A 991791-nucleotide genomic window follows, 5' to 3' on the forward strand; every position below is an offset into this window, starting at 1 on the left:
AAATCGTTTTCTCCATTTTCTTATAAATTCTTTCAAGGACATGGTCCTTAATGTTGTATAATATCCTAGTATGTGCATCTAATACATGGGAGAAGAGATTCATTACAAGGGGACACGAAGGCATTGCGAGAGTAATGGAAATGTTCTTTTTCTGGATTGTGGTGCTTGTCACAGAACCTTATACATTAGTCAAAATTCATTGAACTGTGTACTTTAAGGGGGTAAATTTTAATGTATACAAATTATATCTCAATAAACCCGACTCAAAGGGGGAAAACACTTAGCTAAAGAATCACTTCATAGGGATCCCTGGGTGGTGCAGCGGTTTAGCGCCTGCCTTTGGCCCAGGGCGCGATCCTGGAGACCCGGGATCGAATCCCACGTCGGGCTCCCGGTGCATGGAGCCTGCTTCTCCCTCTGCCTGTGTCTCTGCCTCTCTCTCTCTCTCTCTCTCAATGTGTGTGTGACTATCATAAATAAATAAAAATTAAAAAAAAAAAAGAATCACTTCATAATACAACCCAGTGCTGCCCAGATCTTGATCCACTATTTAATTTCTCAAGCTTGACAGCACATGGAAATCACCTGGGCGTGTTTAATAAAATAAGATGCCAGGGTTGAGGGGGAGGAGACACAGAGACTCTGATTTAATTGGCCATGGGGTCAGGCCAAGACATCATATTTTCTAAAAGCTCCCACGGTGATTCTAAAATGTGCAGCCAGGGTTGAGAACCACTGATTTGTGCTGTAAGTCATTTGGACCAAGGAGATAGGAAGTGATAAAATGGGATGTGTACATTTCAGAATCATAAAAGAGTTTTATAAATTTTGCAAACTAAACATTTATTAGTCCACTGATTTTTTGTCCTGTTTCCCCCTTGAGATATTTGTATGAGATAGTCATATAAATATTTTTATTGCAACATAATTCACATAACATAGAATTCATCCTTTTAATGGGACTCTACAATTTAGTGGTTCTTCATGTATTCACAAGCTTGAATAGCCATCACTATTACTTAATTTGAGAGCATGTTTTTCAATCTAAGGACAAACCCCACACCCATTAATAGTACCTTCTGATTTCCACCTCCCCCAGTCTGTGAAAACCACTGATCTACTTGCTGTCTGTATGAATTTGCTTTTTCTGGACATTTCATATAATCGGATTTGTTGTATGGAATCATACAACATGTGACCTTTTGTGACTGGTTTCTTTCACATAACACAGTTTAAGATTCCTCCGTGTTGTAACATGTACTTCATTCCTTTCCATGGCCAAATAATATTTTATCAAATGGATATACCACATTTTGCTTATCCATTCATCCATAGTTGGAAACTTGATTGTTTCTACCTTTTGTCTATTATAAGTGTTGCTGCTATGAGCATTGGTGTACAAGTTTTTCCGTGGATATACATTTTCATTTCTCTTGGTATTCACCTAAGAGTGGAATTGGTTGCTGGGCTGTGTGGTAACTTTATGTTTAGCTATATTCCCATCAGCAATGTATAAGTGATCCAATTTCTCCATGTCTTCTCCAACACTAGTTGTTGTCTGACTTTTTTTATCACAGTCATCCTAGTGGGTGTGAAGTAGTAATCTTGAGATTTTGATTTGTACTTCATTAATGATTAATGATGTTGAGCTCCTTTTCATGTGCTTATTGGCCATTGGTATATCTTCTTTGGAGAAATGTCTATTCAAATCCTTTGTTCTTTATAATTGGGTTATTTATACTCTTATTGTTGAGCTGTAAGTGTTCTTTACACATTCTGTAAATTAAACTCTTTAACATGATTTGCAAATATTTTTCTCACTCTTTGGATTTTATTTTCACGTTCATGAAAGCATCCTTTGAAGCATAAAAATTTTTAATTTCTTTTTTTTAAAGATTTTATTTATTTATTCATGAGAGACACACAGAGAGAGGCAGAGAAACAGGCAGGGGGAGAAGCAGGCTCCATGCAGGAAGCCTGATGCGGGACTCGACCCTGGCACTCCAGGATCATTCCCTGAACTGAAGGCAGACGTTCAACGACTGAGCCACCCAGGCGTCCCATAAAATTTTTTAATTTCGATGTAATCAAATTTATTTTTTTTCTTTTGCTGCTTGTGCTTGAGGTGTCCTATATAAGAAACTATTTACTACTCCAAGGTCACAAGACTTAAAAGTTTCTTTCTAAGTTTTTAATAGTTTTAGGAGTTACATTTAGATCAATGATTTATTTTGAGTTTATCTTGGTAAATGGTGTGAGGTAAGGGTTCAACTCCATTCTTTTGCATGTGGATATCCCGTTGTCCTAGCACCATCTATTAGAAAGACTCTTCTTTTCCTCATTGAGTAGTCCTGGCACCCTTGTTGAATATCATAGGTATTCTTTAAATACCTATGATAGTTCCAGCTCAGCTGGAAGAAATTTTACTCAGCTGATTAGGAGCTTAAGTCCAATTTGCCATAGGTCCAGTGTCTAATAGTTATCACTGTTAAGTGTCAGTTCCTAATACTGGGTCCTTAACAAATACTTTTTGATAAGTTAATCTCAAGGTCAATCAATTTAACATTGCATAAATGATTTCTGATAAAATTGATTGGTCTGATTCAAGTAGATCTCGCTGACCAGCCAAAAGGACCAAACTGACCTGTATGTGGTCAGAATTGTAGAAGAATCCTGGAGTGACAGTTGTCTGCTAACCAAGACCACAATTCTGTCTGGGTGTTTACCTCTCTCCTATTTGACTTATAGTTAAATCCTGATTTATTCTAAACCAATCATAGTAATTCCAGTCTCTTCAACGTGGTTTGATTTAGGAAAGAATATTTGACACACTGTTGTCAAATGTGTCTCCTGGAAAAATTTTCTTATTTTAGAAGAGTTGGTCCTTCTCTATCCAATGGCTGTTTCTATGCCTGCCTGGAATATGACAGCCATATTATAACCATGACGGGAGCTAAATAGGACAAATAATGATAGAGCAGAAATACAGGAGGATTCTGGGTCCTTAATGAGATTCTTGAACCCCTGAATTAACTAACCTTGTTGCCTTCCTACCTTAGGACTTCTCATTATCTGAGATAACATATTTCTTCATTATTTAAGCCAATTGGGTTAGAGTGCTTTGTTACTTATACTCATATTATCCTAAACAATACAGGCATCCTGACAATGCCCTTCAGACTGAGAAACATTGAGGGGACTCTAAGACTGAGCACAGTAACCCAAAGATTTGAAATCCTACAAGGAGATTTTCCAAACTTATCCTGGGAGGAAGCTTCCCTGAGATCTCTAAGAAGACCTGCTCTCAAGGCTGATAATGATGGAAAAGGCATGGTACATAAATTGACTTCCATCACCAACACTAACTCCCTGGCTTCTTCAGAGAGGACAACTCATCTGTATTACTTTTCTTAAAAAAGGAATTTAATTTTGGTACTAATGTGTTTCATATATTCTTATCCTCTAGAAATATTTGACTATGAAGAAACAGCTTTCACATTTAAAGTGGAATGATATAATCTCAACATCTTTGGATTAAGAGGGGGCTGGAAGAGGCCACAGATGTAGGAGTCTCCTCCATGATACTAGTCACCTTCCCTATGGTTGAGACCTCCAGCCAGAGATGCCCATCACTCTAGTAGGAAGGAAGTTTCAGTTGTATGTTTAAGCCAACATGTATGGATTTCAGGGGGGCAATTATCTGCATCTCTCCCTAACTCTTCCCAGCCCCACACTCAGTGATGTCACATGGGTAGCTTTTTTTTTTTTTTTTTTTTTTTTTTTCTACATGGGTAGCTTAAAAATCAGTCATTGTGAGAGTAGAAGTCAGGAAATCAAGAAAGTGCTTTTTCTCTCTGGAGAGCCAGCTATTAAATGTTACTGGAGATTCCTCTTTTGGTCATTCTTATACAATCAAGGTATCATGACATCCCCCAAATTTCATGGCTATAAATCAAAGAGAAGAAAGACCCCACTGTCCTTCCCTGAAGATGACTAACTGCTAAAAACTGATAGGAAAATACAATACTTTTCTTTGCAAACTGAGTCACAGCCTCCCATCTCAAATGTTCCTCCTAAAGCCAGGCTGTCCAGGCTTTTATTTCTTGTTAAAAAAAAAAAAAAAAAAAGTAAGAAAGAAAGACAACTTTGATTCTCCCTAATACTTTAACTGCCAACATTTGGGGTTTTGGTGGTTTTTTTTTTTTTTTAATTGTTGTTTTCTCAGAGTGTAGGGTTACGGCAAGGCTGCTGTGTGGTAACTCTTCCATTGCATGCAAGGGCAAAGCCACAGTAATGACAAGGTCTTACTGTGGAACTGCTGAGGTTACCCATTTGAGACCATCTATGGTATCTGGGAGATGAGTCTATGGGTGGCTCCCTGAGTGGCTGAGGGGCAGGGCTTCCATCACGTACCTCTGCAGACTGATGTCCCTCTGGCCATCTGTCCTCTCATCTCCTTCCACCTCTATTATCCCATATCCCATAGCCAGCCTGGCTTTATCAGTTCTTTCTCCCACTCCCTCTTGCCAATTGCAGGCCTGGGAAAAATTATGGAATATTTCAGATATATAAAAAGGCATAGCGAAGACTATTATAAACACTATTGAATCTCTACCCAGGTTAGGAGGTAAAATATAATTAACACTATTAATGTCCCTGCATATGCCTCTCTGATCCTGTTCCCTTTTCTTCAAGGGAGAAACACTTTCCTGAAATTAGGGCTATTATTCCAGTGCATGTCTTTACACCTTTACTATGTATGTCTATATATAAGCCTAAGCAGTATACAGAGTTGTTTTTGAAGGCTTTTAAGTTTTATGTAAATGGTATATATATTGTATGTCTCTTATTCCATCTTGCTTTATTTCTATCAATATGTTTTCATTAATGTTTGTATTAGTTTTCTATCACCTCGTAACAACCACCGATGCAGTGGTTTAAAATGACACACATCAGGGATCCCTGGGTGGCGCAGCGGTTTGGCGCCTGCCTTTGGCCCAGGGCGCGATCCTGGAGACCCGGGATCGAATCCCACATCGGGCTCCCGGTGCATGGAGCCTGCTTCTCCCTCTGCCTGTGTCTCTGCGCCTCTCTCTCTCTCTCTCTCTCTCTGTGACTATCATAAATAAATAAAAATTAAAAAAAAAACTTTAAATAAAAAGACACACATTTATTATCCCAAAATTTCTGTGGATCAGGAATCCAGGTGTGACTTAATTGGGTCCTTTGTTCATGGTCTCACAGGCTGCAATCAAAACACTGATCAGATCCCATTCTCATCTGGAGGCCTGTCCAGGGAAGAATCTGCTTCCAAGCTCATTCAGGCTATTGGGATAATTCATTTCCTTGAATCTGTAAGCCTGAGAGCCCAAGCTCCTAGAGGACACCCATTCCCCTGCCCTGTAGCCCTCTCCCTAAGTGGTTCACATCATAGCAGCTTGCTTCTGTAAGGCCAGCAGAATCTCACATTCTAGTCCACTAAAATGAGGTTATATGATATATAAGATTTATCTCATCGATTTTGAGTGTCCCTGCACTCAAGGGAGACAATTTCACAAAGGTAATGATACCAGTAGACGGGAATTATTGGGATCTGTCGGTCTGCCTGGGATCTATCTGCCACAATGTTGATACATGTTACTTTAGTCCACTTATTTTTGTTGTTATGTATTATTATATTGTGCAATATACCACAAAGTCTACCCATTTTGCTGTTAATGATTGTATTAGTTTGATTCCAATATCTCCTATTATAAACAATCTCATGCTTAATGATCTTTACAAATCTTTTCTGTTACCTGCGAGGAAACTTCTAGGCCTTCAGCACACCAAAAGTCATCAGCTCTCCTAGATGTGGTTAAATTACTCTCCAGAGCAGTTATGGCTTACTCTCATTCCACTAGCAAGTGTGTGACTTCCTTACGATTCCACATAGTTTCCTACTCTTGAAATTGACAGAATTATTTTAATATTTTTATATTATGGGCGATCGGAGAACTATGAAATGGTATCTCCTGGTTCTTATTTTTATTTCTGGAGTTACCAATGAGGTTGGTAAAAGGTAATGAGTATCTTTTCATATGTTATTTTTGTTTCACTTTCTGGGAATTGTCCTGGACTGTTTGTAGCTCTCTGTTTGTCTGTATTTTTCTTATCTATTTATAGTTCTTTATGTGTCCTGGTTCCTAATTCTTTGTATTATTGCATTACAGATATTTTCTTCTTGTGTTTATCTATTAACCTTTTTTCTGACATTTTTATATGCAGAACTTTTAAATTTTAATTTGGTCAAATTTATCAGTCTTTCTCTTTATGATTTATTTCATGACTTAAAAAATATTTTTCTATCCTGAGGCCCAAAACACAGTCACTTATATTTTTCTGTAGAGGTTTTAAAGTGTTGCTTTAACACATTTAGGTTTATAATATACCTGGCATTTATTTTTGTCCACAGTATAAAGAAAACATCCAATTTTATTTTATATTTCTATATGGGTATCAAGTTTATTAGCACTGTTATCGAATGAGCCATATTTATCCCTCTAATATGCCATGTCATCTGTCATTTATCAAGTTTTCATATATGTGTGGTTTTGCTTCCAGGGTCTCTTCTGTGTTCTCTTGATCTATTTGCTTATTCCTATACCAATAACACTCTGCCTTAATTATTACAACTTTACAGTAAGATTCAATATGCAAACAGGCATACCCTACCATCTCATTCTTTTCTCAAAAGTGTTTAGTTTATATTTGACCTTTGCTCTTTCACATAAACTCAGATTCAGTTTATTAAATTCTATGAACAACCTTCCTAGAATTTGATGGGGGTAGTCCTTAATTTGTAGATTAATTTAGGGAATGTTATGAGCTGAATAGTGTATCCTCCAAACTTAGGTGTTGAAATCCTTATACCCAGTACCTCAGAATCACCAAGAGGATGCTTCTACTGTTTCAAGGATGTACACGTTTCTTAAAGGTTTTGCCACCTCGCTGTCTGCCCTGAACCCTGTGTCTTGAAAATAAAGTGAATTAATGTGGTGATTTACCCATGAGGGCTGATTGGTGATCAGATGGCACATTCACATGTTAGGACAAAAGTCTAGCCCAAAGGAATAAATGTGACTGTTGTGGCTCAAGCGTGATCATTTCTTCAGATCCCAACAGTAATGGAAAACATCCGCAAGGCTTTTTACAGCTCCCTCTTAAAAATAGCACTGCTGGCATTTGATATCTGAGTGTTCAGATCAGACTAGCTCAGAAGGAACCAGGAGAAATTCCAAAGGATGGGGACTTGATATGTCTCCTTATTTTCATCAAACCACCTAGGTTTGCACCACATACTTATATGGCCTTGGGCAAGGTGCTTCTACTCTCCTGTTTCAGTTGCCTGACATGTCAAATAAGGACTATAGTAGCACCTACTCATGAGTAGGATTAAGTGAATCATTCATATAACTCATTGGGAACAGTGCCTGGCACACAATAAACACCTGATAAACATTAGTTAAGCCAATGGAATGGCCACCTTTGCACTGTCCTTCAGTTACTTAGTGGGTTTTTACATTTATTTTTCCTTAAAATCTCAGAATACGCTATTTAAATGTTACTCTATCCTCCATATGTTCTACCCAGTGGCCTGGCACAGAATACTGCTCTAGTTCATTTGTGCAAGTTTATCCAACCCTGCCTGTCGACAATCACATTACTACTCATCTTGCTTTTTTTCTCCTCTTGAGGGTTGGATGCCACTGGCTTCCAGGCCAGCCAGTGTTCCACAATGAATGGAATGCTGAGCAAGAAGCAAGTGATCTTGAAAGGATCAGCTGAGCCTGGCCATAGGTATGCCGGAATGCTGGAGGGAATCCCTGGTTCACAGTCCCATCTCCTAAAAAATCCAGTGCTATTCTGGAGGCTCAGCAGGCCTGGTGAGCTTGAAGACATTCACGCCAGGGTCATAGGAAGTAGGGTGGGAAGAGTGAATGACTGGCCTCATTTCTTCTCAGTAATGTCCATCAAGCGATGAGATTTCTAGGCTGTGATTTATGGAAGGACAGAGAGCTGTTGCTCCTGTTCAACATGTAATCCCAATACCCAGCACTATGCGGGGTCTTCATACTAGGCAGTCAGCAAACAGACATAAGTTTATCATAACTTTCCCTGGTACCCAACCCTAGTAAGACCTAATGTGGGCTCTGGACACACAATAGATAGCTGTTAATGAATATAGATGGGTGCCCATCAATATTCACTATGGTCGTTGTGGTCATCGTGCTGCAAAATCGGTGTTGGCCTCAGGGAACTGAGTCCCTCTTTTTACCTGTATTGTGATACTCTTCTGTTATATTTGTGTAAGTGCACACATCCTCAATAAATGCTGCAGAGGAGAAACCACTCAACAAACTACAGCTCTGTCTATTAAATAAGATGTTTTGCCTACAGTGATGAAGTATTGGGGGATACCACTGTTCTCAGCAACAGCAAACATGTGCCAAGGAATCAAGCCAGGCTAGGCACTGTGCAGATGAGAAGGCAAAAAGACTCACAGGCCAGGCTTTGGCCAGGAAAATAGAAGCACTGACATAGAAGGTGACAGGATAGGTGGGACAGAAGAGCAAAGGCTGGCTCTCAGGTTTGTCTCTACCTTTCAGAAAATCAGGTGCTTCCAGAGCTGACATAAACCACTACTGATGATCCCAGCTGCCTCAAGCACCAAGGTAAGAAATTTCCAGCCACACATGTGCCTCCACAGCCAGAGAAGCAATAAAAACACTTCTGCCTCTCTTTCTCATTCCATATTTCAGGCAAATGCCTTTCTTTGGTGGACTCTAACTGGGAATGCTGCCAGCAAAGAATGCTGGGAAGTGTTGTTCTCAGGTTTCAACCCCTAAATAAGGGTGGAATATAGAAGGGATAGAATGATGTTCAGTTATCAACAGACAGTTCAGCATGAAAAGCTTCTAAGTGTAAATTTAGAAAAACAACATTCAAAGGCAGTTAACCTCTGCTACGGATCTGAGAAGCAACACAATCTGTGCTTGAAGACAAGCATTGCCATGAGAGTTGGAGCCTTTGAAGAAGGCTTTGGATAGAGTCATACCCTAAGACAAGACTTTGCCAAACAGATCATGGAAAAGAGGAAGAGCACCTGGAGGTGAGTGCACATACATTTATTCACTCACTCTTGCGTTTAGTCATCTATTCAGCAAACATTTATTGCTAAGCAGTAAGACAGGCACTTGGGCTCCTAGACTGTGAGAACCTACCATTGCTTTTCATAAGGGAAATAATACAATGAGATTTTTAGCAAGGGGAGATCACTTTGGAAATGCAGGTGTGCATAGACAAACTGAAAGGACATGTGCCTCAGTGTAAACAGTGCTTGTCTCTGGCTGGTGAGGCTGTGAATAAAGGTTATTTTCCTTTCTAAATCTTTCAGTGTTTTCCAAATATCCCGCAATGAATGTTTGTTACTTTTTATCAGACAAAAAACAGATTTTCAAAAATAAGAGATTAAGCAGGTAACTGTGGAGGAAATTCATGACACATTTGTCAGGTGATCTTTTTCTGAGTAGGATACCCTTCCTTTCCCCTCACCTTTTTCCCCTTCACTTAGTTGCCTCCTGTTCATTCATCAGTTTTCTTTTTTTTTTTTCTTAAGATTTTATTTATTTACTCATGAGAAATACAGAGAGAGATAGAGACACAGATAGAGGGAGAAGCAGGCTCCCTATGGGGAGCCCTGACGCAGGACTCCATCCCAGGACCTGTGATCACGCCCTGAGCCAAAGGCAGGTGCTCAACCACTAAGCCATCCAGGTGCCCCCATTTATGTTTTCAGTTGAGATTTTCCTTCACTGAAAAAACTTGTCTGAGCCCCAGGGTTAGGTTATGTCTCCACGCTCGACAATCTCAGCCCGTTGGGGTTCTCCCACCACTGGTCATAGCTACAAGTATGGGTTTGATGTCTGTCTTCCTCACCAGAATGCAAATCCCATAGGGCAGGTATCATGTCTGCCTTGTTCACTCCTGTCTCCCAAGCACTTTTGCCACTTCATCAATCCTGGTGAAATGAATCAACCATGGCTTTAAAGGATGTTAAGACTGAAGACAGGCAGACTAATAAGGAAGGAATTAGGATAGTCTGGACAAAGGAGGGAGAGTACCTAGGAAAAGGGTAAAGTGATAAAGGGGAGATGTTATGGTATCAAATCTGTAGAACCTAATGACTTCTTGGATACATTTAACAAGAAGTAAGGGTTGGGGGGATATTTTGGAGGTAAAGCTAGTGGGACTTGCTGATGGACGAAATGTGGGAATGATGGAAAGGGAGCTGCCAAGAAGGCTTTGAGAGTTTTTCTCTTGGGCAGGTAGACATATGATGACACAATTTCCTGAGATGGAGGAGGCATTTGTTGGGGGTGGGATCAAGAGTTCTAATTTGGGGGAAAAAAGAGTTCTAATTTGGGGTGAGAAGTAAAGATGAGGGTGAAATGCAGGGTGAATCTCAGATTTTGGCTTTGGGGTCATTCTCTTAGGCAGAAAATACAGAAGGTGAACCAAACTTGAGAAGAAATACGAATTCAGTTTTAGACATGTTAAGTTTGAGGTGTCCACTGACATATCCAAGTTATCCAATGAGATTATATGGGTCTAGAGAGAAATTCCTAAACAGAGACAGAGATATGAACTTAGTGGTGGTAGTTGAAACCTCAGGTGAATAAGAACATGTATCAGTAAGAAGGGCAGAAAGACACCAACATCCAAACCCTTGGAAAGTTGATATTTATGGTGGAAGAGGTGCCCTAAAAGGAGACTGGGAGAGAATTGTCAAAGGAGTAAGAAAATCAAATTATATGAAATAAGGAGTACCATTATGATCAAAGCAAGAGCTCAAAGAAGGGCATAGTACATTGAGGTAGTAAGAGCCATATTTTGGGGGTCCTTGAATGCAAGGCAAAGAAACTGACACTTGATCCTTGGCCTTCGTGATTCGTGGTGATGACAAATATGTATGTACTGACTGTACCTGGCTGAGCCTCCCACCCCTGTAGGTGAACTAAAAAAACACTATGGGTCAAGAGCCCAAACGATGATTTCTATGGTCAAGAATTGGAAATAGAAAGTATAGAGTGGCCTATTAAAAATATATTTCTCAAAAAAAAATACGTTGTCTAACCCAAGTCGCTACTGACTTAAGGAAGTTGGAGAGTAAAACCCAGAATTTCAAAAGCCATCATTATTTTTGCTTGGTTCTCATAGCCAGCCCCTCAGCAACAACAAAGGACCAGAAAACATCCCCTGGGATTCCTTCTGGTTTAGCCAACTCTAAAACCAACTACAGCTCATCCAACAACCTCTCTGATGAGTCTCAGCTACAGAGCTTCGGCGCCACATGGGCCATGTGTTAGTTTATACTCCAAAAGGAGCCATCAGACAAGTGCAGAAAAATGTCTGTCCTCCTTTCCATTACAGAGTTCCAGAAGAAGAAAATGGCCTGAGGCAAGGGGAAGACAGACTTTATGACTCTTAAACTCTGGCAGACTTACCTACCACCATACCACTGTGGTTTGAAGAGAGGTTTAAAGCTAAGCTTCAAAAACAATTAAAAATGAATAATCTGGCTAAACATGAGCACAGAGAGAGATGGAGATGAGCTGGGTCTTTGAAGAAGGCATCAGGGTGCACAGTGAGTTTGTAAACCTGAATGCCCAGTAAGGCACCTCATCGGATGCCTTGGTGGCTGGCATGTATTAGGGAGCACGCATGTCACAGAAGGAGGAGCCTTTCTGGGTGGACTGGAAAGATGAAAAGCCATTTAGACTGTTGAAAAGGGTGCCAGGGATGGGACACCTGATTGGCTTAGTCAGTGGAGCATGCAACTCTTGATCCTGGAGTTGTGGGTTCAAGCCCCATGTTGGGTGTAGAGATTATTTTTAAAAATCTTTAAAAAATAAGAGTACTAGGTATGGTTGATAACTGGCAGTGTGTTTATGGATGTCTGCATGAGATTGCACTTGGCATAAACACTCTGCAGATACACATTGTGTAGTTACTTTCAGAAAGCCCTAAGCTTCCAGCCAATGATAGAAGCCAGAAGCTGCAGAGACTCAACTGGGAGATGAGTTGGACAAGTTTGCTGCCCTCAGGGAAAATGAGAACTCTGCTCAGGAGTCTGGCTGGGGAGAATAGGGAAAGAAAGAAAGAACAAGGTAAACCCAATTGCACATGACGTTCTTTGATCTAAGCTTTGGCCAACCCTACCCTTAGCCCCCAGTTTCACTCCATATCAAGCTTCTCTTTTGGTGAAAGGTGAGTGAATAGGCAGAGAGAGGCCACCTCTGGAGGATGCAAAAGCCAGAATTTAAGTAGCTAATGACCTGAAGCACAAGAATCCTATGGTTGATCCCTCTAACTTTCCTCAAGACGCACTTTGTTAGACAATACAGACCCCTTCTTTTTCTTGGCTCAGTGGTAAGAGATTCCAATGCATCCAGTGGAATCAAGGAGGCAAAACAATTTTTTAAAAGCCAGAGATATAGTCACAGGTAAAGAGGGACCAAGTAGAGGTCAAAGATTATAATTGGACTTAAAAGGGAGGTCTGAGGGTAACGTATGACATCAAAGCAAAGGAGTGGAGAGGAAGATACACACCAAAGAGGCAACCTCTGCTCATTCCATCCAGTCCTGTCCTGCCCAACAAGCATACCTGCTCAGTGCTACAAATGCCAAAAAAGACAAGGTTCCTGCATTCATGAAGCGCACAGTTTTCTAGGCAACCAGGCCATTAGAAGTCTGTTAACATGATGAATGCTGGGGGTATGGGGTGCAGAGGAGTAGCCCTACCTCTCCCTGGGGTCCCAGGGAAAGCTCCCTGAAGAAAAGGGGTATAGGTGCTCTGAGGGCAGAAACAATATTGTGTGTGCGTGCACATGTGTGCATGTACTATATGTCCCCCCCCCACAGTCCTGTATGGTATTTTGAATATGGCAGATACATATTAAAGATTGTTGAGTAAATACAAGAATTAATCACTTTTTCTATTTGTATCTCTCTAACCATTCCTCTGCTTTCTTCCTAAATCTTACTCTTTTTCTTTTCCTTTGTGGAAAATGCCCAGATGATTTTCATTCTGGGGTAAGGTCCAGCACATTGGATGCCAATCAGATATAGTAATTGCCATTTCATGACATGAGTAATATTGGAGGAAAGAGTACCTATGGCCTAGAGTGAGAAGGAAAATCATCATCATCTTAATCCATCAGAGAGGGTTTATTGAACACATACTGTGTGTCAGTTGCTGTTTAAAGAGCTTTAAAGTATGGAGCATGCTAAATCATTTTATCCTCACAATACCCCAATGAGGTGGGTATTATTACAGGTGAGAAGTTCACAATGCACAGAGACATCATATAACTTGCTCAGCTTCCCAGAACTAAGACATGATGAAGCCAACACTGTCTGGCTCCATAGCCTGCAACTCCCACTGCATCCCACCCTTGGGATGGAACACTGAGGGCAAAAGCTTCTTGGGTTTACACCCCAGTGTACAGGCCAGAAACCACTAATTGTTTCAAAATTTTTTAGTTACATAATATCCACCAGTTCATTTTCCCCTAATGCCCTCTGTTTCCCTGTAGGGATTGGCAGGACCTAAATTCAAAGGACTTTATAGATGATCACTTTTGTCTGGGCTTTTATTCCAGTGGTAAGAAACATAAGCCATAAAAAACATGATAATATTGTAATCACGGAGCACATCATTTTCTCCATCGGATGGTAGCAACCGGTCAAGATCCTACTGCTTTCTGACAATATGAAGCCAGGGTAAAAGATGGTCATGGCAGGACTGGCCTGCTTGGCATCAGGTCAATGTCCATGCTTTGGTCTCACAATCTGAAAAGTGGGATCCCTGGGTGGCGCAGCGGTTTGGTGCCTGCCTTTAGCCCAGGGCGCGATCCTGGAGACCCGGGATCGAATCCCAAGTCGGGCTCCCGGTGCATGGAGCCTGCTTCTCCCTCTGCCTATGTCTCTGCCTCTCTCTCTCTGTGACTATCATAAATAATAAATAAAAGAAAAAAATAAAAAAAAAACAATCTGAAAAGTGGAGCAAATGATCTTTTAGCCTTGCAAGAGCCCTGCAAAATTAACAAACCCTTGTCTATATTTGAGAAGTCTGGGTGTTCTTGGAAGAAACAATGATCACCAAGATTTATTATTCCAAATAAAAGCATCATAAATGACTTTTTTTTTTTTTTTGCCAAGCCTCCAATCTTTCCGCAGTATGAAAATCAACACTAGTCAGAAACCAACCTATTAGCACAGAAGGGTGAAGGATAACTAAATGAAACAAAAGGGCGAAAGAACCCTGTCAAAGATCTCTGTGGTCACAATGGACATCCCACACAGATGAATGTATTCTGCAGTGAAGTACTCACACATGTGGGCCTCTTCTCTTGTCATTGTTACATCAGCTTTTTCAACTGGGTTGCCATTCCCCCTCATAACTGCAAATACTTCACATCTCCCAGAAGCAGACCACTGATGCTTGTCAAAAGCTCTAGGTTAAAGTTTTTTACAGAATCCCAGATCAAATCAGAGTGAGAAACATTTGACCTAACATCAAATTGCGAGGACAGACTTGAAATGTGAGGGCAAGTCTAATCTCTACTTTGCTGATTACCACAATCTGCAAGGTTATACAGAATATAACCTGAACTCCATCCATTCGAATACTTATTGAATGTATACTATGTGCCAGACACTGCTCTGTGAGATAGGGATATAGAGTTGGACAAAACAGCCTAATTATCATTGGCATCATCACCAATGCCTCCTGGAGTTTACATATCTAGAGGGAAAGACAGACTAGCATTCCCTGTAGTAGAAGGGAACTAATATTAATGAAGTATTGCCCTGTAGTTCTATGAAAGAAGTAAATGAATTAATGGTAGTTTGTATTCTTCATGTATCTTTCAAGGGCTACACATGAGATCTCCCCGTGCTGTACAGGATACTAACAACGCTATGGCTTGCATTCTGTGGGGATGTAGTGACTTAGGTAGCTACCATTGCACTTTTTCCCCCTTTTCTCTTCCTTGAGCAGAGAAGTTGAGGGTGCTTGTACACGTGAATTAGATCCAAGGAAGGAAAGAAAACAAAATCCCAAATGGATCCCTGAAAGCAGATGTCCAGCAAACCAAGCTCAATCCAGTAACTTAATTACCTGATGAAACGATGTTTACTGAGGACTGAATGTCCACTGTGTGTTGTATGTTGCGAGAAATCCAGGGACGTGCTGTGACCTGAGTCCTACGCTCAGATATAGGACACAAAGCAATTAGTGAATAACACAAAAGAGTGTATTAGCTATGTATGATAGCAAAGAGTAGAGGATGAAAAAAAAAACTAAGAACACAAATTTAATTTCCTTTTCTACAATAAATTGGGACAAAATTTGAATCCACCTGGTTTGACTGACAACTAATAAACTCAGCAGGAGACAAGGCATATCCAGGAGCATTTTTCTTTGACATAAGTTAAGCCTGGTGGCTGGCAGCTGGGAACTGGTAGATATAGGGCTTGGGGTGGGAGGGAGCCAATAGGGTAGAACTCAGGGATCCTTGTGACTCTGGGAGAAAGCCATTGAGAAGAGTCTTGGATAGACATGGAATGAGTGTGCTTTCCTCTCGCTCCTTCAGAAGGGACTATGGACAAAAAGACAGGATATACATTCCTGCTGTGCCCAGGCTGCTGGGTGGCCTGCAGGGTCACCTGACTGTGTGTCTTCTCCAGAAAAGCCCACTGCTGCCTTGTGTTGGCACCGTGAGGACCCACCCTGTGGCTCTGCAGACATTTTCTACCTTTGAATCCCATTAACTTCTGGCTCTTTGATATTTTCGTCCCCATAGCTACTGAAAGCCATGTACTCCCGTTAAATGCTAACATTTTTCCTTTTCACTAGGGTTGGGAATTGACAAAAACTGGGGAGAGGAGGAAGAAAAAATAAAAAGGAGAAAAGATGTCAAGGAAAGAAGAAGTTTCTTTCCTATCAACTGTTTATTTCCCCAAATGAAAATCTATGAAGGACATTGCAACAGAAAACGGGTGTGATCTCATCCCTGAAACCACACAAAACATTTTGTTTCAGGCTGGGCCACAAGCAGCTGGAGGAGAGGGCCTGGGACAGCACTGAGTTGGATCCAAACCCTCAGAATAAGTGTAGGCTTCCCTCTGGTATGAGGGGAGGGGGGCACCCACACAGCTGCAGGGGCAGGAGTAAGCAACAGAATCAGCTTGACAACCAAGAGGACCATGGCCTTGGGCACAGAGCCCATGGGCACAGAGTGCTGTGGCTCCCTGGAACTGCTGGGGCAGAGGTCTGGAAACCAGGAAGGTCAGGTAGCCCTGGGGGTCTGTGTCTCTCTGGGGAACAGGCAAGGCTTTCTTGGGCATTCCCGGGGAGGGCAGAGTGACCACATCTGCTTGGGTTTCAGCCAGATAAAGAAGTATGGTCATCATCATCCAGGGTTTGTTGGGTCTGTCTGTGTGCAGGGCAGCATACTTGATCCTAGGAATACAGAGGCCGAGACTCATCTCTGTCCTCATGGACTTTACTTTCTTTCCATGCCTTATGACTGTGTTTCAAAGAGGTCCATGAAGCCCTGCACTCCCTCAGCATCTTCTTGGGGCCACTCTGGGACCTCTCCTCTGGAAAAGACAAAATTGCTTAGACTATTCCCATCAGCGCTGTGAGTATAGTCTTTGCCATGCCTGGGAATAGAGTGACAGAAGGGCAGTTTTTTTTTTCCCTAAAATACTTGACCAGCAGGTTGCATCCATAGAGGCTGGTCTTTGAAAAGCCCATGAGCAATGAAGAGAGAATTTTGTGCCTAAGCCCTTTACTGTTCAGACTGGCAGTGTCTGGTTAGGACGTGGTCAAAGGTAAAAGTCTGAATGATTGAAATCCAATAAATATTTATGCTACTACATATACCTGAAACTGCTGAGAACTTGGGTACTAAGTTGAAAACAACACATTGCCTTAAGGAATTTGCAAATGAGTTGAGGAAATTAATACAAATAATCTATATATGATTATATACTTATAATAAATATAATATATATAATACAGAATAATAAAATATGCATATAACTCTATATATTTTTTAGCAGCATGGGGAACGTATCAGACAAGCACAACATTAAGAAGGTAGAGGTGAATACATCAGCCCCCCGCCCCGACTTTGACTTACTTTCCCCGTGAGAATTCTGATAAATATGTACTTGCCTTTATATATCTCTTTAGAAAGGAGATGGCCACGTCTTGAGACACAAATTATGAGTCACTCCTGATGGAGTCAAGTAGGAAACGAAGAAGTTGGAGGCAAGAAGAGGAAAAGGAGGTGAAGAAGTAGGGGTGCTGGCATGGGAGTCTCAATAACATGAAAGCAGATGAGGGTGGTGGGTTGCAGAAAGTTTCCCGCCAATTCATATCCTTCCACAGCCTCAGACTGTGACTGCACTTGAAAGCGTAGTATTTGCAGATGTCATTGTTAAGGACTGAAATGAAGTCACACTGGTTTAGGATGGCCTAAATGCAAATGAGAGTGCTCTTCTAAGAGTCCAAACACAAAGACACAGGAAAGAAAGGCAGGGAAAGACCAAGGCAGAAATTGGAATGTGCTGCCACTACAAGCCAAGAATGCCAAGAGCCACCAGAAGCTGGAAGAGGCAAGGAAGGATCTGTCCCTAGAGCCTCTGGGGGGAAAGTGACACTGCCAACACCTCGATTCTGGACTGCTGGCCTCCAGAGCTGTGAGACAACACATTTCTGTTGTTTTCTATCACTCACAGGTAATGAAGATAATGAGGAAGAGCAAACAAGGCCCTTGAACTTGGAATTAGCCTTGGAGGAAGGGTGTAGGGTAGCAAAGATGGAAAGAGGAGTTGATGGCACTGGCCTCTGAGCACAGATACTGTTACAAACGATTGTGGGTCCCTTTCCTTGGTGAGTTACAAACAGACTACCCCAGGTGGAGCCTGCCTCACGAAGTTATCCTTATTTGCAGCAAATGAGAACATGGGGAGTAGGGGAGCAGCCTTGAAAGCCGGGACCCATTCCCCACAAACAGGTGAGTAGGCTCCCTTTGTTAGCATTTCAGATGGATATTCAGAAGACGAGCCCTTGATCATGGCATGTAAAGTGCAGGAATGAAGTTCCACCTGCACCCTCAGAAGCACACCTATTCATATGTTGTATGTTATGTGGATGAAGCTTATGTCCCTCCCAGAGCAGAGATTTTAACATTTTCATGAAGCTGAGGGAACTATCAGGCATGTTACAATTCATCTAGGCAGGCATCGTCCTAGGGGTCATACTCAAAATGTTTCTTTTTCTGCCCCAGCAATTCATTAGCTAGTTTCTAAAAGATAACATTGATAGGTAGGCAGAGGCTTCTAGAAGTTTCCTAAGTTTAGGGGGTCTGGCGGATGACAATATCAAGACCATGTCTGAGACTATGAACCTTGGGAGCTGGATAGAAGGGTTGAGAATTATCTACAGAGCTGTGCCTCATTGATAAATAGATGATCCTAAAACCATTTCTATCTTAAGCACCAATTTACTTGATGTCTCTGAATCATAGAATAGTAATGCAGCTGTGAGCCAGGGAGCCGGGCCTGGCAGAAAGAGTGGGTCCACCCACCTCATCACTGGCTCCTTGCCCCCCTGGATGGCGGAAATGACTATGTGCCTGGTGTTCAGTTATGCATTTGATAAACTAAATTGAACTGAATGGAGAGGTGGTCTGAAATAAAGGCTTCACAAGGAAAAACTACCACGGGGGAGGTCCCCTTGTAAGATGGTGAATCCAACATGGCTAGAAGTGCTTGGCAGGGATGGGAAATGGTGCTACAGAAGTCTGGTACACTCACGGGTATCAAGATAAGGTGTTTGGGCTTTATTCTGCAGGCAATGGGGAGCTACCAAAAATGAGTAGTTGCAGTGGTTTAGAAAGTTCACTCTGGCAGCAGAAAAGAGGGGATGTGAGGAAAGTGATAGGTTAAGTAAAAGGAGGGGAGTAGGAAGGAGTGCCTGGCTGGCTCAGTTGGAAGAGTGTGTGATTCTTGATCTTAGGTTTGTGAATTTGAGCCCCATGTTGGGTATAGAGATTACTTGCCTGGGACACCTGGGTGGCTCAGTAGTTGAGCGTCTGCCTTTGGCTCAGGTCGTGATCTTGGGGTCCTAGGATCAAGTCCTGCATCAGGCTCCCTGAGGGGAGCCTGCTTCTTCCTCTGCCTGTGTCTCTGCCTCTCATGAATAAATAAAATCTTTTTAAAAAAAGAGAGATTATTTGCCTACTTACTTACTAGATAGATAGATAAAAGGAGAGTAGGGAAAAAGAGCAATTAGGAAACCATTTGATACTAATTCGGGCAAGAGATGAAGAAGGTCTGACCTAAAGGAGCCAGAATAGGGATGGAAAAGATTAAAAATACAGAAATAGAAGCAACAAGAGTTGGATGACCTGTTTAGATGGGATATTGTTGTCTTAGCCTGAACTCACCTGCTACTCCCCCAACATCCCCAAAGCAGAATCCAAAACAGAGGTTTCCCTGCAAGTAGTAGTTGTGGATAGCCAGCCTGGGGAGCAGGAGAGAGGGATCAGAGCAGGGAAATGAGCAGGAGGGAAAGTGAATCCCAGGATGTGCCCTTATGTTCATGACTGGAGCTCTACCTCTCTGAGCCTGTGAAGTCACAGGACAAGGAGTCACAGGATAGGTTTCCTCCATAGGCTTCCATTCCGCATTGGTTCAGATGTCTCTACGGGTGTCCACAGCCCTGCACTTGGTAGCCCTGTCTATGGGAGTGCAAAGCAGGCCCCTGGTTCCTTAGGTGTTGTGTGTTGACCCCAGAGAAGCCGCAGGACAATCAGCAAGAGGTGCCTGAGGTACGCTTGAGGTGTTGTCCCATTGATCCTGAGCTCAGCCTTATATTTTACTTCCTTTAACAGCACCCTTTTCCTGCTTTTTGAACAAGGAGCCCCAAATTTTCATTTTGCACTGGGCCCTACCAATCATGTAGTCTATCTTGCCTGTGATGCCTACAAAACAGACAAACATCATTGAACACACGGGTCCTGGGAGGTGAGTGGGAAGATGGGGTAACTGGGTGACAGGCATTAAGGAGGGCACTTGATGTAATGAGCACTGGGTGTTATATGCAACTAATGAGTCACTGAATTCTATCCCTGGAATTAATAACACACTATATATTAATTTATTTTATTTTTTTTTTATTTTTTTTTTTTAAATTTTTTTTTTAATTTTTATTTATTTATGATAGTTACAGAGAGAGAGAGAGGCAGAGACACAGGCAGAGGGAGAAGCAGGCTCCATGCACCGGGAGCCCGATGTGGGATTCGATCCCGGGTCTCCAGAATCGCGCCCTGGGCCAAAGGCAGGCGCCAAACCGCTGCGCCACCCAGGGATCCCTATTAATTTATTTTAAATAAAATTTTTTTAAAAAAGAAAACACAATCCTATCTGAACATATGCTGTCATCATTTTATCTGAAGGATAGAGGTGGGTGCGCACGGGGGCAGGGGGGTCACTCCTTTCCAGTTTGCATCAGACCCTGGGTGTAGGAACAGGGAGAGGATGGCCTGGAGGGCATGCGAGCTCAGATGTGGTATTACTGCCACCTTGTGTTCAATCAATGCACAGCATGTGGCTCCAGGAGGAGACTCCCAGGTAGGGACCATTGCCACTGCTTCCACAGCTAAGTGCTAAGGCCACCCACTGTCCACAGCCAAGCTGGTACACTGATAGGGTTACTATTCAGTAATCAAGAGGTTTACTACTGATGGTGCTTAATGAAGGTAGATGACCTATACACACCACTCCAGAGCCAGGGCTGAAGATGCTTGGGTGTGCACATGATGTGTGTGCATCCCTGTGCCTTTCTCTTTCTACATCATCTTTTCCTTCACTCCTGCTTCCCTCTTCTTTTCTCCCCTCTCATAGCTGTCCCCACACAAAGATCACCAAAAGCCCAAGAAGTTTGTTTCTTTTGAGTTAAACCAAGTCCAACTTCCCATATGTGGACAGCCTGGCCCTCAAGTCCTTTCTGGAGAACACCTGGGTCTTGAAGTACTTCAGGGGTGAGGCAGGGAGGGTGTTTGGGTTCTGGGAAGCTGCTCACTCAGATTCGTGAGTCAGCCTAGACTTCTGGGCCAGACAGAGTCCCTAGGGACAGGCACACACCAAGGAAATATTCTTGCTCTGTGATTCCAAGGGCTGCAGCCAAGGAGTCTTGGTATTTACCATTTACAAAATGATGAAAAAGAATAATTAATCCTCCCCCCAAAATAGAAAGGTTAAGGAAATGATCAGTCCTGTATTAGCTATAGACTAGACACTGAAGGAACTACTTCTTTGATGGTAGACACAGAGGAGCCAGAGAAATGAAGCCCAAAGGGAGAGTGAATGATTTAGCACTATTTATGAATGAAGCGAGCATCCCTGATTTCACTTCCTCCAGCTTTGTCCAGGGTCCTGACTGCAAGTGTCCCCACCAATTAGCAGAGGATATTGACTGGAACCAGAGCATGACCCCTTCCTTCGTGTCTTTGGAGAAACACACGTTTTGGATATTTTGGGTAAAATAATAAAGACATAAAGAGAGAAGGGCAGGGGCACCTGGGTGGCTCAGTGGGTTAAGCACCTGCCTTCAGCCAGGTCATGATCTCAGCGTCCTGGGATAGAGCCCTGCATCATGGAACTCCCTTGCTCCTCAGGGAGTCTGCTTCTTCCTCTCCCTCTACCTGCCACTCCCCCTGCTTGTGTGTGCTCTGTCAAGTAAATAAATAAAATCTTTTTTTTTTTAAAAAAAAGGACAGATTAATATATTTAAGTCAAGGTCAACATTTTTGTGATTCTAAAAGTAAAATATAAATTATAGGGAAATTGAAAAAATTCTAAAAATATAATCAGTAATCTGGTCACTCACCTATTACTCCGTATTTGAGTTACTTCCTTCCTAATCTTTAAAAAAAAAAAAAGATTTTACTTATTTATTTATTTGAGAGAGAGAGAACACAAGCATGGAGGAGGGTCCAAGGGAGAGGGAGAAGGAGCCCCCCCCCAAGGGGCTTGACCTCAGGACCCCTTGATCATGACCTGAGCCACCCAGGTGCCCCCTTTCTAATCTTTTTCTACCTACCTATCTACCTTCCCATAACTATATCTGTATCTTTAAACATATATTTTTTGAAATTTGGAACCCATCATATGTAAACTAGAATTACAACATGTTGTTTCTTTTTTAAAAAAAATTATTTATTCATTAGAGACAGAGTGAGACGGAGACACAGGCAGAGGGAGAAACAGCTCTATGCAGGAGCCTGATGTGGGACTCGATCCCGGGTTCCCAGGATCACGCCCTGAGCTGAAGGCAGCACTAAACCGCTGAGCCACCTGGGCTGCCCAACATGTTGTTTCTTAATTCACTTAACTCTCTGTCTACTGTTAGACTGTTATTTATTCATTCTTATTCTAAATAATCCCTTGGCACACGTCCTTATAAATAAATTTTAGTTTCTCAGTATTCCCTTGGAATAGATTCCTAAAAGTGGTGTAACAGGGTCAATAGATAAAAATTTTAGAGTCTTGTCAAAGTATTTCGAGGACAAGTGATGCCAATTTATATTGCTACTGCTAGGATAGGAAATTACCTGTTTCCCCACACTCAAAATAACACCAAACTTTCTTTTAACCTTTGTTAATTTGCTAGATGAAATCGTCACTGTTTTAATTTGCATTCTCTTGGAAACTAGTGAGGCTGAATATTTGTCATCTTATTAGACATTTGAGGATTGTCTACTGGGTTTTAAGTCTAAAAAGATATTCATCTATGTTTTCTTCTTCTTTTTTTTAAAGCTTTGTTAGCATTTAACTCCTTAATCTACATAAAGCAAGCAAAGATATAATTAAAGCTTGCTTTCCTGGGGTACCTGGCTGGCTCAGTCGATAGAGCACGTGACTTTTGATCTTGGGTTCATGAGTTTGAGCCCCATGCTGGGTGTAGAGATGACTTAAACAAAAATAAAATCTTTAAAGAAACAAATATTTCCTGAATCTTTAACTAGTTGTTCTACTACCATTTGCTCAATGACTGTTACACTTCCGTTAATATATAACCAAATTGTAATTACACTGGGATTTTTTTTTTTTTTTTTGGCCTACCTGGTTTTAGTTCCTTTACTTGTCTGTTGACTTTGGCCCTAGTCCCACACTAGTTTAATCACTATGGCTTTATATATATAGCATTGTAATATCTAGTACAGCAAGGAAGGCTCTTTGTTATTTTCCTTTTCAAAAATTGCATAGCCTTCTACCTCATTCCCGAGTTATTCTTTTACACATATTTAAGAATTATTTTGTTAAGAAAAAAAAATGCATTGGAAGTCCCCCCACCCCATTGGAAGTTTTGATTGAAATAACATGAAATCTGTACATTAACCAATTGATATGTTTTACAAGTAAGGATTCCATAACAGCAGTCAGGCCTTTGTCCTTGAGCTGGTGCTCCTCCAGAGGACAGTGTGGCATGAGGATTAAGACCCCTGGGTCTGGGGCCTAGCTCTGTGAGCTTAGCATGTCACCTAACCTCTCTGTGCCTCAATTTCATCATCCATACGATGGTTCTTGTTATTAGTCCTAGAATCAACATCATGACTAGAATACTTTCTCACAGTCAAATCTCAAAATACTTAATTAAATTTTTATCTATCCATCTAAAAAGTACCTCCTAGGGATGCCTGGGTGGCTCCGTAGTTGAGCGTGTGCTCCCTGAAGGGAGCCTGCTTCTCCCTCTGCCTATGTCTCTGCCTCTCTCTCTGTGTTTCTCATGAATAAAAAAATAGAATCTTTTAAAAAATTAAATAAAAAGTACCTTCTAGCCTCTAAAAGAAAGACTATACAGAAAAAGCAAAAGCTATATAACTAACAATTGTGATTATCTCCACCAATATCTAAATTTGGAATTTCCAGTTGAAGGAAATTCCTTCCATCAGAAGGTCAGGATTTTCTTCTGTTACCCCACCTCACATACACATACACATAACAATACACAATAAGGGTACATAATAGGCACTTCATATATACTTACTGAATGAATAAATGAGTGAATGGTGATGGTTCTTCTGATCCTAGAATTCCAGAGCAGTAAGGCCAACAGCCTCCCCCATATTCTGTCAAATGGCCACAGAGAATCATAGACTTCTTAGGAAAACTCAAGGTTAAGTGAGCTTTCTTTAGCCTTGCAAAGCTGCCAGACACACTAATGGAGGAAGGGGCATTGGAGGAAAAATCTTAGGCTGTTTTACAAAACCAAGACTATCAATTAAAGAAAACCCTGGAGTCTCCTTTTACTGAAAGCTGCCTATCTTACTAGCCATGAAATTGCTTTAACTCTTCTTAAAGTGAAGAATGGGGACGCCTGAGTGGCTCAGTGATTGAGCGGCTCCCTTCAGCCCTGGGAATGATCCTGGAGTCCTGGGATCGAGTCCCACGTCGGGCTCCCTGCATGGAGCCTGCTTCTCCCTCTGCCTGTGTCTCTGCCTCTCTCTCTGTGTCTCTCATGGATAAAGAAATAAAATCTTTAGAAAAAAAATATTAAAAAAAAAGTTTAAAAGAAAAAAGAACAGTCTGATAAGATACAAATGCTATATAAGATATTTGTACATACATGTTCATAGTAGCATTATTCACATATCCAATGTGTGGAAGCAAAGCAAATGTCCATCAGCAAACAGATGACTGGAGAAACAAAATGGGGTCTATCCTTACAATGAAGTATTATTCAGCTATAAAAGGTAATGAAGTACAGGCACATGCTACAACATCGATGAAACTTGACATTCTCTTAAGTGAAAGAAGCCAGTCACGAAAGGACAACTGTATGCTTCCACTTACATGAGGTAGGTTGAGTAGTCAAATTTGTAGAGACAAAAGCAGAATAGTGGTTGCCAGGGGATGGCAGTGGGGGAAGATAGAAAGTTATTGTTTAATGGGTACAGGGTTTCCGGTTGGGAGGGTGAAAAAGTTCTAGAGATGAATGGCGGTGGTAGTTGCATAACAATGTGAATGGACTTAATACCACTGAACTGGACTAAATAAATAAATAAATAAATAAATAAATAAATTTAAATACCGCTTAAAGATTAAATGGGGAATTTTATATTGTATATATTCTACTACAATTTCTTTTAAAGTTACCGATGTGGCTTAAGGATGCTTTCAGAACTCTTGTTACAGAAAGGAAGCAAAAGGCCACTGTACACAAAACTGGCTCACTCGTTTTGTGAGCTGACTACAGATGACTCTCAGTTGTGGGGAGAGAAAGGCATCCCATGGGCTAACAGTAGGAATCCACGCTTACCTGACACGGTCAGGGATTTTCTGATGACATGGTCAGGGATTTTCTGATTCTACGGTGACAGGGAGTCATGTTTTTTGCTGCCAGTTGGCCTCAGTCAGTTCCTCCCCTGTCCATTAACTATGTTCCAAAAAACCTGAACCTTTAAAGCAGGGAGTCGACATTCCGCTTCCTTCCCAGAAGATGTAAATAGCACATGGGGATCTCCTTCCTCCATCAGCACATCTAAGATACAGGTGTTTGCCAAGGTACTACATACAACACGCCTTGGTACTCTCCTGCCAGAACTGTGGGTAGGGGGTACCAGCCTTACTCCCAAAGGTAAGGACCCCCTCAAAGTGTTCATTCCAGACCAAGGACATCTGCTGTGAAGATGACATAAAAGTTCCCCGTATTACAGTCTGAAAACAGCCTTTTAAAAAATTTTTATTCAAGTAAAACATGGGGCTGAAACTCATGACCCTGAGATCAAAAATCGCGTGGTCTCCTGAGTCAGCCAGGCGCCCCTGCAAAAGCAGTTTTTAAATGACAACAATCTGGGTGCCTGGGTGGCTCAGTGGTTGAGCGTCTGCCTTCTGCCAGGGGCACGGAATCGAGTCCCACTTCGGGTTCTCCGCAGGGAGCCTGCTTCTCCCTCTGCCTGTGTCTCTGCCTCTTTCTCTGTGTCTCTCACAAATAAATAAAATCTTTAAAAAAAATAAAATAAATGACAACAAGCCCCCCCCCCCCCGCAAAAAAAAGTGTTTTAATGTATATAAAAATCCCAGACATATAAACTGGAACTGTCTTTATCATTGCCATTATCTATACAATCATTATCTCCATTATAGTGGACGGAAAGGATTTGCAAAGTCTAAGGAGGAATTACAGAGGAGGAGGAGTTGGCAAGAATTCTAGGTTCGTGGGAAATAGCATCCTAAACTGGATGGAGGACATAGGAGGAGGAGCAGGCTCAGCGAGACCGAGAACCAGGAGAAGAGAACTTGGTGACGAAGGTAGGTCTGGGGAGCCGAGGAAAGGAGGTAGGTAGGGGCAAAGATACTTGAAAAGTATCGAAAAGCTGAAGAAAAAACAGCAGCACGCGAGGACAGCCGGCGGCACCATCAGCATCAAAGCCGCGCTCCGGGGTTTGTAATTGGCTCACGTTTCGTGAAATACCGCGAGAACGCAAAGCCAATAAGTGAGCCTTCCCGCCATAGGCTAACGCCCCGCCCTGCGCCCCGCCCCCTGCGCTCCGGGCCCCGCCCCTCGCGTCCTCGCCGTAAAGAGCCGTCAATAAATATTCCTGCGCTTCGGCGTTTGCGGCAGACAACATGGCGGCCTCCGTGCTGGGCTCTCTGCTGCGGACCGTCCGGCAGGTCAGGCGCGCGCCCTTAGCCCCGTGCCCCGCCCTCCCTACTGAATCCCCAAACCCGCGGGTCCCCTCCTACTACTCTGCCGCCCGTAGGGTCCAGTGCGGAGTCGTCCCAGGGGAGGTCTCCGAGCCGCGCAGATGCAAATTTGGTGTTCGTAAGCCCGTAACGCACCGGCGCTGAAAGCTGCGGATTGCCGCCGACTTATAAGTGAGAGCAGGCGGAGAAGAGAAGGTGGGGGTTGGGGGGTGTCGGTGGACTGTGACCCCCAGGGACTCCAGCGTTCCGAGGAGAGCAAAGGAGACCTGACGAGAGTCGAGCGAGGGAGAGGGAAAGCCCGGAGACCGGTGGCCCAGAACCAGGCGAGGACAGCGTGGCAGGGAGCAGGGTCTGTGCGCAAAGTTGACAGGCCAGTTACAGGGGGCTGAGACCTGGCTGTCGGATTTAGCAGCGTGAGAGTCGTTGGAGCCCTCATCACAGCAGTTTCGGTGTGTTCGAGAGAGAGGACGAGAGGAAAGAAATGGGAGAGGCTACGAGTATAGACAAATCTTTGCAGATGTTTTGCTGCCAGGGGAGCAGAAAAATGGGTCAGTAGCTACGGGAAGGAGAGGTGGGTTAAGAGTGGGTGTTTTGTGTGCATGTTTTTCCACGTGTCGGAAGTAACTGCCTGTCTTTGTGTTAACCGGCAAGATCCTGTAAGCGGGGGGCGGGGAAAATTGCTGGACCTGTACCCTTGTGCAGGTGACAGGTGGTGAGTCTCAAGTTACACTGTTTGGTCTTAGGAACATGGGCAGGTCATCATCTGTGGTAGTGTTGTCCAACAGGAATATAATGCCAGCTCTATATGTAATTTAAAATACTCTAGTAGCTATGTTAAAGTAAAAAGAAACTTGAAATTAATTTGAATAAAATATTTTGAAGCCAGTATATCCAAAATATTACTTCAGTATGTAACCTATGAAAATGACTTATGAGATATTTACATTGTTTTGTCATACTAGATTTTCAGAATCCAGTTGGGAGTTTTCCTTACAGCACATCTCCGTTTGAATGCTACATTTTCCACCATGAAGATGGAAAATGTAGTCCTACCAAGACAGTAAAGTTGCTTGACGTTTACAACTGCTTCAGTTTAAATTTTTAATGAATTAAAATTAAATAAAATTATGAATTACATTCCCCATCTGCACTGGTTACATTTCAGGGGTTCAGAAGCAGTATGGGGTTAGCGGCTGCTATATCAGAGTGGAGGGAGTTGGGATTGTATGAGATACAACATTGTATTTACACACTGTGGAATTTTTTTTTTAATTTATTTTTTATTGGTGTTCAATTTACTAACATACAGAATAACCCCCAGTGCCCGTCACCCATTCACACTGTGGAATTTAGGCTGGGTAAGGGGGAAACAGGAAATCAAAAGCTGAGAGTGAAAAGGTGGTACAATTAATGAATTAAAAACCTCATAGGGCTTGGTATTGGAGTGTTTGAAGGAGCAAGCCAGACAGAAGTGATAGAGAATGAGACACACAAAACTGAGGTAATGGAAAGTTTCCACTTACTGGTAGTAAAAAACCCAGGGCATGGAAGGGAGTATCAAAAATCACTGGAGGAGAGGAGTTCGAGGAAATTATCAGGAGATAATTTCGTGTATACTGAGATCACCAGGAATTAGGACAAGAATATTGGAGAGTGACAGTGAGCCAGGATCTAGATTCAGTGAAAATGAAAGGGAAGGGCTGTGGTAGATGAGTGCAGGAGTTGAGGGGTGGTGAAAGGTACAAACCAAAAGCAAGAGTCAGAGCTTGCTTTCAGGAAGAAAAGTTTGGGAGCTTCCCTGAAGAGCAAGGAATACATTTCTCCCACCTCCATGGCCATTCACGGGAGAAAAAAACTACAGGGAAAGCCAGCAGGAGGGATTCAGGATTCAGCTAGAGCAAAACTCTGAAGATGTTAAGGGAAGTTGAGGATTTAGATGATTTTGATGACTGTAGAGCACGAATTGAGGGCCCACTGAAAGCATTTTGGGAGTTAAAGACAGATTGGGGGGCAGAAGAGGATGTGTACAGAATAGAATACAATCTTAATGTATATAGCAGTGTTTGAAACCGACAAAATATTGATACTATAAATGTAGGCAAAGGACGTAAAACATTCTCAGAAGAAATAATATAATAGACCAATAAATGTTTTAAGAGTATTTCTTTAAGAGTATTTAAGAGCTAGCCAGAAAAAAAAAAGTTATAAAAAAAAAAAAAAGAAAGAAAGACGTTTAAAAATAGATAGAAACCTGTTCAGAGATGGTAGAGAGGTTGATTAGGAATAGTTTGGAAAAGAAAGAAAATGTTTAATTTTGTTTTCTAAGTTTCCTTAACTTTCAGTTTGATTTGAACCTTGAGTTGCCCTTCAACACAAATTGTTTCTTTCAGCCAGAATGATCTCCCCTGATCTTAGGAGTCTATCTTGTTTATTTTCCTGTTTGGGTTGAACAAACTTCAGCTTCTCTCCCACTGTCCCGTTCCCCAACCCACCCACCCGCCCCCGCAGCTATGTCAAAAATCCGGTCAGTCCTTTCAAAGCTTTGCTAAAGCCCCTTTTTCCATGATAGTTGTTTCCAGCCCCAGTAACCATGGTATTCATTTAACTTAGTCATGTGTTAAATCAATATTGGAATTCCACTGTGCTTGTTTCATTTCCAAGGGTGATTGTAGAATTGTCTTACCCGTTAGCATTGAATGCATTCAGTTTATCTTTTATTAATAGATTGAAAAAATGTTGGTGTTCTAGTAATTTCATTTTCAATTTATATTCTGTATAATGCTGTACGTATATTCTATAAAGAGCTTTTATTGGAAATCATCATTTCCATAGTTAAAATTTTTTTTAAGATTGATTTCTTTCTTGTAGAAAGGAGAGAGTGTGAGTTCGAAGGGGAGGGGCAAAGGGAGAGAATCCCAAGCAGATTCTACACTGAGTGAGGAGCCCGATTTCCAGGCTTGATCTCACCACCCTGAAGATTACAACCTGAGTCCAAACCAAGGATTGGATGCTTAACCAGCTGTGTCACCCAGGTGTCCCTTCATAGCTGAAATTTAATTAACATGTAATGTTTGCTCTGGTTTGGGAGAGACTTGAATTTTGGTGGCCTATGTAATCTATGCCTGAACTAAATTAAGAAAAAATCGGACTGAGTAAATTTGAAGATCTAGTTGGTTTTATTAATTGATGTTGGAATCAGGAACCCTCCCATCTAGCAAGTAGAGGGGAGCTCTCAGGAACTGTACAAAATGGAGGTTTTTATAGGAAAGAGGGTGGGGCAAGAAAGTTATTAGCAAAAGAAAAGGATTGTTCCAGGCAATATCACTTCCCCTTAGAGGGAATGAACAGTGATCTTCTCATGCAGACTACTTCATCTTCCTTTGGGGGATGGAGGACCTGTGGGGCACTTATTGGTGCCCATTAGAAAATTCCTGACTGACCAGTGAAGACTGAAGACTGCTTTTTCTGGGGGAGGTTGAAACCAGGGGTAGATTAGGTATTAAACTTTGGCCTGAGGGCTTGGCCTAAATGATGCCATTTTGGGCCTGTGGTTTTCTCTTATAATTACCACCTTCTGGTCAGACTTTCAGCTTGACAGAAATGTGATAAGAATTGAAGGCACTAGGGGCGCCTGGGTGGCATCTGCCTTTGGCTCAGGGCATGGTCCCGGGGTCCTGGGATCTCAACCTGCATCGGGCTCCCTGTAGGGAGCCTGCTTCTCCCACTGCTTATATCTCTGCCTCTCTCTGTGTGTCTCTTATGAATAACAAATAAAATTAAAAAAAAAAAAAAAAGAATTGAAGGCATTAGCATCACCCAGTAACCAACTTCAAGTTCTAGCAGTTTTTGTTATTCTTCTGTGTGTGATTTCTGTAGGTCGTGATGTTTGGCTTAACCTCTGGGATATTCACAGATCATGGCTTTAGGTTCAGTTTTTTAAGTTGGTCATTTTCTTTGTTCCTTAGATGTTTCAATTTTTTTCCTAATTTAAAAAATTTTTAAAGTTATCTCTATGCCTGACATGGGACTCAAACTTACAACCCTAAGATCGAGTTGCATGTTCTACCGACTGAGCCAGCCAGGCGCCCCCAGATGTTTCAGGTCTTAGGGAGATCATTTGCTTGGTGGTTAGCAGCCGTGAACATGCATTAATAACTTTTGAGAGAATACAACGCATGAGGGGAGCTGTTATGATTACTATAAGCAAGATAATTCCTGATATATGGAATATGTTAAAGAGCTATGGTCCCCAAGAGCCAAATGAATCAAAATTAAATAAGTCAAAGAAAGACCCTGGGAAGGAGCTGCCTTTTTAAGCCAAATGACTTGTTCTGTGATTTTATGTAATTGAGTTTCATCTTCCTCAGAAGTGTTAATCCAGGCACAGCAGGTGGTGGTGGCCATAAGGACTGACACCTTGTTCAGATAAAAGATAATCGAGAGCTAATTTATTATCAAGGACAACTTTGGCTAGGGAGTCTCAGGATCTTTATTGGGCTGTTACTGCTTTAGTAACTTATTTTGCAATAATTTTAAGAATTAAGGAGCAGTTCTTGATCATAGCCTCATTTATGTTTATCCCAATCAGAGAAATATGGGCCTGTCAAATAAATCTGAGTCATGAAAGCCTCCTGGTAGGTCCTTTTTAACTCAACGATGTGAATTCAGGGAAATTGACCAATAAGATGTCTTATTTTGCTTATGAAAAGTCAAGAGCACAGTTAGATTTTCTCCTAGGCTGAAATAAGAGTTACCCCCTCTTCACAAGGGCCTGGGACGTTAATGAGGACATTAATCTTTCCAGGGGGTACCAGATTAAAGGAAAGGAAAAGGAGAGCTGGTTTTATGTTTATTGTATGAAGTCTTGATCTGTCATCTTGAGTGGAAGTAGTCTGTTGCAATGTCAGTTACTTCTCTTTGTCAATTTGATTTAGAAGTCTGAAGCATGGGGATCCCTGGGTGGCGCAGCGGTTTGGCGCCTGCCTTTGGCCCAGGGCGTGATCCTGGAGACCCGGGATCGAATCCCACGTCGGGCTCCCGGTGCATGGGGCCTGCTTCTCCCTCTGCCTGTGTCTCTGCCTCTCTCTCTCTCTGTGTGTGTGTGTGTGTGACTATCATAAATAAATAAATAAATATTAAAAAAAAAAAAAAAGAAGTCTGAAGCATCTGTATAGGCCAGGTGTCAGGTGGAGTGGTTTTTCTGGCTGTGTGTATCCATGGCCTAATATCTTTTGGTTTTGCAGCACTGTTAGTGGTCAGGAGCACTTGGGTAAGGTCTTTACCAGTGGGGCTCGAGAACTATTTTTCTCTGATGATGTTTTCAAAATGCCCAATTCTCAGCTTCCAGACTGTAACCAGTAGGATCCTTTGAACTGGGGTTCAGAGAAAGCTTTATGTACATATTGATTATAGAGTTTAGCTTAAGGTATTAAAGATTTATAGTAGCTCGCCATACTAGCATAAGACAACAAGAGATCAGCAGAATGTCATATGTAGATAGAATTCCAAAATGTGGGCAACCTGGGTGGCTCGGCGGTTTGGCGCTGCCTTTGGCCCAGGGCATGATCATGGAGTCCCAGGATCAAGTCCCACCATGGAGCCTGCTTCTCCCTCTGCCTGTGTCTCTGCCCCCCTCTCTCTCTCTCTCTCATTAATAAATGAATAAAATCTTTAAAAAAAATTCCAAAACGTTTGCAAGGTTTTTTGTTAATGTTTGTATGATTTACCTAGTGAAAGGGGTGCACTTTGGTCCTTGGAGATCATGGAAACACACTTCTAACCATTTCTTTGCTGTTGTGGGAGGGCATCAGCTTTGCAGTCAGGGAAAGCTTCAGTCCAATCAGAAAACACTTAAAATAACAGGAACATATTGATTGCCCATGCTAAGTGGCAGTTAAATGAAATCAGCTGCAAGTGCTCAACAGAAGGAGGTTTGAAGCCTCTGGGAGCACAAACAGGATTTTTCCAGGATTGTGGCCTACACAGATTGGACATTACTAGTAGACGGTTTTTGTAATTTGAAAGAAGTCTCCACATTAATGTCTGTCCATAGTTCGAATCATCTTAAATGTATCATGGAGGGTGAAGGAATGCAAAAACTGAAAATCAGGGTTTGACAGCAGAGAAGAGCCACATGGCTGTTTTGGGTTTCCTGTAGTCCTATTTGTGGGCAGCGGTTTTTGAGCCATCTTAATATCTCCAATGTAAGAGCCAACTGTTGTCATGTTACAAGGACACACAAATGGCAGGTTTGGTAGTGAGAGTCCATTTTTGCAGAAGCCGAATGGACTTCAGGCACATGTGCCACAATCTTACAAATACAATATAAAGACTTAGTATTACTTCCTTGACAGTGCTTCTCATGTAATTTACATATTTTTTCTTGTCTCCTTTTTTTTTTTTTATTTTTATTTTTTTTATTTTTTTTTATTTATTTATGACAGTCACAGAGGGAGAGAGAGAGAGGCAGAGACACAGGCAGAGGGAGAAGCAGGCTCCATGCACCGGGAGCCTGACGTGGGATTCGATCCCGGGTCTCCAGGATCGCGCCCTGGGCCAAAGGCAGGCGCCAAACCGCTGCGCCACCCAGGGATCCCTCCTTTTTTTTTTTCTAATTTACATTTTAATTAACCAATCTTTTAGGATATTCCAGGCCAAAGGCTTCATCTAAATTTGATTTTGGGAAGTTTATTAAAAATCTCCAAAAGCAGTTGCCTAAATAGGATCACAGATCATTATGAAACTTAAAAGGTAAAAAAAAAATTGTCAGTATTAATCAAAAGCAGGTTGAAAGTCCAAGAAAACTGTCCTTTTAGCAGAGGGAAAACCAGATCCTCATTTTGTACCACCAGCCTTTTCTTTTCTTTTCTTTTCTTTCTTTTCTTTTCTTTTCTTTTCTTTTCTTTTCTTTTCTTTTCTTTTCTTTTCTTTTCTTTCTTTTCTTTTTTCTTTTCTTTCTTTTTTTTTTTTTAAGATTTACTTGTTCATTTGAGAGAGAGAGAGAATCTGAAGCAAACTCCCCACTGAGCATTAAGCCCCACACAGAACTCAGTCTCAGGACCCTGAGATCATAACCTGAGCCGAAAGCAAGCCTGACGCTTAAGCAATTGAGTCACCCAAGTGCCCCGGTACCAGCTTTTGATATTAAAACTCTTTCCTGGGGGCACTTGGGTGGTTCAGTCAGTTCAATGCCTGCCTTTAGCTCAGGTCATGATCCCAGAGTCCTGAGATCGAGTCCTGCATCAGGCTCTTAAACTTTTACTAAGTTAAATGATGAGTTAAGTTAAATTCATTAAATACATAGAATAAGACAAAACACTAAAACATTACTAAACATAGGTTTATCTATTTTGGATTCCTACTACAAAGAAACTAAAAGAGATTTATATGTGTTAATACTACAAGAAAAAAATTTTAAAAGGGACACATATGCTTCTACATAATATGAAATGTATTTATAACTTGGCAAAATTAAGGAATGGTGGTTAACACTCCATTCACAATTGCTTCTTAGTTTTCTTTTTTTAATTTATTTTTTTAAAGGTTTTTAATTTATTTATTAGAGACAGAGAGAGACAGGCAGAGGGAGAAGCAGGCTCCATGCAGGAAGCCCGACATGGGACTCAATCCCTGGTCTCCAGGATCATGCCCTGGGCTGAAGGCGGTGCTAAACCGCTAAGCCACTGGGGCTGCCCGCTTCTTAGTTTTTAGTATGAATTACAGTTTCTAAGGTAAAACGTTTGAATGTATGTAATTAAAACTACTAAAAAAGGAAACATTTCCATATGTCAAGAAAATAGGATGTTTTCAGGAAAGTATGAGAAATAGAGATGAATTTTTTGTTAAAGGGAAAAAAATTAATTTTGTCCTAAAATGAGACTGGTTGTTTAAAGAAAGAAAAAGGACAAAACTGGAATACAGAGGAAAAAAAGAGCAATAGAGGGTTTGTGGAAAAGGAATCTTTGAAAAGGAATTTTAATATGTGGTCAAGCTGGTTAAGATTAAAATGTATTTGGTTTTTAAAGATTTTATTTATTCACGAAAGACCCACAGAGAAGCAGAGACACAGGCAAAGGGAGAAGCAGGTTCCCCGCAAGGAGCCCAGTGCAGGACTCCATCCCAGACCCCAGGATCATGCCCTGAGCCCAAGGCAGACACTCAACCACTGAGCATCCCTAAAATGAATTTGTTTTAAAAAATGAGTTTTGGGGGCACGTGGCAGTCAGTTGAGCATCTGACCCTTGGTTTTGGCTCAGGTTGTGATCTCAGGGTTGTGGATTTGAGCCCTGTGCTGGGCTCCACACTGTGTGGAGTCTGCTTAAAACTCTTTCCCCCATTCCACTCCCCTCTGCAAAAATAAATAAATCTTTAAATCTAAAATAAATACATAAGAACAGGAGATCTTAAGCAGATGGCCTCATCTTCCTTTGGGGGACTGGCCTATGTGGTACTTACTGGCACCCATCAGAAAGTTCTTGACTAGTCAGATAAGACTACTTTTCTGAGGGAGGTTGAAACTGTGAGTAGATTAGGTATTAAACTCTTGTTTGAGGACCCGACCTAAGTGATGCCATTTTGGCCATGTGGTTTTATTTTTTAGCAAGTAAACATGTGACAGTGAGAAATGTATTGTCTTATTACAGAACAACTTGTGCTAAAAATATTAGCTCAGTGATAATTTCAAAGTGCCCTTTACCCTAGCATTCTGCTTCCAAGAATGTATCTTGCTGATCTAAAGGGATGAATGTAAAATAATATATGTAGGAGGTTATTCAGTGCATTCAGTGCATTGTTTTGAATGATAAATGATGAGATGTGATCTAGATGTCCACGAGGAGGTCACAGACTGATTAAATGATGCATCTGTGAGGAGGAGAAAATTTCCTTCTGTTCTTCTATGTTTTCAGCTGGGACTCCTGTAACGAAAGACATGAACAGGAGAAAAGCATACAAATATGTAAGTTTTACATGACAGTGAGCCTTCATAAGGCAATGATGACTGGAAGAAGTGGTTTAACCTGAGTATTTATGCTAAGTCTGGTGAAGTGCTAAGTTTTGGGGAAATGTGATAAGAGAAAATATGAGCTGAGTGTGGTAAACTCAGGGATTGCCAAGGCCTGTTCCTTCACATTCCTCTTGGCATCCCTCCATCTTCAATGGTAAGGCTGACCAACACCCCCCACCCCCCACCCCCTGCCGTAAGCCCCTTTAAGTGTAGGGAGGCACGTCTCACCTGAGGGTCTTACCACCTGCTTCAGGGGGAGGTCAGAAAGTCTTTACTGTACCTGTTGTGTTTCAGATTCCTTTTGCCTGAAATGTATATCAAGGTGCCATATTTTGAGGTAGTGTGCCCTGAACCTTGTCAAGTCCACTGCATGGACAGTGGAATATGTAGCCCAAAGAAAATGGAGAAATTTTTTACATGTGGATATGAAAGCTCTCCAAAATATATTGTTAAATGAAGAAAAAGGGAGGAGGACATGAAACCTGGGAAATAGAGTGTGTGTGTGTGTGTGTGTGTGTGTGTGTGTGTGTGTGTGTGTGTGTGTGTGTAGGTATCTGGAAGGATACACAAGATCTAGTAACAGTGGTACCATTGAAGGTAGAGCAGTGGTCATTGGGTAAGGGATAAGGTGGGAGAGAGTCTGCATGGTTTTTCTTTTTTATATACTTTTTTGGTTTTTGAACCATGTAACTATTAGCCTAAGTAAAGATCCAACAGAATTATATTAAAAATCTAACAAGGGAGGGATCCCTGGGTGGCGCAGCGGTTTAGCGCCTGCCTTTGGCCCAGGGCGCGATCCTGGAGACCCGGGATCAAATCCCATCTCGGGCTCCCGGTGCATGGAGCCTGCTTCTCCCTCTGCCTATGTCTCTGCCTCTCTCTCTCTCTCTCTCTCTCTCTCTCTCTCTCTCTCTGTGACTATCATAAATAAATAAAAAATTTAAAAAAAAAAGAACTATTAACATTTGCAACAATGTGGTTGGAACTAGAGGGTATTCTGCTAAGTGGAGTAAGTCAATCAGACAGTTATAATTTCACTCGTGGAATTTAAGAAACAACACAGAGGATCATAGGGGAAGGGAGGGAAAAATAAAATAAGATGAAATCAGAGGAATATGAACCATAAGAGACTATAGAAAACAGAGAGTCACTGAAGGGGGGGGAGGAAGTGAGGTGAGTGGGTGATGGGCATTAAGGAGGGCACGTGTTGTAATAATGAGCACTGGGTGTTATATGCAACTAATGAATCACTGAACTCTACCTCTGAAACTAATAATACACTGTATGTTAATTGAATTTAAATAAATTTTTTAAAAAATTTCTCCAACACACCTTTTTGGCATTATTAATTACCACCATTTGGATTAATGTACTTTTGTGGAAGTAATTTATTTTGAGTTGTCCACTAGTTTACATTATTAAAGTGATCCAGGGGCACCTGGGAATCTCAGTTAAGTTTCTGCCATGATCCTGGGATCAAGCCCTGCTTTAGGCTCCCTGCTCAGTGAGGAGTCTGCTGCTGCTTCTCCTTCTGCTGTTCCCCCTGCTTGTGCTCTGCAAATACATAAAAAAAAAATAAAATCTTGGGCAGCCCCGGTGGCGCAGCGGTTTAGCGCCACCTTCAGCCCTGGGTGGGGTCCTGGAGACCCGGGATTGAGGCCCACGTCGGGCTCCCTGCGTGGAGCCTGCTTCTCTCTCTGCCTCTCTCTCTCTGTGTCTCATGCATAAATAAATAAAATCTTAAAAAAATAAAATAAAATCTTTAAAGTGATCCAAAATGATTAGAAAAAAAAGTATTAGGTCATAGTCAATAAAAGGGATCACAGGATGAGAGACACTGGCAAAGCCTGGATCTCACTATCCTTCACCTTGTTCCTTGTTATTTAGATGGTTCCTTCATCAGCTTCAGGCCAAGTTCGAGGTTATTATGTGGACTGGAAAATGTTGCGTGATGTGAAGAGACGAAAAATGGCCTATGAATATGCAGATGAGAGGCTACGGATCAATTCACTCAGAAAGAATACCATCTTGCCAAAAGATCTTCAGGTGAGCCTATTAGGATGAGCCCCTTTCTGCCACAAGATCATTCTCAAATCAGAGTACTGTTGAAACTGTTGTGACTTAGTGACAATATAATTTCTGGAGAATATCAAATTCTTGTTAACATAAATTAATACCCTTGAAGTGATTTTGGTGAGTTTCAGATTAAAGAGAATATTCATTCCTAACTCACCTTTTAACTGTTTCATTAGATGACCCTTAGAATCTACTGGTAAGCACACAGATTGGGCAGTTATTTTGACCTAAGATCTCTCTCCCTACTTCCAACTCTTTGAACTGTCAAGGCATTGGGAGGTTTTGCTGATGCTTGAGGGAGGCCATCTGCCTCCTGCCTGGCCTAACCTGTTCCTCTCCTAGGGCAGCTCCTAGCCTATCTCTCTGAACTCCTTTGCCCACCTCTGTGTGCTGAAGCGGCTTCCCATCTAGGTTTACTTTCTTCTACTCTTAACTTGAATAAGAGGATGTCAACCCTATTTGACTTCCTGAAGCATAAGAGCATAAGGTCCTGTGCCTAACTGGTGACATAAAATACCTGCATTCAGGAGTCTTATTGGGGCACCTGGGTGGCTCTAATTAAGTGTTGGACTCCTGACGTCAGCTCAGGTCATGATTTCAGATCTCTACATCCTTGCCAGCATTTGATTTTACCCATTCTGAAAGTTGTAAGGTGATACCTCATTGTGGTTTTGGTTTTCATTTCCCTGATCATTAGTGATGTTGAGCATCTTTTCTGTGTCTGTTGGCCATCTATAATCTTTATGTCTTCTTTGAAAAAATGTCTATTCAAGTCCTCTGCCTATTTTTTAATTGGATTATTTGCCTTTTTGGTATTGAGTTGTATAAGTTCTTTATATACTTTGAATGTTAGCCCTTTATCAGATGTATTGTTTGTACAGGTCTTCTCCCATTCAGTAGGTTGCCTTTTTGTGTTTGATATCCAAGAGATTACTGCCTTTGTTTTCTAGGAGTAATCTGGTTGCAAGTCTTACATTTAGGTCTTTAATCCATATTAAGTTTATTTTTGTATATGGTATAAGTAAGTGGTTCAGTTTCATTCCTTTGCAGGTAGCTGTCCAGTTTACCCAACACCATTTACTGAAAAGACTGTCTTTTCCTCACTGTGCGTTCTTGCATCCTTTCTCATAGATTAATTGACCATTTAAACGTGGATTCATTTTTGGGCTTCCAGTTGTGTCTGATTTTGTGCCAGTACCATCCTGTTTTGATTATTAGAGCTTTGTAGTATATCCTGTTTCTCAGGATTGCTTTGGCTCTTCAGGGTCTTCTGTGGTTCCAAACAAATTTTAGTATTATTTGTTCTCGTTCTATGAAAAATGCTGTTGGTATTTTGATAGGGATGGCACTGAATCTGTAGATTGTTTTGGGTAATATGGACATGTTAATAATATTAATTCTTCCAATCCATGACCATGGGATATCTTTCCATTTTTTGTGTTGTCTTCAGTATCTTTCATCAGTGTCTTAGAGTTTTCAGAATATAGAATTTTTCACCTCCTTGGTTAAATTGGCAGACATAATAAAGGTAGTAAATTGATTACTTATAAAGCCAATATGGAGGTTAAAACATAAAAACTTAAAAAAAAAAAACATAAAAACTTAGGTAGTAAAATCAGTTTTACCAATGAAAGTTAGTCTAAGGATACACAAAATAAGAAGATGTAAAACATGACATCATATCTATAAAACATGGAGGGTAGGAATTTACTGCTTTTAGTTCGAACTTAAGCTACAATCAATATAATATAAACTGTTATACACATGAGATGTTATATATAACCCAAGAGTAACTACAAATGAAGAAGTTGAAGTAGATACATAAAAAATAAAGCTAAAGAAATTCAAGCATAAGACTAAATATCAAACCCCAAGGGAAGAGAGCAAAAGAAGAAAAAAACCAAACACAATAAGGACACAATTAACAAACTGGTAGTAAGTCTGTGCCTATCAATAATTACTTAAATGTGAATGGACTGATGCTCCAATCAAAAGACATAGAGTGACTGAATGGATAAAAAAAATAAGACCCATCTACATGCTGTTTACCCAAGACTCACTTCAAGACGTAAAGGTATATACAGACTGAAAGTGGAAAAACGTAAACCCTGCAAATAGGAGTGAAAAAAAAAAAAAAAGCCAGGCTAATACTTGAGGTGTGTTTTCTGCACTCTGGGAATGGCAGTAGAAGAGGGTCATCAAGGTTTCATTTTCAAGATGGAAAGCCCATCCGACTCAGCTGTGATTTTAGCTAGCACTCCTCAGGACTATGCCAATCCACTGTCTCCCATATGGGGAGTAGTTCAAGAAAACAAGCTATGAGTGCAGCCCTTAGAGAATGCTTAAGGAAAACTAGATCTTCATTTAATTCCTGTTACAGTGTGGTAAAACGCTTGACATAGAGAATGAAGAAAATGATGAGATGTTTTCAGAGAAACCAGCATATTCGATAGAAGAAAACTGTTTGGTATTTCGAGAAAATTTTAAACACACAGATAGTGAATTTGAAGAAATTTATTTGAAAAATACCTTCAAGAATGTCATTGCAGGGCCTAGGTAGCTCAGTTGATAGACCATGCGACTCTTGATGTCAAGGTTGAAAGTTTGAGTCCCACATTGGGCATAGAGATTACTTAGAAATAAAAAAAAGTCAAAAAAAAAAAAAAAAAAGAAAAGAAAATCAGTGCATGTGAAACTGAATCACTTGATACTGAGGCTTGCAGTGATCTTCAAAGTGACATTGTAAATGATCTTCCCAAACGAGGATTAAGTGAAGAAAAAGCAAAGTTGGACAAGCAGATTGAGGAGAAAGAACACCTTCTTCAGAGGCTAAAACTGGTAAAAATTTACAGCTCAAAGATTGTCCTGTCTGTTATAGTTGTTAATAAAGAAGTAGAGAAGCTGGAGCCACCTATTGCTTTATGAGTTGTATCAGCTATGTTTGAGGAGAAGAAATCCAGCCTTACTCAGTTGATAGACCACTATGGGTTAGATGATAAATTGCTACACTATAACAGAAATGAAGATGAATTTATAGGTGTTTAATTCATAATTTTTTTTCTCTGCTATTTCTGAGAATGACAACTTAAAACAATACATTTTAAAAGGAAGGTAGAAACCATTAGGGCTTAGATATCTTGATGAACATCAATTTAGGGCACTCTTATATAACTATAAAATAAGTTTTACAGTGAAAATTTAGTATTTTGGATAAATTTGCCACAAAGAAAACTTGACATTTAAAGAAATGTGAAAAGAAACTTAGGTTAAAGAAAAAAAAGATGGCCATTTCTGGAAGTCAGGTTTTTTTTTGTTTTTACAGTTTTACTTATTTAAGTAATCTTTATACCCAGTGTGGGGCTTGAATGCACGACCTGGATATCAAGAAACACATACTCCATTGACTGAGCCAGCCAGGCACCTCTGGAAGTCCATTTTAATATATGGTTTTGCTTATTGTGGTAAAAAAAAAAAAAAAATCTTCTAAATATTCAAAAATTGTCTGGTAAATGTCTAAACCTAAAATGGTCTAAAGATGCATGCCTGTTTCCTAAGTTTATGAACCTTGTTTTCATCCATTTCCCATGTATTTCCATCTGGATGGTGTAGCAGGTAATTAAACTTGTTCGTATGTCCAAGCAAACAAACAAACAAAAGACTTTAGAACAAAGACTGTAGCAAGAGACCAAGAAGGGCATTATGTAATAATAAATGGATCGATCCAATAAGAGGATATAACAATTGCAAATCTCTGTACCCAACATAGGACCACCTAAATACATAAAGCAAATATTAATAGATATAAAGAGAGAGATTGACAGTAAAACAAAACTATTAATAGATATAAAGAGAGAGATTGACAGTAAAATGTAGATCATCCAGACAGAAAATCAATAAGGAAACTGCATCTTTGAATGATACATTAGACCAGATCTAACAGATATATACAGAACATTCCATCCAAAAACAGCAGAATACACATTCTTTTCAAGTACATAGGGAACATTCTCTAGGATAGATCACACGTAAGGTCATAAAACAAAGTCTCAAAAAGCTTAAGATGATCGAACTCATATCATACATCGTTTCTGATCACAACAGTATGAACCTAGAAATAATTGTAAGAAGAAAAAACCCACAAACTCTTGGAGGATAAACAACATGACACTAAGCAACAAATGAATCAGGATGAAATCAGAAAATTAATAAAGACATGGAGCCAAATGAAAATAGTGTAGGCTAAAATCTTCAGGACACAGCAAAAGTATTTCTAGGAGGGAAGTTTAGAGTCATACAGGCCTACCTTAAGAATTAAGAAAAATCTCAAATAACTGACCTAACCTAACACTTAAAGGAGCCAGAAAACAACTAACAAATCTCCAAGCTAGTAGATGGAAGGAAATAATAATGATCAGAACAGAAATAAACGAAATAGACATGGAAAAAAAGAACAGAGAAGAACAATGATAGAAAGCTGGTTCTTTGGAAAGATAAACAAAATTAATAAACAGCCAGGCTTATCAAGAAGAAGTAAGGAATAAAATAAATAAAGGAGAGGAAATAACCGATACCACAGAAATATAATTGATTATAAGAGAATATTTGGAAAATTATATACCAGCAAATTGGACAGCCTAGAAGAAATAGGTGAATTCCTAGCAATCTGCAATTTTCCAAAACCAAATCAGGAAGAAATAGAAAATCTGAACAGACGTATTACTAGCAATGAAATTGAATTGGTAATAAAGCTCCCAACAAACAAAATCCAGGATCAGATGTATTCACAGGTGAATTCTCCCACACATTTAAAGAAGAGCTAATATCTATTGTTTTCAAACTACTTCAGTAAATAAAAGAGGAAGGAAAACTTTCAGATTCATTCACATGTCCCCCATTACCCAATACCAAAAGCAGACAGGGACACTACAAAAAAAGAAAACCACAGGCCAAAACCTCTGATGATCATAGGTAAAAAAAAAAATCCTAAAAAAAGCAAAGCCATTTCAAAGGATCATTCTCCACAATCAAAGAGATTTATTTCAGGGATGCAAGGGTAGTTCACTTTTGGCAAATCAGACTACCCACAAAGAATAAAACCCATATGATCATCTCAGTAGATGTATTTGACAAAATACAACAGCCATTCATGATGAAACTCAAACTGGATTTAAGGGGAACATACCTCAACTTAATGAGAAGGTCATTTATATAATGTAAATGAAGGTCATTTACAGCTAATGTAATACTAATGGTGAAAAATTGAAAGCTTTTCCGGTAAATTTGGAAATAAGACAAAAATGTCCACTTTCACTACTTTTATTCAGTATGGTACTGGAACTCTTAACTGTAGCAGTCACACAAGGAAAAGAAAAGTCATCAAAATTGGTAAAGTAAAATTGTCATTGTTTGCAGATGACCTAATACTATACATAGAAAACCCTGGGGCACCTGGGTGGCACAGTTGGTTAAGAACCCCTCTTGGTTTCAGCTCAAGTCATGATCTCAGGGAGTGAGATTGAGCCCTGCGTCAGGTTCCACACTTGGCAAGGGATCTACTTGAGAGATTCTCTGTCTCCTTCTCCCTGCCCTTCTTCTCCCTCCACTCATTTGTGTGCGCATGCTTTCTCTCTCTCTCTCTAAAATAAATAAAATATTCTTAAAAACCCAAATGACTCCACCAAAGAACTATTAGAACTGATAAATGATTTTAATAAAGGTGCAAGATATAAAATTAATATACAGAATCTGTTCTAATTCCAAACATTAATAATGAAGTAGGAAAAAGAGAAATTAAGAAAACAGTCCCATTTACAATTATACCAAAAAGAATATAATACCTAGGGCATACTTTTTTTTTTTTTACATTTGTTTTTATTTGTTTGATTTGCCAACACCCAGTGCTCATCCCATCAAGTGCCCTCCTCAGTGCCCATCACCAGTTACCCCAGTCCCCCGCCCACCTCCCTTCCACAACCCTTTGTGGAGTCTCTCATGGTTTGTCTCCCTCTCTAATTTTTCCCATTCAGTTCCCTTCCTTTCCCTTATAATCCCTTTCACTATGTCTTACATTCTACATATGAGTGAAACCATATGATGATTGTCCTTTTCCGATTGAGGAAATACTCTTTAATGCTTAATAGTTTGAGTTAATATAGTGGCTTTCATATACATTATCTTATTTAATTTATGTACTATGTTAGAGTAATTAATGTGCTTTCTCACAGTCTGGTGGAGGGTCAGTCATACTTGTCATATTTGAGTGAATATAATCACACACATTAATATGCACATATATAAGAAAAAATCTCTGCTGAGAAATCCTTAATGCAAGCTTCTGCAGTAATCTCTTTTTCCTCCATCTCAACCACTTTTGTCCTTACTAGATTCATTCTCTATATTGCAAGTGATCTTTTAAAAATGTAAATCTCATCTGATCTCTCATCTTCACTTCTCCAGCAGTCAGAATCTTTACCATAGGTGTCAGAGCTCTGTCACCCTTCTGCAGCCTCCTCTCAAATCACATTTGATCTGTATCCCAGAGGTTTCACGTTTTCATGACTGGTAAGTCAAATGGGAAATAACCTAAATTTATATCTTTTTAAAAATATTTTATTTATTTATTCATAGAGATACAGAGGGGGGGGGGGCGGCAGAGGGAGAAGCAGGCTCCACGCAGAGAGCCTGACGTGGGACTGGATCCCGGGGCTTCAGGATCACGCCCAGGGCTGCAGGCGGCGCTAAACCGCTGCGCCACCAGGGCTGCCCCCCTAACTTTATATCTTAAGGAACTAGAAAAAAGAAGAGCAAAGTAAGTAAGCCCAAGTTAGCAAAAGAAAGGAAATAACAGGGGCACCTGGCTGGCTCAGTTGGTAGAACATGCAACTCATGAATTCAAGGCCCACATTGGGCATAGAGCTTACTTAAAGAAAAAGGGAAAGAAAAGAAATAACAAAGAATAAAAGCAGAAATAAATGGAGACTAGAAAAATACTAAGGATCAGTGAAACTAAGCTGATGTTTTGAAAAGATAGACAAAATTGACAAATCGTTAGCTAAACAACTCAAAATCAGAAATGAAAAAGGAAACATTACAGCTGTTATTACAGAAATACAAATAAACTGATATGAGCCATTATATGCCAACAAATTGGATAACCCAAAAGAAATGGATAAATTCCTAGAAATATACAGCCTAAAAAGACTAAATGGAGGAGAAATAGAAAATCTGAACTGACCAATAATGAATAATGCTATTGAATTAGTAATCAGAAACTTTTCAGTGAAGAAAAGCCCAGGACCATATGGCTTCATGAGTGAGTTCCATGAAACATTTAAAGGTGTAATACTAGGGTGCCTCAGTGTCTCAATTGGTTAAGTGTCTGTCTCTTGATTTCCAGCTTGGGTCATGATCTAAAGGTTATGTGATCAAGCTCCATCCCAGGCTCCTTGCTGGACATGGAGCCTGCTTGGGAGTCTCTTTCTCCTTCTCCTTCTCCTTCTCCTTCTCCTTCTCCTTCTCCTTCTCCTTCTCCTTCTCCTTCTCCCCCCTCCAAATTTTTTTTAAATCATTAAAGAAAAAGGTAGATTAATACAATACTTCTTAAACTCTTCCAAAAACTTGAAGGCAAGGGAACATTTCTAAATTTATTTTATCAAGCCAGTATAACCCTGTTACCAGGGCAGCCCCGGTGGCCCAGCGGTTTAGCGCCGCCTTCAGCCCAGGTCATGATCCTGGAGCCCCGGGATCGAGTCCCACGTCGGGCTCCCTGTGTGGAGCCTGCTTCTCCCTCTGCCTGTGTCTCTGCCTCTCTCTCTCTCTCTATCTCATGCATGCATAAATAAAAATCTTTAAAAAAAAAACAACAACAGCAAATAAACAACCCTGTTATCAAAGCCAAATAAAGACACGATAAGAAAAGAAACTAAAGGAGTGCCTGGGTGGCTAACTCTTGATTTCAGCTCAGATCATGACCTCAGGATTGTGAGATCAAGCCCCCTGCATGGCGCTCTCCTGGGTGATGAGCCTGCTTAAGATTCTCTCTCTCTCTCTCTCTCTCCCCCCACCCTCTCTCTGTCTTTCTCTCCTCCCCTCCCTGCCTCCCCCCTCAACTTCCCACTCAAAGAAAAGAAACTACAGACCAATATCCCTGAAGAATGTAGATGCAAAAATTTTTAAAATACTAGCAAATCCTATCCAATACCATATTAACAGTATCATCCATTATTATCAAATGGGATTTATCCCTAGGATGCAAAGATGGTTCAACATATGCAAATCAATAAATATGATACACCACATTAATAGAATGAAATACAGAAATCATATAGTCATCTCAACAGATGTAGACAAAGCATTTGACAAAATAACAAGATTTTTTTATAAAAGCTTTCTAGAAATTGGGTGTAGAAGAAACATGTAACAAAATAATAAGCCCATAGGTAACATTACACTTAGTGGTAAGAGGTTGAACGCTTTTTGCCTAAAGTCAGGAACAAGAAAAAGATGTCCACTCATGGCTCTTCTATTCAGCCCAGTACTGGAAGTCCCAGCCAGAGTACTCAGGCAAGAAAATTTTTTAAAAAGGTTGGCTCAGTGGTTGATCCTGTGTTTATGGATCAGAAGGATTAATATTGTTAAAATGTCCATATGTGGGGCACTCTTGATTTAAACTTGGGTCATGACCTCAGGGTTGTGAGATCTAGCCCTGTGTTGGGCTCTGTGCTCAGTGGGGAGTCTGCTGGGGATTCTTACTTTCCCTCTCCCCCTGTCCCTTCTCCCTCTCTCTATCTCTCTCTAAAATAAATAAATAAGTCTTTAGGGCAGCCCGGGTGGCTCAGGGGTTTAGCACCACCTTCAGCCCAGGGCGTGATTCTGGGAACCCAGGATTGAGTCCTGCGTTGGGCTCCCTGCATGGAGTCTGTTTCTCCCTCTGCCTTTGTCTCTGCCTCTCCCTGTGTGTGGGTCTCTCACGAATAAACAAATTAAATAAATAAATGAATAAATAAGTCTTTAAAAGAAAAGAAAATGTCCTTATTATACACGAATCCATGTATAGACTTTTTGCAAGCCCTATCAAAATTCCAATGGCATTTTCCCCAGAAAGTAAAAAAAAAAAAAAAAAAAAGCCTAAAATTCATATGGAATCACAAAAGAGCCCTGAATAGCCAAAGCAATCCTGAAAAAGAACAAAGTGGAGACAACACACTTCCTAATTTAAAGCTTTATTATAGGGGCTCCTGACTGGCTGTCAGTGGAGTGTGTGACTCTTGATCTCAGGGTTGTGAGTTCCAGCCCCACACTGGGTATCAAAATTACTTAAAAATAAAATAACCATTTTATTACAGAATTGTAATACTCAAAATAGTATGATACTGCATGAAAACAGACACTAAGAACAGTGGAAGAGAACCAAGAGCCCAGTAATAAACCCATTCCTATACGGTCAACAAATATTCAACAAAGGAACCAAAACTATGCAACACAGAGAGAATAGTTGCTTTAATAAATGGTGTCAAGGAAACTAGATGTTTAGGTGCAAAAGAATGAAATTGGACATCTGTCTTATTACACCACTTACAATAGTTAACTCGAAATGAATGAAAACTTATCTGAACTGTAAAACTAGAAGAAAACATGAGGGAAAAGCTCCTTGACATTTGGTCTTGGCAGTGATTTTTTTTTTTTTTTTTTTTTAAGATATGACACCAAAAGCACAAGCAACGAAAGCAAAAATAAGTGGGACTACATAAAAGTAAATAACTCTGCACAGCCAAAAGCCTGATAAAGGGTTAATATCCAAAATATATAAGAAACTCTTCTAGTTCAATAGCAAAAGAAACCCCAAAAACACTTTAGTTGAAAAATGAACAGAGAACCTAAATAGATGTTTTTTTCAAAGATGTACAAATGTCCCCTACAGGTACATGAAAAGATGCTCAGCATCACTTATGATCAGGGAAATGCAAACCCAAAACCACAATGAGATGTTAGAATAACTATTATCAAAAAGACAAAGTGAATAACTGTTAGAATAACTATTATCAAAAAGACAAACTGGGGACGCCTGGGTGGCTCAGTGGTTTAGCGCCTGCCTTTGGCCCAGGGCATGATCCTGGAGTCCCAGGATCGAGTCCCATGTCAGTCTTCCTGCATGGAGCCTGCTTCTCCCTTGGCCTGTGTCTCTGCCTCTCTCTCTCTCTCTCTCTCTGTCTCTCAAGAATAAATAAATAAAATCTTTAAAAACAAAACAAAACAAAAAAACAAAGGGTAACTTTTGGCAAAGATGTGCAGAAAAGGATACTTTTGTGCACTATTGGGGATGTAAATTGGTGCACTAATTATTGAAAACTGTGTGGAGCTTCCTCAAATAGTTAAAAATAGAACTACCCTATGACCCAGTAGTTCTGCTTCTGCATATCTGAAGAAAATTAAAATAGTAATTTGAGAAGATACCTGCACTCCCATGTTCATAGCAGCATTATTCACAATAGCCAAGATAGGGAGGCAACCTAAGTGCCAGCAAATGAATGTGATATTTATTAAAAGAAAATGTGGTGTACATACACACATATACAACATACAATAGTATTTTACCTTTTGCAGTAAGATAAATGTACCTGGGGAGCATTACGTTAAGTAAGTCAGAGAAAGACAAATACTTTTTGGTTTCACTTACATATGGAATGTGGAGTAAGTTGAACTCCTAGGAACAGATTAGAATGGTGGTTACCAGTGGCTGGGAGGTAGGGGAAAATGGGGAGATCTTGGGCAATCTACAAACTTCTATTTATAAGGTGAGTAAGTTCTGAGTCTAACATATCAAATGGTAATTATAGACAATAAAGTATTATATGCTTGAAAGTTACTAAGAGAGGAAATGTTAAATGTTCTCATCACCAAAAAAGGGGGGGGAGGGTAATTATTTGGGATGATGGAGGTGTTCACTAGGCCTTTATTGTAATTATTTTGCAGTGTATGCATATATCAGATCATCATAGTGTGTTACACAGTTAAATCTCAAAATGGGAAAAACCTATGAGGAGACAACAGAAATATGTTCATGTATTTTCCAAATGATTTAAACAAGAATGTGTGGTATTAGGTGAAAAACTAAGGAAGACAAGAATACAAAATTAATATACAGAAATTGATGACATTTCTATACACTAATGATAAAGTAGCAGACAGAGAAATTAAGAAAACAGTCTTGTTTACAACTGCGCCAAAAACAAAATAGCTAGGAGTTAACCAAGGAGGTAAATAAAAGACCTGTACTCTGAAAACTATAAAACACTGATGAAATTGAAGACAAGGGCAGCCCTGGTGGCTCAGCGGTTTAGCCGTCGCCTTCAGCCCAGGGTGTGATCCTGGAGACCCAGGATCAAGTCCTGCGTCGGGCTCCCTGCATGGAGCTTGCTTCTGCCTGTGTCTCTGCCTCTCTCTCTGTGTCTCTCATGAATAAATAAATAAAAATTTTTTTAAAAATTGAAGACAATACAAACAAATGGAGAGCTATTCCATGGTCATGGGTTGGAAGGATTAATATTGTTAAAATGTCCGTACTACCCAAAGAACTCTATAAATTCAGTCCAATTCCTATCAAAATACCGACAGTACTTTTCACAGAACTAGAACAAATAATATATTTTTTAAAGATTTTATTTATTTATTCATGAGAGACACACAGAAGGAAGCAGAGACATAGGAAGAGGGAAGAGAAGCAGGCTGCATGCAGAGAGCCCGATGTTTGACTCGATCCTGGGACGCTCTGAGCCAAAGGCAGACGTTCAACCGCTGAGCCACCCAGGAGTCCCTAGAACAAATAATATTAAAAATTTTATGGAACCATGTAAGAGCTCAGATACCAAAGTAATCTTGAAAAAGAACAAAGCTGGAGGTATCCCAATCCTAGATTTCAAGATATACTACAAAGTGGGGCAGCCCTGGTGGCTCAGCGGTTTAGCGCCGCCTTCAGCCCAGGGCATGATCCTGGGGACCCGGGATCGAGTCGCATGTCGGGCTCCCTGCATGGAGCCTGCCTCTCCCTCTGCCTGTGTCTCCGCCTCTCTCTCTCTCTCTCTCTCTCTCTCTCTCTCTCTCTGTCTCTGTCTCTGTCTCTCATGAATAAATAAATAAATCTTAAAAAAAGAAAAGATATACTACAAAGCAATAATAATCAAAACAATGTAGCACTGGCACAGAAATAGATATATAGATCACTGGAACAAAATAGGACAGAAATAAACTCGCTTAATCTATGACAAAGGACAACTACATGCAAAAGAATGAAATTAGACCATGTACTTATACCTACATAAAAGAAAACTCAAAATGGATTAAAGACCTAAATGTGAGATGTGAAACCATAAATCTCCTAGAAGAAAATATAGGCAGTAATTTCTTTGACATCATCTGTAGCACCATTTTTCTAGATATATGTCTCCTCAGGCAAGGGAACCAAGTATAAATAAACTTTTGGGAATAACACCACAATAAAAGCTTTTGCACATCAAAGGAAACCATCAATAAAGTAGAAAGCCTATTGCATAGGAGAAGATATTTGCAAATGATATGTTGCAAATGATTATAGAGGTTAGTACCCACAATCTATAAAGACCTTCTACAACTTGGGGCTCCTGGGTGGCTCAGTCAGTTAAGCATCTGCCTTTGGCTCAGGTCATGATCCTGGGGTCTTGGGATAGAGCCCTGCTTTGGGCTCCTTGCTCTGCTGCGAGCCTGGTTTTCTCTCTCCCTTTGCCTGCCACTTCTGCTTGTGCTCACTCTCTGTCAGATGGATGAATAAAATCTTAAAAACAAAAACACTTATACAACTCAACACCCAAAAAAGCAAATATTTAAAAATAGAGGACCTGAATAGATACTTTCCTGAAGAAGACATCCAGATGGCCAACAGACACATGAAAAGATGTTCCATATCACTCATCACCAGGGAAATGCCAATCAAAACTACAATGAGATGTCGCCTCACACCTGTCAGAATAGTTAGAAGTAAAAAGAAATACGTGTAGGCAAGGATGTAGATTCAAGAGAAACTTTGTGTGTGTGTTGGTGGGAATATAAATTGGTACAGACACTGTGGAAAACAGCATGGAAGCTGCTCAAAAAATTAAACATAGAACTACCGTATAATTCAGTAATTCCCCTCCTGGATACTTGCCCATGGAAAACAAAAACACTAATTCAGAGATCCATACACCCCTGTGTTACTGAAGCATTGTTTATAGTAGCTGAGATAGGGAAGCAACCCAAGTGTCCATCAAAAGGAAAATGGGTAAAGAAGGAGTGTGTGTGTGTGTATACACTTATGTATATACAGTGGAATATTATTCGACCATAAAAAATGAGATTTTGTCATTTGTAACAACATGGATGGACCTAGAAAGTATTATGCTAAGTGGAAGAAAAACAAATGCCATGAGAATTCACTTATATTTGGAATCGAAAACAAATACAAAAGCAGACCCATAAATCCAGAGAACAAACTAATGGTTGCCAGGGTTGGAGGAGAGAGATGGGCACAGGAAGTGAAAGGAAGTGGGAGGTATAGGCTTCCTGTTTATACTGAGTCATGGGATGAAATGTACAGCATAGGAATATGGTCACTGGTGTGATGGTGTGGTGTGGTGACAGAAGGTAGCTACACGTGTGGTAAGCACAGCATAAGTATAGATTTGTCGAATCACTGTCGTACACCTGAAACTGTGTGTCAAGTATACTTCAATAGAAATAAAATAAGATCCAAGAAAAATTTAGGTAGCTGCCCTATTCGTAATAGCTCAAAACTAGAAACTACCCAGATGTCCATCAGTTATAGAATGGATAAAGGAATTATGATATGTTCACACAAAGAAAATCACCACCAGTGAGGATGAATCAATCCCAACACATGCAACAAACAGCAGGGATGAATCTCACAAGCATATTATTGAATAAAAAAGCCAAAGAGAAATGAATAAAAAAAGAATGCCTACTGTATGGCTATGTTTATATAAAATCTAAATAAGAATTCATCATTGGTGTTAGTAATCAGGTGAGCTGCTGGCTACAGTGCCTGTGTTCAGTGTCTGAAAGGAGGCACAGGTGGGGCCCGGGCTGCTACTGCCGTTTGGTTACATCTCTGGTTGCTTGTTACAGAGATGTTAAGTTACTGAGCTTTACACTTAATGGTTTGTGGATTCTTGAGTGTCTATGTTAAATTTCTATAAAATTCTTAAAAATTGTTTTGGGAGCATGCCAAACATTTCTGTCATTTTCCTGGTCTATTTGTTTCTACCTACCCAGAGGTTAAGGTTCACTACTGTGTCTGAGGTTCTTTGGCAGACTGGCTACATCAGTGAATCTAGCCCTCTGTTCCGACTTAAGCATCTAGAATAACTGTGCATGTGATCTGGGTAGTAATGTTGTGACTCCCTTAGGAAGTGGCTGATGGAGAAATTGCCGCCCTTCCCCGGGATAGCTGTCCTGTCAGAATCCGAAACCGGTGTGTTATGACATCCCGTCCACGTGGTGTAAAGCGGCGCTGGAGGCTTAGTCGTATTGTCTTCCGTCACTTAGCAGACCACGGGCAGCTGTCCGGGGTCCAGCGAGCAGTATGGTAACCGGCTTCTGAACCTTCTGAGCAGGGAAACCAGTTCTGGCAAGAAGAGACCTCTCTGCTCGGGGAAAACCTAGTTTCACAGGGGTGCAGCATGGGAGTCTGCTCTGCCTGATGCTGCCTACGGTTAAAGTACTTTTTAACTTCAAATGAAGAAATTTGGATGTTTCATTCTGTCCGTGAATTCCAGCTATCTGAGAATTATCTTTTCTCTTGGACTTAAAAATGAAACACACTGTTTCCATGCATGGTACAAGGAGTAGAGTAATAAAAAATATTCTGTGAAAAAAAAATATTCTGTGAAAATATTCTCTGTATGCCTGCCTTTTCCTTCACACTTAAAACTTTTAGCAACGTATGAGGGTTCCTGTATTTTTAAGGGCATTGTTTGATAAAGCAGTGTCATCTAATAGTTAATGCAACTCATGGACAAGTAGCTCATTTGTGGCAATTTGTCCTCATGGCCTGGCTTCCCTACGCTGCACAGCACACTCTACTGTTAGGGCAACAAGGTAGAGCTTATGCTCTCAGTTATCTAATTCATGCTCGACTTCTCTGTGTGGTAGTTGGACCCGAGGCAGAAGCACTACATGTTTTCTTGTTCCATCTTCAACAGCCTTTAGAACAAATGTCTCTTTAAGCCCCTGAAAATCTATCCAAACAGGAAAAAATTGTTGGAATAGTTTACATTTTCTGTATTCTTGTTTATTTTGTCTGTAACAGAAATGGGTAAAGGTAGCAAAGGATTGTCTTGTTCAGGGCAGCCCGGGTGGCTCAGCGGTTTAGCACCGCCTTCAGCCCAAGGCATGATACTGGAGACCCGGGATCAAGTCCCACGTCGGGCTCCCTGCATGGAGCCTGTTTCTCCCTCTGCCTGTGTCTCTGCCTCTCTTTCTCTCTCTCTCTCTCTCTCTCTCTCTCTCTCTCTGAATAAATAATATTATATTATATTATATTATAATATTATTATAATATTATAAATAATATATTATATTATTATATTATATTATATTATAATATTATATTATAATATTAATATTATTCTCATGAATAAATAAAATCTTTAAAAAAGGGATCCCTGGGTGGCGCAGCGGTTTAGTGCCTGCCTTTGGCCCAGGGCGCGATTCTGGAGTCCCAGGATCGAGTCCCACATCGGGCTCCCTGCATGGAGCCTGCTTCTCCCTCTGCCTGTGTTTCTGCCTCTCTCTCCCCCTATGTCTATCATGAATAAATAAAATCTTTAAAAAAAAAAAATCTTTAAAAAAAATTCTTTCAAAAAAAAAATAGATCGTCTTGTTCAGTAACTCAGCAGTGATCTGCTTCAGTGATAGAAATGTCCAGGGTGTAGTAGGCAAGCACCTATGTAACGTCAGCAAAATATTCCCAGAGCTGACGTCTGAACTTAAGAGGCAAGGGATGAAATTTTGGCAAGGGGAACCGTGGAAGCAGAGGCGCGAAGGCATCAGAGTGGGACAGCAGTCCCTTCACTGGGTGAGAAACATGAAACACGAGACAAAGGCCATCTCACGGAAGATACCACATTCTGGGAAGGTAAGCCTTCAGTGAAATACCAGCTATTGAAAGTTTTGAGCAGAGGATTGATAATCACCAGTTGCCCTACAGACAACAAACAATGGTGTGGTAGATCTAAACCAGTTAGCAGGGTGTCACAATTGTTCTGGAAGACCACGGCCTGAACTAAGGGAGTGGAGGCAAGCAAGAGGATAGATTTTAAGAAGTCTTACTTAGAAAATCAGGCAAGACTTAGAGACTCATTATATTGAAGAGGTAAAGGGGCCTGTGGATTCCTGGTAAGGGGGATTGAATGGATGGTAGAAGGCAACCCCAAGATAGGAAACACAGGAAGAAAAGAATTGGTTTGGAGGAAAAGGGGCAGGTGGGTTGGGCTGAGGTTTCATTCGTGCTGTTTGAGATGCCTGTCTTCCCAGTGGAGAAGTCTGGTGTGCCGCTGCAGAGCAGAGTCTGGAATTTTGGTGGAGGTGAAGCTGTGAGAGAATGATCACAAACTTTGGATTCATGTTTCCCAAGTTTATGTTATAGCTTACGAGCTGGAATGCTCTAGCTAATATCCCGACTAGTAACCCATCAGATCATAACTAGAAGACCACATGTGTTGATTTCTGGCGTTATCAATGGTAGGACACCTGCTTTTCATTTGTTTTCATTTTCCATTGTTTGAATCGGGGATCCCAGTATGATCCATCGACCTTACTTGGTGGCTCATTCTAACGTTTTCAGGTCACTCATTTGTTGGAGGAGCCAGGTCATTTGTCCTGTAGAAGGGTCAACATTTGGCTATTCACGTGTCCTTTATTGCTCCATCCCTAAAACCTAGTTACAGAGACAACTAGATTCAGGCTCAATTTTTAGGAATGCATTTTCACAAGTGAGCTGTGTACTACTTCCAGTCACATCAGAAGGCACCTTTCTGGTTGTCCTCCCATTGGTGGGTCCTGTATCTTGTTGACTTGATGAACGATATTTGGTATTTCCTCATTTTTTGTCATAATGTAATGCAGGCTTACCTTTGTTATTTTCAGACATTTTTTCAAGAATCCCTGATCCTTTTAGTAGGGACGTTTAGAGACCACATATGAGCACTAAGGGTACTGCTGTTTGCTACTGAATTCTGAATTGTTCTTGCCCTTCTGGTGGGTGTTGCTAAGAAATGTGCATTTTAAAAAATAATGGTAAATTTATATTGATTCTGTACTTGTCCAAGTATAAGCTCCTAATGACTTGTTCATTACCTTTATCATGTAATACATATAAATTGCTTCAACGTAAACTGATTTCACTAATTGATCGTAGTGTTAAGACTTCTGTGGGTGTCCCATCTCACTTGCTATGTTAGGTTTCCAAATGTGAGGATTACTTTTTATTTAGCTTTTAAATGTTAAATTTAAAATGGTTCTAAAGTTGAAACTAGACAAAAGTGCACTCACAAGTACCATTCTCATCCCACCTCATTCTTTCCCCTATGTTACCCCCCCTTTTTTTTGTTTTTGGGTTATTCTAGTTTTTGAAGTACTTGTATGTCTGTGTATTCACACATCTCACCCTTTTAGACACTAGGGTAAGTTTACCATAAACAATTTTCTGTACTTGCTTTTCCTATATCCTGGTGATCAATCTTTATCAGTATCTAGAAAGTCATTTCTTCTTGTGACTGTAAGGACCTCCTATGTAGATAGGTTTATTCAGCTAGTCCTGTTAACATTTGGGTATTCCAATTTTTTTCATTTATCATTCCAAATTTTTGCCAGTGTTAGCTGTGAGGTAAGAGGCTAGAAGTAGAATTGTCAAAGGATAAATGCAAATATAATTCTGGTGGGTATTAACAACAGTTTTAACCTTCACCTTTATTCCATTCCCATATTAGGTATTTCCCCATACTCTCAACAGATTAAACTTTTGGGAATTTTTCCAGTAAAAGTGTTTTTGTCTTCTGAACAAGGTGAGGATCTTTTGCATATATTGAAGTCATTTATATTGCTTTTTCTATGAAGCTGGTTTGGGAATCCTCAGTATGTCCTGTTTTGGGTACTACTGTGGAGTCTTTGCCATGTGAACATTATGTAGTTAAAATCGTCCAGATTTAGCTTTGACTTCTAGATTTGAAATCACATAGTATAGTCTTGGAGCTCTGTCCGTGTGTCTTAAGTATTCATAAGGCTTCATTTTGACATTGAGAACTTTGATCTGTTTGGCTGTTATGTCAAATGCTCAGCTCTCTTGCAGTTTTGAAATGCTGTTACTGTTACTATATTCTAAAAGTTACCTATGTGTTAATTTAAAACCCTACTGCTTTTACCAAATTCTCTTAATTGTAGTTAGATGTGTTTAATTGCTTTCTTTTTATCTAATTGTATTGGCAAATACAATGTAGTAATGAAGATCACAAGGCATCTTCTGATTTTTTGGAGTAAACTCTAAAATCCTCCCTTTTAAAAGCCTTTTTTTTTTTTTTTAAGACTTTATTCATTTATTCATGAGAGACACAGAGAGGCAGAGACACAGGCAAAAGGAGAAGCAGGCTCCATGTAGGGAGCCCGACGTGGGATTCGATCCTGGGTCTCCAGCATCAGGCCCTGGGCCGAAGGTGGCGCTAAACCGCTGAGCTACCCCGGCTGCCCTTAAAAGCCTTTCTTAACATACTCCTGGACAGAACTATTCCATTGAACAAAACCTAATCAACTACTGAACATAGAATAGATGGATTTTTATTTTTAGATTTAGTTTTATTTCTGAACATTTAAATCTAGAGGAAAACGTCTGATTGGTTTAGTAGGGCATGGTTAATGTGTGGTATATAAAGCTGCTCAGAGAAAAAACTATTGCAATCTTGAAACACAGATACAAATTCTCATTTTATGCAAAAATTCAGGTTTTATTTTTACTTATTCTTACATTGGTGGGAGCTGATTATCAAGAACTTATAGGCAAACAATAACTTTTCTACCTCTTAGCAGAACAAAAATACACACAATGTGGCATTATCATTAGGCAAGACTTGCTTTTTTTTACATTTCACACAAGAATACAATATTATCCTTTTTTGAACAAATGCCCAGATTACTAAGGAAACCATCTTTGGAGGAAGTGTTTTAATAAGCATATTTTATTTAAATAAATCCTCCAGGAGGAAATGGGAGAGTTCACTGCCTTTACTTAGAAGAAGGCTATGTAAGTAGTTATCTGTCAGATTTATCTGTGCAGCTCACCAACATTTCCTCATTGGAAACATCAATATTTCCACATCACAGTTCCCAAAATGACTTTTAAAGTCTTAAAATTCTGTGTCTCCTTTGGCTTGCTTCTCTCTTGATTCCACCCAGGCTTTATTAATGGTTCGCTTCATATCATCATCTCCATCTTCATAAATTTTCTTTAGCACATTCATCAATCCCTCACTGGGATCTGTTTCAGTGTCATAGGAGGGCTTTCTGTAAGAAAAAGAAAACAATCAGTAATGGAGATAGATATCTATCTAAATGATCCCATTTACTGATATGATATGGTACTTAATATAATTAGTGCCTCTGGCTCTATGTCCAGGAAGGACTAATTAACTTTACATTTTTCACTTCTCTCGTTAAGGGCCAGCTCGCATAACTAGGTACTGAGGATGCAACAAGAGAAAAACATGGTCCTGTACACAGGCAATTTGTTCTAGATTTAAGTCAATTCAGATACATATAGTTCCTAACCCTAGCCAACCAAGTGCACCAGGCTACAGGGGAGGAGTGAAAGAAACAAGTTAATGTAGGACATCACCGCTGCAGTACATTCAAGCAGAGGAACAGGTTGACCTAGAATGGAAGTATCTTTAAATAAACACTTTTTAGAATAGCCATTAAGTAGGATAAAAATAGTCTTTTTTACTCTATGCCAGTGAGAGTGAAACTAATTACATATGAGAAACTTTTGTGGAATTCAAAAAGTGTATCTAGGTATCTGGGACTAATGAAATGGAACCTCTGGGAATGGACACACAAGCTACATAGAAGCACAACTGGCCGGGCTCCTGGATGGCTTATTTGGTTATGTGTCTGACTCTTGGTTTCAGCTCAGGTCATCATCTCAGAGTCGAGAGATGGAGAGCCCTGTGTCAGGCTCTGTACTGGGTGTGGAGCCCTTTAAGATTCTCTCTCCCTTGGCTGCGCCGCATTCCCCGCCCCCCCAAATCTGCTCACACATGATCCCTCTCTTAAAAGCCCAGGGTTAAGAACCAATACAAAAGACCCAATCAAAACTAAGTCCACTGTAAAAAGCAACTTCCTGGACATGTGCCCTCCTTAGATAAGTGGACAGAAAGATGTAAGATGCTTGGGTTACTCAGAGAACATTAAGAGGTAAATGGTCAAATCACATACAACTCTTATCCACAATGGCAAAGTGTTAAAAATCTACAATCCCAGCAAAGAATACATTAAAATTCTTAAAGAAATGAAAGTAAACTCACTCTTTCTCTTTGCATTCTTTTTCAACCTGAGTCAGGTAGTCCCACCGTGTGTTTTCTGCTTTCTTTCTACATAAGATAAGAACTGTATCTGTCTTGACCTGGAAGAAAACAAGTACAACTTACAGCATGTGGCGATAAACATGGTTATTTGGAAAACATTTACTCAATCAAGTTACTATTATGTTAAGACAAAAACCAAGACAAAGAAGGTGTTAATGGGGTTTGAGGGAAGAACTTCATTAGGAAAGGCCTCTGTGAGGTGAAATCTGAGCTGTGACCCAAGATCCAGAAGGGCACAGCAAGATAGGCTATAAAACAGGATGATTTTGGTGGGTCTGATAAAAAAAAAAAAAGAGTGTGTGTGGTGGGATTTTGGTGATTGAAGGAGAGTGATAGAGTAAGAGGGATCAGAGATAGGCACAAAGCAAAATCATATAATTTCAACTGTTTCAACAACAATCCATGTAATTCCCAGGATTCTTTTGAGTATTTATTCAACTATGAGATTAATGGATGAAGGAGGAAGCACGGAGACACAAGCTAATTAATAAATTATATTCTAATACTGCCTTTAAGCTGCTACATAATTATGTAAACACAGATGGCAGAATGGCACATTTATGTGCCAGCTGCATTAAACCTTATTTAACTTAAATAGAAAAGAGATTATCTGAATTAGTGAAAAGTGTAGTAGTTTAAAAGGCTATTTATTTTTATAGATTTTACTAATTCTAGTTAGGCTAAGTCCTTAGCCTAACTTAGCTTAATTAAGTCTTTTTATGTATCAAAAATTTAGGTATGGTGCTTCTAATAATAGCTACCATTAATTTAACCATTTTATATGTATTTCATTTCAGTATATAATTTCAGCTTTGTAAAATAAATTATTCCCATTGTACAAATGAGGAAACTGAGGCACAGAATGATTGAGCTGCCAGAAAGTCACAACTAGTAAGTGGCAAAACTGACATTAAAATTCTTTTTATTTTTTTGACATTAATATTCAAGCTCACTCTTAATCAATTTAGAAGCTTATTCCCCTCCTGATTTATTTTTTTCCCCTCCTGATTTAAATGCAATATTCTTATAATGATCTATTCTAGAGGCAAGAGTTGACAAAGGGCCAGATAGTTAATATTTTAGGCTTCTGGCGCAGCTACTTAATTATGCCATTATAACATAATCAGCGCCAGAGAACACACAAACAAGAGAATAGGGGGGCCTGTTCCAATAACATAGCCATCAGGCTGTAGTTGCTGATCCATTACAGAAAAATTCTAGTTTTTCTCAATTCTAAATTAACCTGGTTCAATTTAATGAGGTTTCACAATAAAATAAAAGCAAACTTACCTTTTTTGAACTGCCTTCCACAGAGATGGGTTTTAAGAGATTGTTCACAATCATGGAGTAACTCTTCCCATTTAGATTCTTTACCAAAAGATCAAATGACCTACAATACAATAGTGAATACATGATCTTTCTGGTTATATGAGAGGTGCTCTATAGCTCTTGTGGAAAAAAGCCATAAGTTTTATTTTAGGATGTGCATTTGTCCATCCTTGGTGATATTAACCTCTTCAAAGTAGGTGGAAAGGAGAATTCTAAATTTAAACAGTTTTAGAAACTGACAAGAAAAGGAGTAATAAGGCAATCTCTGACTTAATGATCATTATACTTCCCATTTGTGAGAACTCACCTCTCTGTGAAATGCACCTGCACATTCTCGGTGGGGACCTGATGAACTCCAGTTAAAGTAATGTAGATTTTCACAAATTTATCTGACTGATCCCATCCTAGTAATAACAAAAAAGGGACATGAATAAAGTCAGTAACTATCTCTAGAACAGCAAATGCATATGGCTCCTAAAACTGTTGGAAACTAAATTCTAGTATTAGAAACATGGGAAATATTAAAAATATAAGAAATTTTCTAGATGGAGAAATTGAGCTTGTAACAAAGCTACAAAATCTACCCAAAATTAGGCATCTAGCTAGTGGCAGAACTTCTAAAATCCAGGTTTTTTTAAACACAGAGCTCCCCCTTTTTTAATTCATTAGAATAAGGAATATGATCATTTAACACATTCTTTAAGAATAGTTCATTTTTCTACCACCACACACAAAAATAAACTTAAAATAGACAAGGACCAAAATGTGAGACATGAAACCCTAAGCTTCTAGAAGAGAACACGGACAATAGTGGCTTTGGCATTGGCCAGAGCAACATTTTTCTAGATGTGGCTCTTGAGGCACAAAACAAAAGCAAAAACAGTTATGTCCACACTAAAATAAATAGCTTTTGTATATAAAAGAACTATCAATGAAATGAAAAGGCCACCTACTGAATGGGATAAGATATCTGCAAGTAATCTGATTAGGGGTTAATATATAAAATAAAGAACTTGCATATAATTCAACACCAAAACCCCTCAAACAATCCAATTAAAATATGGGCAGAGGACCTGAATAAATGTTTTCCCAAAGGACATACAGTTAGCCAAGACACATGAAAAGATGTACAACATCACTAATCATAGGAAATACCAATCAAAACTACAATGAGATGTTACCTTACATCTGGTCAGAATGTCTAGAATTTAAAAGAAAAAAAAAATCATGAAATAACAAATGTGAGTGTGGATATGGAGAAAAAGGAACCCTTGTACACTGTGGGAATATAAATTGGTACAGCCAAAGTAGAAAACAGTTATGGAGCTTAATCAGTTAATTCAAAATAGGAATACCATTATGATTCAGTAAATTTACTATGGGGTATTTACTTGTGGAAAACAAAAACACTACTTTGAAAAGATACATGAGGGATCCCTGGGTGGCGCAGCGGGGTTTGGCGCCTGCCTTTGGCCCAGGGCACGATCCTGGAGACCCGGGATCGAATCCCACGTCGGGCTCCCGGTGCATGGAGCCTGCTTCTCCCTCTGCCTGTGTCTCTGCCTCTCTCTCTCTCTCTCTCTCTATCATAAATAAATAAAAATTTAAAAAAAAAAAAAAAAAAGAAAAGATACATGAAAAAAAAAAAAAAAAGATACATGCACCCCTATGTTTACTGCAACATTATTTACAATAGCCAAAAGAGGGAAGCGACCTAAGTGTCTGTAAACAGATGAATGGATAAAGATGTGGTACATAGGACAATGGAATTACTACTACTCAGCCATAAAAAAGGAGATTTTGCTATTCACAACATGGATGGCTCTAGAGAGTATTATGCTAAGTCAAATACTGTATGATTTCATTTATATGTTGAATCTGAAAAACCAAGCAAAATCAAAAATAAATCCCTAAGTACTGAGAACAAACCAATGGTTGCCTGGGTTAAGGGGAAGAAATAGGCACAGTGGTAAAGGGGTGTAGGAGATACAGGCTTCTAGTTATGGGATGAATAAATTGGGGAGAATATAAGGCACAGCATAATATAGATGACACTATAATAGCATTGTACAGTGACAAATGGGTAGTTACACTTGTGAGCACAACATTAACAGAGAGGTGCTGAATCACTATGCTGTACACCCGAAACTAATGTCTCATTGTGGGTCACCTATACTCAAATTTAAAAAGCAGTTTCTTTTTGTGGAAATTTTGTCCTGTACCTAAGGATCCATAATTCTCTATTAAACTAATGGCTAAATATTAGTATTACCTAATTTCATAATCATTTGTTTCTCTAAACAGTTCAAAGGCAATCATAGCTTTTTCAATTCCCTTCCCTGACACAGTAAAATATAGGTCCGATTCATCCAAATCTAATTTGACTAACCTACCAATATACCTACTAAATGCCATTTCAGTATATATTATCAAACTATTCATATTAGTCTCTAACCTACATGAATTCTGTCAACAAAAAAATAAAACTTCACATAAAAATGTTTACAAATTTATTATGTATATATAGGTTGTGTGTATTAGATGAATTCTGTCAACAAAAAAATACAAACTTCACATAAAAACGTTTACAAATTTATTGTATATATATAGGTTGTGTGTGTGTGTATATATATATCCTTGACTGTCCCTTGCTTAGTCCTATAGAATAGAAATGTAGTGTTAATCAAAAGACATTCTAAAGGGTTTCTGAAGACCTACATCTAGTTTCTTCCCATTCATTTGATCCATCTTCCACATTGAGTTCCACATTGAGAAGTTTCTCCCTTAACGCAAATCAAGGTTGCTGGGTATATGCCGTAATCCTATAAGCTTAAACCAGTTTCTTATAGTCAAGTACAAAGCATACCTCACTATACTATACTACAGCTCTTAAGCACAGCACAGTTTTCCATTATGACAATATGGAAAATACATGCTGCCTCTCATGGCTCTATGCGTGTTCTCTGCTCACACAATCCCCTTCCTTTTCTTACACTTGCCAAATTCAACCTTCAACCTCAAATGTCTCTTCTAAGTCTCCATTCCCTACCTCCTTCAGATTACATCAGCTGTATTCCCACAAAACTTCACAACCTTTGTTTCATTTGAGCAAATATTAAGTAATATTTGTCCTAGACATTGCGAGCACAAAGAAAAATGACTATCCCAAAATGATCTGAGGGAAAATGGTATCATTTACATGTTATGGTGTTAGTTGTATGTCTGTGTCCTAATCACACCACAAGCAAGGATTGGGTCTTGGTCACTATTGTGCATCTACAGGCCCAAGCACAAGAGTGACATAGATCAGGCACTCAAAACTGTTTCTTGAATTTACCTACATTCCTTTCTTTAGATAATACTGCTCATTGTTTAGCAAAATAAAATGCAAAACAGGATTAAAACAAAACAACTGTGTTCCTTAAATGCTGAACATATTTCAGAATAGGTTCATTCTCATTGCCACTCACTATATATATCATCTTGCTCTTGCTGACAGCTTTTAAATCTGTTCTTTCCCTTTTCATCTCTTCCAGAGATCTTAATAAAATGGGTCTTGTCTTTCAAACCACCAAAAACAGACTATTTTAAAAATTAGTGGGTCTAATTTAGTGGGTTACTACTGAGAAATAAGTTGCTGGAAGGCAGAAAGAGCTGGATGTAGGGTAGTGAGTCATACCGTAATTACTGATTTTTACTGTATATCCTGTTGTAATGGGAGCAACCACAGCGGCTGGCTTCTCATTGTCAAGAAGTTCTGCTTTTCTCTGTGATTTCTGTTGCATCTTGTTCTTGATTTCTGTCTCGATCTTGGATTTTTCAACTGTAAGGGCATCACGTACTCTTTTTCTATTGGCCTTTTCCAGAAGCACCTTCACCTCTTCTAGATCTTTCTGTAGCTGTGTTAAAATAGAAGGTAAGTTAGCTATGACAAATATAATAATAGCTGGATATTGTGCCTACTAGTCATTTCAGCTTACTGAAAAGCCAAGAATTGAGAGATTCATTGAAATTTTCTAGGGTTGGGCTGCAACCTGAGATTCTTTTCTCCAGCCTATTGAGCTGTAAATAACTAAAGCTTCCGAAAACTTAAAGTAACAATAATGAATCAAACCTATATTTCCCAGTTTGGTAGCTGTTATCTGCCTTTGTTTTGGAACATTTTATTTACAAGATACTGTGATTCATAAAAGTTGAATGAAGCAATGTTATATTTATGTATTTCCTTAAAACATGTTTAGTCATCGTATTAGGAATTTTAAAAATCTTAAAAAAGATAAGTGAATACACAATGAACATGGTGAAATGCTACAGCAACTTTACTGAGTGAGGTAGTCTACTTTCTGTGACTGGTTCTTACCCCAACTACTAGACATTAAAAATTTTCTATTTTTAAGAAATAAAAAAATAAAGACATTATGATGCTTTTAAGAAAAAATCTTGGGACGTCTGGGTGGCTCAGTGGGTGAACATCTGCCTTTAGCTCAGGTCGTGGTCCTGGGGTCCTGGGATTGAGTCCCGCATCAGGCTCCCCAGAGGGAGCCTGCTTCTCCCTCTGCCCATGTCTCTGCTTTTCTACATCTCTCGTGAATACATAAAATCTTAAAAAAAGAAAAGAAAAGGTCTTGTTCTGAATCTCCTGGTTAATGTAGTCAAAAGTCTGGGTCTTAGTTGCCCCATAGAGGAGAAGTACCTAGGCAAAATATCCAAACTGCGACACACTCCTGGATCACTGAAAAACCACCTGTTCTTTTCTCTGCGTGCCAATACATCGCCTACCAGTGTTTATTTCTACTTTCTAGAGAGAGGGCCAATATTTTATGAAGTTCTATAGTTGAAGACACTCTTTGATAATTAATCAGCTTAAAACCTTTTCCCCAATTATCCTCTGATATACTACAAATGCAAAAGATCCTTGCAAACAAGGATTTCATTTTTCTTAAAATAACTACATTCTGGCTTAATAGCAATCTGACCTTGTACACTTTAGCCTGAAATCATATTTTAAAAATGCAATATAAAAGTCTTTAAATGCAGGGATCCCTGGGTGGCTCAGCAGTTTAGTGCCTGCCTTCGGCCCAGGGCGTGATCCTGGAGTCCCAGGATCGAGTCCGGCGTCGGGCTCCTTGCATGGAGCCTGCTTCTCCCTCTGCCTGTGTCTCTGCCTCTAATGAATTAAAAAAACAAAACAAAACAAAACAAAAACTTTAAATGCTTGATAACTCAGTATAATGTCCAAGTAGAGTTTTAAAGTCTTTGTTTTCTAAGTCTTACAAAATGAAGAGAAAAACAAATGCTTTCTACCCCTTAGTCTTTTATCATCTCATTTAACTCTGATGCTCTCACTTCACTTACCGTTAACTACTAGGATGGTAAATAAAAAGTCCAACTGTGGCAGTTCTCCTGTCCTTATTTATCTACTCGCCTCCCCCCAAAAACTCATATTACTAAGACAATACTGCAATTTCATCTTTTTAAGCACAGATCCAAGATGCTTTTGTTCGAAGCAATATTTCATTATGGTGATCTAAAAAATTCACATGGATTCTAACACCAATATGATAAAAATTTTGAAATGTAAAATCAGTGTATTTGTTCCCAAGTAAGGATTCAGGTAATAACAACAACAAAATAGAAAATATATCAAGTCTAAACAAGATGTTTTATTTTTTTGACTGGATAGATACCCTTTTTTCTAGCAGACTTAACTCTGAGAATTAGGGATTCTCAGGCCCTCTTTACAGCCAGTTTTGACTCACATACTATAAAAAAAAGGGAGCCACTCTAATTCTGAGGCGACTTTCCAACAGGCCTATTTTTAATTCCTCAGTTCTGTTATTTGCAGACCTGAAACCAGTAACATTGATCCCTTTGGTACTTTTTCTGCACACATACTTATGACATAGATACAGCAGTTTCTCATCTAATTTACCTCAGCATTCGTGTTCCTTATGCAAAATCACACATTCCTTTTACCGCCACCCATAAACATATTCAAGCTTTATCTTATCTATTTCCGATTTCTTCAACAAGAAGCATTAAAACCAAAGGGTCTCAAAATAAGCAAAGGAGTTTGAATACAGCCATCACATCAAGCACATGAAAAAAGATGCTCAACATCTTTAATCATTTAGGAAATGTGCATCAAAATCACAATAGGATGCCACTTCCCACCCCCAGGGTGGCCAATATCAACAAAAATCCCCCCCCCCCCCCATAACAAGTCTTACAAGGGTAGGTGGAAACTGATGCCTTCATACAGTTTGTGGTAATGTGGTACAGCCACTTTGAAAAAAAGAATTCACGAGCTCCTGCAATTCCACTCTTAGATACACACCTCACAGAATTGGAAACACGTCCACATAAAAAGCTGTACACAATATTCACAGCAGCACAGTTCACAATGGCCAAAAATCATCCAAATGTCCATCAACCGATAAAGAAGAAACAAAATGTGGCATATCCATATAATGGAATATTATTCAGCCATAAAAAAGGAAAACCCGCCACACCACGGAGGAGCTAGAGATTATGTTAAGTGAAAAAAGCCAAAAAGCAAAAGGCCACATACCGTAAGATTCCATTTATATGAAATGTCCACAATAGGCAAATCCACAGAGACAAAGCAATTAGTGGTTGTGGAGGGACAATCGTAAGGGATGGCCTAATACGCTTAATAGGTTTCTCTTGGTGATGACGTGAATGTTGTGGAATTATAAAGAAGTGACAGCTGTGCAACACTGAATGTACTAAACAGCAATGGACAACACACTTTAAAATGATTGAACAGTGAATTTTATATCAAACAAAAACAACCCCAGAAACCTGAGTGTATTTTTAACTACCTCAACTGAGGAAAAATCCCTGATTTTGAAGAGGGCTAATACGGAGCTATCCATAAAGTGTGCCCGTAAAGCCACTGCAGAGGTGGTTTCCCCAGGGCACTCGGGCAGCCAAGGCCTATCTGTGACAGAACATAGACCCGGGGCAAGGGATCCAGTATAATACGTACCCACGCACACACGCATTTTCTTCATCTACAGCAGATTCTAAGGACTTCCAAGTCAGGTATGAGATTTCTCAAACTTGTTCATATTGAGGGAAAGATTTCCAGAGAACAAATCTAGTTAACACTCAGCAGTATCATGTATGGAGAACCACCTTGGGCCAGGAAAAGGGCAATGCAAGTACGGTTTATTCCCATTTTGAAAGTGCGCGAACTAAGTCTTCAAAAAAAAGTTAAACCGTTCCTGTTCAGACTTCACAGAGCTTACAAGAGAAAATGGCTATTTCCCACCGCTAGTAACACTTAACCGTCCAATTTACTTAGTTTTAAAGCCCACATAGCACGCTACAGTTTGCCAGGCAGGGTTTTCAACATTTAATAGTAGTGCCTGGCCTTTCTAACTCGGAAATGGACACTGCTGTGGGGCCGAGAAGCGCACAACTCGCCCCGATGCACACAGCCACTAAAGCGCGCTGAGAAAACGCGACTGGAAGCCGAGCGCCGGCAGCCTCACCCGGCGGAGTGCACCTCGGTTTCTGCAGCCAGCGTTTACGTAAAGCAGCCTCGCGTCCTCGGGCTCGGCCGGCGGGAGCGGCGGGGCCTGAGGGGAACGTGAAGGTGACCAGCCCGCCCCGCTCCCCGGGGGCACCACTTCAGCGGAGGCCGGAGGCCGGAAGCCGGCAGGGGCCGCTGCAGGTGGGCGGCGGGTCGGCCGAGGCAGAGCTCGGGGAGCCGACGACGCAGGAAGGAGCCAGGGAGGCGGCCGCCGGCTCCTCCGCTAGGTACGCGGGGCGGGGGACGGGCGCGAGCGCCGGCGCTCGAAGCCCCGCACGGCCGCGTGAGGAAGATGAAGCCAGACCCTTACCTCTTCCAAAGCTGAAGCCATGGTCGGGCTGATCAGGCAAGGCCCGAGCTGCAGCCGCGCAGGGGAGGGAACAGGAAACACCGCACGGAACGCGCTCGCCCGGACGCAGGCCCCACCCGCACGGCTCGCAGCGCCCCAAGCCTGCGCGCACACCCGACCCGGCGCGAGACCCGGCCCGCCTCCCGCACGCGGCGCCTCTGGAACCTTCGCGAGTCCGTCGCCGGCGCACCCCCCCCAACCCCTCACTCCGCGCGCGCGCCGCCCGCCTCGCCTAGCCCCGCCCAGCCCCGCCCCGCCGACCCTGGCCCCGCCCCTCCCGCCGAGCCTCCTAGCAACGCTCAACTCTCGCGAGCAAACCAGCAGCTCGAGAACAGTAACGCCTCTTCCTCCCCGCCCGGGAAACTGTACGTGTTCTACTTTGACCTCGCGTGTCCCCGCTGCGCAGTCGCAGCTCAGAACCGCTGTCATGACGCGCCTTAACCCAACCCCGGAAATAACGTACTGGTTTTTGGGGTCCAAACCGGAAGTTGGTTAGAGTCGGCTGGTTTCGTCCCCTGGAGGGCTGCCATCTTGTCTAAAGCTAGTTTATGAGCGTTTGCGAGAAACGGACCCCAGGGGGGAGAAGAGGCAGCCTTTTTATGTTAAAACGGAAAAGACTGACAGTTAGTGTCCTGAAGGGAACAGTTCGGTGTTCCGTGGGGTCCGACGCCCTCGAGAGGTCACCACGGTTTAGCGTCTACGATATGTTTGCGTCATCACGGAGCGCCACGGGAAGGGGTGGGGGTTGCGCTGGCCACGTGACAGGGCCCAGTGGAGCCGCCTGGGGTTGCGGCGGCTGACCCCGGCTCTCGCGGTGCCCGGCCGCAGTGGGGCGCCGCCTTTCCCCGTTGACTGGGTTGCTGCTCTGGTACCTTCGTCCCCTTCAGCGAACATTCTGTGACTCAGGCTTGAATTGGATTTAACTGAGCCTGTTAACCAGAGAAAACGTAGGCTGAGTTTTCCTGGGATTACATCATCATCCTCTTTTTCAGATAATTCTAGCCTTTGGCCGCCGCAAAACGTCGGCAACACGATTGTGAACACCTAGTGACCTCTGGAAAACCAGTCCGCCCTCACCCCGCTGTACATATGGCCCAAGGTAGCGACTAGAGTCAGCGAGGTGAGGAGGGTGAAAGCTGCCTGAAGGGTGCGGGCTGACCACTGCGCGGTGGAGGACTGGAGTGCGCCAGGGAAGTGGACCCACCAGGGCTGCTTAGTAAGCTTGCGACTCGGACGTGACCTTAGGGGAAGGAGCCAGAAGCGCTCCTGTCGTTTGGTTTTATTTAAACGAAGGCTAAGGCCAGCAAAAGTCATTAGGGTGTTTAAAATCAGGCTGGTCTTCCCTTGGATGGGGAGGACAATGACCGCCATCAGGAGGCTTTGAGGTTCAGATAAAGTCCTGTTTCTTGATTTGGATGTTGGTTACAGGTGTGTTCACTTTGTAGAAATTTCATGCAACTGTAAACTTAAGTGCAATTTTTTTGTATGGAATACTTAGCTAGGAGTTCTATTTAAGTACGTCCAGGAGGCCGTTTTCCTGAGAAGGTGAAATGTTAAGCTCAAACATCACCGTTGTCAAAATTGATGGAATGAACTCCGAAGATACGTGCGTTTTGCTTTATAATAACTTCCTGTTTTTAAAAAAGTGTCCAGCTAAAAGCCTGGGATTATTTGCACTTAAATAGGAACAAATAAGCCATTGCACTGCGTGAAAGCTTGACGTAAGGCAGTGGTTTTCTTTTCTTTTTTTAGGCAGTGGTTTTCTAATTTGCTTGACGATGGACGTGGGGCAACTCCCTCTACCACCAGGTAGTCTAAAGTTAGGTGATTTATTTTATTACTCGTCTTTTTTTTTTCTTTTAAATTCAAGTTCATTAACATTTAGCATAGTACTAGTTTCAGGAGTAAAATTTAGTGATTCATCAGTTACGTATAACACCCAGGGCTCATCTCAACAAGTGCCCTCGTAATGCCCGTTAGCCATCTTATCTCCTCCAGTAACCCTTGGTTTATTCTCTATAGTTAAGAGTCTCTTATGGTTTGCTTTCCTCTCTCTTTTTTATTTTATTTTATTTTATTTTTATTTATTTATTTTAAAAAAAATTTTTTTTTAATTTTTATTTATTTATGATAGTCACACAGAGCGAGAGAGAGAGAGAGGCAGAGACACAGGCAGAGGGAGAAGCAGGCTCCATGCACCGGGAGCCTGATGTGGGATTCGATCCCGGGTCTCCAGGATCGTGCCCTGGGCCAGAGGCAGGCGCTAAACCGCTGCGCCACCCAGGGATCTCTCTCTCTCTCTCTCTCTCTCTCCCTCTCTCCCTCTCTCCCTCTCTCCCTCTCTCCCTCTCTCCCTCTCTCCCTCTCTCCTCTCTCCCTCTCTCCCTCTCTCCCTCTCTCCCTCTCTCCCTCTCTCCCTCTCTCCCTCTCTCCCTCTCTCCCTCTCTCCCTCTCTCCCTCTCTCCCTCTCTCCCTCTCTCCCTCTCCCTCTCCCTCTCTCCCTCTCCCTCTCTCTCTCTCTCTCTCTCTCTCTCTTTTTTTAAGATTTTATTTATTCATGAGAGACACACAAAGAGAAAGAGGCAGAGACCCAGGCAGAGGGAGAAGCAGGCTCCATGCAGGGAGTGCAACGTGGGACTCGATCTCGGGTCTCCAGTATCAGACCCTGGGCTGAGGGTGGCGCCAAACCACTGAGCCAGCCGAGCTGCCCTCCCTCTCTGTTACTTTATTTTTCTTTCCCTTCCCCTGTGTTCATGTTGTTTCTTAAATTCTACATATGAGTGAAATTATTATGGTGTTTGTCTTTCTCTGACTTATGTGGCTTAGTGTAATATACTCTAATTCCATCCACATTGTTGCAAATGGCAAGATTTCATTCTTTTGATGGCTAATAAATACACACACACACACATCTTTATCCATTCATCTGTCAACAGACATCTGGGTTCTTTCCACAATTTGGCTATTGTGGACATTGTTGCTATAGACATTGGGGTGCAGGTGTCCCTTCAAATCAGCATTTTTGTATCTTTTGGGTAAATATCTAGTAGTGCAATTGCTGGGTAATAGGGTAGTTTGATTTTTAAGTAAAGTTAGAAGATTTTAAATACCATCTGTTATCCAGTGAGTCCTAAATCGGTGTCTTCAGCAACACCTCTCCTTGAGCTCCACATTCTGTCTCTGCTTGGATGTCTGAGAAGTACATCAAATTTAGCTTATCTTAACAACAACAATAACAATCTCCTCCCAATCATCTTCGCACCCCAAATCAGTTTCTACAGTTATTCTACAGCTCTGTGAATGGTTACCTCCTGCTCCTATTTGCTCAGGCCAGTGAGTCATGCTTAAGTCTTCAATCTCAGGTTCTGCTTCCTATCCTGCAGCAAGACTTACTGGCCTTATGCACAGAATACGTGGATAATCATAATCACTTTTCACAACCTCCATTTCTACTACTGAACACCAAGCCATAATTGTTTTATCTGGATTTTTAGGCTCATAACTGATGACTGTGCCTTTACAGTTAGTTTTCCAAAAAGCAGCCAGAGTAATCTTTTCAAATCATATTCCTTTGGTTAACAACCTCTCAATAGTTTGCTGTTAGGCTTAGAGTAAGTGCAAACTTATTAACATGACCTAGCATATACTGCATGATCTTATCTCACCTTTGTATTACGTCTCATCTCACAGCTCCCCCGTCTCCCTGGTTTAAGCATGCATGTTGTTCTTGAATCCACGGAGTTTGCACTCACCTCAAAGTCTACTCTGTATTTTTCTCTATAGGATGCTTTTTCTCCATTCCCTCACATAGATCATTTCTTCACTTTACTCAGGCCTCTAAGTAAACCGTAGGGCTGCTCTTCCTGGCTGTATTAGTTAGGTTTCAATCAGAGAAGCAGAATCAGTAGCAGATACTTATTCCAAGGAGCTAATTTACACAATTGTGGGAACTGGCTAAGCAAGTCCAAAATCTGTAGGCCAGACAAGCAAGAATGGATTATAGGCAGGCTGGGCCCCATGAGAACAGGTTGAAACTTTCATCCACAGAAGTCAGAGAGGGAAGAACTCCAGTCTTCTCTCAAGGAAATCTCAGCCCTGCATTAAAGCCTTCCACCAGATTCAATTAGGCCCACCCAGATTATCCCAGATAATCTCCCTTACTCAAAGCTAACTGATTAAGAGCTTTAATTACTATGTGCAGAAGATTTACATAGCAACACTTAGTATTTGGCTGAATCACTGGAGAGTGTAGGCTAGCCAAGTTCACATATTAAAAACCATCCTTACCAATCTCCTCCCCATCACTCACCATTTCTCTCAACCCTCTTACCCTGTTTTTATCTTCACAGTACTTATTACTACCTGCAATTTATTAGTCTTCCATACTGCAACAGTCATTCTCCATTGGGGAGCAGTTGTGGACATTTTGGGTACTCCCTCCCCCTCAGACATTTGGCAATGTCTGGAGAAATTCTTGGTTGTCACAACTGGGGAAATTCTACTAATATGTAGTGGAGAGAGACCAGGGATGTGACTAAGTATCCTATAATATGCAGGACAGCCCCTGCAAGAAAGAACCCTTTGGCCCAATATGTCAGTAGTTTTCTCTGAGGTTGAGAAAAATTCTGTGCTAGAGTTTAAGCTTTACAGAGGCGGGATCTGTTTGTTCACCTCACTTCTAGCACTTTGAGCAGAGATGGGTATAGTAGGCAGTCAGTAAATTTGCTTGAATTAATTTAATAGACCTGGTGGTCTGCATTTTATTTTTGTTATTTAAATAATTCCTATTTGGTGAGCCTGTGCTAAAGCCTGAAATTCTTGCAAATTTACCATGCAGGTAAACTTTTAAAAGATTTTGTTCTGTCTCCAGTAGTCAGTAATCAAAAGTTTTGTTACAATAGAATTTCAAAAAGGTGAAATCTAGAATCCCATGCAAACATAAAAGGAACATGTGACAAATATTCAGTGCAGTTAATGAGGGAACCAGTCATATGTTAAAACTGTTATCAAAGCGCCTTTGCATAATGGATCCTTAGAGACAATTTATTTTTACTTTTTTAAAGAATTTATTAAAAATAATAATTTATTTGAGAGAGTAGTGGGTGGGGCGAGGCACAGAGGGAGAGAATCTGAAGCAGACTCCACACTCAGCATGGAGCCTGATACGGGGTTTGATCCCTGAGATCAATGACCTGAGGTCATGACCTGAGCCAAAACCAAGAGTCAAATGCCCAACCAACTGAACCACCCAGGCACCTCAAGTTCAATTGATAATAGAATGTTAGTGTAAGGTTGCAGAGTTAGATACAAACTGGCTAATGTCCTACCAAGGTAATAAGCCGTATATAACCTTTGGAGTTATCCATTCCACTGAAAAGTTAAATCTACAATTTAACATGTAACTTCACTGTATTGGCCTTTAATCAGTAGTGAACAGTGAATTTCATTTACTCTTCTTGTCGAGAACACCCATGACTTTTTTTTAAGACTATTTCAGAGAGAGAGAATGAGCATGAGCCAGGGGGTGGGACAGAGGGAGAGGGAGAAACAGACTCCCTGCTCAGCAGAGAGTGTGACGTGGGACTGGATTCCAGGACTCTGGGATCAGGACCTGAGCCTAAGGCAGGCACCTAGCCAACTGAGCCACCCACGCGCTCAAGAGCACTCATGACTTCTAACTACCAAATTCAGTAGATATTTTTTGAATATTTTTGCTGTTTTACTTTTTATGTAAAATTTCTCATTTTTTAAAATACCACATGGGCCGGAGTATGTGACTCTTGATCTTGAGATAGTGAGTTTGAGCCCCATATTGGTGTAGAGATTACTAAAAAAAATTAAACAAAATACCACATGGGCCAAACAACAGAGGTCTGTGGTCTGGGTTTGGACCACAAACTGTAGTCCTACAATCTCTGGTTAATGTTCTGAATACATGTGGAATTCTAAGAGAGCTGACTAATCTCTTGGATTTCACTTAGGTTCCATGAACTCCCAGAACAAAATGCAAATTGGGATTCTCTGCACTTTGCCTCCACTTCAGAGAACTGCTCTGGAGTTCGGCTTGAATTATAATATCACCCACTGTGCTGTGTGTTGAAAGGCTTGCAGCAGTGACCTCATCCAGTATTAGCCAATTTGGTTTTTGGGAGACTTTGGAACTGGACTAAGGGTACAAGGGTACGTTAGTCCATCTCTGCTGGTGACTTGAAGAGAAAACGTGAACTTGAGATGGTTGTGCACTTGGAAGCAAGAAAACTTATTTTCAGAGGGAGAAGCAGCAGCAGGTAAGCATGACCTGGCAAGATGGCAGAGGCCTGATTAGGAAAACGGTTGCTGAAGTTCCTGATGGCATTCCTGTCCTTGTCCAACACCTCTTCAGGCCCAAATATTTGGCCTTTAGGAGATGAATACACCTGTTCCTTTTAGTTAATTGCCTTATTCTTATTAAACTAGCTGTGAGTGTCTGGGTACTAGCAACAGGGTAGTCTCCGTAGAGAGAGAACAGGGCTGTAGGCACTGGCGGTGCTGCGGCACAGTATCATTCTGCAGGGGATAGCCTGGAGCCAACTCCCAGCAGTTTCTGCAGTCAATGTAGTCCAGTGTCAGTTAAGAAGTGTTACATAAACATTGGGCTCAGATGATTTAGAATAAAGTCAACTAGAAACAAATCAAAAAGACTATTGGGACTTCAGAATATTACTGCTTAATGGGGCCAAAGGGGCAACAGAAATCATTGAAAACATCACTGACTCACAAAAACAGTCACCTTGTTACCTTCTTGCTTGAATTTGTTTATTTCACAAGGCTTCATTCACACAGGAAAACAAGATACTAATCCAAGTTCATAACTGTTATAAAAGTAAACATTTGTTGGGACAATGTACAATAAATTGCACTTTTCTTAACAAGCATTACATTTACACCAATAGCATGTACTATACATAATACATGGAATTATGGAAACATCTAATTGGTCAGTGTTTACAGAGGCTGCTCCCTCATGTTTCTCTCTTCAGTTAGCACTATTTGGGCCAATCAACTCCTTTATTCTAGAACCTGTTTTCATTAGAGAGGTCATGGACAAAATCATAGAATTCATAAAAATAAACAGTACAGACTTCCTACTACCTCCTAAGCAAGGGAAAGGTAGGAATGATGCTGATTAAGACATTTTCCTTCATTTGAACTGAGGATCCATACATTATGCAAAATACCAAAAATGGGAGAAATTGATGCAAAATGCTATTGGGTCATCTTGGATTCTGGGACCATCTCCAGCTTTATTCTTGTGCTTTCATGACACCAGAGTCTTGATGCATTTATATACTTATAATTAAGTCTCCTATATTTTATTCCATATATAATATATAGTTATTAAAAGTTACATTTTAATGGAAAAAATTTTACGTGTTAACTTATTGCCAGTGAAAAAGGAAAGTAACTTAAAATGTTTATTTTCTACTCAATGATTTTTTTTTTTAAAGTTTTCAGAATACTACTATGATAAACCAAGGATTGAGGTGGGGAGAATGAGACATGTTGATGAAGATGTTTTTGTAACAGGTAACAAATTCATTTGGGGATATGCTTGACATGTAGCCTTTTAGATGGAAGCCAGGAAGGTAACATCTGACAGCTGACTGTAGTCACTAAGCCACTTGTAAACATCCACTTTCCTCATTACAAACTCATGAACATCCTCTCAAATAGAAGGATTCATTTTGAAAACTTTGGAAAGATAAGGAAATTCCTAAGATAAAGGGCTTTACCTGTGTTACATGGAAGTCACTGTAAGAGAGGAAGGATGTTCTAGAGCAATTCGAGTTCAGTGTGACATGAGCATGGCAACCAGAGGGAAAGACAGTTTTATATCTGGTTGTAGGACACACAGGCCACTGAACTCGTTTGGCCTTCTGTAGTTGATTGCCATGTGTGTATTTAGTCACATGGTACCTGGCTGTACAAAAGAGGCAATGATCCTCTTCGTAAAATTCTATCAGTCACACACACGTACAAATCGAAGTGTTCACATCAAACAACAGCGTTTGTCCATTCTCTCATCTATTTGTAATTGAAGCAAGAAAATCAGAGCTATTTAAGAGTGGCTCTTTTTTAAAGAGTAAGTTATACAACTGAATCCTCTTGCTAAGTAATTAAAAGTGTTCATTCCCAGAGAGAGAAAACAAATAAGGTATTTAATTTTTTAAAAGCTCCTTTTCCCTTCAAAGGATCCTGAAATCAGACAACCGCCTTAGAATAGTTAGCGGGCTGATTGCAGGTAAAGAAAACTCAATCCCTTACGTTAGTGCGGGCTTCCTCCTCAGTAACTGATCAGCTCCTTTAAGGATCTCTCATCTCATGCCCTGAACTGTGCATTCTCTTGTTTTTCTCACTTTCACTGGGAAATAAAGCCACTAGTTATTAATTGGAAAATATTTTTTAAAAATGGAGTAGGGGGTTGAGAAAAATCTTAAAACACGGTATAAAAGAATGAAATTTTGAAAAAAAAAGAAACAAGTCTTCATTATCCCAACATCAGTACAAAGATTGCTTTTGTACTTTGGAAATTTAAGAAAAGCCAATGAAGAAATTATGAATTTAATAGCTGGAAAGGTAAAGAGAAAGAGACAGAGAGTGGTTGTATGGAAAGAGAGGCCAGAGGCCTATATGACATTCCTATTAGTGTTTCTATTAGGCACTCATACACAGAGCATTAGGGAACTGAGAATTTCTTTGCATTAAATTATATGTAACTAAATATAATCAAATTGCACCATGGCTCAGGATGTGAAGATAGCAAACATATGCACTGCAAAATTCAGCTGGGTTTTTTTCAGCTTTAAAGAAAGTGTTAAACAAGAATCTCAAGATATAAAAGCTAATGAACTAAATTACCAAATTGAAATGCATTCCCTTAACTTATTCAGCAGAATTTAATGAGAAGAGAAATCATCACTTTTTAGAATGCTACAAGTCTTGGATTTTTGGAGGAATGTTTTATACAGCATATCCTAGGAAAAGATGAAGAACACTCTAGAATACTTGGAAATTTCCTAGCTATCTGGGCTGGTTGATGTTTTTCTAAAAGAAATTCAAGAGAAGAGTACCAATTTTCAAAATAAGTGAAATTAAAGGTAACAATTACTTAATACTAGGATGCATGAGTTTTCAAAAAATACATTCAGTATTTTTTGGGGAAGGATATGTGGTTTGGGGCAATGCTAACATAATGAATAATCATTATCATATACCAAATTTTGAATTTTCTTTCTAATATTGCAACTGACCCAAAGACCCTGCAGTGAGGAACAGTTTAGACTTATGGTACCAATACGCATACCTAATAAGTATGATATGGAACTGAAGAAGAAGGAAAAATCTATAGGTTGCCATTAAAATCGTTTGAAAGAGTTAAGAGAAAATGCAAAAGACAGATTACACATTTGGAATGTATGTACCTGGTGATTTTATTTAAAGAAAAAAAAATATAAGGGGCTCTGGAACTGAGCCAGGTGTATAGGTGAGGACTGAACCTACAGCCATACTATTTCTCCCTCAACTACCATGTAAGGAAAATTATGCACTTTAGGCATTCTGTGGAATGTGCTGATTTTTGGAAGTTAAAAAGAGCTCTGTACAGTAAAACTATAAGATTCACAAAACAGAAAACAACATCTTTAATTTAGCTGGCCATTGGATAAGGCAACTTGTACAAGGCTTCTTGGAATCAAAGCATAAAGTACCAGCAAAGCTAAAAAATTATACTAAATGATTTACAGAAACAAGTACCAAGATGCAATTTTCCAGCCATTATATTAAAAAAACAAAAAACAAAAAACAAAAAACAAAACCTTTTCTAAATCACCAAATAGGGACTATCAAAGTCAACATAGACACTCAGAATGCTGGATTTTTTTTCCTTTTGGGTACAAGGAAATGAATATTATAATGGTAAATGGGAGGACAAAACACAAAGAATTCTGTAAGAAAAGTATTATTTGATGAGTGTAACAAAGGCTACCATCCATATTAGTTTTATGGGTTGTAAAGGATATAATAACTCAATGATAGGGACTTAACTTTTTAGAGTTTAATGATCATTTTGGAGGAAAGGATCTACCATGAGCAACTTAACACATGCTCCTGGAGTTGAGATAGTTCTTATTTAATTTTTACTTCCAAGAACGTATTGCTTTTAATTGCAACATATGGCACAGATGAAAATCACTCTGGCGCTACAAGAGTTTAAGATTTGTTGCAAGAGTATGTTCAACAATGAAGCCAAGGATGAGTATCAATAAGTGTTATTATACATAGCCAACAGTAGTTTGGTTGGCGTAAAAGGGCCAAAGCCTCTGAATGAGCTTAGAAAATGGGAAAATTAGTTTTGCTGTTACCAAAGGATTTCCAGCAAGGACTATTTAAATAGACCTGTTAAATATAATTGAAAAAAACTATTTCCACCAACTTTTAAACAATAGCTTTAACGTTCCATGAGATATGCATTTCTATAAAGATTTTATATTCAATCAAAAATGTTACCAATACATTTGCATCTCTTTATCTGGGGTGCCAAGGACACATTTTTTAGGGAGATACAGACATCAGTAAAAGTTATCTAACAGTAAACTAAGATGATGTGAAGCTGACCTTTATTCCCCATTCCAGAACTTTGAAAAGGTATAGTATATTAGTGTTTCCTTAGCAAATCTATGTCAACATTAAATGAAATACTCTGTCCCTGGTTCTCTATTTCATATGAAGCACGGTGGCCAAACTGGGCCTTTCTAGGCTTCTCTGGTAAAGGTTCCCTAATGCTACAGCTCGCAATAGCACTTCTGACTTAGCGCTTGCTGGAAGTCGTAACTGTGTTCATACTTAGGAATCTGCAATTCCTGTGTAGAGTTTCTCAAAAAGACCTGTTAGGATACTAGGGCCAAATGATTTCTCTTATCCTGCGTTTATCAAAATCTCAGTTCCTTTCATCTAGTGTGTTTTTTCAATAGTCTATCTTATTCCATGGTTCTTGGCACTTCATTTCCAGATATACCCAACAGAAAATGAAAAGAAATTAATTCTTTTTGGGGACTGTTCAATCCCCGGTTTATTCTTTGGACAGGATAATCGTTTTCCAGGGAGTCACTTTCAGAGAGAAACCTCACAGTTGTCATGAACGGCCCCACAGTGTGCTTTAATCTGAATAAATCCTGAAACGTTAAGACGTTTAGATTTCAATTTCTTTCTTTCTTTCTTTCTTTCTTTCTTTCTTTCTTTCTTTCTTTCTTTCTTTCTCTTTCTTTCTTTTCTTTTTCTGTGACAAATATCATCTTTTCACTTTAACCTTGGAATAAAAGACATCTCCATTTTTATGTAAGATGAAAGTAATTATTAATAATTAGTTCTAAATAAAAATCATTTAGTTCTGAATTACTTATTTCCAACTAAACATCAGGCATATAAAATAGTGTGTAATACTATGATGGAACTGAACATGGCCTTCCATGAAGAGGTTCGAAAGCAGGTATTCAATAAAACTCAGGTCAGTTTAAATAACATCCCTTTGCAAAGTGTCAAACAAGAAAGAGTGAGGGCTACTGAGAGATCCTGGCTTGCTTTCTGGCCTCCTTTACTTTCCAGTAAAGGGATACTGGGAGACTCCTCCTGGGTGTCTGTCACTTTGATCGTTGTGCTCTTGTGCTTGGGTGAGGCTGGAACTATGTGCTCTCCTTGGGTGGCTGGGTGGCCGGCGGTGGCTGCAGTGGCTGGGTGCCTGTGGCCGTTTTGATAGAGTTCAGGGTTTTGCTAAACCAAGAGTTTTTTGCAGCTTGGATTTCATTCATAAGGGCTCCTCTCTGGTGTTCAAGTTCCTAATTAAAAAAAGAAAATCACCTGAGTTATATAAATGTTTTCTCTCTGCCAAAAAAATCAGAGTATAGCTTTTTGGAATCCCTAGGTGTGTATGCATAGCCCTAGCTTTCCTCCCACAAAACCCAGGGGGGTGGGGAGATTTAATTGGCTTCTTAATACAAGAAAATGGTATAGAGCTAAAAGAGTTACCACTGAAAGTCAGAATCTGGCTTTCTCTGAACAGTGAAATGAAACCTCATTGTATCTTTTCTTCCTTCTGCATTTTTGGTCCAAATTTAGATTCAGATTGCAACATGTTTAAAACACAAATAGACATATGGATGGATGGAACTTTTACTGATGACGTAAGCATGAATGAGTTCCAGTTTCAAACCCATGGCCTTTTCCCCTGAGAACTTACCAGGGCCAGCCCAGAAACAGTTAAGGACCACTAGTGCGGCCCACATCATTGCCAGGGCAGGTGATGGTGGTGCGTAAGGACTTTGGGAAAAAGAAAATGGGGAACAGTCCATTGGAAGCCAGGACTATTTTTCTAATTAGGTTATCTTCCAATATGGACAGAGATTTTGGGGAAAGGGACTTGGTAAAGTTAGGTAAAGATGAAGGAGAAAATGCTCCAAAGCCAAGAATGGGTGCCAGCCAATGTTCAACTATTCGGGGAAGGACAATAGGGAAGGTTTGGCCTTTCATTTTCAGGATCAGCCCCACAGTGGCTAACGTTCAATGAGAAAGGACCTTGCCTACAAAAATTTCGGGGTAAAAATGAAAAAGTATACGCTTAAGTTCTCACAGGATATCATTTTAATTACTGCATTTTCATTTAAAGCTGTGTTTATGTCACTGTTTAAAAATAATGACGTAAAAATGTGACTATGGAGGACATATCATTGGGCAAGAAATGTATTCATCATATGTGGAAACATCTTAGGATGCTGAGCTAGGTGTATTCCAAAGTATGAGAATGTGTCCTAGAGCACCGATTGCTTCTTTTTTCTTGTTGATCTTTTATCAGTCCCCAACCTGGATTTTGCACTTGGCCTCCACCAGCTGCAGTTTGGTTTGTGCCAACTCCAGCTCCATCTCCCTCAGCTGCTTCTTCAGGGAATCCTTCTCATCATCCAGTTCCAGCCCCTGCTCCTCCCTGCTTACGGCTGCGAGCTTCAGAGTGCCCTCTTTGCTGAAAATGTCGCTGCAGTGTTTACAAGCCATCATTTTACCCTGAAAGAGTCAAAAGAGATAACCAACATCAAACAATTTCATAGCATATATCACTTCCTGAAACAACTGGGTATGATTTTCATCTAGACACTGCTTGTTGTCATCAAATGCAGGTCCACTTCTGAAGGTAATTATTTTTCTTGAGCTGCAACCAAAGTGCTCAGTCAGCACCAAACCCAACTATGCAAGTTAGGTGCTCCCTTTTTCTTAAAGTATCTCTAGGGAGACCCTGGAAATGGAAAATATTATAGCACCTCTTTGAAACTTGTTCTAGAAGTTTTGTGCTGCCATGAGGCCTTTCTAGAACCCCATGCCATTGCTCTCCATGCAGAGTTTTGTGAATCCTAGAGTTACTATATGACCAGGTACTATTATCCACCCCCCCCCCTTTTTATTAGTGAAGAAACTCAGTTTAAGTAACAAGAGCCTACAGCAGACTGAGAAAGTCACTAAACCTATGCTTGCAACAAATAAAGTTTATGTCCTTTTGTTCAGCTTTCAGCGAAGATGATCATTATTGTTCTAGGTGATGAAAGTAACTCTGCCTCATGCCCAGACTGCCAACCAGGCACATGGCACTGAACAACAGCAACTCTTCAAGTCAATGGTGCTACTGTTTTCTTAAAATATCTCCAAAAATAGCTTAGAGGTAAAACATATTACAGAATATTTCTGTTTTAATGCACTACTACATATTATAATATCTTCATAACCAAAACTATATTCCTCTCTTCACTCACACACACAGACACACACACATAGAGCAACTCTCCCCACATTTCTGTGTCATCATGCCTTTCTCCACCATTTAGGCCTGAACACTGGGGTCATCTTTTCTTTACCTTCTCCTTCTTTCCATATTTAGCTGGTCATCAAATTATTTCTCTAACATGTCTAAGCTCTCCTCATCCCAGGCCTGAATCCCTAGAAGTCGCTTTCTCAGACCCCACTGATTGCTTTCTTATCTCATCCTTAATGCACTCTTCAGATTCCTACCTGATTAATATTCATCAGACACTTAAAGGATATCTTGCAATTCTTTTAAAACCCTAGAAGAATAATTAGTCCACTGCTAGCACTAAATAGGCATGCAGCAAGTATTTGTTTATATACATTTACTGTTAACTAAATAAAACGTTAAGGTGCTAGCTTTTGTTCTGGGTCTTAAATGATTAAAAGTTCACCAAGCTGGGTAAGCAGTTTTATTAGGCTGAGCCTAAGCAGGAATAGACTCACTGAGGGAGGAGAACATTTCAGCGGGGAGAACACTGTGTGCAAAGACACGGGCTCTTCAGAGGGCGGCAGGGAGCCTGAGCAGAGAGTACATGGCACAACAGTGAGAGGCAGGAAGTGGGAAGGGTTCTCCGTGCCTCATTTTGAAGGTTCTTAAATGTAACGCTATTGAATCCTGATTTCGTCCTATAGAAAATTCATTTACCATATCGTGTACTGCATGTTGGAGAGGGAACAATGAGCTTCATGAAGCTGCAGTCTGGCAGGTGTGCTGAAGAACAGAGGTGTGGCAGAGGCTGCAGATTCCCACCCAGGATCCATCTCCCCTCTTCCTTACTAACGGAACTCCTATGTTATTAGGGCTGGCAGTCTGCCATTTCCCAGACTTCCCTGAAGCTTAAGTGTGGCCATGAAATTCAGTTCTGATATGTAAGCAAAGTGTGGTGTGGAGCTTTAAGGAGGCCACTTAGAGCTCCCCTGGTTGGAGGTAGGCCCTTGTACCCTTGCATCTCCTAAGGCCTAAAATTCTATCCTAGAATGTGGCTGTGATGGAGGCAACTCCAGTTGACAGGCTTGACCTTTAGGTCACCTAGAGGATGGGAGCCCCTGCTGAGGATGTGGCTCACCAATAACTGGTGAGTCTGGATTGCTGATGAAGCCAAGGATCTAAAAAAAAAAAAAGAAAGAAACCAAGGATCTTTCCAGCCCTGGAATTTTTTTTTTTTTTTTTTTTACATGAGATAAACATTTTCTGTGTTTAAACCATTGTTATTATGGGTTTCCTATATGTGGCCAAACTAGTTCTAAACTGATACACAGAATGACAGAGTCAAATTTACGCTAGGGAATGTTCATTCTAATTCTAGTATAGAGGAGGAATACCTGAAAGGGGAATGGTGTTGTGGGAGGATGGAAAAATCAAAAGCTATAGCATTGCACCAAACCAGAGATGAAAAGGAAATAGCACTGGAGAAAGAGGATGTAGTATGGTTATCACCACTAAGGGAAATGGAGAAGAGAGTCTAACTCCCTGGGTTCAAATCCTGTCTTTACTGCTTCCCAGCTATGTGACCTTGAGATCATGAATTACCTGTTTTGGTAATCATCATCAATAAAAATAAGATCTAATAAATCATTAAAAAGATATAATAGTGTCTACCTTCTCAGGAAGTTGTGAGGGTTAAATTGGATAATCCTTAGAACAATATACACAGTAAGTATTTATTCAGATAAAACAAGTTCAAGTTCCTCTTCCTGAATATATGTATGGCCTTTCATTAGACACCCCTACCTCCTTATCCAGTAGTTCCTCTATTCCTTAATATACACTCTTAAGTATATGAGTCTCCTTAATGAGACTCATTCTGATTTCTGGGTCTTCACTCACAGTTTCTTCCAGAATGTCCTTTTTAAATCCTAACAGAATTCTCACCCAACCTCCTCAGTTCAGCCTCCTCCACAAAGTCATCTTTGGTCTGTAGTTCTTAGGATTTTGCTTTCTCTACAATCCAGCCTGTCAGTGTCATCCAACTCAGCACTGACTTACATGCTTTTGAACTATTATACCCTACATATTTCACATGCATATGTAGATCTTACTCCTGCAGGAAAATTCTAAACTTTTTGTTATGTATCCTTTCTGTAAAACAACATAAGTCTAATAGCTGTGGCCACGGTTAGATGCTCAACAAAACCTTGAGTTATCCACATAAATCAATTTCATTTCTATTTCCACAAAGGATAGTTAATATGCAAGGCACCTCATTAACTGAATGTTGGTCAGTGTTTAAAAAAGGATAATAAAGGCATATAAGTCAGAAGAAAGTAAAAGGAAACCAGAGAGGGAAGATACAAACCCAAAACTTTAGCAGGCTTGGGCAGGGAGATGACCAAGATCATAGTCACTAATAATAGATTGTTTTTGAACATGAAATAAGAAAAAAACACTTGGAATATAAAGTCAGAATAAGGTTCATATTTTCAATTCTCCTGTCTCAGATTTTCAGGTCATAAACTTACAAAAATACATATTATTATGTGCCAAATACTAAGCTAAGCACTTTATATACATAATCTTATTTAATCTTCAAAATCACTCACTGAGGGCAGCCCAGGTGGCTCAGCGGTTTAACGCCACCTTCAGCCCAGGGCATGATCCTGGAGACCCTGGATTGAGTCCCGCGTCAGGCTCTCTGCATGGAGCCTGCTTCTCCCTCTGCCTGTGTCTCTGCCTCTCTGTTTCTCTCGGTGTCTCTCATGAATAAATAAATAAAATCTTTAAAAAAAAATCACTCACTGAAGCAGGTAATATTGTCTCTATTGTACAGGATACAAAATAAAGATTAGAGGTAAAGAACTTGTCCACAAGTTGTTATATTATATGCCAACGTGCCTAGAATGCACTTCATCACTAGCATTAACCCTGGATATATTCAAAGAGAAATATGTCAGGTTTCTGAACCTCAGGTCACAAGAGTTGGCTGTGCCAACACTGCTTCTCAAGAACACCAATTTATTTGGCTTCCTGTTGTTTCTATGGAATAAAGCAATGGCTTTTCTTACTTAAGCAACAAAAGTTTTACCACCAGGGGGCAGCATATAAATAAATGCTACAGTTTTCTTTAAAAATAACCCTCTAAAAAATGGTGGAGAGCAATGGGATGATGCTCCCAGAATGCTCACCAAGGGTTGCACACTGAAGCCATATTTATGCAGGCACAGTCGGGATGCAGGCTGCACTCCTACCACCTGCCTCAGACAATCCCTAAAATTTATGGGAACACCATCCTTCTGCTGGCAGGAAAGAGGATCACACCCGGGTCAGAGGCAGACACTGTTCTCCACAGATCCTAAAGTCTTTCAAACAATGGGAGGGGCAGGGTGGATGTGATGTCTGTAAACTGTCCTGCCTGTGGCTCGTCCTCATGCACTGGGATATCCCCCCAGGTACTGACTTAAGACCGTGTGAATCTGGAAGAAACCATCACAGCAGATCTAGCTCATTCTTCCTCACCTTTACCACTTCCAGCTCCTCCTTGCTGGCTGCTTGCTGCGTCTCCAGTCTGGTACTTAATTGGGAACAGATCTGAAGGAAAGAAAAGAATTTCTTTACTAGAAAACAGAACAACGCTAGTAGCAGGTGCATATATCTTTATCAACTCATATATTACTCTGGCTTCTCTGATGCTAGAAGAAATTTTGCAAAAGAACAGCCCTGCAAATGCAATGCACAGCAGGAAGCCCGAGAGAGTTCCATGCCTAAACCATATTTTAATCTTAATTAGTAGAAACATGGGATAATTTGATTTCTTCCTATCACTAGCCTTTGTGACTAGTTCCAGTGAATTCCTCTCCTATTTTGGAATCAATCTATAAAATCTTTGCTGAATATCCACTTTGTACAAGGTACCATTGTGGAAACCTGATAAAAAGAATTCTGGACTAGAAACTTCTGTGTACAGCCACAGAGAGAGTATCTGTTTTCAATTACCTGAACTTTCCTTAAGAAGTGCCAGAAGGCATAAAACAGAGTTAAAATGATCAGAAATTAATAAAGACTAAACTTCTGATCAAGTGGTTTGGCAACATGGTATGAAATGACAAGCCTGAGGTCCAGCTCTAGTACTTTACAGCAGTGTGTCCCTTGGGCAAATTCACTAGTCTTTCTAAGCTTCGGTTCCCTCATATAGTTCTGTGCTATGATAAGCAAAAGAAAAAGAAATCTATGTGAAGGATTCAATATAGTATTTGGCCTATAATAAATGCTCATTAAAGAAAAATCTCATTATTATTGACTCTGAAATAAGGTGCTAACAACAAGTACTAGAAGGAAGTAGAAATAAGTGCTTTCAAAGTCAATATCAACCAACAAAACAAAAGCATTTGCTTAAAAAAAGTACTGGAAGTTCAAATTGTTTGAATGACATACAAATCTTTTATTTTTGAAAAATGGAATAAAAAAAGGTACGAGATGTCCAATTTTAAAATGCAATTTGAAAAAAATAAAATAAAATGCAATTTGAAGTAAAAACATAAAGATCTACCTCTATTATCAAAATAGACATAAAAATATTTTATAATTTTGGGGGGAGGGAGGCAGGGGCTGGGGAGGGAGGAGCAGAGGGAGAGGGAGAAGCAGACTCCCCTCTGGGCAGGGAGTTCTGGGGAAGAGGGGAGGGTCTCTACAGGGATGGGGGTCTCAATCCCAGGATCCTGGGATCATGACCTGAACTGAAGGTAGACACTTAACCAACTGAGCCACCCAAGTGCCTCTGGGATTTAAAAAAAAAAAAAATTTTAGCATTTATTTATTTATTTATTTATTTATTTATTTATTTACTTATTTAATTAATTAATTCATTCATTCATTCATGAAAGACAGAGAGAGAGAGAGAGAGAGAGAGAGAGAGAGAGAGGCAGAGACATAGGCAGAGGGAGAGGCAGGCTCCATGCAGGAAGCCTGATGTGGGACTCGATCCTGGGTCTCCAGGATCACACCCTGGGCTGAAGGTAACACTCAGCTGCTGAGCCACCCAGGTGTCCCCCCTGGGATTTTTTAAATGTCTGTTTTGAGAGGCATCCGCCTTCAGCTCACATCATGATCCCAGGGTCCTGGGATCAAGCCCCACTTAGAGCTCCCTGCTCAGTAGGGAGTCTGCTTCTCCCTCTCCCTCCGCCTCTCCCACCACTCATAGCTCTCAACTAAAAGAGAAAAAAAATCCCAGTCTACTAAAAAATGGCTCTAGAGACAAAGGTCTGCTTATAGAGTTGTTGCCAGTGTCTCCAGATCCAAGCCTGGAAACAATAAATAGGACTGTACTGGCTAATGTGAGAAAGAAGTTATCTCCCTAGTAATTTTGGCAAAACAAATACCCTTTCAAATAACCCCAAAGATTACAAAATAAAGCCAATCATAGCCAATTCCAACTATAGAATGCATTGGGATTATGTTTTATATCCTAATTATCTTCCAACAGATGGGTCTGTTGCCTTTTACATTACTGGTAGTGCCTGCCAGATAATATTCAAGAACAGTCCTGAGGATTACTATTTTGAAGAGTGCTGCATATGGCGGCCAACCATGGCCTAATGTGGTGATGAAAAAACCCATTTGCAGTGATGGCAAGTTTCACAGCACATGGTTTTTAATGTTCCTTGGATTGGTTAATGTCTAACCATCCCTTCTCCTAGTTACCCAAAGTGACAGTCTTGGATCACCTTGTGTTTTCCCTTGTCTAGCAAAAAAATGACTGTATTTGTGTCTTCCTCTTCTCCATTTTCACTACTAATTTTAGTTCAGGGCCCTGTATTTTCTCACCTGGACTCTGCCGTTAGCCTCTTACTGGTCTGTATCTTTGCCTGTGGGTCTCCATTTGGTTCCACATTTCTCACTGGCACAGATTAGTGCCAACAGTATGTCTCTGATCATTCCACTTTCTTGCTCATATATTCCTACTGTAAACAGAATAAAATCCAAACTCCTCTGCCTAACCTGAAGACCCTTCTTGAACTGGGACCCAACTCACCTTTGCTTCTTTACTGTACTCGAAACTCTTGACAAACAAAACTGTTTGTGTTCACTAATCTACCTCCGTGCCTTTGCATGCTTTTCTCTGTCCCTCGTTTCTATCATCCTCCTCTGCCTCCACGTACCTAAATCGCACTTCATCTCACCTTTGAAGCACAGCTCACATTACCCCTCCTCCAGAAAGGGTTTCATTTTCCATGGGCAATAAGTTCCCTTTCCTCTTATCTGTGCACAGATATTACCTCCCCATTACAAGATCTGCTTCTGAAGGAGAGAAATTGAATTAATCTTTTTTACTCCCCTTAAGGAATCAAGGGTTTCAGATAGCAGGTATTAAATAAACATATATTGATTATCATAAAGTAAGACAGCTCTGAAGCCTTATTTCTAAGCAATTTCCCGTGAAAGAGAAAAATCCTTCTGAAAAAATGTTCATTATATATGAAGTGAACCAGTTGCAAAAAATTAACACAAACAATATAAATGACATTTTTATGTATACAGCAACAATGCAAGCAAATTCAGTGTATTACAGTGATTATTTCTAGTTGGCAAGGTTAAGCGGGGGTGGGGGGGTTAGTGTTTTCTTTGTGCTTTTCTACACTTTCTCAATTTTCCATGAGGAACATACATTTTATTTTTAAGCCGTAAAACACATTTTAAAAAAGAATAGGAATCAGACTTCCAACTCCTACATGAGGCAGGAGACCCCAGGGAAGTTCTCAGGAAAAGCAGGTGATACATGGTGCCTTGATTAACTCTGGAAACATGGAACCTTCGCAGTCCATGCAAAGGTTTCTCAGAAGGTGGAGTCCTTGCCGTGGCCCAGCATGAGCAGCAGAGGTAAGACAGTACTACTCTATCTGGAATGAGGGCTTTCTGGGAGCACTGATGTTGGGGCCAGGAGTCCTCATGAAGAGGAAGCCCTCCACTAAGAGACCAAAGGATCAAAGGTTCTAGCAGAAGGTTTTCTGCTAGTGTTGGCCATCGTTGGGTAAGGCCACATAGCCATGTGACAGCAAAGGACATACTGATTGGATACAATCACCAAACTTTAGTCCTTGGCAGAGAGGCAAATGTTAGCAGTGAGGTCTACTGGAAATCCGCTTCTGAGTAGGGCAGAGACAGGATCCCAATGGTCACAATCAACTTTCCTGTTCCTTTGAAGCTACCCAACATTGTAAATAGCCAGCAGACTGTTTTGCCCAGTTACGCCTCCCACATTATCAGCAAGCACGTCCAATCACTGCTTATTTCAGAGCAGAGAGTAAGCCACCAAATTTAATGAGTCACTGTTCTGGAAACTCCCAAGACAAAAATGTTTTTTCTCCCCCAAAGAGAAACAATAGTCACTTTTATGGCAACACAGACTGCAGTGGCACGATACCTGCTTATACTCAGCAATGATAGCTGTGGTCTTCTTGATCTCGTACTCTGCCTTCTCCAGCTGTTTCCGGAAGACTTCTTTTAGCTAGAAGGACAGAGAATGAGAAACACCAAGCCTCAGTCAAAACCCTAATGAGTTTCAACAAACACATATGTCAGGCCGGCCTGATCCGGTCAAGGCTGACATTAGCAACTACAACTGTATAAATTCTCCTCACTGAAGCTCTATCTTGAGCGTTCGAAAAGCCTGATCCTCTCCAGGGATACGGACATCTCTTTCTTTCCTGTAATGTATAAGATGTATGAACAACCCCATTATACAACTGCTTATCCTTACCACTTATTTTATATAGGTTAAATAAGTGTCCATTAAGAAGTCATCTTTTTTTTTTTTCTTAGATTTAATTTTTAAGTGATCTCCACACATAGGGTGGGACTTGAGCTCACAGTCCGGAGATCGAGAGTCTCCTGCTCCACCGATTGAGCCAGCTGGACGCCCCGAAGCCATCTTTATTCTTATGAGGGTCTAAAAAAAACCATGAAGTCAATGTTGTGTCTTCTCCTAATGCTGTATAATCAATGACTGAAGAAGCATTTTCGGCATTTCCATCCAGAGCTCCTCCTGTCACTGCTGGTACCTCTGAAGGTGGGAACAGGAAGCTTTTGAGCCTGGGGCCAGCAAGAGCAGGAGGCAGGTCTAGACCTTCTGAGGTCAGGAGATTTGGGGACTGAACAGAGGCTTTCGAAGGAGCCAGCATGCCACACAGTGCAGGTACTTGCTATAGTCAGAGAAGTGCTAAACCATGATCGCTTATTTCAGTAGCCCAGCAACTCGGGAATTCCAGGTAGCAAGCAAAGTAGGGCAGTCACAAAGCTCAGGTGCCACCAGAGAAGGAAAGAATTCGATTCTTTCAAGTTGTTGACCAAACAAACACAAAACAACTCTGGTTAATCTTTAAGTACATCACCAGAGTAAATTGAATTCTCCTTTGCAGCATCCCACATTATAAATGGGTAGACTCTGTATTCGCTAATTCATAATTATTGCAATTTATGATTGGACTCCTTATCAAGCTAGAATCCTTTCAAATTTCTTTCTATTTGTTGTGTCCTTGAATTCTTTTTATTTATTTTTTTAAAGATTTTCTTTATTCATGAGGGACAGAGAGAGAGAGGCAGAGACATAGACAGAGGGAGAAGCAGGCTCCCTGTGGGGAGCCTGATGCAGAACTTGATCCCAGGACCCTGGGATCATGACCTGGGCAAAATGCAGACACTCAACCACTGAGCCACCCAGGTGCCCCTGTTTTTTATATTCTTTTTTAAAATTTTTATTTATTTATTCATGAGAGACACAAAGAGAGGCAGAGACATAGGCAGAGGGAGAAGCAGGCTCCCTGTGGGGAGAGCCTGATGTGAGAGTTGATCCCAGGACCCCAGGATAAGGACCTGAGCTGAAGGCAGATCCTCAACCACTGAGCCACCCAGGTGCTCCATAAATCCTAAAATCAATTTATAAGTTCTATTGATTCAAAGTTATTTATTTATATTAGTCTCTATTCTCTGCCATGTAACTTAAGGATGCCAATCACACCTCTCCACCCTCCCACGAGAAGGCCCCACAGACCTCAGGGCAGACTTAGAAAGCTCACAGGCTTTGAGTTAGTGTCATTTAGTTTCTCTAAACCATGATTTCCTTATCTGGCAAATGAAGGGAGATCCCTCCCCTCACAAAGGTACCATAACAATTAAAACAGGATATACACACATATGCAAATACACATGTGCACATGCACAAAGGGAGGGAAGAAACATGGGTTAAATTAATTTGCTAATAATAAAATTTATTATTTTGTAATATAAAATATAATAATAATAAATAATAAATTAATAATTTGCTTCATTCTTTACCTAAAGAATGGGCCCAAGAAAGACAGGAGGTAAAGAAAAACAAAACCCCTCAAAAAAGCTCAGATCAAACTGGTTAAACAGCTCCTGAAAAATTCTATGTTTAAAAAAAAATCTTGGTCCACACTAAATGCCAAGAGTCATCATCATTTTCCAATTAAAAATGTGGGGGGGGGGGGGGGGCGGGATCCCTGGGTGGCTCAGCGATTTGAGTGCCTGTCTTCGGCCCAGGGCATGATCCTGGAGTCCCGGGATCGAGTCCTGCATCAGGCTTCCTGCATGGAGTCTGCTTCTATCTCTGCCTCTGTCTCTCTGTGTCTCTCATGAATAAATAAAATCTGTTTTAAAAACGGGGGCGGAGGGGGGGGCGGATTTGTCAGTCCCGGAGGGTGCTAAATGATACATGCCTTCCTGAGTAACTTCAGTGGACTTTTTTCTGCTTGGATACAGGTTTTTGAAATGCTTTGTGTTCTGTTTTATATTTAGTATTATTGGTGTCCTGGTGTCATTAAAATAAGTGAGTGACTCATGCCTGGCTGGGACTGGCAGAGATGGAGAACATCAGTGAAGAACATCGGCCTGCTCTTCTCAGGAAGACCAGAAGTCTCAACTCCTAGGGTAGAGAGGCCCCTCCTGTCTTTCATCCAGATGGTGTCATCCAGCCCATCATCCTCATAATGCACGTGAAGACCGGAGGGTGCCAACCTCAAGGCTAGTTCCCAAAGGGCTGCCTTTCTCATTCTCCCAGGGAGTTAAGGGTTGAGAGCTCTGGCAGGAATGCCGACACTCCTTCCAAGGCATGAATCAGGAAAACCGAGCAACTCCCAGCTGAGATTTCTGCAGGCTTCCTGCTCCCTGGGCCTCTCAAACTACCGCTGAAGTCAATTACCTTGGAGACGGGACACAAACTGCAGATTTGCCAAAGCTCTTGGATCATAATTCCAAATTGCTAAACTTAGAGAAAACCTAACCCTCTTGCTAGATATCTGAGTAAAGGCGTATTCCTAAAAGCTGTTCAAGGGTAGAAATCAGGTCTTGCCTCTACTTCTAACCCCCTCCAAATGAAATGGCAAGACCCAACACTACTCACATGTCCTGCTTCAACATTGCCCTTGATTTAGAATAAGTTTAATTTTACTTGATGCTTAGAGTATTAACTCCACGCGCCGACACACCTGTGCAAAGAAAAGCCCACCTATGCCTCTTACCTGGGCAGTCTCTTCCTCCTGTTTCCTCTTCTCCTCTTCGGTTTCCACCAGCCTCTGTTTGGTCAAGAGGAGCTCCTTATTCAGCACATCTGCCTTGTCTTCCGCCTGCACATCAGAGAACATCACAATCATCAAGGTGAAGAAAGAAAGCGTGTGCTTTCTCTAGTTATGATTGCTGCATCACTACCAAAACCCACTTCCTCCTCCTGGCTCACCCAGAGGGCAGCTGTTTTATCGAATGCCAAGTATACAGCCGGCACTTGGCACACATTATCTCTCATCCTCACAACAGTAATTATTTTACAGATAATGAGAGTGAAGTTTGGAGAGATGAATTAATGTGACTAGGGCACACATCTAAGATCAGAGCCATGATCTGACTTCAGACGTGAATGACATGATCTTTCTAAATACTTCTTACATGTTGTCAGACATCACAACAGCACTCACTCTGAGACTGTGTAGATGGACTGGATGAATGGGTGGAGCCTCACATGGAAGCTTCTAGCTGTTAGTGCATGGTGGGGGCGGGGGATGAGGATGGATTCAGAGAGGAGACAAGCTGATCCATGGACAACAGGTGAGAAAATTCAAAGACCAGCAGAGGTAAAACAGCTCACGAAGGTCCTCACACAGGACAGGGAGTACGGCAAGGAGAAATTAAGACCAAAAACCCATGGAAGAGATAGCCTTGGGGAAAACTGAAGTATGGAACAGGAGTCCAAACAGAAAAGACCATGTTTCTAGAAAGGCCGAGACAAAGCTCAGAGAGAATACAGAATAGATCTTGGATATAGAATCCAATTAGATAGGAAAGCACTGTGTGTATATTTATATTTAACTTAGTGAACACATGCCCATTACACACTCTAGACCCTGACCTCACCCTGGAGGTCTGTTTCAAGTCCACATGCGCAGTGAAGTGACCCTGAACCCTGTCCCACTCACCCTTACCTAAATCAGTTGCTCACCCCCATCTACATGAGTTCCTCTGCTGACCTCTCTCTTATTTCCTTTGATAGCACTTAGCATAATCTGTAACAACAGATTACATGTGTTACTTACTTATCTCGCCTGTTAGACTTTCCTGCTTTGGGAGGAAGGAACCATAGCTCTTTTGCTCATCCCTCTCTCCCCAGCACCGAGGCCAGCATGGGAGCATCAGGTCCTCCACAAGCACTTGGGGAGTGAATGGATGTGGCTCTCCTAGTGCACCGTGTGGAGTGCAGGTGGCAGAGGGCCACAGGATGAGTTCAGTAGAGAGAGCCACAGACACAGAGGAGAGGCAGCTATTTGGAGAAGCTTTCCTTGGCTGACGACAGTGAAAAATTATCCAAGTAATCGTAAAAACTGGCCAGGTGGCCTGTGTTTCACCATATCTCCCACATGTCCAGATGGCCAGGCCAGCGCAGTCCGCAGGGAAACTGCACTCTGGCTTCTCTGTTCTGTCCTAGAGTTCCTGATGTCCCATATTCTAGTGGCTATCGCTCTGTTTTCAGATAATTTGGAACTATTGTGGAGTTAAGATGAAAAAGTCCCTTTTAAAGACTCTAAAATTTGTTCTGGTATGTTAGATTTTGCAGGGGGAAATCTACATAGCAAAAAAATATCCTAAAATTAGAGGTAGGTAAAATATATGTTGCAAGTGAAGTTTTCATGAATTGTAAGATATCTGATACAGATTATAGAAACTCAAAACAGTGAATTCTGGAGCTAGTCAGGTGACTGCAGTCAAAGCAGGGAGGGGCTCCCCAAAAGTCTCTGATGGAAGGTGATAGGGTAGAGAATCCAATAACTATATGGATCATTTCAGTGCTCTTGAAAATCTAACCAAATGTAGCTCCCTATAACTGGTTCTACCCCAGAATTATTTGAGCAACAGCCCTCCTAGTAAAGAAAAGTACAATTTAATATTCTCTTCTAGTACTCGCAGAAGTTTCCATTTTGTGAAGAGAAGAGTCCTTTCTCTTCATGCCACTCTGAAGTGAATGAATGTTCTCTAAGTTTGGTTTCTTTTTCTTTTTCTTTTTCTTTTTTTTAAGATTTATTTATTTATTTACGATAGACACACACAGAGAGAGAAAGAGAGAGGCAGAGACACAGGAGGAGGGAGAAGCAGGCTCCATGCCAGAAGCCCGATGCGGGACTTGATCCTGGACTCCAGGATTGCGCCCTGGGCCAAAGGCAGGCGCCAAACCGCTGAGCCACCCAGGGATCCCCTAAGTTTGGTTTCTTAAAGAGACCCCATATTTTAAGCCTTTTGTAAATTTTTGCTACCTGGACATTTAAGCTTCTTAAGTTGTGTACCACATCTAGACATGTTATTTCATAGTTATGGAACACTAAAGAAACATTTCCAACACCTGCAAAAATTGCTGTGGGTCCCATGTGGGAGGAGCATCAGAATTTTCTAGAAGCTTCATCCAGAGTCTCTCCTTTATGCTAAACAGTTAAGTTGGAGTGATTCTGCTGTTGATCAAGACAGGACCAGATCTGAAAAACTTGGTTCTCCTTCTAAAAATAGTCTTCTCGGTCTTTGTACACCCAATTTCTATAACTTACTTAATTAGAAATCATCTTTCATGTTAAATGAATCCCTAGGAACATAGTACTACACATAAAGATACTCATATTCCATCTTTGAACTCAAACTATAAAATCTTCACCGTAATTTGTTAAGATCATTGTCATTATTAATTCTAATCACATCTTTTTTTTTTTAAAGTTTTATCTATTTGAGAGAGAGAGAAAGCGAGTGAGCGAGCAGGGGAGGGGCAGAGGGAAAGGGAGGAGGAGAGAGAGAATCTCAAGCAGACTCCCTGCTGAGCGAGAAGCCCGATGTGGGGCTCAATCTCAGGACTCTGAGACCATGACCTGGCCTAAAAGAGTCCACCACCCAACTGAATGAGCCACCCCATCAGTTACCAATATCTTATAACACCTTATTGATACGGAGACTTGTAATTGCTACCTAAAGCTCCTATGACAAACACATAAGAGGAAAAAGCACTGCCTTTTGTGATTCCATCATGAATCAACCGATAACCTGATCAAAGGATTCAGCTCTCACATCAGGGATGAGGATCTGTCAGAAATGGTTTCTCAAAGAACTAGAAGAACTAGCCAAGCCAGTTCAATTTAAAACCAAACTGAAGACTCTGTCACTCATTACATGGAGTTTCTGCTCTAACGCAGAACTTGCTATGGTTAGGACCAGGCAGCGTCATTAGTGGGAAAGTACTGGTTGTGTTTCTTCTGTTTGTTCCTTGGAAACAAGAAAGGACCAGAAAGGCTAGAAGGTAGCTAGCTACAGAAACTGAAATGGAGATGTTGTATCTTTTTACATTGTTAATCACTGCAAAGTCCTTATTTTAAGAGTCTGAGGGAGGGCGAGTTGTCAAAGCAGAAGGCTCTGTCAAAGAGAATAATTAAGAGCCTCTGGTGCCCAGGAAGCCCGAAGCCAGCAGTCACATGATGAGGGTAAGGAATAATTCATTTTGAAAGAGTACCTAATTACCTAATTAGTTCTTGTTTGCTTTAAATATTGTCTTGAATACAATCTGCTTTCACGTTTGTTTAATGTTTGCCAAAGTTTTGCTGTTTTAATTAAGAGATCTGATTTTGATAGAAGTGGCAATGGAAAAGTACAGGGTGGACTGGGTGAAGGCAGGCAGAGCTGGAACTTTCTTGGTGCCCTTCCTGGCTGGCTGGGGGGCATGATGCCCAAAGCACAGGGACAGCTTCTTTATAGGCAAACAAACCTCAGTCAGGCAGAAACTGCAAAATCAGATGTTCAGAGGAGATATGCAAGAAATAGATAATTTTATTCTTTGACCTAGATAATAAGCTTCAAAAGGCAGGGGCCAGGTCTTTCTTACTTTTTAAAAAAGAGAGGTATAAAGGGAGGAAATAAGAGAAAGAGGCAAAAATGAAAGAATGAAGGAATCTTTTCTTCAGGGACTAGTACCTAGAATCTCCATGAGCTGTCTACCCAGGTAGTCAATAATCAATTATTTCAGGAGTACTCATGCAGCAGTCTTTCCAGATTGATCCAGAAAATGGATTTTCTTGGTGGCACAACATTTTAAAAATAGTTTTTCTGATTATTAAAATGGTATAATACATATTATTACTAAACCAAGAGCGGTTAAGAATTTGTGGTCTCCTTATAAAAGACAGAATAATTGAAAAAAATGTATAAAAATGAACCAAAAAATTAGATTTGACTCTCGTCGCCCAGAGATATCTAGTATTAATATTTTGATGGATTTCCTTGTAGGCTTTTTTTATTTTAAAGTACATTTCAGCGTCCTTTCCTACATAATGGCCCTTTGCCAGCCATATCCCTTGCAATTTATATGTAAGAATTATATACAGATAAATTTATAGGTTTTACAAAAATATTATTATAACATCATCTTCCCATTGTTTCTAAAAATGATTCCAAAAAGACATTTTACAGATATTCTTTTATTCTCCCCTTCTATTGGGCATATACATTATTTCTACTTTTTATTCTTCTAAGTAACACAATCTTGTGCACATTATTTTTGTAGTAAACAATCTTGTACACGTATTTACTACTTCTAAGCAGTAAATAATCTTGCATACATATTCTTGACCAGATTTCTACTTTTGTTAGAATAGCTTCCAAGTCAGAGTATATATGTCATTTTCCTCATTTATTAAATGTAAGATTAAAATAATACTTGCTTGGTGGAATCATGAGCAAGATTAAATGAGATGATGCTTATAAAATTGCTAAATATAGTCTTTGGTGCATAGTAGGTATTCAGTAGACATTCCATCTCTTTATTTTTTAATCCTTTGAAAGGCTTTGATCAGTAACACCAAGTACATTCCCTGTACAACTGCAATGTATGACTCTCTCTAGGGAACTTCACCGAATCCCCCTGCAGGGTCCAGCTGCTTAAAACTCCTTCTCATTTAGTTATCCATCTTAAGAAAACTATTAGTGGATAAAAGATTTGAAATAACAGAATCAAATGCAAGTCAGACCATTAGGAGAGCTAACATGAAAACAAGATTTTCCTTACAGGGAAGAAAAAGAAAAAAGATTTTCCTTAAAGTACTGACTCCCCACCATAGTCTCATTAATACAGATTCAACAGTTTAAGTCTCATTTTTTTCTGACCCTGGCACCATTTGTTGGGAATATTCACTTGTTAACTCAGAAAAGAGAGATAATTTAAATCCACCCAAGACTCTTTCCATATTGCCAACTATCTTTTAAAACACAGAAAATAGGAAGTCCTAAAGCTGTCTGTACTGTTGGAAAGAACCAGGGAAGTTGAACAATTTCAGGTCTTCCTAGCAACAGCTAACATTTATTGAACACACACTGTTGAAAGGCTTTACCCAATTTAACACATATAGGCAGGTTAAGAACTGCCCAGGGTCACGTGCTGAGCAGACTGTAATGCCAGGATTCACACCTTGGCAATCTTGGCTCTTAGCCACTAGAATGCCTGTCTATCCAACAGTACATATATCTTAATGTACATACTGCATCTAAAATCTTCACATTTATTGTGGATGCAAATTCTCTCTGGAACTGAAAGTAAACTGCCTCCCGCTGTTAGAGTGGCATGAGTAGAGTCTTGGTGATTGATCTTCCCAGGTAATTATGCTGGCAGCCCTTGGCTTAGGAAAAGTACAGATGAAGAGAAGAGACACCCGAGAAGTTTAGAGGTATAAAAAAATATGTCACACATGCTGTTTGGAAATAACCCAAATCATTTGCAAAGGCTTGAGCCTTCCACCCTCTCGATTCAGTCCAAAAGCTGTCCCCTCTCGCCCACTGCCTGCCCATTCATCCAGCCAAGTCAGTGTCCAATACAGCGGGACTGCAGTGAGAGCCACTTGGCCCTTGCCCTTGAGGAGGTCATCATGGTTTGGTTTCCACCCAGCAAATGACAAGTTTACCTGATCCAAGTCATTTCGCAGAGCAATTTTGCTGGTGACTAGTTCATGGGCGAGGTCATCATTCTCTTGTTCCAGCCTCATGCTGGCTTCCTGGAGTCTCCGGTTCTCCCTCTGCAGGAAGAGAGCGACAGCCAGAGGGGGGCGTTAGTGCGGAGACAAACCAGCAGAAGCAAAGGGGACCGGTGAGGGGAACAAGCAACAACAACAAAGTGAACTTTTGAAGGTGTAAAAAGGAGAAGGCGCAAGTGGCACAGGAAGGCAGGACTGCTGTCTGGGAAACAATAGTGAGTTAAGCCAGCGGTGCGGGTGCGGTTCTCTAGACCCAGTGAAACTTAAAACTGTCCCCCACAGGCTGCACTTAAAAGGCTTCTTTTTTTAAAAAAAAAAGGTGCCACAAAAGGAAAAATTTCCAACATCTCCCCCATCCTGTGGCATTTTCACCTAGAACACAGACATGGGCCACCCTTTGTTTGAAACACGCACAACAATCCCACTCTGAACCTCCAGGGGAACTGCACTACATAGACGGCATGAAATGGGGGGAAGCCACTAGACATCTCTTCAAATTGTTTTTCCAGTATCAGAGTTCAAATTAATTGAATCTATTTAATTAAGAGCACTAAGCCAAGAATCAGGATAATGTGGGTTCGTGACTTTTGCTATCAATGGACATTTTCATTCTTGGGGTAAAAATACTTTTCTGAACACCAATTTTTGTATTAGTAAGAGCAACAATCCTTCTGACATGTTTGCTTGTTTTTTTTTTTTTTTTTTTTTAACAAAAACAAATTAAAAGAAATTACTGAGCTGGTTTTTTCCTCCTGAACGTCCAGGAAAAATCTGAAACAAAGTCTTACGGTGAAAGAACCAAGTCACATTCTTAGGAAGAAAGGCCCCCTTTGAACTAAACATTATGAACTGTGTACATTCACATTGATTTTCAGAATAGCAATTTACTGTCTTCCATTACAAAGTATCAAAAGTACTTTTTTTCTTTTTTCTTTTTTTTTTTGCTACTGTTAGCAGTGATAGATTCAAAGAGAGCTGACAGGAAAGACTTCAACATGATGAGGCCTTCCTGTTTTTCAGATTTACATTCCTAACAGTGTGTTCTGCAAGGCTGGCAGAAACTCAGACGAAGCAGTGCTACACAACCAGAAGACAAATCTATGCCCTGGAAGATAGTATATCACAGTGTAACGTGTGGGGTGAAAGGACTTTTATCTTTTTTATCTTCCATAAAACAACCTAGGGTTGCTTATGTGGGAAAAAAAAAAAAAAAAAGGCCTAAGTTCTTCTTTTTTTTTTTTTTTTCTTTTTGTTTTTTAAAGAAGGGCTAAGAAACCAATGGTAAGGACAGAGCCTAAGACTTTCACGGAGGCAGAGGCTCCCCTAACAGAAGCCAAAGGTTGAACCTGTGCTTTGACCAGAACCAGCCAACAGAGTCTATTTCTGTCTTCTCTTCTGGAAGAGAAAGACTGGGACAGTTGGGGAATGCCAAAACATTTTTGAAAAAGAAATCTACTGGGGATCCCTGGGTGGCTCAGCGGTTTAGCGCCTGCCTTCGGCTGGGGTGTGATCCTGGAGTCCCGGGATCGAGTCCCGTGTCAGGTTCCCTGCATGGAGCCTGCTTCTCCCTCTGCCTCTCTCTCTCTGTGTCTCTCATGAAGAAATAAATAAAATATTTTTTTAAAAAAAAGAAATCTACTGAAAAAGAAAAAAAAGGTTCAAAATCTCTTAAATACTTTTAAATAAATTCACGATAGAATTCCATGCAGTGTTAAAATATAAGTGAAAAATATCTAACGATCAAAGAAATGCTTCAGCCACTTCATAGAGAAAAAAAAAAAAAGACAAGTAACTAGAAAGTCTCGTTTTCATAACAAATAACATGAATAGCAGGCAGTGGGTGATTTTTATTGTTGTCTTTGTACTTTCAAAGTGTTTCTAAGTTTTCAACAATAAATACAGAATACGTGTTTAAAATGTTTAAAAAAATTAAAAGCCATTCAATTCCATTGAAAAGGATAAAACGCCAACGTTGAAGCTTTTTCTTAAAATCACTCCTTTTAGAAGCTCATATTCTACCCGAAATCAGGCTGAACCTTCATACTATGTAACCCCTCAAGGGGTGGTCTTGCCAGGAACTCTTTCCCAGATGTTCCTGAAAAGACACTGTCCATACTTGGAGGGGCACGCCGCTCCCCATCGGGCTGTCTGTCCCCTCAATCTGCGGACGTGCCGACCTCCCACAGGAGTATCCTAACAGCAGGCGCCCAGATACATGCATGTGTCTACGCCAAACAGCCAGGGCCCCAAGCTAAATCTCTCATCTTTGCTGGAGCAACCCAAACTCTAGCCGGGGCAAGAGAGTCGGTCTTTTATTACTCCTTCTCGTGCAACAACTTACATACTTGTTGAAAACTAGAAATATATATAAAAAGAAAGTTTCACAAACGTTTCCAATCTCCTCCTCCCGGCCGGGAACCAGGCGCAGCACCCGGCTCGGCTCCAGCACACGCGGTTCACGCGCAGGCTGCTTGGGCAGGGAAGCGATTAGCCTCCCTCGCGCCGAATCCTTTCACAGGGGCCCATGGGGACGCTCCTCCAGCCCCTGCTCCTGAATCATGTGTCCGAGTCCTCCGGAAACTCCTTGCGGGACTCCAAGGTACAGTCCCCTCAGCCATTACTTAGTCATTTAGCACAAGTGACAATGTCGCAGCTACCGGGTTTTCAGGTGACAGTGACACACACTTGCCAGGGAGTTAAAATAACCTACAGGCGAAGTACACGTGAAAAGCACTTTGTTCCGAGTCCTTTAAAGATGCACCAGGTGGCTACTTCACTGTTGCCGGGAGATAAACGCCTGGTGGGTGACAGCATCTAAGGAAGAGACGTGAGCTCGGCTGACGTGCTGACTGGAAACGTGCCGTTACCACGCCGGTGGCACCTGGAACCCTTCCCTATGGACACGCGGCCGAGGGGGTGCAGGGTGGGCAGGGAAGATCTGGGAGATACTGGGGGGGGGGTGTCTAAGCATCCCTCAAAAGCAAACTCGCCTATGGGAGCGCCCCTACTGCCTTGGCTTTAGCAAGAAGCTTCGGTTGGGTGTGTGCACAGCAAGCAGCACGGTGGGAGTGTGACCCGGCTCTGCACTCACAGACACGTGGGAAAGCAAGCTGTGAGGCCGAAAATGCAGTATCGTCCTCCAAAGTCCGAACCTGGGGCGGGAGGCGTGCTCAGCCGTCCTCCCTGGCCCTGAGCCGGCAGCCGGGGCGCCGCTGTCCACCCCGGGGTGGGGGGTCCTGCGAGGGAAGCTGCCCCCACTTGCTAAGGGTTCGAGTGAGGATTCTTACTGGGTTGGCTTTTGCAGCCTTTCCCGGAGGAGCCAAAACTGACCCCTGCACTTCCCCCACCGAACTGACCGATGCAAGAAAAAGTTCACCTTTCTACTAGAACAGAGAAGAAAGTTCCATCTGGATGGGCTTATTAGCCTCACTCTGAAAGGTCAGCCCGCCAGCCTGTGCGTGCAGAGGCAGCCGCGTGCCACGGTTTGCACACGCAGGTGTGCCCGGCTGCTCCGAGCCTGCCAACACCAGGCAGCCGGCCTCCCGCCCCTCTCCGAAAGGACCGCAGGAGACGCTGCTTCCATCGCCCCCAAGGCGCCCACTGCGCCGGGCCAAGCACCCTTCATCTCACACAGCCGACAGCCCTGGACGAAGAGCAGAGTCCCTTTCCCCAGAGTCCCTCCCGCTGGCACAGGAGCTGCGCGCCCCGAGAGCTGGGTTAGCAACTTTTGGGAGGAGGATACTGCATTTTTTTTCAGACAGACAGACGCCGGTATCACAGACAGACACAGATGAATAACTTACCTCCTCAAAAGTCATAGACCAACTACCGTTTTCAATCATAGGTACAAAGACAATTGAAAAAAAAAAACAAAACAGAATATCCAATGAAATCGCACACCTACTAATACAGTCATGAAACAATAACCAAAGCAGACGCTTGTTACTGCTGTTTTGCTATTTGGTTTTTCCTAGAGTGTCATTCACTCTTAAGTTCTCTCCATGTCGGCAAACATTCTCTGGAAGAAAGTATACTTGAGGCAGCCAGGGAGCAAGTCTCAACTCAGGAAGACTAGTTAACACTTAAACTCCTCCCTCTCCACACTGCCCTTTGCAGTCTGCGTGGCTGATGGAAATGCTGTACGTGAACTATTAGCAACTACGGTGTGAGTTGTTTACACTGTTGTTATGTCAGCTGGGGGGGAAGGGACTTCCTTATATGACGAGGTCGGAAATCTTGCAAAACAGTTCATTTTTAGGCAACAGAATGAAAATTGCTGGGCAGGGGAATGCTTCCAGCTGTCCTGTGCGTCTGAGGGCTGGAGTGTGGGTGAAGCAGTACAAGGGATGACAAACGTCATTTACTCCATGATGAGAAACCAGAGAAATGTGAACTGGCATTCAGAAGAATATATGCCAAAAAGGAAAAAAATGATGAGGGGAGGAGGCAGCTTCAGAAACTCTAGCTCAGCCTTTGGGGTGTGTCGTCTACAGCTATAATGAATTCTTGGCACATGGTTTTTAAAGACATTTAAGGGTCAGGAGAAAATGTTTTCCTAAAAGACCCAGTACTGTTTTATTAGCGACAACACACTCATCTGTCGCATATTTTCGTTTGGGTAATTCTTTTAAGAGAGTTGATAATTATCATCAAATTTCAGCAAACAGTTTTCTGACATTCAAAGACAAATGCCTACAGATGAAATGTTTAAATGTCTACATTGTCTGCAAATGAAGATTTGAGAGAGAAAAATCTGGATATTTGAAATTACTTTAAGCTCTTCCTTTACCCAACATATCCAATTTTATCTTTCTGGTAGAAATTTTTTAAAATTTAAATGTCAAACTAAAAACAAACTCTTGTCAGTAATAACTAACTGGCAGTTGGCAAACCAGACTGCAGTTCTTCTAGCATTTAAAAAATAGTCTTAGATTATTTTCTAGCACAGGGGTCAACAAACTTTAAAAGTAAATGGCCAGACACTGAGTATTTTAGGCTTTGCAGACCATACGGTCTTTGTTGGGACTACTCAAACTCTGCCACTGTTGTGCAAAAGCAGTCCTAGGTGATGATAAGTAAACAATGGTTGTGGCTGTGTTCCAATAAAACTTTATTTACAAAAACAGGCAGTGCAACGATTTGTCCCACATGCCGTAGTTTGCAGGTCCCTGCTCTAGTATACAAATCAACTTTTAAGAAAGCAAACGGGTTACAGATAATGTCAAAACATGTTAGTGTGACATAATTTCCCAGTAATACTACTGGGAAATACTACAGGAAGCAAAACTTACAAAAAAATGGAATAAACTTCTTGGAGAATTCTGAAGATCATCAATAAACTAACTTAGAAATTCTTAATATGCGTAACATGTACACCTCTCTCAAACGTTAAGTATAACTCAATCAGTGAACAGGCATCTTCAGAAACCACCTGCCCCTTAGCAAATTTGCTCAAGATTCCTCAATATTGCTGAGGCTTGCAATTTCCACCATCCTACAAACAGTGAATGCTTTGGATTATTCATGCTCAAAAAGAGTGGCAGCCTTCTGAAGTCTATCACAAAGTTATCACAGGCAGATAGAAACCATGTTCTTGACTATTACAATTCATTAAAAGCACATTATTTCATAAACATAAATACTTCCAAAAACCAATGACAGTCTCCATGATGAGGAAAATTAATAAAATGTAAGTTTCTTTTCATTGGTAGAAAAACACTTTTCAAAGATAGATTCACTTATCTTGACTTCCTGAGTATGGAAAGGCACCACACAGTAAGAAAAAATGGAAGTCTTTTTTTTTTTTTTTCCAGGTAAGAAGTTTAGCAAAATTTAAACTTCTTTCCCTTGACAAGTTAGAAACAAAATGTGATAACTGGTCTAAGTTATTTCATTAGCTATGGAAGGACGGCAAATAATACAAGTCCAATTAAGCTTTACTTCAAATATTTTTTATTGTTTTTGGTATGTCTAATTAAATAGCTTAATTTTAAATTATGTGCAGGAACAACTAACTGCTCTACAAAAATTAGTATGTAGAAGACAAACTTTTTGTAAACTTAGAGTAATTATTTCTTCCTGTTTGAATTACACTTTGATAAGAGAATTCCTATTTCTAGCCTCATGGAAGAAATTAAACATTCTAAATTTAATTATACTAAACATTGATAAGATACTTCAATTAGAAATGATGTATAATGCTGTCTGTGTCACAAACTCAAGAGAGTTTAAGCATTCCTGATTCTTTCTAGGATTTGCCCATCTAGAACAGGTAATAACATAATCTTCATTATGCTTTGGAAGACTCACTAAATTAATTTAATTAGGTGTGCTTTTTAAGGCTTACCCCACATCTGTGCAAATAGGTTTTTTTTTTTTTAAGATTTTATTTATTTCTTCATGAGAGACACAGAGAGAGAGGCAGAGACACAGGCAGAGAGCAAAGCAGGCTCCCCACAGGGAGCCTGATTCAGGACTCCACCCCGGGACCCTGGGATCACACCCTGAGCCCAAGGCAGACCACTGAGCCACCCAGGGATCCCCCTTCCCAAGTAATTCTTAAGAATTTACACAACTGGCTTCCCAGTCCAAAATCTATGAATTATAAAGTGCTCATTCCAGGAACATAGATCTTATTCTTGACAGGATTAGATTTAGAAGAGGCTAAAAGGCTAAAAAGGTATTTCTTAGAACACTCTCCTACTTTAAGGTAATTATAATTAGCTTCTTAAACTGGATGTTGAATATCTGAAAGAACAAATCTATTGATGGCTGAAAACCATGTTGTCAACTGTCACCTTGAAAATGTAATTATAATTTGAGAACCATAACTTCACCAAGTATATCGCCAATATAAATATCTAAATGTTATTAAAAGGGTATAGAAATATTAGATGTATTGACAAGCTATTATGATAACACAAAATATAAATATAATAGCCACCTGGGTGGCTCAGCGGTTGGGCGTTTGCCTTCCACTTGGGGTGTGATCCTGGGATTCGGGACCAAGGGGCTCCCAGTGGGAGGCCTGCTTCTCCCTCTGCCTATGTCTCTGCCTCTCTCTCTCTGTGTCTCGTGAATAAATAAATAAATTAAACTTTAATAATAATAATAATACAAAAGAAAGAGTTATAGAGAATATCATAAGTTAAAAGTAGTATCTGCTTTCAGAATAAAAAAAAAGTTTAATTCTAGTTTGGTCTCTCAGTAAAATGTGCACACACTGAAAGTCTTGCGTGTGATAAGTACTCTTTAAAAAATAATATACACTGCACTGTTTATACATATCTACTTTGATACGAAAAGGATTTAAGAAACAGTATGAAGCTCAGTCCCAGACTGATTTTAAATATGCAATTTTAGTCTTTCGTTTCCTTCTCTTCTGTTTTTAAAGCACTCTTCCCAGATTTATTTGTAATGATGGCAACTAAGAAAATTACAATGATAGTATAAGCAGTAGGAGGGCTTCATTTTAAATCCTTTTTTTTTTTTTTTTTTCATTTTAAATCCTTAAAAATATTTTATGGGATCCCTGGGTGGCGCAGTGGTTTAGCGCCTGCCTTTGGCCCAGGGCACAATCCTGGAGACCTGGGATCGAATCCCACGTCGGGCTCCCGGTGCATGGAGCCTGCTTCTCCCTCTGCCTATGTCTCTGCCTCTCTCTCTCTCTCTGTGTGTGACTATCATAAATAAATTTTTTTAAAAAATTAAAAAAAAATTTTATAATGACTGCTTCAAGCCTTTCTAAAGCAGCATGCTATGTAAGCTACATTAAAATTAGTTTTATTGAGGGGTGGTGGTGGTGGAAATCAGCTTCAAACCTTATTCTGTGAGTAGTTTATGGGTTAATGTTACCTACCACAGCAGTATGTGGGATCTTACTGTCAGTCCTTTAGCCAGTTCTATAAACACAGGGAGAAACATACTGATGTCGGATTATCGGGAAGCAATGCTTGGGAGATATATGGAGAAGATAAGCAAGGGACTGGGAGTACAGATTCATGTGAGGGGATATTACTTTAGTAATATCGGGGTACTTGGAGGCAGTAGGTCTAATAAGGCTAATAACAACCAATTACTGAACACCAACTATGTGCTAGGTACTACCACACAACATCCCTCATCTTTGCAAAAGTCCTTCAAGGAAATGTGTATGCTACTATGTGTTTCACAGATGAGGAAGAGGTTCAATAACTAGCCAAGATGCTGAACAATGGGATAGGTATTAAAACCCCTCAATGTGGATAACAAATTCTGTGTTTTTTTTTCTTGGAAAGCCAGTATTTGAACTCAGTTCTGACTACAAAATCCATGTACTCCTGCCATGCCCCTCTGGGAGCCTCCCATGTCACTCAGCTCAGCAACAGAGACAAGAGGTACTGTGGCTACAGCGGCCCTTGTTGATTTCTCTGACCACATAAAGGCAACTACAGTTACAAAAGTGGAAGTCTGCCCACTGTGGGTGATTAAATTAATAATGGCGCCCCAGTACTTTTTTTTGGCAGCATATTTTGGCATTGGTGGTGCTCAGTGTGAAAATTACAATACTCTGTAATCCCAGTGTTACTGACATGAAAAGGGAGGGAACCATTACCCATCTGTAGGAATCTGAGGAATTAAAACATGTTCAAGAGAGACAATATGTCAGCTGGAAAACAGTAAGTTTGAAATCAGTGTTTCCCCAACATTGCTTCATGGGAATAGTGTTGCTAATTACCATTGAAGAGCTCTATCGATGAGAGGGGCCCAATTTTTAAAAAATACTACAACTAACTAAGATATTCAACTGAAGTCAGCCTTGATTCTGGGACTGTACTATAATGAGATGTCACTGTTACTCAGATTTGTGGAAATAAATGTTGCGACAAACACCATTACTGTGCTCCATTAACCTTTGTGGGTTTTATTTTTCCTTCCAAATGAGTTTGTATTTTTGACAGTTGCTACAGACAGAGGAAAGTCTGAAACATTCTCGTGCCAAGCTGGGAACAATTCACCTTCTAAAAGTCTTTGTGGATGTGACCATGCACAGCTAACACAGTACTGTGCCACTTGTTTTCTCATTTTTGAAAGTAGTCGATAGCCACTTTCTCTCTTTCTTTTTCCCTCTCTTTCTCTCAGCTTCTTATGAAGATTCCAAGTATAAATGCAACAGGTGGAGTTACCTACAAATATACAAACTGAAAGAAAAGAAATATTATGGTTGGCTACTCAAGAGTTTCCTGAAATGAAAACATACCTGGACATTTATCATGGCCAGAGTGCGTCTAAATCAAGAAGGAACAGAGGGAGGGGAACTTGCCACTACTCCTACTTTAGGGAAGAAGGCACTCTGCTCTCATGGGTGACCCAGGCCTCTCATACCTTGTATCTATCCATTGGGTCTTCCTGCTGCAGCTGACTCTCTCGCATTGTCTGGTATTCTTTCTCATATTTCTTCAGTTTCTTGGTTGGTACCTACAGGGATTAGAAGAAAAGCATGTCAGATAAGGACATGATGTAGGAAAACATTTCCTTTAAAAAAAAAAAAGATTTCATTTATTTATTCATGAGACACACACATACACAGAGGCAGAGACACAGGCAGAGGGAGAAGGAAGCTCCATGCAAGAAGCCCGATGTGGGACTCGATTCTGGAACGCCAGGATCACACCCTGGGCCGAAGGCAAGTACTAAACCACTGAGCCACCCAGGCACCCCAGGAAAACATTTCCTGGTATGTTTCCTAATTTAAGTCTCTGGTATTCTAATGGCACACACCCAACTCAAAGTAGGGGCGGGGGGCAGTATAGATCCAAGAGCATAGGTCTGGAAACTTTTTCTGTCAAAGCCTCGACAGTACATTTTAGGCTGGGCCACATGGTCTAGGTCACAACCACTCCACTCTGTTGTCATTGCAGAAACACTGCTGTAAGTAATACATAAGCAAGCGAGAGTGGCTGTGTTGTAAATAAACAAAACTTTATTTGCAAATGTCCATTTCTGTTCTGCAACATTGTTATGTCATAACTGTTCCTTGTAAATGTATTTGCCAGTGGTTAATTCTAACCACTTTTTGGTAAAATTCATTCGTAGCCTCTACCATGTTGAAAAGGAAAATTATTTTATAAAAATAAAAAAAGTGAGTAACATGAAATATTTCTAAATAGTTAATATATTGCATCAGGGAGAATAAGGTCTGTCACTGAAAACTCCCAATAAATAACAGAATCGTTGTGCTGTATGAGATAATAGAAAATCATCTAAACAACTCATCTATTTCTTACTAAATTGTGTCATCTTTCAAAGACAGTAGTCTACTGTTTTCTGAAAAAAGACTAGGACTTATAATACTAAAAATAAACACATAAGCATAACACAGAATACAGGTCATTTTATTTGGCCCTAGATAGACCAGGGTCTGAATGCCTACTATTTTTTCTTTTATTATTAATTATGAAACCTCTTAGCAATCAGTATTTAACTTCTCTTAGCCTGAGTTTTGTCATCTATATAGCAACAGGCAAACAAATTTCTGCTTCGTAACGGCTGTCAGGAAAATTAAACGCTGTAATGCAGGCCAAGTATCTAAAATATTACCTGGTTCCTGGAAAATTTTTTTAAAGTATTCAATAAAATTAATATGCTTTCATCTATGTTCCATATAACAGATTAAGCCTACTTTTAGGCCTTCCTTGGCCAATCAAAATTATATAATTCCTTTCAACATCAAAATCTTTATTTAATGTTCAGGTGCTAGAATAAGTGACTTGAAACAAGGGAAAAAATTATCTAATTTTAAAAAAGACAACAGATGTGTTATTTTGCTGGATTCTCAGGGACTGGAAGGCGAAGATGATGTGTTGATGATGCTCCTTAGTAACTGTCGTCACGATAAGTCGTTGGCCCACAGGAGGCTCACAGCAGATGGTTTCTTGTCGAGTTCAAGATACGGTATTTAGAAAACATGCAATATATGTTAGAATCTGGCCAGAGAACTTGTTAAATAAAAAGCAAAGATGCCATGGGTCCTGCCCCTCTGTATTCTAATCCCTCTGCTCTTACATCCAGGAGCACTCCCAAGTACTGGAATTACCTGTTTCTCACCACAACCTGGAGGTTTCACAAACTCAGTCCAAACTTGAGACAGTAAAAATCATTCAACAACCACAGAGTGACAATATCCTTCTGGCTGATGGGGGAGTTTCCCCAGTGAAACAAGAAGTTAAGGACATTTTTCAGGGTGGAACTGAATTGCAAAACCACTGCTGAATACTGTCATGAGAAACTCATTTTTTCTTACTTCATCTCCAGAGACCTTCAAGAGTACACCGTGCTGAGCCAGAATGCAAACAGCAGGAAAGCACCAACTCCTGACTTTTGGCCTCAAAATCATCAGATAAACCAGGAAAATATATGTGATCATGTACCAACAAAATAGCAGCAACATTATTTCTTCTAGACTTTATTTTTTTTTAATTCTTAAAAAATATTTTATTTATTTATTTGCGAGAGACACAGCACAAGCAGGGGGAGCAGCAGAGGGAGAGCTGAGCAGGGGGCTCAAGGGCTCAAGCCCCAGACCTGGGATCATAACCTGAGCTGAAGGCAGACGCTTAACCGACTGAGCCACCCTGGTGCCCCCTCTTCTGAGCTTTAATAGGGGGCCTCAATTTCCTCTAGCTGCTTTTTTTTCTGTATGTATTACTATACTCCAAAAACCAAAAGGCTCTTAAGATGAAGTAGCAAGTCCTTGGCACCGAAGTAGCCCTGGAGCTGAGGAAAAGGGGAAGAAGTCTCAGTTTTCAGCAGGGACAGGTGTTTCTAAGGCATCCTAGGAGCAGGATCAAGGGGGGGTGGGATGGGGGGCCTCCTCCTGCAGCCATTTACCCACAAGATGAGAAGTACGTCCGTATTTCTGCACCTGAACACAGGAACTAGTGGGGACCAGTCTGAACATCAGTCCCATGTGGAAGTATTTCTACATGGTTTCTAAAATGGACCTATTCACCCACCAATGGCTGAATTACACATTGTAGGCTTGCTTCTAGAGAATATCTTCTAAAATCATATTTTAAAAATTCAAAGTATTATAGAATTTTTTTCATGTAAAAAGTGTCCTTTTAAAAGTCAATCTTGCTACTTATGTTAAGAGGTTCATTTTAATGTGAAATTTTAAAAGAATGCATTAAACACCCTCAATAAGCTAATCCTTTCCCATCTGGCTGAGATTCTAGGATGTTTGGCTTCATCTTGTTCAGGGAAACAGAGCAGGTTCCCAGAACAATATGTTGCTAGGAAACCTTCCAAGCTTATTTATCTTGTGCTGTGGGGTGATATTGAGCATCCACCTGTGATTGGCACAAAGTGAAAGGGGGGGAGGGGGGAAGGAGAAAGGTGAGCTGATATGAAACTGCTATTTATGAGATAATCAAAGAACATAGACTATCACAGTTTTTAAAACTGTATTTCAGGACAAAATTGATTTTATTTTGGGGAATGTATTATTGAGCTTAAAATTTTTCTTAGCACAGAAAGGAATAAAATATTTCTTTAATATGTAGTTTTAATTAAAAGAACAGAAAGTCATTAAGAATTACTAGAATTGAAACAACTTATTATCTCAAAGTACTACAGACATCTCTCCCCTTAAGTTAAACATTTTTAATAGAAGTGTGCACTTGGAAAATCACCAATCCTTTCAAATGTTGACCTAATTTGGGAGACTTCTTCCACCCACCATCCATCTTCTACCTGTCCGATACCCCCTATTTGGCTAAATTCAGCAAACATCCTCAAAGAATCCATAATTGTTTGATAAGTGCAACTGATAATGAGCATTCACCAGTTCAAAAAGGTGTTTTTTAAAAACAACCCCAATAGAGAAACTCTGGGAGGACAATCCCCAATAAGTATAATAGCAATCGTTTAAATAATTAGCCAAGGCCTGACATTTTGGACTTGACAACTACATTTGGGGAAGCAAGCATTTCAAATAGAAGCAGTGTTTTAGGGGATCCCTGGGTGGCTCAGGGGTTTGGTGCCTGCCTTTGGCCCAGGGCGCGATCCTGGAGTCTCAGGATCGAGTCCCACGTTGGGCTCCTGGCATGGAGCCTGCTTCTCCTTCCTCCTTTGTCTCTGCCTCTCTCTCTCTATCATAAATAAATAAATAAATAAATAAATAAATAAATAAATAAATAAATAAATCTTTAAAAAAAAGAAAAAAAGAAGCAGTGTTTTAATGTTTTAAATATTATATGGTATTTTGGTTATTTCACAATATGCTTAACCCTGACATTTAAATTCATAATATAACCATTTATGTAGGACCTTTGGAGACCGTCTTTCTGGTACAATCCCTGTCTTCAAGATGAGGAAAGTGAACCCACATGCTAAGAACATTGGACTGAGCCAGCTGGTTGTGGCAGAATGATCTGGAATATGGGTTGGACCACTGTTTCTCTGGCTTGTACTCTGGGCTGTCAGGACCTGTGTATTTCCCAATATTCTTTAAGTCATGTGAGTGCTATTTTCATTATTTTTGCCATATCCAAATACTTTTTATCGATGATTTTTTTCCTTAAATCAATTGACTTTCTTACACAAATTTATTTTACAAGAAAAATATTTTGGAAGCAAGAGTCAATATACACAATTATGGTAGACAAAAAATGCCCCCTCCCCACCAAAGATGTCTGCATCCTAATGCCCAGAACTTATGAACATGCTAACTTCCAAGGCAAGTTGTATTCTGTAGATGTGATTGAGGTTAAGGACATTGAGATGGGGAAGTGATCTTGGACTTCCTAGGTAGGCCCAATGAAATCCTACGAGTCATAAAAAGAGGAGACCTTTTCCAGACTTCAGTCAGAGGAGATGTGACTGTTGCAGAAAAGCCAAATAAATTTTATGTTGCTGACTTTGAAGACAGAGGAAGAAGGGAATGTGGGCAGCCTCTAGAATCTAAAAAAGACAAGGAGAGCCTTCCAGAAAGGAATGCAGCCCTGCTGACGCCTTGATTTTAGCCTAATGAAACCCATGTTAGACTTCTCACCTACAGAACTGTAAAATAATAAATTTATCAAAGTCTTTAAAGCCTCTAAATTTGGGCACCTGGGTGTCTCAGTGGTTGAGCGTCTGCCTTTGGCTCGGGTCCTGATCCTGGAGTCCTGGGGTAGAGTCTCACCTCAGGCTTCCTGGGGGCAGCCTGCTTCTCCCTCTCCCTATATGTCTCTGCCTCTCGGTGTCTCTCATGAATAAATAAATAAAATATTTTTTTAAAAAGCCTCTAAATTTATAGTTTTGTGTTGTGGTAACAGTAAGAAACTAGTCCAACAACATATTATAAATCATAACTATCAACTGAACTACCAAGTGTTTACAAACAAAACTCACTGAAAGTCTTAAAAGCTCTTGCTGAAAGAGTAACCGCATTTTACAACCAATCGCAAATTACATCAATATAAAATAAACTGTATACTGTCAGTTCTTACGTTACAAATATCAGAATAGCAGTAAGCAGTAGATAAAAACAACTCCACCCCAGCCAATGTGTAGATTCATTGAGTCCCTTCCTGCCTTCTCCTCCTTACCACCAATGGCAACCAGTTGTGGCATTTCTTAAACTGAACTATTTTTGCTAAGGATCTGTATGATGTCTCCTGATATTTTCTCTTGCATTTTATCATATTCCATTTTTAAAATGCCTGTTCAGATCTAAAATGACTCCACGAGCAGCAGTTTGAAGGACATGACTAAATCAAGGGGGCTTTTTCATCTATTACCCTGACACTCATCCTCACTGGGCTATAATACTAAATCACTGGGGAGGCTCTATTAACTCCTGTCCTGGTCACCAGTGCAGTCACTTGCCATTTACTGATGAAAGTGGGTCCTATTCAGCTGTTAACAGGAAATACATAGAAAAGAGCTTTATGAACTTAAGGGCAAGGGGGCGGTGGGAGAGTGACCTTGAAAGGAGAAAGTGCAATAGTTGCTTATTTGCTTTATTATTTCTCTCACCTGTCATCATGCCATCATACCAGCCTCAGCTGGAGAAGTGGGAGAGGAAGACTGAAGAATATGCTCAACTTTCTTTTCCTATGCTCTCCCTCTTCTTTCTTTTCTGTTTTTTTCTTAAAGATTTTATTTATTTATTTGACAGAGAGAGTGCAAGGAGGGGGAGGGGCAAAAGTAAAGGGAAAGGCAGGTTCCCCCTGAGCAGGGAGCCCAATGTGGGGCTCAATCCCAGACCTCATGACCTGAACTGAAGGCAGATGCTTAACCGACTGAGCCACCCAGGCACCCCTCTCTTCTTTTCATCTAAAGCATACATGTCTTGTTTTTACATATGACTCTGATAGAATGAAAATACGTTTGTGTATATACATAATTTTTGTTGTATATCAATTTTAGATTAATTTAACCATCTTTATCTCACTAGCGACACCTAGTTTTACTGCCTCGCTTTTACTTTTATTACATTGAGTAGTCCTTGCTAATACTTGAATTTCATGTGTGTTAGTTATTTTTAATAAAACATACTTCTCTTACATACATGATGTGGTTAGGATTCCTGATTATCATATGTGATTCTTTATACATGAAGGCGTTTAAGGTGTCTTTTCAAACAGCACAGATCTTAAGCTCTGGATTGTAACTAATGGAATAACAGAACTAATTCTGAATTAACAAATGGGAAGCTTGCCCATTCTATTAACAAGGGAAATATATACACAGAAAGAGGGGAGTGGCACAGAGAGTTGAATAGATGTGTGCAGGATTTTCAACCTGGTCTGTACTCTGCAGCGTATACGGCAGGATTCTTGGCATATGTTGGTCTTATGGAAGAGTGCATCAATGTTGTGAAAAGTGGATTCGAAATTAACTAGAGAAAAGAATCTAGGAGCGACTAGTGTTTCTCAAGGTAGGGGTATTACTGGCATTCTGGGTGGAATGATCTGGGGTTGCATTAGGGTCTACTTCCCATTTCTGAGCCCCTAGTATCCTTTGCCCATTTATGACAGCGCCTACTAAATGTTGGTTGTGCCCTCCAGTCACCGTTACGGTTTGGATGCCCACACAACACAAATAGGGAGGAAGGGGAAGGCATTAAGGGATGAAGGGTAGACACTCGAGAAAAAGTGGGATTTGTGCTGAAAACCTCTGAGCTGTGCTGTCAGTACAGGCACTGGAGGTTTTCAGCACTGCATTCATATATTATGATGTCCTCTTCCTTCTGTTCTGTTTTGGATCAGCAGTAATTGGCACAAAGAGAAACACGAAGTGCCTGCATGTCAAAGAATTCCCTAACACTTCTAAGGCTATAATTTAGAAAATTATATATTTAAGCCTCTCAACAACTCTGCGAGGTATTATTTGGATTTTACAAATAAGAAAACCTCCTTGAAGAGAGGCAACTTTCCCAAGATCATACAGCTGGTAAACAGAGTCAGAAATGGGATCTAGGCCACCATCTCCCTCTATCTTCTGTCCTCTTTGACCACTTTGCTCTACCGCCTGGGACCAATTAAGGCAAAGCTCCTGAGGAAGCCGACAACCTAGATGTAGTGCCAAATATGCGTCTAATTACCATATAGTTTCATATGTGCAATAAAAGGCTATCAGTACATATTTTCATAAAAGGTGCAAGAAGAAATTTGCTGGGGGACGGGGAGGAGCACCTCCATGGGAGAATTTTCATTAAGACTGGCGTATGTAAGCTTTCTTGCCCAATTAAAAAATCGCATTTCTCCTGTGCTAAATTTTAACAATGGGCTAGTCACTTGTCAGAGCTATTATTTAAAACTTGATGAGTCTGCTTCTCTATTTCAAAAATAAAAGATACAAAAATATTTATTAATGGATGCAAATGCTGGCAAAGTAAATCACTATTAAAAAAAAAAAAAAAAAAGGCTGCCGAGATCTATTTAAAATTTTCCTGATGGCCAGGAGTCTGAGTGCCCAAAAAATTAATAAGCCAAAGGTTCTAGAAATTATGTACTGTTCTTGCTCACTTCAAATAATTTTTTTTGCTTCAAATAATTTCTTAGGATGAATATAGATGATCCCATTTAATCATTAGAGAAGAAACAGACAACTATGGTATGACATTTCTTGGTGATCTGGGGTTGTAGGCTTCACTTAATCTTCTTCACAGTGTTCAGCAAAAGAAGTTACTTTGACTCTTTCTAAGCTTTTAGCACTAGGAGGAGGCGGAACATAGTCAATGATATTTTACCCCATGAGATTAGGGGGGAAAAAACTTCAGAGACCATAAGAACCTATAAATGATGATTAATTGTATTCTTTTTTATTGAGGCATAGGTGACATATAACCTTATATTAGCTTCACGTGTATGATATGATTCAGTATTTGTATACATTGCAAAATGATCATCTCAAATAAGTCTAGTTAAGTTAGAGAAAGTATTTTTGTAACTCATAAGATCTACTCTCTTAGCAAGTTTCAAATGTGCAATGCAGCATTATTAACTACAGCCACCATGCTGTACATTATTTCCCTAAGGACTTATTTATTTTATAACTTTAAGTTTGTACCCTGTGACCCCCTTTACCTATTTCACCCATCTTCTACCCCCCACCTCTGGCAAGTTGTATTCTAGTAAGGAATGGTTTAAGGGCATGGGGACAAGGAAAGTACTTCTCTCTTGTAGGCTTATAGACATCAAATGACTAGGTGTTCTCTTCCTGAATTCATCTCATCTGGCATGTTCAGCTTTCCAATTACTCAAGCCTAATGGTGCACACACCCATGACAGGTTCCTGGACTCATTAATGAATAATTGTATGATGTGAGTCACTTTCCAATATTCATGGCTCACTCCTGAATGTGGTATGCTTATCAAAATATCTATGAAAGTTTATGAAATATCTATTTCAACTTTCTTTACCACATTCTAATATATGCTGTCTGTTCCTAATGCTGTAGCAAATTTAAGAAACTGTGGCATTTGACAGAAACTGCTTATCTGTTCATTTCTAATTCCTCATTTCCAGTCCTATGAATCTAATCTTGTATACTTTTCTTTTTTAGAACTCCTTGGTATTGTGCTTGGGCTTTCCTACCAATAAATAATATCTGGAGGTGGAGTAATTTCTTTACTATCTATATCTTGACAATTCCTATTTTACAATTTCCAGCCCAGGACTTCTACTGAGCTCAACCTACCTATTCACCTGTTAACCTGATATCATCTTTTAGATATTTCACATAGGAGACATTTTAAATTTGGACTCATCACCCACTGCCTAACTCCAGCCAGTTCTCCCACTGTTCATTTTCCATCCAGATGCTCAAGTGAGAAACCCACAGGTGACTCCTACCCCCACCGAGGACCATGAAATCATTCATGTCTCCTTGCTTGTCTTCTTTTGAATCCTGTTGACCCCAACCAAATTTAAGCCATAATCCCCTCCCATCACTGCAATAAGCTCCAAAATGATCTCTCTGTATCTGTCCTTGCTCTACTCCAAAACTTTTTTTCCATAGGGCAATGTTTTTTCAGAATGCAAATCTCTTATCATTCCTCTTCCTAAATTTTTCAATTGCTTCCTGTTGCATTTAGGATAGAGAGAGAAATACTTGACATAACTCTGCTTGTCCTATCGGATCTGGTCTCTATCTACTATTCCTCCCTCATTCTCTATGCCTCCATTTTGTAAAAATGGGGTTCACCCATCCCAAGAAGTACACGAAAGGATCCAAATAGATGCAAAAGGCAATTATCAGAATTTCTAGTTTTTAAAAATATTTTATTTATTTATTTGAGAGACAAAGAGTATAAGCACAAGGGAAAGGGGAAGGGCAGAGAGAAAAGCAGACTCATCCCTGAGAAAGGAGCCTGATGCAGGGCTAGATCCCAGGACCCTGAGATCATGGCCTGAGCCAAAATCAAGAATTGGGTGCTTATTAACTCACTGAGCCACCTGGGTACCCCTCTAGTTCTATTTTTTAACCTTATCTTTTTCAAATGTCTATTTTTGTGTGTATTTTATTAAAGTATACATTAATGTATTTAAAAATGAAAGTACATATATTGGAAGTATGTGCTTAAATTGCTTTTACTGATAGGAATGCATAATGAAAAGAGTTTAGGGCTCACTAGGTTCTTTTTCTTTTTAAAGATTTATTTATTTATTCATGAGAGACATAGAGAGAGAGAGGCAGACACACAAGCAGCAGGCTCCTTGCAGGGAGCCCGATGGAGGACTCAATCTGGGATCCCAGGATCACACCCTGGGCTGAAGGCAGATGCTCAACCGCTGAGCCACCCGGGCGTCCCAGGCTCACCAGGTTCTACCATAGCCATAGCCATCCTGGACTTCTTTTACTTCCTTCTGCACATATTCTGACTTATCTCAGGATGGGCGCGCTATTCCTTCTGCTGGGATGGAGTCAGCATATTCACCTCAGGATTCTAATTGAAAGGTCTAAGGTATGATCAGGCACCTCTAATTTTACAAAGCTTAGGCAATTCTGCTATACTGTATTGTCTGTTTAAAAACCACTGAATTAAAACATCAAGTGCTAAGGGAGTGGGGCGCAGGCTGAAGAGGCTTTTAATGGACTGGCCTAAGAATATAATCACCAGTTTCTAAGGGAATATCCATTCTGTGTTTCAAACAACCAACTTATAAATAAACTTTAGGGGAGAATAAATTTGTAAGATCAGGAAGGACTATTTTTAATGTTCCAGAATATCTCAAGAATCTATTATATAAACAGTTTGGCTGTAAGGACACAATCAAGTTGTAAAAAGGGAAAAATTGGGGTGCCTGGGTGGCTCAGTTGGTTAAGAGTCTGATTCTTGATCTCAGTTCAGGTCTTGATCTCAGGGTCGTGGGTTCAAGTTTCACGTTGGCCTCCACACCCAGTATGGAGCCCACTTTAAATAGATAGACAGATAGATGATAGATAGATAGATAAGGAAAAATCATTTGCTTCAAGAATATTTAAGCAATCGAGTTTCTCTTCAATATTATATTTAGGGTAGCTTAGGGCTAAATAAGCTTGCATTTGAGGTTCTTCTCTGGTAAATACTAGCTACATAATTTTAGAAGCAAATCACTTAAACCTCTTACTCAGAGCTTTAATTATTTATTTTTTTAAAATGGGGTTAACACAAATCACAACCACTGTGACCACCTCCTTTTATTGAGCACACAATGCATGTCATTGTACTAGGTTAAGCACTTAACATATTTTTTATTACTCAAGCCTCACAAAGTTGAGTTGGGTTTACTTTACCCATTCTATAAAATTAAGTATACTGAGGAAGACAAAGTAACATGAAAAGGGACCATAATAGGGCAGCCCCAGTGGCTTAGCGGTTTACCGCCGCTGTAGGCCTGGGGTGTGGTCTTGGGAGACCTGGGATCAAGTCCCACATCGGGCTCCCTGAATGGAGCCTGCTTCTCCCTCTCCCTGTGTCTCTGCCTCTCTCTCTCTCTCTCTGTGTGTCTCTCATGAATAAATAAATAAAATCTTAAAAAAAAAAAAAAAAAAGGAAAAGGGACCATAATAATGACTGGCCCAACAGGCTTTCTGACATCAAAATCAATGGGTTACATGCCTGTCCTCTACACTGCCTGTCACCTGTCCAGCACACACAGCTCTCAAACCCGGGGTCCTTCTCATCAGCCGCTGGCTGCAATGCACCAAGCTAATCAACTGCAGGATGGTGGAGATACTATTTTAACTCCTGACTAGGAGATAACAAACCTAAGATATCTGCTGTATCACCAACTATCAGGTTGGAACTCAAAAAAGTATAAACACCATCACCCTGAAACTTCTGGCAAGCCAGAAAAAAGAGAAGGTCAAACAGACTCTGGGGTGGTTGAACCAGGAATTTAACTCTGGGAGAAGCCTGTATAGAATTTCATAAAGTCTCAAGAAGAGGCAGATTGAAATCATATATTTTCCTTCTTTCCTAGCCCTCTGAAGACAAGTATTGAGGCATTAATACCATTGATACCAGGAGATTTACAGTGTAAAGCCAATTACCTTAAGGTACTGGAATCAGGCAGCTCTTAGATGGAACATTTTGTGAGCCCTATAGTTTCACTGAAAATGCCTTTCTTCTCTGTGTATGATTTTCTAGATTTCCTTCTGTTCTTATTGCTTCACATCCTGATTTGTACAAAAAATGTTGGGTACTTTTCTGCAGCCATATGCAACTGTAAACGCTGCAGCTGGTTTACTAGCACTCATTCTACTGGTTTTTAAATCTATTTTTCTCAGATTCTTTGCAATGGAAGGAGAGAGAAAAAAGACATTTTGCTTGTTTATCTCCTAAGTAGTAAGAGTAATCTCATCTCACTATATCCTCAACTTTAGATTGAATTATGAAAATTTTGTTATTTTTCTCTTTGTAAAAATTAAGAAGCAATAATATCTTAAGCTGGCATAATAAACGGATGTTTGTTATTTATTTTATTTTAGGGCAAGATGCTCAACATCCACTGTAATATGGCAAGTGAAATTCTATTTCTGAATAAGTTTTTGGGGGGATCCCTGGGTGGCTCAGTGGCTTAGCACCTGCCTTCGGCCCAGGGCGTCATCCTGGAGTCCCGGGATCAAGTCCCACATCGGGCTCCCTGCATGGAGCCTGCTTTTCCCTCTGCCTGTGTCTTTGCCTCTCTCTCTCTCTCTCTCATGAATAACTACAATCTTTTAAAAAACTGAATAAGTTTTTGGTTAGAAATTTACCACTTAACATTTTTATTATAGTGTTTAGAAAATAACAGAATGACTACCAAGTGCTAAAAATTAAGGCTGTAAGATGGTATGTAATACACTAAATCTAGTTACATGTTGGATGGTGTTGGTCTGATTCCAGGGAGTAGATTAACCAGATGTAGTCCCAAAACTGGGCCGCAGAAAGCTGATACAGCTATGCATTCAAAAGCGAGCTAATTAAGCTTATTTAAAACTAGACAATGATACAGGAGAGAAAGAATGACAGGGGAACCAAGGAGGACACTGTTTTTTATTATCATCAAATGTTATGTTCTTTATAATAACGTTGACCTTTGCAGCATGGAATGCTAAGAAATCTAAAAGAGTACTTTTATGTCAGTTGTCCCTGGCACTTAAGCGAAAGTAAAGATATATCTCTTGCTAAAAGTCCTCATAACAGGCAGAAGGCTGTAGACATTTATGCTGTAGGACATTTAATTCAAGACTAATATGCTAAGACAATCTGAGTTAATTCTGTCTTTAGAAAGATTCAATTTTATCATACCAGATAGAGAAGGACAAAAGAGTGGGAAAGAGAAATGGAGCTTTTCCTGTATTCATCTACCTTTAAAGACAGGAAGTAAAACTGTTTATTTCGCATCAGCAGAAGATCATGCTGCATGATGGCTGCATTGCCATTTTTACATCACTCTTTTAACATGACAAGGAAAATGTTTTTTGTTTTTTTTTAAGATTTTATTTATTTATTTATGAGAGACACACAGAGAGAGGCAGAGACACAGGCAGAGGGAGAGAAGCAGGCTCCCTACAGGGAACACAATGCGGAATTTGATCCCAGGGACTTGGGACCATGACCTGAGCCAAAGGCAGATGCTCAATCATTGAGCCACCCAGGCACCCCATGAGAAGGAAAACTTACCCTTACTTCGCATTTTAAAGAATCATCCATTTATTCAGTCAAATATTTACTGACTACCTACTACGCAGCAGGTATAGCCATCTAGCCATCAGACCATTCATGGTCTGTCTCCTAAAGGAGCTCACAGTCTGATGGGGAGAGAGTCTTTAAAAGAAATAATCACACAGTCTAAATCAATACTGACCTTACAAAGTAAGGTGAATGCTGTGAGGGCAAAGTAAAGGTGGAGAGATTGTCACACATGTGGCTCTAATTGTGATGACATCTCTGAGGAATGACAATTAAGCTGAGGAGTCAGTTAGCCAGTGAAGAGTTGGGAGAAAGAGCGTTCCCAGCACAGGGGGAATAAGGAGCACAGGGTGGGGAAGAGCGAGACTGGCTACGTACTTTGCCAGGACAAGTAAAAATTAAAATTTTAAACCCCTTGTTTAAAAAGCGGTAATTTCAAGATGGCGGAACATGCAACCAAGTGTGGGGACCTGTGTAATTGGACAAGCCACATGCCCATGAAGCTGGCTCTGGGAAAGACAGCCAGTGTGAGGGGCCAAAGGCCAGTAGAAGCATCATTGGGAGAGAAAAGGCTAGTTGAGGCTGAAAAAATATGGGAGGTAAACAGGCCCAAACCCCAGGAATAGGGCCTCCAGGGACCAACCTCAGGGACCAACCTGCTCTGTCTCCTTTACAGTTCCCAAAATAGTTATTAAAGAGCTATTGTATAAGCCAAGCTGTTATGTAAGCACTCTTCTGGGTGCTAAGAGGAAGACAAAGAAGAGTCTTTGCTTTTAAGAAGCTTACAAATAATTCTGTAATTTAAGGCAGAATATGGTTTCACATGAAAGTGTAGGCACCAATTTGTGAGAGATTCAAGGCATGAAGATTATTCACTTGACATAAACAGACTGAAATTAGCCTTCTTCTGACTTTAGGGCCATGATTTGGCCATTTCACTATAGAAATAGCAAACATACCTGGTACTTCCTACATGCCAGGTACCAAATGCTATATGCTTTAGATGTATTAATCTATTTTAGCCTCATATTTATGAGGTAGGTGCTATTACTATTATTTTTTAAAGATTTATTTATTTTAGAGACAGCATGCATGCAAACAGGCACATGAGCATGGTGAGGGGGACAGGAGGAAAGAGGGGGAAGCAGACTCCTTGCTGAACAAGGAGGGTCTGATATGGGGCTGATCCCATGACCTGGAGATCACAATCCGAGCCAGCTGAAATAATTGGATGCTCAACTGACTGAGCCACCCAGGAACCCCATGGTAGGTGCTATTATTTTCACTTTAAGGAGAAGAAAACAGATACCCAGAGAGAAATAACTTACTTGCCCAAAGTCACACAGCTAGCAAGGTAGGGATTCATTCCAATCCAGGCAGCCAAGGTCCAAAGCCCTTGCTACAAACTACTATGCTATACTACCATCTAACTAACATTGTTTCATTTTGCTTTGCTTTAAAAGTCTATATGCTATATTTATGCGCTTTTCATTTTTTTTCTCCCTGGTCTTCTGCTGTCACTATATCCTTCTTACCTACTTGGTTTGCCATATATCCTGCCTCAAAGTGGCTAAGAGATACACAAGAAAAATAATTTTCCTGGGATCCCTGGGTGGCGCAGCGGTTTAGCGCCTGCCTTTGGCCCAGGGCGCGATCCTGGAGACCCAGGATCGAATCCCACGTCAGGCTCCCGGTGCATGGAGCCTGCTTCTCCCTCTGCCTGTGTCTCTGCCTCTCTCTCTCTCTCTCTGTGACTATCATAAATAAATAAAAATTTAAAAAAAAAAAAAAAAAAAAAAAAAAAAAAAAAAAAGAAAAATAATTTTCCTAAAATTTTTCCATTGTTAGGGTCAGAATTGGCAGGAAATATATTTAGGTATGAATTTTTGAAAGGAAATGACATAGACGGTGCTGCCTTCCTTTGCTGTTGATGACAGTCCTATGTATCTTTTTGGATGGATGACTAACTAGAGCTGGTACAGTTATGGACAGCTACTACTGACTCCAGGAACTGTGAACACCTAATTACTAGTGCTCTGGAACCCATATGAGTTCTCGGTGTCCCCATAACCCAATGCCAGATCTGTTCCTTACAGAAGTGAGAAGTGCATACATGTGCTCATTAATTCCACATATACCTACTTTGTGCAAGACACCATGCCAAATGCCTTCTGGGACACAAAGATAGCTAGAATACAACCCCTTAACCAAAAAATTCACAATAAACTTTAAAATTTGATCAATGTCATTCTGGTAATAGAAGCCTTATGCTCTTAAGGTTTAGAGGAGAATGTTTTCATAAACTCACCAGGAAATTTAGGACAGACTTTAAGGAGGAGCTAGCCTATAAGCATTGTCCTGGGGGGAGCTTTTGCTATTGACTATTCACAAGTGTCAGGATCTTTCTTACCATTCTTTTCCTTCCTTCCCTCTCTCCTTCTTCCTTTTTTTTTTTTTTTTTTTTGTATTAGTGGCCTCCAAAGATTGGGCAATAGCAAGGCCACAAGTTTCCCTGCCACTGCCTTTCTATAAGGTAGGAAGAAGCATTTGTTAGGTGGCAAACAAGCCCAGAGTGCTCTGCCTCAGATGCCATTCTGCAGGTGTTACAATGCCTCATTTGCCAGTCTTACAGGCGATCCATGCAATGCTGGAGGGGCCTAAATAGTATTTCTAGCCAATTCAATTTAAAATTACTTGACACCCTTTAGGCTAATTAGAAAACCCTCTGTTGTAGATTTAAATATAAGTAGGATAAATTCACGGTAGTTATCTCCTGATTATAGTTTTTTCCAATGCAACCAACTAACCCTAGACTGTATTCCCATATCATGTGCTTCAAATATTAATCAAGTCCAAAGTACAGACTAAAACTAATGCACAGTTTATCACACTGTTGGTTAGAGTATTTTAACACACGTTTTATCACATTGTGTTGATAGAAGTATTTTAATGTAAATTGCTGAGAGTATATAACAAACAGGTAGGACTATAATAGGTACAGAGAGGAGTAAGATAAAGAAAAAACCAGCTCATTATTGCTTATTTTTTTCCTCATTCCATACAGGAAAGGAGAAGGAAACTGCTGTAAGCAAAGGCATGGAGCTTAAAAGTGTGGGCCTGCTAACCCTGCTAAGCAATTGTTTGTCTGAGTGAGGAGCTAGAGCCCCTGGTGCTTGGCAACTGCAGAGAACGCTGCAAAGGTGGCACTGAGGCCAGTTCATCAGATCTAGGTCATCACCAGTTGATGAAAGCATGAACCTATTTTGGTAGTAGCTAGTTCAGTGACCATATTTTCTGAAAGAAAAATCAGGCACATGGTCTTAACAGATGTTCGGGTCCATTCTGGATGTGAGAAGCAATTTGGAAGATGAAAGAGAACCTAAAATGCTAAAAATGTTTTGATTGTTTTGGTAGCTTATAGGGCTTAGGAAACAGAATCTCTGACGTTAGAGCTATCTTTGAAATAAGTCTTGTTCCTGTAATGGTAAGAGGTCACTGAGGTGTTGAGGGGATAGAAGCCAGTGAGAATGTTCATCTGGAAATGGTGTATCTATGCTAAATTAGGGGACAGGGTCAAGATGAAGAGGAAGGTGGCAACTGAAAGGGTATTTAGGAAGTTTTAAAAACAGGTCAGGAGAAAAGGCCTTTGTGAAGAAGGTGACAAGAGAAGTGGAAAGGAAGGCCCGTGAGAAGCAGAAGAGAAGTCTCTAAAGGAAGTCTCTCCTGTCATTTCAGGTAGGCCCAATGATCCCTTCTCTCCTTAAACTCCTTTAGAATTTGCCTCTACCACTCATTTAATAATCACATATGGGTATAAAGAGCTTTTCCTGGGGTATGAATTTTCCTGATTAGGATATGTTAAGGCAAAAAAAAACAGAAAACCAAAACCAAAACCAAAACCCTTATTTAAACTTGGTATCATCACTGGCTTCAACTTAACACAAAGCTGAATACTTAGGAGAAGCCTAAATCGATCCTTGCAGTTAAAGCATACTCTTAATGTCTTGAGGTTCAAGTGGATTTTGTTAATTAAAGTATTAGAATAAGAAAGACAGATGAAGACTATGCCCATATATTTTCTTTGAGTATGGGTATTACAGGAGGTATGTGATGACATAGAGCTGATAAATGGAAAGACATAGAAATCCACTTAACATAGGATATTTTTGTTACCTAAATGAGAAGATTGTGATAACCAATTAAAAATGGCAGTTTTCCTTGATATGTTTGACAGAGCCAATAATTACCTCTGCTCTGTGGGGCAATTTCTGAAATGGTGCATACGAATGAGACTATTTGGGAGACTTCTTATGCTATACAGTTGGATGCTCTTCCGTAAATTGAAATTCATTTCTTTAATTTTGGGCAGGGGGTGGAGGGAAGACATAAGAAAAAAGTAAAAACATCACACACAGTGAATGCCTAACACTTGAAAAATAGATATATATCTGACAATCATAAGAGAATTCTCATTTTGGAAAAATGGTAATATCAAACTAACTTTCTAAAAATTAACTGAATCATCTTTAATGCTCAGAGTAGATCAAATGAGAATAATTTGAAATTAGACTTGGCCACACACAGGTAAAGGAAAGACCATAAAATTAGCTTTTTTTGTATGCTTGTTTCAGGTCCCTCTACTGCTGTTTACACATGAATGATTGCTCTCCAAAGCTTGGGGTGGAGTGGCATTTATGTTCCCATTTCCATGGCAACTGTGAGGAGGCCAGAAAAATAAGGTATGGGGAAATATGCATTTCAACCCTCACTTCCCTTCCACCCATCCAGCCCTCCTCATTTCCATGGGAACAGGAATTGAAAGACCTCCAGCAGCCGAAAGTGAAAGCTCACTCATAGATTGCAGCTGTTTGAATGTCAGCTGAGAGCTGCAAATGACAATATATTGCAGTTGTTAAAATTTTTAAATGATACTTTTCCTAATAAATTCCCCCTGTAATAATTTACAAGGGGGAGGGGCACTTAGGTGGCTCAGTGATGAGATTCTTGGTTTTGGCTTGGATCATGATCTCAGGGTCCTGAAATTGAGCCCCTCTCCCCCAGAGTAGGAGTAGGCTTAGGCTCGGGATTCTTTCTCTCTTCCTCTCCCTCCCCCTCTGCCCTCAGCCTTAGATATAAAATATAAATAAATAAGATATTAAAAAAATAATTTACAAGGAGAAGCTAGAGGAAGAAGAACACTCTTTGGATTTAGTATTTTGGTATCTTTTACAATTGCAGTATCATATATCATTTTTTAAAAGTAATCTCTACACGAAACAGGGCTCAAACCCACAATACCAACATCAAGAGCCACATGCTCTACAGAATGACCCAGCCAGATGCCCACATAACACATATCATTTTATTTTATTTTCACACAAAGGGAGAGAGAGAGAGAAAGGGAGAGCATGCCTCTGTAGGGCAGTGGGGAGGGAGAGGGAAAGAGCATCCTAAGCAGACTCTGTGCCCAGCGTGGGAGACCCATGTGGGGCTCGATCTCACCACCACCCTAAGATCACAACCTGGGCAGAAATCAAGAGTCAGATGTCTAACGGACTAAGCCACCCAGATGCCCCTTGTTTATTATTTTAAACAAATGGCTATGGGCAAGAAATGCAGTGAAATGAAGAGCAGTCCTCATCAAGTCACTGTGATGTCAAAAACCTCCTCCAAATGGTGGACGTGGAAAAAGTATGGAGGAACTAATTAAACTGAGGGAGGAAAGAGAAAAGAGAGGGGAAGGAGGGATCTAATTTAACTTTAAAAAACTACTTAATCAGTGGTGCCTGGGTGGCTCAGTCAGTTAAGCATCTGATTTGTGATTTCGGCTCAGGTCATGATCTCAGGGTGCGAAGATCGAGCCCCGTGTGGGACTGTGCACTGGGCACAGTGCCTGCTTAAGATTTTCTCCCTCTCTCTCTCTCTCTGCCCCTCCCTTCCTCCACCCTCATGTTCATGTGCTTTCTCTAGAAAAAAAATCAAAAACACTATATTGTATTTTATTACAAGAAACTATGTGAAGATTGTCAGCTCTATCTAGAGTGTGAGCACGGAGTCTGATGAACCTGCTGAGGAACCTAGACTTTTGCAAAAAAAAAAAAAAAATTCTACAAATTTTACATTATAGCAATTTGCAAAAAATTTCATAAACATGGAGAATTGCTACAAAATGAGAAAGAAAACACATTTATGGAGTATTGGAAAGTGCCAGAACTTATCAATTACTTGGTTTCATATTTGTAGACTCACCTTGGGCCCCAGAAGTCACTTTCATTTTTTTCTAACTATTGATCTGCACCTTATAGCTTAATTTCTATGTTACATTGTAAGTGACACTTGGAAAGTCTCAAGACAGTCCTCATGTACATCAAGGTTTCTAGCAGTGAGGGATGGGGAAGGAGAGTTGTCATATTTTTTTATAAGATTAATTATAAAATAATGATAGTTCATTTTTAAAAAGTTATCTGGTAGTTAGAGACTTTTTTTCATAAACATATTACCAGTGCCTGGTACAAGATGACAGGTAGGTCCTCAATATTGCTTCTTGATGTAAACAGTTAGATTTTACTCGAATCCACACTGAAAAATGAATATCCTAATTTGGAGCTCCTCTGTAGTTTATTCTCCTAATCTTGATTTGGAAGTATTACCTTGGAGACTGTGGTAAGAAAAAACCCATATAGACCCCACAGGTCCATTCCTCCTTATCTTGTTGGCTAATGCTCTTGACACCATTCTGTTGAATTGTATTAGATTATGTTCAGGTTTTGAAATTTGTATTAGATTATGTTCAAGTATTCAAATCTCCTTGGCTCCTGAGTTCAAATAGAGGTTGAAACCCATGTTTCTTTAGCTACTGTCATTAAAAGGACAGGCCAGAACTTGCCTAAGATTGCCCATTTCCATTCTACATACAAGGAAAGGCTTTAGAACACATATGTAGGATGTTTTGTTTTATTTTTTTTTTAATATTTTATTTACTTATCCATGAGAGACACAGAGAGAGGCAGAGACACAGGCAGAGGGAGAAGCAGGCTCCATGCAGGGAGCCCAATGTGGGACTTGATCCCAGAACTCCAGGATCACACCCTGGGCTGAAGGCAGATGCTTAACCACTGAGCCACCCAGGCGTCCCTACAGGATGCTTTATAGATGGAAATACGTGTTATAAGCTTTAAACTCACAGAGAAATATCCTCATTAATAACAGAAATGAATGCCATCCTTTTAAACATATGTGAAGGCTAAAAAAGAAAGAGGAATATTTGTTTTACATGTCCATAACTTAATTCTATCTCAGGGGTACTTTCTCACTCTTTTTGGAGGGGTTGTTATTCCAAATTGTTCACTGTAACTTGGCTTCTACTTACATTGCCTCAGGCAAATACAAAACCTCAACATAATCTAATACAATTCAACAGAATGGTGTCAAGAGCATTAGCCAACAAGATAAGGAGGAATGAACCTGTGGGGCCTATGTGAGTTTCTTCTTACCACAGTCTCCAAGGTAATACTTCCAAATCAAGATTAGGATAATAGGGCAGCCCCAGTGGCGCAGTGGTTTAGCGCCGCCTGCAGCCCAGGGTGTGATCCTGGAGACCCGGGATCCAGTCCCACATCCGGCTCCCGGTGTGGTGCCTGCTTCTCCCTCTTCCTTGTGTCTCTGCCTCTCTCTATTCTCTCTCTGTCTTTGTGAATAAATAAATTTTTTTAAAAATCTAAAAAAAAAAAAAAAAAGATTAGGAGAATATTTAGGTCAATATTGAGGACCTACCTGTCATCTTGTACCAGGCACTGGTAATATGTTTATGAAAAAAAGTTTCTAACTACCAGATAACTTTTTAAAAATGAACTATTATTTTATAATTAATCTTATAAAAAATTATGGCAACTTTCTTCCCCATCCCTCACTGCTAGAAACCTTGATGTACATGAGGACTGTCTTGAGACTTTCCAAGTGTCACTTATAATGTAACATAGAAATTAAGCTATAAGGTGCAGATCAATAGAGAAAAATGAAAGTGACTTCTGGGGCCCAAGGTGAGTCCACAAATATGAAACCAAGTAATTGATAAGTTCTGGCACTTTCCAATACTCCATAAATGTGTTTTCTTTCTCTTTTTGTAAGCAAATTTTCCCTGGCTACAATAATTAAAATAGTTTTATGAAGCACTTTGTTGTCTCTATAAAGTATACAGTGATTTAGGTATATAACACAGAAAGTATTATGAAATCTGACAAGTTAAAGCATGCTTTTAACTTAATCTAAAATTACTCTTTTCTTGCTGAAAAACCATAATTTCCTTGGCCTTTGTGTTCTCATCAATTCTACCATCAGCACTAATGATTGGCTTTCTTTTTGGAGACATTTTCCACCCAGAAGCAAAGTTAAGTTGAAATCTAAATACTAAAAAAGACAACTGGTCTCATAAGACTTGTTCCTTACCCAGACTTACAGGGCATATACTGACAACTAGTACTTTTGCAAAATTACAAAATGTTACAGTGTTATGGCTCTTAGGAGAATCTCATCAAAGTGTTGAAATCACAAATGATAAATTCATAAATTTAAAAATCTATTATCATAAATTTTGGAGTACTAAGTTTCTCAAACTTCCTTTTTCAATGCTAACAATTTCCTGCTGAGGTACTTTTTCAAGGGATTATTTACAAATAAAAATATATAAGGACCAGACAAAATTAAGCCAAAGTCCATATTAAGTGATTTATTTCATCTCCTAGACTTTGTAAATTTGAGTGGGTATGTATTATATATCTGTTATTTCTAGTCCAAAAAAAAGTCAAAGGTATCACACCTAGATACTTCCGAAACTGTTATTCATAGGCACTCAGAATAGAGAACCAGAAATATTTACAAAAATTTCATGAAGAACAGTAACAAAGCCCTTCTTTGACAACAGAGAACATGAAAAACCAGAAATATCATTTACTCTTTAAGAAGGGAAATCAGCTTTACTTCAAGGGAACTCTAATTTGAATTGAAAATATTTTTAAATCCAGGAACCATGTCAAAATTAGCCTTTTCTGCTGATCAAAAAGCTAAATGATAAAGAATATATCTGGTCCGGAATCTAAATTAAAAAACAGATTTCTTAGCTAGTCTGTTGAGGTGAAGGCCGCAGTACTGAACTGACTATATTTATTCTCTAGTATAAATACATTTTTTTTGCTTATGCTTCCATGTCATTAGAAAAAAAAAAAGATTTTCTTGTCAAATTATTTTACTACAGAATCTATCTTATTCACTTGAAATGTAAACCTCCACGTCTATAGAAGTCAAATTTGTGAGGCACATATATTTAACATTCTAGATCATGTTAAGGACTTTATTTCTCCCCCAGCTTTATTGAGATATAATTGACATATAACATGTTCAAGTTTTTTTTTTTTTTAAGAGTTTATTTATGAGAGGGATAGAGAGAGAGAGAGAGAGAGAGAGAGAGAACACATGGGCAGGGGCAGGCGCAGGAAATGTAGGCTCCCCACTGAGCAGGGAGCCTGACACAGGGCTTGATCCCAGAACCCTGATCATGACCTGAGCTGAAGACAGATGCTTAATCAACTAAGCCACCCAAGTGCCCCTAACACTGTTTAAGCCGTATAACATGTTGATTTGGTGTATGAATATACTGTAATATACAGTAATATGATAAACCACCACTTTATTTGCTCACAACACCATCATGTCACAGAATTACCATTTTTTTTGGTAGTGAGAACATTTAATATCTACTCTCTTAGTTTTCACATATACAATACTACTAACTGTAGTCACCATGTTGTATATTAGATTCCCAGACTTATTCATATTACAAGTCTGAAGCCTTTGAACAATATCTCTCCATTCCTCCCCACTCCCATGTCCCTGGTAACTGCCAATCTACTCTCTGCTTCTATGAATTTGGCTTTCTTAGATTTCAGATATAAGTGAGTACAGAATGTGTTTTTCTGACTTACTTTGTTTAGCATAACGTCCCCCAAGGTCATCCAAGTTTTTCTGCAAATGGCAGGATTTCCTGCTTTCTCATGGCTAAATAATATTCCATTATATGTAGCACATCTTTTTTATTCATCCATTGATGGACACTTAAATTGTTTTCAGATTTTAGCTATTGTGAATAATGCTACAATAAACATGGGAGTACAGATACTTCCTTGAGAAGTATTCATTCCTTTTGAATGTACATCCACAAGTGGGAGTGCTAGATTATATGGTAGTTCTATTTTTAAGTTTTTGAGGAACTTCCATACTTTTCTTCTGCAGTGGCTGCACCAATTTACAATCCCACCAACAATGCACAAGGGTTGTGCCCCATATTTTTGATAAGTGAAGAAAACATACCCAATATGAGACTAACAGCTCATTAATTTACATTCTTACATCATATGTGAGCTTAAGATAAACAAAAACTGTACAACCTCTGTTGCTCTGATATTGCTGTTACCATTTCTGATTTCTGCTTTAACTGTTTCTGTTAGGCTTTAATAAAAAGGTCTCTAAGCTAAAAAGACAAAATTGAATTCTCCTACAAGTTCATAATTTTCCCTGGAGGATTGGGCTTTTCAAAGCTGGCAAATTGAACTGAATATTCCAGTCTGACCCAGACAAAAGATCAAAATGCTGAGATGTCGGGATCCCTGGGTGGCACAGCGGTTTGGCGCCTGCCTTTGGCCCAGGGCACGATCCTGGAGACCCAGGATCGAGTCCCACGTCGGGCTCCCAGTGCATGGAGCCTGCTTCTCCCTCTGCCTATGTCTCTGCCTCTCTCTCTCTCTCTCTCTCTGTGTGACTATCATAAATAAATTTAAAAAAAATTAAAAAAAAAATGCTGAGATGTCTCCAAAATCCTAAAAATGGTCCTCAGGCACACATGACAATCAGGGAATCTTCATTATGCAACAGATAGCCTGGATGTAGAGTGGGATGCTAAAAAGAGCCTTTATCTCTCCCTAGGACAATGGGTCTCAAACACCAGTGTTCCCACAAAATTCTTACCAGCTGCAAAGAGGAATAGAGCAACTTTGCATGAAGAACCTATAAGGAATCACCCTATTCTAAATATCAAAGTGAGTATCACCAGTAATAAAACAACTCAAAATCATGCTCCATTTGATAGAATAGATACAATGGGAAAAATACAGCATCATCTCTATGATAAATTCTGGTCAAAAATGTATACCCTAAATCTACTCATGAGGAACCATCAGGACCATCAGATAAACTCAAATTGAGAGACAGTCTATTAAATAACTAGCTTGCAATTTTCAAAAGTATCAAGCTTATAAATGTCAAGAAAGACTGAAAAACTGTTCCAGACCGAAGGTGGTGGCTCAAGAGAAAATTGAATATAGCATGTGGCTCAAGGTTTCATTGTAAAATGAACAAATATTCCTCTTTGAAATTTTGCTGAAAAGGACTGACTTTTTGGAGTGGTTTTGGTATCATCCTACATGGAAAAGAAATCATCCTACCAGATGATTTCTCTGGGTCCTTTCTGGTTCACCAATTCTACCTATTTACTATCTACCTGCCTATCTCTCATTCAGCGTGCACTTAACAGAATTTGAGCATATATAGCTCAGAACTTCACCAGACAGGAAAATAACCATATGCTTAAAAAAAAAAAAAGTGATGATGAGTCTAAAGAAAGCTGTTTTATACTATAAATCTTATTTTAATAGTAAGAAGGCAAGTCTTAAAAATCTACACCTGTACACAATGGGGGTCACACAATGTCTTCAACTAAAGGGGCTAGCATGGACAGTCTTCTACATGGTCTTTCTGTCACATGATTTAGCCTCAACCAGGAAGTAATAAGGAACAATAGGTTTAAATGTTTTTTTTTAAGTTAAATATTAACGAAGCCTTCCAGGGTAAAATAGGAGTCATTTCTTTGCTTCTTAGTAGAGTGATGACAAGTAGTAAATGTACATCTAAAGTAAAGGACAGAACTGAGATATATATGTTCTATAGACACAAACACTCTTCTGTCTTCCTCCACCCCTCATAAATCTCCAATTGGCTGAGACAACCAATGGTTCAGTATAGCTGAGTGAAACGCATGACAATAGCTGTCTTCCCTAATCTCTTTTTTAGAAAGCATTTAAGTCTTGCCAGGGTCGAAGCAAGCTTTGATTTGGCTCAAAGCACTGACTCCTGGTAAGTCTGAAAAGCCTCCCAAAGAAAATCCCTGAAAGAGGATCAGTGAATAAAGTATTATCTATTAGAAGCCATAAGAAATGACTTCCATATTCTAAGAATTCAAAGGTAGGCTTAGAATTAGAGTATTAGATTATCAATCTTACTATTAGCACTAGAGATTCTGAATTTTATTCGTAAAACATAACACAAAAGACATTCTATCAACTTCCTTTTTTAAAAGAAATGGGAAATATTCACCTATGTAAGAAAAGACCAAGTTTCAGTGGACATGCATATTCATTCCAACCATTCAGAGCCCAGTCCAGAGGAGGCACAAGTATATTGTGAAGTAGCAAACAAGGAGAAAAAACAAAAGTATGCATTAAAAGCAGCCACATTATTATTAGTCATTGTTTTTATTTAGTTAGTTATTTAAAGATTTTATTTATTCATTCATGAGAGACACAGAGAGAGAGAGGGGCAGAGACACAGGCAGAGGAAGAAGCTCCAGACAGGGAGCCCAATGCGGAACTTGATCCTGGGACTCCAGGATCACACCCTGGGCCAAAGGCAGGCGCTAACCCGCGGAGCCACCCAGGGTTCCCCTTATCATTGTTTTAAAATAGGGTGCAATGATTTTTAAATGTTTCCAGTTAAAATAAAAACAAAACACCAAGAAACTTCAGAGTTTAAAGAAAACCAAACTATTTCCCACTTGGCAAATCGGAACCCGATAAATTCCTTTAGTTAGATTTTGGTTGTTACATATTCATCTGAATTTTTAAAAATGTACCATTAGATTATTGTTATTTTAGTAGGTATGATATCATTATTACGGTAATATTCTTAAAGTCCTTATCTGTTAAGATATATAACTTAAGTTCTTATGAGTGAAATGGTATATCTTAAATTTTATTTAATATTTCAGCAAAAAAAATTAGAGGAGAAATGGCACAAGGAAAGCAAGAGGCTGATGGTTATTGAAGATAGGTGATGAGAACATGGAAATTCATGGCACTGCTCTACTTTTGTATGTGTTTCATAATTTCCATGAAAAAAAAGGGGTTTTAATGCATCTATTATTAAAACCTTTGGTTATAATTATGGCAGTACCACAATGAATTTTTATTTGGATTTAAGTCTTATTTAAAACACTGGTTTAGGGTGTCTGATGGCTCAGTCAGTTAAGTGTCTGCCTTTGGATCAGGTCATGATCCCAGGGTCCAGGGATTGAGTCCACATGGGGTTCGGGGCTCCTTGCTCAGAAGGGAGTCTGCTTCTTCCTCTCTCTCTGTTCTTCCTTCCTGCTCAGGCTTGCTCACTCTATCAAATAAGTAAGTAAGTAAATAAATAAGTAAATTAAGTAAGGAGGTAAGTAAGTAAATAAATAAATGATCAAATCACTGGTTTAGAAACGTAATTCTATCCTTTATGCTCTAATCACCTAAGACAACAATTTATTTATTATTTATTATTTTTAAAAAGATTTTGTTTATTCATGAGAGGCACACACATGGGGGGGCGGGGGGGGGGGCGGGGGCAGAGACACAGGCAGAGGGAGAAGCAGCTTCCATGCAGGGAGCCTGATGTGGGACTTGATTCCAGGACTCCAGGACCATGCCCTGGGCCAAAGGCAGGCGCTAAGCCGCTGAGCCACCCAGGGATCCCCTACAATCATATTTAATAGTTACTGTCATCCTCACACATAACATAATCAATTTTCACTCACGTTCTGATATACCATGAGGCAAACATTTAATAGAAGTTAGATATAGGCTTATATAGTAAGTTGGTCCTATTTCCGAATGCCCATACTATAAACAATCCATTATAAATGTATTACATTACATTTCAATTTCTAGATCACAGTTTTCTGAGACACATTTTTCCTTATCTCCTTCTCAACACAGAAAATGAAGACAGTAAAGTACCAAGTAGATCACTCAGCAAAGACAAAATCAAGCTCATTGAATTTTGCTTTAAAATCAGTAGGAATTGGGCAGCCCCGGTGGCGCAGCAGTTTAGCGCCGCCTGCAGCCCAGAATGTGATCCTGGAGACCCGGGATCGAGTCCCACATCGGGCTCCCTGCATGGAGCCTGCTTCTTCCTCTGCCTGTGTCTATGCATCTCTCTCTCTCTCTCTCTCTGTCTCTCATGAATAAATAATAAATAAAATCTTAAAAAAAAAGAGTGCCCTTAGGCTCAAACTTTAAAAAAAAAATAAATAAAATCAGTAGGAATTAACACATCTTAAATTTCTAATTTCTAATCTAACCAAGGCACAAAAGCCTAGTCATTTTTTTTTTTGTTTTGTTTTTTTTTGTTTTTTGTTTTTTTTTGTCAGTTTGAGGAAGGGAATCCTTCTTCAACACAGTAGCTGGGAATAAGGAAGAGAAGGTGATAGATAAAATAGGAGACAATCTCTTTCAGCACCTCATCCTCAATCACTCCCACTTACTCTCCTGTTCACCAAACAAACTGTCAAGGCATATTATAAAAACCTTAAGGAGGATGAAATACACTTAGGACACTGTACTATAAAAAAAAAATCTGCATAGAAATGGACCCACACAGTTCAAACCTGTGTTGTTTAAGGGTCAACTGTAGTTTTAACACTTGCACTGGGCATGTACCAGCAGGTACAAGTATTTATTGACCAGATGCATGAATGAATTTAAAAGAAAACAAAATCTCCAAAAAATGGAGAGGGAAACAGCAAAAAGCTCTGTATAGAAAGATAGAAAGACAGGGGAGCCTGGGTGGCTCAGTTGGTTAAGGGTCTACCTTCTGCTCAGGTCATGATCCCAGGGTCCTGGGATGGAGCCTCACATCAGGCTCCCTGCTCAGCCAAGAGCCTTCTCCTTCCTCTGCCTCTCCACCCCACTTGTGTTCTCTCTCTCTCTCTCTCTCAAATAAAATCTTAAAATAAAACAAAACAAAACAAGACAGAAAATAGCAACAAAGTCATAAAACACTGCAGATTAAAAAAAAAAAAGTCTGTTTCAATCATAAACATTTTTGGAGTTCCCAGAGGCTCCACTCAGGGTTCAAGGTAGATAATGAAAAAAAAAAAATGGAAAAAAAAAAAAAAAAAAAAAGGTAGATAATGAAATTAACACTTGTTACAGCTGAATCTTTTTTTTTTTTTTAAGATTTTATTTGTTTATTCATGAGAGACACACACAGAGAGAGAGAGAGGCAGAGACACAGGTAGAGGGAGAAGCAGGCTCCATGCAGGGAGCCTGACGTGGGACTTGATCCCAGGACTCCAGGATCATGCCCTGGGCCGAAGACAGGCGCTCAACCACTGAGCCACCTAGGGATCCCCCCAACTGAATCTTTATAGGCTTTTTGGTTATATTATTTTCCTTCTGAAATAACCCTTCTCCTTTATCTCAATTATTGCCTGTTTGTTTGTTCCTTGTTCATCCACCTACCCCTTAATATATATACTGAATACCTCCACTGTGCTGGGGATACAATGATGAATAAAATAACTAGTCATTACCTTTAAGTCTAGTCTAGTAGGGGAGATAAATATATAAGTGAATAAAGACCATAAAAGGTCAAAAGATTAAGTTCTGTATGGAATAGAATGGAGTACAAAGATTAAATGGTCTACTCTATCTGGGAGTCAGGACATGTATCAGAGAGGCAGGTAAGTGAGTAGATGGATGGACAAAGGGAGGCCGAGAAAGCTCTGCTCCCCCCCACCCAGTAACTGATTCTCAGAGGAATGGGTAGGAAGCCGGGTGTAAGGGGCCTAATGGCTGGAGAAGAGACAGTGCCTGCACAGCCTTCTTAGGGCATAGCAAGGAGCTCAGACTTCTAGATACTATGAATTAGGGAGTCACTGAAGGATTTTAAACAAAGGAATTTCATCTCTGGCAGGAATGTGGAGAATGATTAAGCAACCAGGAAAGGATTAAGAGGTGAGGACAAATGTTAAGAAGCAGAAAATGGACAGGACCTGGTCATTGAGTAGATGAGAGCAGTGCCTAGACGAGCTTCTAAGTTTTCTAGCTGGCTGGTACTATTCTTTAAAAATGAGAAGTGACAAAGAGGAGTAGGTTTGGAGGATACAGTTAGTTGGTCAGTTTTACAGTTTGGATTTTGAACTACGTTATTCTACTATTTAAAATATTATTATGTAAGAAAAAATATTCCTGGAATTCACATATTAAAGGAGAAAAATCATAAAATCATCTAAACAGATGCACAAATGCAGTCGACAAAATTAACACCCATTAATAATTCATTTTAAAAACTCAGCATAAAAAAATAAAAAAATAAAAACTCACCATATTGGTAAATAAAAAAGACTTTTAAACTCAACAAAAGCTATCCATCTAAAACCTGGAGTAAATATTTAATGGTGAAACGTTAACAACATTCCCTTGAAAGCCAGGAACGTGACAAATGCTTGTTATTATGGGTCAATAGTTATAGTTGAAGTTCTCATTGATGAAATAGATGAGAGAAAATAATAAATAGAAAGTTTAAAAATTAGAGAGGAAGGCAAAAAACCCTTGTCATTTATAGATGATTAATAGTTTATTTAGAGACACCTAATCTATGGGTAAAGGAATAAAACCATTTAGAGCCTTTTACAAGTTTGTTAAATACAAGGTCAATTTACAAAATCAATAGATGGCTATACACTAGCAACAACCAATTAAAAAATGTAAATAAAAATGAAGCCCATTCCTTCTTGCCACAAAAACTATCAGGTTTCTGGAAAAAAATCTGACAAAAAGCCTCTTGAGAAAAAGATTTTAGTTTTGCTCAAGAATGTAAACGAAGACCTAAATAAAAAAGATGGAAAGACTCCCAATAGCATTGATAACATCAATTCTTCTAAGATTCATTTATAAATTCAATACAATTCCATTCAATATCCCAAAGGATTTGTTCATAGAAGCCTCGATAAGTTAATCTACATACATTCTGATCTACATTCATACTGAAGAGTAAAGGACCAAGAACAGTCAAACAAATTTTAAACAAATATAAAAGAAGAGGCATTTGTCCTCCTAAATATCAAAGATTTATAGTAAGTTTTGCTAACTGAAACTGTCATAGCAGCTCAGGGACAGACATACAGACCAACAGAATAGAATTAATGAGCCCAGAGACCGGCCCATGTATATATGGAACTTGGTACCAAACTAAGGTAGTGTTATTACAAATTAATATGGAAAGGATGGCTTATTTAATAAATGGAGAAGAGACAACTGGCTATCAAAAAGAGGAAAAGAATTAGGTCCCCTCACACTATAAAAGAAATAGTTCGCATAAATGAACTAAATATCTAAATGAGAAAAACAAGTATTTTGAAAATTTTATATATAGAACACTAATCTCTGTGAAAATCTATAAAAATTGGTTTATTTAATTTTTTAAAGATTTTATTTATTTATTGAGAGATAGAGAGAAAGAGAGGCATAGAGAGAGGCAGAGACACAGGCAGAGGGAGAAGCAGGCTCCACGCAGGGAACACGATATGGGACTCGATCCCGGGTCTCCAGGATCACACCCCGGGCTGCAGGCGGCACCAAACTGCTGCGCCACCAGGGCTACCCCAAAAATTGGTTTTTAAAAAGTGCCTGGCACTCAGTAAATAATTCATTAATATTAACCTTTATCTTCATCTTCATCATCATCTAAGATCTCTGAGTAAGGAAGAAATCTAAAATGAGACCAAAAGCACTAATCATAAAATAAAAATAGAAACCAAATGCCATGGCCTACCAGGCCCTGCTCCATGTGGCTCTCTCTTCTCCAGTGGTTTCCTCTGTGGTCTCCTCTAGCTTACCATGATTCTCTCCCCTCCAAGACCTGAGTCTCGGCTATTCTCCAGCGTACCAGACGTTTTCCTGCCCCAGCCCTTCCAAAGGCTGTCTCCTCCCCCTGCAACACTTTCTTCTATAGAGCCACGTGGATCACTCCCTTGCCCCAGTCAAGTCTTTGCTCAAATGCACCTTTTTAGTGAAATCCACCCTAACCAACGCACTTAATTAACATTGTGCCCCTCCCAGTATGACTGATCGTCCTGACCCTGTTCTATTTTTTTCCACATTACCTACCATCTTCTAATATACTAAATAGTTTTACTGAGTGCATTTACTTCCTGTCTTCAAGTAAATGTAAGTTCTTTGAGAGCAGGGACTTTGGCTTCTTTTACTCACTATCGTTTTCCCAAGTATAACGGTGCCTGGCAGAGTACCAATACATATTTATTGAACCAATGAGTGAATGAAGATTGATAAACCTAACTCATTAACATTAGAAATTTTGGCATACAGAAACACATCATAAACAAAGTTCATAAGTAAGAAAAACTGAAAGATATGTCTAACAGATACAATCAGTAAATGATTAATATATAAAGACCTATATAAAACAGTAGAAAGAAGACAATCCATAGTGAAAATGAGTCAATTAGTTGAGGGCCTTCAGGGTAAGGACTTAGGCTTCCCAAAAGAGAAATAATTCTCAAAACTGCAATGTAAGAAATCCTGGTTCAAGTTTTTAGCCCCTCGCCCTTCAGGATTGACTCAAGACTGCAACATTAACTCTGGCCTCAATTTTCAACAGGCCAGTCTGTCCTACAGATTTCAGACTTGCCAGCCTCAACAATCGTGTGAGCAAATTCCTTAAAATAAGAAATCTCGTGGGGCACCTGGCTGGCTCAGTTGGTGGAGCATGCAACTCCTGATCTTGGGGTTGTGAGTTTGAGCCCCACATTGGGTGCAGAGATTGCTTAAAAATAAAATCTTTAAGACAAAAACAAAAACACACAAACAAAAATAAATCTTTCTCTTGCTTTCTCTATATATCCGATCGGTTTTATTTCTCTGGAGAACCCTAATACAATATACGCCAAGTGCTTAGAACAGTGTCCAGTACATAGTTAAGTGCCACAGAACTGGTAGCTTTGCAAAATATTAATATTTATTAATTTGTTCACAATACACGGGTGTTTATTCTATAATTCTGCTTTTGAAATAGTTCATAAAGAAAAATAAGAATTTTTTTAAGTTTGCAGAAGAAGTTGAGACAAGTATAAGCTCTTCATTTGTAGAGTTTGTCTTCAAGGGGAAGGGGAGAAAGAGAGAGATGGTACCAGTCTGAGAGGGCCCAAGAGCTTCCTGACCAGTTTTTTTTTTAATTTAAGAAAGACAATGTGAGTCAGCAGAAGAATAGCTGAAACTGTTGTGCCAACAGAGATTACCCATTGGTGCATGGCCCTGGATCAGACTGGGAGCAAGCTTGAAAGAATTAATGTTAAACAACAGGGGAACAAATATTCTTCTAAGCCTGGAGAAAATAAAGTATGTTAGGAGTAGAAAAATGTACCCAAGCAGCATCTGATTACCCTACATTTTCTGGGAAGTAGGAAACAAAGTTGTCCTTTAGAGTTCCCCATAAATGCCACCCCCTTTTTTTCATAAAGCCCTACCTCCTGATTCTGCAATGAGAAATACTCTTTCTCTCCTTTCCAGAGTCCCATAGTATTTTGTACCTTTCTTATGAAACTAACTGCAAAGTCCTGTAGTTTCAAAGTGAACCTCTTATAAGCCTGAGGTACATCAGACCTGGGTGTGATAGCTCAGCCACGTTTGCAACTCCCAGTGAAACCACTTGGCAATGTAAGTTTTGACTAAATACTCTTTTCTTTTTTTGCAAAGATTTTTCTTTTAAAGTAATCTCTACACTCAATGTGGGGTTTGAACCTATAACCCTAAGATCAGGAGTCTCATGCTCCAGCCAACTGGGCCAACCAGGCACTCCTTTGACTAAATACTTTTCTGATTAAACCTTAAAGGTGACAAAGTGTACAACTATGCAGCAGACTTCTAAAGTTTTGTTTATGTAGAATATACTCAAATGACTAACATATTATGTAAGTTGACTTCATATCATTTATCCAGACATGGGATAAAGAGCACAGCTCTTGCTTACTGGGAAGGTTCTGGAACCTTGGAATCATGCAGAGAAAATAGTCACCTATTCAATATAGGCTCCATAGGCACTTCACATATCTTTAACCATTACCTGATAAACATTCAGTGACTACCTACTGTGCTTTACTCCAATCCATCAGCCTTAAAGATGATTTGGGCTGTTTTAGTAAAAATAACGGCTAGCGTCTGCGTCATCTTTCCTGTGTGCCATGTGCTGTTGACCCAAATAACATGCTTTACCTTATTTTGTTCTTGTAACTCTACATTGTCTGTTACTGCCCACATTTTACAGAACAGGAAACTGAAGTACCACAAGGTTAAGATGATTTGCCACACAGCTGGTAAGGGGGGCACAGACAGGATCTGAGCCCAGAGAGAGCCCACACTTCTCCACTACAATGGATTTCTTTACCAACTTTTAAAATGAAAAGTTAAAAAAAATAAAAAATAAAATGGGAAGTTTTACTATACCGGAGACATGAATAACATGCATATGTTCTGGTTTTAGGGATAATGTTGTCATTGGCTTTTTTAGCTGGAGGAGCCCAAGAATATCTCACAAAGTGATCAACTGCCTGGTCCTTAGAAATATTTTCTCCCAACATGTGCGTAGGTTATGCTCTTCAACTCCCTAGTGAAAAAGCAGTGCTGGGAGAGAATACTGCTGTCACTGAAGGGCATGTCAGGATAGAAATAGTTTTTAAAATTGAAGGACAGAGTAACATTACTCTGGATTACTCTGAAATAATCTTAATTAAACCTTGTCCTTTGCAGAAAATAATGCCCTTAGGAGCTACTGATGCTTATATCTCAAAAAAGGGGAAAACTCCAATTTTATCTTATAGGTAAGGCATGCCTGAGAGAAGGTATTTTTACCTTGAGGAATTCTACATCTTGGGAATCCCTGGGTGGCTCAGTGGTTTAGTGCCTGCCTTTGGCCCAGGGGTGATCCTGGGGTCCCGGGATCAAGTCCCACATCAGGCTTCCTGCATGGAGCCTGCTTCTTTCACTTTCTCTGGGTCTCTCATGAATAAATAAATAAATTCTTAAAAAAAAAAAAAGAATTCTACGTCTTTATTATATTCCTCAGCAAGTGATAATGAGGAGATAGAATTTGTAGATTCATATAAAAACAGATGAAAATAAAAAAAAACAGATGAAAATAATATAAGTATAGAAGAAATACGTTATTATGGATTTTGTTGACAGTATCTCTAAGGGACAGGACTTCCGAAAGACAGCCTGAAAGGAGGCTGATAAAAACACATCACCACAAGATGAAAATCTGTAACTATGTGTGGTGACGAATGTTAACTAAACACATTGTGGTGATCATTTCACAATACATACATAGATTAAATCATTATTTGGTACTGTACCTAAAATGGACAGTGTTATATACCAAAAATATCTCAATTTTAAAAAGGACAGAGTAACAAATTAAAAAAATGACAAAAACACATATTAATATAGTATCATTAGTAGTAATATTAGTCTTCAAAGGGCTGCCATAACAAAATACCATAGACTAGGTGGCTTAAACAACAGATATTTATTTATCATAGTTCTGAAGGCTAGAAGTCTGAGATCAAGGTGTCAGTAGGGTAGTTTCTTTTAAGGCCTCACTCCTTGGCCTATAGATGGCCATCTTCTCGTGGTCTTCACCCCAGGCCTGTGTCCGTGTCCTAATCTGCACTTCTTTTAAGAAGATCTATCATATCAGGGCACCTGGGTGGCACAATTGGTTAAGCTTCCAACTTAGTTCCTGCTCAGGTCGTGATCTCAGGGTCTTGAGATCGAGCCCTGAAATGGCCCTATGCTCAGCATGAAGTCTGCTTGAGTTTCTCTCTTCCTCTGCCCCTCCCCATCCCCATCTCGTGCTTGCAACAACTCTATCTCTCTCAAATAAGTCTTAAAACAAAACAAAACAAAACAACACCTATCCTGTCAGATTAGGGCCCATTTTCCAATTATCCCTGTCTCCAAATACTGCCATATTCTGAGGCACCAGAGGTTAGGACTTCAACATGTGAACTGGGTAGGGAGAACACAATTCAGCCCATAACAGTTAAGGCCACAAATTTTGGAGTTAGATCTGTTTTGAGTCACAGGCTCAACCACTTATCAGCATTACCTGGACAAGTTGCTTAACCTCACTAAGCCTTGGTTTCTGCTTAAGATTGCTGTAAAGGATAAGTGAGATAATCTTTAAAAGTATTTGTGAAACAACACCTACTCTGTAGTATACACTCAAGAATTACAGTTTTAGTGTTCTGGTAGCCTCAAGTAAACTTTTCTAACTCCACTTACTTGATACTTAACATTTTTCATGTATTTGGTTTTAAAAATAATTCTTAAACTTTTTATTCCACTAAAATACTTCCATCATTTCATAAGATAAAACCTTGCTGTGGGAATACGTTAGCTCTTGGTGCCCTGAGCTGTCATGTAAGACAGCCAGGTCACCATGCTATGAGGAAACCCAAATGATATTGAGACTCCAAAGCAAGCACTTTATTCAGCAATCCCAGGTGAGGCCTATTTTTAATACATTCCATTACAGGCACCTGACACAAAAGTGAAGAACCTTCATATAATTCTGGCCTGTGGTCTTTCAAGGCACCTGGGCTGCTGAGTCTTTCTGATAAGGCTCCAGAAAGAGCAGAGATAAGCCATGCCCACTAAGCCCTGTCTGAATTCTTCACATACAGAATCTGTGAACATAACGGTCGTTGTTTTAAGATACTATGTTTTAGAGGGATTGGCATCGATACACTACAGCTATGGATTATAGAAAATCAAAACCACAGAATCACAAAGACTACAGAGAATATATAATATACAGTATATTGCATACATAATATATACATCATAGATATCAAGAGCTAGAAAAGCACAGAAGCAAAGAAGCCTGTAGAAAGCATATAATCTACCTCCTCATTTTATTTTATTTTTTTACGTCCTCATTTTAAAGGTGAAGAAACTGAGGCCAGTCCAGTTACCTGATGAGTGACAAATCTGGGACACACACTTAAGTCTCTTCACTTTCAGTCCTGGGCTCTTTCAAAAGCACAATTACCTCATAATACAGCTTATATTATAAAAGCCTCCTACCATCTCTTGCTATTATTCAAACTTCTACATTTCAGGGTATCCTACATGTTCTCTAAGGCCAAACATAATTATATTTCTGGATACAGACAATTTACCCTACTATCTCTGGCACATGACAGATACTCAATAATCGTTTTGTTTTTTAAGTAAAGAGTTACCAAAATAAGACAGCTAAAAAAACTGTAAAATGATGCAGCTTAGATCTTCAGTGGTTGTCTTTGAAAAACAGAAACAGCATTTTTCATTTCAGAGCAAAATTTTTTAAGACATAAGACATGAGTGCTTACAACCACCACTAATAATTAATTTCTGGTAATCTCACAAAGGGCAACCTTCACAATCCCCAAACAGTGCCTCAAATGTAGCTGCTCAATGCTCATCTTCTGAGATGTACATAAATATAACTATACATATTAGAAATATAATTGCAGGTGTCACCTGCTAAGTGCCACTAACTATGCATTTTCCTCTTTTGTTTTACTAATACATTTTTAAGCCAGGTGCATGCCTCCAAATAGAGGCAAATTCTGCTTCCTAGCCTCCTTTTGCATTTAGATTGGCCAGTGACAAGTTTTGGCACTTGATATGTTAAACTTCCTTCAAAGAAAGGGGTATGCTTTCCTTTTCCAATTTTCAATCTTCTCTCCAATTAGAATATAGAATTAGAAAATATGGTAGTGAGTATATTTGACCATGAACATGAGGGCAACATCCCTAAAGATGGTAGAGCAACAAGACAGGAATCCTGAGTCTGGTTTCCTGACCTCAGTATAGCCATTACAGCCAATCTGGACTGCATATACGCAAACTGATATTGAAGAAGAAAATGAAGATTTTCCTTGTTCAAGCCACTATCTGTTTAGACTCTTTGTTAACCTGTACTGTAATATAACAAATAGTACGTTTTTGTGACTGTAATTTGTTTTTCACTTTTGGTCTTTTTGCCTTCTGGACTTCTATCTGGGCCTATGAATATAAAAGTTTAGCTCCTGTATCACAATTTTCAGTGATGCTTAAGTGTTATTACGAGGTCATTTCAGGTCCCATAATTAACTAGACTGCATGACAAAGCAAGAAGGTAAGTTCAGATATATTGCTGTGAAAGTCTTAAAAATCTAGCCAGGTGGGGATCCCTGGGTGGATCAGCAGTTTGGCGCCTGCCTTCAGCCCAGGGTGTGATCCTAGAGTCCTGGGATCGAGTCCCACATCAGGCTTCCTGCATGGAGCCTGCTTCTCCTCTGTGTCTCTGCCTCTGTGTGTGTGTGTGTGTGTGTCTCTCATGAATAAATAAATAAAATCTTTAAAAAAAATCTAGCCAGGTGAGGACAGTTATACAGATCAATGTACAAGATTGAGAGTCCAGAAATAAATCCTTATATTTATGATCATTTTTTACAAGATGCCAAGTATATTTAACAATACTTTCAATAAATGGTGCCAAGATAATTGGATATTGCTATGCAAAAATGAATGTACATCATAGGGGGGAAAAGGATCACAGACCCTAAATGTAAAAGCTAAAACTAAAAAATGTTTAGAAGAAAGCCTAGAAGAAAATCACTGTGACTTGGATTAGGCAAGGATTTCTTAGCTAGGACATCAAAAGCATAATATTTAGATGAAAAATAAAACTGGTAAATTAAAAACTTTTACTCTTTAAAAGACATCATTAATTCTATGAATGGGTCTGCATTCAATTACAGAAACATTCAGAAAAAAAGAAAGGACATCATTAAGAAAGCAAAAAAGAAAAGCCATGGATAGTGAGAAAGCATTGATGAATCAGTTATCGGATAAAGGATTTGTACCCAGAACATAATAAAGAACTATCATGACTCAACAAGAAGACAAATAACACAATTTAAAAATGGGCAAAAACTTTGAACAGACATTTTACCAAAGATATACCAATGGCTAATAAGTACCTGAAAAGGTGTTCAACATCATTAGGAAAATGTAAATAAGAACTTCAAATGAGATACTACTATATACCCACTAGAATGGGGATGATGAAAAAGACTAGTATCATCCAGGGTTGTTGAGAAGATGGACAAATGAGAATCCTCTATACTGCTGGTGGGAATGTAAAATGTTAGAGCCACCTCGGAAAAATTTGGCAGTTTCTTAAAAAATTAAACATACGCTTACTATACAACTCAGCAATTCTACTCCTAGGCATCCACCCAAGAAAAATGAAAACGTATGTTCACACAAAAACTTGTATGGGAATGTTCATAGAAATATTATTCATGGCAGCTAAACACTGGAAACGAGTAAAAAAAAAAATCCACCAACTAGTGAACAGATATGCAGAGTGTGTGGCATCCACACAGGGCATGATAGTACTATGCAAAATAAAGGAACAAAGAGCCAAGACATGTAATGGCAGAGATGGGACCTCAAAATCCTCATGCACAGTGAAAGAAGCCAGGTAACAAAAAACTATTCATTATATGACTTCACGTATATTAAACTTCCAGAGGATGCAAATGTATAAAAACAAAAAGTGGCTTACAGGTGACAGGGTCTGGGGATAGGATGGGGACTGAGTACAGATGAGGATGGGGGAATTTCTTGGATGTAACAGAAACGCCCTAAAGCTGGCTATGGTAATGGATGCACAACTCTATAAATACTTATTCTTCCTGAATCTCAACGGGCTCCAGGATACCCATCTAAGGACCTTTCCCTGCCTTCCCTGCAGCTCGGTGGGGACACATGACTAAGTCTGGATACAAGCGAAGGTGATGTATACTACTTTGTACCAGTGCCCTTAAAAGGGAAGGGGTGTGTCCTCCCCTTTCTTTTTCCCACTGCAGGGAGAAGGCAAGAGCTCTAACAACTCCTTGGACCCATAGATGGAAACAGCTTGGCATGTTTCCAAACAGCATGGCAGAGCTGTCCTACTGACCTCAGACCTTTCAACCCTGGACTATATGTGACAAAACCACTGGATTTTAGGATAATACAATTACATTATAGAAAATGAAGAATGCAGTTCACCACTCAACATTTGTTAACTGTAAAGAATCCTAAGCAGCAGCTATCTTTATGAACTGTTTGCAGACCAGCAGTAAGAATGTTCTTATCTAATTACAGAAAAAATTATGCAACAACTTCTGTTAGTTTTCAATATTTAAGATCTGTTGTAGACAATATACTGGGAAATCTATCCTGGACACTAGTGTATATCTGAAGTGTTTGTATTGAAAGAATATTCCAGAAGTTACTGAAGCTTTGTAAGTTGCTTCTTCAGGTGTCAAGACTTACTTTCTGAAACAATGAATTGCCAGTATTTTTCATTTCATACAACCACTGGCATTAAAATAGTGCTAAGTTAAATCTGTTCTTTTTGTTTTCCTAGTTCTGAATTGAAACTTTAATAGTTAAACAGTATAAAAACGCTTTTTTGGAGAGCTCATTTATATAAAGAAGGTAGTTATTTACTTATCTGCCATCTGACTTAAAAATATAACTGTGACAGTGCTGAAAAATCAAGACAGTGCACTTTTCTCCATTTTAAAAGTTCCAGAGTTAGGCTTTGTAAAATTTCCACCAAGTAAGGGTTTGGGTAAACATATCTACCTTATCAGGAAGATTGTATCACAAAAACAAGTATGTTGTTCTACAGGAAAGACAAGAGAAACTCCCTGTCCTAATTGATAGTCCACGAGGACAAACCTTCTACCTCTAGAAACACAAGGCTTAGTGGTTACTTACTCATATGGCAATGATGCGTAAGTCAAAATTTCTGGGGGAAACAATACAAATCCTCATAGTTATATGGTTTTATCTTATAAAAGTAGAGTGGACTATGAATGGGGACCTCTACTTAGAGACAACAGTCTGTATCTTATATAATAGAGATGTAAGTTTTCACACAATGCTGGGCAATAATCAAACTGAGTGATTGTACTGCTTACTGCGTATACCAGATGACACTGGAAATGACAGCATTAAAATGGCACCTATGTCAATTATTTTCACTGTTTTCTAGGTTAAAAAACCTGAAAATAAACAGTCTATAAACACCTGAAATAAGTTTTACTGTTAAATGAATCTTTTTATGAAAATATAGTAGATGCCAGAATTCACAGGTAATTTCAACTAGCTAGCAGGCCTCATCTCTCAAATTGATATGTATTTTCCATAAGAAATAAACTTATCTGATTAGACACAGTTGGCACTGTCCCAAACAGATTCAGTTTGCATCCTCTCATCTGCACTTGTTTTTAACTCACTTTTAAGTCATAAGGTATTTCTAGGTGTGGGTGTGTTCTTTTCTGATAATACTGAAACTTCTTGTGATCAAGGAGCACATATTGGCTTTTGTGATATCTCTTATTGTAAGCCATGGTACACCCTTGCCACTTATAAATGCATAGTTTCAGCTTAAACAGGGATGAAACAAGTATCTTATCCTTTGGGCGTATCTTTGAGTTACTTTTCCAGGAAAATGGATGTAAGCTGATCTGTCCATATTCTTTTGCCTGGTCCCTTCTGGGAGATAAACTTGAGAGGCCATTGGCAGAGAAAAGTAGTAAAATCTACTGAACAGAATATAATCATCTGTCTCATGTGGATATTGAACATATGGCTAGTATTTCATTAACACTTGCCAGCCATGGACATTCCATTGACCAATTTTTTATGTTTTTTATTTTATCAAACAATGAGTTTATAAAGCATAAATACTTACTCAACTTGATTTATACTTTAATTTTCCAAGGGTAAAAATTAAATCTTACCTATTTACTCATCTGACCTACAAAGTAAAAACAAGACTGCCAAGGGTAGGAGCTACTGTGAATAGTAATGCCAGAAACATAGCAATAAGAGGAAGTTTTCCAACTAAGCAGGGCTTTTTGTATTACTCCAAGCCTAGTCAGCAAATCACAGAAACTTTAAGGAGAAAACTAGGGTATTTGGAATAAAACATGACCTGACCCTCTGAGTAGCTTAAAACCCACTGTCTCCAGGGTCATCTGTATCTTTATTCTACACCATCAAGGCAAGCACAGCCTGACCTCTGGAAAAAGTAAGGATCTCTTAGTGCTCAGGTATGTGTCTCTATAACAAGATTACGAGAATCAAAAGGCAAATTTTATGTCCTATATATTTTATCACAATAAAAAATACCTTAAAAAAACCCAGCATGAAGTACCTACCATTTCACATCCACAAGGATGGCCAGAATTAAAAAACAAAACAAAAAACCCCAGAAAATAACAAGTGTTGGTAAGGATGTGGAGAAATTGGAACGCTCATTCATTGCTCTTGGTGATATAAAATGTTCAATTGTAGAAAAGTTTGGGAGTTCCTCAAAAAGTTAAGCATAGAGGGATCCCTGAGTGGCGCAGCGGTTTGGCGCCTGCCTTTGGCCCAGGGCGCGATCCTGGAGACCCGGGATCGAATCCCACATCGGGCTCCCGGTGCATGGAGCCTGCTTCTCCCTCTGCCTGTGTCTCTGCCTCTCTCTCTCTGTGACTATCATAAATAATAAAAAAAAAAAGTTAAAAAAAAAAAAAAAGTTAAGCATAGAATGATCTATGTTTATGATCGTATGACTGTATGATCCCGTAATTCAACTCCTATGTATATAGCAAAAAAGAAAGAAAAACAGGCACTCATACATGTACAAGCATGTTCACATCAGCACTATTCACAAAGGCTGAAAGGTAGAAACAGCCAAATGTCTAATAAGAAATAAACAGATAAACTATGGTGTATGCACACAGTGGAATATTATTAGGCCATAAAAAGGAACAAGTACTGATTTGTACTACAATGTGGACAAACCTCTGAAATACTATGGTAAATGAAAGGAGCAAAATACAAAAGGTCATACGTTATATGATTCTATTTATATGAAATATCCAGAATAGATAAATCCACAGAGACAGAAGGCAGATTTGGTGGTTGCCAGAAGACGGAAAAAAAAGGAGAATGGGGAGAAACTGCTTAATAAATAAGGGGTTTTACTTTGGAGTGATGGAAATGTTTTGGAACTAGACAAGGTGATGGTTGCACAACGTTGTGACTGTATTAAATATCACTGATTTGTTCACTTTAAAATGGTCAATTCTACAGAGTAGAATGATTACCAGGGGCTGCAGGAAATGGGAAAATGGAAATGGTCAAAGAATGCAAAATACCAGTTATATGATGCTTAAGTTTAGAGACCTAATTAACGTACAGCACAGTGACTATAGTTATAATAATATATACTTGAAATTTGCTAAGATAGTAGATCTCAAAGTGTTCTTATACCCCCACAAAACGACAGGTAACTATGAGAGGTGATGGATATGTCAAGTCAAGATATCAAGCAGCTTAAATGGCTTTTCTTTTTCATACAGGTATTAAATTATCATTCAGATCAATTATGGTATTCATCAAAACATGCAGTGAATTAAGATTCCAAAATAAAACTCTCAATTATATGGAGTCAAAGTTCATATAATTTAACTTTCTGTCTGATGCTCAGATTGCCCCAGTAATATCCCTAAGTGAGGGCAGCCTGGGGGGCTTAGCAGTTTAGCGCCTACCTTCCGCCCAGAGCCCAGAGTGTGATCCTGGAGTCCCGGGATCAAGTCCCACATCAGGCTCCCTGCATGGAGCCTCCTCCTCCCTCTGCCTGTGTCTCTGCCCATCCCCCCCCCCCCCCCCCCCGTCTCTCAAGAATAAATAAATAAAAACTTAAAAAAAAAATCCCTAAAGTGACTACATATGGCATAAACATATGTAGTAATTTACTGGAATACCTAAAGCATTCAGAGGAATTCACTAATTTTCTGGTGAACAGCTCTAATTGTTAGTTTAGTTTTCCCCAATACTGAGGTAAAATGCCTATCTCTAGCAGCCTCTTACTCATTAACACAATTCTGCCTCCTGCTTCCAACTTCCACAAATAATCCTTTTCAGGAATCTGAAAGACTGTTTCTGTACCTCCAATATTCCACTCCCCCAATAAGCACTATTTCCCTTGTGGTTAGTTTTGTCAGCCGGAACCCTCCAGTCAGCTATATTCCGAGAGTTTTAGGATCATGGGGTCCATGATCATGATCTCCTTCTTGTTCATATTCTACATTTAAATTTTCTTCCGTAGTACATATCTACAGTTTATTTATGATAACAAAATGACTTTAAAAAAAAGAATACAGATTTTGTCATGAAACATATTTTAGTGTTATAGGGAAAGTACTCTAATGACTCCTACGATATAGTTGTTTTTTTTTTTTTTTTTTTAAGATTTCAATTATTTATTCATGAGAGACACAGAGAAAGAGAGAGGCAGAAATAGGCAGAGGGAGAAGCAGGCTCCCTGCAGGGAGCCCGATGTGGGACTCAATCCCAGGACCCTGGGATCACACCCCGAGTCAAAGGCAGATGCTCAACCCCTGAGCCACCCAGGCGTCCCACTTTTTTCTAGGATTCTTAAACTCACATTAATGATCTTTGATCTGCAAAGGCTAATCCAAGTCTCCTGCTTAAAGACAGATTTAGAACTAGAAAGGTCAAAGGAATTGCCAAATTTAAATCACAGCCTAGTGTTGCCCTTTGCATAAAGCCCAATTTCCTTAAATGACTAGTAATACTCATCATGGTCTGGTTCCTGCTATCTTCCCCAGGCTAATGTCAGGCTTGTCCCTGCTCCCCTCACCTGCATTCTTTCCACCACTTACTGAAATTCTTCTTTTGCCCACCTCTAAGACTTAGAATATTCTTTCTCTTCTTCCCACTACACTTTCCTCCTTACCCTCACTCTCTTCAGCAAACTGAATCCTATTTGTCTTTTAGCTCTTCTCTGAATCCTAACTTGAATTTGTTCCCATAGAACCTATGACCCCTAATTTATATTAGGTTTCCCTACGTGTCCCCAGAGGACTCAGGATTTCCTCTCGAAAAACTCATTAACCTTTTTTGGGGATTATTTGTTTAATATTAATCTTGCCTGCTAGACCATAAACCCTGTGAAGGTAGAGACCACACTTATTTTGGTCTCTTCTGTAGCCTTAACACAAACACATTACTGAGCACAAACTATACAATAAATATTCAGTTTTGCAAAGGCTTAAAATTGCTTGTAATTGCTAAAAGTTTCTATGGGGGCACTTGACAGGATGAGCACTGGGTGTTATATTATATGTTGGCAAATTGAAATCCCATAAAAAAATACAAAAAAAATAAAAAAATAAAATCCCATTAACTCAGCCCAGGTGGCTCGGTGGATTAGCACAGCCTTCAGCCCAGGGAGTGACCGTGGAGACTTGGGATCGAGTCCCCCATTGGGCTCCCTGAATGGAGCCTGCTTCTCACTCTGCCTGTGTCTCTGCTTCTCTCTCTGTGTCTCTAATGAATAAATAAAAATCTTTTAAAAATAATAAAAATAATTTAAAAAATAAAATGCCATTAACTTTCTACACTATGCAGAATTCTTTTGGACTTGAATCTCATATATTACCCTTAGCCTTATTGTGTTTCATGGATGCACTATTCTAGTCAGATATCTCAGGATCCTCATTCTGCCAACGAATATTCTAGCTATCCATGTTAGTTATCTATAAATTTGATAAAAATGCTACAAAAAACATATATTGCCTTTATATAATTGTTCTTCCTTTAAGAAACTGTCCAAAGATAATTTTTAATATAAGACACCTTTTTATGTGTCTGATCTTCTTCTAAACTACCACTTTCTGAACTATCAAAGTAGTTTTTTCCCCCATTAAACCAATATGCGCTCTTAGCTTTGCTCACAGACATATTTGAATTAAAAGACTGCAAAAAAAAAAAAAAAAAGACTGCAAAGTGAGATTCAAGTCAGATGGCAACAATTCTACATTTGAACAATAACTTCCATTGCCGTATGTCCTCTCCACAGTTAGGGGAATTCAAAATAGAAGGAACTGTTAACGGGTTTACTTATTCATTATCAGTACGTTTGTTATAGAACAAGGCTTGCTTTCTATGGATAGGGCACAAAGTCAAACATGGAACTTTTGGAATTTAGACAAGCATATTTACCTTACTATTCAAATCCCTAAAAGCAAGGGAATAGAATCTGGTGACAGTACTGATCACTGTTAGAGCAGTCATTCACCTTCAGGTTCATGCTTCAAAAATGAAGAAAGCTCTAATTATAGTGTTAATGTCTAACTAATCACCTTCCTCAGAAATTGCTGAAGTGTATAAGATTTCAGGCTTCTGATGATCAAAGAGATCTATAATCAAAGGAATATTGGGGATAATAATGGAGTACAAAGCCCAATGCCATGAGTCTTGCGTAGTGATTAAGAGCACTGCCCTAGAGCCAGAAGCCAGCACTTCACAGTGTGTCCCTGAGCTGGTCATTTAGTCTGTGCTTCAGTTTGATCATCTGCAAATCAGCCTCAAATCTGTACTTACCTGCTAGAGTCATTGTGATGATGAAGTGAGTTAAAAAAGAATAATGTGTTAAAGAAATCAAATGTAAAAATAATGATGTGTCATTCTTTTTCTTCTGTGTTTATTTTAGTAGCATTAAGAGGAAACCCATGCTCTAACCCTTCGGATTTGTTGACCCCTGCCCTTTATTAGGTTAATTCTCTGTTATCTCAATTTGTGAGTAGATTGATTTCCTATTCCTACTCCAAGTCTCCTTAATTTGAAGTCAGTGCAGAATTTAGAAAGGAAATTCTTTCTTTTTGTACAAAGGGGTACCAAACTCACTAAAGGCAAGTACGTCATATTCTTAATATGGGAAATTCTCCAAAAGCAGAAGACTGATGATCTACATGAGCAGATGGGCCACACAGCACTGTGAGCAAGGTGGACCAGCACATTGCCAGCCATGCTGTCCTCATGCAGTACAGTCCTCATCACATGATCCTGGCACAGGGGGGGCCCAGGCCCTGAAACCAGAAGACAGCTGAGTCCTATGGGTTTGGTCTACACAGCTCACAGGTGAGGGACACCTGGTGTGGCTCAGTCAGTTAAGTGTCTGCCTTCAGCTCAGGTCCTGAAGGACCTGATCTCAGGGTCCTGGGACAGAGCCCCATGTCAGGCTCCCTGCTCAGTAGGGAGTCGGCTTCTCCCTCACTCTCTGCCTCTTCCCCTGCTTGTGCTCTCTCTCTCAAATAAATAAATAAAATCTTAAAAACAAAACAAAACAAAACAAAATAGGTCCCAGGTGGTGAAATCTTTCAGTATGAATTCGTAATGATTTTACATAATGTTCAAATATATTGAACATACAAACTGCTAACTACACAAGTTAAAGTACTGAGTTTCCATTTTACCCTCGATGGATTGAGTACTTTTGTTTCGCTGCATTTTCATTTCTGTTTTTTCCTTAAAGATTTTTTCTATTTTTTTTTTTTATTTATTTATGATAGTCAGAGAGGCAGAGACAGAAGCAGGCTCCATGCACCAGGAGCTCGACATGGGATTCGATCCTGGGTCTCCAGGATCGCGCCCTGGGCCAAAGGCAGGCGCTAAACCGCTGCGCCACCCAGGGATCCCTCCTTAAAGATTATTTAAGGGAGGAGACAAGTAGCTCTTTATTCTGGAACACTAATATCGCTTCAAGGTTATTTCTACAATCTAAGTTTTTTCAATACTTTATTCTCAAGTCTGCTGAGATTTACACATAGCTTCTATTATTTCCGATTAACAGAAAGAACTTTCATTCAATTACTCCATTTACATATTTAACCCATTTTGGTAGAGAATATCTATCATGTTTTAATCTGAGAAGGGTTGAGAAAAAGCCTTCATCTCTCGGCTAGTGTTTGTTAACAAATGACCTCTCTTCTCCCTTGAGTCCAGTTTCAACACCCTCTCTCCCCAAATGTGGTGTGCTAAGCTCCACTTCCATCAATGATTATAAAGAGTGTTGCCTTCTTGACGTAATATGTCAAAGTTCTTCTTAGGAGAAAAATGAACTTGTGAGTCCAGTCAACTCAGTCATACCCTTAGTTACATGAAATATATTCCCACCTATTCCAGCCCTCTTTCTTACCCTCCTCTCTGTACCTTTTCATCACTGGGAAGGCTGGTCACTGAAAACATTTACTTCTTGTGTGACAATCTTTGGTGCTAAGTTACACCTTGTTTTTCAAATCTTCCTCAAACAGTTCAAGTCAATGAGAAATTAGATTCCACATTTACAGATGACATTAATACTTTAAATGGGAAGATACATTTCCTGTCTCTTTAATAAGAAGACTGAGCAGCTTACACCCAAGAGGGAAAGCAATTTGCACCTTTCAGGCAGGAGTAATAAAAATGATTGTTTTACATGAAGGAATCAAATTAATGTAAGCGTGATTGTTAGGTTGGAGGATACTGCAGAGCTTTTGGGCTTCTAACCAAAGGTCAGATTTTAACTATTAAGGTAATTTACGCTGATTCTAGCATTAAATACGTATGATTTTAATACTACTTTGGATATACTGACTCCCAAATCATCAAAATTGTTAAAATCTATCAGCTTGTACTACTTTAACGGATAGACCAGTAAATGCCCCTGGGACCCTCCTCCCCTCCCCTTTAAAACTCTTAGGATGTAATTAGGGAAGGAAAACATTTATTTCAAGATATCTTTTTTTTTTTTCATTCCAGAAATTTTTTTTAATCCTTTTATTACTCTTTTTTATTTTTTTATTTTTTATTTTTATTTTTTTCATATTTCAAGATATCTTAATGCACTTGTGAAGCAATAGGATAGATGTGTTCAAACAGAGCATTAGTGCCTTAGGGATTATTTTTCAAATCCTATACACAAGGAACAGCTTGAAAAGGATCTGCCACAAACTCTTCCAACAGGCTCTACAAGTAGAACACTGCACTATTAGGATTACTCCACAAAAAGACTTCTGAGTATGAACAGTGGAGTCCAGTTTTCTGAAACATACCATCCTTTTACACATTTTTTTATGGCTGATAATTGAGATCCTGATTAGAGAAGTACCTGCCAGCAAAATATCACAAAGAGGGGACGCCTGGGTGGCTCAGCGGTTGAGCACCTGCCCCTGGCTCAGGGCGTGATCCGTGGTCTCAGGATGGAGTCCCACATCAGCCTCCCTGCCTGGAGCCTGCTTCTCCCTCTGCCTTTCTCTCTCTGTGTCTTTCATGAATAAATAAATAATATCTTTTAAAAAAAAGAAATATCACAAAGAGGAAAAGCAGCACATGTAATGGATATCTATCGAAAAGGTTTGTAGTAAGGTCCTTAAAGAAAAACAAATAAAATGGTTATGTCCCTAAAAGACACCCATATGTTTAAGGTAAGGTTGCACTGTATAACCCTACGTTGACAATTATGCTGGGATTTATTTTATTTATTTTTTTCGTGATTTATTTAATTTATTTATTTATTATTTTCTTCCTGGAAGAAATTATAAGACTTCTAACAAGTGGCTGTCTTTGGAAACCATTTGGTCTGTATTTTCTAACCTGGTACATAATATTGATATTCTTTGACTGTTTTAAGAATAACAGGAGTTATTTGGATATGGAAAAATCTCAGAGTGGTAAAATTATGAATAATTGTTGTTTTCTTTGTGTTTTAGTTTTTATTTGTATGGATTTTCCCAAACCTTGCATATCAACATACTATTTTAGTCATTAATGAGGGAAAAAAACTTTAAGTTGCAAAAAAGTTTTTAGGGAATAGACCTATTTGGCAACTTTCACTTTAAATAAATAGATATAAACATTTATTCTATAGTATGTGCTAATCATCCTCATTACATCACATCCTTACTCAAAACCTCCACCTATGGAATTAAAAATATCAGTTTCTTAGAATTATACTCAAAACCATTCATGACCAACTCTTACTATCCTACCACCTCCTGGCCTTGCTCCCATATTCCAGCCAGACGGAACAAGCTGAAATTTCCAGACACGGTACTTCTCTTGCTCCTGTGTGCCTCTGAAAATACTATTCCTTCTCTATGGAACATCTTTTCCTTCTACCTGGCCACCTGAAATATTCCTATTTTTTTCCTTAGAATTCTACCCCAAAGTTTCCACTTTTGAATGGGCACAGTTTTATACACTGTTGTTGGAGAAAATGATATATCCTTTAAAGAGAGCAATTTGATCCTATCAAAATTGCAAATGCACTTACTCTTCAACCCAGCAATTTCACTCCTAGGAATTTAATCTATAGATATCCTCACACATTTGTGAAACAATGATATATAAGATTATTCACTGCACCATGGTTTACAGCAGCAAAATATTGGAAACAAACTTATATATGCATATACTGGGCATTGACTAAATACATGGAAATCCATATAGTAAAACACTATGCAGCTGTCAGATAAACGAGGAGTCCTTGATGTACTGACGAAAATCCCCAACACATACTGTTAAATGAGAAAAGCATAGAATAGGACACCATTCTGCAAAATTTCTGTAAAAAGAGAGTGAAAGAATGCATACAAATTTGCTTGTATGTATTTACACATAAAATATTTCGGGAAGGATAGTTCTAAAAAACTATTTACACCACAGAGCAACAGGAATGTGTAGGGAACTTCATTAGATGCCATTTTATATTTTTTAAAATTTTGAAATCATGTGAATGTACTTACTCAAAAAGTAAAACTGTAAAAGCTTAAAAACCAAAATGCTACCAAAAAAAAGTGTCCACATCTTTATGAAAGTATCTCTATTTCCCACACTCTTCTGATCATCCCTTTATTCTAGGTTCATTAGAAACTTTACTGACTACAGATACTACATACCAGGTGCTGTGGTACATAGAGAGGGAAAGTAAAAACAACCTGCAGGGAAAATGAACCTCAATGTACAACTCAAAAAGCAGATAAAGTATCTCAGGGTGCCCAGAGTGCAGAGTGTCACAGATACAGAGGCAGGCATCTCTTACTTCTCTAATAGCACTCTTATCCCTGGCCCATAGAAACTATTTACATGGCTGTCTCTTCAACTATTTGCCATCTCTTTGAAGATCTCTCAGAGGTTAACACAGTGCTATGCACCTATGAGATATGCATGTTAAATGAACCACTGAATAAGATGTAACAGAAACAAGCACTGCACTTTTTAACAATTAGGAAGTAATAATTAAGTACTTAGCTAGACTCTACACTGATTCTATAATCAGTTTTATAAGAATTTACTATAAAGGTCTAAGGATAAAAAAAAAAAAAAGGCTGGGAGGGGAGGGGAGGGGTGGAGGGAGAGGGAGAGAATCTCAAGCAGGCTCCATGCCCAGTGCTTGAACCAGACATGGGGCTTGATCTCACATCCTTGAGATTACGACCTGAGCCAAAATCAAGAGTCCTATGCTTAAATGAGCCACCCTGGCACCCCAGGATAAAAAATTTTAAAAAATTAAATTACTGTCTTATGTGTACAGATACTTATGAATATATTCAACTGCCACAAACATCATCTACTGTAGACCAATGATTATACTTATGTGGTGCTTCATTTTCTCCCAATACCATCAATTAAATATGTACAGAGAGAACAATGCACCAGGCACAATGCTGGGCTGGTGATACAACGGTAAACAGAAATAGACACAGCCCTGCTCTCATGGATGTTATGAGTAAAAGATTAATCAAATAATCATACAAGTTTTTCAAGTATTTTTCTATATCTTCAAGGAGAAGACAGAATGCTAGGAATGGCCAAGATTTCTCCTAGCCAGGCATAATGAAAGGAAAGTTACCTAAAACTTTTGTGTCTCAGAGAATATAAATGTTAAGTTAGGAGACTGTAGAGAGAGTTCAATGTTCTTGAGCTTGATGGAGAAAATATCTTTATTTTCCTGAACCTTTGAAACTATCAGCTATAGATATTAGACATTTTCATTCACATTACAGTTATTGCATATACCTCAAAATATTATTTATATTTATCACTAATTATGGTAGTTATTCTACTTGATACCATATCTTGTTATTTAATGTATTAATAAAGAAGCACAGGGATCCCTGTGTGGCGCAGCAGTTTGGCGCCTGCCTTTGGCCCAGGGCGCGATCCTGGAGACCCGGGATCGAATCCCACGTCGGGCTGCCGGTGCATGGAGCCTGCTTCTCCCTCTGCCTGTGTCTCTGCCTCTCTCTCACTCTCTCTCTGTGACTATCATAAATAAAAAAAAAAAAAAAAAAAAAAGAAGCACATAGTACTCTATCATAAATCTGATTTTGGAGAGTCGAGGATGGGCAAAATGGGTGAAGGTGCTCAAAAGGTACAAACTTCCAGCTATAAAGGTCCTGAGTATGAAATGTATGATATGATGACTATAATTAATAATACTACATTGCCGTGGTAGTGGGTGTGGGTGGGTAAAATAGGCAAAGGGGACTAAAAGATATAAACTTCTAGGGCATGGGGATGCAAATGTACAGCATAGGGAATATGGTTAATAATATTGTAACAAATTTGTATGAGGACAGATGGTAGCCAGATTTATCGTGGTAATCACTTTACAATGCATATAGCCTTAAATCACTAGGCTATACACCTGAAATTAACATAATGTTGTATGGCAACTACAGGTCAATAAAAAATAATATTCTATCGTGTATTCGAAAGTTGCTGAGAGTAGATCTTAAAAATTCTTTTCACAGGACCAAGAATGCCTGAAGCACTGTAGGGGAGATGAAGTGGAGGTGGACACCAGATTTCTCAAGGGTGCTAGGCCCTACATGGACCCAGATGAGACAGGAGGCAGCACCTGGCTCCTGATGAACTTGGCAGCCAATGAAAAGGCAGGCCATGAAGCCTTTTAAAAATGATTTTATAGATCTCTTTGCTGCTGATGACATCCAGGAAAATACTGCCCAGCAGTGCATGTGGTCAAGACCTTTGTTAGGTAGCTGTGGAGTGGATGTCCTCAAAGGATCAATTTCAAATGGTTCTGAAGAACTTGTAGACATTACTTGAAACTAGGAGATGGGGATCCCTGGGTGGCACAGCGGTTTTGCAAGTCTGCCTTTGGCCCAGGGCGCGATCCTGGAGTCCCGGGATCGAGTCCCATGTTGGGCTCCCGGCATGGGCCTGCTTATCCCTCCTCCTGTGTCTCTGCCCCCTCTCTCTCTCTCTCTGTGTCTATCATGAACAAATAAATCTTAAAAAAAAAAATTAAAAAAAAAAAAAAGAAACTAGGAGATGGTTAAACAAGAAAGAGAAGTATGGTTTTAACCATCTGCATGAGGCCTGTTAATCTCTGAAACGTGAGCAACTTTCATCCTTCAATTTAAAAGAAAGTGATGACAAAAAAAAATTTCTCATCAAAGAAAAAATCGTAATGTGTGGTGCTGAATGTTAGCTAGACTTATTGTGATCATTTTGCAATGTATACATATGTGAAATCATGTTGTACATCTGAAACTAATGTCTACAAGTCAATTATATCTCAATTTTTAAATATGATTTTTCTGTTTTGATAACTATATTTCAATATAATTTGTTTTTATATTGTGTATAGTTGGTATTTATAATTGTGTAATTTTATTTTATGCATTTAAAAATAGTTATCTGATAAGGGTCCCATGCATTCAATCAAACTGCCAAGAGTCCATAACCCCCGAATTGTTAAAAATCCCTGGGCCAGGTAGCCCAGGTGGCTCAGCCGTTTAGTGCCGCCTTCGGCCCAGGGTGTGATCCTAGAGATCCAGGATGGAATCCCACGTTAGGCTCCCTGCATGGAGCCTGCTTCTCCCTCTGCCTCTGTCTGTGCCTCTCTTTCTGTGTCTCTCATGAATAAATAAATACAAATCTTTAAAAAAAAAATCCCTGGGCTATCAACATGGTTCAGGTTGGAATAACAAAGTTGGCATACCATACATAGCATGTTACTGGAGAAGAAATTTCTGTTTTTAATAACCTTTGGGATAGATGGGAAAGAAGAATGCCAATTCACTTTAAAGTTCCAATTAAAATGAAAAAGTATAATAGAGTATTTGGTGAATTCAAATTTATAGTCAAGTTTTATTATATTTTTTGAGTATATGTCATTTTCTGATGACAAATCTGTGGGTATACAGTTTGTATAAATATAAACAATATAGGTTATTGAGGAACACAGTATTTACATATTTTAGACAGCTAACCTAACCATGATGATCACATGAAAGGTCAATTATTACATATGCGGTAGGTGACTGTTCAGCAAATAGTCACTTCCCCCTCCTCGAACCTCCTTGGTGATGTATACTTTCCTGATTCACCATGTTGGTAGTGACTTTCTGATTTGCTTTGGCCAATGGAACATGCTAGCTCTGAGACCAGGTCTTTAAGAGGCATCTAATGTTTCCATTGATCCTTCTGGGAATTTCTAAACTCTTGTCCTGAGAAGGACACATTCCAGATAGCCTACTGATTACAAAAGAACGGGAAGTATGGAACAGATCTAACCACATCAGGGTCCTGAAGCTAAGTAAACTCAGCTATAGTCAACTGTACCAGCCAAGATCAGCCAAACCCTAGCTATCCAAAGACTCATAAGACAAAAATAAATGCTTACTGTTATTTGCCACAAGATTTATGGTTGGTTGTTGCGCAGCAATATCTGACTAAGTATGGTAAGAATGCTCTTTAAAAACTTTGCCTGGAAAAAATAAATAAATAAATAAAAATAAAAATAAAAATAAAAATAAAAATAAATAAAAAAAATAAAAAAAATAAAAACTTTGCCTGGGATGCCTGAGTGGCTCAGTGGTTGAGTGCCTGCCTTCAGCCCAGGGTGTGATCCCGGAGTCCCTGGATCGAGTCCCACATCGGGCTTCCTGCATGGAGCCTGCTTCTCCCTCTGTCTGTGTCTCTGCCTCTCTCTCTGTCTCTCATGAATAAATAAATAAAATCTTTTAAAAATAAAAATAAAACCTTTGCCTGATTAACTAATACCATTCTCTAGTCCCTCTATGAAGAAATTGGGTACCCTGGGCATGTTTACCTCTCGTGGTGACTAGGCCACAACATAGTTTATTCTTAAAAACAAGTTAATTGCATTTGTTCCCAAAATGTTTATGTTCAAAATAAGATGGATGTGGAAAAAAAAAAAAAAAAAAACTGAATTGCTGTTCTTATAAAAACTAATTTGAGCAATTTGGAAAGACTTTCCAAAAGCTGAATGGTGAAATAGAAAAGTCATAGTCACATTAAATCATTATAATGCTAATATCAAATATGTAAAAAGTTTTTTTTAAAACAAAAACAAAAGCAAAAACTTGGGGGTACCTGGGTGGCTCAGTGGCTGAGTATCTGCCTTTGGCTCAGGGCATGATCCTGGGGTCCTACATCAGGCTCCCTACGTCTCTGCCTCTCTCTCTGTCTCTCATGAATGAATATTTGAAATGTATATCCAATGAAGACTTAGAAATAACTATTGATTTCATTGTTTTCCCCATCTCTAGCACATGGAATAGCTCTGAATTTTTTTTACATGAATAAATAAAATCTTAAAAAAAAAACACTGCAAAGTTTGCATTAGATTGCTTCATAAGTTTATATTTAATTTGCTGCCCTCTTAAGGAAACAAACTAGAAAGTATTATGTATTTCAGAATTCCTATTCTAAGAAAGGGCATTAAGGTTCCTGTAAAGAAAATTGATAATGAATATATGTAATATATGAATATTACAAAAGAATGGGAGGTATGGAACAGATCTAACCACATCAGGGTCCTGAAGCTAAGTAAACTCACCTACAGTCAACTGTACCAGCCAAACCCTAACCATCCATAAATAAATGTCTAAATAAATGTTTAAAGTTAGTATGTACTTTTATTTTAATGCTTCATGCCCTAAGCCAACTTTTTCTATTAACCAACTACAGTCCTGACTATGTCAGGTAAAAGGGCTTCTTCAGTATTTCAGCCTGCCAGAAATCCTATTGTGGGCATTACAATGATCTGGGTTCCAGTGTTATTTTTGCTTTGTTTGGTTGCAAATCCTTTTTATAAGCCAGCTTGTAGTCCTGGCATTGAGTTTGAATGTTACAATTTCATTTCATATTGAGTTTGAGCACTGTGGTGAGTTTTTGATAGAATACTAGCTTCTCCAATAATCTAATCATTGGTTTAAATTTCTGTTAACCATTCTAAAATACGATCCATTAGGTTTTTAAAACACAAGGACATCAAATAAAGAATAAAGTCTGAACTCCTCCTTCTGGTTTAGAAAGCCCTACATCATAACCTGGTTCCCAACTTCTTCCTGACACATTTCTTACCACTGTCTGCTCCTGGCGCTTACTCCACATTATGACCCCACACTGACCCTCCTGTTTTGCTAATATATCAATTTGTTGTTACCACTCTGGGACCTTTCAGAGCTTTTTCCTCTGCCTGAGCTATTCTTTTTCTGATTTTTCCCATGGATGTCATTCAGCTCTCAACTGATACCACTGAGGCTCCCACTGGTTGCCCAAAAGAAAGCTTCCAATTAATCCCTTTTGATGATGTAACTCCATTTTAAGTCTCTGCATAATACTTATCACTAGGTGATAAGTAGTATCACTAGCTAATATTTCTATCTGACTTCGTCCCAAAAGAGGATAAGATTCACAATTGATATGTCTTTCGGGATGCCTGGGGGCTCCCTGCAGGGAGCCTGCTTCTCCCTCTGCCTATGTCTGTGCCCCTCATGAATAAATAAATAAAATCTTTAAAAAAAAAATTGACATGTCTTTCATGTTTACACCTCACTCCCAGGGCTAAATATAGCATAGCACAAAGTAGATCAATGAATATTTTTCATTAGTAAATTGAATACAAAAATGGATGCTAAAACAAAACAAAAACCTAGGATAAGATTTTTTTCAACCACTGTGGGTAAGTTAGGATTTAAAAGCAGAAAGAAAAAATTGGATGTGCTATACGTTTTATACCAACTGTTTCTATAACCTCTTACCCCCCAAAATATTTTGAAATGACTTACAAATCAATATCACTCCCAGTATCAAGTATAGAAAGATGATTTCTAAAATCTAAAACAGGATTAAATAAAGAAAAGTTCTAACTATTGTTACAGAAGCCGGTTCAATGATGTCATACTTATTAGGAAAACAATCTAAATAATTTTTGGATGATGAATTTCTTCATAAAGTCAGCTTAAAGTTATTCTCATTTTATTTCAAGATTTTTATAAAGAGAAATCAGTTTGGAATAATACCAACTAATACTCCTATGCTTCTTGCTATGTGTTTAAATGCCTTACTTGCATTAACTGATTTAATTCTTACAAAATCCGGTAAGATGCTTCTAATATGGCTGCATTTTTACAGATGAAAAAAATGAAGCTCCGAGAGGTCAAGTAATCTGCCAAAAGTCATTGAGCTAGCTGGAGGTGAGGTGGGATCTGACCCAGACAGTTTGTCTCCTGAGCCCCTGCCTATAGGCTCTACTCTATACTATGTCACCTCACCTGACACTACTCAGCCAGATTCTTCCTGAGGAATCTGGAGTCGTGATTTAGGGGAAGCAACTTAACCCTCTGCACATGACAGAACTGTAAATCTGGATGCTATATGGCAGCCATATTCCTCAGGAATGAAGAAGCAGAAAACTTGGGTAAAGAGAGATAAATAAAGAAGAGGCCAAGAGAGAAGTTAATTAGATGGCAAGAGACAGGAAGAACGCTTGCCAGCATCAGTGCAGTACCAGCCCTGCTGCCTGGCTGAACTTCTGCCCTGGTGTTTAAAGGGACACACCCTGATGTCTCTATGGTAAGTTCCCTTTCTTGTTTAAGATAGCTCAAGATTGTATGACTTGCAACTCTAAGAACCTTAACTCATTATCAGAACTAATCAACCAAATGAGGGAAGATTTGGCTTCTGATACTAAACCGAAATTGATGGAATACTGCCAGAATGTGTACATGTTAAATAAAAATTAATAATAAAAAATGTTCAGATAATAACATTTTTTTAAAAATATGGACATATCAATTAGTCTTATGTTTTATTCTAATCAATATATGAAATGTGTATCCAGTGAAGATTTAGAAATAACTATTGATTTCATTGTTTCCCCCATCTCTAGCACATGGAATTGCTCTGAATTTTTTTTTTCTAATTTGGCATGCTAGATTACATCAGTGTGCCAACCCAATAAGGAGGAAGTAAATTCAGAATGCTCATCTCCCACTGATAGAACTGATAAACTGTAGCTCCCTGAAAGAGCTCCCTTCCTTTGCTGGCACAGTGCTGCTATTTTGGTTTCTGTAAGTAAAGAACAAATATCTAGTGGCAATAAGGCCTATACATGTGTTAGCCTGGGTAAACAGCTTTTGTTAATGAACAGTGTTCTAGCCATTGAACATCAAGTCTTTATGATATGGGACCTAGAATTTCTAGATGTGGAACATGGTAAAGCCAGGCTACCTTTTCTTCATTACATTCTTTAAAAAAAAAAAAAAAGATATATTTTTATTTTGAGAGACACAGAACTTGCATGCCGTGGGAGGGGCAGAGGGAGAGAATCTCAAGCAGAGTCCCTGCTGAGCAAGGAGCCCCATGCAGGGGTTGATCCCACAACACTGAGATTACCACCCAAGCTGAAATTAAGAGTCAGATGCCCAACCCACTGAGCCACCCAGGTGCCCCTCCATTACTTCTTGATATCTAACTTTCCGATTCAAGTTGTCACAATAATCGTTCAAATTATATAAGGTGGGAAGCTTATAGTAATTTTCAATTTATCTCAATAATTTACTTTTCTCATATAAATCAGCTGCTGCTTCTTCCTATGCAGTATTATTGTATCTATCTATTGCAAGAATTAACCAACATGCGTGGACTAATTTATCACACTGCCATTGTCAAGTGTCTAAGACCAGATACTTACAACTTTTCACCTGCACTGTTACAATGTCCATTAAAAATTTTTCCATGGGCAATGTAGCCCCTGTCAGTTCATTACTTCCAGATTATTGCTACAACAATTGATATATTTACTCAGCAGATATTTTGGCCATATAAATCCTTCCTATTGATTCTCCATTACCTTCCCACCTTCCTGAGGCTCAAACCTAAGACCCTCCGTACCATCTTCAGGGCAAAAAGCTTCCAAGTTTCCTATAGGACAGATATCCTGATAGTGATTCCCTGATCAAGAAAGTGATTCACCAGGGTAACTCAATGAGCCCATGTTCTCCTTTTGTCAACCTCCCTCCTTCTTCCACATCACTATGGTGCCTTATCTACTCGACCCACTCCTTCCTTTATGCGTTCTCCAGTTTGAATAGCTCTTTCCTTGTTAGAAGAGAGACAATTAGTAAGGGCATTCGCTGTGCTAAGTACTGTACAAATGCTCTCATTTAATCCTTATAGCAATCTAATGAGATAGTACTACTATGTCCCTCATTTTTCAGATGAGGAAACTGAAATTTAGAGAATGTAGGTAACTTACACCAATAAGTAGCAGATGTAAGGCTTGAACCGGACACTATAACTTAAAAAGCCCCCAAAGCAGTTAACGTCTTGGCCGTTGCACAAGCTGCTCCCCCTGCTCAGAAAGGTCCTACCCTCCTGTACTAGTTGGCAAGCACCTGGTCAGCCTTCAAAATCACCCCCTTTGGAAGGCTTCTTCTACACTGCTCAATCAGTGGTAATTATCTCCACCTTGATCTACCCTATCACAGCCAAGTATCACTGCCATAAACATTTGTTTCTTTTACTTGTCTGTGAGGTCACTGAAGGAAGGGATATTCTATTAATAATATTTATTTATATTCTATATTTATTTATATTTAACCCAAAAATGTTCATAATGTTACATGCTGCCCTAACATACGTCAGAACACAATGTTCCCTCTGTAACCACTTTATAGATTAAAGAATTGAAATAATTCAGCAGAATATAAATTAACATTTAACCTGAGATATTCAAGCTTGACAGTGATTATGCATTGGTTATTAGGCTTGTTAGCTGTTTAAATCATACATTTTAAATTTAAATACATATTCAAGGCTTCCTTTGGAATGCATAATAAATGTAACAGATGTGATCTTTTCCCTTTATTTATACTAGTCAGCTATAGAAATAACTGGAAATGGTGGAGGAGGTAGAGAGGAATGCTGGCCATTCCTCTCTGACACAGAAGGCCATGACTCAGGACAACTTCAGAGACTGCTTCTTTCACTTGTTTATTACTCCTTGTGTGAGCACCTCAGGCCAGATTTAAAGATACATATTTTGTTGGGGCAGGGGGATAGAACTTTGTCTCAAAATGCAAGCCAGTTAATTTCAGCTGGTGAACAACCAAAGAAAAGGTAATCTGTTAGATTTAAAGGAAAGCCAGAATACTGTGTTCAGTGAGGCACCTTCCTACATGTTTCTGGAGCCATTCTGACTCTGCTGGATTTTCACCTTTCACACCAACTTATTTATGCTGTAATTAAAAAGTTCTTATAAGAGTTTTGCTAGTGGTGACTCTAAGCTTTTGTTTAGTTTGCCTTAGTAAATACAATACTGGCCTAAGTGATTTCTTTTAAGTAATCTCTACATCCAATATGGGATTTGAACTCAAGAGCCTGATATCAAGAGTCAAAAGCTCTAGGTAATTAATTTCTTGGGTGTAGGGAGAGGGGGAAGAGAGAGAGAGAGAGAGAATGAAAAAGAAAGAGATCTGGAACATAAGAGGAGTTATGTTTGGCTTCCCTACCCTTTTTTCTTGCCATGATTGCCTAAAGGGACCTGTATAAAGGGATTTGTGATTTTATTGCATTATTATTCAAAGGATCAATAGGATATAGCTGTATTTTTCAAAGTGTGGCATGAGACATTTCTGAAATCAATTTAGTGGAACATAACCAGCCTATAAACAAAACAAAAAAAATTGAATACATCACATGTAGCAACCAAAGTATTGTTTAGTTAAATTTTCTTTTAGTCCTAGGTGCATAAATGGGGCTTGTATTTTTTTTACCATGTGTCTCCACCAGAAATGTCAGAAAGCCACGGGAACAAGAAAAGATTCAATGTCCACAACAAAACTACTGTTCCTAACGGGGTTTTTACCATTTGAGGAATCAAGATACCTTCCATTATGAAACAAAGCCCAGTTACTGAAAGATATTTAATTAACCCTGCACCAAGAAAGCTTCTAAATACCTTTTGTAATAATCGACCTAAACCCAAAGGATTTTATATGTTAGCAAGAATGTAATTTGCTTCACAGTGCAGTAATAAATCAGACTGAGAAGTAATTTATTTTATATGGTAGAAAATATGAGTATTTATCTCTTTCATACAATTTAAAGGGTTCATCTCAGACACAGCAAAAAATTTAACATGGAATAAAAAGCAAATGATAAATATTTCATCTTAGCACAAATTTAGGATAACTTTTCCACATGAACCAAACCAAGTATCATCTTCAAAAAACTGTACCAGTCAATTCTTTTAAAATTTCATATAAAGAAAACTATCTTCAGAAAGTTGTATAATCAAATTCAACACCCCAACATCTATATTATTTAAACGTTTCGTATACAGAACAATATTTTGTATCTTTATCATACATCTGAGACTTTCCATATTGGTGACCAAATTTCATATCAAACTTGCTCCAGGGTTAGGAGAAGTGTGCTTTGGGGGAGCTGAAGTTGTATCAAGACACAACATAAAAAAAAAAAAAAAAAAAAAAAGACACAACATATATCAACATATTCAATGTTCATATAATATACAAATGGAAGTATTTCCTGATAAGCACATTAATATTAATTCATGGATTCATTTCCTCTGTCTTCATGTCTCCTGTACAAGTGCATGTGACCACACATGCACACCACACAATGTCCTACACTTGATGAGTGTAAGATGTTCCCTATGACTCGGTCATTGCCTACCTCCTCAGTTTCCTATGTCCTCTATATCATGCCCCTTTATATCTATTGTTTCTTCTCCCCTTCAGCCTGGAAAATTCCTTCAAGTGTTTGAAGACTCAGCTCAGATCCCTTAAGAGGATCTTGACAGGACTATCAAAAAGAAATAAAATTATGAATTCCTTGGATAAATTTTCATGTCAGAATATAGTGAAACTAATGGCTAAAATGAATTAAAGGATTATCCACAATAACTGATGGACTATCCTGACAGTAAAATATTGTAGTTAACTAAGGGTTGGTAATAATATCCATGTAATACATATAATTATAAAAATAGAAAAAATATGACATATATACATATTAAATAGGATAAGAAGGCAAAAGGCTAGATGTTTCTGCATTAATGAACACTTATAGAAGTATATTATATTTATTTGGCTTTTATTATTTTTTTGGACCAGCTGACTCTTTTAAACTGCATCTATAAAACACCTACAGAGGTGCCTGGCTGGCTCAGTCAGTAGAGTATGTGACTTCTCAGGGTCATGAGTTCAAGAACATATGTTGGACATGGAGTTTACCTAAAAAAAAAAAACAAACCCAAAAACCTACAAAAGTGAGGTATAATGAATCCCTATGTACTCATATCTCAATTTCAACAATTATCAACATATAGTCATCTAGCTTCATCCACACCACCAACCCCTCTAGTGAATCACAAATATTTTTGAATCTTTGCAGACATTTCATTAATTATCTTAATATATATCTATAAATAATCATTTTTAACATAATTATAATATCACTATTGCATAAAAATGAATAATCCTCTTAGCAGCATTAAATATCTAATTAGTGGTCATTATCTTATAGATGTTTTTTATAGTTTGTTCAGATCAGCATCTAAGCAATGGCAATAGACTACATTTAGTTAATATAGTCCTTAAGTCTTTTGAAATCAATCATGAAATCCCCTTTATGTTGTTCATTGTAATTTATTGACGAAATTGCCATAGTATGTTTTTAAGGTTTTTAGGCCTTAAAATAGAGAATCAGCGTTTCATATTAGCAAGATAACTTTTATGATATAGTCTTTCATTCTACTGCTTACCATGAGTACTATCAAATATAATGAGTAAGAGGTTACTATGGCAATGGTTAGGAGAGTTAGTTTAAAAAGTATGGCTCACTGCTATCTTAAACTCGATAGCCATTATAAGAATGACATCTACAGAAAAGAAACAACAAACATTTTGCAAGAACTTCATTTTTCTATTATGTAAGGACATGCACATGGAGAATGGTTAAAAAACATTAAATCCATATGGGAATTATACTAGAAGTTATTTTCATAATAGTTCCTAGTAATACTGTAAACATTGAGTTATCTGACTTTTAGATAGTTCGATTCTCAGTGCTGAAGCTATCACCCACTGGTTAAAAAAAAAAAAATGTTCTGCTTCAAAAAGATGGAATCGTATGTGTTTAAATGTAGGTAACCTTCACCTAATAATCATATACATACATTAAGACAAGCACATGGGACAAACTGCTATCTGCCACTATAACACTCCTCTTACCCTCACTACATATTCAAAGTATTAACCTACGTTTTGCTCCTAAAACCCTCCAAAATGCACTACTCACATATAATAGTGTTTAGTGATGTAAATAAATCATTAAAAACCTATAGACATCTTGTAGCCTGAACACAAAGCCAAAAGCAATACTTCTATTTTAACTATCAGGAAGTTTTTCTCAGTTGCTAGAGGAGTCCAGCTGTCACATCCGAAAAGAAAAAACAGCCCCAGAGTAGTGTGCGAGGCACCACCTACCATAGACCTAGGCTTGCTGATGGCCACCAGACTAGTGAGGAAGTCTTCATCGTGCAGCTGGCTGAAAACATGGGCGTCGTAGGCCACCATAATGGAGATTTCTTCCATCATCTTGCCAGCTGGCCTTTCCACAGCTCAGCTGCTACCCCGGCTCCAGACCAGACTATCCAAGGAAAAATCCTACTGCAGCTCAGTGCCAATGCCCACACCCACCTGAGTTTGAGGGGGCGGAGTATCAAAAATCCAGAAGGAAAAAAAAAAGCAGCTGCTATCACAGGCTTGTCTGGCAATTCACCCCCCAGTAGAAAACTAAGGGAGGTCTCTTATCTGTGGAGGAAGTATATACTATAAACACCTTCTGCATTCTTAACACAGCAGCTGGAAAGTTCAGTTTGGGGAAATCTTCTTTAAGCTTCACAAAAGAGAAATAAATGAAAGTTTTCTAACTGGAAATATCCTATAGCAAAAACAGAACAAAAGTCCCCAAGCTGATTTAGGTTATGTTCTTGGTAATTAGAAACTTCTATAGTTTTATCTTCTTACTTCAGTATTATTTATATCAAGATTCTTCTTCTTGGAGAAGTGGATTTTCTTACGGCTTATTTTTTTCACATTCATGGAAAAGAGATAGATGGCAACCTTTAGTTTTTCAGAACTTAGAGAATTCTTGCTGAAGTTAAAAATTATCTCCTGAAGTATGAAAAAAAAAGAGATTCTTTTTCACCTCTGATTTTTTCTGTTAAAAAAAAGTACCAAAATATAAAAAATGAAACAGTGCAATATCTGCAATATCAATTATTTATCATTTCCCCTTCTCCGACTAAAAACAGACAAAATTTTTTTTAAATAAAATTCTTGATTTGGGGGACTTTGTTTTTTGTAGTTACTCAGAAAGCAACACAAAGGTCTCATTTCTAAACTTCTGGTTTTTCTCCCATAGATAAAAGTTCTCCTTTTTTTTTTTAAGCTTAGAGGTTTAATTACCCATATTAGCAGATGAACTGGTATGGTATTAGCCATGAACTGGTATCTTAGCCACCAGAAGTGTTTTGTAGTTGGAAACCATAAATGAATCTCAATATGCCCTGGTGAAAAATTTGAAAGCTGCCCCATAATTATCATTACAAGGTTGCCTAATTGCCAGGAAATATAATGTATGCTAATTCCATGGAAAAAGTATTAAGCAAATAAAAAAGGGGAGAACAAATGAAGCTCCTCTGAAAGTTGTTTTTCCAAAATTTCTAATTAAGCTATTATCTTCTCTGCTTTTTATAGATTATGACATTGCAGTACCACGAGAAATATGATTTGTTAGAATTAGAAATCAATTTGGCAATGTTTGTTTATAATCAAATAGAGATACTGGTCAGAATTTTTAGCCCTAATTATCAATAGTATTGTTAGGTTGTTTAATTGTTTGCTTTTCAGAAGACAAAACTTAGAATGAGATTCATGGTGTCTATTTTCCCTTATTTTCCTGAAGTATCTTCACTTAAATTAACATGATTACTTAAATAGCACCTTCTTCCATTTAAATATGATTAGGAGAGTTTTGCAATTGCTATAGCATTCTAGATTAAACACAACACGGAAGGAAAAAAACACCTTATTGCTAGGAAACAAGCAATGTCTAATAGGCTTATTTTGACAGAAAATGCAATACTTTCAATAAATCTTTAAGATTAAAACAGCTTCAAACTGTGCTTAACCCTTGTCGGGGCCAGTAAAGTATTTCTACTTAATTTTTTTTTCTACAATGCGGTTTTGTCTTTAAGCTTTATTTTGGTTAAAAAGTTCCCAGTGTATTTATCGTAACGCTGACTAACCCGGTAAAAATTAAATGATCATCAAAAGAAAAGGTTTCATAAAGCATCCAGGCAGTTCATACCTTTTAAATTCCTTTTTATCTTTTCAGAAGTACTGTAAAAGATACTGTGAACCTCTTCATGCATTCACTAGCACCAGAAGGTTTCAGGCTTATCTTGCGGCACCATTCTCTAGATGTGAAAGCAATTCCTCTTGCTTTCATATTTTTCTTTGCTACTGTGACTCAGTGCTTCCACAATGATACCTGAATAAGGTGTACTGACAAAGACACCTGTTGTGGAAGGTAAAGAAACTACTTCCCATAATGCCTTACTCCCTGCTGGCAACTGCCCAGGGGCAAACAAGAAGTACAAACCACATTGGAGCAGTTGCCTATGCACCCCGGAGAGCAATTCAGTGTAACAAGGGGTAATCTTCTTGGTTAAGAATACTCATAATGCAAGAAAAAAAAAAAGGACCAGAAAAACATTATCAAATAGCTAAACTGCGGTGTATTAAACTCATAAAATATTTAGGCATCAGGGCTCTAAGAGTACAAAACGTTGTTAGAAACAATCAAAGGCTGTGAAGATACTTTTAAAATTACATAAACAGAAGCTACCGACTTTACATGATTCAATCCTTTTAGAATTCCACACAGGTTCTCAGGTAAATAATTAGGTAATTTTTAAAGCTTCTGATTTATTACCTTCAAAAGACTGTTCTAATTAGCCACAGCCACTCGAATTATGAATAACATAAATCGAAGAGGTCCTCTACCAAAGCCACAATGCATGCATATTCTAGAGCAAGGGCTCCCTAAGTTAGACTTGCACCTTTCATTTTTGTCACCGTTAAAATGGTCCTCCATATATGACTTTGAGCCCGGGCAGGAAAAATTCCAAGGTTTATTTTCTCTTGCAATTAAATGTATACTTGTGGTCCCAACAAAATAACATGCTTTTTGAAAACCCATGATCTATTTAAAAACCTGTCTTTGAACTGGCCTTTTAAGACATTGTCTCCAGTCTCAGAAGTAGCAGCTACCATGCCCTCCCCAAACTTCAGGAATCAGGCACGTTATAGTCCTATTTACCAACAACCCTCCACTCCCTTGCAAGATCCTTTTTGCCTTTTCCCCCATGAACTGATCCCACGGATCTCCCAGGATTGTTTCCACCTGCGTCTGCAGTCCTCTACTTCCCACCATGCAGCAACACCATAAAAAGGCGTGGGGGTGGGGAATTACCTGAGACCAAGGGGTGCAGCAGCAGCATTTGCTGCTAAAATTTACCAGGAGAGGACTGTATATCCAACCGGCAGCAGCAAACAAGGCGTCAGTGGTAACCAATAGGCAGTCGCCAGTTCAAGCAGGAACTAGCTGGCTGTCTGTCCCAGGGCAAGTCATTCAACCTCCTTAGGTTTCAATTTCCTCATGGTCATGTAAATTGAGAGGGATGGACTAGATCAGAGGTTTTCACGTGCGCTCAGAAATAGTCCAAAGCTAAGTATCCAATTTCCCTTCATTAAATAGGCTTATTGGGGGATGTGAAGGTGGAAACCTTTTTAATCTCTATCAGGATAAAAAACAAAGGGTAACATTAATCCCAGAGGTTAAGAAAGACCCTCTTCCCCGGCTTGCTGTAATGTGTCCCCACCGATGCAGTCTACCTTGTACCCTACTTTGGATTCTCTCACGTCAACTCTTTTGCCTATGAAGAGGATTCAATGACAGCTGTGATACTTTTTATTAGTTATTCTTCACAGTCTTTCAATTTAGAGGTCATACTGGCTACAAAATAATTTTTAAAAGCCTCTCCGGGGCAGCCCGGGTGGCTCAGCAGTTTAGCGCCGACTGCAGCCCAGGGCCTGATCCCGGAGACCCGGGATCCGGTCCCACATCAGGCTCCCTGTGTGGAGCCTGCTTCTCCCCCTGCCTCTCTCTCTCTTTCTCTCTCTGTCTCATGAATAAATAAATAAATAATCTTAAAAAAAAAAAAAAAAAGCCTCTCCAGATCTCAATAAAATAAGAAAAATTTTAGAGACCAAACTATCTTTAGTGAGGGGCATCTGGGTGGCTCAGTCAGTTGAGCATCTGCCTTTGGTTCAGGTCATGATCTCCCAGTCCTGGGGTGGAGCCCCACATCGGGCTCCCTGCTCAGCGGGGAGTCTACTTCTCTCTCTCCCTCTTATTCTTATGTTCTCTTCTTCTTTCTCTCTCAAATGAATAAATAAAATCTTTAAACATATATATCTTTAATGATTTTTAAGTGCTGTTTTAACATCTTACATTGACAGATTTTACTCTGGTAGCTGATTTTGCTCCAACAATCATTCTTCTAGGATTATTCCTTTTAAACAAAAACCATACCTGGGTCATCCTGAGTGAGTACGAATCTAATGAACCATTCGTGACCGTCGGAGAACATCTATTCTCATGTGTCCAAATTTAGGTACAGCCAAAACAAGTCAAGAAAAGCCTGAATAAGAGGTGAACATTTTCTAATTTCTGTGTTCTCCCTAAATGCAGCAAAGCAAAGTAGCTTTATGATAGTAGAATTCAAATGAGAGGAGCAAATATGTTAAAAAATAGATTGCATGTCTTTAAAAAGAGCCACAGAGTGGCTGTAAAGACCTTTTTCCCAGGCCTTCAGCTCTACTCGTTGAACATTCTCATTACAACAGCCATACAATCAGGATAAGATGGAAAGCAGGAGAAAAGCACCATGGCAGAAATGTGTTATCAAGGGCAGAGGGTGTTTTTAGAGGGATCCCTGGGTGGCGCAGTGGTTTAGCGCCTGCCTTTGGCCCAGGGCGCGATCCTGGAGACCCGGGATCGAATCCCACGTCAGGCTCCCGGTGCATGGAGCCTGCTTCTCCCTCTGCCTGTGTCTCTGCCTGTGTCTCTGCCTCTCTCTCTCTGTGTGACTATCATAAGTAAATAAAAATTAAAAAAAAAAAGGGCAGAGGGTCTTCTATACACTCCACATGCACAGGTGGAACCCTACAGATGTTCTTCTTCCCTCCCCAGCGGCGCTTGTCTAATTGTTGCTAAATCATTCAACATAAACATTCATGAAGTGTACATGAATGTACACAGTTCTAAAAGATCTCCACAAAATATTCATGGTATTGGCATAAACCACTGTAAGAAAGCAAAATTCTACAAGTACTTTCTTAATCACAAAACCCCAATATTCCAAGTAGGTTTCACACTTAGGAGTGTACCTTATAAAACTCAAGTGAGAACAAAAGAGTAAAGAAGAATGAGAAGTCATAGAAGTATCAATAGAAGAAAGCTTTTGAGAGTATTTTGGATTTCAGAATGGTCCAGTAACACACACTGCGCTTTTACAAAGGGAAAAGAACAAAAAGTAAAAGATAAATAAGCTAAATCCTAGCTTTCTTTAAAAATCATGCAAAGGTAAATAAAGAAAAACCATTATTCTTGTGTCAAATTCCAGCCATTCAGCTCATTATCTTTCCTATCTCTCCTAGCAATGGCTAGGCAAATTCAAAACCTCAGAAAACACAGATTCTTAAGGGGGAGAAAATGCCCAGCGTTAAAGAAAAGAAAAACCAGTGGGGCCTAAATACTTGCCTACTAGCTATACTGGGTATCTTACTTCCTCATTCGAATCTCAATACAAAGAATGTGGGTGAGGTAGAGCCCAGACTGTGAGAGTCTGCAACTCTCTAACCATCAGCTTTTTACCTCATTTGTAACTGTAAAATCCACAGCCAACTGTTAAAAACAAGAAAACAAGCCCCAAATGGAGTCACTTATGTAAAGCCCCATGTCACCAAACAGAGACTTCATTACAGTTGCATTCCAGATTCCATTCCTAGAAATGGAATCTTAAACCAGGCACTCAGAAATTGCCCAATCAGCACTACTTGGGTAACTTGCCCAACAGACCCCTTTAAAATCATGAATCTGCTTTTTTGTCGACTATAACTTTCTTTGTTCCTGCTCCCTTCTGTCTATGAAAGTCTTTTCTTTTGTACAACTCCTCAGAGCTCCTTCCTATCTGCTAGAATGGATGCTGCTCAAGTCATAAATCATTGGATAAAGCCAATAAGATCTTTAAAATTTACTCGGTTGAGTATTGTTTTTTAACACAACACATTCACTTAAATTTTACCTAAACAAAAATAAGTGCTTCTAGTGCTTGTAAGCGTTCACTGATATTTGCTGAGGATGATTTCAGACATATCTAAAAATAGGAGCAATGCTTCATCTTGTCTCATTTTGAGCAGCATGCACAACTGAACTGTATTTACGAATAACTTCACCTTAGTTTTTAAAGCATTCAAATAATGCTTTAAAACATTTCTTTAAATTTTAAAAAAGTTGTACTAACAACGAAATCAAACCATTGCACAGGATGTTTTAGAGTCTCTCTCTCTCTCTCTTTCTCTCTCTCTCTCTCTCTTTAACCAAGATCAGAAAATGGTTTTAGGGAACAGCAAAAAATTATTTACGTCTTCATTTATCTCAAGTTCCTCCAGCAGGGCTGGTGACTCCAGCCTGGATAAGTCTCTTCCAACAGGCTCTCAGGTCCCTGCAGCAGGTCACATACAGACACCTTGCAGTGGTGGACTTGACTTAAATCCTACAGTTAAAACCTGATGCATTTGCAACCACACAAAGGGGAAGAAAAAGGGAGAAAGAGAGAGAGACAGACAGACAGAGACAGAGGTGCCAATCAGAAACAGAAGCTTAACTCTAGAGAACACACAGATGGTTACCAGGGGGAGGTGGGTGTGGGTAGAAGGTGACATAGGTGATGGGGATTAAGGAGGCACTTGTGATGAGCACAGGTGATGGATGAAGTGTTGAAGCACTATATTGTACACCTGAAAGTAATATTACACTGTTAACTAGAATTTTAAAACTGCAAAACAAATAAAAAACCCCACCAACTTGATGAATTTGATGCTATGTGAATTATATCTCAATTTAAAAAACCCAACAGGGATCCCTGGGTGGCGCAGTGGTTTAGCGCCTGCCTTTGGCCCAGGGCGCGATCCTGGAGACCCGGGATCAAGTCCCACATCGGGCTCCCGGTGCATGGAGCCTGCTTCTCCCTCTGCCTGTGTCTCTGCCTCTCTCTCTCTCTGTGTGTGACTATCATAAATAAATACAAATTTAAAAAATAATAATAAATAAAAATAAATAAAAAATAAATAAAAAACCCAACAGCATTTGCTAAATGCTTGTAATGTGCATGGGAGTTGGGGGGCTTACTATATTAAAAATTTTAATATAGTAACATACAATTTACTTATAATAATGACTAATAGGGGCGCCTGGGTAGCTCAGTGGGTTAAGCATCCGACTCTCAGGTCAGGGCTTGATCTCAGGGTCATGAGTTCAAGCCCCTGCTCCATACCCAGTGTGGAGCCTACTTAAAAGAAACACAAAGACACACAAAAATAACTAATATATCCTAAAAAAATCTTTTATAATAATAATAGCAATTAACATGTAGTAAGCATTTACTGTGTCTTAGACATAAAATCTAATTTAATTTTCACAGTAAGTCAATGAAGTAGGAACTATAATTATTCCTGCTTCTCCACTAAAGTGTGGAGAAGTTGAATGATTTGACTCAATTATTACAATCAGAAATGGAGCTGATACTATTCATAAACAAATGTGTCTGGCTTCAAGGTATGTGCCCTTCATCATTAAAGGTCAATAAGGGAAATAAGCAAACATAAACTGAGAATCAGCCATGGGCCAGAAATTACTGCTTTTCAAACACTGGTATCTCCTCCCGGCACCACCCCCACCCTAGAATACAATATGCTATGTTTATCAAGTAATGCAATCGTAAGTGACTTTAGGATAGTAATAGTATGAATTCTATCTGCATACAGGACTGTCATTCATGGAAAAGACAGATTGGATTTAGATAAGTAATGTGAAATAATTTTTTGATAAGGAAAGTAAGCCTGGTCAGAGAGGTAAACTGATATTGGTGGGGTACAACAGGGAATAAGGTTTCAAAGGCAAATTTGAATTGGCCTGTGATAGGTTTCAAATATCAGGTCAATAAATTTGGAAAACATGGTGTATAAGCCAATGGCAGTCACTGAAGACCATGAAGTTTCTGCCTTTCTGGCTTCCATTTTTGTCATTAGAGGAAGGATCGATAGTAGAATGGTTAACATATGGGCTTCGGAGTTCAGAATAATATCGGATTCTGCAACATACTAGTTCTGTGACCATATGCAAATTACATAGGCTGTCTTACCCTTGGTTTTCACATTCATGTAATGAGAAAATAATAACAATGCTGTTACCATGCGGGATAATAAGATAATGCACGTAAAATCCCTTAGTTAGCTGCCTGGCTCCAGAAAGTGTTTGGTTAATGTTGCTGCTATTTGCTGTTATTATCAATTTTAATAAAAATGACATCTGTAGGGACAAGACCATTTGGTAAACACTGAAGAGAAGATAGAATTGTAACTTTCAGAACTGAGGTGGGTCGGGTGGTATGCTCAGTATCCGAGAACACAATGTCTCCGTTTTCTATTTCCTTATCTGATTAATAAAAATCCCGGAGAAAGAGATGATGTCACACAACCCCAATTCTCCACGAGTTTTTCCTAAGCAATGAAATGTTTTTAGATGTTGCATTATTTGGGAGCAAATTTACGCATGTCCTTCTGTCAGAAATCATGCGGACAGGTTAGAGGACATGAAAGCTTGATGGTGTGTGTGTGGGGGGGTGTGGTCTCCTGTACTTTAGCCACCCTCCTCAGTTTCCTGACAACAATGCAGAGTTTAATCAATTACCTCTTATTAAATTAAGCAATTGTGATGAGAACAGGGAACAAAGAGAGCACTTGTTGTATACCGATATTCATCTGTTGTAACCTGATCAACAAAACACTGTTACTATGGGCTAATATGTGGAAATACATAATCCTTCTTTATAACTGTATTATAACAAGATTTTCCATTGTTCATCAGTATCTCAGAGTCAAAAGAAATATCCTATACAATGGTTTAGAGTAACAGCTTATGTCGAAGCTTATAACTGACCAATAAAACTGTTATTCCATTTCATTTCAAAGATATCAACTGAGTTTGATGAGGAGTGAAGGGGGAGGGAGGAGAGAACACATATTTAACATCTACTGTGCCAGGATAGAGCTTTAACTACACTCTTTTTTTTTTTCTTTAATTATTTATTTATGATAGTCACACACAGAGAGAGAGAGAGGCAGAGACACAGGCAGAGGGGAGAAGCAGGCTCCATGCACCAGGAGCCCGACGTGGGATTCGATCCCGGGTCTCCAGGATCGCGCCCTGGGCCAAAGGCAGGTGCTAAACTGCTGCGCCACCGAGGGATCCCCTAACTACACTCTTTTAGTTTTTACAACAATACTCTGAAGCTGGTTTTATTATTCTCATTTTACAGAAGAGTAAATCACTGCCCTATGAGCTTAAGTAATTTAAGAATATACCACTAGTAAATCAGAGCCATGATTAAAACTGAAATATGTGATTAGAAAGGTTGTGTGTCTCCCCAACCCCCAACAGGTTCATCATAAGATGAATTCAAGAGAGAAGAAAGTAAACTCAACTTGGAGATCTTGAAATAGAAGCTTTACAGTTTCCAAAGCTGGACTTTGTATCTCTCTTCTATTAGTATTTTGCTTTTAAATTTTTTTTTTTTAAGCAAGCTCTATGTCCAACATGGGGCTCAAACTCAGGACCCCAACCAATGGTTGCATGTTCCACTGACTGAGGCAGCCAGGCATTCCCCTCTTAGTACTTTGCTTTTAACATGATATTAATACACACTGAAAATATGAACTAAAAACTCATTTTGCATCTAACAGTATTATTTATATAAGGCATTTGCAAATATAAAGAAAACAGAGGCCAAATACTGACAAGTATAATGCACATATTATTGGTCTGCTAGAATAGAAAATATCACGTGTGCTGAAGCAGCATTCCTTGAATGACCTGTTAACAACAGCTTCTCCGTTGTTAAAAATTGGTTTTTTGTTTGTTTGCAATAGTAAATTGCTTAATGTGCTAATAGAATAGTAATAAAAAGGTCTTCATATTTTTTTAACAGTGGTTTTAGTAGGAATGGTGGCAAGTTCATTCATTTCAACAAGAACTTATTTTACTTTTAATTTTTTAAAAGATTTTATTTTTAAGTAATCTCTACACCCACTGTGGGGGTTGAATTTATAATACTGAGATCAAGAGTCATATGCTCTACCTAACAAGCCAGCCAGGCAACCCAATAATTTATTTTTCATGTTCAACGTAAAATATATTCCCCAAAAGTTGTCATTTCAAGCCTAAGAACTGTCAGAAAGTATCGCTGCAAAGAATCTCTTTCCAGTATCATGATTTTTATTTTTCAGCTAAAAATAGCTAACATCCTTAGGTGTTACTCATCAAAGACAGCAGGAAGTTAAGAGACAATATTATTGCCTTCATAGCTGCCAAAGGGTTTACTTTCACTTACAAATTCTAAGGACCACCTTTAGGCCACAGGACATCCATAGTCTATGATGCATCCTTATTGAAAAGTGGCTCCTTGGTGGCTCAGTCCATTGAGCATTCCACTCTTAGTTTAGCTCAGGTCATGATCTCAAATCTCAGGGTCATGAGACTGAGTCTTGGGCCAGGCCGTGTGGAGTCTGCTGGAGAGTCTGTCCCTCTCCCTCCTTCTCTGCTCTTCCCCCTATGCAGGCTTGCCTGCATGCTCAGTTGCTGCTCTGTCAGACAAGACAAGACAAGACAAGACAAGACAAGACAAGACAAGACAAGACAAGAGAAAAGAAAAGAAAAGAAAAGAAAAGAAAAGAAAAGAAAAGAAAAGAGAAAAAAGAGACAGAGAGACAGAGGGAAAGGAAAGGAAAGGAGAAAGAAAGAAAAGAAAAGAAAAGAAAAGAAAAGAAAAGAAAAGAAAAGAAAAGAAAAGAAAAGAAAGAAAAGAAAAGAAAAGAAAAAATATCTCTTTGAGGGGCTCCTGGCTGGCTCAGTTGGAGGCGTGTGCGACTCTTGATTTTGAGGTTGTGAGTTTGAGCCTTCCATTGGGTGTTGATACTACTTTAAAATCTTAAAAAAATTAAAAATTAAAAATATCCATTTGGGACAACTTAGCATGCATTTATGGGGAATTTTTAAGTATGCAACATAATATGAGATTATGATTTATAATACTAAATGATCAACATTTAATTATTGTTGAAATGATGGTGTAACAAGCTGAGACTAGAGGAATGTATATATGCTAGCAAACCTGTATAAATGATCAGACTGTAAAACTGAACACAAATATGTATTAAATATTGATTTGTGAGGAATTTCAATTTATGTAAATTATAACGCCTTTTGCTTCTCCTAATAGCCACCTAGTTGTTTGACACTTTACTACTTACTAGTATCTGTACTCCAAAGAGTACAAAAATAGGAAATGAAAGAAACATTCTAATTAGTGACTAACTGGTGGATGTTATTTCTAATCATCTCTGTCAAATGACTACACTAGAAAAACAAGTTAAAACTAAGAGCTAAGGAAGGGGGCAAGATGGCAGAAGAGTAGTAGTCCTCAACTCGCTTGGTCCTACCAACTTACCTAGATAACTTTCAAAACATCCTGAACACCTATGAATTTGACCTGAGATTTAAAGAGAGAACAGCTGGAGTGCTACAGAGAGAAAAGTTTTCACTTCTAGCAAGCTCTTCAAGCCCAGGGCGTGATCCTGAATAAATAAATATGTTATGAATAAATAAATAAGTTAAATCTTTAGGAAAAAATATAAATAAATAAAAAGATTTTATTTATTTATTCATGAGAGACACAGAAACAGAAGCAGAGACAGAGGCAGAGATAGAAGCAGACTCCATGCAGGAAGCCTGATGTGGGACTTGATCCTGGAACTCCAGGATCATGCCCTGGGCTGAAGGCAGGCACTTTACCACTGAGCCACCAAGGCATTCCCTAACATACAGAACTTAATACACTAAGAACCAAGAGGATCACCCTCTAGGACCCCTCAGGTAGACTACATTCTCTCGCCACTACAACTTCTTCACCACCACCATCTCCCAGTCCCCTCCTTTTGTTTCTTCTTTTTCTCTTTTTCCTCTTTACTTTTTTTTTTTCCCCTTCTTCTTCTTTGAGATTTTGGGCCTTTTATTTTTTACTACTTTGTTTTAAAAATTTTCACTTTAGTGGTCCTTTTATTTTGTTCTGTTCTTTTTCTTTTATTTTCTGGTCTCTGACCTCATCAGAATCATCTAGGGTGAAATTTACTTAGGTTGTGGTTAATATTCTTGACTCAGCCCATTCATACAGCCACTCTGCATTGAACAAAATGACTAGAAGGAAGAATTCACCACAAAAGAAAGAATCAGAAACAGTACTCTCTGCCACAGAGTTACAGATTATGGATTACAATTTTATGTCAGAAAGCCAATTCAGAAGCACAATTATAAAGCTACCGGTGGCTCTGGAAAAAAGCATAAAGGACTCTAGAGACTTCATTGCTGCAGAATTTAGATCAGGCCGAAATTAAAAATAAATTAAATAAGATGCAATCCAAACGGGATATCCTAACAGCTAGGGTTAATGGGGTGGAATAAAGAGTGAGCGACATAGAAGACAAATTGACGGTAAGGAAAGAAGCTGAGGAAAAAAGAGATAAACAATTAAGAAACCAGGAGGAAAGGCTAAGAGAAATAAATGATAACCTGAGAAGGAAGAATCTACATATAATTGGGGTTCCCAGAAGACGCTGAGAGGGAGAGAGGGCCAGAAAGTATATCTGAACAAATCATAGCTGAGAACTTCCCTAATTTGGGGAGGGAAACAGGCATTTAGATCCAGGAGATAGAAAGGTTCCCCCTCTGAAATCAATAAAAACCATTCAAAACCTCAACATTTAATAGTGAAACTCACAAATTCCAAAGATAAAGAGAAAATCCTTAAAGCAGCAAGAGACAAGAGATTCTTAACTTATATGAGGAGAAATCTTAGATTAATAGCAAACCTCTCCACAGAGATCTGGCAGGCCAGAAAGGGCTGGCATGATATATCCAGGATACCGAAGGAGAAGAACACACAGCCAAGAATACTTTATCCAGCAAGGCTCTCATTCAGAATACAAGGAGAGATAAAGAGCTTCCAAGATAGGCAGAAACCGAAAAAATATGTGACCACCAAAACCAGCTCTGCAAGAAATATTAAGAGGGACTTGTAAAAGAAAGAGGGAGCCCAAAGAAATAATCCACAAAACCAGGGACTGAATAGGTAATACGATAACACTAAATTCATATCTTTCAACAGTTACTCTGAATGTGAACGGGCTAAATGATCCTCTCAAAAGACGTAGGGTTTCAGACTGGATAAAAAAGCAAGACCCATCTATTTTCTGTCTACAAGAGACTCATTTTAGACGTAAGGACACCTCCAGCCTAAAAATGAAAGGGTGGAGAACCATTTGCCATTCAAATGGTCCTCAAAAGAAAGCTGGGATAGCAATCCTCATACAGATAAAGTTTATCCCAAAGACTGTAGTAAGAGATGATGAGGGACACTATATCATACTTAAAGGGTCTATCCAACAAGAAGACCTGACAATCATGAATATTTATGCCCCTAATGTGGGAGCTGCCAAGTATATCAATCAATTAATAACCAAAGTAAAGACATCCTTAGATAATAATATATTAAAAGTAGGAGACTTCAACATGGCACTTTCTGCAAATGACAGATATTCTAAGCACAACATCACCAAAAAACAAGAGCTTTAAATGATACACTGGACCAGATGGATTTCACAGATATAAACAGAATTTTCCATCTGAATGCAACTGAATACACATTCTTCTCAAGTGCATATGGAACTTTCTCCAGAATAGACCACATACTGGGTCATAAATCAGAACTCAACTGATACCAAAAGATTGGGATTGTCCCCTGCATATTTTCAGACCAGAATGCTTTGAAACTAGAACTCAATCACAGAAGTAATTTGGAAGAAACTTAAACACAAAAAGAAAAAAAGAAAGAAAGAAAGAAAGAAAGAAAAAGAAAGAAAGAAAGAAAGAAAGAAAGAAAGAAAGAAAGAAAGAAAGAAAGAAAGAAAGAAAGAAACTCAAACATGTGGAGGTTAAAGAACATCCTGCTAAAAGATGAATAGGTCAATCAGGAAATTAGAGAAGAATTAAAAACATTCAGGGAGGGAACCCTGGGTGGCGCAGCGGTTTGGTGCCTGCCTTTGGCCCAGGGCGCGATCCTGGAGACCCGGGATCGAATCCCACGTTGGGCTCCCGGTGCATGGAGCCTGCTTCTCCCTCTGCCTGTGTCTCTGCCTCTCTCTCTCTCTCACTCTGTGTGACTATCATAAATAAATAAAAACTAAAAAAAAAAACATTCAGGGAAACTAATGAAAATGAAGATACAACCATTCAAATTCAAACCCCTTGGGATACAGTGAAAGCAATCCTTTTCTTTCTTTTAAAGATTTCATTTATTTATTCATGAAAGACATAGAGAGAGAGGCAGAAACACAGGCAGAGGGAGAAGCAGGCTCAATGCAGGGAGCCTGACGTGGGACTCCAGGATCACGCCCTGGACTGAAGGCAAGCGCTAAACCACTGAGCCACCCAGGGATTCCCAACAAAAGCAGTCTTAAGAGGGAAATACATCGCAATACAAGCATCCCTCAAAAAATTGGAAAAAATTCAAATACACAAGCTAACCTTGCACCTAAAGGAACTGGAGAAAGAACAGCAAATAAAACCTACACCAAGCAGAAGAAGAGAGATAATAAAGATTCAAGCAGAACTCAATGAAATAGAGACCAGAGGAAATGTAGAACAGATTAACAAAACCAGGAGTTGGTTCTTTAAAAGAATTAATTAGATAAACCATTAGCCAGCCTTATTAAAGACAAAGACTCAAATTAATAAAATCATGAAGGAAAAAGGAGAGATCACAACCAATACCAAGGAAATACAAACGATTTTAAAAGCGTATTATGAAAAAAATAAAATAAAAGCGTATTATGAGCAGCTATATGCCAATAAATTGGGCAATCTAGAAGAATTGACACATTTCTGGAAAACGACAAACTACCAAAACTGGAACAGGAAGAAATAGAAAACCTGAACAGGTCAATAACTAGGGAGGAAACTGAAGCAGTCATCAAAAACCTCCCAAGACACAAAAGTCCAGGGCCAAAATGAGTGGGAAATATCAGAAAGGGAGGCAGAACATGAGAGACTCCTACCTCTGGGAAACGAACAAGGGGTGGTGGAAAGGGAAGGGGGGGTGGAGGTGACTGGTGACGGGCACTGAGGGGGGCACTTGATGGGATGAGCACTGGGTGTTATGCTATATTGTTGGCAAATTGAACTCCAATTAAAAAAAAAAAAAAAAAGTCCAGGGCCAGATGGATTCCCAGGGGAATTCTATCAAACTTTTAAGGAAGAAATAATACCTATTCTACTAAAGCTGTTCCAAAAGATAGAAAGGGACAGAATACTTTCAAACTTGTTTTATGAGGCATCACCTTGATTCCAAAACCAGACCAGACAAAGACTCCACAAAGACCCCACCAAAAAGAATTATAGACCAATATCCCTGATGAACACAGATGCAAAAATTCTCAACAAGATACTAGCCAATAGGATCCAACTAGTACATTAAGAAGACTATTCACCATGACCAAGTGGGATTTATCCCTGGGATGCAAGGTTGGTTCAACACTCGTAAAAGAGTCAACGTGATAGATCACATCAACAAGAGAAAAAACAAGAACCATATCATCTTCTCAATAGATGCAAAGAAAGCTTTTGACAAAATACAGCATCCATTCCTGATCAAAACTCTTCAGAGTGTAGGAACAGAGGGAACATTCCTCAGTATCTTAAAAGCCATCTAAGAGAAGCCCACAGCAAATATCATTCTCAATGGGGAAACACTGAGAGCCTTTCCTCTAAGATCAGGAAACAACAGGGATGTCCACCCTCACCACTGCTATTCAACATAGTATTAGAAGTCCTAGCCTCAGCAATCAGACAACAAAAAGGAATAAAAGGCATTCAAATTGGCAAAGAAGAAGTCAAACTCCCTCTTCGCAGATGACATGATACTGTACATAGAAAACCCAAAAGACTCCACCCCAAGATTGCCAGAATTCATACAGCAATTCAGCAATGTGGCAGGATACAAAATCAATGCCCAGAAATCAGTGGCATTTCTATACACTAACAATGAGACTGAAGAAAGAAATTAAGGAGTTAGTCCCATTTACAATTGCACCCAAAAGCATAAGATACCTAGGAATAAACCTAACCAAAGAGGTAAAGGATCTATACCCTAAAAACTACAGAACACTTCTGAAAGAAATTGAGGAAGACACAAAGAGAGGGAAAAATATTCCTTACTCATGGATTGGAAGAATTAATATTGTGAAAATGTCAATGCTGCCCAGGGAAATTTACACATTCAATGCAATCCCTATCAAAATACCATGGACTTTCTTCAGAGAGTTGGAACAAATAATATTAAGATTTGTGTGGAATCAGAAAAAACTCCGAATAGCCAGGGGAATATTGAAAAAGAAAACCAGAGCCAGGTGTATCACAATGCCGGATTTCAAGTTGTACTACAAAGCTGTGATCATCAAGACAGTGTGGTACTGGCACAAAAACAGACACATAGATCAATGGAACAGAATAGAGAACCCAGAAATGGGCCCTCGACTCTATGGTCAACTAATATTCGACAAAGCAGGAAAGACTATCCACTGGAAAAAGGACAGTCTCTTCAATAAATGGTGCTGGGAAAATGGACAGCCACGTGTGGAAGAATGAAACTAGACCATTGTCTTACACCAGACACAAAGATAAACTCAGAATGGATGAAAGTTCTAAATGTGAGACATTTAATCCATCAATATCCTAGAGGAGAACACAGGCAACACCCTTTTTGAACTTGGCCACAGCAACCTCTTGCAAGATACATCTATGAAGGCAAGGGAAACAAAAGCAAAAATGAATTACTGGGACTTAAAATTAAAAGTTTCTGCACAGCAAAAGAAACAGACAACAAAAGTAAGTAACAACCTACAGAATGGGAGCAGATATTTGCAAATGACATATCAGATAAAGGGCCAGTATCCAAGTTCTATAAAGAACTTATTAAACTCAATACCCAAGAAACAGGGCAGCCCTGGTGGCGCAGCAGTTTAGCGCTGCCTGCAGCCCAGGGTGTGATCCTGGAGACCCGGGATCGAGTCCCGCGTCAGGCTCCCTGCATGGAGCCTGCTTCTCCCTCTGCCTGTGTCTCTGCCTCTCTCTCTGTGTATGTCTCTCATGAATAAATAAATAAAATCTTAAAAAAAAAATACCCAAGAAAAAAACAATCCAATCATGAAATGGGCAAAAGACATGAACAGAAATTTCACCAAAGAAGACATAGACATGGCCAACAAGCACATGAGAAAATGCTCCGCATCACTTGCCATCAGGGAAATACAAATCAAAACCACAATGAGATACCACCTCACACCAGTGAGAATGGTGAAAATTAACAAGACAAGAAACAACAAATTTTGGAGAGGATGTGGACAAAGGGGAACCCTCTTGCACTGTTGGTGGGAATGTGAACTGGTACAGCCACTCTGGAAAACTGTGTGGAATGTCCTCAAAGAGTTAAAAATAGAACTTCCCTATGACCCAGCAATTGCACCACTTGGGATTTACCCCAAAGATACAGATGCAGTGAACGGCAGGACACCTGCACCCCAACGTTTATAGCAGCAATGCCCACAATAGCCAAACTGTGGAAGGAGCTGTGATGTCTACTGACAGATGAATGGAAAAAGATGTGAATATATATATATGTATATTGATGGGATGAGCCCTGGGTGTTATGCTATATGTTGGCAAATTGAACTCCAATTTAAAAAAAAAAAACCTTTTATATATATATATATATATATATATATATATATATATATATATATATAAAAATGGAATATCACTCAGCCATTAGAAAGGACGAATACCCACCATTTACTGCAATGTGGATAGGGTTGGAGGGTATTATGCTGAGTGAAGTAAGTCAGTTTGAGGACAATCGTTATATGATTTCACTCATACAGGGAACATAAAAAATAGTGAAAGGGATTATAGGGAAAAGGAGGGAAAATGAGTGGGAAAAATCAGAGAGGATGACAAAACATGAGAGACTCCTAACTCTGGGAAATGAAGACAGGTAGTGGGAGGGGAGGCGGGTGGGGGGATGGGGTGACTGGGCACTGAGAAGGGCAGTTGATGGGATGAGCACTGGGTACTATACTATATGCTGGCAAATCAAACTTCAATAAATAAGTAAATAAAAATATACATATACATACGTATATACATATACATACACACATATATATAAAGAAACCTATCAAACAGCAGCACCAAAAAAATTAAGAGCTAAAATAAATAAAAGTTTCATTATTTGAATATTTCTTTATTTGAAAGTTAACTGTTTTATCCATACTTTCTATTTTCTATTCCCATGTATAGAGGAGAGCTGTCTAAAGGACTATAGTAGGGGGACGCCTTCTATAGTAGAAGTAGGTGGCTCAGTGGTTGAGCATCTGCCTTCAGCACAGGGCATGATCCAGGGATACAGGATGGAGTCCTACACCAAGGCTCCCTGCGGGGAGCCTACTTCTCCCTCTGCCTATGTCTCTGCCTCTCCCTCTGTGTTTCTCATGAATAAAGAACTAATTTTTTTAAAATAAAGGACTATCATAGGAAAACTGCCCCATGAAGTTAACTAAATAAAAAGTTAACATTATGTATTAAACTGATATTAAATTTTATAAGGAATAAAATGAATTTTTCATTATCTGCACTTGGAACACAGAATGGAAGCATTAGTAACTGGCTGCTTTTATTAACTATTTTATTCACTATTAACCAAACTTGAGAGTTTCTTTTTACTTTTAAGCAAGTCTTTAAATTTCAACAGTAATATTTTTTTCTTTCCCTTCTCTCAACTCTTCCTCCCATTATCTGTCTCTCTTATACACATCTCTTTTTAAAAGATTATTTTTGTCCTAAACTATCTGATTCTGTAGCACATCATGTAATTATATCAAATAATTTACTAACTATACACTTTTATATACACTCTTTTTTTTTTTAAAGATTTTATTTATTTATTCATGAGAGACACAGACAGAGGCAGAGACACAGACAGAGGGAGAAGCAGGCTCCATGCAGCGAGCCCGATGTGGGACTCGATCCCAGGTTTCCAGGATCACGCCCTGGGCTGAAGGTGGCGCTAAACTGCTGAGCCACCTGGGCTGCCCTTATATACACTCTTAAACTTAACTCCAGTTATTCTACATTGTTCTCTCTATATTAGGTTTGACAATATAAATCAGAGATGAACACAGTACATGACCTTACAGATACTTCAAAGATGAGTCCTATATTAGCCAACTGTAGATAGTTATTCTATTAAAGTTACTGCATCTATTAGTAATTCAATATTGCTTAAAAAAAAAACCTTTATTTTATGTTAGGGTAATATCTTTTTTTTTTTTTTTAGATTTTATTTATTTATTCATGATAGAGAGAGAGAGAGAGGCAGAGACACAGGCAGAGGGAGAAGCAGGCCCCATGTAGGGAGCCCGACCCGGGACTCTATCCCAGGACTCCAGGATCACGCCCTGGGCCAAAGGCAGGCACCAAACCATTGAGCCACCCAGGGATCCCCTGTTAGGGTAATATATTAATGAAGATATTCCATTTAAAAAATCCCAGTAATATTTGTAGGGTAATTAACCATTGTGCAAGATGATATCCCATGAGTTTTTCCTCTGAAAGAAAATAGCTATGAATTTGTCCAAAGCTTCCATAAGAAACAATGGTAAAATAGCCATTTTGTAAAGGAGCTTCATTCCAAGACAAAATTCTCTTTGAAATCACATACAGTTTCTCTTTAATGAAGACTGCCTTAACAGTATTAATATAAATTTCCTGTGTTTTTTTTTTTTAAGATTTTATTTAGTTATTCCTGAGAAACAGAGAGAGAGGCAGAGGGAGAAGCAGGCTCCATACAGGGAGCCCGATGTGGGACTCGATCCTGGGATCAGGCCCTGCATGAAAGGCAGATGCTCAACCACTGAGCCACCCAGGGGTCCCTCCTGTGTTCTTTTTATTATTGATATATTTATAAGAGTAGTCTTTAATTGACAACACCACAGAACACAAAGGAAATAAACAAATTTACTGGTATTTTGTCTTCACCCCAGGGCAGCTGAACAGAAGCAAAGGGAAGAAAATAGGTCTGAGATTGGGATAATAATAAAACTCTCTATGTCATAATGGGAAGACCTAAACCTCTGGAAAGTGAACATAGCAAGCAAGGTTAAGTGACAGGAGTCTGACAGGACCTTGCAATGTGACAGCACCCCTTTCCACCCCAGAAGCCCTCAGTTTACATGACTCTTCTGAGATACTTCTGGGTCAAATAACTAAAAAATAAAACCATTATAGGTTTTTTTATATCAACCATTTCAATTTTATCTTTATTTCCCTTTCCTAAAGCCTTAATATATTTCCTCTAACAAGAAAATAGCTTCTTAACATTAAAAGACAATCTTGTAGAATTCTGTATCCAGTGATTAGAAAACATTTATCTAGCATATATCACTGATAGGGTATTATGTTGAAAAGTAACTAAAGCACGTGATGAAAATACGACATTATGAAAAGCTTGGAGGGAGAAAAATATTTATATTAAATTTATTGTTTTGTTTTGTTTTTGCTACAAAAAGCCCATGTATAAATTAACAAAAAAGATGCAGAAATCCGAAGAAACTCAAAGTGAAACAACTTGCTCTTGGTTTTAATGGTCAATAAAGAAATATATAAATATAAAATAAGTCTTTTAAGCCTTTACTAGATACAGGCTTATTAGTTATTTTGGTAGTTGCTAAGCAACATTTTCTTCTCTAGGGCTGAAGTACATGCAATTAGCAGGTTTTCAGAAAAAGATAAATTAAATGCAAAATTAGGGAATAGTATTTGAAAAGCAAAAAGGAAAAAGAACTTGCTAATCAGATTGTAACAGAGGTTTAGTGACTTCTGCAATAATGGCTAAACATTTTGTTTTCCACTGGCATCAAATGAGATGTTACTTTAATACATTAACATTTTAACTTTATTTAAATGGTGATCATTATACTCACGTCTACACTCAACAGCCTAATTATTTTGGATATCTCAAATTAAATCAGATCGGTATGCTCTGATTACTACTACTAACAGTGATCTCTATAGATCGCTTCTGCCTTGAGGAATTTTCCTCAAATTCCCACTTTCAGGGTAGTCACACCTGGTTTTTTATTTTTAGAAAAATTTATCTTACAGTGACATGAAATTATTAAAGCTACAGCTTCTTGATGCTACTTAAGCTACTAGGTCGCTGAAAAACTTGTTTTTTAATGTGCACATTTTGTTTTAATTTGAAGTAGGCTCAACTTAACTTTAAGTAGTCCCAATGTGGGACTCGAACAAACAATCCTAAGATGAAGTATCGAATGTTTGAGGCACCTGGGTGGCGCAGTTGGTTAAGCATCTGACTCTTGGTTTCAGCTCAGGTCCTGATCTCAGGGTTGTAAGATGCTCCACTCTCAGCTCAAAGTCTGCTTCAGGTTCTCTCCTTCTGCCCCTCTTGCTCATGCTCTGTGATCTCTCTCTCTCTCTCTCTCTCAAGAAAAAAAAAAAAAAGAGTTGCATGCTTTACTACCCACTGAGCCAGCCAGGCACCCCTAATGTGCACATTTTCTAATAACTTTTTTTAATAGATCTTACTATATCGGGATCCCTGGGTGGCGCAGCGGTTTGGCGCCTGCCTTTGGCCCAGGGCGCGATCCTGGAGACCCAGGATCGAATCCCACATCAGGCTCCCGGTGCATGGAGCCTGCTTCTCCCTCTGCCTGTGTCTCTGCCTCTCTCTCTCTCTCTCTGTGACTATCATAAATAAATAAAAATTAAAAAAGAAAAAAAAAAAAAGATCTTACTATATCAACTCACTGACTAAAGAGAAATACCCTTTATTCCATTGGGTATAACAACGGAAATTTTTTTAAAAAGGAAAAAGGCAAATAACTGATGGAATAACCTTATTCCATTGGGTATAACAATGGAAACTTTTTTTAAAAAGGAAAAAGGCAAATAACTATAGAATTTCACCTGTTGTGATGGAAAGAAAAGACAGGAAATGGGATGTAATTCTATCATTCTGAGGATTCAAGGGAAAATTTCTCTTCCTGTTCCTGTACTTTCCCCCTTCCTCATTTTTATTTCTATTTTATTAAGATTTTATTTATTTATTCATGAGAGACAGATAATATAGAGAGAAGCAGAGACACAGACAGAGGAGAAGCAGGCTCCATGCAGGGAGCCCGATGTGGGACTCGATCCTGGGTCTCCAGAATCATGCCCTGGGCCGAAGGCAGGTGCCAAACCGCTGAGCCATCCAGGGATTCCACCCCCCTTCCTCATTTTTAATATTATGTTGCAAGTTATATACGTGCCAATCCCCTTGTCCACAAAATCAACTTCTCCCTGAAATTTCTTAGTCTACACTGAGCAAAGCTTGATGCAGAGGCTAATGAGAGTCCATTTTAATAAAGAAGCTAAGAAAAAGAACTTACAGAGGTAATGGAAGTGCATAGTGTCTGGGTTGCAATCATGCCTTATATTGGTTCTACACCCAAACACCCATGAGCTTTGAAAGGCAGCTTTTCATTTTATTTTAAAAGAAAAGCACTGGACTAAACGGTAGAGTCTACTTCAGTTTAACATCCATAGCTCAAACTTGAAGCATCCTATGATAAAGAATTATAATCTATTAAATAATTACCTCATCTTTAAACTTGCTGGGACGGGACACTTAATACCAGTTAGTAATATCTTTTGAGTGCTTTCTCTCTTTGTTTTCCATAGTTTGCCTCAGACCAAACTCAAGAATCCACTGCAAAAATCTAAGGGTCCAGATAAGAGTAAAAGGCCAAGAAAAATGCCAAAAGTCAGCAAGCAGTTTGTAATGAAATGCATGACTAAGACGTGAGTTTTAATGACCTCTATTTAGTTTTCAATGGCTACCAGAATTAAACATGAGCACACACTCCAAACTGTAGAACTCTCTATTGAGTCATATAGAAAAAATTCTTAAACCTGGCACCACAAGCATTTGAGGATGAATAATTTTTTCTTTTAGAAAGCTGTCCTATGAATTTTAAGATGTTTTGCACCATCATGGGCCTCCACACCGAGATATTAGAAGTATACCCAGCCCCCAAGGCTATGGCAGCTCTGTATTTTTTAGATCTTGCCAAATGTCCCCTGGGAGGAGAAACTACCCTGGGTTGAGAACTATGAATATAGATCTATACCTACAAACTAAAATTACAGAAAGGGGTTATTTTTAAATCCCACACTGACCTCCAACCATGAGACTTTTTAAAATAAGTTCTAAGATTTCAGGCCCTACTGAGCTGGTATCAAACCTACTGAAAATTACCAATAAATGAGTTATTCATTAATATCTGTGAAGAACTTTCTTTCACCTTGACTTGAGGTTTTTGCCTCATGAATTACAACCAGAACATTTATATATTCTAGCTTTTTTAGTTTTATTGAAGCCTCACCAGCACCAGCTGTAGATCTTGGTCCCTGGGATTCACACAGAACAAGAACTAGAGATGTAATGAATGCATTCCTATCAAGGGGCAGGTGCTACTGGAGGAGACCTGCAGGGAGCAGGTGACCATAGGCAGACATAACCTCCCTGACAGTGGTGGACAGAACCAACTAGCTTCTAGACTGATGTTTTATAGCACTTGATTAAAGCTTGATTTCCTGTTAAATGGTCCCCACATGAAGGGTGGGTGTGTTGAGTATGTTTTAAACCTTTATATATTTGGAACGTTTTTCTTGGGCTTATCCTGGGACTTTTAATCTAAAGGCCTAACTACAAATATAATAAATAAAACAGAAATAAAAAGGCAGATCCAGTTAAACATGGTAGTTCGCCTCTGGCTGCTTCTATACAAGTTTTAAATTGTATTTTAAATTTGTCCAGATGTTCCAGTGTGTAACTGGTCAGTTTTAGCTGAAATCATGTGAATAGGAATAGGACTTTGTAATATTTTAAAATAAAGAGCACAAAATCTTCTCTTTTAAACTGGCTGTTTAGGGACACCTGGGTGGTTCAGCGGTTACGCTCCTGCCTTTGACTCAGGGCATGATCCTGGAGTCCCAGGATCGAGTCCAACATTGGGCTCCCTGTATGGAGCCTGCTTCTCTCTCTGCCTATGTCTCTGCCTCTCTCTCTCTCTGTGTCTCTCATGAATAAATAAAATCTTTTGAAAATAAATAAATAAACTGGCCAATTAATGAAAACTGCTTAGTACAAATAAAAAAGGGCTGTTGCACAAACATCCATCCATTATTAAAAATAAACTTAGAAACAGTTCAGATACAAAAAGGTAGTTGATATAACTTCACTTTTTCAAGTGAAGTTTAAGAGAATATATAGTTACTATGTGTCTCCTATTTACAGAGCAGAGTGCTAAACATCTGGAGTATCAGACTGAAAAATCCAAGAAACCCGGATTTTTATCAGTAGGCTGTAGAAGAAAATGAAAGAAATTTCTACACATAATGAGAGTAAATATATTAATCCCTCCCCATAAAAACACAAATAATAACCTCAGTCCATTTAAAAATGTCTTTTGGGATCCCTGGGTGGCGCAGCGGTTTGGCGCCTGCCTTTGGCCCAGGGCGCGATCCTGGAGACCCGGGATGGATTCCCACGTCGGGCTCCCGGTGCATGGAGCCTGCTTCTCCCTCTGCCTGTGTCTCTGCCTCTCTCTCTCTCTCTCACTGTGTGCCTATCATAAATAATAAATAAAAATTAAAAAAATAAAATAAAAATGTCTTTGATTTAAGCCTTTCTTTTCACTGCTTTTAGGAGTCCCTCTTTCTCAGGAGCCTTTCTTTGCTCAACAGGTATAGAAAACAGGGTCCATAGAAGGGGAATGTAATACTTGCTTCAGGATTCTATGAAACCATAGGTGGAATTTAGACTCATGATGTAAGAGTTGCTCAGGCCTTCGGGGGTTCTCTAACTCAATTGTTTATGTCAAGGGCCCCAACTAGAGCTATTATTCAGAGGCAAAGTTAAGATGGGAATCAGCCCTTGTAAGTAAGGCCTCTAATGGAAGCCAAAGCTTACCTTCCCTTTGGTGTATGTCTAGGACATAGCTATCCCCACAGAGCATGGCTAAGCCACCAGGGTTTTGGGGAAATACACTTCCTCCAGCACCATTTAGACTAGAAAAGCTCTAGGCCTGAATAGGGTCATCAGAGTGGTCCACGGTGGCCACCCTGATTTTGACTTGCTACAGACCCCCCAAACAACACCAGAAATGGGTTAGTTTCTACCACTAAAACATATGACCTAGACTCAATGGTAATTTTATATTCCATACTTAATATAAAATCAAGCTTTCCTCAAAGTATGATTTTAGATGATTTATTCCCTTTATTGAGAATATCAGACCTTTAAAAGGTTTGGGATAGGAGAGGAGGAGGGAACATTTTTAAAAAAACATTAAAAAATGCATTTATATTGAGTATTATAGTCAGAATTTTTAATAGGCAAGAAGTTTTATTTCAAATTCACTGGTGGAATCTATAAATATATCGGCTCATTTCCTGGTTGCTTAGGCCATTAAGGGTCTAATCCATTTCCTGAGCTGAAACTAGCTAATGGAAAAATATTTAGAATAGTAATCATCTAGTGAGATGGGAAGTTGGCATCTATTCACCCAAAACATATCCTTGGTCATAATTCCCTTCAGTAATTTATATTGTTTCTAAAGGAATAATCTCACTTCTACCCCTGTTTTATGAATAAGGGCACCCATCTATGCCATTCTTCAGCCTCAACACATATGTAACTTGTATTAAGTTACAGGAAGTGTATTACTTGCTCTCCAACCACGTAATTCATTCATGAAGTCAGTGAACAAAAAATAGAAAAAAAAACCCAACCCCATGAAGTCAATATTGTTATTATAATAAAACCAATTTTTTAATCTACAAGATGTACATCTGTTTAATGAGCTCACTACACACTGCCTATTTGCACTACTACCCCAAAGCCACAGAGATCCAAATTACTGACAGCAAACTGTGGTATGCTGCTGCTGGATTTGCCATGGGCAGCCCACAATGTGACATTCATTAACATTCTTAGAGTTTCAGGCTCAGAAGTTTGTTTCTCTTTTGTGGCCACCACATCATTGTTGATTATCAACATATTTTTTTTTTTTTATGATAGTTACAGAGAGAGAGAGAGGGAGGCAGAGACACAGGCAGAGGGAGAAGCAGGCTCCATGCACCGGGAGCCCGATGTGGGATTCGATCCCGGGTCTCCAGGATCGCGCCCTGGGCCAAAGGCAGGCGCCAAACCGCTGCGCCACCCAGGGATCCCTCAACATATTTCTGACACATCCTTTATCAGGTGGAGGGTTCATTTGGAAAACTAACTTTTTATATTTAGTCTCTGAGAAGCATTATTCATAGGGTAAACAGGCCAAAGGGAAACCCCAAATGTAGGAAAAAGCCCAGTATGACTTTAGGGCAATCTCTAATCATTCTTCCCTTCTTTCAGCAAAGTTAAGAGTCTCTGAAAATAATCTACCACAGCCAGGTTTGGGCTCTGGAGCAAAGCTAGCCTTTGAGTTGAGACCTGGGAGTGTGCTACTTATGAGTTACACACAATTCTGAAATCTGAGCCCACCAGAGATTTCTTTTAAATCAGTATCTGTAAAGATACAGAGGCGTCTGAACTTCTATATAGAGAAGATAAAGCTCAGTATATGTATTTGATTAGATAAAAATATTCCTGGACTTTAATAAAAATGCCTGCTCTCTTTTTCAAACAGCGTACCTTACCATGATTCAGACACCAGTAATAAAGCCATTTTATATATTTTGGCACAGAGTATTAATATAATTATTGCTGCTGTAAATGTCTCAAACCACTACAGAATTAGTAATACAGTTGTGTTCCTTTTGGAAACCTTTCCTAAAAAAAATAAATAAATAAATAAAAAATTTAACTTCATTCCATAGATAAGTAACTGCTAATGAGGACTAATATTCTTTAAAGAAATATGATTATCAAAGCAAAATGGAAACCCTTTGTTCTGTCTGCTAGTCATACAATCTAGAATCATCAACATCAGTTGTTAAAATTTTTCCGTGTAGGTTTCACATCTACCTTAGATAAATCTTTTTATAACATATTGCTCAGTGAGTTTTTGTTATTTCCTGACTTCAACAGGTTGAAAATGAGCCCCTAGAATTGTCCAGGAAAAGAAAATTGGACAATGTTAACTCACCAAAAGAAAATGCATCAAAACTCAGTATCAGAGATTGATATGTGATTTTGTACCTGCTGGTGCTGGTTGGGCACCAGCATAGTTGGGCTTGTGACACTGACTTGCTTGCAACTCTCCTGTGCTTTTCTATTCAGAATTTGAAGTGATAGAGGACCACAGAAGCAATTCTCCACATTCTGGAATCTTCCTATGCCCTCTAAAGATCTAACAGATAAATACACTTCTTTTCCGTAGTTCTCAGAGTTAACATTTCCAGGTAAGAGTTTACAAAGGTGCAGTCAATTAAATAAAAATTAGGGATCCCTGGGTGGCAGCAGCGGTTTGGCGCCTGCCTTTGGCCCAGGGCGTGATCCTGGAGACCCGGGATCGAATCCCACGTCGGGCTCCCGGTGCATGGAGCCTGCTTCTCCCTCTGCCTGTGTCTCTGCCTCTCTCTCTCTCTCTCTGTGACTATCATAAATAAATAAAAAAATTAAAAAAAATGAAATTAAAATAAATAAATAAAAATTAAATATTTGATTCTCATATCACTAAACTCAAATACTTAATTGAAAGATAAGTTCTAGTGTCTGACAAATTTAAGGCAAACTTTCTTTACTTGGTCTTGGAGAAAACTGGCATTGGAACAAAACTGGAACAACTCAAGTTAAAGTAGGGACACCTGGGTGGCTCAGTGGTTGATCATCTGCCTTCGGCTCAGGGCATGATTCCAGGGCCTAGGGATTGAGCCCGGCACTCGGCTCCCCAAGGGGAGCCTGCTTCTCCCTCTGCCTATGTCTCTGTCTCTCTCTGTGTCTCTCATGACTAAATAAAACTAAAATCATTTAAAAAAAAGAAAAACAAAAGTAGTCAAAGAATTATAGTGTCATTTTGGTGTGCTATCATGATAAAAAAAATTGTTCAGATGACAAATTTAAAATAGATCACATAAACCCACAAAGTTTTACAAAGGTAGGAGTTAATTTGCTAAGGCATCCAAAGGAAAAAGTAATTCAACTTCTTCACTCAAAACAGAGAAGACTGTTTAAAACAAAATGCCAAAAAAAAAAAATTATTTCAATACTATAATTTGAACAAGAAAAAATTATTTCAATACTATAATTTGAACAAGAAAAAAAAGACAGGTATAAAAAATGTATTCTCTCATTAAGGTAATAAAATTGGACTTTTACACAATTGGTGAAAATACAGTGAAGAATTTTGTACTTAATGAGAAACATGCAGCCCCTGATTAGACACAAGGCCCCTTTGCCACTGGCTCCAAGGCTGATTTGCACCATCCCAGCACACCCAGACTGCAGAGAAGATGGCTTCCATAAAGCCCCATGTGTATGGAAGATTGATTGATCGATTGATTTTTGTAAGTAGGCTCCATGCTCAACGTAGGGTTGAACTCACAACCTTGTGGTCAAGAGTTGCATGTTCTACCAACTGAGCCACCCAGCCCTGTATGGAGGCTTTAAAATGTAATTTTACTGTTAGTTTTCTGTTGCTGTATAACAAATTATCATAAACTTAATGGCTGCAAGCAACACCCATCGTTGCAGTCAGGACACAACTCTGCAGTCAGAGGAGTCCAGGTAGGCCTTGCTAGTTTGCTCAGGCTCTCACAGGCTGAAATCAAGATGCCTGGCAGGCGGTCTGGGCTCTTATCCAAAGGCTCTGGGGAAGAACCAGCTTTCTGGCTGTTGGCAGGAGGTAGTTCCTTGCAGTTGTGGGAATGAAGTCCTGTTTCCTTTCCAGCTGCCACCTGGGGCTGCCCTCAGCTCTTCAGAACCAACTGCATTCCTTCCCCTATGATCCCTTCCATCTTCATCACAACTGCACATGAATACCTTCTCCTCCTTCCTATTTCCTCAACTGCCTTCTGCCAGCAGCCATAAGAAGCTCTCTGCTTTTAAGGCCCATATGATTAGGTCAGGCTCACTCAGATAATCCAGATAATCTCCCTATTTTAAGGTCAACTATGATATAGAACATAACTTTTTTTTTTTTTTTAAAGATTTTATTTATTTATTCATGATAGTCACACAGACACACAGGAGAGAGAGAGAGAGAGGCAGAGACACAGGCAGAGGGAGAAACAGGCTCCATGCAGGGAGCCCGACGTGGGATTCGATCCCGGGTCTCCAGGATTGCGCCCTGGGCCAAAGGCAGGCGCCAAACTGCTGCGCCACCCAGGGATCCCTAGAACATAACTTAATCACAGAAGTCAGATCTCATCAAATTCACAGGTTCTAGGATTAGGGTGGGACATCTGTAAGGGGGCCATTTAAACATTTTTGCCTACCAAAAAAATGAAAGTAAACAAAACAAGACAACAAAAGCTAGATGGCTTTATGAACTTATCCAAATGTGCAACAAAGATATTCTAAATTTTTCACACTTAGATAAGCAATATATGCATATGGCATAAAAGAGAATGACATGAAAGATAAATAGTAAAAAGTAAGACTTGCTTCTAATACTGTCCCTTAGCCCCAGCTCCATTCCCTAGGAACAACTGTTTACTAGTTTATGTCTCTTTTCAGAGATATCCTTATTTATTAAAGCACATATATTTGGGAAGATTGATATTATTTGACCTGAAAAACTGATAGAAGTCCCCTGTTAAATCACCTGGGCCTCGCCCAGGAGGGGTTGGGGTGGACAGTGCTATTCTGTGATAGTTTAGATTTTCTAATTATCTGAGATCAGTATCGATCATTTCTATTTTCCTTGAAAATCATCCTTTCTTCCTGGCTTTCAAATTAATTTGCACAGGATTGAGCAAAAGAGTTTACGATTCTCTTATTCTTTTCTGTTTTATCATCTCCCCATGATCATTTCTCATTTATGCTCTCTTCCCTACTCTTTAATTTTATTAGGTTAGCTAAAGATTTATCTATTTTTTTTTTTTAAAGAACCAGGTCTTTTATTTATCTGATCGATTTTCCTTTTCCTAGCTCATTAATTTTTATCTTTATTTCTATCTTCTGGTGTTTGAGGTTTGTTTTGTTGATCATTTTTCTAACTTTCTGAGTTAGATATTTAATTGAGTCAGTTTCTTTCTTCAGTAAGAGAGGTGCTTCTGAATTCTGCTTTAGCTCGGTCCCATAGAATCCAATAGGAAGTGTTTTCATTGTGCTTTTTCCCCTAGATTTTCCATAACTTCTTTGGTTTCCTCTAGCTCTTTAAATAACAAATTTTATTTTATTTTTAATTTTTAATTTTTAAAGATTTTGTTTATTTATTCATGACAGAGAGAGGCAGAGAGACACAGGCAGAGGGAGAAGCAGGCTCCATGCAGGGAGCCCGACGCAGAACTCAATCTCAGGCCTCCAGGATCAGGCCCTGGGCCAAAGGCAGGTGCTAACCTGCTGAGCCATACTGGCGTCCCTAAATAACAAATTTTAAATGCGCAAATTAGAAGTTAAAAAATTATTTCCTTCATTTTTTGTCTAATTGCAAAAAGATGAGAGAACGCTACATATGTATTCCTTTCAACTTTTGAAATTCATTGAATTTCCTTTACGGTGGATTTCTGTAAATTTCAGCATTTAAAAAGGTCTATTAGCTTTCAGAATACAAAGTGACAAATACCAAACAATTGCTCCAGTTATTATTTATGTGGGTGTTCTTTTTCTTATTTCTTGTCTACCTCATCTCCTGAACTAAGAGATGTGAATTAATGTTCCCTAGGTCGTGTAACTATTTCTCTTCATATTTCCTGCAGTTTTTGCTTTATAGATGGTAGTGGTATATTGCTATTATGAATCATCCTTCTTTGCCTTATTTAAAGCTTTTTCTTCCAATTCAATCATATCTTATATTAAAGATGCAATCCTATCTTATTGTTTGTGTTTTCCCAGTATGCTTTTGCCCATGTTTTCAATCTTGTCTGTGTGATTCTCCATTCAGCCCATTACCCTGTTTCCTCTTTCTGCCTAATCAGGGCCAAGGAAGCTCTTGCTGCCAGCCCACACACCCATTCCCATTAGTCTAAACTGGGCCTTATTGGTTTGTCTGAGACCTGTAGCTGTGGATATCTTTCTTCGACTGCATTTGTCTCTTTCTCATTGCACACTGTGGTTTGGGGTTGCCTGTCTCCCTAGTTTCTTTAAAAATGGGGTTCATGTTTCTTCTTTTTGTTCTTCTAGGGCAGTTGGATGATTTGTCAGAGAGAAGGGAGAGAACGCCACCATATATGCTCTGCCATTTTATTTTTATTGTATTTTATTAAGATTTTTATTTATTTATTCATGAAAGAGAGAGAGAGAGGCAGAAACATAAGCAGAGGGAGAAGCAGGCTCCATGCAGGGAGCCCAAGGTGGGACTCGATCCCGGGACTCCAGGATCACGCCCTGGGCTGAAGGCAGCGCTAAACTGCTGAGCCACCCAGGCGTCCCATATGCTCCGCCAATTTAAAACTAGAATCTAGAATTTGTTTTTGTCAGTTCTCCTCCAATACCCATTCCCTACCCTCATGCTCTCTGGCCAAAGCCTATGCTGTACTATACCCTGTAGATGTTCCCAATAACCGTTTGTTTCGGTCCTTAGTACCCTGAGGGAGGAAGGCAGTTTCTTATCTGGCTCTCTGAAATTTGCTCATGTAGTTTCTAGGCTATTTTTGCACTGTCTATATCTACCTCCCCCAGAAGCTTCTGGAAATCCTACTTTTGTCTCTGACTCATGTCTCTCTCTTCAGTTTACAGTTTAGTCTGCCTAAAAGTCTTTATTTTTTTTACCAGCCAATTCAAAGCTGATACTAAATAAAACAAACTAATGGCTGGGCCACATAATATTATCAATTTAGCATTCTACCTACTTATGGTGCAAAGCCCCTTCCTGGGCAATGGTGAGGCATACCAGATGAATGCGTGCAGAATTCATAATTTAGCATAGACAAAAGAAAAAATACTGTTCTTGTGTTTTATTTTCTAAATGCTAGTTTCCTCAAATGTCATGTTATATCATCAGATTCTCCATCTTTCTCTGGGTCCTCCCTGTATCACGTCAGCTTTCTTAAACAATTAAAGGTAAACTGCCTTTCCTGTTCAAAGCCTGTATACTCTTGCTATGGGCATAAAGCTGCTACTGTTCATCAGTCCTTGCCTCGGCTACAGCCCAAACAGTAAGAGTTGAACTCATAGGGCAGTTGCATAAATTAGGATCCTTTGTCTACAAAGAACAGAGATTCACTCAGGTTATTTCCAGTAACTGTGTGTGGTTGTGTGTGTGGAAAGAGGAGAATCAGAGGGGGCATTATTATAGGCTTTACAAGGTATGCCATGTAGGTAGGCCTGAGGGTAATCCATGGAAAGCAGCTTAACTAGGCCTCATGCGAAGTACAGGAACATAGGCTGAGAATTTCAAGTTGCGATTTCAAGTTGCCAGGATTCAAGTTGTCCAGGATTAGACAGATGTGTAAAAATCTGGTTAGTTCATTATGCCTTTGGCAGCACTAATTTGTTGATCATCCTCTTCCTCTGCAGATATAGAAGTAAAATCTCTGCAGCCCCACGCACACTTTTTGAAAATATCATGACTTAGCTCTTCCTTATTTATCACTCTTGCTTACTCATGGCTTCTAGTGACTCATGTCATCTTTGTCTACTTTTTTTCTGGCCAAGTATTTGACTTCTGTTCCTATCAAATAATTCTCTCTAGCTCAAATTTAAAATTTCCTAAAAGAGAGGATCCAATCAGTCCACTATGTCACCATGATGAAATGGATATATAAAGTACTTGTGCCAGGTCATTTAATGGGTCAGACTCCCAAAAACCTGATTGCTTTAGGTCAAATGCAGATGATAAGGTCAAGCAATACAGAACACGGCCACCTAGAGTTGTGCCTTGAGGTGATCCTCAGGAAGGTGCTATAGGTAGATCCCTTAGAAAAAAAGACTCTGGATATACAGATATTCCTAGATTTGGCCTGACTAGTACACTGGTTAAGTTTCTTTCTTTCTTTATTTTTTTTTAGATTATTTATTTATTTATTTATTTATTTATTTATTTATTTATTTATAAATTTATTTATGATAGTCACATAGAGAGAGAGAGAGAGGCAGAGACATAGGCAGAGGGAGAAGCAGGCTCCATGCACCGGGAGCCTGACGTGGGATTCAATCCGGGGTCTCCAGGATCGCGCCCTGGGCCAAAGGCAGGCGCCAAACCGCTGCGCCACCCAGGGATCCCGATTATTTATTTATTTATTCATTAGAGACACACAGAGAGAGGCAGAGACACAGGCAGAGGGAGAAGCAGGCTCCCTTAGGGAGCCTGACGTGGGACTCGATCCCTGAACTCCAAGATCAGGCCTTGAGCTGAAAGCAGAGCCTAACCGCGGAGCCATCCAGGCATCCCAGGTTTCTTCATTTCTGATGGCCAAACATTATGCATTCTATCCCAGGTTCTCAGTGACTTCCAAGATAGATATGCTTATTTTATTGCATTACAAGCTTTTCCTGTATATATTTTTTTCTTTTCCTGTATATTTAAATGTAATCACTACCAAGATAAAAGTCCATATGCTATGCCACCAGAGGTAAATTTAGTCTATCCAGCTAGAAATTCCTTGCAAAAAGTTATATCAAATAGCACCTACTGCTAGTTTTCCAAGGGATCAAATGACTGATATAACTACTTCTATAAAGTAGCCATCTATTCACCATGGTTAGGCAATGGTGTGTGTAGAAGAAATTGGGTCTTAATTATAATTACACTTCTGCCACCTAAGGCCACATAGACAAAAAGCTTTTTTAATTTAACCTATGACACTTTAGAACTTAATTTCACTTTGCTTATCACAATCCCTGTGAGAATAAATTTTACTATCATCTTATAAATTGGAAGAGAAAATAATTCTACAAGCCAACAGTATCACATTTGAGATTAGAGGTACACCAGATTCAGAGAATAAACTCCTGTGGCTTTAAAATTTCAACAGCACAGTTGTAAACATCAGCCTGGCCTAGCACCTGAACTGAGACAATAAATGCCTGATTAGGTCCAGACATCTGTTTGCCCTAGCCTAGCCATATGCTACTGGATTTAAGAGGAGGCAGTCATCCACAGAGCCAGAATGTATTCCTTTAAAGCTCGTGCAGGGGGAGGGTGGTCTGTCCAAACTGTTCCTGTGTGTGTGCAATTTGCTCAATTACTGCAAAATTATAAACTCTACCAATCACAAGAATAATCTAATAGTTTTGTTTAGGGTATACAACTGAAGATATATTCATCAAACCAAGAGGATATAAATTTAGATAAATTCCTTATACAACAAACATTATCATAATAATGTTTTTCATAAAAATACTTTCAATTGCAGATAATGATCTATATCTTAAAGGCACATTACTGGGGATCCCTGGGTGGCTCAGCGATTTAGCGCCTGCCTTTGGCCTGGGGCATGGTCCCGGAGTCCCGCGATGGAGTCCCACATCAGGCTCCCTGTATGGAGCCTGCTTCTCCCTCTGCCTGTGTCTCTGCCTCTCTCTCTCCCTCTCTCTGTATCTCTCATGAATGAATAAATAAAATCTTTTTTTAAAAAGGCACATTACTGATGGTGATGAAAAGAAAGAATACAGAAGATGCATACTACAAGGAACACTTTTCACATCAGTCAGACACATATCATACTACTTTAAGCAATCATTTGGTTTTCAATCAAGAAGTTCTAAGCACTAACAGCACCAATGTACCAGATATTCACTATAGGGAAGTGAATTTACCTTCTACCTTCCCTCAAAGGAAGGAATCATGAAGGTCCAGCAAGCAAACAGACTGAGAAGTAAGTAATAAGAAAACAGCACAAGAATCTCTCTCTCTCTCGAAGATTTTATTTGACAGAGAGAGAGCATAAGCAGAGGGAATGGCAGGCAGAAGAAGAGGGAGAAGCAGGCTCCCTGCTCAGCAGCTCGATCTCAGGTCTCTGGGATCATGACCTGAGCTGAAGGCAGATGCTTAACTGACTTAGCCACCCAGGTGCCCCATCAGAGTATCTATGATTAATCTATTGGTCAAAGATTCCAATAGGTATGTTTTGTTTATGTCTTATCAGAGATGGGCATTTTTTTTAAAAAAGATTTTATTTAGGGATCCCTGGGTGGCGCAGCGGTTTAGCACCTGCCTTTGGCCCAGGGTGCGATCCTGGAGACCTGGGATCGAGTCCCAAGTCGGGCTCCCGGTGCATGGAGCCTGCTTCTCCCTCTGCCTGTGTCTCTGCCTCTCTCTATCTCACTGTGTGCCTATCATAAATAAATAAATAAAGATTAAAAAAAAAGATTTATTTATTCATGAGAGACACAGAGAGAGGCAGAGATATAGGCAGAGGGAGAAGTAGACTTCCTGCAGGAAGCCTGATGTAGGACTGGATCCCAGGAACTGGGATCACGGCCTGAGCCAAAGGCAGATGCTCAATCACTGAGCCACCCCAGGTGCCCCAGGGATAAGAACTTCTGACAACATTTTGCATCTCTCATAAAACTGTTTATCATGAGAGATCCCCCAACATCTATTATCAGATCCATAAAAAATAAGAAATATTTCTCAGTTTTAATGTTATGGTTAGTTTTCATCCCAGGGTATAAGTTTGATTATATATAAACATTAAATTAGGCAAGGAAGGGAATGGCGATCAAGGTCTTCACCGACTTGCTTTGCAATGAAGATGCCATTAGCAGATGGAAAGCAGCAGCTTGCAGGAGGAGTGTGAATCTTTGAAATGGCTGGGCCAGAGAGAAGGGGAGTGATGGTTATCTCTCACACAGAGAATACGAAGCAATTATATCCTTGAAATCCTCTCTCCTACTTCAAACATCTTCAACCCCCTTCACTCCTTTACAAACCTCCAAACACCCTAATCTATTCAAATTGCCTGGTCATTTATGGCAGCAAACATACATGGAAGAAAAATGAGAAGAGAAATGAATGTGAATCAAATTAGGTTCTTGGTATTACCTTGAAAGAAGATTAACATCTTCTTTTAATGTGATGTGAGCTGCTGAAATAGTTAAATCACAGTATCTTGGTAATTTAAAATAACAGAAGTTCATTTTTTGATCACGCAAAGTTCAGGTAGCAGGAGGGTGGGGTTGGGGCTTTCTTTAATATGTAATCATTTAGGAACTCTGAGGGAGATTTTATTATCTTCAACATGTGGTTTCCATGGTCCCTTTGGATGCCAGTATTCAGTTGGCACAGGGGGTAGAGAGAGCAGGGAGGCTATATGGGAGATTTCTCTTTAAATAGCTAGACCAAAGGAAGAAACGTACATCACTTTTACTCTCCTTCCTTTTCCCAGACACAGCTACGTAGCTACATCTAACTGCAGAGGAAGCTGGGAAATGTAGTCCAAGCTGTATCAGCAGAAAGAAAGGAAAACTGGTTTGGTGAACAATAATCCAATCTCTGCTAGTGTCTTTTCCAGATTATTATATTTCATCTGCAAATACACCCAGCTCTTGCATCCTAGGGATGTGAATTTAAATGGTGTATTTATTACAATGAAATTCTACTACTTAACAAGTTTCCCTCCTGATGAAACTTACCATTAAAATGAATTGCTTGTAAAAGGTAAATTTTCATTATAAATTCAACTATACAAAGATATTTTAAAGTTTCTTCATTTATATCAAATAGTGGTACTGTCTCTACTTGGATTTCTTATTTGTCAAACTGAATATTTCCAAAACTCTATATTCCTGAAACCAAATATGTGATCTTCCCCTCCATCTTTACTCTGGAAATGTCTTTGTCATTTTAGAAAAAGACCTCTGGACAGCCAATTATTCAGGCCAGATCCTGGGAAATAACCCTTTTGAGCTTCCTCCAAAATCTCCATCCAATTTATCAACAGGTTTTACTTTCAAAGTATATCTTGGATTCCTTATTTTCTTTCAATTTCCCTAATCCAAGTCAATCCACTTGTCACCTGGATTACTGCCATAGTTTAATCTCTACCTCTACCTTTAAAGCAGCTCCCTACTTATACATTTTCTTAATCTGTTCTTTCTCACATAAGTCCGATAATCTTTTGAAAATCCTTCAAAAGATTTTTATGGTACTCACAATAAAACCCCAAAGAAAGGCTTTGAGGCCCTGCAAAAATCTGGTCCCTGGCTTCATCTCCAACCTCATTTGGAGCAAATACATGCCAGCATGTATTTTGCTCAATCTATACCAGCCTTTCAGTTCCTTGAAAAGGGCAAATGCCTTTCTGCCTAAGAGCTTTATCACTAGTATTTCCCCTGCCCAGGAAACAAACAAACAAACAAACAAACAAAAACCACAAAAAAATAACACAAAAAACTTTTTTAAAACCATAATGTCTATTTTCTTTTTATCATGAAATAGATTTTCATATAAAAGAATACATTGATGCATCTGACTCCCATTTAGTCAAGTATCAAGGCCAAGACAGGCAATTAACCCAACTCTTTCACTCTGGAAAGAAGAGGTATAGGGAGAGGATGATGGGTTTTCCCCCTAGTCCCCCTATCAACAGAGAAGCTTTTGTCTTCTGCATGAGGCCTGTTAAAGCCCAATATCTAGGCTGCCAGGGATTGGCGAATGCCTAAAGAACAAAATATAAGTTTAGAATTTGCTATTATCTGAAGATTCCAGTTTTCACATTAATTTCTCGGTTCCTAAAGTTTTTTCTTATTTTTCCATTAACTCAGCTACACATTAAAAAATATATTTGAATTATTTTATCCAGAAGTTTTAGATGTTCTGTATCAGAAGGTTTTTTTTTTTTTAAGATTTATTTATTTATTCACGATAGACACAGAGAGAGAAAGAGAGGCAGATACACAGGCAGAGGGAGAAGCAGGCTCCATGCAGGGAGCCCAATGTGGGACTCGATCCCAGGTCTCCAGGATCACGCCCTGGGCCAAAGGCAGGTGCTAAACCGCTGCGTCACCCAGGGATCCCTCTCTCTCTCTCTTTTTTTTTTTAAGATTTTATTTATTCATGAGAGACACACAAAGAGAAAGAGGCAGAGACCCAGGCAGAGGGAGAAGCAGGCTCCACGCAGGGAGTGCAACGTGGGACTCGATCTCGGGTCTCCAGGATCAGACCCTGGGCTGAGGGCGGCGCTAAACCACTGAGCCAGCCGAGCTGCCTTCCCTCTCTGTTATTTTATTTTTCTTTCCCTTCCCCTGTGTTCATGTTGTTTCTTAAATTCCACATATGAGTGAAATCATTATGGTGTGTGTCTTTCTCTGACTTATGTCGCTTAGTGTAATATACTCTAATTCCATCCACATTGTTGCAAATGGCAAGATTTCATTCTTCTGATGGCCCGATACGGGACCCGTTCTTGGGACTCCAGGATCACGCCCTGGGCCAAAGGCAGGCGCCAAACTGCTGAGGCACCCAGGGATCCCTGTATCAGAAGGGTTTAAACTGACATCTGGTCTGCTATTTTGCCAGAAACAAAAGATCTTCTATGGCATATTTTACTAGTCCTCTTCAGCTGGCTAGCTCCTATTAAGCTTTTAGAGCTTCAGCTCAAAATGTCGCTTCCTCTGAAAAATTTTCCTTGATCCTCATTCCCCATTCCAAATTAGCTTCTTACTATTTTCTCTCTTGTAACAAACTTCTCTTTCCCTTTGTAACCTTTACTGCAATTTTTGATTATATGTTATTTTGTGTCATCTGCCCCTTTCCATCATCTTGTAAGCTCCAGGAGGACTGGAATCTTGTCTGATGTGATTATTACTGAATAAAATGCCTAGTTGGATACTAGGACACATTAGGTGTCCTACCCAACAAACCTAAGCAAAAGAATGAATAGATGCAATTTAATGTAATCATATTGAGTCAGAGTAGTCTTAAACCTGTAAGTGACTGATAAATATGGGCAATATTTATCAACTTATAAATATTGATTGCCTTCAAAAACTAGTGGTATAGTAAAAGATTAATACAAAAAATAGTATAAGAGAGGTAGTAAAGTACAGACTCCAGAACCAGGCTGCCTGGATTCAGATTTTGGCTTAGTTGCTTATTAGCCAAGTGGCCCCTGTTATAGACTTAAACGTTTTGTGTCTGCTTTCTACTTTATACAATCAGGTCAATAGGGTATTTCATTATGTTAAAATAACGAGTAAGTGATAAATATGCCAGGCATCTATGGAAGCAAGATATAATTGTTGTGGCTGTCGTCATTATGAATTTAATATTAACCAGTGGTGCCTTCACACAAAAGTGACAAGTTTTATAGAATCAGAAGGGAGAAACACACAAGAACAGCAAGCTGTAGAAGGCACTTGGGCTACAAATGCATGAGCAAGAGGGAGGAGTACACAGAGACATCCATGAGGGAGACAAGGAGGAACTGGCTGAATGAGTGCCCACTGCCAGCCCACAGACATTATTGACACAGCGGTGAGGAGAGGAGAGCCTGGGATGGGCCTGCCATCTCTTTTTGCAACATGCTCATAGCAGTTAGCTCACATGATCCATCACCAACTCTCTGTGGGGAGGATGTCTTTGGATCTGATTTTGGGCTCAAATTATCAAAAATATGTGTGAATATCAGCCAAAGATTAAGATTGCAAGATTAACTTCTGCTCCTTTTGACAGTAGCACATATCTCTGGGCATTAAAGGCAAATTCTGTCTAATGCAGCAGTTTTCCCAACAAATGCAATACTCTACTCATGGATCCTATTTTTCAAAAAACAAAATACTAGATCTTTCCCATTTTTTTTTTTTTGGTCTTTTTTCCAATTGCATTTTCTCTAAATACTGAAAATATATTACACAATTATCTTCTTTTGCATCCATTCTCTGCCCCCTACCCCCTAGATCCTGGATCCATTAAAAAATAAAATCATTAGAATATGGATCTTATGATATTATGCTGACTATAGGTCTGATTATTTTATAAGAAACTTTTATTACCCTTTTCTTTAGATATAAACTAGTTCTTTTTAGTCATCCTGAGACCACCATCTACCCATGACCCTCCATGAAAAATTTACATTAAGATGAGTTTAACTACATTACCCATATTAAGAGTCTAAAGTTGTATCTGTTGGGATAAAATAACTACAGCTGAACCCTGAGATAAATTAGAACAAAAATAGAATTAACTAGGTCCAAGGAGTTTACTGCCTCTGTTTTCTTCCAGGAATTTTAAGGTTTCAGTCTTATGTTCAAGTCTTTAATCAATTTTGAGTTAATCTTTGTGTATAGTATAAGACAGTGGTGGATTTTCATTCTTTTGCATGCAGTTGTACAGTCTTCTTATCACCATTTATTGAAGAGATTGTCCTTTCTTGTAGTTTTCAATATATAGGTCTTTCACCTCCTTGGTTAAATTTATTCCAGGATATTTTATTCTTTTTGATGCAATTATAAGTGAGATTGTTTTACTTTTTTTTAAAGATTTTTTATTTATTTCTTCATGAGAGACACAAAGAGAGAGAAGGCAGACACATAGGCAGAGGGAGAAGTAGGCTCCATGCAGGGAGTCCAATGTGGGACTTGATCCTAGGGCTCCGGGATCACGCCCTGGGCCGAAGGCAGGTACCCAAACACTGAGCCACCCAGGTGTCCCGAAATTGTTTTCTTAAATTCTCTTTTTGATAATTCATTATTAATGTGTAGAACCACACATATTTGTGTGAATTGCTTTTTTATATTGCAACTTTACTGAATTTATTAGTTTTAAGTTTTTGACAGTCTTTAAGTTTTTCTATATATAATATCATGTCATCTAGAAACACTGACAGTTTTACATCTCCTTTCCGGTTTGGATGCCTTTTATTTCTTTTTTTCTTGCTTAACTGCTCTGACTAAGACTTCTAATACTATGTTGGATGAAAGAGGCAAGAATGGGTATCCTTGCCTTATTCCTGATTTTAGAGGAAATGCCTTTAGCCTTTCACCATTGAGTATGCAATAATGTAAGAACACTTAAAAATTTTAAAACTTCCTCTGAACTCCCTGCTGAATGATGAAATCAGTATCACAGGCTGGATTTTGAGTTTCTTTTGTATTATTTTTTATTGGAGTTCGATTTGCCAACATACGGTATAACACCCAGTGCTCATCCCATCAAGTGCCTCCCTCAGTGCCCATCACCCAGTCACCCCATCTCCCTGCCCACCTCCCCTTCCACTACCCCTTGTCTGTTTCCCAGAATGGATTTTCTTTGTAATCAGAGTATCCCTACTTAAGTTTTATTAACCTTTTATAACCAACTTTTGCTTCTGCTTTACTCACTTTTATTGTGGAAACAAGTTTTTTTAAATTGAAAATATAACATCAGCTCATAATTTTAAAAGGATATTATTAAATAAAAATTATTACTAAATATTCCTAAATATTATTAAAATGTCAAGGTAGTATCCTTTCCACACCAAATTCTCAGAAATGAAGTTAATTTTTTTTTTAAAGATTTTACTTATTTATTCATGAGAGTCACAGAGAAAGAGAGAAGCAGAGACATAGGCAGAGGGAGAAGCAGGCTCCATGCAGGGAGCCTGATGTGGTACTCAATCCCCAAATGGCGGGATCACGCCCTGAGCCAAAGGCAGACGCTCAACCACTGTGCCACCCAGGCATCCCTATAATTAATTTATATATATATGTAACATAAATTTACCATGTGCATGTGTGGTAGATTGTTAGAGGACTGGTTCCCAATCAATTATGTTCCCTGGTATCCACTTTCCATGGGTAGTCTCCTCTAACATTGACTCTCCATGTGATTTGTTTCAGTCAACATAACCTGACAAATATGACACAAATAGAAGTTTCATTTATGCTTGTGCATAATACCGTGAAGAAGCCAATGAGAAAACATATGGAAAGAGAGATCCTACCCTTAGATGTCCCACCTGCTGAATGCTTTCACATTAATTAATCCAGAGATAACAGTAGAAGAAACACCTAGCAAACTCACAGAATCATGAGAAGTCTTGTTATAAAACAGTAAGTTTTGGGATTGTCTGTTACGCAGCAATAGATAAATGACACAATGTGTAAGTATAAATATGCAGATCTACTATTGACATTCCTTGGATTTAGTTTATGAAGAATAAAATAAAATTGGTAATTATGAAACACATGAAGAAAATACAAAATATGATTACAATTTCATACATAAATAAGGAACACTTTGCCATTTGAGATCAATATTAGCAGTCTTGATTATAAACTATTAATTTGACATTTTTCCCTGTTTAAAAAGGCTGTGGCATACACATACTAGCCTCAGTTCTTTCAAATAGTTATTTTTATTATAGACAACTAATAAATTAATGCAAATGAGACTAGATGAAACTCAAAAAAATTTTATTTTTTTCCTTTAAAAAAAAGATTACTTATTTGAGAGAGCAAGAGATTGTTCCTGCATTGAGCAGGAGGGGTAGAGGCAGAGGGAGAGAGAATCTTAAGCAGACTCCATGCTGAGTGCAGAGCTCAACATGGGGCTCAATCTCATGACCCTAAGATTATGATCTGAGTCAAAACCAAGAGTCAGATGCCCAACCAACTGTACCACCCAGGTGCTCCAAAACCTTTAGTATTCTAAAAATCATTTAATTATGATCTGGAAAATCTAATAGTTGAAGATATGAGAGGGCACCTGGTTACCAGAGCATCAAAGAAAAAAACTGACCTTCTATCCAAGTCTTAAAGGTCTACAAGGGTAGAAGATTCACAAAGTCATATTTCTTGATTCCTGTGGTTTATATAGTATGATAAACACCTTCTGAAAAAAAAGATTTTATTTAGAGACAGAGACAAAGTACAAGCAGAGGTAGGGGCAGAGGGAGAAGGAAAATCTCAAGCAGACTCCATGCAGAGCATGGAGTCCAGGTGGAGCTCGATCTCATGACCTCGAGATCCTGACCTGAGCTGAAATCAAGAGTCAGATGCTTAACCTACTGAGCCACCCAGGTGCCCCAGACACACACCTACCTACCTACCTTCCTTCCTTCCTTCCTTTTTAAGATTTTATTTATTTGAGAGAGAGAGAGAGAGAGAGAGGAGAGAGGAAGGGCAGAGGGAGTGGGACAAGCAGACTCCTGCACTGAGAGTGGGGCTCAATGTAGGGCTCTATCCCATGACTCTGAGATCATGACCTGAGCTGGAACCAAGAGTCCAACACTCAACCAACTAAGCTATATCCAGGAACTCAGACACCTTTCTTAAAAGCAAAATTCAGACCAATAAACTCAGCTATTTCATTTTTCTGTAGGAAGAAACCTGGAATACTATTCAGTGTAATACATGAGAATTTTTCTGTTTATTTCCAGTATTTTCAAAGAAGATTTAAAGACCAATATTCTTCATCTTAAATGAACAGGATTTGCTAACTAAATAACTATTTAACGAGGGACTTCTTTGACTCAGCTAGGCCTTCTTTGATCCTAGCATAGGCTAGGCATTGGATCAGACATAAGGCATCTAGAGAAGAGCAAGGTAGAGTCAAGGCCTTGAGGATCTCACAATAAGAGAAAATGATTCAAAATGAATATAGTGATAATGGCTAACATTTTTTGTATACTAACTATGCACAGCCTTGTGCTAAATTTCTTACACGGTTGACCCTTAAGCAATGCAGGGGGTTAGAGGCACTGATCCCCACCGCCACCACGGAGTCAAAAATCCACATGTAACTTTTGGCTTTTCCCAAACTTAACTACTAATAGCCAACTGTTGACTTGGAAATTTCATCAGTAACACAGAGGTGGACCAACTCATACTGATCACCTCTATGTTGTATAGGATACATGTGACATAGAATGTCACATGTAACATATGCTGTATTCTTACAATAAAGTAAGCTAGAGCAAAAGAGAGTTATTAAGAAAATCATAAGGAAGAGAAAATATTATCTACAGTACGGCAAAAAAAAAATCCACGTATAAGTAGATCCACGCAGTTCAAATCTGTGTTGTTCAAGGGTCAAGTGTATATATTATCCCACTTAATCCTCACAGTAATCCTATTACATAGATAATATTATCCTTATTTTACAGGACAGCTGAGGTATAGGGAGTATAAGTAACTTGCCAGAGATCACAGAGGTAATACATAGAGAAGTCAAGATTTGAACTCCAACAACATGGCTTCAGAAAAACCACAGTCTAAACTACATAGCATTTCTCTAGTGAAGGAATGACCAGAGTTAGAATAAATAACAGCCTAGGCTCTCAGAGGAGGTGATGTCTCATCTGGGTCTTAAAGGGTAAAAAGGGTTTGCTTAATCCCATAACTGCAAGAGGAATTGATAAATAATTTAGCAGTGAGTCACACATATGCTTGGCTTTAATAATTCTTATAAGATCCTCATGCAGTATGTATTAGCCTCATTCATGATAAGAAGACTACTCAAGGAGATTGAGTAAATTTCTCAGGATCACTCAGTAAAACTGGAGTCAGAATTCAAAACTAGACTTGTCTGCTTCGAAAGCCCCTGCCTTTTCCAGGCACTCCACAGAGGGAAACGATTCCAGGCGGAAGGGACAAGATGTGACAAGGCCAGGAAGGGGCATGGAATATTGGTGTGAAAGAAGGGGCTCTCTGCCAAGCTGAGGGGTGTGTGTGGGTTTATCCTGCAGGTAAAAGGGAGCCAACAGTGTTCTTTGAAGTGAGGAGCAACAAGAAGAAGCTGATTTTCCAGGCAGACAACTCTGGTGGTGGTAGTGAGTACAGAAAACTGGAGAAGACAAAAACTAAAGCCAGAGAGACCAGTTAGTTTGTGGTGACTGTAACAGTCCAGACCGGCAAAGTCAGGGCCTGAAACTATGAATTCTCAAAGGTCTAAGAAGCTACTGCTGTGCCAGACAATTTTCTTCACAATACTTCCCCCATAAGGCAATGTCTCCAATCTGTCTTCTTAAACAATGGCCATCTTAAGACTTGATGAAGTGTCTTAGAATAAAAAATTTTATGTGAATGATTTTAGAAAAGACACTAAGTTTCTATGTACTTTGTAGTATTCATATTCTGTTGTTGCTTAAAATATCCATTCTATTAGAATAGAATATAGACTTTCTTCTATCACTGGACACCCTGCTAAGATGTAACTTATTTACTTGCTCAACTGACTGCCTCTTTTTAGGAAAGGAAAAGAAACAGGGAGGTTGTGGTTTATATAGGATATGATACAATGTAAAGGTGGGACTATAAGGAAGTTAATGCAGTAAGACCATACCAGAACAAGTGTATACAACATAAATTAGAACTTCCCACAAGCTAACATGCATGTCAGAAGACATATCTGACCAACCAAGTGGGCTGATGGAAGTGGAGGGTGGAACTGTAAAATCTTTTCAATAATCTGAGATGTGAGGATAAAACAGGAGAATGTGGGTGTGCTGACAAACATGGGAAAGTGTCATGTATTATCAGATGTTGGAGGCCACTTCAGGGTCACCAAAATGACCTTCAGAGTCATTCATGTTGAGAAGGAAGTATTTTCAGAGAAACTGGGAAGAAACTGGAATTTTGTTGACTGTGAAAAAGACATTATTAAAAAAAAAAAAAAAGACATTATTATGGGCTGAATTGTGGTGTCCCCCAAATTCCTATGTTGAAGTGCTAACTCCCAGTACTGGTATCCTTACGAGAAGAGAAGATTAGGACCCAAACAGCCCGAGGGATGACCATGCGAGGACACGTGAGAGGATGACCCACTGCAAGATGAGGAGAGAGGCCTCAGGAGAAACCAAACCTGCCGCCCCCGATCTTGGATTTCTTGCCTCCAAACAGTGAGAAAATAAACTTCTGCTGCTTAAGCCACACAGCCTGTGGGGTTTCACAACGGCAGCCCTAGCAATTACCACAGACATGACACTGCGGCCTGACATGAAAGCCGGAAAATATGTAGTCTATTTAGCAACCAATCCAGTAAGAAACTCCAGCATGAAGCAAGAGCCAGGGGGAAGTACAGCAATCCTGAGGGCAAGGGAGAAGGGAGGATAGGCCAGGCATGGAAAGGGAAGGAATGCAACACTGCATACAACAAACACACCAGTAGAGGTGCTGAACCCGTGCCACACTGGGTGCCATAGCTTCTCACTGGAACCACCTATCACTGAGCTTTACCATTTACCACCTCCTCATGTGGTTTGTACTCCAAGATCGTCTCACAGAATGAGAACAACAATAGCAGCAGCAACAGAAGAAGTAGTCAACGAGTATAAATAATGGTGTCTCGAAGAGACCATGTGGGCTGCATAGTGTAGTCACTGGGGTGGGACAGGGTGCACGCCTGGAGCGTCCTCCGATACTCTGGACTAAAGCAAGTGTTCCCTCTCTCATGGGTGGGAGTGATAAAAAATCCCCTGGCCAGAGGGACTGACAATGAGGAAGTATTTCACATTTAATCACAACTATCAGCTATAGCAAAGAATATAATTTTCCCCTCAGCAGTCTGGTTGCCTGTAAGTGGAGCTTCAGAAAGCGTGACAACAGTTGGAGACATGTGAATAATAACACTTAACATTTTTCACTATCTTTTTTGGGTTGCTATTCTCATTTACGTGTTACTTCCACCACCTTATAAGAATTTTTTTGCCAGGAGCTAAAGAAAAGGGGAGAAAAATAGTAAAAGAAGTAGGTCTTCCAGAGCATTAATTCGGTCAGGTTAGTTGCCAGCTAAATGCTAAATGGGTCCATGTGTTGGTGAAGCAAGAATATAATAACTAAGTAAATACAATGTAATTTTACCTTATACCTCCCAGAGTAAAGGCACTGGCATCTTTTTTTTTCTTTTTTTAAGATGTAAATTCAATTAATTAACATATAATGTGCTACTCATTTCAGAAGTAGAGGTCAGTGATTCATCATTCTTACAGAGGCACTGGCATCTGAAACAGCTGTGGTTGAAAGGTTTTGAACACTAAGCCCCCAGGATCCAATGGCCCAGCTATCTTGACCTATCTTAAACACCTCCAACATTTAAATTTATTTTTATTGTCACCTTAAAAAAATTGAATTATTTCTTGTTGTGAGCAGCAACAAGGGCACAAAACACCATATATATTTTCTTGTCTATATCAGATTCCCACACACAAACTGTGAAGCACACTTTAAATATAATCTTAATATGTATTCAAAAAGGGATCCCTGGGTGGCACAGTGGTTTGGCGCCTACCTTTGGCCCCGGGCGATCCTGGAGACCCGGGATCGAGTCCCACATTGGGCTCCCGGTGCATGGAGCCTGCTTCTCCCTCTGCCTGTGTCTCTGGCTCTCTCTCTCTCTCTATCATAAATAACTAAAAAAAAAAAAAAAAAAAGTAAAAAAAAAAGAGGGGGGTGCCTGGGTGGCTCCATTGTTTAAGTGTCCAACTCTTGATCTCTGCTCAGGTCATGACCTCAGGGTCATGAGATGGAGCCCTGTGTGTCAGCTCTGCACAGGGAGTGAAGTCCTGCTTAAAATTCTCTGCCCTTCGCCTTGTGCGTGCATGCTCTTTCTCTCTCTCAAACACACACACACACACACACACACACACACACACACAAAACTAGGAAAGGTAGATCTCAGTGTAAGTAGTTGTGGGAAAATTATCTATTACCAATGTTTCCAAAAAGTCAGGATGGATTTTAACTTTATTTGCCAACACAGATAAATACAAATTGTAGCAGACAGAAAGGGCAAAGCACTGTAGAAAGGTATATAAAGTATGAAAACTCCCATTTAAAAGCATAACCATTAATCTTACTAAGTCTTTGGAAGATTGCTGAGAGTGAATTAGTTGCAGGGGAGAAAAAGATACTTAAGGTCTGAAGGAAAAGAAACTGCTAGTTGAAATAGCAGTTTTGAAGTATTCTTTTTTTGTTGTTAATTCTATGTGGAAAGCTCTGCATGAGGCCACTGTACGAAGTCTGGAATGCACATAAGGGTATAATGCTTTATTCCTATGATTTATTGTTTCCCTTAGTAAAAAGAGAGAAACCCATAGAAAAATCAATTTTTATATCCATTTATCTTATTTTTCTTTGGTGTAGGACGACCTAATGATTTATACAGATTAGCTCATGATACAATACCCACGTTCACCCATGAGGCTAATTTTTAAATATCTATATGGCTTTCTCCTTAATAAACTGAAAGAAAATGATTGGCAGACATAGGGATAACGGTAGAATAAAATGGCAGAAGTAAATAAAGGGGACAAATGTATTCCAGCTGATTAGTAACAGCCAGAAAAGCTGAATTTTCTAAACATGGAGGGTGCCTGATGCCTGGGCTCTGGGAGCTATGGCCCATTTTCTCCACCTGTTATCAACTGTTTCAGAGTGCGTCCAACATTTACATGTTCCCTGCTCATTCCCACAGTATACAATTGTGAGAAGCAAGATCCAATTGCATTAATTTGGGGGAAAAACAAAACAATGCCCCAAATCTGCATCGCAGTGAGGATTACAAATATTAACAGAAGCCTCAAAGGAGGGGCACCTGGGTGACTCACTCTAGTTAAGCATCAACCTCTTGATTTCAGCTCAGGTCATGATCTCAGGGTCATGAGATTGAGCCCCAAGTCGGGCTCCATGCTCAGTGCAGAGTCTGCTTGGGATTCTCTCTCCCTCTGCCTATCTCATGCATGTTCCCACATGCACCACACTCTCTCTTTCACATTAAATAAATAAATAAAATCTTTAAAAAAGAAGCCTCAAAGGAAAAAAGAGGTAAATGTTTTCATATAGAAACTGCCTCGTTATTACTTTGTTATTTATCACATCTCTGTAGCCTATAACATAACACTTCCCCAGCAGAAGATTATGACCCTTTAAACCAAATATTCCCAATGGTGGTGGTCAACATAGAAGTCTTTATAGGAAAGGAACACTAAGTGTGGTTCCATTAAAAATGACCCCTTTTGGGATGCCTGGGTGGCTCAGCAGTTGGGCGTCTGCCTTTGGCTCAGGGCATGATCCCCGAGACCCAGAATCAAGTCCCACATCAGGCTCCCCTAAGGGAGCCTGGTTCTCCCTCTGCCTATGTCTCTGCCTCTCTCTTTCTGTGTTTTTATAAATAAATAAAATCTTTAAAAAAATGAACTCTTTCCATAGTGCGTGTAAGGGCACACATTTTAGATCCATGGAGTTGACAGAAGTTTCTATGTGGCCTCATTGCTAATTCAAAGAAAGCCCTTGTTTGGGAGATTTTGTTCTTGTTTACACACAGCAACAAAAGTCAGAAATAAATAGCAAACAGCATGAAGAAACTAGACGTAAATTGCTTTTAATATAAATGTTCTTTACAGTTTTGCTCTAGTATGAAAATTATTTTTCAAACAGTTAAATTCAAATCCATAGTTACACATGTGGAGGTCTTAAAGGGAAAAAATGTTATATTTCTAGACAAACAAATTTACTATATTCCATTACAAACATGATTTGTGGTTGGCTAGATCAAATTATATCAATCCACTCTGGGAAAGTAGATAATTGTCCATCTCGGTAAAAGGGTAACTGAGGGGAGTAGAGCTTAGAATTTTCTGAGGCAAGCAGTTACCACAGTAATCCCTTTGTCATGGGTGGCTACTTCTCCTGCATGGGGGAGGAAGGCAATTTTAATGTGTGAGGAATACACCAGGGCAGAACTTTGTTTTTAGCCACGATGGGCCCTCCTCATTTCTCTTGCTCCTGTTGCCTCTCCCATCTCTGTTTATTCTGCCTCAATGCATTTCAAATGTCTCTGATCACAGGAAGACGGGAGAGAGGGCAGCACTGTTGCTAAGAAGGGAGGCAGGTCAGAGGAGCTGCCCATAGATGGCAAAATAGCGATTGGCATGGCTCTGCTGCCATTAATTAACCTGAGCTAACAACTGAAAACCTTTAAGTCCAAGTCAGCATCATCCTCCAGTGTCACTAAACTGTCTTTCAAATAGAAGAGTTTTTGGAGGAAAGGAAATCTCATAATTTCAGGGAGCATATCTACCTTATATTCCCTGGGCCTAGCACAGTGCCAGGAATATAGTAGGTACTCAATGAAGAAACTGATTCATTGAAGTTTTTTAGCATTTAAAGACCCGTCTCAACCTCACGTCTTCTTATCTCTCTTGTACTTATTCTCTGGCTTGCTGGCTGTCTCTTCCATCCCCCATCTTCTTTGCATTCTAACCTTTTTAGAAGAGTAGTTTTATCTTTCTTTCTCCATTTCCTCCCCTCCTATTTATTCCTTGAATCATTGGAGTTTATGCTTCATCACTCCACTGAAACTGCTCTCACTAAGGCCATTAAGGACATCTTTATCATTAACTATTGCACAATGTCTGCTTTTCACTCCTCATTACCTTATATGACCTTTAAGCATTCCTGACATTTATTCAACTTCTTCCTTCTTGAAAACAAATATCCTTTCCCTTAGTGGTCACACTTCACTTCTCTTCTGGGTTTCTTCCTGCCTTCTCGGTCTCACCAGCTTCTACTTCTCAGCCCATTTTTTACATGTTAATGTACCTATCTTTAACACTTCTCTCTGCTCCCTTAGGAGAATTCACCCACTCTCATGGTTTTGATATTGATGACATCCAAATACCTACTTTCAGCTCAGATCTTACTTCCATATCCACCTACTTCCTTGGTATTTCTATATATTTGGATATGAGATTGTGGATATACACTGCAAACTTAACATGTCCAACACATCACTCATTATCTTCCATCCTTGTAATTTGTTCTCCTTTGTTTGTTCCTTTGCAGTGTGATTACTATCATGTTGCCTATGTAAGAATTCTGGATGTCATCCCTGGCTCTCTTTCCCTGTCCTAATGCTCAGATTTACTAAGATCTGTTGATTCTATCTCTTGAATATCTTTGGAATCTGTTGATATCTCTCTAGTCCATAATAGATAGTCTGGTCACTTCTCACCTGGATTACTGTAACCATCCCTGAATTGGTCTGTCACCAATATCTAATCTTACCCCTTTCAACCCATCCTCCACACAGCAGCTAGAAAGACCTTTCTAAAAACAAACAGCTGATTATTTCTGCCTCCTAGTTAAAAACCCCACAGTGCTTCCCATTGCTCCCAGGATAAACTCCAAATTGCTTACCATGGCTTACATGGCTCTGCACCAGTGTCTGGCTCCTGCTTACTTTGTCTTGTTTCTATTTACTCTCCTAATTCCCTATTGTCTAGTCATCAACTGTGATTAGGGCTTGGACAATGCCACATTTTCTTACCTCTGGGCATATCCCCCTGCCTAAGATACTCCTTAACTCCTGCTAACACTTCAGGTCTCATCTTAACTCTTACTTCCTCTCAGAAGTTCTCTTGCATAGTTTCTGGCACCCCAAAGGCACTTAATAAATGAACTTCCTTTCCTAGCTACCTTTAGTTTAACATCAAATTTTGAAGTTTTAATTTTGCTCAAATTATTTCACTAATAAAATCAAATGAAATAGGTTGATTTCTATTTTTAAATATTCTCTTATGAAGATCTACCAACAGAATATTTTGAGCGATGTGATGAACTTTGCTACTAATGAGATGCATCACAAATGTGGAATTTGGAACAGTATTCTAAATAAAAATGAACCGGAAAAAAAAGAAAGAGGGAGGAAGGGAAGGAGGGAGGAAGGGCAAGATGCAATGAAGACAGGCAGGAAGGGAGGGAAGGGAAGGAGGGAGAGAGAGAGAGAAAGACAGAGAAGGAAGGAAGGAAGGAAGGAAGGAAGGAAGGAAGGAAGGAAGGACGGATGGACAAGACCTGCTTCCCAGGGTTTGGAAAATGATTTTCAGGAAAACTTTACATGTCCATAGAACTAAGGTATACACAGTACTCTAAGTCCAACTGCAGGTGTTTTACTCCTCTAGTTTATCCTTTTGTTCTTATCAGAGCAATGCCAGCGAAATGAATTCCATTATAATTAAAAGACTCAAATTTTTAATATTTCATCATCTATATATACATAGCATTGAATCATGGAGAGACATGAAATACTGAATTAAATCATATATGATGTCTAATATCTTACATTTTTGACCAACAAGAATGGTAATTTTATCAATTCAACCTAATACAATACAAATGATGTTGAACAAAATTATGTAGAAAAACAGACAGATCAAGAATAATTATAAAGGTTATATGTATAAGCACTTGAATATCTATAGATATCCCACCCATAAATGCTTATGCTTTATAGAAATATCAATCAGAAAAAAATTTTTTGAGCTACTGAATCTAATGAAAGCTATAGATTCTTTTACCAGGAAAATCAAAATGCTCATATGCTTGTGTTATAAAATTCAAATTTCTACTGATTTAGAGTCCATGAAGCCAAGATTCAAGTTTAAGAAGGTCTACAGCAGTGGAATTTTTAACTATAAGTAACAATTGAATAATGATATTCAAGAAAACCTGAGGAAGTATATGATATTCACGTATTAAAGCAAGCAAATGACTTTTCAAATCAAATCTAATGGGTCAGCCTATTTCTGATTTTACCCTGGCTGAAGTCATAAATACAGGGAGATATCAGAAAAATTTTAAATTATGTTAGTTAAATCAGAAAAAATAAACACAAAGACATTTTTGAAATTTAATATTATACCGGTTTTAGAAGAATAAAGTTTATTACTTTTAATAGAATTCCTTTTTTTTTTTTTTAGAATTCTATCTTTAATCTCAAGGCTGTAGATAAGAAATTGTGAGTGCAACTGTTTTGCCTAGGCCATACCTGGAGTCACCTTTGTCTGTGAATGCTTTGCCTAACACATAGCTTTGGTCTATAAATCCATCGTTTCCTAAAATTTGCAGTTGCCCACATATTATGCTATAATGACGGCATGCCAACTCACATCTTTACCACACCCCTACTTCCTTTATTCATTGCTACACCTAAAACTCCACAACTTCTCACAAGTTGCAGCATATCAGAATGGGGAAGGGGGAGGTGATGTGAATGGTATGATAGGCCTCTGAACAGCAAGCTTTTGTGAAATTGATTTACTGAGTTATGACTATCTTTCTGGTTTGCAAATTTTTCTTGAAGAAGTTTAAATGACACAGAATACACACACACGTACTTATATATCTGAAGAAATACCCTTATAAGTACGTGTGTGTGTGTGTGTGTATGTGTGTGTGTGTGTCTGTCTTTGGTCAGGGTTTTGATGTAAAATCTATTTTAAGATGTAAGTCTGTTTAAAAACCACTTTAAACCTTTAAGATGGAAACCTATACTGCAGTTCCAGCACGATCCTTGGATGTTATAGAACTTCTGTCTTCCTTCTCTGAGTTTTACCTCATATCTGCCTCATAATCACATTATAAATTAAAGTACTATCCTGTGATATAAAATCAATATATGAAACTCTGTTGTACTTCTATACATGCATAGAAGTATCTCTTTCTATCATAAAGAGAAATTATTCTATGTTCATGGATTAGAATTAATAATTGTTAAAATGTCCATACACCCAAAGCAATCTACAGATTTGATGCAATCCCTATCATGATTCCAATGGCATCTTCCACAGAAATGGAACAAACAATTTTAAAATTTATATAGAACCATAAAAGATACCAAGTACCCAAAGCAATCTTTAGAAAGAAGACCAAAGCTGGAAGCATCATCCTCTCTGACTTCAACTGTATTACAAATGCAAAGCAATCAAAACAATATGGTAGGAGCATAAAAAAAGACACACAGATCAATGGAACGCAACAGAGAAGCCAGCAGAAAAAGAGAAATACCATGTGATCTCACTTATATGCAGAATCTAAAAGAACTAAACAAAAATACCAAGTTCAAGGATACAGAGAACAGACTGATTGCCTGAGACAGATGGTAGGAGTGGGCAAAATGGGTGAAGGAGGTCAAAAGGTACAAATTTCATTATAAAATAATGACATTATTCATTATAAAAATAAATAAGTCATGGGGATATACTATACAGCATGGTGACTGTAGTTAATAATACTACACTGTATTGTCTGTTTGAAAGTAGCTAGGAGAATGATCTTGAAAGTTCTTATGAGAAGAAAGAAAATATTTTGTTAAGTATGTATGGTGACAGAAGTTAACTGAACTTATTGCAGTGATCATTTCACAATTTTGCAACTGATATTAATATAACGTTATGTCATTTATACCTTAATAAAGATGATGTCCTGTGAGAACTATTTCATATATCTAAGAAAATGTTACTTTCCTTATATAATGCAAAAGCAAAAAACAAAGCTGAAAACAAGACCTAAAAACAAAATCTAATAATCCATTATTATTTAAAATAAAAACTCAAAAAAAATAAAATAACAACTCATGTCTATCTACTCATGTTCACATAAATCATTCTGGTTGCACATGTTCATTCCATAAACAGTCCACTCATACCACATTTTGAACTTACTTTCCAACATTTTAAGTTTCTGCATCTGTCAGGTCCCATGTTTCTGGTTTGACAATTGATTGTTAATTGCCTCCATCCTTTGAGGAGCATTATAAATTATACTGGGAAAAAGTCTTTCCCTGCACATCTCACAATTCTGGATTGTTTGCCTGGGTTTTCCATTCTCTGTGATTGTCCACTGCTACCAAATTTCCCTTGAAGACATTTAACTTTCTATCTTACCTGTACCTCCTAACACTCATCTCATTCTTAGAAATAAATGTTTTATTTTTAACAGATTCCTATAGCACTGTTCGAGTTACAGTACTTTTCTCTGACAGCTCTGGAGAGACTGAAGCCTATCTTTCAAACACACCACCTACAAAATTCAATCAAAGCTACCATGACCACTGAAATGTATTTTCAAAGTCTACAGACAAATGTGGCTCAAGCTTATTCATTTGGCCCACCTAAATTAAAATAATCAGTCTGGAAGGCTTTACAAGTTTGCATTTCAGGATGAAGATTCAGAAGTCTGTTTTGCTTAATATCTTTGGAAAATGATTTTTTGAATATAGAATTCATTTGAAAGACAATTTATTTTTTCTGCCCAGTTATTTACTTTAAGCACTGAATTGTAATTTTGACATTTAGGATTTACTTTAACATAAGTTAAAATTAAAAACAAGAGTGTTACACAAAAAATGGTTAGAGTGGGTATGATGCTTAAAGAAGTCTGTGTCAAAGTATGTTTTAAATAATGAGCTTAATAATTCAATGGCAACTCTATCTTCTAATTGCCTAATCCAAAATCTATGGAGTCATCTTGACTCCTTATTTCCTCTCATACTCATGTGTAATATATCGTGAAATCCTTTTGGTTCTCTTTCAAAATATACTCAGGTTCCAACCACCTCCATCTCCATCTTATCTCATTATTATCACTCTGGTAAACTCTATCATTATTTCTCAACAGGATTACTGCAAAAACCCCATCTCTTCTCTCTACTTCCACCCTTACCTTCCTGTAGTCTGTTCCCAACACAGTAAGCATTGTGATCCTCTAAAACCTCAAATAGATCATATCACTCTTCCACTCAAAACCCTGCAAGAACTACCCACTTCACTCAGAGCAAAGCCTGAATCCTTACAATGACCTACATTTTCTGGCTCCTTGTAAGTTCTCTAACTTCCTATTCCATTGCTCTCATTTTCATTCACTTCACTCTGAGTACACTTGCCTTTTTGCTGTTCTTCAAACCCACCAGGCATGAGCCAGCCTCAGGGCCTTTGAACTAGCTGTTGCCTCTGATGGAATGCTCTTCCTCTAGATATCTCCACAACTAACCCATCTTCTTCACCTCCTTAATGAGGTCTACCTACTCTGACTACCTAGAAACTACTGTAACCTTCCCTCTCCTCCCCAATTGGGTCTTGCTTCTCCTTTTTTCATACCTATTTGTCACCTTCTAGCATATTAAATATTTATTATGTTAGACATTTATTGTCTGTTCCCTTCTGCAAGAACATAAGGTCTGTAAGACATGGGATCTTTGTCTCTTTGTTCAGAAGGGAAATTTATACTTATGTCATAGTTAGGTAAGAAGATTCCCTATATATTCTAGAGGTATGGGAATTAACATCAGTATATTGGTTCCAAATCTTTAAAAAATGTGCTTTCTCATCTTGATACCATCAGTTTCTGGATAGAAATTTCCATATCAAATTACTTTATAAAACTTGTTTAGTTTTATTAGGCATATGATAAGGAACAATAATACATCCATGGCCATTTTGCAGATGTGGGGTAGGAATGGGCAGACCAAGACTCAAAGCTTTCCAAGTCCCTTAGAGAAAAGAAAGCACTGCCTAAGCAGGCTTTTCTTGCTTTGTCGTAAATAATCCTAAAACAGATGGCCAAAAGCTAAATACTAAGTCTGCTGCCATGGAAACCACTATCACAGCAGTCCATTCTAGAGCCCTACCTATAAGATAAATGTTTGTCTCCCTATTGTTAGTTACAATCTGAACCTACTAAAACTTTCACTCAAAGTCCTACTAGAAGGTATGATACACATACCAGCCTCACAAAAATTTCTGGGAGAGATTAGTTGATACACAATATCACCTTAAATACAGTCAAAATCCAGCAACATATAGAGAAAGGGTTTTACATAATTGGCCACATTCTCTCTGCATTCAAGTTCTGTCTGTATTATATATAAATCCATGTACCTTACCTTAATATTGCAAGCCTGCTCCATCAATCTTCTGGCATTTTCCTCCGCCCTGTATCTCTTTGGAAGCTGAACTCTGAAAAACTTTAAAGCACCTTCAAAATCAGCCTGCAGAAGATCTTCCTTTGAGGTCTGCAAAATAATCCCAAGAATCATCATTACATTTTAGCCTGCATTCAGGACAAATAATTTGAAAAAAAGAGTTTCTATTTTCCCAAATGCATGTTGGTAGCTAAGATCTAGCTTAGTTCCACAAGTTTTTCGGAAGAGATTTTTCTAACCTCTTTACCATAAGCTGAAATAAATCACCATAAATCCTAGATACAGTATAAGAATCAATTAAGAGGCTAACATATTTAATTTACATAACCTGAAGATTAGAATGACAGATCCCAGCAAAGTTAACCAAGTTACAGCTCTGAGGAAAGAAAAATGCCAGAAAAGCAAAAAATTTTAACTCTGGGTTTAATCTATGACTTTAGCTTGCTGGGTGGGTATTTTAAGGGTATTATTAGAACCCCAGTTGAAGCCACAATGTAATCAAAGCATATTAGAGTTACATAATGAACACCAAATAGGAATAGGGCTTTTCAACTAATGATAACAGTGGTTCAAAAAAGTAAGAAATGGATCCCCCCACCTTAAAGAATGCTATGAAAAAATAAATGAAGCAAATCACTTAACTAGTGAACAGCTGATGAAAACTACTGTTTGCAAAATTTACTTCTTCAAGAAATAACCACTTAGAAATAAATATATGCATGCATAGAAAAAAGAATGAAAGGAAATAAAAAGTTTCTCTGGATAGTGGGATCGTGGGGGGGGGTTCTCTTATATTTTGCTGCATTGTCTGCAGTAAAGATTGTGTAATAAGAAAGACAATGAGGGGCGCCTGGCTGGCTCAGTGGGGAGAGCTTGTGTGTCTTGATCTTGGGGTTGTGAGTTCAAGCCCCAGGTTGAGTGTGGAGCCTACTTAAAAAAAAAAAGAAAGAAAGAAAAGAAAGAAAAAGTATTTTAATCAACAAATATAAGCAGTTTTTGGCAAACACCATGATACAAATTACAGGTTAAGCAGACTGAGTACACAGAAGTAAGCCAAAGAAAAATGAGATATGTTTTTTAAGAGTCAGAAATTATCAAAAACTTCAGGAATAAAATGAAAAAACAAAACAAGCTAGGATGGCTAGAAATCATAGAACTATGTGCTAATTCAAAATATTACTTTATTTAAACTCAAATGTAGAGCTGATTAACCTTAAAAGGCTGTACTGAAAGAGTATAAGGAAGTCAGAGAAATTCCTGATCTTAACTGGCCTGAGTTGTCTTCACGACCCTGGTCCCCAAACTAGTGGACATGTCATCTTAGGTGAGTGCCTGCAGTAACCCACTAACTGGTCTCCCCGTTTCCACCTTTGCTCCCCACAGTATGCTCTCCTTATTGCAGTCAGGTGATACCCTTTCACATCATGTGGTTCTTCTGGGTAAAGCCCTTCAGTGGATCATACTGTGCTCAGAGTAAAATCCGAAACTGTTACCATTGCCCACAAGACCCTCACAATCTGGAGCCCCTGCCTGCCCCTCCAACCTCGTCTTGAACCACATCTCCTGCTGTTCCAAGCTCCAGGCACACTGGCCTTGTTTCTGTTTTTTGCACACATCGAGTTCATTCCTGGCTGAAGGCAGCTGCCCCTGCTGCCCCTTCTGCTGAGACAGTCTTCTCCCAAATCTTCATGAGCATAGCCACTTGTTGTCATTAAGATTTTAGCTCAAATGTAAGATCTGAGTGAGGGCTTTTCTGAGCACTTAAATTCTCCCCCACCCCCAGCCCATCAAGTCATTTTCCACCAACTCATTTTCCCGTTTTACATCTGTTTCCTCCTAAGGAAAGGGGCCTTGTCTATCTTGTCTGTTGCTGTATCCACCGTGACAAGGCTAATAACCAGAATATAGGAGGTACTCAATTAAAATTTACTGGATGAATTTTACTTTCATCTCCCCTCCCTTTTAAGCAGAAATATGTAAAATAAAAATAATGTATTAATTCATATGTCAGCATTTCCACAGGGGCACCAGGTTGCCTCAGCTTTAGATCCATAAATTAGTAATCAGAAAGTAGAGCTAGGCTAATAGCAGCAGTGGAAAAACAAGCCTCAGTATATCTCACACTGACTTCCTCCTCATGGATACTTAGACACGATGGTGATAAGTGGTAGAGAGAATGTATGGCATGGACAGAGTTCTATCAACTCACCTTAACTTAGTTGGAAAAGACAGTTATGAGAAACTTCAGCCTAAAAGAGGGCTTTTCTGCCCAAAATAGCAACTGCTGAATTACTGGGAAAGCATCCAGCTACCAGATATACCAGACAACTATATCCCCTATCTTCTTTTCTCACCTGTGATACTGGGTTTGATGATCAGCTCCCTACTAACTGTGGGGAAAACTCAAGACACCCTGCTTATGGAATTTGTGGGGAAGCAGGATGAGCAGCTATCCTCCCTACTCCAAAGCCTCTGAGGGCACCACTTCTATTTTCAACTAAGCTCTAGTGACTTGGTAACAGATGTCTCAAAATGGTGGTATAGTTCCTTGCCTGAAGGCAGTAGCATGATTGGTAGTCATGGTAATTAGCTAATTTTCTAATACTGCCCAAGGCCTGATTTCAAGTCTAGATTCTCAGTTCATGCAAAAGTAGAAAGGTAAAGATTAGAGATGAGGAATCATATAGCCTGTGACATGTGACCTGTGGTCAGTTCAGGAATAGCCACTTAAAAAAGATGCGGTTTGAAGGAGGCTATATGCTCAGGAGAGGTGCAGCAAGAAGCTCCCCACCTGGGTGGGGCTGAAGTTCAACCTGGGTTGGTCTCTGGAAACCAGAATTCAGAGTGCCCTGTGACTGTCCTTTCCAAGACACTGCTTGTGTTAATGATGCTTCAGATCCCATGGCCAACTCAGTTATGCCCTGTACGACAGGAGCTCTTAACAATCACAGAGCAGAAGGACTCAGGTAGACACACATGTGGAAACTGCATGTTATTTGATCCCCTAATTTCATACTTTAGAAAGTAGTTGGCGGGCAGCCCGGGTGGCTCAGTGGTTTAGCGCCGCCTTCAGCCCAGGGCCTGATCCTGGAGACATGAGATCGAGTCCCACATCGGGTGCCCTGCATGGAGCCTGCTTCTCCCTCTGCCTGTGCCTCTGCCTCTCTCTCTCTCTCATGAATAAATAAATAAAATCTTTAAAAAAAAAGTAGCTGGCAATTAAAGATACTTAAATAAGGCTGCAAAGGATGAAGTAAATTCATTCTGATCCCAACTTTAGCTAACTTGAGGTGTTGCCTATATCTCTACTGTTCTACCTCAATAAGGGAGTATCTTCAACCTCAAGTATTAGAGAAAGAAATAAGTCATATGTACACCTTGTGAACCCCAAAACAAACATAAGGGATGACAATTTGGAAAGTTGTCTCTGTGCTGTTTGAGTATCCTCAAGTACTGATATTTTAGTAGTTACAAATAATACAAATAATACCTGCTCTCACTGACATTTTTAATTACATAAAACAAGCAATCTTAAGAATTTATATTCCTGTCAATGGATTGAAATAAAGCTAATTTCATTGTGAATTAGAAAAAAATACACCAGAAGACAATGCCATGGGCCAAAAAAACATGCCAATAAGCAAAAAGTACATTAACAAAAACCTTGTTTGCCATTGGTCCAGAAGATAATCTACAGTCCTACCTTAATTCTGATGGGTTTTTTCCTCCAATTTTCTATCTTTAAAAGATTTCCATAGTCATTAAGTATCATTTCCATATACCTTTTTATGCCATAGTAGATCACAAATTTATAGGGATAACTCTCCATTTCTCATAACTGTATCTGAGAGGTTTATCTTCTACAATTGAGGGATAGATGCCTCTTGGTCTGCAAAAATCTGGATGCTTCACTAAGAATTTATCAGGAAGTTGTTGGGTTTTTTAAATATGTTGTAAAAATCATACTTTGTATATATATGTGTGTCTGCATTTCTACATAATGAGAGTTATACATTTTTTATTGATTACATATTCACTTTCTCCAAAATTGAAAATATTTTTTAAAAGCCTAAAAGATTTTACTACCCAGAGATAAACATAATTAACATTTTGTTACATTGCTTATCATTTTTTCCCTATCCCTACACACACATATTTAAGACAATTTGGATCAAAAAAAAAAAGAAAAAGAAAATTTGGATCATATTGTACATATCAGCTTGTTAAATATATATGCTTCACAACTATGAAGCATTAATATAATAGTATTAGTCCAAAATATATGTAGCAGTGCTTTCTATGAAACTAAAATATGACTTCACACAGTTTATTAATAAACTGACTATGGAGATGTAAACTTATTTAATGGTTGTAATTAAGTTTACAATTGTATGTATAAGTGCTACCTGTCTACACTGAACACATGATCTCTTGTGATAAGACCCAAGCTTTAAAAATGCACCCCAACAGGCAGACTAACATTTCAAGAACCACACCAAGTACCCAAAGGAGGAGAGACCAGCTTCCGGCTATCCTTATCCATCCATCTCACTACAACACAACTCGGTCAGGCTAAAAGACCTCACTTAAGCTGGAAAGGCAATTCTTCAACTGGGAAGTTCTTAAGAGTTTTTCTATATTGCCTCCAGAATGATCATGAGGAAAGAGTATCATAATGAAAATGCAATTACTTTCCTGACATTATTTGCTAAGTAATATTAGCCAGAAGGTAACACAGACAAGAGTAGGGAAATTTGAATAAGCAAAGACATGTTTTCTTCCCTTGCAAAATAGAGAACTCTATCAGCTTTTTTTTTCTATCAGCTTTTAAATAAGAATAAATGATAACTTTTAAAAATTAGTGGTTCCATTAACACTCATTTTTTGCTCCCCAAACTTGCTGTCAAATCATTTTAAGTGACAACATGGAACATGTTATCAATTACACCTCCAAAGGGAACATTACTTTTTACTTCATTTGAATAAAATTGTATATAAAGATTACTTGGACAATTAAAAACATTTCAACCAGTCCTCCTTCTGCTTCCTTTCAAATAGGTAAAGAGAAATATCCAGAAGGAAAAGGTAAGTAGAATTTTTTAAAAGTAGGATGTTAATTTAGGTATCCTTCTCACTTCCCCACTAAAATGAATTAAGCCAATTGCCAGGCACATAATAGACACCAACATAAATTTGTTCTGTAAATTCATGAAAGCTCCACTTCAAGCACATCCAGTATTAAAAAGTCACAATTAATAAGTTGTAAATTAGAAAGTAGATTTAGGACTTATTTTAATATAAAAATAGATTTTTATATTTTGAAGGGCATCAGAGGTATGCATGGCAACTTCCTATTTTGAGGTCTTTAAATTTGAAGAGTTGCAACCTCTCTTCAATGAGCAATCCTTATAGCAGTTAAGACAGTAGTAAGAATGGGAGGTATACTTATTTTTCATTTTAATATCAATCCTCCTTTGGATTTACTGTGCACAGAGCCCACAGTATCAGTACTGAAACTATAGCCAACACTGACATTAATATATAATGATCTGATAATAACTTTCCACACCATATAATAGCAAATAAAATCTAAATGGAGAAAAGGGAGATTTTGAACATAAGTAGAATAAAAGTTTTCCCTTTTTCCTAAAATCTCACACACTTACAGAGTATGGACTCTGGCTATGTGTCATTGCGGATACCATTTTGAGTGTGTTTTTCCCACTGAAAAATTCAGTGCAAGAGTATCACATTTTAAAGTGATTTTTTTTTTTTAAAGAGGCAGGGTGGGTGGAAAGGAACAGCTCTAACATTTGGGTGTTAGCTCTAGATGCTTCTATTCTGAACCTCTCACGACTCTTGAATGATCAATCTTTCTTCAAGGGCCTCTGATAAGCAGCAAATTCTAGGTTTGATTATCTTAAGGAATTATTATTATTATTTTTAAATCTAGGAATGGTTCTCTTTCTCACCTTCACTATTTCTACCACAAATGGCTTTTTCTTTCTTTATAGTGTCTAACAGGATTTCTCTTAGTAGAGACCTATTTTTGGAAATCTGAGAATCATTTGGAAGCACAGACTTTAGAAGAGGGAAACATTACTGAGCTGGTATCTAGGATACCTGTATCTCTTGCTTTGGTATTTTAATTTCACCAAAGAAACGTATGTTTGGTGAGTCTGCACATAGAATTTATGCCTTATGGTAATACCTAAAACGAAGTACTTGTACTTGATTTGTTAAAGGAAAATTATTCTTTACTAGGTGTACCTTTGAAGGACAAGAAGCAAAAATTTCAAATGTCTAATTTAAATAAAAACTTAAAAAATGTTTTTCAAATGTGCTTGGTGTTCTAGTAGTTTCATGGTCCTTCTGTGAATCAGGGGACAATGAATAAGTCTCAAAGTCCGAATCTACAACACTGTCTTGGTAAATCTTCATTTATTTGATCAGTTCATTAAGAAAGTTAACTTACATGAAAAAAAAAACCTACCAAGATCTTTAAAGTAAAATAACATATTTACATGGGTTTAATAACGTACATGTATTCATGTTTAAAACATATCTGAAAACCAAAACTTCAGTGCCTGCCCTTTTGAATGGTAATGGGAAGGTTGCAATATCATATGTGGCAGGATTCCTCCTAGGACCACCCAGTGCAGATCAGCCATCGATCTCACATCATTAGCCAGTCCAATAACACAAGGTTGAACAACTGTACTTCTTCCTGGTACACATGCTAAACTTTAAGCAGTAACTCACTGAATAGGTGATCTCACTTCACAGCCATATTGCTAATTAAAGGGTATGTGATTTCCCAAATTGTAGAGCACCCTAGTTCTATCAATAATCTTATAAATACGATACTGTAAGACAGAGTCAGAGATTGCCAAATGACCCTCTAGACACCTCAGTATATACTTTTACACGTAATACAAATGGCACCATTACCTAAACTCTGAATGTAAGAGCCCCAAACAACCTGAGGGATACCTTGGATACCTAATTGGGCAACCAAGTCAACTTTATATGGTTGCAACATACAGATACACATGACCTCCAAAAGATCTGAAGCTTATGAGCCCAACTCCTTGTGAATTTTATTCCTGATAATTTGTTTTAAACTATAGGCAGTTTAAATTCAACCCTAATGCATATTTAAGTATGAGAGACAGTTATCACTTCATGTTTTCCTTCAAAGCACTGAAAATATAAAGTGCCAAAGAAACGCAGTACCAGAGTACTGGAAAGTTATAGTGGAAGCCCTGGAGTCACAAAAGTTAAGTAGTCTCTAAGAAAAGGAAAATATATTAGGCCTAAAAATGACTCTTCAAAGAGATGTAGATAATTTGTTGAAATATATTTTAGCACTTAATAGTGTCAAAGCTCCTGAATAAAATGCTTTTTATTTCACTTAAAAGAAAAAAAATCCTACTAGATTTCTACTAGAAACATAAACCTTCAGTTTTCTCTTTTATTAAGAAAAATGTGACTCAGGGAAACAAAATTCAAGTGAGCACTGTGGGCATTAAAACATATGTATTGAACTCTTTTTCTTTCTTAAATGACAAAGAAACTGTATTTCTCAAAAACACTCCCCAATAATTGTACACTGGTCATTGCTTCTAACTTCATCTTGTAACAATAAACAGACTTTTTTTCATGGCGAAAAATCCCTCATGCATACAGCTACCTAAAAATGTTGTTGTGACTATACAAGGGGGATGATATTTGCATGCGAATACATGAGTACTGAATTGGTAACTGCAAAGATAATATAACCAGAGATGGCTAGACTGAAGAGAGAGATATGTAAGAGAAAAGTGTTAAATCCAGTTAACATTGTACTTCTGAAAAGACTCAAATATGACATAACCATAATGAAAACCAGTCTGGAATGGTATTAAACTCCATTGTATAAAATAGACAAAGCTTATTATTCTTGTTCAATTACCAAATAATAGTATAGGACTACTGTAGGCCAATTACGTTATAGAACAGTTGCTAGGTATAGTTCTCAAACCACTAAAAAGAAACCCTGCACCAGTGATTGTGGGTATTTAATTTTAACCCTTGGTAGGAAGTGAGGAAGAGTGATTTTCCTCTTGTTCAGGAAATAAAAAAAACAAGCAAGGCAGACTTCCCAGATTCAGGGCACAAACCCAACAGCTTTAAGCTGCTTCATAGATACATAGTTAAAACATTCCAGGGGAGAGATTTTCAATTTCCTACCCAAGGAATTTTAGGGGGTAAAATTCCCCATCCAAAAAAAAAAAAAAAATCAAGTTGGCAATCAAATGGTGAGGTTAGAACGCAAACCACAGTAGTCTAGATAAGTAGCAATGATGCCTGTTGTGAAATTTAACCCTTTGGAGACGTAATAACAGAATGTCTAAATCAAGCACTTGGGCATTCTGCTTTATTGCTGAGTCTAGGCAGCCAGAAAAAAAAATTTTTTTCCCTGCCACAGAGATAATGCCCCTAATGTGGCCCTGGGCTCTTAGAGAAGAGCCATATCTCCTCTGGCCAATTAAGGAGTGGCATGGACCTGGCTCAGCTAGAGCCCCAGGGCAGTGACCACTCAGCACTTCCTTCCTGGTAGTGTGGGGAAGAGGAGAAGAAAACAGGAGACTGCAAGCCTCTTTTAGGGATACAGGAATTCTCACAGAGGGTGGCAGATTCCCTACAAATGAAGTTCAATGAAAAACAGTCTCACCGCCAGAAGCCGAGGCACAAACAGACGATGCCCCATCCCCAGAAGTTCCAGCACTCGACATGCATACTCATTCACCAGCTTGCTTCTCTCGTCGTGCATGTCCTGGGACTTTTTGACAGGAGGTGTGAGCTTAGCAGCTGGGGCTGGGCAGGGCACCCCTTCTTCCATGAGCAGTAAGTAGGTATCCAGAATGAGAAAGCTGGATCTCTTATCCACAATTTTGAGAACTGCAGTGGGAGGGGAGCCAGGCTTAGGTTTCCCCAGGAGCACGCACAAGCCAGTCTGTGGTGGGAATTGTCAGCTAACGTCTCCACAGGAAGAACATTTTGGCTAAATTATCCACTGTGCAAGAGCCCCAAAGTAGACTGGAAAATGAAATCAAATCCTGATCTAAATAAAAAAACGGCAAAAGCAATCGAATGCAAGAAAATGGCCAAGAGTGATGCAGGAGAGTTCAGATACATGTGTTAAAATGTACAAGCAGCTTAGAAGGGTCTAGCGTGTAAGAGAGAGTGTGTGTGTGTGCGTGCGTGCGTGTGTGTGTATGTGTGTGTGTGCGCGTGAGTGTGTGTCTGCGTGTAAGCAGACAGCAGCAGCAGTAGCCAGGAAGCCAGGGCAGTTGTGAAGCTGCAAGGAGAAAAGGATGAGCTCATTGCAATCCTTGATTCGTGACAAGCAGCGCTGCTGCCGCCGCCACTGCTGCTGCCGCTGCCGCCTCTTGCTGTGAATCAGTAATGAAGGGGTAGGGAAGGAAGGGGAGGGCAGAGGAGGAGGTAGGTGAATGAGCATGCAGAGCGTGTCTCGGGGGAGAATGCTGTAATAGGAAACCAATGGCGAGTCGTTGGACAGATGTGCTTCCCCTCCTGGCCCACCTTCAGCGTTAGTCTGACAGCTTATGCTGTTGAATCCTAAAACCAAAGACAGATGAACTAGCTTCTCTTAACATGTAATGCTCACAGAAAAACCCGACAGCCTGCCAGCTAAAAGGCTGACCTTTCTTCACTCTTGCTTTCTAATAACCGTAACAGATAAAAGTCTGATTTTATCCTGCGTATTTAAAGTGGGATGCTCCAATCCTTGTTACATTACTGAAATCTCTACAGAAGAGAGGTTTAGGGTGACATGATACAGGATGAACAGAGAGCAAAGACAGAGCTTCCAAGAAACGACACACCCTCAAGTTGCAGTGTTTATGCAATAATAATGACTTTTTGCAATGCTAGAATGTGAAGTATTTCAGCATTCTGGGAAGCCATAATTAAAAGTAGGATTTTTATAAACATACAGTATGATAAAACAAAAACCTACAATATAATGACAGTGTACATCTAAGGAATCACTAAAGTTGAGATTCTCAAAGCAGTAATAACTTTCTTAAGCTACACTCAGTTAATAGTTCAAAACATTATTTTAATACTCTCTGGTCAAATTAATCCTTCCCTACTAATAATGTAACTGAGGGATATCCATGGTTTAAAATTTTACAGTCTTAGTCCATGCTACATTAACTTCCTTGGAGTGAATAATCATTTACAGCCAAATGAGGGCAAAAAGACAAGATCACCTTTAGGAACAGTTTCTAAACTTTAGCTAACAAATAACTAATTATATTCAGAATCTTGGTGCTGCAATTCTTTAGTAAGTACCAGATCAGTTTCTCCATGTGAGTTGTAGCATGATATGGAGTAACAGGACTAAGAGAGCCAGACCTAGCTCCTTCTGAGGCTTAGTCTGTTGCTCTGACAATTAAGAGTTATAGATCTCTGCAAGAATAGAAATAGAAACATATTTATCAGCATATCTCTGTGATCTTTGTTAAAGAAATAGATTGATACAGAATTGGGGTTAAAGGGAAATAAATATTTCCTGCTTTAACAGAATATTGAGTTCCTCTTTCCAAAATTCAATAAAACATTTTTTTGTTAAACATTTCGAGTATTAACAAAATCTTAAATAAGATATTTATATATTGTTGTAAAGCTTATTTCTTCAAACATGATTTTTTCCAAAAATAATTTTTCTTCTTCGTTCTTTCTCTTTCTTTTCCTTCCTTCCTTTCTTCCTTCCTTCCTTCCTTCCTTCCTTCCTTCCTTCCTTCCTTCCTTCCTTCCTTCCTTCTTTTTTTCTCTTTCTTTCATTCTTTCTTTCTTTTCCATTTTTTTTTAGAAAGAGAAAGAGCCTGTGTATGCTGGGGGGAGGGGGAGAAGGAGAGAGAGAATCTAAAGCAGGCCCCATGCTTACTTACCACTGTCCCGTCCTGGGGCCTATCTCACAACTCTGAGATTATGACTTGAGTCAAAATCAAGAGTCAGACACTTAACCAACTGAGCCACCCAGGTGCCCCTCCAAATATAATTTCTTAAAAAAAAATAGAGATTTTAATGTAAGACGATCAAAACCATAAGAATATGAGAATATGATATATATTTCAGATCCCTAAGGTTTTGGAAGAAATGAGGAAATATCTGATGGGCTACCCAGGGAGGGGCTGGTTCAGCTAGAAGGGGGAGACTATAAGGTTGAGGCCAGAGGTTCTGGGCCTTTCATAGCCTACCCCTACACACACACACACACACACACACACACACACACACACAAAGACTCGAAGGGAACAGCTCCATTTTTATCTTGTTTACATACTGGAGTTCTGCATGAAATTCTGTTTGAAAAGACTGTGCTACTGCTATGTAAGTGTGAAAAGCACTGCCATGGAAGCTTCCTGTTTAAGAACAAGGGGACGTTTTTACTTGCAAAGGAAGGGAGAATTCAGTGAGTCCTTTGCTTATAGGACTTTTTTTTGCATATATATATATATATATTTAAAGATAGGGGAAATGTTTCCATGCAACTGATTTGGTTTCAAAGAACTCTGGTAAAAGCATCTATTTTTTATTACATAAACCAGAAACAAAGAATTTCTTGCCCAAATGCATCCAGGTAAGAAGTCAAAATTAATCAAAAGACTTCAGAACTATAGTTTGGCTCACAAAAGAAGCTCTATCAAATATAATAACCAAAGTGTGATATTTTAATGATATTTAATGAATAAACCAACTTAAAACATAGGTACATTTAAGAAATGCTATGTAAAAGCCATTATAAATTAGTAAGTGGTTCTGTATTTCAGTTTTCCTAATCCCTCCATCATCTTCCCCCTCAAAAATGCATTATCCTTGAGGAAGTCAAGGTATGGGTTCAGCCCAGGCTCTGAGTGGCCCCTGCTGGGAGGGCAGCTGTGGCTTTATGGGGAGGTAGCATGGGTCCCGAGCGCACCTTCCAGCCAGTCTGAGGAACTGGAGCCACACCAGAGTCCTGCAGAAGGCATGGGGATTAGAGCCAGAGGAGGAACAGGAGGAAGGAAGAAGTGGGAGCAGGCCCAGCTGTCTACTCCTACCAGCCCCCGAACCAAGATGCCAAACCAGAAGAGGCAGAGCTGGCCAAGTGGGGGATGGAGAAGATGTAGCTGCTGACATGCAGAATTGGATCCAGGTCCTAGGGCTTCATAGGCCAGACTGGCAGTTAAGAGCAAGGATGAAGATGAAATGGGAACAAAAGCATGGAGCAACTATAACTCTGTCCCCATGGACCGAGAACATGTGTTGAGCTGGTGAAAAGGGCAAAGGCTGAAGGTAAATAATTCCCAGTGGGAAATATGGTATAGAAAGCCCTCCAGGCCCAGAAAGTATCTCCTGCCTAGAAATGGCAGGAGATACTGAGACCTGTCTCATCTCCCTGCACTCCAGGCCAGTATACACATAGGAACGAACATACGCAGGTTGTAATGCCCATCCCCATCCTCTCCTCTTCCTTCCCACATCAAGGTGAACCAGATTTCTCAGAAACCTACCTATTCACTTCTGTCTATATGGGGACATTAGCCTAAGCCCAACCCGTCTCGGCATATCATACTATGGAGAATAAAGTACCCTTTATAAACAGCCCCAGCCCCCGTCCCCTAAAGTATCATCCTTGCTTTCAAAATCTCCATAATTTTTTCAGGTTGTCTTGGAGAATAAGCCATTGATCAATATCAGGTAAAATAACTCTTGTATAGAACAACTTGGTGAAATAGAACAATGGATGCCAGGCATTTTTGAAGCCCTAGAAGAGTGACTCATCTTGGTGAGCATTTTTTCTTCTCCATCCCCAACTCCCCATAGATAAAGTAATTTATTTACTGTTGATGAGATTCAGTACAGTACACTTCTGATAAATAAAATTTTGAGTTATAAAGTAGTCCAAAGATGAAACTAAGGATAGAAAAAAAAAAACCTCTTCTAAATTAACCAGTTAAAGACACATGATTTCTCAAATTCCTTACACTATCATGAAGATTTTTTTTTTAATCTGTAAAGGAAGTTCAACAGCAGGTTGAAGATAAGATGGGAAATTTGGATGAATCATGCAATGAAGCAGAGTGAGAAAAAAGTAAAGAGGACTAGGCAAATGGTCCTTAAGCCATGGTCTAAAAAAATAGAAGACTTGCTCTCTGGAGTGCTGGAATCAGGTGGACGGTGGCATAGTCCTAATTAGAACCTGGTGCTTGAGTGCTCTCCCTGAGCCACTCCACTGTGTCATGATTGCTGGACATGCACAAGACATAAATAGACTCCCATTGTAAACTGAAAAGCATATCTGATTTAATTTATTGCACTGTAATTAAGAACACTGAGTGCAAAGAAACAATTACTTATTCCAGGGATTACAAAGGTGAAGAAGGAAACATTCTCCAATCTGCAAGAATTTAAAACTGGAGAAACATTCAAACAAAGACAAAGCAGGATGCAGACATCATAAAAGGAGGAACAACACCGTATTATGATCTAGTTACATCTTTGTTATTCACAATGGATGCAGACAAAAGTAGGCTTATGCTAGTGGGACTGGCCTGGACCTAAATCCAAGAATAATGAGAATTAAACATACCTTTAGGAGCAAAACAGGACACTGCTTTTTACATTATCTTTTAGTCACTTTTACTTGTAGGACATGGGTAAATTACTTAATATTCTTTGAATCTCTATAAAATGCTAATGTCATGTACTTAGCCAAGTTGCTCTAAAAACTTAGTAATTTAGTGCATAGGGTGGATGCTAGTCTTTTCAGTAAGTCATATAGAAGAGGAAAGCAATTGTAAAATGCATTGTGTTCACCTGGCTTAGGCTTTAGAGAGACAAAAATGACTCTGAATGCATTCACATTAGAAAGAGGATTGACCAAATACCAATAAAAGAAATTCCAGTGAGTCCAACTGCCCCTAATCTTGAAGATTTAAACACGTAGTAATAAGTAGGAAAGGACCTATACTCTTCTAAACTTGGAAAGGTAAAAGGGCAAAAACTGAATTATCTAGTTATTTCTTTTTTGTTGAATAGACTTTTTATTTTTTTATTTTGATTTTTTTTAAGATTTTATTTGAGAGAGAGAGTGCATGAGAGAGAGCACAAGCAAGAGGGCAGGGCAGAGGGAGAGGGAGAAGCAGGCTTCCCACTGAGCAGGGAGCCCAATGTAGAACTGGATGTGGGCTAGATCCAAAGACTCTGGGATCAGGACCTGAGCCCAAGGCAGATGCTTAACCAATGGGGCCATTCAGGTGCCCCTGGATAGATAACTTTTTAAAAGATGAATCCTCAATAATTTGACAAGTTCCTAAGATCCAACAAATAGGTCAAATAAAGATGACACAGTAAGTAGTACTGTATCTTGGCATACATGTAACCTATACAACACACACACTACCATTCAAGTCTTTATTCTGCTTGCATTCTGCTACATGCTTCTGGAGGTAGAAAGATACACCAGATGCTGCTTTTAACTTTATATATTATTCACATTATTTGAAGAAGAGGCTAAAATGAAATATAGTAAGACTGAGCATACAAGTTATATCACAGGGAAATGAGTCTCATTATTTTATAGCTGGAATCATACACTGAAGAATTGGAGTATAAAATAAAATACTTAATTAACTAACATCGTGGTGGATGGTCAGGTAACAAATTTATAGGAATTCAAAGGGAAAAAAAAGATTCCTGTAAAATGTTATAGACTAATCTACTGTTTAAGAATGGTCTGACCTCTCATTAAGACTTAAGGCATAACCATCTTAAAGGAGGGTTGTTTTTTTTTAATAGAAGAGATAACTTTGTCCCACCAACAATAATTTAATAACATGCTGCACAGTCATGGTAGCATCACTACGACCTTATCACACATTCTTGTATAGCTAGATTCTAGCATAAACCTTTATTAATGCAGGAACTTCTACAGTCTGCAAGAAATGGTCATTTTACCTCTACTTCCTTATCTTTCTTGACAATTATAAAGGTTGCCTATTTTATTATTGGACATTTATTTTTTAGAGAATACTACTTACAGTAAGCCAGAAATGCAAAACTTCCAGTCATTGGATTGGGTTATACAGTTTATAACAACATAGAATAAGTCTATTTTTTTATGTGACATTAATTAAAATATTTGAAGGCAGTCTTAATTACCTTTTCTCCAAGCTAACCATCCCTGCTGCTAACTGGACCTCCTATAAGCTGGTTTCTGGATACTCTAGGTATGACAGCAAAATCATAAAATAATGTGGCTTTGTTAGACCCTAGAAAGCATCAAAGTCTAACACGTTTATCCTATTGATGGTAAGATTGAGGCAGCAGATAAGTGCCTGTTTAGGATCATAAAACTTGCTTGAGGCAGAGCCTGGAAGCCAAGATCCCAGGGCCCAGTTGCACAGCAGGGAACCTTGCATTTCTGGCACTGTAACTTGTTGTCTCTCAATTAATGTAGCCCATTTAAAAACAAAAAACTGTCTTATTAGGAAAACTGTACTTTACCATTTTACTTCATATGAAATTGATCTGGAGCCTGTGCCTGCTATGTGGTATGAAAGAATCTAAGATTCATAGATTTGAGTTGAGAGGGGCATCCAAAAGCCTGCCTTGAGAATAATATCTTCTGAACACACATTTATGATAATAAAGCACATCTGCCTTCTCAATTTTTAACCAAGGAGCACTCTCTTCTTCAATCAGTTAGAGAGGCTATATCCTTGGCAGCTCAGCCACTGTCTACTTAAGAGTAGCTTTCTCAAAGCCATGTTAGTGATGTAGGCTTGAAAATGGAATGCTGTCTCAGTTCATTCATTCCTTTCCCTGGGCAGTTGATATAAGGCTTACATTTATTTTCAAGGTAAGCAGAAGTGTAAATAAATATTAGCAGGGCCTGTTTATGTTAAACTGATCAGATTAGAATAATGATCTATAAAATCAAGATTGTTCCTCAATTCTCTCATGCTGGATCAGCATTTTACTTTTTGTTTTTATGTGTGTGTATGAGTGTATGTTTGTATTGTTTGTCATGGTTGTTAAAAATAATGAGGTGCTTTATTCATCTTGATAAGTTATGAATTGCCTCTACCTTCTTCCCATGGTCTACCTCCAGTGCTCTATTAAATTTGCTATCTCTGGCATCTTCACATTACATAGAATGCTAAGTGTAGTTTAATAGCTGTCACTTTGAAAAATAATATTTTCAGCAGAGTAGTTATATGAGTCAGCCCATGTATTAGCAAGTGAATTTATTTCCATAAAATGAATATATCAAGATGGGGACATTCATGTTTGTTTGTGTTTTTTTGTTTTGTTTTGTTTTTTTGCTTAGACAAGTCCATGTTCTGCAATAATAATGGTAATAGCCATATAGCCATACTAGTTCTTTGCCCCTCCCCCTTCCCTCACAACTTTAAATGGATTCAGTAGAATTTCAGAGGTTGCAAAATGGTGAGAATGGAGGTGATTTTTCCTCTATTTTCACTGGGGGTGAACTCCCCTGGGAGTTCAATTCCTATATACTCAGTATTGCTACAGGCTGTCCTACATGATGGCAGAAGAACACATATACAGGGGGCTTTCCTGCTTGGTAGGCTCCTTTACCTATCTCATACTCATATTTGTTCTAAGCAGGGCCTAACAAAGCAACTTATACATCACAAACTCTGGTAGATATGTGAGTCACTCTAAGTATGAATAATAGTGGTTATTATTCATTTAGTATCTATAAAGGCTATGAACCATGTAAGTCCTAAGAGTATGCATTACTGCATTTAATCTTAACCAATTATGACTTTTTCACATTGGAGGCACCTGAGCTTAGAAGAGTTAAGTGACTTGCCCAATATCATATTGCTAGTAAGTGGTAACTGCAACTATAGTTTTTTGATAACTACCAAATGTTTAAAATCTAATTTATTAAATAGTGAAGGAAGTAGACTTAAATAGGTTATATCCTAGAGACTAACCAAATTAGTCCAGTGCAAACAACAGGATTTGCACAGTCATGTCACTATGAATATACTGAGGGACTAGTGTGTTGTGGGTGCTAAAAGAAATGACAGAAACAAAAACAGAGTAAAAACTTATGCCCAAGGAGTAACAGGTGTTACAGGGTGGACCTGGTGACCCTATCCACACCCTCTTGTTAAACACTACTGAACAACACAGCCACGGAATCAGCCCTCTCTCCAGAGTTCCCAACGTGTATATCTACCTCCAAACATATGTATGACTACATATACAAAGAGTTCAGGAAATAGGTTATGTGTAGCCTAACCTGTAACCTCATCTCAGTAAAGTCACCATTTCTTCCCCAGCACAGATCCTCCTCTTACATTTCCTATCCTAGCTAATGGGTTCCCCTCCTGACCAGTTTGGCACCTGGGTGTCATCCCAAAGTCCTCCTTTTTACCCCCCTCTACCTCTAACCCATCATTCAAGTCTAGTGGATTCAACCTTCTCACTGTCTCTCAAAACTATCCCCTCTCCTCAACTCCCATCTCTTTTGATTTGAGATCAGCCCTTAGTATGACATGCTTTTTCCTTTTCTTAAATAGTGTTTCCCCATCTAATTCACTTGCCCTTTATTAATCTGTCAAAATTCAACTGATATCACTTCCTGCAGGAACCACCCTTCAATCCACAGTTGGAACACCTGGCCCACTATTTGCTCCCCCATTTTTCCACCTCTGCTGTCTCTCTCACAGCACTTGCAGGCTTATACCTGAATGAGTTGCATGAAAATCAGGGGTTAGGGTCCCTCTCCCCTGCTAAGGCAGTTAGAGATAGGTATCATGCACTGTCCTTCTTTGTGTCCTAAAAATCCAGCAGAGGCAGTTACTTAACACATAATAGGTACCCCATAATTATTTATCAAAATGATTCAGCATTCAAAATAGACAAAATATGTGTAGGAGAATGACAGACAAGCATTTCTCTGATCAGAGATATTGGTGCTTTATTATTTCTGAGCCTTTTAAGATGCTCTTCCCTCTTTCTGGAATGTTTTTTATTTATTTATTTATTTATTTTTTATTTATGATAGTCACAGAGAGAGAGAGAGAGAGAGAGAGGCAGAGACACAGGCAGAGGGAGAAGCAGGCTCCATGCACCGGGAGCCCGACGTGGGATTCGATCCAGGGTCTCCAGGATCACGCCCTGGGCCAAAGGCAGGCGCCAAACCGCTGCGCCACCCAGGGATCCCTCTGGAATGTTTTTTGTCCATCATTTTTTTCTTTGAAAATGTTAACAAACCTTCAAAATGTTAGAGAAAACAAAAACTGAGATTTTTTTTTAATTTTTATTTATTTATGATAGTCACCAAGAGAGAGGGAGAGAGGCAGAGACACAGGCAGAGGGAGAAGCAGGCTCCATGCACCGGGAGCCCGACGTGGGATTCGATCCCGGGTCTCCAGGATCGCGCCCTGGGCCAAAGGCAGGCGCCAAACCGCTGCGCCACCCAGGGATCCCAAAAACTGAGATGTTAAACAGACCTGGATTTATTTATTTATTTTAAAGATTTTATTTTATTTTATTTATTCATGAGACACAGAGAGAGACAGAGACAGAGAGACAGAGAGAGGCAGAGACACAGGCAGAGGGAGAAGCAGGCTCCATGCAGGGAGCCCGACATGGGACTCGATCCCCGGTCTCTAGGATCACACCCCGGGCTGCAGACAGTGCTAAACCGCTGCCCAAGACCTGGATTTAAAGCCAACATTCGATGTCTAGTAACTGTGTGACTTCAGGAAAGTTAACCTCTTTGAGTTTAATTTTCCTTAAGGAAATGAGGTGTTTAAAACAGTAATCTTAAGAAGTTGCTAACATTATTAATGACTATGACATTTCTAGGTTGGTAAACTGGGATGATAGTACAGAGAATAACTGAGAGAAAAAGCACTGGGTCAGATTGGGTGGAGGATGAATGGAGTTGGTAAGAAATATGTGGCAACCTGTTGGAGATGTTCCATAGGCCATAGGAAAGATGGATATGGAGCCAACAGATGGTTTTAGAAATCATTGGTGAAGTATGGGAATGAATGAGGTAAACTAGGGAAAATATTGAAAGCCATGAAGAGATGTTCTCATATTATGTCATGATATTCTTCTCAATTATGCCAAGTGTGATTTAATAATGAGTCATATATATTATCAGGGAAATAACTGACCCCACCAGACAGAATGCTCCTTAAGAAAACATTTTACATTTGCTTCATTCACCAACATGTTTCCAGCACCCAATAGAGTGACTACATATGGAAAGAGTTCAGGAAATAATTACTGAGTTGATGAATGATTGAATCTCATATAATATTCACTGATGGACTTTCTAGTCATTTGCTTGAAATTTGGTGACCTAAATAATTAGTAACATGACAATATAAATTTCTAATAAAAATGTGCTAAAGTGGAGGCAAGAATAAAAATTTCACAAGTGCCTGTTGTGAAGGCCAGGCATTGTGCCATGTACTTCCATGCACAGTCTTATTCCATTTCTATAATATGTTGTAATGAGGTCAGTGCTAAAAGAAATGATTTGTTCATGTTTTGCAAGTCAGTTTTTTTTAAGTTTTTATTTTAAGTAATCTCTACACCCAACATCAGGCTCAAACTCACAATCGTGAGACCAAGAGTTGCATGGTCTTCTGACAGAGCCAGCCAGTGTCTCTTTTGCAAAACCAGTCTGCTTGATTTCTACAACATCCTTGATTTCCCACTTTCTCTCAGCCTTCCAAGTCTTTTTTTTTTTTTTTTTAAGATTTTACTTATTTATTCATGAGAGACACAGAAGGAAAGGCAGAGACACAGGCAGAGGGAGAAGCAGGCTCCATGCAAGGAGCCCAATGTAGGACTCGATCTGGGAATCCGGGATCAGGCCCTGAGCCAAAGGCAGATACTCAATCGCTGAGCCACCCAGGTGTCCCTCAGCTTTTCAAGTCTAATTTATCTACAAGTCCTGTCAGCTCTATATACAAAATTATCTGAATCTGTCTTCTTTTTCCATCTTCACTGTCACCACCTTAATCCAAGCTATCATCATGTCCTGCTTGGCCTTCTAAAACAGCATCTGACTCGTCCCCATTCTTGCTTCTTTTCAACTTACATTCCATACGCCAGGATTAATCAATCCAAATGTCTTAAAACCACAAATCAGATACAATTTCTCCCTGCTAAAACTTATATTGGCTTCCCCTTAAACCCAAATGCTAACATTTCACTACCTTTTCCATGTCTCTACTGACCTGGGCCCTGCCTAGCTCCCTGACTGCATCTCCTTCTTCACTACTTGCTCACTCACTCATGGTGCTCTGCTCATACTGGCCCCTCCTCTGTTCTGAACATACAAAACTTCTCCTGCTTGAGGGCCTTTGTACTTGCTGTTGCCTCTGAGCTTCATAAGGCTAAGTCCACTACATCATTCAACTCAAATGTTATTTTGCTCACAGAGGACTTCTCTTATCATTTTATCTAAAGGAGAGCACTAACACATCAGACTTTCTTGTATTCTTTCTTTCATGACATTCATTATTACTACTTGGAACTGTTTACTTCTTTCTCATTTGTTACCTCTTTCTCCTACTAGAAAGTATCAGGGCAAGGCTCATGGGGGAGAGGAGGGAGAGTTTTTTTCTTTTTTAAAGTTTTTATTTATTAGAGAGAGTGAGCGAGCATGAGCAAGGGGAGTGACAGAGGAAGAAGGAGAAGCAGAGGGAGCAGGGAGCCCAATGCAGGACTCAATTCCAGGACCCTGGGATCATGGGTCTGAAGGCAGACATTTAACTGACTGAGCCATCCAGGCACCCTGAGGAGGGAGAGTTTTAAATAATCTTTCCTAACAAGTTATTAGAGAAAAACATAAGTGTAAAATAAGTTTCCGGATTCAGCTTCTTTCTTTCTTTCTTTCTTTTTCTTTCTTTCTTTCTTTCATTCATTCATTCATTCATTCATTCATTCATTTTTACTTTAAAAGGTTATTACTCTACAGAGCCTTCTGAATCTCTCTTTTCTATAGCAACCAGAAGGCAATGAAAGTGATCCTTTGACATTTATAGATTCAATATTTATCATTTTAGCTCTCCCTGAGAGACCCTACAAGGCCATAACATAACACAGCAACTTGTGGGTTTGCTGAGGAATGAATTTAGTTACTTTCATGCAGCAGATGGTAAGTGAGCTTACCTTATAGTCTCTGGTTATTCTATGTTCTTATGACAAGGCAGTTATTTTATCTCAATTTTATAAAAAAAGACACTGAATAAAAATATCATAGTGGTATTAAAACATTTAAAAGCATTGTAGAATATACCATTCATGAGTGTCAACTTTTCTCCCCCCTGAACTTATGTCTTATACACATTTTTGTACAAAAAGGTCTACCTGGTTAACTGTAATAATGAATGCTATGATTAATACTAAATGTTATGCTTCTAAAAGGGCTACTATGAATCTATAACTATCATAAAGACTAGCCACCTAAAATTGCAGAAACCATTTTAGACATGCAAGTAGCTGAGTCATTGTGGTTTTTGATAGAGAGAGGTTTCTATATTTAAAAACAAAGATATCATAATATTGGTTTTAAAGTCCTGAAGACTTTGTATAATATATGCTATAAAACTGTCAACTACTTTAGGAAGGAGAAAGAAATTAACACAGAAAAGCAGAAACACCCCTTAAACCAAGTAGGAAGAAAGAGGACTAAACAAGTCCAGGGGCAAAAGGTGAAAGACAAAATATTCAATTCTCTATATATACATCATGAGCTCAGAGTGTGCTTGGTGCTAGTGGAATATAAAACTAGTGAATATGGTCTCTATCCTAAATGGCATTATGGACTTATAGCAGAAACAAGACCCATGACTGGGACATTAGGGGATCCACATGACAGTATATAAAAATGTGCCCACTAGGTACATCTGAGGTCAGATTATGATGAAAGCAGAATGCCAGAGTGAATAGACAGGTGAATAATACAATGAAGACAATCTTTAGAAAGATGAATTCTGGAAGCAGAACGCAAGAGAGTTTAAGAGAAGAGACTGAAGGTAGACGAGTCATAAAGTGCTTGCAGTGAGCCAAATGTGAGAAGAGGAAAGCCTGGACCGTTGTGGTTGCCATGGACACAGAACAATGCTTAAATTTGAGATGCATCATAAAGGAAAAATAGCTCTTCGTTTTATTTGTATAACTTTCCAAGTACATGTGGCTTATTACGGCCTCTTTTATAGAACTCATTGATACAAAATTGCCAGAGATAATATTCTTTACCAAATCAGGGAAAGACACACCACAGAGGAAGTGAAATGCCCCCTGACGTATGAATCCTCCCTCAAAGTTGCTAATTTTGAGGCACTAAATTGGGCTAAAAGATCAATTGGTTTGGACCCTTTCTCTGCGAGGCTAATTATTAATGGAGTACGAACCCTAGTGCTTTAGGCTGAACCAGGTGCAAGTTGATCTGTTAGCACTACTCAACTGCAGGGACACAGTGGTTATCACTGAATGAGCAGTAAGTGAGAATATGTATGGTCTAATAAGCTGCCTTCCCTACAAAAAACATTTTATATGCAGCTCCTTTCCTTAAAATTAAAGAGAGGACAGGACTGGAAAGTTGTTAAGAAGACAAGAGAGAGAGAGAAATAAAGGAGAGAATAGCAATGAGAATAGCAATGACTTAGCATTTATCACTGAGCACATCTAATTGTTCCCATGTCTCCCTGATGGCACCTGGGAAATGCTGTCAGCATCCCCCATGCCCTTTCCATCTCAACTGTCACAGACTTGGTTCAAAAAGCCTTCATGATTTCTCTTCTGGACCATCCTCATAGTCTAACTACTCTCTATATTTATTACTTGTCTCTTCACTTTTCCCTTGATCTCTCATGGTCTTCAAAATTTTCTTCTTAAAACACCACATTTAACTACATAACTGTTTGAAGGTAGCCTCTGGCCCACAGATTCAAAGGTTAGCACACAACCTTAACCATAAGACACCCTTCAGACAATCGAGACCTCTCCTGCCTTTCCAATTACATCTGTCACCTTGACACCTTAAGCTCACTGTTCTCATGAAGCTTCTCCCCCAACATGCTGTATTTTGTATTTTCTGGTTCTCACATATGCTGTTCTCATTGCCTAAAATATTCCTTGTCTTCCCTTGCTAATCTTTTTAAGTTTAATTTAAGTAATCTCTACACCCAATGTAGAGCTTGAATTCATGACCCCTAGAGCAAGTCAGATGCTCTTCTGACTGAGCCAGCCAGGTGACCCCCTTGCTAATCAAGACTCAAATGTCAATTTCTCTTCCAAGTCATCCCTATCATTACCTGCCTCCTCTGTCTTTGCACCCTGTCCTGTTTCTTCACTGACCACACAGTAACAACCAATCTGTGGCAATTATTTGCATACCTGTCTTTCCTAATTTATTTGTGAAGTCCTTGACTCAACTACAACATATTCATCTTGGCATTTCCACTACCCAACAGCTCTTGGTCACGGTGGTTGCAGATTATTTAAATAAATATTGAGTAAATAAATGAATAACTGATGCTCAAATGAAGAAGTTAGTTATAAATGGAATTAAAATAGGAGCTTAAGGGCAGCCCCCGTGGCGCAGCGGTTTAGTGCCGCCTGCAGCCCAGGGCGTGATCCTGGAGACCCTGGATCGAGTCCCACATCAGGCTCTCTGCGTGGTGCCTGCTTCTCCCTCTACCTGTGTCTCTGCCTCTCTCTGTGTCTCTATGAATAAATAAATAAAATCTTTAAAAAAAATAGGAGCTTAATTTTTAAAAAGACCTTTATTACACTAGGGGATTGTAAGTATCTCTTTTATTTAATATCTGAATTAGTAAAAAGAAAGGTCAAAAAGAAAGCAAGTGCAGTATCTATGGATTTCTAAAAGAAGAGAGGGAAAATGCTAACACATAGTAAAACAGTGTAAAAGCCATAAGAAAATAAATAAAACTCAAATTATTTAGCAATATGCTATGACTCAGTAGTTCCTTCAGAAACAAATAAATTTGACTTGGGGAGTGTGGCGGCTCTCATCATTAGACAGGTTAGTTCTCTGGAGGTAGATCAATGGACAAATGGATAGACACTTTGGAAGTCCATTTGGAAGGACACAAACCGAAGCCCAGAAGTCATTGTTTTAGTCTGGACTTTAGTACATAAAATACATTGAGGAGGGGAGTGTTAAATTAAAAAATATCTTCCATTTCACATGGAAACAAAATGTAAGTGTTGATGGAAGTAGTAACTTACTTGGCTATAAGTAATCAGTATTGCAAAATCCAATCATTAAAGTTCTCAAACAAAGGTTTCTAAACAATGCTGACATGTGCCCAAAGTTACATTAACATAAAATACACCTTTAAGAAAACATCTGATTGGCAAGTTGATTTGTCCAAGAGGGCAATACTCAAAATTTACTAATAACAGGACTGAAAGCACAATCAAGAAAATGACAAGGAAATCACCATGGCAGATAGAAGACACTTCCACATGTCCCCCTATAACTATTACATTTAGATAAGATAAAAACTGCAAGTAAATGGGTAAGATGTTTGAAATGAAATTAGCCAGGCTAGATAAATTAAGCAAAGAATTGCATTCCCGTTTGTTTTATATTTACATATGGTTTTTCTTTCTTCCTTTCCTATGAATGAAAGTTGATACATCTAGCCAAACATCAAGAACTTAAAGTCTAATATGTAAGTATTTCACTGTATATAAGACAATGGGGCCTGAGAGCAGGTGTCACCACTACAAGGCTTACAGTCTGCACATAATAGTGGAGAAGCAGTATAGTCTGTATGGTCAGCACTTGAATAAACGTGTTCAAGAGCTTCCCCAGGCCCTGAATGGTCTTGTGCTTAAAGGAGGCATTATTCCTTTAGCTCATTAAATACCAATGTCAGCTTTGTTGTCTTTGCTCTGAAATGAGAACACATTATTTTCCAATAGGAATATGCCAACTATAACTGTGCTCAGCAGGAATTTCTTTGATTTCTTCTATTTACATAAAATTGCCTAAACCTAGCATAAAATGCCAAGTCATGATAACTACAATTTACATATACATATGTATATTTTTATATTTACTGAAATTGCCTATTTTATTAAAATGGTAGCTGAGTTAAAAACTAACTTTAATCTAAAAGTAAGACTTAAAAAAATAAATAAATAAAAGTAAGACTTAATTCTCTGTTTTAAAATCACTTATCTGTTAACAGTATATTTTTTGAAATACTGCAGTATGTTCTCTACAAAAAGGAAGAAGAAGAAAAACTTTCTAATAGCCTCTTAAATATCACCAAGAACAAAATGGGTCCTATTTGAAATACGCCATCTTCCATTATTTTATAATTAAGGAGGAGGCATTTATAATTTAATAATTAAGAATAGATTTTTTTAAAAAAAGAATAGATTGACTGGTAACCTCCTTTCCAAGGCTGATCATTTAAAATGGAGCTGGCTCAAGCACCTAAGAGCTTGCAGAACACGTAAAAGCCCAGTTGCATATAAGCATCTACTCGACTCCCCACTACCTCACTGCCCCCCACCTGCTCCCTACCTTCTTCCATCTCCAGACTGCCCTCTTTACACTTATTTTCATTTGCTTTCTTGACAGTTCTGTCTATTCTTGGCTTTGTACTCAGGTTCTTCAAACTCATCCTAGGCCAGCCTTACTGGATGGCCCATGCCCATCTTGGTGATGCCCTTCAGTTCATCTGCTCAACTCTCAAACTTTATGAGTGTATTACCATCTCAGATAGATAACTCACTACCAGTCCCACACCTGCTGGAATCAGCCTCTCCCACTTCCTGCCACAAGAGGGAGAGATCTCAGACTAGTAATGTCAAAGAAAGAAATCTGAGATAAGGTACATATAACAAATTGATGAAGAAAGCTAAAGAGAAAGGATAAGATAGTAAAAGTAGTCAAGTCTGTAATTATTCAAATAAATGAGAAAAAATACCAAAGATGCAAAGATGTGCATCTCACACTCAATTTATCAACAGAAAATGGTGGCACTAAATTTCAAACTGAGAATTAACAGATTTGAATGTCTATTGTAATTCTATTTAAATGTCTCGTGTATCAGGAATAAACGAATTTAATGATGTCACTAAAGTTATTCAGTGAATAACTGACTCAGGAAGAGCCAGCAATGTGTTTAGATTCCTTATCTGGTATTCCCTCACACCCCCACTCCAATATACTATACCTGCAAAAAGTCTAATCTTTCCTATAATGCAAAGTGCCACCCACACAGAGTTGCAGAGCAGACCCAGCGCACAGTAACAAATGAACAAATTAGTTTCAAAGAACTTCCCTTAAATTCTTTACGTAGCACTTAAGTAAAATAAAGCAGATATTTAAAAGCACTTACTTTAGCATGTAAGCTGTAACACATCAGTATTTTCCTGAGAGATATCCCTATTGAAGACTGTAACACAGGAAGGTAAATGATGACCAGAGGTTAGGTGTGAGCTGGACTTGAAAACATATGTAGACTTAGAAAGGCTGAAAGGCTATTTCCATACAGAAAGCAGACAAGCCCAAGGTGTGCATGGCTAATCTTGAGTTCACTTCCAGTTCAGCTGGAGTAGAGGAGTAGAGATTCATGATGAAGTTAGAATCATCCATGTGAATATAGTATGGACAATTTCCAGGAAAAGACTAAGGCATGTGAATTCTATTCCAAATCTTTAGGAGTTAGTAAAGTTCTATTAAATACAGAAGAAAAGGGATGGAAACAGTGTCTAAAACTGTACTAAACACTGGTAATTTTAACTGAGGGAAATTTTTTTCCATGCACAATTTTTTTAAAAAGATTTTATTTATTTATTCATGAGAGACACACAGAGGCAGAGACACAGGCAGAGGGATAAGCAGGCTCCCTACAGACAGCCTGATCAAAACTCGATCCCAGGACTCCAGGATCATGATCTGAGCCAAAGGCAGACACTCAACCACTGAGCCACGCAGGTGCCGCCTTTCCATTCATGATTATTTAAATTGAAAAAAAAAATAATTTAAGAAAATGGGACTTTTGTACTCAAAGGAGTTTTTGGCATACATAATCAATGTGAAAAGACCTGCATTTACTATATAAACGATTTAACAAATATTAATCTAAAGAAGCAAGGATTAGTGTGGTTTCTTTCTCTCCAATATAAAACATGAAAACAAGGATAGATCATTAGGGAAAAATCAAAACTACTTCAAGTATTGCTTAAGATGAAGTGCAATCTACTTATATACAACAACTAGAAAAAGGATGAGGTTAATCCTTTGGCCTTTTGCTACTCTGTGCATCAATCCTGGAATTAGGGACGACTGCTGAACATGCAGAAATGCACTTGCCACTCTGGCAGATAAAAAGAAAGCTTCATACTGTCTTTAAGAAATAATCTAATGGGAGAATGCAGGACATACCTATATGAAAGCTCTTAATAAAATGAAACACAGTATGTTAGTGACAAAGTGAATGATACACTTTGTAATTGCAGCAGATGTTCATTCATGTTCAGGCAGAAGGAGTCAGGAACCATCCTTTAAAGGGGGTAGGGTTTGAGCCATAAGTACATGGGGGCTAGGAAGACTGTATAAAGAAAGAAAAGGAGGCATGATATATAGAATTAAGTTGCTTTCAGAATATAGTGCTAGGGTTTAGCTCAGAGACTTTAATGGGAGAATGAAAAAAGTTAAGATAGTGTAATCATCAAGAACATGATGTACAGATATGCAGATCACTGTCTCTGTAAATGACACCCCTATGAAGCTGTGCTGTACGATACATAAGCTGCCTTATCCACACATCAATAGTGACAATAAAAAAAGAAATATCAAAGGCCACTGAAGATTTTATATAGGGTGGCTGAAAAAATAAAATTGGAACTTGAGCTAGAACAAAATTTAGGAATTATTTTCTTTGGAAAGTGAATTCACACAATGCAAAAATGCAAAAGGCCCAAAGACCATCCACTGCTAAAACCTGAGAAGGAAGAGGAACCTATCAAAAGGATGGGCAGAAAAGCAAGGAACCTCAAGAATCCATAACTGTGGAAGAACAGAGGGGTACATATTACAGAATACTAACTAGAGAATTTTGACTAGATGGGGGTAAATTGTGAAAACATCTTTTCTTCTATTAATCTTACGCTGTTTTTCTCAGCAGCTTCTATGTCTTAAGATACAAGACATACCGCTTTGTTCAAATGTTAGAACTTAGTACCCCTATGACCATGATTCTAGTTCCTCTAGTTAATGAGTTTCAAGTTGCAAAATAAAATGTATTGTGAAAAGAGTACTCTTTAACAGATAAAGTGCTAATCAGATGATCTCGGTCTTCTTGAAGTGAGCTTTGACAGTTTGTGGTTTTCAGATTTGTCCATTTCATCCAAGTCATCAAATTTATTGCCATAAAGCTGTTCAGAATGTTCTCTTATTATCCTTTGTAATGTTTGTAGAATCTGTTGTTAGTAATATGCATCTTCTCTCTTGCTTTCCTGGTCTGCTTAGAAGTCTTATTGTGTACATATATGTTTATCATCTTGTATTGTTTATTTGTTTGACCTACTCTTTTCTCTTTTTTCCTTTTTTTCTCCTTTCAGGTTGAATTTTTTTTTTTTTTTTTTAGTTTTTTTTTTCAGGTTGAATTTTTTTATGGTTCTATTTTACTTCCTTTGTTGGCTTATCAGCTATAACTCTGTTTTGCTATTTTAGTGGTTGCATTAGTGTTGCTTTAACTTATCACAGTTTGCCTTCAAGTGGTATTACACATTTCACATTTAGCTTAAGTGCCTTACAATGAATGGCATACTACCGTATCTTCCCTCTTGCCTTATATTTTATTGCTGTCACACATTTCTAGTTTATATATGCTATACACTCCATAACACATTGTTATTATTTTTGTTTAAATAATGAATTATATATTTTAGAGATATTTAAACAAAAAGAAAAAAGTCTTATCCATTTACCCATATAGTTACCATTTGCAGTGTTCTATATTTGTGTAGAACACATTCCTGTTTCTATCAAGTATCATTTTCCTTCAGCCATAGGCTTTCCTTTAACATTTTCAGTAATTCTTATCTGCTAGAAATGAATTCCTTCAAGTTTTACATGTCTGTAAAACTATTTTGTCTTACTTTTGTAAAGACATTTGTGTTTTTCAATTTTTTTTTTCTGTTCTACTGCCTTTAAAAAAAAAAGATTTTATTTATTTATTTGAGAAAGAGCTGGGGGGGGCGGTGGAGAGCGCGCACAGAGGCAAGGGACAGAGGAAAAGGGAGAAGCAGACTCCCTGCTGAGCAGGAGTCTGACCTGGGGCTCCATCTCAGGACCCTGGAATCATGACCTGATCCAAAGGAAAACATTTAATTAACTGAGCCACCCTGGTGCCCTGCTGTCCTAATACCTTATTGCTTGTATTGTTTTTAAGGAGAAATCTGCTATAATACTCTGTTCTGCTATAGATACTGTGTCTTTTTTGCTTTGACCACTTTTAAGATTTTCTTTTCATAACAGGTTTTGAACAGTTTGATTATAATATGCCTCAGTGTAGTTTTCTTCATATGTCTTTTGCTTGGAATTTATTGAACTTTTGGGATCTATGCATTTATAGTTTTCATCAAATTTGGGAAAACATCAGCTACTATTTCTCCAAATGGTTTTTCTGCCCTTTTGCCCTTGCCTCTTCTTCAAGGACCCCAATTACATATGCAGGAGGCCTTCTGAAATATCATAAAACTAGTTAGTCCTTTCTTTTTTAAAATTCTTTTTTCTCAGGACACCTGGGTGGCTCAGTGGTTGGACGCCTGCCTTCAGCCCAGGGCGTCATCCTGGAGTCCTGGGATCTAGTCCCACATAGGGCTCCCTGCATGGAGCCTACTTCTTTCTCTGTCTGTGTGTCTATGCCCCCTTCTCTCTGTGTCTCTCATGAATATATAAATAAAATCTTAAAATTTTTTTTTCTCTTTGCATTTAAATTTGAATGGTTTCAGTTGGTGTGTCTGCAAGTTTGCTAATCTTCTGCAATGTCTTATCTGCCATTAATCCCATTCACTATATTTCAGTTTTTTGATCAATGGTATTTCTTTTCTTATTTTTATTATTTTTCATCATAGTAAGTGTACTCTTTAAACCCCATTCCTTATTTCATTCATTCCCCCACTCACCTCTCCTCTGGTAACCATCAGGCTGTTCTCTATATAGTTAACAGTCTGTTTCTTGGTTTGTCTATCTGTCTCTCTCTCTTTCTCTTTCTTTCCCCTTGCTCCTTTGTTTCTTAAATTCCACATATGAGTAAAATCACACGGTATTTGTCTTTCTATGAGTGACTTATTTCACTTAGTATTATACTCTCTAATACCATCTGTGTTGTTGCCAATGGCAAGATTTCATTCTTTTTATGGCTGAATAATATTCCATTTTATGAATATATATATATATTCATATATATATATATATTCCACATCTTTATCCATTCATCAATTGATGGAACACTTGGCTTGCTTCCGTATCTGAGTTATTGTAAATAATGCTGCAATAAATGTTAGGGTGCATGTATCTCTTTGAATTAGTGTTTTGGTATTCTTTGGATAAATACCCAGTAGTATGATTGATGGGTCATAAAGTAGTTCTATTTTCAACATTTTCAAGGACCTCCATATTGTTTTCCACAGTGGCTGCAGTAGTTTGCTTTCCCACTGATAGTGTAAGAGAGTTCCTTTTTCTTCACATCCTTGCTGATAGTTGTTTTTGTTGTTAATTTAGCCATTCTGATAGGTATAAGGTAAATCTCATTATAGTTTTCACTTGCATTTCCCTTTTTAAATTAATTATTTATTTATTTTTAATTTTTTTTTTTTTACTTGCATTTCCCTTACGATAAGTGATGATGAGGATCTTCTCATGTGTCTCTTGGCCACCTGTATTTTTTTTTTTTTTAAGATATCCTTTATTTTAGAGAGAGAGAGAGAACATGTGCACTCCACAGTGGGTGAGGGGCAGAGGGAGAAAATCTCAAGTAGACTGTTGCTGAGCATGGAGCCCAAGGGTCTCATAACCCTGAGATCTCACAACCCTGAGATCACGACTTGAGCTGAAATCAAGAATCAGACACTCAATCGAAGAGTCACCCAGGCATCCCCATCTATATGTCTTCTTTGGAGAAACGTCTGTTCATGTCTTCTGCCCTTTTTAAATTAGATTGTTTTCTGGGTATTGACTTTTATAAGTTCTTTAGTTATTTTGGATACTAACCCTTTATTGGATATGTCACCAGCAAATATCTTCTCCCATTCAGCAGGTTGCTTTTTAGTTTTGTTGATTGTTTCCTTTGCTGTGCAGAAACTTTTTATTTTGATGTAATCCCAATAGTTTAGGATTAAAAACATTTTTTTAAAGATTCTATTTATTTATTTGAGAGAGACAGTGAAAATAAAAGAGAGCATGAGCAGGGGGAGGAGCAGAGGGAGAAGCAGACTCCTTGCTGAGCAAAAAGACTGACACAAGGCTCAATCCCAAGATCATGACCCAAGCTGAAGGCATATGCTTACCTGACTGAGCCATCTAGGTACTCCCTAATAGTTTACTTTTGCTTTTATTTCTCTTGCCTCAGGAGACATATCTAGAAAAATGTTGCTACAGACCATGTCAGAGACATTATTATCTGTGTTCTCTTTGAGGATTTTTGTGGTTTCAGGTGTCACATTTAGATCTTTGATCCATTTTATGGAAGAAAGTGGTTGAGTTTCATTCTTTTGCATATATGTATTTCCCCAATACCATTTGTTGAAGAAACTATTTTTCCATTGGATATTCTTTCTTACTTTGTCAAAGATTAATTCACCATGTAATTGTGGGCTTATTTTGGGGTTTCCTATTCTGTTCCATTGACCTATGTGTCTATTTTTGTTCCAGTACCATACTGTTTGAATCACTACAGCTTTGTAATATAACTTGAAATCTAGAATTATGATACCACTAGTTTTGTTTTTCTTTTTCAAGATTGCTTTGGATATTTGAGATCTTTTGTGTTTCCATATAAATTTTAGGATTGTTTGTTCTAGTTCTGTGAAAAATGCTATTGGTATTTTATAGTAATTGCATTAAATCTGTAGAATGCTTTTGGTAATATAGATATTTTAACAATATTTGTTCTTCTAACCCATTTCTTTGTGTCATCTTGAATTTCTTTCATAAGTGTTCTATAATTTTTAGAGTGCAAGTCTTTTACTTCTTTATGTTTATTTCTATATATTTTATTGTTTTTGGTGCAATTGTAAATGGGACTGATTCCTTAATTTCACTTTCTGCTGCTTCATTACTAGTGTATAGGAATGCAACAGATTTCTGTACATTGATTTTGTATCCTGTGACTTTACTGTATTCATTTCTCAGTTCTAGTAGTTTTTTTGGTGGAGTCTTTAGGGTTTTTTATATAGAGTACCATGTTATCTGCAAATAGTGAGAGTTCTACTTCTTCCTTACCAATTTAAATGCTTTTTATTTCTTTATGATGTCTAATGTCTTTATGCTATGGTGAGAACTCCAGCACTATGTTGATAAAAGTAGTAAGAGTGGACATCTTTGTCTTTTTCCTGACCTTAGGGGAAAAGCTTTCAGATTCATCATTGAGTATGATGCTGGCTGTGGGTTTTTCATATAAGGCCTTTATTATGTTAAGGTATGTTTCCTCTATACCTATTTTGCATAGGATTTTTATCATGAATGGATGTTGTACTTTGTCAAATGCTTTTTATGCATGTATTGAAATGATTATATGGTTTTTATCCTTTCTCTTATTGATGTGACATATCATGTTGATTGTCTTGTGAATACTGAACCACTCTTGCATCCTGGAATACATTCCACGTGATCATGGTATGTGTTTTTTTTTTAATGTATTCTAGATTCAGTTTGATAATATTTTTTTCATTTATACTCATGAGAGATATTGGCCTGTAGTTCTCTCCTTTTTGTGGTATCTTTTTTTAAAGGTTATTTATTTTTTTAATAATCTCTATAACCAACAAGGAGTATAAACTCACAACCCTAGATGAAGAGTCACACATGCTCTTCTGACTGAGCCAGCCAGGCACTCCTGTGGTGTCTTTATTTGGTTTTATTAACAGGATGATACTGACCTCCCAGAATTAATTTGGGAGTTTTTCTTCTTCCTGTATTTTCCGGAATAGTTGAAGAAGAATAGGTAATAATTCTTTAAATGTTTGGTAGAATTTACCTGTGAAGCCATCTGGTCCTGGATTTTGTCTTTTTGTGAGTTTTTTTTATTACTAATTCAATTTCATTGCTGGTGTTTGGTTTGTTCAAATTTTTTATTTCTTCCTCCTCTAGTTTTGGTAGGTTATATGTTTCTAGGAATTTATCCATTTCTTCTAAGTTGCCCAATTTGTTGGTAAACAGGTTTTCATAGCATTCTGTTATAAATGTTTTTATTTCTGCAGTGTTATTGTTATTTCTCCTCTTTCATTAGTGACTTTATTTATCTGTGTCCTCTCTGCTTTTGAGTCTGGCTATAAACTTCAGTTAGGCTATAAACTTCTCTTTTATAACCACTTTTGTTGCATCCCAAAGGTTTGCATCAAGTTTTCTTTTCTTTTTTTTTTTAAGATTTTATTTATTTATTCATGAGAGACACAGAGAGAGAGAGAGGCAGAGACACAGGCAGAGGGAGAAGCAGGATCCATGGGGGGAGCCCAACGCGGGACTCGATCCCAGGTCTCCAGGATCAGGCCCTGGGCTGAAGGCGGCACTAAACCGCTGAGCCACCTGGGCTGCCCCTGGACCACCGTGTTTTCATTTTCATTTGTTTCCATGTACTTTTGATTTCTTCTTTGATTTCTTATTTGACTCATTCATTCTGTAGTAGCATGTTATTTAACCTCCATGTATATGTGCTCTTTCTAGATTTTTTTCTTGCATGTGATTCCTAGTGTCAGAGTTGTTGTGGTCAGAAAAGCTGCATGGTATAACTTCCTATTTTTTTTTAATTTGTTAAGATTTGTTTTCTGGCCTAATATGTGATTTCTTTGGAGGATGTTCTATCTGAACCTGAAAAGAATGTGTATTGTGCTCTTTTAGGATGGACTGTTATGAGTATGTCTGTTAAATCCATTGGTCCAGTGTGTCATTCAAAGCCACTGTTTCTTGTTGATTTTCTCTTTGAATGATCTGTCCAATGATATAAGTGGGGTAATTAAAGTCCTCTATTATTTCCTTTATGTTTATTATTAATTGCTTTATTTTTGGGAGCTCCCATGTTGGGTGCATAAATATTTATAATTGTTACAACTTCTTACTGGATTGTCACCTGTATTATTATACAGTGTCCTTCTTTATCTCTTGTTACAGTCTTTGTTTTAAAATCTAGTTTGTCTGATATAAGTATTGCTGCCTCAGCTTTCTTTTGACATCCATTTGCATGATAAATGTTTCTCTATCCCCTCACTTTCAATCTGCAGGTGTCTTTTGGTCTAAAATGAGTCTCTTGTAGGGAGCATACAGATGGGTCTTGTTTTTTGTTTGTTTGTTTGTTTTTTTAATGTGTTCTGTCACCCTATGTCTTTTGATTAGAGCATTTAGTTCATTTACATTAAATTAAATTACTTTAATTACATTAAAGTAACTACTGATAGATATGTATTTATTGACATTTTGTTACTTTTTTTGTGGTTGTTTCTGTAGATTTTTCTCTCTCTTCTCTTGCTCACTTTCATGGTTTGTTGGCTTTCTTTAGTGATATACTTGGATTCCTTTCTCTTTATTCTTTGCATATCTATTATTGGTTTTTGATTTGTGGTTACCATTAGGTATGTAAGTAACATCTTCTGCATATAGCAGTCTATATGAAGTTGATGGTCACTTAAGTTTAAACCCATTTTTTACTCCTCTTCCCCACCACATTGTAGGTATATGGTGTCATATTTTATGAATCTTTTTACTTTATGAATCTCTTGACTGGTTTTATTAAAATATTTTATTTATTTGAGAGAAAGATAGCAAGAGAGAGCACAAGCAGTGCGGAGGGGAAAGAGAGAGGGAGAAGCAGGCTCTGTGCTGAGCAGCCCACATGGAGCTGGATCCCAGGACCCTGGCATCATGACCCAAGCCAAAGGTAGATGCTTAACTGACTAAGCCACCCAGGCACCCCTCCTTGACTAATTTTTATAGATGTATTAAATTTCTACTTTTTTGTGTGTTTTTTACTTTTCATAGTTTCCTTATGGTTTTTCCTTTCTTTTTATGTTTTAAACTTTTTAAAAATATTTTATTTATTTAATCCTGAGAGAGAGAGAGAGACAGGCAGAGGGAGAAGCAGGCTCCATGCAGGGAGCACGACGTGGGACTCAATGCCGGGTCTCCAGGATTACGCCCTGGCCTGAAGACGGCGCTAAACTGCTGAGCCACCCGGGCCACCCTAAACTTTTTTTTTTTTTTTTTTAAAGATTTTTTTAATTTATTTATTCATGATAGTTACACAGAGAGAGACAGAGAGGCAGAGACACAGGCAGAGGGAGAAGCAGGCTCCATGCAGGGAGCCCGACGTGGGATTCGATCCCGGGTCTCCAGGATCGCGCCCCGGGCCAAAGGCAGGTGCCAAACCGCTGTGCCACCCAGGGATCCCTAAACTTTTTTTTTTTTTTAAGATTTTATTTATTTATTCATGAGAGAGACAGAGACATAGGCAGAGGGAGAAGCAGGCTCCATGCAGGAAGCCCGACATGGGACTCGATCCCAGGACTCCGGAATCATGCCCTGAGCCAAAGGCAGATGCTCAACTGCTGAGCCATCCAGGTGTCCCTGGTTTTTCCTTTCTATTCAAAGGGTCTCTAATATTACTTGTAGGGCTGGTTTAGTGGTCATGAACTTGTTAATTTTTGTTGGTCTGGGAAATACTTTATCTCTCTTTCTATTATGAATGATTTCCTTGATGATACAGCTTTTTCCCATTCAGCACTTTGAATATATCATGCCATTCTCTTCTGGCCTACATAGTTTCTGCTGAAAATCCACTGAGAACCTTATGGGGTTTCCCTTGTATATAACTGTCTTTTCTTGCACTGTTTAAAAATTTTTTTATCACTAATTTTTGCCATTTTAATGACTATATGTCTTGAAGTGGATCTCCATGGGTTGAATTTTTTGGGGGAATCTCTGTACTTCCTGGATCTGGATATCTGTTTCCTTCCCCAGATTAGGGAAGTTTTCAGTTATTATATCCTCAAATAAATTTTCTGTCTCCTTTTCTCCCTCTTCTTCTTCTGAGATTCCTATAATTCCAGTGTTATTATACTTGATGAGTTCTGTGAGACTAATCTCTATTTGTATAATTTTCTTTTCTGAACCTTGCTTAGGCTGGTTACTTTTCACTACTTTGTCTTCCTGGTTGTTAATTTGTTCCCCTGATCCATTTAACTTGCTATTTACTCCATCAAGTGTATTTTAAATTTCATTTATTGTGTTCTGGATCTCTGATTGGTTTATTTTTATCTCTGTGTTAAGGATCTCACTGATGTCTTCTACTCTTTCTCAGGTCCAGTATCTTTATGATCATTGCTTATTTATTTATTTTTATTTTTTAATGTCTACACGCAATGTGGGGCTCAAACTCAAAACCCCAAGATCAAGAGTCACATGCTCTTCTACTGAGCCAGCCAAGTACCCCTAGGATCATTATTTTAAATTTTTTATCAGACATATTACTTATGTCTTTTTTGCCTAGGTCTCTTGCTGTGGTTTGGTCCTGTTCTTTCATTTGGGATATATTTCTCTGTCTTCCTATTTTGCCTAACTCTCTGTGTCTGTTTCCATGTATTAGCAAAGTCAGCTACTTCCCCTGCTCTTAAGGACAATAAATAGCTTTATGATGAAGAGGTCCTGTAGTGCCTGGTAGTGTAGTGTTCCCAGGGCCTGGCACTTCAGGGAGTATCTCCTTTGTGTGTTGCATGTTCTGGGCTGTTGGATCTTGGTCTATTTTTCTTTCAGTCCAGTTGTCTGCAGAGCCTCTCTTTGACTATTATGGGCAGTATTTGGTCCCCAGGAGGAGTAGGGTACTTTTTAAAAAGGCACACGGTAGTTTGCTTGTGAAATGAGACCTGTTTCCTCCACTGTTGGAAATGAGGTCAGGAGATATGGTGTTGGCAGGATTTGTAGCAGTCTGCAGGAGGGGGCCTGCAGTGCCAAGAGCATGACTTGGAAGGGCAGATTGCTGAAGTGTGGAGGTGTGTGGTGGGGGGTATAGATGGAGAGGCTTGGTGCAAGCAAGTTAGGTAATGAGTGCTACTGGCTCCCACAGGTAGCCATTGTTTATGCTGGGGAGCAGCAGAGGGAAATGGCACCTACCAGCTCCTTTGTTCCTGGAGGGGTCTCCCAATGATCCCTATCTCTCTACGCCATGCTCTGAGATGAACAAATCACTCTCCCTCCAGTCTACTGCTGGTGCTATGCTGTACGTGCATGGGCTTTTTGTCTTGCTGTCTTTTGAAGGGCAGAGACTCCCTTCCTGATGCCTTCAGGGCTCTCCCAGAGCTGAACCTGCTGGTTTTTAAAATTCCAGGTTTTAAGTCTCACTGGTTATAAGAACTCATGAAATTTGGCCCCTTTTGCTTTCAAAGACAAATGTTATGGCGATTCATCCTCCTTATTCATAGGTTCGCTGTTGTGAAATTCTGTTTTTTACATGACTAGCTCCCTCCTTACCTCATTGAATGGCCACAGTCCATTTCGCTCCCAAACTGTGTCTTCACCCTGCTTACTTTCTTTGATATGGCCTCTTCTCTACCTTTAGTTGTGGGGTTTGTTCTACTAGTCTTCAGATCATCATCCACATTATTTACGCTGATATGAGTGTTATCTAGTTATATTGGTGGGATGACGCAAGCTTAGGGTCCTCCTATTCTGCTGTCTTCCCAGCCAACCTCCATGTAACATATTTCTTAGTTCTATCAAACATTGTAATTTTATCTCTTTAACTTCAGTTTGGGTCTTTTTTACATCTTCCATATCTTAACTTTTTGAACATATGGAATAAAGTTATAATTACTATATTAATGTCATTGCTAATTATAGCATCTGAGACTGTTTGGATTGGTTGGTTTTTCTCTCCAGTATGGATCAAAATCTGCTTTGACCACATATATGAAGATGATTCCAAGAGATTATAAGGCAATGTTTCACAACCAGGAGTGATATTGCCTCCCAGGGGACATCTGGTAAGTCTGGAGACATTTTTGTTGGTCTTAACTAGTTAAGTGCTATTGACATCCAGTATATAGAGGCCAGAAATACTGCTAAACATCCTATACTGCACAGGGTAACCATCCACAACAAACCATTAGCTGGCCCCAATACATCAATAGTACTGAGTCTGAGGGTCACCTGGGTGGTTCACTCAGTTGAGCAACTGCCTTCAGCTCAGGTCATGGTCCAGGGGTCCTGGGATCAAGCCCTGAGTCGGGCTCCCTGCTTCACGGGATGTCTGCTTATCCCTCTCCTCTGCCCCTCACCCCCGCTTGTGCTCTCTCCCTCTCTTTCTCATTCTCTCTTTCTCTCAAATAAATAAATAAAATGTTTTAAAAAATAATACTGAGTTTGAGAAACCCTCAAGTAGAATAACAGAATGAAAGGAACTTGGTTCTCTGGATGATCTCATGGTGCTGAGCTGCATACTGAACTTGACCACAGGCCTATCCTCAGTCTGTCACAAAAAAGAAAAAAAAAAAGTCTTTCTTGTTTAAGGCACTGTATTTGGCATTGGTATGGCAATTTAGCCTATAATACAGAAACTGGTACTTAGAAGTAAGATGCTAGCAAAATTCAAAATTAAAACTTAAAATAAATTTCTTAGCTTTGTGGTTGAGTGAAAGATACGGCAAGAAAACAGATACTACAGACTGGAAAATTGGTGAACCTTTTAATGTCACAATAAAGGTGAAAGTGTAATAACTAAAAGGTAGAGTGAATGTGTCTATGATACCTGTCACTGTAGAGGAAGTGGCTGTTAAGTGGTCTATAATTTAAACTGATCAAGTACCTTGATTTTGAGGCCTCAGAGTTAGAAAATCTTTTTTTTAAAAGATTATTTATTTATTTATTAATGAGACACACAGAGAGAGGCAGAGACACAGGCAGAGAGAGAGAAGCAGGCTCCATGCAGGGAGCCCAACGTGGGACTCGATCCCAGGTCTCCAGGATCACACCCCGGCCAAACCACTGAGCCACCCAGGTGTCCCGGAGTTAGAAAATCTAAATTGTCCTCCAAATGGTAGGATAAATAGGCTCTTTATTTTTTCTTAAGAATCTCTCATTAAATCTCATTTAATCAATCTCATTAAATCTTCTCAGCCAAAATATAGATCGAGCCAAAAGTTAAAGACCAATTTAAGGGTGCTGCTTTCCTACCCAAGCTTGTGGTTTTAGCTGGCCTCAGGGTAACATCTATTAAAATGGAAGAAGAAGAGAATGGGCCACTAAAAGCAAACAGACAACAAGAAGACTTAAGAACTATGTCTAGAAAAAAAATTTTGGATCTGTTTATTCACAACAAACTAACTAGAAGCAAAAGACCAAAAGTTCACAAAAATATTAATTAATTAATTCCCTAAACAGAGCAAAAGGCTGACTTAAAAAAAAAAAAAAAGCTTCTATTTGTTTGATCACTAAAACAACTCCAAGGCTTCCAAATCTCCACAAATAGGAAGCACACTTTGAAAACTGTAGAGTTTCCAAGAAGGGCATACTTACTCTCTTATACTAACTTCAGATGTCATCACAGAGGACAATGGATAATGAAATACTCCTAGAGATAAGAAAAAAAAAAAAAAAAGAAAGAAAAAAAAAGAACAAGGGGGCTGCCAAATGGGCTAAACAAGAACATTCCTCTACCACTAGAGCAGTAAATTCCGACAGACTGGTGATTATGGTATGTTTCCTATTCTTCCCTTTCCAAATGAGAACTTCTGTTGAAGTTACACTTTTCCCTACAACTTCTGTGCACTGTATGAGAGATGAGCAGATATTTTGTCACTGGACTTCAAGGAAACATTCCATATCTGAGAGAAAGGACTATGCCTCATCTAGAATCCCTTGACTTTAAGCAGATGAAATAACTGAATGGGCTTTTTGAATGTCTCCCTTGGGAGGAAGATAGTGTTTATATGTAAGAATAAAGGTAATCATAGATATGGTGAATGGCCAGAGGAGCAAACTGTGACAGACTTCTAATTGTTCTCTAAAAAAATTTCCCCCTTCTTCCATAGACATAAGAATTTAACAGGTCACATGGCTGCTGAACTAGACTGTATTTCCTAGTTCCCCTGCCCTAAGTGTGGCCATGAATAAAACATATGTCAATGGAATGTTAGCAAAAGTAACATATTCAACTTCCTTACTATTGCTTAAAAGAAAATTGCTTGTCTTCTACTTTTGCTTAAAATTTCCCTCTTTCTCTGAATTGGAACTTGGATGAGACATTGATTTAATTTTAACTACCTATATGAGGCCAACATCTTAGGAACTGGTGGAGTAAAAACATAGGGAACTTAAGTCCTTGAGTGATCTCATGGAGCTGACCTGTCTGCCTTTTTGGACCAGTACTCCTCTTTCTGGAATGGTATGTGTGAAAGAAATAAACCATCTCATTTAAACCACTGTATGTTTTATGGTTCCTCTTTCATGTACTCTTTCTCTTTTTAAACAGCAGCTTAGCTTATACTCTAATTAATTAAGGTTACATTTGTCACAAATAAAAGATTCTGTTCTATATTCACTTGGCTTTGCCAAAATCAAATTTCCTTAGTCAAAGGAAAACAACAAAGGAAGGGGAAAAAGACCAAGCCTATGAGGGTTTTGGTTATTGTATTTCCAGTAAAAGCATATTTCAACCTTTTCTCAACCTGCATAAACCAACTATCAAATAAATTTTTATATGCTTCAGTGAATTTCCTCTAACTGGTTATATTATTGTGATAATATCAATTGATTCCTACAGTGAGTCATCAACTCTGTCAGCACTTTAATGAACAAAATTAGTCTATTTCATGCTGAAAAGCAATACTAGCAACTCTTGCAGATAAAAAAAGGTCATAAAAACTTATTGGGCAGGGACATCCTCTGACAAAAGTCTCCTGATACTATCTCCCTAAGATCAGCTCATACACAGTGATTGGTCAGAGTGAAAAGAGTTTGAATAGGGCGTTAAACAGGATTCGGGATGACTTCATACATCTTAAAAGCTATGAAAGAAGAAATGGATAGCAGAACTCAGAAACCAAATATTATTCTAGTCAGTCAAGAGAAGAGAATATTTTAATTTCATGATCATTCTTGATAGTGAGTTTGTTTTCATTAGCCTAAATTCAGTTATTTCTTAATATAACAATGGCTCCTAATTGCTCTGGCTCTGCTTTTGCCCTGTTCAACCAGTGACATTTAAAAACTGGGACAACTATCTTTGAGCATACAGTTGATGAAGTATGGAACACACTATTTCCAAATATGGGACCTCAGCATATTGAATATTTTAAGCTGAAAAAGCTCGAGAAAACAACAGAAGCAGGAAGGTTTCTCTGATCTTCCCCAGCAATTCTCCCCTGAAGGTCATAATATCCTCATGTGAGAAGTGCCCTCCACAAACCTGGAGGAAAGGAACATCCTTACCTCCAAGACAGAAGGATAAGAGAAGAATCCAAACAAGAAGGCAGAGTGAAATTTCTCCATCTATTACATTTAGCTCCTACTCCCTTTGTCCTATATATTTCTCTACAACTGTTCACTCTTCTCAAACCACGCATAAAAATACTCAAGTTTAACCAGTTCTTAGGGTCTTTATTTCCTTATAAAGGCTTCCATGTCATGTGAAACTTGTTAAATGAATTTGTATGCTTCTCTTCTGTTAATTTTGTTTTTGCCAGTTTAATTTTCAGATCTAGCCAGAGACATTAAGAAGGTTGAGGAAATTTTCTTCCTCTCCTATACAATCTTCAAACAGCTTAGATAAAAAACTTCCTTTTCATTCATTTACGATGTTAACATGTATTTTTAAAATGGAATTTGAGGGTGTCTGACTACATAAAATGTAAATGCCGGAATTCTGAGTAAGAGCTCTGGGACTGAGTGTCAAGTAGGAATAATAATCTCTTATTGACAGGGTAACTGGAGGGCTTAAAACATACACACCTGCCAAAGTTTAGTAGTTAAGAACACTTGGTAAGACAGGCCCAGTTCTAGGTCTGATGCATCATTCACCTAACTGAATGACTTTAGCCAAGTTATTTACCTTCTGAAAGCCTTTGTTTCCTCATCTGTAAAATGGAGACATTAACTGACACCAACCAGTTCATAAATTAGGGAACTGTCTTTAAACTCAAATGCTTGAGGATACAAATCACTGAGTCTTGGGACACCTGGGTGGCTTAGTGTTTGAGCATCTGCCTTTGGCGCAGGGCATGATCCCGGGGTCCTGGGATCGAGTACCACATCGGGCTCCCTGCATGGAGCCTGCTTCTCCCTCTGCCTATCTCTCTGCCTCTCTGTGTGTCTCATGAAATAACAGATAAAATCTTTAAAAGAAAATCACTGAGTCTTGGGTAATACCTTGAGCAGAATAGGTACAAAATATTATGTTTACTGACTGCAATGTTTAAAGATTCAAGACACCTTTCTCCTCTTGATGAGAAAATTTTCTTTTCAGATGTTTGGAAAAAGTCACTAGTGACTCGATTCTATTAACTTGCAAAGCATGCAAGCCATGCACTGTCCTTTTTGAAAGGCACTGGGGAAAAAAAGGCTAATCCAAGTTAGGAGTATTTGATTTAAGAATTTTTGAGGAAATTGAAGACTTTGTGCTACAGGGGCACCTGGGTGGCTCAGTGGGTTAATCATTCTACTCTTGATTTCAGCTCAGGTCATAATCTCAGGGTCAATAGATCAAGCCCTGAATTGTGTTCCACACTGGGTGTAGAGCCTGCTTAGGATTCTTTCTCCTTCTCCCCTCCCGGACTCCACTAGCACATGCTCACTTAAAAAAAAAAAAAAAGTGTTATAAGTGTTATAATCACCAAACTTTGCCTGTGTTATATAAAGATTTTTGGTTGTCACAGCATCTTTGTTTTGTTCAGTTTATACCTTGCTCCTACCAAGTATCCTAGTTTCTTTATGATCTTTAAAGTTAAAGGTCATACATTATGCTAAGTGACATGAGCCAGTTACAAAAGGGCAAATACTATATGATTTTACTTATATGAGGTTCCTAAAACAGTTGAATTCATAGAAAGAAAGTAGAATGGCGGTTGCTAAGGGCTGGGGGCGAGGGCAAATGGGGCATAATTGTTTAATGGGCTCAGAGTTACAGTGTGAAAAAACTCTGGAGATGGATGTTAGTGAAGATTGCACAACAATGTGGAGGCACTTAATGTCACTGAACTATGCTTAGAAACAGCTAAAATGGTAATTTTTATGTTATGCATATTTTACTGTAATTTAAAAGAAAAAATTTTAAAGGTCATGAAGATTAGTTTAAAAGTGTTTATTAGCACAGCACCAGGCACACTTTAAGTGCTCAAGAAGCGACAGGTGTATTGCTATTATTTATTAATTATTTTTGAAATGCATTTGAGTTTATCACAAATGGTAAATGTTATATAGTTAAATAGTTATTGGTTTTAGTTGCCAGGTTTTTTTTTTTATATGAATCCAACATATTACTTGGATATCCGGAAAGAGCTGGTGAGAATAATGGTAGTACAGAGGGTATATACACTATACACACATCCTCACACACACACAAATACACACATGCACACTAATATTTCACTAATTTAGAACCAAAAAGTTGTCAAGGATTGTGCTAAAGGGGTTTTTAAGTGGGGCTGAAGACAATTTGCTGGCATTCATTTAGAACTATAATAGATTGATTATTCTTTTCCTCCAAATTTAATTATATTGATCTGCAAACTTTTTGGTAAAAGAAACAAAGATAAACTTCAGTCAAACATTTAAATAATAATTGTGCTAATTATTAGATGATTCTTATCTATTCATAAAGGACCAAGATGGTCGTAGATAGCATATACAGTGTATGTACATAATACATACATATACACATATAAATGCATACATACATGTGGCATAGATTGGTAGTCAACAAGACACTAATTTAGAGCCTTAGAAATCATATTTTCCTGTCCCTCTATTTCATAAATGAAGAAATTAAGGATTAGAGAGTTAGATGATTTGATGCAAATCCCATAGTAAGTTGGTGGCAAAAATGTAATTAAAACCCCTTAAGAATCTCTTTCCATACACTGCCCTCAAATGGAAGATAGCAAAGGACTTGATCATTCCTCCTCCTGCCTCTTCTACATGCTATTCACTCTACCTGTAATGCCCTCCTCTAAGTTTAGTTGCCACCTTTGGAAAATCTTTCCTGGTTTTCCTAGAATGGATTTGACATCCAGCCTTTGGGTGCCTGGAGCCCCCTTTAAAGACCCCAGAGCAGTCACACCAAATTGTAACTGTCTACTTGTTTGCTTCCTCCATTAGACTCACAACTGGAGGATCCAGACCGTCAACTCTGCAAGCTGCCACACCTGACCTATGACTCACCAATAATAGGCCTTCAGGGACTGCTGAATGTCTGTGGGATAAAAGAACTAACCAACCATCACGGGCTTCTCTAAAAGGAGTCAAGAAAGTTGGGATCAAGGACCAAGATGGGAAATTAGCCTTGAAATGAAGGCAGCACAAACCTTCATTAAAGATAGGAGCACAGGGATCCCTGGGTGGCGCAGCGGTTTGGCGCCTGCCTTTGGCCCAGGGCGCGATCCTGGAGACCCGGGATCGAATCCCACATCGGGCTCCTGGTGCATGGAGCCTGCTTCTCCCTCTGCCTTTGTTTCTGGCTCTCTCTGTCTCTCAGTCTTTCATGAATGAATAAATAAATAAAATCTTTAAAATAAAAAAAAAATAAAAAATAAAGATAGGAGCACAGCAGAGGAGGATGCAAATGAAGATAATTTTTTTTGTTTTTAAAGATTTTATTTATTTATTCATGAGAGACACACAGAGAGAGGTAGAAACATAGGCAGAGGGAGAGGCAGGCTCCCTACAGGGTGCTTGATGTAGGATTCAATCCCAGAACCCCAGGATCATGACCTGAGCCAAAGGCAGATGCTCAACCACTGAGCCACCCAGGTGTCCCGAAGAGAAATTTTAAGTAAAAGAGAAAAAAGCTTGAATGAGTTTAAGCTAAAATTACTTAGTTTTCTCAAAGAACTAGAACAAGTGGGACACTAGATTCTATTGTCCTTATCTCTGTCAAGTGACCTTGTATTTTTTTAGGGTATGTTAAGTGTAAATGAATTACTGACCATGTGGGCATGGCATGATAGTCAACTATCCTTCTTCCCTAGCATTTTTCCCCCCTAACATTTTGGATTATCTCATGAGAAATAATGAGAAATCACTTTAACAAATTTAAAGTTTTATGTAATACATGCATGTTACTGTGATGATATACTTCTTTTTTCTGATATAGATCCCTAGTCCATAAAATGCATTATTTCTGGAACTTTAAAATTTGAGTATCTTGCGCCCCTGATTATGTAGGTTGTAGCATTTATTAGATAGTGCCCTAACACTAGAGTATCATCTAGCTGAGGATAAACTAGAGAAAAGCTAAAAAGGAAACCAAACATTTAAACAAATTATGTTGGAAGGGGAAACCAATATAAAGGAATGAATGTTAATGGGAACCAGGAATACTTGGAAGTGCCAGACTCTTTGCTTCTATTTCCACAGGAGTAATGTTTTACTGCCGCCAACAGGACAATAGGCATTCCTTCATGAAGATTAGAAAACTAATTGAATGTGCAAAAATCACTGCAATCTCAAAGCTTTATAGCTGCTTCATTTTTCCCAGGGCTTTAGACTTCTGATTTTGTAAGGTGAATGGCACTCCTAATTTCATCCCTTCCTTATGTCACCATTTTCAAGCACAGAAACAAGAACCTTTAATCTAAGTTGGTGATTCAAAGCCTAGGGAGAACTGAAATCCATTTTCCATTTTCAAGGTGTTCTGCTCTTCACTTCTTGTTCTTTAGCCCTGTATGGCTTCAAATATGGTCCTTCAGGGAGAGAGCCGCTGGACCATAAACTGACCCTTCTTCCCAGAAGAAAGGGAAGGGGAAATCATTCTTTGAAAAGTCAAAAGAATACTCCAGGTAGGGCAGTAAGGCAAGAAAAAGAAATAAAAGGCATCCGGATTGGGAAAGAAGTAAAACCAACTCTACTTCAGAGATGACAATATCTTATATATAGAAACACCTAAGAAACACACACACACGAGCTAAAAATGACATCAGCAAGGTTTGAGGAGAAAAAACCACTACAGAAAAACCATCATAATTTTAGATAACAGAAATGAAGAATCTAAAATGAAATTAAGAAAACAATTCCATTTACAGTAGCATCAAACAGAATACTTAGAAATATATTTAGCTAAAGAAGTGCAAAACTTTCGTGCACTGAAAACTATAAAATATTGTTTCAAGAAATTAAAGAAAATCCGAATAAATGGGAAGACATCCTGTGTTCATGGATTGGAAGATTTAATATTGTTAAGATGACATTAACTCTTAAATTAATCTAAAGATTCCATGCAATTCCTATCAAACTCCCACAGTCTTTTTTCTTTCTTTTTTTTTTTTCAGAAATTAACAAATTGATTCTAAAATTCATATGGAAATGCAAGGGACCGCAACAACCACACAACCTCGAGAAAGGAGAACAAAGTTGAAGGACTCACTTCCTGATCTCAAAGCCTATTATCAAATTATAGTAATCAAGGCAGTGTGGTACTGGCATAAGGATAGACAGAAATCAATAAAATAGTCTAGAAATAAAACCAGGTACTGACGGTCAACTGATTTTTGACAAGGACACCAAGATAATTCAATGGGAAAAGAATAGTCTTCTCAACAAATGTTACAGGACAACTAGATGTCCACATGCTAACCAATGAGGTTGTACTTCTACTCTATTAGTATGTTAGAGGTACCATGACAAAGAACCACAGACTGAGTGGCTTAAATAGCAGAAATTTATTTTTTCTCACCATTCTGGAGGCTAAAAGTCCAATGTGTTAGCACAGTTGGTTTCTTTTGAGGCCTCTCTCCTTGACTTGTAGATGGCTGTCTTCTTCCTGTGTGTTCTCATGGTCATTCCTCTGTGCATGTCTATGTCTAATCTCCTCTTCCTATGAGGACACCAGTCCTCCTGGATTCGGGTCCATTCTAAAGACCTCATTCTAACCTTATTACCTCTTTAAGGGCTCTATCTCCAAATACAGTCAGTCTGAGGCAAGATTAAGAGGTTAAGATTTCAATACATGAATTTTGGGTGGGGAGGGAGGATGACTATCCAATCCATAACACTCTGTCTCACTCCATATACAAAGTTAAATTCAAAATAGACCAAAGAGCTGAATGTAAGAGCTAAAGCGATAAAAAACCTTAGATGAAGAAATCTCTGAAAGTTGGGAAGACAGTGGAATAGGAGGACCCTGAGCTCACTCCATCACGCATTTTCAACTAGGTATCACTCATCCCAGTCAATAAACTGGAGAGTGATCCCATCCTCCCAACCAAAGATAGGCTGAACAAACTCCACAACTAAATATAAAGAAGAATCTGCATCTGAAAAGTTAGGAAGGTCAGAAAGGCAGGACTAGGCTGTTTGCAAGATGAGGGAGCTGTGCCTGCAGAGAGAGCAAAGAAACAAATGGGCCTTCACACCAGGGAGCTCACCTCAGGAAGACTAATCCCCATAATGTTTGACTTTAGAAACCTGAGGGTCTGAATTCTTTGAGTTTTTAAAACCTGTGGGACTTGGAGTCTGGGGCTATAAAAGTCAGCTGATTCAGCACTGGACAAGCTGGGAGGGGAGTGACAACTGGGTTGCCACCCTTAAAGAGCAGCTTGCACAGAAAGGCAACATAAAAGTGGCAGTTTACACAATGCCGGGTGCAAATGGGGAAAGATCTGTTCATACTGACTTCAGAGCATGTTGGAAGGTTCTCTGAAAATGAGGGAGCTGGCAGATGCCATTCTCCACCCCCCACCCCACTATAAATATAGAGCCACCTGTAGGAAGCAGAGCTGCACATATACTTGCTACCAAACCCCCTAGCAGAGTGCCATGCCCACAAGTTCTCCTGAGGACTCACCCACTCTAAGCCTGGTAACCTGAGCTCTAGGCTCAGGGAAAATTTTGTTAAAGCCATATATGTGCCCTGCCCTGTTGCTGGGCACACATCCACTGTGGTGTCCAGCCTTGTGTCCCTAGCCACTGTTGTGTGATATACCTAGCTGAGTATTCCCAGCTATTGCCCTGCACCACACTCAGCAATGCAACCCCAAACCCCTTCATGCACTGAACCAGCTGTGCCATCATTGTGCACCAAGCCCAGCTTTGTGTCTCTGGCCACCCCTGCATGCAGCCCCTAGTGGTGACAACACTTTCAGGGATCCAGCATAAAACTAGTGGCCCAGGGTAAATTTTGCTAATACTGGCCTGCTCCCAAGTTTTCCAGAGGGCAACCCCCTCAGAACTGGCCCTCCTGGGTCCCAGTAATACTATGGAGAGTAAGCACAGCTCACAACAGGAAGTTGTGTGTACTGAAAGGAAAGTGACTCAGTTGACACAGCAGGGTGTAAGCAACACTACAGGATTCTCTTCTGAAGTGCCAGGTTGTGGTGATAGAGGACACGGCACTGCAGAGCACTCTAGGACCTCAACTTCATAAAGTCACTGCTTTCAGCAGAAGACACAGCTGACTTTCTTACATAGAGAAACAGACACAGAGGCACACAAAAGGAAGAGACAGAAATTTACCATAAATGAAAGAACAGGACAAGGCCACAGTCAGAGAGACTAGAGAAATAGACATAAGTAACATGCCTGAGAAAGGACAATGGTCATATGACAATGGTCTTTATGGTCATATGGTCATAAAGATACTCAGTGGAGTTGAGAAAAGAGTGGAAGACATGAATGAGACCCTTAGCAGAGATAAGGAATAACATAGCAGAGATGAAAGGCATAATAAATGAAATGGGAAACACACCTGATGGAATGATCACTGGGCTGGAAGAAGCAGAGGAATGAATTAATGACCCAGAAGACAGACTAATGGAAAGTAATCAAGCTAAACAAAAGAGAGAGAAGAGAATTATATAAAAGGAGAATAGACTTCAGGAACTCAGTGACAACATCAAACATAGTAACATTCATATTATAGGAGTCCCAGAAGAAGAATAGAGAGAAAAGGGGGGCAGAAAATTTATTTGAAGAAGTAATTGCTAAAAAAATTCCCTAATCTGGGTAGGAAACAGACATCCAGATCCAGGAGGCACAGAGTACCCCCAACAAAATCTACAAAAGCAGACCCGTATCAAACATATTGTATATTAAATTTGAAAAATATAGTGATAAAGAAAAGCTTTTAAAAGCAGCAAGACAAAAGAAGTCATTAACTTACAAGGGAAAACCCATAAGGCTAGCTGCGGTTTTTTCAACAGGAATTTTGCAAGCCAGAAGGGAGTGGCATGATAATGCAAAGAGCTGAATGGGAAAAATCTGCAGCCAGAGGACACTATCCAGCAAGGCTGTCATTCAGAATAGAAGGAGAAATAGAATTTCTAGGCAAACAAAAACTGAAGGAATTCATGACCACTAAAGCAACTCTATAAGAAATATTAAAAGGGACTCTTTGAGGGGAAACAAGAGACCAAAAGTGACAGTACAATGGCAGGAAACATTAAAGCAGTAAAAATGAACTTTCCTGTAAAAAAGTCAGTCAACATACTCACACACACACAAAAAAAGGATGTCAAAAGAAAGCCAGATGGACGCCTGGGTGGCTTAGAGGTTTAGTGCCTGCCTATGGCTCAGAGCGTGATCCTGGAGACCCGGGATCAAGTCCCACATCAGGCTCCCTGTGTGGAGCCTGCTTTTCCCTTTGCCTGTGTCTCTGCCTCTCTCTCTCTTTCTGTGTAATTAATAAATGAATGAATGAATGAATGAATGAATGCCAGAGTAGCAACACATATCAGACAAACTAGATTTTAAGACAAAGACTGTAACAAGAACCTTTATAATAATAAAGGTGACAATCCAAAATAAGACTTAGCAATTGTAAATATTTATGTTCCAAACATGGGAGCATCCAAATACATAAAACAATTAATAATAAATATAAAGGAATAGATAATAATACAATAATAGTAGGGGACTTTAATACCTCATTTATATCAATGGACAAATCGTCTAAACAAAATAAACAAGGAAACAATGACTTGGAATGATACACTGGACTATATGGATTTAACAGACATATTCAGTACATTTCATCCTTAAAGAGCAGACTACACATTCTTTTCAAGTGCACATGGAACATTCTCCAGAAGAGATCACATATTAGGCCACAAAACAGGCCTCAACAAATACAAAAAACCGAAGTCATACGATGAACTTTTTCCGACCACAATGCTGTGAAATTAGGAGTCAACCAGAAAAAACAAAAACAAAAACTAGATTAAAGACCACAAACACATGGATGTTAAACAACATGCTATTAAACAATGAATGGGTTAGCCAGGAAATCAAAGAAGAAATAAAAATTACATGGAAACAAATGAAAACGAAAACACAATGGTCTGAAATCTTTGGGATGCAGCAAAAGTGGTTCTAAAAGCAAAGTATACAGTACATGTGTACCTCAAGAAGCAAGAAAAATCTCAAATAAATACTCTAACCTTATACCTAAGGCGCTAGAGAAAGAACAAAGTCTAAAGTCAGTGGAAGGTAGGAAATAATCACATAGCAGAAATAAATGATATAGAAACTGGAAAAAAAAGAAAGAAAACAACAATAGAACAGATCAAATGAAATCAGGAGCTGGTTCATTGAAAAAATTAATAAAATTAATAAACCTCTAGCCAGATTTCTCAAACAGAAAAGAGAAAGGACCCAAATAAATAAAATTACAAATGAGAGAGGAGAAATAACAACCAATTCCACAGAAATACAAATAATTAAAAGAGAATCTTATGAAAACCTATATGCCAACAAATTGAGAAACCCAGAAGAAATTGATAAATTCTAGAAACATATAACCTACAAACAATGAAACAGGAAGAAAGAGAAAATTTGAACATGCTGATAATCAGCAAAGAAATCGAGTCAGTAACCAAAAAACTTCCAACAAGCAAAAGTCTAGGACCAGATGATTTACAGGCAAATTTTACCAAATATTTAATGAAGAATTAATACCTATTCTTCTCAAAGTATTCCAAGAAATAGAAAGGAAAGAAAACTTTCAAATTCATTCTATGAGGCCAGCATTACTCTGATACCAAAACCAGAAAAACACACTGGAAAAGAGAACTACAGGCCAATATCCTTGATGAACAGGTGCCAAAATTTTCAACAAAATACTAGCAAACCAAAATCAACAATACATTTTAAAAAAAACCATTCACCATGAACAGGTGGGATTTATTCCTGGGTTGCAAAGGTGGCTCAAAATTCACAAATCAATCAACATGATACATCACACCAAGAAGAGAAAAGATAAGAGTTACATGATCGTTTCAATACATATAGAAAAACATTTGACAAAGCACAATAGCCATTAATGATAAAAACCCTCACCAATGTAGGTTTAGAGGAAATTTCAATAATAAAGGCCATCTATGAAAAAACACACCACTAACATCCTTAATGGGGAAAAACCAAGAGCTTTTCCTTTATGGTCAAGAATGTCTACTCTCACCACTTTTTTTCAATGTGGTATTGGAAATCACAGCCATAGCAATCAGACAACAAAAATTAAAAGGCATCCAAACCAGTAAGAAGTAAAACTTTCATTATTTGCAGATGACACGATGCTATATATAAAGAAACCCAAAAGACCACCAAAATACTGCTAGAACTAATAAACAAATTCAGTTAAGTTACAGGATACAAAATCAATGTGAAGAAATCTGTTGCATTTCTATACACCAATAATGAACTCACAGAGAAGTTAAGGAATTAATCCCATTTACAATTGCACCAAAAACCATAAGATACCTAGAAATAAACCTAACCAAAGAGGGGAAAGACCTATATTCTGAAAACTATAATACACCTATGAAAGAAATTCAAGATGACACAAAGAAATGGAAAGATGTTCTATACTCATGGGTTGGAAGAACAAATACTGTTAAAATGTCTATACTACCCAAAAACAATCTACATATTTAACACAATCCCTATCAAAATATGAATAGCATTTTTCACAGAGCTAGAACAAACAATTCTAAAAAGTGTATGGAACCACAAAAGACCCCAAATAGCCAATGCAATTTTGAAAAGCAAAGCAAAGCTGGAGGCATCACAATTCTCAACTTCAGGTTATATTACAAAGCTGTAGTAATTAAAACACTATGGTACTGGCACAAAAATAAGACACTCAGATCAATGGAACAGAATAGAAAACTCAGAAATAAACCCACAATTATATGGTCAATTAATCTTTGACAAAGTAGGAAAGGCTATCCAAAGGAAAAAAATGTCTCTTTAACAAATGGTGTTGGGAATACTGAGCTACTTTCTTTATACCATACACAAAAATAAATTCAAAATGGATTAAACACCTAAATGTGAGACATGAAACCATAAAAATCCTAGAAGAGAACAAATCATCATTTGATGCTTCTTTTGGAGCCAAGGAAAAGAATAACTTCTAAAAGAGCATGGGATTTAGATTATTTCTCCACTTTAAAAAAAATTTTATTCATTTATTCATGAAAGACACAGGGAGAGGGGCAGAGACATAGGCAGAGGAAGAAGCAGGCTCCCTCTGGGGAGCCTGATGTGGAACTCGATCCCAGGACCCAGGAATCACGACCTGAGCCAAAGGCAGAGATACTCAACCACTGAGCCACCCAGGCACCCCAGTATTTCTCCACTTAGAGAAAGAATATAAGCCTTTGATAGATATTTTTTACAATAGTCACCAGGGTGGCTTAACACTAATAAAATAAATAAATCATTTCAGCTGGGAATCCTGCAATGCATTTATACCACAGCAACATTGAGTAACAACACTTGACTCTCTTTAAATTATTTAAAGCAACATGGATGGAGTATAACGCTTAGTGAAATGAGAGAACGACAAATACCATATGATTTCCCTCATGTGCAATTTAGGAAACAAAACAAATGAATAGAGGAAAAACATGAGAGAAACAAATCAAGAAACAGACTTCCAGTTAACCCCAACTACCCGATTTAACACTGCATAACCTACCCAAAGATCCCTTTCCTTTGCTGTACTTTTCCTTCTTCCCATGCACTATTATGTAATGTTTGTTATGTTTATTGTTTATTAACTGTATACTGTTTATTAACTCTATGTTAGAATATAGGCTCACAGAGGCAAGTATTTTTTTATTTTAGGTTCATTGATCGAATCAAGCACACAGAATAGTATCTATCTCTGAATAGGTGTTTGGTCAAGTGAATAATAAAATCTGTTTAGTTTCTTTAAAGATTTTATTTACTTATTCATGAGAGACATGGGGGGCGGGGGCGGGCAAAGACACAGGCAGAGGAAGAAGCAGGCTCCTTGCAGGGAGCCCGATGTAGGACTTGATCCCAGGACTCCAGGATCACGCCCTGGGCTGAAGGGAGGCACTTAACTGCTAAGCCACCCAGGCATCCCATAAAATCTGTTTTAAAGAGTTCTCTGGTGGGGGTTGCCTGGGTGGCACAGCTGGTTAAGCATCCAATTCTTGGTTTCGGTTCAGGGTCATGGGATCAAGCCCTGCCTTGGGCTCCATGTTCAGCATAGAGTCTGCTTAAAGCTTCTCTATCCCTCTCCCTCTTCACCACCCCTCCTCCAGATCAATCAATCAATCTTTTTGTTTGTTTGTTTGTTTGTTTGTTTTTAAAGAGTACTCTGGTCACACTGTGGGACTGGATAGGACAGTGGTCATGAGCAGCTGGAGGAAGAGCTAACATCCATTTCTCTCAGCACCACTGCTAACACCCAAATCCAAGCCACCATCTTCTCTTACCTATCACACTCCAGACACAGACTTCTTTTCACTTTCTTAAGCATATAAAAATCTTTAAGGCCTTCGTACTTGCTGCTTCTGCCTACATGGCTCGTTCACCAGATTTTGGCATGCTAGCTACTTTTTTCATTCAAATATACCATTCCTCAGAGCACTTTCATTGACAATCAAAAGAAGGGAGCTCTCTTCACTCTGCATCAACATCATTCTCCTTCATAAACCTCAGATTGTGCTGACATAACTGTTTAAGTACTATCTTTCTTTCACTGGAATGCAAGCTCCAGAAAAGCAGGGTCCTTCCTTATCAATACTTTATCTCCAGTGCCTAGAAAAGGGCCTAGCACTTAGTAGATGTTCAATACTTACTACTGAAAGAGGTCACTGCATCAGATCAGGTTAGAGGGTATGGTAGACTACCAAAGTGAAAAGATTCTAAAGATTCTTAAGAAGTAGATTCAACAGGAGTTGATGACTCAGTAGATGTTGGGGATTAAGAAAAGAAAAGCATTAAGGACCACTTCCAGGTTTCTGCTTTGAGCCGCTGGATCATTTCTTCATCGAGATGAAGGTTACTGGAGGAGGCAAAGGTCTAGGATAGCTTATCAGTTCAGCTTTGGCTTTTGGATTTGTTGTGCTTCTGAAACATCCAAGCAGACATGTAAGTCCTTAGCCAAATATCTGGATCTGGGCTAAATATAAAGATGAGAGTGAATGTTTATAGATGAAAGTAGAGGAATAAACAAGACACAAAGAAGTGTCAAATGAGCTCCTGAAGGCTGGAGCTCTGTGGAACTTCAAGTTAATAACTAGAGGAAAAAAAAGTAAGCAAAAGTAAAATGAGAAGATGAGAAGGAGATAAAAAAAAAAAAATAAGACAGAAGCCAAGGGAGAACGTTTCAAAAAAGGGAAGTTTTACATCTTTATACTATTTGGATAACTGTTGAGAAATCAACTAAGATGGGATCCCTGGGTGGCGCAGCGGTTTGGCGCCTGCCTTTGGCTCAGGGCGCGATCCTGGAGACCCGGGATCGAGTCCCACGTCGGGCTCCCGGTGCATGGAGCCTGCTCCTCCCTCTGCCTGTGTCTCTGCCTCTCTCTCTCTCTCTCTCTGTGTGACTATCATAAATAAATTAAAAAATAAAAAAAAGAGTAATCAACTAAGATAAAAATGGAAACATGTTCACTGATTTTGTTAGTGATTTCATCAAAAAAGTTTCAATATGGGGCACCTGAGTGGTTCAGTCTATTAGGTGTCTGACTCTTGCATGGAGAAAAGAAGAAGAAAAGAAAAGAAAAGAAAAGAAAAGAAAAGAAAAGAAAAGAAAAGAAAAGAAAAGAAAAGAAAAGAAAAGAAAAGAAAAGAAAAGAAAAGAAAAGAGAAAGAAAAGAAAAGAAAAGAAAGAAATAAAGAGAAAGAGAGGGAAGGGAAGGGAAGGGAAGGGAAGGGAAGGGAAGGGAAGGGAAGGGACAGGAAGGAGGAAGGAAGAAGGAAGAAAGGAAGAAAGAAAGAAGAAACGAGCCAGAAAGAAAGAAAGTAAAGAAAGAAGAGAAAGAGAAGAGAAGAGAGAAGAGAAGAGAAGAGCAGAGAAGAGAAGAGAAGAGAAGAAAAAGGGAGAAGAGAAGAGAAGAAAGAGAGAGAAAGAAAGAGAAAGGAAGGAAGGAAGGAAGGAAGGAAGGAAGGAAAGAAGAGAAGGAAAGAAAGAAAAGGAAAAGAAGAAGAAAGGAAAGAAAGGAAGAAAGGAAGAAAGGAAGAAAGAAAAAAAGAAAGAAAGAAAGAAAGAAAGAAAGCAAGCAAGCTTCAAAGGAATGATAAGGAAAAAGACCACAGTAGAGAGGCTGAAAAGCCAAAAACATCAAAGATATGCTTTAGAACTTTTACATAATATAAAAAGCCCATCCAAGCTAGGGCTCATTTTTCTAAAATTTAGCCATGATCAGCTGGCTTCCCTAGGGAAAAAACAACAACAACAACAACAACAACAACCAAAAACCTAAATGTTCCCAAATGAAAGAACACTGGATTCTTCAAAAGTGTCTGAAGATTTATGTTTGTTTATAATGAAACAAATTAGTATATTAATTTACTTTTTTAAGCTGCTTTGTTTTACAACTTGCTTTCATTGTTCATAAAAGCACATATTTAGAAATTCTGCTTTTTCAAGAGTATGGAGAAATGTACTCTCATATTGCTAGTAGAAAGCAATTTTGCAATATGCATAAACAATTTAAATATGATTATAATCTGACCCAGCAATTACATTCCTCAGGGTTAATCCAAAAGACATCATTAAATAAGTATGCGAAGATGGAAATTTAAGGATGTTTAATAGGAAAAATCTGGAAATAAGTGTCCATTAAAACTAAGTATAAAACTAGTTAAGTAAAAAAAAAATTTTTTTAAGATATTATTTATCTATGAGAGAGAGACAGAGAGAGAGAGAGAGAGGCAGAGACACAGGCAGAGGGAGAAGCAGGCTTCATGCAGGGAGCCCGACCTGGGACTCCATCCAGGTCTCCAGGATCATGCCCTGGGCCAAAGGCGGTGCCAAACCGCTGAGCCACCCGGGCTGCCCTGGTTAAGTAAAATTATGGTATACATAATAAGATACCAATCAGTCATTAAAAAACCTAAGGCAGCTCTATGTGTAATAATAGTTCCTGAGTACGTTTTCATATATACAAATTTCCAGGCACCAATCATATATTAACTCATTAAATCCTAACAATCCGATGAGATAAGTGTTACTAATATCACTCTTTTAAAGATAGAGAAAATGTAATTTATTTAAGATTGCTGGATAAATTGTGGGAGATGGGATTTGAACTCCAGTAGTCTGGCTCTAGCATCCATGCTTTTAACCACTACATGTCTGTAGTGACACAGGCATGTCATAATATATTATTAATGAAATATTTATATTAAATAACATATTTAATATATTATTAAATGAAAAAGAGTCACCAGGAATTTTCGAAAGAAAACACATAGATGTTCATCCTTGTACACTGTTCTTCTGGATTTATCTCCTACCTCCCATTTTCTTAACTATAATCCACAAACCCATATTAAAAATTATATATACATATACATGTGTATGAATGGAAATAGGCAATGCTCACTTACATATTCATACATTGAAGCATAGGAGGAAGATTTTTATGCCAAATTTTTATTATGGTTATCTCTAGGGATGAAATTGTGAGTGGATTTTCTTTATCTCTGTAATATTTATATGCATATATAAGATACTAGATGAGCTTGGAGGAGGGGGGAGAAAAACATTGTCATTTTTTTTAAGGTTTTCTTTTACTATGTAATCTCTACTCCCAACATGGGGCTTGAACTTACAACTCTGAGATCAAGAGTTGCATCCTCCAACTGAGCCAGCCAGGTACCCCCTGTCATTTATTTATTTGTTTGTTTATTTGTTTGTTTATTTATTTATTTTTTAAGACTTTATTTGAGAGAGTGACAGAGAGAGCACAAGCAGAGGCAGAGAGAGAGGGACAAGCAGACTTCCTGCTGAGTGGGGAGCCCAAAGTGTGCTTGATCGCTTGATCCCAGGACCCTGAGATCATGACCTGAGCCAAAAACAGACACTTAACTGACTGAGCCACCCAGGTGCCCCCACCCATCATTTACTTTTAACCACTATCTGAATGCAAAGAACCCATTCTGATAAAAAATTCTCTGGCAAAATAATGGCTAAGATTTATTTTGACTGATCATTTCTTTCTTTTTTTAAGATTTATTTATTCATGAGAGACACAGAGAGAGAGGCAGAAACATGGCAGAGGGAGAAACAGGCTCTCCAGAGGGAGCCTGATGTGGGATCATGCCCTGAGCCAAAGGCAGATGCTCAATCACTGAGCCACCCATGTGTCCCTGACTGATCATTTCTAATCTATAATGTATTGTATGCTGTGACTATAATGTATTATATGCTGTTTCATATAATAAATGAATCAGATTTGGGGGAAATGAATGGACACTGCCAATATCCTAAATGATTTGATGATGCTACCTATGATAATGAATCATTCCTTTAGCTCAATAGCTTTCTAGTTACTTGGTAGACTATTTCTAACTCAAAAGAAAGTAGCTCCCATTCAGAAAGTAGGTGTCTTTAAATCATATTGAACAACAGAGACCTTCACCTATATTTATACTGCTTAAAAAATATCATAAATCCGGCTTTGCAATCATTAAGCCAAAAGACTAGGCAATCTGGGGCCTTGGCTCCCTCAATTATCAACTACAGGAGAAAAATGAATAGTTTTCTCTAATTAACAAAATTCACAATTCTCTTACAAATAACACCTGGACATTTAATGTGTGTTACTGGTTAATTCATGCTGGGTTCATAAGCACTTTGAACTATCCCTAAGTGTGTTATTTTTATGTAAACAAATATACATTCTTTTATATGGCTTAAGATTAGAAGCTAAATGCTAGTCACTGTCATGTATGTTTGGGATATTGTTTCCCTGGGTGGGGGCAATCAGATCAATTTGGTACACTTCAGTTCAGCTTATATATACTGTCTCTAGTGGGGTAAGCTCTGGGATTCATACGAGGAAGGGGTAAAATATAAGCCAATAGTAGTGAGAAACCTCTCCTTTTTAATCTTCTCTAACTAGGCAAATTCTACAAGGTACTAGATGAGCATCCATGTATTTCTGGAAAATTCAAAAGTCTTTCTGTCCAGGGGCCAGAGAATGTCCTCTGCACAGGCCATATCTGAATTAACATGAACAAAAATAAATGAAAATAATGCAATCAAACAAAAAATATCTGTCCATCAGGAAGATAATTTACCAGACAGATACAGTATTAGGCAGGCTGACAGGGAATACCCAGACAGGAAATCCTGGGTTACCCCCCAAAGACAGATTAAGTGTGTGCTGACAGCACCAGTAAAGAAAAATCACCAAAAAAAAAAAAAAAAAAAAAAAAAGTTTTGGGAAAGATGTAATATCTGAATCTCAAAAATAAATTAGACATGATAGGAAAAATCATCTTTGTTGGACTTCCTTCTTACACTCTCTTTATGTTTAAGTATTTTTTTTTAGTCTGAATTATATAATACTTTGACTGCTTAGGCATTCTAAATGTCTTATCCCAGCCCTATACAGATAGAATCTTTTTTACTGAAAATACTTTAAGTATCTTCCCAACTTCCTAAATAACTTTGGTATAAGAATTGTTTATATCGGGATCCCTGGGTGGCGCAGCGGTTTGGCGCCTGCCTTTGGCCTAGGGCGCGATCCTGGAGACTTAGGATCGAATCCCACATCGGGCTCCTGGTGCATGGAGCCTGCTTCTCCCTCTGCCTGTGTCTCTGCCTCTCTCTCTCTCTCTCTGTGACTATCATAAATAAATAAAAAAAAAAAAAAAAAAGAATTGTTTATATCTATTTCATGATTGGATTGTTTGTTGTACTGGGTGTTATTCTGTATGTTGACATATTGAACACCAATAAAAAATAAATTTATTAAAAAAAAGAATTGTTTATATCTAAACTCAAAATGATTTAATGAACAATTTAAAGTACAATTTAAAAACTTCACAAAAAATAATACATAGGTCCCATATTATGTCATATCTTTGTCAAGGTCTGTAAGTTACGGAAGCTCTCGTAAAATACCAAGTGGCTCTCTGAAGACACCAAGTCGTTATCTTTTGTGAAATTTGGGAAAATGATGGGGAATCTAGAGATTCTAAATTTCCTTGTGAATATAACAGTAATCACAATAATGACAGCTAACATTAATTAGGCAATAAAATTTTCTAGACACATTGAGTATTTTTATGTATCATCACATTGAATTATTACAACAATACCATAAATTAGTTACCTTTTTTTTTTTTTAAGATTTTATTTATCTATTCATGAGAGACACAGAAAGACAGGCAGAGACCTAGGCAGAGGGAGAAGCAGGCTCCCTGCTGGGTACTTGATATAGGACTCCATCCCAGGACCCCAGGATCATGCTCTGAGCGGAAGACAGACGCTCAACCACTGAGCCACCCAGGCGCCCCCCATAAATTAGTTTCTATTATTATCTTAAAACTCAGGGTCTGAGCACTTAAGAGTAATTTGCCCAAGGTCATATACTAGAGTTGAGATTAGAACCAAATCTGAGTCCAGAGTCTGCAATTTTAACAATTATGTTTTACTGGGAAAGGGTGGGCCGGCATGGTTTTTGAATAAATAAGGCAATTATCGCCTTCTGCAACAGAATGTCATCTTTGACTGGAGGACAAAAACTGATTGACTGAATTCCTTTCACCAACTCTGCAGCAAATGTCTTGCTATTACCACACTATTAAAGCTCCTTTGATATGTTGACATAAAATTCAACAAGGTAATTATAATTGAATTCTAAAGTGTCTTATAAATTTCTAGCTCTCAGAGAAAGAAGTGCAAATTGAAATGCAGCAGTTTCTTTTTTTAGTCAGTATACTAGAAAAACTTTCTAATAATTCAATTCTATGTTTAGGTATCTCCACGGATGTTATTATGGTAAGAAGTATTTTAAGAAAAAGGCTGGCATCATTTTGACAGAAAACAGGTTTTAACTTTCATATCATCCAACTTGTATGAATGAAAACAACTTTATATGTTACTGGAAAGAGTGCTATGACAGCAAAATTAAGTAGATTATAAGAAAAGTAAAGAAACAAAATCAAATTAACAACAACTACAAAGGATGGGAGGAGAGAATCAGAGTTCCTTACGGAAGTCTTTTTGTGTTCAATAATCTATAATGTGTCAAAGCCTATAAATTTGAATTATGCTCAATTTAAAGATAAAAACAGACTTACCTTTAGGAGAGCCAAGGCTACATGAAAGATTATATTCAAACCCTGAAATAGAAAAAGACTCCAAATCAATACAGCCATATATAATCACTATTTTACTAAGTATTTTCCCATACATCTCTAATAAAATCCATGGTTGCTTTCATCTTCACATAGAGTAATAATTAAACCATGAGATTTTTTTTGAAAGGCATCTTCCTTCTCTATGAGGCTTCCTGCAAATTTTTGGTGTTACCTAACTAATGTTCACATAAAATTGCTGTTCTTACAATAAATTATTTTCCCTTAATTCTCCAATAAATTATTCAATAAACTATTTTTCCTTCAATTTCTGGATTATCTTCATGGGTCTAAGGCTTGTGAAAGTGAAGTTCTTTGATCAACATACGAATGATGCAGAAGTCTAAAATTAACTGAAATTCCTAATCCCAGTATGTATATTTTGGTTAAATGGCCAGCAATAGACAAAACAATACAGTGTTGCTGATAATTGGGACAGGTTATATGAGGGCAGTTATAAGCATCACACTGGATTTCTACTACTTGTTCTTATTGTGCTTTCAAGTAGTATTTGTAAAACTAGAGGTGTGTAATAAGGGGCTATCTGCTAGACTGCCTTTTCTTTTTTTTTTTTTCTCTCTGAAAACCAAAGTAATATCTCTTTAGGAATAAACAGCTTGTTAAGAAGTCATATTGGAGTTGAATTTTGAGCTCTGAGTTCAGCCCAGTGACTCCAAAGAGCAGTTGAGATGTGAAGTTCAAAATATAGGAAATCTTAAATGCTCAAGATGACGGAGTCAGAAACAAAGCTGCCATGAAATATGCTGCTTCCTTGCCATGTAAGTCATCGTGCAGGAGAAGAAAGATCTTTCAAGCATGTGTTGACATCTCCCATACGTCCAGGGTCTATGTGCCCTGTTCATCTTGGTCACAAAGTCTATCTGCCTTTTGGATACAGAGTTGTACCAGATGTATTATGCAAAGCACTTCTAATATACCATCCCTTTCCTGTCTCTAAAATCAGAAATGAGGATTAAGACTAGGTACTCAGAGTAAATTCCTGTTATAATTTGCCAATCTTTCATGGTGCCTGGGTGGCTTAGTTGGTTAATCATTTGCCTTTGGCTCAGGTTATGATCCCAGGATCCTGAGATTGAACTCTGCATTGGGGCTTCCCTGCTCATTGGGGAATCTGGTTCTCCCTCTCCCCCTGCTGCTTCTCTAGCCTGTTCTAATAGATAAATACAATCTTAAAAAAAAAAAAAACTTGCTGATATTTTCATAGTCAACTACCTAAAGTATTATTTAATTGTAGAAGGGATGAATAAACATAAAATATTTGGTTGGAGGTTTGCGGTTTACTCAGCTAACTCTTTAAGAAACCAAAGCAGCATGACGTATAACCAGGCCAGGAGACAAAACCAAATCAGCACAGTTCATTAGCACACCAAGCAATGAGTCTAGACTTGTTTTGATCATAATTTACCACTTAGAGAAAAGAAGACTATTGTAGATGAAGAAGCTTGGGTTACAATTAAGCAAAATTTTCTTTCCTTTTTTTTTTTTGGCTGTCATTTTTAAGTAATCTCTACAGTCAATGTGGGGCTCAAATCTAAACCCTGAGATCAAGAGTGGCACATTTCACTGACTGAGCCAGCCAGGTGTCCCCCAAATTCACTTTCCTAATCTAAATTTGGGCCCTCATTTACTAGTTGCTGCCCACTGCTGCCAAAACCTGCAGTCCAAACCTGTTGCCCTATTCCACTCCCCTCCCCACATCACAGCTGCTTGGTAGTGGTGAACTGTTACAACCAGAGTGCTTATCAACCTGGCATTAGGCCCAAGTCCACAATGTCTCTGGATCTTGTTTTTCTAGTCACTGCTCAAAATGTAAACCCCTCTTGTCTCTAGTTTTCTAATCCTTATAATGCTCTGGTCCTTTCTTCTAAGTAAGATTCCCACTCCTTCCCTCCTAAGTCCCTTCAGGGTATGCTTTGGAAATTCCACTCTATGTTCAACCAACTCTGCTATATTCTCAATCTCCTTGCTTTCACAGGGAGAGTGAAATTTCACTGATTCTCATAACAACCTCTATTGTGATTCCCATTTTTCGGAATGTGAACTTGACTAGCCTAAGGTTATAATGTATTTAGTTGAAGGCTAGGATCCCCCAAGACTCCTAATGTCTGGTTTAAGGTCATTTTCCTTAAAAATTATAGCATTTATACCACTCAGTGCTGGTATAACATACATAGCTAAGTGTTTATTTGAGGACAAAATTTATGAGATTTATTCTTTTCCTTACGGACCCAATGAGGCCAGTTATAGAATCATCATCAAATTATAGTAAGGAAGCTCTTCTTCAATGATCTCAAAGTCAAGTGAGCTACAAGAAACATGAAGAACTTATAAATTAAAAAGAAATTAAAATTTTAAATTTTAAATTAAAATTTAAAAAATTAAATCGCCAAAATAGCACCAACACCACAAAAATGTATTCAAATTTTTATTTTATGTGCACTTTGAATTAGTTTGGGGATATGATTTTATAGTTTATAGGTATCAGAAGTAGTAAACTGAAAGAAAAAGTGTGGTAGATAGGATTAGAGACAAATAGCCTACAGAGACAGCTGTCAGAATTAAAATATTAAATCTGACAGAAATAGAAGCTATACTTTCCTAAAAACTATAAAACATATAGTTGCCTGGGCCCATTTAGTGGAGCTAATAATCCTTCTATAGTTTGTTACTTCATAATGATAATCCAGCAATGTTAATGAGTGTTTACATCGTGTTCAAAATATTCTGCTTAAAAAAGGAAGCATAGCATGTGTTTTAAATAAAAAGGAGATAATTTTTAGTTTGGAAAGCTAAAGCGAGACCTTTCAGTTACCAGAAACAATTTATATATGTAACCTCTTTCAACTGGTACATGGCAACAAGATATTAGTGCATCTGCTAATTGAAGCTCTGGACATTCCCTATAAAAATAAAGAAGACTTCACAAACCTTAAACTAAAATAGAATAGTGTGGCCTGACTATGCAGACAAGATACTTTCAAACCTCTTAAGTTGTTGGAAATCAGGAAAAACTTGGTATTCTATCAAGTTCCTTATTTCACTAGTAAATATATCTTGATTTCTTAAGAGGAGAATAAAGAAGGCAACTTTAGTTGGATATTTTCTTTTAAATGAGACTTATTCTCATTTGGAAATATAATTAGAGGTATCCTTAAATTATGGAAACCTTCCACAGGCCAACATTTGGCCAGTTTAAAAGTGCAGTACCATACACAGATTGGCTTTAAGATGGCAATGTCAATCTTAAAACCTCTTAGCCAACATGAAGTGAATTATTAGGGAACAACTCTTCACTCTTCCAAGCTTCTATGAACTAAATCTGTTGTTACTTTATTATCCATCCACTCCTACACGATCCAACCTTTGACTAATTGAGCTGAAATATATTTGTTGAAATATATTTTTTTTAAAGATTTACTTATTTGAGAGAGAGAGAATGGCAGATGGGGAGGGAGAGAATCTTAATCAGACTCCACTGAATGTGGAGCCTGACTTGGGGCTCTTTCCCATGACCCTAAGACCATGACTTGAGCCAAACCAAGAGTCAGACACTTAACCAACTGTGCCACCCAGGTGCCTCTGAAATACATTTTAAAAAGAATAAGGTGTCATACATTTTCAAGACGCCTCCCCTTTTCAGAAATATGTAATCTGTAGCAGTTTTGTTGAGTACAGAGGGGTAAACAAATGTTCCTAATTGGACTCAAAGAGTAAAACATTTGGAGAACTATTAAGACTAAAAATAACATGTAAATATATTGTTATGGGTACTTATTATTTATGGTACAAGGTCTAACTTCAAGCAGAAGATAATAAATAAGAGCCAATATCCACTGAATATTTCCATGTACCAAGAGCTGAGTTAATCACAATGAAAACATGTCCTTATTAAATCCCACAATCCTAAATTCCACTTTCATTCCATCCAAATTGAGACATAGTCAACGTAAATTCCCCAAGGTCACACAGCTACTAAGGGGATTTTAAACTAAGGCAGACAATTCTAGAAGTCATTCTCTTAACCACCAAGTTAGAGAAAATGGCCCATTAAAGAAATGAATACATTCTTTATTTGGGGTTATTTAACATGCCCTCTAATTCCTAGTGGGTTAAAGTGATTTCTTCCATTTGAAGTGAATTTTGAAAGCAGAGAGTAGAAAGATAATAGGTGACTTCTACCCCATATCAAAAAACACTGACAAAGAGCAGCTGACTGCTGCAGGATGTGAGGCCATACAAACCTAGCATGCTGTGGTAAGAAAGGGTCACCACCATCCTCCAGGGACAACAGATGGAGCTCATGACATGACTCCTTAACCGATAGGGAAGCTGCTGTTTCAAAACTGTCACAGCCTGGCAAAATCTTCACTTCGAAAAACACCTACAAGTAATTGCCCCAAATTAAATAATTGCTCCAAAAGTGCAGATCATCGTGTTCCTGGGTAGGCCAACAAGTGAGCGCCCACAATCTTGCATGAAGAAAGGCTGACAGCAAAGCACTCATTGGAACAAAGACACTGAACATTTGGCTCTGATGAGCAGGCAACTGTGGCTCAGAGGGGGCTGCCAGATTGAGTGAGAAGCTGTCATAAACTATGCTGACAGCACCCAGAGCAAATGCTCAAGAGGTAGTGCCCAACAGTGCAAAGTGTGCATCAGTGCCGGGGTCCTGAGGGATCCAAATAAAAGGGAACCACATAGTATGTGGAAATGGAAATCCTAACAACAAGGGAGTGAGAAGTGATCAAATCAGAAGTGGCCAAGGTAAACAGACAAAAGTAGTTAAATCTAGAGGGAATGTGTGCTGCCTTTTCTGAACCAACCAACATAGGACTTGTCTTCCTGGGAAGGGGTGATGACTACATGAAATAGTATATAATGAGCATATCAAAGGAACTGAACTAAATATTCAATAAATGCTGGCATATATTATTAGGTTTGCATATTTATTGCTTGTCATGTCTGGCAATATAGACAAATCGATTGATCCATCAATCGAAATAGATATTTTTTTTTTCTAGAGAAGAGGAGGAGAGTGGGGAGGAGCAGAGGGAAAGAGAGAAGGCTCCCTGCCCAGCACAGACCCTGAGGCAGGGCTTGATCTCACAATCTTGAGCCAAAATCAAGAGTCTGATGTTTGGGACTTCTGGGTGGCTAAGTGGGTTGAACGGCCAGCTCTTGATTTCAGTTTGGATCATGATCTTAGGGTCCTAGAATCGAGCTCCTCATCAGGCTCTGCACTCAGTGTGGAATATGCTTGAGGATTTTCTCTTTTCTTCTCCCTCTGCCCCTTCCCTCACTCACGCTCTTTCTCTCAAATCTTCAAAAAAATAAAGTTAAAAAATGGGAAAAAAAGAATCAGATGCATAACCAATTGAGCCACCCAGATGCCCTTTTAGATGGATTTTTCACTTAATTCTCTCAATAATTCCATGGCTTATGTCACTGCCACAATTTTAGAGATGAGGAAACAGAGGCCCAGAGACATCACTGTTAGTAAATGGTAAAGCCAGGACTAGAACTTATGTCTGTCAGACAAAAACCAAACAAAACCAAAAAAGCCCCAACTCCATAGCTTTTTCAGTAATTTCATCTCTACTGTAAATTCAGTAAGACTCTAAAAAAAAAAATTCAGTAAGACTCTGGTTAGCTATCTATGATGAATTAAGAATGGTCATAATTCTTTGACATTTCTCCCATTGAGAGGTAGGGTCTTTGTCCTCTCCCTTTGTTTTTTTTTTTTTGTTTGTTTTTTTTAATTTTTTATTTATTTATGAGAGTCACACAGAGAGAGAGAGGCAGAGACACAGGCAGAGGGAGAAGCAGGCTCCATGCACCGGGAGCCCGACGTGGGATTCGATCCCGGGTCTCCAGGATCGTGCCCTGGGCCAAAGGCAGGTGCCAAACCGCTGTGCCACCCAGGGATCCCTGTCCTCTCCCTTTGAATCAGGGCAGACTATGCTACCACTTTGACCAACAGAATATGGTGGAAGTGAAGTTATGCTCATATTCTGGGCCCAACCCTTAACAGTACAAACTTCTGTGCCCCATCTCCTGGAATGCTCCCTCCAGAAGGCCAGCCACACGTAAGTACAGTTATACTCAGACCCCGTGCTCTAAGAAGCCAAACAAAAGGAAAGGGCCTTCAAGGCAAGATGACATAAGAAACAGAGGCCAATGATCACCCAGGTACCAGATATGTGAATGAAGAAGTAATCTTGAAAGTGAATCCTCCACCTTCAGGCGCCTCAGTTGTGGATCAAAGATAAACCACACAGCTGAATCCTTCTGAAATTCCTGACTTACGGAATTGTGAATAAAATAAATGGCTGTTTTATTTCATTTTGAAATAACTTCAGATTTAGAAAAAATTTGCAAAAGTAGTGCTAAGAATTTCTGTGTACCTTTAACTCAATTCATCAAATGTTAACATCTTACATACCACAGCACAACTATCAAAACCAAGATAATAGTACTCAAATTTTGTCGAATGTCCCGCTACTGTCCTTTCCTGGTCTAGAATCCAATCTTGGATCATATATTACATTATATTGTCATGTCTCCTTAGTCTTCTTTCATCTACAATAGATAGCAGATGAAAGTCTTTGTCTTTGATGAACTTGATATTTTTGAGGAGTACAGGATAGTTATTTTGTACAATGTCCCTCAATTTGATTTGTCTGCTGTTTCCTTATGATTAAATTTAGATTATGTATTCTTGGCACAGATAACAGAATCAATGTTGTGTCAATATATCACATCAGGAGACTATATAAGATGTCTCATTTCAAAGTTTAAAGTCACTCAGGTTTGATACAGCTTCTAATGCACATCAGGTAACCAGAACAGAATCTTTTTGGGCTTCTCTTCGGGTAAGATAAATCTCTTACTTCTGTAGTCCGAAAAATAACACATTTTACCATGGAAAGAAGAAAGGGACAGTAATTACCATGCAAATATAAAGAAGTACTGGCTGTTCTTAAACACAGAGGCCTAATAGCAAGAATACTGTAACACATTAGCCAAAAGGTATTTTACTTTATTCTCATTCTTATATTGTAAACTCTTTAAAAATTCTATCTTTTAGGTTGACAAAATAATGGAGTTTGATGGAGTACCCAGTAAATAATGTGATATTTTAGGTTTGGGTATTTGTTTACGGATGTCCACTAGAGGTCAGGATTGCAACACTGGAAACCAAGCCGAAACTTAAGATTTCAGGGGCCTTCATAACAGCCTAGCATATAAATTCAATTAAGTCCTAATGTTTTAAAACCCTTAAAGCTAAGTCCTCCCTTATATCTACTACCCATTTACTAATATATAAAATATAACAAAACTTTCATGATTGCAATTTTCCATTTCCTCCAGTTTTATTATGTTTTCCATTTTTATTATAGATTCATTTGCTTTTTCATGAGTAGGAGAAGGAATACAAGAATGTGAGGGGATAAACATATGAATGCATCTGTGTAGTTATAGGGGTTTTTGGGTTTTTTTTTTTTTAAGATTTTATCTACTTATTCATGAGACAGAGAGAGAGAGAGGGAGAGGGAGAAGCAGGCTCCCCATGGGGAACCTGATGTGGGACTCAATCCTGGAACCCGGGATCATGACCTGAGCCAAAGCCAGATGCTTTACCACTGAGCTACCCAGGTGCCCCATGTAGGTGGTTTTTTTTTTTTTTTTTTTTTATCTTTGCTTGACTTGCATTTGTTTTTATAAGTGAAATACTACATAAAAGTATACCTACAGAGTCTGATTCCTTAATTATGAGTGACCCTGGGAAAAATACTTAGTGATTTATGAAATCTGAATTAAATAAACCTTTTGAAATAAAGGAGAGTTGGGCAGCCTGGGTGGCTCAGCGGTTTAGCGCTGCCTTCGGCCCAGGGCATGATCCTGGAGACCCAGGATCCAGTCCCACGTCAGGCTTCCTGCATGGAGCCTGCTTCTCCCTCTACCTGTGTCTCTGCCCCTCTCTCTCTCTCTCATGAATAAATAAATAAAATCTTTAAAAAACAACAACAACAACAAAGGAGTTAAAATAAGAGAAACAAGTCAAGTTACAGGTTTTGACAAATATTTATCAAATCTATGTGCTAGGCATTCTGAAGATTACTTAGTATATACACTTATTTGTATGTTTACAATGATGGATAAATCATTTCTCCAACAAGGGACTCCCAAACTAGGACTGGAGATAAAAATATAAATAGGTAACACATTACCCCAGGCTAACAGGGGAGAAGTGTGACCAGGAGAGTACTTTATAGTTCCTACAGAAGATGCCTTATTGGTAATGAACATTGGCAATCACCCTTCTGTTCTCGATCCCTTTACGTCATGATAAGTCTCAGATTATACAGTCTTCTGGCTATAGTTATCAGTCAACCACCACAGCTGTGGGCATGTTTTTGATGCCCTTCATAAAAACAGACTTCCACCAATTCCTATCAACTGATCTTGATCCTCCCTTTACTCCAATCTCCTGCTAGAGTTTCCATTGACCCAAATCACTCGGAAGCCAAAAGGTACAGGAGCCTTGTTATTAGAGTTTTGTACCAACACCGTTTTTTTTTTCCCCAATGAAAATGCTCTTTAAAAAATCCTGGAACACATTAATCTAAATTCAACAAATATTTATAGAACACTAGCTATGTATTCAGCATGGCATGGAGGTGTTTTGAAAATTTTAAAGAAATATGTTTTTAAAAATTAATACAATTGGAGAGGAAGTCATATGAAAAGGTTAGAGAACAGAGCAATACTCAGTACAATATGTCAAGTCACGTTTTTGGGACTCCTCATAATTACACACCTGTAGAAAAATGAAACAGGCAATCCAAATGAGCAGGAATAACTTGAGTAAGAGTAGTGTGAAATCTTCTCTAGAACTTGACCTAATTACAATTGATGAACTAAAACAAGGCGACAATGACAACTAAGGTTTTCCCTTTGGAATGCTAATCCAGGGAATCCCAACCAGAAGATTTATACCAACAGGTAAATTTTGTAAAGCCCTCTTTGATAACTCTCTTAGCTGGCTGCTACCACATCATGTACTATCTTCTAAATGATCTGACACCTTTCCATGTCACTTTTCTCCATGGTGTATGTAGGGATTTCATTGGTGGTATCCACTCCCTACAAACCCTATCCTTCTTAGTGATCTCAGAGCTGTAGGGAAATGTAAACTAGGTTCTTCTCAAGGAGCTGCCCCAATATTAGACCATGCCCCGAACCTCTGCACCTTACTATATGATATTTTCTCTACTTGGAAATTCTTCTCTCTTTAGATGTTCTCTTTTTCTAGGTCTGAGATGAGATGCTAATTCCTCTGAGGAGGTTTTCTTGGTGTTCCTGACTGGGTTAGGTACCCCTTATTAGGGCTCTTTAAAAACATCCTGGACTCTCCATCTCACAGCACTCATCCACTGCTGTGTAACTACTCATTTACCTGTCTACATTTCCCTGTAAGTTACATGAGGGCAGGATCCTGCCTGTGTCTTTACTGGTGCATTTCCATCACTCAGGACACTACCTGCAATAGAACAGGTGTTCAGTATTAGTTGAATGAACAGGGAGACAGAACATAAAGACTCCTAACTCTAGGAAACAAACTAGGCGTGGTGGAAGGGGAGGAGGGCGGGGGGTGGGGGTGAATGTGTGACGGGCACTGAGGCACTTGACGGGATGAGTACTGGGTGTTATTCTGTATGTTGGCAAACTGAACACCAATAAAAAATAAATTTATTATTAAAAAAAGAACAGATGAAATGAATAGGATTGATGGGATCAAGGAAACAGGGCTTTAATGAGAATTAAAAATCATGAAATGATAGGGTGCCTGTGTGGCAGTCAGTTAAGCACCCAACTCTTGGTTTCAGCTCAGGGTTGTGAGACTGAGCTGGGCACTGGGCTATGTGCACAATGGGGAGTCTGCTTGAGATTTTTTCTCCCTCTCCCTCTGTCCCTTCTCCTCCTCTCACTCTCAAATAAATAAATCTTTTTAAAAAATCATTAAATGTTCCTCAAACTGGTTTCTTTATAATTTCTTGATATGAACTACATACTTTTTTTGGTTGTTGAGCCTCATTTTCAGGTTATTTGGAGAGGTAAACAAATTATGTTCCATTCTTTCTTAAATATGAAAAGTGAGCTCCTGAACAGTAACATTAAAATTCAGACATATTATCTTTTATCTTCTTCTATCCCAGGAGTTTCACTACCTCTTTCCAAATCTGGAAATGGGGGTATAATGCATTAGGGTGATGTGCTTTAGGAAAAGAAAATCAATCACACATTTACTACTATCTTCAAACATAAGCAAAAGCTATCTTTTAAGTACTTCCAAAGACCAATCATAGGGGAGAAAACCGAAAAACAACTCAAGAACATGCAGTCAAGTACACAGTTGAGGGGGTTTAAAAGCCACAATATATTGTATATAATTTGCTTGGTGATGGGCCCGTGAAAGGTGGCAACTAGACTAACACACCAGGAAATGCTCTGGATCATCAATTCTTACCCATCCAAGGATAAAGACCTGAGGTTTGTGTTATGAGGGGAAACCATTAATGAGTGTATTCATCTTTCGTGGCCCTCTCTTTCTTCTGTCCTCACTGGGTACATGGGTAAGTGTTAGTGAAGCTTAAACACTAGGGACAACAGGGCAGAGGTAACACAGGAGCTCCAAAAACATGAAAGAAAGTTATTGTTGTTTTTGTTTTTTTTCTGAGAGGGAGGGAGGCGTGGGACAAATGTAAAGGGAGAGGGACAGACTCTCAAGCAGGCCCCCCAATCAGTGCAGAGCCTGCAATGGGTCTTGATCTCACAACCCTGAGCTTATGACCTAAGCTGAAATCAAGAGTCAGACACTTAAACCCACTGAGCCAGCAGGCACCCCTGAAAGAGAGTTTAAAACGTTAAATCAGGTAAACAGCTCCACAGTTGCCAGCCATGTCTCTTTGAAGGTATGACAAGGATGTTACTAATTTTAGAAACTCACAATTTTTTCGTTAATCACCAGATGGGATTTTTTCTTTTTCTCCGTCTCTGTTCCCTGCCACTTAGAACCACTAGCAGCCTGGTCTGAATAAAAAAAGGCAGTGGAAACTTCAAGAATTAGGATGATATATGCTGAAAACAGCCAAGGAGCCCAAGTTTCTTCCTGTCTCAGAGATAGGTTCTGTCTACAGAACTACACAGAACTTGGCACCAAAATAAATACACCATTTCACAATAGCCATTATATGGTAAATCTTAAATGCAACCATCTTTATAGTACTTTATTGCAAAGAACTTCTGAGCACACTGTGTAATTCAACCATAACAATATCTGTCAGGTATAGAAGTTGATATTAGTATCTTCATTTTACAAAAAAACCCTCAAATATGCTAGGTGATTTATCTAAATTCACAGCATTAGGACTAAAATGACAAGCTTCCTGATTCTAATCCAATTCTTTTACCATTAGCTGAGTAGTTCACAACTGTGGTTATTTATTAGAATCACCTGGGGTGCTTTTATAACACTGATGTAGCAGTTCCACCTCCTATCAAATAAATAAAAATTTCTTGGGGGTACAGCATGGCCACTTGTATTTTTAAGAACTTCCTAGGAGTCTCTAATATGAATCCAGACTGAGAATTGCTTAAAGTTTTCAAGCCAACCACACATTAGAGTCACCTAGGAAGCTTTAACAATAACCTCCAGGTCTAATTTAATTGGTCTGGGTGGGGCCAGGTGAATAATATGCAGTCAAGGGTGGGAATCATTTTATAATGCTTCTAAGAAGCCCATCTTAAAATTCTTTAAAGTCCACTTATAGCTATTTCATAATATTTTAAATGTTTCTAAAGTTCACCTATGCAAAATTTTTAAAGTCAAACATCAAAACGAAATGTCACTAAATATAATGTGAATTCTATTGCAGTTGTGTGTTCAATTAATTAAAAGTTATAGAATCTATCTGAAAATAATGATGACAATAGTGACTAATATATTTTTAAGAAATAAGACTGATCTTGTGCTCAGTCTCATCTTTTTAGAAATTGTGGTCAGACAAAAAGAAGATGTTGAATAATCTCTCTGGAACCTATTAATGCTGATCATACATTATTTTTAAAAAGCAGACTACATTCAATTCTCTAATGAATAACTCTTCAAGTGTATTCATATAGGTAATAATCCACCAAGAAAAGATAATTGATGCTTCTCTACAGTAGTAAATCCATATATAATACTTTATGTGAATTATGCATGAAATTTTAAGTACTTAAAACATTGTATTTTATGAATTTAAAAATGAATACATAATGATGCAATCAGATAAAATGATAAATAAAAACATGGAAGTTGGGATACATTGCAAGCTAGTCTATATACCCTCATCAGATAATTTGTGAGCAGAAAAAAAGAGTGGTCACTTGGAAAGTTGTTGAAAATATGTAACTTGTACCAAATTTCTCCAGTGTCTTCAGGGATTTATGTCTGTATGTATACATGTATATATTTTATATAGTTGGTATTCTATTTTAAAAGGAAACTATAAAATTGACTATAAAAATCTACAGGAAATACAATTGAATGAGTTAAGCTTAATAAAGATGAAAAGATTTCAAAGTGCTAAAATTTGGCAGGTTAATGGTGACAAAAGAACAGCATATAATAAAAGCTAAGCCACAGAATTTCAAGTTAGCAGATAAATTTTATGAAACTGGTCACAGGCTGAGTGAAGTAAGTCAATTGGAGAAGGACAAACATTATATGTTCTCATTCATTTGGGGAATATAAATAATAGTGAAAGGGAATATAAGGGAAGGGAGAAGAAATGTGTGGGAAATATCAGAAAGGGAGACAGAACATAAAGACTCCTAACTCTGGGAAACGAACTAGGGGTGGTGGAAGGGGAGGAGGGCGGGGGGTGGGGGTGAATGGGTGACGGGCACTGAGGGGGGCACTTGACTGGATGAGCACTGGGTGTTATTCTGTATGTTGGTAAATTGAACACCAATAAAAAATAAATTTATTAAAAAAAAAAAGAAACTGGTCACAGAAGGGATTTTAGAGAAAACAAGCTATCAGTATTATTTCTACTGAAAATCAATATTTGCTCATCAATTACAAATGTGTCCTCAAATTTTAACAGAAGTACATATTAGTTGCTTGACCAGAAATCACATTCCTTACTAGAAGAGACAATATACGTGCTTTCAAAAATAGTAATAATTTCTAACTGCAATCTGAAAGTTTAATCCTTAAACAAAAAATGTTTATAAAGCAGAAATGATAATTTTTTTAAGTGTAACAAAATCTTCTGATGAGCAATTCACTTTCCTTCAACACTAAAAACAGTTGTAAGTTGAAAAAGTCCTATTTTCCATAGGTTTATGATCTGTCTAACACAGGAATTTTTGCATAGCAATCACAATAATTTAGAATATACTTCTCCTACTTTCACTTCCCCATTCATATACCAGGAATATGTAAAATCTATAACTCTACCAAGGAGTCATAATAATTATCCAGTTTTTAGAAAACAAAAAGTAAACGAGTTTCCAATCTTTTTTTTTTTTTTAAGGATTGATTTTAGCAACCGAGAGAGAGATTGCTGGGGTGAAAATCACCAGAGAGAGAGAGAGAGAGAAAGAGACAGGGAGAGAAGAATGCACAAGAGGGGCAGAGGGAGAGTGAATCTCAAGTCAACTCCCTGCTGAGCATAGAGTGAGATCTCATGACCCTGAGATCACGACCTGAGTGGAAATCAAGAGTTAGAGGGTCAACCGACTGAGCCACCCTGGTGCCCCTCCAGTCTTTTCAATGAAGTACTATTATTTATGTAGCTAACCATCTTGTGTTAGCAATGAGCTATCATGGAACAAAATGCCCAGTACTTCAGGTACATAAAGTAGTCTAGTCATTTGATGGCTTTAGAATATAATTTAGCTCACTCAAAATTATGTTAAGCTGTAAAACAGATGGGAGGGCCTGTTCTTTTATTAGGAGCTGACCCAGAAAAAGGTATCCACCTAAAGCAGGCAGATAATTAAATCACTTTATTGAAAGTTCTTTTCCAAGAAATCCTGGCTTCACTACAAGAAATTGTGATTTCCACAATTCTACCTCCCATAGTGAGGAGAGATGTCCTCACTTAAGAAAAGATGGAAGAATTAGTTCAGCTAATTTGGTTTGAGATCTAGTAAATGACAAAACAAAAAACCCAAGTTAAAAGTAAGAGCTCTAACAAAGCAAAGAGATTTAATTAGCATAGGACACTGTAGCAACACTGTAGGAATACAGTGGTTGCTGCAAATGTTCTTTAATTGTAAGGAAAAACTCTAGAAGCCCTGTGAAATTCATTCCCATTTAAACATAGTAAATCAAGCCTACTATTAAATAATCTAGAAATTCACTGTAGGAATTCATTAATAATATGAGCCAAAAAGTTTCAGAGCAGGGCTAAAATATCTGTACCATAGTTCGATTTCTGCTACTGACTGGCTTAGGTAAATGTCTCAACCTCTGGGAGTAAGATTCCTAAATAATGAAACAGAGAGGACCAGTTAAGAATAATGAAGAATAATGAAGAATAATGCAGAGAGGTCTGTTAAGGGCTCACTTCCCGGGTCCTATTCTGAAAGATTCCAATTCAGCAAGTACAGGATGGGCATGAATATCTATTATATATTTTAGCACCCTTCACCCTACTCCACAAACTCTAATAATACGCTGGCTTTAGGAACCATTGGCTTTCATGTTTTGTTTTTAAGGATTAAGAGAAGCCAAAGAAGAAAAAGTTAGAAATACTGATATAGATCAAACGAAGAAGATCCTTATACAACAAATAAGTTTGTATTTCATTTCCTTATTCCAGAGTCACCATTCTACTTGTTGCCATTCTGCTTCTGTCGCTGCAACTCATTCCATTGCAATTGCTGGGGTGAAAATCACCAGTAAAATGTCCTTTTGATTATTTACTGAAGGCTTCCTCTCTTTCTAACTGGGACTTAATTTCCCATGCTTCTTGCATCAGGGACGCCATTTCCTTCCTTCAGATGGCTAAATGACCAGGAGAGAAGTTTAGCTTGAGGTAATCACCTCCTGAAACTCTCTGTGATTACAGGTCTTTCAACTTACAACTTAAAATTCTCATGCCCCTCAAAGGAGATTTACTAATGTCCATTTATATTCTGACCATTTTCTACCTACATGTCTTCTATTAAGATTATTGCTAGCTACATTCACTTCATGATACTTAGTTGTTTATGTATATTCATTTTCCCCATGAGATGGGAAATCCTTCCAGGCCAGGGACCATGTTTTACCTTGATAATTTCACAGCCAATCTAGAGCTGAGCATATTATAAACACTTAATATTTTTTTTATTAATTTAGTTGAGTTGATCCAATTATCTAGGTTATTGGAAATCAGGAAGTTTTCTATCTAAGGGAGGACAATCCATGCTTTATGTTTATAAATGAAATGAGAAGAATTATACAAGAACAAGGTACTACTTTTCCAAATTAAATGCACTTTTCTTTCTTTCTACTTTTAGAAAAGACTAAAGAAACATATATGATCCAAAGCCATCTGAACAATTAGTAGGAAAGATACAAGAATATAAAAGCATACAAAATAAGCAAAGGTGCTTTGTACTATAAATAATTCTACTTAATTGAACAGCATGAACAGATATCAACTATGACTGGCTTCTAGCAATAGGTTGACCTATGGTGTAAAGAGAGGTCCTGGCATGTGTCCTCAGTTGCAAAGAAGGAGTTTTACAATTCAATAGTCAAGAGGCTGAGCATAAAGATAGCTTTGATATTAGTTCATCTCATCTTGTGCCTCATTTATAATAAGTGACATTTGCCTTTCTCCTAAGACCAAGTTTTTGTCTCTTAATTGAGTTCTGGCTCTGAATTCTTATGTTTGCTAAGTTGCTGTCTTGAGATCCTGTTCAATTCTCTAGGCTTTTTAAAAGACGGGGACCTTATTTTACTGTTGCCAGACCCTGTTTAGAAATGAGATCCTGCTTCCCTTTGGTTGGGACTTGAAAACTTTACTGGACCTACCTTGCATTCTGAATATCACCATCTTCTGAGATCCCGACAGTCATGCTTGGTGTTCCAGCTAGGAGCCACTCCTTCTTTCAATATACTAACATTTTCTGCTGAAGGGCAACAACTGTGCTAGGTGATGCAAAGATAAACCACAGTCCTACCCTTGAATATTACATGCTCTAAGCACCTGAAAAGATTCTTCTACCTGACTGGCCACTACTTCAAAGTCCTCCTTTGCAGGATTTTCCACATTTTGTCTACTGATGGGTGCCCCAGCATTCAATTTTTGATCTTCCTCTATTGAATCTCACTTTCTAGGTGACCCCATCAAATCCTGTGGCTTTAAATACATGCTATATGTTGATCACTCCTAAATCAACATCTTTAGCCCAACTGTCTCATTTGAATTCCAGACTCATACATATATCCTACTACTTCAAGATCAGATGTCCATATAAGGATCTCAGTCATGTCTAAATCTGAACTCTATATTTTTCCCACAAGCCTGCTCTTCCTCCTATCTTTGCCACCAAAGTTAACATGGCAACTTCATTCTTCCAGTTGCTCAAGCAAAAAGCCTTCAAGGTATCGTTTCTCTCACAAACCATGACCAACCCACCAGCAGAAATCTTGTAGGATATACTTGCAAAATATATCCAAAACTCAACAATTTCTCATCATCTCCTACCCTAGCCTAAGCCACCATCATCTGTTGACCTGGGTTAATACAATAGCCTCCTGGTCTTCCTACCTCTACCTCTTGGTCCTCCATAGTCTATTCTCCACACAGCGTCCAGACTCTGCTCATTCTTGCTGTTTTTTGTTTTTGTTTTTGTTTTTGTTTTTCCCTCTAACTAAATAGCTTCATGAGGTCAGAAACCTGGGCTATTTTCCCCACTGTCTAGAACAGTGTTTGGGAAACTGTAGTGCTAGATAGTTGTTGAATGAATGAAAATGCAACAAAAGAGGTATGTACATGGCAAGGGGGGAGCCCCAAAATAGAAAGATTAGATCCTCTTGGGTAAATAGGGAAAGGCTTCACAAAGCAGTGGATGCTTGAACAAGATTTTAAAGAAAAAACATGTTAAAATGTTGAGAGGAACGCACTGCAAACCAACAGCCTAGCATACGTAAAGGCAGAGAGCAGTGAAGGAGTCCGGTGCACTCAGGAATAGCATGTGGTGATCTGGGAGGGCTGAGACAAAGTGTATGTGAGCAGGGATGAGGACTGAAGCCAGAGGCTTGCTTTGACCCTTGTAACTATCCACATCTTGATCCAAATTATTATCAGTGGCAGAGATATTTGGGCAGCAAAAATACACAGAAGGCAGTGGAGTGGGAGTGAGTATGTGGGTAGGGGTTAGGAGACAGATCTGAGCCAGCTTTCCTGAACTAACCTTTCACTTCCTATTACTGTATGACTCAGAGCAATTACTTAAACTCTCTCTGCCTCAGTTTCTTCATAAACAGCACTTACCTCACCAGGCTGTTGTGAGGACTGAGCACTTACAAACAACGCCTGACACACAGATAAGCACTATATGCCTGAACACAGTATTGTGGTATTAAAGTCCTCAAAACTGAACTTCCTAGAATTTTTATAAGGAATTTCAGTAATTCCAAATCTCAAGAAAGTTACTACATATTTTGATAAAAGTTGACCTACATATTTCTTCTATAACTTCTTGAAGAAAATTCTCTTTCTTCTAATCAATCTGATCATATCAAAGACTCAAGTCTTGAAAGGAAAAACTTAGGTCACTAGAAAAGGGAAGCAGCTAATACTTTAAGAGGAAAAGACCAAAGGATTAATAACCTTTGCAAACTGATAGAAAGAAGAGGTGCATTTTTTTTTTTTTTTTTTTAGAAGAGATGCTTATAGTTTCTACTTCTAGAAAATGATGGAAGCTGGCTAATTTAGTCTTTGGCATTTGTTCCTTAATCCTTAGTTGGAGTTTTATTTTATTTTTTTTTTTAAGATTTATTTATTTATTCATGATAGACATAGAGAGAGAGAGAAAGAAGCAGGCTCCATGCCGGGAGCCTGACGTGGGACTCGATCCCAGGACTCCAGGATCGCGCCCTGGGCCAAAGGCAGGCGCTAAACCACTGAGCCACCCAGGGATCCCCATTAGTTGGAGTTTTAAAAAGGCACTTCAGTAAAACAGCTTAGTTGTGCTTGACAACACTGGATGTTTGCTATGGACAGGCCACCTTGCCTCTATCAGGCACCTCAGACAGATGGTGCAGATCACAGGATCTCTGCAGGTGCATCCACTTGGGCCTGGAGATGTCAAATCCCAGCCACAGGAAACAGACACTGATAATAACCAGAGAATCTGAGGAAGATAACCAGGAAGCCAAATATCCCTCCTGTTCCAATGTTTACTGGCTTCATTGTGTGGATCTGCCTTATATCTAACTGCTGTTCCTTTGCTATAATGTAAATTTACTTCCTTTTGTTCATCCTCAAAGGAAATGGGGAACACCTGGTCACAATTTTTCCATGTCATTGAAGATACTTTTGAAGGTACCCTGTCCAAGGTTAAATAGTCTTAATTCCTTTAATCTATCCTCATCTTTAAAAATTGTAAATTCTTTTATTGTTCACCTATGAATTCTTTCTGAGGCCTTCCTAAATTTCCTAATGTAAGATAAAACTAGATAGTATGCTGAAGAATTACCTTATACTCAGAATATTAAATTTAAGCCCTCATCTTAAACTGCATACTCCTGCTTTGGGCTTTAGATACCCCATGGGTCTAACAACCTTTCCTGCCTCACTTATACAAGTCCTCTTCATTCATTCATTCAGTCATTCAGTTTTTATTTATTTAAGTAATCTCTTATCATCCAGTTTGGGGCTCCAATTCATGACTCCAAGATCAAGAGTTGCGCACTCTTCCAACTGAGCCAGCCAGGCACCCCAGCCCTCTCTTTTATTTATTTATTTTTTAAATTTATTTTTTATTGGTGTTCAATTTACTAACATACAGAATAACCCCCAGTGCCTGTCACCCATTCACTCCCACCCCCCGCCCTCCTCCCCTTCTTTTAAAAAAGGGCTATTGGCTTGAACTACCTGTAGGGCACTTCCCAAGTGTAACAATCCATTATTTTTTATGATTTAAATATAATAGAAACATTTGATTTTCTGGTTTCAAATTAAGAATGGACTGGGTAGATTCACAAAGACATGGCTACCTTTAGGTTCTAGTTTACCACAAGGTGTAACAAGGAAGACACCAACATTACCATGCAGAATCTGGAAACCAAGGCTCCTTTCCAGAATATCATATAGAACCTAGCCTTTTTAAGACTGGAGGAATTTCCAGGTATCTTGCAAACTTAAATGATGGTGGGCTTATGATAAAAGTAAAGATGGTCAGGAATGGTATGGAAAAAAAATTCTCAAATTGAAGATTTAGGGTCTGGAGGTTTTCGTTTTGTTTTACTTTGTTTTCTGGACTAGAAAAAATATTTGCCAAAAAGCACTGTAATCTATTTACCACAAATGTTGAGAAATTCAGGACAGCCCAGGTGGCTCAGCGGTTTAGCGCTGCCTTCAGCCCAGGGCCTGATCCTTGGAGACCCAGGATCGAGTCCCATGTCGGGCTCCCTGCATGGAGCCTGCTTCTCCTTCTGCCTGTGTCTCTGCCTCTCTCTGTGTCGCTCTCATGAATAGATAAATAAAATCTTTTTTTAAAAAATGTTGAGAAATTCAGAGTACTAAAAATTCTGAAAAAGTTACCAAAGTAGAAATTTCTTCTCAAGACAACTTAAACAACAGGACAAACATTTATTTTAGAGGGATATCTAAGTATCTGCAAACAGAAAGACAGAAAAATCTGTCTATATAATTCCTAGTGGCCCTCATGATCTTTTAATAGTCTCGAGGCAATACATCTGGGGACAGTGAGCTACACTAGGTAATGGTAGGATATCTTTAGGGCTACCTAAGGGAAAGTAAGCAGGATGGGTAGTGTTGTTCTTCCACTTAAAATTGAAGGGGTTCAGTCCATTACATTTCTCTCAGAGGCCATAATTCTGACTTTTGTAATCAAATTCGTATGTCCCCATGCCAAATTTATTTTATTTGTGTTTTAATTCCCTTTAGGACTCTGAAATTGTGTGACTGGGCCAGATGATCCCTCAGGTGAAATCAAAGGCATTCCTTCTCAGAGAATATGTGGGTGGACACTTTATCTTGGTGTACCCCTACTGGTACACTAGAAATGTGAATATTGAGGCTTAAACACAATCAACCAGTATAGGCAAAAATCCAAACATGAAGAGAAAAGCACTGCAAATGGAATGCACCCAAAAAGGCTTAGTTGAGTCAAGTAATTGCTCTAAAATTTACATTGAGTTATTGGAACTAATTTATTTAGCTTTTCATTTTTTAATGCTGTAAAAATTTAAAGACTATACAAAGGGAAATCGATGGGTAACAAATCACAGATAGAAATAAAAGCTGTAGTTGAATTTGGAACTGGTTCTAGCTATATATTTGAAGGTTGTAGTGTGTGGAGGTTATAGGGCTTGAGCAATACATGATTGGCTCTTTTATTTATTTATTTTATTTATTTATTTATTTAATTTATTTATGATAGTCAGAGAGGGGGAGGGGGAGAGAGAGAGAGAGAGAGAGAGAGAGAGGCAGAGACATAGGCAGAGAGAGAAGCAGGCTCCATGCACCGGGAGCCCGACGTGGGACTCGATCCCGGGTCTCCAGGATCGCGCCCTGGGCCAAAGGCAGGCGCCAAACCGCTGCGCCACCCAGGGATCCCATGATTGGCTCTTGAATATAATTCTCCAAACAGTCTTAACTGCTGACGGTAAAGAATAAGAAATTAGTCTGCAATTTCTTCTGGTGAGAGACTCTGGATTCCTTTTCTCCTCTAAAACAGAATGCAATTCTGATGACTAGCACATGAGAGTAAGTGTGTGAAAAGCAAAACCAGAATCTTCACTAGCTGTTTGTTGTGGTTTAATTGTTCTTCTCTAGGGCCTTGCTACAGAATGTGTGCTCTGTGGAGGCTGTAACAGCATCACCTAAAACTGAGTTAGATGTGCAGACTCTTAGGTTCTCCATTCCAGAACCACAAATAGGAATCTGAACTGGCAATTTAAGTAGGATCATCAACGGATTCAAATGCATATTAAAATTTGAGACCTACTTGCTAAAGTTCCTTCTAGTTCAAAGAGTTTACAATTGTATAATAATAAAATTTGACTCTTGGGCAGCCCTGCCCCCCCTCCTCCTGGTGGCTTAGCGGTTTAATGCCGCCTTTGGCCCAGGGCGTGATCCTGAAGACCCAGGATCAAGTCCCACATCAGGCTCCCTGCATGGAGCCTGCTTCTCCCTCTGCCTGTCTCTGTCTCTGTCTCTAATTAATAAATAAAAAATCTTTAGAAAAAAAAATTGACTCTTGACAAAGGAGTCTTTGAAATAAGGTAAAAAAAAAAACTCACTTGAACCTGACATATCATTTTAATGAAAGGAGAGGACTGTACCAGGCATATGACAAATATAATCTCATTCAATCCCCACAACAATCCTAAGAGATGGATATTATTATCTTATTTTTACAGAAGAGGAAACAAAGGTGCTAAGAAGTGAAATGATTTGTAGAGGCAGTGCAGCCTATAAGCCACAGCACCTGGCTAGGAAACCAGGTCTTTCTCACTCCAAATCCAATGCTGCTTCTATACTAATCCAGGATGGGGATTACAGAGGAGATGCCCAGTGTAGTCATAAAAAACAAGTAACAAGGCAGCCTGGGTGGCTCAGCGGTTTAGTGCCACCTTCAGCCCAGGGCGTGATCCTGGAGACCCAAGATCGAGTCCCACCTCAGGCTCCCTGCATGGGGCCTGCTTCTCCCTCTGCCTGTGTCTCTGCCTCTCTCTCTCTGTCTCTCACGAATAAATAAATAAAATCTTCAAAAAAAAAAAAAAAAAAAAACAAGTAAGAACCAATCAGAAATGTTTACTGATTACTAACTCTGGGCTGAGACCTGAGCTACTCTAAGAAAAAAGGTAAAATATATGAGCAAAAAGCCAAAATTTAGAATAAAATGAGTAAAAATCTTGTGATTCATGCAAATACTAAAGACAACCCAGATTTAAAAAATGATATTACATAAAAATAAGCAAATAAACAAAGAACACAAAGTCTCAAACAGGCTATACTTCTGCATTTTCCCATTTTATCTGTTTTTGAATTTTTAAAAGACATTACAGATCTCTTTTGCGTAGTGGTTCAAAATATAATCTACTTCCCACAAACAGCAGATGGCGCCATGCATCAATGAAAGTGACAAAAATCAAAGATGAAGCTGTCAAAATTGCTATCTTTTTAAAAATAATTCAAATTTTCTAATTAGCTTTATAATAGTGGCAGATGATTTAAAAGACTTCATTTTGAAAATTCACTTTAGGAGCAGAAGCTGCTTTTCATCCAGCTTTGCTGACCAAAGGAAATAAAAGAAAAAGCCATCTTAATTTGTAAGTCTGTTGCAAATAAATTTATAGACAAAGCCTATACTACCTATTGAGGTAGTAACCCTTATTAATCTTAACATAACTCCTAACGTGAAAACTCCAACCGAGGAAAGATTTTTGGAAGAAGAAAATTCAAAGGGGAAATTCAAAGTGCCAAACTTAAATAAACAAGTCGCTTTACAAATTAAGGACATAAAAAAAAACATAAAAAAAAAAATTAAGGACATAAAGTAATTATATCTTCAATCAATAATGATAATGTGTGGTACTGTCAACTGCAGCTCAAGCAGAATTAAATGTTCTTCTATGAAACTACATCACAATTCTGTTTTTTGACTCCAAACACTTCCAGGCACTGTCCCAGAACATAGAGCAGGCAAGCTATTTGAACACACCGTTAGCATAAGTGAGCCCTTCCAGTCTCTGACATAGCCGGCAAGCAGACAGGACTTCAGAAGCTATTTCATTCTTGGAAACATAGAGCACCTGGACTAAAGCTTTCTACAGAGAGAAAAGAGATTCCATAGACACAATTTCCATAAAAGTTACAGGAGGAAAATGAAAGGTTAAAAGAAATAAAACGTAAAGTGATATAAAAGGTTGTATGCTATTGGTGCTTCCAATGTAGAAGTCTAAGTTCTGCTAAATCTCTTTTTTCCAAACAGCTTGTGGGGGAGAAAAGAAGAGACCATGTTTTCAGAAGATAAAGAAGAAAAAACAACAAAAACTCTTCAAAAAATTTCCTGCAGGGGAGTCCTGGGTGGCTCAGTGGTTTAGTGCCTGCTTTTGGCCCAGGGCGTGATCCTGGAGTGCCAGGATCCAGTCCCACATGAGGCTACCTGTATGGAGCCTGCTTCTCCCTCTGCCTGTGTCTCTGTCCACCCCGCCCCCCCACCCTGTGTCTCTCATGGATAAATAAATAATATCTTTAAAAAAATTTCCTGCAATGTATTTCTCCTTCTCATGCTTTAAACTATTATGTAGTACTTTCAGAAGATGGCAATGTTTTCCATTGTCCCACTCAGATATTTTTTCTGGGTGAAATACAGCAATACTACTCCTTTAGAGTTTAACTTACAGTTAGCTTTGACCTTCAATTACATAAATTCATTTTAGGTCCAAACCATAAATAAAGGAAAAAAGAAAATCCACTTAGCAAAATGCTTTTTCGCCCTAGGCAGACACTCTTTTTTGATTCAATCCTATTCTACTCTCATCATTTCTCACTGAGCTGTCAGAATCCTTCAAAGAGCCACCTCAGTGCATAACAACCATGGCCTGTATTCTGAAATAGGAATTCATCTACCACCCTTCATCCTCTGCAGACAGTTTTGACTAGCCACCATCAGCTCTTCTGTGGGTAGGAGCCCTTAATTGGTCTGATTTCCTTATCCCCCTTCGATGCATCTACAATAGCTGTAATCATCTCTCAAACATTTAAAGCAGACCATCCAATTCCATGCTTAAAGGTCATCAGTGGCTTTTTGCATCACTTGGGATGAAACTCCATGTCCTCCTCAATATGGCTGCAAAGCCCTGCTATTATTTGGGTCCACCTACCTCTTGGCCAACTGTTCTCTGTGTTCTGGAAGTTCTGGCTTTCTTTTAGTTCCTCCCACCTAAAAGCCTTACACATGCACTACTTCCCCCCTCTTAAATGGGAATTTTCCTACTCATCTCTCAGATCTCAGCTCTAAATGTCACTTACTCAGAGAGACCATTCTTGAAACCTTATTCTAAAATAGGTTTACTTATTACAAAATCTTGAGGCAGCTTGAACCTTCCCTTCATAGCATTATAATGTAAAATCATGTTTTTGTATTTATTTATTACCTGTCTTCCTATCAGCCTCTCAGCTCCATGGGTACAAAGACAATTCCTTTTCAATTAATCATGATATCTGTTAGGTCTGGCTTCATGTCAGGACATCTTAGGTGTTCGATATTTATTAAATAAATGAGTGACTGGAAAAATAAGACATTCTCTTCAGTGAGTATCTCTGGTTCCCTAGGTGTTGAATTGATGAGCTATTAGTTATTATTTTCCTAGAGACAAAAGAGAAAGCCTCATTTTGGAACAACTTGGAAACATATTCTGCTCCTTTTTTGGCTTTCCTGGAATCCTAACAGCTATATGTACTAGTTTGTCTCATATTCGTATCTAGAATTAGATAATCATCCACTTCTCACTCCCTTTCGATGACTTTGAAAATAAATTACTTAGGTGTCCTTTCAGATTGCCATATAAACATTTAATTACTCGACCTTTAAAAATCTAGTTATCCTGCCTACAATGCAACACATTAACTAATGTGTTCTATAAATTCTTTCTTCCCCAAGTATAAGAAACCACTTCAAAGAAAAGGCTATAAAAGAAAATCTAATCTAAAAATTTTATATACACTGTATAATGTGTTCCCTCCTCCATAATTCCACAAAAATGTAGAACTGTTAGACAATTTGGCATTATACCACATACTTTAAATGTATACTTACTGCAAAAGATAAAGGCACATGTGCTAGAGGACAGACGCGGAAACCACAATCCAGAACATTAGCAGTTATTCTTAATGTTTCTCATTAAATATATGTCAATTGATATTACACAACTAGTATGGCTCCTTCCAGAATTACCTTTGTAAAGCATCTACTTTATCATGCCTGATTTAAACTTTCTGCAGCTTTCCATTTATGTAACTGTGCTTTCCAAACTATGGTATGCCAAAGCGAAGGTACAGAGAGCTATGTGTTAGAAGAGGAGCCGCCAAAGCAAATATGGTACACTTCCTAGGACAAAAATTTTTTTTTTAGGTAAACAATTTATACTCGAACATTTGAAAAAAAATATTTATATTAAAACAGTTCTGGCTCTATTTGTGGAACAAAATGTAAAATTCAAAAATGAAATTTTATTTATTTTTTAAAAGATTCATTCATTTCAGAGAGTGAGACAGAGAGAGAATAGAGGGGAGGGGCAGGAGAGGGAGAGAGAGAATCTTAAGCAGAATCTTCACTGAGTGTGGAGCCCCACAAGGGGATTGATCTCACAACCCTGAGATCACAACCTGAGCAGAAACCAAGCATCAGATATTTAACTGTGCCACCCAGGTGCCCTCAAAAATGAAATTTTAATATATGATATGCAATTTTATAGAAGCTTTGAGTTTGAGAGACTGTTAAACATGTAACAGATACCCAATATGTATCAAAAAGATATCACAGATAGGGGTGCCTGGGTGGCTCAGTTAAGCAGCCTACTCTTGACTTCCAGTAGAGCCCCAAGTGGGGCTCCTTGCTCAGCGGGGAGTCTACTTGAGAATTCTTTCTCCTTCTGCCCATCCCCCTGCTTGTGCATGCATTTTCTCTCTCTCTAAAATAAATAAACCTTAAAAAAATTTAAAAAGACATCACAGAGGACTTCATTCATTTACCATATAGTGATTACTACAGCCCAGTAATGCTGGGATTGGACAGTGGGCCTTCCCCCAGTTTGGATCAGATGTTCCTTGTCTTATGAACCAATCTCGCCTATATATTACTTTCTGAGTACTATATTAGATTGAACCATAGGAAACTGCCAATATTCAGTAATTTTTGACAAAAATGGCAACTTCCTATGGATCAATATAAGAGTGTTCATGTCAATTTGTATCTGATCACCGCAACCTGGGTCTTTTGAAATAAAACCTATGCTTTGACTCTTTCCTATCAACAAGTACTATGACTTGCCTAAAATAAAACATGATAAATGTTGACTTGGGCTCAATTTGTACAGTGGATCAATTTTGTACACTGTGAGCATACACAAGTATCTGAAATTCCATATTTTGGAAGAAACACTGGTAATAGAACCCCATTCTTCTTCAGGTTGAGGCACAAAAGACTCCTGTTAACTATTTGCTAAATGGCATGACATAAAAAGATGTGGGAAAAACATGACATAGAAGACGTGGGAAAAACAGTCACGTTCCCACACCCCAAATAAACAATGTATTTGTCCTATAGCATACTTTGGGGCTTACATAGAACAAAAAAATTGTAATAAACCATTTATGTAAGTGTAGAATTTTTTTAAGCTTGATCATCTACTTTTATTGTCAAAGAAATAGGCAGTAAGAGTGCCTGACATCAACCATAAAGGATTTATTGAGTATCAAGCCACACTTCTCTTTTTATAAAAGGGTATTTGTGAATCTGAGTTTTAAAAAAAGCTGTGATGCTTTGAGAAAAGAAGTTTTAGATTTTTTAAAAAAGATTTTATTTTTAAGTAACCTCTACCCAACATGGGGCTCGAACTTACAACCCTGAGATCAAGAGTCATACACTCTACCGATTGAACCAGCCAGGTGTCCTGAAGATTTTTAAGAGATGTTTAGACACTAATTTAAAAAAATATATGTACTCCTATGTTTTACTGCAGCATTGTTTACAATAGTGAAGATATAGAAGCAACCTAAGCATCCACTGACAGCAAAAGGGTAAGGAAATAGACACACACACATAGAGGGATATTATACAGTCATAAAAAGGATGAGATCATGTCTCTATGACAACATGCCTCTATGATGGATCTCGAGGGTGTTAACTGAAATAAGACAGAGAAAAAAACAAATGCCATCTGATTTCAATCATATGTGGAATCTAAAAAAAACAAATGAACAAACAAAAAGCAGAATCACACCTAAAAATACAAAGAATGAACTGATGGTTGCCAGAGGGGGGAGGTGTGGGGCAACGAGAAAAATGGATGAAGGGGAGTGGGAGATACAGCCTACCAGTTACAAAATGACTAAGTTGTGGGTATAAAAGGCACAGCCCTGGAGATGTGGTCAATGATATCGTAATGCCACTGTATGTACAGATGCTTGTGGTGAGCATGGCATAATCTATAAAGAATGCTGAAATCAGTATGTTGTATACCTGAAAATAATTGTGTATCAACTATACTCAAAAATTTTTTTTAATTGAACAGGTGACACCCAGTAACACCCCAACAAAGATTCCTTTAGAAAAGATAGCTCCAGGATCCTGTCAGTATTGATATTATTAGAGGTACAGAGAGAGAGCTAGAATTGGGGTCCAGGAGGAACTGGAGGCTCTGGGTAGCAAGCAGTGGAGGCACCTAGGTAACGGAGGAAGTAAAGGGGAGTAGAGGTCATTGGGGGCTATGTACCTGAGGTACCTGTTTCCCAAACTCCTGTCCATGAGGTATCAGCAGCATGATTTTTGCTATATTCTAGTACCATCTGCACTATTTTTGACTCTGTCTTCCTAAAAATAACTGTATTTAAAAAGGCAAAAAGATTTTTAGTATGGAATACTATTAATCATATATTATTTTCTGCTTCAGAAAAGTAAAAATCTGATAAGCCCCCAAATAGCCTCTATTGGAACAATGTAGATTCATTGTTACTGGGTAACTGCTAACTCTAAAAAGGGTCCATCTTGTTCTCTGCCTAGATCTTTATGAAATAAAGTATCTGCCCATTTTTAATCATAACTCGTCCTGCTGCAGTACTGCTGTGAAACAAATCTGATCCAGATACTAGTGCCAAGGAAGTTTAGCTGTTAAAACACTCATCTGTTCTCTGTCATCTTGGCTTTGTTGATGGGCCAACAGTAACATCTGTTCAAAATAGCCTTGAAGAAATCAACAGACCAAGGTTTTTACCCCCAGAATCAACACTAAAAATGCAGCAACCACAGAAATATTGCAGAATATTTCCCTTAAGATTTGTGTTTCTCTGAATTCATTACCTTGGACTATTATTTTACTTCCTAGAATTTGCCAAAGTAATGAATTCTAAGAAATGAAAAAGTGTACTATCTCATGCCTCTCCATCTCACTCTTCTCAATCCTCCAGAGAAAGGACTAGGTCTGTATCATTCACTAACTCCCATATGGAACGGAAAGTACTTCCCCCAATAACTTAGCTCCTGCTGCTGTTGATGATTAAAACTGCCAAAAAGCATATAGCCTTTAGCCCAAACACATTTCAATGTATAAGTACATGAAACAGTTACACTGGCAGTTCTTAAAATTTAAAAACTTGGGAACATTTGTTTAAACATGCAGATTCCTAGGGTCAAAGCTTCAAAGAATCTGGAGGCTAAGATGGGTCTATACAACTTGCACATTTAACAAGCACTTCTCAAACCTCCAAATTTTTTTTTCAAGTAGAATGGCCAAAACTTGTTTATTTTTATTTTTTTGTTTTTAATACCCAGTGTTCATCACAAGTGCACTGTATAATCCCTATCACCTATTTCACCCATCCCTCCACCAACCTCTTCTCTAACCATCAGTTTGTTCTCTAGAGTTGAGTCTGTTTTTTGGTTTCTTTCTCTTTTTTTCCCCATGCTCATTTGTTTTGTTTCTTCAATTCCACATGATACTGATAGATAGATAGATAGATAGATAGATAGATAGATAGATAGATAATTTCACATCTTCTTTATCCATTTATTAATCAATGGACATTTGGGCTGCTTCCAAATCTTGGCTATTGTAAATAATGCTGCTATAAACATAAGGGTGTATGTATCCTTTTGAATTAGTGTTTTTATATTCTTTGGGTAAATACCCAGTAATGCGATTGCTGGATCATAAGGTAATTCTATTTTTAACTTTTTGAGGAACCTCCATACTGTTTTCTAGAGTGACTGACCAGTTTGCATTCCCACCAACAGTACAAGAGGGTTCCTTTTTCTCCACATCCTCACCAACAGTTGTTATTTCTTATCTTTTTGATTTTAGCCAATCTGACAGTTGTGAGCTGATATCTTGTAGTTTTGATTTGTATTTCCCTGATGATAAGTGATGATGAGAGTTTCTCATGTGTCTGTTAGACCATCTGGATGTCTTCATGGGAGAAATGTCTATTCATGTCTTCTGTCCATTTTTTAATTGGATTATTTGGTTTTGGGTCTTGAGTTGCATCAGTTCTTTATATATTTTGCATACTAACCATTATACTGGATAACGTCATTTGTAAATAATTTCTCTCATTTCATAGGTTGCCTTTTAGTTTTGTTGATTGTTTCCTTTGTCGTGCAGAAGATTTTTATTTTGATGCAGCCCCAATTGTTTATTTTTGCTTTTTTTCCCTTGTCTCAGGAAATATATATAGGAAGAAGTTGATACAGCCGATGTCAAAGAAGTTACTGCCTGTGTTTCTTCCAGGATTTTTATGGTTTTGGGTCTCAAGTTTACGTCTTTAATCTATTTTTTTTTAAGATTTTATTCATTTATTTTATTTGAGAGAAAGAGTGTTGTGGGGGAGTAGTAGGGGAAAGATGAAGGAGAGGGGAGAGAATCTCAGGGCAGACTCTATTCTGAGGTGCAGAGCCCAACTCAGGGCTCAATCTCACTACCCTGAATCATGACCTGGGCAGAAACTAAGTCAAATGCTTAACCAACTAACTGAGCCACCCAGTCACCCCTAATCTATTTTGATTTTTGTGTATGGTAGAAGAATGTGGTCCAGTTTCATTTCTTTTGCATGCTGCTGTCCACCAGTTTTCCCAGCAATATTTATGTATGTATGTATGTATGTATGTATGTATGTATGTATTTTATCATTCATTCATTCATTCATTCATTCATTCAGAGAGAGAGAGAGGCAGAGACACAGGCAGAGGGAGAAGCAGGCTCCATGGAGGGAGCCTGACGTGGGACTCGATCCCGGGTCTCCAGGATCACACCCCGGGCTGCAGGCGGTGCTAAACTGCTGCGCCACCGGGGCTGCCCCCAGCAATATTTATTGAAGAGACTGTATTTTCCCATCGGATAATCTTTCCTGCTTTGTCAAAGATTAACTTACCATATAATTGTGGGCTAATTACTGGGTTTCCTATTCATTCCACTGATCGATGTGTCTATTTTTTTTTAAAATTTTTTTTTTTTTAATTTTATTTATTTATGATAGTCACAGAGAGAGAGAGAGGGGCAGAGACACAGGCAGAGGGAGAAGCAGGCTCCATGCACCGGGAGCCCGACGTGGGACTCGATCCCGGGTCTCCAGGATCGCGCCCTGGGCCAAAGGCAGGCGCCAAACCGCTGCGCCACCCAGGGATCCCCGATGTGTCTATTTTTGTGCCAGTGCCATACTGCTTTAATTACTACTACTTCGTAATATAAAGTCTGGAATTATAATACCCCTCATTTTGTTTTTCTTTTTCAAGATTGTATTGGCTTTTTGGAGTCTTTTGTGATTCCATACAAAGTTTAGGATTGTTTTAGGTCAGGGAAAAATGTTGTTGGTATTTTGACAGGGATTGCATTTAATGTGTAGATTCCTTTGTTAGTACAGAAATTTTAGTAATATTTGTTCTTCCAATCCATGAACATGGAACGTCTTTCCATTTCTTTGTGTCTTTGTGCCACACAGGGACTGAGGCAAGTGTGACTGGGAAGGGTAGTTCTTGGGTTGAGGGGGCTTGGTTGGGGGGATGGGGGCTTGTCAGGGTTTAGTGTAAGCAAGTTAGGTAACAAATGTCTGTGCTGGTTCCTATATGTGGTCCTATGTTTATGTTGATAAGCAGGGGAGGGAAATCATACTAGCCAGTTCCTTTGTTCCCAGAGGGGTCTCTCTGTGAACACTGCCTCTCTGGGACACACTCCAAGGTGAACTAACTTCCCCATTGTGTTACTCAGGAGCTCCTCAGATCACTGTTTCCATGCTATAAGTTAATGAGCTCTTTGCCTGCATTCTCTCCAAGAGCAGCCCCAATGTCCTCCAAGGTTTCCCAGATCCAAGCACAATAATCTCTAAAACTGCAGGCTTTAAGTCCCACTTGTTCCAAGAACTTATGAGAATTGGGCCCTCTTGCTTTCCCAGCCAACTGCTGTGGGGAATTGTTTTCCCTGTGCATTCCCTTATATGGTAATCTTTCTCTCATCCTTCTCAGTGACTGCAGCTACCTCCCCACCACAGCACCTAAGATCCATTTTTCTCCCAAGCTGTGCTTGTGTTTCTGGGGATATTTAGGATGATATAATAGTTATCTAGTTATATTCGTGGGATGAGGTGAGCCTAGGGTCTTCTTACTCTGCTGCCATCTTCCCCTCTCTCCACCAAGTTATTTTTAAAATTGATATAGAATTCAAATACCATAAAATTTACCCTTTGAAAGTGTACAATTCAGTGATTTTTAGTATATTCATAAGATTGTAACAATCATCCTTACTATCTAATTCCAGAACATTTAATCACCCCCAAAATAAACCTCGTACTCATTAGCACACTCCCAATCTCTCTTCCCCCCAACTCCAGGCAACTACTAATTTACTTTCTGTCTCCATAGATTTGTATATAAATTTCATATCAATGGAATAATATAATATGTGGCCTTTTTGCCTGGCTTCTTTCACTTGGCATAATGTTTTCACAGTTCATCCATCTTGTACCAGGTATTAGAACACCATTCCTTTTTATGGCTAAATAATATTCCATTATATGGGTATATCATATTTTGTTTATTCATTCATCAGTTGTTAGACATTCCAATTGTTTACACCTTTTAGTTATTATGTAAAATGTTTGTATGACCATTCACATACAATGATTTTTTTTTTTTTTTTTTTTGGTAAACCTATGATTTTGGTTCTCTTGGGTATATACATAGGAATTGAATTGCTGGGTCATATGACAACTCTATTTTTAATTTTTGAGGAATTTCCAAACTATTTTTCAAAGTGACTGTACCATTTTACACTAGCAATTTGAGGGTTCCATTCTCTTCACATCTCAACAACAGTAGTTTTTGTCCATCTTTTGAATTATATCGATCCTAGTTAAGTGTGAAGTGGTTTCTCATCGTTGTTTTAATTCACATTTCCCTAATGGCTTATGATGCTAAACATCTTTTCATATGCTTATTGGCCATTTGTATATCTTCTTTGGAGAAATGTCTATTCAGAGCCTTTGAAGTGAGCAAATTGGGTTATCTGGTTTTTTAATTGCTGAGTTGTAAGTATTCCTTATATATATTCTAGATACAAAGCCTTTAAACAGATATGTGATATGCAAATACTTTCTCTCATTCTATAGCTTTTTTTCATTTTCTTGATAGTATCCTTTGAAATACAGGTTTCTTATTTTTATGATATCCAACTTAATCTATTTATCCTTTTGTTGCTTATGCTTTAATTGTCATATGTAAGAAATCACTGCCTAATCTAAGGTCATGGAAATTTACATTTAGGTTTTCTACTAAGGATTTTATGGCTTTAGCTCTTACAGTTAAGCTTATAATCCATTTTGAGTTATTTATAGCATGAGGTAGGATACAGCTTCATTCTTTTATATGTCAATATCCAGTTATCCTAGCAACTTTGTTGGAAAGAATATTCTTCCCTTATTGAATTGTCTTGACACCCTTGTCAAAAGTCAATTGCTCACAAATAGTATACTATTTCTGAACTTTCAATTCTAATCCATTAATCTATACATCTATACCTATGCCACTGCCACAGAATTTCAATTACTATAGCTTTGTACAGGAATACCTCAATGTACTATGCTTTGCTTTATTGCATTTTGCAGATATTGTGGGTTTTTAAAAAGATTTTATTTATTTATTCACGAGACACACAGAGAGAGAGGGAGAGACATAGACAGAGGGAGAAGCAGGCTCCATGTGGGGAGCCTGATGAAGGACTCGATCCCAGGTGCAGGATCATGCCCTGGGCCAAAGGCAGACACTCAACTGCTGAGCCATCCAGGCGTCCTGATATTGTGTCTTTTAAAACAATTTGAAGGCCTGTGGTAAACCTGTGTGGAGTAAGTCTCATTTTTCCAATAGCATTTGTTCAATTTGTCTCTATGTCACATTTTGGTAATTCTCACAGTATTTCAAACTTTTAATATATTATTATATTCTGTTATGATGATTGGTGATCAATGATTAGAACTTGCTGAAAGTTTATATAATGGTTACCATTTTTAGCAAAAAAAAAAAGCATTTTTAATTAAGGTATGAATTTTTAAAAAGATATTATGCTACTGCACACTTAAGAGACCACAGTATTGTATAAACATAACTTTTCTATGCACTGGGAGACCAAAAAATTCATTTAATTCACTTTGTTGCAATATTTGCTTTATTGCAATGGTCTGGAACTGAACCCATAATATCTCTGAGATATGCCTATAATAAGTTTTGAAATTGTGTCCCCTTCCTCAAATTATTCTGATTAAAGCTGTGTATGAACTATATTTTGAGAAATATTGGCTTATGCCATCAAGCACAACTACACTTCCATCAAATGTCTTATTTCTATAATCACTATAAATATGTTTTTTCCAATATAGGCTTCTAAAATAAAAATATACTAATTTATTTATCACAGTTTAGAAACTCACCCACCATTTCTACATTTCCCCCCAGAAAAGAATAAAATTTCATCCTGTTATCTAAATCAGAGATCACAAACTATATCCTTCAGTTGAATTTAGTCTGTTTGGCCACATTCTATTTTTACAAATGTTGATTTGAGTTCCTTTACATGAATCACATACTCTCTAATTCATACAGTTCCCACTACTCTAGGTTATGTTGTATCCAGCTGATTTCCCTCATTTTTGTGCAACTGAATTGGCCATATCTGATCTAAACAAATCCTTAAAATTGTTCCATTAGGGAAAGCAGCAAAAGTTCTAGTTTGTTTTATTTTGTTGTAACCAATGCCCAATTCTTTCAAGGATCTTATCCAAATGCTAGATTAAATTCAAGGATCATTTCTTGAATTTAGGAAGATTTAACAGATGTTTGCTAACAGTAGTTCTATAACTTGAAAAATTAGGTAAAGGAGGGTGAAACTCCACTTGGTTCAAAGTACTGTTATCAAGAGTAGTAAAAATTTCAAAGTTGAAGACTCTTAATACAGTGGGTTAAATGTAATTCAGGCTTATTAATAAATTTCAGTTAGGGATCCCTGGGTGGCGCAGCGGTTTAGCGCCTGCCTTTGGCCCAGGGCACGATCCTGGAGACCCGGGATTGAATCCCATGTCAGGCTCCCGGTGCATGGAGCCTGCTTCTCCCTCTGCCTGTGTCTCTGCCTCTCTCTCTCTCTGTGTGTGACTATCATAAATAAATAAAAATTAAAAATAAATAAATTTCAGTTAAAATCCAAATTTATCTTTACTAAAGAGAATGAAAAATTGGCTCATACTCCTTGAAGGAAAATACACAGATTTTTAAGAAAATGTTGGCTGGCACAATTTTAAAATGTCATTTTAAAGGCTGAAACAAAGACAGCCTCAGAAAACCTACTGAACTATAAGGAAAGTTGGCCCTCTACCTGAGGCAACACTGGTACTGAAAATTACCATATAAGCTGGAGCTATAGTTTCAGCATAACCATATCTCCTTTCCTTCCCTAGGAAGGAAGCAGAGATTCTGCCTGGGTCTCCATCCTCATACTCAGCCTAATACATCTAGAGAATGTTTTGCTGTCACTAGAATAGTGTATGATGACAAAGATCTTAAAAATGGATGGGATTATTAACAGTTAAAAGCTGGGTAGAATCCAATTGGGCCATAAGATGAGCCAGGACATTTTTTTTCTCCTCGCTCATCCTCTTCCTGGGGCACAGCACATCCTTCCTTTTCCTTTTGGGGCTGAAAACATACTAGCCTAGGATAATAGAAGAGAGCCTTTTATAATACAAGCTTAAAAAGAAAAATGAGGCAGAGATTTTTAAGAACAAAGTTATGGGGAAACCCTGGGTGGCTCAGCGGTTTAGCGCCTGCTTTTGGCCCAGGGCATGATCCTGGAGTCCCTGGATCAAGTCCTGTGTCAGGCTCCCGGCATGGAACCTGCTTCTCCCTCTGCCTGTGTCTCTGCCCTACCCTTCTTTCTCTTTCTATGTCTATCATGAATAAATAAATAAAATCTTAAAAAAAAACTTAAAAAAAAAAAAAAAGGAACAAAGTTATGCCAACAGGTCACCATCTTGGTAGAGAGAAATGTCTGATTAACTTGTAGATGGTAGATCCCAAGGGCCAATACCAGCTGTTTTCTTTCAGTCTTTCCCAGCATGGTTGGATCAGAAACATTCTCCAGGGTAAAATCAAGTAAAACTCAGTAACTGAAACCCAGGCTAAAAACCTAAAAAAAGGAGAAAAGCTGAGAGGGCAAAAGAGTAAAAGCAGAGGTAAAAGATGGAAAGTCTATTAGAGATAACTAAAGAGAAGCTTCACAGGGAGGTTCCCTGAGGCATCAGGAAGCAGGTGGCTGAAAAAGAGTCAAGTGTTACCCTTGAGGATCGCGGAGGATAGATAGAAGTACACAGAGGAACCCCACCTCACATGAATCCCTACCCAAGATGAATTCTGTAACAGGTGCCTTGAGCCTGCAGAAAAGAACTACTCTCTAGATCCTTCAACATACACTGGTATAACTGATCAGCTAACAGCAAGACTTCTTTTTTCTTTCAGTATTGCACTGTATTATCATGCTCTTCTGAAATTAAGGAGATTCTCATAAAACAAGTAATATTTGTAAAATTTCTATGTGCTGTACTATCAGACATAAACAGAAAGCAATTATACTGATTTTTGAAAAAAATAAGATCTGGGGGCAGCCTGGGTGGCTCAGTGGTTTAGTGCCACCTTCAGCCTGGGGAGTGACCCTGGAGGCCCCGGGATGGAGTCCCGTATTAGGCTCCCTGGGTGGAGCCTGTTTCTCCCTCTGCCTGTGTCTCTGCCTCTGTCTCTCTCTGTGTCTCTCATGAATAAATAGATGGAATCTTAAAAAAAAAAAAAAAAAAAGATCTGGGACAAAAACTGAATATTTCTAGATAGGTGAAATATGCAAAGTAATGTCTGTCTTCCAAAGGTGACCTGTTTTTTCATAGCCTGATAATGTTGTGTATTTTAGGATTGACTCATAGTATCTGAATATGTTGAGCACATTAGTTTCAACCCATATTCACTTATTTTAAGCTGTTTACTTCTCAAGCTAAAAGCTTTTTAGATAAAATGTATTTTGACCCTATTTAATAAAAAAGAGCATTTAAATAGGAGGTTTAATCAGTACTATTGGGTATCTATCATCTTTTTACAAGAGTCCTATACTATATTAATAAGTGATCTTTAAATGGATTTATAAGGAGACAGAGATTCTGAATACTAAGAATGCACTAGTTTTTCTGTGTATTAAGGACTCTTGTGGACAAAATAGACCCTTCTCTGTCAATTCATACGAACAAGAGAACGGGTCAGAAATAGATATATCTACTTCATTTGGGATGTTGGAGAACAACTAGACCATGGTCACTAAATGCCTTAAGAAAGAAACAACCACCAGACTGTGACACAGTCTACACTATAATCCAGTAGGTCAATGAGCCAGTGGAACATGCAGGAAATTGTTCAAGTATGGAAATTTTCTGGCATTACTTCTCAGCAAAAAATGCCCGCAAAATGGGCTATATTACTAGGACATGGACAAGAATCAAAATGTCAAGTGGACCTCTAAAAAATAAGAGCTTCTGAAAACCCTGGGAAGACAATCCAAAAAGCAAAAGACCAGAGAGTCCTATTATGCTTCTTTTAAACCAATGCAGTTAGCAATTCTAGTACTGATGGTTGGATACTGTCTAGATACAATTAAGAAGTTCTGGGTAAATAAGATAAAGGTCAAATCACTATTTAGTTAAAAATGCCAAACAAAGACACTGATGGTAAAGTGTACTTGAAAAGGGAAGACAGAAAAATACCATGAACATCAAAAAAAGCTTTTCATGTTGAAATTCTGCTAGACTATAGAAAGAATACCTGAGATATGAGGTCAAACAGAGTCTTAGAGACTCCAAGTGATGTTGAGAATCGATAAGACTCTAATCTTTAAATGAGAGTAGATAATGAAGGGTTCTTAAAAGAGGCAAAGGCCATTGGTCTCTTTGCTAGAGAGGCAGACAAAAATAACAATATTTTGGGTGTCTGGGTGGCTCGGTCGGTTAGGCATCTAACTCTTGATTTCGGCTCAGGTCATGATATTAGGGTCCTGGGACCAAGCCCTGTGCTGGGCTCTGTGTTCAGCAAGCAGTGTGATTGTCCCACTGCCCCCCCCCCCATCTCCATTCATGCTCACTCCCTCTCTCTCAAATAAATAAATAAATAAATAAATAAATATAAGACTTTCTGCCCATGTGAATTAAACAAAAGCAAAAAAAAAAAATTATTTCTAATTTGACCAACTATATGAAGAAGGTGAAGCATGGCAGTCTGTTTCAAGAAGGTAAAAAAAAAAAAAACAGGACCACGTTATATAAAGTTTTAGCACGGTGAATGGCCCAGAAATACTCTCCAGAAAAGCTGACTAGTATCTTGTCCTCAAATCTTTGAGATTTAAAAAAATGAAGTCTGTGAAGGCACCTGGGTGGCTCAGTCAGTTAAGCATCTGACTCTTGATTATAGCTCAGGTCATGATCTCAGGGCTGTGGGATCAAGCTCCACACTGGGCTCTATACTCAGCAGAGTCTGCTTATCCCTCTCTTCTGCTCCTCTTCCACCACCCTCCCCTTTAAACAAACAAACAAATAAATAAAATCAATCTTTTAAAAAAAAGTGAAGCCTGAGAGTTTGTCAGCAAAAATTAGGTATTAATTAAAATTGGAATGGTGAAGGGATCCCTGGGTGGCTCAGCGGTTTAGCGCCTGCCTTCGGCCCAGGGCATGATCCTGGAGTCCTGGGATCAAGTCCCATGTCAGGCTTCCGGCATGGAGCCTGCTTCTCCCTCTGCCTGTGTCTCTGCCTCTCTCTCTCTCTCTCTCTCATGAATAAATAAATAAATCTTTAAAAAAACAAATAAATAAAATAGAATTGGAGAGGCAACTACTCTCCAAAACAAGGCCTCAATTCCTGCTAATTCCATGTGATAGACTTTGTTCTGTATTGTACAATCTAAATAACTTCTAAACTGGACAACTATTACTAATGATCGCAATGCAGTTATTTAAACAATTACGTTAGAAGATGGTTTCACAGGGGATCCCTGGGTGGCTCAGCAGTTTAGTGCCTGCCTTCGGCCCAGGGCGTGATCCTGGAGTCCCGGGATCAAGTCCCACGTCGGGCTCCCTGCATGGAGCCTGCTTCTCCCTCTGCCTGTGTCTCTGCCTCTCTCTCTCTCTCTCTCTCTCTCTCTCTCTCTCTTTCTCTGTGTCTCATGAATAAATAAATAAAATCTTTAAAAAAAAAAAAAGAAGATGCTTGCTCAATCCAATTTCCAGGCAATGGGAAGCATTCAAATACTTTATATAGCTTTGCAAATAATCATTAAAATATAATACAGATCAAAATTACACGCTGCCTTTACTCAAAACTCTACCTGAAAAAACTATACCATAAAAATGATTTGGAACACTACCATTCATTCAACCCTAAAGATCATAATTTTTAAGATTTTACCCTATATTAAAACTGTGCGACTCCTGATTCTAATTATTTTTATCTTTTTTTCCTGATTCTAATTAAATAAATATCTATGAAAAAAATAAATAAATATCTATGACTGAATATTTTTTAGATATTTTGAGAATTTTATTTAATAAATTTTATGTTTATCAAATTCCATATTTTAAAGCAGTTGATACTAAGAATTTTAGTCCATGAGGTATATGCACACTAGAAATGTTTTGTTGTGCCAGATATACCAATGACTGTTCTCAGAAAATCTGCCTCCATGTACAGCTCCTGTTGAGTGGGCTATAAGTCATATGACTCACTCAAGGCTACCTCTTTCCAGCACATATTAGATAAGACTTGGACAACTAGCCTAAGGTAGTACATACCTAAGATCTAGGACTATGCAGCCTTATTTCAAAATATGAGCAGGACCAGTTAGGTTATATCCCTCAAGAATTTTACCTAAAACATATAAGGGACATTTGCCAAGAACTGTTGATACTAGACTTGAACAATCATGGCAAAACTTTCTAAGATACCAAAGATCCAATGCAAAACAAAGCAACAAAGAAATTGGTAGAGAAAGAAGGAAGAACATTCAATTCATAGAGAGTAATAAAGAATAAGAGACATGAGTGCCTGGAGTTCCTGTGGCACCTGTCCTTCCTGAGGTCTACTTATTCATCTTCTCCTGGATTCCCTGTATATTTATAATAATCTCCCACTGTTCTTGAGCTATTATGTCTAGGTTTCTATTTCTTAAAATATCTTAACTCAAACAGAAGGAATTTCCAAATATATTATTAAAACTCAAGAGCAAAGCCATTTTTCAGACTACAGGATTTCACAGAAACATTCAGGTAAAGATGATAAAAATAAATTTGTCCATTAATTCTGCATTTCTATTTTCCTTCAACAGATACTCCTTGTATGTCTACAAGTTGACTATAATGTATATACAGTAGTCCACACAAGAGATATGGCTTCTCTTTTCAAAAATATATAATCTAGTGGGAGAAATAGGCCTTTGAAAAGTAATACACAGTAAAGAAATAAATAACCACTAACTACAGGGTGCTATTACAGAAGGCCAAAAGTTTAGACTACTTAAGAATTACTGATCAGGAAAAGCTTCTTAAAAGAAGTAACATTTAACCTTAGGCCTAAAGGAGTCAGCCAGGTAAAGAGTGAAGGGTACATTCTAGGCAGAAGGGAAAGAATATGCACACGTTTTTGACCTGGAAAGATCTTAAGTGTTCCAGAAACTAAAAGAGGCCAGTGTTGAAGTATAGTAAGAGAAAGACTGATCCAAGGTTACCACTGAAGAGGAAAGAAAGGTAAGATTATAGGCCAAGTGAAACAACAGGAGTTTTATTTATTGGGAAACACTCAACGATTTTCAGCAGAGGAATGACTTGACTTGATATGTGTTTTATGAGAATCTCTCTGGATGCTACGGAGAATAATGGAATAGAAGAGGGTCAAGTGGAAAGAACAGTGAGGAAGTAACTAAATAGTATGTGATACTGGTTTGGAAAAAGAAAACAACTTTCTAGGCCTATTTCAAGAAGTGTACTTCATAAGCCAGTAAGTATAATATTTTCCAAATATGTTCAGTTATAAATTACTCAGAGATACATACATATGCAGTAAAAAATACAGATGTGCAGGGCAATGATAAAACATTGAATTCTGTATAATGGTTCCTTTGAGGAAGGTAGGGAGGGAGGTATTTCTGGGGTGAGGGAAGTAATAGTATACAAACTAATCTCGTTCATATTTTTATTATTTTTTACCAGGGAGATAGATATAGAAGAGTTTATTGTACGTGTTAATGCTTTTAAAAATGTTTTAAATATTGAATCATAAAAATAACAATATATTTAGTTATTTAATTTAATCCACTATGAGCTTTCTGCAACAAAAAATACTATAAAGTAACTTTAGTTATTCCAATTCATGATAAATGGAAAGGTTTTTACTTGGAAAAAAAACCTGTTACCCTATAACTTTTAAGTCAGTGATATATGTTCTCATTATGGGAACTGTTTACACATAATTAGATGCTGTGAGTTATTAAATAGGTTTGAGATTTATGAAGTCATTGTGAGTCTTCAAAGTAATGTGGGTTTGATTCTGCTAAAACAAATACCATTCCTACTTTTAACAGTACACATGTACCTTTATTTTAAAAGATTAGGTTTGGGGATCCCTGGGTGGCACAGCGGTTTGGCGCCTGCCTTTGGCCCAGGGCATGATCCTGGAGACCCGGGATCGAATCCCACGTCAGGCTCCCGGTGCATGGAGCCTGCTTCTCCCTCTGCCTGTGTCTCTGCCTCTCTCTCTCTCTCTCTCTCTCTCTGTGTTACTATCATAAATAAATAAAAATTTAAAAAATTAAAAAAAATAAATAAAAGATTAGGTTTGACATGCTTATTCTTCCACTGATCATTTTTCATAATTATGCCACCCTGTATATTTCTTAAAGATTGACCTTAAATGTTCTCAAAGGTACCAGAATCTGCTTCTAGAAAAACACTGTAGAGAAATTGTAATTCAAGCATTTCCAGAATAAAGCATGCAACAATAACATGCCCCAGTCACTCCTCAACATCAGTGGTCCCCAAGATGTTCCCTAAAGCAGAGAAGCTGCACAATCAGCCATCCTTCCCTCTCACCACTTATATAGTGAAACTATATAATCAATAAAACCCCCAGTGATCCATCAGCACATCCTGTCCTCTCTACTTTAAAAATCTGTCTAGAAATCAACCACTTCTTACCATGTCCACTATCATGAACTTGGTCCAAGCAACCCAGATTATTACAATATATAACAGAGTATGCCTATCCTATACTTAAAACTGTCCAGCTGTTTCCCATCTCAGCCCAGTAAAACCTAAATTCTCTACAATGGTTAAAAGTCCCTACTAAGACCTGTTACATTTCTCTTTCTTCATCTTTTTCCATAGCACTTAACACCTCTGATAGGTTATATACTCTATTTAATTATTTATTGTCTATATCTTCCACAAGGATAAAAATTTAATGAAGGTAAGAGTTTTGTCTGCTTTTCTTTACTGTTGTATTCCCAAACCTGAGTGGTTTAGGAGAAGTATTCAATAAATGGTTGTTGAATAAATGAATGAATGAGTGAAATATTCCTTTAAAGTCATAGTAAGCACAGACAATGGTTCTGCCATTTAAACTTGAGGTTTCTACTTCTTCCTGTAGTGTCAAAATTAATGCAAACACAAGAAAGGGCTGTAAGACAACTGATGTGAGAACCATAAAAACCCTGTAGGTGAGAAAGAAGTTAGAATCCAGAAAAAAGATTTTAGAGAGTTTTTTTTTTTTTCTAGTCCTGAAAATTTCTATTGACAAATTAAACTTTAAAATAAGGGATCCCTGGGTGGCGCAGTGGTTTAGCGCCTGCCTTTGGCCCAGGGCGCGATTCTGGAGACCCGGGATCGAATCCCATGTCGGGCTCCCTGCATGGAGCCTGCTTCTCCCTCTGCCTGTGTCTCTGCCTCTCTCTCTCTCTCTCTCTCTCTCTATGACTATCATGAATAAATAAGTAAAATCTTAAAAAAAACACTTTAAAATAACCTTTACAGTATTTACTGGTTGGTCAAAGCCTTTTTTTTCCTAGTCTTGTAACCAATTGCTACTCAACATTTTTACAATATTTATGTTTATGTCACCTATGCTCATTCTAATTTATTCTACATTCAATAGATTACTTGATAAAGATGTTAGCTAATGCTTATATAGTAATCACATTGCAATATATAAATGTACTGAATCAACACACTGTATACCTCAAACTTATACAATGTTATGTCTCAATTAGATCTCTAAAAAATTTCAGGTATTACCATTTGAGGGAGAAAATGGGGGCAAAGAATAAGAATATTATATAATGAATCTACTCTTCAGATAACAGCCTCAGAAAACTGTTTTGAAAGAGGGCATATGCATGGTGATATTTAATTAGATAATGTAGTACTATACTGTCATCTTTTTCATCACCCTAAGAAGAAAGGAGACAGGAAATATACTCTAATTTGAAGGGTCAATGATTTCCTTACATTCCATAAAATACCAAGTTACTATATAAAGCTGAATATAATTTGATACTCTAAAAACGGAACTATCTGGGAAGAGCCAACTTCAAACATTATCTGTCAGTTATCTTGTCAAGAATAAAAGAAATACTGTTTTTCTTATGTCTTCTGAAAGAAAGTGGAAGAATAGAAATACTTTAGGAGGACTACTTGAATCACTAGTCAAAATGAAATCAATTAAACTTCCATTAAGGTCAATGGCTATACTGTTGGTTTTAGCAAAAAAGCATCTCAACTAGAGGGAAACAAAGGTGGTTAGAAAGGTAAGAAAGAACCAACAGCTAAGCTGACCTACTCTCTTAAGAATTTCTAGTGTCACAGAACATAAAGACTGCTAACTCTGGGAAACGAACTAGGGGTGGTAGAAGGGGAGGAGGGCGGGGGGTGGGAGTGAATGGGTGACGGGCACTGGGTGTTATTCTGTATGTTAGTAAATTGAACACCAATAAAAAAAAAAAATAAAAAAAAAAAAAATAAAGGTTGGCTCACCTAAGAATACTGTAGAATTAAAGTAATGAGATTCTATTTTTAGGCAGACTTGCCAATAACATGCAAGTATGATAAGGCTGTAAAAAAAAAAAAAAAAAAAAAAAAAGAATTTCTAGTGTCATCTAGTTAACTGAAGAAATTGAGAAGCAATGAAAGAGCTATATAGGTGGATAGAACAGAATGGAGGGTTACATTCTTAATTATATATTTACTATGTAGCAGGCACAGTGCTTGGCACTTCATATTCTCATTCAATCCTTAAAATAAATCTGGGACACTGGTTTTGTTAGCATCATTTTTCGGAGAAATAAACAGATATATACAGGTAAAGTAACATAATGTGATGCAGAAAGGGTTAAATAAAAAAAAAATATCTTAACTCCAATGTTAAACCGTCTCTATGTTGCTTCTTCTATAACTGAATACACTGCTGGATTTTTCCTATCAGGTTAACTGTAGAAGTACAAGAGTGATTCAGCTCTTAGATCCAGCTCTTAATTCTCATCTGTATGCAACTGCAGAAATCAAGTGGATGAATTTTTAACCAGATAAATTTTATTTTGTTCCATATTCATCAACTCTAATCTGATCTAGGACCTGCCACCTGAAAAACAAAACAAAACAAAAACTCGCCTCTAATCACAAAGAAGACTTTCACTGAATGAAAATAACTCAAAAGATAATGCTCAAAATACTTTGAAAAGCTGTTTGGTGGCATCTGCTACACCCTAGTATATACATGCCCTAATCCAGCAATTCCACTCCCAGATGTGTACCCACAGAAGTACATTTGAATGCTTACCAAAAGGCAAGTTCAAGATGTTCATAGCAACATTATTTATAATAATTCTAATCTGGAAACAACCCAAATGCCCATCAACAGTACAATGGAAGAATGGATACATGGTAATATAATCCATACAATGGAACAAATGAACCATGTCTAGATGCAACTATTACATGGATGAGTCTCACAAACATAATGATAAATGAAAAACCTGGATGAAAAGAGTTCATATTGTATTACTCTTTAAATAAAGTTTGAAAGCAATAAAAACTAAGCTACAGTGCTAGAAGTCAGGACAGTGATTACTCCTCAGAGAGGTAGGGACCGCAGGGGCAGTGAAGGGGAGGAGGGCTTCTGAAATGCAGGCAGTGTTTTCCTTTTTTTTTTTTTTTTTAATCTGGCTGCTTGTTACATAAATTATGTTCACTTTATGAAAATTCATCAATGTTTTGCACTAATTTTTGCAAATTTTCTTTTAATCTGTTACACTTTAACAAAAAGTTCTTTTAAAAAGGCAATGTTCTATTCTTAGTGGGTTAAGAGCACAATATTTATAATTGTTAATACTTCTATCCTTTTTCTTATCTCTCCACATACAGACAGATAATAAAACACAGAAGAGGGATCCCTGGGTGGCGCAGCGGTTTAGCGCCTGCCTTTGGCCCAGGGTGAGATCCTGGAGACCCGGGATCGAATCCCACGTCAGGCTCCCGGTGCATGGAGCCTGCTTCTCCCTCTGCCTATCTCTCTGCCTCTCTCTCTCTCTCTCTCTCTCTCTGTGACTATCATAAATAAAAAAAAAAATTAAAAAAAAAAACAGAAGATTTTGGTTCTTTTATATAAATTTAATTTCAATTATTGGCTAGATGATCATTTTTCAAAAGTTCCATCTATCTCAGTATAATAAAATGTTTTTTTTTTTTCCAAACTCTAGTTTAAAATCCTGTTGTTGGGGTGCCTGGGTGGCTCAGTTGGTTAAGTCTCTGACTCTTGATTTTGGCTCAGGTCATGATCTCAGGGTGATGAGACTGGACTCCACCTCAAGCTGCAGAGAGCCTGCTTAAGATTCTCTCTCTCTCTCTCTTCCTCTGCCCCTCTCCCACCATGCATTCAGATGCCACTTTCTCTCTCTTTCTATAAAAAGAATCCTATTGTCATTGTCCTCACTAAATAAGGGAATTAATCTGAGTTACCATATATTCAGGCTTATACAAACATTCTAAATAAAATTGTTAACCAGGAGTTTTTGATTCAGACTATATTGCCAAAGTGTACTGAAGTTCTTCCCAAATTTTCTGCTACTAAATTAACTTCAACATTTTTTACCTTAGAATGAATGAAAAAATCCTTAAAAGCATATAAGCTTAGAAAAGCATGAGAGGATGATATGCTTTCTACAAGTCTCCAGCTCAACGTCTTTCTCACTTTGCAATAGGACTGATCTCTGAGCAAAAGACTGATTTTTTTGTTGTTTAGTTTTTGGAGGTTTTTGGTCAAAATGATCAATTTTGAAAAATCAACTTTTCCATCTGAGAATTTCTTAGCATTCCATTTGTAACTAAATATTAATTCATAACCATGAATATTTGAATCATTTTCTAAAAAAGAGAATATGACAAAAACAGATACCTATAGATGTTTCTATTTAAGACTATGTTATCATTTCTTCTTTTAGAATATTTTACCACATATGAAAGAAGAGCTTTGATATAAATATTTTATTAACTACAAGAAGGAAAGGGGCAAAGAAAGAACACAGACAGGCAGGAAATAAAAGTTTATCTAAAAATTTCCTTTGCAAAATAATCCTCTGACAAAGATGAGTTAGTGGAAAGAATGAATATCCTGATACTGTTCCCAATAAAGTTTATTTTTAACTGTTAAGGGATGTTATTATTTATTTCCCGGGTTACCATGATTTTGTGATTACAACTTACTCCATGTTTTGGGAAGCTATGCAACTACCTTAAACAGCTACAGAGTACAGATTTAAGGGAAGGGAAAGTAGTATCTATGATGCTCTTATTAATTTTAATAAACATTAAGATCTTTCGAACATTGTAATTATAAATCACAGCTGGTAAGCGATAACACTTATAAATTTTCTTTTCCCTACCATAAATGTTGCTAATTTTATTAGCATGTATTAGAAATTCAAGTATCTTTAAAATAAAATTTCCTGAAAAATTGTGAATCTGGGTTCCAGAAGACCCACTGACAATGCTCCAGTGTCAGGTATGGAATCATTCAGATAAAGATGATTTTAGAAAGTCATTACTCCAGTGAACTAGAGGATAGTGTTACTATTCTGCCAAAAGACACCGAGAAATTCAATTCAACTGGTGTAAGCATATTAATTTCATTCTCTTTTCTATAATAAACATTATAAAACTAATCTAGTATGAAAGAGGATAATCTCTTTCAGCAAAAAATATGAAGCAATGGTATTAACTTCTGCAAGCTCCTACTATATATAAAATTGTTAAAATGTCATACCCTTACTTTCCTATTTTTTAAATAAATACCATGAAATACCAAATTCAGTACAGTATTCAGTGAATAGGACCTATGAATATTTATTTATCAAAAAGAAATTTTAGTATTACTTTAAGATCACAGAAGTCAAAGATATAAATCTGGTTTTTACTTTCAGAGAGTACTGCACTAAATTTGAGGAGTCAGAACTGTTCATCATATCAGTTTGGATAACCAGGCAAAGTAGAATTTTTAGTACAAATGTCTAAATTTGTGTATAATGTGGTAAACTCCATTTTGAAATGAATAGTTTTAGCTCCTAAATCTGTATTCTTCATTTAGGTTAAATTTAGATATCCATTTTAGAAACTAATTTGTAAGTAAAACAAATAGGTGAATCACTGTGTTATCAATCAGGTTTGCCAGCTGTTCTATATTCAGAATTGGGAAACTCATTCTGTGACCCTCAGCAAATCGCTCAACTTTTCTTTATCAAAGTATGTCACAAATGAGGGCACATGGGTGGCTCATAGGTTAAGCTCCCAACTCTTGATTTTGACTCAGGTCATGATCTCAGGGTGGTGAGATCAAGCCCTGCCTCCGGCTCTCCCTCAGCAGGGAGTCTGCTTGAGATTTTTTTTTTTTTACAAAATGATTCAGCTTTTATTAATTAGCATCTTAGAAGAAACAAAAGATAAGAGAGCCAGCAAAGCTCTGAACAAACACAATGAAACAGGTGCAGACAGGCCTCAAGAAGCCATTTGAACAGATGGAGGCAACACCCTCCTCTAGTGGGCCCTGACCCAGGGGTGCTCCATGATCTGGGCCAAGGGTAGCCTTTCCAAAGGCTGGTATCTGAGAAGCTTGGAGACTAAGTCCTGGGCCCCCAAAGGTAATGATGGGGGAAATCGTAGGTCTACCTTGAGGATGCGTCTGTAGGTCTCATTATGGGAAGGGCTCTCAAAGGGTGGATATCCTACCAACAGCTCATAGCAAAGTACTCCAATGCACCCTCTGGCCCTACCTCTACCCATACTCTCTCTCAAATAAAATAAATAAATCTTTTTAAAAAACATGTTACAAATGTTTTAAAATCTTACACCTTTACAAAATGCTCTGCAACTTTCAAGTACTGTGCAACTTCCAACTAGAACCTCTGAAGAACAAAATCCAACTATGGTTGCATATGAAATGGTTACTGCTGTGGTAGACTGAAAAATAACAGTTATGCTTTGTACAGCTTATGCATTTTATCTTTTAAAATCTTTTTTATAAATATTTGATTAAATTTGATTAATATAATTGAAATGGTTAGACTTTTAATAAAGGAAACTTTGTATGAAAAGAAATGTAGTAATACAAAACTGTTTAGATTATATTAGGTTTATATTTTTTACTACTCCAGCTTTCTAATGTAAGACAGCTATAATTTACATACATTTATATTTCAAATAAAAAAATTCTCATCCAAAAACTTTCGTATCACTGCTAAGACTGTTGAACATTTTGATTGGCAGCATATAATATATGCATGCATAATGTGGCTTATTTCTTTAAAAGAGTAAAATGAATGAATGTAGCCATATAAGGAACTAAAAGTAATAAATGAAACAAATCAGATACCTAAGAAATTTGCAAACTAATTTTTGAAATATTCTATGGAAATATATGGTATAGAAGCTTTAGTGCATAACTTTACTATTATCTGGTAGGAGTCCCAAACATCATGTGCAATGGAAATATGAATTAAGGATTAAATTACTATATAATTAGAAAACAAACTTAGTGGTTACCAGAGGGGATGGGTGGAGAGATGGGTAAAATAGGGATAGGATTAAGGAGTGCACTTGTTGTGAGAAGTGGTAGGTGATGTATGGAGTTACTGAATAACTATATTGCACACCTGAAACTAATATAACACTGTATGTTAACTAAACTGGAGTTTAAAATAAAATAAAATATAAATTACTATGCAATTTTCATTTCTATTCACTCTTGGGGTGTAATTGCATTACTATTAAAAACATCTGATTTTGAATTCATTTATATAACTTTAAAGGTCCTTTATCCTTTATATTAGTAATACATTATTACGCAGATAAAGGCTTATTATGAATTTTAATTACACAAATTTAACTACTACATCTTACTGTGTAGGAATTATATATGCTTTAACATTTTCATTTCTCACAAATAATAAAATTATAGTTAAAATAATCTTTACTAAAAATTCAAATAGAACTTTCTGGTCAGTATTTATGGCTGTTAAGTATAGGGAAAAATAAAATGAAGAAAGAAAATTATAACCACTTTAAATAGAAACTACTCTCTATTTTGGCTTAGGTATGAGAGATGCAGTCACTCTACCTCACAAAGCAGTAAGTCGATGATGTGGAAGACCATGCAGAGTGGGAATTTGGCTGTAAAAAGAGTGAGGAACCACTGGGAGGCATACATATGAACTTCCAGGTTCAGAACACAAAAATGGTGGTGCAGGTCCGGTAACTGCTCCTAAAAAGTTAAAGTGGAAAATTGGGAAACTTTATTTCCTCTTACAACTGCAACTTATGACAAGCTTTCTATGAGTACTCTTGATTTTTTGCACCATTCATTGAATTTTATGTAACTACACAGAAGTGGGGATAGGAGATGAGCATTGGGAGTAGGATAATCAAGGAAAATAAAGGCAGACTTGTTATAAACAAATAAAGATCATATTGCTCTTGCTCACTTGATTGTTCTTGTTTCTTGGGAAATGCTTACTCTGACAGAACACTCTGTAGTCTAATGAATGTCATCCCTCCAGAGTCAAATCTAGCACCTGATCTAATGGGTTACACCTTACTACCTAGGAAAGAAATATATCCTCTCTTTGGAGACCACTTAATACCAACACCATCTGGGATCTATGATATCACTTCAGTATATTTTGGAGGTATTGAGAAAAGCCCAAAACATCACCAGACTTTAAAACAATCTATTTTTGACATTAAAAATGACAAACTATAGAAATCATGCAAGTATATAATGCAGGAAATTGGATGTCTCCTATTATGCTACCCTTATCCTTTGTTTCCCAATTTACACAGGTAAATGCTTTTCAAAAGCATGAAAGGTAAAGGGCAGGGTATTAGCAAAGCTATTCCTATAACTGAAAAGCAAAGACATCTAAAAGCCCACGTTAGTTTTGTTTTCATAAACATCATAAAAACAAAAAGAAAAACCCTACTTCTTGTACAAAATGTTTTTGAAAAGCACCCAAAGTTACCCATCAGGTACTTTAAATGGGGTGTCCAAAGGTCATCCAGTCAAAGATTGCTAATAGAAGAATGTGTTTGGATTTTTTCATAATACCATGAACTTGCTATTCATTTATCAGGTACATTTATTTGACTCTCAAAGCTCTTAAGAATACTGACCTTCAAAAAAATGTAAACTTTTGTAAATAAAAGGTAAAAAAGTGAATAATCTCAAATATTTACTTAGACCTCTAAAAAAGAGCCCACTGCTTTCAATATCCATAGTTACCAGATTCTTCTACATAGTCTTTTTTCTCCTTGATGCCCATATGTCATTGGGTTTATAGTTCATTTAACATCTTTCCCCTATTTCTTCTTTTAGGTTTTCTACCCTCCAACATTCTGTTCTCCCAGTAGAGTTTAAACTCACTGCTAATCTGTCTTCTCTGTTCTAGTCTTTTAGTCTCCCATTGACTCTACTTCCTCTTCAGACACCTATAGAGCTCTGATAGATCAGGCCAACAAGCTCTTACCATTGTCTCTACTGTCATGACCCACTAACCTTCCTCCTTAACCACTTTACCTTTCCCCAATGTGGAATCTATCCACTCATGTATTTACTTCACACTTCTCTTGGGTTCTCAAACCTCCTACAGAGAAAGCCATATAAACATGTTATATAGACCCATTGTAAATTTAAGATTTCCAACTTCAGGTGGCATTTCAAAGCTACTCAGTAATTCCTTTTATCAGCACTAGTCAAAAATTTTGCCCTTGCTCACAAACTTTCTTATTATGTAATATTTGACATATATAAAATGATATGTTCCTCATACATATAAATTTACATATTATAAAACAATAACATTGTTTGAAATCAAGAAATTACATGAGAAAAAAATTTAAATATGTCCTCACATTAAAGTGTTTAAGTGTTATTCTTTTTCAATTCTTTTTCTATTTCTTTCAAGAGTTCTCTACATGTGGCCCTAATTTTGGCACTAGTGATAATTACGGAAGGGAAAGTTCTTAAGTATTTCAATTTTTATTCTGTAAATATCTTCATTTCTTTGCAAACAATACCCAGAAATCTCTTCATATACTTAATTCACTATATTCACACTTCAAAGTATATTAAAATTGAATATTTACAATGGAAGCTATTTTAAAAATGATCAAATGGTTAAATAAATATTAACACCAATGCAGGTACTGGTCAGAAACCAACTGTATTTACATTTTCTGTAGAATTCCATTAAACTTTCATGAATTATTATTGTTCATCAATTTTATTACTTTTTCTGTAATTCAATCCTTGAGTGGCAAAAGCCTAAATTTTATTTACCTGTATTAGTTTTTCCAACTGATAGAACTTGCAATGAAGATCTTCAAAGTTGTTTTTGTAGAGATCTCGTAAACCATAGTCATACATGATTTTCACCAAAACACAGAATGCTTGTTCCTCTGGCATCTACAGGAAAATAGATTTATATAAAACATGACTGAATGGCATTTGGCCAGAATGTCAGAAAAGTTCCTTCCTGTTATTAGTCCTCTGCATTAATAGCTAATTTCCTCAGAGCCAGCCGTCTGCAGCAATATTGGTAAAATTTGTGTTGAAACCTTCCAGCTTCCTTACTGGACATGAACTTCACCCTTTTGTGAATTTTGATCATCCTGTTAATTCATTCATTAAGCCATCTTTTTTTTTTTTAAGATTTTCTTTATTTATTCATAGAGATGCAGAGAGAGAGAGAGAGGCAGAGACACAGGCAGAGGGAGAAGCAGGCTCCATGCAGAGAGCCTGACGTGGGACTTGATCCAGGGTCTCCAGGATCATGCCCTGGGCTGCAGGCGGCGCTAAACCGCTGCGCCACAGGGGCTGCCCTCATTAAGCCATCTTAAAAACAGGTAATACAGTCACATGATTTAAAAAATCAATACAATGCAAAAGTATGTAAAGGTAAAAGTCTTACCTCTGTATCATAATTCCCGAACCTGATCCCCACCTCTTTGGCATAATCCTGTAACTACGCTCAATAATTTCTCAGTATCCTGCTAGTGTTTTTTTATGCAAATAAAAGAATCACTTTCTTTTTATTTTTTCCCTTTCCCACATAATATTCTATATACATTATGATGCATCTTGCTTCCCCCGCCCTCAATAATATTACCCAAAGAGGGATTTCTGGGTCAAAGGATAAATGTATTTTTCATTTTGATAATAAGGTACTGTCTTCCCATGGTCTTCTTGATGTTGTTGTTTTCTTTCTACACAAAGGTTTTAGGAAAGAATTTTATGAACTTTTATCATTAAGAGTTAAACGGCAAAATCTAATATACCCCTCCCAGAGGCATTTTTATCTGAACAGAGAATGAAATCTAAAATCCAAGGAACAAATCTCTAAATTGTGGTATCAATAAACTGAAGGGATTTAGAAAGATACATATCCAATATTCTAGAAATTACATCAAGCAAATAGAAAAAGATTTTATCTTTAACTCAGTGTCCTAAGATGTAACTATTATGTAAACATTCACTTTTTTTTAAATAAAGATTTTATTTATTCATTTATTTATTTATTTATTTGAGATAGAGAGCAAGAGAGAGAATGAGCACAGGCAGCAGGGAGAAGCAGGCTCCCTCCCCGCTTAGCAGGGAGCCCGACTCAGGGCTTGATCCCAGGACCCTGGGATTAGGACCCTGAGATCAGGACCTCAAGACAGGACCTGAGCTGAAGGCAGATGCTTAACTGACTGCACCAACCAGGGACCCCAGTAAACATTTACTTTCAATATCACTTCTTTGAAAGTCTGACCTTGGATGATTATGGTATTAGACTCCTTTCTTAGACTAAATTCCCACCCAAATAATTGAATCAAGTAGAGTTCTATTTACTCACTTAGAAATGTAACTGTTTTTTAAATTTCCTACACAAATTGGCCACTTCTAATTCTTCTAATAAACCATGAAATACAGATTAATTAAATAAAACCTCCTAAAGTAAGTATACTTAGTTGTTTTTTTAAAAAAAGATTTTATTTATTCATGAGAGACATACAGAGAGAGAGAGGCAGACACAGGCAGAGGGAGAAGCAGGCTCCATGCAGGGAGCCTGACGTGGGACTCCATCCTGGTTCTCCAGGATCAGGCCCTGGGCTGAAGGTGGTGTGCTAATCTGCTGAGCCACCAGGGCTGCCCAGTTGTCATTTTGATTCTCTAAACATTTGTTTATTTCTTTTTTACCTATGAGGTATTTGGGGCTTTGACCCCAGGTGTTCAATTCAACAAGTATTTTTCAGCTTATACTTAGAATACAAGTGCTCTGTATTCTTCCTCCCCCAACAGTTCTGTCATTGAAGCTTCAAGTGACACTAATTTGCATATGCATGGTATACTACTCTCACCACCATGATCTAAGCCTCTCCTACTTCCTCTCAGATCTCTATTAAAATGGTCATACAAAAGCGCTCTTGTAAAATAACCATAGCCAGGACTAGAGAACCAATTCGCTTATTTTTTTCTAAGTGAATGATGTTTAGTTGAATATTTTATCATTTGGTAACCTATAAAGGGGATAAACCTTTATTGCCTTGCATGGGTAAGACCATTAAAGCAAATAAAAGGTTTTAAATGCCTTTTAGTATTCATACATGAACATGAGAGATGCATGCACTGTGCTAGGCCCTGTGGATATAAAAGTAATGCTATCGCATCTTCCCAAAGGACTAGTAAATAGGCACCTCTCCTTGACTTTGACATTGACACAGAAATCCTGGGATATGAGAGGTAGGATGTGTAGATGAGGAGTTAGATATCACCACAGTTAGAGCACAAGTAGAAGAATGGCTGGATATGACCAGGGCAAATTAGTCAGGAAAATGATAAATGAACATAAATCTCTGCTTTGCTTTTGGGTATGGAGCTTAAATTCTCCCTCCCTCCATCTCTCTATCTCCATCTTTCTCTGCTCCCTTCTCCTCTCTCTCCATCGGTTTCTCTCTCACAAACAAAATATCTAATACATGTTCTCCAAAAACAAAAGCCTTTGTAAGTTTGAACTTGATCACCCCAAATAAAATGGACAATCCCAGTCTATAATCTTCATTTTTAAAAAATTTATAGTTAAGAGAGTTAGGAGTCTTAGAGCTATTATCCTTCATGTCTAGCTTTAGGCAATGTAATCTCAAAATGATGACCACAATAGATTAGTTAGCAGATCCATCACCTCACACAGTTACAATTTTTGTGTGTGTGTAGTAAACACTTTTTAGATCTCTCTTGGCAACTTTCAAATATACAATACAGTATTGTCAACTATAGTCACGAAACTGTTATATATCCAAAACTTACTGATTTTATATCTTAAAGTTTGAACTATTTCACCTCACTCACCCCCACTCACCCATTTCCCCCACCCCCTGTGGCAACTTACAGACTATTCTCTTTTATGACTTCAGTTTGTTTATATTCCACCTATAACTAATATACAGTAATTGTCTTTCTTTTATTTATTTTACCTAGCATAAGGCCTTTGAGGTCCAATCACGCTGTCATAAATGGCAAGATTTCCTTTTTTATATGACTAAATAATATTCCATTATATGTATATACATTATATGTACCTATTCACTTGCTGATGGACACTTAGGTTGTTTCCATGTCTTGTCTACTGTAAATAATGCTGCTATGAACATGGGGGTGCTAATATCATTTTGAGATGGTAATTTCATTCTCTTTGGATATATACTCAGAAGTGGAACTGCTGGATCACATGGTAGTCTATTTTTAATTTTTCAAAGAACCTCCATACTGTTTTGCACAGTAACTGCACCAATTTACATTCCCACCACCAACAGTGCACAAAGGTTCCCTTTTCTCCACATCCTGCCAATACTTGTTACCTCTTATCTTTTTCATAATAGCTACTCTAACTGGTTTGAGGCAATATCTCATTGTGTTTTTGTTTTGCATGATGATTGGTGATTCTGAGCAACTTCTCATATGCCTGTTAGATTTTGAATATCTTCTTTGGAGAAATGTCTACTCAAGTCATCTGCCCATCTTCTTACTGGGTAATTTGGGTTTTTTTCTTTTTCCTCTTGAGTTATAGGAGCTCTTCATATGTTTTGAATATTAGCCCTTCTCAGATATGTGGTTTGGAAATATTTTTTGCCATTGTGTAGACTGCCCTTTCATTTTGTTGATGTTTCTTCTGCTATGCAGAAGTTTTTCAGTTGATGTAGTCCCACTTGTTTATCTTTGCTTTTGATGTCATAATCAAAAAATCATTGCCAAGACCAATGTCAAAAAGTTTTTTTTTTTTTTAATCTATGTTTACTTCTAGGAGGTTTATGGTTTCAGGTCTTACGTTCAAATATTTAATCCATTCTAATTTTTATGAGAGATGTAAGATAGGGGTACACTTTTATTCTTTTGCATATGGCTGTTCAGTTTTCCTAACACCATTTATTAAACTATCTTTCTCTATTAAATACTATTAGCTTCCTTGTCAAATATTAGTTGAATATATATGCATAGATTTATTTCTAGGCTCTCAGTTCTGTTCCACTGGTCTGCATATCAATTTTTATGGCAGTAACATACTGTTTCAATTACTATAGTTTTGTAATAGAGTTTGAAATCAGAAAGTGTGATACCACCAGCTTTGCTCTTCTTTCTCAGGATTGTTTTGGCTATTCGGGGTCTTCTGTGATTCCATGCAAATTTTAGATTGTTTTTTCTAATTCTGAAAAACTGCCCTTGGGATTACACTGAATCTGTAGATAGACTTTGGTTAGTATAAACATTTTGACATTACCAATTCATCTGATCCATGAGCATGAGATAGCTTTCTATTTGAGTCGTCTTCAATTTCTTTCATCAGTGTTTTGTAGTTCTCAGCGTATAAATAATTCACCTCCTTAATTAAATTTATTGCTAAATATTTAATTCCTTAATACTATTGTAAATGGGATAGTTTTATTTCTTTTTCAGATAGTTCATTGTTAAGCATATAGAAACAGAAGTGAAGTTTGTGTGTTGATTCCATATCCTGCAATCTTACTAAATTTGTTTGTTAGTTCTAATAGTTTTTTGGTAGTCTTTAGGGTTTTCTATATATAAGATCACGTCATTTGCAAAAGAGACACTTTCATTTTTTTTCCTTTCTGATTTAGATATTTATGATTTCTTTATCTTGGCTGTCTGCTCTGGCTAGGATTTCTAGTACTATGTTGAATGGGAGTGGTGAGAGTAGGCAACCTTGTATTGTTCCTGGTTCTTCGAGAAAAAGCTTTCTCTTTCTTTTCTTTTCTTTTCTTTTCTTTTCTTTTCTTTCTTTTCTTTTCTTTTCTTTTCTTTCTTTTCTTTTCTTTCTTTCTATTTATTATTTATTTATTTATTTATTTATTTATTTATGATAGACATAGAGAGAGAGAGGCAGAGACACAGCAGGAGGGAGAAGCAGGCTCCATGCCGGGAGCCCGACATGGGACTTGATCCCAGGATTCCAGGATTGTGCCCTGGGCCAAAGGCAGGCACCAAACCGCTGAGCCACCCAGGGATCCCTCTTTTTCTTTTTCTTAGTGGAGATGTAATTGACACATAATATTATATTGGTTTCAGGTATACAACATAATAGTTCAATATTTGTATATAATGTGAAATAATCATAAGTCTAGTTAACATTTGTCACCATACACAGTTCATTTTTTTTGCAATGAGGAATTTTAAGATTTACTCTATTAACATCTTTCAAATACCAATATAGTATTTTTAACTATGCGGTACATTACATTCTTATAACTTATTTATTTAATAATTAGAAGTTTACACCTTTTAGCTCTCCCTTCACCCATTTCATGCACCCCTAAGCACTACCTCCATCTTTGGCAACTATCAATTTGTCTATGTCTATGAAATTTTTTTTTAAATTCCACATATAAGTGAGATCAATAGTATTTGTCTTTCTCTGTTTAACTTACTTAGGATAATGCCCTCAAGGTCCATTCATGTTGTTGCAAATGGCAAGATTTCATTCTTTCATATATGAGACACATTTTCTTTATCCATTCATCCATCAATGGCCAGTTAGGTTGTTTCCATATCTTGGCCATTGTCAATGATACTAAAATGACCACAGGGGTACATATATCTTTTTGCTTTAGTGTTTTTATTTCCTTTGGATAAATACCCAGAAGTTGAACTGTTCGACCATATGGTAGTTCTACTTTTAATTTTTTTAAGATCCTCCATACTGTCTTCCACAGTGGCTTCACCAATTTACACTCCCACTAATAGTGCACAAAACTTTCCTTTTCTCTACATCTTTGCCAACACTTGTTATTTCTTGTCTTTTTGATAATAGCACTGTAATATATGTAAGTTAATATTTGTGTTTTTGATTTGCATTTCCCTGATGATTAGTGATGTTATCCATCTTTCATGGATACCTCTTGGTCATTTGTATGGCTAGAGGGAAAACTTTTAACCTTTCACCATTGAGTATGATGTTAACAACTGGCTTGTCATATACTGCCTTAATTATGTTGAGGTACATTCTCTACCCAATCTATTGGGAATTCTTATCATGAACGAATGTTGAATTTTGTTAATGCTTTTTATGCATCTACTGAGATGATTTTTATCTTTTATTCTACTAATGTGATGTATCACATTTATGACTTTTGTATGAACCAACTTTGCATTCCATGGATGAATCCCACTTGCTTATGATGTATGATCCTTTTATTTATTTTATTTTATTTTATTTTATTTTATTTTATTTTTTTCTGTGTGTATGATCCTTTTAATGTGGTGTTCAATTCTGTTTGCTACTCTGTTCCAACCTTTACTATTTTCTTCCTTTTACTAACTTTGGGCTTAGTTTGTTCTTCTTATTCTACTTCCTTGAGATATAAAATTAGGTTATTTGATATATGATTATTTTCTTGATTCATGCATTTATCACAATAAACTTTCTTCTAGAACTGCTTTTGCTGCATTTGATAATAGTGTTTTTCCATTTTCACTTTTCTCAAGATATTTTTTAACTTCTCTTATGATTTCTTTTTTAAATCACTGTGTGTTCAAGGGTCTGTTGTTTAATTTCTGCATATTCATGAAATTTCAACCTTTTCTCCTTTTACTTTCAGTTTCATACTACTGTGCTTACAAAGGCTACTTCATATAATTTCTATATTAATGAATTTCTTGCAATGTTTCGGTGGTCTAACGTATGGTCTATTCTAGAAAATGTCCCATGTGCACTTGAGAAGAATGTGTATTCTGGTGTTGGATGGAATGTTTTGTATATGCCTGTTCATTACATTTGGTTTATAGGTGCTATTCAAATCTGCTGTTTCCTTGTTGGTTTTCTGCCTAGATGACCCACTGCTGACAGTGAGGTATCAAAGTCCCCAAATATTGTTGCTGTTCATTTCTCTTTTTAGTTCTATTTGTATTTGCTTTATATATTTAGGTGCTCCAATTTGAGCAAATACATATTTCTAATTGTTATATCTCCGATGACATTTTTATCATTGTATGATGATTTTGTCTCTTTTGACCTCTTTTAGCTTAAAGTCTATTTTGTCTAAGTATAGCCACCTCTATCCCCTTTGGGCTGCCATTTGCTTGAAATATCTTTTTTTATCCTTGCACTCTCAGTCTATGTGTGTCCTTAAGACTAAAGTGAGTCTCTTAATAGGCAACACATAGCTGGGTCTTGTTTGTTCCCCCCCCCCAATCAGCTGTTCTATATCTTTTGATTGGAGAATTTATCCATTTATGTATAAAGTAATTATTAATAGGTAACAATTCATTATTGACATTTTGCTGTGTTCTGACTTTTTTGTAGGTTGTTTCTTGCTTTCTCTCTTGCTGTCTTCCTTTGTGATTTAATGACTTTCTGTGTTGTTATGCTTTCTCTTCTCTTTATCTTTGGTGAATCTACTTCAGTTTTTGCTTTGTGGTTACCATGAAACTTACTTAAAATATCTTATTTTAGGTTTATGAAAACTTAACTTTGGTAGTATACAGAAACTACTAAGTAAAGGTATTAACTTTCACTTCTCCCCTACTTCACACTTTATAGGTTACTGATGTTACAGTATACATCTTTTTTATATTGTGTAGAAAAATTATTATAGTTATGGTTATTCTTAATATTTTATAACTTTACACAAGAGTTGTAAGTGAATTATGTACCACCATTATATATTACAAAATCCGAGTCTGACTACATAATTACCATTACCAGTGAATTTTATACATTCATATGTTTTTACAATGTTAATGAGCATCCACTTATTCCAGCTTGATGAACGAACACCCTTTAGCATTTATTGTAAGGAGATCTAGTGATGATTAACTCCCTCAGCTTTTGTTTGTTTAGGAAAGTCTTTCTTTTTCCTTCATTTTTGAAGGGTAGCTTTACTAGGTATCATATTCTTTTTCTTTCAATATATTCTTTGAATATATCATCCTACTCTTTCCTGGTCTATAATGTTTCTGTTAAGAAACTGAATAGTCATATGGGGAATTCCCTTGTATGTAATGAGTAGCTTTCTTCTTGTTGCTCTCAAAATTCCCTTTGATTTTTGAACCCTGTTCAGATTCTAACCATCTGGAGTCTTCTGGGCCTCATAAATCTGGAATTCCTTTGGTATTCCCAAGTTTGAGAGGCTTATAGTCATTATTGCTTTTAAAAGACTTTTTGTCCCTTTTTCATTTCCTTCTGGGATTCTCATAATGTATATACTGTTTCATGTGATTGTGTCCCATAAGTACTGTAGGCTTTCTTTCTTTCTTCCTTTTTCTTTTTCTTTCTTTCTTTCTTTCTTTCTTTCTTTCTTTCTTTCTTTCTTTCTTTCTTTCTTTTTTACTGTAGGCTTTCTTCACTTTTTCATTCTTTTTCTTTTCTTTCCTTTTAAAGATTTTTAAAAATTTATTTATTAGAGGGAGAGAGAGACTGAGTCAGAGCATGACTGGGGGAGGGGGTAGAAGGAGAAGCAGACTCCCGAGCAGGGAGCCCAATGTGGGACTCAATCCCAGGATCCTGAGATCATGACCTGGGGCAAAAGCAAACTCTTAACCAAATGAGGCACCCAGGCACCCTTTCATTCTTTTTCTTTTTGCTCCCCTGACTTAATAGTTTCAAATGACCTATCTTCTAGTTCACTGATTTCTTTTTATATTTGGTTAAGTGTGTTGTAGCTTTCTATTAAAGCCTTCAGTTCAGTCATTGTATTCTTCAGCTTTAGAATCTTTTTGATGGTTTCTATTTCTTTGTCAACTTCATTTTGTTTTCCTAATTTTATTTAGTGATCCCTGTGTTCTTACACTTCACTGAACTTCTTTAAAAGGATTATTCTCAATTCTGAATTCTTTGTCACACAGTTCATATTTCTGTTTCTTTAGAGTTAGTTGAGCTTTATTAGTTTCCTTTGGTGGTGTCATGTTTACCTGATTGTTCATGATTCTTGATTCCTTGGATTGTTATTTGCATACTTGAGTAAGTAGTCTCCTCTTCCAAACATTACAAGTTTGGTTTGGCATGAAAAGATCTTCACCAGTTAGCTCAGCTTAGGGTACTGGATGGGCCAATTAATAGTATTCACTGGCAAGCAGGGCTTGCTATCAGAGTCTAGTTGAATGAGGCCACTGCTTATGCTCTAAGGTCAGGGGAGATGGTATTAGCTGGGCTACACAGTTGGGTGAGGCTGCTGGCTGTGCTCAATAATCAAGCAGGGCCAGTGGGTGGACTCTCTGATTAGATAGGGCCCATGTTCCACTGTCAGGTGGGGCCACTCTCTGGGTTCTGCAATCACTTTCAGGTGAACAAAGTTAGGGGCTACATTCCCCAGGGAGGGTAGTTGTACTAGTTCGACTCCACAATCAGGGAGGATTATGGGTTGGGCTCTGAAATAGCTCTTGGAGGAGAAAGAGAGTCTTAAGCAGGCTCCATGCTCAGCATGGAGCCTGATGAGGGGCTCAACCTCACAACCCTGAGATCATGACCTGAGCTGAAATCAAGAGTTGGAGACACTTAACTGACTGAGCCACCCAGGTGCCCCCTAAGAGAGTATTTCTTAAAGGTAAAATGTCTTGACTGTATTTACTCACAGGGGGATGTTGAGAAATGGCTCAAAAGCACTGATGCAAGAATTAACTTAGAACAGGAAAATTTCTTGCAGTCTTAAGGAAAAAGTGATTTGGTAGTATAGGAGGACTTCTTTAAAATACACTAAAAGTCCTGTAGTAAAGGTATCACTATTAGATAATGTGACATATATCTATCTAGCATCCTATTTTCTTCTCACCTGGAATCAAAAACCCTTTCCCTGTAGGGAGAAGTTCATCTAGTTAACTATCAGCGACAAGATGGACTCAAGACCTGGGCCTGGCCAATCAGAATATCATAGCATCCTGGCCTCAGTAATTGATTCAGAGATAGCAGCAGGTTCCGAAGATGGGCCAATCAGAGTCCTCCGGGGATTTTTTTTTTTTTTTTCACGCAGTAGTTAGAGCAAAAGATGGTCCCTTTTAAATGAAGTTGTAAAGTTAAAGACATATGGAAGATAGGTCAGCCATATTGCCTATTTTGTGACCTGCCCATATAAATTAAAAAAAAATTTAAGCAGAACAGAGATAGAGAGACATAGATTCCTGATGACAAAATATGAACTCTTGAATCCAATCATGTCAAAATCATCTCTGCCCTGGACTTCCTCATTATATGAACCTATAAATTTCCTTTTTAATTTCAGATACTTGGAGTTAAGGTTATGTCACATGTAGCAGAATCCTGAATAATATGATTGCACAAATACTTTTTCTTACATAAACATATAAAGACACCAGGAAGTCAGTATCTTATACCCTGGATTCTGTGGAATTCCTTTATGAAAACTAAGAAGTAGCTCTGCCTCTCCTTTCTTAACTCCATTGGTGAAATCTTACCCTAAACCTATTTTTTTGAGGCGATTGCAGTAAAGGATTTACAATTTTTAAACTTTATTTCATTTAAAATACAACCCACAAAAAGTGCATAAAAGTTAAATGCACACTTTAATAAATCACTTGATCATAAAATAAACCCAAAAAATTATAGACAAGTGGAACCACCACCCAAGTTAAGAAACAGAGTACTCTCAATACTCTTGAAGATCCCTTTATGTCCGATCCCAATCATGACTCCCAATTTGTCAAGAAATTACTATTCTGACTTTATCAGTAATCACTTCATTGGTGTTATTTGTATTTTCTATCTAGGTAACATCCTAAAAATAGAATTTAGTTTTGTCTGCTATTGAACTTTATGCTAAATGTAATCATACCAAATGATGCCAAGTTATTCTTTGCTTTCTTACTAAACCTTATATTTGTATGGTTCATTCACATTAACTTATATAGTGTAAAACATTCATTTCATTGTTATAGTTTTCCACTATTAAATATAACACAATTTTTCCATTTTAATGTCTAATTACAATTCTGGTATTAGGCATTCTAAAGTGGACATTTGAGTTGTTTGTTATAAACACTGATCCTGGGGAAATTCTAATACATGACTCTGGTATACGTATGTGTAAATTTGACTAAGATTCATACCTAGGAGTGGAATTGATGGGTATGCATATCTTTGTCAGATAAAGTCTTTGGTTTCCAAAGGAATTGTGACTAGTCATAGTGGGTTTTGTTTTTAATATTTTATTTAAGTTCAATTTGCCAAGTCATAGTGTTTTTAAAAAATTCAATAATTTTAAACATTCTGGACTATCCAAAAATAATCCTTTCTGGAGTAGGAAAGTTTCCATACATGCCAATAGTAATATACATACAGTAATTTAACCTTAAAAAGGAACATGATTTTCCAAAGAAAAAATTTTAAAATACTTGCAGCAAATATGCTAGAAAAATATATCAGGTTAAAAATTATTTAAAATATTTTATATGATTTTTAGAATAAATGAAACATATAAAAGGAAATATCATTATATCCTCCTATATGTATATTTATAAATATATTTCCAAATAAGCAATGATTAATACTATAATGATCATATTACTTATCTGTGCTATGGCTTTCTTGATCAACTGTAAAGGATAAATTTCTTGCAATTCTATCAATAGATATAATAGCATCTACTGTGATAAACAATTCTTGTACTGCTTAAAATACTACAAATTGCAAAGCTATTATCAAAGCACTGGGAAATTTCCAAGCACAAAGAGAACCTAATTATTACTTAAAACTACTTACACAATGGAAAACCTTAAAAATTCTAAACTTTAGTTTTTGAACATACTTTCATTTTTGATCTTCCCTTCTTCTGAGGCAGTGAATGTGAAATATAAATGGCCATGGTGAAGGAAAAGACAGCATCCCCAAAAGAATCAGGTTCTGACAATGATTAATATGGAGCTGCCAAAGAATGTCTGGCAGCAGAAAGAAGCAATTGCTTATGTAACTGATAAAAAAAATTAGTCAGTAACACCCTAATAACGTATCTCCCTAGAACCTGAGATAATATATATGATGAATTGTTTAGACTGTATTCTTCTACCTACAGAGGCAAAAGTATGAAAAAGAAAAAGAATTTACAGTTATTTTCTCTTATTCAAATTAGTTAATGGATGGGTTGGTCAGTTATTGGAATATGCTAATTAAAAGAATTATTGCATATACTTTCAATTAAAAATTACAATAATATGTTTCTCATTAACACTATGCAAAATATTAGTGAAACTTTCCTCAAGGATTCTGAATCTATTTATATATTTCTAGTTATTTTTATAAGCCACAGCAACAACTGCATAATTCTATTATTGTAGAAAGTTTGAGAAAACTGGACTGAATTTCTTTCTGTCCATCTTGTGACGTAGTTTGAAAACAAAGTTTAGAATGCTGACTTGCCATGTGACCCTTATAAGAGGAGATAATGTACAAAAAAAATTCTAGGTACTTGAGTTTTCTAGTTATTTGGATCACTGGCTTTTTTTTGTTGTTGTGGGAAGGTATTTCCAAATAAATATGAACTCATATTTAACCCTCTGTGAAATCTAAAAACAGATTTCTGAGACAGATGTTCTTCTCACTGAAGTTTAATCAATATATTGTAATGTGTTTATTAGGAGGGCTACAGGTCTAAAGTGGTAAACTGATATATGCAAAGATTACTTTGTGGAAGATGAAATTTCACCACCCATGGCTTCAACTTCGGCTTCTCATCAGAATCATTATAAAGGCTCTTTGGAGAAGAAAGATGATTCTGAATCTCGGTTAACATGTTACCCATGTCCCTGCGTGCTGTCTCCACCCCCCTTTGTCAGAGAGCTGACTGTGTGAGACAGTAGGCGGGTTCAGTAGCAGAACAAGAGCTCTGGGAATTTGTGGCCAGTGGCTTGATAATCTAGGGAATACCAAGACGATGGGCCATGGAGATATCAAAGAAAGAAGGATAACAAGGAAAAGATCAAGAAGACCATAAACAGAGGATAATGGAGGGGATCCCTGGGTGGCTCAGCAGTTTAGTGCCACCGTCAGCCCAGGGCATGATCCTGGAGACCCGGGATTGAGTCCCATGTCAGGCTCCCTGCACGGAGCCTGCTTCTTCCTCTGCCTCTCTCTCTCCCTGTGTCTCTCAAGAATGAATAAATAAAATATTTAATAATAATAATAAAGAGGATAATGCAACAGAGGAAGAAATCAAAGTTAAATAAAGTGATTTATCACAGCAAAACCACTATATATCATTATTATCATTGGAATCAAATTATCAGAATTAGGACCATAAATCTACTATAATCATTCTTCATTTCCAGAATACAAACCTAAAAGAAATGCTTTAAAGTCTCTAGACCTCTTTGCTGCATTTGACAGCATTCACTGCTTCCTTCCTACTGAAAATCAGAAACTCGTTAGGAATTCCTGTTCCTCATAAGCTCTTTAAATATCTGGAACTCCTGGGCTCTGGAATTCTATTCATTTTTCTTAGATGATCTAATCCACTCTCATGATTTCAGCTGTGATTTCTCCCTCAGCATCAGCTTCACTCAGATGTCCCCAAAATATCCCAAACTCAAAGAATTCAAAACAAAATTCATCATCAACTCCTAATCATTTTTCTCCATTCAATCTCAATGGATATATTTTCTATCTCAGCTAAAAATACCACAAGTCATAGAAAAAAAATACCACAAGTTATCCAGTCACCAAAGCTAGAAAATTAGACGTTACTTTTGACTCTTCTTTTGTCAACCCTTCCATAAAACTTGCCAATTTTGCCTCCTGTGTGTTTCTTAATTCAGCTTCTTTTTCTCTCAGTCTCAACATCTCTCATTTAGATTGATAGTGCCTAACTGGTCTCCCTGCTGCTGCCTATCCCCTTTAATTTCACCCTCTACAAGGGTATAAGAATAATTTCCCTGAAATGAACATCTAACTGTCCTTCCCTTTCTCCAAACTAATCAATGGCTCCTCATTAACTCAATAATAATGACCACCTTTCTTGACATGAGTCAAGAGTCTTTATGATTTGGTCCCTGCCCATCTGACCAGTTTTATTTCATATCTGTCTTTACATACATTTCCTACAGAAATTGTAATTTCATATTGTCCCCTTTATATGCTGTGACCTTCTGTATTTTCATACATTTGCTCATGTTGTTCCTCTTCTTCAGCTATCTCTACTGCCACCTTTCCCCAATCTCAATTATTTCTGTCAAGGCAAGGCTACCATCCCCTCCAGAAAGTCTTTCCTGAAAGTTCTGACAGAGCTGGGCTGGGTAATTCTCCTTTTTGTACTCTTACTCTGTGTATTGCTTTTACTTAGCACACTGTCAGTTCTTCTTTAGTGAACATCAGAAAAATCAATAAAGACACATAAAAAGAATAAAAATAATCAGTGTGTGCCTACAGTTCTTGTGCCCTATCCTAAACCACGAGGCCTTTGAGAACACACGTGATAAATTATTCATATTTGTAATCCCACTTCCTAACCTAGCACTGACAGACTGATGATCAATAAATGTCCCATTAAATGAAGGTGACTGAGAGTAAAAAGAGTATACAAAAATAAATTGTAGAAAAGGTAAGACTTCCTTGCCATAGTCCTTCATAATGGTTCTACTCCTGCTCCTATCTGAGCAGTTACATCGACTTAATTCTAGAGGATTCTCATTAAAAAAACTCCAAATAAGCAATTTATTCCCCATCAGGAATATTAATTCAATTGAGAAACTGTCCTGTACTTGACATCAGACCTCTTACTTTATCACCAAAGGTACACTTTAAAAAAGATGTGCCATGTATAATCTCCATCAGATAAATGGAAAATAGGAAAGAAGAACAAAACCAAGTAGAAAATAAAATAAACTTGGCAGCACTGTGCCATTTATCACATGGAAAATTACTCACATGCAGCAGCAATACAGCAGCAAGAAAGGACTGTCCTTGACAGTACCCAATGTCTTCGTCGTAGACGGAGTAGGCCTAGAGAAAAGGTGAAGAGACAAAAATACTATAAACAGTCACAGATTTTAGCATAAGTAAACATCAGGCTGCTGCTTGATCTTGACCCTGGGCTGTCTACCACAATTTCACTGATATTTCAAAGTAAATATGTGAGTCGTAGCACAGTGAGATCCCCCAAAGATGCTGTACAATTCCTAAAGTAATTGTATACATGTCCCATTATCCTCAGGTTCATCTTTAGAATCTGGAATAAAGAAATGCTCAGAGCATATAATTTTAAAAGCTCCATTATGGTTTGTAGTCAGGCAAATGGGATCATGTGAGGATGAAACAAAGGGTAGAAGAGGGTGAGAAGGTTCTAGAGTTGATATGGGAGTTAGTGCAAAGACAAACAATCGTGCAGTTTGAATCCTGGACATGTATTCCATCCCACGTATCCCATCCCTGTGATTTGCTTCATTTCAGTGAGGGGCTTTCCATTTTTAAAAAAGATTTATTTATTCATGAGAGACACACACAGAGAGAGAAGCAAAAACATAGGTAGAGGAGTAGCAGGCTCCCTGCAGGGAGCCCGATGCGGGACCCGATCCCAGGACCCCAGGATCATACCCTGACCTGAAGACAGATGCTCAACCACTGAGCCACTCAGGCGTCCCAAGGGCTTTCCATTTAGTGTGCTTAATAAAAATGTACTGTGATTATAAAAATTGTCTCTGTCCAGGGCAGTGGTTATCAAAGAAGACTAGGAAGAGTTACCAAAGAGAGGAGCGTTAAGTGTGGTAGCTCCCATATGCCAAGGTAGTCACAGTATGGGTCTGGAACTATTTTTTTACTTAAAAACAAACAATCAACTTTCTTGAAATAGTTTTGGATTCAGTGAAATGCATATATTAATCCTTGAGCTGAGATTTATAATTACATTTATGTAACCCCATCATTACTGAATATTTCCATCATTCCACAACATCCCTATGCCTCTTTGCAGTCAAAACCATCTCTACTCCAGGCAGCCTGTGGTCTGATTTTTATCAAAATATATTATTAACTTTGCATTTTTAAATGAATTTTACATTTTTAAATGAATTTTATACAAATACAAACATATAATATAAACACTTTTGTGCCTGGCTACTACTTTTGCACAGTATGTTTTGGAGATTCCTCCACGTTGCTACATGCATCAGTAGGTCATTCCTTTTCAGTGATGAATAGTATTCCACTGTGTAAACATACCACAATTTGTTTATCCTTTCTCATGTTGAACATTTGGGTTTTTCATGTTTAGTTAGTATAAATAAAGCTGCTATGTATGCACAAGGGATTTTTATGAATATAGATTTTCATTCTCTTTAAGTATATACCTAGGAGTGGAAGTTCAAGGTTTAAATGAAAGTGCATGGTTAGCTTTATAACAAATTGCCAAAATGTCTTCCAAAGTGGTTGTAACACAAATATTACATGCACACCAGCAAACTAGGAGTATTCACTGCTTCACATCCTTGTCAACACCTGATACTGCCAGTCTTTTTCCTTTTATTAATTCCTGTAGTTTTGGGATCCCTGGGTGGCTCAGTGGTTTAGCGCCTACCTTCAGCCCAGGGTGTGATCTTGGAGTCCCGGGATCGAGTCCCACATCAGGCTTCCTGCATGGAGCCTGCTTCTCCCTCTGTCTGGGTCTCTGCTTCTCTCTCTCTCTCTCTCTCTCTCTCTCTCTCTCTATATATATATATATATATATATATATATATATATCTCATGAACAAATAAATAAAATCTTTAAAAAAATGCCTGTAGTTTTGATTTGCATTTCCATGAATGCTAACAATGTAGAGCGTATTATCATGTGCTTTTAGGCAATTGATACACTCTTCTGTGACTGTCTCTTCAAGCTCTTGCCCATTTGTTTAATTAGGGGGTTTGTCTTATTAGTGTTGGTTCTTGGGAGTTCTTGATACATTCTGTTTACAAGTTCACTGTCAGACCTATGTGTTGTCAATAGTTTCTCCCTGTCTATGCCCTGCCCTTCTTAATGGTGTCTTTTGAAGTATTATTGTTCTCTTTTAACCTTCTTCTGCTAATGATGAAATTATCACACTCTCTCCTAATGAGAGAAAAATTTGATCATGGAAAAATTATCTAATGAATCTGAGAGGAGCTTTTTCTTCATTATCACCAATTTCCAGAGCTCTGCCTAATTTTAAAAATTGAAAGATGCATTAGCATCCTTTTACTTATTTAATTTTCTTAGATTTATACAGTTTATAGTTCTGATTGCTTAATTTGTACTTTTACCCAGACCTCACCATGAGTGTGTGTATTAGGGGTTAGAAGAAGGGTTATAGACAGAGAGAATAGAAGAGGAATAAAAAAGGAAGAAAGAGGCAAAAGGTTCTAATACTATCCCAATTTAAAGCATTCCCAATAGTGCTCTGTCATTTCCCTTTTCAAGAACAAGGAACTTGTTCTTGGGATTTGTTGATGAGAGAGCATGTTACATGAATGATGAATATATTTTCAAGACTTCCTCTTCCCCATAAAAGATATCAGTTAAGGAGTCTTTAAAATTGTGTATCTCTAAAAGTCGTCATGCTTCATTAACCCTGACATCATTTTAACAAATGTTTGATCTATTTACAGAAGCATGTTTAACATTTATTGAGAAGTATGCTGTTTATATGATCATATATGTTACAAGAGAAGTCCAACAGAAAATTAAAGTCCATGATCTATCATAGAGAAGGTAGGAATTCAGTGACTCCAGAGACTATTCTCTAATTAGAGAGCTACGGATAAAAGGGAAAATCCATAATGCAATGATCTTACTTTCTTTTGTTGTATGGTTTTGAGTTAGGTTAGAAGCAAAAATGACTTTTCAGAGGCCACCTCCTAAATTGCTTTTATAATTCACAATTTAAAAAACAATGTTCTAGGGGTACCTGGGGGGCTCAATTTGGTCATGATCTCGGGATCCTAGGATCGAGCCTCACATTGGGCTCCTGGCTGAGTGGGGTATCTGCTTCTCCCTCTCCCTTTCCCTCTGCCCTCCCCTCACTTGTGCTTGCTCTAATAAAATCTTTAATTAAAAATAAAATTAAAAAATCAAAAACAGTGTTCTAGCAAGTTCTTTCTCTTGGAGTTCTCCCAAGCACTGTTTAGCATTAGTCTAACTAAGCCTTCCCTAACTGAGGTGAACTGAATCCTGTCTCTCTATTCAAAACTTGCCCCTCTTTGCACTCAACTTCTCCCCATTCCTTGCTTTAATTGCATCTCTGGCCAGATGCCTGCTCAGTATGACTTTTAAAAACCATCTGGGTACCACTTCTATAATGGAGGAGTGGCTCCTACTGGACCAACCTTCTCTCTGTCAACAAATTTAAACTGTATCTGGGCAAATACATAAAAGAGACAAAGATGAGCTAAACAAAAGCAGTCAGAAACTGGAGGGGAGAATGACACAGATTGGGTAACAGAAAGTGAAAGTGGAAATTCTGGGAAAAAGAGACTAACGAGAGAAGCCTTTACTATACTACACTTACTGTAAAATTACAATATTCAAGATAGGATAAAACTGATACAAGGACAAATGATCAGTAAACAATAAAAAGTCTAGAAGTATAAGCACATTTATAAAGTCATTTGATTTCAACAAAGTTACCAAGATAATACAATGAGGAAAATAGTTTATATATGTAAACATGTAAGTATATGAAAATAGTTTCAATGAATTGCTCAAAAAGTTAGAAATCCATATGGGGAAAATAAATGAACCTTGATCCCTACCTCACTTCAAACACAGAAATTAATTTCAGGCCTATTTCAATTCTAAACATAAAACTAAAACTATAAGGCTACTCAATGAAAACAGTATCTTTGTAACTTGGTGAAGGCAAAGGTTTCTTAGCTAGGACACAGAAGCACTAACTATAAAAAATAAACTGATACAGTATACATTATCAAATTTAAAAAGCCTTCAATGATGAATGATATATAAATAAATAAATAGGAAATAATAGATAAAGAAGGAAATAAATAGATAAACCACAGACTGGGAAAATATTTGCAAACATATCTGGAAAAAGTTCTGCATCATATACATAAAGGACCCCTACAATTCAATGTCAAACAACTCAATTTTAAAAACAAAAGATTTGAAGAGACAATTCACAAAGGGTTATCTATGAATGGTCTATAAGAACATGGCCAAGTGTTCAACATCATTAGTCAACAAGTTAAAATGAAATTAGAGCCACAGTGAGATATTACTACATAGCCACCAGAAACTAAAATGAAAGACTGATATACCAAATGCTAGTATCCCTGGATTCTCAAACATTGTTAGTAGGAGTGTAAAACAGTAAAACTACTTTGTTTTACAAAGAATTTGACAGTTTTCTAGAAAACTAAACATACACTTACCCTATAACTCAGCAATTCCATATCTGTATATTCACCCAAGAGAAATGAATGCAAATGTATACAAGAAAGATTGATATAGGGCTAAGACATTTCTAGCAGCTTTATTTATAATAGCCCCAAACTGTAAGCAGCCTCAGATATCCCTTATCAGGAAAGTGTATAAAAAACTGTGTTCTATTCATACAATGAAGCACTCCTCAGCAACAAAAAGTAATGAGTTATGAACACGTGTAACATGGAAGAATCTGAGAACTATTATGCTGTGTGAACTACATCTTACAGAAAAATAATTTTCCTCCACAGGTCAGCAAACATAAAGCTCTACAAGTCCAAGCAATATAGGGCTAAAAAAAAATCAAAGATTGCTTCAAGGGGAAGGGTCAGGGATTAACCGTGAAGACATGTGGGAAATTCTATGTCTTGGATTGCACAAGTGTATGCATTTATCAAAATTAATGAAATGGCACTCCTGATATTTGTGCACTTCACTGAAAGTAAATTGTAACTACAAAAGAAAACTGTTAGCAAATACTGAGCTCTAGCTAATAATATGCATGTTGCACTATTAGGCATAAGGTATAAAGACACACAAAGGCAATTTACTTTGATGTGCCTTAAAATATTAAAATGGATTAATTGAATAGAAGGTAGATGGATTAATATGTAAGTGACAAAGAAAATGTAACAAAATTTTAATTGTAAAACCTAGGTGATAGGTTGATGGATGTTTCCTATATAGTTCTTTGTACTTTTCTATATATTTGAAATTTTTCATAACAGTTTGGGGAAAAAATCTGAGGTTGCACTCTGTCTTTTCTTCTGCTCTGAACTATAGGCTACTTTTCTGGTTGGGTTCCCAAGAGTACTCCATATTTTCATTCAGCAAGTCAGTATTTACTGAGCATCTATTATATAATCAAACACTGTGCTTAGTGAGTTGGATGTGGTGACGAAAAGACATGGTCCGTGCACCTCAGCTCAGTCTTGTAGAAGAATTCGGCATGTGCAGTGAAAAAGGGCACCTTAAGAGGAGTGCTGATAGACAGATGAAAGCTCAGAGGGAAAGGGTGAGTAAGTGTAAGTGTCATAGTGTCAGAGGTAGAGTTAAAGGCAAGGAAGACATCACAGACAAGGTGATGTCTTAATCTTAAAAAAAAAGAAAAGAAAAAAGAGAAAAAAAAGGCAGGACCAAAATTGCTACAAACCTGGCCTCATATTCTTGAAGGAAGAATATGGAGATTCTTGAGGCATGCTGCAGGGGAAAGGCATGTACAAAGGCATAAGAGAGCTGGACCTCTTTATTATGTGAGGGACACTGTACTAAAAGCTTTTGTATGTTCTCAATCCTCACAAAGCTTATGAGATGAGAAAAGTGAGGTTTAGAGAAGATAATTAACTTGGACAAGACAAAAGCTAGAGCCAGGATTTGAACCAAATCTGTTGAAATGCAGACATAACCCTTAAATATAGATGTACCCTTAATATCTGTATTATATCACTGCTATAGACTGTGTTCTTCCCAAAATCTTTATGCTGAAACCCAACCTAAAATGTGATGGTATTGGGACATGGGGCCATTAGGAGGTGATTAGGTCAGGAGGATAGAGCTCTCATGAATGGAATTAGTGTCCTTATGAAAGAGATTCCAGATGAAAGACCTTAATGTGAAACAGGAAACCATCATGATCCTAAAGAACACAGGCAGAAACCTCTTTGGCGGGATGCCTGGATGGCTCAGCGGTTTGGCGCCTGCCTTTGGCCCACGGCATGATCCTGGAGACCCGGGATCGAGTCCCATGTCAGGCTCCCTGCATGGAGCCTGCTTCTCTCTCTCTGTCTCTTTCTCTGCCTGTGTCTCTGCCTCTCTCTATCTCTCATTAATAAATAAATAAAATCTTAAAAAAAAAAAGAAAGAAAGAAACCTCTTTGGCCTTGGCCACAGCAAGTTCTTACTAGACACATAAATAACCACAGGCAAGGGAAACAAAAGCATTCATCTGCTACAGAATGGAAGCAGATATTTGCAAATGACATGTCTGATAAAGGGTTAGTATCCAAATTCTACATTCTACAAAAACTTATCAAACTCAACACCCCAAAACACAAATAACTCAGTTAAGAAATGGGCAGAAGACATGATAGACACTTTTTAAAAGAAGACATCCAGATGGCTAACAGACACATGAAAGATGCTCAGCATCACAAATCATCAGGGAAATACAAATCAAAACCATGATGAGATACCACCCTACATCTGTCAGAATGGCTAAAATCAACAACATAAGAAACCATGGATATTGACCAGGATGCAGTATTTCTTGCACTGTTGGTGGGAATGCAAATCAGTGCAGCCAATCTGGAGAACAGTATGGAGGTTCCTCAAAAAGCTAAAAATGGAACTACCCTATAATCCAGCAATTGCACTACTACATATTTACTCAAAGGATACAAAAGTACAGATTTAAAAGGATACATGCACCCCAATTTTTATAGCAGCATTATCAACAATAGCCAAACTACAGAGAAAAAGCCCAAATGTCCATGTCCATTGATTGATGAATGGCTAAAGATGTGGTATATATATATATATATATATATATGGTGTATATATATATATACACACACACACACACACACACAATGGAATATTAGTCATCAAAAAATGAAATTTTGTTATTTGCAATGACATGGATAGACCTAGAGTGTATTATGCTAAGCAAAATAAATCAGTCAGAGAAAGACAAATACCATAAGATTTCATTCATATATGGAATTTATGTAAGAAAACAGATAAACATATGGGAAGGAGGAAAGAAAAAAAGGGAGCAAGAGAAACAAGCCATAAAAGACTCTTAATGATAGGGAACAAATTGAAGGTTGATGGAGGGAGGGAGTGGTAGATGGGCCAGGTGGGTGATGTGTAGTAAGGAGGGCACTTGTTATGATGGGCACTGGGTGTTGTTATGCAAGTGGTAATCACCGAATTCTACTCCAGAAACCAATATTGCCTGTAGGTTAACTACATAAAACTTAAATTAAACCAAAGAGAGAGATCCCAGAGTGTTCCTTGCCTCTTCTGCCATATGAGGACACAGTGAGAAGATGGCCTTCTATCAACCAGGAAGCAAGCCCACAACACACTGAATCTGCCAGCACCCTGACCTTGAACTTCTCAGCCTCAAGAACTATGAGAAACAAATTGTTTAAGCTACCCAGTGAATGCTATTTTTTGTTATAGCAGCCTGACGAGACTAAGAAAATCACTTAGACTCACTCTGGGCAGAATTAGAATTATTCTTTTTAGACATTTATGTATTTGGGTCCACAAAGGATAGGAGGGCCTATCTCCTGATTTGCCATGGGGCTCAATAGAGATGGGGGTAAGACTCCATAGTCTCAAGAGAAATGACAATTCTTAATGACAATGCGTAATCTTTTTCAATCCATGATTTCTGGGATTAGGGAAGAACTTTTCATTTCTTTATGTGATATATTTATTAACATGCTAACTATAGGCTAAAACTTAGATATTAAAAAATACATTTGTAAGGCTTAATCTAGTTGGTGGTAACATTTACCTATAAATATAAGTTCTTCTTTATCACATAAATATGGAAAACACGTGATTTTCTTTAAGCAAGTTACTGTTATCCATTGATATGGACGCTAACTTTGAAAATAATTTTCCACAGGGTAGTAAGACTTTCTTTACCAACCCAAAACAGACAGTAACCACTACTGCTCTTGAATTACCTTAAAATCATTAGGGAAAATTTTTAGTCTTACAGCTAAATTATATCTAACAACTGATCTACAATTCTCTTTCTCCCCAAACACACAAACCTTTACTAGGTTGATGCAGAAAACACGGAATATTTCTCTTTTGTCTCAGGAATAGGCAACATATACTACTATTTCATCAGACAAGCACACTTACAGATAAAGAAGAAGGAAGCTCAGATTTACAGGAAAAATGAAAAGGAAAACAGAAGATGTTCTCTAAGAAGACAGAGAATTTGCTCCGTGGGCATACAAGAAAGGATCAAACATCTAAAACAGATCCCTATTTAGCTCTTGGCACTGCTAAAGCAACTGATACATTTGCTGAATTATTGGCTACTGATAGACAAGCTGTTTCATCTATTACCTATAATGAGCTTCTGCCAACATGAGATCAAAACAAACAAACGAATCAGCTCTTAGATTGTTCTTGGTACCAGCTCTTAAATAAGTATGTCAGGGAAACAACCAAGTATAAAATATGTGGAAATAAATTTATTTACCAACTAAAAAGAGATCTGTTCTCACACAATCTAAGAGACAAAAAGAGACATCAAGGAAAGACTATTTTTAAGTAATGTCACAGTAAGCTAAATAAAAAGAGATCACAGAGTGACGAGAATCATAAGATACCTGACTATCTAAAAGAAATTAGGGTAACATTTAAAGCAAAGATTATTTAATATAATACTTAAGAATGCAAGTAGTTTTTCAAAGAATCATTTAGCATTAATTTCTCTGTTAAACAGCTACTAACATTTATTTGTTAATATTTGTTACCCATTGTTCTAGGTATTTATATGTATGAATTTATTTAATCTTTACAACAACTTTGAGTTAAGTACCATTAATATACCCATTTGATAGGGACACCTGGGTGGCTCAGTGGTTGAGCATCTGCCTTTGGCTCAGGTTGTGATCCTGGGGTCATGGGATTGAGTCCTGCATCAGGTTCCCCCCCAGGGAGCCTGCTTTTCCCTCTGCATATGTTTCTGCCTCTCTCTGTGTCCCTCATGAATAAGGAAATAAGAACTTTAAAAAAACACCCATTTTATACAAGAAGAAACTGAGGCACAAAGAAGCTAAATAATAAGGTTCAAGGTCACCTAGTTAGCAAGGACCAGGCCAGAATTCAAACTCAGGCAGCCCAGCTCCAGAGCTCAAGGTCTTGGCTACTATTACTATATAGACTCAAGATATTAATGATTGTTGACATATGTGGCAGAGTTCAGGTGAGCAACCACAAAAACTTAATGATAAAACATAAATTCTTCTTTTTGTGATGTATTAAATACATAATCATAAACTAATCATAGAGATGGCTTTACTGAAAGAATGTAGAGAAACATTAATCATAAAGTTTTGGAGAGTCCCTGACTCTAGTGGAGGCAGACTGAATTTGAGAAGAGCACCTTGAATTTTTCAAAGATACCAGTAGTAGTGTATTTCCTAAGTTGTTGATGCAAGGATATTACTTTTGTTATTTTAAAAAATCATAAATTATGTTTTCTCATTTGAATGAATATTTCATAATCTAAAAAATTCTAAATTAAAAAAATTGCTACTAATTTCCCATTCAATGATTAGTGAGAAGATTTCAATTTAGGTGACATTTCTAGAATATGAATATGAAAGACACAGATCAAGGCTTCACTGAAATTTAGCATAGGTAATTAAAATAGTGAAGTAGATAACCAATGAAAACTACTGTTCTTGGAGATAATTCTACATAAGTACAGTAAATTCTCATTCCTTACAGGAGTTATGCTCTATAAGATTATTATCATTGCTGAATTCAAGCAAATACTGAATTGCTGCTACTAGGTGATAGAGAGGGTTAGGCTTCTGGGAGTCCCTGGTCACAATGTTTTGGGCAATTGATCAATGATAACTTTGTTTTATATGTGTTTCTATTAAAGGCACCTTATTTAATATTTATTGTTCATTACTTAATATTGGAATCAGGAACATCACTATAACAAAACAAAGCTTATCTAACACACATTTTTTTCTGTGAGGCACATTATGTAAAGTATGTAGCACAGCCATCTTATGCTTAACAATACTAGACAGTGTTCAGCATTATGCTTGATGGCCATTTTAAACAGCAAAATCACCAACATGAAAATCACAAAAAAACACAAAAATGTAGCACTAAATAACGGCAAAAAAGAACACTTGTTTATAGAATGAGAGTTGCAACAAGAAGGCAGAGCATTACCTGGTTTCACCTGAACTTGGAATGTATATATCAAATGACTCAAGTTTTTCCATATAGTGGACAGGCACATCAGCCAATGTTTTTGTGATCAAAAAAAAGAGTAATGATGTGGAGGTTATGAATAAATCTTAGTGAGTAGGCAAATTTGCAAATATGGAATCTATGAATAATGGAGATCTACTCTGTGTACATGTATCCTCTTGGATAAACATCTATATCTAACTATATCCATCTTCTTTTTTTATTATTTTCTAGAGAGAGGTGGGGGTTGGGGCAAAGGGAGAAGGAAAGAATCTCAAGCAGACTCCTCACTGAGTACAGAGCCCAACACAGGGTGAAATCTCACAACCCTGAGATCATGACTATACTGAAATCAAGAGCAGACACTTAACAGACTGAGCCACCCAGGCACCCCTATCTAAATATCTTCTTAGGAATATATAAATATATCTTTGGAAACACACATATACCCATATCCAGAATTAAGCTGAAATCATTTATACTTCTGAATTAGCCTACAAAAGCAAATCAATACAAAGCATTTTTAATTAATAAAATCAAAATTGTTACTGATTAATAATAAATTATTAGGGCTTTAAAATTTTTAAAAAATTTATTCATAAGAGACACACAGAGAGGGGATCCCTGGGTGGCTCAGTGGTTTAGCGCCTGCCTTTGGCCCGGGGCGTGATCCTGGAGTCCCGGGATCGAGTCCCACATCAGGCTCCTGGCATGAAGCCTGCTTCTCCCTCCTCCTGTGTCTCTGCCTCTCTCTCATAAATAAATAAATAAATAAATAAATAAATAAATAAATAAATAAATCTTTAAAAAAAGAGAGAGACACACACACAGAGAGAAAGGCAGAGACACTGGCAGAGGAAGAAGCAGTCTCCTTGCAGGGAACCTGATGTGAGACTTGATCCCAGGACCCCAGGATCATGACCTGAGCCAAAGGCAGATGCTCAACCACTGAGCCACCCAAGTGTCTCAGTTCTGTTTTGTTTAGTTTTGTTTTTTAAATCAAGAGAACATAAGCAAAGAGAGAAGCAGAGAGACAAGCAGAGGGAGAGGGAGAAGCAGACCCCCTGCTGAGCAGGAGCCTGATGCAGGGCTTAATCCTGGGACCTCAAGATCATGACCTGAGTTGAACATAGACGCTTACTGACTGAGCCACCCAGGTGCCCAAATTATTAGTTTTAAGGAAGGCCATAAACATTAGAAATATCAAGTAAATGAAAAAGTAATGTAGATTTAGTCCCATACTATGATTTAAAGTTTTAAGCCCCCCTCCCCCCAAATAAGTTTTAAGATTTGGTAATAAATCAATAGTTTTCTAAAAAAAATTTAGCACCAAATATTCCTCTTCCTCCAAGCCTTTAGAATCATTATGAATGACATATATTCCTATTCTTTTAGAATTCAGCACAGATAGTCCACAGTGATCAACAGTTCATTTACCAGTATTTTCTTTGAAACTGGGCATGTGTTTTTCTCATAAAAACAATATGGTTAGGATAGCCTGTACTGGGCATATCACCTTGTTTGGGAAGACATTCCCTGGTTCCAGGCTTCACATGTACTTCTTCGTAGGTATATGTGTCATCTGGCACCTGGTCAACCCCACCGTTACTCATATTCTTTGTAGGAGAGAACAGGGGTCCTTGGTCCTTCTTTTACAGTATGAGAGAGGTGCATGCAGACCATCTCCCTATGATAGTCATCTTGTGGGACTGACACTCACTACTGAAGTTGACCTTGCTCTGTCTTTTTTCCTATGAGAGTAAAGCATTGTTCCAACCAGTGCCTATATGAGTTGTGTCTCTCTTAGGAATCCCAACACTTGCAAACTATGCATTGGGTTGACATCCCAGGACCACTGTTCTTAGCGGTAGCTAACACTTTTTAAACTTGTAGTCTGGGATGCCTGTGTGGCTCAGGGGTTTAGTGCCTGTTTTCGGCCCAGGGTATGATCCTGGAGTTCTGGGATCGAGTCCTGAATCAGGCTCCTTGCATGGGACCTCCTTCTCCCTCTGCCTGTGCCTCTCTCTCTCTCTCGTGTGTCTCTCATGAATGAATAAATAAAACCTTTCAAAATAAATAAACTTGTAGTGTAAGAGAAAGAAGAGAGTCAAAAATGGTTCCAGCTATCTAGCCTGAGCAATAGGAAGAATGGAGTTACTATTAAATAAGATGATAGAGTATTTAATGATTTGGAATATGTTTGTTTTCTGATAAGATCATTTACAACATAGTAATGCAAATGAAATCTTGACTGAAATGAGTTTAGGAAATGGAGGAGAGGAACTGGTTACAGCAAGTATAGACAAATGTTTTGCGGACCTCTATGATAAAGAAGAACAGATTATCTTCATCTATAACACAATATGCATCCTCTGTAACAGCAGGAAAAATAGCAAAAAAATTATTACAATCAGCTTTTCCAGTGTTCTGGAAACTGGCCTAAGGTTTGCAGCAGTCCGAGGAACATTTATTACAGAAAAACAACTGAATCTCTGTAAGAATTGGGAATTTTGTGGCATTTTTAACTTCTCATAGTTTTTTTTTTTTTTTAACTTCTCATAGTTCTATACATTTCTCTACATCTCCATGATAACCTTGAAAACTAACACTTTGCATTTGCAGTGAAAACAAGCAGCCTGGGCAACTATCAGGAGGAGCAAAATAGGCTAGAGCTCCAGCAAAACATCACTTGCAGAGAATTACCATTATATATGATGGATGCCCAGACCACCTGCAAGCTAACTCAGTGTGAAAAGCCTTTTCCCCAGGGCATTTGTCAAAAACAATTACAAGCGATTGTTCAATTTTATGACTGCTTTGCGATGGTAGATAAAAGTTGGAGCAGACAATAGACCTACCAAAATGCTTAAAAAGAAAAGCTAAAGAATGAGATATCCATAAGGGCTCTGAAAAACTCAGACATATTTCTGAGAATCTAGAGGTCCATGCCCATGTGCAAGGCTGTACAGATGCCCAAAGCTTTAGGTAAGCTCAGAAAAGGGATGAGAAGGTCTAAACTCTCATTTCTGGCTGACATTGAGGCTCTGCATAAGCAGGAAATGAAGGTAAGATAGAGTTGTCACCTGGTTAGCTGAGTAATGAAAGTATGCCCAAACACATACACAGAGCCCCTTGGTAAACAGTGGGAAAGTTGGGAATCCCTGGGTGGCTCAGCGGTTTAGCGCTGCCTTTGGCCCAGGGCGTGATCCTGGAGACCTGGGATCGAGTCCCACATTGGGCTCCCTGCATGGAGCCTGCTTCTCCCTCTGCCTGTGTCTCTGCCTCTCTGTGTCTTTCATGAATTAATAAATAAAATCTTAAAACAAAACAAAACAAAAAAACAGTGGGAAAGTTACTGGTTCTAAGAAATTTAAGCAAATCTCTGACCAATCATTAGCTAACCACCAAGCAGACACTTTAGTGGCCACATATGACAAAGAATACAAACTTTATATAATTAGTTCACAAAAGACCAACCAAACTACTACAATAAAAACAGTAACAAAACCTGGTAAATCCACAGAAACAAAAAGTGGATTAATGATCGCTAAAGGCTGAGAATTGGGATGCTGGAGAGTGACTTCTAATGGATACAAGGTTTCTTTCTAAGAATGGTCGAATGTTCTAGAATTAAACAGTGATGATGGTTGCATAACTTCATGAATATACTAAAACCACTAAAATGTACACTTATTCAAAAGGATGGATTTTATGGTATATGAATTATATATCTCATTAAAAAATACAGAAGGGATGCCTGGATTGTTCAGTCTGTTAAGCGTCCCACTTTTGATTTTAGCTCAGGTCCTGATTTCAGGGTTGTTAGATCAAAACCTACCTTGGGCTCTGTGGGGAGTCTGCTGAAGATTCTTTCTCCTTCCACCCCTCTCCCCACTCACCTGCTCTCTCTCTAAAATAAATAAATAAATCTTTAAAAAAATTTAAAAATACAGAAGAAAATTTATGTTTGTATGAATATATGCACATATATATAAGGAATATATATATAAGGAATATATATATATATAAGTTTATATATATATAAGCTCTGTCTATTGAGATGACTTGGAGTAATGACATCCTAATAGCAATGAATACATCTAGCATACAGATTTTGCGATTTTTACCATTTTTAACTAAGGAAAGCAGGGTTCTTTAGTGAAATAGCTAATTCTAGTTCTGGGGCAAAGAAGTAAGTCTGGAATATCTTTTGAGACAGAAAGAAAGGCAGTGCTCAGAAAATGACAGAGTATGCTCAAACGTCAGCTTGAAGATCTCCCACTGTCCAATTGGGAACAATGGGAGCACCAAAACAATTATAAGAGAGTAAATACAATGAATAAAATGAGAATTCATGAGTTCATCTGAATATGATAATACATATATATACATAAATGCATACATAAATGGAAAGTCTGATAAAGAAGGTATGTTTTTTAAAGATTTATTTATTTATTAAAGAGAGAAAGCATGAGGGGGAAGGGGCAGAGAAAGAGGGAGAAGCAGACTCCCCACTGAGCAGGTAGCCTTGCCTGGGGCCCTAGATCATGACCTGAAGCCCAAGGCAGGCACTTAACCAACTGAGCCACCCAGGTGCCCCCAAAAAGATATATTTTTTATTTATTTTTATTTTTTTAAAAGATTTTATTTATTTATTCATGAGAGACACAGAGACAGAGAGAGGCAGAGACACAGGCAGAGGAAGAAGCAGGCTCCATGCAGGGTGCCCGACGTGGGACTCGATCCCAGGTCTCCAGGATCACGCCCTGGGCTGAAGGTGGCGCTAAACTGCTGAGCCACCCAGGCTGCCCCAAGATATATTTTTTTAGTTATAAATTATCTCACACAAAAATACTTCTTAATTACAAAGAAGAAAAGAAATTTCACGGTGGAAAAGTCGGTAAATAATATTTATGTGATCAAAGTGATCATCAATAATGGAAAAAATTGCAGCTGTGTGCTACTTGAGAGGAAGAGATAAGAAGAGATCATTCCTTTTGTAATACTCCTGCCAAAAATGTATAACCTAAATCCAACCATGAGGAAACATCAGACAAACTCAAATTGAGGGACATTCCAAAAACTGATTGGGCTATTACCTTCAAAAGTACCAAGGTCAAGAAAGTGAAGCAACGAGCAAGAAACTACTCCAGATAAAAGGAAATTAGGGAGGCATGTCAACTAAATGAAATGTGTGATTTTGTGCTAGGTCCTTTTTCTATAAAGGACATTATGTGGACAACTAGTAAAACCTGAATGAAGTCTAAGGCTTGGGTAGTAGCAATATATCAATGTTACTTTTTGATTTGGATGTTTTATTGATTACACAAGGGAATATTCTTGCTTATTAGAAAACATGCTAAAGTATTTGGGGGTGATACAGCATCATGTTGGCAAATCACTCTCAAATGATGTAGGAAAACAAAATTATGTACTTGCAGCTTCCCTGTAAGTTTGACATTCTTTAAAAAATATATGGAAATATACATACATATATAAATGAACTTGATAGAATACTTTTGTCTAATAATAATAAATTGGGACTTAAAAAAGGTTATTAAGTTTGTCCTATATGCTGGCAAAAAAAAAGTATTAACATAAGCTCTAAAAATAGATTCTCTGATATGAAATAATCTATACTCTGGCGACTATAACGTAGAAAGCTAGATGTACTCACAAATATTCACTCACAAAGCAATTTTCTTATCTAACATAGCTGGCAAAATTCCTAGATGTAAGTTTCCTTTTATATAACAAAAAAAAAAAAGGCCCTTGGCAACAATTTAAAAGTGAACTGATACACTCGTTTTTAAAAAAAGGAAATGTAAAATAACTAGACTATCATATCCTTAAAAAAAATTTAACGTCCCTAATATAAGTAAACTACTGTTTGATTATGGGAAATTATCTGGAGTGTTCAGTTTACATCTTTGGACTTTTTATTTATTTTTTAAATGGTAACATAAAGGACTTCAAGAAGGAACTCTACAAAATAAAGAAAAACAACATCCCTGCTCTTTAAAGAGCTTAAGTTGAATAATTTTTATAAATAAAATTATTTTCTAGAAGAAAAATTTATAGAAATAGAGAGTTCCTTTAGAGTTTATATACCACATGTTTTCATCTAAACTATCAGTATGGTGACCATGAAAATGCACCTCTCAGATCTCCAACAGCAGAAAACATAATTGACCAAAGGTTCCAACTATTATACTCTAAAATCCATCTCTATGTTTGCACCAAGGTCACACTTCCCAGAGGCCAATGAATGAGCACAACAAAATATTAAAATAGGCCAGCTGCTGGGAGAAGTGGGACCTCAACATATAACTTGAGCCAACGACTCCCATTAGTCATGCCAAGCTTTCCTTAGAAGTTCACTATAGCCTATGACACTTCTACCTAATCTTCCTTCCTCTCTTCTTCTGTTGGTGTCAGATTAACATTGTAGTCTAATGGTTTTCCCAGCTTCTCCATTTTCTCTTATAGGCATCTCTTCTAATACACTGCCTACACATTTAATCCTGTCTTGATAACAGGCTTCTTAGAAGACCTGGAATAACACAGTTTCATCAAGTCAAGACCACAGAGTTAATTATATTGCATCACGTAGCCAGTACTGCACTCTACTTTCTAAAACAAAGAAAAAGAAAATGTCAGAGTTCCTCTTCTCTCAAAGACTGAACTGAAGAAAAGACAAGTGAAATTAATCAGATACTGTTCAAACATAATCCGTATCATCTAAACTTTATAGAGTATTTTTAATCTATAAATCACTGTGGGTAGAAGTGGGCAGAACAAGCTTCACAAGGGAAGTGGGCTAGTAAGATTTGGACAGATGGGAAGGAGGAGGAAAGCAATTCAGCTTCACACCCTTCCTTGGTCTTTAAAAGATGCAGGAAAAGGTCTGGTTAAGGAGGAGGCTTCAAAGTTGTAAAAATATTGCCAACTGGATAACAATTAGTAAACAGGAAATAAGTCCTCATAATCCTATAACTAATTCAGTCAGGAATAACTGTGAGTCTATTGTTTGGAATATTTAAGGCACTCGAATCGACTACAGAAATAGATCTCTATTTTGAGAAAAATCATAAATTCAGGACACCAGGAGTAGAATTTTATTTGAAGGCTCCCTGTGTTATGTTTTTGGTTAGTTTTGTTTTTCCTTTTCCTTTTCTATTTTATTTTTTTCCTTTTCTATTTTAAAAAGTAATCTTACTTATCTTTTTTTCCTCAAAGAGTAATGTTTTTTTTGAAAAAGAGTGGCTATAATCAAACCTTTAGAATATACACCTATTCCATTTTTATCATCTTCATAATCCCACCCTTTCTCTTCTTTATTCTAGTAATGGTGTGATGGCTTCAATTAGCCTTTCAGTTAAAAGACTATCAGTTCCACAGAAACTACAAAGCTATTTCAGAAAAGCTCTTATGGGACCAGGCACATAAAGAAATTTTAAAAATTTCTTCAGATACTTTCAAGAGCATTACAAATCACCCGTTCTCTTTCACAAATCCAACCTTTTCATTATTATAGTTTCAGAAGAAAAATTCGTATTTAAAATAACATATCTTCTCAGTTGAGCTCTGACTCCTAGAAAGTCTATCTTTTAACATGTATATTAAAAAGAACCAAAAAATTAAAAATAAACTTCAAATAGTCCTTCATGTATGATTGATACTAACAAATAAAAAATGAAATATTATAAGGAATGCCAAGTATGAAGTTAACCTTTGAATACACACACAGTGAAGCTTTTCAACTTTAAGTTGCTAAGACTTCTTTTATATGTCTATGTATATGTATGAGAATGCACTTGCTGTTCTGAATGACTATAAACATAACTGTCCTTCGCAATGAAGCAAAATTAGATAATTTGCCTAAAATAAAAAAAGGAAAATGAATGATTTAAGGGCAGGGATATTAAATGAAACTCATTCTGAGATATTAAGATTTATCAGTGTGCTAATCTAATACTCTCTTTATCCCACAAAAAAACAAGAGGATCAGGGAAAATTTCCCCTCTCCCCCAGAAAATCTGAATCTATTAACCAACAACTTATCTAACAAAAAGTTTGGGGGGAACACTGTGAAAATTTCATCTCCTATATTTGCTCACAAGGGCAAAATAGTATTTCATTGAAGGTAAAATTTTAGAAACAGTGGTCTGCAAGAATATTAAAAACAACTAAGCAGAGATTTTAGTGGTATACAGAAAGTAAGGTATAGGGCCTACCAAAGAAGAAGACCTCATGACATTTAAAGAAATCATAAGATTGACAGCCATCTTTCAACATAAATGATGAGAGCACAAAGACAATAGAATAACATCTTTAAAATGCTAGCAAAACCCCTGCCAACCTAGAACTCCATAACAAATGAAAATCATTCCAAAATAAAGACAAAATAGTAAGACTCTCAGACAAATAAAAAAATGAGATGATTTTCACTAGCAGACTTTTACTCAAGAAATATCAAAGATTTCTTTAAGAAGAAGGAAAACAATCCCAGATGGAAGCAGACAATGCAGGAAGAAACAGGTAAATCTAAATGAATATGGATGGTTAAAAACACCAAAAATAATACCCTGTGTGTGGGGGGTGGTATTGATATATGTACAGAATTAATACATGACAATAGGACAATGAACAAAAAATATACGGAGTTAAAGAGATATAGGTTCTTGAATTACATAGAAGTGATCAAAGTACTCACCTAAAGTGGATTATAAGAAGCAGAGAATACGTGTTGTGATCCCTATGGTAATCACTAAAAGTATACAAACTATACAGTAGCTATGGAGTATAAAGTGGAAAATTAGGGAAAAAACACAGATTAGACATATAGAAAACAAATAGGGAGATATTAAGTTTAAAATTAAATATGTCAGGACACCTGGGTGGCTCCGCAGTTGAGTGTCTGCCTTTGGCTCAGGGTGTGATCCCAGGGTCCCCATTGAGGCCCAAATGGGGCTCTCTGCAATGGAGCCTATTTCTTCTTCTGCCTATGTCTCTGCCTCTCTCTCTGTGTGTCTCTCATGAATAAATAAAAATCTTTAAAAAAATTAAGTATGTCAGTAAGTACATTAAAAATATCCCCAACAACCCAATTAAAAAAATATAGAGCTGCTTAAAATAACAAAGTTCAATTACAAGATGCTTAAAGGAGAGACTCCTTAAATATAAGAACTTAATTGAAAGTAAAAGGATATTAGAAGTTATATAATGCAAAATAAAGCTAAAAATGTATACATCAAGGTACATATTAGCAATAAGAAAGACATTTTATAATGATAATAAGGTTATCCAATATGAAGACATAATAACACTAAATTTGTAAGCATTTAATAACATAGCCCCAAAATACATAAAGCAAAACTTGACAGCACTAAAGGAATAACAGACAAGTCCAAATTCAGTTAGGAATGTTAACATAATTTCATCAGTAATTGACAGAGAGAGAGAAAAAAGCTATAAAAATTATTAGAAAAGTATGATTAAAGAGTTTATCTAATGATACCAAAATAAAACATATTTAGATCAAAAGGCAAGTCTCAGAAAATTTTAGAAAATTTGAAATTATACAGAACATGTTCTTTGACCAAAGTAAACGTAAGATAGAAATCATTACCAAAAAATTACTAAAAATCGTCAAATGTAAAAGGGTCAAAGATACAATCATAGATATTGAAAAATATTTACAACTAAGTAGTAATAAAATATGGCATCAAAATTGGTGAGATTACAATGGAATAGTACCCAGAAATACAAAAGAATGTACTATCAAAACACTCAACCAAAAAAAAAAAAAAAAAAAAAAAAAAAACACTCAACCATATGGATGTATCTCAGAAGCATTATACTGCGTAAGAGAGACCAGAAGTATACAATGTATGTTCTATTTATATTAAATTACAGAAAAATGGAAACTGTAATGGCAGAAAGAAGATAAATGGTTGCCTGAGATCAGGCTTAGATGGGATTTACTGTGAAGGGGCATTAAGGAACTTTTTGGGATGATATGAATGTTTGATATCCTTTTTTAACATTTAGAACTTAACAGGAAAGAAAATCTATTTGATTTATGAAATGATAAAACAATAAAGAATACCAGGTTCCTTTGGTTCTTTTGTACTCAAAGTACATGAAAAGCATTTTCTGATCTTTTTTACCTGTCAATATTTCCCCTTTAGAACAACTGTCATTTCTTTTTTTGGAAGTGGAACTATTTTCTTTGATTAATTTTATTGAAGTATAATTGATATATAACATAGGGTATACAATTTAATGATTTGGTATTTGTATACATTACAAAGTTGCACCACAATAAGCCTAGTTTACATCTGTCACTATATAGCAACAATTTTTTTTCTTGTGAGGAGAGTTTCTTTCTTAACAACTTTCAAATATGCAATCAGTATTAACTACAGTCACTATACTGTATACTATATCCCCATGATTTATTTATAACTGAAAGTTTGTACTTTTTTACATCTTTCACACACTTTGCCCACCTCCGACCTCTGACAATCATCAATCTGTTCTCTATTAGCTTGTTCCATCTTTATTTACCTATTTTTAGATTCCACATATAAGTGAGATTATATGGTATTTGTCTTTCTCTAATTTATTTCACATAGCATGATGCTCTCAAGGTCCACATTGTTGCAAGTGGCAAGATTTCATTCTTACAGGTGCCTTTTTTTTCCCTGCAAAAACTGACAAGCTGATTCTAACAAATGGAACTATAAAAGGCCAACAGAGTAAAAATAATTTTGAAGTAGTGCGAAGTTGCAGGACAAACACTACCGGATAGTTAAGACCTGTGTCAATCACCTCACACCTGTCACAATGGCTAAAATTAACAACACACAAAACAACAGATGCTGGCAAGGATGCAAAGAAAGGAGAATCTTTTATACTCTTAGTGGGAATACAAACTGGTGCAGTTACTCTGGAAAACAGTATGGAGGTTCCCCAAAAGTTAAAAATAGAACTATCCTATGATCCAGCAATTGCCCTACTAAGTATTTATCCAAAGGATACAAAAATACAGAATCAAAGGGCACATGACCCTGATGTTTACAGCATTATCAACAATAGCCAAATTATGAAAAGAGCCCAAATGGACATCAACTGATGAATGGCTAAAGAAGATGTGGTATATATATATGCAATGGATTATTACTCAACCATAAAGAGAATGAAACCTTGCCATTTGCAATAATGTGGATAGAGCTAGAGAGTATTATGCTAAGCAAAATAAGTCAGAGAGAGATAAATATCATAAGATTTCACTCATATGTGTTTAAGAAACAAAACAGATGAACATGGGGGAAAAAAAGAGAAAGAGGCAAACCATAAAAAAGACTTACCTATAGAGAACAAACTGATGGTTGCCAGAAGGGAGGTGGGTGAGGAGGTGCATTAAATAGGTGATAGGGTTTGAGGAGGGTACTTGTTGTGATTAGCATTTGGCATGGTTATAAGTGATGAAACACTGAATTCTATACCTGAAACTAATATTACACTGAATGTGAACCAACTGGAATTGCTTGAAACTACAAAAAAAAAAAAAAAGAAGAAAGAAAGAAAGAAAGAAAGAAAGAAAGAAAGAAAGAAAGAAAGAAAGAGAAAACTCTAGATTTGAACTTTATCTAAATCCAGATAAGTAGCCATGGACATAATTTTTCCTTATCTTTAAGATGATAACAGTAGCCCCCATCATGCTGCCTTATAAGTTTCTTTTAGAAGCAAAGTAGAGGTTCTTTATAAAAAGCCTTCAAACAGAATAACATGCTAATATTTTTAAAAAGACCTATTGTTAAGCTCCTGTAATTATAATAGTGTGATACTGGTACACAGATAGATAAGCAGATCAATGGAATGGAATGGTCCAGTAACAAAAATAGGATTTCAAAGAGATATAGGCACACTAATGTTTATTGCAGCATTATTCACAAAAGCTGAGATATGGAAGGAACCTAAATACCCATCAACAGATGAATGGAAAATGTGGTATATATACAATGGGATATTATTCAGCCATCAGAAAGAGGGCTATCCTGTCATTTATGACAACATGGATGGCATTATGCTAAGTGAGTTAAGTCAACCAGAGAAAGACAAGTACTGTATGATAACACTTATCTGTGTAACCTAAAAAAGTCAAACTTGTAAAAAAAAAAACCAGAGTAAAATGGTAATTACCAGGGGGAGGGGCAGGGTTAGATAAGACTGATATTCTTTAAGGGTACAGACTTACAAGTAGTAAATAAGAGACTGAATGCACAGTATAATAGATATAGTCAATAATACTGTACTGTAATAATCAAACTTGCTCAGAAACTAAAACTTAATTATTCCAACCACTAAAAGGATAGGATAATTATGTAATATGACAGAAGTTCTAAATATCACTACAGCAGCAATCACATTACGACATATAAATTATCAAATTAATACACTATACACTTTAAATTTACACAATGTTACATATCAAATATATCCAAAAAAAAGAAATTATAAAAGCAAGAATTTAAAAAATGGTCCTGATACCACCCACATATACATGGATCAGATTTATGACAAAGATGCTGTTCAGCAATACAGTGGGGAAAGAATGGTTCTTTAAAAATAATGCTGGATCAATTAGTCATACATATGAAAGGAAAATGAACCTTGACTTCAACCTCATACAAAAATCAATTAGAGACAGATATATAATCCCTAGTGTAAAAAGCAAAAGAATAAGATTTCTTGATTACATCACAAGATGTTTTCGTGACTTTGGTTAGGCAAAGATTTCTTAAACAAGACACAAATATACTAACCACAAAAGAAAAAATTGGGGCACCTGGGTGGCTCAGTGAGTTAAGCATCTGCCTTCAGCTCAGGTCATGATCCTGGGTCCTGGGATCAAGCCCCATTATCAGGCTTTGTGCTCATCAAGGAGTCTGCTTCTCCCTTCCCCCACCCCCTACTCATGCTTTCTCTCTCTCTCTCTCTCTCTCTCTCTGAAATAATGAAATATGTTTTAAAAAAGAAAAAATTAATAAGCTGGACCTTATACAAATTAATAGTATCTTTCCATCAAGAGATACTACTAATAGAGTAATAAAACCATAGAGGAAATATTAACAATACATATATCTAAAAAAAGGACTTCATACTCATGATGATACCTCCTACAAAGCAAGAATAAGAGAAAACCCAATTGTAAGAACAAGTAAAAGACAAACAAATTTGTCATGGTAGAGTCTATCCTAATGGATATAGACTGTGAAAAGTGCTCATCTTCTGAAGTCATAAGGGAAATGTCTATGAAACCACAACAGTAGTATATCAGCCTCTATGCTCAGCTAGGAGTCTGCTTGATTGAGATTCTTTCCCTCTGTCTCTCTCTCTCCCATTCTTTCTCTAAAATAAACAAATACACTTAAAAAAAAAAAGTCCCTGAGGTCTTTTTCTTTTTTTTAAATTTACTTAATCATTTGAGAGAGAGAGAGCTCGTGCACGCAAGCGTGGGCAGGAGGAGGAGCAGAGAGAGACAGAATCCTGAAGCCGATTCCCCACTGAATACAGAGCCTGATGCAGGGCTCAATCCCACGACCCTGACATCATGACCCTGAGACCATGACTGGGGCTGAAACCGAGTCAGGCACTCAACTGACTGAGCCACCCAGGCACCCCCAAGAAGTCCTGAGTCTTATTTAAATCATTAAAAGCCCTAATCACTAAAGGTCCTCATTCTCCATATGTACTTCAAATAATCTTTCATAAAAAGGAATAAAAATTTATATGCATGCTAAAATTAACATATCTTCTTTCTAGAATTTAAGATTATAAAATTCTAGATGTAATCATTAAAGATGAACTCATTTTTCTTTTATGGTACCCCAAAGAATGTCCTTGGTCTGTCTTCTAAGCACTCTTGCACTGGCTATCCTAACAAAAACATAATTGAAACACATAAAAAAGAATGAAATCTTCCACTTGCAACAAGATGGATGGATTTCGAGGATATAATATGTGATTTTAAGAAACAAAACAAATGAACAACAAAAAAAGAGACAAACAAAAAGACTCCTAAATATAGAGAACTGCTGGTTATCATCATGATGAGCACTGAGTAATGTACAGAATTGCTGAATCACTAAACTGTACACCTGAAACTAACACCGTATGTTAATTATGCTGGAATTAAAAATATATAAAAATTTTAAAAAATTAATTAGAACATTTACCTGGACTAAGAGTTTGAGTGACTCTAAGTACATTGGTGAAGTCCCCACTAGTGCTCCGATCTTCTCTTTATTATTATTATTTATTTATTTTTAAAAGATTATTTATTTATTTATTCATGAGAGACGGGGTGGGGGGAGAGGAGGGGCAGAGGGAGAAGCAGGCCCCATGCAGGGAGCCAGATGTGGGACTCAATCCCAGGTCTCCAGGATCACGCCCTGGGCTGAAGGCAGCACTAAACCACTGAGCCACCGGGACTGCCCTATTATTATTTTTAATAAGACACTTATAGTATATGCATATAAAGTTATTTTTTCTTTGCATTTAAGTTTTTAGCTTAAGAGAAAAATATGTTCTTGTTTTCTGGATTTAACTTACAATAATGATGCTAAGATCATTTGCTATTTAAAAACTGTCCCTCTAAAATGAAGAAAAGCCACCATAGTACAAAGAATCTGGACTCTGCCACAGGACAGACCTACCTAGGAAGCATACTAGTTTCATAATTTCTTATTCTGTGTGATATGAATAAATGCTTAGTCTTCCTGAGACTCTGTTAGCCTAATTATAAGAATACAGATAGAGTTTTTATTTCCAGGATAACTGTCAAAACTATGTAACATGATACATATTAAAATATCTAGCACTGGGACGGCTGGGTGGCTCAGCGGTAGAGCATCTGCCTTCCACTCAGGGCGTGATCCCAGGAGCTAGAATCGAGTCCCGCATTGGGCTCCGTGCAGGGAGCCTGCTTCTCCCTCTGCCTATGTCTCTGCCTCTCTCTCTCTCTGTGTCTCTCATGAATGAATAAATAAATCTTTAAAAAAAAAAAAACCATCTAGCACTGTTTCTGGTACACAGAAGGTATTTAATAATCCTAATTTTTCTTCTTCATTACAAATGCGCAATCATAATAGTTCATTTAAATACCACAGATTTTTAAGCTAACAGACCTGGATTCAAGTTAGTGTCTTCCATTTAGTGGCTATATAATTTTAAGCCAATAATTTAATTTCTCTGGACTTCATCTATAAAACAAGAAATTCCATCTGCCCAATGGGAGTACATATGGAGATCATATAACAGGTAGAGAAGTGCTTTCTATACCAGAGTGCTTCACAAGTTTCCACTATCATTGTTGTGCTTATGTTGATTATCATCTAAATTTTAGGAAGGTTCTCTGAGCCTTTTATGACCTAAAAGAATTAATTTTTCCTTAAGGAAACTAATTTGTATGAGAATACTCTTCCAACCTCAAGGTATTCAGAAACCACTTAATTCACTGCTCATTATGATGTGCTGGCAAAGCACAGTGACCCTAGGGATTTGAAGGGTTCCTTAGCAGCACCCCATTTGGATCTACCTTAGAATGTTGCTATGATTGAAAGAAGATGCCAGAAACTCGAGAGAGGAGATACACAGAGAATAGAAAAGGACTGCTTGATTCTCCATGGGCTGCTGGATTCCCCAAGGTACAGCCCTACAGGAAATCCTTTTTGATCCTGGAATACCTAGCATTCCACACCAATGAGACCTTATTCTGGGGCTAATCAGATTCCAAGGATGTGAGCAGAAGGAGTCTCACAGCTTGCTCATGCTCTTGGGCTTTGTAAAGAAAAGTGGCATATAATGTGCTCAGTAAATGCTGCCATTCAAACAAAAAACCATTCAGGCATCCCAAAGAAGAGAGTTGAATTACAGGTATTCAAATAGAAATTTATATTGAAAATACAATCGACTCAGTGAAAAATAATTCATCCCTATAACCACTAATACCCTGTGATTCTAGAAAACAATATAAAAAATGTATAATTATATCTAACTTTACAGTGCTCGCTTCGGCAGCACATATACTAAAATATATCTAACTTTACAAAAGTCAGCGACCATTTGCACTCTTCAAAATCATGCAGCAGGTCACTCATTATTGGTATCAAAATAATACCTGAAATGTTTTAATTCTTATACTATTCAATCTTGTTTTGAGAACAATATTTGAAAACAACAAAGGTTAAGTTTATTTTTATCCTTCCACAAACCATTATATGATCAAATTATTAACCCAGATGAACAAAGGTATTGATCTCTTTGTAATATATTTGATCCCTCCCTTTCCATTCACAACAGTAGCCTCTTTTTTAGAAAACTGTTACTTTAATCAGAAAATTAGAAAAGGCAATATGCCTTAAATTAAATTGCACACCAAGAGTTTCTTCAATCTATACCGTTGTGAACAATATTTTAGCTGATTACTGTGACTGGTCTTAGGTCTTTAAACAGATGTGTGTTTCAAAGTAAACCACTAAATGTATTCCATTTCATGTGTGCATGAAACACACACCCAAACACAATAATAGAAAGTCAGGTGAAGTCTTAAATGTTAAATTACACTTACTTATAGCTGTGGTATTGAGCAACAGAGCTATATTTTATTACAAGTATATATATTATTCTTGACTTAGGAATTATTAAAATCTGCACTTATCTGTTATATTTTAAGAAAAAAAATTAAAACTCTTAGAATCACTGCAAATTGGAATTGGAAATCAGAATAATCGTATCAGACCCCATAGCCTTAATGAGGAGGAAATCCAAAGAGTGATTTCCCCAGAGTTTAAGGTCTGCTTACAGAAAGGATCAAGAACCAGATTTCCTTTAAACTGTGCCAACCTGTCTCCCAACTCAAAACAGATTTTTATCATATTTAAACTAGAAAAATGCTAAAGATACTTGGGGCACTAGTATTTTTTTATTTTTTTATTTTTTTTTCCTCCTTTCAAGGACACTATTTTAAAATGTTATTAACTTGACTAATAGGAGAGACAGGAAGGGAGGAAGGAGGAAGGGGGTATTGAAGGAGGTTAGAAAATTCTAAACTTTTCATTTTCAGAATCTATGAATTCTATTATACCTTCAGTTTAACTTCCACATATAAATTTATGACAACATAAGAATCTTTGAACCATTTCAATTTCCTCCTACTCTGAAAAAGATATTAAGGGGAAAAAACTGAAATTGACAGGGCCATTAAAACATGACAGAAAGTTTTTAACAGTCTTCCCTCTAACCTGACAGTTCAGATCATTTCTCATTTCACCAGAGCCACAGAAAACTTTTCAACTACAAAGTCAGATTTCTGTATCCTTGAAACCAGAACTGATTTCCACACTTTTTGTAACTGAAATTGTCTTAATAATTTCTGTCTCAATTTAAGAGCAGAACATGTTCTATTTCTAGTAGGGGCTCCATTGATAAGAAGTTGTCGAAATAAATGAGGTAATATATGTAAAAGTACTTTGTACGTTTGAAATTATTATAACACATGGACGGCACTGTATTTAAAAAAGCTCTATTAAGTGTGTTGCTGATGTGAATAAGATATACCATTTTAGTAGTAAATCATTAGATGCATTTCTTTTATGATCAGAAGCAAGACAAGGATGTCCACTATGATTGCTTCATTTTAACACTTATAATGGAGGTTCTGGCCAGTGCATCAAGACAAGAAAAAGTTTAAGGGAAAAAAAAGGAACTGATAAAGAAGCAGCCTTTTTAAATCAAGGTATTATTTCAGGCCTGTGCAAGATATCCAAGATGGAAACTCAAAGGTCTGTTGCTGAGAATGTGAGGTATGATGTTGGATATGATTCTAGGGATAAAAAGGATAGAATAGGTAGACCACATTCAGTGGCCTTTTTACATATAGCAATTTTGGGGGATACGGGAAGAAGAGTCCTAAAATGAAAGACTATGGCTCAAATTGGAAAGGAAAGTGTATGCATAAACTTGAAAAGAACATTCAATTTTAAAGTACTTATAAGTATGCTTTCCTATTTGTGAGTTATCACCACCACCTGAGATTGCCCTGCATGAGCATTAAGCTGTTAAATAAGAGATCAAGAAGAAAAGGAACTGTGTCATTTAGGAACCCAGCAAACTTTAGTTTTTATAACATATTCATCAGAATATATATATAAATATATATATATATATTCATTTCTGCTCTCCCCCACTAACAAAGGGTGCTGCAAAATCATGTTTAGGTAATATATATTTTAGTACAACATTACAAGCCTTAGCAACTTTCATTTAGTATCTTGAATTTTTAAATGCTTTTAGTATGATTCTTTTCTTTTCCATATTTTTACAAAATGTAGTGTAATTTAAAATATTGTGCAGTACAAGGTATTTTAAAGCTCCATTGTTGTAATATTCTTTACACAGAAAAAGCTTTAAAACGGTCTCATCATGTTGCAGATATACACTGATAATCTAACATAGCCTCATGAGCTGTGTGAATGTATTAATCAATACTCTAATGAATTCAAGGTTGGATTATTATCTAAAATATCAAAGCAAAGGATATCAACTTCTAAATACACCAACTATTTAACTTTTATCTTTACGTTTGGTAATGGTTCAGATATTTCTTCTGTAAATATTACACAATGAGAGCAATACTGTTTTTACTACAATGGAGCAAAATTGTAAGTCAGGAGGCTGCAAGCACATAAAACCATCTGCTTTAGTTATGTGAAAAAACTATCTAGTATCAACCAGAGAAAAATTGAAGGAAAAGTTACTGATTGGCTAAAAATACGCTGAATGCTAGGGGAAAAATGTTCTCCCATATATCATAAGTCAGACCCTTCTACATGAATTTAGAAACTACACAAATTTTGATGCTTTCCTTATATAAGCCAGAGCTAATTAGCTTACAAAGTTTCAAAACTGGCAGAAAAATTTTTAATAATTACTTTTGCCTTTTACACTTATATAGTGAATATGTTATACATTTGTAATAGTGTTCAATGGTTTGTGGCAGTTTTTAAAACTAGATGATATATTACTTTCCAGAAGTCAGTACACTCTCAGATTTTAAGTTACTTATGCATTTCTAGCTCTAAATGATACATTCATAGAAAAAGAGATTTCTGATCAGTGTTTATAATCCTCCAAATGGCTACAGCAAGAGAGAAGGGAAAAAAGACAAGACAAGATTGGGCAGAGGGCTAAACCACAAACATGCAAGAAGGATTTTAATGAAAGTTATGCCACCTGCAGAATGAAGCATCAATCCTACTTGATTAGCATAAGCAGGCAAGTGCTTTTGTAAGTAATAATAAAAAAATCAGTAAATATAAAATGACACTGATATGTATTTCTGAATACCTACTGGCCAAATTTTATTAATCAAGAAAAAGATAAATTTGATTATTCAGGAACTGATTACCTAACTTATAAATTAGCCAGGGTATTTGCCTTTTCTCCATATTATTACAAGATTTTTGTGTAGTTCACTTTTCAGTAATAATCTCTACTGGAATGGTAGGTGAGGACAATGTTGAGTTTACCTACCACATTTTGTCAGGCAACTTAAATTTGAGGATAAAAGTCAAAACTTTGTTTAATAGACTTTGTAATTTTTAGCTTTCAGCCTTAATTAGCATTGACAAACACAAGTTAACTACAGGTAATGATTTAAAAAGTCATTTTGCATTTCTGATATAACCTTGAAAAATTAATAATCTGAGGACTACTGTACACTAACAAATAGAGAATCTTTTATATCCAAGTAGAGGATATTTACCAAAAATCAGAAAAAAGTTCTCTTCCAGGCTCACTAATAATGGGGGGAAAGATTTTAAAATGAGACTTAAAAACTTCATGAAGATGTATAATGTGACAAAAGTTAGAGTATACCAATAATATCAGAGAACTTGCTAGTATTTAAAAACCACATTGTTTCTTACCCTTATGTGTTGTCCGAAATTTAAGACAATTGCCACATAATCTTGTCAAAAGGGCAGTTATCAGCACTCCTCTGAGTCTTTACTATAGTAGCCTAAGAAGACATTTTGTTCCTTTTCTTTTAGCAGCAGAGCCAAAGTGAGGCCATACTGTGTCCTCTCCCTGATGAGGATGCTTGGAACATACAGCCAAAGAGTTACCTTTAGGAGTCAGTACTGAGCAAAGACACTGAGGCAGGAGGGAACAGAGACTCAGGAGACAAAGTGACCTAAGTATAGTTATTTTGGTTTTAGGCTGACCCTTAACCTAGCAGCCAGCCACTCATAAAAAGAGAAAATCTGACTCCTAGAAAACCACAAAACCTCACTTCCTCCAGCAGTGAAAGTTTGACATTTATCAAATTGCTCCCTGTGTATAATTTTGCAACCCTAAAACAATGTAAAAACTAATCACCCAATGTAAATGATAACCCAAAATTTAACAGTAAGCCCCCTCCCCCATACCATTAACTAATTTTAAAAACTTAAAATCCTTCATTAGAGACAAAGAGGGTCCTCTTCTTCATCTGGGACGAGAGATTGCTACTTTATGAAGTGGCTCCTTTCTTACTTCTAGACTTAATAAATCTTTGTCCCTTTCTCCAAGCACCCTGCTTGCTCTTGAATTCTTTCTCATGCAAAGCCAAGAACTCTGGTGAGGGACTTTGGCCATCTAGCATCAATAGGGCACAGTGCAAATAAGAAATGAAGACAGAAAAAAAATCTAAAAGTCTTTAAGATGGGTTCCTAAAATATAGCCCTATAAAATAAGTTAGAAAAAATGAGGTGGAGAGCCCTACCTTGCAGATCTTGTAGAGTGATTCCTGGCCATCTCCTCCAGTATCTTTAAAGTAATCATGTGCAGGAAATGTACGATGAATATCTCGAGTGATGACACTCTCCTGGGCTGAGTCCTAAAAAAAAAAAAAGAAAAGAAAAAGATAGACCCAGTCATTAATTTAAAATGTCTTAATTGAAAAATAATATGTACATATGCTAAAAAAATACTCAAAGAGCACATAAAAGTATGCTTCCCCCCCCCACCAAAAATATCTGCCTTCCATCCAGACCCATAGTCCCATTCACAGCTATAAAGGCTACCAACAGTTTCTTTTGAATCTTTTCATCTACCTATCTATAGATGTGTGAATATATGCTTATGGAAGGGGGAGGTGAGGAAGAGAAGTTGTATAAACATATCTCTATTCTTTGCTTTTTGAAGCACAAATAGAAGAAAACTATTGGCTCCTTTCATGTAATAGGATAACTTACAGAATATTCCTAATCAATATATGCAAGTGTATATCATTCTCTGTAAGAACAGCTATTAAAAAGAATGAGGTATCTGGATATGAATATATCACAATTTATTTAATACTCTCCTGTTAATGATGTTTTTGCATTTTTCTATTTACATTACAGATAATATCACTAGGAACATTTTTATACATACGTTTTCAAGACAGGTTCCTAGAGGTGGAACTGCTAGGTCAAAAAGTATATACATTTCATTTCTGACAAAGTGCTTTCCCTCCAGAGGTGGAGTAACAATACATACCCCAAACACTGGTGGGGTACATGTTTTTTTGATATCTGCCCAACACCACATACTATCTTACTTTTCAAATTTTTGACAATCTGGTAAGTGAAAACTCAGGCTGCAATGATTTAAGAAGTAAATATATCAATCATTTCCCCCAATAGGTTAATTACTTAACTCATTCACTCCAGAAAATAAAAAGCCCCAAAACTACTATATAAGATGACATATGCTTTAAAGAGAAATCTGGAGGTTCCTTTTAGACAAATTCAGGATCCCAAAGCCCAAAATTGAGTAAAATTCTAAGCTTTATAAAAGGTGATTAGTCATTCATTTGATTCCCATAAATGTGGTTTACTTGTTTAAATGTCAAGTAAATAGGATGGGACTCCTTCTAGCAACACTGATGATGAAAATATTTTGCACAATTTAAGGAAGTATCAGTGACTTCCAGTGCAAATTAAAAGTGTTGTTTAATGTCTTGCTTCCATAAAGATTTGAACAAATTCCCTATTTCAGTTAAAATCAAGAAAGGAAAAAAATGTTTAATACATGAGTTACTTTAATGAGTGCTAGCTCCCTTTTCTCTGCAGCTGAGAAGTATGTAAGAAGAAAGTCCTTGATTAGCTCTAAGTTAAGCCAGTGCCTTCTCTTGCTGCCTTTTTCATTTCAGCTGCTTTTTCATGCTGAGTGGTAATTAGATCTTGTACCATGTGGAGAAAGGACACAAACTGAAATGTTCCAAATTTGCTAGCAAACACCAAATACACTGCAAATCAATCCAGAAGAAATTCTGATGGCTTAGAGGTATGTAATGCTACAGCTGAATAAAAATGAAACTTAAAAAAAAAAAAGTATCATACTTTAAGTAAGAGAATACATAGAAAGTTTATATTTAGCAAGACAAATGCAGGTTCTAAGAATAAAGAAAATTTTGAGGGGAGGTGGGGAGCTGGTACCAGGTAGAAGTTAGTTTTCACTGTCTAGGTTTTCCCCAATAGAAAGGTTCTCTTTCCATGCAGTAATAGCTCCCACTCACAAGCCATTTGAAAAGATGACCAATGAAAATGTTACTACTGCCATTGCTGAACTATTTCAGGGGCAAACATGTGCTGAGTGGTTCACAGGATAACTCTTTTTACACTTTTCAAGATGTTAAGGGAGAGAAATCATTGGACTATATTCCCTAGAAACTGCCTACTCATTTGGCATCACACTGTGTTTAAATGGTACCAACAGTCTGATTCACAGAAAGGGAAATTGATCAAAAATTTCTAGAAAGTAACTTTGCATAATACTCAGTAATTTTTTCTATGCATACTTGAATCTTCCTTGTTTCTAAAAATAAATGGGCAAAAATCAAATGAAAATAAAAATCAACTTTTCCTTAATGAAACTTCTCTTCCTAGGATTTCTTTTAAATGCTTTCTGGAGTTTTCTTCCAACATATTGCTATATTGCTCTCAGTTGAATAAGGGAACAATTTCTCGAACTTTATAAACTAAATAAAATATTTTGCTATACTGTTCACTGATCCCTTTCATATAACTGAAGGTCAGGAGGTACACTAGAGTCTTACAAATAGACTAATATGAACAAAATTGTGTATTAGACTAGAAAAAATAATTATGTTTTCAAAGCTAAAGCTAATCATCTCCCAACTACCCATATCGTTGAGAGTAAGAACAGTATAAATTTCAGGAATCCACACTTGAGATTTGAGAGCAGTCCCAAATTCACTCACTCTTTTAACAAATATTTGAAACAAAGCTAACACTCTGTAAAAGAATGATAAAATCATTTTTCTCTTCAATATTAATTTTCTGTTTAGACTTATTCCAATTATAGTTGTCAATTTTTTTTAAAGATTTTATTTATTTATTCATAGAGACACAGAGAGAGGGGTAGTGGAACAGGCAGAGGGAGAAGCAGGCTCCATGCAGGGAGCCTGATGTGGAACTCGATCCAGGGTCCCCAGGATCACACCCCAGGCCGCAGGCGGCGCTAAACCGCTGCGCCACCAGGGCTGCCCAGTTGTCAATTTTTATAAGAAATAAAATGAACAAAGAAAAACAAAAAAGAGGCCAAATATTTCACCATCTAAATATTTGGAGTTAAAAAGTTTCATGAGCAAATCCTTTTTCTTTTTTTACTATATATGACTAAAAACATTTTATAGCACAACCAACACTGATATGAGGTCATTTTCTTGGAAGGTTCCCATGAGCAGAGTCTCCTTAAATCCTGACAGTTATCATCAGAATGGGGAGAAGAAAGAAGCCATTCCTTCATGGGCAGTACTTCACCAATATCCAGAGGTTCACAAATTGACCTGCAATTTACTTCCCCATTAATTGCATCTCTCATTCTGATCTTCAGTCCAATATGGGAGATGAGTGGCTTTGGAGCCAGATAGACTCATTGGTTCTGTTTCTGGCTACTCCACTTAATATGTATAGTATCCCAAACATGTTATTTAATGTCACTAAACTTTAGTTTTCTCATCCGCAAAATGGGATGGTAATATAAAATTTGTGTCATTTAGAATAAAATAATGCATGCAAAGTGCTTACATGGCACACTGCCTAGTATAAACTGAGTATTCATTAAAGAAACAAATAAAAATAGTAATTGTCAATTATTATTACCCCTTTTTTTAAGATTCACATTTTTAAAAGATTTTATTTATTTATTCATGAGAGACACAGAGACACACACACACACACACACACAGAGAGAGAGAGATAGAGAGAGAGAGAGGCAGAGACACAGGCAGAGGGAGAAGCAGGCTCCATGCAGAGAGCCCAATGTGGGACTCGATCCTGGGACTCCAGGATCACGCCCTGAGTCAAAGGCAGACACTTAACCGCTGAGCCACCCAAGCATCCCTTAAGATTCACACTTAACTGTTTAAATGTTTTGGTAAAAATGCATTTTAGACATCTTTCTGTATGTGTACACTTTAAATAATGAAACAAACCACTGTTTTTCTTTGGATATCATTAACATTCTGAATAGAGCTTTCAGCATGATGACATTTTTAATAAATACATATCCCATTCTGAATTTCCCATCATGTATCTTAGGTGTCCTAAATCATCCTTATTTCTATTAATCCATGAATAGAGGCAAAAACGAATAATCATTTGTAAACTAGTATTTTTATCAACTGATACACATTCTGGCTCCAGCTTTGCATGTATCCATGAAATAAAGATATACACAGCCCAGAAGGAGGACGGAAAGGACAGGGTATGGCAGAAACTACATTTGCCAAAGTAGCTACTATGTCCATCACTATTTCAGAATTTAGATTCTGAGAATCAGAGAAGGGTTGAAGTCACGGTTATGGAGAAGACAAATGCCATGGTCTCTTTTGCATGCCTTCCTTCTGGACCATCAACACCAAGGATGCAATTGGTAGGCAAAGTCCTTGAGATCATCTATCCTGTCTAAGGAGGAGTCAGGCTGGGCCACACACAAAAGCTGATTCTAATCAGTAAAGAGTAGAGTGAGCGGTCTGGAAGAAAGTGAGAGGTCTGGAAGAAAGTCTCAGAAGTTTAGTTTTAACTGTCTCCTTCCCACCCCACACCCCTGACACCACCACCACATTGAAACTAAATTTCAATTTTGTTTACCTTTGAAGAATTTTCTTTAAATCCCAAACTGCTAAGTCACAAGACTAAATTATCTTTTAATTTTCAAAAAACATCATCCTAGTGTGATAAAATCCATCCTCTGTTTCCAACAGAGGATATAATTTGGCTTGTTGAAAGTCAATTTAAAACCAACTCTAAGAGATATGAGAAGTAGTTCAATTAACTTTTGATCATTTTATGTGGATTCAACTTACAGCCTGCTATCAAGAGTATTATGTGACTTGTTCTTCTAGTATTATACACACACACACACACACACACACACACACACCCTGCAATCCTCTTAATTCCTATTGCAAGAGAATCATTGCTTACTTGTTTGTTGTGAGAAAAAAAAATGAATACAGCATTCAAGTGTCAACAAGTATTAGGAAGGCAGGTTTGGATGATCATAGCCTATTTTTTTATAAAACGATTTCTGGGCTGTCAACAACTGGAAAGGCATTCTACTACAGATGATTGTTTTCACATGTGACCTTAGCACCAGATGAAGTGTAAAAGTGATGTCTGATAAATGAACACGTTGACTACACCTTAATTTGCTACATTTTTACAACTATGACAGTATCTTTCTTATTAATCCCTACTGTCAAATCCAAAGTATAACTGCATTTTCACTTTTCATATACCACAAAATTATTTCATTTATAAATACCATGCTGATTTGTTAGTGTTATTAAAAATGCCAATGTAGACCAAGCCTACACACAGTCAGCAGATAAATGATTCAGAGCTTAAAAAATACTTGACCTTAGAACGTGCCTTCTATTCTTACTTCACAGGGATCCTCCTTTAGTTCTATGTTGGAGCTAGATCTATGGTAAAACATCACAAACTGATCGGCTTACATGTCCCTGAAAACAGATGGGTTTGCAGTGGTGGGTCTGATTTATTTGCCTTGATGTTTGCCAAAAATTATAAGAGGCAGAGATAAAAGGAGAAAATATGAAAGTGAATTCTAGTTTCAAACATGCTATTGAAATCGTGAGCTAGAAACAGTAACACAAAAAGAATGGATCATTGCCAGTCTTCATTCCTTGAATATACAGGGGAGGGGGGCAAGTCTTAGTATAAGTGGGCTAATATGGAAGCAAAGAAATACACGTTAACTAAATCATATTGTAAGTAACCTGTTTTCCAGGCACTGAACACACATGTTGCCAAATGTCTCAGAATCAAAGCCTGACACAAAGGTCAAGGCATAAGTCACATTCTAGCTTCAACTAGAAAGAAATCTCTTCAGGGAGAGAAGCAACAGTGAGAACTAAAAGAAGGCGAAGGAAGGGGGCAGAAAAATGTGCTATTTCTAAGACCAGATACCTTGATCCTGAAGGAAGTGCAAGGACTGGAGTGAGAAATATTTAAATAGACTAAAGCATTTTTTTGGAACTGGAAGATTAAGAAGCATTGCAGCCTATGGGCACAGCCTGGATTTCCCAGGGATCCTATGAAATTTAGGTCAGAGAAGAGATGATTCTCTATGACAAATACCTGGGGTTACTTTTAGACTCCAAATACATCCACCAAATGCATCTATGGCCATATATGGATATGTCCCCATTCCAGGGTTGCTAACCACTCATTGTCCCAAAATAAAGGTTCAACTGAGGCACTTGACAGTCTTGGAAGCTTATTCAATGAACAATGATAAGCTCTGCAACTTCTGTTGGAATGAAGCACAATAACTGAAATCCATGATGTTATTTTCCAAAATGAGATGCATTTCTAACTTTGTATTATTTTTTTAAATTATGATTTTCATCAAAATAGCCCCGTAAAAACTTTGAAATAAATAAAAATTTTAAGAGCTCCATACTTACTCTAATTGTATAAAAATAACACCTTTTTATTTTTCCACAAAACTAAAGGATACCTCTAATAACTAGCATTTGCTAAAAATGCCTATTTTCACCTAATCTTTACATTTTATAATTTTATTAATTTGATTATGTATATACCTAGTTATTTTTTTACAGACTGAATAACTTTTAGTAATTTTAGAAAACATTCTACCACTCCTTCAATTACTTTAAATGTTTCTCTTTGAAACAGTTTGAGCAAACTCAATTACATCTTCTTAAATCAAGTGATATAAAAGTTGAATGGACATTAAAAAATTAAGCTTTCTAACTTGTTGCATAGCACAAATTTGTTTATGTATCCAACAAATACTTAGTTCTGAGTACCTACTAAGAATCAGGCACTATTTTAAGTACAGAAGATACAATGGTTAGCAAGGTAGTGTCCTTCCCTTTGGGTCTTACATTCTAGTAGCAGGGAAAAGAAACAGAAAACAAGTATATCATATTGGTTAGAGAAAAGTACTATGAAAAAAAATAAAACAAGGTAAATAGGTAGTGAGTGAAGAGAAAGCTGGTATTTTAGGCAGGGTGGTTTTGCCTTTCTGAGTGTTCAACTATTTAGAGAAAAGAGCATTATAGGCAAAAGAGAAAGCATGTGCATAAGCTCTGAGGTGAAAGCAGAATGGCAATAATTCTCTAGACATTTTCCAGCATTATGCTGACATTTGTGTGCAGATCACTTCAATGAATTGCCAAAAATTACTCCAATATTTTTCTGGATTAACATGGCTATCTCAGAAATTTATAAGTATAATTTAGATTTATACATTTTAAAAATATTTTATTTATTTATTTATTTGAGAGAGAGCATGAATGGGAGGAAGAAGGAGTCCCTGCTTAGCAGGGAGTCTGACATGAGGCTCAATCTCAGGACCCCAAGATCATGACCTGAGCTAAAGGCAGATGCTTAACTGACTGAGCCACCCAGATGCCCTTATATTTTATATTTATAAATGTACAATTTATAAGTATAATTTAGATCATTTTTACAAAATGTTTTACTTCATATACTTGAATATTATGTTTCTGGTTGCACATGTCCATATAAACATTCCAACATCTATCTAACACTTGTCATGTGCAAGACATTGTACTAGGATTTAGGGGATCAAAAAAATAGGATATAGTCTATTGTATCCCTAAATTGCATGAGGTTAAGATCTTGTAAAGACAAGATATAGGTGCAAATATCACTGGAAGGAAACATATGCTAACAGCCAACTAAATGATGCAGGCAAAGTTAGCTACAGAAATTGGGCAAAGAAAGTGTTCACTGGTAAAAAAAGGACTTTCCCAGAAGATGAGGACTGGGCTGGACACTAGAGACAGGATGGGTTCAACAAAATTGAAAGATCTCAAGAGAATATAGTTGACCCTTAAACATTCTCGGGATTAAGGGTGCAAACTCCCCACACAAAAATGACTTTTGACCCCCTCAAACTTAACTAGTAATGGTCTACTATTGACTGGAAGCCTTACCAAAACATAAACAGTTAACCAACACATATCTTGTGTTATACGTATTATATACCACATTCTTTTATTTTTTTTAAGGTTTTATTTATTCACGAGACACACACACACACACACACACACACACACACACACACACAGAGGCAGAGACACAGGCAGAGGGAGAAGCAGGCTCTATGCAGGGAGCCTGATATGGAACTCTATCCTGGGTCTCCAGGATCAGGCTCTGGGCTGAAGGCTGCACTAAACCACTGAGCCACCAGGGCTTCCCATATATACCACATTCTTACAGTAAAGCAAGCTAGAGGACAGAAAATATTAAGAAAATCATAAGGACGAAAAAATATACTTACAGTACTATGCTGTATTTATCAGATAAAATTGGTGTATAAATGGACCCACACAGTTCAAACTCATTTTGTTCAAGAGTCAACTATACAGTACAAGGTGGCATGAGCAGGGGTTCCAAGGCATGCCCAGGAGATATGACTCTAATTTTCTATAGAAAAGAATTCATAGAGTACAAGTTGAGTGGGATCTAGAATATGGAAAGGTAATGTTGAATGAAGACATTTTAACCTACTCCTGTGGACCACAGGGAACCATTTTATCTGGCCATTTCATTTCATGGTCTTTGTAGTCAGTTTTGTGAACTCTTGTTTCAGTTTATTTCATCTAATGTTACTATCTGAAAGAATTAGTGTGTACTGATGAATTAACCTTACACAAAAAGAGTGCTGGCCCTTATCATTAATTACTAGAAAGTAATCTCTAGGCCTTGGAATGTCATGTCTGATAGGAGGTCTTTGTTAGCGTGTGAGCTTTGGTCACCCAACAAACATGATTTATCATGGGGCTTTGGGTCATACAGCATTAGTTCTACCTATTAAGAGACTGAAAAATAAAGGTCAGTCATGTGGGCAGTACGTGAATAGTCCTATAAAAACTGCACCGCAAGACTCAGTAAGCTTCCCCTAAATGAAGTTGGCAATACTCCTTGTATATTGTTACATACTGGTGCCAGGAAAGTTCGTTGTTGATAACTTCATGGGGAATAGACCAAAACAAGTTCCATGTTTGGCATTTCTCCTGGACTCTGCCCCATGCACTTCTTCCTTTGGCTGGCTTTAATCTCTATCCTTTAGCGATAATACAGGTACCATGCATTTAACAGCTTTCATGAAGTTCCTTGAATGTTTCTAGTGAATTACTGAACCTCAAGGTGGTTCTGGTAACACCATAAATTGACAACCAATGTCAGAAGTGATAGTAGTCTTCTGTGGACTATGCTCCTTTTTTAACTTCTTAACTGGTTATATTATAACAAGTTGACCATTCATAATTTGAAGAACTCACTGTAGTATTCTCACCAGTAAATTTTTTTTTATTAAAAGATTAACTGCCTACCTTTTCCTCTCTGACAAAATATTATTCACAATAAAACAGTCCTCTAATACTGTGTTAATTCAGATGACTTTAAAAAAAAACCATCTTTAATGTAGGAGTACCTGGGTGGGTGGCTCAGTTAGTTAAGCATCCAACTCTTGATTTTGGCTTACATTGTGATCTCAGGGTTGTGAGATTGTGCCCTGAGTCAGGACCTGCACTGAGCGTGAAGCCTGCTTGAGATTCTCTGTCTCCTTCTCCCTCTGATCTTCCCCCCACCCATATGCACACACTCTCCCTCAGAATAAATAAATAAATAAATAAATAAATAAGTAAGTAAGTAAGTAAGTAAGTAAGTAAATAAAATAATGAAAAAACTCACCTTTAATGTAGAATCCTACAGGTTAAAAATATAGGATCACTTATTGGCCATTTGACCACTTGTTCACTGAGCACCCCCAAAATCTATATGTGATTAGTGAAGTGAAGACCACTAAATTAAAAGGAGAACAGACAACTACTGAAGTGATCCTATAATTCACTTACATAAAGGGTCACCTGAAACCTAAGAGGAGAGTGAGTGTAAGGGAATGATAACTACATCTCCAAGTAAATGTCGATAATGTATATATTTTAAAAATCCTTTAAGATCAATAAGGTTCCTCATGCTGGAATATGAATTTTGAAAAAGGCAATTAATTTTTATATCAAGTCAAGTTATAGAGTTACCATTTTGTTCCTTTTCATAACAGCATATTTCCATTAACACAAGTTTTTACTCAGCTAGGAGCAGAAACTGCACCAATTACAACAATAACAAAAGAAACAGGAAGGGCTGAGAACAGAAACATTTGTTCCTGAGAGAATAATAGTTCTAGTTCTCAATTATAAAGGTTATTTCAATGAATTAAATATTCTAATTCCATCTAGTAAGTGTATATAATAAGGCATTTTTTGTTTTATGAATTCTGATTAATATTATAACTTCCTTTTCTGATAATCTACTTTATTCAAGTTTCCCTATACAAGAGGATCAATTTCTGTTTCTTCAACAGATTGTTCTAGAAGTAGAAAAAAGCATTTTTTGCAATAAAGCACATTTGAAGCTAGATTAATCCTTTTTGGAATAAATCTAAGTAGAAACCTAGAGATTTTTATTCTATACTTTTTTTTCTCTGTATTGATTAAGAAATGAGCATTACTATTCTAAGACTTACGGGATCTAGGTAAATATATATTCCAACTCCTCAACACAGTATATTCCTTTTTAGTTTCTTTTCTGATTCCTCGTCTGTGTACTCCTTAGCTGATGGTGTTACATCCTTGGCCTTGTTCTCTGCTTACCCTCCATGTTCTTCCTAGGAAATCATATCCATTCTTGCAACTTCAACTACCATCTGTCTTCTCTCTCCTTGCTCTTGACTAAAGTAGATGCCAAATCTTACCGATTATCAGAACCATCTGAGAAGCTATTTTGGAACCCATATTTCCAGATCTCACCTAGATTTAAGTTACTAAAATCTCTATAGTATTTCCAGGCAAGCTATATTTTTAACAAATCCTTGCACAGCCATAAGCAAAAGTCTACAAATTATTATTTAGGAACTACTGGTCTAACAGATCTATCATTTTACACCTAAAACTTAACAAGTCAAAATCTCAAGTCAGAATATCCCAAAAATCAGATGTCCTTTTATATTCTCAATCTCTATTTACATGGAGTAAATTCTATGTCTGAGCTGACATCCAAAGAATTATTCTGAAAGTTGTCTTTTCCCTTTTCCTCCCTTAATCAATTGGTCCTTTGGTCTTCTACTCAGCTGTATTAATTAACTAGTACCCATGTCTGAATATCCCCACTTGACTATCACCTCTAGGTAGACCATGATCAGTTAGTTGTTATTTATCTCTGTTTCCCTGGTAATGGAGACTCTAGTAGGTGCTTAGTAAATGGATGCTAAATAGTTCAGAATAAGGGAAGCAGGCATGGTAAGTGTATACTCTCCATGATGGAGAGACTTGAATTTTATAATTTTTGCTTTGATTTCTAAATTCTCTTGTAACCTCATTTAGTCAGATGCAGTAGCAAAAGGAAATAATTTGCCCCAAATCAAAGATGATAAAAAGTATTCATAGATTTACAAGCCAAAACTTCACAGCAGAATGTATACCAAAATGTCCTTACTCCCAATGCCAAAGATGATACATGGAAATAACTACAGATATTACTACAGAAAAAAAAACCCCACTAATGGATCTCTATCTTAAAAAAGAAATTAGAAATCCTACCACTACTGGAGTTGCAAAAATCATCATAACAAAAAGGTGTTTGGGGTTTTCCCACTGCGTTTTGCCTCATTTTATATGAAAATCAATAAAAGATAAAGATACATTCAAATGCTACATTATTTCAAAATCAGTCTTTTTACTTCAAAAATGACAAGAGATGAATCACATAATGTGTTCAAAACCCAACCAGAGGCAAAGTACATTAAATATGGTGTTTTACGCCAGGACACCTGCACCCTGATGTTTCTAGCAGCAATGTCCACAATAGCCAAACTGTGGAAGGAGTTTGGCTATGTGGAAGGAATAGTTATGGCTATTCTATCCATCGAAAGATGAATGGATAAAGAAGATGTGGTTTATGTATACAATGGAATATTACTCAGCCTTTAGAAATGACAAATACCCACCATTTGCTTCGACGTGGATGGAACTGGAGGGTATTATGCTGAGTGAAGTAAGTCAATCGGAGAAGGACAAACATTATATGTTCTCATTCATTTGGGGAATATAAATAATAGTGAAAGGGAATAGAAGGGAAGGGAGAAGAAATGTGTGGGAAATATCAGAAAGGGAGACAGAACATAAAGACTCCTAACTCTGGGAAACGAGCTAGGGGTGGTGGAACTAGGGGAGGAGGGCGGGGGGTGGAGGTGAATGGGTGACGGGCACTGAGGGGGGCACTTGACGGGATGAGCACTGGGTGTTATTCTGTATGTTGGTAAATTGAACACCAATAAAAAATAAATTTATTAAAAAAATATGGTGTTTTAGAAATCTACAGTAACCATCAGAGTTTACATGTTAACTCTTTCTCAGTAAAATAGCTTGAAATGATAGACTGAGATCACAGGCAAGAATCAGGAAATTCTTTCCTATTCATTGCACCTCAGGATTATAGTGTTTAATAGACTCAAGTTCTTTACTAGGTTCTTAATACCATATTAAATCAGAGGAAGATACAGATACTCCTCTTTTATCTTAGGGCCTTTTAGAAGTTATAAATTAAGAGAGTAAAATCTTCTACTTCGTAAGATTATAAGATACACATGAAATGGAAGATTTTTTTTCTATCTTCTAGGCTGCTAGCTATTTAGGCTCTGTAACACTGACATGAGAAAAATACAGATACATAAACGGTTTATGGTTGTGGTCTTTCTCACTTTGGAAGCATTACTTCCCCCCCTTTAATCAATATACATATTTGCTTCTTGATTTAAATGCTACAAGGGCCATGGGTTTTTATGTAATTTTCTTGCTAATAGACCCAAGTCACTAAGAAGATTTTTAAAGTCTAAATTTCTAAAAAAGAAAAAGAAAATATAACTGGTTAAACATTAAGAAATTGCAAAACAAAAACAAAAACAAAAACCCAACCCACTTATTTCTCATTTATTAAGTTGCCATTTGTGTACTGAGCTTTGACTTGATTCACTAGCTATGGGGACTGAAAGGAGGATTCTTCCCAGGTGTTTTCCTGGCACTTCTTTATTTAGACCTGGTTCTACAAAGAAAAGCTCTCTCATTTTTCCTAAGCTCTAAGTGGTTGATACCAAGTTACATACACATAACAGTTCCTAGTTGCAAAGTAATTAGGTATAATCCACAACTATTCACAATATGAAAATAACTAATATTATTTTTTAGGCAAACCAAACATTGTTAAGGTCAGTTAGGACATGTGTCCTTTTCTGGCACCACCATCAAATTTCAGAATATTATCACTTTATTTCAAAGGCTTCTAAATCATCACAGAGAAGATTTCTTTTACTTCATCCTGTACAATACTTTTAGGTTAACCTACATAAAGCACTGATTTGCTCCTGTGTAGCAATCAAATCTATCTAGTGTGGTCCTACCCACTATCCTCAAAACACCACCTCCCCACCCCCCCAAAAAACCGCTTATTCCATTCCATCTGATTCACATCCCATTCCATAAAATTGCACTGTTCTTTCAAGCTTCAATGCTTTTGTGCAATTTCCTCTGCTTTGGACGGCCCTATTTCCCACATTTTCTCCTGTTGAAATCCTGTCCATTTATAAGGGCTCATATAGCCTTCTTCCATGGTGCTTTCTTGATGATCCCAAGTAAAAACAATGCCCTCTTTCCTTATGGTATAATAACACCAAGTTGTATAAACTTATATAAAACCTGTTACATGTTGCCTGGGGAGTAAGGTATATATTTACCTCCTCTGAGATCTGGGCCACTAGACACAGTATAGTCTAGTAACACATTTATAGTATAGTCTATAGTAACATAGTACAGTATATATAGTATAGTCCATAGTATAGTTATAGCAACACATTTACTAAATGTAGAGGCTGAACAGATAATTGTTGAATAAATGATTTTATGAAAGGAAAACATGGTAAGCCAAGACAGAGAGACAAGAGAATAAAGAATGAACTCATGTTGCTAATTAAGAAGAACATGGGTCAAGTCCAACGCTGAGCCACAAATGGAAACTAGGTTGGGGCAAATTTTCCTTCCTTGGGCACTCACATCTGCCTATGAAATGCTCTGTTATCTGACAGGGATACTACCACAGCCACTGCCACAGTTAACATTTTTACCCACAAAAAAACAGATGATCTCACTGTTCTGCTCTTCCAAGGGTTAAAGGAACTAGAGCATGTTAGCACATTTTGTTCATAATACTAACTTCCTAGCTTATTTATTTATTTATTTATTTATTTATTTATTTATTTGACTTTATTATGTATTTATTTATTAGAGAGAGAGAGAGGGCCCATGTGAGTAGGGGGAGGGGCATATGGAGAAGGAGAGGCAGAGAATCTCAAGCATTCTCTATCTATGCCAAGCAGGGAACCTGACATAGGCCTTGATCCCAGGATCCTGAGATTATGATCTGAGCCAAAACAGAGTCGGACACTTAACCAACTGAGCCATCCAGGTGCCCCTAACTTCCCAATTTACAGGAAAGAAAAATCAAAGAAGCCTCCACACAGGCTTATTATGATCAACAGAAAGTACACATTTCACTTAAATGTACCCTCCATCTGGCAAAGGCTAAAATGCTTTATGAAGGGCAGTGCTGATCTAAATAGCCATTGAAAACAGCACTCCTCCAAGTTAGTATTTCTTGCTGATCATGGCTGTAGTATGTTCAAGAGCAGAGTAGTAAAATATAGAGTCCTGAAACACGAAGAGGATAGTGTGAACCAGAGAACCCTTCACAAATGTGAGAGCCACAAGGAGAGGAAGGCAGTAGTGGCTGATTTTGACTCTTTAAACAACAAAGATGCAGCATTCTGAGCCTGAATATCAGCCAAGAGGACAACTCTGCCCTTGCCACTAAAGGAATATCTCCAACTCCTGCAAGTCAGGGAGAAATGGAGATGGGATGGGGTAAGTGAGGCAAAGCAAGTGGTCCGGCTCTAACCCTAAGAGTAGGTATTGCAACATCCCTGCACCACTGCCATTTGGGGAGAATCAAGGAAATATCAGCAAAGTGAGAAAGTTAAGAAGAAGGGGAAGGGGACCTCAACAATATTTCATGAGTAAAAGAATTCTTAACTTTTAGGGCAGGGCAGGTACTTACAAGAATCAGTGCCCTATAAAGAAAATGCACTCAATTCAATGTGCTCAGCTATAATGTGAGCTTTAGTTATCTTACAATTTTATAATTCCAAGAGTTTAAAGCTACTGTGTTTGCTGTGTTTATTAGGATTCCCAGATAAAATGTAGAATGCCTAGCTAAACTGCATGGGATTTAATATTGCATGAAACACACTTATTTATATTAAAAAAAAAGTTTTTGTTTTTCTGAAATTCAAATTTACGTGAGTATCCTGTATTATTGTGTGCTAAATCTGGTAGCCTTACCCAGTTTACTAATATCAAGGAACTGGGAAAATCAATTCCTGAGTACATTTTATATACCACTTCTTTCTTATTTAAGTTGCTTTTAAATACTTGGTCTGAAAGATACCATATTTGATATAAACTAGTTACATCTGACTTCTCAAGCAAGCTGTGTTAAATTTACTTTATAAAAATAAACAAATATTAGTTAAATGCCACATACTGCTATGAATAGTTTCAGAAAGATCTATTCTAAACTATAAAAGACTGAGAGGAAAATGAGGACATCTAGATAACAATGGACAGACACCATTGTTAGTGAGACTACCAAGCCTGTGAGGCTCAGAAAAATTGAATTGATGACCTGGAAAATAAGATCAAATTAAGATACAGAAGACTGGTCTGAAGTCCCTGAAGACATGAAGGCAGGAAACAGATAAAGATTCCTCCCAGTGAACACAGAATATTTACTTAGTCAACAACTCTCCTCTGCTCAAATGCCAAATAAAGATCAATCAATGGACATCCGAAAAACTTCTCTGGTCAAAGAAAAAAATGGGTTTCAAAATTAGTATAATGGCATATACCTACACCTGAGATTTTGGTGCTCTGCTAAGCTTTATCAAAGAAGGATTTATTGTTCTAGTATTTACAATGCAAATATTTATAGGAAACAGCATCTGGACACAACTTGAAAGACTTGGCTGTGGTGGTCTGGGGACAAGCAACCCTCATAAAACACAAATTCAGGAATAACAAAAATTTAATGGGTTGTGTATTTTAAACAACTCCTTTTAATATTTTAAGTAAATAAACATTAGCATCTATTTAAATATTCTTACTGTTCTGACTAGTTTTAAAATTTTTATTGAAATTTTATAAACTAGCAGACACTACAGTATCTGATTAAATGGTACACTTTTGAACAAACTGTTAGTCTTTCTTTGAATGCATTGTAAATTAATTGAAAAATGTGTTTTTCTTCTTTTCATATTATCTTCTTTAAAATAGAGAATTTTTAATTGAAAACTACTTGAATAGAAAAAAATTTTTTAAACAGACTTCACTACAGAAACACACAAATGCACATGATAGTTCACTTCCTTCGAAATAATTTTCATCAGTTATTTTGGTCTTTTTGGCTGCAACCAACCAACTGCAGCAGGACCTTAGCTCCCATGGCTCAGGAATTGACAATCTACCATCCCACTCCATATGGCTGCACTCATAAGGTTTTGGTGACCTCTAAGAGTAAACCAAACAGACTGACTAGGCGAAATGAACACGTAAAATTAAGGAGCACATTATCTTGGAAGAATTTGATATTCCAATCAAAAACAAAATCACTTTGGCTCAGGTCATTATCTCAGGGTCCTTAGATGGAGCCCCATGTCGGGCTCTGCACTGGGTGTGAAACCTGCTTGGGATTCTCTCTCTTTCTCTCTCTCACCTCCTCCCTCTATTCACATCCACTCTCTCTCTCAAACAAAACAAAACAAAACAAAACAAAAAATCACTGAGGCAGTCAAAATGGGAAATATCTGAACTTTGCTGTACTTCCTTAAATTCACTTCACAGAACGTTGACAACAAATCCACTTTCTATGTGCTTGGTGTTCCTATCCCATCAAACAAGACTATCTGTCCTCATCTCCAAATGGACAAACTTGATTTTCTTTTATGGGCCTCACCTGTCCAGTAAATCACCAAATACTCCTTCAACCAAGGTATAGGGAGAAAGGATCAGAAGAAAAGACTGAGCAAAATTTAGCTTTCCTCAAATGAGAGGGGGAGGGGTGGTGTCCTGAAGTTAGTTAATGAGCCATATTTCAAAGCTAGGTTGAGCCAGGTGGCTGGAGCACTGGTCTAGAATCGCTTTCCAAAAGAAATATAATGTAAGCCACATAATGTAATTTAAAATTTTCATGTAGCCACATTAAGTCAAAAAAGGTGAAAATTTTAATAACATCTTATTAAAATCAATGAACCTGAAATATTATCTCAACATGTAATCAGTGTTAAAAATTAACAACGAAATTCCATACTTTAAGTCTTTAAAATCTGATATGAAATTTTTCAATTCTGATTTGCCACATTTCAGGTGTTTGACAGCACTGTTGCTAGTATCTACCATACTAGACAATGCAAGTCTAGATTTTAACTCAGAAACCAAACTCCACACTTTCAATCCCTTTGTCACAAACTTTTCTCCTGTAGGGGTATAGGAAAAATGTGTCTTGGGTGGGGGAGTAAAAACAGAGAAGGGAGAAGGATGGAATGAAGTTCTCAAAACTTGTTTCCAAGTATATAAGATGCTAGCCACATGACTAATCATTACAGAGAAGAACCGCTTATGCTTTTGCTACTTTCATCAGTCCTCTGGGATGCCAAGATTTCTTATGAAGCTGCTAAGCCCATTACCAATAATGATATTTGTTAGCCATGCTTCCATATGGGATACAACTATTAAGAACTTATCTTACTACTGTAGGCAAATAGAGAAACACCAGTAAAAACCAGAAACAGGAGAGTGGTCTTAAACATTTTCCATAAACTTTGGCTTCAAAGAACTCAGCAGACTGTGCACATCACAGAGATAACTTTTGCTGCTGGGATTGCCAAAAATTAATTCATCCCGTATCGAGAGAGCACTGACCTGACAATGTTGACAGCAAGAATGCTTACAGGCTAGATTATCAAAGTCCAATTTAGGGCTTTAGTTTTTTCCAGGTCTCAATTTTCCTTAGGCACAATAAAGAGGAGCATTAAAGAAGACCCTTCACAATGGAATGTCATTTACAGAAAGTGTATGGTAGTGAAAAAATTTGAGCTATAAAGCCACCTACAAACTATATAATCTTAGACAAATTACTTAATGTCTCTAAGCTTTGTGTGCCTTGTGCTCTCTCCACTCTGCCACCAAAATAGTGATGGTGGTCCTAATTTTCAAACTTGTTTTAAGATTAGATATTATGTATATCAATCATACTGCCTGACAGATAGTAAGCATTCAATTCATGGTGGATATTATTAAACCTGGGATTGTTTTGCTTTTTCTCTACAGCATGAGGGCAATAATTCCGCCACCTAGAAATAGGGCAAATCCTACAGCCTTCTGATGTTATCAAGCAGCTAGATCATAGATAACACTTATAAGACAAAGTCATGGTGAACAGATCTGGGGCTTAGAAAATCTATAGCCAGCCTTAGAGCTTCTCCACAAGCCATGGAAACTATTTTTTTTTTATATTTATTTATTTATTTATTTATTTATTTATTTATTTATTTATTTATGATAGTCACAGAGAGAGAGAGAGAGAGGCACAGAGACACAGGCAGAGGGAGAAGCAGGCTCCATGCACCGGGAGCCCGACGTGGGATTCGATCCCGGGTCTACCAGGATCGCGCCCTGGGCCAAAGGCAGGTGCCAAACCGCTGCGCCACCCAGGGATCCCAAGCCATGGAAACTTTAAGTCTCTATTACTGAATCATGATTATGATCTAATACTCAGTGTAGTGAGTCATAATCAGAATTAAAAGGAAAAAAAGGAATGGTAAATACTATAGTGCATCTCACTGAATCATTTCTGAAAATTCCTGCTTCTGACACACAAACATACATGTATGTAGGGGGAGGATCAAAAAAGTTTGAACACCACTACATTAGAACACACTAGAATTTTAAGAAACTTTAAAACTTCTCACTTCCTAGGAGATGCAGATGAGCAGGAAAGAAGAGAGCATCTGACTCGTTTGGAAAGGAATATTTAGGGCCACAGTGAGATAGAGTTGTCAAAGATAGGCTCTAAAATATGTACATGGGATGAAGATATAATGATCCTAATTTTGATCAATATGGCTGTGTGAAACCCAATTACCCTCAAATGACTATAGAAAAAAGTATAATGGACTCACTAGATGATATGAAATCTTCATACAGTAAGTTGCAGGCATTTTTTTTTTTAATGATTCTTTCTTTTTAAAAGCACTTGAAAAATATAAGAATTAAGGCTCTGGTGAAAGGAATTTTCCTGACTTTATAAATAGAATCTGATAAAAATCCTTTTTATGTGTAGAATTAGAGATTTACATAATTTGAATCCTAATGTGTATAAAACAGATGCTATAGTTTGCATTGCTATTTTTGGTCATGAAAAGAAAAACCAGGAGGAGGTCCAAGATGGCGGTGTAGGAAGATCCTGAACTCACCTCCTCCCACGGACACACCAAATCCATAGCTACATATGGATCATTTCCCTCTGAAAAGAATCTAAAAACTAGATGAACTGATCTCCACAACAAAGGATAAAAGGACCACACTAAGATGGGTAGGAGACGCAGAGACAGATTCTCACAAAATGTCCCACACTCCTGGTATGGTAACCCACAAGAGAGATTGAGATCTCACTGCACAGGCACTTCTCCCAGAGGAGTGAGGGGTTGATGTCCTACATCAGCACTCCTGACCCTGAGATCTGCACTAGAGATGAGCTTCCAGAATGTCTGACTTGCAAAGCCAACAGAGCTGATGTCTTAAGGAGAAGGGGGTTCCAAAATGCTATAAAAGAAAAAAAAGGGATCCCTGGGTGGCGCAGCGGTTTGGCGCCTGCCTTTGGCCCAAGGCGCGATCCTGGAGACCCGGGATCGAATCCCACATCGGGCTCCCGGTGCATGGAGCCTGCTTCTCCCTCTGCCTGTGTCTCTGTGCCTCTCTCTCTCTCTGTGACTATCATAAATAAAAAAAAACAAAAAGAAAAAAAAAAACAAAAACTGAGATTCCTCTCTTGAAGGGCTGGCTCATGGTCTTACTTACCCCAAGACCCAAAAATAACAACAAAAAAGAAGTTTGAAAATGCCTAGACTATATGTGAGGGAGACTCATTTCCTGATCTGAGGGCACTGAAAGGAGGGGTGGGGGACAGGTGAGATGCTTCCCAACGACAGAGATGCTGGTAGCTACCATTATTGCATTCTACACACAGTCTTCTGGCATCGGTGGGCGAGCTTGGACACAATATCCCACCTCCCACAAAGGCTGAAGTACATGGTCTCCACACTTCCTGAAGCCAGAGAACATGGGCAGTTGCAGCACCCCCCTGCTCCCTGGCTGGAGTAGGAAAGTGTGATCAATCTGACTTCTCTCCCCTCTCAAGCTAACGTCCACTAAAATGGGCAGTTCTGCAGTCCCCCAACCCAGGCTAGGGCGGACCAGTGCAAGTGATCATGGCATTCTCCCAGCCAAAAGCCAGCAGATGCAGACAGATAAGGCACTCTCACTGCACTGCTTAGTCTGTAGGTATGAGCAGTCAAGACATTTTCCTGCTCTCTTTCTGAGGCAGGCCATGGCATGCCCTGCCCTCTACCTTACCTTGCTGCCTTCTAAAGCTAGCAGGTACACTAGAACACCCCTTGATCACCAGGCCCTGGTGGTCAAGAGGACTGGCATTCCAGAGCTCACTAGGACTGTAACAATCAGAAAGACAATTATTGGTAGGCCACCACCCCCAGGACACTACACAAATAACAGAAAGAAACATGACTCCAGGCTTCCTAAAAAAAAAAAAAAAAAAAAAAGGCCTACTTACTTAGCCTGGAGCTGAAGCCTGAGGGACAGGCTTCAGGTTTCCCACACATCTAGAAAAGAGATGCCACCACGAAACATAAGCAATGAGACACCATCCTTGTGTACCCCCTGATCTCATTACAGCTTGATGAGTCTTCTCAAAAATAGGCCTCTGTAATCACACAGAGCTCCTATTTTTGCAACTGTTGCCCAGGGGACACCTCCAGATCTCTTGGTCTGGAGTTCAACAGAATTACGATTGTGACCCAACAGGACTGAATATACTTGCATTTTTAAAAAAGATTTTATTATTTTTTAAAATTTTTGTACTTAATTTAATCTTTTGTAAGATTTTATTTATTTATCCATGAGACACACACACACACACACACACACAGAGGCAGAGACACAGGCAGAGGGAGAAGCAGGCTCCACGCAGGGAACCTGACGTGGGACTCGATCCCGGGTCCCCAGGATCACGCCCTGGGCCAAAGGCAGGCGCCAAACTGCTGAGCCACCCAGGGATCCCCAAAGGATTTTATTTTTAAGTAATCTCTACACCCAGCATGGAGCTCAAATTTATAACCCAGAGCTTAAGAAGGTTCTTCACCAATGGAAGCAGCCAGGCATGCCCATACGTGCATATTTTAAAAGCTGTAGCCTGAGTGACTGGCCTGAAACCATGTGCTAAATGAGATGCCCCCACCTTGGATCACTGACAGGTCTTGGCACACCCTAAACAATGGGTGCACATCAAGAGTAAACCAGGTGGTTTAGAAAATCACAAAAATTCAAGGCACAGATAAAAGTAGGGCATGGCAAAATGAAGGCCTACAAAAGGCCTACCCAAGGCCACTCCTTCAAGACTGAGAGAGGTTCCTGTTTTGCCTAATACATAGAAACCACAGAAATGCAAGCAAAATGAGGAAACAGAAATATGTTTCATATGGAAGACCAAGACAAAACCACAGAAAAAGATAAATCTACTTGATAAAGAATTCAAATTAATAGTCATAAAGATGAATATTGGAATAGTCCAAACTCAGGAGGAGAATAGATGAATTCAGTGAGAATTCAAGAAAGAGAAAACATTAAGAAAGTACCAAACAACAGTCACAGAGCTGAAAAATACAGTAACTGTACTGAAAAATATACTCTAGGGGTTCAATAGGAGACTTGATGAAGCATAAGAAAAAATCTGCAAGCTGAAGGAGAAAGCACTGGAACTCACCCAGATAAAGCAGTAAATACAAAAAGAATTTTAAAGAGTAAAGATAGCTTAAGAGACCACTGGGGCAACATCAAATAACATTTGCATTAAAGGGGTTGCATAAAAAGGAGAGAGAGAAAGAGACAGAACACTTATTTGAGAAAATAATAGCTGAAAATTCCCTAACCTAGGGAAGGAAACAGACATCCAAGCCTAGGAAGCCCAGAGGGTTCCAGTAAGATGAACCTAAGAAGACCCACACCAAGACACAGTATAATTAAAATGCCAAAATTTAAAGATAAAGAGAGAAATCATAAAAGCAGCAACAGAAAAACAAATTGTTACATACAAGGGAACCCCCATAAGGCTCTCAGCAGATTTCTCAGCAGAAACTTTCTAGGTCAGAAGAGAGTAGCACTGACATATTCAAAGTACTAAAAGAAATAAACTTCTAACTAAGAACACTCTACCCAGAAAGATTATCATTCAGATACAAAGGACAGATAAAGAGTATTCCAGACAAGCAAACGCAAAAGGAGTTAGTCACTACTAAGACAGCCTTACAAGAAATATTAGTGAAACTTCTTTAAGCTGAAAACTAATTATACTAGTTAATAGCAAGAAAACATATGGAAGTAGAAAATCTTACCAAAAAAGGTCATTAATCACTTATAAAGCTACTTAGGAGGTGAAAAAACAAAAGTAGTAAAATTAACGAAAACTACAACAATTAGTTAAGGGATACATAAAAGATGCAAAGTGACATCAAAAATATTGAATGTGGAGGCGGAGTAAAAGTGTAGTTTTAGAATGTGTTCAAATTTAAGTTGCCATCAACTTAAAATAGGCTGTTACATACAAAGGATGATATATGTAAACCTCAAAGTAACCACAAAGTAGAAACTTTGGGCAAAAACAAAAAAATGAGAAAGGAATCTAAACATAACGCTAAAGAAAGTCATCAAACCATGGGGAAGAGAGCAAGAGAAGAAAAGAACAGAGGGGAACTATAGAAACAGTCAGAAAACCATTTAGAAGATGGCAGTAAGTACATATCTAACAATAATTACTTTAAACCAAAATGGACTAAGTTCTCCAATCAAAAGACACTAAATGGATAAGAAACAGGATACATCTATATGTTGCCTATAAGAGGCTCACTTCAGAAGTAAGGAGAGACAAAGATTGACAGTCAAAGGATATAAAAAGATATTTCATGAAAATGGAAGTGAAAAGAAACCTGGGGTAGTGATACTTATATTGGAGAAAAGAGATTTCAAAACAAAGAATGTAATTAAAGACAAAGATGTACATTACATAATGATAAAGGAGTTAATCCAGCAAAAGATATAACATTTATAAGTACATATGTACCAACACAGAAGCACCAAAATATATAAAGCAAGTACTAAGAGACCTAAGTGGAGAAACTGGCAGTAAGACAATAATAGGAGATTTTAATGCCCTACCTATATCAATGGATAGATCATTCAGACAGAAATCAATAAGGAAACACTGGCCTAAAACACCACACTGCACGAGATAGACTTCATAGCTATATACACAATATTCCATCTAAAAGTAGAAGAATACACATTCTTCTCAAGTGCATATGAAATATCTCCAGAATAGATCACACATTAGAACAAAGAAACAAGTCTCAAGAAATTCCAGATTTTGAAATCATATCAAACATCTTTTCTATCCACAAGAGTATGAAATTAGAAATCAATTACAAGAGGAAAATAAAATAAGTCAAAGGAGAAATGAAAAAAATACATACAAATATAAACAGAAAAACAACATACCAAAATTTGTGAGATGTAGCAAAAGTGGTTCTAGGAGACAAGTTTGTACCAACTCAACTCTTGTGGGCCTACCACAAGAGAGAATAGGAACCTCAAACAATTCAACTTTTCACCTAAAGGAACTAGAAAAAGAACAAAAGCAGCTCAAAGTTAGTAGAATGAAATGAATAATAAAGATTAGAGTGGAAATAAATGAAATAGAGGCTAAAAAGATAATAGAAAAAAAATCATTGAAACTAAGAGCTGGTTCCCTTTCTTTTTTTTTTTTTTTTTTTTTAAGATGGATTGGTTTATTTTAGAGAGAGACATGCAAGTGCAGGGAGGGGTAGAGGGGGAGGAAGAGGGAGGAGAAACTCAAGCAGACTCCCTGTGAGTGCCAAGCCCAATACAGGGCTGTCTCATGACCCAGAGACCATGACCTGAGCTGAAATCAAGAATCAGATGTTTAATCAACTAAACCACCCAGGTGCTCCTAAGAGCTGGTTCTTTGAAAAGGTAAACAAAATTGACAAGCCTTTAGCTAGATTCACCAAGAAAAACAAAAGAGGGCTCAAATAAAGTTGGAAATAAAGGTTACAACTGATACCACAGAAATACAAAAAATCAAAGAGACCACTATGAATAATTATATACCAAAAAATTGCACAACCTAGAAGAAATGGATAAAATCCTAGAAACTTATAATCCTCCAAGACTGAATCATAGAGATACAGAAAATCTGAATAGACCAATAACTAATAAGGAGATTAAGTCAGTAATCAAAATCATCCTAACAAAGTCCAGGCCAAGATGGAAACTAAGAGTTTCTTAGTTCCTCTTATGGAAATTTCTTAGACTTCATATGGAAGGCATAAGAACAAAGAAATATATTAGTAGGACATCAAGAAGGCCTTGTTTTTTCTTAAAAATCTGTAATTTCCTATATTTATAGTCTTATGCTGAGTCAAAATTCCTAATGAAATGAAAATGAAAAATGTTATAAAATGCAGGTATTGGCATTTTTAATAAGGAAACATAAGAAACAAATTGACAGACTGATATTAAATTTCACTGAGTTTCCTATTTACATATATCTTTTCTTTTTGCTTGAAAGGTGTTTTTGATTGAGTGAATGAATTAAATACATAATGTGTGATGACTTTCAGAGGTTCATCACTTGGGGTATGAGAATATGTATTAATTAGGGAAAGGTACAGAAAAATGAAGTGTTGGTAATTACATGCAAAGTCCAACTCTTCATCAAGGTTCAGAAAAAATTATAAAGAGACTTTATAAATAAAATGCAAATTATTTCAGAAACTTCTTATTATTAAAGCACTCCGACAATAAGTATAATAAACTCATTGCTTATTCACTGCAAAAAAGAAAATTAACTTCTTTACACAAATTGCCTCAATTTTTGACCTTCTGTGTAGAAAAAATAAAGTAGTACTTCAACAGTCATAACTGCAAGTAATGATATAGAGATGAAAATCCTAGGTTTCTTATACTTCTTTATGATTTTTTAATCCTAGATTTACAGTGCAATTTTTAAAAGTACAATGCACAAAAGAAAATATTCAAAAAGGCAAGTTTAAGCTGTTTTTATATTTTATTTTCCATTTTACAATTATATTTATTTCAACATATAAAAGAATAGTGTTCCCATTATTTAAGTTGTTTCCAACTAGATAATGTTTTCTTCAACATTTAACCAAGTATTGAGAATTGAAAGAAGGGAAGCTCAATGTGATTGGTTAATTAAGATTTCAAAGAACCTGCTTCTCCCTAGAGGCTAGGCTAATTTCTCATTTATAAGCCCATTTATAACTGCAGCTCTGAGAAATGGTCCTAATAAAATTCACAGTTAAGTAGGCCTTCAAATACATACCAGCCATTAACATTTGGGCTGCCTGCTGCTAGCAAAATATTAATATTTGATGCTACAGCATTTTCATTTTATAAGACTATTTAGCATAAATCTGTTTCAGGGTCTTATGAAACAGCTTTCTTTATGTGTTAAACAGATTAAACTCAGGTTGTAATGGTTGGTTTTAGAATGACTTCAAAATACTTCAGTTTATAGCCACTAGGAAACTATGTATTTTCTGATTAGATTATTGGCTATATTCCCTCCAGTAACTGCAGGAGGACATACTATTTTTAGGACAAAAACAACTTTTCCAGGGTCCTCTGGAAAGAAAAGAGAATAGGAAAAAGAGCCAAGAAGAGAGCTAGGACGAAGGGAGCAAACTTCACCTTGTTCAGAATTTTCCAGTTTTATCTAGTACTTGCTATATATTACTACTTCATCTAATGCTCACAGCAATCTGATGAGCTACACAGATAATTACTATACCACATTAAAGATGAGGAAACAAAAACTCCAGAAGAGTTAAATTATAACTTGACCACATGGTAAGAAAATGGGAAAACAAGATTAGAATCCCAGGCCGTGTGATAAAAGGAAGAATTTGTGCATTAATTCATCCAATATCTGAGCTATGTCTTAAATCTTCAAGACCTTAAGGTATAAAGGGCACGTGTGTGTGTGTGTGTGTGTGTGTGTGTGTGTGAGGAGGGGGGAAGAGATAGTCTAGATAGAAGGAATTACATGAATAAAGTCATAAAAGCATGAAGACTGTTCATTGGACTATTTCCTTCCTTAGACTGGAATCTCTTTGAGGGCAGGTAACGTGTCTGTGTTTACCACTTAAATCCCTGAAACCTAGCAAAGAGCATCATAAATACTGGCTACACAAATGACTGAGAGGAAGAAAACAGAAACTAAAAGAGAATGATGATAGGACATCAAAGGAGGAGAAAGTGTCAAGAAAGTGTACCTAATATCAAATGTCACACATATCTAAATGAGAACCAAAATACCTCCCTTGGATAAAACGAGATTGATGCTGATTCTGAAGGGTTGGGGTGGGTGGGAAATTTCTACTGGAATGATGGAGGGAAGACAATCAATGCTCTCCAATTTAACTCTTTGTCTCTTCTCTAGTGTGTTAATGAGAGATGGTTAAATACTTGGAAATTATTTTCTGGACACAACAAGGATCAAAGTGGTATTTCTTCCAAGTTCTAGAGAAGCACAGGGAGTGAAGAAAAAAAATAAGCCAAGGGCCAAATATTATATCCAGGCAAAGAGTTATCTCATCTAGATAAAAACTCTAAAAAAAAAAAAAAGAAAGAAAACAAAATGAACTATTGGGACTTCATCAAGATAAGAAGCTTTTGCACAGCAAAGGATACAGTCAACAAAACTAAAAGACAACCTACAGAATGGGAGAAGATATTTGCAAACGACGTATCAGATAAAGGGCTAGTTTCCAAGATCTATAAAGAACTTATTAAACTCAACACCAAAGAAACAAACAATCCAATCATGAAATGGGCAAAAGCCATGAACAGAAATCTCACAGAGGAAGACATAGACATGGCCAACATGCACATGAGAAAATGCTCTGCATCACTTGCCATCAGGGAAATACAAATCAAAACCACAATGAGATACCACCTCACACCAGTGAGAATGGGGAAAATTAACAAGGCAGGAAACCACAAATGTCGGAGAGGATGCAGAGAAAAGGGAACCCTCTTACACTGTTGGTGGGAATGTGAACTGGTGCAGCCACTCTGGAAAACTGTGTGGAGGTTCCTCAAAGAGTTAAAAATAGACCTGCCCTACGACCCAGCAATTGCACTGTTGGGGATTTACCCCAAAGATACAGATGCAATGAAACGCCGGGACACCTGCACCCCAATGTTCCTAGCAGCAATGTCCACAATAGCCAAACTGTGGAAGGAGCCTCGGTGTCCATCGAAAGATGAATGGATAAAGAAGATGTGGTTTATGTATACAATGGAATATTACTCAGCCATTAGAAACGACAAATACCCACCATTTGCTTCAACGTGGATGGAACTGGAGGGTATTATGCTGAGCGAAGTAAGTCAATCGGAGAAGGACAAACATTATATGTTCTCATTCATTTGGGGAATATAAATAATAGTGAAAGGGAATAGAAGGGAAGGGAGAAGAAATGTGTGGGAAATATCAGAAAGGGAGACAGAACATAAAGACTCCTAACTCTGGGAAACGAACTAGGGGTGGTGGAAGGGGAGGAGGGCGGCGGGTGGGGGTGAATGGGTGACAAGCACTGAGGGGGGCACTTGACGGGATGAGCACTGGGTGTTATTCTGTATGTTGGTAAATTGAACACCAACAAAAATAAATTTATTATACAAAAAAAAAAAAAAAAGAAAGAGGTAGAAAAAACATAAGAGAGAATTCATCCCACCCTTCCTTCCACCTAATGGAAAAAGTTTAGTTTCTTATGTATAAACAGTGAAGTCTGGAACTTAGGCTATTTTCATTTCTCTTTGTGCTATTTTAATACTAGCTACTACTACGACCAAAATTAAACAGCACAACAACCGATCAGATGTTCGGTAATGATCCCCAAGAAGAGTATTCCAATAGCTAACAAAAGATGCCACATCAGTATCTATAATAATGTTAACTACATAATATCTTCTTAGTAAGAGAAATAAAATACTATTTTAATAAGTGATTATTCTACATGTAGAAAAGCAACACTGACACAATTTAAAGAGGTGCTATATTTTTTGAAAAATGAAACTGTTCATATCTCCTGTTTAAGGGTTCAATCTTCACATCAACAGGGAAAACAAATTTCTTTATTCTTTGCTTCACCAAAGAATAAAAAGATTAGTCCTGAGATTCAAGAAGGTTGTTACTTCCATTAAGTTAAGCATAAGATCAATATGAACCTTCAGACATGGATCAATAAGTAAAAATGGAAAAGAGATTTTAAACTTTATTGTCAAAACAGTAACGCAGAAAAAGAGAGAATGATGTTTTCTAACAAACTGAGTCACTGTCTTTATTTTTTACACATCAGTATCTATTTTGTACTACATGTCAGGGAACATATAGTTGTTTGTTTACAGTCAGTTAATCAGGGCAATGCCATGAGAAAATGATTTAAATTTATGCAATTCTTAATTGCAGAATAATTATAAAGAAAGCAAATTTATTACTTTCAAGTTCCACCAAGTAACAAAAAGGTCTTGGGGGACCAGCTGTAATGACTAGATAAGGCTGTCTGCAATTAGCATGCCCCTTATATTTATATTTATTTAGGTATTCCAGCCACTGAAGATATTTTGTTCTTTTAACCATTTAAAGCATTCCCTTTCTAACCTTGCTCACATTATTAGTTTGCATAAGCAATGAAAAAAGAATTCCGGTAGCAAAAGTAAATTTCATTTCAGGCCTTTTTCACAATCCTTATAGGAGTTTAAATTAATGAGGTCTTTACTAAGTTTGGTTTTACCTTTTTCTAAACTCTCAGCTTTTAATTTATTTATTTCTTGCATTCAATAGCTTATTATGGTAAAATAAGATAGGACAAGTTTGAGACCAATAGTGGCCATGTCTTATAATTTCTAACTATATTTCATAAGCAGGAAAAGGAAATCATTGTGAGGCCAAAAGTGTACCATAACATAGTGGGCTAATATACCTAATCTCTAAAGGATATGTTTTCTAAAAGAAAAAAAATCCCAGGGCCTTAAAAAGTTCTTAGCATAAACACTGGTATGCACTAATTATTATTTTTTCAATGTTAAGAGTAAGGACCTCCTCTTATATAATCACATTACAATGATCAAAAACAAAAGCTAGTAATATCTTTTAATAGTGACATCTTTTGAAGTCAGATTTAATTTCAAATGGCCCTTGACACTGGAAAATGACTTTAAAAGTTTTGCAAATACTAAAATCACATTTTTTTTTTTTTAAATAATGGCAAAATGAAATGGACGCTGGCTTGGGAGTCAAGAGGTTCTGCTTTTTTTTTTTTTTTTTGGGTCACTGCTTGTTATGGGGTCACTTAATTTCTGGATCTCAATTCACTTAACCACAAAATGAAGGAATTGGCTTTAACTAACCACCAAAATCTCTCCTAGTTCCAACCTGCTTTCATTCTATATAAAGATTACTGAAGGTGGGATCCCTGGGTGGCGCAGCGGTTTGGCGCCTGCCTTTGGCCCAGGGCGTGATCCTGGAGACCTGGGATCGAATCCCACATCGGGCTCCCGGTGCATGGAGCCTGCTTCTCCTGCCTCTCTCTCTCTCTCTCTCTATCATAAATAAATAAAAATTAAAAAAAAAAAAGATTACTGAAGGTAAAAAATGACTGTTTTTCAACTCAAAGTATGAAATCTTCAGCTTCATTTTCTGCCTTAAACTTCACTGCCAAAGTGGTGTAGCAAGTTTCAACCAAGTACGTCCACTCTCGTGAGTCTCTAATGTTGGTTGAGAAATAAGGCCTTTTAAAACTTTTGGCTTTGATGCATTTAAAATATAGTAGAAGCTTTACAGAAAAAAATTTAAGATGTTACATAAAAACAGACCAAGTGTAATAATATCTAACATTTGTACAGTTCCTTAAGATTTATAAGGAACTTTCATATGTTATCTCATCTAATCTCAACAAGATGTAGAGCTGTTACGTTCTATTTTTGCAAAAGTCAAGTTCCAACATGGCATTAGAATTGGGAGATTTCTTACTCTATAGTCTATGTTCTGTCCATTATACCACAGTACCTTAAATGTGCATATAAATACCCTAAATCTCACTTGAGTTAGCAGAAATGTTTCTTAAAGTTCTTAATTATAAGTTGTCACACAGTCCCATTAGATAGGAAAGCAGAGCTAAAACCTTGCCCACAGTAAGTAAAAAATTCCTAATTTTTATTTAAGCTGTTCAAATAACTTTAAAATATTAAATAATTAAGATTAATCATGAAATGAAGGCAAATATTTTTTGTTTGCAGCTACAATGGAGCTATGTTGAAGCAATGTAAATACAATTTATAATTCATTGTTCCTAATACTGAAATTATATAATTATTAATTGTGATATTTCACATCTTTTCAGAATGTTAATGTCCTTTTGAGACTCTGCACAATTCAATTTAGACTGTATAAGGAGCTCTTGTGTGAAGAGCTCTGGTATAGAATATGACTTAGAAAGATGATATGATCTTGAGATCCTCTAGGAGCCAGCATCATATTGCCACTGATTATTAAATACAACATCTTTATCCACTACTTGCTGAGATACAGATCATTCCATCTTTTCAGAATGCAGGAAAAATAAAACCCAGCTTACTTGAAAGCCAGCCCAAACCTATTCAATCTTCATCACTACGATGTCTCTATAAGTAATGATGATGACTGAATTGTTTGCTGCAGAAAGTATTTCAGGTTGAGGATTTCTATGAACATATAGCCTTGTCAACCTCTTATAAATTCTAGCCAATGCTTCAGGCTGTCAGCAACTGATCAACTGACATAATTCCAACACCTTTTAGATAGTGCTCAAAACAAAAACCACAGAATTACAATTCTGCAGCATCTAAGAGCACATTTACCTTTTATCAAAGGTTTTCTAGAATTTGCTTTTTTCTTAGTAACAGCTATAGGTCCTTAGCTTAAAGATAGGTGTCATTTTCCCAAAAGCCATTAATTAATCACTGCTCTTGATAACTAAAACAAACAAACCACTCCTCAACTTCTTTCCTTTTGTGGCAGGATGACTTTCTCAGGATTAGGAACATTTATGCAAAAGAAAAAGAAATACAAGAAATTGTGTCTAGGTGGAGGTAAAAAGAAGCAAAGCTTTCAAGTTTCTCTCTACTTGGCTGAGAGAAAACACCACTGGATTCTTGAAGCCATTTCTGGACACATGCCTAACCTCGATAAATTTGGCTTTCTGAGCTATAACACCACAGTTCATTTTTAACAGTTCCTTACAAAAACCAGCAAACATCTGAGGGCTGCCAAGGGAGAGTACAGTGAGGCAGCTCCACAGTGGTTACAATAGGCTCTAGAGCCAGAGTGCCCGGATCCAAATCCCAGTGAAAATAACAGGAAACCCCAGAGCGAAATTTATTTTTCTCTCTTAGGTAAATGTCCATAGGCTGGCAGTGCCGGGCTGGTGTACAGGCTCTGCTACCCGGTTCCTTCCAGCTTTCTGCTCCATTCTTCCTAGACTGCAGCCCTGCTGTCATGGTCTAAAATGAGCTTCACCTACAACACGAGGGAGGAGGAATAGAGAAGGAAAGAAGGGGCAGTTGGAACAAGCCAACTCTCCCTGGTAGTTCCCCCAAATTACCCACAACACTATTTTTTTGGTCACTAATTACACTTAAGTGATTAAGGAAGGAAGTTAGGAAGGAAGTTAGGAAGTGTGAGCCATGTGCCCAGATGGAACTGTTCTTATTATGAGAAAGAGGTGAAAACAGATGTTGGTGTACTAGTGGTCTCTACACACCCTGTGCAATCTTAACCACTTTATGCAGCTGACTTCTCATCTGTGAAATGGAAATAATGATAGAGTCTCCCATCATAAAGTTACCTGGAACATGAAATGATAGTAATCAATACAGAGGGGTTGGCATAGTGTCTGACACATATGAATACCCAACAAGGGAAATAATTATTTTTCTTCAAATATTTTCTTTTGCTTACTGATTTCCTTTCGATTGTTAAAAATTATATAAACTGTTTTGTTCCCTCTAGTTTATCTATCTTTCTATCCAATCCCCAAGCTATGAGCACAGTTTAAACAGACTGATTTTCTCGTCACTGCTTTCAGCAGGCACCCCCTCCCCCATGTGCTCTCACCAACACACATACACACAAACTCACACACTCATTCTCTTTCTCTCACAGAAAACTTTAATGACATACCAACATCTAAATTCAAGTGCAAACTCTTCCAAAAGCTATTCCATAACCTCTGAAACTACCCTTTCTTCATCTCTTCAATACCTTTCCAACAATATCTTCCACTGTGATCCAATTAAATCACACTAATAACAATGACAAAAAATGATAGAGATCAAAAATAGTAAATTATTAAGAGACTATCCCTTTTTAAAAGTTTTTTCCTTTGCCAGGTAACATGCTCAGTGATTAAAATAAACTCTTTTAATCCTCCTAATCCTGTGGGGTTATTACTACTATTATCCCCATATTATAAATTATGACTAAAGCTTAGAAAGGTTATATCCAAAGTCATGGTAAGTATATGGGAGGGCTATGATTTGAGCAGAGGTCTGTTGGGTTCCAAAGCTGTCCATTTTACCACTGTGTGGCACCTGTCTTCTATGCAAACAGGCCATCTGTGTTCTCTGTACATACCTGAGTCACCTTAGAATTCTTTTTCTAATCACATCCTGCAGAGTTTCATTCAGTCTAGCACATTTCTTTTTTTTTTAAGGTTTTTATTTATTTATTTGAGAAAGACTGTGAACGAGAGAGAGCAGGAGCAGGGGGAGGAGCAGAGGGAGAAGCAGACACCCCACTGACCAGGGAGCCCAACAAACATGGGGCTCAATTCCAGGAACCTGAAATCATGACCTGAGCTGAAGACAGATGCTTAACCAACTGAGCCACCCAGGCACCTTGGTCTACCACATTTCTGATCTCTTCTGTGGGATGTTCATCAACAATAATGGAATAATAATTATAGTAGAGTAATTATATTAATAATAATAGTGATAAACAGCAAAATAGCATTTGTATTATACCATTTTAATACTACATGGTTCTAAGAATATAGAATATATACTAACTCATTTAATCCTCACAAAAACCCTGTGAATTAGACTGTAATTTTTGCCTTTTTTTTAAGATTTTATTTATTTATTCATAGAGACACAGCTAGAGAGAGAGAGAGAGAGAGAGGCAGAGACACAGGCAGAGGGAGAAGCAGGCACCATGCAGGGAGCCTGATGTGGGACTCGATCCCAGGTCTCCAGGATCACGCCCTGGGCTGCAGGCGGCGCTAAACCGCTGCACCACCGGGGCTGCCCTTTGCTATTTTATAATGAGGTAAATGAAGCCTGAGAGATTAAGCAACTTGCCTGAGCTCGCATAGGTAGTAAATGTTGAAGCCAGGGTTCCAACCCAGGCACTCTTTATCTCCTGACAAAATATATTCTTTTTTTTTTTTCCCTTACTTAGATATTATATCACATATACCTTATAATTTAGCTCTTTGATATACTAAACTATGAGGCACAAGGTAAATGGCTAAACAAAATATGATCTATTCATACAATGGGATAATATTTGGCCATAAAAAGTAATGAAATTTTGATATATGCTACAACATGATGGACCTTGAAAACATTATCCTTAGTTAAATAAACCACACATAGAATGACAAATATTGCACAATTCCACTTATGTGAGGTATCTAGAATAAACAAATTCATGAAAGAGAAAATAGAATAGAGGTCACTAGAGGTTAAGGGGAAAGACAGAATTATGGTTTCACAAGTCCAGAGTTTCTGTTGGGGATGAAGAAAAAGTTTTGAGTACAGATATAGCGTTGAGGGTTACACAACACTGTGAATGATTTAATGACACTCCATTGTATGCTTGTGAATGGTTAAAATTATAAATGTATTTTACCACAGTAAAAAAATCAGGTACATTATATTACAGTTATACTTCATAGACTCTATGGAAGGTTGATGAATCCTTTCTGGGACCAGGAGATAGTAGGAAATTTTCTACATGGCTGGCAGAGAGCAAATGAAAACTATCATTTCTATGAAACACCAAAGCAATCAAACCATAGCAATGTTTTATTTTCCCAACATGATCAGCAGTTGTTTTATTTTCCCAACATGATCAGCAGTGCCTTTAGGAAAAAAATTCTGCACACATAAGATGCTCAATAAAATTTATATGCAAAGTCTCAAAAAGACACAAATACATAAGTGATCTTTGCAATTATTTCATGAGGATTCAAGGACAATGCTGTAATTTTCAAATTTTCATTTTGTAAATGGAGAATAATAGGTGCAAGGAGGAGAAGTGATACTGTTTGGACTACTCTGTAAATCTGACAGTCTGTAAATCGGGTAGTAGGTTCTCTACTTATTATTTGGTAGGTTATTGGATCATGCAATCTTGAAAAACACCACAAAACATCAACCTGATACTTATAAGAGATTAAAGCAGGGTAAGCTCCCTCTTCGCAGATGACATGATACTACACATAGAAAACCCAAAAGACTCCACCCCAAGATTGCTAGAACTCATACAGCAATTTGGCAGTGTGGCAGCATACAAAATCAATGCCCAGAAGTCAATGGCATTTCTATACACTAACAATGAGACTGAAGAAAGAGAAATTAAGGAGTCCCTCCCATTTACAATTGCACCCAAAAACATAAGATACCTAGGAATAAACCTAACCAAAGAGGTAAAGAATCTATACCCTAAAAACTACAGAATGCTTCTGAATCTATACCCTAAAAACTACAGAATTGAGGAAGACACAAAGAGATGGAAAATATTTCATGCTCATGGATTGGCAGAATTAATACTGTGAAAATGTCAATGTTACCCAGGGCAATTTACACGTTTAATGCAATCCCTATCAAAATACCATGGACTTTCTTCAGAGAGTTGGAACAAATCAGCTTAAATTTGTGTGGAATCAGAAAAGACCCCGAATAGGTGGGTGAATATTAAAAAAGAAATGGGTGACTTTTCTAAGAGAAATATTGGGGATGGGTTGGGGTTGGTTGCATTTTTTTTTCTTAACCTAACTTGGGGGTTGGGGGGAAATCCTGTTTTTTACAGTATTTTTGTTTTTGTTTTTCTATTAACATTTCCTTTTAAGGCCTTGAATTTTTACTAAATTTCCTCCTGACTTAAAAATCTTCTAATCTGGGAATTTGAAATCTCGGTACTTAATGTTACACCAATTTTTCCAAAGAGTTCAAACCACTTTAATACCTGTACATGGTAAAAATTTGCAGCCATTTCAAGCAGCTGGTGGGCTTTTTATATATCATCATTAACTGGTATCATTAAATGATATGAGAGGTGAATGTAAAATGTAAAAAGTATAGGGTTGTTTCTTTTTAATAACAATAAACTTTCAAAGAGAAAACCAAAAAAAAATTAAATATTAAAAAAGAAAATTAAAAAAGAAAACCGTAGCTGGGGGCATCACAATGCCAGATTTCAGGTTGTACTACAAAGCTGTGGTCATCAAGACAGTGTGGTACTGGCACAAAAACAGACACATAGATCGATAGAACAGAATAGAGAACCCAGAAGTGGACCCTCAACTTTATGGTCAACTAATATTCAACAAAGGAGGAAAGACTATCCACTGGGAAAAAAGACAGTCTCTTCAATAAATGGTGCTGGGAAAATTGGAAAGCTACATGCAGAAAAATGAAACTAGACCATTATCTTACACCATACACAAAGATAAACTCAAAATGGATGAACGATCTTAATGTGAGACAAGATTACATCAAAATCCTAGAGGAGAACACAGGCAACACCTTTTTTGAACTTAGCCACAGTAACTTCTTGCAAGATACATCCACGAAGGCAAGAGAAACAAAAGCAAAAATGAACTATTGGGACTTCATCAAGATAAGAAGCTTTTGCACAGCAAAATAAACAGTCAACAAAACTAAAAGACAACCTACAGAATGGGAGAAGATATTTGCAAATGACGTATCAGATAAAGGGCTAGTTTCCAAGATCTATAAAGAACTTATTAAACTCAACAGCAAAGAAACAAACAATCCAATCATGAAATGGGCAAAAGACATGAAGAGAAATCTCACAGAAGAAGACATAGACATGGCAAACAAGCACATGAGAAAATGCTCCGCATCACTTGCCATCAGGGAAATACAAATCAAAACCACAATGAGATACTCATACTCTCACACCAGTGAGAATGGGGAAAATTAACAAATCAACAAATGTTGGAGAGGATGTGGAGAAAGGGAAACCTCTTGCACTGTTGGTGGGAATGTGAACTGGTGCAGCCACTCTGGAAAACTGTGTGGAGGTTCCTCAAAGAGTTAAAAATAGAACTGCCCTACGACCCAGCAATTGCACTGTTGGGGATTTACCCCAAAGATACAGATGCAGTGAAACGCTGGGACACCTGCACCCTGATGTTTCTAGCAGCAATGTCCACAATAGCCAAACTGTGGAAGGAGCCTCGGTGTCCATCGAAAGATGAATGGATAAAGAAGATGTGGTCTATGTATAGAATGGAATATTACTCAGCTATTAGAAATGGCAAATACCCACCATTTGCTTCGACGTGGATGGAACTGGAGGGTATTATGCTGAGTGAAGTAAGTCAATAGGAGAAGGACAAACATTATATGGTCTCATTCATTTGGGGAATATAAAAAATAGTGAAAGGGAATAAAGGGGAAAGGAGAAAAAATGAGTGGGAAATACTTAAAAGGGAGACAGAACATGAGAGACTCCTAACTCTGGGAAACGAACTAGGGGTGGTAGAAAGGGAGGTGGGCGGGGGGTGGGGGTGACTGGGTGATGGACACTGAGGTGGGCACTTGATGGGATGAGCACTGGGTGTTATTCTATATGTTGGCAAATTGAACACCAATAAAAAAAATTAAAATAAAAAAAATAAAGCAGGGTAAGGTGAATACTGATGACCACCTGCAGCTCTCGTCCTCCACATACCTTCCACCCTCTCTCCAGAACATTCAAGAGGTCCTCTGTATTAAACAGAGAAAGTTTAAAGACCTTAATTCAGAAGCGGTAACCGATTATTACCCACCAGCAGTGACATGCTTGAGAAAGAACAAAAGTGGCCCCTGTTCTTTAAGGAAGCAACCCTAACCCCCCACTTTTTTTAAAAAAATTTTATTTATTTATTTATTCATGAGAGACAGAGAGAGAGAGAGAGAGAGAGAGAGGCAGAGACACAGGAAGAGGGAGAAGCAGGCTCCATGCAGGGAGCCTGACGTGGGTGGGACTCAATCCTGGGTCTCCAGGATCACCCCCTGGGCCGAAGGCGGCGCTAAACCACTGAGCCACCCGGGCTGCCCCCCTAACCCCTTTTGATGACAAGGTTCCAAAATCTTTTTTAGGTGAGAATCCACCTGCTCAACCAGTCAGATGCTCCCCATCTCTCATCACTCATGTTCAACCTCTCCTTCTGTGGTTCTTGCTCTCTGCTTGGCTTCTATTAGAGGTACAAACCATAAACAATAATGGAATCATTCAAAGGTTGACACTAGAGAGAAAAGATGCAATAAAAGCTAACATATTCACTAACTGAATATTTAATAACTGATATATCACTAAGATATCTTTATATTTCTTGGAATGAATTCTAAAGTGACTTAAGAGTCTTAATCAGGAATGAGGAATTGTTAATATAATGCTATATGATAAGATCGATACTTACCTATCTGAATAACAACATACAATTTTACATCTTTATTAAACAACCAAAAGAAGTTCCATCTAGGATATGTAAGGAAGAGAACCCCACTCAAAAGCAGCCAAGCCTTTATCTCATTTTTTATGAAGTGAATGGATATGATCAGTTTCCTGAAACATCACCCCAAGCTATTCTCCCCTAACTGTAGCACCTTTCTTGCCTTGCTAAGCAATCTGTGCCTGTGTTCCCAATATAATGTAACCAGGACATGGGGAAAATGAGGCTTAGGTAGAATTTCTTTGGCTTGGGACTGGTGCTTAAGCTGTACTGCAACATGGCTTTGTTTGGTATTAGAAATCAAACTTCATAATTCACTGCATCAAGTCCAGACAATGAATACCTTATAAATCTTGTGACAATCAGCTTAATATTAACATATACAAAGGAATTCAAAGATAACAGAAGGAAAATGAAAACCAAGAGAAGCTACAGGGGTCAAAAGAGGAAGGATAGAAAGTAACCAGTCAAAAAAGAAAAAAAGAAAAGATAAAGATTAGCTGGAAACCCAGTAGACAGAGAATCCTGCAACCTAGTTAGTGATAATTAAAATCTAAGGAAGCAAAATCCTTCTTTTGGGAGTAGGTGATGGAATATGTTCACACACAGCTGGAAACAATCATTAAGGAGAGGGAAAGTAGGAAGAGATTGGGGAAAATCGTATTTCATTACCTATGTCTCAACAGTGGAAGATACTTGTTAGGTAGGAAAATAACTGATTCCAGCCACAGTTCTCTCATGTTCCAGTTGCCTGAGTATGGTCTCAGATACCTCATGCTACTCACTGAATCCTTCTCCCTCTAATAATTCCCCCACTAACCTATGAAACCACTAATCTACCTTCTCTCTTCAATGCACACTGCCTGTGCACCCTGTTAACATGTGCTTTCTGTCCTTTCAAAGAGAATCATTGAACTAAAGTCATGGCAGATGTTTGATATTCTGTGGGAAGATGACTGCAGGGCTCAAGAGGATGAATAATGTGACCTTATAAAATCACTTCTGGAGAAGGATGTATTGTTTTGTGGGAAGTAGAAGGCACTTAATCCCTGGCATGTGTTCAAAGTGGCTCTACTTTAGTTCAGGTTTGCCACTTTTAAAACAATTTTACCTCCTTTAAGACCTAGAAAGTTCTAAACATATTAAATAAGAGGTATACCCCACCCCCATAATTTTCTATATTTTACTCCTCTTAAGTTGATACTTCTAACTTAGCAAAAAGTTTCCAAGGCATTTAAGTTACCTGAAATCCAACTAGAGGTCTTTAACTGGTAGAATTTCCTGCTGGGAAAAGAGAGAGGCCCACCAGTGCAACCAGAAAAATAGAACCATGAAAAGAAAAAGTGTGAGAAAGAGGTATTTTATTTGCTACTAGTGGCAAGATCTGCGGTGGCATTTTTTTTTTCTTAAAATTAATCTCTGGCTGGAATTGAGTTGTCATGCTAGACACTAATTTGACAACTTTATACCTATTTATCCATTTCTGCACAACTGCAGAGATCAGACCAGAACAGGTATATTCTGTGCCACCGAAGATAATGGCATTAGAAGAAGAAAAAAATTAATTGCAATAATATGTTCGCATTTTTTCGTGGAAACAACTATTACACATTCATATCTTTAAACTGTATTGCTAGTAAAGAACTGTAAAGGCCAAATAAAAATTGAGTTGATTTCTAGAACCCTCTGTTTATCACAGTAGTATTATTAGATGCCAAACACTGTACTACGTGCTTTGAATGTACTTTAGTCCTCATAGGTTTTAATATTATTGTCCTTTTATGGATGAGGTAAGTGAGGCAGAGAGAGGTCAAATGACTTGTCCTAGATCCCAGAAGAGTACAGCCAGGATTTCAACCACAGCAATATGGTTTAAAGTTTTGATCTTCATTAATGTACAAATATATGAGTAATAGTTAAATTTAATCGGATACCTATTTTACATACTTATACAAACTGAAATTTTTTTTTCACCAAAACCTTCACATAAAACCAAGCAATTTTAAGTCTCAGCATTCATGGTTCAATACATGAAAAAATACTCTAAAATTATGGATGGACAAACTCTTTGGTGAAGGCCAGATAGTAAACATTTTAGGCTTGTGACCCAAATATCTTGATAAGAACTACTCATCTCTGCCTTTGTTAAAATAAATAAATAAATTTAGAACTTTATTACAAAACTAGTAACAGGCTGAATTTTGGCTCAAGGGCCTTAGTTTGCTCATCCCTGCTCTAAACAAAAACAATATACATGTAAACAAGAGCTCTAATATGGTGAAACTGCTAGGAATAAGTTGCTTTATAATTTATTTAGTTTAAAGTAGTTCTCAACCAGCAGCAATTCTGCTTCCTTGAGGGCAATGTCTGGAGATATTTTGGATTGTCACAACTAGGGAAGTGTTACTGGCTTCTGGTAGGTAGAGGTCTGGGATGATACTAAATAAACATCTTGCAATGCACAGGACAATCCCTACAACAAAGAATGAACCTAGCCATATCAATACAGCGGAGGCTGAAGAACCCTGAATTTAGGGATGCCAACTGATGTAGATGTCTTTTCTACCTATCCTTCCTTAAAAAGCTTTCCCATTTGGTCCTGAAATAATCCTATAAAGAATGAATGGTAGGCACATTTATCTCATTTTCTACAGAAGAAAACTAATATTCAGAGAAGTTAAATGTCTATCTGTTCATCTACATCAGAGCTAAAACTCACACTCAGGTCTTAATGTTTTGAAACCTATGTTCACCCCTCCACCCTCATATTTAAAAGGCTTTTTAGACAAGTTTATAATAGCTAAACTCACTGAAAAGATACTTTTAGAATTATATTGTCAGATGAAACTAGGTCTTGCTGAGTTGCTTTAAGATTCAATCGTGGGAGTTAGAAAGGAAATTCGAAAATATTAAATCAGTTTTCAAAAATATCCTAAGAGAGGGGCACCTGGGTGGCTCAGTCAGTTAAGCCTTCAGCTCAGGTCATGATCTCAGGGTCCTAGGATCGAAACCCATGTGTGGCTCCCTGCCAGTGAGTCTGCTTCTCCCTCTCCTAACCCTCTCCCCTGTTGGTGCTCTCGCTTGTATGCGTGCTCTCTCAACTGAATAAATTTAAAAATATCCTAGGAGAGAATCATCACAGTTAACACATAACTAAGAAAGTAGATTTCCCCCCAATATTCTCTCTTACTCATTTATAGAGTTGCCTATCAGTCTCTATATTCTTTTCTACTCACAGTTCTTAAATTCCTTTCCTAACTTGGGCAGGGCTCTGAAACTACTGAAACTGGAAGTGAACACATGGAACTACTGTGAACATTATACTAGGGCATTTCTGATGGAGGTGGTCTGTACTTTAGCTCCAGTCTGCAGAATCAGGGAACACAGAAGACAAAAGTCCTCCAAAGCCTGGAGTATCCTTCCAATGAAACCCAAATGGAGACTATGACTGCCGATCCTAAAATAGGAAATCCTTTTAGAAACACAGGGAAGCTCCATTCTCACAGTGCCAGTGCCACTTGGCAGAATCAAGAGCCCGTGAGAGTTGCCAGGTCATGCTTTTGGCTCTAGCAACTCTAATTCTCATCAAATGACTTCACCAGAACTAGATTTGAAAAACTGACCAGTTAGGAAAGACATAGAGTGGCTCAGGGCAGCCTGGGTGGCTCAGCGGTTTAGTGCCTTCAGCCCAGGGTGTGATCCTGGAGACCCAAGATCGAGTCCCACGTCAGGCTCCCTGCATGGAGCCTGCTTCTCCCTCTGCCCGTGTCTCTGCCTCTCTCTCTCTCTCTGTCTCTCATGAATAAATAAATAAAATCTTAAAAAAATAGAGAGTGGCTCAAATGAAATAATTTCTTCCGTCCAATTTTATCTTCAATTTCACTCAAGAGTGCAATGAAAACTGGCTTCTACCATCTTTAAATTAGAAACATCTAAACTAGTAAGTAATATTTCAATTCAGAAAATGTTTTAAGTATATTCTCAATGTGTTATCTGTCCAGGACAGTTTGGTCTCCAGCAAAGAAGTAGATTACGTAGATCCTCTATCTTGAATCATCAAAGGTGTGGATAAGCCCCTTGACAATGTAGTTATTTCAAGTCTTTATCTCTTGCACTCAGTATCAAACAATGCGCATTTGTAATTTCTGGCAATCTTTGTTTTTTTGATGAAGAATATGTTGTGTGTATGTGTATTTGTGGTCAGTATCTTTTTTTAGGGTCTAGTTGAAATATACTGAAGTTGAATTTTTAAATTACTTTGAAATAGATTAAAGTTCTATTACTAATGTATTGATAATAATAACAGAAAGTACAGTATTTCTTTCAAAAACATTTAAATAATTTCAGAAATAAAAATAACAAAATAAAACTTTTAGAATATAAAACATAAAACACATATTTTTTAAATTTTAGTAAATAATTAAATAACAGAAGCAGAGCATGAAAGGGGTGACATGATCCATTTATGGAGCTTATTTCTTCTTTCTCTGTCAACAGAGAGGTAGGTTGCTGCCTTCAGACTCATTCTATCATATTCTCTAAGGGAAAAACACCTACATATGTCTAGAGTTTGAGACTCATAATGACTGAGAAATAAAACTAAAGAAAACACCTAAGTTATAAGACCATAGATTCACCTCCCCTGTTTTCTCACCCAGCTTCATTATAACCTCATACACTATCTATAGAAGTTCACCTTCAACACCATGGTGCCAGTAACTTTTTGATACCAGGAATAACAAATATTATAAAGTAACACTTAGGAAACCAAGGGCAAACAGCTGCACATTGGTTTAAGAGACAGTATGGTTAAAAAAGAAAACAAAACTTAAGAGTACATCTCCAAATATAACTTGAGTCCAAATATAACTTGAGAACTTACTTGCAGCAGAGTCCAGATACTTTTTTTTTTTTTACCTTTTACCAATAATTACTCCTCCTTTGTTTAGAAAGATCAGCCAAATCAATTGCAGAGGTCAACAGAAGGACAAATGTCATAGACAGAATCTTTATATCTCTGGGGAAACTTAGCAAACCTTGAAAGTGAGACAAAGTTAAATGTGGTAAAGAGGCAAATTTATTAAGCTATATATATTTGATTTGATGGAAATTTTAACTTACCCTGGCAGTTAAGCTATAAAACAGCATAAGGGGTTCCCTTAGGCTGAGACAACTCTCTAAATCCTTATAGAAATATGGCATCATTCTTAAGGGCTAGGGTACCATAACCTTCAGGATACATATTAGAAAAGGAGGATTGCTCTGCCATGGGGACTGGTTGCTTTCTGACTGATTTAAGATGATGAGACCATGGAGGGGCACCTGTGTGGCTCAGTCAGTTAAGCATCCAGCTCTTGGTTTTTGGCTCAGGTCATGATCTCAGGGTTGTGAGATCCAGTCCAAAGACCAGTACAGAATCTGCTTGGGATTCTCTCCCAAGGCAATGTCTCAGCATTCATGGTTCAATACATGAAAAAATACTCTCCCTCTGCCCCTCCCTGCTGTTTGTGCATACACACTCACATGTGCATATGCACACACACACTCTCTCAAATAAATAAATACCTTTAAAAAAAAATGATGAGACCATGGAAAGCAAAGAGACTGCTACAACAACTTAGGATCAGAGAGCAGGCAGTCCCATACTATGACTTCAGCCCTCTTCTTTAGAACAAGAAAGCAGTCTAGCTTGGTCCCTGCATTTTAACCCTTCCCAGTTCAAAGAGTTTAGTGCAGTTTTTTGGAGCCACTTTCCCATCATCACCTAATGGGAAAAGGTATAAAGAAAACAGCCTTCTCTCCCCTCAGAGTTTTCATCAAAACTTGAAATAAGAAATTTTAAATCATATAAAGGCAAGGACAGTTCATTTCTGTCACTCTATGGGGCCCTGACATGTCTAAAATTCCATTTAACCTTCCAGTTAGTTGTTGTGACCTCCTTTGTATAAAAAAATTACCATGGGGGAGCCTCGGTGGCTTGGTTAAGCGTCTGCCTTCAGTTCAGGTCATGATCTCAAGGTCCTGGGATCAAGCCCCACATCAGTCAGGCTCCCTGCTCAATGGGGAGTCAGCCTCTCCCTCTCCTCCCCCTGCCCCACTTGTGTTTACTTGTTCTCTCTCTCAAATAAATACAGATAATCTTAAAAAAAAAAAAGTCTACCATGGAGCTGCAATGTCAGCCACTTTGGTCCTTTCTGTAAAGGCTATGATGTTTTGTCTCAGCCTAAGAAAACACATTCCTACAGTACCTATTGTATTCTTAATCATTCCTGTAATTTTGCTCTTGCTAACTCTACCACAATGTAGCCTCTAAGACCTTTCCTTATCAAAATCTTCTTCACCCACATAAAGTCCATCACCTTTAATGCTGTTTATCTACTGCAGACCAAAAGTAAAAATTTCCCCCTCCTTAACATTTCCCCCTGAGAGTCAACTGATAATTATTGGCATGGACTAATTGTTGTTTTCCTTTATGAATACTATATCTAACTAGTCACATTTACCACTAATCACACTAAACATTAAGGAAAAGGAACCTATCTTATATTTTTCTTTTTTGGCACACAATAGATACTCAACAAATGTTTGTTATATGAATCCCTTAACATGCTTACAATGTTTTACATATATTATAGGCATTCAATAAATACTTGGTATTTACATGTGTAAGGGAAATTACTGCAAGAGCTTTTGCCATAAAGCAACTGAAAGATATCTATTGAATAAACATAGAGTGTTTTAAAGTTTAAACAATGTTGACATTACTCTAGGGTAAGTTAAGCAGTGATGATAAACAGTTAAAACTGAGTATGAAACAATTAGACCTCGGCATACTTGTAATCCTTTTTAAAAGGCTCTAAATATATATATGTATATATATATATATATATATATATATATATATATATATATATAACACACATACATATATATATTTAATGTGTATATTATTACTTTATAATGCTTAACTCTAAACAGAGCTCTCAATTATAAAGTATAATTATGAAAGAATGCTTGCTGTTTTCTCTATTTTCTTTAACCATGACCAAGGGAAGCCTATCAGGACATACTGCAATACCATAAGCCAAGCACCTTCTTGCTTATTCTAACTGCTGGAAACCTAATTAAGAAGCAATAGGCAATTTCCTGCATGCTGGCCTTAGAAACTCTAAGTGTAAGCAAAAATACAACAATGTGCAACTATCACTATTTATTATTAAGCACCAAAAGGCAAAGAGTTGTCACCAACTAAATTTAAAGGGGCTTTAATTTTCTTCCTTTAAAAAAGATCTGTGGTAAGTAAGATATGTGAGTATGTACCCCGCCAGCCCCTCACCATGAACATATTTTCAGAGAATCCTCACTTTAGAGAAAAAAATGTTCATTTTAAACTTCTAGGAATGTACTTTGCCTGAAATTGAAAGAAGTTATTTCAAACAAGATGTTTTTTTGAAGAAGGGAATTACAGTGTATAAATCAAACCAAACATTTCATCCTATGATACATATTATGCCATATTTTACAATGGAAGTAGAAGTACTGCTTTTTGAAAATCTGCCATCTCAAAATTTAAGAAGCTCACTTGCAAATGCCAAGGAGATACAGATTACTATAACTTTAATTGATACCAGTTTTACAGTCACTTGATCAGAAACAGTAAAATTTAACCTAATCGTGAATACGATGCAGAAACACTTTGATACCTATTTTTAAAGGCAAAGGAAAACTTGGGGTGCCTGGGTGGCTCAGTTGGTCAGGCATCTGATTCTTTCCTGGTTTTGGCTCAGGTAATGATCTCTGGGACATGGGATTGGACCTGTGTCTGGCTCTGCAGTCAGCAGGGAGTCTGCTTGGGATTTTCTCTCTCTCTGGCCTCCTCCCCTGAGTGCTTGTGTATGCACTCTATCTCGCTCTCTCTCAAATAAATAAGTCTTTAAAGAGGGGAAGGGGAGAGACCTTTAGATTAAGCAGGTTCAATACCCTGAAATTTAAAAGAAACTTTTTTTTTTCAGAAAAGGGAAATGAGAGATGGCTCAATTTTTAAAAATAATAAGACCAAAGATTTGATCTAATTTGCAAAAAGTAATTAGCTTATATTTGAAAAATAACGGTGATCCAAATGAAGAGAACAAAATAAAATTACAAAAACCTACTGAATTTGACTACAAATCAATTCATTCTTGAGTCTATATGCCAGAAGTAACTAAAAGAGCACTAAATTAACATTTTCAATAAAGTGATAGACTTTGATTATTAATCTCTAAGAGAAGGAACACTAATTGTAATTACTTCTGGTTCTGTGATTTTGACTGAGGATTTCTATATCTAAGTAAGTGCAAAATAATAGTCTATAGTTTTCTTTCTCTGTATTGTCTTCGTCTGTTTTTGCTATCAGAGTACTTAATACTTGCTTCATTAAATGAGTCACAAAGTGTTCCACCAATCTTCTGGAAGAGAATGTGTACAAAAAAATGGTGTTAATTCTTTACATGCTTGGTAGAATTCTCCAGTGAAATATCTTGAACCAGAGATTTCTTTTTCAAGAGTTTTAAAACTACAACTTCAATTTAATCAATGATTAATGGGCTATTTAGATTATTTCATCTTGGTGAGTTCTGGCAGTTTGCATTTTTTAAAAAATTGATTCATTTCTTCTAAATTATCTACAAATGGGTATAAAGTTATTAATAGTATTCCCTTGTTATCTTTTTAATGTCTGCAAGATCTGTACTGATATCCCCTATTTCATTCCTGATGCTGATGATTTATACCTTCTCTTTTTTTTTCAGTCTTGTCAGAGGTTTACCAATATTGTTGGTTTTTTTTTTTTCAAGAAATCAGCATCTCATTTCATTAATTTTCCCTATTTTCTTTATTGCTGAAGTATATTTGGACAATTAAGAATTATATTTAAGGTGTACAATTTGATTATTTGATATACATATACACTGTGAGATAATCACCGTATTCAAGCAAGTTAACATATCCATCTCTTCAGTTAGTACATTTTTTTTATCTACACCATAACCTAGCAAGTTTCAAGTATAAAAAATTGTTAATTACAGTCACATTGGAGTATATCAGATTGATAGTATTTATTCATCTTGCAAAACTGAAACTTTGTCCTCTAAATAAACATTATCCCATCCATTTCCCTTTCTCCAACTCCTGGTAACCACCATTTTACTCTCTGCTTCTATGATGTATGCTATTTTAGATTTCAAACCTAAGTGAAAATATGCCATGTTTGTCTTTATGCATCTGGCTTATTTCACTTAGCATGATATCCTCCAGGTTTATCTATCTTGTTTCAAATGGTAGGACTTTGTTCTTTTTAAAATCTAAATTATATTCCATATAAAGAAAATCACATTTTCCTCATCCATTGTTAATGGATACTCAGATTTGTTTCCATATCTTCACTATTGTAAATAATGATGAAATAAACATTATAGTGCAGCTACAGCATCTCTCAAGATGCTGATTTCATTTCCTTTGGTTATATATCCAAAAAAAGAAATTGTTGGATAATATGGTAGTTTTATTTTTACTTTACTGAGGAATCTCCACACTGTTCCATAATAACAATTTATATTATCACCAAAAGCGCACAATATTCCCTTTGCCACATCCTTAACATCACTTGTTATCTTGTCTCTCTCATAACAGCCATTCTAAAAGGTGTGAAGTGCTATCTCACTGTGAGATATGCATTTTGATGCATTTCCCTGATGATAAGTGAAGTTGCACATTTTCCACAACCCTGTTGGCCATTTGATGTCTTCTTTGGAAACAATGTCTATTGAGATCCTTCACTCATTTTTATCAGGTTATTCGTTTTCTCTTTGATTGTTTGCTATTCAGTTGTATGAGTTCCTTATGTATTTTGGATAGTAACCCTTTATAAAAACATATGGTTTACAAATATTTTCTCCCTTGCTACTGCTTGCCTTTTCATTTCATTAACTGTTTCCTTTGCTAGATAGAAGCTTCTTAGTTTGATGCAATCTCATTTGTCTATTTTTTAAAAAGATTTTATTTATTTAATCATGAAAGACAGAGAAAGAGAGAGAGAGAGAGAGAGAGAGAGAGAGAGAGAGAGAGGGGCAGAGACACAGGCAGAGGCAGAAGCAGGCTCCATGCAGGGAGCCCTACGTGGGACTTGATCCCAGGTCTCCAGGATCACGCCCTGGGCTAAAGGCGGTGCTAAACTGCTGAGGCACTGGGGCTGCCCTCTATTCTGTTTTTGTTGCCTGTGCTTTTGATGTGATATCCAAAAACTCATTGCCCAGACCAGTGTTAAGGAGTTTTTCTTCCCCCTATGTTTTCTTCTAGGAGCTAATGGTATTGGGTCTTATATTTTAAAGTCTTTAATACATTGTGAGTTGGTTTTTGTGTATGGTTTAACATAAGGATCCAATTTCATTCTTCTGCATGTGAATATCTAGTTTTTCCAACACCATTTACTGAAGAGACTATCTTTTTCCCATTAAGTGTTCTTGGCATCACTTTCAAAAACTGGATGTGTTGATTTATTTCTGGATGTTCCATTGGCCTATGTATCTATTTTTATGCTAGTACTACATTGTTTTTATTACTGTATATTTGTAATATATTTTGAAATGACGATGTGTGGTGCCTCCAGCTTTGTTCTTCTTTCTCAAGACTGCTTTGACTATTCAGAATCTTGATGGATTTGTATGATTTTTAGTTTTTTCCCCATTACTACGAAGAATATCATTTGAACTATGACAAGAATCACAAAGAATCTATAGTTAGCTTTAGGCAATATGGACATTTTACCAATATTAATTCTTCCAATCCATGAATTGGGATGTCTTCCCATTATCTGTATCTGCTTTAATTTCCTTCATCAATATTTAAATTTTCAGTGTACAAGTCTTTTATCTCTTTGGTTAAGTTTATTTCTGCATTTTCTTTTTTGTTACTATTGTGAATGGGATTGATTACTTAATTTTCTTTTCAGATAGTTTATTGTTTGTGTATAGAAACATGAAAGATTTTTATATATTGATTTTATATTCTGCAATCTTACCGAATTTGTCTGTTCTAATATTTTTATAAATTTATTTTTTATTGATGTTCAATTTGCCAACATATAGAATAACACCCAGTGCTTGTCAAGTGCCCACCTCAGTGCCCGTCACCCAGTCACCCCCACCCCCCGCCCACCTTGAGTCTTAGTGTTTTCTTCAAATAAGATGATGTCATCTGTAAACATAAATAATTCTATTTCTTCCTTTTCAACTTGGATGCCTTCTATTTCCTTTTCTTGTCTTATTGCTCATGCTGGGACTTCCAGTACTATGTTGAAAAGTGGCAAGAGTGGGCATCGTTGCCTTATACCAGATCTTAGATGTGGGCTTTTCATATATGGATTTTATTGTGTTGCAGTTACATTCTTCTATACCTATTTCATTGAGAGTTAAGTATTACGCATCTCTTGTAGGGCAGGTCTAGTGGCTGACAAACTCTTGTCAGTTTTTGTTTGTCAAGGAAAGACTTTTCTCTTCATTTTTAAAGAATAATTTTGCCAGGGATAATATTCTTGGTTAGTAGTTTTTTCCCTTCAGTACTTTAAATATATCATCCCACTCTCTCCTGGCCAGTAAGCTTCATGCTGAGAAACCCACTCATGGTTTTATAGAAACTCCCTTGTATATAATGAGTTGCTTTTCTCTTACAGATTTCAAAAGTCTCCCTTTGTCCCTGACTTTTGACAATTTGATTATGTGTCTCTGTGAAGTCTTTGGGATGATATTATTTGGGGACCTTTGAGTTTCATGAATCTGGACTTCTGTTTCTCTCTCCAGATTTGGTAAGTTTTCAGTATTATTTCTTTCAGGACTTATTTCTGCTGCTTTCACAACCTATTTGCCTTCTGGGATTCCCATAATACATATATTAGTTCTTTTAATGGCCTTTCATGAATCCCATTGACTTTTTTCACTCCTTTTCATTATTTTTTTCTTTTTCTCTTCTGCCTAGATAATTTCAAATGACCTGATTTCAATTTTGGGAGTCTACATTGAACCTCTTTACTGCATTTTACTATTTCATTCACTGTATTCTCTAGTTCCAAAATTTCTGTTTGGTTCTTTTATACAATTTTCCTTTGTAGAGTCTCTCATTTTGGTCACACTCTGTCTTCCTAATTTCATTGAGTTGTCTATCTGTGTTCTCTTGTAGCTTACTGAACTTCCTTAAAACGATTATTTTGAATTCACAGTCAGGTAATTCATTGATCTCTATTTTGTTGGCATTACTTACTAGAAAATTATTGTATTCCTTTGGTAGTATCATTTTTCTTGGATTCTTCATGTTTCCTGTAGCCCTGCACTGATGTCTGCACATTTGAGGGCCAGTTATCTCCAGACTTTATAGACTTTGGTGAGGAAAGACTTTCCCCCACAGATGAGTATAAGGACATTGGCTGGGTGGGGGTATGGTGATTCTGGCTCCCTGAGGATATAGCAGTAGATCTGGTTTCTGGGAGACAGCAGCAGTGTAGTATCCATGAAGCTCTGTCAAATGCGGTCACCATTGGAAAAGACCATTGGAGTCTTCAACAGTCAATGTTGTGGGTGTCTCCAGTGGCAGCAAAAACTACTGAGGCCCTCGGTGGTAAAGGTTTCTGGAGTCTTCTTGTTTTCCTTTTCCCCATAATGGGAAATATTGGCCAAAGATCTTCCTTGGCCTTGAATCTGGTATGCAAGTGTACATATGGAAGCAGCAGGATCTGGGGCACTTGTGCCAGTGGGTACACACATGTCTGGGGTAGAGGTGCACAGGGATCAGCTATGAAGCTCAGGGGCAAGTAGTACCACTGCAGATTCTGGGACAAAGGTGTGGATGCATTTGCTGTGGCAGTGGCACCAGCATTCAACATATATACATGTGTGGAGTCAAGGTCCAAGGCAGGTGGGAACAGAATGACCATAGTCCCTAGGACTGGGATGCAGGTACATTTACTGCAGTGGTGGTACTGATGCCCAATGTACAGGCATATGCTGAGCAGTTGTGGAGCGAGGGTCCAGGACATGCATGTGGCTGGAGTGTTGACTCCAGAGTATTGACTCTGGCTCCAGAGATGCTGGGGCCATTCATCATTCCTGGAAAGATAGGGAGAGGCAGAGGAGTTCAGCGGTATGGATTCTGGGTAGCTCTGTCAGCTGGGTTCATGGTCAATTAAGACTACAGGGGTCTTCAGTAGAGAAAGCTGCCAGTGTCTACAGAGGTGGACATGAGAATTGCTGGGGTCCTCCTGTTATCCTTTTCCCCATAGGGTAAGGTCACACTAAGATAATGAGGTGATGCAGGCAAAATATTTCCTAGGCTTTTCTATGCAGTATTCCCAGTTTCTGTGTTCAATAGGAGGCTTCTGCAGCTCCCCTATAGTACTCCAGATCTCTCCCACAGCTATTTTCATTGGTATATACTTGGGGTTTTTTAATTGAAGTATAATTGATATACTGTGTGATATTAGTTCCAAGCATACAACATAGTGATTGACAATTCTATACATAATACAATGTTCACAGTAAGTATAGTTGTTATATTGTAAATAGTGCTGCAATAAACACAGGGTTTTATGTATCTTTTTGAATTAGTATTTTCATTTCCTTTGGTTAGGCACCCAGCAGTGGAATTACTGGATTGTATGATATTTCTATTTTTAATTTTTTGAGGAACCTCCATATTATTTTCCATAATGGATGCACCCCACCAACAGTCACAAGGGTTCCCTTTTCCCCGTATCTTCACCAACATTTGTTATTTCCTGTTTTGCTTTTTAATAAGAGCCATTCTTTTTTTTCTTTAATATTTTACTTATTCATGAGAGACACAGAGAGGCAGAAACATAGGCAAAGGGAGAAGCAGGCTCCCCATGGGAAGCTTGTTGCCGGACTTAATCCCAGGACCCGATGATCGTGACCTGAGCTGAAGGCAGACGTTCAACAACTGAGCCACCCAGGTGTCCCAATAATACCCATTCTGATAGGTATAAGGCTATATATTTCACTGTGGTTTTGATTTGCATTTCTCTGATGAATACTGATGGTGAAATCTTTTCATGTGCCTATTGGCCAGATGTTATGTCTTCTTTAGGAAAATGTCTATTGCAGGCCTCTGTCCATTTTTTAGTTGGCTTATTATATGTGTGTGTGTCTTGAGTTGTATGAGTTCTTTATATATTTTGGCTATTTGCCCCTTATCAGACATATCATTTGCAAATATAATCTCCCATTCAATGGATTGCTTTTTTTGTTTTGTTGATGGTTTCCTTCACTGTGCAAAAAGTTTTTTAGTTTGTTACATTTCCAATATTTAATTTTCGTTTTTGTTTCTCTTGCCCGAGAAGACATATCCAGAGAAATGTGGCTAAAGCCAATATCCAAGAGATTAGTGCCTATGTTTTCTTTTAACAGTTTAATGGTTTCAGGTCTCATGCTTAAGTCTTTCATCCATTTTGAGTTTATTTTTGGTATGGTGTAAGAAAGTATTCCAATTTCATTTTTTTTTTTTGCATGTACCTATCCAGTTTTCCCAACATTATTTATCGGAGAGACTATCTTCTCCCCACTCTATAATTTTGCCTCCTTTCTCATAGATTGGCTGATCATAATATACGCATGGGTTTGTTTTTGAACTCTCTGTTCTATCGATCTCTATGTCTACTTTCATATCAGTACCATAGAGTTTTAATTACTATAACTTTAAATTATATCTTGAAATCTGGAATTGTAATACCTCCTCCAGCTTTGTTCTTTCTCAAGACTATTTTGGCTATTCAAGGTCTTTTGTGATTCCATACAAATTTTAGGATTATTTGGTCTAGTTTTATGAAAAATGTTATTGGAATTTTGATAGGGATTACACTGAATCTGTAGATTGTTTTGGGTAGTACTAACACTTTAACAATATTAATTCTTCCAATCCATGAGACTGTATATCTTTCCATTTGTTAATGCTACCTTCATTTCCTTCATCAATGTATTATGATTTTCAAAGTATAGGTCTTTCACCTTGTTGGTTAAATTCATTCCCAGGTATTTTTATTCTTTTTTGATGCCATTATAAATGGGATTATTCTCCAAATTTCTCTTTCTATTCCTTCATTATAAGTGTATAGAAACAATAGATTTTGTATCCTTCAACTTTATCAAATTCATTTATTAGTTCTTTTTTTGTGTGGAGTCTTTTAGATATTCTCTATAAATCCGCGAATAGTGAAAGTCATCCACAAGTAGTGAAAGTTTTACTTCGTCCTTACCCGTTTTTTCTTTTTGTTGTCTGAATGCCATGAAGAGGCCTTCCAGTATTATGTTGAAAAAAACTGGTGATATCCTTCTCTTGTTTCTTGTTCCTGATCTTACAGAAAAAGTTGTCTGCTTTTCACCATTAAGTATGCTATTTTAGCTGTTGGTTTCTCATGTATAGCTTTTGGTATGTAGTTGTTTATTCATTGTTTTTGCTGTTTCTGTCAAGGGAGCGAGCATTGGGATCTGCTATTTCGTAGCCTCATTTTCCTCTATTGTTTTCTTATTTTTTTTATGTCCTAATTTCTGTTTTTATCATTGTTATTTCCATCTTTCTATTTGCTTTGGCTTTATCTTTTTGTTTCATGAGGTAAGAACTTAGGTTTCTTTTCTTTTTTTTTTTTTTTTAAGATTTACTTACTTATTTGAAAGGGGGTGCAAAGGGAAAGGAGAGCGAGAATCCCAAGCAGATTCCACACTGAGCGTGGAGCCCAACATGGGGCTGGATTCCAAGACCCATGAGATTATGATCTGACCTGAGACAAAGAGTTGGACGCTTAACCAATTGAGCCACCCAGGCAACCCAGAAACTTAGGTTTCTTGAGGGAGTAAGTTAACATTACCAATTTGAGACCTTCACTCATTTCTAATGTAAAGCATTTGGTGCTACAAATTTTCCTGTCAGGAATGGTTTAGCTACTTCTGACATATTTTGATATTTTTCATTTTCATTATCATTCAACTATATGTATTTTAAAAAATTTCCTTTGAGACTTCCTCTTTGACCCATAGATCATTTTTCTCCCTGTTGTAATTTTGTTACTGAATCCATTATTGTCAGATAATATGCTCTGTATGATTTGTTCTTTTAAATTTGTTGAGGTTTGTCTTATAGCCCAGGATATGGTTTATCTTGGTGAATATTCCACTTGTATTCTGGTATTTTGGGGTTACATGTTCTATATGTATGTGCCAGTTGGATTCTACTGGCAGATTATATTGTTCAGATCTTTCATATTTAACATAATTTCTAGTGGCTACATCCAGCTTACTTTGTTCTTTTGTCCACTGATTATAAATTAATGAATGTTAAGCAGGTATACTGAACATATATATAGTAGCAGTGTCTGACTGGCTTTCAGGAGCCTAAAGCTGTCATTATTTTGCTAAATTTCAAAAGTAAAGTCACTGGAGTAAGGCTGTTATTGACTGGCTGATTTTCAAAGGCATGGCCACTGGAGTGAGGCTGTCATTGACTTGTTGATTTTCACAGCATGTGTACTGATCCAGAGTTATTTCTAATTAATGATAGTTACTTATTCATAACTTGGGACTTGGGCAAAGAACAGCTTTTTTCTTTCTTAAATATAAAAATTAAATACTTTTAATTCTCAGTTCCCTTCAGAATAACCTTCAGGAGAGATCATAAAGGACTATACAGATCTTTATCTCTGGATGCCTGATTTTCAGCAGTGTTTTCATTCAAATGACTTAAGTGCCAATTACTGTGGTGGAAAATAGCTCTATACATGTATAAAGCTATATGTTTTGTTGAAAAATGTTTAATGCATATTAGGATAGGACACATAACAAAATCATTGTGTGTATAGGACAACAACAAAATCATTAAATACAGGAGGCCTGGCTACTCTAACTATGAGGGAATGTATAAAGACTTGATACATTCTTGATGAAGACTTTGGACTTCAGGCAGTAAGAACCATGGACAGTTGAGAAACAGAAGAAATCGTGAGTTGACTAATGATAGACAGGTGGGGGGGGGAGTGGCTCAGTGGGATAATGACCATAGAAGGGGGATTAGTTTAAAAGAGTAAGATGGGATCCCTGGGTGGCGCAGTGGTTTAGCGCCTGCCTTTGGCCCAAGGCGCAATCCTGGAGACCCGAGATCGAGTTCCACATCAGGCTCCCAATGCATGGAGCCTGCTTCTCCCTCTGCCTGTGTCTCTGCCTCTCTCTCTCTCTGTGTGTGACTATCATAAATTTAAAAAATAAATAAATTAAAATAAAATAAAAGAGTAAGAATTTAGTAAAAATATTAAAAATGAGATCCCTCAATTATTATAAAGGCACTTCCTTAAACTGAGGGTAGGAAGGATAGAGAAAGATGTTATAAACTAAAACAGTTTGTCCTCTGGCCAATTTTAGTCTCCAGGGTTTCAGACTGGTATAGTGCTCAATTCCTATTTAATGGCAAAGCTAACTCCTCTACACTATTTATAGCAAATTGCCTAAGATTCTGGAGTTAGTTTTAGGGATTCAGGAACAAGTTGGCTCAGCTTTTCCATAGTTTTACCTCTTTAGCTTTTCCCATTTCTTAAGATCTCAAGGGCTATTACTAAAAGCCTAAGGCTCTCCATTCATCCTACATGATCTAAACTCTAGCCTAGAGTGGTGACCAAGTTTGTATGAATTCAAAGTAATTTTTCTCTTCACTAGCATTCTGGGTTTGAATACCTACGTAGGATTGCACTGCAATATTTAAAATCCAGTCTCCTCTTTTAGTGCATTCTTACTCTCTTTCAAGTATCTAAAGCAATCACTTACCTTATCCTCCAAACGCCAAGAAAATTCTGAATTTTATTTTCCATAATTTCATTACAAAGAAAATAGCCGAAATAATGTATCAACCTGTGGAAATAAGGCTGCCTCTTCTTTTTTTGAGAACTGCTACTATATGGGGGGAAACTATATGTTTAGAAGAATAAGGTGCAGGATAACAAGAGATGTTAGCAAAAACTGTCAAGAGAATAGCCTTTGGCTTCACCATCATTGTAGAGTTGGTGATAACCTAGCAGATGGATTTGAGAGCAATCTAGTTTTCCTTGCTTCACTTCACTGTTCACAGGGGAGTCAAGGACAGGTTTTCAGGTATATTGACAAAATGACTTAACATATGCTATATAACATCTGCCCATACTATTTGAGGAATCAGTCATTGAATTTTTAAATATTCATGGTGTAAATTTTTATACTTGTGAGAATTTCTTTTTTCAATCTAGGTCAATGTTGTAGTTTTAAATTATTTTTTAAACCTTTTTGGCACTTCTAACTAAGCTTATAAAATACCAACTGGAGACTCAGGTATACTTTTAGTGTTACTTCAACATATGCAGCTAAAATAACAGCAAGTAGTTACTGAGTGTTAAACTTAAAAATCAGAAAAATGATAAAAAGTCAGAATCTGAGGTTTCAGGAGTAGTTAAATTTTCTTGCCAAGATGAATTAGTTAAGTAAAATGAGGTGAGTCCAGATAAGTACTGAGATATTAGAAGATGGGTGGCATACAGAAGCCCTCTGCAAATTTATGGGGGGATGAACACAGCACATTTCAGAAACAGATAAAGAGCAGAGGTTTTACCTCTCTGAAAAACTTAGAGAATAGTTCTATTTGTATATTGGAATGAGAAAATCAGGTGATCATTATTATATTTATAATATATATAGTATGATACACTCATAAAGAAGTTCAGAGTTTCTTTATTATTTCTATTCATAGTCTTAAAAATTCTGGTAAATAGGACTTTTAAGGATAATACAGCACTTTAACAAGAGGAGCTATCACTTTACAAGCAAGTTAAAAAGGCAAACAATTTAATTATTATACATATAGCAGAGTTACGAAATCTTGGCTTATTTTGCTTCATTCTGTTGATCCTATTTCCATTAATTACCTTTGCCCTGAGAAATTATCCATACAGGCTCCAACAGGACATGTGTGACATCCATCTGGGAAATGACCCATGAAAAGTTGCTTCTAAACTAGTCTCCTATGTACAGAGTGGCACTCATGTCAAGGGGCCAAGCAGCATTCACAAATTTAACAGGTATTAAATCTCCTAACAAGTTGGTGTTTTATGACATACTTGTAAAATTTAGGTTCATAAAAGGAACTAGAACAAAAAATGTGAGAAATTAAAACATCTCATCTAATGTCAAATTATAGCTAGTGACAGAATGCCACAGAGAGCTTCACAGAACCTAAACTGCATTTTAAGATCACCTTTGATGGGGGTAAATTGTCTCAATGTGAAACTAAATTTAATTTTGCTGAAAGACAAAATAAATACGATCTTTTTCAAATATAATATAGTAGGTAATAAAACCAATGCATGTGAGTTCAGTTTAAATATCAATACTATGACTGTCTATCCAAAGTTTGGAAAAAACATTCCCCATCCCAAATAGAGCCTAGGCTGACTCTCAATTTGCATTCTTTTAAAGTACAGCCAGTTCTACAGTATGAGAAATGCTTTCTCTTTTCGTCACCTCTACCACGGTAACAATAATAAATGCTGACATTCACTGACAGCTTGCTTGCTATGCGCCAGACCCTGCAACAGAGACTTACCACAATAAATCTAGGAAGAAGCAACTGTCACTCTTTACAAAGAAATATCACTGCTAGCATGATCTAGGAGGAGGATTTGAATCCAAATCTAATTTTAAATCACTATATTAAAACTCAATTTTAAAAAGTGAATTTAATGAGAATCTACTGGCTATGTTTTAAATGCTTTATCTTAATTCAAATGATACAATTTAAGAAAAACAACCGAACAACTCAGTCATATAATCCTCTTCCTCAATTTGTGTAAAACACTTCTAATCGTTCTAACTCCCCTACCTCACCATGACCAAAAGGCTTTAAGAGAGGGTCCCATGGCAAACGACTCAGAGCAACGTTTCCTTTTATTATATATGGCACATTGCAGGAAAGGAAAGATCTGACAAACTTAAAGATCTGAGTAATATCCCAATTACATCACAGCAAGTATCTAAATTTTGTGTATAACTACAGCTTCTGCTTCATACAGACATTCTCTGGAGAAGTGGTGTACAGTAGATAAACATACATATGTGAATATATTAAGTCTGTATCTCAATATATTTATATCTAGTAGGTTATCTATATGTACCACTGTCAACCTATATGTTAAATATTTTTAGGTAAAATAAATGTACAGAGATGTTCTAGTATGTTCCCTTACTCTATGGGTTACAGTATCCTCCTCACTTTGAAGACCATGGAACAGAAGATGCAGAATTTTTCCAGCTTCTCATTTCTCTCAGATTGTCTCTGGACCCAACTGTAGAGCAGCCCAAGGACCTTTTTCTAACAGGAGAGCCAGTGGAATAACCAATCTGATAGTTCAAAAGAGTTTCAGGACAGGTCTGCAAAAGCCTTATTTTACTTAAATTTATACTTTGATCTATTCTTCTTTATGATTTTTTTTTTTTTTATCTTTAGGATAGAACTCCTTTCTCCTTAAAAATTTCTACTTTTGGGATCCCTGGGTGGCGCAGCAGTTTGGCGCCTGCCTTTGGCCAAGGGCGCGGTCCTGGAGACCCGGGATCGAATCCCATGTCGGGCTCCCGGTGCATGGAGCCTGCTTCTCCCTCTGCCTGTGTCTCTGCCTCTCTCTCTCTCTCTCTCTCTCTCTCTGCGTGACTATCATAAATAAAAAAAAATTAAAAAAAAATTTCTACTTTTATGCTAAATAACAAAGAACTGAAGCAGCCTGTGTAAAGAAGACAAAGGCAGGTCATAGTATGTATAACCGCTAATATTTATTAAAAATTACCATGTACCAAGCTAAACATTTTACATGTATTACATCATTCAATTTTCAAAAACCTAACAGAAACCTAGAAACAATAGGTAACCCCTACAAAATTATATATGCAGCATAGAATTAAAATCCAGGGTTCTCTGACACTAAGCTCTTAACCACTATGTTTAACCTTCAACAAATCCCTATTATGTATGATTCCTCCATGGAAACATTCTAATAACTAATGTGTTTACGTGTCAGCATTAACTCACCTTAAAAGTAATACTCTAAGTGGGAATAGTTATTATTCTGATTTATAAATGAGGAAACTAATGCATTAAAAGGTTAAATAACTTGCCCTAGATCATAGAAGGCTAAGAAGTGATTTGAACCCTGGCAGTCTAACTCACTATATAAAGCAATGTTTTTCTGTAACAATTTCAGCCTCCTAACAATTGAGCAGACAAATTTGCCACGGTCTAGTATTGGTACCACATAACAAAATGAGCTTGTAGACATGAAAAGATTATACACACAGATATATGTGCTATTATTGGCCCTCTAGGTCCAGATTATTTGTTTAAACAAAATTATCTCTAAACTGTGTTCAAATGTTCACATTACAGAGGCAAAATATTATTTTTTTCTATAAATTTGACCACTTTCCTCTCAGGGAGTTTAAAGTAGTTCTTCGATAAATAACATAATTTTATAACGCCAAGTGAAATATCATTACACCCACTTTGTGGGTAAAAAAAAAAAAACGAAGTCATAGAAAAGTTAAATGTCAGGCAGCAATTCAAAAAGTAAATGGCAGCACTGGGAATAGAATACACAAGTCCTTAGATTAGTGGTATGTCTAAGGTTATCCTTCAAACTTTAGTTCAATTCAGTAGACATTTATGGGGCATATACCATATAGGATGCATGGTATACAAAGCTGGGCTCAGGAAAATGTTTTTAAAAATCACTCCTTAGTAGCTTATAATATGGCAGAAAAGGAAAAGGTGTATAAGGAATCACAAGGGGAGGGTGAGGTACATACTAACCAAAACTGTAAGAGATTTATAAAGTAACCAAAGGAGGAAAGAGTACACTTAGGATGAAAAACTAGGGAAAGCCTCAGAAGGACCTGGCATTTAACGGGGAGCTCAGGACCCGTATGAATGTGCAGAAACGTGCATTTCAGATAGCAGTGCCATCATCAGCAGGGAAATGGTTTTCCCGAAGAATAGCTGAGAGTTTGCTGTGCCACAGCGTACATGAAGAGGGCTCTCAGAGCTAAGTTTGGGAAGGTAGACTAGAGGCAGATGGTAGAGGGCATGCTCAAGCAGGCTGGGTAGTTTGGGGCTTTCTTCTCAACTAAGGAGAACAAGGAAATTACATAACAGAATGTGACCATTGAGGCAACTGCTGTGGCCACATTTTCAGATACTGAGTAGAAAAGAAGGTAACTAATTGGGTGCATACTTGTTGAATAATAGTGTGCTTAGGGTATGTGAAACCATTGTATACTCATGGAAAATCTTCCTTAGAATTCAATTTTATTGGAAGATTTGTAGAGCTGAAACAATCCTAACATACAAGGTATTCACACATGCATCAGAATCACATTTCCCACACTGACTAAAAATAGTATTAAAATAATATGTAAAACTCACACGCTGGCAGATCATTAGGTTTATGCTCTAAGGAGGCACTATTCTCCACCTCTCCACCCAATAATTATCTTTTGCTGGCAGTTAAGAGTTCTAGGGTGAAAAATGTCTGAGAAACACTGCATAAGATTTTAATTATGTAAGTGGGAAAGTCTCGACTATGGCAATTACAAGTACCATGGAAAAGGGTGGATGGGAGGGAGAGGTGTTAAGGTAAGGTAATGGTGGTCATCCCTTCCTTATCCTCTTCCCTAGACTCAGGTGCTCACCCTAATAAACTGCCCCAGAACACTACACACTCCTGGTTCAGCACTTAGCATATTGTATCCATTATTTCCTATTTGTGTACTCCTCACTTCAACTCATACCATCTCAGAGACTGTCTCTTAGTACTTGGCACAACTTCTGCACCTAGTAAGCATTCAGTGAACATCGTTGATTAAATAATTACAGAAACGCACAATGAAATGGCATCATATCCATTCAACTTAAGGATTTTGCTCCTTTATCAAGGATTTAATCAGGCTAAAGTGAGAATGTACACTCCACCCAGTGGAAGCATGCTGTGGTCAGACTAGGAGGCACCTCCACCTCTCCCCTATCTGCCTCCACACATCTCAGAAGAGTGCCCAGTTACAGGGTTGTCCTTCTGGTATCTCTAACTACCTTTATGACGACTGCTGAGTTAGGTAACGTGTATGCCCCAATGCTGTGTACAAAGCAGTAACACGTACTTGGAGGCTATATAGTCATCCTGTGTAACACTAAAGGCATCCTCTGCTATGTTAATGAGGCTTGCTCTAAACTTAGTGAACTAAGAAGTTAACATCGTTCTATTTGAATGTGAATATAAATATATATGCTTGCATTTCAAATATTTAGTCTGGTGGTATTGGTTTTAAAGTAACATTTCTTTTTTTTTTTTTAAGATTTTATTTATTTTTATCAGAGAGACAGAGAGACAGAGATAGAGAGGCAGAGACACAGGCAGAGGGAGAAGCAGGCTCCGTGCAGGGAGCCTGATGTGGGACTCGATCCCAGGTCTCCAGGATCACACCCTAGGCGGAAGGTGGCGCTAAACTGCTGAGCCACTGGGGCTGCCCTAAAGTAACATTTCTTAATGGAGTAATGGTATATCACCTATAAACCTAGTGTATCAGTATCTCCAGAAAAGATCATAATATTCAAAATTCCTCCCTAAGGTCATAATAATTAAAAGAGTTTTATTTTCAATGAACTCTTTACCAGAAAAAATAAAAATATAGCTTCAAAATATGTCCCAATAAGAGCACAAATATTTAAAACATAGTAATGTTTTAATGTGAGGCATAGAAGAGAGCTCAGACCCTGCCTCACAAGCTCAGAGTATGAAAAAGCAAGTAAGCAAAGAAAGAAACATGCTCTTGGTGATATAATTAATTCTGATGGCAGAGAAAAATAACCAAAGTTACAAGTAACCTAGTAAAAATTAATAAAAATCAAATTTGAGTGTCATATCCAGTATTACTAGCCTTATCAAGAAAGCTGTTTTTAAAGTTCATTAACTGGGCTGCTTAATGTGACCTGTTAAAACTATTTCTCACCGGCATGTAGTACTTTTTCTCTGCATGTCATTATGGAAAATCAGCATATGGTATTTTTAAAAATAAAATGGATTCTTTATACTTCATGGTAAAATACTAAAATTTCTATCAGAAAATACTCAACAAACAATAGGAAAATGTTTAAATATATATAATAAAAGCCTTATAATTAAATATTATCCAGTCATTAAATATTATTTTATGCAAAAATGTTTAGTGACATGGGAAAATGTTCACAATGCTTTAAGTTGAAATTTTAAAACAGGTTATAAAATGGGCATACCATATGTAAAATGCACATGATTAGTTCAAATGGAAGCCCTACTTCACCATGAAGAATCAGGAGCTTTTCTTAGAATTTAGGAAAAATAAACAGAGATTTTGTTTCCTATGTAAAATCTGTGGCTCTCCAATTCTGGTTTTATATATTTTCATTCTGAACAACCAACACTTTATCAACAGAAGAATGAAACCTTTCCATTTCATCTACCCACAGCTCCTTCTGGAAATGTAAAAACAAATTTGTTACATATGTTTTTTCCAATTACTGAATTTTCATTATCCAAATTAACTTTATTAGCTATCTTATCATAAAAATGGGGCCATCATCTCTCTTCTCTTTTATTCTTATTTTTGGGGACTAGTGTTCTGTAAATCAAAATCTTTTCTTCGGGATCCCTGGGTGGTGCAGCGGTTTAGCGCCTGCCTTTGGCCCAGGGCGGGATCCTGGAGACCCGGGATCGAATCCCACATCGGGCTCCTGGTGCATGGAGCCTGCTTCTCCCTCTGCCTCTGTCTCTGCCTCTCTCTCTCTCTCTCTGTGTGCCTATCATAAATAAATAAAAAATTTAAAAAAAAAAAAAAAAAAAAAAAACAAAATCTTTTCTTCAAATAGAGGTCAGTGAAAATGTTGTTTGCTTTCCTCCCTAATGTCTAAACTTAATGTCCAATGGCACATTCATACTAGCATATTGAAATTCCTATGTTGGCAAATTGAACTTCAATAAAAAAAAATACAAAAAAAAAAAAAAAAGAAATTCCTGGTATACACACAGATTAACTTTGCAATACTCCAAAATTCTACCAGGAAATACAAAGTGCAGAATCTGATTTAGAAAATTCCACTTAAAAAGTCTAAATTTCCTTTCAGAATCAAAAAGTGCAAGAATTGCACCTCTGCTGAGGACTGGCTATAGAGAACTGGGGAAACAGCCGTACAGACATGACTCTGTTTCCCCAAAATCTTACCCATATTCACAAGTGGGAAAGAGGAGTGTTCCTCAGGAACTTGGTTCTTAGTGGCAGTGAGTTCAGCATCACAGGCTCCACGATTCCCCCAGTTAGCCTTTTGTCCCCTGAGAGGAAGACGTGTCCCTTTACACCCACACCAAGTTTAAAAAGGGTAATAATTAGGACTGATACAGCTCCATGTTTCTCAAGTCTTATTAAACTACTTTGTACTTGGCTCAACCTCATAATATGAACTGTCATAGCAACTCATTCAACTGCTTCCCACATTTAAGTTTATAATCTATTTTTAATTGAAACCTCATCTAAGTCATAGAAAAAGTGGCAAAATACAAAAGCTCAGCTGAAAAGACATTTCTCAAATTATCTTCATTATTTGGTGAGGGAGACAGGAAAGGCAACTCACTATTCAAAGAAATCAATAAATGAGATGGTTGGCCTTTTAAGTCAAAGAACCAACTTCAGAAGTAGCAAGATAAAATTTCAATATCTACTGATGTCCTGTAACTTAAAATCTCCTTTTAGGTCTATTTTACACTGTATTACCAAAAAATATTAAAGTATAAAATAAATATACAATATCTATATCTGTACTTTTCCCTATAAAAACAAAAAATGACCTGAAGAGTCCAGAGTAAAACCTATCAGACAATAATTCCAAGACTCTACCCTCTGCTTAAAAGAATTAATATTTCTTGCTAAATGTTCTCAAAATTTCCTTCAGGTGACTATACAGTATTTTTATTTCACATAATACATACCCATTTCCAAAAGCTAATTGCGTAAGTCATTGACTAGAGGGGAAAAACTATCAGTTTGATCTAAGAGTTACCATTTGTTAATCTTATTATTATTTTGATGAAAATCAATTCTTTGAGGATGTTCATAGGAACTTTATTCATAATAGGCAAAAGAAAATCAGTTTTTAAAAGAAAAAACTATAAAACTAAAAATTATACGGCTTATTTTTCTTTTTACTTACTGTACTGTTCTATTTATCTGGAAATGTGACTTCATAGAAGGTACACATTCATTCTGTCTCCCACTTTCCCTCAATCTCTCTCCTCCTTAATCTTACACACAAACGCACATACACACACATACACACAGCTGCAGGAAGGTTTTTTGCTTTAGAGCTTATCATTCTCACACTGCCCCTTCAAGGAAAGAGCCCTACCTTAAATTTCCAAAGTGCTTTCTCCCTTGATGCTGGAGAAATTCATTTGAATAAATTCTCCAAGTGCACGCCTCATCAATAATTAAAATACTGATGAAAGGATATTGCCAAAGAGGAAAAAAAATATTATGATAAAAATCTGAGGTGAAATAAGGACAGGACTTTCTACAAAAACATCCATCCATACTATGCTAGCATTTATGAATGCTGTTAACATAAGGCTATCATATTTATTTAACAAATATTGATGAAGTGTCTGCTATTTGCAGATACCATTCTATAATAAAATTAAGTTGAAGAAAATATTAATTTTTCAAAAACAAAATTTTTTGATTCTTATAAAATTATACACAATTTAATTTTTAAGAATGTTCAACATTTCTCTAAAGCAAATGGAAAATTCAAGATTTCTAATTCAGTGGAAATGTGACTATCCTGAAAGATGGAAGTGTATTTTCAGAGCATTTTTAAAAACTGCAATGAATACTTTAAAATTTGGAATTAGTCCTTAATCATTTAGGAACTGCATATTTTATAAAACTAATTATTTCCCCTCAACTATGAAAATATGACTACCAGGGGCCAACTGCATCCTCTAGGATCCTCTCATGATAGGAATATTCACACAAAAGACAAACTTCCTTTGGCAAATCAGTCACTGATCAACTGAGAGTCTTTCCATGTTGGCAATTATTATGTAGCTCCTGTTTATGCCATAAGCAATCATTGCTGACTGAGTACCTATAATGTGCAGAGCATGTAGTTCTCTAATATCTTAATAGTTCAGACTTGAAAAATTCTGGGTTCCTGGACTCTACTAAAATCCTGAGATATGGAGAAGAGATTTCCTTTTAAAAATAATGGTATGGGGCATCTAGGTGGCTCAGTCAGTTAAGCATCTGCTTTTGGCTCAGGTTATAATCTCTAGGTCCTGGGATACAGCCCAGCATTGGGCTCGCTGCTCAGTGGGGAGTCTGCTTCTCTCTCTCTCTCTCTCTCTACTTCTCCCCTCAGCTCATGTTTGCTCTTTCTTTCTCTCAAATAAATAAATAAAATCTTTTAAAACATAAAATAAAAAATGATGGTACAGTCCTGAAGAACCTAGATATTTATATGTAAGTGGGGCTATCATAAGAATCTGCCTGATTTTATTTTAGTTTTGACATATGTGCAATGGAGAAAAGAGGTAGTAAACATCACATGCCCTGAGAGGAAACACAAATATTAATTTAGAAAGTTCAAGAACTGGGCAGCCCCGGTGGCCCAGTGGTTTAGCGCCGCCTTCAGCCTGGGGTGTGATATTGGAGACCCGGGATCGAGTCCCAAGTCAGGCTCCCTGCACGGAGCCTGCTTCTCCCTCTGCCTGTCTCTCTTTCTCTCTCTGTCTGTCATGACTAAGTAAATAAAATCTTAAAAAAAAAAAAAAAAAGAAAGTTCAAGAACTAGTAAACTAGAATAGTGCTAACTCTAACAGTAGGGGTTTTTAGAGTGAACATCATTCATTCACATCAGGAAAGTGGCACTTTAAAGTTCAGAAGTCCCAAAGGAGAAAAAGCAACATCTCAGTATGATTTCACATAACTTCAACACCTAGAATCATGATCCCATTTTAACACAAAAACTCAATCTACTGGAACATGTAAAGGTTATAATATCCTAGAAGGAAGGGACGTAACTAAGACATTTTGAAACATCTAAATTTCATTTTCTTTCACACACATGCGTGCGCGCACACACACACATCCAGAAAGACTAACAAAATTGAATACAATTGAATTCTGCAGACAGAATGAATACCTATTCTTTGTGTGCATTTCTGCCTATTTATTTTTAACTTTTAAATAATTAAATTACTAATATAATTGAATTCTGCACACCAGAATGAAGCAATGTTTAAATTCAAGTGAAAATAAAAGTTTTAGAAAGAAATACACATTTTAAGCTTCATTACAAATAAAAGCTCTATTTCAATATAAGTGCAAAACAAGGAGTGCCTGGGTGGCACAGTCAGTTTACTGTAAGACTCTTGGTTGTAGCTAAGGTCATGGTCTTAAGCCCTGTGTGGGGGGCTCTGCTCTATGCAGTCGACTTGGGACTCTTCTCCTCCTCTGCCTCTGCCCCCCCTCCACCCCTCACACTTGTGCTCCTGTGCTTGATCTCTCTCTATATATATGAAATAAGTAAATCTTAAAAGAAAAGTACAAAAAAGAAAAGGAAAGGAAATGCTAGTAAATCCTCCTTAGAATTGTGGGGTGTAAATTTAGGAGCAATTCTAATTAGAACACCAGCATCCACGACCAATGCTTTTTTGTGTTTCCACATTAATCACAAAGGTAAACATTTTGAGTTTTACTCTCCAGATTATCTTTATAGATATATCTTTTCCTAACAATGCTGCATGTCCTCCACATACCAACATTAGGGAAATAACTGGTTTCTAATAAAGGATGTGCCTGGTGGAGAGTGGGGTGTAGAATGATGGTACACCAAAATGGCCTACAACAAGTATGAAGCTAGAAAAGAACAGAATCATAATTTGGGGAGACTAGCTTAAAAAACAGAGAGTCTCCAATTTTTATTCATGTATACACAGATCTTATATATATATTTTTATTCATACTTATTTTACTTATGCATAGATCTGAGATTTACATATAGAAAATAAAAATATTCATAAAACACTAAACAAGAGAAATCACATCATTAAATTACCACAATTACAAATTTAGAATCATGCCAAAGGCAGTAACCAAAATTATCCTTTTCTTGGCAAAATTTCTTTTAGCTTACTAATTTAATAATTCCATTACTAAAAATTAAGTTAGGTTACCTTTTCTTTCTAAATCACCAGGAGCTAATAAGTATTATAATTGTTGAACTAGGATTTATTTCTAGTTTTTTTATTACTATCAATTTACTTAAAATTTACTGAATAATTTATTGTAACAATTTACTACAACAATTACAAAAGGGTCAGGCAAATGATGCTTTTAAGCAATTATAATCATGGTACTATTCAGATATTTTGTTGACAAGTTAGTCCGTCAGCTAATGGTTAGTAACAAAATATTATAACCAATCCTTTTTTTTTAAATAATAAATTTATTTTGTATTGGTGTTCAATTTGCCAACATACAGAATAACACCCAGTGCTCATCCCGTCAAGTGCCCCCCTCAGTGCCCGTCACCCATTCACCCCCACCCCCCGCCCTCCTCCCCTTCCACCACCCCTAGTTCGTTTCCCAGAGTTAGGAGTCTCTCATGTTCTGTCTCCCTTTCTGATATTTCCTACCCACTTCTTCTCCCTTCCCTTCTATTCCCTTTCACTATTATTTATATTCCCCAAATGAATGAGAACATATAATGTTTGTTCTTCTCTGATTGACTTACTTCACTCAGCATAATACCCTCCAGTTCCATCCACGTTGAAGCAAATGGTGGGTATTTGTCGTTTCTAATGGCTGAGTGATATTCCATTGTATACATAAACCACATCTTCTTTATCCATTCATCTTTGGATGGCACTGAGGCTCCTTCCACAGTTTGGCTATTGTGGACATTGCTGCTAGAAACATCGGGGTGCAGGTGTCCCGGCGTTTCACTGTATCTATATCTTTGAGGTAAATCCCTAACAGTGCAATTGCTGGGTCGTAGGGCAGGTCTATTTTTAACTCTTTGAGGAACCTCCACACAGTTTTCCAGAGGGGCTGCACCAGTTCATATTCCCACCAACAGTGTAAGAGGGTTCCCTTTTCTCTGCATCCTCTCCAACATTTGTGGTTTCCTGCCTTGTTAATTTTCCCCATTCTCACTGGTGTTAGGTGGTATCCCATTGTGGTTTTGATTTGTATTTCCCTGATGGCAAGTGATGCAGAGCATTTTCTCATGTGCATGTTGGCCATGTCTATGTCTTCCTCTGTAAGATTGCTGTTCATGTCTTTCGCCCATTTCATGATTGGATTATAACCAATCCTTTACTACCTTCACTGCACTCACTTAAAATTGCACAAAGCCCAAAATGCACCTGAGAATAAAATCCAATTTACTGTTAGATCTGCTCTGGGTAACAATTAAAATTAGAACTATTCTGCTTAACTTGCTGCTTTGTATGAGTCTGAAAGCAACAAGGGACTCCTTTATTTCAGGGGGAAAAAAGGTTGCAGGAAAAAATATTTTTTATGTATTTATTTATTTATTTATTTATTTAGGGGGTGCACAAGTGGGTGGGAGGAGCAGGCTCCCCACTAAGCAGGGAACCTGATGTGGGGCTCCACCCCAGGACCCTGGTATCATGAGCTGAGCTGAAATCAGATGCTTAACCACCTGAGCCACCCAGGTGCCCCAAAAGTTAAGTATTTTAAAAAATTAAAATTGAATAATTCTGCTTTTTGGAAATAAATTTCCTAAAGAAGAGAAAATTTATGTTGACAAGGAAATACAAAAAATAAATTCCAGAACTAAAAATAAATTATTTGTATAGTATTTTTATCTTGATCATTAATAAATTAATGACATTCTGGCATGGACTAGATTTTTAGAAGATGTCAGTAATCACTAACAAAACAAAAAGGAAACCTACTGAATGGGAAAAGATATTTGCAAATGATATATCCAATAAGAGGTTAATATCCAAAACATATAAAGAACTCCTACAACTAAATAGCAAAAACAAAACAAAACAAAACAGAACCAATAATCCAATTTACAAATGGTCAGAGAACATGAATGGACATTTTTCCAAAGAAGATACATACATGGCCAACAGACATATGAAAAGATTCTCAGAATCACTAATTTTTAGGGAAATGCAAATCAAAATCGCAATGAGATACCACCTTGCACCAGTCAGAACAGTTAGTAACAAAAAGATAATAATAGGTGTTGGCAAGGATGTGGAGAAAAGGAAACCCTTATTACTGTCCATTGGAACGTAAATTGATGCAACACCTGTGGAAAAGAGTAGGGAAGCTCCTCAAAAAATTAAAAATAGAAATACCACATGATCCAATAATTCCACTACTGGGCATTTACCTAGAGAAAACAAAACACCAATTTGAAAAGATATACACACCACTATGTGAATTTGCAGCATTATTTTCAATAGCCAAGACATGCAAGAAACCTAAGTTCAATGACAGATAAATGGGTAAAGTTGTGGTGTACACACACACACACACACACACACACAATGGAATACTACTCAACCTTAAAAAAGAAGCCGATCTTGCCATTTGCAGTAACACGAATGGACCTAGAGAGTATTATGCTAAGTGAAATACATCAGATGGAGGAACACAAATACCATATGACTTCACTTATATAAAAAATCTAAAAAACAAATAAAACAGAAACATAGAGAACAGCTGAAGATTGCCAGTGTGGAATGAGGTGGAAAATGGGCTTAACAGGTAAAGAGGAGTCAGAGGTACAAACTTCCAGTTTTAAATAAATAGGTTATGAGGATGAAAAATAGAGCATAGGCAGCATAGGGAATATGGTCAATAATATTGTAATAATGTTGTATGGTGACAGATGGGGATTACACTGGTGATGGTGAGCAATGAAAACATATAGAATTCTCAAATCACTATACTCAACACCTGAAATTTTCAAAATATTCAAAACAATATTTTATGGCAATCACACTTCAAAAAAAAAACAAGAAAAGAAAAGATATTGTTAGTGACTGACAGGCTAAATCAGATATATCTTATTAATTTGTTAAAAAATACATACATATATTTTAAAGATTCCACTTATTCATGAGAAATACAGAGAGAAAGAGAGAGAGAGAAAGAGAGAGAGAGAGAGGCAGAGACACAGGCAGAGGGAGAAGCAGGTTTCATGCAGGGAGCCCCATGTGGAACTCGATCCCAGGTCCCCAGGATCACACCCTGGGCTGAAGGTGGCGCTAAACCACTGGGTGACTGGGACTGCCCCCCCAAAAATATTTAGGTCCCCAATTAGATACAATAAGATGAAAGAAAACACATGTAAAGATCCTACTAAACTATCTGAAAGGAAGCACTTGGTAAATATCAGTTCCATTACCCACCTGTCTTCCGATTCCACTTGTGTACTATGAGGAATCAAAATGCAAATATGACAGAGGTTCACAAATATCCACAATGGAAGTTGAATATTAAAAGTATTCAAAGAAAATCACAAACCAAGTTCTTTGGGACTCAAAAGGTGGAAGAAATTATATCCATACTGAAGTCAGACATCTGAAATGGGTCTTAAAACATAGACAGTATTTTTATATACTGAGATAGTTAAGAGAACAATGAATAGTGGCATGAACCAGGGCACAAGAGCAGGAAAGTGCAGGGGTATTCAGCAGCTGAAAAGAATGCAGATGGGTGAGAGCAGGTGTCTGCAAAGTTTCTCTCAAATGGACCAGATAATAAGTATTTTAATCTTTGTGGGCTGTATTGTGTCTGCTGCAACTCCATACTCTGTCCTTGCAGGACAAACAGCCATAAATGATAGTAAATGAATGAGCATGGTTGTGCAACATGAAAAATTTATTTGTGGGCACTGAAATCTAAAGTTCATGTATTTTTCCCATGTCATGAAATATTATTCTTCTTTGACTTTTCTCCATCACTTAAAATGTGAAAAAACATTCTTAGCTCTCATTCCACACAAAAAGCAGGCAGCAAACCACATTTGGCCTGCAGGTTGTAAACTGTCAACCTGTTTAAAGTCCCCAATAATCTATATCTAATAATAAAAGTTTTTATTTTCTCAAGATTTTTGAAAACAATATCTAATAATATTTTATTATCCTTTCTCTACAGCCAAGTTTATTATTTTTTTAAGTCAGAAAAAAGAACCTCAGGGCTTTACATTCAACCATCCTTAATCTCACTTCTTGTGTATCAATAGGCTTATGTTCCCTTGATGTTTAATTTTATTTAATGTTATGACATTAAATTGCTTCTCTTAATTCCTCTACAAGAACTTATTAAGTGTTTTATTACTTTTTCCTGCTTTCCTTTGTATAGCTTCATCATAGTTATCACTATTTACTTTCTTCTTGATACACATATTTATATCTTCTTTTTGTCTCTTGAAGTTTTCTCGACAACAATAATTGCACTTCATTTCAGTGTACTTTTGATTTCAAGATATTCTAGTCACTGCCTTCTTCACCTTTTGGGTATAAATATTTACAGAATCTTATAAAGAGTCTCCAAAGTTTTATCTTTTGCAACAGAAATTCCTTACCCTGATTTTGTCTATCCCCATCTCCCCCAGAATATTAAGATCTCTGGCCATGGCAGAAAGGTTCATCTATTTGGGCCCCATGATGACAAAGCAAAAAACTTAACCGTATTCAAAAAAGATATGCAAAGAGTTACTTAGGTGAAGACATCCCAAAACAGAACTTCTGCAATTAAAGTAATCAAAGGTAATTACATTTCTATTAAAAATAAAAATAACTGCTTAGTAGGACACAAATCCTTTACACATGTGCCTTATAATGCAGTATACCAAAATTAGAAGAGGAAAATCATTATGAAAATCATTTTAAAAATTATTTTGTTCTAGTGGACTGAGAAAAGAGAATAAAAGTTATACATACCTTGAAACAAACTGTAATTGAAAAACTACCACTCACCTTCAAATACATAGAGCTAATATATTTTATTCTTACCTTATAATTACAAAATCCAATTTTGTGTTCCAGTAATTAATAATACTGCAAAAGGCTAAACATTATTCACAGTTCACAGTAAAGCACAGTACAAATAGCTAGTAGCTGTTTGAAAAAATACATATCAAAAAAGAAAGAAGTATCTGTTTATGGCAAATGACTCATTTTTTAAGGAAATAATATGACATAAAAGTCCTCCTAGGGAGAATAAGATTACTGTAATTCTAATAACAGGTGTTAATGTTGACTGTATGTTCACCTCAAGCCAGACACTGTCCTTTATACTTTACATGTAATAATCCTCACAAAATTTAATTCTCATGACAGCCCTATGAGATAGGTGTTATTATTATTCCCATTTTATAGATGAAGAAACTAAAATTCAGTGAGATTAAATAACATTCCAACTCACAGAGCTACAATAAGGCAAAACTGTGCCAGAAACTGGGGAAGTCTGGCTTAAGAGCCTTAACTCTTAACCACTATTCTATTTGCTTTAATACAAGAAACTATATTTAAGGCAGAGGACTATGGCTTTACAAATTGGAATCCAAACCATATTACTTTTCAACTGTGAGAGTTTATACATAATTTAAAATACAGTACGGCTTAGTATCTAATCATACTACAAACATTTTATATTATTACGTAGTGACAAGGCTAATATTTACTAGTTAACAGATGGTTGAAAGCTGTCTTAAAATGATGCATGAGAATTATTTTGAAAACGTGACAATTCAGTGTGATAAATATCTTAAACAGGCATGAGCTGGTAAGTGGTAGATGAAAGAACATTGCTATCTTTAGAATTTAGATCAGTGGTTCTCAAACTGGTTCTCTAGCCAACATCAGCATTGAGGAGTCCAGCTCCTGGATAAAAATCTATGTGCGATTTTTCAGGTCTGATCAAAGGCAATTATAAAGCCTTTACCAGGCAAACCTCACAGGGAAAGCTGTATTCCCAACACCAAACTTGGTGTGTAGCCAATGCAATCCAGTCTCTAAAAGAAGTTGCAGGCAAGGACTAACCTAGACCCCCTGTTAATCATGCTCTTACCCCTATTTATACTGCTAGCCCAGGCACCTTCATTCCTAGATCACTGGCAGTGGTGGGAGTTAGGGTCAGAGGGGGGAGGGGACAAGACACTTTGAATACAATTTTCCCCACTACTCAGTACTATTTTCCATTCCAACTCAGCTACCTTACCCTCTCCAGATCCCATCTGAGCTTTTTGTCCAGAGTTCCCTCAAATTTGAGACAACCCATACATCTATGCTTACCTACCTGACCCTCACCAGTGCCCTTCAATGGGGGAAATGGAAAAGGAGAAGTCAGCATTCCCACCATTTTTAGACTCGTGTACACCACACTGATAAGGCTTAATTGCTACTTCACCATTTGGCAGCTCCAGGCGCTCTCTTAGCAGTTCAGCTGAGATTCTATGAAGCATCACCTGCGAACTTAGTATAAAATAGAAAATCTCAAGCCTTAACCCAGCTAGATTGAATAAGAAATTTTGGAAGTGTAGCCCAGCAACCTGTGCTTGAATAAGCTCTCCAGGTGATTCTAATCAACACCAAACTTAGAGAACACTGCTTTGGAGAAACCCTCTCCCCATTTCTCCATAAATAAATGATTCCAGGTGATTTCTTGGGGCACCTTCTAAGAGCACTTATGAGAGAAATGACCAACCAAATTCACAGCTCAGATACTTCTGAAAGAAGTAATCTAAGGTTTATTTCTGCTCCCTAATTTATCCATCATCCTTCCAAAAGGTCTGCTTTAATCTTCAAGATACTTATTTTTATTCCTTTAAAAAAATAAGAGAAATTCTTTATTAACTTAAATATAACTTGGTTGTATTTTGACTGACAAGATTTTAAAAGAGAAAACTGTTTATACCTGTACCTAAAAGATGAATGCAAATTGTCTTAAGTGCAACAGACAGAAAATACTGAACAATGCTTACCCTTATTATTTTAGCTTCAGCTACTGTAACAATCATAGACTGGGTGGCTTAACCAACAAACATTCTTTTCTTATAGTTCTAGAAGCTGGAATTTAAGATTAGAGTACCAGAATGATCAGGTTCTGGTGAAAGCTTTCTTCCTTGTTTACAGATGGCCATCTTCATATTGTATTCCCACATGGAGTAGAGAGAGGGAGGCTCTCTTCTCTGCCTTATAAAGGACACTAATCTCATCATGGGGGCTGCATCTTCATGACCTAAATAAATTACCTCCCAAAGACCTTACCTCCTAATACCATCCTATTGGGAATTAGGGTTTCAACATATGATTTGGGGGGCAGGGAAGGACACAAACATGCAGTCCATAACACTTATGGTATCAAAATAAACATGGCATTCAAAACATTTTTTTCCCCAAAGAGGGAGGGGAATATAAACTATACCACCTTTCAGCTTTTTACCATGATGTGAACATGGCCCAAGTGAATCAAACTATATTAGTTTGGTGGAAACTCCCTAATAAGCCACTGAGTATGAAACATAGTATCTCTAAAAATTGCCAGGGCATTTGTGAACTATTATGACTAGGAATTAATACAGTTTATTAACTCAGTATAAAAAATAAAGTTTTAGAAATCAAACATTTGTATGAAATGTAACGCAACAAGTTAGAACAAGGAAAACTCATTAAAAAAGGCTCCTCATATTTTCTTTGACATTTGTCTATTTATTAGTTCTAGTTTATTATAATTGCTGTTGCCATTATATAGATATAACAATAGTTTATTAGTGTTGAGCCAACAAAAATGCAAACTGCAAAAGAATACATACAGTATATTACCCTTTACACAAAGCTGAAAAATATTCAGTTTGCTAAATAATTGGGATATATACACACACAGACATATGTGTATACATACATACATATATATAATAAGGGGGTACATATGTGTATGTATATATGGGGATATATACAGTATAAAGACATAGGAATGATCATGTGAACTTCTTACTTCTAAATAATGGCTATTTTCAAGCAAAGACAGATAGATAACAGAGAGAAAGAAGTACACAGGGACTTTCCATGATATTTGTGACAGTTACTTCTTTTTTTTCTACTTTTATTTTTTAATTTAAATTTAATTAATTAACATTTAATGTACACAACGTTATATTTACATTGGGGTATGTAATATAATAACCCAAGCTCATTATATCACATGCCATTTACTTCTTAAGCTCTGTTGTGGAAATATAAGTATCACATTATTCTCTATAGTGTTTTATGAGTTTTCAAAAACATAACAACACTTGATATAAATGGTATCAAGTGGCATGTATTCCTTAACTTGCTTTTCTTCATATTATGTTTTTGGTATCTATGTTGAGAAATAGATTTGTGATTCACTCCTTTTTGCTGCTTCATAGTATTCCATTGTATTCAGAAGTACACTATCTGGATGGAACATTTTTATTTTTTATTTATTTTTAAAGATTATATGTATGCATGTATGTATGTATGCATGTATGTGTTTATTTGACAGAGAGAGAGCACAAGCAGGGGGAGCAGCACAGGAAGAGGGAAAAGCAGATTCCCTGCTGAATAGGAAGCCCAATGTGGGGCTCAATCCCAAAGACCCTGGGATCATGACCTGAGCCCAAGGCAGACACTTAGTCAACTGAGCCATCCAGGCTCCCTGGGATGGAACATATTTAGTATTAGAGTTATGTAGTTACATAGGCTATTTGTATCTGAACCATGTAATATATGATTATCATTTTTCTTTTTCCTTTTCCATACTGTTTCTCCTAACCCCCAAATTCATAGTTGGTTTTATTTGCTTAGTTTTCCATATACCCATTACTTTCCCCTAACTTTGAAAATCTCCTCTCAATAAATTCAAGTACCCTCAGTATTTTACCAACTCCATCTTCTTGACAAAAAAACTCTCCCCAGACCCTTCTGGGTTCAGATCTGAACTGGTTACTCAACAAGCCTCCTATTGCCTGTCAAGTTCAGATTGTCCTTTCCCTCATCATGAAGGTTCTCTGCATCTCTTTCTCACTGTAGATCTTTTACTTGCTACATATCTTTTTTGTTTTTTTTTTTTTCTCTTATTTTCATGGTGAATATTTCACAGTAGCTTTTTGTAAAAGGACAGATTAAGACCTAGCACATCTAAAAATGTCTTTATTCATATTTTGGTAATTTTCCTGGGTATAGAATTCTAGGTTGGAATTAATTATACCTTACATATTTGAAGGTGTTATTCCATTGTCTTCTAGCTTCCAGTTCTGCTATTAAGAACAAAATCTACTTTTTCTCTCTGGAAGCTTTGAGGAACTTTTGTTTTTAGGACTGCATAAATACCCAATAATATGTGTTGGCACCTGTCTATTTTTACTCAATATGCTGGATACCTGGTGTGTCCTTTCATTTTAGAAACTCATGTCCTCAATACCAGACAATGTCCTTGAATTATTTCTTTTACTTCCTACCCTCTATTTTTGTCTCATAGAGCTACTACTGTTCAAGTGTTGGGTCTCTAGGTTTAATTTTCTAATATTTTTCTGTATTTTTACAGAGTTAACAACTTCCACAGTAAAGTACATAAAAGTTAAGTATATAGATCAAAGTATGTTTACATGTATATATACCTAAGGAACCACACTGCTATCAATATGCCATCATGTGTTATACCCATTCCTGATAGGTAGTTACAATCCCTAGCCATAGTTTTGATTGTTCTTCAAATCCTATAAATGGGAGCATGAACTATATACTTCTTTGTGACTGCTTTCTTTCACTAAATGATTGTCTTCAGACTCATGCATGTTGTTGTATGCACCAAGTTCGTTCTTTTTAATTCTGTGATCTAACTTTATTAAATTATCTACCCTACCTTCTACCTCTGTATTTGTGCCAATTTGCTGGAAAACTTCCTCAACTTCATTTTCTAACCAAATAATTTGTTTTGTCTTTTAATTCCCACTAGCTAATTTTATTCCCTGACTGTTCCTACTTATAGGAACACATAGGTATGTATATACTTTTTGTTTTATCCTCTCTTTTTAAGATATTAATTTCATTGTTTATGTTTTCTTCTTCTCTCTGCTCATTCTCTGTGGTAAGTGGCTTTATCTTTCCAATTGGTTGTTTTGTTTTGTTTTGTTTTATGTCAATTATTTCCTTCCAATGCCTAATGGTTATTTGGCTATCCATTCATTTTTAAGAGTCGGGCACTGAAATCCCCAGCTGTACAGGATACTGCCAGAAAGACCCACTTATGTCTTGCCCCAGCTAGAGTACTAAGGTGTGTTGCATGACAGGGGAGTAAGGAAATAGGTGGGAAAACAGCGGGTGAGGTTCATAGGGGGCATTAAGGGATGTGAATTTTACTAATGGCATCACAGACTCCTTCAGGAAGCCTGTCCATGAGCTGCTGGGAATGCCTCACCTGCAAACCCTCCTACAGGCCTCACAATGGGCATCCCCAATGCTCTGTGCTACACACACACACACACACACACACACACCCCTCCACCTCATGGCCAGCTCTCTGTGCACATTCCCGATTCCTAATACAGGCTACTAGTAAGCATGCAAAGAAAACTGGTCCGACTCTACGCGACTGAGAGAAACCACACAACGTTGAGCATTCTGCACCACTCTAGAGGAAGCAAGCAAATGGGAGGCTGTCACCACCTGTCCTGGCTTTACAGGATCAAGAGAAGTCAGACAAGCTTATGAATTCCCCCATAAGAAGAAACAAGAAGTGGGGAACAGGCATATTCATAGAAAAACAAATCTTAAAAGGCCTCAGAATTCCTACCATGGCTGATGGAAGATATTTCTCTCTCGAAGCCAGTCAGTAAAGACTGAAGAGGGCGATCATATCTTCAAATGTGAAGATAGCAATGCAAGACTTCAAGGAAGATGAAAAAACAATAACAACAACAACAACACATAAGGAAATATGACACCACCAAAAGAATACAATACTTTTCCAGTAATCAACCCCAGAGATATGGTGATCTGCAACTAGCCCAATAAAGAATTGAACATAGTCATTTTAAGGAAGCTCCATGAGCTATAAGAAAACACAAAAAAATTCAGTAAAATCTGGAAAACTACATGAACAACAATGCAAAAAGCTATAACAGAGAGTTAAAAATCATACAAATACACAAATTCTGGAGCTAAGGAATATAATGAATGAAATGAAAAATGCAAGATAGTACAGCAGCATCAGATTGGAGCAAGCAGAAGAACAAAAATGTGAAATAGAAGGCACTTGAAACAATCCAGATAGTCAAAGGAAAACCAATTTAAAAAAGAATGAAAGCAAGTTAAGAAATCCTACATGAACTATAGGATACCACTAAAAGAAACATTCTATGTATTATTGGAGGCCCAGAAGAAGAAGAGAAGGAGAAATGGACAGGAAGATTATTTAAAGAAACAATGACTGAGAACTTCCCAAATATGGGGAGACATATGGACATCCAAATTTCTTAAACTCATAACTCCCTGCAAAATTTCAACCTCAATCTTCTCCAAGACACATCATAATAACACTGTTTAAAATCAGCAACAAAGAATTTTTTAAATCAGCAGGAAGAAAAACATTTCCTCACATACAAATGAACTTATAAGGCTATCAGGAGCTTTCTAGACACTGCAGCCCAGGAGAGACTGACATGATATATTCAAAGTGGCAAGAGAAAAAAAAATTTTCAACCAAAAATACTAACTAAAGTCATCCTCCAGAAATGAAGGCAAAATAAAGATTTTCCCAAATAAAAATAAATAAAAGCTGAGGGAGTTCATCATCACTTGTCCTGCCTTATAAGGAATGCTAAAAGAAGTTTCCCAAGCTGAAATGAAAGATTGCTAATTAGTAACATAAGAATATACTAGGGTAAAGGTAAGTATATAATCAAATTAAAAATACTCTAGCACTACAATATGGTGCTATGGTAACAACTTAACTGTAGTAAAAAGGTTAATGGACAAAAGTAATAAGTATAATAAGTTATTAATGGATACATAGTATAAAAAGATGTAAATTGTGACACCAAAAACAGAAAATGGGAAAAAAACCCAAAACAAAACAGAAAATGGGGACACCTGGGAGGCTCAGCTGTTTACAGCCTGCCTTTGGCCCAGGGCGTGATCCTGGAGTCCTGGGATCAAGTCCCACATCGGGCTCCCTGCATGGAGCCTGCTTCTCCTTCTGCCTGTGTCTCTGCCTCTTTCTCTCTCTCTCTCTCTCTCTCTCTCTCATGAATAAATAAAAATCTTAAAAAAAAAAAACAGAAAATGTATGTGGCGGGGTGGAGGTATTAAGGGTTAAGAACTTTTGTATGGGACTGAGGTTAAGTGGCAATCAGCTTAAAACTGACTTATATCTATCAAGTGTTTTACATAAGCCTCAAGGTAACACAGAGAAGCAAAAATCTATAGGAGATACCCAAAAGATGAAAGAGAAGGGAATCAAAACATACCAGTAAAAAAAATCATCAGTTCACAAAGGAAGACAGCAAGAAAGGAAGAAAAGAATAAGTAAACTACAAATCAACCAGAAAACAATTAATACAATGGTAATAGTATTAAATGGATTAAATTCTCCAATCAAAAGGCACAGGGAGGCTCAATGGTTAAAAGGCAAGACTCAACTAAATTCTGCCTACAAAAGACTCACTTCAGCTTTAAGGACACACATAGGCTCAAAGTGAAAGGATGGAAAAAGATATCCCATGCAAACAGAAACCCAAAGAGAGCAGAGGTAGCTATACATACCAGAAAAAAAACAAAAACAAAAAACAAACAAACAAAAAAAACAACACTTTAAATAAAAAACTATGAAAAGAGACAAAGAAGTTACTTATATAATGATAGAGGGGTTAATTCATCAATAGGCTATAGCAATTCCCAACATTAGAGCACCTAAATATATTAAGCAAACGCTAACAGATCTGAAAGGAGAAATAGCAATACATGGCAGGTGACTTGTATACCCAATTACAACAATAGATCATTGAAGACAAAATCAGTAAGGAAACATTGGACTTGAACTGTACATTGGACCAAATGTACCTAACAGACATTTACAGAACCTCAATGGCAGCAGAATATATTATTTTATTTCTTCTTTAAGATTTATTTATTTATTTGAGAGAGTGTGGTGGGAAGGGGCAGACTGAGAGGAAGAGAGAATGTTAAGCAGACTCTGCATTGAGTGTGAAGCCTGACAGAAGGCTCGATCTCACTACCCTGAGATCATTCATTACCTGAGCCAAAACCAAGAGTTAGATACTTAACCAACTGTGCCACCCAGTTGCGCCATATACACATTCTTTTCAAATGCACATGAAACACTCTCCAAGATACATCATATGTTAGGTCACAAAACAAGTCTTAACAAATTTAAGAAAACTGAAATCATACCAAGTATCTATCTTTCCCGACCACTGTGATGTGAAAGTAGAATTCAGTAACAGAAGAAAAGCTGGAAAATTTACAAATATGTAGAAATTAACAGACTCTTGAATAACAATGGGTCAAAGAAAAATCAAAAGGGTAATCAAATGACATCTTGAAACAAATGAAAAGGGAACACAATATAGCAAAACTTATGAGAGGCAACAAAAGATCTACAAGGGAAATTAATAGTGATAAATGCCTACATTAAGAAAAATATTTCAAACAACCTAACTTTATGTTGAGCTAGAAAAAGAAGAGCAAAACAAAGTCAACAGAAAGAAGGAAATAGCAAAGATCAGATAGAAATAAATGAAGTAGGGATTAGCAAAAACAATTTAAAAGTTAAGAAAACTAAAAAAAAAAAGAAAACTAAAAGTTGGTTCTTTGAAAAGATACAATTGACAAAATTTTAGCTAGACTTACAAAACAAGATTTCTCAAGTAAAATCAGAAATGAAGCAGGAGACATTATAACTGGCACCACAGAAATATAAAGGATCATTAGAGACTACTAGAACAATTAAATGCCAACAGAATGGATAATCTAGAAGAAGAAATGGATAAATTACTAGAAAGTACAACCTACCAAGATTGAATCATGAGGAAACAAACTATTTGAACAGACCAATAAGGGGTAAGAAGGAGACTGAATCAGTAATCAAAAATTTTGCAACAAAGAAAAGTCCACAACTAGATGGCCTGACTCAAGAATTCTATGAGAACATTTAAAGAAGAATTAATATCAATCTTTCTCAACTACTTCCAAAAGAAATTGAAGAGAAGACACTCCTAAATTCATCTTAAGGGTCCAGCATTATCCTGATATCAAAGACAGACAAAGATACTACAAGAAAACTACAGGCCAATATATTGACTCAACATAGATGCCAAAAATTTTCAACAAGATACTTGAAAACAGATTCAATGACATATTAAAAGGCTCATATACAAAGACCATGAGAAATTTATTCCTAAGATGCAAAGACTGTTCAACATTCACAAATCACTGAATGTGATAGGCCATGTTAATGGAATGAAAGATAAAAATCATACGCTTTCTCAATAGATGCAGAAAAAGCATTTGACAAAACTCAACATCTTTCATGATTAAAAGCTCTCAACAAATTGACGGTAGGAAGTAACCTCAACATAATAAAAGCCATATATGACAAGCCCACAGCTCAAATCTTATCAATAATGAAAGGCTGAAATCTTTTCCTCTAAGATCAGAAACAAGACAGTGGTGTCCAATATCACCACTCCTATTCAATATGGTACTGCAAGTCTTCATCAGAGCAATTAGGCAAGAAAAAGATATAAAAGGCCTCCAAATTGGAGGGAAATAAGTAAAATTGTCCATCTCTCAGACAACATGATCTGTATATATAAAATCCTAAAGAGTTCACCAAAACCTGTAAGAATTAATAAATAAGTTCAGTAAAGTTGCAGGATGACAAAATCAACATACAAAAATCAGTTGTTTTAATCGACAAAACAATAACTCTAACAATAAACTATATAAAAAAGAAATAAACCTATTTACAACTGCATTAAGAATAATAAAATAAGTAGAAATAAATTTAACCAAGGAGGTGAAAGTACACTGAAAACTACAAGACACCAATGAAAAAAAAAATCAAGGCAACACAAATAAGTGGAAAAATACCTCGTGTTCATGGATTAGAAGAAATATTCTTGTTAAAATGTTCATACCACCCAGGGGCATGTGGGTGGTACAGTCAGCTAAGTGTCTGACTCTTGGTTTTGGCTCAGGCAGGTCCTGATCTCAGAGTTGTGGGATCAAGCCCCGCATGGAGTCCACTCGAGGATCCTCTCTCTTCCTCTCCCTCTGTCCTTCCCCCTGCTTGTGTTCTCTCTCTCTCTCTCTCTCTCAAATAAATAAATAAATAAATAAATCTTTTTAAAAAATTTAAAACCGCTCAAAGCCTTCTATAGATTCAATGTCATCCTTATCAAAATTCCAATGGCATTTCCCATAATAGGAAAACTATCCTAAAATTTGTATGGAACCCAAAGTACAACATGGTGACTTTAACAATATTGTATTATATACTTGAAAGCTGCTAAGAAAGTAAATCTTAAATGTTCTCACATCTCTCCCCACCACACACACACACACACACACACACACACACACACACACGTAATATGATGGAGGTATTAACTAACCTTACAGTGGTAATCATATCACAATTTATATGTGTATCAAATGCACTGTACACCTTAACCTTACACAGATAAGTCAATTATCTACCACTAAAGCTGAAAAGAAAAGAGAGTAGGGCACTAAAACCTAAGTGGCAGGTCAGAAGAATGGATTGGGTTTGTTCATAGCAGTGCTCACTAAAGGATAATCCAACTAAGCCATTTCTGTTGGGAACCCCAAGAAATCTGTCTTTCTTTCTTGGACTTCTTACATTCCCAAAAGAAAATTCTTCTAATCTCTTGCTTCAACAAAAATGCCTGATTACTAACATCCTGTGGGCTGATGGAGAAGATTGGAAATCTCAACATTCAACATGCAAAAGCTTCATTTACTATATACCTGATTTCAACAAAGCACCCACCTGCCTTACGTTTATGGCGTTCTTAGTTCTGATACCCTCTATAGAAAATATGCCTTTAAGTCTTCGCCACATAAGAAAGGTACTATAGCCTAGCTATATGGTACAGAGGATGGGAACTTGGAAACCAATTGTTTCTTAGAGTTTAAATTAGTTCTCCTGTTTTTAACCCCACAGCTTTGGAAGTTTAACTACAACTTCCAAAGGTACCCAGTATTTCCAATTCCTGGGTATTATAATATCCTGGTATGTAAATTGGAGTTGTCTCAGTTTTCCCCACTGTCAACTTATAATTGAGTTTTCTCAGGTCTGCTAAGTTAGTCTTAATGCATACATCTGCTTTCCATCTTCCAAATTTTATAACTTCTCTCTTCTCCCATTTTCTTTGCCCTTGTGAGTTTATTTATTTTAAAACCTCTTTATTTTCCTTTTAGAGGGGGTTTGATAAAGACACGAGCTATCAACATGTTTTTAATCTGCCATGTCTAACTAAAAGTCCTTTTTACTTTTTTGCTGTATTTCAAAACTCAACAAAAAATTCACAAAGCAAAAAACTTAAATTTAGATAGTAACTGTCCTTTTCCAAATCTAGCTTTCTGTAAGCTTCTTCAATCTTTCAGAGTACAAGCCATAAAAAAGTGAAAAATTTAAATCAAATGGTAATTTCACCTAAATAAAATCAATAAACTCATGACAGATATTTTACCATGATTAAAAATGTACATGCTGGCAGCCACTGTTGTTCTCTAATGCCAAATGCCAACGTTGCCTCTAGCTCACCAAGCTCCAGCCCAACGAGTAGGAGGGTAAGTAAGGATGTCTCTATATTACCCCTGATACAAAGCTGATTGCCTTCAAAATGACTGATAGTAATGCACAGAGGAAGCAACCAGCTAGAAAAACCACTCACAAGAGCCTCAACTGGAGAGGCAAAGAAACTCATCATTATAGGATTGGTACTACAGCACTCAGTGAAATTAAATGTTACCAGAAGTCCACCGAACATCTGATTCACAAACTTCCTTTCTAGTGTCTGGTGCAAAAAAATTGCTCAGGACTTCAAAATAGACTTCCAGAGCACAGCTATTGGAGCTTTTCAGGAGGCATATGAGGCTTATCTGGTGGGCCTTTTTGAAGACACCAGCCTGTGTGCTATCCATGCCAAACGTGTAACAATTATGCCAGAAGACATCCAGCTGGCATGCTGTACACATGGAGAATGTTCTTAAGAATTCACTATGTCTGGAGACATTTTATTTAAAAAAAAAAAAAAAAACAACATTTTTTTCTCTCCTTCCTGTTATCGGTAGTTGTGAACATTATATATTTTTCCCCATGGGGTCAAAAGGTGCTTAAGTATATTACTGCAAGCAGAAAAACAGGGAACAGAAATCAGATATTGGCAGTTTTTCCATTTTCATTTATGTGTAAATATTTAATATAAATGTGGCCCATAAAGCATTAATGTAAGTCAAAATGTTTCAGCAGTTCAACTTTATAACAATTATAAATAAACCTGCTAAATTTTTCTGGACAATGCTGGATTTTTTAAAAAAGCAAGTAAATTTCTTACTGACAGCAAAATAAAATAAATTGGACAGATGTTTTGGCATAATTTAGAATATAACTAATCTGCTATATTTTCATACATCCAATCAAAATACTTTTCTTTTATGACCATGATTGAATCGAATGAATCTTTTCAGTCTACAATACAAATGCTTTATTTTCTGTAATATGAATTTTATTTGCCACTCTCATTACTTCAATGTTATATTTCAGATTATCTGGATCTAAGTGTTTCAGGAGGCTGTTTTAGTTATCAACTCATTATGTTCTCGACAATAAAACACTTTTTAAATCAGATGTCTAAAGAATAAGAAAACCTAGATAATTCACATGTTAATTTAATTTTGAATATAAAATTTATTTCAACATGCTAACTGATAATATAAAATATTTATCAAAGTTTTGAACAATCAAGGTTTTTAAAAAGCAATATAACAAATCAAATGTGAAAGTTTGTGTTTCTTTTCCTATGGCAGTCAAAAAATGATTAGTGAAAAGTAAAAACTATTCATGGTTTAGATAATATATTTCATGGTGTTAAATCATTAGTTCTTATCATAGACCTATTTTATTCCTATTAATTAAAATTCACTCTGCATCAAGTTGCTATGGTAGCACAACTTCACTGAACAATAAATTCCTCAAGTTCTGCCACAAAGAATGCTGCGGACCTTAAGACTTTATTTTGAGAATAGGGAGAAAAATGTGTAATTCTCCAGCTCAGAAAATGTATAATCAATACTAGGAATTGCTTTACAATCTATAGCAAGAGTTTTGCTCTCAGAGTCCTAGGAACCGAGGTATTTTATTTGGCTTTTGTTTCCTTACTCCTTTAATAAATGAAAACATTCTTGATAAGAACCATTTCAGCAGGGCTCACCTCAGGCAAATTGGCTCCAACTATAAATAGTAAAATCTGCCATCTGCCTTTCTATTCTTGTGCTGAATGCAGTGCTGGCATTGTGTTCACACTTCACTGGTGCCAGGCCTGATGCTGTATAGCCAGCAGCAACAGAAAATAATAGTGCAAGACAGAGATAATGAGGTGAAGAACAGAAATGGTACTACTATAATTAACTGCTGTTTTGATATTCACCACAATAAAGCATACACAATAGTGTTGAGAGAACCTAAAGCCACATTTCATCGCGGCCTCATAAACAGGTTTGAAATCAAACTGCTAGAGCCCATTGATTTTACATCATTGAAGATTAATTAAAATGTTAAAGAACCTAAGCACAGTTAGCAATAAATGTTTGGCATGTTAGCAAGAGGCTCCATAGTTGTACCATGTATTTTTTATTTTAATGATATTTAATGAGACATTTCTTTCTATAATCAGAGGTATTCTCTTGTTCTGTTTTAAAGAGATAAGCTCTTTAATGATGAAAAAAAGCCCTTTTGCTATACCTAACCCTTCCCTAGTCTCGCAGTTCTGAAAACCCCGTGCAGATTTTCATTTCATACACAGCTCCCACTATTTCTGTCAGTATATTTTGAATGCTTGGCTACTATAAGATAAAGACTTTTTCTCATCCTTGCTATTACACAAATCTGACTTATTTTAAATGAGAATAATTGTCAAGGCAGTCAGTTTTACATCAGAATTGAAGAGAAGTGTGTACAGGATAACTGCTGTATTATATATTCCTTGTACTAGTAACCCTGTTATTTCTGCATCAGTAATTACTGAAGCTATTCCTTTGTTGACATAACCAATCACTAATTTCAGGAGGCACCACTCACTCTTGGAGTAAGTGCCATTCATAGGGAAATCAGCATCAACGGGGTCCCCCGGAATTGTGCAACATAGCAGTACTAAATGTCTATTTAACACCTAACAGAAGATGAGGGCAGAGTGTATAGATAGTACAGTGCTGTGGCTCTGAACTCTAGTTACCCATCAGAAGCACCTGGAGACGTATTTAAAAATACTTTTGCCTGGGCCTTGTCCCAGACCAGTTAAATAAGAACCTCAGGTGATAGGCTCTTGGCATTGTTTCTTGGTTCTGTTTCTGGAGTTGGGTTTTTTTTTTTAAATATGTTTTGTTTCTTTGCTTTTAATTTCCCCAAATGGTTGTAATGCACAATTAAAATGAAAACCACCGGCCTAAAGATATCAGTATCTGATCCAAAGTCTTTCAAGACAAAAACAAATAACTGAACCCCTGACACCCTAAAAATATTTACATGGAAGGGCAGTCCAAGATGGGAGCATAGGAAGATTTTAAACTTACCTCCTCCCACTGACACAACAAATCTACAGCTACACACAAAATAATTCCCTCTGAAAAAGATCTGAAAACTATCTGAATAGCTCCTTTTATCCTTTATCCAAAGAATAAAAGGGCCACATGAAGGTAAGAGAGGCAGAGAGGCAGTCTTACCAAAAACCCATCCCTGGTGAAGTGAAGCACAATTGGTAAAGATCTCACAAATCCAGAGCTTCTTCCTGAGGAGTGAGGGTTTACACTCCATATCAGGCACCCTGACCCCTGGGAACTGCACTGGAAAAGATGAGACCCAAAACATTTGGCTTTGAAAACAATCGGGGTTCATGTCCAGAACACACAAAGGGCTGCAGGGACCTGAGATACCTCGCTTAGAGGGCTCCCACATTTGCAAAAGCCCAACAAAAAAGTAGAAGTTTGAAAAGCACCTAGATTATAAGGGAAGAAGATTCATTTGCTAATCTTAAAGGTTCGGCCAGAGCAGGGGCCTGCTGGAATTCTCTCCAGAGCTAAAGGTGCTGCTTTTATGCTCCGTAGCTACCTCACTGCTGGTGCTGGCAGGCAGAGGCAGTCCCTGCTCTCTCCTGCTAACCTGCCAAAGCTAGCACATAGACCCCACACCCACACCCTCCACTGTCTTAAAAAAGCTGGCAGGTGTGCCCCGGCTCCTGCGCTCTGGGTGCCTCACTAAAGCTGGCAGGCTTGCACCAGCCCTGTTCTCTCTCTCTGTCTTGTTAAAGTTGGCACATAGTTCACACAGGGGACACTCCTTGATCACCTGGTTCTGGTGGCCAGGGGCCTTCCATGTTCTGTAATGGAACTGTAACCAGAAAGACAGTTTTTGACAAGATACCACACCCAACGCACTACTCAGGCAGCAGACTAAAACCTATCACCAGTCTTTCTTTGAAAAAGGCCTATTTACTTATCTCAGAGCATTAGCTACAGAGTCAGGCTACAGGTCTGCCACACATCTAGAGGCTATGGAGGTGTTCTCAGGGAACACAGGGTAGGGGTGCCATCTTTGCACTCCCTCCCAAACTTGATTCAACTCTCAGGCACCTTCCAAAAAGGAGTTTATTCACTTGTCTGAAGCCCCAATTTTTGTTAACTGTCAGCATAAGATACCTCCAGATTGCCTGGCCTGGAAGCCAGCAAGATTTACATTTGTGGTCCCACTGGACTGTATATATTTTCATACTTTAAAAGCTGCTGCCTGAGGGTCTAGTCTCCAGTCAGCCTCAATCTAAATAAATACTAAGATCTGTCCCTTTAAAACACTGACAGGTATTGGAAAACCCTCAACAATACAGCCTGTCTGTAACAAATCAGGCTGCTTAAATAATCATAAAAGTTTGAGAGACAAGAGGTAAAGCAAGGTTGAATCATAAAGTTTATCTCCCACACAAGTCCTATGCTTCATGACTGGGAGGGGCAGCTGTTTCACCTAATACATCGAAAGAAATAAAGATCAAGCAAGAAACAAAGGAATATATTCCAAATGAAAGAATAAGATAAAACCTCAGAAAAAAACCTTAATGATAGATAAGTAATCTACCTAATAAAGAATTCAAAGTAATGATCATAAAGATGCTCACTGAATTCAGAAGAATGGAGGAACACAGTGAGAACTTCAGCAAACACAAAGAAAATATAACAAAGTACCACACAGAAGTCAAAGAGCTGTAGAATACAATAACTGAAAAATACACTAGAGGGGTTTAACACCAGACAAGATAAAGCGAAAGAAAGGATCACTGATTTTCAAGACAGGGTAATGAAACTTACCCAAACAGAGAAGCAACAACAAAAGAATTTTTAAAAAGTAAAGCTAGTTTAAGGGATCTATGAGACAACATCAAGTGGAATAGCATTCACATTATAGGGATCCCAGAAGGAGAAGAAAAAGACAAACAAGGACAAAACTTACTAGAAGAAACAATGGTTGAAAACTTTCCTAACCTGAGGTTATCCATATCCAGGAAGCTCATAGAATCCCTAAGAGATGAACTCAAACAGATCCACACCAAAACAAACTATAGTTAAAATGCAAAAAAAAAAAAAAAAAAAAAGGAAGTAAAGAAATAATCTTAAAAGCAGCAAGAGAAAAACAACTTGTTATGTACAAGGAAATCCCTATTTGACTATCAGCAGCTTTTTCATCAGGGTAGAACAGAGTAGCATAATATATTCAAAATGCTGAAAAGACTTTCAACCAACTATGCTTTACAAGGTTATCATTCAGACTAAAGGAGAGATAAAGTGCTTTCTAGACAAACAAAAGCTAAAAGAGTTCATCACTACTAAACCAGCCTTGCAAGAAATATTAATGGGACTTCTTACACTGAAAAGAAAGGGCACTAAGTAAAAACAAGAAAATATATTAATTAAATAAGTAATCAAAAAACTCCCAACAAACAAGTCTAGGACCACACTAATTATTCACAGGTGAATTCTACCAAATACTTAAAGAAGAGTTAATGCCCATTCATTCATCTCAAACACTTCCAAAAAAACAAAAAAGGAAGAAAAACTTCTAAATTCATTTTATGAGGCCAGCATTATGCTGATACCAAAACTAGATAAAGAAGTTATAGTTCTCCATAAAAAAGGAGAACTACAGGTCAATAACCCTGATGAGTATAGATGCAAAAATCATCAACAAAATACTGAGAAACTGAATACATTTTAAAAAATCATTTACCACAATCAAGTGGGATTCGTTCATGGGTTGCAAGGGTGGTTAAATACTCTCAAATCAATGTGAGAAAGGATAAGAACCATATGATCGTTTCAACAGACACAGAAAAAGCACATTGCAAAGTACAACTTTCATTCATGATAGCAGGTTTAGAGGGAACATACCTCAATGTAATAAAGACCATATATGAAGAACCTACAGGTAACATCATACTTAATGGGGGAAAAGTGAGAGCTTTTCTCCAAAGGTCAGGAGTAGGACAAGGATGTGCATTCTCATTGCTTTTATTCAACATGGTACTGGAAGTCTTAGCCATAGCAATCAGACAATAGAAAGAAATAAAAGATATCCAAACCAGTAAGGAAGAAGTAAAACTTTCACTATTTGCAGATGACATGATACTATAGACAGAAAACCCAAAGACTCACCAAAAACTGCTAGAATTTATAAACAAATTCAGTAATTTTGCAAGATGCAGTCAATGTACAGAAATCTGTTGCATTTCTCTATACCAATGATGAAGCCGAAAAAGAAATTAAGAAAACAATTTCATTTACAACTGCACAAATATAGTAAGATACCTAGGAATAAACCTAATCAAAGAAGAGAAAGACCTCTGAACACTGATGAAAGAAACTGAAGATGACAAAAAGAAGTAGACATTCTATGCCCATAGATTGGAAGAACAAATATTGTTAAAATGTCTATATTAAGAAAAAGCCTATATTACCCAAAGCAATCTATATATTTAATGCAATCCCTATCAAAATATCAATGTCATTTTTTTCAAAGAACTAGAATAAAGCATTCTAAAATTTGCGTAGAATCACAGAAGACCCCAAATAACCATAGCAATCTTGAAAAAGAAAAGCAAAGCTGGAGGCATCACAATTCTGGACTTCAAGTAGTATGACAAAGCTGTAGTAATCGAAACAGTATGGTACTGTCACAAAAATAGACACACAGATCAACAAAACAGAATACAGGGATCCCTGGGTGGCGCAGCGGTTTGGCGCCTGCCTTTGGCCCAGGGCGCGATCCTGGAGACCCGGGATCGAATCCCACATTCGGGCTCCCAGTGCATGGAGCCTGCTTCTCCCTCTGCCTGTGTCTCTGCCTCTCTCTCTCTGTGTGTGACTATCATAAATAAATAAAAAATTAAAAAAAAAAAAGAATACAAAACCAATAAATGAACCCACAATTATATGGTCAATCAATTTTCAACAGCAGGAAAAACATCCAATGAGAAAAAGATAATCTTCAACAAATTGTTTTGGGAAAACTGGACAGCAACATGCAAAAGAATGAAGCTGGACCACTTTCTAACATTGCCCACAAAAATAAATTCAAAATGGATTAAAGACCTAAATGTGAGACCTGAAATTATAAAAATCCTAGAAGAGAACACATGGGCAGTAACTTCTCTGACATTGGCCATAGCAACTTTTTCCTAGATAGGTCTCCTGAGGCAATCGAAGCAAAAGCAAAAATAAACTATTGGGACTACATCAAAATAAAAAGCTTCTATGCAGTGAAGAAAACACCAAAACTAAAAGGCAATCTACTGCATAGGAAAAGATATTTGTAAATGACATATCCAATAAAGGGTTAGTGTTCAAAATATATAAAGTGCTTATACAACTCAACACCCTCCAAAAAAATCCAATTAAAAAATGGGCAGAACATATGAACAGACATTTTCCCAAAGGAGACATTCAGTTGGCCAACAAATACATGAGAAGATACTTATGATCACTTACCATTAGGAAAATACAAATCAAATATACAATAAGATATCACTTCACATCTGTCAGAATGGCTAAAATCAACAAAAGAAACAATAAGCATTAGCAAGGATGTGGAGGAAAAGGAACTCTTGGGCACTGCTGGTGGGAATGCAAGCTGGTATATCCCCTGGAAGACTGTATGAAGAAGGTTCCTCAAAAAATTAAAAATAGAACTGTCCGATCCTAGTAATAGCACACTGAGCACTTACTAAAAAATACAAAAACACTAATTTGAAGGGATACCTGCACCCTTCTGTTTATAGCAGCATTATTCCAATACCCAAGATATGGAAGCAGCTCAAGTATCCATCAATTGATGAATGGATAAAGAAGATGTGGTGTATTTATACAATAGAATATTACTGAATCATAAAAGAGAATGAAGTTTTGCCATTTGCAACGACATACATTGAGCAAGAGAGTATAATGCTAAGCGAAATAAGTCAAAGAAAGACAAACACCATATCATTTCAGTTATATGTGAAATTTAAAAAAGAACACAAATGAACAAAGGAAAATAGTTAAGAGTCTGTTTCTTGGTTTGTCTCTTTCCTATAGAGAGCAAACTGATGGTTACCAGGAGGGAGGGAGGTGGGGGGGGGTGAAATGGGGGATGGAGATTAAGAGTTCACTTATCTTGATGAGTTCTGAATAATATATGGACCTGCTGAATCACTATATTGTACACCTGAAACTACTATAACACTGTATTCTAACTAACTGGATTTAAAATAAAAACTTTAAAAAAATATGAAAGTATACTGGCAAAGGTAAATATACAGTAAAGGCAGTTGATTAATCACCTTAAATACTATGGAGGTTCCTCAAAAAATAAAAAAATAGAACTACAATATGAACCAGCAATTCTACTTCTGGGTATCTACTCCCCCCAAAATAAATACATGAATTCAAAAAAATATATACACGTCTTTGTTCATTTGTAGCATTATTTACAATAGTCAAGATATGAAACACTTAGATAGCCTAAGTGTTCAAGAGTGAATGAATGCATAAAGAAGATGTACACATACAAAGGAATCAGCCATAAAAAAGACCATCTGTGATAACATGGATGGACTTTGCGGGTATTATGCTAAGTTAGCCAAACAGGAAATTTTAACTTATATGTGGAATTAAAAACCCAAATGAACAAACAAAACAAAACTTACAGATACAGAGAAGAGAATGATAGTTGCCAGAAAGGAGGGATGTTTAAAGGTAGGCAACATGGATCAAAAAGGGTCAAAAGGTATAAACTTCCAGTTATAAAATATATTAGTCATGGGGATGTAATATACAGTATGGTGACTAAAGTTAATTTTGTACAGCATTTAGCCAAGAGAGTAAATCTTTTTTAAGATTTTATTTATTTTACAGAGAGAGACAGAAAACAAGCAAGGGGAGCAGCAGAGGGAGAAGGAGAAGCAGGCTCCCCACTAAGCAAGGAGCCTGACAGGGGGCTCAATTCTAGGGTCCTGGATCATGACCTGAGCCAAAGGCAGATGCTTAATCAACTGAGCCACCAAGACATGCCCAAGAGAGTAAATTTTAAGACTTCTCATCATAAGAAGCAAAAATTTTTGTATCTTTGGGGACAAACAGTAAATATACTTATTATGATGACTATTTTACAGTGTACACAAATACCAAATCATTATGCTGTATACCTGAAACTGATATATGTCCATTATACCTCTATAAAAATTTACCTAAAACGGGCACCTGGGTGGCTCAATTGGTTAAGCAACTGATTCTTAATTTTGGCTTGGGTTGTGATCTCAGGGTAATGGGATTGATCCCCACATCTGGCTCCATGTTCAGTGGGGGAGTCAGCTTGGGATTCTCTCCCTGTCCCTCTGCCCCTCTCCCTGTTCGCATGCTCTTTCTCTCCCTCTCAAATAAATAAATAAATCTTTCCAACACAACAACAACAACAAAAAACCTTTTACCCAGCTTTAACATTAAAAAAAATCAGAAATATTCTGGGGCTCCTTGGTGGCTCAGTTGGTTAAACGTCTGCCCTCAGCTCAGGTCAGTCTCAGAGTCCTGGGATCAATCCCCAACTAAGGCTCTCTGCTCAGCAGTAAGTCTGCTTCTCCCTTTCCCTCTGCCCACCCCTCCCCTCACTGCTCATGCTTTCTCTCTCAAATAAATAAATTAATTAATTAAAAAAAATCAGAAATATTCTTAACTAAGAAATGTTAACAATATCAAATATAGAGCATTATATCATTGCAAAATAATAAAAAAACTATGTTATTTTTGTAAAGGTATAAAACAAATTAGGGAATTACAATGAAATACATCAAAGACCATAAAATATTATTTGGGAGTGGAACACTGCTTCATGAGAGAAATAAATTTACTGAGATGAGTGGAGTACCATATGGAAGACTCCACTATAACCAAGGAGCATTTATAGTGACTTAGCTAATTTTTTACCTCCTAATAAGGAAGGAAGGAATTTTTATCTATCTTTCTTTCAAGTTGTTATTTAAATTCCAATTCATGAACATACACTGTAATATTAGTTTCAGGTATAGAATTTAGTGATTCATCTCTCACATACAATACCCAGTGCTCATCACATGTCCTCCTTAATCCCCATCACCCATTTAGCCCATTCCCCACTGACCTCCCTTTCAATAACCTTCAGTTTATTTTCTATAGTTAAGAATCTATTTCTTGGTTTGTCTCTCTTTTTTCCCTGTACTCTTCATCTGTTTTGTTTCTAAAATTCCACATATGAGTGAAATCATATGGTATTTGTCTTTCTCTGACTTATTAAGCTTAGCACAATACTTTTTAGCTCCATCCACATCATTGCAAATGGCAAGATTTCATTCTTTTTTATGGCTGAACAATATTTCACTACATATATACTTTCTTTCTTTTTATATTCTTTTTATCCATTCACCCGTAGATGGCCATTTGGGCTCCTTCCATAATTTGTCTATTGTTGATAATGCTGCTATAAACATCATGGTGCATGTATTGGAAGGGGGAGTTTTAACAACTACAGTTTTGTTATCATATATGTCTATGGAGTCTATTTCTCTGGAAATAGACTTTTTAAAAACTTGTCTTCCAGCTGTATCAATAGTCCCCTAGAACTGGAGAAATATTACTCGTCCAGACCTGCTTTATCACCTGCCTAGTCACTTGCCAGAAGAGAATTTCTGGCTCTCTTATAAATAAAGATGGAAGATCTTACAAAGATTTTCAAGGACACAAAAATATCACAAAAGATGCTAGTACTTTTCTTAAATTAATTTTCATGTGTCCTTAAAACTAAGTCCTGCTTATACATTTCCCCCTATAAAACATATTTGAGGGCAGCCTGGGTGGCTCAGCAGTTTAGCACCACCATCGGCCCAGGGCATAATCCTGGAGATCCGGATCGAGTCACACATCGGGCTCCCCACATGGAGCCTGTTTCTCCCTCTGCCTGTGTCTCTGCCTCTCTCTCTCTTTGTGTGTCTCTCATGAATAAATAAATAAAATCTTAAAAAAAATATTTGAGATAAGTATTTCCCATGTTTAATTCAATAATGTAATAAAACTTACTTTAATATTATGTTAATGTTACATTGCATCCTCATAATATTCCTCTAATGCAGTTGTATCTTTGCAACATATTATTCATTTTTGTATCTGAATCCTTCCCCTTAGTGAAATTGCAGAGACCTTACAATAGCTTCCTTTTGGGGTTAATTCATTAGCTCCACATATTAAAGGAAGTGTAAGCTAACGCTTAAATACAGAATTTATTTATTAATACGCATTTTACAGCATCTGTAATTTTAAAAAATAACTGTTCAAATCCCAGCTCTGTTGCCTACTAGTAGATATTTATCCCTGTGAAGCCTCAGTTTGCCCATCTACAAAATAAGGGTAATTGTAATTCTACTCTACAGGGCTGTTCTAGATTACATGAGACAAGGCATAACATTTCACATAGTACATGGCACAAAGCATTTACTCAATATATATTACCCACTATAATTATCTGATAATTTAACCATGATAAATTGGTTGGAATTTGGTTTTTACATTAAAACAATAATCACTGTTTTCAGAATATTTTTCCTATTAATATGAAAATTTTTAATGCTTCAGTCTTAGTCTCTTGACTTTCATAATTATCTATATTATTGATAGAAGTTGAATTTTTTGCATGTAAATATTTGGAAGCCATATTATAAGAACCATTATTCCTATTTTGATTAACAAAGATTTAGCAGGTGCCCAAGAAATGCCTCCAACTAAGTGACAACAGTCATATTAGAACCCAAACTCAAGATGGAATACTACCTACATTTTTTAAAATAAATCACTTCCAGAATTATTTCTCTCACATTATTATGAGTAATAAGGATTACCTCCATTTATGGTAAAATTTATCTGAGTATGTGTCAGCCAGTATTCTTAATTATTCATTATGCAAGCACTTCAATACAATACATCTAGTCATGGTAGGTTACTGCAGAGTTAAAAAATACTGCAGAGTTAAAAAATAACATCACTGTCCTTAAGGAACTTGCAATTCAATGAAAAATATAGAACTATGGTTGCAACAATACCAAAAACATAAAGAGTAAATACATGTGTATTTATTAAAGACCATGTCTAGAAACTGGCCAATGTGCAAATGAAACAAATCAATCTTTCAACTAGACTATAACACTTAAGATCTCTCAGAACTATTAGATATATTACTTCAAACTAAAGATGAGCAGGAAAGAGTTCCTCTGTCAACTGGAAACAAGTTCTGTGGGAGAACTTTCTACTGAATAAATCATACACATACACACACATGCACACTTTTCAAAGCTGGGATAACTCAAGCACCTTTTGATTTCAAGAGTTTGTCTAATCTTATTAAAGGAGCAGATAATTTTACATTGCAAAGGTAGTATATTTCAGATGCAGCTGACTTGGTCTTAGTATTTTTCCATTCCCCTAAATTTTCTGTAATTATGGGACCTACTTCATAGGATTATTCTGAGATATAAATGAAATAATCTTTTAACACAACACTCAACTAACTAGCAAGTACTCATTATTGATTACTGACTTTCCTTCTCATTATTATTCAGTAATTAAATGTAAGAGGGCTGGCAGTTTTTATTGGAACAACTAGTCATGGCCCTGTTAGTTCATAAGGCTTCTTTGTGCACATTAGAAAAAATGCACTTTTCCCCCAGGCTGCCGGGTGGTACAACCCAAGAGGGACACACCTGGGGAGTTGAGTAGTGAGCTGACTCCCAGCCAGGTTCCCTTTAGCAGGGTATCAGCCCTGAATAGAATACTTGCAGGCAGGTAGGCAAAGAACAATCCTTGAACAAGGAGTTTTAAGCAATGGTTGAAATGAGGAAGGGAATATTCAAAAACAAATGGGAATATTAGGAAATATATCTAGGAAATTTATTCAAAGTCAGAGGATGGTATGTGTGAATGTTAATGAATAATGCATTTCATAACCAAGATTATTTTATTACAGTAGATATGAACTCAGACCTAACAGGAAAATAAGGAAGTCATCTGGATGGGGAAGAGAGGGCCAATTGGGCAAAATCCTGAAGGAACATGGTACACCTAGAACCGTAAAGATAAAGATGTAATAAGAAATTCAGATGCTCTGTGTAGAACATAAATTTGTGTGAAGGGATGAACCAGATCCAGCTCCTCTAAGTCTTCATACAACTAGCCTTTCTATTATACTACAAAATGTAATATACACTGATGGGCTGATTCTCAGGAAGGCAATATCCGCAAACACCCTCTGAAGTACTACCATCAGCCGATCTCCACAGTGAGAACCTCAGAACTTAGGAAGGCAGACTACCAGAGGCTCTCTGGTAGCAAACTAACTCTACTTCTAGAAACCTGAACTCTAATTAACTAACTCTACTTCTACTAAATCTACTTCTAGAAACCTGGAATTGGTTAGTTTCACTAGTGTCTGTAACAAAAAAAGCTAAAGAGATAGTCAAATATACTAAGGATCACTAGCAAAGTTTTTGCTCATTTCCTTCCTCTCTGTTATCTGTATTTTTATCCTTGGCACATTCCAGCCAAATGCATATCATTATCTGCGCCTACTCTACTCCTCCCCAGTCCACTAGATGATTCTGATGGTTCCTTTCATTGGACATTCAGGAATGAGTTACTCTCCTACATTCTTCAAGTTTTCATTGATTATTCCTTTATCTCCCTACCTTAATTAAAAATCTGGCTTTCTTTCTCAATGTCCTCAGTGTGAATGATTTCTTGTGCCACCTCCACTCCTCAGTTCCTCATTGCTAACTGCAGGCCAATGTTCTACTAACTTCTCATTCTTCAAGTCCTAGCCATAAGCTTCTACCAAGCTGTTCCCAGCCTAATAACCCTCCTCTATGAACTTTAACAGTTTAAAGCTGAGTCTCTGCCCTAGTCCCTTCCTCAAAGGTGACTTTAATAGTCACATTGACCATTAGCACTTAACTTCAGTGATCTTCATTTCCAACCATCCACTATTACTACCATCCTAATAACTACAAACTAGATGGTGCTCATGTCTCAGATTCTGAACACTGTAACTCTCAACTCTTTCCTCTACGTGATTTTTCATTCTAGTAAATACTCACCATAGTCTCTCATCAATTCATCAAAACCCTCTCCATTTCATTTGCCCAGCTCCATTTGCAACCATTCCAAATATATCATCACTAGTACCCTCTATGTCTTCTTCTCTTGAATTTCTGCTATATAGAACTTACCCATTTCCAACTTTGGATATTTCCTAGTCTATTTTTCTTTCTTTCTTGTTTTAGTTTCTTTACTCCCATTTCCAAGATGCTAAGCACTGCTAAAGAAGTCACCAAACCATGCTTCTTGGTCCAAAACAATGTGTGTCTAAATTCAGTAGAGCCTTTACTATGGTTGAGCAATCCATGTTATCTTATCTTGTGTCCTGAAACAAGTTATTTCCCACAACAGATATTTAAAATCTTTTCTTCTCTTTAACTCTATCTCACCTATCCTCAGTCTTAGCAGATGACCTCACCTTTACTGCAAACCTGAAATTCTCTTAATTTTCCTCTTCTTCACTTCATACTTCATCATTATTTGCTCTATTTGCTGGATATTTAGAAACTGTTCCTTGGGGCACCTGGATGGCTCAGTCAATTAAGCTTCTGCCTTCAGCTCAGGTCCTGATCACAGGGTCCTGGGATTGAGCCCCACATCTGGCTCCCTGTTCAGAGGGGAACCTGCTTCTCCCTCTCCCTATGCTCTACCCCACCCAACCCCTAACCCCACCCCACCCCCGCTCTGCTTGCTCCCTCACTCTCTCCAAATAGATAAATTCTTTAAAAAAAAAATTTTTTTTTAAAGAAATGGTTTCTACTGCTTTTCAGTGTAAACCTTGGACATGGACTCATTCATCCCTTCTCCCTTCTACTCTAATATGTGAACAATCTTTTACATCTTTGATTCCCAACATAGATTCTTTTCCAGTCAAGCAAAAAAAAAAAAAAAAAAAAAACCCAAACAAAATAATAACCTCCCTTAATCTTAAAAGCCCTTCTCCAGATACCACCTCCTCACCCTTTTCTTTTGTGTTTAAGTCACAACTAATCTGGTCTGCAATGTGACAGAAAGACAACTAGGAGATATGTGCCATAATCTACTTGGATGTAAAGGAAAACAAACTTTTCACATTTACTTTAATCAATTCTATTTATATTTTTGTACATTCTATAACATGAGTGTAAGAGCGTATGTATGTAACTCATAAATACATAAATATTATATGAATGCAGAATATGTACATAACTCCTAAATGAGTAAAAGTACAAAAACTGGAGCTATGTACTTGAATATATATTGCTGGCAGGGTATGCATTTGAAAAAGCTTGAAAAACATCCAAAGGTAGCTCTGAGCTGGAGGGGAATGCCTGAGGCCTCTCTTGTCACCTAGCCAGTGATTTAATGCCTCCAATTTCTTGTCTGGTCATGGGTTTAAGACTAGAGAGAGAATGTTGCTGAATTTGAACTTCCCTTTACAAGGAGGAAGAAGAAAGGACACAGGTTGAAAAAAATCCCACTGGTGTAAATAACTAAAAAGCAGAGCTTAGCAATCAGGGCTTTTTGGCATTTTAGTACCACAGGTTGGTGCACACACATGTGCTAACTAGATGGTGCTTGAAGAAAGCAAAAGACTAATAACATCAAAACTCAATCTGGTGGGGGGAGCACCTCAAGAACCTTTTAGAGGATCCTCAAGGTAAAACTATTTTCTTGTTAATACTAAGATATTATTTACCTTTTTTGAACTCTCTTTCAAATATACTGTGGAATTTTCCAGATGCCACATTATAACAAAGTGAATGCAAAGCAGATTTGAAGTTCTGTTTTACACACTGAGCCAAATATTAAAGAGATTTCCAAAAATGTAAACAGCATCACTCTTCTCAACTAAATTCTTTTTATACTGAAAAATAGTTATTTTTCATTTAAAACGCTATGGGGCGGGGGGTGCCTGGGTGGCTCAGTCACTTAAATGTCTGACTCTTGGTTTCAGCTCAGGTCATGATCTCAGGGTTGTGGGATCAAGCGCTCTACAACTCAGCATCAAATCTGCTTCAGATTCTTTCCCCCTCTGCTCTTCCTGCTGCTCAGGCTCTTGCTCTCTCTCTCTAAAATACATGGATAAATAAAATCTTTTTAAAAATACTATGGTAACATATAATGGGGTTATTGATGTTACTTTAAAGTAATTGAGGGATCCCTGGATGGCGCAGCGGTTTAGCGCCTGCCTTTGGCCCAGGGCGCGATCCTGGAGACTCCGGATTGAATCCCACGTCGGGCTCCCGGAGCATGGAGCCTGCTTCTCCCTCTGCCTATGTCTCTGCCTCTCTCTCTTTCTTTCTGTGTGGGACTATGGTAAAATAAATTTAAAAAAATAAAGTAATTGATAAAACATTTTTAAAATTTCAATTTTTGATTTCTAATATGGTAAATATAAATAGATAAAACTCATATAAACTAAACTTTTTCATGTCTTCAGTTATTGTTAAGACTATAAAGCAGTCCCTGGGGCACGTGGGTGGCTCAGCCAGTTGAACATCTGACTCTTGATCTCAGCTCAGATCTTGATCTCAGGGTCATGAGTTCAAGCTCCACACTGGGTTCCATACTGAGTTAGGAGCCTACTTAAAAAAACAAAACATTTTATTTTGTTTTTGTCTTTAACATCTACATAACTCTTTTGAGATCTAGGTTTTTGAAAGAATGAGATGTGGTTGTTGTTCCACTTTCTTCCCATTTCTTGTCCCTTCACAGTCTGGCTTCTACTCCAACCTAAAACCTTAAGCTTTTAAAGTTGGCAAATGAATTCAACCAACAAAAGATTACCTCTTCTCCTTTTTTGGCTTAAAATATAGCAATGCTTCATGATTTAAAAATCAAATAGCACAAAAGGGGTGCCTGGGTGGCTCGGTCAGTTAAGTGTCTAACTCTTGGTTTTGGGTCAGGTCACGATCTTATGGGTCATGAGACTGAGCTTCCCCATCAAGCACTACATCAGGCTCTGCATATAGCAGGGAGTCTGAAAAGAAAGCATAGCACAAATAACTTACATAGACTATATTTTAAGTACTCTTCATATGAACATTTGTAAAACTAACAAAATGAATTGCACACATTTGTATGAGTTGGTGGTTTATGCTGTTCTTCATTTGAAGACATAGCTATTTCTTGATTTATTAATTTTGCATTTTGCCCATAGGTTCCTGCTCTGATAGCTGAGCTTTCATTTCAGATAACTTTTTCTAAATAAATAAAATTAATACTTTTAGATAACCTCAGGACACCACTAGAAATTCTACATCAAAACAAACTATGAGGAAGTTAAAATTTAAGAAAACAATTTTAACATTAGTCAAAACATGATGCCAATACTGCTTTCGTCTATTCTATAATGATTTCTTTTTTTTTTTTCTATAATGATTTCTTAGAAAACTAGCAACTGACAATAGCTATTAGGTTCACAGTTAATGCTTTAGTTAGCAAATAATCCATTCATGTCAGACATTACATTTCAAACTAGGTAAAAGTAAATAATACTTAATATATTTAAAAATACTATTGAGGGATGCTATAGAATCATTATTTTAAAAGTACTTAATGGGTGCTATTTAGGCCTTACATGAATGATTAAAAATAGAATAAAGGCATAGTTTGGTTATATTAACATGTTATGAAGTCTTACTTTAATGCATCTACATGAACCTTTAACATGATAGTGTTATGAAATGGTTCATTCTCAACAACGGTAGCTATCAGACAGGCTTAATTCCGCCACATTATAGTACTATAGATGAAGAATGTTAGCAAGAGCTAGAAAACACACATGTATTTTTGTATCTAAAACATAACTATCCTGAATAATATATATTTCTATGTATATATAGGTTTACTTAAAAAGATTTTATTTATTTATTCATGAGAGACACAGAGAGAGGGGCAGAGAATAGGCAGAGGGAGAAGCAGGCTCTCCGTGGGGAGCCTGATGCAGGACCTGATCCCAGGTACCCAGGATCACGCCCTGAGCCAAAGACAGACATTCAACCACTGAGCCACTGATCCCAGATACCAGGGATCACACCCTAAGCCAAAGACAGACACTCAACCACTGAGCCACCCAGGTGTTCCAGTATGTACATGTTTAAATATTAATTCTTCTATGAGTAGAACAATGTAGCCTAAAGCAATGTCTTCGGCATTTTGGGCTCCAGAAAAGTACATGTAGCACCAACATCCCAGAGGTCCTCCCAGTTCAACAGGTGAGCTATACAGATCCATATAACCAAAATTCCAATTTATCTTACTACCTCATCTTGAAATCTTGGCCTGCTATCCACATGAAGATTTAAAGAAGAACAGAGAAAGACTGAGGGCTTACAATGTGATCACTGTACTCTGAAAATATGGCTTTAATGCTTAGCTGTAAAACATGGCTTTATATAAGATGATGAATTTTAGTTGTTCCCTGTGCTTTCAAGGAGGAGATGTGTTAGGCCATAACATGTAAATTCTAGTATAGCCTTAAACATGGACTTTTTGTGTGTATATTAATCTCTGTATCTCCTTATTTTAGAGTAAAATAGGCTAACATACCTATTACCATACCTTTCAGAAATCATGAAAAGCGTTAGAAAATGCGCAACAAGAACAATCGCTGGAAGCTAATAACTAGAGCAGAAGCAGTAAAAATGATAATAATACCATTACCACTGTTCCTAGGAATAATGCTAGCCATCAGCTACCACCACAGACAGAATACTAGGCCAGACACGCTGTGTTCTAAATGGTTTAGGCTATGAATAATACATGCAGAAATCCTTTGTTCTTACTAATTAGAATTAAGATTGGCTTAGTATTCATTTAAAATTACCTAAAATATTTTACAAAATTATTGGTTGTGTAAAGAAACTGCAAGCTACTGAAAAGTCCACTAGGAGATAAATTAACCAAAGGACTTGATAGAGAGTCAGAAAATTTATCTAACGAAGAAGCATAATTCCTATACCTAAAATTACTCCGGTAGCCATGGAAGGAAAAAAAATAAGCATGAAATTTTAATTTCTCTTTAGTGGAAATTATGGCTTAGTTTTAGTTCTAGTATTCTAAATTTGTGCTTTTAAGGGCAGGCTTTGCTTTTAAGGGCAGGCTTAATTCTAATCATTTAAATAAAAATAATAATATAATAATAATTCTAAACATTAGCATCACATGTGAACCTCCTAGATTTTTTAATAACCAATGAAAATTGCCTACCTGTTAGCACCTATCCTTCACTGAAAACATTCATCTCTGCCTAAGTGTGTTGTTAGTAAAGAAAGAGTTCTCATCCTCCTTAATCTGTAGCTTTCTGTTCATTATAAATACATGTATTTCATGGCTATGAAATCTATGAATTCTTTAAAATCTAAGCTGTTCTCTGTTTATCACTTTTCTTCCATATTACTGAAGCCATTTGGCTGGCTTTTGGTGGTATTCTAAGCATTTATTTAAACGAAAGATACTTTATCACATTGGAAATATGAAATCTTCTAATCCATATCTACTAGTTAAAGTTCAATTTTTTTTTAAGTTCTGGTGTAGCTAACATACAATGTTGTATTAGTTTCAGGTGTAAAATACAGTGATTCATTAATTCCATTATATTACTCAGTGCTTATCTCCCCTTCACCTATTTCACTCATCCTTCCAACTACCTCTCCTCTGGTAACTTGTTTGTTCTCTATGGTTAAGATTTTTTGGTTTATATTCTAAGGAATAGATTAGAGGGAGGAAAAGGACTGAAGATAGCTCACTGAAGGATGCCTATACTTGAGATTTGAGAAAAAGGGATGATAAATGGTTTGTCAGAGAGTTTAGAAGAGCATAAAAGTCCAGCAATCTCAACTTAAGAGTCCCATCACACATTCTTGTATATATTTGTGGGGAAGAAGGAGGAGGTGAGGTTAAGGGATTATATATACAAATATACATAAAATTGAAATATGACAAAAGAGAGACAAGATAAATATTTTTAACTTAAAAGCTGTAACATTACCAGGCCACATGCATTTCCCTTCTTCATCAGAGATATAGAATAGGGTAATATAATTTATCTTATTCACTAGTCTAGTACTCAAAGGGCTAGTTTTGATTGCACAAAGGTTTCTAGGCTAGAGTTCATTACTTTTAATGTAAGGCACTAAGCCTAAAATAAAGGAAAGGTATCTAAGCAAAAGGTTTTCATCATTATTCCTTAAGCCTTAATTACCCTCCTTTAACACTGTCTGAGAAGACTAGCTATTTTTACTCAGAGATCTTCTAGCCAAATATGCTCTAATTACCTTGCCCTGAATAGACTCTGCTCATCCCTATTTATATAGTGCTTTGAACATTTAAAATTTGCCAGTAGTTTTTAAAAGATGGCATAATACTATATCACTCCAATTTAATTAAACGCAAATGTGCTTTTTTCATTCCTAACAAAATGAACACAACTAAATAGGACTTGCAAGTTCTACAGAAGTAATAAAACAGGCATTGTTTGTGTATCAGAGGCACAGTTTTTTAGAGTCATAAAATGTGTTTAATATCATTATTTCCATGACAGAAAGAAAATAAGTTTTGCAATAATGTATGTCACATTTGTTCAAAAAGGACAACCATTTCCTTGAGATAGCCTCAGACTAGATGTGTCTCTCAGCTACATTACTATGAATAACCTTTCTGAGGAATGATGCTGTAACAATTTCTCTAGCACCCCCAGGAGAAAACATCTCCCTCAAATAGAGAACTGAGTAGACTACACAATTGCAAATGACATGCCAATTCATCATATGTCATTAGATCTTAACCACTTTTTCTCTGGTTATGGTACCATTTAATTACAAAGCAATCTAGATTTTTCCAAAGAGAATATTGCAGAAATGATGAAAAACTATATTAAGATATAAGAAAATAACCCCAAGATTCAATAGCAAAGTAAACAGCATAAATGTATTGGTTCAGAGAAAAAAGCAAAGGGCTGCAACACAAAAAGTACATAACAGATTTACTAAATACATGTTAAGGCATATTGAAAGCCCACTGTAAAAAACCACACAAGAAAAAATGTTCTCTGTCATGATCGTGGAATTTAGGAGGAAAAAAAATAATAGATAAGGGATCTTGAGCCTTGTTCTACAGCAACATGCTGCTGGAATTATGTAGGGAAGATATGGGCTCCCCTAATGCCAAAGTGAAAAATGGCCAAGTCTTTATTATTATTAACACAAACCATACATATGCAAAATCATGAAAAAGAAATGCTTTTATTTATTCAAGATATCATAATACTCATACAAGTGTTTGTGCACAAATTTAAGACGCTTTTGAAACATGGCTACAACACTCTAATTCATAGGTAGTGAAAATCCATTCACAAAAAATGTCTTTATAACCATGACTATGTTGTAGAGAATAAAAAAACTAAATGAAGTGTGGTGTCTGCCTTAAAAACCATATAACTGTGAGAGAGATGGCTCTATCTGGTAAATATTAAATATAGTATATTCAAGATAATTAATAGTAAATCAAAATTCAGTGACATTTTATTATGTACCATCAAGGGTTTATTGACCCCAAGGGACACTCATTTGATTCACTTAGAACCTGTTCACTATCCTATGGATTATCAAGGCCACTAGAACTCTTGTTTATTTCCCCCTTCTGGTCATTTTACTATCATCACCTTCACCAGAGTGTGCCATGACAATCAGTTTTGTTTGGGTTTTGGTTTTTATTTCTTTTCTTTTTTTCTCTTTCTTTCATTTTTTTTCTTTTGATTTCTTTTTTTTTTTTAATTTTTATTTATTTATGATAGTCACACAGAGAGAGAGAGAGAGAGAGGCAGAGACATAGACAGAGGGAGAAGCAGGCTCCATGCACCGGGAGCGCGACATGGGATTTGATCCCGGGTCTCCAGGATCACGCCCTGGGCCAAAGGCAGGCACTAAACCCCTGCGCCACCCAGGGATCCCTGATTTCTTGATTACAGTTACAGTAAAAAGAAGTTGCTACATAAAAGTTTTGCAACTACCAATAACATTAAAAAGGTAAATATCATCTGTAAATATCAATTATCTACCATAGCTGTCCCCTAAAAACAGGTAACAAAAATTAATAGAATGGAGTGGTAGAAGGTGTTTGTTCATTTCAACATCTATATACTTTCTATGGTATCTCTGATGCCTCTTGTTTATATATTCACCGAATTCTGCATATCTCAGTGATACATGGAAGCAGCAGCATTAACGTGATAACACTACATCAAAAAACATAATTCTGACAGCTATCTTTTTAAAAAAAAAATTAGTTTCTGGGGTACAATTTAGTGATCCAAACACTTCCATGGTGCTCATCATAAGTGCAGTGCTTAATCCCCATCACCTAGTTCACCCATCCCTCCCACCCACCCTTCCCTCTGGTGACCATCAATTTGTTCTCTAAGTTAAGAGTCTGTTTCTTGGTCTCTCTCTCTCTCTCTCTCTCTCTCTGTGCCCCTATGCTTGTTGGTTTAAAGACTTTTTAAAAATTAAAAGTGATAAAATAAAAGTAATAAAATGAGAAGCTGGAGGATTCTATTGCATCACTCCCCTTCTGATTCTTACTGTCCTGAGGAAATTATTTTTAATTCTTTAAGCTATTTCATCCTGTATTTACATACATATTTCTTTTTTTAAATTTTTATTTATTTATGATAGTCACAGAGAGAGAGAGAGAGAGAGAGAGAGAGAGAGAGGCAGAGACACAGGCAGAGGGAGAAGCAGGCTCCATGCACCGGGAGCCCGATGTGGGATTTGATCCCGGGGCTCCAGGATCACGCCCTGGGCCAAAGGCAGGCGCTAAACCGCTGTGCCACCCAGGGATCCCTACATACATATTTCTAAATAACATGCATACTCTTCAATAATCCCTACCGTTTATTATAGGTCTTGGCAGAGTATGCAGTATATACATGTTGTTTACATGCAGCAGTGACCTGGCCAGTTCTTCAGGAATCTTTTGTTTTGGATGGTCAGTTTTCCCAGAGAGGAATCCTTCAATTTCTTGATTAGATGGTAAGTCTGGTGGCTAATTTTCTGCCTGGTGTTCTAGCTGCTTATACTAATTACACGAAATCTTTTGTGTACCTGTTGCTTATAAAAAGTTCATTATGTCAGGAAATTTATTTTTCCATACATTTTGATAATTACAAAGAACAGCAATCTGTGATGCACATTTTTATTTATTAATGTATTTTGTATTTATAATTCTCATAGCTTCTGCACAGTATGTTTGTATATCTTTATTTCAATTAATAGTTTAGAAAGATAATCAATAGTTCCAATAAAATAAAAGATTTTTAGATATAAAAGAAACCTTGAATACCTTCTGGATCAGCTCCATTATGTTCAAAATTGAAACTTAGGAATAAATTCATAGATATCCTAAGAATCCCAGAATGGTATTTTCCCTCAAAAAGAGGGCACACATACTACACTAAATGTTTTTTAAGTGGGTATATTTTTGTCCCAATGAAAACCTTTTTGGAAGCCAGAGCAACTAAGTGTTTTAGAAACACCTACAAAAGGAAATTCTTCTGCAATAAAAACATTTTTTACAGTATCCTAATTGTTAGGATGCCTTCCCCAAACATATACAATAGGAGTGCCTGGGTGGTTCAGCTGGTTAAGTGTCTGCCTTTGGCTCAGGTCATGATCCCATAGTCCTGGGATGGGACCCACATTGGGCTCCCCGCTGAGCTCTCTCTTGCTATCTGTTGCTATCTTTCTCTCGAAAGAAGAAAGAAAAGAAAAGAAAGAAAAAAAAAGAAAAGAAAAGAAAAAGAAAAAGAGAAAGAAAAAGAAGAAAGAAAGAAAGAAAGAAAGAAAGAAAGAAAGAAAGAAAGAAAGAAAGAAAGAAAAACAAGCAATAAAAGTAAATGAGGTAAGAAAATCAAGTAGTTTAGAAAATGCAGTCTCAAAGGACATGGAAGCTTTAATGCCTTACCCAGGCTTTGGCCTCTGCCCTATATATTGACTCAGAAATATTAAGAAAACTAAGAGAAGTACATTTACAACAAGAAATGCTTGTTCCTCAGTTCAGATGACTAAAGTTGCTCTTCTAAGAAATCAGTTTTTAGTGTCTTCCACTCAAGGCAATAGATTCATAGAAAACAAATTACAAAAAAAGCAACTTAGTCTTTAATTTCAGCTGCAGGTAAAAAAAAAAAAAAAAGAAAGAAAGTGAAATCTCAATGATTCATCATTCCCATTCATCAACAATATCTACCAAGTCTTTTCTGGAAGCTCAAAGTCCTGACAAGCATTGAGGTTTTTTTTTTCCCCTGGAACTCAGGGCTATTGTGCCTCCACTCTCAACCAGGCACTAAGCTTTGCCAAGAAACAAAACTATGCATAGTAACACTAACATCAGAGGGTTATGTCAATCATTGAATGACAGTGAATGTAGTTATCAGTCACATAAGCACTTCAGAAACCTTAGTTCCTATTCCTCCTTTTTAACCAGACTTATTGCACCCCACTTTCATAATAGCACTTTCCTGTTATTGTCACTTAGTTCCTTTCACTATGAATGTTTGTGTTGTAAGAACTCTACATTCTTTATCTTTGTATCTGGGCATTTAGCATAGTAACTGGTACAGAATAAGGACTCAAGTGAATCGACCATATTGACAGAGTCCATTCATATCTGAATTAAATGGTACAGAAGCAGCAGAATGTAACAGTAAAATGGATATTGTTCCACTCACCAGGAAATCTGCCATAACCAATTTACTTTGGGTAAATCACTTAACCTCTCTGAACATCATTATCTCCCTTGTGAAATGAGAGGTTTGGGTAAAATGATCTCAAAACTCCCTTCCGAAGCCAAAATTTTATAATTCTATGACTGTGACTCTAAACAGCCCAAAAGTTATGAGGGTCTACAATTCATAGTTTTATAATATATGAACTTAAAGAAGTGTCCTAGGAAGAGAGATTAAAGACAGAAGGTGAAAGCCAAGAAAGTAGTAAATGATAACATTTCAGGCTTGATTTTATTTCCTCACATTAAACAACACTGCAGCTGCTACCACCTCCACTGTTAGCAGCAGCTGCCATTTACTTACTTTCAATGAGTGCCAGGCACTGTGTTAAATTTTTATGTATATCTTATCACTTCATCTTCAGGAGAATTCCTCAGAATAATTACTATCATTATGCCGAAGGAAACTGAGGCTCAGAGTGGTAGCACAAAGTCACACTGATTGGAGCTGGATGCCAAAACCCATCATTAAGAATCCATGTTTCTAGATATCTAGATATCTATAAGCTTTCAAATACTATATAAATAAAATCACCACTACAAACATCTAAGTATTGACTTCAAACCAGTAAGAAGAAATGACTCACATGGTACTCTTTTCTAAACCAAAATACTCCTAGTATTCCTAAGTGTTCTAAGTCTTAACTGTATGAGCTAATTTGAAAAACTTTGATGATTACAATTATCTTTCTAGTGTGCTACTACTTTTAAAGTTATTAAATTCATATAAAAATGATCAGATGTTTTAAACTTGAATTTCTAGGTTCTGTAAGATTTCATCAGACATATCTGAACTACATTAAAAGTAGTATATATATAAGTATTTATACTACTAAGTCACTTCCTGGATCAGAATACATCATATATGGTAACTGATCTTGCTTAAAGGAATTCATTTTTTATTTTTTCCCAGTTCAGTGGTGCATACTGCATTGTGATATTTTGGTCTTTCATAAGATTGAAAGTAAAATAATTTGGAATGAATAATTATTAATGAATAAAAAAGCCTATTCCATGTATAAGAACTAATTCCTAATATTATCCAAAAGGAATTTAGAATATAAGGAAAACCTCTTTGTTCCAATATAATCCACAGCACATCGACTAATATCAACTAAGAGATTGCTCCTCTGGAAAGAAAGACTTCTCGACTTGATAAAATACATAGAAATTAATAAAAATGTCAAATTTATTTCAGGGTCTGCCACTTGATAACAAATATCAAAGAGCTAGTTCTTGTCTTTAATGAGGAGAAAGAAATGCTAAATAGTCATGATTAAAATTCTGTTCCAGTTAAAAATGTGCTTATTCTTCAAATCCATAAGACTCAATAAATTTTGATTAGATTTATTGGAGTCTACATAGTAATAATGGGAAATCATTAAAAGGAAGATTATAAAACATACTTGATTTCAATAAGCTCTTTATCAGTTAACATACCTAACCAATGTGTACATATTACATACATAAACACATATAATTAATATTAATGAAAGCATACCCATATTTCTACAAATAGATTTACATGTAAACTCATATGTAACTTTACTCTTCCTTAGCTCAATTACCACATTTATTTATTTATTTAGATTTTATTTATTTATTCAGGAGAGACACAGAGTGCGAGAGAGAGAGAGAAAGAGAGAGAGAGAGAGAGGCAGAGACACAGGCAGAGGGAGAAGCAGGCTTCCTGCAGGGAGCCTGACGTGGGACTCCAGGGTCCCTGGGATCACAACCCGGGCTGAAGGCGGTGCTAAACCACTGAGCCACCCGGGCTGCCCACTACATTTTAATGCTAAAGAAAAAATAGAAATCAATTAACACTAAGAAAAATGAAAGGGCTAAATTTTAACATTTTTTCTAAGCATGATTTAGAAGTTAAAAAAGATGGAATAAAAATATAAAACTGGGGAAAAAATATAAAACTGGTTTTCCAAATGTCATGAAAATAATACCTGTGAAACTCACAGGACCTTAAAATAAACCAAGCCTGCAAGGTAAGGTGCTTTTAGGGATTTTATTTTCCGTTCCGGGAGATACTGCAATAATCACTGTATAGTTAAGACTCTGAGATAGTGTAATCAGGAAATAAAATTAATGTAATAGTGATCACTGTCAGATCTACTAATACTGTAGCATGTAACTCACTGACATTAATAGAGATGCTCAGCCACAGATGAAGTGGCTAATCAGTTTTTCAGTTAAGCAAATCAATAGCCAACCTACACAGGGTTCTTTGGAATCTTTTGTTCAAATGACAAGGCTGCTGCTCTTTCTAAGCAAGTCTTTGTTGAACTGAGAGAGAAAAAGAGCAAAGGAATCTGCAAGAAGCTGCCAATGACAAAAGGGCAAAGAGTGGGAGGGGGAGAGAAGCATGAGGAACAGACTCAGAGAATCAGAAATCAGTGTACCAGAAAGACCAGGTGATAAAAGGAGAGAAATAGAACTCATATGATACAGAAAGACCAGAAAACCAAAGGGACGAGGGGGTGGGGGAAAGGGAGAGTGAGAAAACAAAGAATTTACACAACTTTGGAGTTAGGAAAGAAGGGCTGAAAGCAAAAATGCAAGGTGGTTATATACAATATAGCTTCCTTGTTAAGAGTATGAACTCCAACTTTAAATTCCACACTGGAGTTCCTTACCTTCTTTGTGCCACTTCACTCATATAAATGAGGTGATACCACAAAACATTAGGCAGGGGCACAGTGCTGAGAACATAAATAGCACTCATTAATATTTATTATTATGGTTTCTGATAAAAGGAAAAGAAACTGTATGTAGGTAACTGAGATATGGTGAATATATGATGGAACAGGTTGGAAAAGATACCTACATGTAACTAGAAGTTACTATATTTATACTCAAACAGAATCCCATTAAACATATTAGAATCCATATAGAAATTTATGTATGTTGCAATCTATGGTCCACCTTTGGATATGCCCTTTACATGGTAGAAGTAACCAGAGAGAGTACGCATGAATGTACAGGTGTGTACACAATGGAGAGAGGTGACAAGATGTATATGACTCATATGTACAAAAGTATAAAAAATAATTTCTTTTCTACAATTTAAGTAATTTTGCTATTACCCATCCATTTCTTCTAATAGTGATGGGTGGAACAGGGTTGAAAATTATTACAAATTTATCAACTAAAGGTAACTCAAGTACTTCTACTTAAAGCAATCTCTTTCAGATAAATAATCAATTTAAAAAAATTCAACCTTTTTAAAGGAAACTCTCTACTCCATCTTCTTTCTTAGGATGGCAACTAGTTATAAAGGAGGAGGTTGAGTGTCTCATAGTCATGGTGGAGGGGAAATGACTGCTGATTCATTTGTCATAGGCCAAGCAATTGATTGGTTTTACCTGAGACATTTGCCATTCCATCTAGTTACCATTTGTCTTATGCCTATGTCTACCGAGATTTTGCCAGTCTTTCTGGCTGACCCTGAAACTTGGTATAGCCTCTGGTTTCAAGAACCTCTGGTTTTGAGGTTCCAGGTACTCTGCAGCATCCATCCTCTCTTTACAGGTTTTGGCTAGTCTATCAGTGCTCTTAGAATTTCTCTGTCCCTTGAGAGACAGCTTTCTCAGGCAGTCCTGATGTTCTAAGGTTCTCTCCTGAAGCTAACTGGTTGTTGTTGTTGTTGTTGTTTAATTACCATCACTATCATCAACACCTCCCACTCTTCTTCTCTTAATTTTCAGCCTCTGAAAAGGTGTGTGGGGGGAGGGGGGTGAAGACACAAACTTATGGCTCTTCTCAGCACTGGAAAGGATTATATCCTCTAGTAGCAGAAATTGCCGACTTGTATGTGTATGTATATAACATACATGTAATCCTGAGCTTTTTTATGCCATTGCTTATAATGAAATTATGTACAGATTTTCAAATTTTGCTTTCAACACATCCTGAGGAGTTTCTAAAATTTAGAGCATCCCGATTTCTTTCAGCAAATCTAGACTGTCATCAGTATTCTTGTGGGGAGACCAAACAGAAAACAAAGCCCAACACATTTAAAGCTGAGAGTTAAAAAACATTAGACTTTGACTCAGTAATTCTACTTTTAAGGATTTATCATGTTGATAAATTCATATGAGTACAAAATGATGTATGGACAGGGTTATTCAGCACAGCATTATTTGTTAAAACTTAAGATCCGGAATTGAACTGTCTACCAATCAGATATGGCTACTAAGGCTGATAACAAAAATGAAGTACTTTTATATGTTCCAATATGGAACTAGAGCAAAAATATTATGTGAGAAAAGGTGTTACAAGAATGTACAATGAATCATTTAGGTACACAGAACTGAATGATAGAGAAAAGGAGTGGTGATGTGTTGGGGGAAAGGAGAGAGAGAGAGAAGATTTATATTAAATTATATCCTTTTGTATCTTTTAAATTTTATTACTGTACATGTTTACATCAAGAAAACTATTTTTAAAAAACCCAGAGCTGAACAAAACCCTTGATTTGAGGCTGTATCAATTCTCATCCTGAAATAATGCATGCCAATGATTCCAAGGGTGGATGGGGAAGTCCTGGAACAACAGGAATAAGGGAATGCTTGAAACAAAAATATACTGTTTTAATATCCCCCAAAGATTCCTCACATCACCATAGAAACTAGGCAAAGTTTCACTCTGATACACTTCCACTCCATGAATTTATGAGACTGGAAGAAGGTAAACTGGAACAATGCAATTTCATGCTGCGTGTTTCAGAAGGAGATTGGTTCCCATCAAACACTCAGGGTAGAAAGAATCCATGGACTGAAGGAAACACTCACTACAAGCCTTATAATCCATGGTGGAAGTTCCCATATACTTCAAAGAAGTTAGCAGTTTCCTGGAGTAATTCATCTCTTCTAGTAAGAGGATGAGGGGTATAATAGGGTGATAAATGCTAAAAGCTAAACTCTTCCTCACCAAAGGTGTTTTCCTTGCAGAAATGGAGCATCCCTCAATAGGCAGGACTTAGCAAAGATATATCTATCACACATGATTCACCAAAAACCTCACCCAGATTTGTGTGTACACCAAAACCCTCTCCCCTTTTTCTTGGCTATGAAAGTTATCTCCTGCAGATCTTAGTATCAATATGTCTCAGGGTAAATGAAAGCCACAGGGAAGGCAGAGTGAGACAAATATGTAAAAGGGGGAGAGAGGGGAAAAGTAGCTTAAAATGGAATTTTAAAAGACCAAAGATTTTGGCTGCTCAGAATTCTTTCTACTAGTCAACTTATAATTTCACAATAACAATAAAATCAAAGAAATAAATTAGCTTTTAATAAGTTTAATCATCCAAACTGGAGGCAAAACAGTCTAGTGATTAAGATTCTGAAACCAAATTAAATAGGCCCAAATCTCCAGAGAATCGTTTCATTTCAGATGGAAAACCATGAAATTATAACTACTGTGTAGAAATTATCTCAGAGGAACTTTTTTCTCTAATAAAAAAGAAAAACAATAATAATTCAACTGCAGATGAAATGAACAAAGTCAAGGACTACCAACCAGTTCCGCAGTGCTTTAAATAGCAACAAAACAGAACAAATTTCCTTCCCAACCATGTTCTTATCTTACAAGAAGCAGCATCTATTGGCCCAAGGGAAAAACAGTACATCAACACAAAAGCAGCCTGGCTGAAGGTAGTTGTGGCTGTATCTGCAGGAGCCCATCAACTGCCATAAGCCCACTTAATTCTACATAAACCCTTCCAAGCCTCCAACAGAGTATTATTTTCAAAAAGCAAGAAACAGATCAGTGCCATTTTCTCTCTAAAAAAATTATACACAATCAATGTTCTAAATATATGCTCTCAAAAATATTAGACTCCATTGTAGAAAAGTCACAGAAGAGTAAAATTATTTCTTGAAAAACAAGTGTAAAATGGCAAATTCCAAGAAGTATTTAACTTCAAATATAAAAAGTGAAATAATTCAAATCTTGAGATTAAATGTCAGGCTTGAAATTTTGATAAGCTTCAATAGTTTATTTAAAAACAAAAGATTTTACTATTAGAGATTGCATTCTGCCTATAAAGTTATTATTAAATTTAATTCTGGGTAGAGTGATGAACAGCAACAGATAAGCAATAAAGAATCTGAAAACAATACTTTATACCTACTTAGATCAAACATGTTATTTTTGACACATTTGAGATTGTTATTACATTTCATAAATGTCATTCAATAAATATTTATCAAGTACGCATTACACCAGGCTCTGGGAACACAGTGGTGAGCAAAAAAGACAAAGACCCTGACCTTATGGACTGTACAGTCTAGAGAGAAAGACAATTAAGTGGGTAATAATGCTGAAGTGTGTTAAGGCTAAGACGGAAATACAAAGTACTATGGGAACAGAAAGCACGTATACCAGACTAGCTTGGAAAGAGGGGAGAATGGGTAATGAGTGGTGAAGGAATTTAAGAAATCCTTCCCCAAGTGATTTAACATTTAAACCAAGACTTTAAGGATCACTAGGGCTTTTTCAAAGGGAAAGAGAAGGAAAGCTACAAGTAGAGAAAGCATTATTTCTAAGAGAAGAGGGGAGAATATAGTGCAATTATGAAATTAAGAGTAATTCATTTTTTTAGGAGAATGAATAACATACCCCCTTACTCATTAACTCTATTTGTTCATTCATTCAATTAGCATTTACTGAGCTCTGATAAAGTTATATATATATATACATATGCATGTGTATATATATATATCCATATATATGTATGAATTCACAAAATGGAGACCACCACAGTAGCCTAGTCCATATCATAAATCAAAATGTAAGTCAGCCTGCACTTCTAGGAGACATTTCACTGTCAAGAAAACCTAACATATACCATACACGGTCCTCCAGCTCAGCTTCAGCCAGTTTACCAAGCCCTAGAAAATAGGGCCTGCTTGCCTCATAAGAAAATTCCGCATCTCCGAGCTAATCATGCCATTTCTGAACTATCTCTTCTAACGGCCCATAAAACTCACTCTTAACTCAAATCCCTCCAGAATAGTGTTCCACTGCTTGTGAGGCATGGTATTCCTCCAATCCATGGACTATTTTCCTTTGAATAAAGGACATCAAACTTATAGCTGAATTGTTTTAGTTTCGTCATTTGACACCTCCCCTTACTTAGCAGTCCTGTTCAAACAAGGGAGATTATCATTATCTTTTTCAAATTATAAAACCCAAATAAAAGGAAAGCAATATATGGGGTCTTTCTCACTGGGATAATTCCATTTTGCTCTATTCCTTTGAAAAATAATTTTTAAAAAATACTGTAAAACTGAATGAAGTCCCTATGAAGGAATTAAGTTTTCAAATAACTAGGATCTATTTTCCTATTTTTCTTATCCCAATGCCTCTAAAATTTCAGAGTATGTACACCGTACAGTCCAGTAGGTCAGAAATCTAACATGGGCTCACTGAGCTAAAATCAAGGTCGTCAGCAGGGCTGCACTCCTGGAGGCTACAAGCGGAGAATGTTTTCTGGAGAATGTTGACTTTTTCCAGCTTTCAAACTCTGGCCACATTCCTTGCTTTTGCCTCCCCTTTTCCATTTTTAAGGATTTTTGTAATTAGATTAAGTCTAGCAGCATAATCCAGGCTAATCTGGATTAAGGTTAACTGATTAGCAACCGTAATTCCATCTGCTACCTTAATTCTCCTCTGTCATATAACATTATATACTGGAAGTTCTGGCGATTAGGATATATATATCTTTGGGGAGACATGATTCTGCCTGCCACAGTACATTACACAAATATTTAAGGTTATGGAATGTACACAACACTGAGGACGCTGCAATGGTGGCCCCTCTCCCTCTGTGATTAATATCTGCTAGAATAGGTAAGAAATGTGTACAAAATCATACTGTCAAGGGAAAAACCGATCCTAAAAGTACTTCAAAGTAGTAATTGGATGAGAAGTGAGAAAATGATATAGAAATGAGAAAAAATATTTTTAACTCAAAGGGAAGATGGCATATGAAGATCTTAAAGCCCTGGTAGGATCTGTAACAGGAGGAGATAAGTATGGGGTGATATTTCAGGTGGGAGCTTTGTGTAACCAAATGGAAGGAAGATTAAAAAAAAGAAGAAAGACAACACATTTCACAAGTCCCAGGGGGGCAGGGAGGGACTAAAGAACACTCAATAGGAAACAGTAGGAACTGAGAATTTCACGGAGAAAGTGGTCAAAAATTCAACTGTGACAGAGATGAAGAAACACAAAGAGAAAAGGGCCACTGGGGTTTTAATTAATGTATCACTGGAGATCTTCAAATAAGCACCTAGTCAAGTGCTGGTGGCAGAAGCCAGATTGCAGCTCTTACAGAGTGGGCTGGCAGCAAATGTAAGTGATTTTTTTTTTATAAATCTTAGTTTTAAAAAGCAAAATACTTTTTAAAAAGAATTTTGGGGGAGTACCTGGGTGGCTCAGTCAGTTAAGCATCTGTCTTTGGCTCACGTCATGATCTCAGGGTCCTGGGATTGAGCCCATGTCAGGCTCCCATGCTCAGCAGGGAGCCTGCTTCTCCCTCCCTGTTGCTCACGGGTGCTCTCTCTCTATATAAATATAATATAATATAATATAATATAATATAATATAATATAATATAATAAATATAATATCTCAAATAAATAAAATAAATCTTAAAAAAAAAACTGGGAAGACAGTAAAATAAAAGGTTTGGTAGTAATCTGTATGCCAAAGGGAAGAAGTCAATGAAACCAGACAGATAAAGATGAATAAGAATAAGACAATCAGATAAAACACACAGGCTGCAACTCTCAAGGCAATATCTGAGAGCAAAGAACTTTATAATAAGGTTGCTGACAGGGCAGACCAGGTGGCTCAGTGGTTTAGCACCGCCTTCAGCCCAGGGCCTGATCCTGAAGTCCCGGGATCAAGTCCCACATCAGGCTCCTGCATGGAGCCTGCTTCTCCCTCTGCCTGTGTCTCTGCCTCTCTCTCTCTCTCGCTCGCTCTTTCTCTCTGTGTCTCTCATGAATAAATAAAATCTTAAAAAAAAAATAAAAACAAAGTTGCTGACAATACCAATTAACAATCTATTCTATTCTAAAATTTTAATTTGGGTGGAAATTATGAGGCAAGATTCACCCAACCTCATTTTATGCATAGATTGGGTTACATCCATTGAAAATACTGTCTCCGTTCTTACCAGATTCAAACATGAAATTTCCTAAGAAATTCCACAAGCAAAATCACACAGATTTTGAGGCAAAATCAGAACTCCAAAAGAAGTTCCACAGTAGTAATGGTCACCACCCACAACATAAGAAAATAAAACCTAAGGTTTTTTCTTGAAGTTTTACTGGTGGTACCTTTTAGAAGAAGAAATATATGTTAACTGCTTGAATTCTTAGAATATAGGCTTCCAGAGTTTGTTCTAAACCTATGACAATAAAAACATGTGTTTGCAGAGCACTGGAACAATCTAGTGATTTAAAGACACAAATTGTTAAACAGGAATCACAGGCCCTAGAAGCTTACATTATTTTAACTGTTTCTCTTTGAAGATAGGCCAAAATAAGATTTTTAAAGGATTTCCAACAGAATACATAAAAGATGAAAAATAATAAAATATAGAAAAATTAATGTTTTTCATTTTCTAGTAATTTTACTTAGTAAAATCAACTATAAACTACACTACCTATTAACAAACATCCATAGAACATTCTACTTTCCTTAACCAACTGTGATTTTTGATATTTAGCCTTATGTAAGTGAACCTAATCCTAACTGATACAAGGTGCATGCATAATCCTAGCAATGCCACACCTGGCATATACTCTAAAATCTAGACCAGTGCTGTCCAACAGAGTTTTCTGTGATGATGGGAATATTCTGTATCTTTGCTGCCCAACCCAGTGGCCACCAGCCACTTGAAATGCTTAACATTTAAAACAGAATTTCATATTTTATTTAATTTCAATTAATCTATTTTTTTAAAAGATTTTATTTATTTATTCATGAAAGACACAGAGAGAGGCAGAGATGCAGGCAGAGGGAGAAGCGGACTCCCCGCAGGGAGCCCAATGCAGGACTGGATCCTGGAACTCTGGGACCACACCCTGAGCCAAAGGCAGACACTCAACCGCTGAGCCACCCAGGCGCCCCTAATTTAATTAATTTAAACTTAAAGAGCCACATGTGACTGGCTAGTCGTTGTATTACTATAGCTCTAGCCATCAAGGAGCATCAAAATTGAGTTAATTTAAGATGATATAGAGTTCCTAAGTTATATATAACAATATAGTAAACTGCTGAACATTATTTTCATTTCATAAGGTATATGCCTTTAATTACATTTTGCTAAAGTAATTTTATATCTATCTTGAACCATACATGTAAAAACCTAGAAAATGTTAGGTGTTAAAATAAAAACAACTTGACAGTGAGTCTATAACACTTTTCACTTTAGTACAAATAACTATCTTTATTTTATATTATTTTATTTTATTTTATTTTAAGATTTATTTATTTATTTATTCATGAGAGACACAGAGAGAAACAGAGAGGCAGAGACACAGGCAGAGGGAGAAGCAGGCTCCATGCAGGGAGCCTGATGTGGGACTCGATCCCGGGTCCCCAGGATCATGCCCTGGCCTAAAGGCAGACGCTAAGCCACTGAGCCACCCAGGGATCCCTATCTTTATTTTATTAATTAGATATCCAAAGCTCTTTAAATGTGAGAAAATTTAAATATCTTTTACATTTCTTTTTCATTCATATGTTCTCTTAACTCAAAGCAAAATTCTTACCCAAATTTCAATAATATTACTTCCTAGCATGCAATGAAAAAATTTTAATTTGTTTTAAAAACCAGTAGACACTTTTCTTCTCCACTGCTAACCACCTTTGTGTGAAGAAGTATGAGTATTATAGATTGTAAAGCACAGCTCTTAGCCTATTAATAAACTAGAAAATTCATAACAGAAAGGCATCTCAAAAAAGGTCATTAAATTTGTATCCTCATCCCAGAGAGGATGTTAATTGCCCCTGGAAGTATTTGTCTATTTTCTTCTCCCCTTTCCCTTCACACAGAATTAATCTGTGTGATCTTAAAAGTATTTTATGTGATAAATATCCTTCTCATACAGCACTAATAGTAGGTCATGATGGTTTCAAAACTGTCTCTACTCTAGACCTTGAAATTCTCAAGGGCAAGGGAGACCTCAGAGGGGTACTATGGCACTGAAACAGAACAATCCAGAGGCAGCACAAAGGAATTTGCTCTTGAGAGCAGAGAAGCAGAAAAGGAGTAATGTAATCACAGCCCACTAATCCCACATTTCTGTCCAGAGCTGGCCTTGGTTACCATCTGCTTTAATTCAATTCATCCTATAATTCATTTTGGGGTACATTCCTATTTGTTTAAATTTGTTTGAGTTGTAAGATCATATGCAAATTAGGGAATAAATCAGATAATAAATTTAACTATATGATAGATTAATCCTAAATAAAGCTTTTAAATCACTTTGGTTAACATTACACAAGCTGTTGAGCACAGTATTCTACTGTTTCTGGTAAGATTATCTAATAACTGCAACCTCTGTACAACCCTGTTGTTTTAAATAATTTGTATAGTCAATTAGGTATTATATAAATACCACCCACAACCTTAAAAGAAAGAGAGTCGTGAGCAGGTGAAGAATCACTTTTAAAGTTGTGAAAAGATGTCATTTTTAAAAACTCATTCTGAATGACTTACTTTTAGAATTTAACTGCTGTCAAACTAAAATGACAACTCATTAGTTATCTGAATTCCTAATTTTTGTTTCAACTTGAGGACCAACACTATATTTTACGTAAGGCATGAGCTAGTCTTGCAACAGTAGGTAAATATAATAGCAGGTGACACCAGAAATTTAAGTGGAACCTGAAGAGAGTCAAAATCCTGGTAAGACTACCCAAGCGAAGAATCAAGACCAGCACCCATTCACCATCATTTAATATACCTATTCACCTATTACTTCCACCCAATAATCCAATTAAGACCTAAGGGTTAATTAGGGACTAACTGGAACTGTAGCCTTCTCCATTGATAAACTACAAAATATCATATGCCTTTTATCTGAGGCAATGGGACAGAACAGAGAAACACACAAAGTTATACAACTGACTTCTCTTAACCAAATACTACATTGGTATCCAAAGTAACCACTTTTTATGTGGGTTTTACATTATAACTCTGGCTTTCAAAAGATATATGAAAAGCTGCCACTCCAAAAAGGACTGTGAATTTCCACAGCAATTCCAAACTTTAAAGTACTATTTCTGAAAGTGTGGTCTGAATCTACCTGCATCAAAATCTGAGGAGTTCTGAAAAATGCAAATTTCTAGGCTCCCAAGATGATCCCCAATCCCCAAACAATTTGAGGAGCGGAGGGAGCCCAGACGTGTATTTTTAACAAATATTCTCCCACATGATTTGGGGGCATGCTAAAGTTTGAGAATCACTGCCTAAGAACAAGCTATTCCTAGAACACATGCTATATGCATTAAGAAGCACTAGACAGGGATGCCTTCGTGGCTCAGCGGTTGAGTGTCTGCCTTGGGCTCAGGTTGTGATCCCGGGGTCCTTGGATCAAGTACCACATTGCGCTCCCTGCATGAAGCCTGCTTCTGCCTCTCTCTGTGTCTCTGCCTCTCTCTCTCTCTCATGAATAAATAAATAAAATCTTTAAAAAAAAGCACTAGACATATGGATATAACCCATACTTCCAAGATACAGTCCCTAGGTCCGAGCGCACTGGCATCAACTCAGAGCTTGTTAGAAATGCAGAAGCTCAGGCCAAACCCAGCCCTGCTGAATTAGAATGTGCATTTTAACAAGACCCCCAGGTGATTCATATTTACATTAAAGCTTGAGTTGTACTGGTCTAGAGCAGTTATTCTTGGATGCAGGTGTCCTAGGGCACCTTATATCAGTAAACAGCAAAGTATATTAAGGATATTGTGGTAAACACCTGAAATACACTTTATAATAAAACAGGCAAAGCCACTGTTGAAATACAGAGGAAAAATTCTGAATATCTGAATATCTTTTGGTGAATTTTAAAACTTGTATGATAGTACCATTTCCCATCCTATTCCATTAATAAGCACATTAATTACAAAAGACAAAAAAGTCATTCAAAATACAACTGAGAACAGACAAAAGCTAGGAAAGAGAAATTAAATAAACAGTAATGGTTTGTGATTTGCTGGGGCCCCAATTTAAGACTCACTGAAGGTATAAAGAATAACCAAGACCTTATTCATTTAATTTAGCACATTCTAAAAGTTGTTTTCCAATATGCGAGTGCACTTGAGGTTGGGATATAGTTTCTTATATAATAAAAAGACTTGTGGAAAAAATACAAAACAAGAGACAGTCTTCCTTAAATCTTTCTGTTTTTTTTAACAAGGTGGGGAACAAATCAGAGACTGGGCTACAGGCCACAAGGATACACCTGAACACTAGATAGGCAGAATGGGAGTTCATAAGCATATATAAATATTATGCTTCCTGGGATAATATCATGTGGTCTTATAAATAATACTCTGCATAGAAATGACAACTTATTTTCTTAGTCACAGAAGAATATTAGTCATAAAATATATTGCTAGTTAATGACCGTATTACCATTCAACTATGGGAATACTACCTACATATTCAACTTATTCATAAAACATACTATGCAGGTTTGATATAAATACTTTTTAAAAATCTCTTTGGAGAACTGATCTCTAAGCACTCCTTTAAGCACTAACTGATTTCAGAGCACTTACTTGAAATATTATTAATGAGAATATAAGAAGTTTTATGTTTTAATTTGTGCTTCTGCAGGTACTCACAAATTAACATGGTATTTGCAAGAGTTGCACACAGGGGCTAAAGAGTATTTACCAATATTCAGGAATTCATAAACCTCTGTGTTTTGTCTATATTAGTGGATAATTCTGCATACATGAGAAGGAAAAATAAGTATAGTTCAAAGAATTTTTTATATTTGCTTTAATTTGTATTTTTATAAAATTATATTCAAATTTTGAAAAAATATCTGAAATATTAGTCAGTAAATTGCTCCCAAATGTATTATTAAAAGCTTATTAACAAAATAATATAATTAAAATAAAACTAGGCATAATCAACTACTTGTTAGAGTACTTAAAAGTTTTAAATTTAAACTCAGAATACTGAAGATTAGAATATAGGTGAGATCTATTCTTACAGAGGAAACTGAGAGCTTTGCTTAAATGTTTGTTTTTATAAAGTATCATAAATGCATGAAAAAGTTAGAATTAGCACTCAGCTTTCCAAGATCACCCTGCTAATCTCTGCTGGAGCCAAAACCAGAGTTCCCATCTCCTGACTCCCAATCTAGTGATATTTCAATTTCAATTTAGGAAGATTTATAAAATCTTTTATTTATAAAATTCATCTTACATGTGATATTTAGGTTTATACTTGCAATTTTTTACCTGTAGATAATTCATAAATAGCAGGAAGAAAATGGCTAAAGACTTGATCTGCTTAAAGTCCTTGCTTGATATCATTCAAATTCAAAACCTCCAAAAATAGACAGGATCATGCTTTGTACCATAATTGTTTGCCCTTAACTGTTTGATACCCAGCACTGCAAACTTTCAAAAAAATACATCATGCCTTTTGGCATTTTAACAAAAAGAAGTGTTCAAAGCAAGTATAAGTCCAAGACATTACTGTTAGCTACCTTAAAAATACAGTCACAACGTCTGACAAGATATATAATAATAGTGAAAGACAATCCAATCATTCAACATATGGGGGAAGAAAATGCATGGTAGGAATCCTGAATAATGCAGAATTGCTATGTCAAACATAGTCTCTACAGCACCTAGAAGTTTATTAGAAATGAAGAATCCCTGGCATCACTTCAGACCCAAGAAATTTGAACCTACAATTCAACAAGATCTCCTCATGATTTGTACCCATATTAAAGTTTAAACATCAATGGACTAGCAGGTTCATCACACCTGCTTATACATGACAAGAACCATCATTTATAGTTATCAATTATTACACATGTTGTACTCCTAGACACTAGGTGTAATTTCATTTACTTACCAAAGCTATTATATTCCCTGTCTTGTAGATGATGGAATTAGGGGTCAGAGAGGTTAAGTAACATGGTCATGGTTTTCAAAAGCTAATAAGCAGTAGATCCCAAATACAAATTCATGTTATTTCATTTTATACATTCCCTCTCTATCCAACAGCCTCATGAAATAAGAAGCACTCTTAACTACTACTTGTCAGTGTCAGGAAGGTTTTAAGAGGTACTAAAAAGGAAGTAAAGCAACAGTATCTTGACATTTTCTATGGGATTCTCTTTGGTTAATCAATGTACTATTATGCTGGGTTTAATGATGAGAGGTAGATACAGAAGGTTTTAAAAGAGTGAGAATCTAGTTGAAGAAACACAACTTGCTCACATAAACTAACAGGACAATCAATTAAAATTAAAATAGAAAAAATTAAAATATCAACAAATGCAAAATGATCCTTCATAAACCAAATTAATAATTTCCAAGAAAATTATTAAATTTCATTTTAATATAACATGTATTAGCTACCTAATAAGTGATAAGATTAACTTAGGCATTGAGGATCTAAAATTAATGTTTAAAAAATAGACTCTGAGGTTAGAGACTAAGAGACAGAATACAAATGTTTAAGTATAAAACAAAAAGATAAACATGTGTACACAAAATGCCGCATAAACAGTTAATTCCATCATGTCTCACAAAGAAGAAATCTAGAAAAAGTTTAGTAATGTCTTTGAGAAATGACAGATTTGGATTCCATGGACATTCCTTATCCTATCTATAAAACAACGGAGTTAAGAGATCAGTAATCTCTGAAAACCTGGGACGTCTGGGTGGCTCAGTGCTTGACCAATCTGCCCTCAGCTCAGGGTGTGATCCTGTACTCCTGGGATCGAGTCCGACATCGGGCTCCCTGCATGGAGCCTGCTTCTCCCTCTGCCTATGTCTCTGCCTTTCTCACTTTCTGTCTCTCATGAATAAATAAATAAAATATTTTTTTAAAAAAATCTCTGAAAACCTGTCAGATTCTATGCATGAGCCTCAGGAGGATGAATGGCTGCAAGACTGCAACCTACTTCAATTAAAGCACCCAGTATATGGTGTGTGAGTGTGTGTGTGTGTGTGTGTGTGTGTGTGTGTGTAAAGGAGATTTTGTTGGCTTTATGAGAAAGTCTGAAAACTTTAAAAATTCTATCATCATGTAATTATGTACAACAAATTATGCTTACCTCAAAACATGTCTAGTCTTCTAGAAAACTGTATCAACTGCTAAGGCATCTCTAAAGTAAGAGATCATTCCAAGGAAATAAAGGGCCATAAATGCTATAGAAAGGGAAAACACTGTCAGAGCATCTTGTCCTCTGGATGCCTTTGAAGCTACAGTTTCTACTTCCCAGTTCTAACTGGGACTTGCCCCAGAGCTCTGGACAGTAGATGCTATACCAGAACAATAGAAAAAGGTGCTGCTTGAAAAATCTCTCCGAGATATTTGGAGTATAAGACAGGAAAGATTTAGGATCTACATAGTACATTCTAACAAATCTACTTTTTTGGAGGGTAGGAAGAGCTGATTTTTGCTAAGATACTACAGAATGCAACGTACTTCTAAAGAACTCCAGAGAAAGCAACACACATCTGCCATAGAAGGAATTCTGCACACTAGGAGGGTTCACAGAGGTCCTGTGTTGTCAAGAGACAGTGCTCTCAGCACAAACATCAAATGGCAGGGACCTCCCAGGAGGCAGAGGTGAACATTATCAAACTGCTATGGCTGCAAAAGCATGAGAACCAGGGCAGAAGAGAAAGAAAGAAAGATAGATGCATCGGACCAATTAGTTCCTGACTATACAAGCAATGGGGTGAATGTTGATAGGGAAGAATCAGAAAAATACCAAAAACCATTTGAATATCCCTGTACTATGATTTTGCCCTCATTATTGGTGGGAAACACAATTTGGGGATTAGTAGGTAATAGAGGGAATAGCACTGTTGAAAAATACAACAAGGAGACACAATTGCTTTGTTCATACTTGATTTTTTAGAGGAGAAAATTTTCTAGTATTATCATTTCTATTGCAGGGAGTTCAGTTCTCAGAACTATTTTGAAAATCATGAAAAATCACTTGTCTGCAATTCTTTGAAAATATTCCATAGAGTGGAACAAACAACATGAATGGCACTCTCCTGACTTTATGATGAAAGTCAGAGATCAGGCCAAATCCTCTTTAATGTAGCTCTTGTATTTTTTCTTTTCCCAACATGACTCCTAATTAGACTTACAATATTTTTATCACTCTTCTGAAAAGGATCCTTGTGAGTTTTTTGTTTAGTATCAGTAACTAAATGCAAGACCTTGGACAAACATTTAAGACAAATTAATGTGAAGAAGTAAAGAAATATCAATCTCTATTTTCAATTCAACTAAATATTATTCTGGAAATGTTCCTGGATAACAGTGTTCTTGATGCTGAGTATTTCAACATCATCTAATGGGCTAGCTCATGGCTCATTTCATATGAAGAAATTTAAAAGTCCATTTAAATAGACTGTAGATTTCCACAAATGCTGAACTGCTCAAATAGCTCTCTTGGAAATTAAATTAACACAGCCCATTTGATTTTCAACATGTTCATATTTTAGTCATGCCTATTTTTTAGCAACCAAACAAAAACCGAATCTCATGGAAAGTTATAGAATCCTTCTAGAGACTGAATAAAAATTTTAAATGCTTTGTCTTAACATTCTGGCCAGGGGTGAGGAGAGAAGGTAATAATATACCATATATGAAAAGGGCAAATATTCCTACTATGTAATGAACTCTTTGCAAGTTGAAAACAATGCAATAGAAAAGAAAGTACACATTTAGTAACATAATATAGAATAGTTCTTTAATTCAAAATTTATTATAAAGTGGCCACATCTCTCTGACTTGTCCAGGTATTTATTACTTAAAGGTATTCTAAAAGTATTCTTACTATATAAGAGAAGGTAACCTAAAATGATGCTCCATGGTTTGACCTTCAGAATAGTTTTCTCTTCCTAACACTTGCCAAAAGTATCCTTATGTGTTGCCAACGGAAGATAATGATTAGAATTTAAATTTGTTATACAAAAAAAAATAAAATAAATTTGTTATACATAAGCTTTATTAATAAAAAGAGCGACATATATGTAATTTTCTCTTTCTAGTTTAAAATATTCCAATGCAGAAAAGAGTTATTATAGCAAGCCATAGCCTGCTATCCTTATAAAGGCGTGCTTATGAGGTTGGCCATTTGCTGGCATCTGGGAACCTGAATTTTGGGATGGTTCTCATCATTCTCTAACTGGTAAGTGTGGTTTATTAGACCTCAATTCTGTGCACAAACAATGCAGTTTATGTTGAACACCTAACTTTCCTTCTGAAAGTCTACAATTTTGGCACATTCTAAACAAATGGTGCTTATGTCACTAACACTTGATTAAAACCCTGGACTTCAAGGCTCATTGAGCTTCTCTGGTAGATATTTTGCATGTTTTCACAACTTTATGCTGGAAGAATAAGTCAGTGCAACTCAACTGGGAGAGGACTCTTGGAAGCTTGTGCCTGGTTTCCTCCAGACTTTACCCCATGTGCTTTTCTCCCTTTGCTAATTTTGCTTTGTATACCTTTTATTGTAATAATAATCATAGCAATGAATATGACTATATTCTGAGTCCTGTGAGTCCTTTTATAAATTACCAAAACTGCAATGGTCTTGGGAACACTCAACACAATAACTCCTAAAACACTTTTCCCCACTTTGAGAAAAGTGTATAAATATTCCATTTCAAAACTCATCAACTTTGCCTCCTGTATGTTTTTAGGCATCACTCATCTCTTTGATTTCTTCCTGGTCACCACTCCCCTTCTCACTTAAAACTCAGATTATGACAATGGTCTCTCTCTCCCAGTCTGCTCTGGCTGCCATAACAAATTAGTACAAACTGGTGGCTTAAGCAAGAAAAATTTATTTCTCACATTTCTGGGGGCTGGAATGTTCAAGACTAAGCTACTGGCCAATTCAGTTTCTGGTGAAAATTCTTCCTGACTTGCAGATGGCTGACATCTTGCTGTGTCCTCACATGAGAAAAAGAGAGAGCACTGTGGTATCTCTTCCTTTTTTATTTTTATAAGGGTATCAGCCCTATCATATTAGGGTCCCACCCTTATGACCTCATTTAACCTTCAGCACTGCCTCACAAGCTTATCTCCAAATATAGTCACATTGAGTGTTAGAAATTCAACATATGAATCGGGGGTGGGGGGGGGGCTTAGGAGGCAGACCATAAACACTAGTCCATAATAGTCTCCTATCTGGTCTCTACATCCTGAAATAAATTCTGCAATCTGCAGGCAGATTAAGTTTCCTAGGAGACTGTAATCATTATGAGTCTCTATGGCTCGAACTCCTCCAAGGAGAAGTCTCCAACATCCATGGTGTACAGAACAAGTGCTTTAACCTGGTTACCAAAGAGCCAATATCTAACACCTGAGTGGGATTTGCTTCAGAGATCAAGAAATCAGAGCAATTTATGTCAGCACCTAGTTCTGATTTGGATATGTTCAAGTCCTCTAAAAAAATACAATTACCTAGTCTCAAATTCTAATACACACTTTTCTAAGATTTTGTCTAATTTAGCAAAATTTCTAATCTATAAAGATTACTTAAATTACTTAAATAAATTACTACCTAACAGGTATACTGGGTATTTGAAAGCAAGTTGACTATTTTTATCTTTCTTTCCTACTAGATATAGAAGGTGAATGTTGTCTTAGTATCACTTTTTATCTCCAGTTTGAGTCACATCATAGGCTTACATTTTTTAATTGAACTAGAAAGAATATTAATTCTCCAAGACAATTTATCATTAATGTAATAATCACATTCAATTAAAAAGGAGTTTCAGCAAGAATACAGGTAAGGGCTAAATATGACTGAATTGAAACACAAAAAAACTATATACAACCAGAATAGAAGTGTAAAATCCTAGCAGAAGATCCTTCCCAAAGAAATCCATGCAAAGTGGCCAAAATGCACTTGTATTGATATATAAGGATATTTTTCCTAAATATCTGCTATATATAAGCCACTGTACTAATTAGTTCAGGGGATAAAAAAACTTAATACACAGTGTCAGTCCTCTTAACTCTTGTCTAGGAAAAGGAGAAAAACGTACAGGCAAAATCCAACTTTTGAGACTAATTAACTTGGCAAGGGCACAATGCCAATGAAGTCATGGATTTAATCTATTTATGTTAATTGGTGTGCTCTGTCCTCTAAATGGTGCATTTTAGAAAGCCCCTGAATTCAAGGAGGGCCAGGCGTTACAACATGGATATAAAACAAAAAATTCATCATCACTTCTAGAAAATTAGTTCAATACCATTATTTTTGTTTATAAAAGGTAGCATTACCATTTACTTTCCTGATACAAATAAGTTTAAACAGATTGTACATATGTAAATTTACTTTATTTAAACTGAGCTTTGTTGTATTAGAAAGAAAAAGTGCCTTTTTTTAAGCTCGAAATTTAAAATCATTTTCTGGTTGATACTAGAGAAGTGAGAATAAGGTGGATCAATATAAGGTGTGGTAAGTACTCTGTGAAATGGGGTGATTTAGGTAGGTACCTGCCAAATTTAGCAGTGGTCCTGCACAACTGGTAAGAAAATGAAGGTGGGCCATGTCTGTAGAGAGGACATGATTTTATAAAAGAGTTATAATCTAACAGTACAGTTAGAAAACAGTTTTGAGGGGGATCCCTGGGTGGCTCAGTGGTTTAGCGCCTGCCTTTGGCCCAGGGTGTGATCCTGGAGTCCCGGGATCGAGTCCCACATCAGGCTCCTGGCATGGAGCCTGCTTCTCCCTCCTCCTGTGTCTCTGCCTCTCTCTGCCTCTCTCTGCCTCTCTCTCTCTCTCTCTCTCTCTCTCTCTGTGTGTCTATCATAAACAAATAAATATATCTTAAAAAAGAAAAAAGAAAAGTCTGGTTCTGACTCACACTGACACAATCAGTGTCTTAAAACTGATTCACTTGGGACTTAAAATTGGGGCCAGAGAACTTCCAGGGAGGGATTCCTTCAGCAGAGCCTCCAAGATCCAGCCTCTTCCCAGGTCAGAGACACTTCCAGCAAAATTTAATGCAATGATTCTCAATCTTCTGAGTGCAGAGAAAAATTACCTGCAGAGCTTGTCAAAAACTCAGGTTCCAGGAGCAGTTTGGTATCTCAGTTGGTTGAGATTCTGACTCTTGATTTCAGCTCTGGTCATGATCTCAGAATTGTGAAATTGGAGACGGGAGTCTCTCCCTCTTGACCTCTGCCCCTCTCCCCACTCATGTGCTCTCTCTCACTCAAAAAAAAATTTTAATTAATTAATTAAAACAAAAAAACTCGAGTTCCAGAAACCCACATACCAGGTGATCCCATCTGATTTAGTGTGTCTAAGGTGGTTTCTGGAACTCCTCAAATCTAATAAGCACTGTCAGTGAATATCATGTAAACTGTCTAGACTAAGAAATGCTGGATTAGTGACTTAGAAAACTTGATTCACATCAGAGAGAAGATCTGATTTACTAGAAAGTAGTAAAGATATCTTTGCTAGAAAGACAAAGGCAGCAACATGAAACGTTCTCATATTTGGTAACCAAAATAATAACCCTGATCATCAATGTTTTCCTATACAATTATATACGCACACATAGATTTCAGCTTATTATCTAGGACAATAAATCAAAGCAGCACTTACCTGACATTCAGCCATTTATGAGAAGCTGTTAAACAGTCACAGCTATATTTTTCTCATTTCAGATAAAAAGACATGAGCATAAACACAAGCATGTGCTTGGTACAGTTACCCCAAGTAAGGATGCTCTGCTCTCAGCTTTTATGTAAAACACTTTCTCTGGAACACAGGCTGAACAACTATGCTTCATTTTCTTTAGGAAACATCCCATGAAATGATTTGAAATTATTGAAAATAAGAGGAGAAAAAACAGGGCAGCCCCGATGGCTTAGCAGTTTAGCACCGCCATCAGTTGGGGTGTGATCCTAGAGACCAGGGATCGAGTCCCACGTTGGGCTCCCCGCATGGAGCCTGCTTCTCCCTCTGCCTGTGTCTCTGCCTCTCTCTCTCTCTCTGTGGGTCTCTCATGAATAAATAAAATCTTAAAAAAAAAAGAGGAGGAAAAACAAAACTAGATTTTAACATTAAATAAAATGGGACCATATTAGGTAGAGCTAGAGGTAGATATACAGCCACATTCAAAATGTGCTAATTAGGGCAGCCCTGGTGGCCCAGCGGTTTAGCGTTGCCTTCAGCCCAGGGTGTGATCCTGGAGACCCGGAATCGAGTCCCACATTGGGATTCCTGCATGGAGCCTGCTTCTCCCTCTGCCTGTGTCTCTGCCTCTCTCTCTGTATGTGTATCTCTCATGAATAAATAAATAAAATGTTTTTTTTAATGTGCTAATTAAATAAAGCAAAATCTACTTGAAGCATACTTTTGCTAAGTTCTGTCCTTGGTACTCTTCTGTTTATATCATTATTGTTTACTTGAAAGACAACAGAGAGGGTAAGCTTTTCAGATCTATAACATGATTCAGAAAGATAACATAAAACTAGAAGGAAGGGCTACTAGGTGAGATTAAATTTTATACGGATGACTGTAAAACCCTGCAATAAGGTTCAAGAAATTGATTTCCAAGTTCAGAATAGAAATGATCTGGTTGAAAAATAGTTCAAAAACAACAAGCCTGAAAAAAAGTTCACTATAAAACTAGGGTAACACTGCTATTCAATCAGATAAGCCTATCTGAGATTGCACTAATGGAAGCACACTGTCTAGACAGGGCAACTATTAGTCTCACTGTACTATGAAAGAACATACTGGGATCCCTGGGTGGCGCAGCGGTTTGGCGCCTGCCTTTGGCCCAGGGCGCGATCCTGGAGACCCGGGATCGAATCCCACATCGGGCTCCCGGTGCATGGAGCCTGCTTCTCCCTCTGCCTGTGTCTCTGCCTCTCTCTCTCTCTCTCTCTCTCTCTCTGTGACTATCATAAATAAATAAAAATTAAAAAAAAAATTTAAAAAAAAAAAAAATGAAAGAACATACTTAGCCAGAGAATGCTATGTCTAGGTCCAACAATTACCCTAAGGGTGTAAATTTTTGTGTCTTCTTTTTTAATAGTGACCTTACTGATATCATAGTCCAAATAGTTCCATTTCACCGATAATTAAGAAACCTCTACATTCCTAAGTACAAAGAGGACATTACCTGGTCAGAAGTTCATTGTTAACAGGAATTTGAAAAGTGCCATAGCCCAAGCATGGTGTAGTGGAGCAACCAAGATGATGAGACATTTGGAAATCAAAGTAAATGGGAAGTAGCCACCCATCCTCATGCCCTGTCTATCCTATAATCCTGTTTAGTTGTCTTCATGGTCTTTATAAAAATCCAAAATTATCTATTTTTTACTGGTCAGTGTCTTAATTTGAAATATTTTTAATTTACCTCTATTTTGACATAAGCCTTATGAGAAAGGAGAGCTAATCATTCGTGTTTACCACCATATTCCATGTATTTCAAATAGTGATTTGTATCTAAAAGATGCTCACTAAATATTTACTGAATGAACCAAATGAGCAAAACGTGGGGAAATAGAGATGCTTAATTTTGGAAGAGAAGGAAGATAAAAGCAATTTTCAAATATCAGAAGAGTCATGTCAAAAAGAGAGGTGACTTATTTCTGTTTTTCTCCTGAGAGATGACATAGGATCAAAATGGTGGACGTATCAACAGAGAAGAACTGTTTCTAAGCCATAAGGTTGTGTAACAATTGAAGAAGTCATCTTACTAGTTACAAAAGGATTCTTAGGGGTAAAGACTGTGACCATAAATTATCCATTAGCCTAAAACTCCTATGACTCAAAGTACATTAAGAATATAATAAAACTAGGGGCTCCTGGCTGGCTCAGTTGGAGAGCAAGCAACTCTTGATCTCAGGGTCATGAGTTTGAGCCCCATGCTGGGTGTAGAGATTATTAAAATAACTAAATATTTTTTAAAAGAATATGATAAAACTATACATGAAGACTAAAATAACTATTTTTTAAAAGAATATGATAAAACTATACATGAAGACTGAAACAAGTGATCAAAGTGGTTACTCAGAAAAAGTATCTTAAGAAGCAGTAAAGAAAGAATTGGTATCCCCAATTCAGTACAAACTGGATTTTGAATGAAATAGGAAGAGAAAGAGAAGAAAAGGTCCTGGTAGTCTTTTTTTCAATGAGCATTTATTAAATTTAAATTTTAAAAATATAGACCTTTAAAATTTTTTAAATTGTTTTTTAAAAATAACTGGATTTTGAATGAAATAGGAAGAGAAAGAGAAGAAAAGGTCCTCTAGTAGTCTTTTTTCAATGAGCATTTATTAAATTTAAATTTTAAAAATATAGACCTTTAAAATTTAAAAATTAATTTAAATTAAATTGTTTTTTAAAAATAACCATTTATTAAATACACAGAGCAGCAAGCTGGAAATCGAGGAAGACACTAGTACTAGTGAAATTAATAAGAAAGCAAAACAGAAATGGTCAGTTTAAATTGGCAATAATGAATTCTCTATGTAACTCTTTGGGTTTCAATTTTTATGATAAATCTAGAATAAGAAGGCTAGATACATTTAACTGAAGAATATGTACAAGGTCAGATTTGGAGAGTTCAACTTCAGATCATTAATAAAAAGATGGTAGTTCGATCCCTGAGAATGGATGAGCCTTCCGTGGAAATATTCAAAGAGAACAATAAATTAGGGATGGGGAGAGTATCACAAAATTGTATCTCTGTAAGGATCATTTTTAAATGTCATCCAATCATTCATTTGTCCTTGGGCAGAACTGCACTTAAATAATAACTCCAAAGGTCATTATCTTTCATCTTCTTAAAAAATCTCCACTGAAAGGCATTCTTAAAAATCCCTTGCAAAATATATTCCAAATGTTAAAGATATATGTATTAAAATGTTCCTATATTTTAAATGTAGTTTTGGAATACAAGTGATAAAATTTCTTATAGGAAATGGTATCAAATAATCAAATATTAAGTTATATATGATTTGCTAAATGGATAAGTGGAAGGACTTTTTTCCTGGTCTTTTAAAAATGTGTAATTCAATATATAAGCATACAAAAAGATATTTTCTTCACACGAATTCAAAATATCTATTTGCATTACACTAAATCAAGTATTTCTCACACAGTGAAAAAAGGTTTCTGCCTTGATGTTCTAAAATAAACAGTATCTTTCTGCATCAACTTAAATAGGATTTCATAATTCATGAGATTTAAATTATGAAGATTTTGGGTTTTTTTTTTTCCAAATTGTGATTTGTTGTTTTTGTATCACTAATTCTCTGTGCTCGCTTTGGCAGTAATTCTCTTCTCAATCTTATACAATCATAAACAACATTAAAATAAATATAAAAATTAAGGAAAAATTAAGTTCCATAAGTTGTAGAGCATCTCTATAGTTTAGCCATTTGGAAGTTCTGGAATCTACAAAATTAATAAATATTTCACAATTAGTAATCAAGAGGAAAAAGGAGAGATATATCTTAAATATTCTTATCAAATTATATAACTGGAACTGTTGTTTAGAAAAAAATCAACATAAGTGGTAAAGTATTTCAGATGAAAGGGTTACTGGTATAAAAATAACAAGTCCAATTTCATCAAAAAGGCCTATATTCAAAGTTATTTCTATGAGCATGAAAAGAACTGAATGACTCTCCGGTATATACTATAAGAAATTATATCCTACCAATATTCTAAAAAACTTACACTATACATATATTCTAGCAAATGTCAACATAACATAACGTATAAAAAAAGAGTTAATATAGCAGGCTTGAGACTGCCTATCCATGGAACTACTTCTTTGCAAACCTGGCCCTTGGTTGGCTTCTGGGAACACAGATGATAAATAGTTTCCCACCATGATATAAAACTTTCCCTACATGACAATGCCTGGACTGTTTATGCAAACAATATAGTTTATGCTAAATATCTACCTTCCTTCTGGAAGTCTGAAATTCTGGTTGGTGCAAGGCAGAGGGTACCTATGTGCTCAGCCTCCAGTAAAATCCTAGAAGGCTGAATCTCTAATGAGCTTCGTGATAATTTGTGCATGTTGTCACAATTCACTGGAGGAATAAAGTGTGTGCTGTGGGACTCCACTGGGAGAAGACTCCTAAACACTTCTGTCTAGTTCCCTCTGCTAGTTTTACTTTGTATCCTTTTGCTGTAATAAATCTTAGCCACAAGTTCAACTATATGCTAAATCTTAGGAGTAACCTGCAACAAATCACTGAACCTGGGAGTGGTTTTGAGGACCCATGACCAATATAGTTTGAGATTGATTTTTAAACATTAGTTATCTGGATTTACACATTAAAAATGTTCATCACGTTTGCAGACTACAAAAGTTTAACAAATACATTGGAAGATACAATGAAGTTTTAAAAAGGCTGAAACAACTGATCCAATTCTAACAAGATGAAATTTAAGGAGATAAAGATAAAATTGCGCTTAAAAAACCTCCCACAAACTACTGTACATGTAGGAAGAAGAAACATATAATTAAGTATGTATGAAAAAGACTTAAGAGTTTATTGAAAATAAACTCAGTATGTTAAGTGATAAAATACAACTATCAAAGGTACCTAATTTACTTCTGTTCTGAATAGCAGTATGATATATAAACCAAGGAAGATAATCCCATTCTCTTTTGTTAATGGTCATATCACATACAGAACATTATATTCAGCTCTGAGCACCATTTAAAGAAGGATATATTAGAGCACATTCAGGAAAAAGATAGTAATGAGCTTCAAAACAGTAGTTTACAAGTAATGAATGGTTCAAGAGTAAGAGACTTTTCTAAGAAACAACCATTCTACTAATAGATACAGAAGGTTCTTGGGCAAACTACAAGTTTTAATTCTTGTTTTTAAAGATTTTATATGAGAGCGAGCATGCCCAAGCAAGCACAAGTATTGGGGGTGGGGGAGGCAGAGGGAAAAGGAGAAGCAGACACCCGTTGAGCAGGGAGACCAACCCAGGGATCCAGCCCAGGACCCCAGGACTATGATCTGAGCCAAAGGCAAATACTTAAGCAACTGAGACTAATTCTTTCTATAGAATCATGATAGGAAGGTATCAGAAAGATACTCATTTCAACTGAATATAAATAAAAGTTATCCTAAATCCAAAGCTACCCCAAAGTGCATTCATCTTCTTTTAAAACACATATTCAAAGCCTATAAGTCTATTAAATGCAGACTATGAAAGGAAGAATTAAATTAGAGGGGATACCTATATTAACTTGTATTAAAGAATCTTTTAACTCTTCTAATATACCCTTTTCCATAGCTTTCCATTTACACTCTACTAGAAAGGCAGAGAGGGAAAAGATTTTGAAGTAATCTTCAGTCCAAACACACCCTCAACTGAGTTGGGCAGGAAAAGGGGAAAGACTCAAAAATATAGTTTATCTGGAGAATTCCACTTAATTCCACTTAAAAATACATGACTTACTACTATATAGATACTTTACACTCAGTTTAACAAATAGTCATTATCTATACAACACTCTGAAGAAACAGATGTAAAAGACATAATAAGGAGAAAGGGTGCAGACTTCTAAGCATCTCCCTGCTCCTTAGACATCCACACCAGGTATGACTTCTCCAAAGTGGTAAAGCCACTCAACTGCTTACCACAGCTCATGTTGTCACTGTGGGAACTATACCCATGCTTTTGTAGGTTAGGGGTATCCTTGGTATCAAAACTAGGCCTGGGGTTCTCAGCCCTTAACAGCTGAAGTCTTGATGTCCACATACATTCCAAAGGATGCTGGGTTTGAAAATCTTCACTTATAAAAAGATCTTCCCCTACAATGACAGGCCAGTAGGGATATTACTGCTATAACAGAGAATGAAAAGTATAATGGAAAAATGTTCTAAATCTTTCTCAAACTCCAGTATATAAGTTATCATGTAGCACACACAGCATACAAAGAAACAGGCAATGCTGAAAATAGCACCAAGAATGGGAGAACAGCATTGAAAGAATTCAGTGTTTTTAAAATGATACATGGTCTTAACAAAGCAGAAGCACAAAGTAAATGGTAAGCTAATAAAAGTGAGAAAATGATCTGAGCTCAAAGATGTAGAAATAAAGAATTTGGACACTTTGGTTTAAATGGGGCTGCACAGATCCATCCTAGTTACTTTTTTTAAGTGGAGAAGAAAAGTACCATAAAAAATCACATTAACAAAGCAACCCCTAATAGGGGCTAGGAGGCAATTAAAGTGAAAAATTAATTATCTTAATTTACTTGTTAATGTAGAATTGTTGCTGGCAAGTTTGTAGTGAAACAACCTAGTTTGATAGTTATTGGTGTGAAGAAAAACTGGCTTACTCCCTTTGAAAAGCAACTGGCAATATATGCAAATAATCTTAAAATATCTTCACACAGTTTGACTCAGTATTTCTCCTTCTTAAAAACTGTAGGAAAATAATACTAAAAACAGAAAAGGCTCATTTATAAAGATGCTTGTAAAGAGTATGCAATAACATGGGAAGTATTTAAGATAAATAAATAAATACATTTAAAATCCTTTACATAGAGCTGTACCTGAGTGCTCAGTTAAGTGGCCAACTCTTGATTTTGGCTCAGGTAATGATCTCAGGGCCATGAGATCAAGCCCCAGGTTGGGCTCCATGCTGAATGAGGAAGAGTCTACTTGTCCTTCTCCCTTTGCTCCTCCCCCTGCTCTCTTTCTCTCTAAAATAAAGGAATAAAATCTTAAACAAACAAACCCACAATTGACTTTAAAAATATCCTTTACATAGAAAAAGGTCCTAATCCAGAGTGGAAAAATGGAATGGATAAAATAAATGGGTGATTTATTCTCTTTTTTGTCCTTTATGTATTCCCTATATTTCCTTAAGAAGATGACTTCTTTAAAAACTAAAAACTAAAATAAATCTTGATTGGGGATGCAAAGGGAAAATTAGTTATGTAGAAGGCATGAGAATTAAGAGAGGCAGAACTTAAAGTGATTTGCTATAGCTCATCTTTTTATATAGATTTGTCTGATATTATTTTCTTTAAAGATTTATTTATTTATTCATGAGAAACACAAACTAAGAGAAGAGAGAGGCAGAGACATAGGCAGAATGAGAAGCACGCTCCCCGCAGGGAGCCTGATGTGGGACTTGATTCCGGACCCCGGGATCATGACCTGAGCCAAAGGCAGGTGCCCAACTGCTGAGCCACCCAGGCGTCCTGATTTGTCTGATAATAAAAGGTGATTACCAAAAGGCAAGCTGTTGAATATATGATGAAGCACAGACAATATCCTAAAGCTCAAATTAGCTCAATAAGAAATCCCTGAGGTCTTCTCTTAAGACCCTACAGTCCATTGACTGTTCTGAAAAAGGCAGAAAGACCCAATGACCCCTGGAGAGCTTTCACTTAAAGTCAAACTAATGGAAACCTAACAATTTGCTGTTATTATTCAGCTTTATGTGAAACTATCCTATTCATTTAAAATTATATATTTATTTTTAATTACACTATAATTAATAAACAGTGTTGTTAGTTTCTGGTATACCATATAGTGATTCAACAATTCTAAACATTACGCAGTGCTCATCACATGCTGTGTGCTCTTTTATCCTCTTCGTCTTTCATCCATCACCCCATCCACCTCCCTTCTGGTAACCACCAGTTCGGTATATTTCAGAGTCTGGTTTTTGGTCTCTTTTTTCTTTATTCACTAGTTTTTAAAGTATTTTAATTAAGTTTTTAATTTTAATTCCTGGACAGTTAACAGTCTTTTTTAAAAGATTTATTTATTTTGGAAAGGGGGAAATTGAGAAAGAGAGAGAGAGGTTTAGAGAGAAAGCATGTTAAAGCAGGGGTGGGAGGGCAGGAGAGAGAGAGAAAAACCCAAGCGAACTCCACACTGAGCACAATCCCACAACCCTGATATCATGAGTTGAGGCAAAACTAAGAGTCAGATGCTCAACTGACTGTGCCACCCAGGTGTCCCAACATAGTCTTATATTAGTTTCAGGTGTACAATATAGTGATGCAACAATTCTATACATCAATCAGTGTTCATCATGATTAAGCGTACTCTTCAATCCCCCCTGCCAACTTCCCTTATAACCATCAGTTTGCCCTCTATAGTTAAGAGTCTGTCTCCTGGTTTGTCTCTTTTCTTTGCTAATTTTTTTCTTTCTTAAGTTCCACATAATGAGTGAAATCATATGTATGGTATCTGTCCTCCTCTGACTGACTTATTTTACTTAGCAATCAGGTCAGTTCATCTTTTTAAATGCACTGGTCCCTCTAATTCCTCAATCTATTGCATTGTTTCTAGGACTTTTCTGAAATCTCTACCTTCAAATCCTGGAAATTAGGTGATCTGCCCCCTTGCTTGCCTTCCTTGCTTGCTAAGTAAATCTTTGGACCTAAAATCATCCAGGAGCATTACAAACCATAATTTATACTCTGCACATAAAACACAATCAATAAATATTTATTGTCCTAATTAGTCAATATGGAATGTGAGTTAAAATTTCAGTAATTTGTATTATGCAATGACCCATCTTATAAGTCATTTTAATTCATACCATAAATTAGTCACAATCACAGAAATTTTAAATTTGTAAGAAAATAAATTTCTCAAATAACTCAGTTGAATTTATTTCTATTGTTGCATATACTAGAAACTAAAGAAATGTTTTATCTAAGGACATTTATAAGACACTTCTGTGTTAGCCTAAGTTGAGTTCCTTTAATTTTTCTGTAACCATATTATTTTACTGAAGTAAAACTGAATTATGTATTAGAAAGGTTTTATTTAAAATGTCACTGATAAAAAAAATTAAAAAAATAAAATGTCACTGATTCATGGTATGCCTGGGTGGTGCAGTCAGTTGAGTGTCTGACTCTTGTTTTCAGCTCAGGTTGTAATTTCAGGGTCATGGGATGGAGCTCAGCACAAAGTCTGCTTGAGATTCTCTCTCCCTCTACCCCTCCCACTTGCACATGCTCTCTCTCTCTCTAAGTAAATAAATCTCTAAAAATAAAATGTCACTGATTCAGATTGATCCCGATTCCTGAGTATTATTTTATAGACTAAACACAATGCATATATAAAGCACTATAGCCAGAAATGTCAAAACTTTTCCATCATAATGCTTCAGGAAAACCCATCCTATGATGACTTCAACAATATTGCAATTCCATCACAAAGAACATTCAGGATATAAAGTGCATGACTATGACATGTTTACTTTTCAAAAGTAGTTTTACATAAAGATAATGTGATTTTGACAGTTCATCATCATTACAGTGTTTTAAATACAGAGCTAATACCATTCAATTCAGTCTATATATCTCAATATATTTAGCAGATGACTGTTATGTTTTGAAAAGGAGAGGCACATTTTTGTTACCCTCTAAGGACGAGAAATTGTTTTAAGAAATATCAAAACAATGAGGAGTGTTGATAATACATCTTATTAACATTTTTCATGATCTCAAAATCTCATCTGCAACATACAGTTAATTTTAAGGTAATCGTTCCTACTTTAGAAGTTAAAATTTCAAATAGAATTTATCCTGTATCAACTAAGTCTTCATTTTCTACTCAGGGAAGAAGGGTCAGGTCATTCTACCACCAGCCACCCCTAAACACATTATTCAAGAGCCTAATCACAGACAAAACTATTGCTACACAAGACATATACTCAGTAGAATCTCTGTCTAGCTATATGATCTTGTCAGGTCACTGAAAAATCTTATCTCAGATTTCTATATGTGAAATGAGATAGTGCTTACTCACAGAAGCTTTTAAAATACATCTAATTCATAATGTCAATGGCATTACACATGTTCAAAAAGTATTTTAAGTTTTTTTCAAATCTTAACTTGCAGTCTTTTCTAATAATTTCTTAGCCCTCAGACGTGATCGGAGAGGCACATAGTTATCTCCATCTTCCTCATGTAACACTGAATCATTTGAATACATCCCACAGTAATATTCCAAACTGAGACACCATGGTGATCTTGCACAAGAACACTGCTTCAAATCCTAATATGTTTTCCATAAAAGATGTGTACCTTCAATTATTGTAATTAAACACACTACAATGACTGACAATTAAGAATGCCAGGACTTTTCCCCCTAAGTTTGTAATATGGTAAAGGCATTAAAACACTCTCTCTGTCCCCCCATCCCACTTTTATTTGTCCCTATGCTACCAAAGAATGTCCTGGACTTCAAAAATCTAAAAAGTAAATCCAAATATAGCCCTCTACTAAATTTTAAGTCTAGTTAATTGTAAGTGTTAAATCACATTTAGAAAAAGGGCTGATACATGAAATTGATGACTAAAATAACAGAAGCCAGGGCATCTGAGTGGCTCAGTGGTTGAGTGTCTGCCTTCGGCTCAGGTTGAGATCAAGTCCTGGGATCAAGTCCCACGTTGGGTTCCCCACAGGGAGCCTGATTCTCCCTCTGCCTATGTCTGCCTCTCTCTGTGTGTCTCTCATTAATAAATAAATAAAATTTTTAAAATTAATTAATTAATTAACAGAAGCCATCACAAGACCCTTTTAGCAACATGACATTATAAATATAAATCTTCAAAATACAGGTTTCCAGATTTCTTTTCAAATAAATATACCTAGAAATACAGTAAAGTTTTAAGATCTTGGAGATGTAATACATTTTTTAAATTGCCTTGGGAAAAAACATTGCCTTGGGACAACAGAAATAAGACAGAAAACTAATACTTGGGATGTTCATTTTCCTCAAAATCTATTTGAAAAGAGAAAAAAATGAATGTCTATCTCACTGTAATTTTTTATTTCAATACAAATTATATTAAACCTAGGTATACATTATACAGAAGTTATTTTCTTACAAACAGGGAACTGTGATCTATTTTAAAATTGATAACTTCAAGCAATTCTAAAAACCAAAATTTGAGTCCTTTCCTTGCCAAAATAATAAATATAAGAAAAATCTAAATAGAACTTAAATTAGATTTAAATATATTAAAACATTAAACAAGGATTTTCAGGATTTTTTATCTGCTTTTCCAGAAATTCTTTTAATCTCCAAATTTTTCATTTATAATATCAATTTTACCAATTTAAGATTTTTTATTATAAAATTCCTGAAAGAAGGGCACCTGGGTATCTCAGTCAGTTAAGTGGCTGCCTTTGGCTCAGGTCATGATCTTAGGGTCCTAGGATTGAGCCTTGTATTTGGCTCCCTAATCAGTGGGAAGCCTGCCTCTTCCCTCTTCTTGTCCCTCCCCACCACTGGTGATCTCTCTTTCTCTCTCTGTCTCTATTGTGTGTACTCTTTCTCAAATAAATAAAATCTTTAAAATTCCTGAAAGAGTAAAAAGGAAAAAAAAACTGTGAAGAGGCTATTAGTATAAAATGTACAATTTAATATATCTATTTTAAACTTGAAACTCTCTTAGAAACATCATTAAATGTTTTAAAGTTCTATTTTACAGTTTATACATGAGCAACTATTTATGTCTGGTGTAACTTCAGACAAGTGCACAGGTCATCTCTTGCAGCAATGCATTCACTGCATTAGCATGCATTGCATTCAAATATACATTTTGAATTTTAAAGAACAGGCTATATAACTTTGTATAGATTTTTTTCCCTGGGCCTCCCAACTCAAATAATGCCACCACTTTAAATTTATAAAGCATATTTGGATACTTAATTAGCATCAACTTTATTCACACTTGTTTAAATAGAAAACAAAATAAAATTGCAGTCAAATTTCTAAAGTCAAAGATAAATGTGATTTCTCTTGCATAAAGTAGCATATCGTTAAGTTCTGGAATTTTAGAAAATATTTCCATTCCATAAATTCTACCACTATGCTATATGCTTTTTGCAGCAAATTTTAGAAATGTAGAATCTGAAAAATTAATCTGGTCCCATTCACCACAGTGAAGGTACTGATATCACATATGCCTTTCGTGCTAAATATTCATCAGACATAACAGACTCCTCCTGAATTTATTATTCTGATTTTTTTCACCTTATTGGAGAACCATAAATAAAAAGAGAATAAAAGTTACCATTAGAAAGTTATTCTAAACACTGATATAGAATTATTGAATCACAATATCATACACCTAAAACTAATACAACACTGTATGCTAAATATACTAGAATTAAATTTGTTTAAATTATAGATATGGTCTTTGAAGATGTTGAACTGAAGAAGCAGAATATTTTGCCTATCTATAAAATGCAGTTAACACATCAGCTGCATCCTATTTCCGCAATACAGGGCCAATCTTCTGTTATTTAAAGATAAGCAACATGCTACAAGGTGTCATCAATGGTGGGCTAAAAAACCCCACAGCCACAGAGATTCATTTCAGATTCTGCAAAAAAAAAAAAAACACTTCAAAATCACATGTTAAAGCGAAAATAAGTCAAGAGTATCTAATATTGTATCAGATGTCTCAGCAAATTTTCTTTGAAATAAATACTACAGAAATCGTAAAACTCTATGGTCTAGCTACAAAGAAATGGAAAAGACATTCCATGCTCATGGACTGGAAGAATAAATATTGTTAAAATGTCTACACTAGCCAAAGCAATCTTTGTATTTAATGCAAAGATTCAATCCCTATCAAAATACCAAGTGCATTTTTCACAGAACTAGAACAAACAATTCTAAAATCTGTATGGAAACACAGAAGACTCTGTATAGCCAAAGCAATCATGAGAAAGAAAAGCAAAGCTGGAGGCATCACAATTCCAGACTTTAAGTTATATTACAAAACTGTGGTAATCAAAACATTACAGTATGGGCACAAAAATAGACACATAAATCAATAGAACAGAAAACTCAGAAATTAGCCCACAATTATATGGTCAATTAATCTTTTGCAAAGCAGGAAAAAATACCAATGGGAAAGTCTCTTCAACAAATGGTACTGGGAAAACTGGACAGCAACATGCAAAAGAAGGAAACTGGGCCACTTTCTTACACCATACACAAAAATAAATTCAAAATGGATTAAAAACCTAAACATGAGACCTGAAACCATAAAAATCCTAGAAGAGAACACAGGCAGTAATGAGTCTCTGACACTGGCCATCACAACTGTTTTCTAGGCAGGTCCCCAAGACAAGGGAAATGAAACCAAAAATAAGCAACTGGAACTACATCAAAATAAAAAGCTTCTACACAGCTTCTACACGGCAAAGGAAACAATTAACAAAACTAAAAGACAACCTGGAATAGAAGAAGATATTTGCAAATGATAATATGATAGTTAGTATCCAAAATATGTAAAGAACTGATACAACACCCAAAAAACAAATAATAAAAATGGATAGATGACATGAACAGATATTCTCCAAAGAAGACATCCAGATGGCCAACAGACACATAAGGAGATGCTCACCATCACTTACCACTGAGGAAATGCAAATCAAAACTACAATGAGATATCAGCTCACACCTGTCAGAATGGCTAAAATCAACAACACAAGAAACAACAGGTGTTGGCAAGGACGTGGAGAAAAAGAAACCTTGAACAATTGGTGAGAATGAGAACTGGTATAGCCACTGTGGAAAATAATATGAAGGCTCCTCAAAAAGTTAAAAATAGAACTATCTTATGATCCAGCAATAGCATGATTGAGTATTTACCCAAAGAATGCAAAAACATGAATTCAAAGTGATATATGCACTTCCTATGTTTATAGCAGCATTATTTACAATAGCTAAGATATAGAAGCAGCCCAAGTGTCCATTGACTGATGAATGGATAAAGAAGATGTGATATATACATAAAACAATGGAATATTATACAGCCATAAAAAAGAATGAAATCTTCCCATTTGCAATGACATGAATGAAGCTAAAGAGTATGATGCTAAACAAAATGAGAGAAAGACAAATACCACGTGATCTCACTCATATGTAGAATTTAAGAAACAAAACAAATGTGCAAAGGGGGAAAATGAGAGAGACAAATCAAGAAACAGACTCGTAATTATAGAGAATTGATGGTTACAGAGAAGAGGGCAAGGGGACTGGGTTAAATACATAATGGAGATTAAAGAATGTACTTGTGGTGAGCACTGGATGATGTATGAAACTGTTGAGAAAACAATATAGACTCTCTTCAAAAAAAACAGTATTGAAACCTAACTGGATAATGTTACTTGTAGAATCAAAAAAAACTGTTTTGTGAAATGTCAAAATATTTTTTTAAAGATTTATTTATTTGAGAGAGAAAGCGTACACATGCAAGAAGGAGAATGGACAGAAGGAAAGGGAGAGGAAGAATCTCAAGCAGACTCCATGCTGAGTGCAGAGCTTGATGTGGGGCTCAATCTTAAGACCTGAGCCAGTATCAAGACTCCAACACTTAACCATAGATACCCCTCAAAATATTTTTTTAAATAGCATTCTTTTTTTTTTTTCAGCAGTCTTTTTAAAGATTTTTATTTATTTATTTGAGAGAGAGCAAAAAAGAGAGCATGAGTAGGGGGAGGGTCAAATGGAGAGAGAGAAGCAGACTCCCCACTGATCAGGGAGTCGGATCTGGGGCTCAATTCCAGGACCCGGAGTCATGACCTGGGTGCAAGGCAGATGCTTAACCAACTAAGCCACCCAGGTATCCTCGGTGTTCTTTTTAATAAACCAAATTTATTTTTCTGATTATAAAAGAAGTAAATGTTCATCTAAAAAAAATTAAACAGAATATTTAGAAAAGACTTGATTACATCACTTTTAATATTTTAAAAGACAAATATTTATACTATTAAAGTTATGACTATTTTACAGACCAAAACTAGCACTGAATAAAACTCACAAGAAAAACTGAAAAGAGAATCTGTTTCATTTTTTTCTTTTCTAGTCATTTCACTTTACTCAATGTCTATATATTTGGTTGTAGAGTAAGCCACTTTCTACATATTCTTCTTAATCCAAAAATAAAGTTTTGTTCATGGAGAAGAGCAACTGTTGGAATCTACACACCAGAATATCACATCAACTCAGTGTCATCAGCTCCTATGCATTGTGATGCCTTACATGAACACATTATACTAGCAAATTCCCCACATCTTAACCTCCTTTATCACACAATTATATCTTTTTCATATCTAATGATTAACTTCCTGGGAGAAAGACAGAGGAAAGTCCTTTAAGGCAACAACTTCATTTATTTCTAAACTCATAAATCAGTGCTATATGTACAATGAACCTGCTGGTAAATATTTGTTTCTTCCAACATGGATATAACAAAATACCTTAAATTCCATTCAGTAAATAAATAAAACTAAAATGTAAAGAAAAATGGCAAAACATTCCTCAACAATCCTTCCTACTACTGCCAACCTGACAAAAGAAAAATGTTTAAGCATATTTTAATACAATCAGGTAAGGAGGTAAATTCATCTCAGAATTATCCCAACTGCTTGCTAGTTTATCCTTAATCTCAAATGTCTTCATGAATAATTATTCCTGGAAAATGTGCTTTCAGAAATTATTGACATCTTCTATATTTAAAAATATCTGAGTTTAAGCCAAATCTGAGTTTAAACAGATCTGAAAAAATACTATTTTAGGAAACTCTTAAACCCCATGGATTAAGCACATTATAAAATGTAATTTTCTTAAATTGGAATTAGTGATCTTTAAATTATGATGGCAATAAATATGGCAGCCATAGTGAAACAGGACCTACCATATTCTGAATGTTTTCATGTGCCAGGAGCCATGCTGAGCACATAGCCTACATTATCCTGTTTAATCCTCAAATCCAGCCTAACAGGAAGGTACAAGTGTCTGGATTTTTTTGATGAGAAAACTGAGGACTTGGTATATTACTTAGGGCCAAACAGGAAGACAGGATTTCAGTCCAGATTTCATACACTGGTGGGTTATAAAGACTTCCTTCCAACACTACATAACTTTAGAAACGTCTCCACAGGTAAGAGAACCTTCAGTACTACAGCATTATTGTTTGGCTGTCACTTATAACCAAATTGGATAATTACCATTGAATGCAATATAATGAGAATAATGCTTATGCTTTCTATTCTTAAAATACATTAATCTAAAAGAAGAGTAGTTTTAAAATAAGTATTATCATACTACATAAACATATATTAAAATATGTCAAAAGGAAGTGAAGTGGCTTGCCTTCAAGTTGCATGTAAAACATAATAAATTAAAATCTAAACCTAAAACTTGTAGGCTACATTAAGGCTCCCTTCTTTGTTCTCCTTCATCAAAAATTGTTTTTCAATAGGAAATGTATAGAGATCTGATGAAACTTCAACAAAAATTTTTAAAAAGTGAATAAAGACAATGTCAAGGAAATGCTATACCCTAAGGTTTAATTTTGATTACAGACTAAAGTGGCAAGTTTGGGCTTACTAGAATGATGTTTTAATAAAAGCAATTTGTAAGATCAAGGGAAAAGATATCACAAGATATGGAAAGGACTAAAGCAAAAGATTTAGGCAAGGAAAAAAAACTCAGAGAAATTTTGTAAGGATAAGGTACAGACAGAGGTACAAAGATCTGAAAGCTTTTGAGGAAAAAAAAAAGCAGTAGAGCAGAGTGGCTCCAACCCACCTGAGTGTGAATGAACCTCTGCTACTGACTGAGTGACCTTGCATTAATCACCCTTCTTTAGTTTCCTCATCTTTAGGACAAGAATAACAACAGTACCTATCTGAAAGGGGTGTAGTGAGGATTAAATGTTAAAATATATATAAAACAACACAGTATTAAAACTTGACACATAATTATTATTAATTATCATGAGGAAAAGCCAGAAGAGAAAAATGCAATAAACACAACATCAGGTTTCCTCTACAGAATATCTACTGAGTCCCTTCTAATTATATTTACACATTAAACTAAAGAAATAAAAATCTGATTCCCAAATAATGCACACAATGTTGAAGATTCTATTTGTGACAGCTGAAAAGTTAGTAGTATTATGCTTTCTTGAATTTTGTTTTCCTTGAACTGGTCTAAATTTAAAGGCTCATTTCAACTTATCCAAATGTTACTGGCAAATACAGAGCAAGAATTAATATACATTACCTAAACCACAGGAATGTCAAACAATTAAATTTTTATTTCCAAAAAAGCAAACTCTTGTTCTAAGTGAGTGTTTAATTAAACTGAAACAAAGTCTGATTTTGATATATAGAATACTATTTTATTCTTTATTTTAAACCTTTCTTACATGTTTAAAAATATACATGGGTTCAGAACAACCTCAATAAAGTGATGACATTTCTCTTAAAGGACCTCTGAAGTCAAACTACTAGTGTGCAAACACAGCTGGCTTCCAATTTGAAGTCATAGGCACATTTCATTAAATGCATTTCGTAAAACAAAGAAATCAAAATGCTGAGAAGAAAAATACTCAGTAGTTTTATATAAACTTTAAAATATCTGTCAGGCAGGAAACTTATAGTAAAAAAGTAAGATTTGTATGTTTTATCACTCACACCTGCTTTACTACTAATTCCCCAAATGCCACTTTGCTACATCTAAACCCCTGACAATTTATTATACAATTCCAAGTAGCACACTAAAAAATAAGTTAATTTAATCTTTGCGTATGAAAACAGATTACAAAAGAAAATACTGACAGCTCTTACCTGTACTTGATAATTAAGTATATTGTATTCTCAGCAGTACTAAGAATGCAGCTTGGTCTAATATAAATATCTAAATAACAACTACACAAAAGTATTTTTCTCTTCAAAGAAGTTCCTGTATATTTTTTCCAATGTTGATGACTTAAGCAACATTGATCTATATATTGTGCTAAGAAAACATTAGGCACAGATCACATAATATAATTTACATTTTCTTTGTTGTAAAAAATATAGTATATGCAAATGCATATCATACAAATGATTGGTGGACACAACACTAAGCTTCACAGACGTAACACAAAAAGGTTAGTATTTACTCCTAAGGGAGAAAAAAAAGCATGACCTGAAGAGCAATCAATATCTCACTTCTGGGTGAATATTCTATGCTGCACTAGAATTATTTGTGGGTTTTCTTAAAGAAAAACAAAACCTTATTACAGCCAAAAACAAACAAACAAACAAACAAACAACAACAACAAAAAAAAAACGACTTTGGGCACATAGCTAATTGAAAAAGAAACAGATAAAAATGTTTACAAAAGCTATTAAAAATATTTAACACAATATCTCAATCAAGCTATAGATTGCTTTGTTGGAAGGAACAGATAACATTATGATTGCTTTATATAGTAGATTCTTTCATTAGCTAAGACACTTTTGGATTAAGGTACTTTTGGATGCAGATCAAGAAAAAAAAGAGAGAAAAAAAATTGGCTGTCAGAAAGGGGGAACGAGGTTAAGCACAATTTTACCCAGAAGGAAAAAAAATACTATTTCTTTTTGTTTATAGCAGAAATTTTGCACTGTGGATTTTATAAAAACAAAAGGGTTATGTGGCAGGTAATAAAATACAATGCTTACGATGCATCTTTCATGGAGAAACCACTTATGGATTGCAAATTAGTATGTCTAAAAGTATACTTTGATGCAAAAAATTGTATTTGCCACATATATAATATGCAGCATTTTCCCATAAAGGGCAATTTATTTAAGTAATTTCCACAAAGAGTGAGAGAGACAGAGACAGACAGAACGAGAGGCAAAGACAGAGGAGAGAGCTCAGCCAAAGAAGACAGAGATGCCGAGGGGCTTTGCTCATGTCCTGTGGAAGATCGGAGATACTTTTTCCAATACTTTTTTTCATCCTCAGTGCTTAATTTTGCTATTACTGTACATTTATACTCATACACTATAATTATCTCATGAGATCACCCTCTATACATTCTTTTCTCTAGTTTCCCCGCCACGACCACTGTGGAAAAAAGAGGGGGGAAAAAAAAAAAGAAACCTTTAGTCCCTTTATCTCCTAGTCAACTATTTAAGTAAATATTTCTCTAGTGGCAAATCTCCAGATAAATCAAGAATACAATCCAAAACCCCTATCAGATTACATTTCATTTACTATACAGTTCTCTTCAAATGGAGCAGGAATTAGCCCGTTTCCTAGGTTTGGGGTCTCGTGCTTCCTGATCCTTCACACACATACAAGATGTACACATTGTCTCAGATAGTCTTCGGAGGCCTAGCCGAAAAACGCTGTTGGAAAGGCTATAGATTACACAGTTACAAAAACTATTACTTATAGCAAGCCAGGTTGTTAGGAAAGACAGTGTTGGATTGTCCAAGACCCGGGAGCTTTCCAGAAGAAAGTAAATTATATAAGGGAGCCACAGCATGTAAAACACACTGGTTATCCGAAACAAAACCATGGCGTAGCGACGGTCAGGGCTGTGTCCAGTCTCTCCAGAGGCATCCACCTCGTGGCTAGGAAATCGGGCCCTCCGGTCATTTATCTCTTTGGTGTGCTGCCGGCAAATTTTGAAAATGTGGAAGTAAGTGAAGCAGACAACAAAGGCAGCAGGAGCATAAAGTAAACAAACAATAAAACCAGTAAAATAGGCACTGGTGAGCCAAGACATGGCACACCATTCAAAAATGTCACCATGGTACCCTGGTTTCCCCCAGCCGAAAAAGGACGGCAAGAAAATGAGGCAAGAGTAGATCCAGATTAAAATAATGCAAATTCTCAGGCGACAAGGGGTGACCAGTTGATTGTAGGAAAGAGGCTTGGTTATTGCAAGATAGCGATCCACACTTATACAAGCAAGACATGCCATAGAAACACTTTTTAGAACTGAGATGATATATCCAAAAACCTGGCAAGTCAATGACTCATGGATACCTGTGGAGTAGTGAAGAAGTGAGAGAGTAGGAACCAAGCAGCTAACTCCAACGAAAAGATCAGCATATGCCATTGTCTGAATAAAATAGCTGGTAGTATAATGGTGCAAGAGTGGAGCACAGTGAAAGACAAAGATGACTGTTAAATTCCCAGCAATGATTAGAAATGTCAACAAGACAATAACAACGGTCTCAAAGATGCACACATCCACTGCACCGTAGTAGCCAAATCCAAGTGGGCAGGAGTGACGTTCAGACACATTCTCAATGCCACTGCTCACGTTCAGGATGCTCCATTCAGTCCACCTGGATTCATTCATGGCTTGGAATTAAGGAAACGTGTAGCCTTGGCTCCAGCAAGCAGGTGCCCTGTCCAGCATGTGTTAAACTCTGCACAAGAGTGTCTTAGGATCAGCTTCAGTAGACAGTGGCAGTGCTTCTGTCACAGCCGAGCCTCCGAGAGAGTACTCAAGCCTCTTCATCAGCTCAGTGCAGCAGTGACACATCTCAACTTTAGGGGGGAAGAAAGGGAAGTAAGCTAGAAAGGAGGTGAAGAAAGGTCACTGATTAGCTTCCTCCAGTGCTCTCAAACTTTCTGAAGACACAGGCACTTCTAGAGAAAATGGATCACCTTGTACTATAAAAAATTAAATCGGGAAAAAGAAAAGAAAATCAATTGCCAAGGGAAGAAAACCCTTTGTGGGCTGTTTGGTCTCTTCAGAAAGGTTGTTTGTTAGGGATCAAATAAAAGAATGAGAAAAGGAAAAGTCTTAAATTGTCTCGGGTTTCCTGCTTCATCTATCATGAGAAGTGGATTCATATTTTACAATTTAAATAATTAAGATCTAAGATCTAGTTGCAAATCTAAGAAAAAGTTCATTGCAGCAAAGAGTGTCTTTGGGCTCCGTTCAGGGTTTGATGCTGGTAGATCAACTTCATGATCTAATTCTCTCTCATTTCTCAAAAAAGCTAACTCCTTCCCACCACCACTGACACACATACACACAAAGGTTAATTCTAAAAGACTCAGCTGTACTTGGGCACAAAGGAGCAGAACAGAGGTAACAGACTCCAGATTGCCCTATAACTCTCATGAGGAAACAAAAGCATTTCCAATAGGGAAGGTAATATACAATGGGTTAACACCTGACAAAATATGATAAACTTTAAAGTTTTGATTATGCATGCAATTTTTAAGCATTCATATGAAAACAGTTTTAGTCCATTACAATTACTAGTGCTACCACCAATAATGTAATTTATACTTTTTCCTTTTCAAAGGGAAAATAAGTAACTAATCTCAACATCAAAAACAGAAAATAACTTCCATTATCTGATATGCCACCTTCCTTATAATGGAACACAATCATAAAATACATAGCTCAAAGTTATTGCTCACCTTGCAACCATATCTATAACCCACATATATATGTAAATATGAAATTTAGACAACAGAAACTTTCTTATAAACTCTGAGCTTTTTGACTAGAAATACTGCCATTATTCATTACTTAGGTATTTCCACTAGGCTTTGTAGTCTATGTTTCTATATCTCTTCTATTTTCATCAGAGGATTAACACATTCGATGATTACTTTGACTAAATCTTCTGAAAGTGGAAAATTACCTTGTTTGTTATATCTGCAGTTACATAGCAGCCATATGTTACGAAAATGCCTCTTGTATTTCTGTATTCTATTTTGAGCAAGAGCTCAATTAATACAGGGGCCATTAGGTAGGTTTTAAGATGGTCTTATTTTATACCTCTAAAGCATCAAGATGAGTTTAAATCCTAGACTTTGAAATACTGAAAGGCTTGCAGGATAGAATCCATCCAAAAGGCTTCCAAGGTCATTCTGGTATCAGGTTAACATTTGTCAAAAATCTTTTTGAAAGTACAGGTATTTCAGAGTTTCTTGTCTGTCTTTGTTGTCATACCTCTTGAAGAAATAACATGCATTAGAAATAAAACATTTCCTTCAGGAAAAAAGCAGTAGCTTAACAGAAAGCATTCTTCTGAAAGTTATTTTCTCGTGCACCACCAAGTCATTCAGGGAAGTCTTTCTTCTTTTATAATAGCCACAGGATATTCCTCCTTGTACATTCCTAGTTTCACTTATCACAAAATAGTTCTCTTCATACAGGAATAAGGCAATCTTCTCACCTACATTCACTCTTATCAGCTGCTAGGCTGGGTTGCTTGATTCAGAAGTCTGATTTACTGTGATGCAGTTACCAGGATGCTGTCGGTATATTCTTCACAATCTCTCAGTATCACTGCCTCCACCTGAGCCGGAGCCCTGCTCCTCCTCCTCATCCTGAGCTGATGCAGAAGAACTCACCATCAGAAAGGTGACTCGGTCCTCCTGCCCCAATCAACAGCACAGCCAATGGCTACTGCAGCTGAAACTGTCACTAGGTAACAGTTGCCAGGCACATGCAGGCTTATAGACTTACTCGGCAAGCTCCGATCAAGATTGACAAGAGAAGACAATGCAACTGACCGATCCTTATAACATATTAATGGCACATGTGAATCTCTAGAGGCAGCCTCCTTACAGCATTTGTAAAGATTATTACCTATGGACAGGACAGAAAAAAAAAAAAAAAGCACTGGGATATACCTTTAAACCCTGTAGAGAAACTACTATGAGGTACTATGACACTAAAAAGTCAGCAGAAATCTAATGCTCACTGGCAGAAAAAAACATATTAATTATTAAAAATCAGCTAAGTCTTCATGAACTGAAGTGATATGGCTACTATTTTTACTCTCTAAAATACAGTCATATTTTGGTTAATAGAAGTTGTCATTTAATAATTTCTCCAATCCCTGCCACACCCACACCAAACTGCTGAATTTGATGTATTTAACTGTATAAAAAAGCACTGGAACTAACACCTCTATGCTAAAATCTATTTGGGGAAATATTTACCATCAAATGTGAACTCTGAAAAGTAGGCTTTAGAAATAAGTAGAAGGACCATTTATCCCATATGAATTTTAACATTTTTTTTAATCCTCATATGAAAAACACTCAGGATCTAAGAATTCTGTCATTTGGTGATTGAGCCACCCGTACCCAAGTTAGAAGAAAGCAAATTAAGCTCTTTTACCTGATGGAGGTTAAAAACATTTCCATTTATGTTGACTTAACTACAGACAAACATTTTCTATTTTAAGCCTATTTCTTAAGGGGTCAGCACTTTCCCTTAAAGTGACTTAGAACTAATTTACAAATTATTTCAGAATAAGGAAAATTAAGATGAAAATGGAAGATAACTAACATCTGTTGAGCACATTTTGTGTGCCAAGCATTATGCTATGTGCTTTATATACTTTCTTTCTATAAAAATCTTAGATTTTTATGGAATAGGTACCCATCATTATCATTTTCCAAAGGAAGAAGGTGGGTACTAGAAAAGGTAAGTATAACTTGCCTACCAGAGTCCTGAAACTAGCATTGAAACAGGTTCAAAACTGTCACTCCTAACACCATACTGATGAACCCCTCCTTCCCTCTCCTTTCCACTGGTGGCTGCCACTAAGAAAATGTCTAAGAAGAATTACCTTGGATTTTTTTTTTTTTAGATTTTATTTAAATTCAAGTTAGTTAACATACAGTGTATTATTATTTTCAGGGATAGTATTTAGTGATTCATCACTTGCATAAAACACCCAGGATTCATTACATCACATGCCCTCCTTATGCCCATCACCCAGTTACCCCATCCCCCCACCCACCTTCCCTCCAGCACCCTTGTTATTGGAAATAAATGTGTCAAACTAAAGCAATCTAATATTTGAATTTCCTTATGAGATTTTTTTTTCCTCTGTTAAGAGTCTCTTATGGTTTGTCTCCCTCTCTGATTTCATGTTATTTTATCTTTCTTTCCCTTCCCCTATGTTCATCAGTTTTGTTTAAAATAATTTTTAAAGAATAGAAAACCCTATTCTTTCCTCCATGTTGAACTGCCTTACAGGAAAGCCATATTGTTGTTAAAAATCTTCAGAGGTTTAGGTGACATATAGTGCATTTCTCACTACCAGAATAATTTATGAAACAAGTTAGAATAACAATCGTAGAATGAGTACTATGTTGAGGTTTAAAAGTAAATATTTGAATGTAATACATAAGGCCAGAGGATCCTATTTTACAGGGAAGTATTTTGACTTTTAGGGATACCTAAAAGCATTAAAATCAAACAAGATTGGATTTAACTAACAATCTCCTTTATAATAAATATTGAAAATAAAAATTACACTTGATAAATATTCATGAATGTAGATAGATCCCATATTCCATATTAAAGTTAAATACTAAACTTTGCTATAAAAGCATCGAAAAATAAAACATTATCAATTATTAAAGTTATCCGTGTCACCAAAATACAAATAAACCATTTACAAAGATAGACTTTACGTATTTTTAAAAGATCTACTCCTTTCTTTTTTTAAAGATTTTTATTTATTTATTTGAGAAAGAGCATGAGCAGAAGGTGGGGTGGGGAGAAAGAGAAGGAGACGCAGACTCCCTGCTGAGCTGGGCTACATCTCAGGGCCCCCAGGATCATGACCTGAGACAAAGGCAGATGCTTAACTGACTAAGCCACCAAGGTGCCCCAAGACTTTACATATTTTTAAAATAGCTTTGAATGTAGTATTTCCAAAATCAGGGAAATGGCAAAAAACAAAACAAAACAAAACCTCATAGGGAAATTCAAGTACTAGATTGCTTTAGTTTGACACATTTATTTCCAAAAACTATAACTGACAGGGATTTGAGTCCATGAATACTCTAATCCATAATTGTATACACTTCCAAAGATACATGATAAGAGAGAGTTCAAGTAGAGCCTCTGATGCACTAAGCTTCCTACTTTCCTTCTACCAAATTGCAAAAAAACTTCAATGGTTCTAACAAGACAATTCTTTCTTTTCTTTTCTTTTCTTTTTTTAGAGATTGACTAGTTCTATTGGCCCCTAACTTTTCTCCCTTTCCCTTCTTTTTTCTAATCTGATTATAATAGGAACTAATTTATAATGTAAAGTGCAAATAACAAAAAAGCATTAATATCATATATTTACAAAGCACATTACATAAAGCATTCTTTGTTTTTAAATTAGACATAATTCTCTTCATGTTAGGGGTCATTAGGTATTTTATTACTGACATTCTTATTAGAATCATTATCAACAACCTCCCTTTCCTTTCAACTGATGAATGCTGGTCCGGAAATATCGAAGAGGAATTATTATTTGAGATACTTCAGAATTACTTCTAACAGCTAAAACTATAGCTTTATGAGATGACACATCATAGGTATTTGATTTATTTATACCTTAAGTGTGTTTCATATATTCTTTTATATGTATTAGTATTTCATTATTAAACGTCTAAGCATTTCAGGGCCTAAACAGCAAACAAAGTAAGAGAAGGACATGAGTCAGTGGTAAATAAGAGAAACAGTAGGTAATGATGTAATGTAATATTACATGTATATTACAATGTAATATAGCAAAAAATAAACAAATACAGAATAAAGAAAAGGTTTTTTTTAAACATTTAAAAAAGTATAAATAAGGTGTATGCATTCCGAATGTATCTATTTCTTCAAGTACTCTTCCCATCTATTAACTTTTCTCCATCTCCACTGTCACTACTCTCCATGAGCTAGCATTATCTTGTGTGTGGGTTGATGCAGTGGCTTCCAGTGTGGTCTTCCTGAGTTGCCTGGGGCCTTGCTTCACAATGCATTATGCACAAAGATGGAATATTCTTTCCAAAATGCAAGCCAGATGGTATCACTCCCCCTTTAAAATATTTCAGTGGTTTCACGCTGCCCTTAGGATAAAGTCTTAACAGGTCCTATAAAATTTGTCCTCCACATATTTATCCAATCTTACCTCTTTCCTATATTGTTTAGGATTAGCTAAACTGGCTCTACGTCCCCCTATTCCATCCATCCCCTGTCCCACACATAGTTGCTATGTTCTCTACTGCCTCAGGACATCACACTTTTTTAGTTAATTCAGATGGAACCTTCAGAGTTAGTTCAAATATCACTTCCTCACAGATACCTTCCTTGAATTCCTAGATTAGACCATATTCCATACTTATCATAGTTTATAATGATCTATTTCATTCAATTTTGTCTTCCTAACTAGACTGTAAGCCCCATGAGGGGAACAATAACTGTTTTGCTTCTCATTATATCTTAAGTGCCTACTCTACACTGTTGGGCATAAAATTGGAGCTAAACAAGTGTTTAATATAAAGCACATAAAAATAACTTGAAGAGTCTATAAGAAGACAGAAAAACACTAATAACCAGTTTCTGCGAAACTCAGAATATCCAAAGTTCCCTGAAAGCCCCTTAAATGACATACAAGCTTCACAAAAAAGTTATAAAGTATATGACCAAATTGCAGAGGAAGAATAATTATCCTTCTACTAAACTCAAATTAAGGGCAAAATTATTCATCTATACTTTTACCTAAACCCAATTCAATATGAGTATTTGACTAGTGCTTTGAAAAATCCTATCTAGCAGTAGATAATGATTATTTACTTATTTTAAGAATGACAAATGCTACAAAATGCAATATCAATATATTTTAAATGTTACATCAAAGCAACTTGGTCTAAATGCTAAAAAGAATAAACCATCTGAGGTAATACATATTACAATCCACTGACTTAGTGATCTCTCAAGAACAGATAACAAGTTTATATTATTAACTTTATTTCATTATGACAGGTTATTAACACATACAAATATTTAACAAGTGTTAAGTGAGTGGCACTACAGAAGAAAAATTCCTCAACCTGATTAAAAAAGCTCCACGGAAAAATATATAGCTAGTACAATATCTAATGGTGAAAAAGTAAACGCTTTCTTTTTAAGACCGAAAACAAGACAAAGATGTCTGCTCTTACCACTCCCATGCAATTTGTACTGAGGTCCCAGCCAGTGCAATAGGCAAGAAAAAGAAATAGCTAAGACAGACAAGAATAGGAAGATGACTGCATACATAAGAAATACTTTAGGGATGCCTGGGTGGCTCGGCGGTTGAGCATCTGCCTTCAGCTCAGGGTGTGATCCTGAGGTCCCAGGATCCAGTCCCACATCGGGCTCCCTGCATGGAGCCTGCTTCTCCCTCTGCCTATGTCTCTGCCTCTCACTCTTTGTGTCCCTCATGAAAAAATAAATAAAATCTTAAAAAAAAAAAAAAAGAAAAGAAAGAAATACTTCAAAAATCTACCCCAAAGGCCATTAGAACTAATGAGTAAATCTTGTCCAAATACAAGGTCACTACACAAAAATCACTGAATTTCTATATACTTGCAACAAACTATAGTAAATATTTTAAAACAATAAGCCATTTACAGTAGCCTTAAAAAGCAGAAAATAACAATAAATTTAACAGAAGATGTGTAAGCCCTCTACCCTGAAAACTACAAAATTAAAAGGTCCTAAGTATATGGGAGAGATATACCACCTTTATGGATTAGAAGACTCAATACTATTAAGAATGTTAATTTTTCTCAAATTCATCTATGGATTTATTGCTACTTGTAGAACTAAATAGTTAATTCTAAAATTTGTAGGTAAACAAAAAAGGACCTATTTGGTAGCTAAAATAATGTGGGAAAATGATTTTTTAAAAGTTGGAGAACTGTACAACCTGATTTCAAGATTTACTATAAAACCACAGTAATCAAGACTGGCAGAAGGATAAACAAATAAGTCACTAAAAAGAACAGAGTCCAAAAATAAACCCACACTTACCAATTGAATTTTTAAAAACTCTAGAGCAAGTCAAGAGGAAAAGAGAATTTTTTTCAGTAAATGTTACTAGAAAAATCTGGGGAAAAATGAACTTAGACCTCCTCCTCATTCTATACACAAAAATACATTTGAGATAAATCATAGATCTAAACATAAAAATTGAAATTACAAATACATAGCTTCTATAAGAAAACATCCTAGAAGGAGAATATCTTCATGATATGTAAGTAGATAAAGATTTCTTAAGATACAGAAAGCAGTAATTATAGAAGTAAAATGTAATAAAGTATACCTAAAATCAAAAATCTGCTTTTCAAAAGATATTAAGAAAATCAGTAAATCAAAAGGCTAGGAGAAAATATTAGCAAAATATATACCTAACAAAAAATCTGTATCTAAAATGTATAACTGACTTCTACAATTTGTTAGTAAAAATACAAAGAACCCAGTTAAAAATGGGGAAATGCTATCATAGATACTTCACAAAAGAAGATACACAAATGGCCATCAGGAAAATGAAAAAGTGTTCAGATCAATGGTCATCAAGAAAAGACAAAGTAAAATTACAATGAGGTATCACTATATACTACCAGAATGGCTAAAATTAAAACACAGTGATTACTAAATATTGGTAAGAATGCACAACAATTCAAACTCTTATCAATTGCTAGTGGTGATGTAAATGGCTCAACTTCTTTTATATTATTTTTTTCCCACAGTTCTATTAGTTTCAAGTATACAATATAGTGATTCAACAATTCCATACATCATCACCTGACACTCCTCATGGCAACTGCATTCCTTAATCCCTATCACCTATTTAACCCACTCCCCACTTCCTTCCCCTATTGTAACTATCAGTTTGTTTTCTATAATTTAGAGTCTGTTTCTTGATTTGTCTCTCTCCCTCTTTTTTTTCCCTTTGCTTGTTTCTTAAATTCCACACAAGTGAAATCATATGGTATTTGTCTTTCTCTGACTTGTTTCACTAAGCATTATACTCTCTAGCTTCATCCATGTTGTTGCAAATGGGAAGATTTCATTCTTGACAATTGAGCTGCTTCCATAATTTGGTTAAACAATGCTGCTATATACATAGGGAGGCATGTATCCTTTCGAATTCATGTTTTTTTTATTCTTTGTATAAATACCCAGTAATGAAACTTCTGGATGACAGGGTAGTTCTATTTTTAATTTCTTGAGGAACCTCCATACTACTTTCCACAGTGGCTGCACCAGTTTGCATTCCCATCAACAGTGCAAAAGGGCTCCTTTTAAAACTTTTAAACAGTTTGGGAGTTTCTTATAAAATATTAAACAAACCTACGCTATGACTCACCAGTTCCAACCAATCAAAATGAAAACATATATCCACAAAAAACTTATAAAAATGTACACACCAGCTTTACTTTTAATGCCCCAAAACTAAAAACAACCCATTTTTCCATCATCAGGGAAACAGATAAACAAACTGTGGTTATGTCCATAGGATTCTGGAATAGGTGAAACTAATTTCTGATGAAAGAAATTGCCTCCTGGGCAGCCCAGGTGGCTCGGCAGTTTGGGGCCACCTTCCACCCAGGGCGAGAACCTGGGGACCCAGGATCGAGTCCCACGTCGGGCTCCTTGCATGGAGCCTGCTTCTCCCTCTGCTTGTGTCTCTGCCTCTCTCTCTCTCTGTCTCTCGTGAATAAATAAATAAAATCTTTAAAAAAAAAAAAGAAAGAAAGAAATTGCCTCCTGCAGGGTGTGGATGTGTTTGTGTGTGTGTCCTGACCAGCAAGAGGTATTAGGAAATGTTTAGGATGATGGAAACATTGTGTATCTTGATATCTGTAACATACATGCATATATATCAGAACTCATCAAAATGTGACATTTAAGATCTGTGCATTTCACTTACATGTAAATTACAGCCACAAAGAATAATAAAGCTATGACTGTACTTGCATGTTTTAAGTGCTCCATTTCTTTGTAAAAGCACCAAATTAGAGCCCTAAATGACTTGAGTGAATTTTAAGGTGTTGCCAGGAAATCCTATATATTGATGTTTAAAAAGAAAAATACAAGAATCCTCCAAAGCAATGTCCCATCAAGAAGGGAGTTATTATAATGTCTAAAGGAATAGATCATATTGGACAGAATAAGTCCATCTATCCTATGCCTACTTTCACACTCTCTCAACCAGTATACCTGACTCATGGTTCAGTGTTTGTACTCACAGACACAACAGCCCAGATGCGAGTGAGACACTGGGTGAGAAAAGACTTCTTAAATGTCAGTTATACAACACTCTGAGACTGCCCTAGCTAGCTGGGATCTAAGACAACTGGCCAAGAAAGGAAACCCTTTGAGAAATTTCATTATCTTTAGTCAGTCACAAAGGAAAAAACAGAAAGAATAATACTAATTTACATGTATGTTTAACTCTAAGTGGAGGAAACCCTCAAAATATATAATTAAAATCAAATTAATAGGTCAAAAATAGTATGTAGAACAATAAAATAAAACCATGCATAATATGATCTTTCTTTACATTTTTCCCAAGGTAGGCTATTATATTTAATAAATATTTACTAAATGTGAAGACTGGATAAAACTATGACTTGAAGATGCAAACATAGGCTCTAGCATGAGCCAGACTTGGGGGGGCATGCTGGCTGCAGCCCTCATTAACTGTGACACTGTGGGTATGTCATTCTTCTCATGTGTCTCAGTTTCCATATGTAAAATGGACATAACTCCTAGCTTTGAAAGTTGGTTATAAAAACTAGAAATTACAGATGAACCATAAAAAGCACACCACATTCATTCAAAGCTCAGACACTAAAGGTAAGCATATTCTTTACTTTTTAATTATTTCGCAAGAAACTACACTCACAAATAATCTGTTGAGATTAAGAAATTAATAACAACTCTTCCACTTTTCTACTGAATTGCCATCTCCCTCAAAATTTCCTTTAAAAAGTACACTCAAAATAAATACAGTATCTGAAAAAAAATTAAAAAAAAAAAACATTATCTGCACCTAACCATGCATCTTAGGAAATTTATATGATTAGCAACACAGTAATATAAAAATTACCAAAGTTTAGTCTGTAAAAACTTCAGTTTCATAGATGCTGAAATTCCCAGATAATGAGGGTTTCTCTTTTTAAATTTTTAAAATTTTGTTTTGCTTTATGAAATTTTACATTTAAATCTTTATAGGAGGGATGCCTGTGTGGCTCAATGGTTAAGCATCTGCCTTAGGCTCAGGGCATGATCCTGGAATCCCAGGATTGAGTCCCACATTGGGCTCCCTGCATGGAGCCTGTTTCTCCCTCTACCTATGTCTCTGCCTCTCTCTCTATCTGTTATGAATAAATAAAATCTTTAAAAAAATCTGTATAGGATGTATCATCCACTCCTCTGCCTTCCTAAACTGAGAACTCTGAACATAATTAAATTTTGCCTGGTAGGCTGGGATCATCACAGTTAACATCAATGAGAAAACAATCTTATGATGCAATCACAACTTTGTAGCTACTAGATTGCATATACATGTATATATAGGTATAGATATATAGGTTTTATATAGAGAGAGACAGATTTAATTTCCACAAGTGATCAGGCACCTAGAAAAGAATGGAACTCCCATATTTTCTGACCCTATCTCCATAGCAAATAGAGCAGTACTCCTCCTTCCTCTTCTAATTTGTTATCCTTAATTTTCTAAAGGCTTAAGTATCAGAAATTAAGCTTATAAGAATTTTTTTCTCGAAGAGTAAAAGAAATACTATTCTACAAATAAAATGCCATTGCTCAGGCCTGCATTGTCAGTTATTTCTGGATAAGTGAAGTGGTAACTGAGTATGGTAATAGACATGATAAATACACTTAAAAATAACACAAGAGAAAAGGAAATTCCAGGCTTTCTTATATCTTCCATGTAAGAGCTATTCATCAATCATGTTCTTTTCTTATTTTATGAAACAAATCTGGAAACTAAACTGTTTAGTAAGATTTTTACATGAATGAAATCCCATCAAATATTAATACTATGTCACAGAAAGGGTTTTCAGTATAGCCACCTCTTTTAATTTTTGTATAGTAAAAACACAGAGGGAAAAGTTGAACCTTAAAACATCTCCTGCAGAGGTCTGCCAAAATTATACAAAAACAGAATAGACAATTACTGTTGAAATAATAGGTTCACATTATAGGAAAGAAATGTTGATTCAAATTCATTTTTAATTGAAAGAGATTTTTCCCTTATAAAAGAAAATTGCTATTTTTTTAAGATATCTTATTGTTATGGCAACTGAAGTGCTAAAAATAATAAAGAAATATCAAAGTTGTTATAGCAACTAGAATTTTAAAAAGCCATGAAGTGTAAAATAATCAAACCTTTACTTGGCTTGAAACGCAACATCTATGACTCAGTTCTCAAAAGAAAACTTGAAATACTCATACTCTTGTCTTTACAAATTATCTCTAACGTCCAAATTAAAAAACAAAAAAACAAAATTTCGGCCTAACAGTGGAAATATTTTTATATTCCTCATATCCTTCACCATTCTATCCATAATCAACAATGTGTCTCTGATAACCATACAAGTTACCAAACTTCATGAGTAGCAGGAAATGTTGGTTACTCAATAAATGCACATTGAACTAAACTATTCAGAGTTCGGGCAAAATCTGTATTTTCTGGTCTTCTAATGTGCTTCTTCTAATCTTCACTGTTATGCCCCAGAATACACTAAAGGTTGAAAAGATTTCCTCCTAACCCTAACTGCCAAAGTACTATGCCCAGACTCATCCAATTAGAGTTCAACTAAATTCCAATTTTTCTGAAGATCTATTGCATGCTACCTATTATGTGAAGTTCTGGGACCTTTTCTTGTAGAAGTCACAGTCTGGTAGAGAACGAACTAAAATAGGTCAACATCACTGGACTATAAAGTACAATGAAGGGATGTAATAAGACTATCAGGAGAAAGTTCATGAAGGTTCTATAAGCAGTGGTAAGGCCTTAAAAGGATTTAAACCAGGAAGTAAGATAAATTGTTTCCCAGAGTCAGCCAGATGAAGAAATTAAAATTTTAGATTTATATGTTTTGCATTAGATGATGAAGGTTAAGTCTTTATTTTCATAGTTTCGTGTGTTCCTTTCTAATAACTAATAATCAAGATTCAGGTGAGACAAATGCAGTAACAAATGGTGCTAACATAGCACTCCAGTATTTATGCACTGAACAGAACTGACAGGGAACAGACCCCTGTGTATGTTTCCCCATACTCCTCTGCTTTATTTGTACTCTTTTTTTAGTATATTTGTCCCCGAAAAAATAATTGGCTTATTTTAAAAGTGGCTGTGGTTTATCTTGTGAGTTGGTAGAGACATCTTGAGAAGTTCAGTTTGGACTCAGTGAGAAAGTGACCCCTTATTCCCCTATGATACAGAAAGGGAGAGCTGTAGTGTTCGTTGGTGTAAAAAGCCTCCTGTTATCTAGCCTGCAAAATCTGAAACTTCTGCAGAAAGAGGGTATTTAGAAAACCACAAACTCTTCCCTCACCTGCCTTACTCAATAAAGAAGATGACTAGTGATAACCACTACTATTTTGATCCTGAGCCCATTATAATTCTGTTGCCTCTTATTAAAATAAATAACTAGTTTTGTCCTTTAGATAAATGATCTACAATGCCTTGCTTTATTCTTAACCTGTGCTTATTAGTATCATCCAACAAAATCTTATTTTTCCGAATTTTTTTTATCAAAAAAGGAATAAAAGCACTCAAAAACAGAAACTTAATTTCACATAGTTGTATTAAGTGCTTAGATTGTACCTTCAAAAGAAAATTATTCAAGTTAATTTGATCATTATATTTAACACTGTAGTAATTTATATCTACATAATGCCTACATGATTACTTTTATAACAGTTGTTGAAATTCTACTTGTTTATGCTACATATATATACAGGGTCCATATGTCTGTATATATTATATACATTTTATAATATTTCTCAAACTGGGGTCCAAGGAATCTTCAAGAGTATATCCTAGGTGGTCCATGAATATTCTGTAATTTTTTTAATTTTCAATTTTATTTCCACCATAATCTAAAAGTTTTACTAGAAGTAGATTCTGATAATCTGACTGCTATCTCAAAACAAAGTACTGTTATGCAATATTGGTGCCAACATTTGCTGAAGCATTTACTACTGTCTTGGAGCCAATTAGTTCTTAATTTATTGCAGGCTAGGAAAATAATACATAAAGAGATCTAATATGTAAATAATGCATCAAGGAAAGGTCACATCACCTAACACCATACCATACAAATGTTTTCCGAGTGGGTTGGAAAAAGTGTGCTGGGAAAACTGAGTCATCTGAAAGCACATGGCCCCATAAGCATGCCAAACTAAAAAAAAAAAAAAAAAAAAAAAATCGTAGCTCTCAGGATCACAGTCACACTGTGAGCAGCAATTTAGTTTCAGGAAAATAACCTAATTCATAACATTAAATTAATACCATTCTGTATTGTTATTAATACCATAAATGTATATTTTTATTGCTTTTATTAGATTACGATCTCAAGAACTAAAAGCATACAGAGTTTATATCTAATTTTACATCACCACACATTTAGGTAACACTAAAATTATATTTACAGTACATACCAGTGAAGGAGATTGTTAAGGACTTTTCTTCACCATGAAATTTGTGATATATATTTTTTTTGTGATATATTATTCAAAGTTGAAAACTCTGACACATATAGCTGATATTCAAAAGATGTCTTTTAATCATGATGATTAAGTACTCTGGCAATGCAAGTGAAAGAGAGGCAAAGCTAAAGAAAACTATATAACTAGGTTGATAAGAAATGAACAGTTTTTTGGTCTAGAGTGCCCACTAAGCTTATGGAAAATACCCAATTACAAATCATATGAACAGATGGAAAAGAGTTATAAGAAGAATATAATTACCATAAGATGCTCATTTAAACATACCTTTGCTTTTACGTGAAAGCACTAATGGAATGTCTTGATTATTACCCTTTCCTTTACTCCACAAACTTCCCCCACACCCTATCACCACTCCGTACATTGCATTGTCAGCTCCTAGACGGAGATAATTGTCCCATTTATCTTTGTATCGCTCATGGAGCCTAACACACAATGCTTCAATCATAGATATTCAGTTCGTGTTTGTTGAAAGGATGATATTTCTGTCGAGCCAGCACTTTCTCCCCAAAGATCTCTTAATGCTTTATAAGCAGATATTACTGATATTATAAACATATTGTATGACTTACTCCAAATCACATTAAAAATATGATGGAAGAGGAAAAATCAACAGAAATGAATGAATGAAAACCTTCTAGCCCTGAGACCAAAAATGTATTAAGCACAAGATCATTAAGAGTCTGTTGCAGGGGCCTAAAATAATTTACTTAGCAATTTAATTCACCAACCAACAAACGGTTGAGTATATTTAACTATCTTCTTTACTAGGTTATGAGCTCCTCTGAAAATATCTATCATCACTGTTATCCTATGTGGTAAGCATAGTGCCTGACACATGATACAAGGTATGATATATGCTAAGTAAAGCAAATTGACTGATTTGTGTTCCTCTCCTGCTAAATATCAAAACAAAAGGTTACTTCATAAAATTAGAGCCTTATTTAAAATAAACAGCAGGATTCTCTTAAAATAACAGAAATTAGTGTAGCTTAAATTCACCGAGAATGTAAAGCTTTTCAAAGGAAAGCTAAAAATATTATACTCTCTCACAATCCTTGGGTCATGTTATGGGGGAATGAGGAAAATGGGAAATCAAACAAGTTGACCTACATCTGCCAGTACAACTTTGTTTTTCACCAGGCAGTTTCAAAGCTAAGTGGCTAAAGTGATTAGGTAGCATTGGAACAACTCAGAACACTGAGCCTTTGACAGAAACCACTTTTAAGAGACAGAAATTGAGAAAGGAAAGAATAAACTTATTATGCTGTTTTCAAGACATGTCTAAAAGAGGAATAAATGTTGCTAAACTGGCAGAAGCCTGGTAAGAAAATACCTCTGTTGAAAAGGATTTGGGATCAAAGAAGAAAATGTGATTAAAAACTTAAATTAGAAGACTGAAGTGGGAATCAGCAATCAGTTTGGTGGTTTTGGGAAGCCCACTAGGCAACACCATGCAACAATGTTTACAAACTCCTGAGTTAGGGGATAGGACTTGAAAAATGAACATAAAAAAAACAAAGAAAAGAAAAATGAACATACACACACACACACATATACATCCACATATACACACATTCACAGAGATTCAGTGTTCTGTCAATTTAACATTGACACCTCCACAATGCCAGCTTCAACTAGCAATAATCTAGATGCTTTTGGTGTGACCATAACACAGGCTAAAGCTTGGTAAGCGTAGCTCTGCAACATGGACTCATATTACAAATATTACCATCCTCTGCTTTTCCCATTCACTCTCTTACCTACCCTTGCTCTCAGGAGCTGAAATAAACTGGTACACAACACTATAAAACAGAAAGATGATTTAGAGAGATACAGTTATTTAAAAGTTAAGCTTTTCTGAGAAACTGTAATTTTGTTCAAAGAAAAAATATACCTTGGGTTAAAAGATTCTCATAAGATTTAAATGTGCTAGTGAGAAGCTAGAATTGGGTATTTGAAACTCAGAACACTAAGGCCAAATAATTTAAAATCAACATTTACTCTACGAAAAAAGTGTTCACAGAATTCTATTCAATATCCAATATTCTGAAGTTGCTTAATTAAAAGGTAACAATGAGATAAATCAATCTCAGATTCTTTTCTTTTTTCTTATCATGTAGGAAATAATTCCAGTGCTATGCCTTTTGAATATCATCAAGGCATTGTCTTAATACTCCAGTCCCACTACAGTCTTCTCAGGGAGAAGGCACACAAGAAATATTTGTGATAGTAAAGTTTTAGAAATTTTAGGAAACCATTTATCCAATATCCCTAGTATGTCTTTATACTTGCAAAACTAGATAGCCCTAATTGCTTAAATGCTTTCATATACAAATATCATCTGGAAATCAAAAGATAACTATAGAAATGTGAAGTATTCCAGTTACAGTAATGGGTTGGAATGACATTTTCCTAATAACTCCTTTTATAAATGTACCGCCCAAGCTGAATGTCATTATGGGACTATTTATAATTTAAAGCTTTCTGTCAAGATGATTTTATGCCCTGACATGGCTCTGAGTAGGCTGGAAACAGCTGTATGACCCAAGGGAAAATAAACTATTGGTGTTGCTCAAGAGCAAAGGTATTAAATAGGAAATATTTCTAACAGAACTTCATGAGAATGATGATGGCTAATAGACGGTAACTTACAGTAAAATTCTGCCAGTCAACCAATAATCATTCCGATGATAAATGTTATTTTACCAATAAAGTTTCTTCCCTCTAAGTAGATGAAACTTAATTATAACTATAACTCTAATCCTTTGAGCTTCCTAATAAACTAAATGCCTGGCACCATCACAATTAAGGTTTTTGTCTGTGCACAAAATGGGTATTAGAAAAGTTTTGGAAATGTTCAAATAAACCATTTATCCAGTATTGCTGAAATGTCACTATATTTGTAAATTTTAACTGCATAAACAGGTTTAACCAATATGAAAAGAATCAAGAGACAATGTCAATTATTGAGTAACATGAAGATGTACTGTACTGCGGGAAACACTAGTCTAAACCCCACCATTAATACAAGACAAACAGATTAATCAGACTGACGTATTTGTTTTTGTTCTGTTTTTATTATTCAGTTTTTAATCTATCAGAATAAAAACTATTATGTCTAACTTGCTCCTTATATTTTGGGGAATATTCCTAAGAATCCAAATTGGTGGGGAATTCTAAATAAAATTATTGGAAATATTCTTCATGTCTCAGCCAAATGCCACTAGAAATGAGAGATGAAGGTTCTAGTCTACTATTTACTGGATGACAGAAAATCACTTGAATCCCTCCAGTCCCAAAGGCTTAACCTGTCTCATTTATAAAATATGATGCTTACCAAATAAGGCATGTGATAACAACACTTGCTTTTTAAAAGTTCTTGAGAGTCCTGATATTTTTTACATTCACAAGGGTGCCTATTAAAAATATTATTATTAATGTGTGTTGGAACACAAAGACTGTGGACATAACAGAAAACTACTGATAAAAAATAACAGACTACAGTATCCGTTGGTTATACCAGTCAAACCCTATTTATGGCAAATGCCATAACAAATTGTAATGAAAAAGCTCAGCATGACAAAAAGATTCCCAAGGCTGTGACTGATGACCTACACATCTCAAATAATATTCAGTGTGCTAACAGCGCTCCTTATCAACTAAAATGGTAGCAACAACAACAAAAGAAAGTAGAAAGTCCTCTATTATTTGCTTACACTGACCAACAAGGACAATTTAATCTTCTTTTTTTCTAAACGTTAAATGATAATCCTACTGTTGGCTTATGTTAATTCCACAAAACTTATATTCCAATGGTATACTACAATTCTGTAACAATAATAATGGTAATAAAGTGTTCATCATGGCCACAACTGGAACATAAAGGTATACTATAAATGATGCTACATACAAATCAATAAGATGCATTAAAGACTGGAATTTATTCATGTTTGCATTCCATAGCAATAAGACACTTCAGAAAGTGTGATCTAAAGGAGATTACTACACTGAATGTAGTTTAAAGTTACTTGGCACCTTTCTCTGGTACCTTTTTGTTCCGTTCATAGGAAGCAAAACCACCACTGCCCAATTTTGACATATGGTTATTGTTTATTTAAAATATGGCTGAGATGCCACAGAGTTTGAGAAGTACATGATAGAACATTTCTAAAAATTAATATAATGTGTATTTTTATCATTATCAAAAAGCATTTAATAACTAAAGAAATACAGAAATGTCAGGAACCTGAGGCAAAAAATGAAGGTTAAATCTGCATTTTAACTAATTTTAAATGCCAGGCTGAAAATGGAAAAGCAGCAGAAGCTAACCTATTTGCCACTGTCCTAGTAATCCTAAGGGCATGAAGGTAAGCAACATAATGGTTATTCTTTTCATACCAAGTACGCTTGTTTGAGGCGAACACTACTGAACAAAAGCAATTTTACATCCCCCTTTGACAGTGGGTCAGGAAAAAAAGATATATCCTATATTCTAGGTAGGCCATAAAAACAGACACACATTTCCTTCATTCATCATTCAGTAAATTTTTTCTTGATATCCTACTGTATACTATGCTTTCTTTTTGAAGTCCTTTGGTTTTGGTCAAATACCTCTTTTCTTATAAACTGAAGTGACTTTTCCTTTAGGAACAAGTGTGCTTACTTCTCAGATCATTTGCCTTTGGCCCACATCTCAAAATAAATATATTTTTTTCTGGTTCTGGAGAAAGTTTAGTTTCAAACAGATGTCACATATAAATCAAAAGTAAAGTGAACACTCAGTCTACCTTCTGTACTTAAATTACCTAGAGAAGTTGTTCCAAAACTGGATTAAAAAACTTGGCACAAGATAGGATAAGACTTTTACAGAACAAAACTTTATTCTATAGGAAGGGAAGAAAGAAGAGAAAGGAGAGCAGGAGGGATGAAAGGAAAAAGTGTGGAGGGAAAGAAGGAAGAAAGGAAACCTTCAAAAGACCTCCATGAGGATTACATAGAAAAATTATCAAATATTAATATTTCTAATGAATTTTCATCCCAAAGTATATTACTTAGCATTCAAGTAGCCCCTTTGGCCCAGAGGTCTTTTAGATTTTTGCATTAGTAGATTCATAAATCAAAGTTCAGGTGCAAGACATTTTGGAAATATTATTCAGGTTCATTTTGAGACAGAGAAAAAGCAGTTTTACTCACAGAACATTTTCCAGAAGATAATAAAGAAGAAAAAGTCCAAAACACATTTGAAGATATTATCAAAAAGTTTATTTTTTCTTCATTATCTGCTGATTCAATAAAGTATTAAGTGCGTCCTACGATGTCAGATATAGTCTAAAGATACTATAGAAAAATGTTGGTGAGATACATTTATATTCTATATTATCATAGTTACCCATAAGCAAAATAAGATAGTTTGGTACAGAAGAATGGACACAGAACTTAGTTTTACAGATCTAGGTACAGTTTCATATGTTATAATTACCATTTATGTATCCTGTACAAATAAATTCTTGTATGTTTGGATTTCTCATCTAGAAAAAGAGTCATACACCAATTGTCTTGCTTATCCCAGATGATTAGTTGGAACATTAAATAAGAAAATATTTGTGAAACATTTTGGGGAAAAAAAATATAAAGTATGCTAAAAATGTCACTATTTTTTACAATAAAACTTCAAAGAAGAATGGATATATGAACTATGTAAGACTATTTCATGTAACTACTCTTGGGCTTCTATTTCCACATAAATAAAGGAGAGAAGGGATTATCACTGGCATTGGTATTATAAAAGGCTTTCATAAAGATAAAATTAGAAAGTATATAAAAAATTTTATAACTAAGAAGGGCTATTTCTATAAACTGAATGCTAGCATCTTACCAAAATTTATATGTTGAAATTCTTGCCTGCAAGATGATGGCATTAAGAAATAGAGCTCCTAGGAAGTGATTAGTGCCCTTTATAAATGTAGCCCAAGAAAGCTGCCTTGCCACTGTGTGAGGACAAAGCAAGAAGGCATCCTCTATAAACCAGGAAGTAGGCATTCACCAGATACTACATCTGTTTATGCCATGATCCCAGACTTCCCAGCCTCAGAACTGTAAGAAATAATTTTTTGTTGTTTATAAGCCACCCACTTTTGGTATTTTGTTATAATAGCCCAAATGGACTAAGTCAGCTATGAAATATAAATGATTTTTTATTATGAATTTTATTTTCTATTTTTAAAACATTTTTGAATTTATGAATTATCTATTCTATTTTTAAAACATTTTTGGGAAGTTGTTCAAATATTAAAAATTACTTAAATCTTGATGACCCCCCCCCTTTTTTTTAAGATTTTACGTATTTATTAGAGACGGGGGGGAGGGGAGCGGGGCAGAGACACAGGCAGAGGGAGAAGCAGGTTCCGTGCGGGGAGCCTGACGTGGGACTCGATCCCAGGTCTCCAAGATCACACCCTGGGCTGAAGACAGCGCTAAACTGCTAAGCCACCGGGGCTGCCCTTGATGATCCTTATTAATCAGGCACAGGAAACCTAGACACAAAATAATTGTCACCCAATGAGCAGAAAACATATTCTAGTTTGTTACATTTACAATAAGTCTCCAAACTGGAAGAAACCACAGAAAGCTCTCTTTTTCTTATGAGAAGTAATCCAAAGTATGTGCTCTTAAACCAGATAACTCTCTTGTTTACTATAACTTTGGGCAAGTTATTTAAAATCTTTATGCTTCAATAATAGCACCTAAATAATTATAAGTAATATTGATAAATAGCAATAATTAAATGAGTTCGCACATTCAATAATAAATACTATTATTATAGTATTATTAGAATTAGAATAGAATTAGTTATTTCATTATATATCATTAAAGGCATTATTAAATTTCTACCTTCTCAGAGCAGTATGATAATAAGCCTTTAGACAAATAACTCTTGCTGCCCTTCAAAAGTACTAAAAGTTGACACACATAGAAAGTTGTGCTTCTAGTAGGACAGCATAAACCCTAACAGACCCAGAGTAAATACAAAGAAACAACTCACTAAGGGCTCTGGAGAGAGGAAGAAAGCAGGAATATTTTGGAGATGTAATCCAAACTTGGAGAATGGGAATACCTGAGATAAGTATGCATTTTTTGCATCTTTGACCTGAGGGCAGGCCACAGTCACAGTGTGATGCTGATGTTCCTATAGAACGTGTGCTGTCTTTCTTGACTGAGAAGCCAGGCTAACAGCCCAGTGTAATCACAGTTGCCAGAGAGTGAGGAAGGAAAAATGGAAAAGAAGAGCCAGAGAGTAAAAATCCTAAATTCTGTGTATAACATCTCCCAAGTTTCTGGGTAACCCTTAACACAAGCATACATGTGACAAACTAGGCTGGCAGGCTCAAGCTGAATGGACTCAACTGAGAACAGGTCTGCTAGCCACCACAGGCAAGACAGAGTTATAATCTGAATAAAATCAAGTTAAGCACTTGCTAAACAAGAAGTCAATATTCTCATAATATTCAAAATTTCCAGGACAGAGCTCCAAAATTATATGACGAGTACCAGGAAACTGTAACCCATTTAAAGGAAAAGACAATCAACAGAAGCCAACCTTAAAATGATCCAAATGTCGAAACTGTCAGCTCTTTCCAGTTACTAGACTACACTTGAGCAGGAAAAAAAATACAAAGTATTTTCTTAGTTTGTAATACTGGGGGAAAATAAAGTCAAGCTTAAACTTCATTCTGTCCTGGAAAAGTCCCTAGAAATATGCTCACATCATTATATACCTTTGCAAGATTTGGCAGGGGAAAAAAAGGTTTTTTCCTTAAAGAGCTTTCCTACCCCAAAATTTTGCTTCAGGCCCAACAAAACTTGAATCCACATTGGATTTTGAAGATACAACTAAGTAGAATAAAAGTGAGAGATGAAAGGCATATTAGAAATAAAAAATAAGCTAGTTTATAAATCCTCTTGAGCATTTAGAATACTAATAAACATGTCCTGAATGATGAGTGCCATTTAAAAAGCACTATCACAAAAAAATAAATAAAATTAAATAAATAAAATAAAAAGCTCTCACAAATTAGTAACATTTAACCCAATGCTTTCTAAATCAACAATCCAGATAATATAATATGTAATATGTTCACGATTCATATAATTATGTCTATGTTAGTGATCAAATATGTCATGAATAATATCTAAACTCATTTTCTGGGATCCCTGGGTGGCTCAGCGGTTTGGTGCCTGCCTTCCGCCCAGGGCATGATCCTGGGGACCCGGGATCAAGTCCCATGTCGGGCTCCCTGCATGGAGCCTGCTTCTCCCTCTGCCTGTGTCTCTGCCTCTCTCTGTGTGTGTCTCTCATGAATAAATAAATAAAATCTTTTAAAAAAAAAAAAAACTCATTTTCCTCCTGGGAGTGACTTCTAAAAAGTAATACAAATAAAGTCGCTCTTTCCATTGATGTATTTAGTATATGTCATTTCATTTCCATAGCAAAGGCACTGGACAGGTTTTTTGGAGGACTATTTGTCACAATATATTTCTGGCTATATCCTTACCTATTTTCAAAAATAAAAAAACTAGCCCTTCAGCAACCTTAAGCCCAGGTGTTAAGGTACTCTCTCTCCATGATAGAATATTTTAAATTAATGTGGTTGGCTTTCACAAAAGAATTCTCTCTATATAACTTGACAGAAGGAATGGGGCATAGGACTTGTCTTCCTGGGAAGTAAAATACATTAAGGTTTTAAATGTGATGGGTCAAATAGTATGGGAATGAAGATTAATGGAAGTAAAATTTAATTCTTATTCTTCAGGCTCAAATGGAAAATCTAAAAGGCTCTATACATTTTGAGAATTAAAGAAGCAACCTGAATCAACTTTGGCTGAAAGTAGACAGCCAAAACCCAGGAGAGAAAAATTGTTCAGAAGAAATATCTACTTCTTTGATCTCTGACTTTCCTTCCTTCTTTTCCATCAAGTAAAAGTATAAGATCATTTAGATGTTACATAAAGCATAAAGAAGAAAGAACTTAAACCTTATAAGGCAACTATGTTTAATCCACTGTCATGATTCTCATTTTATATTTATTTAGAGAGTATTCTTTTGGTAAGAAACTATATTCTAATTTTACTTTAAATATATATATTTTTTTGAGAGAGAGAGAGAATATGTACATAGATCTGTATACTAGGTGAGGGGGATGAAGGGAAGGGAGAAAGAATGTTAAGCAGACACCAAGGCCAGCATGGAGCTCAAAGGATGCGTCAGGATCTCACATGCCTGAGATCATGACCTAAACCAAAATGAAGAGTGGGCACTTAACCAACTGAGCCACCCAGGGATATTTAGTTTTTAAACTATATTGTCACAATCTCTTTCAAAAATACCATCAGAATTTTTCACAGAGCTGGAACAAACAATACTAAAATTTGTATGGAACCAGAAAAGATCCCGAATAGCCAAAGCAGTGTTGAAAAAGAAAACCAAAGCTGGAAGCATCACAATTCCAGACTTCAAGCTGTGTTACAAAGCTGTAACCATCAAGACAATATGGTACTGGCACAAAAACAGATACATAGACCAATGGGACAGAATACAGAACCCAGAAATGGACCCTCAACCCTATGGTCAACTAATCTTTGAAAAATCAGGAAAGAACATCCAATGGAGAAAAGACAGTCTCTTCAACAAATGGTATTGGGAGAACTGGACAGCCACATGCAGAAGAATGACACTGGACCACTTTCTCATATCACACACAAAAATTAAACTATAATGTCTTAGGGCAAGTAGGTGGCTCAGTCAGTTAAGCACTGAACTCTTGATTTTGGTTCAGGTCATGATCTCAGGATTTTGAGATTGAGCCTTGCATTAGGCATGGTGCCTGCTTAAGATTCTATCTCCCTCTCACTCTGTGCCCACCCCTACACCCCTCTACTCTCTCTCTTAAAAAAAAGAAAAAACTACATTGTTGTATCTGTTCGTAACAGTAATAGTATTCAGTTATGATCTCTCTATTATAGTAAAGGTTAATACATGATTGTAGAAAAATTTAAAAACTATTTTATATAAATATTAAATTAAATTACATTGTGACTTTTTAGCTATTTCTTTCTTAAATAAAACAAGCCAGAAATAATTACATATATTTACTGAGCTAATGATCATTAAAATATTTCAGAAACATTTTAGAGCTTAAGCCTTAGGACCTAGATCCCTACTATTCAAATTGTGCTTCATAGACTATTAGTGGTATTGGCATTAACAGATGAGTTGTTAGAAATGAGAATTGCAAGCCCCATCTCAGACCTACTGAATCAGAAACTACAGTTTAACAAGATTCACAGGTGTTCTGAATACACATTAAATTCTAAGGTCTGTCCTAGATAATGTTTCTGACCAAAAAAAAGTCAACAGTGAAATTAAACCTGAATGTAAACAAACCAAGAACAAATTATCAAGTATTGACCCTGCTTTGATGATTAAATCAAGACTTGCAGACAGGTATGGAATTGGCACTTGAGACTGTATTCTAAGTTTACCCTCTAATAAAATCTAAGTGACATAATGTTGACATTTAGATCTGCTACCATATTTTTACTGGACTAAGCCTCCCTTAAAGACTCTTTGGGATGCCCCTGAAGCAATACTGGAATCCTTAGAGAACTCTTAAAATTACCAAGATAAACATGGATTTCTCTTGTTTTCCTTTTTTAAAATATTTTATTTAAATTCAATTTGACAACATATAGTATAACCCAGTGCTCATCCTATCAAGTGCCCTCCTTAGTGCCAGTCACACAGTTACCCTATCCCCCCAATCTTCTCCCCTTCTGCAACCCTTTGTTTCCCACAGTTAACGGTCTCTCATGGTTTGTCTGTCTAATTTTTTCCTCAGTTTACATCCATTCCCTTATAGTCCCTTTCACTGTTTCTTATATTCCAAAAAATATGGAATGCTTCAGGAATCTGCAGGTCATCCTTGCTCAGGGGCCATGCTAATCTTCTCTGTATCGTTCCAATTTTAGTATATGTGCTGCCGAAGCAAGTACTCTCTTGTTTTCAAAGGAGCTTTCACTGCTATAGGCTTTCTTAGAGAACATCTTGAACTCCAGAATAAAAACAAAGTCATTATTTAATTTGTAAACATTCTCTCAAAGTATTAATATGCCACCAGAAGACTCCTATATTAAAGAATTGCCAATGACTTAAGACACTACTGACTTTGGTACAAACTGGATAGAATTTAGCACCAAGAAAATCTTTCCTCCTACATGGTAATAAAATCATTCTACTTATGAGTTCCATTAACAATATCATTGCAAAGAGTGAATGCCTATACACATAATAAATGAACAAAGCTTGTATTTTTATAACATAAAACAATATCATTTATAGCTCACTAATTATGTATTATTGTCCAGCAAAAATTAAAAGCCTGATGGAAAATTAAGTGATCTTCATGTTTGCAAAAGCTGGAGACTATTTTTGTTAGACTGTCAGAATTCACTAACCACGATTATGACATACAGTGTAAAGGATGTAACAGCCTCATCATGTTAATTAATTGTTCTTCTCTTTTAAAGATCTATTGTGTTTTCTAACTGAGCAATAATTCAAGTAAAATGCCCCCCAAAAAACCACTTGGTCTCCCATTTTGGAGTCTAGTTGGCAGCTCTGAGCTTTGCCAACAGCCCCGACTGTTCTCTTTTAGACGCCTCATATTCCACACACAGCTTCATTAACAGTGAGCTGAAAACAACCTTGCGTTGAGTGTTTTGTTTGGGACTTACTTGGCCAGGACATTTTGAACAGTAGTGTCCCAATGAAGTACTAGATATTATTTAGGTAAGAATGAGCTTCAAAAAAAAACAACAATGGTCTTTCAGAAATGTCTAACTCTGTAACTGCATGACTTAATCTGGTGATAAAAGCAGTTATTAAACGTTTACCTCAAAAAAAAATGTTTACCTCCCCCCTCCCACCCAAAATATTAGTATCAGTGGAAATAATATCTTACTTTACTTAACCTAAACATTATGCTACCTATGAAAAGTACATGATTCAAGTGCCTAATATGGATCAATTCAACATCATTTTGGGGTGATGCACAATTTTTATTCACTGCCACTTGTGCACACCAAGGAGGGTAGGTACAACACTGGTGAGCAACCCAGACAACAAGCACAAATTCTATGCATGTGCTATCATACCTTAGCACTGAATAAAGGCCACCTCTGGAAAGCCAGCAAGTTGTCTCTCAGTTTAATCTCTGAAAGTACTGTTTATTCATGAAAACTTTTTTTTTTTGATGTTCTTTCTTTTTTTTTATTTTTTTTTCTATTTTTTTATTGGTGTTCAATTTACCAACATACAGAATAACCCCCAGTGCCCGTCACCCACTCACTCCCACCCCCCATTCATGAAAACTTTGATAAGCCTGCAATTTTATCACAATGTAAAGAAAAAATAGTCTCTATGATTTTATGCTCCAAACAAGTTCAGTGGAAAACATTAAAAAGAGAGTTAAAAATTATAAGTAAATTATCCGTAACTCTAGTTTCTATTTCTAGTTTTGACATATGTCTTCCATTTGACCTTGGGCTGAGTAAAACGTTTAGATTTCTACATTAATTATAATACTATTATTTATAATCAAACTAATCCACAGATAAGTTAAAAAGATAAATGTTTCTAAGTCAATTCTCAAAATTAATGTACTAAATAAACATATGACAATACTTTAAATAAGGTAAACATCTGAGTAACTGAGTTATGCAAATTAATGCAAATCAACATATCCAAGTTCATTTTTTTTTAAAGATTTTTATTTATTTATTCATAGACACAGAGAGAGAGAGGCAGAGACACAGGCAGAGGGAGAAGCAGGCTCCATGCAGGGAGCCCAATGTGGGACTCGATCCCGGGTCCTCAGGATCACACCCCAGGCTGCAGGCGGGGCCAAACTGCTGCGCCACCAGGGCTGCCCCATATCAAAGTTCAAAGGAAACCCTAATCAAAAAGAAGCCGAGACTGGGGGCTCCTGGGGGCTAAGTGGGTTAAGCAGCTGCCCCATATCCAAGTTCAAAGGAAACCCTAATCAAAAAGAAGCCAAGGCTGGGGGCTCCTGGGGGCTCAGTGGGTTAAGCGGCTACCTTCAGCTCAGGCATAGTCCTGGGACTGAGCCCCAAGTTGGGCTCTCTGCTTTTCAGGGAGTTTGCTTTTCCCTCTGCCTCTCTCCCTGATTGTGTGTGTGCAACCTCTATATCTAGCAAATAAATAAATAAAATCTTAAAAAAAAAAAAAAAAAAGAAACAACAAAAACCAAAAAGAAGCCCAGAAATCTAAAACCTGAGTAAAAACAATGCCATCTGCTTTAATACTGTTTTTGTTCAAGATACTATCTTGCTCTCATCAGATGCATCACATAACATAGGTTAGTGGCATTTCTGGGTTAACATTTTTTTCTTCCTACGTTTAAACAAAGGACAATTCAATAGAAATGTATCTATATTTAAAAGGCAATAACTCCATCGTTCATAAGGCTTATGTTTGCCAACTTGATAGCCATCAAGTTTGTAAACATTAGATTGTGTTGTGTTAGCGATCATTTGTACAAGATTTAGTATCCTGAACTATAACTGATTTGAAACAACAGCAAAGAATAAAATGATCCCCAAAGAGCCGGAATTCAAATCATGCTCATAAAAATAAAGAGTCAAAATACAAAAATCACAATCTACTATGCGCCAACAGGTCGGGATGGAAGACTTGGAAGGATACGAAAAAGAGTAAGTTACAATTCCAATTCTTACTGAGGGAAGCTTTTCAGTTCTTATCTTCCTAATTTGTCCAACTAGTTGCCTATTTTAGAAACTAATAAACTTCTGTATATGTATTAAAACACTATCAAAAGATAGGAAGTAAATTAACAAAAGCAACATTAAGAACAATGATAAAGTAGTATTCATAATCAATTACTATTTGGTAAATTAAGAGATAGCTGATATGCTGCATATAATAATCATCATACAAACACAAAGAAGCCTGGAAAACAAGACAGAATATATACATAATGCATATACCCTTATGAAATTTTCTTTTATATATTAATTCTTTAAGAAGACTTCAGTTAAACCAAATAAACTGTTAAGCTTACACAAATGCCAACGTTAGATAAATCCACTAATAGTTGTTAGATATTTATGTTGATTTTGATCTCATATGACATACATGTTTATGTATCTATCTACATACATACCCAAATGTCGTCAACTAAGATTATTTCTAAATAGCACGTTTGTTCCATGATTTTAAAAACATAGTAAGAATACAAGTTAAAAAACTTTGCTGATCAACGAAAATATTTTAACTCCAAAGTTATTGCTATTATGTAAATTTACATCTAAAAAGAAGTCAGTTAAATATCAAAGTTTAGGGATACCTGAGTGGCACAGTGGTTAAGTGTCTGCTTTCAGCTCAGGGCGTGATCCCAGGGTCCTGGAATGAGTGCCACATCAGGCTCCCCCCAGGGAGTCTGCTTTTCTCTCTGCTTATGTCGCTGCCTCTCTCTTGTGTCTCTCAAGTATAAATAAATAAAATCTTTAAAATAAGTAAATATCAAAGCTTCCTACTACAAAATAAAGTTGGCAAGAAATTTTTCAACTCACTCCTTTCAAGTGGGACATAAGCAGTTAAAGAATGTTGCTAGAAGCTGGATAGCAAGTAGCCAAGTCTACAGTTTCTTCTGTAAAATAGTCTGAGGCAGCTGATGAGCAGTTTCCTTTTAATTAGAGCCGTTTCCTGATTAATTAATCCCAGAGCACTTAATGCAAGACTACACTGTGCCACAGGGACAAAAAGTGATTCTCCTCTGGTACTAAGTATCATCTTTTCCCAAGGATCAAGTTCAATCTATTTTCTGTTCAAATCGGAAAGTAAAAATAAGTTGGAAAAACTGTAGGTCAATACCAAGAGATATATCACCAACCCAGCAGGGAAAAGGAGTATGTAGATTATCTAGGGGAATTCCTTCAGTTCTTCATTTTAGTTCTCTTACAGTTTTCTTACTCAGAAAATCTTGATTTTATTTTTTTTAATTTTTATTTATTTATGATAGTCACACACACAGAGAGAGAGAGAGAGAGGCAGAGATACAGGCAGAGGGAGAAGCAGGCTCCATGCAGGGAGCCCGACGTGGGATTCGATCCCGGGTCTCCAGGATCGCGCCCTGGGCCAAAGGCGGGCGCCAAACCGCTGCGCCACCCAGGGATCCCAGATTTTAAATCAAATGTAATAAAGATCAATTTTCCTTTGGACTGCATGATCAGCTCTATAGGACTAAATGAGAATGAAATTTTATAAACATTCCTAAATTATCCCTGCACAGAAATGAGCTTTGAAACTCTTAAAAGATCTAAAGTTCCTAGAAAGTAAAATAGGAAAGCTACAGAGATTTCAGTTACATAATCTGCATGAAGTACCTATCCAGAGTACCTATCCAGAGTATCTAAGTACCAAATAAACAAAATGGGTAGAAATATTAAGATAAGCTTTCCTTTTTTTTTTTTAAGTTTTCAACTAAAAGTTGCCATTATACTTTTTCAAACAAGAACTGAAGTTTTAAAGAGTTAAATGGAATTACTTCTTTTCATATCACTTTTGCACGTATCAAGGTAAAAGCTTCATAATCCTGTCTTCAGAAAATTAGTCATCTATTAAAAGATTATGTAGCTTTCATAAACATGTCAGAGATCAGCTCTTAAAGGATAGAAGTGATTGAATTATTCTGACAGTAGTAACAAGAAAAGCTCTCAAATATGCATACCCATAATATTCCAACCCAGCAATAAAAAAGTTTTCAGCAACTTTTATATACTCTATTCATCATTCATTAGGAATAGAAGTGTTTGTAATAAAAAAAAAGTAGACTTATTTTATTCTTAATAGAAGCATTACTGGTAAAATTGTCAATCTAGAAAAAGTAAAGATTTAAGAGAGAGACAAAAACAACGAGAATCATAATAAATTGTTATGGTGTAATTATTCTTAAATAGCAATGTATTGAATTAATTACAATACTTATTTTGAAAAAGTCTATGGAATGAATATATTAATTAAATCAAAAGCCAGTTCATGGAATAAATCTTTAAAATCTGAAAATATTCTGCAGTATCAATAATATCCTCAACATGGAATTTATCTAGTATCTTCTTGAAGAAGCTCAAGAAATTTCTCAAAGAAGCTGAATTTTTCCAAGGCCCACAATAATCTTTAATTTACTCAATGGTCCTTTGGCTTTTCCATTTGTTTATTTTTTTTCTACTGACAGGAAAAGGAAGTAGAAACCAGGATATGAGTTTGCAATAGGAGATGCACAGTGTGTCATAATTCGGGGCCTTTTTGTGTGCATATTAAAATTACATATCTACTCTATAAGCTTAAAAGAGGTAATTATTTATCTTATAATGAAAATACTAAATAAATCAAGAATACAACTTTTCAATGACTAGCCTTGCATCTGGTCCCTAAGAGCTACTCATCAAATGTGATGAAAAAATGAGACTTCAGTTAGTCAGCTCTGGTCTATAATTTGAAGTGTTCTAATAAACAAAACAAAACAAAACAACCAAAAAACAAAAACCAACATTCTTAACTTCTAATATAATTCTCCAATTATTATACTATAACCAACCTAACCCCTCCTACTTTTTTAAATCATGGAGCACTGACCTATAGATTTTAATTCATGTAGTCATTCAACAAATATTTATATTCAAGGCTCTGTGAATACAAAGTATATTTTTTTAAAAGATTTTATTTATTTATCCATGAAAGACACAGAGAGATAGAGAGGCAGAAACATAGGCAGAGGGAGAAGCAGGATCCATGCAGGGAGCCAGATGCAGGACTCCATCCCAGAACTCCAGGATCACGCCCTGAGCCAAAGGCAGACGCCTAACCGCTGAGCCACCCAGGTGTCCCTACAAAGTACATTTTGTTTGGAGAAACAAAATGACAGTTTCTCTATGATGAGACAGTATACTGTCTTGTCAGTTTAAAAATCAACTAAAAGCCATGCAACTAACAAGCAGCCTAATCTGAGAAATTCACAGGAAAATGAAATCCAGCAAATATAAAATGCCAAATAATGAAAATCACTTTTTAGAACTACATTACAGACAGTTAAGAAAAGAAGGCTGATAATAGAGAATGGAAGAAATGATGGAAAGACAAACAAATATAAACTGTAATGAGATAGAAAAAGCTAAAGATATTGAGAAAGATTCATTACATAATCAAACAGTAACCTATAAAATGGAACTGTTGTTACCAAAATACAAGAAATGTGTAATGTGGGGGACTGAGGGTGGGTTTTTGGTACCTGGCTCATATCTGTTGTCTCATACTTTTTTTTTAACCTTGACACCAATTAATGGTAAATAGATGAAAACAAATCTGAATGAAAAAGTAAATCAATACAAAAACCCTGGGGAAAACTCATCATACCACATTACCCAATATAACTATACTGTAGAAACATGTACAGATAAGATTAACAAGGTTATTATGGGGAAAAAAAGTTATGAAATTGGAATCCAGGAGTCATAGTATAATCTAAGACTCTTGAAAATTTGCATGATTTAGGAGAAATATCGCTGTTTTCCTCTTATCCTTAATTCTAAAGCTATAAATACATATTTTATGTCACTAAATGATCTATGCTCAATAATCCAAACACTTCCCTTCAAACAGTGTACTCCTTCGCTAACTCCATGACATGAAAATAAAGGTAACATTAGGAAATTACCTATTCTTGGGCAGCCCGGGTGGCTCAGTGGTTTAGTGCCGCCTTCAGCCCAGGGCGTGATCCTGGAGACCTGGGATGTAGTCCCAGGTCCCTGTGTGGAGCCTGCTTCTCTCTGCCTGTGTCTCTGCCTCTCTCTCTCTCTCTCTCTCTCTCTCTCTCTCTCCTCTCTGTGTTTCTCATGAATAAATAAATAAAATCTTTAAAAAATAATAAAAAAGAAAAGAAAATTGCCTATTCCTTAATTTACCTGGAAACTATTTACTATGTTTAAAGGATAAGAAAAACAGTATCTGTTACTAGAAACAGAACACTGTCACTTAAGTACATGAAAAGAAGTACATGAAAATTTTAAAAATTTTACAGAAAAATGTCAATGCTGGGGGGAAAGACTCTCAGTGCATCTCAGATTCACATTTAATTGTAGTTTTGATACATGCAAAAGTGAATATAGATATCATAGAAAATGAAAGACCTCAGAGGATGAAAAAAATGATAAAAGTGATGCTGTGAAAAAGTAATAATAAGCAAGGAATAATTATGCACTAAGAAATCACTGCCTTTTTAGGTAAGAAAAGAGAAAATGTACATTTTCTTAAAGCATTTTTTTAAAGGTTTTTTTATTTTTTTTAAAGATTTTATTCATGAGAGACACACAGAAAGGCAGAGACATAGGCAGAGGGAGAAGCAGGTTCCCCGTGGGGAGCCCAACACAGGGCTAGATCCCAGGACCCCAGGATGACCACCAGAGCCAAAGGCAGGCAGACACTCAACCACTGAGCCACTCAGGCATCCCAAGAATCTTTTTCAATAATTCTTTTTTTTTCTTTTTCAATAATTCTTGATTTCCTTTCATAAAGACCTACTGGTAACTACATGCTCAAGACATTACAATACAGTGAATACCCTTTATTCTGTTTGCCCACCTTATTTTGGGTGGTTAGTATATGTTAAAGAATTACACATTTTCTAGAAAAATTTTTGTTAATGTCATGGCTATATCAGTAATGTACCATTCGGTACAAAAGTCTGTGGCTTTTATACATACCAATGAATAGAAGATGATAGAATAACCCCATTCTATCAAAAAAGCTCATTTCCTACAACTAGACAAGGTGATGACAGAGAACAGAGCAGCCGTGTAATTAAGCAGTGCCCTGCCTCTTGATGAAATCTAATGTTAAGTGTTATCTGACTAACCTACAGCACTGAATTTTTCAAAAATAAACCAAGTAAAGAAAAAGCAAACAACTACCTGGCTAAATTATGTACAGAGTTTAATTTAGTTGTGAGACCTTATCAAATGAAAGAAATCTGTAACTGATACCATAACTTGACTTCTTAATTAAATATTCTTTAAATGTTGTTCAATCATAATAAAAATACCAATTTAAACATTTCCTCTTGAGAATGTCCAGTAATTATAGTACATTCCACCAAAATACAATAAAACATTTTCTTTACCTATATGTTTTATTAAAAATAATCAGTTACAATAATACACTAGTGAATAAAGAGAAGACAGGCTTTATTCCAAGCAGTACCAATAACCTGACAAGAATAAAGAGAGTGAAACCTTATGTGCCCATATAATGCTCAAGAAAGCAGAGAATTTGCAGAATCTTAAAACAGGCCAGTCTCATGGCTGTTTTTTATTTATATTCCAAAAGAGATTTTGACTGCAACTACCAAAGTAATATTTGCAACTACTGCCCTTTTGGCTCTCTGATAGAAGTTTGAGCACACGCTGTCTGTAGTTTATAAAATTGAACTTCTACTTTTCAAGCTTACGCTGTTTTATATCTATCTGATACAGAGCATTTTTTCATTGCATGGACTCCAAAAATTAATATGCATTACCATCTTAGCACAGTACCAGCACAGAATAAGAACTCAACTATCTATAATGTTACTTGTTAAAATTCTATTACATCAACCCTAGGTAACCAATTAAATATTCTTGTGATATATAATTTTGATATGACATATTTTCTTAAGTTTTCACTTCACATATTTATTCTAACAAGAATAAACTTGTATTACATTCTTCCAATTTAACAAGGGGACAAGCATTGACCCATGAATAGTGGATGCAGTCAGCCAATGGGGTGGGGAGTGATGAAAAGCAGCAGCACACTGATTTCACTTGTGAAGTCTCCTTGCACAATCTAAGGTAAGTCACTAACTGGCAGCTCAATCACTACATTAGCCAACTCTATACTGCCCTCTCTTCTATCCTGCTCAGGCTATCTTCAGACATCTTCTTCCTTGTGAACTTTTCCCTCGCCTACCTGAGCTGTGACCATCTCTTTTGTATTCCATATACCTGATTAAGATACCTATTATAATCTGTATCATAATATACTCAATCTATCTGTGCACAGACCTATCTTAACCTAGGCTACACTCATCAAGGGTATGAATGCATTTCATCTACATAGCCCTAGAAACCACAGAAAGCCTGGCCCGTAAAAGCTGCCCAATAAAGAGTTACTGGATGAATAAATGAATTAATAGGTGAATGAGACTAATACTTGCCTTGCAGTCTTGATTATAACAGACGGTCATTAGGAATGGTTTTTAGAGAACATCATTTGACTTTATGGTATACTTGAATATGCATAATCACTAAATAATAAATCATAATCCCTAGAAAGTCAAGTTTTAGGATTCAAATATTCCATGACATTCACCAACCAGAAAAAAAAAAACATGAAAGACAAGTCTGCACTTCATATTTCTAAAAAGGTTCCTTCTCAGTTTTGTCAGCTGTTATTCACATCACGTGCTCTTGTGAAAATTATGTGACTGGAAGTACTCTAACACACGTATTAACAAAGAAATATGGGACGTCTGAATGGCTCAGCAGTTGAGCGTCTGCCTTTGGCTCAGGTTGTGATTCCGGGGTTCTGGGATCGAGTTCCACATCGGGCTCCCCACAGGGAGCCTGCTTCTCCCTCTGCCTATGTTTCTGCCTCTATGTGTATGTCTCTCATGAATAAATAAATAAAAACTTTTTTTAAAAAAAAGTATAAATATAGGGACACCTGGGTGGCTCAGCAGTTAGGCATCTGCCTTCAGCTCAGAGCATGATCCTGGAGTTCTGGGATGGAGTCCCATGTCGGGCTCCCTGCATGGAGACTGCTTTTCTCTCTGCCTGTGTTTCTGCTTCTCTCTCTGTGTCTCATTAATAAATAAATAAAATCTTTTTTAAAAATAATTAAAAAGATAAAGTAGAAATATAAACTGACACCAATATCCTTACTCCTGCTATCATGTTCATGATGTAATATCATATTGGTAAAAATAGTGCTTATCTTGAATACTTACTATATGCCAAGCACATTATCATCATATTTAATTCCTATAACAATTCCAGTAGGTATTCCCATTATCCTTGCTTTATAAATGATGAAACTGAGGCTTAGAAAGTTGGAATAACTTTTCAAGATCATATATTAATATGTGGAAGGGGTGAGACTCAAATCTAGATCAATCTAGTATATACAGCGTATAGGTTTATTGATATAAGAAAAGATACATTTGGAAAAACCAAGAATTCAAGTGGTGGGGAGAAATGGCTTGTGATGATGTTATTTCTGAAAGCTTATCAATTAAAAAACTTGTTTTTATTTTAACAGTGCAAAATATGAATGTTATAAATTAGATCACTTCTACAAAAGAGCACAGAACCATGATCCAATATTTACCATAATAATCAGCAGATTTTATGGATAAATTATACCAGACATGTCATGTAATTACTGAAATTACATATACAGGGGTGCCTGGTTAGGCATCTGACTCTTGGTTTCAGCTCAGGTCATGATCTCAGGGTTGTGAGACAGAGCCCTGCATTGGGCTCCACGCTCAGCACGAAGTATGCTTAAGATTCTCTCTTCCTCTCTTTCCCTCTCTGCCCCTCCCCCAGATCATCTAAAACAAACTAATTAATTAATTAATTAATTAATTAATTAAGAAATTACACATACAGTTCTGTAAAACAACATAAAATTCAAGTTGCCCCCAAACACACCAAACTTCCCCCATGTCAAATGGTTGCTAATATGTGAAAGTGTAATCATTACTGAATGGCTCCTCGAGCTAGATATTAAGATTGAATCCTCAGTTCAGGTGCTTTAAATTCTGTCTGAGATCCCATAGGGGAAATAGGGTCACAATCCTCTACTGTCTTTTCAGATCACCTCAAAATTATGAAGAATGCTAATTTCATAGGAATAACAAGAAATAACAACTGCAAGCAATAAAGAACTTAAGATTTCAGGAATATGTGGTACAAGTCTGCCACTGATCCCAAAACAGTGCTGATGCCCTCAGCCTTTAGTAGAAGTCATGCAGCAGCAGACAATGGCTGAAACCTCAGGCCACCTTAGGTCAGTCTGTGTAGTGGTGCCTGGGTGGCTCAGTCAGTTGAGCAACTGACTTTGTTCGGCTCAGATCATAACCTCAGGGTTCTGGGATCGTCTGCATTGGGCTACAAGTTCAGCAGGGAGTCTGCTTCTCTGTCTCCCTCTCCTTCATCTCTCTCACCCCACTAGTGTTCTCTCTCTCTCAAATAAGTAAATATTTTTTTAAAAAAAGGATAGACTGTGTAACATCTTAGAAGTTAGATGTTTTAGAACTGTTCTAGCACTGATTCTATAAAGTACTGCTTAGATGTTTTCTACCACTCGTAGGGTTTATACATGTTTCCCGATATAAACTGAGTAATAAATAAACCAAATTATAAATTTCATTTCCATACAATGAACAGTATAAAGCAAAGAAAAGGGATAGTACTGCTTTTATTTCTTTAGCCTTTTACTGTCTTATTATCTTTATTTCTTTAGCCTTTATTATCTTTATTAACAATGAGAAAAATACAGAAGTTTTTCCTTCCAAAGGATCTTTAAAAGACAAAATGTAGGAATACCCTATCCCTTTCATTTCTCTTTTAAAGAGTTTTCTACTTTATGGTATCAAAAATTGATTCTGCTATTTAGTGATTATATCTCTTTTTCCTCAATGGTAAAAATGAGAATTACAACACTGAAGTGGTCAGGCTGACATGGGAAGAACATAAGACAGCACTAGACATAATGCCCATAACTCCATAATACCCATGCACTCCAGTAATTCCCTCAGCAAGTGTTTTCTACCATTAGCTAGAGAGAAGTACTAGTGTTGAATGCTAAGATTACAGCAGTAAGCAATATCCAGACACAATCCTCGCTGAGAATTTATAGTCTAGATCTCCCTTGAGTCACACTGCACTTCCCACAACCTAACCATGGCAGGACCTTTGACAACTCTGTGTCTTTATGCTTGGCACTGCCTTAGCCTAAATATATCCTCCTATTTGTTGCTCCTAGACAAAGTTGGCTGCTCCACTCTGCTCCCTTAATTCTTCGCTCATAATTTATTACGGCACTTATCATGTTATCATCGTATCTCTACTTTCTTGACTGCCTCCCCCCATTGGACTGTTAACTCCTACAAGGCTAGGTATAAGTGTTACTCTCTTTACACCTCTAAGTACCTAACATAGTGTCACACATAAAAGACATCTTAATGTTTGATCATTAAAGAATGAATTAGTTACACAAATAGATAACAGAGTATTACACATGTTGTTTTCCTTTTTTCTCTTCTTTTCTCAGTTGGATGTCCTGAAACCTGCATAGACCTCAAGAACCCATAGTAATCTCCATTTTTCCCATAGTACTTTTCTGTGCCACTCATTTAAGCATACACTGCTTTATAATTTTCCTCATTCCCTAATGTTTACCATGTATGTATTAGGTATGCTCTGAGTGCTTTATGTGAATTATCTAACTGAATCCTCCCAACAATTCCATAAGATACAGATTAAGACCATTATACAAATGAGGGAATTGAGAGTGAAGATAGTTGAGGAACTTGTCCAAGGTTACAAACCTAGTAGGCAGCAGAACTTGAAATCTGAACCCAAGGTCTCCCTCCACAGTGAGAGCCAACATTTCCTCCAAAGGAGGAGCTACCACTTTTACAAAGACAAGTTGTATCTGAAAACTCCTTTTGATGCTAGCAATGGAGTCAACATAACTCTCCATAATTTAGATCTAACACCTTTATTAACTGGTCCTGCTTGTCTTTGGCATCAGATTATGGTTATCAGTTAGCCTGCAACCTTTGTCCTGGTTCATCTTCTGTTGAATCTAGTCTAAAGCTTTTCATCCTTTTAGAATTTTTGGTCCCATTACATTTCCTACCAGTCAAAAAGATTTATAAAGCTTTATTTTCTGTAAATTACATTATAAAAACAAGAGCAGAGAGTATGATTATTCCACACTGTACTCCCAACCTCTTCTCTATTCAATATTACTCTCTAGCCTTGAGCTACAAGATTCAGGGTGATTCAATCTACACACCCCACTGCCATTGCAAAACTATGCCAGTAATTCCTAGTGATTCCTACTCTACTCTTTGGAAAAAAACAATGGAAGCTAGTATACCAAGACCTGATGCTCAAATTAACCCAATGCTTACAGCTGTCTCCAACTAGATAAGACTCCTGGGAAAAAGATGCTGCTTCATACTTAACTTTACACACGCCTTAACACAACATAAGGCTTATAGTTTAGGGGAAGAAAAAAAATATATATATAACTATGGCAGGTGAGAAACCTGAATTCTGAAAATTATAAAACACCAATGAAAGAAATTCAAGATGAGGCAAAAAAAAGACATTCCATATTTCCAGGTTAGAAGAACAAATATTGTTAAAACGTCTACTCTACCCAAAGTCAGCTACACATTTAATGCAATCCTTATCAAAATACCAATAGCATTTTTCACAGAACTGAAACAAACAATCCTAAAATTTGTATGGAAACACAGTACATCTCGAATTGCCAAAGGAATCTTGAAAAAGAAAACAAAACTGGAGGTATCACAGTTCCAGATTTCAAGTAATATTACAAAGGAGTAGTAATTAAAACAGTATGGTATGACATAAAAATAGACACAGATCAGTGGGACAGAAAAGAAAACCCAGAGGTGGGATGCCTCAGTGGTTTAGCAGTTTAGCATCTGCCTTTGGCTCAGAGCATGATCCCAGAGTTCTGGGATTGAGTCCGCATCGGGCTCCCTGCGAGGAGCCTGCTTCTCCCTCTGCTTATGTCTCTGACTTCTCTCTGATGTCTCTCATGAATAAATAAATAAAATCTTTAAAAAAATTTAATGAAAAAGAAAGAAAACCCAGAAGTAAATGCACAAGTATATGGTCAATAAGGAGGAATAAATACACAATGGGAAAAAAGATGGTCTCTTCAACAAATGGTATAGGGAATATTGGACAGCAACATGAAAAAGAATGAAACTGAACCACTTTCTTTCACAAAATAAGCACAATATACAAAAGTAAACTCTAAATGGACTAAAGACCTAAATGTGACACCTGAAACCATAAAAATCTTTGAAGAGAACACAGGCAGTAATTTCTCTGACATTGAACATAGCAACATTTTTCTAGATATGTCTCCTGAGGCAAGGAAAATAAAAACAAAAATACCATATTGGGACTATATCAAAATAAAAAGCTTCTGCAAGGTGAAGGAACAATCACCGAAACTGAAAGGCAATCTACAGAATGAGAGAAGAGATTTGCAAATGACATATCCAATAAAGGGTTACTATCCAAAATGTATAAAGAAATGATATAAGTCAACACCCAAAAAATAAATAATTCAATTAAAAATGAGAAGACATGAATAGACATTTCTCCAAAGAAATACATACAGACAGCCAGTAGACACATGAAAAGATGATCAACATCACTTATCATCAGGGAAATGCAAAGCAAAACTACAATGAGGTAGCACCTCACACCTGTCAAAAAGCTAAAATCATCAACACAAGAAACAAAAGATGTTGTTGAGGATGTGGAGAAAAAGAAACTCTCTTGCACTGTTGGTGGGAATGCATACTGGTGTGGCCACTGTGTAAAACAGTATGGAGGTTCCTCAGAAAGTTAAAAATAGAACTCCTCTATGATCCAGGAGTCACACTACTGGGTATTTACTCAAAAAATACAAAAACACTAATTCAAAGGGTTACATGTACCCCCATGTTTACTGCAGCATCATTTACAATAGCTGAACAACAGAAGCAGGCGAAGTGTCCATCAACAGATAAAGAAAGAAGATATGGGGGGGATATATATTTAGCCATAAAAAAGAATGAAATCTTGCATTTTCAACGACATGGATAGTGTTAGACAGTATAATGCTAAGTGCTGAAACAGATACTATCCAATAAAACCACACTAGGATAGCCTCCTCATCTGAGGCAATGTTTGATGTGGTAGTATAATGGAGTCACAAAATCAAATACATTTGAGGGCCATTCAAGGATTATAATATGTGAAGAACAGAAAATAAATAATGAATAGTAAGTCTATGGTCAAACAGAAAGTACAAGCTTGAATCACATACATATACTATTCTTTGATGTACTGATGGTTACACAAAGCATGTTATAGCTAGATTCAGTCTGCTGGCTATAAGCCACCATACCTGAAAAGAATGCTTCAGAATGTGATTTGTTGCTTCTAATTCTGGACTATTACACCACTACTAAAGAATAAATGATAAACAGACTACTTTTTCTTTCTTTCTTTTCTTTCACTTTCTTCTTAAAGATTTTATTTTTAAGCAACCCGTATACCCAACATGGGGCTCAAAGTCACAACCCCAAGATCAAGGGTTGCATGCTCCACCAACCAAGCCAGTGAGGCGCCCCAACAGACTACTTTTTCATAAAAGCCAAATCTTAGGTAAGTTTTCTGTAAATACTTCACATTCCTTCCCTACATAATCATAGGTCTTTGGTAGGGTTTTTATAAAGTAACTATTTGTTCAAGATGAACCATTTTGTTAACTGATATGGAATATTGCCATTTCCTTGATAAGACATGAAAAATTAACTAGACCAAAAGAAGACACTACCAACTGCTGACCCATGACCAACAACTACCAAATACTAGAAGCACTTCTTACTGGGTGTTCATGTTCTTTCTACCAAGCAGCTTGTAAACTTATATGTATTCACCACCAAAGTACATACACACACTCTTGGCTACAGGCACTTGCTATCTAATTTCTACCCTTAAACATAGAAAACGGACAAAACTATTTTTTAAGATACTGACATTCATGTTTTATTATCTTTTATTAGAAGGAAGACAAGGAAACTAAATATACTATTGTATACTCTCACAGAAATGTTATAACTTGAGAGCTTGAATAAAGGAACATTATCAGAGCCACACATTTCTATACTGTTTGTATGAAAATGTTGTTTTTGATAAACTACACAATTTTTTAACAATAGGAATTGAAACATCATGTAATCATCAATGTATAAACTGAATGTGAAAATATTTATGATATTTTCTTAAATTCTACATTGTTAGTCAATCTCGAGTAGCAATTTTTAAACATTTGCCATTCTAAAATAAACTATGAAACTTAATTTTTATAATAAATTATTCCATAACAGATCTCAACTTTTGCCTCTATTAACAGGCAACTGTAGCAGAGAAAGGTAGGTGTCTACCCAATATTTACTTTCTCTTTTCATCCTTGTTAATAAGCCCATATTTCAGTGGGTAGAGAAGAGAAGCAATGTGCCCATCTTAAAAATAAAAATATAAAAAATTCCCAACTTTCCAGGAAGATACTAGCCACATAACAGAATTCTGGCCAAAAAGATTTAGTAAAAGTTATTGTTTAAGATTTAAGAGAAAGCCCTTTAAAAGGGCAACAGACAGGACACCAGGGTGGCTCCAACTGTTGAGCATCTGACTCTTGGTTTCGGCTCAGGTTGTGATCTCGTGGGTCTTGATCTCATGGGTCATGACAGCGAGTTCCAGGTCAGGCTCTACACTCAGTGCAGAGTCTGCTTGGGATTCTTTTCCTCTTTTTCTCCATTCCCTTCTGCCCCTACGCCTGCTCATGTGCATGTGGTCTCTCTCTCTAAAATAAATAAATGGATCTTTAAAAAGAAAAAGGCAACAGAATTGGTACAGCTATGCCAAAAAGAGGCCTAGCCTCAGTACAGGCTTATGGGAGATAACCTCTGAACTCCTGGAATGTTCCAAACGACAGGAAAGTCTTTTTTTCATTCATGGTGGGCACCTCAACCATATCTGATAGGTTATGCTGAGGAGGCAACTCCTGGTAGGCCTTGACAAGTTTATGTTAAAAAGAAGACTCAGCATGAAGGCTAGCCAAGCCAAAAAAAAACCAACCATGTGATTAGAGATGTTGATCCAGACGATATCAGCCCAACTTCAGGGGAGGGGAGAAGAGAGCTAAACATTGAGTTCAACCAGATGAGTGATGATTCAATCAATCATGCCAATGTAATGAAACCCCAATACAAATTCTGGAATCCACAGCTTGGTGAGCTTCCTGCGTTGGTGATTTTCTAAGTGTGTACTACTATACATTGATCCAGGAAGGATAATGTGTCCCTGAGGATGATGCAAGATTCATATCTAAAACCCTCTCAGTCTCAGATTCTGCCCTATATATCCTTTCCTTTGACTGGTTCTACACACCTATAATCATGAGTATAACATTTTGCTATACTCCTAGAAGGTATCTACAGGGACCTTCAAGTTTGTAGATAAGCTAGTATGACATAGGAGTGGCTCTGGGGACCCATAAACTTGCAGGTGGTGTCAGAAGTTCTGTGCAGACTTGCAATCTGGAGGACTGATGCCTTAAAGTTCAGTTTGACTGACTGTCTCTGTCTTCCTTCTTTTCTGAATACAACACCAGACGCAGAGCAGCCATCTTGTGCCAACAAGCTGACAAGCATGTGCCAAGTACATCAGACAAGAGTTCAGTCAGGGAAAGAGAACCTGCTCTAAGTATTTCAAAAGAGATTTAACTTAAGAATTTAGGTTCTTAAGCACTGGAAGAGCTAGAAGAGCAGAAGATGGGGACACGACTGCAAGCTTTTAAGTTTGCTGTAACTATAGTCCAGAGAATGAGGGGATTACTCTTGCTCCTCAAGTTAGGAAACTGCAGGAAACAGAAACTACAGAACAAAGGTAGGTGATTCAGAATGGAATGCCTAAAGGCAGATGCAAAGCCTCACAACTGGAAAAGCCCAGGCATCTGTTTACTACTGCCATAAAAAAATAATACGGGTCTTGTCTCCCTCCAGTCTTCACATGCAGTAAGTAAATCACAGCCAAATCCCAAAGTAAAAGAGAGTCTGAAAATATTCTATTCAATGAAAACATTTTTTGTCATTCTGTCTCTTGATCTTAAACTCCTTCCTGCAATTGTATACTCTAAATTACCATGGTGCTTGGTACATATGGGAAGGCTTTTATCATATATATGACATACACTGTACTGTTGGGAGTTCATAAATAACATTGTGAAGACTATTCTTTATTTTTCTCCCAAAGTCTGAAATCCTAAAAGGTATGAATTTTAGAAGCCTCTTAGTAGAGAAAGGGATATAGCAGTAGCTGCTATTCTATAAACAGCCATCAAAAGTATACAGTTTGTTATTTATATAAAAAAATGATCTGACACCCAGAGTTATGGTCTCTGGACACTTTTTCTCAGATACTCCCATTAATAAAAACTTTTCTGGGCATAAACTTCCAATACATGTATATTTATTTTATTAATTTTTCTTATGTAAAAGTGCTACTATACTAATAGATCCTATAAAGCATAGACATAGATAGGATATAAATAAGATAAAAACAATGAAAAACTTATGCTGTACAAAAATATTCAATATTGAATGAATCATTTAAAAATATTTTATTTTGTGCAATTTTTCTATTGAAATAAACTTCACATAACATAAAATTCACTATTCTAGAGTATACAATTCAGTGTTTTTTAGTATATTCACAATATTATATAATCATCACCACTATGAAATTCCAGAACATTTCCATCACCCCAAAAAGCAACCCTGTATCTGTTAGCAGTCACTCCCAATTCTATCCTCCAGCCATCAGCAGCCATTAATTTACTTTCTGCCTCTATGCATTTGCCTATTCTAAACATTTCATGTAAACAGGATCATACAATATGAGTTATTTTAAAATGTTCATTTAGCAGTTTATGAAACAATTTGAAACTTATTTCAAAATCAGTTTTCTTGATTCACGGTTTTAATCATTATCAATATCTGAAAAAGACTTATAGAAATCCAGAGACCCAAATAGGGGAGCATCATTTTTTTTTTTTCAGTCCCATCCATCAATCACTTTATTGAAATCTGGTTAAGAAATCATTTTCTCAAATGAAATTTTTTTTCTTAAAAAAAAAAAGATTTTATTTTTTTAAGTAATCTCTGTACCCAATATGGGGCTCAAGCTCATAACCCCAAGATCAAGAGTCACATGTTCTACTGAGTCAGCCAAGCACCCATTCAAATGAATTCTTATCAGTAAACCAGAAAGTGTTTTATTTTTATATTTTTAACAATCAGTCCCAAATTTTCTGTAATTACTTGTACAAGTTTTAAACATATTTGAAATTTTGGATTCCAGGTTTTTAAGTTAAGAAGATGCAAGTGTTTTATAATAACACATGTAGCATTCAGTGTGACAAAATCACGTAGTGATGTTTAAATTACCAAACATTTCAGGTGTCCTTCTCTATAACATGAGTTTACTTCCAGAAGTAGTTGCTTTGCCATCCCTTATCAGAACATTAATTCTTACTTGAAGGGACAGACTAGTATGTTTTGGGGTTTGTTTGTTTAGTATCTTGATATATAACATCCTGTGATAACAATCTCTTTAAATCACTTATATACCCTGTGGTATTAAAGGTAAAACTAGACAATTTTTAAACTCATGTAATTGAGTATGCAAATTGCAAGAAAATTCTAATATTATGAAAGTACATACATGAGTAGGAACACCACGGTTATTCTTTCCTAAGGTGTGGCAAGCCCCTTCTTGCCTCAGATCACTCTTGAATCACATGGGACAAGTGGTCATTGGACCCAACAACGTACTGAGACCTCAGTACCATGGCACAGCAAATACTAGTATAACTCAATATCCTTTGTGTTGCAATTTTAAAAATACAAGTGGAACTTTAGATATATACACACACATATGTGGATACACACAAGTGGATCACTGCAGAAAACACTAATCATAAAAAATTATAAACTTTTTTTAAAGAAAATCTGAATTTAGCAGTGGGTAAATTTAGGTAATCAGAAAATATTTGTGGAAGGGAAGTAGGCACAGAGAGAAAGAAGAGGAGAAAGAATTAGAGGGGCTAAAGACTGAAAAGTTGATAAATCCTGAGGAACAAAGTCTTGGTTATCAAAAAATCTCATTTATGAATAGAGATTTTTAAATCCATGACTTAGAGTATGTTACAAAATTAAGAGGCAAGACCTAGGAGGAGACGCTAGGCCTGAGGATTACCCTTATATATGCTCTGCAATCATTTCTTTGGACATAAGCACAGGTATTTACATTGGAACCAGGGGCTCCTGACAGAATAAGAGTCTGAACAACTATCTACATCATTTACATGTATGGTTACATAAGCACAGAGGGCCTTTTAATTTCATTTTAAGTTAATCTGATTTTAAAATTATACTAGAGTACAATTATATGGTATACAAATATAACTGTATATAAATCTTATACAATAAGGTTAATTGAAAACGCCTGAAATATAAATATCTTTCACTTCAACAACAAAAAAAATGAAAGTGAAGTCACTGTTTTATACTATCCAACAAGTGCTCAGAACAAAAGGCAGAACCATTCACTGCACAACACCAACAGTTTTTAAAGAAGTTTAAAACATTTATGACTTATTGCAGCTATGAAAACAGTATTTAATATGCTGTCCAATGAGAAGAATATGAAAAAAGCTTCCTACCTTTGTGATAAGAAGGCGATATCTATCCAGCATTGCCTGGTTGTCATGGCAACCTGCTAATAACTGCCATACCTCTGCCCTCAGTGCTTCAGGGACTCCACTCTTCACTAGAGTGGACAGCCCCTTTGGTCGTGCACCAAGGTTACTGTGCCTAAGAAAACAAGAAAACAAACCATTCATACTCCCTTCACCACTACTGAACTGCTGCTGTTATGGAAAGCACATTAATAAATTTACATAAAAATGTAAGCCTGGGTTGAGGGAAAAACTGGGGAGGAGAGCATGAGATACAACAGTAGCTCGGTGATATCCTGGAACTTATGAACTTATTCATCATAATGAGTGCGTTAATTATATATTTCTTGGAAGCATTTCAAGGCGTAAAAAGAACCATCTGAATCCCCTGACATGAACATAGGACAAGCTGGTTAATGACATGAGAATGATAAGGAATAGGGGAATGGGAAGCTGAAAGTGGATCACAGACTTATCATGTCTTGACTATACCCCTACATCCTGACCCAAAGTACTCCCTTAAATGAAGGACCTAGACCTTTCCCTCAAAACTTATACAACATATACAATTCCACTTTTCTAGGAGAATAGCACAGACTTATTAACCATACCCATTTCCAAGGTTGTTTAGAAATAAAACACAGGCAAGTATTTTTTGCCATTAAGTCAATGATGACATGGTAAGTATATGACTACAATAATCTGCACAACTTAACAAGAAGTTGACTTGCAGTTCCCAGTCTTGTGAGTATAAATTCCATTCCTCAACATTTTCCTGGTGCCTAACTTGAACCTGGGAGCTGTCTTTTATGTCTCTTTGCTCAGATTTTACGTCTACTTGTATTTGTTACCCAGTTTTATACGCTTAGAGCTGACCCTGGTATTACCACCTGGACTCCAAACATTGATGATGTACTCTGGTTTGATCCAACATTCAGGCTTTGGTTTCCAGATTTAGCCCTAAAAGTCAGAGAATCAATATGTCTATTTTCTAAAATTGCCCTCTCATCTACTTCATCAACTTTCTCTAGCTTATATACACTCTTCCATCTCCAGCCCAGATCTCAGTTTTGGCAGACCTTTCTTCTGAAAATATGTTCCATTCCTTTCCCATTCAGTCATCATCTGGCCATTTTGGAAGAACTGTTGTACTTTCCATAACTCAAAAGCTCAAGTAAACTCATCCCATTAATATTTTTTAAAAAACCATCAAGTTTTTATCTATTCTACTTTCTTTCAGCCTCAACTTTTATATTGTTGAGTTAGAGAATCTAAACTGCCCATACTGATTAGCTTGGAGTAAAATTAAATAAAAGGAGGGAGGTCTTATGTGATTTAAGATGCTGTTGCACATTAGGGACCAAAGTTATGCTGGTAAGTGAAAAAAAGCAAGTTTCAAAACAGCATATATGGTATAATTTTAAATATACATTCTCTCTCCCTCTCTCAAAATTTTATATATAGTATTATTTTAAATACATATTCATTCTCTTTCTCCTTCCCTCTCTTGCTCCTCTTTTTCTCTAACACATACTATTTTGAAACCTGATTTCAACCTGCATAGGAAAAGAATACAGAAGAATATACTCCAAAATATGTGTGTAATAGAATTAAGAGGAAAATAATTTCTTTTATTTTCCTATGCTGTTTGAAATATTTACAATGATTTACAACTTAAATTTACAATTAATTTACAACTTAAATTCTTTTATAATCACACACCAAAAAAGTCATATCAATTCTTTAAATTTCTTTCATGTTTTTAAAGTATAAGTTTAATTTGTAAAAATAAAGCTAAATATGCTTCACAAAATGTGGTAAGATATTCTCAAGAAGACTTACACCTGAGCAAACTATGTGACACGTGTAACCTCTTTTCAACTGCCTCTTCTTCACCAGCCAACTGAGTTTAAGATTAGTAAAAGAATATTATGTCACAAAAGAGCCAGGATAAGTCATATAAAATGATCTTTTTCACAATTTATTTGGTTCTGATTATACTTTTGAATAGAAAAAAATACATGTGGCTTGAGGGTAGCTGAGTTTCTATCCTCTTAGGGTAAAAAACTGAGTTAACTAAAAACACGAGTATATAAAGGTCATTTTCTCTGAAATTAAATGCAAAATATTCTGAATTTTAAGTCTCATATAAGGGAATAGCAAAGTAATTAAATATATCACATGCTACACGTTATATAGAGATCACTACGCTATCACTTTTTACTACCACAGCTATTAAAACTCCAATACAGGGTAGCCCGGGTGGCTCAGCGGTTTAGCGCCGCCTTCAGCCCAGGGCCTGATCCTGCAGATCCGGGATCGAGTCGGGCTCCCTGCATGGAGCCTGCTTCTCCCTCTGCCTGTGTCTCTGCCTCTCTCTCTCTCTCTGTGTCTCTCATGAATAAATAAATAAAATCTTTCAAAAAATAAAACTCCAATACATACCTCTCATGTAAGAAAAACCTTTCCTCAACCTCACATAACCCTCTGGCTATCATACTGTCTCCTACCTTGCAAGAAATTTCTCAAGAGTTGTTAGAGTCATTATCTCTCTTTCCTCCTCTCCCACTCATTCCTCAATTCAGCTCAACATGGCTTCTTCATCTCTCCTTAGTTTTCACTGAAGTAATACATGACCTCTCTCCATGCCACTAAGTTCAAGGGTCATTTTTCAATCCTTTCACACTATGGACCACTTTGTTTCCTTTGGCTTCAATGACAAAGCCCTCTCCCTTCCCCTTCCCAGACCCCACTGCTGTTGCTTCTCCTCTGTGAACCTCCCAAGTGCTCTGAGTGTTCTCTCTACACTTTTCTCAGTGATCGACTTCTTATGGCATTCTTGTCTCTGAGCGTTTTCACGCATACACATGTCTTTGGAGCTCCAGAGGCTCAAAGGCACTTCAAAATCAACATGTCCAAATCTCAATCCATATTTTCTTCCTAAACCTTGTTCTCCAGGGTACCTCACCTCAATGATTGTCATCACAATCTATTCAAATTGGAAACCTGGGAGTTGACATTACTCTCTGCCCTATAGTAAACCATCAACAAACCTAATGTATTTTTTCCCAACTTTTCCAAATTCCATGCACTTCTCTCTATCTCCACTGCCACCAATTTTATTCAACCTGGACCTCGCAACAATTTGCTAACATTCACTTGTCCTTCTATGATATATTTCCAATACTGCTGGCAAATAGCTTCACTGAATATTATGTTGGCTCAGATCATTTTGTATAATGATTTATATGATTTTATATTTGGAATATATTTTCCTACACATGCATACACACACCCCTAATGATATTTTACCACAATATGATTCAACTCAATCAATGTTCAGTTTCTAGCTTACCCTCAGCCATCTATCTATCCAAGCATTATGAAAAAAAAATATTTTCTCCTATTTAAAAACCTAGGCTCTATTTATCTTCATAGACTGACATTTAAAAAGAACTAGGTCATTCATAACACTACATGATTAACAGCTTTAATTTACTGATTACCCTGGTAATGATACAGTAATTATATTGCATACAGCACCCTAATACTTAAGGAGCACAAAGGGATAGTAAGCTAAATACTACTAGTATACATCTATGACCAGTGAGGACCCAAAGGAAACAGCAATTTATGGATACAATCATTGCTTTCAATATTTCTGATAAAACTGCCTATTAATAACTACATATGACTCAAAGACAACCTACAGAATGGGAGAAGATATTTGCAAATGACATATCAGATAAAGGGCTAGTTTCCAAGATCTATAAAGAACTTATTAAACTCAACACCAAAGAAACAAACAATCCAATCATGAAATGGGCAAAAGACATGAACAGAAATCTCACAGAGGAAGACATAGACATGGCCAACATGCATATGAGAAAATGCTCTGCATCACTTGCCATCAGGGAAATACAAATCAAAACTACAATGAGATACCACCTCACACCAGTGAGAATGGGGAAAATTAACAAGGCAGGAAACAACAAATGTTGGAGAGGATGCGGAGAAAAGGGAACCCTCTTACACTGTTGGTGGGAATGTGAACTGGTGCAGCCACTCTGGAAAACTGTGTGGAGGTTCCTCAAACAGTTAAAAATATACCTGCCCTACGACCCAGCAATTGCACTGTTGGGGATTTACCCCAAAGATACAAATGCAATGAAACGCCGGGACACCTGCACCCCGATGTTTCTAGCAGCAATGGCCACTATAGCCAAACTGTGGAAGGAGCCTCGGTGTCCAACGAAAGATGAATGGATAAAGAAGATGTGGTTTATGTATACAATGGAATATTACTCAGCTATTAGAAATGACAAATACCCACCATTTGCTTCAACGTGGATGGAACTGGAGGGTATTATGCTGAGTGAAGTAAGTCAGTCGGAGAAGGACAAACATTATATGTTCTCATTCATTTGGGGAATATAAATAATAGTGAAAGGGAAAATAAGGGAAGGGAGAAGAAATGTGTGGGAAATATCAGAAAGGGAGACAGAACGTAAAGACTGCTAACTCTGGGAAACGAACTAGGGGTGGTAGAAGGGGAGGAGGGCGGGGGGTGGGAGTGAATGGGTGACGGGCACTGGGTGTTATTCTGTATGTTAGTAAATTGAACACCAATAAAAAAATAATAATAATAACTACATATGACCACTGTTTTAATAAAACATTAACTGCAGCTATCAAGAGATCTAGAAATAAGCAACTAGTTATTACATGTGCTGAACCATGCACTGGAAACAAGAGATATATAATTATTTAAAAAGTCATACATGTAGAAGATATATAGTTAGGAGGTAGTTTCTAATACATAAATATAAACTCCACAAGTGCAAGAATCTCCGTCTTCTTTACTCTTGCACCCCAAGTATTTAGAACAGTGCCTAGCACATAGAAGGCATTCAATATATTTTAGACAAATGAGTGAACAGATTTATAAAATTAAATTAGTATGATCAACTACTAAGGCTAAGCAAAAAAAAAAAAAAGAACGCTTTTTTAAAAGTAAACATTCTCACTGATTTTAATAAGATCATAGAGCTGCCATGTATTCATCTAGTTACCTTCAAAAGAGGCATCTTTCTTGAAACTACCTAAGCATATGAGGACTTTTTCTATTTCCAAACCTGTTCAGAGAGAATTTCAAAGGGAAAGTATCACTTCTAACAGAAACAGCAGAGAAATCAAGAGATGAGAAGAAAAGCCACTGAATGACACTGAGTGGTCACTGATGGAATTAGGGCAATTTTGACAGAAGGGAGGTAGAAGTAGGTGGCTGGGAGACAGGAGAACGTGAGGGCAGCAGCTTGACCCATTTTAAAACATTCTCTCAGGAAGAGGAACAGCTAGAACTGAAACTAAAAGACAAGAGGATATCTAAATATGTAAACCGAGGTGTTACTTAAACAAGCTACACTAAGAAAAATTTCAAGAGGGGTGCCTAGTAGCTCAGTTGGTTAAGCATCTGCCTTCGGCTCAGGTCATGATCCCAGGGTCCCCTGCTCAGCAGGGAATGCGCTTCTCCTTCTCTCTCTGCCCCTCCCTGACCCACCCCACAACTCCACTCCCCCTCTCTCACATAAAGTCTTTAAAAAAAAGAAAAAGAAAAAAAAACTTCAAGAAAAAAGACAGATTAAAGGTCATTCTGAAGATTAAGAGCACATACTGGCATGGAGGGAGAGCAAGATTTTTTCTCAGTTGAAAAAAATGAAACATTATATGTTAATGTGAAAAGGAAGAAAGCTATAAATATTCCTGCTTAGTGATTCTAATCTTTCAGGTTGATTCTGAGCTTATATTTTATTTTGTTCTCCAAGCAGTTTGTTGATGCTTGGTTAGGCTGAGAGACCACACTTGCCCACTTTAGAAAGTATAGCCATGAAGAACACATCAAAGTGCCTACTAAATATGTATCAATTTTCTGATATACTAATAAAAGAGAATGAAAAGTTTGAAGATGGTTTGATTCAATAAACCAATACCTAATTTTTACCTCAGATGTTCCTTAATTTTTCTGGTTAGGAAATCTTCCTTTTACAAAATCTGACCTTTATACCTAAGTTTTCAGAGTCGGCACTCTGTTTTTCCAGTTTTCAAAAATCTCAAAAGCTTCCACACAATTTCAGAACCAGAAGCAGGTATCCAGAAGTAGTTCCGCCCAATTCCTTAAAATTCCCTAAATAATTTAATATTCAAGTCATCTGTACTACTATTATAAATATATTTAACATGTAACAGAAATCTTGCTACCATTTGCCAGCAAGGATTTTCCAAGTCTTCCCATCACAGATGTCTCCTCTCTTCCTCTCTCCCCGCCCCTGGCTCTCTTCCCTAATTCTAGCTCATTCACTTTTTTCTTACAATTATTTCTTCAAGACACTTCAAGTACAGTCTCATATAACAGACACCCACTACTGTATTTTTTACACTACTGTTTTTAGCTTTCTTTCCATTACTATCTTTATTTCTTTCTGATAATTTCAAATTAGTGTTAAATTTTTTCCCTTTACATCTTTCTAGTGGTATATTTAATTAACTGAATTCTGATTTTATCTATAAAGGTTTCACTTTATTTCAATATAGTGACCTACCTGTTGTAAAGTAAGTTCAAAATACTTTCAACTATATTTTAGTTAAAAGTTTATTAAGAATACAGTCTCCTCACTTTAAAGAAAAATGTCCCCCAAGCAAAACTGTAGTACTTTACACAACAGGTGCTTTACCTAATAAATCACAAAAATAACTTCATGTAAGTACCTAACTAGTATTGCTAAGACTCACTGAAAGCTTCTAAATATAAAGAACACTAATGTTTTAAAAAGATATTCCAGGGATGCCTGGGTTGCTCAGTGGTTAAGCACCTGCCTTTGGCTCAGGGCGTGATCCTGGAGTCCTGGGATCAAGGCCCACATCAAGTCCTACATAAGACTCCCTGCAGGGAGCCTGCTTCTCCCTCTGCCTATGTCTCTGTCTCTGTGTCTCTCATGAATAAATAAATAAAATCTTTAAAAAATAAAAATAAAAAAGATATTCCAAGAGCAATTAAAACTTATCAATCTTTGTATAACAGATATAAACTTCTCTCAATTAGACAAAGTTTACCCTTTTTATACATATGAATTATAATGACACAACTGCAATAATGAGCCAAATAAAAACATTTGATTTGTAGAAGATGCAGCAAGTTCTGTAAAAGTCAAAAAATCAGTTATATTAGTTGTTTAAAATAGTTTCCTTGCGTAGTGATCCAAAGGGGCACCTGTACCCTAATGTTTATAGCAATGTCCACAATAGCCAAACTATGGAAAGAGCCCAGATGTTCATCGACAGATGAATGGATAAAGATGTGGTATACAAATACAATGAAATATTACTCAGCTATCAAAAAAAAATCTTACCATTTTACAACAATGTGGATGGAACTAGAGGGTAATATGATATGCAAAATAAGTCAATCAGAGAAAGACAAATTATCACACGATTTCATTCAAATGTGAAATTTCAGAAACAAAACAGAGGATCATAGGGGAAGGGAGGGAAAAATAAAGATAAAATCAGAGAGGAAGACAAACCATAAGAGACTCTTAACTATAGGAAACAAATTGAGGGTCGCTGGAGGGGAAGATGAGTGAGGGGATGAAGTAACTGAGCAATGGGCATTAAAGAGGGCATATGATGTAATGAGCACTGAGTGTTTCATGCAATTGATGAATCATTGAACTCTCCTCTCAAACTAATAATACATTATACATTAATTGAATTCAAATAAAATTTTAAAAAATAAAAGCTTCCTCAGATTCCTTCAATAAACTTCTTGAAGTCGGGATCCCTGGGTGGCGCAGCGGTTTGGCGCCTGCCTTTGGCCCAAGGCGCGATCCTGGAGACCCGGGATCGAATCCCACATCGGGCTTCCGGTGCATGGAGCCTGCTCCTCCCTCTGCCTGTGTCTCTGCCTCTCTCTCTCTCTCTCTGTGACTATCATAAATAAATAAAAATTTTTTAAAAAATTTCTTGAAGTCCACTACTAAAAATATAATTTAGAAAGTTTTCTTTTTCTTAAAAAAAAATGTACATTGAATTATAGCTGAGAAGCTCTATCAATTCTACCTCAAAAGCCTTTCCCCATTTGGAACCTTCTCTGCCTATAAGGCCCATGAGTTTGTAAGATCTCATCAACTCATGCCTCCAACCAGTTTCTCTATTTACAGTTTCTTCCTAAATAATAAAAAGCACCATAGCACTTTTAGCTTTAAAATATTTGTTGAGGATCATCTTTACTGTGTTGATAACTACTGAAGTTAGATGGTGGGCAAATGAGGTTTTACTCTTTATTATTTTCTCACTTTTGCATATTTATAACATCACAATTATGATGAAATATTTATATACCTCTGTAAGATGGCTAATTCCATAGAGGCAAGAATCATCTCCTATTCATCTTTATTTTTTAAAAGATATTATTTATTTATTCATGAGAGAAACAGAGAGAAAGGCAGAGACACAGGCAGAGGGAGAAGCAGGCTCCTTGTAGGGAGCCCAATGCGGGACTCGATTCCGGACTGGGATCATGCCCTGAGCGGAAGACAGACACTCAACTGCTGAGCCACCCAAGCATCCCTCCTATTCATCTTTAAACCTGCAAAGTCTAGTACAGGTCCCAAAAGAGTAGATGAATTTTTTTCAGTTAGATGAAATCATCAAGTAACTTGTCATTTTATAGGGAAAAAAAGCAAAATGGTAAAGAAACATGAAACAATATCAGTTTGTAAAAATGGTCTGTTATGATTATGCATTGCTATCTTTTTTTATTATAAACCTCAAAGGTAGGACTATGTCTTTATTTATCTCCTAGAGCCTAGGATGATGCTTCATAAACGTATGTTCCAATCAAGTTATATATCTTGAATTTTATAAACACAGCAAAGCTCTCAATTTGCTATTTATTTAGTCATCAAAGTAATTTGTGTTCCTGCCATTCTCATGGTTTTTCTTTAAATTCATACTAGAAGGCTGGCAAGGGAATCAATTTTCCTAATTTATTCTCTCTCTCTCTCTCTCTCTCTCTCTCTCATTAAAACTTCTATAAAAACTAATCCAAGGCACCTGGGGAAGTTCAGTCAATTAAGCATCTGCCTTCAGCTCAGGTCGTGATCTCAAGGTCCCAGAATCAAGGCCCACAGTGGGCTCCCCGCTCAGCAGCAAGTCTGTTCCTCCCTCTTCCATTCCCTCTGTGATCTCTCTCTCTCTCTCTCTCAAATAAATAAATAAAATCTTTAGATAAATAAATAAATACTAATCCAGTAACCTAACCTGCCCACATTACAGAAATGGCACCTGTCCACTGGTTAAAAAAGTTCTGGCTCTGGAGCCATACTACCTAGATTCAAATCCTGACATGGTCTTTTACTCACTGCATGATTGTGGGCAAATTACTCACTGGCTCTAGAGCAAATTACCTATTGGGGATCTTGAGCAAGTTATTCACTGCCATTATCTGCTTGTATTTTTATACTAGCTCCCTAACATAGCTACACCTCAGTTTCTCATCTCTGAAATAAAGATAATAATAATCCCTACCTTAGAGGGTTGCTGTGGTAACTAGAATAAGACAGCTAAAGTGCTCAGGCACTTTACCTGGCACACAGTAAGTAGATTAAGTCAGCTATTTGTAGCCATGCCCCACCATTCCTCTTGTTACAATGAACTATCTCTGCTCCTAAATACAACTCCTCCATTAGTCAAGAAATCTTATTACCTATTCAATGACTTCTCCTGCAACTAGTCCTCTCCCTCTGGCATTATCAAATTTTCTCTCCTGATTATTTCCAAAAACATATCACATGTTAAATTGACCATCTTCATTTTTAGAATAACCGCTCAGTCCACATGTATTTCCTAACTTGTCCCTATTTATCATCCTTCTATAGCAAAACTACTCTGAAGAGTTCTCTACACCTGCTGATTATCTTAGATACAGTCTAATCAAGCTTTCATTCTTACCTTGAGAGATTCTCATCAGGGTCATCAGTGACATCTGAAAAGCTGGATCAAGTAAAATTCTTAGGCTTACTCTGACTTGACCTATCAGCAACTGATCATTCCCTTCTTGACAGATTTAATTCCTTTGATTTCTATCTTGTTTCTTCTCCTAGCTTCATAGGCTGCGTTTTCTTGGACTTCTTTGCATGATCCTCATCTCTTCAACCTCCAAACACTAGAGCAGACAAGAGCCTGGTCCCTGGAAGACTTCTCTATTCACTTCCTAAGTAATCTTACCCATTCTAACAGCCTTAAAAATCATCTATACACCAATGGCTCCCAAACTCCTACTTTCATCCTTACCTTTCCCTTGAACTCAATCTTACATGTAACTGACTAAAGGACACATTTATTTTGATGTATACAAGGCATCTCAACATCTCCAAAATCTTAATTTAATCCTCCAAAGGTGTTCTTCTTCCTCTTATCTTTCATATTTAAGTAAATGGAAGACCTAGTCGTTTAAGCCAAAAACTTTGGCAACATTGGTCAGTTATTTTTCTCAGGCCACACAGGAAACACAAGCAAATTCTATAAGCTCTGTCTTAAATTGGGAATCTGATCACATGTCACTTTTTCCTATTAACTTGGCATAAGACATTATCGTCTCTCTCTTGGTTTATTTACAATAGCCTCTAACTATTCTGCCTGCTTCTGTCTTTGCTTTCTTATGATGTTTTTCACTTCAGAGCCAGAAAGATGCTTTTAAAATGCTTAAGTCAAACACCTCACCATAACATGACATGAACAAGACACAAAGCAGTCATAATTGTCATATGAAAATGAATCTACTGGGGCACCTGGGTGGCTCATTGGCTGAGTGTCTGCCTTTGGCTCAGATCAAGATCGCAGAGTCCTAGGATTGAGCCCTGCATCAGGCTCCCCCTCTGCCCATGTCTCTGCCTCTCTCTCTCTGCGTCTCTCATGAATAAATAAAAATATTTTTAAAAGAGAATCTACTTATAATTAACAAGTATATCAATTTAATTTAAAAATTACACAAGAAAAAAATAATCAAGTACAAAATGTAACTATGTAAAATTTTCATAGACTTGAAGGGACAGAGATCTGTATTTCAGGAATTTTCATTCACAAATATATTCAATAGGGATGCCTAGGTGGCTCACTGGTTCAGTGTCTGCCTTCGGCTCAGGGCATGATCCTGGAGTCCGAGGATCGAGTCCCACACGGGGCTCCCCATGGGGAGCCTGCTTCTCCCTCTGTCTATGTCTCTGCCTCACTCTCTGTGTCTCTCATGAATAAATAAATAAAATCTTGAAAAAAAAATACATTCAATAAATATTTGTTGTGCACCACTACATTCCAGGCACGGTGATAAGGGCTTTTAAGACAATAGTAACTTTGAGGAGGTCATGTGCATTTGTGACATAACTTTGAAGAGTTAGAATAGACAGTGATTCCTACAATAAATACTACAAATCAAAGTAAAGAGAGAGGAGGAATATGAATACAAGGGATAATGAAGGCACTGCCCTAAGAAAAGCATGCACTTCAAAGAGCTACTCTACATATAGGCCATAAATTTCATTCCTGTTTTTCTTTTTGTTTCCCATTTCCTTCCTTCATTCATATTTATTACTTGTTCTGATGTGTTCTGTGTGCTACACAATATGAAATAAGCATTTGGTCTCTTTTTCTTCTTTTGTTTTCTGATGTAGTAGTAGCACATTGTGCTTCAACAACTAAAATGCTCAGGATTAATACTCTGGGTTTTTAGGATTTTAAAATTCAACCTTGTTCTGTGAGCTTTGACAAATTCATATAGGTGTGTGGTCATCACTGTAACCAAAACATAGGACAGTTCAAAAATTCTCCTCTGCTCTCTTGTAGTCAACATCACCCACCACAATCAATTCTTGGAAGCTATGGATAAATTTTCTATCATGATAGTTTTGGCTTTTCTAGAATCTTAAAAAAGTGAAAGTATAGTATTAAGCGATTCAAATCTGATATATTTTACTTAACATAATGCATTTGAGATCCATCATGTTGTTGCATGAATCAGTAGTTCCTTTTTTTAATTGTTCAGGATATCCCACTGACTGGATGTATGTACCAGTTAGTTGATCCATGTTGGAGAGCATCTGGATTGTTTCCAGTTTGGGGTAATTATGAATAAAGATGTTGTAGACTTTTGTACACAGGTTTTCATTTCAGTTGGATAAATACATAGGAGTGGAATTGGAATTGCTGGGTAGTATAAGAAGTATGTGTTCAACTTTCTAAGAAAATGCCAAACTTTCCAAAACACTTGCACCATTTTGCATTTCCACCAGCAAAACATGAGAGCTGCAGTTGCTATGTATCTTTGCCAGCTCTTGGTATTATCGGTGTTTTGCTGTTGTTTTTGCTTTTTTATTTCAATCATTTGAATATGTGTATAGTAGCATAGTACTGCCCACTCTGGATTTAATTGGTATTTCCCTAATGACTAATGTTGTTTAGCATTTTTTCATGGGTTTATTTGTAATCCAAAATATCTTCTTTGGTGAAATAGCTGTTCAGATCTTTTGCTTATTTTTAAATGAGGTTGCTTTTTGTTTCCTTTTTAAGACTGAATTTTGAGAATTTTTTATAGTCTGGATACCAGTCTTTTATCAGAAATGTTTTGCAAATATTTTCTCCCAGTGTGTATCTTTTCAATTCTTCTGAATGTCCTTTGAAGAACAAAAGTTTTGTTTTGATGAAGTCAAATTTATAAATTTTTTCTTTCAGACATCATTCCTTTGGTATCATATCTAAGAAATCTCTGCCTAACCAAAGGTCACAAAGATTTCCTATGTTTTCTTCTATAGCTCTTATAGTTTAGCTCTTATACTTAGGTCTATGACTCATTTTGAGCTAATTTTCATTATAGGGCAAAGTGTGCCTCAAGGTTTTTATTGTTTTAATTTTTGTATATAGATCTCCAATTTAAAGCACGATTTGCTAAAAAGATTATCCTTTCTCCATTGAATTTCAATTAAATTTTTATTTACAATCAACAGACCATATATGTGTGTATTTCCTTTTGCATACAACTGTATCAAGATATAATGCATATACCATACGATTCATCCATTTAATTAATTCAATGGTTTTAATATATTCACACAGTTTGTATAGCCACTAGCACAACCAATTTTAGAACATTTGCATTACCCCAAAAAGAAACCCTGTACTTCTTAGCATTCACTCCCCACTTACCTAAATCCTCACTCCAGCTCTGGACAATCACTAATCTACTTTTTGTCTCTATAGATTTGCCTATCCTTGATATCTCACATAAATGAATTCATACAATTACTCTTTTCTGATTTACTTTTTTTCACATAGCATAATGTTCTGAAGGATCACGCATGTCGTAGATGTACCAGTACTTGATTTTTGTTGCTGAATATCTCATCATATGTATATACCATATCTATTTATCCATCACTTGGTGGACATTTGGATTGGTTTCACTTTTTGGTTATTATGAATAATGATATCATGAACATTTGAGTACAAACGTTTATGTAGACAGATGCTTTCATTTCTCTTGGGCATATTAGCAGGAGTGAGATTGTTAGGCCATATCTTATCTCTCTATTTAAACTTTTTAAGGAACTGCAAGAATGAGTGGTATGTCATTGTGGTTTGATTTGCCTTCCCCTAATGACTAATGATGTTAAGCATCTTTCCATATGCTGGCTGGTCATTTGTATGTTTTCCCTGGAGAAATGTTGATTTACATTGTGTGGCTCTCTATTCTGCCCCTTTGATATATGTATCTATCCTTTAATCAATAATGTCTTGAATAATGTAGCTTGATGGTAAGCTGAAAGCAGGTACTTTATGGTACCTGAAATCAGGTAGTATGAGTCTCCCAAGTTCGTTCTTAATTTTTAAAATTGTTTTGGCTATTCTAGTTACTTTGCTTTTCTATATGAATTTTAGAATCAGCTTTGCAGTTGCTACCAAAACAATTCCACTAGGATGTTTATTGAAATTACATTGATTCCAAAGACTACCACAGGCAGAATGGAAATCTTAACAATATTGAGACTTTCATTCTATAAATATGGTATTATTTTTCCATTTACTGAGATCTTCTTCGATTTCTTTCATTATATCAAATGATACAGTGTATAGATCTAGTAACAGTTTGTTCAGTTTCTACCAAAATGTTTCATGCCTCTTTCTAGTGCTTTTACATGATTTTAAATTTCTATTTCCAATTTTTCATTGCCGGTATATAGAAATAGGATTGATTTTTGCGTATCTACCTTGTATCCTATAACCTTGTAAAACTCCGTTTCCAAGTTAGGTTAACAATGGCATGCGATCGAAAGGTAGAACAGCAAGGACTGTTCTATGGAACAGTTTAGCTATACCACAACTGATAATTACTGATACCCACCAGGTACTCTAGGAAATAGCAGCACCAAACACATTGTGTCTCCCCACCAGCTCAGAGGTCTGGGTAACTCTTCAGAATACAAGAACTAACCAAATGACCCCTCCTTTCACAGGCCCTTCTAAACCCTAGCTGCTCTGAGTATCCTCAGAAGCCTAAACAACCAGCTGGGCAGCCTTCTTCAGAAGTCCCTGCATCAGCTCCTCAGGAGATCTCCACTGAGTTCCTAGATTTCACTGACAATATTTCTTCCATTTTATTTCTCCACCTCTGAGGATACTGCTGCTTCCTACTACTTGGGTTATTTTAATGTCCTCTTTCTGTCTTTCAGCATTCTAACACACTAGAAACCAATTTCTTGCAATAATACCCTTCTATTTGAAAAGGCTGGCAGGGCTTCTGTTCTCCCAACTGGACTCTGACTTAATAATCTTCTTGCTCTGACCAGCACCCCTTCCCCATTCCCAACACCTAACTGTCCTACAAAATTCTTTTTTTAAATTTATTTATTCATGAGAGACAGAGAGAGAGAGAGAGAGAGAGAGAGAGGCAGAGACACGGTTAAAACTTTTTTGTTTTTAAAGTACATTAAAATACTAATATTAAGATAAACATATAGATTTTAATTAATAAGACAAATTAACATTAACTATGTAAATATAAAATTTTCAATGAGAAAAATAAATGTTTACCATCTTCCTAGCAATTCTCCCCAAGAATATAGGATCTTCTCAGGACAATCCTTAGACACATCGCCTGTTCCACTTGAGAGTTCATTATCACTCTCTGCAGAAGAAACACAAAAACAAAAATGGCAAACACTGTATTATATATTTGACATTTATATCTTATAAAGCAAGAAACATGACTATGTGTCTAATAAAACAAACAATACTTCTGTTTATATTATGCCCATTGCAAAAAAAGTAAAATCATTAATATAATTTATCTTTAGTGCCTAGATAAATATATTCTCAAAGCATAAACATTTTATGAAAATTCTTATTCACAATTTCTATACTATGAAATTTAAAATACCTATACATAAATAACTTTATCCCAAGAGGGTAAAATTTTAAAGCCAATGATAACACAATTAGAAATTCCTATGTGATATTCTACTCACCAGATTAATATTCTCAAATATTAGTATTTTATTAATGATCCCAATAAGCACTGAAGTCAAGTCAGATATATATCAATATATAATGCTGAGAAATATATATATGTATTTATATATAAATATATTTTTATTAATATAAATTAAATATAAATATATATTTATATATATTATGATATAAACACCAAACTAAAAATATTGAAAAAATTTTAAGGTTTTTTTTTAATTTTAAGGTTTTAAAGATATATTCATAAGTACAAATACTTTTGACTAAAGGAAAGATTAAACTATTTGGCCTTTTAAAATGGCAACTTCATAATATATCCCATAATATATATAAAGTAATAGTTTTAGAAAGAATAGGATTGGTTGAGTTACAGCTTACAATCAGTGATGAAAATGAGTAACTGTAAGCTGTACAAATCAAGTGGTAACAGAGCTGGAAGAGAAAGGAAATGGGCACAATTTATCTACATCATAACAAGGACTTTGACACAGTACTATATAAGAAAAGTCTGGAGAAGTATTATCTGAATGATAAAATAAGCTAGATAACAATCTGTCTGGCTCATAGCAAGGACCAATGTTTTATCAACGTTGTTAGAACACAATAGGGACTGACTGGCATTAAGTGAATCCCACAGGGATCTGTATTAAGAACAGTATTACTTAGCATACTACAAAGCCAATGATCCAAGTATAAACTAATTCATATTGCTGGATAGCATCAACACCAAAAAACAATACAATAAAGGCAGGTTTATTTGGCCAGGTTAAAAGATTTGGTCAGATTCACACAAAAAGATTTTATCACACATTTAGTAAAGTACAACCAAAACATATACACACACATAGACAAATGCTTTCACATATTTCAGATGCTTTGTTCAAAAAAGTAAACATTATTCTGGATATAAAAATGAAGTTCAAGAAGATAGACACTAACATTACTGCTCTAGAAATACCTCACATAAACAATTCTGTGAATTTTGCAACAAGTTCAACATGAAAGTAATAGAAATGAGAGATTTTTAAAAAGCTAAAGCAAATGAAGTATTGCTAAGTATTGGAGGAATAATGTAAACAGAAACAATTTAAGCCTTAAATGTCAAAATATTCTTAAAAACTATCCATGTGAACAACTATCCCTTATAATCCTTATAATTTTTTATCCAAACTGAGGTATTTTTTGAGCATGAAAAGGGACACTATTAAAAGTTAACACTCGAAAAAAGGTTAAACTTAAGAATCTTTCAGGCAAAAAGGACTGCTGATCACTCTTCTTATAAACTGGTACCAAGTGTGAGTACTTATAATACAAATTAGATTCAATTAGGCATGGTCCAAGATGGTCGCATCTTATATTCTATTTTGCTCCACAGTAAATAATAATACACCAAGGTTCCAAAGTATTTGATGAAATTGTATATGCTAAAATGGAGACCAAAATCTAAGAACACAATGAAAAGGAAAAAAAAAAAAGGAAACAAATCATTAATCTTGATTATAATAAAAATCAGAAAGTACTACTGACACAGAGAATCTCAGATTCTTCTCATTCTCTCTGGGAAAGGAATGAAACAAAACCAAATGCCATAAGAAAGAATAAGAAATCTGACTATCTAAAAATTAAAAGCTTATATGAAGGTATAAAGTACACTAAAAAAACAAAAACATTTTTCCAACATTTGACAAATGATCTTAATATTCAATAAACTAAAATACCCAACAGAAAATGGGCCAAGGACCTAAACATAGTACAGCTGTATAAAAAATAACTGGCCAATAAAGATGTTAAAGTCTTATCTCAATAATTTTGTCAAATTAAAACAATGCAACAGAAAACAGCAGAGAGCATAAAGAATAATTATACCTAGTGTTGATAATAATATGGGAAAACAGGCAGGAAAGTTGATGTTTATAGAAGAGTAATCTTTCTAGATATATTGAGTCCAAATTAATACATCATTTGATTTAGCAACACCACTTCTAAAAATTTATTCTCCAGGAAAACATATGCCAAAAAGATATATGTAAAAGGACTTCATTGTATTACTGCTTGTAATAATAACTGAAAACTATCAGGAATTCTTCAATACAACTTGCATTAACTAAGGGTGTGTGAGTGGCTCAGCTAGTTAAGCTTCTGCCTTCAGATCAAGTCCTGATCCAGAGTCCTGGGATTGAGTTCTGCACTGGGCTCCCTGCTCAGCAGGGAATCTGCTTCTCTCTCTGTCCCACACCCCACTCATGCTTGCTCGCTCTCTCTCAAATAAATAAAATCTTACACACAAAAAAAAGCTGCATTAACTAAGTTACATCTATTCCAAAGAATATCATCTAGTAACTTAAGAACTGACTAGATCTTTATATGCTATATGAAAACCGTCTAAAATACATTATTTTGTGATGAAAAGCAAGAAACAAAGGAGTAATTTTTAAGTATAGGTTTATTTCAGTAAGTAGTATTACTTATAAGATTACAAAGACCTTTAAAAACAGGCTGTAACATTATACACCAAACTATTAAGAACAGTTACATTTTAGCATCTAACAGTATCTCATCACATATTAGACATTCAATAAATATTTAGGAAACACAACTTTCACTTTTTAAGTTTCTTTCCTATAAATATTCTTATCTTTTAAAATAAGCACACATAATTAGAATAAGCATGGGGAAAGGACTTTTTTTATCTTTTAAATAATCCCTATCACTAATAGAAAACAAGAACTGATTTTATTATTATAAACCCCTACTAATATGCCATAAAATCATCACTGACAACAAGGTACTGTCTCTCTTACAATCTCCCAAGTTATTTTCCACCACAAAAAGGAATCAGAATTGTAAACACCTAGATTAGTAGAGGAGAACCACAAAATAAAGAGGGGGAAACAAGCACACTGAATAAAACTAGATACCTGATGAACAATTAAGGCAGAAACCACAGCAACTCAGGAGCCAAATATGTGGCCAAAAAATAAAACTTGGCCAAAGAACACAGGAATCCCAGGCTTTTATTGAATGTCTGCTTTTTTCATCTCTATTCCAAGCACTATTCTTAAATTTTATTTTTTATTTACTTTTTAATATTTTATTTATTTATTCATGAGAGACAGAGAGAGGCAGACATAGGCAGAGGGAGAAGCAGGTTCCTCACAGGGAGCCCAATGCAGGACTCGATCCCAGACCCAGGGATCACGCCCTGAGCTGAAGGCAGACGCTCAAGCACTGAGCCACCTAGGCATCCCATGTTCTTCAATTTTACAGACACTAACTCATTGTATCCCCTAAACAACCTATTAAGGTAGTCACTACTAATTTGCCCACTTTCAAAATAAGAAAATTGAGGTACAGAGAGGTTAAGTAATTTGCTCAAGGTTACCCAGCTAATAGGTGATGGAGAGATAAAATTCAACCTCAGTTTGATTCCAGAGTCAAATATACTACCTTTCCTTGTAGATTTTTTTTTATCACGTTTTCATGGAAGACTGTTCTTGGCATTTAGCAGATACCAGTCTGTGCCAAGTGCCAACATCTAGTAAATGCTGGAAGCCAGAGCCAAGGATAGAAAAGGCAGGCACACTTAAAACAACATGCTGGAGAAACACTGAATTGGGCTCAAGAGATTTAATGGAGAGGTTTCAGGGGTATAATCCCCTTGACACTCAGGAAGAATAAAAATAAACTGATATCTCAGTGACCTCAAAAGTGAGCCAGATCTATCTTCCTTGCTGCAGAAACAACTCACCATGGGTGTTTTAAATACTTATTGGTCATCCTTCTAAACAGGAAGAAAGGAGGCTAAAGAAACATAAATTAAAATTCTTGCTATGTTAGATATGACAGAGTTTCTAGGTAGCATGGAAGAAATAAACTTAAGAAAAAAATAAGAAGAAAAAGACATTGGAGTCCAAAGTGCAGTAAGAAACAGAGTGGGGAAGTTAGCAAAATAGAATGTAGCAAAGAAGAGAAGGAACAACATGTTGAAAAATGTGAATATGTAAACGGGTAACTCTGAAGGTTTTAAGAAAACAACTGTATCCCATTCTACATTAGGAAAAAAAGACAAAAAATGATAGAAGGCTGGTATTCCTATCCTCCTGGGTAAATCTTATTTTTTCCATTGAAATTCAGGTTAGAGTTACCCTTTTCTGAATGGGCTAATAAGTACTACCCTCTGGGCATATTCTATCATTGCAATTATCACAACCATATTACAATCATTTATTTTCCTCTACATCTTCTCTTATCAGACTCTGAGTTTCTTGGCAGTGGGGACTATTATTTTTATATTCCTGGTGCCTAGATTACTACTTGGCCATAGAATGTTAAAAGTTTCTGAAGTGATAACTGGAGAGGAGAATATAGAAAAAAGGAAAATCCATTATAACTACAAAAAAAATGTATGCCTTGAAAATTAGTGACCTTTAGTATTTAAGCATCTATGTGCAGACATGGGTAAAGGCAGCCAGGTCCATTTAGTCATTCATAATGGATTCTGGAGCCAAAATGACTGCTTTTGAAACCCAGTTCCACCATTTACTAGCTGTCATCCTGGTTACCTACTTAACCTCTCTGTGACTCAGTTATTTGTAAAATGGGAATAATATCAGTATCTTATACTGTATTTGTAGCAATTAAGCAGGTTATTATATGAAAAACATATATTATGCCTGGCAAAAGGCAGGCATATTAACTATTAAAAGTTGTTTTCATTCAACAAATTTGAATTCCTATGATGTATATAGTACTGGAGTAGAACGTGGAGTGCAAGTTTTGAGTGGGAGGTGGTGACAGGAAATGTAGATTTTTCTTTATCCAAGCTCATGAAATATGGGAAGGTAAGAGAGTAGTATAGCTAAAAAGAACTGCATGGTAAATTCAAGCATTATACTTTATCAAGCCCCACTCCCCAGGAAATTGTCCAGTTCTTCCATTCTGGCTCCTATATAGACACCAACAGTATTATCTATAAGACTTCCATAAACACATGCCTGTTTTCATTATTTATTCAGGCATTTAATATCTATAACTTTCATGTTTTACATATCTTTTTCCCCTTCTTAGATCCTTGCTCTGTGAGGGCTAGGAGTATATCTTGTCTTTATATAGTAGCCTTTAGCACATAGTAACACTCAACAGTGAATAAATGGAAGTATTTATTTGTTACTGCTTTATTTTTAGAATATGTTCATACCCTTAAGGTAACTGGAAAAGAAAACATTGGAAAGAAAAAGATGAGGAATCAGTCTAATTCCCTAAAAAGACATGAAACTGCCCAGGTTTGGAGGTAGTGACTGGCCAAAAGGACATCTCATATTTTGACTGAATATGGGGCTTTGGATAAGTTTGTTAAGGGAGAGAGTTGAGTGAATCCATAGTTAATAGCTTCAACTTTCTCTATAAAGTTCACTTTACAAGAGGTCTCTGAGAGACTCTAATTTAGGGAGTCTTGTTAGAGACTCCTCTAAAATGCCTAACTTCATTCCTTTCCATGAACACTCTCCTTATCAATTTCAATTTTCCCACAGTTATTGCTCTCCTTGAGAGAACAGGATCATACAGAGGATTCCAAATGTCACCAGACTCATACTATAGGACTACTACTTTCTTTAAACATTGGTGAAATGAAATCAACAATATTAATCATGTATTGTAAAAATTAGATGAAAATGCATGTGTGAAACTAACATGGTGCTGGTTACCAAGTGGTACTCAAATGTTAAGTATCACTTTTTATTATTTTTATTGTTATTGAATCCTCAGTTTCCTGCCCAACACTTCAAAGTACCTAAAAAGGCATTCTAGGTTTATTTTTTATTATTCACTGATTTCTAACATGCAGAGAGCAGAAACCAACTGTGCAATACCAAAATAAGACAATAAATGTAAATTTTTAGATCAAACAAAATAAATACGAATGACACTTCAATCAAAATAATTTAAGGGCTCTCTCTCTTAACTTTGACCAATCCCCGCTTTGAAAAAAATGCTGCATTTCTATTAGCAATGTTTTTCATCCTAGTCATAAAGGAAAATTTCAGAACTAGTATCAATAGACATCATAAAAGGAAAAAATATACATTTTTATATATACCTACACATACATACACACAATGTTTTTTCTTTTTACAAATACAAGTTAAAAATAAACTACAAAACTAGGAACAAATTAGCACAAAATCTTATTTTTCTTTTCAACTGAAGGAGTACTCATAAAATAAAAAGCTGATAAGTAACCACAGATAAAATGTGACTATTGCAGATTTTCAAAGATTTTTCCCTTTAATTTTCCTTTTTAATAAGTACTGTTTGCTGAAAATAATACATGTGACACAGGTTACTAAAAACTCTCTTCTAAACTATTGGGGGAGAAAAAAAACAAAACCTCACTCATCTGGCAAAACCTGTAGAGAAACAGGTCTATATAATGACACATGTCAACCTGGAATAGTGTAAACGTGATTTATTTTGATTACTTAGTAGTAAATAATGTCATTTTGGACAGCCAAAATCTATAGTCACATTTGTGTGACCTTGAATATAATATAATCTCTCATTTCTCACATGACAGAATATATTTGTTCTGTATATAAGCTGATACACAAAGGTAAACCATTAAGGTAAAAGATTATCCTTAATTTCTGAAATATGATAACATTTCCCACTGTAAAAAGCAAAGTGATTTATTCATAGAGAGAAGGTTCAAGGTAGAAGGAACCACAAATTGCATGATTTCTTTCCAATTAAATCATAATCACTGACACTCTGAATCTAATTACAAGTTTCTAATTAGTAATTCTTATAGTTGCTAAGCAAAAGTGATTAATAAAAATGTATCACTGATGATTGAAATCTGTCAACCATAGTCAAGAAAAGCAGGGCAGCCAATACACCTTACTTTTCTTTTCACCCCACTTTGTAACATTGTTTTTTAAGCCTCACAAAGTTGTACAGATAATCAGAATGGAAAGAAATTAGGTTACATTGAGGAAAAACAGGCTAAGGCTCTTAACATTAGACAAACTGCTTTCCCTTTTCTTTTTTTTTTTTTTTTTTTTTTTTTTTTTAAAGGAGCCCAACACAGCCCACAGATCTCATAACCCTGAGATCAAGACCTGAGTGGAGCTGAGTGAAGTAAGTCAGTCAGAGAAGGACAAACATTATATGTTCTCATTCATTTGGGGAATATAAATAATAGTGAAAGGGAAAATAAGGGAAGGGAGAAGAAATGTGTGGGAAATATCAGAAAGGGAGACAGAACATAAAGACTGCTAACTCTGGGAAACGAACTAGGGGTGGTAGAAGGGGAGGAGGGCGGGGGGTGGGAGTGAATGGGTGACGGGCACTGGGTGTTATTCTGTATGTTAGTAAATTGAACACCAATAAAAAAATAAATTAAAAAAAAAAAAAAAAAAAAGACCTGAGTGGAGATCAAGAGTCAGATGCTTAACCCACTGGGCCACCCAGGTGCCCCTAAACAAACTGCTTTCTTAATCATGAGGCCAGTATATCTTTTTGTGTGTTTCATTTTACATTTTTCTGGGATATTAATGACTTAGAATTTATTTAGATATTCCCTTACATTTTGTATTTTCTGGGTTTTAGAAATGCATTTAATTCTCTGCTCATTTCTTTTGTTTCTAATTGAAGTATGACTAACATACAAAAAGCTATAGATATTTAAGGTATATAATTTGATGTGTTTGAAGAGGCTAGTATAGTCTTATAATAAAAAATTTGGGCAGTGTCTATTTGAATATATTATCAATGACTTTTTCCAAAATAAATTGATGGGTGGTAAAGATGGAATTTAGTGCCTGGCAGATTATAAGAAAAAAAGATATGTAAATAGTTATACTGAGTGATTATTTTAAAACTTATCACTCAAAGAATGACTTTTTAAAAGGCAGCCAGTCTTTTTCCTTCCAACAGTTGTTTTCTGTTAAAAACGAGGAAAAAATTTTCCAAAAATATTTTTCAGTTTTTTGTTTGACTAAAAATCAGTTTTGGGTATTTGAAAATTGTTCATTCAATTCAAGCTTTATAAGATTAATAGGTAATTGTGTAATCACAATTAGAGGAAATTAGAGGAAAAAAACTAAGCAAGCATTGGAGATAGAAACAAGAGAAGAAAACCTATCAGGATAGCTCTAATTTAACTAGTGGATGGAAAGGGAGCTCCCTAATACCCACCGGGTGGTACATAACACACTCAAAAGTCCTCTAACTGGGCAGATGACCCTCTTCAACCAAGAGTATGACTCTGCAAGGGGAAATATTCACAAGTAAAATGGAGAAAGGAAGGGAAAATGTCCATAAGACTAGCCAAAGCAGTCACATGAAACCAAGCAATCAAGGAAGTAACAGTGAAATCAGATTCATCTCTGCATTTGGATTTTTAAATATTCCCTTCCTAAAGAAAGCATTTTAACTGATGAAGAGATTGCCTAGTATAAAACACAACTGGAGAAAAAGCAGAAACTGCCAAAAGAGACTTAGATTAATATTTTATATAGGCTGCCATAAGGACTTAAAATTCAACAAAGGCAGTAAACATATAATTGTGAAAGTAACAGAGTAGCAAAAAATAATGGATTTTTGAGAAAAACTCAAAATTTTAGAGCATAAATCCCATTTTAGTGGACCTGCTAATAACCATTCTCTGCACGGTGCTAACTTGTCTCTCTGTAATGTCCTGAATACTTGCCTGCTTTCCCTTCTAAACTAACTTACTTAAGTAAGAGACTATGTTCTAATCATCTTGGTATTCCACACCCCATCAAAGTACTTGGCAACTGGTAAGCATTCAATAGATGTTTGATGAATAAAATAAGAGGTGCACTATTTTCAGAATCTATATATCAACTGCCTATGTGACATTTCCATTTGGATATCTAATAAGCTTTCAAAAATAACCCTTAATTTCCTTCACATACCTGAATTTGCCTGATTCTCCATAAATGACAGCACTAGCTATGCAGTTGTTCAAACTGAAATCTACAAATTATTCTTTTACCCTCACCAACTACATTTGATTATTCAACCCTACAGACTTTACCACCAAAATGTATCTCAAATTTATCTACTTTTCTCCCCATCCACATTACAACCTTCACTCAAGCCCCAACATTTTGGTCAAGACTACCTTAAGAATTTCCCAATGGTCTCCCTGCTTCTATCCCTACTCTACTGAAGTTCTGTCTCTGGAGAACTTCATTCTCCACATATACAGTTGCAGAGGTGTTTTAAAACCATGAATTCAATCTGTCTCTTCTTCTTAGCTTAAAACCCTTCAAAGCCTTCAAAACAGAACTCCTCACTGTGGCTTACAAGAACTTACATGATGTTCCCTGGCTGCCTGTCCATGTCTGTATTGTACCACTTTTTTGGTTGCCCCCTATCCTTCAGTCATCTGTCCTCTTTTCTATTCTTCAAACACACCAAGTACATTTTTACCTTCCAGCCTCTGCACTATTTCCTCTCCTGAAATGCTCTTTTCTCATCTTTCAATGGCTGGCTTTTTTTGTCACTTATATCTCAATTTAAATGTAATCTCCTCAGAGAAATTTTTAGCTGAACACTCAATCTAGGCCAATCAACCAATTTTAAATATCTAAATGGCATTATTAGTTCTTGATATTTTTCTAGTCTATTTCTTATCTGCCATCTCTCCCATAATTACAAGTACAAAAGATTTATCTATCTTATGTCAGAGGTCTTCAAGATCACCCCCAGGTTCAATGATTTTATAGGAGGACTCTAAGAACTCAGCATATAGTTATATTTACACTTATGGTTTATTACAGTAGAAACAAAGCAAAATTGGCAAAGGGAAAACACACATTTGGTGAAGTCTGGAGGAAACCAGATGCAAACTCCCTAGGGTCCTCTCCCAGTGGAGTCACAGAGGACACACTTAAATCTTCCAGCAACAAGTTGTGACAAAATGTGTGAAATATTATCTACTAGGAAATCTCATAAGAGATTTTTGGGGGGCTAATCATGTAAGTACCTTCTGCCTAGCATGTACCAAAATTCCAGAATCCAGAAGGAAAGTAGGTGTTCAGCACAAACCATATTGTTAGTACAAATTAGTGTAGGCACAGTGAACCACTCTTCTCAGTTAGGGAATGGTAGGAACCCTCTCAAGATCTTTTTTTCAGGACCAGCCAAGGGCTGACCTTGCAAATAGCCCTTTCTTCAAATAGCAGTCTGTAGCTTGCTATGTTGTCTGTTCTACACACTCATTCACCCTTGTATCACCTATCCTAATTCCCATTAACAGATTTTAAAAACAAAAATATGTTGTTCTTCACTGAATCTAACATTTCAAAAAGATTTCCACTCATTACACAAATATTTACTTAACACTTGCCACATACTAGGCAATGGGAACTCAAAAAAAAAAAAAATACCATCTGCCCCTTAGGAACTCACACTCTGGAAGGTGAGAGAAATGAATTTAAATGACCATATTTATAATATAGTATTTTAAGAATTATTAGAATGGTATGTTCAAAGTACCATTGGAACAAGATGGAAGAAAGAATAACACTGCCTTAGTGCGTAAGGGAAGATTTCCAGAAAAAATTAAGGGAGAAGAAAGGGCCTATTTTAGCTGGAAGCAGTCAAGACTATCTGAAAAGGTAACACCTAAGCCTTGAGCTGAGATCTAAATGATGAGGAAGGGGCTCCTGGATGGCTCAGTTGGTTAAGTGTCTGCCTCTGGCTCAGGTCATTACTGGAGTCCTGGGGAGTGAGCCTCACAGCTGGCTCTCTACTCAGCGAGGGGCCTCCTTCTCCTTCTCCCTCTCCCACTCCCCCTGCTTGTGCTCTCTCTCTTGCTCACTCTCAAATAAACAAAATCTTCACTTAAACAAAAATAAATGATGATGAAAAGGCAACACGCAGAAGTTCTGATGAGTGTATCTTTCAAACAAGGAACAACATGTGCAATGGCACAGAGAAAGGTCAATTTGAAGGGAAGCTCAAGTACCTAGCATATAGTATACATTCAATAAACAGTAGCTATTATTATATCATGTCCTCCTCATGTATTAAGAAACAGATTATTTAAAAGATATGCAAAGCCCATATTATTATATCTTATTTATATCTACCCTACCAATTTATCCCCCCAAAATACTTGAGACAGAGGTTAAAAAGAAGCACAAGTAAAATGAAGCAAACATGAATCAACCAACTATTGAGTCTTTCAAATATTAAGCACTCAACACATGGCTAATCTTAAAAATATGAAATAGACATGCTCCTTGACTTTGAGGAATTTATGTTATAGCAGAACATAAGGAAATGGATATAGACACATGACAACAGAGCAGAATACATGCTACAACAGTAGTAGGAACAGAAAAGTCAAAAGTTGGAGTGGGGTAGAGAAGATACCTTAGATTAGAACACTAAAGCAAAAATAACATACAACAGGTTAATGAAAAACCAAGCTTTAACCTTCTCCAAAGACATGAATGAAAAAACTGAAGGGATGGGTTGGGCACCTGGGTGGCTCAGTTGGTTCAGTGTCTGACTCTTGATTTTGGCTCAAGTCCTGATTAGAGTGTCCTAGGATCAAGCCCGGCTATGTGCTCCACATTCAGCAGGGAGCATAATTGAGGATTTCTCTGCCTCTCCCTCTCTGCCTTAGTGCATAAGGAAAGACTTCCAACCCCTCCCCCTGCTTGCGTGTTCTCGTTCTCTCTCTCTCTCTCTCTCTCTCTCTCTCTCCCCTTCTCTCCCAAATAAATATTAAAAAAAAAAGAAGGGTCACATGCACAACTCTTACTGATAAAAGCTCAAAAAAATAATTTCACTTAGAAATCTTTTCCCAACTTGTGTGAGCAATCTCCTAAATCTTTATACAAAATACCCTGAATAACATAATAAATCATGTCCAAGAAGACATTTTTTACCATACCTGTAAAATATCTCTTATACCAAACCTTGACTAAAGCAGAAAATACAAAAATAGAATGATCTAAAAGGCCCTCCATCACTCAGCCTCTATATTCTCATTTCATATCCTATCATTTCCCATCCTTACAAATAAATATATTTTACTGCACACAATGCTGTTTTCTATCACCCAAAATTTTTCTCTGTCTGGGAAGTCTCTCTTACCAGGCATCCAAATATTTCTATCTAAATAATGTGTTTTAATCAAGACAGAGCTCATAGGCACAATTTCCAAGAGGTCTTCCCTGAATTTTCAGGCCAAACTAAAGTTTCTTTTAGGCAGCTTACCTATATCCCATTCACATCTTATTACCACATTTATTGCATATTACTAAGATTATCTATTCATAGGTCTTTTTCTTCAACTAGACTAAAAGCTCCTCAAGGATGAGTCATGTCTTATTTTTGTATTCACAGGACTTAGCAAAGTAGTGGGTGCCCACTAAAAGTTTATTAAACTTTTACAATTTTAATAAAACCTACCAAATAACAAACTTAATTTACAGCTAGCCTTCTAATAATCTGAACTGATCTAGCAATCACACTTGAAAAATCTAAAAGAATAAATCATTAATCTTTTCTTTAGAGGAGATATCCTGAACACCAACTGTCTACATTTTTCAGTCTATATAGTGCCAAATGTACCCATAGTCTGTACTGTGCTTGGCACACTTCTTTTTTTTTTTCTTTTTTTAAATTTATTTATTTATTTATTTATGATAGTCACACACAGAGAGAGAGAGAGGCAGAGACATAGGCAGAGGGAGAAGCAGGCTCCATGCACTGGGAGCCCGATGTGGGATTCAATCCTGGGTCTCGAGGATCGCGCCCTGGGCCAAAGGCAGGCACCAAACCGCTGCACCACCCAGGGATCCCCACTTGGCACACTTCTTATGGTGAATGGGTGGCAAAATGAAATTGCATTGCAAAAGTCAAAGAGCCTTCCATGTATGCATGCTTGGACTGAGGGTCCCTAAATCTCAACATAGGTATCTTCTATAATCAACAGCTCTCAACTTTCTACCACCTACATATCATTGGTATATGTACTCCATTCTCATAAAGGACATTTTTCAATGCACACAGTAAATGCTCAACTGAGGACACACACCACTGGAGTAACAAGGTAGTCTCATATGTTAAGAATTACTATTCTGCTTATATTATTTCAGTTGAAAACACCACATAGGATCTGATATATTAATCTTTTTATGCATATACTTATAACTTACAATATATTTCTTTCCTTTAAAAAATGTGATAAAGGTGAGCATACAAAATGTGACTTATGTGAAGGTTTGATACTCCATTAAGTCAAACTACAATCCATACTTCTGCTCCTGTGCCCTAAAATCTAGTGAAAGGAATAGGAATCTGTTGCATCATTCTATGATTAAGATGTATTGTTCTACTTATGCAAAACATCATCCTCTTTTTAAGAAAAGAAGTGAGAGAAAAACTCAAGATTCCTTAAATTAGAGAGTTTTAATCCCTTAACTGGGTAACATAATCATTACAAATACTCAACAAAAATCTTACTTTGGGAATGATTGTAGGTGCATAGCCTTTAGGAGATATTCAAATTCTAACTATTGGAATGCAACTTGTCTTTCTCTGAGGGTCTGTACCTTTAATATCTTGCATTCACTCACTCACCCATTCATTTATTCATTCATTGTTTCAGGTTTTTATTTAAATGGCAATTAGTTAACATATAGTGTAATATTAGTTTCAGGAGAATTTTGTGATTCATCATTTACAGACAACAACCAGTGCTCAGCACAGCTCACCTCCTTAATACCCATTCCCCATTTAACCCATTCCCCGCCCAGATCCTCTCCAGCAACCCTGAGTTTGTTCTCTATAGTTAAGAGTCCATTTTATGATCTGCCTCTCACTATTTTTCCCCATGTTCACCTGTTTTGTTTCTTAAGTTCCTCATATGAATGAAATCTTATATTTGTCTTTGAGTGGTTTATTTCACTTAGCATAATATACTACTTTCCACAATGGCTGCACCAGTTTGCATTCTCACCAGAAGTGCAAGAGAGCTCCTTTTTCTCTACATCCTCAATGACACTTGTTTTTTGCTGTTTATTTTAGCCAATCAGCCAGATGTAGTTTTGATTCGTATTTTCCTGATAATAAGTGATATGGAGCATCTTTTCAAGTGTCTGTAAGCCACCTGTATGTCTTTGAAAAACTGTCTTCTGCCCATTTCTTAACTGTATTATTTGTTTTATGGATATTGAGTTTCACAAGTTCTTTACAGATTCTTTATCAGATATGTCATTTGCAAGTATCTTCTACCATTCAGTAGGCTGCTTTTTAGTTTTGATGGTTTCTTTCACTGCATGGAAGCTTTTTATCCTGATGTAGTCCCAATAGTTCATTATTGCTTTTGTTTCCCTTGTCTCCAGAGACATATCTAGTAAAAAGCTGCTATGGCCAATGTCAAAGAAGTTACTGTTTTCTCCTCTAGGATTTTGATGGTTTCTGGTCTCACATTGAAGTCTTTCACCCATTTTGAATTTATTTTTGTGTATGGTGTAAGAAAGCAGTCCAGGTTCATTCTTGTGCATGTCGCTGTCTAGTTTTCCCAACACCATTTGTTGAAATTTTTTCCCATTGCATGTTCTTTCCTACTTGTTGAAGATTACTTGACCAGATACTTGTGGATCCAATTCTGGGTTCTCTCTTGTCCCACTGATCTATGTGTCTGTTTTTGTGCAGTACCATATTGTCTTGATGACCACAGCTTTATAATATAACTTGAAATCTGCAACTGTGATGCCTCCAGTTGTTTCTTTTTCAGAATTGCTTTTGGTATTCGTGGTATTTTGTGGTTCCATACAAATTTTAGATTGTTCTAGCTCTGTGAAAAATCCTGGGGCTATTTTGATGAAGACTGCATTAAATGTGTAGATTGCTTTGGGTAATATTATATATAGTATAATGTCATCTGCAAAGAGTGACAGTTTTATTTTGTTCTTGCTGGTTTGGATTTTATTTATTTTCTTCCTGTTGTCTGATTGCTGAGGTTAAGATTTTCAGTACTATGTAAATAAAAAGGGTGAGAGTGGACATCTCTGTCCTGTTCCTGACCATAGAGGAAAGCTCTCAGTTCTTCTCCATTGAGGGTGATGTTAGCTGTGGGTCTTTAGGATATGGTCCTCATGATGTTGAAGTATGTTTCCTCTATCTCTACTTTGTTGAGGGTTTTTACGAATAATGAATACTATATTCGGCCAAATGCTTTTTCTGCAACTATTGAGAGGATCATGTGGTTCTTATCCTTTCTTTAATTAATGTGGTGTATCACACTGACTGATTTGTGTATATGGAACCACCATTGTAGCCTAAGAATAAATTCAACTCGATCATAGTGAACAATTCTTTTAAGGTACTGTTGAATTCAAATTGCTAGTATTTTGTTGAGAATTTTTGCAACCATGTTCCTTACAGATATTGGCCTTGTAATTCTCTTTTTTAGAGGGGTCTTTGTCTATTTTGGGAATCAGGGTAATGCTAGCCTCGTAGGATAGATTTGGAAGATTTTCTTCCTTTTCTATTCTTTGGAACACTTCAGGGAGAATAGTAGTATTAACTCTTATTTAAATGTTTGGTTGTATTCCCCTGGTAAGCCATCTAGTCCTGGACTTTTGTTGGGAGATTTTTGATTACTGATTCAACTTCTCTGCTGGTTATCAGTCTGTTCAAATTTTGCATTACTTTCCATTTCAGTTTTGGTAGTTTATATGTTGCTAGGAATTTATTTCTTTGAGATTGCCGAATTTGTTGGAATATAATTTTTCAGAATATTCTTATTGTTTGTATGTGGTGTTGGTTGTGATCTCTCCTCTCTCATTCATGATTTTATTTATTTGGGCCCTTTCTCTTTTCTTCTTGATAAGTCTGGCTAGAGATTTATCAATTGTGTCAATTCTTTCAAAGAATCAGTTCTAGGTTTTCTTTGATCTGTTCTGGGTTTTGGTTTTTTTGTTTGTTTTTTAAGCTTCTATATCATTTATTTCCACTCTAATCTTTATTATTTCCTTCCTTCTGCTGGGTTTAGGCTTCATTTGTTGCTCTTTTTCTAGCTCCTTTAGGTGTAAGGTTAAGTTGCATATTTGAGATTTTTCTTGCTTCTTGAAATAGGCCAGGCCTATTGGGCTATATTTCCCTGTTAGGACTACTTTTGCTGCATCCCAATGGTTTTGGACTATTGTGTTTTCATTTTAATTTGTTTCCATGTGTTTAATTTCTTCTTTCATTTCCCAGGTTGACCCATTCATTATTTAGTAGTAGGATGTCTTTAATATCCATATATTTGTAGTCTTCCCAAATTTTTTCTTCTGGTTAACTTCAAGTTTCATAGCACTGTTGCCAGAAAATATGCATGGTATTATCTTAATCTTTTTGTACTTGTTGAGGCCTGATCTGTAACCTAGTATATGATCTATTCTAGAAAATGCCCCATGTGCACTCAAAAAGAATGTGTATTCTGGTATTATAGGATGAAATGTTCTAAAGACATCTGTTAAGTCCATCTGGTCCAGTATGTTGTTCAAAGCCATTGTTTCCTTGTTGATTTTCTGCTTGGATTATCTGTCCATTGATGTAAATAGGGTGTTAAAGTCCCCTACTATTATTGTATTATTATCAATGAGTTACTTTGTTTGTTATTGTTTTATGTATTTGAGTGCTCCCAAATTGGGGGATAAATATTTATAATTATTAGATCTTCTTGTTGGATAGACCCCTTTATTGTGTTATAGTATCCTTCTTCATCTGATTATAGTCTTTGGTTTAAAAATCAAGTTTGTCAGGACACATGGGTGACTCAACTGTTGAGTGTCAGCCTTCAGCTCAAGGCATGATCCCAGATCTAGGGATTGAGTCCCATATCGGGCTGCCTGTGAGCAGCCTGCTTCTCCCTCTCTGTCTCTGCCTCTATCTCTCATGAATAAATAAAATCTTTTTTAAAATAAAAATAAATAATAAATAAAAATTTAGTTTGTCTAACATAAGTATTGTTACTCCAGCTTTCTTCTGACATCCACTAACACAATAAATGGTTCTCCATCCCCTCACTTTTAATCTGCAGGTGTCTTTAGGTCTAAAAAGAGTCTCTCACAGGCAGCATATATATGGGTCTTATTTTTTTATCCATTCCAATACCCTGTGTCTTTTGATTAGAGGATTTAGTCCATTTACATTCAGAGTCATTATTGATACATATGAATTTAGTGCCGTTTTCTTTCTTTTTTTTGGCATTGTTTCTGGAGATTTTCTCTATTCCTTTTTAACTTTTGTCACTTTTGGTTTTTCTCTCCATTCAGAGTTCCCTTTAATATTCTTGCAGGGCTGACTTAGTGGTCATGAACCTCTTTAGTTTTGTCTGGGAAACGCTTTCTCCTATTCTGAATGACAACTCTGCTGGATAGAGTATTCTTGGCTGCATATTCTTCCCATTCAACATGTGGAGTATATCATGCCACTTTCTTCTGGCCTGCCAAGTTTCTGTGGAAAGCTCTGCTGCTTATTTGTTTTCCCTTGTAAGTTAGGGACTTCTTTTGTCTTGCTACTTTTAGGATTTTTTTTTTTCTTTTTCTCTATATTTTGCTAGTTTAACTACAATATGTCTTGATGATGGCTTGCTGTTTTTTATTTTAATGGAAGTTCTCTGTGCCTCCTGGATTTGGATGTCTGTTTCCTTCCATAGGCTAGGGAAATTTTCAGCTATAATTTCCTCAAATGAACCTTCTGCCCCCTTTTCCCACTCTTCTTCTGGGACTGCTATGAAACAAATGTTATTATACTTTATGGAGTTACTGAGTTCCCTAAGTCTATATTAATAATCTATTTTTCTTTCCCTCTTCTTTTCACCTTATTTTCCATAATTTTATTTTCTCTATCACTTACTTATTCCTCTACTTCTTCCATCCTTGTGGTCATTAACATCCAGTCAGTTTCAAATCTCAATTATCACAATTCTCATTTTGGTCTGACTAGTTTTTAGGTCTTTCATCTCTGTGGTAAGGAACTCTCTGGTGTCATCTATGCTCTTCTCAAGCCCAGCTGGTATCCTTAGAATTGCTGCTCTAAATTCTAGATCAGGCATATTACTTATATTTGTTTTGATTAGATCCATGGTGTAACATTTCCCTGTTCTTTATTTTGGGATGAATTCCTCCATCTTAGCATTTTGTTTAGAGCTCTGTCTTCTTCTATGTGTTAGGAAAGCTGCTTATGTTTCCTGCTCCTGAGAGCAATGGCTTTATAAAGAAGAGTGGAATCCAGGGGCCTGGCAGTTCACAAAGTGTCTCTGGTGTATGCTATGTGCACTCTGCTGCTATGTGTTGGCTGCTCTTTCCCTCAGGTCACTCCTCTGCAGACTTTCTCCTTGCCTAAAGTGGGGAGTGTCTGGATCTTGGTCAGAATATGGCAAGTTTCAACTAAGTGTGCTCTGTTCTGCTTGTTAAAAGGGACCTGATGCTATTTCCACTGGAGCTGATGCTTTTCAGAACTCTATGGTCAGCAGATGTACAAGGAGTTTGTGCAAATCTTCTAGGAGAGGGATCCACTACCCTGGTTCTCAGGCAAGTGTGCAGAGTGCAGTGGAGTGGGGTTGGTGCGAGCATTTGAGGCTGCCAGTGTTGACACTGTGCTGCTCACTGAAGTTATTATATGCTGAGAGGTGGGGGAGAGAAATAGCCCCATCCCTTATCTCCAGAGAGGGAAGAATGCCCTCACTGCTGTCCAGAAAACCTTCCCAGAAGAGTGAACAATCTCCACTCATGTGTCCCAGGTGTCCCTCATGTCCCTGCCTTCACCTTGTATCCAGGGCCATCTGTCTCCCACCCCCAGCAGCACAGAGCACCTGTGTTCTATCCCAGGCAAGCCAGCGGAGTTTTAAAACTCCAAACTTGAGGGACAATGGAGCAGACCCATGCTGGTCTTCTGGGGGAGGGGCTTGCCATGCTGGGACTAGTGCAGATTTGTCCCAAAGGGGCAATTGCACCAAAGCACAGTATCGTGGTTTGCATTAAAGGGCAGCAAAGAGACAGTGTTGAGGTTATCTGACCTAGGCAGCTATCTCTGCACCTATGCTAAGGGACAAGGAGGGTAATGGCACCCAGCTCTTTTGTTTCTGGAGAGGCAATGCCACCTATCGCAGCTGCACTCCAAGAAGGGGGAACCATCTCTCCCAATGTGTCCCAGGATTGCACCATCTCCTTCCAGGCTCTCTGCCCTCCTCCACAGGAGTACTGAAACACTCTGAGGGCTCCATACCAGGCGTGCCACTGACCTCTAAAACTCCAGCTTTTGAGCCCCAATAGTTGTAAAATCTCAGAAAAGTCAGCCCTTCTCCTTCTCCCAGTCAATGGCTTTGGGAAGTGTTTTCCTTGTGGTATCCCTTATGTACTCCTCTCTCTCTCTCTTCTCTCTCTCTTGCCTCTCTCCGTGACTAGGGCTTCCTCCCCTCCACAGCACCCATGATCCTTTTCTTCCCCAAATCACATCTCCACACCTCCTACTTTCCATCATGTGGCCTCTTCTCTCTCTAGTTGTGTAGTTTGTCCTGTGAGTCCTCAGAATGATTTCTTGGGTATTTACAATGATTTGATATTTATATAGCTCTGTTTGAGGGACAAGGCAAGCCTAGGGTCCTCCTACTATTCCACATCTTTGTTCCTCTATCTTGCATTTATTTTACACATACCTCCTTCTACCTCTACACTGCAAACTCCTTGAAGATATTTACTTGTCCTAAGCATTCAGAATAGTACCTTGTACATAACAGGCTTTAAATATAATTGTAAGGGGGCACCTGGGTGGCTGAGTGGTTGATCTGCCTTTGGCTCAGGTCATAATCCCAGGGTCCTGGGATCAAGTCCCACATTGGGCTCCCCAAAGGGAGCCTGCTTCTCCCTCTGCCTATGTCCCTACCTCTCTTTGTCTCTCATGAATAAATAAATAAAACCTAAATAAATAAATAATTGTAGGAAGGATAGAAGAAAGGAATCTGGAAAGGGAGGGTAAGTAGGACAGGCAAAGCTGGGGAATGGTAGAGGCAAGTCTAAGAAAATCGGCACTACAGTAATAAAGGTTATGGGGATGGAGGTGATTACAAAAGCCAGGTAATTCTGAAGAGAGTGGTAAATCTAAAACCTGTATTTCTCCGACATAAAATTTATTTGTGGTTTAGGTACAAAGAGAAAGGACAAATTAAAGCCCTAATTTTCTAAAGCCAAATTTCTGGATTTTTTTTTAAAAACAATCTCAAAGAGTCATGAGATCGAGCCCACATCTGGCCCCATGCTGGACATGGAATCCCCATAAGATTCTCTCTCTCTCTCTCTCTCTCTCCTTTTACCCCTCCCATCACCACATGTACTCTGTTTCAGAAAAATAAAATGAAAATAAAAATAAAATACCCCCTCAAAATATTTTAATATGCTCAAATGGGTACCACTTAGAATTTTTATTAACTAATTTGCCGGTCTCCATTTATAGTATCTTGAAAATATACAATATTGTATAGCCCTTCTGCTGACACATATCATATAAATATTTACTCCAGTCCCAAAATTAAAGTCAGTGTGATATTTTCAGTACTAAGTTTTCAGAAAGCTCAGCCTTCTTCCTGTAGTTATAAGAGATCTGAGTATTCAGCTCCCAATGCCATATTCAAATCATTAGAACACCACATCCCCCTGGTGTGACAAGAGCCATAATTTCTCCAACTGAAAAATTAAGCCCTCTCCTTACTAACTACTGGTACAGGAATGGCATATGAATTAGTTCCATAATTTTTCCACAAATAGTTAATAAGCTCTCAGTCTTGCTTCAGCTAAAGGAGTTAATTACTCACAGACTGCAATTATAAAGTAATCAGGAGCCTAGATTCTGGTCCTGACACTGTCACATTGTCTCAGGATCTCAGTTTCCAGAACTACAAATGAGATAGTTCAGTATAATTAAATTCAAATAACATTTATTGAATACATTCTCTGGCAAAATATATAATGCCTAACTTGTTGCAAGTCTCCAAAATTTAAATATTTAATGAACTGAGGTTGTTAAAATTGTCCTGATTGTAATGGATTGAATAAAGAGAACCTAACAATTAGCACCTTCCTCCTCAGGTCTGTTCCGCAGACACCTATCTCCTCACGCCCTGCTCACACACATGCACTTGGGAGTCACAGCTGCTATCAGCTTTCTGGCTTCAACCCAAACCCCAGTACAAGGCTGATAAGCAATAGGAGTCTGTCATATTCTACTCCAACCTATAATGGGGGGCAGGGCAGTGCCTGAGAGGACAAGGGAGACAGAAGCAAGGCCTTAGCCTGAAAAAGAAAAGATTTTAGCACGAAAAATATTCACAAACTGTGTGACCTTGGGCAAACTGCTTAACCTCTCTATCTTCCAATTTTTCTATACCAAAAGAATGGATAAAATACTACCCTCTGGGGCTGGTGTGCAAATTAAATATATAATTCACATAGTTTTTCATACATATCATCCATTATTATTCAATGGAAAATGGAATTAAGTGCCTCGTGAATCAGTGACCCAATCTATTCTCACAGAAACCAGTTCACTTGCCAAGTATTAAGGGAATTCTACTTCAGGAGAGGGCAGGCAGATTACCCTAGGATCCCTTCTAATTCAAAGATTCATTGAAAACATGCAGCTGGGGATCCCTGGGTGGCGCAGCGGTTTGGCGCCTGCCTTTGGCCCAGGGCGCGATCCTGGAGACCCGGGATCGAATCCCACGTCGGGCTCCCGGTGCATGGAGCCTGCTTCTCCCTCTGCCTATGTCTCTGCCTCTCTCTCTCTCTCTCTGTGACTATCATAAATAAATAAAAAAAAAATTTAAAAAAAAAAAAAAAAAAAAAAAAGAAAACATGCAGCTGTATCAACATCACCAGGGTATGTAGATGATCACACTCAGATAAGTGGTCATTACAGTATTTTAGTCTAAATCCTAATCATTAAATTGGCAGCAAAAGTGAATTCAGTAGACACACAGGTCTAGACACAAAGACTCTGAAGTAGGCTTTGCATAACTACAGATCATCTATTATTTACTTACGGGAATAAAAGTGCAGAGACTAGAGAAGGCTCAATTCACAATATAGAGAACATCCAAAAAATGCTGATAATAGTCTCAGGCATATATAAATGTTTAAAAACTTAACTCTTATTATTACTATTATCATATCATGGAAGCGGCAAACATTAAAAGACTGATAAGGGACGCCTGGTGGCTTAGAGGTTAAGCGTCTGCCTTCAGCTCACGGGATCCAGGATCTAGTCCCACATCGGGCTCCCTACAGGAAGCCTGCTTCTCCCCCTGCCTATGTCTCTGCCAATCTCTCTGTGTCTCTCATGAATAAATATATCATAAATAAATAAATAAATAAATAAATAAATAAATAAATAAATAAAACACTGATAATATCTCCTTTGAGAGAAGGTATGAAGGAAAGGGTGCTCAGATACACTGCTTAAGGCATATAAATTTGCAGTCTTTCTAGAGAGTAATTTAGCACCACCTATCAAAAACCAGTTTGTGCACACCACGGTAATACCTATAAATCTGCATTTGTGCTTTAGAAGTATATACAAGGGCAACTATTCTTTACAATATATGTAATAGCAAAAACGAAAAATAGAAATTGCTTTCAGAACATTCAAAAGAGAACTGTAAAAGTAAATAATGCTGTATCCATGCCACAGAATACTCTGCAATTAAGAAGTGCAAGAACTAGTTTAACGTAGTGTTCAAATAGATAGTTTAATGAGAAAAGCAAATTGCCAAACAGGATATACAAAATATTCCTTTTGGAAAATGACATCTAAACCATTAAATGACTTCTCCTGAGAATTAGAATTGGCAGACAGTCAAGGTACATTTTTATATTTATTTCAATTTTTTAACAATAAAGAAAAAGAAACTCCATGTATTTTTGTGTCTGTTCTCTAATACAAAGTTGCTTATCTTCCCAAATCATAAATTGGTAACTGGCTTTACACAATTTTCCAGTACTTCTGTTAATTTAAATATCTTAAAAACTTGACTAAATAAATGATTTTCAAAAACCAGTCAAAAACCATTTTAGTTGATTCATATAATCAGTAAAATTGAAAAGACAAATATCAACATTTGCTAGAGAGTTTATCTCAGAAAATACAATTAGGGTTTTCTTTTAACATTTAAATCATCATTAAATCATCATTTGTCAACAATATTTTAAGAGCTCTAGACAGTTTCTAACTACTCTCCTTTCTTTATTAGGGTACCATTTAAAATACTATTATCATATTAAGCTGCAGCCATTGTGAATAAATATTCTTATCTTTCCTTTAGCATACTGGATCTAGACAAACTTTTCAAACACAAGCTTTACTAAGTCACTTAGGAAAATATAATTACACACAAAAATCTTATAGAAAGATAAATAAAAATCAAATTAAATTTCTATAAAAACTGTGTGGCATTTAGCTAGTTGCAGTGACCCTTCAAGTACAAAGTTCACTTATCTATCATTTGAAGATCAGCCCTACTATCGGTAAAGACATTTATAGGATTAAATTAGTCCTTTCAATTTCCAGAAAAGTACCAGTGTATAACTTTATTTAGAATATAATTGCTTTGCATGTAAATATGTGAGATCTTTGGACATCTGAAACATATTTCATTAAAACGAAACTGGGGCACTTGTGGCTCAGTTGGTTAAGCGTCTACCTTCGGCTCAGGTCATGATCTCGGGGTACTGGAATTGAGCCCTATGTTGGGCTCCCTGGTCAGCGGGAAGTCTGCTTCTCCCTCTCCCCTCTGCTCGTACTCTCTCCCTCCTCGCTCTCTCTCTTTCTCTCAAATAAATAAAATCTTTAAAACAAAACAAAATCTAAAATCCTCAGGTCATGACGTACTTTGCTTAAAGAAATATCAAGAATGAAATCCTATATTAACTTAGAACTTTAGCTACCAAAGATTTTCCCTGAATTCCCCATTATTCTATGAATTACATTAAGTATGAGAAAGGGGTTTCAAGGGCAAAGAAGGGCAAAATACTATCTCAGTTAAACTTTAGGGATTTCAAATGAAAACTTACCTTTGTATGTAATGGAAACTCTGAGTAATAAGAAATGGAAGTGCTCAAATTTTCATCCAAACTTGGTGTAGCACTAGCCTTGGTGCTATATCCAATAATTTTGCATAATAAAATTGTATTGAATTCAATCTCCCTCTTATCTTCTAATATCCTTTCCTATCCAATCTTCATCCTATTCTATGTTTACAGAAAGTGTTCACAGGAAAATTACAAAGGCAGTATTTTGACAATGTCTCTATGATAAATTATAAAATAATCTTAATCTTCATCTTTCAAGTTTCAGACAGCCAAAGAAGTATCACATTAATCGGCATTCAGGAGATTTGGGGGATTGGGAAATGTGAAACTTTTATATAACAATATTAGAAAAATGATGAAAGACAGCCACATGCATTTTGGCATAACATAAAAATAGTAAATTAAGGAAGAACTACGGATAACTTTCTATAGGAGTGCTATTTTTCAAACTCATTTTCTAACTTCTGAAATGATTATTTTTAAAAAGAAAATATATAGAAAAAGAGACATGATCACTTAATTCTTGATACTATATTCTTACATTAGTAATGTTCCAGTTAATGTAAATAGTATACCTACAAAGTACTAAATGAACCAAAATTGACTCCAGCATGAAAGGAAAAAAAAAAAACCCTCTCCCCCCCCGCCCCAAAACCCCAAGAAAACCCAAACCTATAAAAGTTTAATAACCAAATAGGGGCATTTAAAAATACACACTTAAAACTCTTTTCTAAAAGCATGCTAGGGGATCCCTGGGTGGCGCAGCGGTTTGGCGCCTGCCTTTGGCCCAGGGCGCGATCCTGGAGACCCAGGATCGAGTCCCACATCAGGCTCCCGGTGCATGGAGCCTGCTTCTCCCTCTGCCTGTGTCTCTGCCTCCCTCTCTCTCTCTGTGTGACTATCATAAATAAATAAAAATTAAAAAAAATAAAATAAAATAAAATAAAAGCATGCTATACAAAAAAATAAAAAATTTAAAAAAAATAAAAGCATGCTATACAAAAATTCACAACTCACACTTACTATATTCATAATCTTATCCTTACTGTAAGTTAAAACTCAAACTTCATGTAATATATTTATATTTTAAAAATCTCCTGCATAATATTGTCTTTAAGACTGATTTTTCTAACCAAAGAGTCTGTACTATATTAATGCTAAAGATAAATCTTCCTTGAAAAAGAGCTTATATAAAATAGAAAATATTTTTATGATATTAAGATGTACTTTTTCTATTAGATTATCCATTTATGATAGTTTGAAGTAAATACATATGTGGGACCTGCCAAAACAACCAAGAGTTATATTAAGTTGTAGCTTAAATACTAACAAATTGTTAAGGCACATTTAAATAATCAAATGAGAAAGATAGGTGCTTTCCATCACACCTATATGATTAAACAGTAACTCTAAAAGTTTTCTTTTTTTTTTTTTTGGCACTTCACATATTTCTTTACGAATATATTTTCTATTACTAACAAATTCAAATTATGAATTTTGAGTTGCTCCACTTAAGATCATTTCAAAATGCAAAAAAAATCTTTAATTTCATTTCTTACATACTTCTCATTAGAAATATATGAAAACTTTATTATAACATACTATTCATGGTAAAAAGTTTTAGAAGAACAGTTTACTTTAGAGCATTAATAGGAAGGGCATTTATTATGTAACGAATGCAACTAACAAAAAGTAACTTTAACTAAACTATGGCCCAGTTATGTACACAAAGAAATCATAATAATAACTACACTTTATAGAATTTTAAGAATTACATAAAACATACATATTAGTGTGCTGTGAATGTCAGAGTTGGCCAACTCTGATCTTTTCTGTAAGGTCCAAAGAGTAAATATTTTCAGCTCTATCTCATGTTCTTCTCTTTCCTCTTCTTCCTTTATTTTTGTTGGGGGGCTAGGGTTGGGGAGGGCTTGTTGTTATTACAACACTTTAAAAATATAAAAACCATTCTTAGCTCAGAAGCCATCACAAAAACAGACTGTGGGCCGGATTTTGCTATTAGGACATAGTTCATCAAACCCAGGACCCTTGAAGAGCAACTATTTATTTCTATTTGCTTCAAAACATTAAAGATGATTTTTTTTTTCAAATGCCCAATACATTTTTATTTTTTATTTTTTTGTTTTTTTCCCAATACATTTTTAAGAAAACAATCCACTTTATGAAAAGTGAAGAAATATTTACTATAAATATACAAGACTAGAGTATGTACTATACAATTTAAATAGAAATAGTCCCATACACATTAAATATGTTAGAATCAGATTTCAATCTGCCAAATGCAAGAATCATACCACTTAAAAAAAAATACTAGATTCTAGTTAAGGACAAGACAATAAACTTTCCAGGCACAAAAACACTGCTGTAGGTAATGATTAAAATGTATTTTTGTCAAACTGAAAGAGTAATTACTTTTTGATACAGCATGAGAATTTTTTTTCTTAGAAGACAACCAACCTAGAAATGTGAGAGTATAGTTCACTTTCTATTGAATGCTATTTATTATTAAAAAATAAATAAATAAACTGAATTAATTTAAAAAAATGAATGCTAGATTTTTGTTCTTTAGAGGTGCTGTACTTTTTTTTTTTTTTTTTAAGATTTTGTATTTATTCATAGAGACAGAGAGAGAGAGGCAGAGACACAGGCAGAGGGAGAAGCAGGCATCATACAGAGAGCCTGATGTGGGACTCGATCCAGGGTCTCCAGGATCACACCCTGGGCTGCAGGCGGCGCTAAACCGCTGCGCCACCGGGGCTGCCCAGGTGCTGTACTTTAAAACATAAAAATTACTGTATGGTTGAGGTGGAATAAGTAAGATTAGACTCAAAAGACTGCAATCATGAATTAAACACCACTTGGCTTTTTTTAACATTGAGTATTTTAAGACTTATTTATTTATTCATGAGAGATACACAGAAAGAGGCAGAGACAAAAGCAGAGAGAGAAGCAGACTCCCTGTGGAGAGCCCGATGTGGGACTTGATCCCAGGATTACAACCCAAGCCAAAGGAGACAGTCAGCCTCTGAGCCACCCAGGCGCTCCTATATTTTAGGTTTTTTTGTTGTTGTTGTTGTTTTTATTTTAGGTTTTTAAATGAAATACAAATCACAGAGGAGGAAATCAATACTAAATGCTTAAGTTCAGTTGATATGGGACCAAATCATACCCAAACTACCAATGGTTAGATTGCAGTTGTTTTTTTGAAACACCACTAGTTATTTGTAGGGGAAAACACCAAGAGCCCAAATGACAATCTTAATTAATCTCACAACACTTAGAACCTAAGCCACACATTTGGCACTTGATTACATTTGGGTCAAATGCAATGCACACTGTGATGTTTCACAGTATTACTTAATCCCTGCAATGATTTAAAATGCTTATTCCCACATAAAACATAAGTAATCTTAAAGGAACTTTAAGTCCCTCAAGGAACCAATCACATTGCTAAAAATATGTATGTACACAAATATTTCTGAAATGAATGAAATTAATATACAAATATGCTTTCTTCCAGTGCAACCTAACCCAGCAATGAGCTTGTGAATATGGCAATTAAAGACAGGCCTGATTCATCACCCTTCCTTTCAATTATCACAGTCATTTTCTATTTCCAGGATCAGCACCCTTGTTCAGGCTTTATCTCCTCAAATTAGACATATTATCACAGGTTCTTCACTGCTGCTACCTGCATTTCACACAGTTTACTACCTATTTAATCTTCCTAACTCAAATCTCTGCTCATGCCATGCTCTGGCTCAAAATCCCTCAATGGTTCGCCATGGCTTCATACATTTAAAGTCCATGCTGTACAATGTTTTCAGTGAGACCCTCCAAAGCCTATTCACCTGTCTCTCCAACCTCAATCTCACAGTCTCACACGCACATTGCAGATTCTGCTTGCATCTATACTTCCTGTTAAATTGCTATGCTTCCTTCTTTCTACTCTTCCAAATCCCATTACTCACTCAAATTTTCTTTGACTGAATCATTTGAAAGTGAAGTAAAGCTACCATTTACTGGTGACCCACTGTATTGAAATCTTTGATAGGCCCAGCAGAGGACAGATACAAGTACGAATAAATATCCAAGCTTGTCACAGAAGGCATTTACAGTCAAGGAAGAGAAGACACATATAACTGTAGTTTAACAAAGAATATCATAAATGAAAAAAAAGAATATTACAAATGTCATTGAAAATAGATATGCAAAATTGTAGTGGAATTCTATATTCAAGGAGTAACAGATCACTTCTGATTGGAGCAAATTGACAAAAAAAAAAAAAAAAAAAAAGGTATTTAAACTGATAGCTAAACCCTGGCTTCAATGGTCAGAGATGATGAGGGTTTCACAAGTAATGGAAATGGCTTGAGAAAAGACACCGAAACCTACGCCAATCAATGTGCTTATTACTCATTTGGCAACTCATCATGTACTCTTTGGAAGAGCTTTAGATCATATTCTGCTTAGCTAAAATTGTATATATTTATATCCTATGGCCTAATCCAATAGGACAAATGAAATATAAACTTATAAAATGAGAGAAGTAATAGTACCTATCTTGCGTCATTATGGTAACAAGTGAGATAACGTATATGCAAAAGTGGCTGTTACTTAACATATGCTTAAAAAATGACAGGTTTCCTTTATTTTCAGTAAACAGTTCTCTATGATAGGCAGTTCTAAGACAGGCACCAAGATTCTTGCCTCCCGAGGTATGCACCCTGCAAAACCCCTACCCTTGAGTGTAGGCAGAATGTGTGTGTGTACGTGTGTGTGTGTATATACACACATACACACACACACACATATATATGTTGGCAGAATGTGTGTGTGTGTGTGTGTATCCACATCATATATATATATAATATATATATATATTATATATATATATGATGGCTATGACTAGGTTGTTCTATAGGCGAAGGTGAAGGGATTCGGCAGATACAAGGTTCCCAACCAGTTTGACTTGGAATTAATCAAAGTAAGACTATCAAGGTGGGCCTGACCTACTTAGGTAAATGCTTAAACAAGGGCTTGGACTTCCCTTAGAGTTGATTCTCCTGTCTGCCTTGAAGAAGCATCCCCCATGAGTTCTACAGCTGCAGAAAAATTAATTCAGCTGACAATCACATGAGTTTTGAAGAGAACCCCAAGCCTCAGATGAGACTGAAGCCCTAACAGAAATTCTGGACTGCAGCCTCTTGAGGCCCTGAGTGGAGAACCCAGCTAAGCCATGCCCAGACTCTTGATCCAGGGAAAATGTGAGATAACAAATGTATGTTGTTTTAAGATGCTACTTGTTTGGTAACTTGTTATGGAGCAATAGAAAACTAATACACTCTTCCTTCACTTTATTCTTAAATACCTTCCCTTATTAAATATGTTTTTAATCATTTTGTTGAAAAAGATAATTTAAAATCCAAGAATAAAAAATTATAAAGTCCTGTCCTCCCTCTCTCCCCCTCTTCCCTCTCTTCTCTCTCACACACACACACACACACACACACACACACAAATTTTATAAATAAAGTATCTGATTGCTAAAGAAATAGTATCTAATGTACTAAGATGGTTTTATTGGAACATATTTTGCTCATCTGCAAGACGGATATAGTAATAATGTGGACCTTTCTGGGATGATATGAGAATTAAATGAATTAATATAAGCAGGCAAATTAAATCCTTGCTACTGAAAGTGTAGTGTGGTATCTGGCAGCAGACTTTTTTTTTTTTTTAGAAATGCATATCAGGTTCCCTCCCAGACTTAAGAAACAAGACTTTAACAAGATCTCCAAAAAAAAAACAACAAAAAAAAAAAAAAAAACAAGATCTCCATCCCTAATTTCTTTTCTATATCCCCATCTTCTTTTCATTTGAATATAAAGAATTTTCATCTGCAAACCAGTTTCTACATTAAAAGGTCTTTGTGATGCCTTTTATCTAATTAGACTATGAATTAAGAAATTAGGAGACAATAAGCCTCAGACTGAGTTTGAGACTATTTTGCTCTTTAGTTATAATAAATTAGGAGTAGTGTTAAACAAGCTGACAATCACTTAAATCATGGGGAAATTATTTTTTAGATAGCACTTTAACCAATACAAATACAAATACCACCAATTAAACTGAACATAAAAAGTACAACCAGGAATGAAGCTTACCTAATATTCCTGTAACTCTGGTCTTTTACAATTACTTGGGCATGTGTCTTAAAGGAAATCATACTGTATTTGCCATCTCTTGCCTTCATGTAACTTACTATCCATGTTTTAAATACAAATACAAATTTCATTCAGGTTAACAAACAGAATGCCAGTTTGAAATACAGATGAAGCAATACCAAGGGCACCTCAAGTTTCAAAGGCAGGAGAAATTCAGAATATGTAGGAGTATGTGAAGGTGATAAGGTAATTTTTAAATAATCCCTTCAAAAAAATAAAAAATAAATAATCCCTTCAATGTTGCATTGATGGATTTAACTTTCTGCTAAGATTCCTCTGCATTCAAATTAATACCCTTTAACAAACTTCATTTTCTGAACAGCAGTTGAAAAATATGCAAAGATATCCTAAATCATTTTACTTTAGATCTTTCTCAGGAAATTAAGAGCAATTTTAGTCCTTTTAAGTCTGAATCCCTTTTTAGTTAAATTACAGGTTAAGGTAAGACAATTTAGAGTGACTTGAACTTCCACTTTTGCTTTGACAGGCAAATTATTGAAAATAATTAAATAAAAGAATACTCCAATTCCCCCCCAGCAGGAAAACATTTCTATGCCACCTCCAGCTCTAACTTTTGATATTTGCGTTGACAGAAATGTCAATTACAGAACTAATAATAAAGCATACTGAAAATGTATGAAATGCTTGATCTATTTAAAAAAAAAGTATTACTTCCTATTCTGTGACTTTTGTAGCTTTTTAAATATAAGTTATGGCTAATAGAATTTCAAAAGACGAGGTGACATCTCAAATAGTGAAAAATAAGGACAGAAGTGAAAAAATTTTTAGAGAAAAAGAAATCTGATGACTTGTTCTTCTTTAGACCTCCATATACATAAGGATGAGAAATTGAAAATTTTATGTATGTTTTTCATATTTTCAAATGCAACCCAAAAGTGTTGCCTCTGTTTTTCTATTCTTCTCAGTACTGAATCATTCTGAGGCATTATAAAAGGAGAAACATTTATTTTATGTATTATAATTAATACATTTATTTTTTTAATTATTAGTTCATTCATTTATTATTATTCACTCTATTTATTGAGCAGGCAAGATTTCAATGAGAAGGTGGCATCTGAAGAAAAATTAGGATGAGGCAAAGGAGGGAACCATGTGGCATCTAAGAAAAAGAGTCCCAGCCAGTGGCAACTACAAGTGCTACAGCCCAGGAAAGCATTCACCTGGTGTGTCCGAAGAATAGCAAAAGGATAAGTGTGGCATCTGTGAGGGAGGGAGTGGTGAGAAATAAGGCCAGAAAGGTAAAAATCAGGGAGCCAGAGTACATTCAGCTTTGTAATTCTTGCTAAACAGAACTTTTGGCTGAGTGAAATGAAAAGCCAATAGAGGATTTTAAGGGAAGAAGTAAATCATCTGACAAATTTTAAAAGGATGTGTATGGCTGGTATGTGGGACACAGTCCAGGGTAGGTAGGGACAACAGTGTAGGAGGGAGGAGCAATGACAATAATCCAGTACAAGAAATGATAAAGTCAGAGAGAGGTCAGATTCTGGCTTCTGAGATTTGGAGCCCAGGAGTGGACACTTGCTGAGAGCAGAAGACTAAAGGCTTGATGGTCGGAGAATCAGTCTTTAGCTATTCACTCCACTTGGAACACAGCTGCTCTCCATTGAATAGAAAAAAAAAAAAAAAGCAAAACCATTTTGGAGACAGATCTCTGGAAACATGACTCGGTCACATGCAAGGCCTCAGGTCCAGCACAGACATGTGACTAGGTAGGGCTCTCTCTAGTCTCTCCTGAGTATGTGCACAGCTTTGCACACATACACAGTCTTCCAGACCACCAGTGATATGTACAGTCTTCTGAAGACCCACCTATTCCTTAAATTTTGTTTAAATTCTGGCCAATCTGTGGCTTTCCCCAACCAGAACTACAACCACATGCTATTTATAAAAAAGGCCTTCCCATTCTTTTGCCACAAAAATCACTATTTCCAACAACATTCCAGAAATATGGGATTTCTATGTTTGCTCCAAATCAAGTAAACCCCTTCCAGCAGCTAAAACAAAGCTATTATTCTGTCACTGACTGAAGTATAGCTGACACACAATATTACATTAGTTTCAGGTGTACAAGACAGTGATTGGACAACTTTATATGCTATGGAGCACTCGCCACGAGTGCAACTATGGTCTATCACCAGACAATGCTACCACAGTACCACTGACTCCACTCCTCATGCTGTAACTTTAATAAAAAAAAAAAAAAAATATATATATATATATATATAAATACGTATGTGTGTGTATATATATGTGTGTGTGTGTGTCTCATGAATAAATATATATAGATATATATATATTTATTCATGAGAGACACAGAGATAGACAGAGACATAGGCCGAGGGAAAGCTGGCTCCCTATGGGGAATCTGATGCAGGACTCAATCCCAGGAACCCAGGATCACAACCTGAGCCAAGGCAGATGCTCAACCAGTGAGCAACCCAGGTGCCCCCCTCATGCTATTACTTTCACTCCCATGACTTATTTATTCCACAGCTGGAAGCCTGTCTCTTCCACTCCCCCTCACCCATGTTGCCTATTCCCCACCTCTCACCCCTCTGGCAACCACCAATTTGTTCATAGTATTTATGGATCTGTTTTTGCAAAGTTCCTAGTTTTCACAGCTTCCTACCTTCATAAACCCACCATGACAATAAGCCACTGGTGGGAATGAGCAGAATGGAAGCATCCTCAGGGACTAAAATACAGACTGTTCTTACCTGAGCTCAGTGGTTTTTCTTGAATAAATGCTTCTCAATATTTTGTGTCACTTTCCCAAATCCTGAACTGTCTGATTTTTGACAATTTTATTGACTTTTATCATTGCTTTTCGATAAGTGGATTTGCCAAGCTCCTCACTCAGCCATCCCACATTGAATACTTTTTAAATGTAACTTGCCTGAGCAACCTACTAAAAAAATGTTTAAAATAGGAAATATTTTAAAACATCTCTAAGTATAGAAACTGCCAGTACGCTAAAATTACTATTTTCTTTTGATGGTTAATATGCCTTTGTTGAAGGCTTACTCAGGTGGACTTAAGTAGAAAAAGCCTCCAAACAGAGTAAACAGCATTTGCAAAGACACAGAAGCATGTTACGCATTCAGTGGCTAAATCCTATTTTAGCTCTCCCTTTCCAACTACAGATGAACTCAAATTTCTTACCCCTTTCTTGGCCTAATATAACCCAATGTTTTTAATCTAATCTTTTTTCTTCTCACTACCTTTTTGAAAGTTTAAGAACACTCTTCTCTCCTCCTCAATCCACTATAACAGGATTTCTTTCCCAACTTCAGTAAAATCACCCTCAGTGACTTCTAAAATTCACCAAAACCAATTAACAGTTTTTGGTCCTTTCATCCTGAGCCATGCTGCACATCACCCCTACCTTGTACATCTCCACTCTGTTACTACACTGTCTTAGTTCTCCTCACATTGTTCTGATCATTTTTCTGCAATCCTCTAGCTGGGCTTTCTCTTCCTTCATCTACCCTACAAATGTCAGTGATCAATTAATTTCTACTTTTAACCTGCATCTCCCACATTTTCCCCCAAGGAAATTTCAGCCATTCTCATTACCTCATGCCAATGTCTCTCAAACCTTTATGTCCAGCTTTAAACTTCTCTCACAATTAAAGATTACTTCTAATAACTGAAAAATAGTCCCACTTAAATTTCAGCAAATTCAAACTCATCAATGAAACAGAATAAATCTTACCCTTACTCCAAAACCCACTCTTTCTCGTCTTGTCTCATTTGTTGGTACCAAGATCATCCAGCTACCTAACCTAGAAACCTGAAATATGATTCTTTTTCTTCTCTTACGCTGCTCATGACATACAATTAATTTATAAACCTCTTGATTTTACCTCCAGAATATTCTCAAATCTATCTCTTCTACCTCTATTTCTTATATTTTGAAGTAGCCATTTAGACACAATTGTGTCTAAAGAACTCTGTGAAAATGACATGAAAAATGAAGTTTGATGTCATATTTTTATGGATAATATTCCACTATACATACATACTACCTCTTCATCATCCATTCATCTATCCATGGACACTTGGGCTGTTCCATCGCTTGGCTTTTATAAGTAATGCTGCAATAAACATAGGGGTGCATTATGTCTATTCAAATTAGTGCTTTTATTTCCTTTAGGCAAATACACAATAATGGAGTTCCTGGATCGTATGGTAATTCTATTTTAATTTTTTGAGGAACTGCCATACTATTTTCCACAATGGCTGCACCAGTTTGCATTCCCACCAACAGTGCACAAAGGTTCCCTTTTCTCCACATCTTCACCAACACTTGTTATTTCTTGTGGTTTGATTCTAGCCATTCTGACAGGTGTAAGGTGGTACCTCATTGTGGTTTTGATTTGCATTTCCCTGATGATTTGCAACAACATGGATGGACCTAGAAGGTATAATGGTAAGTGAAAGAAGTCAGACCAAGAAAGACAAATACCATATGATTTCACTTATATGTGGAATCTAAAATACAAAACAAATGAGCAAACAAAAAAAGAGACAAAGGAAAAAAGACTCTTAAATAGAGCAAACAGGGGCACCTGGGTGGTTCAGTCAGTTAGGGAATATCGGTAAAATGGTAATAGCATTATTTGGTGATAGATGCTGACTACCCTAATCATGGTGTACAATGAAAATGTATAGAAATGTTGAATCATTATATTGTACACCTGAAACTAATAAAATACTGTATGTTAGTTATACTTCAATAAACGTAAAAAAAAAAAAATCAAATCTCCTCACCCCTGAAATAATTACCACTAAACCAAAAAATACCTGTCCAAGCCCTGAATAACATCGAATAATATGTCAGACAAAATACATGGAAAATAAAGGTGTGCTTGTGTATCTGAAAGACTTCTGTTGAAGAGAATATTTTGGCTTCCAACAGGTTTTTCTACAATCTGTCCTTTAAAGAAGGATGTTTGGCTTCAGGCTGACATAATTGAAATATTTTATATCTAAAGGTCTTTTTTAATGCACTAGTTGATTTATATGCTGAAATCACTCTTCAAAAATGCTTTCACATAAAACAATGCTGTTTGGAAGATAAGAGTCTCATGTTATATTTTAATATTATATTGCATTATAGTCTTCTACCCAAGGTGTTTGATGTTAGATCTAGAATATGACCTAAAATATGTAAAGATCTAAAATATCTTGTCTGTAATATTAAAAATACTACCTTTTAAGCAATTGAGAGTAGAGTTACATCAATTCAGTGGTTTAAAGAAGAATATCTTGATTTTATAGGTCATGAAAATTTACTGGCTTTAGGGTGAGACTAACATAGGTTTGGATTCTCTATATTATTATTAGCCCTCTGATCACAAATGATTTACCTAAAATTTTTAGTCTATTTCCTCATATATTCTAAAAAGATGATACTACTTATTTCTCAGGACTAATGTAAAATATAAATTAGATCTATATCTAATAGATATTTATTTAAATAAAATAGATCTATTCATTCATTCATTCATTACGTGCCACAAAGCAGATACTTAATCCATGTGAGTTAACCTTCTTTTAAGTTAGTGGATAGAAGGAATTTTTATTTACTAAATTATAATAAGGTATTCCTGTTCAGTAGCACCTGTCATTCTATTATTTTTGTTTTCTCCCAATCCTAGTTCCATGTATTTTTTATTTCTAAAGAGAATGGCATTTTTGTAAGACATTACCTGAAATCTCATGTTCAAATTACTTTCTGGTAGATACTTGTCACACCTCGTTTTTCTTCCTGAGCACATAGCTCAATTACATTCCCAAACCAGTGTTGTGGTTTTTGTTTACCAGAAAAGAATGTGCCTCTAAGTCTGGCCCAAAATCATCCTGCATGTGATCTCTGGTCTTTTCCTCTTTGTGTTGGCTGGAAAGGAGATGACTACAACAGTGTTTCTGGGAGTGTTACAGAGAATATAGTAGAGTCACACAATAAAAGTAGGGCTGAACTCTGTGATCAAGAGAATACTAGGAAGTGATGTTGCATGACTCCAAAGCTAGGATATAAAAGGCACTACAGTTTCTACCTTGGTCTCCTGGATTGCTGTCTGGAGGCAGTTAGCCATTCTCCCACAATGACACCCAAGCAGCCCCTATGGGGAGGCCTATGTGGAGAGGAAACAAAGTTGTTTGCCAACCAACAGCATCATTTTGGTAATTATGTGAATGGGCCCCTTTCAGGTTCACTCAGTGAAGTGAAGATGAGTACATACCCAGACAACACCTGATTCTTCATAAGACATTCTTAGCCAGAACTGCCCACACAAACTACTCCCTAATTCCTGACCTTCAGAAACCATAAGAGATAATACAGGGTTTTTTTGTTTTGTTTTTAAGGCCCCCCCAAAAAAATTTTTTAATGGATCACAAATCATTAAGGAAAAAAACCTGACAAATAAGACTTTAGAAAACTTAAACTTTTGCTCTCCAAAAGACATTGTTCAAAAAATAAAAAGGCAAACTACAGAATGGAACAAAATATTTGCAAAACATATCTAATAATGGGTTTTTATCTATCTATATATACAGTGAGATGAAATCTGAAAAAATCAATCAGAAAACAACCCAATTTAAAAATGGGCAACAGATCTGAATAGACTGTTGACCAAGAAGATATACAAATGGCAAATACCATATGAAAAGTTGAACAACATGATGAGTCATTAGGGAAATTCAAATTAATATCACAAGATACACTATACACCCACTAGACTAACTAAAATTTTAAGAACTGACAATACCAAATGTGGTTAAGGATATGGAGCAACTAACTCATATGCTACTGATAAGGATGGAAAAACAATGCAACTACTTTGAAAAACTAGCTTAATGGTTTCTTAGAAAGTTAAATATGCCCTTACCAGAAGATCTAGCCAGTCATTCCTAGGTGATTTACCCAAGAAAAATGAAAGTGGATATTCAACAAAGACTTGTACTCAAATATCCACAGCAGCTTTATTCCTTTTTTTTTTTTTTTAGCAGCTTTATTCCTAATAGCCAATAGCTACAAACAGCTCAAACATCCATTAACTGGTGATGAGATAAACGAATTGTGGCATATCGTTACAGTAAATTAATACCCAGCAACAAAAGGAACCAGCTACTGATACAACATAGATAAATCTCAAAAGATTTGCTACATGAAAGATGCTATATACAAAAGATTTGTACTATATGATTCCTTTTATATGAAGTTGTAGAAAAGGCAAAACATGGTGACAGAAAACAGATCAGTGATTACCAGAGATCACAGGTAAGAAGAAAGGATGACTCTTGCAAAGGGGCATGAGGGAAATTTGGGGTGGGGGTGGCGGGTAAGGGATAGATTTTATATTACGGCACTGGTGGTGGTTATACAGATGTATCCATTTGCCAAAATTCAATGAACTATACAATTAAAATGGGTACATTGGGCACCTGGCTGCTTCAGTCAATAGAACATGGGACTCAATTTGGAAGTAGCCAGTTCAAGCCTCATGTTGGGTACAGAAGTTACTTAAAAATAAAATCTTCAAAAATTAAATAAATAAATAAATAAATAAATAAAATTAGTGCATTCTATTGTACAGAAACTATACCTTCACATCTTTTTATTAAACACTTAGAATAATATCTAGCATGTAATAAACACTCAATAAATATTAGCCAAAAATAATCATTATCTGCATGGCAAACAAATAAAGGAATGGTTTCATAGAAAGATGCTTTTTTCAAAGATGACATATATTCAGAAATTTATTTTTAATTAGTCATACCCTATAAGCAGATAATTTAAGGGCTTCAAGCAAAGATCTGCCATTTAGTTCTAGCTTCTATAAGAAGAGTACCAAGCACAGAGCCAAATGAAGTGTGACTCTTGTGAGGTTGGTTAGCAGCTCTCAGTGGCATCCATGTAGTAAACAGAGTACACATCACACTATTTCAAAAAACTGAGTAGTAGAATGATAAAACAACAAGAAAAAACAAGTCAGAACTAAATAGTATCAAATGAGTAGTGGGGCATGATCTTTTTTTTTAAGATTTTGTGTATTTATTCATGCAAGACACAGAGAGAGAGAGGCGGAGACACAGAGAGAGGGGAAAAGCAGGCTCCATGCAGGGAGCCCAATGTGGGACTTCATCCTGGGACTCCGGGATCACACCCTGAGCTGAAGGTAGACACTCAACTGCCAAGCCGCCCAGACATCCCGTGGGGCATGATCTATCACTAAAATTCTAAAACCACTTGAGAGAAGGTGGTTTTCATTAAACACCTCAAAGATATTTGAAATAAAACAGGAAGCAAAATAGCAAAGTGAGGCTGTTAAATTTAAACAAATGTATAAGTGGCACTGGAGCCTATACAACCAAGGAACCAATGGACCAAAATCTCTTCTGCATCTAGCAAAATGTAGCCTAAGAGTAAGAGAGACTAGGAATAATTATCATTCTTCTCTCACACTCCTCACAGACATACATGCACACAGACAAAAATACACACACCCCCCTTTGAGGGTTATAAGTAAAGCAGCTCTATAGAGAGAGAGAACTGAGTAAGTACCACTTCTTACCCTCTTCTGCTTCATCCTCCTGTGGTGACATTGGACCCCCTCCACTAGTGGGAGTGACTGGTTCCTCCTTCTCAGATTGTCGCTGAAGACTTACTACCTCATATATTGCATCTCCAGCATTGGCGTGACCTTTTCCCTCAGACTGAGAAAGATATAAACATATTATTTAGTATTAGAAATTTGAAGGAAATGCTATAAGATAGTATTTTCAAGGTTCATCAGAAATAGCTGAAATTAAGAAGAGCATGTCATGTTTGATCTACTGCATGTCCTAAGTTAAGAAAGTTTTTTAAGTGTGTTGTTTTCTACATGATATTCTAAATGCATTATTCTTTGGGGCACCTGGGTGGCTCAGTGGTAGAAAGTCTGCCTTTGGTTCAGGTCGTGATCCTGGGATCCTGGGATCGAGTCCCACATCAGGTTCCCCACAGGAGGCCTGCTTCTCCCTCTGCCTATGTCTCTGCCTCTGAGTGTGTGTGTCTCTCTCATGAATAACTAAAAATCTTTTTTTAAAAAATGCATTATTTAAAAAAAATGCATTATTCTTCTAGTATTATTTAAACTAATGAAATCTACTAACCATTTTGGTACACATTTTCTTTTTATCAAAAAAACCTGAAACACCACAGATTCTAGAGCAGACAGATAAGTAATGCTAGATTTCTAGGACTGACTACACCTTGCATTGAGATAGAGATATCAGCTACATCCATCAAGTAATTCATGGAAGTAGGTAGATTTTATAAATTGTTTACATTTTTTTAAGATTATTTATTTACTCATTCATTCATTCATTCATGATAGACAGAGAGAGAGAGAGAGGCAGAGACACAGGAGGAGGGAGAAGAAGCAGGCTCCACACCGGGAGCCCAACGCAGGAATTGATCCCAGGACTCCAGGATTGCGCCCTGGGCCAAAGGCAGGCGCCAAGCCGCTGAGCCACCCAGAGATCCCCAAATTGTTTACATTTTAAACAGCCCTTTTCTAAAGAGGAAAAATTAAGGCAATTGCCAATTAAACTAGCATAGCCTACAAAGCCCTAGATAACCTAGCCCCGTCTCTCTTCAGTTAATACCCATAGTTTGGTTACTACATTCCAATCACTCTGGCCTTGTTTCAGCTCCAGGAACCTTTAGGTCTTTTCCAATTCAAGATCCTGGGACATCCTTTTCTCACTGCCAAAAATAGCCTTTCTAACTCCCATCAATCTTATATCTTTACCTCTAATATCACTCCTAAAAAATATCTGAGCTAAGTTCCTCATGTTTTAATACTTTTCATTCCCTGCCCTTCCCCTTCACAGTATTACCATGATGTAATTACACATTTATTATTATATTTATTTGTTTAATGGCAGTCTTGTCATAAGACAGTAAGCATCATAAGGGCAAGGACTTAACTGATTTTCAATCAGAAATAATATAGTACCTGACACACAGTAGGTACTCAACAAGTATCAGTAGCATGAATGTCTAATACTAAAACATGAATTTCAGAATCAACTTGATCTGGATGTGAATTCAAATTTCACTACTAATAAGACGGTTAGTCTTGAACAAATTACTTAATTTTGCTGAGTCACAGTATCTATATCAACTAATTCATGGTTGATTCATTCAAAGTATATTAAACACTGTAGACATTTACCAGAGTAACTGAAACAAATATTTAATAACACTTGTTACTATTTCAACATTTATAGCACATTAGACTCTAAAAAAAAACCAAGAATAATATAGGCATAAAGGGAGATAAAATTATCTCTAATATCTACCTATACTATAATCCATTTAAATTATAAAAATATAACTACTAATTATTCACTGTTTTCAAGAATTAATTCTGAACCACAAATCAAATTTCAGGTGCATCTTCAAATCAATTAGCAAATAATAAAAGTTAAAAATTGTCTACTGCATTAAAAAAGAGAAAACAGCCATGAAAAGTTATTAGGTGTAAGCCAACCAAATTTTATTGCGTTTCTACTATATTCAAGAAACAGTTTCTACTATATTCAAGAGACCTCAATCCCTAAAGCAACAACTAAAGTTATATAGGGCAATAGAGTAAAAATGAAATACGAACTGCATGTTCAAATAACTGGAAAGAAAGGAAAAAGAAAGAAATGAAAACAGAAAACTAATATAATGACAGACCTAAATTCAGACATATCAATAATTATATTAAACATAAATGGCCTAACCATGCCAATTAAAAGACAAAAACTGTCCAATTATATTAAAAACAAGACAGAATTGCATTCTATCTAAAAAAAAAACTTTAAATATAATAATATAGGTAAGTTAAAGTAAAATGGAGGAAGAAGTTATACCATGAAAACACTCATCAAAAGAAAACTGAAGAGACTATATCAATATAAGATAAAGTAGACTACCAGACAAGAAAAAACATCACTAGGAGTAAAGAAGGTCATAACAATGTTAAAAGAATCAATTCAATGAAAACACAAAAGCATCTTATAAGTAAATTCACCTAACAACTAGACAATATAAATACCTGATAAAACTGGAAGGAGATGGACAAACCCTTATTTATAATTGGAGATTTCACAGTTTCTCACAATAATCACAAAAAAACGTATATAAAAATATAGCAAGGTTATAGAAGAATTGAACATCAACAATAAAATCTAATATATATCGACCACTGCACAACACAAAGGCAGAGTACACATCCTTTTCAAATGCACATGGAACTTTTCTCCAAGAGAAACTACGTCCTGGGTTATAACACAATCTTTAAAAAAGTTTTAAAAATTGAATTGTAAAATACCTATTTGGTGAGCATATACAATTAAACTGGAATCAGTAAGAGAAATATATATGAAAAATCTCCAAATACTTAAAAATAAAGTAACATTTCTAAATAATCCATGGATCAAAGTCAAAGAGAAATGTTAAATTACAAAATATTCTGAACTCAACAAAAATGAAAATAAAACAAATCAAAATTAGTGGAACATCTAAACAGTGAGTAGAGATTTAGAGCTATAAGTGCTTATATTACCAAACACCCCAAAATCATAATTTAACTTTCTACCTTAAAGAAAAGGAAATGCAAAATAACCCAAAGCAAGAGAAAGAAGGAAATAAACAGCACAAATCAATAAACCAAAATGTAGTTCTTAGCCAAGATCAATAAAATGATAAACCTCTAGCTAAATTGACCAAGCAAAAAGGAAAGTACAAATTACTGGTAACTAGGAAAATAGTGTATATCACTTGTACTGTGATATTGTATATTGATTTGTATATTGTATATCACAATATCAAAATGAATAATGCAAACATCCCTATGCATATTAATTGGACAGCTTAAATATAATGGACCAATACTCTGAAAGCTAAAAAATATATCCACACTTATCCAGGAAGAAATACATAACCTGTATTAAAGAAATTGAATCTGTAAGTTAAATCCTCTCTGAAATGAAAACTTCAGGTTCATATAATTTCAATGACAAATACTACTAAATATTTAAAGAAATAACAACACCAATGCTATTTTTTAAAAAAATCTTCAGGGGCACCTGTGTGAGAGTCAGTGACTCTTGATTTTGGCTCAGGTCATGACGTCAAGGTCGTGAGATCGAGCCCGGCATTGCACTCCACTGACTCAGTGGGAGTCTGCTTGAGATTTTTTTCCCTATCTGCCCCTTCCCCTCTCAAATAAATCAATCTTTTTATTTTAATCTCCAAGGAAATATAAAAAAGGGATTCCCAATTCATTATACAAGGCCATTTCTCTGAGACCAAAACTAAAGAAGGTATTACAAGAAAAAAAAAAATCACAGACCACTATCCCTCATAAAAAAATAAGACGAAAATCCTCAATCAAATATTAACAAAATCCAGCAACATAGCTTATAGTTACAAATATATATCAAAACCAGTGAGGTTTATCTGGGAAATGCAACAATACTTCAACACTGAATATATCAATAGAGGGACACCTGGGTGGCTCAGTGGTTGAGCATCTGCCTCTAGCTCAGGGAATGATCCCCAGGTCCTGGGATCGAGTCCCACATCCAGCTCCCCATGGAGAGCCTGCTTCTCCCTCTGCCTATGTCTCTGCCTCTCTCTCTGTGTGTTTCTCATTAATAAATTTTTTAAATCTTTTAAAGGAAAATCAATATAATCCAACATATTCACAAACTAAAGAAGAATGACATATGATCAATAAATACAAAAAGGCATTTGAGAAAATTCAGCATTCATTTATTTACATTCAGTAAACTGGGAATACAAGGGAGTTTTCTCAACCTGATAAACAGTATCTATGATAAGCCTACAACTAACGTCACTCTTAATGGTAAAAGACTGAATGCTTTCCTCCTAACACTAAGAACACAATAAGGACATAGACTGTCACCACTCCCACTCATTATCATACAGAAGTCCTAGCTAGTGCAATAAAGCAAGAAAAAGAAAGAAAAGGCAAACAGATTGGAAAGGAAGAAGTAAAATAGTTTTTACTTATAAACAATTATTCCTTGTCAGAAGTCAACAAACTTTTTCTATAAAAAGCTAGATAGGAACATTTTATGCTTTGCAAACCATATGGTCTCAGTCACAACTACTGAACTTTGTTATTGTGGATAAGTGTTACAACAGTGGTAAAATATTTCATCTGGACCTAGTTTACTATGCAAGCGTAACTGACTCTATTACTATAATCTCATTAATCTCATGTAGACCTAAACATTATATCCACCAGTTGAGTTTCAAAATGACTTTTTAAATAAAATATACTTTTTGTTTCCAATATTCACTTATTTTTGGATAACTAAAAATCTACCTGTCTGTATTTGTAAAATAAATTATCTAGTTCATGTTAGAACTAGAGTACTTTGAAACACATAAATACATGGCAGGTGCTCAATGAGAGTGTAGCTGATTCAACCACATTACAAAGATTCATCATACTTATACAAATAAACTCTAATTTTTTCCAATGGTTACTATCATCAAATACAAAGAACAATAATGCTTTTATCTCTATTCAGAATCTTTAGGATAGGGTCCAAGAATCTGAGTTTTTTAAAGAGCCACAAGTGTTTCTGATGAAAGGCTAAATTGTGAACATTTGCCAATAAGAACTCTTGTTCTTAACAAAAATGTCTATGTTTAAAAAAATCACAACTCATATAACAATCATATAGTCTCACTAAGCTGCAGTATATATAATAACATGGAAAAAATACACCTGCAAGCAGCTTCTATTTGACTCTACACAACTGAGGTTTGGGGGATCCCTGGGTGGCTCAGCAGTTTTGCGCCTGCCTTTGGCCCAGGGCGTGATCCTGGAGTCCCAGGATCGAGTCCCGCATCGGGCTCCTGGCATGGATCCTGCTTCTCCCTCTGCCTCTCTCTCTCTCGCTCTCTATGTCTATCATAAATAAATAAAAATAAATCTTTAAAAAAAATCACTTAAAAAAAAAAAACAACTGAGGTTTGTAAAACAAAGCCAATCCTAAACAAAACTGTTGAGTTAGTAAAACATTTGCCTTCCATGGCTTTTTATTTTCCCACACACACATAAGTAATCCTTTCAACCTTGTTAATTTTCATCTTTCTGCAATTAGAACAGTTATTCCTATTCAGTTACTTACTTACTTTTTTTCTAGTTTTATTGAGCTATAATTGACATACATTATATAAATTTAAGGTGTACAACATAATGATTTGATACATCATATACATTGGGAAATAATCTCTACAATAAGTTTAGTTACTATCCACCACCTCACATAGTTACTTTTGGCTATACTAACTGATTATATTTTTATTTAAATACACTTAAATCAACATGCATCTTCAAAATGGAATTTTCCTTTTGTGCTTTAAAACTGTGTTAAAAAGAAAAAAAATCACAGGCCCAAAACAGCGTCACTTAGACCAAGTTTCCAAACCAGTACTTAACACATAATCTAACTCTGGTTCCAACAATCCCCATAAATGTAGCCTTAACCAGTTAGTCAGAAATTTTTCAATCCATTCCAGTGTTCTGCCACCTGGGTCCTCTCTACCCTACAATGAAAGATATGGTAATCTATATGATAAGACATCTGATTTCTCCCTAGACAGTGCCCTACCTGTAACAACCTGTTATTCTTTTACAATAACTTTCTTACCCTCATCATTCTATAAAAATTTTCCATTTTATAGAACTCTTTGGAGCATTCTAGTTGTTAGATGGGGTACTGCCCAATTCATGAATTGCTGAATAAAGAAAATTAGATCTTCAAACATGTTTGAATTGAATTTTGTTATTTAACAGATTTGGTGGCAGTGGTGGGATCTCAAGTAAACTTCTGACAGCACTCAGGGACAATGAGAAACAAGGCAAACCCTTTGAGTTCATTGAGTTTCTTGTCATTTTGAGGGCCTGAGAGTTGCCTTTTTGTTTGCACTCAAGCTCCTGATCTGATTGGCTGCCCTTTACAGTCAGGTCAGCTTGAGCTGGCAGACGGTTATGCACAGAACCCAAAAGAGCTAGTAGTTCTGCCTAGAGCCCAGTGCGGATGGCAATTTTGCCCAGAGCACAACTGAGCTGGCAGAAAGGTCTGCCTAGAACCAAGCCCCCAATCCTTCAGACCACAATCCCCTGGGTAGAAATCCTCAGCAAGGTTCTACAAGAATTGTCAGTGGTGTGCACAGGACCTTCTTGAGGCCAAGACATGGTACTGCTAATATATTAAAGCACATGTTTGTTCATCTTGTTTTATGTATATAAACACTAATGCAAGTAGGAATCTTGGAAGCAAAAAGCCATAAAAATTGGTGGGTACAGGTCAAGTATTTGACAACTGTTAGAGCACTTACCACTTGAAGACCCTTGTGGTAGGATCAGGTCACAGATGGATTAGATTAACACTAGGTCATCTGACAACATCAAGAAAACTTTTGTGCTGCAAGGTAAATAGTAAAACATGCACAATCCCCAGCCCCGCAGCACACAACTTTTAGGTATTAGTTGGTTCTGAGAAATCCAAAGACATAGCTAATGGGATACTTACATTCTAAAGAGTCAAGCACATCTGCTTATTTTATGTCTAAGAACCAAAATCCTAGAGGTTGTAGATATCTAGCAAGATGAAAAAACTTTTATTAAAAATAACCTAGAATTTACAGTGGCCATCATGGGGAATGTTCAGTTAGACAAGACTGCTCATTTAAAAAGTATAGTTGAGAATAGCCAGGGGAATTTTAAAAAAGAAAACCATATCTGGGGGCATCACAATGCCAGATTTCAGGTTGTACTACAAAGCTGTGGTCATCAAGACAGTGTGGTACTGGCACAAAAACAGACACATAGATCAATGGAACAGAATAGAGAATCCAGAAGTGGACCCTCAACTTTATGGTCAACTAATATTCGATAAAGGAGGAAAGACTATCCATTGGAAGAAAGACAGTCTCTTCAATAAATGGTGCTGGGAAAATTGGACATCCACATGCAGAAGAATGAAACTAGACCACTCTCTTGCACCATACACAAAGATAAACTCAAAATGGATGAAAGATCTAAATGTGAGACAAGATTCCATCAAAATCCTAGAGAAGAACATAGGCAACACCCTTTTTGAACTCAGCCACAGTGACTTCTTGCAAGATACATCCACGAAGGCAAAAGAAACAAAAGCAAAAATGAACTATTGGGACTTCATCAAGATAAGAAGATTTTGCACAGCAAAGGATACAGTCAACAAAACTCAAAGAACCGACAGAATGGGAGAAGATATTTGCAAATGACGTATCAGATAAAGGGCTAGTTTCCAAGATCTATAAAGAACTTATTAAACTCAACACCAAAGAAACAAACAATCCAATCATGAAATGGGCAAAAGACATGAACAGAAATTTCAGAGGAAGACACAGACATGGCCAACATGCACATGAGAAAATGCTCTGCATCACTTGCCATCAGGGAAATACAAATCAAAACCACAATGAGATACCACCTCACACCAGTGAGAATGGGGCAAATTAACAAGGCAGGAAACCACAAATGTTGGAGAGCATGCAGAGAAAAGGGAACCCTCTTACACTGTTGGTGGGAATGTGAACTGGTGCAGCCCCTCTGGAAAACTGTGTGGAGGTTCCTCAAACAGTTAAAAATAGACCTGCCCTACAACCCAGCAATTGCACTGTTGGGGATTTACCCCAAAGATACAGATGCAATGAAACGCCGGGACACCTGCACCCCAATGTTTATAACAGCAATGGCCACAATAGCCAAACTGTGGAAGGAGCCTCGGTGTCCATCGAAAGATGAATGGATAAAGAAGATGTGGTTTATGTATACAATGGAATATTACTCAGCTATTAGAAATGACAAATACCCACCATTTACTTCAACGTGGATGGAACTGGAGGGTATTATGCTGAGTGACGTAAGTCAGTCGGAGAAGGACAAACATTATATGGTCTCATTCATGTGGGGAATATAAATAACAGTGAAAGGGAATATAAGGGAAGGGAGAAGAAATGTGTGGGAAATATCAGAAAGGGAGACATAACGTAAAGACTGCGAACTCTGGGAAACGAACTAGGGGCGGTAGAAGGGGAGGAGGGTGGGGGGTGGGAGTGATTGGGTGACGGGCACTGGGGGTTATTCTGTATGTTGGTAAATTGAACACCAATAAAAAATAAATAAATAAATAAATAAATAAATAAATAATTGAAAAAGATAAAAAATAAATAAATAAAAATAAAATTATAATTATATCACCAAAAAAATAAATAAATAAATAAAAAGTATAGTTGAGAGGTGCTTGGGTGTCTCAGTCAGTTAAGCATCTGCCTTCAGCTCAGGTCATGATCCCAGGGTCCTGGGATCCTGAGCAGGGAGCCTGCTTCTCCCTCTCCTCCTTGCTTGTGCTGTCACTATCTCTGTCTCTCTCGCAAATAAATAAAATCTTTAAACAATAAAAGGTGTAGTTAAAAGTAAGGGTTCTCAGGTTAAATAGATTGGGAAGCCTATTTTAATTGGTTTGAAGAAGCTTCCTAAAAGGATTCTAAATTAGCTTCACTGAAAGATTCATTACAAAAGGCTAATAAAAAATTGAAAATACAAGCAATACCTAAGACAAAAAACTGTAAGACTGACATAATTCCTACTGCTCCCTTCTAGCTTTTTTTACCTGAGTACTCACTGTCTACTAATTTCTGTCTGAACTGCCTTTACACTCTAAAGAGAAAGTTACCTTTTAAAATAAAACTAGGGGATCCCTGGGTGGCTCAGCGGTTTAGCACCTGCCTTCGGCCCAGGTGATCCTGCAGTCCCGGGATCAAGTCCCACATCGGGCTCCCTGCATGGAGCCTCCTTCTCCCTCTGCCTGTGTCTCTGCCATTCTCTCCGTCTCTCATAAAAATAATTTTTTTTAATTAAAAAAATAAATAATAAAACTACCTGAGGTTAAAATAAAACTACCCTCCTCAGATATCTTCCACATCTTGGTCAAAGAGGGAGCTTTATGACAAAATTTATTAACACAAAGGAGGATCTTCAAAAAATTTTTGTTGTTACTGTTTTTAACAGATCACCGCCAGGCCTAGTCAAGAAGGGAAAATAAAAATTCACATGATCTCATCCTTTTCATAACCAGAACCACTGGTTATTAATTTCACTCTTAGGAATAACTATGTATTTCTGGCCCATCTCACTTTACATCCCAATAACACAGCTTGGACTTTTTGCCTGCCTTGGGACATGCAGGTGGTTGTTTCTTTGGCTATCTTGGGGAATGGTCCTAGCTCTTGTAAAATTGTATCCTTTACACCCTCTTTGAGGTCCTTTAGGCCCATGAGGTTGGTTATTACTTCCAAAAATCTTTACTGTTTGTCTCAGTCGAAACCTGACAAGATATTTTTAAAAGATTTAATAACTATAATCAGAAATTTGGTCAAACTGGAAAGCTGATATCCAGGGCCTGGTAGAGATTTTTTTAGACCTTTTCCCCTAAGCTAAATGTAGCCAAAGGAAAAAAAGACATTCTCACAGATATATGGGTTTGTTAGTACTATGATATCATTTAGGCAGCAACAAAATTCTGTGAGAAATTAGAAACTGCTGTCCTTTCTTTACAAAACTAGTCTTTACAGGTCCAAAGCTGTGATTCCAAAAGTAATTCAAAGACTACCAATCCCCTTCACCAATCCCAAAACATCCCCTATTTATCTCAGAAGGTTTATAAATATTGTAAAAATTCTTACCTTAAAGAAATGAAAGTCTTCTAGAAAATGGTTATTTTTTTCCCTGTGCATTTTTTTTTAAGATTTTTTATTTATTTATTCATGATAGAGACAGAGAGAGAGAGAGGCAGAAACACAGGCAGAGGGAGGAGCAGGCTCCATACTGTAAGCCCGATGCGGGACTCGATCCCGGGACTCCAGGATCGCACCCTGGGCCAAAGGCAGGCGCTAAACCGCTGAGCCACCCAGGGGATCCCCTTCCCTGTGCATTTAAAATGAAAATGTTCAGTGTTCTACCAAGTCATTTCTGAGACTTTCTAGATAAGAAAGCCTATCTCTTTAAAATGCAAATTGCAGGCAGGTTTTTCTTAACAAGTAAAGACAAGAAGGAAAGGCCATTTAAAACTTGACTTGCCAAGGACAAATACAAATCTTTAGTAGCTTCTCCACAATTATTAAAAGAAAGCATTAGTCATCTATACCAATAATCTTAACTTATTCCATTTACCAGAAAAACTAAGATACAAATTTTATAACTAAAAGTTACACTTAAAAAAATAAAAATAAAAAATAAATAAAAGTTACACTTAATGTCAGCAAGCCCTCTTGTTCAACCACAGACCCAAACAGTTAAAACCAGAAATAGACAAGACTACTCAACAAGTCATGCTGTAACCATAAACTACTATATTTATTTCTTATTACACTTTCAGGTGGCACTGACAAAAATACTTTGTAATGAACAGAACATTCCAACTACACCCTGATAGCAATCAAATACTTCAAAGACCACATCCCAAATGTCCTCTTTCCCGCCCAGGATCTTGAGCTGAACACATAAGGAGCCCCCACCCATGATCACACACTCTTTGTCTACTCTTTTGCATGTACACCCCTGAACCTCCTCCAATGAAACCCTAGGTGTCCATCTCGCCAGGAGATGTTGGTTTTTAAGGCTTGAGTCTGCCACCTTCCTAGAACTTGAAATATATTTCTCCCTTTCTCTTCTGTTTTCCAAACCCTTGTCTCCTGAGTTACTGGCTTCTCTTGTGACAAGTTTATTCAGGTTTGTTTGGCAACAATGTTAGCAATACTAGCCAGGTGCTATCCTATTGATTTGTCCAGCCCCCATGGAATTCCCTGGTTCAGATGGCTGAGGCTGTCTTTAAAAAAATAAAGAGAGAATTTTAAAAGCAGCAACTGAAGATAGTTACATACATACATACATATATACAAACAAGGCAGTGTGTGTTTCCCTTACATCCTTAAGGGAAATCTCATAAGGCTTTCACAAATTTTTCAGCAGAAATTGCAGGCCAGAAGGGACTGGCATGATATATTTGATATATTTTAAATACTGAAAGAAAAAAAACCCTGCAATCATGAATCATGAACTCTATCCAGCTAGACTATCATTCAGAATAGAAGGACAGAGCTTCCCAAACAAAAGTTGAAGCAATTCATCACCACTAAACAATCACTACAAGAAATGCTAAAGGAAACCCTTTGAGTGGCTATAAGTACAAGAAAAGTAGGAAGCACAAAAGTAATAAAATTAAGTATATCTACAGGGACTCACAAAATAAAAGGATGTAAAGTATGATACCATATACCTAAAACATGGAGGAAGAGCAAAAAATATGTTCAAATTTAAATAACCATAAACTTAATACAGATTGATATAGGCAGATGTTATAAATAACCCTAATGGTAACCATAAATCAAAAACTGGTAATAAGTATGCAAAAAATAAAGAGAAAGGAATCCGAGTATATCACTAAATAAAAGCAGCAAACCAAGAGAGGAGAGAACAAGAAAAAACAGAGAAGAACTACAAAAATAACCATAAAACAAGTATCAATATGGTAGTAAGTACATAGTTATTGATAATTACTTTGAATGTAAACAGATTACATATTCCAATCAAAAGACACAAAGTGACAAAATGGATAAAAAAGCATGACCTATCTATATGCTGCTTACAAGAGACTCATTTTAGACCTAAAGACCCATGTAGAGTGAAAGTAAAGGGATGGAAAAACAGTTATCATGCAAATGGCTGTCAAAAGAAAGTCAGGTTAGCAACATTTATATTAGACACATAGATTTTAAAACAAAGAGACAAAGAAGAACACTACATTGCAATAGAGGACAATCCAATAAGAAGATAAAACAACTGTAAATATTTATGCATAGGAGCATAGAAGCACCCAAATACATAAAGGAGCTAACAACAAACATAAAGGAAGTAATCTCCAGTAATACAATAATAGTACGGAACTTTAACAGCCCACTGATATCAGTGCACAGATCATGCAAACAGAAAATCAACAAGGCAACAGTGGCCTTGAATGACACATTGGACCAGATAGATCTAAAAGATATATTCAGAACATTCCAGAACATTCTATCTTAAAACACATTCTTTTTAACAGCCCATGGAACTTTCTCCGGAATAGATCACATATTAGGCCACAAAAAAAAAGCCTCAAAGGATTTTTTAAAATGGAAGTCAAGAGTGCCTGTGTGGCTGTCAGTTACGTGTCCACTCCTGATTTTGGCTCAGGCCATAATCTTAGGTTTGTGAGACTGAGCCCCCAGGGAGACTCTGTGCTCAGCACGGGGTATACATGAGATTCTCTCTCTCCTTCTGCCCCTCCCCCCGCTCACACACACACTCTCTCTCAAATAAATAAATAAATAAAATCTTCCCAAAAAACCCAAAAAAGAACGAAGTCCTACCATGCATCTTTTCCACTCACAATACTATAGAACTGGAAATCAACTGCATGAAAAAGTATGGAAAGAACACAAATACATGAAGGTTAAATAGCATACTACTAAACAATAAATGGCTCAACAAGAAATCAACGAGGAAATGAAAAAATACATAAAGACAAATGAAAATGAAAACATAATAGTCCAAAATCTTTGGAATGCAGCAAAAGCTGTTCTAAGACAGAAGATTATACCAATACTCAAGAAGCAAGAAAAATTTCAAATAAACAACCTAACCTTACACCTAAAGGGTCTAGAAAAAGAAGGCCAAACAAAACCAAAACCTAGTCTAAGAAAGTATGAAGATTAAAGCAGTAATAAACAATATAGAAACTAAATTTTTAAAAAATCAAACCTATCAGTGAAAACAGTGAAAACAGAAAACAAAGTGATCTTCTTTGAAAAGATCAACAAAATTGATAAACCTCTAGCCAGACCCATCAAAAAGAGAGAGAGAGAGAGAGAGAGAGAGAGACAGGATCAAAATCAGAAATGAAAGGAGAAATAACAACCAACACTACAGAAATACAAAGAATTGTAAGAGAATATTATAAAAAATTACATGCCAACAAATGGGGTAACCTATAAGAAATGTATAAATTCCTAGAAAAATATAACCTCCCAAAATTGAATCAAGAAGAAATAAAAAATTTGAACACACCAATAACCAGCAATGAAATTGAATCAGTAATCAAAAAACTCCCAACAAAGCCCAGTACCAGAGAGCTTCACAGGTGAATTCTACCACATATTTAAGTTAATACCCATTATTCTCAAACTATTCAAAAAAATAGAAAAGAAAGAAAAGCTTTCAAATTCATTCTATGAAGCCAGCATTACCCTGATACGAAAACTAGATAAAGACACTAAAAATACAAAAAACAAACAAACAAACAAAAAACTATAGGACAGTATCTCTGGTGAACACACATGCAAAAATCCTAAATATTAGTGAATAGAATCCAACAATATACATACAAAAAAAAAAAATCATTCACCACAGTCAAGTGGAATTTATTCCTAGGATACAAGGGTGGTTCAATATTTGCAAATCAATCAATGTCACATCACATCAACAAGAGAAAGGATGAAGACCAAACTATCATTTCAACAAATACAGATAAAAGCATGTGAAAAATACATCAATTCATAATAAAAACCCTCAGTGAAGCAGGTTAAGAGGGAACATACCTCAATACAGTAAAGCTCATATATAAAAAGTCTACAGCAAACATCAAACTCAATGAGAAAAAGATTAGAGCTTTTCCCCTAAGGTCAGGAACAAGACAAGGATGCCCACTCTCACTGCTTTTATTCAACCTACTACTGGAAGTCCTAGCCACAGCAACCAGACAACAAAAAGAAATAAAAAGCATCCAAATCGGTACAGAAGAAGTAAAATTTTCACTATTTGGAGATGACATAATACTCTATGTAGAAAATCCTCAAGACTCCTCCAAAAAGCTACTAGAACTTATAATTGAATTCAGTAAGCTCACAGGATACAAAATCAATATTCAGAAACCTACTACATTTCTTTACAATAATAATGAAGTAGCATAAAGAGAAACTAAGAAAATAATCCCATTTACAATGACACCAAAAATAATAAAATACCTAAGAGTAAACTTAACCAAGAGAGTGAAATATCTGTATTCTGAAAACACTGAAACACTGATGAGAGATGAAAGAAACTGAAGGCAACACAAACAGATATTCTATGCTAGAAGAACAATTATTGCTAAAATGGTCCATATTACCCAAAGCAAGCTACACATTTAATGCAATCCTTATCAAAAGACTGATAGCACTTCTTACAAGTAATCTTAAAATTTGTATGGAACCACAGAAGACCCTGAATAGCCAAAGCAATCTTGAAAAAGAACAAAACTGAAAGTATCACAATCCCAGATGTCAAGATATACTACAAAGCTGTAGAAATCAAAATAGTATACCATTGGCACAAAAACAGACACAAGATCAATGGAACAGAATAGACAGCTCAGAAATAAACCCACAATTACATGGTTAATTAATCTTCAACAAAGGAGGCAAGAATATGCAATGGGAAAAGGCCTCTTCAATAAACAGTACTAGGAAAATTGGCCAGTTACATGCAAAAGAAGGAAATTGGACCACTTTCTTACACTATACACAAAAATACATTCAATATGGATTAAAGAGGTAAATGTGAGACCTGAAACCATAAAAAACCTAAAAGGAAATATAGGCAGTAATTTTTCTGACATCAATAGTAGCAGCTATTTTCTAAATAGGCCCCCCAAGGCAAGGGAAACAAAAGCAAAAATAAACTATTAGCACTGCATCAAAATAAAAAGCTTTTATAGAGCAAAGGAAATGATGAACAAAACTAAAAGGCAATCTACAAAATGGAAAAATATATCTGCAAATGACATTATCTGACAAAGGGCTAGTGTCCAAAATATATAAAGAACTAAAACAAGTCAACAACCAAAAAATAAATAATCCAATTAAAAGTGGGCAGAAGACAAGCACAGATAATTCTCCAAAGACGACATACAGATGGCCAACAGACATGTGAAAAGATGGTCATCACTTATAGCCCGGGAAATGCAAATCAAATCCACAATGACATATCACTTCATACTTGTCAGAATGGCTAGAATCATATGCACAAGAAATAACAAGTGTTGGTGAGGATGAGGAGAAAAAGGAGCCCTTGTATACTTTGGCAGGAATGCGAACTGGTATAGTCACTGTGGGAAAAAAAAGTATGGAAGTTCCTCAAAAAAATTAAAAATAGGATTACCGTATGATTCAGTAATTCTGCTACCTGGTATTTCCCATAGAATATCAAAACACTATTTGAAAAGATATAAGCACCCCTATATTTATTTTTTTATTTTTATTTTTGTATTTATTCATAGAGACAGAGAGAGAGAGGCAGAGACACAGGCAGAGGGAGAAGCAGACATTATACAGAGAGCCCGACGTGGGACTCGATCCAGGGTCTCCAGGATCACGCCCTGGGCTGCAGGCGGCACTAAACCGCTGAGCCACCGGGGCTGCCCCACCCCTATATTTATTACAGCATTACTTACAGTAGCTAACAAATAGAAGCAGCCCGAGTATCCATGGATAGAAGAATGGACAAAGAAGAGGTGGTATATAATGCAATACTGTTTAGCCATAAAAATGAATGAAATCTTGCTATTGGCAACAACATGGATGGATGTAGAAGGCAGAATATAATACTAAGTGGGAAATAGGTCAAACAAAAATACCATATGATTTCACTCATGGAATTTTAAAACACAAAAACCATATGATTTCACTCATATGTGGAAATTAAGAAACAAGCCAAAAAACAGATTGCAAACTACAGAGAATAGACAGATGGTTACCAGAGGGGAGATGGGTAGAGGATGGGTTAAAGAGGTGAAGGGAATTAAGAGTACACTTATCATGATAAGCACTGAGTAAGACACAGAACTGTTGAATATACTATACACCTGAAACTAATATAATATTGCATATTAAATCGTCTGGAACTTAAAAAAAAATGAAATGAAAGTAGGGAGGGAAGGGGGAAGGAAGGGAGGGAGGGAGGGAAGGAATTTGATTTTCTCCTGACAACTTGATTCTTAGTCCAATTTAAAAAAAAAACATGAAGGGCACAGGAAGTTCTTCCACCTCAACAATAGTTTCCCCAAATCTTTTTGGGAACTTAAAATCTTTAAAAACATTTTGCTAAGTTAAATAATGAGTTAAGTTAAATTCATTAAATATCTAGATCATTTCCAAGTAAGAGAAAATACTAAAACATAAATCACTAAATATAAGTTTATTTACTTTTGGCTTCTTCTTACAGAGAAACTAAAGTAATTTGGATATATTAATGCTTCATTTTTAAAAAGGCACGTGCTTCTCAAAATTTTAAGATGTATTCATAGGGATGCCTGGGTGGCTCAGTGGTTGAGTGTCTGCCTTCGGCTCAGGGCATGATCCCGGGGTCCTGGTATCCAGTCCCACATCGGGCTCAGGAGCCTGCTTCTCCTTCTGCCCATGTCTCTGTCTCTGTCTGTCTCTTGTGAATAAATAAATAAAATCTTTTTTAGATAAATAAATAATAAAAAATAACATGTATTCATAAACTTGCAAATTTTTTAAATACTGATATGACGAACATTCATAGTTGTTTATTAGTTTTCACTAGAAATCAAAGTTTCCAATGGTTAAAAATTCTGACTAATATATCTAATTAAACTTCTAAAAATAGTAAGAAAAACATCATCATATACCCAGAAAGTGAGATGTATTCAGTAAAAAAAAAAAAGGGGGGGGGGCACATAAGAAAAGAGATGCATTTTTGTTAAGGAGAAAAACAGTTATTTGTTTTCCTAAAATGAAGCTGATTAAAAAAAAAAGACAAAATCCAAATTTGGAAAAAATTACAGTTTTGTGGATAAAAAAAAGTTTAAAAATTTGGGCAGGGGCATCTGGGTGGCTCAATTGGTTAAGCATCTGACTCTTAATTTTGGCTCAGGTCATGAGCTCAGAGTTCTGAGGTCGAGCTCCAGCCTCAGCATGAAGTCTCCTCTTCCTCTCTCTCTCCCTCTCTGCCCCTTCCCCAACTCACACACACTCTCTCTCACACTAAAACAAAGTATTTTTTAAAATTATTTTAATGTGTGATCTAACTGGCTAACATTCAAATACATTTATTTTTAAAAATAAGCTTTATTTTGAAAATAAATAAAAGTAAGCTTTATTACCAAAATTGAGCTGGTATAAAATTAAAATTCTATTTTATTAAAAATACAAAGTTTTCAGGGCATGTGGGTGGCTCACTTGTTGGTGTCTCACTCTTGGTCTCAACTCAGGTCATGGTCTCATGGGTGGTGAGATCGACCCCTGCCACGGGCTCCATGCTCAGTGAGAATTCTACTTCTCTCCTCTCCCTCCCCCTCTACCCCTTCCCCCACTCACACCTGTGTGCTCTCTCAAGTAAATAATCTTTTTAAAAAAATAAAACATTTTCTTGGACTTTGGTCTCTTTTGATAGTTGCATAAGTTTCTTTACCTTTTAAATATTAAGTTTTATAATCTGTGATCCTATTTAGATAAGCATTTTAAATCCTTTCTTGATATTTTTGACAAAATTTCCAAAATGAATTTTTTTTTAAAAAAAGTCTTTTTGAACTGGAATATTCCTAAAGATTTATTAAACTATTTAGGCATATTTAACACACAAATTACATGGGAAATACGGTTAAATAATGGTAAGCCTTCTTCAGATTTATCTGTAAGATTGTGGCATACTTAGATAGTCTACTCTGCTCCTCCAAGAATGGTGCCTCATTGCCAGACCTTTCCCATTCTAATATCCTTATGATATGGTAACAGCCTGTTTCTAAACTAAAAAAAAAAAACTAATATGGACAGACAATAGTCATAATTTCAATAAATTCAATAAGCAGGGCTTTGGGAAGCCCATGAAGGACCCTAGTTCTGTCTGGCTCCCTAACAAACACTATTTGCAATTTTGGCATTTTTCACTCACCATAGTATATTTACTGAGGGGGGCACTTGACAGGATGAGCACTGGGTGATATGCTATATGTTGGCAAATTGAACTCCAATTAAAAAAAAAAGAGGACTCAAATCATAAATAGATATTGGTATAGAGACTTGTATAAAATTCTAATACCTGAACTAGACTCCATTACACTGCCATTCAGTATGAGTTATCAATAGATTTTTGTCATTATATAACTATTTTGTGGATGGGTTTAAGCCTTTCTTTGCCACAAGGCTGATGCCCTGGCAGGAGAAAAAAAAAATCTGTTAAAAAATGTGTTTCCCATTTGGGGTGTACTTTCCACTCTCTACAGTGATCAAAGTACCCATTTTACTGGACAAATCATAGAAGCCTTAACAAAAATCATGCAAACTTCTCAAAATTCTATCAATATATAACCTTCTGCTCATCCCTTATCTCATCCTAGTATGACAACTACTGTTAAGTCTCTAATGTTTTATGCTCAAGCCTGTCATCTATAGGTTGAAGAAGCTTTCCTGGATCCTAACTCAAAGGAACCTGTCAGTCACAGTCCAGGATCTAGTGTGACTGGGTATTCTGAAACATCATCATAGGAAGAGAACCCTCATATCAATAAAAGGAACCTTACTAAGTGCTACTAATCACTGACATTGTTACCAAACTAAGATATGTAGAGACTTCAAAAACAAACTGATGAGTAAGAAAAGCAGCAGAAAAACAGGATAGACTGTCTCCACCCAAAATGGCAGATCAAGAATTTATACTTTTAATATAAAATCCTTTTTCCCTTTTCCTTTCCTTTCCTCTGGCATTGACCTAGAAGGATGGCACCCTCATCTGTATCTCCCAGGCCACTGCTAAGGGTGAGGAGGTGGGGGGGGGGGGGGTCTCTTTTATTTCAGACTAAGGGAAATCTAATTGTGTCCCTAACTTTTCACAAGCAAAATAAGACATCTCATTGGTCGAAATTCACATTATTGAGTTAAAAAAAAACCTACCAAGAGGCTTTCTCAATTCAGGATTCACTCTTTTTGGCAGTCCCTATTTTCCTGTTTAGAGATAAATGTAAATGAGGCTTTGATCAAGAACTTCTCCTTAATTCTTAAAATTATTACAAAATCTATTGCTAGAGCAAATAACAGACCCCCCCAAAAAAAAAGATCATTAGACTCTAGACAAAATTGTCCTTGACAGCTTTTTTTTTTTTTTTTTAAAGATTTTACTTATTTATCCGAGGGGGGGGGTGGGGTGGGGCAGAGTGACAGGCAGAGGGAGAAGCAGGCTCCATGCAGGGAGCCCAATGTGGGACTCGATCCCAGGCCTCCAGGATCACACCCTGGGCCGAAGGCGGCACTAAACCGATAAGCCACCCGGGCTGCCCGACAGAATAGCTCTTGATTGTCTTGAAGCTAAACAAGGATGTGTCTGTGCAGTGTCCAACAACTCCTGCTATGCTTGGATTAACACTTTCTGGGAAGCTGAAATGCAATCACATAAAAATAAGCCAACTGGCTTAAAAAGGTGACTCCTTCCACAGGGTCCCTGACTTATTTGATTTTGATTGGTTTGGGTCTGGGTGATCATATCTCTACAGTGCACTCCATATAATGGGAGTTATTCTACTTACAGGAGTGAAATAATCTCCCTGGTTGCATTTCTCTCAAAAGCTTTAAATGCAAACTCACAGCTGCTAACCACTAGGGAAATGATCTCCCTAAAACTGGAACATCTAAAGAACAAAGAAAATGACCAACTTAAAGAACATGAATCTGAAGCCATGACCTGGGAATATCCTAGAGATAAAACAAAAATGTCAGGACCTACAGATACCACACAAAAGAATAACAAAAAGTGCTAGAGCTCGAGGTTGGTCACTAAGAGTGGCATTAAGGCTTTAATTTTGATCACATTTCTGTTAAGCTGAGAGTCTGATCAAAAGGGGATAATTGTTAAAAAGAAAACCCACAGGCCCAAAATGGCACCACTTAGGCCAACCAAGACTTATCATCTAACTGCAATTTCAATCCCCTAGGAATGTAAAGGTTAACCAATGAACATGGAGTTTCCTGGTTAACACTAGGAAATTTACTGATAAGCATCTTCTCCTTCCCTTACAAGGGCAACCTTGCCTAAACAATGCTAGTAAATGCCTTTCTTATTCTTTATGCCCTCTGCTTTTAAAGACCTTTCTCAAAAAAAAAATTTTTAATAAAATACATTTTTTGAAAAATTAAAATCTTTCTCAAGGCACCTGAATGGCTTATTCAGTTGAGTATCCAACTCATGGTTTCAGCTCAAGCCATGATCTCATGGGTCGTGGGATCAAGATCAGGCTCCATGCTCAGCATGGAGTCGGCTTGAGATTCTTTCTCTCCCTCTCTTTCTGCCCCTCCTCCCCTCACATGCATGCACTCTCTCTCTCTAAAAATAAATCAATCTTTAAAAATAAATTAAAATTCTCCTCTTAACTTAGTGAAGCTCCCCTCTACTTCCTAGATGGAATGCTGCCCAACTCATGAATCATTTAATAAAGTCAATTAGGTCTTCAAATCTACTGGCCTGAATTTTGTTTTTTAATAACAGACATTATCTTATAGGCTAAAATACATTTAGTTTTCAATTTCTGCTATGCTTATTAAAAACGACTCACCTATTTCCTCAGAGGGACTTCTTTTAAGTACCTCTTTGTGTCATTATATGCCATGGTCCCTTTGTTAAACCCCACAGTATTCTATATATTATTTTCATTCAGTATTTATCATATCCTTCTTTGTAAAATGATGTTTATAAATTTCCTTATTAACAGAAGGTGACACAGAGATCCTTTGGAAATACGGATTATATTTTAAATATTTTATCCTCACTATAACCACTACCACATATACCATAAATTAACCCTGAATTAACTATAATAGTCATAGAATTATTTGTGGTAAAAATCTTCTATGTAGCTAATTCAAATGTCACAGAACTTTAGAGAAGGAAAAAAACTTCAGTAATAGTAATAGGTTAATACTATTAACCTACATTCTTATTTTATAATAAGGAAACCAAGGCTTATAAAGGGACATCAGGATTTTTTAAATTATCTATTGAAAGCAAACGTCATCTGACATACTTATTTCTTATACAAATTCAAAACACTTTTGTCATGCATTATTCAAAATATATGATACACACTGCATATCTATATAGTAGTAAGTGATTTCTTTTCAATCAAATGTAAAATTCAGTATGTCCTTTTAGGCCAGATACTCTAATAACTAAATACAACTTAATTTTTATTATTATTAGAGTTTTTAAATCTCCATAATAAGCAACATTTTTTCAGAAAATCTGTTCAACATGGCAATCAGATATGTTAATATAACTTATTTAAATTATTCAAACCTTACTAATTCTACAACATATGCTTCCTATCTCCAGAAATTTCAATTTGCATTAAAATATGCTGTGCTGGCCTCAAAATGTTTCGGATTTCCTAAACTAATCTAATCTAAGTAACATTTCTTAAAATTATCTTTAAAATGAGTATTACATAAGCATTTCTTTCTTCGTAACATTGTTTTTTATCCATTATTGCCTCAAATTGTTCTTTCTAGTTTATCACTCACTTCCCCAAAATAAGCAAGAATTCAAGAACCACCCCCTGCATGTTTTCACTGTGCTGACTCAATTGACCTCTGGCAAATGGAACTCTATTTTACAATAACTTCATCTAATCAAATCTGCTCCTATTTTCTTCCTAAAACTCTCTCTCCTCATAGATGCCTAATTATGAAATAAAAGATCATTGAGTTCACTGAAGTAAATGTTGCATTTTCCAAGCTCTTATCTCCATATGCTTTCCCTTTTTTATACCTAGAATAACTTTGCTGTTACCAATTTTTACTACATTTTGGCACCAGCACAAAGTAGAAAACATTTTTATGACGAGCAACATAGCTAAGAAAGTTATATGGCATTATTGGAAACAAAAGCAGTTATGTCTGTTCACAGGAAATCATTTCATTTCAAAATGATGAACAAGTAGTATTTTACAAGCAATACCACAGTCTTAAATACAAAAACAATACCTGTACCTAAAGACAGTGTATTTATGAAATAAGCAAAATTTTATTAATAAATATCAATTATGCTACTACTTCCATCACATCCAAGTAGCTCTGTCACATTGCCCTTTAGATGGTGATAAGTCTTTTGTTTTTATCTTAAATTTTCAATGCACTAAAAGAACACAAATCTTTATATAAGTTATTCTTCACTCATTAGCTACTTGGTAGTGCTTTCAACATCACAAAATAAAAAAAAGGAGAAGGCTAATACTTAAGGAAAATCTCAAGTTACTGTGCTTGCCATCTTGCTTTGCTTAACAAATGACATATTTTTTAATACATTGCAAAAGAATATATGTAATTAAGGGTGCTCTGCTTTCTGGCTTATGATTTTCAAATGCTAGTTTTTCAAAATCAATTCTTTCTACTCAACTAATAATTCCTCAAGTTTTCCATGAAGACCTATAATAAACCAACTATTCTCATTCCAGTAACCAGAAGGCAAAACAGCTTTATTAAAGAGCTTTATTTCTTTTGATGTATTCTCATGATAGAACACACTTTACAGGACAATCCAGAGCAGGTTTGAAAATAAGTGGTAGCACCTACATGTTTCCAGTGTCTTACAGTTCTTGAGGCTAAATACTAGCAGCAGAATATAAAATTATTCTATGACTTTATAAAACTATAAAACAAAACAAAACAAAAACACTACTACAAAGGTTGTACTCCAGTCAGTTTCTTATCCTAAGAACCCTGCCATTAAGTATATGGATTATTAGATGTGTAACATTGTTTTCACTAAAAGAAAAAGGAACAAATAATAGTTCATTAAATTATTTCTTAAGTAATTTATTAGAGTGGCAAGAGATGATGTCACTATAAAGTCATGCTAATCTGTATGACAAGACCCCCTGCTTATCCTCCTAAGGGAAAGTGACCTTGCCTGGAACAATCCTTTTCTTTTGCTAAAAACTTTCTTGCCCCACCTCCTTCCTATAAAAACCTTCCATGTTGTACAAGTCCTTGGAGCTCCCCTCTACTTGCTAGATGGATTGTTGCCCAATTCATGAATCATTTAATAAAGCAAAATTTTTTCAAGTTTCTATTTAAATTCCCATTAGTGAACATAGAGTATAATATTAGTTCCAGGTGTAGAATTTAGTAAGTCATCACTTACATATAACACCCAGCGCTCATCACAAGTGCCCTCCTTAATAACCATCCCCCATTCAACCCATATAGATAGACCAACAGATACACATACACACACACACACACACACTCTCTCTCTCTCTCTCTCTACACCTTCTTTATCCATTCATAGGTCAATGAACCTTTACATTCTTTCTGTAATTTGGCTATTGTTCATAATGCCATTATAAAGATAAGAGGGCATGTGTCTCTTCAAATCATATTTTTGTATCCCTTGGGTAAATACCTAGTAGTGCAATTGCTGGATCATAGGGTGTTTTTATTTTAACTTTGAGGAACCTGTATACTGTTTCCCACAGTGGCTGTACCAGTTTGCATTACCCACAGTGTAAGAGGGTTTCCCTTTCTCTGCATCCTTACCAACACCTGTTGTTTCCTGTGTATTTTTTAGCCATTCTGACATGTGAGGTGATATGTCGTTGTGGTTTTGATTTCTATTTCCCTGATGATGGGTGATGTTGACCATCTTTTCATGTGCCTGTTGACCATATGGATGTCTTCTTTGGAATAATGTCTATTTATGTTTTCTGCCCATCTCCTAACTAGATTATTTGTTTTTCAGGTGTTTAGTAAATTTTACATATTTTGGATACTAACCCTTTATCAGATATGTCATTTGCAAATATCTTCTCCCATTCCATAGGTTCCCTTTTTGTTTTGTTTTCTTTGCTGTACAGAAGCTTTTTATTTGATGTAGTCCCAATAGTTCATCATCACTTTTGTTTCCCTTGCCTCAGGAGACTATTCTAGTAAGAAGATGCTAAAGCTAATGTCAAAGGCGTTACTGCCTATTTTCTCTTCTAGGATTTTGATGGTTTCCAGTCTCACATTTAGGTCTTTAATCCATTTTGAATTAATTTTTGTGTACAGTGTAAGAAAGTGGTTCAGTTTCATTCTTGTGCAAGTTGCTGTCCAGTTTTCCTAGTACCATTTGTTGAAGAGACAGCCTTTTCCCATTGGATATTCTTCCTGCTTTGTCAAAAATTAGTTGATTATATATTTGTGGGTCCATTTCTGAGCTCTCTATTCTGTTCCAGTGATCTATGTGTCTGTTTTTGTGCCAGTACCATACTGTCTTGATGACTACAGCTTTGTAATATAACTTGAAATCTGAAATTGTGATGCCTTGACCTTTGCTTTTCTTTTTCAAGATTGCTTTGGCTATTTGGGGTCTTTTGTGGTTCTATAGAAGTCTTAGGTTTGTTCTAGTTCTGTGACAAATGCTGGTGGTATTTTGATTTTAATAGGGACTGCATTAAATTTGATCTTCAAATTTACGCTGCTGAACTTTGTTTTTTAACAAGTTATGAGTATCTCCAATATAACTTCTATTTTGGGGTACTTTAAAAAATCATTTTGAATTAACATGATAAGCACATAGAATCTGTAGCAACAGAATGTTCCAAAATTCTAATTTTGCTTTCTGCTGTTTTGGAAGTCCTCCCATATGTTTAAAAACAAAAAAAAAAAAAAAAAAAAAGAGAGAGAGAGAAAAAGAAAAAGAAGGAAGGAAGGAAGGAAGGAAGGAAGGAAGGAAGGAAGGAAGGAAGGAAGGAAGGAAGGAGAAGGAAGGAAGGAGAAGGAAGGAAGGAAGGAAGGAAGGGAGGGAGGGAGGGAGGGAGGGGAAATATCAGGTGATAAACATAATTTCTTTTTTAATTGAGATATAATTGACATGCAGTGTTGTGTAATATGCGTATATAATGTGATATGATACATTTTATACTACAATATAATTACCATTCTAGCATTAGCTAACATCTCTATCCTGACACTATAATTATCATTTCTTTTTTTGTGGCAAGAACAAAAGATCTAGTCTCTTAGCAACTTTAAAGTTTATAATATAATATTGTTGATTATAATCAGTACGCTGTGCATTAGATCTCTAGGACTTTTTTACCTACTAGTTGCAAGTCTGTACATAATTGCTTAACTATACCATTTCTGCAAAAAGATACTACTTTGTTTTAAAATTTATCTACTGTCATTCTTCTAAATGTTGGCAATAATAGGTGTTCAGCACTCCATATTTTGATGAAGTACTCATTCAGCGGTATCACTAGATATAGCTTCCAAATCCAGGAAAAATAGATTGAATTTTCTCAAAACTCTAATTTTAGGGGCACCTAGGTGGCTCAATCAGTTAAGTGTCTGACTTCAGCTTAGGACATGATCTTGGGGTCCTGGAATAAAGAAAATGTGGTGTATATTATAATAATTTTATATATATACAATTTATTATATATATATACACATATACACCCACACAATGAATTACTCAGCCATCAAAAAGAATGAAATTTTGCCATCAGTAAAGCTTCCGGTCAGCAGCAGTAGGATGTTAAGTTCTGAGGAAGCCTAAAATTAACCATGGAATTTCACTGCATGAGGGGTAAGCATCCTGAACCTCCATATTGTTCAAAGGATCTGTACCTAGCATATCTTTTGTCCCAAGTTGCACAAGGGTTCTGACGACATTTTTGTCTCCTATTCAACCCTCAGTCAACTGCAGTCAGACTTCTGCCCCACTAGTCCTCTGAAACTGTCCAAGTCTACAGTCTAAGACCATTGTCTTTTATTACCCATCAACTCCCTAGTTAACCTCCCTGTAGTAACTGATGCTATAGTCATTCTCTCCTCCTAGAAACAATTTTATTCCTTGCCTTTCTTGGCCTCATGCTCTTGTGATTTCATCCCTGTATCTGGGCTTATCCTTCTAGATTTACTCAGCTCAATCATCTCCCAGTCTATGAAATGTCTATTTCTCAAGCACTCTACTCTTCATTCAACACTTGGTATCTGGGTGATTTCATCTACTCCTATTCACAATTCACAAGTATTAACCACTTTAAAATTTTTACTTCCAAAGGTTATAATACAAATATCCACCTGCCTACTAACCTGAGAGCTCACAAGAACATTAAATTCAGCCAGCATATATGAAATTCTATTGGCTTTCCTCAAGAGTCTTATAACTTTTCTCCCTGGAATTCTATGTCAATCAAGAGGATCAACAACCACCCAGTCACTTAGAAGTAATCCTAGCCTGGGGCAACCTAGGTGACTCAGTCCCTTAAGCATCCAACTCAATTTTGGCTCAGGTCACAATCTCGGCACAGAATCTGCTTGAGAGGGATGACTGGGTGGCTCAGCGGTTACTGCCTTCCAGCTCAGGGCGTGATGCTGGAGTCCTGGGGATCGAGTCCCACATCGGGCTCCCTGCATGAAGCCTGCTTCTCCCTCTGCCTATGCCTCTGTTTCTCTCTCTCTCTCTCTCTGTCTCTCATAAATAAATAAATATAATCTTAAAAAAAAAAAAGAATCTGCTTGAGATTCTCTCTCCCTTCCCCAACTCACATACATGCTTACACAGTCCCTTTCCTTTAATAAATAAATAAAATCTTAAAAAAAAGAGTCATCTTAGCCTCCTTGTTTTCCCTCAACTTCACATCAAATCAAACACCAAATCTTAATGTCTTTACTCTATTAATGCCTAATTCCTCTGTCCTACAATCCCCACTGCCACTGCCTACCTTTAGGCCATCATAGCCTACTTACTTCGTATCTACTGCCTCCAGTATCAACATCCTTTTCACTCCTGTCAGAGAGAGCTTTCTCTATTACAAATCTAGTCATTCAGAGCTTTTAAAATCCTCCCAAACTGAGGAAAGTCTCTAAATTTCTAAGTATGGTAATGACTAACTATCCAGAGTAATTATCTACCATGTCTACTGACGCTTCAGCAATATTTAATTTTTCTAAATATCTTAAGCATACCACCTTGCATCAGTTCTATAAATTTACTCAACTATTTTCTCCAAATGAAATGGCATTTTCTGCTCTGTCATACTTCAAAAGCCTGACCTGTCTTACCACAGTTATTCATTTACTGGTTGACTGATTCACTTACTTTAGGCTGAAAGGACTCTTTCTAAAGAGAATACAGACTAGATGGAAGAAAACAAGTAGTCAATTAGCATTAATAATAATAACAATAGGTAATATTTACTGAGTATTCGCCAGATAACAAGCACTGTCCTAAAAGAGTTTACATGAATTCTTATCTATTCATCATAACAATTATGATACTGTGATATAATAATACATATATTTTTGGTCTTCATCTTAGTTCCTGAAAATGCTCCACGGGTATAAAAGTGAAAGAAATAAAAAATAAAAAAAAAAAGTGAAAGAAATATCTTTTGTTATATTTGGGTTTGGTTATATGTAAAGAGCCCAGATGTCCATCAACAGATGAATAGATAAAGAAAATGTTATATATACACAATGGAGTATTACTTAGCCATCAAAAAGAACACAATCTTGTAATTCGCAATGACATGGATAGAACTAGAGGGCATTATGCTAAGCAAAATAAGTCAGAGAAAGGCAAATATATGATTTTACTAATATGTGGAATTTAAGAAACAAAACAGATGAATATAGGGGAAGAAAAGGAAAAATAAAATAAGATGAAAATTGAGAGGGAGGTAAACCATAGGAGACACTGAACTCTAAAAAACAGAGCTGCTGACGGGGAGGTGGGGTTAGGAGGAAGGGATAATTGGGGGATGACATCATTAAGGAGAGCACTTGATATAATGAGCACTGGGTGTTATATGATACTGATGAATCACTAAATTCTACCTCTGAAACTAATAAGCATTTTTTTTAATATTTGGTTTTTGTCCCCAGTTTCTGTAATACCTCCAGAGCAATTAAGATAAAAGGAGCATCTTTTGTCAATCCTAACATGCCTCTTTCAGCTACACTGCAGTTTATGTTACTGAGATGACTTTTGGAAAGCCCCTATAGATTAGAGGGAGGAAAGGACTGAATGTGATCAACAGTGTGATTAGAGGATCGCAACTTTCAGACCCACTCCTCAACCTCCAAGGAGGAGAAAGGGGCTGATCAGTGACTTAATCACTAATGGTCACTGATTTCATCAATTGTGCCTGTGTAATGGAGACTCCATTAAAATCCATTAATAAAGAGATTCAGAAAGCTTCGTGATTGGTGAACACTTCAAGGTGCTAGGAGAGTGGTATGCCTGGAGAGGGCGTGCAAACTCCACAACTGACATCTTTCCCCCATATTTTGTCCTATGCATCTCTTCCATCTGGCTGTTCCTGAGTTATATTCTTTTATAATAAAATAATAATGCAAGTAAATTTTTTCCTTGAGTTCTGTGACCTATTCTGGCAAATTATCAAATTTGAGGAGGACAACTGTGGGAACCTCCAATTTATAGCCACTTAGTCAAAATCAAATGTGTCAAACTGGACTTACAACTGGTGTCTAAAGTTGGAGGTAGGGGAGGAGGGGCAAGATGGCAGAAGAGTAGAGTCCCCAAGTCACCTGTCCCCATCAAATTACGTAGATAACCTTCAAATCATCCTGAAAATCTACAAATTCAGCCTGAGATTTAAAAAGAGAACAGCTGGAATGCTGTTCATGCTTCTATCAAGGTAGGAAGACAGGGGAAAAAGAAATAAAGAAACAAAAGGCATCCAAGAGGGAGGGGCCCAACGAGGAGCCGGGCTGAGGCCGGGGCGAGTGCCCCCAGGACAGGAAACCACCATCACGGAGAAGCAGGAGCTTCACCAATCTTCCCAGGCGGAAAGGGGCTTGCAGGGAGTTAGAGCAGGACCCCAGGAGGGGCGGGGATGCCCTCAGGCTCCCTGGGACATTAACAGACACCTGTCCCGGGGAGAGTGCGCCAAGCACCTTAAAGGGCTGCAGCGCGCACCGCTGGACCCGGGAGCAGCTCGGAGGGGCTCGGGCGGCGGCTCCGCGGAGGGGCTGCTCCGCGGAGGGGCTGCGCGGCCGGGAGCAGCTCGGAGGGGCTCGGGTGGAGGCTCTGCGGAGGGGGTGCTGCCCAGCGGGGAACGTGAATCCAACAGCACAGGCCCGGGAGCACAGGGCGCTGGGGACACAGCCCAGGATCCGACTTCCCCCCGGGACAGGCAGAGACCAGGAGGGCCCAGAACAGCAAGGACGGTCCTGCCCCGAGCTGAGCAGATCAGCAGCCCCACCCCCGTAGCATCCAGGCCCCTGCAGACCATAGTTACTGCAGGAGCTGACTCCAGGGCTCCAGAGCTGGCCTCCGCCACTGTGGTTGTTCCTCCTGGGGCCTCATGGGGTAAACAACCCCCACTGGCCCCTGCACCAGGCAGGGGGCAGAGCAGCTCCCCCAAGTGCTAACACCTGAAAATCAGCACAACAGGCTGATCTCCCCCAGAAGACCAGCTAGACGGACAAGATCCAGGGGAAGTGAAGGGACTTAAAGTATACAGAATTGAAAGATACTCCCCCGTCGTGTGTTTTTTTTGTTGTTTGTTCTTTTTTTTTTGCTTTTTGATTTCTGTTTTCTTCCCCCACCCTCTTCTTTTTCCTTTCTTTTTATTTCTTTTTCTTCTTTTTTTTTTCTTTTTTCTTCCTTCTTTCTTCTTTTTCTCTTTTCTTTCCTTCTTTCTCTCCTCTCTTTTTCTCCTTTTCCCAATACAACTTGTTTTTGGCCACTCTGCACTGAGCAAAATGACTAGAAGGAAAACCTCACCTCAAAAGAAAGAATCAGAAACAGTCCCCTCTCCCACAGAGTTACAAAATTTGGATTACAATTCAATGTCAGAAAGCCAATTCAGAAAAAAAAAAAAAAAAAAAAAAAAACACCAAAGGAAAAAAAAGCCAATTCAGAAGCACTATTATACAGCTACTGGTGGCTCTAGAAAAAAGCATAAAGGACTCAAGAGACTTCATGACTGCAGAATTTAGAGCTAATCAGGCAGAAATTAAAAATCAATTGAATGAGATGCAATCCAACTAGAAGTCCTAACAACGAGGGTTAACAAGGTGGAAGAACGAGTGACATAGAAGACAGGTTGATGGGAAAGAGGGAAACTGAGGAAAAAAGAGACAAACAATTAAAAGACCATGAGGATAGATTAAGGGAAATAAATGACAGCCTGAAGAAGAAAAACCTACGTTTAATTGGGGTTCCTGAGGGCACCAAAAGGGCCAGAGGGCCAGAATATGTATTTGAACAAATCATAGCTGAAAACTTTCCTAATCTGGGAAGGGAAACAGGCATTCAGATCCAGGAAATAGAGAGATCCCCCCCTAAAATCAATAAAAACCATTCAACACCTCGACATTTCATAGTTATGCTTGCAAATTCCAAAGATAAAGAGAAGATCCTTAAAGCAGCAAGAGACAAGAAATCCCTGACTTTTATGGGGAGGAGTATTAGGGTAACAGCAGACCTCTCCACAGAGACCTGGCAGGCCAGAAAGGGCTGGCAGGATATATTCAGGGTCCTAAATGAGAAAAACATGCAACCAAGAATACTTTATCCAGCAAGGCTCTCGTTCAGAATGGAAGGAGAGATAAAGAGCTTCCAAGACAGGCAGGAGCTGAAAGAATATGTGACCTCCAAACCAGCTCTGCAAGAAATTTTAAGGGGGCCTCTTAAAATTCCCCTTTAAGAAGAAGTCCAGTGGAACAATCCACAAAAACAAGGACTGAATAGATATCATGATGACCCTAAACTCATATCTTTCGATAGTAACTCTGAACGTGAACGGGCTTAATGACCACATCAAAAGGCGCAGGGTGTCGGACTGGATAAAAAAGCAGGACCCTAAAAAAAAAAATAATAAAAAATAAAATAAAAAAAATAAAATAAAAATAAAAATAAAAAAAATAAAAAAAATAAAAAAGCAGGACCCACCTATTTGCTGGCTACAAGAGACTCATTTTAGACAGAAGGACACCTACAGCCTGAAAATAAAAGGCTGGAGAACCATTTACCATTCAAATGGTCCTCAAAAGAAAGCAGGGGTAGCCATCCTTATATCAGATAAACTAAAATTTACCCCAAAGACTGTAGTGAGAGTTGAAGAGGGACACTATATCATACTTAAAGGATCTATCCAACAAGAGGACTTAACAGTCCTCAATATATATGCCCCGAATGTGGGAGCTGCCAAATATATCAATTAATAACCAAAGTTAAGACATACTTAGATAATAATACACTTATACTTGGTGACTTCAATCTAGTGCTTTCTACACTCGATAGGTCTTCTAAACACAACATCTCCAAAGAAACGAGAGCTTTAAGTGATACACTGGACCAGATGGATTTCACAGATATCTACAGAACTTTACATCCAAACTCAACTGAATACACATTCTTCTCAAGCGCACATGGAACTTTCTCCAGAATAGACCACATACTGGGTCACAAATCGGGTCTGAACCAATAGCAAAAGATTGGGATCGTCCCCTGCATATTCTCAGACCATAATACCTTGAAATTAGAACTAAATCACAACAAGAAGTTTGGAAGGACTTCAAACACGTAGAGGTTAAGGACTATCCTGCTAAAAGATGAAAGGGTCAACCAGGAAATTAAGGAAGAATTAAAAAGATTCATGGAAACTAATGAGAATGAAGATACAACCGTTCAAAACCTTTGGGATTCAGCAAAAGCAGTCCTGAGGGGGAAATACATCACAATACAAGCACCCATCCAAAAACTGGAAAGAACTCAAATACAAAAGCTAACCTTACACCTAAAGGAGCTAGAGAAAAAACAGCAAATAGATCCTACACCCAGCAGAAGAAGAGAGTTAATAAAGATTCGAGCAGAACTCAACGAAATCGAGACCAGAAAAACTGTGGAACAGATCAACAAAACCAGGAGTTGGATCTTTGAAAGAATTAATAAGATAGATAAACCATTAGCCAGCCTTATTAAAAAGAATAGAGAGAAGACTCAAATTAATAAAATCATGAATGAGAAAGGAGAGATCACTACCAACACCAAGGAAATACATACGATTTTAAAAACATATTATGAACAGCTATACGCCAATAAATTAGGCAATCTAGAAGAAATGGACGCATTCCTGGAAAGCCACAAACTACCAAAACAGGAACAGGAAGAAATAGAAAACCTGAACAGGCCAATAACCAGGGAGGAAATTGAAGCAGTCATCAAAAACCTCCCAAGACACAAAAGTCCAGGGCCAGATGGCTCCCCAGGGGAATTCTATCAAACGCTTAAAGAAGAAACCATACCTATTCTACTAAAGCTGTTTGGAAAGATAGAAAGAGATGGAGTACTTCCAAACTTGTTCTATGAGGCCAGCATCACCTTAATTCCAAAACCAGACAAAGACCCCACCAAAAAGGAGAATTATAGACCAATATCCCTGATGAACATGGATGCAAAAATTCTCAACAAGATACTAGCCAATAGGATCCAACAATACATTAAGAAAATTATTCACCATGACCAAGTAGGATTTATTCCCGAGACACAAGGCTGGTTCAACACTCGTAAAACAATCAGTGTGATTCATCATATCAGCAAGAGAAAAACCAAGAACCATATGATCCTCATTAGATGCAGAGAAAGCGTTTGACAAAATACAGCATCCATTCCTGATCAAAACTCTTCAGAGTGTAGGGATAGAGGGAACATTCCTCAACATCTTAAAAGCCATCTACGAAGAGCCCACAGCAAATATCATTCTCAATGGGGAAGCACTGGGAGCCTTTCCCCTAAGATCGGGAACAAGACAGGGATGTCCACTCTCACCACTGCTATTCAACATAGTACTGGAAGTCCTAGCCTCAGCAATCAGACAACAAAAAGACATGAAAGGCATTCAAATTGGCAAAGAAGAAGTCAAACTCTCCCTCTTCACCGATGACATGATACTCTACATAGAAAACCCAAAAGCCTTCACCCCAAGATTGCTAGAACTCATACAGCAATTTGTCAGTGTGGCAGGATACAAAATCAATGCCCAGAAGTCAGTGGCATTTCTATACACTAACAATGAGACTGAAGAAAGAGAAATGAAGGAGTCAATCCCATTTAAAATTGCACCCAAAAGCATAAGATACCTAGGAATAAACCTAACCAAAGATGTAAAGGATCTATACCCTAAAAACTATAGAACACTTCTGAAAGAAATTGAGGAAGACACAAAAAGATGGAAAAATATTCCATGCTCATGGATTGGCAGAATTAATATTGTGAAAATGTCAATGTTACCCAGGGCAATTTACACGTGTAATGCAATCCCTATCAAAATACCATGGACTTTCTTCAGAGAGTTAGAACAAATTATTTTAAGATTTGTGTGGAATCAGAAAAGATCCCGAATACCCAGGGGAATTTTAAAAAAGAAAACCATACCTGGGGGCATCACAATGCCAAATTTCAGGTTGTACTACAAAGCTGTGGTCATCAAGACAGTGTGGTACTGGCACAAAAACAGACACATAGATCAATGGAACAGAATAGAGAATCCAGAAGTGGACCCTCAACTTTAAGGTCAACTAATATTCAATAAAGGAGGAAAGACTATCCACTGGAAGAAAGTCTCTTCAATAAATGGTGCTGGGAAAATTGGACATCCACATGCAGAAGAATGAAACTAGACCACTCTCCTTCACCATACACAAAGATAAACTCAAATGGATGAAAGATCTAAATGTGAGACAAGATTCCATCAAAATCCTAGAGGAGAACACAGGCAACACCCTTTTTGAATTCAGCCACAGTGACTTCTTGCAAGATACATCCACGAAGGCAAAAGAAACAAAAGCAAAAATGAACTATTGGGACTTCATCAAGATAAGAAGCTTTTGCACAGCAAAGGATACAGTCAACAAAACTCAAAGACAACCTACAGAATGGGAGAAGATATTTGCAAATGACATATCAGATAAAGGGCTAGTTTCCAAGATCTATAAAGAACTTATTAAACTCAACACCAAAGAAACAAACAATCCAATCATGAAATGGGCAAAAGACATGAACAGAAGTCTCACAGAGGAAGACATAGACATGGCCAACATGCACATGAGAAAATGCTCTGTATCACTTGCCATCAGGGAAATACAAATCAAAACCACAATGAGATACCATCTCACACCAGTGAGAATGGGGAAAATTAACAAGGCAGGAAACCACAAATGTTGGAGAGCATGCAGAGAAAAGGGAACCTCTTACACTGTTGGTGGGAATGTGAACTGGTGCAGCCACTCTGGAAAACTGTGTGGAGGTTACTCAAAGAGTTAAAAATAGACCTGCCCTACGACCCAGCAATTGCACTGCTGGGGATTTACCCCAAAGATACAAATGCAATGAAACGCCGGGACACCTGCACCCCGATGTTTCTAGCAGCAATGGCCACGATAGCCAAACTGTGGAAGGAGCCTCGGTGTCCACTGAAAGATGAATGGATAAAGAAGATGTGGTTTATGTATACAATGGAATATTACTCAGCTATTAGAAATGACAAATACCCACCATTTGCTTCAACGTGGATGGAACTGGAGGGTATTATGCTGAATGAAGTAAGTCAGTCAGAGAAGGACAAACATTATATGTTCTCATTCATTTGGGGAATATAAATAATAGTGAAAGGGAATATAAGGGAAGGGAGAAGAAATGTGTGGGAAATATCAGAAAGGGAGACAGAACGTAAAGACTGCTAACTCTGGGAAACGAACTAGGGGTGGTAGAAGGGGAGGAGGGCGGGGGGTGGGAGTGAATGGGTGACGGGCACTGGGTGTTATTCTGTATGTTAGTAAATTGAACACCAATAAAAAATAAATTAAAAAAAAAAAAAAAGACTCCTAACTCTGGGAAACGAACTAGGGGTGGTGGAAGGGGAGGAGGGCGGGGGGTGGGGGTGAATGGGTGACGGGCACTGAGGGGGGCATTTGACGGGATGAGCACTGGGTGTTATTCTGTATGTTTGCAAATTGAACACCAATACAAAATAAATTTATTATTAAAAAAAATAAAAAATAAAGTTGGAGGTAGGGGGGCTCAGTCTTACAGGACTGAACCCTTACCCTGTGGGGTCTGTGCTAACTCCAGGTAGTGCCATAACTAAATTTTAGGACATCTAGTTAGTATCCACCAAGTTGAACAATTGATTGATATGGGAAAACACCCACCCATCTGCTGTTAGAAGCAAAGTGGTGTGAATCATAGTAAAGGAAACAAAGTTTTCTTTTAACAGTTCTATGAGGTAGTATAATAAAACTTCACACTTCAGAGATATAGAGTATCTTGCCTAAGGTTAAACATCTAGGAAACGGTAAATTGAGATACAGCCCCAGGAAGACTAAACTCAATCCAATGTGTGATTAGCGAACATGACTTCTGCACTTTGCATATACTTCTACAGCTGCATGTATTTCCCAGTGGCATAATATTTTTACCACTACATTCTAACTCCTTAAAGACAGAGAACATATATTACTCATTCATGTAGCCCCAACTCCTAGGGTAATGCATATCACATTGTAGCACTAAGTAAATGTTTAATAAACTAAGCACTGAAAATCATTTCTAAAATGGGTAATGGCATCTCAGAAAAACTATAAAATAAACTATACTGGCCTTTGATCCTCTCTCCTCAATTTACTAACACTTCACATCAAGCAGGAATGCCCTCTAGATTTCTTAATCTTCCTCTAATAAAGTCTAGCCAAAGGAAAGAGTCTTATTAAACTCATCAATAATGAGGACAATAAGACTGGTAAAAGTTATTAAGGTCTATTTCCTGGGGATACTGGCATTTTAACAACTAACAAAGCTTTAAACCAGTGGAATCAGTATCAAATAATAAAATACTAGATGTTCATTACTACTAGAAAGGTTTTTCGGCATACATCTTTTGGGCAAGCAGTTTCAAATGATTCCATATAAGTAGTGTGCTCTTCCCAGATCAGCATTACACATCACGGCATTTCAGCCGCTAAGAGCCTGTTTGGAGGGGTAAAATGCACTGCTAATGTTTCAAATATTATGAGTCCCTAGATCTTATTTCTAAGTTCTTCACATATAACGCTAATGTATCTAATGATGTCAACAGTCATAGATGATGCAAATAAAGAAGACAAGTTGAAGTGAAATATAACAAAATGACCAGGATTCATACAGAAAAATTTTCACAGAAAAAAAAAATCCCAATTTTAGTGTTATGCCCTAGCATATTTCACAAGGATAAGTTTTAGGGCCAACTTCTTAGGTTTAATTCCTGATCTACCCACTAATAACCTTCCTGTGCCTATGCTTATCTGAAAATTGAGGATAATAATGGCACCTACACATCAATGCTGTACTGAAATTAAATATACTAATCCTTTGAAAATGCTTAGAACAGTGTACAGCATGTAATAATATAGTTGCTATCATCACTATCACTTATAATAGTCACAGAAGTTGCTGTTATTTCCAACAAGAATGGAGAGATCTCCTTGAATAAATGGAGAACTGAGTAGACATGACAGAAAAACCGTTTCTGAGTACTCAACATAACTGACATTTACAGAGTATTCCACTCAACAACTGCAGAATATACATTCCTTACAAGCACTCTTGGAACATTTACCAAGATGGACCATTTACTAAGACACAAAGTAATTTAAACAACTTAAAAGGACTGAAATGACACAGACTATATTCTCTGATCAAAATGAAACAAAATTAGAAGTCAGTAGCTGGAAAAATTACAAATATTTGGAAATTTAAACAATATACTTCTAAACAACTCATACATCATAAAAGAAAAATATAGGATGTAGAAAATATTTCAAATCAAATGAACACACAAAACATCAAGTCTTACAGGTACAGCTAAATCAGTTGTTACAGGAAAAGTTATAACCTTAAAAATGAAAAGGCATCAGAAAAAAAAAATTTTAATCAGTGATCTAATCTTCACATGAAGAAACCAGAAAAAGAAAAACAAGTTAAATCCAAAGCAGGAGGGGTGGGGGGGGGAAAGAAATAAAGAAAACAAAAGGAGTAAGCAGAAAACAGAAAAACAATAGGGAAAACAACTGAAATTTGATTTTTTAACAGAATATCAATAAAATTAACAAACCTTCAGCTAGGCTAATTTAAAAAGGAAAGAGAATATATAAATTACCAATATCAAAAATAAAAGCAGATAAATTGCCAATATCAAAAACAAAAGCAAATGAATCCTAAAGACATTAAAAAGAAAAAGACAATGTTTTAAGCAATAAATATCCTTGATTAAACTGAAAACTTCTTGAAAGATACAAATCACCAACAATGACTCAAGAAGAAATAAAAATAATAAGCAGGATAACACAGTATCTACTAAAGAAATTAAGTTGATAACTAAAAGCCTTCCCACAAACTAAACTATAGGCCTATATGGTTCCACTGGCGAATTCCACCCAACATTTAAGGAAAAAATAGTAATGATCTTAAATTCTTCAAGCAAATAGAAGATATAAATTCCAACTAATTTTGTGAGAATGTTACACTAATACTAAAATCTGACAAAGACATTATAAGAGAACTATAGACCAATATTCCTCATGAAAATAGACATAAAAATCATTAACAAAATATCACTAATTCAAATCTAGTTTATATATAAAAAGAATATTATCATAACATATATAAAAAGAATACCATCATGGTATTAGGATAAATGGGGCTTGTCCTAAAGAAGGCAAAGTTCATGGGGGAAAAAACACTCAGTGAGGCAAGAAAAGGAAATAAAAGCATTCAGACTGGAAAGAAAGATATAAACTGTTTTTATACATTAATTACATTACTGTACATGAAAAACAGGGACTTATAAAAACTAATAAGCGAACTTTTAGCAAGGTTGAAGGAAACAAGGTCAATATACAAAAAGCACAATGTTCTTTTCTAGCAATGAACAATCAAAAATTTAAATTTTACAAAACATATCTTTCAGTCACATAAAAATATTAAATACTTAGAGATGAGTGTAACAAAATATAAATAAAGCCCATATACTAAAATGACCTAACACAGCTGAGAGGATTAAAGAAAAGCTATATACCTTGTGATATGCCATGTCCACTGATTGTAAGACTTGATTTTTTTTTTTTAAGTTTTTATTTTTAATCACCCGGTGCTCATTATGACAACTATACTCCTTAATCCCCAACACCTACCCCATCCCCTCACCTATCTCCCTTCTGGAAACCATCAGTTTTCCCTCTAAAGTTAAGAGTCTGTTTCTTGGCTTGTCTCTTTTTCCTCTTTGTTCATTTGTTTCTTAAATTCCACATATGAGTGAAATCATATGGTATTTGTCTTTGACTTATTTCACTTAGCATTACACTCTCTGGCTTCATCCATGTTGCTGCAAAAGGCAATCTTTCATTCTATTTTATGGCTTAATAATATTCCACTGTATATATACCACCTCTTCTTCATCCATTCCTTAACTGATGGACACTTGGGCTGCTTCCATATCTTGACTATTGGAAATCATGCTGCTAAAAACATAGAGGTGCATGTATCCTCTTGAATTAGTGTTTTTGTATGCATTGGGTAAATACACAGTAGTGTGATTCCTGGATCATAGGGATCTATTTTTAACTTTCTGAAGAACCTCAATACTGTTTTCCACAGTGGCTGCACCAGTTTGAATTCCCACTAACAGTGTAACAGAGTTCCTTCTCCACATCCTTGTCAACACCTGCTATTTCCTGTGTTGTTAATTTTAGCCATTCGGACAGGTGTGAGTTGATACCTCATTGAAGTATGGATTTGCATTTCACTGATTCTAAGTAATGATGAACATCATTTATGTGTTATGTTAACCATCTGCATGTCTTCTTTGGAAAAATGTTCGTATCTCCTGTACATTTTTTAATTGGATTTTTTTTTTTTGGGTGAGTTATAGCAGTTCTTCATGTATTTTGAATACTAACCTTTTATCAGATATGTCTTTGCAAATATTTTCTTTCATTTCATAGGTTGCCTTTTAGTTTCACTGATGGTTTCTTTTGCTGTGCAGAAGCTTTTATTTTGATGCAGTCCCAATAGTTTATTTTTGCTTTTGCTTCCCTTGCCTCTTTTTTTGCTTTAGCTCTTTGGGGTCTTTTGTGGTTCTATACAAATTTTAGGATTGTTTGTTCTAGTTCTGTGAAAAAATGCTGGTGGTATTTTGATAAGGATTGCTTTAAATATGTAGATTGCTTTGGGTAGTACAGACATTTTAATATTTGTTCTTCCAATCCATGAGCATGGAATATCTTTCCTTTTCTTTGTGTCATCTTTAACTTCTTTCATCAGTGGTTTACAGTTTGCAGGTACACGTCTTTCACCTCTTTGGTTAGATTTACTACAAGACAAATTATTATTTTTGGTGCAATGGGATTGTTTTCTTAATTTTTCTTTCTGCTGCTTCATTATGGTGTATAGAAATGCAAGGGATTTCTGTACATTGATTTTGTACCTGTGACTTTACCAAATCTATTTATCAGTTTTACCAGTGTTTTGGTGGAGTCTCTCATGTTTTCTATACAGAATATCATGTCATCCACAAATAGTGAGAATTTTACTTCTTCCTTACCGATTTAAATGCCTTTGATTTCTTTTTGTTGTCTGATTGCTGTGTCTAGGACCTCCAATACTATGTTGAATAAAAGCAATGAGAGTGGACATCCTTGTCTTGTTCCTGACCTCAGGGGAAAGGCTCTCAGTTTTTCCCCATTAAAGGATGACAAGAGCTGTGGGTTTTGTACATATGGGAAAGGCGCGATAATGTTAAGATAGCAAGTTTCCAAAGTGATATACAGATATAAGGCAATCCCAATCAAAATCAGAGTATTTTTCTACAAATTGACAAATTACTGCTAAGATTGAGATGCAAATACAAAAAAAGTGAAACAGACAAAACAACTTTGAAAAATATTAGAAATCTTACATCAGACTTTAAAATTATCTAAAAAGCTATAGTGGTCAAGACTGTTTGGCATTGGTATAAAAACAAACCTAACAAACAACGGAATAGGATATAGAGTCCAGGAAACAGACTTACAAATCAATGGTCAAATTATTTTGGACAAAGGTTAACAGCTAATTCAGTAGATAAATGGCAGTCTTTTCACCAAATGATGACAGAACAACTTGGATATCCATGTGAAAAAGATGTCAGAAGAGGATCTCAAGCTTTATTTCATGCCATACATAAAAATTAACTCAAATGAGTCATAGGCTTAAACTCTAAAACTCTAGAAGAAACCGTAAGAGAGCATCCTCACAACCTTAAGGCAAGATTTCCTCAACGTGACACAAAAAGCACAAAGACATATAGCCATCAAAACTAAAAAATTCAGCTCTTCAAAAGGCATTGTTAAGAAAAAAAGAGACAAGCCATTGTTGGGGGATGGAATATTTGGAATAAGTGTATCTGACAAAAGACATATTCAGAATATATAAAGAATTCTTGTAACTCAATAAAACAAAATATGAGCAAAAAATTGATTTTATAATGAAGATATATAAATGAACAATAAGCTAAAGAAGCTCAAAACCATTATATGAAATGCAAATTAATACTGCAATGAGTTGCATCTACATATCCACAAGAATAGCTAAAATTTAAAAGAATGATAATACTAAGTGTGGCAAGGTTGAGGAGAAATTGGAACACACATACATTGCCAGAGGGAAATTAAAATGATCAAGCACTTTAGAAAACAGTTTAGTTGTTTCTTATGAAGCATACACTTACCATATGACACAACAATTACACTTCTAGTTATCTATCCATGATAAATAAAAACCTATGTCCACACGGAGATACATACATAGCAGCTTTAACTATACTAGCCAAAAACTGGAAACAATTCAAATCCCCAAGGGATAAATGGGTAACCAACTTGTGGTATATCCTTATAAAGGTCTATTGTATCACAATAAAAAGGAATAAATTACTGACACACACAACATGGATGAATCTCAAAAACACTGTTATATGAAAACTCTTACACAAGAGCACATACTGTACAATTTCAGTTAGATGAAACTCTAGAAAAGACTATCCTAATCTATAAGGACAGATTACTGCTTATCTGAGGCAGAGCCTGGGGAGGAAATCTAATATATAGGGCAGCCCCGGTGGCTCAGCGTTTAGCACCGCCTTCAGCCCAGGGCTTGATCCTGGAGACCTGGGATCGAGTCTCATGTCAGGCTCCCTGCATGGAGCCTGCTTCTCCCTCTACTTGTGTCTCTGCCCCCCTCTCTCTCTCTCAATACCTCTCTCTGTGTGTCTCTAAGAAATAAAATCTTTTCTAAAAAATCTTATATATTCTTGAAATGTATATGAATATATAAATCTTAGCACTCTTATTTATCTAGTCACATATATGTGTGTGTATACATACATATTTACATGTACATGTATATATACACATACACACACATACACACACACAAGAAAAAGCTTATTTTTTATCAGGCCTCAAGGAGGAAGAATTCTTATCACGATTTATTAATAGTCACTGGGAAGAATGATGACCACTTTCTATATAGATCCTTTATTTACTCTTACATAGATGAATAATCCTTTGGCTCAAAATGACAAGGGAATTCTTTGATAGAACAATTAAGCTACCAAAAAAGCAAAGAAAAGAAGGGAGGGAGGGAGGAAAATATTCCATAATAAAATATGAAAAGATACTCAGGAGGCAAATATTTTGAATACTGTTCATATAATCTTCAGTAGAATATGCTACAAAAAAATAGTAATAAAAGTTGTGTCAAACCACCACTCTGAATTTTCTGAAGACAAAAAACACAATAATTGCAAAGTATGTAGTACATGAAGCCTAACTGAGCCACAAGTTTTTTTTAATATGAAAGTGGGTAAGTGGCTTCTTTATTTTTTTCACTGCCCTGACACTTGCTTTCACCACATCACATTTCAAATATTATAGTCTATGAACCAGCAAGCATTATTAAATTTGGGAAATGGCAGGACTAAATAGTATATAAAGGATATCCATTATTCAACTAGAAATTTTATCTTCTTTTCACAAAACTGATACTATTAGGATTCTAATTATTTTTCACTGTTATAGGTCTTCCCTCACTACAAAACAAAAATTATGTATTTTACCTACTAAAATTGTCTAATTTAGGGATGTCACAGAAACCCTACTTTTGTTAATTTAGTACTAAAAATAATTTTATAATCTTACTGAGTCACACAATACATTCATATATTTTGGTAGAAATAACTATGACAATCCCAGGTACTACTTGGAAATTGTTTTATTATAACTTTATAAAGATATGCTATTTCTGTACCCTGTCTTTTTGGTTTTAAATAACTGTATATAAGAGGATGTTGTTTTATATATAAAATCAATATTTGTATTAAGTATATGGATAGTTCACAGGGACACAGTACAAATTTCTACTGAGAAAAGTACATAATTATTACACAAGCTGGGATTTTTTATTTCCATAACCTAGTGTAGATTTTTCAAATTTTCTATTGGTTGACTGTATCACTTGATTATTTAAGGAATTTTATCACTCTTTATCACTACTTAAGAAATTATCTTGGTATTAAAAAAGGAATAGGAAAAAATATATATATATGGGTTATTATATGCAAAGAACAAAAGGTCCTACCTGTTTCAATCTCATGAAGAAAGTCTCTGTGAAAGTCTTTCTACTGAAATACCAAAATCGCTCATTTGCAGGATACACACGTACTACTGTTTCCAGGAGAAAGCGCACAGGCTCCACCACCTCTGTGACTACCATATCCACTGCCACAGTCATGTATACTCGTTTATCTGCAGTAGAAATTTTCCATATGTTATGCTGGCTTTATTAATATCTGATTATTCAGGAAAGCAAAGATTTCCCACTTATGAAAAAATTAAGGTTCTTTTCAATCAACTTACCTTCTATGTTTAATTTTAAATGTTGTATGGTCACTTTGATTAAATAGGTAACCACATTTTTCAAGTATGTTTCTCAATACTCATGACTATTTAAATCAATTGTCAAAATCTCCTCTGACAGGGACACCTGGATGGCTCAATGGTTGGGCTCTGCTTTCAGCTCAGGTCATGATCCTGGAGTTCAGGGATCCGGAGGGAAGCCTGCTTCTCCCTCTCCCTTTGCCTATGTCTCTTCCTCTCTATCTCTCATGAATGAATAAATAAAATCTAAAAAAAAAAAAAAAAAAAAACCTCCTGACTACCTTACTTTTTCCTTCCCCAAATCAGGTCCTTAATATAAAAAGTAAGGCAAAATGTCCAGAATGTCTTTTATACTACCCTTTCAAATTTCCCAGAAAACCTCTAGAAATTCACAAACATTTGCCCTTTCATCTTATAAAAAAAGATATAAGAAAGTATTCACTTTAATGAGTTGCATGGAAAAGGACTGTCAAATTAGAAAAGATGTTCAACCTTTACTATGTTAAGTTTGTACAGGAAAATGTTACTTAAATGAATATTTCAATGTTGTCTGATTTAAAAGAAGACCCTGGAGATCTGTCAGTATCCTCATTGTCCTCTCATTGTATGTTGAGGAAAATCACTAAGGCTCTGATAAAATAGTTCAGTACAGTTACATATCTTTATCAGAGTCCTGGCAAGTAGTTTTAGACAATAGTATAGTTTTATGAGGCAAAATTTCAGTTATTATTTAAAATGTTTAGTTGGCCACAGCCTTCCTTCCAGAATCTTCTAGGCTAGTGTCTTTTCACTATGATAGGTTGAAATTTGGGTTTTATTTTATTTATCCTGCTTAGGATTCATCAGGGTTTTCATTTTCTTTTCTCTTTTTTTTTTTTTTTAGGTAGCTCCATGCCCAACATTGGCCTTAAACATTCAACCCTGAGAATAAGAGTCTCATGCTCTACCAACTGAGCCAGCTGAGCACCCCTCACTGGACGTTTCAATCTGTGGTTTGGTTAATCCATATTGTCATTTCTTTGTTATTTTTGAAGTACTTTTTAAATGTATTTTGTCTAGCATTTTTAGTTCTTAAAGTTCAAATGATCAAGCTGATCACTAGAAGAAACCTTCAACAGTGTTTTTAAAAAACATTATACAACATTCTATTAATATCAATTTCAACAAAAAAATTATCACTTTTTTTTTTTTTAGATTTTATTTATTTATTCATGGGAGACACAGAGAGAGAGAGAGGCAGAGACATAGGAAGAGGGAGAAGCAGGCTCCATGCAGAGAGCCCAACATGGGACTCGATCCCGGGTCTCCAGGATCACGCCCTGGGCTGAAGGCGGCACTAAACTGCTGAGCCACCTGGGCTGCCCAAATTATCACACTCTTATTAAATAAATACCATCTGCCAATTCAAGAGAAACAAGGATTCTATAGACACTGTACTTACCCTATCAGACCAAGGGGAATACTTAAAAGTGTAAGAAACAATAATACAACACATAAATAGAATACACTACTTGGTGATATAGTGAAAAGATCCAAGACATTTCATCTCCAGAGCTTCAACTTCTATAAAAAAATCAAACTGATTCATGAATCCTCTGAGTAATTTATAATCTTAAAGCTACCATTTGGAAATTTTAGAAATCAGGTGTTTTTTGTGGCATATGAAATAATTTTTTTTAAGATTTTATTTATTCATGAGAGACAGAGAGAGAGAGAGAGAGAGAAAGAGGCAGAGACACAGGCAGAGAGAGAAGCAGGCTCCATGTAGGGAGCCTGATGTGGGACTTGATCCCAGGACTCCAGGATCACACCCTGGGCCAAAGGGAGACACTCAACTGCTGAGCTACCCAGACATCCCAAGGCATATGAAATAATTTTAATTTAAAATAACTTATCTAAAAAAAAATAAATAAATAAAAAAAATAAAATAACTTATCTTTTGGATACGAAATTTTAAGACTTATTTGAGACTTATTTGAGAAAGCACGCACATGCACGTGCACACAAGATGCGGAATTGCCCTCCCTTTCGTCTCTCAAATAAATAAATAAAATCTTAAAAAATAGAAGACCAAATATGTATTTAAAAAATAAAATTAAACTGAACTATGTGTCACATTAAAAACAGATAAAAACTGCTTTTATAACTTACTATTTGAAGTTCCTATATTTTAATCTTTCAAAATTATCAACTGGCTCATTTTTCTCATTTTCATGTTTACTTTCCAAATGATTCTAAGACAGAAGTTATAGGCTGGTCTTTATAAGCCTGTCTCCAGAATTTACAAACTGTGGGTATAAAAATTATTTATTCCTAAAATATGAAAGGTTATGTAATCATCATTATTTTTCTCTCTTTTTAGCCCTCATTGTGAAACAGCTTAACGTGTGATCAAACATGTGCAATTTATGGAGCTGGTAAATACTCTTGTTGAGAAAAGCTGAGAATAATTATCATTTAATGCTCTTCATTAATATATTTCCACAGCAATATTCACTAATGCTCCTTTCCTTAATGATTTCCAAAAATCCACTGTGGGTATAAAGTAACTAATATAAGATGAAAGATTAAGCCAATTGATCCATTATTTTCTCAATATAAATTATTGGTGGAATCACAGCAAATATTTAGTATAACATAACTTTAGCTATAACTCATGAGGTAAAAATTTAAATTTTAGTTTAAGGACAGATGGCAGACGGGTAAAAAACACACAATTGGCAGATATCTGGATAAAGTAGGAACAAAAATAAACAAAATGGGAGAATGACAAATGCACTAACCTCATAAGCTATGGAGTTTAGTTTAAGTTCAGCACTAGATATGTCAAACAAAATGAAAAGGTAAACAACTAGGAAAAAAGTGTTTGCCACAAATGAAATCCTAAATATACATACTAAGATCCCAAAGATCAAAAAACTGGAATAAAAAATTTAAAAATGAAAAATATAAGTAATCTATAATAAGGAAAAAAGAGGTAGCATAGTTATCAAAGATATGCAAAATTCCAGAACTTGATTTCACCATTTCTTTCATACTCTCTTCCATTATTGTCCTAAAATAAAGTAACTCTTTAATAACATATGAAACACAACCCCAAATACTTTCTATATAGTCTAATAAAACTAATTCACATGTCTTTGGGGAGGATTCTTTTGAATGGTGCAGGTTTTCCCCATTGATGCATAAAGTATTAAAAAAAAAAAAAAGAACTTCAAAATCTAAATAAGAACAACTTCATTTTAAATAAGCACCAGAATGTTTAAAAACACAACCAAACAACACTGACCATAATATAAAATTTAAAGCAAATAATAATGAACACTGTGAGAAAATTTACCTTTTGGGGTTTCTTCATTAAGTGCCAGAAATATTGGTGCATTGGGGTTCCACATGCCAGTAATAACATAAGCTCTCCCATCATAGCTCTTTCCCATGGATTCCTGTAAAAGTTCAGACAGAAATCACTGAGAATATACACACCAAGAAAATCACCATTTTAAATTATATCTTACTATAAGTAATCTAATTTATTAAAATTTGGATTTACAATCAAATGGGATTCATTTTTTGGTAAAATTTCTGTCACCCTACAAAAGCATTTCTTTCAATGTTAAATTATCCTTGAGCTTTCCTCAGAGTTTCTTTTTTTTTTTTTTTTTTTTTTTTTTTTCCTCAGAGTTTCTATTTAGAGGCACATACCTCTTGGAAAAAAGGGGTATACCTTTATATGCTGGGTCACAAAAACATAATATTGGTCTGAAGTTACATTTAGCTTTATCTTAGGTTGCTTGTCAAAATTTCATATACCTACACCAACAAGGATATCCAATTTCTATTAAAGCTATGTATATATCTCACTGAAGATATTTTTTCTTTTTTTTTAAGATATTTTAATTAATAGCTACTCAAAGGAAAAGCAGTATTTTTCTTCCAAAGTTCTAATTTATAATATATTTTAAAGTATTAATTTACTTTATCACAATGCCTCTCAAAGTTCATACTTTTCTATTATCTATATCAGATAATGTACACTTTCTTACGATCAGTAATCAATGTTAGGAGACTAATAAAGGTTTGTAATCAACACCCAAGTTGATTAACTTATCTCCCTTTCACTAGCTCCCTCTTTCCCTTCCATCCTTCTCCCCTTCTTCATCTCCTCCACTCTTTAAGACATCCATCAGCACACTCCTGACTCTCACTGAAGCAGCCAGCAGTTCTTATAGTGAAAGCAGGATCACATACAGCTGTATGTATGAGCATGGGGCAAGGGAAAGGGGGGGGGGGGTGTTAGAGGTGTTCCCACAGGAAAACAGCACACAGCATACAAGTATATGCATGCGCAGGAGTATTTACTATGGTACTTTAAATTTTCTGTACCCATTTCCTCATATTATGAAGAGAGAGTGCTGAAAGGAACAGATGAAACAAAAACTTTTTTACAGTTTTACCCCCACAGACATGCTTCTCTGAAACCTTATAAAATTATTTCAGTCATTTGGTAATTACAATGCAAATTTTCCTAGTATATTGGTGGTATTTAGCCAAATGAACTGTCGGCTTGAGTTTAGGAACCCTGCGTTCTAGAGATGAAGTATACTCAAGGCCATGTAAAGAAAACTCACTCAGCAACTTGACTGAACACATGCATATATTCATTCATCTTCACTCTCTGTCTCCATCTCTCTCTCCCCACCCCTTTCTCTCTCTCTCTCCCTATTCCTTTCCTCTCTATTTTCTCATTAAATTCCTATTCAGAACAAGTATGGGCATCTGACCCCAGAAAAACCAATCAATTTCTGGAAAGAGCTTGAGCTGTGCTTGAGTCTAAAAAGATGAACTAGTCCAATCAAAAACTTTCTTTCCATTGGCAAATACCAAGGGAAGTGGGCAGTTAGCAGTAGAGCTGAAAGTTTTATTCAGAGATCAGGCCCTGACAAGCCACATATCAAGTGAAGTGATAAGATAACAGAAATTATAAAGTAGGGAAGAATACATAAAGAAGAGCAGAGTATTAAGAAACTGCTAAGTGGTGAGAGAAATGGAGAAAACAACAACAACAACAAATTCATTAAAAATGATCGTGCAGGGGCAGCCCGGGTGGGTCAGCGGTTTAGCACCTCCTTCAGCCCAGGGCCTGACCCTGGAGACCCGGGTTCGAGTCTCACGTCAGGCTCCCCGCATGGAGCCTGCTTCTCCCTCTGCCTGTGTCTGCCTGCCTCTCTCTCTCTCATTCTCTCTCTCTCTCTCTCTCTCTCTCTCTCTGTCCCTGGGTCTCTCATGAATAAATAAATAAAATCTTTAAAAAAAAAATTATCATGCAGTCCAAACACAAAAGCAGATACTGGGAGGCAGGGAAGGAGAGAACGAAAAGGAGGAGAGAGAGAGAGAAGGGAATGGGGGGTGGGGGGGAGAGGAGGACAAGGTAGGAAAAGGTGAGAGAAAGAGAAAGTAAAGAAACAGAGAAGGGGAAGGAGGTACAGAAAGAGAGGGAGGCAGAGCATCAGAGCCTGCCTGGGAGCTGGGGCAGCAGTAGAAAAAGAGCAAGAGCCCACCCTAAAAAGAGGCTCAAAGAAAAAGTAAGCCCATGGAGGGAGGTGAGACAGACTGAAAAGAAAGTCTAGATAGCAGAAACCACTTTGCAGGTTTAGATACGATTTCATGAAGATCAACAAACTCTTCTGTGTCTAAGGTGTTCTAAGCAGAACTTTGTTCCTTATTAACCAAAATAGCCTAACTCAACATAGTTTTGTCTTTGTAGTCTTCACAATACACTACCACAGTAATCTATCTTATACATCAAAAGCCCTCAATAAAAGTTTCTCCTCATTAAATATGGCATTTTTATTATTGAACTAGACATTTCCATCACACACACTAACTTACTCCCAGCCTCTAATAAAGATACTTCTTGGGGTGCCTGGATGGCTCAGTCAGTTGAGTGTCTGACACTCGGTTTCAGCTCAGGTCATGATCTTGGGGTTGTGAAATCAAGCCCCGAGTCAGGCTCCACACCCAGAGGGGAGCTTGCCTGAGGATTTCTCTCCCTCTGCTCCTCCCTCTGCTCACTCTAGCTTTTGCTCTCTCAATAAGTAAATAAATCTTTAAAAGAAAAAAAGATACTTCTTCAATTATCTGCTAAAAAGTTCTTCCTGACCCATCTCCCGCACCACAAGTAGGGCTAACAAAATCAGGAATGGCAGTGAAGGGACATCTGGACAACAAAAATCTCTACCCAAACTATGCCAGGGTGGAACCACTAAATGCCCTCCTCTTAGGAAAATAAACTAGGAAATACAGACAGAATATGGCAGTTTGCAATGGGAAAATAGGCAAAAAAAGCCATAAGACAAAGGCCAGAGAATCACATAGTAAGCCACAGATGAACTACTGTCAAGTCATGAGCAAGCATAAGCTATAAAGTCAAGTAGGCAGATAGATGGTAGGGTGAAGCAAACACATGGTACTGAAAAGACATAACATACACAAAAAAGTAAAAAAAATAAAAAAAAAAAAGTTCATGCTAACCCACCCATTCATTAAGCAAATAGGAGCCTATTATAAGCCATGGTGTATGCCTATAAGTATCCAGCAAGGAAAACAAAACAAAATGATCCTGACCCTCGAGAGGTTACAGGCTAATGCTTTCCAATCAGCAGTCTGTGACCCATTTGTGGATCATAAAATCAATTTAGTGGATTATGGTCAGACTTGTTAATCAAGTAGAAGAAAAAATAGCAGAGTTCCTCACTCATGTAAGGGATAAGAACTGTTTCATGAAAACTTTATTTCTGCCTTTTTACACATCCAGATTACAGGCTTACTGGATTATAATGTAAATGTATTGTTAATTGTGAGTCCAGCTACTAGTCTAGTGTCAATAAATGGTTAATTGTAAAGATCTACAAACTTTCTGAGGCACTTCTAGGACTTTTAAAATGTATTCCAGTTCCAAGAAACCTGGCTCTACCTCGTTTTCAGCTCTTCTTGGTACCTTGCTATTAGACTCTTCCTAGGTACTATAGGGGAGCAAAATTTGCCACCAAAAATATATCTCTTAGGCATGTGGGTTATTTTCAGGCTGATTACTTTTAAAAAAACAAAAGGTCAGAAAAAACCTTTGACCTCCCCCTTATAGTAGCCATAGATAACTACAGTATAAAATAAAGTAGGTGACATAGGGAGGAAATTAGCAGAATCTGTTTCTTTAAATTCCTATATCCCATTGTTTCTGAGTGGTCTAGCAAACATTGTTTTTCATCTTCCTATGAATTGTCTTCCTTCCCCTTGAAGTCTCCAACTTCTACCCCTTCTGGGGTGGGTAGCTCAAAATGGCAAATAAGCCTCATTGTCTGACTGTCTGTAAGCCTCATATTCTTACAGAGCCCCCATACATATGTAATTAAATTGTTTTCTCCTACTAATCAGTCTCTTGTCAATTTAATTCTTAGACCAGACAAAAGAACCTTGAAAGGCAGAGGAAAATTTTTCCTCACCAAAAGCATCAATAGCTGTGGATCAAAAATTCTCATTTCCTTACTCCTACAGTACAAGTATCTTCACCAAAAATATTCTCACTACTGGAAGAAAACGGAGTCTCTGTTATTTGTATCCCCCTAAAAAACAATTTTATTTATAATTTGTTTAAATACTATATATAATATATAAGTAATCTATCTGCCTAAAAAAATATTTTCACTTATAAATACGACTTTCTCTCTCACGTAGATCTTATATTAAGTTTATAAATTTATAAAAAGTCTCAATTCATGTAGCATATTAGAAAATATTCAAAGGGAAGAAAAGTCAGCATCACTTTAAAATTATCCAAGATAAATAGAAGTCTCACAATTCTGAAATTAAGTATAATTGTAGGGTTTTCAGTTTGTCAGAATAAAGTCTAAGAAAGTGAAATTTGTTTTAAAAGTGTTCATGTATTCAAATGAGTCAGAAGAACATAACATCTTGCTCTAGAGGGCAGAACTAAGGTTAATTAGGCAGTAATAACAAATATTATTTTTGATGATTACAAAAAAATAACCTTGTAATAACCAGAATATATTTCTAAATCACAAAGTAAATATATTTATTAAGTGCAATACAGAAGGTATTTCTGTTTAAAAGTTAAGATAGTCAGCTATTTCTACATCAAATATCAACTCTCGAATATATATCAACCTTCAAGAAAATTCCTTAAATAATTACCACTCCTACAGTAAATATACTTTGAAGGATAGGTAATAAACGAGGATAAATTCACAAAGGGAAATGCTTTCAAAAAAACAAAAGCATTCATCACAGTACTCAAATTAATAACAGTGCATTAAAATAAATGAAAGGCACCATAGTCACTCTGGATATGCCTGTTATAATCATGTACTTGTTATTTTTAGCTCAAAGAAAAGGTATCTTTCTAAGAACCCAAACAGATGAATGGATGGACATTGTCGTAACAGTATCCTTTTATTTGCTTACAGTTTGCTTATGACATTTTGGTGGAAAGTTTTCTAAATCTCTCTTATAAGTAATTTTGAGTTTCCAAAATTATTACTACCATACAGTTGAAAGTTAGAAACTCTGACAATATTACAAAACTTTAAAATAGAAAATACTTCTAAAATATAAATTAACTATCATCTATACTTGGTTAATGTGTTTAAGATTATCATTACCATATCCAGTAAATGCATGTCACTGTTCTTCACGTTTCGACCTGGGCTTAATAACATTCCAAAACATCTGAAAATATTGGGGGGGAAAAAAAGGACAAATAAGGTATCAAGAATATATAGAAGCCCAGTGAGCAAAAAGCCTTTTTATAATAACTATACAGTCTGAGCTCTGTACTTACAAATAGCTTTAGTTTTTTAAAAGAAACACCATTAAAAAAATTCATTAAGATACATAATAAAATCACATAGAAAAAGTTATCTAAATTCCCAGATCTTTATTTCTGCATGTAAGAAATTACCAGTGATCAGAAACTATAATAAAAATGGCCACAAGTTATTGACTGAAACAAAATACAGTAGTGAGACATGAACTGGTTTCTAGTAGAAATGAGACTTTATTTGCCTTGGAGTTATTTCAAACATAGAAGTCAAAATCAACTACCCCAATTAAATAAAAAATGATTTTTAAAAGACTGTGCTCAATCTGTATCAAGTCAAATTAACAGAAAGAATTACCCTGGTCTTCAATAGTCATTTTCACTGAGTAGCCTGCTAATATTTATTATACCTTAAGTTTGAAAAAATGTTTTATGAAACTCGTTACTAAATGTGCCATTATACTAGTGAAGATATTATCCAACATACAATATACAATTAACTATTTACTTTTTCTGTGTTTCCTGATTCTAGAGAAGCTTTAGGAATCCCATCAATACTACTACTACTTTATTTGTCAAGGATTTTTACAAGCTATAAAAGTCAGCTAAATCCAACATTTTTATATTTGTTAGGTTATCATTAATTCCGCTTTTTAGTAAGAAAGTAGAGTCCAGAGAAATTCAACAATTTATTCTAATCCTTTTGTCTATTAAATAGATCTTATAACTCTAGAAGCAATGTGATCTGCCTTCAGTATCCCTCTGCCAACAACGCACATTCACACTTACTAGTGTTTTTATTGTAGTTTTCCAACATATAAAATATGCTATGGAACATTTCACTCAGGAGTAGAGAATGTAAATAAATTAAATATGTTAAGATTTTCTAAATTTCAAAATACCGGCACCTAACATGTCATTACTCAATCTGATCCTTGTTATTTTCCAAAAGTTCACTTTTCTAGTAGCACATCTTATTCTTCTGTGAACAAATTAAGTTCTATCCCAATATGAGTCTAGTAAGTGATAAAACAATAATACATGCTTCCTGTTAGTACTTGAGGATACCATGCTCAAGGCTCTTTTAGGCATCCAAAAACAATCAAGTACATGACAAAGATAAAGTCACTGAGCTCTGAAGATAACTTTCCAAACCCATCACTGTACTACCTAACAAAATGTAATGTTACTATGAAGGAAATAATACCCTAATATCCACAATTTTAGTATAATTACACTGCTATAATCTCCCTATGAACTCCTGTAATAAACACTACAAATTAAATGTTAATTAAGCAACTTACTGTACTATTTCTTTTACCACTGCCTTAAATACTTGCTAGGCAAGGATAAAGAAGTGAATTCTTTTTTCAGATATGAAATTTGGTCCCCCACCCCAAATAAAAAGGTAATAAGGACAGAAGACATCTCTCACATTCCCTATATGCTTTGTTTTGGTTTGTATCTCTCATGTTTTTTTTTAAACAATTTTCTATATTACATAGAGAGCTTTTAAGTTACAAAACTATTATATATTCACTTTAAAAGTTAACGGATACCAAAATGTATAAAGAAAACATAATTTACCCTTCCTCTAACATCAGCCCCCTTAGGAATCAATGTTAACCAATGTTAACAATTTAGTATGCAACCTCCCTACATTTCTTTTTGCTCTTTTTGAAAACAAAGTTTTTTATCATTTTGTTTGCCAATCATTTGCAGGTGAATGATAAAATTGATACAATTTTATATTTTCCTAATATTCCCATGTTAAACTCTACTGCAAAAAAGAACCTTTAGAGGTTTAGGTTTTCCTTAAATGGCAACTCTCTCACTTATTTTGATGATCTTTGATATGCTGCTCTTTTCCTGGATTATAAATAAAATATCCTGCCACTGGGGCACCTGGGTGGCTCAGTCAGTTAAGTGTCCAGCTCTTGATTTCAGCTCAGGCAAGATCTCAAGATTGTAAGCCAAGCCAGGCTACATGCTCAGTGCAGCGTCTGCTTGTCCCTCTCCCTCCCCATCTTCCTCCACCCGCCCCCCTCCCCGCCCCCAGCCCTTTTTCTCTCTCTAAAATAAATAAAATAAAAACTTTTTTTAAAATCCTGACACCAGCCAGTAGTATGACCTTAGAGAAAGCACCCAACCCCTTGAGCTTCTGCTTCCTCTTCTAGAAAACAGGAAAGGTATAATACCCAAACTCTAAGGAGTTCTTCCAACATGAAAATTGCAGTTTTTTCTATCAAGCTGTATTAGTCATTTTCAAAATTATATTTCATTAAAGCACATCAGGTTTCCTACACATACAAGCAAGGTTTATTCGGAATAATGTGTTAGTAATTAGATATTATTAGTACCACAAACACCTAACGCGAATATTAAGTATTTCATTGGGGAGGTCAAAGCATTCAACCTTTTCTTGTTAACTCTATAAATAATGTAGAAAACTGTCATCACACCTGTTTTCTCAAGCAGCTCACAGTCTATAGGAGGAGAAAAATACAAGTAAACAGGGAATTACAACCTGATATGGTAAGTTCTACGATCACTGTACAAACAGAATGTTAATAAAGCAGAAAAGAGACATAACCGATATTATTTATAATATAGTACATAGCTGACCTAAAATTTGAAATCAAATCTGAGAATGAGATATATTAATATTATTACATTAATTATGGTATATACTGTTTATTAAATACCTTAAGTCAGACATTACTACATTGCGCATTTACATTTCAAAACAACCTGCGTATGCAAAATGCAACTAGTTTTCATTTTGGTAGAAATGATTTGTCCCAAACAACACAGCTATTAAGTTAAAAGACTGGGATTCAAGCCCATGTCCATGATCCAAAACTGCAGGTCTTTTACACATTATACTCTGTCACCTCCGTAGCCTATCAGGAAAGATTACGAATTTTCCATGTGATCCAGGGCAAGTTATACTGCAATATCTCACTTTCTACATTTCTAAAATACAAATGCTATCTGCTTCCAAGTTTGCTATGTTCATGTAAGCTGAAATGAAAACCCACAGGGTGAAAGTACACTGTAAACTAGAAAGTAGTTCCCAATTATAAATTATTACAATTGCCACTATTATTTTTTTAAGATTTTATTTATTTTAGAGAGAGAAAGAGCACAGAGGGAGAAGGAGAAGCAGGCTCCCGGCTGAGCAGGGAGCTCCACACAGGGCTCCTGGGATCATGACCTAAGGCAAAGGCAGATGTTTAACCAACTAAGCTGCCCAGGAGATCTGACAATTGCCACTATTATTAAGAAGAGAAAGTTTAACCTTCCATAATACCTCTGAGTTTTTACCCAAAATAGAACTTGAAACAGTTTTTAACACCAAGTTAGCATCCACACAAACACCAGAATTTAGCAAATCTAGCATTGCTTTAGACTTAAGTGATGGAAGAGTGAGAAAACCATGTTCTCTAACAGTCAACTTAAATGTTTTGCTTTTGCTTTCCGTCCATCAAATGATCAGAATCTTATCTATCTCCATGAAGACTATGGATAAAAAGGAAGAAAGGAAAACGAAAGGGGGCAAGCACCTACCAATGTCAGTTAAGAAACACTGTTTCCTAACTGAATTTTTGTTGTTAAAAATGCAAAAGTGACAGTATGTCAGAGGAGGTAAACAGAAATACCAAAAAAAGCTATGTCAATCATATTTTTTCAGACTAAAAGATGAATTTTATAAAAATTGGAATCCCACTCAATCTCATACTGAAGAAGTTAAAAGATAGTTGGAAAAGTTCCCCAGATGAGAAATGTTGGGTTTTTCACTCGCTAAAGGAATCAAGACAGATACACAGGCATTCCTCACTATGCGCAGTATGGAGAACCATTACAATTAACCACACAAGAGAAACTGGGCAAAGCGATGTTAGGATCAATGGGGAAATTTTTAATCGTTCTGCAACCTTTATTTTTGTCAAAACTTTAAAAACTCTTTGCTGTCAGTTGTAAGTATACAAGGAAATGGAGGGGGAAAAAGTAAACTATTATTTATTTAGTACTTTGTAATTTAAAGCATTCAGGGGATGTCTGGGTGACTCAGTGGTTGAGCGGCTGCCTTTGCCTCAGGGCATGATCCTGAGTCCTGGCACCAGGCTCCCTGCAGCGAGCCTGCTTCTCCCTTTGCCTGTGTCTCTGCCTCTCTCATTCTCTCTCATAAATAAATAAATAAAATCTAATAAATAAATAAATAAATAACTCAGAAACATAAAAGTGCTTTATTTCTTCAGAAACAAGATTGAATAGAGCTTGCTTTCTTTTCATATAATTTACAATGCAGAGTAAGCATTTTTTTCTATGCCTTGGTAAACACTCCTATTCCTTTCTCAGTTTGAATCTGCTTCCAATATTTTATCCTTTGTGCTTTCAACATTATGAAGTATTTCTGAGGGTTCCTTTAATGTGAAGTTTTTGCCAGCATAACTTCCTCCAGGACATTCATCCTTTTCATCACAACCACTTTCCTTACTTATGCTGCTAAATTAATCCTATGTTCCTCTGGCTGCCTATCTACATTCCACTGTACAGTGGCAATGTCAACATTCCCATGGTCCTACATCTTTATAATTCCACTTATGTCCTATTCAAATCCTGAAAAGTTATTTGTATGGTACAGTAAAAGTTCTGCCATGCATGCCACATGCATACTGTTTATTGTTGCTTCCTGTCATGATGCATTTTTTTTTTAAGATTTGAGAAAGAGAGTGAGCATGCACATAGTGTGGAGGGACAAGGGAAGAAGGAGAGAGAGAATCCTCAAGCAGACTCTCTAATGAATGCAGAGCCCAACACGGGTCTCAATCCCAGAATCCTGAGATCATGACCTGAGCCAAAATCAAAAGTCAGATGCTGACTGAGCCACCCAGGCTTCCCACATGAATGTTTTCAATTGCATGCTTGTATATTTCTTCCAAAACTCAGCTAAAGAAACCTCATGATCTCCAGTCTTGCAATTACCACTGCCTTTCAATGTGGGAACTAACTTCAAAATTTTGGCTCAATTGCTAGCAAAACTCACTAGAATTTTCTTTTTTATCACAGTCTTTAATCCAAAGTAGAAGTAAATGCTCCATTTCAACCCTAAGCAGCTCTCTATTCCTACTGAAGCTTAAAGATGATAGAGTGACTTTACTGTGCTCTTTATATTCACCAGACTTTTTCAGAATGGTTCACACCATAGCTTCATGCAGGGCTTAGGTCTCTTCCTATCTTCATTCTGCTGTCATCATTTCCAAATCTAAGATCACATGCAATTTCACTTTTAGCATTATCACTTTTATATTTCTTGGCCAACTCTTTAGATTACCCATTTTTGTGAAATGTTACACAGGTTTATTATCACTGAGAGATAAGGATGTAATACAACAACACACTTTGTTGTCTGGTAGTAAACAAAGTAAGAGATACACTATTACCATTATCAAAACAATTTCAAAGTAGTGACATGACTAGTCCCTGATCTTGTACTTATATAAAGACTATGGACTGAAGAGTTAATAGCAGAGTCTTTACTTTTTGCAATTACTCAAAACTAATATACCATGATAACAAAAATTTGAACCATGTGGGCTGCAGGACTGGTGTTATTTAACTAAACCAAAGTAATATAAATTTGTGCATTATCATAACTGTAAAGCAAAGACCACTTGCATGTACATAAGTGCTAAAAAATCTGGCCAAGGTGTTTGCCTTCTCACAGCAGCGGTCTACTCTGATTGTGCAGGCTACTTATCATTTCCACTTATCATTCAAAACCAACTCAGTAATTGTTGTACTGGTGATTGAGGTACTAGTGATAATACTACCAATAGTAATAACAGCAAGCATTTATTAAGCATTTATTCTGAGTCAGGGACTAATCCAAGTACTTTACAAGTATTGTCTAATTTTTTTCCTCCAAAAAAAATTTTTTTTAAACATTTTATTTATTTATTCATGAGAGACAGAGAAGGAGAGAGAGGCACAGACACAGGCAGAAGTAGGCTCCTTGCAGGGAGCCTGACATGGGACTCAATCCTGAGTCACCAGGATTACACCCTGGGCTGAAGGCGGTGCTAAACCACTGACCCACCCAGGCTGCCCCCTCCAAAAATTCTTAAAAGATATTATTAACAATTTACAAATTAGAAACCGAAACACAGAGAAATTAAATAACTTGGCCAAATCACCGCAGAGCCAGGATTTAAATCCAGATGAAGGACTCCATAGTTGGTGAACTTAAAAGCCTTGCTAGCTTCAGTGACATTAATCACAGGAAGAAGTCTCTCCATTAGTTTTTATACTTCCCAGCAAATGAGGTTTAAAAAACTGGTTGTTCTTTTCTTTCTGTTCTTCAAGTAGGAAATTTTTACTTTTTTCTCTAAGATTATCTGGGTTATTAGGAGTAATTACTAGGGAAAAAATAAAATAGATGCTTAGGAGGCAGCTGGTTGGCTCAGGCGGTTAGTCCCTGACTCGATTTCGGCTCAGGTTGTGATCTCAGGATTGTGGGATCAAGCCCTGTGATACTGGCTCCATGCTCAGCACAGAACCTGCTTGAGATTCTCTTTCCTCTCCCTCTGCCCTCCCCTGTCCCCACTCACACTTTCACACATGCGCATGCTCTCTCTCAAATAAATAAATAAATAAATAAATAAATAAATAAATAAATAAATAAATAAAATCTTTTTAAAAAAAATATTTTAAATAGATGCTTAGGACTGTTTTAGATCTAATACCAGTACAGAGAATTTAATCTGCAAAGAGGCTATAAAAGGCAATATTTTTAAGACCTTTTTTTTCTTCCTTTTTAAAATTATCAACCAGTAAACTTCAAGAACACACAACATCCAAGCATACCATCCTGGGGAAATAATGTTCCCATTAACTCCCACATTATAATGGATCAAAATTTGAAATGCAGAATCATATTCAAATATGAATACTTCCACTAACTCTGTTCAAATACAAAAGGAGAACTTATAGTCAGATAAAAATAGAATATTAAAAATGATTAGGACAATCAAACCAAGAAATTTCAAAATCTAACACTGCATTTAATCACTGCTAAAAACATTTAGTAATCATTTTGTTTTACCACTCAATAGGAATAATATAGGAAATTTGGGGATAATGATACATTATTTGGGCTTTTGCATATACCAAATATATATCAAAATAATTAAAAGCCAAGAATTTTTATAATTGAATATACTTGTAAACACAATTTAAAAACATCAAAAAGCATAAAGAAAAATAATATTTTCCCCCACAGCCACTGCTGATCCACAAGGGCTCATTTTCTCCCACACAAAGGTTAATCAAATGTAGGTAAAGATAAAACATCAGCAAAAAATCCTAAAATCAACTATATGAGGAAATGTAAAGCATAAACAACTTTAGCACTTTTTAACAATATAAGAATAATAGTGATTCCATCTGGAGTTCCTGATTCTTTTTCTCAGCTATAATTTCATTTACTTTTTTTCTTCTAATTACTCTTTATTTCATCTAAATTTTCTTCCATGTGTATTGATACCTTTTTTAACCCTTTTGTCTAGAGTTTTATCTTTCCTTATATAGTTAAACGTAGAACTGATAAGATTTACTAAGAATAAAGTGTACAGAATGAAAGATCTGACTCTAAGTTATTCACCCTGAGTAACTGTAAGGGTCAAGTTACAAACTGCTAAGACTGAGGGAGGCTATAGAAGGAACAGGTTTGGAACAGGGTTGGGAATCAAATTTGAGTTTTGGACACCATAACTTTGAAATGCCAAATGAAGATGTGAAAAGGAGTAAGCAACAGATATCCTAACACATTACACTGCTGGCTTTGTCCTCCTAAGAGGGTTCCTAGAAATATCGTACTCAAATTATGAAAACAGTAAGAATTTCTCTGAGGAAGCATTAGAGGAAGAAAATGTAGTTTCCACTTGGTTCCAGTTAATGAGGAATCTAATGAAGAACATCAAATGGAACCAAATATTTCTTCAACTTTAGAAGTCAGTCAGAAGATGCCTGGGACAAATGATAAAGTTCATTATCCTTAAATAAATGAATAATTCAAGTCTTGTCCAAAACATAGTTGTAATACCACAATCCTTCCTTTCCCAACCAGTTTGCCTCCAGTTAATAAAGTGGCTTGGGACACTCTGTGGAACTGGCGTCAACAATTTGAGTACTGGTGGCCAGAAAATAAAGGTTTACCTGAGGCTCCAGAAATATGCTTACTCTGAAAGAAACAATATTCCTAAAACATCACCAGAGGCTAAATTGCAGTCATATTAGAGGAAATGCAAGATGGTGGCTAAGAGAGCAAGGATTTAGGAAAGCTGTAAGAGTGAAAGACAGGAAGAGATTAATAGAGTTGAAGTGATTACTTCATCAAAGGAAGGCATGTTGGCAGGATGGTCAAGAATTGCTGCAAGAGCCAGTCAATTCAGGTCTGTGAGTTCATGTTCTATTCCTCCTTCTGTTGAGACCTTGCTGCTGCAAGCTTTTGGTGTCAGGTGGTGTATGGTCCATGACAGACCTGTCTTGGCAGACATAAAAGGTTAAGTTCGCCTGCAGTTCCGTGCAGGTCAGACCTGGGTACCTGACACTCCCAAAAGGATGATCCTTCTCTTCCTGTTACTCACCTGCACTTTTTCATCCCCAGACCTAGAAAATAATATGTTATGCCCTGAGTGTGCTAAGAGAATTAAGATGATGATGAAAAGATTAATTGCAATGGGGAAGGAGAAGCAACCTGATTTGATCACACAAACATCATTCCCTTTCGATAGGTCATATCTTAATAGAGAATAAATGGTAGAGACCCCCCAGCTATGTTGATTTGCCTCCCAGCGATTGTTGTGCTCTGCCCTACCCATTCTCAGTGTTGTCTGATGCCTTGAGTACAGACAGGAATGTCTAGATTCTGTACTTCAGGTTTGCCAAGAAGTTACTTCTGATGCTTTAAATATTTAGTTATATAGCACATAGTTTTATTTTAATTAATAGATTTTTTTGAAGTGGTTTTAGGCTTTCAGAAAAATTGAGCATAAAGTACAGGGTTCTGAAATACTGCCCTAACCCCTTCCTCTACCGTCAACATCCTGCACTACAGTGATATACTTGTTTAACCTTCACTAACTTAATTGTTATCACCCAAAACCCATACTTTAAAACAGGATTCACTTTTAGTGTTGTACAGTGTACAGGTTTTGACAAATATATAGTGACTGCCTAAATCCACCATTACAGGGTCATCAAAATAGTTTCACTCTTCTAAAATCTTCATGTTGCATCTATTTAACACTCTCTCCCCTCCAACCCTTGACCACTAATCTTTTTACAGTCTCCATAGCTTTGCCTTTTCTAGAATGTCATACATTTGGAATCATGGTAGCCTTTTCAGATTGACTTCTTTCACAGCAATATACATTTAAGTTCCTCCTTTCCCTGGCTTGAAAGCCCACTTCTTTTTAGTGATTATTCCATTGACTGCATGTACCTTAGTTTGTTTATTCACTCACATATTAAAAGTCATCTTGGCTGCTTCCAACTTTGGGTAATTATGAATACAGATGCTATAAACAAACAAGGAAACAAATGCCAAATGTAGATCTGGAGGCGGTGTGTGTATAAAATTGGGATTCAGAAGAGACCTCAGGTTTGAGATTAAAAATGTGGAAGTCATTCATTTATAGATATATTTAAAGTCATATATTTAAAAAGACTGGGTGAGGTAACTAAGGAGTAAGTGTGGTAGAGGAAAGACTGTTAAACTAATGTCAGGAAGGAAAAATCTAATAAAATCTACTATACAAGTAGAAAGTTGGCCAAAAGCATGGGCACTTCATCCAGAGTAATAAGAGAAAAGACTGTATAGATGAGATAAACTGGTAGACAAGGTGATGGTAATATTTAGGTTCTATTATTTTTTCTATCATCTTAAATAAGAGATCACTGGTTGAGAGCAAACATGGTAGAAGACATGATGGATATTTGAAGAGAAGGTATGAAATAGCCTAGGTAAAAGATGAAATAGCTTGTCTAGTAAAATAATAGGGATGCTAGCAACATAAAGGTACAACTGAAGTTATGGTCACAAACCTCAAGTGAAGTCAATTAGCATGACTATATGTCTGTTATTTCCCCAGCTACATTTAGTTATAATAGGTGTTGGTGCAAAGGAGCAGAAAGCTGGAACTAACTAGAGATGGGAATATGCCAAGCAAGTAGGAAAATGGAAAAGAGAACAAGGGGATTGTGGAGTATATAAAGGAATAATTTATAAAGATACATAATGTAATCTAATTGGGACAGAGACAACTAATAGAGTAAAAACATGAAGTGAGTGGTGATGAGGGACAGTAAAACAGGATAGGACCACAGAATATTAGTCTCAGTGAGATCAAAGAATTAGTGGAATTGAGAAAATAAGAATGAATTAGAGAGATAAGAGGTAATGATCAGACAGTGGGATACATGACACTGAGATTATGAAGGGAGTTCAGTCATGAACTCACAGTCAAATTCAAGTATGGTTGTGGAAGTAGGTGGCTGGGGAGGAGGAAAAGATCTGTGGACAAGAAGAGGTCAAGAAACTAAGAAGCTAGGTTATTAGAAAAATCATCTACATAGATATTGACACTGCCATAAATTACGATAAGCCTAATAATCAGAGAATGACAGTGAGCCAGAGGCTAAAATCTTCAAAGAATGATGGGAATCCCAAGGATGGGCAGATAATTGCAATAAGAGAGGCTAGCAGATGGGAAACTCTGAGAGCATTAAATTCGAAGCTGTGAGTTTTCAAGGAGGGAAGAGGAAAACAGTCTGGAAGGAGCAAAGACATGCAAGAAGGAAACTCATACATCTCCAGGCCAAAGGTACAAGGGGTTGGAGGAGAAAAAACAGTCACTTGAAAAGGCTTTAAAGGAAGGAGTAGACTTGGGTGAAAGCCCAGTTTGTGTAAAGTGAAGGGAACATTCAGAAATCAGTTTGGGGATGAAAGAAACTGTGCTGTGACAGACTATGAGTTCCAGAGTATAGAATGGAATGTTCCAAAAGCTGGGTAAAGGTGGAAGATGAGAGTCAGAAGACAGGATATACAGGGGATCAGCATTTGAGTATTGATGGAAAACCCAGGAGCCTTGGACTTCTTAAAAGGCCTAAAAGAAACAGGCAAAACAAATAGATTTCAGTGAGGCTGAAGATTGAGGGTAGGAAGAAGGATGGCAAGAGCATGCAGAGCTCTGGAATACTCTGCTTTACTACAGTTTAGAACAACAAAGGTGTACAAGTCAAGGAAAGGGCAGTACTACCAGAGGAATATTGGCATCCTTTTCCTGTTACTGATAGGGAGGGGGGGTTTGGAATGGGAAGAGAATATGAGTGTAGAGTTTTTATTTGAAGGGTGTGAAGGAAATATAACTACTTCTGAGTATCCAAAGACACTCTTGGTTAATGAGCTTGCAGAACTGTAAACCCAAAAATATATTTACTATACATCAGCTCATACCCTCATCTCACAAATGTTACTGCTCCATAAAGGTCCAAAATAGTTGACCTATATCCTCATTAATAAACCTTCAATTAGGCGAATGCTCATTTTCTATAATCAGCAAAAACTACAAATACATACACCCCCAAGGAAGAAAATAGTGATTTTAAATGTGATTCCTACATGAAAAATGAGTTACAACAAAATGCTCTTGTGTTGGAGTCTCTAAGACCACTTCAGGTTCAAAGATTTGCTAGGAGGACTCGCAGGACTCAGCATATAGTTGTACTTCTGTCTATGATTTATTACAGTGAACAGATACAAAGCAAAACCAGCAAAAGGAAAAGACGAACAGGTAAAGTGCAGAGTCCGCCCCCTGTGGAGTAACTGATGACACATTTAATTTCTCCAGCAATGAATTGTGACATGTGTGAAAAGTTGTTTGCCAGGGAAAGTCAGAGATTCAGTGTCCAAGGTTTTGACTGGGGACTGGTCACACAGGCATCCTTTGCCTAGGACATAAGAGAGCCCAGATTCCAGAAGAAAAGTGTTCAGCATAAATCATGCTGTTTCTTCAAAGAGTTTAGGCATTGTGAGCCACTTACTATTTCTAGGAATGGTGAGAAGCACTCCCAAAATCCAAGTTTCCAGATGCCATTCAAGAACCAACCTTACCAGCAGACCTTTAGAATAGCAGTTTTAGCTCCACTGTGTTAACTCTCTTCTGCAGAGCCCTATCTTGATATTTACATTCTAAGTAAAGAGAACTTTAATATTAAACAATGTCATCCGTGTGTAAAATACTATAGATTCCTCAGGAGTTCAATTCCTTTTAAAAGACTTAATCTATATAAAGCTTTGATCAGTTAACAAAAGAATAACAACCTTCTGTAGTATAGTGGAATAATAAAGTAACTCACCAAAATACATAAACCTTAAAGAAAACATGTGAATAACAATTAGAAAAAAATCACAGGAGAGGGAGGCGGCAGGATGGCAGAAGAGTAGGGTCCTAAACTCATCTGATCCCACAAACTTACCAAATAACTTTCAAAACATCCTGAACTCCTACAAATTCACCCTGAGATTTAAAGAGAGAACAGCTGGAATGTTACAGAGAGAAAAAGTTTTGACTTCTAACAAGTTTTTCCTTTTTGAGTTTCATATTTCTACAATTACATATCTTGGATATATTTTTCACTTCTGGATTCCCTTCAACATATTCAATTTAATTTTGGTAGATACATGAGATATGGGTATTTGTTTTTTTGTTTTTCCTGCCTCACTTTGTTTTACAATGGTGGAAGTTAGTACCTTCTAACACACGACCAATAAACACCCAGAACCAAGTGGAACATTGTGTTGGTTCATTCTGAGATTATATTCTCTCTTCCTTTCCATTCTGCCTGCCTTTTATCTTGTTTATGTTTTTGTGGTCAATGTTAGGTCTTTATAGGAGTATAGGTCTTCTTGGTTTTTGGCTTTTAATTTTTACTACTTTGTTTTAAAATTTATTTTTCACTTTAGTGGTCCTTTGTTTTATTTTGTTCTGTTTTTCTTTTTCTGTTATTTTCTGGTCTCTGATCTCTTCAGAATCATCTAGGGTGTATTTTATTCAGTTCGTGGTTGATATTTTTGACTCAGCCCACTCATATTGCCACTCTGCACTGGACAAAATGACTAGAAGGAAGAATTCACCACAAAAAAAAAAAAAAGAACTGGAAACAATACTCTCTGCCACAGAGTTACAGAATTTGGATTGAAATACAATGTCAGAAATTCAATTCAGAAGTACAATTATAAAGCTACTTACTGGTGGCTCTGGAAAAAAGCATAAAGGACTCTAGAGACTGTTACTGCAGTACTGAGATCTAATCAGGCTGAAATTAAAACTAAATTAAATGAGTACCAATCCAAATTGGGTGCTCTAATTGCTAGGGTTAAATGAGGTGGAAGACAGAGTGAGTGACATAGAAGACAAGTTGATTGAAAGGAAGGAGTCTGAGGAAAACAGAGAAAAACAAGTAAGAGCCCATGAGGAAAGGCTTAGGGAAATAAATGATAGCTTGAGAAGGAAGAATATACATCTAATTGGGATTCCAGAAGAGGCTGAGAGAAAGGATCACAAAGTATATTTGAACAAATCATAGCTGAGAACTTCCCAAATCTGGGGAAGGAAACAGGCATTCAGATCCAAAAGATAGAGAAGACCCACCCCCTCAAGCAAGACCCATCTATATGCTGTCTACAAAAGACTCATTTTAGACCTAAGGACACCTCCAGCCTGAAAATGAAGGGGTGGAGAACCATTTACCATTCAAATGGTTCTCAAAAGAAAGCTGGGGTAGCAATCCTCGTATCAGATAAATTAGAGTTTATACCAAAGACTGTAGTAAGAGATGAAGAGGGACACTATATCATACTTAAAGGGCCTATCCAAAAAGAAGACCTAATAATCATGAATATTTATGCTCCTAATGTGGGAGCTGCCAAGTATATCAATCAGTTAATAACCAAAGTGAAGAGATAATTAGATAATAATACACTAATAGTAGAAGACTTCAACACAGCACTTTCAGCAAATGACAGATCCTCTAAGCAGAACATCGCCAAAGAAACAAGAGACTTAAATGATACACTGGACCAAACAGATTTCACAGATATATACAGAACTTTCCATCCGAATACAACTAAATACACATTCTTCTCAAATGCACATGGAACTTTCTCCAGAACAGACCACATACTGGGTCATAAATCAGGTTTCAACCTATACAAAAGATTGGGATTGTTCCCTGCATATTTTCAGACCACGAGGCTTTGAAATTAGAACTCAATCACAAGAAGAAATTTGCAAGAAACTCAAACACGTGGAGGTTAAAGAGCATCCTACTAAAAGATGAATGGGTCAACCAGGAAATTACAGAAGAATTAAAAAGATTCATGGAAACTACTGAAAATAAAGATGCAACCATTGTTGTATCTTTGGGATACAACAAAAGCAGTCCTAAGAGGGAAACATCGCAATAAAAGCCTCCCTCAAAAAACTGGAAAAAACTCAAAATACACAAGCTAACCTCACAACTAAAAGAACTGGAGAAAGTACAGCAAGTAAAACCTACACCAAGCAGAAGAAGAGAGATAATAAAGATTCAAGCAGAACTCAATGAAATGGAGACCAGAAGAAATGTAGAACAGATCAACAAAACCAGGAGTTGGTTCTTTGAAAGAATTAATAAGATAAACCACTAGCCAGCCTTATTAAAAAGAAAAAAGCCTTATTAAGAAGAACCATATGATCCTCCCAATTGATGCAAAAAAGCCTTATTAAGAAGAACCATATGATCCTCCCAATGCAGTTGACAAAATACAGCATCCATTCCTGATCAAAACTCTTCAGTGTAGAAAATAGAGAGAACATTCCTCAGTATCTTAAAAATCATCTATGAAAAGCCCACAGCAGATACCATTCTCAATAGGGATAACTGAGGGATCCCTGGGTGGCGCAGCAGTTTAGCGCCTGCCTTTAGCCCAGGGCGCGATCCTGGAGACCCGGGGTTCGAGTCCCACGTCGGGCTCCCGGTGCATGGAGCCTGCTTCTCCATCTGCCTGTGTCTCTACCTCTCTCTCTCTCTCTCTCTCTCTCTCTCTCTCTCTGTAACTATCATAAATAAATAAAAATTAAAAAAAAAATAGGGATAACTGAGAGCCTTTCCCCTAAGATCAGGAACACGACAGGGATGTCCACTCTCACCACTGTTATTCAACACAGGCGAAGTCCTAGCCTCATTAATCAGACAACAAAAAGAAATAAAAGGCATTCAAATTGGCAAAGAAGTCAAACTCTCCCTCTTCACAGATGATATGATACCATGTCATAGGAAAACTTAGAAAACCCAAAAGACTCCACCCCAAGATTGCCAGAACTCATACAGCAATTCGGCAATGTGGCAGGATACAAAATCAATGCCCAGAAATCAGTGGAATTTCCATACACTAACAATGAGACTGAGGAAAGAGAAATGAAGGAGTCAATCCCATTTACAATTGCACCCAAAAGCATAAGATACCTAGGAATAAACCTAACCAAAGAGGCAGAGAATCTAACCTTAAAAACTACAGAACACTTCTGAAAGAAATTGAGGAAGACACAAAGAAGTGGAAAAACATTCCATGCTCATGGATTGGAAGAATAAATATTGTGAAAATGTCTGTGCTACCCACGGCAATTTACATGTTCAGTGCAATCCCTATCAAAATACCATGGACTTTCTTCTTAGAGTTGGAACAAGTAATTTTAAGATTTGTATGGAATCAGAAAAGACCCTGAATAGCCAGAGGAATATTGAAAAAGAAAACCAATGCTGGGGACCTCACAATGTCAGATTTCAATCTGTATTACAAAGCTGTGATTGTCAAGACAGTATGGTACTGGCACAAAAAGAGACCTGAAAGATAAATGGAACAGAATAGAGAACCCAGAACTGGACACTCAACTCCATGGTCAACTAATATTGGAAACAACAAAGCAGGAAAGACTATCCACTGGAAAAAGGACAGTCTCTTCAATAAATGGTGCTGGGAAAATTGGACAGCCATGTACAGAAGAATGAAACTAGACCACTGACTTACACCAGACACAAAGATAAACTCAAAATGAATGAAAGATCTAAATGTGAGACAAGAATCCATCAAAATCCTAGAAAAGAACACAGGCGACAACCTTTTTTAACTTGGCCACAGTAACTTCTTGCAAGATACATCTACGAAGGCAAGAGAAACAAAAGCAAAAATGACTATTGGGACTTCAGATAAAAAGCTTCTGCACAGCACAGTCAACAAAACTAAAAGACATCCTACAGAATGAGAGAAGATATTTGCAAATGACCTACCAGATAAAGAGCTAATATCCAAGATCTATAAAGACCATATCAAATTCAACACACAAGAAACAAAAAAATCCAATCATGAAATGAAGACATGAACAAAAATTTCAGCAGACATACACATGGCCAACAAGCACATGAGAAAATGCTCCGCATCACTTGCCATCAGGGAACTACAAATCAAAACCACAAAGATACCACCTCACACCAGTGAGAATGGCGAAAATTAACAAGACAGGAAACAACAAATGTTGGAGAGGATGTGGGAAAGGGAGAACCCTCTTGTACTGTTGGTGGAAATGCAAACTGGTACAGCCACTCTGGAAAACAGTGTGGAGGTTCCTCAAGAAGTTAAAAATAGAGCTACCCTACAACCCAGCAATTGGTGTTCATAGCAGCAATGCCCACAATAGCCAAACTGTGGAAGGAGCCACGATGTCCTTCAATAGATGAATGCATAAAGAAGATGTGGTATAAATACATAATGGAATATTACTCAGCCATCAGAAGAGATGGAATACCCACCACTTGCTTCGACATGGATGGAACTGGAGGGTTATTATGCTGAGTGAAATAAGTCAATCGGAAAAGGACAATCATCATATGGTTTCACTCATACATGATATATAAGAAATAGTGAAAGGGATTATAAGGGAAAGGAAAGGAACTGAGTGGGAAAAATTAAAGAGGGAGATAAATCATAAGAGACTCCTAACTCTGGGAAACAAAGGGTTGCAGAAGCGGAGGTGGGTGGGGGGATGGGGTAACTGGATGATGGGCACTGAGGAGGGCACTTGATGGGATGAGCACTGGGTGTTATACTATATGTTGGCAAATCGAATTTAAATAAAAACAAATGTGAAAATAAAGTAATTATAAAGAAAAAAATTTTTTTTAAATCACAGGAGAGGGGCATCTAGGTGGTTCAGTAGTTTTGCATCTGACTCTTGATTTCAGATCAGGTCATGATCTCAGGGTTGTGAAATAAAGATCCTTGTCGGGTTCTGTGCTGGGCATGGAGCCTGCTTAAGATTCTCTCTCCCTTTCCCTTTGCCCCTCTCCCCTCATCTCTCTCATTCTCTCCCTCTTTAAAAAGAAGAAAGAAGAAAAATCATGAGAATTAAAAGGACAAGTAAATTTATTAAAACATAGTTAAAATAGAAAAAATCAAATTAATATTAAAGCACAAATATAAAATTTCACATATAATTTAACGTTTGTTAATTTCCTAATATCTTACTAAATAAAAACATTTTATGTAGTTCTTCCTCCTTCTTCTCTTCAAATGAACCAAAGAGGTTAAAAATAAAACAACTAAACTGCCATTATAAAAAAGAATAAAATATTAGAATTTTAGCAATGCTTACTAGTGACGTAAAATAATTACATCTACAGATATTTAATACCTCTCCTTGCACCTTCCCACCAAAATAAGTCATACAAAAGAGTCAAATGAAAAAGGCTTTAGGAATAGCAAGACCCTGATTCAAATCCTCACATTGCCTCTTAACTAGTTGTATTTCTTAGCAAGGTAAAATAACATACTTTAGCTTCCTCCCCAACACTACCACCAAAAACTTTAACTAAAAAGGTATTTTACAGGACTTCTGGGATGGAAATGGACATATGGCAAAAATCATTAAATAGTTTTTTCTTTACCATTATCACTATTACAACAGCTTAAAAAAAAAAAAAAGTTATCTAAAGTAGCCAGGGGCATCTGGGTGGCTCAGTCATTTAAGTTCCCAACTCTTGATTTCAGGTCATGATCTCACTGTTGTGAGATCAAGCCTACATCACTAAGTGTGGAAACTGCTTGAGATTCTCTCTCTCTGCCACTCCCTCTCCTTAAAAAAAAAAAAAAAAAAAAATTAAAATAACCATTTTTTTTTTCCCAGTCCCCACCCCCCCAGAAATGCATTTGAAACTCCATCTATGGGCTTACTTCATCAAGTACTTCAATTAGTCGAGATCCAATTAGGAGAGAAAACACAAAATCTGAACAGGAAAAGTTTACCATTAAGAATTACTAACTATAATAGGAGAGTAACTATAAAGAGAATTTTGAAGAATACCCTAAAACCGAGGGAGAGTACGCCAAGAAAGACCAACCTTGGAAAGAAGATCCTCTCCCTAAAGCTGGTATTCTAACTTTACCAGAGAGGGTATGAATATAGTACAGTGGAGGGCAAAGTTTGCTGGACTGCCCAGGAAAAGCTGGACCAGAAGCAAGCAGGAAACAACCAAGGTGCGGATAGCCATGCCTGACAGGGCAAGTGAACAGAGGAAAACACAGCCCCTGGAGCCAGCTCACCGGGCAGAAGGATGTGAGGCCTGAGGCCCACAGTCTCTTGTGCCTGGAGGTCCACATGAAGATCTTGCTGAGCCAAAACCAGGATTATGAGCTCGAGAAGAGAGTGTGTACACTGGCTTCATAGCTAGAGCACAGTACTGCCAGTTGTCCCAGAATCTTAGAGCAAGAAACAAGCACAAGAGACCACAACCACAAAGACCCTTCCTCCTGCAGTGTCTCTCTACCATCCTCTACTGGCTAGATTTAATATTGCACTTGCTGCAAAGAAAAAATACAAAAAAAGAAAAGCTCCACTATCCACGTTGAAGCAAATGGTGGGTATTTGTCATTTCTATCAACGTGGATGGAACTGGAGGGTATTATGCTGAGTGAAATAAGTCAATCGGAGAAGGACAAACATTATATGTTCTCATTCATTTGGGGAATATAAATAATAGTGAAAGGGAATATAGGGGAAGGGAGAAGAAATGTGTGGGAAATATCAGAAAGGGAGACAGAACATAAAGACTCCTAACTCTGGGAAACGAACTAGGGCTGGTAGAAGGGGAGGAGGGCGGGGGGTGGGGGTGAATGGGTGACGGGCACTGAGGGGGGCACTTGACGGGATGAGCACTGGGTGTTATTCTGTATGTTGGCAAATTGAACACCAATAAATGAAATGGCAAAATAAAAAACTAAAAAAAAGAAAAAGAAAAAGAAAAGCTCCACTAGTGTAAATCAGGTAAGAGAGTTGATTGGAACCAAGAGGCAATAAGTTGATAACTGGCATAGGATATAGTCAAAATACCACTTCTCCTAATTACTTAATAGCCATGTTAGAACCCAAAATTTCTTAAATCAATAAGTTATTTTCCATTTTAAGTTGAAAATGTAAATTGGTTTACACACTATGGAAAAATAGGGATGCCCCTCAAAAACTTAAAAATAGATCTACCATATTATCTAAAAAATCCCATTTCTGGGGAAACACCTAAGGAAATGAAAATAGGATATCAAAGAGATATATGCACTCCCATGTTTACTGCAACATTATCACAATAGCCAAGATACGGAAACAATCTAAATGCTGGTCAATGGATGGCTGGAAAAAGATGATGTGGTATATGGATACAATGGAATATTATACAGCCATGAGAAAAAAGAAATCCTGCCATTTGTGACAACAGGGATGGACCTGAGGACACTCTTAAGTGATATAAATGAGGCAAAGAAAGACCAATACTGTAGAATCTAAAAGAGCTAAACTCATGAAAGCAGGGAGTAAAATGACGGTTACCAGGGGTTGAGAAGGGGAAGAATAGGTAAGATGCTGTTTAAGGACACAAACTTGCAACTGATAGTAAATAAATCCTAGAGATTTGATATGCAATACAATGAGTATAGAAAACAATACTGTATTATTGTATTATAATCAAACTTGCTAAGATATGAAATCTTATGGAAAATAATCATGTGATATGATAGAGGCGCTTACACCTATTGCTATAAGGATAATATTACAATATATAAGTATGTCTAATCAATATATTGTACACCCTAAATTTACACAATGTTGTATGTCATATATATTTCAACTAAAAAAATACCCTCCATATTTGAACAACCTGCAACTCTCCTCAGCTAGGACCTGGCAGTCCTTCTGTTCATTACTACCTCGGTTGGCCACCTTAAGTTTTAAATAAAGCTAAGTAAAACTCTCTCACCACTAGAAAAATAATTTAGAAATTATTATATAAGTATAGTATGATTTACCAAAGGATTTCAAAACGAGCTCCCTCCAATTGAGGTCTACAGATAGTACCAATGTAAATTTTCTAGTTTGCATATTGTACTATAATCACATATGATGTTACCACTGGAGGAAGCATATATAGAGCCTCTCTGTACTATAACTGTAAACTTCCTGTGAGTCCATAATTGTCTCAAATTTAAAAGTTCATTTAAAGATGAGCTCTAAAACATCTAGAATATGTCAACTCATAAAAACATGTTACAGAAAACAATGTTTTCATTACCAATATTTTTTAAAGTATTTCTTAAAATATGATCCTGAAAAATAGCATTATATTCATACTTCTATATTGCAACTCCGCTCGACCAGGTGCCAATAATGGAAAATAATGAAAATTCTGTCCACAAAAGGCTAAGAGATAGAAGCTTCCAATTATTCACCTGATAATGCCAATAATTCTTTACCAACTGTCACTTGAAATAACTATCAGAGAACAATGAAAGGTTTTTTGTATACTCTGCTTTCCTAAGGAAAAAGAAAGTTATCTTTCTACGGTCTTAAAAGAAAACTCAAAGATCTGAAAGGAAAAAGAAACAAACTCAAAGAGGACAGACTAAGTTCACAGAACAGTTTTTTTTTATTTTATTTATTTATTCATAAGAGAGAGAGAGAGAGAGGCAGAGACACAGGCAGAGGGAGAAGCAGGCTCCATGCAGGGAGCCCTACGTGGGACTCGATCCCGGGTCTCCAGGACCACACTCTGGGCCAAAGGCAGCGCTAAACCACTGAGCCACCTGGGCTGCCCTCACAGAACAGTTTTTAAAACATTATGGAGGAGCACCTAGGTGGCTCAGTTGGTTGGGCATCTGGCTCTTGATTTTGGCTCAGATCATGATCTTGGGGTAGTGAGATCCAGCCCCACACTGAGCTCCACACTGGGCCTGCTTGGGATTCTCACTCTCTCTCTTCCCCTTCCCCACCCCATTTTAAGCTCACTCGTGCTCAGTCAAAACAGCAACAACAACAACAACAACAAAAAATACATATATATATACACACACACACACACACAAACACGCACACACACAAACACACACACACACATTTATACACAAATAATATAAAATAAAGCAAAACAAAATATTATGGAGACTCTGGGTCACCACCCTAATTTATTCTCATTTCAGAATGGAGAAGAATGATGTCCTTTAAGAAAAATTATTAAACTATCTAAAGCTGATTTCAAAGATATACTAATTTCCATAAAAGAATGAAAGATAAAAACCAAACTACCATCTAGGCAACCTGAAGTCAGTGACTTGAGCTTCTTTCTAAATAAAACAATAGCTTGCTAGAGTGAAGGTAAAAATAAATGCTAGGTAAATCCAGCAAAGGACCTTCAGAATGGTCAAACACCAAATTAGCCCCAAAATAATAAACAGCTGAAGTTCTACAATTCCCCTACTCTAGTAATATCAAATCATATTAGAAAATTCTTCTGAGAGAAGAAAAGAGCCCCAGCTGATTTTTTTTTTCAGTACTCAGCTTGGAAATCTTTTCCTCAAGAAAATAACACAAGGAAAGGTACCTATCAATCACTCATGCTATGAAGTATGGCACTTAACACTTCAATTTCTCATTAAATGGTTTTTGCTGCAAGCCAGCAAGCACAAATTAAGAAGTGAAGCAAAATATACTATCAAAACAAGCACGTCTCTGAATCACTCCACAAATGATCAAACTACCTTCTGTTAATGATGTGTTATGTATTTTTTTTTTTTAAGTATAATGGTTCTATTCCCCAAAATTAGGATCAAAGTGACTCATGGAAATCCTTTCTCACAATGTGGCCCATGTTACTCAATACAACAGAGTTATATGTTTATAACAAATGTAATCATTGTACTCTGCTTGCTATATCAATATTTCATTCTGACTCACACAGCAAGCATCAGGGCAGATCCCTGGGAAAACAGTAATTTGACAGGTTTGACAGATATAAACCCTGAAGCCAAAAATCTCTTCTCAACTAACCTTCCACAAGGCCTGAAATTACCACTAAACACCACTTCTTGATAGGGAATTTTACAAACACCCATTTTCTAAGTATATATTGTATTAGGGATGCCTGGGTGGCTCAGCAGTTGAGCATCTGCCTTTGGCTCAGGACATGAGCCCCAGTCAAGGGATGGAGTCCCACATCAGGCTCCCTATGAGGTGCCTGCTTCTCCCTCTGTCTGTGTCTCTGCCTCTCTCTCTCTGTCTCTCGTGAATAAATAAAATCTTGTTTTTTAAAGTACATATTGTATTATTGTCCTGAATCATTTTATTACAAAATAAGAGTATTATATTACTTGGCAAAAATCAACTACTCAGAAAATTTATACAATGAAAACTGTAAAACTTTTCCCTTACTTCTCCAGTATGAAGCACAACCAACAATCTTTCCAAAGCACTGAAGTGGATGTGATTTAATAGTACTGGTAATAGTATATTTTAAACAGTATACAAACCTTTAAAAATCCGTATCAATTCAGTAGTTTACAAGAAATTTTTTTGCAATATTTCTACGTGTGATGATACCAAACACCACAGAAATGTCAGCTGGTCAGGCACAGAAATGATTGCCACTTCTGCTCTGGAAAACACCAGAAGAGCATGACCTGATCGAATTTGCACACTTTAACATTTTAACTGGGGGTTTGCCATAAATTAGATTTAGGTCTTGCTCTTCTCACACATCTCAGATGACAACAATCTTGCTCCCTCCCTTCAGCTGTTATTGTTGGTCTTCTCTTCTATAAATCATTCAACTTTTCTCCCAGGACATGGTTACGCCTGAGTCTGAAGTCACTGAGTAATCATATGGACACCCCAACATCTATGTTCTCACCTTCACATTCTGCTTGAAATATGACAAAGAATACTGATTCATTTATCTCCTAACTGGCATGATTAATTTTAAACAGTGTACAATCAGGATTTAGTTGGGTACAGTTTTAAAGAATACACACACTCAGGAACCAGATGGCATTGGTTTAAAGCCTGGCTCTACCAAAATCCAGCCAAGTGACCCAGGTTACTTAACCTCCTTATTAGCCTTGCTTCATGATCTGCAAAAATGGGGAAATAATTATAAAGCCTTCCTCACATGTTGCTATGACAACTGTACTATGGACATCACACAGTAAGTGCTCAATAAATGACTATTACTATTTTCTCTTTTCTGTCCAGTTTCTAAATAAAGCTCAATATGTAAAGTCTAGCATGGATCACTGATAAAAGTAAAGGACTATTAGAAATTTTCAAGATATGAAAGTAGTCTTCACATATTCTCTAAACAAGGTAGGATACTACCAGGTGCAGTGTCCTATTATAATGAGTCTGGTCAATACTCTATAAAATTTTTATATACCTTTTATTCATTTTTCAACAAATTTTTAAAGAGGCAGTAGAGAGTAAGAACATGTATTCTAATACCAGATGGACTCAGCTGAAATATTAATTGTATGACCTGGGCAAGTTATTGAATCTCTCTGTGCTTCGGTTTCTTTAAGTATACAATGAAGATTATAGAAACTATACTTCTAGAACCATGTCCAGCGCAGAGGAAGTGCTAAGTAAGGATTAAGTAGATAACCACAAAATTCTGTGTTGCTAGCAATGTGGTAGATATTAGAGGTTCTGAGATGACATAGTATTTGCCTTCACAGAAGTCAAGACAAAATCTCAGTATAAGTTGTTAAGTAACTACACAGGAAGAAGGCTTGAACCTATGAATACACAGAGAAATGGATTCTTTCAGAATAAAAATATTTTTTGAAAAAAGCCCAAACGCTGAAAATTAGCATTTGGGGTGGGTGGTGGGTACACTGAGGTTCAATATATTATTTGCTATTTTTGTAAATGTTGGAAATTTTACATAATTAAAAGCTACTTTTGAAAATGATAAGTCATTTTCTCTTTCCAAAAATAAGTCAAAATTATGTAATTTAGTTTTTTCACACCAATGTCTATTATGAACTGTCAGTAGCAATGTGAGTCAGGCATTAAGAATTCTCTTGGGACACCTGGGTGGCTCAGCGGTTGAGCATCTGCTGTTGGCTCAGGGTGTGATCCTGTAGTCCCGGGATCGAGTCCCGCATCGGGCTCCCTGCATGGAGCCTGCTTCTCCCTTTGCCTATGTCTCTGCCTCTCTTTCTGTGTGTCTCTCATGAATAAATAAATAAAATCTTAAAAAAAAAAAAAAAAAAATAGAATTCTCTTGACAAGTCTGCCACCTGGTGGATTACCTTAAATTCCACCATTTACATTTTGTGATTTAAACACCTTAAATATCACACATAATCTAATAAAAGGCAAGTTTCTTTTTTCCCAAAGAAGACAAATCCAAGTATTTACAAAATTTCCCATTATCGCAGGGAATTCTGTTTGTTATGTTGAAGGAAGTATGTTTGGGAAGAATCATTAGCCTGAAACAATCTCAGTCGATTTTAGTTTGGATACTAATAGAGGTCATCAGACAAAATATGTTTTACCAAAAAAAAAAAAAAAAAAAAAAAGCAAAGAAACTTAGCACGGGTTTAATAATTACTGCTGGATATATGAACCCAGATTTGTTAAGCAGTTATCAAGATTAATTATATTAAAATAAAAGCAATATAGTAAGTGGTTATATATGGAATGAATTTAAAAAAAAATAATCCTACTGTTATACAAATAGACACCTGTGGCTTAAGCACATTTTTTTTTTAGGTTTCCAAATTTTTTTTAAAGTTAACATGTGCACAAAAGGAAACTGAAAAACACAAAAAGCAAAGAACCAAGTCATCTATAATCACAAGCAATTTACAGTTTAACTTCTAGGTCCCATGTGTGTATCTATACAAGTGAGCATTTTAATGGACTTAAGATTGTACAGTTATGTATCATGCTTTTTTTTACACACCATGAATATTTACCATTTCAAAGTCCCCAAACTAGGAGTATTTTGATAACCAATAATACTACATCATCTCCATCTGAAAGAAAAAAAAATGTAATCCTGCCTTTCTTGGCAACAAAAATATCATAAAGGAAAAAAATGGCACCAGGTCTCTAGATAAAGATACTGGCTGAGTTGCAATTAAAATACTGCAATCCCTTAATGTCCAATTAAAATTGAGATATAAAGTAACAGAGTATGCAACGTATAACGCTTCTAAAAGAATTCATTATCCAATCTGTACTATTCAAATATTAGCAAGGAGGTATGTTCCTACTGAATCACTTAATGTACTATAGTTCAGCCAGAGACACACACACACATGAACACTTATCATTAAAATGTAAATACAAACACATCCGCATACATCTTTCCCTCTATACTTCCTTCTGCACCTTTGCTGCCAACCCAGTAAGTCCTGACATTTCTCAGAGACAGCTTAACAATTCCATGTCCACGATGCTTCTTTCCTATTGATGGTAACAAAAAGAAACTTCTAAATTGGTTAATTCGCTAGCTGTTGTCACCTCAGGACAACCAAAAAGCTTAGATGTTACAAAATAATGAACTTCATCCACAATAAACACAGGTACTTCATAAAAACGCACACATGGACCTATGGTTTTAACTTAAAACTGTCTTCTAGATGTAGAGATACTAGCAAAAAGCCCTTCCTTTCACTCCTCTGCTTGCTCCCTCTACCATTTTAATGACTAAGTAAAGGACTACATCTAGCTCTAAGTGGTGAATTAACAGACACTCCCAGAACAGTCCTTCCTAAAAACTAACAAAAGGGCATTTGTAAAGGGATTATTTTACCTCCTCTACTTTTAATACACTTTGGGCATTAGGACTTGTCTATCCTGTGACACACAGCAATATTAACTAAAATGCACAGACAGAACTTTAGTCTACAGACTCACGGGCACAGAACCCGTCTCTCCGCATCTCCTTCCCTACTCCCGTCTCTGTCTCCCAGTGAACCCAGTGAACAGTTAGCATACTCACAAGACGTCCATCAGGTTTGACATCAGGTTTAATTCCATTCCCAAAACACAATCATTCCTGTACACTAACAATACTTAAAAGGTGTTTAACTCTCTACTTCTAACATGTTATTCACTTTCAAACATCCAGAAGACTCAATGTTTCAAGTAAGGATTTAGTTAAAATTTGACCACTACATACACTCAGCCCTAGAACCCTTCCTCTTTGTGTATGGTGAAAGAGAGTGGTCTAGTTTCATTCTTCTGCATGTGGATGTTCAATTTTCCCAGCACCAGATTCCATCAAAATCCTAGAGAAGAACACAGGCAACACCCTTTTTGAACTCAGCCACAGTAACTTCTTGCAAGATACATCCACGAAGGCAAAAGAAACAAAAGCAAAAATGAACTATTGGGACTTCATCAAGATAAGAAGATTTTGCACAGCAAAGGATACAGTCAACAAAACTCAAAGACAACCTACAGAATGGGAGAAGATATTTGCAAACGACATATCAGATAAAGGGCTAGTTTCCAAGATCTATAAAGAACTTATTAAACTCAACACCAAAGAAACAAACAATCCAATTATGAAATGGGCAAAAGACATGAACAGAAATCTCACAGAGGAAGACATAGACATGGCCAACATGCACATGAGAAAATGCTCTGCATCACTTGCCATCAGGGAAATACAAATCAAATCAAAACCACAATGAGTTACCACCTCACACCAGTGAGAATGGGGAAAATTAACAAGGCAGGAAACCACAAATGTTGGAGAGCATGCAGAGAAAAGGGAACCCTCTACACTGTTGGTGGGAATGTGAACTGGTGCAGCCACTCTGGAAAACTGTGTGGAGGTTCCTCAAAGAGTTAAAAATAGACCTGCCCTACGACCCAGTAATTGCACTGCTGGGGATTTACCCCAAAGATACAGATGCAATGAAACGCAGGGACACCTGCACCCCGATGTTTCTAGCAGCAATGGCCACAATAGCCAAGCTGTGGAAGGAGCCTCGGTGTCCACTGAAAGATGAATGGATAAAGAAGATGTGGTTTATGTATACAATGGAATATTACTCAGCTATTAGAAATGACAAATACCCACCATTTGCTTCAACGTGGATGGAACTGGAGGGTATTATGCTGAGTGAAGTAAGTCAATCGGAGAAGGACAAACATTATATGGTCTCATTCATTTGGGGAATATAAATAATAGTGAAAGGGAATAGAAGGGAAGGGAGAAGAAATGTGTGAGAAATATCAGAAAGGGAGACAGAACGTAAAGACTGCTAACTCTGGGAAACGAACTAGGGCTGGTAGAAGGGGAGGAGGGCGGGGGTGGGAGTGAATGGGTGACGGGCACTGGGGGTTATTCTGTATGTTGGTAAATTGAACACCAATAAAAAATAAATTTAAAAAAATGAAGAAAAAAAAAAAGAACCCTTCCTCTTCTCATCTCTATCAACCTACTGGAAATTACAAGCATATGTAATGCTTAGATGGATTTTAACAATCTCACTTCCTCTAGTTTTCAGAATAGACTTTCTACGAATCTAAACACAAAGTGTACACAACGTATTTCTTTACTAACTACTTTTGTCGGGGATCCCTGGGTGGCGCAGCGGTTTGGCGCCTGCCTTTGGCCCAGGGCGCGATCCTGGAGACCCAGGATCGAATCCCACATCGGGCTCTCGGTGCATGGAGCCTGCTTCTCCCTCTGCCTGTGTCTCTGCCTCTCTCTCTCTCTCTGTGTGTGACTATCATAAATAAATAAAAATTAAAAAAAAATTAAAAAAAAAAAAAACTAACTACTTTTGTCATACTCTGGCATTAGGTAAAATTTCTAATGACAGTAACATATACTGGGTCAAAAAAGTACTTTATCTTAGATAGCTTAAGCAGAAGTTGAGATAATGTGCCTTGGAAAAATGCCTTAAAGTTACTCAGAAAGAAGAATAATGATGAAGATACTGATGTTGAAGACTACTGAGTCTGAATGAAGTTGGCTTCTGAATATAAGAGGAGGCAAAAGCCCCATTTCTAAGTTATTTTGTGTGATATATTTAGAATGATATATTTAGATTTAGTGTAAATATATTTAGAATGATATATTTAGATTTAGTGTAAATCTTTAAACTAATGAAGAAAATATTTTAAGTGCATTCAACTATTTTACCCACATTCATCCAGGTTTCAAGTTCACCAAACTTGGAACTTCTCATTGGGAAAAGGAAGGATTACCCCATATACAAGCATAGCGCAAGCCTCTGCAATAGAGACGTAATATACCATTTAATCATAAAACTCCAAAATTTTTCAATGATGATGATTAAGAGTTAAATTACTCAACACCTAATACTTCTTTGCCTGTGTTACCTTACAGACTTATTTAATGGAAAGCTGCCTTTTGTTGTGCCAGAAAGAAAGTTCTTAAGGACATAGGGTGTGAAGGGACTCCCAAGGCAAATTCTGGACAGTTTAGACACTGAAATAATTAATTTCTGTAGTGAACTATAAATTATTGTAGTGGGAAGAAGAAAAATTCAGGAGTCTATACCAATAATAAGTAGATCAATAAGCAAAAGAGAAGGGAAATCTTTGATTTACCTCAGAATGCCAAAGGCTAACTGCCAAGTCTAGAGAAAACAGAGGAGATGGAAAACTGTAATTTTGCATTCCTCATAGTAAAGATTGGATCAGACAAGAATAAGAATTATGAATGAATGTTAACTCAAGAAGAAAATTTTGATGAGAAACAAGATATTTGCATGTATCTCCCCCACAAACTGCTTACCAGTTGCAAAGGAGGGGAAAAAAAAAAGGAATTACAGTGAAAAAATCAGACATTTTGACAATCAAATTTTGGCAATCAAAATTAACATCACCAGTGAGGGACAGATGGATATCAGGTACCTCCAAATGTGATGCACTGTAAAGGAAACATCACCTATGCAGCAATAAATAACCTGATCTAATCAGATAGTAATTAGATAAACCCGAAATTAGCAATGCTATATTAAAAAGAGAAAAAATAGATGTATTCTTCAAAAATGTTCACGTCATAAGAGACATAGAAAGGCTGTGGAAATGTTCCCAGATTAAAGAAAGCCAAAGACATATGTCAACTAAATGCAATATTTGACCCTGGTCGGAATCCTGACATGGAGAGGAAAAAGATGCTACTGAGTTAACAGACAAAATTAGAGACAAATGGTAGGTTAGACAAAAAGTATCACATGAATGCTAAATTTACGGAAGTTGCTACATATAATGTGGTTATATAAGATATATCCCTACTCTCATTTTTGGAAAATACACATTTTTATTTTAGATTTTATTTATCTGAGAGAGAGAGAGAGAATGTGCATGTGCAAATGCATGCATGAGCAGGGGGAGCGGCAGAGGGAGAGGGAAAGCAGACTCCCCACTGAGCAGGGAGGACAACACAGGGCTGGATCCCAAGACCCCAGATTCATGACCTGAGCCAAAGGCAGAACTTAAGCCATCCAGACTCATCCAGAAATACACATTTCTTAAGAAAATATATAGGAATAAAAGGCCATGATGTATGTAACTTAATCGAATTGCTCAGAAAAACAATTATGTGAGTGTATGCAGGTAATTAAGTAGGTAGGTAGAGAAAGATTGAGAGACTGAGGAAGTGGGTGCAAAGCAAGTGGGGTAAAATGTTCCCAAAAGGGGATTCTGAATAGAGTACACAGGTGTTCTCTGCACGAATTCTTAAGTATGAAACTGTAAACTTCCAAATAAAAAGATTCAAACATTGCTATACCTACTGCTAACAAAAACAAAAATTCTCGTTATTTTATAATAATATATTCAAAAATCAAAAACACTTTTAATTTTCAGTTGTTTTTCATGAATTTTATGATTCAATTATTTTTATACCACTAGGAAAGAAAAAAAGATGACAACTATAGGACAGAATTATATAGCAGAATTTTTCCTGTTATCTGGATAACCCAAGGACAGAAACAAAGCAAAGCTAAATTTCTGACATTCTAAGGAACATTCTAAAGAGATAATTGGAGGCCAGAAACCTTCTCCTAGACTTACAAGGGACAGAGGTAGCCATGATGCCATCAGCCAGCACCTCAACTGGCCCCCACCTTAATCCTAGTCTACAGAATTGGTGGGGGTGGCGGGGGGGATGTAGTGGTCATAGTCTACAGCAGTCTTCATGAAGAGGCTTTTCTTTCTCTTATGATTATCACCAATTGCTCCCACTTCTTAAAGCCAAGTGAATAGTCATTTGTTTTTATTTCTGACTTTTTGCCACCATAAAAAGGGCTGTAATAAATAACCTTAAAAACATGTTCCTACATAGTGGTACTTTTATTTTCAACAGGACAGACTGCCCTGAATGGGACTGATACAACAATTACAGGTGGATTTTTAAATTTTATAGATGTTTCCAGATTATTTTTCAAAAAGGATGTACACACACTTTAACCATTTCCCCAAATCCCCGAAAATAACATCTACGTGTTATTTTTGCTACTCTGATATCTTACTGCTACCTTAATTATATTTCCCTGTCTATTCATGAATCGGGACATCTTTACACGTGTATGTTTGTTAGCCATGTAAAGAGATTTCCTGTATTTGTCGATTCATACTCTTGGTTGTTTTCCTCTTTTTTTCTGCAAATTGTTAAGAAATTTATGTATATTATAGTTATTAACCTTTCATCTATCATTTACAGTACAAATACTTTTTCTAGAATTATCATTTGTTATTCTTTGTTTTCAGTATCTTTTGTCCTACAAGATTTTTGGTCTTATATAACCAAATATTAACATAAATACATAAATGCACACACATGTATGTGCATATATGTGTATGTGTACTTATATATTTAAAAGATATGTATCTATCTATTTTAAGCCCCTGAGATCCCAGTAACTAAATGTACTTTTTAATGATCAAAGATGATTAAGAATTTAAGGTATTTGTCCTACACATGAATAAGGGACAGCAAAAGAATAAGGGACGTAACTAAACAGGGGTGAAGCAGTTATTACTGCGGGGGAGATTCATATTTATTTCCCTCATCAATTGAGATTTTTTTCATGAACCAGTTATATCTAACTTATTTAAAGTGGATAGAGCATTATGATTCTCATTTTCATTTTTAAATGGAGAAACAAGTATGGTGAAAAGCCACAGTGATTAATACACAGAGATTCAATAGCATAGCTCTTGAAACACAATAGCAATGTTAATATGAGTTTTTGGTAGCATGTAGGAGCAAGCTGCTTACCTTTCAATAGCTAATTCTTTGTTAGAAAGTTGCTGCACTGTAATCACAACCTTCTTCTCTATTCCTTGTTTTAATTTGAAATAAAATTTATCTCTATCCTTAGGCACAGGACTGAAATATGCAAAAACAACAGAAATTATCAGTACAATAACACAATGAAATAATCTACTCCAAGGTTAGAATCTACTCTGAAGTTCAAAGGAGACAACATCCTTATTCTTAAGATGCTCTAAACTGTCATCTTGCCAGAGCAGCTTACTACAAATTTTATAGTCAGCAAATCAGTCATTAATTTTTAAATTGGATTTATAGGGGCCTTATACTTTATCTCTAACAAAGTTAAAACCAAGAATCTTTAAATGATATAATTTCAATTTTAGATTTTAAATTTAACAAATTTAAGAATGTAACTTATTTAGTTACTTTGTAAGACTCACTTCTGATTTAGCAGGTTGTGTGGTCTTAAGAGCCTTTAACATGCTGAAACTCAAGGCAAAACAAAGTTTGCAGAGCTGACTTTAAAAATCTACTGTTTAAGATAACTGTAACATACTCAAGTAAACTTAAATAAAAGATGGACAAAGAGATATGGATCAGGGACAATTTCAATTCTAGCCTAGGCCAGATTGACTATTCTTAAGAATTCATTAAGACAATAAATGTCTAAAATATAGGTTGTCTTATCTGAAAAGAAAAAATACCTTGAAGAACTTATCTAAGACCCAACGTCTATATCCACACACACACAAAAAAACCTCAACAAAATATATATCTAACAGTTACTGCTAGAATTAAAGGCCCGTAAGTGATCATTAAAGAGCATAACTGTGCCCTATAATCTATTTGTGAACAGAAGAAAAACATTCTAAATATATGAGGAAAATGATTAAATGATGATCAAACCACCCAACATGCTATTTGTAATTAAAAATGATTTTGAGGGCAGCCCTGGTGGTGCAGCGGTTTAGCGCCACCTGCAGCCAAGGGAGTGATCCTGGAGACCCTGGATCGAGTCCCATGTCAGGCTCTCTGCGTGGAGCCTGCTTCTCCCTCTGCCTGTGTCTCTGCCTCTCTCTCTCTCTCTCTCTCTCTCTCTCTCTCTCTCTCTCTGCATCTCTATAAATAAATAAAATCTTTTAAAAAAATGATTTTGATTAAGAACATTTTAATGGAAAAGTTCTTATATATTAAAGTTAAAAGAAAAAATTATGTATATACAAGTATATAAAAATACCCCTTAGAAATAAACAAAGGGGGATGCCTGGGTGGCTAAGTGGTTGAGCATCTGCCTTTGGCTCAGGGCATGATCCCCGAGTCCTGGGATCAAGTCCCACATCAGGCTCCCCAGAGGCAGCCTGTCTCTCTCTCCTTCGCTCATGAATAAATAAAATCTTAAAAAATGATAAATAAACTTGGGACGCCTGGGTGGCTCAGCAGTTGAGCATCTGCCTTCAGCTCAGGGCATGACCATGGAGTTCCAGAATGAGGTCCCACTCAGGCTCCCTGCATGGAGCCTGCTCCTCCCTCTGCCTGTGTCTCTGCCTCTTTCTGTATCTCTCATGAATAAATGTGTAAAAATCATTAAAAAAAGAAAAGAAATAAACAAAGGGAAAAAATCAAATATTAAAAATGATTGTGAATGACAAAACTCTACCTTTTCTGTTTTTATTATTTTACATTTTCCTATAATATCATTATTCTAGTAACACTAAGAAAATCATTTACACAAAATATCTGAAAGCATGAGAATAATGAAATATATTCATTCATCTGCCAACTATTCCTTTATCATTTTAAAGCTGTATACCAACATTGTATAGCTTCTGGAAGTGTTATATTAACCAATATTATATTTCAACATAATACCAATTTTTATTATTCACAAATAACCTCACCTAAAGTTTCCTTTTCCATCATCTTCTTTTACCTCCAAGGAGACACTGAAGGTAAACACGTCACTGTCAGGGGTAGGAATAACTGAGTCTTTAACATCAGACACTTGCCTGGAAGAACGTTTGAATGCTGTACAGAAACTATATAAAATTCTGCTTACCTAAAAGAATAAAAATGGAAATACCATTAGGCAAAGGTTTTAACTGCATTTTGATTCTCTCTCTCCTAATTATTGAACCTAACCTTCTATGGTCACAATTTACTTTGGCAAATATAGACTAAGCATACATTTATATATTTATGTTTACACATATTATATAATGGCATTTCATATATATTTTTGGCCTTTATATAAGCTTATATTTATGTATTTGTTTATATATTATACATAATATGTAACATTTTATATACAGTTTGCTTCTTTCAACTCTAGCATTTAAACATGTCAATAAAGATGTTTAACAAAAAAAAAAGATGTTTAATTGAAGTTCACAAAAAAGCTATATTTATTTATAGATGTTTAGGCCTTCAAATATACCATATTGCAATGAATGAATCCTAAGATAACTATCAGAATGGTGCTGGCATCTAAAACTTCCCAAAAGACACAAACAACGTGTTAGCCTAAGTCCTCAATTTCTCTTTTCACTTTCCTCAGCTTCAGAAGGCTAGAGAGGCACAGAATAATATAAATAATAGTTTTAGCAATAAGCTAATATGGTAACATGGTTTAAAGAGATTGGAGTGTTGTTATTTAATGTTGCTGTGGTAAATGGTTGCAGGATTCCCTGCAGGATTCCCAGCTTCAATAAAATAAATAGAAATGACCGATTTATTTTATTAGTGTTAGGCCACCCTGGTGACTTAAATATATAAAAATATATAAAAAAAAAAATATATATATATATATCAATGGTATACTCTTTCCCTAAAGAGGAGAAGAACTCTAAAGAAGTACTAAAAGCAGTATCACACCATCTCAAAATTCTAAGCTCGAAGCATAAAAGAACAATGAAACCAAGATGAAATAAGAATTTAACAAATGTCATAACCTCACATTGGGAGATTACAAGAGACTTCTCTAAATATGAACAAATCCTTCCCTTTAGATAATGTGAATTCAAATTACTCATCAAATTATTTTAGTTGAAGACAAATATTTTGTTATCTGACTGAAATGACCAGTCTCATCAAGAGAATTTCTTAGAGCATATGGTCTTTCCTCATTTCCAAATATTCTTTTTCTCCTATACGGTCCATTGCATTAAAAAATAAGTGGTCCTCAAACTTCCAACAGCCACAATTATATCTATTAATCAATGATTACTCTAAACCACCTTTCCATTGCCAATTTATCTTTAGCTGACTTATACTTTTGACTGTGTAAGACTGCTGCCTGCCAGCCTGAAATTCACGTCCAGCAGTAGTATCATTTGTACCACAGTGCTTGTAAAATTTTTTAAATATTCTAATGTGTTACCTAATTATAATTTTACATAAATGAGTAAAAATGACAAAAGCAACAAAGGACTGATATAAATAAGAACTGCAAGCCTCGGGTAGCCCTGGTGGCGCAGCGGTTTAGCACCGCCTGCAGCCCGGGATGTGATCCTGGGGACCCGGGATCGAGTCCCACATCCTGGAGACCCGGGATCGAGTCCCACATCAGGCTCCCTGCATGGAGCCTGCTTCTCCCTCTGCCTGTGTCTCTGCCTCTCTCTCGCTCTCTCTGAATGAGTAAGTAAATAAATCTTTAAAAAAATAAATAAAATAAAATAAAATAAAATAAAAAATAAACTTAAAAAAAAAGAACTGCAAGCCTCAAATCTTACACAATTAAGATGATGAATTCACACATTCATTCAATAAATATTTTCTGAGTGCCCTCAGTATATTTAGTATCATTCTAGGTGCTAGGGATACACTGCTTACATTCTAGCACATGTGAGTTGAATGCGCTTCAGGTGGGTAAAGAAGGAATCATTATGTAAGCCAAAAGCAGAAATATAGCCTCAGATGGATATTTATATGATTTAGCTCAATAATTTAAGTGTCAGAGAAGAAAACAGAAGCAAAGAACAAACTAAAAACAAGTCACTGAAGAGTATGACTCAAGGTTAAGTTTAAATAGGAACTTTAAACTACTTTTAGTTGAGTACTCCCCACTTCCTAACCTCAAATAAAATGTGAAGTCTATTGTTTACATTTTACACATTGACCTTCAGCTCATTTAAGAAAATATTATATGTAAATATAGGGAAATAAACCTCAACCATATTTATTTTTTTCTCCTCTCCCATATCTTCTTCTAACTATTTCATTTTCTTTATCAGAGTTATCAGCAAGTCTGTCACACCAGACCACACCAAAAAGTCAAAGAACTTGATAAATTCTAAAGTAGATGGCGAGGCTCAAGAATTTCTCTTTAAAAAGGTTTTTAAGTATATGGGGCTGAGCCAGAGTAGTAGAGAATGTTAGGGGGAAAATCAGATTACACTTTTCTCTTTTTGGAGGTAGGACACAACAGTTTATTAATAGCAATCAAACTGCATTTAATCCTGACCATGTCTTTTACAAGTTGCTACTTCCAACAACAAGGTTAAAATCATTTGTGAATTCTAGAGTTTAAGAATAGCTGGAATGGTGATCCAAGGATTGGTAAGGTATCTTCAGGAACAATGATCAGCAATGTCTATAGTTATTGAAACAAATTGGGTAACCAATTACACAATGAAAAGAATATTCAAAATATACACCATAGTAAACATTTCTATACATGCCACACTATTAAACATACACATACACACACACAAATAATCTAGAATAGGCATAAGTTTTTGCAAAAGGGGAAGCTTCACTGGCCAATAATATGGTATAATTTTTCCCCAGAAAGCTATATCTATAGAAAGTACTAGTTAAACACAGAAGTAACTGTTAGGGTTGTTGATTCTGAAGGCAGGGTGTGGGAGAGCACATGGAGATAAATGGAAAGGACATATACCAAAATCTTAACTCTAGTGGAATTTTGGGTAACTTCTCTTTCTTCTTTATTTCAGTATTTCCCACATTCTCAAATACATATTACACGTAAATACTCCAAAACAATGCCATTAAGCAAAAAGGTATTTATTTAAATGACATAGCCGATTTTTCCAAGATAAGGCCTTGTGGTGAAAGATAACTGACTCTTTTAAAAATACCATATGTTAAGAAAACGTTCACCCAAGAAATACAGAAAAATTCTATAAAAGACACCCTGAAAAGAGGTGTTAATTTTTTAGCAAATTATTCAAATATTACTCACTGAAAGGAGGTTTAAAAAAAAGAGGCATATCATACAAGAAACTTTTTTTTTTAAGATTTATTTATTTGAGAGAGAGAGACCATGGGGCAGAGGGGGTATAGAGCAAGAAAAACTCAAGCAGACTCCCTGTTGAGTGCAGAGCTCCACACAAGGCTCAAGGCTAAGACCCTGAGATCATGTTAAAACATACAAACAACAAACATCAACTCTGTTTTGAGGAAACTGATTACAGTGAATTAATAAATTCTAAAACAGAGTCAACTAAGCCTTTTAAAAATATCTTTACAGTTTTGTACAATGTATCCATAAAGATGCAACAATGATATGAGTCTCACTGGCTTTTTTCACTATGCTTTCTGATATTTTGTTTTGTCTGCAATTCTTCAGCAGAAACACAGTACATCACTTTCCCTGAACAAAATAATTGGCATCAAGATACCTCAGGTTGGATTCCCTAACTCTTGCGCCATAGGTAATCAAGATCCACACCCAACAGAGTCCTACAGATGAATCTCCAGGATCTACCAAGTCAAATGTATTGTGGAAATACCTAAAGCCTTATGCCACAGGTTCCACAGAGCTATGATCTTCACTGGCTTCCCCCTAACACTACTGGTACATGCTGCTTTTGGGATTTTATGGTAAAATAAGAGAATAACAGTGATAGTTGGTTATGGCAGCCATGCTGCTACTCCTGCTTGAGAAGACAAGATATCTTCTTGCTTTTAACTGACAAACTTCTTCAGACCTCATCCAGGGACTCTGCAAACAATGGGAAAAAAAATAAGTTAGTGACATTGCTGCATAATAAGTATTTAGGCAATTAAGAATGTCTGTCACTTTCCTGAACTATCTTTGCCAATTGTTTGTGCCTATCAAGAGGGACCCAAAAACTAAGGACTAAAGTTGTGCCTTCACCACAAAACAAGAAACCTAGGAACCAGATAACAAGACAACCAGTAAATGCTATTAAAGACTTCAGAGTAATTAAAAGGAGTATTATTTTTTGAGGGGAAAGAGGAAGGTGTTAGATATCTTCTGTGTAAGTCATGGGTAAAAACCAAAGGTGGCTGGAATGTAAACTATATGAACGATAAATACCTTTATAAAACATAATGAAAACAAAATCCACATTTGCTTTTTATAATATTTAAGCAACAGGAAAATTATTACTGAAAATTATATGGGTATTCAGAGACTTCCATTTGAAACGCTCTATTGTCTATTCTCTTAGCTTTGGGATAAACAAAGGGTAACCATACAATTTATCAGCCAAACCAGAACCCTTCTGAAAATAAGAAGGAGTGCTACTAATAATATACCTGGACAATATACATAAACTAGAACTGCCCCAGGCAGAGGAGATCACTAATCAAAATAAATATTATCTATATCATGGAGTTTTTACGAATGTCAAGGAAATGTTTAGCATTCTAAATGCGCCTGGCATTTATACTGTATTATTTTTTCATTTAGCAATGTCTCTCATAATAAAGTTTAATGACAAATGTCATGTATTTCTCCTTCAAATAATGAATTTTGCCACCAATACCCCATAATGGAACGTTTTTTAAAATGTACTCTAAGAAAATTAAATAATACATGGACATCACTTTCTCATAACCTGCAATGTACCAAATATCCTCTCTAGAAATACAATTAATACTATTTAATACCATATCTCTAGAAATACAATTAATACTATTTAATACCATATCCAAAACGGTCAGGCTAAGAATTCTCCCGCAGCTTTGTTCACTGCTTACCCACTGTTACAGCTCTCAAAAATGATATGCAGTTACCCCACCCGTAAATAAGAGAATGCTATAATTCAAAAAGAGAGTTTCATACCATCACAATTATGAAAAATGCTTGCAAGCCAGGTCCCTTTCAATTTCCTTCTGCAGCAGCGTTTCTACCTCTCCAAGCAGCAGGTTCTTCAAGTCTTCAAACTTCATTTCCTTGCTGTTAAGCACCAATTACCCACAAACCACAAGTGTGTTAAATACTGCCAACATGAAATGCCAGGACTCTACCCTCTGCTTTCTCACTTCTGTAGTGAAGTTGTAAGGATCAGAAATGGACCCCTTCATTCACAAACACACACATATTCTTTCAACATATTTATATTCACTGCCTCCTAGTGCCAGGCACTTATACTCATTCACTCTCCCATCACACCTTTGACCAGGCAGACAGTATATACATAAAAATGTAAATGTTGGTATGAAATAGATTCACAAGTATTTTTAAAAAACAAAAACAAACCTGAACTTCTTATACAGGCACTGGTCCTTGCTCCTATGGCTACAATCTAAATTATGTGTCCATCCATGTTCATTTTAGTATAAATAAAGTCACCAGGGCATAAGAACTGACATATCCCTCATGCTTAGTATCAAACACACAGAAATACATATTTCTGTGAGTTCCCATGTTGTGGCCAGAAATAAACTCTTAGAAGTCCTAATAATACAACGGTTTATTTATGTTTCATGGTAAACAGAAAATAAGATAGCTGCTTTTAGCATTTCCTAATGACAAATTTATATTTCCAAAAGCAAAAAGCCCTGAGATTTGCCCACCCCAGACATTTATTAATGCCTTTAAAATGGTTGTAAGCACTAACATTCTAAAAGTACAACCTAATTACACTTGAAACTAATATGATGCTGCATGTTAACTATATTGGATTTTTTTAAGTTTTTGTATTTATTTAGTTTCTACACCCACCATGGGCTTGAACCTATAACCCAGAGATCAAGAGCTGTACACTCTATGGACTGAGCTAGCCAGGCGCCCTAATTATACTGGGATTTTTTTTTAAGTGCAACCTATTTTTAATTTGGAGAGAATCCAACAACTACAGAGAAGAAGGCAATTTCTCCATGTAACTGACAATTTCTCCATGTATTCTAACTACTTCTCCAGTCTCAGAATAAACCACCAGTTAATAATTACTAAGAGGAACTTAACTAGCATTTTCAAAGAATTACAAGTTGATACCTCTGTTTATAGGTGAGATCTGTATTTTTAATTAGGCCAGTTCCATAGAGCAAAAGTCATCCTCCGAGTGAATGAACATAACAAATAATCAGTGAAAACCACAGAGATGTATGAAACAATCTTAGTTCAACATCTAAATGAAAGCAATACGTAGCAATCAGTCCAGCAGAAAAACACGTTTTGTTATAGATGCTTTTTTAAAAGTCACATGTACCAATCAACTTGGTTAAAATAACAAAAGCAGCCCTTCTAAGCCTAAGCAAGTACCACCATGGTAGGTGAGGAGGAGAGCTCATCCAGGAGGATTTTTCTGTTACATCTGTTAAGCTGAGACTGTCCTACCTATGATACCACTTTAATACAGTTACCAGATTTAGCTTTCCACATTTAGTTCTATGCCATTACAAAATATTAACTTTCTCTTTAGAAATTTCCAAATTTATGTAATAGAAGATATGATGATACATACTAATTTATAGGACAGTGAGACTAGGGTTCAAAAATATTACCCTACTTCATCTTGATAGCAAATTGCTATAGTATATTATACTTACAGCCTCTTTAATTTCACAGGAGAAAACATGTATCTGAAATTCTTCTGAACCATGGGAACTCTCTGTAAATGCAAAGCAATTGCTCTCTGTTGTCCCATCATGTCCACGTGCACAGAATAACACCTTATAGATCGGAAAAGAAGCTAACTCCACATTGTTGGATTGGTCTATAATTCTACAGAACAGTGATGAAAAATAAGATAAAATATTAACTATCAAAGAACAAAAACAGTTTTACTATACTAATGACATATAAACATAATTATCTTAAAAATCACAAAAATAAACTAGTTATAAGAATGTATTAAAATAATCATACTGATACGGCAGTCGAAAAAAAAACAGAATTCAATCTTAACTGAAGAACATAAAAAAATAATAATCATACTGTGCTAAATTTGTATACATATGAATATGTATAATGCATATACATATATACACATTTATACACACACACAAGTTCTTCTTTTAACAATTACTTAATTTTTGTATCTCCTATGATGCAATTAATTTATTCCCAAAGCCAAGTATATACATTGCCTGGTAAAAGCTTTGTCACCCATCCCAAATTGCTACCCTTTTTCTACTACGGCAAAAGGAATGCTAGTACAGAATAGCAAATACTATCCCTGGAGAGTTCATTTCTATTTACAACAGCACCTGTAAGTTTACCTAAGACCTAGGCCACTGTTCGACCAAGACCTCTCTTACCCAAAAGCAAAAAAGGTCAGAGTGGTTCCAAAGTTGAACTTAATAACAGAGTTTTAAGAAGTAAAAGGAGTCTGTGGAATTTCACAGCATATATTTCTCTGACTTTCCCTATATAAATCCTAAACCCTAGATTGACCTAAAATCTCAAGACCACATCAGGATCTCTCTATGAAACTAAGGGGTACCCAGTAGAAATAGAGAAGCAAATAAAAACACTAAGTCTTTGTCAAGGTGTGTTTGGCACTTTGACACTAAAAAGGTAACTTTAAAAGGCGTTTTGACATTTTTTAAGAAATATCACACAAATACTATATCTATAAAACCCTTTCCTGAAAAATTCAAAGCATTTTTACCAAAACTTATAGGTTTATATAGCTATTATTTTAGTACTCAGAACTAAACTAACATTTTTTTCACATTCTAACCTTAGAGAATAGGCATTTCAGAGTTTGAAAAAAGACCTTCAGGGAATTTTATAGGTTCAGGATACATTTAACCTAATTTCTAAGACTTGGTTCATTTTATTTGTTCATTCAGCAAGCACTTACTGAAAACCTGCTATGGACCAGATACTACTCTCAACACTGAAGCTACAGCACAGAAAAATACAAATACTCTGCTCCCATGGAGCTTATATTCTAGTGAGGAAGTCAGACAATAAACCAATAAGCAAATAAATATATAATACCAAGTCAAAGAAAGTGCTGTGAAGAATATAAAGGCCCAATAACAGGGAAAAGAAAAACAGTTATATGATCCGATCAAAAAAGGTTTCTTTTGATAAAATGTTTGAGGTGAAACTGTAAAGAAATAACAAAGCCACTGCGAAACCAAGGAAAATTTGTTCAGGCAAAAGAAAGAATATGCAAAGGTCCTGAGGTAGGAATAATGATGGTGTTTGAGAAAGTACAAAGAAGCTACTAAGACTGAAATGTCATAGTGAGAGAGATCAAGAGAAAAGAGAAGGGTAAAAAATCAGGTCAAGGCAGTAGTTTATCAGTGGCCAGACATAGTAAGAATTTTTTAATCACAAGTGTGACTAGAGGCCACTGAGAGTAGGAGAACATGATCGAATTCAAAGAAACTCAAGGTCCAGATGACAGTCAATATTATTCCTAATTAAGCATAAGAGAAAAAGCCATTTTGCTTCTTCCCTGTCTGATGTAAAAACGTATATCTTTGACTCGCTCTAGTTTTTTTTGAACCACGGTTATATAACAAGGGGGAGACAGGTTTTTATGTTCCTTCTGAACAAAGAAACACAAATTGGGATCCCTGGGTGGCGCAGCGGTTTGGCGCCTGCCTTTGGCCCAGGGCGCGATCCTGGAGACCCGGGATCGAATCCCACATCAGGCTCCTGGTGCATGGAGCCTGCTTCTCCCTCTACTTGTGTCTCTGCCTCTCTCTCTCTCTGTGACTATCATAAATAAATTAAAAAAAAAAAAAAAAAAAAAAAAAAAAAAAAAAAGAAACACAAATTATAGGTATGCTTAAAGTTCTATTTCCATTTATAATATTCTAAGCATAATTCTGTAAAAGCCTCTAATAAATAAACAACACGGTCTAAACCTAAACATGTTTACTTTTCATGTCTAGAGAGTAAAAGTGAATTCACAATAAGTCCTGTGCCTAATTTATGATATAACATCATCACCAACACGCAAAAAATTTTTCATAAATGTCTAGGGAAAATAAAAAAAAAGATTAGAGCTTACCTCACAGAACCTTCTGGAACATTAGGTACATACAGAGTAACAGGAAAGGGGTGATGACTGGAAGATTTCATAGTTGCCATTGCCCGTAAAGCCTCCACTTCATTACGTGGGGAAGAAACCTTCATACATCCTAAGTAGGTCAGTTTGTTAAATAAAACACTATCTTCCTCAGGTAATCCACTTGGAGAAGATGGTCTGGGTGTAGAAATTTCTGAAGAAAAACACACACACCCACTCAAAAGCTAATGGAAAATGTCACAGTATTATTTCACCTACTGCCCAAAAACAAATGAAAAACTGCAAACAAAATTTAGGTCTGTGTTTTCAATTCTTTTGATGTTATGCTACATCTTAATTCAGAGTTCTGGAATTCTGTACTCTCAAAGCCTCTCAAAGTATTCCTACTTAGCTATGACTTCTATAAAGGAAAAAAAAATTTTAAGTTTTTATTTTAAAGAATCAAAGATACAGAGTACAAACAATGTAGAATAGAAAGAAAAAAACTACGCTAAAGGCAGGGTGAAGCAGCCTAAAAATAATGAAGATTAAATAAAACTACTATGGAAGAAAAAAACTACACTAAAGGCAGGGTGAAGCAGCCTAAAAATAATGAAGATTAAATAAAACTACTATGGAAGGAGCCTCAGTGTCCATCGAAAGATGAATGGATAAAGAAGATGTGGTTTATGTATACAATGGAATATCACTCAGGGGATCCCTGGGTGGCGCAGCAGTTTGGCGCCTGCCTTTGGCCCAGGGCGCGATCCTGGAGACCCCGGATTGAATCCCACGTCAGGCTCCCGGTGCATGGAGCCTGCTTCTCCCTCTATGTCTCTGCCTCTCTCTCTCTCTCTCTATGTGACTATCATAAATAAATAAAATTTAAAAAAAAATTAAAAAAAAAAAAAGGAATATCACTCAGCCATTAGAAATGACAAATACCCACCATTTGCTTCGACGTGGATGGAACTGGAGGGTATTATGCTGAGTGAAATAAGTCAATCGGAGAAGGACAAACATTATATGGTCTCAATCATTTGGGGAATATAAATAATAGTGGAAGGGAATAGAGGGGAAGGGAGAAGAAATGGGTAGGAAATATCAGAAAGGGAGACAGAACATGGAAGATTCCTAACTCTGGGAAACGAACTAGGGGTGGTGGAAAGGGAGGAGGGCGGGGGGTGGGGGTGACTGGGTGGCGGGCACTGAGGGGGCCACTTGACTGGATGAGCACTGGGTGTTATTCTGTATGTTGGCAAATTGTACACTAATAAAAAATAAATTTATTATAAAAAAATAAAAAATAAAAATTGACATAGAATGAATGAATAAATAAGTTAATTAACAAACAAACAAACCAAAATAAGTTAAAGTTTGCCTTGGCTATAAAGAACCTGCATAGCACCAAATTTATTAAGGAGCCTAATTTCCCAAGAGAAAGTAAACAATGTTAAGATATAACATCTCAAACCAATAACAACAAAAGCAAACCCCTTTTTTGGCTCCTTTCTGGCTTGCTGACTTCTATGAACTATGTAAGTATTTCAGAGATCCTATCATTGCTTCCTATGGTCCTATAATTGGTTCCTCCAATTCTCCTCTCCTTGTTATTGAGTTTCTTTAAAAATATTAATTAAATAAATAAATAAATAAATAAATAAATAAATAAATAGTGAATGAACAAACAAACAAACTTGTTCACTTTAATTCTAAAACAGCAAAGGTCCAACTGTGGTTAGAGAGTATCTTTCTGCATATATCAGATACTATTAAACTCTCCTTTTGCCAACTCTCTCCATCCCCACCTGAAATCCACATTGAGCTAGCCTCTTCCCACTACCCATATCCATACTGCACAAAATAAAACATGCCTGTCTCACCCAAACTAGATCCTTGGACCAAGCTCAAATCCTCATTACCAGGAGATTCCACTTATAGAATATCAGTAAATAATTCACAAGTCATTCCTAGCTCCCAAACACTATACTATAACATGCAACCTCACCACCTACTTTCTTCTACTAAGAAACTAAAGCCCAGGGCACCTGGGTGGCTCAGTCAGTTAAGCATCGGCCTTCCACTCAGGTCATGATTTCAGGGTCCTGGGATGGAGTCCCACATCCAGCTCTCTGCTCAGTGGGGAGTCTGCTTCTCCCTCTCTCTCAAATAAATAAATAGAAATCTTTAAAAAAAAAAAAAAAGAAAAACTAAAGCCATTCAAAATGAATTACTTCATCTACCATGTTCTTCAATCACTGGAACATGTTTTCCCCCTTTGAATTAGTTCAACGTGCTATATTTCAAAAGGGATAAATAAAATAAATGTTAAGGCTGAAGGCTAACATGCTTAGACTTATTATTATATGCATTTTTTGTTAACTTAGCAAGCACTTACACAACAGTTATTTGCAAGATCCTATGATTAAACCATGTTTCAGTAGCTTATGAGCATGACAGATTAAGTAGTTCAAGTGGTCTTACTTATATGTAGTTGGAGTCTTACCAAAAAAATAACAGATAAAAGGGACAAAAAGGCTTTTTGAAAAAATATTTCACTACTCTACGTAACTCACAGATTTGTGTAACTCTGTACATCCTAAACAGAAAAACAGTACAGAAATTGATCCCAAAAAAAGACAAATGACAAAAGAAGCAGACAAAATTTTCAAAATAACTATCATAAATATTGAGAATTTAAAGAAAAGTATCTAATAAAACAAAGAAAAAAATGAAAGAGGACCCAAAGAAATTCTAGAGTTAAAAAATGCAAGATGTGAAATCAAATACTCCTTAGGTGGCTGTAACAGCAGATTCTAAATTGCAGAAGAAAAGAAGAACGTAAAAAAAGTTCCTTGGGATAAAGGAAAACGATACTAGAGGAAAACTGAAGAGTACCAGAAGTTCTAAATACAAGGGTAAGACTTTCTCCTCGCTTTTCATTTCTTTAAAATACAACAGATTTTTTATAGTGAAAAACTAGTATTGTGTAGAATTTGTAACATGTATAAGCAAAATAAATGACAAATGCAACATAAAGTCTGCAATAAAATAAAAGAAAGATCCTCAAAGTATACATGAAGTGGTATATTATTATTAAAACACAGACTTGTTAAAGACTTGGGTCACAGGGTCGCCTGGGTGGCTCAGTGGTTGAGCATCTACCTTCGGCTCAGGGCATGATCCTGGGGTCCTGGGATGGAGTCCTACATCAGACACCCAGCAGGGAACCCGCTTCTCCCTCTGCTTATATCTCTGCCTCTCTCTGTGTGTCTCTCATGAATAAATAAATAAAATCTTAAAAAAAAAAGGTCATAAGACTCAGAGCAAGAACTAAAACATTATACATTTTAGATATGACTGTATACAATTATAATACAGTAATATACCAGTAATGGGTATAAACTGTAATATTAAAAAATATTCAATCCAAAGTAAGGCAGGAAAAGTGGGGAAAGACACAAAAAAACAAAAGAGACAAAGAGTAAATGAACAGTAAGAAAGCAGGTACACTTATATCCAAACTTGTAAAAAATTATACTAAATGTAAATGGTCAAAGACACTGGTCACCAGCTTTTTCTATAAAGGATCATATTAATAAATATTTTAGGCTTGTAAACCAAGAAAAAAAGATTGGATATTATGTAGGTATTTATATAAAAAGAGAAATGGCCTCCCACAACTTTTTTTAACAAAACTCAAAATTTAATTTATGGACACTTTGAATTTGAATTTCATATAAATTTCATGTGCACAAAATATTATTCTCCTTTGACTTGTTTTCAACCCTTTAAAGATATAAAAATAATTATTACCCTCCAAACCATACTGAAAACAAGTAATGGGTAGGGTTTGGCCCACGAGAAGTAATTTGATGACCCCTGGTCTAAACACACCAATTAAAAGTTCATCAGATTGAATAAAAAAAGAAAAGCTCAACTGTATGCTATCTACAGAAACACACTTTAAAGACCTAAATAGACTACAAATAATTTTTTTAAAATAGTAGACATATCATGCAAACACTAAAGAAAACTAGAGCAGTTATATGAATATCAGAAATATTAGACTTCAAAATAAGAAAGAGAAAAAGAGGAAAAAGAGACATTTCACAATAATAAAAGGGTCAAATCACCATAGAAAACTTAGTGGTTATGCCCCCTAATACCGGAGCTTCAAAATACCTACAGCAAAAACTGGCAGAATCAGTCAAGCTGAAGTACTAAGTCTGCTATAGCTTATCTCTCTTAACTAAAAACACTGAACAGAATATAAAAAGTACACAAAAATTTTTAAAAAGTAAACAATAATTAACATTAAAGAGACGAGTCAAAACTTGAAGAACTACCTATACAGTGTTGTTTCCCTTCCCCCCACACAATCTTTTATCCTCAGATTTGACCTAAAGCCAGTCCCAGTTGCAGAACTGTGCAAAGAACAACAAAAATGCGAAAGAAATTTTTAAAAAAATGGGATCCCTGGGTGGCGCAGCGGTTTGGCACCTGCCTTTGGCCCAGGGCGCGATCCTGGAGACCCGGGATCGAATCCCACATCAGGCTCCCGGTGCATGGAGCCTGCTTCTCCCTCTGCCTGTGTCTCTGCCTCTCTCTCTCTCTCTCTCTGGGACTATCATAAATAAATAAAAATTAAAAAAAAAAAAAAAAAACAGAAAAAGGAGTGTCTGCAAACCACAGAGTGGGGAATTATAACTTGTTTTTGGTTTTGTTTCCTCTATCTTTTCTCTCCCAGTTCTACCATAAAGCCAGCTGCAGTTATGGAGCTGCATTGCAATCAATGAGGAAAAGGGATGGGGGAGCACAGACATCTAAAACTTAAAGGAAAAAATCTATCCAAATGTCTAGAACTACCAAGCAAATAGGTTCACTACTGTGATTCAAAAATGGAAACTTTTGAAAAATTTCTAAAAATGGAAAAAATCACTATTTTTTTTTTCTCTTTTCTCTTACTACTTTGTCTTAAAGTAGACTCCAGGCATGCAGGACTGCTAGACAGCACAACAAAACAAAAACTCTAAAAGAGAAATCTATCTTTCTACTTAGAAGAAGGAGGAAAATGAGCGCCAGGAACCCAGAGAGCATGAGAGAAATCCCATGGAAAGTTGAGGAGAAGAAAGTAATCCCTAATTTTGTGTATGAACTAATACAAGTTTCAGGCTCACCACCAATGCTGTATATGTGTGTAACAAACCAAAGAAGCACAGCAAAGGTTTTGGGAACTGAAGTGACTTTGGAACCCGAAGGAAAATAAAACTTGCAGTCTGGACATCACCAGGTAGACTGCCTGATAAAATAAAATAAAATCAATGTTCTTCAGAGGATTTTAACTGGAAAAAGAACTTCAAAACATAAGATTTAGAAAGTCTGGAAGATAATCCACTTACTCAACAAACAAAAAACAGAAAAAGGGAACCAACTCTCAAGTGAAAGAAGAATCAACAGATACCAATCCCAAGAATATGCAGTGCAAAAATTTTCCAGAACTTTAAAACTGTAAATGTATTTACAATTTTTTAAAAAATTGTAAAATTGTATAATGTATTATAACCATGCTCCATAATATAAAGGTGAATTCACCTGAAATGAATAAAAATATTGAAATCCTTGGCAGAGAAACAGAAAATGTAAAAAGAACCAAGGTAAGAAAACAGAAAAATAAAATATCTAATATTAAAAATTCAGCAGAGAAAAAAAATAAATAATAAAATAAAAATTAAAAAAAAAATTCAGCAGAGGACCTCAAAAGAATGGAGAGTAAAGAGTCAGTGAACTTGAACACAGGTCAACAGAAATTACTAAAACTGAAGAACAAAGAGGTAAAACTTTCAAAACAATGGAGAGAGTCTCAAGAATTGTGGAAGAATGAAAATATCTAACATTTTTGTTGTCTGAGCCCTAGGAAGAGAAGAGAAAGTGACTGATACAGAAAAATATACATATATTTCTAAGACACAATGGCTGAAAACTTCCCAAATTTGGTGAAAGACATAAATTTACAGATTCAAGAATCTCAGTCAACTCCAATAAAAATAAACTCAAGTAAAACCAAACCCATATAATCAGAAAGATAATCTGAAAGGTATCAAGAAAGAAAGAATCAGAAAGATATAATCTGAAAAGATAATTAAAGTATACAGAAAAAACCAGCATGTTACAAACAGGGAAACAATGAATGTTCAAAGAAATGGATATTTCTCCACAGAAACTATGAAAACAAGAAGATTGTAGAATAACATATTTAAAGTGCTAAAAGAAAAAAAACTATCTAAATGCTTTTCAGAAGGACATTGCTCCACAGAAACCTTGGAGGATCTACACTAAAGTGCTTCAATGGAGATGAAGAGCCTACACCCTGCCCAACACCCATTTTAAGATGTATATATAATTATTGGGCTTGGACCCAAAAGTTTATGTGATTTTATCTTCAGGTTCAACATTCCAATACTATCAAGGATGAGGATGCTGATAATGAGGAAGAGGAGGATAATCATGGTATTTTATTTGGTACTTCGTGAGGCATTTTACAAAAATACTTAAAATGAATGATCTTATTTAATCCTCCATCATCCCTATACAGCAGATTCTATTTTATCCCTATTTTACAGATGAGGAAACTAAGCATTAGAGAAGTTAAATAACCTGGCCAAAGTCACAGAGCCATAGATAGTGCTTGGGTTCAAACCCAGGTCTGAACTTCAAATATTATGTCTTAACCTCTATGAATGGTCTACAATAGGATGAATTAAAAGAACAACGTAGTTCTCATTCTGCATTTAATTATACAGAGTATCAGCTCTTCAAGCGAAAGAACTGTTCTATCCTCTTTTTGTTTACAGCATTTACTAATAGTGTCTAAAAGGACAGACTATTTATATCAAATTAATTAATCAATAAATGAAATATTTTTAGGGCTAGATATCCTTTCAGCAACCTATCATAGGAAACGCACATCATCCTGGGCATCACCCAGAACCTATCCCAACCACAACTTAACGTATTGTAACTGCATTCTTCTTGTAGACAAAACTCACTGGTAACTATCCAATTATGACTAATGGAGATCTTGAGGTAAGTAGGCAAATAGCAAAATATTTTTACCCAGGCAACAGTTTGAGACCTGGTAAAATTACACACCAATGTAAATAATTCATTTCCACCTAAATATAAATTCAGTCCTCTTCAACTCATACTTCTTTAACCCCATCACCCTTTCCTCAGCAGAAAGAGTAACAAAGAGTATAAAAAAGAAGACTCACCTTTGTATCCAATATTTTAGTATACTGCAATAAACTAGCAAAGATTCCCTGTTAGAGTTGCTCCAAGTAGCCAAGATATAAGATCATCAAATGACAAATTGAACAAGTTATCATGATGTTTAAACAAAAGCTTTCATCTGTCTAGTTTTATAACGAAAAACAACATACCTTAAATGTTTATTCTAGGCCATTTAAATCTAGATAATTTCCATACAGTCCCTTGTCATTAAATGTGTCATTTTAAACCAGCCACAATAATTCTGTTAAGCAAAACTGTGTTGACTGCAACTAGGAAATGGCAGCTGAAACATCTTGTCTTAGTCTGTTAAGGCTGCTGTAACAAAATACCACAGACTGGGCAGTTTATAAACAGCAGACATTTACTTCTCACAGTTCTGGATGCTTGAAAGGCCAAGATCGAGGGACTGGCAGATTTGGCATCTGGTAGGAACCCACTCTCTAGATCATAAACAGCACTTTTTCACTATATCCTCAGAAGTGGAAGGCACAAGCTAGTTTTCTGAGGTCTCTTCTATAATGGCACTACTCCCAATTATGAGGGTTGCACCTTCATGACCTAACTACTTCCCAAATGCCCTACCACCTTCTGGGTTAGGATTTCAAAATGAATTTTGAGAAGGACAAGAATATTCAGATGTTTTACTATTGAAAATAAAAACTACAAGCCATTTTAAAAGAATAATTTATTCCAACAACCCATCAGAGCTACATTAGAATATAAAAGGTATTTCCTTCTTTCAATTAATACATTAATTATATAATTATTAAAATAATTATATAAGGGTGCCATCAGTGTGCTTTGGGCTTCTTGGAAGGAGAAGAGATTTAAGAAATTCAAAAGATAAAGCACAATGAGTAATATAATCTCTCACAGTCTCTTAATCAAGAACAAAAATTAATACTTTTTAAGGTTGTTGCTAATCTTGTATTTTTACTTAAAATATATATACATAACTGTTTAGTTTAAGTTCCCTTGAACTTAATTCTAGCTGCATGACTATATATTGAGACCTATAAGTATTTATAGTGAATTACCAAACCAGGGCATTTTACTGAGGACCCAACACATTACAAATATCTTCTCCTAGTCTATCAGTAAGCCATATTTATTACATAGAGTAGCTGAGAATGTGTCAGTGGAACAGAGTAAAAAAAAAATAAAATAAAAACAAAAACTTGAAATTTTTGGTGCCTGTCACTAATGGTCCATTTGGAGGAAATCCCATGAGTATGATATATGAATGGGTTTTTTTAATGTTAAAATGTGGTTGTCTAAAAATTTAATTAAAATGCAAATCAAAGCCAAGAAATCCATTTATTATGGTACCATTCTCATTAAGAAGATTTAAGTTTTTATGTATTAAAATATAACTAGCAGGGTATCCAGGTAGCTTAGTCAATTGAACATCTGACTCTTGGTTTCAGCTCAGGTCATGATCTCAGGGTCATGTGATAGAGCCCCAAGTCAGATTGCTCATTTAGCAGGGAGACTGCCTGAGATTCTCTCTCCCACTCTGCCCCTCCCCACACCACGCATGCACTCTTTCTAAAATAAATAAATAAATAATATATATATATATATATATATATATACACATATTTTTTTTTTAGAACAGATATAACTATCTTTTTTTTAATGATGTGGCTGTTCCTACCCAATCATAAAGACATTCTCCAATATTTCCTTCTTATAGGCTTATTTGGAGTAAGTATTATAGTATTGTGTAGCACTTTGGCCTAATCTATATTTACCATATAGCAACATTCAGAAACGGATCATTGGCTCTGAGTCAATCAGGATAATTCCATCTTGTCTGTAAGTGTGATTTCGGGGTTTGAATGTAACCATCAGTTACTATCAATTTAGGTGATTACCTTGGCTACTAGAAAATGGTTCAATGTAGGGAAACTTGCAACTTTTGTTCAATAGGTAAAAAAAGAGAGCCTTTCCACTCTGCCACCAGCCATGAACAAATCACCTGGCTCTAGTTACCAATTTTTGCTGCTAACTACTTTATGACCATAAAGGAAGCCACTTCGAAAGGTGACATGGAGAAGATCAAAGCTGAGTAGTTTACAAAAAACACTATCAGAGCCCAGATCAAACAACATCCCTAGTGTCTAACTCAGCTTAAGTAGGAGTTGGCTTTGGTTTGGTTTGGCTTTTTTTTATACTCAAAACGATTTTGCATTATAAGCTGGTATTTCTACTATAAATCCCATTCAATCACAAATGTATTTATTACTTAATACACTGATGGAATTGATATGCTTTTTTACTTAGAATTTTCACAAATGATAATCTAAAATAACTGTAGCCAAACTAAGTAAAAAGGTATATCACATCAAAGATAGCGTCCATTACACTATTTCCAGATACACAAGAATTTATTCAATTGTTCAGTATTTCCTAAGTGCCTACTATGTGCCAAGTGCTAAGAGTAAAATAAAGACCCAGATATAGTCCCTGTTCTCAAATAACACTGACATTGATTTCACATGTAGAAAAATGTAAGAACCAAAATGGGAACTGTTGACTAGAACCAAAAACCTGGTGGCTGGTAGCCCTGATCTTAGAAAACAAAATGAAAAGGACTTCTAAATTTTCATCTTAAAATTTTCATGATCACTTTATCCCATTTCTCTTACGGTGTTTATAGTACCTGTATTTGAGGGATCCAAAATTAATTGAAGCGATGGCTTATTTGTTTGACTGGTTGAAACATCTCCAAATGAATGGTCTGAAATCTCACTGGAACTTTGACAATCAACAAGATGACTGCTTTGCCCTTTCTCAGAATCTCTCAGAATCTCTTCCATGGCTTTCTCCAATTGTTCATCACCATTAGAAACTACCTATAAGGAAAGCAAGACAATTCTGTTTCAATCATACTATGGTTCTGGGGCTTAATGAAAATATTTTATTTCTAGAAGATATTAAAACAAGCTAAATTTTAAATTTAAACATAAATTACTAAATACCAAGAACTTATACAGTTGCACCTAACTATATCTGATCCAAGATCTAATTTACAGAGATTTTTCCTTCCTTTCCTTTTCTTTTTTTCCTTAAGAACACATTCTAAAAACCAAGTAACCTTAAATTTATGTGTTTTACAGGGAAAAACAGTTAAGTTTAAATAGAGTGCTTACTCTACTATTTAAAAAGTCATATTTCTTGTTATCATAGCATAATATATTTGTGATTTCTTTATAAATTCTGCTTGCGTGCTGCCAAGAGGAGTATTGGAAATTTCCTAACATTTAAGTTGACTCATCCTTCTCTCAAAAGCAGGTGAAACACAAAGCCTAATAAATGTTTTAAACATATTAATACTAAAATCCAGGTATTTAAATAAATTTAAATAGTTATTTAAATACAGATATACTTAAATTTAAATAAAACCATTGATTGCTTTAATATACTTATAAAACCATATATCCTCAACATAATGTAAATGCGTATTTAATAACGTAATTTTTATACAATTTTATTAGATTGATATATACTTTTGATGCCATAGTTAATACAAAATAGAAGTTATAAACAATATATAGTACTTTCAACTAGTTTCTCTATTCCTGCTTTTAGAAGGTGGTTATGCAATTCTCAAGCATGTATACCTGGGTTTGTTTAATTCTTTACCTTTGAGTTAGGAAAGACAACAAAAATGAAAAAGGATCATTTTTGTTTGAGTAAAAATATAACTGCTAAAAATATAAGACATATGCCTAAAAAATATTCAGACAAGTCAACTGTTAAATCACATGCTAGAGCATTGCCAGTTGACTTAAAACATAAAAACCATAAAGTTATTTCTGAAGTAAAAATAAATATAACTTTTATATAATTAACTTTAAAAACTCAACAGTAAGAGAGACAAAAATATCCAGGTAATGGTTAAGTCTTATGTAAATTTAAGTCTAATTCCCCAATTACCCTTTCCTATTTTCCCTTCTATTCCTTCTTTCTAAAATTCTGAAATAAAATATAAATAACCAAAAGCAAACTTTAAAAATACAGAAACCAAATAATGAGCCTATACAAAAAATCAAACACTGATGCTATTCAAGGTAGGTATTGAGAAAAACCTTTGTATTTTACACACCTCTTGAGATCAGTCTTACCTCATGACTAAAAAACAATAATTTAAAATAGTACCATTTGTAGAAAGGAAGGAAGGAAGGGAGGGAAAAGGGAAAAAAAAGTGGAAAGAAAAGGAAAGAAATACCTTCAGTTCAGGTTTTTCATCATCTTTTGCAGAAGTATCATCTGCATGCTGAGGAACCAAAACAAACTCTTCACTGTTCAGTGTAGCCACAGAATCCGATGACCCACTAACCTTCTGTAATGAAGCTCTGACCTCCATTTCAATTCTACAGACTTCTCTTTCCACATCCACCTAGTCAAAAACCACAGGGATTTAAAATATACATATGTTATGAACAAAAACATGAACTATTAAGTACCTGATCAATACTTAGCCTTTAAAAATGGTTCATGTGAAGAATTCTGCTGGCTAGGTTAATTATCTCAAAACTAGAGAGGCTACCTTCTTGGACTGGGCTGCATAATGGAAATGTACTCTCTTCGCCCTGTGTTTCCAGACTAAGAGAACTATATTATTCGCTGAAAAACAATACAGACCCTCCCATGTCACAACGAAACAGATTTACTACTGTTTGACTCTGTATTTCTCCTAGAAATAATATTTTTGTTTTTTAATATATAGAATTAAGCATGATACTAGAAACCAAATTCACTCACACAAATATTCACTGAAATTACTTTATAATTAAATCAAAATGTTTCCAAAAACTTATCTCAAGACCAGGTATTGTACCTTAAAATATCTCATCTGTGCCACTGAGGTTGACCGATTAATAAAGAATTCAGCACCCTAAGCCATGTATCTTTTCTTTTCCAGACACATTATCACTTATCAGCACAAGGAAGGGGGAAAAGGCCAAGGCTTTCACATTGCATTCATGTGGCAAACAATGTTTTTGTCATCAAATATAGTGTAATTCTGTTTTCTGGATAGATCTGTACAGCACAGAAACTCAACATTGTCTATCACTTCCAGAAGTTTAAATATTCACAGAACTAATTTTAACTGAACTTGTATACTATATAACATAGTACCCGGCACTGGGGTTATATGAGTGAATAAGGCAGACAAAGTGTCTGCTCTGCCAGAGCTTATACTAGTAAGAAAACAAGCAAGTAAGCAAATAAGGCAATTCTGAATCACTCTAAAGGCTATGAAGAAGATAAGTTACTACGACAAAGAATCGCTGTAAAAAGTATAGGGACAACTTTAAGTTAAGGTGATAGGAAAGGACTCAGAAATATTTGAGCTGAAATGTAAAAGATAAAAAAGAACCATGTATTAAACAATCTGTTCAGTGACCAAAGGTTAACGTGATAGAGGGGTAAGACAAGTAAACTGGAGCTAAATAACACAGGACTCTAACTCTGCTGATCCACACTGTTCTTTGCCTCATATAAATATAGCTGCAATATCTCATTTTGCCTTTAGGTGACACTAACACCATTATTCTTGGCCAAAAGAACGCTTTACTCTAAGCTTCAGGTTACACTTTAAAAAATTAATTACTTCCATCTTTATCAAAACTCAAAATTTCCAATAATATCAAAACAAAGAATTATTTGTTCTAGGATTGTGTAATTAGCTAGCCATCATTTAATTCTATTTGAATTAAATGAATATCCTTCCTTTTAACTTTTAAATCCTTCCAATTCCTCCAAAGGTTTTTTATTTTGCAGGTAATGTTTCCAAAAATGTAGTATGTATTAGAGGCTATGTCTTTACCCTTCCAGGCTGTCCCATGAATCTTAGATTGCCAAGATGCTACACATTCCAGTGTTCTTTCTGTGGCCAATCCTTCTGCAAGCCCAAGCTGCTACTCCTAGACTTAACATCTAAATGTTAGAAATTCCCCCAAATTCAAGTCCTGAGCCTTTTTCTGACTCCTTGCCACACACACTAAGTAATATCTCTCATCACCATGTATTTAAATACCATCTATATTCTAACAGTCTCCCAAATAGAAGTTTTCCAAAGAAAGATTTCCAAAGAAATCTTTTAGAGACTGTTAGAATATAGATGGTTTTCTATCCCAACCCAAACGTCCTCTACATTTCTTATTTGGAATCCAACTTTCTGCTTTATATTTCCATGTGGAATTCTAATTAGTACCTTAAACGTGACCCAAATGGAATTCCTAATGCCTCCTCCAAACTTGTTCCTTATTCAGATCTTCCATTTCAGTAAATAACACCACTTTCTACCAAGTTGCTCAAACAAGAAATCTGAGTATCATTCTTATTAATTTAACTCTATTTCTTCATTCCTCATATCAGCAAGTCATGTTAGCCCCACCTCCAAAATAAATCCTGTATCATTCTCATTTCTTCATGGCCATTTTTACCAACCTAATCCAGGCAGTGTTCTCATCCACTAAAAAAGTCTCCTAATCCATCTCCTACTACTCCAGGTTTCTCTTTCCCTAATCCCTTTTCACAGAGCTGCCAAAGAAATCTTTTGGAAAATAAATTAGATTACATTAAAGCTCCATTCTAAAATCTTGTCACTAAAATTCAAACTAAATCCAAACTACTTGCCAGGATTTACAAAGCCAAACAAAGTGCCTCTGTCACTTTACCATTACAGTTCTTTAATTACAGGAAGTTCTTTCTCATCTTAGGGTCTTAGCACTTGCTTCCTACTTTCATATGGCTAATTCCTACAAGTATCAGCTTTCATTCATCCGTCCAACAAATATTTAATGAGTATCTACTATGTTTTAGAAACTATAATGGGACTGGAGACTAAAATGATAAATGAGACTAATATACTCCCAGTCTTCCTAGAACTAACATTCTTATGGAAGAGAGAAATAACATAGAAAAAATAAATCAGGATCCCACACTGAAATGTATACTATAAAAGGTAATGAGAAAGTAGGAGGCAATATGGACCCCGTTGACATTTGGGCTTACTAAGAGTGAGTAAGCCATAGAAAGAACCAGGGAAAAGAACTTCAATTAGAATAGAAGAAAGAGCAAATACAAAAAGCCCAGGTAAGAGAAAAGGCTTATGAGAAAGGAGACCTTGATCGATAGATCACAATGAGCATGGGTGAGAGCAAAAAGATGAGATATGTAAAGGAAGACAGGGAAGCCTAAGGCCACCCCTGATGCTAAGCCTGTCTAAATAAACCCCCACTCTAATTCCAACTCTCTGTTAACATGGGAATATCAAGTGCCCAGTGTAATACCTAGTACAGAGTAGATATTCAATAAAGGTGTTGAACAAATTATTGTTAAAAGCATTAATCAGGCTAAAGTTCTCACAAATAACAAACATAGAACCAGGATTCAAAACAGGTATTCTGATTTCAAAGTACATGCTCTGAGCCACAACATTATACCATCTCATTTAGTTTCTCACCTATTCCTAGACTCCAAGGATTGGTATCTGTCACAATGCACACAGAACCTTCTCTATGCCTCTCCTCCCTCCATCAAGTTATGTCTTCCCCCAAGACATTCTTCTTAGGCAAGTGATAGTTAACCTGGCCATTAACTCTAAATCAGCATGTTAATGAATACTAATAATTCCTCCATTCAAATAAGAGGTCCTTTTTTTTTAATATTTATTTATTTATTCATGAGAGACACAGAGAGAGAGGCAAAGACATAGGCAGAGGGTTAGAAGCAGGCTCCATGCAGGGAGCCCAATGCAGGACTCGATCCTGGGATCACACCCTGAGCTAAAGGCAGATGCTCAACTGCTGAGCCACCCAGGCATCCCAAGATGTCCATTTTTAAGAGGTTTTCTTTAGCCCAAGAGAATGTTAGATATTCTGCTAGGCTAACAAGAAAACTATCAGTTTACCAGAATTAAGACAGCTCTCATTACTAGCATCAAATCCTGCCTCTAAGGGCCTCAGGGATACTTTCAGAAGTTTGTCTAATGCTATCTTATTGAACATTTCTTTGAATTTCAATGCAGATGCTTACTAAATCTGCACACAAACACAAAAATCTGAGAATTTTGTGCAAAGCCAACACTTTAAAATATTTCAACAGGCAGGAAATAAGATTTAAATAGGGAAAGTACAGCCTTCAACAAATGGTGCTAGGACAATTAGATATTCACATGCAAAAGAATGGAGTTGAACCTTTACCTCACATCATACACAAAACTTAATTCAAAATGGACCACAGACCTAAATGCAAAAGCTAAAACTATAAAACTCTTAGAAGAAAACAAGAAACATAACAAGAAACATAAATTTTTATGTCCTTGGGTTAAGCAATGATTTCTGAAACAACACCAAAAGCACACTGGCAAAAGAACAAAATAGATAAATTGGACTGTATTGAAATTTAAAATGTTCATGTTGAAAATGATACCATGAAGAAAGTAAAACTAAAAACGACAAGAGGAGGAAATACTTTCAAATCATATATCTGAAAAGAATCTTGAGTCCAGATTGCATGAGGAACTCTTACAACTCAATAATAAAAAAGACAAATAATCCCAACTTCTGGTTTCAGCTAAAAAGCTTGGAAGTCATCACTCCTTTCCTTACAAGAAAAGTTTGGACAAACTAAGTATCAATAGCTTCTCTTGGATCCATCAGAGAACTGAGTTCAGGAGACAAACTGCCATCCCAACATCGGGAGAGACAGGCAATCCAGAGAAAGACAGCAAGTCAGATCTTACCTGAAGAGGAAGCTGTTGGAGCCATAAACTGGTAGGAACACTTAAATGATCATTTTGACAAACTGCTGGAGGCTAAGTGTGGAATTTGGGTGTGGGGTGGGAGAGTGGGTTGAGGAACAGTAACTTGAAATTTGTGTATATTAAATTGGTGCTTAATAATAATAAATGTCTAACATTCAAAAAACAAAGAAAAGAAAATGTTGGATAGCTATACTGATTTTACAAAAAGCAGACTTCAAAACTAGGAGATAAAGAAGAGTATTATGTGAGATTGACATATCAAGCAGGCAGAATATTAGCAAGGATATAAACAACCTGCGGAGCACTACCAGTCAACTTGATCTGACACTTATAAAATATTCCATCTAACAACAGAAGAATACATTTTCTTTCAGGCTCACAGGGAACATTCACCAAGAGAGACCATATTCTGGGCCATAAAACACACCTTGACAAGTTTAAAAAAATAAAAATCATTTAATATGCTCTCAACTGTAATGGAATTAAATCAGAAATCAGTAACAGGAAGATAGCTGGAGAATTCCCAGGTTTTAGAAATTAAACAACATACATCTAATCAAAGACGACGACTCAAGAGAAATTTAAAAATATTTTGAACTAAATGAAAATGCAAATACAACTTGTCAAAAGTTGCGGGATACAATGAAAACAGTACTTAGAAATTTGTTTCAGGGCAGCTGGGTGGCTCAGTGGCTCACTTTTGGCTCAGGTCGTGATCCCAGGATCCTGACATCAAGTCTCACATCGGGCTCTCCACAGGGAGCCTGCTTCTCCCTCTGCTTATGTCTCTGCCTTTCTCTGTCTCTCATGAATAAATAAAATCTTTAAAAAAATTGCACCGAATGCTATACTAGATAAGAAAAAATATCTAAAATATATAACATAAGCTTCTTTAGGAACCTTAGGAAACTAGAAAAAGAGCAAATGATGAAAAATAATTTAAAAAAATATAACAGGCATCAATGAAATTAAAACAGGAAAATACAGAAAAATTTTAAAAATCAAAACCAAAAGATGGTCTTAGGAAAGATCAACAAAATTGAAAAACTGCTGGCCAGGCTAAACAAGAAAAAGAGAAGACACAAATTGCCAATATAAAAATAAAAGAGCAAACATCACTACCAATCCTACGGACATTGAAAGGGTAACAAAGGAATACTACAAACAATTCAAGGCCCATAAATTTGGTGACTTGGATGAACTGGATCAGATCCTTAGAAGATACAAAGTATCAAATTTAAAAAAAAATTCACACCAGGAAAATTAGATATCCTGAATAGCCCTATAATTTTCAAGAAATTTAATAATTAAAAAAAAACAAAAAAAAAGAAATTTAATAATTAATAACCTTCTAAAAAAGAAAGCATCAGACACAGATAGATTCACCAGTGAATTCTCCAAACATTTAAAGACTAATATAAATTCTCTACAATCTCTTCCAGAAAATGAAAGAGGAAACATTTTGTAACTCATTTTATGAGGCCAGCATTACCTTAAGACCAAAACCAGATTACAATAAAATTAAAGACAGAATATTATAAAATCATATTCAACGATACATAAAAAGAATTATACTCCAGGTATACAAGACTGATGACTCCTAGAATAAGCAAGTATACAAAGGTCACAGAATACAAGGCCAATGTACAAACATCAGTTTCTTCCCTACATACAAATAATGAACAATTGGAACCTGAAGTTTAAAAAAAAAAAAAGTGCCATCTATCATTGCACAAAAAGATGAAATACTTAGGTATAAATCTAATAAAACATGTGTAGGATCTATAAAAGTAAGAAACCTATAAAACACCGATGAAAGAAATTTTAAAAGATCTAAATAAATAAAGAGATACTCAATGTTGTTAACATGTTAATTCTCCCCAACTTGCTGAGACTAACCAACTGACTGAGCACTCAACTACAAGCTTAACTATGCACAAAGGCAGGGGAATATGTCTATTTTTATTTTACTCACCAACACATCCCCAGCATAGTGCCCACAGATTGCATGGGCTCAATAAATATCTGTTTAATAAACAAGTCAATTAACTTGGATGTAGCAGAACAGACTCCTGCATCAGATAGGAAGATGGACTGAATGAGTTCTAAAGTCACTTAAGATTCTCATTCCATGTGATGTGTTGAAGAATTCCATTTCAACAAGTCAATTCAAAATATAATTTGCTAAGTCTACTACTATGCAACAGTATGCTAAGCAAAATGTTACTTTCTCTGCTGCAGATCTGCTATTATTTCTGATCAAAAGAAACAGAAACAACAGTTGGAAAATTTATAGAGGTCTTTTTTTTTTTTAAGATTTTATTTATTTTGACAGAAAGAATAAGACAGGGAGCACAAGCAGAGGGAGGGGCAGAGAGAGAAGGAGAAGCAGACACTCCATTGAGCAGGGACCCTGATGTGGGACTTGATCCCAGGACCCTGTGACCATGACCCAGCTGAAGTCAGACACTTAACTGAGCAGCCCAAACACTCCTGCGGGGGTCTTTTAAATAATAAAGAGTTCACTGTTCTGTGACCTCAAGACTAGCACATCCATTTCAACTCAACATGTGAAGAGCAGTGATTGAAAGAAAGCAAAACTACTTTTACAAGCATTTAGTTAAAAGGCTATGCTATTGGGACACCTGGGTGGCTCAGCAATTTGGTGCCTGCCTTCGGCCCAGGGTGTGATCCTGGTGTCCCAGGATGGAGTCCCACATCAGGCTCCCTGCATGGAGCCTGCTTCTCCCTCTGCCTGTGTCTCTGCCTCTCTCTCTCTCTCTGTGTCTCTCATGAATAAATAAATAAAATCAAAAAAATAAAAAATAAAAAATAAAAGGCTATGCTATTATAATCCAAAAATTAGAAAGTAAAATCTGACATAAAAAGTTTGTCTCTTCAGGTACAAAAACAAAACAAAACAAGGCATACACATTTTTATTCTTTAGGCATTTTAAAGGTGTAAGAGAAGCGGCAGAAAATTTATCAGTACTACAGAAAATCTAGATGAATGTTTTTTCTATTTTTCCCCTTTCCCCCTTCTCTGAACCCAAAGGAGCTCTATAAATATTTTCAATTGAATTGAACCACTCAAACACACTTATCCCCCACAGTTCTGCCAACTTTATCAAGTGAAATGACTTTTAATTCTTACTTCAATGTCACATCATTTTTGTCAAATGAGCAATATATCTTAAATTAACACCTCACTTGGATGCCTAAAACTACAATTTTCACATATACTAGAAACAGTGTAACAACATTAAGCAAAGTCTAACTGGAAGCTATATTCTTCCCAAAATAACTGAACACATTCAAAAGTATAAAATCATGGTGCACATGGTCCAATTTCTTTTTGTGCCAAATGTGGTTAGCCAGCTTCTTGCTTTTAGATTATGTGTTTGCACCTATTCATTTTCAAGTGTCTCTTGAACTAAAATAGAACACTGAAAATATGAGTGTGAGTCAAAATTGGACAAGACATGCTGCAACGACTATTAGGCATAAAAATTCAAACAACTATAGTAGACTCATTACAATAGTAGAAACAGAAAATACTCTTAATTTACAATAAGAAAATGGACCTGAATAATTTGGAACAACATTTACTAACGATAAGGCCTCTGTGCTTTGAAAAACTGAGCCAGTCTGGGCAGGACTGGGGGGGACTACCATAGCCTCTTCTTACTGAACACTCCATTCACTATTCCAGTTCTCAGGCAAGAGCCACACCAACATGATTATACGTATGCAAGTATGTCCCCACCCCTGAAAAGGGCACAAAGGGGCCTTCCTAATTTATATTACTTTAGTGGATACCTACTTTGGCAATAATCTCGAAACTTTTTTTCTGAGAATAAGCCTTCCCTTTGTTCATACCTCTTAGTCTTTATAGAACTCTCAACACCATGGCCAAACAGATCCAAAGATAGACACTGAATCCAAACTAATTAGACCAATTAACCCAATTCCTAAGATTCTTGATGACCAGAGACTTCATCATGAGAGTTGTCTCTCTTACAGCAGAAACTTTAAGATATAAACTAGGAATTGTTGGTGGCCATATTTTTCCCCATATGAAGGAGGCCAATATACGGTGAAAGAGAAAAGTAAATTCTAAATACAGACAAGCAAGAGAGTCTTAGTCGAGCCCCTATCATGCTGTTTGAGAGAATCCTGAGATGTAACTCCATTTGTTCCCATCCTCAGTCTTGGTATCCACTGTTCCTTTAATTCTACGAAATATCCCTTCCAATAAATGCTTTTTGCATAAGCTAGTTTAAATTGAGTTTCTGCCACATGAAACCTCATAAGTCCTACTATAACTACATGCTAGCAAAAAGACATACAAGACATATATAAATATATATACTTTTTTTTAAGATTTTGTTTTTAAGTAATCTCTACATCCAACATGTGGCTCAAACTCACAATCCTAAGATCAAGAGTCACATATGTTTCCAAAAGAGCCAACCAGGCCCCTCATAAGATATATTTTACTAGGTTTTCATATACTAGGTATGAGAACAAAAATCTAGATGAAGAAAGATGACAGTATCTAAAAAGTTGACAATTTCCCACATAAACAGAATACTGAATGTGAAGAAAGAAAAAAAAAAAAGCAAATGACTTACTTGAAATAATTACAGGAGGGGAAGAAAAGGTAATAGAAGGGGTACCTACAAAGGATGGCTTAAAAGGGAATAGAATGCTTTATAACCAAAATAAGAAGTCATCACAGGAAAAAGAGGAATTTTTAAAGGTAGGCACACTATGATTGTCACTATATAATATTCCTATGTCATAAAAATAGAATGCAAAATATGGAAAAATTATTTTTTTTAATTTATTAGGATAGTAAAACGTATAAGTGACTGTGGTAAATGAGATTACTGTTATCCTAAAATTCGTGTGGAACCACAAAAGATCCCAAATACCCAAAGCAATCTGAGAAAGAACAACAAAGTTGGAAGTATCACAATGCCAGATTTTAAATTATACTACACAGCTACAGTCATCAAAACAGTAGAGTAATAAGACAAAAAGACACAGATCAACAGAATAGAATTGAGAGCCCAGATTAAAAAAAAAAAAAATCCATGTTTATATGCTCAATTAATCTACAACAAAAGAGGCAAGAATAAACAATGGTGAAAAAACAATCTCTTCAATAAGTGGTATTGAGAAAACTGGACAGCCACCTACAAAAGGATGAAACTAGGCCACTTTCTTATACCATACAGAAAAATAAACTCAAAATGGATTAAAGACTAAATGTGAAATCTGAAACCATAAACTCCTGAAAGAAAACATAAGCAGTAGTCTCTTGTACATCAACCTTAGGGATATTTTTCTGGATAGGACTCCTCAGGCCAGGGGAACAAGAACAAAAATAAACAATTGGGATTACATCAAACTAAAAAGCTTTTGCACAGCAAAGGAAACCATCAACAAAATGAAAAGGCAAGAAGGAAGGAAGGGAGGGAGGGACAGAAAAGAAAGGAAAAGAAAAAAGGCAACCTACTGAATGAAAGAGGATATTTGCAGATGATATAACTGATATGGGGTTAATATCCAAAATATATAAAACTCATATTAATTCAACACCAAAAACAAACAAAAACAAATCCAATAAAAAATGGGCAGAGTACCTGAAAATCACTCATCATCAGGGAAATGTAAATGAAAAACACCATGAGATAACACCTCACACGAGTCAGAAGGGCTAGTATCAAAAACAAAAAAAAAACAAAAAAAAAAAAAACAAAAACAAAAAAAAACAAGAAATAACAAGTGTTAGCAAAAATGCAGAGAAAAGGAAACTCTCACTGCACTACTGGTGGGATTAGAAATTGGTGAAGGCACTATGGTAAACAGCATGGAGATTCCTCAAAAAACTAAAACTAGAAATACCATTAAGATCTAGTAATTCTACTTCTGGGTATTTACCCATGGAAAACGAAAATACTATTCAAAGAGATATATGTACCCCTGTATTTACTGCAGCATTATTTACAATATTATTTTACAATAGCCAAGATATGGAAGCAACCTAAGTGTCCATCAGTAGATGACTAGATAAAGAAGATGTGGGATATATATATATACACACACACACACACAATGGAATATTATTTAGCTATTGAAAAGAAAGAGATCTTGTCATTTGTTAACAACATGGATAGACTGAGGATATTATGCTAAATGAAGTAAATCAGACAGAGAAGGACAAATACCATGTGATTTCACTTATATGTGGAATCTAAAAAAAAACAAAGCAAATGAACAAACGAGGAGAGACTCAAAATATAGAACACTAGTGGTGGCCAGAAGGGAGGCAGGTGGAGAAGATAGATAAAATAGGTGAAGGGAGTTTAAGAGGTATAAATTTCCAGTTATAAGGAAGTCATGGGGCACCTGGGTGGCTCAGACAGTTAAGCATCTGACCTTTGGTTTTGGCTCAGGTCACAACCTCAGGGTCATGGGATCTAGACCCATTATGGGTTCTGTGCTAGCATGGAGTCTGCTCAAGATTCTCTCTTCCTCTCCCTTCCCCTCTGCCCCTGTCTCCTTTGTGTGCAGTCTTTCTCTCTCTCTGTGTGTGTCTCTCTTTCTCAAATAAATAAATCTTAAAAAAATAAATTAAAAGTCATGGGGATGAAAAGTACAGCAGAGGGAATATAGTCAATAATATTATAAGTCTGTATGGTGACATATGGTAACTACACTTCTTGTGGTGAGCATTTCAGAATGTATATAATTGTTGAATCACTATGTTGTATATCTAAAACTATTATATGTCAACCATGCCTCAATTAAAAATAAAAATTCTGAAACTGTAATGACAGAATAGAAAAGGAATATGTAAATATTGCTTGTCTCACAATTATTGAATAGTACTTTTATGTTGAATTAACACTTGCTATGAATAAACAAAAACCTGTATTAAGATGGTAATATTTATAGGTGACTGTTGTGGATCAGATTATTGTTACCAATTTTCTTTTCTAATACAGAATTGTTACATTTAGGCCCCTTATCATGTGATTTTGTAACACCATTAGAGTAAGTGGAACAAAATATTTACCTGCCCAAATAATTTGGGGTTTAGCCATGTAATTTGCTTTGGTCAATGGAATCCCAAAAACAAGACTTGGGCAGAGACTTTAAATGTCTTGAGTTATTTGGCTTGGTCTCTTGAGCTTCTGCCATCTACCATAAAAAGATGGTGGTCCAGGAAGCCAAGAGACCCAAAATGCAACTCATGAGAATAACCTGAATCCAATCCACAGAAACAAGTAGAGTTTCTCTCAAAGACCCACAAAACCATGAGTTAAAAACCTAAATGTTGTTGTAAGAAGTCAAACATTTCAGCATTATTATATAGCATTACCACAGCAATGGCTGACTAATTCAGTGACGTATTTTTAAATGTCTTCAGTAGGGGCACCTGGCTAACTTAGAAGAGAGCACGGGACTCAATCTCAGGGTTGTGAGTTCAAGCCCCACATTGGGTGTAGAGATTACTTAAAAATAAATAAATAAACTTCAAATGTCTTCAGTATTATTATGATATCTTTAGATTAAATAAAAATCAGAAGTAGCTAACACTGTAAACTAACAAATCTCTCAAGGAGATATTGATATGGTTCTTCAACTATTACCTAAAAATTCTAGTGATTTCTATAATTTTCATATTCCACTGAATTAAAATATACTCCAATACGCCAACCTTCTAATACTAATATTCAATTCCAGACATACTCAATTTATTAAAACTTTGACCAATGAATTACATTGTAGTTTAGAAAACCCTAATCAGCAATATCTAAGCAATAACATAAATGAAAAATATTTTGAAAATATTCTCAAACTTTTCAATGAAGATTACTTTAACTCTAGATCTTTCTCTTAGTTTTACTGCCATAATTATATATGCAATATATTCAAGAATAAGGTTGATAAAATTATATACATTATATTATAGTCATTTACTGCCTGGAAAATCAAAGTCTGATGGCTATACAATTCACAGTTCCATGAACTTGGCTTAAGACCAACAGTGAGCTTTGTGCCCAGCAGATACAGGCATATATGGTCAAGGGGGAAAAAAATCCATCACATAATGGAAAAGACCATCACTAAAGTGTCTACTACATCACTAAAGTGTCTACTTTATAGTTACAGCCCCCGTTGGTATAATAAAACCAAAGTTTGGTGATCTTTGGGTCACTATCTGACACTTAGTATGTTGCATGATGCCGCATAGAGCATCTACCACATTTCTTTCCGGCCCAGTGTGTCCATAAGAAAGGTATCTCTACTTCTATGAACACACTGATTTCTTCATCTGAAAAATATTGGACTAGTTGATCTCCAAGATCTCTAAGCTCTAAAGCTTCTACACATCACTTATCTTCTGAATATGTAAAGAAGAAATATAGATTTTTTTCTTAAGAGCTATGGCACAAAGAAATTAAATAATTTCTCTAACAAGTTACATAGCCAGAAGTAGAATCTAGAAATCCTCAGTTGAGAAATCTATTTACTAGCATATTACCTTTCCAAGGACTGCTAATTATTACATTATTACAAACATTTTTATTCCAACCAATGGTCTCTCATATAATACACTCTATGAAAGTATACCAAAATATAACACCAAGCAGAATTAAAAAGGAAAAGGAGTAAATTCATGTTTACTATGTATCTCCACATAATTGGCACTAATTTAACAAAGGAAATGGTAATTACCAATTTGTTGGGTCTAGCATAGAGAGACTCAAGGTAGCACCCAAAACTTCATGAACTTCACAACCAGACATGGTTCCTAAAGAGACTAAGATTTTTCAATTACCTTCTTCAACTATTCAATCTGCACAAGATCGCAGTGAGTGGCACCTCAATCACTGCACCAACACAATCAAAGAAAAGAAGTCAAATGATTTCTTTTCATTGTTTTTCTTTTCCTATTACGTCTACAAGCAAAGATTGGACTACTATCTTTAAAGCACAGAACCCTCTGGGTTTAGCATAACACTGATTGTGAGATATGACTGACTTAACTTTTAACCCATCAGAAGAAAGTTAAATACATAAAATCCAAAAGCTTCTTGACATAGGATGTACATGCTTGTATGTATTATGCATTTCTCTCTGCCTAGCTCTGCAGAATTAGTGAGCCATATAAAAGAATCAGGGTTCTTGAAAATCCCTAACTTAACTAGGTTTCAAAATATGGCATTCTTCCTTGATTTGGTGGATTGACTGGTATATTTATGTATGTATGTATTTATTTATTTGAGAAAGAAAGAGAGAGAGAGAGAGAGAGAGAGAGAGAGAGAATATGAACAGAAGCCAGGGGAGGGGCAAAGGGAGAGAGACAAGCAGATTCCCTGCTGACAGGAGCCCAAAGCAACTGGAGCTTGATCCCAGGACCCTGAGATCATGATCTAAGCCAAAGTCAGATACTTAACCAACTGAGCTACCCAGGCGCCACTGATTTGGCAGAATTTATAACAAAGAGATACTATACTTCAGACTACTCTCTAATCTTTTCAGTAAAATGATTCAGCAGGATACTTATGAGGAAAGCTAAATAATATTAAAAAAAAAGTTTTGAAATCCTAAAAACAAGACTTCCAAATTGTGCTGCAAATTAAACAAAAGCAAATACAAAGGCACAAAATAATCTGAGGAAATCAATATTTAGGAAATATTATGACATGTACCTAAAATTTCATAAGTAGTTTCTATGATATTATATAATGTCATGTGTCTACAAAAGCAAAAGGAAAGTGGGTCTTGCTAAGTTGAAACTATAAACTGTGTCACTGTTCATTGGGAAAATAATTCAAAGTAGAAATTGTTCTAGTACTAGATTTTTCTACTTTATTCTCACAAGGCAACAAAATCCAAAGCTTACTTTATGTAATTAGAAGAACAAATTACTCAATGATCCCATTATCATTTCTACTGAATATCGCACCTACTAAAGGATATTTTTAAACGCTTTCTGATGTTTTAAATAAGAAAGTGTGATAAAATACAAGCCATCAGAAATCCAGTATTTGACAGTTACTCATGTTGATGAATTTGCATGTTGATATCCATCTTGGTATTTGTCATAAGCCACAATAGACTTGCTGGATACTGAGAGCAGAGATAGGACTATTAGAGCCCTATCCTCTAATACCACTCATACAGAATCCAGTTAATTTTTTAACAAGCATTCACTGTTGTTGCTCATATGGAACATTTATTATTTGACTAGCATAGTTACAAAATATTCTTCCTCAACTGGATATCTAAGAGACATTTCAAACTCAACATATTAAAAAATCATACTTCCAACCTCTTCCCTACCAACCTACCCCTCACTCCACACTACCTTCCAGCAAATTTTCTCATCTTAACTCAATCCTTCCAGTTACTCTGGCCAAAAACATCAGTCATGCTTTCTCCTCTTGTTCTCCTTTTCTCCTTCCTCAAACTAACTCTCTCCTCTCTCTCCACTCTCTCTACTTTTTCACCTTACATCTATACTGTCAGCAAATTACTTTGGCTCCATCTTCATACTAAATCTAGAAATCATCCATTTCTCACCACCTCTACTGCCACTACCAAGTACCAATCCCAACCATCATCATCTCTTAACTAGATTATTCTAAAAGCCTCTGAAACTACTCTCTGCTTCTTTATTTGCTCCCCTATGGTCTATTTTCAACAGCAGCCAGAATGATCCTTTTAATTTATTTAGTTCCTACCAATCCTTTGATCAAAACTCTCCAATAGCTCCCCCATCTTACTCATAATAAAAGCCAAGTGACCTTCAAAGCCATTAATGCCTGTACTACAAACACTCTTCCTCACTACTTCCCCTATCTGATTTTACCTTACCTTTGTGACTTACCTTCTACAGTCTTCTCCCCGATAGACTCAATTCCACCTAAAACAACCTCCTTGCTTTCTGCTTTCTCTCAAACAACCCTTGCTCTGGCTGTTGCAAAACAGAACACTCTTCTCCCAGATGTCTGCTAACATGTTTACTTCTTTGTTCACATCTTTGTTCAAATCTCATCCTCCTGAAAGAGCTACCCTTATTGCTTATCTAATACTGCTTCCACATCACCAATTTCCAATCCCCCTGTATCCTGATTTACTTACTGTTTCCCAGAACACTTAGAAAATTTTCTAACATACAATCTAATTTATTTTGTATTACATTTACTATTTATTGTCTGATTCTCCCACTAGAATATAGTTTCTTCCAAGGCAAAGCTAATTGTTTTATTCACTGACATAACCCAAGCACCTAGAAGAATGCCTGGCTTATGGCAGACAGATAAATATTTGCTGAATAAATGAATGAATGACTATCCACGACTGAATTCCTAAAACAAAGTTCCTAAAACTCAAGGAGCCATCTAGTACACCACAGCCTGATCAGAACTTTGACTCTAAAAGATGAGAATATAATAGCATTAACAGGGATCCCTGGGTGGCGCAGTGGTTTGGCGTCTGCCTTTGGCCCAGGGCGCGATCCTGGAGACCCGGGATCAAATCCCACGTCGGGCTCCCGGTGCATGGAGCCTGCTTCTCCCTCTGCCTGTGTCTCTGCCTCTCTCTCTCTCTCTGTGTGACTATCATAAATAATAAAAAAAAATAGCATTAACAGTTCCTTTCATTGGGTAAATAACCAGCATATACACTTGACATTACATAGAACTTTGACAGGTTTATGAAATAATGAAGTAACTTTTAAAAGACAGTAAACTAAAACGTTAGAGACCTCCTCACCAAACTTCCCATTTATGTGAAGAAAACAAGAACAATGACAAGTCAACCATATTAAGAAATTATTGTGATATTTTTGAGAGTGTGAAAACTGTGGTATTGTTATGAGAGAGTCCTTGTCTTTTGGCAATACATAGTGAAATATTTACAAGTTAAATAATATGATGTCAAAATAATAATAATAATAATAATAATATGATGATGATGATGATGATGTCTGAGATTTGCTTCATTAAATATGGGTGGGCACAGAGGAAACTAGTCATCATTTGATAACTACTGAAGTTGGTAAAAAGCTCTAGGAATATTTATATCATTCACTTTGATTTTGTATGCTTGAAATATCTATTTTTATGCTCAAAATTTGCCAAAATAGAAGAAAAAATAAAGTAATAGCAGTACAGAAAGTTTTAAAAAAATTAAAACAAAACCTGTATTTCTCCTTTAGCATCTAGCAAATTATATGGCATCCAAACAAATATATGATGAAATAAAGTACACACCACAACTGAAGAACAGTTCCTATAAACTTCCACAATGACAAGAGCAGATTAAGTAAAAATGAATGACCAAAGTGAGGCCGTCCTTCAGAGTTAAGGAAAAATGGCATGCAAAGCAACAGCCACAATGACCTCAGATTTGGATGAGTGGAACAGAATGGGGGCAACCCAAAAAGACTTTCCATCTTTTCACAAGATAAAAGGCACTGTGCTTTATTCTATAAAGGCCATTCATACAATTGCAAAATATCATCAACAGGGACAAGAAAATGTGGCTGAAATTTTATGTACCAAATAGCATTGTGGCATATTAGAAGGAATAGTAATAGAAATATTAAGGATCAATATGATCAGAAAACAAACACAGCAAGAAACAAACACTATCTCAACCCCAGAAAGGTCAAGTAAACAAAAAAAAAATTTTAAGAGCATAGAAAATTTAAATCTTTAAATGCTAAGGTAGTATAAACTTAATATACAAAATTTGAATCCTTCAAAACATAATTTGTATTACCCCTGGAAGCAGTTTCAACAATTTCCCTAGCTGATTAAATCAGCTCTAGTAAAATATTAGCCTACAGGGGTATGATCAAAAACAATTTTTTGAGAGCCACTCATTTAGCTCATGTACAGATAAATGTTTGGGTTTTTTTAAATTCACATTCAAGTAACTAAAAATAAAAACCTAATGGACTAAGTGCAAAAAGGCATAAAATTTTCTCATCAAGAAAAGAAACTGTTATTTATGCCAGCTTATTCTGCTAATGTGCCAAAGAATAAGATGCGATACATGTGTTTCACATTTTAGGAATACCAGATTTTTAGCTACCACCTACATAAGAGCTTATATAAAAACATCTCAAGTACCTATTTTAGTTTGATTTTCTCTTCTTACTCTTACTTGCCAAAAACCTCAAATTCTTAATAAAAGCAAACTAAAATAGGTACCTGAGATGTTTATATGCCATTAATTCCTAGTACAGAACAATGCATCCTGTGGCTAATCAAAAAAAACCCTCATTATTTCCTTTTTGAGTTTTACAAATATTTTCATTTTGTAAAGATTTTCATGTAACCTAAACGAATCATCTTAATAAAAAATCAAAATACTATATCAGATTTTAAAAAATTAAAATTCACCTATTTTGAATTTGCTCTCATTAAGTCCTTGAATCTAGGGATTATTTATTTTCTGTCTCTTCTACTCTAAAAGACAAAAGTAGTATCACATCTACAAAGTCACTGCAGAACTGGCTTAGTACAGAAAATAACTCCAGGGGCACCTGGGTGGCTCAGTTGGTTAAGCATCTGCCTTAAGCTCAGTTCATGATCCCAGGGTCCTAGGATGGATCCCTACATCATGTTCCCTGCTGACCTTCTCTCCCTCTCCCTCTGCCTGCCACTCCCCTTGTTTGTGCTGTCAAATAAATAAAATCTTTAAAAAAAAAAAACTCCATAATGAACTAGACAATAATGTGTTTATTACTTCATGAAACTCTTAAAAGGTCTTACAAACAAAAGTATTATAAACAAGATCTAAACCATATAGACTATGGATTTAGACATTTTAATCATTACAGTGCAAACATCTAAATATCAAAGAAAAGTAGCATTTATTTATCAAGAATTATTCATTTTATAGTCTCCAACTATACTCAACACCTTATAACAGTGGTTCTCAAGGATAGGCAAAAGAATCCCAAATATCATGGATAGAAAAGGGAAAAAGGACTAGTCATAATAAGAATCTGTGTTGTGAAAAAAGTTCCTAGCTGATTGTAATATAAAATGTGATATAAAATGTTGAACCATTTTATATATGCCATTTATATATGCATTTTATATATGAAGGACGTATGTTATGGAATCTCCTTATCTAATTTAACTTACATATAGTATTCTTTTAACTAACAATTATTAAGTGATTGGGATTACGGCAAACAATGAAAATTTATTCATATAAAATGAGATTCTCTGCTCTCCAGGAAAAGATGCCAACCACATTCCCAGAACTCCAAGAATATCAACATAGACCAAAACAGATATTTTAAAAGCAATATATCAGCAGTATTATGTTACATTTAAGAAATAGGTAATAAAGCAGTATGGCAATGAGAAGGGTTATCGATGTGCATCAGAGGGGTTATTTGTGAATAACCCAAATTAAGAAGTGAACAAACCCTGTGGTTTTTCAAAGTACATTAAGTGGAGGGGCACCTGGATGGTTCAGTTAGTTGAGCATCCAACTTTTGATTTTGGCTCCGGTCATGATCTCAGGGTTGTAAGATCCACGCCGGGCATGAAGCCTGCTTAGGATTCTCTCTTTCCCTCACCCTCTGCTCCTCCCCCTTCTCTAAAAAAGAAAAAAGAAAAAGGAAAAAAATTACGTGGAGTATTGAGGGACTGTTTCACCAAGAGGGATCTAAACACATCTCCCACTATCCACCATGGTGAGATGTGATAGTGTCTGAGTTTGGGACTACACTTACAAAAGTTCAAGCTCTAAAAACTATTGACAGTGGGGGCCATTAAAGCCTAACTGTTAAGCTCTCAACCACTAGAGTCAGGCACACACACAATTGGGTTTAATCCTGCCTCCACCATTTACAAACTTTATGACCGTAGGTAAGTAAATCTTTCTAAACTTCAATGACATCAACTTTAAAATAGTAGAAATAATAATCTACCTAAGAGTTGTTGGGAAAAATTAAATAATATTATGTATGTAAAAGCACTGAGCATACTGCCTGGCACTTAAAAAAAAGGTGAATACATATTAATGATTATCATTTATTGTTCTTTTCTATGATACTATGAACCCTGGCTCAGTTATTACAGGGGCTTTGGCAGTATTACCTACCTTCAACTTATTTAAAGATTTAGTTGGATCCACAGCCATCTCTTATAACACATCTCAAATTCAAGACACCTGGGTGGCTCAGTCAGCTAAGCATCCGACTTGATTTTGGCTCAAGTCAATCTCCAGGTCATAGGGCCCCGTGCTCTGTGTGGATGGAATCTGTCTCTTCTGCTCCTCCCCTGCTCATTCTTGCTCTCACTCTCTCACTCTCTCAAGTAAATGAGTAAATAAGATCTTTAAATAATAATAATATATCTCAAGCCCTATATTTTGCCACAACCAATTCTGGGCTAGCAGACACCTTCCACTATAAAAATGAACAAGAAGAAAACTTCACATCCAAAAAGATTCGATTCAAGAAGGGCCAGGGAGGACAGTTAATCTCAGACTTAACTCTTCCTCTGGAAAACTAAAAGACAAATTATAATTAAGCAATCCCTACACTTTCACAGAGTAAAATAGAAAGATCAAAACCCAAGAACCCCATACACGCGCGCGCACACACACACACACACACACACACACGACCTTGTCCTTCTCGACTGGACAAAAACTAAGAAAAGATATCACTAATATGAAATGAATTATGAATCACTAATATGAATCACTAATATGAATTATTTCCTTATGAAAATAATTACCCAAATATATATTTTCAGGTTAAGAAAAGAATCAAAATTTAAAGACAAAGAAAAACTTAAAGAGGGAAGTTAGTCTACAGAGAATAAAGTGAATAAAATCAATTACACAGTACTAAGTCTAAATAACTACTGTTGATGTAGTCATAAAATATAAAGCAAATGTAAAAAGTTCCTGAAAAACCTGACTGCAGACACTGAAAAAAATAATAACTTGGGTCAAAATAATAGAATATTAACAAAAACCCTAAGAAAAAAGACAAAAATAGAATATTTATGTATATTAAATTTCTAACCTTCAGAGTTAAAGATATGGTTGATCCTTACTATTCACAGATTTGATATTTGTAAACTCACCTACTCATTAAAATTTGGGGATCCCTGGGTGGCTCAGTGGTTTAGTGCCTGCCTTTGGCCCAGGGTGCGATCCTGGAGTCCCGGGATCAAGTCCCACGTCGGGCTCCTGGCATGGAGCCTGCTTCTCCCTCTGCCTGTGTCTCTGCCTCTCTCTCTCTCTCTCATAAATAAATAGATAAATAAATAAATAAAATCTTTTTAAAAATAAAAAAATTTTAAAAAGATTTATTAAAATTCATTTTTAATCCCCAAAGAAGATTACTAAAGTTTTCAGCCCCCATTTCTTCAAATAAGTTTTCTGCCCTTTCTCTCTTCTCTTTCTGGGACCACTACAATATGAATGTTAGTCCACTTGATGTTGTCTCATAGGTCCCTTCAGTCAGCTTCACTTTTTTTCATTCTTTTTTCATTTTGCTGCTCTGATTAAATGAGTTCCACTGCCCTAAATCTGAGTTCACTGGTCCTTTCTCCTGCTTCATCTAGTCTGCTGTTGAGCCCCTCTATTATATTTTTCAGAGCAATTATTATATTCTTCATCTCTGTGACTTCTCCTTGGTACTTCTTTAAATCTTCTTACTCCTTTTTTAAGTTCTTACTGTTTTTATACATCTTTCCCAAGTTTAGTGAGCATCTTTATGATCCTTACTTTGAACACTATCATTTAAATTACTTATCTCTTTCATTAACATTTTTTTCTAAGGTTTTATTTTGTTCTTTCATCTGGAACATAGTCGTCTTTTTTTTTTCTTTTTCTTTTTTTTTCAGTCTTCTTTTTCCTCATTTTGTTTGGCTCTCTGTGTTTATTCCTATGTATTAGATAAAACTGCCACCTCTTCCATTATTGAAGGAGTGTTCTTATATAGGGAATGAACCTTATCATTCAACCAAACTGTAGTTCTTGGTTGTCTCTTAAAACTTTGTGGTTGTCCAAGCAGCCTATTTTATTTCTAATAGGTCCCAATTGTTGTGCCTAAGACCTGTATCTCAAACTGGGGAGGGAGGGATCTTAATCAGCCCCTAGATTCAGGCTGGTCTTGTGAAACTACAAGCAAAGCCCCACTGGCCACCAGACCAGGCAGTCTGGAGGTGTCCGCTAGGCAACAGTTAAAAATAGGTATGTAAAACCTGTTTAACATTCAAAAATCAACTAATGGAATCTATCACATCAACAGATACAAAAGAAAAATCACATGATTATATAAATTGTTGGAGAAAAGCATTTCATAAAATTCAACACCCACTCATGATAAAAACTTTCGTTATACTAGAATGAAGGAAACATCCTCAAACTTAATAAAGAATATGTTCACAGATGACATGACTGTCTATGTAGAAAATGAAAGAAATGACAAAAAAACTACTAGAAGTAGTAAGCAATTACAGCAAAGTGGCAGGCTACAGAGTTAACATATAAAAATCAACTGCTTTCCTATCTACCAGCAATGAACAAGTGAAATTTGAAATTAAAAACAAAATAACATTTATAATAACACTCAAAAAAGTATATACTTAATATAAATCTAAAAAGTTATGTACAAGACGTATATGAGGAAAAATGAGGAAACTCTGAAGAAAAATACCAAAGAAGAACTAAAGAAATGAAGAGATAGTCCATGTTCATGTTCATTTATAGGAAGATTCAATATTGCTAAGATGCCAGTTCTTCCCAACTTGATCTATAGATCCAATGCAATCCCAATTCAAATCCCAGAAATTGCTCTGTGAATATCAACAAACTAATTCTAAAGTTTATACAGAGGGGCAAAAGACCCAGAATAACCATTTTAATATTGAAGAACAAAATTTGAGCACTGACGCTATCTGGCTTACTATAAAAATACAATATTCAAGGTAGTATGCTATTGGCTAAAGAACAGATAAACAGATCAATGGAACAAAATAGCCCAGAAATAGACTCACACATATAGAGTCAAGCAATCTTTGACAAAAGAGCAAAAGCAATACAATGGAGAAAAGACAGTCTTTTTAACAAATGGTACAGAAACAAAAACAAAAACAAAATGGTACAGAAATGACAAAAAAACTACTAGAAGTAGTAAGCAATTACAGCAAAGTGGCAGGCTACAGAGTTAACATATAAAAATCAACTGGACAATCAACATGGACATCCATGTCCAAATAAAATGTATCTAGACACCGACCTTACCCCCTTCACAAAAACTAACTCAAAACAGATCACAGACTTCAATGTAAAATCAAAACTATATAACTCATAGAAGATAACATAGGAGCAAATCTAGATGGCCTACAGATTGGTGATAACTTTTTAGATACAACACCAAAGGCATGACGCATTCAAGAAACTGATAAACTGGACTTCATTAAAATTAAAAAGTTCCACTCTACAAAAGATACTGCCAAGAGAATGAAAAGACAAGCCACAGACCGGGAAAAAATATTTGAAGAAGCTGTATCTGACAACAGACAGTTATCCAAAATATACAGTTATTCTCAAAACTCAACAATAAGAAAATAACCTGATTTTTAAAATGGACAAAGAACTTAACAGACACCTCATCAAAAAAGATACACATGCGGCAAATAAATATATGAAAAACAAAGCTCCACAAAAGTCATCAGGGAAATGCAAATTTAAAAACAATGAGGGATCCCTGGGTGGCGCAGCGGTTTGGCGCCTGCCTTTGGCCCGGGGCGCGATCCTGCAGACCCGGGATCGAATCCCACATCGGGCTCCCGGCGCATGGAGCCTGCTTCTCCCTCTGCCTGTGTCTCTGCCTCTCTCTCTCTCTCTCTGTAACTATCATAAATAAATAAAAATTTAAAAAAAAATAAATAAAATAAAATTAAATAAAATAAAAATTAAAAAAAATAAAAACAATGAAATACCACCACACACCTATCAGAGAGGCTAAAATTCAGAACCCTGACAAGACCAAGATGCTGGCAAGAATGTAAAGCAATAGGAATTCTCATTCATTATTGGAGGGAATGAAAAATGGGACCGTCACTATGGAAAAGATTTTGGTGGTTTCTTACATAATGAAACATACTCTCACCATACAATCCAGCAACTGAGCTCCTTGGTATTTACCAAAAAGAGCTGAAGCCTCATGTACACACAAAAACCCACCCATGGATGTTAGACCAGCTTTACTGATAATTACCAAACCTTGGAAGCAGCAAAGATGTCCTCCAGTAGGTGAATGGATAAACTGTGGTACATCCTCATGGAATATTATTAAGAGCTAAAAGAAATATGCTATCATGTCATGAAAAGACATGAAAGAAATTTAAACGCACACTAAGTAAAAGAAGCCAGTCTAAAAAAGCTACATTGGAGGATTCCAACTATGCAACATTCTAGAAAAGGAAAAATTATGTAGACAGTAAAAAGATCAATAAGTGCCAAGGGCTGCAGAGGGGAAAATGAAAAGGCAGACCAAAGAGGACTTTTAGGGCAGTGAAACTACTCTATGATACTAAAATGGTTGATACATATCAATATATATCTGTCCAAATTCATAAGATATATAATACCAGAGTGGACCCTAATGTAAACTATGAATAGTAATCACATGGCAATGCAGATTCATCAATTTTAACAACTGTACTACCCTTTGAGGAATGTTGATAAGGAGGAGGCTATGTATGTTTGGGGGCAGAGGATATACATAAAAATTTGTGCCTTCTGCTCAATTTTCCTATGAATCTAAAACTGGTCTAAAAAATAAAGCCTATTTTAAAAAAACAAAATAAAGTTATAAGTTGGACACATCCTCCGCATAAAAGGAGCAAGCACCCCTGGCCCTCGATCCCCACCAAAGTATTGCAGCAATTGCCAAAAAACTCACACTTCCCTTTTTTCTTTTTAAAAACAATTCAGTGGGTTTTACTATATTCACAAGGTTGTAAAACCATCACCACAGTCTAATTTCAAAACATTTTTATCACCCCAAAAAGAAACTCTGTACTCACTTGCAGCCATTCCCTAATCCTCCCTCCCTCCAGCAACCTCTAATTTTTTATTTGTCTCTTCACTTTGCTTACTGTTTTTGTAACTTTCTAGCCATTCCTAACTATTCAAGAAACTGTGTCTAGGGGCATCTGGGTGGCTCAGATCTTTATCTCACAGTTGTGAGTTCAAGCCCTTCACTGGGCTCCACACTGGACAATGGGCCTACATAAAAAAAAAAAAAAAAGAAAGAAAGAAAGAAAACTGTGTCTAGTGCATGCCTGCCCTCCAGGTGCCAGGTAAGTGATAATCTCAGCACTTTTCCCGGGGAGCTGTATAGAACCAACAAGTCAAATTCCTAGAATCAGTCCCTGAAATGTATAATCCTACTGAAAGGCTGAAGCTTTAAAATTAACTGAAACCTATTCTTACAGATTTATTCACCACCATCACCATTACTACCAGGGAGAAAAGAACAGTTACTATCAATTCAATGCTCATTCAGAGTTCTATTTAATAGGTGCCAAAGCCAACCTGGTCAGTGTTGATCCCAAGCCAGCCACTAAGAATGACTAATTTTGAATTATAACCCTAACTAGTGTTAGGCAAATAACTTAATCTCTCAAAGTCTTAATTTTTTTTTCAGATATAAAATAGGGAGGATAACTGTACCCACCTCACAGAATTACTGTAAATATGAGTTATCATAAGTAATGCGCTTAGAACAAGACATAGAAGTACTTAATGAATGCTATTGTTATTGGTGTCTGTATCATCTGCCTATTAAGATTCTTATATGGATTCAAAATATGATGACTACCAAAAAAAAAAGATGACATGGTTCGACTATAAAATCGCCAATTCGTGACCTTTTTTGACCTGTACAAATGATAACTTCATGTGGTTCAATCTAATATATTCTTCTAAAAGACATACCTAAAACAAAAGTACATTTAAAGAAAAGTATAAATCATATCAGCAAATTAAAATAAAAAGAATACTGAGACAGATTCAAAATCAGAGTATAATTTAGGCCAAAAGCATTAAATAGGACAAACAAGCTCTTTTTATATTAATAGTACAAGCCACACTGAAAATCTTAGTTGAAAGCCTCTATATACCAAATAGTATAATATCAAATCATAAAGCATAAACTCTTTAAAATATAATGAAAGACTGACAGATACACAACTCAAGCAGAAGACAACTTAACTGTTAACAGATCAAGTGCCTAAGAAATAAGGATACAGATGTGGAGTTTAACTGATACGGTTCATTAACAGATACACACAAAAATACTGAACTATCTTTTTTTGCCAAACATAAAGGTTCATTTCCAAAACAGAGTATATCTAGACCCCACAAAAAAAAAAAAAAAAGACAATTTTTAGAGTTAGAGATTGTCTGGTAAAAATACAATAAAACTAAACATCGGGATCCCTGGGTGGCGCAGCGGTTTGGCGCCTGCCTCTGGCCCAGGGCGCGATCCTGGAGACCCAGGATCGAATCCCACGTCGGGCTCCCGGTGCATGGAGCCTGCTTCTCCCTCTGCCTGTGTCTCTGCCTCTCTCTCTCTCTGTGTGACTATCATAAATAAATAAAAATTAAAAAAAAAAACTAAACATCAATCACAGTTTATATCAAATAGAGGGGATCCCATTTGCTCATTTACTGACAAACATTCCCCAATCTTGACTAGAACATATGATCCATCCATTGCTGCTTCCCCAGCACCTAAAAGAATGTCTGACACATGGCAAATACTAAATAAATATGTACTGAATGAAATTAAAAAGACTAAATACTCAGAAAAATAAAGACATCAAAGCTAAAATCACACTGTTTAAAATGTAAAAATGAAAATGCTACATATCAAAATATTTCTGGTTTTGTTCCGGAATACCTTTATATTAGTATTATTGTATAAGCTGTCATAATCTGAAAGCATCAACTAAAAAACTGTTAAAACTAGTAAGAGAGATTAGAAAAATAACAGTTCTTAAGACACATTAAGTACACAGTGCTAGTCATTATTACTAAAAATGTTTCTCAACTTTCACACATTTGATAGTTTCGTGCTTTACATAAGGACTTTCTTATGTCTGCCTTTCTTATGTCAAATGTAGTAAATCATATCCACAGGGCAAGGATTATTTCTTGCCTTTCTTATGTCAAATGTAGTAAATCATACCCACAGGGCAAGGATTATTTCTTGCCCTACTATGGTAACATCATCAGCCCCAGAGGGAAAAAGTCAGATATCCTTGGTAGTACTGCACATCAAGTAAAATGCCTACCTTCACCACTACCATGGACAGGTGTGGGATCCCATCTAAAAGCTTCCAGGCCAACAATAAAGTAAGAAAGTGACTGGCCTCCCTACCCAGAGACCCTGAATCCCTGCAGAGAATTTCAACCAGCTACAGGATTTCTCTCATCCTAAAAGGAATATTTATCTGTTACCTAGAGTGTCCACATTTTCCTAGTTACCTATAAATAGAATACACTTCTATTTATGTGGGTGGGGGGGGAGACCCACAGTTTACTATTAGAGATTTTTCTGAACATTTTCTGAAATATAATCTCTATGGAAATAGGAAATAATCAGTATTGTTTTTATTTTAAGCAAGCCTTCCAGATATAAAGGTATTCAGAAACAAAACCAGAAATATTTTGATATGTAGTATTCTCATTTTTACATTTTAAACAGTGATTCAATAGCTTTATTTTAGGGCAGCAGTACCTCATTATACCAAAAAGAGGGTGAGAGGAACCCAAATAGCCAATAAAATAAGAATAAACTTCTTATATAGAAGGAACTTATTAAAAATACTAATAAATTCTACTGAAGCACTTAAAAACTCCAATAAACAGAAATATACATAATTTTCCAGGATAGAAGAATTCAGAAAACAGAACATTATGTAACTACATATTGTAAAGATGTCAGTTGATTTATAGGTTCAATCTAATTCTATCAAAATTTTTTAAAAAAGAAGTTCTTGTGGGGGTGCCTGGCTGGCTCAGTCAGTAGAGCATGCAACTCTTGATCTCAGTGTCATGAGTTCAAGTCCCACACTAGGGATAGAGATTGCTTAAAAGAAAAAAAAAGTTCTTGTGAAACTTGACACACTGTCCAATCATTAGGATAGTGGTTAAAGGCATGAGCTCTACAGTAGGACTGCCTGGGTTTGAATACTAGTTTCTTAGTTTAATGTGAACTTAACCTAAATATGAAACCCATCTGTAAAATTCATCTGTAAAAATTCATCTGTAAAATTGTGATATATAACACCAACATCATTGGCTTGTTATGAGGATTGAATATGCTAATACCGTAAAAAACTTCACCTTTACATAGTCAGTAAATACATATAAAGTAGTATCAACATCTGGAAGAAAACATGTGGGAAAACTATCAAGAAAATGTAGGAGGAAGGAAAAGAAGGTATATTACCAGGGAGAAGGTAGGTGAATCAAAATTATGTAAGAATGGCATAAAAAAATCACAGGCAAATTAAAGAAACAGAACAGAAAATTCAAGAGTCTACCAGCATAAGATTTTGGTATATGATAAAAGTGGCATGTTACAAAGCATTTGTGAAAGGACAAGTCCATTCAAAATATTAGGAAAAGGAGGAATTATTCAATAAAATATGTTGGGACAACCGACTATTAGGGAAAAATTAAATGTAATACCTACCAGAAATCACACTCCAAACAAATGTCAAAAATATCTTGATTCTGTGTTAAATGACTAGGAAAAAAACTATGAATCTTTCTGATATCAGGGTAGAGAAGAAATAAGCATATTGCAAAAGAAGAAATCATAATGAAAAAGTCTGATAAACTTCATAAAAATTTATGACTTCTGCATATCAATATGAACAACATTTAAAGGCAAAAGTTTGAAACATGACAAAATGGTACTATCCTAAATATATAACAACCAGTTAGGGGGCAAAAAGATGAATACCCCAATTGAAAATGAAATAAAGGACGTAAAAAAACAAATGACCAACAACCATATTAGTTTTCTAGCTTCTACTCTCTCCCCCCCTGAGTTGTACGGTAGCCCCACACGCTAGCCTCTGGAGGCAGGGTTAAGGATGCAGGAGGAGTAGAGGGGGCGTGTCTCTAAGTGAACTCCAAGCCAATTAACTTAATACCTTTTAACATAACACTGTTCAAAGAGGAGCACTAAATCTTAAACCAATTAACACGGCATCTTCCTAAGAACAGTAAAGGAAAGAATATAAGAACTAAACTATCTCATCAGATTAAACCCACAAGAGAATGCAGTGGAAAGAGAGGCTGTCTTCCCTTTGAACAGTGTGGCATATAGATAGGAGACCTATAAGAGATTGCAGGTGTCAGATAAAGGGGAAAGGAACATAGGGTGGGAGGGAAGGAGAAAGGTTTTGACTTCACTAGAAGCTAAAGAACCTTAAGAGACATGCTTTGCAGTTAATGAGAACTGCATTTTAGTTTGAGTCAAATACAGTAAAGTAGAATATAACACTTAAATTGTTTTTCAGAGAACCTGCTATTAAGGCATATCACAAAGTAGAGCTAAATTCTATAACTACCACTGATCTCTATCTACTTGTATATAAAAACAAACATATTTTCAATGACAAGGAAAGTAAATGTATTGGAAAATTATAATGCCCTGTACATATCTTTCAGATGGAAATATAAAGCTTCCCTAAGAATGAAGGTAATTATTTAAGAGAACTACAACAGTTTATAAAATACTTGCATGACAGTATCATGAGTTGCTAAGGAAAATCGTCTTTAGTTGATCTACAAAAAAATAACTTTTATATTAAAATTTAATTAATCATGCAAGAGGAAGGACTGAATAAGTTATCCAACAAATGTTTCACTGTCAAAAAATGACTGTCATTCAGCCTTATTGTAAAGTCATCCAAAATGCTATTTTCTATCTTCTCTTATTCTGAAATACAATAAAAATGAAATTAATGCAGAAAAATGTTTGAGGACTTCCTAAAACTGGTAAAATAGTTTTCCTTCAAGAGAAGACCCAGCTGGGGCTCCTCACTGGCTCAGTTAGAAAAGCATGCCACTCTTGGGTCTCAGGGTTGTGAACTGAAGCCCCACAGTGGGTGTAGAGAGTATTTAAATAAATAAATAAATAAACCTAATTTAAAAAAAAGGAGAAGATCCAGCTGTTAAAATTTACTGAACACCAATGACTAATGTGAAAAACCCAGATGCTCAACAAATCACTCTAAAGTGAGACTATAGCAGAACTTCAAACAACTTAACAAAGGGGTGCCTGGGTGGCTCAGTGGGTTGAGTGCCCACCTTTGTCTCAGGTCATGATCCCAAGGTCTGGGATTGAGTCCTGCATTGAGATCCCTGCTCAGCATGGTGTCTGCTTCTCCCTCTACCCCAAACCCCTGCCTGCGCTCTTTCTCACACACTCTCTCTCTCTCAAATAAACACACACACACAAACTTAAAGTCAGATAAGCCAAAGACAAAATAGGGCTTCCTTAATGCAGAAAAGAAAATTAGAGGTTAAGTTCATCTAAGTATGGTAAAAGATAGATCATTAAAATGTATCCTCTACCTAGAATTTAGTAGCATACAGCTTGTGAACATACTAAAAACCACCCAACTCTAAAGTGGTGAATTTTATGGTATGTGGATTATATCTCAAAAAAATAGTATGTCTGACATTTATATGCAAAACCTTCCAAAAAGATATGTAAAATCACTGTTACTCACCAGAAGTTTTTTGTCTACCAAGAATCTATTATTAGGCTGCAGTTTCTGTATGAAAAGATTTCTTTTCTCAAAAAAATAAAGGGGGGGAGGGACACAGAGATACATTTTTTGTTGTCCTAATTAGCCATGAGATTGACATCTGAATGGATATGCAGATCCTTTGATAACATTCTCCACAGTCTGTACTTCTGCAAACTTGTGACTGCCTGCTGTAGTTTCGGTTCAGAGGGGGTGATCATCTGGTGTTTTCATATTAGTCACTGGTGCTCTGTAAATTCTAACTGTTGGATCCTCTCATGGGAAACTGCTCGTGCCTTTACAGACCTAGCCCAGAAGCCAAGCTGCCTGATCCCACTGACAGCTTTGTTCACACAACAAAGAACGTGACAAGAGTCACCTGACACTTTTTATTAGTTCTCTGTTTTCTAGACAAGACAAATTCTACATTGCCTACCCCAAATAGGCAGATGACTGTCACTTCTCTATAAAGCCTCTATATCCTAGAAACAACCCCACATAAGCAGGATTTCTCTTTCCCAGGATACACAGGATAGAAAGCATCCAGGGGAAGTGAGAATAGCATCTCTTTGTTGCAAGCCCAAATGGATGTTGCTTTTGCCTTTGTTCTACAAAAATAAATAAGAAAACACAAAAAAGTATACTCTAATATACATTAATTTGCATTTCATATGAAAATATTATAAATAAATACTAAACTGTTACCATTAAGATTTATTTTATAGAAAAAGCATAATTGACTTGATTGTAGACAAAGTTCTCAATTCAGGCAGCCATCCGTGTCAAGGAAAAAATCTAGTCAGCTGGATCACATTGCCAAGAAAATAGTATTGACCTGAATTACAGGGATCATGCCAATAATAATTACCATTTACTGAGTATCTATGTATTTATCATACATCTGAAAAGTCTACAAGGTAGCTATTATCCTCATTTTATAGATATGAAAACAAGTGAAGTAATCTCCCCAAGGTCAGTGTTCGTAAACAGCTGAGGCAAAACTCAAAACCAAGTCAAGACTCCAAAGATCCTGCCTTTCCCACTCTGGAATAACACCTCTCAAGAGAAAATGCATACAATATCTAACATTAAGTGTTATCTAACATTGAGTGCTTATTTTGTACTATGCACTTTACATTCCATCTCATTAGCCCTCCCAATATAAGGCAGAACTAATAATAATCCATTTTTACAAATGAAGAAACAACAGAACACTAAACGACTTATCCAAGGTCACAAAACTAGTATGGCAGTCCACCCAGACAGTAATCACCACCACCACCACCACCACCACCACCACACACACACACACACACACACTACCACTTATTAAGCTTATCATGTAGCAGGCACTGTGCTATATACTTTCCTTTCTCATATAATTCCTCAAAGAACAACAAAAATAAAACCCAAGATTTTTAAAAGTTCTGCAACTATTACTCCTTGGATTTTTAGTTTGCATTCTAAGAACTTTTTAAAATGCTGAGTTTAAAAGAAAAAGTAGCCTATACCCAAAAGACAAATTTAGAAAGTCAGCTCAGATAGCCCTGGTAAGACATCTCAAAGTCTTTCATATCTCCTGTCTAGAGGTTGTTAGTCTAGTTTTCAATTCCTTAGAGCTGAATAGGGGAAAAGAACTGAGAGTATATATTCTTGGTGATGTGTCAGGAATTCAAAATCTTCTGTTTTGTTACCAACATTAGTATAGGCCATAGTTTTGTATTCACACCCAATAGAGTGCTTAGAATGTACTCTTTATCCCTCACATCTTTGTTTATTGAATTTCTACCATTCTTCAGATCTAAGCTCAACTGCCCTGTCTAGAACTAATTCTTCCACGTGTATAATGGTTTAAAATATGGTTCATATGGGGATACCTGGATAGCTCAGTGGGTTGAGCATCTGCTTTTGGCTCAGGATCCCTGGGGTCCTAGGATCGAGTCCTGCATCGGGGTCCCTGCCAGGAGCCTGCTCTCCCTCTGCCTGGGTCTCTGCCTCTCTCTCTCTGTGTCTCTCATGAATAAATAAATAAATAAATAAAATCTTAAAAAAAAAAAGAATGAAAGAAAGAAATTCAGTTTAACCAAAGTTATCTTCTTTTAATCAGGTTACAGCTGAGATAATAGTAAAATAAGGAAGTATTTCTACCATAAGTAACATTACATAGGTTATAAATACAAAATAAAAAACTGTTTCTAATTGGTATGAATAAGCCCAAATAGTAAATATATTGCCATAAACATAGTAAACACTACAAGCAATCCCTTCTTCATTCCCAAAGTTTACACTTGGAATTACAATTTAAAGGAACCGTAATAAACTGAAAGGAATTCAGTTTAAAACATAAATATTTTATATTAAAATTACCACTTTTAGACCAAATTCTACAAATGGAAAATTATTTCCAAGAAAATTAGCACAGAAACCAGAATAGTTAACTCTTCATCTGAACTTCACTTTTTTTCAATTATTAGCGAATAATTTTCTTCCCACTAGTCACAGCCCTTCTCAGCCCCTTAAAATTCTGTGACTTTTTTTGTGTGTGTCATTTAAGTAATTTGGACCTAACATGCTAAGTTATTAACAGCCTTTCATAATAGTCTCAGCACACTTTAATAACACCTGATATTATGACAAACCATTAGAAGATAAAAGTTTAAAATGAAAAGATGAAGCCTTTTACAATTTTTCATAGTTTTATAAAAATATGTCAAATTTTTATAAGCCAAAAACATATTTCAATGCGTCCTATCAAGAGAATGAAGAAAATAAACAGTTGGAGAAACACGGAAATGAAACTCATACTTGACATATTCTGAAATAAAACTCAGGTATTGCAATCTGAAATAAATTCTAATCTGTTTTAGATATAGCTACCTAGTAACTATGCATTGTACTTTGGGAAAAAAACATTCTCATTATCCTTCTTGCTTCACAAAAGTACAACAGTATCCCAAATCCCTGGTCACAAGGAGATGTACTTAAACACATTGCCCTAAAAATAAGAAAAGTAGTGGACAAAGGGCAAGGCAGTGGGGATATCCAAGAGCATCACAATGGACCAACGCTGGGTTCTAAGAAAATATCTTCAATTAACTGTAGTACAAGGCCTACCTACTAACTTATAGTTCCTATTTCCTCACTTTCTGGTTTCCAACCAGTAATACATCAAAATCCCCCACAGGAACTACTGTCTTTCAGCTCTGTTCGACTATGAGGTATTTTCTACCTTTCAACGTGCAAATTTTGTATTAGCATACTTCATAATGCAGAGTAACTTCTGCAAAAAAATTTTTTTAATAAAACGTCTTAACTAGTGACAGAGAAAGAGGAAAGAAAGGAGGGAAGAAGGGAGGAAGGGGCAGGCCTCATGCAAACAACTTAGAAAACTCAGTAAAACCATGTCTTAAAAGGCTTTCCACAAGTATATTTTTAAAATCAAATCAATAAATAGTAACTAGTTCAAGAAAAGCTCCAGAATTATTTCCCCAAAGAACAATACAATTTAGTACCAGGAATCCCAGACTTTGTTATAATTTCTAGCATCAAACAAACTATATACAATTAAACCTATGCTTTAACCTTTTCATTCTATATAAAAAGGTACTATTTATCCTGCTACACATATTCAAATCTTAACAAAGTACTTTAGAATCCCCCTTAATGTATCTGAGTAAATGAATGTATACCAAGAGACCAGTCAACAAATATATACTAAACAATAATTATATGCAAAGCATTCATATATAAACTTTAAGGCAAAAAAAAACAAAAAAAAAACAAAAAAAAAATAAACTTTAAGGCAAGTCAATGCTTTTTGCTATACACTAATATAAATATAACACATCTTTTTCAAAATATTAACATGTTGGCTCAAATAAATTAAAGCTACTTCAAGTGATACTTAAGGCACTTGAGAAATAAGTATTTAATAATACACAGTTGACCATATGCTCCCTTCCCCCAGACATAGAGAATATTATTGAGATTTCACTCTGAAAATAAAACCTATACCCGGTGGTATGAGTAATATTCATATGGTCAAGTCTGTAATATAAGAGCATATCAGCATAAAAACAATGATAGCCTTCTGCTTTCAGGAAATGATTAAAGAAGCAGTATTAATTTGAAAGGATACATGTTTTCTATTAACGGTACAACTTAAGAATGTAATAAGTATCACATACTATGTGTTTAAAGGGGCAGCTATTATTTTTAAAGATTTAAACAAAGTCTAGTTTGTTGAGAATACTATTAACTCACAAATAACATTTATCATTTTATTACTATTATTTACTAAATGCTTACTATGAACCAAACAGTGTTGGGCATTCTAGTTATCTTTGTGTTTATAGTCACAACAATCACTGACTGAACTGCATTCCCAACTTACAAATGAAGGGATACATTCAAAAGATTTTCAAAAGATTAGATAGTTTGTTCTAGCTGATACATCCAGTTAAATATGGAGTCCAGGGGTAAAGCAACCAAATCAATATCACTTTGCAATGGTCTGTCTCCTACAATGACTGCCCATAGGACAAGCAGAGTTGGGGGGTGGGGGGAGACCAAGGTAAATGGTTTAAAACATGCCTGCCTAGTTCCCTGCCCAAAGTTATCATCTGAAGGGATTGTGGCTGGCTATGGCAGGTGTCAAGACTCACTGCATTGAAAAGAAAACTGATTCTTCTGTTCTATGTGGGGGGGTTTCACTTCTTGCTAGGAAGAGTGGAATCCTTACTACATTTTCCCATCTACCTTTACCAGTAATAAAGCACAATACTTCATTTTGTCCCACATTTGGCACCATGTTTCTGTTCTCAATTTTCTAAGAACCTGAAGAGATGCAGAAGTGATTCCACTAGGCCCTCCTGAACCTCCAACTGGCATGCGCAATACAGTTAGAGAAACCTGTGCTGTACGGGTTTGAGATCAAGCAGCTGTCATTAGTGAAACATACTTACAACATCAAGTGAACCAGAGATAGCTATTACTTGCAAAATAAGCCAGTAACATACCTTTATGTTTAACTCTAAGGTTCCAGAGATAACCAATTTCTGAGTATGATTTACTTCAATATATGAAATTTTCAGACCATTTGATCTGACCACTTTGGAAAAAACTAAGTTAACACCACCAGCCTTTTTCTTGCTGCTCAGAAATTGGACTCTACCAATGTACTTAGTCCCATGTTCTAATCCCAAGCCTTATTAGTCTGGCCCATCTTCCCTTTAATCATAAAGGAGCCTTCCTAGACCTTGACTTACTTTAATGAGCCAAATCCAATCATTTCCTGTGTACTGAATGCTTCCGACTCAGATTTTCACCATTATTCCAGAAACTTCCCTGGTTATGCCCCAAGCAGCTTCTAGTATTGCTGTTTGCTGGCTGATAAAAACTAGCAGGGCAGTAAGCAAGCTGATCATGGCATACCAAGCAGTCACAAAGCCAAGTGTAAAAATCAAGGAGAAAGAACAACAGGAATGTGGGAAAAAAGGAAGAAGAATGCAATGTTCCATGATCTGACTGACTAATCTGTTTTTTCTCAAACCAGTATACATGTATCCCCAGGCATAAACTGAGACATGCTGGGGATACCACTAGGAAAATGAAGGTGAAAGCTAAATCTGGCATGTAGTGTCAGCTCTCTTCATTCATTTCAGTATTTCAAAATTAATAGAACAGCAGTGAATATTTTTTTTCTTTTCTGGTAGTAATTAAAATATTTCTATATTTATATAATCAGTATGCAAAGAAATGCAACACTCCTATGAATTCTTAAGATAAAACAGAGAATTTAAGAAATTTTCAAGCTACCCTGAAGTGTATCCTGAGCTTCCAAGGGGTACTCTTACTCTCCTCTGTCTTGGGGGTTCTGTGCAGGTAGTTTAAAAAACCCTATTTTAAACAAATTTCAGAGTGTAAAATTCCAACAGTTGGATTTGTCTGGATTTACAACCTAGAAACTTTCTCCAACTCTTCCAAAAAGAGTGAATCACTGCTCTACAGTGCTTCTACAAAATTTTAAATTAATTTATATTCTTACTCTAGCATTTATCATACCACATAATTATTTACATATCTATATCATCAATTACAACTAGTTCCAGTCAGTCAGCAAATATCCTTTATTCATCTTTGTATTTCCAGCTCCCAGGAAAGTGTCAGGTACATAATACTGCACCTGACAATATCGTACTTGTTAAATAAATGGATGGATGGATTGATGGGTTAAACTTACTCATTTCAAAGAACAATAATTTCTCTCTAGCAAGATCATTTCAACAAAAAGGATTTTTTAATGTTTTAGTTACATTAAGTAACCCATACAAATATCAAATCCATACCCACTTTACAACTATAATGGGATTTGAAAAGCTAATTCACTCACCCATAGTAAGGAAACCACATTCCATAGATTTAACAATAAGGCAAAGCAAAACCTTAACTGCACACGGTTCTTTATATATAGCATGCATGCCCTTTCAAATCAGAGAATTTCTGGTCATGCAAAAACAAAACTGTGATTAAAATGGAAAACTTTTACATATGATGCCTGCCATTCTGTTTATCTTAGCACATCTTATTAAGGGCAAGAGATCTTAAGACATAACAAATCAGAATCACAGTATATTAGTTTAGTTTTAATTACCTATGCTCTACTTCTAGTTCTATACTTCAAACCTATTTGTTTCTCCGGAGGACAAGTATCTCTTCTACTCTATGCAAACTCATGAAAACCTTAATTACTTTTGGGGGGGAAAAAAAGCACTACAATTATTAGTAATAGTGCCTATGACCTTCCTAGCTTTCCAAAGCTTTCCATAAGATGATCAGAGTTCTCAAGATAGTATCAATGAAAAATGGATGAATAACTATTTTTAAAGGGATAAACAACACTTTCTCCTACATTCTAAAAAGGGTTTTATGTATTTTAGTATAAAATTTGCATGTTCTAATATTATCATCTCAAAAATTTAAATGTCCTATATTTTACTGAATGATGCGTACTTAGATGTACACATTTCCACTTAAAAATAGACTACAGGCTACCAATAAAATAACTAAGTGGTATTTTATTAATTAATGCCCCTACAATGTCTGATACATTGCATGCAATTAAAATAAACATTTCATTAATCAGGTCTACAAATATTTAAGCTTATTATATGCCAGACACTGCTCTAAGCACAGGCATGGTAAACCTCACAGATATGGACCTTGTCTCCATGCAGCCTTCAATTTTGTAAAGATGGCAGAAAATTAAAAAAAAAAAAAACACATACATCTTAAATGTGGCAAGTAGAATGAAACAAAACAAGGTGATATTCATAGGAGGTGGGTATCCTACTTTAGACTGGAATGTTAAGGGATATCAAGGATGCTTCTCTGAGTTCAGGCATTTGAGATAAGATTCTCCATCCACAGATTTGGAGAAAAGATCATTCCAGGTTACGGGAACAGCATCTGAAAAGGCCCTAAGTTTCAGTAATTGAAGTCAGGGGTGCCTGGCTGACTGAGTGGGTAGAGCATGCAACTCTTGATCTCAGGTTGTGAGTTCAAGCCCCATACTGGGTGGGCATAGAGATTAATTAAAAGTAAAATCTTAAAAAAAAAAAAAGGAAATGGAAAAGCCAGCATAATCTGATCACAGAAAACCAAAGAAAGATTTCTTAGAAACTGCCAAAGGGATAGATGATGTAGATTTGTAGCACATGTTAAAGATGTACAGTTTTATTCTAAGTGCATTAAAAAAACCTAGAATAAGACATCACAATAAAATTAATATAAATAAAATAAAACAAACCATTATAGATGAGGTGTGTGCAAGAAAAACCAAGATACGGAATGCCAGAAGGCCTCAGTCCTACATCAAAAGCTTGGAAAGGTACATACAGATTTCAGGTTAACGTGTTTAAGGTACATACATGTTAGGTTTTTCACGATTCCCTGCTTTAATCAATTTTTAATTAACCTATCATCTGCCAGATATGATCATTCTCTCTTCCCTTTCCATTTATATGTACATACTAGAACAGTAAAATGGTCAGATAAAATGGAGAATAAAAGTACATCATAACAACAAATTGTAAAATCAGCCTCTGAATAACTGAGCTGACTAGTTCTTTTACAGGTTGGGATGAAATGGGAACAGGGGTCTGTGCGGAAGATACAGACATTCTGAACTATTTAAATTTTCATCATGTGCATTATTTTTAAATCAAAACACTCACTATAATTATATTTCTCACTAGAAAGCAATTTAAAACTATATAACTGCTTACCAAAATATTATCAAATCTTTCAGAAATTATTCCCACTTCATTTTCCATCAAAATGAAAAAAGTAAGGATTAGCTTTTATTTTGTGAGATTAGCAATCTTTGTGGGGCACCTGGGTGGCTCAGTCGGTTGAGCAGCCAACTTTTAATTTCAACTCAGGACATGATCTCAGGATCGTGGGATGAAGCCCCAAATCATGCCCTGAGCTAAGCAAAGTCTGCTTGACATCCTCTCCCTCTCCTTTGTCCCTCCCCTTGCTTGTTCTCAATTCTTCACCCCTGCATCTTCATCTTCTACCTGAAACTCAAGTATGCTGAGAATTTCCGTGGAAGTTTCTAACTTAACAATAGTCTAATTGATAAACATCTTCCACGGTTCATTAAATCATCTTCCATCTCTACCAAGTAAGTTCGAACATTAGTGTCCAAAAATGGCTAGAAATCAACATTTAACTATCATTTAATTATTTTAAACCAAATTTTAAAGTGTACATAATAATCCAGTGATTCATCCAGAGAAAACTGCCCCATATAAAGATCCAATAGTATGTGAAAATATAATTACAAAGGCACACATATTAACACTGTATTCAATTGGAGGAAGGAAAGGGGGGAAGCAATATAAACATCTAACAATAAGGAAACAGTTCAGTTTCGTGGTATAATACCACAAAATTGTCACAGAAAGATATTCAAAATATAAGCTTGTATCTTTTTTTATGTGTATGTTTATCAAAGTATGGGAAAAAAATGTATTACAATATACCACCCAAGACTTTAAAATAAAAGCAGAAAACTTCAAGAAATAATTATTTGAAGATATAATCTTAAGTTTCTTGAAATAGAAAAATCATTTTAAGAAAAGCTAAAAGAAATAAAATTTAAAATTACCCTCCAAAGTACTTTACTTCTGTCAAAAGTAAAGGTGCATACAAAGGTGCATCAAAGCAAGGTGCATACAATTTTCTCCATCTCAAGTGGGATATTTACTGAATAGTCCTTAACCAGTAGACTCTGAAGTTAGATTTAAAAGGATCGCAAGGCAACTCCAGATCTCTCCACATTTTGCAGACCCTAGCATCAAACACAGAAGGAAGGCAGAGAGCACTAACATATTCCTCCTCTTTAAAATCACATTTCAATGGAGTCTATGAGCCCTAAGAGGTCCTCTAATTTTGAACATAGGTGTACTTGACTAATGGAACCTAGGGATATATCCATGTCCTAGATGGGGCTGGAAATAAAGCATCTAACATTTTTAGCTTTTAGTGAAAAGGTGGCTCTGACTCATAAATTGGGGGAATATGTCAAATACAAGAAAGGAGTTCAAATGCTGAAAAGAAAAAAAATATGACAGATGTTCATTATGCATAATACCACTGGTGCCATTCAGACAACCCACATTACCTTAAATACATTTATCAAGACTATATAGTAGGGGAGCCTCGTTGGCTCAGTCGATGGAGGGTGCAATTCTTGATCTCAGGGTCATGAGTTCAAGCTCCATATTGGGCACGGAGCCTACTTTAAAAAAGAAAAAAATTATATGATATCTAGAGTCAAAATATTATACCACAAATAACTCATTGGTTATAAGGTAAAAAAAACAAACTTTATACAAAACAACTAGATTCTGTCACTACTTTATCCAGTAATCAATCTCATCACTAAAACTACAATAATCAGACATGTGCCTCTAGATATCATACATTATGATCTACACAGCAACTATAAATACTGGTGTCCAAAAGATTTTAATTTAAACAAACCTTCAAATCTAGCTTTTAGCTTTAGGAAATACAAAAAAAAAAAAAAAAGAAAGAAAGAAAGAAAGAAAAGAGAAGAGAAGAGAAGAGAAGAGAAGAGAAGAGAAGAGAAAGAAAAGAAAAGAAAAAAGAAAAGAAAAGAAAAGAAAAAGAAAAGAAAAAGAAAACAATGAAATAAGCCAGAAAAATTCAAACTGTGGAACATTTTACAGGACAACTGGCTAGGTGTCTGAACAGTCATGAGAAGCAAAAGGAAAAAGTGGGAAGATGTGTTACTAACTGCAACTGTATAATTCTTGATTTGAACAAACAAGCAATAAAAGACATTGCAGGATGAACTGCAACAGCCCCCTCCCCCTGTATTCATATCTTCAAGCCCTAACCTCTGATACCTCAGAATGTGACTATATTTGGAGATAGGGCCTTCAAAGGGGTGATTAAGTTAAATTGAGGCCATCAGGGTGGGCCCTAATCCAATCCAACTGGAGTCCTTAAAGGAAGACAGAGACCCCGGGGATTTATACACAGATGAAAGACCATGGGAGGACACAGAGAGAAGGTGGCCATCGATAAGACAAGGAAAGAGTTCTCAGGAGAAACAAAATCTGTCAACACCCTGACCTTGGACTTCCAGTTGCTAGAACTGTGAGAAAATAAATTTCGGTTGTTTAAGCCATGCAGTCTGTTATGTAGTTATAGCAGCCCTAGTAAACTAATACAGACATTTCAGGTACAAGTAGCAAAACTTTGATATGGGCTAGGTTTTTCACAATACTAAGAAACTGTTAGGTGTGACAATATGAGAATGTGATTATGGTTATATAAGAAAATGTTCTTATTTTTTAAAGATGCATTTACATGTTTACCGATAGGAGTGCATGGGTGGCTAAGTCAGCGAAGCACCCAACTCTTGATTTCAGCTCTGGTCATGATCTCAGGGGTGTGAGATCAAGCCCTGTGTCAGGCTCTGTGCTGGGCATGGAGCCTGCTTAAGATTCTTTCTCTCCCTCTGCCCCACCCCCCTCCAAATAATTAAATAAATAAATATTTAGGGGTAAGATAAATCCATTTCTATAATTTGCAGTGCTATACCAGAAGAAGAGATGAAGATGACAAACATAAAAACTGCTAAATGTTTATGGTTATGTGGATATTAAGTAAGCTACTTACTCTTCTTCATAAATTTGAAATTTTCCATAATGAAAAGTTAAAAACATATCTATATGAAACTGATTTAAAGAGAACTGAGACGCACCTGGGTGGCTCAACCAGTTAAGCGTCTGTCTGCCTTCAGTTCAGGTCATGCTCCAGAGGCCTGGGATCCAGCCTCACGTCAGGCTCCCTGCTCATCAGGGAGTCTGTTTCTCCCTCTCCCTCTTCTGATCCCCCACTGGTGCTCTCTCACTCACTCTCTCAAATAAATAAAATCTTTTTTAAAAAATGTAAAGAGAATCATTGTACAATAGAACAAAGATTCCCAAAATGAATGCCTACAATTAAAAGATTGTAATAAGGAACAAAAGGAATACAAAAATACACAAAATGATAATTATACCTTCAACAAATATTTACTGAGTGCATGCTATGTACCAAGTACTTTACACACAGAGGTGAACAAAAGAGACATACATGGTTCTGACTAATGAGGTTTGTAATCTAATAGAGGAAAGATGTACTAAAGCAAAATAAACAGAAATAAATACAAACGGGATCCCTGGGTGGCGCAGCAGTTTAGCGCCTGCCTTTGGCCCAGGGTGCGATCCTGGAGACCCGGGATCGAATCCCACGTCAGGCTCCAGGTATGGAGCTGGCTTCTCCCTCTGCCTATGTCTCTGCCTCTCTCTCTCTCTCTGTGTGTGACTATCATAAATAAATAAAAATTTTTTAAAAATATATATTTTAAAAAAGAAATAAATATAAACAGAAGAAAAAATACATAAAAATGTTAAGTTTTTAGAAACAATTTTTTTTTAATAATTTTCTCTTCCATCTCTAAAAGAGAGTTCCTCACAATTCTAATCTGGGCCTTCTAGTCTACTTAGTCTCAATTAGCACACTTCAAACCCAAACATCTCTCAAGTTTATAACCATATGTCAAATTGCCTACAGACACCTACAATATTCATTTCCTAGACATCAAATCTTAAACTAGTATTTTCTTTCCCCAAAACTATATTCTTCCTTTAATCCCTCTTGATAAAGAGACCCAAGAATTCCTTCTCTCACCCCTAAATCTAATATATCACAAAATCCTATTGATTTTACCTCATAAGAACTTCTTAAATCTGTTTATTCCTCTCCAATTTCATTACTTCCACCCTAGTTCCCTTACCCGGCTTATTGTAATAGTTTTGTAACTTGCCCTCCTGACTTCAGCCTAACTTGTTTCCAAATTCATTCTACCTAAGGTAAAATGGTAACATCCAATATTACCATATTTTTGTTAAATAATAAGATTTTTTAATTATTCTTGCCAAATATTGAAGTATATTTCCTTCAAGCATCACCCAAAAGCTAGTCCTGAAATAAAACTAGCTTGTAAGAGTTCTCCCAGCTAACTAATCCTAGTTAAAAAAAAAAAAAAAAAAAAAAACAGTTACCTGAATTAAAAATAATACTTAGAATTATTTGGGAAGCACAGCGTCCCAACATTTCTCCATAACATTCAACTATCACCAAAATATGTTACAATTAGGGTTGTCAGATAAAATACAGGACACACAATTTAAATTTCAGATGAACAATAGTTTTTAGTATAAATATGTCCCAAACATCATGTTTATTTTTACTTACTAAATCTAGCAACCCTAGTTATACTAACAAAATTATCACAGCTAGCAAAACCTGACTTTATTTATACCTTTTTCATTATAGAAGTTACCTAAATTTAGAAAAAAAAAATCCACAATCCTATCACGCTAGCACAATTAGCATTTTAGTGCATTCTTCTTTTTCTTACATACTTTAAATGTTATATTCACCCTTCCTTAAATGTATAAGCATTTCCTTTTGCTAGTACATACACCTGTGTATCATTTCCTTTTTTTTTTTTTTTAAGATTGATTTATTTATTTATTCATGAGCGACAGAGAGAGAGAGAGAGGCAGAGACATAGGCAGAGGGAGAAGCAGGCTCCATGCAAGGAGCCCAATGTGGGACTCATCCTGGGACTCCAGGATCATGCCCTGGGCTGAAGGCAGGTGCTAAATCCCTGAGCCACCCAGGAATCCCTCTGTAGTTATTTCTTTAGAATATTCTCAGAAATGAACTTACTAAATTGAAAGTTTAGTAAAAGGTTAAAACAAAACAAAAGGTTTTGAGCAGTTTAACAACTCTAAATACATACTGCCAAATTACAAACTACTAGCAATATTTGATATGCCCGCTTTACTAAAATCTAACCAGCCTTATGTTATTAATATTTACAAAAAAAACTGAAATAGGTATAAAATAGTATTTCATTTTCCTCTAATATGCCTTTCTTTGGTTACTGGTAAGATCTAACATTCTTCTACTAGTTACTTATATTTCCTCTGCTATCAACAATCTGCTCATTTCCTTTACCTATTTTAAAAATGTTGGTCTTAAAAAAAAAAAAATAAAATAAAAAAAAAATAAAAATAAAAATAAAAATGTTGGTCTTTACAATAATAAAGCTTTTCCAAGTGAAGAATGAAAGTGCCATCTAAAATTCTAATCACATGGACCAAATGAAAAACTATAGTTTATTTCTTCAATCCTCATCATCTTCCAGAAACTATATTTTTTATATACTCTCATTTTATATACATATATTATCTCAAGTTTCATTTAAATAACTCATTGTTAAAAATAACTAAGAAGTTGACTCAAATTTCCTGTTATTTAAATACCATTTCAGTTCAACCTAGTACTTGGATATGTCAAAAAAACTTATTTTGATTAATTTGATCATGGAAACAGAAATCACGTTGTTGATCTACTGTCTTTAATAATCCAGATACAACAAGAAACCTGATTCTGCAATCAGTTGATTCTCTAATGCTGTCGGTAATCTTGCAAATATAAATATGCACCACTGACTTCAACAGAAGACAGAGGAAGAAAGTAATTAAGGAAGTCAGCATAAATTCATCAATGCCATTAGAACAGAACTCAAAGCTCACAACAAGCTAACAGCAGGCCTTTAAATGGCAAGGATTTTTGAGATAACCTAATTAAATCTCTTTCCTCTCCATTACCCCACCCATTTTGCAAAGGAAGAAACCAAGGCAAAATGAAGTGAAATAACTTTCAATAAAGTCTTAAAGCTAGTTAGGCCAAGAATATCTGCTTCATTCTGCAATCAACAAAATTTTATTGAGTGCTTTATTCAAAGCTCTAGAGATACCAAAAGTGGGGGGAAAAAAAGAGGGGGGCGTCTGGGTGGCTCAGACAGCTGAGCAGCCAAGACTTGATTTTGGCTCAGGTCCTGATCTCAGGGTTTTAAGACTGAAGTCTACATTGAGTTCTGCCCTCAGTATGGAATCTACTTCAGGATTCTCTCTCTGCCTCCCCCCGCCTCCTATCGCCCCCCACCCCCCGCCCCTGCCATCGCCCAAAATAAATATATCTTTTTTTGAAAAAACAGTGAAGTCCTTGCCCTCAAAAAGCTTACATGCTACTATGGGATGCTTAGAAAGGAGTAAATAAGGAAAGAAAGACGGAAGGAAGGAAGGAAATTTCTATGACAGAGATAAGTATTTTGAATTCAATTACATAGAGCAATGTGGCAAAACAAGACTAGATTAGGCGACCACTTTAGATTGAGTGGTTTGGGAAAGGCTTAGAGAAAATGAAAAAAGAGCTGAAATCTGAATGACAAGAAGACAGGAACAGGACTGATTAGAGATACTCATATCCAAGTATTCGTCAAGGTACAGCAAGGGTAAAGGGTAAGGGAAGGAGGATTAACAATGCTTTTATTTTTTAAAATCAAAACATACCATTTAAGTATAAAAGAAATTACAAAAAAATTTAATAATAAATATGGCACAAACTTTATTTTTTCCAAGAGATACACATATCAAGAAAAAATACTATCATAGGAAAATATCTAAATCATGATGATTTGTGACTCCCCAAAAACTTACCTATTAATAGCTGATTGTTTAAAATAATAATAATAATAATAATAAGGAAAAAACAATTGACAATTTTAAATAAAAGCTGTTAAAATGAAAAAAAGCCTTTTGTTGACTGGAAGCCTTATTGTTGATATAATCAATCAATTAACACATACATGAAATATGTATTATATACTGTATTCGTACAATAAAGCAAGCTAGAGAAAACAAAATGTTATTAAGAAAATACACTTACAAAAAAAAAAAAAAAAAAAGAAAATACACTTACAGTACCATACTGTATTTATCCCCCAAAAAAATTTACAGATAAATGGACCTGTACAGCTCAAAACCACATTGTTCAACACTCTACTGTATTCCATATTAAAAAAAAAATTCTAATATAAATACTTTAATGCCTTCATAAATGTTCTACATAGACCATGTACTTAACTTTTTCTTGGTAAAAGAGAATCTGACAAATTTTCATTATTAGTAATATAACTGCTACCTTAAAGCTAATTAGGTTATGTAAGGCTGTTTTCCTTATGTTGTCTCTAGTTTTTAGATCTGGGGGTTTTTTTATATATAGTTTTTCCTATTCTTCACTGCTATCATCTCAGCAATCTCACTGTCCTGTTACCAGTATGTATGTTTATGACAGCATCTTGCCTCTTCTAAATCATTCCTAATTTGCTATCTTAGAAACCACAAGCATCATATTTAAAATAAAAATAAGTTATCAATGAGAGCTAAAAAGCTTTATTTATAAAGAATTACTTATAAAAAATGACATCTACTTTGGGGATTTTACCATGATTCTGAGAGTTGAGGAGCTGCTTACACTGGGTCTACGTAAGAGTTACAATTTTAGATTATCATACCTCTAGTTAAAATGTCTCTGTTGCCTTCTTTCAACTCAACTCCAATATTTCAGGCAGCCTTACCTGAAGCCCCAGACCAGGTCACGTAACCCTCTAAAGCTTTCCTATAAAACACATTCTATCCTGCCCCATCCTTGTTAAACTCTACTGTATTTATGTTTCTCCAATATGACTGTCAGCTCCTTAAGAGTCCCTTACTTGTGCTTTTTGAGCACAGAACCCATACTCTGCCTTATAAATGCTTGCTAAATAAAGCAATGTCAGAGAATGAAACTGAATTTATAGCCATAAAGTCATAACACTCCTTCCAATTAAAAACAACCTTTCGGGATCCCTGGGTGGCGCAGCGGTTTAGCGCCTGCCTTTGGCCCAGGACGCGATCCTGGAGACCCGGGATCAAATCCCACATCAGGCTCCCGGTACATGGAGCCTGCTTCTCTCTCTGCCTATGTCTCTGCCTCTCTCTCTCTCTCTCTCTCTCTCTGTGTGACTATCATAAATATAAATAAATAAATAAATAAATAAATAAATAAATAAATAAATAAATAAAAATAAATAAATAAAAATAAAAACAACCTTTCATAGCCATAATGATATTAACTTTCTTCTGCAAATATACACTCAGGACATCTAAATTCAAGGGAAAATCATATGAAAACTATTAAGTACAAGCATGTGACAACATACTATTAAACTCTTTTACTCACTGCACCCTGAAAAACATATTTTTATCTTAGGGTAGGGGGAAGCTCCAGACAAGGCTTCCGCCAGCAGCTCGGGAGCCCAGGTGGGCGGATCCATCTCCTCTGGCTCTTGCACCTCCAGTGTCACAGTCACCCGCAGCTACCGCAGTGTGGGGGACAGTGGGGGTGGCAGCTTCGGGGACAGCCTGGTCACCCGCTCCTACCTCCTGGGCAGCTCCAGCCCCCAAACCCAGAGCCCCCAGAACTGCAGCATCATGTGATCTGGGACCTGCCAGGTCGGGTGAGGGTGGAGGCTGTCTGCCTCCTGTCTGCCTCACGCCCACCCTGCCCACACCGGCCCAGCACCTCATGGGAGGGGCTTGAAGCCAAAGAAAATACCCCTTTGGTTTTTTTCTTCTATGTTTTGTTTTTTTTCTAAGAGAAGTTATTTTCTACAGTGATTTTATACTGAAGGAAAAACACAAGCAAAAAAAAAAAAGCATCTATGTCAATCTCCCCTGCTTCTGGGAAACTCCACATCTGCCTTAAAACCAAAGAAGGCTTCCTCCAGAAGCCAAGGGAAAGGGATGCTCCTACAGAACCTAGTTTCTGCTTCTCTGCTGCTCCCGCCTGCCACCCCCCACCCTGGGGACCCAGTGAACATGGTGCCTGAGAGGCAGCTCTGGAGTCCTCCCAGCCACCCTCTGAGGGGGGCGTTGGGCCAGCCCCCAACCCACCCCCTGCCCCCGTTCTACTACACCTGGCTGAGGCTCCTCTGCCTGCCCCACCCCCACCCCACCCCTGCCCTCAGCCCCAGGGTGACTAGTCCTGCCAGGTACCAGCTATGCTTGCTTTTTCTGTATTTTATTTAGACAAGAGATGGGAATGAGGTGGGAGAGGGGGGAAGAGAGGTTCTTTGAGGCTGCCTCACCTGGAAGCTGGAAGCCTGGGCTCTGCTCAGTCACTGGAGGTCAAGGTCAAGTGGGTATAGGGCAGAATGGAGAGGGAGGTAGTAGAACAGAGTGGGAGCCGGCTTTGGAAGAGGAAGGTGAGAAGAGGTAGAGGGTGTGTGTCCGTGGTTTTGGCAAACACTAAAGTCCCTGGCCTCCCCATTTCCCATCTGCATCCCCTTTCTCCCCCCAGATCAATACACTAGTTGTTTCTAAAAAAAAAAAAAAAAAAAATTTTTTTTTTTTTACTTTCATTAAAAAAAACCCTGTATAGTCATTTCATGTCGGTTGGAAATCACAGAAGTTAGGCAGAAAAACAACCCAGGGGACAGATACAAAGGGACAGCATGGCGTTTCCCCAACAGGTCTCTGCTCCGCAGGTGGCGGGTGGGGGCCGGGGCAGGCCTGGGGCATCTACCTGTGACAGGTGGGCCTGGCCGCCAGGGCTCAGCTGTCCTCCGAGTCCAGGGACTCCGAGTCCATCCGCACCCTTGCACGCTCCTGCCGCTCCTTCCCGGGTGCATCCAGCTCGCTCCTTCCCGGGTGCATCCAGCTCGGAGCCCTCCCGCGCATTGTCATTGTGTAATGGCTCTTCAGAGGAGCCACAGCCCAGCCCCTCCTCGGAGTTCTGTCCTCCCTCCTGCTCCTTGTCTTCCATGCTCTCCCCTTTCTGGGATGTGGCCTCACCACATTTTTCCCAGGCAACTACATACTTCTGTTCAACCTAAGTGCAAAAAATTGACATTTAAAGAATAGTGATTGTTGATGATCCAAGCTAAACTAAAAATTATCTTGGCTGTATCCAGCTGATCAGGATAGAAGAAAAGTCACCTATTACAGGACTCATAGATTCCTGATGTTGCAAGGGTCTTTGAAATTATCTCATATTATAATATATACTCCCCCTCATTTCAGAAAGACTGCAGTTTGCTAGAGATCATCCAATCCACTTGTTAGTCAATGCACCCCTACATTTCTTCCTTCCTCTTTCACTTGCTGACCCTCTGGACCCACACAAAATAAGTTTTCTACTATATAAATAGTCTTTCAAATATCTGTTCAACTTATTTTATGGTTCAACTTATTTTAGTAATTACAAAGTAATATAGGTGTTTATCTATATCTAATATGTCTTTGCTCCTCAAAAATTATCCAGTAAAACAAAAACACCAGGCACATTTACAGGTGTTCTTTTGTAAACCTTTTCTTAATTCCCATAACCACTCTATGAAACAGAAGACAAGTATCATCACCCCAGTTAAAGAATCATCAATAGAGAATAGTAGTTGAGAGTCACTCTGAAGCAGATTGAGGAGGAAAGGAGACCTCTTAAGAGTTGGATGATTTTCAGCAAGCCACTGACCTTCTCCAAGCCATTTCCTCCTTCACAAACTGAAAACATTACTATAATAATTCCTACCCCATATAGTTATTGTCAAGATTAACTAGACAATGCACAGTATCTTATATAAGTAGTCCACTAAATACTCAATGTTGATTCATTATTATTATTATTATGCAAAAAAGAAATTACTTCTTTAGTAAATCACTTTTTCTCTCTGAATTTCACAGCGGCCCTCTATTAAGAATTAAGGTCCTGTGTTCAACCTACCTTGTCTTCTGCAAAACCAAAAAATGTTTTTGGTTATTTGCAGCATACTATTTTTGTCCATCCCCATCCCCCAGCCCAACCAAAATTTTTTAAATCTACTATTTTCCTCTTCCAAATGAAATTCACCAAAGTACAAAAATTACTAAAGCCCTCTATTTTAGAAGGTAAATTCGCTTCAGTTGAATATAATAAAGTTCCACTATGATTAGCATGCAAACAATGAAATTTATATGCAAAATGGCAACTATCATATTAAAAGCTAAACAAACCGGTTTCTCTAACCTATTTTTTTTTATTTTTTTTATTTATTTATGATAGTCACACAGAGAGAGAGAGAGAGGCAGAGACATAGGCAGAGGGAGAAGCAGGCTCCATGCACCAGGAGCCCGACGTGGGATCCGATCCCGGGTCCCCAGGATGGCGCCCTGGGCCAAAGGCAGGCGCTAAACCACTGGGCCACCCAGGGATCCCTCTCTAACCTATTATTAAATTAACTTTTAAAAACGTTATCTGATATCTACAAATGGTAGAGATTGCTATTTTACTGTCTGTGAAAACAACTATAGCAGGAGAAACCTGTTTCACCTATTGAAACTATTGACAATGTTGACAGGAAATACAAAATGCATTTCAGAATTAAAAAAAAAAAAAACTTAAAGGCCTAGACTCATTTGTGAAAAATTAAGCTACCTAACTCATGCATAAAAATTTTATAGATTCATTAGTATAGGTCCTAGGATATGAATAATAATAGTATTCTAGAATATTGAAGGAAAAATGGATGGAGGAAAGAACACATTAACTGAATTACAATTCGATACCAACTTGATAGGCAGTAACTCATCTTTCCACAAAGACTAGGACAAAGGCAAATCAAAACATTAGTCCAACCATGATCCTTAACAGTAGGGCAAATATGAGACAAAGATTTAAAATGAACGAATACAGTTCATGAGGGAAGAGCTTTGTAGAATAAATGAATGAGGTCTGATGGCCTCAGATGCTAAAGTAACAAAATTACAATAAAACAACCTAAGAAAATTTATTGTCTGCCAGTATATTATATAGGCTCCCTTCAGTCGCTGACTTTTTACTAAACTAAAATACAATCTATTCAATTTATACAGGATAAATTACTCCAAAGAGACTACTCAAGGAAATTCCTAATAACCACTTTAAGAACCATTTGCATTTGTACAATGCTCTTAGCAAAGGGCCTCAAAATGACGTATAGATCTTGAAGCACGAGATAAATATTCTATATGATTTATCAAAAAAAAAAAAAAAAAAAAAAAAAAGGGGATCCCTGGGTGGCGCAGCGGTTTGGCACTTGCCTTTGGCCCAGGGTGCAATCCTGGAGGCCCGGGATCGAATCCCACATCGGGCTCCATGGAGCCTGCTTCTCCCTCTGCCTATGTCTCTGCCTCTCTCTCTCTCTCTCTCTCTCTCTGTGACTATCATAAATAAATAAAAATTTTTTAAAAAATGATTTATCAAAAACTAGTGTTCTGAGACGCCTGGGTGGCTTAGTGGTTGAGCATCTGCCTTCAGCTCAGGGAGTCCTGGGATCAAGTCCCACATCGGGCTCCCTGCATGGAGCCTGCTTCTCCCTCTGCCTAGGTCTCTGCCTCTGTGTGTGTGTGTGTGTGTGTGTGTGTGTCTCATGAATAAATAAATAAAACTCTTAAAAAAAAAAAAAAACTAGTGTTCTGTCTCTTAAACCTGCAAAAGTGAAAACCACAGGTTTCTATTTTTTCTAAAAATAGTATTTGTTATTTGCATCCCCCTGTAGTGGAAGTCAAATTTTGAAGTCCTATAATTTTGTTTACTGCTGATAATGAGTGCAGAATATGGGTGTGTGTATATACCAGAGAGAAGTTCAGAAATCCTTCACTGGTATGTGAATGTATCCTAGACTTGCCCTTTTTTTTAGACTTGCCCTTTTAAATGTGCTCCTTTCCTAGAAATTTGGTGTACCAAAAAAAAAAAAAAAATTTCCTTTGGGGATTTACATTACTTTCATTATCTGTCACTATTTGACATGATAGCATTCAAAGAGTCTACTTGTTCTTTTTAATCATTTGCCAAGTAGACTCTATTTTCACCACAAATGTCAGCAACTAGTGGGTGGTATGCATGCATAAACATACATAATACACATTTCTGTGTACGGGTATATCTGAAGAAAATACACAACTTAAAGACATCAATACAATACCACAGTTTGTACCACAAAAAAAATGATCATAGCAAATTTGGAAGGATTTTAATAAACTCTATTTGGGAAACCTAACACTTCTTTAAAAAAAAAAGAAAGAAACAAACAAACAAAAAACCAACACCCTGTGCTGACATGATTAGCTACTCCATTCAACTGGTGTGAGGTATCTGAAGCATGCTGCATCTGAACTCTTATCATACTATTTGGGGCGTGCTATCCTGTGGAACAGTTCATATGAAACTGCCAAAATCTAAAATGATCGGATGACAAACTTTATGTATCAGAAGCTTAAAGAAGTGAGAAAAACAGTATGGCAACAACACAATTCGTATTTATTTTGGAACAAAAGCTCATCCCAAAAATTCTTTGTCAACCATCCAGAAGTAGCCCAGCTTTTACCAACAAGCAGTTATTTACTATAGCGACTTCATCACCAAGATTACCAAAATTTTCCACACGCTTCTAACAGTCTCTGTATGTGCTGTTACCTGGGCAACACTCTAAAAGGGCTTTTTACCTTTACAGAACTAGGAGGTCAAAAAGAAGTAAAGCTTCTTCAAATTGTCCAGCATTTTAATCAGAAACAGTAAGTGTGAAATTATCAGAACAGAAAACCTTGAGAACTACCACCAGCCAATCTGATTAACAGACACACCTTACTGTCACTTATCTTCATTTCTAGCCACCTAATTCACCTATGGAACAAGGCAAGCTCTGTCCAGGACTTCAAAACATCCTCAGTCACACAGACTGTCAAATATATAAATGCCAAAATTCAAGGAACTTGGAGTAAAAAAAAAAAAATCCATCAATCCCTCACTTCTGGCTGTGGTAGTAATATACCCTTCCCTTGCTGCCCTAAATTCTGGTAGCTAGTCGGCTTAGTCAATCTGTAAAGACTGCCTTTCTGCCTGAACCAAATCTGCCTCCAAAAATTAAGATCCAGTCATTCAGAAATCACATTTTAGAAGGTACTTTGAAAATACTTTCAAAACTGCTTCCTCCTCTACTACAGCCAAAGTGATACTGTTTAGTAAAACAAAAAATAATGGTATCTCCTTACAAAAAAAAAAAAAAAAAAAAAAAATTTTTCCCTTACTTTCCTACAGTTTTAGGATTGGTAAACTTGAGGTTACTTCCCTAACAGTAATAATTTTTTCCTTCAGCTTTTACTCTAAGGATACTCATGTGCCCTCTGGGTCATATTCTAATCAAGAACACAGCATACAAAGCTTCTTTAACGTTAAGAAGTACGAGATGACGCCAGAGTCAAAACAATGAAAGATAAACTGAGCAGAAAGGAAAAGTGGCATTCAAGGCTCTTCACCATCCAGTGCTGACTCTCTCGCTTAGTTAGCCCTTTCCCTCTATGCCCTTGATTACCCTGGCAGGCCTTTTTTTTACATACTATTTGTCCTATTTCCATATGTGCAAACCCTATCTATTCTTCAAAGCATAGTTTAAGTGTCCTCTCTTCCCTTATCCTTACAACCAAAAGTAATTGCTCTCTCCTGCCTCTAAACTCTCAGAGTGCCTTATCTTTATTTCTTTACCACAAGTTACTTTCTGCCTTAGAATCTTGGTTTCCATATTCAATCCCTATATAAAGACCTTATGGGCAAAGTCCATGCCTTATTCACCTCTGTTCAAACTGCTTAACACAATGTCTGGCACATATTAAATACCTCAACTGAGCTACATGAATGGCTTTGGGTCAGGAGAGAAGCCACTAGAAAAAAACTCCAGATTACTAGGATTCTGGAGACCTGGCTTTGCTAATAACTATCTATATCACCTTGAACTTCAACTCTGTATAACATTCATCTGCAGAGTGAAGAGGGTGGACAAAACCAGTTTTTAACTATAGGCTGCCATCTATCATTAGCTGGTTATAAAATCAATGTAGGGGTCAAAACTCAGCATTTTTTTAATGAAGCGGAATAGATAATATCAATGTGTGTTGTAGGCAGCAGTGTGCTGAAAATGTTCAACAACTGGCTATATAAAGGGGAGAAAAAAGTCCTAAACTGCACCATTTGCTGATTTTCCTGGTATAAATACTCTCAGGCCATGGCCAACTTCAAGCTACCAGCATGATGTCACTGAACATGGAGCTATGTGCAAAAAGAAAGGCACACTGCTTCTGCAAGCCAGTATGATGAGCCAGTTCTAGCAAGGTCCTAAAAAGATAAGTATTATTTTGCCAAACTTTTTTTTTTTCAACCTTGTATGCAGTCACATGAGTGTGAGGGGAGGGGGAGGATTGAGTCAAGACATACAATGTGTCACTGTCAAAACAGTTCAATAAATATTCAGCTCAACAATCTCCTAGTCTCTTCCATGTGTCCTACACAATGCAATAAAATAAATTATTCTTGGTTATATATGTAATTTCTTTACCACCAAAATCTACTTCTCTTCAAAAATGAGAGCTACACAGATGCCTAATAATATCACCAGAAGGCCATTTACAGAGTGGGAATTTGGCTTAGGGAGTATCACAAAAGGGCTAAGGTTCTCAGACTTAGTTCAGCTCCACACACCTGAAGGACATAACACACTCCTACTAGTAGCAGTGGCTAATTTAGCAAAGGGATGGGGATAGGGGAGAGGAAGAGGAAATGTATAATATGAAAAAAAAAAAACCCAAGTATTGGGACATTTGTGCCCATGTCCCCACTCCACTGAGAATTCAGGTACAGAGAAAACCAGTGCTATAAAAAAGTAAATTTCCATATTTGATGTTTCCCAGCCAATTTCTCCAGCACAAGCTTTCATCCCTATTAGAATTAAGTTTCTATCATAGAGACATGCACTTGTTGAATTTAGAATAAGCAAGGGAAAAAACAGCACAGCCAACAGTTGTTAGATTTGATATTCTGGGAAAATCAGGCTTTTATTGGGGGGGGGACCTTTTCATCTTATTTAAGCTTACTAAACTGGGTAAGGAGAGGGGAAGTTTCTTAAATATATTTTTGGCTGCTCTATGTCTATCACAACAACACAATCTGTAACCAGATTTTTCTTGAGTGTTTATAAAGACTTATGTTTTCTATTTTTAAAGCTATTTAGAAAACAAGAAGGCTCAGAATTTCAAGTACACTAATAATCGTAGCCCAAGTCTAACTCCAAATCAACTAAGTATACGCCTATAAGTTTCCAAGGAAAATCCCCCAAAATTACACCCAAAAGCACCAAAAAAAAAAAAAAAAAAAAAAGACAAAAAGGAGTCAGCATGAGCACAAACTTACTATAGTCAATTTTGGCATCCTACCTGTTGAATGAGTGCAATACGGAAAATAAATGAAATATGAAAAGATAAATGTAAGGATACATACAAGTTCTACTAAATCCATTAACTATTCCTTATTAGGGGTCCACTGAAGTTCACATACTTATACCCAATTTCAAATACTAACCATAAAGTGAAAATCATTTACCACTCTGAAAAGACACAAGTCAAGTCAAGCAATGCCTTATTCTATATTCACAATATTAAACCTCTCCTCTAAAATATAGGTTTTATACCATAACTCAGGCTCAAGTCTGTACTTTTTCTGTTTCTTCTGTTAGTGGTGGCAAACGCACATAAGTCTATCTCCTGAGCTATCTTTGCAGTACCGGAGGCTAGAATAGCCTTGTGCTCCTGGTCATCCTGAGACCCAGTGGCTGAGCTATTTATACAAGGCAAGAGCTACATACAAGCACCAACTCATTAAAAGTTGAGACAAATACCTATAGACTACAGTATCTACTTTATTCTCTAAATATTCTCTTTCCACCAGAATCATCCCTACATCCGTCTTCAAGACAATGGTAGGATGGAATGCAGACCCAGTTCTACACCTTCAATGCAAGAAATTTTTGCTACTTAGCTATTACTCTCTTCAAAGTTCATCTCTTGAAGCTTGGCTATCTCCCACTCATAATATTTTTTCTTAGCACAACAAAATTCCTTCTTTTAACTACTCCATTAAGAATGGATAAAACGACTTTCAGCTTTAATGTTGTATCATCTGAGTTCAAGTAAATATACAGTAATTGAACAAGCTGAAATCTGGGTTAAAGCAAAGAAAAATTTTAATTACAACTTTTTAGAAGTCACAAATTTTACATTGGTGAGTAAACATGAAAACTTTTGTTTCTTTTTTTTTTTTTTTTTTAATTTATTTATTTAGGATAGTCAAAGAGAGAGAGAGAGAGAGAGAGGGAGGGAGGCAGAGACACAGGCAGAGGGAGAAGCAGGCTCCATGCACCGGGAGCCCGACATGGGATTCGATCCCGGGTCTCCAGGATCGCGCCCTGGGCCAAAGGCAGGCGCCAAACTGCTGCGCCACCCAGGGATCCCAAAACTTTTGTTTCATATGTCTTATAAAATTCTGTCATTCAAAGAAAAACAGCATAACTACTAGAATGAAAAGAAAAGCATCTGAATCATGAAACATTAGCAAAGGAACAAAAATTCTCAGGATATCAAAACTGTAATGTATAAAAGTTCCTATCAAAAAACTCAGGCCAAAACAGAACAAAAACTAAAAACAAAACTTCATACATGTATCGTCACACCTTTTCATGCTTGGTGATGTGTTCACCACATGTCCCAATAGTACCTGGATCTACTACTTTGTTTCCAGCTTTCTAGTATACAATGTAGGCTATATAATGTGTTTACATATGAGCACTGCCCAACTACATCCACTTCTCCCCAGGCGACTCACTAATACATAATATCAAAGCACATTTTGAACTGATTTAATTGGTTTTTTTTTTATTTTAAAGATTTTATTTATTTATTCATGATAGTCACAGAGAGAGAGAGAAAGAGAGAGAGAGAGAGGGGCAGAGACACAGGCAGAGGGAGAAGCAGGCTCCATGCACCGGGAGCCCGATGTGGGATTCGATCCCGGGTCTCCAGGATCGCGCCTTGGGCCAAAGGCAGGCGCCAAACCGCTGCGCCACCCAGGGATCCCTGAACTGATTTAATATAGACAACAGTCTAAGTCAATAGCCTCAACTAAGTCATCTAGCAGGTGAGCATTTAAACACAAATAGATGAAATCCATCTGGTCTTTCTCCTTTGCAAGTTCACTGTCAGTTTCCTATGGGTTTTTTTTTTTTTTTTTTTAATAAAGATAATGAATCATAGGTCAGTTCTCCAGCTCTAGCAGCTTGTGGACCAATATTTTCCATGGACAAAAAAATCCACTTCCAATTTGACCACAAGCAAACTTCATCTTTGTACTTTCTGACATCACAGTATTGGATATTCTACAAAAGTACAGAAGCTAAATATAAACACTACTGTAAGAAAAGTCAGAGCGTTTTCATGAAATTGTGTTTTTAAAACTCCCAACTACCTACCCCACATCAAGAACAAGAAAATTTGGGGCAGCCCGGGTGGCTCAGTGGTTTGGCGCTGCCTTCAGCTCAGGGCGTGATCCTGGAGACTGGGGATCAAGTCCCACGGCTCCATGCAGGGAGCCTGCTTCTCCCTCTGCCTGTGTTGTGCCTCTCTCTCTCTCTCTCTCTCTCGTGAATAAATAAATAAAATCTTAAAAAAAAAAAAAAAAAAAGAACAAGAAAATATTGGAAAAAAAAAATCCCTAAACCTTCCAGGACCAAAGATGCAGGCCTTGAATTCCATTTTCCAGTCCGCGCCGACATCTCTCAAGCACGCCAAAGTTCTCCTTACCATTAATTAGCGTAACGAGGTTGGGGTTTCTCCTCACTCGTAGGAAACCTTCAGCTCTGCAAGTGACCACCTGCATTTGGCAAGTTTTCTAAGATCATCCTGAGAGGTACAAGGGGAATTCACAAGTACGTGGACACATCGCCCCGGGATCCGAAACAAGCCCTGTCAGTCCAGTGCCCTAGCATCCAGCCACCTTCTGCCGGCCAGGGCCCCTTTCCACATGCTGACGCACTGCCCAGCCCTGCACCGTTGCCGACCGGTGCAAAGTACTAGTCCAGTCTCAGAAACTTTGAGTCAGTTCTGAGGACACCGAGCACCCACACCTGGACAGAGGATTCTCGGGGCCAGGCGGTCAACTCCGAAGCGGGGCGTTCCTTGCAGGTAGAGATCTGCCCAGGACGCAGCCCATCCCAAACTGCAAAAACCACAAGCATCCACAGCAGGAGCGGAGCAAAGTGCCGGGCGGAGGCAGGGGGAGCGCGAGGGCGAGACGCGGTCACGAACAGAAGCCTGAGTGTGGATTTAAAAAAAAAAAAAAAAAATACCCTAACCACACGCCCCCCCCGGACACAGGGCGGCTTGCGGAGCCCGCGAGCCGGGCGGCAAGCGAGGCAGGGCGGCGGAGGCGGCGGCACGTCAGGGGGGCTCGGCGGGGGGCGAGCGCCCAAGTCCCCGCCCCGCCCCCAGGTGAGGGGCGTCCCGACTCCGCCCGCCCGCCCGCCCGGGCCAGGAAGAGCGACCGGCGGGCAGAGCCGTGGGGGCCAGGAAGCGACCGACGGCCACGAAAGCCCCGTGTGCCCTCCTCCCCGTGGTCCTCTCGCGGCGCGTCCTCGGCCCGGCCCCCACGCGACGCCCCCCGGCTCAGCTCCGACGCCAACACCCCCGGCCCGGCCCGCGGCGCCCCGCCCGCCCGCCGGCCCCTCGGAGGCCGCCCTCGCCTCACCTCCTCACGTCTCCGCCGACAGGGCCGGAACAACTCGGCCGGGCGCCCGCGTCCCAGCCGCCGCCCCGCGCTCTGCGGCCGGGCCCGTCCCGTTCACTCCGCGGCCGCCAGAGCCCTAGGAGGGCGGAGGGAGCAAGGCGGAGGGAGTGGAGAGGGGGGAGGAGGGGAGGAGGGGAGGAGGGGAGGAGGGGAGGCCCGCCCGGCAGGAAGAGGCGAGGGAGGGGGCGGGCCGAGGAGGAGGCGGGCCGGGAGCGCGCGCGTCCGGGTCTCTCGGCGCGGCGTGCGCGCTCCTGAGGGCGGAGGCGCCTTCTCTGCCCCCGGGGCGGCGCGCACGCGCGTACACGTCCCTGCCTGGCCGCGGCCGGGCTGGGGGCGGGGGGAGGGGGGGGGGCCGGGAAAGGGCGGGAGGCGGTCGCGGCCCTCAGAACCTTCCTGAGGGGCCCCTGCGCCTGTGGAGCCCGCGGGTTCGGGCTCGCTGGCGGGGCGTCCCCGAGCCCGGCGCGGGGCGGGGGGGCGGGGGAGCCGGAGGCCCGCCCCGCGGGGTCGGCGCGTTCTTAGATGATCCTAAATTTGGGGCGATTGTGTTTCTGCTCGTAAACTTGGTTTACATCTCTTCACTGTTCACGCCCAGTAATCCTCAAGGAAGTCACCCTCAAGAATACTAACTTTTCTCGCCGGTTACTCTCCTCTCTGCCTCTTCCAAGGTGTCTGCGTGTCCGTCGCTCCCTTGCTAGTAGGTTCTGTGGGACTCGGGAGATTGAAGAGGGAAAACACCTGCTGTGTGTTTGTATGAGGAAAACGTGTCCTCATTCTGCCCTTCGGGGCAATAAATTTGGGTGTACACACTAGTGGAGATAAGACAAACCAACTCTTTCTCCTTTACAAACACTGTACACTGATCCTTGAACTGTCGGTATCCTCCTTTGTAGCTCCTGCAGCCAGAAATGAACTGTAAATTGTCCTGATTTCCATAGCATTCTGTTTCTGTTGGTTTGTGGCACCGAATATATTCAACCCTATCTAGGTAAATAAATCTGTGCGATACTTTATTCCTCTGGGGAATACTTGAGAACCTGGTTCATTCATTTTTTATGTCTTCCACAATGCCTGACTCATCCCAAAGTACTCCGAACATGTAATTGTAGGAATAAGTGAATATAGTGCAGCAAGAGCTGTGTATGGCCAAAGATTTAAGCTCTAGAATGAATTCTTTAGTTTAAAATTCTCCCTTCTACCCCACTTCAATTCCTCAGCCCTGATTTCCCCAACTAGATCCAAAAACTACCCTGAAAAATACAAAATGTGTCCAATGGGCTCCCCCCTCTCTCTCTTTTTCCTGATTTAAACGTCTAGAGATGCTGGGACATACCAAGAGTGTTGCAACTATTTGTTGTTTCCCTTATCTTCTGGGCTGCTTCCCAGAAGGTCCTCTAACCTTTGTATTCCAAGAGTCGGCCTAGTTCTGGGCCTGAATTTTGATATTTAATAAAATTAGGGTTGGAATAACTCAAATCATCTGTATCTATTTTAAAAATATGCCAACAAGTGCCTAATGATAAATAAGTTGACAAGTAAGTACTGAGCCTCTACTGCAGTGCGAGTAAAGTTACACTGGGAACCATGAGGAAATCAACAGATGAAAAAGACGTTAAGTTTCTATCTTCTGATGTCTTCTAACTGGAGAGAAGCTTTTTTGACAAAAAAAGCAAACCCCGTCCCATGGCCACGTTACACCTCTAATCACCAGGGGTCATTGTGTAAAACTGAACTGTTCCTCACAATAGAACTTAGATAAGAGATGTCACAAGAGAACCTAGATAAGAGATGAGTCACAAGAGAACCTAGATAGAGACAGTGAAGGTGATTCTGTACAAACTTATCCCTAGGAAAACAATTCTAAATACATACCAAAGAGTTAATAACAAAACATTGTCCCCATAATGTGTGCTGCTCTATTCTCTACCCACAATGACTCTTCTTGCAATAAGCATATGCTAGCAGCCCTAATCCTTGAAAAGACTAAAAGCTCTCACTTTGGAGAAGAGTATAAACTATGCTAGCATGGCTCATAATGCGACAGAAAACTGATGGCCTAGGTCCAGATCTGACCCACAAACATGTTTTGTTTGGCCTGCATGGTGCTTAAACAAATTAGCCAAAGTTAAAAATTAAAAGCCAGAAGATTTCACATGCATTCCAGCTTCTCTAAAAAGTGAAAGGGGGTGCTTGGGTGGCTCAATCAATTGAGTGTCTGCCTTCAACTCAGGTCAATCCCAGTGTCCTGAGATCAAGCCCCCAGATGTCAGGCTCTCTGCTCAGCAGAGTCTGCTTCTCCCTCCCTTCTGACCCTGTCTCCTGCTCTAGCTTGCGTGTGCTCTCTCTCAAAAGAACAAATTTAAAAAAACTTTAAAAAGTGAAAGATTTCTTCTTTTTTTTTTTAAGTGAAAGATTTCTTAACAGTGGACCTCTATTTTCACATGGTGACTATCGGCTGGCTACAGGACATGAATTCTTTTCTTTCTCAAAGTTTCTGTATTCCCTGCTTTACCTTACCCTGTTTCCTTCACGTGAGTCTGCAACTCCCAATTTAAAATTTCATAATATCAAAAATAGGAAACAAATTACACACTGAACAAAATGGAAGAGTTTAAATCACAATATTTAATGGGGGTGAAACATTATATTTCTTTTCTAATGGGCATTATTGGTTGACACCCCCCCCCCCCCCCCCCCCCCGCCCGGGCATGCATTTTTACCCCTCTGCAATTGTGAGGCAGCTAATGATTTGAATGGGAAAAGACCCGGTTCCAATCCCAGGTCTAGGCCCTAACTGATGTCCATAACCAGCCTAATCTGGTCTCTACCTGTCAGTATTCAAGGACAGATCTAAATTGGTTCAATCATAAAGGAGGCCAGATCTCCTATTTATTAGCAGAAGGAAAGTACTCTGTCTCTTACTCTGGCTGGTATGATGATTGGGCATAAGTCCCACAGTTACTATGGCCACTTTGCTACAGCTGAGGGGAGCCAGCCTGAGGATAAAGCTGACGCATAATTGAAAAGCTCAAACTCAGGTTGAAGCCTACCCCTTCCTCCAGATTTAGTAAGTTCCCTGAGCTAATAAATTTTATTGACTATTTAAAAACGTTCAAAAAATAAAAACGGGGATCCCTGGGTGGCGCAGCGGTTTGGAGCCTGCCTTTGGCCCAGGGCACGATCCTGGAGACCCGGGATCGAATCCCACATCAGGCTCCCGGTGCATGGAGCCTGCTTCTCTCTCTGCCTCTCTCTCTCTCTCTGTGACTATCATAAATAAATACAAATTAAAAAAAAAAAAAAGTAAGTAAATAAATAAATTAAAAAAAAAAAAAAAAAAAACGTTCAGATTTGGGATCTCTGGGTGGCTCAGTGGTTTAGCGCCTGCCTTCAGCCCAGGGCGTGATCCTGGAGTCCTGGGATCAAGTCCCACATCTGGCTCCCTGCATGGACCCTGCTTCTCCCTCTGCCTGTGTCTCTGCGTCTCTCTCTCTCTGTCTCTCTCTCTGTGTCTCTCATGAATAAATAAATAAAATCTTTAAAAAATAAATAAAAATGTTCAAATTTGGCTTTTTATTGCTTGCAGCCAAAATTAAGTTTTCCATGCACATTACAAAAGAAAAGACATTATCTGATTCTTCTAAGGATAATATTCTCAATGAGATGAATAGGTAACAATCTACTTGGTCAATTTGTAAAGGGTCTTGAAAGGAACCATCTCCCAAAATTCTATTCTTCACTAGGTTACTTGATGCCTGAGAATCCATCACTACACTTTTTTTTTTTAAGATTTTATTTATTTATTTGACAGAGAAAGAGAGAGAGAGCACACAACAAACAAAGGGAAAGAGAGAGGCAGGCTCCCAGCTGAATGATGAAGGAGCCCGATGTGGGGCTCGATCCCAGGACCCTGGGATCATGACCTAAGCCAAAGGCAGACACTAGCCCACCTGAGCCAGGTGCCCTTACACTTTCTTTTTTTCAACTTTAATTTAAATCCTGTGCCCTCATTAAATCTACTTTACCTGAGAAGAGGACTCCATGACTCTAACCAGCAATCCTATATAAATGAATTTATCATATATAGTTTTTTAGTGATTTTCTACTAGTGGGAAAGACACAAGGAGCCTGAGAGAGCAAAGGTGTCATAGAGGAGATTAGATATACAGAAGACAAACTTTTATATTTCAGTTTTATGTAGGGCTGAAATTCAGAGTAATTCATGCAAATCATACTAAGCCTATATGATAAAGCAAACCTATATTAAAATCACACTTTTAAGATTGAATAAGAACAAAACCAGTGTATATATATAGGGATCAGAAAATCTCCTCAGCAGTGGAAGAGGTAGGCTAAGCCATAACTGTCTCTCTGAAAAAGGATAGCTAACATACAACTTTTGTAATTTGGTAAGAAATAGAAAGGACATATGCCAAAAAACTGTTTTTCCCATACCTTGTGACAAATATCCAACACCCATCTCACCATCAGAACCTTTTTCTTTGGTCTAGGGCAGTGATTCTCTTTAATATATAACAAAATTACCCTAAGACTTTATTTAAAAATTCTGACTTCTATGTTCGAACCCTAAGAGATTCAGGGGACCCAGGACTTCTTTTTAACTTTTTATTACAAAAATGTTAAAGCAAAAAAAAAAAAAATGTTAAAGCATATAAAACTAGAGAGAATGGCATGAGTCTTCAGATGCCAATCACTCAGCTTGATTTCACCTATGTAGATTTCACCCACAAATACTTCATTACACAGTTCTAAAAGATAAGAATCTTTTTTTTTTTTTTTTTTTTTTTTTGCAATCAATAAAATCCACAATGTGGTAAACTCTACAGGGCAGACCACCAAATTCCTTCAAACAAATAAATTACATAAACAAATATGGGAAGAAGGATGTCTTTAACTTGCTTGGATGTTTTGTTTCTTTTTAACAGCTTCATGAGGTATATAAACATCATATAATAGACTACATTTTATTTATATTTTATTTATTTATTTATTATTTATTTGTTTATTTATTTCCAATATAGTTAATATATAGTGTTAGATCAGTTTCAGGTATACAATATAGTGATTTAACAATTCCATACATCACCCAGTGCTAATCACTACTAGTGCTCTCCTTAATCCCCATCACCTCTTTCTCTGATCCCTCTACCCATCTCCCCTCTGGTGACCATCAGTGTGTTCTCTATAGTTAAGAATCGTGGTTTGCCTTTCTCTCTTTTTTTCCTTTGCTCATTTGTTTATTTCTTAAATTCCACATATAAGTGAAATCATATGATATATGTCTTTCTCTGAATGACTTATTTCAGTTAGCATAATACTCTCTAGCTCCATCCATGTCATTGCAAATGGCAAGATTTTATTCTTCTTTTGTGGCCTAGTAATATTCCATTGTATATAAATATGCCACATCTTCTTTATCCATTCATCAGTTAATGTACATTTGGACTCTCTCCACAGTTTGACTATTGTTGATAATGCTGCTGTAAACATTAGGGTGCATGTACCCTTTAAATCTGTATTTTTGTATCCTTGGGTAAATACCTAGTAGGGCAATTGCTGGATTGCAGGGTAGCTCTATATTTTAACTTTTTGAGGAAACTCCACACTGTTTTCTACAGAGTGACTGCATCAGTTTGCATTCCCACCAACAGTGCAAGAGGGTTCCTCTCTCTCTGCACCCTCTCCAACAACTGTTGTCGATTTTAGCCATTCTGAAGGTGTGAGGTGATATCTCATCATAGTTTCGATTTGTATTTCCCTGATAATGAGTGATGTTGAACATCTTTTCATGTATCTGTTGGCCATATGGATGTCTTCTTTGGAGAAATATCTCTTCATGTCTTCAACCTACTTTGAAATTGGATTATTTAATTTTGGGGTCACGAGTGGTATAAGTTCTTTATAGGTTTTGGATACTAACCCTTTATTGGATATCTCATTCGCAAATATGTTCTCCATTCAGTAGGTTGCCTTTTAGTTTTGTTTTTTTGTTTTGTTGATCATTTCCTTCAATGTGCAGAAGCTTGATGAAGTCCCAATAGTCCATTTTTGCTTTTGTTTCCCTTGCCTAAAGAGACATATCTAGAAAAACATTGCTATGGCTGATGTCAGAGACATTACTGCCTGTGTTCTCTTCTAGGATTTTTACGGTTTCAGGTCTCACATTTAGGTCTTTAATCCATATTGAGTTTATTTTCGTGTATGGTGTGAAAAGTGAAAAAGATACATTCTTTTGAATGTATCTGACCATTTCTGCACATATTTAATGTATTCAATTTGACAAGTTTTGAGGTATGTATACATCTATGAAATTATCACAACAGTCAAAATAATGAACATATCCACTACTCAAAACAGTTTTCTTGTACCTCCCTGTAATTTCTCTCTCCTACACCCTCTCCCATCCTCACATAACCACTATAAATTAGTTTACATTTTTCTAGAGTTTTCTATAAATGGAATCACATACTATGTATTGTTTTGTGTTGCTTCTTTCACCTGGTACACTTATTTCGAGATTCATCCATGTTGTTGCACAAATCAATAGTCACTGTTTTTTTAGTCTTCCAGTCTCTTAGCACGTTCTCCACTCCTATTGGATATCAGTATGTACCTGGCATCAGTTCCCCCTCATGCTCTGTTTCTCTGTTTTCCTTTTCTAAAATATGGGAATTGGGGCAGCCTGGGTGGCTCAGTGGTTTAGCGCCGCCTTTGGCCCAGGGTGTGATCCTGGAGACCAGGGATTGAGTACCACATCAGGCTCCCTGCATGGAGCCTGCTTCTCCCTCCACCTGTGTCTCTCATGGATAAATAAATAAAATCTTTAGAATAAATAAATAAATAAATTAATTAATTAATTAATAATAAAACATGGGAATTTCCCCTACCTTGCTTTCAAAATATTGACATTGGCAACATATATCTTTTTCAAAATTTTAGATTATTATGCAGCATTCTAGATTTCATTATTTTTTCTTAACAATGTAAGAAATGGTTTTAAAGTTACACATTTTTAACAATGTAAAGAAACTATTGAAAAAGAGCTGTTTTTTTGTTTTTTTAAACAAAATTTTATTTATTCATGAGAGACACACAGAGAAAGGCAAAGACATAGGCAGAGGGAGAAGCAGGCTCCCTGTGGGGAGCCTAATGTGGGACTCGATCCCAGGACCCCGGGATCACAACCTGAGCAGAAAGCAGATGCTCAACCACTGAGCCACCCAGGTGCCCCAGGAACTCATGTTTTAACAATGGGAAGAAGCTATCTAGTCAAAGAGGGAGCCTACCTCTGTGCCAATGTTGTGTCACCAATTTTAGCAGAGTTCTTGTTCCCTGATGCATACATTACACCAGCCACACAGACATAGCCTTGACAGTGACCCCAAGTTCCCTTGAAGTACTTGCCACAGGCCTAGAATTTAGATTTCGGATGTATCAGAAATATTCCTTAAATATATATGTTTTGCAGAGAAACAACTTCAAAAATTACAAATACTTTCACAGTAAAGGAAGGAAAATTGCCACTTTCCTCTTCTGAGTCAAGGGAAACCCACGCCCTCTCCACCACCTCCCACCCCTACTCCCAAGACATTTTGAGTCCCTTTTCCCTTTGCCACATACAAAATAAGCTGAAAATTTGAAGAAAAAAAAAGGTTTATGTATAACTTCTTTTGGAGTCTACCTAACCTAAAAATAAAGGAGAATTAGTAAATGAAAAACATTGTTGCTTTAGAATGTTTTGAAAGATCCCTAACACTTCTCCCATTCCAGAAAGACTCTTACTACTCTTTACTTCTTTGATTTAATAACAACTTCTTGTGGAAGATCATTAGTTTATAATGTTTATACCTATATACATCAATTCTAATAATTTCAAATTTTATACCAAAACCTAGGCTTTCAGATTATTTTTAACAAAAATTATGTCCTGTGGGGAAAAAAAATTATGTCCTGTGATTATACCCTTAATATCTTAGTTCATTAGGTAAGATAGTTTATTTATTTTTAAAGATTTTATTTATTTATTAGAGACAGAGAGAGAGAGGCAGAGACTCAGGCAGAGGGAGAAGCAGGCTCCACGCAGGGAGCCTGATGTGGGACTTGATCCTGGGTGTCCAGGATCATGCCCTGGGCTGAAGGCGGCACTAAACCACTAAGCCACCGGGGCTGCCCAGGTAAGATAGTTTATAAATGGATGTCAACTATTTATTTTCTAGACTTTTTGGTATATCTTAAATTGCATAATAATTTTTAATTTAATACCACCATCGCTTTCTGCCTTACTTTGGATACATAACTTTGAATCTCTTATGAAATTCTTATCTTTTTCTTCTGTGGACCCACAACACCTGGTACATACTTTCTTACTTTTACACTTTTACAGCACCTGTAACACTTTCATACATTTTAAATTTTTCATAACTACCTCCACTAGATTTTAAATCTTTGAAGAAAGGATCCCTGGATGGCGCAGCAGTTTAGCGCCTGCCTTTGGCCCAGGGTGCGATCCTGGAGACCTGGGATCGAGTCCCACGTCGGGCTCCGGGTGCATGGAGCCTGCTTCTCCCTCTGCCTATGTCTCTGCCCCTCTGTGTGTGTGTGTGTGTGACTATCATAAATAAAAATTTATTAAAATAAATAAATAAATAAATAAATAAATCTTTGAAGACAAAAATCATGTCTTTTTTTCCCCTAGTGTGTAGACATTCAGTAAATGTTTATTCTATGAGTAATAGCATGAATGAACACATCAACAAATTTGTTTTAGAAATTACTGAGATGGAGACGCTCCGGTGGCTCAGTGGTTGAGTAACTGCCTTTGGCTCAGGGCGTGATCCTGGGGTCCTGGGATTGAGTCCTACATCGGGCTCCCAGAAAGGAGCCTGACTCTCCCTCTGCCTATGTCTCTACCTCTCTCTGTGTCTCTCATGAATAAATAAATAAAATCTTAAAAAAAAAAAAAGAAATTACTGAGGTGCATCTTCTCAATGAAATAGAAAGCTTAAATAATATAATAAGTTACTGAGTTTCCTACTAATTGATTGTAGTCTTTCTTTGGTTGCAAGTGACAAAAAATGTTCTCTTCAAGAGAAAGCAAGCATTTAAAGAAAATCATATCTACAGTACAAGTAAGGATTTTTATCAGTAATTCTAATTTGTTAGTAATGAAGGCTTTCCCTAGCTATGTTATTAGAAGAAATATATTTAAGTTTCTATGCCAGTGGCTCCTAACTGCTTGCTACTACGTCTATTTTCTCTTTCCACCTGAGTAACAAAACCCCAAACTTATTCAAAATGAGAATGTGCATAGCTAAAAAAAAAACTGCAATTCCTGATCTCCCTTACAACTATAGTCTGACAAAGAGAAGTAACTGAGACATTTTCTTCAAAGAGAAGGAATGGGCTCTTCTTTCTTCCCTCCTGTTTACCTAGAACATAGATATGGTTGAATCTAGCAGAGCACACCATGGGAATGGTGAAATGATGAGCTGGAAGGATTTAGGCCCCTTATGACTTTGTAGAAGTTCCAAACCACCTGAAATGCCAACTTCTAAAACTTCTTTTATTGAAAATTAAGCCTTGTATGTGTAATGCATTGTTATTTATTATTTTTGGTTTTACTCACTATAGCTAGACCTAATTCTAACTAGCACTCTTACCCCTAAACCTTATTTTAAATTCATACTCCTTAATTGATTCTCATGATTTTAGAATAATTAAAATAGTTTCATAACGGGGTGCCTGGGTGGCTCAGTTGGTTAAGCATCCAACTCATGATTTCAGCTTAGGTCATGCCATCAGGGTCATGAGATCCAGCCCCACATAGGGCTCCACATTGAGCATGGGATTCTGCTTGGGATTCTCTCTCTCTCCCTCTGCCCCTCTCCCCACAATGTGTGTGCTCTCTCTCTTTCTCTCTCAAATAAATAAATAAATAAAACCAATTCATAATAATGTAATTCCTTTAAAAACAAAGTCATTTCATAGTAATGTAATTCTTCTAAACTTGATACTATTTATTTGGATCCATCATATTTAGAAGGATAGCTATTACAGAAAGTTTGGATGATATTTTTGGTAATTCTTCCTCTTAACCATGGCTAAAAGGTATATTTTAATACTTCTTTGAGTAGTCTCTACACACAATGTGAGGCTCAAACTTATGACCCCAAGACCAACAGTCTCATGCTCTACCAACTGAGCCAGCCATGTACTGCTAAAAGGTGCATTTTAAACACATTTCAGTTTGCTAATCTTACTGAAAGTATACTGCATTTTCCCCTACTTTAGGAAGACTGAGGGATCCCTGGGTGGCGCAGCGGTTTAGCGCCTGCCTTTGGCCCAGGGCGCGATCCTGGAGACCCGGGATCGAATCCCACGTCGGGCTCCGGGTGCGTGGAGCCTGCTTCTCCCTCTGCCTATGTCTCTGCCTCTCTCTCTCTCTCTCTCTGTGACTATCATAAATAAATAAAAATATTTAAAAAAAAAAAAGGAAGACTGAGTTTTTTCATTCAAATTTTATATTTATTTCTTCCATAGAGCTTTTTTCCACATTCATTTATTTCAGAATTCACTATAGTGATTGGTGAATGAAACTAATACTGAAGTTATAAAATTTTTATTTTATAAATTTGGGCTTGCAATGAGTATTTTCTCCTAAGACTGTACCTGCAAATTCTGAAAGGTTTCCACTAACCTTACAGTGGAAAAATCTATGTATTTGTTACATTGAGCTAGTGTGACTTGTGAGATATAGTCAAAACATAACTGTTCTCTTGACATGAATTCAGAGGGTGAGTTTTTCCCCCGAGACCAACATGAAAATCCCAGCAAGTCTATGACTTTTCTGCTCCCTTATCTTACAATTACTTTAAATCACAAAATTCAGCCTCAATTTGACATTTAGAAAGGAAAGTCTTAGATAAAAAGGAATGTGGTCAGCTGTTTCTCTCTTTCCTATTTACTTTCTTCTCTACTCAGTAGTTACTGTGATGGAATCCCTGGGCTGCAGTTCAGAGAGGGGATAGGGAAAAGAGAGCAGAAAGGTCTTACTTGGCTGGTACTACATTGAGATGACTTTATACTTGCTGGGACTGTCAAATGTTTAAAATGTTTAAAATTGTTTAAAATTGATTCTTTGTCTTATGGGAACCGTTCCTCAGAGACTCATGGTTGGTCAATCAAGCTCAACTCCTCCAACAATGTCTGACACAGGACATATATTCTATTCCTCTTGGGGCTACTCCTCCCTTAGCTGCAGATTTTTTGGATATCCACACCATACAGTTCTTTCTGTTAGAGCCCAATTGACATATCAGATAGTCCTCTTGAGTAGGAGTCAAAAAGATCTCTTTAGATTGGCTCGTTCTCCCCTGTGTGGCCCACATGTGGTCTATGGGAAGCTTTATGCATCATTTGTCCTAACAAATTCCAAGAGAGTTTACTGGGCCCAATGCAACGGAGCATATCCTCTTCAATAACAAAGAGCCTGCCAAGCCATCACTTTCTGGCCCTCAAGATTTTCCAGGGGTGGTGGGAGGAATCAGATATCAGTATTTTATACCCCAAATTTCCCACCATAGTTTTCTGAATAATCCTTTAAGAATCTGTACTCACTAGGCCAGGGGTAAAAGGGCCAGCATCCTCCCCTGCCCTACCTTAGGTGAGAGAGGCGTAGGATGTAAAACATTGTTTTATCTAAAGAATACCACTTCACAAATGCACAAATGCAGTCTCACTTTCCACTGCCTGACTCTTGTGGTTTTTAAGAACCATCTAACCAGTGGAAATTTGTTTTGAAATTTCTGCTGGGTGATCTGGTGCTTCACTCTGAAAAATCACACCTATTGCATTAGAGTGCTTTTTTCAAAAATTTTTATGCAACTTCCTGTTACATTTGTCACAGCTTCAGATTGCAAATAGCCAGACTTTTCAGAGACATCTTTAAGACAGAATTAGCAGCTCTCCAATAAATTATGCTTTAACAAAGATGACATCCTTCATTAAAATAATAAGAATATCAAATGATTTTTAAAAATCAAAAAGTAGTCACTTCCATGCAAAGTAAAAGTTAATATTTTTATCTCTAAGCAGTAACTATTTATCAATAGTTTATTTGAACTCCTTCATCATTCCACGATGAATACTTTCAGTATTTTTTTTTATTTATATATATGTATAGTTTTTCAGTTTGTGGAATAATTCCAATGACTGACTATGTTACATAGCTTGCTAATGAATAACATTTCTACGTATTTTAACTTTCTCTTATCCAAAAACTTTCCTTCTAAGAGGATAAATAGAAGGAAGAAAAGGAAAAGTATAGGGACATAATAGATTTGTGTCCCTGGCATGATTCCCTTATTACTTTTTTCTCTAATCAGAATAATATATGACCTTTACCTACCCTCAACACTCTGCCTTTGAGGGATATTACTTCAAAGCCTTCCCCTTCCTTCTTGACTAAAGCTTTCTGCATCATCTTCATTTGGTCATTTTATTTTTTTTTTTATTTTTTATTTTTTTAATTTTTATTTATTTATGATAGTCACAGAGAGAGAGAGAGGCAGAGACACAGGCAGAGGGAGAAGCAGGCCCCATGCACTGAGAGCCCGATGTGGGACTCGATCCCGGGTCTCCAAGATCGCGCCCTGGGCCAAAGGCAGGCGCCAAACCGCTGCGCCACCCAGGGATCCCCATTTGGTCATTTTAATAGTAAATATTCCCATTCATTCTGAACAAATATTTATTGAGTACTTCTTAGGTAGAATACACTGCTCTTGGTGCTGAGATACAGCAATAAACATGATAGAAAAAGTTCAGAATAACTTGTAGATACTTGTAGAAAACACCAGTAGTTAAAAAATAAATAGGCAGTATAATATAATGTCCAGTGCTGATAAATGCAATGAGGAAAAATAAAAGCATGTTGAATCACTATATTGTATCTCTGACATTAGTATAACACTGTATGTTAACTAACTGCAATCAAAATAAAAATTTAAATAAATAAAACATAATAAATAAATAAATAAGCAATAGGAAATTTCATTTTTTTTTTAAAGATTTTATTTATTTATTCATAGAGACACACACAGAGAGAGAGAGGCAGAGATATGGGCAGAGAGAGAAGCAGGCTCCATGCAGAGAGCCCAACATGGGACTCGATCCTGGGTCTCCTGGGTCTCCAGGATCACGCCCCAGGCTGCAGGCAACGCTAAACCGCTTCGCCACCGGGGCTGCCCAGGAAATTCCATTTTAGATAAAGCAGGCAGGAGAGGCCTCTGTGGGAAAGTGTCAGAAAATCTATGATGTGAGGGTCAGTTAGTACAAATGGCTTAAGGTGGGAGAGTCCTTGGTATGCTCTAAGAACAGCAGAGAAGCCAATGTGATTGGGGCTAGTTATTGAAAGAAAAGTGGTAGGAGATGAGATTGGGGGAGTGGGAAGAGCCAGCCAGTGGCCAATATGATAGAGTGCCTTTGTAGACCATGGCCCACAGTGTGTACAACTTAGATTTCATTCCATGTTGATAGAAACCATTTTAAATAGAGGAGTGACATGATTGGTTTTATACTTTAAAAGATCAACTGGGGATGCCTGGGTAGCTCAGTAGTTGAGTGTCTGCCTTTGGCTCAGGGTGTGATGCTTGGGTCCAGGGATCGAGACCCACATCAGGGGTCTACTGGAATGCTGCATCTCCCTCTGCCTATGTCTCTGCCTCTCTCTCTCTCTCTCTCTCTGAGTCTCCCATGAATAAATAAATAAAATATTTTTAAAATAAAAAAATAAAAAGATCAACCCGGCTCTAGAGTTGAGAACTGGCTATGGAGGAACAAGAGTAGAAACATGGAGACCATTTAGGAAACTGGTTTAGAAGACCAGATAAAAGGTGATGGTAGTTTGAAATAGAGGCATATAGGGAGAGGTAGGAAGAGGTGATTGGATGCTGGATGTATTTTGGAGATAGAACCAATAGGATTTGCTGATGACCTGAGAGTTGAAAAGGAATCAGGTATCATATGAAGAGTTTGACTCCAGCAATTAGGTAAATGGTGGTAACACTGAGGAAGGGACAAATGGAGTTGGAAGACTGTATATAATCTAAAGTTCAGCTTTACATTTTAAGTTTGAAAACAATTCACCATCCAAGTGAAGATTTTAACATTAAAATTAGGTATATGATCTTGGGTATTAGCTAGATAGAGAGATGAGTCTCAAAGATTCATCAACATATAGTTTTCTTTAAAAAAGAAAAAAAAGGCGGGGGGGAGGAGAAAAACAACCTCAAACTTACAGGAAAGTTGCAAGTACAGCATAAACAACTCTTTCCTTGGTCACTTGAGTCAATGTTGATTCAATAATGACCTAGTGAGAATGCTGCCTCATATCTTATCACTTCCTAATACTTTAGTGTATTCTTCCCACAAATAGGGACATTTTCCTGCTTAACCACAATAAAACTATTGAAATCCAGAAATTAAGGCTGTCATATTACCACCATCTAATCCTAGTGACCTTTATATCAAGAGGATTCAGGGTACTTGGATAATGCAGTTGGTTAAGTGCTGACTTTTGGTTTTGGCTCAGGTGGTGATTTTAGGGTCATGAGATCAAGCCTCTCATTGGGCTCCAGGCTCAGTGCTGAGTCTGCTTGAGATTCTCTCTCCCTCTCCTTTTGCCCCACCTGCTCATGCTCTCTCTCTCTCTAAAATAAATAACAAATCTTAAAAAAAAATAATTCTATTCAGAATTATGTTTCTTTAGTCTTTTTCATTCCAGAACAATTTCTTACTCTTTCCTTGATTTTCATGATTTTACTATTTTTCAAGATTTCAAGGAAGGGAAGGGAAGGGAAGGGAAGGGAAGGGAAGGGAAGGAAAGGAAAGGAAAGGAAAGGAAAGGAAAGGAAAGGAAAGGAAAGGAAAGGAAAGGAAAGGAAAGGAAAGGAAAGGAAAGGAAAGGAAAGGAAAGGGAAAGAGTATATGTATATGGTTTGCAAAGTCATAAAACTGGCTGAGATCTCCCAGGGAGTAAGGACAAATAAAGGAAAACTGAGCCCTAGGGAACCCCAGCTTTGACATTTACTTGTCAAAACAATGAGGAGGAAACAACAAAGTAGACTATGAATAAGGAGCCAAAGAGATAGGGGGAAGACCAGGAGAAGGAAGTTTCTTGGAGGCCAACATAGCATGTATTCCGAAAAGATCAACTATGTTGAATATTACGAAGAGGTGAAGCATGATGAACACTAAGAACTCAGCATTGAAGTTAGCGATATGGAGGGCAGTGGTAGACTTGATGAGAGTATTTACAGTGGAATGATGAGAACATAAAGCCTTATTTGCAGTGAATTCAGAACTGAAAGATGACTACATAGGAACAGCACATTTATAAAATTTTCTTTCCAGTTTAATTCTATAAAAAGGATTAAAGAAATGGGGCAGTGTCTAAAGAAGGATGAGAGATCAAGAGGTTTCTTTTATTAAATTAGAGATATTAAGTATATTTCTCTTTTTATTATTATTATTTAGGCTCCACCCCCACCTGGAGCCCAATGTGGGGCATGAACTCACAACCCTGAGATGAAGACCTAAGCTGAGATCAAAAGTTGATGTTTAATCAACCAAGCCACCCAGGAGGGCTGTTAAATATACCTCTATGTTAGTGTTGATGATCTCACAAAAAGAGGAAAACTGATACAGAAAAGAGATAAGATAATTTTAGAAGTGAAGTTCTTGAATGGGCAAAAGGGGATAGGACCCAGAGCACAGAAGTAGGGGTTGGATTCAGACAGCAATAGAAACAATTCAGCCTTCATAATAGAGGGGGAAGGATAGGATTAGTGATGAGAAGTTGTGAAAGTTTCTCTTCTGACGGCTTCTTTCACTCAGTGAAATGAAAAGTGAAATCATCAACTAAAATGGAAAAGAGAGGTGTAGAGGAATGAATGGCATCATCTGGAAAAGCCGGTGAGTCAAATGACTAGGGAAATGTAAAGAATGGCTGGACAACATTGAGAACCCACTTGAAACTTGAAGTCACAATTTTAAAGTGAGTCCAGTCAGCATGATAATTTTTTTTTTCTCCAGTTGGTAAGACTGAGTAGGTGGGAAGTTGTATTATACCAGGAGTTTTGCCAAGCAAGTACCAACAGAGAAAAGGATGAGGGTGTTGAGGGCATAAACTCTGAAAGCTCACAATACAAATCACACAATGTTTAAAATGTATTTTAATAAAAAATTAAAATAATTATAAAGTGGGACGCCTGGATGGCTCATCAGTTGAGTGTCAGCCGCAGCTCAGGGCATGATCTCAGGTTCAGGGATCCAGTCCCACATCAGGCTCCCTGCGAGGAGCCTGCTTCTCCCTCTGCCTATGTCTCTGCCTCTTTCTCTGTCTCTCATGGATAAATAAATAGAATATGAAAATATTGTTAAAATATAATAATAATATATAATAATATAATAATTTCACCATAATAATATGTATGTCCACATATAAAACATATAAATATAGAAGTAAAATATTATCTTCTTAACTATAATTGCCGATCACATTTGGTGACACTATTGTTCCTGTGCACAAGAATTACAAATACTAAATAAATTCAGAATTCGCTGTTATTGTCATCATCAATATTTTCACTATACAACTCTGAGTTCTATACTAAATAGTTATTATTCCTTATCTCAGAACTGAATACAGTTTAGGAAATCCTGAGCTAAATTTTTCCCTTTGCATTTAGGAGGCAATTAACTTAAATGTTTTGGCCCACCTCACCTCTGTTCTGTCCTGGGGTACCAACAGTTCAAATAGCTGTTAGTTCAGTTTTATTTTCTTATCCCAATGATAGTGTAGCTAAACCAGCAGGGAAATCCATTGGTACTGACTATGTGAGAATAGTTACACATATATCATACATGGCTCCAGTTCTGATATCCAGATGTGCCTCAGGCCTCAGTCCCTTTCAGAACTGAATGGGTCAAGATCTTTGTATGTATATTCATTCATTCCGTCACAATTAATTGAACAACTATCTTGTGTTGGCTCAATGGGGGGGGGGGGCAGTTAAAATGAATATTCTGTTTTCTATCCTCAAGAAGTTTTTTCAACAATAGGCCAGATAAGATATGCACACAAAGAATTCTACAAAACTGTTTGTGATGTGTTATATTGTTGATACCAAGTGAATGCTATAGTTATACAGAGTGATTGTTCATTCCAAGTAGAATGAACAAAGAAGGCATTAGAGAAGACGTGGTGTTTGAACTGGGACTTGAAGGATGGCAGAATTTTGAAAGGGAGAGAATTGAATAAGAAAGCATTCCAGGCAGAAGGAGTGGCATGAGCAAAAACATGGGCGGTAAGGAAGAAAAAAGGAATGGAAAGAATAACATGCTTTAGATATCATTGACAATAAGACCAAAAATCCACTTGATAAAGTTTAGATGAAGTAGGGTCTATTTATTTATTTTATTTTATTTTTTTAAATAAATTTTTATTTATTTATGATAGTCACAGAGAGAGAGAGAGAGAGAGAGAGAGAGAGGCAGAGACACAGGCAGAGGGAGAAGCAGGCTCCATGCCGGGAGCCCAACGTGGGATTCGATCCCGGGTCTCCAGGATCACGCCCTGGGCCAAAGGCAGGCGCCAAACCTCTGCGCCACCCAGGGATCCCAGTAGGGTCTATTTAAAAAGAATTTTTCACAGATTCAAGAATGGGCAGGAAGTTTATCTGGGCCCCCACAAACATGTGGAACCAGGAACTGGAAAGTTAAGAGCCAAGATTAATCTTTCCTTCATTTCTATTTTTCATTGCCTACTTCTTTTCTCTCTCTGTCAATTTGGGACCCCCAAGAAATAAACACCAAGATATGCACATACAAGGAAAAAAAACCCACACTGTACCTCCTAGCACTAGTTCCCAACAATTTATCAGAGTCTCTGTGATCCATTTCCAATGCCCTGGAATGGAGAATTAGAATGACACTGTTTGAGTCAAATATCTACACCGCTGTTGCTAGGGAGTATGAGGTTATGTGGTACGAACATAGAAACAGGCCCTTTGTACAGATGGGGCTAAGGATCATGTGCAGTTTGTTAAGAAGGAGGCCAGGCAGAGGAATAGAGGCATGTCTATTTTCAAAAATACTCGAGTTAGAATCCAAAGATCTGGGTGTGAATCACAAATCTGAAATATATTACCCATGTGATTTTCTTAGCTGATAGTTCCTCTTGGTATATGTTGCTCCCTCATCTGTTAAAGGAAGATTAATAATACTTTAGAAGGCTATTATAAGAATTAAGTGATATAATAAATATGAAAACACTTCAAAAATGGTAAAGCCCCAGACAAGAACAAAGGGCAGAAGGATTAAAGAAAGAACAATTAGTCCAGGTTTGATAAATCAGGGTTTTATTTAAATAGTGGAATGCATGCTGAATTTGAGCAAAGAATATGGAGTCAGAGAATCTATTAGGAAGTTATACAATAAACCAGTTTGTAAGGGTGTAGTACCAGTTCATCTCAGAGATGAAAGGCAGTGGTGGTAAGAGTACAATAGAATTAGGATAGAATAGTAGTAGAATAAAGACAGTAAAGGAATTAAGTAAGAATGTGGATGTGAAAATAATTTTGAAACTTTATGCCATATGAGCCATCCCATGGAAATTTACTCCTCCAGACTCTGCATAAACTTATGAAAAAGGAAAGACACTACATTTCATTCAGGAATATTCCTCTGGGGGCACCTGGGTGGCTCAGTCAATTGAGCAACCAACTCTTGGTTTCCATTCGGGTTGTGAGATCAAGTCCCATGTCGGGCTCTGCACTCAGCATGGAGTCTGCTTGAGAGATTCTTTCTCTCCCTCTCCTGCCCCTTTGCTGTTTCCCCTGCTTGTGCTCTCTTTCTCTCAAATAAATAAACAAAATCTTTTTAAAAAGCTGGAGGGGAATACTCTTCTCCTTGCACAGGAAACTCATATGAAGAAAAGAAGATTTAAAAAATGTTAAAATGATATTCTTTGACTGGGGGACAGAAGGAATTTTGAATCCAGGAACAGAGGGAATTTCAGTGTAAGTAGATGGCCAAGTATGATATTTTTGACAGGTACCAAAAGACTATCTTGCCTAACAATATATTCCACTGGTCATGCTATGGTAGCTAATGTTTACTGTTTCGATTAAACACATTGAAGGTTTCTATTAAATATATACATTATGTTGGAATAATTCAGCAAGGAAAAGTAGCTTGTTATCAGACACAAGCAGAGGAACCCACTAATAGAGAAGGAGATTTTTAGGGACACAAAACTTGTTGAAAAAATATCACCTTAAAACTAATCAATTTATCAGAATATCTTTCCTATCACCTAGAAGGAAGAGAAGGAAAAGCAATAAAGGACAGGAGAATTTTGCTGCAGGAGGCAGGAGATCACAGATGGCCTCAAGCTGGGATTGACAACTTCTAAGAATTATACTGTCATGACTAATCTCCCACCCTCCCCCCTGGCTGCTCCGTGTCATCTGAAACAGAACATTGAGAAATATTCCAGGAGAATTGTACTCTGGATTTTAGGTTCTTCCAACAGTAGAGGAAACTAGAAAGATGGCACTCTTATATTCTGACATAGGGAAAATTTCAGGAATAAGTTTGAGGTAGAAGGGAACAGAACCAGAAATTAAGTTTTGGTTGCATCAAGTTTCAGATGCGTATTAAATAACCAAATGCAGTGCCATAGGCAATTGATATATAGAAAGTTATATTTATGAAATTAGAGTTCAATAAGGCAAGACGCTTGAACCACAGAAATTTGGGATTGCTAGTATATAGAGATGATACTTAAAACTATGAGAATGAAGGGTGCCTGGCTGGCTCAGTTGGAAGAGCATACAACTCTTGATCTCGGTTCATGAATTCGAGCCCCACGTAGGGCATAGAGATGACTAAAAATAAATAAATAAATGCACGTAAAAAGAACAGAACCAGGAGAATGAGTTCACTGACAGAGGGAATGAAGATAGAGAAAATAAAAGAACCAAGCCTAGAGACCTAGAGCAGTTCAACAATTGGAGGCTAAGAGGATGAACTCTCCAAGGAAACTCAGAGGAGTGGCTTGTGAAATAGAAGGGAAATCAGGTAAGTGTGGTGTACAGGGAGACAAAGGAAGATAGTGTTTCAAGGAGAAAAGAATTATCAGCTGGTATCAAATGCTGCTGATAGGGTCAAGAAGATAAGAGAATTCCCATACCAGTCTCAGGTTTCAAGGAAAAGAAGATAACAAAGATTTGTTGTTGGCTTTGCACTCACAACAATAGAGATGATGATTTCTTACTGCCTTTTAGGTAAATATATAGCATTATCTTCAAGAAGATTCTAAAAAAAAAAAGAAGAAGAAGATTCTAGTCAGAATATTCACTGAGTTTGCCACAGTTCCCAAATAGTCACATTTACTGAGTGCCTTTTATGAAGAAGACCCTGGGCTCCTTGTGGGGGCAACAAAGATGAATAAGAAAGATATGGGTCCTGACTTGAAAAATAATCACTGCTGCTATATTCTGAACACATAACTGGGTGTTCAGCACTGTGTAAGGCACTTTACAAACACTATCTCATTTAATACTAACAGCAACCCTATGTGCCAGAAATTTTTATACTCTTATTTAATTTTGAGATTTAAAAAAAAATGTTTATCTTTCAGTAATCTATATCCAATGTGGAACTCAAACTCACAACCCCAAGAGCAAGAGCTGCCTGTTCCTCTGACTGAGCCAGCCAGGTGCCCATCTCATTTTTATTATTTTATTTTATTTTATTTTTATTTTTTTTAATTTATTTTTTATTGGTGTTCAATTTACCAACATACAGAATAACCCCCAGTGCCCGTCACCCATTCACTCCCACCCCCCGCCCTCCTTCCCTTCTACCACCCCTAGTTCCTTTCCCAGAGTTAGCAGTCTTTACGTTCTGTCTCCCTTTCTGATATTTCCCACACATTTCTTCTCCCTTCCCTTCTATTCCCTTTCACTATTATTTATATTCCCCAAATGAATGAGACCATATAATGTTTGTCCTTCTCCGATTGACTTATTTCACTCAGCATAATACCCTCCAGTTCCATCCACGTTGAAGCAAATGGTGGGTATTTGTCGTTTCTAATGGCTGAGTGATACTCCATTGTATACATAAACCACATCTTCTTTATCCATTCATCTTTCGATGGACACCGAGGCTCCCTCCACAGCTTGGCTATTGTGGCCATTGCTGCTAGAAACATCGGGGTGCAGGTGTCCCTGCGTTTCATTGCATCTGTATCTTTGGGGTAAATCCCCAACAGCGCAATTGCTGGGTCGTAGGCAGGTCTATTTTTAACTCTTTGAGGAACCTCCACACAGTTTTCCAGAGTGGCTGCACCAGTTTACATTCCCACCAACAGTGTAAGAGGGTTCCCTTTTCTCCACATCCTCTCCAACATTTGTGGTTTCCTGCCTTGTTAATTTTCCCCATTCTCACTGGTGTGAGGTGGTATCTCATTGTGGTTTTGATTTGTATTTCCCTGATGGCAAGTGATGCAGAGCATTTTTTCATGTGCGTGTTGGCCATGTCTATGTCTTCCTCTGTGAGATTTCTGTTCATGTCTTTTGCCCATTTCATGATTGGATTGTTTGTTTCTTTGGTGTTGAGTTTAATAAGTTCTTTATAGATCTTGGAAACTAGCCCTTTATCTGATGTCATTTGCAAATATCTTCTCCCATTCTGTAGGTTGTCTTTGAGTTTTGTTGACTGTATCCTTTGCTGTGCAAAAGCTTCTTATCTTGATGAAGTCCCAATAGTTCATTTTTGCTTTTGTTTCTTTTGCCTTCGTGGATGTATCTTGCAAGAAGTTACCGTGGCTGAGTTCAAAATGGGTGTTGCCTGTATTCTTCTCTAGGATTTTGATGGAATCTTGTCTCACGTTTAGATCTTTCATCCATTTTGAATTTATCTTTGTGTATGGTGCAAGAGAGTGGTCTAGTTTCATTCTTCTGCATGTGCATGTCCAATTTTCCCAGCACCATTTATTGAAGAGACTGTCTTTCTTCCAATGGATAGTCTTTCCTCCTTTATCGAATATTAGTTGACCATAAAGTTCAGGGTCCACTTCTGGGTTCTCTATTCTGTTCCATTGATCTATGTGTCTGTTCTTGTGCCAGTACCACACTGTCTTGATGACCACAGCTTTGTAGTACAACCTGAAATCTGGCATTGTGATGCCCCCAGCTATGGTTTTCTTTTTTAAAATTCCCCTGGCTATTCGGGGTCTTTTCTGATTCCACACAAATCTTAAAATAATTTGTTCTAACTCTCTGAAGAAAGTCCATGGTATTTTGATAGGGATTGCATTAAACGTGTAAATTGCCCTGGGTAACATTGACATTTTCACAATATTAATTCTGCCAATCCATGAGCATGGAATATTTTCCATCTCTTTGTGTCTTCCTCAATTTCTTTCAGAAGTGTTCTATAGTTTTTAGGGTGTAGATCCTTTACATCTTTGGTTAGGTTTATTCCTAGGTATCTTATGCTTTTGGGTGCAATTGTAAATGGGATTGACTCCTTAATTTCTCTTTCTTCAGTCTCATTGTTAGTGTATAGAAATGCCACTGACTTCTGGGCATTGATTTTGTATCCTGCCACTCTACCAAATTGCTGTATGAGTTCTAGCAATCTTGGGGTGGAGGCTTTTGGGTTTTCTATGTAGAGTATCATGTCATCGGCGAAGAGGGAGAGTTTGACTTCTTCTTTGCCAATTTGAATGCCTTTAATGTCTTTTTGTTGTCTGATTGCTGAGGCTAGGACTTCCAGTACTATGTTGAACAGCAGTGGTGAGAGTGGACATCCCTGTCTTGTTCCCGATCTTAGGGGAAAGGCTCCCAGTGCTTCCCCATTGAGAATGATATTTGCTGTGGGCTTTTCGTAGATGGCTTTTAAGATGTTGAGGAATGTCCCCTCTATCCCTACACTCTGAAGAGTTTTGATCAGAAATGGATGCTGTATTTTGTCAAATGCTTTCTCTGCATCTAATGAGAGGATCATATGGTTCTTGGTTTTTCTCTTGCTGATATGATGAATCACATTGATTGTTTTACGGGTGTTGAACCAGCCTTGTGTCCCAGGGATAAATCCTACTTGGTCATGGTGAATAATTTTCTTAATGTACTGTTGGATCCTATTAGCCAGTATCTTGTTGAGAATTTTTGCATCCATGTTCATCAGGGATATTGGTCTGTAATTCTCCTTTTTGGTTGGGTCTTTGTCTGGTTTTGGGATTAAGGTGATGCTGGCCTCATAGAACGAATTTGGAAGTACTCCATCTCTTTCTATCTTTCCAAACAGCTTTAGGAGAATAGGTATGGTTTCTTCTTTAAACGTTTGATAGAATTCCCCTGGTCAGCCATCTGGCCCTGGACTTTTGTGTCTTGGGATGTTTTTGATGACTGCTTCAATTTCCTCCCTGGTTATTGGCCTGTTCAGGTTTTCTATTTCTTCCCATCTCATTTTTAAAATGAGGAAACTGAGTCACACACAGGTTAAATAATTTGCCCAAGTCACTTAGGCATTGATAAGAATAAGAACCAAATGTGTGTATGGTTTTAACACTTAAAATAGCCATTTATTTAACTCACGGTAGGGTCAGCAATTGGGGCTAGTCCTACATGGCAAGTTCTTCTGGTCCCATTGGACTCATTCATGTGTTTACATCAAATACTCAACTGGGGAAGTGGGGGTGATGAAGCCATATGTTTCTCATCTTCCAGCAGACTAGCCTGGGATTAGCTACATGGACCGTCAGGGTTATAAAAGTGAAAGTGGAAGCATGCAAGGTCTCTCGAGGCCTAGGCTGAGAACTGGGCACAAGGTCACTTCTACCACATTGTGTTGGCCTAAGTAAGTCACAAGGCTCATTCTCAGGGTGTAGGGAAGTTGCTCAGTAAATATGTCTACAACATCTTGCATTTAGCTGGTACTCAGTAAATGCTTATTAAACAAATGAAAAGAGACTTTTCAATTGTAAACTATTGGCTAACAGACTCCATTCAGTGCAATCAAGTGGTAAATCTTATTCCTCATTTGCTAAGGGCCAAGAAACCTCAAACCATCTATCTTCATCTTTGGTTTCAGAATAGCAAATGAGGGACCAGAAAGGTGGGGCAAAAGGCAGTCCCACTGAGAGTCACAGAAGCTCAATTAGCCCCCCAAAAAGCTCCTTTAAAGACATCCAGAGCATCATCAGAGACCTGGGCCAGATATCCAGTCACCTGAATTGAAAGCCACATGCTGGGATGCCTGGGTGGCTTAGTGGTTGAGCGTCTGCCTTTGGCTCAGGTCATGATCCCCGGGGGTCCTGGGATTGAATCCTGCATCAGGCTCCCCACAGAGAGCTTCTTCCCTCTGCCTATGTCTCTGCCATGCTTTGTGTGTCTCTCATGAATAAATAAATAAAATCTTTAAAAATAATAAAAATAAAATATACAATTTTAGGCCTCTTGATGTATACACCTGTGAAACTATTGCCACAATCAAAATAATGAACTCGGGTCCATCACCCAAGCTTTCTCAAGCCCCTTTGTTATTCCTCCCTGCTGTCTCTCCCTGTCTATGCCTGCCTCAGGCAACCATTGATTTGCTTTCTGTCACTATCGACTAGTTTCCATTTTCTAGAATTTTATTTAAATAAAATCACACATTCTCTTTTTAGTCTGGCTTCTTTCATTTGACATAATTACTTTGCAATTCATCCACGTTGTGTGTCTCAATACTTTATTTCTTTTCATTGCTCAGTAATAATCCATTGTATGGATATATCACTATTTATTTATCCATACACCTAGTCATGGACTTTTTGGGGTGTGAGAGTCAGACTTTTAAACTCAGTTTTGTTTTATTTGAAAGTCCATGATTTGGGGCACCTGGGTGGTTCCAGTGGTTGAGCGTCTGCCCTTGACTGAGTTCACGATCCAGGATCCTGGGATTAAGTCCCACATCAGGGTCCTTACTGGGAACCTGTTTCTCCCTCTGCCTATGTCTCTGCCTCTCTCTGTGTGTCTCTCATGAATAAATAAATAAAATCTTTTAGAAAGAAAGAAAGAAAGAAAGAAAGAAAGAAAGAAAGAAAGACTGATTTTATCTACTATGTAATAAATACACTTTGTTATGGGCTGAATTGTCCCCCCAAATTCTTATTTTTTTTAAAGATTTATTTATTTATTAATGAGAGAGAGAGAGAGAGAGAGAGAGAGAGAGAGGCAGAGACACCGGCAGAGGGAGAAGCAGGCTCCATGCAGGTAGTCTGATGTGGGACTCGATCCCCGGTCTCCAGGATCACACCCCTGGCTGAAGGAAGGCGCTAAACCGCTGAGCCACCCAAGGATCCCTGTCCCCCTAAATTCTTATATTGAAATGCTGACTCTCAAAGTGACTAAATTTGAAGATAGGGCTTTTAAGAAGGTAACTAGGATTAAATGAGATCATTAGTGTGAGGCCTTAATCCAATAGAACTGACGTCCTATTAAGAAGAGAAAGAGACATCAGCGCATGCGCACTCTCTCTCTCTCTGCACAGCAGAAAAAGGCTAGTAAAGACAGTGAGAAGGTGACCATCTGAAAGACAGAAAAAGAGGTCTCACCAGAAACTGACCCCGCTAGCACTTCGATGTTGGACTCCCAGCCTCCAGAATTGTGAGAAAGTATTTGTTGCTTCGATCACCCTCTCTGTGGTGTTTTGCTCTATCAGCCTAGACAGACTAATACATACTGCAAGTGAAAAGATAACAGTTTCTCAATTTCAATAGGTGCAAAATGAATTCAGTATCTTCCTCCACCAAAATTTGATCCCCTATTAGCGTGTATGATCTCTGAATGGCACATCCATTTAATTTATCCTAGAAGCCCTAAACCCAGATGCTCTTCATAACATTTTCCTCTCTCTCAACTGTTCTCCCATTTCCAACTCATATCTCAGTTCTATTCATTTCACTTCAGGCTAGTCCTTGAACCCAGCCACTTCTCTTTTCCTCCACAGCCATCTCTCTACTTCAAGTTACCATCCTCTCGTACTTGGACTAGAGTCATAGAGTCTGAACTGATCTCTCCCTATCCATTCTTGCTTTACTCTGATCCATTCTCCACATGAGAGTTATGATTCAAAACTAGAACCAGTTATCATCCTTCTGCCATGAACAGTTTCCAATGCTCCAAGTTCCCTAACTGATCAACAAGGCCCTTCATAACTCGCTTCTCTCTCCAGTCTTCCTTTCATTATTTCTCTCCCTTATTCTCTGTCCTTTAGCCACACTGGCCTTTCCATTGCCTAAATATGCCTATGCCTCCCAGAAGCTCAGGGCTTCTGTCCACGCTGTTTCCTCTATATGGACTCTCTCCACCCTTCTGTTTGACTTTACCTCCATCATCACTTCACCAGAGAAGCCCACTGGGACCTCTCTGCCTATGATAACTAACGTGTTATGTATGTAAAATTATAGTGGTAATTTACATCTGTCTGATTCTTTTATTAATGTCTGCTTCTCCAGTGCCTAGTACGCGTGTAAATATGACAAGAATTCTTATCCTGAGATGAGGAAATATTTTAGACAAGCCCACGGATGCCCTGAAACTATGTAAAATTATTCACGCATTGGCCAGCTGTATGTTTTTCTGCAAAGATGGGCCACAGCTTATATCATATTCTCGTCCATTAGGAGGAAATTAGATTCAGCAGAGGGTCCATTTCTCTTTGGCCAGGAGCTCCCTATTTAAAAGGAGGAGAGAAAAGAAAGATGAATACAAGAACTAATGCTGTTCTGCATTATAATGTAAATTTCTATCACCATTATATACAAGGGTTGTGTTATATAGAAAAATTAGGACAATGGGGAATGCCTGGGTGGCTCAGTGGTTGAGCGTCTGTCTTCTGCTCAGGGCATGGTCCCAGAGTCCTGGGATCAAGTCTCACATCAAGCTCCCCTCGAGGAGCCAGCTTCTCCCTCTGCCTATGTCTCTGCCTCTCTCTCTCTGTCTCTCATGAATAAATAAATAAAATCTCTTTAAAAAAATTAAGACATTGGTTCTTTTCTTCTTTATTGGTACTGTTCTGAAAATTGATGTTTGTGCTTGTGAAATCAATGTGTATATATGTGTATGATCTGATGATTGTCCCCTAGGTCCTTAGAACACAAAATCTCTTTCTAGACTCTAGGCTGCACAACTAGACTGAGAGTGGAAAACTCCCCTTCCCCATGGTATTATTCTAGACTGAAACAACCAGGATGAGGAAATGCACTGCTGGAGAATACTCAGATCTATAGGCTATCAGGAAGGAGAAAGAGACTGTGGACTAGCGTATATGATCCAAACCTTTAGCAGCAGAAAAATGAAGGGTGTTCTTTGACTGGACAGGGAATGCCTTCCTGTGCAGCAGATTACAGGTGGGTGAATCCATATTAGAAGTAGAGCAACCCTTCTCATCCTTCACTTTTCCCAAATATGCGAAGGATGATGATTCTAATGAGAGGGTGAGGGAATCTGTGGTTTGGGTTATGCTCTGTGGAGGGAAGCATAGAAAGCTTGGGAGCACTTATGAACATCGGCGGAAAGATGGCTATGAAGGAATGCTTCCCATAAGAGAAGACATCTGAGCTGTATTTTGGATTAATAACATTTTTCATAAACTGCTTTTGCAAAACCAATAGAAATCTTGATGAGCAGAATTTAGGGAACTGAAGCATAGGTAAGTGAAGATATTTCCCCAAAGAAAATATGAAGCATATGGTCTGACATCTGATTTGGCAATATGACAAAATATTTGAAATTGGGACTCTAGAAAAAGAGAGCATATGGTCACTCTAAGCATAGGGTGTAGCTTGGGAGAAGGCTCTAAGGTGTGAGAGGAACGAGCCAAAGAAAGGGTGAGTGAATGCACTGCGATTAAGCAAATGCCTAATGTCATCAACATTAATTGCAGAGAGTTAAAAATAAAGCTAAGATATAGAAGCCAACCAAGATCCCCTGGAGAGTTTTCCACCCACTCTCCTCTTTCTGGTGTGACTGATATTAACAGCCTCCACCAAAGTCAAGCAGGTGGACTTTAGAAGTGGGTGATGATGGATTTTGAGGTAATAACATACATGAGAGCCAGCAAACAGCAGCAAAGTAGTTGGGAAATACACAGCAAATACTGCTACAGAGATATGATTATACTTCCTCTAAACTCCCACCCTGAGATAAATACCAATACGGCAACTATTTTATTTAATAGTTTAATATGTTCCTCAAACTTATTTAATATATTCCTCAAAAAGAAGAAGATACAAGTGTACTTTTTTATTTTCAAAAGGGAGACAATATTTTTAACCTAAAGAGAAAACAATTGTTATTAAGTGTATTTTGGTACTACCTGCTCAATTTCTTTCTATACAAGATATAAATTCTTAAGCATCTGTATTTATAATAAATGTAAATATTGTACAATATTAATATGGTACTTCATGGGACAAGAGAAATAAATTGTGAAAATCTAAGGACTTCTTGAGAAGGGAATTAAGAGTGAAAATCAATTAGAAACCGATTTCAGGGAGGAAGTAATTTGTAAAAACTAAACAGCTAAAACAAAGCTAAACTAAATAGCTAGGTGAAGTTGACAAAGTAAGAAATGACCATTTTTGGAGGGGTTAATAATTATTTTCAGAATTTGAGCTTACTTTTTGCACTTCAGAACTAAGTGGTTAATCCATATTGAAGAAAATGGGCACTTTTTTTATAGGAACAAGTAATTCAAGAGAGAATGCAAAGCCAAAAAATATATTAAAATATTTAGCCTCACTAATAACCAGTAAAACAATGAGAGATATCTTCGTTTATCATTTATAAGGATTAAAAAGAAAGATAATACTCGGTGCTATTAAGGGGGGGAAATCTCACAATGACTAATGGGAGCATAAAAGGCATAACTTTTCTGGGAAGTACTTTGGCAAAATATAAGAAAAAAAAATCTCAAAACAAGCACAGCTTCTGATGCAAAAATTCTACTTCTAATATTTATTTTGGGGAAATAATCAGGAAAACCTTCAAGGATACAATATATAATTTTAAATAGTATTGTTGCTAAAAGCTAAAAATGCCCAAGAGTTCACTGATGACGTGTTATGCTACTTCTATGCATTGTAAACTGTGCAATCATTTAAAATACCTACATGCATATACATGGAAGGAAATTCACAATACTAAAAATGAAAAAGTTTTTGAAATAATGTTTATAGTTTGACCCCAGATTTATTTATTTATTTTTAAAGATTTTATTTATTTGAAAGAGAGTGAGAGCACAAGCTGGGGGGGAGGAGGGGCAGAGGCAGAGAGAGAGGCAGACACCCTGCTGAGCAGGAAGCCCAATGTGGGGCTCAAGGCCAGGACCCCGACACAATGACCTGAGCTGAAGGCAGATGCTTAACTGACTGAGCCACCCAGGGGCCCCAGTTTGACCTGACCCTAAATTTTAAAAATTCTATAGCTATAGGAGTGCTTGAGTGGCTTAGCCAGTTAAGCTTTTGACTCTTGATTTTGGCTCAGGTCATGATCTCAGAGTCATGGGATCGTAGGCTTGTGGGATGGAGCCCCATGTTGGGCTGTGTGCCCCATGGGAATCTGCTTGAGATTCTCTCCTTCTCCCTCTGCCCCTCTCCCCCCACTCCCCACCTCTGCTCACTCTCTCTAGGTAAATAAGTAAATAAATACAATCTTTTAAAAAAATTCTATAGCTATAGACATGAATGCTTACATAAAAAGAATACCAAAATGTTAGCAGTAGCAAAATTATGGAGGCTTCTTTCTGTTTGTCTTCTATTTTCTATTTTTTTAATAAAGAGGTGTGATTTATGGAACATTTTATTTTTTTATTTTTATTTTTTTTTAATTTTTATTTATTTATGATAGTCACAGAGAGAGAGAGAGAGAGGCAGAGACACAGGCAGAGGGAGAAGCAGGCTCCATGCACCGGGAGCCTGACGTGGGATTCGATCCCGGGTCTCCAGGATCGCGCCCTGGGCCAAAGGCAGGCGCCAAACCGCTGCGCCACCCAGGGATCCCTGGAACAACATTTTAATAGCCATTTGATAAACAGAAGTATCCTCACTGAGGTTTTTCTCTCCAAAGGACAAAAAAAAAAAAAAAAAAAAAAAAAATCCAAGCACAGGCATGTGAGGATGTCACAAAGGGAAAGCTGAATGAGAGGCGCATATGTTCAAGAGGGATGGCCTAAAGATCAGGAGAGACAACAGACGGCTTTACATATGCTCCAAAGGTGAATAGTTACTTGAGTGGCTCTTTTAAAATCACCACTTCCTTCTACTTTTTTTTACTTTAAAATTTTTTCACCTGGAGAAATAAATATTCATAAATTTGGGGGATATAGGAGGGGATGAGCTGAGGAAATTCAAAGATTTTCTATCAGCAACTGTACTTCTAAGTGATTTTACATTCTGTCCATGTTTATCTCATCACAAGGAGAAAATGGTTCACAGCAGTCTCAACCATGAGAAATACCTCAGGTTTTCAAAAATATGAGAATACTTATTATTGATGCTTTTGTTAGACCTTTCAAAATATTTAAAGGCCTCAGTAACATCAGATAGTTTGTAGTAACCCTAGGAATTGAATCAACCAATATGATACATAGGGTCCCTGTGAAACACAGGTCTCCAAACTACTTCCACACAAAAGTGTCTGTTTTTGTTAAGGTTCTTTGTAGTAGGAACAGAGACCAACTCTTGCTGATTTAAGCAGAACAATAGTTGATTAAAAGTATATTGGGTTATATACTTCCACAGATTTTTTTTTTAAGATTTTGGGTGGCTCACAGAATTGCTGGAAGCACTAACTAACTGGGCTTGAAGCTAAATAACAAAGATAAACTTCCCATAGAACTGATCTAATGAGGAAGCTGGCTAGAGTAACCAACCATCCAGGTTTTCCTGGGACTGAAAGGTTTGCAGGGATTCAGAGTTTTCCAAGCTAAAACTGAAAAAGTGCTAGGTAAACTGTGGTAAGCTGGTCGGTCACCCTAGAGCTGGTGCCACAGATAGCAAGCACTTGATGCCCCTTGGCCAGTTCTACATTAGAAACTGTTGCTTAACAGTAACTGTACTGACACTAGAAGAGAGACGTGACAGAAAGATAGAAACAGCTTATATCTTCAGCTAAATCGAAGGTCCAGCACAGATGTCTGATTAAAAATCCTATGTCACATGCCAGCACCTTAATCTGCAAGGGAGGCAAAGAAAGTGAGTATCTGACATCTTCCACTTCCATTTTGGGAGACATCTTTGCATGTTAACAAGATTTACAAGGTGAGGAATTCTCTAAATATAGAGAAGCAGTTCAGGTGGCCCAAATAATGACCAATTTCCACTACAGTATCCAATTAAAAAAAAAAACAAAACTCTAAGAACACAAAAGCAATCATTCAACTGGTGTGTAGTGGTTTCTTTGACTTAAAATTAAGTTGTAAAAGTTAGATTAAGGGGCACCTGGGTGGCTCAGTTGGTTAAGCATCTGCCTTCAGCTCAGGTGATGATGTTGGGTCCTGGGCTCGAGTCCTGCCTTGGGCTCCCTGCTCAATGGAGAGTCTGCTTCTCCTTCTCACTCTCCCTCTATGCTGTCTCTTTCAAATACATAAAATATTTTAAAACAAATAAAAGTAAAAGTCAGATTATCAAAATGTGAATGTAATATTATCTTAATTATTTGGCCACACAATAATTTATGCCTATTATAAACCTTAATCTGTATGATGGACATAATCTTATATTTGAGTTGTAAAATAATTAATCTTTCTGACTTCTGTTCATCCTAAAGGTTTGTCTTATTTCCACTATTTACTGAAAATTTTTTTCTCTTTTGTTTCTAATATTACTAGAGGAGACAAATAGTTATCCAAAGGCTACAGTGTTTGCCAAGAAGAGATGGACGTTAATGGAAACCTTTTATCTGGGACAAACCTTAAGAACAGTAATAACAATGTGTTCTGTATAGCTCTTTAGCTTTCACTCACATTTATTGTGGTCAAGTGATTTGAGCAAAGGATTTCAAGTCAGTGCTCATATATTTTTCTTAGCTGTTCATTTTTCTTACAGAATGACCTTGAACAAATCCATTAAGATTTTTTGTTGTGTCTTCATATACAGAACTATCAAGTAGGAATGCTCATAATTAATCAAAGATACAATGTTTACTGATAAACAGTAAAGAATGAAGGAATGGAACAAGAATTCTGGTCCTGCCTTTCACGATGTACTTGTGAGGTCTTAGCCCTGTCATTTAAATTCTCAGGTCTTAGTGTCCTTAATCTATAAATGTTAATAATGTCTGCATTATCTACTTCATAATATAGATGGAACAGCATTTTTAGAAGTATAGAACAGTGAATGCAAAGTGTTAATATTGAGTTACATCTTCTAACACTTAATGCTAAAAATGCAGATTGCTTTCTTTGATTTTTACCTAGAAAATATGTCTCTGAAAATCAATTTAAAATTAAGGAAGCTAATAGAAAAGTCCTTATAAGTTATCTTCTGAATGGCAGATTTTTGAATAGTAATTATTAATACAGGTTTCTTGCACTTGCTTTTTCCTAGAATCCATTCTTTTAAAAGTTTTCTGATAAAAATAAAAAAATAAAAGTTTCTGAATTGTATTTATAGTTCCTGAAATCCTGGCGTGCTCTTCTGAGGTTTTTGTGTACTTTATGGGGTTTTTTTGTTTTTTTGTTTTAAATCTAAGATGTCCAAGATAAGATTTCATTCAAGAGGCAACTATTAATGCAGCAAATAGAAGTAGTAGAATTGTTCTACTTAAAATAACTGCCCCCTACTGGAGGTATAAAACATAAATGTCATTTATGAGAGGGAACAAATAGAAGAAACTGTTCGAAGAGGTTTGTTTGACAGATACACCATATCTACTTTGTTAGAAATAACCAAGTACCAAAAGATTAGGAAAGTACTCACATACCCCCTATAAAGAGCCTCCTTTGTTCCTTGATCTCTGGTCCTTTTTTTTTTTTTTTTTTTTTTGGTCCTTTAAATAGTGTCTAGATAAGCTCATATGAACTCTCTGGGGCAGTGAATTTATAGATTAAAAACTGCTGATTTAGGATGACCATGTGATTAATCAGGACACCAGAAATACAAGCAGACAAGATGCTTATTCTGGCAGCTTCATAATTTGGGCTCTTTAGTAGGAAAAAAGAATTCAAGCGCATTCCTTTACAAAAGTTCTTATTATATCTCAACCTTCACTGTCTAAACCTAAATAGAATTCCTTTCTATTTTTAATCCCCTTTCAACAAAGTGAAAGCTGAATTTACATACCAGTTTTTGTCTTTTATCCATCAACACTTTAGTCAAAAACCAATTACACTGCCGGTTAGTCTCAAGTGGGATAAACCCTTCTGACTTTTTCTTCACACCTTCTCTGAGAGTATTTATCACAAAAATTTGGCAAATGATCTGATTTAGACTAGGTGGTACTGCCTGTTTCTCTGGGTGACCTTGGCAAATCTCTCAGATTCTTTTCATAGAGAATATAATTTAATTAATAAAGAACTGTGTGATCTGTCTTGCCTATAATAAGCACTCAAAAAATTTTTGTTCACTGATTTCTTGACTGAGAGGCAGAGCTTATTTGTGAAGTTAAATATTCAATTTCATTTATAGTTAACCAAGAATATAAAGGAATTTGACTTAGTTCTCTGTGAGACTTAAACATGCAAAATCTACACATTAATACAAGTAAAATGCAAATGATGCTACACTATGCTCTGAAGAAACTATAAAGATAAATGAGAAATAATCCAGGGGGGATGCTGGGTGGCTCAGCGGTTGAGCATCTGCCTTTGACTCAGAGTCCCCAAATTGGGGTTCCTGCATGGAGCCTACTTCTCCCTCTGCATATGTCTCTGCATCTCTCTCATGAATAAATAAATAAAATCTTAAAAAAGAGAGAGAGAGAGAAATAATCCATGATCTCTAGGATCTTACAGGTCAGTAATGACTTGTTACAATTGCTGACACATTTCAAAAGATTCAATTCAAAAAACAATGGAGAGTACTCACCACGTATGAGACATGGTAAAAAATAATAACTATTGCAGTGTCCTAAATAATGTCTCTGAAATACTATGATTTTTTAAAAGATTTTATTTATTTATTCATGAGAAATACAGAGAGAGAGGCAGAGACACAGCCAGAGAGAGAGGTAGAGAGAGAGAGAAGCAGGCTCCATGCAGGGAGCCTGATGTGGGACACAATTCCGGTTATCCAGGATCATGCCCAAGGCTGAAGGCAGGCGCCAAACCGCCGAAGCACCCAGGCATCCCTGAAATACTATGATTATTAATTAACTTTTGTCTTCATTTTTTAAAAAATGAACAACTTTAATAAGATAAATTAAAACAAAAAACAGTCCTGGTTCTTTTACCCATTATTCCCCTGGTATTAAAGACAATTACTTTCAACTCTAGATGACTTTCTTCCCATGTACCTCTGTACTCTAACATGCTTATATTGCTACACCACACTCTATTTAGTGGTGGTATTCTCTACTGGCTTTCCTCACCCCACCACAATTAAACACACACACATATACAATCAGTTTCCATTCCTCATCATTACAATATAGTAATTATATAAATATTTGGTGTTTGTATTATAGTTTGTATGTATAGTCTATCTGTTGTTGAAAACCAACCTCTGTGATTCAGAACAAAAATATATCACAAAGGCAGAGTTTGCAATAAAGTAGAAATGGAAGGAAAACTTTCAAACTCATTCCACAAGGCCAGCATTACCTTGATTCCAAAACCAAAGACCCTTAAAAAAGGAGACTTACAGGTCAGTAATCCCTGATTAACATTAATGCAAAAATTCTCAAAAAAATACTAGCAAATTAAATCCAACAGTACATTAAAAGAATTATTCAGCACAATCAAGTGGGATTTATTCCTGGGCTGCAGGGGTGGTTCAATATTCACAAATCAGTCAATATAATACACCATATTAATACAAGAAAGCATAAGAACCATATGATCCTCTCAATAGAATCATTTGACAAAATACACCATCCATTCTTAATAAAAAAAAAAAAAAAACCTCTCAACAAAGTAGGGATAGATGGAACTACCTCAAAATCATAAAGGCCATATATGAAAGACCCACAGCTAATGTCATCCTCAATATCCTGGTAGAAAAATAGGGTTTTTCCTCTATAGTCAAAAACAAGACAAGAATGTCCACTCTTGGTATTATTTAACATAGTACTGGAAGTCTTAGCTTCAGCAATTAGATAGTAAGAAGAAATAAAAGGCATCCAAATCAGCAAGGAATAAGTCAAACTTTCATTATTTGCAGACAACATGATACTTTATGTAGAAAACCCAAAAAACTCTACAAAAAATTGCTAGAACTAATACATGAATTCAGCAAAGTCACGGATATAGAAATCAATGTACAGAAATCTATTGCATTTCTATACACCAAAACGAAGTGGCAGAAAAAGAATTCAATGAATCAATCCCATTTGCGTTTGCAGCAAAAACAGTAAGATACCTAGGAGTAAACCTAACCAAAGAGGTAAAAGATCCATACTCTGAAAATTATAGAACACTTAGAGAAAATGAAGAGAACACAAAGAAATGGAAAAACATTCCATGCTCATAGATTGAAAGAACAAACGTTGTTAAAATATCTATACTACCCAAAGCAAACTACACATTTAATGCAATCCCTAACACAATACCACCAGCATTTTTCACAGAGCTAGAATAAACATTGAAAATGTTTGTGGAACTACAAAAGACCCCAAATAGCCAAAGCAGTCCTATTTTTCTTTTCCAAAGAAAAATAAAACTGAAGGCATAGCAATTCCAGATTTCAAGCTATATTACAAAGCTGTAGTCATCAAGGCAGTATGGCACTGGCACAAAAACAGACACATAGATCAATAGAACAGAATAGAGAAACCAGAATTGGACCCATAATTTTTTTTTTAAGATTTTATTTATTTATTCATAGGCACACACACAGAGAGAGGCAGAGACACAGAGGGAGAAGCAGGCTCCATGCAGGGAGCCCGACGCAGGACTCAATCCCGAGTCTCCAGGATCATACCCGAGGCTGCAGGCGGCACCAAACCGCTGCGCCACCAGGGCTGCCCTGGACCCATAATTATATGGTCAACTAATCTTCAACAAAGCAGGAAAGGACACCCACGGAGAAAAAGTCTCTTCAACAAATGGTGATGGGGGAGCACCTGGGTGCCTCAGCGGTTGAGCATCTACCTTTGGCTCAGGTCATGATCCTGGGGTCCTGGGATCGAGTCCTGCATTGGGCTCCCCACAGGTAGCCTGCTTCTCCCTCTGCCTATGTCTCTGCCCCCCCGCCATCTTTCTTGAATAAATAAATAAGACCTTAAAAAAAAAAAAAAGAACTGGGTATTGTATGTAAGTGATGAATCGTTGAATTCTAATCCTGAAACCAATATTGCACTATGTATTAACTAACTAAAATTTAAATAAAAAATTTTAAAAACCAGATTGGGATAAAGAGGAATAATCTTTTTATTGCTTTGCCAGGCAAAGGAGGCTGCAGCAGGGTAAGGCCTTCAAAACTCCAAGCCCACTGGGAGGAAGGGGGCTGAGGATTTCACAGGGAAATACAAGATCTAGCCAATTTTGTCAGGCATTGTGTACGTGCTGCCAGCCTTGTAAGTCATATCTTTAGGGTAGGACCAGGTTCCTAAAACAAAAGGCTAAGAAAGGAGGAAAGGAGGTTTGCAGAAGAGAGAGAAAAGGTTACTTAATTTAAAATAGAGCTTTTCTAAAGCATTAGTGCAGCCATTTTTAAAAATTTTTTATTTATTTATGATAGTCACAGAGAGAGAGAGGCAGAGACACAGGCAGAGAGAGAAGCAGGCTCCATGCACCGGGAGTCCGATGTGGGATTCGATCCCGGGTCTCCAGGATCGTGCCCTGGGCCAAAGGCAGGCGCCAAACTGCTGCGCCACCCAGGGATCCCTAGTGCAGCCATTTTGATTTCAACTTTATGCTTTCAAGCCATTTCAATGATGCTTTCAGAACAGAAGAATATAATCTACTATGGTCATTTTTTCCCCCTCAAATATTTTGTTTTTCCTGGAGTTAATAATTTTTTCATGTGTGTGTTTGCTCAATTTTCTAATTCCTAATTCAATCAAACTCTATGCCAGTTACATAAATTTATTAATATAGTCTATCAATTTTATTGATATTTCTGTCCCAGGACCTCTGACCTACTCCAACTTTGACTTGTGACATAGCTATCATTCTAGAATCTTCCTCAGCAAACATGTTGGAGGTTCCTTTCTCCAAGGAGAGATCTTTTCTTTTCTTCTAGGAGAGATCTCATGTTTTGATACAACACAACCTTCAGTAACTTCATGAGAAAGGATATTTGGAAAGAAAGTTTTTTGAGATCTTGCAGGTCTGAAAATGTCTTCTTTCCCTCTACATGCAGACTGAATATGGAACTCTAGGTTGGAATTAATTTTCCTTCAGAATTTTGAGGCCAATTTCACTTTTGCTTTCTGCTTTCTAGTATTGCTACCAAGGAGTCAAGAGACATCTGATTCTTGATTCTTTGTATGAGGCCTCTTTTTTCCTTTTCAGAAGTTTGTAGGATCTTCTCTTCATCTCTAGTGTTATGCAATTTCATAGTAATATGTCTGGTTGTGGATCTTTTTTCATCCCTGGTGGTATACACAGTGAGATCTTTCAATCTAAAAACTCATGAGCTTCAGTCCTGGGAAATTTTTGTAAATTAACTTGTTAATGACTTCCCAATCGTTTTCTTACTTCTCTCTGTCTGGATCTCCTATTATTCAGATGTTGGACCTCTTGAACTTGTCTGGATGTCTTTTCTTTCTTTTTTTCTTTTTTTTTTTTTAATTTTTATTTATGATAGTCACACAGAGAGAGAGAGGCAGAGACACAGGCAGAGGGAGAAGCAGGCTCCATGCACCGGGAGCCCGACGTGGGATTCGATCCCGGGTCTCCAGGATCGCGCCCTGGGCCAAAGGCAGGCGCCAAACCGCTGCGCCACCCAGGGATCCCTGTCTTTTCTTTCTTTTCTCTCATTTACTAGCTCTTATTTTTTTATTCTATCTCTGGAAGATTCCTCAACGGAGGAATTGAGTTGAGTTGATTCCTCAACTCTTCTGTTGAGTTTTTCATTTATGCTACCATAATTTAAATTCCAAAGAATAATTTTTATAATCTGAATATTGTTTTTATGTAACATCTTGTTTCATGAATGTAATATCTTGTATTTAAGATTGTTTTCTCCCTGCCTCATTACTATTTCCTCAAATGTTCTTCCTTGTATTTATTCCTTCGGGGTTTTATCCTGTTCTATAGGTTTTCTTCAGCTTTCTGTTACTCAATTATTTGCTAATACTTAAGAATAGGACAATAAGAACTAATTAAAAGCTCTAAGTATATGGATGGAAAAAGTGTATTATGCTAAGTAAAATAAGTCTGTCAGAGAAAGACAAATACTATATGATTTCACTCATCTGTGGATTTTTTTTCAAATATTCTTATTTATTTATTCATGAGAGACACAGAGAGAGAGGCAAGACACATAGGCAAAAGGATAAGCAGGCTTCCTGTGGGAAGCCCAATGTGGGACTTGATCCAGGGACCCCAGGATCACACCCTGAACCAAAGGTAGATGCTCAACCACTGAGCCACCCAGGTGTCCCTCATCTGTGAATTTAAGAAACAAATGAGTGAAGATGGAAAAAGAGAGAGAAAGAGGCAAACCAATAAACAGACTCCCTTTAAATTTATTTTATTTTATTTTTTTAGATTTTATTTATTTATTTGACAGAGAGAGAAAGAGCACAAGCAGGAGGAACAGCAGAGGGAGAGGGAGAAGCAGACTCCCCGTTGAGCGGGGAGCCCAATTCAGAGCTCGACCTGGGATCATGACATGAGGCAAAGGTAGATGCTTAACCATCTGAGCCACCCAGGTTTCTCCAAATTCTTTTTTTAAAAAAAAGATTCTATTTTTAAGTAATCTCTCCACCCAATGTGGGGACTCAGCATTCAGTTACACTCACATTCCCGCATGTCTGATATGGTACTCCACATTCCACTGTGACTGATGACCCTCAGACCAGACACTCTTGGCTTTACCCTCCCCAAAGAAGTCTCTAGTCTATGGTAGGTGCAGGGAGTAGATAATCAATCAGCAGCTTGGAGTAAGAAACAGGATTTAGCTGAGTGAAGTAAGTCAGTCGGAGAAGGACAAACATTATATGTTCTCATTCATGTGGGGAATATAAATAATAGTGAAAGGGAATACAAGGGAAGGGAGAAGAAATGTGTGGGAAATATCAGAAAGGGAGACATAACGTAAAGACTGCTAACTCTGGGAAACGAACTAGGGGTGGTGGAAGGGGAGGAGGGCGGGGGGTGGAAGTGATTGGGGGACGGGCACTGGGGGGTTATTCTGTATGTTGGTAAATTGAACACCAATAAAAAAAAATAAAAATTAAAAAAAAATAAAATTAATATAGCATTTCCAAAAAAAAAAAAAAAGAAATAAGATTTAGCTATCCAATCCTTCATTAACTTTCAATGAATCTTTTTTTTTTTTTAAACATTCTCCCAACTTTTATTTCCATTTTCAGAGGTACCTGATCCTGACAATCCCTGGTACTTAAAGCATTTCTGCGATGCAAATCAGTTTAGTTCTTGGGTTTTCCCCTATTAGGTTAAGAGACTACTTTTTCTGGACTCCCCTTGCTAACCAGCAACCTATCTGCTTCATAGCCTATGAAATGTCATTGATGTTGTATATTTTCCTGTTTTATAGCTTGTCAGTTTCTGGATTTCATTTCTTTTTTGCTTGCTTGCTTGCTTGCTTTTTCTTCCCTTCCTTTCTTTCTTTCTTTCTTTCTTTTTTTTACTAAGTTTTAGTGGAATTTCTGCAGGGAACAAAATTAGATGCATGTGTTTCCTTTTACTGAGAATTCTTAACTTATTTTTTTACTGGAAGACTAGTGAAACAAAGGAATTTAATAAAAAACAGAACCATTGTAAAGAAGCCCTCGAAAGCTAACATAGCTCTCATCTTGTTCCGGTCGGCCCCAATGAAGAGGAAAAAATGTCATGTTATTCTACACAAAAGTGGAGGCCTATTAAAATATGGGTAGAGTGAAACATACTCTTAATCAATGAAATATTTTCTTCTGCAATATTGATTTATTTTTTTAAAAGGTTTTATTTATTTATTCATGAGAGACACAGAGAGAGAAGCAGAGACATAGGCAGAGGGGGAAGCAGGCTCCCCACAGGGAGCCCCATGCAGGACTCGATCCCCGGACCTGGGATTAGGCCCTGAGCTGAAGGCAGATGCTCAACCGCTGAGCCACGCAGGTGTCCCTGCAATATTGATTTAGATTGTACTCTTAGTAAAAGTTAGTACCTGTTTTTTACTAATATACTTATTTTTAGAGCAGTTTTAAGTTTACAGAAAAATTGTATGGAAAATAAAAGGGTTCCAAATACTTCCTCTCCCCACCCCACATAGTTTCTTCTATTATTAATGTCTTGCATTATGGGGATGCATTGTTACAATTTATGAACCAATATTGATATACTATTAAAGTCCATGGTTTCCTTTAGGGTTTATCCTTTGTGTTTTACATTTTGAAAAATGCATGATGTTGTGTATCCAATATTACAGTATCATACAGAATAGTTTTCACCACCATAAAAATCCCCTTTGCTCCACTATTCAATCTTCCATCTTTCCTCCTCCCTAAATTAGTGACAGCCACTGAAAAAAAATTTTTTTAAGAGAAGTAAGCCTTTATTTCCTTGTTTCACAAATAAACAAAAATATGGAACGCTTCACGAATTTGCGTGTCATCCTTGCGCAGGGGCCATGCTAATCTTCTCTGTATCGTTCCAATTTTAGTATATGTGCTGCTGAAGCGAGCACTGAAAATTTTAATGTCTCAATAGTTTTGCCTTTTCTACAATGTTATGTTGTTCATATTATACAGTATAAAACCTTCTGTGCTGACTTTTAACAATTTTAACACTGCTTAGGAATCTTAAACGATCAGCTAGAGACACTTCCTTCTCTGAGTCCCTCTCAAAGCTGATAACCTTTTGTTTTCATCTGAAAATGGGTTAGAGTAGCATACTCATGTGATAGATGTTAACTCCACAATGCAAGAAGGCTCACAAAGGAAAATTGATTCTTGAACAACAGGAGGATTAGGGGCACCAACCCTCACACACGGTCTCAAGTCTGTATAATTTTCGACTCCCTTAAAACTCAAACTAGCCTATTGTTTACTGGAAGCCTTACCAATAGCATAAACAGTCTATTGACAAATATCTTGTATGTTATATCTATTATATGTGGTATTCTTACAATAAAGTAAGCTAGAGAAAAGAAAATATTAAGAAAATTATAAGGAAGAGAAAATACGTTTACAGTACTGTACTGTATTTACTGGAAAAAAATCCATGTATAAGTAGACCAGTATAGTTCAAATTGTTCAAGGATAAACTTGTGTCTCTTTCTTAGTAATAGAGAGAGTAGCAAACTGATTTTTATTTTATTTTATTTTATTTTATTTTATTTTATTTTATTTTATTTTTTTCTGATCTTCATTTTAGAGAGGATATCCCAACTTATCCAGGCCAAAGTGCAAGTAGTTCTGAGCCACTGATGCCCAAAGTGTGATTGATTATAATGTTATATGGATAACATGCCAAGGTTTGTTAGAAGAATCACAGCAGGACTTTGACACAAAACAAAGCTATGATCTCTTATTTAAAATTAGGGGTATCTGGATGACTCCATCAGTTAAGCATCTGCCTTAAGCTCAGATCATGATCCCAGAGTCCTGGGATCGAGCCCCATGTCAGGGTCCCTTTTCAGCAGGGAATCTGCTTCTCCCTCTCTCTCTGCCCCTTCCACCCCTCTCCTCTTTCTCTCTCTCTCTCAAATAAATAAAATCTCTAAAATTTTTTATTTTTTATTTTATTTTTTTAAGATTTTATTTTATTTACTCATGAGAGACACAGAGCAACGGAGAGAGAGGCAGAGGGAGAAGCAGGCTCCACTCAGGGAGCCCGACGTGGAACTTGATCCCGGGTCCCCAGGATCAGGCCCTGGGCTGCAGGCGGCGCTAAACTGCTGCGTCACTGGGGCTGCCCAAATCTCTAAAATTTTTTAAATAAATAGAACAAAATTATGTAGTATACTATATAAAATGTACTATATATACACACACATAATACATATGTATGTATTTTCTGTAACAGCCTGTGGCTTGCTACTGATCCCTGGTGGACAATGAGTGTATGCCCCTGAGATACCTGGTATTCATTATGAACTTAATTATCTAACTAGTAGTAAAGTCAAGCATCAGCACATCATCATCAAATGGAAACAATGTAAACAAGGCTAAGGAAGTTATACATGCAGTGGGCTCACACTCCCAGCATGTCTTTTCTGATTTTCCTGTCACATTTCCTGCATTCCTCTTCTGTGGCCTCATGGGTACTTCCTTATGATCACTTGCCTGAAGAGAAGAAAAAAAAAATCCAACTATGTTTACAGAAAGGTCTGTCCGGTATGGTAGCTCTCACTCTAAATGGACTTCTGTGGCATTCAGCTCCATTTAGGTGAACCCTGAAGGTAATGCAAAAGAGAGATCTTTCTTGGGGGAAAAACTTCAAGAACTATGATTCAGTGTGTATTCTGTTTCTTGAAACTTAAAAAACCTACATGATATGAATTTTCCAGACAACATTATTTCAGACAAATGAACTCTGTGAATCAATAGTTTGACACCCATTCAATGTACAGGTCTTGTCTTGCATTCAGTCACCCAGAAGCAGTTGGTGCAAATCTTATAGAACAGTCATATGACTGTTAAAAACCCAGTTACACTGCCAGCTAGGGGGCCATGCTATACTAAGGTGTGAAGGTGGGGTGTGGCCCTACAGGATGGAGTAAATGCTCTAAACCTTTGATGAATATATGGTACACTTTCTCCTCTCCAAGAAGCAAAAGAGTGAAAATGGGGTTATGCTTCCTCCAGTTTAACCAAATGACCATTGCACAAAGTGTTTATTTCCTGTCCCAATTAACTTTGGGCTCTACTAGTTTAACAATTTTAATAATTAAAGTAGAAGAACATCTATCAAGGACACGAGAATTTTGTGGGGTAGACAAGTAGAAATGCCTTTTAATCAGCAAATAAAGGATCACAATTTAGATGAGAAAACAGGACTACAAAGAGTGGTTTGAGATTCATCAGGTACCAGATATGAAGGTGTAAGAGTAGATTAATCCCCTGAAAGAGATTGCAGACTGAGCAACCAACCAAAAATTGTGCCCTGGGAAATCCTGTGTTCAAAGGCTAGAGGAATGAGAACAGGCTGATGCAATCACAATAAAAATCAATGAGGCATTTCCAGTTTTAAATGGTATTTGGCTAGCGGTCCCTGACTCAGCCTCTCCCAACTGCTGCCTGAAACATAAAAAGATGAAGAAAAATGGTAAAATTCATACCAATGCAGATCATACAGAAAGACAAGTTTTTTGTTTTTTTAAAGTATTAAACTGTTTTAATAGTAATTTGTCATTGTAATTTATGACATAAATGAATGCACAATTTATTCTGAATGTTTTCCAGTAGTGTTTATTCCAAATAGGAATATTATAATAAAAGGGGAAGAAAAAAGATCATTTAGTATTATAAAGATTCATGTTTAAAGGCAACTTTATAGAGTCCAGTGACCTCTTTAAGGTACCTGAAATATAAGCTACAATCATGAAGGCTAATTCTAAATAAGTATTATTTATTAAAAAAAGTACAAATTGACTTTTACATTCAACTTAGTTAAATGAAGGCACTCAACAGTCTTTGTAATTATTTTGTAATAAAATAATCTTCATCTACTCTTATCACAGCTGTGTGAGGATTTCTTTTCTAAAGGTAGGAAGCAAAATAAATAAATAAATAAATAAATAAATAAATAAATAAATATTTTTTTAAAAAGGTAGGAAGCCCTGTGAAACCTAAGATGCTGTCATTAAACTAGTTTTTTTTTCTTCTGCTTAAGTTTTAAGTGAATATATGTTACAACCACGTTCTTTTGAGATAAAGTTTAAGCTGTGGTCTGGAAGCATAAAATGTTCCTCTGGAACAGGTACTCTTCTGTGAAACTTCATTATTGCAGAGGAGAAATGTTCCACCAAGGTTCTGATGTGCTGGTAGGTCTTGTCTTCTGGGTCTCAAAGCTGCACAGGGTCTACCTTTCTAAATGACCACATATTTCCTAGGTTCAGTCATTCAGTAGGTAGAAGTTACTAAAATCCTGCTCTTTGGGAGGGCTGGGGATGTAACAAGAACACACATGTGGTCCTACCATCACCAATTTGTGTGGGGCCCACCCTCCTTTTATTGCCAGGAGGAATTACCCCAACTTATGAGGCTGATGAAACTGGATTCAGAATAACAATTGATGGCCCATTTATGCTCTGCATCATTATACAGAGCAGATCCACCCATCTGAAAGAAGATAGCGAGTCTGCCTATCCCTCCCCCACTGTCAGCTTGCTGACTCAGAAAGCCAGGGTCCAGGGTCAGAAAGCTGCAGACTGAGCAGCTGCCTTTTTTGTGGGGTCATATCTTGCTTTCTGGTTATGATCTTGTTGGAATCTATCATGTTTCTATATGGATCTCCAGCTTCCAAAATTTGGTGGGGGAGAATGAGGTTGGGATGGAAAGTAGATAATAGTTTATTGTGTCATGGCAGATTTGTCCTTACAAACAAGGTCTATAGGTAGAGTGTGTCACAATGCTTGCAGAGCTGATGATAGATCACAAATTCCATTGGTTTGGTTTGTCAGAGAACCAGCTAGTTCCTAGTATCTCAGGCAGTGACATTTGTACTGCAATGTCCTGTACAGTATAGCAGAGCCATATTAAAAAAAAAAAAAAAAACACTGGGAATTACTATGAACATGGACATATAAATCTGGCTTCTAGTTAGAGATCTGAGAATGGAACCAAAGGAAATTAATATTTCCTGCCTGGGTATATGATGGCTCTACTGGATTTAAATGGGAAAATAAAGAAGGGGAAAATTATCCAAACTGACCTAAGGTCTTAATTCCCTCCAAATCTACCACTATGAAAAACTCTCACATGTTAATGGTCTTATTTCCTCAAGTTAACATCCCTGGCTCTGTCTCTAGACCTACTAGCTAAGGTCAATCTTGCTTGAAAATCTTTGAAAAAGATCCAGTTCTTGAGTTCATCTTCCCCCAAAGATTTCATGTTTCATATTATTTTTTTCTTTTCAAGGCTCCTTGGCAAGGCTCTTAGATATGAGGTCCTCTTTGCTTCCTACCCACAACAGTTGGCCAGCTCTGCCTCCTAGCATTCCACCTGCCAAAATCCTAGTCCACATCAGACACCCAAGCCGTCTTCTTGCCCAAGAAAGATATACAAAATAATGTAGAAAAGGGGAAAAAGAACATAATCCAGAAGATTCAGAAGATTTACTTATCTCTGAAAGTGACTTTTGTTTAGAAATCTGTTTGACACCCTCAGTAAGAAAGCATGAAGTTATGGCCTGTACAAAAGAAAAACAGAAGGAACAAAAGAAGATGAGATAAAAACCAAACTGAGAATTATGAGTATGTCTGAGAAGTAACCCAGAAGAATTTGGACAAAGTAATAGTAAATCAAAGACAAATTGACAAAAATACTTGGACCTAAACGATTATTTAAAAATAGAGAAAAATGTGGCACAAAATAAATGGAAAAAAAAACTCTCACTTCTAGACAAATGAGGGACAAATGAATGACAAGAATTTTATAAGCATTCAGGCAGACTAAAACAGATTACTTATAAATGACCAAAAATCTGGTAGTCCTCATTTAGAACTTCCACTATAACAAAGTTTGCAACAAAGTTGGAGGGATAAAATTTGAAATCCAAGGAGTGCTTTGGTGGCTCAGTTGGTTAAGCATCCAACTTTGGCTCAGTTCCTGGGATGGAGTCCCATGTCAGTCTCCATGCTCAATGGGGAATCTACCTGAGGATTCTCTCTCTCCCTTTCCCTCTGCCTTCCCCCTGCTCATGCTCTTTCTCTCTCTCTCTGTCTTTCAAATAAATAAATCTAAAAAAAGAAAAAAAGAAATCCAAGCTACTGTTTATGGGTGAACTGAGTGTGAACCAATGTGCTTAGGTGTGATGGCAAGAGAAAAACATGAGAGGCTTCAGAATAAAATAGCATTCATATTCTCTTCCCTAAAGAAATCTAGAGCATATATTCAGCTAACTAATAATGAAATCAAAATAAGAGTTCCAGATTAGGAAGTTGTCCTATAAAATATGGGCAGTATACATTAAAGCCCATTAAACATTACTTATTCATTCTTTCAATAAACAGATTTATTGACTTGCTATTTATTTGCTAAGCATTGAAAATGCAGCAACAAACAAGAAGACTATTGTCTTGGAGCCATGGAAAAGAAAGAAACTCAACAAGTAATTATAATCAAGTGTGTGCTATAAAGCATTTAAGTAAGGGGAACTGGCCTTAATTTTCGGAGTTGAAGAGGGCAGGCCAAGGGAAGTGAGATTTTAGCTGAGACCTAAGAGGTTGCGGGGAATTAGCCGGCAAACAAAAGGAGATGAAGGAATGTTTTAGACAAAGAGAAGAGCTCTTATAAGAGGGCGTTTGAAGAATAGAAACATGTTCACTGTGACTAGAGCTTAGAGATCAGACTACAGAAGTAGTCTGGGGCTGGATCGTGACTGTATGCCATGCTAAGGGGTTTGTTTCTTGTCCTAAAGGTAAGTCAAGGGATATTATAGAATAGCTTAACAGGAAAAGATGATCAGATATGAGTGCCAGAAAAAAAATACTTTTTCTATATAGATAAAGGATTGGATTGTAGTGTAGATAAATGGGTGGAGTTGAAAGATTTTTTTTTTTTAAGTTATTTAGGAGAAAGAATCAACAGAAAGATTGGACACTGCAGGCAAGGGAGAGGAGAGTTAAGAGTGATTACTAGGGATCCCTGGGTGGCGCAGCGGTTTGGCGCCTGCCTTTGGCCCAGGGCGCAATCCTGGAGACCCGGGATCAAATCCCATATCGGGCTCCCAGTGCATGGAGCCTGCTTCTCCCTCTGCCTGTGTCTCTGCCTCTCTCTCTCTGTGTGACCATCATAAATAAATAAAAAAAAAAATTTAAAAAAAAAAAGAGTGATTACTAGTTTCTAGCAGGGATTACTGGGTAATACTATTGCTGAGAGTGGAAATACTAAAGGTTCAGGTTTGCAGTTTGGGACATTTTGAGTTTCAGGAACCTAGGAATCATTCAAGTGGTGACTCAAGTAGGCAACAGGGTGTATGAATCTGCAGCTAAGAGAAAAGATCTGTCACAACCTGAGATATTAGAGTTGAAAAACACGGGTCAAAAAGATTTTTTAAAAAGATTAGCACAAGAATGTTTATTGCAGCTTTACCCATAATAGCCCCAAACTTGAGACAACCCAAACGTTCATCCATAGGAAAATGAATGCACTCACTGTGGCGTGTTCCTGCAGTGGAATACTACTCAGCAATAACAAATAATGAACTCTTGGGTGTCCCTGGGTGGGTCAGCGGTTTGGTGCCTGCCTTTGGCCAAGGGTGTGATCCTGGAGTCCCAGGATCGAGTCCTGCATCAGGTTCCCTGCATGGAGCCTGCCTCTCCCTCTGCCTGTGTCTCTGCCTCTCTCTCTGTGTCTCATGAATAAATAAATAAAATCTTAAAAAAAAATGAACTGCTGATACACATAATAAAATGGATGATTTCAAAAACATTGTGCTGAGTAAATGAAGCCAGACACAAAACACTACATACTTTATTATTCCATCTATATGAAGATTAAGAATGTGTAAAAACTAATCGAAAGTGACAAAAATCAAAATAATTATTGCCTGGAATTTCTGGGCAGCGAGGGATGGAGCGGAGAGGGATAAGGGGCTTAAATACAAAGGAACTGGGGCAAACTTGCTGTGTTGATAGGATTATCTTGTATTTGTCTTGACTGTGGTGTTTGTTACATGTGAGTGTATATTTGTCTTAACTCATTTAACTATACACATAAGATCTGTACATTTTACTGTATGTAAATTATGCCTCAACAAAATTAATGAAAAATAAGTTTTGCAACATTTTTATAAAATTTTCAAAAATAATTCTTTTTAGGGACACCTGGGTGGCTCAGCAGTTGAGCATCTGCCTTTGGCTCAGGGCGTGACCCTGTGGTCCTGGAATCAAGTCCCACATTGGACTCCCTAAATGGAGTCTGTGTCTCCCTCTGCCTCTGTCTCTGCCTCTGTGTGTGTGTGTGTCTCTCATGAGTAAATAAATAAAATATTTAAAAATAATAATAATAATTCTTTTCAAATTGTCATTTACTACTTTGCTGATAAATTTACTAATTTACTAATAAAAAAATTCAGAAGATAATTTCTACAAGTTCCTATCATATCTACCCATCTTACATCTGTGTCAGATACTGTCTTTTTTCCTGTTCCTAAAAATGAATTATCAGGGCTCTTAAAGCCAACCTCTCCTTTTGAGCACTGGATTCCATTCTATCTCATCTTACTTCATCAAGGACATTAGGAAAATTCTCCCCTCACCTTCTTGCACATCAACTCTTCTGTCTCTACTAGAGCATTCACTGGAGCATAAAAACATGTTGTAAAACATCCTATCCTGAGAGAAAGGAAAAGCTCCTCCCCTGACCTGGTATCCTCTATCAGTTCCCACTTTATTTCTCTACTCTTATTATAACAAAACACTTCAGAAGCTTTGCCTACATTCTATTTACAAGGTCTTTCCATGCATTCTCTTAAACTTACTCCAATCACAATATTGCCCCTATCATTCAATTCAAACTCTAGATTAGCAATAAACTTTATGTGGCCAAATCCAATGATTAATTCTCAGTTCATTGATCTCTCTTTTCTCCTTAAAACATATTCCTCATTTACATCTGGGAATCACAGTTTTCCTCTTGCCTCATTGGCCATTTCTCCTTTGCTAGTTCATCTTCCCCAACCTGATCTCTAAATGCTGGGTTTTGCATTTGCATCTCTTTTCTCCCCTACCTATACTCATCTTCTTAGTGGCTACATCCAATCTTATGGCTTAAATATAATTTACATGTGGATGATACCTAAAATTTTAAAACATCTACCTCCTCAAGATCCACATCAAGGGGCACCTAGGCAGCTCAGTCAGTTAAGTGTCTGTCTTCAACTCAGGTCATGATCTTGGAGTCCTGGGATTGAGTCCCACATTTGGCTTCCTGCTCAGCAGGGAGTCTGCTTCCTTCTCTACACCTCACCCCACTCATCCTCGCTCTCTTTCTCTCTAATGAATAAAGAAAACCTTTTTAAAAAATTCACATCAAGAATCCCGTCAAACTTTCAAGCCTAATAACTAGTTCCCAATATAGTTCATAAGAAAAATTGCAAGATCTACTGAAGGAGAGGAAATAACCATATACAAAGTAAACCTAGCAGTTAAAGGACAACTTCTATTGTCAAAAATCTGGGAAGCACATTTAGAGTATATTCTAGAGATCTTCATCCAAAGGAAAAACAATAAGGTTGGGTCTGGCCAAATTCATTAATGCAAGTGATGTTACCTAGTATTGGAGACATTGAAATATGTTTGTTCAGTCCCTGGGTGTGACTCTAACAATTTGCGTGGTTGGTTCTGAGCCTGGCTTCAATGGTGGCATATAGTAAATGAAACTGAAATGCAAAAACCTCACTGGAATATTGTAAAAATTAAACCTAAGTCTTTGGGAAATGGATAAATTAAGGCAGAGATTCTCAGCCACACACTAACCTCCTGGGTGCCAGATAGCATTTCCTTCACCAAAGCATTAATAAATTAACAAATAGGAAAGATTTAATTAGTCAAGAAGTGTCTTGGTGCTGGGAACTTCAGTACCCTTGAAAAGCCCTGAATTGGCTGTCCTCTGCAGATGGCGATGGTAGGAAATTTGTCATGAACTTGGGAATCTGATTTCCATAGAATAGTGGGATAGCAGCAAAGTTGAGTGGAGGAGATCAGGTGACAGCATTTAACAATTATAATTAAAGACAAGATAAATACAATCACCATATTAAGCTGCAGAGAGGCAGTGTTAACTTTTTTTAATACAAGAGATTTGTGGCAACAATTAATGATTATGAGATCCCTGGGAATGAAATACATGGGCAGTTTCTCAAAGTTTTGCTCTGGAAAAATTCTAGGTCTTCAAAATGTCATTTTGCTAAAATTTGATATATAATTATAGGCAGTATAAGAATTTTTAAAGATATTATATTTTTGGGACGCCTGGGTGGCTCAGCGGTTGAGCGCCTGCCTTGGGCTCAGGGCGTGAGCCTGGACTCCCGGATCAAATCCCATATTGGAAAAAAAAAACAAAAAACAAATCCCATATTGGGCTCCCTGCATAAAGCCTGCTTCTCCCTCTGCCTATGTCTCTGCCCCTCTCCCTATGTCTCTCATGCAAAAATAAATAAAATCTTAAAAAAAGAAAAAAGACTTTACATTTTTAATTTTGAATTTGTTCTTCCAAAAACATTTAAAAATATTCAAAGATGATCAGTATATACAATTATTTTTAAAAAGCAGGACACAAAATAGTATGTGCAATATTATTAAGATCCTATTAAATATGCGTGTGTGTATGCATTTATATGTATGTTATTAAAGAAAAAAGAGACTGGAAAATACTTCTGGTTTCAACCAAGATGGAGCAAAAGAGACCTGATCCCCCCTCCCCCCACCACCACCTAAAATAACTGAAACAAAATACATAAAACAACAGCTTTTAGATATCGGCCATCAAGTAATCCAGAAGAGTGATTCCTAAGAAAAGGAAACAAACAATGTGTAATTTTTTTAAAAGTTAAAAATTGTTTTAATCTTAAAGAAAAGAAAAGACCAATAAAAATAGTCAAAAGGAACTTGGAGAAAACAGAGATGAATAAGTAACAGAAAAAAAATTCCTATTAAAAAAATGTAATTTGACATTTCCTAAATATACAGGAAATTACTAAAGAAATACTACAACATTGAAAGGGAATAAAGGGGAAAGGAGAAAAAATGAGTGGGAAATATCAGAAAGGGAGACAGAACATGAGAGACTCTTAACTCTGGGAAACGAACTAGGGGTGGTGGAAGGGGAGGTGGAAGGGGGGTGGGGGTGACTGGGTGCCGGGCACTGAGATGCGCACTTGATGGGATGAGCACTGGGTGTTATTCTATATGTTGGCAAATTGAACACAAAAAATAAATAAATATATATATATATATATATATATATATATATATATATAAAGAAATACTACAACAAAATTTCCTATAGCTGAAGGTCAAGTTTTAGGATTGAATGAAACTCATTTTTTTTTTAAGATTTTATTTTATTTATTCATGAGAGACACAGAGAGAGAGAGAGAGGCAGAGACCCAGGCAGAGGGAGAAGCAGGCTCTTTGCAGGGAGCCCAACGTGGGACTTGATTCCTGGTCTCCAGGATCACATCCCGGGCTGAAGGCGGCGCTAAACTGTGGCTGTAGATAGAGGGGAGGAGTCAGGGGACTAAAACCCCATCTTCACTTTCCTCTGTCCCTCAGATTTAACAATGTGCCTCCCACTGACCAAACTCAACCAAAGGCCAAAGAGAATCATGCCAGTATCCTAGGGAAAGAGCATCATAGAGTGGAGAAAAGAGGGGAGGAGTTGAGGGGGAGAGGGGGGCAACTGGACTGCATCCAGTACCGAGAGAGCTATAGGACCCAGGAAACGGGATCCCATAAAGCACCAAGGCAAAATCTTTCCCAATTAGATGAAGCAAAGCCCTGGATGAGTACTGTGAGGAAGAATCCAGATTGGTATGAGACACTGGAGAATTACAGGATGATTATTTTAAGCTTTAAAGAAAGAAAGAGAAAAAAGAAACTGGTGGATTTCCTGATACATTTAATATTCTGAAAGGATGTTTAAATATTTCCTAAGAGTTGGAGAGAAATTTGTCAAGATCATGGAGCAAACTAAGTGAAGGAAACAGGCATCTATTTACTGAGGGAAAATAAAAACTAGTACCAAAAAGTAAAAGTGAGAGTTTTCATACTTAGTTGAACGGTGAGCATTGTGTATAAAAGTCATGATAACAAATACTGGGTATTTTTCCAACAATATGATTAGATGAGGGGATGGAGAGAGGGGAAGTATAAGTATACATGTGCCTATGAATGTGGGGATTGTAATTAGTAGCAGATGAGCAACTCTCAAAACTGAAATCTTAAGAAATTGCATTATAAACATGTTATTTAGCTTACTACCAGAGCAGCCAACTGAAAGACTTGAAAGCAGTGACTGCAACAAGGGGAGAGAGGCAGCAGCTTTGCGGGAGAGATGGGACCATGGATTGCATTGATGACTACAAGCCTTATAATACACTTTGGCCTTTTAAACTATGTATACACATGAATATGATAAATTTTTAAATTAAATAAAACCCTCCCAACAAACTAAAGATTTTTCTTTTATTAAAGTAAAACAAAATTAAAATGTGGCCAACTACTTTACACTATGGTAGATGAAACAAAACCATGTTTATTTCTATTTTTGTCTAGTTCCATGATTTCTAAGTGTCTTTTTCTCTGTGCTCCAGGTCCCTCACATTTTATTACATGAGGATTATTCACAAATGAGGGAGAACTAATAAAAATGACTGATAAGTATAAACAAGCCTAAAAGGATGGGAATCTAGGGCAAGTCTTTCTGGCTGAAAATTGTTAGAATGTGAGATATAAAAAGAATGATAGAATGTGGGAATCTCCTTCCAAAATTTTCTTTCTGCAGATAGATTTTTATTAAACAAATATATTCTGCAAATGCTGTTTCAAGTATAGTAACAATCAGAGTCATCCTTCCTGTGCATTCACTCTGCTTATGAATTCAATACTCAAGACCAAACCTGCTTAAGCTAAAAACAAAAATTATTAAATAATTAAAGCTAAAAATAACTGAGCAAGTTACTAAGTAACAAGCATTGTGCCAAGCCCTTTATTTGCATTTTATCATTTGAATCCTCATAATCATCCTAGAAGTTGGGTTTGACAATTTCCCCATTCTGCATATGAGAAGACCTCTTAAAGGATGAGTAACTTGTTTGAGGAAGTGGCAGTCTCGATTTAAACTCAGATCTGTCTTGCCCAAAAACCCAAACTCTTGTAAACTTCTATTGTATTTTAAGCAAAACCAAAAATGGCAATCTCCAGGGTGGGAGTGGAAAAAGATTAGCTGTCACTCTGGCTGCCAAGTCTCAAGGCAAGGCTAGAGGAATAAAAGAGAAAATTACAAGGGGCAATTGAAACTGCAAAAGAATGGTATTACTTTACAGAAAAATGCCCCAGTAGATGGTCACATGAGAACCAACGTACATACAAATTAATTCACCAAACACTTAGTAACCTCTGAGTTTCACTGAGCTAGGTACTGGCAGTATAATTTCTTTGTATATAACGTAACATAATGTACCGAGAAATGATTAATTGGTTGAAGAGGCACTACAAAATTAGAGGCCTTTGCTATCCTTAGAACATTCGATAACTTCTTAGAAGAAATTACTTGTTATACTATGGCTATTTCAGTAGAGGGCACTAGGTGATCAAGATAGTTTTGAACTTCAGTTGTAAAATAGTTAATTGAATCTTTCAGAACTGTGTAGTCATGATTTTTAAAAGCATATCAAGTGTTCCAAAAATGGAATAAGCCATAAACCAAAAAAAAAATAAGTTTGATACATGAATATTGGCAAGATCACTAAGATCAATATTCTAGATGCTTGCACAATTATAGATTTTTTTTTTGAGTGGTTCCATTTATAAAATCACTTCCATTACTTATTTGCAAATCTTTATTAGGGCCACCAGGAAATGTCAGTTTAGCATGCCTAGCACTTATGAAAGATGACAAGGCTGTAAGAAGTCAAAAGGCTAGAGTTTGAGAGCACCTCCCCACTCTGCCTCTTCCTCCCCCTCAATGCCTTCTACTAATTATGCAGCCTGTGGGCAAATTACTTAATCTGAGTTTCCATACCTCCAAAGTAGTGATAATTTCTCCCATGCTTATGAATGTGAAAATGTGTTGAAAAGTATTGTAAATATGTAGGATATTAATAAAGTATTAAAGTATTTTTAAAAGCACAAAGTATTAAAAGTCAAGCTATTAGAAAAAGAAATTCTGGAGACTAAATGCAATCCTACATATATACTGTTTGGATTCCAGGCCTATGAAGATTGGCTTTAGAAAATTCTGACAGTAGTGTATATCTCGCTTCTCTAAACAGAGGTAAAAAGCAGAAATCTACAATCACAATTTCAAAACACTTCCTCCATCCCCTTCTTAAGATTTCACAAGTCCCTTTTCCTCTACCACCCCAAGAAGAAATACAAATTAAGTCATGGAGATTTGCTAAAAGATCTTTTATAATGTAATCATCTTTATGGCCAACCTTTGATTAGTTTGCATAGACAAATTTCCCAGTTCTCAGGAAGAAAACACATCCAGCTGATAACATTTTTCATTTTCTTAAAAACACACATATACACACAATTTGCATGCCTAATTAGCAGCATGGTTATTTGCCATCACTTTCAAATTGCCTTGATATTTCCATAGCATATAGGGTATGATTATAATTTATTTATATATGGGAAAACTAAGGAACAGAAAAATCAAATTATTTGCTTAAAATGACATAGTATCAACCATGGAAGTCTCTATCTAATCCATCATAGAACCCCAAGAAACTACTAGAACCACATGGAACTACTGGAAAATTAGCTTCATAAGTTCTATTTTATCTCTCTTATTACTCATTTGTTGATAAAATCAATCAATCAATAAATAAATTTGAACAGCTACTATATGCCAGACCCTGTGGAAGGTACTGGAGATACAATAGAGAGGGGGTAGAAGCCCAACACAGTCCCTTGCGCACACATGGAGTTTATAATAGAGCAAGGAAGACAGATCCAAATACTGTGAGGAGAAAACTAAAATAGTTGTGAGTTGTAAACATTCTATGAAGGAAATAAACATGAGGCTAATAACGAAAAGAACAGAGGACAATAAAAAAAAAAAAAAAAAAAAAAAAAAAAAAAAAAAAAAAGAACAGAGGACAATGATCTTAGAGAGGGTGTTCAGGAAGAGCCAGAACAAAAAAAAAAAATGATGGTGACATTCAAGCTGAGACCTTTAAGAAGTGGCAATGCTGTGGGGGTGCAGCTCTCTGGAGAGAGGTAATGAATTGCATGTGTAAAGACCCTGAGGAAAGATCGTGCTCTATCTGAGGAACTGAGAGAACCAGACAGAGCACGGCTGTGCCAGCAAGGGGAGAATGACTTGAAAAATGAGGTCAGAGAGATTAGTTGAGGTCAGCTCACACTCAGTTTTGCAGACCATGGTTAAGAGTTTGGATTTTATTCTAAGTAAAATATGAAGTCACTGAAGAGTTTCAAGCAGAGGAATGACATGATTAGATTTGTATTTTAAGAAGATTCTTTTTCTGGGACCCCTGGGTGGCTCAGCAGTTAGGTGTCTGCCTTTGGCTCAGGGCGTGATCCTTGGAGTCCTGGGATGGAGTCCTGCATCAGGCTCCCTGCGTGGAGTCTGCTTCTCCCTCTGCCTATGTCTCTGCCTCTCTATCTCTCTATGTTTCTCATGAATTAATAAATAAAATTTGGGAAAAAAAGATTCTTTTTACTACTAAGAGAAGAATAGGTTGGAAAAGAGCAAGACAGGAAACAGGGACATAGGATAGAAGTGTAATGCAATAAGTCTCTTAGACTGATGACGATGAACTCAAAAAAGGTGTTGATAGAGATGAAAAGTTGTTCATGAACTTGGGGTGCGTTTTAGAGACCCTTGTTCTACTGGCTATTAATTTTTTTATGCATAGTACACATTAGGCAAAATATGCAATATTTAATCTTTTCACTTGACAGGATTAATTCTTTTCTTTTGGAGAATTAAAAGCCCTTTTTAAAAAATATTTTTTTATTTATTTGAAAGAGAGGGAGACAAGGTCGGGGGAGGGGCAGAGGGAGAGAAAAGTTTTAAGAAGACTCCACACTGAGCATGGAAAGCAACCTGGTACACTCCACACAGGGCTTGATGTCATGACCCTGAGATCATGACCTACACTGAAACCAAGAGTCGCATGTTCAACGGACTGTACTACCCAGGTGCCCCGAGAATTCAAAACTCTTATGAAGCACTTTAGTTAATTCACCAAATACTAATAGAATACCTTCTAGGTATATAGAAATGAAATTTGAGAGTTGCTACTCCTCTTCAGATTGCTTACCCAGTTTGGAAATCAAAAGCTCCCTGAATAAAACAATTAGAAAATAACCTATTGTTTAATACAATACTAAACACTAAGGATAAAAAATAAGTTCACAGGAAGGACAAAGATAAAATAATTTGGACTATTGAGGTATCTTTATGTTCTAAAATTGGAGATTATTTCTGGGATAATAAAGATGCACAAATTTAGGTAAACCAACAAATTCAGACGAGGGAAGGGTTTGAGTAAGATCATTTGTGGCAAATACTTTTGAGAATTTCAGCTCAGTTCAAAATAATTCTCCCCCTTTTTCTCAGAACTCATCCTCCCTCCACAGGAATGGGCACCTGGAAGCCATGTTTTATTACTCTTGATTCCTACTCTTGTAGCAAGATTGATTAGACTGCATTGGATGCTTGACTCAAACCAAGTCAGGACCAATCAAATTCTCTATTTCAGAAATTCTGAATTGTAATCCAAAATAGGTAGGTTAGTTTCTATGCATGGCTGAAACTGTAACGTGCAAAATCCTAGAGGCAGGAGAAGTGGGAAAAGTTGATCTGCAGAGAGAATAAGGAAGAGAAAAATCTTTATTTCTTGGTTCTAGAGCCTACTACACCCTTCCAGAGTCTCTCATTTCATTCTTGTCCTTGAATGTTGTGAGAAATCTCCATTTTCTCAAAATAATTATCCTATTTGCTTAAATCAAATTTAGTTGCTATTACTTAGAACCAATACATTTCCAAGCCCAGTACAGTCATGAAAATAGGAATGGTCATAATAAAAGACAGGACTAATTATAGCAAAAGATGCTATGTTGAGAAGGAAAGAAAAAATACAAGGCTAGTTACCTTCTTTAACAAGCTTATGATTAATGATATATGATAAGCCACATGCCAAAAGAGTAATGACCCCTCATGGATGCTGATGTCAAAGATTCTTTAGACAAAGAATATAAATGACATTGTCAAACAGGAAAGGGAATCATGAGTCTGGCACTCACACATTCTAGAGGAACTGTTAATTTTTGGAAATTAAATTGACAAGATTCTTACACTCTTTTCAACCAACAGAATTTATCAAGTCCTTACTATGTGTCAGGGACTCTTCTAGATACTGGAAATATGAAGTACTAAACAAGAAAGACAAATCTTTTGTCTTCATGGGATTTAGGGGGAAAAAAGTAGAGAGAGAAATAAAAAATAGTAAATTAATTATCCTATGGCCCATAATTTCTAGGAATTTAACAAAGTAAATAATCAAATAAATGTACATTGATGCATACATATTGATATTGACACATTAAATATTATTTACAATATTAAAGAATTGGAAACAACCTATATGTTCAATAATAAGGGATTAGTTATATAAATTATAACATAACCAAATAGTAGAGTACTATATTACAGTTTATTTTTTTCTTAATTTTTATTTATTTATGATAGTCACACACAGAGAGAGAGAGAGAGGCAGAGACACAGGCAGAGGGAGAAGCAGGCTCCATGCACCAGGAGCCCGACGTGGGATTCGATCCAGGGTCTCCCTGGGCCAAAGGCAGGCGCCAAACCGCTGCGCCACCCAGGGATCCCTATATTACAGTTTAAAAGCATTTATTTACTAGGTGCAAGATATTGTTCTAGTGTTTTTTTTTTTTTTTTTTTTTTTTTTTTTTTTATTTATGATAGTCATACAGAGAGAGAGAGAGAGGCAGAGACATAGGCAGAGGGAGAAGCAGGCTCCATGCACCGGGAGCCCGACGTGGGATTCGATCCCGGGTCTCCAGGATGGCGCCCTGGGCCAAAGGCAGGCGCTAAATCACTGCACCACCCAGGGATCCGTGTTCTAGTGTTTTACATGCAGTAATTTATTTAATAAACAGAAATATCCTGAAGTGGGTATTTAATTACCATTTCCATTTTATGGATAAGGAGGCTATGGCATAGAGAGACTATAGCATGAAAAGTCATATAGCTAATAAGTGGGAAAGGTAAGATTTGAACTCAGAGAAAAGTTGTTTGTTTTTTTTAAAAGATTTATTTATTTATTCATGAGAGACACAGAGAGAGAGGCAGAGACATAGGCAGACAGAGAAGCAGGCTCCATGCAGGAAGCCTGATGCAGAACTCAATATCAGATCCTGGGATCACACCCTGAGCCAAAGGCAGACACTCAACAGCTGAGCCACCCAGGTGTCCCTGAGCCCTGAGAAAAGTTTGACACTAGGGGCTATCCTCTTAACTATAGGATGTCCTGAAAAACATTACAATATGGGAAAAGATGTATACTATAATTTTTAAGTTAAAAATTAAAGATATTGATCTAATTCCATATATAATTTTTAAATTAAATTATGTATATATTTGTGCCCTAAAAAAGAATTAGGAAATATTACAAAATACTAATAAACTTTTCTCTGAGTGATAGGATCACAAATTTTTACTTTCTTCTTTATCTTTTTTTACATTTCCAAAACTGCTTTGCACTTAACCTAGTTATTTAGTAAAGAGGGTAAAATTTGTGCTGAGGCTTGAAGGATAAAGAGAAACTAAGTAAGAGAAAAGTAAATGGGAAGAGCTTTTAGGTTTGCTACCATGATTCCTTCAGTGAATCAGAAAGCAGGGGAAAATCTAGTTTCCAGAAGTTGCTTCTTCCAAGGTGTTTTTTGTTTTTTTTTTTAGATTTTATTTATTTATTCACGAGAGACACACACACACAGAGACAGAGAGAGAGAGGCAGAGACACAGGCAGAGGGAGAAGCAAGCTCCATGCAGGGAGCCAGATGTGGGACTCCATCCTGGTACTCCAGGATCATGCCCTGGGCCAAAGGCAGGTGCTAAACCGCTGAGCCACCCAGGGATTCCCCCAAGGTGTTTTTAAAAAAGAGTTGATGATTAACACTTAAGGCATTTTCTTTATCATTTTTAAAAAGTAAAACTGAAACCAAGAGAAGGAAGTTTATATCTTCACAAAAATTAATGATGGAACTGAAAAGAGTAAATTTCTTTGGACACACTAGGCACTTGTTTTCACAGCTAATATTGAGAAAGGGGTTTTCCAGGATGAAAAATGAGCTTTTAGGGGAGAGTCTCTGTTGGAGAAAAGCATTAGGATGCTCAGACTGAATTGTATTTGAGCAAATGCAGAATGAATAAGAATGATTAGACATGTTACATGCATTGTCAACCATCCATAAAATAGCTAATGCTAGTAGTTGGTTTCAAATTATTTTGGAATTGGTAGTGCCTGCTGCTATGGAAGTTTCTGACAATAATTTGGCAATTGTTCAGAAAAGGAAATGGAAAAAAAAAGCTTTATCTTAATATCTATATATATTTGACACTTTTACTGTTCTGTGTGGGAGTTACCTGACAAAAGAAGATAGTGGGCTGTTACACTTCTCTATTCCTGTTACATTTCCAATCACACAATTCACTTTTCTGAATGTTTCTAAAACCAAATGAATAAGATCAAAAATGTTTCTTCAGAAAGCCCTAAAGAAAAGAATTAGTAGAGATACATCTTGGAAAATACTGTTGTAATTTTGTTATCAATCTCTGGTCTGGCACTTGTTCAGTAGGTATTTGTTAAAAACCTATAAAAGCAGGACACCTTGGTGGGAAACTCCAGTAGACATAGTCATGGCCCTCAGAGACTTTGTTCCTAGTATAGTGATAAGTAAACAATTTTATACAGTTCAAGGCAGGTGTGCTTAAAGTACCATGAATGGTATAAACCATATATTTTTTAAAGATTTTATTTATTTATTCATGAGAGACACAGAGGGAGAGAGGCAGAGACACAAGCAGAGGGAGATGCAGGCTCCTGGCCGGGAGCTCGAGGCAGGACTTGATCCCAGGACCCCAGGGGATCACAACCCAAGCCAAAGGCAGACACTCAACCATTGAGCCACCCAGGCATCCCCATATGAACCATATTTTAAACCATTATAAAAGTGGAAGAATTAGTTCTAGACAGAGAAATTGAGCTTAGATCTGAAGAATGGTAGAAATTCAATAAACAAAGATGGGGGTAAAGAGTACATTCTAAGCGCCCTCCTGGGTGTGAATACAGAAAACCAAGGCATATACTAATATTGGTGCCAAAACATAGAAGATTTTTAATTCCTGACACATTACTAAGAATATATACTCTCAGTTCTTTTCCCCTATTCAGCTCCAAGAAATTGAAAACTAGACCAACAACCTCTAGACAGGAGATATGAAAGACTTTGAGATGTCTTACCAGGGCTATCTGAGCTGTTCAAAAGGAAAGACCCTATAAATACCAGCATTGGGAGTTCCTTAACATGATAGCCAAAACCAGCTCAGTGTACAGTAAATTTCCCAGTTGACAAGACTTTATCTTGAGCTCAGAGTTAACAATCAGTTTTTTGTAGTTTAAAACAGATGAGAAAAAATCAGTTATCAGGCTTTGTGAGGAAAGCTTCAAACATATATATAAAAATAACCTAAAGGGAAAAGATACTATGGGAACAGGATACTCAAAAAAGAAAATCCTTGTTAATATCCTCAAAGAAATAAGAGAAAATAATTGCATCCATAAAACAAGAAAATGATGCCATATAGGAAGAATATTCACAATATGAACAAGACAAAACAAAACAAAACAAATAAACCCAGCTCTTTGGCACTTTGAAAATTTGAAAATCTAAATGAAATTAACCTTTGAAAATCTAAATGAAAATTTTAATATCCAAAAGATAATGCTGTGAAAACATATGTAGAGCAAAAAGCAGAGAAAGATAACAGGGAGAGGGGAGAAGAATTAAAAGCCTAATCCAGGTGGACCAGCATTTAAGTAATTAGAGTTCAGAAAATAAGAACAGAGAATATGAAAGGGAGGAAATAATCAGTGAACACATTCAAATTGAATTGAATGATGTAAGTTTCAGGGCACCTGGGTGGCAAAGTTAGCTGGGCGTCGAGCTCTTGGTTTCAGTTGAGGTCATGATCTTGGGGTCATGGAAACAAGCCCTGTGTCAGGTTCTGCACTCAGTGAAGAGTCTGCTTGGGATTCTTTTGCCCTCTCCCTCTGCCCCTCCTGCTCAAAATCTCTCTCTCTTTCTCTTTCTCTCTCTCTCTTAAATGGATAAATCTTTAAAAAAAAAAGAAAAAAGAAAGAAAGAAAGATGTGAGTTTCTAGACTGAAAAGACTTTTATAGTGTACAGCACAAGCATTAAAAAAAACCCATAGGAAAGCATATGATGAAATTTCAGAAACTTGAAGACAATGAAAAATTCTACAAGCTTCCAGAGGCAAAAATAGGACATAAACTACAGATCATAAATTAGAATGATTTTGGACTTCTGTGGTAGAATTCTAACTGCAAGATTTCCCATCCTTTGTGTACATGTGTACTATGTGTACCATGAATATGATGCATTTCACTACCATGAAATGCATGGTAGTGTTATATGGCACAGTTGACTTCAAGAAAAGCTTGCCCTCATCAGCATTAAAAGAGCCTTTAAATGTGATGGGATGGGGATGACTAGGTGGCTCAGTGGTTGAGCATCTGCCTTTGGCTCAGGGTGTGATCCTGGGGTCCTGGGATGGAGTTTTCTGCATCAGGCTCCCCGCGGAGAGCCTGCTTCTCCCTCTGCCTATGTCTCTGCCTCTCTCTGTATCTCTCATGAATAAATAAATAAAATCTTAAAAAAAAAAAAAGGTGATGGGATCTTTTTGGAAAAGGAGAGTCTACATGACCGGCTTTGAAGACAATGAGGCTGCATGGCAAGAAATGCAGGCACCTAGAGGAGCTGAGAGAAGTCTCTACCTGGCAACCAGTAAGGAAATGGGGATCTTAGTCTTGTGACTAAAAGAATCGAATTGTGCCAGCCCCCTGAATAAGCTTGGAAGTGAATTTTTCCCCATACTCTCTAGACAAAAATTCTGTCCAGCTAATACCTTAATTTCAGCCTTGGTTATTTTAAGCAGAGAAACCAGTCATGCTATGCTCAGATTTCTTTCTTTTTTTTTTTTTTTTAAGATTTTATTTATTTATTCATGAGAGACAGAAAGAGAGAGAGGGGCAGAGACATAGGCAGAGGGAGAAGCAGGCTCCATGCAGGGAGCCTGATGTGGGACTCGATCCTGAGTCTCCAGGATCACACCCTGGGCTAAAGGCGGCGCTAAATCGCTGAGCCACCCAGGCTGCCCTATGCTCAGATTTCAGACCTACAGAACTGTGATCCAATAAATGGATACTCTTTTTTAAATTTTTGTTTTATTTTTAACTAATCCTCCACTCATCTTGGGGCTCGAACTTACAACCCCGATGTCAAGAATCACATGCTCTACTAGCTGAGACAGCCAGCCACCCTAATAAATGAATATTCTTTTAAGCTGATAAGTTTATGATTTATTAAAAATACAAAACTAATACAGCTTCTCAGCAACAATGGAGACCCCCTCAACATTCTGAAGAAAAGCTATTTCAAACCTAGAATTATATACCTAACCAAATAACTAATTAGCTGTGAGGGTAAATTAAGGATCTTTTCAGATATAAGGCCTCAAAAATTTACCCTTCATGTACTCTTTCTTAGGAAGCTACTGATGTGTGTGCTTCACCAAAACTAGGGGAAAAAATAAAATAAGAAAGAGGAATATGTAGTATACAAGAAGAGGTATGAAGAGAACTCCCAGGATATTGGTGAAAGGAGACATCAGAATGACATGAAGCAGACAACTGGTCCACACTGGAGCATGTTGAAATGCTCCAGGGACATTTTGCCATGAAGATTAAATTGAAAGAATATTTAATATTAGGGGCACCTGGCTGGCTTGGTGGAACATGTGACTCTTGATTTTGGGATTGTGAGTTTGAGCCCCCGGTTGGGTGTGGAGATTCCTAAAAAACAAAAACAAAAACAAAAACAAAAAAACAAATCTAATATTATATTTGAAGGAGTGGAGAAGAGATTTGAACAACTGGCAATCCAACTAAGGGTTGAATTCCTGATTAGTACAAAACTAACTGTATTAGCAACAGCTTCAAAAAAGACAGTTACTAATATTAAGGGGGGAAAGTTGTACGTTGTTGTCATGGCTGTCATAGTTTACTACTTGACTTAACTGTTAATAGTTTTTATGCAATCATATTAGAACATTTTATCACAGGGGTGCCTGGCTGGCTCAGTCAGTGGCATGCAACTCTTGGTCTCAGGGTTGTGAGTTCGAGCCCCACAGAGAATGCAGGGATTACTTAAAAATAAATAAAAACTTCAGAAAAAGAGAGAGAGAACATTTTATCATAGTGAGATGCCAATAAGACATAAAGCTCCAAATTCAGAAGTGAAAGACAGCATGTATATAATCTAGAATACCAAAAACTGAGAAGTGCTGCTTCTGCAGAGAAATGAGTGAGATGAGATAGGGACTGCTTGTTTTAGTTTTAAACCTTATGAAACTATTTTTCTCCTTAGAGGCATCTAAAGATGCCTTTTATCTTCAATAAAAACAAACACACACACACACACACACACACACACACACACACACAAAGGAGGATGGAGTGAAAGGTATGTCTATCATTTAATCAGATGTAAATGGCTTTCTTGAGAACAGAAGTGACAACTGTCTCATCATAATAACCTGTTTTCATGTTAGTGTCCATTTTAAAAAGCCAAGAGGCTTTAATTTTATTTGTCAAACAATAGAATATTGTGGTAAATTTCTGAGCAGAAGGGAACCTGTTTGTTCTGGCAAGCGAGGATGAAAAGAAACAGACTGAAAATGTCTTAGAGAAAAGAGACACAACAGAACATGGTGATTGATTGCTGGATGGATTGGGGCAGTGATAGTACAGAAGGTGTGAGAAACAAAGAGTCAGGGATGGTTACCAGGCTTCTGCCTGTGAGTACCTGGATGGTTGGTGGTACCATTTTCTGAAATAACAGACATAGAGAAGGAATAGAATTGGAAGACGGGAAAGAATGTAAGTTTGAATTTTGAGACATGATCAAACAAAGTACCTATGGGACATCCAAGCAGAGAAGACAAATGACAGCTAGATCTAGACAACAAGAGTTCATAAAAAAAATTTGGGTTCAGAAAAGATCATTGGGAGTATAACATATAAATGAGATCATAGGAGGGAGGGGAGCAGAAGAATCCCTTCCAGGGTGCCTGGGTGGCTCAGTTGGTGAAGTGTCTTGCCTTCTACTCTGGTCATCATCCTGGGGTCCTGGGGTTCTTCTCTCCCCTCCTCTGCTGCTTCCCCTGCTTGTGCTCTCTCTTTCTCTTAAATAAATAAATAGAGTTTTTAGAAAGAAAGAAAGAAAGAAAGAAAGAAAGAAAGAAAGAAAGAAAGAAAGAAAGAAAGAGGAAAGGGAGAAAGAAAGAAGAAAGAAAGAAAAAGAAAGAAAGAAAGAAAGAAAGAAAAGAAAGAAAGAAGAAAGAAAGAAAGAAAGAAAGAAGAAAGAAAGAAAAGAAAAGAAAAGAAAGAAAAGAAAGAAAAGAAAAGAAAAGAAAAGAAAAGAAAAGAAAAGAAAAGAAAAGAAAAGAAAAGAAAAGAAAAGAACCCCTTCCTAGGGACAGATCTGCTTTTGCTAGATCCATTCAGAGGCCACACTTCAAAAGTCTGGGAAGGTTGACAATTGCAACTCAGAGAAGCTGAAAAGTGCTAAATTATATCTAAGAGGAGGGTATATGAAGGATGAGGCAAGAGTGAGAGACACTGTGGCTGGTAGCATTTGAGGAAGGGGAAAAATGTTCAGTGGGGAATTTGTTTATGGAGGGTTTTTTTTTTCTTTCTTTCTTTCTCTCTCTCTATTTTAAGATTTTATTTATTTATTTATTTATTTATTTATTTATTTATTTATTTGAGAGAGAGTGAGAGAGAGCAAGAGAGCAGGGGAGTAGCAGAGGGAAAGGGATAAGCAGACTCTGTGCTGAACGTGGAGCCTGATATGGGGCTCCATCCCAGGACCCTGAGATCATTATCTGAGCTGAAATGAAGAGTTGGGTGTTTAACTGACTGAGCCACCCAGGTGCCCCTCAACTGGAAATTTAAAGTTATTTGTTGTATAGTATGCCTTCACTTTCTTCTTTTCACAAAATCTTTAGTAAAAGCTGGCTTTCCTTCTCAGTATTTTGTGGAGATCTGTTTTTTGTGGATGTGCCAAAAAATAATTTGTGTCTCAAGATTTGTAGAGGAAGAAGCCAGACATGGTCTGTGGAAGAATGGCTACATGTCTATAGGTATCATCAGCAAAGTATTAGGGGAAGTGTTTGCAAACATTTGTGGTGATGACTAATAGCAAGCAGAATCCAAAGAAATCACTGTGGTTATGCAGGAAGTGCTCTGATGATCTTGATTTTTTAAAAAATGTTTCTGGTGGTGGTGGTGGTGTTCCTCTGTTCCTCCATTACTGCTGTGCTTTTGTTTGTTTTTTATCAAGAAATAATGGACATAGGGATCCCTGGGTGGCTCAGTGGTTTAGCGCCTGCCTTTGGCCCAGGGCATGATCCTGGAGTCCCAGGATCGAGTCCCATGTTGGGCTCCCGGCATGGAAACTGCTTCTCCCTCTGCCTGTGTCTCTGCCTCTCTCTCTCTGTCTATCATAAATAAATAAATAAATCTTAAAAAAATAAATAATGGACATATAACATTATATTAGTTTCAGGTGTACAACAGATTATAATCTCAATTCTTAACAAAAAATACAAGAGATAGAAAGTAGGGTCCACAGTCAAGAACAACTTTAAGAGATTGGCTCCAACATAAAATTATCAGGAAGGGTAGAACCAACTAGACTAAGCCTTGTGAGGAAATGCTAAGAAGGGTGTAAAAAGAAAAGAACCAACCTACTCCTTGAGTCTAGTGGCAATGTTAATTCACTGTTCTTGCCTTTGTGTCAACAATGTCCATCAAATGCAATTTGTCAATATTGTACCTGCATTCTAACATCACCACCTTCACACCTTAGATTCTTGCTCTGCTTTCCTTTCTATCCCAGCACCTATCAGTAGCTGAAACTGCATCCTATTCTAATTAATTTGTTTGTTGTCCATATCCCTCACTCTAAGGCAAACTCCCTGAGAACAGGAACTTTATCTTCAATATTCTGTCTTGATTTGTACCTTCATTAAAAAATAATATTTATCATTGAATGAATCAATGTCTTGTTTCTGCCTTTTGTCAGAAATGACCTCTGGATTAAAGCAAGTAGGAAAAAGTCGGTTAAGAGGGCAAAGCAGTGTAAATTTGTATCAAGGTCTTGGAAGTAATGATAATTGAGATTACTTCTGAGCACCAACTAAGTGTGCCTTGGAGCACACATGGAGCACTGTGCTAAGCACTTAACCCACCTTATCTAATGTACTCTTCAAAGCAACTATTATTATTCCCATTTTGTAGATAAATTAAAAGCTAAGCTCCCAAAGGGTTAGGGGACTTGCCCCGTCTGGCTAAGTTATAAGCCAAAGCTCAAACCCAGGTCTTTCTGACTTCAAAGCCTGCGTCCTTAAGCACTCTGTGATTCTGCTTTATGAAATTAAAATAACATTTCCATACTTCATTTAAATTCCCTGGTACCCAAACAAATTATCTATCAGGATCCTAAAATTATTGAACTGCTCTTTGTAATCATTAAGGAATTAGGAAAAATGAGCTAGGTGTTAGGAGGCTGGTGATGGGTAAGTGTATTTATGATTTTTAAGAAGAGTGAAGGGGTATAACAAGGGACCACAAAACCATACAGTTCAGTTGTACTATGTATATAACATTCTTGGTATTTGAAATACCTTTAAGCTAGACATTTTGGTTTGTACAGTACATTAAACTTCCTGCTGGTTTCTCCTAGCCACATTACATATTTTGACTTTCTGCCTGGCCCCCAAAGAAATTTCAACACCTAACCCCTGAAAACTATAGAAATCTTTCCCAGGAGAAGTCAAGGGCACACTTATTGTTTAGAATCATATTAAAAAGAAGTCGTAATTGATCATTGAGGTTTACTATAAACTCATAAGACTAAATTCATTTTCAAGGTTATTATAATGATTTTAAATGATAAGGAGTGGTGGCAGCAAAAATAGAAAGCAAAGTGTAGATTTTTAAAACCTCGCTGGTGGGCTCCTGGGTAGCTCAGTTGATTAAGCATCTGCCTTTGGCTCAGGTCATAATCCCAGGGTCGAGATCAAGTCCCACATCAGGCTCCCTGCTCAGTAGAGTCTGCTTCTCCTTCTCCCTCTGCCACTCCCCCTGTTCATGCTCTTCTCTTCTCTCTCAAATAAATGAAATCTTTAAAATAAATAAATAAACCTCACTCTTGAATATCTTAAAGGCATATGCATCAGAAACTGGAGACAATGTTTGGCTCTGGGAAGGAAATGAGAACTCCGAAGAACAGAGCAGGGATGAAGACCTCCTTTTCGTACTCTATCTTGGAGTGCATTTTGAATATTATGAGTCTAAGATTTTGTGGGTGATGGAGCCTTTGCTGACACAAGGGCAGGAACCATTGAGCACAAGAAACAGAATCCAACCAAGTGAGCCTGACCTGCAGAGGTTTTTGAAGATTCTCTGAGATGATCCTGAAACCATCTCCTCAGCCTTTATTGTAACAGAGAGAAACCAACTGCCTTTGTTCCCAATTACCACATGACACTGAATTCATGGAATTCAGTTGAAAGCTAAGCTCAGCCGTGCTCTACATGTGACTCAGCCACTGCTTGTCCTCACAGTGCATCTTGTCATGTCATGTTGAACCCATTAATTCATCACTTAGCAAAAATTTGCTCCCTCCCTCTTGTTAAAGTTTTGGGTTAGTTGACTGATTTTCTTCAGTTTCCCAACAACGAGAAATAAATTTTTAGGCTGGGAAGATTCCCTTTCTTCCTCTACTTTCTGTTTTCCACAGACTTGAACCTTGAGAGAACAGAATTAAAGTTTCAAACCATTGTGTCATTTAGCTATTTGTCTCAAATGGTTTTGCTATATGCTTGTTTAGGAAATACTGAATTTCTGATTTTTTAACAACAACGAAATGCATCAAAAGATGGCATTAAATTTCTCCACCTTTACTAAGAAGTAAAATGTAATTATTAGAGATAACATACATACATACATACTAGCTGAGAAGAGGGCAAGAGTGAGAGAGATGAGGGAGAGTAAGAGGAAGGCTGGAGATGGGAGTTCTTTAGCTGATAGCCTATTTTCCACAGGTTTTTTTTTAAAGCATTAAAAATATTTCTACTGACAATAAAATAAATTTTTCTTAAAGATTTTAATTATTGGGCAGCCCCGGTGGCGCAGTGGTTTAGCTCCGCCTGCAGCCCAGGGCGTGATCCTGGAGACTGTGGATCGAGTCCCACGTCGGGCTCCCTGCATGGAGCCTGCTTCTCCCTCTGCCTGTGTCTCTGCCTCTCTCTCTCTCTGTGTCTCTATGAATAAATAAATAAAAATCTAAAAAAAAAAAAAGATTTTAATTATTTATTCATGAGAGACACACGAGAGAGAGGGAGAGAGAGAGAGAGAGAAAGAGAGAGAAGCAGAGACACAGGCAGAGGGAGAAGCAGGCTCCATGCAGGGAGCCTGATGAGGGACTCGATTCAGGGTCCCCAGGATCACACCCTGGGCTGAAGGCGGCGCTAAACCGCTGAGCCACCCGGGCTGCCCACAAAATACAATTTTAAAGCATAAAATATAAGCAGTACTATATTACTGCTGTATATATTAAAATAATGTCCTAATAAACAATTTTTCTCCGGATGCCTGGGTGGCTCAGCGGTTGAGCCTCTGCCTTTGGCTCAGGGCATCATCCTGGAGTTCCAGGATCGAGTCCCACATCAGGTTCCCTGCATGGAGCCTGCTTCTCCCTCTGCCTGTGTCTCTGCCTCTCTCTTTGTGTGTCTCTCATGAATAAATAAATAAAATCTTTTTTTAAAAAAAGTTTTTCTCTATATATGCTTAAAGACTAATCTATTTTATTTTACTTTTTAAAAGATATTATTTATTTATTTGAAAGAGAGACAGAGAGATAGAAAGAGCATGAGTGGGGGTGGAGGTGAAAGGCAGAGGGAGACCATCAGGTAGACTCCCTGCAGAGTGGGGAGCTCAGTGCAGGACTTGATTCCATGACTCTGAGATCATGACCTGAGCCAAAGTCAGATGCTTAACAGACTGAACCACTCAGGTACCCTAAGGCTTATCTATTTTAGTATAATAATGACCTAGTTTCCTCTTCCTCCACAAATAGTGAAACATTAGTGAGAATTTTTGACTATCACTTTTTAAAAAAAGATTTATTTATTTATTTATTTATTTATTTGAGAGACAGAGAGAAAAAGAAAAGGAGTTAGTTCATGGTGTACAGTGTGGGGCAGAGGAAGAGAGAGAGAAGCAGATTCCTGGCTGAGCACAGAGCCTGATGCAGGGCTTGATCCCACAACCCCAAGATCACCACCTGAGCTAAAACCAAGAGTTGGGCACTTAACTGACTGGGCTAAGGTGCCCCTATCACTTTTTTGTGTGCTATTAACTGAAGTTAAAATACATTCTGAGTGTTTTCTTTTTCCTTGAAGTGTCATTGTCGTTGAATTTTCCCCAAATTTAACACCATAAAACTGAACATAGCAACTCCGGCTTCATGCTTAAAACCTGAGAATGGGGGGCCTGGGTGGCTCAGTCAGTTAAGCAATCAATTCTTTTTTTTTTTTTTAAGCAACCAATTCTTAATTTCAGTTCAGGGTTTAGTCTCTGGGTTGTGAATTCAAGGCCTGTGTTGGGCTCCACCTTGGGCATCAAGCCTACTTTGAAAAAACAAACAAGCAAATAAATCAATAAAACCTAAGAATATTGTTAGCCAAAGTAAATGTACTCAAAATGCACAAAATGCAAAAGTAACATGAAATAAAATACTCAAACCCCTGGAGAGTTGATTCCATTAATTTCATTTCTTGGAAGTAAATTATCTGTGTTAGGGACTCAACAGATCCTTTTTTCCTTTTCACTTCAAATACAGTTGCACTTCTGCCACTGCGTTGCTCATTTTCTTCTTCCCATAAGTATCTAGGAGAAATGGAAAAAAAAGAACCAATATTTTAACTCTTGAACTTTCAAGAGGACAGTATATGGTATCAAGAATGCTGAGGTCTGCCAGGAATACCGACTGGTGACTCACAACTTCGAAACCAAAACTCTCTGGAAATTGCTGTCAGCTGATTAAGAGCCACTGTTCCAGAAGTTCATGCTCCCTTCCTGGGATAGTTCTCATCCAATAACAGGTCAATGCGAGGTTATAAAATCTGGCCTCTTATCTCAAAGTGGGACAACTCTGAAGGGACTTCCAGATCTAGAACTTCTTGTGGGATCAGTTGAGGACTCTGTTGTGGCTTCATGGAGGATCAACTTCCCCCACTGCCCTCAGTCCCTTGTAGCGTCGTCCCTGAGAGAAATCCTCAATAAATCTTTGTCCACAAATCGCCATCTAAACTCTGCTTCTGGGGAAACACTGGAAAACATATGGAATGATTTTCCCTTAGCAGAAGTAAACTGATTTATACTGATAGGTCTGTACTCTTTTTCTCAGCATTTCCCTTTGTCAGTGTTTTTTTGTTGTTGTAGTTCCTTTTAAGTTCCTGCAGCAGCATGTTGCAGAACTAACCTAGGACACAGAATCTTAACAGGAGCAGTAAAATGAAAGCTGGATTATTCCTTGCCTATTTTATAACTACCCAAAACATCATTCTTGACTTGGTGAGTTAGGGGAGAAGATGGAGTCTGTGAAATTAAGTAAGGCTGATTGACTTTCCTGAAGATCAAACTCATGACCTTGGCATTATTTTGCTAATAGGCTCACCCAGAAAACTTGGAAGTGGGATTTAAAGACTGATTCTGGAAATCTTGCTATCCCTGTTCATGACAATCATCAAGAGTAATCCCCAAACTGTATTTTTCAGAGCTTTACCATTTCTCCAATAGATTCTGGTTCAAGAAGACAGATTGTGTATATGAATTTATCACCTCTCCTGCCTAAGACTACCCCTAAAATTAAGGTAATTGGACAAGAAACAACAGTAGATTAAAAAAAAAAAAACAAAAAAAAACTTTAACAAGCTTTTGAAAAACTGAAATCAGATAAAGTAGTAGTAATTCATTCTGCAGAACAGAAACTGAATAGCCCCAGGGAAAAAAAATTCTGTGGCCCTGCTATGAAAATACTGGCTCCTGCCTAATCATCCTAAACTATGTAAATAGAACAAATGGGCCCAGAGAAGACAGAGACAACGTAGGAAGAAGAAAACTCTTTTTAAAACTCCAAAACTTTCAGAGACGAAATTATATGATGCCCATTAAAAAAGAAACAACAAAAACCAAATTGTATTTAAAAAAAAGAACACAAAAGATATCCTAGAAATTAAGAATATAATAGCCAAAATAGTAATGTAATTATTTTTTTAAAAGATTTGATTTATTTATTCATGAGACACAGAGAGAGAGAGAGAGAGAGGCAGAGACAACAGGCAGAGGGAGAAGCAGGCTCCATACAGGGAGCCCAATGTGGGAGTCGATCCTGGGTCTCCAGGATCACACCCTGGGCTGCAGGCGGCGCTAAACCGCTGAGCCACCCAGGCTGCCCTAGTAATGTAATTAGAAGGGTTGGGAAAGAAAGTTAATGAAATCTCCCAGCAAGCAGAGATAGAAATGAGAAAATTAAAGAGAGACCAAAATCCAAGATGTAGAATTCTTGCAAAAGGAGGGTGTAGGGACACCTTAGTGGCTCAGTCAGTTAATTGAAATCAAGTCTGACACTTGATTTCAGATCAGGTCATGACCTCAGGGTTGTGAGATGAAGCTCCAGGCTGGGCTCCACACTCAGTGTGGAGTCTGCTTGTCCCTCTTCCTCCCCCTCTGCCTCTTCTCTTTCTGCACCTCCCTCTGCTCATGCCCTCTCTCATGCACTCTCCCTCTCTCTCAAATAAGTAAATAAAATCTTAAAAATAAATAAAGAAAAGAAAAAAGTATTTTATTTTCTAAGGCAATCACTGGGAAGTATAAAGAGGTGGGATAAGAAACTACTGTTTGTCTTTATAACTTATTTGGTGCTACTTGATATTTAAAAAATTGTAAGTATATAACAAATACTTTAATTTTTTAAGTGGAGCGAAATAGATACAAGTTTAAAATAAAACAATTCTCTCTAATATTTTTTAAAAAAAGAAAGTACTGAGCAGTAGAAGCTGAACACAAAATGGTCCTACGTCCTTTATCAAAAAAAAAAAGCCAAACAAAATCCCACTTGTTTTGTCACCTTGACAAAAGGTTCATTAGAAAAGGTAAGGATGACTGAGCCAATAAAATTCAAGTTTTAATGCACTTCACTTGAATGGCATGTGTTTATAATGAATTTAGAGAATATATTAGTGGTGATTTATTTAGCATGACTTATGGTTTAACTTGGCATTACAACAGTGGGCACAGTTAAACTATGCCTTACTATGTAATTATGGCTATTTGAAGTTATTGTATTGCTGACTAAATGACATATTTATTCATTTGATCATGTTAAGAATTCTAGGCTACTTTTAAATGGAGCAAATGCAAGGTAGAATTAATCAATTCTTTTGCCTTAGCTTTGGTGCTAAAACTTCAACAATTTTTTTTTATTTATTCTATTTTTTATTTTTTATTTTAGGTATGCTCAACATGGTGCTTGAACTCAAGACCCTGAGATGAAGACCTGAGCTGAGACCAAGAGTCAGACGCTCAACCAATTCGACCCAGGCTCTCCAAAACTTCAACAGTTCTTATGGATGTTTTACACCTCCCACCAAATTGGATGTTTACCATTTTTGTCCCTCTCTAACATCAGTAACATATGTCTTTTGAGTTGATATCCAGTAGGTCCTTTGACTACAGTTAATAAAACAAAACAGAAGCTTTCTTTCTTTTTTTTTTTTTACAGGGAATAATACATTTCTTTCTTTTTTTTAAATAAATTTATTTTTTATTGGTGTTCAATTTGTCAACATACAGAATAACACCCAGTGCTCATCCCGTCAAGTGCCCACCTCAGTGCCCGCCACCCCTAGTTCGTTTCCCAGAGTTAGGAGTCTTTCATGTTTTGTCTCCCTTTCTGATATTTCCTACTCATTTTTTCTCCTTTCCCCTTTATTCCCTTTCACTATTTTTTATATTCCCCAAATGAATTAGACCATATAATGTTTGTCCTTCTCCGATTGACTTACTTCACTCAGCATAATACCCTCCAGTTCCATCCACGTCGAAGCAAATGGTGGGTATTTGTCGTCTCTAATGGCTGAGTAATATTCCATTGTATACATAGACCACATCTTCTTTATCCATTCATCTTTTGATGGACACCGAGGCTCCTTCCACAGTTTGGCTATTGTGGACATTGCTCAAAGTAGAAGCTTTAAAATCAGGTAATGACAATTATTAATTCTGTTGCTTACTAGCTATGACAGTAAGTCTGTTACTTAGCTTCTCCAGGCCTCAGTTTCTACATTTTTAAAAAAGTTTATTTATTTATCTTTGTACATACGTATGTATATATTTAAGAAAGAGAGAATGGAAAGCACGAAAACAAGAAGGGACAGAAAGAGAAAGAAAATCTCAAGCAGACTCCCTGCTCAGTGTGGACCCCGACACAGGGCTTGATCCCATGGCCCTGAGATCATGACCTGAGCCAAAACCAAGAGTCAGACATCTAACCAACTGAGCCTTCCAGGTGCTCCCAGTTTCCACAGCTTTAGAACAGGGATACTAATCTTACCATATGGTATTGTTGATAAAGTTAAATAAGAAGTCAGTGTGTAGAATAAATGCCTAGTAAAGTGTGTAACACTTGACTTAATAAATGGCAGGTGGTATTATTGTTACTTAGAGTTTAGAGATTCTGTTGTTTGATTTTGTGACTTAGTTTTCTCATTTTCCCATAACTTTGCCTTATGACATGAGTATGTACTTTTATTTTATAAACTTAACTAAAATGAATTAAAATTTGGCTTTCAGGATTCTGTGAAGCTCTTTCTGTCTCTCTCTCTTTTATTTTTCCATGAGGAGCTTTGAGATAACTGTGTTGTTTCTGTTGTGCTGGGACTTCCTGCAAAGTGTTCATTTCATGGCCATATTTAAGAGGAGCCAAGGTGATCATTGTTAGAGTTAAGAGATGGGTACATGGGGTGTTTGTTATATCATTCTATCTACTTTTGAATATATTTGAAAATTTCTATACTAAAAATCTAGAATACAGGTGAGCTTTCAATAAAGGAAAAATATAAAATCAGTTCCCCTGAGCAAAGCATTTATTGGTATATATCCTCAATTGTTTGGTGAGTCAATTAAGAAAACAAAGAGTCCATTTCTTGTGAATATTCTCCATTATAGATTCTATTTCTGTTTTTGTTCTTATTTTAAAGAGTAGCTTACATAGCGATAATGAACATTTAATCTCTCTTTAGCTATATAGGCCTTGGCAAGCTACATACCTGAAGGAGAGACACTCCAGGGAAATCTAGGTGGGAAGCAAAGTGTTGATGAGTCAGCCTGTGGCACACTTTCTCTGCATTGATACTAAATCAAAGTTTCAGTTAATGACAAGAACTGCTTTGTTGCTGAAGCACTTGTCTTGGGAGTGACAATAAGATTGAGAGTATAGCTATTAATAGACCAATGCTTCCTTCTTTTTTGTGGTAATATTTGTTGCAAAAGTCCAAGTATTGTTTGTGGAAACCTAGATAAGTCATTATTTGGATAATTATTCTCTTAGTGAAACTCCCTTGGTGTTTTTTAGTTAAATAAAAATAGTGCTGCCTCTCCTGTTCTAAACTATTTGACTGGGCTGTTTATACTTTAAGTTGTGCCAAGCCTACAAAGGCTTGCCTACAAAGGCTGTGTTTTGCTGGTCCTTCAGGTGATTCATCTACCATATACACATAAAAATTATAGTTCAGAAGGTTGTTGTAAGAATTAATTAATGTTTGTCGTGCCCCTTATGATCCTCAGATGAAAGGCACTAAGGAAATGTAGCATGCCTACATAATATAATAACATCAGTACACACTGTAAAGAATGTTGGGATCTTTCTGAATGAAAGGTGGAGTATGAACTTCAAGTTAGTTTTATTAGTGTTTGCAGAAGAATCAAACAGTATTTGGAAGAGATTTTCAGGTGAACACATAACTGACAAAAGAAGGTAGTAGCCAATAATTCTTGTTGTAGACTAAGGAAATGGAGTGTTTCACTTTTGGATTCCTACATATGAAAAAGGGGAAAAAAAGAAAGAAACAAAGAAAAAGAAGAGAAAAGATAAAAAGCACATGCTCAAGTCTCAAAGAAGGCAACCTACACACAATGATGAAGATCCTTGATTCTTGAAATTCTTTTCCCATTGAGATAAACATTTATAAACTGGCCAAAAAGAGTTTATCAGAAATATTTGATCTTTATGTGACTCTTCAAAGTTTTACATGTGGTTGGGGGAAGAGAGTTCAAAGAAAGTGAAGGGAATGTGGGAAGAAAAACTGGTTAAACATAAATGTCAGTGGACAAGGGAGAAACCTGAAAGTTATTATTTTTTTTTAAAGACTTTTTTTTTTATTTATGATAGTCACAGAGAGAGAGAGAGAGGCAGAGACATAGGCAGAGGGAGAAGCAGGCTCCATGCCGGGAGCCTGACGTGGGACTCGATCCCGGGACTCCAGGATCGCGCCCTGGGCCAAAGGCAGGCGCCAAACTGCTGTGCCACCCAGGGATCCCCTGAAAGTTATTTTGAACCCATCCTTCTAGTTCATTCCTTCTGATGTTGAAGGCCGAATAATATCTTCTTCTAAGCATCAGTTCCTTCTGTCCATTTCCACCTGCCTCACACTGGATCCCTTAGCGTCTCAGATGTGGATGACCACAGTAGCCACCTGACTAGCCTCCCTGAACACTCACCCTGTGTAGCAAACTCATCACACCCACACCCTGTCCTGCGATCATCAGGTGCCCCCACTAACCTAGCCTGCAGTAATTCTCTATTCAGTGACATTGTACTCCTTGGAAGTTACCCTACCTTCATAGTCTTTGAACCACAAAGATGTCATATCCCTCCCCTTTACCAGTCTACATTGAACCCATTCCTAAATTTTGTGATCAATTTTAAAGTCTCTCCTGACTATGCCAGCTCTGAGTCATCCTTTTCTTTTTTGACTTTTTCAGAATCTGGGCACCTAGAGTTTGTATCATGGACTTTTACATTTGTTGCTCTTACCTACACAAGTGAGGGCGAGGACTGTTCTTTTTTATTTACTTATTTAAATTCAATGAATTAGCATATAGTGTATTATTGGCTTCGAAGGTAGAGTTCAGGGATTCATCAGTTTTATATAACACCCAGTGGTCCTTACATCACGTGCCCTCCTTAATGCCCATCCCCCAGTTACCCCATCCCCCCATCTCCCAAGGACTGTCCTCTGTACACACTAAGCGTGATAGAATGAAGCACTTACAAGGAGCACAATAAATGTTTGTCTGATGGCTGATCTTGACCATGGTCTACTGCCATCTTCCTTTTTAAAAACTAAATTTATTTATTTGAGAGAGAAAGAGTGAGTGAGCATGGGTAGGAGGAGGAGCAGAGGGAAAGGGACAAGCAGACTCCTCACTGAGCAGGGAGCCCAAGGCAAGGCTGGATCCTGGAACTCTGAGATCATGACACAAGTCAAAGGCAGACACTCAACCAACCGAGCCAACCAGATGCCCCTGTCATTTCCCTTTTAAATCAGAGGATGGGGTCCTCTGAAGAGCTCTGGCTTTGGAGTCAGACTGAATGAGAATTCCTCCCTGCCACTTATATTCCACCTCCATTGTTGAATGTGTTATAAAATTTTTGTTTTCTAACATCCCCAAATCTACTAAGACAAATAATAGATATGTTCATCCTACCCCTCACCAGTGAAGAAGGCATCAGATCTGGGAACAAGAGCCATCAGGTTGCATCCTCTCGCATGGGGGAGAAAAATCTTTCATCAGCTACATCCTAAGCCTAAAGAAGCATTATCCCCCTAATTTGTGACTTCTCTTGCTACAGTTCTACTCTTACTAATAAACTTTCTGGTTTTTCAGTTTCACTGATACCAGAAAAACTGAGTTTGAGACAGAGGGTAAGAGTTTCCAGCCACTGGAAAGGAATATATCACTTGACATTACGGCTGTTACATTACTGTTGTATGAATTTAGTCAATGTGAATTGTCTGTAAGACACTCATCAACTCTGGGTAATTGAGAAAACCTGGTTTATAAGAAAAGCTGAAGGGTGCCTGGGTGGCTCAGTTGATTAAGCATCTGCCTTCTGCTCAGGTTAGGATCTCGGGGTCCTGGGATAGAGAGCCCCATGTCACCTCCTGGCTCAGTGGGGAGCCTGCTTCTCCTGCCCCTCTTCCTGTTCATGCTCAAGTGCACACACACACTCTCTCTCTAATAAATAAATAAAATCAAGAAAGAGAGAGAGAAAGGAAGAAAGGAAGAAAGGAAGAAAAAGAAAGAAAGAAAGGAAGGAAGGAAGGAAGGAAGGAAGGAAGGAAGGAAGGAAGGAAGGAAGGAAGGAAGAGAACAAAGAAAGGCTGAGGAGCAGTCACTGGGCAATGCTGATCCTGCCAAGTATTCCGACAAAGAGGGTCTACTAGAACAGCTGGCTCCTAAGCCATATTTCCACTTAGTCGCTGGGACTGTTACACACTTCTGCTTGTCAAACCATCTGTCCTGATTTTTGCTACACCAGAGGATCAAGAAAGTAGATGTTAGACCCAGGCAGCCTTAGTTTGAATCAAAACTCATATAATAAGTCACCTTGAGCAAGTAGTCACCTTGAGCAACCATTCTGTCTCTAAATTCTCTTACATAAATTCAAATACTGACTGCACCCACCTCATAAGGATGTCATGAAGAACTAACATATGCAGGATGCCTGGGTGGCTCAGTGGTTGAGCGTCTGCCTTCGGCTCAGGATGTGATCCTGAGGTCCTGAGATCAAGTCCCACATCAGGCTCCCAGGCTGCTTCTCTGCCTTTCTCTGTATGTCTTTCATGAATAAACAAATAAAATCTTAAAAAAAAAAAAAAAAAAAACACCTCACATATGCAAAATACTTGGAAGAGTGCCCAGCATGTAAGTGCTCAATAAATAATAATTATGCAAAAAGCAAGTTCCAGGAAGGACTATGATAAAATTAATTTAGCCCCAGTCTACAGACTCATTTTCTTAAAATGTGAGGACTAATTAAAGAACTTGTTGACATTTTGTGAATATTTGTTACTTCTCTGTTGTTTGGTCAGTTTCTTTTAGCCACACATTTGTTTCCCCATAGCAATGAACAGGAATTCCTTAAAAATAAGAAGGACCTCTGGGCTTTCTTTCCTAAGATCAAGGATGGTTAGAGAAAGCTAAAGAGGTAGTTTTGTGGGTTTTTTTTTTTAAGATTTTTATTTATTTATTTGAGAGAGAGAGAGAGAGAAAGAGAGAGAGAGAATGAGCAGGGTGAGGGGTAGAGGAAGAAGCAGACTCCCCCGTCAAGCAGGGAGCCTGATGTGAAGTCAGGGCTTCAATCCGAGGCTCCATCCCAGAACCCCAGGATCATGGCCTGAGCTGAAGGTAGACGCTGAATCAACTGAGCCACTCAGGTGCCTCTAAAGAGGTAGTTTCTAAGATAGTTTCTAAGAATGTATATGGGTGGTAGCAACTGTGAAGAAGAAACGAATACAGGAAGAATCCCATAAACCTGAAGGAAGCAAGGTGCCCGGAGGTGTCACTGGATCTCCAGAAATGTTCATAAACTCCTTACAAACCAGAGCTTCTGACTTAACTAACCATCTACTCAATGCTTTCTTCCTTTTTTTTTTTTTTTTCAGTGCTTTCTCTTAGCTCTGCAGAGAGATAATCTTCAGTCCTTGGATAGGTAGAGTTACTTGTACTACAAATGAGCTAGATACCCAAGAATGTGCAAAACATGCTTTTTTGTGGACACTCTCCTAGGAGACTGAGATACATTGTATCCAATATGATTTAAAACACTGATGGAATTTTTAAAAAATCTACTCCAACTTTCAACATTTCTGAGTCTTTAACGTCTTATAAAAGCTCAAAACCAAATTGATTTTTTGGTTTGATTCCAAAATCTCCACTAAGTATATTTGAAAATATGTTTTCTCATATCCAACTATACTGGGCTGTTTTTTTCCCTCCTCTTCTTTGGCAGCACAGCCTGAGAATCCAGATTCAGGAGCCAACTATCAGGACTCAGTTCCCAGCCCTGCCACTTCTTGATGAGTGATTGCAGGGCAAGCAACTTAGTGAAGATAATAACAATAATAATAATAATAATACCTGTTTATACATGTGTTATAAGAATTAAAATTCAGTACTTTTAGGACAATGCCCAACACATAGTAAGCACTCAATAAGTATCAAGTCATACTTTTATTGTTGTCATTTATGGAAGTATCTAAAAATGAGATTTGATACGGCTTATCTAAAAGGAAAAGTGTGTGATTCCAGGGTCCTAGGATCGGGCCGAGTCAGGCTACCTGCTAAGCAGGGTAGCCTCTCTCCCTCCCCTCTGCTTGTGTGCTCTCTCTCTCTCTCTCTCTCTCACACACACACACACGTGCACGTGTGCGCATGCTTTCAAATAAAATCTTTTAAAAAATAAATTAAAGGCAAAGTGTGGTGAGCATATGATTTTAAAAGATACTGCAGCATTGATTTAGCTGCCTAGCCTGTTTCTTCTGGTTCCATCCGGTCTTGGTGGAGTTAGTAATCAAGGTCCTCATTTTCCATACCACAAGAGTGGGCACATACTATGGGTTAGGCCAATCCCTTCCTCTCCTGGACTGCCCTGAATGCTGTGCCGAGGATGGGGTTGAGACTGGGAGTCTCTCTTCCTTTTGCATTATGTATTATAAGAATATAACCTTGAGATTACCAGCCACATTCTCCCTCCCCTTTCTGCTGCAGAAGAGAATGATACCATCAGACAATGATTGGCAGATAGTCCCAAGAGATGCAGAAAGAACACATTTCTCCCTGCCTAAACAATCTAACACAGTTACATGAGTCAATATATTCATCGTTTTAGTAAAATTGTTTTGAATGGAGCTTCTATCATTCACATGTGCACATGCACACACAAGTCCTATATTTTCCAGCACAATTCCAAGTTCAAACATTCTGTTTTATTATTTCCATAATTAATACTGCTAATAATAACAGCTACCATGTATGTCACCTTGCATGTGCCAGGTACTGTTCTAGGCACTTTATGTATTCTAATTCAGTTAAAGCTCCCAACTATGCTACAAAATGTGTATTATCATTATCCTTATTTTATGGATGAGGAGAGAAACATAGGAATTATTATTTTGTTTTTACAGAATTTATTTATTTATTTTAGAGAGAGAGCACATGCATGCGAGCACAAGCAGGGAGAGTGGTGGAAAGGCAGATAAAAAGGAAACTCCTACCCTGGGCAGGGAGCCTAAAGTGGGGCACAAACTCAAGATCCTGGGATAGTGACTTGAGCTGAAGGCAGATGCTTATCCAACTGAGCCACCCAGGTACCCTCAAAGAGTTTAATTAATTTGCATAAGACCATGTAGATATAAGATGGAGGTAGGATTCAGATCAAGATGGTCTGAATCTCTAGTCCATTTTTTTTCCTGCCTAACCATGTGCCACACGGTCCCTGGTCATATACATGCTGGTAGAAATTAAACTCTCAATAGTGTGCACTAAGAAGGACATGGAAAATGATCCAAGTAATACAGGTGTACTAATTTGAAAATGAGGAAGAGGGAAGAACACACAGGCCAGTTATATTCCTGTATCTACTAAAGCATACCAGAAAAATCACAGTAATCCAAGAGTCTCCAATTTAGGTTAGTTCCTTAGATATTCTTCTCCCAAATTCCATTCATTCCGCCATGCCATTGCATGTTCTCTAGCCTTCTTCCAACTTTAGAGAAGTCTTACACAATTTTTTGTTCATCTCTGGGATTCCTGAAACATTTGATACCTCTACTGTTGTACCTCCCTTTTAACCTGGATCCCATTGAATTCTGGCTTAATTGCTACCCCCTCCTCACTTGGATGGAGTTGCCAAGAACTTCCTACTTGCCAGGTCCATTGAGCATGTATTAGTAATATGTTACTTGTCAGATACTGTTGCTTTTTGTTTTTGTTTTTGTTTTTACAGTGTTCATCTATCCTTCTTTTTTTTTTTTTTTTTTTAATCTATCCTTCTTTGAAGCCATACCCCTGGGTGTTTGGGTCACTACTTCTCTTCATTCTCTTTTTCCATTCTGATTATCCTTTTTAATCTCTTTGTAGCACCTTTTCTTTTTACCATTAAATATTGATATTTCAGGGGGCACCAGCCTGGCTCAGTTGGTAAAGCATGCAACTCTTGATCTTCAGGTCACAAGTTTGAACCTCACACTGGGTGTGGAACTTACTTAAAGATAATTTTTTAATGTTTTAAATTGATATTCCAGTTCAACTTTCTAAATTCTAGTCAATCTTTATTTTTTTCTAGAAAGTCTTCCCTGTCACCTACCCCCAGAGAGTTCATCAAACCTTCATCTGGTCTGGATCTATGCTTTGCCTGTGCTTGTTGCCCTTCTGTTGTATCATTATTTATCGCTACTTATATCTCTTTCCCTTTAGGCTGAAAATTCCCACAAGGGAATTTTTTTTTCATCTCTGTATCCCCAGCACTTAGCAAGTTTTCACCACAGAGCAGGCTCCCTGTAAACGTTTCTAAAAAAAATAAATAAACCAGTTGTCTGGTTTTCAACTGCAGAATATTTGTCTATTATGACTCAACTTGACCTTTCTTCTATAAAGTAAGATGCCTAGAGACAATAATTATCCAAGTAAGTCGAAGGACACTTGAATACCCAGTAGTGAATGTCTGATATCCAGTATGTCTGAACATCTATTTTCCTACTCATTGATGATACCAATGTGTGTATACTTGCCTGTTCATAGGGAATTAGGGAAGAGAAGGTCATTGGTACCTGGCACAAAACTCAAAATGCCTGGTTCGTACTCCTGGTTCTATCACTTATCACTTAGCTCAGTTATTGTAGGCAGGTTATTTGGCTAATGTGAAGCATGAATTTTTTTTTTTTTTTTTTAAGAGAGGGAGGGAGGAGGAGCAGAGCAGAGAGAGAGAGAAAGAGAATCTTAAGTAGGCTCCATGCCCAGCACAGAGCTTGACACAGGGCTTGATCCACAACCTTGAGATCATGACCTGAGCCAAAATCAAGAGTTGGATATTTAACTGACTGAACCACCCAGGCTGCCCAGCTTAATTTTTTTTTTTTAATGATAATAAAAATCCCTACTCTAAGTCCTCTATCCGGCTCCCTGTTCCACGGGGAGCCTCCTTCTCCCTCTCTTTCTGCCTGCCACTCCTCCTGCTTGTGCTCTCTCTTTTTGTCAAATAAACAATTAAATCTTAAAAAGAAAAATCTCTACCCTGCCTAAGCTCGTAGAGTTGCAATGTAGATAAGATGGAAGAGATATATACATGCTTTAAAAACTGTTTTAGGTGGTTCAGTTGCTTCTAAAAAACATGAACACACTCAGATTATGTCAGGGAGTGAATGGCTTATTGGAAAGATACCTAGGGAAATTTTAGAAAAGAGAATAGAAGCAGAAATCTCAGCCACAAGTTTCAACCAACCAGAAAAGCAGGAAGTGACACAGTCCCTGGGTCACACAGGAGTAATGAGAACCTGAGTATAGCTGAACTGGACAAAAATTGTAATGTGATTTCTAAACTGGAAGTTTCTTCAGAGTCCAGCACAGATAAACTATCAGCCCCCCCAATCCTAACCACAAGAACTTGCTAACTTTTCCTGAGTGCCCTGCAGTTGACAAGTCTTTTCTCTCTGCCTTTGTTTCCCTCAGAGTGACTTTCTGCCTTTTCTCCTCCAACCAACTAACTAACCTCCTAAATCTATAGATCGAATACCAGACAGATTGTTGCTAAGGACCTGATGGCAAAGCTCTGGCTCCAACTTCCCTCATAGGAAGCCCGTCAGCCAATTGTGGGCTGTTCTTGAGTTAGAGCTGCTCCCCTGGTCCAGTTGGTGGTGGCCATGGTGATAGAGCCAAGAGGAACAAACACACCTACTTATTTCTATACTCAAGATTCTTGCTTTAGATTAACCACAGGAGGATGCCACTAGGCTAAAGGGACAAAGGGAGGAAAGATTGGTTTTTATTCTTTTTTTTTTTAAGATTTTATTTATTTAATCATGAGAGACACTGAGAGAGAGGCAGAGACATAGACAGAGGGAGAAGCAGGTTCCCTGTGGGGAGCCCGATGCGGGACTCCATCTCAGGACCCTGGGATCACGACCTGAGCTCAACGACTGAGCCACCCAGGAGTCCTGGGAGGAAGGATTGTTAAGAAAGCCCAGGGACCAGGGTTACTGGGTAAAAGCCTGCACAGCTGCAGCTGGAATAAGGAAGGACACAGTTGATCCCCCGGATGTCAACCAAAGCAGGTGGAAAGGGGTTTGATGAGAAACAAGCTGGCTTCCTTTTCCTGCTGCTCTCCAAACTCCTCTAATTAGCCACACACACCAGGAAGTCAGAAGGTCAGTCCTCCCTGTGATACAGAGTTTAGGAAAGGCAAGAAATGTATCTGCAGGCAAACAGGCTCAGGACCAGCTCTATATCTAGTTAACTGAGTCAATTCTTTGGTTTACTTGGGAATGACTAAGAGGGTCAGAGATGTGGCAATAAAGACAGTACATTGGGATGAGCAGAACTGGTTTTGAATCTTAGCTCTACTATTTGTTCTGTTTTATTTGCAATGCGTTACTTAAACTTTACAAACCTCAGGGCCTTATTTTGTAAGATGGTGATAATAATACCCATATCCTATAATTGTAAAGATTCAACATAATAAACATAAAACTTACAACACAGGGCAACCCTGTTGGGACCCCTCTCACTCCTGAGAGCTTTCTCTGTATCTTCACTTAATAAATTTCTTTCCCTTTACTCAAAAAAACAAAACCAAAACCAAAAACAAAAAAACAACCCACCAAACTTACAACACAACGTCTAGACGTGGGGAATGCTTTATTGAGATGGAGGTGGTAGTGGTGGAGATGGTGGTGACAGTGGTTGTCTACCCCGTGCTCCTGACAGTCTATGTTTCATCTCCAATAGCCTGTCTTAGCAGGTTTTTCAAAGCTACTTAAAAACATAGGCATCACTGGGCCTCTGAATAACCTTACCAATATTAAGGTTACCTGAAGTTAAAAAGTCTGAATTGTTAAAATGACATAAAAGTTTCTGCAACTCACCAAGAATATTGTAAGGTGATTTGTGCATACAGATATGCTTCATTTTATCATGTTTTGTGTGTGTGTTTTACTTTGTTTGTTTTGGGGTTTTTTGTTTTTTTTTGTTTTTTTGAGAGAGAGCACATGAGCCTGGGGGAGGGGCAGAGGGAGAGGGGGAGAGAGAGAGAATCTCAAGTAGATTCCCTGCTGAGTGTGGAGCCCAATTTAGGGCTTGATCTCACAACGCTGAGATCATGACCTGAACTGAAATCAAGAATTGGATACTTAACTGAGTCACCCAGGTGCCCCTATTGTGCTTTGTTTTATTGCACTTACAGATACTGTGTATTTTACAAAATTGAAGGTTTGTGGTCACCCTACATTGAGCAAATCTATTGGTGGCATTTTTCCAATAGTGTTTGTTCACTTCATGTCTGTTTTGGCAATTCTTGAAATATTTCAAACTTTTTCATCATTATTATATTTGTTAAGGTGACCTGTGACCAGTGATCTTTGATGTTACTATTATAGTTGTTTGGGGTGCCATGAACTGCACCCATAGAAGACAGCCAGTTTAATCAATCAATATTGTGTGTGTTCTGAGTGCTCCACCAGCCAGCCATTCCCCCATCTCTCTCCACATCTTCAGGCCTCCCTGTTCCCTGAGACAAAACAATTTGAAATTAGTCCAATTAATCCTACAATGGCAAGTGTTCAAGTGAAAAAAAGAGTCACATGTCTTCCACTTTAAGTCAAAAGAGGAAGGCATGTTGAAAGCACAGACAGGCTGAAAGCCAGGCCTCATGAGCAAAACAGGTAGCCAAATTGTGAATGCAAACGAAAAGTTCTTGAAGGAAATTAAAGGTGTTACTCTAATGAACACAAAAATGATAAGAAAGCAAAACAGACTATTGCTGATATGGAGAGTTTCATAGGCCTGGATACAAGATCAAGTTAGCCACAACATTCCCTCAAGCCAAAGCCTAATACAGAGAAAAGCCCTAACTCTCTTCAGTTCTATGAAGGCTGAGGGAGGTGAAAAACCTGAAAAACAAAAGTTAGTTTCTTTTTTTAAAAGAGTTTATTTATTAATTTGAAAGATAAAGAGTGAGAGAATGAGCAGAGAGAGTGGCAGAGGGAGAAAGAGAAGCAGATACCCTGCTGAACAGGGAGCTGGATGCCGAGCTCCATCCCAGGACTCTGGGATCGTGACTTGAGCTGAAGGCAGATGCTTAATTAACTGAGCCACCCAGAAACCACTGAAAAAGAAAAATCTGAAGCCAGCAGATGACTATTAAGAAGCCATCTCTGTAACTGCAGCAAGTGAAGCAGCAAGTGCTCATGTAGAAGCTGAACAACTTCTCCAGAAGGTCTAGCTAAGATCATTCCTGAAGGTGGATACACTAAAGAAGAGGATGATTCTAAGAAAATATATTTATGTTCTTACATTCTAAGAAATTTTCATATTATATTCTAAGAAAATGCCATGTAGGAGAAGTCAATGCCTTGCTTCAAACTTCAGAGAACAGGCTAACTCTTGTTTGGGACTAATGCAGCTGGTGACTTTAACTTGAAGCCAATGCTCTTTTATCATTCTGAAAATCCTAAATCCCTCAAGAATTATGTGGAATCTGCTCTGCTTGTGCTCCAGAAATGGAACAATAAAGACTGGATGCCAGCACATCTGATTACAACATAGTTTACTGAATATTTTAAGTCCACTATTGAGACCTACTGCTCAGTAAAACCTATTTTTTTCAAAATACTATTGCTCATTTGAAGAACTTTTTGAGCTTTGATGGAGATTAATGTTTTTATGCCTGCTAACATAACATCCCATCCTGTAGCCCATGGATCAGGGAGTAATTTCAACTTTCAAATCTTCTTACTTAGGAAATATATTTCATAAGGCTATCACTGCCATGGATAGTGATTCCTCTGATGGATCTGGGCAAAGTCAATTGGAAACCTTCTGGAAAGGATTCACCATTTGAGATGCCATAAGGACATTTGTGATTCATGGAAAGAGTTCAAAATATTAACATTAATAGGAGTTTGGAAGAAGTTGATTCCAAACCTATTGATGACTTTGAGGGGTTCAAGACTTCAGTGGAGGAACTAATTGCAGATGTGGTGGAAATAGCAAGAGAACTAGAATGACAAATGGAGCCTGAAGATGGGATTGAATTGCTGGAATCTCATGATAAAACTTGAATGGATGAGGAGTTGCATCTTCGAGATGAACAACGAAAGTGGGTTTTTGGGATGGAATCTGTTCCTGCCTAAGGTGCTATGAAGATTGTTGAAATGGCAACACAGGATTTAGAATATTACATAAACTTAGTTGATAAAGCAGTGGCAGGGTTTGAAAGGATTGACCCCAATTTTAAAAGTTTTTCTACCATGGATAGAATGCTATCAAACTGGATCACATGCTACAGGGAAATTTTTCATCAAAGGAAGGGCCAATCAATGCAGCAAACTTCACTGTTGTCTTATCTTAAGAGATTGCCACACCACACCAACCTTCAGCAAACACCACCCTGATCAGCAACCATCACCATTGAGGAGAGACCTTCCCACAGCAAAAAGATTTTGACTCTCTGAAAGCTCAGAGGATGCTTAGCATTTTTAAGCAATAAAGTATTTTTTGAGACTAAGATTTATTTATTTACTTAATATTAACATTTTAAAATATTTCATTTCCCTCAGCAACATGGAAGACAATTGAGGGCACTGTTAAAACACTTAAAATCAAGAGATGGTTGGGCCAAGAAATATCCCAACCCCATTTTTGAGGTGAGGTGAAGGATTGGTGCTAGGCCTCCAAACTTGGCTATGCTCTGGCACATAGCTGAGACAACCTAGAGATAGGACAGCCTTGGCCTCATCCCCACCAAGAGGCAGACTTACCTGCTCACAAATAAGAAAGAGCTAAATTACGCTGGGGATTGTTTCCCAAATTTTTTAGTTAAGGTATTTACATTGTCTTTTTAAAAGATATAATGCTATTTCACACTTAATAGGCTACAGTATAGTGTAAGCATACTTTTATATGCATGCACTGAGGAACCAAAAAAATTCATTTGGTTCTCTTTATTATGATATTCACCCTTATTGCAGTGGTCCGGAACTGAACCTACAAAATCTCTAAGGCTCCGTCTCTGTGTCTCTAGTGAATAAATAAATAATCTTTTTAAAAAATCATTTTGACCTTTTATTTTTTGATAAGATAAATTCTTAACTATCATTTTAATTTCTTTAAATGTATAAGTTTATTCAAGTTCTCCATTTCTTCTCATGGTAACTTTAAAATTTCATATATTTTTAGAAATTTTTGCATTTAGTCTAGGTTTTCAAATTTATTACATATAGCTTCTGTTTTAATTATTCCCTGCCTTATAAGTTCTTTCATATGTTCAAGATTTTAAAAATATTTTGACCATGGATATGAGGGTGATCTGGCTGCAACATCTGTCACCCCATTGATCAGCAAGTTTGATTTGGCTGATCTAGCTGGTTAGGCAGCCAGAGTGCATTCCCTACTCCGAGTGCATCCCTCCCAAAGCTTTGTGCTCAATGGAAGAAGACCACCTACCCACCAAAGGAGGACTGTCCTTGAGTCAAGGGTATGTGAGTAGCTACACTCCCCTGCTACAACCTCCAAACAAGCTCCCTAGGTTCTTTCATAGGAGAACTTAGGATAGTCAAATTTCCAAGATTCCAATTAAAAAAATTATTTTTTTGACCAGCTTTTCTGGTTGTTCTCAAAAAAGGATTGATTTCAGTTTCCTATCCACTGGTATCAGAAATAGATGTTTCATTCTTTTTAACTGCCCACTTTGGACTCACACTTTAAATATTTATTTATTCTTTGAAACATTAAACTTATTGATTTTCTGTGTTGAAAATAATTTCCACATCTGAAAATTCTATGGGTCTGATTCTGCCATAAGGGCTCATGATGCCCATTATTTTGGATGATTTTTGCTGATTTGATGCTGTGGTTGTTGTTGTTGATGATGATGATGGCATTGTTTTACTATGAATTATGATATTCCTTTGAACTTTTAGTGGAAATTCTTTTTTCTTAAGATTTTATTAATTAATTAATTAATTTATTTATTTAAGAGAATACAAGTATGCATGAGCAGAGGGAGAAGCAAAGAATCCCAAGCAAGGCTCAATCTCAGGACCTGAGATCATGACCTGAGCCAAAATCAAGTCTGACACTTTACCGTCTGAGCCACCTAGGTGCCCCTTCAGTAGAAATTCTTAAAACTGGGGATTCAAGAGGGCTCCTTCAGAAAGGATTTACTTTACTTCTTTTTAAAGATTTTCTTTATTTTGAGAGAGAGAGAGAGAGACAGAAAGAGAGAGCACTAGCAAGGGGAAGGGTAGAAGGAGAGAGAGAAGACGACTCCCTGCCAAGCAGGGAGCTGGACACAGGCCTCGATCCCACGACCCTGGAATCATGACCTGAGTTGAAGGCATATGTTTAATAGACTGAACCACCAGGCACCCCAGATTTGCCTTTACATCTATCAGGTGATTGGGGCATTTTAGCCAGGAGAGATTGAGAGATTTTTGACTCAATTGACGCTCATTGACTTGAGAGATTTTTGGCCCGTCCAAGAAGTGTGAATTCAAAATATAAACCTATAGAAGGGTTTGTTGCAGTAATGAGTTTTCAGGGAAAAAAAGTTTCTTCTCTTCATTCAGCACCAAAGTGTAAAATAGGTAGCATTTTCCAGCTCCAAGGAGGGGAGAGGTATTTATTTATCATTCATCCTATACTGAGAGTGCAACCTTTTGGGTCTTGCTTTATGAAGTGAAACTCTCGTGGTAGACTTTTTTTTTTTTTTTTTCGTGGTAGACTTTAAATCTCGAATCTTGCTTTGTCTTTTGTGCCTCTAGTCCTTCTTGGCTGTGAAAACTGACTATACCAGAAAAGGCAAGTTCAGCTTACTTTGGTTTCCATTGCCTACCTGCTTACCTCTGTAGCATCTTCTTTGCTAGGTTCCTCTTCACTTTCTCCAGCCAAACTGGATTTCTGTTAGTTCCTGAAACAAACCACCATTCTTCTTGCCTTGCTGCGTTTGCATATGCTGTTTTCTCTGCCTGAAAGATTTTGCTCTCTCTTTGCCTCACTCATTTCTGCTCATCCTGTAGCTTTTAGTTTAAATGTCATTTTCTTGAGGAAGCTTCTGTTCGACTCAGATCCAGTCAATTCTCACTGTTAAATATGCTATGTACTTTGGCCTTCACACTTGTGGTTGTTTAATAATTTATAAGTATTCTATCTTCCCTGCTAAACTATAAGCTCTGGAGGAATAGACTCTATCATATTCACTGCTGTACTACCATAGCACAGTGACTGGCACATAACCAGTTATCAGATATGTATTGTGATTGTTTGTGATAAAGTGGGTGCAAATTAATTTCATTCTGACTTTCATATAATTAGTTGAGAACATCTGGGGCTCAATTAGATGTTGTAGAAACAAGGTTATAAGTCTCTGCAAAAAAGAACCACAAATGAATACTTCAATGGTGGTAGTTGAAATATTTTTGCAAAAAATTATAAAAAAGAATCCCTTTTCCATGTAATCTTAGCAAAGAGGGCTTTGATTGTCCCAAAAGAAATGCTTGATTAGGAAGATTCTTGTTAGCAGAAGGAATTCAAGAGAAAAGTAAAAACCACTTTGCATTTGTAAAAAATTTTAGTCAAGAGAGATTTATATGAAGTCTTTCTCTTGAAAAATGCATGCAATATTAGTTTTTAATGTAAGCACTAAACATTCTTGGCAGAGCTAGTAAAAAAATCAAATCAAAATCTTGAGAGGAGTGCTTATTATTTGGGTATAATCAATGAACTGAGTAACAGAAGGGAATATGTAATTTAGGACACTTCACTTAAGTTTAATTGAAAAGAATACAGATGAACTCTTAAGTTTTGAAACTCCAGTGACTAGAGTCATAAAAACAGGACAAAACAAACAAACAAACAAACAAAAAAACCAAAACAAAAAAACACCAAACATGGATAACTTCCATTAAAGCGAGTAAAGGGAAACTATATGAGAAATGGGAAAAGTGGATTATTTCTGCAATCTCTTGATTTCTGTATCCTTCCTTTATATGTAAATCATCTCAGTGGCTAATTGAAGCAGAAAAGGAATTTTCTGGAGGAACAGTTTTTTTTTTTTTTTTTTAATTTATTTATGATAGTCACAGAGAGAGAGGCAGAGACATAGGCAGAGGGAGAAGCAGGCTCCTTGCACCGGGAGCCCGACGTGGGATTCGATCCCGGGTCTCCAGGACCTCGACCCGGGCCAAAGGCAGGCGCCAAACCGCTGCGCCACCCAGGGATCCCTGGAGGAACAGTTTTGATGGTAAGGAAGGGAGTAGAGGGAAACTGGATAGCCAGAACCACAGCTAACGTTGGTCCTGAAATGGCCTGGTGAGGGGATCACTGCCATTGCCAATAAATGCTGGATACCACCAGACTCTGGGCTCTGGGTATCACAGGTTCCAGGGGATGAATTCTGCTTATTCTGTGTAACTGAGTCCTGATTTAAAGTCCTAAGTAAGAACATCCAGTCTACCAACGTTGGTTCACTTTCCCTCACTCTAGGGTGACTGGGCGGGGTAGGGGTGGTGGTGGTGCAGAGGGCACTTGGAAGAGCAGAAGGCAAGTATCTGGACTTTCTGGCCCCTGTAGTGGAAGAAGAGATCCTGTCACCCACAAAAATTGCCAAGTGGAAAATTTCCAAACACTGTGAAAGGGGGAGGGTAAGATGCTGGGCAGCCATAAAATTACAAGTAACTCATTATGTAGGTCCACCTTTCAGAAATACAAGGAGATGTAGGAGAATCTTGCCCTATCCAACAACTATTATATCATTTCTACAAATGGAAGCAGTAGATCACTAAATTACCAGTCACTTGATTTAAATAAACTCACACATACACATAGACGCACATACAAACACACATATTGATCCACTGATTTTTCTTCTAATTTATCATTCCTATTGAGAAAGGGAAACATTTTCCTTTGTCCCAGATTAAATAAGGGAAATAGTCACATGTTTCATTAAACTACAACCATAATGCAGCCCTTTACCTCAGAGGATAAATCTGATGATAGTGTGTTTGATGAAGAAGTTACAATTGAGAGAAGGCAAATTTGGCCATGTGGAGAGCCATGAAGTCTTGTTTAAAAGATAAGACCCTTCTTTTTTCTTTTTCTCCCTACTTATCTCTCTGCTCAAACTTGTGACCCTGAAAACAAGAGTCACATGCTCTACTGACTGAGTCAGCCAGGTACCCTAAAGGACACCTCTTAAAAGATGCTCTCTTATTGCCTCCTGCTCAAAGAGGGAAGCTAGTCTGGTGTTAATGCTCTCCCCTTTACATTGGTTATTGAATGCTCCATCTATTTTATCTGATATTTGTAAATCAAGAGCATTAGGAAAATCTGCCCACTTATGAACCCAGTTTCACATTAAGTCTTATATAGTCATCTGTTTATATGACAATTAGTCATATGGGATTACTTATAAACATTAGGTCTACGCTGTTGTTGTTTTAGAAACTAATTCCTTGGAAGGCAGGACTTCTGTTTAGTTAATTGTGTGTAACACCAAACATTGGTCATTACATGTAAAGCTTTTAATGCTGCTGTTCAACATAATAAAATACTTTCCCTGCCATTGGCAAATAAAAGCTCTCTTCACATAAGACTAGGTTGGGAAACAACAGTCTGGGGGGCACATCCAGCCCACCATCTCTTTTTGTCTGTTTTTGTACATAAAGTTTTATTGGAAGGCAGTCATGCTCATTTATTTATATTTTGTCTGTGGCTGCTTTCCTGCTACAATGGCAGAGCTGAGTAATTGTGACAGTGACTGTATGGTCTGCAAAGCCTAAAATATTTGTTATCTGGCTATTTACTAAAAAAGCTTGCTGACTGGCCCTTGACATACATCAGTAGTTCTTACCTCAGACAGTAGGATAGGATCATCCGTAAAAATACAAAAAAATTAAAGATCCCTGGCCCCACATTATTACCTCAAATGTGAATTTCTAGGGTCAGAGCTGGAAATATAGTTTTTATTTATTTATTTTTTATTTTTTTAAAAACTTATTTATGATAGTCACACACACAGAGAGAGAGAGAGGCAGAGACATAGGCAGAGGGAGAAGCAGGCTCCATGCACCGGGAGCCCGACGTGGGATTCAATCCCGGGTCTCCAGGATTGCGCCCTGGGTCAAAGGCAGGCGCCAAACCGCTGCGCCACCCAGGGATCCCCGGAAATATAGTTTTTAAAAGTTCACCACAAAAGAGAATCATCAGCCTAATACAACACATACTACCTAGTATAATTTTAATAACTCTCCCTCATTGAGTGTCTGATAGACGTCAGGCATTGTATTAGATGTGCTACATGTATTTTCTCATTTTAATATCCATAAAAACCATCTTAGATACATTTTACAATCCTTAATTTATAGTGAAGGAAATTGAAGCTTTCTAATTGTAACTTATACAAGCTCACACAACTAATAAGCGTACAGCAAGGGTTTTTTTTTTTTTTTTACTAGGTCTTCCTACCTGTTCAAGATTATAAACAGGAGACAAATATCCAGGCGAAGAAAAACTAACACTTATCCCCAAGATTTGCTTTTCCTCTGGGGGAACTGTATTTCCCATTACCAATGCTACACTGGCCTGCATGAGAATGCCTGTCCTAAGTATGGCAGCAGAACTCTCCTGTCGATAGACAGTAGCATAGTTGAGAAAACAATAGAACATTCAAACAAGATTTCATTCAAACCCAGAGGATAATAAAAGGGAAATAAACTCAAGGAGTAGCATATAGCTGAATATTCATCTTCAATGAAGAAGCTACCATAGAGATATCTTCCTAATTGGTTTATGATCTGCCCCAAGTGGCAGAGCTCATATTTATGTGCATATGTATTTATGTCAGTATGTATTTATTTTTAAAGATTTTTTTATTTTTATTTTTTTGAGATTTACTTATTTATTTGTGAGACAGAGAGAGAGAGCGCATAAGAGCAAGTACAAGCACGGTGAGGGAGGGACAGAGGGAGAGAATCCCAAACAGAATCCCCCTCCCTGCTGAGGAGGGAGCCCAACGTAGGGCTTGATCTCACCACCCATGAAATCATGACCTGAGCCAAAACCGAGAGTCAAATGCCCAACCGAGTGAGCCACCAGGTGCCCTTTAAAGATTTTATTTTTTAACTAATCTCTACTCTCAATATGGGGCTTGAATTCACAGCCCTGAGATCAAGAGATCATGCTCCAGTGACTAAGCCACTCAGGCATCCCAAGCTCATCTTTAATCCCTAACCTCTTGGAAAATCATAAAGAACTCTAAAGACTCCCCCCAAGTCCAGATCCTAGAAAGGCATGAAGCAAAAGAAAATTCCTCTCCATCTTATTTAAAGCATATCTTTCAAGTTCTGGTCTCCAGAATAATTTATACATGAATGTCCAACTTGTTCTTAACCGGCTTGTCATGACATGATAGACCTCATATCGCCTAAGAGATACTGAACATACATTTGTGCTAGAGGATATCATTTGGTTATAAAATGTATTTGACCTTAATATATCTATAATTTCTTATTTAGAGCTAGAGAATATCATTTGGTTATAAAATGTATTTGACCTTAATATATCTATAATTTCTTATTTAGAGCTTTAAATGAGGGTCAAATCATCAGCTATATAAATCCTTTCATATTAATCTTAAGTCTATTCAAGTTCTATCTGAATAGACCTCAAATTCTATCTGTTTTCCGATAACACTTACTGTGGTATGACTCAGATAATTTTGGTAATCAATTTTTCAATTTCAGTATCCTATTTGTTATTGCTAATTTATACCCAAAAAGCATTGATATTTTATGATATAAAGACTAATTAGAAAAGCTTCAGTTTTAATAGAATAAATTGAAAATTGTACCTTCATAAGGATGCCTTTTATAATTATGATATTCTTAAAGTGAGCATTTATTATTGTTATGGGCTGAATTGTGTTCCTTATCTCCAAATTCCTATGTTACAGTCCTAACCCCTAGTACCTTAGAATGTGACTGTATTTGGAGATAGGGCCCATAGAGAGGTAATTAAAATAAAATGAGATCATATGGGTAGGCCTAAGCCAATATGCCTTGTGTCCTTATAAGAAGAGACTGGGATTTAAATAGACACATAATAAATACAATGTGAAGACAAAGGGAGAAGATGGCCAGCTGCAAGCCCAGGAGAGAGTCCTTGGAAGAGACCAAACCTGGCAACACCTTGATCTTGGACTTCTAGCCTCCAGAATTATGAGAACATTTCTGTTGTTTAAGCCACCAGTCTTGGTATTTGTTAAAGCAGTCCTAGAAAACTAGTACAATCGTGAAATCCAACAAAGTTTTTGGTAAATTTTGCCAAGGGAAAAGTGGAGCTGCTTTCTCTTGATCCTGTTTATATTAGTGTGTAGAATGGGCCTCTTGCCTGAAAGTTGTTTGATGTCTCTTTCATAGAGGTGTTCTGTTTACTATCACCTCGGAATAAGTCTCAAAAGGTCAGCTGAAGTTCAGAGATGCTCAGTCTTGGGCTAGAAGGCCTTCATGAAAAGTAGATTAGTTTGTTATCTAAAGATCTATCATAGCCGCTGACTCAGGAAGCAAACTGGTGAGCCCCAGCACACTTTGGGGCCCAACTGCTCCATCCTGGAAAAATCCCAAGGGGGGATAAATTGAAAGCAGAGTTCCTGGCTGGGTTCGCCAAAAACGTTGCAGAGGGAGCAAACTCAGATAAACTTGTCACAAGAGAAGCCAGTAACTCAAGAGATGAGAATTTGGAAAAGAGGAAGAGAGAAATCTATTTGGGTGTGCGCAGCTTGGGGATGTGGCAGGCTTAAGTCTTGACAACTGACCTCTCCACTAGCAAGATGGACATCTAGAGTTTGATAGAGAGAGGTTCGGGGGATGGGGGGGAGCTGAGTGCAAGAAAGCAGGCAGAGAGCTTGTGGTCATAGGTGGAGGTTGGTATGCATTCAGCTCATGATCATGGGCAGGGACGGGGATATGAGGGGATATGTAGGGAGTGGTCCTCTAGGCCTTTCATTGCTATCACGGCTTTTCTGGTCTGGTGTCATTAAAAAATGCTTTCATCAATGCCTCAGGGAAGGACGATAAGAAATAAATACAACAGATTTTAGAGCATGAGTTAAGCTGTCTGGTCTGTTTCTGGTTTTAACTGTTTGGGTCTATCTACAGTTGAACTAACAAGTTCAGAAATAGTTTCAGGAGGGACTCAGAAACATGTTTATTGAACTCTTTTGGGATCAAGCCTACAGAGACCTACCTCCAGAAACCCCAGAACTAGCTTGTGCTACATCTGTCATGATTATGTTGGATAGTTACCCTAAATCTAAGGCAACCTCTTACACCTAGTTTGTAAATACTGACTTGGGCCTGGTTTCGGACTGAACTCTAAAGGTGAAGGGTAGGTCAGAAACTACTGGTTTCCTTATATTTCCTTAGTGTAACTACTTAGAATATCTTCCTCTTTTCCATTTATTTTCTCTCCATTTATTTATTTAATGAACAGTGGTAAGAGGTGTGTCGACTATGGGAGGGAGTAGGTTATGGAGAATCTATGTATGAGGGAGGGTTGGGTGGGGAGGATAAAAAGGATTTATTTGGACTCCTACCCTTACTTTACCTAACGCAGTCTAGAAAATCCAGGTGACTCAGTTCTAGTGCTGTTTTGTGCTCGCATTTGTGTTTGAGGATGTCATTCCCTCTCCCTCCATAAATGATTTACATTGGAGAGGTCTCAGGTTCTAGCTGTACTTTAACCAGGTTTTTCTGTTAATCTAAACTCTATTCACACACCCTTCTGTCGCCTGTTCCTTAATCCTTCCTCATCCCCATCCTGCCCTGAGCTGATTATACTTCCATGACTCTGGGTACATATCTAATATCATACATAGTTATTTTAACTTGTCAAAATGTAGTCTCTGTGACATTAGAATGATTCCTATTAATTCCTCCCTTTAACTTTCATAGAACCTTAAACTTTCTATGCAATAATGATCCAGTTTATTTTATACTCTAGTTGTTTAAACGCATATCTTATTGTATTGTTCTTACTAGCTTGTTGAATTTCTTTAAAGCAGAGACACATGACTTATTTACATTTTCTCCTCCTATTCCAGTTCTCTACACTTTCTTCAATAATACGATATTTATCTATAAAGGAGTTGGGTAGATTTGTGATCTATCCAACCTTTCTCAGTCTCTGTTTCATAAAAGTTGGTTGTATCTAAAAATCATTTCTATTTTTAAAATAAACAATGTCTTAGATTGACAATCACACATTCCAGAGTATTATTTAAGGATGTGCTAGCTTAATCACTCTGTATAACTTGAAAAACAAAGTTTCGTCTCATACACACACACACACAAGACAAAATCAAAGGAAGAACAATCGAGTACAGGCATATCAGGAAATACATTGAAAAAATTCATAAGGCATTATTTTAACTGGTTTTGTGTAATCTAAAATCTAGCATTAGAGTTCATGCTAAGAGCAAAAATATATTTGATGAGTTTCATCCTCATCTGATGAAAAAACTGAATACTACAATGACATATACTTAAAACGGATATTTAAAAATTATTTGAGTACTTATGTGTCATGAACTGTTTTAAGTCCTTTACATGAAATGACTCATTTAATTTTCATAGTATACCCATGATGGAGGCCAGGGCAGAGTCTAAATTTCTAGGCATTCTATATGAGAATTAAATAATAAAATGCAAAATAAAACTAAATTGTTTAAGTTATGTTAAAACTGCATAGTAGTGATTTCTAAGCACAAACAACTGCAAAACATATAAGCTGTTTGTCTTTAGTAATACATTCTTAAGAGTGTGATCTTAGCTCTAGGAAGTTCTCAAACACTCTTTCACTGGATTAATACAAATCGCTGGATTAAAACATACAATTTTAAGTGGTTGAAACGTTAAATATATGTATCAATTTCAACATGTCTTATTAAATCTTATTTATAGTACCTCTCAAAACCCTGAAAAATGTTAGTACACAGCAGTAGCAAAAATTTTAAACAGCACAATCAGGGGGAGAAACAAGCTTAGTTCAGTAGCTAAAATTCTTACTGCGTTATTAATTTGGGAATACCATCCAGAATCTCTATTTTTTTTCTTGCTAAATAACCATATTATCTTTCTTCTAAATAGACGCAGTCTCAAGGAACAAATTATTCTCGTAATCTACACATCTGCCCTAAGCGGGGAGTTCAAAGCATGTAAATGTTTCTCATACATTAGCTTTTATTGTAAACACTCAAGTAATTTTCAAAGCTGCTTTTCTCCTTTTTCTGCCAAATGTTTCTGTTTAATTATATTAGTACAATGAATTCTGGGAAGCCCCTTGGCTTTAAACCTAGGTTTAACCGAAAAACTGATGAAATAAAAATAAACTTAACTTCAGCATCGTATTTTATTTGCAAGGGATTTACCGACGGAGGTACAAACTATTCGTAGTTTAAAGCAACTGTGTTATCTAGGTAGCTTGTAAGGAAAGTTGGGTTATTTGCTTCACCTCAACAGGGAAGTTGGCTTGTTTGCCTAGCAACAGCCGCTAAAACCTTCTGTTGTGGAAGGTTCCCTAGGAGGGAGAAGCGAGGAGGAGGAAAAACAGGAGGAACAGATTAATCTGTTTTTCCTAGCAGGGGAATGAGGCCTGGCTCCTTGAAGAGGGAAAGGCCATCCGAGAGGTAGACGGCCTTTAGATTAGCACACACTGACCTAATCCCTCTGTGAGAGCTGGAAGTTAGTTCTTTGTAGGATTGGGGTTACCCCCCGGGCGGGCTGAAGGCGAGCTTACGGATTGAGCCCACTTCAAAGGGAAGTGGATCCCAGTCGATAGAAGCACGTCAGGAGGTCTTCTGGAAAGAAGCTGGAATCGCAGTAGCAGGAGGGGCTCAGCAACTGAGAAGACCGCCGCGCAGGGTTTGGGAAAGGTGTGTGGTGTGTCTTACACCTATTACAAAGCCCCGTTCTAACGACGGAGTTTATCGAGCTAGAGGCGGCAGCTTCTCTACACATAGCCCTGGCCTTGGGAGTGCTGATGTCCGCAGCGAAGAAAGGGCGGGATAAGCCAGAGATCCCCGCTCTCTTGGCCAAGACCTGAAGCCACAAAAGGGGAATCACGGCAGAGGGGTGCTCGCGGGGCGGGGTGTCCGTGCGAGGCCGCCCCGATGCCGGACGCTCCATCTGGAAATCAGGCCTGAACGGCGGGGGGTGTCCCTCCGCTGCTCTCCCTTACAAGCACGGGGTTGGCGAAGCGCGCTGGTCCGCACGGGGTCTTCCCGCTACCCCAAATCAAAATGGCTTCTTTTCCACGAGGGACAAGAAACTTTCAATCGTCGCAAGGTTCGCTTTTAGAGCTAGGAACTCGTCCACGGACCGGACCTCCCCGCCCCACCCCCCGCCCCACCCCCACCCCACCCCCACCCCCACCCCGACAGGTATCCCCGTCCCCTCGGGCCTCCAGGCGGTGTCGCCGCGACGGGAAGCCCGACCTCTCTGGGGACTCGGTGAGACGCAGGGCAAAGCTGGTGTGATCGAGAACGTGGGTGACACGCACGAGAACAACAAGTCCTCCGGGGCGGGGGCCGCGGGGCGCGGGGCGGCCGCGGAGGAAGCCCAGGGGCGGAGGGAGCGCGGGGTTCCGAGGGGACGTCAGACATTTCCCAATCCCCGCTCGCCGCCCGGCGCCGCGGCGCTGCTGGGGGAGGGCTGGCGGGCTGCGGGACCAGTTCGGCGGCTCCGGGCGTGGGTGCGCCCCGGGGGCTGGCGGACGGCGTCGCGGGCCTCCCTCCCGGGCGTTGGCGGCCGGTGACTCAGAGCTTTCCCCGCGCGCCCCGCCCCGCCCCCCCGCGCGCCCCGCCCCCCGGGGAGGAGCCTCGCCCTCGTCCCCGCCCCAGTCTCCGGGGCGGGCCGGAGCCCGAGGAAGAGGAAGGGGACGAGGACAACGAGCGACGGGGCGGAGGAGGAGGAGGAGGAGGAGGAGGAGGAGGTGGAGGAAGAGGAGGCCGACCAACAAGATGGCCCCTGCTGCAGGAGCAGCCTCAGCAGCAGCAGGTGGGAGGCCGGAGGCGACGCTGGCGGTGGCGGCGGCGGCCGTGGCCCGGCGGCCTGGGACAGAGTCAGAGTCGACGGTGGCGGCGGCGGCGGCGGCGGCTGCCGCGGCGGTGGCGACGGCCGCGGGGACTCGGAGCTGAGAGGAGCTGCTGCTCGGACCAGCGCGGTGAGCGAGCAGCAGGCGGCGGCGGCGGCGGCGGCGGCGGCGGCGGCCCGGGCCCGGGGAGTGCGGCAGTCGCGGCCCGGCCTCCGTCGGGAACAATAGGCGGCCGCGGCGGGGAAGGGGCCGTCCTCGCCCGCCCTCCGCCCCTCGGCGGCAGCGCCCGGCCCCCCGCGCTTCCCCCGCCCCCCCGGGGCCTCAGCCCGGCCGGCGGCGGAGGGGCTTGTCCGCGGCCGGCGTCCCGAGGCCCGAGGCCTTGGAGCGCGGCCGGGAGGGCCTGCAGGAGCGGGTAGGCCGTGGGGAGGAGCGGACGCCGCCCTGGGCGAGGGGAGGGGGCCCCAGGTGCCCGGCCCGGCGCTTTCTCCTAGGGCCTCGGGCGGGGTGCAGGGTGTGCGCAGGAAATGCTTTTTGGACCCCCGGCCCGTGGGGGTGGGGAGGTGAAGGCGGCTGTAGACGGGCACCGCCTCCGCGTCCCTGCACCTCGCGGCTGCCCCCTTCCCTAACCCCTTAAGCGCTCTCCTTCCTCGGCCAAGCGGGTTTCACGGGCTCTCGAGCTCCCTGAAGCTTCTGGAGATGGAGCCAGGTGGTCTTCTCTCTTGCTGATGGCGATGGGGAAACTGTGTATGCGGGTGTCTTAAGAAACATTTTGAGTGCAACAGCCACAAAAAAAAAAAAAAGCCTTACAAGGTAAAACGTGATTATCGATAAGGGAGGGGTGGGGAGGGGTGGAGGGCTGAGGGATGTTCTTAAAACGTCCCTTCGCTCCGGTTCTCTCTAAACCTAAGTTATGCCCACGTCCCGGGGGAGAGGGAAACAAGGGCTCTTTTGGACCAGTAATAATATAACTCTTGACATCCCAGAATAGTCCACGAAACTGGAAACAAAGCCACTAACTGGCGAGGCGAAGACAAATCGTAGTGTCTGAATAGGACTTTGCTTCAAACGAACCGTATTTGCACTGTTAATGTGCCTCATAAGAAATAACTAACAACATGAGCCCAGAATGGACCTAACGAAGCATTTCTTCAGGAGAGAAGTGGTTCCTCATCTCCAGGCTAGAACTTCTTGTGCTCTGTCTCCTGTTTTGATTTTGCCTTTCAGTCTTTTATTCTAAGACTAACCGTTGCTTTGGGTTTGATATTTGGTTTCTAAAGCAGATGTTAGTAGGATTTCAAAACTTCTTTGTAACTTTCAAAAACTGGAAACAACTGTTCTCTTTTGAATGTTTAGGCTTTTGGAGAGGCAAATAACAATTACACCCGGCAGTGATGCCTGTAACTTCAACAGTTAATTGCGACAACACCTAAATTTAGGTGTTTTTTTGTTTGTTTGTTTTTTGTTGTTGTTGTTGTTGTTGTTTTTTGTGGCATCTACCTCGTCCCATCTCCACTGTTGGGGCGGGGGCGGGGGGAATGATTCCAGTTACTTCCATTCCAGTTTATATGTAGGTTTGCAGATATTTATATTAAACTTGTTTGGATGCAACCGGGAAGATTGCTTTCTACTGTTTAACATTCAGTTACTTGGTCCCTCCATTCGTGTTCTTGAAAGGAAAATTGACCTGTGCAGAAAAGATGCCAGTTAATGTCTTCCATCCAGTTTTAGGGTAAATTTCTACTTAGAATTGTCTGTGTTATAATTCGAAGCATTTTTAGTGTATGTGAAATTTAATGAGTGGCACTAGTCCTTAATTCTTTCAAGAGAATTGACTGTAAATATACTAACAGCCAAATAAACATGGAGGTTGCACTATCTTGTTGTTTAGAATTATAGTGGAAAAATATGCATAACTCATTTTATGCCTAGTGTAAATAATGTGGATGTTTTTAGACTTTAAAGTGATGGGGAAAGAACAACTTTCACATGGTTCCAGCTAATAAGTCTCAGAAAGAATACTTTTTTTTTTTTTTTTTTTAAGTACTGGAATCCATAATTCCTTTTTTATGCTGGATTTTGTTGGGTCAGCACAAAATGCAAGTAGAGTCTATCTTGTAATGACCTTATATTTATCTATGACCCTAAACCTATTAGACCGTACAAATTCTTAAATTGTAAGTGGTTAGTGTGCTTGGTTATTAAAAAAAAAAAAAATCTTGTGTGAAGGACCAATTTGCCTCTTAATATCATTTTCCTGAAAACAAAAGATTTTTAAATGTTGAGGTTTTGTGTTTGGATGTTGGCTCAACAATTTATGGGTAGGGTCTGGGTCCCTATTTATGTTTAATTTTGAAAATTTTTTTAGAGAGTTCTAGTTTTAATAGTTGTCAGAACTATTTTAAGATATGATCCCCGCATTGTCATATTTTTTCAATGTTTAATCCGATAATTTCAGTTTTTCAAGTACTATTTAAGAATTTCTCTAAGGTTTGGAACCTTAAGAATAGCTTAAGAATTAGATTTGAGAAGAAATTAGATTTGAATTTTCTTGGTAATATTAAAAGTTACTATATATTTGATTAATTTGAAGAAATTTGAAAGGATTTTTTGTACATAAAAATGAGTTTTTTAAAGCATCTCTGTTGAATGAGTAAAAATATTCCCATTTAAATTCTCCTATTTTTGCTGTAATATTGGTGTTATTATTCTCATTTTATATATGAAGAATATGAGGCTAAGAGAAGCTATGTAACTAGCAAAAAGGCCACATAATTAATAGGTTACAGAGCTTCCTCAAACCCAGGTCTTGTGGCATAAATTAGATGCTTTACTACTGCCACCATGTGTCTCAATGTTTAGTTTTGAAGCCTCTCCTATGTTGACAGATTTCCTTTTTTTGACCAGGAACTATGCTTTGTAATACTGTACTTGCTTTTAGCCCTAATACCTTTCTATTAACATTATTTATACCCTGCCAAATAATCACTTATAAGTTTGAGAAAGTATTTATTCATGTGAATTACAAATGAAACGCATATTTTTGTTTTTAGCAAATTTAAATGCTGTTGATCTAGTAACTCATCTATTTACATAGGAGAGATTTATGGCATTACTATAATGGTTTCATGGCTTTAATTTGCTATGTAAACAGTTACTAAATTGTGCCTTTGAACTATTTCATGGTAATTTAAAAATGATTTTAGTAACAATCAGGGATATTCAAGCTGGGTCAGCTAACATTTGAAATTCTTCATTTATAATTTTTTAAAGCCACAGATCATTTAGAATTCTGCAGCATTTTTTATGTCTAGATCTTAGGGATTCAAAATGGAATTTTAGGGGGGCGTCTAATCAGTCTACTTTTGGATATATCTTGAGAATGGTTGGTACTCAACAAAGTGAAGAATACACTGATAAATGATCCTTGTTTGGTGGATACCTCGGAGCAAGATGTTCTTTGGCAGGGTATACTGACCTGGTTTAGCTTTGGCCCTGTCAGCACTCAGGAGTTCAGGTATTCTTTGGCATTAGATTCAAATGGATTTAAATTCCCACATCAGTCTGTGTCATAACAGTCACAGTAGATTTCACAATTAGCTGATTCTGTAGGATGCTCTTGAAGATCTCCTTCTCTTGTTTAGTCCTGGAGTCTAGGACTAGGATTTGGACCAGGACTAGCCTTGGAGATTGTTATGGCATAAGATTAATTTTGTCTGGCATTATACAGAAGATTTTTTTTTATTTCAGAGTTTAAGTAGATTCTATATATTTTCAAGTGACTGGTTTACTAATCCTAAATAATGTCACCCTATATCCCCAAGACTGTTAACTTCAGCACAATTATTTATATCCATTATTGGTCAGATTTGTGCCTGTTCACTTCTTACATAATATTCTTGTTTACTCTTTATGTAATATTAGACACTTCTTATTAGTTCACAGTATTTTCTTAATTGGTTGAGGTTTGGGAAAAGAATTCTAATAAAAAAATTTGCGTTGACCTTTTAAGCACGGGTTAGCTGACTGAAATTGTGACCTGCCAAGGAGGAATAAATATTTTAAGGTTCATTTATATTTTTATTTTTTTTTAAGATTTTATTTATTTATTCATGGGAGACACAGAGAGAGAGAGAGTGAGAGAGAAGACGAGAGGAAGAGGCAGAGAGAGACACAGGCAGAGGCAGAAGCAGGCTCCATGACGGGAGCCCGACATGGAACTCAATCCTGGGTCTCCAGGATCACGCCCTGGGCTGAAGGTGGCGCTAAACCTCTGAGCCACTGGGGCTGCCCTCATTTATATTTTTCTTTGAGATTATTAGCAAATGTATGTCATATGTTAGCAATATTTTGATGTTAAAGCATTTTAGCATTGATGTCAGTACTTAACTCTCTGATTATTACTATGCATATATGGTAATAATTTAACTTGTAATGCATCTAAAAATCTCCAAGATCTAAATAGCATTTGAACATGGTAGCAATGTTTTTGAAGAAGAGTTCTAAGGGGATCATTATATACATATATGTACATATATATTATATATATATCTTAACATAATTTTTAAATTAAGGTTCAGTTCATTGAACATAAAACTAGTTATTTTAAAGTAAGCAGTTTAGTAGCAGTATATTCACAATATTGTGCAACTACCACTGTTTAACTCCAAAACCCTTTTATCACCCCCAAAGGAAACTCTGTACCCATTAGACAGTTACTCCCCATTTCTCCCTCCCCTTGGTCCTTAGCAACCAGCATTCTACTTTGTCTCTGTGGATTTAACATAAAATTCTATTGAATCAAGATTAAGGAGCAGTACTATGTATAATTGAAATTGCAGAAAAAACTTTGGGATATGATTGTTAGGAATCAAAAACCACCTCATTCTTTGCATGCTTCTCTTGAGTACAGTAGGCAGGCTGCCAGGGACTCTTTATGGAAGAAAAGTTGAAAGTCACAGCAATTTGCAGTTTTAATTTTGATCATTCCAAAGGAGTTCTACTCAAACTCTCAGACTCATTTGTATTTCCGTATTGGGTTATGAGAATTAACTAAATTATAATGTTCTATGCAAATATGAGCACTAATATTTGTTAGTTTGTTCTCTATAATTTATTTGCCTTTTGATTTTTCTCTTACCCCTCCTTTTTTTTTTCTTAATGTGTAGAAGAAACTTGAAATGTTAACAGACAAGGTCTTTACCTGACATTATATTGGAAGAAGATTTTTAGGTTGAAACTCTTTGATCTTTATGTATCTAACTTTATAATTATTTTATTCTGATAATCTTTTAGGATATGTAGAATTATAATTTGCCTGACTCTGCTTTTAATCCCATGTTGAATAAGTCTTAAAAACCTAGGTTTTAGGGACGCCTAGGAGGCTCAGCAGTTGAGAGTGTCTACTTTTGGCTCAGGGCGTGATCCCAGAATCTGGGATCGAGTCCCACATCAGGCTCCCTTCGAGGAGCCTGCTTCTTCCTCTGCATATGTCTCTGCCTCTCTCTCTCTCTCTGTGTTGCTCATGAATAAATAAATAAGTCTTTAAAACAAAACAAAAAACCCTAGGTTTTGGCTCTCCAGGTGACTCCCACCAAAACATGGACACTATTACTGAAGCAGTTGATTTCTGGCTTTTTTGATTGGTTTAGTTCATGAATTGAGAGAGAAGACTATTAGGCTTTTTTTCTTTCTGGAATAATGTACAGACTATTAGGCTTTTTTTCTTTCTGGAATAATATACTTGGACTTAAGTAAGTAAGTAATCTCTACTCACAACCCCAAGATCAAGAGTTGCACACTCTACCCATCCATGTAAGCCCGGCACACCCCTTTAAAAATTTTTTTTTTCTTTTTAGTAATCTCTACACCCAGAATCAAGAGTCGCATGCTCTTCTGACTGACCCAGCAGGTGCCCCAGACTTTGTAAATTTAGAATTGCTAAATTTGAAGTTTAGATTTTGGGCTTCGGAAATACTCTTGTATCTTTATCTTAAATTCAAAATGGTAACCAGCTTCCCCCCCCCCCCACCCCGGGAATTAAATTGAGATCTTAAAATTTATGGTGAGAAGTGCAAAATAGGTTTCGTGTTATTAGTAAAGATTTGTAATAGTTGCAGAAGATCAAGGTGGAGAAGAATATTTTAAATTTTGATATTAATCTCCTTCCCCCTCCTTTAAACATGATTTTAAGTATTCATATTTTCTTAGTTGTTTCCAAATGTCAGAGTTCTCCATCAGACCTGATCCATATTATTCTTGGTGACCTTGATACCCCTCTGGCCCTAATCTTGGAACCAGAAGGGCATATGAAAAGTCACCTTATTGATATCCCCTTTTTAACGGTAAATTTATTTAGTTAAAAGAACAACTTAAAAAGTGATGAGAAAGAATTACTTAAGAATATTTAAAAATCGGGACGCCTGGGTGGCTCAGTGGTTTAGCGCCCACCTTCAGCCCAGAGTCTTATCCTGGAGACCCAAGATCAAGTCCCGTGTCGGGCTCCATGCGTGGGGCCTGCTTCTCCCTCTGCCTGTGTCTTTGCCCTCTCTCTCTCTCTCTCTCTCTCTCTCTGTGCCTTTCATGAATAAATGAATAAAATCTTAAGAAGAAAAAAAAAGCAAAAACGAATATTTAAAAATCAGTGGTTTCCTTTATAGTGATTTTTTCAGAACAGTATTAATTCTTTGTAAATATTTCTTTGTTTTTATATATGCCTCATTAATTTTTATAGCAACATTGGAAAGCTAAGTATACTAAATTAATAAATTTAATCATTGGAATGCTTTAGTTGGTTAATCATTGGACTCTTGTTTTGTTTTGTTTTTTTAAAGATTTTATTTATTTATTTATTCATGAGATAGAGAGAGACAGGCAGAGGGAGAAGCAGGCTCCATGTAGGGAGCCCGATGTGGGACTCCATCCCGGGTCTCCAGGATCAGGCCCTGGGCTAAAGGCGGTGCTAAACTGCTGAGCCACCCGGGATACCCCTGTTTTGTTTTGTTTTTAAAGATTTTATTTATTTATTGGGGAGGGGCAGGCTCCATGCAGGGAGCCCTACATGGGACTTGATTCCTGGTCTCCAGTATCACGCCCTGGACTGAAGGCGGCACTAAACCGCTAAGCCACCGGACTCTTGGTTTTGGCTCAGGTCACCATCTTGCAGTCCTGAGATTGAGACAGAGTGGGGCTCCATGCCCAGTGTGATGTCTGTTTCAGAATTTTTCTCCCTCCCCCTGTCCCTGCGGCCCTATGCCCACCCTGTGCTCTCACACCCATTCATGCATTCTCTGTCAGATAAAATCTTAAAAAAAATACATTTAATCATTAAAATAACATCTTTAAATGAGGTGATGTTTAGAGATCTATGCTAAAAAATACGGTTTAGTGGAAGATTTCTGAATGAAATAGGATGATTGTATTCTTAGCTTTATTATAGAATAGTAGTTCCATCTTTCCAGGTCCCAGTTTAGAATAGGAAGTATACAAAAAGACTTAATTGTTACAAGATTAATGACCTCATCATCTGCACTAAGGCACTGATTTAGGAGCTCTCTTGGTTTGTACATAATTTTAATAAATTTGATTATCTGTTCTTTAATCCCATAGCAGATTAAAAGGTGCAAATTAGCTGTGGGAGTAGAGGCACTGTAGGTAAAAGGGACAGCAAGGGGGGGGGTGACGGAAAAAAAAACACATTAGCTTGGGGCCATTTAACACAGGTACAACACCTCATTAGACTCTGTCATTAATTGATTATTGTATTGTGCTGTATAACCTATTCCTGATGATAAATTCATTGTGGGAAAATTTAATTATGTTCAGAATTTTGGGAGTCCTAAAAATATTGACATAAGCTTTGGAGTCAGAAATACCTAGGTTCCCATCTTTTATCACTTAAGTTTTATGATTCTTCATTTCTAAAAACAAATGGTAATACCTTCCTTTAAAGATTTGTTTTGGGGGCACTTGGGTGGCTCAGTCAATTCAGATAAGCAACTTATTCGATTATCTGCTCAGGTCATGATATCAGGGTTGTGAGACTGAGCCCTCCTTACCTCAGGCTCTGTGCTGGGTGTGGACCCTCCTTGAGATTTTCTCTTTCTCTCCTCCTCCCCCCTGCTTGCATGTGTGCTTCTACTCTCTCTAAAATAAATCAAATCTTAAAAAAAAAAACAAAAAAAAAAACAAAACTTTGTTTTGAAGTTTGAGATAATATACATCTTTTTTTTTTTTAATTTTTATTTATTTATGATAGTCACAGAGAGAGAGAGAGGCAGAGACACAGGCAGAGGGAGAAGCAGGCCCCATGCACCGGGAGCCGGACGTGGGATTCGATCCCCTGTCTCCAGGATCACGCCCTGGGCCAAAGGCAGGCACTAAACCGCTGCGCCACCCAGGGATCCCGAGATAATATACATCTTTAGTATAGTACCGGATACCTAGTACTCATTCAATAAATGTTATTTTCCTCCTTAAATTGTTTAACAAAAATCGTTTTAGAAAGATACTCATCTAGAATATTTGAAATAGTTTTGCTACTCAAGCTACATATAAACTGCGTAGTTTAGGACAAAATGTATGTGTAATTTTTTTTTTTTTTTTTTTTTTTAGGTTTTATTTTTAAGTAGTCTCTGCATTCAGCATGGGGCTTGAACTCACAACTCTGAGATCAAGAATCACATGTTCTACTGACTGAGCCAGCCAGGTGCCCTATATATGTACTTTTGAAGTAGTGGTTAGGAATGAGATACCATTCTCATTTTCTGTCCACATCAGTCTTTCATTAATATGGATCTGTGCTATTCAGTACTAGTTGCTAGCTACAAATGGCTACTTAAATGTACAATTTTTAATAGACTTGATTTTTTTAGAGCAGTTTTAGGTTTACAGAAAATTGTCTTGAAGGTGCAGAGTTTCCATATACACCTTCCTTTCAGTTACCTCTATGAGCATCTTGTATTAGTGTAGTGCACTTATTATAATTGATGAGCCAATGTTGATAAATTGTTATTAAATTCCATAGTTTATATGAAGATTCACACTTTGTGCTATATAATTTTATGAATGAGATTGTTTTCTTTCACTTAGCAATGTAACATTTAAGTTTTTTCTGTGTCTTTTTGTGGCTTGGTAGCTCATTTTTTTTTAACTACTAAATATTCTATTTTATGGATAAACTTAAGTTTTGTTTTTTTTTTTAATATTTTATTTATTTATTCATGAGAGACACACAGAGAGAGAGAGAGAGAGAGAGAGAGAGAGGCAGAGACACAGGCAGAGGGAGAAGCAGGCTCCACGCAGAGAGCCTGATGTGGGACTCGATCCAGGGTCTCCAGGATCATGCCCTAGGTTGCAGGCGGCGCTAAACCACTGCGCCACCAGGGCTGCCCTAAACTTAAGTTTTAATTAAAATCAAATAAAACCTAAAATTTAGTTCCTCAGTTGCACCAGCTACGTTTCAGTGGCTCAATAACCACATGTGGCTCGTGGTTACCATACTGGAAACTGAAGACGAACATTTTCAACATCTCTGGAAGTTTTATTGAAGAGTGCTGATGTAAACTATCCTCCCAAGGTCCAGTTCTCTGGTTCTGTTCACTCTCACAGAAAACTTACCTCTTTACATGATCTCAGCTTGTCCTCAAGTCTACATTTTCAATGCTTTGTGGCTGGCAGCCCTGAACTTCACATAATAAAATTTATTCCCTGCAAGAAACAGCCTTTCCAAATAAATATTGTCCATTAATGGTTTCCTCAGTTTCCTATCAAAGTATCATCTTTTACTCCACTTTTCTGTGTTCCTAGAATCTGGAGTCACTTTTTCTTTTCTCTAACTTTTTCGAATATTCATCAAGGATATACAGATCTCAGAATAAATGGCAGTAGTGAGATTAGAATCTAATTGCCCAATATTAATACTTATAGATAAAAACTATAAATTTAATAGTGATATTATTCTTTATTAGAATTTTAACGGAATAAAAAAAAGAATTTTAACGGAATAAAATTATCCCATTTAGCTGCTTTCTTTCTATATAATTCAGTTATGATGGGAAAATATTAAAAAATATTTTTGAGTATGAGTCATTTTAGATAATAAAAATTAATTTCCAAGACTATTATGAATTAGCTGGTAAGGGTGAATAGAGGTGAACTGAACATTATTGGTATCCAGAATTCTCTTTTGGCAGTTGGATTTACACTTGGATTCTATTCAAACTACATTTTAATCTGTAAAATCCAAATTGGTTATCACATGAACTTTTATCTTCCTTGTTAAAGTTTCCAGAGCTTGAAAAGTGGAGAGCCTTATGTCAGTCTCTTTTGCTTTATTGTGTTTGGTTCTGATTTTACCTTCCCTGTATACTGGTCATTGCTGGCTCAAAATTCTGTTTTTGTGGTGACATGCTGTTAAAGAGTGGTAGTCTTCCATATTTAAGTGCTGTATTTAAAAAAAACAACAAAAAAAAAAACAAAAAACATGCACTTTGGATTTTTTTTAAATTAATTTATGATAGTCACAGAGAGAGAGAGAGAGAGAGAGGCAGAGACACAGGCAGAGGGTGCAGGCTCCATGCCCCGGGAGCCTGACGTGGGGTCGATCTCGGGTCTCCAGGATTGTGCCCTGGGCCAAAGGCAGGTGCCAAACCGCTGCGCCACCCAGGGATCCCTGCACCTTGGATTTTAAGCTTTGTTTTGAAATGCTTTCCCAATAATTAGTCTTTTAAAACCCATGTTTTATATGTCAAATTTTACATTAATTACCCCATTGAAAGAAGCTTTTGAACTGTTTTTATTGAACGTTCTTTGCTTGAATTTACTTTTCTTTAAATTTATCAGAGACTGAAATGTAAGGCTCTCCATATATTTAGAAAAATTGAGTTATAGGTTCTGTGGATTGACTCATTAACTGAATCAATTTTTTCAGAAATGTAATTTTAATATGATAGGTCTGTAGGTCTGCAGTTGATGAAAACCTGTTAATAAGGGCAGAGAAGGCCAATTTATTTTCTTTCTGTTGCTTTTTTTTTTTTTAGAGATGGTTTTGTGAAATAAAATCCTTAGAATAGATAATCTCTAAGTGCATTTAGGAGCAATTTAGAATATCACAAAGGCCAGAGTAGATCATGTTCTTATGAAAGCATCATTGAATATTGAAGTAATAGCACCTAGTTTCCTAATGATTAACATATGTTAGTTAATTCCTTGTACTCTGTGTCGAGATAAAACTCAACAGTCTCTTAGGTGCATAATGACAAAATGGTAAGGGGGGTGGAGGGGAAAGAAGTAGGGAGTAAAATCCGGTCAATAGATTCTCCATATTTGGGAAAGATTTCAGGTTCAATTGTTAATTTTTTTAACTCTTTGTTTTTAAGACTTTTTGTAGAGCAGTTTTAGATTCACAGCATAATTGAGAAGAAGGTACTTAAGTTTCCCATATACTTCCTGCTGTCAAACATGCACATTATCAGCATCCACCACCAGAGTGGTATATTTATCACACACACAAAAAAAGATTGATGAATCTATATTGAGATATAAAGTACATAGTTCACATAGGGTTCATTCTTAGTTGGCACATTCTGTGGGTTTGGCAAATGTATGATGACAAGTATTCATGGTTATAGTATCATACAGAGTATTTTTTTTTTAAATTTTTATTTATTTATTCATGAGAGAGAGAGAGAGAGAGGCAGAGACACAGGAGGAGGGAGAAGCAGGCTCCATGCTGGAAGCCTGATGTGGGACTCAATCCTGGGACTCCAGGATCGCGCCCTAGGCCAAAGGCAGACACTAAACTGCTGAGCCATCCGGGGATCCCCCAGAGTATTTTCATTACCCAAAAAAATCCTGTGTTCTGCTTACTGATCCCTCCTCACCCCAACTCTTAGCAACCAATGATCTTTATTGTCTCCTTAGTTTTGCCTTTTCCAGAATGTCCTGTAGTTGGAATCACACAGTAAGTAGCCTTTTCAGATGGCTTCTTTCTTTTAGCAATGCATTTAAGTTTCGTCCATGTTTTTTGTAGCTTGATAGCTCATTTCTTTTTAATGCCGAATAATATTCCATTGTCTAGATGTACCACAGTTTATTTTTACGTTCACCTACTGAAGGACATCTGGTTGATAGCTTCCAAGTTTTGGTAGTTATGAATAAAGCTGCTGTAAACATCCATTTACAGGTTTCTGTGTAGTCAAAATATTAAACTCCTCTGGGTAAATAGCAAGGTGAATGACTGTATGGTAAGAGTACATTTAGTTTGTAAGACACCAACAAATTGTTTAAAGTGGCTGTCCCATTGTCCTGTTCTATATCTTTTTTTTTTTTTAAGATCTTATTTATTTATTCACGAGAGACACAGAGAGAGACAGAGACATAGGGAGAAGCAGGCTGCATGCTGGGAGCCTGATGTGGGACTCGATCCTGGGACTCCAGGACCACACCCTGAGTGGAAAGCAGACACTTAACTGCTGAGCCACCCAGGCATCCCTGTCCTGTCTATATCTTTGCTACCATTTGGTGTTGTTGGAGTTACAGATTTTGGCCATTCTGTTGGGTGTGTAGTGGTATCACGTTTTAATTTGCATTTTCCTCATGGCTTTTGATGTAGAATATCTTTTCATGTTTTTATTTGGAATACAATTAAATTTCATTTCAGTAGGCTCCATACCCAGCATGGAGCCCAGCATAGGGCTTGGACTCATGACACTGAGATCAAGAGTCAGACACTTAACCAACTGAGCCATCCACATGCTCTAGAATATAATATTGTATAAGTGGAATCATACAATATGTACTCTTTTCTGATTAGCTTATTTATTCTTATATTTTTAATTTACCACTTCACTTTTAGTTTTCCTAGCTTATACATATTTTTAAAGATATATTTAATTTTGGAGACACTTCTACATTAATTAAAAAATTTATTGTGTGGTGATACATCCTGCTGTCTTAATCCCATTGCCATTCAGCTTTATCTTTTATGTGAATTGTCCCAAGTTGACTATCTTTAGAAAAATGAGACTTGTTACTGTCAGGCAGAGAAGTAATTTTTTTCAGTCATTGAACAATTATTGAGCAAATATATGCAATGCAACATACAATAATACGGACTTTCTCATTACATGAAGGTATTTCATATTTCTCAGAAACATGAGAGGAATACCTAATATATGCTGGGCTAAAAAGGATTTCTTGAAAGAACTTCCTGAACTAAGTGGGACTTTAGGATGAGTAGAGGTTTAACATTCTAGATTTAGGGGACTACTTGAACCAAACAAGACCTAGAGTGAAAAAGAATATATTGTGTGCAGGGAAATTTGATATGTCTGTTGGTAAAGAATAAAATATGAGGCAGATAGTGATGAAAAGTCAGATTGGAGGGGTAAGTGGGGGCCACATCCTAAAGATCTTTATGGCATGTCAACTACTTGATCTTCTTCAGGCACCATCAAAGAAATTGTTGTTGATGTTACTTGTTTTTTAAATTGAGGTATAATATATATGGAATTAAGCGTGTCTTTAGGGGTCTATCTTGATGACTTTTTAAATATATACACTTGTAATATACCAGATCATTACCTAGACCAAGATATACAGGGTCTCTAAGAGCACTTAAGAATTCTTTCTTCTTTTTCCCAGACAATACCCTCCCTACTGTCACCCACCTTTCCTAACAGTTATTCTGACTTCTAGCACCATGGATACTTTGCCTCTTTTTAAATGAAGTCATGCATCATGTATTCTTTTTCCTTCCTCTATAAATTAAATCTTTCAGTAGGTGCTATTTTGTATCTGGCTCTGTTTATTATAATTATCTGTGAAATACATTCACCTTATATGTAACATATCAATCTTTTATTATTGCTATATAGTATTCCATTGTGTGAATTTATTACAATTTATCCATTCTATTGCTGGTTATTTGGGTTGTTTCCAGTTTGTTTTGAGCTTTTTATGAATAAAGCCACTATGAACGTTCTTGTATATGTCTTTTGATGGACATAATTAGTCTTCTCTCTTGTAAAAATACCCAGGATTGGAATTTTTTGGGTCATTGGTAGACTTTTTTTTTTTTTAAGATTTTATTTATTCATGAGAGAGAGAGAGAGGGGCAGAGGGGGAGAAGCAGGCTCCCCATGGGGAGCCTGATACGGACTCGATCCCAAGAGCACAGGATCGCGCCCTGAGCCAAAGGCAGATGCTCAACTGTTGAGTCACCCCGGTGTCCCTCATTGGTAGACTTTTGTTTGGCCTAAGGAGATGCTGCCAGTTTTCCAAAACGGTGGCCAACTTACACTGCTGTCAGCATTGTATGAGCTTCTAACTTCTTTAGTATTGTTTTAAAAATTTTAGCCCAGGACACCTGGGTAGTGCAGTTGGTTAGGGATCTGACTCTTGGTTTCAGCTCAGGTCGTGATCTCAGGATTGTGAGATCAGGTTCTGTGTCAGGCTCTGTGCTCAGTGCGGAGTCGGCTTGAGATTCTCCTTCTCCTTCTGCCCCTCCCATTCATCCTCACTCTCTCTAAAAATTAAATACATGTCTAAAAAAAATTAGCTCTTCTGGTGTATATGGAGGTTGTATCTGTCATTTTTTAACTTAAATTCCCCTCATGTATAATGATAATCCTTTTAAGTTTTTTTCATTTATTTATTTGGGAGAAAGAGAGAGCAGGAGCAGGGAAAGAGGGAGAGGGAGAAGCAGTTTCACCACTGAGCAGAGAGTCCAATGCAGGGCTTAATCCCACAGCCCCAGGATCATGACCTAGCCAAAGGCAGATGCTTAACCAACTGAACCACCCAGGTACCCCTTGTAATGATAGTCTGTAACTTCAATTGGCATATGGTATGCCTGTTGGCCATTTGGATATCCCCTTTTGTGAAATGTTTGAGTCTATTGTCCATGGTTTTAGTTGAGTTGTTTGTTGTGGAAGCAAAACATAGGTGAATGACCAGTAGCTGTGAGGAGGATAGAGGAAGACGAGAATAATGTAGAGGCAGATTGGTTAAAGGGTTACTACTATGATCCAGATGAGAGAGACTGTGGTCTGTGAGAGCAGTGTCGTTGTTTAAGGGCTGCAAATTCACATCCTAGGGCACTGTCTGGCATACAGTAGGTATGCCTACTTAGTATTTTTTGAGTGAATAAATATGGGTCCTCAGAGAAGTAGAGATGGAAAGAATATATGATCCGTTTAAAATAAAGTGATCAAGTAAGACTCTTCATACGGGAATTCATATATTAAGGCTTAAAGGGAAATGAGAAAAAAAGGTTCAGGATTGGAATAGTGGGCAAACTGATCTTAATTCCTTAAGATGAAAAAGCAGAGCTCCCTGTTTTTACCAAAGAATGTAATAATATTAGTACATAATCCATTTATTGTGCAATCTAGAGCAGTTAGACTTACCTCAGCCTTTATTCCTTGCTGTCTGAAACACCCATAAATATACTGCACAAAACTGAGCATGAATTTAATCTCCAAAAGGTCATCATTATGTATATTGAAGGAAGTGTTTTGTGTTTAATTCTGACATAGTAGCAACAAATTAGTGAATTCTCTAACAGTAGCTAACTACTTGGGAATCAGCAAAATATCTTCTTTTACAATTTTTACCTGTTCCAAACCACTTTATATAAATAAAATACATTGTAGCTATATAAGCTTCTTGTTTGGAGGCCATGTAGCAGTTTGTCCATTTTTTAAAACTCAAAATGAAATTTTTGCCAGGGATAGTCTAGAAATAATTCTAAGTTGGAAAATGAATCCATACCTCTTATTTTGTTGCATTACTTTTCTTTCTTTTTTTTTTTTTTAAAGATTTTATTTATTTATTCATGATAGTCACACAGAGAGAGGCAGAAACACAGGTAGAGGGAGGAGCAGGCTCCATGCAGGGAGCCTGACGTGGGATTCGATCCCGGGTCTCCAGGATCGCGCCCCGGGCCAAAGGCAGGCGCCAAACCGCTGCGCCACCCAGGGATCCCTGTTGCATTACTTTTCAAGCATGTGTGCTTGAAAATCACTGAATTGTTTTCTGGAAATAGTGTAAACTCTTTCAGATGTATTCTGTAAAAATAAAGTAATGTCAGTGCCTGTAAGCCTTGGTTAGTAGATTATGGGGACAATACATTTTATTAATACTAATATTTTATTATTGTTACACATGTTAGAACATGTCTCTAATGCAAAAATTCCTTAGGCCAGAGCATACACTGAAGTATCACCCAGCTCTTGCATCCCAAGCATGTTGTGGCTTACCTATTCTGAATATATCTTCCTGTTTTCTCGTTGTTGCCCAGTTCTAGAATCAGTCAGCCCTATGGTAGCCACCAAGGAAGTCCAAGGCACAGGCTCCCTGGAAAAAAAGATAGGAGCAAGCAAAAGGAAAGAAGTGGGGATTATTAGTGTGACATGCTGCTTTGTTTTTTGGAGTAAAGAGGTGACTCTTGGTTCTCAAGTTTTGTTATTGACACCTGGTTTTTGTTTCTAGTTCAATACCAGAAATCTGCTGATAGTCAAAATCCAAATGTCATCACTGCTTCAAAAATGACTTTATGAAGGGTGGTTTTCTGACTGATTAGTTTAACTGGAGTGTTTTGTAGCACTTTAAAAATATAAATGTAGAAAAAAAATCTAACAAATACAATGCTAAATGAAAGAAGCCAAAATACAAAAGAATATATACTGATGATTCCACTGAATAGAGGTGGTTTTGTTTTGTTATTTTTGTTATTTTTATTTTATTTTTATTTATTTTTTGTTGTTTTTTTAAAGATTTTATTTATTTATTCATGAGAGACACACAGAAAAGCATGTTCCATGCAGGGAGCCCGATGTGGGACTCGATCCCGGGACCCCAGGATCACGCCCTGGGCCAAAGGCAGGCGCTAAACCGCTCAGTCACCCAGGGATCCCCCACTGAGTAGAGTTTTTAAGCAGGCAAAAACTAATCTATGGTATTAGAAGTTAGGATAGTAGTGACCTTTGAGGAAGAATAAAGGAATAATGATTGGAAGGGCTGGTGAGGGGACTTTCTGGGGGTAATGCTGTATATCTTGGGTATACAGTTGACCCCCAAACAATTATGGATACCGACCCCCCCATGCGGTCAAAAATCTGCTTATAGCTTTTGACTCCTCACAATTTAACTACTAATAGCCTACTGTTGATCAGAAGTCTTACCCATAATGTAAAGTTGATTAACATATATTTTGTATGTTATATGCATTATATACTGTATTCTTAAACCTAGAGAAAAGAAAATCAGAAGGAAGGTAAAATAAATTCATAGTATTGTATGTATGTTATTGAAAAAAGCCATCTGTAGGCAGACCAGTACCAGGGGCAGCCCTGGTCCTGGGATGGTAGTGTTCTACAGCTTGGTGGCCTTGGTTCAGGAGGGCAGCTCCTGGGTGGCTTGCTGGCTGTGGCAGAGGCCTGGAGGCACAGTACAGCTATCCTGTCTTGCCATATAGCATTGACCTGTGCTATAAGGAGCTGTGGCCATGTGTAAGTGTAGCTGGCCTCCTAGAGACTCTGGGCCCTGAGTGCTGTTGGGCAGAGGCTGGGGAGTGTGCCTGGTGAGGAACCAGTGCTTGGAGGATTGGAAGGTTGAGGGCCCTGGATGTGATCCTCCTTCAGCTTAGCCTTCTGCCTGCCCGCCCCCTGGTGCTTGACCCAACCCCTCATGTACACATTCCCTTCACGCCGGGGGTGACCTGAAGTCCTACACTGTCCCAGGGCACCCAGGGACTGCTGACTACCTCCATGGGTTTCCCTGGCGTTGCCAGGGAAACGGGCACAACCTCTGTGTCAGTTGCCTTTGTTTTGTTCTATGGAGACTGGGGTTGGCAGTTATAAGTAAATGCCTTGTGGTTTTTGCTGTTAACTCTTTTTAAAAAATCAGTATAAGTGGACTCATGGAGTTCAAACTGGTGGTGTTCACAGGTCAACTATACAGGTCAACTGTACAGATACGCTTACTTTGTGATAATTCATTGACCTGAACATTCTTGATCTATATGCCTTTCTGTATGTATGCCATACTTCAATACATATTAAGTATCTTAAAACACATATAAGGTTAAGATTCATTTTCTATTTTAGTCCTCTGATTATTTCTCAGTGAAATGTCCTAATGTTCTTTGGGATTCTCCCCAGAAAACATAGAAGTTGCTGTAACCTAATTTTTTTCTTAAATAAACTAGTAGGCTTAAACAGTTCCAGGATACCTGCACTAAATCAATCTTTTTCTTTCTTTTCTTTTCTTTTCTTTTCTTTTCTTTTCTTTTCTTTTCTTTTCTTTTCTTCTTTCTTGATTTATCTATTCAGAGAGAGAGAGAGGCAGAGACACAGGCAGAGGAGAACAGGCTCCATGCCAGGATCCTGATGTGGAACTCGATCTCAGGTCTTCAGGATCACACCCTGGGCTGCAGGCCGCGCGCTAAATGGCTGCATCACTGGGGCTGCCCTAAATCTACTTAATTTAAAAGTAATCATGCTCAAGTTAAACTGCAAACAAGGACCATTTAATTTAGATTTTTAGTTTTGGCTAATTAAAAATTACAGGTGTTGAAAATTAGAAAACATTTATTACAGTGGAAAATGTACAGGCTTTAGAGTGGACAAACATAGGTTTGAATTATGACTAGACCACTAAATTAGCTGAGTTTTCTTTCCTTCATTAGTAAAGATGATAGGTATCTCAGGTTATTGGAGGATTAAATGCAATCATCTACAAGTACTTGGCACTCAAATCCCACAGTTTGGGGATGGAAAGGGAATAGATTTGGAGAGTATATAAAGATAGTTGTGAGTAGGTAAAAACAAGTATAACCTGCTGAAGATCACTAAGGTGAGGAATGGTAAGGAAAGTTAAGTCTTTAGGTTATAACCAGTAAAGACTAACAACATCCAACTTGGGAACCTAGGAATCTATCAATATTAAGAATTAATAATTTAAAAAAGAGTTAATAATGCTTCTCTGGAACAGCAGCATGGAGGATTGTTAGTATAGATAACAAATGTATTAAGTTGTAATATAGTAAAAAGTTTCAGATGGATTTAAATTGAGCCTAAGTGGAACATGTTTTGTCTAGAGGATTTGTTGTCCATGCTGTGCTTTGAAAGTATTACCAGTGACATACTTAAATGCTTTTCCCCTTAGTTACTGTTAATTTATGCTGTAGAATTAAGAAACTAAATTTAGGAATGTTGTGTTTATGAAGGTACTTCAAAATATTAGTAATTTTTAGGGTCTTAGAAAAAGGATAGGTAGATATTCACTTTTTTAAAAGGTATAATTCAATTGAGAGAAACTTTCAAATTCCAGGATCAATATTACATTCAATATTACTGTATTCTCAAAAGACTATGATGAAATTTAGAAGTGTTCTGTTGTTATATCTTAATTATACAATTATTAGATATCTATCATGGAGTAACAAACCACCCCAAAGTTCAGTGGCTTAAAACAGTAACTGTTTTATTTGTGTCACACTTCTGAGTCAGATTTGGAGCAGGATTTAACTGTGTGTTCTGTTGCTAGTCTCCACTGAGGCCACTTATGCAGCTTCAGTCATCTGGCAGCTTAGATTGGGACTGATTGCTCTTGGGGTTTGAGCTTGGACCGTTTTACTCTGTTCTGTTGGTTTTACCTTTGGGGACTAGTTCAAGCTTCCTCACATAGTGGCACCATGTTCCAAGAGAGTGGGGGTAGAAGCTGCAAGGTCACTTAAGGCCTAAGCTCTGAAACTCCTCCAACATCACTTCTGTTCCATCCTACTATTCAGAATAAGTCAAGGCCATCCAGATTCAAGAGGTGGGGAAATAGACCCACTCTCTTAATAGAAAGAGCGGCAAAGTCAAATTGCAAAGGAGGAATTTTGCAAACTGACACACAAAATGATTTAAAAACCTAAGGAGACAGTCTTACAATGGTAAAGATAGACACACCAGGGTTGGAATCTAAACTCTACCAGCCCTTACTGGCCGTGAACTTTGAGAATATGGTTTAACTTTTCTGAGCCCTGTTTTTCTCAAGGGTCTAATAATAGTTTGCAAGGTTATTATGATAATAAAAAAATAGAATAGTGTCCTTTTTAAAGAATATTTTAACCATAGTAAATGCCATTATTTTAAAACTTAGCATTCCTTTTAAGTCTCCATTTGCTTATATTGAACCTATGAAAATCTCCTTCATAGGAAAGCCAGCATAGCTTGCTTGTAAGTGGTATTCCAAATGCCCTCTGAAAGATAAAGTTGGGTGTTTTTTCTGTTTGCCAGCTTTGATATATTAAGACTCATTTCTCATGTTATAAATTGTTTGCCTAAAATAATGAAACAAAAACCTGGATTTTATATTTGAGTTTATAAACCTTGAGGTGTCTTATTTCCTTCCAAAATGGAAATGTGTGTGTGTGTGTTCATTGGGAAAAGGAACCACCAAGATCTTTTAAGATTGCATTTATACCTCTTAAACTAATTAATGTTACAGTTCAGGGTATAAAACACTTGAATTTTTTATCTTTTTAAAAATGTGTTTTTATTATTTTTAAGCTCTTAATGTGTGGTTTATAAGTTTCCATTCTATAATGTGTAGGGGAGTAATTGTCTAAAATTGGCATCATTTGCTACCAATGTAAATTCAGAGTTTATATTTTGGCCACAGTTTGTCATTAAGCTGCTGATGTTAAATATCTCATTTTCTCCCCAGTGTCTTAAAGTGGAAAGTAAAATTATTGATTTGAGATTTTTCTTTTTAATTTTTTTTACTGGTTTTTTAAAAATTTAACTCTGTATAATTAACATACAATGTTATATTAGTTTCAGGTGTACAATATAGTGATTGAACAATTTTGTACACTAGTAAGTGCTCGTCATGATAACTAGTAGTGTTAATCCCTTTCACCTTATTTTACCCATCCCCACACCCACTTCCCTCTTCTCTTTATTTTTAAAGGTTTTATTTATTTGAGAACGAGAGAGCACAAGCAGAGGGAGGGAGAGGGAGAGAGGGACAACCAGACTCCTAAGTGGGGACCCCTACATTGGCTTGATCCCAGGACGCTGAGATCATGACCTGAGCCAAAGGCAGACACAACAGACTGAGCCACCCAGGCACCCCCCCCCCTTCTTTTTTAATATAGGCATTTAAAGTTGTAAAATTCTCTCTAAACCTTGCTGTAGTTGCATCTTAAAAGTTTTTGTGTGGTATGTTTTCATTTACATTCATCTCAAAATATTTTCTAATTTCCCTTTTGATTTCTTATTTGACTTCTTGGTTATTTAGGAGTATGTTAATTTTTCTATTTGTGAGTTCCCCAAATTTATTTCTGTTACGGTTTGTAATTTCATTCCATTGTGTTCAGAGAATATAACTTTTGTGATTTCAGTCCCCTTAAATGTATTGACACTTGTTCTGTGATCTACCGTGTGGTCTGTCAAAGAATGTTCCATATGTACTTGAAAAGAATTCTGCAGGGTAACTGGGTGGCTCAGTGGTTGAGTGTCTGCCTTTGGCTCAAAGCATGATACCGGATTCCTGGGATCAAGTCCCGCATCAGGCTTCCTGCAGAGTCTGCTTCTCCCTCTGCCTATGTCTCTGCCTCTCTCTCTTTCTCTCATGAATAAATAAAATCTGAAAGAAAAAGAAAGAAGAAAGAAGAAAGAAAGAAAGAAAGAAAGAAAGAAAGAAAAGGGAAGAAAAGGGAAGAAAAGAAAAAAGAAAGGAAAAGAAAAGAAAAGAAAAAAGAAGAAAAGAAAAGAAAAGAAAAGAGAAAAGGATTCTGCTTTTGTTAGGTATTCTCTGGATGTCCTTAAGGTCTAGTTGGTTCATAGTGTTGTTATTCAAGTCCTACAAATCCTTGTTGACCTGTGCATACTTCTGAATGTTAAGGCCCTAAGTTTCTTCCCTAGCAGCTAGCTTTCCATCAGCTCAGTTGGCTTTATATTGGGGAAAACAAATACTCCAGCTTGATAGGTTTACTGATGTATATTGGCTGACATTTTCTGTATTAAAACCATAGAGAAAATAGCAAGAGAGAAGACAAAACAAAATTTCTCTGATTTTAAGGAACTTAGTCTAGTTATAGCCTAACTTTGCTTTACTGAGAATACTATTAACAGGGGTACCATAGTTAAGAAATCTAGTAATATTGATAAGAGACGTTGCTAACCTAAACTTAGGTATTGGGAATGAGTAGGAAGGTGTTTCAAGAAACATTAAAAAATAAAATGGTAGGATATGGTGACTGATTAGTTGAGGGAGAAGGGTTTGGGGAAAAGGGAAGTCAGTGATGATTCCCCATGTTTCTGTCAATGGATAAGTGACTCAGTCATTGACATGAGGAACAAAAGGTTTTTGGTAAGGTTGAAATTATTTGAGATACTAGTTAGACATGGATGGCTAATAGCCTACTGATTGTATGGCCCTGCCTGGCATTCAGAAGAGAAGTATGACCTGAGATATAGATTTGGAAAATCATCAGCATTGTAGTTGGTATTTGAAAGCTGAAAAATACACAAAATCTCTCAGGGACATTTTTTGAAGGAAAGAATTGAGAAAGGAATTCTGAAAACCACATACATTCCAGAGATGGGCAGAGAAGGAATAGCCCTCAACAGACACACAGGAGTGGCCTGCCATTAGTGGAATATCTGAACAGTATGCCATTATAGAAACCTGAAGGGCAGCATTTGCAGGAATAACTGGTCAACATTATTAAATGCTATATCAAAAAAAAGATAATTACTGAGATTTAACTGTTGAATTTCAAAAGAAGGTTGTTGATGTGCTTTTTTTTTTCTTTTTTTTTAACTAAAGGTCTGAGACAGGTTGGAGTTAGAAATGTGGGTTTTTTTTTAAGCTCCTCTGAATAAGGATTTAAGCATGCTGGTAGGAAAGAACTAGTAAGGGATAAGTTGAACAAAAGAATTATTAGTGCTGCCCCTCAAAATGTCTCAATTTCATTGTAATTAACAGTCTGAAATAATGAATTTATGGGGGACAAGTTAGATTTTCTTTTCCTTGTGAGCTTTTACCCCTACATTCAAGATTACTGAGTACTTGCCAATCAGATTTGTCATTGTGTCTCAAAATAACTTGTGCAGACTGGAGGAACAAACTTCCTGTTCTCAAAAGGAGCCATTATTGTAGCAGCAGGAGAGATTTCAAAACGTGATCTGAAAAACTAAAGTCTGGTTAAAATATTTGGCCTAGGTACTAAAAATCATTCATGGATATTTTTGTGTTGGGACTGAGTTACCTTTATGTTTTAGAAAGGAGGCCAAATTAAGGAGACATCAATTTTTACAAAGAAAGCAACCAATATCAGAAATTTGCATTTAGTTTGAAAGCAGTGAACAAGATAACAGATCAACTAAAATGTGTAGTGTAATCCAAAATATACCTGATTTTGGTTATTAGTTCTTGTTGGGTTGTTCATGTTTGGAATACATTGAATATATTGAATTCGATCTATGTAATATACAGCAGGATACTGTATGTAATACATCTCAATCCTAATGAAAAGCTGAAAAAAATACAATAACCTTTGGGCTGTTTGCTACTATGGGTAAGTTTTCCCTGCTTGTTACCTCACAGATATTTTCCAGATGACACTTTTCTACCACCTCTTAATAACTGGTGATGTCCTTTTCAGTGTAGCACATTTACACACAATGCATAACTTTATGTAGGATAGAAACCTGGAACTTGAAACTGTACACAAAGTTGGAAGTTGTCGTTCACTTTATAGAAAGTATTATTTCAAACTTCAGGTCACACAGCTTCCCCATGAATGGTTTTATCTTTCCTTACTGTTTCTTCTAAATTTGGCATTAACTTTCAGATAGAAATGTTTCTTTTTGTCTTTCTGAACACTGGGAAAGTAAGCCAGCTAAATGAATCCTTTGCTGCTTTCTCAACCCTTCTGTGTTAAGTTGTATCTTTCAGGCTCCCCCCCCCCCCCTCTAAATCAGAAGCCATTCTTTTTATACCTGTCCCAAGTATTTGTCCATTTGTACTAACATTACTATATAAATTATATTAGTTATATCTAGAATGTTGTGTACAATATAGGGTTACAAATTCACATATTTTGGGAAGAGAGATTTTTACAATCAAAATTAGATCTTTCTTCACAGGGTATTTTTGCCAAAAAAAACCTTGAGGTTCCTCAGAAATCTCAGCCTAGTATTTCATCTGTAAGTTAATTGATACTTTGCTGAGAATTATAACACTGAAAAGTGTTATAATTTATTATTGATTTTCCTTTTTGTTTTGATTTCCTCTTTTTAGCTTCATTTTTCAAGTTGGTTAAAAATGTTCTGATATTGCCCCATTGGTTGCTATGGAAATGTTCCAGAGGATGGAAAATTAAATTAAGACCAAGAATAAAGGATTAAACTCCTCTCATAGGGCAGGCTGAGAGGAGATCCAAGATTTTGTTCTTATAGACAATAAGGTTTTATTTAGTATATCTTTCTCAGGACAATTTATACTTCAGATTCACTTAAGAGCTGAACTGTGGTCTCAGTCCACAATTTATTAGCTTTAGGCAAGTTATTTAATGCTGTTGAAGCTCAAGCATTACCTATAAAATGGGCATAAAAAATGCCTCAGAGCAGTGACTGGCCCAGACTAGATACTTGATGAATTTTATTTCTGTGTTTCTCCCTGTAAATCAGAGGCAGTTTAAATGAACCCATATAAAGGAGATGATACTACAATTTTAACACGTTTTTGAATGTCAGTTTTAATATATTTAAATGACATCTTCAAAGCAGTGTAATTTAGCTTTTAATAGGGCTATTGCTGCATTCATAGAACAAATCTGAAGGTGTCTTTATGTTTTTAAATTATTATATTTAAAAATTTGAAAATTAAGACCATTTATAAGCCTTTAATGGTGATTTTAATGGTTTTATTGAAGTATACTTTACATAGTGTAAAATTCACTTATTTTAAGTGTGTAATTCAATGAATTTTAGAGAATTTGCTGAATTGTGCAGTTATCAAGATAATCCAATTTTAGATCATTTCCATCACCCTTAAAAGTTCCTCTACCTTAATGACTATATTAACTCTCTATAAGATGGCACAAATTATAGTATTTAAAAGTACTAGCTTGGTAGTTAGGCTGGCCAAGTTTGAATCATAGTCCTGCCACTTGCTAGCTTTGTATCTTTGGGTACTTGTCTGTACTTTGGTTTCTTTATCATTAAAATGAAGATAATTGTATTACAGCATTGCTGTGAACATTTAATTAATTTGATACTGTATATAGAGCACAGAAAGTGCTGGCATTTAACAGTTGTTGGTGACTGGTGGTAGTTTATTTTGTTTAGATTTATGGTATACATTTAAATAAGAAAAGAATGTGAAAACACCTTGCATAAAGCCTGACCTTTTAGAAAACCAAGCTCTTTTATGTATCCTATCATGATTTTGTTTGTAGTAGCCAAGAGCACTAATTCTGCTGTAAAAATGTGCATGTTTTGGGGGAAGTTATATGATATTTTAAAATTTGGGCCTTCTTCAAGGTGGACTGATTGCTATATAATTGTTGTATGTTCTGTGTTATCAACTTAGTATCAGTAAAATCACTAATTGCCATTTACATAGGGGAGTAGGCCTTGTTTTAACCAATAGGAAGTTAACCATTGGTTTCATCATTGAGCAGCAGCCTCTCCTTTGGATTTTGTTAGAAGTAAAGAGGGGGACACCTGGGTGGCTCAGTGGTTGAGCGTGATCTGTGAGTCCCAGGATCTAGCCCTGCATAGGGCTCTCTGTGGGGAGCCTGTTTTCTTCCTCTGCCTGTCTCTGCCTCTCTGTGTCTCTCATGAATAAATAAATAAAATCTTAAAAAAAAAAAAAAAAAGAATCTGGATGTTGGTATTTGGTGTTTTAGTAATTTTATTTCATATATTTACTCTTGACTGAAAGGATGTTTATTACATTCGCTAAGCCATATGTTCTATGTGGTTTAGATGTATTTTGTGGTTGAAGATGATATAAACATCTGTCTTTGAGAAAGCTTGGAGAATGTTTAGAAAGATGCCTTTGGAGAAAGATGTTTAAAGAATGAGGAAGTAGAAATTGTTCTTAGATCTAACAACTACAATGACATTTGCTTTATGATTTTATATTCCTGAAATAGAATCATCAAAGACTGAGTTATTATTTGTAATCATCAAATTTCCCAAGCAAAGTCAAGCTTTTAAAATACTGTTTTCCCTTTGGTCTCTTCATATGTATCTTTCTGATCAAAAGAATGCTTTTATTTTCAGTGAAGAACCTGATGCTGGTTCTGTATGTTTATTCTATCAAGTTTGTTATAGTTGTCTCTAAGAACTACGTTACTAGAAAATGTAAGAGATTAGGGCAGCCCCGGTGGCTCAGCGGTTTAGTGCCGCCTTCAGCCCAGGGTGTGATTCTGGGCTCCCTGCATAGCGCCTGCTTCTCTCTCTCTGCCTGTGTCTGCCTCTCTCTGTGTTTCTCATGAATAAATAAATCTTTTTTAAAAAATGTAAGATTAGCAACTGTACCTCATTTTACTAGGTTAAGTGAGATGAAATGAAAAATAAAATTAAACTTGTGCTAGTTCTTTGAACGAGGTAATTTATAGAGAAGTTATAAAAGGGCTTTTAATAAATTTTGAAAAGGACTCCTAAGTTTTGATTATTTGGATATCCATAAGTGTAAAATGGTCAATGTAATAAGGAAAAATGTTTTAATTTTACTGTAATTTATCTTAGAAATAGGCTGAGTTGTATTCCAGATATAGTTAGCTTCTCTTTTTGTTCTTTCAAGTTTATTTGCACTTATATAATTATTATATACATTTTATTAGTTGTCCAATTGTGTAACTGCTATGTTTGTTAGATGTCTTTCCAGACTTTTTTCTTCCATCCATTTACATCCATCAATACCAAGACTAATATATAGAATTTTTTTCTCCAACACAAATGATACTATATACAGGTCTGCAAGTTTTGTTTTGCTTGATATATCTTGGATCCCTTTCCATTTCCAGTGCATAAATTTCTTTTTTAATAACTGCATCTGTTTCCATAGTACAGGGATACCCTCTGTTTATCTAGCCATTCCCCTATTTTGAACACAATATTTTTAATTTGTCTCAATTACAAAGATTTCCAGGCTTTCTTTTAAAAGAATTCTGTTATGGATGCCTGGGTGGCTCAGTGGTTGAGCGTCCACCTTTAGTGCAGGGCGTGATCCCGGTCCCACATAGGGCTACCCGCATGGAACTTGCTTCTCCCTCTGCCTGTGTGTCTGCCTCTCTCTGTGTCTCTCATGAATAAATAAATAAAACCTTAAAAAAATAATTCTGTTATGAATACATTGGTAGATTATGTTTGTGTAATATGAAAGTCAGTGTAATGTTTCTTTGCTGTATTAGAATTTTTACGTATCAAGTTTTCTAAAAGGCATGATGGTGGTATAACCATAACCATGATGGTAGTATAATTATTTACTTTATTAAATGAGAGAGAAATCCCATAGTATTGTTAGATTCTCCTTCCAATTTGGGCCTTGAAGGAGATCTCAGTGGATGAGGATTGGTAAGAATAGTATGCAGATTGGGGAGTATTAAAAACAATGAAGTGGGATCCTTCCTGCCTCTTTTAGTGCCCTTTTGAGTAGTCTTTACATTATGACCACGCACAATAATAGTAGATAAGAGATCATGTATTATTTGGTCCTTACTGATTCTTTAATCTCATCTCATGCATATTTCTCTTGCTCTCTTTGCCTTTTGTTTTTGTTTTTCATTTCCCTGTTGTTTTTTTCTAGCTCCCTAATGGTAGTATATTCTATAGTCTTCAGAGCCTTTCGTTCTACTTTTCCTTACCTAGAATGGGTGCACACATTTTATGCATTATTTTTCCCATAACATTTATTCTTCATCTTTAAAATATTACCATAAATATCATTTCCTCAGGAAAGCAATGCCCCATACAACCCCATCCCAATTTGTTTAGATTATCTCTGTTATATGTACTTAAATCCCTGTCCTTTGCCTTTACTTTAATATCATTTACCATGCCTTGGAGTCATGTACTTACTTTGTATCGTTATTGTTTAAATAGATTAGATAATGAAGGAAACAATGTAAGGTCTATGCAGACTTGGAATGACTTGCTTGTGGACTAATTTTTAGCCCCACTCCTGGGCACATAGTAAAGACCAATAAAACATTTTTTTTGCAAGTAATGGAATATTTAATTTTTACTGGGAATGGAGAAAGATTTCTAGGTATAATTTCTAAGAAAAACTGGTTTAATAAAAAAAGTTGTAAATAACAGCATTTAAAATGCTTTCTTTCCAATTAATAACATATATTTGACAAATGAATAAAGAAACTGAAGAGAGAATAATAGCTATGGTTTTCCTGTGGAGGTGGGATGAAAATGAAGACTAGAGGGATGGGAGATAGGAATGAGAGGGAGATACTCCAGTGTAACCGTATAAAAAAAATGATGCCTGCAAATATCACTTTTTAAAAATTTCCAAGAGTTGTAGTCTGTTGAGACTGTGGTGCAAATACAGAGGAAATATATATTCATATAAATTTTTATTCCTTTTTTTTTTTTTTTATGTTTTTACCAGTTACTTTATTTCACTGAGTCTGTGATTCTTATCTTCTCTTTCCCTTCCTCTCCAAATAAAACCTTTGAGAATCTGATAAAAGTCACGGATCTTATTCCCAGAAGAATGAGCATGTATATATAAATATTTTTACATATTAAAGATTAATGGATGCCTTGATCCAAGCCAAATATTGTTAACCATGGTTTTAGTAAGCAAGAGTATTTTAAAAATCAGGTGTTTGGTGGTAGTTTTCTATGCAAGGCAATCCGGTGGAGGGTGCAGGGGATGCTAAAACTAGGAGTTAGGAAACTTGGTTTCTAATCCTAGCTCTGCCATTATCAAGCTGCATGACTTTGTAACTATTTTACTTGTTTTGCCTTTTGGTCTTCTCCATGTCAAATTGGTGCAGTGGAAAGTGCACATAGGCTTTAGTGTGTCAAGTCCTGACCTGAGGTTGTTGTGTCCTGACTTTGCCGGTTACTACCCTGTGACCTTAGACAGAGTTCTCTGAATGTTTTTTTCTGAAAAAAGAAGGAAAATTATTCCAAATTCTTTGGGTTTTAAGATGAAAAGAGTTGTTTTAAAAAGTTTCATAATACTTGCTACTAATGAGGACATAAGTAAATATTAGCTCATCTTGAAAAATTAGGCTAGAACCAGATGATCTCTAAGGGTCTTTTACCAGTAAAATTTTATGATTCTATTTTAAACAATTCTTGTTACAACAGGATAATTTGGAAAATTTGTAATGGCAGCACAGATCTGAAATCAGGTAGGAGAGTCATGAGTTTTCAAATATGTAAAACTGATGTTGACCATATTTTCTACCTGTTATCCATATTGCAATGTCTGACATGTAATAAATCTCAAATATTTACTTGCAATTTTATGACTCATTAGGAATAATATAGATAAGAATTTCTTAATGTAGAGTTTTTAGGTACCTTAGAGATTTCTGAATAGATTTCCACAGATCTATGAACTCTGAAATTATGCAAAATTTTTAGTATGCCTAAATTGTGAGGAGCTATAGCTTTCATAGTGAACAAGACAGATGAGGTCTCAGTTCTTGTGGAGTCTGTATTCATATAGAATATAGATATTGAGTAAGCAGATAAAAATATAAGAAAGAAAATGCTACTTATAGATGATGGAAATGCTTTATAGAGAATTTAAATATAGTGATGGACTAGAGTGATTTAGAGTTTTGAGTGGTCAGGGAGGACTTGACATTTTTGGTGGCATCTAAGTGATAAAGAGTGGTTTCCAGTTCAAAGATTAGATAGAATAGCTTGTAGTAACATACTAAAGTGGGAACAAGCTTCATTTGAGGAGCTGGACAGTACTGGGGTGGTGAGGATAAGTATTAGAAAATAAAGTTAGAGTAGAATTAACAGGTCTTATCATTTAGGATTTTGTAAATCAGAATATGAAATCCAGACTTTATTCTAAATCAGAAGGCTGTTTTGGGATTTTAGCTGAAGGATGATGAGAAAGAGAAACTCAAAATGGAGATCTGATGATTCTAGCATTTAGAAGAATTTAGGAGGTCAAAAACATAACAAATTGGAAAGGATGAGGGGAATGTGGTTCATGCACACTTTCAAGAAGCAGGGAGTTAGTAATTGTTTCATATCTTAACTGAGAAGACAAATGAGATTAGAATAGTGACCTGACCATTAGATTTGGCAGTTAAATTTAGCAGAATTGCTATGAAGTTAGTAGCTGTTAGGGCAGCTTTGTGACATTGGTTTTTGAATGAAGTCACAAATAGTTCCTTTATATTTAACCTTTAATCTTAATATGGTTAAGAGTTTGGATTTTGTGCCAGTATATCTGAGTTAATATCTTAGTTCTATTTCTTCTTACCTTACTCAGCCTCTCTAAACCTCCGTTTCTCAAATCTGTAAAGTGGGATAACGGTAATTACCTACCTTTTATAAGTCCTCTATATAAGGCGTATGTGGCACATAGCTTTGTAAATAATAAAAATTATAATTATATACAATAAAACACGTTTTGTGCCCTTTGGCACTTGTATAAAGTGTTGGAGAGACTAAAGTGTGCTGAGTTTTATCTCTACTTTTATAGTTAACAAATTTTAAGTTGTCTACAATGTCATACTAATAAAAGGGAACCATTTAACTCTACAGAGATTAATGTAAGATCAGATTATCCACAGGCATTGATATAAATTGCCATGCTAATCTATAGAAAAGTTCATGTGGGTGATATTTTATTGATTTAATCAAGCTCAAAAAGCAGTTTGTGACTGATACCAGTTCCTTTTCTGAATATTCTATCTTCTAAAAATTTTTTTTCTTTTGGAGCATTCTTTAACCCCATACACAAATGTAGCATTTGAGTCTGCAGTTGAATAGAGTAATTAGATACTGTATTCTCTTTTTTACCATTCTAGATGAGAGTTTCAATATGTTAAATAGTAATAATTTAATATAAATATACTGGGCAGCCCGAGTGGCTCAGTGGTTTAGTGCCGCCTTCAGCCCAGGGCGTGATCCTGGAGACCCGGGATTGAATCCCCCATCAGGCTCCCTGCATGGAGCCTGCTTCTCCCCTCTCTCTATGTCTCTGCTTCACTCTCTTTGTGTCTCTCATGAATAAATAAAATCTTAAAAAATAATATAAATATACTTGTAGTTATTCATAATCTACTTGATTAAATCCATTTTAGTAGAAGTATTTATCTTTAAAACATTATGGAAATCAAAAGATTTTGATTTCTAGCAATTTCTTTACTCATTCTTGTTATTGCCGGGGCCATTTTAACACACATGCAGATAACTTTAATTTTAGATCCTGAACATGAAATTAACTTGGTTAAATCCATTTATCTTACAGCACACTTTGCAAAAACCCAAACAAAGCTAAGATTACTCAGAAGGCAGATATTATGACTATGCTGTTTCGCTAACAATTCAGTCTGGCACATAAGTAGTGCTTAGTAAATATTTGTTGAGCGAACAGATACATTGTTAGCATACCTAATGGAAACTGCTCTCTCAGCTCTCTCATCAATAATAGGCTTGCATTTAAGATTGAGTTATTTCGATAAAACAAGAATTAAATGTAATGCTCAAAAAGTAAGGTATATAGAGGATTTATTTTCCTAGTTAATTACAGCTTAAATAATTTTTTCGTCTTTGTAAGTGGTCTCTCTTGAGCATAATCAAATCTTGAAGAACCTTGTAATACTGTTACTTTATTGTTCTGTGCATCAATTCTCATTTTTAGAAACTACAGTTAGAGATAGTATAAATTGTATTGTTTAAGATATATTTTGGAAGTTTTAGGTTGACTTTTGTATATAAGAAGAATTTTTTTTAGATATAGGTGATGAGTTTTACAATTTGACTTTTATCCTCGGCCAAAAACAGGATAGGCAATGAAATTTCATTTAATTTGAATTATAATTATTTTGTCATTTATAAATTTGGGGATTTAAAAAATCTTTGAAGTAAATAATTTTAACTGTGCATTTGTTCTAACACAACGCACAGTAGCAACAAGTACAGGCCATATCAGAGGTTTAAAGATAACTATCTGCAAATAAAATTCTTAACAATATCTAAGACCCTTAAAAACAGACTTTAAAAAAGCCCACAGACTCTTTATCTCATTACCCATACCTACTTTGATGAAAAAATATTTTAATGTTTTTACTTCAGGCCAATTTTTAAAAACTTTATTGAGGTGGAACATACACAGAAGCATACATATCAGTGTAGAGCTTGTTAAATTTTCACAGCTGAACAGATTGATGTAACTGATGTTTAAATAAGAAATAATATTCTTAACCTTAAAAAGGCTAATTCTTCATTATAATTCTAGACTTCAATAAACTTCAGAGACTTAGATACTGTATTTAACTTTATTACTAACTTCATTTGTTACCTGGGGCAAGTAATTTTCTTCCTGGGGTCCACTCCCCATCTCTTCAGTAAGGGGATGAGACAAGATGTTTTGTTAAGGCTCTAATTTTATAAAAGTGTGAAACAGTGTACTATAGTGTTATAAATGGGGTATAAAAGGTTGTAAGTAGTAGAGTGTAAATGCATAGTTTAATTGAAAAGGAAGACACACTAATTTTTTTTCTTTTTTTGTTTTCCAGGTTATATTTCACACTATGTGCTGACTGTATCTACAGAAGATATTTAAAAAAAAAAAAAACTTTTTTCAAAGATTTTGATTCCAGTGGAATCTTTGCTTTAGATTATTTTGTGTGTGTGTTAGTGAATTATAACTCTAGTAACAATGCCTGTACAAGCTCCACAATGGACGGATTTCCTCTCCTGCCCAATTTGCACTCAGACTTTCGATGAAACAATTCGAAAGCCCATCAGTTTGGGTTGTGGTCATACTGTCTGCAAGATGTGCCTGAATAAACTCCACCGCAAGGCTTGCCCATTTGACCAGACCACTATCAATACAGATATTGAGCTCCTCCCCGTGAACTCAGCATTGCTGCAGCTAGTAGGTGCTCAGGTAAGATGAATGACTTATTATTCTTTTAAATTTCTGAGTGTGTTTTCCTTCTAAGAGAAACCTGTTGAATAAAAATTGAGCAATGTTGCCTTCTATTTAATTAGATAAAATTCTATTCAGTACTGTGTAAATCCTTCATGTCAGTGTGTTGAGAGATATACTGTGGCAGTGCAGGATTTTCAGTCATAACACAGTAACAGCCATTTAATCTTGGTGGTCAGCCTTTCTCAACAGTCTTAGTGGTTCAGATCACTAGAGAAACCTAAGAGGGTAAGTCACAAGGACCTCTTAATTAATATTGAGGAAAATATTACTCATAAAATTATTGCATTTTACTTAATAGGAAAAGTGAAGCTACTTCAGACAATTTTACTTAGTAGACACTAACTGAAATGAAAGATAAGGACAGTGACAAGAACTGTAGAGCGTAACCTTTGGGAACCATTTTTCTAGAATAGGAGCAAATATCCCCTGGTACCTAAATGTAAAAGTCAAGCAATTCTGATGGTAATACTCTGAAATTTTATGTCTGTATTCTTGAATCTAGTTGTTAGTAATATATTCAGAAGATATCACAAAGCCAAGAAATGCAGGTTTTTGAAAGATAGATATGATTTACTTAAGTAATCCTTTACTAAATTTGCATAGTGAGTCTGAAATGCCATGTATTTACCATAAATCATTTTCTGAATAAATATATTAGAACTTCGGATCTGGCCCCATTAATGTTCTCTAGATCAGTCTTGATATAAGCTGCTAAAATGTAGGAAGGTTGATATTATGTATGTTGGAGATGAAGAGAACAGTTCTAGAATAGCATATTCAAAAGGAAAACTTATTTATAAACCTCTCTTGGGGATCCCTGGGTGGCTCAGTGGTTTGGCGCCTGCCTTTGGCCCAGGGCACTATCCTGGAGTCCCGGGATCGAGTCCTGCATCGGGCGCCTGCCATGGAGCCTGCTTCTCCCTCTGCCTGTGTCTCTGCCTCTTTCTCTCTCTCTATCACGAATAAATAGTAAATAAATCTTAAAAAAAAAAACCTCGTGATGTCACCAATACTACAAAATATTTGTCAAATGGGAAAGTGCAATTGATCCTTTTTTGCTTCTTGTCCTGAATTTTTCGTTTCATAATCAAGTCTCTTAATTTTGAAAATCCCACTGTGACATTTTGGGAAACATTTAAATAGACTCATTAAGGATAATTTTAGAAATATACTGTTTTAATAGCAAATAACTAAAGGTTGCTTTTTTTCATTAAATTGTCTAAAGAGGAACTAACTTTCCATAAAATGAGTAAGACCTTGTTATATCTTAACTGAAACAACTAATTTTAATGATATTTGAGTATGGGGCATTTTATTTTATTAATTTTTTAAGTTTAAATTTTAGGTAGTTAACATACAGTACAATATTGGTTTCTGGAGTATAATTTAGTGATTCATTACTTATTCACAACACCTGCTGCTCATCATAACAAATGCCCTTCTTAATACCCATCACCCATCTAGCCCATCCCTACCCTATGTCCCTCCATCAACCCTTAGTTTGTTTTCTATCTTTAAGAGTCTCTTATGGCTTGTTTCCCTCTTTCCTTTTTTCTTTTCCCCCTTCCCATGTGTTCGTCTGTTTTGTTTCTTAAATTCCATGTATAAGTGAGATCATATGGTATTTGTCTGTCTCTGACTGACTTATTTTACTTAGCATATTCTAGTTCCATCCATGTCATTGCAAATGGCAAGATTTCATTTGTTTTGATGGCTGAGTAATATTGTTATACACACACACACACACACACACACACACCACATCTTTATCCATTCATCAGTCAATGGACATTTGGGCTCTCTCCACAGTTTGGCTATTATTGATATTGCTGCTATAAACATTGGGGTGCATGGATCCCTTTGAATTTGTGTTTTTGTATCCTTTGGGTAAATACCTAGTAGTACAATTGCCAGATCACAGGGTAGTTCTACTTTTAACATTTTGAGGAACAAGGATAGAGCATTTTAATGTATAGTAGCCACTATTTTACCTTTAAAGATTTCCTTTAAAAAGCTGTTAGAGTTTATAAATGAATTAAGCAAAGTTGCAGGATACAAAGTCAACACATTAGTTGCATTTTTATACACTAGCAATGAACAATCCAAAAGGAAATTAGAAAAACAAATCTACTTACAGTAAGCATCAAAATAATAAAGTACTTAGGAATAAATTTAGCAAAGGAAGTGAACGAATCATGCACTGAAAACTACAAAACATTGCTGAAAGAAATTAAGACAAGTAGGCATTGCATGTTCATGAACTGGCAGACTTAATATTGTTAAGATCATAGTACTACCCAAAGCAATCTACGAATTCAATGCAAGCTCTTTCAAAGTCCCAATGGTGGTTTTTCTTTTTGCAGAAACAACAACAAAAAAACCCATCCTAAAATTCATATCAGAAGGGACCACAAATAGCCAAAACAATCTTGAAAAAGGACAAAGTAGGAGGAATCATACTCCAGATTTTGAAATTGCAAAGCTACAGTGATCAAGACAGTGTGATACTGGTATAAAGACAGACATTTAGATCGATGGAATAGAACAGAGCTCAGAAATAAACCCACACATATGAAATGATTTTTGACAATGTTGCAAGACCATTCAGTGAGAAAAGGACAGTTTTTCCAGCAAATGGTGCTGGGAATATTGGCTGTCCCAATACAAAAAAATGAATTTGGACCTTTACCTCACATCATACACAAAAATGAACTCAAAATGAACCAAAGGCTATGTATAAATGCTAAAACTACAGAACTCTTTTTTTTTTTTTTTTCAGAACTCTTAAATAAATACAGGCATAAATGTTCATGACCTTAGGTGTAGGAGGTGGTTTGTTGTTTGGTTGGATTTTTTTTTTGATAAGACATGAAAAGCATAACAAATAAAAGATTAGTTGAACTAAAGACTTAAAACTTTGTGCTTCAAAGGGCACCATCAGGGAGTGAAAGAACAACTCACAGAATGAAAGAAAATCATTGTAACTCATATATCTGAAAGAAAGTTGTGTCTGGGATATGTAAAAGACTCATAACTCGAAGATCTGAATAGACACCTTACAAAAGAAGATAAACATACAGATGGCAAATGCACTAATGAAAAGTTGCTCAACATTATTTGTCATTAAGGAATTGCAAATTTAAGCAATGAGATTCTGCTACATATCAATTAGAATAACTAAAATCCAAACACAGAGAAATGCTGGTGAGGATGTGGACGAACAGAAACTCATTTATTGCTGGTGAGATTGAAAGATGGTATAGCCACTTTGGAAGTGATTGTATGATTCTATGATTCTGCTTATGGAAAATGTCCAAAATAGGCAACTCCATAGAGACAGAAAATAGATCAGTGTTTTCCTGTGGTTGGTGGGGAGTTAGGAGGAAATATGGGAGAGGGGACTTAAAAGATTATGGCATTCTTTGGAAGGGTGATGAAACTGTTCTGAAATTGTGGTATGGTTACACAGTTATGAATATACTAAAAACCATTGAATTGTACGTCTTAAATGGGTCACTTATATGGTATACAAGTTTTATTTCAGTAAAGCTATTACAAAACCAAAGTAATCCATTAAATTTTATGTGTTAGTATAGAAAAAGTCTTCTGGAAGAATTCAATAAATTTAGTGGGAGCTTTGATGTTACCACAGAGTAGCATGTATAAAATACACTCAATAAAACGTTTAATTCATGAGTACTCATACAGACCTTTTCTTTTGACCTCAAGGTCCCTGAGCAGCAGCCCATTACTTTGTGTAGTGGGGTTGAAGATACAAAGCATTATGAGGAAGCTAAGAAATGTGTAGAAGAATTAGCATTGTACCTGAAACCACTCAGCAGTGCTAGAGGTAAATCAGAAGCTAAACAAATGTTTATTAAAGATGTTTTTATTACCATTAAAAATGTGGCCTGTAGGGGCACCTGGATGGCACAGTCAGTTAAGTGTCTGACTCTTGGTTTTGGCTCAGATCATGATCTCTCATGGTCAATCATGAGATTGAGCCCCATGTTGGGCTCTGCACTCAGCTCAGAGTTTACTTGAGTTTCTCCCTCTCCCTGTGCCCTTCCCACTCCTCTCTAAAATAAATACCTCTTTTTAAAAAATTGTGGGCTGTAAATGAATGCTAATGAAATACACTTATTTATTGTAAATCAAACCTACGAGCACTAAATAATATCATTACAAACCACATCAAATAGGTAAATTTAGAGTTTATATGATGTTGGAAACATTTGAATGAGTTTCAAAAGTGTGAATATACTAGTGGTTTCATAATAGCTTTCCATCATTTGACAACTCTGGGTTGCCTGCCTTCTATTCTGTTTTATATTTTTATTGCCTTGCCATTATGGCTTGTTATTTCATTAGAAAGATAAAATTAACCATTATGAAATAATATGCCAGAACTATTATGTTCTCAAGATTCGAGTCTTAAACTAAATATTAATGCTGTCTAACCTTTTTTTCCTTTTCTCCTCCGTGGCTACGATGAATAATGATATATTTAATGTTGTAATGAGTGGTATATTTACATGACATACAGCTTTTGTATATTTTTAACATGCAAATTAGGCTTTATATAATTTTATCTATTATTTAAGCATTCTAGTAGAACTGGAACTATTCATGTATGCATAAGTCAGTCAACTCATCAGAGGAAGTTTTTGTGGACTCTAAAACTGCGTTGTAAATCTACATATAACTTTTTACTCTCTTTTAAAGGAGTGGGTCTGAATAGCACTACGCAGAGTGTTCTGAGTCGCCCAATGCAGAGAAAGCTGGTGACTCTGGTCCACTGCCAACTAGTGGAAGAAGAAGGCAGGATTCGTGCTATGAGAGCAGCTCGATCTTTAGGTGAACGGACAGTTACAGAGCTCATTCTTCAGCACCAGAATCCCCAGCAGCTCTCCTCCAATCTCTGGGCAGCAGTCAGGGCTAGGGGCTGCCAGTTCCTTGGACCAGGTATGTGATTAAAGTTTGATATTTGTTATAGTAATAATTCTAGGAGTATGGTGTAAGAACTATAAGTGTGATACAAAGGCTGGTTTTTAGCAGTATTCTGTTGTTATCAAGAAATACCCCACTTGTGGTGCCTGGTGGCTCAGTAGGTTAAGCCTCTGCCTTCGGCTAAGGTCATGATCCCAGGGTGCTGGAATCATGCCCCATGTCGGGCTCTGTGCTCAGTGAGGGGCCTGCTTCTCCCTCTCCCTCTGCCTGCTTCTCCTGCTTATGCTTGCTCTCTCTCTGTCAAATAAATAAATAAAACCTTAAAAAAAAAAAAAAAGAAATATGTCACTTGACAATCATGGCTTGGGTAATTCCATGTCAGTATTTTAGAGCCTCTAAAACTTTTCTCAATGTCAAAAGTTTTCATTTGAAAGAAGTTTTTCTTGAATGTATTATTTTTATATCTGTCTTAAATATACAGAATAATACAAATTTTTCCCAAAATGGTTAGAAAGTGTAACTGTGAATATGTGTTATTATGTTGTGTTGCTCATTGAGTGGTGGTACCTGCAGCAATTACTGAATATTGCCCTTCTAATAAATAGTTTAATCTTATCCTTGCACTTTGATAAATTTTGGTTTTGCCCAACTTTTCCTAGCAATGCAAGAGGAAGCTCTAAAGCTGGTTCTCCTGGCCTTGGAAGATGGTTCTGCTTTGTCAAGAAAAGTATTGGTTCTCTTTGTGGTGCAAAGGTTGGAGCCACGGTTTCCTCAAGCCTCTAAAACTAGCATTGGGCATGTTGTCCAGCTCCTTTATAGAGCCTCCTGCTTCAAGGTATGAACTAATGTTAAATTTCAGCTTAAAAGGAAACATTGTCTTTTCCCCAAACTTATATAGTAATACTTTGAGTTAAATAAAGTTGCCCCCTCAGAAAATTTCAACAATCTTTTTTCTTTTCAAAAATATAAAAAAAAATAAAGAAGAATGTAGATGGTGTTTTATTAAAGTTAAATCTTGTTATTAAATTTTGTATTTTGGATATTGCACAACATAGATCAAACTGAGGCTTACAGATTTTTATATTTGAAGAGGCTAAAATGCTGTGTTATTTTTCCACCAATACTGTAGGCAGAATTGGTCTGAGCAGAGAGTCATTGAAGCAAGAAGTTTCATTTTGCTATTTGCTCCTGCTGTAATTCCACATACACAGTACTGGAGTTCCATTTGCCATTTCATTTTCAGTGTATATAGTAATGCTGGACACACTCTTTTGTATCTCAAATTGAATCAGCACTACTTCAAATATCCGTGCTCACTATGTATCATTTATCATTCATCCTGTTTTCCTGACTTCTTAATGTCAAGGCTTCTTGCTTCTGACACACGCATAACTAGTACTTCATGGACCAGGGAGGCATGCCTCTAAAAAATTTTTAAATTCATACAAACTTTGAGAATAGCCATTCCTGGGTCACTACATCCCCTCATCTGACACTAAAAACTAAAAAATCCTACAATCTATAGTTTATTCTCTCATTTCTGAGAAAGAACGATTCACAAAATCAACAGGGAAACATACCACTTTAATTTTTAAAAGCTTTAAAGCTCTGACTAAATGCCCACATTATTATGTTTCTTTCTAGAGTCAGATTATATATATACTGAATACTGAAAATGAGGTGTGCACTCCAAATCTGCACCCAACCCTGTCCTTGCCTTATTAGGTGCCTTTGGAACTGTCAGAAACTCTAGCCAAAATAACTCCCAACCAGTTCAGATTGTCACCAAATAACTCATATTTGTTGTAATGATTATAATATGATTGTACAGTATAATCTGGAATACACTTCAGAATGTCTGCTTCCAAAGTTCTTGTTCTCTAATAGTACCAGACAGACTCAATATTGCAAGCTTAAAAAATAAAAGGGAAGTCCACCCCTTCTCTGTTAAGAATAATAAGGGGTCCAAAAACCCCAGAATATCCACAGTGAACCTCTCTCAATCCTAATTAAAAGAATTAATAGTAATTGAAAAGAGACTGGAAATTTGTAAAAATCTAATGATTTTTCACTTGGGTCATGATTATTTCCCTTTTTTTCATTATACACCTGTTTTCTTCTCTTGCTGGTAATATGTACTATTATCTCCATCATGAAAAGATTTATTTCCTCTCATCACAATAGGTCCATACCCTAAATTTTATTCACTGTGGCAGAGTTTCTGTTAAGTATCTACCAATACATGCCTATTTCATTTTCTTTGTGGAACTCACATTGGTAGGCATTTTGCATTCTTCCTTGTGGCCATATGTATCGATATAGATATGTTCTAGCTGCATCATTTTAGCATCTCTTTTATTTGCATTTGAAAAACCTTTTCAAACAGGGATAATTCTATTCCTTCTTAGTACAGTATAGTTCCAGGACTTACTTTAGACATTGCATCTCTTGGAAATCTTTGTTTTTAGTTAAAAGAGAGTTTAGAGAATCAAGTCCAGGAAACCCTAGTATACCATATAGAAAACATTCTGCATTTTAGTAAGGTTTAGCCTATATTGAGAGGATATTTTTATACATACACATAGGTATTTCGTCTTTTGATTTGCCTTTGAATTGTGGCAAAATATATTTTGTTTTTGTGACTTTAGTTCTTGATTTTTTTTCATCTATTTGGTCTTTCATGGACTTACCTAACACAATTTATTTTAGACTTTCTTGTAATAAAAATGGAAAACATTTAAAAATATAATATCAGGATGACCTAGAAGTCTTAACTAATAACATGGCTGTAGTTTTCTTTGGTAGAAGAAAAAAAAGGGAATTTTCTACTAGAGAAATTTAAGTCTTTATGGGAATAAAAGGTTAACAGGGTATAATATATACTGAAATATGTTAGGATACAAGTGATCCTGGACTAGAATTAATTATTTTACTTTTATTTCTTGAGCCTTTGGCCTAAATCCAGCTTGACTCAAAATGTAACAATATAGCAAAAATGGTACCTACCTGAAGAAGCTTAGAGAATTAAATGAGTTAATATGTCAGTATGATGGTTAATAAGTTAACACACTGACTAGCACATACTATGGGCTCAATAACGGTTATAGTCATTTTAATTACTAATAGACATTATCATCATCATTATTTTACACTTTCTGTTGGTGGCCCAGACTGCAAAACTCTGGAAAATTAAGCAGAGATTAATCATCTTTAGAATCACACCAGCATCTGAATGAAGCTCTTTCAGTTAGGGGTACCAGCTAGCTTAATGCCAGGCAAGCCCAAGTTTAATAATCTATAGTTATGAGAAAGAAACATACATTTTGTTTTGTTTTATTTTGAGAATAATTGCATGAGTATGTTCCTTTGTTTTTTTTTAAAGTCTTTGCTTTATTTGTGTGTATATATGTGAGTATAGTTGTATATATAAAGAAGTAGGCTCCATATCCAATGGGGCTTACGCTCATGCCTTGAGACCAAGAGTCACATGCTATACGGGCTGAGCCAGACAGCCTTCTCAAGTATTTTCTTCTTTTCAAAAATGCATATACACACATATACAATTTAAATTTTATGTCTATGAAGGGGGGAAATGTTTCACAGGCTTAAAACTGTGTTCCACTTTAATCTTGCTATTGTTGCTAAAAGAAATTTGTTATTTTAAAAATTGTATGTTCTCTATATGTGTTCATATAAAGTATAAACTCATTTTGTTTTTTACCTGACTCATGAGATTATGTGTGTCTTACTAGGTCACCAAACGTGATGAAGACTCTTCTTTGATGCAACTGAAAGAAGAGTTTAGAACCTATGAAGCTCTGCGGCGAGAACATGACTCCCAGATAGTGCAAATTGCTATGGAAGCAGGCTTACGAATTGCACCAGACCAATGGTCCTCTTTGCTTTATGGAGACCAGTCTCATAAGTCTCATATGCAGTCAATTATTGACAAGGTAGACCCTTTTTTGTTTTTTACTTCTTGGACGAATCTTGGAGTTTTGGTAATTCATGATTTAGTAATCTATTTACTAAATATATGTTAAAGTGAATACCATGTGTCAGGCTCTTTAAAATTACATTATTTGTAGCTGAGTATTCTAACTAGTCATTAGTCATAGAGTAATGCCAGTTTGTTTACATAAGGGTTTTTTTATTTGATATATTTGACATCATTAATATAAGATTTGATTAGTATTATAATAGTCTATCCAGCACTCTCTTGTATTCTTCTGAGAGTCTTCATCTCTATTATTGTTGCCTCCCTCCCTTCTTGTTTGGTCCCCTGAGTTTTAGTTATTGTGTGTGTTAAACCCATTTTCTGAATGCCTTCATTGTCTTCCTGTAACAGCCATTTAAGAGTCTGGAAGATGTATACATTGAGGTTTCTTATGATTCTCAGCCACAGTAATTTCACATAATAAGTTACCAATCATTTTAGATTTGATCAGATTTTCAATAAACTTAATTCTACTTTATCTGTTCTTTGTTATGATAAAAAGATAACGAGAGTATACACAGTCAGGCTCCATTGTTTGTTGCTTACTCTAAGTGCTGTATTTAATTCTGTTAAAACTGGGCCAATCCTATAATTGTTTTTGTTGTAATTCAACATGAAGTATATGAAAGTATGAAAAAGTCTCAAAGCACCATTTAAAAAAAAATATATATATATATAATAGTATTAACTTTTACTGCTTTACCTTAAATACTTATAACCAGAGAGATGAGAGTCCACCCACATTTAATTTAAAAAAAATAAGATCAAGATATAAGGGTATTTCAAATATATTACTGTGTAACACTTACTGAGAACTTGCTGATGCCTGGTGGTTTAAAATAATCTATTTAATCTTTTCAATAGCTCTGTATTGTCCTAAAGAGATAGATTAAGTACATTTCTCCAGAATCACATAGGTAATCAGTGGCAGGGCTGGATTTGAAGTTGGGTATACTGAATTCAGAATCCATGTTCTTAACCACTAAACCTTTCCAGACTATTCTGTCACTTTTGTTGTTGTTGTTGTTACTTCTAAAGATAGTTTTATTTGAATGATAATGTATTTATCATTTGTATTGATGTCAAAGGACAACTGGGGAAATGTAATTTTCAGTATAATGTGTATTACTTGTTTTGTCCTATAAATCTTTTTAGATACCTTTGCCCAAACTTTACCTTTAACTCCTAAGTCTGCAGTTATGTAATTGATTGATAATAATGTATTGAAACCTTAGTAATGGTCTCTTAGAGGAGTAATTTTCTACCTCTGAAGAGAAACTTGGCTCACTTTTATAAAGATTCTGCAAGGAGGTTGACCTTTTTGTGCGAACTAGACTATATAATTTATCCTGTAACAGTATCTTCCCATCATGAGCAATAGTTTGAATGTAATATCCAGCAACCTTCTTACAAGAAACTGGTAAACAAACTTTGCAATGTGTGTGGCACTTTATCATCTAGAGCAGTAAAACTTTCTGTGGTGATGAAAATGTTCTATATATGCAGTCTAATATGGTGATCACTAGCCAGCCATAGCTGTTTAGCACCCAAATGTGACTGTGCAACTGAAGAGCTAAAAGCTACATTTTTATTTTATTTAGTTAATTTTAACTTAAATAGCCACATGTTGCTGCTGGTACTGTGTTGGACTGTAAAGAGAATTTATTAAAAGTGATATGAAAAGCAATAATCATAGTAAATTAATGGATAAACGTGAATTATAAGTTCACAAGAGAAAATATATGTAATTGATAGGATAGAATATAGCTCCAGTAATAATTGGAGGTAAATACACCCAGGGGAAATTAATGGACTGTCCTGTGTGTGCCTTAGTGCTTGCTGCTCAGTGATTTTTATAAAAAACTGGCATAACAGATATTAAATTAGCAAAAGAGACATCTATTGCCATACATTGCTGATGGTTTATAAAATGCATTATATATATCTTTTGGGAAATAACTTACCAGTAAATAAATACTCAAAATATTCATATCCTTTGATCAAATTTGCTATTCCCAGGAACTTATTATAAGGAAATAATACAAACTTCCAAAAAGGTTATGAGTTTATAAGTGTTAATAACCACATTATTTATAAAGTAGAAAATAAGCAGATGGTTAAAGAATTTATCTCTGCTCAGAACATGGTTATATGGCCATTAAAATTAGTTATTTCAAGACAGATACTCTCTTCAGCTGATAAATAACATTTAGCTTTTTAAAAAAAAAGTAGTGAAACATTTTTATTAAGTCTCAGTGATGAACACATGGGTATTGTAATTATTTTTAAACATTTTGAAATATTTCATAATAAAAATGATTAGCATTATAAAAATGTTTTCTAATATTAACGATAGCCAAACCCATAAGTTTGTAAATGGCTGATTAGAAGTGTATAAAAAGCATGCAAAGATGAAAAAATTGAATAAAGGCATGTCAGCATTCAGATGAGTTATTTTTCATGTTTCTTAATATGTATGCTTTTTTTAAAAAGAATTACCTCTTAAAAAGTGACCTTTTAGAGGAGAAAAATTCTTCCAAGAATCCCAAACCATTATAAAATTCTGAGTTGGAGTGCCTTTTGAAATTATTTAGTTCATATAGCAGATGGACTTGAGATTGAGTTCATAAAGGTTATATCCGGTGTCATGATATAAGCTCAGTTTGAGTTCAGTTTCATTGTTCTTGGTATTGTATAACATTTCTAAATTCTAAATTTCAACTATTTGGAAGCACTCCCAAGAGCCAAGCTAATATAGTGCCCTAAGAACATAAGATGGAAAGGGTAAACTTCCAAATTGAGGAATTGAGAAAGGTCTCACATTTGAGGAAAGTGCCATCAGGGAGAAGAAAGTTTACCATCTGCCAAGCAGTAAATGCAGGGAAGTGCAAGGATTGTTCAAGCACCAGTAATCCAGTCAGGCCAAAGCCTAGGATGTGTTGCAGGATAAAATTAAAAGTAATAAGTTGCAAAAGTGACTGCAATATTTTAAATAGTCTTTTCTTTAAAAGTATTATCTGGTTTTTGGAAAGTTAATATTTATCTTTTTTAAGTTGCAGACCCCAGCCTCTTTTGCACAAAGTGTTCAGGAATTAACAATTGCTCTCCAGCGAACTGGAGATCCAGCAAACTTGAACCGACTAAGACCCCATTTGGAGCTATTGGCAAACATTGATCCTAGTCCAGGTAAATAAACCCAAGGGAAATTAATAGACTGTCCTGTGTGTGCCTCAGTGCTGCTCAGTGATTTTTTTTTAATAAATTAATTTTTTATTGGTGTTCAATTTACCAACATACAGAATAACACCCAGTGCTCATCCCGTCAAGTGCCCCCCTCAGTGCCCATCACCCATTCATCCCCACTCCCCGCTCTCCTCCCCTTCCACCACCCCTAGTTCGTTTCCCAGAGTTAGGAGTCTTTATGTTCTGTCTCCCTTTCTGATATTTCCCACACATTTCTTCTCCCTTCCCTTATATTCCCTTTCACTATTATTTATACTCCCCAAATGAATGAGAACATACACTGTCCTTCTCCGATTGACTTACTTGACTCAGCATAATACCCTCCAGTTCCATCCACGTTGAAGCAAATGGTGGGTATTTGTCGTTTCTAATGGCTGAGTAATATTCCATTGTATACATAAACCACATCTTCTTTATCCATAGAAGATGGATACACCGAGGTTTCTTATGATTTTCAGCCACAGTAAGCCACAGGTGTCTTTCGATGGACACCGAGGGTCCTTCCACAGTTTGGCTATTGTGGACATTGCTGCTAGAAACATTGGGGTGCAGGTGTCCCGGCGTTTCATTGCATCTGTATCTTTGGGGTAAATCCCCAACAGCGCAATTGCTGGGTCGTAGGGCAGGTCTATTTTTAACTCTTTGAGGAACCTCCACACAGTTTTCCAGAGTGGCTGCACCAGTTCACATTCCCACCAACAGTGTAAGAGGGTTCCCTTTTCTCCGCATGCTCTCCAACATTTGTGGTTTCCTGCCTTGTTAATTTTCCCCATTCTCACTGGTGTGAGGTGGTATCTCATTGTGGTTTTGATTTGTATTTCCCTGATGGCAAGTGATGCAGAGCATTTTCTCATGTGCATGTTGGCCATGTTTATGTCTTCCTCTCTGAGATTTCTGTTCATGTCTTTTGCCCATTTCATGATTGGATTGTTTGTTTCTTTGGTGTTGAGTTTAAGAAGTTCTTTATAGATCTTGGAAACTAGCCCTTTTGCTCAGTGATTTTTTTTAAATTCTCTTCTGTTACATTCCCTAAGAATTTCCCAGAGTAGTTATTTCAGACCTTTGACATTGTATTTAAGTTTCTGGCCCTAATCTTGTCCATCTATCTCTTTATTACTTCAACTAATATTTATTTAAAGCCTTTTTACTGTACTACTCACTTCACCAGGGAGATAGGTTCACTCTGGAATCCTTTGTTTTCTCTTTTTCGTGTCACAAAATTGTGCTGTATTTACTATTCTCATCTGTTTGACAAAACAAAAGTTCTCTTATTTTTTCTATATCCTATGTCCTTAGTTGATTTATCTTGGTCCCATTTTTTTGTCTCTCTGTGATAGTAATGTCTCGTTCATCAAGTTTCCTCGTATTTCTTAACTTTTGTCAGCCCTTTTCTTGCTCCTTGCCCCTTGACCTGAAAATCACCCAACCTTCATTTTTCACATCTACAGTATTTTAGCTTGTGTCCTGTTGCTGTCCCTGTATTTTATTCCTGCTCCTGAGCTAAAACTCTCATCATTCACAAGTAATCTCCCAGCTTCAAATTCCAAAGGCTTCTTCTCATTCTTCAAATGACTTGATTTCTCTTTAGCATTTGATAATATTGTTGACTAATTCCTCATTATAGAAACTCTCCTGATATCTTTCTGTACTCTCATAGTTTCCTTCTGACTCGTCTAAATCCTGCTGCTGTCTTATTTTGACCACTTTCCTCTCCTGCCCACTAATGAGTAGGCCACTTGTGTTCTTGGAATTTTGTTTTCCTTGAATTCTGTTGATGATGGTCAGTCATTCCCAGCATTGATACTACTCTCTGCAGAGAATGGACTCATGAATATCTCTATCACTGTTCTCTCTTTATTACTCCTCCTTACTTTCCCAGATGCTTTCTGAGACTCATCATCATCTCTGTGTTCTTCAAAGCAAATTCTTCTTCACTTGATACTACCTCTTCCTCTTCTGTGTCTCTCTGTTAAATGACCTCATTGTCTGAAATATTTACACTTAAAAACCCAAATCTTTTGTCTTAGCTCATATCTTTTCCTTTTACTTGCTCTGTATACCATTTCAGACAACGGGATCTATCTGTTCTTTCCAACATATCCCTCTTCCATGCCAGTTAATACTGCATTGTTGAGCGCCTTATTTTTCCTGAAACTGAATGCCTTCTGTTTTCCTCTACTCTTAATTCTTTCCGTCAAGTCTACTTAACTGCTGCAAAATAAATCACATCTCTGATCTTATTTCTGTGTTCTTAAACTTTCAGTGACACCCCATTGCTTATCAAAGAAGGTTTGGAACTCTTTTGACAGTAGCATTCAGGGCCCTCTTATTTTTTTTTTTTGTAATAAATCTACCTTTATAGAATTTACTTTGAAAATTGCTTAATCAAACCAGGTCAGATATATTCCTAGAACACATTCATTTTTCTTTTTTCACTATTGTGCTTTGCTTATTCTGAGCAATCAGAAGAGCACTTCCACAAGTTCACCACCACATTAATGACCAATTTATTTATTTGTATCCATGCCAATATATTCTGCTCTCCTTGTGTAACAGTGGATAAACTGTACCTCTAAGCTAAGGCCCCTCTTTCTTCTCATGTTCTAATATCTTGTCAAGTATAGTACTCCAGTATCTTCTGTTTCTTAGATCACCAAGTTTCCTTCTCTACTAGAGTATTTCTGTCAACAAACACTGTTATTCCTGTCATCATAACCTACTTTTGACAACATTTGCCATCCATCTACTACGCTGTCCCCTCCCCACCTTTTTCATATGCTCTTGAACTCAGTCCAGCCAGGCATTTATCTCTGTTGTTCGAAACTGCTTTGTCAGGGTCACAGGTGACTTCCATGTAGTTAATTCCAGACATCAATTTTTGGTTCTCATTTTATTTGGCCTATTAAATGCAGCATTTAATATTGTCATTTACTTTTTGATCCTCTTAATACTTTCTTTTTAAGATTTTATTTATTTGAGAGAGAGAAAGCCACAGACAGACCATGAGCTGAGGGGGAGAGGTAGAGGGAGAAGCAGACTCTCTAAGAGCAGGAAGCCTGATGTAGGGCTCTATCCCAGGACCCTAGGATCATGACCTGAGCGAAAGTCAGATGTTAACCTATTGAATCACCCAGGCGCCCCCAGTCTTAACACTTTTTTCCCTTGGCTTCCAGGCCACCACACTTTCCTCCTTTCCTTCTCATTTTATTAGACCCTCCTTTGAGCCTCATCTCCATAGCCTGTCACTTTTGGATTGCTCCCAGAGTTTAATCCATGTATCTCTTTTCTAATTATACCCATTCCCTGAAGAATATCATCTAGTCTCATAACTTTAAATATTATCTTTATGACTCACAAATTTACTGTTTTTCATCAGTTCTGAAGCCCACATTTCTTTTCATCTTGGTGTTTTTGAAATTGAGATGGTTCTGTATAGGTAATGATGTGGTAATTTAATTAACAATCTTTTTCTATTTTGGTGGCACATAAAATAATGGTGTATGTTGCAATTGATTTAGAATCTGTGAAGCATGTTGTATATCTGGATCAAACCTTCTTCCTGAATTATTTTGTATATCCACCTGCCTGCTGAACATCCAGCAGGCCTACTTGAATATCTAATAAGAATTTCAAACTTAATTGGTCCAAAAGTGAGTTCCAGGCACTGCCCTCATCCCACCTCCCCTTCCTTTTAGTGGCAGCTCCAACCTTCCATTTCATTTCCTCACGCCAAACACCTGGGAGATCTCAACTCTTCTTTCTCACATGTGGTACATCTGATCTAACTAACATACCCCGTAGGCCTTTCCCTTTAAAATCCATCTGGACTCCTTCTGCTTGTCACCTTCACTGCTACCCATCCTCATCTCTCATCAGAGATTTCAGAATAGCCTCCTATTGTCGGTCTGGTTTTAGCATAGGAACTAGAGTGCTCCTGTTACCCTTCTCAAAAATTCTCCCGAGCTGAGTGAGCCCTGTGTTCAGCTCCATGCTAAGGGTGGAGTCAGCTTCAGATCCCCGCCCTCTCCCTGCTCACATGCACACGTACACTCTAACTCTCTCTCTAAAAATAAATAAAATCTTAAAAAAAAAAATCTCCAGTGCTTTCCATTGTTCAGTTTTGTCCTAATGTATCCACAAGTTACACTCATTCTCTTTTTTTCAGGTCTTTTATCAGATATAACCTTCTCAAGGAGACATTCTCAGGCCACACAGTCCAATATTTTACACAGATCTGTCCCATGCCTCTTCTTTGCTCTATTCAAGTCATCATTATCAAAATTGTTTTTATTTCAGTTATTTATTGTCTGTCTCCTCTCTTGGGTATGATGTTTTTTTTGTTTTGATCCCTGTTGCTTCCTAACAAATAGAACAATACCTAGGACTTAGTAGGTGTTCCAAACAATACTTTTTTGTATGACTGTTCTCTTCACCTCTCTATATCTTCTTTTTTTTTTTCCAAGTGAAACTCCATGTGTCCTTCAAAGCCTCATTTACGTGCCATCACCTAGAGAAGTCTTTCACAGTGTCTCCAATAGGAAGTCATCTCTATATTTGCATTCTTACTTCTTTTTATATATTTTTTTAAAGAACATTTCATATTTGTGGTTTTTTCCTTTATAAAATCACAGCACTGGGATCCCTGGGTGGCGCAGCGGTTTAGCGCCTGCCTTTGGCCGAGGGCGCGATCCTGGAGACCCGGGATCGAATCCCACGTCGGGCTCCCGGTGCATGGAGCCTGCTTCTCCCTCTGCCTATGTCTCTCCCTCTCTTTCTCTCTCTCTCTTTGTGACTATCATAAATAAATAAAAATTTAAAAAAAAAATAAAATAAAAAAATAAAATCACAGCACTGGCACTGGACAAATGCTAAATGAAGAGGATATATAGCAGAGTTGCTTCATATAGTGACTCTTCTATTAAACTTTTTAAACATTTTGTATACCAATACTTGATTTATGCCAAATTTCAAAATGGACATTACAAAATGGCTAATCTACAGTTAAGTTTTTTTTGGTCCACACAATGTTGGTCTGCATAATATTCTAAAATTTTTAGGTCCTGACACTTTAAACTGGGTGATTTTACATGAAAATCTTAAAGTTTAGTCTTCCCTGGGGAAAAATCGGTGTGTCTGGCAGTGCCCGCCTTGCCTCATCACATAACAGCAATCTGCTAAAGCTGAATAGTAACCATAACCTTAGATGTAGGCCATACTCTCCGGTTCAGCACACTCCCTGTCTCTGTGTTGTCATTTCCAATACTAAGAGTCTAATGATGGTTGCCATTTATTGTCTGGCCTGCTTATTTTCTTTATGTTACCTTCCCTATCTCTGTAGTTATTTTAGTTTACAATCTATTCCTTTAAATGATGTTTGGGTGAATAAGTTATTACCTGATAAGTTGTATGAAACCTAACTTGATTTCACTGAAGGGCTGACAGTAACTGTTTCTTAGTTTAATATGACAAATATCGAATAACATCATTTAAAAATTGTTTTAATTTGTTGTGTAGATGCCCCTCCTCCTACTTGGGAACAGCTAGAAAATGGACTGGTTGCTGTGCGTACTGTGGTACATGGGCTAGTAGACTACATCCAGAACCATAGCAAAAAGGGAGCAGATCAACAGCAGGTAAGGGGGAAGTTTGAAACTTAGAAGTAAGCTACTATGGTTGTTATAACAGATACAAACAAAGCCAACAAGATGACATGAATATTTTGAGACTCTGACTATAGAAACTATAAATTAGTTTAACATGGTTAACAACCAGCTTAATGGATTAGTGTAGTAATTTTAACTGACAACAATGGAATTAAATAATCCTGTTGGTCTTCTGCTGTACTGGAGTCATTTTTCACATATAGCAGCATTTGATTGTGCTAAAGATTATATGTTAAAATAAAATGATTCTCTTTGGTTACTATTACATTTTAGTTGGACTATCAGTTTTTTTTTTTGTTTTGTTTTATATATATATATCAGTTTTTAATGCTGTATTTGTCTAGTACTGTTCACATATTTGTAAATGCTTTTTCTCTAGTAGTAGTTCAACATTTTTTTATTCATAGTGGGCCAAATTTTCCTCAAATACTTTTAAGTGAAGTATATGGCAGTAAAATGTAATAGCTTATGTTATGGCTACAGTTTTTCATTTTTCATTTTACCTCAGTAATTTTATTTTGCCTTCAGGATTTATGTTAGGTTCACTAGGTCTTTTATTTTGCAATAGTGAGCTTGTGAAATTAAAACCTTGTTATTAATTTATCTGGGTCAGGTAAATACTAAAAATAGATTATTCAATATTTCTTTTTTCTTTGAGGGGCAAGGAACATGAAAAGTATCCTGCTAAGTAGGGGGTGGTACTTGGCTGACTTAGTCAGTAGAGCATGTGACTCTTGACATCTGGGTTGTGAGTTTGAGCCCCCATGTTGGGTATAGAGATTACTTAAAAATAAAATCCTTTTTAAAAAAGTGTCTTGCTGAGTAGAATAATATGGATACAATTTTCCTGAATAAGCATAGACCAAACTTTATGATAAGAAATAAAAGATTAAAAACTTATTTTTAACTCTGTATTCCATTAGACATCACGAAGAATGTAACAAAAATAGTAAGATTAATCTTTAAATTCTGTCAATAGGTGATAAAATGCAAATTTCAAATTTCATTTAGCTTAGTATTATGTTTGGTAGCTCATTGACTTCCTAATCCATCATGTCTTATACTGGAAAATAATAATAATATAATAATTTTCATTTGCACTTTTAGAGTTATTGTAGGTCCTTGATACGTTCTTCTGCATATCAAGAATTGGTTATAGAGGGGTGCCTGGATTCCAGAGTCCTAGGATCAGCCCTGAGTTGGGCTCCCTGCTCAGTAGGCTGCCGGTTTCTCCCTCTGCTCCTCACCCTGCAGGTGCTTTCTCTCTTTCTCAAATAAAAAAGTAAAATCTTTAAAAAGAATTGGTTGCAAAGTATTTTTCAGTTATAGAGCCTATAGTAGATTTGTGTTCTAAGAAAACCTAATTGTAAATATGGCTATACAAAACATTGTCCAAAACAAATATTAGAACACATATTAAACATTTGAAAGCCCTAAACTCTAGTGGTTTGTTTGTCCATTATAAAATCTGAAAAGAAAATCATAAAGCTGTCATGAAATTTAATCCAGGATTCTTTTTAAGATTTTATTTATTTATTTGAGAAAGAGAGAGAGCGAGCAGAGAGCACAAGTGGGGAAGTTAGGAAAGGGAGTAGACTCCCCACTATCAGGGAGCACCATGTGGGGCTCGATTCCAGGACCCCAAGATCATGACCTGAGCCAAAGGCAGACACTTAACTGACTGAACCACCCAGGCGCCCCTAATCCAGGATTTATATGATACTACATATTTGAGAATTAATGCCAACATACCAAAAAAATCAGGACCCTGTTCTTTATAATCAATTTCTTTTTGAACTCTGAAACTTCTGACAGAATGACTTTATAACAATTTTTGTTCTGGGCCATCTAGGTAATTGTGTGAGTTAGTTTAAATCAGTGTCTAATGTTTTAACTTTGGTCTCAGCCCCCACAGCATAGCAAATATAAAACATACATGTGTCGAGATATGAAGCAGAGAGGAGGATGCCCTCGTGGGGCCAGCTGTACATTTGCACACTCACAGGAGGAACTGGAGAAGTAAGTATGAAAGTTATTAAACTCAACCTTCTAATAACTTGTTATGAAATAAGGTAGAATTGCTGAGTAGAATAATTTGCCACTGTTAAGAAACAGAAAAGGAGTAGTTGCATTCTCTTTAACGAATGGGAAATGTTTAGAGAATAATACAGAATTTTAAAAAACTGAAGCAGTTTCTTCAGCTTTGATTATATTGTACACAAATAGGAAACTAAATATAGAAGTGAATCATTTGCACTACCAAAAAAAATTAAAACTCTAAGAATTTTCATCAATTTTAACTAATTGAATAATGTATTTCTGGTTTAAAAAATTGCCCTTTTCTCTATTTGTGAATTTATTTTATTACCAGGTGTAATTTCACAGATTTTTGTAAATTTCAAGGATCAGATAACTCCAATGACGTTAAATTTTCCAACACATACTAGGAAGAAAACCTCTTAATTTTTTTATAAAGCCAGTGTAAAAAAAAAAAAAAGGCCAATGTAACATTGCCACTAATCTTGATGAAGATAGCACAATTAATGAAAAATACAAATCTATCTCACATATTAATACTTTAAAAATCCCAAATATTAGAATTCAGTAATACATTAAAGTAGGCACCATGAAGTACAAAAGTAATACAATGTAATTAGTATAGGTTAAAGAAGAAATACCATGTGATCATATGCAAAGATGCCAAAAGACATTTGAATAAAATCAAATGTTCGTAACAGATGAAAATTCTTTAATAGAAGAAAGCTGTCAAAGACATTTTCTCAACATAATTGTATCTCAAAAGCTAGTATGATTGCGTGATGCTCAATTAGTAAAATATTAGATTCAGTCTCATTGAAGTTGACAGTAAGGCAAAATTTAGTAGTAGTGAGACTATTCCTGAACATTCTGGGAGTGGTAGCCACTGTACATAACCAAAAAATTAAATTGCCATAAAATCATTACATGGAAAAACTCAAGAAGTACTTAGAAACAAAAGAAATGAAAATTTTAGCAAAACAAAAAATTACAAAAATGAATTGCTCCTATATACTAAAAAGGGAAACACAACCAGTTAAAAAGTAAAGGAAATTAAAGCTCCGTTTGGCATTACCAACAACAACAAAAAAGATAAATACCTAATAATAAACTAACCAATATTGAGGGCCTAGATGGATTGAATTAGTAAGCTACCTTATACATAAGAGAATTGAATAAATGAAACATACTATGTTCTTGGTTAAGACTTAACCATTATATAGGTTTTATCTTCTCTTACACAATAAATTCAGTGAAATCTCAGAATCTTAACATGATTATTTTTTTAGGACTTAACAAAATCCTTTGTGAAAAGTAAATTTATACAAATGGTCAGAAAAATTCTGAAAAAATAAGTTTTCAATGGGCTACACTAACAACTATTAAGGTGTATTATGAGCTGAAGTACATATAAAGACTGTGGTATTGGGGCACCTGGGTGGCTCAGTCAGTTAAATGTCTGCCTTTGGCTCAGGTCATGATCCCGGGGTCCTGGGATTAAACCCCATGTCAGGCTCTCTGCTCCAGGGGGAGCCTGCTTCTCCCTCTGCCTATGGGTCCCCCTGTTTGTGCTCTGTGTATGTGTCAAATAAATAAATAAAATTAATTTAAAAAAAAAGACTGGTATTGGCATAGGAACAGATAGATCAGTGAAGTACAATGGAAAATCTGGAAAGAATGCAAGATACAGTAGGAACTGAGCATTTGTGCTGAAGATGGCATTTTGCATCAGTAACAAAGATGACATTGAAACAGCTGCTATCCATTTGAAAAATAATTAGAACTCAATTCTTACCTTAATATTAAAATGAATTAATGTTTATGTTTTTTAAATATTTTATTTATTCATGAGGGACACACATACACAGAGACAGGGAGAAGCAGGCTCCATGCAGGAAGCCCAACATGGGACTCGATTCCAGGTCTCCAGAATCATGCCGTGGGCTAAAGGCGGCACTAAACCACTGAGCCACCTGGACTGCCCGATTAAAATGAATTATAAATGTATCAATCTTTAAGAAGGAAACCGTACTTAAGAGATCTTTGCTGTTGTTACTTAGCCTTTTAATAGGAAAGAAATTTTGAAAACCCAACATCTATATAAAAGAGAAAACTGATAAATTTGAGTACATAAAAACTATTAAGATGTGGCCCAAACACCACAATTAGAAAAAAAAAGATTGGTAGGAAAGTGACATACAGAGGCCTGACAACTCTAACATAAAATGAGTTACTACAAATCTGTAAGGAGAACCAGTAAATGCATGGATCATGAACATACAGGCAGTTCACAGAAGAATCCAGAAATAAAAAAAAGTGTAAAACTATGTCAACTTCATTGATTATTAAATACAAATTAAAACAAAATGATATTTTGAGGGGCACCAGGTAGCTCAGTCAATTAAGCATAGGACTCTTGGTGTCCACTCAGGTATGATTTCAGGACCCTGAGATCCACACAGGGGGCCAGGTTGTGCATTGAGCGCAAGTCTGCTTATCCCTCTCCCTCCCGCCACCTGTGCATGCATACACATGTATGTGCACTCTCTAAGTAAACTCTTTTAGAAATGATAGTTTGAACTATCGAATTAATAGAGACTGTGATACTACCCACTGTTTGAGATAATGAAAAAGGACATTTCTTTTGTTATCAGTCGGAGTTATAATAGTTTTGGAGGGATCCCTGGGTGGCGCAGCGGTTTGGCGCCTGCCTTTGGCCCAGGGCGCGATCCTGGAGACCCGGGATCGAATCCCACGTCGGGCTCCCGGTGCATGGAGCCTGCTTCTCCCTCTGCCTGTGTCTCTGCCTCTCTCTCTCTCTCTCTCTCTGTGTGACTATCATAAATAAAATAATAATAATAAAAATTAAAAAAAAATAGTTTTGGAGTATTATAACAATTTCTAATGTGCATACACATTAGAGTTCTGCTTCTGGTTAGTCACATGAGGATGCAAGGAAATGTACATAAGCATCTGTTACTCCATTGTTTTATTTTTTTTTTTAAGATTTTATTTATTTATTCATGAGAGATACAAAGAGAGAAAGGCAAAGACACAGACAGAGGGAGAAGCAGGCTCCATGCAGGGAGCCTGACGTGGAACTTGATCCTAGGTCACCAGGATCAGGCCCTGGGCTGAAGGCAGTACTAAACCACTGAGCCACCTGGGCTGCCCTACTGCATTGTTTTAACAGCAAAAAATTAAGAACCTAAAATGTACTGACATAAAGGAATTTCCAAGTTATGAAGTAGAAGGAAAATATACTAAGCAGTTGTATATGACCTTATTTCTGTTAATAAAAGTCTTAATATACATAATAATATTAAGGTACCATATGGAGGGAAAAATCTATATAATTATGTACTAAACTATTAATGGTGGTTACACTTGAAGAATACTGTCTCCTTTCCACCTCTGAAATTTTCGGATAAGGGAAACATTCAGAAAAATAGCATTATTCTTATAGGGTGTTGTCTTTGAGATTATTTTTTAAAGCTTACTAGCAGATGTAAATAGATATGCTTTTACTGTTGAGGAACAAAGGTACTAGAGTCTGATGGCTTCATATTTTTCCTGTAGTTAGATTTAGAATCTACTTGTCTTATATACCACCATGTCTTTTTAAATTTAGGCATTATTTTATTTTGTTTATATTAATCCACTTTTAAAATGATTTCAATTTTGTATAGGCACACAATAGCATCAGCATCTCTGAATGATATCTGATACAAAGTACAGTTCTTAATTATTTAAACATTTTAATAGAATAAATGGCAAATTTTTCTGTACACAAGAGCTTTTTGTTTTATTGTTAATTTATAATATAGGCTGACTGTATCCCAAGGCATTTGAGGGAAAGCTAGAGTTATTTCAGAAACTGCCTTCTAAAGATTTTTCTACCCCTTCCAATACATTTCAGAAATAAAAATTACAATAAAAGTAACTTATAATACAAATATTAATTAGCATAATTTGTAATGTTACAAATACTCATTATAAGGAATTTTATACTTGGTGTTTTGCCTGAAATTCTACAGTGTCTACACAAACAAGTTTTCAAGTTGATAGCTACAACCAGTGTTTTAAGAGAATTTCTAGAAAGTAATGTTCTTGGTATCTTTTCCTTTGTATCTGTTTCTCAAATACATTTTAGTTCTTGGTTTTGCTTTTATAATTTTGGGTTTTGGTGTACGCCTTTGCTTTCTATATAGGTTTCGTAAAATGAACAAACGTCTGGTTCCCAGAAGACCCCTGAGTGCCTCTTTGGGTCAGCTTAATGAGGTGGGCCTACCTTCAGCAGCTGTCCTTCCAGACGAAGGTGCAGTGGATCTGCCTAGCAGAAAAACCCCTGCTCTGCCCAATGGAATTGTATCAGCAGGGACTACAGTAACACAACTGATTCCACGAGGGACAGACCCCACCTATGATTCCAGTCTGAAGCCAGGAAAGATAGATCATCTGAGCAGTAGTGCCCCTGGATCCCCTCCTGACCTGTACGTCATTTCTCCTAAGTTTTATTTAAAGTTTCTTCTTTATAAATAGAGGGAAGAAAGAATAATCGGTGTTTTATTAAAAAAATAATAAAACACTGCATTTTGGGGTTTATTTCCTATGCTAGTGATTTTTAAGAAATGGTTAGCATGTGTGAAATAAGATCAAACTTTACAAAATTTGTAGAAGAAATGACTCTTGGAAAAACCAATTTCTCAAGTTAAGGCTTTTTTAAAAAAAAAAAAACATTTAACAATTTGTGTATATTAGAAGTATTTTTGAAACCTTAACCTTGATTGACTTGTAGAATCTTATTCCTTTAGATTAGAATCTGTCCCTAAGAGTATTTCTGCCTTACCTGTGAATCCACATCCTGTACCTCCAAGGGGGCCAACAGACCTGCCTCCTATGCCTGTCACCAAACCACTTCAGATGGTACCACGAGGTTCTCAGTTATATCCAGCACAACAGGCAGATGTTTATTATCAGGATCCTCGAGGAGCTGCTCCACCATTTGAACCAGCACCTTATCAGCAGGGTAATAATCTTTTATTTACATTGCCGTCCTTTCTTAGGAGTTATGAGAACAGTTCCAAAAAAGAGTGATCATATTTGCAGCAGCCTCAAGATAGATAAATGCATTTATTTAATACTTTGGAAAAAGCAGAGGTTTTGTCATCAACTAAATAGTATAAAATAAATGAATTAGCAGAAGTATCTAAAACAAATTGCCCATCAGTGGAAGCTATTTATATTTAAATATATGCATATATTTATGGAAATAACAAGTCACCCAAGTAGACAGTAAAAATTTGCTTAACTAAGGCAGTATCTATTTTCCTGACTAAAATTTTCTTTGAGCATGAAAAAGAATTTAATATTACAGTGGGTATAAATTAAACACACAGTGTGTTTTTCTTGCTTTCAGTTATCACCTAATATTTTTTCTGAGCCCTGTAATATATATAAAAAAATACAGTATACATATTGTAGAGAGTTAATAGTGTAGAGTCAGTATTAGTAAAAGAGTATGAGTATACGTATGATGTATATGTGTGTGTGTATATATATATGTGTGTGTTAAAAATTAAGCATTCACTTGTGGTTATTATTAGTGTAGTAGAGATTAACTGTAAGACTCAAGGGGAGATCATTGAGAACTTGAGGAATCTAAAAGACTTCATGAAAGAATGCCCTAAATAGAAGTATGGGAATAAAAAGATAAATTAACAAATGGATTGCAAAGACAACAGTTTAGAGTTGAGGGTGGAGTAAGGGGACTGTTGTTAAACCAGGTTTGAGTATTAAGGCCTGTATTAGTGTGGTGAGAAAAAAGGGATTTCATAAAGTAGTCAAATTTGAAAAGCCAGCTTTAGTGACAATACTAGATATGGATAAGTGATGGAGTGGAGATGACTGAGGCTTCACATGTACAATTCCTGTGAAAAATAGGAACACTAATTTTTAAAGTAAAATGTTGGATCTCTGTCAGATACCATGTGGTGCTATTACTTTTTTTTTTTTTTTTTTTTTTTGCTATTACTTTTTAAACTGAAGTATTTAGCTTCCCAGTCAGGGAACCAAAAAAAAAAAAAAAAACCAAAACAAAACCCTGAAGTAGATTAAATATATTCTCCATTTCCTTTTCCCAAGGCTATCTTAATTTTGAATCAGAAATGTCTTCTCTGTTCTCAAAAGAATAGCTTTAAATTGGTATGGCACTATTAATACATGTAAAAATAAGATGAAAGTTTTTTGTATCTTCCTTTGGGCCATCCATCACAGGAAAAACTCAACTACTTTTGTTAAGGTGACCTTAAATACACTGTATCAGTCAAGGTCCAGTGGCAGATAACAGAAATTATGCTTGCTGTATTAAGCGGAAAGAGGTTTAAAGCAGGGAGTTTAGGTGCCTACAGAATCAGTGGAAGTACTGGAAAGGGCGGCTTAAGCTAGGCTTCCAGGAATGAATCCCAGAAGTAGCTACTGAAAAAGTCTGTTAATAGGGAGAAAGCAGTAGAAATAGGAAGTGTGGGTTCTATCTGTGCACCAGAATCATATCACTGGAGGCCAAAGTCTGAAAATTGGGAAGCTACTATCATAGCTGTTGTCTCTAGAACTCCAGAGCTATGTAGCAGCTACTAGATCTGCACCAGCAGAATGGATCTGTTGTATGCCATACTACTTTCCAATTAACTCACTTTCACATTCAGAATTCATGCGAGTGATTTGTGGAACCTGAGTTTCAGGGAAATGTGATCTTTTGCTTTCCAGTATTTGCATTGCAGTAAGGTACAGCAGAAAGTCAAATTGAGAGCCAATCTACTATTGTAGATTACATATAGGTTAGTTTTTTCAATGACTTTTAGGGGTTAAGGTTAGTTTTTGCTTATTTTTCATAAAGCCAACCTGACTACATAGGCAGAGGGGGAAAATGTAAAGAAATGAGTGGATTATTCTTTACTGTTGAAGTATTTTAAAAGGAAAAATTTTAAATAGATGGCTTATTGTTGCTTTGGGTTCCCTTTTTTTTTTTTTTTTTTTTTTTGTGTGTGCAGGTATGTACTATACTACACCACCACAGTGTGTATCTCGCTTTGTCAGACCTCCACCATCTGCTCCTGAACCTGGTCCTCCCTACTTGGATCATTATCCACCCTATCTCCAAGATCGTGTAGTAAACTCTCAGTATGGCACACAGCCACAACAATACCCACCTATGTACCCACCACACTATGATGGCCGCCGAGTATACCCTGCTCAATCTTATACAAGAGAGGAGATTTTCCGAGAAAGTCCTATACCCATTGAGATTCCACCTGCAGCAGTGCCATCCTATGTACCAGAATCCAGAGAAAGATACCAACAGATGGAGGGTTACTATCCAGTGGCTCCTCATCCAACTCAGATCAGACCTTCGTACATGAGAGTATGCTGGTTTTCTTTTTATTATTATATAGATTTAATTTGGTTATTGGTTGCAGTGATTTACCTTCTCGCCATGGTAGTAACCCTTTGATCAATTACTTTTAATAAGAAAGCTTCCTCCTTCCTTTTTTTTCATCTTTTCACAATTTGGGTAGGGTTGTTTTTTGGTTTGTTTAACTATTAAAGGGGGGGAAAGAAATCCCACCGCACTCCCACTAACCCTTCTTACTTAGTTTCTGAACCTTAGATTGTTTTATTAACATTTCTAGATCTGGGGTGCCTGGGTGGCTCAGTAGGTTGTTTCTGCCTTTGGCTCAGGTCATGATCCCAGAGTCCTGGGATCGAGCCCTATATCAGGCTCCCTGCTCAGTGGGCCGTCTGCTTCTTCGCTCCTCCCCTGGCTCATGCGCACATGCTCTCTCTCTCTCACTCTCTCTCATTCTATCTCTCTCAAATAAATAAATAAAATCTTCAAAAAGAAAAATCTCTAGATCCACATTTGACTCTTGAGCAACACGGGCATTAAGGGGCACAGTGCCCCCATGCAATAGAAAACCCATGTATAACTTTTGGCTCCCCAGAAACTTAACAGAAGCCTAATATCAACAGCCAGTTAGCACATATTTTGTATATGTGTTATATAATGTAATCTAACAATAAGGTAAGCTAGAGAAAAGAAAATGTTATTAAAATTGTTAGAGAAAGTATATTTACAGAACTATTTTTATTGAAATAAATCTGTGTGTAAGTGGACCTGTATAGTTCAAGCTTGTATTGTTCAGGGGTCAACTGTATTTGGAAATTATGGTCTCAGGCCAAGGAAAAAAAAATTTAATTTGCTCTTTGGGAAAACCTCAGAGTTTTGGGGGAGCTTTATTTTGTTTTACTTTGTTTTATTAAGTCTTAGTATGTTCAAATATTGAGATTAATATGCAAGCTGCTACCTATTAAAAATATGTGCTAAATGAATTAATGTGTTCTGAAATTATTTTTCAGTTTTTACTAATCTTTGCATTTCCAGGACCCTCCTTATAGCCGGCTTCCTCCTCCTCCTCAGCCCCATCCTAGCCTAGATGAGCTGCATCGCAGACGAAAGGAAATAATGGCCCAGCTAGAGGAAAGGAAGGTTATCTCTCCACCTCCTTTCGCACCTTCACCAACATTGCCTCCTACCTTTCATCAAGAAGAAGTAAGCGCATCATTTTTAGTCTCATTTATCAGTTTTTCCTTCATCAGTTGTTTGTTGTATGTCTTGTTTAAGTATTAAGTAATCTTGGCTGTTTCTAAGATTATGAGGATATTTTCCTATGTTTTCTTCTAAAAGGTTATTTTATTTTACATTTAAATCTACATTTCATCTAGAGCTGATTCTTGTTACTGTTAGGATAAAGGTCCATTTTTTCCCCCTAAGGGTATCTCATTGACCTACCACCATTTAATGAAAAGAACATCTTTTCCCTAGTGCCCCGAAGTCCCCATTATCATAATCAGGTCACCTTTATCATAGTCGGGTGATTATACATGTTTCTGGACTCTATTCTGTTTCATTGGTCTATTTCTTTGTCTTTGAACTAACACCACCTGTTTTAGCGTAGTTTTATAGTATGTCTTAATATGTGGTGATGTATGTTTTCTAGTTTTGTCTTTCAATATTACTTTTGCAATTTCCAAATATTTAAAAATTGTCTTGTTGATGTTCACCAAAATATATGCTGCAATCTTTATTAGGATTACATTGAATCTTTGGATCTGTGCTGTCCAATATAGTAAACACTAGCCACATTCTGCTAAGGAGTACTTAAAGTGGCTAGTCCAAATTCATTTGTACTGTAAGCATAAAATATGCACTGGATCTGATGTTTTAATACACCGCAGGAATAAAAAATTAATATATTCCCCTTTTTCCTCATTAATGTATTTATTAATCACTTATTAAATGATAATACTTTAGGGGTGCTTGGGTTGCTCAGTTGGTAAAGCATCTGATTCTTGATCTCAGCTCAGGTTAGGTTCTTGTTCTTGTTTATTATTAAAATTAATTTTATCTATTTCTTTTTTTCATGTGGCTGTTAGAAATTTTAAAAATTATATATATGTAGGTTTCATTATATTTTCATTGGGCATTTTTTAGATCCATTTAGGGAAGAGTGACATCTTTACAATATTGAGTCTCCTAGAACATTGTATACCGCCCATTTACTTGGATCTTATTTAATTTCTTTCAATAATGTCCTAAATCATAGTTTTCAGTGTCTTGCATATCTTTAATTAAACTTATTCCTAGATAACTGATGTTTTTTGAAACAAATGGAATCCTTTTTGAAATTTCATTTTGTTAATACAGAGAAATTAAGTAGATTTTTGTGTATTGACCCTTGTATTCAGCAGTGTTGCTGAATTTCCTTATTGGCTCTAGTATTTGTCAGTGGATTCTTTTGAATTTTTTATTCACACAATCAGATCCTCAGATCCTTAAGAATGACCATTTGACTTTCTCCTTTTCAATTCTTATGTCTCTTCTTTTTCATACCTAGTGCTAGCTAAGATCCTCCAGTATAATGTCAAATAAAGGGGATGACAGCAGGTATTCTTGACTTATTTCTACTCTTGGAGCAAATAGAGCTTTTAATAATTTATCATTATGATGTTCACTGTAGGTTTTTTGGTAGATGATCTTTGTCAAATTAATGAAATTCCCCTCTGTTACTACTTTTAGACTTTTTATGAGTTAGGGACATCAAGGATTTATTTAACTCAGTAATGAGGAAAATAGGATGGTGAAGTTGATTCAAAGAAGAAAGATGGGCTAATATAGTAGTGTGCAAGGCAGAGGAAAAACCACTGAAATAAAGTTGATAGAATAAACTGGTTAATGTACTATAGAGTATAAACCATAATCTTGGGGATTATCTTAGTGTTTCAGCTGGACAGTGCTGCTTGTTACCATGAATGAATGTTGTCTTATCTTTTTAATATCTACATGGTCTATAGTGGTGTTCTCTTTTCCACTTATAATATTGGTAATAACTTTTTTCCTGACTTTTCTGTCTAAACACTTTACATGAATTTTCCACAATAATGTAGGTTAATTAATAAAGTCATAACATCTTCTATTAATGTAATTTTACTTACTTTATTTAAGTATAAACATTACAGTTTTTCAAACATTATATATTAGAGTTCTCCTAGAACCTTGTTACACTATACTATTTTTTTTTTAGCAATATGACACTGCAAAAAGTAAGCTAATTTTGGAATCAAACATAATTACTTTTGAAGTTCAGCTGTGTCACTCTGTGTGCTCCCTTGTAAGTTACTTAGCCTTCCCTAAACTCTGAAGCTCAAGTTTTTCCATTTGTAAATCCAGCATAATAAAGCCTACTTCATAGTGGTGTAGTAAAAATTTAATGAGACACAAGGCATCTGGCATGTGTAACACATTCAGTAAATAATAGCTATTTGTATTTGCTATTTTTTTTTACTTCTAATAAATATAATAATGTCTTGCTATTAAGGAACTTTATCTAGAATTATTTTAGTTACTGACATACAAAGCTATATTTAAAGTTCAGTTCTAAACAATCTACATATAAGTTGTACTATATTCATACATTATGGGACACCTAGATGGCTCAGTTGGTTAGGCATCTGTCTTTGGCTCAGGTCATAATCCTGGGGTCCTGGGATTAAGCTCTGCATCAAGCTCCCTGCTCAGCAGGGAGCCTGCCTCTTCCCCCTGCTCCTCTCCACCCATCTTGTAATCTCCACCTCCCCCACCTAAATAAGTAAATAAATAATAAATACATATACACACATATACCATAGAGAAATTTCTCCAAAATCCCATTTTGTGTGCACGAACTAACCTATTACTTTTTGATAGGATCATTTAGTAATATATCCTGAGGTTTTTATATTTACATTTTTTTGTTCATTGTTTTTACTTAACCCAATTATCCCAGATGTCTTTCTTTGTTAGTATATAAGTTTATATCATCCTTTTTAACAATCACATAATGTATCAGGATGGTAGGGATAAGCACTGTTGTTAGTAGGTCATTTCTTTAAAAAAACTGGCTTTTCTATGTGAAGTTTACATGTGGAAGCAAAATAAAGGAGATAAAATTTTTAAATTGAGTTAGGACAAAAAAGAGTTTATAAACAATAGAAACGGGAGTTATGGTTGAAAATGAGTGATATTTATGAACAGCAAGACCCTTTGTCAGTATAGAAAACCAGTAATGACTCAGAAAAGAGGTTTTTTGTTTTGTTTGGTTTTTTTGGTTTTTTTTTTAGTTAGGGGGAAGCATAGAGCCGCTTAGATATACCAGTAGATCCTACATTATATCAGTGTATATATATATATTTTTTTCTTTTAGTGTATATATATTTTTGATAAAGTGAAAGCAGTATTAAAGTTTTACTTCTAGTACCGCCCTATAATAGTATAGCCTTAGATCAACTGTGTTCTCCCATGGACCTGAGGAACATATGAGTTAGTTTACATAAAAGCACTTTCAAAACTGTAAAACCGTACACAAACGTGAATATTGTGATTTTAATAACAATACATTAGACCTAGAATAGCTATTCTCATAATTTCAGAACTCATCTTGAGAAAATTGGGTATCTTACCCTTTTCACTTCACAGAATCAACCTAAGGACCAGAATTTATTTAAAACATGAATTAATAATGTTAAAGAGATTTCAGTAAAAAAGTTACTGCATCATGATGTACTACATAGAATGTTCTAAGTTACATTTTAGATAGTTTTAGTTTTCTTGTTTACCTGGAATGTTATTGAAAGAAAGAATGAGAAGTGTCCAGCAAAACTAGGGCCTGGTCCATATTAGCTTAAGTGTTGACTTCCATCCAATTAAGAAGAGGATTAGCAAACCTCAAAAATCCTGTCTTGATTCATTGAGATACTTGTTTTTGACCCTCCGCTAACAACAGGTAAAAGTTAAACATCTCTCTTCACTTGTTTTATATTTTTCACAGTCTACAAAAGTCTTCTGTTGTAGCATAAATCAAATAACCATCATTATGTTGCTTTAGGATGGTGTTCTAAGAAATTCCTGCTTTATTGCATTGTTACTTAGAAGACCCGTTTCCTATATGTTTATATATACATACTCACATTTTTTTCCCCATCTGTAGTTTATGGATGAAGACCTGAAGGTAGCTGGGAAATACAAAGGAAATGACTACAGCCAGTATTCTCCCTGGTCATGTGACACGATCGGCTCCTACATTGGAACCAAAGATGCCAAACCCAAAGATGTGGTGGCAGTGGGGAGTGTGGAAATGATGGTATGTGTAATAACTAAGCCATAATTAATGCAAATCAAGATAAACCAAACAAGTCAGACCCCATTAATAGTGTAGACACAAATAATTGAGCTTTCCTTAAGAATTTCAGGCCCCCTTCCCTGCATGCTCTCCCTGTCTCTCTCAAATAAATAAATAAAACCTTTTTTTAAAGGAGGGTTTATTATATTAAAGTAACAAAAATTAGTAAAAATACAACTCATTTCCTTAAATCACTAAAGAATAAAAATACTTGTCAACTTAACCTAGAGGTAATTGAAAATTTCCCAAATGAGTGAAAGACTATCAGTGTTTTTCAGACATTAGTGTGCATATAAATTCTGTTGGAGTCTAATTAGAACATGTTAAAGTGCAGGTCCTAATTCAGTAAGAATGGGGTGAGACCTCTGAGATTCTACATTTCTAATGAGTTCCCACAATGCTACTGCTGATGTTATTGGTCCCCAAACTATGAGTAGCAAGGATCTACCAATTAGATTTCTGTTTCCATTCATGGTGGTGCTTATTTCTTTCTGACTGGAATCCCTTTGAAACATCTGTGTTGGCAGTTAATATTTTTAGGCAGTGGTCTTCTAACTATTGAGTTTTGAAATAGAGTGGGTTGTGATGAGTTTTTTTTTTTAAATAACAAAAATACAAGAGCACATACAGTAAGAAGTAAATATTTGTCATGAGATTATATCTGTATATTGAATGTGTATATATGTACTGAGTCATGATGTAAAATACATTTCTTATTGTGGGGAGTGATCAGAGGTTTAAAAAACAATGTTTACGATGACAAGCAAATTATTTTAGTCATACCAATAAGAACATTATACTCTTTTTTTTAACTTTATCACAGACCTGAAGGAAATAATGTTAGAGATCTAAGTCTAGGGTGGATTTCTCATTTTACTTTTTATCAGAATGTGGAGAGTAAAGGAATGAGAGACCAGAGACTGGATCTTCAGAGAAGAGCAGCAGAAACCAGTGATGATGACCTTATCCCATTTGGAGACCGACCAACCGTATCTCGGTTTGGTGCCATCTCTCGAACTTCCAAAACAATATATCAGGGTGCTGGTCCAATGCAGGCTATGGCACCTCAGGGTGCTCCCACAAAACCTATTAATATTTCAGGTAAGAATTGAAGGTAAGCTGATCTGGTGGGTTCCTATTCATGATCTTCAGCCCCCATCCCTACTCCCCATTTACTATCAGTTGCTTTCCATAATCTCCCAAAACAGTAATCTTCTAAACTCTTCTGTGGAATTATCCATGTAGAAAGCTAATTATAATCCAGGGAATTCTAAGGATACAAACTAAAATTTCTCTATGTGAAGATCATCTGTGTTGGTTTTTGTTTTAATAGCTTTGTTGCTTTTATTAAAATAATGCATTCTCATTTTTAAAATTTTAAATGGGTGCCTGGGTGGCTTAATCAGTTAAGCATCTGACTCTTGATCTCAGTTCAGGTTTGATCTCAAGGTTGTGAGTTCAAGCCCCACAAGAAAGAAACATTTACAAAGACTGATACCTTTCGGTGAGGAAAAAAAAAAAAGACATTAGTACCCTTGTATCATATTGATAGACATTTTTCCAGATAGCTGTGTATACAATATGTTTGTGCCTTTTAGATTATGTCCACCTTAAGAGAAGAATGAAATCTCTGAATTGCATCATTGAACAGTAAATTATTCTCTTATAGATTATACTCCATATGGAACCCATGGCGGCTGGGGAGGTTCTCCATATTCACCTCATCAGAACATACCTTCTCAGGGACACTTCAGTGAGAGGTATGTGTCATTCTTTTTACTTTTATAAACCTTTCAAATTAATTCAGCTTTTCTTATCAATAATCTCTATTTTTTTCATAGTGAAGTAACAGGTTTTTATGTCAGAAAAGATTAAACCTAAAGATTAAACCTAAGATTAAACCTAAAACCAACCTTTTTTTTTCAGTTGAAGTATAGTTGACACAATAAGTTATATTAGGTCAATACTATTTTTTTAAAATAAAACTTAAAATTTATTCCATCCTTTCTTTCCCACCAAAGGGAGAGAATATCCATGTCAGAAGTGGCCAGTCATGGAAAGCCCCTTCCATCTGCTGAGAGGGAACAGCTACGACTAGAATTACAACAGCTAAACCACCAAATTAGCCAACAGACTCAGCTACGTGGACTAGAGGTACCAACTTACAGATATTTTTTCATTCCAATTTTTGAAGAGTTCTCAAAGGAGTTTTAAAAGGAAGAATTTTTGAGGTAGGATGAGCATAAAAACTTAACATCTGTTTCTTAAAGAGTTAGTATAGGTGTCCATTCTTCAAAGAGTTTAAGTACTTAAGAGTCCAGTGTGGGACAATAGAAAATTTAGAACTTTCTATTCCATGAGAAGAGAAAACAGACTATCTAAAATACCCCAGCAGGAATTTATATTCCCTGATGGCACATTTAAGGTATACAGTTTTTATAAACAAATGCTTTTAGCTTAACATTTTTTCATTTTTTCATACTGCCTTTCTTAATCTAAAAAAAAATTCTCATTTCTTTTAGTCTTCAGGATATATTTTTAAATCTTTAAAAGATAGAAGCTTAGAACTTAGACTTTAAAAAAACTGGCCTCTGTATAGTGATTATGCCTTTCATTAATATAGTTCTTTCAGTTGATGAGATATCATCACAGGTCCTATTTGACCCTTACAGTGACCTTGACTGGTGGTAGGTCAGGCAAGTGCTATAGTCCTCCTCTTCCAGTTGAAAGATAGTAGTTATCTTTCTACCAAGATCTTTAATAAGGAAGACATCCCTTTGGAAATAAATTTTTAACTAATTCTTAGATTCCCTTATTACAAAGACCAACAGGAGATTGCTTTTTTGGGAATACATGTCTGACTTGTGTTCTTTATGTAAGCAGTAAGGCTTAGAATTTTTTTTACTATATAACATTCATATTTTGTCTTGTGCCATTTCATTTACATTGGTCTAGAACTTCTTGCTGATTCCTGTTGTAAAAAAAAAAAATGCTGTGTTTGACTGTGTCCTTTGGTTGACTTTTTTAAAGATTCAGACCATTAACTCCATCAACTCTTATTCCTTATCATACTAATTCATGGTTTTTTGTCTAAGTTGAAATTTGTAGACCCATTTTCTGTTCCAAAAGGATAATCAGCATCAGTTGGAAGTTTGCCACATATTTAACTCAGTATGGTTAAAAGTCCTTGCCATTACTGAGGTTTCATTGAAATAAATCGCAGGATTTACTTCAGAAAATTGAATTTAAGAAAGAGGGGGAAAGATGTACATTTATACTTCTCTTTCAAATAAAGTAAGAGCAACTTCTACCTAATGTTAAATTACTGTTTACTAAGTTTAAATCACCTAGTTTTTCTTTTTTAATTCAGATGGCACTCAAAAGAGACAGTGCCTTATAGTTGCATCATTTCTATTGCACATATCTTCCTGATAAGCTACTTTAGGCAGTGGTCTGAGAATGGGCCTGGTCATCCCGTGCATGGTGTGAAATGTGTTGAGTTGTGTATGTGCTTGGCTTTATGCACTAGGCTGTTAGTAACAGGCTGGTGTTGCAGAGGGAGGTCAACACCCTGGCAGGCCAGTCACAGCCCCCACCACCAACTCCAAAATGGCCTGGGATGATTTCAAGTGAGCAATTGAGTTTGGAACTGCACCAGGTGGAAAGGGAAATCGGGAAGAGAACCCGGGAACTGAGTCTGGTGAGTGTTTGGTGGGAAAGGGGTGGGAACTAGAAGAGGTGAAAGGAAAGCTTTTGTGTAGTGATGTCTTAGAACTTGCAGCTCTAGAGCTCTAGAATCATCACCCCTAAGGCACTCCAGTGAGTGGTTAATACCTAGAATTATCATGAGGATGGGCTGCCTCCCTTTTTTATTCATTCCTCCTCTCATTCCCTTTTGATGTGAGTGTTCTTTGTCTTAGGATTCTGCATTATGAAAAACTTGCAGGGAAAACAAGGCAGTTAATTGGGTATTATTAAATTATTGTTAAACATACTGATTAGGGAAGCTGAGAGGGGATGATGTTATGATTTTGCAATACCATGATCTTAAAAAACTATGTGTTCACAAATAGCAGTCAGTTTTTATAGCCCTTTAGTTATTGAAGACCTGTTTTTTTATTACGAGGGAAATGCAGTCTGCACATTCCTTCCTGAGGAATTGTATCCGTGGAAATGCCTCCTAATGCACAAATACTGGTTTTGGGAAATTTTGGATTTGGGGGGAGTGAACCATTCCCCTAGGTTGCATGGTAATTGACTCTTTTGTTAAATAGTTATAAGTTCTTTCCAAGCAAATAAATGAGGTATTTCATTTTTTTGCTTTCAATAAGTATGTTATAGGTAGTGATTATATTTTTGCTTACCTTTTCTAAGTCATCAGTTTTTCTAACTTGGGGCATTCTCTCCCTTGTTTTCTAGCTTGGATAGTGAGCAGATGTACTCTCTTATTATCATGTATGTCTCTCTTTTAGGCTGCCCATTTCTTTGGTCATTTTATAAAAATGATTTATAAATATCATATAAAAATACGATTTTGGATTATCAATTTGTATTATCTATATTTGGTCTATTTCATTAGCACTGTTAAATAGAAGATAATTTAATTTACTTCCTTCTCTTCCAAAGGAGAACCAGTGTACTCTGGACATGAAAAGCAAATTGAATACAAGTAAACAAGCAGAAAATGGACAACCAGAACCACAAAATAAGGTTTCAGCTGAGGACCTTACATTGACATTCAGGTAAAGAAAGGGACATTTCATAGTCTTATATTATCCAATCCTGACAGAAGTTCCCTCATAAATATGATTTTTTTTTTTTTAAATACCATTATTCAGGTGTGCCTGGGTGGCTCAGTCAGTTAAGCGTCTGCCTTCAGCTCATGTCATGATCCTGGGGTCCTGGGATCAAGCCCTGCATTGGGCTCCCTGCTCAGCTGAGAGTCTGCTTCTCCCTCCCTCTCTCTCTGCCTCTACATTCTGCTTGTGCCCTCTCTTCTCTCTCGCAAATAAATAAAATATCTTTTTTAAAAAATCATTCTGTATACATTGAGAAAATATTTTCACATAAATTTAGTTCTAAAACTTGTTTTTCTGAGTCATGAAACTTATTTACAGATCCAAGATTGTTAATATATAACAAATGAGTTTTTCTGGTTCCATTTCTTCTTTCTCCTATTTTTTATTTTATTTAAAACCAATTCAACATTTTGGTGTAGACCTTTCCAGTCCTTTTAAAGTGTGTGGATATGTAGCCTCTTTCAAATCCACCTTCCACCCTATCCCCCTAGTTTTTAATTCGGCCTATCCCACATCATCTAGAGGTGTGGAAGGATATATGTCAGCTATGATTAAACAACCCCGCAAAAAACCGTATCACAGTCAATTCTTTGTTTGCATAGCTTTAATTATTTCCCTAGGTTATTGTGAAGTCATTTACTACAGAGTCCTGAGTTACCTTCCTGACGATTGTACAACAATAATTTCTAATGCTCTGTTGGTTTCAGGCTTAAGTTTTAGCTGTTTAAATCCATGCATTTGTCCTAAGTTCAGAATAATTTCTCATACGAGTAAGCCTGCTAAAGCTTAAAGGGGTCAGAACTTTTTCTTATTAAAGTCCTGTTAGTAAGTATTTAAAACTATGGGTCTTACAGTCTCTGGAAATGCTCAATTCTGCCATTGTAGTGTGAAAGCAGTCATAGACAATACATAAACAAATGGCAGGCTGTGTTTCAGTAAAACTGTACTTAGAAAAATAGGCACTGATTAGCCTTCGTTTGCCCACTTCTATAATAAAGCATGGGTATAGAACTGTAAACTAAAATTTAAAAGCTACTTGTGTATTTTTCCATACTCCTAAAAGAAAGACCCTATTGATTTTATTCTACTAATCATTTTTATCTCTCCTTATTTAATATTGTTGTTGTTTTTTTAATTAATAGTGATGTACCAAATGGCTCAGCTTTGACACAAGAGAATATCAGCCTCCTGTCAAACAAGACCAGCTCTCTGAACCTGTCAGAGGATCCCGAGGGAGGAGGTGACAACAATGACTCCCAGAGAGCCGGAGGAGTCACATCCACTTCTGCTCCCTAAATTATGAAGAGTTCGACTTTTATCTTTTGCTCCTGATCAATTTGTGGGGCATAGGGGTAGGAGAACAGATAACTTCTAAACTTTTTCTCTGAGAGTGGTCAGAGAAATCCAAGAAAAGTACCGGAGGCAATGTGCACAAATACCACTACTAAAAACAAACCCTGCACATAGTTCACATTAATGCATTTTTTAATTTAAAAAAAAAGAAAAAGAAAAAGAAAATTAGCAGTATCTGCAAGCAATTCAGATTAAATTTGTTTTTGTTCTGTGAATGAACTTTATTTTAATAACTTTGGACGCCTTGGATCCAGGGCTTTAAAAAAAAAGAAGATATTATATATACACTCTGTTTGATTAATTGTATGATCTTAATGAAGTAGGTTTTTCTTGTATTTTGGTATTATTACATACCCAGTGTATAATTCCTTATCCCCGATCCTTCCCAACTTTCACAACCCCATAAGTTAAAACAGACAGAAAGCACCGGACTGTCTGAGAATTCTGTGGTGCTTGAGAAACAAAGAGACAGTAGTAGACTAGTTATTAGAAAATGTGCAGCAAACCAACTTTTCCAAGAGCTCTTATTTGAAAGTCATAATTTTCTTTCCCTTTCTGGTTTCTGGCTTCATGTGTGTGTTTTTCATATGGCACTAAAACTTTTTGTTGTTCAGGTGGGTTTTGTTTCTTGTTTTTGTTTTTACTTCCACTTTTTCAGAGAGATAATTCCTAATTAATTTTTTGAAGTCCTCATTTCCATATTATGGATCCATTTCATTCTCTTGATGTAATCAGAAAGCCAGGCCAATATTGTAGGCTGTTCGATTAGTTTTAAATGGAGATTATTTTAAGAATGAACTGTAATTTATTAGTTAGTACTGAAAAATACATGGTTGGTATATTACCTGTACTGAGCTGATGGTTGGAAATTTGGAGTTGTGCTTTTCAAATTAAACTTTTGTTAAAATCATAAAATGTTTTTTAAAAACCCAGAAAACAAAAACCACTGGGAAAATCAACCATGTTTTAAAACTGCAACACTTGAATTGAAAATGAGCAGTCACATTATTTCTGTTGATGTTTTTGTTCTGTTTTACTGTCAGAACCCAAAAGTATAAAATAAAATTAAAGCCCCTGGTTTTCAAATAGATGAGTCAAATACAAACTGCCCAGTTCTTAAGGATAGTTTATAAATTAATAGTTGTTGTTCAGAATCATCGGCGCAAGTAGGCAGTTAAGTACCTAAAAGTTAGTTTTCATAGTGAAGAGATTCTTGATGAAAATGTTGAAAAGAATAAGAAATTTTAAAATTTAGTTCTGCTGCACATATTCTGATGCCATGTGTCTATACTGAGCTAAGACCCTATAAAACATGTTTAGGGGGGATTATTTGATATAGTCACCCTCCTCATTCCTATGTTTGCCTGATTTTTTAAAAATTTCCCTTTCTGGATTATACTACTACAACAGAAAGCACTGGTTATGTAATAAGTTACTGCATTGCTTTGGTTGGGTAAAAGCAAGAGTTTGTATTTTTCTTGTTTCTTATTTTCTTAACCCTTAACTCCTGCTGAGGTCATAACAACCTCAGTGTAAGCTCTATGTCCATCATACTGTTAACTGAAACAAATGGGGGGAGGGGGGAGGGAAATACAGTCCTGCCATTGCCTACCAGTAGGAGAGTCCAAACAGAACACTCTTTTGAGTAGCGATTATTTAATTTGCCCAGTCAAGGCACCGTGTTTATATACTATTTCACATTGAATTTGATTATGCCCTACAGACCTGGCTGGTCAAGGATTTGATATACACATATTGGCTTGGGATTCGAGCTTTCTTTTTTATTTAAATAAAAATTTATATATATTATATATATACATATATACATAGCTATATCTGTATATATATTGGGTATGTTTTAAGGATTTTTTCGCATGAGCGCAGCTGTTGCGATAAAATGACTGGGAGGTAGAAGCACTGAATGAAGATGAGGCATTTTTTTTCAGTTGATATCCATATTTTCCTTTTTAAAAATACACACTTGCTTTTTTTGCTTTTTGTTTGTTTTCTTTTTTGCTTAAAACCCTCTTATATGTAAGTGCTTATTGTTTTTTGGGAGAAGGAAAGAAACTTTGTGTGTCTGACAGAGTCCCAAGATTTTTCATTTCTTTGTGTAACTATAAAAGGCAACATTCTTGGCCTCCAACATTCTGTAGGCAGATTTGGGCAGTCTTATTTCTCCTTTGGACATGTTAGATAATTTATAAATTTTAGAAGCAGTTGGTTCAGCTTGGAACTCAGAATGATTCTGATATTGGAAAGGAATTTATGAGTATTGATTTTGTTGACGTTCAGAATAAAATTAAAATTCTATTTTGGAACTCCATTGAGACATCTAATAAGTCAACTTATTTTTATATCTTTCAAATACACTCCTTGCTTTCACCATTTTGATTTGGTAAGTTAGGCAGGAATAGGTGTTAACTTATTCTAACTTTATTACTATTCTGAATAAAACTAGAAAAGCCACAGTTGAATTGACTTAAAATATTCTTTCGCTTTTTAAGATAATTTCATTGGGGATGGGGATGGGAGGCAGATCTCTTAAATTGTAGCCTTAATTCTAGCTATAACCTCAGTAAGGACCCACACACTCTAGAGGAAATCTAGTTGGCAGAAAGGCAAAAGAATGATATCCTGTTCTCATTGTGCATATGACTTACCTATTTAAATTGGTCACTGCTTTTTATCTCATGGAAATTCTTAAAACTTTCTTAGTGTTCATAAGCAGTTTTAGGAATTAAATAAAACCTCCAAAGTTTGGATTTTTTTTTTTTCTTTTCTTTTCCTTTTCTCTGTGATACACTTTGTAAAATGATGAACCTATAAGGGTAAGTGGCCTATTTGGGCAAAACTACTTGATTCTTTAAAAAAAAAAAAAAAAAAAAACTACTCGACTCTTCAGCTGCTTTGTCAAAGCCTATAGAAGCCATTGATTTTTTTTTTTTTTTTTTTTTTTTTGGCTTTTAAAATGTATGCCTTTAGAGACAGTTAAGAAATTAAATCAGTCAGGAAATAGAGTTTTTATGCTTTCTACTTAGTAAAATATGGATTTCTTCTGGAGATGACTTTATTTGCTTTTCACTGAATTTAGAAGCAAGACTGACATCACAGATGAACACAAGCAATTCTTAGAGAGTTATGGTAGGAGTATATTAAGCACTATGTTCATTCTTGTTTAGATAACAAAACCGGAATCTTATTATAGCTAGGGATATAAAAGTACTTTGACTTTATTTTTTCCCCAAAGGTATCTCTGGAAAAGAGTAGAACTGAGAATAAGATATCTACACGCAATTTCCTAACTTATATATAGTTCTTTTGCCTTACTTCTAGATACTGTCACAAGATAAATCCAATAGCTGCCCTGTCTTGGGTAATTTACAGAAGCTAAAGTGACCAAAGATCCATTCCTTATTACTTTTGTAATCAAAAGAACAATTAGCTGTAGTATAGGTTTCTAGTAATAGTATTCACATGATAAGACACTATTTCTAATGCCAGCTACAAATATTCAACTACTCACAATGTATAAAAAATTATTTGGTATGGCATTTATGTGGCTGATTCCCTTCTCTCATCTTATTTCCCTTTCCCTTCTCCTCCACTTTCCTGTGTATTTATTCTTTTGCCTAAAATAAAATTGGTATGATTCTCATTTGCTACCATGAATATGTAACTCCATCAGACTTTCCATAGGTCTTCAGGGTTGGAGCTCAAAGTTTTGTGGTTTTTTTTCTGGCCCTTTTCTATCTTGCAAATTCCCCTTGACTTACCCACAGCCCTCCCTAATCTGCAACAGTGACAGTTTGCTGCCTCAAAACAGAGCATTCAAATGAATTCGCTTAGCCAATAACTTCTGTGAAGTTGCCTTTTCTAATGGTGTTATTACTCAGTGATGCACAAATGTGGTATTTGCCCTACTGGTAGGCAAACAAAGGTCTGGTTAAGAATGGTAACCTGCTGTTTTCTTTAAAGGAGAGCCAAAGACTTGTGCTTTACTCTGTTTTGGTTTGGGGGGGAAATAGCCATTTTGATTGTGAAACCTTTTAGTATTTGTGATTGTATTGTGTAAGTAGATTTGTCTAAAGTTAACTGTTAAAGGTAGCTGGCCTTATAAAATGTAAAAGTAATGAAAATTCATCAGTTTCTCTAAACCAGTGAATGTCATCTTTTACAGTATTTTGTGTAAGCAGTCCCCCCATTTTTTGAGATTATCTTGTCATAATAGCATCTTGTGTGTTTTGGTTTTTTACTTGTATCTGAAGGACAATCTGTATCACTTTGGTCAAGCTATGAGACTGGGTAAAAGAATTCATGAGCATGTGACTAGTGAGAAATAAACTGTAGTCACTGCATATGAGATTATATTCAGATTTGGAGAAAAAAACAGATTCTTTTCACTAAAGTATTTGCTTTTAAATACAAATGGTGATGGATGGAGGTCTTACCATCTTCCACTTTGTTTTTGCTCATTTTAAAGAATTGAGTAAAGGTTTCATATATAAAATCTACCTGTAAAAAGCACCTGTAATGATACATATTTTATTAAAAGGAAAGACCCAGTTACTTTTTAGGAGAAATTAATATAATCTGCCTGGAAAGTAACTGTACTCTAAAAAAGCCTGATCATGTGTATTTTTAGTTGGTGATACATGGTGATGGTGATGCAAGATGATCTCTTCTCTGAAAAATCAGCCTGTTCTTGTAGATGAAAATTAGAGCAACTAAACTAAAGCAGATTTCACTTTAAACATTAGGAATTGAACAAGCAAGCAGTCTACTTCTATTGTCATTTTACCCATTTTGCTGGTCCTCATTCATACCTTTCTACCTTGAACATCTATGGGTTTTATATTTATTTGTTACTTCAGCTCAGCTTTATGAAATTTTCCTGCTGAAATGACTTATTGGGAATTGTAGGTGGATTGCAGTTAATATATTTTTTAAGTTATTAATTCAACTTTTTGAGCCATTTGAAAAAGAAAGCTATTTTTGTCAAAAAGTACTATTAAATATAGCAAATGCCCTTATAATTTGGTTTTTAAAATTTTATTGCTTTGACTCCTAGAGATGTTTCCATATATAACATTCTCATTGGTAAGTAATACTAGCTACGATGTTAATAAAGAATAGGACACTGCCACCACCAGAAAGAAATAACACCTTTTAATAATAGTGTTCCCAATAGGTGGGTTTTCAATACTGCACTGAACAAAGTGGGTAAAGCCCTTTGAAATCCTGTTGTGATAAAGGGACTTAACCTCACCACTGGAATCCTTGTTTTCAGAGCCTCTGAATTTTCAGCCAAACACTGAATTTACTTTAAATTTGATTCCTGAACAAAACATCCCTAGAGTAATAACCTTTATTTTCACAAGAAAATAAGGCACAATAACCCAAGAGAGAGAAATTAAACCTCAAGATTATATTGTGTCCAAAAATGTGTATTTAGGAAAGTTACATCCTGTGGAGTTAGTATATTATCTACTAGATAGGGTGACTTATTTTCTTGTATTGAGGTCTCTGTTTCTGATTGTTTTTGTTTTGTTTTGTTGTTTTTAACTCTTAAGTAGACAGAGCTCACAAGTCTTTGGCATCCATTTTAGGTTGTACACTCAGAGTCATCTTATAACTGGAAACTGTCAGGCAGCCCCTGCCACCCACCCCAGCTAGTGCATTAAAGGGTCAAGAAAAGGATGGAGGGATCCCTGGGTGGCGCAGCGGTTTAGCGCCTGCCTTTGGCCCAGGGCGCGATCCTGGAGACCCGGGATCGAATCCCACATCGGGCTCCCGGTGCATGGAGCCTGTTTCTCCCTCTGCCTGTGTCTCTGCCTCTCTCGCTCTCTCTGTGTGACTATCATAAATAAATAAAAAAATTTTTAAAAAAAAAAGAAAAGGATGGAAAGAAACTGTTGGATAATTGGTTGCCTAGTTGTTCGTTGGGTGGGGGCTGATTTAAAAAAAAAAAAAATCACCATTTATAGTGTAATCACTGATTGGCTGCCATTCTTACAACAATATCTAAACAACCCTGTAAAATATTCCTCTGATTTAAAGGTAATTTAAACATTTGTTTATCATTTTTACATCCTCTGTTCAACTAAGGCACTCTCCTGAGTGCTACTTTTTCCAAGTGTATTATTGCCCACATTTTCATTACCCCAGCCCCACCCCCTTCATCCTTTCTCTTCTCACCTTCTGGAAATGAAAGGAACCTGGAGGGACTTTTTTCTTTCCTTTTCTTTTTTATTTACTGATCCAGAGGTCTCATTGTCTTACTTTATGATGATACTATGACTTCTTGGAACAAGAGCAATGGAAAAAGTGAATTAAAGTGATGAACAAAATCTTTTACCCACTTAAGCATTTTCCAGTTGTGAGATTCCTCTTTGTGTGCGGTCTGTTCCCTTGTTACCCCTGCTACCCACCCCCCACCCCCCACACTATGGTCAATTTGGTCTTTAGGCCCATACCAGTCTCCCCGAGACATTCTGCAGTCATTATCACCTTTTTGGGTGGATTTTTTTTTTTGTTTTTTTTGTTTTTTGTTTTTTTTTTTTTTTTTTTTTTAACTTTTTAACATTGATGCATATTTGCTTGGGATAGAGCTTGTGTAATTTACCAATCGTATTGATTGTATGTGATTGTGCCCTGCAGAGGTATATTTAACAAGACAAAAATAATTTAGATTAATAAAGGAGCCCATGAGATTTGAGTCAGGTTATAAATGACTTCATGAAATCACTTAGTTTTGGATAGTGAGAATTTATATCTCCTGTTCTTAGAAATCAGTGCTAGACAAAAATACCATTTTTTAAAAGTTCTCTTGCATTCCTATTTTTTCCTTGCCTCAGCCCCATTTTTTTTGCCTTTCTCCACCCACCTGTTCAGAAATAAAAATATTGAGTCTTAAAGTGACAGCTGATTTTAAATTGCTAACGTTTGTGAAATTTTACTTTTTCCCAGTGTTTTCAACTTAAAAAGAAGACAAATAGGTTAGAATTTCAATCTGTGTGAATAATTCTTTAGCATCTTACAAATTGTGAAATCTTATTTGAAGACTCTCTTAAAAGTTCTTTTGAAATAGGAAAAAGAACCCTGTTTGAAATGGACCATTTTCTTCTCTTTAATGTGTTTATATTTCCAATTTTTAAACAGCCTTCAAAATAAGTGAGGTGGAAATAGAGTAATAGGAAGATGTTTAGGGCAGCAGAATTCTGGGTCTGAATAAGTAGACGTTACACTTGTCAGGTTTTTAAGAGGATTAAGGCCATCTTTTTCAATTTTGTATTATTTGTGTGCATGTTGTTTATATCAAAGATGCCACATTTGTTAAAATGCTATTTCCTTTATTACCTTGGAAACTGACTCAGCCTCATGTTGCTCCTAAGTAGTGTTTAAAGCTCCCATGAGTTGCAGATAAAAGGGTTATTTTAACAAGTAGAAGGAGGTGATTCACCTTTTGGTTTGTAAATATATGAAAGTGTCTACAAGGTCTTTATCTGCTTTCTGTCAGCATTTATATTAAATGATAAATTAATGAGGAGAAACGTGTAGTCTTTTTTATAAATGAGTCTGTGCCATTTTATTCTAACCTTGGGATTGTTACACCTTTCTTACACTTTTTATGTAAAAAAATAGCGAATTAGATACTATGCACAAGTAAACACATACTTGTAGTAGCCAATTTTGTAGAGATATCATAGGAATTACTCCAGCCTTAAATACATTGCAGTCCAGTTCCTTCATATGTTCTACAGTAATTGCACATTAGCAGTAAAAGTAATGGTTTTGAGATCCTACGGTCAGTGTTCAATGAGACTCCATGGCTAACATCCAAAGTTCTGGTTCTTAGGGCTATTCTTAATCAGGACCTTCTTTATTTTTAAGCAACATGGAATTCCTCTGAGTACCTTCCTGATGCAAATATTTTTTTTTCTTTCCATTCTTCTAATTGTTCTGAAATCCCCACCAATTAGTCATTCCTCGCAGTTAGAAGATAAGTGTAGATTGGTTTCTCTTAGAGACTGGTGTAAAATATGCCTAAGTCAGCAATTCAGTGGTGTGAAGAAGAAAAAAGGGGGGGGGGGAGGACTGCTCTAGATTCAAAGGAAAGAGGAAAAAAAGAACAAATACAACATGTAGAGTTTATTTGGATCCTGATTCCAACAAATCAAATGTGCAAAGGCACTTTTTGAAGTAATAATTGGGTACTAGGTAAGACCAAGGAATGACCTTTTTGTTCAGTGTAATAATATATTTATAGAAGTAATCTTACAGAAATTGGCTGGCATTTCCTTTATTTTTGAAGAAAAGTAATACACATAAACAGGATTATTTACACCTCCTACCAACAATTAGCAATTAGATATCCTTTGGTACCATACCTGACCCTAAGGGAAGGAACCATAGTTAAAAAGGTCAGAGGACATTAAGGATGGTAACTACAGCAACCATCCTTGAATATTAAGAAATCTAGAGTGGGAATTCCAAAGCCAATTGTACCATCTTTACCACTTTGCTACTCCTACCCTGCCCACAAGTGGTAGGGTATTTCCTGACCCCTTACAGACTCAAATAGAGTAATAGGAGTTTGTATTTTCTGTATATTAGCATTTCATTCCCATTAACCAGCTAATCTGCGATGATCAATTAGTAAATCCCCTCCACTTTTTTGTTTACTTATTATTTTTTAAAGCTTTTATTTATTCTTGAGAGACTCAGGCAGAGACCGAGGCAGAGGGAGAAGCAGGTTCCATGCAGGGAGCCCGCCATGGGACTTGATTCTGGGACCACAGGATCACGCCCTGAGCTGAAGGCAGACACAACCACTGAGCCACCCAGGTGTCCCCCTTTTTTTTTTTTAAGACCTCCACTTTTCAACATGGTAGCCGTTAATGGCTGCCACCTTTTTTGAAACACGTTGTAAATCAAAAGTGAACTTTGAGCTACTCACTGAACACCCACTTAGGTATTTATTGAAGTGATTTATTGAGTTGAGTTCTTAATCACATGTACAACACTAAAAGAGAACACTATCCTCAAGGAGCTTGGACTCTAGTTATGAAAATTGACACGAAAACAGTTGAAAAATAGGTACAATCACGAGTAAAACACTAGAATTACCAAAAAATTATCCAGCCGCAGGTGTCTTCAAAAGAAGAGCAAGGAGAGAATGAGAATGTATGCAAAGAAGATTTAACCTGTGATGCCTGGGTGGCTCAGGGCATGATCCCTGAGTCCTGGGATCAAGTCCCACATCGGGCTCCCTGTGTGGAGCCAGCTTCTCCCTCTGCCTATGTCTCTGCCTCTCTCTCTGTGTCTCTCATGAATAAATAAATAAAATCTTAAAAAAAAAAAAAAAAGATTTAACCTTGCTTGGCTGGGCAGCAAAGGCTTTCCTGAGGAAGATGCATTGATGGTGAGATGTGAAGAATGGACAGAATGGTGGGTGATGGAGACAAGAGACTGCTAGTCAAGAGAAAACAGGATATGTGAATTCCATCTTTGGAAAGAAGAATGCATTACAGACACCAAGTGGTTGAGGCAAAGACCGTGGCATGAGATGAGGCAGAGCTGGATCACAGAGGCTTGCAGACCATGCTAAAGTATTTGGATTTTATTCCGAAAGTAAAGGGAATCCAAGGAAAGTTTCCAAGCAGGGCAATGAGGGGATCTGATATGTGCCTCTTTATTCACATTTATTGTAGAGCTTCTGTGTCAGTACTTCTCAGACTTAATGTGCATACATTTCACTTGGTGCTCCTGTTTCAAGGGCGGTTACCATTTCAGCAGGTCTGGAGTGGGGCCTGGGATTACCCAACACACTACCAGCTGATGCCAGTCCTATTTGTCCAAAGACCACACGTGTGAGATTTAAAGCAATTTAGAAGCAGAAAGTTCCAGTTTCTGCCATCCTCAGACTTCTGTGAAGGAAATGAGACCTAAGATACAATTAGCATCACCCAGAGGCTACTTCAAGGAGCAATGCATAGAGGTGGAGAAGCAAGGTGATTCAGGAAAGTTTTACACCTGAAGAGTTGATTCTTAAAAGGTATGGAAGTGTTTACAAGATGAACAAGGTAGGGAGTAAATACTCCCAAGCCTGGGAGCACATAGACAATCATGAAAGATTGTGGCCTTGTAGTGAACTTTAAGGAGTTGGGAGAGCTAGAAGAGTTAGGTTGAGACCAGGCCCTGAAAAACTTTGTGGACAGTTCTGAGTCACTTGTATTTTATCATTTTTTTGTTATTTTTTATTGTTATTTTTAAGATTTTATTTGAGAGAGAGAGAGCATAAGCAATGGGAGGCACAGAGGGAGAACCAGACTTCCCAATGAACAGGAGGCTCAATGTGGGACTTGATCCCAGAACCCTGAGTTCATGACTTGAGCTGAAGGCAGTCGACTGACCTACCCAGGCACCCTTGAATTTTATCTTTTAGCAGTTGAAATCCGTAAAGTTTTTTTGTTTTTTTTTTTGAAATCCGTAAAGTTTTTAAGCCAGAGTGAGATTTGATTATTGTGATTTGAAGTGGAATAGGGCTTGAGACAGAAAACCCAGTTATGAATCTGTTGCAGTAGACTTTCAAGAAATAATGAGTGCTGGCCAGCACCAGAATAGTGAGAATGAAGAGGACGGAAGAACTTCGGAGGTAGTGTTTGAACTGTAACTTGACAACAAGTGGTAAAGCATGATTGGCATTGCTCAACACCCAAACGGGTGCCCTCAAAGTCAGCTGCTTCCCATGGTTCCCTTCACCAAGCACTAGGTCTATTCCTGTATCATCAGTTTAAAGGGGAAAAATTACCTTTGCAATATTGAAGCTCTTGAAAATAGTTTCAAGGAAAACCTACAGTCACCTCAGCTTATCATCTTCTTACACCCCTCAAGTGTAAAGAAATTCAGGCTACTGTGATCTAAAAAGGGCCCTCTGATTTTCCTCAGTCCCTAAGCTTGTCCTCAGCATCTCACTTGGGCCTTTTGTTATCCTGACAAGCTAGGGAGACTAACCTGATGGAGGAATCCTGCACCTGGGCATGACCCAGGCTGCCTCTCCAGAGCACGCCGGCCCACTTCTCTTAGGAGCAGCTGGAGGGGTTTGCCTTCAGCGCCCTTCCCTGGTTAGCTGACCTTCGGTAGGCACACAAGATGTGATTCCTGAAAGCTCGTTTCTGTCCCAAGTTGGAACAGCCTATCCCCAAGCAGCTACTGCTGGTTTTCAGCACTGGCCTTCTGGAAAGGGCCTGAAACCAACTATGTGTCCCAATGGGATAAAAGCTACCAAGCTACATTCATTGCAGATCCTCGTTTCCACCTCCCCTCTCAAATGGATTTGGATGGATCTGCTAAAGCAGCTCCCTGCAGAAGTGGGTAAGAGACACAAGTCCCATGATTGACCTGTACTTATCAAAACACACGGCTTCTGCCTTAGCTTCACAAGGAGTTGCTTCCTGTTGCTTCAGGGTTTGCCCAGCCCATCTCCTCGTTCTCCAGATAACTTCCCCCATGCCTCTGCTTCTGCTCTCTGTCTTCTCCCCTCCTCTATTTCTCTTTCACCACCTACAACTTCCTGAACTAAAGTAGGACAATGAGCTTTGACTACATGCAACTCTCTCCTGTTCAACCTCCCAAGAATAACCTCACTCAGTATTTCTGTTCATACAAGCTGTCAGTCCCTCTGGATAAGTAAGCATTTTGAATAATCTTAACTTTCCATTTAGGGGGAATTTAAAGTACTATTCTGTTAATACGTCAGCAAAACCACTCTGAACCTGGGTTTCTTCAAACACAAATATTTATTGAGTACCTGGTACATTGAAGATCCAGTGGCCTGTGCACTGGGCATGTTCGATAAATATTTGTTGCTTTGATTTGGTTTCCCTGAAACTAAAGCTGGACTTTCTAACAGTTGTGAGAATTTGAACAAATTCTGATGATGTGCTTTGAGGATCTTACCTAAAAGCTGACAATAATGCAGAATTATTTTGATAAACTTTATTTCATCTTAATTAAAATAGCATTTTAGTAAACTAGAAACTCAGGAGAGTTGAAGATGGCTTTTTGTGTGTGTGTGTGTGTGTGCTAGATATTTTGCCAAATTTCCACAAAGAGTTAAACTTTTGAGTTACTCAATAACCAACAGCAGGAGCTCAGCTCTACTATTTGTTCTCTGCCAAGGTCTTCTTGGATCTAAAGAGAAGAATAGAATGGCCCAGATATGAGGGAATGGACAGTAAGGATCAGCTGAATTACCTGCTCAGAAGCTGCTGCTGAGACTAGAGGCAGAGTAGGAAAAGAGGAATTTTTAATTTTTATTTTTATTTTTTGGGGGGGGGAATTTTTAAATTTTACTACTGAAATTGAAGGAAGTATTTTTTAAAAAGAGGGTAGGGTGCCTGATGGCTCAGTTGGTGAAGTGCCTGATTTGGCTTCAGCTCAGTTCATGATCTCAGGTTCCTGGGATCGAGCTTCCTCATCGGACTCCACACTCAGCAGGGAGTCATCTTTTCTCCCTCTCCCTCTGCTCCTCCCCCAAGTGTGCATTCTTGCTCTCTCTAAAATAAATAGAAAATTTTAAACCAATAAATAAATAAAACAGAGAGAGTGACTGAATGCTATATTCTTTCTGTGGCCCCTCAAACCTACCTGTAACAAAGCAAAGCACAGAGAGGCCCTGGCTCCTTCCAATCTTGTTCCCACTCAGAGGAAGTAGTCTGCCCCCAATTCCAGAAATGGTTGGAAGTTACCATGAAAAATTTGATTTAAATATAGACAATTGTTATTATATATTTAAATATAGACAATTGTTAAAATAATCAAGAATATCGAGTCTGTGGATGGGTGGGTTGGTGGTGGAGGAAGGGGGAACCACATTAGCTTGCCCAACATGTAAGCCTTTTTTTTCCCCCTTCCCTCATCAAACCAGTCTAAGGTGAACTAAGAGGAAAGGGGGTTGGGTCATGAAAATCTGGACAGTGAAAAGGCAAGCGGGAGCTGTATGAGACCCAGAGATGAGGCTGGTGTTAAAGATGCCCAAAGACCAACTGAAAATCTCATTTGGAATGTGCATCAGAGGCAAATGATTTCTGATAAAATATGTGTAACCAAAGAAGGTGGCAATTCTTGGGTTCATTTGGGCCCTGGATGTGGAGGGAATCATGGACAAACTTGATAGAGAATATTCAGAGGAGAACCAGGTGGTGACATATAAACCCTGCTCCAAGAAAAACTGGACACTGTGAGTTTTAATTTGGGGAGATGGACATTTTCTTCATAGCGATCGTAGAGGAGCACAAAACCTGTGAGACAAGCACACAAACGGCCTGAATCTCAGCTTTGCTAGCTGTGTAATCTGGGCAAGTTTTAACCCTTGTGAATAGCAGTTTTCTGATCTGTAAACTGGGCATAATAATATCTAACTGGTAAAACCAACAGAAGAATTACATAAGCTAATGCCTGTAAAGCACTGAGCATAGATCCTGGTATGTAGTAAGTGTTTTAACATGGCACTATTATAGTGAGCTTTAAATTCAAAGATTTAAAGAATTTGACCTAGGCTAATGTAAAGTAGTGGTTAAATAATAGACCATGGAGTGTTCTACAGCTGTGAGAAATTACTTTTCCAGGCAGGGCACAGCTAAACACTTCTGTTCTACCTGTAGACGCAGAACTGGGCTTCTCTCCTCTCCTTTTCTCCTTTATTATAATCCAGGGGCTCAGCCTGATTCAGATCCTCTTTGGTTCTGCCACCACCTTCATTATACCCTTTTCTCTCCCCACTCTATGGAATCCAGTACTGACACCCTTATTGCTCACAAAGTCAAGATCTTTTGAATAAACGATAATTGGGCATGTTAAAAAGTAGAACACGAGGGGCATCTGGGTGGCTCAGTTGGTTAAATGTTCAACTCTTGATTTCAGCTTATTGATATCAGGTCATAATCTCGGGGTCATTAGATGGAGCCCAGTGTCAGCTCCATGCTGGGTGTGGAGCCTGCTGAAGAGTCTCTCCCTCTCTCTTGGCCCCCTTACCACCCTCCTGCTCATGTGCATGCTCTCTCTCTCTCTCTCTCTCTAAAAGAGAAAAAAAAGTAGAACACTAAATAAGAAGGTGCATACTGAAGTCTTGCTTCCTCCCCTGTCTGCCCACCCCTCACCCCTATCATCTCCACTTTGTGATACAAAAGGTAGCATACTAAACACTTATCTGCAGCTTGCTTTTTTTCCCCCATTTAATTATACTGGAGATCTTCCATATCAGTTCAAGAAAGGATCCTCATTCCTCTTGACAATGGCATAGTCTTCTAGTGGGAACGTACCTTGGTTTACTTAACCCTATAGATGGAAATTGTTTGTAATCTTTTGCTATAATTACAAATCAGGTTGCAATTAGTAATCTCACTGACCCCCATGCAGATATATCTGTAGGGTACATTTCCTGAAGCGGGATTTCCAGCTCAAAGGCTAAATTCATTTGTAATTTTGGAATTGTCAAATTTCCTTTCAAACAGTTACAGCATTCTGTACTCCCATTAGCAATGGATAAAAGAGTCTATTTCCTCACACCCCAGTAAGAGAGTGTGTTAACTTAGTTAGTCTCTTTTAATTCTACTAATTTTTAGTGATAATCCTTTTTAGTCAGATAAGAAATAACTGGGAAAGTACAGTGCTTAAGTCTTGCAAAAGAATTATTGAGGGATAATAAAATTAGCAGGTGAAAGTTTGATGAAAAACAATGTATTTACATACTCTCAAGGTATCTGCCCACAAGATACTTATTTAATAAAAAAAGAGAAAATTGCAAATTTTACAGCAGAGGAAGAAACTTGGCAGACACCATTCTAACCAAGTGATCAACATTAACATCACACCAGTAATGGAACAAATTGACATCACGTGTCTCCTGAAGTGATGCACTGAGGAGGACACAGTATTTTGTAGTATGACTGCCCCCTAAAAAAGTATAACTTGAATCTAATCCTGAGGAAACCTCAGACATACACAAATTGAGAGACAGTCTTCAGAAATAACTGGCTTGGGGACACCTGGCTGGCTCAGTCAGTGGAGCATGGGACTCTTGATCTCAGGATTGTGAGTTTAAGCCTCACACTGGGCATGGAGCCTACTTGAAAAAAAATAAATAAATAAATAAATAAATAAATAAATAAATAAATAAATAAATAAATAACTGGCTTGTACTCAAAAAATGATTTAAAAAAAGAGCAACTTTGGGATGCCTGAGTGGCTCAGTGGTTGAGATTTGCCTTTGGCTTAGGGTGTGATCCCAGAGTCCTGGGATTGAGTCCCGCATCAGGCTTCCTCGCATGGACCTTGCTTCTCCTCCTGCCTGTGTCTCTGCCTCTCTCTCTGTGTGTCTCTCATGAATAAAGAAATAAAACCTTAAAACAAACAAACAAAAAAAAGAGAGCAACTTTTCCAAACCAGAAGACACTAGAGACATGGCACCCTTCTGGCTGGATTTACCATCTTCCAGTAATTTGCCAAAAGAACAACACAAAGAGAAAGAGGAGAGTCACATCTGTAGCCACATCTGTAAGGACTCTAAGGACTCTTAGGAAACATCAGGTTCTTCCTTTTGGCCACATACAGGCAAATCTATAAGAAAGATGATATGTACACGTCAAGGAGATGGGCACTGTGCTGAAAGGAATGCCCCATCAAGGTTAACATGACAAAACTGGAAAAGTCAACAGTGCTGT

General features: G+C 36.9%; 5 protein-coding genes, 2 long non-coding RNA genes, 2 other non-coding genes and 2 pseudogenes across 44 annotated transcripts; 6 read left to right on the top strand and 5 right to left on the bottom strand.

Annotated features, from left to right (window-relative positions):
* The first annotated feature begins 26643 nt into the window (after positions 1–26643).
* MRPS14 (mitochondrial ribosomal protein S14) lies at positions 26644–52831 on the top strand. Of its 2 annotated transcripts, XM_025430239.3 has the most exons (4): positions 27359–27377; positions 35736–35785; positions 37721–37879; positions 52345–52831. In XM_025430239.3, the coding sequence occupies exons 1-4, from the start codon at positions 27374–27376 to the stop codon at positions 52525–52527; spliced, it is 396 nt and encodes a 131-aa protein (XP_025286024.2). In that variant the 5' UTR covers positions 27359–27373; the 3' UTR covers positions 52528–52831. The 2 variants fall into 2 exon arrangements, with proteins under 2 accessions (XP_025286025.1, XP_025286024.2); XM_025430240.3 differs by lacking the exons at positions 27359–27377; positions 35736–35785 and adding an exon at positions 26644–26796.
* LOC112648578 (swi5-dependent recombination DNA repair protein 1 homolog) lies at positions 37887–44359 on the top strand (annotated as a pseudogene).
* Positions 52832–56913: 4082 nt separating the features above from the next.
* LOC112648582 (calcyclin binding protein) lies at positions 56914–68412 on the bottom strand. Of its 4 annotated transcripts, none has more exons than XM_025430255.3 (6): positions 68272–68412; positions 63578–63797; positions 60206–60302; positions 59860–59959; positions 58510–58607; positions 56914–57490 (listed from the first exon to the last, which is right to left on the bottom strand). In XM_025430255.3, exons 2-6 carry the CDS (start codon positions 63681–63683, stop codon positions 57334–57336), a joined length of 558 nt encoding a protein of 185 aa, XP_025286040.1. In that variant the 5' UTR covers positions 63684–63797; positions 68272–68412; the 3' UTR covers positions 56914–57333. The 4 variants fall into 4 exon arrangements, with proteins under 4 accessions (XP_025286040.1, XP_025286038.1, XP_025286041.1 ...); XM_025430253.3 differs by lacking the exon at positions 68272–68412 and adding an exon at positions 67770–68046; XM_025430256.3 differs by lacking the exon at positions 68272–68412 and adding an exon at positions 67419–67648.
* Positions 67668–96881, top strand: LOC112648583 (uncharacterized). 13 transcript variants are annotated; one of them, XR_007411906.1, is made up of 7 exons: positions 68548–68928; positions 73790–74095; positions 75296–75374; positions 80692–81024; positions 81393–81546; positions 89443–89815; positions 91438–96881. It is a non-coding gene; the product is annotated as an uncharacterized LOC112648583 (long non-coding RNA). The 13 variants fall into 13 exon arrangements; XR_007411907.1 differs by having other exon boundaries at positions 81424–81546; XR_004817248.2 differs by lacking the exon at positions 81393–81546 and having other exon boundaries at positions 68550–68928.
* On the bottom strand, positions 74579–804067 carry RABGAP1L (RAB GTPase activating protein 1 like). Of its 17 annotated transcripts, XM_035718827.2 has the most exons (27): positions 803895–804066; positions 803275–803461; positions 745372–745542; positions 743803–743995; positions 733848–734058; positions 731422–731596; positions 724560–724717; positions 722665–722775; positions 690812–690878; positions 685477–685579; positions 681838–682004; positions 638539–638680; positions 599125–599218; positions 583972–584122; positions 386545–386658; positions 355217–355291; positions 340138–340263; positions 337921–338064; positions 288613–288654; positions 227529–227657; positions 107538–107630; positions 98106–98216; positions 92160–92264; positions 89045–89128; positions 85144–85215; positions 80700–80897; positions 74579–79678 (listed from the first exon to the last, which is right to left on the bottom strand). In XM_035718827.2, the coding sequence occupies exons 2-27, from the start codon at positions 803383–803385 to the stop codon at positions 79526–79528; spliced, it is 3300 nt and encodes a 1099-aa protein (XP_035574720.1). In that variant the 5' UTR covers positions 803386–803461; positions 803895–804066; the 3' UTR covers positions 74579–79525. The 17 variants fall into 17 exon arrangements, with proteins under 17 accessions (XP_035574720.1, XP_048968219.1, XP_025286030.1 ...); XM_049112262.1 differs by lacking the exon at positions 722665–722775 and having other exon boundaries at positions 803895–804067; XM_025430245.3 differs by lacking the exon at positions 803275–803461.
* On the top strand, positions 118787–132173 carry LOC112648585 (uncharacterized). The gene is made up of 5 exons (XR_003129163.3): positions 118787–118927; positions 119112–119187; positions 123870–124540; positions 125437–125544; positions 131780–132173. It is a non-coding gene; the product is annotated as an uncharacterized LOC112648585 (long non-coding RNA).
* LOC112648645 (male-enhanced antigen 1-like) lies at positions 239211–272339 on the top strand (annotated as a pseudogene).
* GPR52 (G protein-coupled receptor 52) lies at positions 535049–539464 on the bottom strand. Its single transcript, XM_025430252.3, has 2 exons — positions 539326–539464; positions 535049–538237 (listed from the first exon to the last, which is right to left on the bottom strand). Exon 2 carries the CDS (start codon positions 538017–538019, stop codon positions 536934–536936), a length of 1086 nt encoding a protein of 361 aa, XP_025286037.1. The 5' UTR covers positions 538020–538237; positions 539326–539464; the 3' UTR covers positions 535049–536933.
* LOC112649020 (U6 spliceosomal RNA) lies at positions 563173–563279 on the bottom strand. Its single transcript, XR_003129442.1, has one exon. It is a non-coding gene; the product is annotated as a U6 spliceosomal RNA (small nuclear RNA).
* Positions 804068–844915: 40848 nt separating the features above from the next.
* LOC112649018 (U6 spliceosomal RNA) lies at positions 844916–845022 on the bottom strand. Its single transcript, XR_003129440.1, has one exon. It is a non-coding gene; the product is annotated as a U6 spliceosomal RNA (small nuclear RNA).
* A 59060-nt stretch (positions 845023–904082) lies between these two features.
* Positions 904083–983619, top strand: RC3H1 (ring finger and CCCH-type domains 1). Of its 4 annotated transcripts, none has more exons than XM_025430258.3 (20): positions 904083–904212; positions 936833–937206; positions 940981–941101; positions 941977–942216; positions 942861–943036; positions 945954–946154; positions 949252–949384; positions 954956–955074; positions 957011–957123; positions 961353–961634; positions 961956–962170; positions 964191–964561; positions 965582–965749; positions 969723–969875; positions 970802–971015; positions 971584–971674; positions 971936–972068; positions 973444–973614; positions 974541–974656; positions 975856–983619. In XM_025430258.3, exons 2-20 carry the CDS (start codon positions 936976–936978, stop codon positions 976007–976009), a joined length of 3402 nt encoding a protein of 1133 aa, XP_025286043.1. In that variant the 5' UTR covers positions 904083–904212; positions 936833–936975; the 3' UTR covers positions 976010–983619. The 4 variants fall into 4 exon arrangements, with proteins under 4 accessions (XP_025286043.1, XP_025286047.1, XP_035574736.1 ...); XM_025430262.3 differs by having other exon boundaries at positions 973471–973614; XM_035718840.2 differs by lacking the exon at positions 904083–904212 and adding an exon at positions 904396–904495.
* Positions 983620–991791: the final 8172 nt, after the last annotated feature.

The sequence above is a fragment of the Canis lupus genome, chromosome 7 (assembly GCF_003254725.2).
Source record: "Canis lupus dingo isolate Sandy chromosome 7, ASM325472v2, whole genome shotgun sequence".
NCBI classification, from domain to species: domain Eukaryota; kingdom Metazoa; phylum Chordata; class Mammalia; order Carnivora; family Canidae; genus Canis; species Canis lupus.

What these genes read in the sequence shown, in the direction of transcription:
- RC3H1 (XM_025430258.3), top strand. Translation starts at nt 936,976, where the DNA reads ATGCCTGTACAAGCTCCACAATGGACGGATTTCCTCTCCTGCCCAATT. An exon ending in ACCACTCAGCAGTGCTAGAG is followed by an intron (nt 941,102 to 941,976) that starts GTAAATCAGAAG and finishes TCTCTTTTAAAG; the next exon opens with GAGTGGGTCTGAATAGCACT. An exon ending in GAACCCGGGAACTGAGTCTG is followed by an intron (nt 973,615 to 974,540) that starts GTGAGTGTTTGG and finishes TCTCTTCCAAAG; the next exon opens with GAGAACCAGTGTACTCTGGA.
- LOC112648582 (XM_025430253.3), bottom strand. Translation starts at nt 67,790, where the DNA reads ATGGCTTCAGCTTTGGAAGAG. An exon ending in AGTAAAAATCAGTAATTACG is followed by an intron (nt 60,303 to 63,577) that starts GTATGACTCACT and finishes TGTTATTACTAG; the next exon opens with GATGGGATCAGTCAGATAAA. An exon ending in AAAGAATGCAAAGAGAAAGA is followed by an intron (nt 57,491 to 58,509) that starts GTGAGTTTACTT and finishes TTTTTCTTACAG; the next exon opens with AAAGCCCTCCTATGACACTG.
- GPR52 (XM_025430252.3), bottom strand. Translation starts at nt 538,019, where the DNA reads ATGAATGAATCCAGGTGGACTGAATGGAGCATCCTGAACGTGAGCAGT.
- RABGAP1L (XM_035718827.2), bottom strand. Translation starts at nt 803,385, where the DNA reads ATGCTTGTGGTTTTTGCAGTTTGGGATGGGCTGCGTCCTGGGCAGATC. An exon ending in GATGGAAAAGGAAACTTTAG is followed by an intron (nt 722,776 to 724,559) that starts GTGAGGTTATTT and finishes TGCATATTTCAG; the next exon opens with TCCTGTGCCTAAGGATAGAG. An exon ending in AGGCCAAGTGCAAAATCCAG is followed by an intron (nt 79,679 to 80,699) that starts GTTGGGGACTGA and finishes TTTTTTAATTAG; the next exon opens with GAACTTGAACACCAGAGAGG.
- MRPS14 (XM_025430239.3), top strand. An exon ending in GGAGAAAAGCATACAAATAT is followed by an intron (nt 35,786 to 37,720) that starts GTAAGTTTTACA and finishes CTTGTTATTTAG; the next exon opens with ATGGTTCCTTCATCAGCTTC. An exon ending in TCTTGCCAAAAGATCTTCAG is followed by an intron (nt 37,880 to 52,344) that starts GTGAGCCTATTA and finishes TGACTCCCTTAG; the next exon opens with GAAGTGGCTGATGGAGAAAT.